This window comes from Panthera onca, chromosome B4 (genome assembly GCF_046562875.1).
Source record: "Panthera onca isolate mPanOnc1 chromosome B4, mPanOnc1 haplotype 2, whole genome shotgun sequence".
In the NCBI taxonomy this organism is placed as follows: Eukaryota; Metazoa; Chordata; class Mammalia; order Carnivora; family Felidae; genus Panthera; species Panthera onca.
Genome location: NC_138345.1, coordinates 101,565,126 through 102,718,558, shown reverse-complemented (window position 1 = coordinate 102,718,558; position 1,153,433 = coordinate 101,565,126). Strand labels below are relative to the sequence as shown.

General features: G+C 36.7%; 3 protein-coding genes, 1 long non-coding RNA gene and 2 pseudogenes across 17 annotated transcripts; 3 read left to right on the top strand and 3 right to left on the bottom strand.

Moving 5' to 3' along the window:
• Nucleotides 1–22,647: 22,647 nt before the first annotated feature.
• Nucleotides 22,648–182,627, top strand: PPP1R12A (protein phosphatase 1 regulatory subunit 12A). Of its 8 annotated transcripts, none has more exons than XM_060656876.3 (26): nucleotides 22,649–23,154; nucleotides 75,666–75,796; nucleotides 100,521–100,639; nucleotides 109,326–109,485; nucleotides 114,015–114,159; nucleotides 120,876–120,950; nucleotides 121,628–121,716; nucleotides 121,870–122,027; nucleotides 127,614–127,735; nucleotides 135,976–136,191; nucleotides 138,149–138,243; nucleotides 139,050–139,151; nucleotides 140,044–140,211; nucleotides 140,606–140,782; nucleotides 147,787–147,877; nucleotides 149,150–149,350; nucleotides 149,582–149,750; nucleotides 152,020–152,141; nucleotides 163,153–163,218; nucleotides 166,889–166,905; nucleotides 167,971–168,106; nucleotides 170,021–170,125; nucleotides 175,700–175,747; nucleotides 178,651–178,701; nucleotides 179,586–179,755; nucleotides 181,224–182,627. In XM_060656876.3, the coding sequence occupies exons 1-25, from the start codon at nucleotides 22,918–22,920 to the stop codon at nucleotides 179,718–179,720; spliced, it is 3,135 nt and encodes a 1,044-aa protein (XP_060512859.1). In that variant the 5' UTR covers nucleotides 22,649–22,917; the 3' UTR covers nucleotides 179,721–179,755; nucleotides 181,224–182,627. The 8 variants fall into 8 exon arrangements, 7 of the variants coding, with proteins under 7 accessions (XP_060512863.1, XP_060512859.1, XP_060512864.1 ...); XM_060656878.3 differs by lacking the exon at nucleotides 179,586–179,755 and adding an exon at nucleotides 177,891–177,921 and having other exon boundaries at nucleotides 22,650–23,154; XM_060656879.3 differs by lacking the exon at nucleotides 181,224–182,627 and adding an exon at nucleotides 177,891–177,921 and having other exon boundaries at nucleotides 22,650–23,154; nucleotides 179,586–179,699.
• Nucleotides 182,628–185,160: 2,533 nt separating this feature from the next.
• Nucleotides 185,161–206,229, top strand: LOC145715622 (uncharacterized). The gene is made up of 2 exons (XR_014137964.1): nucleotides 185,161–185,459; nucleotides 187,771–206,229. It is a non-coding gene; the product is annotated as an uncharacterized LOC145715622 (long non-coding RNA).
• Nucleotides 206,230–245,417: 39,188 nt separating this feature from the next.
• On the top strand, nucleotides 245,418–382,546 carry PAWR (pro-apoptotic WT1 regulator). 3 transcript variants are annotated; one of them, XR_009617123.3, is made up of 8 exons: nucleotides 245,418–246,268; nucleotides 327,751–327,882; nucleotides 341,544–341,578; nucleotides 362,067–362,214; nucleotides 364,735–364,839; nucleotides 366,945–367,027; nucleotides 381,517–381,726; nucleotides 382,361–382,546. XR_009617123.3 is itself a non-coding variant. In XM_060656884.3 (7 exons), exons 1-7 carry the CDS (start codon nucleotides 245,744–245,746, stop codon nucleotides 381,533–381,535), a joined length of 1,047 nt encoding a protein of 348 aa, XP_060512867.1. In that variant the 5' UTR covers nucleotides 245,418–245,743; the 3' UTR covers nucleotides 381,536–381,905. The 3 variants fall into 3 exon arrangements, 2 of the variants coding, with proteins under 2 accessions (XP_060512867.1, XP_060512868.1); XM_060656884.3 differs by lacking the exon at nucleotides 382,361–382,546 and having other exon boundaries at nucleotides 381,517–381,905; XM_060656885.3 differs by lacking the exons at nucleotides 381,517–381,726; nucleotides 382,361–382,546 and having other exon boundaries at nucleotides 366,945–369,533.
• Nucleotides 332,093–333,160, bottom strand: LOC144616844 (large ribosomal subunit protein eL15 pseudogene; annotated as a pseudogene).
• Nucleotides 382,547–446,296: 63,750 nt separating the features above from the next.
• On the bottom strand, nucleotides 446,297–990,808 carry SYT1 (synaptotagmin 1). 5 transcript variants are annotated; one of them, XM_060656887.3, is made up of 12 exons: nucleotides 990,385–990,804; nucleotides 879,723–879,807; nucleotides 867,448–867,568; nucleotides 797,538–797,590; nucleotides 657,095–657,277; nucleotides 605,283–605,467; nucleotides 599,177–599,299; nucleotides 594,766–594,933; nucleotides 591,418–591,585; nucleotides 546,402–546,519; nucleotides 453,762–453,895; nucleotides 446,297–449,371 (listed from the first exon to the last, which is right to left on the bottom strand). In XM_060656887.3, the coding sequence occupies exons 5-12, from the start codon at nucleotides 657,258–657,260 to the stop codon at nucleotides 449,165–449,167; spliced, it is 1,269 nt and encodes a 422-aa protein (XP_060512870.1). In that variant the 5' UTR covers nucleotides 657,261–657,277; nucleotides 797,538–797,590; nucleotides 867,448–867,568; nucleotides 879,723–879,807; nucleotides 990,385–990,804; the 3' UTR covers nucleotides 446,297–449,164. The 5 variants fall into 5 exon arrangements, with proteins under 5 accessions (XP_060512870.1, XP_060512873.1, XP_060512869.1 ...); XM_060656890.3 differs by lacking the exon at nucleotides 879,723–879,807 and having other exon boundaries at nucleotides 599,177–599,290; nucleotides 990,385–990,808; XM_060656886.3 differs by lacking the exon at nucleotides 879,723–879,807.
• Nucleotides 990,809–1,019,453: 28,645 nt separating this feature from the next.
• LOC132695477 (glyceraldehyde-3-phosphate dehydrogenase pseudogene) lies at nucleotides 1,019,454–1,020,447 on the bottom strand (annotated as a pseudogene).
• Nucleotides 1,020,448–1,153,433: the final 132,986 nt, after the last annotated feature.

Sequence of the window (1,153,433 nt, the reverse complement as noted above, 5' to 3'; positions counted from 1 at the left end):
AGGGAGAGGGAGACACAGAATCTGAAGCAGGCTCCAGGCTCTGAGCTGTCAGCCCAAACTCACAAACTGTGAGATCATGACCTGAGCCGAAGTTGGACCCTCAACCGACTGAGCCACCCAGGCGCCCCAAGAAGAAAATCTTGACATTTATAATAACATGGATGGATCCTGAGGGCTTTATGCTAGTGAAATACGTCAGAAAGGAAAAGACAAATACCATATAATTTTGCTTATATGTAGAATCAGAAAAAAAAAAAACAACCCAGCTCACAGATATAGAGAGCAGTTGGTGGTTGCCAGATAGAGGCAAGGGGTTGAGGCTGGGAAATATGCATGAAAGGGATCAAAAGGTACAAATTTCCAGTTATAAAATAAATAAGTTATAGAGTTATAATGTGAAACATGGTGACTTTAGTTAATAGTACCATATTGCATATTTGAATGTTGCTGAGGGTAAATTTTAAAAGTTCTCATCATTAATAAATATATATTTTGTAAGTATATATGGTGATGGATGTTAACTAGACTTATTGTGGTGATGATTTCATAACATACATAAATATCAAATCATTATGTTGTATACTTAAAACTAACATAACGTTATATGTCAATTATACCTCAGTTAAAGTTTTTTAAATAAATAAATAAACATGTGTATGTATTCATGAATGTATTTAAAAGAAAAAAATCTGGAAGATATTCTATGCACCAAAATGTTAGCAGATCTCTGAGTAATGGAATTACAGGTGGCATTATTTTCTTCTTTATATATTTTATTGTTTCCTGATAATTTTGCAATGAGAAAAAATTACTTTTATAATCAGACAACAAAAGCTATTTAAAACATCTCTAATAAGCATTAGGAGGAAGTTTAATCTATGGTCCCTGAGAAATGTTTACAGTGTCCATGTATGAAACACACTTAAAAAGAGTCTATTATATTTGTCACAGCCCGTGTTGGAAACTCCAGGATTACTCAGTTAATCAATCATAAGCATTTGTCAAACACACACAATGTAAGGGACTTGATGCTTCATAGGGTAAGAGAAAAAAGAAATTCAATGTACCTTAAAGGATCTTAGACTAGCTGGAGGATGAAAACATATCTACAGGATCCATTTTTACTAATAACTAGTAAAGATTGTAAAAACTCGCTGACTTATGTTCACAGGCAGAAGAAAATTTATCTCCTAACCACCTATTGAACCTGGTTCATGCTTGTGCTTAAGATGAGGTTGAGGCAGACCTCTATTATTTTTTGTATTATTTTAAATTTCTAATTTCAAAGCCATTAGTGTATTAGGATCTGTTGTACTCTATTGTACCAAAAGCTAAATTTATGAATTTATGAATTTTTTTCCTACAACAATGAAAAAAAACTAACAGTTGGGCTTTATTTAATATCATTAACTTTGTATTATCTGAAATCATCTGAAAATGTGATATTCCTCATACCTAATTTTCTTAATGTCTAGAGCTTACACATTAAGGGTCACACTTTTTAATATTTTACCCAAATATTCACAACTGTGTTCTTGCCTTCTTAAGTCGCTAAATAAAATGTGATACTTTCTCCAGAATTTATTACAATGAATACTCACTATTATATACAAATTTGTCCCAAACTACTGAAAAGTATGACTTTTTGCCCATTGGTTGACTGGGTCTAAGCTGTTGTGGTTTCTCAGGTCTCGTGTCTGCTTTTTGCTGCTATAGTTTTTAAACTATATAGTCTTTTGTTCTTCAGGTGTCACCTATCACTTGCTGCTAAGAATCTGACATTAGCAATGTTCCTCTCCTCCTCTTTCTTCTTTTCTCTCTAATTTACTGCAGGCTAAGAATAAGACCACTCCTCCAAATGAATGGAGAAGGTAGGACCTCTCATATGTAAAGTATACGGGCTCATAGACTTTGAGAAATTTACATTGGCTATTCTGAGGCCTTTCTTGTCTTCCTGATTCTCAATACTGCCATTGATTGCTGAGGTTTTCATAACCTCTAGATTTCTGAGATGTTTTGTATTTCAAAAAAACTTTGATGGGACCTTTTAAATTGACTTTAACCGTTAAATTGATCTTAGAATCTTAGAATTGAAGGCAGACCTCCTTCAGAAAAGAAGGGTAAAAAAGATATATAGAATAAGTATTGAGAAATGATGCAAAAACAAAAAAAAGAGAAAGATACAAAAGGAAAAGAGAGGAAAGTTGGGACAAAAAGAAGGGAAGGAAGACAGAAAGGCAAGGAGAGATGAGGGTATGATAGACAAAAAGAGACAGAAGGACAGGGCACATAGGTGGCTCAATCAGTTAAGCATCCATCAGACTCTTGATTTTGGCTCAGGTCATGATCTCATTGTCCATGAGCTAGAGCCCCATGTTGAGCTCTGCACTGACCGCATGGAGCCTGCTTAGGATTCTCTCTTTCCCTCTCCCTCTCTCTCTCTTCCCCTCCCCCACTTGCTCTCTCTCTGTCTCAAAATAAATAAACATTAAATTAAAAAAAAATAGAAGGAGAGATGAAAAGATTTGGGGGGGGGGGGGGAAGAAATGATGCAGAGAGAGGGACTAGAGGAGGAAAGAAAATTAAAGTAGCAGTGGGAAGAGGAGAAACAGATGTGGAGAGAGACAGAAAGAGAAAAACAGATATAGGAAGAATGAGGTAGAAAAAAAGAGGCATAGAGACAGAGTAATAGAGAGATAAAAAGAGAGAAAAGGAGGGAGGGAGAGATATACCACTGGGACTCACTGGGGGCCATCTTAGAGGCTGGCTCCCCACCACTTAACCAGTTTGATATTAACTGAAGTTCAAATTTAAACTTCTGAAAAACAAATGATAAGAGTGTAAGATGGCTTTTGAGAACTTAACCCTTTTCTTCTGAAGTTTTAAAAAGGAGAGTAACTGAAAGAAGTCAGAGAAAGAGATCATATGATTTCACTCATGTGGAATATGAGAAATTCAATAGATGAACATAGGGGAAGGGAAGGAAAAGTAGGATAAAAACAGAGAGGGAGGCAAACCATAAGAGACTCTTAAATACAGAGAACAAACTGAGGGTTGCTTGAGGGGAGGTGGGTGTGGGGATGGGCAAAATGGGTGATGGACAGTAAGGAGGGCACTTGTTGGGATGAGCCCTGGGTGTCGTATGTAAGAGATGAATCACTGGGTTCCTTCCTGAAGCCAAGTCTACACTGTATATTAACTAATTTGAATTTAAATTTAAAAAAATTAAATTAAATTTTAAAAAATTAAAAGGAGAGCAACTAAACAATATTGAAGATTGTTAGTAATATTTACTATCTTAACAGGAAAATTATCATGGGAATATAAATGTGACTTTATGAACATGGCATAATTTTCTCTGGCTGCAATATTGACAGTTAGAACTTAGGTTCTAAGGTTCTCTCTCTCTCTCTCAATGAGGTATAATTTACCTACAGTAAACTTCACTCATTTTCATGTATAGTTCTATCATTTTTGACAAAGGTACTATTATGTTACGATAACCATAAATCAAAATAGAGAACAGTTCCATCACCTCAAAATATTAGTACTCCTTTTCTATTTTCTTCCTTTTCTTCCCTTACTCAGGCAAGAATTTGTCTCCAGAATTAAGTCAATAATGTACCAGAAATCTTATAATAAAGAAAACTACACTATGTCAGAGTTCATCTCTAGAAATGAGGTATGTAGGGTTGAAGTATGATAGAAGTGATGGAGATAAAGGAAGCCCAAGGGACTGTCACAGTAAGCACACAAGAATGGCTGTAAAAGTACAAGACCAAGACTATAGGGACAGACTTTCAAGCTTTCATTTCATGTCAACTAATCTGATGCCACACCAATATTTCCTGTACCTGAAGAAGCAGAACATTAACAACAGTTTTTATGGATACGTGCAGAAGAATGGACTTACCTACTCAAAGGTTTGTTTTTAACCTGTACTAAAAGAAGAGTGAAAATTAGTTACCTTCCCAGATAGAAATATCTTAGCTGATTGCCTACTTGGGTGTAAATTAATTAAGAATAGAGACATTCTTGTGACAAGCGCTGGGTGATATGGAATTCTTGAATCTCTATATTGTACATCTGAAGCTAATATAACACTGTGTTGACTAACTGGAATTAAAATAAAAACTTAAAAAATAAAAATAAGAGTAAAGACTTTTTTTTCATATTTCAATGCGTTTGTGTCTTGCATATCTATATATATCTGGCTGATATAACTTTTATCCCTCTCAGCATATCTTTCACATCCTTTTTCAATCATAAGTGTGAATGGAGCATATATTCTTCTTTATTCTTGGCTACTCAGATAACTAGGTAATAGGTACTAAAAAGGCATAAAAAGAATGATAGACTTCTATCTATAAAAATAAGATATAAAAAAGATAGAACTCACAAGGATGAATCTGAAATAGGATTAAAGGGAAATAAATTAAGATAATTTGAGAAATAGGGGCACCTGGGTGGCTCAGTTGGTTAAGCGTCTGACTTTGGCTTGGGTCAAGATCTCATGGTTTGCGAGTTCTAGCTCCGCGCTGGGCTCTGTGCTGACAGCTCAGAGCCTGGAGTCTGCTTCAGATTCTGTGTCTCCCTTTCTCTCTGCTCTTCCTCTGCTTGTGCTCTCTCTCTCTCTCTCTCTCTGTCTCAAACATAAACATTAAAATTTTTTTTAAAAAGGTAATTTGAGAAATATCAAAGGAGTTACATTTAATTTACATATAATATGTGAATTGGTGTGTGTGTGTATCAACGATGAGAAGGATTATGAATCAGAGGTAAAGATAGGTACAATAGGTGTAATAATATTGATGATTTAAATAAAATTCATATAGTTTGGGAAAGCTAGAAGTATCTAAAGCCCAACAGATACAAGAAAAAAACACTATTGGTGACTGAAAGGAAAATGGAGGGGTTAAAAAGTGGGGAAAAGTTTAGGATAATGTGGAGAGTATGTGGAAAAATAGAAAGATGATCGAGTTGGAGAAATTGTTCAGACTAAGAAATCCAATGTTTACCATGTAGCTGTCAAGTCAAACACAGCTTACAGAAACTTTACAAATTGCAGTTACTCTCTTGGACTCTCTACATTATCCTGACTTAGCTTCGTTCGCATTCTTAACAAAACAATCAAGCGGGGAAACAATACACCAGTGACCTTACTGTAGTATGGCTCATTTTTCAAGAACCTTTAGTTGTGCCTAGTGATCACTAAACTCTTCTCAAAGCTTCCGCTCATTTTAGGCTTTTTAAAATTGAGGTATAATTGATGTATAACATGATATTAGATTCAGGTGTGCAACATAATAATGATTTCATATTTGTATATACTGTGAAATAATCACATTAAGTCAGGTTGCGGTCTGTCACCCTATAAGGTTACAAATTTTTTTCTTGTGATGAGAACTTCGTAACCAATTTTATTTTATTTTTTAACTTTTGTTTATTTTTGAGAGACAGACCACGAGCGAGGGAGGGCAGAGAGGGAGGGCAGAGAGGGAGCCACAGAATCCGAAGCAGGCTCCAGGCTCTGAGCTGTCAGCACAGAGCCCGAAGCAGGGCTCAAACCCACAAACCATGAGATCATGGCCTGAGCCAAAGTTGGGATGCTTAACTGACTGAGCTACCCAGGTGCCCCGCTTTTAGCCAATTTAAAAAAATTTTTTTAACGTTTATTTATTTTTGAGACAGAGAGAGACAGAGCATGAACGGGGGAGGGTCAGAGAGTGAGGGAGACACAGAATCTGAAACAGGCTCCAGGCTCTGAGCTGTCAGCACAGAGCCCGATGCGGGGCTCGAACTCACGGACCGTGAGATCATGACCTGAGCCGAAGTCTCTTAGCCAATTTTAAATGTGCAATGCATTGCATTCATTTTATGTTTGTCCTTCCTAAAGTTTTACTCAGAAACAATGTATAACTTATTGATGTATAGTTATTTAGGGAAATGTGAAAATACATTTAGTGAACTGATCACCAGGAAAAGCCAATCTATTCAATTAATGCAAGAAAACTTATCTATTTGTTGGCAGTGTGATAAATGAGGATTTTTAGCAAAATTAGACCCTGTTATTCATCATCCTTTCAGAAACTAGCCTACATTCTTTCCGTTTTTGACACCCACATGCAATCAATCATTCAGCTTGATTGATTTCTGGCCCTTCCTCTCCATCTGTACTATCACCGCCCTGCTGAGGCTGTCTCCATCTGTCACTCTGGTACTGTTAGGGTCTTGCCTCCTCTGATCTAACCAGCAGTTTGGGGTGGTAAATGGTGTTGGGGTCAATGTGATGAGTGTCTTCTCCCTCCTTACCCACGTCCCACTGTTGCTCTAGAATTTACAGATTCATTTCTTCACAGCACCCTTTTCTATTCCCCAGAATCTAACTTCTCTTTTTTTCCAGACTGATCTTTCTGACCCAAATATCTGATGATACTACTCCCCTGTTAATAGTTCTTCAATGGCTCCCATCATCTGAAGCAAAAGTAGCAATTGCCAATGCCCTCAGGGGCCATGCAGGTGGCATAAGTGACATTTGAATAAAGTGGATCAGTTGGGTACTATTGCAGAGTGGTGACAGCAGAGTCTGTCAGATTTGGGAAAATGTTACCAGAATTCCCAGTTTTCAGGAGAGGCTAGAAGACCAGATTTACATGTGAAATTTCTCAATTTGTAAATGTAACAACTAGTTCAATACTTTCTAAACATATCATGAGCCAAACAAACCACTTCTTTTTAAATTTTTTTTTTTAAAACGTTTATTTATTTTTGAGACAGAGAGAGACAGAGCACGAATGGGGGAGGGGCAGAGAGAGAGGGAGACACAGAATCGGAAGCAGGCTCCAGGCTCTGAGCCATCAGCCCAGAGCCCGACGCGGGGCTCGAACCCACAGACCGCGAGATCGTGACCTGAGCCGAAGTCGGACGCTTAACCGACTGAGCCACCCAGGCGCCCCCAAACAAACCACTTCTGTAGCCTGTGGATAATCAGTTTGCCAACTCTAATCTGATAGGATAAAATCCAAACTCCTTAGTGTGGCGTAAAGGGCTCTTCATGTTCTATTTCCTGCCTACCTTTCCAACCCTATCTCTTGACCATTCTAGCCAAAAAAGCATGTAGCTTCATTAATTGCAAGTTACCTTCACTTCCAGGAGAAATGCAGTTTTACTTGCCTTTGTGTTTCCTCCTCTCTTCCTCTGATGGAGTGTCTTAATTCATACTGCATCACTCCCAAATGCTTCATCCAATCCCTCTTTGATTAATCATCTTGCTTAAGTATCATCTCCTCCTAGAAGCTATCCTGTCTTTACCCCTCCCCTCCCTGGCCATCTAGGATAGATGTCTTTACAATGGGGTCACAAAGCACTGAGTAAATCCCAGTCATTACTTAAAATAAAGACTCTAAGATAAGAAACAAGCATATGTGGGGAGCTAAGTTCCATTTCATGTTTGTAAGGATTGGATATATTTCATGTCAGTAGGCAAGTGTATCAACAGGTATGGAACTTGGATGCAATATCTGGCCTTGAGGTAGGGATCTGAGAAAAACCTTGCGAAATCCTGTGAAATAGGTGTAAGCAGAGAAAGGACTATGTGAGAGGAGTCTTAAAAGTAATAGTTTGAGGGGCGCCTAGCTGACTCAGTAGTGCATGCAACTTTTGATCTCAGAGTTGTTAAGTTCATGTTTCGCATTGGTGTAGAGATTATTTAACAATAAAAATCTTGAAAAAAAAGAAAAGTAGTAGTTTGAGAATTAGGAGGAAAACCAGAAGCAAGTGATGTCATGGAAGATGAAGGGAAATTTTCAAGGAGGAGGAAACATATTCATCATGGGCAAATACTGCACAATGTCCAGTGGATTTAGCAATAACATCAGTAGACATTTTGATAAGACCAGTTTTTTTTTTAATGTTTATTTATTTTTAAGAGAGAGAGAGAGAGAGAGAGAGAGAGAGAGAGACAGAGTGCTCCCAGGGGAGGGGCAGAGAGAGGAGACACAGAATCTGAAGCAGGCTCCAGGCTCTGAGCTATCAGCACAGAGCCCTATGTGGGGCTTGAACCAATGAAGCATGAGATCACGACCTGAGCCAAAGTCAGAGCCTCAACTGACTGAGCTACCCAAGCACCCCAATAAGACCAGTTTTTAAGGAATGGTGGGTGTGAAGCCAAACTAGAGTGAATTAAGGAATGAATAAAAACAAGGAAGTAGAAACCATGAATAAAGATTATCTGTCAGGATTATTTTTTGTGGATTGAAGAAGAGACACTAAAATTGTATGTGGGGTAAGGAGGAATTTTTTTTGGAAGAGTTATTTATTGGTTATTTTTAGTATTTATCAATAGGGGACTAATTTGCATTTTGAGAAGGATAATTCAATATTATATGAGTTCCTTCATACTGCAAGTTATTTAGCATTTCTGCCACCTCTCTCCTCACTAAATCACAGTAGTGCTCACCAGTTATTTTGATAAACAAAAATATCCCCATCCCCATCCATATTTCCAAATGCCTTTGAGACAATGGTATCGGTCCTATTAGAGAAGCACAGCATGGCCTTCCACCAATAGGTTTTTTTTATTCTCTCAACATTTTATTATGAAAAATTTCAAACAGAAAACCTGAAAGAATAGTTATTATAAACACTTGAATACCCACTAACTAGATTTAGATGTTATTGACATCTTGCCATATTTGCTTTATTGATTTATGTGTATGTGTTTATATTTATTTTTTATTTTGCTGAACCATTTGAAAGGAAACTGTCAACATCATGACACTTTATACATGCATCTCCTTAAGGACTGGTTCTATAATCACAACATTACGACCACATCTTAGAACACAAATAACAAAAAATTCCTTGACATCAATCTAAAACCCAATCTACATTCAAATTTTTTCAATAATCAGTTATAAAAAATTTTTTCCAAACCAGAACCTAATGAAAATTTACATGTTTAATTTGGCTGTTAGGCTTTTCAGTTTCTTTCATTCTAAAATATCCTGTTTTATATTTTTTGCAATATTAATTTTTTTAAGAGATCAGGCCAATTGTCCAGTAGACTATCCTACATTTGAGTTTTTATCATTAAATCCTTATGATATTATCTAATATGTCATTTTAACCCCCTTATTTGTTATAGAATGATATTTGGTCTAAAATACCTAGCTTGACTTATGCTATTCATTTTTGGCAAAAATATACCACAGATAATGCAAGGGAACATAATGTAAGCTCTTCTATTCATGATATTATGTTTGATCATGGAATTGAATTATTGCCCACTATAAGTTGTTGATTGTAGGTAATATATGTTTACATTGTTATAACATTTGCACTATATGGGACTTGGTACATGGCAGGTGCTCATAAATATTTGCTGAATGAACAACTGAATAAATGAATGATATGAACTGAGTTTGAGGGATAGCTAGCAAAATGGAAGGAGTAGGGTTCTGACACACAAATTCTAGAATAAATGGTTACAGATCTAACTGAATAAAGAAATTATTGAGCATTTACTCTTTATTGTTTTAAATCTTATGTTTTATAATGAGCATATAATTTTTTGCTCATTCTTGTTTCTACGCTCATGTTCAGAAACGTGCCCTTATGTCATTTGCTATGAAAAGTGAAGTAATTATGAGATAGTTCCTATGGGGAAATGTTTTCACTTGGTGTAACAAAATATCTTGAATAAAATGTTATTAACAAGTTTGACATTCTATCTGATGATCTTTGTCACTGAATAACAATAATATTGTTATCAGGTAGGGTTCTTTGTTGCCAGCACAGAAATTGACTCTAGCTTTAAGCAAAATTAATTAACTAACTAATTAATTAATTAATTGGAAGGATATGAGAAGTTCCCAAAATTGGAAAAAGAAAAAAAAAAGGCCAAAAAGCCAAGAGTACAGAAAATGAGGTAGGTGATGACAAGAATACTAGTCTCTTTAGGGTTCCAACATCTGGACAAATTAATTTTGTCTGCTAAATGAAAAGGAGAGCTAATCTGATTGGTTTAAGTGGAACTATGTCATTTTTCTGTTTGTTATTTGTTATCTGGCATCTGAACACATTTTATTTTATTTTATTTTATTTTATTATGATTTTTAAGTAATTTCCACACCCAATGTGGGGCTTGAACTCACAACTCTGAGATCAAGAGTCACACACCCTACTGACTGAGCCAGCTAGCTGCTCCTGAACACTTTTTAATTGAGGACAATTCCCATTCTGTGAGTCTTGTTGGGAGAAAAGACCATGCCACCCATTACAGAAGCTACATGATGCTAGACATTCTCTTTTCCGATTCTTCAGCAGTTAAATCTTGGCCACCAGAGCTAGGCTTGACCAATTTGGCATTCAAGCCAAGGGCTTTGAATATGGAGAAAATTTTGTAAAGCTGAAAGAAAAGTTCATGATGTTTCTCAGCAGTGGTGTAGAAGGGTCAGCAAACTTTATCTGTAAAAGACTAGATGGTAAATAGTTTATATATTACATGTACATATAATATCTTTCCCATATTCATCTTCATTTGCTTAAAACTCTCTAAAGATGTAAAAGCCATTCTTAGCTTGCTGGTGAGAAAGCTACAATTATTTATCTGAAGGCTTGATTGGGGCTGGAAGATCTGCTTCCAAGAAGGCTCATTCACTGAGCTGGTGGCCTCAGTTCCTCACCATGTGCGCCTCTTCATAATGTTGCCTAAGTGTCTTCACACATAGCAACTTGAGTCCCACAGGGTGAGTGATTCTGAAGAGTAAGAGAGCAACCAAGACTGAAGGCACAGTGTCTTCTATCACCTAATCTTGGAAGTGACAGATCATCACTTCTACTGTGTTATTGGTCACACAAAACAACACAGGGACAATGTGTAAGCACTACACAGACTGTGAATACATGAGGTGAAGATCATAGGGGGCCCTCTTGGAGACTAGTGACCACAATTACTGTGCTACATATTACTATGTTACAATAATTACTATCTGGTGGTGGTGGCACCAATAATATTATTCTATTAAAGTTTTCACATAGTATGATCTTAAGCTATATTTGTTATTGCCTGCCTTACATTTGTTAGTGTCTGTTATTGCCTGCTTGTTTTGGGGGTTCATTCTCCAGTCTTCCCACTAATTCTGGAACCACTCAACATCCCTTCCATAAATATCTTTTCTCCCTATGGAAGTATGGTGGGCAGAATTCTAAGACGGCACCCAGGATTCTTGTCTCTGGTATACACACCACATGTAATCCATTCATCTTGAATGTCAGGAGACACTGAATATAACAGATTTCACTCTTGTGATTAGGTTTTATTACATTTAAAAAGTGAAGGATGTAAATAATATCCCAAACAGTTGATTTTTAGTTAATCAAAAGCAGATTATCTTGCTGGTGGAAATATAAAATGGTGCAGATGCTATGGAGAACAGTATGATTGTTCCTCAAAAAATTAAAAATAGAATTACCATAAGATCCAGCAATTCCTCTTCCTAATATAAACTTAAAGAATTCAAACAAGGGCATGAAAAGATATTTGTATACTCATGTTTATAGTAGTATTATTCACTGCAGTAAAAAGGTGGAAACATCCCAAATATCCAATGATAGATGAATAAACAAAATGTAATGTATGGATATATACACATACACATACACACAAACACACATAGGAATATTATTCAACCTTAAAAAGGAAAAAAATCAGACACATGTTACAATATGAATAAACCTTCAGGGTATTATGCTAAGCGACATAAGGCAGTCACAAAAGGACAAACTGTATGGTTCCTTTCATATAAGGTACTTAAAGTAGTCAAATTCATAGAGAGATTGAGTATAATGATGGTTTTCAAGGACTGAGGGGTGGAAAGATGGAATTATTCTTTAATGGGTACAGAGTTTCAGTTTTTCAAGATGAAAAAAATTTCTCTGGATGGATGGTTGTGATGGTTGCACAGCAGTGTGAATGTACTTAATGCCACTTTACACTTAAAATAATGAAATCTAGGTTATATATATTTTAACACAATTTAATTTTTTAATTTAAAATTTTTAAATGTAAAAAAAAAACTTTAAGATTATCCTGAGTGAGCTGGAATTAATAAAGCTCTTTATTTTATTTTATTTTATTTTATTTTATTTTATTTTATTTTAATTTTTAGAGGAGCAGGGAGAGGGGCGGAGGAAGAGAGAGAGAGAGAGAGAGAGACTCTTAAGCAGGCTCCACACTCAGCATAAATGGAGCCCGACATGGGGCTCGATCCCATGACCCTGGGATAATGACCTGAGCTGAAATCAAGAGTTGGACGCTCAACCAGCTGAGCCACGCAGACACCCCAATAGGAAAACCTCTTAAAAGAGGGACTGAGACTGTCCTGGAGAGAGATTCGCCTACTGGTCTGACATCATGCTGTGAGCTGCCTATGGAGAAGGCCATATGGCAAGGACCTGAGAGCAGCTTCTAGGAGCTGACAGCCAATCTCTGGCCGATAGCCAGAAAGAAAATGGGTACCTCAGACCTACAACCACAAGGAATTGAATGCTGTCAACAACTAGAGACCTTGGAAGAGGAACCCAAGCCTTAGTGAAGATGCAGCCAGCCACATCTTGATTTCAGCCTTGCAAAACCCTGAGCAGAAGACCCAGCTAAAATGTATCAGACTCCTAAGCAACAGAAATTATGATTTAAAAATCTATGTTGTTTTAAGCCATTAAATTTTTTGTAATGTCATGCATAGCAATAGAAAACTAATGCAAATAGGCAGTGTCAGTCCATTTTTTGTAGTCAGGGATCCTGACTAGTTCATGTATTCACTCTTAGCCAGGGGACCATGATGGATAATTCCAAGACTCTGTGCCATGAAATAAACAATACTCCTTTCCTTCCAAAAAGCTATGCATTACTATTAACAGAAGAAGGAAGGCAGGCCAGACAGGTGAAGCTGAAAAAATAAAAAAGGAGAGATGTTCACCACACACTATATATATTTCATTTAGAATTTTTTAGTGTTAATTTTTAACCACAAGTTTCCACTGTCTTAATAGTGATGTTCCAAGTCTGCATTGATTTGTTACCTTTAAGTTATGATGGTGGAGTAGAAATAGACTTTCTCTGTAAGTTCTAAGGAACTGTGAGGTCATTTAGACTAGTCAGACTACTGGACAGATGTGTAATTGGGGACAACCCAGTAAGACATGCCTAATGCTCAAAGACGCAATCCAAATGGACAAACGAGTAGAGGAAGAAAGTATCAGGACACATAGTTCTCACCATTCCATTATATTCCCTCTACAACTCCAGCTGCCATTCAAACTAGCCTTCCAAATAGAAAGAAAAGGCAGTGGCCATTCCAGTCTAAATATATGAGGGTTTGGGTGGTTTGTCTTTGCACTAATGACTTTTCAGTCTTTTGAGAGTTTTCTCTTAAAATGAGACAGGCCATATTTTAAGACTTAATTAGCCAAAATCTTAATTCTCAGTTCATACCAAGGGTTGATTAAATCTGCTAATAGCAAGAATGAGTCACAGGATAAATGCTTGAGGAGGAGAGAAATGTTTCACAGATAAATTAAGCCTTCTTCACATTTTATGTAGGGCTATCTGAGCTACTCTGAATAATTCTGTGTGATTCTTTTTCAAATCCTTCAATCATCCCTATCGATTTTTTAAAATTTTTTTATGTTTATTGATTTTTGAGAGAGAGATAGAGAAAGAGACAAAGCACAAGCAGAGGAGGGCAGAGAGAGAGGGAGACACAGAATCTGAAGCAGGCTCCAGGCTCTGAGCTGTCACCACAGAGCCCAATGTGGGCTCGACCCCATGAACCGTGAGATCATGACCTGAGCAGAAGTGGGAGGCTTAACCCACTAAGCCACTCAGGCACCCCTCATCCCCATTGTTTTTATGGTAAGTATGTCTCCTTGTTTATATAGAAGGCCTTTTGTGATAAGGTTACACTCTCCTTCTCCAGCCTTGCATGTTATGATTTTCTTTATGTTTTGTGTTCTGATACTATTAACCTGTCCCTCTTTCTGCCTTATGCATATAAAATTCCCAGTCCCTACACCACTCTGCACAGCCCCACCTCCTTCTCACACACACACACATCATGTTTGTGCCTAGCCAATTTCTATCCTTCTTGAGGATGAATTACCTTCTCAAAGATTTCCCTGATAGACCATGGCAATCTGTCCCTCCCCTCAGTCCCCACTAAAGTACACTCCTCTATGCTTCTACAGTATTGCTGCTTTATCTGTATCCCCTCCCTTACCCCATAGAGTAATATATACACACAGTGCTTATAACAGGAATAGGTGCTTAGTAAATTCTGTAAAAGTGTTAGCTTTTATGATCATATTGAAATTACCTGTTTCAATATCAGTTTCCTCCACTAATGTGTAAACTCCTTAACCTAACAGATAATATCTTATTCATTTCCTTTAAATTAGCTCTTAAATTATAGTAAAGGATGAAGGAATGTTCCTTAAAATGTAATATGGTAAGGAACTATTATTTATTGAGCCCTGTGTCAAGCAGGATTTCTTTTTTTAATTTTTAAAGTTTATTTATTTATTTTGAGAGAGAGGGAGAGAGAGAGAATCCCAAGCAGGCTCTGCACTGTCAGCACAGAGCCCAACATGGGGCTCAAACCCATGAACCATGAGATCATCACTCTGAGCCACCCAGACAGGGTTCCCTTGGAACCTGTAAATATGATGGGATATTGCTTCTGTGATTAGGCTTTGTTATATGGTCAGTCGACCTTAAAATAAGATTATCCTGTCTCAGCAATTAAAACGAATTTTTTGTAATGTTTATTTATTTTTGAGAGAGAGAGAGAGAGAGAGAGAGAGAGAGACAGAGCATGAGCAGGGGAGGGGCACAGAGAGAGGGAGATACAGAATCCAAAGCAGGCTCCAGGCTCTGAACTATCAGCAAGAGCCTGACACAAGGCTTGAACCCATGAACCAAAAGATCATGACCTGAGCAGAAGTCAGATGCTTAGCCAACTGAGCCGCCCAGGAGCCCATCATCTCAGCAACTTTTAAAAGCAGGCACCTCTCTCAGGTTGGTGGCAGAAGGGGAAGCCAGAGAGAGAGGAAGCAAAGCACGAGAAGGGGTTGACACACTGTGGCTGACTTTGAAGATGGAGAGGACCATGCCGTCTGCTGCCAGCAAAGAAATGGGACCTTAGTCCTATAACTGCAATTTGTAGGAGCTCACAGGAGCCACCAGATAAGTGCCCAGCTCAGTAGACACCTTTCTTTTGGCCTTGTGATACCCTGAGCATAGAACTCAGCTGAGCCCACCTGGACTTTTGATCTACAGAACTGTGAGATAATAAATGGGTATTGTTATAGGGTGTTACATTTGTCATAATTTCTTATGGCACCAATGGAAAACAAAGTTCATGTGAACTATATGCAGGACTTTTTACACAAGTATCAGGAGTGAATCTCACTTAAAGATTTTTCATCTTTTCTTAGACCTGGGTGGCAGAGTCAGTTGAGCATCTGACTTTGGCTCAAGTCATGATCTCATGGTTCGTGAGTTTGAGCCCCACGTCGGGCTCTGTGCTGACAGCTCAGAGCCTGAAGCCTGCTTTGGATTCTGTCTCCCTGTCTCTCTGCCCCTCCCCTGCTCATGCTCTGTCTCTCAAAAATAAATAAACATTAAAAAAAATTCCTCCTCTTTTCTAATTTTCTATAAAGAAGTTAATTTCAACCTTAACAGCTGGAAACTCTATATTGGTCATTCTTGGTGGTCTTTCCCCTCCACCAGAGTTGTGTGTCAAGTTTGTGAGATGAGACTACACAGGTCATCAGTCCTGTTTGCACACCAGTTAATACTGGAACATCTGTCCTAACCTGCAAGATTATGATCTCTTCAGGTGTCTTCCTGACATTCATGTTCCAGCTTGGGGTAGATTTCCTGTGATACTTCAGGACCTCTCTCTTGAATGGGTTCCTCCCAAGGCCCTATACTTAATTGAGTATTTGAAATTTTATATCTTTTTTCTTTTCTTTTTAAATTTTATTTATTTATTTTGAGAGAGAGAGAAAGGGGGCAGGGGCAGAGAGAGAGAGAGAGAGAGAGAGAGAGAGAGAGAGAATTCCAAGCAGGCTCCACACCATCAGCGCAGAGCCCAATATGGACTTGAACTCATGAACTGTGAGATCATGACCTGAGCTGAATCAAAAGTCAGATCCTTAACCGACTGAGCTACCCAGGTGCCCCTTACAGTTTTTTTCTTAAAAAGGAATAAGCAGAATGCATAAATGTGAAGCACCACAAAACCTGGAAACCCCTACAGCTCAAAACCTTCTGATTAATTAATGTAATCCCTTCTTCCCCACCCCACATTCCCCTGACAGTAACTTCAGACATTGTCTTTTAGTTTCTCCTTCATCTTCATTTTTTTTCTTCACTACACTTAGCAATATGTGAATCTATTTATTCATTTATTTAAAAAACATTTTTTTTCAACTTTTTTTTTTTATTTATTTTTGGGACAGAGAGAGACAGAGCATGAACGGGGGAGGGGCAGAGAGAGAGGGAGACACAGAATCGGAAACAGGCTCCAGGCTCTGAGCCATCAGCCCAGAGCCTGATGCGGGGCTCGAACTCACGGACCGCAAGATCGTGACCTGGCTGAAGTCAGACGCTTACCCGACTGCGCCACCCAGGCGCCCCTCTATTTATTCATTTAAAATGTGTTCATTTTCTGTCCTTGTCCATAGAATGATAAACTTATAGGAGGCAGGCACTTGATTTGTTTTATTTATTCCTGTGTTCCCAGAACTTCAAATAATGATTGACTGATCAACTTCAGGTCTACCAAACTGCTCCATTCTGGCTAAGTCTATTTGGGCTGCTATAACAGTACACCATAAACATAAACTGGTAAGTTTAAAAAACAACAAATATTTGTTTCTCACAGTTCTGGAGGCTGAGAAGTCTTAAGAGTGAGGTACCAGTAGTTTCAGTGTCTGGTGAGAGCTCCCCTCCTGATTCATAGATGGTAATCTTTTCATTGTGCCCTCACATGGTAGAAAGGGACAGGTAGCTCTCTGGGGCCACTTTAATATGGGCACATATGACCTAACCACCTCCTAAAGGCCCTACCTTCTAATACCATCACTTGGGGGTTAGGATTTCAACATATGAATTTTGAGGGGACACAAATATTCAGACAATAGTGCCTGCCAAGTCTGGGGCACAGCTATGTTCGGCTAGTGAGAGTCCCAGGCACAGGTTCCAGCCTCTCAAGTGCAGCATTCAGCCATTCACTCTCAGATCCTGTCACAACTCAGGGACACTTCCAGGGATCAGGTAGTAAATGCCCATTGCTCTAGAGACCCACCGACTTCTTTCTCATCCTTTTAGCCTAGGCACCACTTTTTATTCTCAGTGAGGTCCTTCTTTTCCATGGTAGTACCCAGGGATAGATGGGGATGACCCATCTGCCTGGTTTCCTCTTCTCCACCCCAAATAAAAATAATAATTCATGATACTATGAATTAACATTGTTATCCTCTCTTAGAGGATAAAACTTAGAAAAATGTTTATATTGATCTATGACACCACGTAAATGTAGCTTTAGTAAATTTCATAGCCACCTGGTACACTAATTCCAACCAGATTACTAGCCTCAAACTCTTATTAAATAGTAATTTGGGGGTGGCCGTTTCAAGCTAGGAAGGAAAGTGTTTCGAAAGCAACTTCTGTTTTCTTCCTTGTCACAAACATCCCCTGAGACAAGGAAGCAGAGAGCTTAAGTGAGGGAAGGAAAAGAGGCAAATACAAGAAAAGAAACAAATCTCAATTTTTTTCTTTCTTACATATATTATTCACTTAATCTGAAAACAACCACATGAAGCTGATATATTATTCCCGCCTGCCACAAATGAGCATAGTCATTACCAGTGATGCTGTATCTGTTATCGCTGTGCGTGTTCATTCCCACTAGTATTCCACTCTGCACATTTTTTGCGTTCTGGTCTCTGAAGGAATTTAGAAACTTTCCCTGGGTTTGAATTGAAGGACATTTGCATAGATCCCTCAACTAAATGCTAGTGTTCCAAGGTGGAGCTTGTGCACCTAAACTCTCCTTCCAGATGTTGGAGCATCAGCCTTTAGTTGCTCTTGTAATTTCATTGTTACGGAGGATGACCTTTAGTTGTGCATTTCCTGTCATGTTTTCTCCCGGAGCTCATAGATGCTTTCATATAAATTGGCCTTCCAACAGCCTGTCTTGACACCCTGAGGTGAGTGTGTCACAAAGGCACTTCCTGTAATCCTTACTAAATTAATTATAATTATTATTATACATGGTAATTAAAGTCAGCCAGTGTTCCCCAAAGTGTGAGACATGTAGACTGGTAGTATTTGATGTAATTTAAATGGATGGAAATTAAAATACCAGTGAAGTGCGCAGCAAAGAAGCCATTCTCTTTTCAATATACTTTAATCTTTATGATTATATTAAGTAGAAAAATAACAAGCTGATGCTAATATGTCCAACCCTTGCCAATCTTCCCTTTTTAACAAATTGAGAGGAGGCGGCCTTGGGCTCAGATCTCTGATAGGTAACCTAACTAGAATAACGTGTTGTTTTCATTGCATTTGCTTTTAAGAACTTTTATTTATGTCCATTAGAAATGTTTTCCACTTGCAAAAACGATGTTTCCTTTTAAAATAAATCTATTTTTAAAAATAAATAAATCTATTTAAGTTTTTTTAAAGGTTAAAAGAAGCATTTTAATAGGTGCCCGGATCAGGCAAAAATCATGACAAATTGGGGAATACGAAATTAAGCAATTCATGTGAATGGCCACGTAACGTGACACTGAACATGATACAGGTTGCAAGTCACGTACATTCGAGGCAAGTCACCATCTCCTTAGCACTATTTCTGTACCTTGAATTGTTGCCAGACACTCATCTGATTCCCCACAAACAGGGACAAGAGGAGTTTTATGGGAATATCAGCCACAAGTAACTGTGTAAGTGTTAGGTTCTTGGGATGAAGCCAGATGTGACAGAGCATTTACCCTGAAGAGTTAAAAGCAAGATGACTTTCAGAGCAGTGGAAGGAACCATTGGGTCTGGGGAGTGAGGCTGACTTTGTAACCCAGACTCAAGGGAAGGGGTTAGATGCTATGATCTAGAAATCAGGTTTGGCCTAAAAGTAGAGTCTGAAGCAACTTAGGGTGATTTAGGGTTGGTCCCAGTCAGTAATCCAGGTGGGTCTGAATATCTTATGATGCTGGCAGATTATAAACTTTTCTTCAAGTTCCTAAAAACAACATTTGAAACAAATTATTATACAATGGAAGAGAGGCTAGACCAGGTATAGAGTATAGGAGATAAGACCAAACTGCCTTGTCGACCATTCTATTCTCAACTGTATAAAATTAGAATTTTAGGTTTGAATTACGGATGAGAATTTAAATGTATGACTAAAAGTACTTATCAATATCTTATGTACACTTTGTACCAAAGTACATTTCCAATTGTATAATAAAGGTTAACAGGGAAAAAGATTCACTGAACAGAAAGTTGGTTTATGGAATATTTTAGTATGCTACATAGTATTAGAGATATATACCTTCACTATTACAAAGATTGTAAAGGCTGGCAAAACAGTGAGCTATCAATTAAGCAAAGAAACAACCTACATCCCAAGAGTTCTTAATTATTTTCTTTAATAGTTACAGACTAACTTCCTTTTACATGTAAACGAGCTTTTTACCATCTGGCAATTAACCAATCTTTTACTGAACAAAAGGCTAATTCTGAAATTCGTATTTTTGGCTTGGGTTGATTTTAAAATTTTCCTTTTCTTGTTCTGTGTTCACATATTACAAATAATCAAATATATTTTCAAATTTAGATTCATTCATCAGTAAATAAATAAACAAATCTCCACACCATAGAGGTTGGGACTAAGCTAAGGCCATACAGACACAAGCGTTGGTGCCTATGTTATTACATTCTCTAGTTGCTTTTCTAATAAACTTGACTGTAAGTGTAGTATCATATTATTGCTGGACTCTTTAGGTGATGGTACATCAGAGAGAGCACAGAGAAATATCTAGCTTCATGTGTGTATTTAAAATAAATTAGTGATTTAATTAAAAATTCTTCAAATCAATCAATCTTAAATAAATGGTTAGTAGGGGATATCTGTGGTGTAATTAAGCTTTTAAAAAGATACATATTCTTGGGGGCACCTGGCTGGCTCAGTCAGTAGGACATGTGACTGTTGGTTTGGGGATTGTGAGTTTGAGCCGGGGTTGGGTGTAGAGATTACTTAAAACTAAAATCTTAAAAAAGGTACATATTCTCTTTTGACAGCCACCTGCATGTAATAAGGACCCCAAACATGATTAATGATTTGCTGAGCAAAGAAAACCAGTTAGCAAATTAATATAGTTCAATTTTTATTTTTACATTTCTTCTGCTGCTTAAAGTTTGACGTTAATTCAGCTACTAAAGTATTATGAAGTGATTGCTTTGTGTTGTTTTTTTAAACAAGAAGTTTTGTCTGTTCTGGAATTAGCCATAGGTCTTCAGTATTATTAATTCAATAATAGCATCAAAAAAAAAAAAATCCTCCCTACAAATGCAAAGCAGGTAGCAGTTTAAGAGTACTTCCAATGAGATTAACATGGAGCTTGCTGACTGAAAGCTAAATTCAATGAAATTTGCATACATTAATAGACCAAGTAAGTTTTTGTTGTTTTGTTTTTGACAGGTAGCCTTTGGTAACTGATACTTAGTTATTTATGTTTTATTAATAAACTACTGCCTTATTTTACATTTTTAAGTGCTTGAATCAGAAATAGCATACCTCCCACCAAACTCTTGTCCAAATGAAAACTTGAGATACCAATCTGTATTCCAGGACACTTTTAAGTGCTACCAAATAAGACGATAACATTCTTGGGAAACAGTAAGGATAAGCTGTCAGTTTGTCTAGGTAGACAGGGAAGCTGACAAAGCAATCCTCAGATTCCTTTCTTTTATTATAAGAGCCGTATTCTAGAGTTCTTAAAGTGAATACAAATTTTGTATTTTAGCGCTACAGTTCTTCAGCACCTGAAACCATCATTATTCAAAGATCTGATAATAGCAATGGTGTGTTTTTTGCATGTTACACTCACTTTCTATTTCTACAATATTTTCAGAGGAACTATTTTGCCCTAATTTGAGTTTTTATTACTGTCCTAGTAATTGCAGTTCAGAAAATTCAGTCTTACCGGGCAGGTGGCTTCCTAATTGCATTTTACTCAAGTATTTTATTTCTCAACATGAAAAGCTGCAATGTAGTCTACTAGAGGATAAGAAAAGCTTAATTGCTCACTGCTGTACCCCCAGTATCTAGAAAATGCCTGACCCCAGTACAGGTGCATATTTGCTGAAGGAATCCTAAACCCGCTGCTGAGTAAAATTAATTAGTTCTTTGGGGACTCAGTCTAGATGTTCCTTAAAGTTCCATTCAATGGTAAAGAGTTAAGACTTTTGTTGCTTTGGTTCTAAATGTTCTAAAAATCTTTAATGAATGAAAACAATGGTGTTTAGAAAAATATCAGTTGATGGAGATTGCAAATGGATGGCTTCAAAGACTTTAGCTATTGTTACAAATCGTATGCTCGGTGTCAGACAACGATAAAAGTCCCTTTTTTATGATTATAATGAATTATAAAATCTTTTTTTTTTAATATGTGACCTCAAACAGTGGTTTAAATATGTCCTTATGGTCAATGTATTGCCAGTGCCTAGAACAATGACTGGCTCATAGTAAATATTCAATAAATACCAACTGAATTAATTGCGTAATATTAACATTCCTTTGAACTCTAAAAGCAGCTGGGTCTTTACCCATCCTTAGAAAGCAATGGAGCAGGAACCAGAAATCCCTTAAAAGGTCAGGGCCAGTAACTAGGCTGATCTAAGCTCCCGTTGGTAGTACAAGGGAGGCTTAAAGCACTGAAGGAAGGGTAAGAGAACCCGAAATACGCGTGAGAGAAAAACAAAACAAAACAAAACAACAAAAGAGAAGCATAAGGGGAAAGAAGTTTCACAGTGGAGGTTGGCAGGAAGCCACCGCAATTACCACAGGTCAACCCTTGTTACCCGGCGGTCACCAAGGGCTGAGATCTGGGGTAACTACCACCAAAGCCCTCGGCTACACAGACCCCGCTTTTAAGAGCTTCTTATCAATACTGACATGACAAAGTTCATCCGAGTCCCTCAAAAAGAGAAATTACAAGAGCCTAATTCACGTCCTATCCTCCATTCCATTCAAATAACGCAGCCAATAGGAAAATCCTCCGCCCAGAGCTAACGACTCCGAGGAGCTCAGACAGCCCTGGAGGCAGTTCGGCCGTAAAGACCGACTGTTGGCCTCCGGAACCCAGGAGCCCTCAGCCAGGCGGGACAACCTTCCTTCCCTGTCTCCGCCCTTCCAGGTTGGTCCCAGCCCCCGCCGCCCAGGCGGGCTGGACCACACCCGCTTCCCTCCGGTGGCCTGGCCGCCCCCGCCGCAGTTCGCGCGAGCGCTCTTCCTGGGGCGGGCACAGGCCTAGGGCGCATGCGCGCTGGTCGAAGGGCGCCTCCCTGTCCGGATCTCGCGAAGTTACGTTAGATTGGCCGCCGGTGACGGGTGGCCGGGCTGGGGGCGGGAGGGCTTCTGAGGTAGGAAGGGAGGTCCGCTCGGCCGGGCGCGCCGCCCCAGTGCTCTGTGGGATACTGGAAGTCTCGAGCGTCTCCTCCCGGTTCCCAGCCCTCCTCTGGCCCGCACTCATAGAAACAGTCACACACCCCCTGCCTTCCCTCTCTTCCCTCTCCGCCTCCCCCTTCCCTCCCCCTCGCGATAAGAAGACCCGGCGGCAGGAGAGGGGATGAAGATGGCGGACGCGAAGCAGAAGCGGAACGAGCAGCTGAAGCGCTGGATCGGCTCCGAGACGGACCTCGAGCCTCCCGTGGTGAAGCGCCAGAAGACCAAGGTGAAGTTCGACGATGGCGCCGTCTTCCTGGCTGCTTGCTCCAGCGGCGACACGGACGAGGTCCTCAAGCTGCTGCACCGCGGCGCCGACATCAATTACGCCAATGTGGACGGACTCACTGCCCTGCACCAGGTCTGTGCACCCTGCCGCTGGCTGTCCTGACCCTGCGGGTTCTCGTCGGCCTCCCGCCGGGGCCTTCTCTCGGCTCTCGGCCTCCGGAGGCTGGGGGCGGCGGGAGACTCCCTGCTGCGGGGTGAGGGGGCGGCTTCCCGCGAGGAAGGGAGGGTGGGAGGGATAGAACTAGTGGAGGGAGGGCTTCTGGCGTGAGGCCCCCTTCAGACTAGTTGATGTTGGAGTTGGAAATTGGGTGATTTCCGGGGCAGAGGAAAAAGGGACTGTGGTCGGCTTGGGGCCCCAGGTCTATTTGTGGACGTGTGTCTGCGAGTTGGGGTCGAGACGGGGAGGGGTGTACTGGGCTTGTACCTGGGCCCGATGTCAATGATATACTTGCACGACGGGGGATGCTAAAGAAAACAACCGACGAGGGCATTAGGGACACTTGAGCAGATGGACGTCTTTGGCTTGTAGGTGGGCATTGGATTTGCTGTAGTTTTTAGGGCTTGATTACAAATGATGATGATAATAATAGTAATCAAGAGCCCTAAGCGGAGTGCCTGAGCGGACGATTTCCTGTTTTCTCCTTTATTATTGTTGGTCATTGGGGAGGGGGGAGACGGGGTGTAATTAGCTGATCTGCACCGGGTGAAAGGGAGGGGAGGGAGGTGCGTACGGTAAGGAAGGGTTCAAAAGGGCTTGCCCACTGCCGGACCCGAACGTACTAAAGTGTATTCTCCGAGAAGAGTTTGCCGCAGTGTCAGAGATCCTTGAGCCCCACGTCTTGGGGTGTGCACTGGGGTTTAGAAAGAGAGAAATAAACACGGGGCACTCTTTTCAGAGCCGACTACCAAGCTCTGATTTTCCTTTTGGGGGTGGAAAAATAAAAAGAAAGCTGGTCAGAAACTTTTCTCAAAATGGATGCTTTGTGCATGTTAAAGTTTTATAGTAGTCTGATTGGGATCTCTCAATGTTAGCCAAATAAGGAGAAACTATTGGCAATCCAGAGATAATGTTGCTTTGCCTTTAACAGGCTCAAAAGCAACACAACCACGTAGAGTTCTGCATAAAAAAAACAATTTTTAAGTGATGGTAATAGGTGACAGGACATACACTCTTTCCATTTTCTTACTGGGCAATTGGAATTAACGTAGAAAACGACTTTACAGCAATAACTTCCCCTTACGGTGAAAAGATTTGTAGACTATCTCAAAGTTGCCTTGGTTATGTATGGAAGATCATAGCTGTGTTTTATTTAATACTGTAACAAAAACTTGTTTGGGAGGTTGAAACTTAAGGCTTTGTATTATATGCATATTGCCCCACTGCCTTTTTAAAAGAGGTGTGTGATGGCATTTTTCCTTTTGCTGCTTCCTGTTTGGTGAATGATGACCGTTTTAAGTTTAATTGAATTCTCATATCAAACTTGGCTTATAGCCTTTGTTTACAAAGTTGACTGGATGAATTGAAATGACTGACAAGTTGCAGGACAAATCTGGAATTCAGAGTGTGGAACTCAGTAAAAATATAGTGTGGTCTTGAGTTCTGTGTCATTAGAATCTCTAATGTGTAGCATGGTTTTTATTTGGCTGAGGTTTATTTTAAAGCATAGCAAATTCTAGATTCTAAAAACATGGTGTTGGGAATGAAAGAAACTTTTGCCATTAAAAATGATAAAAATGTGGTTATGTAAGATGAAGAATCTTTAAGTATCTTTCAAGTGTAATTTGCATGTGTTAGTACGGAATTGATTCTGAAAGACATTTATTGTATGCTTGAGGTCAGGGTACAATTGGATAATGGTTTACATCAATATGTTTTATTAAAATTGTCAAATAGAAATTTAAAGTTATTATATTTGTGGAGGAACCCAATTGTATTTGCTTGGAGGAAGAGGAAATTTTCTAATACTTACGTTAATGTAATATTAATATTGGCTTAGGTAGGAAGAGAAAATACCCATCACAGACTTCTTAAGGGTTTTTTTTTTCCCCCTCTCAATTTGGACATGTTGCAAGAATTATCAGACTTATCAATGTTTCCTGATTAACTGAATTCAGTTGTTTGGCAACATGTAGGTGTAGTCTTTATTGGGTATTTTGTTTTAGCTGAGAAGCTTGTTAAGCAGAAATTTCGAAGTTTATGCATAATCATTTGCATAGTATCTTTTTGTAATTTTATCTGCATATTGCTTATGTCAGTGAAGCCAAAGTCTTTAAAATATCAAGCATTAAAATTTTTATCGTGTTTTCTCTACTCTCATTTCTCTTTTATCAACTCTTGTACTTTTTTCCCATTGTGACTGAGAACAAGGAGTTCGCTTTGGGCAAATTCAGAACAACAGTGCAAAGGTGATAAATACAACTTTTTTAAAAAAAAGAATCACAAGAAAATTTTAAGCTTTTAAGAAATACCTTGAATGGTGCTTTTTTTAAATACTTAAATTAAAAAACCTAAAATTGACCCATTGATATAATAGCCCTACAATAGTATTTTTTTTAATTTAACCTCTCAAAAGATGATACAATACCTAAAATGTTTTTGCTAGATTATCTATCGGTTAGTCTTTTGGAATATTTATGTTTTTGGTTTTAGTCAAGTGTCTTAAATTTCACTGTCAGGATAGTTTTAGAAACTTCACAACCCTTAAATATACTTAATCTAATATTTAGCATCTTATATTTAAAAATTTGTTGGTTGAATGTCCTTTCTCATTGAAAGTTACAAAAGATACTGAATTTTCAGTTATTCTTTTTGTACAGAAGTATGTCATCCATATTGGAAAAAAGCAGTGTTTCGTGTCAAATTTCCTGTCTTGGTCTCTGGAATAGCCTTCCTCCCCCTGACTCCCAGAGCTAGAAAACAATACTAAATAGTACTGAAGTTAAAATAAACTTCTGATTTTCTAGAACTGAAGTCTAGAGTAGATTTTTATTTTTATTGGTGGGCATTAATCAGCTCTGATTTTATAGGTACCTAGTACAGTTTTCTACCTGTATATTTCAGTATACATTATAGATTTTAGGAGAGTAAAGAGTTTTCTATAAAATGCCTTATTGCTGAGTCCTACTGATACTTGCATAAAATGCAGGACTGAGATTTCTTCCAACAGTTTTGAGTTTAACCTTTGATTTTTACCTTAAAATTATATCTACTTCCTCTGTGCCAGTAACTTCCAAGTCAGTTTCCAGTTTTCACATTTCTGCAGAGCTCCAGTCCCTCATTTCCATTTTTCTAGTAATGAAGTATTGACTTAAAATGAAATATTACTCAATATATTGTGATTCTCTACTTAAAAATATATATTTAAGTAGTAATGTAGTAAATAGAGTTTCACCCGCTTTGTCATGGGATAGCAACTACTGTATTTGCGTTTACCTTTGTGATTTCTTCAAAGAATTCTTATTCACACATGGATTTTCATAGCTGAAATACAGTTTTATAATCTACTTTTATCACTTAACATTAGTGTGTGTGTGTGTATATATATATATATATATGTATGTATGTATTTTTTTTTTCCATATCTTAAGACATTACCTGTATCCAGGTACCTGTTGTTAGACAGTTTTACATCAATGTCAGGAATTTCTTTGAATTCAGCCTGAAATAAAAGTTAAATCTTTCTTTACCAAGCCTACTCTTCTTATTAATGCCTCTGATTCTTACAGTGATATCATTAATCTCTGGATCAGGCTTAAAATTCACTTATTGTTTACTTATCTCTTTGTCTACATATATCCAATCAGTTCTTTTCCTTGCTACTCTACTCTCATTAACAACCTAGTTCATACCTTTATTTTATCCCTAGAGTATAATAATAGGTTAATTGCTTTATCTGCCTCCCCTGGCTCTCTGGTCCAATCCAGCATATTCATATTCATCAGGATAATTTTTTAACAGTATCATTTTGATTGTGTCATTTCTCTCCTTAAGCTCAAAGTGTTTCATCATTTAGCTTATAATTGATATATCGCCATTGTGTTCTACTTTCTTTTAATGCCTACTTATTTATTTTGGGGGGGGGGGTGGGGAGAGAGAGAGGGAGACACAGAATCCAAAGCAGGCTCCAGGCTCTGAGCTGTCAGTACAGAGCCGGACACGGGGCTTGAACCTATGAACTGTGAGATGATGACTTGAGCTGAAGTCAGACAGACACTTAACCAACTGAGCCACCCAGACGTCCCATTTTTTTTACTCTTTACCTTTTTATTTCCATGCTTATGGAAATACTTTTTCTGCCACTAGAATATCTTCCCTTCCTTCTTTGCCATTCACAATCCTAGTTATTCTCCCGGGTTCAATGGAGTTGCCAGCCAGTAGGGATCTTTCTGTCCTTTGAATTTGTATAATACTATGGCACTCTTTTCTCTGGGGTGCTCATTATTCCTTATATTTTGCCTTTCTGCTGCTATTGAAACGCTTCTTGCTGAATAGTGTTTGTTTTTAAATTTGTCTTTCCTGATAGACTATAAGGCCCCAATTTCCCATAGTTTTGTATTTCCAGAGCCTGGCACATTGTAGGTACTCACTAAAGATTTTTTTCATTTGTATTTTATACAAGATACAAAGCTTGTATTATAAGTAGGAAGTTTTGTACTTATCCGTATATTGTAAGATAAATTTTTAAAACACTTCACATCCGCTACTTACTGTTTTACACACAGTAGAACTTACATGTTTATAAGACAAATGAAAATCTTTGTTGTGGATATTCTGTGCAGATTTTTTTAGTATCTTGAGCTTTAAAGAATTTCTTAATATTAACCTCCTTCGTAATAAAAAATCTTAAATCAGTTTAAATCTTGGTTAAGTGATAGAAAAATATTGAGTTGAGTCATTAATTGATTTGTCACCTTCTTTATAGGAGTCTGAACTAGGTCCTCCAGAAGAATACAAATCGAATTAGATCCATATTCTGGACTATTATAATTTTAAAATGAAGTTCTCCTTTTACTTTTCAAAAGACAGACTTGCAGATAAGTTTAGTATTCAGTCCTTTTGCTCTTAAAATACAAATTTTATCAACTTCTAAGGAAGTCATTTGAAGCTTCTTTGTAAAAATATGTGGTTCCCCTCTTGACAGTAAAAGGAGTACTTTTGTGCAGTCTTTTCTTAAGTGCTCAATCTTCTCAGCCAAGGCATTTTCACTGAATCGTAATCTGAAATGTAACTCTCTTTAAAAGTATTCTAATAGGGCTACTTAAAGTGTTTTCCAACCAAAAGGAAGAGAGATTGGAAGCAGCTGATACTGAGTCTCTTGTTAGAGAATAGTGTAATGGCTATATGTGAGAAATCTGTTTAAAACTGAAGATAGAGTTTATTGTTTGTTTTTTGAGGTAGGGATGTTAAGATCTTAGAAAAATCTATTGAATCACTTATAAATAATATCTATTTTAAGGAATGTGTAGTATAAATTACTCTCTCTACATAATTTTCTTATTAGAAAGACTGTAACACTTTATGCTGATGGCTCTTAAAAGTTTTTATTGAAACCATCCTAAATCCATTAAAAGAAAAAAAAAAAACCCACCTAAATAAACAAAACTTCTAACCCCAAACTGGCCCCTCATTTCCTGCAAATAAATGGACAACCCTAGCCATATATGGAGTGTGCGGGTAGGACACCAGTGCCCACATTGCTACTGTTACAATGTCTTCTCTGCCGTTGCTGCCTTTGTGCTTCCTGGCAACAGTTTTGTGGTCTGACTTTGAAGTGTCATAACCAAGACCCATCTTTCATGTGCTTCAGCTAGTGTGATTGCAAGCTGTGACTGAGCATTTTCTAGTACAGCCAGGTAGAAGCACGAGATGCAATAGAAGAAATTTGTTACCACATTTTACAAATGCTGTTCACATAGTAAAAGTACTTGCACTTAAAATTTTAAGTCTAAGGGCACCCGGCTGGCTCAGTCGGTGGACCATGCAACTCTTGATCTTAGAGTTGTAGGTTCAAGCCCCGTGCTGGGTATAGAGATTATTTAAAAATAAAATCTCTTAAAAAAAAAAAAAAAAAGTCTAGTTAGATGATTTTTTTAGAGATGAGTAGAAAGATGACTTTTTTTTTTTAATGTTTATTCATTTTTGAGAGACCGAGACAGAGCATGAATGGGGGAGGGGCAGAGAGAGAGGGAGACACAGAATCTGAAGCAGGCTGTCGGCTCTGAGCTGTCAGCACAGAGCCTGATGGCGGGGCTGGAACTCATGAACCTCGAGATCATGGCCTGAGCTGAAGTCAGATGCTTAACCTACTGAGCCACCCAGGTGTCCCGAAAGATGACTTTTATGGGAGATAGTGGATATAGAAAAATATGTTACTGCTATAGCATTACTATATTACTTCTTGAGAGTTCCCGAAGTTGGTAGTTTCATTCCTTTCTGCCTGAAAAATACTGTTTTCACCCCTACTTTTCCTTTGAAAGTTTATGGGGTTCCACAATCATTTTGAAAAGATGGAGTATTGGCATTTTGGTAGACCTCTTTGAAAGGTTGAAGACCTCCAACAGTCTTTTGAGTTTATTCTGTGTTGGAATTGGATATATATTAGCCATGGCTTATCACAGTGTTTTATTAAGAAGTAGACATGGCTGGTGAACATTTGGTGAGGACTTGTTATATGTGGAACCCTGTGGTACATGCTTTTACAACCAATATTTTATTTAATTCTCACAGCATCCCTTTTCACTTGCTCAAGATTACCAAGATAATAAACGACAGAGCTGGGGTTCTAACATACAGGTCTATCTGATTCCAAAGCTCAAACTTACCACTATGATAGGTATCTTATTTTTGTGTGTTTTTTAATTTTCTTGATTTTTATTTATTTATTTTGTGAGAGAGAAATTCAGGGAGAGAACATGTGCATGCATCCGTGCACATGAGCAGGGGATGGGCAGAGAGAGCAAGAGCGAAAGAGAATCCCAAGCAGACCCTGCACTATCGACACAGAGCCCAACGTGGGGCTCAGTCTCACCAGCTGTAAGATCATGACCTGAGCTGAAATCCAGAGTCTGACGCTTGACCAACTGAGCCACCCAGGTGCCCCATCTTTTAAATCTGAAGAAGAAAGTATTTTTAAATCTAGTCATTATGTTTGATGATTAGTAGTTACAGCTTTCTTTGTTAATCAGCAGAGAATTAAACACACACACACACACATATATATATATATATATATATATATAATGTGTTTATATAATATAATATATAAAATATATAAACAACACAACACATATATATAATTTTTTCTTCGTGTACGTTTTCTGTAGCTGGGCAACACTTTTATGAGCTTTCTGTGGTAACTGAAATAGTAGTACTATATCTAAATTAATCTCAGGAGCAAGGGTTCCTGAGTGGCACAGTCAGTTAAGCGTTGGACTCTTGATTTCTGCTCAGGTTATGATCTCGAGGTTCATGAAATTGAACCCCATGTGGGGCTCTGTGTTGACAGCACGGAGCCTGCTTGGGATTCTCTCTCTGCCTCTCTCTCTCTCTCTCTCTGTCTCACACACACACACATGTGTGCACGCTCTCTCTCTCTCTCTCTCTCTCTCTCAAAATAAGTATTTTTTAAAAGACCTCAGAATCTGTCCTAAATTTTAGGAACTTCAAAGATTGTTTTTGACTGGCCTTTATGTACAGAATATTTTTTTTAATTAAAAAAATTTTTTTTTAATTTATTTTTGAAAGAGACAGAGAGAGACAGAGACAGAATCTGAAGCAGGCTGTAAGCTCTGAACTGTCAGAACAGAGCCTGATGTGGGGTTCAAACCCACAAGCTGTGAGATCATGAAGTCAGATGCCTAACTGACTGACACACCCAGGTGCCCCATATGTACAGAATATTTGATCAAGTGCTTTGGGAGGTTGCAAAGGAACTTGCAACAAAAACTCCTTTTTTTTTGGACATAGAGTTTAGTCTTTAAACATCTTCATTTTCCTTTATCCTAATAATAATTTATATTAATGTTTTAGGCATTTTTATGTATGCATTTACAGTATACACTTTATATATATACACACATATTTAACTTCTAATGAAAAGAGATAAATTATAGGTAAACTCATATCCATATTAATTTAAAAAAAAAAGAAAGAAAACAACCTTGAGCTTGTCACTACCATTTAATCTGCACTTTACTGCCTGATACATTGATTATTGGTATTCATAATTAGGGCTTGAGATATTACATGAAATGCTAATGAAATTACCTGAATTAACTTACGAATTAGTAAAACAAACTTTTTAATGTTAATCATGTTTGATTTAAAATTTTTTTTTTAACGTTTATTCATTTTTGAGAGACAGAGAGAGAGACACAGCATGAGCCAGGGAGGGGCAGAGAGAGAGGGAGACACAGAATCCAAAGCAGGCTCCAGGCTCTGAGCTGTCAGCACAGAGCCTGATGGAGGGCTCGAACTTACAAACCGTGAGATCATGACCTGAGCCTAAGTCGGGTGCTCAACTGGCTGAGCCACCCAGGCGCCCCCCCCTTTTTTTTTTTATAATTTTTTAAATGTTTATTTATTTTGACAGAGACAGAGCACGAGTGGGGGGAGGGGCAGAGAGAGAGGGAGACCCACAGTTCCAAGCAGGCTCCACGCTGTCAGCACAGAGCCCGACGTGGGGCTCAAACCCGCGGGCTGCAAGATCATGACCTGAGCCAAAGTCGGACACTCAACCGACTGAGCCACCCAGGTACCCCAATCATGTTTGATTTTAATTGGAAGTCTTCTGTTAGTAAGAATATGCAAGTTATAAAAGTACTCAATTTTTAAATTCATTTTGCAAAACTTAGACAAATTATATTTCAGGTCTTAGAAATGGCAATAGAATTTTTTTTCCTTGTTGTTAATAAGTGAGAGCACCATTTGACATGTGATTTACTTGTCCATCCAATCACTGATTCCCAGAATTTTACATTTTATAGACTAATAAAATGTTTTCTTAAATTTTAGTGACTAAAAGAGGATAGCCTGATTTTTTTGTTAGGACGTTAAAAACAACTTGATCACTTATACTATCATCATTTTCATAAAGAAAAAGCATATTTTAACAACAAAAAAGTATATAGTATTCAAATAAAAGACACTGGGGACTCATGTCAGTCCATAAAATTATTGCTGTGCTGACCACAGATGTTCTTGATAGTCTTTCATGCAAGTAGAGAGGGTAATTCAGATTTCATGACTCTATTCCGTATGTCCTCCTTCTGGCAGGATTTGATATGATAGCACGCAGATGATGGCAGGCCACACCATCAGGGTATAAGTGCCTGGCCCCTGATTACCCAATGTGGGACAGAAAAGAATTTACCTAAAGAGATTCAGGAGATCAGTGAAAGTGATCCACCAATTCATATTTTAGGAACCACCAGCTTCATGTTTATATTTCCATAAGCTATTGCACATGTAATCTTCCTCTGGAATATATTTTCCAGTTTTTTTATGTTAAAGCACAGCTCAAAGCACAGTGTGGATTTGCTTGACCACTGGGGTACACAGTGAGTCTCTACTGTTTAAACTCTAAGTTTGGCACCTCTACACTATCATCTTTTAGTATCTCTCTCCAGACAAAATAGGTGGATTCTTTCAAATAGAGACTTTGATTCATTTTTCTTTAAATCCCCTTTGGTATCTGACTTTTCTTTTAGCAGGTGCATAGTGTTTATTGGTTAAAAAAAATGGAACACACTCTAGACCCAATTTTGTGAAGAGTAGAGTTCATAGAAACAGAACGATGATAGTTTGCATGGATAAATACAACAGAGCTAACAAACATTAAAAATGTTGTCGTAAAGGTGCTTATGCCAATAACTTACTTTTATAATGTTTCACATGCAAAGGGAGTCGGTCATTTTTACAGTCAAAATTTAACAGGATCGTAGACTTATTTTTGAAATGGAATATATTCCTGATTACCAACACAAGGAGAATTTTGCTCAGTTTATGCAACATACTTTAAAAATGAATTCCTTCAAACAAGTTGTAGGTTGTTGGTTTAGAAAAGGAATCGCTAGCATACTGGCATTAGAAGCTAATTTATATTTTCAGATGATTTTTAATCGCAGCTTTTGTTTTCTGAATAACACTTTCACTGTGAATCTCCCCGTATGCCAGTATTTTCTGACCTTATTAGTATTTTGGTTGTTTATCTTTTCATTGTTAAGCTAACCATAAAAAGACAAACTTGAGCTCTGTGTTACTGCCCTAAGTGTGCTTGCTCCCAACTCAAATGCTCTTTCATGGGTGGAGACATTCCACATTGTCATGTGTTGTATAGGCATTTCTGAAATGACATTCAGTAGAAACCATGGAAAGAAATGAAGGCATTCCTCAGCTGTCACCTTTTTAGTAATCTGTTTAAATGCCTTATGTGCATTAAGTGTGAGGTATTCTGCAGGGAGAGCTTCACTTAAAAAGCATTACTTTAGCTTATTAAGTCATATTTGAGCTGAAATTACATTTTTTTCTTTAATATGTTCTCTAACAAAAAAACAAGGTTGTAGAAAGTCTGTGCCATTTTCTTGAATATTTGCATAGTGCAAAGGAGAAATTTTGTGAGAATGTGAATTGACACCTTCTTAGAAGTTAACCATGTGGAAAAGTGTATTTTCCTGGATTAACTGTCAAAACACATACATGCACATACACGCATACCAATTACCTTTATGGGAAACATACTAAAGTACGTACATTTCATTCAGTCTTATTTTAGATGGTCATAAATGTATTCAAATATTTATATTTTTGCTTGGAACATTTCTGTAACTCTTCCTCAGCTCCAGAATGTTCTTTTTTTTTTTTTTTTAATGTTTATTTATATTTTTGCGGGGGGGCAGAGAGATGGAGACAGACTCCCAAGCAGACTCCAGGCTCCGAGCTGTGAGCTGTCAGCTCAGAGCCCAAGGTGACCTGAGCTGAAGTTGGACTGAACTGCCCAGGCACCCCGAGAATGTTCTTTTGAATATCTTTAGTATTGAGGATTTTTTTTTCTTTCAGGAGAGTTTTTAAATTTTGAAATTGATAGTCATTTGGAGATCTGTCTGGTGAACATGGGTAATCATAGTTAATAAGTACTGTCAGTGATTAGATGATATGTCCTAAAATGCTTATTTTTAATTGGAATTTATTTTTATTGGATTTTATTTAACTCTTATTATATGGGACTTGGGTATGTTTCAGAGTTTCTTTCTGATTAGCCTAGTGTACTCTTCGTGTTCTAGATTTTGCAAGAAATAAGTGAGTATTTTAGCTTGTGATTTGAACAGTCTTTTTTGTTTGTATTTCCGCAAAAGATTTTGATGCCACTACTGCCAGATTATAACACTGTATTTCATTAAGAGCTATTGTTTTTCTCAAAGGTATGTTAATTTGTACAGCTTTCCTTAAAAGATTAGGACAGATGACATGTTCAGTAATTTCCATATTTTTTCCGAGTACATGGAACAATCCGCATAAAAACTTTGTCTCATATTCAAGTTTTTTTCATTACAAAATGTCTGTTGCTATTTAACTCTTTCAGCCATCATAAAATGCCTCTATGTTTCTGAGCATCTCAGCATTTTTACTTATCCTGTGATATATATGAAAAGCCTTAAGTAATTATTAAGCCCTCAGTGTCTTCTGTCTACTCATGCTTTTAATTTTCCCCATCTCCTTTTTACTTTTGAACACAGCTTACTTTCAAGTGTGTTTACTGTTCTATATGTATTTTATCCCAAATAAACATTTTAGAATAATTATTTAAGTAATTAAAGCATCATGGAAAAACAAATACTGGGGCACCTGGCTGGCTCAGTTGGTAGAGCATGTCACACTTGATCTTATGGTTGTGAGTTCAAGCCCCATGTTGGATGTGGAGCCTATTTTAAGAAAACAAAAAAACACACAAAGAAATACTATCCAGATTTTCAGGCCTGGAGGTAATTCTATTTAAAACTTTAGTAAACTCTCCTTTATCTGTCTATATCCAATATATAATTTTCTTTTCTTTTCTTTTCTTTTCTTTTCTTTTCTTTTCTTTTCTTTTCCTTTCTTTGTTTTTTTTTAAAGAATTTGTTTAATGTTTTATTATTGAGAGACCAAGACAAAGCAGGCTCCAGGCTGTGAGCTGTCAGCACAGAGCCTGATGCGGGGCTTGAACTCACGAACTGTGAGATCCTGAGCTGAGCTGAAGTTGGATGCTCAATGGACGGAGCCACCCAGGCACCCCCCAGTATATAATTTTCTATAAATGGGGTTACATTTAATTTTCTGGTTTACAACTTGCTTTTTAAATTATATGTTTTTAAAATTTTTTCTATGTTAATGAATACTGGTACACATTTTCCTTTTTAATGGCTACATAGTACTCCAGTGTGTGTGTGTGTGTGTGTGTGTGTGTGTGTATGTACACACCTGTGCATGTGTACATCCCCAAATTTATTTTCCCAGTTGTCTAATGATGAATATTTTGTATATTTCCAATTTTTCATGATACGGTGGATATCATACTATGTACATCTTTGCTCAGGACAGTGTATTGTTAGGATTGTTTTTTAGAGATTTCACCTGAAGTTTTATATGTTTTGCTCAAAATAACATACTGTTTAATGCTTCATTGTGCAAAGACATTTTCAGTAAAGTCTCTAGTATATCTAACATAGAAGACTAACCTTGAAAGTGCTCCTGACAGGCGCCTGGGTGGCTCAGTCGGTTAAGCCGCCGACTTTGGCTCAGGTCATGATCTCGCGGTCCGTGAGTTCAAGCCCCGCGTTGGGCTCTGTGCTGACAGCTCAGAGCCTGGAGCCTGTTTCAGATTCTGTGTCTCCCTCTCTCTGACCCTCCCCCGTTCATGCTCTGTCTCCTCTGTCTCAAAAATAAATAAACGTTAAAAAAAAAAAAAAAAAAAAAAAAGAAAGTGCTCCTGACATACATCTGTTAAACATTCATAATGTGATTATGTCATCTTTCTTTTCTAAATCACCCATAGGAAAATCTGTTTTATCTGTGTGTTAATAAAATTTGTGTATATGTTATTTAAAATGTTAAACAGTATTTGTATTTTACAAATACATGATGTTGATACTCATTTAAATTAGTGATTAACTCATTCATACAATAAATATATAAAGCGTTATTGTCCATATGCCTGGCATTGTACAAATCTCTAAAAACAATGTTCCTTGCCTGAATGTAGTGTATAATCTAGTGGGTGGCAGCATGAACAAATGATTACAATTTTAGTAAGTGTTAGAATAGAAATACAGGGTGGGATGAAAATTTTTATTAGGAGAACTTAACCTAGAATATCGGGAAAGACGTCCCTGAGAAAGTTATGTATAGGTTATAGGTAACATGTCTTGAGCCTTTTATGATTCTGCTCCCTTCTTGTCTGTCTTCTGAATATCCCTGTTCAGTGTCCCTTTTTTATCTGTTCCTTTCTTAAAGAAGAATGTTCCAAGGTTCTCATGTTTCTCTCTTTTTTCATTTCCATATCATTCATTCCTATTTCAGTTTTTCTCTTTATATGATCTGTTTTTCCTTTTGAATGTAATCCACATTTTTTGACGATATATCAGTCTTCCATTTACTAAACTGAAATCTGAAGGCCATCTTATCTTTTCTCCTTTACTTCCCACATACAATTAATATCTCCCATTACATGCACACCTGAAAGAAAAATGTTCCCAAATCCATACTAGCTTTTATACATTCACTTAACAGAATCAAAGGCCTGTTCTGTACCATATGCTATTAAATGCTGGGGGGGGGGGGGGGGGGAGAGTTCATTTGTCTTTTTTTTTTTTTTTTTTTTAACATTTATTTATTTTTGAGACAGAGAGAGACAGAGCATGAATGGGGGAGGGTCAGAGAGAGGGAGACACAGAATCTGAAACAGGCTCCAGGCTCTGAGCTGTCAGCACAGAGCCCAACGCGGGGCTCGAACCCACGGACCGTGAGATCATGACCTGAGCCGAAGTCGGCCGCTTAACCGACTGAGCCACCCAGGCGCCCTCATTTGTCTTTTTAATTTTTTTTAATATTTATTCGTTTTTGAGAGAGGAGAGACAGAGCATGAGTGGCGGTGGGGAGCGGGGGGGAGGGCAGAGAGAGAGGGATACACACAATCTGAAGCAGGCTCCAGGCTCTCACCTGTCAGCACAGAGCCTGATGCAGGGCTCAAACCCATGGACTGTGAGATTGTGACTTGAGTGGAAGTCAGACACCTAACTGACTGAGCCACCCAGGTGCCCTGGGGGGATTTCATTTTTAAGCAAAACAGATATCAGCACTACCCTCGTGGAGTTTACAGAAGGAAATTACTTAGCCATCAGGGAAATGCACATCAAAAGGGTATTTCACACCTACTAGAATGGCTAGAATAAAAATACCGGATGATATCAAGTATTGACTAAAGTTTGGAGAAATTAGAACCCTCTATACCTTTGATGGTATATGAAATGGTGCAGCCACTGTCAGAACAGTCTGGCAGTTCCTCAAAAGACTAAAGATAGAGTTAACCATATAACCCAGGAATTATATTCCTAGGTCTATGTCCAAGAGAATTGAAAACAGATGTCCACACAAAAATGTGTATATTAATGCATATAGCAGCATTATTCATAAAAGCCAAAAGTGGGAAAAACACAAATGTCCATCAGTTGAAAGGATAAATAAAATGTCCTATATTATGTTACTGGAATTAGTGGAATATTATGTGGCAATATAAATAGTACTAATACTTGATATAATATAGGTGAATCTCAATGACATTATACTAAGTAAAGGTAGCCAGTCACAAAGGACCACATATTACATGATTCCATTTATATGAAATGTTTAGGCAAATATATACAGACAGAAGATAGATTCATGGTTGCCAAAGGCTAGAGTTGAGGGGAAAAGGGGAGTGACTGCTAAGGTGTATAGCATTTTTTAGGATGATAAAAATGTTCTAAAGTTGATTCTGGTGATGGTTACACAACTCTGAATATCCTAAAATTCTTTTGATTTTACACTTGGTTTCTCTTTTGGACAACTAGGTGAGTGAATGTGCTTTGCACAGTATACATTCATTCAGGAAATAACTGTGTGCTTACTGTATAGGTCAGGTGCAGAGTGTATTTGAATGATACTGGGGAAGACTAGCAATGAATAACAAATCATAATGAAGTGTGAAATGTATGTTTAAAGGATATACTAGATCTTGAGCTAACACAGAGGTGGGGTGGTTTAACTATAAATAATAAATCAGAATCTTGTTGGGAGGTTTTCTTTTTTGTTTGTTTTGGACTTAGCCTTTTTCCTTATATCTCCCTAGTTCTCTGGAAGTGTGAATACCACACAGACAACAATTTATGAGGCTTTAGAAAAACCAGAGGATAAGGATTCATGGTTAGATTTTTAGGGTTTTGGTGAACTATCTAAAAATACATGCAAAATTTCGTGTTTATTTTTCTGTGCCTTTCAAGTTCAGAAGAATTCATTAAGAACTTCTAAGTAAAGCCAAATTTACTTTGATGACATTGTAGGGGAGGGCAGCATATGTGTTTTTAGAGGTCTCAGGGAGGGGTGGAATACAAAACTGTTAGGAATAAACTAGTAGTAGTAACAGTCAAAGTTTTTTATTACCTGAGATAACGCATTGTGAAAATAAGGTCATAGGTTAAAATGAGAGATGAGAGTACTTTTTTTTCAGAGCATATTGGATTTTGCTCAGAGTGGTACAATGAAAGATTCAACAATCTCTAACTTTGCTCAGTTTCTAAATTTACTAAGTGTTTCCAGGGAAAATAAAGATGAAATATGTTATAAAGAAGAAACTTATAACCTGATATATTTATTCTTTTGTTTATTTTTTATTCAAGTATAATTAACATACAGTGCTATATTGGTTTCAGGTGTATAATACAATGATTCAGCAATTCTGTATATCTCTCAGTGCTCATCAAGATTTAATTCCCTTTATCTGTTTCACCCATCTCTCTACCCACCTCCCCTCTGGCAAACACCAATTTATTCTTTGTAAGAGTCTGATTTTTTTCCCCCTTTGTTCATTTGTTTCTTAAATTCCACATGTGAGTGAATTCATGTGGTATTTGTCTATTTCTGATTGACTTATTTCACTTAGCAATATACCCTTTAGGTCCATCTATGTTGTTGCAAATGTCAAGGTGTCATTCTTTTTTATGGCTCAGTGATATCCTTCTGTGTGTGTGTGTGTGTGTGTGTGTGTGTGTGTGTGTGTGTACACACCACATCTTAATCCATTCATCTATCAGTGGGCACTTGGGTTGCTTCCATATCTTGATTACTGCAAATAATGCTGCAGTAGCAATTGCACAAAAAGGTTGTGTGGGTTATTTTGACCTTGAGGAAGCATCTTTAGACTTGTTTCAGCTTACACTAAACAGGAAATGGTTATTATATATTAAACTTTAACATAAAATTAACATGGCATCTTTTTCCCCTTTCAACCCACCCTTGACATTTAAAGCCAATCCGAGATAGGGGGTGGGAGGAGGAGGTACGTGTGTTTGTGTATAAAATGGACTGATGGTAAATAAATTGTTCTCTTTCAAAGAATATTTAAGTATGAAAAAGTTTCCAGACAGTATATATGGTGTGATTCCATTTAGGGGGGAAAGTTTGCATAGAAAAATATCTAAGGTGAGGTGCCTACGTGGCTCAGTCAGTTAAACATCCAAGTCTTGATTTCGGCTCAGGCCATGATCTCATGGTGAGTGGGACTGAGCCCCTCACCAAGCTCTGCACTGACAGTGTGGAGCCTGCTTGGGATTCTCTCTCCCCCTCTCTCTCTCTGCCCCTCCCCAGCGTGTGTGTGTGTGTGTGTGTGTGTGCGCGTGTGCGCGCGCGCGTGTGCGTGCATGTGTGCATGCACGTGCCTTCAAAATAAATAAACTTGAAAAAAAGAAAATCTGGGGAAATTATCCCAACTGTTAACAGTGGTTATCTCTGGGAGGGAAATATAATAGATTTCAAAGTTTGTCATTTTTGAATCTTTTTTTTAATGTTTATTATTTTTTTTTTTTTTTTTTTTTTGAGAGAGAGAGAGAGAGAGAGAGAGAGACAGAGCAGGAGAAGGGCAGAGAGAGAGGGAGACATAGAATCTGAAGCAGGCTCCAGGCTCTGAGCTGTCAGTCAGCACAGAGCCTGATGCAGGTCTCGAACCCATCAACCGCGAGATCATGACCTGAGCCAAAGTCGGACACTCCCCTGACTGAGCCACTCAGGTGCTCCATATTTTTGAGTCTTTTAAAGCAAGCAGAAAAAATGATGGAGATGTATCTGAATTGGAGAAAAATGTTTAAAAAACTACTTCTAGTTATGTATTAAGGATCAAATATAGAGATATTGACATAACTTAAGAATTGTAGTTTGCTAGTCTTTGGCCACTAAGGAAGCTGGTGTGGATGGTTAACTGTTTATTTCTGCATTTATGCCTGCCTTTTCTCTTAACCTTTTTATTTATAAAGGAAAGACTCATTGGCAATGTGATGGACGGACACCTTGGGAGAGTTTTTAAAATAAGTAAGAAAATTAATCAGGGGGTTGGTTAAATGTATTTTGAAGCTTTTGGCAAGTGGACTACAGAAAATTCAGAGAAGAGATAATCATAACTCCCAGAAAGGCAGATAGTTTTTGAGGAATAAAGGGATTTAAAAAAATAAGAATTAGATTTTAGAATTTTAAACAATTCCAGTGAGAGAAATGTAGAGAAAATATCTAGAAAAGCAATCTACACAGTGAACTGTTTTGCCCTGTTTTATATGAATATTAAGAGCATTTAATGGTAAATATGTTTTAAGAATGAATTGAATATTGGCCTCAGATCTCTGAGGATAGAATCAAGAATGTTAAGCCCCAAATTACCTGAGTTTTGTGAAAGTATTTTTGAAGACCGTGAAAAGAGGTCTTTAAAAATTGTTTTGTTATTGAAGTATAGTTGACATACAATGTTATATTAATTTCAGATGCACAACATAGTGATTTGACAGTTGTGTGTATTACACAATGCTCACCACATGAGTGCAGTTACCATCTGTCATCATACATTGTTATAATAATACTATTGACTACATTCCCTGCGCTGTACAAAAAGAGGACCGTTAAGAGTTGTAACCTGGAGCAAGAATAGGAATAACTAACTGATGGCATGACATTTAAGTCGCATGTCCATTTGTTTAGAATGGTCTTCTTATCTGGCAAAATTCTGATATCCATCATTAAACAGATAGTTTTAGAAGAGATTGTGTTGATCCCTAGATGCCAGATTGAGTTTTCTGAAAACTAAGTTATGTTGATTTTTTATCCTTACTTCCTTTTTTGACAAGGTTGGTAAATTTAAATAAGGGAAATGTTGCAAACCACGTATAGCTTGATTTTTTAGTAAACCACTTGGAGAGGCTCTTGTTAAATCTTTGTGGTTAATGTGACAAAAAACTGGCATGAATATTAGGATTAGATGGATTAACCGCTAGATGAACCATATATGCAAGTCAGCCTAGTGATTAATCAGTCACTCAGTGCCAACCCAGCGGGAAGACTAAAGTAGTGAGTGGTGCTTATATTCTTAACTAATCTTGACCCTAGCGTATTCAACATTTTTAGTAGCTAAAACTATAGGAGTTGAGACAGAACTTTCAAAAAAAAAAAACCATAAACAGTTTGTTTTAAACAATAAGATGAGAGGCGCCTGGGTGACTCAGTCACTTGAGCATCCAACTTCGGCTCAGGTCATGATCTCACAGCTCGTGAGTTCGAGCCCTGCATCGGGCTCTGTGCTGACAGCTCGGAGCCTGGAGCCTGCTTTGGCTTCTGTGTCTCCCTCTCTCTCTGCCCCCAATCCACTTGCATCCTGTCTCTGTCTCTCTCAAAAATAAACATTAGGGGCGCCTGGATGGCGCAGTCGGTTAAGCGTCCGACTTCAGCCAGGTCACGATCTCGCAGTCCGTGAGTTCGAGCCCCGCGTCAGGCTCTGGGCTGATGGCTCGGAGCCTGGAGCCTGTTTCCGATTCTGTGTCTCCCTCTCTCTCTGCCCCTCCCCCGTTCATGCTCTGTCTCTCTCTGTCCCAAAAATAAATAAAAAACGTTGAAAAAAAAAATTAAAAAAATTAAAAAAAAATAAATAAACATTAAAAGAAATTTTAAAAAAATAATAAGATGAAAAGATACTGGTTATTGTAAAATATTTGTAATAATATATTGATGAGTATTTGTTGGTAGAGATCATCTTTGACAAACGTGAAAAAGAAGGCTACCAAAGAGTAGCCTAGTGGCTACAGCAACTCTAGTGTCTGACACCAGTGTAATAATTTTAAAACACACTAATTCAGTATGGAGCAAAATTAGTGTTTACCTAGATTTAAAAAAAAAAAAAAAATCTGTTCTCTATGCTTTGGGATCACATCTGTAGAACTGTGTGTAGTTTTGAGATTTGTCTACTGTTTCAGCAGATCTTACCAGTTACAGACTTCTTTTGATTACCCACCAGGAGAAAGCTTTGTGTAGCAAAGTTCTACAGAGAAAAGCAAACCTGTGTTCCAATCCTTTTAATAGAATTGTTAACAAATTTATACATAATTACACATACATACTTGAGGTTCTTCATATGCCATAAGACACTCACCCCCGGAACCATGAGCAACGCTATTTTCTTTCGAGCCCGGTGAAAAAAGGAAGGAGCTAATTTTCAAAGGCATATACCTACTTATGGTATTAGACCAACCACTAGTAGGAAAATGGTAGAAGGACCTCTTGCACATATTAGTTAAGATTCTTTAAGAAAAGCTCATTGGAACTAGTCTGAATGAAGTTTAGTAATTCACTGTGAGATTATGGATACATATCATGGAATCTGGGCTTCTGGAATGAATTACGACGAGCAACTATATGCAACCCAGGAAGTACTCTAAACTTTTCATCATTGTTTCTAACAGACCAGTTTATTCTCTTTTATAGCAAACTAGATTTCTTGTTTTCCTGTTTCAAAAGGCAAAATAACAACACCAATAATTTCAGAGTTTATATTCTGGTTTAGACATCTAGAGAGAGATCTTTATCTAGATCTTGATATTTTGATCTCCTTCTGGGTTCTAGTTCCAGATTCCCAGGAAAGGAACCAATTGATCCACCTTAGGTTATTCATATGTCATCTTAGGTCATCAACAGTGGCTGGTGAGGCTAGGCCCCTCTGAACAAGTATACCTACCTACTCTTTTTTTTTTTTTTTTTTTTTTTTTTTTTTTTTTTTCAATGTTTTTTTTTTTTTTTTTTTATTTATTTTTGGGACAGAGAGAGACAGAGCATGAACGGGGGAGGGGCAGAGAGAGAGGGAGACACAGAATCTGAAACAGGCTCCAGGCTCCGAGCCATCAGCCCAGAGCCCGACGCGGGGCTCGAACTCACAGACCGCGAGATCGTGACCTGGCTGAAGTCGGACGCTTAACCGACTGCGCCACCCAGGCGCCCCTACCTACCTACTCTTAATTGTGATTCTGATTGCAGTGCATTTTGAGGAGATGAAGAAGACATAAAACAAGAATTAATAAGCAATTTCAGAAAGATGCAAATATTTGTATAAATACACAATCTGTAAAAACCAAAAGGATAAAAAAATGTTAAATCTTAAGTCAGCAGTTCTCAAACTTTTTGGTTTCAGGGCCTCCTTTATACTCTTAAAACTTAAAGGCACACTAAACCAGTGATTATAAGTGAAACTGGGGAAATGTGAATAACATAGATCCATTATATCAATGTCAGTATCCTGGTTTATTATGCTGTAGGTTTGCAGAATTTTCCTATTGAGAGAAACTGGGCAAAGGAATATCTCTATTACTTCTTACAGCTGCATGTGAATCTATAATCTACAACTGTCTCAAAAAATTATGTTTTAAGTTTTTGTCTTATTTTAATGTGAAATAATATTGAGGAACCTAAAGAGTGACTAAACTAATGTCTGTGTAGGAGGAGAATTCATTTAATGGTTATGGACAATAGGTTAGGATACAGCAGCTGGGAAACCATTTCAGTTGTTGAGTTCAGAGATGAAAATATTCCTTATGGTCACCCTTTGATTTTATTTGATACTGTTAAGTTTCCTGTTTACTGAAAAAGAATTGTTTGGGGAATCAGCATTTTAAATTTTAATCTTTAGAATTCTGTGTTTAAGTTACAGGGTGATTTGTATTAGAAGTTCTAAGAGTTAGGAATTGATTGGTACTTTTTTTCTGCTTTCCCTTTTCAAGTCAGTAATATCAACTTTCTTAGCCACTAGCTACATTCTCTGTTTTTAATAGAGTTCATATACTTAACATTATATTGACAAATATAATTTCAATAATTTGAACTGTTAGTATTTATCTTTGTACTATGACTATTTTTGATTTGTGTTCTAGTACTGTATTCTAATTTGTTCAGAAGTGAAATTCTTTGTATAATAAAATAGATTGAAAGAATTTAGTTTTTGTGGAGCTCTTAGAAGATCAGAAAAAAAATTTAAGAACAGACTAATTCATGGAGATTATGTTTTGAAATATACTTTTAAGGTCCATTTTAATTAAATTTCATAGTTATTCTATTCCATTCTGTTCCATTTAGGTCTGTCAGACTAACTCACATAAGCCCTTTTCTTACCCAGAAAACTCTTCTTTACTCCTAACCAATTAATACTTGTCAGTTTATAAAATGATTCTTCCTCTTTTTATTGTGAAAACAATATGACATTAAAGAGAGGCTATAGTTAGGGTATGGAACTTTTAATTTATAACAGGTTCTTATAAGAAGTGTGGGAATTAATATCTCTGCATCTCCAGAAGACACTATTTCCTTGGAATACTAAATAAACATATAATAGTGTTTAATTATATAACAGATGTTATCTTAAGCAGCTAATTTTCTTATGACAGCCAGATGAGGTATTTTTATTCTTACTCTTCCATTTATACCAGTGAAGAAAACAAGGTGTAACAGTTTTAACTGCAAAGTCACAACAATGTTTATAAATTTTAGAGCTGGGATTTGAACCTGGACAGTGTGAGTGGACACGTTATGTTATAGTGCTTCTGTACTACTTGAATCCCCGGATTCCATCCATATGATATCCCCAGGAATCCCTAGGACTAAATATAGGACAATAGTCCAGAACAGATCCAGTAGGTCAATTATCTCCTGAAGCTGTATCATGGTGTGTTCCAAGAAACTTTCTAGATACAGCCAGAGAAATCAAGGTTTAGCTTTTTCCAGCTAACATGTTCTGTTGTCCCAGGGCTCACTGTTTATGATGGTACTATTGAACAAGAAATTTAGGATCCCGTTTGGTATGGTTAATTTCTATATTATCAGCCCTTGGGTCTAAATACCTTTACCTGAAAAATATTAACTGAACATATAATGGATAAAGTACAACACAGAACTAGCAGGTCATGGGTCTTATGTTAGTATCTTAGGTTTCCATTAAGTTCTTTAAAATGTCCTTTTGTTGGGAAATACTAGTAAAAGCTTATAAAATGCTTGTTTCGTTTTCAATTTACATATATGGGATCATATACCTGCTTTTCTGCTAGCTTCTGCCCTTGTATTAAGTCATTTTTTCCATTACTAAAAGCTTGTTTGTTTTTATTGGCTAATCTGATTCCAAGTTTAGAACTTCTGCGTTTTACAGGACTGTGGATGATAGATAAAAAACAAAAAGACTACAAGAAAAACACTTCCTAGTTTCAGCAGAAAATTCAAAGACATCTCTTTTTTTGTTTGTTGTTTTTTCTATTAACTGCTCTCTTCTATTTTGGAATAAAAGTAAAACTAGAGCCTGGTTTAGGTATGGTAGTTATCAGTATGCTCTTTGAAGATCTGAAATAATTAAATACAATGCTTTGGATCATCCCGCTATTTGAAATAGAATTGAATTTTCAGCAGAGAGTCTACTCTTTAATTACTCTGTGAGATACTATAAAATGTAACATTGATTAAAGAAAGCTTTATATAGGAGAAATGAATTATGAGTCTGTATCCTAACTAAACCTTTCCAGTCCCAGAGACCCATCTATGTGAAGAACTCTTTCAGAAATTTACTGTGGCAAGCAATCTGATTGCTCCTTAGGCTAATAATGAAGATCACTCCATTTAAAATACTGTGAATCCGTACTGACTTACACACCATAAGTATAGCAGTCGTCACAATTTTTTTAAAAAATAGATGTATTTTTAGGTATTTAAGCCCGCCATTAAATGAAAGTAGACATTAGTAGAATGAACTTTAATCATTAAAAAATAATTTTTTTTAATGTTTATTTATTTTGAGAAAGAGCAGATGGGCAGGGGCAGAAAGAGAGAGAGAGAAACAGAGAATTCAAAGCAGGCTCTGCACTGTCAGTACAGAGCCCACATGGGCTTGAACTCACAAACCATAAAATCATGACCTGAGCCAAAATCAAGAATTAGATGCTTAACTGACTGAGCCATCCAGACATCCCAACTTTCATCTTCTTTTGAAGGTACTTGCTCTGGTTACCAGTTTCTTGTTTTCATCCCCTCCAAAGGAAATTCTCTACACTTTACGTTTTTTATTTTTCTGTAGTTTTTTTTTTTTTTTTTTTAACTTGATGATCTTTTTCTTAATATAAGCCAAATTTTCTTTGGGCACTCATTTTTTTTTTCCCTCAATTTTTTTTTTAATTAAAAAAATTTTTTTTTAACATTTATTATTGAAAGAGAGAGTCAGAGCGTGAGCAGGGGAGGGGCAAAGGGAGAGGGAGACTCAGAATCTGAAGCAGGCTCCAGGCTCTGAGCTGTCAGCACAGAGCCCGACGCGGGGCTCGAACTCACAAACCGTGAGATCATGACCTGAGCCGAAGTCGGAGGCTTAACCAACTGAGCCACCCAGGCGCCCCTTTCCCCTCAATTTTGAAGGTAATTCTAGAGTTGAGTTTTATGTTCTTAGTTGTCTGTGAAAGCCAGAGTATGTTTATTGTAAATTAAAAATAAGGGCAGATGAGTTCTAGTAGAACTAGGGAAAGGATGTGGATTGTCTTAATAATCTAGGGTAATTAGGAAGTTTATCAAAAGACTTTTTTTTTGAGGGAGGGACGGGGGGTGGGGGAGAGAGAGAGAGAGAGAGAGAGAGAGAGAGAGAGAGAATCGCAAGCAGCCTCTCCAGCACAAAGCCTGATGGGGGGCTCAGTCCCACAAACTGCAAGATCACGACCTGAGCTGAAGTAAATGTTGGTGCTTAACTGACCGAGCCACCAAGGGACCTCTATCAAAAGACATTTTAGTTTTCTTTTTGATCTTTTTCACAAGGGCTGTCGTCTAGATGTCATCTACATTCCTCTGACCTACCTCTCTTTCATACTAATACACCTAAGGGACCACTGTGTGAGAGTAATTAGAGAATTATAGTTTATATTTATATAATAATGAAATATATTTTAGAATTTATGCACAGATGAAAAGAAACAGGTAATTTATTAAGTATAATCAGTTTTATATGAAATTAGTGAAAAAGCAAGCTGATTTTTTTTTCTACTGATACTTGCTAAATGTCCAAAGTTTTTAGCTTTTTTTTCCCTTTTAGAACGGTTATATATATGCCTCTTTAAAGAAAACTTCAGGAGGCACCTGGGTAGCTCTGTCGGTTGAGTCTCTGACTCTTGATTTTGGCTCAGGTCATGATCCCAGGGTCATGAGATCGAATGCTGCATCCAGCCCCCTGCTGAACATGGAGTCTGCTTAAGATTCTCCCTCTTTGTCTCTCTGTCTCTGTCTCTCTCCTCCCTCCCTCCCCCTCTCTCTCCTTGTCCTACCCCCCTCCCGCCCCCGCCCTTCTCCCTGTTTGTGTGCTCTCTCTCAAATTAAAAAAAAAGAAAACTTGGAAAATACTAGAGTGAGAGGAGAGAGGAGAAGGAGAAAGAAGAACTCTACCTTACATAGTTGTGTGTCTGTATCCTATGTGTTTTTTCTATACTTGTGATTGTACTATAGATATTTTTTATCCCACTTACCATGTAGTTAAGTTTTCTTTATTTGTATCACTGAATAATATTTATTTGAATGTTTATAATTTTATTAACCATTCTAGTTCTATTTCCAGGTTTTCATTATTCATAACTCACATTCTTTCGTTTATTCATTCAACCACCAAATATTTATTGTGTGCTTATTCTGGCATTCATATTTTGATATGCATTTTATTTTATTTTTTTGATATGCATTTTAATGTATAAGAATTTTTTTCTGTGTAAGTAGGATGGTTTCTTTTGCATAGATTCTTAGAACTGAATCTTTTGGATAAAAATGAAGGAATATTTTAAACCACTTAATATAAACATTTCTAAATTGCTCCCAGAGGGTTGCCCCAACCCTGTTGTCCACTTGAAATGGGAGTCTGTTTTACTGGAGCCTCACTTGACCTGTACATATGTGTGTGTGTGTATATATATATATATATATATATATATATATGTGTGTGTGTGTGTGTGTGTGTGTGTGTGTGTGTGTGTGTGTGTGTGTGTATGTATATGTATATATCATCTGCCCTTTTCAGTTGATTGCAAGTGATACGGATAATTTTTGGCATTTATAGTACAGGTGGAGTATACATTTTTAAAATATGTGTAAATGAAATCTGTTTCATAATTTATTTTGGTGGTTTCCACACGCACAAGAGTTAAGAATGAAGCAAAAACCTACACAAACATACCAGATAACAAATGAGTCAGGTTTAACACTACAAGAAGAGGGATGGTAACTAGAAAATAACACTGGTTCTTTCTTAGGTTTAAATCTTTCCTGGCCATTTATTAGCTTTCTATTCTTATATAACTCCTCTAAGCTTGTTTCCTCTTTTATAAAATGTGAATGATGTAAGCCTGGAAAATGATTGCTGGGAAGGTACAGAAGAAGATTTAGAATACACAGGTACTATATGCTTCTCCTTCCGAGGGAAAAAAAGAAAAAGAAAAATGATTCTAGAATCAAATATTTGAAAAACTTTATATAGCTCTGATTCTGTTATTGTTACCATTGTGTTTTATTAAACTTTAGTGCTAGATACTATCTTTAAATTAGTAGGCTTTTCAATTTTATTTTGTTAGAATGTTTACACAGAATTTTGCATAACAGCCTGTAAAAAAATTGTTTGAAGGTTTTTTTAAGTATACTAACTAAGCAGAAAAATAATAGCCATGGTAAATCATGAATAGAATTAGTAAAGAAAGATTATTTTAGGAACATGGCAGCTGGAAGAAAGATTAGTCAAACCATCTGTGAATTGAATTACAGTACTAAGTGTTAAAGGGGATTTTCAAACATGAATTTTGCTGTTTTAGATTTTGGAAAAATGTTTTCGTGTTTGTATTCGAACTTATGTGTGATCTCGGTATTCACTTCAGGCAGAGTGAAGATGTTTCAGTGTGTCTTGGAATAATTAAATAGTTCTCTCAACCTCGCTTTCTGCTTTACTTCTATACCACATACACTTTTGTTTGGCCCCTCTAAGTATCTGGAGCTGTTGCCTTTTCAAAAAGTTGAATATGGAGCAGGTGAAATCTACAGATGTCTTCAAGTTTATTAAACAGCCAGTTGCTTAATAAAATGTTACACAGTGGTGTAGGTGTTTAAGAGATAGTAAAGTGTAGAGGAAAGAACTTCTGTCACCGGAATGAGCTACTTCATCTGAGTCCTTTCCCCTTCAGAGTCTGTTATGTAAGGGTAATCATACTCTGCAGCGGGGTTCTCACTATGAAGTGCGATGGCATATGTGAAAGTACCTAGCATAGCTTTTCTCACCAAAAGGGAAAGAGAGGTAATTATTTGAGTACTTAGTTTCAGACCTTATCAGGGAACAAATGGGAGGTATCTGCCCTTGAATTTATAATCTGGGGATACAGAATGAATGTATCTGAATGACTTTAGTCACTTAGAACATTTTTTTTCTGTTTAATTACCACACATAAATGGTGTTTTATTCTACTCCAGGAGAATTGAGAAGAAATAGGAAGAGCTTTTACGTTAAATTACTTTCCTGTTTGTAGATGATAAATACAAGCAGATTTTCAGGGGAAAAAAATCTGATGTTGTGCAGGAGAAGCAGAGTTATTGAGCAAGGGGGGCAATGAGTTAGCTAGACAGTAGTAGTTTGTAGTATGGTTTTACATTTACTCTTTTGAAGAGCTGTGAATTTTTGGTATTTACCTTCATTTTCTCAATTGTAATAAGCAAAATAGATAAAAGATCGCAAATATGCATGAAAATTGGACTTAAATTATCAAGATCCAGATTGTGGCATTTAGAATAATACAAAATTTAGGTTCTGTTCGATTGGAGTTTTAGGTAGTATCTGTTTAAAATGACTCATAATTTAAACGGCATGGAAGCAAGACTTTAAAAAAGAGTAAGTTACTTTGAAAATTCTACATCCGTTTTTTTGTGTGTTTGCAAACCATCTTTTATCAGGTAAGTAAATGCTAGCTGAATTGAATTTTATAATAATAATAATACTGTTTTTCAATTTGAGAATCAAAGATTTTAAAAATCTAGTCTTTGCTAAAAAACGAAAAAAAAAAAAAGAATTGGACCAGTTGATAGTGAGGATTAGAGGAAATACTGAAGGTATAAAAATGATGTATGTGGCTCAGTTGGTTAAGGGTCCAACTCTTGATTTCGGCTCAGGTCATGATTGTAGGATTGTGGGATCAAGCCCTGCAGCAGGCTCAATGTGTGGAACCTGCCTGGGATTCTCTCTCCCTCTCTCTCTCTACCCCTTACTTGCATGTACTGTCTGTCTCTCTCAAAATAAATACATTTTTTTAAATGCAATACTAATAAAAAGGCTTAAGAGGAAATGTCAAAAATTCACCTTCAACATTGGTACTGATATTATCAGTAAGTAACATTTGAAGCTCAGAGGAAATGATGTTCCTTGTTAGAGAACACTTAACAGACTTGAAATTGAAATCTGCTTTGAATATCTCTCTTAATTTTCAGGAATTATCAGGTGTAGAAAGTAGTAGATCCAGGTTGAACAAACTTGGTAGGGAATAAGATCTCAAGATCTTTCAGGATCTGCTGACTTTGGTAATCCCTTCTCCTTGTTCATCTGTATTCTAGCTATACTTCCTTCATACCTTAAATAGACGCACTAAGCTCTTTCATGCTTCCAGTCCATTTATGTTTTCCCTTTGCCTGTATGAATCTCTCCACTCCTTGGCTAACTCCTATTCATTAAGGTTTGTGACTTCCTGTTGGAAACCTTCACTGACTTTTGTATTCTCCTCAAGCCTGCCTTTTCCCGTTAGCACCTTATTCTTTCATACTTCTCTTTGGGTATAATTATGAATTTGCCTGCCATTGAAGCCCAAGCATTTATCACATATCAGAGTGCCTTGTTCATAGTGAATTCTCAGTAAATAATTGTTGAATGATTGAATTTAAAAATTGAGTAGCTTCTCTTTAGATCTTAATGTAATTTTTATTTTGCTTACTCTTTTTTTTTTTTTTTTTTTTTTTTTTTTTTTGGCAGATTCAGGTAGTAAATAACTTATTACTGCCTGGTAATAGTTACCTTTAAGGAAGCTGTGCAGTTGTCCTATACGTTTTTTTTACTAATGACTCCTAAGAAGTGAGGAGCAAGTTAAAGCAGGCTTACTTTTTTGCCTCTTCAAGAAAAGTGAAAACATACGGTTACAAAAAACCTGTATGCAGATTTTTATAGTAGCTTTATTTGTAATCACCAAGAACTGAAAACAAATGAAATGCCTTTCAGATGTCATATCAAGAACCCAAATGTCCTTCAACTGTCCTTCAATAACTAATAGGAATCCTCCTGAAGAGGACCACTTGCTCTAGAGAAAACTGGCTCTTGAGCACGATTACTACTGAGTTTTTCTTTCGGGGATGACCCCTCTTTTTCTAGCTCATGTGATTAGGTATCTCAAGTAGTCACTCCTGCCAAGAAGTTTATCCTAACTTTTTCTTGATACAGAGCACTCTTGTGTATTGTCCTTGAACTCTTGCACATTTCTGTTGCAGTTCTGTAGTTGTTTATTTACTTCACTGTCTCTTCCACTAAAATATAAGTCTTTTAATTTTGTCTTTGTAGCCCTACCACTTAGCACAGTACCTGGGATACAGATGGTCAGACATGCAGGAAATGTTTAATGGTCTGAAGAATTATTTGCACAGTGACCCATTTCAAAACTTCATCTTAGGGCTTTGAATAGAAGTGAACATTTGGAAATCTCTCTCCCTAATTTATTTGGTGTATAGATACACAGGTGAATAGTTAAATTAAGAATTTTAATAGAGGCACCTAGGTGGCTTAGTTGGTAAAGTGTCTGACTTTGGCTCAGCTCATGATCTTGCAGTTCATGGGTTCAAGCCCCTCATTGGGCTCAGCGCTGTTAGCATAGAGCCTGCTTCAGATTCTCTGTTTCCCTCTCTCTCTGCCCCTCCACCACTAACGTGCTTTCTCTCTCTCTCTCTGAAAAAATAGAAATAAACATTAAAAAAAATAATTTTAATAGGTGGACAGTTTTTCTATGTACTATGGTACAGGACATCTCATTAATTGCCAACTTGATTTGGTACGTCTCCAGTGACTATTCAGGAGCCTTCTCCTTCCCTTAAAACTCAATGTTTATGCTTTCTGGAGTCATATACTTAAGTTAAAGAAAATAACCATTTCAGATTGTATGAAAACAAACTTTGGAAAATATTCTAAAATCCCAGATAGAAACCTAAATTTATATCTGGAAGGATATGTTCATGGGTATTATGGTTAAAACTGTTAAAGCTGTAGCTGTAAGAAGCTTTGTTCATTATGTAAGTTCACTGCCATTAATTTAAGAGGTACATTTATGGAAACGTGTATGTTGTGCATATTTGACCTAAACATTTTGCTTAAATACTTGTGTTCCTGTTATGTGGTAGGCACTAGGACACATTGGTGAACAAAGCAGACGAAAATCCTTTCACTTGTGGAGTTTACATGAAACTTGCATTCTATTTCTGTATGTTTCTCTATGTATGTGTCTAGATGTGACACTGTTGTAGGATAAACAGCATAATAAATGGTTTTAAGGTTACTTCATAGTTTAGCAGAGGACTAGGATAAAATTGGAGGAGGGTACCAGCCCTTGAATTTCTGTAGTCTCATTTCACAGATCTGCCTTTCAGATTTTTTTTTTCATAGCTTATCCAGAACAAGAAGGACAAACTTTATTAAGCCGTTCAATTAAACTGATATTTAGTGTTACAGCATGTGCAAAGCACTCTGCTTTATTAAATACATTTGTATTGGAAAAAAAGAGGGCTAAACACAATTGTTATCCCCAGGAAGTATGTATTCTAATAGAGGCAAGACGAGTACACCTGAGATGCCAGTTATGTTCAGTAAGGGGGATGTTACACCAGTCAGTGGCTAAATGAATAAAAACTCACATCATCAAATGTTGATGAGGATGTGGAGCAGTTAGAACTCTCATTGGTGGAGATGTACATTGGTACAATTACTTTTGGAAATATGTTTATCAGTTTCTGACAATAGTAAACATACAACTACCCAGATAAAGTCCATTCCTAATATCTACTCAAGAAGAATAAAAACATGTTTTATTATTTTTTTAACATTTATTTATTTTTTGAGAGAGAGTGAGTGTGTGCACATGTGTGCACGCTTGCTTGAGTGGGGGAGGGACAGAGAGAGAGGGAGACAAAGAATCTGAAGCAGGCTCCGGGCTCTGAACTGTCAGCACAGAGCCCGACGTGGGGCTCAGGTTCAACAACTGTGAGATCATGACCTGAGCTGAAGTCAGATACTCAACAAACTAAGCCACCCAGGCACTCTAAAAACATTTTTTTTTAAAAGACTTGTACAGAGACGCCTCGGTGGCTCAATCAGTTCATCGTTCCACTCTTGATTTTGGCTCAGGTCATGATCTCACATTCAGGGGTTTGAGCCCTGCTTCAGGCTCTGTGCTGACAGCGTGGAACCTACTTGGGATTCTCTCTCTGCCCCTCCTGCACATTCTTAGGCGCACTCATGCTCTTTCTCAAATAAATAAACTTTATGTACAAGTCTTTTTCTTTTTTAATGTTCATAGCAGCTTTCTTCTTCTTCTTCTTCTTCTTCTTCTTCTTCTTCTTCTTCTTCTTCTTCTTCTTCTTTTTTGAAAAAGAGAGAGACAGAGAGAGAATATGAGTGGGGAGAGGCAGAGGGAGAGATAGGATTTTAAGCAGGCTTCATGCCCAGTGTGGAGCCCTATATAAGACTCAATCTAACAACAGTGAGATCATGACCTGAGCTGAAATCAAGAGTTGGTCGCTTAATGGACTGAGCCACCCAGGCAACCCAGCAGTTTTATTCTTCCTAATAATTGAAAACTGGAAACAGTTCAGGTAGTCATGAGTAAAGGAATGGGTCAACTATGATATAGCCAAAAAAGGAAATACTTACTTGGCAGTAAAAAGGATGAACTACTAATACCCACAGCTACATGAATGAATCTCATAAACATTTTGTTTAAAAAAGCCTTTCGCAAAATAAGGATCTATCTACTCTAGGACTCCACTTACATGGAATTTTACAATGACCACATCTTATTTATGGTGAGAGGAGAAAAGCCAGAATAAATGATTGCCTCTGAGGGTTCGGAGAGCAATTTAATTAGAAAGGGACATGAAAGGGGTGCCTGGGTGGTTCAGTTGGTTAAGCGTCTGACTTGACTCAGGTTATTATCTCCTGGTTCGTGAGTTTGAGCCCTGCGACAGGCTCTGTGCTGACAGCCTGGAGCCTGCTTCAGATCTTGTGTTTCCATCTCTCTCTGCCCCTCCCCTGCTCTTGCTTTGTCTCTGTCTCTCTCTGTCTCAAAAGTAAATAAACAAGTGAAAAGGGGTAAGAAAAAAAAAAATTGAAATGCACCAAAAAAGACAAACCTGAAAGTCAGTAAGAATTGGTAAATTACTTCCTTAAATAATTTCAGCACGTTATCATTAGTAGGGTAATATTGTTTAGTATGTAAATTTTTCATCAGAAGAGAACTAAACAAATATTAAACTCTACTTAATGATAAACGTGCTGAACTATTTAAGGAAGTAATTTACCAATTATCTATACTGATTTCTACAGGTTTGCTTTTTTGGTGCATTTCAATTTTTTTTTTTTTTTTTAATGTTTATTCATTTTTGAGAGAGAGAGAGAGAGAGAGAGAGAGCGAGCTTGAGTCCGGGAGGAGCAGAGAGAGAGACATAGAATCCAAAGCAGGCTCCAGGCTCCGAGCTGTCAGCACAGAGCCCAACGTGGGGCTCAAACTCACAGACTGAGAGATCATGACCTGAGCCAAAGTCGGATGCTCAACCAACTGAGCTACCCAGACACCCCTTTTGGTACATTTCAAAGTAACTGGACTAATAGGTGGATAAGGGAATTACTAGGTAGATAGTTATGTGCCAAAGCAGGTAGTAGCATGTTAATAGTAGACTTTAGATGGTGAGTACATAGGTATTCAGTGTAATATTCTTTCAACTGCTGTATGTTTGAACATTTTCATAATAAAAATGTGGAGGAAAAGAGGGACAATGTTGTATGTGGAAGATAGTTTCAAGATATATTTATATGTTTTATGTAACTTTTAGGAAACAGAAGAATAGAAAGGATGAGGAGTCGTCTAGGCAGAGGTGTAAGGAAAGCATTCTAGGAGCAAGATGCAACATTAGAAGAAATACCAGGATAAGAATTGGACTAGTAAGTAGTTCACTTTGGCTGAAGTGTAGGATAAAATATTGAAAATACATGAACATAGAAAAGTAAGAAGTCATTAGGAATTTCATTCGGGAATGATAGGACAAACCATTCCTTCCCCTAAACCAAAGGAAAGAAAGAAGAAGGATATGAAGATGTAAGAACTTTTAATGTGAAAAAAGTGCTATCCTTAGAAAATTGCCTTTGACCATTTCAGTTTTCTTGATAGCGTTAAGTGGTGTCGTGGAGCAGTAGGATTTAATATCAGTAGGATTTAATAATAGTGGGATCTTAAGGGGACTGGAGGAGATTTAGAGTGGCAAATACAACATGATGGGAATTCAAGGAAAAGACCAGTGTGTTAGTAGAACATTACAGTGAGGTTAGGGTCAAGTTACAGGGGACCAAACAACATGGTTTCATGTTTTTCTAGCATTGCTCAACAGTATCTGCACAAGAGCACAGAAAGCAAGTGGATGGTATTGTTCAGCCCTGGAGATTGGCAGGAGTTAAAAGGGATTCTGGGCTGGTGAGTGGATAGTTAAAATAGAAAATAGGCAAGTAAAGCCTGTGAACGGTGGACTGGAAATAATTAAAATGGGTCACGAGGCAGGAATTCACATTGAGGACCCCAAAAAAGAGAATCGGTCAAAAGAGGGAGGAAGATGGTGGGTGGGGTACTGTGCTTTTCTCTGGGAATTCCATCGTTCTGAGATCTTAGAGGTGAGTGACATTTGGAAGTGATCGCATCATCCTCCACCTCATCCTGTCAGCCAGAAATTTGAGGCATTCTTAAAACTCTTAATCTCTTTCTCAACAAGAGCATTTTAATTCTTGAGTTTCCATTGTGAAGATAATCTAAAACGTATGAACATGAGTAGCTAGGTAGATGGGTAGACAGACAGATGAATGACTGTTTTTCAACTGAACGCTGCTTCTTAGTTTTAGTTGCGTACACTTGCATTTATGTTGCGTTTGGTGCCAAATGCAACCTTTAACAATCATAGACAAGTGAGGAAAGACCTAGATGGATTTAATGAAAATGTCATGTTTGCAGTGGGGGAGGGTCAGTTCCTAACCAGATAACATCACAGCCCTCTTTATAGACTAAAGAAAAAAACAGTGAGGAAATTTATAAATTTGTTTTGATTTATGTATTTACTACAGCATGTATAAAGGCCTAGGTTTATGTTCACAGTTATTTATAAGTAACATAATAAAAATAATTTCAGTCAATTTTAGGGAAGTCTGTGAGAATTTTTTTTTTTTTCCTTTTAGAGGGATCCCCTTATGTTAATCATTTTTGACAAATACTGTTGTACTTAGTAAATGTAGTCTCCTTAGCCTGGTCTATGGGGCCGGTTACAGGCTTCCCCTCTCATTTCTAGTTAATTCTCCCCAATCACCTACCATCCTTTCTTGTACTGTACGATCCTTAACAAATACCAAGTGCTGCTTCCCTTTTTAGGGAAATTGTTTCAGCTTTCGCCATTTCTTAACCTTAAAGACATAGATTAAGTTTCTCCTAGATGCCAACTCCTCCCTACGCTGTTCTTCTGAGATCCTAGAAACTTCCATCTTAAATAAAGATCATCTTATTTCCTGTTTGGATCCCCAAATAACCATATATTTCATAATCTGTATCCAGTGAGCTTCATGTGCCAAGCATATTGTACCTAATGAATGATAGATATTCAGTAGTTTGGGAAAAGATCTGAGTAGTGTAGCAGTGCTGGTGAGAGGTATGAAAGTCCCCAAACTGGTTTTGGTCTTCTGAAAGATGTTTTCAGGAAAAGGAAGTTTATTATTATGACCAAATAAGAGTTTTTGGGTTTAACTCCATGCCTTATTTATATAATCTGTTCTCTTATTAACATGAAATAGCTGTATCAGAAAATACTTCCATTTGTATCCGACATTAGCATTCTACTGAGTTTTACATATTGCTAGGCTCTATAAAATGAACTACTTTTCCATTCATTTATTATTTATTTATTTATTTATTTAGAGAGAAAGAGCACAAGTGGGGGAGGGACAGAGAGAAAGGGGGAGAGAGAGAATCCCCAAGCAGGCTCCACATTGTCAGCCCAGAGCCCAATTGGGTGGGGCTCGATCTCACAAAACTGAGATCATGACCGGAGCCAAAATCTATAGTCTGAGCCATCCAGGCGCCCCTCTACTTTTCCTTTATGTTGTTGTTGTTGGATTCTTGAAAATTAAATCATAAAGTACATCATCAGTACATTTTATTATTTTAAAGACCATGAATGTCCAAGGTTGTAAATCAAATATAAATAACATAAAAGTGAACTGTTATCTCAGCGTCTTTCTCATTTTCTTAGGGTCACCACTATTTTTTCCAGGGTCTCTGAAAGGATCAACACTAGTTGTGTTACCTGGTTGTTGTTGTTCTTCTTTTTTTTTTAATTTTTTTTTTTAACGTTTATTTATTTTTGAGACAGAGAGAGAGCATGAACGGGGGAGGGTCAGAGAGAGAGGGAGACACAGAATCTGAAACAGGCTCCAGGCCCTGAGCAGTCAGCACAGAGCCCGACGCGGGGCTTGAACTCATGGACCGTGAGATCATGACCTGAGCCGAAGTCGGCCACCTAACTGACTGAGCCACCCAGGCGCCCCTACCTGGTTGTTCTTCTTAATCACATCCATGCAGAGAAAAGATTGCCAGTAACATTTATTAGTTGTTTTTTTTTTTTCAGTAGTTGTCAGTTTTGATGTCATGTGGTTATAGGTCAGCCTTCTACGTTTTATAGGTCATCATTTGTATAATACATTTGTTTTATATTGGAAACTTCATAATGTAAAAAAAAAACCCTGGAAAATAAGCATTACTTCTAGAACTGTAACAGACATTGCAGAATCCACACACTTAAGCCACAGCTATTTTTACTTAGGAGAAGTTCTCACATAGTTTCTATGTGCTCTTATTTTAGGCTTAATTTTTTTTTTAATGTTTGACAAATTAAGAGCTACAAATTAAAATGAAGAAGCTATCAGATAGTTTTAAGAGGCAATAGATCAAAGCAAGATAGAAGGTAGAAAATCTCTTAAAAGGAAACATGATTTCCAAAAAGCATTTTAGGTAGCATTATAGCTGCATTAACTATTGGCTATAAGGACATTGTTGTGTAACATCAGATTTTAATAGTTGGTGTCATAGTAGGTTGATGGAGAAAAATAAAATTATAATTTTTGTGCTTGTTAAAGTGATAAAGGAAAGTGTAACACTTTAGAGAAAGATTTCCATCAAAAGTATTTTTTAAGGAAATTTCAATAATTCATTATATACTCTTTATTATATATTTTCACTTGAATTTGATCATAGTGTTTTGTAGGAACACTTTTAGGATTCTCTGTGAGAATATATTTAAGTGAAATTAGAAAACAAAGCAAAACTCTCTCATGTTAGCTTAGTACCTAAGTTTCATGTATTTTAGGGTTATTAGATTTGACTGTTGCCTAGGCATTTCCATCCATGGGAATCCCAAAGCCTTATATGGTCAAGACTTAGCTTTTAGACTTTCAGTGAAATGCAAGGCACCACTCCAAAAAAAGAAAAAAAAAAAACATAACTAGCTGACTTTCACTTTGTCTTCAGTACTGTCTTCTTGGCTGCTTTTATTACCACAGTAGCTAAATTACTAAGAACCTTATGTGCATTGGGAGTCTGTCTTACTAGTGGAAGGAATTCCTTTTGTGGCAGTAGTTTTATGCTAGAATGCTAATGTTATTTTAACAAAGTATTACATGCTGTTATATAATTTTCTTTTTTTTTTTTTTTTTTTTTTTTTTTTAAGGAAACTTAAAAGCAGTTCTGGTTTATTTTATCTCACTACAGGGGAGAGGAGAAGATGTGCATGTAGTGCAGTTGGAAAGTGTAGGTTTGATTACTGGCAGGTATTAGGGAAGTGAAAGTGAAATTATTTGCTTAGAGACTTTTCTTCCTTGGAACTTCTGATTAGGGGATACAGGTGAAAAAGGTGTGAACCTTCAAGAACAGCAGTGTTGGCGAAAAGGATTATTAAAACAATAACTTATTTCTACACTGGTATGATCTCCTTTAGCTCTGATCCTCATTTTTGCTTTGAAGAATGTGATTTTTCTGAGTGGTCGTATCATGAATATCATTCATACGTTTAACTCCAAGATAGTTTAATAGTTTATAGATATTAAAATTCTTAGTATCAATAGTTACACATTTTTCATGTACGAAAAGGTATTATTCCCCCTAACATTAGAAATTTCAAAATGTTTTGCAACCTCTCCATCTTCCCATAGTAAGTCAGATATGACATGGAAAAATTAATTTCTCCGATACATTCAACTATAGGTAACAAAGCATCAGCAACCTATTTCTGAATCCTACCAGTGAAGCTAAATCCTACTTGTAGGTTCCTCCATTTAACATTTGATTACTGATATATTCTAGACACGGTGTTATGAATACCTAATGGGATCCTTGGCTTTGAGAGCTCATAGTGTAGTGGAGGCAGGAGAGAAAAATGAATGTAAAGATAGTATATATGGGAAGATAATTGTAACACAATGTTTTAACTGTGTTAGGACAGATATGTGTACAGTGTTACAGAAAATGGAAGGAAAGAGTGATTTAACTCTAGTTACATTGAAATAGGCTGGGGAAAGCCTAAAAAATAAAAGCTAAAGATGGTTAAAAGAAGACTGAATTGAGGAGCAATCTGTAGGGTCCAGCAATGCCTCAGCTACTACTCAGGGGTACCCTTTATCTTCCAGAGAAGTTAAACATCCCAAACTACCTTAAGTCTTATGATCAGAAAGAAATGAAATTTCATTCTAGGGTTACTTTTTCTTGGCAACTGGACTCAATCCCCTCCTCCCATCAACCAGCTTTTTTGTGATGAGGCCTGAGAATATGCTTCCATAGAATTTTTAACACTGTGTTTTATCTAAAGACCCTTTATTGTCGTGTTTACCTCAACAAAATCTTGTAGCCTTTGTCTTTCTGGCAAAGTTACCTATGTGTTAAAAAGTCTTTTAGATAACTGGAGAATCATCCCCAAAGATGAAAATCTGATGTGTAATGTATTGAGTCAGCCATGTTAATCGTTGAATGTGTAGTATAGATAAATAATAAAAAGATCTTTCAGAAGTTTCTGGTTCCATGTAGTTATTTGTACATAAAATCTGCATATATAGTTTTCCCATAAAAGTGAAAAATAGTATAAAGTTATGAAATATCAATTCATATTGATTATTTGTATATGAAAGAGACTTGGAAGTTACAGTGCAGTGGTAATGCTTATTTATTACATTACAAAGGGATTGTGTCTGTTTGGGATAGTGGTCCCAGACTGAGTGCCTCAGCTTGGATGTAAAAATAGATTGTGGTGATAAAAATGGAGTTTAGTGGGAAAACGGACTTTCTGACATGTTCTGCAGTAAAGAAATCTGTTTAATCCAGTATTCTCTGAATTTTTAGAAGTTTTTAAGAACAGTTGGTCAGAAACCATTTATTAACTTTTTCAGTTCAGTAGTTTCATGGAAACAGTAAATTTTTGTGATAAGTTGCTTTAAGAAGGGCTCCATAATGACAGTTGTTTCAGGAGGCATATTGAAAATTTAGGTATTCTTATTTCTGCCATATTATTTTCTCTTGACTGATGGAGATCTACATTTAAAGGAATGTAAAAACTTTATTATATGTAAATGTAAAAGTACTAGCATCTTCTAACATTTTGGGGATAAATTATTTAAATAGATTATGCAATAGAAAATCATACATACCCCTTCCCCTCAATGTAAAGGAATGTATAAAAGATTTTTTTCCTTTTGTTCATATGCCCTCCTTCGAAAATAAATATTAAAGGAATAATAGGGTTTTTAAATTTACGATCACTCTGCTTAGTTAGAAGGTTATTCTTTTATACCTTTTTACTCATCAAACATGTACTCACTGGCACATTACCAGGAGATTGTTATTTACTTATTCTAAAGGTGTAATTTCAGATTGTTCTGACATACTCAAGAAATGAAGGGTGGCCCAGTGTGATTAGAGCTTTGAATTTGTGGAAATAGATAGATCTAGATAACTGGATAGGCCTACGTAATTTATAATTCCTAGCTTAAAGGACCAATGATGGCATTTACAAGGAGTTGAAATATATGAGAAAAGACAAATTAGAGATTAAGTAGAGAAGGGAGCATGATGTTTGGATACACACAAACTGAAGTAATGAAAATTGATATAAATGCCTTCTACTTTGATCCAAAATCTAGTAATGCAGCCTCTGTTTATTGCTATATAACAGATTACATCCAAACTTAAAATAATGGCTGTGGCTTATCTAGGTGCCTCAAGATTGCACATGAGATTGCCCTCAGGCAGTTTGGCTGGGACCACAGTCTTATCTGAAGGTTTAACTGAGCTGGGGGGGTGGGTAAGTAGTAGGGATCCATTTCAGAACTTACTCATGTTATTGACCAGCTTTGTTTGTTTGCCACATGGGCTTCTCCGCAGGACTGCCTCTTGACAAGGCATTTGAGTTCTTCCAGGTTGTGAGTGATCCAAGAGAGGGAAAGAGAGTATATATGACATCCCATCACTTCTGCCCTGTTCTGTTTGTTGGAAACAAGTTCAGCCTACACTTGAGGGGAATTTACACAAGGGTGGGACTGCCATGAGGCAGAGATCATTGCCATCTTAGAGGCAACCTAGAACACTAGCAAGCTAAAATAAAATGTTTATGGCATTTTACATCCCTCAATTTATATTAGTAAATACTTAACCATTGCTTCCTATTTACTATGCTTACTACTTTGCTTACTAGTAACTGTTTATTTCTCTTACTGTTGAACAAAGTAATTGAAAATTGATTATATCTTTGCTCATTTGCTTTTGTTTTTCACACTCTGCTCTCCATTTGAATGTTTGGTGCCCCTCTTATTTTGTGACTTGGAAATAGTAACTCCTACTTCCTTAACTCATCCATCAGTGGTCCCAGAAATACAGAGTAGCTTGGTAGTCTAAAATGGAAAATAATAGTTCATTAAAATAACCAACTAGGGAGCCCCTAGGTGGTTCAGTCAGTTAAGCGGCTGACTTCAGCTCAGGTCATGATCTTGCAGTTCATGGGCTCCAGCCCTGCATTGATTGGGCTCTGTGCTGACAGCTCAGAATCTGGAGCCTGCTTTAGATTCTGTGTGTGTGTGTGTGTGTGTGTGTGTGTGTGTGTGTGTGCCCCTCCCCCACTCATTCTGTGTCTCAAAAAATGAATAAACATTAAAAAAAAATTTTTAAATAACCAAATAGGATTTTTTTTTCTTTCCTTGGCCCCAGAATTATATATTCTTAACTTCATCTTTGATACTTTTTGCCAAATCATATCTGAATATAGCAGAACTACTAGGTTCTCAGCCTGTCAGACATGTCTTTGCTTTTTCCTTTTTGAAAAGGATGCAGGGATATGGTTTCAAGCCTTGGTCTATTTCTTCCCTGCAATTTCTCCCCCATCTGTGTGACACAGGGGCATAACCAAAAAAGTAGTCTTACACATATCTTCCCAAATCTTTCCCCCTTTCCTCAATTTGAGTTTATAACTGTCTATCTATCTATCATATCTATCTATCGTTTTTAAAATTTAACATTTTTGAGGTTTCATAAAAGGTATACTGCAGTAATCCAAGTATACTAAAATACAGAGAGGTTATGTTGTTTTGTGATTTTATCTATGTATATGTTTATCTTTTTTTTTTTTTTTAATGTTTATTTTTGAGAGAGAGGGAGCGCGTAAGCCGGGAAGGGGCAGAAGAGAGGGAGACACAGAATCCAAAGCAGACTCCAGACTCTGAGCTGTCAGCACCGAGCCCAGTGCAGGGCTTGAACTCACAAACCATGAGATCATGACCTGAGCCGAAGTCGGATGCTCAACCGACTAAGCCACCCAGGCACCCCTGTATATGTTTACTTCTAATTAGACTGAGTTGCAGGCAGGATTTGGCTCTTTAATTTTGAACGAGGCACTGTGTTATATGCTAATAATAATAAGTGCCCGACGGATGTTGATTATCCGTAACTAACCATCATTTAGGGAACATTATTTTAGGACCTCTCCATGCAGACCATTTGACATACTTTTATTAAAAAGAATACATATTACATATACTGTTTTAATTAAAAAGTGTTAAATTTAGTTTTGCTTTAATTTACCAAAGAAAATGACTGAAGACTGAAGTAATGGTTAAATTTTAGGTTAAATTTTCTTTATCAGCCACGTACTTTGCTTGGATACTCAAATTAAATGTTCCTTTAAGACTAAGAAAATAGTCTATGAATACAGTGACACAGGATTTTTTTTTTTAAAGACCACATCACAATTTTAGAAAGATTGGACTATTCTCTAAGAAAGATTAGGATGTCATTACTAATCCATTTTTGTCTTCTCTCCCCTCATCTTGTTTTGTTAGCTATATTAATACTTCTACTTTGTTGGAATTTATAATATTTAGATTATTTTTTATTGATCCTTTGATCATCTTGTCTTGATTTCTGAATATATTTTGTCTAGTTTCAGTTACCATGGATATCAGAGGTTCTCAATCTAGTCTGTTTTTACAAATTGGATGGGGAATTTCTTTAAAGTGGAAATTCCTGGGCACCACTCTCAGATTCTGATTTCTTCTCTCTTTCTTCCAAATTCAGTTGAAGTACTCAAATTTTATAGCATTTATCATACCCCTTTTTGCTATTTGTTTAGTTACCTGTCTTGCCTGCTGGGCTCTGTCTAAGCTCTGTGGGTACAGAAATCTGGTCTATGTCCTTTACCAGGGCATTTCTAGCATCTAGCATAGTGTCTGGCTGAGGTGGACACTCAATATATTAATACTTTTGAGTTAATGAAGAATCTGCTCTTTATCAGCCACATACTTTGCTTGGATACTCAAGAAATTCGTCAAGAAACAGCTAACAACTGCGTAAAATGTTTTGTTTTGGAAAGCCATACGGATTTTATGTCCTCACTGTAGAGATGTTTTTGGAAAATAACTCAATGACTTTGACTTCTGTTAATTAACATTTTGCCATATATTCTTCCAGACTTTTAATTAGGCATATTAATGGCAAGAATGGTATCCTATTCTACATATTTTTGTAACCTAGTTTTTTTTTTTAATTTAATACAAATAGTAAGTAGATGTTATTTCTTCTCATGAAACTAAATTATTTCCTTGTTAATATATACATTGATTAAACCCCTCTGGATCAGTTGCGCGATCACTTCTGATAAAAGAATGTAACAAGGAAAACAGCAACCTGTGGCTACCTTCTATTTCTAGAGCTCAGACAATAATGAAACCTGGCAAAAGATTTATTTTCTCCAAAAAATTTTCTTCAACTCATCTCTACTCCCATACTGAGTTTTCTTTTTCTTGATTAATGCTATATTTCTTTGAAAATTGCTTATTATTTTTCTGCCTTATCTGCTTATCTTATTTTCCTAATTAGATTATAAGCATCCTGAGAACAGTATAAGATCATTACATTGCTCATTAACAAAAATTTATTGGGTAGCCCTGTTAGGTATTGTGAAGTATATAAGGTATTTTCTATTCTTAAGGGATTGTCATCTAATTCGTAGAAAATACTTGAACACATGAAACAATAAAAACAGCAAGCCTCACACAGTACTTAGTATAGTTTTATGTACACATACACGCCCTACGCCGTAAATGTCTACTTGTTAAGAAGTTAGCATTTTGTTTTGATTCATATTTCCTATATGCCAGGCACTGTGCTTAAAGGAGACAAAGAGAATATACTCTTTAGTGCTGTTCCTTGCATTCACCAGAATAATCAATAAAAATTATTAGTGAGAGAATGATCCTGAAGTTCAATTCTTTTTAGATCCCTAAGGATTCTAAACTTTAGAAGAAATGCTCTTCCCTTCCTGAGTCCCCAAATAAAAATGTGAGCCTCTAAAGATCTAGGTTTCACTTACTACTTTATAGATCTTTATCAGTAAAGGAAATATACAGAGCTGTGTAATAAAGTAGATAAAGGATATATTTCAGTCTTTGAATATTTATATTTCCCAGTTTTTAGTGTTGTCTTTCAAATATGTAGTACTTGTTGAAGTATGAATGTTGAAGCAATACTTAGATTACTTTTCCCCTGAAAACTTTTTTTTTAGTCTCAAAGAAGTTTTTTTCAGATTTTTTGAATAGTCTGTTTGCCATGTCTAATTTATTCAATCCACAAATATATATTGGATCTTCTCTTCATCAGGTATGTGCTTCCTTTATTCTCTCTCGAATACTGTATGTACATAAACCTCAACTTTAATCCAAATGAAGAATTTCCCATGGTCCAGCATTGTGTACAATCTGTGTTTTAAATTTATTATCCCAATCATTTTATCATTTGAGTATATGACTTATTATGACATAGGATAAGTTTTTATTTTTACATCTAGATTTCCTACCTGCTTGTATGATAAGAGTAGAAAGGGCAAAAATATTTGAAACTTAAATGCAGTGCTAAATTTATTTGTTTTCAAAACTAAATACAATTGACCTCCTAGGATTATACATGCTCATTTATTTGCCAGTCATAATGCAAGACCAAGGTATTTATTTTTTTATTATTCAGTAATGGAGTACTGCATAGAGTTCTTCATTGTTTTTTTCTTTTTTTTTTTTTTAATGTTTGTTTATTTTTGAGAGAGAGCTAGTGGAGGAGGGGCAGAGAGAGGGAGGCACAGAATCTGAAGCCGTTTCCAGGCTCTGAGCTGTTAGCACGAGCCCAACGTGGGGCTTGAATTCATGAACCATGAACCGTGAGATCATGACCTGAGCCGAAGTCAGACGCTTAATTGACTGAGCCACTCAGGTGCCCTCATTGTTTTTCTTGCTTAAACCATGTCTGTAATTCATCCTTTGATAGTCCAAATTCAGTTTTCTTTTAAAATAAACAAAAACTTGATTGGATTATCTCCAGTTCAGTTCTTTAAGCATTCTCACCTGACATCTGTGTCACTGAATGCTTAGGGCATGGACTATTTTCTAGTATATCTACAAATTTCTGTTCCCAGCAGTTGTACAGAATCAAGTCTTCCTTAGTAAGAGTCATAAAGAATTGTGTCAAGGAAATGATTTAGAGAACTTCCATATTCAAATTCATTTGTTAACTGTATTACTAATGACTAGGCACAAATTGTAAATGTTTCAACTAATTGACTAATTACATTTTCACTTAAGTTCTCTAATGACATTTATACAACTAAATCTTTTCTCTTTTCTCTGAGTTGTATATACTTTGTATGAATGAGCTTATATAAAACTTTTAGGGGTGCCTGGGTGGCTCAATTGGTTAAGTGGCCGACTTTGGCTCAGGTCATAATCTCATGGTTTGTGAGTTCGAGCCTGCTTCAGATTCTGTGTGTGTCTCATTCTCTCCCCCTCCCCCGCTCATATTCTCTCTCTCTCTCTCTCTCTCTCTCTCTCTCTCTCTCTCTCAAAAATAAACATTAGAAGAAATTAATTAAAAAAAATTTTCACATATGAAAGTTTGAAAGAAGCCTGAAATCCCAAGATATCCTTTGTGTATCTTTTATAATTCAATCGTCATCTTAGAAATAATTGTGGCTGGGACTTTTACCAAACTGGTACTGAAAGGAATATTTGACAAGTCTCCACCATTTAACCTTGTTTTATAATTTACAGAGGGATGAAAAAGTAAATTATAGATAAGAATATTAAAAAAAATTTTAAATGGGTGTGATTTAGCATGTGGATTATGTATCTGCAAACATAAAAGTACTACTCTAAGTGCTTTCTATATTAATTCATATACCTATCATAGTAAACTTTTGAGGTGGGTACTATTACTATCCTCGTTTTCCAGAGTAAACTGTGGCACACAGGACGTTAAGTAATTTACCCAGCAACACCTGGCTAATAAGTGGCAGAACTGGGTTAATCCTGCACAACCTGTCTGTAGAGTACATACTTTAAAGAAAACCACTTTCGTGAAAAGGAATATTATAGTATTAGAATTTGTTTCAAATGCTTCTAATTTCATAATTGTGATTTTACTCAGTTGAATTACATAGTTGCTAAACATATTTTTTATTTCTCTAGGAATGAAATTTAATGATTTTTCAAGCTATACATGCCCCACCCAAAATCTGTCTTTAAGCTATGGATTTTGTCTACCTTCAGCCAACATTGTGTAGTTCCTTTATTCATCTCTTTGTTGTTAGGCTTTTCAACTTTTTTCTTAAAACGTGGGAAACAAAGGTTGTCCTTGAGCTAACTTGCTGAGATAAAACAGATGTTTTATGTACTTGAACTAGTTTGTTGAATTAGTTTACAGCTCAAGTTGGCAAAGCTGCCTGAACCTGGACTAAATGACTAAAGTGTCTTCACACAGCCATTTATTATTGGCAATTACTCTGAATATGTATTCACCAAAAACTTAAGCTATGTTCGATAATATTTTGGAGGTATATTTGAGTCATTCTGTTTCTTTCCATATATATGGCTTATTAATAAACTGACTACATTTTAGTCAGATATTTAAAGTCAGCAAGTCATGTGTCTCTTAATGTGCTACATGTGTTAGCTTTTGATTCTCTTAGCGACAGTATTTTTATGGGTGTACTTCACGGGTTTCTTGTGTATGCTTTATAAATGTTCAGGAGAACACTTTGAACAACTTGTACCACAAACTTGAGATTCATATGTAATGTATATTTTGTGACAGTGTTTTTAGCATTTAATTAATATTAAAACATTTCAAAAACTTAGTAAATTATAAACAAAGGAAAAAGCAGATTTAACATTAACTGCTTTAGTATGTTTATTGGTGTTTCTTACATTATACTGACTTAAGTATTTTAAATCAGAATCAGCAACGTTTCATTTTCAGGAATCACCTATACCCATAGGTTAATTTTTTCAAAGAGCTGGCGGAGGGGGGTTGCCTTCTTAAAATAGAGAAGCTTTAAAAATTAACCATTTGTCTTGAAAATCTTTTCTCTTCAGTATCAAAGGTTTACTCATAAGGTGGAAAATAAACTTTATTCTAGATCCTGCCTACCTTCATCCTCACTATATGTGATTTGGCATCTTCATACACCACTTGTCACTTGTTCATATGTTAAGCTCTGGGATAGAGCCTCCTCCAGGAGATATTCCCAGACTATCACTATTCCTTCTTAGTTCTCCTTTTCTGAGCTCCCATAATAAGTAGTGCACAGCCCTGTAACTATATCACGTTCCTCTTAATATAATCATTTAGTTGTGTATTCATCTTCTGGTACTAGTGGTAATCTTCTTGAGAACTTTCTCTTTAACTTACTGAATAAAATACTTTTGTGTTCCAAGTAAAATATACGGATAATTTAATATTAACATTTCTCTTACTGTTTTCATAATCACTTCTCTGCATCCTCTCCCTGAGTGATTTCAAGCCCCATTGTAATATTATCTTAATGCAGATAATTCCCAAATTGATGATTTCATCTCACATTTTATCTTCAAAGCTCTAGGTCTGCATATCCAGTTGACCACTAGCCACTAGATATGCATGGTTAGATAGGTATACAGACACCTATAAATTCAACATATCCAAAGCTATGAAATCATTTTCTTTCCTCAACCTGCTTCTTGAACCTGTAGTATCTATTTTCGTGAATGGCTTCTCCCTGTCCCTCACCCAAATAAACCTTGCATATTTTCTCTTAAGTTTCTCATAGATCAGTCTGTATAACTGGTAAGACTCAGTTCAGGCCCTTCTTTTTTCATATTGCTTCCAATAATCTTTCTAAAATACTGTTCTGATCATGTCACTCCTCTGCTTAAAAACCCTTAATAACTCTTTTCAAACATTATCTACTTAAAATTATAAAATGTTTTCTCCTGCTTTTCTCTGTACTGCTGAATTGAGCCATTATTACTGATGGGATGTGTTGTACTCTTCCCTTTATGTGTGGGAGTAGAAAGTGGAATGAAAACCATCTCTAGCATCAAATCCTGTCACCTCTGCATTATGTTCAGATCTTTTACCTGGAAAAGACCTTTTAGCACATAGCTTTATCCTGTTTTATAACTTAATACTCTGTGTATACCTCTGGATGATTTACTTAGTTTATTCTACGCATTTTTAAAATCACAGTGCATTTGCACAGGGAAGTTCCTTCTAGTTGAGTTGCTAGTTGAACAACTTATATATAATCTTCAAAACGTTGCCCAAACATATACCTTTTTTTTTTTTTTTTTTAAAGTAAACTGTATCCACAATGTGGGATTCAAATTCTGAGCCTACATCTAGAGGCACATGCTGTACCTACTGAGCCAGCTAGGTGCCCCTCAGACATATACTTCTTTTTTTTTTTTTAATTTTTAATTTTTAATTTTTATGTTTGATAGAGAAAGACAGAGCACAAGTGGGGGAGGGGCAGAGAGAGAAGGAGACACAGAATCTGAAGCAGGCTCCAGGCTCCGAGCCGTCAGCACAGAGCCCAACACGGGGCTCGAACTCACAAACCTCGAGATCAGGACCTGAGCTGAAGTCAGATGCTCAACCCGACTGAGCCACCCAGGTGCCCCAGACATATACTTCTTAATGAGACCTATATGGACCATCTTAGTCCTGAGAAGTTATCTTTATGTCCCAATGATATTGTAGTACTTCTCTATCTACTGCTGTTATGCCCTAATATGATCATTGTTATTTATGGGCAAGCCTGCCATATTGCAGTGTGATCCTTCTGGCTTCCCTATATTTCTAGGGCTTTGGCATATATACTTTTTAGTATACATGATAAGAGTAGCTAAAGGAATTGGGGATATTTAGCCCAAAAGAGAGTATGTGAGAATTCTGGGGTGAGGGTGTTCATCATATTTAAAGGTTATCAGTTAAAAGAGAGATTCCATTTGATTGTGGAGTTTCAGGGACCAGGGGATAGAAATTAAAGGAAGATCTATTTTAGCATGTACAATTTAGAGAAAGATAAGTAAAGTGTCTTACATTGGAGGTAATACATAGAGTAGGCTTTCAAAAAATAGTAGCCTGTTAATTTTTTTTTTTTAACCTGAGATATAATTTGCAGTAAAATTCACGGCTTTTAAGTGTGCAATTCAGTGAATTTTTGCATACGAATATGCCTAAGTAAAAATCAGAAAGATAGGGAACATTTCCAGTCCTCCAGAAAGCACCCCCATGCTCCTCTTATTTCTCCACAAATTTGACCATTTTTCTGAACTTCAACACCAGAGATAGTTTTGCCTAGAAACCTACAGTATGTATCCTTTCTGTCTCCCTTTTTTCACTCATCTATGTCTGTGAAGATCATCTGTGTTGTTGAAGGTAGCAGTGGTTCTTTTAGTTTGATGTTCTTTTCTCATTGATGTATAGGATCCTATGAATAGAATCTCCTCACACACATACACTCCACTCCGTTTATTTATCAATTCTTTTGTATTTTTATACTAGAGTAGATATTGTCAAATGGTTTTTTGAAGTTGTATGAATTTTACACTTTAACCGACGGTTTGGTTGTTTCTCCATATTATAATACAGTAGATTTAGCATTTTTCTTTTAAGAATCAAGTCTTGGGGCACAGGCTGACTGGCTTAGTCAGTGGAGCATGTGACTCCTGATCTCTGGGTCAAGTTGGAGCCCCATGTGGGGTGTAGGGGTTACTTAAAAATAAAATCTTTTTAAATTTTTTTATTTTAGAGAGAGAGAGCATGCACACGAACAGGGGAGAGAGACAGAGGAGGAGAGAAAGAGAGGGAGAATCTTAAGCAGGCTCCATGCTCAGCGTGGAGCCCAGTGCAGGGCTCAATCCCACAACCCTGGGATCATGACCTGAGCTGAAATCAAGAGTTAGATGCTCGACCTACTGAGCCACTCAGGCACCCCAAAAATAAAATCTTAAAAAAAAGAAGTCTTAAATTTTCTTATGTAAATACTGCCTATTCAGTGTAAACATTTTGGAAATAAGGAAAAATTTAAAGAAGAAAATAAAAATTTGTCTTAGTCTCACAGCCAGTGATGACTGTTAACCTTCAGTGTATATTCTAGTCTTTTTTGTACATATTTCTTAGTAAAATTGTAATCATATTAGGTAAACTGTTTTTGTGTCCTGTTTTAAAAATTTAACAGATTGTGGGGTGCCTGGGTGGTTCAGTCAGTTAAGCGTCCCACTCTTGGTTTCGGCTCAGGTCATGATCCTACGGCTTCATGGGTTCAAGCCTCACATTGGCTCTGTGCCAACAGCAAGGAGACTGCTTGGGATTCTCTCTCCCTCTCTCTCTCCCTCTCTCTCTCTCTCTCTCTCTCACTCTCTCTCTCTCTCTCTCCCCCCCTTCCCAACTCACATGCTTTCACGTTCTCTCTCTCTCTTTTAAAATAAATAATCAGATTTGTATTAGATGTATTTATCAAATAAGAGTTTTATATTTTTCAATCGATGATAAAAGAATACTGTTTTGGAGTCTGGAAAAATTAAAGCAGGCAGAATGAAAAGGGTGATAGAATTAAATCAGTATCTTTTCTTGGGGCGCCTAGATGGCTCAGTTGGTTAAACTTCCAACTCTTGATTTTGGCTCAGGTCATGATCTCACTGTTTGTGGGATTAAGACCTGCCTTGGGCTCACACTGATAGTACAAATCCTTCTTGGGATTCTCTCTCTCCTCTGTCTCTGCTCCTCCCTTCCTACCCTTTCTCTCCCTCAAAACAAGTAAACATTAAAAACAAAAAATCAATGTCTTGTCTCAAGGAAATTTAATGATTAAGCATTCAAATAGATCTAATATTAATTCAAGCCACTGTGGGTCATTAGCTATCTCAAATAATGTTTTATAGACTACTTTCTAATATAATAAATAGAATATGGATGTTTCTTGTTTTGTTACTAGATAGCTGTGGTTCTCAAATCTCTCCAACCCTTTCTTTAAACCCCTGCTTCTTGAAAAACAGATTTTCCCCCAAGCAGTATATACTTGAAGTCCATATGAATGTTACTTATGTATATTCATTTAATATCTGCTATGTGTAAGGTACTATTCTGGGCACTATGAAATCTTGCCATCAGAATCCTTTAACTTGTTCCAAGGGGAAGAATCAGATACATATAATCTTGGGCGCCTGGGTGGCTCAGTTGGTTAAGCCTCCAACTCTTGATTTTGGCTCAGGTTATGATCTTCACAGCTCATAGTTCGTGGGATTGAGCCCTGCATTGGGCTTTATGCTTACAGCATTTTGCCTGTTTGGGATTCTCACTCTCCGTCCCTCCCCTGCTTGCACACATTCTCTCTCTCTCAAAATAAGTAAATAAACATTTTTTAAAAAAATAATCTTAAACATGTTAGGGAATTTTAGAGATATATAACCTACCAGCTTCTTCTGTCCACTTGATAAATAACGATACTAGAGCCTGAAAAGAAAGATTAAAATACTTGTCTAACACTATAAAATTTGTGGCATTGCCAAAGTTAGAGCCTAGAACCAAAAGCTATGATTCCCTCAGTGCTTTTCCTACTTTGTACTTTGTCCGTATTGCTTTTCTTGACACCAACTGTCATTTTTTCCCCTAAGAAAGTGCTACTTAGGAGTGTTTTTGGGGGGCACGTGGGTGGCTCAGTCAGTTAAGCATCTGACTTTGGCTCAGGTCACAATCTCATGGTTTGTGAGTTTGAACCCTGCATGGGACTCTGTGCTGTCAGTGCAGAGCCCACTTCATATCCTCTGTCCCCCTCCCTGCTTGTTCTCTCTCTCTCTCTCTCTCTCTCTCTCTCTCTCTCTCTCTCAAAATAAATAAACTTTAAAAATAAATAAAAGTGTTTTCTTTCGCTTCTGTGGTGGGCAAAGAAAAACTGGTTTCATTCATACAGCACGCTGTGTAAGTGCCTAGAACTTATGATATCCTGTTGCTGAGATTACAGATAGGCAAGAAATATGTTGATAAACTATGAATATCTGTGGAAAGCAGTGTTAAGTGTGGAAAAAGATTATATTTTTTAGAATCTAAACAACTGTTAAGAGTGCCAGCTCTGTCATCTCGCACCTGTCTGGCTTATTCAAGCTACTTAATCTCTGAATCTTAGCTTTCTCATCATTCATCTGTTAAGCCCCTACCGCATGCCAAGAACCATATTAAGGTGCTGCAGGTAAAGCAAAATTCTTGTTTCTTATGAGGGTTTTTGTGAGGATAATGTATATACATCAGTAAAATAAAGTACTTGTTGTACTTACTGGCACAAAGTAAACATTGATAAAAGTTCCTTCTTACTTACTGTAAGTTCTCAAACTTTGTCTCAAGACCACTTTATACTCTTAAATTTTTTGGAGGGGTGCCTGGGTGGCTCAGTCGGTTAAGCATCCAACTTCAGCTCAGGTCATGATCTCGCGATGCATGAGTTTGAGCCCCATGTAGGGCTCTGTGCTGACAGCTCAGTGTGTGGAGCCTGCTTCGGATTCTGTGTCTCCCTCTCTCTCTCTGCCCCTCCCCCACTGGTGTCCTGTCTTTCTCTGCCAAAAATAAATAAATGTTTAAAACAATTTTAGTTATTGAAAGATCCCAAAGAACTTTTGTTTCCGTAGTGTGAATATATTACTATTTGGTGATACTAGAGGTTAACACTGAGGATTTTAAGTATTTTATTAATTTGTTTTAAAATAGAATTACTGTACCTGTGTTATATAAATAACATTTTAAAGTTAAAATAACTGGTTTACTTGCTCCTAAAGGGTTCAATTTATCATGGACAACAAATACTGTTGTTTTTCTTGACAGATTTTGTTCATTTTTAAGAAAAAGTATGACACAAATCCAAGTTAGACTAAGTATAGTTTCTCGTTTAAGTAAAAATTGTATTCCATGGAAAAAGTGGCTAGTTCAACTTGCATCTTAGTTGCACAAGTACTTTTCCTCAGGGCAGTCATTATACTTGAAAGAAGTGTTTTTTGCATGCTTCATATTTTGTTCCAAAGAGTACTAAAAAGATGTGTATTCAGGGGTCAAGATTTAATAAGATTTATATTTTATACTACTTTAAGGACATTCATAAGTAAAAAATAGCTTTTTAAAAGTTTATTCATTTTGGGGGTGGGACAGAAAGAGAGAATCCCAAGAATCTGCGAATCTGCTGTCAGCACAGATCTTGATGTGGGGCTTGATCTCACAGACTGTGAGGTCATGACCTGAGCTGAAACCAAGAGTTGGAGACTTAACCACTGAGCTACTCAAGCTCCCCAAAAAATAGCTTAAAAAAAAAAAAACAATGAGTGCATAGTGGCGAATACAGTGGCTTGTTAGTGTAGTTTCTTTGGCCACTGTCTTGATTGTGCTAAAGCACAAGCAAGTTTTGCCACTGTTGCTTTATGCACTCTCAAGTGCACGTGTCAACACAATGAAAAGGTGAAATACCATCTTAGTATTATTTTAAGAGTAGTTTTGGCATTGTCAGTTTCCTGAAAGGATCCCTCCCCCCTCGACAGATTGCATTTTGGGAGCCAGTGCTATAAAGCCAGTGCTTTATTATTGGTACTTATATAATGTTTTGATTGTTATCATTTTAATATGTACTTATTTTTATCGTGAGATTGGCACTGTCTAGTCACATTAGTACCATTGACCTGTTTGATGGCAATACAATCAAAATAGCAGCACACTGACAGAGAATATTTATGTTATAAAAGTTGCAAAGTAGGGATTTTGTTCTATGGATGTATTATTAGGAGCATTGCTTCATATTTTTTCTGATTGTGCTTTCTGTTTTGTTTTTAGGCTTGCATTGATGACAATGTTGATATGGTGAAGTTTCTGGTTGAAAATGGAGCAAATATTAATCAACCTGATAATGAAGGCTGGATACCACTACATGCAGCTGCTTCTTGTGGATATCTTGATATTGCAGAGTAAGCCAGTTCTGTGTTTACTTTTATCCAAATATCCAAACACTATTTTAGAGACCTGAGATTTTATAGAAATTGGTGTTACTGATAAATGAGTGAGCTCTTATATTACCTTAATTCATGAAAACTATTCTTCCCAGGAAGAAGAATAAGCAGTTCTTGGGAATTCATATATTGAGTCTCTCATTGGGAGTTTATCTTCCTGTCTTCCCACCCTCTTTGGCTTTTGGTACTTTGTATTGATATGAGTAATGGTACACTTCTCCATTCCCATCTCCTTTTATTTTGAGTACATGTAGAGCATTGTCAAATGATTCAAAGTTAAATTTAGCAATCTAGCCTATCCCTGTGTAATCTGAGTTGTTAGGAGAAATTAACAATAATTCTCAGTTAAGTTACTTTGGTATAAGGAGAATATGATACAGAGTTCTCCAATTAGTCTAAACATTTATACTTCGTTGCTATTAAGATTGTTTTCTAAAAATACGTGTTTTAGAAAATTCAATGAGAAATGGTCATCATTCTTACCTACCTTTAATGGGCAGGTACTTTCCAAGAAAATCTGATTCTTCAAACAGTTAACAAGGAAGTATAGTTATCCTGACAAAATAATATTTTCACTGAACTATTTCATTTTGTGTTACTGTGTGTCCAATACCATAAACAGGTTTTATTGTCTATCTGCTCACATCAAAACTTATCAACTGATAATATCAAATATGGGAGTTCTATTTTGTGAATCTCTTTTAGTAAGCCTTAAATATTGTTATACCTTTATTTCATTTTTCTCCCCATGTGTATTGGAGATAGGATACATCATTTTAAAGGGGAGGCATTGGTTGGTAAATGAGAAGTACTCTGGCCTAGGAATCAGAAAATCTGAATTACTTGAGTTCTATTACTGCGTATAACACTAATTACACTTTATTTTCATCTTTTCCTTTCTGGGCCTTAATTTCTTTATGTGCAAAATGAGGAAGTCTTTTGTCATTGCAAAAACAGTAATGTTCGTTCATAATTATAATCATGGTTCTCAAGTTCCTTAATTCCTGTCTGTTTTTTTCATGCTCAACAGAGGACTTGGATCTCTTCTTCATAGAAAAAATAGCTAATGTGCATTTATCTTAAGCTGTCTGTAAATATTTGGTACTCAAGTTCTGGAGTCAAATGATGTGAATTTTGAATGTTTCCTTAGCCATTCTCGGGGTGTGACCTTGGGCAAGTTGCTTAACTTTTATATGCTTCTGTTTTTTTCCTCTTTCAAAAAGGAATAATATTGCTTAGGATTGTTGTGAGGGTTAACTGAGTAATCCATCAAACAAAGAATTGGCACATTGGAAATACTCAATGTGTGTTAACTTTTGACCGTTACACTGTCTCTGGGGAAATGAAAACCCAACTTTTTTCTCTTAAGATGTTTAATCTTTGTGTTTCTTTTTTTGTAATTCATGCTTCTGAGTTTGAAAAGACAATAATAATCACCCTGAATAATTTCTTCCACTTGATTGATAAACCATTGTGTTGGTTGGGATGATTTTAGCTGCAATTAAATAGTATCAAATTTAAAATAGACCTAAAGAGTAAGAGTCCTTGGGGCGCCTGGATGGCTCAGGTGGTGAAGCATCCACTTCGGCTCAGGTTGTCATGATCTTGCCGTTTGTGGGTTTGAGCCCTGCGTGGGGTTTTGTGCTGACAGCTCAGAGTCTAGAGCCTGCTTCAGATTCTATGTTTCTCTTTCTCTGCCCCTCCATTCATGCTCTCTTTCTCACTCAAAAATAAACATTTAAAAAAAAAGTAAGCATCCTTGTGCTACAGTATATGATACAGTTTAGAGGAAGAGCATTCAAGTTTATTAAACTGCTTGGTGAAACCTCCAAGGGCGTCTCTCAGGTTTTTTTCTTCTGTCTTCCCCAAACATGAACTTTATTCTTAGCCTTGTCCCCCTCCTGGTGACAGGATGATTGCCACAACTCCTCAGTTTTATTATTACATATGCACATCAGAGGGCAAAATAAAAAGTGGGTAGAGTGTGAAAAGTATCTTCTCCATATTTTGTGTATGTCAAAGAGGGGAACTTATCCAAGAGAGTCCTCCGACTGCATCAGATTTCCGCTTTAGGGATTTGTGTTGGTCTGGTCTTGTCACTTGCCCATGTCTACCCTGGGAAAAGCAAGTACTTGGCATATTCAGTGTTTTGCATGTCAGTAAATAAGTATGAGGGGGAGTAAGCAGTCTGCTGCAGGTGTTAATATTTTCAGTAGAAAAACCACAGCTTTTCATTTTTTAGAAGGTAGGCTATGGAACAAGTGCTTCATAGGACTTAATACAAACAGAAATGACCTGGTTTAGCCAAGATTGAGTAGAGTTGTGGTGATCTACCTTTCTTTAGGCAGTTTGAATTTATGGCTGTGGTATAACTAGAGTATCTGAATGCATACTTTGAACAAAATTAGAAGAATTATGACTTTTTCTTTGTTGCTCTTTCTGCCTTCTTTTATTAAATAATAAGAATGTTTATAAAAGACAATTTAACTCTGATAAATATTGACTGGGTTATTCGTTAAGGTGATAGTCCATAGCCCTTCCAAATACATGATTATTTTTATCAGCATTATCTTTTTTACCAGTTAATCTCACTAATATGAGAAGTTAATGAAAACCTATTTTTCTTTGGTCTAGAAAAAAATAGCATGATGGCTTAAGAGCTAGGGTAAAGATACCCCCAAGTCAGAGTATTTATAGAGTAAAAGAAGGCCCTATTAATAATGATGTAGAGGGGCACCTGGGTGGCTCAGTCGGTTGAGCGTCCAACTTTGGCTCAGGTCATGATCTCGCGGTCTGTGCGTTCGAGCCCCGCATGGGGCTCTGTGCTGGCAGCTCAGAGCCTGGAGCCTGCTTTCGATTCTGTGTCTCCCTCTCTCTCTGCCCCTCCCCTGCTCATGCTCTGTCTCTCTCTCTGTCAAAAATAAATAAACATTAAAAAAAAATTAAAAAAAAAATAATAACAGTTATAAGCCAGGAAAGACCTAGGAAATTTGGGTCACTCTGCCAAATGAAATATTTGAAGTTAAATTTGTTGTAAATCCTGATTTTGTTTTTTGCAAGCTATGTGCCCTTGGCCAAGCTACTTAGCCTCAACGATTAATACTATTTATAAAATAGGATCTGGCTTCTTCCTACCTCTTATTTCTCATAATGCTTTCGATATTTTTCACTCTCTTAATACTGGACTACTTTTAATTTCCCAACATTCACTGCTGGTTCACGTTAATGAGTCTTTGCTTATAGTGGTTCATTTGCTTTATTTCTTTACTTTACCAGCTCCTGCCAAACTCTCAAGATGCAGTTGTATGTCATTTCTTCCAGAAACTTTTCTGATAATTCCTGGCATCTCTACAATGTATCAGATGTTTACATGCTTCTTTAGGAACTGCTTTATGCACAGAATAGTTCTAATTCATCCCTATTGAAATGAGAGATGAAACAAACAATGAAGCACACATAGTTTACTCTGATGCCTTAAGTATGATTTGGATACAGTGAGTTCTAAATTTTTGACCCCTGGGGGCTCCTGGCTGGCTCAGTCGGTGGAGCATGCGACTTGATCTCAGAGTTACGAGTTCAAGCCACATGCTGAGTGTGGAGATTACCTTAAAAATAAAGTGTATAAATAAATAAATAGATAATAAATAAATAATTTCGACCTCTGTTGGAGATAGTACACAAAGAATATGAGATTACAGTTTAGTTTCTAGACATTTAACAATTTAACATCTGGTTTGTAGCCTAGCAGGAGCCAAGTGAATAGATGAATGATAGCTCTTTGTATTCTGGCTCAATTGTCTTTTTTTTTCACCAAAATAATTATTCTCAACCTCTCCCTGCTTTGAATAAGGTAGAATTCTTAGGGAAAACCAAAAATAGAGATTGTCTAATAATGCCCCTTCTCCAGAGTGGATTAGAGGAACAATAAAGGTGGTGAGTTTGGGGACTTTTATGTTAATGCTCAGCATATGTATTGTTTTACTGAATACTGATGAGTCCGTTTTGAAATGTATGCATTAACATCATTCTTTTCCTTTGGTGTGCTGAATTGTATCTGTACCTAATTCAGCTGTTGAAGCCCTACCTAACACCCCCAGAACCTTGGAATGTGACTGTATAGATGCAGCCTTTAAACAGATAATTAAGTTAAATGAGGCACTTGGGGGGAGGGGGGAGGGGGCAATTCATTCTTACTGATTTCCTTAAAAGAAGGGGAAATTTGGATGCAAAAAATAGAGACATCTGGTGCATGCACACAGAAAAGACCACATGAGGACACTGAAATATACTTAATGTGGTTAATGATGTTACCATCCTTATTGATTAGTAAATTATGTATCTTTGGTCATCAAGAATCTCTTCCTCTTGGCTTCTAAGACCTTGGGATATGACCAGAGAAAATGATCTTTCAACCTTTCTTGCTCTCTAGTGTTACAAGGTGCTCCAGACTCATTTTTTTTCCCTCTGCCCTGGGTCTGGAATTGCCATTTCCCCAAAGAGCCCTGTTCTTGTAATGGGTGCTAGAAGTACTCATTGCTACTGAGTTGGTCATTGCTTCAGATTCAGATTTGGTACCAAGGTGTTTTCCTTTAACCTCTTCTGTCTTGTATCAGTATTTCCTTTCTCCCTATACTTCTGTTGCCAGGAACTGTAAGATTAAAATAACACACAATTACTAATTTGCTTCATTATTATATATTACACATACATTAGACTACTTATAACAACAATACCACTAACAACAACAATAGGATTACCAGAAGCAGTTTGAAGTTTTGTGTTTTGTTTGTTTTTTGGCAGAGGTTAGGAGGTCATTTCTTTTTGTACTTAAGGTATCTCGCTTCAAATATACCATCAAATTACTATGTATTGAAGTCACTTGAAATAGTTCTTTTCTTTGTGGTTATGCTACCAACTAGATATGCCTGTTAGGTTGATTGTTTAACTTTATTTATTGTTTGGAGTTTGCTTTTTTAACTTCAGTTTGTTTTATAATTTACATAAAATACCATGTTCTAATGGCAGTTCCTGCTCTACCATCCTATTTCCTTCTACACTATTTTTCAAATTTTATATTTTATCCCAGTTTGTTTTTTAATGTAAGCATCATTTAAAATATTCCCTCTTGTAGCTAAATGATAGAATATCACACACATACTTCTTCACTTGCTTTTTTCACTTAATAGTCTGGTCTGGAGATGGCTATGTAGTGGGGTAGAGAGCTATCTCTCATTGTTCTATTTAGGTGTAGTACTCCATTGTGACATAGTCATAGTAGTTTATTCAGCCTGTCCCTGTGATTAACCAGTGAATGCTGTTTACTTGAATGACTCTAGTTTTAGCCTTGGAATTGCCCTTTTATTTTTGCAAATCATAGGTATTTGTATATTTATGTGAAAAAAATTTTTAATAATAAAACTTTATTTTTTCTATCTATAATTTATTTATTTTTTATAATTTACATCCAAGTTTGTTAGCACATGATGCAACAATGATTTCAGGAGTAGATTCCTTAATGCCTCTTACCCATTTAGCCCATCCCCGCCCCCCCTCCACAACCCCTCCAGCAACCCTCTGTTTAAGAGTCTCTTATGTTTTGTCCCCCTCCCTGTTTTTATATTATTTTTGCTTCCCTTATGTTCATGTTTTGTATCTTAAAGTCCTCATATGAGTGAGGTCATATATTTGTTTTCCTCTAATTTTGCTTAGCATAATACCCTCTAGTTCCATCCATGTAGTTGCGGATGGCAAGATTTCATTCTTTTGGATTGCAGAGTTGTACTCCATAAACAATATGTTTTATTAATATTTGGTTATTGATGTGATTATTTTTCTGATATCTTTTGGTATTTTAGTTTCATTACCACTTTTCCTTTATTAAGCTCCCACCACAGATGTTTAAGAAGCGCTTTTATCTTGGGTGCCTGGGTGGCTCAGTCGGTTAAGCATCTGACTTCGTCTTAGGTCATGATCTCACTGCTTGTGAGTTTGAGCCCCCCCTGCCCGCCGCCAGACACTATGCTGACAGCTCAGACAGACCCTGGAGCCTGCTTCAGATTCTGTTTCTCCCTGTCTCTCTCTTTGCCCCTCTTCCACTCACGCTCTATCTTTTTCTCTCAAAAATAAATAAACGTTAAAATAAGTAAGTAAATAAAATAAAAAGAAGTGCTTTTATCTGGGGGCTCCTGGGTGGCTCAGTCAGTTGGGCGTCAGACTTCGTTTCAGGTCACTATCTCGCAGTTTGTGAGTTCAAGCCCTGCATCAGGCTCTGTGCTGACCGCTCAGAGCCTAGAGCCTGCTTCAGATTCTCCATCTCTCTCTCTCTCTCTCTCTCTCTCTCTCTCTCTCTGTCTCTCTCTGTCCCTCCCTGCTTGTGCGCTTGCTCTCTCTCTGGATTGTTCTCTCTCTCAAAAGTAAATAAACATTAAAAAAAAAAAAAAAAGGAAGTGCTTTTATCTTGAGTAGCTTTGGTGTCTGTCATAAAATTTTTCAGTAGTAGAGAAAAATTATAGTACATAGTGTTACAGTACATACAATGAAATGTTGATTAATTAGTATATTTCACATATTTTTCTTTGTGTTTGGAGTCGTTTCAAAGCCACCACTATAGAAGATTTTATATCATTATAAAATGCAAGTAGGATTACATTCAGTGACATTCTCATGGTCTTATTTGCAGCATGGAAAAAGTTTCATGAAATTTGTCATTTGATCATTAAAGAATCAGCTATTTAAAGATATGCTAACTTTTAAATATTTGTGGTGGCTTATTTATGGTTTGGCTTTTCTTCTTCATTATAACCTTTATTCCATAAACATCCTCAAGATTTCTCTTGGCTTACCCTTCAAAATATATCCAGTATCTTACTATTTTTGTCACCTCTTTAATTTCTTCATAATCTTGCACACTGTCATTTTTCACTGGACTTAGAGTTGCAGTTATTCTAACCATAACCATCCTCTTCCCACCATCTGTTTTCCACACAGCGGCCAGGATGATCCATTTAAAATATTACAAATGGGGCAGGGGGCGCCTGGCTCAGTCAGTGGAGTGTGTGACTTTTGATCCTCAGGGTCATGAGTTCAAGCCCCGTGTTGGGTATAGGGATTAAAAAATTAAAAGTAAATCTTAAAAATAAAATAAGTAAATAATATTTTATAAGTGGGGTAATACCGCATTTTTATTCATATCCATCCAGTGGGTTCATAATACATTCAGAGTTTAAGCCAGAGTTCTGATAGCCTACAAGGCTATAGTTTGACCTCATATTACTCCTCTGATTTTATATTCTTCACTCCTCTCAGGCTGTCTCTTTTAGCCACTCTGATCCCCTTGCTGAGCCTTTCAACAAACTAGACATCTTGGTTCACAGTCTGCACCTGTTGAATCCTACGTCTGGAATTCAGTAATGTTGCTATCTTGGGTAAAAGAATCAAATTCTTAACCAATTTAAGAAATACATAAACTTCACCACCATGCCCGTGAAAAATGTTATTATATTACTGACCTAACGTTTAGGAATCAAAAACTCCATTATAATCTTAACTCTGCCAATTAATTGCTATTAACTTTAGGCAAATTACCAGCTTCTCTGGTACCAGCTTCTCTGAACCTCTGTTTCCATATCTATAAAATGAAAGTATTAATACGTATCCCTACTTTATAAGATTATTGAGAAGATTAAATAGCATATATAAGACAGTTGGCACAATATACAGCATATTTAGTATTCAGTAAATGTTAGCTAAGTTAATTGTTACTATTCATAATGCTGTTTTTTATCATTACTTTTTTTATGTTTATTTATTTTTGAGACAGAACACAAACATGGGAGGGGCATAAAGAGAGGGAGACAAAGAATATGAAGTAGGCTGCAGGCTCTGGGCTGTCAGCGCAGAGTCCGACACGGGGCTCGAACTCATGAACTGTGAGATCATGACCTGAGTGGAATACAGACACTCAACTAACTGAACCAGCCAGGTACCCCAATCATTCCTTTATTTTTTAAAAGACACTTTGAAGTCTTAGGAAATGCATTATGAGTATGCTTTATGCAAGAAAAGTATCATGGACTTAAGTCATTGGAGACATTCTCCAGTATCTTCTATGTTGAAATAAATGTCTTATTTACATTTATTTTCATATATTCATTGTTTTATTTCCAATAAAAAAAATTTTTTTTTAACATTTATCCATGGAGGAGATGGAGAGAGATGGAGGCAAAGCATGAGCAGGAGAGGAGTAGAGAGAGAGGAAGACACAGAATCCGAAGCAGGCTCCAGGCTCTGAGCTGTCAGCACAGAGCCCGACGCTGGACTCAAACCCATGAACATGTTCTGAGCCAAAGCTGGCTGCTTAACCAGCTGAGCCACTCAGGCACCCCTGTTATTCCTTATTTAGAGCTTATGGTTAACCAAGCAAATACTGGTTCTGATTCCATTGGATAAGAGGATTTTGGAGCCATATTTCAGGGAGAAGAGCATTAGGGGTATATGGAAGGTAGCAGATTGGATTGGGAAAATGAACTGAGTCTACAGCATAGAGGAATTAGTGTACGTTGCTAAGTTTGACCTTTAGTGGCGATGCATTTTTAGGGACATGATGATCCTCACTCTGTATTTTAGGAAGACTGTTCTTCACAGATTAGTATTGTTGGACAAGAGAGCTAGGGCAATGGCAATGAAATTGGAAGTGGTGCATATTTGAAAGAAATTTGGAAAATAGAATTGATAAGGCTTGGTGTGATTCACTGGATCTAGGTAGTAAGGTAGGAGGAAGAATCAAGGTGGTGATAAGGCTTGATAATAATAGCTAATGTTCATTGAGTGCTTAACTTGTACTGGTCACTGCTCTAAGTCCTTTAAGTATATGTCATTTCAGTCGTCCTAACAGTCACATGAAAATATTACCACCACCCCACAGGTCTATATGCACAATTTCAAACCCCAAAAACTTGGAAAAATGAGAGACTAATTGTAACTTTAGGTGTAGGCTCATTTGTCAACAAACCATGACCTGAACTGATATGAGGCTATTTATAGTCTGTTTATACAATGTACTGTACATTTCTTTTTTGCAAAAACAGTAATGTGTTTGGTAATATAAAGTGCTGCCTCAGACTCAGTGGGGGTGTTACATAATCTACAACGGTACCTTTTTAAAATATGAAAAATTTTGAAATTTGGGTTTGGGTGAATGATGATGGCCCTGTATTATGATTCTTATTTTATAGATGAGGAAACTTGAGTCAAAAAGTAATCATAGTAAGTAAGTGGCAGAGCTAGGATTTGAACCTAGTCTAACTTTTCAGGTCTGCACTTTAAGCTGTTACACTATTCTACCTCCCTGTCTAACCTTTGTAACTGGGACAATGATGCCTTTAAACTTATTAAGAGATCTAAAGAGCAAGATTGGGGGAAGCAGAGGAGAGACTGTAGAGGAATGTGGTTTTAAATAGGCCCTATTTGAGATGCTAATGGAAATGATGCAGTAGGAAGCCAGGACTATATTGGGAGTGTTTATAATGCATATACTGGATTTCATGAAGTTTAATTAAGATGCCATTGTTGTAACACAGTGTAATTACTTTATATACCAATTTTAAAAGTTTACAAAAGTGAAATTATGATACTTTCTGTGTCTGTGTATGTTTTGTCACCTGGGTTTTTCACACAGTATCGTTTTCTAAATTTAGCATTTTATTGATGCAACGTTTTTAAAGAATGTTCTCTTGGGGCGCCTGGGTGGCTCAGTCAGTTGGGTGTCCGACTTTGGCTCGGATCATGATCTCATGGTTCACGGGTTGACCCCAATGTTGGGCTTTGTGCTGGCAGTTCAGAGCCTGGAGCCTGCTTTGGATTTTGTCTCACTCTCTCTCTGCCCCTCACTGGCTCGCGCTCTGTCTCACTCTATCAAAAATAAATAAATGTTTTAAAAAAAAAAAAAAAAGAATGTTCTCGTATGGGATGCCTGGGTGGCTCAGTCAGTTAAGCGTCCAATTTCGGCTCAGGTCATGATCTTGCGGTTCGTGGGTTTATGCCCCATGTCAGGCTCTGTGCTGGCAGCTCAGAGCCTGGAACCTGCTTCGGATTCTGTGTCTCCCTCTCTATCTCTGCCCCTCCCCCACTCTCGCTCACGTTCTCTCTTACTTTCTCTCTCTCTCTCAAAAATAAATAAACTTTAAAAAAAATTTAAGGAATGTTCTCTTATTGCCTTTGGGATTATATTCTAAATCATTTGTGTGCATTCTGCAAGTTTTGATTTTGATGCTTTCTTGATCTTACCAGAAGATAGATATCAACAAGTTTCAGACAACATCCAGGAAAACATTTTAAGCAATAGTTAAGTTCAATAAATAAGGTAACAAGGATGCACATGAATTGACTGAAGTGAAAAGCATATGAATAACTGTGACTGAAGGCACATGAGGACAGATAATCACAACTATGTTGTGTCTGCCACCTAGCCGATAGCCATTATAAGGCATCATGGATTGTAACATCGATTGTAGAAGATTTCAGTGATATTAAAATGTGAGGGAAATGTGCATGTTAGAATTGCTGCACAATGAGTAGGAATTTTGCCTCTGGGAATGGAAAGTTGCATTAATAAAGTAAGACAGGAGTATATATAATTAATTTAAATAAATATGCCTTTTCAGGACTTAGTGTATTATCAAAGCAGTATAGAGTCATTGGTCTGGGGAGTAATTGAGAGAAATAGGAAATGCTAAAGAGAGAACTTTGAGGACTTCCTGTATTTAAAGGTGGCTTCGCAAAGAGAATAGAGGAATTTAAATACTTTCCCACATTTTGAGGGTTTTTTTTTTTAAAACTAATGACAATCCAGGTTCCTAGACAACTGGAAGATAGACCCCACTGTCACAGATTCATTTTTCTCACAAGTATTAGCCTGGTCTTTGCTATTGGCATAAGTAATTGTATCTATAGCAGAATTATGGAACCATGATGTCAGAAGTTAAGCAAAGTATTTGGCAAGGTATCAGTACTAACCAATTGGACTGATAACATGACTTATATACAAAAATAATACTTTTTGCCTTTAGGGTTTTGATAAATTATAAAAAACTAAGGTTAAAATTGGTAATGTTCTAAGCATCGTAATTCAACAATTAAAAATGAGAGAGAATTTCTGCTTCTGAGAAGATAGACTAGACACAGTTTTCCCTTGTTTTTCCTTCTAAGAACTACTAAAACCTGAATATTATATATAAAACATGAGCTCATGAGAGGTCGAGAGAAGGCAGAATGGCTAGGCATCACAGGACCCAAAGAATGACATAGGAGAGAATTTTCTGGCTTTTCATGTTGCGTCATATATCCCACACTTTGAGCTGGAGAAGCTGATAACCCAGAAGCACCAATGGGCACCCCAAAAAAAGAAGTCCCAACAAAAAGCTTAATTTCTTTAGCCAAATACTAGGAGAGGGGCACACTAGCAAAACAGAAACATCATCATCATCATCATCATCATCATCATCATCATAATAGAGGGGCACATTAGCAAGACAGAAAATTTGTAATAACAACAACAACAACCACTACTCTATTTAATCAAAGTCCAAAGGAAAAAAACTGTTCTCCCACACAATCTCACCAGCAAAGGATAGGTAGGGAGTGTAGACCTCCACCCTTACCAGACTATATTGATGTGCACCAACACCCCTCCTGCAGTAATGTCAGATTAGGCCACATACATAGCCAGCCAAGACTTTAATCCCCGCCAAATGGTTAACTAGCACCGCCCCCCCCCACCCCCGCAACACACACTGTAGTAGATACCAACCAGTTCCATCTTGGAGTGTGTCAGAAGAGACCTAGTGGAGAATGAATACTTTCACCATCACCCACCAGTAAAGATGCCTACCTCCTCCCCTTATATATTGTCACTGGAGGCCACATGGGGAGTAGTAGTGAAGCATTCATACTCTTCTCATCAAGGGAGATGTCAGTGAAGGCTTGATGGTGAACTAGAAGTAAGGCTAGGCTAGAAGCCACCACCTCATCTCTGGTGTCAGTGGAGGCTGAGTGGGGAACCTAGACTTCTGCTCCCACTTCATGGTAATGAGATAGTACCTCCCAGCTTCCTTTGCTACAGCAGAGCCAAACAAAGCCAGCTAACATAGAAGATTTAAGCATGATCTAGAGTGTCTCTCTTAACATAATACCCAAAGTGTCCAGATTTTGATTGAAAATCAGTTGTCATACAAAGGAAATTCTCAAATTGAATGAAAAAAGACAGCCAGTAGAGACCAACATGGAGATGACAAAGCTACTACTCTTAAAATTATCTGACAAAGGGGTGCCTGGGTGGCTCAGTAGGTGAAGTGTCAACTCTTGATCTCAGCTCAGGCCTTGATCTCAGGGTCATGAATTCAAGCCTTGCATTGGGTGTGGAGCCTACTTAAAAAAATAAAAAAAGCTATGTGACAAAGATCGTAGAGCAGCTATCATAAAAATACTTCAACAAGCCAATTATGAGCATGCTTGAAACAAAAAAATTAAGGGTCTCAGCAAAAAGAAAATCTGCAAAAAAAAATAAGAATCCAATGGGAATTTTTGAACTGAAAAATCTAACAACCAAAATAAAAACAGATAAGCTCAAGAGTAGAATGGAGGTGATAGAAGAAAGAATTAGTAAACTGAATAATAGATAAGTGAGGATTACCATATCTAAACAACAGAGAGGAAATGGAGTAAAATAAAATGAATAAAGCCTTCGGGACTTGTGGGGCTATAACAAAGAGCTAACATTTGTGCCATTGGAGTCCCAGAAGAGGAGTAACAAGGCATGACTGGAAAATTATTGCATGAAATGGTAAGTGATAGCTAAAAACTTAAAGTTGGCAAAATATATAAACCTACAGGTTCAAGAAGCCACCAAATTCCAGACAAGATAGGGGTGCCTGGGTGGCTCAGTCGGTTAAGCACCCAGCTCTTGATTTTGGCCCGGGTCATGATCTCACAGTTCATGAGTTCAAGCCCCACATCAGGCTCTGTGCTGGTGATGTGGAGCCTCCTTGGGATTCTCTCTCTTTTTCCCTCTCTGCCCCTCCCCAACTCATGCTGTCTCTGTCTCAAAAATAAAATGCGGTTCCTGTGTGGTGCAGTCGGTGAAGTGTCCAACTTCAGCTCAGGTCATGATCTCATGGCTCGATGGGTTCAAGCCTCACATTGGGCTCTGTGCTGACAGCTCGGAGCCTGGAGCCTGCTTTGGAATCTGTGTCTGTCTCCCTCTTTGCTCCCCCCACCCCCGTGCTCACTGTCTCTCAAAAATAAACTTAAAAAACTTTTTAAAAAGAAAATAAACATTAAAAAAAAATTCCAGGGCTGCCTGGGTGGCTCAGTCAGTTGGGCGTCTGACTTCAGCTCAGGTCGTGATCTTGCAGTTCATGAGTTCGAGCCCCGCATCGGGCTCTGTGCTGACAGCTCAGAGCCTGGAGCCTGCTTTGGAATCTTTGTCTCCCTCTCTCTCTGCCCCTCCCCAACTCATGCTCTGTCTCTCCCTCTCTTTCAAAAATAAATAAACATTAAAAACAAAATTACAGACAGGATAAAACAAAGCACTCCACACAAGGACATCTTCTATACAAACCTCTGAAAACTAAAGAAAAAAGTCTTCATAGCATTGAGAAAGAAACGATACTATAAGGAGGGAAACTTGAATGACAACAGATTTCTCATCAGAAACCATGGATGTGGAATAACATTTGTCAAGTCCCGAATGAAGAGCTGCTGTTTTTAAGAAAACTCTTCATACCCAAATATATAAATCAATTAATCACAAACATACAGAAACTCATTGATAATAATACCATAATAGTAAGGGACTTCAACACCCACTTACCGCAATGGACAGATCATCTAAACAGAAAATCAACAAAGAAACAATGGCTTTGAATGACACACTGGACTGGATGGACTTAACAGATATATTCAGAACATTTCATCCTAAAGCAGAATACACACTCTTCTCAAGTGCACATGGAAATTCCCTGGAATATATCACATACTGGGTCACAAATCAGCCCTCGACAGTTAAAAAAGATCAAGATCATACCATGCATATTTTCAGACCACAATGTTGTGAAACTCGAAGTCAATTACGAGAAAAAATTAGGAAAGACAATGAATACTTGCAGATTTACAGAACATCCTACTGAAAAACGAATGGACTAACAAAGAGGAAATTAAGTACATGGAAGCCAATGAGAATGGTAGCATAACAGCCTAAAAGCTCTGGGATGCAGCAAAGGCAGTCATAAGAGGGAAGTATATAGCAATGTCATGTAGGCCTTCCTTAAGAAGGAAGAAAGGTCTCAGATGCACAACCTAACCTTACACCTTAACGAGCTGGAAAAAGAACAGCAAATAAAACCCCAAACCAGTAGAAGATGGGAAATAATAAAGATTAGAGCAGAAATCAATGCTTGACCACACACACACACACACACACACACACACACACACACACACACACACACACTAGAACAGATCAGTGAAACCCATGGCTGGTTCTTTGAATGAATCAACAAAATTGATAAACCTGTAGCCAGTTTGATCAAAAATAAAAAGGAAAGGACCCAAATAAATAAAGTCAAGAATGAAAGAGGAGAAATCACAACCAACACAGCAGAAATACAAACAATAATGAGATTATTATGAGCAATTATATGCCAGTAAATTGGGCAATCTTGAAGAAATGGAAAAATTCCTAGAAACATATAAACTACCAAAACTGAAACATGAAGAAGTAGAGAATTTTAACAGATCAATAACCAGTAAAGAAATTGAATTAGTAATCAAAAACGTCCCAAAAAACAAGAGTCCAGAGCTGTGTGGCTTTCCAGAGGAATTTTACCAAACCATTTAAAGAAGAGTTAACACCTATTCTTTTGAAGCTTTTCCAAAAAAATAGAAATGGAAGGAAAACTTCCAAACTCATCCTTTGAGGCCTATGACGTGATCCTGTCAATAGACGCAGAGAAAGCATTTGACAAAATGCTTATTTGACAAAATACAGCGTCCTTTCTTGATTAAAAACCCCTCAAGCAAATAGAGATAGAAGGGTCATACCTCAAGATCATAAAAACCATATATGAAAAACTCACCTTTAATATCATCCTCAGTGGGAAAAACTGAGAGCTTTTCCCCCTAAGATCAGGAACACGACGTGGATGTTCACTCTCGCCACTGTTTTTCAACATAGTATTGGAAGTCCTAGCCTCAGAAGTCAGACAACACAGAGGAATAAAAAGGCATCCAAATCAGCAAGGAGGAGGTCACACTTTAACTCTTTGCAGATGACATGATCCTCTGTATGGAAAATCCAAAAGATTACACCAAAAAACTACTAGAACTGATTCATGAATTCAGCAAAGTTGCTGGATATAAAACCAATGCACCAAAATTGGTTTCATTTCTGTACACCAATAATGAAGCAGCAGAAAGGGAAATCAAGGAATCGATCCCATTTACAGTTGCACCAAAAACCGTTAAATACCTAGAAATAAACCTAACCAAAGAGGTGAAAAATCTATTTTGATGGCTTCCTGTCTTGTGTTTAGGTCTTTCATCCATTTTGAGTTTATTTTTGTGTATGGTAAGAAACTGGTCCAGATTCATTCTTCTGCATGTTGCTGTCCAGTTTTCCCAACACCATTTGCTGTCTTTATTGCATTGGATATTCTTTCCTGCTTATGAAAACTGTAGAAAGCTTATGAAAGAAATTGAAGACACAAAAAATGGAAAAATATTCCATGCTCATGGATTGGAAGAACAAACATTGTTAAAATGTTGATACTACCCAAAGCAATCTACATATTCACCGCAATCGCTATCAAAATAACACCAGCATTCTCCACAGAGCTAGAAGAAACAATCCTACAATTTGTATGGAACCACACACACACACACACACACACACACACACACACACAAAAGCCAAAGCAGTTCTGAAAAAAACAAAGCTGGAGGCATCACAGTTCCAGACTTCAAGATGTACTACAAATCTGTAATCATCAAGACAGTATGGGACTAGCACAAAAACAGACATTTAGATCAATGGAACAGAATAGGGAATACAGAAATGGGCCCACAAATGAATGACCAACTAATCTTTGACAAAGCAGGAAAGAATATCCAGTGGAATAAAGGCAGCAAATGGTGTTAGGAAAACTGGACAGCAACATGCAGAAGAATGAATCTGGACCACTTTCGTAAACCATACACAAAAACAAATTCAAAATGGGTGAAAGACCTAAACATAAGACAGGAAACCATCAAAATCCTTGAGGAGAAAGCAGGCAAAAACCTCTTTGACCTTGGCCATAGCAACTTCTTACTCAACATGTCTCCAGAGAGAAGGGAAACAAAAGCAAAAATGAACTATTGGGCCCTCATCAAGATAAAAAGCTTCTGCAGGCAAAGGAAACAACCAGCCAAACTAAAAGGCAACGGACAGAGTGGGAGAAGATATTTGCAAATGACATAACAGATAAAGGGTTAGTATCCAAAATCTATAACTTACCAAACTCAACACCCAAAAACAAATAACCCAGTGAAGAAATGGGCAAAAGACATAAATAGACACTTTTCTAAAGAAGACATCCAGATGGTCAACAGACACATGAGAAAACTCAGTATCACTCATCATCAGAGAAATACAAATCAAAACCACAATGAGACACCACCTCACACCAGTCAGAATGGTTAAAATGAACAACTCAGGCAATGACAGATGCTGGCAAGTATGTGAAGAAAGAGGAACCCTTTTGCATTGCGGATGGTAATGCAAACTGTTGCAGCCACTCTGGAAAACAGTATGGAGGATCCACAAAAAATTAAAAATAGAACTACTCTACGACCCAGCAATTGCACTACTAGGTATTTATCCAAGGGATACAGGGGTGCTGTTTCAAAGGGGCACTTGCACCTCAATGTTTATAGCAGTGCCATCGACAATTACCGAAGTATGGGAAGAGCCCAAATGTCCATCGACAGATGAATGGATAAAGAAGATGTGGTACATATATATAGTGAAGTATTACTCGGCAATCAAAAAGAATGAGATCTTGCCATATGCAACAATGTGGATGGAACTAGGGTATATTATGCTAAGTGAAATTAGAGAAAAGCAAGTATCATATGACTTCACTCATACGTGTAATTTAAGATACAAAACATGACCATAAGGGAAGAAAGCAAAAATAATATAAAATCAGGGAGGGGGACAAAACATAAGAGACTCTTAAATATAGAGAACAAACTGCTGGAGGGGTTGTGGGAGGAGGGATGGGCTAAATGGGCAAGGGGCATTAAGGAGGACACTTGTTGGTATGAGCACTGGGTGTTATATGTAGGGGATGAATCACTGGATTCTACTCCCAAAATCATTATTGCACATCTATGCTAAGTAACTTGGATGTAAATTAAAAAATAAAATAAATGGAAATTGTATTAAATGTGAAATGCTTAGTCTTCCAAGGATTAGTGTAGAGCTATATCTAAACCAAACTCTGTAAATATTATTGACAGTTTAAAATTTAAAATTCTTAATTTTGTAAAATACTTAGTACTTTCAAAGTATATGAATGTGTGATATTTCCATTTTCAGGATGCTGGCAGGAAATTTAATTTTTGAGAAATGATTGTAAAATAAGGAAAAGAAATATTTAGATAAGGGGATCTGCTGAATCATACATATAGAAGAAATATTAAGTCAAAAATGTGAGCTACTGGTTGATGAAGCTTCTCTTTCACATGGAGTCATGCTGGCCAGATTGTACCAAAAAGGCGCACTCCAGCCAAAGTCCAGCTCTGAATTGGCCTATTTCATGTTTGTATTTTAACATTTGTCCTTTATCCCTTAATGTTGGTTTCCACTTGTGCAATATACACTGAGGTCATCTCTTCAACATCCCACCTCCTGACATTGTGCATCAGTATGTAGTTTAAGGAATTAACCTGGGCAACTGAGGCAGGACCTGATAAATCTAACTCAATGAAGAAAATCTGATCCTTCTTGCCTATAATTAGTCTAGGAACCAATGCTTAACTAGTCAGCATATGGCATTCCTTTAGAAATAGGCTGGTTTAGGAATAGGCACATAACTGTGCATCTAGGCCAATGAGACATGCCAATAAGATTCCTTGGAGGCTTCTGGGAAATGTTTTCTCATTCGTAAGTGAGAGTTGTTAGAAAAATAAAAAAGACATTTTTTATTTTTAGACAAAGAAGCACGTAGCTCTAGTTGTTACTATCATCCTATAACCATGAGGAAATCACCTTGGGATAGAACTAATACTATCCTGGGTACTTGATAACATTGTTGAAATGAGTTTCAACCAAACCCGAAGTTCAGTCTACCTCTGAACTTCCAATTGTGTGAACCAATAAAGTTCCTAACTATTTAAGCCAAAAAAGAAGAAAAAAAGAAAAAAAAAAACTTAGAAGTCCCAAGTCAGAACTGTTCTTTGGATTCTTACCACTATTTTCAACTATTTTTCATTGTGGTATAGAACTACAAGAATGAAATAGCAAAGTGCATTCCCACTGAAAACACTTAAGGCTATTTATACTTATTTTAGGATTTTTGTTGCTCAGAGACTTCCAAAAGAAATAGCATTTATTTCTGAAGTTAATAGTGTGATGTTCTACTTACTAATCTTTGAAAAGTTCAGGTAGTTCATAATTTCGATAGCTTGAGTAACTCCTTTTGAAAAGACTTTTCAGGAAACAACTACTCCAGTGATATCCTTCCAACTTTCTGATTTAAAAAAAATTTTTTTATTGTGGTAAAAACACATAATACTAGATTTACCATTTTAACCATTTTGAATGGTTACAGTTCAGTAGTGTCAGATATATTCACATTGTTGTGCAACAGCTCTCTAGAATTTTTTTTATCTTGTAATACTGAAGTTCTGCACACTAAACACTTATTTCCCCTTGCCTTGACTGCCAGCCCTTGTAACCAACTTTCTATTTTGTTTCTGTGATTTTGACACTTTTAAAAGGACACTATTTGTCCTTTTGTGACTATCTTATATTGCTTAGCACAGTGATCTTGTGGTTTATCTGTGTGATAGAATTTCCTTCCTTTTTTTTTTTTTTTTTTTTTAAATTTTTTCCCAACGTTTTTTATTTATTTTTGGGACAGAGAGAGACAGAGCATGAACGGGGGAGGGGCAGAGAGAGAGGGAGACACAGAATCGGAAACAGGCTCCAGGCTCCGAGCCATCAGCCCAGAGCCTGACGCGGGGCTCGAACTCACGGACCGCGAGATCGTGACCTGGCTGAAGTCGGACGCTTAACCGACTGCGCCACCCAGGCGCCCCATTTCCTTCCTTTTTAAGCCTGAACTAACTCTCTCCTTTTTAAAGATTCATGTATTGAATACATGAAAAGTTGATATATAAGTTATAATGACTCTTTCATACTAGTTTTCCTACAGTGAATAAAGTCAATATACATTAAATTTGGACAGTACATATTCAGCTCTTGCTGATAGAGTTACTTCCTCCTTGTCTCTGACCAGTGTGTTCTCATTAGCTTCTAAAATTAAAGGCAATTTTAATTAAAATCTCAAAATTTTCAAATGAACTATTTCCCTTTCTCTCAGTCTCTTCTATGGATGGTTTTTGGCAAAACTCATAAACCAAGATAATTAATAGACACTGTCAACATTTATCTTCCAAATTCAGTTAACATTGAATAATTTTAACCTGAATAGAATCCTGCAAATTTATCTAATGTACCATATTCAAGTTGGAACCAATAACGTGATTAACAACTTTACACCTTTTGTCAGATTTTTAAATTAGGACATGTACGAATAATTTTGTCAAACTCCATTTGGATCATGTCTTGATTTTGAGGTCTATTAATTTATTTGTCCAAGATTATCAATTAACTTGGAGTATCAGTTGTGTGTCCAGCTCCTGATTTAGGCTCAGGTCATGATCCCAGGGTGATGGGATTGAACCCCGAATCAAAGCTCTGTACTAAGTATGGAGCCTGCTTTAGATTCTCTCCCTTCCCCCGCCCCCTCATTTTCTCTCTCATTTTCTCTCTCCCCCCCCTTCCCACCCTCCCTCCCTCGCTCCTCCCACCCCCCTCCATTCCTCCTCACTTCTCCCCCACTTATACTCTCTCAAAAAAAAAAAAAAATTTATTGACTCAGTTGCTAGATTATGAATCTCAATAAACGCAGTTTAACATTTTTCACTTCAACCATTTATAAAGAATTTCATCATTTATAGGCATCTCCTATGTTGCACTCCTTTGTATTGCTTGAGGAAATCATTAAACATTGTTAAGGCAATAAAACCTTGCCCTTTTTAAAAAAAATTTTTTTTTTTCGTTCTAAAGCATTCAAAAAAACTTAGTTGAGAAACAGCCCAGTTTTCTGATTTTCAGTTTGGGACTTCTATGTGAAATCTTTGCTCTTTTTTTAGCAAGACATGTTAAAGTAAATATATATTTTCCTAATTAGCAGTCACATGAACTGCTTATAGTACTCCAGCTTTTTTTTTTTTTTTTTTTTTTTCTCCTGAAGGAAATATAGCCATCTGTTTTCAGTATCTCCAGGGCCCCTCAAATTCAATTTCTGGTATTCCAGATAGCCTGTACTATTTTCACTTGATCTTAAACATTGCTTTCTAAATGTGATGATTTTGCAAGATGGAATAAAAGATAGAGTTTTAATTTTATTTTTAGTAATTCATTTAAACTTCACACAGCCCTGTAGTATGTCTTGTCTTCAAATGTTTTAAGTTAGTGAGTGTCACACTCAGCTGTCAGGAGGCAGAGTTGGGAGCCTATCTGCAAGTCTACAGAACTTAAATATTTATGTTTGTTTGTTTTTTTCCACATAACCAATCTTTGAATGGCTTTTTGAGATTATTCACGGTAGGTAAGAATTAACGCTATGGGATCTGATTTATTTATTTTTTTGTGTATCTTTTTTAAAGTTTATATCTGCAAATGACAGTGCTAGAGTACAGATTTTTGTGAATTGTGTGAGTACATATACATACACCTAATCTTTTGGCTCAGGGATTGCTCCAGGCTCTCAGTTTCCTGCCAGTAGTTATGGAACTTTACTCTTGTTAGTGTCTCTTAACATCCTTCCTGTTTATATAAATTTGGGGTTGTCTGTATTTGGCTTTGACCTGATACTTCCTTGGGACTCTGCTTCCCCTGTAGCTCCCTCTGCTGCAAGCACTGAAGCTACTCTGCGGTGCTCCTTTATTCTCATTCTTTATATCCTGTGAGTGATTTCTCCCTAAGCAAAACAGAGTGGTTTTGTATAAATCTGCCTGATTGTTTGGTTGATATTTTGCCTGGCAGATTAATTACATATTTTCGTGGCGCATATAGCATAGTTTATTACACCACTTATATCTTTTTTTCTCTTTTGCTCCAGATTCATTTACTTATTTGTAGTATATATTATTTAGTTTTTAGTACATTTTTTTAAAACTCTGAAACGTAAAAAGTTGCTTCAATTCAAGTATGACTTTTTTGTAGAAGTCCCATGAAGATCATAAAAATTGAAACATTACCTTGTAGAGGGAGAAATGTTTACAATGTATTATTCAGTGTAAAATCATCAGGCTACAAAATGGTATGGTAGCTACTTTTGTGCTCTGATACACATATACAAAATAAACTTTCTGCAGAAAACTTGGATAACAAAAAATCCTTACCCCCCCCCCCCAAAAAAAACCTGCTAATAAAAATCCCTCCTAATTACCACTTAGAGACAATCATTGTTAATTTTATAGTATATATTCTTTCATTTTTCTCTGTGTGTCTAAAAATTACATCTCTACATAGATCAAAGTAATAAGATGATAAAAGCCCTCTTAAAGCAAAAGTTTGACAGACCTGACTTTACATAACGTTTAAACTTAGTAATATACAAAATACTGTAAGAAAAATTTTCTTAAATGCAGGGACAATATGGAAGAAATATTTGTAACATATCTATTAATCGGATGCAGGAAGTAACTTAGTTTTTTGTATATCATTAATTAGCATCACCATCTATCATATCCTACTAGTCAAGAACTTCAGTTTATCCTAGATACCTTCCTCACACTCCCTTCTCATTTCCAACTGATCTCTCAGTATCTCCTGGGCATCTCTGGAATTTACCCATTTCTTCCATTAAATTCAAGCTTCCAACATAATTCTTTCGTACTAACTGTGGTAGCTCCTTAACTGATCTGCCTACTTTGGTACTAAATTCTAATTCATTTTTCGTATTGCACAAAGTGATCTTTTTGAAACACATTCCTTATCATAGACCATCTTAGAAAAATAGACACTCATTGACTCTGTGTGTGTGTGTGTGTGTGTGTGTGTGTGTGTGTTTAAGAAGTACATAGAGATTGATACATTCTTTCAGAAAAATGAACCAGGCCGTTGTAGACCATATATACTTACTGTCACAGGGTTATTTGGTGCCTTTTATTCTCTCTTAACCTGGAACACACTTTCCTTCCGTACACCTACATATTCTTCAGAGAATCCTTCCCTGATCTCACTGAATCAGATTATCCTATTATTCACTCTTAGACACCACAAAATTCTCTGTTATCAGATTTACCAAAATTTTACAGTAATCTAACTCTTTGAATAATCTCTTTTACTGGACTGTAAGCTCTTTGAAGAAAAGGCCTGTTTTTGCTTACGAATGTATTCTTGGCATGTAATATAGTACCAAGCACCTACTAGACACCTGTCTTAGCTTTGGGTGGGATAACAAAATACCGTAGATTAGGTGGCGTAAACAACAGGCCTTTGTTTCTCATAGTTCTAGAGACTCCGGGGTTCAAGGGTAAGGTGCTGGCCAATTCTGTGTCTGGTGTGAGAGTTTTTTCCCTGCCTTGCACATGGCTGCCATTTTGCTGTGTCCTTTATGGCAGAGAAGCAGTGAGCTGTAGTCCCTTATTCTTCTGTAAGAACTGTAATCCCATCATGGGTGCACCACCCTCATTATTTCATCTAAGCCTAATTATTTACCAAAAGTCCCACCCTGCTAATACCATCACATTGGAGGTGAGGATTTCAACATGAAATTTGGGGGGATACAAACATTCAGTCTATAAAAACACCCCATAAGTATTTGTTGAATTAATGAACACATTAGAAATACAAGCAAAAGATGTAAATAAATTCACAAAAGGAGAGAATACAAGTGCCAGTAAACATATCCGAATATTTTCAACCTCATGTGTGATCAGGAAATAGTTTGGTCCCCGTCATGTTGGGAAAATTTTTAAAGATTGATAGTGTTAAGTGTATATTCAAGAACATGTCCATTAGGAGGACAGTATGAAAGAAAAGTATGATTCAGCCATACTGCGGAATATTTTTCAGCTGTTATAATGCATTGGGTTCCTGTGCATTGAAAGTAATCTCATTAGTTTTTGTCTTACAAAAAGAACCTCAAAAGTGACTCTGTATATATGTTTACATTCACACATATCAACTCATAGTAAACTTACTGGAAAAATATTATAGATAATGTTTATCTCTGGTGAGGGAACATAATAGTAGAAGGAGAAATATAAAGTTATGAGTTCTTTTTTTCCTTTTTTAAAACTGGATTTTTTTTGTTTTACTATTTTTACAATGAGAATATTTTTATAGTCATGAAAATATATATATGAGTAAGAGTTAAGGTGGTTAGGGACATAGAGAAAAAAAGCCCATTCTTCATATATAGAAACGTAAAATCAGGAATGCCAAAGGAGCATAGTTTAGTCTGGCATTATGAGCAGTTCCATATTGTTGGAACTTGGCATGTGGTACAGTATGGAAGAGAAATGAATCTGAAAAAGAAGACAAAACCAGATCATTGAGGGCCATGTATGTTTTCTCTTAGTATGGTACAACTATGCCACAATCTTTTAAGTAGGATATTGACCCCAGTCATTTTAAATAGGTGACTCTGGGTGATGTATAGATGACACAGTGGAAGAGATTCCTAACCTTTTTATATCTGGATCCCTTTTGTCAGATTTGATGACGCCTGTGGTTACTTTTCTCAAGATTGTATTTTGGATGTATAAAGTAAAATACAAAGTACATTGAAAACCAATTATATTGGATTTCATTTATCAAAATATTAGAAAAACACATTTATGGTATAGTTATATATGTGCTTGTTTAGTAACACATTAAACAAAGAGACCGATACTTTAATTTCAAAACTGTGTTGAGCATAAACAATATTTTAAGATGTATGCATCAGTTCAGTGGCCTTCTGATGGTCTGTCAACCCCAGGTTAAGAACTGTGGGATATGGCATGAGACTGGGAAAATGGAGATCAGTTAGGAAAGCAGTCGATATGGAGATCATGAAAAATCTTAGTGGAGGTCATCTGAACTGATCTTACGAAAGACTTTCTAATTATCATTAAATGTTAACATTTTTGTATTAGTAAAGCAATGTGTGTACATTATATAAATATTAGGAAATACAAATTTAAAACAGGAAAACATCTTCTATGGTACTTTTTTAAAACTTAGTATATCTACTATCCTTGGTTCTTATTGTTGCTCTTACATAGGAATTTTCCTCATTGGTTATGCATTTGGTCTTAATGATACCATCATTGCTTAACTGTCTTCTCTTTGATTTTACAGATTTTTGATTGGTCAGGGAGCACATGTAGGAGCTGTCAACAGTGAAGGAGATACACCATTAGATATTGCTGAGGAGGAGGCAATGGAAGAGCTACTTCAAAATGAAGTTAATCGGCAAGGTAATAAATATAAAAGCAACCTAAATGGAAGAAATGTTTAAAACTGTTTTAGGAAGAATATGGTACTTGACTTTTTCAATAAAATAATTTTTGATACTGAAGGAGAAATCATAGTTTTAGTAGTAAAAAAATCACCTTCCATAACAATATATGTAGTATGAGTCTATTTGAAAAAATAAATGATTCTCAACTGTACATCTTTTTAATACTGTTAAAACTGAAAAAATATCATAAGGTGTAGGATCAGACATAAAATTATATGGTAATAAAAACTTGGGAGAGAAAATAAAATAGGCAAAGAGTGTAGGGAAATGCACAGGGTGATGAGATACATTGCAAATTTAAATAGAGCGGTCAAGAAGTCCTCACTGATGAGTGGGTAGTTAGGCTAAGATCTGAATAGGTAAGGGAATGTATCATGTGAGTCTGGGAAAGAACATTCCAGATAGGAAGCAGCAAGTGCAAGGAGGGGAGGGTGTATGGTATATTTAGAGAAACAACAAGTAAGCTAGTATGACTGAAGCAAGCAGCACAAGGAAGAGGCTGGAAGGAGATGATGTCACAGAGGTAACTGTGAACCATATCACATAAAGCTTTGTGGGCCATTGGAAGGACTTTGGCTTTTAGTCTGAGTGAAGTAGGGAGCCTGTGAGGAATTGAGGTAAAGGAGTGACATGATCTGACCTACTTTAGAAAGGATCTCTGTGACTGTTGTGTTGAGAATAGATTATAGGAGAGTAAGGGCAGAAGTAGATGGTTATGATCAGACTTATTTTAGAAAGGATCTCTGTGGCTTTTGTGTTGCGAATAGATTGTAGGAAAGTAAGGGCTGAAGTAGGTGGTAGTGAACAAAGTGAAGAGAAGAGGTTAGATTTTAGATGTATTTTGAAGGTTTGGCTAAGAGGAATATTGAGTGATTAAGGGGTCTGGTATGCAAGAAAGAAGGGGTAAATGAGATATGAATATTGTGGGGGAAGTAGGGTTTGTGGGAAAAGTTTTGGGATTTATTTTCAGATGTGCCAAGTTTGTTTTGCTGATATTTAAGCAGTTGAATATGTGAACAGAGAGAGATAGGCTAAAAATATAAATTTAGTAGGAGACATCAGTTTATAGATGAAGAATGATTGTTTATGGGTAAAGTTTTGTTTAGGAATAATGAGTGTTTTAAACTGATGATGGTAATAGTTTTACAACTCTGCAAATATACTAAAAACCACTGAATGGTGTCCTGTAAATGGTGTATGAATTGTATCTTGAGATATAATATATAATATGTATATTTTATATGTATATATAATATCTTTATATATAATCTAGCAAATCCTTTTTTTTTTTTTTTTTTGAGAGAGAGAGTGAGAGTTAGGGGTGGGGCAGAGAGAGAGGGAGAGAGAATCCTAAGCAGGCTCCACCTCCACAGGGAGCCTGACGTGGGGCTTGATCTCACGACTGTGAGAATCATGACCTGAGCCGAAACCAAGAGTGGGACACTTAAGCAGTTGAGCCACCCAAGTGCCATGTAGCAGTTCTTTTTTTTTTTTTTTTTTTTTTTTGGGGGGGTGGTATATAGTCAGAAAGTTAAAAGGAAGGTTTCAAAAGATACTTATGCACCCATTTTTATAACAGTCTTATTCAAATAACCAAAAGATGGAGGTAAACCAGGTGTCTTTTCGGTGGTAAGTGAATAAACAAAATGTGGTTATGAACATACAGTGGACTATTATTCACTAAAAAGGAAATTCTGATACATACTGTAGTATGGATGCACCTTGAGGACATTATGATAAGCAGAAAAAAGCCAGTCACAAAAAGACAAATACTATGATTTCACTTACGTGAGGTACTTCAAGAGTCAGACTAATAGAAACAGTGAGTGGAATGATGGCTGTCACAAGGTGGGAATGGGGGTGGTTGTTTAATGGGTGTAGCATTTCAGTTTTGCAAGATGAAAAGAGTTCTAGAGATGGGTTGCACAAAAATGTAAATGTACTTAACACTACTGAACTGCATACTTAAAATTGTTTATTAAGATGGTAAATTTTATGTGTATTTTACCACAATTAAAAATTAATATGTATGGGGGGCACCTGGGTGGCTCAGTTGGTTAAGCTTCCACCTCTGGAATTTGGCTCAGGTCATGATCGGTTCATGTGTGGAAGTTTGAAGTGCAGAACCTGTTTGGGATTCCTCCCTCTCCCCCTCTCTCCCTGCCCCTCCTCTGCTTGTACTGCCCCCCCCCCCCAAATAAAATAAATAAATTTTAAAAAATTAATATGTACTGCTAAATAAAATTAGTGTGATTTCCACCAAATTCCATTGTTTAGGCAGTGGTTAAATGAGTATTATCAAAAACTCTTTTATTAAGGTGTTAAAAGTATGGGATATTGGTTTAGAAGGTTGGCTTGTACTGAAGTGTCGTTCATCATGAAATAGAAGCAAAGGAGTAGAAGCTAAATTAGTCTCTGATAAAGAGATTTTTATTCCTTGGGATTAGGAAAATTTGTAACTACTAAATGTTTAAAAAAATCTTAAGACACTGAAGCTGAGAGGATATTTAAGTGCCTAAATATACTTGAGGCATTTTAACAAGCAGTTGAAGATCCCCTGGAGCCCAGGAGAAACAGGGCACACATTAGATAAGTAATTATAAACTGGAACTTGGATAAGAACACAGAAGAGCTTTTAACAGGCATGTTCTATTCTAGGCAGTGTTCTGGAATAATGGGATATTCAGGACTTGAGGAAGTTGGACAAATAGAGACAAGCATCACAACCTATAAAGAAATACTACCTTATCAGCCCACCTGGCTGTGATGAATGCCTAGTTAGATAGCTCACCATTTCCTGTTAAACCGTAGTTAAAATAAATCTTTTTATACTAATATTAGTTAGTAATTATCATGAACTAGGAAAGGCATGGAGATGTACTGAAAACTTCTTGCCTTTGGTTTCCTTATATATGAAGGAAACCGTAGTTAAAATAAATCTTTTTATACTAATATTAGTTAGTAATTGTTATGAACTAGGAAAGGCATGGAGATGTACTGAAAACTTCTTGCCTTTGGTTTCCTTATAGATGAAGGAAGCTGCTTGCAAAGACTGATTTTAATTACAGTGATTTCAGCGTTGATGAATGTGCCAGCAAATGTTCTGAGTGCTAGGTATTGAAAAATAACAGGGGCACCTGGGTGGCTCAATTGGTTAAGCGTCTGACTTCGGCTCAGGTCATGATCTCATGGTTCGTGAGTTTGAGCCCGCTAACAGCTCAGAGCCTGGCGTCTGCTTCAGATTCTGTGTCTCTCTATGAACCTGCCCTGCTCCTGCTCTGTCTCAAAAAAATAATAAATAAATGTTTAAAAAATAATAATTAAAACAAGAAACAGCAACAAATAAAGAAACAAGACAGTCTTTACTCTTAAGAATTTCACAGTATAGCAGAAGTGTCAGATGTATAAACAGCTTCACAATGTAGTGTGCTGTGTGCTAAAATATAGATAGGGACAAAATGTGGGAGAACAGAAAAGTCTATGAGTAACTACTTGCAATAGTAAAGGTTTCAGATTGATGACATTTGAGAATGAGTTTGCTTAGCAGAGAAAGGAGTTGGTGGACAGAAAAGGCATGTCAGGCAGGAGTATCAACATGTGCAAAAGAAAAGGAATTGGAGATATAGCATATGCAGAGAACACATTAGAATTGGAGTGGAGATAGAAAGTCAGAATGGAGTAGATGAGTAGTAGTTGAGACCTGAAAAGATTGGGCTGGAGCCAGATGGCGAAGGACATCCGTTTTATAGGCATTAGATGCATCCAAGATCTCCAAGAAGGAAATGAGCCTGATTAGATTTGGTTGTTAGTAGTACAGCTGATGGCACTTTGGAGGATGATTTAGAATGGGAAGTACATGGTGGCATATCTTCCTTGAAGAAGGCTCTTAAATTGGTTCTGCTGAAAGATGATAAGAACAAAGCAATTACATTTAAGATAGAAAAGAGCAGGGCTGTCTTGATATTAAGGTAAAATTAAAACAGTTTGATGAAGAATTGAATGTGGAGATAAAGGAAGAATTGAGGCCACCTGTTTGCGTCCTGAAGTTTTTAGTTTAAGACTTAATGATAGTTAGGGGCACCTGGGTGGTTCAGTCAGTTAAGCGTTTGACTCTTGCTTTCAGCTCAGGTCATGATCTCTCAGTTCGTGAGTTCAAGCCCCGCATTGGGCTCTATGCTGACAGTGCAGAGCCTGCTTATGATTTTCTCTCCCTCCCCTGTTCACCTGCCTTCTCTTTCTCTCTCTCTCTCTCTCTCTCTCTCTCTCTCTCTCTCTCTCTCAAAATAAACTTTAAAAAGACACCCCCCCCTTAAAAAAAAAAAAGAATTAATGATGGCTAAACTCATATGGGAAAATGTGGGACAAAGCAGGAACAGATTTAGAGAGTATGTGAGTTGGGGGATATATTGAGTTTGCGGCAGCAAAAGGACATCCAGATTACATTGTTTGGTACATTATTGGAACTCAGGAGATACCAGGATGGAAAAATGTAAATCTGGGAGAATAATAGATGAGATGACCCTGGAACTGAACAGTGAAAAGCTAACGCTAATAAGTCTGATTATGTGTGCCAGAAATTGAGCAATGGGCTTGATTTCATTTCATCTGCACAATTCTCAGAGATTACTACTACTCTTACCCCCATTTTACAGATGACAAATTGAGGCTCAGTGATTTGCCAAAGATCATATGGGTGGGAAGTAAGTACTGTAGTTTAGTCCCAAATAGTGTGACAGGTATCTTGAGCCCACACTCTCCATCACTAGCATACTGCATTTTATTAAGAGTGTCTCCTAGAAGATACTTCATGATGTTCATTTTATTCATGTAATGGGAATACATGAATTTCTATAGCATAACTTTATTTCAGAGAAACAAAATGAAGGGATATCTCTGATAGATTTTAATAATTTTAAAAAGAGCCCCTTAAATATATCTCTTGCATTGATAAGATTACTCAAATTGTTTATCCTGATATGTTTTTATTTCATATTTAAAATTTTCTAATTCTTCCAGCTCTAATTCTCATATAATATATTTGATCAGTAACTAGTCATCCTTAAGGAAATTGCCTTTGAAACTAGAAATGATTTGTGGTGCCCCACTGGCACAGTCAGAGCATGCAATTCCTGATCTCGAAGATTGAACAGTAGTTAAAAGTATTTCTGGTTTATATTTTAATGCAATTGTCTGTATTTAGCTTGGGACACAAGTCAGTCTTGTGTCTCTTAGCTGTGACCAAACTCCAGTTTATTCTTATTTTTTCTTACCAAGAGATTTGGCTACGTTTCAGTCTTACATTTACTGGTTTTCAATAGTAGTGACAGATGTTAATCTCATCACTTTATTATATTATATCCAATTTAGTTTTGATACATATTGTTTTCATTGTTCAGAAATCTTGCATTTATAGTAGGTGGGCTAAGGACCAGGTAAATGCATTATAGGATTTTCTTTCTGTTAGACCATAAAGCAAGGAAAGAGAGCAGAATCATAGGCATTTAGAGCTGCTAGTGATAGCTGCTAGCGAAGCACCTGGGTGCTTACTTCTGATTTAAGCATTTCACATATATTAATTAAATCCTCACAACAACCTTATAGGATAGGTGCTTTCATTACCTCTTTTTTTTTTTTTTTTTTTTTTTTTTTACAATTCAACTGAATATTAGCATAGATTTAAGTGTCTTGCCCCAAATAATAGAGCTAGTAAGTCACAGATAAGGGATTGAAACCCAGCAGTCTAGGTTCAATATCCGTGTTCTTAACCCATTCTACTAATATTCAAAGAAGTTATGGCTTTCTCAAGGTCACTAGCTACTTAAAACAATGGAACTGGAAAACAAGTAATATGTACTATAATAAGGGCTTCTTTTTTTCCTTCTTTCTAAATTTTAATGAACTAAAGCAGGGTCTATATCAGTAGTATTTTAAAAAAAATTTTAATATGACAGAAGAGTTTTTCTTTCTAACTAGATTTTCTTAAGCATAAGAAATTTCCCTTCACACATACTTTAATTTTAAACTTGAGTTGTTTTGTTTTTACATAATATTCATATAACAGCATGATTTGGAAGCAGAAAAAAGGTAATTGCTTTGCAAGTAGCTAAGGATAGCATGAAATTAGATAAATTGAGAAAGATATTTTTTAATTTCAAGTTCAGAGGAAATTTAGAATAGTAAAAGATAATATAAATGTTCAAGATGGCAAAGACAAAAATGATAAAGATAATATAAGAGGTTCATGTTTTAAAAGACATAGTGAAAGAATAAAGCATGAGGAAAATCATTTAGTAAAAAGGTTATATTTAGGGGCAGCTGGGTGGCTCAGTTAGTTAAGCAGCTGACTCTTGATTTCAGCTCAGGTCATGATCTCATAGTTCCTGGGTTCAAGCCCCACATCGGGCTCTGCGCTGACAGTGTGGAGCCTGCTTGTGACTCTCTCCCTCTGTCTCTCTCTGTCTCTGTCTCTCTCTCTCTCTCAAAATAAATAAATAAACTTTAAAAAGTTTACATTTAATGTATCATAATTACAACTTTATAATTTCTTTTCTGAATAACAGTAGAAGGCATCTTAAATAAGATGGTTACAGGTCAGTAATAGTAGTAAAGTGTGGGATATAGGACATGAACTAAGATGGTGATGAACTAAGATACCATCAAGAAGACAGTCTGAGATGGCAACTCAAAGTCTGAACTAATTGGTAAAGTGGTAAAGTGCTAGGTAAGTAGTGGTACTTGGTATAGTAAATATAAGACAGGGAGCAAGCAGACTGGCTAGGGAAATTGAGTTAAGATTTTAGCATGAAGTTTCAGATACCTATGGCATATAATTTTATTATAGTATTTGCCCATCTTGGCTCTTTTCTGTTCTCCAAGCACAGATAATCCAACTGACAACTTGATATCTCCAATTAGATGTCTGTTAGGGCATCTTAAACTTCACATTTCTTATATTTAAAATTTAGTTTTTCCAGTTGCTCAGGTGGGAAACCTTTGATTCATACTTGACTTTTCTTTGTTTCCTACATCCACACTAACAACAAATTGTGTTGGTGTACCTTGAAGAATCCAGAATCTAACCCCTTTACTAACCTTCACTGCTACCACCCTGGTTTAAACTCTGTCATCTCTTGACAGAATTATTGCAGTATCCTCCAATTTAATACCTCAGTTTCTTCTCTTAGCTTTTCAGCTTAAGTGATCCTCTAAAATTAAGTCAGATTATATCATTCTGCTCTTTGTTCTCATTACTTTGTAGACATCCTGGCCTTCTAAACAGAAGAATGTTCCAATCGGGCTTCTGTGTCGAGCCTACTAGGACTTCCCTCAGTCTGGAATGTCGCCCAAATTATATAGTGTACCTATCAACTCTATTTTTGGTGTAATGTCACCTTATCAAAGAGACTGTTCTTTACCAAACCTTATAAAATAACAGCTTTTTCTCATGACCCTCTGTCCCTTTACTGTGCTTTATTTTTCTTCACATATGTATATCTCCTTCAGTATAATGAGTTCACTTCTATCCCCAGTGAATCTTATAAAAGCACCTGACATCTAGTAGGCAATCAGTGCATTTTGAATGGGTGGGTGAATGGATAAAGGGGTCAATGAAAGAAAAAAGTCCTGACTAGACAGTTGGATACATGGATATGAATTACAGGAGAGTTCTTAGCTAAGGAGGTGTGTGGGTGTGGGGTGTGTGTGAGATTGTTTTTACTCATTTATTCATTATTTAGTTAGTATACATTTACTGACCCCTTTTAATTTGTGTTAGGTGCCCATCTAGACAGTGAGAATACAAAATTAAAAAAATAGTATTTTTACCTTTAATAAGTTTATAGACTTCTGGAGCAAGACATACTATAAACACATTGTGGTATGTGCTGTTTATTAGCCGGCAGTTGAAGCTATGAGACAACATGAGATAATTTAGGAATTTCAGGATTATCTTTTCTATTTTATTTTTTTGGTCAGGATTTTGAGCTTTTTTAAAGCTAAGAAAGAAGTAGAGTGTCCTATTCCTTTTTGAATTCTTCCCATCTCAACCTAACTTCATGCTTAATAAATGCTTTTGAATGAATGAACATCTATATAACTTAGTAAAATTATAATGCTGATACTAATAGTGAAAATGAACTGTGCTGGAAAAGGAAAGAGTTTTTATAAAGAATCTGTTTCATAGTTTGGTAAATTTTAGGTAAAAACAGGACCACCAAGTTGAAGTGTTCAGTCAACATTTGTACCTAGTAGGGTAGAGTTTAGAGAACTGGTCAAAGCAGATAGATCGGAATTTAAGGCTTAATTATGTATGGGTTTTTTCTTAATTTCTTAAAACTAAAGGATGATATACCTAAGGAAATATTCAATTTTTTTTTTTAAAAAGGATTTGTTGGTAAAAGGAAAGCCAAAATAATATTTGTGGGGCAAAAAGTAAATAATCAGTAGAGAAGGCTAGTAAAATATCTACAGCTTTCCCACATTTCTTTATTTAACTAGCTTGTTAATTAGCAGCCTATTTTTGAAAAAATATACTTTCACTTTTAATTTTTATTTAAAACTTGAAATGTTTCGGGTAATTTTATTTCCCACAAAGGAAGAACATTCTATAAAGAAAAAAATAAAAGCAATTTTTATTTTATCAGGGGTTGATATAGAAGCAGCACGAAAGGAAGAAGAACGGATAATGCTTAGAGATGCAAGACAATGGCTAAATAGTGGTCAAATAAATGATGTCCGGCATGCAAAATCTGGAGGTACGGCACTTCACGTTGCAGCTGCGAAAGGCTATACAGAAGTTTTAAAGTAAGTATTGTTTTTCACAGTCCTATTTCTACTTTATTTTCCTTATTTCATTGTTCCTTTTCTTAAGATACCTGCAGACATTATTTTGAAACAGTTTATAAAAGTTATTTAATGTCTGTTTACAGGAAAAAGAGAAAACTACCTTGAACATTATTGTTTTGTTTCTAAAGCCCTTTCTTTTCTCTTGAATTTTGATTATTCTACTGATTTTTTCTTTGGTTGTAATTTCCCAATAAGTTAAAGCATCAGGCAACCATTATGTGTTAACTTCTGAGCTGATAAATTACTACAGAGTCATTTTGAGGTTCCCAGAGTGGCTAACTCTGGTTACTGAGACTAAGAACAGTGTTATGTTATAAACATATCAAATTCACAAAGTTTGATTCCTGGTGACTATTTACATGTAATTTATCTAAAATACAGTTTTCTTTTTACTGCGTAACACTGGGGCTCAGAGTGCTTTTAGCATAATATTAAATATCAAGACCTAAGCAACTGAGATTTTACAGGGCTATATACTGGTCAGCAAATTTCATTGAAACAAAACTCCTTTATGTCACAATAAATTTTTTTGTTTTCCTTTTTTTACTTCTGCAATGCAAAGGTGTTATCAGCTATATGAAAAAAATAATGCTGTGTGTAACTTTTATTAGATATATGTGAAAGGAAGTAAGACTAGCCCTCGGCAAAATCTTCTACACCCTTTATATTATGTTTGACAAGAGTTTCTAATATCAGTCTATTCTTATTCCCCCTGCTCAGTAAAAACAATGAAGTGTAAGTGGGTCAGCTATTCCCAAGTTCCTCCTTTTTTCAATCCCTACCGACTTCAATAACTGAAGCCTTCTAGAATAGTGAAGTTAACTTTTAGTTACTTTTCTTGTCCCCCTGTGTATTTCTCTCTAATCCAAAACGTAGCAAACTTTCAGACCCCAATAGCAGGTCATGAATGAACCTTAGTGACTTGACAACAGCATTTTTTAAAGGAAAAATTGAAAACATTAAGAATATTACAAATAGTAAAGGTAATACTTTTTAAGTAGTAGATTGCACCGTAAAATAGTTTTCTAGACAGCTCTAAGGGGTCTTTGTAATTAGGTTATCTAGGCTCTTAAAATTCTTTGTGAAGACTCTCAATGTGGATTGGGATATATTTTCAACTCCTCAAATTAGTACATAAGACCATTAGTCATCCTCTTTTAAGCTAAGCTGCTACCATTGCTCCTCAGGCATGCATTATCCAACTATATATATCTAATTGAAGTTCTGTCATGATGTCTTAATGCCTACTTTGTTTCTGTTTAGATACCTTCATTCACCATCTCTTCAACTTGGAGGCAAATTCCATTCGATCCTTTGACTAAGTTCAAGGCTCTTAAGCCTATGAAAAAAAAAACTCAACCTTATTCATAATAGGTGCAGTTGAAGCTACAATGAATTACTACCACTTTTCATATATCATATTGGCAAAGATTAAAATGTTTGGCACACTGTTGGCAAGGTTGGGGAAAAGGCACTCTGACATTACTGGTGAAAGTATGACAGTTGAGCAGATTTTATCAAAGTATCAGTTATTCTTTGGCTTAACAGTTAGCTCTACCTCTAGAATTTTTTTTTTTTACAGATATTCTCACAGGAAATAAGGTATGTGCTAATAGCATTGTTTATTCTAGGAGTAGGAGAATGTTGACTAAATTGTGATACATCCTTTGACTGGAATACTCCTGTACCAATTAAAACACTAATAGGTAGTGTTATTGTTTTAAATTTTAGGGGCAACCGCTGGCTCAGTCAGTGGAGTATGGGAGTATTGGTCTCAGAGTGGAGGGTTTGGGCCCCATGTTGGGTGTAGAGATTACTTAAAGATAAAATCTCTTTTTTTTTTAATGTTTATTTTGAGAGAGAGAGAAAGAGCGCATGTGTGCACGTGTGTGCGCGTGCACACATGAGCAGGGGAAGGGCAGAGAGAGAGAGAGAGAGAGAGAGAGAGAGAGAGAGAGAATCCCAAGCAGATTCCATGCTGTCAGCACAGAGCCTGGTGTGGGGCTCGATCCCATAAACAGTGAGATCATGACCTGAACTGAAATCAAGAGTCAGATGATTAATTGACTGAGCCACACAGGCACCCCTTAAAGATAAAATCTTTAAGAAAAAATATTTTTTTGTTATTTGCTGATATATACATAAAATCTCTCTGTAAGGATCCAATCAAAATTAGTAATATGGTTATCTAAGGGGGGAAAACCTGTTGAACTGTTGGGCTAAAGGTCAGCAGTGGGAGTGACTTCCCTATGTAGCCATTTAGTCTTTTTTATTTTTGAACTTTCTAAATATATTACTTAAAAAAATAAGTAAAAATATGTATATGACATGAGAAATAAATAGAAGATACTGGTTTCAAATGTAACCCTACCCATCACCCCCTCCCGCTCCCCCACAAATACATAACCCCTTGCAAATGATTTTGATACTTTTCAGTTCTGTACTGCCATTACATCTTCATCACAGAACCTGTCTTTGAGGGTTGATTATTGTTTTACTTGACTTTCATCCTCCACTAGAATCTCCTTGAATATAATAAGTACAGTCTTATTTTTTTGAGTTTTATGTGGCCTGGCATATACAGAGAGCCATATGTTTATGGGGAATAAAATGTAACTACCTTTCTGTCTTCCCTTTCCACATAGACTTCCAAATACTTCTAATTTTTATGTTTCTCAGAATATTTAACATTATTATAGTTTCTGTTTTCTAATGGGAGATTATTTTCATTATCTTCCAGTATTCTGTCTCTATTAATAAAGTTTCTAATAATATATATGTTAATGGAGTTTTTTAACTTAAATCTCTAGACTTCTGTCTGTTAGCTTTGTTCTTTAAAAAAAATTTTTTTTAATGTTTATTTATTTTTGGGAGACAGAGAGACAGAATGGAGGAGGGGCAGAGAAAGAGGGAGAAACAGAATCTGAAGCAGGCTCCAGGCTCTGAGCCTGTCAGCACAGAGCCCAGTGCGGGGCTCAAACCCACAAAGCACGGGATCATGACCTGGGCCGAAGTCAGATGCTCAACTGACTGAGCCACCCAGGCGCCCCAGTTAGCTCGTTCTTTAGATTGGTGGCTCTTAAATATTGGTCTGCAGGCAGATGACACAGGACTTACTAAAAATATAGGTTGACAGGACCCATCTCCCAATATGCTGCTTAATTGCATAGGATTGGGTGGAGCTGGGGAATCTTTTTTTAACAAGCTCTTCAGATGGTTTTGTTTTAGAATCAGAATTAGAAACAGCTGCATTAAATATTCTGAGGAAATAGGGTATCAATTCTTGAAATATAAATAAATGAAGGGTTATGTATTAGCTATCACTGCCACCTCTCGTAGGTAAAAAGAAGCCCTTCTCAAGCTCAACTTCTTGGAGAGTAAGTGATTTCATGAGTTATAAAGTATTTACTGTTCTTCTTTGTGCGTGTGAGACTGTGCTGTGTGCAATTTATAGACCCAATTTTTGTTCTCTGAGCTTAATTTCTAGATAAAATAAAGGTCGATGTGAATATACAGCTAGGAGGGCATACTAACAATTTATAAAAGTCTTTGCATTGTATTAAAATGTATTCCTCTTTTCTAGCTTTGTTGACAGAATATCTGCTTTTTACTGCTGCAGAAAAGTAGACTCAATCCCTTGGAATATTTGTTTTGCTTTGTTTTGTTCCTTGTTCTTTTTAATGTGTATTTATTTAGTTTGAGAGAAAGAGAGCACAAGTGGGGAGAGGGGTAGAGAGAGAGAGACAGAGAGAGAGAGAGACAGAGAGAGAAAATCCCAAATAGTCTCCATGCTGTCAGTGCAGAGCCTGACTTGGGGCTGGATCTCCTGAACCATGAGATCATTACCTGAGCCGAAATTGAGAATTGGACCCTTAACTGACTGAGCCGCCCCGCTGCCTCTGCTTTGTGTTGTTCCTAGCAGACTGTCAGTTTCCTATGAAAATTACCCATGGTAGGTAGGTTAAGTTTGTGAAAGCTTTCACAAACTAGTTCCTCAACTGCAAGACCACAGAAAAACTTCAAAAGAAATTTATTTGATCCCAGTATATATTTAGAACACACTTAGCCTGGGGTAATATATTATATGGACACCTGAAGACATTCACTGCAATAAATTAGTTTAATATACAAATTGATCCAGGGGTTTTTGAGTTCACATTGAAAAATTATTGGCTTTCCTGTGAAAATTTCAATTACAATTCATATTAACAAGAATTAATCAGTGTCCCACCAAACCATTACACTTATTAGGAATTAGTTAAAGCTGAATGCATTATTATGGCAGTAATTCAAGATCCTCTTTACCAGTGTTTTCTGAGAATTCTTTTCTTTTCTCCTAGTTAATTCATTGAAGGGAAAGGAGATGGGAACTAGGAAAAGAAATATATCACAGATTTTTGTTAGCTTGCATGGTATAAAGCTGTTGATTATGTTTGCTCACATTTAGATTTTTTTAATGATTATCTAATTCACTATAATTTCTTTAGGCTTCTAATACAGGCAGGCTATGATGTTAATATTAAAGATTATGATGGCTGGACACCTCTTCATGCTGCTGCTCACTGGGGTAAAGAAGAAGCATGTCGAATTTTAGTGGACAATCTGTGTGATATGGAGATGGTCAACAAAGTGGTAGGCCTTTTAAATATATTTTAAATATTTAACTTTTAGAAATAAGTGTTTTAGAAGTCTCAAAAATATTGCAATGTAAATTTTATAATTAAGTTTTATGAACCATACAAAACAACATTTTATCAGCTGTTTATTGGTTTTTATTATTAATTATTTCTCAGCTACCTACAAGGTGGTTTGACCTTGTTCCTCAAAGAAAGAAGTATTACTCTTTGAGTAATCCTATTACCATATGCAATAGAGTAGATTTGGGTACTTCAGAATTCATAAATTAAGAAAATTTTGCTTTTCTCTGTGAATGTTTTCTCCCATCACTATGGGTTAGAACACATACAGAAGTATATTTCTATTTCTTTTTAGCTGGTGGTCTTGACAGCTTGCTTACAGTAGCTTTTTAAATGGCTCGGACAGTGAGGTCTTAAAGCAGGTGAGAATATAGAAAAACCATAAAGTTTTATTCCAGATAAAATTATTGAGATGTAACATGTAGTCTCCTAGTTTTGCAGGTGAGAAAACAGTTTATGAGGTAGAAGATTCACTTAATATCACCCAATTAGGTAGAGGGAAGGAAGGAGTGAATATCACATAAGTGTTTTTTACAAATCATGAACAGATTCAGGTTGTCAGATTCCTTACTAGATTAGGGTTTGGTTTTTTTTCTGTACTCCCTTCCAAGCACTGTCAGTTACCAGTGTCACCAGTATTCCTACTAGTTTTCCTCCTATTCGTATTCATGATTCTTATATACCAACAGTTGCAGAGCTCAAGACATTTCCTCTAGTGAGCTTGATTACCTTTAGCTTCCATAGAATATCCTTTATATATTGCATTTTATGGGATAATGTGGTAGATTACTTAGCAGAGGTTCCTAAAACGATCGCCTCTTTATTCAGATGGTGCCATCTGATTCTATTGTGTCCATTAATATAAGTGCTGGTGCTGATTACATTCTGATAACAGCAGTTTCTACTTGGGAATCTGCAAAGGGAAGAGAGCAAAAATGATAACCATATGCCCAAGATTTCCCCATGGCTAAGTGTTTGGAAGTTGAGGTAGTTAGTGGAAATTCATGTTCTAGTTGCTGACATAAAGTGATAAAGAAGCCCTCTGAACTCCTTTCATATATATGTACTTATATATGTATTTTATATATGTATTTAGATATGTGCTTTCCATATATGTATTTATAAATGTATTTTTCATATATGTACTTATATGTGCTTATAAATGTATTTTCATATATGTACCTGTAAATGTATTTTAAGTAAGAAATGTACAGGCAAGAAAGTCATAGGAAGTGGTGAAAATCTTCAGGGAAGTCAAGAGAAAAAATGTTTGAGAGTTTAAGTATAGGTTTGCTTTTATACATAAGTATAAAAGTCTTCTATCTAAATTTTTAGTCAAAACTTTGATAATTTGCCCTTTTTTATTTATAACAGTTTTCCGTTTTGTTATCAGCATTAGAAGACAAGTAAATGTTGATACTATTTAATTTTAAGTATAAAAGGCCAGCTAATTTTAGTTTGACAATTCATATTTCCTCTCCTTCCATGTAGAAATTCCCCCAGCAGTTGGGATTTTTCTGAAGAAATTAGTAAATATCTCTTATCTTCTAATCTCTTTTCTGCATTCCTGTCTCTCTCCCAAACAGTGTCTCTTAAAGGCCACTTGTCCACTGACATGGGCAGTGCTGATAATTGGTTCATTCATTGATAGTGGCCTCCAGATAAGGACCAGAAGAGAGAAGCTTATTAATGGAAAGGTTTTCTGAGAACATTGTATCATTTTCTAGTTTAAATATGTTATTTTTTGGTAGTGATACATAGAAAATATATATAGTATGTATGAAAAAAGTTATTTTATCTTGCATCTGTTCTATAAGTGTCTAATTCCTGTGCCCTCAGTTTATCATAATTATGCTCTAGGAGAAAGACTGCATATAAATCATTTTGCTTTATCTCTTTTTGTTTCTGTGTTACTATAGTAACAATTTCTTTTTTTTCTTTAAGTTTTTTTTTTTTTTTTAATTTATTTATGAGAGGAAGAAAGAGCACAGGTGGGGGAGGGTCACAGAGGGGGGGTACAGAGGATCGGAAGCAGGCTCCATGCAGGCAGCAGAGAGCCCGACATGGCGCTTAACTCACAAACCATGAGATCCTGACCTGAGCCAAAGGCAGACGCTTAACCAACTGAGCAATCCAGGCGCCCCAGTATGATAGCACTTTCATCCTGGATTTTAATGTATTATCCCCTTATTTCATCTTTTCAGTGTATCTTTATATGATCTTAAAAGAATTAATGCCTCATAATTTCTTAGAGTTTTATAATTTTAAACTTGTTTTCACATATATTATTATCTAATGCTATCCTTTTAAACAACCCTATAAAGTTATCTGAGTTATGCAGATTTGAGAACATGATCAGAGAAGTTGAGTATTTTCCTAAAGCCCTAATAATTAAGTGTAATTAAGAATAATTTACCTGCTGTGTTTCTCTGCAGTTTTTACTTAGTTTTTTTATTTCTCATGCTTTATTTTTCCAGATACTAACTCAAGAGTTGTAAAAACAGGATTTTAAAATTTTTATCAAAATTGGATTTTTCTTTTAAAATATCAAGCTTTTAAAGACTTCTTTTGATAGTGAGGAGCTACCTAATATATACAGCATTTTAAAGACCTGTATGCCATAAGTATACCCAAATGTAAGCTTTTTGTGGGGTGGGAAGGGAGATTATATTCTACAGTAATGGAAGGTATTTTTACAAGACTTAATTTTTTTAATTTTAATTTTATAATTTTGCCTGTGTGAGTTAGGCTCTCTCTGTTATCACTGGCTACATTTTTAAAACTATGTCATATTTCATGTTTAATCAAAATTAGTCTTTATTGTGTAATCCTGCTTAAATGAATTTATCTTGTCATTTGATACCTTTTTCAGTACTTATAGATTGAAGATTTTTAGTAGATTTCTTAAAATGATATCAGAGAAATGTAAATATATTTTTACAACTAAACTTTAGAGTTTAGATGAATTCTTTACTAATAGGAAATAAAATTTTGGTAAATGTGTAATGTAGAAAATGCAACAAATCAAGGCACCTGGGTGGCTCAATTTGGCTCAGGTCATGATCTCGTGGTTTGAGTCCAGCATCGGGCTCTGTGCTGACAGCTCAGAGCTTGGAGCCCACTCCAGATTCTGTGTCTCCCTCTCTTTCTCTGCTCCTCCCCTACTCACACACACTTCTCTCTCTCTCTCTCTTTCTCTTTTTCTCTCTCTCAAAAAAAGAAACATTAAAAAACTTTAAAAAAATGCAACAAACCATATAGAAAATTTGAAAGTCTTTCTACATAAAAGTGGGAGACATGTTCTTAAATAGAGAGTTTGGTCTGGTTTCTTTAACTTATTTGTAAAGACATTTCCTCTCATTTTAACTCATAAATTATGTGACTTTAAATATAAAGATTTTAAATATACAGACTTTAAATATAAAGATTTTTCTTTTGCTTCCTTAAAGTTTTAAAATAATTATTTTACTAGAATGTACCCATTGTCCCTTTTGAAATATTAACTAAGATGTTTTTCTAATTGGAATTTTCTCTTTATGCAATCTTACAATGATTTGTAGACAGTTTTTTTTTTGTTTTGTTTTGATAGCTGTCATTATAAAGATTTAAATGAATAACAAAACTGCTTCTGCTGTTAATGGGCACAAGGATATTTTTCCCCTGAGTTTATCTGAGCTTATTCTTATTTTCTGTAAAGACAATGGAGCAGTAGAGACTGAGATTCTGTTCCCACTTTCCCTTCATTACCTGCGTGAGCTTGAGCACATACCATATACTCACAGTCTAGGTTTCCTCATCTGTACAGTCGGAGCCATAAAGCTCGTCCTGACTACTTCACTGATTGTTGTGAAAATGAAGAGAGATCACACTTGCAGAAGTAATTCAGTTAGAATAAGTGAGGAAAGAATGAAGAGTCCTGAAAATTAGACTTAGACAGTGGCTCTAGTGTGACTCTGGTAATTTACAGATGTATTACAAACTGATTTATTAAGTAGTAGTTTTTTTTTAAGATTGTTTTCTTGATTGAGTCTTACTTTTTCATACGTCATCATTGTGCTGTCTTCAGTTGCTTCTTGGTTACTTTGAGTGATTCTGCTTATGTGTGCTACTGTTAGTTAGCACCCCATTAATGAAGCATAGATCCAGGTCATGTTTATAACTTTACAATTGGATAGCTTCATAACTGTCCTATATATTATTTAATGAGCATGGTTAAGTTGAGGGATGTGCTTTTCTGAAATTAGAAACTTTTCTCTGTTTATAGCCTGCATTTTACTCCAGTTTTTATTCTCTATCAGCTGCTGTTTGCAAAGTAGACTCATTTATCAAGGGAGAAAGTGAAAAGAAAGGTTAGTAAGGTGATCCAATTTCTTATTCTTGTAAAGGAAAATTCCTCAGTTACTAAAATAACCCCATTGCATTTAACTGCTGCTAAAATTTAATTGCAATTCAAAAAAATTTTTAAGGTGCAGTATTTCATTCATGAGAAGGATTGATAAATACTTAAAACAATACTTAAAAAGAAGCCACTGTGTTATTTTCACCCAACATGATCTTGAAAACAATTTGCTTAACAAGCATAGCATGTGTAACATTGTAGAACTATGTAGAACAAAGAAACTGTGATATAGCAAAATGGATTAACGTGTCTGTATTTCATATCTAAAGGGCACCTTCAAAATTTGAGCCACTTTGTTTCAGAGCCACTTATTCTTCAGGACTTTAATTCTTACATTTAATACTCAAGGTTGAAAGTGGGGGAGTGGGGGAAGATTTATTAAAGCTAAATCTGGGGGCGCCTGGGTGGCGCAGTCGGTTAAGCGTCCGACTTCAGCCAGGTCACGATCTCGCGGTCCGTGAGTTTGAGCCCCGCGTCAGGCTCTGGGCTGATGGCTCGGAGCCTGGAGCCTGTTTCCGATTCTGTGTCTCCCTCTCTCTCTGCCCCTCCCCCGTTCATGCTCTGTCTCTCTCTGTCCCAAAAATAAATAAAAAACGTTGAAAAAAAAATTAAAAAAAAAAAGAAAATATTCTTTAAAAAAAAAAAAAAAAAAAAAAAAAAAAAGCTAAATCTGTCTCCTGGACTGAGTGGGGAAAGGCTAGGTTGCCTCTTAAATTCCTGCTGGGAAGACTTTGCAACAAGAAAAGGCAGATATACAAGTGTTTTTGAACCCTGTAAATTTTAAATACATATATTGCTGTATCTTGATAAAGTAGCATTTCATGTACTTTTATGACATACTTCATAGACCGTATTTTTTATTTTATAAACAGATAATGAAAACCAGCTCAGATATTAGGTAGCTTAATACTTCATTTTATAGTGCCAGAAAATGTAATTCCTATCCAAGTAGATGGCAACATCATAATGTTGTTACAGAATTGAAGGTTGTACGTTTGTTTTTTAATGGAAGAGTTTATGTAATCTTAGAACTTATTATCTACCAATCTGGTTTTGTTGTAGCTGTGAGACCCCTGATATGAAAGAAATTTCAGTTGCCTTTCAGAATGATATATTTTCTAGTTGAAAAAAAAAGTTGAATTTTCTTCTGAGAAAGGATCATATATTGGCCAACATATAAAGTAGAATGTATTCTAAATAATGAACTTTTTTTGACATTCTAGAAACTTATCCCATTCAGTTATTATTATAAGGACAAATGTAGTCAACTGGAGAAAACCTTACTATGTTTGGTCAACAGCTCTTTGAAATTTTCTTTTCCACAGTGAATAAAAATAGATTGACATATGTTCATCTGAACTAATTTTGAAACCAAGTCATACCTGTGGTTGGCTGGACTTTAAGCAGTTTAGAAATATATATATATATATTTTGTTACTGTAGCAAGACTTTAATTTTTATGGAGGTATCTAAAAGAAAAAAAGCCTCGAAGGGTTAAATGTGGAATTACCACATGCCCCAGTAATTTCACTTATAGCTCTATCCCCAAGAAAATGAAAACATATGTTCACTCAAAAATTTGTACACATATATTCATAGAAGTATTATTTGCTAAACAGCAGAAAGCAAAAGCAAATGTCTGTCAGCTGATGAATAGATTAGCAAATGTGGTATGCCATGCAATAGAATATTATTCAGCAATAAAAAGGACTGAAGTAGTAAGTACTACACACAGCACATGGATGAAACTTGAAAACATACAATGTGAAAGAAGTCAGTCACAAATGATTTTTTGTGTGAGTCCATTAATATGAAATGTTCGGTACAGGCAAATCTGTAGTAACAGAATTAGTGATTGCCGTGGGCTGGAAGGCTGGGAGGAGGGATGAGAAAAGTAAGGAGGTCATTTCAGGATGATGAAAATATTCTAAAATTGATTATGGTGAAGGTTGTAACATTCTGTGAATGCTAAAAACAGTTGAATTTTACACTTTCAATGACTGTATGGTGAGTCATATCTCAATAAAGCTGTTACCAAAAGTAAGGGGTGGTGTATCAGCTGCTTTTCTCTCACAATGGGTTTCTCATACATCTCTGTTAAGTCGTATGCTGTTGTATTACTACATACGTAACAAACTACATATGTAACAAATGTTTTCTAACTTTTGTGTATAATTATACAGAGTCAACCGGAGGTGTTTTATAGTTTGTTGACTTTTTACCATTACCAATCCTCTTTGTTTCCTACCTAGGGCCAGACAGCATTTGATGTAGCAGATGAAGATATTTTAGGATATTTGGAAGAGTTGCAAAAGAAACAAAATCTGGTATGTTTGATGAAGATCTAAATATTATCTCTATTAGTGAATTCTTCTAATTAGAATTCTTCTAAAGCCTTAACTTTCAGACAGTTAAAGTATTTTTGTGATGTTTTATGCTTTTGGTTTAAGTTAGTCCTGTCAATCAAACTAAATGACAGTGAAAAAGAGTAAAGGAATAGTGGTAGTGTTCAGTCTTTTGTATTGCTTATTCCCATTTCTCTTATCTCCCTTTCACAAAATGAATACTTCTGTAATGTATCTACTCAAGAATAACATGTTTTTGTAATTTCATAACAAAGTTTGCTTAGAAGAAAATCTCAGATTTCTAAAATAGCAGGCCCTAGATATTGAAGAAGTTATGTAAGTAGGAAACATTTTTAAGTAAAATATCATCAGGCATATTAAGTGGCTGATGGAGCCTGACTTTTTCAGTGATCTAACAGTTGGAGAGATCTAGAAAATTCAACTTTGTTCTTCACTTAGCTTTTTAACTATCTAGTCCTTTTTATTCTTTATCCGAGCTGCCTTCCCTCCCCTCCTTTTTTTTCAGTTAAAACTTAAATCTTTTATTTGTTTTGGGTTTGTTTCATGTTTGGAAAACTACTTTATTTTAAATTCTGTATTTTACTCATTAATACTATTTTAATACTATTCTTATTTTCCTTTGCATAACTTTTATAAAGCTCCATAGTGAAAAACGGGAGAAGAAATCTCCATTAATTGAATCAACAGCCAATATGGACAATAATCAGTCACAGAAGACCTTTAAAAAGTAAGTAAAATATTAAAGTCACTTTTGTTAATGTCATGAATGAATTGGCATCATGGCCATGAACGTGATTATCAGACTTTGTGGATCTGAGAAAAATTAACGTATTTGGCCTTTTGTGTTTATACTCATTTGAAAGCTATTTTCTTTGCACAGCAAAGAGACATTGATTATTGAGCCAGAGAAAAATGCATCCCGTATTGAATCTTTGGAACAAGAAAAAGTTGATGATGAAGAAGAAGGAAAGAAAGATGAGTCTAGCTGCTCTAGTGAAGAAGATGAGGAAGACGACTCAGAATCAGAAGCTGAAACAGGTAAAATTTGAAGCATAACTGGATTTTCTATGAATTTTGATGTACTGTAAAGTAAGGTAAGATCAGGCTTTAATTTTGTAGCTTTTCTGATTGACTTGCTACTTGTTCAGATACCTGAGAAGCCAGTAAATTACCTTTCAGGGAGTGTTAAAAACTTGAGTATGGTTGTGAATTTATTGTCTAATGACCTGGAGGCTCTTACTCGCCTCTATGTTTTGTTTTGTTTTGTTTTGGTTTGGTTTTTTTGCTGACCTGTATTTTTAGATTGAAGAAGGTGAAGATTTCCTTAGGATGGTGCAGGTAGGGTGTAAATGGGTTCCCAACAATTAACTAATGCTCCTGATACTTTTCTGAGGCCCAAAAGTCCAGAAAGCTGGTCCTGATATCTTCCCAAATATTCCCTAAACAAGAGTAAAGTTTTAGAAAGTTGAGGCTGAATCAAGGTAGTTTCCTATGGGATGTGGGGAAATTTGCTTTGTTTAGAGAAATTTTAAAGATAAAGGAAAGTATACCTTCATATTCCAACTACCAAGAATGAACAGCTGTTGACTGTTATATTTGCTTCAAATTTTTCTTTTAATAAAATTTAAAAAGTTACAGTTGTCTTTAACCAGGAGCCCTAATCTACTTCCCTTTCCTTTCTTTCCAAAGTCAGTCACTATCTTGAGTATTTTCATTTTATCTTCCAGTCTATTTTACACACTGACACATTCAGAAGTAATTACCAGATGCTTTTACAATAATAAATAACTTACTCTGCATAATAAATAATAACTTACTCTGCATCAGCTAATCACTCAAATCTTCTGAGCACCATGAAATTCCAGTATTGCCGTATTTGAGTTGTATAACCTGCCGTTTTAACCTGTAAATTTATCACACACAAAATATTCCATTTCCATTAAGATGTTTTGATCAAAGAAAAAATTATCAGGCGCCTGGGTGGCTTAGTTGGTTAAGCGTCCAACTTCGGCTCAGGTCATCATCTTGAAGTTGGTGAGTTCGAGCCCCGCGTCAGGCTCTGTGCTTGCAGCTCAGAGCCTGGAACCTGCTTCAGAGTCTGTGTCTCCCCCCTCTCTGCCCCTCCCATGCTCATCCTCTGTCTCTGTCTCTCAATAATAAATAAACGTTTAAAAAAAAAACAAAACAGGAAGAATTATCATTATCAGGACCTAATGGTCATCATCGGTAAATACAAATTAAAGCCCTAAAATTTCTTGGGTTCCCTATATTTCCTCTAGACAAAACAACAGTTTTAGATCATTTTATTTTTACTCACTGAGCAAAATATTTCCTCTGAGAAAATGTGGGAAGCTAAAGTTTACTAAATAAACACATGTCAAAGAAGATACTGATTACCTTTTTCTCATTAAAAGCAAAATGTTGCAGGGCACCTGGGTGGCTCAGTCGGTTAAGCCGCTGACTTTGGCTCAGGTCATGATCTCCCAGTCTGTGGGTTCGAGCCCTGCATCCAGCTCTGTGCTGACAGCTCAAAGCCTGGAGCCTGCTTCAGATTCTGTGCCTCCCTCTCTCTCTGCACCTCCTCTGCTTGTGCTCTGTCTTTCTGTCTCTCCGTCTCTGTCTCTGTCTCTGTCTCTCTCTCTCTCTCTCTGAAAAAAATAAACACTAAAAAAATTAAAAAACAAAAAACCAAAATGTTGCTAAGCAGATAAAGGCCAGCTTTGTCGCCAGGTAGTGTGTTTGTCTTATTTATTTAGTTATTTTTAAAAAAAAAAATTTTTTTTAACGTTTTTATTTGTTTTTGAGACCGAGAGAGACAGAGCATGAGCGGGGGAGGGGCAGAGAGAGAGGGAGACACAGAGTGGGAAGCGGGCTCCAGGCTCTGAGCCATCAGCCCCAGAGCCCGACGCAGGGCTCGAACTCACAGACCGTGAGATTGTGACCTGAGCTGAAGTCGGACGCTTAACCGACTGAGCCACCAAGGAGCCCCTATTTAGTTATTTTTAATGTTTGTTTATTTTTGAGAGAGAGAGAGAGAGAGACACACACACACAAAATGCAATCAGGGGAGGGGCAGAGAGAAAGGGAAATAACAGAATCTGAAGCAGGTTCCAAGTTGTCAGCACAGATCCTGACGTGGGGCTCAAAGTCACAAACCGAGAAATCATGACCTGAGCTGAAGTCAGACACTTAACCAACTGAGCCATACAGGTACTCCATTTGTTTGTTTTAAATTCCTTTTTTTTTTTTTTTTTTTTTTTTGAAACTTACTAATCCTACAGGAAAATTATTTTTTGGTAATACACAAAGAGTTTTTTAGTTATATAAATGGCTAGATTCTATTCCCCAGGTATATAATTTTTAAATTTATTGCTGTCATATTGCTGGTCAGGTGAGTCAGCATATCTTTTGCCTTGGTGACAGTCTGGTTAAAATTGGAAACTAAAGCAACAGGTAATCACTGAGTATTATAATTCATTTTTATAACCTGCTAATTAAAATGTTTGTAATTATAAAAGCAAATTATATGAGAATGGGCATGCACAGTGTTTAAGAACACAGGCTGATTCATGAGTGTAATTGTATTTGTGGTTAACTTATTTGATCTTAGATTTCTCCATAAAAATAGGATAATAATACTTTATATGGATACTCTATAAGAGTGCTCCATAATAAATGCTAGCTTTGCATAATAATTTTATAAAATTCAACTCTACTAGTTTAAATATGATCAATATAAATGCTTAATACCATTTCAGTTAAATTTGTTCTGTTTCCCTTATTTTATGAAAACTAGGAAATGAAATGACATCATTGATATTTAAATTCACTCAGATATTTCACAAGTTTTAAAATTATTTTTATACGGTTAATCTACCCCCTTTGAGATCTGCTTTGGCCCCCAGTGTAGTAAAATTCATCATTACAAAACTAAGTATATGTACATATGCACAAGAAAACTAGAACTAGCACGCAGATCTTTTAAGTAATGTGTGAGGTCTATTACTACTTACATAGTAGAATTCAAGAATCCAAGCATCTCACAGGAATTTCTGCGGTTTTGTTACCTAATACATTCTTAATTGGCCCCTTCTATACAATTTACTGTTCCGTGTTGGACATTGGGGAACTATTTAAAACAAACAAGACTTCAGATTTAGGCCAGTCTTGCCATTAACAAGCAAGTCTGACCTCTTTTGGTTGATATTTTCTTTCTTGTAAAATAAGAATTAGACCAGATGATCCGGATAGTTCTTTAAACTGTACTATTTTGTAACTATAAATAGAACTAATTGCCATCAAATTGCATTGTATTCTACATTTGGAGTTTAAGCATACCAATCACTCTCTGCTCAGTTTCTCACTGAACTAACTTTAAATATCCCTCTGAAGTATTGTACTATCATAATTTTGTTCTTCCTGTTGCTAGTGGTTGGTTGTGCCAGGAAAATTTGACTCTATCTCAAGAATTAATCCTTGTAAATGCTGTATGGTTTGCTCTGTCTCACTCTTTTAACATCAACAAGGTTTTATCATACTTTATTTGGCAAGCTTCAGAAAGCAGTCATTTCCCTGTAGAGCTACAGTTTGATTTGACAATTTCTAAACTATTTCTTTTTCTACTTTTTTGTAAGGTTATTTCCTTGGGAAACTATTTGATGTAAAATAACTATTGTGCTGAATTTTCTTTCATAAATTATTTACTGAGTTTGTTTTTTATGAGTGTTTTTTTCCTCATAAATCAGCTGAAATTAGGAACTCAACCAAAAGTTTAATTTCCTTCCAAATGATTTATAAATTTTAGAGGTAGTTGAGGGAATGAGGAGGGAAGCATATTTTTGCTTTCAGGTTGGTTTGTTTGTTTTCCTCTAGAACTTGACACTTTTAGTCTTCAATGAAATCAAATTATAGAAGGACTTTAACAATATTAATAATGTTAAGTTGGATGGTGGGCACTTGAGGTTTGTTTCATTATTCTTAAACAAAGCCTAAATGTTTACATACATGTATATCCATTTTAACTTTCATGTGTAGATTTAACTAATCAGAAAGCAAATTTTTAAACCAAAAGAAAAAAAGAGAAAAAAATCATTGAATTTTTATCTTGTTTATTATTTATTCTTCCTACTAGACTGTAAGCTCTATGCAGTTAAGATACTTGGTTTTTTCATCAACTGATATATCCCCAGTACGTAGGACAGTAACTTAAGGACCCAGTACCTAGCACTTGAAATATGGAAACATTTAATAAATATTTGTTGAGTTACTCTCCGGTTAGGTGGACTGTTTTCCAGGATGATGGTCTAATAGATTATGCATGATTTGTACTTAACTATGCCGAATAGGCTTGGCTTCTGTTGAATAAAGAGGTATTGTTTAGCATTGAGAATAAAGTTTATGAGACTGAGTTTAGCTCATTCACTTTATTCGAAAAGCTAAGACTTTAGTGATTTTTAAATGTGTCACTTTAGTCTTGTCCTTTGGTATAGTTTGAGATATGATGCTTTTCACCCTATTAACCTCTTGTGGATATTTTCCTAGTCACAAATAGAATTGAATGAATCAGTGCAAATCAGAACTATTTAGTGAAAGTTTATACTTGCCCTAAAGATAAGAATATTTTAATATTGTCTACTTATAAAGTGTAACAGCATAAAATAATGATAAGGTAGAAAATAATTTTGGAAAAGTGACCTAAAGGAGGAAGAGAGGTATAATGAAAATGAGTATCTCTTAGGGTTTTAAAGTATGTACTATACTTCTTCCCAAAAGTGTAGAATACCGCCTGTCCTCCCCCATTTTGAAACTAAAGAAATACTTTAAAACTAGATAAATGATTTTTGACCATTTGAAAAATAAACCTTTCTGCCCCATTTATAAATTACTGTTAATTTATAGATTTAAATTTATAGGTAAATTTTTCAAATACAGTCGGAATTTTTTCTAGCATCAGATTGATTTTCATTAAATTTTCAAAAATCTTTTTCTAAGTAATTCATTGTTAATTAGAAATTGTCTCAGTACATTGTGAAAAGAGATTTAAATCTTAATTCAGCTGATATTCTCATTTAAGTGTAGACTTTTTAGTGGTGAGCAGGCATGCTCCTTATGACACTTACGCATACTATTTGACAGGAAAATAAGCTGATTATTGACAAAAAGCAGTTTTTAAATTTCTTGGAATAAAGAGGAACTATGAGTTTTAAATAAGCAAAGTAAATTGTAGATGTATTAGAAAAATTGCATAGCTCTTGTAATCTTTTTACTTACACTTAATATTTTATGTACTTAATCTTTATACTTACACTGTATTCATGCATTCAACTTAAAATTTTTTTTTGTATTTTTATAGTGTTAAAAGTACAAAAGTCAGATTCCGTTTTTGCTTTTTATTCTTAGAAGCTTTGTTGTTTGTCATCATGTTCTGTTATGTATTTCAGCATACATATTGAAGCATTTCTAGGAACTCCTTGAAAAAATTCACTTGTTAAAAGGGATAAAAATGGTAAAAGACTTGAATTAACAAAACCTTAAGCAAAAATGAATATAAAATACTGTTTATCTAGACATTGAAGTAGTCCATACCAACTCTTGACTCCATGTTTTTTTGTGTTTTTGTGATAGATAAGACAAAACCTATGGCTTCTGTAACTAATGCCAATACATCTAGTACACAAGCAGCTCCTGTAGCTGTTACAACACCTGTGTCATCTGGTCAGGCCACACCTACGTCACCTATTAAAAAGGTAAGCCAAATTTTTGTCTGCTAAAAATACATCTATTCTGTTTAAGTACTAAAGCATTAAGACAATTCTTAAATTTGTATACTTTATTCCAAAAGTAAAGTTTAGAACAAGAATGTATTTTTCCTTTTTAATTTGACTAAGATTTTCTTTGAACCATATTACATTCTTTTTTTTTAATATAATTTTTAAAGTATTAGTTTGCATATAAAAACTAATGGCTTTGTATTTTTTATTTGTACTGAATTTTTGAGAAACATGGGTTTTGTATCCTTTATCCCTGTTGATAAGTAAAGGTACATTTTGTTAATTTCACATGTGTGTGAGTTAAGCACAAAAAGTACTACCACAAGTCAAGGACAGAGCTAGAATCTAGATTTTCCTTTTTGTTTAGTTTTGTTTTTATTTAAATTCAAGTTAGTTAACATTCAGTACAGTATTGGTTTCAGGAATAGAACCCAGTGATTCATCACTTCCGTATAACACCCCGTGTGCATACCAGCAAGTGCCCTCCTTAATGCCCATCATCGATTTAGCCCACCCCCCCCCCCCGCACCTACCTCCCCTCCAACAACCCTCAGTTTGTTCTTTGTAGTTAAGAGTTTCTTATGGTTTGCCTCCCTCTGTTTTTATCTTATTTTTCCTTCCCTTCCCCTTGTTCATCTGTTGTGTTTCTTTATTTTTCTTTTTTTTTTTTTTTTTTATGTTTATTCCTTTTCGAGAGAGCACAGCAGGGGAGGGACAGAGAGAGAGAGAGACATAGAATCTGAAGCAGGCTCCAGACTCTGAGCTATCAGCACAGAGCCCAATGTGGGGCTCAAACTCTCAAACCTCGAGATCATGCCCTGAGCTAAGTCAGATGCTCAACCAACTGAGCCACCCAGGTGCCCCTCATCTGTTGTGTTTCTTACATGGAATCTAGATTTTCTAACTCTACAAAGCACTAGATTTGCAAGTATGGTATGCCATTAAGAGCATGATCTCTGATGTCAGACAAAGCAGAGATCCACACCTGAACCCCTCTCCCCCTTTATTAATTGTAAGGACCTTAAGCAAGTTACTGTCTCCTTATCTGTCAGGAGAAAGAAAGACAAAACAAAAACAAAAGAGTAAGTTAGCATTGTAAGTGTTGGTTGAGAGAGAGCCTGGCTAGTGACAAAGTACTCCCACAATGTTAGTTTCATTTCTTCCTCTTCTCCTTTATTCTGTTCTCCATGTGGGCTCTATCCTTTTGCTTCCTTTTCTCCACCAAACAGTGCTTTCCAACTAGTTTGTTGATATTTTTAAAGATTTTGCTTTTCCTTGCTACTCCAGAACCTGTACTTCATTTGACCCAAATTAAAGATTACAGGTTTTGTTTTATTTTGTGGGGGTTTTTTTTGTTTTTGGTTTTTTTTACCACTGCTCTCTCTTTTTAAAGGCTTCTCCCCACCAACCCTTACTTGTCTTTAATGAGCGTATTCATTTCCCTCTCTGTTTACATACACACGCACACACATATGCACACACGTACACACACTTTTTTGTGGAAACATTTAAGAATTGAGTGCAATCAATATAACAGTTTACCCCTAAATACTTGAATATGTATCTCCTAAATACAAAAGCATTATCCTTCATTCCCATACTAAAATGATCCTATTTAAGATATTTAACTTTGATATAATACTCTGATCTGTGATCGTTATATACAAACCATAGTGAAGATTTTTTCACTTGTCCTCCTACTAATGTTTTTCTGTTTGTTTTTTCTTCAAATCAAGGGTCCACTGAGGGATTGTACATTGTGTTTAACTGTCATGTCTGTGCCTTTGGACTTCTTATTTTGTTGCTTATCTGACATTATTTGGTTTGTGTGGGTTTGATTTTTAAATTCCCATAGTGTTTCTATTATGTTGTCAGTATTGCTAATTTTGGATTTGGCTTCAAGTGATCAAAATGTGAACCCTTTAGAATAGTAAACTAGAGAAAATCCATACCACTAGTAATGATCCTCTTCTAAAACTCTTCCTAAGGAAATTGGTATTGTGGGTTCATAGTAGTAGAAATGCATGGATTTCATTGGTACAGTTTGAATATCAGGAAACTATATGAATGATTTATCTTACCTTCTGTATTCCAGAGCTGAGGGCTTCTTGAAGTTAGGTAGAACTCATGTTCATAAGATCATAATTATATATGCTTAAAAATGAAATTTTTCAGGGGCAATCTCTCTGCAGAATTTTCAACATGATTATCATGGTATAACTGGAGTCAACATAGGCTGCTTTAACTAAACTTTATTTAATTCTAGAGTCCTTCTATACTTATTCAGTGATTACCAAACTTTAGCTTTTTTGATTTATTATCTGTTAAAACTATAGGATTATCAGAAGTTCACAAGAAGCTCCATCCCTCTGAAATATCTGGCCAAGAAAAACTGGCTCTCATTCTTTTGAGTATTTAGCTAAGCAGTCTCTTTCCTGCTATAGTCAAACAATTACAGTGGACTTCTTTCAATCAACTATATTTTTCTCAAGCATAGACCCAAATTTAATAACTTAATTGCTCTTAATATCTGTTAGATTAACCTCTTTGCTATAAAAATCCTTGTTCAGAATTACTTCTGATTCTGTAATTAAATTGATCTAATAACAAGTGTTTTCTATGATTTGCATATTTGGAAACTCCACTTTATTCTCAATTTCAAGCATCATAACTTACTTGGAAGATTATATTGTTTCAGTCTTAAAATCTTAAGGGTTTTGTAGCCAAATTTTATTCAAATCAACAGAGTTGTGGTATATAGAAAATGTGAAGTATTATTTTAATGGATGGAGCAATCTTATTTTGTATGACTTTTTAAAGCCTTTTATTTTGTTCAGTGATACTTTGTAATGTTAATTTAGCATTTTAATGTTTCTAAGTTAGTTTCAGGAATTTTCCTGTAACTTAGAGACCTAACAGATGAATTGCCTTAGATGAATTGTTAATCTGTAAATGCATCTTAAAAGATTTTGCAGTTAAGAATTCTATTTTTAGATTCTCACTCACTACTCTGCTTTCGATATTTGCACAGAGGTATGCTAAGTTTTGTTTTCTCCACCATTGCATAAACTATATATAAATACACACTCATACACTCATGGTAAGGAATAGATCACAAAACAGAAGCTCTAAAGCAGTATTAAATATCACTTACATTTTCTAACAACTCAGGGTGGCAGTTACAGAGAAACATAGATATATTCGCTTTAAATGATTTTCCCTTAAGTTCTTATCTCTTCAGCTAAAATTAAAGAATATTTCTGTAGCAGTAAGATCAGGCTTATGATTTGTGGAGATGTTTTCTATAATACCATCAGTTTGGTTTTATGATTTAAAATTTTAACAGTAGGGGTGCCTGGCTGGCTCAGTTGGGAGAGCATGTGACTCAATCTTGGGTTCATGAATTCAAACCCCACGATAGGTGTAGAGATTATTTTTAAAAATAAGTAATCTTTAAAAAATTGTTTAGTATTTTTATTTTTGAGAGAGAGTGCGAGTGGGGGAGGGATATAGAAGGAAGGGAACAGGATCCAAAGCAGGCTCAGCACTGACAGCAGTGAGCCCAGTGTGGGCCCAAACCTATGAACTGTGAGATCCTGACCTGAGCCAAAGTCAGATGCTCAACCAACTGAGCCACTCAAGCATCTCTAATCTTTAAAATTGTAACAGTAAGTTTATATACCCCTCTTTTGTCAAAATAAATATTTTTGGTTGGGGCTCCTTTGTGTGTCTTGGTCAGTTAAGCATCCAACTGTTAATTTCGGCTCAGGTCGTGATCTCATGGTTCATGAGTTTGAGCCCTGTATCGGGCTCCGTGCTGAGTATGGAGCCTGCTTGAGATTTTCTCTCTCTCTGTCTCTCTCCCCTGCCCTCCTTCTCCCTGCTTGCTCTCTCTCTCAAAATAAATAAAATAAAAAACTTAAAAAAATAAATATTGTTTGGGATCTCGGAAAAAGATTGCCTACTTTGCTGTATGCACATAAATTCTGATAGGGTAAACTGTATTTACTTTACTAGATGGTAAAAATTCAGAATTTTCTTGGAATTAAATGCTTTGGTTAATTGAATCCAATTAAGTATAATAATAATTTAATAAAAAACTACTTTGTAGTGTGGTATATTGCAGTATGCCAGTAGAAGTGTACAAATACAGAATGATGGTTTAAAAATGAAAGAGATCCTATTTGATTTGAGGTAATAAAATTAGAACATTTGAGATCTTGAATGAGTAAAGTAGTATTTCAACTAGCAGGAGAGTTTGTACAGTTTGCTGAAAGGAAAAAAAGAAACAATGTGAACAAAGTAGGGACAATGTAGAATCTTCTGCAGGAAAATAAATTGTTTAGTTTGATATCTAGAGTACATATACAAAGTAAAACAGGAATAGTAAAGCCAAATTGTGGAATGTCTTCATTTCTCTGGTAACATTTTTAGTTTGATGAATAGTAGAGAATCAGAAGATGTTTAAACAAGGCCGTGAAAGAATTATTCTTTATAGAATATAATTTTGGTAGCAATGTACAGGTGTATTTGAAGGTGAGAGACTAATTGAAAGAAGATGTATTAGAAAATCATTGAAGTTGCCCAAGATGATAAAAAAATATAGAGAAGTGGCAGTTCTTAGAAGGAGAAGAGTTTCTCTTCAGGAGAGGAGTTTCAGAGACTTGGCAGCTAATTTATAAATGAAGGACGATGGCAGAGAAGAAGTCTAACATGGCTATGAAGTTTCAAACATAGGGAATTGAAGAAATTTATTGGTGCTACTAACAGAAATAGGGAACTGAGGGAGAGCCAGTTTGGAAATAAAGGTGTTTGATTTTAAGTATGTTGAGTTTCAGGTTCCAGTTGTAGTTCTAGATGGTCCATTCTCCAGGTAATTAGAAATTTAGGACTGGGAATTTAGGAATCAGACTCAACTAGAAATAATAAATTTGAAAATAAGCTGAGCACAGTTCATATTGAGCTTGAGGAAGTAGAAAAGACCCTGTTCCCAGCCCTCAGAAGAAAGTAGAAAGAGAAGATGAGAGATCTGAGAACAGGCTCTTGAAATGCTTGTGTTGCAGGACTGTGCTGACAAAAGCAACAAGGCCAAGAAGGAGGGTAGGCAAAAGAGTAAGAAAGTCAAAACAGTGTCCTGTTACAAAAGCCAAAAGAAGAGTTTCAGGGAATAGGTATAGTTGAATATTTCAGAGATACTCATTTACAGACCAAGTAAAATTGAAAGGTACTTTTAAACACATAAACCAATAAATCCAAATTCACACTAGGCAGAATGGGGGTAGATCAGTCATTACAGTGCAAGAAATGTCCATTTTAAATTGCTAATACTGCTTCATTTTTCTCAACTCTAAAATAGCAGTATTAATAGTATTTCAGTGGGTGGTTGTAAGGATTAAACGAGATAACTCCTGTGAAGCACTTAGTTTAGGGACTGGCGGGAGTAAACATCTGTTAAATGTTAGCTTCTCTTGTAACATTCAGTAAATGTTAAGTTATCTATTTTATCATGGAGGAGTAACTTTGTTTCCAGTTTTGGGGAGGTTCCAAGGCAGGGATTAGCAAACCGTAGTCGAGTGAAACTGGCCTATTACTTGTTTTTGTACAAGTTAGAATGGTTTTAATATTTTTTTAATTTATTTTGAGAGACGGAGTGCAAGCAGGGGAGGGGCAGAGGGGGAGGGAGAGAGAGAATCCCAAGCAGGATCCGCGCTGTCAGTGCAGAGTTCGATGCGGGGCTCAAACTCAGGAACTGTGAGATCTTGCCCTGAGCCAAAATCAAGAGTCAGCTACTTAACTAACTGAGCCACCCAGGCACCCCTGGTTTTAATATATATTTTTAAAATTTTTCCAAATGTTTTTACTTATTTTTTTTTTAATTTTTTTTAACGTTTATTTATTTTTGAGACAGAGAGAGACAGAATATGAATGGAGGGACAGAGAGAGAGGGAGACACAGAATGGGAAGTAGGCTCCAGGCTCTGAGCCATCAGCCCAGAGCCCGACGCGGGGCTCGAACTCACGGACTGCGAGATCGTGACCTGAGCTGAAGTCAGACACTTAACCGACTGAGCCACCCAGGCGCCCCCGTTTTTACTTTTTTTTGAGAGAGAGTGACAGAGACAGACAGAGCAAGTGGGGGAGGGGCAGAGAGAGCGAGGGAGACACAGAATCCGAAGCAGGCTCCAGGCTCTAGGCTCTGAGCTGTCAGCACAGAGCCTAACGCGGGGCTTGAACTCACAAGCTGTGAGATCATGACCTGAGCCAAAGTCGGATGCTTAACCGACTGAGCCACCCAGGCACCCCAAGGTTTTAATATTTTTAAATGGTTGGAGGGGAAAAATCAAAAGAATATTTTGTAACCCAAACTTAAATTTCAGTATATCTAAATAAGTTTTATTAGAAACACAGCCACATTTATTCTCTTATGTATTACCTGTGGTTACTTTTGTACAACACTGTGGATGAATAGTTAACAACAGTGACTCTGTGGTCTGCAAAGCCTAAAATTCACAGTCTGGTCCTTTACAGAAAAGTTGGCCAATCTCTAGTCTTAGATGGTCCCTATGAGTTTAGACGCAGAAATCAAAAACTTGTCATCTCAGTGTCTGTATTGTTGTATAAAATGTTACAGAGGTTCTTGGACTTTCTCAGTCAGTGGAATCCTTAATGTTTTGTTAATTTTTTTCACAGTGCCACTTGGCCAAAAGAAGTATTTGTTTCATTTATTAAATAGCTAAGTGCAAGTAAGTTAACAGTGGCAATTTGTGCCATGTCCAACAGATGTCACTGTGCTTTCTCTCAAAACTTGAAAGTATACCACAGCGCCCTTGTGATTTTATTCTGGCATCCCTGGAATGCCTCAGTGCACTGTATATCATGAGGCTATTTATGACCTTATTGATAGGAATTACTTACTAGAAGTACCAGAGATATCTTACCATCATAATAGTTTTGTCTATGAAGTAGCCCTCTGACATTCTGGGTGCTTAAACAAGCAAGCACTCTGAAATGCTAATTATATCAAACTTTGGCAATAAATATGGAAAAGTGTTTTTTCTTTTTTTTTTTAATTACCCATATCCTATGCTTATAGCAACTAGTTAGTTGCTATATTCACCCATCTGTTCTTAACTGTGGTTAAATATTTAAACAGTGAAGTTCATGAAATGAACTAGTTAAAGACAACAAATGTTTCATTTTTAGGGCCCTTGGAAGCCTTGAAAATGAAATAAATATTTGTACAAAAGAATAGTTTTTAGTTGAAATGTTAAAATTAATATTTGGTGGTAAAATCAAAAAGTAAGTTTAAGGCTATGATACTAAAAATATACTGAATTAAATATTCTAAGTGGAAGATAACATCACTTATTACTTTTTGTTGATTATGCTGGATTAAAAAAAAATTCTTAACCCAAGTATATAAATGAATAAAAATAAAATTCAAATGCAGTAGTCTGTTCATTCAAGTACTATAGTATTTGCTCCATGTGCCTTTAATTGCTTTAGAAATTTCTTTATTAGATTCTTTCAGATTCTTTCTCTTATGCTAAAATTAGATTTGTTCCCAGTTACTTTTAAGATTGGATCATTACCCAGTTATTGGGTTTTGTTACAAAATTCTTTTAAACAGAAAAAAGTATGTTTTGTTTATAACTTCCTTTTTTGTTTTGTGCTTTCAATCTTTATCTCTTTACCTGTCTTATTTTAATTGGCTTTAGTATGATTTCATTGCTCCTATCATGCCTGTGGTGGAATCAGTAGATCCTGCATCATGGAGGCAGGGCTTGCGCAAAACTGGCATTGTTCTTGTGCCCAATAAGGGTGAAAAATCCATGGTGAGGCATTCCTATGTGCAAGGATTTATGAGGTTACAATATAACAAGTTTAATATGAATATTGGTTCCAGAGATGCATGGTTTTAAAGTCCTTATGGTGTGCTCATTTCTGTCCTCTGTATTTGCATTATAATTTTTCTGTGTGCTATAAAGTGTGGAGTGTGTTTTCTTAAATCTAACTTTTGGAAAGGTAGTTCTATTTTTTTTCCAGTTTTAGATCTTTACATTTTTTACTAAGACATTAACCTACTTAGTAAAAGTGTTTCTCCTGAAACTATTAACTATAATTTCAGACATATTATCTATAAATTTGTTATTTCCAGCTTAAGGATTGATCAGTGTTGATAATTACTTTTTCTTTTCCTTAAAAATAAAATAACAGTTTCCAACCTCAGCTACAAAAATTTCTCCCAAAGAAGAAGAGAGAAAAGACGAGTCTCCTGCATCTTGGAGGTTAGGACTTAGAAAGACTGGCAGTTATGGCGCACTTGCAGAAATCACAGCATCTAAAGAGGCTCAGAAAGAAAAAGACACTGCAGGTGTTATACGTTCAGCTTCGAGTCCCAGACTCTCCTCCTCTTTGGATAATAAAGAAAAGGTGACTTATTTCATCATCTGGTTTCTATCAACACTCTAATCATTTGTTTTCCAGGAACATGAAATCTGATAGATTTTCTACTTTGTGTCATTATTAAATTTGTGTATCAACTTAATTCACCTGACTTAATGAATTTTACATGATAATACAAATAGACCTACCTTAAATGTCAATATGGAATTATAGGCATACCTCAGAGATATTGTGGGTTTGGCTCCAGACCACTGCAATAAAGCAAGTCAAATGAATTTTTTGTTTCCCACTGTATATAAGAAATATATTTATATAAGGCACCTGGGTGGCTCAGTCAGTTAAGCATCTACCTCTTGATTTTGGCTTAGGTCATGATCTCATGGTTGTGAGATTGATCCCCACGTCAGACTCTGTGCTGGGTGTGGAGCCTGCTTCAGATTCTCTCTCTTTTTAGGCCCTCCCTCTCTCTCCCGTATGTATATGTGTGTGGATACGCACACACACACACACACACACACACACACACACACACACACACATACATATACACACACACATATATATATATATATATATGTGTGTGTGTGTGTATATATATATATCTCCACACACACATACACTCTAATTTTATATATATTTATGCTGTAGCCTCCTAAGTATACAATAGCATTGTGTCTAAAGAAAATGTACATACCTTAATTTAAAAATATTTATATGCTGACCATAATTTGAGCTTTCAGCAAGTTATAATCACTGTAACAAATATGATAATAATGAAAAGCCTTGAAATATTGTGGGAATCACCAAAATGTGACATAGAGACACAAAGTGAGCAAATGCTGTTGGAAAGTGGCTTGGATAGACTTGCTTGATGCAGGGTTGCAACAAATTGCAAATTGTAAAAACCACAGTATCTGTTAAGTGCAATAAAATGAAGTATGCTTCTGTAAGTACTGGGAAGATCAGATTTGCTCAAAAAATAAATTATGAAACTATACTTAATTAAACAAATGCTTTATTCCACTAGACAGTTTATAATAAAATATATTGGGGGGCATTTATTCTAGAATTTATTCTGTAATGTAATTATACTCGTAAGTTGCATTTATCTAGCATCTGCAGTTTTATATCTGCTACATCAAAAGCAACCTCCTTTTAATCAGTAGTTTTAATAACTGTATTTGAAGGATAGTATTAAATTATATCAAATAGAATGTATGCAGTTTATTCAGATATATTTTATATTGCTGGATTATTTCTTTTCTATATTTTCAGCGCTTGTACTTTTTTTTCATATAGTTTCGTCCCTCTATTTAAAGTGTTTGTTTCTTTGTGTCAGAAATAAGAAATAGAATTTCTCATCAAGTAATTTTAAAGTTTTTTATTTTGTATAAATTGATTGCCTAATTATTTTCCAAGTACTTGATGCCAGTACAGTGGGAATGTACCATACCATTGCTCCTGCACTCTCAACTGGATTTGGATAAATATAACTTAAGTTTTTTTTGTTCGGAATATTTTAACGTTATATCAAAGTAATGAATAACTTACATAGCATAAATAATTAGGACTTACCAGTTAACCATATTTGAGACCTTATTTCTCTGGAAAAAAATAAGAATATTTTATTATATTATACTGCATTACCTTACATAATCTGTTATAGAAATTTAGAAAAAGTCATTAAAATGAGGAATTTTTTTCCTTATATTAAAATATTGTCTAATTCTAGATTAAAGGAGAAAGAAAAGAAAATCGGTTTGAACAGGCTGTCCTCTGGCACTTAGGAAAGTATTTAAATATTAATAGACATTAATTTTAAAGAGTATAGGTAGGAGCTGTGGAAGTACTATAAAGTAAACTGTTATGGTTGTATAATTGTAATTGTATAATTGTACATTGTTGAATACTCTTTCCTTAGTACTTTTAGTGGTTCCTGTAATCACAGATTTATTTTTCACTCATTTTTTTTCCTGTTGTGTAGGAGAAAGATAGTAAAGGAACTAGGCTTGCATATGTTGCACCTACAATACCAAGACGACTAGCCAGTACATCTGACATTGAAGAGAAAGAAAACAGGTGGATTCATTATGATTTGCTTTATGTTTTTACTATGAAATCTTTATTATCTAGCATGACAATGAAAACATGAGCATTGTTGTAACTCTGTGGGATATATGGATTGTGGGAAGAACACCAAATAGAAGGTCCTGAGGAGATGCAGATTTGGATATTGATGAAATGGCAAAATCAAAACAAAACACATTGTGGTTGGGACAGTGGTGCCAGATGAGGTCACAAACTAATCTAGTACAGACTCTCCAAATAGTTGAAACCTACAGAAAAGGAGAAAGAAAGGAGAAAAAGCTCTTAATCACTGTCAACATTTTAGTTTCTTTCTTCCTATTTTCAGCACATGGGGTATGAGAACTTTTAAATATAGTTGTAGTCATGTTATAACATCCAGTTTTGTGTCTTGACTTTTTTGTTTGTTTGTTTTTACCTCACATCTCATACGTAGTCTTATGTGTTCATACATACCTTCAGTAAGCGTTGGTTTTCATCAGTGCATTATGTTCCATAGAGTAGGTCTGTTGAGGTTTAAGTAACTATTTCCCCTCTCCAAATATGGAGATTTAAATTGGTATTTTATGATCATAAGTAAAACTTCTGTAAATATCTTAATTTTCCCCACTGTAGTTAGGAATATACCTTAGGGATAGAATCTTAGAACTGGAATTACTTTCATTTCTTAGTAAATATTCCAAAGCATTTTCTTAAGGGATTTTACTAGTTTCTGCTTCTACTGATGTTTTTTAATAGACAGCTTTCTTAATCCTGTTTTAAAATTATATACCAGAATTTGAAAGATACTCTTTTCACAGAGACTCAAGTTTACGAACGAGTAGCTCCTACACAAGAAGAAAATGGGAAGATGATCTCAAAAAGAATAGCTCAGTTAATGAAGGATCAGCTTACCAGAAAAGGTAATATAATTCTTAAGTAACTTTTATGCATTCTTTTATAAAAATATGAGGCAGTTTGTTTAGAGCCCTCAATTTAGTATCATTAAGAAAATGATATTAACGTGCTTTCATTGTTTAAATAAAACGTCATTTAAAAGTCCAGAATATATATTTAGAGGTAGATGAAAATTTGTTTTTACTTTTATATATATTATGTATAATTAGATTTGATATATTAGGAAGCATCTTTTAGATTGTAGCATATTTAGAAGGAACTCCTTATATAATTGACTAGAGAAGTTGAAATAGATCAGTGTCTTAATTGATCTGGGCATTATTTAGTGACCTGGAAGTTTCCACTTTTCTTAGAACTCAGAGAGATGGTAATTTCTTGAATTGAAATGTTGGTAATGTCATATTGGAGAGGAGGGGGGAAAAAACCATAAATATTTTCTCGGTTAAAAACAACCAAAAAGAAGAGTAAAAGATGAGCAATTATAATATAGGCATGGGTCACTCCTAAGGATGTGACTCATTGCTAAAATACTTTTCTTCAAAAAGGTTGATCTTAACTTTCCCTGAGTAAAACCAGACCTAAGTGTTTTTCTCAGACCCAGCCTGGCATGACCATATGGTCTGTTAATAGTTCCAGAAACGTAAAATATCAGATCAGAACATGTTTGAGTCCTGTCCAGGGAGGTGGGAGGCAGTAAAATGATACACTACCAAATTAGTGAAATCATCTAGACTCTAGCAAGTTGTAGATGCAACTCTTGGTGCTGGGGCCGGTGGTGTATTTAGGAACACAGTTTTTTAGATTTTTCCTAGCCTTGTGTATCTGTGTAATGTATAGACATTAACTGTAGACTGCACATACAGACACATCCTATATAGATATGACTCTTTCCTTCAGTTGCTCCTTTGGTAGAAGACAAGATGATTTGATTAGTTCTAGTGTTCCAAGCACCACATCAACACCAACAGTTACCTCTGCAGCTGGGCTTCAGAAAAGCCTGCTTTCCAGCACAAGCACTACTACAAAGATTACAACGGGTTCTTCCTCAACAGGCACACAAAGCAGGTGAGTCACAGATAACATTTTGTGTTCAGGCCTACTGTGTGCTTATGTATGTGCATGCATTTTTGTTTAGAAGATTGTGGGGCTCTGGATTTTTTCATTTACCTTTTAAAATTATTTACAAGCAAAAATTGGTTCCAAAAAGAGGCAATTATGCATGTCTGGGGAAAAACGAAGTTCTTGAATTATTAACTTTCCTTGAATCAGGCTGCTTAAAATGTAAATTTCTCCCTTTGACAGCTCTGGGTGAGATTTCTGGTTCATAGTTCAAAGATGTCTTGCCTCATGTTTTAAAAAAATCCATCCCTGTAGTCACATGTTTCAGCTGCTAGAAAGTGCTTTCATTGTTTAGCTGTTTTCCTTTTCTCTTTTTGTGTTGCTGCTTATGATGCGATAGTACCTCAAATCGTTTGTGGGCTGAGGATAGTACTGAAAAAGAAAAGGACAGTGTTCCTACGGCAGTGACCATCCCTGTTGCTCCAACTGTTGTAAATGCTGCAGCCTCAACCACAACCCTGACTACAACTACTGCTGGCACTGTCTCCTCCACATCAGAGGTCAGGGAGAGACGCAGGTGTGTAAAGGTCCTAATAGAACTGCTGATGTATCTTGCCCAGTGCTGAAAGTTGTTTGTTTTGCTTTTTAACCTTGTCAAGTTGGTGACCATCTCTTCAGTAGGTTAATAAGTGAAATAACCTGTATCAGCTCAGAACTACATGAACTGATGTAATTGGCAGTTACTAGCATTTAGGCTTGGTGACTCCCTCTGACAGAATAGATGTTTTTGTTTCAAGGAAGTGAGCCAGACACTTGTCTTCTTAGCCATCTTCATTTTTTTAGTGGTTGTTTTCATTCAAGATGGTTTTGTGGTGAAGATCTAAACACACCCAGTCACACTTATGGAAGACTAGATGTAACATGACAGAAACAGATTTTTCATTCTTCTGTTTCCTCCTATTATTAAAAAATTTGATGGATGTTAAACTGTTTTGGTTACTTTCGAGACTTTTCATTTTAAGATTCTCTTGAAGAAAGGCTTATTGGGCATATGTGTAAACCAAATCATTTTTAAGTACTTTGAATATGTTCTCTTAGTTTTAATTCAGTACATAAAAGGGACTCATTAATTAAATATTTTAAAGGATTTATGAATTTATTTTCTGTGCTTAAATGTTAGGAGCGTTGCTCACTTCTTCATGCTGCTGCTAATTTGCTTGGAATTTCAGATGTGGAAAGGAACTTACCTCTTTTGTGATACCCTTGCTTTACATAAGAAACTAAGACCCAGAGATATTAAGTGACTTTTCCACTTTTATTTAATGAGAACTAAGGCGAGGCCCAAGATTACAGGAGAATCAGTCAAGTGTTTTTCCTGCTATAGCATGCATAGTTACTAGCTTTGAATTTTGTTTTTCCTCTTGAGAAAAAAAAAATCTTAAAAAACTAAATGTGACCTTTTTTGTATTTTATTCCTTTGAGATTAAATTAGCTACATAACTGGTGTTTTGGTTTTTATTTTGTTTTGTTTGTTTACTAAAATACCAACCAGATTAACTTTGTCATAGTTCTGGCATGTAGTGTTCATATACAGGCTTTGTCTCTGGTGCTTATCAAAGTACATGGCCTGTAGTAAGTAATTAATATCCTTACAGTAATATTCATGGTGAATATATGAAAAGTAACAAAACATTAAATTTTTTAATGTTAAACATTTTCTTTCCTATCATTGCATCTGTATTTTTTGTCAGCATGATTATGTTTTATTACTATTTCTATGGTAAGATTTAGTGATAGTTCTATAAAACCATTATAAGCAGTTAGCATTTTGTGATTTGAACACCAGTATAGGTCATACCATATTTTAATAATTCTTCATTTTTCTATACATTAATGTTAGTTTTAGGTTTTTGAGGTGTTTTCAAGTCAGACCATATAGCCAACAGAAATTAGAAGATCATAGGCAGCCATCATTATTTTTGAGTGAAAATCAATTTGAGGACTTTGCTTTTATGGAGTAGGGGAAGTTAAGGGGAAAAGGTTAGGAATCCTTGGTTTTTTACTCCTTTAATCCTAAGGTTAGAATGCTCTCCAGGTCAGAATTTCTTCTTCGGTAACATAAGTATTTTATTTATATAATTTTTAACTTCTAGACTTATTGTTGGAGAAAGTTGAGTTTCAGCTTCTTAGAATTAATCCTGGAAGACATTAGATTGAGAATTAAATATTTGGAGATATTAATAGAACAGAACAAATTTTAATAGCATAAGAAACAAAATGTATCTGTTAACACTTTCCCTGGTGTATATTACAGAAATTTTGTTTGTCTTACTCATTTTCAGTGATGTTTGCAATAATAATGTTTGTGTTTTGTTTCACGTCAAGTAATTGTTTGCAGTTTTGAATACATTGTTGACCTCTTCTGTTTGTCTTTCAATTAAATTTTGTTAATGGTTTTGAAATGTGTATAGTTGAATATTTGTCCTCAAAATGTATATATTATGATTTAAGTATATATTGTGGCTAAAAAGATAAGTTAATACATCTATGCTATTTTAGGTATCCTCACATATATACTTTCAGATGTATGCAAAGTTACCAAACTCACTATTAAATTCCACTATTCTATTCTTGAATTTTGTTTTTATTGATCAGGATTGGATGAGGATTTTCTGTTTTTGTTAAGATTTCCAATGGATTAATGGTGGTAGCAGAGTGGGAAGTAGAGAAGAAAAGTTAGTTTTAAATAGCATGATAGCAAATTCTTTCATTTTTTAAGTGTTTCTAATGCTCCAGTCTTTTCAAAATACAAAGCAATATCTTTGAATGAAAACATAAATTCATGTGGAACTGTTGCTTTGTATAAATATTCTCCTCCACCTTTTTCCCTTGGCTCAGCCAGCTTGCATTTGCTCATTTATCTTCCCTCTGCAAGGAAAAAAGCTGAATGAAAAAGAAGGGTTGTTTTCAGTTTTTTAAAGATGTTATTTGTTGATTTCCCAAAATATAAATATTATAAATAAATATATTTCAACCAATAAATCAGTGAAATAATAAATAGAATAATTGGAATTATTAGAAAATCCTTATTTTAAAAATAATAACCTTTCAGTAGCTCAGAAAATTGTAAGCCATCTAAGACTACTAAGGAGTAAAATTATGCACCTTATATAGTTTTAAGAAAGAGATGTAGTATGATATAGTAAGTTAAGGCAGCAGTGGAGTTTGAGGGGCACCTGGGTAGCTCAGTTTGTGGAATCAAGCCCCACATCGGGCTCTGCTGACAATGCAGAGCCTGCTTGGTATTCTCTCCCTTTCTCTCTCCTCCTCCCCCACTCTTGCACTTTCTCTCTCAGAATAAATAAATAAGCTTGCTTGCTTGCTTGCTTGCTTGCTTTCTTTTTTTTTTTTTTAAGGCAACAGTAGAGGAGGGCCTAGATGGCTCAGTCGGTTAAGCGTCCAACTCTTGGTTTTGGTTCAGGTCATGATCTCATAGTTTCATGAGTTCGAGCCCCGCGTCGGGCTACCAGTGCAGAGCCTGCTTGGGATTCTCTCTCCCTCTCCCTCTGCCCCTCCCCTACTCACACTGTCTCTGTTTCCCTCAAAATAAATAAACGGTTGGGGGGGGAGGGGAGGCAGCAGTAGAGTTTGATATATTCTGCTACTTTTTGATCAGCTCTTTTTAATTAAACACAAAATATGTGAATTAACTTTCTTGTCTACATTTAATTCACAGAGGTCTGCTCTATACAAGAACCATGAGAGAGGGGAGAAGGAACTGAATGCCAGATGGGGACTCTTAAAATAATAGGAAACATATTGTACATTACAAATTGATAGGCTAGATTTTTATGCTGATTTGGGGCAAATGTAAGGAAAATTTAAATGAACAGAAACAGATATTATAAGTCTTTTGACTAGTAATTTTTATCCCCTTAACCTACATATGTTAAACCAGATATGATAGGTAGATTTAACTTTTATGGCAACTTGAAACTGTTGAAAAAGTAGTGAGGCTCATTTGAAGAGAGTGTGCTGGTTGATTAGTTCTGTTTGCAGAACATGGGGATTAAAAGAACAAATGGCAATGCAGATTTCCCTGTCGTAAACTATATGTGAAAATTTTGACCATTACATAGAGGAGTCAGATTCAGTAGTCCATGTTCATGCTTACTTTCAGAGCAGCCCTTGAAATACTGAAGTGATACATGCAGCCATCTGAGCTGTTCTAAAGTTTTTCTGTTTAACCAGATTTGCTACCACATTAAGGTTTCATCTTCTTTTATTCTTTTCTTCTCCTCGTCTGAGAGAAGTCCAAAAAGCAATACATTGCATAGGGACAGTGGATGCATAAATAAGTACCAAATGAATTGCTAAAAAAAAAAATGGCCATTGGGCCATATTTTCCAAATTGATGTTTCACAGAGCACTTTTCCACATGTAACAGGTGTACCATAAAAGTATGTTCTAATTAATAATCTTAGGAAATACATAGTTATGGTTAAACAGGTTTCTCCGTGGTTCTTCTCAGAGCCTTTAACATGTTGTGATTTTCCTGGAGATGGTTAGAATGTATAGCATTTTCCAAATATGTATAACCAACTTCCAGAATAAACAAGATCCTCACTCTATTCTGGAATTAATTTTCTTAAAGTAAACCTGTAATAACAAGTTTATTGTTACTCTTTTTCACCTTTAAAATGACTTGTCCCAGAGAAATCACTGGAGTTGTTACAAAAGTAGGGAATAATGGTTGTATCTAAATAAAAAGCTTAAAATTCACAAGAGTTCATATACAGACAGGATGAAAATTAAGAAGTAGTAGGAGAAAGAGAAGTATCAAGCTTAGTGTAGCTTGAGCATTCTGGGCCATCAAGAGGGCAGACATCCTAACCAGTTGTATTCATCTCTCTGGATCTGTGCATTGGTACAGATGAAGCCATATGTTGCAGAATCTCTAAAAGAAAGTCAAACTAAAGAAATGCTGGTAACTAAAATGCTTTATGTACCCGGGGCACCCGGGTGGCTCAGTAAGTTAAACATCTGACTCTCGATTTCTGCTCAGGTCATGATCTCATGGTTCGTGGAATCGAACCCTGCATTGAGCTCGGCACTGATAGCATGGAGCCTACTTGAGATTCTGTTTCCCTTTCTCTCTGCCTCTCCCCTGCTTGCTCTCTGTCTCTCTCTGAAAATAAAAATAAAAAGAAAGAAAGTTGTATATAGTGAATTTTTTTCTTGCCCTACACTTTTAGGAGGACAAATTAAAAGCAACAGACCAAATAATTAGAAATATAATTTTTTAAAACATTAAAATTTTAGGGGCACCTGGCTGGCTCAATGGGTTAAGTGTCTGACTTCGGCTAGGGTCATGATCTCATGGTTTGTGAGTTGAAGCCCTGCATCAGTCTCTGTGCTGATAGTGCAGAGCCTGCTTGGGATTCTGTCCCTCTCTCCTTCTGCCCTTTCCCCACTCATGCTCTCTCTCTCTCTCAAAATAAATAATTAAACTTAAAAAAAAATGAAACTTAAGGTTATAAACTTAAATCTGTACCAGTATTTTCATAGAAACCAAATTTGGTAAAATAGAACTCTTCAATGCTTGAATCGTGAGGTGTGCCCGATTTGTGAGATATATGTAGTGCTAGTATAGTAGCAAAAAGACGATCTTTCAGGATATTCTAATGTTTATTTATTTTTGAGAGGGAGAAGGAACAAACGGGGGAGAAGCAGAGAGAGAGGGAAGCACAGAATCTGAAGCAAACTCTGGGCTCTAAACAGCACAGAGCCCAGCGTGGAGCTCAAACTCATGAACCATGAGATCATGACCTGAGCCTAAGTCAGATGCTTAATCGACTGAGCCATGTAGGCACCCCCAGGATATTCTAGAAACCTAGAGATGAAAACATATGGATGGAGAGAAAAAAAATAAGTTATGTCATTATGAAATAGTGCCCTAGGTTATTCAACCAAATAGAGAAAATAGGTGATATTTTCTCAAACCAGATGAAAAAAACAACTTAAGTCAAAGTAAAGTAGTGAGAGGATTTTCATCTTTCTCTAAGTTTGTTGGATGTCTCAGTCAAGTAAAAATACCCTCCTGAGAAGTTCTTGACTTACCTTGCTTAAAGTTGATCTGTAATTAGAGTAGAAGCAACACAGAGAACCTGTCCTCTAGTACTAACTTTAACCAGTAAGTAAGAGTTAATTGATGGAATTGAGGCAATGAGGATTTTGGTTGACAAGTGACCTTGTCATCTTAGGATTAATTATTCAAGGAGGTGAATCCTAGGAATAATAAATCATGTATTCTAGTTTCAGACAGATTTCTAAAAACTTAAGAGTGTGAAGCAAAAGACAGAGAAATCAAAAGGAATGGGGCTCTCTAAAAGAATTGTGAAGAAACTGAAATGATTCTAAGGAGTTGGAGGTGTGTTGTGTTCTTTGAACCTAGAGCTTTAAAGGACACATAGAAAGAATAAAAGATAAGGCATAAAACCAAGAATAAATTCTAAAGTTTGTTATGGATATATGAATAGTTTCAGGAAGTTTAAAGAACAGAATGAGTTACAAATTGGAAAGCATAGTAAATCTAAAAAAAGAACCCTTTTAAAAAGTTGAGCTTTTTAAAGGGGAGGGGCAGGTGATATAAACTAGATAAATTTAATTAACAGCATAGACAATAGAAATATTCTACTTCTGAGTATTGTATATTGTATGAGAAATGTGAATTAGATGGTAATATAACTAAATAAAGTATTAACAATTGAACTTCCCAAGTAACATTGATCATTGGAGGGAAGTTATTTTCTGTGTCTTGCACGGCTCTGTCTTTTCTTATTCAACCCTTTAATTAGTTATTAATCTCTTGACATGGACATATGCTTTTGAAATTGTGCATATCCTTAGACAGCATGGGGCATAGGCTTAGATCAAATATAGTGAAGTGAAAAAAAAAATATAGTGAAGTGATTGATAAGATTGATAATTGATAAGATCAGATATAGTGAAGATAAAGGTCAAGTTCTTTTTATATTAGAAAATCCGTAACCAAGAGTAGGATGCTGATTTTAAAGCAGTTTATGAATAAAAATACTTGAATTTTTAGATAACTCAAAGTGTGAACAAGAGTATGATGTCTGCCAAAAACATCATTAATAAATGTAGTGACAGGAGTGCAGGGAGTGTTGCTTGCTCACTAGTCCTCCCATATGTTAAATGTTGCCTTCACTCCTAATCATTCTAACCATGAAAAGACATTGACAGTCTAGAGTTTAGCCTTCACGTATCATCTAGCATGGTATTGCAGGGAATCAGCAAAGGGACTAAGAGGACTCATCACATGGCTTTTCAAAAGAAAAAAAAAACTGTGGTTAGGAAGAACTTGAAAAATATAAGTTAATACTGATTATTTTCAATCTAAAACTTTATCAGATTGCATTGTTGAATTTTCGTGATGAATGAAACCATTTTTGGAGACTTTTTCTTAAACTAAAATGCTTACCGTGTATTGATTCATACATTCGTATGTAATTCACAGATACTGTATATCCAACTAACAATTTTTATTTATTACTGTAGATCATACCTCACTCCTGTTAGAGATGAAGAGTCTGAATCCCAAAGAAAAGCGAGATCTAGACAAGCAAGACAGTCTAGAAGATCAACACAGGTATGTTTAATGTGTATAATATATAAAGCTTCAAATTGCCTTTCTCTTTTTCACTTCTCTATGAAAATATTAATGTCATTGGAGTACCTGGCTGGCTCAGTCAGAGGAGCATGTGACTGTTGTTCTTGGAGTTGTGAGTACAAGCCCCATGTTGGGTGTAGAAATTATTTAAAGAAATTTTTTAAAAACTTAAAAAAAAAAAAAAAAAGAAAACACTGATGTTAGTATATAATGTGAGGAAATCTTAGATTGCTTTAGTAATTCTTTCCTAGCCTTTTGTATATTACATTTAATCTAATTAATGCTAGTATTATATTTAATCTAATTGGCATATACCTTTGTATCTCTTTGCATATTTACTTTTTGTTTCTTAGATGGTGTCTGGCACAGAGTACTCAATGTGTGTTAATGAATTAATCAATATGATGTCTAACAATTAATAAAGAATTCTGTAAATATTTGAAGTTGTGGGGAATAGGTCTATTGTATTAGATATTTCAAACAGCTAATGTGCAAGTACCAGGAAAATGTCACTCAGTGTAGTTAGCATCTCCTTAACCTCCTTGCCATTCTAATTATATCTAATATATCATTTTGTGTCTATCTTTTCCCATAGTTGAGGCGCTCCAAAGTCCAGATTCAACTCCTTGATCCTTACTTTTATCAGTATTTCATTTCAAGCTGAACTGTTTGTTAAGATCTTAACATATTCTTCCTGCCTTTGTACCTTTACTTTTTGAAATCTCACCTGTTCTTTAAGGCTTATCCTTTAAAAATTATTTCTTTACTGAAATTTTTTTCAGTAAATACATATTTATGTGTTTATGCATATATATTATACATATATATGCGTATATATGTTTACATGTTATATGTATATATTTATGTTTTTATATATATATATAAAACAGAAGTACATATAAATTCAGTGTATAAACAGCTTTTCCTTCTTTGTACTTCTTAGGAATATATATGTTCATATTCATGTGATAGTACTGTCATCTCCTCCCCTTTTTTAAATTTCTTTAATATAGAGACTATTTCTTACATGTATTTTGTCTTTTCCAGTACCTATTACTGTGCTTGCTCATGATGATTCTTCATAGAATGAATGTGACTTGCCCACTAAAAATTTTGTTCGAATTTGCAAACCAATTCCAAACATGTATTTGACTTCCAATACATTCATATTAAATTTGTCTACTTATAAAATATTTCTTTGAAACAAGCTATACTGCTTCTCATTCTTAAATTTACCTTTTTAATGTACAGGGAGTAACACTGACTGATCTTCAGGAAGCTGAAAAAACAATAGGAAGAAGTCGTTCTACCCGAACCAGAGAACAAGAAAATGAAGAAAAAGAAAAAGAAGAAAAAGAAAAACAGGATAAAGAGAAGCAAGAAGAAAAGAAGGAGTCAGAAACATCTAGAGAAGATGAATATAAACAAAAGTACTCCAGAACATACGATGAGGTAATAGTGTACCACCAACACAGCTAGGTCAAATGGTATGACTAGTTTTGTGACTTCCAATATACAAGAGATTTATATACCGACAAACTATATACGAAATACTCAAAAGGACCAGAAATCTGAATTATTTTGAGATGATTAGAATGTTATTTTTCTTTCAAAATGAACCTGTGTTTAGATGTTTTTAACTGTTAAATATTTTACGTGGGAATTAATTTTAATATTTCACAGACTTACCAGCGTTACAGACCAGTATCCACTTCAAGTTCTACCACCCCATCCTCTTCACTTTCTACCATGAGCAGTTCACTCTATGCTTCAAGTCAACTAAACAGGCCAAATAGTCTTGTAGGTATAACTTCCGCTTACTCCAGAGGATTAACAAAAGAAAATGAAAGAGGTAAGAAGACCTTTGTTTCCTTCAAATAATCCTTTGAATTTTTTTTTTCTAATTTATAGTTCTACAGAAAAGAAACAACTTTTCTAAACTGGGAGTCATTCCATTTTTTCTTTCAAAAAGAAGATGATGGTCAAAAATAAGAAGAAGAGTAAGAAAAATAAGAGTAGAAAATAAAAATAGGAAATTATGTAGTCTGGCATTGTTACATATATCTTTATAATTTAAGACTTCACAAAAAGCATTATGTACACCAACATAGAAAAGTCAGCATAGAAGAACTGGTGGGAGACTATTTCTAGGAGCTGTTTATTAGTGCCTGAAGTTACTTCTTGCCTATTGGATCATATCTTTAAATTTTTTATATGTGAATTGTTTTAAACTTAAATCACTTAAAACACATGTAGTGTCCTTGCTAAAACAAAATGGTTTTTATGCTTATTTCTTGAGAAATGGATTTCTTTTTCAGTGATATGTTGGCATATTGATAATCACTATTAACATTTCTTATTTTTTCATATAAACTTCGTATTTAAATTTTAATAATTCCTACTTTAATTAAGAGATTGGTACTAAATAAAATTATTTCTAATTGTAGGCGTTTTATATTTTAAAAGAAAATCCTACAGTATTAGTCATGATAATATCAGTAATCATGAAGGATAAACTTCAGAAAAATTAAGTTTTCCCCAATTTTCAGCTGACTTTTCTTTTTTTGGTCATTGAGATATTTCAGTTCTTTAAAATACTAAGCGTGAGGCTCACATAATGGTTTGTAAAAACCTTGAGCCAACTTTGAAAATTAGGGATATTTGCATAAAGGTTTAGATTTTCATCTTCTATTGAAAAGTGGGAAGATTTAGCAACACTGTTTCTAATTCTCACATATCAACAATTGGCTAGAGCCAAGGAGTAAGTTACAGCCCCTCACCCCTTGGAATAGTGCCCTCCTGGTCCATTTTATCCATTTATATTATCTGGATGGCCACTATATGCATTGGAGTTTGCGATCTTTGCTCTAAACCAATTCCAAAAACAATTCTAAAAAAACTTGCTGGCACTATAATTTTGAAATTTCTTTTGCTGTGACTCTTTGCTAATGGCACAGGAAGGAGACTTTTAGAAATAATTTCTAACATTACTTTGTTCCGTATAGATGTCTACTTTTTAAAACCTATTTGAAGGCCCCTTTATAGAATATAAGTCTAAAGCTATTTTAACTATACTAAGAAGGAAACAAATTTTGAGACTATATTTAAAAAAAAAATTTTTTTTTTATTTAAAAAAATTTTTTTTTAACGTTTATTTATTTTTGAGACAGAGAGAGACAGAACATGAACGGGGGAGGGTCACAGAGAGAGGGAGACACAGAATCTGAAACAGGATCCAGGCTCTGAACGGTCAGCACAGAGCCCGACACGGGGCTCGAACCCACGGACCGTGAGATCATGACCTGAGCCGAAGTCGGACGCTTAACCGACCGAGCCACCCAGGCGCCCCATAAAAAAAAATTTTTTTTTAATGTTTATTTATTTTTGAGAGAGAGAGAGTGAGACACAGAATCCAAAGCAGGCTTCGGGCTCTCAGCTGTCAGCACAGAGCCTGATGTGGGGCTCAAACCCATGAACCATAAGATTATGACGTAAGCCAAAGTCAGACCCTTAACCGAGTCACCCGGGCACCCCAAGACTATATTTTATGTTGACGTGTTTTAAAAGATAAATATTTTTTCCAGAAAAAAAGAGTTTTTTCTTAGATACTATCTAATAGAAATGAAATGGATACTGTATTTATTCTGCTACCGAATGAGGATTGGGAATAGTAGAAACAGAAACTGAAAAACTCGTTCTATGTCTGCTAGCTGTTCCATCATTAAGAACTGTTTGTTTTCTTTGAAGTGTTAACTTTGGGTATAGTAACCCCCTATCAAACATTAATAACTTGAGCCCTGTTTTCTTCATAGGATTCAATTATTTTCTGTTCAGCAAATATTATTAAATATGTCTTTTGGCAGATGTTTTGTTTCAGGCACTAGGAAAATGGAATAATAAAAATTAGTTCTTGTCTTGATCAAGAACCTGTCTAATGGGAGATACAAATACATGTCTAAACCAAGTGTTTTATAGGAATGCTGAGGGGGCAAAAATAATTCTGACTGGAAAATTTTAGAAGCCTTTATAAAGGAGGTTGATTTTGAAATATTACTACATTTTTATTATAAAGTACTGTCAAAATACGTTGCTACCATGTGGTTCATTATAATCCTTAACAGAGGGAGAAAAGAAAGAAGAGGAAAAAGAAGGAGAAGATAAATCACAACCTAAATCAATCCGAGAACGACGACGACCAAGAGAGAAAAGGAGATCTACGGGAGTTTCATTTTGGACACAAGATGTGAGAACCTATTAAAATATAGCTACTTGATAGTATACTTAATCTTTCTAGAAGTACATACTAACAATTTCTTACATGCCTCAGATTACGTGTGCTTTTAGCTCATCACTGAATTTTGAGTCCGGTTATTAAATCAGAAAAGTTCTTCTTTATTAAGATAGTTAATGAGTACTTAGATTTTTGGTATTACTAAAAAGCAGTTCTGTCCCAATTTTGGAATAAAAATAATAATGGCTGTTATTAAAAGTAATATATATATTAGTGTATAGTGGCTGAAGTGCTGCTTTATCTTGGAGATTTTTGAAAGAATGATGCTTTACATATTTTTATTATTATTATTATATATTACTTTCAAAGTATACAACATAGTGATCCAACAATTATATACAAAATGCCCACTGCAGTAAGTATAGTTACCGTCTCATTATACAAAGTTAGTACAATATTATTGACTATATTCACTCACTATGTGGTACTTTTCATCACCTTGACTTACAACTGGAAGTTTGAACCTCTTAATCCCCTTCACCTATTCCACCTATCTCCCACCCTTATCCCCTTTTGCAACAGTCAGTCTGTTCTCTGTATTTATGAGTCTGTTTCTGGTTTTTTGTTTGTTAATTTTGGGGGCTTTTTGATTCTACATAAAAGTAAAACATGTGGTATTTGTTTTTCTCTGTTTGACTTATTTCTTTTAGCATAATACCCTTTAGGTCTATCCATGTTGTGAATGGAAAGATTTCTTTTTTTCTATTTATGGATGCATAATATTCCATTGTATCTATTTCCGCATCTTTTTTATTTATCTGTAGATGAACACTTAAGTTGCTTCCTTCCCTTGGCTATTGTAAATAATGCTACAATGAACATGGGGATGAATAGTCTTTAAGGATTAGTGATTGGGTTTTCTTCAGGTAAATTACCCAGTAAGGGAATTACTGGGTCACATGGTATTTCTATTTTTAATTTTTTGAGGAAGCTCCATTGTGTTTTCCACAGTGGCTACACCAATCTGCGTTCCCACCAGCAGTGCACAAAGGTTCTCTTTTCTCTATGTCCTTGCTAGCACTTGTTATTTCTTTATGATGCTAATCATTCTGACTGGTGCAAGATGTTATCTCATTGTGGTTTTTATTTGCATTTCCCTGATGATTAGTGATGTTGAACATCTTTTCATGTGTCTTCTGGCTCTTTATGTGTCTTCTTTGAGCTTATTTATTTTGAGAGAGAGAGAGAGAGAGCAGGGTAGGGGCAGAGAGACAGGGAAAGAGAGAATCCCAGGCAGGCTCTGCGCTGTCAGCACAGAGCCTGATGCGGGACTTGCAACTCACAAACCTGAGCCAAAACCAAGAGTCAGACACTTAACTGACTCAGCCACTCAGGTGCCCCTCTATGTGTCTTCTTTAGAAAAATGTTTTTTCAAGTCCTCTGCCCATTTTCTAATTGGGCTTTTTTTTTTTTTTTGGTTGAGTTATACAAGGTTTTTATATTTTTGAATATTAGCCCCTTACCAGATAATATCGTTTGCAGGTATCTGCTTGCATTCAGTAGATTGCCTTTTCATTTTGCTGATGGTTTCCTTCATTGTACAAAAGCTTTTTAATTTGATAAGCCCCAGTTGTTTATTTTTGCTTTTGTTTCCCTTGCCTGAGGGGACAGATCCAAAAAACTATTGCTAAGGCTGATAACCAAGAGTTTACTGCCTATGTTTTCTTTTAGGAGTTTCATGGTTTCTGGTCTTACATTTAGATCTTTAATCCATTTTGAGTTTATTTTTGTGAATGGTATAAGAAAGTGGTCCGGTTTCATTCTTTTGCATGTAGCTGTCCAGTTTTCCAGCACCATTTATTGACGAGACGGTCTTTTCCTTATTATATATTCTTTTGCTTTGTTGAAGATTAATTAACTTACATACACGTGGGTTTATTTCTGGCTTCTCTTTTCTGTTCTGTTGATCTGTATGTCTGTATTTGTGACAGTACCATAATATTTTGGATAGGATGGACATTTTGACAGTATTTTTCTTGTTCATGAGCATGGTATATCTTTTCATCTCTTTGTGTTATCTTTCATCAATATCTTATAGTTTCTTTACTTCTCTTTTGGCTAGTTCATTATTAATGTATAGAAATGCAACATTTTTGCATATTGATTTTGTATCCTGCAATTTACTGAATTCATTTACTCTATTTTTTTGGTGACATCTTCAGAGTTCTCTATATATGGTATGTCATCTGCAAATGGTGATGGTTTTACTTCTTCCTTGATAATTTAGATGTCTTTCATTTCCTTTTCTTGTCTGATTGCTGTGGGTGGGAATTCCAATAGTACTATATTGAATAAAAGTGGTGAGAGTAGATAGACATCCTTGTCCTGTTTCTGATCATAGAAGAAAAGTGTTTAGCTTTTCACTGTCAAGTATGATGTTAACTATGGGTTTTTCATCTATGGCCTTCATTATGTTGAGGTATGTTTCCTGTAAACCCACTGTGTTGAAAATTTTTATCATGAAAGGATGTGGAATTTTGTCAAATACTTTTTCTGTACCAAGACGATCATGATTTTTATCCTTCATTTTGTTAATATGTTGTGTCATATTGACTGATTTTTATATTGCACCTTTGCATCCCTAAGATAAGTGCCATTCAATCATGGTGAATGATCCTTTTGATGTATTTGGTTTGCTAATGTTTTGTTGAGGGATTTTGCATGTATGTTCACCAGTGATATTGTTCTATAATTTTCTTCTTCTGTAGTGTCTTTGTTTGATTTTGGTATCAGGGTAACCCTGGCCTTATAGAATGAATTCTGTAAGGACACATTCTTTCCTCTTCTGTTTTTTAGAATAGTTTGGGAAGGATAGGTATCAGCTCTTTAAATCTTTGGTAGAGTTCACCTATAAAGCCATCTGATCCTGGACTTCACTCTTTACCAGGCATTTTTTGATTACAGATTCAATTTCATTACTAGTAATCAGTCTGTTCAGATTTTCTACTTCTCCCTGATTTAGTCTTAGAAGATAATATGTTTCTAGAAATGTCCATTTCTCCTAGAATGTCTAATTTGTTGACATGTCATTGTTTGTAGTAGTCTCTTATTCTTTGTACTCCTGTAGTGTCCATTGTAACTTCTCTTCCATATTATATTTTATTTCAGTTCTCTTTTTTTGATGAGGCTGGCCGAGTTTTAAAGAACCAGCTCTTAGTTTCATTGCTCTTTTCTGTTGTTTTTTAGTCTGTATTCATTTATTTCTGCTCAGATCTTTATAATTCCCTTTTTTCTAACTTTGGGCTTCATTTGTTCTTTTCTTAATTCCTTTAGGTGTAAAGTTTGATTGAGACTTTTCTTGTTGCTTGAAGTAGGTCTGTATCGCTATAAACTTCCATTTTAGAATTGCTTTTGTATCCCAAAGATTTTGAACCATTATTTCCCTTTTCATTTATCTCTGGGCAATTTTTTATTTCCTCTTGGATTTCTCCATTGACCCCATTGGTTGTTTAGTAGCGTACTGTTTACCATGTGTTTGTGGTCATTGATTTTAGTTTCATACTATTTTGGTCAGAAAAGAGCTTGATAAGATTTCAATCTTAAATTTATTGAGACTTGTTTTGTGGCCTAAAATGATCTGTCCTTGAGAATGTTCCATGTACATTTGAAAATACTTCCATGAATTTTGTTTTTGGATAGAGTGTTCTGTATGTGTCTGTTAAGCCCAGCTTGTCTAATGTGTCATTCAAAACCACTGATTTTTCTTTCTGGATGCTCTGTCCATTGATATAAGTAGGGTACTAAAAGTTCCCTACTATTGTATGATTTTCAGTTATGTCCTTTATGTCTGTTAATACTTGCTTTATGTTTCTGGGTGCTCCTATGTTGGGTTCGTAGATATTTACAATTCTTCTATTCTCCTCTTGAATTGATCTCTATCATTATGTAATGCCCTCTTTGCCTCTTTCTACAGTCTTTGTTTTATTTTTTTTTATGTTTATTTTGTGAGAGCGAGTGCAAGTTGGGGAGGGGCAGCAAGAGAGGGAGAGAGAATACCAAGAATCCCAATCCTCACTGATAGCACGGAGCCCCCAGCAGGGCTTGATCTCATGAACCATGTGATCATGACCTGAGCTAAAATCAGGAGTTGGACATTTAACTGACTGAGCTACCCAAGTGCCCCTACAGTCTTCTTTTTTTTTTTTTAACATTTATTTATTTTTGAGATACCAAGAGAGACAGAGCTTGAGCATGGGAGGGGTGGAGGGAGAGGGAGACACAGAATCTGAGGCAGGCTCCAGGCTCTGAGCTGTCAGCACAGAGCCTGAGGCGGGGCTCAAACTCATGAACTGCGAGATCATGACCTGAGCCAAAGTCGGACACCCAACTGACTGAGCCACCCAGGCACCCCTACCAGTCTTTGTTTTAAAGTCTCTTTTGTCTGGGGTGGCTGGGTGGCTCAGTTGGTTAAGCACCGACTTCAGCTCAGGTCATAGTCTCATGGTTCAAGAGTTCGAACCCTGCATCAGACTGTGCTGACAGCACAGAGCCGCCTGCTTTGGATCCTGTGTCTCCTCTCTCTCTCTCTCTCTCTCTCTCTCTCTGCCCCACCCCTGCTTGCGCTTGCTCTCTCTGTCTCTGTCTGTCTCTCTCTCTCTCTCAAAAATGAAAAAAATAAACACAAAAGAAAAAAATTAAGTCTCGTTTGTCTGATCTTGGTATTGCCATCTTGGCTACCCCCCGCCCCCCCATTTGCATGGAATATTTTTTTTCCATCCCTTCACTTTTAGTCTGTGTGTGCCTTGAGATCTGAAATTAGTCTTTTGTGGGCAGCACGTAGTTGAGTCTTGGTTTTTTAACCATTTAGTCATCCTTTGTCTTTCCATTAGAGCATTTAGTCCATTTATATTTAAAGTAATTATCGATAGGTATGTACTTACTGCAGTTTTGTTCATTGTTTTCTGGTTCTTTTTATAGTTCTCTGTTTCTTCTCTTACTCTCTTCCCTTGGATTTGATGCTTTCTTTCATGGTATGCTTGAATTCTTTTCTTTTCAATTTCTGTGTATCTATTTTAGGTTTATAACATTCTATGTATGTAGCAGTTTATCTTGTTAATGGTCATCGCTTAAGCTCAAACACATTTTTTTAATGTTTATTTATTTTTGAGAGAGAGAGAGAGCACCAGCAGGGGAGGGGCAGAGAGAAGGAAATAGAGGATCCCAAGTGGACTCCACGCTGACAGAAGAGAGCCTGATGTGGGGCTCAAACTCATGATCTGAACTGAAGCCGGATGCTTAACCAAATGAGCCACCCATGCACCCCAAGTTCAAACACATTCTAAAAGTTTTTTTACTCCTTTCTCCATATTTATATATATGACATATTATTTCCTCTCTTTTTCTGTGTGTATCCTTTAACTACTGTGTGTAGATATAATTAATTTTACTACTTTTGTTTTTTTAATCTTCATATATTAGCCAGTGACATTTTTTCCTTTTATAATTTTCTTATTTCTAGTTATGGCTATCTCTTTTCCAGTTATAGAAGTCTCTTTAACATTTCTTATAAGGCTAGTTTAGTGGTGATAAAGTCCTTTAACTTGTTTGTCTGTGAAACTCTTTATCTCTCCTGCAATTATTAATAACCTTTCTAGGTAAAGTAAGCTTTTGGATGTAGGTTTTTTCCTTTCTGTACTTTGAATATATTATGCCACTCCCTTCTGGCCTGTAAAGTGTCTGCTGAAAAATAATCTGATAACATTACAGGGTTTCCCTTGTACAAAACTAGTTGATTTTAAAGATTCTCTTTATTGGGGCCCTTGGGTGGCTCAGTCAGTTAAGCGTCTGACTCTTGATTTCTCATGATTGTGCTTGGGGTTCCACACTGGATGTGGAGCCTGCTTAGGATTCTCTGTCTCCCTCTTCCTCTGCCCCTCCCCACCCCGTCTGTCTCTCAAAAAAAAAAAAAAAAGAAAGAAAAGATTCTCTTTACTGTTAATTTTTGATGTTTTATTTATTATATATCTTGGTGTGGACCTCCTTGAATTCCTCTTGTTTGGGGATCTGTGTGCTTCCTGGACCTGGATGTCTGCTCCTTTTCCCAGGTTAGGGAGGTTTTTAGTTATTATTTCTTTTTTTTTTTTTAATGTTTTTTTAATTTTTTTTAACGTTTATTTATTTTTGAGACAGAGAGAGACAGAGCATGAACAGGGAGGGTCAGAGAGAGAGGGAGACACAGAATCCGAAACAGGCTCCAGGCTCTGAGCTGTCAGCATAGAGCCCGACGCGGGGCTCGAACTCACAGACCGTGAGATCATGACCTGAGCCGAAGTCGGACGCCCAACCGACTGAGCCACCCAGGCGCCCCCAGTTATTATTTCTTAAAATAAGTTTTCTGTCTCTTTCTCTCTCTCTTCTCCTTCTGGGACTCCTATAATGTGAATGTTAGTTCACATAATGCTTGATGTTGTCCCAGAGGTCCCTTTAACCTATCCTCATTTTTTCTTTTTGTTTTTTTAGCTTGGGTGCTTTCTACTACCCTGTCTTCAAGATGGCTGATTAATTATTTTGCATTCTCTAATCTGCTGTTGATGTTAATGTATTTTTCATTTCAGTTACTGTATTCTTCAGCTCTGATTGGTTCTTTTTTATATTTTTCTTTGTTGAAGTTCACACTGAGTTCATCCATTATTCTCAAGCCCAGTGAACACCTTTATGACCATTACTTTGAACTCTGTATCAGGTATATTGTTTATTTCCATTTCATTTAGTTCTTTTTCTGAGGTTTTGTCTTATTCTTTCATTTGAAACATAACTCCTGTTTCCTCATTTTGTCTTACTCTCCGTGTTTGTTTCTCTGTAATTAGGAAGTCAGCCATGCCTTCTGGTCTTGAAAGTAGTGGCCTTGTGTAGAAAGGGTTTTGTGGTGCCCTGTAACATGACCCTTCTGACCACCCGTCAACAGAACCAGACACTCCAGTGTATCCCCTGTGTGACCTGGGTGCACCCTTCTGTTTTAACTAGGCCATGAGTGCTCCAGGGGTGTCGGTGGGTGGGCTGGCCCTCATCCTAGCTGGCTGAAGGTACAGGGCTGGCTCTCCTCCTTTGAACGTGCTCCAGCCACCACCAGGCTGCCTGCTAGGTGTGATGGGCAGTAATTGTTTTCTGGGGACATCAGTCCTGACCACGACTGTCCACTAGGTATTGCAGAGCAGGAGTCACTGTGAAGGGGTACCTGCCAATACGGGTGGAATGAATGGGGACCGTCCACAGGGAAAGCTCAGGTTGGGTGAGCATAAGGTAAGATAGAGGGTGTCAGAACTGGCCCCTTTGGCCAGCTAGGCAGAGGGGGTTGGAAATGGTGCTAGCTAGTACCTTCTTTCCCAGAGAAAGCTCCTATAAATCTCTGCCCCTCAAGCACATGCCCTAAAATTAGTCCATAAATCTTCATAATCTAGGTGCTTTTCAAACTGCTGCTTCTGTGCCGAGTCTCAGACCAAATGACAGAGTACAATGTCCCTTTGCAAGTAAAGCATCAGTTTCCATACAGCCCTCTGGCTCTTCTGCAGTTAAGCCCTGCTGATTTTCAAAGCTAGATGTTATGGAGGCTCATCTACCCTGTGCAGATCCCCAGGGTAAGGAGTGCCTAATGTGAGGCTTGACCCCCTTGTGGGACCTCTGTACCTGTATCATCCCTCTCATTTGTGGGTTGTCCGCCCTACCCTTCTTAATGTGGCTTCTCTATGATTTTAGCTTTGGAAGACCTGTTCTGCTAATTTTCAAGTTGTTTTCAGAGTGAGTTATATGTAGCTGTTGCCTCAGTGTCCATGGAAGGAAGTGAGCTCATGATCCTCCTACTTCACCATCTTCCTAGAACTCCTTAAGATGCTTTACATTTAACCCATTTTCATGAATATGATGGTACAATATATATAACAGATCTCAAGTGATGTTTGATAGAAGTAGTGTTTTGGCTTACAAAATTTTATTTTTTTTCCCTTATCCCTGATTGTATATATGCCTGACGTTGCTATTCATATTATACAGGAGAAAGAACTGTGGGGTAGCACAGTTAATGTGAAATTTATGCTGTTTGAATAGAACATATAACTATAGAAGGGCAAACATAATCTGTTTGAGTTGTTTTGTTTTATTTAGACTCTTGGGGTTTTTTCCATTTTTTCTTTTAATTTTTATTTTGTTTTTTTAAGTAGGCTCCACCCCCAGCGTGGAGCCCAAAACAGGGCTTGAACTCACCACCCTGAGATTAAGACCTGAGCTAAGATCAAGATCCAATGCTTAACCGAATGAGCTACCCAGGCACTTCTCTTTTAATTTTTACTACAGAAAATTCAAACCTACAAAAGTAGCAGAGAAGTATAATTACCCCACCCATTGTTTAAGCTAAATCCCTACCACCTCACCAATTCCCATATTATTGAAGAAAATCTGCAGAAGATTATTTCATCTAAAAAACTTTAGTATGTATTTTTAAGAGGAAGTATTCCTTTTTAAAAATTATTAAAATTGTATTTTTTTAAGTAATAAAAATAATCACAATATATGTTGCCATACAACAAATGATCACAAAACCATGCCCACATTTTTTAAATAAATTAACAATAAGTCCTTAATATTGAATATCCAGTCAGTTTTAATGTCCATTTAACTCGTATACACAATGGTTTGTTGTTGTACTTCTGGTTTGATTGGAATACAATAGGGATTATACATGGTGATTAATTATGTCTTTAAAGCCTCTTTTAATCAGTTTCTCCTTCCCATTTTTTTTCTTAAAATTATTTTTTGTTGTTGTTTATTTATTTATTTTGAGAGAGAGAGAGAGAGCAAGCACAAGTGGGATAGGGACAGAGAGAGAGGGGGGGGGGGAGGGAGAGAGAATTCCAAGCAGACTCCAAGCTGTTAGAGCCCGACGTGGGGCTCAAACCCACAAACCACAAGATCATGACCTGACCCAATATCAAGAGTCGGACACTTAACCAGCTAAGCCACTAAGGCACACCCCTCCTTACAGTTATTTTTGAATGAACTGGGTTGTCATATCCCTAAAATGTAGTTTAACACATTAATGTGGTTTTTTATATTTCCTTTAAATTGATAACTACCATGTTACTGTTTGGCAGCTACCAGGTAGAGAACTGATCTGATTGTTTCAGAATTCTTCTGGCAAGGTATCTTTCTTCATCAGAAAGTATCTCATGTCTGGTTGATTTTAATTGATTGCCCATTAACATTTTAGTAGCAGTAAAATAAAACCTCACAGTCTTAGCACCCTAACATACTAGCTCTTATTACTTAAAATTACCTTCTTAATAAGTCATCTGTATTAGGAGATTCATAGACAAAACTGTGTTTATTATATAGTATTTCTTCTTCCCCAGTTTTATTCAGATCAGTTCTCCCTTCAGAACTTCACTTTCTGGAATCCTACCCTTAACTATCATTGTAAAGATCCTTCCTGGGATTCATATTGGCAATATTCATCTTTTTAACTTAAGCCTACATTGAATTGTATTCTAATCAGCCATCAAGTACAGGTCTTCTTTCTCCTTTGTAGCCACATTTGAACCTATATCAGATCATATACAAAAAGAACAAAGGGCTTTGTCAAAGAAAGGGTGGTGCATAGTTAGGCAGGTTTTTAATCTCTTGTATTATTAGGCTCCCTCCCCCTTTTTTTATTATCACTTTTTTGGACCTCTGAACCTCCCCACTTTGTAAATTTCTAGTTTCTTTTTTTTGCCATGAAACTGCAGTGCTTAAAAATAATCAGTTCATTATGTGGAATTCATATTTTTATATGAATATGTTTATATTAATAAATAATACTAGCAGCAGCACCATTGATTTTACCTGGTCACTTAGTAACTTCACACATTATTTTTGCTAGGTGACAATATGATAGCCTATATACAAAGATTTCCTCTAATCCTTAGAATAATTCCATAAAGTTTTTTTCTTTAATGTATATTTATTTTTGAGAGAAAGAGAGAGCATGAGCACACGTGCAAGCAGGGGAGGGGCAGACAAAGGGAGATGGGATCCAAAGCAGGCTCTGTGCTGACAGCAAAGAGCCCAGTGTTGGGCTTGAACTCATTAACCATGAGATCATAACCTGAGCTGAAGTAAGACTCTTAACCAGCTGAGCCACCTACGTGCTCCATAATTCTGTAAAGTTTTTATCCCCTATGGGTAAGGTAAGTATGGCTCAAAAAATTTTAATAAATTAACCCTCAGTCACACTGAATATAGCTATACCAATATACAACTAGGGTGATCTTGTTTTAAAGCCTGTGGCATTTTTTTTTAAGCCTGTGGCATTTTTATAGTGAGCCTGAGCTAGATATCTGTGAATGGAAATTTCCCTTTCCTTTTTTTTCAGCCCTTTAAGGTTTGTTGAGATGTTCAAGGCCTTTCACTAGAATATTCCCATAGTCTGGGATTCTAGGCTTTTAGCCATCTGAGACCTTGATTTTCTATTTGGTGTGCTGTAAACTTCCAAGAAATTTCCAGATGGATGAACTACCTACACATGATAGGATTTCTGCATAAATCTTGCAAGCTTATAGAATCTAACTCTTCTTACTTAATACAATGGACTTCCTATTTTTGCTGCCTCATTATAATTGAGTGTCTAAATAGTTCATTTAACTATTAAAGCACATGTAGCATCATTACAATATAAAATGGAATACCTTCTTTCTTCTGCTAAGGCTCCAGTTTCTTCATCCCCATTGTGAATGTTTCTTACATTTTGTTTTTAGGTAGATGGTCTTTTTTCACCATGTATGCTAACCTACTTAAATTGTGTTATGCGGACAAAATAGACTTCCTCTAAACAGGGTAGGAAAATTCCCACTTAAAAATCAGTTTTCCTTTTGATCTGTTGCTGGGTAGATTTTTCTCAAGGTCATTTTAAATTAGAAAAGCCCTTAAATATTTAAATATCAACTGTTTGAAATATATTTCTACTTTTCTAAAGTAAATTTACAATCTATTTTAGAGTGATGAAAATGAACAAGAGCAACAATCAGATACAGAAGAAGGATCCAACAAGAAAGAAACTCAGGTAAGAAAGCATTATTTTTTGTGTTTAGAAGCATTCATATTTTTCAAGGATTACTATTTGCTTGTGTTTGTATTTATTCCTGCAAAACTGTTACTGCATACTGTACCTGCATGCTTGGGGATAGTACTCAGCATTTCTCTGGGATCTGGGGTAGACGGACTGGAAAGGACACAAAGAATATTTTAGAGGCAATAGAAATATTCTGGATCCTGATTGTAGTTGTTTTCTGAATATATACAACTGTCAAAACTTATCAAACCATGTACTCTAAGTGGATAGTTTATTGTATGTAAATTAATATTCAAAGTTGAAAACAAAAAGTATCTAAAAGATACCCAGAAGGTGGGTACCTTACCAGACCCAGATTTTACTTTTACTCACCTAAACCAAATGACTGGTACACCATGAGGAAAAGGAAGAATGGAGGTTAACACACTAACAGTATCTTCTACAGTAGACTAGAAAAGTGCTTCCACCACTATGCTACTCTCTTTTTAAAACTTGTAGCATCAGGGTGCCTGGGTGGCTCTGTCAGTTGAGCAACCGACTTTGGCTCAAGTCATGATCTCACGGTTTGTGAGTTCAAGCCCCGCGTCGGGCTCTGTACTGACAACTCGGAGCCTGTAGCCTGCTTCTGCTTTGTGTCTCCCTCTCTCTGCCCCTCCCCCACTCATTCTCTGTCTCTCTCTGTCTCAGAAATAAACATTAAAAAAAAAATTTAAAAAAAAAACCTTGTAGCATCAGCCCTTACTTTTCTGTGTAAAAGTATTAGCAGCAAAATTCTTCTGTACATTTTCTGAAATAAATAGTGTCATCAACACCTCAATAGTGTGTTTGATGACAGAACTTCCATTAGGGTTCTAGAATCCAAGTTAACTACATTACAAAATGGTGTGTGCCCTGTACATTTTTGCTTCAAAGATAAGTAAATTGGATAAGGCCAAAAAGTTCTTAAAAATTCTCAATTGCATATGAAGCTCAAGCTGTCTACCTTCAGTATATAAATTAAAAGAAATTAAGATTAAATTTTATCATAGAAAGCTGCATTACTTTATCATAACATCTGTTACATAGAATTATGTATGATAATTATAACGTTCATTATTTCTAAAAATGGGACTTATGTTGCTTTGGTTATTGTGATTTGCTATCATTAAGTTGTTAGATAATAAAACTTTTACCTTGCAAAGGACATTAGTAATAAATCAAGAATTTTAAGTATAGGAGTGCCTAGGTGGTTCAGTCTGTTAAGCCTTCGACTTTGGCTCAGGTCACGATCTTGCAGTTCACGCGTTCGAGCCCCGTGTTGGGCTCTCTGCTGAAGGCTCAGAGCCTGGAGTCTGTTTCAGATTCCGTGTCTCCCTCCCTCTCTGCTCCTCCCCTGTTCACGCGCACGCGCGCGCTCTTTCTTTCTCTCTCTCTCTCAAATAACCATAAAAAAATTTTTTTTTAATAATAGATAAAAAAGAATTTAAGTATAACACTAAGGCAAGAAAAAGAAAAGATTAACAGATTTGATTATTTAAACATGTAAAATTAGAATATGACAGAAAAGATACCCTTATTAAAGTTGAGGCACATTTACTCTGTTTATAAAGTGAATAATCTTAACCCTCTTTTTAACATTTAAAAGATTAGTATTTGTACTATTAAAAGACTCACTTAAAAGGAGAGACAGGATATATGAAATTAGTAAGTTTTATAAAAGAAGAAATATAAATGGCCAGTAAATTTTAAAATGCATTCAATCTTAACAACCAAAGACGTGACAGTTAAAATAAAAAGTGAAATTAGCAGAAGTTAATAATGCTCAGATTTGGTATGATTACTGTTAAAATAGGCATTTTTATATAAGATTTTGGGACTGTAATAAATTCATTCTTTACTGAGATTAGTTTAACAGTACAAATCAAAAGCTCACTTACATGTGTATCCAAAAAAGGTTAACAGTAGTTATCTAAGAGGGTTGAGGCACAGGGAGTTACAGTGAAACTTTTTTACGCTATGGTACTTTTTTTTTTTTTTTAATTTTTTTTTTTAATGTTTATTTATTTTTGAAGGAGAGAGAGACAGAGTGTGAGTGGGGGAGGGGCAGAGAGAGAGGGAGACACAGAATCCAAAGCAGGCTCCAGGCTCTGAGCTGTCAGCACAGAGCCCGACATGGGCCTCAAACTCACAGACCATGAGATCATGACCTGAGCTGAAGTTGAGCGTTTAACCGACTGAGCCACCCAGGCGCCCCCTACAATTGGTTTTCAATTTCAATAGACTAGTAAGGCATTTTTAGTCCAAGTTAGACTTTAAATAATCCCAAAAGAACTCAATAATTTTACAGTGCATTCAGAGATAAATATAATGGAAAAATACAATTATCTAAATTCTGAAATTTTACAAACCATTCTTTTTTTTCTTTTTTTTAGCAAACCATTTCTTAATAGTTACCTTACAGAAAATTATAGATTCAGCTAGTGCTTCAGTAGAAAGGGAAAAAAGCTAAGGATGACCACCAAAAAAGCTTTGTCCCCTACTAAGACCCTATTAATCATTTCACTATTTAGATAAGAAAAGTTATGAAACATTGACATAGCATACCACTTACTTGAGAAAATTAAATCCTAATTTCCTATCCCCTAATTGCTAAACTTGGAGGAATTTATAGCTAGATTTCTAGAAAGTAAGTTTTAGGGGCGCCTGGGTGGCTCAGTCGGTTAAGCGTCCGACTTTGGCTCAGGTCATGATCTCACAGTCCGTGAGTTCGAGCCCCGCGTCGGGCTCTGTGCTGACAGCTCAGAGCCCGGAACCTGTTTCAGATTCTGTGTCTCCCTCTCTCTCTGCCCCTCCCCCGTTCATGCTCTGTCTCTCTCTGTCTCAAAAATAAATAAACGTTAAAAAAAAAAAATTAAAAAAAAAAAAAAGAAAGTAAATTTTAAACAAAATATGTGTATACTATTATACATAAAATACTTCAAGTATTCATTTGTTTGCTTCTCATGTTATTGCTTCAAAAACAGAAAAATGAGAAAAATAGTTGCTTTGGGATATCATGTAGTTAAACTTTATGTTTCTTAATATAAACATACTACTTTCTCCTGCAGGGTAGGTATAAGTAATAAATATGTGTCTTAGTCTCTCTCTTTTTTTCTTCTAATTAAAAATATTGTATGATGGGGGCGCCTGGGTGGCTCAGTCGGTTGGGCGTCCAGCTTTGGCTCAGGTCACAATCTCGCAGTCCGTGAGTTCGAGCCCCGCGTCGGGCTCTGGACTGATGGCTCAGAGCCTGGAGCCTGCTTCCGATTCTGTGTGTCTCCCTCTCTCTCTGCCTCTCCCCCGTTCATGCTCTGTCTCTCTCTGTCTCAAAAATAAATAAAACGTTAAAAAAAAAAAAATTAAAAAAAAAAATTGTATGATGGTATTTTCAGAAATTCATAAAAGATGACCATAAACTGCCAAGTGTAATTAGTTCCATGGCTATTATGCATGAAAAATACAGTGATTCTGTTCTAGAACTTCTAAGAATAATCACATTACAGTTAAAACATATAGATAGTAAATAGAGAAGTTTAGTAGTGTGACAATAGCATAAATGTTATGTTAAATTTACTTGATCTATCAAGTTGCTTTAATAAAAGTATAGAAATTTAGTATGCCTGTGTTTTTCTCTTTTTTCTAGACGGATTCCATTTCTAGGTATGTTTTATATTTTTACTGACTTTTTTCTTATTTTTATTTTTAGATTTTTATTCCATGTTGCTTTTAGATACTTATGGATTTTGTGAGTTATTAAGATTATCTGAATAATAAAAATCTGTAGATGTTTAGACGACCTAATAACTGTTACCAGCTTTCTTTGTCAAAGCCTTTACTTCTAGTTAAATAGTCCCAGTAACTCACTAAGAAAGAAAATTTTTTCTTAAACCCTTACAACAGTGATAACTTTTTAAGTTTTCCTAATAACAGCAGGGGCTGATGAAACCCACCATAAATTTATTTGATGAGGTATTCTGAATCTTCTCTCCAATCCCTGCTTTAAACAAAAGAAAACCCGTGAAGACACTAAAAACTGTCATCTAGCTCAAAATTATTTACCTTTTAGAGAACCTCCACAGTGTCCTTGAGTCTAACCTCCATTCCATTTCTCTTGCCCATAATTGTTAACCAAAGCCTTGTAAAACCAAGAACAAATTTTTGTATACTACACATTTCCATTGAAATATGGAGGCAATAGCTTTTATCAAGAAAAGGTAACCTGAATTCAGAACGAGATAATAAGAGAATTCTTATGTACAAATGAGATAAGTTCTTTCTGTTTAGGGCAGACCTATTATCTGTTTGGATAGACTAGTTTATCAAATCTAAAATTTTTAGACAACTGTATGCCACTTAAAGGAAAAGTGCTACCAAAAAGTATAATACACCATCAATTATAAGCCATGTTCTATGTTCTGATTTCAGAGATTTTAAAATGTAAAAAAAATGTACAATTTAAAATTGTTGAAATAATTTATCGTGATGTGAAACCAGTTCTGACTTTTGGATATAGATATATTGAATCTCTTCCTCAAATAATGGAAATGAATAATATTATAAATAACTTTCCACTTATAATATGTATCATAAAAGTTGATTGATAATAGATGAGGGAGAATGTTATCTGCTGTTTTGGAATATCAAGTTCAAATGTAGTAGGATGCATGTTAATGTGAGCTGTAAAAGCCTTTAATAAAGATTTTGACTTTAATTCATCTTTTAAAGATATGAAACCAGTTCCACATCAGCTAGTGATCGGTATGATTCCTTATTGGGTCGCTCTGGATCATACAGCTACTTAGAAGAAAGAAAACCTTATAGTAGCAGGCTAGAAAAGGACGACTCAACTGACTTTAAAAAGGTACTTGGGTTATTCAGCTATATTTAATAAAAAAATAATTGTTGGTTGATATATTGATATATTTGATATATTTGTGTTTGGATATTATTCCTGGAACTCATTATGAAATCAATATCTTGAAATAACTTAATTTTCAGTTTGGGGCACTAAATGGTAGATAGCCTATAAATAAATAGCTGTTTTGTTGTTTTTTTAAAGGAAAGAGACTCTATTTCACACTTAAGTGTCTCAGGCTAGTATGGTGATACTGTGATTGAGTTGAAAAGAGGCATGGGTATTGGGGATGTTTGTGTGTGCGTGCGCACACATTTTTCTTTACCTGTTTGTTAATAAGAGGTGGCCAAAAAAAGGGAATAGAGCTTTCCTAGGAGAATAGAGTTTTTCCTAGGTAACTAAAAAACTTGTGGTAGCTTAAGTGCTATTACAGATTAAGGATGGAAGTATTTAGGAAGTAAGTCTTGGAAACTCAACAATCTAGGATTCTATCATAGTTCTTACATTTTTTGAGCTTAGAATAAACCTGATGAAATTTGTTGGGGGATAAAGAAGCCTTGTGATACTTGTATGTGTTCCCCAGCTATTTGGCAGCTATTTGTATCACTTTCTTACAAACTAAGTCAGCAAGAGAAGGAAGGTGGGAGGTCGATTTACATTATGAATAAGATTGTCATTCATTCGATAAAGAATTGAACCCTGAACTGTGCTAAGTGGTGAGTTTCTACTTATCAGCAGTAGATTGAAGATGCTGTCATTACACTTATGGATATCTTCCATGTAGTAGAAGAGAGAGAAGTTATCATACAGTCATACTAGTAAATGTATAATTTGAAAATAGAAACAATTATCCTGAAGTAAAGGATCTGTGTTCTAAAAGTGTATAACAAAGGAAAGTTACAGGGCCTAGAAACAGATGTTCTGAAGAAGTGAAACTTCCGAAGTGAATCCCAGAAGGGTGAAGAGTTAAACTGGCAGAATGGGACAAAAAAGTTTTCTACATGAACTGCAAAGACATTGACCTGATGGTAGAACAGCACAGGATGCATTGAAGTAATTAAATTTTCAGTATGGCTAGTAGAGCAGAAGGGATGGAGGTGTGACATTGCAGTTAGGTGTGCACGTCAGGACCAGACCATACCTGTTTTACAGGGTGTTTTAAGGATATCTTCATACTGAGGACCCTGAGAAGCTATTCAAGGGTTTCTAATGTCTGAGGGTTAATGGAATGGTTGGCATATGAAATTGAGATTGTAATTTGGAAAAGTTAACTCTTGCTGCTAATAGAACAAATTAGAAAGAGGTCAGGAAAACAGTTTTAATATTAAAATAGTCTAATAAGAGATGATTTTAGCCATCTGTAGTGGTAGTAGAGATGAAGGGGAAAGAAGTAGTAGATTCAAGTGTTACGAAAGTATTCAAGAAATATTTCACTTTCCTTTAAATTTCATTAAAGGAAAAATACATTCATTAAATGATAAATACAACTGATGCTCCGTCTCAGTGTCAGGAATTCAAGAGAGATTGGTAGGCAGAGAGGTTTACAGACCCCAAATGAAGATCACTTGGAAGTTGTTCAACCCTTAGCTGTAACTGTGGTTGGTCTGTAGATATGTAGTCCCTCTTTATCATATAACTGAATTTTTTTAAATGGAAATAGAAAAGTTAGATTTTTTAGTGATGTCTTAAATTTGTAACATGATCTAATTTGTTAAAGAGTTTATATGGACAAACACCTGCATAGCATAACCAAAAATTTCTGCCTTGCAACCACAAAGCATTAAAATACTTTTTTAATGTCTCCTTTAATGGCTTCTATCTCTTATTAATCTCTCTGTTTCAGTATTGCAAATAATCAATGTGAAATCTTAAAATATTAGGAGAGCAGAAAAGTAATTTGTTCTACCCTAATTTTTACAGCTTTATGAACAAATTCTAGCTGAAAATGAAAAGCTGAAAGCACAGCTACATGATACGAATATGGAACTGACAGATCTTAAATTACAATTGGAAAAGGCCACCCAGGTTTGTACCTTTTTCTGTTCATTACCCTGAAGGTAATAGTTGTGATTTATTCTGTCTAAAAAACTGGACTGAAATATTCTCAGATGTTTCTTTGAAAGATAAGTTTGGTTACTGATAATAGCTTATCAGTAAGAAGGAATCAAGATCATACAGTTTAATGATGACTTCATTTTACTTCTTTCTAGAACGAATTAACAATACAGAAGTATAGGGGTACCTGGGTGGCTCAGTTGGTTAAACATTTGACACTTAGTCTCTGGTCATGATCTCAGTCATGAGATAGAGCCCCGTGTCAGATGCTGTCAGTGCAGAGCCCACTTGGGATTCTCTCTTTCCCTCTCTTTCTCTGCCCCTACACCATGCGTGCACAGTGTGTGCTCTCTCTTTCTCAAAATAAATAAACTTAAACACACACACACACACACACACACACACACACACACACAGATGTATAGCCTTGTAGTGGAAAGTTGAGGTGTTTTTAAGCCTTTTAATGCTTATGTTGTGATACATACAGGGCTTAAATGCTTATTTCCAGAATACCAAATGTAGCAGGGTTTTAAAAGCATCTGTACAGAATCTTCTTAAGGCCGTAAAATAATTTTGTAATCACTGTTTTTTAGTTTAATGTTTTATTTATTTTTGAAAGAAACAGAGTGAGAGTGGGGGAGGGGCTGAGAGAGAGGGAGACACAGAATATGAAACAGGCTCCAGGCTCTGAGCTGTCCACACAGAGCCCAGGGTGTGGGGCTCGAGCTCACGAACTGTGAGACCACGACCTGAGCCGAAGTCTGGCCCTTAACCAACTGAGCCACCCAGGCACCCCTATAATCACTTTTATTCATTATAAATATTTTCTGTTTGTTCCTTAAAAAGTAATTTGATATAATAATGCTGGGATGAGATAGTTTGTCGTTAACGCTTTTTACCTACCTTCTATGCAGCAGCCTACATGAGACCATTTTAGACAAGAAAATTGGGATAGCTGAACAAAATTCACAGCTGTATATATGATGTAGGATACATTTGATCTAGGAATTGTTTCCTAAGCTTTTTTCATGGAATACTATAATTGTGGGAGATAGTGATAGACACATTCCTTCCTCATTCTCTACCTGTTCTCATTCAAAGAGAAAAGTTTTGTAACCCAAGAATCTTGGGAAATACTATACTACATCTTAGAAGTTTTATAGGATACTATTCATGTGTTAAAAGCCTCTAAGGGGTCCCATAATTTTTAAGAAAACAAACTTGTTTAATTTTAACATGAGACCTTCTAGTATAAACACATTTCTGCAGTACAACTTTTGGAATCCAGTTTGAAGTCACTGATCTAAAAATGGCATCTCCAGTTGTATAAATGAGACTGTATACTTTCATTGGTCATTCTTTTATACTTTTTTGTAATTTTTTAAGTTCTCTATGTGAACTTCTACTTGTTACTAGGTCCCTTCTTGTTGTTAACCACTATTACATTGTGAAGCAATTGGCAATGCACAGTGGAGGCTTTGCTAAAATTCCAGGAGTTAAGATAACCTTATGAGCTTATTCAGCTCTGCAGATTCCATCAGTTGATGAGGGTTTACTATAAGGATATACAGAGAAGTAAGTCAGAACAAGAACACATTTCACAGTGAGGTGTCATAAAAACTTAGAATGTCATACAAGTTACAACTTGCTGGTTTATGCTTAGGCTTTATGGTAAACTGGAAAGTCATCTTTCTTTGGGTTGCATTAGTAGCTTTGTGAGCCTCCTCATATAAAAATATCATAACTAGTTTTCTGAAAATAGCTTTAGCTCTAGAGATTTGATCATAATGTTTTCCAAATAAAAATGTTCACTGCTTTAAAAAGAAAAAAAGCTCACTGCTTTCTACAGCAGTGTCCTGTAACTGGTGAGTCAACTAATCTGTGTTTTTACTGCTTACTACCTTCTCTGTTTTTCTGCTCTCTGCGTTACCCTGTTGTCATTTCATTCTTCCTATATGTCTCTCATTCGAATTCTACAAGAGAGGAGAACTGATAGAATTAGCCAGTTATTATCAGCATGGAGCAGGCCTGTTACAGCTCACGGTCTTGTTAGTGAAAAGTCCAATTTCATAGGACAGTGGACAACCTATAGCAAGTTGCCTTTGGGTCCTGTACCAATTTCTGATCCTGTGGACTGTGGCCAGAAAAGTCACTGGATTAAAAAGTATGACAGCTTCTGCCTTAGCAGACATTCTGAGTACCATGCCCAGTATACTGAATGAATAATGGGAAGGGTAATTCAGAGTTTAAGACATCGGTAAGTATTCAGAGTTACTATCTTAGTTGGAAAACCTATGTAAATGTTATTTGTAAAATTTAAGGATATATGTAAAAGCAGAACTGATAAACATTAAGCTTTTTGTTCAACTCTAGAGTATTTATCCTGAATATTTAAGTCTACTATGAATCATTCCACCTGATTTTTTAATTTTCTTTTTTAAGCGTTACTTCCATAACATAGTGGTGGCAGTTTGATAGTTGCATGGAGTTTTTTCCAAGGGATATCATCCTATTAATCATATGTTTGATAATAGTTGGCCAAGGGACTCTAGAATCTTTAAGTCCCATCTTAGTCCAGCCACCCTCCTCCATGTAGTCTCCAACAGAGGGAAATAGGCTGATTTACCAAAAACTGGTTTGATGAATATTTTGTCAAATGTCATTTCACTAGATTTAGTAATTATGATTTTAACAGCTTATTAACTTTAAGATTTACCAGAAATATTAACTAGTTAATAAAATTGATTTTTAACATAAGAAATTAGCACATAAATCATAAAGTTGCTAAAATGTCCCTATATGAAGAAAACTCCTCAATAAAATGCCAATTTTCCATCTAAACTTTTATTAACTTACATATAATGGCATTGTTTCAGCTATTTCTGATTTCTTTCGGGTGCTTTTGAATGTCATTTTTAAATTTTTCAGTCTTTTTCTTTTTTTTTTTTTTAAGTAATCGCTACGGAACTCAAACCCACGACCCTGACACCAAGAGTCACATGCTCTCCTGAATGAGCCAGCCAGATGCCCCTACATCTTTCAGTCATTTAAACATTTTTAGGATTCATTTGCAGATCTTCAAGGGGCACATTATATTAGCCTTTGTTTTGTATTTCTAGCAATTAAAATATAAATTTAAATTTAAAAACAACAAAAAGAAATCAGAATTAGTTGAAAAGTTTTTATATTTGATACATATATATTTTATATTTGATTTCTAACAATAAGTAATGAAAATGTCGACTTTTCTTTTTCCAGAGAGAGTAAGCACAAAAGCATAAAACCATTTAAAACAACAGAGAGAGGGAAGGATACCCAGCTATGATTAGATCTTTAAATTTTATATACCATAACCACAAAAAAAGAAATTGTGATAAAAGGATCAAAAAGTAACGGTTGCAAGTCTTAATAATACTAAAGCATGAATACTGAAAGGGCTGACAGAACAGAAAATTGTATAAAGAAACATTTAGGGGTGCCTGACTGGCTCAGTTAGTAGAGCTTGCAACTCTTGATTTTGGAGTTGTAAATTCAATCCCTGTGTTGAGTGTAGAGATTACTTAAAAATAAAATCTTTAAAAAGAAAAAAAAAACATTTAATGATGAAATACATTTTTAAGTAAATTTTGTAGTTAATAGTCATAAAAGAGCATTCTTGTTAATAAAGTTGCCAAAAAACAGGGCACCTGGTGGCGCAGTCCATTGAGCATCCGACTTCAGCTCAGGTCATGATCTCTCAGTTTGTGGGTTTGAGCCCCATGTCAGGCTCTGTGCTGACAGCTCAGAGCCTGGAGCCTGATTCAGATTCTGTGTCTCCCTCTCTCTGCCCCTCCCCCACTCTCTCACTCTCAAAAATAAACTTTAAAAAATGTTACTTATCATTCTTCTAAAAAAGGTGTCAAAGGGGCACCTTGGTGGCTCATTTGGTTAGATATCCAACTTCGGCCCAGGTCATAATCTCACTGTGTGTGGGTTTGAGCCCCACATCAGGCTCTCTGCCGTTAGCGAAGAGCCTACTTAGATCCTCTGTCTCACTTTCTCTCAGCCCCTCCCCAACTTGCTCTCTTTCTCTCTCTCAAAAATAAAATAAACATTTAAAAAAAGTTGTCAAAAACTATTTTTGGGGGCACCTGGTTGGTTCAGTCGATTAAGCGGCCGACTTTGGCTCAGGTCATGATCTCATGGTTCATGGGTTTGAACCCAACATCAGGCTCTGCACTGATAGTTCAGAACCTGGAGCCTGCTTCAGATTTTGTGTCTCCCTCTCTCTCTCTCTCCCTCCCCTGCTTGTACACTCTCTTTCTCAAAAATAAATGAATAAACATTAAAAAAAAAAACAAAAAACACTTCTAGTAATTGGTAAGATTGATTATTCAGCAAATTCACTTTTGGGAAGTGAGCCATTTGATGAGTTGTTGGTTTTTTTTTTTTTTTTCCGGCAAAGTGACCAGGAATCCCAAGGGAGATAAATGTACAGAAGTCAGTGTAAGTCAGAAAGAACTAGGATAGGGGCGCCTGGGTGGCGCAGTCGGTTAAGCGTCCGACTTCAGCCAGGTCACGATCTCGCGGTCCGTGAGTTCGAGCCCCGCGTCAGGCTCTGGGCTGATGGCTCGGAGCCTGGAGCCTGTTTCTGATTCTGTGTCTCCCTCTCTCTCTGCCCCTCCCCCGTTCATGCTCTGTCTCTCTCTGTCCCAAAAATAAAATAAAAAAAAAAAAAAAAAAAAATGTTAAAAAAAAAAAAAAAGAAAGAACTAGGATAGAACTTGTTTTTTAACTGGGTCTTTTACTCAGTATTCATATGCAGAGCTTTGTGGTGTTACATGCACCATATGACTTAAAATCCCACAGTTCCTTTCCATCCCCCAAATCTCAGGGGACTTTGTCAACTTTGAGTTGATCACATTGTACAGGAAGCAGGAAAATGAGTCCTAAGTTCACTAGGAGAAGAAAAGCTATATAGCTAGGATTTCTTCTAAGTGACCAGGAGTATGAACCTTACTTACCAATTTTGGAACATGGGTGATTGTTAACAAAAACTCTAGAGAGAGAGAGTGGGCAAGACTAAGCTGGGAGAGAAAACAAAATTTAGGCCAGTTCACTGGTTTGTCTGCATGGATATTTCACTCAATCTAGTCCGAACTACATTTCAGTCAAGGTCTTAGAATTTGACCATTCGGATTAGCCACTCCTCCTGGTGGTGTAGGAAAGGAGAGAGTTTGAGCATTGGAGGAGAAACTGGAGGATGTTTTTGGTGTTGTTCCACAGTTCTCCTCCTTCCTTACCCCGTACTATACTATGTAAAGACCTGAGGAAAGTGGAATGTAGTCCGTGAGAGCTGTGGACACCATTCTGTTTCTAAGCATTCCTTTAACTTTTTATTGTTTCAATACAAAACTGATTTTTATTTATACCTGTGTATTCCTCTACCTGAATAGTGTGACTTATTTGAATACCACTAGAGGAGAGCTACTGTGGTCCTCCTCCACTACCACCCCCCACCTTTACTGTACTTAGATCCCTTTTATATTTCTTACTTTGTTACAGAGGCAAGAAAGGTTTGCTGATCGGTCACTATTGGAAATGGAAAAAAGGGTAAGTGTCCATTTTATTGAGTAAGTAATCTTTTTCCCCTTTTATTGTTTTATATAAGCAATAGTGGAGGATTTTTTTCTTTTAGTTTTGGCTTTATGGTTGATAGTTTTAATTAGTGTAGATTAATGTTAATTTAATTAGGAATGTTTTCTGGTTTAGCTTCTTTATACAGTTCTATGGGATCTCTGTAGGTGTGAAATAACCCTGCCTCTGTAGGTGTTAAGACTTAATTTACCATGTTATTCCTTTAATGGATTAAAAAAAATCTTTGCCTTCATTCTGAAATGTACACATTGTGGTAATGAATCTGATGTTTTTGATATGCCATTTATCTCCTTTGGTTTTCTGTGGTGATATACTTAAAACATTTTGATCATGTATACATTTAGTTTAATTGTTTGCAAAATTTAAAGTTTATAAAGATTCTAAGAACATCAAATTTTAAAATTATTTTTAAATTAATGATGCTTTACTTAATTTTGAATTTAAATATTTAACTTAAATAGGATATTTTAAACAAAAAAATGATTATTAGAAAAGCCTTTTTGCTCTTTTTTGTCTCTCTGTAATTTTTTAGCTGGCTGTGATAATAGTCACGTGTATTTCTTCATTTATTGTTATTGCTCAAGGGTCTTACAGTGGCCATAGGAATAACTCTACAAGTTTAGTTTGAGCAGTTCAGAATGTATAAATGATCAAAAGTTAAAGGAAAATGCCCAAAAAGTGTCTGTTCACGTGAGCTGTGGTTAGAGAAGTTATATCCTGGGTAGCTGTGATCTCTAAGTCAAAGAATAAATAATCAGGAGCAGGGGCGCCTGGGTGGCGCAGTCGGTTAAGCGTCCAACTTCAGCCAGGTCACGATCTCGCGGTCTGTGAGTTCGAGCCCCGCATCAGGCTCTGGGCTGATGGCTCGGAGCCTGGAGCCTGTTTCCGATTCTGTGTCTCCCTCTCTCTCTGCCCCTCCCCCGTTCATGCTCTGTCTCTCTCTGTCCCAAAAATAAATAAAAAAAAAAACGTTGAAAAAGAAATTTTGGGGCGCCTGGGTGGCTCAGTCGGCTAAGCGTCCGACTTCAGCTCAGGTCATGATCTCGCGGTCTGTGAGTTCGAGCCCCGCGTCGGGCTCTGTGCTGACAGCTCAGAGCCTGGAGCCTGTTTCACATTCTGTGTCTCCCTCTCTCTCTGACCCTCCCCGTTCATGCTCTGTCTCTCTCTGTCTCAAAAATAAATAAACGTTAAAAAAAAAAAATTAAAAAAAAAAAAAAATAATCAGGAGCAGTTGATAAAACATTTTCTTCCATTCCATTATAAAAATAGCCAATTTACCTTTTTGACCAAAAACAAAAAAGAGAGAGAGAGAGAAATGATGTCTGTCCTTTTTTATTCTTGGCTTGCACATACATGATACATATATTCATACTCTGACATTCTCATCTGACTCCTTTGCCTGCCTGTCAAATGCAGATAAATTACTGAGTAGCTAATCTGCTTCCATTTTAACAGACATTAGTAATCATAGTATTAATAATAACTGCTAGCATTTATTCAGTGTACCAGGCAGGCACTGGGCTAAGCACTTTACATACATTTTCTCGTAACCATACTTTTTAATGTTAATAAGTTTGCCAAACAGAAGAAATTGCCTGCATCTTTATAATTGCTATTTTGGTGATAAGACAGATATAGACAAGTGTTCTTGTCTTCTTTACCAGAAAATAGTTAAAATCTTGAAGGTACCTAATAAAATTAAGGATGATGGGACAGAAGGAAATAGGCTATTTATGATACTTCACCAAGTTACGAGGATCAAATATGACACTATATATCCTAGTGTTTTGGGAAATGCAGTGGTTTTTATGAATTAGTCATGGCTGTATTACTAACTAGCAGAAAGTCCTATTCATAGGAAATAACATTTTTGTCTATGTAATAGTGTTTAAACAAGTTAAAAATAGAATAACATGGTACTTAAAAGACTATGAGTAGGATCCTATTTTTTTTTTTTTTACATCATATAACCTAAAACATTAACATTTACAGTAAATGTACTGCTTTACTAAATATCAACATTAATTATTAATCTGGGAAAGAATGTCTTGGGAATTCATAGTGATTAAACTAAATTTAAATGGTTTGTATCTGAAAGGTGACCGGCAAGAGTCAGTATCTTCTGGGCGGTATGACCTAACCAAAGTTTTACAGCACATTAATTACTGCTGCTTGCTTTTTGCATAACACCCTAGAATGCTTATTATTTAAGGCAGAATAAAACAGTACACTGCAGTAACGTATTGTATGTTGCCTTTGCCTGTCACTCTTTGAAAGGAGGAACATGAAAATACATGCTGCAGCTGCTGCTTCATTAGAGTCACGGCATCAGTGCTGCACACAGTATCAAGCTCAGTACAAAACTGTAAAGCCAACTGGATAAATAATGGCTAGTAAACCTTGCAGGTGGAGGAGATGAACTTCTCTTAGATCCTTTTGAAAGTTTACACATATTTTAGGCATGTTTGCTTCTTGCGTTTCTGCTTCTGTCACTGTAGAATAATTGCATCTATGTGTGGGTTTTTTTTTCCTCTCTACATAATCCTCAGTCTTGAGTATTGGTTTATTCTATGCCTAAGTTTAAATGAACTGAAAAAACAGTTTGAACATGTTATGTAGCATCTTACCTTAAAGTCAAAGCTTTAAAGAAAGAGCTTATAGAAATTAATAAAAATAATAATCTTCATATTTATTTCTTGAAAGAAATTTGGAAAGCTCTTTGCACATCACTGGCATCACATCTTTTTCCACACTGCTCCTGATTTGATTTTTGACTCTAAAGTGTCACTATTTCACAACTTAGAGAATTAAGAATATAATAATTATGTGATAAATATTGGTACCTTAAATTGATCTAGGAACGAAGAGCTCTAGAAAGAAGAATATCTGAAATGGAAGAAGAGCTCAAAGTAAGTAAACCATGCTACTACTTATGAGAGACCGTGCTGTTTACGAACTTAAATTTTACAGAACTAATAACATACTGTGTTCACATTAATTGTTCTCAACACTGATTGTGTAATTTGTGAATTATCCATATGCCGTGCTTCTCTTTATTCCTAAATCTAGGTTTTAGGTGAGCTAGGAGAACATTTATAATTCAAATCTTTTTGTTAATCAATTTTTATGGCTGTTTTGATAGTCAGGTGTAGAAGAAATTAGACAATAATGACTGTAAGATTTGGGATTTAGTATTTATTCTTCACATTTCACATACTCTGTTTCTTGGAGAGTAAATGGTGGAGTGGGGATCGATACAAGTGTTTTCCTTTGAAAATAAAGGACTTTACGGTAGTGGGCCAGCAGAGCTGTATTTTATGGAACTCTGAATTACCTGTAGAAGTAACAATTTGTTTTGAATGTTGGAAGGAACACTTCTTGCAGAGGGAACAAAAATAGCACAGTTAATTGATTACCTTTTATCATATTGTCTTGCATAAAATATCTTTATCACATTATGAATTAATGAACTGATACTTATGAAAATGTGCCTATAGAATTAGACTGTCAAGATTTAATTATTGTATTGCTGAATTTGGTTCTTTGTTAGAATATTATTACTGAATGACTTTGGAGACAAATTTTTTGGATTTTGTTTGTTTATGTATTTTGTTTGATATGGAATTTTAGGACTACACTATTTACCTTTGTGAATCTCATGGAATATCCTTTTAAGACTCTTAATTTTTTTCCTCTTATATTCATTTATCTGTGATTCTTTGTATTTTTATTGTCCTCTTTTCCATTTTCTTATTTTTTTATTTTCTATTTCTTTATGTTCTAATTCCTGCAGAACCTGCACCAAATAAAGCAAATTCAGACTCTGAGAGAGTTAAATGAACGACTGCTGACTGAGAATAGGGCCTTGACAAGAGTGGTAGCCAAGCGCTCAGGGTTCTGTAGGCAACTGCAGTCTGTGAACCTATAACTTGTAGTTTCACCATTTCTTCTTGGTAGAGCCAGGCAGGTGTTTTTGTATTAGTAAGCGTGTCTTGAGCTCACTTTTACAAATTAATGCCATTGTGTCTGTAGCTTATCATATAACTGTTAATTATGCATGGCTTCTCAGAATGTTAGAAAGTGTCACTAATTGTATATTCTGACTGATAACCTACAGTGAATTTAGAGAACGGTTTAGGGATTTAAAGACTTGTCTGCACTTTTGCAAAAGCTTGTGCACATTTTTGGCTCTACAGATAATTTATGGATTAAAACTATGACCATTTAAAATTCTTGACTAGAAAGAAAAAGGAACGTAAACAGTGTAACATGTATTTTACATACAATTAATATGTTGAAGGTGATGATTAAACATGTTTTATCTGTTTTTCAAAATAATGTCATTTTCACTCAGAACCACTTCAGGTAATATTCACTTAGTCCTTTACAGTGGTATCCTGATACATAAACTTCACATTACTGTATTTTATAACCATATATTCTGAAAACAAGAATTGATTCATTCCACATAAATTTAAACTCTTCATAAAGATTTTGCTTAAGGTAATTTTACCAAGTAGAAGTTTTACTTCTGTCTAATTTTACAATCTAGTACATTTTGAAAGCTGAGGAAAGGTAGTAGAAAACTATTTCCAGTGTCTTGCAAAGTATGTTAGTGTCCAAAGTATAAACTGTTCTACTTCCTAGCAAATCTGGCAGAGCACATGGAATTTAAGTCATTCTTAGTAGAAAATCCAGTTTACTGTAACATTTCCACCCCCTCCTTCAGTTTGTCTATAGAACAGAAAATAGATTTCCTTTGAGGACCTGAACGTGTGTTTTTCTCTTTGTTCCAAATACTGGTTGTTTTTTCAGTGCTTAGATATTTTCATAAATATATTTTGGCTTATAAGTTATTTTATACTATTCCAATAATAGGAATAATTGTTATCGTTTAATGAGCACCTATCTTGGATCAGACACTGTAGTACATGCGTAAGCTTAGTACTACAGTTGAATCCTTTAAGGAATTCTAATAATTTAGAACAAGTCTAACTCCCTCAAAACTTCCCTAAATAGGCTGGTTTTCTTGTGGAATAATATTTAAGGTCTGATGTAAATAAAGTAAAAGGCTTTGGTTTAGGTGCTGATAGAAGTCTTAGAGGAACTCCCTTTGAGAGCCTATCCTAACAAAAACAGGCTTCATTTTCTTGGCTGCTCTAATACAGTGTGCTTGTGAGTCATAATATCAAGTGATTTAGTACATTCCAAATGATAACTTTGGGAAAATAAACTTCTCATTCCATCATTTATTAAACTAATTAGCGTCACAAATCAAGTTTTTTCTTTCTTCTACGTTTTAGCCACTAGAAATTTATATAACTGACAAAGCTTGTTCATGTGTCTTGTGGTGAAAATATAAAAACACTAAGGGTAACATTTTTATCTTCCTATTGAAGTAAAACCTTTTCTTTTATTTTTACCCTCATAGATGTTACCAGACCTAAAAGCAGACAACCAGAGGCTAAAGGATGAAAATGGGGCCTTGATCAGAGTTATAAGCAAACTTTCCAAATAAAAAAAAGGAAAAAAAAAAAAAGCAGCAAGTAATGGAATTGCACATATGAGCAACCCAGTGGACCATAATTGACAGTCACTGGAAGCCTGGGAAGAATCCAGGGAGACTGTCATTTTCGGATATCCTGCCAAATGCCCTCTTATCTAGGAATTTTGTTTTGTTTAATTTTCTGGGTTTTTGTTTTTTTTTTTTTTTTTTTTTTTCTTGTATCAAGACCATTGTTTCATGTTAATGCAGCTGCTGAGAAGATTTTTTTTTTTTAATGACTGAGAAAACTTGTTTACAGCTCCAGCATTTAAGGAAAGTGTTCAAGGCCAGATATGCCTCAGAGATATTTAACCAGTAAGCCTTAGTTGTACATAAATACTTTTGTGTCAACAAAAACTTTCAGCTCTCACAGAAGACAGTTATTCAACATTTTTTGATGTGCCACAGTTTCCAGTTTTTCGATATTTTTTTGCTTTACATCTAAGTTTGGGTTTGTATTTTTTCCTTCTAACTCTTCATGTGGCAGACTCATCTATGTTTTCACAGCTTTCTCATTTACAGAAAAGAACACCTGTTCTCCTGATATCATTGTCATGTATTAGGCTAATGCTCTGTTGTCTTCCGCCTGGAACTGAATTGCTTGGTGGAACATTTGCTTTCACTGTTTGTGCAATATGCATTTATTTCTTATATGAATGCTTTAAAGTCGATTGAGATTAGATTCTTTTAAGTCCTATTTTCTGCCTTTGTTGGTCACTTTTTTGTTTTTGTTTGTTTTTTATTATTGTAGTATATAATCTTCACATTCATTTTAGCAGGTACTGAGTGATGCTGTATATATAAATAAGTGTATTGTTTTGATTTTTAGACCACCACATGGCATGCTTGACTATTTTCTTAATTCAAATGTCTGTTAATGCAAAGTAGGCTACTCCATAATAGTGTTAAAAACAAAATTTGCTAACAATGTGATATAAAGACTTAAAAAGTAACACATTATGTGGGGCCCTATCTTTACAAAAGTTTTCTACTGTAAAGTGCTTTTACTTTTATTTTCAGTTTTCATTTGATAGTATTCAACCACAACTAAAGTTGCATAAGATAATTGCTTCACATTTCACATACCTATATTTATCTGAGTGCTGTCTAAAACTGTTGTGCTAGCCAAAGTAATGCTATGAAATCATTTGCAGACTTAACCGTGAGTTAATGTTAAATGCACTGTTATTGCCATGTGAAGAGGCATTGACTTTGATACCACCATCATGTTCAGACCATTTTATACATTTCAGTGGCCTTTTTAAAAAAAAAAAAAAAAAAAAAGCAAAACCAAGTACATAGTGAAGATGGCTTTTATTTGGACAAATAGCTTTTATATTTTCATCAAACCATGCAAAAAAATACCACATCTTTCTGGCACATAACTGTCTCCTTAACCACTGAACAGTTCAGCCATTTGAATAAATTGTACATTGTAAAGCTTATAGTAGCTAATTGTATTATTGATTGTATTGTATACTATATTAAATGTGAATTTGTACCCCTTCATTTTAAAAGGTCATTGTGTTCTACTGCCTATTTTAGATTACTTTGGGGCTGGGAAAGGGTGTTTTGGTAAGCAGGATTTTAAGTCCTCTCTCTCTTGATTGGTTTTATGAAGATATAAGGTTATGCTCTTACTACCAAGCTCAGGATTCTTGATTTTTAAAGGTACAAGGATAGTTATGGGAATTTTATTTTTGGTTATATTTGAACTGTATGAATGGTGGGTCTGAATATAGAGAATTTCCATGGTCTTATGTGGACATAAAATATACAGATAATTGATCAGTTTGAGTGACTGCAACATGTTCTGGTTGCACAACAGTTAGGCATGCTAAGGATTATATTTGTGAAGTTTGGATGCCTGTGAAGAATGATTAAATACATGTTTCTAATATTTTAGTGTTTTGTATTTAGGTTATTTATTCTTTGTATCTAAAACTGAACAGCTACTGTGCTATATTGATTTTATTGGTAGTATTGAGCAGACCTTGTTTCTGCATGAAACTAGTTGCAAAACCCACTATTTTGGAAATAAAAATGTATTTTGACATATACAAATAAAATGAATAAAACTATTTTAAATGTGTGACCTTTTACTGAAGACACTTAAATTTTGTTCTGAGATATTTAAATTCTGCATGGGTATTTTTTCACTAATTGCTTTACTTGGATTCCAATTTGAATAATTTTCAAAATTGTAATATTGTGATAATTTGCACAACATTGTACATGCACATCTGTAAATGCAATCTTAATTGCCATATTTATGCAATCTGTGTACCAATTTCGACAAATGTTTATATATTTTACATAAAGCTGTCTGTATGCAGAATCTGAGAACTAGTTTTTTTATGATAATAACTGGGTAAAAAATAATAGCGAGTTTCAAGATAGTAGCTTTGTAGCATGAGATTTCATTCACATAGACATTTTGTGGTTTCTAAATTAAACCTGTGCTTTTTCTTAGCTGCAGACATAGGCTTGGGAATACATATAAAGATAATACTCCATTGAAATGTAAAATAACACATCATTCCTCAACCTGGGTTTGTCCCAAGTTCAGCCCCTCATCTACTTGCACATCTATAACTACATAAAAGAGACACTTTTAATTTGGGGAACTTAGGTAAAGGACTTGTGGCAAGCCTTTGTTTACATTAATATAAGAATTGAATTCTATTTTTTCTATTTTCAGTACTTGTTTTCCCTAAGCATGCTCACAGAACTAAGAACATTACTGTTGTTTGTCCTGCATAAAAGAATTTCACGTGCACATACTTCAAAGCCAAATGAAAAGCAGCTATAGAACTGTGTCAGAGAGGTCTCATACAAAAAGTAGGTATTTACCAATCCACTCGACTACTTTACTCTTTTGCTTAGAAGTTTGTTATCACTTAGTCTTTCCTGGCCAATCTGAACAGTCATGACTCTCCATGTCATAAGTTGTCATAAGAAGAAAATCATCCAGAGCCCAGTTCTCTTCAGACCAGGACCATGTGTTTCCCTTAGGACACAATAGTCTTGTAGTTTGCCTTCCACTTCATCATTAGAAGCAGAATACAGCAGACTCCACTAACAACTATGAACTACCCATTGGTGAAAACCTTTGGCCACAAACATGAAGTCTGACTGATGAGCAGTCTTTTCTGTGATGTCCACGTGTTATACTGTATACGTGTAATCTCTGTGCATGAGTGCGTGTACACAAGCTGCTGTCCAAAAAGGATGGAGTATAGACTAAAATTGTTTTTCCTATTGTGTATAGCTCTAGATACCTAAATACATTGCTTGACTCATTTTGGAAAGGTTCTCTGGAGTTAAATGCTTTGGAAATGACAGATTGGTCTTTCTCTGAGGTAAGTGATGGAGAGTGTCTTATTTCTGTTCTTTGCCTACAAAATGACCAGATTACACAGCAATAAATTTAGGGCTCCTGGGTGGCTCAGTTAAGCATCTGACTTCGGCTCAGGTCATGATCTCACAGTTGGTGAGTTCGAGCCCCGCTCATCTCTCTTTTGTTCCTTGTTCGCTTGCACCCTCTCTCTCTCTCTCAAAAAAATAAAAAATGAGGGGCGCCTGGGTGGCGCAGTCGGTTAAGCGTCCGACTTCAGCCAGGTCACGATCTCGCGGTCTGTGAGTTCGAGCCCCGCGTCAGGCTCTGGGCTGATGGCTCGGAGCCTGGAGCCTGTTTCCGATTCTGTGTCTCCCTCTCTCTCTGCCCCTCCCCCGTTCATGCTCTGTCTCTCTCTGTCCCAAAAATAAATAAAAAACGTTGAAAAAAAAAAAAAAATTTAAAAAAAAAAAAATAAATAAATAAATAAAAAATGAAAATAAATAAAAATAGAAACATCGAGGAGTCAGGAGTTTAAGATATTATAATAAGGTAACATAATTTGCTTATTACCATAACTTGAAATTTTATTACAAGATGTTTTTGTTTATTTTTGGTTTTTTTTTTAAGAGACTGAGGAGGAACAGAGAGAGGGAGAGAGAATCCCAAACAGGCTCCGCATTTATCAGCACTGAGCCCAACACAGGACTTGAACTCGTGGACGTTGGGATGACCTAAGCCAAGACCAAGAGTCAGACAGACACTTACCCAACTGAGCCACCCAGGTGCCCTTATTACAAGTTGTTTAAAGTTTATTATAAGTGAGCTTTTCTGAGCAGGTCTGTCACAACTTGCCACTGCTTGAATTCCAATAAATATATAGGTCACAAAAATTAACTATGTTTTCATTTTAAAAGGTAAATGAAAGGGATGCTTGAGTGGCTCAGTCAGTCAAGCATCCAACTCTTGGTTTCGGCTCAGGTCCTGATCTCACAGTTCATGAGTTAGAACTCATTCTAGCCCCAAGTCATGGGGCTCTGTGCTGACAACACAGACCTTGCCTGGGATTCTCTCTGCCCCTCCTCTGCTCGCGTTTCTCTCTCTCTCTCTCTCTCTCTCTCTCTCTCTCTCTCTCTCTCTCTCTTCCTCAATAAGTAAATAAACTTAAAAAAATAATAAAAGGCTAACGAAAAGGAGGGAGTGTTTAAGAAATTATCACTATTAGTAGATTCTGTTTTGGTAGATACAGCTAATAGGGCCTGTCCTTTGTGCTTCTGTTTCTGGGAGACTGAAAGTAGAAAAGAAGAAATTTATCTCCTTTCCCTTTCTCACACAGTATTTCTCACAGGTCTGATTCAATACAAATCTATTTCAATAGGATACCTACAACAGGCTGGGTAAATAAAGTCCATCTCCATCTTCTCAGTGAGAAACCGGAGATAACTGATCTAGCATTCTAAGCTAATACAAAGCAGAGCTCTTACCCAACCTTTGTTGTGGTTGTCCTTGTTCTTCCCAACTCTCAATGCAGGACCTTATCTACTATATCAGTTAGTCGGTTGGACGGTTTATTTGCATGAAATTGCATAAATTACCTGTGGGTCTATTTTATATGTCAAGGCTTAAAATACTTCAGGGGTAGTGTTTCTTGATTTTTTTTTTCACATACTTATTCTAATTCCACATCCTTATCCCGCATTCACTAAATTTCTCCATCTTTCCTTAGAACTTGTTATTACTAAACCATTTTGTCCTATAGTGGAATTTTTTTAGACTTTTAGGCTTTAATTCTCAAGCAGCTGGTTGATTTCCTGACATGGATTCTGTGTCCAATAGACCATCATAGTTTTAAAAATATTTTCACACACCCACATGCAAAAGAACTTCTGCATTCTTAAAAAATAGACATTTTTAGATGCACCTGGCTGGTCTAGTCAGTTAAACGTCTGATTTCAGCTCAGGTCAAGATCTTGCAGTTTGTGGGTTCAAACCCCACGTTGAGCTCTGTGCTGACAGCTCAGAGCCTGGAGCCTGCTTCGGGTTCTGTGACTCCCTGTCTCTGCCTCTCTGCTCATACTCTCTCTGTCAAAAATAAACATTAAAAAAAATTTTTTTAACGTTTATTTTTGACAGAGAGAGCATGAGTGGCGGAGGGGCAGAGAGAGAGGAAGACACAGAATTCGAAACAAGCTCCAGGCTCAGAGCTGTCAGCACAGAGCCCAATGTGGGGCTTGAACTCACAGACCACAAGATCATGACCTGAGCCAAAGTTGGATGCTTAACTGACTGAGCCACCCAGGCGCCCCTCCCCCCCAAAATTTTTTTAATACACATTTTTAACTTATGATTAGAGCTTAATTTCCAAGAACATTTTTATCTCCAAGTAAGATAGGTGATATTGATAGTGCTATGGTTTTAGCAGCAAATTTTTCTCTCCCAATGAAAATGTGGACTGTCGATATATAACAGGTAAAAATTGTGTTTATGTTAACTCAATAGCTATGACCTCACCCCAAAAGAAGTTACTCAAGACTTAATAATAAGCCTAAGACAGTAGCATGACAGCAGCATGATTTTCTCACTTGCTTATTAATTCTATATTTTTAATCATGATGAGGAAAGAGCTTTGGATTCAGTCAGATCTAGATGTAAATCTCAGCTTTATGTGTGCCATTAGTCCAACTACTTAACCATTTGGGCTCAATGTTTTCAGGTAAACGACATATTTGTATAAAATGCCTTGAATACTTAGAGTTCAGTGGATGCTCAAAATTGCAATTACATTATTACTTTGAAGAAGTTACATTAATTTGTGATTTTTTTAAGTACTAATTTACTTAGGAATATAATTTATTTTTGCCAAGATAGTTTCCAAAGAAGCTTGTAGTGTTTATTTAAAAAGTTTGTTTCTTTTTAAAATACATTAAAACAAAATTTTGGAATAATTTACCCAGTTCCCATGAACACCTCATTTTTTACTCTAGGATCAGGAAGGGAGAAAGAGAAATAAGAGGTGGATTTCAGAGGACTTCCCTTCCACCATTGCAAAGAAGGAAAAGGTACACCTGTGTAACCATGCCACATCTGTGCCAACAGATTCCAGGGACACTGACTCTGGCGGTGTGACTAATCCACTTATGGACCCCAGTTGCTGTTACCAGAGGAAAGATGGGGAAAGTGGCAGAGAATTTATATATGTGACCTAGAATTTATTTGCCATACAGAAGAGGCAAGTGGTAAGTATGGGCTAGTGAATGTTTTCACACTTATAGGTGGTAATTATTACTCAGTATTTCTTGTTTTCATTAAAATTTATGCCTGTTGAAATGTCAGGATTATCACTAGCTTTGGATGCTTTTAAAGGTTACATGATGCTTCTCATAAAATATCCTCGGGTCATCTGGGTTATTTACCAGCCTTCAGTTCGGACTAACCTTGTGACTAATGGTTTTCTGCAGAAGAGCTTTATTATCTTCCCTGTTCTTTTGTCTGAAATTTACAGTCCTGCCTCTCACTCTTCCTCCCTGTCTAGACTGCACCTCTTGTGTCAAGTACCTGCTTTACTGCAATCAGCAGTAGAAAAACCAGAGGGAAGGCAGCTAAATTTCACTATTTCCTGTGTACCACATCTTATACATATCTTGGTTTTCTGGTTTAAAAAAAAATTTTGTTAAGCTGTTTGTTTTACTGAGCTCCTTGAACAGGGTCTTTGTCATTTTTGTTCTCAGCACTTAGCACAGTGCCTTGCCCATAGTAGATGTTTGCTGAATATTTTAAAAAGGAAAGAATAAACCCAAATAATTAAATTGTGATATATTCATTTTGTGGGAAGAAGAAATCTCAGCTGGCTTCTAGATTTTTTTAAGTCTGTTAAGCTATTGAACATAAACATTATGATTCCTGCAGACTTGGTCACTCAACAAGTTCCTGTTAACCCTTACAAGCCAGACACTGCCCTGCCTGGTAGGTATACACTGAGAAGCAAAGCAGGCAGCAATAAAACCCCTGTCTTGGGGCGCCTGGGTGGCTCAGTCGGTTAAATACCCAACTTGTCTCAGGTCATGATCTCACGGTTCGTGGGTTCAAGCCTCACATCGGGCTCTGTGCTGACAGCTCAGAGCCTGGAGCCTGCTTCAGATTCTGTGTCTCCCTCTCTCTCTGCTCCTCCCCCACTTGCACTCTGTCTCTCTCAAAAATAAACATGAAAACAGAATTTAAAAATAAAAGCTGTGTATTAAAAAAAAAGCCTGCCTTGTGGAGGTTACATTCAAATAGTGAAAAGATTGAAAGTAGGCAAATACACTATTGTAGAAGATAAAGTTCTCTGGAAAAAAAAGTAGAGTAGGACAAGAGATTTCAGGGATGAGGGCGAGTTAGAGAAGGCCTCACTGAGAAGGTAACATTTGAGGAGTGTCTAGCTGAGTCAGAATGTGTGACTTTTGATCTCTGCATTGTAAAAGTTCGAGCCCCATGTTGGGTGTAGAGACTACTTAAAAAATAAAATCTTTAAAAAATAACATTTGAGCCAAAACTGGAAGGAGAAGGGAAAAATACTGCAGGTATCTGGAGAAGAGCTTTTTCAGAGGGAGCTAGGAAAGCAAAGGACTTGAGATGCAGGTATTCTCGAGTCTCTGACAAACCAGAAGGTTAATGTTACAGCCATGTGAACAAGAAGATTAGGAGAGATCTGAGAAGCAACAGAGAGCTAAATTAGGGACTTCGTTTAGACATGTATTGACCACATACCATGCTTGCTCCTGAGTGATAGACTTGCTTCTTCAACAACCTTACTGTTTTTTTAAGTATGTATGTATGTACGTATGTATTTTGAGAGAGAGAGAGAGAAAGTGCAAGCAGGGAAGGGGCAGAGAGAGGGGGAGAGAGAATCCCAAGCAGGCTGCACACTGTCAGTGAGGAGCCTGATGTGGGGCTCGATCTCACAAATGGTGAGATCATGACCCGAGCCGAAATCAAGTGTCAGATGCTTAACCGACTTAAGCCACCCAGGTGCCCCAGCAACCTTACTATTTTTATCTATGCCCTTTCCCAATAATAACTTGTAGCTCTTTATAATAAAAACTACAAATACTATTTATTTAAAAATAAGAATTAGATTGTAAATTTTTAATTGAGAAGAATAGGAAACAAGTCTCCTCAGGGGAAAATTAATTAAATGCAAAACATTTGCTAAGACTCCTGACAGCCAAGTTAGAAATGGAAAAATGGGTTATTATACACATCAATACTACCTAAAAGAAGCACACTGGTTCTTTGGGCAAAATTGATATTTTAGATCAGTTCTCAAAAGAATTTTCCCATTGGTTTTACAATTGGTCTGTACACCTAATGCATTGCCTTCATTTATGTCTCTTTCTTGTAGCATTTGTTCAGATGGTCATTTTTTATTTCTGCTTTCAAAAGTAAAATCGAGAATGTAAAATGTGCTTCTATCGTTGCTAAGACATAGTTCCAAGAAGGATCAGTTTACTTTAATCCCGCTGACTAGTAGTATCCACCATCTTTCTTGTCCTAGGAATGTCCCAGGAATAGTTAACTTAATCATTCCTCTAAAACAGTGGTTCTCAAATATGAGTCACCTGGAGATCTTGGGCTTCACTCCTATTTCTAATTCAGTATTTAGGGGCTGGAGTGGGACCAGTGAATTTGCATTCCTATCAAGTTAACAGGTGATGCTGATACTGCTCGTTGAGGGATCTATGTATTTTGAGACATACAGCATTATAATATCACTTGTCCATCTCTTGACTGGAAATAGAGAATTTGAAAATGAAATCTCTTCTGAGAACTCCGAATGTGGGTATCCTGTATTAACAGTTAAAAGAGATAGTATAGGGGTGCCTGGGTGGCTCAATCAGTTGGGTGTCTGCTCTTGATTTCAGCTCAGGGGGCTAATTGGGGTCTTTTGTGGTTCCATTAGCCAAAGCAAAATTGAGAAAGAAAAACAAAGCTGGAGGCCTCACACTCTCTGATTTCAAACTATATTACAAAGTTATAGTAATCAAAACAGTATGGTACTGACATAAAACCAGACACATAGATCAATAGAACAGAACAGAAATCCCAGAAATAGGGGCACCTGAGTGGCTCAGTCAGTTAAGTGTTTGACTCTTGGTTTCAGCTCAGGTCATGAGATCTGACCCTGTGTTGGGCTCTATGCTGGCAACACAGAGCCTGCTTGGGATTCTCTCTCTCTCTTTTTATGCCCCTCCCCCATTCACACTGTCTCTGTCTCTCTCAAATAAATAAACTAAAAAAAAAAAAAGAAAAGAAAAAAGAAAAGGAATCTCAGAAATAAGCCCACATACATATGGTCAATCAATTTATGAAAAAAAATTATGAAAAGATTTATGAAAAATACAGAAAGAACAGTTTCTTCAATAAATAATGTGGGAAAACTGAACAGCCACACGCAAAAGAATGAAATTAGAACACTCTATTACACCAACTGCAAATAATAACTCAAAATGTATTAAAGAGTTTTAAAAAAATATGTTAAAGAGTTGAATGCAAGACCTGAAACTGTAAAACTCCCAGAACATAGGCGGGTGCCCGGGTGGCTGAGTAGGTTAGGTGGCAAGTGGCAGCTCCTTGTTTTGGCACAGGTCATGATCTCACAGTTTGTGATTCAAGCCCCTCATCGGGGATTCTCTATGCCCATTCCCCTGCCCCCCCAAAATAAATAAGCCTTTAAAAAATTTTTTTTAAAAGAAGAAAAAAAACGTAGGCAATAAACTCCTTCACACCAGTCTCAGCAATGATTTTTTTTTTGCATCTGACCTCCAAAAGCAAAGGCAACAAAAGCCAAAATAAAATAAGTGGATTATATCAAGCTAAAAAGCTTCTGCACAGCAAAGGAAACCAACAAAGTTAAAAGGCAATGTACTGAATGGGAGAAAATATTTGTAAACCACTTACCCAAAATGTGTAACACTTATATATAACTCAGCACCAAAAAAATCACCAAACTCCAGTTAAAAAATTAGAGAATCTGAATAGACATTTTCTTTCTTTCTTTTCGTTTTTTAAGCAAGCTCTACACCCAATGTGGGGCTTGGACTCACAACCCTGAGACGAAGAGTCTCATGCTCTACTGACTGAGTCAGCCTGGCACTCCAAATAGACATTTTTCTACCGAAAACTTACAGATGGCCATCAGATGCATGAGAAGATGCTCCACATCACTAATCATCAAGGAAATACAAATCAAAATCACAATGAGATACCACCTCACACCTACCTGTAGAATGGCTAGTGTAAAAAAAAGGAAGAAGTATTAGCAAGGATGTGGAGAAAAGGAGGCCTTTGTGCACTGTTGGTGAGAATGGAAAACAGTATGAAGTTTTCTCAAAAACTTAAGTATAACTGCCATATGATCCAGCAATTCCACTACCAGGTATTTATCCAAAGAAAACAAAAACACTAATTCAAAAAAATACATGCAACCCTATGTTTATTTTAGCATGATGACAACCAAGCTATGAAAACAACCTAAGTCTCCACTGATGAATAACTGGCTAAAGAACATGTGGTGTGTGTATATATGTGCACACACATATATGCAATGGAATATACATAAATGTATATACACATGTGGTGTGTGTGTATATATATGCACAATGTATATTCAATGGAATCCTGCTCAGCCATGAAAAAGAGCAAAATCTTGCCATTTGCAACAACACTGATGGACTTTGAGGGAATTTTGCTTGGTGAAATAAGTCAGACAGAAAAATACAAACACCACTTACATGTGGAATCTAAAGAACAAAATAAAACTCAAAGATACTGAGAATAGAACTGTGTTTGCTAGAGGAGAGGTTGGTTTGGAGGTGTGCAAAATGGGTGAAGAGGGTCAAGAGTACAAACTTCCAATTATAAAATAAGTAAGTCAGGAGGGTGTAATGCACAGCATGGTGACTATAGTCAAAAATATCGTAGTGCATACTTGAAAGTTGCCAGGAGAATAAATCCTAAGAGTTCTCATCATATGAAAAAAATTATGACTCTGTATCATGATGAATGGTAAGTAAACTTACTGTGGTGATCATTTCAACAGTATACAAATGTTGAATCATTATGCTGTATGCTTGGAAATATTATAATGTTATATGTCAACTATACTTCAATAAAAAAAATAAATTAAAAATGAACACTGGGGGGCGCCTGGGTGGCTCAGTCGGTTAAGCGGCCGACTTCGGCTCAGGTCATGATCTTGTGGTCCGTGAGTTCGAGCCCTGCGTCGGGCTCTGTGCTGACAGCTCAGAGCCTGGAGCCTGTTTCAGATTCTGTGTCTCCCTCTCTCTGACCCTCCTCTGTTCATGCTCTGTCTCTCCCTGTCTCAAAAATAAATAAAACGTTAAAAAAAAATTTTTTTTAATAAAAAAAAAAAAAATGAACACTGGAAGGGTGCCTGGGTGGCTCAGTTGGTTAAGCATCCAACTACAGCTCAGGTCATGATCTCATGGTTTGTGAGTTTGAGCCCCACGTTGGGCTCTGTGCTGACAGCTCAGAGCCTGGAGCCTGCTTCGGATTCTGTGACTCCCTCTCTCTGCCCCTCCCTCACCTGTGCTCTGTCTCTCTCTATCAAAAATAAATAAACATACAAAAATTTTAAAAAATAAAAAAAAATAAAAATAAAAAAATAAAAAAAAAAAAATGAACACTGGGGCACCTGGCTGGCTCAGTCAGCGGAACACGCAACTCCCAATCTTGGCGTCATGAGTTCAAGCCTCACGTTGGGCATAGAGCTTATTTAAAACACAAATAAATGTAGGGCACCTGGTGGCTCAGCCAGTTAAGCATCCAATGCTTGATTTCAGCTCAGGTCATGATCTCATGGTTTGTGAGTTTGAGCCCTGAATGGGGCTCCAAGCTGACAGTGCAGAGCTTGCTTGGGATTCTCTCTCTCTCCCTCTGCCCCTCCCCTGCTCACTCTCTCTGTCTCTCTCTCAAAATAAAAAAACTTTAAAAAAACAAACAAACTTTAACCTGAAAAAATAAAAGTTTAAATGGAAATAATAATGAACAATTATGGTAATGGATAGGAAGAATGCCTTCTAAAGTCATATCAGTAGATTTGACATGGTCAAAGAAAGAAAGAGTGAATTGAAGACAGGTCAATAGTTACCCACAGTGAAGCTCAAAAAAAAAAAAAAAAAAAAAAAAAAGAAAGAAAAGAAAGAAAAAGAAAACAGCACAACACACAAGAGCTATGGAACAATATCATATAGTCTCCTATCTGTGTAATTTTAATCCCAGGAGGAAAAGAGAGATAAATGGGACAGAAGAGATAATGGTCAAGAATTTTTCAAAATTAATGAACCACATCAAACCACAGTTGCAAAATGGCAAGGTTTTGTTTGTTTGTTTTTGTTTTTGTTTTTTTTAACCTAGATATACAATCTTTCCAAATTTCCAAATTTCAACTCTAGTAGTTTTTGACACAAGAGTCTCTCTGTAAAGAAAACAGATGCTGTATCATTAACACCTGGATTTTTTTTTCTTAACAGGAGGCTGCAGCCAGCTGTTGATAGGGCATCATCAGTTCAGATGCCAACACAAGTTCCTTTAAGGTAGACCTTTTGTTGGGGCGCCTGGGTGGCCCAGTTGAGTGTCGGACTTCGGCTCAGGTCATGATCTCACCATCCATGAGTTCGAGCCCCGCGTCAGGCTCTATGCTGACAGCTCAGAGCCTGGAGACTGCTTCAGATTCTGTATCTCCCTCTCTCTGCCCCTTCCCCCTCATGCTATCTCTCTCTGTCAAAAATAAATAAACATTAAAAAAAATTTTTTTAAAGACAGACCTTTTGTTTCCAGATATGAAGACAAATGTTTAACACATCTTGGCCTTTGCTTGTTTCAGGCAGTTCATCAAACCATGATCTCCAACAAAACTCTGAGCCACATCTTGTAGAAACCTGGGTTCCATGGAGCCCCAGTGAAGAAACTCTACTCTAGGAATTGCAATACGCATCTTTAATTTGTCATAGTCCACTACAAGTTAGTATTATAGCACTTTATGTAAAATGGCAGAAACTTGCAACAGTTTATGTCATTTACCACCCTCTATTCCTTGTGCTATTGCTATCATACATTTTATATCTACTTATTTATAAATACCACAGGACTATGTGATAATAATAATAATCAGTTGTCCTTTAAATAAGGGGAAAGAGTTGATGTGGTCAGTAGAATGATGGTCTCCAAAATATGTCCATGTCCTAATCCCCAGAATTTGTGAATATGTTAGGTTACATGTCAAAGGGGAATTATGGTAGTAGACGGAATTAATGATGCTAATCAATTGACTTTAAGAAAGGGATATTATCTTAGATTACCCAATTAGGCTCAGAGTAATTACAAGGATCCCTAAAATGGGGAAAGAGAGGCAGAAAAAAAAAAAAACAATAGAAATGGCAGCATGAGAAGGACTCAGCTTGACATTGGTGACTTTGAAAATGGTGAAGTGGGTCACAAGCCAAGGAATGCAGGTGGCCTCTAGAAGGTAGAAAATCAAGGAAATGGATTCTACTCTAAAGCCTCCTTAGGAGAACTGTTAACCCCTTAATTTTAGCTCGGTGAAGCCCATTTCATACCTCTGACCTCCCGGTTTAAGACAATCCATTTATCTTATTCAACCCACTTTGTGGTAATTTGTTATAGCAGCAATAGGAAACCAATATAGATAGTATTTTGTATTTACTTTTTCAGGTGCTCTTTATTTCTTCCTGTAGATTGAAATTGTCATATCATGTCATTTACTTTTAAAGAACATCTTTTTGCATTCTTTGCAGTGGAAGCCGGCTAGTGATGAATTCTCTCAATTTTTCTTTTATCTTTATTTCTGTATTTACCTTTAATTTATGGAGATTATTTTCTCTAGATATAGAATTCTTGTTCAACTTATATTTCCTTCTGTTCAGCTCTTTAAAGTTGTCATACAATTGTCTTCTGGTCCTCATTGTTTCTCGTGAGAGAAATATTCGTTTCATTTTCCCCCTACATAATTTTTTCCCTTTGGTTGTTTTAAGATTTTCTCTCTTTTTTTGTTTTTCAGCAGTTTGGTGGTACATAGGTGTGATTTTCTTTGTGATTTTGCTGCAAGGAGTTCACTGAAAGTTTTGGAACTGTAAATTGATGTTTTCACCAAATTTGGGAAATTTTCAGCTATTATTTCTTCTTCCCCATTACATATTTTCCCTCTTTTCCTTTTGGTTTACAATTGCATGCTTGATATTGTCTAATAACTTACTAAGGCTTTGTTTTATTCATCTTTTTTCTCTTTTTCTTCAGATTGGACACTTTTGTTGATCTTTCTTCAAATTCACTGATACTTTTGCCATCTCCAATCTGATGTTAGACCCATCCAAAGAATTCTTCATTTCAAATGTTATACTTTTCAGTGCTAGAATTTCATTTTTTTGGTAGTTTTCATTTTTCTCCTGAAATTCCTCTATCTGCTCACTCACTATGGTTATATTTTCTATAAGTCTTTGAAAATATTTATAACAGTTTTAAAGTCCTTTAAAGTCATATGGATCTTCGCAGGGTCTGTTTCTATTGACAACTTTTTCTCTAATCTTAGTCATGTTTTCCTAAGTCTTTACAGGTCTAACTTAAAAAAAAAATTTTTTTTTTAATGTTTATTTTTGAGACAGAGAGTGTGAGTGGGGAAAGGGAAGAGAAAGAAGGAGACACAGAATCCAAAGCAGGTTCCAGGCTCTGAGCTGTCAGTATAGAGCCCAACACAAGGCTTAAACCCATGGTCTGTGAGATCATGACCTGAGTCAAAGTTGGACATTAACTGGTTAAGCCACCCAGGCACCCCTAATTTTTAAATTTTTTTTAATTTTTAAATTTTTTAGTAAGCTCCACACCCAAAATGGGGCTTGAATTCATGACCCTGAGATCAAGAGTCACATGCTGTACTGACTGAGCCCACCAGGTGCCCCACATGTTTAATTCTTTTTTTTCTCTTAAACATTTAATTTTTAAATTTTTTTTTATTTTTTGAGAGATGGCACATGCACGCACAAGTTGGGAAGGGAAAGAGATAGAATCCCAAGCAGGGCTCAATCTCACGAACCCGTGAGATCATGACCTGAGCCTAAATCAGGAGTCAGACACTTAACCAACTGAGCCACCAGGCACCCCTAATTATTTTTTTAAGATTTTATTTTTAAGTAATCTCTACACCCAACATGGGGCTCGAACTCACAACCCTGAGATCCAGAGTCACATGCTCCACGAACTGAACCAGCCAGGCACTCTACATGTTTAATATTTTTTATCCTAGACATTGTGGATAACACATGAATTTATCTTCCTCTGAAGGGTTCTAATTTCTGTTCTAGCAGGGAGCTAAGTTATTGATGACTTTAGTGGCTTATGACTTTGAACTTGTGTAAGCTTACTCTTTATAGTTTTAGAATGGCTCTATTTCAATTTTACTCTTAGTCTTAGAGCAAATCTTTAGTCCCAGGAAATACTTCAAAAAGGTGTAGCCCCTTCTGAGTTTTGATGAAAAGCTTGAAATGTTTACCAAGCCCCACTGACTTGGTAGGTCTATTGTCTGAATGTCTGTTTCCCCTACATTCACATGTTGTAATCCTAACACCAAATGTAATGGTGTTAGGAGGTGAGGCCTTTCGGAGATGGTGATTAGGTCATGAGGATAGGACACTTATGAATGGATTAGTGCTTTTATAAAAGAGACCCCACAGAGCTCCTTAGCCCTTTCCATCAGATGTGGATACAAGAAGCCTGGAAGAGGGCCCTCACCCACCATGCTGGCCCTTCAATCTTGGGACTTCTAGCTTCAGAACTGTGAGAAATAGGGGCACCTGGGTAGCTCCGTCGGTTAAGCATCTAACTGTTGATTTCGGCTCAGGTCATGATCTCAAGGTTCATGAAATTGAGCCTGGCGTCAGACTCCATACAGACAGCCCGCTTGGGATTCTGTGTCTCCCCCTCTCTCTGCCCCTCCCCCCCAGCCTCAAAATAAATAACTAAACATTAAAAAAAAAGAAAGAAAGAAAAAGAACTGTGAGAACTGTGATATTTTTGTTACAGTAGGCCAAATTGGACTAACACAGTAGGATTCAATATCCAAACTCTGCCTCTTTTGTGTTGACAACAATTGAAATCTCTGCTCCATTTTTTCTAACTGTTCCTTCCTTGGTGTTTTTTTTTTGTTTTGTTTTTTTTAAACCAGGTGTATGCAATTCATACAAATATTTGAAGGAAATTTGTTCATAGATTTTGGGACTCCCATCTCTATGACTCTCATTTCCAGAATTTCCCCCCCTTAATTTCAGATCTTCTGGTAGCCCGAAACTCTGTTCTCTGTTGCCTTAATCCAGTAAGATTAATTCAGTTTAAGTTCTTAATTCAGTTTAAGTTCTAGCTACCCTCTATTGCACTCACTGGGCAATGCCCTCAGAGGGGTGAAACTGTTTAAACATGGCTCTCACCAAGTGTGGTTTCCTTTTTCCAGGGTTGAGTCCTCTGTAGTTTAGGCCTGCTTTTGGTTGCTCTCCAGCTATTTTTTACATTTTGTCCAGAGCCCAGAAATGTTATCTGTGGGAGGCTTAGTCCAACATAAACTACTCTGCCTTTACTGGAAGCAAAACCTCCATATAACTTTTATAATTTAAAAAGTAACTTTTAAAAAGGCTGGAACCAGGGCACCTGGCTGGCTCAGTCAGTAGAGCATTTGACTCTTGATTTTAGGATTGTGAGTCTGAGCCCCATGGTAGGTGTAGAGATTACTAAAAAATAAAGAAATAGACTTTAAAAATACATAAAAATAATAAAATCTTAAGAAAAATAGATTTTGCCTCATTCTCTCTGAACCAAACATGTGCACCCAGTGGCCCCTGGTGGGTGCACACTCTCGTACCATACACACGTGGGAGCACACTCACCAGTAGTCCCACACTGAAGGCAGTGGTGGGGGCAGCAGGTACCTGCTCGGATGCCAGTGCAACCCTCCAACCTTGCAATTCATTTGCCGTCCAACCCCCAAACCTACACCTCCCAGACACCCCCCTCAGAAAACAGTGCCTCCCCCCAAAGCACATCCACAATGTAAAAGTTAATTAATTAATGGGTAGTATGGAAAAAAAATAAAAATTAAGATGACGCTGATATTATTCTAAATAAATAGTACATTAGTTTTAGGCTCAAAGATAATAAGACCTGATCTGGATTACGTAACATTTGTGTTTGCCTTGTCAGTCAGACCTTGTTGATAACTTTGGAACAGTTGTTGGCTCTTCTGTATACCTATTAACTTGGAAATCAAGTCAGACAGTAACATATGGGTAATATCTCTGATATTAAATACAATTTTCCCAATTAGACGTCAGAAATACATGTTACAGTGTCAAGTGTTAGAGTGTCTGTAATATCGCTCTGTATGTAGGAAGTCATAGGAAGAGAATGCAGAAATGTCATCAATCACTATTGAATTTTGCCAATTGACTTGTATTCACAACAGAACCTGTGAAGGTGTGGGACTCAAGACACAAAGATGATCCTGTTGCTAATATGGAAACTGTACAAGGTGAAAATAAGAGTGGACTGTGGAATTTGGTAAATTATTGAAGAACACTTGCATTTGATGTATCAGATAGTAAAAAGCACAGTCAGACTGTGCTTCAAGACGTCCCTAATAGTCTCATTAATAATCTGTGGATTATTCTAATAGATTATTGAGGCAAATAGAGATGGTGGTTAATGTCAGCCTCTGGCTCCTAGGTTTGAATCCTCACTTTGTTATTTCTTGGCTGAGTGAGGTGGGCAATTTACCAAGCTTCTCTGTTTCTTAGTTTCTTCATTTATAAAATGCAACTGATAATAAAATTTACCTAATAGTATTATGAGGATTCAATGAATTAGTACATGTATTCAATTATTAAGTGATCAAAAATATTATATACTACTATTATATACTTGGGTTTAATGAGATAATGTGGACCTAGTTAGAGTCAAGTGCCATTAATGGAGCTAAGCAGGGTCTCAAACCTAACAAATCTTACATTACACTCTACACAGAGGATGTTTATTTTCTACAACATCGTTATGCCATTGCAGGATTATTTGTTGTAATTTGACAACTGTATTCCTCTGTTACTATACTTAAAATGAATATTGATTTTGTAGGACTAATTAATGTGTGCCCTAGTATCTCTTACTGAGAGCCAAAATTAATTTTTGCTACTAAAAAAATTAACTAAAAAATAAAAAGACTAGAACCAGTGGACCAAACTATAGCATTTTGTACTAGAGATTAGTTTTATAGATAATATTTATCTTCTATTTTCTAAATTTTCTGTAATGTGATTTTTTTTTTAATTAAACATTTTTTTTTTAGTGGATACAACTTGCATGGAGAAGGAGAGGTATTCCAAATAGTAGGAAGTACATAGAGTAAAAGGTGTGTTTATGTGAAGAACATGAGTCATCTTTGGGTCAGCTGTTGAGTGGGAGCAGGATGGTTTTGCAAGGGCGGAGAAGTGTAAAGAAACAAAACTCTGCCATATCAAAGGCAATTCTCTCAACTCATTGCCAAAGAGCTTGAGTTGTAAACCTGCTGGATTACCTTATGCAGTAGAAGAATAACTGAATCTGCCACAGAGAGCCTTAAACATTTTATTGAAAATTTCCAGAGGGGCCTGAGTGGCTCAGTTGATTAAGCATCCAACTCTTGATTTCGGCTCAGGCCAGTATCTCATGGTCATGAGATTGAGCCCTGAGATTCTCTCTCTCCTTCTCCCTCTGCCCCTCCCCTGCTCCCACCTGCACCCTCTCTCTCTCTCTCTCTCTCTTTCAAAAATAAAATAAAATCAAAAAATAAAATTTCCAACTTAATATTACATAAAATAATTAACAGACATATACAACTAACTTGTATGCATCTTCATGCAAATCATAAAAGGTTATTGAAAAAGGAAAACAACTAACTTGTAGAGTAATGAAATTTGGGGGTGATTTTTTAATGCAGCAGATCTCAATTTTTTCCCCGCAGGACACACAAAATGGGTGACTTTCACATTCCCATGGAATTCCTAGATAGTGGCCTCTGGCACAAGTAAGAACACACTAGAGATTATGGGAAACTCTTTTTTGGCCTGCAGTAAGACATTCCCCTCCGCCACTTTTCCTCTTCCACTCAGGAATGCACACACATTAGAATTCAAGTAAGTGAGAATGTTATTATCCAGAAAACCTTGATTCTGTTCTAACTTAAATAATTAGAAAATATTCAGTCATTTAACAGGTATTTACTAAACACCTACCATATACAATGTACTGGTTCTATTTCAACTATTAATTACTACAACTTACTGATCACACAGTTCATGACTGGTTTAGGTAAGACAACCATGTAAGGCAACAGAGAGATTTCTTGTTTTAAATCACTTAAATTGTCATAACGTTGTTTGTAAAATAAATTAAGATTTTTTTTAGCTTTTTTTTTTTTTTTTTGAGAGACAGAGAAAGAGCATGAGCAGGGGAGGCGCAGAGTGAGAGAGGGAGTCACAGAATCCGAAGCAGGCTCCGGGCTCTGAGCTGTCAGCACAGAGCCTGACACGGGGCTCAAACTCACAAGCCATGAGATCATGACCTGAGCCAAAGTCAGATGCTTAACAACTGAGCCACCCAGGCACCCCAATAAATTGAGATTTTTTTAATAACCTGAAACCTATCAGGCTCACTCAATGCTCAATTCCTTAAAAGTCGTAACTTCAGACCAACTTCTCAGTACTGAGATAAGCAGATTGGAAGGTAGGAAAATAAATGAAGCAAAAATCCAAAACTCTTGCCTTGTTCACCATATTTAATCACCACTCAAGGTTTTTTTATTTTTTTCTTTACCCACTTTGAAATAGTATTTCATGTGTATCCCTTTCTCTTGGCTCGAAGTACTAACCTTTCTACCCAGTTTATCCTGCATACTTTTATCACCTCATATTTGTTTCCTATAATGTGACCTCCAGTCACATCCCAACCACCTCTCCATGTTCTGCTCAGATGCCTCTGCTCCCTGAAGATGGCAGTTACGTTCAGCCCCCGTTCTGCCCTCATTTCTCTCCTCTTCCATTGGACTGAAGATCCACTTCACTCGGTACTATAACCACTGGCCCTATTCCTATAGGTTCATGAATTCTTTACAACTGTCTCAAATGTCCATTGTCTGTCCATTTGGCACATGAGTACTGGAAAACTGAGAGCTCAAGGCCTCAGGCATCAACTTCTTTGATTTCTTCACACCTCCTTTTGCACATTCTGAGAGAGTCTTCATCCTTTTCCTTTTCCTCAGCTAACTCACCTGTCAGGTCTCATCTTGAACATTCGTTTTATTTTTAATTAATTTTTAATTTTTTTAATGTTTATTTATTTTTGAGAGAGAGAGCGCGGGAGAGCAGGGGAGGGGCAGAGACAGAGGAAGACACAGAATCTGAAACAGGCTCCAGGCTCTGAGCTGTCAGCACAGAGCCTGACGCGCGGCTTGAACTCACAGACTATGAGATAGATAATAAGCTAAGGTGAAGTTGGATGCTTAACCAACTGAGCTACCCAGGCGCCCCTCAACTTGAACATTATTTATAAGTTTTCATCCACTAGACAAGAATACCTATGCTTTTCCCTTTTATAAAACACTCAACACACCTCACTGTATCTCTCCCTACTTGCCTCTAAGATCAATGAGAATGCACCTGCTTATTCATTGCTCTCTTCCCACCACCTAGCCCAGCACCTGGCAATAAAAAGTGTCCAACAAATATTTGTTGACTTAAATATTTGTCCGTTGATTTCTTTCTTTCTCATGCATCATAATATATTAAGTACATTCTCAGTTTTTAAAATATACTCCTATTTAATGAAGAAAAGGACAAGGAGAACGTATTCATCAGAGATAAATAAGTATGGCCTCTGAGAGTGTGCCTGCAGAATAATTAGAAATGCTATTCAAAGCCTTCCACCGATTGGCCCCTTGTTCTCTCCTTTCCTTCCTCAAATAATATTGAGACCTACTATGTAGAGACACTGGAGATATGGTGGTCAACAAAATGAAGTCCCAATCCTCAGTGACTAAGTTTATAACCTAGTAGGGAAGAAAGAATATTAACAAGTAAGCAAAGGAAGCACTCCCAGGCAGTAGTGTGCACCACATGGAGAAACCAAAATAGAGTAAGTAGATAGTAACTGAGCATGGGATGACTATTCCAGGTAAGGTGGCCGAGGAAGGCCTCTCTGAGGAAGGACCTGAGGAAAGTGACCGATGAGCCGTGTGCATATGTGGAAGGAGAGTGGTATTTGCAGAGGGAACTGCAGACGTCAATCCTGAGCCAGAAACAGATCTAGCATGCTTGAGGAAGGGAAAAGAGAGTAGAAGGAGGCAGGGTAGGTAACAAATAGGGTGGGGGGGTTAAGGAGGCGGGAAACGTAGGGCCTCGTGAACCACAGTAAGGTCCCAGGGTTGTATTACAAGTAAGACGGGAAGATTTGGAGCATGAGAGTGGCATAATCCATCTTCGTTCCTCCATCGTTGACTGAGCGCCGGCTGTATGCCACGCACGGTGCCAGGCCCGCTTCTCTGACCGCACGCTGACTTGCCCCTCGCCATGCTCCACCCGCACTAGCATATTTGCACTCTTGGAACAGGCCTCAGACTTTCCATGCCTTCGCCCACGACCTATACTGTTTGCTACGCAGCTGTCAAGACTCAGCTAACACAGCCTCCCTCTGGTGAAGCCCGATTTTCTTGGGCTCCCACGGCGCTACTTTCTGCCTCTGCCACAGTAGTTATAATTGGCTGTGAGTACATCAATTCCTCCCACCAGACCAGAAGTCAGCAGCACATCTTATTTTTGTCTAAGGCCCTGATATGAGTCATTTCTTCCCCTTACACTTGTATAAATTGAATCCATTTTCGAGGCTATTTTAAGCATAAAAGAACAATATGTATGCTATGCTAGGAGATAAAACTAGCTCCGTGACGCGGAAAAAAAAAAAAAAAAAAGATGCTCCTTGAGTCTAATGAAAAAATAGCCCAACAATATGTAAGTTTAATGAAGCATTGTATCATTCATAAAACTGAATACAAAGATTTTGTGAACATCACAGAATGGCAGACTTAGGATTGATCTTGTAGCCTTGCAGTCGGCTTCTGCTTGTCAGGCCAGAGAATCCTCGGGCGAGTGGGCGAGGGCGCCTCAGAGCAGAAGGAAGGACGAGCAAGAGCGGAGGCGTGAGCGAGCTAGGATCACAGGCATAGCGAGGCCTCTCCATCCGCGCCCCACAGGAGCCTCCTTGCGTACGCTCGTGGCCGTACGTGGGGAGCTCACACGTACACGTCCCCTCTACGTGCGCTCCTTCTTTTACGTCTGGATCGCGGGCGTTGGAACGTTTGGAAACTCCTGTCCCCAGTGCCGTACTTCTTCGCCTGAGACAGGAAGAGAGAGAGAAGTACGAGACTACGCTAAAGGCAAGTTCCGGTGACTGCTGACAGTACACTTGAAAAATGCACTTCTGTGGCGCCTGGGTGGCTCAGTCGGTTAAGTGTCCGACTCTTAGTTTGGGCTCAAGTTATGACCTCGCGGTCGGTGAGTTCGAGCCTGTGCTGATGCTGTGGGGCCTGCTTGGGATTCTCTCTCCCCTTTCTCTGCCCCTCCCCCACTTGCACTCTCTCGCGCTCTCTCTCTCAAAATAAATAAACTTAAAAAAGAAAGAAAGGAAAAGGAAAGAACGAAATGCACTTCTAAGTGCTTCTCCTGCTCCCTTGGCTAGAATATATGCATTAGGAGCAGAGGCAAAGCCAGACACACCCGGAATTGAGTGAACGAATGAATGATCAAAGATCTAGGTAGAATAATAGTAGAGGTAACTGAAGAGACAACAGTATAAATTTGAAAAAGCAAAGAAAAATATTGAGGTGCTTTAAGATTTTAAATTATCTAGTTGGAAAAAAATGAGACAAAATACGTTGAGTGGCTAAATAAGGGAAATGTTAAGGAATGTTTCAAATGGCAAACCTCTATACCTAGGTGTACTTAAGGATTATTTCTTACATATAACTAATTGTCAAAGTTTTAAAAGTTTATTTTAAATTTTCATTGTAATTTCACTTCAGATATTGCCAGGTTTTCTTAAAAGGGTTGAATTTGCCCTTTACCAATATGCCAACCTTTGCTTTTGCTAAGTTCATCCGTAAACCTGAGTTAAAAATGTACTTATCTATAAGGACAAGTGATTAATGTGAGAGCGTGTTAATGTTAAACAGTTGTTAAGGGTCCCTGCATCTCAATCGTGACATTTTATCAATTACAGCATGTTTATGTTCTGGGTATTGGATAGTAATAGTATTGGAAGGGGTAGTGAATCTTGAATAACATCCTTAAAATTACAATCTGTTCATTTACACATCTTTGCAAATGTTAATAGAAACAAGAGTATTTTCGCAAACCTTGGTGCAAAAATCTCTTTTGACACCAGCACCATTTCACATTTGGTTGATCCTGATCCTAAATATAGAAGTGCTCTTATTGTAGTCTACATACTTAGTATTCCCTTATTCTTTAAAAAGCTACATGTTGGCTCTAAACTAAGAAATTTGTAGTCTCAAGTTAAAATGGAACAAGTGAGTTTCACTATCTTGTAATTATTAGAAGATTTAAAAATATGTATCCCCAGGCACAGAATCTATTTGTTATAATTGTGTGTATTAATAGATTCTTAGGGTATTAAGAATTTTATGTGAAACCTATTAAAAACAGCTCATGACTTCTTTGCCAGTGCAAGTCTGTGCGGCCAGTGAAACCAAAGACCGTGGGAAAAAACTTTGAATTCTTTGCTGATTGCTTTACTAAATATTGTCTAGTTTATTTAGTCTCAAAGAAAAAAGAAAGTAACATTTCTTGATCACCTGCTGCGTGCCAAGTGTTCATAAGTACCATATGCACAATATATCTATGATTACGGCAGTATGATTCCCAGTTTACAAGAAACCGGCCATGAACTCCGGGCATCAACGATGAAGCCAGGATCTGAACAGTATTCCACTTCATGTACCTTTAAGAAGTCAACATAAAAGGCCCTGGGGGGCACCTGGCTGGCCCAGTCAGAAGAGTGTATGAATCTTGATCTCAGGGTTGTGAGTTTGAGCCCCACATTGGGTGCACAGATTACTTTAAAATCTTTAAAAAAATTAAAAAAAAAACCTTAAAGGCCTCCCGGACTTTTCTTCAAAACCTATTTTGTTCCATCAGTCTGAACTGTTTTAACTGCAAAGATCTGAAGGTATCCCAAAAGTGTTCAGATTTTTGGTTTTTTTAAGGAGGAAATAGCTTCAGGACGCCTGCGTGGCTCAGTTGGTTAAACTTCCGACTTTTGATTTTGGCTCAGGTCACGATCTCATGGTTTGTGGGTTTGAGCTCCGCATCAGGCTCTGCACTTGGCATAGAGCCTGCGTGGGATTCTCTCTCTTCCTTTGTTTCTGCCCCTCTGTCTGCTCTCTCTCTCTCTCTCTCTCTCAAAAATAAATAAATTAATTTAAAAAAAAAGGAAATAGCTTCAATTTGTCAGTGGGTGACTTACATGAAAAACTTAATATTGCCTGACATAACTAATGAGAGCTACCCATAAAGTTCATCTGTGATTCCAGCCCGTGGGAATGGGCTACATTAACACCATGTTTTCTTAATCTTTTTTGTATTGGCATATGAAAATATACCGCTAGTCAGTGGTTAAAAAATATTCAGTTATTAAAATAAATCTGGAGGGGCTCCTGGGTGGCTCAGTCTGTTAAGTGTCTGACTTCAGCTCAGGTTATGATCTCACAGTTCATGGGTTTAAGCGGGTGTCGGGCTCTGTGCTGACAGCCCGGAGCCTGGAACCTGCTTTGGATTCTGTGTTCCCATCTCTCTCTGCCTCTCCCCCACTTGTGCTCTCTCTCTCTCTCTCTCTCTCTCTCAAAAATAAATAAAACATGTTTTTAAAAGTTAAAAAAAATTGGGCTCCTGGGTGGCTCAAGTCAGTTAAGCGTCTGACTTTGGCTCAGGTCATGATCTCACGGTTCATGAGTTCGAGCCCCTCATCGGGCTCTGTGCTGACAGCTCAGAGCCTGGAGCCTGCTTCGGATTCTGTGTCTCCTTCTGTCTCTGTTCCTGCCCTGCTCACACTCTGTCTCTGTCTCTCAAAAAGTGAATAAATGTTAAAAAAATTTTTTTTAAGGTAAAAAAATTAAAATAAATAAAATAAATCTGGAACAATGGAAAGCATAATTTGCGCAGGTTGAAACTTTTAAACTTAAATTTGTTTTTCAAACTTATCCTGTTAGTTAACTTTTCAGTCCCTTCAAGCATTATTGGAGACCTTCTTTGCTTTTGCCATGGTGGAACCTCACCTCTGTTCCTAACACTTTCTTCTCTGTCACTGACCCCATTCCTCCCAATGGCTGCTTTGTGTCCTGCTAGTCTTTATTTATTTAGGTTCCCTCCCTCCAAAGACTTGTTAACAACTTCCCTTATCCTGTCTACCAAATATCTTTCGTGTACTTGAGTTTAGTCATTATTGTCATTGTTCTAAAAACAACTTTGTTAAGTGGACCAACCCAGAAGACCAGCAATTTCTAAAGTTAGTAACACCTTGAGCAAACAAATTATTTTATGATTCATTCCTTTCATGACCCCTTATATATATAAAGGAAGAGAATTGTTTTATGGTGATACTAGAAACAAGTAAGTGTTTTAAACATCCAGTAGTTGTTGATATGGGTTTGGTCTGCTCAAATTATTACTTTGGTGTCAGGACAAGGATTGTATCTAAGTTTTCACTGAAAGAAATGTATGTTCATTAGAAAACTTCAAAGAGTTAAATCCCTTCTAATGTTTAAATTGTGCACTTAATTCTAACTGTAGCCCTTATGATATTAATCTTTAACATGGTCACAGATTTTTATTTTACACGGAGTAATACTTGATTTCATAAAAAGCCTGAATTGTAGATTTTTCAAAAAGAAGATGTTAGTACTTTTTCAGCCCCTACTATAACCTGACTATTGACTTTGCAAGAATACTAAGATATGTGCTAAGAATTCACTGTTCTGATTTGAAAATTAGTTGCAGTTAACAAGTAATGTGGGCTTGAAAATAATTCATCTTGGAGCACCTGGCTGGCTGTGTTGGTGGAGCATCTGACTCTTGATCTCGGGGTCGTGAGTTCAAGCCGCACACTGAGTGTAGAGATTACATAAGAATAAAACCTTTAAAAAAAGAGAGAGAGAGAGAGAAAAGTTCATCTAAGTAATTTTCTCTATGAAGAGGAAAGGTTTTAATTGGTAGAGATAAACTGGATAACTAAACCAAAAATGAGCCTCTTCCTTTGTATTTTGAAAAGCATTTTCACCTAAAACATCAAAGAAATAAAGTGGCTGAGAAAGTTGGCAGTGAGTACCAGTATATTCATTGAAATAGCATTAACAAAACGGGGGCTCTAAAATGTCTTCTCAATTACTACCACAGTATAATATCTATCCCTCAAACCACCAGGTGGCACCAACAAGCTTTTTCCAAATATGTACAGTAATGGATGTGCGCTGAAGATACTTGAATTCCATCCACCCATGAACAATATCTGATACGATCACTACCAACACGTCTACAAACTCAACCCATCTGTTTAAGGAAGACTGTATAAAGTTATAGCTCTAGACGACCTTAAATGTTATTACTTTAGCAAATTACTAGCTGCTTAAGAGACTGCTCTTTTGACAAAAATATGGAGCAATCAATCAAAATACCATGCTTTAGTAACACAATGGTGGACTGAGGGTCAGTAGCCCTGGTTCCTGTCTCATCTCCACCACCAAGTAACTTAACGTCTTCTGTAAGTCACTAAACCTCTCTGGTTACCAGCTTCCAGTTAGTAAAATGAAAGATTAGGACCAGAGAGTTGATATCAAAATGGCTTAAGTAAAAAAATACTTCTGCAGAATCTCTCAGAATTGTTTGGAAACAAATGAAAACAAGGCTGGGGCGGGGGAATGGGTGGAGTGTGAGAAGGAGAAAGATGTTTGGGAAGCACATCCTGCTCTGCTTCTCATCGCTCTGCAGTGTCCAACTCATGGATGCTATGTCCAGAAAAAAATTACTTGGAAACCAATGAAGCAGGAAATTTACTAAGGTCCCCTCTGTTCCAGAAGTCTGATCCAAGTATATAGCTAGGTGCAATTTCTTAAACATTTATTTTTTAATTATATTTGCTCAATTCCAGGATATAGTGGAGATATTATTAATTCCATTTTACAAATGAATAACTGAGACTGAGCAATTAACGTGTTTCCAAAATCACCTGGACAACATAGAGTCAGCATCCAGGACTTCTGTTTTTTGGGGTTTTTTAAAGTGTGTGTGTGTGTGTGTGTGTGTGTGTGTGTGTGTGTGTGTGTGTGTTTTATTTAAGTAATCTCTGTACCCCATGTGGGACTCGAACTCATGACCCTGAGATCAAGAGCCACATGATCCTCTGACTGAACCAGCCAGCGCCCCTGTTTCTTTTTTTTAATTAAACTTTTTTGTTTTGATAAAAGTAAGGATTCACATGCAGTTATAAAAAATACACAGAGAAGTCCCATGTACTGTTTACCCAGTTTTTCCTAATGGTAACATTTTACAAAATTAAAGTACCATATCACAACCAGGATATTGACACTAACACAGTCAAGAAACAGAACAATTACACCACCACAGAAATTCCTGTGCTGTGCGTTTGTAGCTACACACACTTCCCTCTGTAGTCCCCTGGGAACCACTAATTTGTTGTCCCTTTCTTTAATTCTGTCATGTCAAGAATGTTATAGGGGCGCCTGGATGGCTCAGTTGGTTAAGCGTCTGACTCTTGACTTCAGCTCAGGTCATGATCTCACGGTCGTGAGATAGATCCCTGTGTTGGGCTCCACGCTGAACATAGAGCCTGCTTGGGATTCTCTCTCTCCCTCTTCCTCTGCCCCTCCCCCCCACCTCAAAATACATACATAAACATCAAAAAAAGAAGAAGAATGATTTATAAATGAAATCGTACCATATATAATCTTTTAGGATTTAGTTTTTCACTCATACTAATTCTCTGTAGATTTATCCATACTGTTGCATGTATCAAGTGTTCATTCATTTGTATTGCTGAAGAATATTCCATGTTATGGATGTACCACAGATTTTTAACCATTCACTCATTGAAGAATATCTGGGTTGTTTCAGTTTTTGGCTCTTAGGAGGAAAGCTGCTATAAGCATTTGTGTACAGATTTTATATGAACATAAGTTTTTGTTTCTATGGGATAAATGCCCAGGAGTGCAATTGTTGAGTCACTGTGTAGTTGCATGTTTAGTTTTTTTAAGAATCTGCTAAACTGTTTTCTAGAACAAGTATACCATTGTCCATTCCCAACAGCAATGTATGAGGGATCCAGTTTGTCCCCATCCTCACCAGAATTTAGTGTTTTCATTAGTTTTTAAAAAAATTTAGCCATTCTGATAGGTATGTAGTGATATGTCATTGTGGTTTTAATTTGCATTTTCCTAATGGCTAATGTTAAACATCTTCCTATGTGCTTATTTGCCATCTGTATATTCTTTTTGGTGAAATGTCTCTTCATGCCTTTTGTTCATTTTCCAATAGAATTGTTTTTTAAGTGTTGAGTTTTAGGACATCTTTATATATTCCAAAAATTAGTCTTTGTCTTTTCATCCTCTTAACAGAATCATTCACAGAGCAACAGTTTTAATTTTAATGAAATCCAGTTTATCCATTTTTGCTTTTATGGATCATGTCTCTGGTGTAAGGTCTAAGAACTCTTATCTCTAGATTTCAAAGATTTTTCACGTATTTTCTTCTAAAAGTTTTATAATTTTTTATTTTACATATATGTCCATGATCCATTTTGAGTTAACTTTTGGGTAAGGTCTGAGGGTTAGGTCGCTTCAGCACTGTTTTTTTATTTATTTATTTTTTTAAATGTTTATTATTTTTGGGGAACAGAGGAGAGAGTGTGAGCAGGGGAGAGGCAGAGAGAGACGGAGACAGAGGATCTGAAGCGGGCTCTGTGCTGATAGCAGGGAGCCCCATATGGGTCTAGAACGCACAAACCATGAGATCATGACCTGAGCCAAAGTCGGACACTTAACTCATTGAGCTACCCAAGTGCCCCAGCACTGGTTTTTGTTTTTGTTTTTGTTTTTGTTTTTTTTAAAAAAAAAATCTTTCTTCCACTGAATTGCATTGGTAGCTTTGTCAAAAATTAGCTAGGCATATTTATGTGGGTCTATTTCTGGCTCTCTATTCTATTCCATTGATTTGTGTGTCTGTCTCTTCACCCATACCACACTGTCTTGATTAGTAAAGTATACAAAAAAAATATTGAAATGGAAAAGACTGATTCCTCCTACTTCATTCTTTATCAAGAATTTTTTTTAATTATTCTTTTTTTTTTTTTTTTTTTTTTTTTGCCTTTCCATATACAGTTTAGAATGGTCTTGTTTATATCTACAGAAATCTTGCTTGGATTTTGATAGGAATTGCATTAAACTTTCATATAAGATCAGGGGAAATTGCCATCTTTACTATGTTGAGTCTTCTAATCCATGAACACAGTTTGTCTCTCCATTTATTTAGATCTTATATTTCTTTCACCGGTGTTTTGTAGTTTTTAGCATGTAAGTCCTGTACTTGTTTTTGTGATGTTTACACCTAAATATTTCAATTTTTTGAGTGATTATAAATGGTAGCTTTTAAAATTTATTTTGAGAGAGAGAGAGAGAGCATGTGAATGAGCAGAGAGAGAGGGGAGAGAGAATCCCAATCAGGCTTCCCCAACAAGGGGCTCCACCTCATGACTGTGAGATCATGACCTGAGCTGAAGTCAAGAGTAGACACTTAACCCAGGCACCCCAATGGTATTTTATTTTATTTTATTTTACTATTATTATTTTTAAATTTTATTTATTTTTGAGAGAGAGAAGGAACACAAGCAAGGGAAGGGCAGAGAGAGAGGAAGACGGAGGATACAAAGCAGGCTCTGTGCTGACAGCAGACAGACCATTGTGGGGCTTGAACTCAAAAACCTCAAGATCATGACCTGAGCCAAAGTCGGATGCTTAAATGACTGAGCCACCCAGGTGCCCCATGTTGGAATCCACATGTTAATTGATAGTAGATAGAAACAGTTGACTTTAATATGCTGATTTTGTATCCTGTGACCTAAAGGAACCCACTTATTAGTTGTAGGAGGTTTTTTGTACATTCCTTAGGATTTTCTATGTAGACAATTATGTCATCTGCAAATAGGGACAGTTTTATTTATTCATTTTTTTTCTTGATCTGTATGCTTTTTTCTTTTCTTGCTTTATTGCTCTGGCTAGAAACTCTAGCACTGTGTTGCATGAGAATGGTGAGAATGGATGTTCTTACCTTGTTCCTGATCTTAGGTGAAAAGCATTATCATTCACCATTAAGTTTAATTTTATCTAGGGGCAGCTGGGTGGCTCAGTCAGGTAAGCATCTGACTCTTGATTTCGCATCAGGTCATGATCTCACAGTTTGTGAGATCGAGGCCTGCATCAGGCTCTGTACTAATAGAGCTTGGGATTCTCTCTCTCTCTCTGCCAGTCCCTGCTCACAAGCACACATGCATATACTCTCTCTCTGTCTCAGAATAAATAAACATTAAAAAAAAAGTATAATGTTATCTGTAGGTTTTTTGTAGAGGCTCTTGATCAAATGAAGGAAGTTCCATTCTAGTCATGTTTTTCTGAGCATTTTTATCATAAATATGTACTAAATTTTGTCAAATGATTTTTCTGCATCAATTGATTTTATCATGCATTTTTCCTCATTTTTACCCTGTTAATATGGCAAATTACATTGATTTTCAAATATTAAACCAATCATGCATCCTCCCAGGAATAAACCCCACTAGTATGGTCTGTAATTCTCTATGTATATCTATATGTATGTATGCATATATGTGTGCAGATGTATGTTTACATGTGTATATATGTGGATGTCTGAATTTTGTCAATATTTTGTTCAGGATCTTTATATCTGCATTCATGAAGTATATTGTTCTGTAGTTACGTTTTTATGTACTGTCTTTGTCTGGTCTGGTGTCACGGTAATGGCTTCATAAAATGACTTAGAAAGCATTCCTTCTTCTATTTTCTGGAAGAAACAAGAATTTATGTCTAATTGGCATTAGTTCTTCTGGTAGTTGGCACCTGTTTTTTTGTTCAGTTTGAGATCTTCCTGGTTCTTGGTATGTTGACTGAATTTCAGTCGAAAGGGAGACATTTGAAGTATTATGAGACTGTGAGGGGCACCTGGGTGGCTCAGTCGGTTGAGTCTCCAATTCTTGGTTTCAGCCCAGGTCCCGATCTTCTGGTTCGTGAATTTGAGCCCTGTGTCAGGTCCCAAGCTGACAGTGCGGAGCCTGCTTGGGATTCTTTCTCTCACTCTTTCTCTGTCCCTCCCCTGCTCACTTTCTCTGTCTATCTAAATAAGTAAATAAACTTTAAAAAGAAAAAGACTCTGAATCTTATTTAAACCTTCTGAATTAGCTGGCTTCTTCTGATAGCACTCCAGCAAGGAAAAGGTGCAAATGGGAATGCTACCTCATTATTCTCAGGTGGGGGTAGGAGTTCTCTATTTACAGCTCCGTGGTGCTCCTTGTTATTGCTAGGCAGGGGTATGTGTTCTGGCTTCCTGCTAGACCTCCACTGAAATCTCCATGGCTGGGGTAAGGAGGAGTGCCCTGTTACTGCTCTCCATGTGACTTCTGTTGACACCAAGGTGGGGTGGAGAAAGTGACCTTGTAGCCATTGTCCCTGTGCAATGGCGAAGTTCTTGTATTTCCACTAGGTCTCCCATGACACCACCGTAACGGAAATGGGAAAAACATCACATTACTGCAGGATGGAAGTCCAGGCTCCCCACATGATTTATACGGTCATTGTGGAGCACATCATTTCCTAATGTGGGTAAAGTTCCAGCTCCCTCCTTCACTTTCTTTTTTATCACACTGTTGGAGCGGTTGGGGTGTTTTATTTCAGCCTGAAGAGGATGGAAATCTAGACTCCCCATTTTGCTTTTCCTGGTGTAGGTAGGGGTGGAGAGAGATTTTTCTCTGGTGTTTGGCTGGGATAGAGTGGTTTTCTCAAAGTTTTCTTTTTTTAAATATTTTTTTATTTCTTGAGAGGTGGGGTAGGGGCAGGGGAAGACAAAGAGAGAGAGAGAGAGAGAGAGAGAGAGAGAGAGAATCCCAAGCAGGCTCCACCCTCAGCACAGAGCCTGACATGGGGCTTGATCTCACGACCTGACCTAAGCTGAAATCAAGAGTTGAATGCTCAAGTGACTGAGCCACCCAGGCGCCCCCTCAAAGTTTTCTATCTTACTGTGTTCCTATTTTCTTGGTTCTTTGGTTAGAGAGAGCAGGTGTTTTTGTTTTCGGTCTGTGCCTATTGATGTGTCTAGTTTTGTGGGCTTCTCTAGCACCCAGTCCAGGATAAACGAGACAAAAAGGAAACCCAGGGGATTCACCACCATGTCATTCCTTGGGCTCCGGGTTCCTAGCTTGTCTGTCTTCTTCTCTCCACCCTTCAGAGTCATTTATATTTGTGCAGTCATAAGTTGTATTTAATGGCAGAAGTAGGGAAAAGTATATTTAGTCCCTCTCTCCAGCAGTAGAAGTCTTATTTCTAGTCTTTTTATTTCATACGTGGAGGCAATAATCTCTACCTTACTATAGAAAATAATAATAAAGGTATCTCAAAATGTGCAATTAGTGTCAAACACAGAAGAGATTGTTACAGCTTAAGGACACTTTGTGAAGCAAAAACGACTTGAGTTCCCATCCTAATAAGTAAATGCCATCGCTTAAGTCCTGTAATTCTCCAAACATTCTCTAATAAAGAGCTCAAAAATAATTATCATGCCTTTAGCTTTTACCATGCACCAGGCACTATGTTGGTTGTCTTATATGCAATTAATGCTCTCAACAACCAAATGCTGTAAGCATTATTACAGCCATACGTTTTACCATTGAGGAAAAGTGAGGTTTAGAGACTTGAATAAGCCACGTCTTGCATCCGCGCTGAGTCTATCCAAAATCAAATACTGTTATTTAACCGCTCTGCCATACAGAAGACTCATTACTCAGAATCAAAATAAATGCATGCAGAAGGGACCTCTGGACACCATCTGCCTAGTTGAAACCAAAATGAAACTATTGTAGACTACTGAAATATTGAAAAAATAAGGGAGCAAACAATGATTGGGATCAGACACTCCAAAGTGAGGTGTGGAGACACCAAACAAGAAATGAATAAAAATATTTAATCTAAAGGTGAACATTGTATGCCTGACAATTTCACTTGCCTTAGTGATCCTCAGTTTCTCTATGGGAAGATGATGTGGGGAAGGGCACACTGTTCTTTAATTTAATGTGATGTAAGATGTGCCAGCATTATGAATCACAGGAAAAATGAAATATTTTATGTGGCTTTAAAGCTCTTGAGACTCAGGGGGAAATACATTCCTGGTCAATGAAGTTGTGTATCAGTTCTACCTTTTCAAGTTTTATAAAAGTACTTTTCCTTTAACGATTGATGTCATCGTTTTCGTTAATCAATTGCATTGCAATGATAGCATCTTTGAATTCATTTTTTCTCTTTGAACATATGGATCCCTAGGAGTGTCTTTCTAAACAAACGCCTCTTGTAATTTTGTTAGTTGATCTTTTCTTGTTCATATTCTGTCTGCTTATCTCCTAAATTGTCTGAGTCCACTTCAGCAAATGATCTTGGTCTTTCTTCCAGGCCTTTTAAATGGTATCACTTCTAAGAGCATCTGGTTGGAAGAATATCTCCATAGAGTTGAAGTCTATGACAACACCACGATGTCAGAGCTGTATAGGGATTTGATAAAGGAAGATAGAACCTGAGCTATCTCTTAAGATATAGGCGCCCCTCTACTAGTCTGTCAGCACTTTCCTTGCCTTCCATTCATTACAATGATCAATGAAATAGGCCTTTGTTTACCAAAACCCAAACAGCATCTTTCTTTCATTCTATTTCTTTTTTTGTTTTTGTCACATAGAAGTTTACAGCTATGATTTTATGCTACATTGAGTAATATTTTTGATGTTATTATGTGGTACTCATTTTGAAATTACAACATTCTACTCCAAAACCCAGGGAAGGGTTACTACTTTTCTCTCTTACAGGTGAAGAAACTGAGGCGGAAGTATTTAAGTGACTTGACCAAGTTCACACAGTAAGTGGTATAAGCAGGATTCAATGAAAGGAAGTCTGACTTTGAAATGCATATCTTGGGGGTACCTGGGTGGCTGAGTCAGTTGAGCCTCCAATTTTGGCTCAGGTCATGATCTCTCACAGTACGTGAGTTTGAGCCCCACATCCGACTCGCTGCTGTCAGCGCAGAGCCTGCTTTGGATCCTCTGTCTCTCTGTCTCTGTCCCTCCCCCCCCTCATACTCTCTCTCTCAAAAATAAATAAACATAAAAAAAAAGAAATTCATATCTTAACCAATATGCTACACAGCTCCCGGCTGATTCTGATACTGAAAAGCCATCTTCATTTTTGTTGAGTTCTTCAAAACATTAACATGGCATCAACCTATCTTTTACTTTAAAAAAAAAAACAAAAAACTTTCCCTCCATTTTCCCTTCCTTTTTGCTATTAGGTAGAACCATATGATATCGGTGATATTCAACCATTCACAAAAATGGCAATGTCATATGTACATAATATATATTTTTAATATACTTGTCTTTCTCAATATAGCTCTTTTGTTTCATGTTCCTTGACTTCTTAAATATCCATGTACTCCCTCTTAATGTTCAATCCTTTTACAAGTCTGTAGACCATACAACCAGAATGATACTATATAAGAATAAGAAATTTGGGCCGCACCTTCCTTGTAATACAGGCCTATTGCCTTCTGACTTGCTACTTTTGGACATTATTTTGTATATTTACTGTAACGTTTATGTTGAGTAACATAGGACATAGGGATACCGGTCATTATTTTAGTGGTTTACACTAGTGAGTATGTTTTCTCTGTTATTTATCTGGGTTTGAAAAAACAAGAGAAGTCAAAATAAAGTTGCAAAAATTTTCAAAGTCAGTTTCTCTTTTAAACATTTTTCAATCAACATGTATTAAATCCACACAAGGTACTGCCACTCTATATGACATTAAGGTATAGAAAGATATAACATTAAAATATATATATATATATATATATATATATATATATATATCGGTCCCTCAAGAATTTATTTTTTTATTATTTTTTTTTAATGTTTATTTTATTTTTGAGAGAGAGACAGAGACAGAGCATGAGCAGGGGAGGGGTCCACAGATAGGGAGACACAAAATCTGAAGTAAGCTCCAGGCTCTGAGCTGTCAGCACAGAGCCCAACGTGGGGCTCACTCATGAACCGTGAAATCATGATCTGAGCTGAAGTCAGACACTTAACCAGACTGAGCCCCCCAGATGCCCCTGGTCCTGCATGAATTTAAAGGAGAGCCTATATACTTAGACATTAAGGTTTTCTTAGACTTTTCTGGTTTCTGACCATATGCCCTTGAGGGAGAGTTCTAAAGAAAAATCTGCCAGGGGCTATTGCTTTCTCACCTTATTGTTAACTAACTTTGCAAATTACCAATTATGATTTTTTTTGAAATGGTGGTTGATAGTTCTGCAAAATGTTTTTTTGCAAAATAATTTCTGATGATAAGCCATATAGATAAACAGACCATCAATGTAGCTTCCTTTTTCTTAAATATGGAGATGGCTAACAAAAAGACATTCCACGTTCTTTGGTCACCTGGGATGCTAGGCCTCACAAACATGGGTTCAAGGAACACTATAGACACAAAGGGTCCCAAGATCAGGGTTCCATCATGCTCTTGGGACTCCATGCAACACCAGTGGACTTTATATTGGGGGCTGAGGAGGGCAAGAGAGCGAAGCCTTTTCTTTGGTCCCTTTATTCAAAGCTGGAGTGATGGATATTTCATACCTCTGAGATCTCATATTATTTAGTAAGGGTGGTTCTTTTTCAGGTTCACATTTGCTTATTCATTTGGAAAACATTTGCTAAGTGCCTGCTTGTATGCCAGGATTAATGCTAAAGGATATGAAAATGGATAAAATATGGTGGTTGACCTTGAGGGGCTCATAATCCAGAAGTACAAACAATTACAAAATATGATGATAGCTAAAGTAGGGGCCTGTGAGTCATCTACTACAGAGGAATAATCACTTTAGCTTCCTCAAGAATGGACACAGAGGAAATCCAAGGGAGTTTACTGAGGAGGTGACATTTCAGCTGATTCATGAAGAATAAGCAGGTGTTTCAAGGCAGAAAGGGAGCAAAGGAAGCCACTACAGAAGGAGAGAATAAACTTTGTTTATGCTAGTTTGTTTGTATGTACCTGAACTTGAAAAGGAGTCAGAGACAAGATTCCAAAGTATGTTTAGGCTATGCTAAGATTAAACTTTACCTTGAAGCACAGTAGAGACAAACAAAGCATTTTAATCTAACAGTGTAATCATCAGATTTATGTTTTAAAATGTTATTCTGGGGGGCTCCAGGATGACTTAGTCAGTTGGGTGTCTGACTCTTGATTTTTGCTCAGGTCCTGATCCTAGGGTCTTGGGATCAAGCCCTCCACCCCCCTACACTGGGTGTGAGACCTGCTTAAGCTTCTCTCTCTCTCCCTCTGCCCTCCCTCTGGCCTGCCCCCCTCCTGCCTGCACAGGCTCATGCTTGCTCGCTCTCTCTCTCTCTCTCTCAAAAAAAAAAAAAAAAAAAAAGAATAAAATGTCATTCTGCTTTTATTGTGGAGAATGACTTAGTAGTTAAATAAGTCATCCAGTTTAAAACAGGTAAGAGTTTCCAAAATGGGAGCCAGGGTAGGAATTTTAGAGATTTGGGAGGTAGAATCCAGGGAGTGGTTACTGATAGAATGTGGACGTTGAGAGAGGTGAGCACAATTACCTCCAGGTAACTGACTGGATGGATGATGGTAATAACAACATGTATTTCATTAATTGTAAAAAGCACAATTTTTTTTTCACATATAAACATCACTGAAATTCAGACCCATCTTGTATTCGATTATATGTCTACTTAATGTTTTTAGTATTTTTGTTCTTACTCCATGATACAATAAATAATGGTGCATTGGCCACATGATGACATCTTCCGCTTGGTATAATATGGGAAATAAGGTCAGGAATACAGCAGAAAGATCAGATTTGGGCAGGAGGGCTAAGAGGGAAAAGGTCATCACCTATGAGAGATGAGGGAGATGGTACTTTTAACCATTATACATTTACCTCATTATTTACAACAAAAGCCACATTCCGGTTCTGCACCTGGGATGCTTGGTTAGTCTAGGCAGGTGAATTGTTCTGGTAGCTGGACATGGAGGGGTTCAGGTGATGGTGTGCAGGACGGAGCTCACCTGGAAAGCTGGGTTTATGGAAGGATGGAGCAAAAATTGTAATTTTTCACTGACTTATCTTTTGTTGAATTTGGTATCTTGCATTATTAGTTATCACATATCAACCAAAGCTCATAATATAAATGCACATCTCTGTATTTTCAGTTGTGTATCACTTCAGCAAACTGCCTGAATCTGTCTCCTGTTCTAAAAAAATAAATGGGTGGGGCACCTGGGCGGCTCAGTCAGTTAAGCATCCAACTTCAGCTCAGGTCGTGATCTCACGGTTTTAGGTTTGAGTCCCACATCCAGCTCTGCACTGACAGTGTGGAGATGGGGTGTTTAGACAGTGCCTGACCGGGTTGGTGACACTTGACAGAGACATGGGAGAAGGGAGAAAGCTAAGGGGAGATCTAGAGGAGGGACCGCAGGGGCAGAGCAAATGAGGGCACAGATCCTGAGGGGAAAGTCATTGGTAGTATGTCCGGGGTTGGCATGAAGGCAGCGAGGCACACCAGTAAGAAAGGAGAGTCAAAGATCAAGTCAGTTAGGTAGGTGGCACTGTACGGGATGTGGTTGGCTGAGGTAAATTTGGATTTCGTCCTAAGGGTGATGGGATCCATTGGAGAGTTTTGAGCAGAGAAATGACATGAAATTTCAGTGTTAGAGGACCACACCGCTGGATATGTGGTAATCCACTACAGACGACAAGAGTAGGGTATGGAGACTGGCCAGGACATGACAGCCATCGCTTGCTGTTTCCACTGATAGGATTGTGCCCATTTATTGTTTTATTTTATTTTATTTTATTTTATTTTATTTTATTTTATTTTCCATTTGTTTTTTTTTAAGTTTATTTATTTTTGAGAAAGAGAGAAAGCGCGAGTGGGGGAGGGGCAGAGAGAGAGGGAGAGATGCCCCACACGGCCATTATCTTTCCTTCACATGGTTCATTTCCCTTCATGGCACTTACCACAACCTGAAATTAATACATTTACCGCTCACCTAATAAAACGTGAGGTACAAAAAGAAGCACTTTAGCTTGTCTTAGAATTGGTCCTGGCACATAGTAAGTATAAAATAAATAAGTGTTCATTAAACACATGCTATAGACTTTAATATCTGAACTGAATATCGCTGTACTAGATAAGAGTCTATGCTGCTGTACCCACCGTGGCCACAGCTCTCTCTCAACTAAGCAGCCAAAGATCCTTGTTGCATAGTTTCTGTGCTTTAGACTAAGAGCCTAAGACCCTTGCCTTGGCCAATTAAACCAGAGGTGGTGGGTCTGTGTGACCCACAGACCAGCAGCAGCAGCAGCACCTGAAAATTTCTTTAAAATGCAGCTTCTCAGGGGCACCTGGGTGGCTCAGTCGGTTAAGGGGCCGACTTTGGCTCAGGTCATGAACTCGCGGTCCGTGAGTTCGAGCCCCGCGTCGGGCTCTGTGCTGACAGCTCAGAGCCTGGATACTGTTTCAGATTCTGTGTCTCCCTCTCTCTGACCCTCCCCCGTTCATGCTCTGTCTCTGTCTCAAAAATAAATAAACGTTAAAAAAAAACTTTTTTAAATAAAATAAAATACAGCTTCTCAGACCCTATTGAACAGAATCTGCATTTTTTAAAGACTAACAATTTTGTTATGATTTTATTTTTTATTTTTTATGTATTTTAATTTTATTTTTTAAATTTACACCCAAATTAGTTAGCATTTAGTGCAACAATGATTTCAGACATAGATTCCTTAATGCCCCTTACCCATTTAGCCCATCCCCCCTCCCAGAACCCCTCCAGTAACCCTCTGTTTGTTCTCCATATTTAAGTCTCTTATGTTTTGTCCCCCTCCCTGTTTTTATATTATTTTTGCTTCCCTTCCCTTATGTTCATCTGTTCTGTGTCTTAAGGCCCTCATATGAGTGAAGTCCTATGAGAATCTGCATTTTTAACAAGATCCCCATGTGATTTGGATGAGCCTTGCAATTGGAGGAGCCCCGATTTATAGCATTGTTTTTCAAATTGTAGAATTATGAAATCAATTTAGCAAGTCACAGCTAGCAAACTTTTAAATGAACAGAGCAGAATGGCATAGGAGAAACTAGATTAAAAACTGAAAAGATCAGACCATAAAACATGCAGATGGCTTAAGTGGTATCTTAAGAAGCCATAAGCGTATATGCACGTATGCATAGGATCACGATGTAATACATTTATTACAGTGGATCGTGGTCAAAATGCTTGAGAGCTGCTGACCCACAGGATAGCCAGGAACTTGAGGTAAGAATCAACCCATACAGGACAGTGATCCCGTATTGTGACAACTGAACCAATTAGATCTTCCAAAAAAAGCTTAGAGACTTAAAACAAAGGGGTTGTTTTGACAAACCTCTTCCAGACTATGCAAATTTTCCTGGTTTCAGCTTATCCCATGTAGAGTAGTACATACATTATTCAACTCTTAACTCCTACATTGCCACTTAAAAATAATCAATGTCTGAAAGCTCTAAAAAGACAGCATTTGGGGGCTTTAGAAATGTCCTTACCTTAACATGCATGTTGTTAATTAACATCCGATTTACAGAGTTACAATGGCTTTTGGGTGTTTTAAAGAAAAACAAAATAAAATAGCAAAAGATAGGGTAAATTTTATCCATAATGATTGGTAAAGTCTCAGTAAAAATCCAGTTGTTAGCAATCCATAAACATATTTGCATAGCAATATGACATTTTCAAACTATCTACATTCATCATCTTTTAAAAGCTGATGCCGGGGCACCTGGGTGGCTCAGTGGTTGAGCATCTGATTCTTGGTTTTGGCTCAGGTCCTGATCTCACGCTGTGCTGACATTGAGGGGCTTGCTTGGGATTCTCTCTGTCTCTCCCTCTCTCTGCCCTTTCCCCGCTCTCTCTCTCTCAAAATAAATAAATAAACTTAAAAAAAAAACTTTTAAAAAGCTGATGCCTATGTCAGACTAACTAAAGCCTTTCCTTTGCTCAACAGACATTACGTTATATCACTAGTATAAAACCACACAGAGTGCTGATTACCTAACATTCACTCATTCAACACATCTTTTGAAACATCTGTTATATTTAAGGCATTGTGGAGGATAAATGAACGCCTTTGAACAATCTCAAGGCAATTTTTGTAAATGGGAAAATTTGAGTATTGATTAGATAAGCAGAAGCCAAGATTTTTTTTACCTTTGAGGGGAAAAAAAAGAAATAGTCTCTAATTTAAGGCCAAGTTTTGGCTAATTAGAGGCTGATGAGTTAGCATCCTGTTGGGTTATTTGGATCTCATACTCCCTTCCTACTCTTTTTCTTTGGCAATTTTATTCTCCTCCAGTACATCCATTAAAGAATTACCAATTTCAGAGCAAGACACTGAAGCTTGTATCACTCAGGTTTTCTTTTGGGGCATTTTGCCTCTGCACATAGCCTGTGACCCCTGAGGAGGTTACTTTCAAACAACCTCACGTGTTTAAACATGTTAGCATAGTGTTAGGTTAGCAAAAAAAGAGTGAAGCAAAGAGTAATTAGCAATTGTGCTGACATGGTTTTTTATATCCCTTGTTTTCTCAAATATCCTTATGATAAATCCCCATCACTAGAAAGAATGTATACATAAACCTCTTTCTTCCCTTTCCAAAAGTTTGATCTCTGGAAATAAACTTAAAAAGTGTTGGGGGAGGGGGCGGGGACCTGGGTGGCTCAGTAGGTTAAGTGGCTGACTTCAGCTCAGGTCATGATCTCAGTTTGTGAATTCTAGCCCCACATCGGGCTCTGTGCTGACAGCTTGGAGCCTGGAGCCTGTTTCGGATTCTGTCTCTCCCCGCGTCTGTCTCTGCCCCTCCCCCCCTTGTTCTCTCTCTCTCTCTCTCTCTCTCTCTCTCTCTCTGTGTGTGTGTGTGTGTGTGTGTGTCTCTGTGTCTCTCTCAAGATGAATAAATAAACTTAAAAGTTTGATCTCTGGTAAGCACCCCAGAGTTTTATGATTAAAACCTTCTGAATGGAGACTTCTGCTTCTAGCTATGACAAAGAAGCTTATCTTAGACTAGCATTCCCATTAATACCAGGAATAAGTAGAGTCTTCTTTTTCACCACTGTTATTTAGCCAACATAAGCAGATAACAAATAAAAATAAAAATTGGAAAAAGTGAAGTAAAATCATCATTCTTTGCTGATGGTATGATTGCTTACCAGAAAGAGCAAGAGAATCCTATGAAAAACTGTTAGAAACAATAAGAGAGTTCAAAATTCATAAAAGCTTTTATATAGCCAGTTAGAAGGAAAGAAACTGAAAAAAGTTAAAATATACAGAAAGTGTGAACAATTTATATGAAGAAAACTAAAACACTAATGAGGGACACACACAAAAATGTACCAAATGACATGCTATGCTCTTGTTCAGAAAATTTTAGCATGACAAAGATGTCGATTTGCCCTAAATTAATCTGTAAATTCAGTGTAATCCCAATAAAAACACCAAGATAATTTATTTTGGAACTAGACAGACTGATTCTAAAGTTCAAGTGGAAAATAAGCAAATAAAAAGAGCCTGGGAAAGTCTAAAAAGAATAAGAAAAATAAGATAGGTTGTAAAATCTATTTCATAAGCTCTAACATTTAAAAATGTTACTAATGCCTGCATAGAACAGTGCCTGGCATGTAAATAGACCATCGTTGAAAAGATGAACAGTGAAATCAATGGGCTTGTCTGGAAAACGCAAATTGGACCCATATTCTTATTGGAATTTATCACATGCAAAAGTGGGATTCAAAAGTCATGGAGTGGGGCGCCTGGGTGGTTCAGTCATTTGACTCTTGATTTTGGCTCAGGTCATGATCCTAGGGTCATAAGATCAAGCCACACATTGAGCTCTGGGCTGAGACTGGAGCCTCTTTAAGAGCCTTTCTCTCTCTCCCTTTCCCTCTGTGCCTCATCCGCACTCACTCGCACACTTGTGCTCTCTCTCCCTCTCTCTCAAGAAATAAAAAGAAAAGTCATGAAGGGACGCCTGGCTGGCTCAGTCCGTAGAACATGCGACTCCTGATCTCTGGGTTGGAAATTCGAGCCCCATGTTGGGTGTAAAGATTACTTAAAAAAAATTAAAATCTTAAAAAAAAAAAAAAAGTCATGGAGAAAGGAGGAGTGGGATACCTGGGTGTCTCAGTCGGTTAAGTGTCTGACTTCAGCTCAGGTCATGATCTCACGGTTTGCGGGTTCGAGCCCCGCGTCAGCCTCCATGCTGACAGCTCAGAGCCTGGAGCCTGCTTCAGATTCTGCTTCAGATTCTTCAGATTCCCTCTCTCTCTCTGCCCCTCCCTTGCTCATGCTCTGTCTCTCTCTCTGTCTCTCTCTCTCAGAAATAAACATTAAAAAAATTAAAAAAAAGAAAGGAGGAGTTATTCTATAAATGGTTTTAGGACAACTGGGTAACCAGTTGGAAAAAAATTAACTGGAGCTGTGCCTCACACCTTACGTAGTATGAATTCCAAATGAATCAAATATTTAAAAGTTAAAAAACAAACTGTTAAAATACTAGAAGAAAAACAGGGAATTAAAAAAAATAATTTCTGAAGCCATAAAAAGGTAGTTTAATTGGGCTATATAATGGTAAAATTTTCTGCATTATAAAAGCCATTTACTATAAACACAATCAAAGAGAACTGACAAATCGGGTAAAACATTTGCTACCCACATCCCCAAAGGCTGTAAATTCTTTACTAAGAAGAGTTCTACAAATCAGAAATAAGCAAAACAAAGTGACCACTACCCCTACTCCTCACACACATAGTAGAAAATTTGGCAAAGGACATGGATAATTTACAAGAAGTAAAAAAGGCCTTTAGACACAGGGGACATTTTACTTCAATCGTAAAAAAGTAAAATGCAAATTAGGCTTCTAAAAATATTTCATGGCTTTCTCCTCAGATAAGCAAACATCACAGATCTTGACAACACAGGATTGGTGAAGGTGTGGGCCTCCCATTCATTGCTGAAAGAACTGTCAATTGGCACTTTCCAGAAAGTAATCTAGCGATATCTGTTGAAATTATAAAACCGCACAGACACTTAAAATGGCAACTCCACTTCTAGGAATTTAGCTTACAAATATACTTTTAGGGGCGACCGGGTGGCTCAGTCGGTGAAGTATCTGACTCTTGGTATCAGCTCAGGTCATGACCTCATGGCTTCATGGGTTTGAACCCCACATCGGGCTCTGCACTATAGAGCCTGCTTGGGATCCTGTCTCTCCCTCTCTCTGCCCCTCCCCTGCTTGCACTGTCTCTGTCTCTCTCAAAATAAATAAATAAACTTAAAAAAAAACAAACAAATATACTGTTAGATGTGTCCAATGGCCTATGTGTAAGATTTGCAGTAGTGTAACAGCAAAATATTAGAAACAAAGTAAATGTCAGTAGGAGACTGATTAAAGGAACTATGGTGTATTCATCTGACAGAATGCTATTGTACCAACAAAAGAACCAGACCCCAATCTCTCTCTCTCTCTCTCTCTCTCTCCTTTAGATGGCTGCAGCCACTCTCCAACTTCTAGCATGCCAGCACTCTGCATCTATGCATTTATTTTTCTGCACAGCACTCATCACCATCTGGCATATTATACATATTTCATTGCTTGTTTGCCATTTGTCTGTCTTCCCTGTTTCCCTCTACTAGAATGTAAGTTCCATGAAGGTAGAGATTTTGCCCACTGCCAAGTCTTTACCATCTAAGAGTGCCTGGCACAAGGTAGACATTGAATAAATACTTGTCAGGTGAATGAATCAAAGAATGAAAAGATATGGAAAGATCTCTAAAATCCATTTTGTTTTATTTTAGAAAGAGAGCACGCACACACGTGAATGGCAGAGAGAGGCAGAGAGAGAGAGAATCTCAAGCAGGCTCCATGCTCAGCATGGAGCCCCACACAAGGCTCAGTCCCACAACCCTGGAATCATGACCTGAGCCGAAATCAGAAGTTGGACATTCAACCGACTGAGCCACCCAGGCACCCCTAAAATCCATTTTAAAGTGAAGAAAGCAGGGGGCACCTTGAGGCTCAGTTGGTTGAGCGTCTGGCTTCAGCTCAGGTCATGATGTCACGGTTTGTGAGTTCAAGCCCCGCGTCGGGCTCTCTGCTGATGGCCCAGAGCCTGGAGCCTGCTTTGGATTCTGTGTCTCCCTCTTTCTCTGTCCCTCCCCTGCTCATGCTCTCGCTCTCTCTCAAAAATAAATAAACATAAAAAAAATAAAGTGAAGAAAGCAGAATGCAGTAGTATTCTATTCTTGGTGTAAAAAATTATATACTTACACAAATGTATACACACACACACACACAAATGCTTGCCTATCCAGGGACTTTCTGGAAGGATATGTAGGAATCTAGTGCCAGTGGTTGTCCCTGGGAGCAGAGAGCAGAGTTGTGCATATGGTCATTGTAGGTGGGAGAGAAACTAGATTTTTCATACTTTGCCCTTATAGTTCTTGGATATTATTCCACAAACACGTATTACATAATTAAAAAACTCATTTTAAAAAATTACTGGGGTACAGGGGTGCCTGGGTGGCTCAGTTGGTTGGGCGTCTGACTTCAGTTCAGGTCATTATCTCACAGTCTGTGAGTTCGAGCCCCGCGTCAGGCTCTGTGCTGACAGCTCAGAGCCTGGAGCCTGCTTCGGATTCTGTGTCTCCCTCTCTCTCTCTGCCCCTCCCCTGCTCATGCTCTATCTCTCTCAGTCTCAAAAATAAATAAAAACATTTAAAAAATTTTTTAAAAATTACTGGGGTGCATAAGTGGCTCAGTGGGGCACTTGGGTAGCTCAGTCTTAAGCGTCCTACTCTCAGTTTCAGCTCAGGTCATGATCTCAGGGTTCGTGAGTTCGACCCCCATGTAAATATTTACCTGCTAATGTAGACCCTGCTTGGGATCCTCTCTCTCTCCCTCTGTCTCTGCCTCTCCCCTGCTTGCTTGCTCTCTCTTTCAAAATAAATAAACTTAAAAAAATTATTTTGTTTATTTATGTATTTAAAGCAATCTCTACTCCCACCATGGGACTAAAACTCATGACCCTGAGACCCAGAGTCACATGCTCTCCTGACTGAGCCAGCCACGTGCCCCAAGTTTTAAAAATTACTGATTTAAAGAATGAACTGAGAAAACAAAAGCTTCTGAAAGAGACAGACAATTAATAACCAGAGGTGCAAGAGTCAGGGATGAGGGAAGGAGTGTCAGAGAGGGAGGAAATGTCTCCTGCACCTTTGGCCCTGAAGAGCTCAAGCAGCCTCATCCCTACTCCTCTGTCCCCTCGATCTCCACTTGTCTCCAATCCCAACCTTCCATTCCTGGTGGGCACCTGACATGTCTGTGCTCTAGCTTAGGTGGTTCCAGCTGTTGGAATGCACTTTTCTCCCTTGTCTACTTAAAAAACCTATTCATTCTTGGTGAAGCCATCTCTTCCCTGTTTGTGTTTCCACAACAATTGGTTCTTGTTTCTATTTAGAACTAAACACCATTGTTTTGTTTACAAGTTTGTTTGCTTGTTTTTAAGTAGGGTCCATGCCCAACATGGAGCTTCAACTCACAACCCTGAGATCAAGAGTCGCATGCTCTCTGGATTGAGCCAGCCAGGTGCCCTGTTTACAAGTCTTTTTACTCTTTTATGGTATCTGGTTTTGTTTACATGTATGTTTACACGCCTGCATGCTCCTTGAAGGCAAGAGCTGTCATTCATCGTTGTTCTCCATTGTTTACACAGTAACTTGCATGGAACAAGCCTGACACACAGTAGGTACATCCCCAAAATGTTTATGAATGACCACAATCCTTTTCTTCATGTAGCTTGCATATTCACTTTAAAATTAGGAACAATTTCTATTGGAAGATCTAAGGACTCAGACTTTTATTGAGTGGCCTGAGAGAATGTTAGTCATTAGCCCACTCAGGTTATAGTAGAATGCCCACCAATAACATTCCCCGGGGAGAATTAAACTCTTAAAAAGTTCAATAAATGGATTTTGTGGAGATATGCAAATTCACCTGAAAGAGGTCTCACCAATAAAAGGTGACCATAACCGGATTAAACGTTAGTATATACAAAGAAAGAATGTGTCATCACCAGCCAATTTAACAACTTCCTTAACCAAGAAGAGATGGAATGCAAAGGTCCTGGGGAGAGCCATTCTGTTCTCTTCAGTTTGGCAAGACTCTCCTTGTTTGTGGGGATGAGTGCTCTGGCTCTCCTACCAGAGGCCAATAAACGCTGGATTCCTCTAATTAACCTCCATTGTTCCTTTTCCATATTTACCAAGTAAACCTTCAGTTATGCGCTCACTCCCATGTAGGTCGGCCTTCTTGGAGAACACATGCTGTTGGTGATGACTTTAACATTCCTGTTTCTGACCTTCATAGTTTTCATTATAAATCAATGAGTTACTTGGCGCTTAGACATCAGGCTACGTTAGTGTGACTGTGTTGTTGAAAATTAATATGCTCTTTAATTGCTGATAAAAGCGGAGTTTGGAATCTGCAAAGCTGAGGATCAAAGGCTGGTTATGGTACGTACACCAAGGAATACATCGCCAACCAGAACTGTCCCCACCTCCCAAGTAAGCCCTGGGACACAGCTTACTTCCAGGGCAACCTCAGGATAGCCAACCTTCCTGCATGCCTTTGACAAATATTTATACATAGAACCCCTACTGTATGCCAGACACTATGATGCAAAGACAGAGAGGGAAGGGCCTGCGCAGGCATCCCAAGCTCTGTGGTTTCTCTAGTCCAGTTGTTCTGAGCTCTAAGAATCACTGATCGTGAAGTCCTAAAATGTTGATGAAATTGAAACAAATCTTTCATGGAAAAATGCACAGAAACTAGGCTGTTTGCATTTAGTTTACTTTATAGCATTGAAAATGAATTCGTTTGCCATGTAATTAATATAAGATGGGCTCTGGAATCAGACAGATATGTGCTGAAATATTTGGCTTTATCATGTACCAGCTGTGTGACAGTGGACAAATTACTTATTCTCTCTAGGCTTCAGTTTTCTGATCTGTGAAAGGGAATATTAGTGCTCCCCTCATAGGACTGTTTAGAATTGTTAGACATTATATATGAAGTAATAGTACAGTCCCTAATGTGTGGAAACCAATGAATTACTGCTATAAATGTAAGTAAGCAAAATATTGTCTTCATTATTTGAATGCCAATAAAATAAAAGGCAACCTTAACTTTACCCAGTAGTAAACTCCAGTGAAAGGATGCTTTTGATATGAATAAGAAGTTGGGTTATGTTAGAAAAAAATGAGTTGTGTCATACATGTCATCCACTTGATTTCAGTTTCTTTTAATGGCAATAAATACTGAAAACATTTGCTTGTATAGGTCACAGGACATACCCCGAGACTAAGTTGAATTCATGGTTCATCATCACCACTGTAAAACAACGGAACCATCTTTTGTTAGGTATATCACTGAAGCTTTCTGTGGGCAAAAAAGGATGATAAATTCGTGTCTTAATTTTTTTTTAATGTTTGTTCATTTATTTTTGAAAAAGAGAGATCGAGAAAAATTGCACAAGCAGGGGAGGGGCAGACAGAGAGGGACAGAGAGAATCCTAAGCAGGCTCTGTGCCCTCAGCCCTAGAGCCCCACACAGGCTCAAATTCACTAACCATGAGATCGTGACCTGAGCTGAAACCAGGAGTTGGATGCTTAACCGACTGAGCCACCCAGGTATCCCAGTTCATGTTTTAATTTTAAAGTCATCTAAGCAGAAGCAACATTCAAAAGAATTCTCTCGTGTTTTGGGGTCTTGAAAATTCCTGCTTGTAGAGAAATTAATAAGACTTTCTCAATGGGCTTTAGACCACAGAAAGTCCTTATCCTCACTGAAAAGTTTACATCGTTACTTGCATTCTGTCTTCGCTTCATGAAATGGCACAGGGCCTTAAGAGTTGGGGGGTTCCTTTCAGCAGTACCCATAATACCCTATGTAGAACCATAAATTAAAATATTTGTTTTAGGGGCATCTGGGTGGCTCAGTTAGTTAAGTGTCTGACTTTGATACCGGCTCAGGTCATGATCTCAAAGTCATGGGATCAAGCACCAAGTCAGCTCTGTGCTGACCATGGAGCCTGTTTGGGTTCTCTCCCTCTCTCTCTGCCCTTCTGCTGCTCTTTCTCTCTTTCTCCTTCTCTCTCTCTCTCTCTCTCTCTATCTCAAAAATAAATAAATAAACTTAAAAAAATTTTTGCTTCAGTCTTATGGTCAAAAATACCTATGTAACACAACCAAGAATGAACTCTCAATTAAATTGTTCTGAAAAGTCTTGTCTCTGTCTCCTTTTCTGTCTCTCTCTCTCTCTCTCTCTCCCTCTTTTTCTGTCTCTATCTTCTCTCTTTAGAGCACACATAACAACTTAAGCTTGAAGTTCAATCACATACTTTTTTTTTTCATTTTTAAAAAAAAAATTTTTTTTTAACGTTTTATTTATTTTTGAGACAGAGAGAGACAGAGCATGAACGGGGGAGGGGCAGAGAGAGAGGGAGACACAGAATCAGAAGCAGGCTCCAGGCTCTGAGTCATCAGCCCAGAGCCCGACGCGGGGCTCTAACTCACGGACCGCGAGATCGTGACCTGAGCTGAAGTCGGACGCTTAACCGACTGAGCCACCCAGGCGCCCCACAATCACATACTTTTAAGATGAGTTCTTTGGAAAGTTAGTGGACTGGGTATAACAGAGATAGCTTCCTACTCTGATCTCTTTTCTAGTCAAAATTTCTTGAAAAGGCCGAGGTCAAGACCAGGCTCTGATGAAGTCGATGACTCTCACAGCAGTAAACAAGACTCCTTTGAGAATTGCTGGCACATATCAATTCCTGTTGATGCTGAGGGCAATGAGTCATGACGACGCATGGTACACCTTCAGCAGAGCCACCCGGCCAGGTATGTTACTGAGTCCAGAGAACCAAACGCTCTGTCCTTGGAGACAAAGTTTTCTTTGATGAAGACATTTTTTCACCATTTGGAAAATGATGATGGCTTGTCAAGTTGCCAAAAGGGGATCCGAAAAATTGGAATACTTCTTGAGTGGTACCAGTGTGCAAATAAAGAATGACAGAGCTGGTTGAAAGGAGAAGCGTCAGCAGTTTCATCCAGTTGTTTGCCTATTGAAGGAAAGCAGTTGAGGAGCCGGTTTACGGACTTGTTTCCAGATATTAGAAGAAAGATCAGGGGATCCCCTAAAGGGGATCATGCCTTTTGAAATTGGCATGACTTCAGTTTTCGTCCTTTGCCCCAAGCAATAAACCATTTCAAATATTTCCAGGGTACATGGCCTCATTCAGTTTTCTACAATTTTGTGTGTTTTTGCTTGGCATAAAAAACCAGGGATGTTTTAAGGTTGCCCCAAGACATGATGTGCAAGTCCAATTTTGTTAAAGGTTTGGCCCTTTAAAATGAAGCCTTTTCTTATGAAACAATTTATCCAAGTCCAAGAATTTTCCTTTAAAAATTACTTTATTTTTATTTTATTTATTTATTTATTTTTTTTAAGTTTATTTTGAGAGACAGAGATACACAGAGCATGAGCAGGGAAAGGGCGGGGGGGAGGTGGCGGGGGGAGACACAGAATCCAAAGCAGGCTCCAGGCTCTGAGCTGTCAGCACAGAGCCCGATGTGAGGCTCAAACTCACAACCACGAGATCATGACCCGAGCTGAAGTTGGACGCTTAACCAACTGAGCCACCCAGGCACCCCTATTTATTTATTTTTAATGTTTATTTATTTGAGAGAGAGAGAGAGAGAGAGAGAGGGTGCAGGGGAGGAGTAGAGAGAGAGAGAGAGGATCTGAAGCAGACCCTGTACTGACAGCACAGAGCCCAATGTGGGACTTGAACTCAGAAGCCGTCAAATCATGACCTGAGCCAAAGTCAGATGCTTAATCGACTGAGCCTCCCAGGCATCCCCCAAATTACTTTAAATTCTAGCATATTTTAAACATGCAAAAGTACAGAAAATAATAGAACAAAGAGCCTACCACCCCCACTGAGATTTAACAAATGTTAATGATTTGCAAAATTTATCTTAGATTTTATTTTATTTTTAAAGAAATAAAACATAAAGCAAATTACAGTTCGTCTATATTTTCCTCCCACCTGTTGTCAGCAGTAACTAATGAACTGAATTTGGTGTGTTCGTGTTTATATTACAAAATTATAGTAAAACCTTGGATTGTGAGTAACTTGTTCTGCGAGTGTTCTGTAAGATGAGCAAACATTTCTAATAAATTTTAACTTGCTAAATGAGTGATGTCTTGCAATATGAGTAGTATGTGATGGCAAATGTCATGTGATCACAACTGAGCCAATGGTTCTTTTCTCTCTTTCTCTTTCTCTCTCTGTCTCTCCCTGCGGGATTGTGGGGATTGTCTCCCATGCTCGGATGCTCGTTCTCAGGCTGTGGTGTTTGGCAGAAATCAATGATTTTTCAGAACATTGGCAAGTGTCCACAACTGGCACTAGTGTATTTTTTGTTGCTTCAAAGCATGTGTGGACAGTCCTTTGCTTTTCCATACAAGGGGAAGCTTAGGAATGCCTTGCTTCATTCTAGGTCAGGCTGCCTGCAGATATAGACCCTTTCCTCTGATGCCTTATTGCCAGTTACGTTAAATACAGTATAGGACAAGAGTTTATTAATACTGTACTGTAGTCAACATCTGTGCAAGCATATACAATGGCCCCCATGCTGAAAAAGGTTGAAAAGAAAGGTGGTAAGAAGGAGATGATTATGGCGGACATTAAGAAGGAAATCATTGAAAAATACGAATGAGGTGTGCAAGTGGCCAAAATTGCAAGAATTTATAAGAAGTCTACTTCTGCATCTCATCTGCAGAGGAGGGGGAGACGAAAAAGGCAGAGGAATCCGCCAATTCAAATGAGATTAGGGATATGTGTAAATGTGGGAAACACATTTGGAAATTTGGAGAAAAGCACCACCTGAATAAGGCTGTAGCAGTGCGAGTGATGAATCTGTTTAATGACAACGCATTGTCACATTTCTGCAAAATCCTCAAAAGGAAGCAAAAGCGAGTGTCATTGGATAGGTTCCTTGTTAAAGTTGCACGAAAAGAAAAAGATTCCCCTGAGCCAATAGATAGCAGTAATTCTGTCAGTGATAGTGGAAGTTGTCCTACACAATAACCCTCCTCTCTCTTGTCTCCCTCACACCAGCCACAAAGGTTTTCAAAGGTAAGTTCAGGTTAATTCGTTTAGTTTTCTTTATATTTTGTATTTTTTATTATTCTGTATTATAGTACAGTATTGTAATCACTTTTATATGAATATTTTTGGATTGTGGAACGAATCATCTGAGCTTCAATTATTTCTTATGGGAAAATTCACTTTGATATACAAGTGCTTTGGATTACAAGCATGTTTCCGGAATGAATTATGCTCACAAACCAAGGCTTTACTGTATGTATTTGTCAAATATATACATATATTTACTTCTTATACATTTTAGAAATGTATATGACTGGTATACTTCACATATTCATTTGAAACTGTTTTTTATTATTTTTTTTAGCTTTAGAGAGAGAGCAAGCAAGCAGGGGAGAGGGGCAGAGAGAGAGAGAGAGAATCTTAAGTAGGTTCCATGCTCAGCATGGATTCCACCACTGTGATATCATGACCGTCAAGAGTCAGACACTTAACCGACCAAGCCACCCAGGCACCCCTGAAACTGGTTTTAATTTTTTTTAAGTTTATTTATTTTGTTTTTGGGGGGGGGGGCAGAGAGAGTGGGTGAGGGGCAGAGAGAGGGGAGAGAGAGAGAGAATCCCAAGCAGGCTCTGCACTGTCAGCATAGAGCCCAATGTGGGGCTCAAACTCACAAACTGCAAGATCATGACCTGAGCCGAAATCAAGAGTGAGATGCTCAACCAAATGAGCCACCCAGGCACCCCTGAATCTGTTTTTAATGACGTTTCTGAGATGTTATAAATGTTCCATTGCACTAATAAACTGTATATATCCACCATCCTGCTAACTATAGGTACATTTCCACTTTTTCACTATTACAATAAGTGCTGCAGTGAATAAACATTTACGTCCATGTGTCCCTGTGTTCATGTCAAAGTTTCTCTAGGGTAGGTACCTAAGAGTACAATCGCTGGATTATCAGAAAATCACATCTTCAACTTAACTGGATAAAAGGGGAAATAGTGTATTCCTTTACTCTCAACACTTCTGACACCAAATGTGGGGGGGGTGGGGGAGGGGGTTCTGACACTAACCAGTTCTTCCACTCTCTGAATACCAACTGGATGTCCTACAATTCAATTGTAACACTAACTACCTGGAATTAGCACAGACCCCACAGGTTAATGACCCAGGCTCACAAGACTGCAGCAGTGAGTAAAGATGACCCTTTCAAGAATTTTGACTAAACACCAAAAGAGAAATGAGACATTGACCAGATTAGATTCCAGAGTCAAGGGAACTTTTTTTGCTTTAAGAGGGTGTGGTAGTCACAACAATGGTTCCCCTGGGGCACCTGGGTGGCTCAGTGGGTTCAGGTATGACTCTTGATTTCTGCTCGGGTCATGATCTCACAGTTGGTGAAATCGAGCCCCATGGCAGGCTCTTGTGCTGACAGCCGGGAACCTGCTGTCCCGGAACCAGCCGGGAATCTTGCTGTCTCTCTCTGCCCTCTCCCCAAGTCTGCTCGTGCCCTCTCTCTCCTCTCTCTCTCAAAATAAATAAATAAACTTAAAGAAAAAAAAAAGAATGATGGTCCCCAAAGAGTTCGTAGGCCCTAATCCCTGGAACCTGTGAAAATACTAAGTTATAGCAAAGGATAATCAAGGTTGAAGATAGTGTCAAGGTTGCTGATCAGCTGACTTTAAAATAGATTGTCCTAGCATATACAAGTGCTTCCAGTGCAATCATAGGATCCTTAAAAGTGGAAAAGGGAGGCAGAAAAGAGAATCCTAGGGATTTGTGATTATGAAAGGCACAGAGAAATACAACATTGCTTATTTTGAAGATGGGCAAAGAGGACCTGAAGCCAAGGAATGTGGGAGGTTCTAAAGGTTGGAAAGGGAAGGAAATAGATTGTTCCAGAAATCCTCCTGAAAGGAATGTAGCCCTGCCAGTCCCTTCATTTTTGACCAGTGAGACCCAGGTGGGACATCTGGCACGGAACTATATACAATGATAAAGTTGTGTTGTTTAAGATGCAAAGTCTGTGGCAATTTGCTAGGGTGGTAGAAAAGTCATATAGAAGGGATTATTAGAGTTCATTTATATGTAGAAGGGAATAATCTAATACAGAAGGAAAAATTGATTATGCATGAGGGGAGAGTACAATGGTAGGTACAAAGCCCTTGAAAGGGGAAAGACACAAGCGACAGGACTGCTTTTGGAGGGAGTAGAGAACTTCATCTAAAAGAAGGCAGGGGCGCCTGGCCGGTTCAGTCAGTTGAGCATCTGACTCTGGGTCTTGGCTCAGGTCAAGGTCTCATGGTTGTGAGATCGAGCCCCACGTCAGGCTCGGTGCTGAGAGTGGAGCCTGCTTAAGATTCTCTCTCTCTCCCCCCCCCTCTGCCACTCCTCTGCTTCTGTGCTTTCTCTCTTTCTAAAATAAAAAGTAAAGAAAGAGAAATATAAGTAAGAAGGCACAGGGCCAATCCAGATATAGCAAAGTGGGTAGAGCTGTCTTAGGAGGATGAGGGGCTCCACTCTAATCAGTTTTACTTTAGTCAACGAATATGATGGCAAGTTCATCAACTGAGAATAAGTGTGGGATGAAGAAGTATTGGAGGTTTGAGGGACTGACGTGAAGAAGTCATTTTGGAGAACAGAAGAGCACCTTTATTAGGACTGCAGGATTGCCGGATTGCCAGACAGTATGGACTGTCCAGTTGAGACTATAGCCGTGCATGTATGTATGTATGTATGTATTTATTTTACATCCGAGTTAGTTAGCATATAGTGCAATATGATTTCAGGAGTAGAATCCAGTGATTCATCCCCTACATATAACACCCAGTGCTCATCCCAACAAGTGCCCTCCTTAATGTCCCTTGCCCATTTAGCCCATTCCCCCCCCCCCCCCCAAAGCCCCTCCAGCAACCCTCAGTTTCGTTCTCTGTATTAAAGAGTCTCTTATGTTTGGTCCCCCTCCCTGTTTTTATATTATTTTTGCTTCTCTTCCCTTATGTTCATCTGTTTTGTATCTTAAATTCCACGTATGAATGAAGTCCTATGATATTTGTCTGACTACATAGTCATTCCTTTAAAGTAGAGTTAGAAAGCATGCCCTACAATTTTTTTTTTTATTTATTTTTGAGAGAAAGAGCATGAGCAGGGGAGGGCAGAGAGAAATGGGGACAAAGGATCCGAAGCAGTCTCTGTGCTGACAGCAAAGAGCCCGACGTGGGGTTCTAACTCAGGAACCATGAGATCGTGACGTGAACCAAAGTCAGAGGCTCAAGTGACTGAGCCACCTAGGTGCCCCCCTGCTGTTTTTAATTAACCTGATTTAGCTGAGCAGGTGTGGGCACAGAGGAGGCTAATAACAATACATGTTAGAAATGTAAGCTGAGTAAGGAAGTTAGGACATGAAAAAACGTGACAATGAAAAATTGGTAAGGTCGATAGAACAAAAAATGGTTGGAGTGGGGGTACCAGAGTAAGCATGCCGGAGGAGTAGGAGGTAATGGTCAGAAAATGGGATGTTTCAACTGAGACTCTGGAGGTGTACTAGCCGGTGATGACAAAGTCAAGAGACTGACATGGGAGATGTCTGACTAAAGAGGGGTAAAGAGGAAATGATGATTGGAAGTGAAGTCAAGTATCTGAGGTGCCAGGAGACTGGACAGATTATCTTTGCATGTTATCACTAAGAATTGACATAAATAGGAGAAGACAGTCAGCCAGCAGCTAAGATCCTCAGGGAGTCAGAGTGCCTGGGAAGTTGGCCGCTGACCATGACAAGGAAGTTGCTCCTTCTAGGCTCTGGCAAGTCTGGTCAAAACAGAAGCTCTTTCCTATCAGGAGTATAGTCTGTAAGACAAGCCATAAAGATAAAAATTCCTAGTACATTATTTTCCTTTTGATGGGAATAATATGAAATATCAGGGTTCCTGTGTCTGCGGTACACTAATCTATATATTTGTACTGCAAATAGAAGATACATCTGTGTGTGAAGTCACCTATTTTAGGCATCAGTAAATAATAATGAAACCAATTATAAAAATGCAGACAAGGGGCACATGGGTGGTTCAGTTGGCTAAGCATCTGACTCTTGATTTCAGCTCAGGTTCAGGTTCATGATCTCACTGTTCATGAGATCCAGTCCTGCACTGTCACAGCATGGAGCCTGCTTAGGCTTCTCTCTCTCTCTCTCTCTCTCTCTCTCTCTCTCTCTGCCCTTCCCTGGCTCTTCTCTCTCTCAAATAAACATTTTAAAAATGCAGACAAAATAGTATTATAGAAATGTGTCAGAGTAAATTAATGAATAATTTAGGTTGTTTTTCTGGATTTTTGCAATGTTTATGGCATTTTTCAATTTGTTAAAACTTATAATTTTTAAAAATTTCTTGCTTATCCTAAATGTTTTCTCACTCATTCTTTTCTTTTTTTTCTTCAGATGAAACAGCAGTTTCTTTATTGTACACGTTACATTCAGCCACAAATGAAAACAAAATTAGTCCCAAAAGTCACAGGTCCAGGGCAAAGGACCAAAAGGGAAGGTTTTGGTATGAGCAAGGTGGGTCTCTTACGGGTGGTCTTTCAGTCAGATGGTGATGGATGTAGATCCATTCAACCAAGCTCTAGAGAGTAGGCCTGCAGTCCAACAATTGGTACCAGTCTTCCTGAACTCCGGCTTTCCTCATTTCTGCTGCTGTGGCTCCATGGGTACACAAGCTGGGGGTTTACTTGGACCTCTGCCTCAAGTTTCTTCTTTTTCTTAAATGTTATTCTACATTTTTAAAATGTTTATTTATTTTTGAGAGAGAGAGAGCGAGCAGGGGAGGGGCAGAGAGAGAGACACACACAGAATCCGAAGCAGGCTCCAGGCTCTGAGCTGTCAGCACAGAACCTGACGTGGGGCTTGAACCCAACAGCCATGAGATCATGATCTGAGCTGAAGTTGGACACTTAGCCAACTGAGCCACGCAGGTGTCCCTCCTCTTTCTTCTTTTACCCTTAGGCCTGCACATTCGCTTCTTCCTCCACTTGGCTCTCATGGCATGGGGGTTTCCAAGAAGATGGTGCTAAGGCCAAGGACCAGTTCTTTTTCTTAGAGAAGGTTCCCTAATTTATATAAGCTTCAGGTACCACAAAACCTAGATCTTTCCTGGGGAGGCCTACAAGTCTGGCCTAAGATTACCAGCAGTCAATTGAAAAAGGGAAAACTCACTAGCTACATGACACATAGTTTTGCAATGGTTAAAAAAAACCAAACAAACCCACAAAGCCAGTAACAAAAGGAATATGCAACTATTCCTTTTTTTCTTCCACAGAATGGAATTATAATGTGCATTTGGTTATGTAAACCTACTCCATATCCTTATTTATTTATTTTTTGTTTATTTATTTTTTCCTACTCTATGTCTTTACATACCTTTTTATAATGTTGGTTTTCATGCTTATTTGACTCAGCCAACCACACGGAATGAACATCACACCCTGACAGTGCCCTCACGTACACAAACCGAATCCAACAGGTCACCAGACAACATGCACCTTTATAAGGAGGGCTTTTCTCTAATATTTTTCTTTTTCTTTCTTTTTAAAAAATTCTAACAGCCCACTAACTCAATCGTGGCCCACCAAGGGGTCATGACTGCAGTGTGAAAGGCTCTGTCTGATACCATCATTTTATTTTATTTTGTTTTATTTTATTTTATTTTATTTAAAATTTTTATTTATTTATTGAAGTGTAGTTGACACATGATGTTACATTAGTTTCAGGTGTACAATGTAATGATTCAACAACTTTATATTTTATGCTGTGCTCACTACAAGTGTAGCTACTGTCTGTCACTGTACAATGCCATTATAAAACCATAAAACTATTTTCATATTGTCAGACATTTTTCCTAGTTTCTTTTTAAATAATAGGAACACTATGTAATATAATGGGCCACATCTTCATAAACAGTCTACGGAATATACAATACATCTCATAGAGTTCTTTCTAATAGTGTCAGTCAGTAGGGATTTATGATGTAATTCAATAAGGAAATGTAGAGGTCTCTATTTACCTGGCTTCATCACAGATTAGATTTCAAAGTACCTGGAAATCTGCAAAATGGATAGATTAGGCTTCCTGTTAAACATAACAGGCTGAACACATATGTTTACTTCTATTCCCTCAAGTAATTTCACTAAGACAAAAGTAAAGTAATAAATCAGTCACAAGAAAAAGGATGGGAGATGAGAACAAAATGTGGGAAGATGGAATCTGGAAAACAGACATTAGTAGAGCAGAGCAAGGTGACTTTAACCACCCACAAGAGACAAAGCCAACAAGAAGTAATCCTTTTTGTCTGGAAGAAAGCTCAGAAGTTGGAGGCAGATGCGTGTACTTCTGAAAGCAAAAGAAGGTGGTGAAAAGAGAAGAATTAGTTGAAAATCCACATAAGGAACAGTTAGATCCTCAAGTCCCTTCTGTAAGGCCCAGTAGCAAGGAGGCTGTCTGTTTCTGCTGATCCTGGCAGAGGACTGGAAGTTCACGCTTTGCAGTAGTTGAATCACGAAGGTACTGAACTTGAGTCCACCAGGAATACTGAACATAGGTATGGGCCAAAACCTGCATATTGAGTAATGAGACTTCCCAGTCTTCTCTCACTACTTGGCACTGGAAATGGCTGACAACTGGTAACACAGGCGGAAAAGCAGTTTCTCTCAGGGAAACTGATCTGGCAGGAGAAAAGCCCCATAGATGCTGACATGTGATACATGTCTCCACAGAATGCCTGGGTCCAAACATCAGCCTTCTAAATGAGGACCATCAGTCAACAAGCTCTGCCTTGTCACAAAAGAACATCCAGTCAGCTTTTCAGTACTTCTGTCTTCAATATGAATGAACAATGGACAGATGAGGACATCCTCTAACACAAAAGATGAAGACTAAAACAATCAAAAAGAAAAAAAGGAACATCTAGATAAGAGGCCCATTGCAGGACCAGCAGAAGAAAAGTTAAAGAGATTTCCTTAGGGAGAGAAAAGATGGTGAATCTATGACCCAAGAATAGGCTGATATGGAAAAAGAACATTTAGAGAATAAGAAACATATCTTACAAAAAAAAAAAAAAAAAGGTGGCAGAAACAAAATTCGTAGAAAGTTTGACATACAAGGTGGAGGAAATTTTACGGAAAGTAGAATAACATGCCAAAGAGATGGAAACTGGGAGAGAAAAAGATTAAACACTTATTAGAGAATGTTTAGAAGTCCAACATCTATTTAATAGAAGCTCTAGAGAGAACAGAAAACTGAAGAATCACCAAAGGTATAGGACAAAGAAGTTTCCTAACTATAGGGCAGGTGGCAGACTGAAAGGGCCCACTGAGTCCCTTATATAATAATGAAAAAAGACTAAATCAGGGCAAATCTTCAAGATATTCCAGAAGAACTGGGTAAGAAGTTCCAGAAACTTCCAGAGAGAAAATACAAAGGAATCAGAATGCCATTGGTTTTTTTCAACATCAACTCTGGAAACTAGAAGACAATACAGTGATACCTTTGAAATTATGAAGGAAAGTGATCTCTAACCTAGAATTCCATGTCCCACCAAACAATTGAGTGGAAAGATAAATTAAAAATGTTTCCAACACACAAGGCCTCCAAGAATGTGTAATCCTGTCTCCAGAATATATTGAAGATGTACTCTACTAAAATGATGGGAAAAAAAGGAAAGAGGACAATATGGGATTCAGGAAACAAGAGATCTGCATAGGAAATGATCCCCAGGATGTTAGGGAAACATAATCCTAGGATGATCACAGAGCCATGAGTCTTAAAATCAATCCAGACCACAGCAGGGGATGGAGATCTCCAGGAGAGACATCACCAAGAAAAAGAGAAATGGAACTGATAGAGTACCTGATGGGACTATTTGCACCAAGAGGAGGAAAGTTTAGGTTTCAATTTGTGACTGGTATATAGAATATGATGCAATGATTTTTAAAACGCCAAGTTTTAACCGAGAAGGAAAGGGAAACAATTGTGTAACAAGAAAGAAGTTCTAAAAAAATGCATTCTTAGTACACTGCATGCCTCAGTGGTGCATTAACATTTATTTTATTAAATAGACATTTAATGTTTATAACATTAATAAACATTAAATGTTTAATAAAATTATGATATAAATATATCAGGAGTTTAGGAGTAAGAAAAGTGTATGTGTAGTTAGTATAAGAGGGTTAAATTTTCTTTTTCTGTATTAGAAAGTCAACAAAGTATGTCTAAAAATGGAGAAATCAAGAAGTAGAATAACTGATAAGGGCATTAAAATAAATATGAAGGGCACCTGGGTTGAGAGTTTGACTCTTAATTTCAGCTCCAGTAATGATCTCATAGTTTGTGGGATCGAGCCCAGCTTTGGGTTCTGTGCTGATGTTGCTGAGCCTGCTTGGGATTCTCTCTCCCTCTCTCTCGCATCCCCCCCCCCCCCCCCCCATACACACACACACACGCACACACACACACACACACACACACACATACACACACACACTCTCTCTCTCTCAAAATAAATACATTAAAAATAAATATGAAGATTCATATTAGCAGAAAGAGATATAAGAATTCAAAAATTTGGGTAGGATTTTGGGAGTGGGAAGGCTAAGTAGGGGATTGCTGCCTTTTGGCCTTTTGTTATAATTCTTACAGAACTAAAGTATTTACATTTAAAGACTATGTACATGTAATATTTTGATTTTAGAGGATGAATTGCATATGTTCCAGAAATATTTGCTTTGAAGGCATAACGGCTCAATATTCTATTAATTATTTCAACACCATAAAAAGGCTATTTCACACCATAGCTAATCCACTCTCTGAAAAACATTAAGTAAGACTTAACATTTAGAGTAAGTTTCATTCTGACCTATTAATATGAATTTTTTTTATTTGTTAGTATCATCTTATTTCCCTTTATTATTTAAGGGCAAGTGTATCACCAAAATTAGTTATTTTAGAGCCAGCTCAGAAATTCTCAACTGGGGAAGATTTTTCCCTGCAGGGAACATTTGGCAAAGTCACAACTGGGGGTGAGGGCCAACTATTGGTATCTAGTGAATGCAAGCCAAGAATGCTGCTAAACATCCTACAGTGGACAGGACAAACCCTAAAGAATTATCTATTCTTAAATATCAATAGTGCCATGGTTGAGAAACCAAGCTCCGAGTCTTTGAGGATTATTTCATCAGAATGCTAAACATAAAGATTGATGATATGCAAACATTTTGCAATTTAGGACTGACTCAGCTAAATATCTTGATGCAAGGCTGGAAGTAGTCTGGCTGTAAAATACATCTTTGGAAGTGAGAATGGTAAGGTAAAGACAAAAGGTATAATAAATGATAACAATAATAATACACAGTGCTTTGTACCTCGATAATCTCTTTCATCCATGGTTCCTAGGGCACTTTATAGACTAATAATAACTACTCTGGTACTCATATACTACCTTTTATCCAAGGATCTCAGATGCCTTCACAACACTCTCACAATGTAGGAAGTATCATTATCCCCATTTTATATGTAAGTAAACAGAGGCACAAAAGTTAAGCAACTTGCCCAAAGCCACAGGAGTCAGGAGTATCCAATTCCTGACTCAGAGCCTATTAATACTAAGAGAACCAGTCTGAGAGTGCAGTGGTAAGTGTTATTCTAGTTCATTCTGTGTCTCATTTTCAAATGAATATTGTGTATTCAGTACGTAATCTTTCTGCCTGCCTTCTCCCCTCAACGCCACCCCCCCCCCCCACTTTTTAGAGACCAAAGACTGCTTGATATCCATTTACTAATAAAAGGGATTATATTTACTGAATGCCTTCCTTGAACCAAGTACATAGTGTCAAGTCTTATAATAGCTTAAAACTTTATGCTGTTGTTGCTGATTTTGTAGTAAAGAAAGCGGAGTTTCAGAGAATTCAAACACCACATCCAAGCTCTCTCAGCTACTTATGTATTTATGTTCAGGCACACTGTATCCTCTTTCTGCTATATCCAGCAGCCCTTCCAGGTGAAAATCCTTGGTAAGTTACAAAGTATATTAATGTGAATCTGCTTAATGCCCAACTCTCCTTCTACCCCCTTAAAACCCAGAAAACAAAATACTGTAGTGACTCTGTAAGGGAGGGATTTCAGGTGGCAAACCCAGGTTGTTACCAGCTAGGCTCAGCCTTTTAAACCAATTCCCAAGGAAGGCCTTTGATTTTCTAAGGATTTTTTTCCAGAGCCCTCTCACTGTTATGCATGTTTCACCCCAAAAGCCAGACCAAAGACCAGAACTCTGTGACTTTCCCTCTGAGAAATAAATAGCATGTAAATCACTGTCTCCCGATCTTATTTTTGTGGCAGGCACGCACTGATTGCCCACCCACCATGTGCCACCTGGGCAAAACAGGAATACTAAGTAGGAATAAAGATTTATGTTAGGTAAGAGTGTGACTCAGGGCTCGCCTACTTTTTTTTTTTTTTTTTTCTTTTTTTACAAAATGGTGACCTGGCATTTGTAGCCCAGGACAATGATGTGCCCTGCCACCACTTGTATGTAGTGAGGTCTGTCCCTTCAGGTGTGGGACAGTGGCAGTCCACGCAGCCCTGATCCAGAAATGTTAAATGACTTGCATCTGAGGAGAAGATACACTGCCTGGTATGTTAAGAGAACAGAGAAGTAAGAGTCAATCACGGCACCAGCCCACATGAAATCAGCATCAACGCAGCTTTCATAACTGGATAGGGAGCTTTGCTGCTAAATTCACGCTCTGTAAAGAGGTGTAGAGACAGGGCTAAAAGGAGAATTCCAAATAGGAATGGGATGCCAATGCAATACACTGGCAAAATGAGTTTTTAGTTTTCTCCAGCAAGCCTAAGATAATTGATAATTCACTGATAATGTAAGTCCCTCTTTCTTTCAGCTGACCCTTTCACCCAGAGACCACAGACTTTTCTCAGAAGGAAGTGTTTGGGTTTGTTTCTTTTTTTTTTTACTGCTCTTCTGCCTGCCACCCTGGTACATCTGAAAAGCGGGCAGCGACCAGGAAAAGTGACGCGCGACTCTTTTCCCATCCTGGCTAGTCAGGCCTGAATCATCACAAGTTGACTGCATTTTCCCCCTCGGCCAGCAGCCTTCGAGATTTTCCCTCGAAGAATATGTCTTGTACTTAAAAGGAAGAGTGGTGGGAGACGGGGAGGCGGAGAAGAGGACCGGGGTGAAGGGCGTGGAGGGCCGTCCCGCCCGGAGTCGGAGCCGCCGCGGGGCCGCGAGCCCAGGAATGTGCGGTCGGACAGGCGGGCGCGGGGCGGGCTGCAGCGGCGGGCGGGACGAGGCGGCGCGCACCTGAGCGACGGGGGCGGGGCGTCGGCGGGCACGAACCGCCCCCCCCCACCCCGCCCCTCACTGCGCGCCGCGCCCCTCGCGCGCCGTCTCGGCCCTTTCCGCCCGCGCTTCGGCGCCGCTCGGCTCCCCTCCCGCCCCTCGCTCCCTCCCTCTTTCCCTCCCTCCTGGCCGGGGAGAGTCGCGAGCTCCGGCCGCGAGTTTGCCGCAGCTCCTTCCGCGCCGCCGCGTCGGCTCACCTGGGCGCCGACTCCCAGACCCGCGCCTCGTCCCCCCAAACTCCCCCCAGGTAAGGGGCTGCCCGCGCTCGACCCGCGCGCCCGTCCTCCCGAAGCGGCTGGACAACTGGTGTGTGTGCGCGTCCAGCCTCCTCTGCGAGCCGCCCAGGGGCTTCGCGCCTCGCCCAGGCTTGAAGGTGTTGGTGGCGGGGACCTTGGGCCGACGGTGGCCGCAGCGAGGGGCAGGAGAGGCGGCGAGCCGACAGGTGGCGGGGTCTGGCCCCGGTCCCCTTACCGCCGCAGGCGCAGACCCCGGTGGGGATGGGGCGGGCGGGCCGGGGGTGGGGACAGTCCCTTTCTCCTCCCCTCGAGGGGCGGCGATCGCCGGGCCCGCCGTGTAGGTGCGTCGGAGAAACTTTGCAGGGTGGGGACTCTGCAGCCACTTGCCGCCGGGGACTGGTCGCCGCGCTGTGCGGGGGCGGGGGGCTCCGAGACGGGTCGCGGGGGCAGCCCCTCAGGCCAGGCGAGGACCTTAACGCTTCCCTTTCCCGCCCCCTTTTGTGTTTCCCCTCAGACCCGCCGGCCGCTGGGGGAGCCGCGGCCGCCCCCGCGCCCGGGGGTCGTTCCCTCGCATCCTCCGGGCCGCGGGAGGGCAGAGGCAGCGGCGGCCGGAGCCGGGCCGGGCGGCCTGAGGTGAGAGCCCGGCCGGCCCCGCTGGGAATATGGCGACCGGTGGCTACCGGACCGGCGGCAGCGGCGGCAGCACCACCGACTTCCTGGAGGAGTGGAAGGCGAAGCGCGAGAAGATGCGCGCCAAGCAGAACCCCCCGGGCCCGGCCGCCCCGGGCGGGGGCAGCAGTGACGCGAGCGGGAAGCCCCCGGCGGGGGGTTTGGGCACCTCGGCCGCCGCCGCGGCCAACGAGCTCAACAACAACCTCCCGGGCGGCGCGGCCGCACCTGCCGCCCCCGGCTCCGGGGGCGTGAACTGCGCCGTGGGCCCCGCGGCGCTGCCCCGCTCCGCCCCCGGCCCCCGGCGGCCCGAGGACGAGCCGCCTCCCACCGCCGCGGCCGCGATCTCCGCCTCGGGGGCACCGCCGGCCCGGGGCGACGACGAGGAGCGGGACGGCGCCCAGGACAAGGGCAAGAGCTCGGGCCCCAGTGCCAGGAAGGGCAAGGGGCAGATCGAGAAGAGAAAGCTGCGCGAGAAGCGTCGCTCCACCGGCGTGGTCAACATCCCCGCGGCAGAGGTGAGCGGGCGGGGGGCCGCGGAGGGAGCTTCCCGGGGCCCCGGGGGCAGAGGTTCCCCACTCCAGCTCGTACTTTTATCCTTTCGCTGAGTTATGCAGGCCGAGGGTGATGGAGTTTTACTGTGAGCAAATGCTTCCTGGGAAGTTCCCCAAACGCAAAGTAGGACACGTGCTTTTCAGGCTTCCTGGCTGAGGTCTCCGATTCAGGATCCTTCTTTACATTGGTGGAAAGACTACTCGTGGTTCCAGGACTTGCCCGCTTAGGGTTGTTTGTTTCTGATTCATCAGTTAGAAAAATTGATTAATGGTGATGACGACATACGCTGTTTAGTTTCCCACGTGCCCCTCGGAAGTTATCAGATTGTTTATCTCTTTTCTCTTGACAGTGTTTAATACCACCTGTAAAGAAACGTGGCCTTAGCACTGTGCGAGACAGCTTTATCTTTCAGTGTATCCAAGATGAGTGTATCTGAATGAGTGTATGCACTGTTTCATATCTAAGCCAGCTTTTGGGAAGAGCGCTCCCCATCTCACACACACACACACACACACACACACACACACACACGCGCGCGCGCGCGCGCGCGCACAGTTTATTCTGAGTGGTATTTAGGACAATAGGAATGCTGTAACAACCCACAGTTCTTTTTGCTAAGACGATCTTTCCGTGTATTTAAGTATTTGGCTCTGCGTATTCTGGAAAACATTTGTGGTAGGGTTTTTGTTTTTGTTTTGTATTTTTGAGCAGTCTCAACATTCCTGCAGGCAGCAACGTCTTTCTATTAGAGTGAGTGGTGAAACATTTTTACTTAGTGTGTAACCGCACCTATCTCTACCCTCAAAAAATTTTTTTCTAAGCAAATTTTGGTTACTTGAATAGAAGTGCACGAGTTTTGGGAAGTGATTCCACAACCTTGTTTCACCCAAAGAAGTTGTATCATTTTCTCATTGGCTCATTAGGTTTTACTCTTAAAAAAAAATTTTTTTTTTTTTTTTTACTCGTGGCCTTGTAATGTATTCAACTTTGATACCTAGTTAATAATTAATAAGAATATGCTAACTTCAGTTGTGGTTCAAGTAAAAACATTCAGAGTAAGCTAGGGTATATGTCAAACATACCCAGCTTTTTAAGTGTTAATATGATTTCCATACCTGGAAAATCACAGTTTGTCTTTGAAGGGTATATTTTTATATGCATGTTTCAGCGAGATTTTATCAGCCAGCAAAACTGTCCTCTGTGGTTTGCTACTTGCACAAAAGATCTGTTATTCATTAAATTGCTTTAAAAGGAATTCATGAGAGTGGTAATCAAATTTCTAGGGTTTTTTTTTTTTTTTTTTTTTGGTTGTTGTTGTTGTTAAAAATATGAAGATTAAGGGGAAACTAAAGACAGGGCTCTGGAAAAGCTACATTCCTCAACTTTATTTTTAAAAGTAGCTGATGGTCCAAATAAAAGAATTAGTCATTTTCAGTCTTTTCCTCATTGTTCATCTGACAGGGGTCTTATTTTGGGAAATATCTTGGCAGATGTTAAACTTCATTTTTTGTCAGGCTGCTTGCACTAGAATTGTTACTTCTCCAGTACCTTTTTTGTTTTTGTTTTTAACAAGCATTATGTTTACCGGGGGAAATAAGTGTGGTGTATCATGCGAGATCCTAAGAAACATCCATTGTTAATGCTCCTGCTTTGGGTTAGGGAACATAGTGCTGAGAATGTAGATCACTCCCCACTACAATTGAGTCTAATACTCTGGAATGTTTTTCGTTTGGGTGTTGGCAACTCCTAAATTTAATCTTCCTTAAAAACAAACAACCCAGGGTACCATTTTTTTTTGTCTGTGGAATTTGAACCTTTTTTATTGAATAGAGAGTTGAGGACTGCTTTCTTTTTGTGGTAACTATGGCTCTATCTGTTGCTGTAGGACGCAACAAAACATGGTAATGTTTTAACGCAGTACCTAATTAGCAGGCATACTTCTTGAGTGCCTTCTCATATTTTCGTAAAAACAGCTTAAGTCGTTCAGATTATTTTAATAGTGGTAAATATATGACACAAAACTTTAAAGATGGGCCAGCTTTATATTCTTCAGGTTGTATTTTTAGAATTGTGTGCCATTCATTTCTCCTAGTAGTTTCAACATTGAGAATGTCAGTTGGTGTGGAGTTTCTTGTGTAATGTAGCACTATTGGTTTAAGAAGTCATATCATATTTTATAAAGTTTTCAGGTGTGTAAATATCAGAAAAGCAGAAAATTATTAATCTGTCAACATTCAGAAATAGACTTGTATTATATGTGATGTTGAGAAAGACTCTCTTATTTTCAGACAGTATTCTCAACCAAGTTTCTATTAGGAAAGTAGCATATAATTCATATGCAAAAGCCTATTTTTGTGGTTGATAAACATTAAGTTCCATCAGGAAGTATTTATTAAACATCTGTTTGACACATTCACTGTGACTTTCATTAACTTATCTTACTAATTACAGAATATTATAAAATTTGTTGTAAAGGCTACCTGACAACAGCTAAAGATATCACAAACAGCAACAAGATAATATTAGCAAGGATGCAGGTCTCAAACTAGATGTGATGGATGGGGATGGGAAGCTGGGTGGGATAGTACTTGTGATGACTGTAATAAAAAGTGCAAATATACAGATGCTTATTAGTGAGACAAACTTTAGTTGTTCTTGATTACTAAGTTAGAGATTAAAAAAATGTTTTTTTCCCTAAATTTTTACTTTGTCTACTTTTTGGGGGGAATAGCTCAAATTGGATAATTTGGCTGTTCTTGCCAGTAATTTTGGTATACGTTTATTAGATCAGTCAGATCTTTATTACATGTCTGTGTTCAGGCAGTATGGTAAGGGCTGTGGAAAAAAAACAAGAAGAGTAAGGCAGTGTATATTCTCAAGGAGCAGGGCTATAATCCTGGAAGAAGGATAAGGCATAATTATATGAAAAAACTTAAGTACTGAGTTAACAATTGAAAAGCCATCTTAACACAGCAAATTGTTTATTAGAAATATTTTATGTGTAGGGGTGCCTGGCTGGCTTAGTCAGTGGAGCATGTGACTCTTGATCTCAGGGCTGTGAGTTAGAGCCCCACATTGGGGTATGGACATCACTTAAAAATCTGAAAAAAAAAAGTTTTGTGTTTAGGGGGAAGAGGTGATTGGGGCTGAGAGAAGCTACTGGTGATGAGGCTTTTGGGCTGAGACTTACATTTCTGTACCTATATATTTATACACACGTGTATACATACGGTGTTTTAAATCTGAGTGTAGTGGTTCTTAATTGTGGAAGTGCATTAATATCATGTGAGGATCTTAAAAAAATGCTCCTCATGCAGAATACTTGCCCTCTCCCTCCCTGAGCCTCTTTTGATTTAATGGGTCTGGGATGGATCCCAGGCATCAATATTTTGATAAGCTTCTCATGTGATTCTACTGTGAGTCAGGGTTAAGAACTATTGGGCTGCAGTCTGGGGATACGGAAATCAATAGGACACAGGCCTTGCCCACAGGGCCTCTCAAGTAATATAGGGAACTGTGGTAAGTACAGTGTTTAATGCAGGCTGAGCATGGTACCTAACCTAAGGAAGACGGGGATAGTTGAGGAAGGGTTCCTAGGCAGTACCACCCCTGTTTTCAGAGTGCTTGTGAAGTTATTGCCACTGAATAGGTTTGCATGAGTGGGTTAATGGAGGTGGTTAATAAAATATTTCAATAGGTAAGGTCAAATGATACTGAAATTTTGATTTAAATACAAAGTTAACACGTATTGAAACTTACTATTTTCATAGTGGTTGGCTACAGTACTTTGTTGTTTTAATTAATGCTCACAGCAATCCCATGTGGTAGTTACAGTTTCTCTTTATATCCTCATTTCCAGAGGAGAAAATGGAGGCTTGAAGAGCTTAAATGACTCAGGATCACATGGAAAGTGAATGAGTGGTAGAGCAGTATTTTCAGTGTGTGTGTGTTTGTGTGCCTGTGTGTGCGCGCGTGCGCGTGCGTGTGTGCGTGCGTGCGTGTGTGCGCATCTTGGGAGAGCGAGATTTTTAAGAATTAATTTTTAATAAAATATTAAAAGAATTAATTTTTAAGAATTAGCCAATTTTGCAATATGTAGCTTGTTTTCCTATAACTTTTTATTTTTTCTATAATTTTTTATTAGAGGTTATCTTAAATAATTTAAACCTCTGAATGGAGAAAACAGTAAAAGGAACTGATTAGAAATTAAGGTCAAATATGTAGGCTCAGAGATTGCTTCTGACCGTCTATAGTTTACTTGGCAAAATTTTGAACACCAGGCTATCAGCACAATCTATTTTTGGCTAGAAGTCAGAAAATATGAATCTTTGTTTTTACATAAGTGATATGTTGTTTTTCTGTCAAGATGGAGTTAAAACACCTACTCCATAGTTTGAAGGAGCATTTAATATATAGAAAGCATTTTTAAGTGAGCACAATTTTAAGTCATAATTATTCAGCGTATTTGTTGAACATTATATGGGACAAGTTCGACTAAGTAAACCATGTGAATCCAGGTAGATTAAGAAATGCCTTTGGTATGCCCATTATATACCAGACTGTCTACCTTTCTATGTGATGAGTCAGAAGAGGAACTAATAGTGACTCAGGGTTGGAGAAAATTGGGCTTGTGAATAGGGTAGATCTAGCATAAACACCAAGGCTACTTAGTAAGATACTAAGCCCAGTTTTCCTAAATGTGTGAACTCATTGGTAAGATAAATTGAAAATGGAATATTATCAGGATTTATAATGAGTTGTGTAAGCTGAGAGGTCTTTTTCCATAAAAATAATTATGTAACTAAGTAGATGACATTTATGGTGTGCTTACTAAGTGCTAGGCACTGTTCTGAGCACTGTACATGTGTTGGTGCATTTAATTCTCACTACAGCCCTTTGGGAAAATGGGGCAGAGAGAGTAAGTTACTTACTTGCCTGAAGTTACCTACACGGTAAGAAGCAGAGTAGAGATAGTCTGCTTTTAAAGCCTTGTGCTTAATAACTGTTCTATATTTCAGTGTATTATATACTATATACCTAGTTTAAGAAAGACAAAGATTATTTTAGGAGTAAAATGTAAAATTAGTCATTTATATTACTAATAAAATTTGAGAATAGCCCTATAATGAAAGGCAGATAAGGTGGGACTTTATTGGGAAAAATTGGCAACAAATAAACAGGAACAGTGGCATCAGAATTCTTATTTAAAATCGCTATCAAGTTGGTGGCTTTATTTATGTTCTTTATTATTTCTACATTGGTTTTTACCACCTGTGATATAGGCCAGAAAATAATTATGCTATTTAATAGTAATACTAATACATGTCTTAGAAGTTTGAAATGATTGGCAAATATAGGAGTTTGAAATCTTCTGAGTGCTTTTTTTCTTTTTAAAAAGTAAGATAAAATTCATATACCATAGAATTAATCCTTTAAGATATTCAGTTCAGTGGATTTTTGGTATATTCACAAAATTGTGCTCTGAGTGCTTTTATATTTTCATCTTAATTTTTCATTATGTATTTAGAACCCATGGAACCTAAGTTTTATCTTCCCACCGTATAAAATGCAGCAGAGTCAAATAATTCAGTGTCAGCTTTTCCTGCATTTCACAGAGAACATGAAATAATTGTAGCATTTTCTCAGTTTTTTGTTTTTTTGTTGTTGTTAAAAGCCTGGATATTATTTAAATTTATTTTATTAAATTTTTTTATTGTTTATTTATTTATTTTGGGAGAGAGAGCATGAGCAGGGGAGAGGCAGAGAGAGAGCATGAGCAGGGGAGAGGCAGAGAGAGAGGGAGAGAGAGAATCCCAAGCAGACTCAACTTTGTCAGTGCAGAGCTCCACATGGAGTTTGAAGTCACAAACTGTGAGATCATGACCTGATCTGAAACCAGGAGCTAGACACTTAACTGACTGAGCCACCCAGGCACCCCGTATTTTTTTTATTTTTTTATTTTAGAGAGAGAGAGAGTGAGTGGGGGAGAGGGGCAGAGGAAGAGATTGAGAATCTTTTTTTTTTAATTAAAAAAATTTTTTTTAATGTTTATTTTTATTTTTGAGAGAGAGACAGAGTGAGAACCAGGGAGGGGCAGAGAGAGAGAGAGGGAGAGAGAGGGAGAGAGAGACACAGAATCCTAAGTAACAGGCTCCAGGCTCCCAGCTGTCAGCACAGATCCCCATGAGGGGCTCAAACCCATGAACTGTGAGATCATGATGTGAGCTGAAATTGGACCCTTAACCGACTGAGGCACCCAGGTGTCCAGAGAGAGAATCTTAAGCAGGCTCCATGCTTAGCATGGAGCCTGACATGGGGCTCGATCCCACTACCCTGGGATCATGACATGAGCTGAAATTAAGAGTCACATGCTTAACCAATTGAGCCACCCAGGCACCTTGGTTTTATGTTTCTTAAAACTTAGACACCTACTACCACTTGTTTGTGGTATAGGAGTTTAGTATAAGAGGTATTTAACTTAACTGAATGTAAAATTTCTAATTTATTTAAAATTTTACATGTCTTTCATGGAGATCTGCAAAGCTCTACTATCTAAACATTTGGGAACTTTGATTCAAAGTAAAAATGGAGTATTAAACCACCTAAAACCTTAGTCATGTTACTTAAATCAGTGTCTTAAAAGATGTGGCTGGGGGGGCGTTATGGGGATGGGGACAACCTGTACCAGTATCACCTGCATTGTTTATTTAAAATGCAGATTTCTGGGATCCACTTTAGTCTGGGAACAGGGAGGGGTTACCTGAGACTGCAGACTTTTAAAATTTTCTTGAGTCTTGTAATTCTGAAGTTTGAGTGTACTTAATGTCCTGTACTGGTTTACTGATCTGTCAAATGAAATTGATACTGATTATCTAACAGGATTGTTACATGAATCAAAATAGTGTTAAAAATGTTCTTAAAATGATAAATTACAGCTACTGTGTAGGTTATAGTGATAACTAATTGTTGATGTCTAATGGAAATTTCTTATTGGGATGTTGAAAATTCATTTTTTTCCTGTTAATTAAAAACTTCATAGACATTTTAACAGAGACAGCTTGAGCTACTTGGAAATTCAAAGCACCCTAAACATTTAGGTAATATCATATAGTTAGTGCAAAATGTTGTGTTTGCCTTGCTTCTTGTCCTGATTTTGTTAGAAGCCTAGACAACAGGAAAAAAAAAAAAAAAAGAAAAACCTCTAACACTTAATATATAATTTAAACTTCACTTTCATTCATCTTTCTTTCTTTTTTTTTTTTTTTAATGTATATTTGTTAGAGAGAGAGAGAGTGCATGAGCAGAGGAGGGGCAGAGAGAGGGTGACACAGAATCAGAAGCAGGCTCTAGGCTCTGAGCTGTCAGCACAGAGCCCGACATGGGGTTTGAAGCCAGGAACTGTGAGTTCATGACCTTAGCCAAAGTCAGACGCTTAACTGACTGAGCCACCCAGGCACCCCTCATTTTTCATTTTTACATATATTTAAGAGAAAGTGTATAATTATGTTTTTAAATGTATTTAATAATTAGTTAACACTCTTAAAACAGATTTTTTTCTATCTTATCAAAATATTCCCAAGTGTATGACTTTTTCTCTTTTGTTTACTACTCTCACATATTAAATCCATAGGCATTCTTAGCTAGCTAATTGATTCTTAAAGTATTTGGTTATTGCTGAGGGAGCTTTCAGTTTAAATCTCAGGCATTTGTGTTCATAGCCATACACCTACTGGTATAGAGTCAAACCTTAGCCATCTATCATGCTCTCCTTGAGTTACTTAAAAATATACTAGGCACCATGTCTGAATGATATTGTAAGAATATTTAATTTCTTAAAGTAACAAAATTGTATACCTCAAAGGTAGAAACTGCTCCAAGTTCAAAACCTCGCATATGAAAATTGGATAATAAACGTTTATTCTGTGATCATCTTTTTTTAAATAGTTTTTTTTTTAAAGTTTGTTTATCTAATTAGAGAGAGAGCACAGCAGCAGAAGGGCAGAGAGAGAGAGAGAGGTTGAGAGAGAGAATCCCAAGCAAGCTCTGTGCTGTCAGCTCAGAGCCACACACAGGGCTCAATCCCGGGAACCATGAGATCATGACCTGAGCTGAAACCAAGAGTCAGACACGTCACCGACTGAGCCACCCAGGTGCCCCTGTGTTTCACGTTCTTGACAAGACTTCTTGACATCCTATAGTGCAAGCAAGCAAAAGTTGATCCACACCAAACTTATATAATCTTTAATTTTTCCTTCTGTTAAAACTAATGTGTTTTTCCTTGTGGAAATACAAGAAAAGGTAGAGAAACATCACCTGTTATCTTATTCTTATTTCTGATTTTTTTTCTGTATCTACATAAAAATTGGAATCACATCATATAGATTTGTGTATTTAGTATTTAATCATGAGTATTTTTATGGTGTTACTCTTCGAAAATAAGTATGGATTTTTAAATGATTAGTTTCCAGTATATAATATAGGGATTATTATTATTATTTTTTGTATTGTGGTAAAATGATACAAATATAAAATCTTAACCATTTTTAAGTGTACATTCATTGGTATTAAATACATTCATATTATTGTGCAACCATCATCACTATCCATTCCATAACTCTTTCCGTGTTGTAAAACTGAAACTCTATACCTGTTAAACAGTAACTCCCCATTCAACCCTCCCCCATCCCTTGGCAACTACCATTATACTTTCTGTCTTTAGGGATGGATATGTTTGTGTTACTTGATATTAAAATACTTAGGCATCACTTCATTGGTAAAGGACTCTACTACTACTTCTCCCTATTATGTACCTGCTGATTGGCAGATAAGTAAGTTGTCTTAAGATAAACAGCAATATAGTTTTTTCTTTTCATGTATTCTGTTTCCTGAAACATTCTTCAAGACAAGAGTTTGGGTCTTTCAAAGTGTCTCATAGGTACTAGGACCTTCAGATAATTGTGAGGGAAGCCCATTTTTCTTTCTTTTTTTTTTTTTTAATCTTCTCTATAGTCTTTGATTTCATTGGGAAATTGGTGATTAGAGCTGCAGTAATTATAAGTGTAAGTTATAGCTCAACATAAAAGTTCCTAAAACTCATCATATATGCAAAATCACACAAAACTACAGGACATAAAGAAAAATGGAGTGTAGGGGCATAACACTCAAAATGTTTTCAGTCACATGTAAAAAGATACAAACTTAATGAAGACTAACAGCACAATTTTACACATGTTAAATGATTAAGAAATACATAAATGCTACATTGATTATGACACTTGACCTCAAAACAGACCTGAGTTTGCTTATAGAAGTGGGTGTTAAAAGGGTGGCAATTTGTGAAGTGTTGGAGGAAGGGTTATCTGAAATTGGACTGAAACTGTAACACCACATGTGGATGGGTATGGCTTGTAACACAAGGAGTGAACTGGCAGATGTTTGAGATGTGTGCATTCTGTGTGTTTCTGGGACACTGTGTTTGTTGCATTATCTGTGGTTAGTGTTTCTTTCAGTTGGGCATAATGCAAATGCAAAATTAGTATTATGCTCAACTTCCTAATGTATCAGTTGCATTGGAACAAATCCAGTTTTCTTAACAAATATTTTAGTGTATATGTATATACCCACATGGATACATCTATCTGTATGTTTATGTGCACATCCACATTCATCTGTCCAAAATATGTGAAATGGTGGCTTGATAAGATCAAGTAATGAGATGGAAAAGGACTAGGGAGCAGATGTCACTAGAGATGAGAATACTTTCTTAAGAGTGTATTAATACTAAAAAATATACTGATTGCTAGGGCAATGGTAGCAGAAAAGGAAAGGAATAGATGGATTGAGAGGTATTTCACTGATACTAGAAAATTACATAACAATGCTTTGAGCTGGAAAATTTATCCTCAGCCTTCTTCCCTTTAGCTGAGTATAGCACACACCTACCCTCTGTCCTCCAGAGCTAACTGTACCCTGCTTACTGTGTAAATCTTGCCTATTTTTTTTCTTTCTTTCTTAAATACTTGTCCTCTCCCTCTTGGTTCATCTTGCCATGAAGAAATGTTCTCTTAATTCTGGTTTACCTTCCACTTAACTTTTCTTAATTGCTCAATTTAAAGGCCTTGTTTTCATGTGCTCACCCCCATTACCTTGCTCATTTCCTGCTACCTAATTGAAACTGATCTCTTCAAGGTTGCTTGTGACTTCCTAATGGCCAAATGAGATAGCTGCTGCTTTTTTTTTTTTTTTAATTTTTAAAAATGTTTGATTATTTTTTGAGAGAGTGCAAGTCAGGGAGGTGCAGAGAGAAGGGGACAGAGTATCAGATGTGGGCTTTGTGCTGACAGCAACAAGCCCAATGTGGGGTTCAAACTCACCTCAAGATCACGACCTGAGCTGAACTCTTGATGCTCAACTAACTGAGCCACCTACGTGCCCCTGGCTTTTCTACTTTCAACCTGTTTGATTCCTCTGTAATATTTGCCCCTGTCATTCCTCTCCCTTTGATACTACAGCAGTTTTGTTAGATTCTCGTTTACTTGGTTTACTCAGAAACATTTGAGTGCCTGCTTTGTGCCCCAGCTTCAGTACTGGATGATACAAAGATGAATTACATACTCCCCAGTCTTTAATGAACTTTCAGTCTTCTCTCAGAGAAAAAGATAATTTCTTCGCTCAGGCTGCTATAACAGAATACCATAGACTGGGTGGCCTATAAACATCAGAAAGGTATTTTTCACGGTTCTTGAGGTTGAGAAGTCCAGGGCATCAGCAGAATTGATGTCTGGTGAGAGAGCCTGCTTCCTGGTTTACTCTGTCCTCGCATGGTGGAGGGGGTGAGAGAGATATCTGGGATCTCTTTTATCAGGGTACTAATCCCATTTGTGAGGGCCCCATCCTCATGACCTGACTCTACTTTCTAAAGCTGTCACATTGGGGATTAGGATCTCAACATAAGAATTTTGGGGAGACACAAATATTCAGTTCATAACAGATAAATAGAATTTGGTATAATAAGAACTATGATGGATAAAAGAGCAACGTACTGAACTAGCTCATAAAAGGGAGCCATCAATTACATGAGGGAGTCAAGGAAGGCTTTATATAGGATAAAGCAGTATTAAACCCTATGACTAGACTGGTATGAAGGATTTCCCAAGGGGGGAGGGAAAACATGGTAACATTCTAGGTAAAGAGAATGGCATGTGTGAGGGCACAAAGCCAGGAAATAATAGCATTATATTATATATATATATATATACCTCCTGTATGCTTAGCACTGAGTGGGAAGGTTTCCTTGCATTCTTTTTTTTTATACCTATTTTTTATTTTGGGGGGAGCACAGGTGGGGGAGGGGCAGAGAGAGAGGGACAGAGGATCTGAAGCAGGCTCTGACAAGCTGACAGAGGCGAGCCTGATGTGGGGCTCTAACTCATGAACCATGAGATCATGATCTGAGCTGAAGTTGGACGCTTGATCAGCTGAGCCACCCAGGTGCCCCTTCCTTGCATTATTTCTAATCTTCACATTAACTCACAAGGTAGATTTTAAAAATATATTTCTCGGGGCGCCTGGGTGGCTCAGTCGGTTAAGTGTCCTACTTCGGCTCAGGTCATGATCTCACAGTCTGTGGGTTTGAGCCCCGCATCGGGCTCTGTGCTGACAGCTCAGAGCCTGGAGCCTGCTTCCGATTCTGTGTCTCCGTTTCTCTCTGCCCCTCCCCTGCTCATGCTCTGTCTCTCTCTGTCGCAAAAATAAATAAAAACATTAAAAAAATTAAAAAAAAAATATATTTCTCATTTTACAAGATGCCTCAAAGAAGTTGTGACTTGCCCAAAGGCCATACTGACAGAACTTGGATTTGACTCCAGATTTGTTTGGGTGCCAATGCACACACATTGGTTATCATTGTTGGAAAGAGGGAGGGATATGTTCTAACAGAGGAAACTTTGATGTGCAGAGAATTCATGGTGGAGAGAGAATGGAGAACAGCTGAAGAAGAATGATACGGACCAATTGGGATGGATTTAAATGCCATGCCAAGGAATTCAGACTTTATTCTGCTGTTCTCTGTTAGTATTGTTGGCTAGGTATTTCCTTCCTCTGTCCATACATGTATACAATAACTCTGACACCTTCTGGAATGAAAAACTTTTGCCTGTCTAGCTTGAAGTCATTAGGAGGATTTTCTTGTTTGAAGGTAGGGATCCAAGGATAGTAAACAATACAAAGTCCTTTAAAAATTATGTGCATATAATAGAATAAATAAATTCAAGTTTCCATGTGGGTTGAAAAGAGATGAGAGGATAGCCTTTAAACAAAGTTGTACCCAAGTAATATTCTTTATTACGAAAATAATTCTGTACTGTAGATTTGGGAATGACTTTTTTAGAGGAGCAGGATGGAGTGGAGTTGGGGGCTCTGATGATACTAAATGGCCAGATTCTGTACTGTTACCATGGAGAAGTTTATAGTTTAATATTGTCCCTGGGTTTAGACTTTGCCCTGTACTGCAATATAGATGCTTGGAATACAGGTGCTAAAGGGTGAGCAATGCCTTTGAAACTTTTCTCACGTATTATTTGTTCAGCTTCCACAGATTTTCCCCTTCCCCTTTATCCCTTCTCTCTGTTATCTTAGAGGAAACCAAGTGCTTCTCTAAACTATGTTTTAGGAATAGTGTTTCTTTATTTTTGATGATATAAATGTAATGCCCACTTATTTTGTAGAAAATTAAAAATAAAATAGCAAAAACAGGACTGTGCAAAGATTAGCTATAGATTATATCAATTTGACATGGTTTTCCATTTTTGTTTTTAAGCAATAGAATTATATTCTATGTACATTTTTATAAACTTAAATATGACTCTATCATGCATGTTATTTCCTTTTAAACTTTTTGAAAGAGATAAAAAAATTAAACAGCTTTTTGAAAGAGATGTTAATTGCTACATATATTTTATTTCATAAACATAATTCCCACTGTCCAGTGGTAACTGTTACTTTATAGTTTTGGTATGCAATTCTTGAGTATATATTTAGCCATACACACAAAAAAACATGTATCCAGAAATTTAATCATTCTACAAATACTGTTAAACCTTTTTGTTTTCAGTATCTTGTGAACATGTTAGTACGCCAGTAGATATATAGCTGTGTTGTTATTCTTTTTAAAAAAAAGTTTATATTTTTTAGTAATCTCTACACCTAATATGGGAATTGAACTTGTGACCCTGAGACCAGGAGTCACACGTCCTCTGTGAGCCAACCAGGTGCCCTATTGTGTTGTTACTCTTTTTTTTTTTAATTTTTTTTTAATGTTTATTTATTTTTGAGACAGAGAGAGACAGAGCATGAATGGGGGAGGGTCAGAGAGAGAGAGGGAGACACAGAATCTGAAGCAGGCTCCAGGCTCTGAGCTGTCAGCACAGAGCCTGACGTGGGGCTCGAACTCACGGACCGTGAGATCATGACCTGAGCCGAAGTCGGACGCTTAACCGCTTAACCGACTGAGCCACCCAGGCACCCCTGTGTTGTTATTCTTAATGGCAGAAGAATATTTCACAATTTGGTTTTTTATTAAGTTTATTTATTTATTTATTTTCCAGAGAGAGCATGTGAGCGGGGAAGGGGCAGAGAGAGAGAGAGAATACCAGGCTGGCTCTGCACTGTCAGCCTAAAGTCCAATGCAGGGCTTGATCCCATGAATGATGAGATCATGACCTGATCCAAAATCAAGAGTTAGAAGCTCAACCTACTGAACCACCCAGGTGCTTCATGATTTGGGTGTTCTGATACAGCTATAATACATTTACTACAGTCTTAGTACATATTACATGTTAGACACTGAAGTAGGCCTTTGGGGCATTTGAATGGTTACATCTGTTCTGTTTGGAGCACTCTTAGGATTTAGATGAACTCTAGTTCATCGTTTTGTCCTTGAGCAATTTATAATCTGATTTGGAGAAATAAGATTGTGTAAGATAACTTTGAACCATTAAAAAAGAAATGTATAATAAAGTGTTAAATGTTATGCCCCGCTGTTAGTAGAGAGAAGTGATAGATCCCTAGAAGACTGAATGGTCTGGGAAGTTTTGTGAAGGGAGTGTAAGATTTGAGCTGATCTTGAAGGACTGTAAGAAACGGACAGATGAAGAGGAGAGTCATGTTTCAGACTAAGAGAGCAGGATGGGTAGAGGTACAATGGTGAGAGTTAGCAAGCTGATTGGAATAAAGGGTTATATTAGGAAGTAATAATAGAGAAATTAGGAAGCAGAATTTTGAAGGGTCTTAAAAACGGGGCTGAAAATTTTAGGCTTGATATGTTAGCCTATAGGAGAACCACCAGGAGGATGTGTTCATATTTGTGACACCAGGATTTTAACAAGATCAGCTAGCTACTGGGCACTGATGTATAGAATAGGTCACAGGGGAGAACATGGTAAGGGAATGAGTTGGGAGGTTGTCCACCACCAGCTGGGGTGACATTGTATACGAAACCATTAGAACAGTATGGTAGAATATAGTTCATTAATGTGCTATATGTCTTGTTTAATTTACTGTTACTGTCCTCAGTTGGAATGCTTAGGGGAGGTTATTACCAGTTACATGATAATTTCAATGACAATAACTAAACCAGAAATCACTTACGCTGCAAACTGGTTTTTAGAATATCTTACTATTTTGATTGTAGGTAAGGAAAAGAGCATTTGCCTTGCAGGATAAGCAAGCCATGTTAACAAATAGATAACATTTGCATGCTCACTGGACCTGACACTATTCTAAGTCTTTTATGGGTATTAACTTGGTAAATTTTTAGAAAAACTCCAGGGCGGTCAGTGCTATTCCTGTGTTGGATGGGGAAAGTGGAAGTACAGAGATAATAAGCCATACTGAATTTCTCATTTGAAGAATTAGTTGCCAACTTTGCCTCTGGATTTTTTTTTTCCTGGGCTTCCAAGTTTATAGTAGGGTTGGTGTCACTTTTTAGTACTAGCCTGAGTACAGTTGACATCCTTATATTTAACTTAACTTTCAGGTTTTTAATTTAAATATTTTGTTTTAAGAGTTTTTTTTCTCTTTCCCGCTTATTTTGAGATAAAAGGTACATGCAAGAGTCAGAGGCATAGCAAAAGGTTTGGAAATATATGCATGCACTGGTTAACAGTGATTATCTCTGGATGGTAGAATTAAGGAGATTTTGTTGTTGGAATATTCTTTGTGTAGTCTTTCTTGTTGAGATTTTCTCCATGACCTAATGCATAGGAAGTTTCTGTAGATGTCCCAGGAGTATTTGAAAAGATGGTGTATTTTCTGGGTATAGAATTCTAAATTTTCTATTTAGCCGATCTCCCAAATTGTGTTTCAAATCATTTAACCTTACTTATTTCTGGTTTGTTTGATATGTTGTTTTCTTAGAAGATATACTGATGTTTACTGCTGTTGGCTTGTCAATTTCTCCTTGAACTTTGACAGAATTACATCTTAATTAATTATGTTAATTAGAAGGCTCATAATTGAAAGTATATACTAGAAAATCTGAATTTTCAAACACTCTGTAGAGGGATACCACCACAATTGGTGGTTTGGTTTGATATTACTTTCAAAGTTCTACTCTAGATCATCTGAACAACTCACATTAGTTGCTAGTAACATGTTGGACCAGTTTTACGTTTATAGAGAAATTTGAGTGGAAAGTAGAGAATTCCCATTTCTCTCTCAGTCCCCAGTTTCCCTGTTAATATCTTGCATTGGTGTGGTACATTTGTTACAACTGATGAACCAGTGTTAACTAAAATTCATAGTTGACATTAGAGTTCACTCTTTGTACAGTTTTTTTGGGGGGTTTTGTTGAATGCATAATGTCATGTATCTACCATTAGAGTATCATGGGGAATATTTTCACTGTCCTAAAAATCCTCTGTGCTGCACCTGTTCATATTTCCTTCCTTCCCCTGGCAACTACTGATGTTTTTACTGTCTCTGTAGTATTGCCTTTTCCAAAATGTCATATAGTTGGAATGCTACAATATAAAGCCTTTTTACACTAGCTACTTTCATTTAATCAACATGCATTTAGGATTCTAACATTTCATTTTTTGATCACATAATAATTATGTTACTTAACCTAATCATCTGAGTTCCCAGATGACCAGGGGTGATTTTTAAAAAAGTTATCATCTACCGTCAAGTGACAAACATTTGTTACTATTAAGAAGTTATAACACAAATGAGGTGATGAATAAATGTTTATCAAATGAACCGTTTTTCAGAAGTATGTGCCAAAGCTCTAATGGAAATTCCAAAAGAAAAGCACCAAAAAATACTTCGGTTACTGATGGTATTTTTGCAAAATGGGTACAACTTCATAAGGTGTATGTAAAGCTTTGAGAAGATACTGTTGCTTATTTGATGATATCCATTAGAACATGTTTGTGTTAAAATATTAATCATATCACTTTTTTGTCCACGTTTGTGGTTTTTTATGTGGGTTTCCACTATCTGATCAAGTGTTTTCACAAAGAATCAAATCTATCTTTGAGTTTCCAAAGATCCTTAGAAAGGGATGCTCATTTTTTATTGATTCAATGAGATGTCATAGAGTAAACATTAAGTGCTTTCTTTCTGCCTGGCTTCATTGTTTTTAAAATTTTTTTTTAATGTTTTTATTTTTGAAGGAGAGAGAGACAGAGCATGAGCAGGGGAGGAGCAGAGAGAGAGGGAGACATAGAATTTGAAGCAGGCTCCAGGCTCTAAGCTGTCAGCACAGAGCCTGACGTGGGGCTCGAACTCACAAACTGTGAGATCATGACCTGAGCCGAGGTCGACGCTTAACCGACTGAACCACCCAGGCGCCCCGGCTTCATTTCTAGATGGCAATAGATTTGAATTCAGAGAAGCCACTTCCACCTTCTGGACACAGAACCTAGGTCCTATGTTTCTAGCATATTGATTGCAACCTTTTCTCTGTCAATGAAGTCTGTCCACATCATTCTTTCAGAGAAGGGATTCAATTTTGAGATGGGTGAAATATTTTAGATGGTACATTAATTAGAGAAAAGAGACTTCATTTACATTTCTCAGCACTTCATTTTGCTGAATTCAAGTTTAAAAGAGCAAACACAAAACAACTTGAGGCTATAGCTGGTTCTGACATGACTATTTGAATGTAATGTTTTCTTTTTCAACTTAGTTTTCCTTAAGAGTTTACTTATCTTAGTATCATCAACACTTAGCTCATTGCTTGCTGTGTACAATTAAGAATGTTATTAAGAATGTGGTACATGTCTTGATAAGTGATTTCATATATAAACTGCTTTCTCCTAGATTCTACTCTAACATCACAAAATCTTGAGATAGACTTAAAATTTGGAGTTCAATTTATGATAGCCATTTTTTATTGTGAACTGTAGTTTTTAATATTGTTATTCATTCCAAAGAATATTTGAACATAAATGCTAGAAAATAACTGCCAAAAATTTTGTTTAGGTATAAGAGTCAGTCCTAAGTAATTGATGTTATCTTGATGTTTTGTAAATTGCTTCCTTTACAACATTTGCATCTCAGGAAACTCCCATCTTTTAAAATGTAAAATGGAATTTTTCAGAATGAAATTGAATAAGCTATTTTTTAAACAAAACTTAATTTTGTTTGTTTACTTATTTCTTTATTTTAAGTACACTCTACATCCAATGCAGGCCTTGAACTTACGATCCAGAAATCAAGAGTGTATGCTCTATGGACTGAGCCAGCGAGGTGCTCCTGAATAAGCTATTTTTGGTATTTTGAAACCCATTGATTTTTCTATGAAGAATTTTCACTCTTACTAATTGGAATTTTTTTGTTCAAGAAAAAAAATTTGTAACAGTATCACATTAAGATGGACTTTTTTGTTAAAGTTTGTTTATTTATTTTGAGAGAGAGAGAGACAGAGAGACAGAGAACTGGAGAGAGAGAATCCCAAGCAGGCTCCACAATATCAGTGTGGAGCCCGATGTAGGGCTCAAACCCATGAACAATGAAATTATGACCTGAGCCAAAGTCTAGAGTCTGGCAATTAACTGACTGAGCCACCCAGGCACCCCCCATAAGATAGGCATTTTAACTTAAAATTAAATACCCATTTAATTGTATTTTGGTTTTAGTTTTACAGCAAAATTGAATAGAAGATAAAGAGATACCCAGTATATCTACTTTCTCGACACATGCATAGGCTCCCCCATATTCAGCATCCTCTGCCAGATAGGTATATTTGTTACAATTGATGGACCTGCACTGACACATCGATATTACCCCAAGTCTGTATTTTACATTATGGTTCATTCTTGGTGTTGTACTTTCTAAGATTTGGACAAATGTGTAATGATATGTATCCATTGTTATAGTATCATACAGAGTAGTTTTACTGTCTTAAGAGTCATCTGTGCCCCATCTATTCAGACCCTTTCCCCCAACACTTGGCAGTCATTAATCTTTTTACTATCCATAGCTTTATCTTTACCAAAATGTCATATAATAGGAATCATACAGCATATAGTCTTTTCACACTGGCTTCTTTCACTTTTAATATGCATTTAAGCTTCCTCCATATCTTTTCAGAGCTCTTTTTAGTTTTGAATAATACTCCATTGTCTGGATGTAACACACTCTACCCATTCACTTACTAAAGAGTATCGTGGTTGCTTCCAAGTTGTGGCAATTATAAATAAAGCTGCTGTAAATACTCATGTACAGGTTTTTGTGTGGGCATAATTTTTAGTTTCTTTTTTTTAATTAATTTTTAAAATGTTTTTTTATTATTTTTTGAGAGGGAGAGAGGCAGTGTGTGAGCAGGGGAGGGGCAGCACAGAGCCTGACATGGGGCTGGAATTCACGAACCATGAGATCATGACCTGAGCCAAAATCGGACACTTAACCAACTGACCCACTCAGGTGCCCCACTACTCAGTTTCTTTAGGTAAATACCAAGGAGCATGATTGATGGATTGAATGGTAAGAGTATGTTTAGTTTTCTTTCTTTTTTTTAGTTTATTCATTTATTTTGTATTTTATTCTCTATTTAACTCCACCGTATGTCACTGGAATATCTTAGGGAAAGACACAGTTTTCCTGGTATTACTTTATTCCCCCCCCCACCCCCTTTTAAATGAATTTTTTAAAAATTTACATCCAAGTTAGTTAACATATAGCGTAATAATGAATTCAGGAGTAGAATTTAGTGACTCACCACTTACATATAACACCCAACAACTGTCCTCCTTAATGCCCCTACCCATTTAGCCCATCCCCCCCACCCACAACCCCTCCAGCAACTCTCTGTTTGTTCTTTGTATTTAAGAGTCTCTTATGGTTTGTCTCCCTCCCTGTTTTTATATTATTTTTGTTTCCCTTCGCTTATGATCATATGTTTTGCCTGTTAAAGTCCTCATATGAGTGAAGTCATATGATTTTTGTCTTTCTCTGACTAATTTCACTTAGCATAATACCCTCCAGTTCCATCCACGTAGTTGCAAATGGCAAGATTTCATTCTTTTTGATTGCTGAGTAATATACCATTGTATACATATACCACATCTTCTTTATCCATTCATCCATCGATGGACATTTGGGCGCTTTCCATACTTTGACTATTGTTGATAGTGCTGCTATAAACATTGGGGTGCATGTGCCCTTTTGAAATAGCACACCTATATCCTTTGGATAAATAAACTACTAGTGCAATTGCTGGGTCGTAGGGTAGTTCTGTTTTTAATTTTTTTGAGGAACCTCCATACTGTTTTCCAGAGTGGCTGCACCAGTATATGTTTAGTTTTCTAAGAAACTGTTAAACTGTCTTCTATTGTGGCTGTACTGTTTTGTATTTCAACCAGTAATGAATGAGAGTTCCAATTGCTCCATAACCTTAACACTGTTAGGTATTGTCAGTGTTTCTGATTTGGCCATTCTGATAGGTGTGTACTGGTATCTTCTTTTTTTTTTAAATTATTTTGAGAGAGGCAGAGACTGCACAGGTGGGGGCCCAGCAGAGAGAGAGGGAGACAGAGAATCCCAAGCAGGCTTCTCAATGTCAGCAGAGTCTGATGCTTGATGTGGGGCTTGAGCTCATGAAACCGTGAGATCATTACCTGAGCTGATACCAAGAGTTGGACACTTAATGACTGAGCCACCCAAGCGCCCCTCTTTTTTTTTTAATTATGTATTTTTTGTTTTTTAAGTTTATTTATTGCAAGAGAGAGAGCTGGAGAGCATAGGTACAAGTGGGGAAGGGGAAGAGAGAGAGACTGAGAGGGGAAAGAGAATCCCAAGCAGGCTCCACACTGTCAGCTCACAGCCCATGCAGAGCTCAAACCCACAAACTGTGAGATTATGACCTGAGCTGAAAGAGTCAGATGCTTAACTGACTGGGTCACCCAAGCACCCCTATAGTGGTGTCTTGTTTTCATTGGCCTTTTCCTGATGGCATACGATAAGCATCTTTTCATATGCTTATTTGCTGTCTGTATGTCTTTGGTGAAGTGTCTGTTAAGGTCTTGTTTTTTTGGGTTGTTTGTTTTTTTATTGCTGCATTTGGAGAGTTTGTATATTTTAGATAAAACAGTCTTTTATATTTTCTTTTGTAAATGTTTTCTCCCAGTCTAGCTTGTCGTCTTTTGTTTTCTTTCTTTTTTCTTTTTTTTTTTTTTTTTAACATTTATTTATTTGTGAGACAGAGAGAGACAGAGCATGTATGGGGGAGGGGCAGAGAGAGAGGGAGACACAGAATCGGAAGTAGGCTCCAGGCTCTGAGCCATCAGCCCAGAGCCCAACGCGGGGCTCGAACTCACAGACCAGGAGATCGTGACCTGAGCTGAAGTCGGACGCTCAACCAACTGAGCCACCCAGGCGCCCCTCTTTTTTCTTTTTTAATTTTTTTTAAATATTTATTTTTTGAGAGACACAGCATGAGCAGGGGAGGGGCAGAGATAGAGGGAGTCATAGAATCTGAAGCAAGCTCCAGGCTCTGAGCCATCAGCACAGAGCCTGATGTGGGGCTTGAGCCCATGACCTGTGAGATCATCACAGGATGAACTGTGAGGACGTCCTGAGTCTAAGTGGGATGCTTAACACCTAGGCACCCTATCTTTATATTTTCTTGACAGTATCTTTCTCAGAGTAGAAATTTTTATTTTAATCTAATTAAAAAATTTTTAAGTTTATTCAGCGAGGGAGAGCATGCATGAGCATGCGCGTGCGGGCACACACACACACACACACACACACACACACACACATGCATGAACAGGGGATGGACAGAGAGAGAGGGATGGAGAATACTAGGCAGGCTCCATGCTGTCAGTGCAGAGCCCTGTGCAGGGCTCTGTCTCATGAACCCTGAGATATGACCTGAGCAGAAATCAAGAGTCAGATGCTTAACTGACTGAGCCACCCAGGCACCCTGAAATTTTTAATTTTAATGAAGTCTTGCTTGTCACTTATTTCTTTCATGAATTGTGGCTTTGGTGTCATATCTAAAAAGTTATTGCAAAATCCAAGGTCATCTAGGTTTTCTCCGTTATTTTCTAGGAGTTTTACAGTTTTATTTTGGTATTTAAGTCTGTGATTCATTTTGAATTAATTTTTTGTGAAAGTTGTAAGGTCTGTGTCTAGATTCATTTTATGCATATGGATGTCCAGTAGTTCCAGCACCATTTGTTGAAAAGACTGTCTTTGTTCCATTGTATTGCTTTTGCTCCTTTGCGTGACTGTATTTATGTAGATCTATTTCTGGGCTCACTATTTCATTGCTCCTGTCCATCTGTTCTTTCAACAGTAGCATACTGTCTTGATTACTGTAGCTTTATAGTAAGTCTTGAAGTTGGGTAGTGTCAGTCCTCCAACTTTGTTCTTCTCTTTCAGTATTGTGTTGACTATTGTAGGTCTTTTGCGTCTCCGTATAAATTTTATGAAATACTTGCTGGTATTTCATTGAATTTATAGATCATTTGGGAAGAACAGACATCTTGACAGTGATGAGTCTTCCTAACCATGAATGGGGAATATCTCTTCATTATTTAGTTCTTTGACATCTCTCATCAGAGTTTTGTAGTTTTCCTCATATAGATATTATATATATTTTGTTAGATTTGTATTTGGTATCTAGGGTTTTTTTGCTGCTAATGTAAATGTATTGTGTTTTTAATTTCAAATTCCACTTGTTCATTGCTGGCGTATGGGAAATGATGGATTAAAAAATTTTTTTTTAACATTTATTTATTTTTGAGAGATAGAGTGTGAGCGTGGGAGGGGCAGAGAGAGGGAGACAGATTCCAGAGTAGGCTCCAGGCTATGAGCTGTCAACACACAGCCCAACGTGGAGCTTGAACCCACGAACTGTGAGATCATGACCTGAGCCGAAGTTAGAAGCTTAACTGACTGAGCCATCCAGGCACCCCTGGTTTTTTATATTAATCACGTAGTCTGCAACCTTGCTATATTTTCTGCCATTTTTTGTAGTTTTTGGTTCTTTTCAGGTTTCTACATAGATGATCATGTCACCTGTGAACAAAGACAGTTTTTCCAATCTGTTACACATTTTCTTTTCTTATTACTTACCACTTTTTAAGTTTAAATTATGTGATTTCATGGTAATTTTTGATGAGAATACACTCTTAAAAACATACAGAAAAACCCTTTTGTAATTTTCCTTGCATTTTTCTTTTAGACCTTGGTTACATACTATCAGTTCTTTAAAACTTTTTGCTGTTTTTGTGGCACCTGGGTGGCTCAGTCAGTCAGGCCTCTGATTTCGCCTCAGATCACGGTCTCCTGGTTTGTGAGTTTGAGCCCTGCATCAGGCTGTCTGCTGTCAGTACAGAGACTGCTTCACATCCTCTGTACTCATGTCTCTGCCCCTCCCTTGCTCGCTCACTCTCTTTCTCTCAAAAATAAATAAACATTAAAAATAGTAAAAAACAAAAACAAACCTTTGTTGTTTTTGTGTAAACTGCTTACATTACTAAAGTGAGGGAAAAATAATAAAAATTTGCTTTCTTTCTTATTTCGGACAAACACCATTCGTTAACTTTTTAATAAACTACATCCATAGTTTAAAAATAGACTTTTTTATTGAAGAATAATCATTAAAAACAAAGATATATGTATATTTATACCTGTATAGAATAACTTATTTAACAGTTTCAGTTTATTTTTTTCCATTTATTATCTGTTTTTGTTTTTTGTTTTTTTTTTTTAATACTTGAATGACAGTTATTCAACAATCAGGTTAGATTATTAAGGACAGAGTTGCTACTTTCGGAGGTTTGAAAATTAAACATACTTATGATTATTAGATTAGATGGAGAGATGATATTTAAATGTATTTCTTAGTTACTTAAGTAATATGAGTCTGATGACTGTATTTCCCAAACCAATAATTAGAATGTAAGACCTAATGATAAGATAGGATATTTGAAATGTGGATGATGTTAGAAAAGAGGACATGGCTCTACTCTATGGTTTTCCCTTTCCTTCCATGCAGGGAAAGTTCTGAGGCGTTTGTAATTCATAAATTTGTTATACAAATTACTTTTAAAAACTAGTAATATTGTGTAAGAAACTCTCGATTTAAGATAAGTGATCTTCTATCCTTAATCTTTGCATAGTCTCCATTGGATGGGTTATCCTATATATAACTAAAGGCAGTAACTTTTAGGGGTCGCTTTTGAACAACTCTAGGACTGAAGCTTTTCAAATCAGAATGTGAAGACTAATCAGTCTTTAATGTGTCTGAAATAGGAAAAAACAGGAGTGAAATTATTTCAAAATGCACTCATTCCTGCCTTTCCCTTGCTCTGTTTTGAACTTTTCCTTCATTTGTTGGCCGTAATGGACAATAAGTGCCTGTGTAAACATGTTGGTATTTGTTCTATTGGGAAGAGACTATTTTCTTCTAGTGTGAAGTCCTCAACTTGTCCTGATCTCTTTCTTTATAATTGTTCTCTCTCAGTTGTTTTTTTGTTTTGTTTTGTTTTAATATTCTTGGAGGTAAAGTGTTCAGAAGTGAGGTGATGGAATAACGAAAGACAGACTGCTCTGGGCTGCCTTGTGAAGCTGAAACGAAACATTACCAAGTAGCTTAATGAGGGGGAAACACTGGTTATAATACTCTTTGGTTTAAGAATAAATGATTGAACTTGTCTATGGAAATAAATTTTCTCCTAACTTGAAACATTAAAAAACAACAACTTTTATTATAGAAAAATCAAAAGAACAAAGGTAAAAAAAAAATAGTATAATGATCCCAATGGACATCCATAGCTATCCATGTTCAGTGATTTTCATTTCCCCTGGTCCTCAGTATCTTGAGACAGTCCTTGAATTCTATCATTTCATTTGTCAGTAGTATAGGTTTATAAAAGATAAAGACTCTAATGATAGTCACAATATTACTATTACATGTAAATAATAATTCTTTAATATAAAATATCAATTGTTGGCATTTCCATGATTACTTATATATGTTTTTAATATTTTGCCTAAATAAGGTTTATACACTGTAGTTGGTTTCTCTGTCTCTCATGTTTCTTTTAATCTTTATATTCTCTGTCTTTTATTCTTTGGCAGTTTATTCATTGAATAAAGCTGGTTGTTTGTCCTATAGTGTTTATTGCAGTCTGGATCTTGTTGAATGGCCTGACTTGGGGCTTAAACTCATGAACTTAGATCATGACTTGAGCCAAAATCAAGAGTTGGACGCTTAACCCAATGAACCAACCAGGTGCCTCTAGATTTTGATTTAAACTAGAAGCTGATATGGTTCATGTTCAGGTTTATTTTGGGGAGACCAGGGGCAAGAATACTTCATAGGTGGTATTTGGTGCTTAGGTCAGGAGGAATAAATTGTTTGGTCATCTCTCTTTTTATGATGTTAGCAGTTATTATTGAATTGCTTAGATCAGCTCTCCCAAAACTTTTTAGTTCCAGGACCCCTTTATATTCCTAAAAATTATTAAAGACTCTAAAGAGTTTCTGTTGATGTATAAATATCATATCTATTGGTGCTTACTTTATTAGAAATTAAAACTAAATATTTTATTTTTTAAAAAATGTTTATTTTGAGAGAGAGAGCACATGCACATGTGCAGGGGAGGAGCAGAGAGAGGGAGAGAGAACTTTAAGCAGGCTCTGCAGCGTGGAGCCCTACACATGGCTCTGTTTCACAAACTGTGAGATCATGACCCTCTGAGCCGAAGTCAAGAATGGACTCGTTTAACCAACTGAGCCACCCAACTGTCCCAAAACTAAGACATTTTAGAAGTATCGGTTATTTATTTTAAAATAACAATTATCCATGTTTACATGAATAACATTTTTGTGAAAACTGTTTTCCAAAACAAACTTAGAAGAGTGGCATTGTTTTACATTTTTGTAAATCTCTTTATTATCTGGCCTAAAAGAAAACTGCTGGATTCTCGTATCTACTTTATCATTTACTTTTTGTGATATCTTGTATCAGGTAGCCTCTGGAAACTTCATGTACACTAAAGAGTGTATGAGAGGGGGGAAAAAGCAGGTAACATTTTAATATTAAAAAAAATTTAATGTTTATTTATTTTTGAGAGAGAGAGCACAAGTGGGGGAGGGGCAGAGAGAGAGGTATACACAGAATCTGAAGCGGGCTCCAGGCTCCGAGCTGTCAGCACAGAGCCAGACGTGGGGCTTGATTGAACTCACGAACTGTTAGATCATGACCTGAGCCGAAGTTGGATGCTTAACCTACTGAGCCACCCAGGCACCTTGGTAACATTTTAGTATTATTGTAAATAGTTTTGACTTTGCAGATTCTCTGAAAAAGTTTTAGGGACCCACAGAGGTGCCCAGACCATGCTTTGGGGGACTCTTGGTGAGGATCCATTTTATTAGCGGTTGCAGAATGGTGATATTCAATTTTGTCATTTCCTTATAATTTATTAGCTGGAGTATTTTATAAAGAGAACTTTTCTTTGATCAACTATTTAGTTATTCTGAGATGTGGTTTGTACCAATAAGGTAGGTTAAATGATTAATTCTTTCTCTTTGGGGAGATGGAAGCTTTATTGCATTTGTTTTAGCATGTGAGAATGAGAAAGGGGATCACAAAACCCCCTCTGTATTAATTAAAACCACTTTTAGTTAGAGTCCTACAAGGGAAAGGAAGCCCTTTGCTAATACATTTGAGTTGCTTTCTTAAATTATTAAGATGCAGTTTGTATCTTACAGGTTGCTTATTTTAGTAGTATATCAAATAACATCTCTAAGAAACTGAGGAGTTTAAAAAGGATTGGAAGCTTCCAAGTTATCTGATGCTTTTACCTATCTGCTCCCTTATAGAAATGTTGTAAAGATTAACAAGATAATGTCTGTGAATAGTTTAAAGCTCTTGGGTATTGTGAGATATATTGCTGTTAACTCCATAGAAGGAAAAACAGAGGCTCTGTTATGGGATGTTAAGTTTTGCTGTGGTTTGATTTTAGAAAACTGAACTGTGTAATCTACTTCCAGAATTGCTTCCAAAATTTGAGCACTCTTGAAACAAGACTGGGAGTTGTAAACTGTCATAAATGATAAAACCCAGAGACTAAAACTTGGAATGGAATGAAGTCTGGAGAGAGGAGTTGGTGTGTCAGCGCAGTGTGAGCAATAGATTAATTAGGCATAATAAAATTTCAATTCTTGTTCTTAAACACAAATGAAAGAGGGGAGGTCATCTTAATTCCTTACTTGTATATACTTGACGTGAAATATGGAATCAGTTTTCCTGTACTTAACAACTTTTATTTTAATTGACTTTTGGAATTTTTACAATACAATAGAAATATGTTGAGACAAGTTTATTGAGCCAGCTATCTATAGATCTTCAAATATTTGGCAGTTTAAATTGCTATTTAATGTGGGTTAGAAGTGAGAAGGATGTGAGTTGGAGGATGTAAGGAAGCTGAACCACACAGAATAATCTGTCAGCAAAATAAATCTTTTTCAGTTAGACTTATTCTGTTGTTGTTTTTGGACTGATGAAAATTATTTTAGAGATTAGAACTTAATAGCATAGCTGTGATTTAAAGGTATGTATTTTAGTTATGTTTTTGTAGACTATAAGAAGAATTTTCAAAATTAATAATTTTTACATTTATAAAGTTTCTTTGAAAAATACTTTTATTTTGGAGAATCTTAGGAATATCCACCATCTTTCCATGGAGACCTATCTCAGTTTGGAAAATTAAATCTTTTCTTTCATTGCTTTAATCTGTTTTTCATTATTTTTTTAAATGTTTATTTTTGAGAGAGAGAGAGAGAGAGATAGAGCACAAGCAGGGGAGGGATAGAGAGAGACAGAGACACAGAAACTGAAGCAGGCTCCAGCTGTCAGCACAGAGCCTGACATAGGGCTTGAACTCACAAACTGTGAGATCATGACCTGAGCTGAAGTCGGTTGCTTAACTGACCCAGGTGCCCTGTTTTAATCTGTTTTTTTTTTTTTTTTAATTATTTACTGGAGGTATATATCAAAGTTGAACCTTCAAATATCAGTATTGATTTTTGGAAAAGTGTGTGCTGAACTGCCTCTTCTGCCTGGAAATTAAAGAGTTGTTTTCTAGTTGTAAATGATAAATGCGGTGACTGAACGTTCATTACAAAGTTAAAAAATTTTCAATTTACTTAAGTAGTAGATGCATATTGACTATATTTGCACAAATTATTAATATATTTTCTGTTCCCATTCTTTTTTCTAACGTATAAAATTTGGAGCTTTAAGGAACAAATGTTTTTACTCTGACCTTGAAATAATTTGATGTCAAAATAAATAATTTGGTATCACATTTAGGACTTTGTCTTTAGTATTACACTTAAACATTGACTTTATGGAATGCCTGGCTGACTCAGTTGGTGGTGGAGCAGATGACTCTTGAATTTGGGGTTTTGAGTTTGGGCTCTATGTTGAATGTAGAGATTACTTAAAAATAAAATCTTAAAAAAAGATGAAAACATTGACCTTCTAAAAAAAAGCATCATAGGACCCAAAACAGAAACAAAATGAACAAAAATATACTTTCAGGCCATGTTCTGGTAAATACAGATTCAGTGTAAAAACTTGGTAGTTCTTGGTAATTAATAATCTAAAAGCACGACATGATCATATAGTTCCAGAATTTAGACAGAACTCTTAGGACAGAAAGAGACCTCCTTTTTGAGTGTTTAATTTATTGTGTGTGTGTGTGTGTGTGTATTTAAATTAAATTAAATTATTTTTTATTTATTGAGGGCGGGTTTTGCTGAGGTGTAGTAAAGAGGATCATTTTGATCCTTTTTCTATCTCCAAATCATTTTGAGTAATGAAAACTCACTTAAAAAATTGCTAATTGCTATTCAACCCTTGAAGTGGTACCCTCTGGTGACTATTTTAAGGAGATTTGTTTTATACAGCTCTTATGAAAATTATCACTTATGAAAAGTAGGTAAATAGTAAACTTCTCACTAGGTCTGTTTAGTTTCGATGGGCATTTTTTCCAGTTAGAATGTGAAGTGGGCAACTTTATTATAAGCTGCTACAGACTAAATGTTTTCCCCAAATTCATTTGTGATGGTATTTGGAGGTGGTGTCTTTGGGAGGTGATTAGGTCATGAAGGCTCTGCCTTTATAAAAGAGGTTCCAGGGAGCTACCTTACTTCTTCTTCTGAGGAGAGCAGAAGAGACCTGTCTGTGATGCAAGAAGTGGGCTCTCGCCAGACAGCCAATCTGCCAGCACCTCGATCTTGGATTTCCCAGCCAATAGAACTGTGAGAAACAAATTTCTGTTGCTCATAACCCCTTAGTCTATGAGGTTTTGTCATAGCAGCCCAGAGAGACTAAGATGTGAGCTATTACAACAGTTTCATATTTGCCGACACTTAGTACTTTTCCCAGAATGGGTATTTTGTATATGTTTTGCAGTTGGATTTATTTTTGTCAGTGTATCACATTATGAACACATAACTTAATCATATTATTCTTAAGTTAATTGGAATGGTAGTAGACCACTACTTGTAGTAAGTATAACTTACCTCTCTTCTAACTTGCTGTATCAGTTCATTTGAGACTGTTTAAAACAAATGTTACTAAACTTTAGTTGCCATAGAATCACTAAGGGAGATAGTCTAGGATAGGACCTATGAAATCTGTATTTTAAAGATCTTCACCAGATTATTCTGATGAAAGTGGACCATCAGCAATACCTGTGAGAAACATTGCTTTACATAACCTATTAATAGCTTCATGTTAACTAAAACATAATTCAAGTCTGGTTTTTCTTTTTTTTTCATTTAAAATGTTCTACTTTTTCTTAGATTTCTTGTACTTAATAAACTTTTGGTGTTTGAATTATGAAGGTGGAGTAGGGAAGCATTTAGAAAATGATATTTAAAAAATGCTAATCACTGATAAGGAAATAAAAAATGATACTATGTTATCGTTATAAATACAAACAGATACTACTTAACTAGGAGCTGTTACATGGCAGATACTTTGGATAAGCACTCTTTCTTTCTTATTTTCAATTTAAAAAAATTTAAATCCAAGTTAACATATAGTGTAATAATGATTTCAGGAATAGAATTTAGTGATTTCATCACTTATGTATAACACCCAGGGCTCATCCCCCACAAGTATCCTCCTTAATGCCCATCGCTGTTTAGCCCTTCCCTCCACCCAGCACCCCTCCGGCAACCCTCATTTTGTTCTCTGTATTTAAGAGTCTCTTATGGTTTGTTTCCCTCTCTGTTTTTATCTCATTTTTGCTTCCCTTATGTTCATCTGTTTTGTATCATAAATTCTATGTGTGAGTGAAATCATAAGATACTGTCTTTCTCTGACTGACTTACTTTGCTTAGCATAATACATTCTAGTTCCATTCATGTTGTTGCAAATGGCAGGAATTCATTCTTTTTGATCACTGAGTAATATTCCATTGTATGTATGTGTGTGTGCATGTGTGTGTGTGTGTGTGTGTGTGTGTGTGTGTGTGTGTATACACACACACCACATCTTTATCCATTCATCAGTTGATGGACATTTGGGCTCTTTCCGTGTTTTGGCTATTGTTGATAGTGCTGCTATAAATATTGGGGTGCATGTGCCCCTTTGAAACAGCACACCTGTATCCTTTGGATAAATAACCTAGTAGTGCAATTGCTGGGTCATAGGGTAGTTCTATTTTTAATTTTTTGAGGAACCTCCATACTGTTTTCCAGAATGGCTGTACCAGTTTACATTCCCACCAGCAGTGCAAAAGAGACCCTCTTTCTCCACATCCTTGCCAACATGTTGCTGCCTGAGTTGTTAATTTTAGCCATTCTGACAGGTGTGAGGTGGTGTCTCATTGTGGTTTTGATTTGTATTTCCCTGGCGATGAGTGATGTTGAGCATTTTTTCGTGTGTTTGTTAGCCATCTCGATATCTTTGGAAAAGTGTCTTCATGTTTTTGCCCATTTCTTCACTGGATTATTTGTTTTTTGTGTGTGTCTGTGTTGAGTTTGCTAAGTTCTTCATAGATTTTGGATACTAACCCTTTACCTGATAATGTCATTTGCAAATATCTTCTCCCATTCCATTGGTTGCCTTTTAGTTTGCTGAGTTTGCTTCATGGTGCAGAAGCTTTTTACCTTAATGAGGTCCTGATAGTTCATTTTTGCTTTCGTTTCCCTTGCCTCTGGAGACATGTCTGGTAAGACGTTGTTGCCGCTGAGGTCAAAGAGGTTGTTGCCTGTTTTTTCTTCTATGATTTTGATGGCTTTCTGTCTTACATTTAGGTCTTCCATCCATTTTGAGTTTATTTTTGTGTATGGTGTAAGAAAACGGTCCAAGTTCATTCTTCGGCATGTCGCTGTCCAGTTTTCCCAGCACCACTTGCTGAAGAGACAGTCTTTTTTCCATTAGATATTCTTTACTGCTTTGTCAAAGATTAGTTGGCCATATGTTTGTGGGCCCATTTCTGGGTTTTTTGTTGTGTTCCATTGATCTATGTTTCTGTTTTTGTGCCAGTACCATACTGTCTTGATGATTACAGCTTTGTAATACAGCTTGAAGTCTGAAATTGTGATGTCTCCATCTTTGGTTTTCTTTTTCAGGATTGCTTTGGCTATTCAGGGTCGTTTCTGGTTCCATACAGATTCTAGGATTGTTTGTTCTAGCTCTGTGAAAAATGCTGGTGTTATTTTGATAGGGATTGCTGGATAAGTAGTTTAAGTTTATTTAATCCTGACACAAAGATGGGTGAGTGAATCTCCATTTTTCTAAAGGGCCACCTGTGTCCATGCCCAGTTTTACACAGCTAGTAACTGATGGTGTAAGGATTTAAATTCAGGTTTATCTCACTCCCACATCCATCTTTCTTAATAATTAACATTGTTAGTAATTAACAATATACAGTAATTATTAAGAATTAATATGAAGGATAAATACTAAGAATAAATCTTAATAGTTAAATTAATGATGAGCGGGTAAGTGTTTGATAATGTGAGGATCATTGTTGTCACTTACTCTGTATTTCACATGGTATATGGAGATCTGCTGAGATTCTTGTTGGTATCCTACCCATTTTTCCTATCTCTCTTATGGTTTTCAGTGTTGGCTCACATTTGAGAGCTATTTCTCATATTTATTACTATCCTCTGTTCTCTAGGAATAGGCCTGATTGGAATGGAATGCCATTTTATTACCATTTGCAGATGCTTAAAAGGACTTTATGTGATTTGGTTTAAGCCTCTGTTGATTTCTTACTCTTGATTCTTAAGAGCTGGGCTCCTACTCTGGCCTTTATGTGTGAATGATGCTTTTACTTTGTAGAAGCAAGCTGAACTGAATTCTAGTTCAACTTGGTAGTGGAGTCCGTTGGTGAATGGGTCAGAAAGAGGATATGAAGGAAGCAAGAGATCAGTAATCCCAGGCTATCTATATTTCTCCATATGGAGATACAGTAGAAAGTCACAAGGACTAAAATATTTTTCACTTTTCTGTGGCTATATGACTCTGATGTATTTGTTAGAATACATCATAACCTAGTTATTCTAATATCACAGTTTACTTATTAGGGTTTTTGTGAGAGTCAAATGAGAGGTTATCTGTAAAAATTATTTTGTCAAATGTGAAGTATTATTCCTACAAATGATTTTTATCACTGTTTCCTATCCCCAATGCCTGGATCTTATAAGCTCTACTATGCTTACTGACAGACATTTTTCTGTAATTCAGGTAACATTTCCTGCATTCCAAATGGGACTTTTTTGAGAAGATTGTTTGAGAATTCTTTTTCTTTTTCTTTTTCTTTTTCTTTTTCTTTTTCTTTTTCTTTTTCTTTTTCTTTTCTTTCTTTTTTTACAAACACTTGTATACGTAATTAACTTATACAGAGAACTTTTAAAAAATTTAATTATTTTTATAAATTATAGTTGACATACAGTGTTATATTAGTTTCAAGTATACAACTTAGTGATTTCAGTCTGAGACTGTTTCCTAGCATTTTTTTTTTTGAGTGGTGACATTTGTTCAAGGTACTTTTCTTTTTTACTTTTTCTTTTTCATTTTGCTTTTTGAGTGTGATTAGCCAGGCTGTAACCCTCTGATACTATAATTCTCTGAACCCTACGGTCTCTGAGCCCTGCTTACGGTATGACCCTAACTGATTATCTTTTACTGATAACAGATGGGCTTTTCATAGATTCTTACTGACAGTTTTGGGAGAATAAGGGGAAAGGGGTGGGGGAAGGGGGCTTTGGTTTAATGCATATGATGATGCAAAGGCAGAATCAAACTTTGTAGTTAAAAGTTTCTCAGTTTAATATGTCTTTATTTATTGTTTAATTTTAGAGAGAGAGAGTGAGGAAGTAGGGAGAAGGAGGGGATTTTAAGCAGGCTCCATGAGCAGTGCAGAGCCTGACCCAGGGCTCAATCCCACGAATTCTGGGTTCATAACCTGAACTGACTGAACCACTCAGGTGCCCCTAATAGGTCTTTAAATTAAAGTGTTACTAATATGAACTTTTAAAAAATGTTTATTTTTGAGAGAGAGGGAGAGAGTGCCAAGTGGGGGAGGGACAGAGAGAAAGGGGAACAGAGGATTTGAGGCAGGCTCCACTCTGACAGCAGAGAGCCCAGTGTGGGGCTCAAAGTCATGAACCGTGAAATCATGATCTGACTGAAGTCGACACTCAGCCAACTGGGTAACCCAGGCACCCTAATATAAAACTTTTTTTACAAAGAAGAAATGTAAGAAAACTGTCTTAAAACTAAAATTTTATTGTTGATAACTAATTTTTATAAATAAAATTTTATGAATGAATTTTTATTTAATACTTATAAATATTTAATACTTACAATATACAATTTTATATTATAAAATATATACAATTTTTGTATTATAAAAATATATGCAATAAATATAAATATTTGTAATACAAATTTCATATAACATTTATTTAAAAATTTTAATAAAGAAAATAAAACTGTCTTACAACTAAAAATTTATAACTAATTTTTATAAATATTTTTATAAATGCATTTTAATTATAAATAAAATTTTATTAAAAATTTTAATAAAGAAAATATAAGAAAACTATCTTCTTATAACTAAAAGTGAAATATCACTTTTAATATAATGTATTAATTTTTATTTTTTATTTTTTATTTTTTTAAAATTCATGTTTATTTTTGAGAGAGAGAGGGAGGGGGAAGACAGAGAGGGAGACAGTATCTGAAGCAGGCTCCAGGCTCTGAGCTGTCAGCACAGAGTCAGACGTGGGGCTAGAACTCATGAACCATGAGATCATGACCTAACCTGAAGTCAGGTGCTTAACTGACTAAGCCACCCAGACACCCCTATAATGTATTGATTTTTAAAAGTTACATGCCCAGGACAAAATTTTAAATGGTATATATAGATAACCACTGTTGTTTTCTTGTGTGCCTTCTAGAGATATTCTTTTATCAAGAAATATGTATGGCTATCTCCAGAGATTCTTTCTTTCAAGGCTGATAATGAATGCTGTAGTGAATTTGAAATTTTTTGTTAGTAAGTTTTCTAGTTAGAAATATTATGGTTAAGAGTTGAAATAGAAGTTCTTAAGGGCAGGTTTTTTTTCTTAATTGTAGATATATATTTACTATTTATATTAATTCTCTAGTTTATGTGATTCCATCTTTAAAAAAACACAGTAAGATGCTTTTTTGGCTGTCCTATTAGATAGGCTGAGTCTGTATTTCAGGGAAGTGGTCTGGCCTAGAGATAAACAATTTGGAGCTAGTAAGTCTGGATGGCAGTGGTTCTCAAACTTGAGCACACTTCAGCATCTCTTAGAGGGCTTGTTCTAATACACATTGCTGGAGTCCACCCAGTTTCTGATTCAATAGGTCTGGATTGGTGCCCAAGAATTTGCATTTCTGACATGTCCCCATGCTGATTTTACTCTGGGGACCTTTACACCTTGAGAACTAATGATCTGTGTTGTTAAACCATATGAGAGTAGATAGATCATCTAGGGAGGTAGCTTAGATATAAAAGAGCAAAATTCTGAGGGTTGAGCACTGAGCATCTTTAGTTAATGGAGTCAAGGGATGGGGTGAGGTGGGGTGGGATCTTGTCCAGGAGAAGGAGAAAAGTTCTGATATATAAATAAATTTGGAATTTTTTTTGTGTTGCATTGCTCTCTTGGAAGTTTCAGAATACACACAAACATGGTAAAGAATCTAAGAAATTCCTAAGGAAAGAATTATGTGTTTTAGAGAAAAGTTCTGTGTACTTGCCTTGAGGGCAGAAGGAAGGGGCTGCAGTAGAGACTGTTGTACATTCAGGCTGCCCGGAGAAGTGGGTGTGGCATAAAAGTGGGGGATGTATTGGCAGTTACTGAAAGGAAAGTCATTTGGGTTTATGACAAAAAGAACATGGTACCAGCAAATAACCTGGTGGAGTTTCCTAATTCTGAAGTCAGTTTGCCTGTGTTTGAATTGTAGCCATGTTTGAGAATCACCAACTGATACTCATATTTATGGTTTTATATGTTAATTTTAGACACGGTAGGTACTTAGTGAATTTTCACTTTCACCACATGGTCTTTTTTGGTTTCTGGATTGTTGATGTACCAATGAATCTTTTTAATTTGCTAGTGCAGAGGTTTATACTTTTTGTATTTATTTTGTTGAATTATATCTTTTTGCAGTCAATTTCACAGTTTTACTCTGATATACATTAAAAGAGAGAGTCAAAGGTCTTCTCTTTTAATTCCTTTAGCAGATTAGGTAGGCATGAATGTCAGGAATTGTAGCCTTCAGGTCACTGAAACTTTCTGTGTCACCATATAGGGTTTCTCTGTCTAGTGTGATAGCCACTGTCACAGGTGGCTACTGAGCACCTGAAATGTGACTAGTCTGAGTTGAGATGTGCTGGAAGTATAAAATATACACTGTGTTTTGAAGACTGTTTGAAAAACTATTAATATAAAATTATGAAACCTTAACATTAAAATATTAAACATTTTATATGAATTACATATTAAAATTATACTTTTATCTGTTGGATTAAATAAAATATATTATGCAAATTAATTTTACCTGTTTCTTTTGATTTTTTAAAGTGGCTACCAGAATGTTTAAATATTTTTTTTTAATGTTTATTTTTGAGACAGCAAGAGACAGAGCATGAGCAGGGGAGGGGCAGAGAGAGAGAGACAGACAGAGAGACAGAGACAGACAGACACACAGAATCCGAAGCAGACTCCAGGCTCCAAGCTGTCAGCACAGAGCCTGATGAGGGGCTTGAACTTGTCAGTGGCAAGATCATGACCTGAGCCGGAGTCTGATGCTCAACAGACTGAGCCACCCCAGGCGCCCCTATGGCTACTAGAATGTTTAAAATTATATGTGTGACTTATAGTTTATTTCCATTGGACAATATGGATCTGGGGATGGGTAAAATCACAATAGAAACATACAACTTTTAATATTTTTGTATTTGTCCGTGGTTGAAAAAACTTTGTATGGAAGTAAAGACGTGAACCTAGATAATGAATCCTATAATTTTATGAAAAGAACACAGATCTGTTCTCTTTAAATTGCTTGGCAATCACAATTTGCATAGGTATTCTAAAAACATAGTGGTAGAAATCTTTTATAAATGTTAATTATAAAAATGACTTTGGAGAGGAAAACAACTATTTGTTACATGAACCCTTTCCTCAAGGAAGTGAGTCATAGTTTTTTAAAAATGAAGAGGACATTAATACTGATTTATATAGATAAGTCTTGACAGTTTGAAGAAATGCACATGCATTATTAGATTTGATCATATTGACCTTTTTTGGTAATTGTAGAAAAATTGTATTACTGATAGTTTTACTATATAAATCAGTGCTTCTCAAACTGCCACCAAATGAGTCCTGGGCAGGAGAGAGAGGATACAGTCCTGTATGCCTCAGGTGGCCCGAGTTATTATACTGGTATGAGTCGTCCAGTTCTTTGAAGTGTCTTCTCCTCTACGCACCCCCTGCCCCACATCTTTGAATATATTTGGTGCTATAGGAATAGATCATACATGTATTGTTCCTCTGCATGCCAGGGTGTCTTGGTGTATTTCTAGGAAGGGTGTATGTACCCTAAAATGAGAAATACAGCATCTGAGAAAGTAGAAATCAAGTATATCTCAAGAGCCTATTTTATGAGTTCTGGACATAACAAGAGAAGGTGTTGCTGTCTTCTGCCTTCTTTTCTCTTTTTTACTCCCTTTCAGTTCTTACTAAGAGGTTAATTTTGTTACACAGTGTCTTCCCCCCTACCAATCTCATACACAAAATCTTGTCCTATAAATGAGAAGACTCAATTCTCTAAAGTTTATAAACTGTAACTTAAAAAATAATTTAATAGCATTTTGATTATAGATAAAATAACAAAATTTAACAGATACTTAAATTGATACAGTTAATTACAGATTCTAGGCCCTATTCTCTTTTGGCTTCAGTTTTCCCACTTATAAGACTAATTTTCATCTCTGTTGATATGTGAATTAATAGTAATGTAATGATTATAATAATAGATCCTATACACTCTTATTGCTATACACTCTTCTAAGCCCTAGTGGTTGGTGGTATTATTATTATTACCCCCATTTTATAAGTGAAAAAATAGACTTTGTCTGGGATTTAAACCCAGGTAGTATTCAGTTCATTGAGTTTACACCTTGATGCTCCTGACCACCATGTTATTTAGCATGCAGAGTACTCATTAAATGGTAAGTTAAAAATAAAACATCTGTAAAAAAAAAAAAAAACAACTGACTTAATGGAAAGAATAACAGTTAAGCAAGAGGTTAAAAGGCTAAAATATTTGCCCAGGGCCATTCTGGGGATTCAAGTCTAGGTCCATCTGACTCTAAAGGCAAATGATTTCATCACTTACAGCCTAGTTCCTTATCTGTAAAATCTAGAAAACAGCTATCTGGAGTGGTTGATTAAATGTAACTGCTTAATGTAGTGTCTGACTCCTGGGTACTTAATGAATTTTAGCAATGATGATGATTAGGATCACAGATATAGCAGTATGTCCATAACAAATTCTCTTCTCCACTTGAATTTAATTTACCACTTTTTCCATTTTAAAATATCATCTTTTTTTTTTTTTAATGTTTACTTTTGAGAGAGAGAGAGACAGAGCATGGAGTTGGGGCAGAAAGAGGTGGGGGTGGGGGGAAACAGAGGATCTGAAGTGGGCTCTGTGCTGACAACAGAGAGCCCCACGCTGGGTTTGAACTCATGAACCGTGAGATCACGACCTGAGCCAAAGTCGGGTGTTCAACTGACTGAGTCACCAAGGCACCATAAAATATGATCTTTTCAATGGTATCAAATGCTGTTTGTTTTTTCTTCTAACTTTTTTGCTTTTTCTGCCTCATTGTCACATACATTTCTCTGACTTAGGACCTCCCTATGAAATTAGTGTCCAGTTGCCTTGACGCCATTCTCATTAAGACTTGGGCAGTTCTTGTTGTAAATACTTGTAAATTTATATTGTGCTTTTGTTTTTTACATCTTTGTATTTTCATTTCTCTTTTTAGTACCTCTACCTCCCTCCGCCTGCCTCCCACCCCACATTTATTTCTGTTCTATGTGCATTCCAGGTTTTTCACAGTGGTCTTTATTTGCTGAATAATATTTGGAGACAATGATATGTATACCAATTGTGCTGGGTAATAGGTCTACAGAGATGGATTTAACAGTCTCTCCCTTCCCAGATGACAGATACGAAATAAGTGGTCCTGAGTAGGATGAGTGTTATATACAAAGGTAAGTAAAGAGCAGTGCTTCTTAAAGTGTGATTCTGGGTCTGGCAGCCTCATTAGTTAGGTTCTTCTTAGCAATTCAGATTCTTACACTTCACCCTGGACTTAGGTTTTAACAAGCTCCCTGGATAACTAATACTGATGAGTGCTAGAGCCTGAGAACCTTTGGTGTGGGTTATTACGAAAGTATAGGACAGACAGAAGTATTCTTGTGTTGAGAGGCAATGCTAGTGGTGGTTAGAGTGTGTGTGTATGAAGGTTATTCCCAGGAAGTATTTTTTAAGCTTTGCTTTTTTTTCGTTCTCAGTGCCTTCCCTTAGCACTTCTGCTGCTTGTTTCTGTCTCTGTCATCTTGAATTGTCTTGTGATACTTAATAACTGTACTTTCATTCTCTGCCTCTTAACATGTTGAGCTAATCAGGAAAGGACCAGATTCCTGTCAATGGCACTTTGAAGTTTACCTTAGGAGAAAGCATTTATCTGTGCTGTTTCCCTGTTTCCCTCACTTCATTTCCCCTGATATTCCTGACCAGGGTAAATTCATCAGAGACTTTGGGCTGCTCACTGTAGGTGATTGCAGGCTCCAGGTACTTGCATTTATAACTCATATGTCTGTGGTAGTTGCTTTTAATGCCTTTTAAAGGCTAGTTATGTCTCCTGAACTGTTAACATGGGCCTAGCACTAAACGTAATGAGGAATATATTGTTTTCAGCATTTTCTTTTTACTATTATTTCTTGCAGCTTTGTTTAATAAAATAGTTGGTTAATAAGAGCTTTTTCTTTCCATGTCTCACCCCTACCTCTCTCTTTAACCTCTCTCCTTTTAAAGTTTACTCATTTGTGTGTGTGTGTGTGTGTGTGTGTGTGTGTGTGTGTGTGTGAGAGAGAGAGAGAGAGAGAGAGAGAGAGAGAGAGAGAGAGAAAGAGAAAGAAAGAGAGACAGCATGAGTTGGGGGAGGGGCAGAGAGAGAGGGAAAGAAGAGAATCCTAAGCAGGCTCTGTGCTGACAGAGCTTGAACTCCTCAGGGCTTGAACTCAGGAACTGTGAGATCATGACCCCAGCCAAAGTCAGAGTCGGATGCTCAACTGACTGAGCCACCCGGTTTCCCCTAACCTCTCTACTTTTGAACAGTTTGTAACACTGTGTTTGGGGAGTATGTATGTAGTCTTTTAAACCCAAATATTTTCTTGTGTTAAATATCGTGAAAGAAAAAAAAAAAGGAAACAGGATGGGCCACAGACAAACCTTTTTAAATATCACAGTAAAAAAAATTTTAAAAACTTTTGATGTTCTTTATCATTGATAAGTTTTTAAATTAATGTGTAATCTCAAGCTACTATAGCTTATTTTTCTCTTATAGTTACATAGGAATGTGATAAATGTTCTGATTGGCTGCAGCTATAAATGTGCATAGTTGTAAAATGGAATTTACTGTGGAAAAATTTTTTTAACCGTTTAATCTTATTTAGGGATCAGTTGGTCTGGACAATATTTGAACTAGTGGGTCTTCTCCAGTCATGTGTTAACTACTGTACAGATGGAGATGACGCTACTAAAATGAGGTAGAGAGGTGGTGTTTTTAAAGACCAGAGCAAATAACGCCTGTTTGTGAATGCCTATGGTGTATTTGGCCTTGTGTATTGGCTTATTTTATCCAGTATCTAAAATGCTCCTGCTACAAAATCTTACAGATATTAGTAGCTTGAATTTAGATTAAAAAAAGATATTAATTGATATATGCTAAGAATCAAGAAACTAAAAAAATAGAGATTCAAGAGACTGACAACCTTTTTAATAACATTTTCATTTAGTAAGTTGAATCTGTGTAAACATTTAAAAGGAGCAATAAACCGTAACTACTTTCTGGTGTTTACTTTGAAGGATGACTAGTTTGTTCTCTTGGAATTTTAGTGTTATATAACATAGATAAATCTGCATTTGTTTTAAAGATTGTTCACTAACTTTAATTTACTGAATTAAGTTCTTATGTGTACTGATGATGTGCATTTGTATGTAAACATAAATTTTTATTTTAACAGGCAAAAAAATCTTGTTCTGCTTGGCTGGTTGGTTGATAGGAAGAACATAAATAACCCTATTACTCATTAAAAAAGAAAAACTGGAAGAATTTCAAGTATTTAGTTTCCTATTAAATTTAGATGGGAAGATAGACCTCCAAGTTGAATTTTTCCTCACACTTAATGAGAATATGCACTAATAACTCCTAGCTTGATCCTGATTTAATTTCCTTTAAAGACTCAATTAAGGACAATTAATTAGTGTTGTTTATATTGCATATAACATATCAGTTAGGAGGGTGCTAGTGCCAGATGTTACAGTCTCTTGGCATCTAGGGATCATGATTTTTCTTAAGTGTTAAACCTGAAATAAAAATTTCACTATATTTCTTAGTCTTTCTCATTAAAATGATAAATTATTGCATAAAGAATGTGTGTCTTGGTGCTCTTTCTCCTACACCATGTTGCCTACCTCATAATCTTCCTCCCTTTTGCACATTGAACTTTTCTTGGACCTTGTCTTACATTTGACGTTATAGACTGCTCTTTCCTTAAGAGCCTCCCTGAGAGAGAACTCTTTTTCCTTTGCTTCAGTGATGCCATACCCTCCATGTTTCTCCTTTATTCTCCGCACACTCCTCCACAATCTCTTTGCTTTATTACTTCTTTAAATGTTGGTATTCTTAATGGTTCTATCCTAGATCTTCTTCTGAATCTGTATATGATTGCTCAGCAATCTCAGCCACCCCCGTAGGTTCATTTCTGTGTATATGCTGATAATTTTTAAAAATTTTGAGATACAATAAACATACGTAAACCATATAGATTTGAAGTGTACAGTATGGACAAATTTTTACATTTTTTAAAAGATTATTTATGTTTGAGAGAAAGAGAGAGAGTGTGAGCCCAAGAGAAAGAGCAGGGGAGGGGCTGAGGGAGAGAGACAATTCCAAGCAGGCACTGCACTGTGAGTGAGGAACCTGATGTGGGACTTGAACTTACGAACCATGAGATCATGATCTGAGCCAAAGTCGGATGCTTAACTGACTGAGCCACCCAGGCTCCTGACAAATTTTGACATTTGTATACACCCATGAAACCATCACTGTAATTAAGATATTGAACACATCCATCACTCCCAAAAGTTTACCCATTACCCTTTTGTAATTTTTCCCCCCTCCAGGGCAACCACTGATGTGTTTTCTGTCACAATAGATTACTTGGCATTTTCTAGGATTTCATATACATGTAATCATACAGTATGTACTCTTTTTTAAATCTGGATTCCTTCAGCACAGTGGTTTTGCCTATTTCAGCTTTGTTGAGATTTGTTCCCTCTAATCCTCACAGACGGTTCTCTCCCCAGCCTTAGGGTGCTTCCTCAGATGCTTGCAATGATCAGTACTTAGCTTAAATCTAGAGAGGGAACAGATCTCTGAAGATCTCTGTGCCTCTCTCTCCTCTTAAGAGTTCACCTTGATCTTCCAGGACTCCCACATCCATTTCTTCAATTCCAGGAGATTGCTGGGCTCTGCCCCGGTTCTTCCTCATTGTGCTGCAGTCTGGAAACTAAGCAGTGCTCGCCTTGTTTGTTTTCTGTCTCTCAGGGGTCATTATTGTGTGCTTCCTTATGTGCATTGTTTGAAAACCATTATTTCATATGCTTGATCTCTTTTTGTTGTTGTTTTTTCAGACAGAAAGGTAAATCTGGTTTTTGTTACTCCCAACTTGGCCAGAAGTAGATCTCATCGCTGTTAATTTATGACTCTGTATTTCCAGTGTCTGTTTTCCTCTTGAGATTGAGACTTGTGTGCCAGTCTGCCTATTAAATATTTCTGCTTTTTTTCCCTAAAAATTTATGATCTTTTCCTGCTGAACTTTATGTTCTTGTGTTCCCTAACTTGTGAGTAGTATGACCATCTACCTAGTTTTTCCAGGTTATTGATGTGAATGCTCTGAATTAACATGAGTATCTTCCTTATTTTCATGCTCGACCTCCATAACACATCCATTCATTTTACCACGTCGTCAACTTTAGTCCCTGGATATCACTCAGATTCATCTACTTTTTTCCCATCTTCGTTATTACTGCAAGTAGTTCAAGCCACCAGTACCATTGAGCTCGGATCAATGTGGTAGCTTCTAATTAATGTATCTGCCTCCAGTCTGTTCCCCATCTTATAGTCAGAGCTAGATTTCAGAACACAGATTGAACATTCATGATTTTCCTGTTGGAAAAGGAGTTAGGAAAAGTCTAGACTCTTAGTTTGCAAGATACTTCATGTTTTGGCCTTTGCTCACTTTGCCCCTTCAGTCTCATCTCTCAGATTCTCAGTCCTTCACGTTCTGGACTTTAGACATAGTGAATACTGGATGCCTCAAATGTGTGTGCTCTTCCTCACCTTGAGCCCTTCACATGCACTGTCCTGTGACCCTGAAGGAATTCCATCCTAAATGTGCTAATTTCTGTCATATGGTACTTAAATCTTTTTCCATCATCCCAGGACTAGGTTAGGTATCTCCACCAGCACTATTTTTTTTTTTTTTTTTTTTCAACGTTTTTTTATTTATTTTTTTTGGGACAGAGAGAGACAGAGCATGAACGGGGGAGGGGCAGAGAGAGAGGGAGACACAGAATCGGAACAGAATCGGAAACAGGCTCCAGGCTCCGAGCCATCGGCCCAGAGCCCGACGCGGGGCTCGAACTCACGGACCGCGAGATCGTGACCTGGCTGAAGTCGGACGCTTAACCGACTGCGCCACCCAGGCGCCCCCACCAGCACTATTTTAATTGCTTGTCTCTTTCATGTATTAGATGAAATACTCCATGAGGGTAGGAATTTTATGTATTGTGTTAATTTTTATAGTGGTTTTTCTAAAACAGTGTCTGACATAAATGAATATTTTGAGTTGGAGATCATTCGTGTTCACACTTGACCATTGAGAAAGAGGAGAGCAAAATCTCGAAATCTGTTTTTGACAACCTGTTCTTGAGTTGTTACACAAAATGGACAGAGGCTGAGCTCTTCCTTCTCAGAATCTTCTTGGAACTGCAGTGTCTCAGGCCTCAATTTGGATTTACTGAATTAAAATCTGCATTTTTACAGATCCACAAATGATAGGTGCATGAAAGTATGAGAAGCCAGGCTCTGGTTTATTGGTTATCCTTTTTTAGCTGTATGTTAAAGTCACCTAGGGGACTGTTGCTCTGTATTTAATCTTGTAGTGTGGGTCCTGGGCATCAGTATTTTTGTGACACTCCCAAAAGGATCCTAAGGAGAGGCAGGAGTAAGAACTTTCATTGAAGTCCTGTCTCATTTTAGTCTGATACTGGAGAAAGTGTCCATTCGTATTCAGATTTTGAGTTGCTTTCACACTTCCATTCTAAAGCTTAAAAATGTTAGGAGCATGGCGGTATGTAATTAGGCCTGGGCTAACTGGGGATGTCAGGTTGGCAGGTGTGGCCATTTTAGATCAGTACACATCAGAGTTTAATGTGCAGACAGGTTACCTGTGGCTTTTTTGTAAAATGCAGATTTTGTTGAAAGAATCTGGGGTGAGGTCTGAGATCTTCATATTTAGCAAGCTTAAATGCATTGGAAAACTAGTAGAGATGTTAAGTGACTAATAAAAACAAAGGAACTTCCTTCTGCTTCCTTAGTTTTTTTTCCTCAGTACTGTAGTAATACTTCACAAGTTGAAAGGATTCCTTGATTGTTACAGAAAAGAAGAAAGGGCATTTAAGTGCTGGCACTCCCCATTACCCAAGTGATAATTGCCCTTTCCATGGGGTCATACAACAGCATTAAAATTAGGCTTTTTAGCAGTTTTCCATGTTAAGAGGGGAAGCAAACTTTTCCGGAGCCTTCCTTGGTCAGTTGATTTATGGAAAGGAGAAGCACATTGTACAGAGGGATAAGAGGGCTCTCTTTGAGTCATTGTCTTAGAATTGATGCAAAGCTTTGTTTGTTACATGGGAGTGTATTCCCTCTTTTTAATATATCGATCACAGAGACTACCTTGTTATTACTGTTACCATATGTGATCATAGTATAACCAGTGGATTAACTAGTCCATGTCTTTCTGCCCACCCCCCACACTTTGCTGGTGCTTTAGTGAATGTTATTTGTGATTAAAAATAACTTGTAAATGCAGTCATATTTAAGCAAACATTATTTATGGAAATGATGGGTGCTGCCATTATGGGTAGACTTTCATCCATTTTTCTAATCATTGTTGTGCCGGTAGGATAGTATTTCCCTGAGTCATAGGACTGGAATATTCTTCACAAGGAACGTTTGGTTTTTCCCCTTCTGTTCTTTAAACACTGTCAATTCATTTTTGTTGATCTTTTCATCTTGTTCTCTCAGGTTTACAGCAGCTGTTTGAACATGTTGACTACTTACGTTAATCTGAACTGACAGTTTGGCTCTTTTATAGGAAGATTTCGTATCATTCAGATAGCACCTCCAGTAGTATTTGATGTTCTGCAATTTACCACACTACAAATAAGAATGCTTTAGAGCAATTTCAGTTTTTAGGTGTAAACTAAATGTTGCAGAATTAAATGAGTTTCTGTTGTTTACAATTTATTTGTCAAGTGAACATTAAGAAAAACCCCAAGAATTTGAAATAAAAGATAGGGCGGATTTATTTTTAATAAGCACTGATAATCAAATCACATGAAGCCTTTGAGGAGATTGAAATTGCACCACTTAAGAAAATTATTCCTCTTTCTAGTAAAGAACTTTTGTTCAAAAGTAGGTGAGTTAAGAGTTTTTAAATGATGCAATTGAAGTAGGATTTCCTGTAATTGGAATTTTTAATTTATTCCTTTTTTGCTAAAAATAGGAATGTGATTTCAGACATAGAACTATATTTGGACAGATAAAGTATTGTGTAGTATGTACAGTAATGTGTAGAAAACTACCAAAAGATAATTTTAATTGAAATTCTGTGTTATTTTCTTTACTAATGATAGAGAACATAAATATGAAAACTCCTGATAGAACATTTTAAGTTCTTCAGAAAAGAAACTCTTTGTCAAATCCTAAATCCCAATTCTTTGCTTTTAAGCCAGGTTTCAGTCTGTCACAAACTAATTTAAATCCTCCCAGGAATTCACAGTGTCCCTGCCAAAGGTTTTCACATGGTGATTGATGAAAAGATTTGCTGCAGAATATGCATTCTTTGCAAATACATTTCAGGAAAATGTTAATATAGAGTTTGGAAATGAAGTAAGTGCATGATGGTCCATATTTTTATCTTATTTTAATTTTGAACTCGTTCCAAAGAGCTTTTGAAATGACATTCTCCATAGAATCACAAATCTGAAGCTTTTTCCATATGAAAGATTTAAGTGACTTGTATTGAAAGCCTTAATCAGCTCAAAACCTCACATTATTTAGGTTGTAGTCTGTATTACGAGGTATATTTAGCCATTGAAGATTCTTGTGTTACTTAGTTAAGAATTTAAATTCCACTAATGCTTTTGAAAGTCTTTCAGGGTCTTTGTAGTTGTGAGATTAATTGTTTTTATTCTTCCCCCACCCCTTTTTTTTCTTATGGTAAAATATACATAAAATTTACCATTCTGTCTTGAAGTGTACAGTTCATTGGCATTAAATACATTGTTGTGCAGCTACTTTATCATCTTCTGAAACTGAAATTCCGTTGGCCAGTAATTCCCCATTTTCCCTTCCTCCCTGCCCCCCACTCCTAGTAACCATCATTCTAATTATTATCTATGAATTTGACTGCTTTGGGTACCTCATAGAAGTGGAATCATACCGTATTTGCCCTTTTGTTATTACTTATTTCATTTAGCATAATTTCTTCAAAGGCTTATCCATGTTGTACCGTGTGTCAAAATTTCCCTTTTAAGGCTGTGTGTGTGTGGGTGTGTGTACATACATACATATATACACACCACTTTTGTTTGTGTGTGTGTGTGTGTGTGTGTACATACATTTTTTTGTTCACCCATTCATCAGTTCGAATGTGTTAGGTTGCTTTCTCTTTCATAACATGAATTTTAAATACTGATCATATCAGTCCTTTTTGTTGTTCTAGAACTATGAACAGTGGTTCCAAAATCCACTAGAGAGGGACTAAGGGATTTAAGTCTTGGGACTGACTATTTCTTTCCTCCTTGATTTTCTCATTGTTAACTTGTGTCTTTGTTTTCCTAGTCCAGCCTGGAGGTGAGAATAGTCTGATGCTCTGGCCAGATTCAAGCTGAGATACCAGTTGAGACATCTATATTGAGAGATTGAGCAGGATATGGAAGAGGAAGTTGAGGGATTGAGGATTCAGGCTTGTAAGAGAAAGCTTCAAATGCAAATTGTGTGCAACAGTTTCTTTAACCAGTTCTCTCTCTTTTGGTTGTAATTTGCTTTTCTTTGCCATAGTACATGTTTACTTAGTTGGGTGTTGGTATTTTCTAAATTGCTTGTTCATATTTATGGTATATTGCCTATTTAGTCACTTAGAATAAAAATATAAGTCAGAAGAAAGAAAAATACTTTAAGTTTCAGAAGTGTAATATTTTATTTTTAAAATTTGTATTTATTTCATATGATTATACTTAATGCAACTCCTGGGCACCTACTTCTTTCTGTTTAAGATCATTTACTCCAGTATCCAGGTAGATTTACTGATTTATTGGATTTATTACTTTAGAATTGTGTAGAATTATTTCTTCCCATCATCATACTGGCCTTATTAGCTGTGTAATACAATGAATGATTGCTATGACATTAAAGCTCTGTTGTGATGCTATGCTGTGACATCTAAGTTCTTCCCTTAGAGCACTTGAATTGTAGCTTGCAAATTGAATGTTTGTACAACGTAAATGGAAAGCATAGACTATAAAAATTAGCTTTCTGTAGTACCTAAAGTAGAGAACTAACATCTAGGCCTGTTGACTAGTTTAGTTAAATCTTTTTTTAAAATTTTTTAATGTTTATCTATTTTTGAGAGAGAGAGAGAGAGAGAGAGAGAGAGAGAGAGAGAGAGAGAAAGAAAGAGAGAGAGAGAGAAAGAAAGAGAGTGCGAGTGGGGAGGGGCAGGGAGAGAGGGAGACACAGAATCCAAAGCAGGCTCCAGGCTCTGCGCTGTCAGCATAGAACCTGATGTGGGGCTCAAACACATGGACTGTGAGATCATGACCTGAGCTGAAGTTGGTTGTGCAGCTGACTGAGCCACCCAGGTGCCCCTAGTTTAGTTAAATCTTGACTCTGGATATGGACTTACTTGGAAACACAGTAAAAAGGAATGAATGTTTCTAATGTTTAAAGTATTAGTTGAACCCTTGTGTTTTATGTGAAGGGATAATTAAGCTAATATGATCTCTGATTGCTCCATGTAACAAAGATTTTTAAAGTTCAATTGTGATTGGCTTCCAGTTAGGGAAGAATGTTCATCTAGATCCAGTGGTATTTACCAACTGTGCCTGTGAAAACATTCCTTTTTACCCTCAGATGCTCACTCAGCCTTCTGTTTTCCAAGTGACATTATTATAGCCTTTAGTAGTCAGAAAAATTAAAAGCACATTTTTAAAGCATGAATAGCAGAGTCTGCCTTCAATGTCACAAAATTACTACTTTTTATGATAATGCAAATACAGGAGGATTTCTGAAAACTTTGAGAATTTAACTGCTAAACATCCTAAAGACATAGGTCATAGAAATATAAAGCAAATGGCCAAGTTTTGTTGTTATTGTTGTTTTGTCGGACTGCTCAATAACTTCTCACTTGTGTAATTTAAAAGTAGATATATGACAATTTAAGTTTTGGACATTCTTTTTGCTGTGACTCTTAATTGGGTAAACCAGCAATGTAATTAAATCCTCAGCTAGATTAAGATGAACATGATGATCCATTCTATCAAATTGGACATTTTTCTGGGGATAGTATCTCCTAGGAATGTTGAATGCAGCAAATCTAATTTATTGGCCATTTTGTTTGCCTACTAGTTTTTAGTCATTTACTTTATGGATTTTTATAAGGATTTTTTGGATGTTAGGAATGTTACAGGACTATATTGGGAATTTAATTGTGATACTTGGTTATCCAATGATTTTTCCCTTATGTCTCAATTTTTTCCCTTCTCCCCCCCCCCCCCCCCTTTGGACCATGGTGATATTATTTAGTCTCTGAATCTTAGATTTTTAATCTGTAAAAGGGAGTTTTGTAAAGACTGCCTGTTTTTATTGTCTAACTCAATACATAGTAGAATCTCAATAAATGGTAGTTTCTATTAACGTAATTTCTGATTCTCCTCTACCTTTTCTAAGTGATTCCTTATTACTTCATGAAGGTGTTATTCTGTTTTCAAAACTTTATTTAAAAAAAATTTTTTTTTAATGTTTATTTATTTTTGAGACAGAGAGAGAGCATGAACGGGGGAGGGTCAGAGAGAGAGGGAGACACAGAATCTAAAGCAGGCTGCAGGCTCCAGGCTCTGAGCTGTCAGCACAGAGCCCGACGTGGGGCTCGAAACCACGGACCGTGAGATCATGACCTGAGCCAAAGTCGGACGCTTAACCGACTGAGCCACCCAGGCGCCCTTAAAACTTTAAATTACTGCAGCTCAAAGAATAAATTTTGTCTAATGTTATATCCTATTGTGGGAAAATGTCTGCCAAAGCATCCCTTTGTTCAGTATACATTATGTCAGTATAGATCTGGGAAACATTCGCTTCCTAGAATATGTCTATTAAAATTTTTTTAAAAAGGATTTTATTTTTTAAGTAGTCTCTTAAAAGACCCATTGTGGGCTCAAACTTGGAAGAGTCACATGCTTTATGGACTGAGCCAGCCAAGCACCCCTATTAAAAGTGTTTTTAGAATGAGATTTGAAGGAATCCTTGGAGTTTGAAGGTATTTTATCTGGCTTTAACTTTACCACCCAGTTAAGTAATTTTCTCTGCAGTAGTGTTGCCTCAAAGTTTAGATGTTTATATATTGCTGCCATTTCTGCAAAGTTAAATTTAGCCTTGGGTAAGCAATGATATGTGTAAGATTATACAGATTCAGTATGCTAGCAATATTTTTTCTAATGTATGTTAAAATAGCTACATAACCATTTGTGTATTATTTAAAATTGTATTGATTACCTTTTTACTCACTGCCTAAAGCATCCCTGAAAGGATGGTTATTTAACCTGTAAAAAATAATTCCTTTGGTCCTTTTTCTCTCTTTCTATATAAACTTGAACAAAATAAATATTTTGGTGAATAAGAAGCATTATAAATACTGTATTTAGCAAGTTGAATAAGTCTGAAAATATGGGGAATATTTGTTATACTTTTTTCATTTGAATGTTTTGAGATCCATGTGGTGAAAAGGGGACTGAAAGTGACACTATTTTATTTTTAAATGAAACTATAAAGTGATACTTTTATTTTTATGACACTATTTTATACGTATGTATGTTCACTCCTTATATCAGTGTGATGTGATTCATTCCTCACCTGCACCTTTCACTGTTATTGATGTCTCAGTCAGACACCTCTTTGGTTCAGTTTTTGTGGGGAATAAACCTTGTCTGTGGGGAGAAAATAGTTGCTTCGCTGAGGAAGGTAGGGAGTAGGTTGTCCTAACTTCTTCTTACATAGAATTTTTACCATTCCTCCTTTTTTTTTGCCCAACCCTACCCCTTGCCTTTAGGGGACTTCTGATACTTCCAGTTCCTAAACATTTTCTTCACTTCCTTGGTATACTTTTTCCTTTTTTGACTGATATGTAGATTTCAGCTTCATCTGCTCTGCCTAATCAGCAATTGTCCATCTGCTTTCCCTAGTCCAAGATTTAGCTGTCATCTCTCTGTTGCCTCATTTTTTTTTATCATTATGTGCTAATACCTTTTTAACATTTCTTCATTGTCATTTTTAGTGGAAGGAAACAGATTAAATATATTAATTATTTCCCCACCTAGAATCTAAGTTCCATGAGGAGAGGGATTATTTGTTTTATTTCTCAGTCCCCATTTGCTAACACAGTGCCTTGCATATAAATATTTGCAGGAATGATGTATCCATTAGATTGTGTAACAAGTAACATTTTATGAAGTGTATTAATAAACATAATTTCATTTGAAAATCACTTGATGTCGTTATATTAAAATGGTCCTTTTATGGTTGAGACTGGGACTCAAGGAGTTAGAGGGACTAGTTTAAAGTTATGTGGTAGCAGAACCTGACTTCAGCCCTCTTGTTCCTAATTGGACTTGGTACTGTAAGGGGCTGTCTCTTTGAAATGCTATAAAGCACATCTACATTGAGTGGCTCTATGGGCTTTCAAATACAAAGCAACGCTACATTTGGGATAATGAGGACACTGATATTTCAGGATATGGCTCAGAAAGTATTTTGATAGGCTGACTGGGTGGCTCAGTCAGTTAAGTGCTGACTTCAGCTCAGGTCATGATCTCATGGTTTGTGAGTTCAAGCCCTGCTCAGAGCCTGGAGCTTGCTTCAGATTCTGTGTCTCCCTCCCTCTCTGCCTCTCCCTGTCTTGTGCGTGCATGCAGTCTCTCTCCCTCTCTCTCAAAAATAAACATTAAAAAAAGAAAGTATTTTAATAAAGGGAATAGGAAAACAACTAAGGAGAAATGGAATTTTTATTACCTAGTGACCTGTTTAAATCTTTCACATAAGTGATTTGGTCAATAGGAAATGTGTTGTGAACACTGAAAGAAGGTATGTAAATGAAATACTTCATGTTTGTAATTGTTAGGCATATAATTTGATCTGGACTGTGTAATAGGAAAAGCATATTATTATCATTCTTTGAAAGGCTTTGAGAAGTATGCTACACAGAGCATTTTTCAGTAAATGTCAGAATTAAGACAAAGTGAACTTATCATTTTCTGTAGGCATTTTGTTTTCTTCTCATTATAAAAGTCTTGTTCACTTCTGACATGAGATCAAGAACTTTGGATCCTTTTAAAATAAACTAAAACTCAATGATATGGGATTTTGGCAATTTAAACAAATCTTAAATTTCAATTACAAAGACAAGAAACCACATAATAAGCACATTTTTGCTGAAGGAATGTTTTCCTTTCTAAATAACTATTGTGTGTTAATGTTCATTGATTCAAATGTGTCCAATCAAAGTAGTGTTATTACTATTTGCTTTCATATTTAATTGCCTAAATTTATGGAGAAGCATGGACACAAATAGTAAACTAAAAATGGTCCACCATCGTTCGTGTATTTGTTATGGTTAAGACGCTAACCAACCAAACATATAGATACTGTTTTATATTTGGTTTGTACATACATTCTGATACTCCTTGACAGTTGAAAAATAGCAGGTAACCAGCACTGGGTATTATATGTAAGTGATGAATCACTAAATTCTACTCATAAAATAAATGCTACATTATATGTTAACTAACTTGAATTTATATTAAAAAAAAAAAAAAGTATGTCTTTTCCCCTATCTCTAGCCTACTTTGTGCTTCTGCTTTTCCCCTTGCAGATTCCAGCTTATGGGATAAACTCTGAATGAGCCGATGACTTACTTAATTCAGTGGATGGTTTCTGAATATCTAGGGTTTAGAGTAGGCATTATATATAAATGCTATGTTTTATGAATGCTTTTGGGGGGGCAAAGCAAATACAATTTTGTAGAAGTTTCCTGTTAAAACGGCAGAATCAGTAGGCTTCAAAAACCAGTTTTTAAACTAGTAGACTTATTGGCAATTGAGTAGACCCCATAAGCTTTGAAAAGTCTTTTAAACTATTTCTGTTTTCTGCTTTCAGATAACATTTAAAAGCTCATTCAGGGGGAGCTGACGTTTTGTTCATAAGATTTTCTTGCTTTCCACTTTTATGAGTTTTGACATGAAGCTGAGAACCAGCTGAAGTCTATGTTAGACCTTAAATTTGCTGTATGTATTTTTATACCTCCTTTGAGTATTAAGTATTTTCGTTCAAGTAATCTGCGGAGTGCCAAACTAAAAGCTGGCAAGAGTTAAGAGTGCTGTATCCTAAACTGCCAACGTATTTTCTTCCTTCTTCTCTCCCTCCACTATCCCCAACTCTGACATGTATTTATTTATTTATTTACTTATTGAGAGACAGAACAAGCTGGGAAGGGGCAGAGAGAGAGGGAGAGAGAGCTAAGCAGGGTCCTTGCTGTCAGTGCAGAGCCCGATGTGGGGCTTGAACTCACAAACCGTGAGATCATGACCTGAGCCCAAATCAAGAGTCAGATGCTTAACTGACTGAGCCACCCAGATGCCTCTATTTATTTGTTTATGAGAACATGTGCAGCGAGAGGGGCAGAGGGAGAGAGAGGGAGAGAGAGGGAGAGAGAGGGAGAGGGAGAGAGAGGGAGAGGGAGAGGGAGAGAATCTTAAGCAGGCTCTGTGCTCAGCATGGAACCCAACATGGGGGTCGATCCCACGAACCCTGAGATCATGACCTGAGCTGAAACCAAGAGTTGGAAGCTCAGCCAACTCAGCCACCCAGGTGCCTCTGCCCTCTGCCTCTGCCCTTAATACTTATTAAGCAGCTACTATATGCCAGACATTTTGTGAGGTGCTAGTGAATCAAAGGTAAATAGTGATTCTTATTCTTAAGTAATATAGCATATTCCTAAGTACCTGAAAGCAAGATTTGCCTTTGTAATATATGAAATGTGAATTGATTCTAGTATGAGAATATAGTAAGAGCCAGAGATAAGGAAACTTTCTTGAACCTTAAACAATTTTTAAAAATCCCAGAGTAATTTATTTTAGTCTCAGATGAAGAGCTATTCTGATTTTTTTTCTTTTTTCTTTTTTGCTGTTGATCCTAATGTAGAAACGACTTTATACTGAATACTATTACCTCAACAGTAGCTTCCTATAGCAGAAATGATGTTTTGTATTCTAGGAATGGGTTCCACTAAGATCAGCTCTTGTATATTGTTATAGACTGAATTTTATCCTCCCCCCTCTCAAGCCCTAACCCCCAATGTGACTGTATTTGGAGATAAGGCCTTTAAAGAGATAATTAAGGTTAAATGAGATCATAAGAGTGGGACACTAATCCAATATGGTGTCCTTGTAAGAGAGAGAGACACCAGAGAAAAAGGTCTTGTGAAGGTACTGTGAGAAGACAGCTGTCTGCAAGCCAAGGAGAGAGAGGTTGATAGGAGAAACCAAATCTGTTGGCACCTTGGTCTTGGACTTCCAGCCTTAAGAACTGAGTCAATTAAATTTTTCCTCTGTAAGCCACCCAGTATATGGTGTTTTGTTATGGTAGCCCCAGCTAACTAATACATATGCCCTAATCTAAGCATGCGATTGGTAAACCAATTTCTCATGTAGTCTTGAAGTTCTCTACAACCACAATTTAAACCCTAGTCTTAGGCTGTTTTCAAGTCTTTAATTTCTTCTATATATGTAGATTACCAGAATGACAGCAGCTTTCAAGAAAATACTAATTTTCTTTTACATGGTTTCATCTGTTAAGCAACCATATATTGAAGTTTCCTTGATAAATGACTAGTTTACTGACTTAGTTATACCTTTGTTTACTGTTTATTTAAGTTATGTTTTAAAATAACATTGTATTATAGTTTGGCATGTTTTTTTTCTTTTGTCAGTGGCATGTAAAATAATAAGTTTTCAATCAATGGCATCTTAGATTTAATAAAATATATTTTTCCTGTTATACTCCATCCCCCAACTTCATCTAATAGCATCTCAGATAAATATTTGTGATTTTTCAAAATGCTCAGGAAAAGAGTTATGTAGTTTCCCTTGGTAAGTCATTAGACTCTTTTTTTTTTCCTTTTTATTATTTTTTAAATGTGTATTTATTTATTTTGAGAGAGAGAGCGAGTGCGCGCAAGCAGAAGACGGACAGAGAGAGAGTGAGACAGAGAATCCCAAGCAGGCTCTGCCCTGTCAGTGTGGAGCCCAGCATGGGGCTTAAACTCATGAACTGTGAGATCATGACCCGAGTCAAAATTAAGAGTCAGATGCTTAACCGACTGAGCCACCCAGGCATCCCATAGACTTTCTTAATCCTGCTAATAAACACTGTATAAAATATTGCTGTATTTGAGACCTGTTTTGTGTTGTTGTTTTGGTTTTTTTTTTTTTTTTGTAAGAATAGAGAATAAGCTAGTCACCACAGAATAGTAAATATGACTTAATGATTAAGAACATAGGGCTCTGCAGCCAGCCATATTATCTGAATTCAAATCACAATTCCGTCATTTGTTAGCTGTGTGACTTTAGGCAAGTTGCTTAACCGCTTCCAAGTTTGTAAAGTGGGGTTAATAGTACTTATTTTATAGGATTGTAAAGGTTAAAAGAGTTACTCTCTGAAAAGCGCTTAGTACAGTGTCTGGCACATAAGTGCTATATGATTGTTAACTGTTACTGTTGTTACTATATTTGAGTTAGCATGATCCTGTACTATCTAACAAATTTAAAAAATCAGGTTAACTACTTTGTATAATCAACAAAACCTGAGATTTAAGGGAACAAATAGAGTTTAATGTTATCTAATAAAATTTAAAATAAAACATACACACCATTTAATTATGGGTGTTAAATGGTAACTAGATAGAGAATAAATTTTTAGTTCTCCGTTTACTGTCTTTACTGTCTAGCCACTGTGAACACAATTTTTGGTTATTCTTCTTGACCTCAGACTCTGAGATGCGCTGATACATATATACTCATAAACTCTCTTCCAAGATCCCTACCCATCAAAGTATTCTAGGATTGAGTTTCTTTAAGCTGCATCCCTATGCTCCCAAGTAGTCTTTCTCCTAGGTCCTTTCTCTTCTTCATGCCTTAAGTATGTATATCCAAAGTATTAAAGAGCTTGAGAAGGCAGAATCTCTCTTGGCTATTCAGTTTGGATTGCCTTTTTGGGTCACCCTGTGATTGTAGGTCTGCCATAGAAGAATAAGGTACAGCAAGTAAGACTGAGCCCTGGAGTCTTGGGGCTGAGTGATGGGAGAGAAATGTCAGATCTAGGAAAGACCCTTGGTGGGTGGGAACGTGCAAGGCTAAAGTAGATTCATCAGTTTGCTTGTTAAGTTGTTCATTCATCTGCTTAATTTTTAAGTACCTGTAGTGTGCCAGCTTCTGTGCCAAGTGATAGCTTGCATTCAAAATCAGTTTGTTTTATATAGACATATACTTTTTATTTTTTTTGTGGGAGAAACCATTCTTAATGAAAGTATACATTAGTATGAATGATTTATATGTTAAGTTTAAATTATTTTCAGATGAGGCACCTGGGTGGCTCAGTTGGTTGAGCATCTGACTTTGGCTCAGGTCCTGATCTCGGTTGGTGAGTTTGAGCCCTACATCAGGCTCTCCACTGACAGCTCAGAGCCTGGAGCTTGCTTTGGGTTCTTTGTCTTCCTCTCTCTCTGCCCCTCTCCCGCTTGTGCATGCGCTCTCTCTCTCTCTCTCTCTCTCTCTCTCTCTCTTTCTCTCTCTCTCAAAATAAACAAACTTAAAAAGTTAAAAAAAATAATTTTCAGATGGTCTATATTGGGAATGGGAGAGGATGTATATAGGGGACAAGGAAATTTAAACAGAAGTGGAAAGCTTCCTAAGAGGTGTTATATGAATGTTCCTAAGGGAAAAAAGAAGACTAAAGATGCATTTCTCAGAGAATTGAAAAGGTAGGTTCTCTGTAGAACCTCTACAGAGCTTTGTGCTGTGCAAGTGGAAACCATAGCAAAACTATGACTCTCAACTTATTCTTCTCTAGGATCCCTTTTCCTATAACCTTCCCTTATTCAGTAATTTGTTTTTAGTAGTATTGACCAAATGGTAATGTTCTCTATTGAAAATTCTGGCCAAAGGAGAGAGAGAAGCTATTTGGTGGTTTTGTTTCTCTAAGCATAAAAGAGATTCCAGGATAATTGCTCAGTTCCAAAGGATTCAGTGCTATCATTCCTTTTGTTCAAGTATGTATACAAGTTACTCTGTCATTGTGTTTATCCAAATATTTTTAAATTCTCGGAAAAAATACATTGCATTGGGGAAATCTCAACATGTGGTAGATTGACTTCTGTTCTATAGTCTTTTCCTGCTTCCCCAAATCTCAATAGGTAGTTTATAGGAAATTATGAATGATTTTATAAATAAATATTCCCACAAAAACTAGAAAGACATAACCTATTTAAAAAGTTTCAGAGCTTCTGCCTGCAGTCTTTTTATGCTTAATTTTAGATCCTCTGAATTTGTTAATCACTGCTTTTCATTGTTTGGAGGGAGGGGTTTGATGTTGAGAATGACCCATATTAATTGTTTAAGATGTAGGGAAGTTTGGCTTGTTCGGTGCTGAAGAAACAAGGCTTTACTGCATTTGTATAGTGTTTGTTAGAGCATGCTGTGTATGAGAGTTCTTGAAAATCCTGTTTCTCATTAAAATCTGTAATGAAATGGACTGGGATAAAATGGGAAGGGGTTACGAGAAACTATTTCTGTGTGCATAAGGATTTTTCAAATTGTATTTTTAAGCAGAAGGAATGTCCTTGAATGAGTGCATATTTTTGCTATTAAAAGTATTTTAAAATTTTATAGGAAATTCTTAGTAAATATGCATTTGTATTTATTAAGCTCCCATTATGTAGGTATTACTGACAAGAGACTGAAGGATTCAGAAACAATACTGGATGAGGTCCCTTCCTTTGGGAACCATAAAATCTAATTAAGTAGATAACAGGAAAGAAAGGATCAGTGTAGTGGTATGTAATCAATAAATAGTATGAGGTAAAGATTAAGAATTTGAGAATTTATAGTCTGATTTTTACATTTAAAATAACCAAAGTTTCATATATATATATATATATATATATATACACACACACACAGTAAGTGTATACATACATATACATATACATATATATATATACATATTCCTACTGTGTGAAAGAATTGGATATTTGCAGTTGGAAGCATAGAGAAGTGAGGTGGAGAAGGTGATTCCAGCTGAAGCAGCACTGACCAAATAAATCTGTAATAGTACCTACCTGTGAGGATTAACAAATAATCCAAGAAAACTATTAAAAAAATGCCTAGAACATAGTCACTGTCCAGGAAAAGCTATCATTGTTATTAGCATGTTTAAATGTACATCTGAGTGTTTGATGGGGTTATAAAAATAATTTACTAAGTGCTGTGTGTGTTATTGTTCTAAGCTTTTTTGCATACATTACTTTCTTTAATCCGTATAGTTCTATGAGGCATAGCCATTGGTGTTTTTCCCATTCTCTGGATGAAAAAAAATAAGCATAGTGTAGTTGAGTATATTGCCGAAATATCTTGGAAGTTGAGGAATAACTATCATGGTATTACATAACATCATTGGATGTAACTGAAGAAAGCCTGTGAATACTGGATTGTTTAAATCTGATAATAGTTGAAAACTAAATATAGATAATTTGGATTGTTTTCTTTGATTTTTTCATATCATTGCTTCTCTAGGAATATAATCAATAATGTGTGAACTATTGAGCTGAAGAGTATGATGTTTACTTTTCTGACCTCAGTACTATACTTAAGAGTCATCATTGATACATTTAAGATAGAATATATTTTGCATATTTGTGTTTTGATAGTTCTTTCTGAAGATAGTTTCTTCCCTTATATTAGTGCCTAGTTTGTTTTCCTAGAATTGTTTGTGTGACTCATGTTGAGGAATTTTTATGTTATAAATACCCAAGCCTATTACTCCCGACTGTTAAGCATTAGAACAAGTCTAATTAGATTGAGACTTGGGTTGTAGATAATAGAAGAAAGTGTATAATATAAAGCTGTGGAAAGAATTTTCACCTAAAACTAGTACAATCCTGGATTTTTTCTTAGCTAAGTTTAATAACTTAAAAAAATTCTGGAATGGAGTCAGATATTGATGGAAGATGATATTAAACATAGTTACTATATTCATATATAATTGCATAATTAATATGCTGCTGGCTAAGACTTGCTTCTGAATTACCTGTTTCAATATTGAGGGATATGGGAAGACCTCATCCCATATGGGAGACCTCATCCTCCACATTCGTTCCAAAATCTATTTGACAACTTGTTGAAAATATCAATAAATATGTTCATAGTAGAATTGGATTCATAGCACTAAGGAGCTTTAAATTAGTAACACCTGACTGGTACCATTTTGAAGTCTTAGTGTCTTTGTTCTGAGCTGGACCCTCAGCACTTGTCTGAAAATCCTTTACATATTTGTATTTCACTCACTTTTATGTTTCCTAAAATAGCTATTTTAAACTTTTAATCCACTTCACAGCCATTACCTTATTCTAAGCTTCTACCCATGATTGTCAGCAGAATAGCACAGTTAACTTTTCAGAGGAACTAGAGAACCCTCAGTCAGAACTCTCTCAAAAAAAATTTTTTTTTTTTTTGCCTATTTTGTCTAAGTTATCTTTATTTAGATCTATATTGTGAGAGCTGCCTTTGTCATTTTAGAAGAGGTTTAGCCTTTGATCTGCACCTTGGTCTTTCCTTTCCTCTTATATATCCCACAAATATTTCAGATGCTTAACACCAAACCCCTTCATCATTTCCCTTTAAAATTTTCTGTGTACATGAATGACACTGTGAGCTAAACAACTAAGAGTCATCTTGTTAATGCTGCTTGACTGCTTTTGGCTCTCCCAGTCCAGTCAGAGTCTATTGTCATTGTCCATATCTACTTTCATTTCCTTGGTTTTAACTTACTCCTATCCTGTATAGCAACAACCCTATAATATGGGCACTGCTCTTGTCCCCATTTTGTAAGGTCATGGAGCTAATAAATGTTGTCAGTAGTTTTCTGCAAATAATTTATACCTAATTCAAATGTGTTGAAATGATTATTCTAGAATACACTGGCTGCGAATGGCCAAGAGAGTTTTAAAAGTGAATAATAATAAAGAGATCTGCTAGATATTATTAGATGCTATTAACTTATAATGATAAAAGTAATATCATTTGGATATTAACATAGATCAGTGGAACATAATAGAAAGTTAAAAACATACCCATATATAAAAGTTTGAAACAAAGGTAGCTTTTTGAATCCATGGTGAGGAGATGGGTTGTTTAGAGCCTCTGAGTATGAAATTTGGAGGGCATTGCTAAATTCCTCCGGGAGCCATTACTCATACAACCCATTGCCATTGTTACAGTTCTGGATTATTCCATGTGTATGGCTATAACATTTGCTTATTACATAAAAAAAAAAATGTCTCCAGCCTCACTATATGACAAATTAAATGTGAGATGAGTTCAGAAGTTAATACTGAGATTGCAAGAATTAGAAAGTGTATGTGTTTTCAGAATGGGAAAACATTTTCTTAACATAAAAGCACAGGGAGAAAATTTCAAAAGGAAAACTTAAACAGAATTAAAAGGTGAGCTAGAAAAAAACCTGACTATATGATAGACAAAGGTTACCATCTTATTATATGAAGAGTTTTTAGAAATACTAGGGAAATGAATGAACTAATATAAAAATTAGAAGAGGAGGGGTGCCTGGGTGGTTCAGTCAGTTGAGCAGCCCACTTCGGCTCAGGTCATGATGTCATGGTTTGTGAGTTCGAGCCCCATGTTGGGCTCTCTGCTGACAGCTCAGAACCTAGAATCTGCTTTGGATTCTGTGTTTCCCTCTCTCTGCCCCTTCCCCACTCATACTCACTCTCTCTCTCTCTCTCTCAAAAATAAATAAACATTAAAAAAATTTTTTTAATTGAAAGAGGAGATCAGTGAGGAAAATAAAGATACATAAGGAAATATATAAAGTCAATAAAGATAACATGTTCATTCTTCTGACTAGGGTTCAGTCAAACCATTAATTGCCTACTATGCTTGGAAAGAGTTAAAAATATAAGGATAAGACAGCCTTCTTGGCAGAAGATTTGGCAGCGTGTTTAAAAAGCCATGAAAGTTAGAGATGTACACTAGAATTTATATGATGTACACTAGAATTTATTTAGCTTATATGACCCACAATCATATATGCTTAAACAGATCATGCTGTATTCATGTCATATCATAATGTGCAGCTACTAAAATTTTTGTTGCAAATGAAGAGATGGCACAATTAAGTATCAGCACTATGCCTATAATTACCTGGATTTTAAAAAAAAGTTCTAGTAGAAGAATTTGTATCAAAACGGTAACAGTTAAGATTAAGGATGATTTTTTTATGCTTCCTTCTTTTTTCTATTTTAAAAGTGTTTTGGTAATGTATATTAAGTAATTTTGTAATTAGGAAAGATGTAATTTTCTGTTTAAATAAAAGTACTCAACTACAGTTTTAAAATTGTTAATATTAGTTGAGGGGCACCTGGGTGGCTCAGTCAGTTGGGCATCTGACTTCAGCTCAGGTCATGATCTCACAGTCTGTGAGTTTGAACCTGGCGTTGGGCTCCATGCTGACAGCTCGGAGCCTGGAGCCTGCTTCGGATTCTGTGTCTCCCTGTCTCCCTGCCCTTTCCCCACTTGTGCTCTTTCTGTCTCTCAAAAATGAATAAATGTTAAAAAAATTATTGATATTAGTTGAAATGGCTGAAAGTGAGATTGCTGCCTCTCTAATCATGAATATTGCTGTTTAGAGAATTTAACACTGCTTAGCCCTGAGGTCTGATGTGATACCAGCACCAGATAGTGTGGTTGGATCAGACTGGCTGAGCAATATGTGATAGTATTGGTGTAGATTTTAATGGTGGGGAAGGTGCTTTAAAACTGTGTCAGAATGAAAATCCGATTGCATTTCCTGTTTCTGGAGTGTTACATTCTCAGATTCTTTACAAATAAGATTTCTTTTTTGTTTAAAATGCTAACTTTTTTGTAAACTGAGCTCTGAAATCCATGAAGTCAGAACACTTCTATTAGATGTTATCAAGTTGTTAGAAAACATAACTAATTCAGTTATCGAATTATTGTTTAACAATTAGTTTTGGAAATTTCACACATTTTAATTTACTCCATTTATTTCCCATACGTTCTGGCTAGGGCTGTGTGTAGTTGTAGTAGCAGCAGCAGTTTTTAATCATTGGTTATAGATCTGTGTCGCTTTTTCAGTCACCTGATGAGAGGAGAGATCATTTGTTCATTTTGCTCAGTTCTTTTCATGTAGAGATGCTTATTAATTTGATCTCATTTCAGTTTTCTTTTTGTTATGTTGGGAAGTTTCTTTTGTTTGACCATTTCAAAATAAACCTCTTGGCTTAGGAGCAGGGAGTGAAGGTAAGGAGTAGCTAGGCAGATGTTGAGTGATGACAAACTGGTATTGGCTAGGTAAAGGACTAATGGAGGATGAAAAGGGGTTTTACCAGAGAGGGAGGCAGATAAAGCAGCAGCAGTACTGATAGGATTGACATGGTCTTATTGAAGAAAATCTCAACTTTCCTAATGCCTTTCATGGATATAGTAACTTTCATCTTGAAACCTACAGCACTTATCCATATTCATGGTTTATAATTGTGTGATGCTAAGTAGAAACTTTTTTCATTCTCATGGAGTTATATAGCTTTTCTTTCTTTTCCCTAAGAGCTATGCTAGGATTGCCTACCTGATTTTCTTTTATAAGATTTTTTTTTAAGTTTAATTATTTATTTTTGAGAGAGAGAGACAGACAGACAGACAGAGACCATGAGCAGGGGAAGGGCAGAGAGAGAGGGAGACAGAATCCCAAGCAGGTGCTGCACTGTCAGCATAGAGCCTGATGTGGGGCTTGAACCCACGGAACTTGGAGATCATGACCTGAGCCGAAATCAGAAGTCCAGTGCTTAACCTACTGAGCCACCCAGGTGCCCCTTACTTGATTTTCTTTTAAATGCAGAGGACAATTGGAATGCTTTTAGAGCCACATTTGTATGATTTATTGTAATGCATATAGTTAAATTTACTTGGCTGTTTAAAATTTACATTTCATTTTAGTTCTGTTGTATTTTTTTTCTCATTCTAATTCATATGAAGAGAATGTTGCCCTATTCCCTAGTGTTAGAGCTTTATAGAGAAGTATTTATACTTAGCAAAAATTCATTGAAAAACCAGAACACCTAAGGAATTTATGTAGATTCTTCATATTAAGATTAGATGAGCATATGTTATATACACTTCAGCATTTGGATAGAAGAGAATAGTAAAATTTGGGGGGAGGGATTCTGAAAATTAAAGGAACTAGCATTTTTTAATGGATTTTGTGAACTATTCAATGTTATTTGGAAATGAATTGTTTCATTCTTTGTAAGACTCATCGCTTTTGAAAGAGAACAGATGTGAAAAAAAAGAAAGGAATGTGAAGCAGTATGCAGCTGAACTCTTCCAAGAACTAGATAGTATACCACACAATTTATTCTGTCAAAATATCAAAGTCTGAAAATTTGGCTTAAGCATTAACTTTATAAAAAATTAATTTTAACAAATTTTAATATGTTTGAATCAGAAAAAATTTTAATTGTATTTTGCTTTGGTATGCATAGTTCTAGGTAAATAATAGTTGTGAATGATGATTATCTGTTGTGCTTAGGTATACCCTACCGACTGTCCAAGGATTTCTATTAATGTAAGTAAAAAGTTCTTTGGAATATGCTGTTTTCCATATATTGGAAGCATTTAAAAATACATTAATAAAATTTTTATTAATCCATGAAATGGATCCGTTTTAGTTATTTCACTCTATCAACTTACTAAATTTTTATTTTATTAAAAAATTCTTCTAATGTTTACTTTTGAGAGAGACACAGAGGGCAAGTGGGGGAGGGGCAGAGAGAGAGGGAGACACAGAATGTGAAGCAGGCTCCAGGCTCTGAACTGTCAGCACAGAGCCTGATGTAGGGCTCGAACCCATGAACCTCAAGATCAAGACCTGAGCCAAAGTCGGATGCTCAACTGACTAGGCCACCCAGGCGCCCCTTTATAAATTAAAATAAATTTTTTTTTTACTAAATTTTTGATATATTAAAAACTTTTGGCTTGGACTGTATGCTGTCATCATCAGGGTCAGTGCTGTTCTCTGCTCCTGCATGGTAGCAGCAGCTGTAGCTGCCCTTCCCAGCCCTGGAGGCCTCCTGTACCCTGCCCTGGGCCCCTGGGCCCCTGAGCCCCCTGGTCCTCTGGCCTTGCTGCCTTAGCTGCTACTCCCATGGGTCACAGGGGACAGATAAGGAGTGTGATGCTTGCTGGGTGACATACTTCATCAAGCCGGATATTGATGCCTGGGAATTGTGTAAAGGGATGAACATGCTTGTTGGCTGTGATCTGGTTCCAGAACCCAAAGTCATTGATGCTGCTTTGCTGACATGCAGGTGGTTAAATTTTTGCTATTGCAGTTTGCATCCTGCAGATTGTTAAGGACAAAGCAGGACCTCATAAGGAAATCTACCTGTCATCCAGAAACTTAGGCTAACTTTAAGTGAACTGGGAATGTCCACTCCAGAGGAATTAGGCAAAGTGTAAACCTCATGGATGGGCTTCTCAGCAATGCTCACGATGCTACTAGAGTGTAAACAATCACCTGGAGATACTGATGATAAAGTTTTACCTTATTTGAACACGTTTTCCTTTATTGAATACCAAACCATGTAGTGGTAACTTGGACTTTAATAAAAGGGAAGACTTTGAACCGAAGGAAAAAAAAAAAAAAACGAAAACCAAAAAACCTTTGATCTGTGGTAACAAATTTTAGTAGTGGGAAATTACTGCCTTAAGATTCCCAGCTCAGGTTTATTTGCATATATATCACTCTAAGGTTAGTCTTTCAAAACTAGTATGCCTCTCATTTGTTTAAGAAATTAAATGATGATTGGCGGGTCACTTTGTATTTTAGACTTTAAGCCTCAATTTTTTAGTCTCAGTGTCTTTTGTAATTTGGTTCAGTCTAGTCTTGTCTTTCCACTGTGCACCCATTTAGTTCAGCAAACATTGAATACATTCTGTATATGCCATATTTTGTTATAAAAGTGTGATACCTTGTTGTAATGCTGCTATTGTGATAGTGCAGTCTATTGCCTCAAGCAGAGACTTAGAGCTATAAAAACAGTACTGTGGCTTTCAAACTTTCTTTTGGACTGATAAAAGTGTGCTTTATTAATGACTCAAGTAGCATGAATAGTTTTGCTGTTAGTGATATTTTCTGAAATGTCAAGCAATTTTTTCATAAGGTTACTAACAAAATACCATTTACAAGGTATAGTTGTTTTCCTGGAAAAATCTATGTATATTTTAAAACCTGGCATACCCCCCCCCCCCATTGCTTTTTAGAGGTAAAATATGTTTAATCCTAGATCATTATAGATTTTTCACCTTCATGACTGTTCAGTATTACATTCTGCAGTTGAATGGGATGTAGGTCAGTTTTTTCTTGGACTAACTTTTCACATTGCAAGATATTCATTCCATGCTCCTGATCCATAAACCAGTAGCTTCCCTTAGTCATCAATACGACCAAAAATGCCTTCACAAAATTCCAGGCCTTGTAGGGAGTGATATTGACTAAATGAGAATCACTTGGCTAGATAGAGCTTCATGGTCAAAGGAGAGAATTGCTCCAGAATGGTGGTCAGAGAAAGCACTAACCCTACCACCAAGACTGAAGGTATGAGAGAAATTAAAAAACAAATAGCTTTAAGTTGAGACAGCTGTAGGGGGAAGGGCTTTTACTGAGAGCCAGCTAGATTTCATTCTGCAGCTGAGGAGAGCAGTTCATGAATCTACAGGAATTCAGAGGATACAGTGTAATGAATTAGGAAGGAGAGGAGGAATACATGATTGACTTAGATTACGGAATGTACAAATCAAGATGGAAATGAGAGTCTGTACAGTGCTGGATGAGACCTGGGGGAAGCTTGGTCTGTTTCAGTGACTGAGGTAGATGTGGGAATGCGACCTGATAGAATTCCTCCAGAAAGTCCCTTTAAAATTAAAAATTAACACACACACACGCACAAAACTACAGGGTAGATAAATGCTTCTACAGCTGTCATCCAGCTACGGCTATCATCAACTCATAACCGCTCTTTTTTCCCTGCACCTCTAATTCTGTACTATATACTTACACTAAGTGAGCCAGTGTATTCATAGACAGTCTGAAACAAAAGCTTCATTAAAAACGTGTTCTCTGATATTTTCTGTTCTGTTCTTTTTCTTAACGAAAATTCTGGTTGTGAGGTGCTAAGTGAATTTTATGACTGATGAATAGGTTATTCTTGGTCAGAGTTCCAACTGACCCCTCAACAACTTTGTGTTTTTAAGCCTGTTATGTAATTCTGATCCTCACATTCCTCTTCTGTAAAATAGTACACACCTTCCTAAGGTTTTTGTGAGAATTTATGAAATATTACATGTTAGTGCTTAACAGTGCCCTGCACACCTAGAAAATAGTCAATAGTAGAAACTATTACTATTTTAAGTGACAGACCTGGGATTTGAATCTAGGTCTTTATGATTCCAAATTCTGAGTTCCTATCTTGTAATTTTCTTTTAAAAAAAAAAATTTTTTTTTTAACGTTTATTTGTTTTTGAGACAGAGCATGAATGGGGGAGGGTCAGAGAGAGGGAGACACAGAATCCGAAACAGGCTCCAGGCTCTGAGCTGTCAGCACAGAGCCCGACATGGGGCTCGAACTCACGGACTGTGAGATCATGACCTGAGCCGAAGTCGGCCGCTTAACCGACTGAGCCACCCAGGCGCCCTGTAATTTTCTTTTTAAATTTAAGTTTAATTTGTTTATTTTGAGAGAGAGAGAGAGACAGGGAGGGAGGAAGGAGCAGAGAGAGAGAGAATCCCAAGCAGGCTTCATGTTGTCAGTGCAGAGCCTGATGGGGGATGAGGGGCCTTGAACTGTGAGATAGATCAGGACCTGAGCTGAAACCAAGAGTCAGACACTTAACCCACTGAGCCACCCAGGTCCCCTGGAATCTTTTTTTTTTTTTTTTAAACAAAAAATATCACTGCACCTAAAAAGGTTGAAAATAGATCCTTAATCTCATGAAACTCCTGAGACTTACTTTTTACCATATGTGCATTGTTCAAACAGTCTCTTAAATGATAATTTTAAAAAGTTTCCTTTAATAAGGACATAGAGTAGGTCGGTATATTGGTATTAGTTCATATGTCCTTTGAGTTTCAAATTTATTGGTCTCTTCTCCTTTGTTTTCTCTTTTCCCTTCTCCTGGCAGTTTATTAGTTGTAGAGACTGGCTGTTTGGTTTTTATAGCAGAGATCAGTAGAGGCTTGTTTCTGTATGATGGAGAGCTAAGAATGGTTTTGTGTTTTTAAAGGATTGTTAAAAAAAAATAAAAGTAACAGATCTTATGTAGCCCTAGAAGACTAAAATATTGCCTTATTTTTTCACAGTTTTATGACTCCTGCTTAGAGTTTCCTATAGTTTGGATTTCATGATTGCATCTCCATGGTGGTTATCTGATGAGAGTTTATGTCCCCCCTCTATTTTCTGTAATTAGTAGTTGGATCTAGAAGCTTAATCAGATAAAAGGTTCAGTCTTTGTTTTTTAAACTCATTTCATTTGTTCAATATCTTCACTATGTTTTTAATGTTATATTTATTTGTCATTTATATATAATAATATGCTACTGTTTTAAGAATACAATTTGATGAATTTTGACAAATGTACAAATCTGAGTAAAGCATCATGAGAATCATATAGAACATTTCCATCACTCCTTCTGCCCCTTTCTCATCAGCTCCTTCTTCTCACACCCAGCTCCTGGCATCCACTGATCTGTTTTCTGTCATTATGATTTTGCTTTCTCTGGAATTTTATATAGATGGAATCATACAGTATATAGTCTTCATTTTCTGGTATCTTTCACTTAGCATCATGCTTTTGAGATTTCATTCATTTTGTTACTGAGTTAGTTTTCTGCTATGTGGCTATACTACTCTTTATCTGTTTACTAGTTGGTAGACTTTTGAACTATTTGTAATTTTTGGCTATTATGAAAAAGTTGATTTTTTTTTCATACAAGTTTTTGTGCACGTTTTGAGCGAACATGTTTTTATTCCTCTTGGTAAATAACTAGAATTGCTGGGTCATATGGTAAATGTATGTTTAAGTTTATAAGAAATTGTCAAACTGTTTTCTGTGTTTAATTTTTACCAGTGATATAGGAAATATTCCTATTCCTATTCCTAGGATGTTTGAAATCCTCAGTAATGCTTGATATTATCAGTCTTTAATTTTAATCATTCTGATTAAAGTACAGAGTCTGCTTAGGATTCTCTGTCTCCCTCTCTTTCTGCCCCTCACCCATGTGCACACTTGCACGTACTCTCTTTCTTTCTCTCTAAAATATAAACAATAAAAAAAATCCTGATTTCCTTTTTACTTGGTTACTTTTGTCAGATTTGTAGCAATAATCTGAATAATTTTTTAGGACATATATAGAATTTTAAAGTTAGTAATGTGTTGTTAGGAATGAAAATCATATCTTTGTTTTGTTCAGGGGTTTTACTTGCTGAAATATTAGTGCTATAAAATGCAGCTTTTGGAAAAGCAAAGAACTTGGTGACAATCAGTGATGCTTATTATTTGTGTTTCAAACTGTCATTTCATAAAATTTGACTTTTTTGGTTTCAATTTAAAATAATTGTTAACCTAGTTCTAATGCATTTCTCTTCTGTAATCTGTGTAAAAGGAGAGAGTAATGTTTACATGATTACATTCATCTAGAAATGAGAGCTGGGAAGAGAGATAAGGAATTCAGTTCCACAGTATTGGTATAAATATAAAATCAGTGTCTTTTTCTTCTTCTCTTTTTCTCTCAGATAAAAAGCTTATACTTAGTAGAAAGAAACTTTAAAAAATGTTTACGGTTCTTTTTGGTTCTCTTTTGCTAGTACTTATTTAAAAATTACTGTTGGGGGGGAGGGGTGCCTGGGCAGCCTATTTGGTTAAGTGTCTGACTGTTGATTTCGGCTCATGTCCTGATCTCGCAATTTGTGAGCTTGAGCCCTGCATGGGTTCTGCACTGACAGTGCAGAGCCTCTTTGAGATTCTCTTTCTCCCTTTCTCTGTCCCTCCTCTGCTTGTTCTTTCTCTCTTCCCCTCTCTCTCTCTCTCTCTCTCTCTCTCTCAAAAATAAGTAAACTTAAAAAAAATTTTTTATGTAACTGTTGGGCTGTTGTGTTTTCATATTCATTGTCTTCCATGTACATTTTAATTTCCTCCTTAATTTATTGGTTAACCCGTTCTTTTAGGATGTTCTTTAATCTCCAAATATTCATGGTCTTCCTGAATTTTTTCTTGTGGTTAATTTCGAGTTTCATAGTGTTGTGGTCTGAAAATATGCAGGGTATGATCTTGATCTTGTTGAGGTCTGATTTGTGTCGCAGTCTGCGATCTATTCTAGATAATGAATGTTACATGTGTATTCTGCTACATTAGGATGAAATATTCTGAACATACCTATTAAGTTCATCCGGTCCAGTGTGTCATTCAAAGCCATTGTTTCCTTGTTGGTTTTCTGCTTACATGATCTGTCCATTGTTGTAAGTGGGGTGTTGAAGGTCCCCTACTATTATGGTATTATTATCAATGAGTTTCTTTTATGTTTGTGATTAATTGATTTATATATTTGGGTGCTTTCACATTGGGGGCATAAATATTTACAGTTGTTAGATCTTGGTGGATAAACCCCTTAATTATGATGTAATGCCCTTCTTTATCTCTTGTTACAGTCTTTATTTTAAAATTTAGTTTGTCTGATAGGAGTATGGCTACTACAGCTTTCTTTTGGCAACCACTAGCATGGTAGACAGTTCTTCCTCCCCTTACTTTCAATCTGCAGGTGTCTTTAGGTCTAAAATGGGTCTCTAGTAACCAGCATATAGATGGATCCTGTTTTATTATACATTCTGATACCCTATGTCTTTTGATTGGAGCATTTAATCTATTGACATTTAGAGTGAGTACTGAAAGATATAAACTTAGTGGCATTGTGTTGCCTGTAAAATTGGTGTTTCTGGTGATATTCTCTGGTCCTTTCTAGTCTTTGTTTCTTTTGGTCTTTTTTGTTTTGTTTTGTGTTTCCTCCACTCAAAGGGTCCCTCTTAGAACTTCTTGTGGGGCTGGTTTAATGGTCACGAACTCCTTTAGTTTTTGTTTGGGAACCTCTTTCTCCTTCTGTTTTGAATGACAGCCTTGCTGAATGAATAATTCTTGGCTGCATATTTTTCCAGTTCAACACATTGTATATATCCTTCCACTCCTTTCTGGCCTGCCAAGTTTCTGTGGATAGGTCTGCTGCAAACCAGATCTGACTTCCCTTATAGGTTAGGGACTTTTTTTTTCCTTTGCTGCTTTCATAATTCTTTCCTTGTCTGTGTATTTTATGAATTTGATTATGATGTGCTTGGTGATGGTCAGTTTTTGTTGAATCTAATGGTAGTTCTCTGTGCTTCTTGGATTTTGATGTCTGTGTCCTTCCCAAAATTAGGAAAGTTTTCCACTATAATTTGCTCACATAAACCTTCTGCCCTTCTTCTCTCTCTTCATCTTCTGGGACTGCTATGATTTGGATGTTATTCTTTTTTAATAAATCATTGATTTCTCTAAGTCTTGTATTGTGATTTTATTGCCTTTGTTTACCTCTTTTTCTGCTTCATTATTATCCAAAATTTTGTCTTCTATATCGCAGATTCGCTGCTCTGCTTTGTCCATCCTTGTTGTCGTGCATTTGAGATGCAGCAAAGGCAGTCATAAGAGGGAAGAAAATAGCAATCCAGGCCTTCCTAAAGAAGGAAGAAAGGTCTCAAATACACAACCCAGCCTTACACCTAAAAGAGCTGGAAAAAACAGAAAATAAAGTCCAAACCAGCAGAAAAAGGGAAATAATAAAGATTAGAGCAGAAATCAGTGATAGCAAAATCAAAAAACCAGTAGAACAGATCAATGACCAGGAGCTGGTTCTTTGAAAAAAAAACAAAATTGATACACCCCCTAGCGAGACTGATCAAAAAGAAAAAGGAAAAGGGCCCAAATAAATAAAATCATGAATTAAAGAGGAGAGAGCACAACCAAACTGCAGAAATGCTAACAATAATAAGAGAATATTATGAGCAATTATATGCCAGCAAATTGGGCAATCTGAATGAAATGGACAAATTTCTAGAAACATATAAACTACTAAAACTGAAACAGGAAGAAACAGAAGATTTGAACAGATGCATAACCAATAAAGAAATTGAATCAGTAATCAAAAATCTCCCAACAAACAAGAGTCCAGGGCCAGATGGCTTTCCAGGGGAATTCTACCAAACATTTAAAGAAGAGTTAACTCCTGTTCTTTTGAAGCCATTCCAAAAAATAGAAATGGAGAGAAAACTTCCAAACTCATTCTGTGAGGCCAGCATTACTTTGATTCCAAAACCAGACAAAGACCCAACTAAAAAGGAAAACTACACAGCAGTTTCCCTGATGAACATGAATGCAAAATTCTCAACAAGATACTAGCCAACCAGATTCAACAATACATTAAAAGAATTATTCACCATGATCAAGTGGGATTTATTCTTGGGATACAGGGCTTGTTCAGTATCTACAAATCAATCAATGTGATGCATCACATTATAAAAGAAGGATAAGAACCACATGATCCTCTCAATAGATGCTGAAAAAGCGTTTGAAAAAATACAGCATCCTTTCTTGATAAAAACCCTCAAGAAAGTAGATATAGAAACATCATACCTCAAGATCATGAAAGACCTGCCACTAATATCCTCAATGGGGAAAAACTGAGTGCTTTCCCCTAAGGTCAGGAATACAACAAGGATGTTGACTCTCACCACTGTTACCCAACATAGTGTTGGAAGTCCTAGCCTCAGCAATCAGACAACACAAAGAAATAAAAGTCATCCAGATCTGCAAGGAGGAAGTCAAACTTTCACTCTTCACAAATGAAGTGATGCTGTATGTGGAAGATCCAAAAGACTGCTAGAACTGATACATGAATTCAGCAATGTTGCAGGATATAAAATAAATGCACAGAAATTCATTGCATTTCTATACACCAGTTATGAAGCAGCAGAAAGAGAAATCAAGGACTCGATCCCATTTACAATTGCACTCAAAACCATAAAATACCTAGGAATAAACCTAACCAAAGAGGTGAAAAATCTATACACTGAAAACTGTAGATAAAAAACAGATGAACGTAAGGAAGGGAAGCAAAAACAATGTAAAAACAAAGGAGACAAACCATAAGACACTCTTGAATACAAAGAACAAACTGAGGGTTGCTGGAGGGGTGTTGGGTGGGGAAGAGCTAAATGGTTGAGGGGCGTTAAGGAGGACACTTGTTGGGATGAGCACTGGGTGTTATATGTAAGCAGTGAATCACTAAATTCTATTCCTGAAGTCATTATTATACTATATGTTAACTAACTTGGATTTATATTTAAGAAAACAATAAAAAAGAAGAAAAAAAAACATTTCAGATAAAAAAAAATAACTGTCAGGATGCCTGGCTGGCTCAGTTGATGGAGCATGTGAGTCTTGATCTTGGGGTTGTGAGTTTGAGCCCCATGTTGGATGTAGAGAATACTTAAAAAATCTTAAAACATAATTCTGTCTCTCTTAAGGATATCAGTTGGCTGTGCACTTTGAGAAATACTAATGTTTGCAAGAAATAGAAGTAGAAAATGTCTTAACCCACCTTGGTCCATTAACTCAGTTCTTTTTTACTTTTCATTCTTATTTCTCACCATTTCTAGCAAAGTGTTCCTCCAGGTGTATTTATCCCAGTTATGTAAGATAGCTTAAAGAATTTTTAGGATGCTTGTTGCCAAAAGAACTGTATTGGTTGCTAGAAGAACCTTGGAGGGAAGTTGTGATTCATCAAGTAATCACTTTTCTAAAAGCTGCCTAGAATGTAAGATGCATACACTCTCCACAGAGATAGTATGTGTGATGAGTAGGTTCCCGGGTCAGTAGGTGACAGCATTGCCATGAGAAAGAATGTTCAGTTTTAAGTTGGGGTACCATTGCCCATCCCCCTAATTTGTCTCATCTTGTTAACTCATTCATTCATTTAACATTTGCTGAATTTTTTTCTTCTTCTTTTTAATTTGCTAGCAAGGGAGTCCACATTTATTGATGTAGTGGAAGGAGGGAAGGTGGTCAGTATCGAGAGACTGGATCTCAGCAAATGAAAACAAGGAGAAATAAAATATTATCCCTGTGCCCAGGGAGTTCATGGCTACTTGCTTCAACTTTTGCTTTCTATCTATGCTACTCTAGGATATAAGAGTTCTAGCTTTGTGTGACTAACATTCGATCTTATGGTAAGGTATTTTTGCAGTCCAGGTACTGGAGAATGAGTGATGTTTGCTTTCCTAGAGTAGAAGGCTAGAGATAAGACCACTCTTTATTTTTCCCAGATCTTATTCTTTTGCTTGTCAGCCCGCACTCTGCATTAAATGATTGATCTCTTGTCTCAGTATCGAAGAATTCTTTTACTGTATTCTTTTTTCCTAAGGGCCTCGATTGTACAGTTATTATTATGGATTTATACATTTTAATGTTAACAAGTGAATGTTCTGTCATAACTCTTTTCAGAAAAGTAAGTTTTCTGGATGCATTATGTATTTATTTATCCAGATGACCCACTCTACTTTCCAAATAAATTCCCTTAAGATATTGATTGGAACTTTTATTCAACTTACAAATTGATTTACAGATTATTGATATCTTCACAATATTAGGTTTTTCTCCATTTAAGAATAGGTTTTAGTTTATATTTCTCAGCAAAGTTTTATAGTTCTGTTTCATAAAGGTTATTGTTTTTTATACTTATTATTATAAAATTATACAATCTGACTATTGATTTTACTTTGGGAAGCTGTTTTTTCATACTTACATAAAAACCATCGTAACAAGCTCTAATAATTCTAAAATATTTTTATGTTATTATCTCAATGAAATTATATGATCTGAGGTAAAGGGATTTTGCTTTCTTTCTAAAGTTGAAATTGTTTATTACCTAGTTTAATCAGATAGCACTCCCAGAGTGATGTTAACAGCTATCTTGATAGTGGAATGAGTATGAATGTTTTAAGTGTGATTTTTGCTTTTAAATTTTGTGGATATTTTGTCATTAAACATGACACTATCTATTGGTCTGAAAAAGTTTTTTAGAGAGTTCTAAGAGAGATTATTTTTCTAATCAGGACTAATTTCTTCAACCTTGGTACCCTTTACAAGATTTCTTTTGTTGTTTCTGTTGTCCTGCTAGGATACATTATTTTTCATAGGATCAAATTGCCTACATTGTTGTCTACTCCACTTTTGACCCCTGTTAATTTCCACTTTGAACAGCTGTATACAAGTTCTGTTCCCAAAATAAGTTTCTTTTATTTGTTAGAGAATCTTCAAAAAATTTTTTTTGACATTTATTTTAGAGAGAGAGAAAGAGTGTGAGTGGGGAAGGGGCAGAGAGGGAGACACAGAATGTGAAGCAGGCTTCAGACTCTGAGCTGTCAGCACACATCCCGATATGGGGCTCCAACTCATGAACCGCGAGATTATGACCTGAGTGAAGTTGGATACTTAAGCGACTGAGCCACCCAGGCACTTCTAGAGAGAGAGAGATTTTTTTTTTTAAATATAATTTATTGTCAAGTCAGGTACCATACAGTATATACACTGTGCTTGTTCTTGGCTTCAGGAGTAGATTCCCATGAATCATCACTTACATATAGCATCCAGTGCTCATCCCAACAAGTGCCCTCCTCAATGCCCATCACCCATTTTCCTCTTTCCCCGCCCCCCTCCCCCATCAACATTCCTCTCTATCTTTAAGAGTCTCTTATGGGTTTGCCTCCCTCTCTGTTTGAAACTGTTTTCTCCCCCCTTCCCTTCCCCCATGGTCTTCTGTTACATTTCTCAAGTTCAACATATGAGTGAAAACATGATAGGTCTTTCTCTGACTGACTTATTTCACTTAGCATAATACCTCCAGTTCTATCCACATTGTTGCAAATGGCAGGATTTCATTCTTTCTCATTGCCAAATAGTATTCCATTGTATACATAAATCACATCTTTTTTTTTTTAAGTTATTTTTAAGTGTTTCTTTATTTTTGAGAGAGAGGGAGACACAGAATCCGAAGCATGTTCCAGGCTCTGAGCTATCAGCACAGAGCCTGATGCAGGGCTGGAACTCACAGGCTGCGAGTTCATGACCTAAGCCGAAGACAGACACCCAACCGACTGAGCCACCCATGTGCCCCTAAACCACATCTTCTTTATCCATTCATCAGTTGATGGACATTTGGGCTCTTTTCATAATTTGGCTATTGTTGAAAGCACTGCTGTAAACATTGGGGTACATGTGCCCCTATGAATCAGCACTCCTGTATCCTTTGGATAAATTTTTAGTAGTACTATTGTTGGGTCATAGGGTAATTCTATTTTTAATCTTTTGAAGAACCTTCAAACTGTTTTCCAGATTGGGTACACCATTTTGCATTCCCACCAACAGCGCCAGAGGGTTCCCATTTCTCCACATCCTGACCATTTCTGTTGTTTACTGAGTTGTTAATTTTAGCCACTCTGACTGGTGTGAGGTGGTATCTCAGTGTGGTTTTGATTTGTGTTTCCCTGATGATGAATGATGTTGAGCATCTTTTCATATGTCTGTTGGCCATCTGGATGTCTTCTTTGGAAAACTGTCAATTTATGTCTTCTGCCCATTTCTTGACTGGATTATTTGTTTTTTGTGTGTTGAGTTAGGTAAGTTCTTTATAGATTTTGTCTGATATGTCATTTGCAAATATCTTCTCCCGTTCTGTCAGTTGCCTTTTAGTTTTGTTGATTGTTTCCTTTGCAGTGTAGAAGCTTTTTATCTCATGAGTTTCCAATAGTTCTTTTTCGCTTTTATTTCCCTTGCCTTTGGAGATGTGTTGAGTAAGAAGCTGCTGCAGCTGAGGTCAAAGAAATTGTTGCCTGTTTTCTGTAGGGTTTTGATGGTTTCCTGTGTCACATTTAGGTCTTTCATCCATTTTGAGTTTCTTTTTGTGTATGCTGTAAGAAAGTGGTCCAGTTTCATTCTTCTGCATGTTGCTGTGATTCAGTTACTAAACAGACTGTCTTTTTTCCAGTGGATATTCTTTCCTGCTTTGTTAAAGATTAGTTGGCTATGTATTTGTGAGTCCAGTTCTGGGTTCTCTATTCCATTCCATTGGTCTTTGTATCTGTTTTTGTGCCAATACCATATTGCCTTGATGATTATAGCTTTGTAATACAGCTTGAAGTCCGGGATTGTGATGCCTCCAGCTTTGGTTTTCTTTTTCAATATTACTTTGGCTCTTCAGGGTCTTTTGTAGTTCCATACAAATTTTAGGATTGTTTGTTCTAGCTCTGAGAAGAATGCTGGTGCAATTTTGATTGGGATTGCTTTGAATGTGTAGATTGATTTGGGTTGTATTGGCATTTTAACAATATTTGTTCTTCCAATCCATGAGCGTGGAATGTTTTTCCATTTCTTTGTGTCGTCTTCAATTTCTTTCATAATTTTTCTATATTTTTCAGCATACTTATGTTTTACATCTTTGGTTAGGTATATTCCTAGGTATTTTATGGTTCTTGGTGCAGTTGTAAATGGGATTGATTTCTTAATTTCTCTTTCTGTTGCTTCATTATCGGTGTATAGAAATGCAGCTGATTTCTGTATCAATCTGGTTTTGTATCTGTGACTTTGCTGAATTCATGTGTCAGTTCTAGCAGCTTTTTGGTGGCGTCTTTTGGGTTTTCCAAGTAGAGTATCATGTTTTCTGCAAAACGTGAAAGTTTGAGTTCTTCTCTGCCAGTTTGGATGCCTTTATTTCATTCTGTTGTCTGATTGTTGAGGCTAGAACTTCTAACCCTGTGTTAAAGAACAGTGGTGAGAGTGGACATCCCTGTTGTGTTCCTGATCTCGGGGGGATCCTCTCAGTTTTTCCCCATTGAGGATGATACTAGCTGTTGACTTTCTATATATGACCTTTTTGATGTTAAGGTATATTCCTTCTATCCCGACTTTCTTGAGTGTTTTTATTAAGAATGGGTGCTGTATTTTGTCCAATGATTTTTTTTCAGCATCTATTGACAGGATCATATGGTTCTTACCCTTTTTTCTACTAATGTGATGTATGACATTGTTTGATTTGCGAATATTGAACCAGCCCTGCAGTCCATGAATGAATTTCAATTGATCATGGTCAACAATTCTTTTTATGTGCTGTTGAATTTGATTTGTTAATATCTTGTTGAGAATTTTTGCACCCATATTCATCAGAGATATTGGCCTGTAATTCTCCTTTTTAGTGGGTTCTCTGTCTGGTTTGGGAAATCAAGGTAATACTGGCTTCATGGAATGAGTATGGAACCTTTCCTTCTGTTTCTATTTTTGGAATATCTTGAGAAGGATATGTATTAACTCTGTTTTATGTGTCTGGTAGAATTCCCCTGGGAAGCCATGTGGCCCAGGACTTTTATTTGTTGGGAGATTTTTGATAACTCATTCAGTTTATTTGCTGGTTATGGGTCTGGTCAAATTTTCTATTTCTTCCCCTTTGAGTGTTGGTAGTGTGTGGTCGTCTAGGAATTTGTCCATTTCTTCCAGGCTGTACAGTTCTTTGGCATATAATTTTTTATAGTATTCTCTAATAATTGTGTGTATTTCTGTGGTGTTGTTTGAGATCTCCTCTTCCGTGATTTTATCTATTTGGATTCTCTCTCTTTTCTACATTGTGAGAAGTCTGGCTAGGGGTTTATCAATTTTGTTTATTTTTTCAAAAAACCAGCTGTTAGATTCATTGATCTGTTCTCATGTTGTTGTTGTTTTTGATTCTATATTGTTTATTTCTGCTATAATGTTTATTATTTCTCTTCTGCTGGCTTTGGGTTTGTTTGCTGTTTTGCTTCTAGTTACTTTAGGTGTGAGGTTGGGTTTTGTGTTTGGGATTTTTCTTGTTTCTTGAGATAGGCCTGGTTTGCAATGTATTTTCCTCTTATGACTGCCTTTGCTGCATCCCAAAGGGTTTCAACTGTCATGTTTTCACTTTTATTTGTCTTCATGTATTTTTAAATTTCTTCTTTAATTGCCTGGTTGACCCATTCGTTCTTTAGTAGGATGTTTTTTAACCTGCATGCATTTGGAGGCTTTCCAATTTTTTTCTCTTTCCAATTTTTTTCAAGTTCATAGCATTGTGATCTGAAAATACACATGGTATGATCTCATTTGTTTCATATTTATTAAGGGCTGTTTTGTGACCCAGTATGTGATCTATCTTGGAGAATGGTCTAGGTGCACTTGTGAAGAATGTGTATTCTGCTGCTTTTGGATGAAAAGTTGTGAATATATCTGTCAAGTCCTTCTGGTCCAGTGTATCATTTAAGGCCATTGTGTCTTTATTGATTTTCTGTTTAGATGATCTGTCCATTGTTGTAAGTGGAGTACTAAAGTCCCCTGCGATTACTGTATTTTTATCAATAAATAAGATTGCTTATGTTTGTGTTAATTGATTTATATACTTGGGTAGCCCCACGTTGGGAGCATAAACATGGTTAGCTCTTCTTGATGGATAGACCACATAATTATGATACAATGACCTTCTTCATCTCTTGTTACAGCCTTTAGTTTAAAATCTAGTTTGTCTGATATAAGTATGGCTACTCCAGCCTTCTTTGACTTCCAGTAGCATGATAGATGGTTCTCCATCTCCCTACTTTCAATCTGAAGGTGTCCTCAGGTCTAAAATGAGGTTCTTGTAGACAGCATATAGATGAATATTGTTTTTTATCCATTCTGACACCCTTTGTCTTTTGATTGGAAGATGTAGCTCATTTACATTCAGAGTTGTTATTGAAAGATACGGATTTAGTGTCATTGTGTTACCTGTAGGTTTCATGCTTGTGATGTCTCTGGTCCTTTGTAGTCTTTGTAGCATTCCACTCATAGAGTCCCCCTTAGGATCTCTTGCAGGGCTGATTTAGTGGTCATGAACTCCTTCAGCTTTTGTTTGGGAAAGTCTCTTCTCTCTCCTTGTGTTCTGAATGACAGCCTTGCTGGATAAAGGATTTTTGGCTGCACATTTTTCCTCTTCAGCACTATTTCCTGCCACTGTCTTCTGGCCTGCCAATTTTCACTGGACAGGTCTGGAACTACCCTTATGTGTCTACCCTTGTATGTTAAGGCCCATTTGTCCCTAGCTGCTTTTATAATTCTCTTTATCTTTGTATTTTGCCAGTTTCACTGTCATAGCCATGGTGAAGACCTAATCTTGTCGAATCTGAAGGGAGTGTTCTGTGCCTCCTGGATTTGGATGTCTGCTTCCTTCCCCAGATTATGGAAGTTCTGAGCTATAATTTGTTCAAGTAAACCTTCTGCACCTTTCTCTCTCTCCTTTTCTTCTGGAACTCTTATGATACGGATATTATTGTTTCATTGAATCACTTAGCTCTCTAATTCTCCCCGTGGTCTAGTATTTTTTTTTATCTCTCTTTTTCTGGGCTTCATCATTTTCCATAATTTTATCTTCTCTTTCACTTATTCTCCCCTCTGCTTCCTCCATCCTTGCTGTCATTGCATGTGGTTTATTTTGTACCTCATTTACAACATCTCTTAGTTCATTGTGACTATCTCTTAGTTCCTTGATCTCTGCAGCAATAGAGTCTCTACTTTTTAAAGCCTAGCTGTTAATCTTATGACTATTATTCTAAATTATTGATCAGATATATTGTTTATATCTGTTTTGAGCAATTACTTAGCTGTCATTTCTTCCTGGAATTTCTTTTGAGAATTCTGTTTCATCATTTTGGCTAGTTTTCTGTGCCTTATGTGTTTTAATAGCTTATTGTGTGTCCTGCACCTGCAAACACTATTATATTAAAAAAGGGTCATAAACCATCCAGGGCCTGGCCCTTTAGGAGGTGATTTTTGGAGTGTGTTGCATGCTCTTTGTTGTTGTGACTGGTTGCTTTATTTCCCTACTCATGATAGTGGTTTGGACCTGCCACCAGCTGTGATTTGATTTGTTCGTTGAAGTAACAACGAATTTTTTCCTGGAAAAAATTTAAAAAGGGGTGGTGGTGGTGGAAGAAGCCTTATACCATATAAAGAGAGAAATGATAGGGGTGGGGAAAAAGAAAAGAGAGGAAAAAATTGACTAGGCAGGAATTAGAGAAAGTATACAACTTAATCCAGAGAGAGAGGAAAATGAAGAAGAAGGAGATACAGAAGAGGGGTAAAAAGAATAGATTAAAAATGTCCACTTAAACAAACCAACGACCAGAATATTCAGAATAGGGAAGGGGTGAACTAAGAGGAAGAAAGGGAAGGAAAAAAACCTATCTACATATCTAAAATAAGAAAATGCAAAACCGCTGGACTGATATCTGATTGTGCCTTGGAACCAGTGGTTGCGCTGGTCTAGAGGTGGGGCCCTCTGGTTCAGTCAGTGTCAATCTTGCGTCGGTACATATGTAACTATGAGGCATGGGGAGGCGTGGTTTGGTGTAGGCAGTCCTGCCTCCACTGGGGGCTGCAGTCCTGTTCCCTGAAGCCCCACTTTGTTGGTGATGGGGAGAAAAATGGCAACACCCCATTCTTTCTTTCCCTGACCAGGTGTCCCAGACCACACTGTTCAGGCCATTTTCACAGTGTTGTGCACGTGCGAGCAGGCTCTTCTGTCCTGCTCCAGTCTGCTGTGCTTTCCAGGTGCTCAGCTGGGATTCAAACCCCAATGTCTTAAAGGGTCCTGCTCCGCAGGCCCTGGTTATGGGGTAGTGCCACTCCCCCCAGCCAGCCTACAAAGGGCCTCTGACTGGCTGGTGCCTGCAGGGTCTTTTGTCCTTGGAGCTATCTACCTTCTGCCCACAGCACTCAGGGAGAGGATTTTTCTCTCTGACTGTGCCTCTGACTTAGCTACTGAGCCCAGGGCTAGCTCCTGCCCACCCTCCCGTCCCCTGCCAGGTGTATGTACAGGGTGGCCGGCCCCAGTCTGGTAGAAGCCCCACAACCCTGGATCGAGTTATAAATTGATTATTTCTCCATTTTTTCTACTCCCCGGTCCGTGGTTTTTCTCTTGTCCAAATACACTTCCACAGCCTCTCTTTCTCGTCCTTTTGTCTTTCCACAGAAGGGGATCCCTCCCCTCCATGCCTACACTGCCCATTTTATCTCCCAATTTGCAATAACGCACCTATGGTCTGTCACGTTGTCCCTGTGGGCCCCCTGGGGATGTTTCTGTCCTTCTTTCGCCAAGATTCCTAGAATTCCAAGTCTTCTGTCCTCAGTAGTGCTGTGTTTGATGGATGAGGGAACTTTGGATCCCTGTATTTCTCCTCTATTTTGATTCCTCTAGAGAGAGAGAATCTTAAGCAGGCTCCATATTCACCGTAGAGCCTCATGCAGGGCTTAATCCTGTGACCCTGGGATCATGACCTGAGCTGAAATCAAGAGTCGGACACTCAACCGACTTAGCCACCCATGTGCTACCCCCCAAATCAGTTTTGATCATGTTTTACTTATATTCTGGGGAATTGTGGCAGTGTAACTTCTTTCTGTGTTATGTAGTGGAAAGTCTATAATTCTCAAGCTATTTATGTTCCTTGTGATCAGAGCATATGCCTTTTGAATCCTCACCTCTCTCAAGAACTATGAAGGGTCTGAGGTCTCACCCTGCTTGCAAGTTAACATTTAGCTTCCTGTAGTTTCATGGATCATGGCAGAACATACTAGTCTCCTGCGTCACACACATGCACACATGCACACACGCACAGTCTTCCCACTGGTCTAAAAAGTCCATGTCTTGGTTATATCTTTTGTTATTCTCTGAAAAGAGGTAAACATCATTTGTTTACTTGTTGAATGAATGTAAGAAAAGAAGAAATGAATCTTACCTTTAGGCAAACCCTGTAACTGCTATTTGGAGTCTAGAGAAAAGGTGAGTTATCAGGGGTCTGAATGTGGAGGTTGGAATTTTAAGCAGATAATTTAGTTTACAGGAATTAAATGTACATATTGCTGTATGCACAGATACTTCTTTAATGTTGTCAAATGTGTCTTCACATACTGTCACAACATTCTGTTAATATCATATGGAAATAAAATGGAAACTATTCTTTTTTTCAGTGCTTAGATGAATATGAAGACGATGAAGCAGGGCAGAAAGAGCGGAAACGAGAAGATGCAATTACACAACAGAACACGATGCAGAATGAAGCTGCCAGCTTATTAGATCCAGGCAGTTCTTATCTGCTACAAGTGAGTATTTATTTAAATTTAATTTAAAAAAATTATCTTGGGGCACCTGGGTGGCTCAGTTGGTTAAGCATCTGACTTTGGCTCAGGTCATGATCTCATGGCTTGTGGGTTCTAGCCCGTGTTGGGCTCTGTGCTGACAGCATAGAGCCTGGAGCCTGCTTCAGATTCTGTGTGTCTCTGCCCCTTCCCCATTCGTGCTCTGTCTCTCTCTCTTTATAAGATAAGTAAACATTAAAAAAACAATTAAAATTAAACATTATCTTAAAAATTTATTTTTTAAGTAAATTACTTTTTTAATTAATTTGTTTGTTTTTTTAAAGTAAGCTCTATGTGCAACATGAGGCCTGAACTCACAACTCTGAGATCAGGTTAGGTGTTTACTGACTCAGCCAGGTGTCCCTAAAAATTTCTTGTTTAATTTTTTAATTTTACAAATGAATATTTAAAAATACCAGGATGTCAGTTGCTATTTTAACAATAATTTTAAGTAGCTTCTAATAATTTTTTCCTTCTCCTTTTGGTTGCATCAGCTCCATTTAAGTACTTTCAATGGATTTAACCACTGATTTTCCTTGCATCCAAATACTTTTTGACTATGTGGTTCTTTGTTCCCAATCAGTGAATATTTGCTATCTCATTAAGCAGGTTTAAACAGTATCTGTTGTAAAGTAACAGGAAAAATAATTACCTTTTTGCTCTTAATAAAGTTAGAATTAGTAAGTATGAGTGGACACTTCTGCCAGAGGCTGATAATTTCATTAGAATTATGTAGCAAATAAAGAGTTGTATCTAGTTTATACAAAGTCAGATATTTAAACATAGTAACAAAATACCATATGTAGTATTGTGAATTGCCAGAAACATCTATACTTCTATGTGATTATACAAATACATTTAAACTCAGTTTCAAATTAGCTGTTATTTTGGGTTTTTGTGGCAAAGAAAATTGGGAGTTGATGGTGTCAGAATGCCTCAGTATAAAGCAGATGACTCTGTTTAAATTGTAATTTGGGATTGGTCTTGATATAATCTAGTATTACATTGATTTGCTGACATTTTGAGATCCTAGGCCACTGTGTCATCTTTTCAGAGTTTAATTTAGACTTTTTATTAAAAAAAATTTTTTTAAGTTTATTTATTTAAGTAGTCTCTACATCTAACTGTGGGGCTTGAACTTACGACCCTGAGATCAAGAGTTGCATGCTCTTCTGACTGAGCCAGTCAGGCACCTCCAGTTTTGACTTTTTTAAAGTTTTTAATTATGATACCATTTTATTTTACTTATTTATTTTTTAACGTTTATTTATTTTTGAGACAGAGAGAGACAGAGCATGAATAGGGGAGGGTCAGACACAGAATCTGAAACAGGCTCCAGGCTCTGAGCTGTCAGCACAGAGCCTGACGCGGGGCTTGAACTCCCAGACCGTGAGATCATGACCTGAGCCGAAGTCGGCCGCTTAACCGACTGAGCCACCCAGGCGCCCCTATGGTATCATTTTAAAAGGAGTTTCTGAGCAATACAAACATCTCCCCCATTTTACTGATGAACAAAATGAAATATAAACTTCCCTATTAATTGGCAAGGTTATGATAAAAAGCCTTTTTTTTTTTTTTTTTGGCAGAGAGAGGCAAAATATTTTCAAGTAGTTTGGAAACACAGATGCAAAACTGCTCTTTGAGTCAGAGATACTGACAGGAGGGCTGATGAAGTGATGCAGGTTTATCTGCGCCTCCGTATCCAGGTACTAGAAGTACCTACCCTGTTATAACATGGTGTGAGCTGATAAGCAGCACTTCTCTCAGTATCTCTGTAAACAAATTTATCTTTGTATGTATGTCTGTACGTATGTACATATATGTATATGTACATATCCCTATATACATACCACTGTTTTGTTCTTTTCCCTTAATATTGTGGTGAGACTTCCACAGTATTACATAAAGAACTTCCCTATTACTTTTTGCAAATGCAGAATGTTCTATGTTATAGATGTACCATAATTTTTCTAATTTCTATTGATGGCTATTTAGGTTATTTATAATCTTTTACTATTACAACCAGTTTGGTGGTGAAAAACTTAAAATACATATTGCTTTGCATATATGTGTATGTAAATCAGTAGGATAAAATCCTAGCAGTGGAATTTCTGGGTGAAAAGGAGTGTGCATTTGTAATTGTGATGCTATTTCCAAAATGTTCTTTGCAGTATGGCCATTTTTTCATGTTATTCAGAGCTCTTCATATATTATTTTCAGTGGCATACAGCTTTCTTTCTTTCTTTCAGAGAGGGGCGGGGGTGGGGGCACAAGTGAGCCAGGGGCAGGCAGAGAGAGGGAGGGGAGGGAAGGGGGGGAGAGAGAGAGCACACAAGTGAGCGAGGGGCAGAGAGAGAGAGAAAGAAGCAGGGATCACCCAAAGCGGGCTCCAGCTCACCTGATATGGGATTCCAACTCCTCACAAACCGTGAGATCATGACCTGAGCTGAAGTAAGATGCTTAATGACTGAGCCACCCAGGTGTCCCTAAAGTTTTCTATTTTAACGTATATAGTAGTTAACACAAATTTCTTATTAATGGAAATCCTCAGTGGTTATATATATTTTTTTACTGTTGTAAATAATACTGAAGTTTAATCTGTGTAGGTTAAACTTTTGTGTTTTGAATTATTTGTCCAGATTTCCAGAGATAAATTTATTGGGCCAAAAAACAAAGGATTATAAGGACTTAAAAAATTTCTGATACATATTGATTAAATTATTTATGAGAAAAGGTTTGTCAGTTTATATAATCAATGGCATTTTGTGGGAGGGCATTTATGAGTTTTATGTTTCTTCTGTTTTTATTTGATTATTGATTTTCCTTTTAAAACAGTCTCAAGTTTAATGAAAAGTTATAAGGGAGTGGCTGGATGGCTCAGTTGGTTGAGTGTCCAACTCTTGGTTTCAGCTCAGGTCATGATCCCAGGGTCCTGGGATCAAGCCCTGCATTGGGCTCCACGCTGTGTGTGGAGCCTGCTTAAGATTCTCTTTCTCTCCCCCTCCCTCCCTCCCTCCTCCTCCTTCCCTCCCTCCTTTCCTCCCTCTGCCCTTCTCTCCTGCTCAAATGCTCTCTCTCTCTCAAATAAAAAAAAAAAAAAAAAAAAGAAAAAAGAAAAAATGTTATAAGTACTGTACAGAAACTTTTGCCCCTAAATTGTTTGAGAATAAGTTGCTAATCTCATGTCCTATTACCCTCAATTTTCTTCTTTCTTTCTTTCTTTCTTTCTTTCTTTCTTTCTTTCTTTCTGTCTTTCAATGCTGATCAACGCCAACTTTAATTCTTTATCCCCACACTATCTGATAGCCACCAGTTTCCCAATCCTAGCATTGGTTACTAACTTATAAATCTTAAGGTAAATTCTTCTCATTTACCTAATGTTCAGTTTCCATCAGTTTTAATATACCCCAGTATAAATACCATTACTGAGTGCTTTGTATGAAATTCATTGTGGGATGGAACAGGAGCCTTTGCCTTTTATGTGAACTTCAGCAGTACTGTGGAGACCAAGGCAATTTTGCTTGGGTAAAGCAGGATTTATTTTCATTTGTAAGAGAACCCTCTTGCAGCAGTTTTATTCAGTTCTAAAAATGGTAGCATTCTTTTCAACTATTCTTTCAGAAGCAGCCACTAAGTAAATGGAATATCGGATTAACCCTAAAAATGTGGGCCTTGGTTAACTTTGTTATTCTGCATATAATCATGATAAAAAGATTAGGATATTCTTCATATTTCTAAGCAAAATCTAATTTAAAAAAGCTTGTTCTTACCAAACTCCTAAAAACAGCCATTTGAGAGGAAACCACTAGAGCATTATATCACCTCAATGAAGCTGTTGGTATCGTTACATGCATCAACAAATCTACATGGCTAGCTTCTACATTCCACTGTTACAGAACTTATTTTACACCTGTTATACCAAACAGCAGTTAAACACTGACCTATAAACTTCCCAATAAGATAAAGCAAAGACAGAAGCGTTTATCTTATTAGATACAAGATACACCACCACTTATAGTCTTCAAACATTATTGCATTTTAATTTTCATAATTTGACAGTGCATTCATGGAACATTCTGCAGACAATGAATTTTAGCAGACAAATTAAAGGACACTTTTAAGCAGATATGACTGTCCTAAATTGTGTATCAGCTCAGAATTTTACAAACATCACTTATGTTAGCAAGTAATAGTGGAGCTGGAGAGTATTCGTTTTCTCCCTGCTGCATGGCGAGAACCACCAGTAGCATGGTGGACCTTGTTACCCTTTCCAAGGCCACATTCTCATAGCCTGCAGATGTCAGCCCTCACATCTCCCTGTGCTTATAGACTGGTTTGGTGATTCACTGCTTGTCAGGATTTCTTCTGATAGCTTTATGGAATTGATCAATGAGGGTAACTTGACAGAATTTGTATGTGGAATCTTTGCCAACCTAGTAAGAATTCAGGACTCTCAGACCCCCACAGTGGTGTCCAGCTCACTCCTCTGCAAGAGACTGAAGGCTTTGGGAAAGCTTTAGCTGGTTAATGCCATGATGAGCAGGCTTTCTGTAGGCTGCACCCTTAGGCACTTGGTGTTTGTGGCCACCACATTGCACACAAATCCAATATATGATATAACCTTGCTTGGCCTTGTATCCTTGTGTGTGTGCTTTTTTGGGCCAGTTTGGGCAAGGGCCCTGTCGAGTACAGAGAGCTGGTGGTACTACCAGAAGTGTACCCTGAGAAGAGAGCGTGTTACATTGGACTGCTTCTTCCTCCATAGCTCCTGGATGTACCTGTAAACACCCATCTTGGCTTACCTTTGAGCTGATGGTTGCCACCAGACAGAAAGGAAAGAGCCTTTCTCCCCTTTCCTGTGTATTTTTTACAGAGACTCCTACATAACCACAGGACAGCTTTTAAAAACAGGAAATCAGGGACACCTGGGTGGCTCAGTCAGTTGAGTGTCAGACTTCGGCTCAGGTCATTATCTCATAGTTCGTGAATTGAAGCCACACATTGGACTCTGCTGTCAGCACAGAGGCTGCTTTGGATTTTCTGTCCCCTTCTCTCTCTGCCCCTCATTCTCTCTGTCTCTCAAAAAGTAAACATTAAAAAATAAAAATAGAAAATTAAAAATGACACATTCTTGCCATCTGATATTTAGATCTTATTCAATGATGTTCTAAGTATAGCAGAAGGATCTAATTCAGAATCATGTGTTGCATTTAGTTGCTGTTACCTCTTTAGTTTCCTTCACTCTGAAACAGTTCCATAGTGACTCTTTCTTAATCTTAACACTTTAAAAGATTATAGGTCAGTTATTTTATGATATATCCTTCAGTTTGGGTTACCTAATGTTTATGCATAATTAGATTCAAGTTATAGATCTTTGTCAGGAATATCACAGAATTGATGCTATATTCTCATTGTGTATCCTATCAGGTGGCACATAATTGTAATTTGTCCCACTGCTACTGCTGATCATTCTGGTCATGTGATTTTCAGGCTTCACTTTCCCTTCTTAATAAGTATTTTGTGGATACTTTGAACCATATAGATACCTTAATTCTTTAAACTTTCTATCACCTTTCTGTATTTATATCTGTATATCTGTATTGACTCACTATTACTTATTTTATCTGATGGGTTATACCCTGTTACTGTCTGTACTAGTTTTCTAGTGCTGTTGTAACAAATTACTACAAACTTATCTTAAAAATAGTACAAATTTATCATCTTACAGCTTTGTAATTGCAAGCCCTACATGGGTCTCATTGGCCAAAATCAAGGACTAAAATCAACGACTTCAAGGGCTTAAATTACGGCTGCATTTCTCTTTGGAGGCTCTAGGGAATCCACTTTCTTGCCTTTTCCAATGTTCTTCCTTCTTCCATCAAAGCCAACAGCGGTGGGTTGAGTACTTCCTACATTTTGTCATTCTGACCTTTCTTCCTTTTTTAAAAATATAATATAATTCTATTTTTATTTAAAAATGTGAATATATACTATGTATGTGTTTACATATATATTACACATATATGTGTATGTTAAAAAATCTGCAAGGTATTACAGTAGTTTTCTCGGTTGCAAAATTGTAAGTGTAGTTTATTTTATTTTTGCTTATCTTTTTTTTTTTTTTAATTTACATCCAAGTTAGTTAACAAATATTGCAATAATGATTGCAGGAGTAGAATCCAGTGATTCATCCCCTACATATAACACCTAGTGCTAAAGCACCAAGTGCCCTCCTTAATCCCTCTTGCCCATTCAGCTCATCCTCCCACCCACAACCCCTCCAGCAACCCTCAGTTTGTTCTCCGTATTTAAGAGTCTCTTATGGTTTGGCCCCTTCCCTGTTTTTATATTATTTTTGCTTCCCTTCCCTTATGTTCATCTGTTTTATATCTTAAATTCCACATACGAGTGAAGTCATATATTTGTCTTTCTCTGACTGACTTAGTTTTAATTAGCATAATACTCTCTTGTTCTATCCATGTTGTTGCAAATGGCAAGATTTCATTTTGATTGCCGAGCAATGCTCCATTATATATATATACCACATCTTCTTTATCCATTCATCCGTCAATGGACGTTTGGGCTCTTTCCATACTTTGGCTATTGTTGATGGTGCTGCTATAAAATACATTGGGGTGCATGTGCCCCTTTGAAACAGCACACCTGTATCCTTTGGATAAATAACCTAGCAGTGCAATTGTTGGGTCATAGGGTAGTTCTATTTTTAATTCTTTGAGGAACCTCCATACTTTTTTCCAGAGTGGCTGTACCAGTTTGCATTCCCACCAGCAGTGCAAAAGGGTTCCTCTTTCTCCTTATCCTCGCCAACATATGTTGTTGCCTGAGTTGTTAACTTTAGCCATTCTGACAGGTGTTAGGTGGTATCTCATTGTGGTTTTTGATTTGTATTTCCCTCATGATGAGTGATGTTGAGCATTTTTTCATGTGTTAGCCATCTGGATGTCTTCTTTCTGACCATTCTTCTTAGTCGTATCTTCCTCTGACTTTCTTCTGCCTCTGTCTCCCCCTCCCTTTTCTTTTTTTGGGGGGGGGCATAAGTGAGCAAGGGGCAGAGAAAAAGAGAATCCCAGGAGAGACAGAGAGAGAGAAAGGGAGAGAAAAAGAGAGAGAGAAGCACGGCTCACCCGAAGCGGGACTCGTGTTCGTCCAAAGCAGGGCTTGAGCTCACCCGAAGGGGGGCTGTCTTCCACTTTTAATAACCCTTGTGATTACATTGGTCTATCAGATAATCTAGGATAATCTTCCTATTTAGGGTTGTTGATTAGCAACCTTAATTTCCCTTTGCCATATAACCTAATAGGTTTGAAAGTTACAGGGTTTAAGACATAGTTGGGCCTATCAGATAATCTAGGATAATCTTCCTATTTAGGGTTGTTGATTAGCGGCCTTAATTTCCCTTTGCCATATAACCTAATATGTTTGAAGATTACAGGTTTAAGACCTAGACATTTTTGAGGGTCGTTATTCTGCCTGTCACACCATCATCATTTATTTTGATCAAATTATCCCATATTTTGCCACTGGGAGCTCATTTGAACTTTTGTATCCTTTGCCACTTCTCCATTCTTGGAATTGGAATACTTCCTTGGCATAATATGATATTACAGGCTCATCTTTAACTTTCCTACACCAACCTTAGAAGCAGCTATTTCTTTAAGAAGCCAAGGAGCTCTGATTCCTTTTACTGGAAAATATTTTGAAGCCAAGATATGCACTGTAGGTATGTTTATGTTATTGAAGTGTCACCATTCCTGGTCCCTCTCTGAGTATAGACCTACAAAATATGTGTATATCTATATATACATACCTATGTGTACATATCTATTTTGTCTTCTGTCTGCCTACCTACCTACACCTATCTGGGTAGATACTGAAATGAATTTATACTGATAACTTTCAATTCTAATCTCATAGGGTTTTATTCTAGTATTTGTAACTCTCTTTTGTGAGAAACAAACATCGAGAAACTTGCTTCCCACTATCTGTAATGTTTTCTTATTTGTTCAATCCCTTGTATGTAACCTATCTCTCATTGCCACCCTTTGCCTGTATTTATGCCCTCCTCACCACAAGTGGGTTCTGCTGATATCCCATGTTGGCTTTCCTTGTGCATGAACACTCTGCTGACACTCTTTAGGCTTGGGCATCCTGGATGCCCTCTCTACCCTGCTTGAGTTGTGACTCGCTGCCCTAGATCACCCCTCCTCTTCCACTCCCCAGGATTCCTTCCTTACCCTGCTTAGCTTCTGTCATCCTGTGATAGGCTGCCCTTCCTAGGGTCTTTCTTTGTTCATGTTCAGACTCTGAGACCTCATGCTGGGTTGCTTCTCCTTGGAGACTGTTCTTCTTTCATGTAGGGCTCCAGTCTTCTGATTGCCTGGTTTGGGGCACTGTTTTCTCCCTATCTAGCTCTGCCCTATCTGATGGCTTTAGGACTGAATCATTCAGAAAAAGAAGGGGAATGATGAGTTTTTCCTGTTTTAATCTTTGTTAATTTGATAAAGTTCTTGTTTTGTCATTTTTCTTACTGTTTTATCAATTATACATTACAGATACTTTGTTCTGCATTCATCCTCAGCAGTGTATCTTGCTACATTACATATACCAGTATAGCTGCTTTAATTTAGTCCTGAGGGCCAGTTAGCATGTTATGCCATAATTTTATTGAGAGCTATGGCTTTGTCATTAATTAGTTTGTTTGAATAACTTTAGTATTATTTTTGCTATATTTAGTTGGGCTTGTATTTCTCTGATCATATTTCACACATGCTTTTATATTTGTTTATACTTTACAAGTTCTGATCTGCCAGTGCACCTGTAAAGACAATTCGTGGGATTTCTTTAGTGACCATTCTAAGCTTAACTGAAGCAAGAATGTCTTATTTAAACTTACACAAACAGTTGGTGCCTTGCCAACATTTTCTAAGCTCTATATAGGTCTTTCTCCTTCCCTGTAGTAATATAAACCATCCCATCGCAAGGAAGATTATTTCTGACAAAGTATTATTTTAAATCAGTTGTGTAACAGGCTTTGAGGTTACCAGAAGGTCTAATTACATAGTCTTTGAAACTTTTAAGACCAATGTCAGTCTTAGCAGTTGTTTTTTTACAAGTCATTTCAATGATACTGGTATTTCTCCTCCACACCCTTCCCCCCATTTAGACTGGAATTGTCAACTTTAATAGGTATAGTAATTATTGAGTTGTTCTTTGTTGCCACAGAAATATAGAGGCTTCTAGTTAACAAATCTGAGGTGAAGTTTACATTTGCGTAGAGTATTAATGTGTAAAAAACATCAAGCATTTTCCTTCTTAAAAGTATTATAATTTTAAGGGTGCCTGGGTGGCTCAGTGGTTGAGCATCTGACTTTGGTTCAGGTCATGTTCTCATGGTTCATGAGTTCAAGCCCTGCATTGGGCTCTCTGCTGTCAGTGCAGAGCCCGCTTTGGATCCTCTGTCTCCCTCTCCTTCTCTACCTTTCCCTGGCTTGCACTCTCTCTCTCTCTCTGTCTCTCAAAGATAAATAAACATTAAAAAAAGTATTGTAATTTTTAAATTATAAAAGAGGATCCCTGCTCTTGATTTTGTTTTTTTCTAATATTTTCTCTTTTTGGCAAGAGTTTTAGAGATTACTTTAAACGGCATCTGTAATTGTCCATCTTGAATACACACACGAGAAGCAGGCTACCACTCCTCCCAATTTCTTCTTCTATACTAGTTCTCATACAAATATAGTCTATCCATTTTGAGAAACATTCCATTATGAAGGAATGTAATTTGATTACTAGAATTATTGTGAAGTAACATTTAGCTACAAAATGTGTAATCTAATAAAAGACCCTATTTAAATCTACCAATAAAGAATAAGCTTTGAGTGCTTGGGTGGCTCAGTTGGTTGAGCATCTGATTCTTGATTTTGGCTCAGGTCTTGATCCCAGGGTCGTGGGATTGAGCCCTGTGTCGGGCTCTGCACTGAGCATGGAGCCTGCCTAAGATTCTCTCTCTCCCTCTGTGTCTCGCTCTCATTCTGTCTCACTGTAACAACAACATCAACAACAAAAAAGTAATAATGATAAGTTTAAGTGTGTTCTGTCTCAGAATCTAACTATTGAAAAAATAGATATATAGAAATAAGCTTAAATTCTAATTGTTTACAGATCTTGGACATGAACATGGAACAATTTGATCAGGTTCTGATTTTATCAATTGCACCAAACTAGCTGCATAGAAAATACTGTGTGAGGGGCGCCTGCGTGGCTCAGTCAGTTGAGTGTCCGACTTTGGCTCAGGTCATCATCCCACGGTTCGTGGGTTCGAGGCCTGCATTGGGCTCTGTGCTGACAGCTCAGAGCCTGGAGCCTGCTTCAGATTCTGTGTCTCCCTCTCTCTCTGCCCCTCCACCACTCATGCTCTGTCTCTCTCTGCCTCTCAAAAAGAAAATGGTGTGTGAAACTTAATTGAGATATGTTTCAAGTGACTAGTTGTTAAAAAAAATGCTGCAAGAAATCTAGAAAACCGATATTATACAACTTCTGTTAGTATACTTAACTGGAAACTTGTTTGATCCTGACTTTAAGTCATTTATAATTGGGTCAAAATATAAAATTAGTATAATGCCACCAGACTGTTGCTGAAAACAATCTTCATTTCACATTTCTACATTTGTTAAAATTCTACTCTAAATCTGTTTTTAGTCAGAGTTTTACCAAAAGTATTAAGGAAAATGATTATGTTAAACTTCAGAAATATTATTTATTGTAATCTTGTTCCTGTCATTTCAATCAATTTATCAGTAACCCACAAATCAGTAAATCCAGTAAAGGCTATTCTCATTTAGCAATTCTGCTTACTCCATTTCAGTGAAAGGTAGTCTGGATAATCAAGCTGATGTCATCTTTTAAAATATTTCAGTTATAACCAAAATGAGAGAAAGGTGTTGTTTTGGAACCTATGGCATTATTAGCATTTTTTTCCTAATGCATATTTAGACATCATTTAATGTTGTGTGTTAGTTTTAGTTCATGTAGAGTAAGATTAGGGAAATTTATAAATGAAAACCTTTATGAAATGTTAGTTGAGTGAGGTGTCTGAGTGGTATGGTTGGTTAAGCATCTGGCTCTTGATTTTAGCTCAGGTCTCAGTCTTGTGATTCTTGAGTTCGAGCCCTGCATCGGGCTCTGCACTGACAGTGCTGAGCCTGCTTGGGATTCTCTCTCCCTCCCTGTCTGCCCCTCCCCCGCTCATACTTTCTCTCTCCCAAAATAAATAAATAAAGAGAAAGATTAATAAAAAATGTTGAATACTGTTTGTGAAACTTTAGGGGTAAAAGTTTCATATGAAATCATTATCATCTACATTCCATAAAAGGTACTTTAAATGGATACACATAAGCTTAGTATTTCTTTCTACTTTATCTAAATAACCAGTGACTAAACATTTTAACCTAGTTATTTTGGTTTCAAAAATAATGTTAAAACTAGGTTTTATAAAGTATATTCTTTGTTGTTGTTAGAGATATTCTCAGAGAAGATTTGTTTTACATGTTTGACGTATAAGGTACAAATACTCTGCCCTGTCTTTAGGAACTGCCACTTTAATGACAAACAGATAAAAGACTCTTTCGAGAAAGTTTACTTGCTAAGCTTTGTTACAGTCCCTTCTTGTAAAAACATCTGATGCCCAAAGGAGAGTTAAAATATCTTTAAATCAACTGTCAAAGCATGGCTTCTCCAGAGGTAATCCTGGTAAGGGGTCAAACTCATGCATATGGACACTTCTAGTATATGTCTGTCCCCTGGTTATTTTCTGCAGCTGGTATATTCCAAAGAGGTACTTTTCTGTAGTGTTACATTATTAGGGGAGTTATTTCCATACATTGTCCATGCATATTGATTGTATATGATTTGAGCTGGGGTTTTGGAGGAAAAAGACTCAAAGGTGGGAATCCCTGTCTTCCAGAAAATGAGACGTATGCCATACATGAAAAGTTGAGGTAAACATATTCAAATAAGCAGTTTAAGCTTTCCTAATGGGAATATACTGACTTGGAATAATTGAGACAGATTTACTGAAATTCCACATAGAAAAGTTAGTAAAGATTTTTTCATATCCCTGCTTAAAAAAAGTCTTAGTTGTGGAATATAAATTGTAAGCTTATTGTAAAGGAGTTGTGCAAATTTTTGTTCATTCATGTCCTTTAATCCCCAATAATCTAATAAAATACACAATGTTACTCCTATTTTAGAGATGAGAAACTGAGACTGATAGAAGTTTAAAAACTTAGCCATAGGGGTGCCTGGATGGCTCATTCAGTTAAGCCTCTGACTTGAGCTTTGAGCTCCACGTTGGGCTTTGTGCTGACAGCTCAGAGCCTGGAGCCTGCTTCAGATTCTGTGTCTCCCTCTCTCTCTGCCCCTCCCCCGCTCATGCTCTGTCTCTGTCAAAAACGAATAGACATTAAAAAACAACAACAACAACACCACAACTTACCCATAGTTTCATAGCTACTGAAGCCTGTCTGGTTGGAACTTGGATCTAAATCTTACTGTTAACCATATGGTTTGCTGTACTGTATAATGTCCTTTATTGTACCATGCAATCAGTATTTGCTGTTTTAGTCTGGAATCTAGTCATTTTATAAAGGGAGCTTATTCTCTGATTTTAACATCATTTGTTCTTTACTGTAGAGTCTCTCTTGGAGATTTTTAATGATAACTAGAAGAAAAGAATTACCAATTTTTAAAACGACTCATTTCATTTTGACTGGTTTTATTAAAATGAAATTGCAAAAAATATTTGAAGAGCCTGAGTTATTAAAAGATTGAACAGAAAAATGCCTGGTTATTTGCAAGGTAATAATTTCCCCACCTCAATGGTTAATGTTAACTTTCAGCAACCTTTCTTTTAGATAGCTTACCATCAGCTTTTATGCTGATCATACTTTCTTTTTATTTTTAGGTGTCTTTGAAAATAGGCATTCATCATTATATGTATGTGGTGAATTTTTTTTTTTAATTTTTTTTTTTTAACGTTTATTTATTTTTGAGACAGAGAGAGACAGAGCATGAACGGGGGAGGGTCAGAGAGAGGGAGACACAGAATCTGAAACAGGCTCCAGGCTCTGAGCTGTGAGCACAGAGCCCGACGTGGGGCTCGAACTCACGGACCGCGAGATCATGACCTGAGCCGAAGTCGGCCGCTTAACTGACTGAGCCACCCAGGCGCCCCTGTGGTGAATTTTTTTTTAATCGAGGGCAAAAAAAACAGTGGAGGGAGATGTATATGATTCTAATTGTGTTCTTAATGTTTATTGGCTTCCAAAAAAAAAGTTGATTGGTTGATGAATGATGCTTGCTTTTTCCATTTTCTGAGTTTTAAAAATCTTCTAAATTAAAAATACACTTTTAAAAAAGTAATTGGTTTTGTCTGAAAAATCAGATGTAGAGTCTTGTTTAGTCTGACCAGCATTGTGAATTTTTAAAAGTATTGATATTTGTTCCATATTAGTTTCTTTCAAAATTAGACATGATTAACTGATTTATATAATCTGGAATTGTGTTCTTACACACACACCCAAACTGATGTCGTTATTTTTACTTTACAGGAGCCATCTAGAACAGTTTCAGGCAGATATAAAAGGTAAGAATCCTTAAGTTTTGACCTACAACATATAGTTAGACATGACTTAACTAACTAGAACTGTTTCAAACACCTTGTTGAAAAATAAGAAACCTTAATATCATGCTCTTAAGAAATTACATTTGTTGGCGGGAGTATAGTCCTTTCTGTCTGACCATGATTTATTCTGAGATACCCTGCTGTCTTGGAAAACTGTACATACCATGAATTTGTATGGGACTGGTGAAATTAGCAAAATAAAAACTTAGAATCAGTTTCCCTTATATATTTGAACATTGAAAATACTTATACTATCTTTATTAGCTTGGACTGCCATAATAAAACACCAAAGAAAGGATGGCTTAGACAGAAACTACTTTTCTCATAGTTCCGGAGGCTGGAAGTAAGAGATCAGATAGCCAGCAAGGTCAGGTTCTGGTGAAGGCCCTCTTCTGGGTTGCAGACTAACAACTACTTGTCTTGTCCTTAGTGTGGTAGAAGGAGCCCAGGAGCTCTCTCAGGTCTCTTTTATCGGAGAACTAATTCCATCCATGAAGTCTCCACCTTTGTGACCTAAGCACTTGCGAAAGACCCCACTTTCCTAATATTACCATGTAAATGAGGATTTCAACATACGAATTTGGGGGGATCTTAAAACATTCAGACCATACCAAGTCCTCTGCACAGTGAGCATTGCTTTTACCAGAAAATGTGTTTGAGTGTATATGTACCTGTATAGGAAGAAAAGCAGAATTAGATATGAGAAGTTGTTTAATGGAGATTCTTGGGCTATTAGCTTCCTTTTTCCCTGTTGAAGTCGTAAAGATTACAGAAGATGTGGTCATACATGTGCAAACAATCATAGAGTCATGGTAGACCTTATCAAGTGTTTATAATGTCCAAGGTGCTTTACATAGAAATCTCACATTCAATTCTGACAATTATCTTAAAAGATAGGTACAGTAGGTACAGTATTTACATTCGTTTTGTAGATGAGGGAAGTAGGGTTCAAGAGGTAGAATAATTTCACAGGGGTACAAAGCTAGTTAACAGTAGAGTCTAGATTTGAACTCCAACAACCTGACTTCAGAACACACGTGCTTGTACCATCTACTTAAATTCATACATATAAAACCTTTTATTTCCTCTATTTGTATGTTAAAGTTTAAAGTATTTTGTTGAAAGTTTTGGTTATTATATTCCATCTAAAATAAAACATTGATTAAGAGGAACTTTAATTTTAATACATATAAATAAATACACAAATTGAATAAATAAATTTTTTTTTGTTTATTTTGAGAGAGAGAGAGCACGTGAGTGTGATGTGGGGAGTGGGGGGTGGCATAGAGAGAGGGAGAGAGAGAGAATCCCAAGCAGGCTTCCATGTCTGTGCTATCAGCAAGGAGCCTCACACGGGGCTCAAACTTACAAACCGTGAGATCAGGACCGGAGCTGAAATCAAGAGTTCAATGCTCAACTGACTGAGCCATCTAGACACCCCTAAAATTTAATTTTTAAGTTTTACTATGGGCCATAGTGGTAGAAAGGAGTAAGGCCGAGATAATCAGTAATTGAATTAAGTAGGTCGGAAACTGTCTCAGGTGAACTATGTTTGTTACTGCTTCTTTAATTTTCATTTCTGAGTAATTTTGGTTTAGGTATAATGAAACCTGTGATTCCTTTTAGCTTCTGACATTTTAAAAAAAATACTTATTTATTTTTAGAGAGAGAGCACGCACAAGAGCATGAGTAGGATAGGGGCAGAAAGAGAGAGGGAGAGAGAGAAAATCCCAAATAGGCTCTGCACTGCCAGCATAGAGCCTGATGCAGGGCCTGAACTCATGAACTGTGAGATCATGACCTGAGCCGAAATCAAGAGTCAGGCACTTAACCAACTGAGCCACCCAGGTGCCTCTAAGCTTCTAACATTTATACATGGCTTATTAATTTCTACTTAACATGAATAGCTTAAACTGGAAATCTTTTCTTTTGCCAGAAATTATTGCCAAATAGCTCTGATTTGGCGTATTTTCAGGCTACCTCAAACCAAAAAAAAATTTACCATTAGTTTTTGGTTTGGGGAATAAAGATAAACTTCAGTAACTTAACAAATGTATAAGTATTTATTTATTAAATATTAAACATTGAATTAAAATTGATACTTTTCAGATTAGTGTTAAGTAGAATCAACAAGGGAATAATTTTCTTATAAATACTCATCAAAACCTTTATGTATCATTGTGTTAAATCAGGAAGAAAATTGGTTTTCCATCATGTATGTGTTTATTGTAAGCTTTTTAGATCATTTTACTTGGGACCTATTCCTGCATTGGTACTTTTGTTATTTTTGTTACCTAGAGCATGTTTTGTTACTTTTCAGCTTTCAAAGGTTTAGCCCTGTTTAACATTGTTATAAAACATACATTCTTAAAAGCTTCTAGTCATTATTCACTGACTTACAACAACTCGTTGTTTGAATACTGTCTAAAAAGAAAAAAATATTAAAAAAATAAAACTAAACATAAAACTCAAGATCTGTATCTGAAATTATCAATTCCTTATCTAGAGGAATTTGTTAAATTGTGCATCAGTAGTTCGTTACTTTCATTAATTTGTCAGCAAGTTGTAGCAATGACTAGGGAATGGATGTTCCTTGGTGGTTTGTGTCTGCCGACTAATGAGGATTTAAAAAAAAGGAAGAATGGCTAAAGATTAGAAATTTGACCTCATATGTTAGAAAATATTTTCAGTACATCAAATAACTTATCTCCTGTACACAGCTAGACAAACTCTTAAAAAATCATTACAGGGACGCCTGGGTGGCTCGGTTGTTGGTTAAGTATCCATCTCTTGATTTTAGCTCAGGTCATTATCTCATGGGTTTGTGAGTTCGAGCCTCATGTAGGGCTCTGTGATGACAGTGCAGAGCCTGCTTGGGATTCATTCATTCATTCATTCACTCTCTTTTTCTAAATGAATACACTTAAAAAATCATTAGATACAAGAACCCACAAGATTAGTTTGTATGTGTGCTGTTATAAATTATGAATTTAATATGTAATTTTTTCTTACAAATATCAAGAATGTACTTTTTGAGCACTGAGTTTGTTATACACTCAATCTAGTTAGGCTGTATTTTACTGAATCAACTTGTTTATCTAGAGCATCTCTTAAAAACTGATACTAATTTCCTTTTTTTTTTTAAGTGTTTTCCTCACCCCCCCCCCCTTTTTTTTTTTTTTGTTCTTGAAAGAGAGAGAGAGGGAGTGTGACAGAGTACGAGCAGGGGAGGGGCAGAGGGAGAGAGAGAGAGAGAGAAAGAAAGAAAGATACAGAATCTGAAACAGGCTCCAGACTCTAAGCTGTCAGCACAGAGCCTCAGGAACTGTGAGATCATGACCAGGGCCAAAGTCAGCTGCTTAATCGACTGAGCCACCCAGGCGCCCCCTGACTAATTTCCTTTTTGAAACATGTTTAGAAACTATTTGGAGATGGAGATAATGAAATTTCTGAAATTCAAGGTTTAGGAAAGATGGATCAGTGTCAGTGCCATGTATTTGTAGGCTTTTTTTTTTTTCAATGTGTGACTTTGTTAATATGCTTACTTGGTTAAGTTCATAGTGCGTTGGTTAAAACAAGGATTTTTTTTCAAAGGCAAGACAGATTAGTAGATGTGTGCTTATAGATAGTCTGCTCAATATGATATCTAAATAAAACTGTCATACACTTCAAAAAAAAAAAGACAGTTCTAAAATGACTTGCAATGGGTAGGATTAATCAAGGTGTATAATTTACCATTTTTATTTAAGTAATTCAACCATCGAGAATGGTTCTGATTAAAAAACATGGGAAACAAGCTAAGACAAATACTAAGTTTTATTCTCACATAGTAATTAACTGGTTGTTTTGTTTTCACAAATATATTTAATTCAGTATTAATTACTTTATTAAGTAATTGTGCCAAGTCATAAGTGCTTCTAAGTCATCCTCCTTTCTAGTAACCTTAATTTTAGATTTCATTTATGTAGCTTTAAAAAAAATTTTTTTTAATGTTTATTTTTTATTGAGAGACAGAGACAGAGAATGAGAATGGGAGGGGCAGAGAGAGGGGAGACTCAGAATCCAAAGCAGGTTCCAGGCTCTGAGCTGTCAGCACAGAGCCTGATGTGGGGTTCAAACTCACAAGCTGTGAGATCATGACCTGAGCTGAAGTCGGACGCTTAACCGATTGAGCCACCCAGGTGCCCCTTTAGGCTTTTTATTTGTTTAACTGTGAGCATAATAGACATACAGTTTTGTATTCTGGTGTGCTGCTTAGTTAATATTACTTCAGCTTTTATGTTTTAAAGAGAATGGCTAGTATCAATAGCGTTCTCTGCTTTTCTCCCTTTCAGTGATGTACAGAACTGCTCATTGTAACTGCTTTGGTGACCCATAATTTCTTTATTTTTTATTTTTATTTATTTAAGCAATCTCTACATCCAACATGGGGCTCAAACTCATAACCCCGGGATCAAGAGTTGCATGTTCCTCTGAGACTACCAGCTGCCCTTATTCTTTATTTGGATTAAATGTGACTATGATTCTTTTCCTTAAGAGCCAACATTCTCTAACAGTCAGTTCTGCTATAATACTTGTTTTTGAAAACTAAAATTTGTCCCAGTTGATATAGTAGGGAATAATTTGACCATAACACAAATTTTATGTTTGCTTATGCACAATTTTGTTCATCAGAAACACTAGGCAAACATAGAAAACTATCCAGCTCAACTGAACCACGGAGGAATACACAAAATATACACATCACACATCTACCAACTTACCTCCGTATGAGCCACAGCCATTCGTGTGTGGTGTTACAACTTCCCATCTGATTTCAGATAACTCTCCTTTTTACACTTCACTTACTGTGAAAAAGAGAGGCCTCACTTTTAAAAGATACTATATCTCAAATTCTTATTATCTCACATCTGTTGTTTTTGAGCTAATATACAGAGAAGTTCAAACCTTTATTTGTCACTTGATTCTTAAACTCTTTCATTGGAAATTGAATAGAACCTATGTAAGTTTAGAAAGTGAATAATTTATTCAGAAACCATTTTCATGCAAGATTTTCGATGTCGCAACTTTTTTCTAAATAGAACTTTATAACCATTGTTTTAAAACCAGTAGTTCTTGTTTGATTGCACTTATGTTTTGAGAACCACTGAGTCACCAGAAATTTCTTCGGTTTGTTGGTCAGGGATCAAACCAAAACAATCAGCGAAATTCTTTGTAGGTGAGAATTACAGACTAAAGACGAAAGGTATCTTTTGGTAGTTGAAGAGAAACAAGTCGTCTTGGGACTTGTTTCTAAAGAAATCTATTCTTTCTCAAGATGTCGTATTTTTGTATTAGTATATTCTGTATTTTACCAAATGGTGTAAGGCATACAGTATTCTAACTGTGGTTCTTCTGGTTAATGGATCTTGCAAATGACATGAATGTCAAAAAATGATCATTTAAAAGTAATTGAGACACTGGTACATTTTGTGGACTGAATTGTTTCCTTGTGGATATGTGAACTTTTATCTATGTTGTAAATATTATTAGCTAAAATTTACATAATATTTATTATGTACCATACACTCTTAACAGTACTTTCCTTATATGTTAATTCAGTTAATTTTCCCAACACCCTTATGAGGGAAATGTTTCTTTATACTCATTTTACAAATGAGCAAACTGAGGTACAGTGAAGTTTAGTGACTTGTGTGAGATAAGACAGATATTAATTGGTTGATTTTATCAACATATGTTGATTTACCTTATGTTAATGTTAATTTGCCTAGTATGGGTAGAATGTAAGATGTTTGATTCAGAGTTTGATTTAGCCTATTTTGACTCCCAAGTAACTGGACAGTACCAGTAACTGGATTTTTTTGTTTGTTTGTTTAACATAGTTTTTTTTGCAAAGTAACTTCCACTTCAGTGGCTTTAGATTTCACAGAATCTCCTCAGCTGTCTTTACTTTGGCTGCAGTATGGGAAAATAACTTCTGTTCTTACAATCTTCAGTTCCAACAAAATCTAAAGTTATCTTTATATTCATGAAAGAGAAATTATGTAACAATATTTTGTGCAGTATCATTTTTAAGTGCATTTTATGTATTATATTTCCTTGGATATTGATCACTAATCTGAACTTGCTATTCCATATTTAATCTCTTTTTTAGAGAGTTTTGAGGTATAGTTCAAATGGTTCATGATGTTTAAAAGTGTACAATTCAGTGGTTGATAGTACTTACTTACACAGTGTTGTATAGCCATGACCGCTATCTAGTTCCAGAACTACTCTCCACAAAAAAAAAAAAAAAGGGAAACCCCATACCCAGGAAACGGCCAGTCCCTATTTTCGCCTTCCCCTTAGCTTTAGCAACCAGTACTCTGCTATGTGTTTTTATAGATTTGCCTATGTTGGGTAATGCATATAAATGAAGTCATACTATATGTGGCCTTTTGGTCTGGCTTCTTTCGTTTAGCATTATGTCTGCAAGATTTATCTGTGTTGTAGCCTGCGTGGATAATATCACAGGATGGACATTTGGGGTGTTTCTACTTTTTGGCCTATGTGAACATATTAGGAACATTCATGTGTAAATTTTTTGTGGTTCCTGTTTACTCTTAATAAATACATAGACATTTTTCATATTGCTTAGTTGAAGACTTTTCTGAAAAAAATAAAATGGATGTTTTATCAAATATGTTTTGAATAGTTGTGAGATGCAAGGTAGTATGCTTGGCTGTTTGGGTGATACATTTTTTTCTTTTTTTTTTTTTGAGAGAGAGGGCACAAGTGAACGAGGGGCAGAGAGAGAATCTAGGAGGAGCAGATGGAGAGAGAGTAGAGAGAGAGAGAAAGAGAAAGAGAAAGAGAAAAGTGGGGTTCACCCGAAGCGGGGCTCGATCTCACAAATGGTGATATCGAGCCAATATCACAAATGATGACCTGAGCCAAAGTCAGATGCTTAATAACTGAGCCATCCAGGCGCCCACACACATTAAGATAAAAATGAAGTGCATATAATTTTAGCTGTTTTTACCAAGTACAGTGACTTACATCTGGAAGAATGTTTTCTGGATTTGTTTTGTCTATCCCTCAGGTAGTAAAATTTGAGCAACTGGGTATATATGGTGAGATAGTTGTCATATTTTATCTCTTTAGGTTAATTCACTCTATTTAATATGCCAAAAATTAATATAGTATAGTTATAATGCAGACATTAAACTGATGATGTAGAAAACTATTAATTATATAGGATAATAATTACCTATTTATGTTAAATGGGAGAGGGTGAACATATTACAAAGTATGATATAAAACAAAGTCTCATAACATAGATCAGGTGTTTATAACTTGAAATCTATTGATGAACTAATATGTAAAATAATTTATTGTTTATCTGGGACAGATCTTTTCAATAGATTTTCAAAGGAAGCTGAGTATAAGAGGTTAAGAACTACTATGTTGTAAAATGTATTGGCAATTATCTCTGGGTTGGTGGGATTACTGGAGATAATTGATTTATATTTTTCATATCCTACAATTAATATATATCATAGTTTGAATAGAGTCTGAGAGTTTTTGATTTTGACATTGAGTTGTGTGTGTGTGTGTGTGTGTGTGTGTGTGTGTGTGTGTGTGTATATGCACGTGCACTCGTGTGTAAAGGAAGAGGAAAGAGAAAGCCTACACACAGAGTAAGGGGCTGTTATGAGGAGTGGGACTAATGATGGGGGAGAATAAGATAGCGAAACATGGTAAAAATATGGAGGCCAATCATGTACTTGTTGGTTATTTAAGGGTTTCATGGTTTATCCAATACTGCTAAATTCTTGATACCCATTCTAAAAGTGGGATTTTACTCATAAGTCTTGTATTTCTTATAATTACTAAGCCTTAAAATACCTACTTTAGTGGAAAATTCCTCTAGCTCTAATCTTATAATACTGTGCCAATCTTGTTCTCATGATAGTTTTAGAAAAACAGTGTTTTATTCCCCAATATAACACCTCCCTAGACTTACCACAAAAGATGTGAAAACTCCCAGTGGGGAAAAACTTTCTGAAAATGGAAGTATTTATCTTTGATGATACTTTATTCTTTTCCCTTTTCTGAACATTATAGTTAGTATTTTTTTATAGCTAAGGGCAAAGGAGATTCTTTTTGGAATTATATTAGTTAGAGATTTGTGTTAACATTCCTGAGTAGAGTATTACAGACTTTTTGGAGTTAATGAAACGGTCTTTTATTCTGTGTATTCTGCATTGTACATATATGTCCCTCAAAATAGGTTGAAAGCATTTGTTTTTAAAGTACACAGATCTAAATTTGGCAATAAGATCAAGTAACAATATTCACAGTTTTGACAGTATTTCTTACAGATCTAGTACATAATGGGGATACAGCACTGATTTTGTTTTCTAATAATTATTCCTTGTTTTGAATTCGTATAATACTATCATTTATGTATTGGCAAGCCTAATATGAAGAATCTTAGAAATTGTTAATTGTTTAAATTTTCTAAAAAATACTGTTTTAAGCTTGTACCTCAGGCAGATACAGAGTTATTAAGGGATATCCATATTTCTAGGATTTGATGTTTGTGGTTGTCAGGATTGTAATTTCTACACAAATAATGTTGTTGGTTTAGGTAACTGAATATTTTAAGGGGAAAGTTTTTTAAAAATGATTCTAATGCTCTTCTGTAATATGATATGACTTCAGAGATACCTTACTCTCTTGATTTTCTTTCTACCACTTTGCTGCTATTTCCTAGTTTTGTTTGTAGTTCTTCCTTTCCTGTACTTGTTCTTTATGTGGTGGTGTTACTCAGCTCTCTGTAATCAACTTTATTCTCTTTTTGTTCTGTGTATTTGTGCCAGAAATTTCCTTTACTTCAATGACTTCCATTACTACCTGTGCATATACTGATGACTCCCAAGCATTGGCTCTATTACCTGTATAACCAACAACTTTGAATATCTCAGAAGTTTCTCAAACTCAGCATGTTCAAAAGTAAACTTGTGAAACCTGGTCAATTTCAGTAGTTGGCGTCAGAATCCACTTTCGCTGAAACCAGAAATCTGAGTGTTGCTTATGACCCTTCTTTGTTTTTTTTTCCCCCCACTACATCAACTACATCCAGTCATTTATCAAGACTTATTGAGTTTGTATCACTTATATATCTTCAGTGCCAACACACCAATCTAAGATATCAGCATCTCTTAAATAGTTTATTTTGATGGCCTCCAAACTGACCTCCCTACCTCCAGTTTTTTCTTCAGTGCATTTTATTAAAATGCTTCTTTCATTTTACCTGCTTTAATGACTTCCTATGATCTTTAAGTGAAGTCTAAATTAGACTCCAAGGTGGAGTGATACACAAGATAATGTTGATATGTAGGAAGAAAATATTATAACTTTTATATTTACTTTTTAATCTAAAGAACACTATGACATTTCTTCTTCAGAGCTATTACTGTGTACTGTTTATTATGCCCTTGCTTTATATGTCAGATGGTCATTTGTTACTGGAGATATCCTGAGGGAAGCATGTTTCATTCACTTTCTGAATGCTGCACAATACTGTAATTTGTACGTTAAATGGATACATGAATTATTATCCAGTTTAATGTTTACAAAATAAATCTGGGGGGTAGAATTTAAAAAAAATATCAAACCAAGTATATAAATGCAAAGATGATCACATGATTGTCCAGCTGGCAAAATCTACAAAATCAGATCTTTTCTTGCCTGCTTATTTTGGGTTTTAAGTGAAAGGTTTTAAAATTTTTAATTCTTATTTTAAGTTATCTCTTTCTGTTATGACAGCCATTAAAGATCAAATATGCAAACTGATCTTAGAGCTAGTGCTTTGAATCTCTGTATCACAAAATGTTAAAATAGGATCCTAAGAAATAATGAAGCATATTCGCCTGTACTTTCAGTAAAAATATTATAGTCAGTTTTGGGAAAACAAAAAATTTTGTATCATAAATAATTAAAAGTTATGATACAATACAGAGTATATTCACTGCTCTGAAAGTATTTTCACTGCTCTGAAAGTCCTCTGTACTCCACCTGTTTATCCTTCCCCCTTTTAAATCTCCCCCTAGCCCCTATAAACTACTGATCTTACTCCACAGTTTTACCTTTTCCACAGTGTCATATAATTAAGATCGTACATTATATAGCCTTCTCATATTGGCTTCTTTCACTTCTAATATGCACTTAAGGTTCTTTTTAGCACTGAGTAATATTCCAGATCTACCACAGTTTATCTGTCCATTCACCTATGAAAGGATATTGTGTTTGCTTCTAAATTTTGGGAATTATGAATAAAGCTGCTATAAACATCCCTGTGCAGATATTTGTGCAGACCTAAGCTTCCAGTTTCTTCAGGTAAATGCCAAGGAGCATGATTGATGGATCATATGGTTAAGAGTAGATTTAGTTTTATAAGAAGCTGCCAAGCAGCCTCCCAAAGTGGCTGTACAATTTTATATTTCTACCAGCAGTGAATGAGAGTTCCTGTTGCTCTAATCTTCAGTAGTGTTTGGGGTTTTCATTGTTTCTGATTTTAGCCATTCTAATGGGTGTGCATTGTTGTTTTAATTTGGATTTCCCTGATGACATAATATGGAACATCTTTTCATACACTTATTTACCATCTGCATATCTTTGATAAAGTGTCAATTAAGGTCTTTGACTTATTTTTTAATAGCGTTGTTTATTGTTGAGTTTTAAGAGTTCTTTGTAAATTTTGGATAATAGTTCTTTATCAGGTGTGTTTTGTTGTAAGTATTTTCTCTCAGTGTGGCTTGTCTTCCCATTCTCTTAACATTTTCTTTTACAGAGTAGAAAGTTTTAATTTTAATGAAGTCAGGCTGTCAACTATTTCTTTAATGGATTATGCCTTTGGTGTTGAATATTAAAAGTCTTTTCCATAACTAAGGTTTTCTAGGTTTTCTCCTATGTTAGCTATCTTCTAGAAGGTTTATATAAGTTTTGCATTTTACATTTATGTCCATTATCCATTTTGAGTTGATTTTTATAAAAGGCATAAGGTCTTTGTCTTAATTTTTCATTTTATGCATGTGGATGTTTAGTTGTTCCAGCAGCATTTGTTGAAAAGACTGTTTTATCTTTGTTCCATCTTTTGTCAAAGATCAGTCATGGGTTATTTCTATGAGTTTATTTCTAGGCTTTCTATCTGTTCCATTGCTCTATTTATTCTTTCAATAGTACCACACTGCGTTGGTTACTCTGGCTTAATAGTTAAGTATTGAAGTTGGGTATAACCAGTCGTCCAGTTTTGTTTTCCGGTATTGTGTTAGCTTTTCTGGATTTTTTGCCTCCCTGTGTAAAATTTAGAATTAGTTTGTCTCTACAAAATAACTTGCTGGGGTTTTGTTTGAGCTTGCATTGACTATAGATCAAGTTGGGAAGAATTGACACTTCGCCAATATTGAATTTTCCTGTTCATTAGCTAAGAATATTTCTCCATTTATTTAGTTTTTCTTTGATCTCTTTCATCAGAGTTTTGTAGTTTCCCTCTTATAGATATAGTACTTTCTTATTAGATTTATGCCTAAGTATTTCATTTTGAGGGGAGCTAATGTAAATATATTGTGTTTTTAATTTCAAATTCCATGTGTTTATTGCTTGTATATAGGAAAGTGATTGATTGATTTTTGTGTATTAAACTTGTATCTTGCAACCCTTCTATAATTGTTTGTTAGGTCCAGGAATTTTTTTGTTGATTCTTTTGGGTTTTATATATAAACAGTGATGTCATGTCATCTGTGAACAAATACAGTTTTATTTTTGTGTTCCCAATCTGTATACCTTTTATTTCCTTTTCTTGTTTTGTTGCATTAGCTAAGACTTCCTCCAAGATGTTGAAAAGGAGTGGTGAAGGGCTCCCAGGTGGCTCAGTCAGTTAAGTGTCCGACTTTGGCCCCACATCTGACTCTTTGCTATCAGCACAGAACCTGCTTTGGATCCTCTGTCCTCCCCTGCCCTACCCCTCTGCTGCTTGTGTTCTCTACCTCTCTCTCAAAAAATAAATAAACAAACTTAAAAAAAAAAAGGGGTGGTGAAAGATAGTCTGGCCTTGTTCCTGGTCTTAGCAGGGTAGCTTCAAATGTCTCACCACTTAGTATGATGTAGGTTTTTGTAGGTATCCTTTATCAAGATGAGGAAATTCTCTTCTGTGCTTTATTTGTCTAGAATTTTTTTCATGAATAGATACTGGGTTTTGTCATATACTTTTTCTATATCTATTGGTATGATCATTTGATTTTTCTTTGTCAGCCTTGATGTGATGGGTTACATTTATTGGTTTTTGTTTTTTGTTTTATTTTATCATTTTATTTATTTTTCATCATAAGTGTACTCTTTAATTCCCACTCCCTATTTCTTAAAACACATTTTTAAAAATATTTATTTTTGAAAGAGAGAGAGAGAGAGAGTGCAAGCAGGGGAGAGGCAGAGAGAGTGGGAAACACAGAATCTGAAGCAGGCATGTTAGCACAGAGCCTGACACAGGGTTCAAACACACGAACAGCAAGATCATGACCTAAGCCGAAGTCAGACACTTAACTGACTGAGCCACCCAGGCGCGTCCCTCCCCCACAACCCAGTCTCCTATTTCACCCATCTCCCTACCCACCTCCTTTCTGGTAACCATCAGTTCTCTATATTTAAGAGTCTGTTTCTTGGTTTCTCTCCCCCCCCCCTCTTTTTCCCTTTGCTTATTTGTTTTGTTTCTTAAATTCCACATGTGAGTGAGATCATAATGGTATTTGTCTTTCTCTGACTGACTTACTTTGCCTAACATTGTACCCTCCAGCTCTATCCATGTTGTTGCAACTGGCAAGATTTCATTCTTGTTTTGTGGTTGAATAATATTCTATTGTATGTGTCCTCTTTATCCATTCATCTATTGATAGACACCTGATAGGCTTCCATATCTTGGCTTTTGTAAATAATGCTGCAATAAAAATAGAGGTGCACATATCCCTTTGAATTAGCGTTTTCATATTTTTTGGGTAAATACCCAGTAGTGCGACTCCTGGGTCATAGGGTAGTTCTAGTTTTAATTCTTTGAGGAACCTCCATTCCATTTTCTACAGTGGCTGCACGAGTTTGCATTCCCACCAATCGTGCAAGAAGGTTCCTGTTTATCCACATCCTTGTCAACACTTGTAGTTTCTTGTGTTGTTGATTTTAGTCATTCTGACAGGTTTGAGGTGATATTTCATTGTAGTTTTCATTTGCATTTCCCTGATGATGAGTGATATTGAGTATTTTTTATGTGTCTATTGGCCATCTCTATGTCTTCTTTGGAGAAATGTCTGTTCATGTCTTCTGCCCATTTTTAATTGGATTGTTTTTGGGGTATTGAGTTGTATCACATCTTTATATAGTTATACAAATATTTTATGTATTTTGGATACTAGCCATTTATCTGATATGCCATTTGCAGATAACTCCTCCCATTCAGTAGACTGTATTTTACTTTTGTTATTTCCTTCACTGTACAGAGGCCTTTCATTTTGATGTAGTCCCAATAGTTTATTTTTGCTTTTATTTCCTTTGCCTTAGGAGACATATCTAGAAAACTATTGCTATGGCTGATGTCTGAGAGACTACTGCCTGTGCTCTCTTCAGGGGTTTTTATGGTTTCAGGTTTCACATTTAGGTGTTTAATCCATTTTGAGTTTATTTTTTGTGTATGGTGAAAGAAAGTGGTCTAGTTTCATTCTTTTGCATGTGGCTGTCCAATTTCACAACACCATTTGTTGAAGAGATTGTCTTTTTCCCATTGTATGTTCTTTCCTCCTTTGTCAAAGATTAATTGACCACATAATTGTGGGTTTACTTCTGGGTTTTCTATTCTATTCCAATGATCTATGCTTTTTTTTTGTTTTTTTGTTTTTTTTTTTAATGCTAGTACCATACAGTCTTAATTACCACCGCTTTGTAATATAACTCGAGATCTGGAATTGTGATACCTTCAGTTTAGTTTTTCTTTTTCAAGATTTCTTGGGCTATTTGAGGTCTTTTGTGGTTCCACAAATTTTAGGATTGTTTGTTCTGGTTCTGTGAAAAATGCTGTTGGTATTTTGATAAGGATTGTATTAAGTTTGTAAATTGCTTTGAGTAGTATAGATATTTTAACAATATTTGTTTTTCCAATTCATGAGCATGGAATGTCTTTCTTTGTGTCACCTTGACTTTCTGTAGTTTTTAGAGTACACATCTTTCACCTCTTTGGTTAAGTTCATTCCTAGGTGTTTTATTGTTTTTGATGTAGTTGTAAATGGAATTGTCTTAATTTCACTTTCTACTACTTCATTACTAGTGTATAGGAATGCAACAGATTTCTGTCCATTTATTTTTGTATCCTGTGACTTTACTCAATTCATTTATCCGTTTGAGCATTTTTTTTTTTGTGGATTCTTAAGGGTTTTCTCTATATAGTATTGTATCATCTGCAAATAAGGAGACTTTTACTTCTTATCAATTTGGATGACTTTTATTTATGTTCTCTGATTGCTGTGGCTAAGACCACCAGTACTATGTTGAATAAAAGTGGTTAGAGTAGATATCCTGTTTTGTTCCTGACCTTAGGGGAAAGCTGTCAGTTCTTTAATTGATTTTTGAAATGTTGAACCAGCCTTGAATAGCTGGGATAAATTCCACTTAATACAATTTTTTGAGTGTTAAATTTTATTTATAAATATTTTGTTGAGGGTTTTTGCATCTGTATGTTCATAAGAGATATTAATATTAGTCTATAGTTATCTTGTGATATTTTCATCTGGTTTTGGCATTAGGGTAATGCTGGCCTTACAGAATGAGTTAGGAAGTATTCCTTCTGCGTCTGTCTTCTGGAAGAGATTTGAGAGAATTGGTATAATTCTTCCTTAAATGTTTGGTGTAGGATTCACCAGTGAACCTGCCTGGGCCTGGTGCTTTCTGTTTTGGAAAGTTACTAATTATTGATCCAATTTCGTTAAGAGATATAGGCCTATTCACATTGTTTCTTTTTGTGTGAGTTTTAGCAGACTATATCTTTCAAGGAATTGGCTCATTTCACCTAGGTCATCAAATTTGTGGGTAGAGATGTTCACAGTATTTCTTTATTATCCTTTTAATGTCCATGGGCTCTAAAGTGATGTCCCCTTTTTCATTTCTGATATTAATAACCTGTGTCCTCTCTCCTAGCTAGAGGCCTATTGAATTTATTGCTCTTTTCAAAGAAATCGTTTTTGGTTTCATTGATTTTCTGTATTGGTTTCCTGTTTTCAATTTCACTGATTCCTGCCTTCATTCTTACTTCATTTCTTCTACCTATTTGGGACTTAATTTGCTCTCCCTTTTCTAGTTATGTAAGGTAGAAACTTAAAGTATTGATTTTAGGTTTTCTTTTCTTTTCTAATATATGCATTCAGTGCTACAAATTTCTGTGTAAGCACTGCTTTCATTGTATCTCACAAATTTTAAGCTGTGGGTTCATTTTTGTTTAGTTCAAAACATTTAAAAATTTCTCTTAAGATTTCTTCTTTGACTCATGTGTTATTTAAAAGTCTGTTAATCAATCTCTACACATTTTACAGTTTTCCAGTGATCTCTCTGCTATTAATTTCATGTTTAATTCTGTTGTGTTCTGAGAGCAGGCATTATATGATTTCTATTCTTTTATTTTTAAAAAAAATTTTTTTAACGTTTATTTTTGAGACAGAGAGAGAGCATGAACGGGGGGAGGGTCAGAGAGAGGGAGACACAGAATCCGAAACAGGCTCCAGGCTGTGAGCTGTCAGCACAGAGCCCAACGCGGGGCTCCAACTCATGGACTGCGAGATCATGACCTGAGCCGAAGTCGGTCGCTCAACCGACTGAGCCACCCAGGCGCCCCTGATTTCTATTCTTTTAAATTTGTAAAGGTGGGCTTTATAGTCGAGAATATGGTTAGTCTGGGTGAATGTACCATGTGAACTTGAGAAGAATGTATATTTTGCTCCATGTGTGTTATTTTTATGTTAGTCATTTGTAACCCAAAATGTGTAAGAGCTGAAAAAAACAACAAGGATTTATTCACTTTAAAAATCTTTAATTAAAAAAAAAAACTTTAATTAAATTTAATCAGACTTCTTTCATAAATGAGATAATTAAAAAGTAAATGTATAATAAAACTAAGTTTAAAAATCTTTTTCATTCTTTTCAATTTCTTCTTTTATTTGTATTATCTAAATCTAGGTACTAGACTTTTATAATAAGAAAACATACACCTTTTCTGAATGTGGCACTAGTAGTAAACCAAATGATGATAATTTTAGAGAGTTACAGACCAAAAGAGTTTGTGCTAGTTTTGTTGGGAAGCATTAGTTCTCTACACAGGCAAACCTTGTTTTTTATTGCACTTTGCTTATTGTACTTTGTAGTTACTGTGTTGTTTTTTGTTTTTGTTTTTGTTTTTTACAATTTGAAGGTTCAAGACCAGTGGAGGAAGGAAGTAACTGCAGATGTGGTAGAAATAACAAGAGAACTAGAATTAGAAATGAAGCCTGAAGATGTGACTGAGTTGTTGAAATCTCATGATAGAACTTTACTGGAGAGGAGTTGCTTCTTATGGATGAGCAGAGAAAAATGGTTTCTTGAGATGGGCTTTTACGTCTTCACTCCTGGTGAAGATGCTGTGAGGATTGTTGAAAGGACAACAAAGGATTTAGATAATACATAAACTTAGTTGCTAAAGTGTTGGCCGGGTTTGAGAGCTTAGACTCCCAATTTTGAAAGAAATTCTACTGTGGGTAAAATGCTATTAAACGGCATTTCATGCTACTGAGAAATTGTTCATGAAGGGAAGAGTCCTATCAATGCAGCCAACTTCACTGTTGCCTTATTTTGCTAAATTGCTGCAGCCACCCCAGCCTTTAGCAGCCACCACCCTGATCAGTCAGCAGCCATGACACTGAGGTAGGACCCCCCCACTAGCAAAAAGATTATGACTCCATTAAAAGTTCAGATGATGGTTAGCATTTTAAAAATATTTCTAAGTTTAAGTGTGAACATTTTTTTTAAACAATGTTATTGTACATTTAATAGGCTACATTATGGTGTAAATACAACTTTATATACACTAGGAAACCAAAAGTTTCATTTGACTCTCTTTATTGTGATACTTGCTTCATTACTGTGGTCTGGAACCAAACCCAAAGTGTCTTTGAGGAATGTCTGTATTGAGTTCAATTTTAGCCATAATTGGTGGGGAAGTGCTAAAACCACAGTGGCCTATTTGTAGCGGTGTGCTGGCTTCACAGCCTTAATACCATCAAAACTTAAGTGGCGTTTATGTGCATTACATAAATACATTCACAACCACAAATGCATTATTTGAAAGAAATATTACAGTTAAGAAACTGACACAAGCAGATCTTCGGGTTTTCGTATGGAATCATTGGGCTTTGTTACTTTCTTTTAAAGTCTCATTTCATGTTACTAACATTAAAAAAAAAACTACAGACAAATGACAAGACAAAGGTGTTGGCTTGGAGATGTTGGATAAATCTGTAGCAAGGAAGGTAGTTTATGTAATACTTTCTGACAACACCATAGCTTGATATATTTAGGAACAGTTTAGTGATACAGAAGACCAACTCTTGGACAAATAAGGATAGCAAAGTAATTTTTGTTACAATTGGATGACCCATTGATTTTAATATGACAGTGATATGAAGGCAGAATTTATTTTTCAACTTCCTTGCTGACAAACACAACTTACTCTAAATCATGTAAAACTTGGAAGAGTTAACAAATCAACAAATGTGGCTTGGAGTTTTGCTTTGCTTTTGTGGGGAGGGGTATGTTCTGATTAAAGAGAGACAATGACAAAAAATGTTGGAACTTGTGCCATAATGTACATCATTCCAATTTTAGTATATGTGCTGCCGAAGTGAGCACATACCATAATGTAAATCAATGTCCTGCTTCCCTTCATTGAGAAAGCCATGCTATATCAGCTAAATTAACAGTAGTTCACTTAAAGTATGAATTGTAGGGGCGCCTGGGTGGCGCAGTCGGTTAAGCGTCCGACTTCAGCCAGGTCACGATCTCGCGGTCCGTGAGTTCGAGCCCCGCGTCAGGCTCTGGGCTGATGGCTCGGAGCCTGGAGCCTGTTTCCGATTCTGTGTCTCCCTCTCTCTCTGCCCCTCCCCCGTTCATGCTCTGTCTCTCTCTGTCCCAAAAATAAATAAAAAACGTTGGGAAAAAATTTAAAAAAAAAAAAAAAAGTATGAATTGTAATTTTTGATATTTAAAAAAACTGATAGTTTGGAAGCTGAACTAGTCAACTGTTACTGTGTGCTAAGGTATATAATAATTTTCAAAGGGAAATTTTCAGATAAAAGTACTTGAACTTTGGGAAGAAAGCTTCATGTTTTTGCAAGATAAGCAACCATTTTGGTCCCCAGCTTTGTAAATATGTGAATTAGACTTATTTGCCTGATAGCTTTATTCTTTTTTAAAAATGATCTTAGCCTTCCATGCAAGGAAACTGTGTCAGATGTTTTTAATGTTATATAATATCATAGGACGAAAATGAAAGTTAGAAATTTTGGGAGAAAGTTTCCACAAATTGTTATGGGTCTTACAGTATAGTAACAATTATCAGTAAAGTAGTGATGAGTTTTGTAGTGCACATTTTATAAAATGTTAAAATCAAATACCTTACAAATTTGGTAAGACGCACTTAAAATTTTTTTATTAAAAGAAAACCCACGCATAGGAAATTAATAGATCAGGAATCCATTTTTTTCATCAAAAGCTATTTCAGATTTAACTATAATTTTGATGGATAAATTACTGGTGTGGCACAGAGTTTAAAAAGCATAATTTTCTGGATTTGGGGTGAAAGTTAAAAATGAGTATCTTGAGCTGAAATCTCTTTAAAGTATCTTCTGTTCCTGTCAACATACATCTATGAAACCAGGTTTCCTGTTATGAGTGCTATTGAAACAAAACACAGAAGTAGTTTAGATATATCTTGTCCCTTGTGGGTAGCATTGTCATCAATTTAACCTAGAACAGGTCAGTTAGCTTCGTGGTAACCAGCTTCTGAGAGAGCTCCCAGGATGCCCTACCTCCTGGTATTTACATCTTTGTAATCCCCTTCCTGCAGTAGAGGGGTGATGTGATAGTATGTCACTCCTAAGATTAGGTCATAGCAGATACTGCAGTGTCTGTCTTGGTTGCCATGTTCCTTTCTCTCTGGAAGCCAGCTGCCATGTTGTAAACAGCCCAGTGGAGAGGCCTACCTGCTGAGGAACTGAGGCTTTTGGTCAACAGCCAATAGGAAACTGAGGCCTTTTGCCATCAGCCATGTGAGTGAGCATAAAGGCAAATTCTCTAGCCCAGTCAGGCCTTCAGATGACTGTAGCCCTGACAGAAACCTCACAAAGACCTCGAAACATAACCACCCAGCTAAACTGCTTCCAGATTCCTGACCAACAGAAATTAATTGTGAGATTGTTAGTGTGTGTTGTTTTAAGCCATTAGGTTTTGGTGTAATTTTTAATGCAGTAATAGATAACTAATACAAAAAACAAGCAACCTCATATTGCATTAAAAACTTTAAATATTAGCATATATGCTATTAGTTCAGAGACTGTGAATTGGTATTTAATATGAAGAGTTGCTATTTAACGCATCACTTTGGGTTAAATTAGAGTTATGAAATGATGAAAGTTATTAGTGTGATAACTTTTCTATGATTGCCTATATGCATACTTCAATGAAAATACATGATTTTTTGTGATTCTTTTTTCTGTTCATTCTAAATATATTATTGAAATATAATTTAATGGGTGTGGCTAATAAAACATTGGACTTGTATTTTATATGGCCTTTTTTTTACTTTTATTTTTCCACTAGTTCATTTTTATTTGATCTTATGAAAGTATTGGTCCATGATGGTTTGGAATTTAGAAAAAAGAAAAAAAAGGAAAAACAAAGTGGGGTTTTTTGTTTGTTTGTTTGTTTGTTTGTTTGTTTTTACCACAGGTAGTCTTCATTAAGTCTCCTGTCATCGTTCTCCTAGTACCAGACACTTACTGTGTTGGTCATCTTGCTTTATTATAATTGGTTATATTCCCTGCTAAACTGAAAGCTCCCTGAAATTTTGGCAGAGGCCATGTCTTTGTTTGCTGTTACATCTTTAGTACCCAGAACAGTGTCTGGTACTTAGCAGCTACTCAGTAGATAGTGGTCAAAAGAATTAACCTTTTTTTTTTTTCCCAATGTGTTGGAATAATGATTAACTTCTTTAGTTATATACGAGTTAGCTACTATGACCACGTATTCTTGGGGAGTGGTAATTATTTATGGTGAATAGAAAATATTCTTGGCATTTTTCTTGCTGAGTGTTAGATTCTTTATAAAATACAGCTTTTTATTTCCACAGCACAACTACTGCCTCTGAAGAAGATGTCTCAAGTAGATATCCCCGAACAGATAGAAGTGGGTTCAGCAGATATAATAGGGATGCAAATGCTTCAGGTAATTTGGTCTCAAGTAGCATGTTGGAAAAGAAAATTGAAGATCTTGAAAAGGTATGAATTACAAATTATTTAAGGTTGGTAAAATTAATATGCTATTGAGATTCCTTTTTTTTTTAACTTTCATAGCATTTGAAAATAATCTGAAATTTGTGTGAGACAGAGTGCCAACAAAGTGAAAAGAATGAGAGGCACTAGTGGAAGATATCATTAGTGTTAATTGGTATTTCCATATATAGTCAAGTAGCAGCATTGAACTACTGTCTTAAATATATATTTTCCAGATGCATTAGTGGTTAGGCATTTTCTGATTCCCTTATACTTTCCTATTCAATGCTGTTGATGTTAAAACTTTTAGAAATGGAGCCAATTCTTGTATTCCTTAATATTTAATTGACACTCCCATTCTGCCAAGGGTTACCTCTAATACATTAAAGACAGTCTTTGTCTTTGTCTTCACAATGTCATGTCTATGCTGGCAATATATACTACTGTGTGTATTATATTATCTGTACAGTTTATCATATGTAGACTTTCTTCTGGGTTCTGGTTAAAGCCTAGAACCATCTTTGGTGTTTGAAACAATTGTCAGAATAAACCTGTTCAGGAGTATCTTTGAAAACAAGTCAGATGCACATTGGTATAAATTTATTAACCATATGATCTCAGGTTTTTTCCTGTAGACATTTAGCCCATAAAATTGATAATGGTCCTGAATTCCTTTCTGATTGTTGAAAATATGTTTTTTGCTGAGTTGAAATTATTCCCTGTGATATAAAGATTATTTTAAGCAGAAATTTAATGAAAAAAATTTTATAGCATTATGATCGTTTATAGTTCACATCTCAACTTTGATACCAGTTTCTGTGGGTTTAAGTAAAAAACTTTTAAGGAGTGCCTAGGTGGCTCAGTCAGTTAAACGTCCCACTTCGGCTTGGGTCATGATCTCACGGTTCGTGAGTTTGAGCCCTGCATCAGGTTCTGTGCTGACAGCTCAGAGGCTGGAGCCTGCTTCCGATTCTTTGTCTCCTTCACTCTCTTCCCCTCCCCCACTAACACTCTGTCTCTCTCTGTCTCAAAAATAAATAAATAAACATTAAATAACAAATGAAAATTTCAAGGAACACATCTAGTCTCATAGGTTTCAAGGGTTTCTTTAAAAGGTTTTTAAAGTTCCACAGGAGTTTGGATACAGTTGCTAGTAATTTGGCAGCCTCTGATTAATGAGGCCGGCTGACTGCTTTTTCTAAGGGTTAGTAGGAAAGAAGTTAAATTCTCAGACGTTTTTCAGTTCTGCTTTCCTTTTGCCCCCAAAGTAGTCAACCCAGCCCAAGGACCTGGATTCTAAATTTTTTTTTTAATGTTTATTTATTTTTGAGACAGAGAGAGACAGAGCATGAATGGGGGAGGGTCAGAGAGAGAGGGAGACCCAGAATCGGAAGCAGGCTCCAGGCTCTGAGCTGTCAGCACAGAGCTCGACGCGGGGCTCGAACCCACAGACCGCGAGATCATGACCTGAGCCGAAGTCGGACGCTTAACCGACTGAGCCACCCAGGCGCCCCCAAGGACCTGGATTCTAAATAGTATTTCTTTGAAAAAGGTGTTACATTTTTTAAAAAAGAAAAGTTTAAAAACAAGTCATCTGTTTCAGGTCTTTTATTTTACCCATTAACTGGCAGAGCCACAAGTAAAATTGAAGACGATTATTTTTCTGTTTAGAACTTTCCATGAAACCATCTCCTTTTCTTTTCTTTTTTTTTTTTTTTTAACGTTTATTTTTGAGACAGAGAGAGACAGAGCATGAACGGGGGAGGTTCAGAGAGAGAGGGAGACACAGATTCTGAAACAGGCTCCAGGCTCTGAGCTGTCAGCACAGAGCCCGACGCAGGGCTCGAACTCACAGACCGTGAGATCATGACCTGAGCTGAAGTCGGACGCTTAACCGACTGAGCCACCCAGGCGCCCCCATCTCCTTTTCTTAAACTTTGTATTTTGGGGGCTCCTGGGTAGCTCATTTGGTTAAGCCTCTGACTTCAGTTCAGGTCATGATCTCATGGTTCATGAGTTCGAGCCCCACATCTGGCTCTGCACTGACACCTCGGAGCCTGGAGCCTGCTTTGGAGTCTGTCTCCCTGTCTTTCTGCCCCTCCCCAGCTCACACTCTGTCTGTCTCTCTCTTAAAAATAAAATAAACAATAAAAAAAATTTTGAAATCCCTGTATTTCAAATAAAAAGCTTGAATTTCCTCAAACAGGATGTTATCCATTAAAAAAAATAAGGTATTTCATTACTAAGGGTGGTGATAAACTAAAGAGGGTAAGTCATTGGGTTATTAGTATGTGTTAAAGAATTGTGTAAATATAGATTTAATCAGAAATATACAACTCCTGTATTCCTCTCATTCTTTGGGTCTTTCCTGGATGGGTTATTCCCTCCCTTAGCAAGTGACTTAAGAAATGCGTTGGAAATCTTCATATATCTAAGGTACTTCATCAGATGTGGCAGATAGATGTCATTTAAGGTTAAAAGCAACCAGTTACTTCCCAATTAATGCTTTGTAATTGTATCTACCAGGAAGTAGTAAGAGAAAGACAAGAAAACTTAAGACTTGTGAGACTAATGCAAGATAAAGAGGAAATGATTGGAAAACTCAAGGAAGAAATTGATTTGTTAAATAGAGTGAGTATTCACACGTTTCACTTGTATGGTTTCTTTTTTATTTTTCCCGGCAATTGGGTGAAAATACATATATATGAAAAGATTACTTAAATTCATTATTTTAATAATGAAATGGTAATTTGTGGTAATAAGAACCATCATTTCATTCTATAAGTGGATTTCCTCTGGCCAGTTATCAGTTGTATTCAGTTAATGCTATTCTTTGGGTGATGGACTGATGAACAGATTTGTTCAGTGTTTTGTTAGTCTGGAGGTGAGAGGCTTGGTCACCACCACACATCAAAAAGGGTGTTGGCACATAGTTGCCTCAGTGAAGAATTAAACTTGCTACTTTCTTGACATAGAAACTCCAGATGTCTTTGTGTATATTTTCACCACCTTTTCCCTCCAGTTATATAGAGGTATCTCTTACTTTAGGTTTAGGGTTACCTCAAGGTCTCGATTAGTGCTGTTTGTTGCTTTTTCTTGTTTTCAGCCCTAGAATTTACTTTTTGCTTAAGAATCAGGTATTACTGCTAGGCCATACTTAGGTAATGGTGATGAGAAGAGATACCAATGTTTTGCATTTTGGAAAGCTTTAGGTAAGATGGAGGAAAGAAATAGGTTTGCTTCAGGGAAAAAAGGAATAGATTCCTAATCAGTCTGAACTCTAACAATGAAAGAAGAGAAACTAAAGACGCTTCATTATGTGCAGACCCATTCTAATAAAGCTCTGAGGCATTAACTACAGGTGGTAGATGAGGACACTGAGAAACTTGAGTTTAACTTGCTCAAGGTCATATGTGGTGATCACATAGTAATCAGCTAAGACAGTATTTGACAGCAGGTATCCCATATTCCTAATTCTAAGTAAGCTCTTCCATTCTTGTAGATAGCCTTTCATCTTGGCTTAGAACACAGGCGGTCCTCTGTTGGTTTTGGAATATGACTTAATAAAATGTGAAAATATTTTTGATGTCTGTGTGTATTAGCATTTTCTTAGGCACTATGTACATTAGAATAATTAAAACACCTGCTCTTCAGAGTTTATAATCTAGTAATACAGAAATGTATTTTATTATTTAATTCTAAATTTTAAGCAGGTCTCAGTTGTAGTGATTTTGTGAATCCTGTATATTTATTGTTGTTTTCAACAGTTAAGGTTCCCAATATCATTCATTTAGTTTGTGAGTAAATACAGATTCTGTTTTTGCTCATTTTAAAATCATTTACCTAATTGTCCAAAGGCAGTATACTGGATATCAGAGTGCTGCTATTCAGTAGCACATTTATAGTTTAAATTGATGGCTCCAAGTTTTAGATTTTTGAATTAGAAGGATAAATCTAAAAATATGTGCCTTTATGACCATCAGTAAACATTCTGCCTTGAAAAAGTTTCTTCTCATTAAAACTTGGAATTATCTTTATATTTACCAAATTTGTTGTATACCTGGGTACTAGGATTAATATAGGGAACATAGACCTGGAATCATATAACTTTAAAACTTGAGAGTGATTAGTTTACTGGCTTTCATTTTTTTTTAAGCTCTAAAACCTTTCCTCAAACAAAATATAGAGAAGCCTAAGCTGAATTGAATCAGATCAACTGTATATGCTCCAGAGCTCCTTTTCTGTATGCCTTCCTTCTGTCGCTTCCCCAGATTCCCACCCCACAAGAGACATCCTTGTTAAAGATTGTACAAGATGATAGGAGTACATTCAGAACTTGTACCTCAATCATCTTCTACTTCATTTGACACAGGCTGCAGTTTGAAGCCCTGAACCTCATATTGCCCACACATGTATTGTGTTCAGCCCTCAATTTGGGGGAAGGGGAGATAGGTTAAGATTCACAGCTAAAGAATCCTGATTTTTGGCTTCTCTTGAAAAACTGAAAAATCTGGCAAGAGATGATGCATGTTATCATGATAATAATGAGGAATTGAGTAGTGGGTGCTGCCGTCAGGTGGGGCATATTCCATCTAAAGTGGTTTTCAGAACTTACCCTTCTTTCCAAATTAAATGCTTGTGTGAATTTTCTTTGTATTTTTAAGTGTTTTTATCACTTTAGAATATTTTTAAGTATTTAAAAACTCATATTTTATTTTTTTTCTTGTTTCCTTAAGGACCTAGATGACATAGAAGATGAAAATGAACAACTAAAGCAAGAAAATAAAACTCTTTTGAAAGTTGTTGGTCAGCTAACAAGGTAGAAGATTCAAGTCCCAGTGTGGAAAAAATATTTTAGAACTACTGATTGAATGTTATGGTTAATGCTAGGATAATATTCCTATGCTGCAATACATTAAGTATGTATATTTATTTCTAGAAAACAGTGGATGTTTATTTTCAAGATACTTCTTTTTCATTATTTCATAAGAGTATCAACCTTCAATTTCACAATTCAGTAACATCTTTCAGTTATTAAAATGGCAGGTTATGCCTCTTTTGGTTTTGTGTGGTATTCAAATAATATATGGTATAAAGTCACAACCATTTGAAAAATTTTATCTATGGTAGTGTATTTTCTCCCTGAAGGAATATACATGGTCTTTGTTTACATGAATTCACATACTTTTGGGGAGTTACCTGCAAATGCCTTATTACTGATGTGTGCAAACTTTTATGTGTTGTTGATTCACTCAGAAACTCATTTCTACTGTCATTTGTTCTTTCAACTTATTTTCAGCAATTTAGAGAGTGTCACACCGTTTTGTGTAACGGTCATCTTTAAAAAGGAAAGCTGTTAGGAAAAGTCACTTAATACCATGACTAGTTGGCTAAAGAAAAATATTAGAGAATACTTGAATTGTGCTGCAGTACATTAAAATATACAGTTTTGTATCTGAATGTTGAAAACAAATTTAAATCACTTCTGAAAAACATACAATTTTATAATTTCATTATAAAATTTCTTGGGTAGGTCCTACCTTTTTTATTATTTCAAGGTTTATAAGTGAACATGGGATATTAAAAAGTTGTTTATTCATCAGTCCTGGAGAGTGTGTACAATTTCAATGTATAAAAAATAATCCATATTTTTAATTATCATTTGCATTAAATAAAAACCAAAATATTTATCCACAAAAACATTTATACTTATATTTACAAAACAGTACATAAACAAAAATAGTACCAAAATACTTTCCTTATTTCTAACTTGGAGAATAATAACACTGTGATACAGTGGTCTCATGTGAAAGAATTATTCCCCTACCTCAAATTTAAGGGATTTTCTTTCCAACATTGGATTTTTAAAAACAATTTTTAAAAATTTTGAAGAATTACACAAATTTTCTATTAAATATTATTAATGTTTAGAGTTGTTTTATATTATATTTTCATGCTGAGTAAGGAAACCCCCTCTTTTACAATATGTTAACATTAAGAAATGTCTGTCTGATAGTTGAATTGTAAACCGTATACAGATAATCCTTTTGTCCAGTTAAACATAGTAAAACCCATTTTGGGTACCCTGCTGACTCTTTTTCTTCACTTGCCAATTTCCTTCATTATTGACTATTAGAAAAATAGGGAAGTGAAACAGTTGGACCAAATGTAGAGTAAATTTTGAATTTTAAAACTCCTTGTGGTTAGTTAGATTGGCTTCTCACTTGAGAAGTTTCAACCTTGGCTAATCATCAGGATCACTTGGGTTGCTTACAAAGAATTCCCTGGCTGTAATTTCTAGCTAGATTTAGGTTGAGAGCCTGGACAGAATTTTTAAAGCTTACCATCTGATGATTCTGATCATAACCTAGGTTTGGAAATAGCTGCTGTCTATATCCTCCTATATCTTCCATTGATACCCTAGAATTAATGTATGTTAGCTACTAGCATTTTGTTTCCTTTTAGTTTATTTAATAATTTATCTGGCCCCTGGGGAAGTTTTCATATGTCTATATATATTTACCAAAAAGGTCAATGTTAGATTACCAAACTTGATATAGTTGCAGAATTACTACGTAAGGACATCATTTTGGAGAACATTACCCAGCCTGGGAACAGCCACCTGCAGCCCACGTGTCACAGTGGTACGCCAGGCTCAGTCACTGCCTTGGCTGTGAGGCACGCTCCTCTCCCTTCAGTTACCCTTCGGTATGTGGCAGAAATACTGGTATTACCTAGTTTTGCATCGAAGTTTTGGGTGTTGTGAAAATGCTGTCAGTATCACCGTAAAATATATTAGTGTGCTGGTTTTTCAGTAAATTATTTTAAATTTCTATTTAGTCCATATGTAAGTAAAGGAATATTTCATTTTCCTTTTTAAACTTATACCAGTTATTGATGTTTTTAAAGAGTGAGGTATTTTAAAAATTTTCCTTCAGTTTATTAGGAAAAATTCCAACAATGATATTTTACATAATGGTACCTAGTACAGGAGCCTAACAGCTTAGGCAAAGCAATTCACATGCAGTCCTTCCCCCTGTTCTTAAAATGTTTATTTATATCACACATAGATTTTTACACTGAATAGTGAAAAATTAAGTAGGATCTGCTATAATTTCCTTTTAAAATTTATAAAAAGCATTGAGATTAAAAAAAAAGCATTGAGATTTTAAAAAGGTTAACTTTAAATACATGTGCACTACTTTAGAAAACTTGGCTGTTGACAATAAAGTGCTAGTATGTGAAATTATTAGTTCCATTCAGAAATTATATTTCTTCTATTTCCTGGGAATTTATGGCATAATAAAGCATATTCAAAGTTTTAATGTGTTTATGATCTTATTTTCAAAACAGTAAGTTTATTAACTAAAATAAACATGACTTATCTCCCTGATTTCTGACATGTATTAAGGCTTACAAAGTAATCTCCATTTCATTCTTCTAGAATTGTCATTAATTTTATTGCACTACAGTTGCCTTTAGAGGGGAAAAGGGTGGCATTTTGTGTATTTCTAAGGGAATTTACTAAATCTAGAGATTAGCACTGTTACACCGGCTCAAACAGTTTAAAACATAGAAAATTAGGTATTGGGGCAGATACATGAATCAATGTATTCTTTTTATTTTAAAGTAACTTTTTAATTGTGGTTATTAAAGCAATGTATTCTTAAGGTGAAAAACCTACCTCATTTATAAGTCGCTTATAGTTTCACAGTTAATCTGGATTTTTATAATTAGAAATTAAAATGTAACATTTGAGTCCATTAATACTTTGTTGAAAACAATGCAAGTCAGTATAATAGACATGCCCATATGTTCAACATTGTAATACGAAACAGGAAAGACTTTGGGTTTGATCATTGATCTGGTGTTCTAGACAATAGTCATATGTACAGTGATAGTCCTCTTTTATCTTTTTTATAGTTTTATAATATTGAGTCAGTGCTTAATAAGTTCCATGCAGTATTGGCCCTTAATAACTGTTCATGGTTTTGTTAATAGCCTGTTACAAGATTCAGGCATATATTTTCGCTTTGTAGTAAAAGAAACCAACACACCAGCTTTTCATTGGGAGCAGTAGTAAGTGAGAAAGAACTAGCATTCAGGAATCAGAACTTTAAAATAACATGTCAAAGTCAGCACTAAACATTCTTCTATTGTATCTAAACCATTCCTAATATGTAACAGTAAGCTTGACTTCCTTTGCTTTGGAACTGTGCTCACTCTCTTAAGGAAAGGGCATCCCATCAACCAGCATTGTAATTTGTGTTACTTGTCTGAGAACTAGTGCCACTTTTGTTGTTCTGTTAAACTGAAAGCATAATACCAATAGACAACAAACGTCTTGCTCATCAGGTGCCTTCCCGCCTTTTGTTAAATTTCTCATTGATGTATAGAAGTTAGTTGTTTCTTTCTCAGTATTAAGACTTGAAAAACTACCCAAGAAAACCTGAGCCCATATTGTTTTTGTTTTTGTTTTTGTTTTTGTTTTATTTTACTTAGCTGGATTGTTACAGCATGTTAAAATCATATCCCCATTCTAAAAATAATTACGTGTGAGTATGCGAGAGGACTATGGATGAGGAGTATAAATACATTAAATTTTCATATCTGTTCTTCTGGCAAGTATTTAGTAGTCCACTAGGTATATCATTATAGTTATTATAGAGGTTTTTTAAAAAGGGACATGGACCAGCCTTTCCATTTAGCAGTGTACAATCTATGTAGTATGTGTCAATAGCACAAAATACAATCTTAATTAGCATTAGTTGGTCTAATCTAAATAGTTAATTCAAAAGTGTATTTTTGGTATTAATTATCTAGCCATTGTCTTTTAGGTCTAGTAATAGGTACCATTTAATTTGCTGCAGCATTTACTGAATGGTGGATTGGAAGACCTGATGTATATTGGGAAGTATCTTACCATATTTCATTTAGGTAATTGTGCTTTATGAAAAGAACATTGTTAAGGAATTTATAGCAGTAATAAAGTAGAAACAGTTCAGTGCATTTCAGATACACCAACCTGTTAATGGTATGCTCTCTATACATTATTGATTACTGGTTGTTTTAAGACATTTACATCTAACAGTTCACATACAGGCACATACTATTTTGGTAATAATAGAATGTTAGTGATGATCACTCGATGGACACCGATTATGTGCCTGTTTTGTCTTGAATCTCTCTCTAGATGCCTAATAGATGTATATTACCTTTTTTGGTGAATTTTTTTTTTTTTTTTTTTTTTTTTCCCAACGTTTTTTTATTTTTATTTTTGGGACAGAGAGAGACAGAGCATGAACGGGGGAGGGGCAGAGGGAGAGGGAGACACAGAATCGGAAACAGGCTCCAGGCTCCGAGCCATCAGCCCAGAGCCTGACGCGGGGCTCGAACTCACGGACCGCGAGATCGTGACCTGGCTGAAGTCGGACGCTTAACCGACTGCGCCACCCAGGCGCCCCGGTGAATTTTTTTTTGACAGATCTGCCTATTTTATTCAGGGTTTTTATTATGTTTTTCTTCTAAGTTTAAGTATCAGATGGCTGTTATTATCAGCAAAAACCATAAGAAAACTAAAATTTATTGTTTCGTTGAAAAATCAGTTAATTCAGGTAATTAAACATTTGAGGAAAACACCTGGATAATTTATTGACCGCATTAATACTGTGTAGGGAGCTTTCATAATTCCCATTGCATAGGTTTTGTTATGGAGTAGTCAACGATATAGATTCATTCTTAAATACTCAATGAAAAAATAAATTTTCATTTATTTTTCAACACTAATTATGTTTTTATTCCTGAACTATCAGTAAAACTCTGACCATCAGTTTTATTTTTGAAGTTAAGGGATAATGCAAATATTCTAATTAACTTGTGTACCTCTTACCGAAAGAGTATGCAGTACTTTTAAATCTTTAGTATATATTATTATAGAAAGAATAATGTTTTAAAAAACAAAAATGCAGTGTTGATAAGATCTGTATACATTAATGGTTGGACTTCTTGAATAAGTGAGGAAGTGTACAAATGTTCAATCTGATTGAAAATTTTTAGTTGTGTTTTAAAACTACACGAATAATTCCTTAATTCAAAATTGGAGCTGTTCCCAACTAAATCTGATGGTGTTCAAAGAATTTCAGGCCCTTCATAGTTTGAAAAAGATAAGTAGGGGTCTGGGAATGTAAAAATCTGGTCTTTGTTTTTTGAGTAAATGGTTTACATAACCTTTTGCTAATGTGTCATTCTTCATACACCTGCACAAGCTAATCAGTCTTCTTTACTTCTAGAACTCTAAATTAATCTTGTCAGTAATGTCATACATGCCTAACAAGTGAACAAGCATCCTTCAGTCAGACTGTTTAGATAATGTCTCAAGTCCTTATATAAGAACCTACTCCATTAGCAAGCCTATTGAAAAAATTTGCAAGACCTTTTAGTCTTAATTGTATCTGAAAGCCTTATCTTAGACTTCATCAAATTCCTATTTTTTTTCTTCTGGATTCACTCTGTGCATACACACAATTCTGTCAGTAGCTGTATACTACCAATATACTAATCTCATGTGTCTGGTTTTTCTTTTCACCTCTACAAGAGGTTAGTTACCTTTTCTTCCTGGCCAACTTCTTGGAAAGAATTTATATGATGTTGGACCTTCATGTTAAAGAGATAGGACTGGTTATAATATCCTTTATAATCCATTTTATTTTGATATCTAACCAGATAACGTTGAAAAGGAAGCTAGAAGGCAAAACTTCCCTTTTAATACTGGACAAAATGCAAAATGCACAGTTTTATTCTTCACTTTCAAAAAACTTGTGTGGCTGAATAAAGATGCATTTAATAAAGGAAGAAACTACCTACTTGATATCATAGATGAGAGATATGAAAAAATTAATATGAACCAGTTAGTAAAAGTAGATTGGACTTTGACTTTACACATGTGAAAGAAAAGCAAAATAAGAATTTTGTGTTATTCACATTAAAATGTGCAGAATTATTCAGTATAAGTTATAGTCTTAACACATATATAAGCAGTTGCTTTTCTGTTTAGACATATCATGGGACATGAAATCCACAGCCTTTATGTTACAGGTTTATATCTAGAGAAATATTTGCATTCCTTTAAAATGTGAACTATTTACTGTGGTTAAACAAAGGTACATGATGTCATCTGTGGACATCTTGGCCTTATGGAAACAAATTATTAAGAAAAATTAATAGGCATCTGATTTATCATTCTTGTAGTACAGGAGTGTAACCAAAGCTATCAGAGCCATAGGAAATTCCATTTTCTTTTAAGAACCTGAAAATCACTTTTGGTAAAAATGCATTTGTTTGATATGTAGTGTTAAAGATAGTCGGAAAATTACTAGTTTTCCATAGAAAATTGAAAGACTCATGTGTGGATGATTTGGTTAACTGAATGAGCCACCCAGGTGCCCCATGTGTGGATGATTTGGAACAATGAACAACATCAATAATTTAAAGTAAAATTATGCCAGTAACTGTCACATTAACCGCACTCTTTAAAGTGAATCAGTGAAAATTGTAATGGGATGAGTGAATGGACATTTTGGAAATGCTAAATGATTGTCATAGGGGGCCTAAAAGTGCCTTTTGTTTCTTGCAGCTCCTGTAAGATCAGTGTATGGCTTAAGGCTTAAGAGGTTCTGCTAAGCATAGTGACTCACTTAGTTAACAATTTGAGCACAACTGTAACCCTAATGTAGTATAGCACAAGAACATTAAATAATTAGTAATTCAGTAGCTGTGTTTGCCAGGCATTGTGTTAAGTGCTGTGATGCTTTTTTATTCACTTCTTTAAAACTTGTGCAAGCTACAGATTGGGAAGAGTAATTTGCTCAAAGCCACAAAGCAGTGCTTTGTGCTTATGCTGTGATATATTCACTTTTAAGATGTAATCATTGTCCTATTAAATACTAATAATTCTCAAAGTGTGGTCCCCATACTAGTAGTATTGGCTTCACTTAGAAACCTATTAGAAAGAGAAACTCCCGACACCTGAATGAGGTGAGGCTCGGCAATCTATGTTTTAACAGGCCCTTCAGGTAATTCTGATGCAGGTCAAAGCTTGTAGATTTGCATTGCACATTTCTATTTTTAAATAAAGATCTGGGGGTTTCTTTTTGGACAGTGTATAAATAATATAACATGAACTTGTAAAAAAAAAAAAAAAAAAAAAAGGAATCTTTTCATTGTTGCTTATATTGCAAAAGACTGTATCAGGAAAAGCCCCAGCATGGATACTGGCAGCTTGACATCACTACATTAGTTTAGTGTTATCTCTGGAACTCAAATGGATTCTTAAGTCCAAGAGACTGTGGAATGAAATCTTTGTTTTACTGTGTTAAGCTCGATCTCTGTTATTGTCTAAAGGTTTTTGGTAACAATAATGCATTTTTTTTCAAATTTTAAAACTTTATTGGAATAAATAAATGTATGTTTCATCACTTACAGTTTTGCTTTTGTTGGTTTTGTCTTTTTTTTTTTTCTCCATGTGTGGACCCTATCGAGTGGCGTATGGGGAGGTTGAATCTTCAGAGTTTACTCTCTGTGACCTCAGAAAATCAGTAGCATTTCTAGCTAATTGATCAGTGAGGAGAAATCAAGTGTTGCATCCCAACGAGTAAAGAAAAAATTTAAAGTCTATTATGTATTAATTTCGAATCATTTTTTTCTTACATGATGAGATAGTTTATTATTTTTTAATTATTTTCTTCTGCTTTTTAAATACTTTAGAGCAATTTTAGGTTACAGAATTACTATGAAGGTAGTATGGAGAGTACTCAAATATCCCACAGCCAATTTCCCTGGTTACTAATGTTTTACATTAGTATAGTGCATTTGTCACAGTTAATGAACCAATATTGATACGTTATTATTAAAATCCATACCTGATTCAGATTTCCTTAGTTTTTCTCTCATATCTTTTCTTTGTTCCAGGATCCAATCTATGATACCCCACTACATTTAGGAGTTATGTCTCTTTATACTCCTCTTAGTTGTGACACTTTCTTAGACTTTTTGTATTTTTGATGACCTTGATAGTTTTGAGGATCACTAGTCAGGTATTTTTCATTTCTTACTATGGACATTTTCAGATATACAAAAAAGTTGAGAAAATAGTTATCCATATCTTACGAATCTTATTTTATCCCCCATTTTTTTCTTTTTTTGCTGGGGTATTTTAAAGTTAAATTTCAGGGGCGCCTGGGTGGCTCAATCGGTTGAGTGTCTTACTTTTGATTTTGGCTCAGGTCATGATCTCAGGGTCTTGGGATCAAGCCCCGTGTTGGGCTCTGCACTTAGCATGGTGCCTGCTTGGGATTCTCTCTCTCCCTTTGCTGCTCTTCCCCTCTGCTTCAACAATAAGTAAAATGAAAAAAAAAATTAAATTTCAATCATCCTATCATTTCACCTATAAATATTTGAGTATCTCTATTAGATAAGGACTTAAAAAACAACCACAGTGTTATCCCACCTAACAATTTCAATGCTATTTGAAAACACTCGTAAGTAAGCAGGAGCTAGGGGAGGTTGGGAAGACATTGGTACAGGTTTGACTACTATGAAGGAAAACAGGAAGGATGGCTGAGCAGGAAGTCTTAATCCACAGTGCAGTTCAAAAAGAGTTTTAGCAAGGTGTAAAAGTCCTCAAATCAAAGGTGCCTGTTGGTGTTCATAAAAGTAGACCCACATCTTACAGGAGTGGGCTTGACTATATATTCCTGCTCTGCTCCTTTTTTGGTGAGGAGCAGCTGTAGGAAACAGGCCTCTGTTAAACACCATGGTGGATTCAGACCTTAGCAGCTGGGACAGTCAATTACCCACCCCATATTAAGTGACTAGCAAGGCCCCTTTGCCTGGCTGCCACCATGGGTAGTACTTTGTGTTCACATTTCCCTAGATAGCTCAGAAATGCCTTTTTACTGTTAGTTCATTCAGATAAAGATTCAGTTGAGAGTCATCCACTGTATTTGATTAGTATGTCTCTTAAGTCTTTTTTAGTCTACAAATTAGACACACCTCCAATTTTTATGCCGTTTTTCAAATTGAAGAAATTAGATTATTTGCTCTATAGAATTTCCCACATTCTAGATTTGACTAATTGCATCTTTATGATGCTGTTTAACTTGCCCTGTATCCTCTCTTTTTCCTGTAAATTGTTAATTAGATGCAGAGGCTTTATTAGATTCAATTTATGTTCTTTTGGACAATAATTCATAGGTGGTGTGTACTTTCTATTGAATCACATGAGATACAATGTGTCTTTTCTCACTTTTAGTGATGTTAAGATTAACATTCAGATACTATTATTATGTAAAAAAAGTTTTTTTAATGTTTATTTTTGAGAGACAGAGACCGAGTATGAGGTGGGGAGGGCAGAGAGAGAGGGAGACACAGAATCTGAAGCAGGCTCCAGGCTCTGAGCTGTCAGCACAGAGCCTGACACATAGCTCAAACTCACGCACTGCAAGATTATGAGCTGAGCCGAAGTCAGATGCTGAACCAACTGAGCCACCCAAGTGCCCCTATCATATAGTTTTCTAATTCTATCATTCTATTTACATTAGTAGGAATTCTTAAAAGAGAAACTTTTCATTTATCAATTACTTGATTGCCCTAAAAGATGGGTAAGATCACATTGATTTTTCCCTTCATTTATTTTAATAATGAGCCACAGCTCAAACAATCTCCAAAGGTAAGTCATATGTTTGTTTATATATTTAATGTGTTTTAGTCCACTGCAGTCATTATTTTTATATCCAGATTATATCATGTGTAGCTGGTAGGAGTTTTCCAGGTTGGCTCTTGTGTCCTTTTGGTCCTTCCTTGTTTTCCAGCATAAAGTGTTCAGTCTCATCTTGTACATTCCCTTTCAGGACCCAGAATCAAGAGCTACGTTTCTTTGTAGAAAACTAAAGCTTTGATAGTCATTGAAATCATCAGATGAGGTTGTGCCTGGGTGGCTCAGTCTGTTGGGCATCTGCCTTCAGTTCAGGTCATAATCTGACGGTTCTTGAATTCGACCCCTATGTCAGGCTTTGTGCTGACAGCCCAGAGCCTGGAGCCTGCTTCAGATTCTGTGTTTCTCTCCCCCCTCCTCTGCTCATGCTCTCTGTTTCTCTCTCAAAATAAATAAACATTAAAAAGTTATCAAGTGATACAAAAACCAGAAGGCATTTATAGAGCTCTTCTTAACTGTAAAAGCTATATATGGACATTGAGACATATTCCAACTTCTACTTTTACTGGAAAATTTGAAGGAGGTGACAGAACTATACTTGTTCCTTTGCCATTTTCATTTATTTTTCTCATTTTCTATTCAAATAGGTCTTAAATGTATCTTGATATTTTTTTTTAATTTGGAAATTTAAATCTATTCATGCTTGTTGAAAATTTCAGGAGATTGATTATAGAAGTCAAGATTTTCTTTTGAGTAAAGTGTTCATATTAGAATTCAGCCACCAACTGTGTAGAAATGTATAGGTATTCATTAAGTTGGGCTTGAAAAGAGAGCTGATATAATAAGCTAAAATTCATAATAAAAAAAGGTGCGCAAATTGTGGTTTCTGCACCCCACAACATTAAAATTTGACTCAAGCTCATAGTATGGATTTTAGTAGAGACTATACATTTCCATTTCTAGTCATTCTGCATGAGGATCTATGCAGAGGTACTGGCCATTGTCAAGTCTTCACAGCAGGTTGTGAGGCAGTCCTGAGAGGAGGAGTAAGAATGTTGGATGATGGAATGCAAACTGGTACAGCCACTGGAAAATAGTATGGATGTTCTCAAAAAATTAAACATAGCACTACCCTGCAATCCAGTAATTCCACTTGTGAGTATTTACCCAAAGAACACGAAAACAATAATTTGAAAAGATCTATGCACCCCTATGTTTATTGCAGCATTATTTACAATAGCCAAAATATGGAAGCAGCCCAAGTGTCCACTGATGGATGAATGAATGAAAAAGGTGTGTGTGTGTGTGTGTGTGTGTGTGTGTGTGTGTATGGAAAACACAAGGGAATATTACTCAGCCATAAAAAACTATGAAATCTTGCCATTTTCAGTGACATGGATGGAGATAGGATAATTGAAATAAGAGAAAGACATGCCATATGATTTCAGTCATGGGATTTAAGAAACAAAATGAATGAAGGGGAAAAAAGACAAACCAAGAAACAGACTCTTTTAACTATAGAGAACAAACTGATGGTTACCAGAGGGGGGATGGGTGATATATGTGAAGGGGATTAAGAGTACATTTAATGTTGTTGGGCATTGAGTAACATATAGAATTGTTGAATCACTATCTTATACACTTGAAACTAATATAACACTGTATGTTAACTATATTAGATTTTTTAAAAGGCATCAGGTTGAGTGTTAAGTTACATGTTGCTTAATATAAGCTCCTTTACTTTTTTAAATGAAAAAAAAAGTGTTGGGTGATGGCTAGAAGCAGTTGTGAAGTTGCCCCATGACTGACTGAGCCACCAGGAGTCCTTACTATTGCTTAGAATAAAGCCCAGCTGCTGTCAGCCATCACCTGGGGGACCATGTAATAATACTGGCAAATGATTTTCTCCATTCCTGCCCATGCCTTCATCCGGAAAGAAGGATCCATTCCTTTATTCCAGATTATGGAAACCAACTATAACCTAAATTCTTGTATTTTGTATCTTGCATTGGTTCACAAATACTTAATGCATACTATTTTGTGTTAGTCTTTGTACTAAGTACAAAGGACATTGCAGTGAAAAAAATTGTAGCCTACACCATTCTATTCTTTATTGCCCAATAAAAAAGTTGACACAGGGTTGAAGAGTGCTGCTTTTAGAATGTCCTTTGGACTTTTACAAAAGATGAGAATTGAAATTCACTTATCTTTTGAGCCTCAATACATGTCATGGGGCTATCTAGTTTATGTTATCAAAATCATGCTTATAAATCTAATGTTTGGGAAAGATTTATTCCCTTAATCTTGAAAAAATTGAGAGTGTGGATATTGAGCATAAATTCATATTTTCATTAATTTGTTAGATGAATTTTAGTTTTGCCCCTAAATCATGTCTTCAGTGGCCGATGATAGTAAGTCTTCGGTGGGAGTCAGGGCCCCACGTTTTCTAGTATCTTCTGGCCATCTGAACCATTTGTAATTTGGAAATTACATATTCATAGTTTATATGTTAAATCTTATATTGAATTTCAAATATCTGTGTTTTTATAGCTCATAAAATTCCCAAAGTCACCCATGGTTAGATAAAACTTTCTTCCTGGGTTTTACTTTTTTTCTGAGCTTTGTGATTGAGTAAGTACGGTGTACTTTATAGGCTGTTGTTGTCTAGTTACTTGAGAAACACTCCCCCTGTGGTGAAATCATCCATTCACCACCTCCCCCCCCCCCTTTTTTTTAATTGGTCAGGACACTTTTATCCATTTCCTGTTATTCGTGCCTAAAGATTTATTTCATTTGGAAAGGATATATGTGGGGGGATTAGATCCAATTTTGAGGATTTACCCCTGGTTGACTTACAGAGTAGCATTAGTCTTTTATAACTGAGATTAAAAAAAAAAAAACTCTTAAAAATAACATATTGGTAAGAGCTGTTTCTCTTTCCCAGGCTACTTGAGGAGGTTCTCTTACTTGGTCTCAAGTGGGTTTATAACATCTTCCTCACTAACTTTTTGTTTTTTAAAGATTTTAAGTAATCTGTATATCCAACGTGGGGCTCAAATTTACAACCCCAAGATCAAGAGTCACATGTTCCACCAACCGAGCCAGCCAGGTGCCCCCTTGCCGAACTTTTAAAAAACTGATTGTCTCTGTGCAGATGAGGAAGTAAGACTAAGAGGAGCATGTTATTTACCCTGATGTCGTGTCACGTGGCAGTAGAAGTGGAATCATACTTTGCTGGTACCTGAAAACAGGTGCCTGACTACTGCTAAGATTAGTCTGTGACACAGGTCTGTTTCGGGGGAAGGTTAGAGATTACAAAATACTAATTTCTAAATTAGAAAGTTATAAAACTTATTTTTTGATAGCAGAAATTAACTTTTTCATTTTATCCTTGCCTCTTTAGAACATGATTTCAAGTCAGTGTTACATTGTTCAGTGAAGCATTGTTTCTTTAAGTGTGATAGTTCCTCTACTCCTACATCAGAGTCACCTGGAGTCTACAGGAATACTCAGATGAATCAGATGTCTCTGTCCTCAAAAAGCTTACATATGGTTAAAGAATAGAATCTATACAAGCAAAAGAGGAGTGAGAGATTAAATTCTTCAAGGACTAGGATAAACTTCTTTAGGACCTAGCATTTGAAGCAAACTTTGAAGGAGCTGAGGGAGGGTTAGTATTTGTCATAGGAATATTTAGCAATAGTTATTCATCATCTGCTGAGTCATGGTACTACAGCCGAGGGCTGCATCTAATGTTCTTTGTATACACACTAATTTGGAAGTCACAGCTTCCAAATTAGACCCACCTGACCACTAGTTTTCAAGTTCAGACCTACTTGAATTCAGATCCTGGTTGTACCACTATTAGCTGTGTGACCTTGAACGAGTTCCTTTATAATTTCACCATCTGCAACAAGGACAAAATAGTGCCTAACTTAGTTGGGTCATTGTGAAGAATAAATGAGATGATGCATGTAAAATGTGTGATACAACACCTGTTCATAGCTATGATGGGAAAAGAATTAAAATGAAGGTAACTCTTACAGTGTGATTTATACCAGTGAAGAAACATTGTAACAGTTAATCTTTCCTGAAATTGGGGGGAAAAAAGGCTATCAGGAAGTTCTGGATAAGCAATAAAACTACCATCTGGTTTTAGATTTCTGCTTTTCTAGGGTGGCTGTCCTTAGAAGTCCAAATGAGGCAAGTCAGAATTCTGTCCTAAACTAGAATGCAGGATGTGCTGATTCAAATGTAATGTAATCTATATCCCCTGCTAAATGTAACTGTTGAAGGAATATTGAACAGTCTTGGATAAAGAAAAATATCTTTTAGAAATAAAGAGCTTCTTGAGTTAGTTTATTTGAGAGGCTCTAAGTATTTCTCAGGTCTCTCTTCTCTCTAAATCCCCAGCCTCAGCTTGGGCCTGTTTTCCTACTAAGAATTGTCTCTGCATGGACTCCTGAACAAACATATTCCAGGGCAGTGTCATTAACCAAGCTGATATGGGAACTAAACAAACAGGGTGAATCAGCTTGAATTCATGAAGGTTGGCAACAAGTCAATTTCTTTCTCTACCTCTCCACTTGTTTTTTCAGTGTACCTGATTACCAGTGACCGGTGTGTCCTGATAAGAGAACAGGAAGCATATCAAAGCAAGAGGTTGTTTATCTACTGACCCTCCTGGAGAACAAGAAGCATTTTTTCTTGATTTGGATATGTGTACTATAAGACAGCAAAACAGAGGATGGCAGTTCTAGGTGTTAGCACTAGGGATGATTTTTTAATCACGGCAGAATGCCACAGAGGTATTTAAAACATTTTTCCTTTTGAATTGCACAAGTTGGAAAGTAATGTTTGTCCTCTGGCCTAAAAAAAGAGTCTTAACTGGAATGTGGATATTTTATTGTCCAATTATACGTATATTAACTTGAAATTGTACACAGTCTAATTCCTTTCGTGTTTTTTAGATATTGGATTTTATACTTGTGTGTTCTTAGATCTTACATATCTGATTAATATCTCTCTAGTAAGACAATACCTTGCTCAGCTTAATCATAGGTAATTTACTTGTCATGTGACATTTGTAGAGTATAAGAAAGTTTAATCTATTTTAATAAAGTTCAGAAGTAGGAACTTTTCTCTCCCATGAGTGAGATTAATGAGAAACATTAAGGCAAGCAATTATGCTTTTTTCAACTAAAAATATTTGGGACTTCAGTTTAAATTGGTGGGGGTTACCAAAGGTAATATGGTTTTAAGGAGGTAGTTGGATTTTCTTAACATCTTAAAAGTGGCCAACTAAGCCACCACACAGAGAAAGATTGAAAGGAATTTCAAAAATATATATTCCCCATTGAAAAAAAGTAAAAAGCCATCCCTAAAATAGTGAAGTGCTGCTATATCTAGAAATAAAACTAGGACGTCCCTTTTCTCTTCTAGATTTGCACCCTTTCCGAGGGCTACTCTGGACTCCATTGGTAGGGGAAGCTTTTCCAGGACTGTCCTCTAACGGTACAGAAATAATTGGCATTTGCTGTCTGTGTGCATTTTCCTTTTGAAAAAGCCCATAGGAGGTTTTCAAATACTTGTTTGAATAAGTAAATAAAAGAAACAACGAAGGAGTGAATGAGAGACCTTGGTTGCTACTTTAGCCTAACCCTGAGTCTTACTTATTACACGTTTTGTGACTGTTAGGAAGTACTTTACCCATGGCTTTGTTTCCTTGTCTACAAAGTGGAGTTAATAACACCTACCACATAAAGTACTTAATAAATGTTTGAGTATCTGAATTAATCACTGGGTCCAGTTCAGATACACTGACTGAGTCCCGTTTTCTGGGGTCTGGCGATTTGCCCTTTTAACAAAATCTGTTGGTGATTCTTATGCATCCAAAGTTTGAAAAACACTCATTTAAACTGTACTATTTATTGGGTAGGGTACTATGATAGATGTCCAAGGCAGTATAAAAACGAATCAAATGGTCTCTGTCTTCGATAAATTTACATACGGTTAAAGGATAGACATAATGTAAATAAAGCACAGAGGAAGGAGAGATTAATCCTCTTAAGGGATTGGTAAAACTTCTTAAGGATCTAGCATTTGTAAGGATTAAGTAAGAATTTTAAAAAATGCCTGGATCAATGTATGTCGCGTGGTAAATGCGTAACTTGGTATTATTATTTCCACATATGCTTTGTCTATATAGTCCATTCCTTTCTTCCTAGTCTATAAGGACTGTGTCTATATTTTCGATAGATCTCCCCCATTCAATTTATAAATTATTTTGGATGACTATACTGCCTTTTCTGAATGATTTTCATGATTTTTTACTGTTTTTTGGCAGGTGTTTTTCTTTCTCTTACTAAAACCACCTTGTGTACTTTCTCATTTCCATTTTATGACCCTATGAAAAAATTTTCACGAAAATGAAATTTAATTGCACTCACATTGTACCTTGCTGTATATCCTGAGACGACTCATATGCTTTAAGAAAATTCGCGTCCTAAACTGTAGAAAAGAAATCCATTTAGTTAATTTCATTTAGTCAGGTTTTTCTGGCTTGTGGATTATTCACATTCTTTACCTCTGCACTTACAGGTTTCCTTTTATCTGTTTCTTTGCTTGTTAGGCATGAATAGAGAAAGAGAAAGAAGCAGATCTGGTAAAAAGATTTCGTATGTGAACTGAAAGGAACCAATGGCCAAAATAAGGCTCAGCTTAGAGAATTCTGTTGATATTAGACAGGGTGTCACAGTCTTCCTGTTAGCAGAGGTGTAGCCTAATGGTCCTGGCGTGCTTAGGATATTGATCAGAGATTCTGACCTTTGCTCCTGCTACGAACTTACTGTGTAACTTATGCAAACCAATCAGTCTTTTCATGTAATAGGGAAAATGCCTGCATAATTTTGGATTCACGGTCCAAATGGATGTCAGGAAAAGGAATTTAAAGAATTCACTGAATGTGAACACAGTATTCTAGATATTAAACAAGAAACCTCAAAAAATGTACCTTGTCTTTTAAGACATTACAAGAAATGAAACTGGAAATGGACTTTTTTTTTCCCTGTACCTTTTCAGAATTCATCTACCAGTAGCACCAGCTACCATGTAAATATTTTTGAATGATTTTGTACTGCTTATAAAACTTAAAGGACAATTTTTATACCCATTTAATAGTGTGCAAAATTGTGGCATATAACTTGAGGGACCTGCCCAAAGTTAATTAGCTAAATAATGCTGAAATGAGAACTAAACTAGTTTTTCTGATTTCCTGTTTGCCAAAATATTATGCTTCAACCAAGAAGTGAACATTTTTGTTCTATTTATGGAAGTCTAATCTGTCTATAGCCTGCGTTATCACCTATTTAATTTTTGTTTTTAAGCCAAATGGGGCAGATGCTATGTTGTTAAAGCAAAACAAAGATTTAAAACTAAGAAGGAATCTTCTAAATCATAAAGAGGAATTCTCTGGGGCGCCTGGGTGGCTCAGTCGGTTAAGCGCCTAACTTCAGCTCAGGTCATGATCTCACAGTCTGTGAGTTCAAGCCCTGCATTGGGCTCTGTGCTGACAGCTCAGAGCCTGGAGCCTACTTCGGACATGTGTCTCCCTGTCTCTCTGCCTCTCCCCTGCTCATGCTCTGTCTCTCTTTCACGCTCTCAAAAATAAATAAACATTAAAAAAATTAAAAGAAAAAAAGGAATTCTCAGTTAAAAATATAGAAGTTTGTAACATGAGCTATAACAGTATTAGTGATTTATCACTAGTATAAAACCACCTAAAGTTACTATGTTATTAGCTCTTATATTGTTATCAAATGAAATTGGCTTTATCCTTTAGAGGTCAATCTTGACTTCAAAAGGTTTAAAAAAAAAAGTCTAAAATCCTTTGGATTAAAAGAATCCAAAAGCTATTGGCTGCCATAATCAAAAGGGAGGTTTTTAATTCAGCTTCTAAATTATCAAAAGATAAAAGATTAAAAGTAAAGCTTATGGGGTGCCTGGGTGTCTCCATCAGTTAAGCATCTGACTCTTGAGGTCGGTTCAGGTCATGATGTCACAGTTCATGAGATTGAGCCCCATGCTCGGCTCTGTGCTGATAGCGCCACGCCTGCTTGGGATTCTCTCTCCCTCTCTCTCTGTCCCTTGCCTGCTTTCATGCGCTCTTTTTCTGTCTCTCAAGATAAATAAACTATAAAAATTTTTTCTAAAAAAAAAAAAGGTAAAGCTTATGTCCACAGATTTCACACATACAGTTCAGGGCAGAAATTGTCACCAAGGGCACCTGGGTGGCTCAGTTAGTTAAGCATCTGACTTTGGCTCAGGTCATGATCTCATGGTCCATGAGTTCAAGCCCCGTGATGGGCTCTGTGTGTACAGCTCAAAGCCTGGAGCCTGCTTACGATTCTGTGTCTCCCTTTCTCTCTGCCCCTCCCTGACTCGCACTCTGTCTTTCTGTCTCTCAAAAATAAACGGAAAGAAAGAAAGAAAGAAAGAAAGAAAGAAAGAAAGAAAGAAAAAACTGGACACCAGAAAAAGCAGATGTTTTCTTGAAGTCTTCTCTACTATTGTAAGGTCCATGAGTATGTGTGGGCTGATTGTATAATAGGTACTCAATAAATATTTGCTGAATGAATGAATGATGTATAAATGCAAATGCATCTATGTTAGCTGCTTCTCCTGTTGGAAGACTTGATCTTTTATCATTTGAATTCCACAAAAAAACATCTTAACCAAGTCATGTCTTTGGGCCAATCTGTTTCCAGGCATGTTTGTGTTTTTCACATTCTTTTTTTGGCCTGCAATAATATTCTGTGACCTCTTTCATGAATTCCAGTAGGTCATTCAGTTGGGACCCAAGGAAGTCAGTAAATTAAACTTGATTTGGAATGGAATACATAGGGTGTGTGGCTTGGATTGGAATCAAATTAGTTCTGGCTAATCTTATTTTGGTTTAATCTATGTGGGAAAGAATAGAAATAGAGGAAAAACAAATAAACAAAAAATAGGGGAAGTTATTCTTGTATCATGGTAAGCAGTTTCTGTAAGAAATAGTTCCAAGGGCAAAAGTCTAAATTATTTTTATTAGAAGTATGGGTATAAGAGTGAGCAAAGGAAAGATTAACTTCTCCAGTCATCATAGTTGGTGTTTACTTTTTTAGCTTTCCCAAACCAGAATCTCTAGGCTTTTAAAATGTGGATACTCCATAGACAAGCTTGTTACTTAATACAGTTCTCTTGCTTTTTAATCTTCGCCAGGGCTCTGGAAATGGATAACCCCAATCGTTGGGAAACCTAACCAATCAGGGAGACAGAAAAAGTTTCTGACACTGAGGTTATATTCAGATCATCTAGACTCTTGCGTCCCTTATAGAGGCCTAACGAGAAGAAATGTTGAGAAAGTGCAGTAAGTTCCTGCACTAATAATTAATTTCTTTAAGCTGACATTTTCCCCTTTCAACTGTTTCCAACTTGCAATTTATTGGATCCTGAAGACTTAACCTTGGTGCTCAGAGGTAAAGAAAACCCTTCTGTGAATGGACTGAGAGTCTTTGAATAAAATGAGAAACTTCTTCAAAGCTACTTGGGAAAGGAGGAGGCTGGGAAGGAGCAAGTGAAGTCATCGAGTGAGAACTTTAGTTTGGAGTTCTGACTGGCGCTGGACGAGTCATGAATGGGATTGATCTTTTCAGAGAATTGCATGTGATTTTCTCGTAAGTTCTTACAAATTAGAAAACCAGGACTCATCGTTCAGGAGTTTCTTGAATGTAATAACATTTGTTCCTGACAATTGAATTTTCCCTCCCTTGGAAGGCAGCAATTTGCTCATTTACAGAGCAAATTATGTTTTCATTTAAAAAGAGGAAAGAGTCGGGGCTCCTGGGTGGCTCAGTCAGTTAAGTGTCCCAACTCTTGGTTTCGGCTCAGGTCATAATCTCACGGTTTGTGAGATTGAGGCCTGCATCAGATTCTGTGCTGACAGTGCAGAGCCTGCTTGGGATTCTCTGTCTCCCTCTTTCTCTGCCCCTCCCCTGCTTGCTCTCTATCTCTCTCTCTCAAAATAAATAACAAATAAACTTAAAAAAAATTTGTTTTAAGTGGGGGGGAGGGGGGGAGTCACCACATTATTTCTAATTTCTCAGTTTGACCTGTGTATTAAAGGCATGAATTAAGGTACTGAAACATAAGGAATTTTCCCAGTTGCTACAGAGTTCTAAGTACCTCACCTCCTACTTAGTTGTCTGATGTTGGTGAAGGCTTCACTTGACTGAATAGGGGGGAGTAATAGTGGGTGACTAGACCAAAGGATTATGTATAGTTATTTTCAGAATTCAGATGGATGATTCTAAAGCAGCAATCAATTTTGGCTTTGGTTAATTTTCCAGGAGCAAATCTAATTAGTGTCAATCTTCTAAAAGTATAAATAACTTGGGGCGCCTGGGTGGCTCAGTCAGTTGGATGTCCAACTTTGGCTCAGGTCATGATCTCAGGGCTTCATGGGTTTGATCCCTGCATCGAGCTCTGTGCTGACAGCTCAGAGCCTGGAGCCTGCTTTGGATTCTGTGTCTCCCTCTCTCTCTGCCCCTCCCCTGCTCATGCTGTCTCTCTCTCTCTCAAAAATGAAAAACATTAAAAACATAAATGAGTTTTGGCTGCTTCAGCAATAACTTAAGTACTTAAGAAAACACTTTGTTACACAATATTTTATAAATATAAAATACATAAATATACAGTTATACACACACGCATATAATACATGTTATATACTATAGATACAGGTTTGAAAAATAAGAAAAGATCCAGTTACATACAGGCCAGTTCAGGAGATAATACATTCTGTGCTTGCTTACTGGAGTTACAAAGGTCTTCAAATAAATGCTGTTTGGACAGAGAGGATACCATCATTTCATTTTCTGTTTTAGAAAAAAAGAAATGGTTACCATTATATTTGTTCAGTTCTGATTCTCTCAGATAACTGGCTTTGTTTTTGGAAATAGCATCTTAAAAATGTAAATTTACTGGCTGAGACATTATTGATAATATTTCACTTAAAGTATTGTTGCTAATAGGAAAATGGCTAGATTAGACAAGCCACCATCTAATAAATTATCTTTTTTTATTTTTTTATTTTTAATTTATTTTTGAGAGAGAGAACATATGAGTGGGAGAGGGGCAGAGAGAGAGGGAGACACAGGATCCAAAGTGGGTTCTGCACTGACAGCAGAGAGCCTGATGTGGGGCTCAAACTCATGAACATGAGATCATGATCTGAGCCGAAGTTGGACACTTAACCAACTGAACCACTCAGGTGCCCCTCTAATAAGTTATCTTTTTAAAGGGTTTATAAAAATATGGACACATGAAGATGCCTTAACTCTTTTTTTGAAACAGGGAGATATATGAATAAATAAGGTTTGAAAGTGCTTACCTTGGTAAAGTTTTAAAAGGAAGACATAAAACTGCATATCTAGTATAATCACAACTATGGAGACGATAGGAAGAAGAATTAAACATCTGTGCGTACCTCTGGGGGATAGAATTCCCTTTCTTCTTTTTACAGTCATATTTCCCAAACTTTATTGAGCATATTTGTTCTTATAATGGAAATCTCTCTTTTATTTTCCTAAAAAATACCTTGATGGTTGCTGCAGTTTCCATGACACCCACACTTATTCCAGTTGCATTTCTAATGTGTTTCTGCCACCTTGTGCTTTCTGAAACCCATTACAGTGGTCAACGGAGAAATAGACATAGTTTGGGAGATTGTTGTTTCTTTGGAGATAAATTTTCATAGTACAGGAAGAGGATGAGAGAGAAACATTTCAAATATATGGAAGATTGTGTGTGTGTGTGTGTGTGTGTGAGAGAGAGAGAGAGAGAGAGAGAGAGAGAGAGAGAGAGAGAGAGAGAAACTTTCCAAAAGTTAAGGGGATTGTTTACTAGTTTACATCAGTATTAAAATTACATTTTATCCCTCGAGCCTGCACCCTGGTAAAGGAGGAGAGTAAAGACCTTGGTTTTAGTGCTGATAACAATAAGCTCCTTAAGTAGGGTTTTAAGACATTTTGTGATACTTTCTACTCTTGCCTGTTCTTTAAATGTGTTCCTTTCTGCATAAAAACCTAACCAGACACTTGTGCCTAGAAAGCTCTAGGTGGCTTGTTAAGTGTGTTTCTTTAAATTAAATCGCCTGCTGTGTTTACATGAACTGTTTTTCTCTTTCCACATTATCATTCCAGACAGCATTCCATTTGTCCAGTGCCTCAAATTATTTATATGGTCTGCTGCCCTGGAGTTATGTTGAGCGCCAGAAAGGAGAGCCTTTACCTGGAACTTCGGCCTTTCTGTTTGAGCGTAAACAAGCCCTTATTTGATGACTTGTCTGAGGAGCCCTCAGATCTTTCTTTTTAGGAATTAATTTAAATATATTTGATTTTGAAGTGGTATTTAAGGAGCCATGGATGCAAATGACTTATGTTTGTCATCTTGGCAAACACCTGCTTCTAAGCCGATAGTGGAACCGTCTTTCCTAGCCTGCTAAAATATTCACAGCACCAGGCCCAAGGCATACTTTTTAGCCTTCAGTGTCATGATTGCATCAAAGTAGGACTGTGACTTCAACTACAGAGTTACCATCTGAGAGGGCTTGAATGGTACCGAACCGCATTCATTGAGCATCCGCTACAGGACAGGCCTGCTCCAAGACTTTTTTTCTACATATGTAGTCACAAGTAGCCCTCAGTAAAAACCGTGAGATATATATGATCTTATTTCACATTTGAAGAAAATTGAGATCAGAAATTAAATGGCTTACCAAAAGTCACATAGCTTGAAAATGGCAGAGCGGGCATTTGAACCCAAGTGTTTCTGACTCATTTTTATAGTCTATGAGCAGACCAGCTTTCCATTGCAAATGGCAAGGATCTTTATGGTCATGGTACTCTGAAAAGGGAAACCAAGTCTAAAGGGGGTTGCATATAAAGTTTGGAGCAAAAGCAGGTATAGGGCCTGCTCAGTCTCAGCACTACCTCCTTACAAAACCATCTTCTTGCTTTCTGATGGTGGGAAGGGTTGGCAGGGCATTACAGCGAGCTTGGAAAAAACTTCCCCAGTACCTTTCCAGTTTTCCCTGTCCGGTCAGTTCTGATTTGTATTAGTGCAGTAACCTCCCAACTAACTAATCTCCCAGCCACTAGCCTTGCTTCCCCTGCAGTCTGTACTTTACACTGCACTTGGAACCACCTTTCTGAAGAGCAGACCAGATCTCACTGCTCCTGAGCTTTAACTCTTCCAAGGTTTTCTCTTATAATTAGGATAAAGTCCAAATTCTCTAGCAGGGCTTCTTAGCCCCTATATCCCTGGCCTCTCCCCTCCCCACTGCCAGCCCTCCTTCAGCCCAGCAGAACCGCATGCCCAGCCCTGGGCATGTTCCACTGTTTGGTATTGATCATTCCTGCTCCTTTGTCCCTCTTACTCCTATTTGTCTTTTTTGGTCTCTGCTTGAGAGCCACTTCTCTCAGAAAGCCTTTCCCAACTCCTTCTCCAGCTCTACTCCAAATATGTCAAACAGCACTCTGTTCTAATGAGGCACTCGTCACATGACATTATAATTAACCTCATTTTTTTGAGGTATAATTCACATGCCATAAAATTCACCCTTTTATTTTTTTATTTTAAAGTTTATTTAATTTTTTTGAGAGAGCACACAAGCGGGGGAAGAACAGAGAGACCGGGAGACAGAGAATCCCAAGCAGGCTCCACTCTGTCAGCGCAGAGCCGGATGTGGGGCTCAGACTCACACACCGTTTGATCATGACCCGAGCCAAAATCAAGAGTCAGAAGCTTAACCAACTGAGCCACCGAGACACCCCACAATTCACCTTTTTAGAGTATACAATTCAGTGGTTTTTATATTCACAAGGTCATGCAGCCATCCCCACTGTATAAATTCAGAACGTTTTCATCAGCCACAAAAGAAACCACATACCCACTGATAGCCACTCCCCAATCTTCCCTTTCCCCACCCACTGACAACTACTAATTTCTATCCCTATGTATTTGCCTGTTCTAGGCATATCATATAATTGGAATCATACAGTATTTGTCTTTTTGTGTCTGGTTTCTTTCACTTAGCATAAGGTAAGCTATAACACATGTTACAGCATGTGTCAGTACTCCATTCCTTTTTATGGCTGAATAATATTCCATTGTATGCATATACCACCTTTTGTTTATCCTTTTATCAGTTTATGGACATTTGGGTTGTTTCCCCTTTTGGGCTATTGAATAATGCTGCTGTGAACATTTTTGTACAAGTTTTTGTGTGATCATATGTTTTTAATTGTCTTGGATATACCTAGGAATGGAGGGTCATGTGGTAACTCTTTTCCACAGCAGGTATACCATTTTATATTCCCATACTCTAGACTCTACTGTGAAAGCAAAGACTGCTAGATCTTGTTCATTAATGTACTCCAGTATGAACACATTGTGTAGGTGCTCAATTAGTATCTTCAAAATGGGTACGAAGGCCTAAATCTTTCCTATTTGATTTGATTCTATAAATCCAGGAAATACAGAGTCTGGGATGGGAAAAGATATTCTGGCTGCCAATTCACACACTATTTAGTGTGTGCCACTAATAGAGTGCCATAGGATTTTAATAACCACACTAAGTGGATGGTTCCATGGCTTTAATAGTCTTACCTGAGAAGTTCCCTGCATGGAGAATGACATGAGTTCTCATTTAACCAGCTCAGAGTAGAGAAGAACATACTCAACTCTGCTGGCATTTTAATCTGTGATTCCAGGGAGTCTCTCTTCCAAACACATTTTCTGAGGGCATGTGAACACTGCCTAATGAGGAAGCTATTCATTCTGGGTGAAAGTGTAGAAGAAAAAAAAGCAAAACAAAGTTCCTTTCCTGGAAAAAGAGGGGCCACATTGATTATACATTCAGAATAATACAGACTAAAGCCAAGTTGTTGTGCTTTAAAGCAATTCTATTTAGGCGGTTACAGCTGGGATCTCATCCACTGTTTATCCTTTCCTACCTATCTGTTTTTATTTGTCCCAGCATGCCAAAATCTTGGATTTGTAAAGGGAAGCTGGAAGCAAAGAGGCGCTTGTTCCCTGATTTCCTGGGGCACAGTCCTGTAAAGAAGGTGACTGTAAAAGAAAAGGCTGTGTGATGCCTTCTTGGTAATGTTCTTGGGGTTGTGAGTAGGTGAAGGCCACGGGTGCCATCTTCGAGACTCTTGAGTCCACCCCCGCCCTCTGTCAACATTCCACCTGCTCAGGTTTTACTTAGGAGTTGTCTTTCATAGCATTTTCTTCTATCTTTGTTTGTTTTTCTGTACTTTTTTCTCTCCTCACCTGCTGTGAAACACGATGTTGGCCCAAATCTGGAAGCCTCTGTTGAAACATAATCTTTAAACCTTGAAACTAATTTTCAGCTCCGTCTTCTCCTCAGTAAATGTGGATTTGCTGAGTTACAGTCCCCACCTGACTAATTTCTATATGCTTTTCCTCTATTTTATTTTTCCCCTCAAAAATACAGCATGTACTCAGTCTCCTTTTGAGAAGAGAGGATAGGAAAGAAAAGAAACCTTTGGGAAAGTCTTAGGTAAATAGTACTGACCTTGTGTAAAGAGTGTTAATGTTATTATATAGCAGGGAAAATACAAAAGATAGAAAAAATAACATAGCAATCTTTGTCCAAATGTGGCCCACTTGAACTCTGGATGGTATTTCAGCACTGTAGGAAAATTCCAGAAATCGCTCTGGCTGTAAATGTTTCCCTCACCTTATCTGCCTCTGCTGATAAACTGAGGACGAGCTTGATGTCAGCAGATATCAGTTGTTTGGAAAAGTATAGCACCAGTGTTGGGGCAGCAATGTCAATGCCCATGTTCTATCCTTTACCTGATGATTTATAATCACACCCAGGTCTTCAGTCAGTAGGTTTGCTTATATGGGTTCTTAAAATACTAGTTTCAGAAAAGTCAGATACTAGGTTGTCCTCATGCAAAGGATGCAAGGTCTATACCTAGGAGCACTAATTGAACTCACAGGAAGGGAATAATGCCAAAAAAAAAAAGGGCCCCAAACTTCTGGCAACTTTGCTTTCTTTGGCATACCTAACTAGGACTGAATTTAGTGGGCCCAGTTTACGCTCTCGGTGCCTCTAGTAGAGAGAAACATGTGGCTCTTGGTCCCTGTGTTTGCACACATGACTAATCTCCTAATAGCTTTGGACCAGTTGGGCAACCCTGCTTTTGAGCTAGCCAGACACTTGCAACTGGAATATGGAAACAAAACAGAATCTTGTATAAACAAGTTGTGCCGGATTATTTAACTCTTCATTTCCTTGAAAAGAAATTTCCTTTTGCTCTTGAGAATAGCATACGAGAGAAATTCCAAAATTCAGGAAGAGATTTAGAAGGACAAAAAGCAAGGTTAAGCTCTGGATTTGAAGTGTGCCACAAAATTCAGCAAGACTGTTACAGATATACCAGAAACTTTGGCCTGGGCAATTCATGCTGTGCTGTGATGTGCATCTGGATGTGTCCACCCCGGGGTTGTTTATTTACAGTGGGAACTGAAGGAAAAGTTCCGAAACATCCTGTCACAGGATGTGCAGATGGGCCTGCCTGAAATACTGAAGCCGGAGGAAGCCAGGAGAGTTTTCATGATTAATGATGACACTGCCCTCTAGTGGCCTGTCTGAGGTTTAAATGAATACATTGCAGATGTAGCAACCCAGTTCTCCAAAAAATTTACCCAAGTAAACTCCCAGACTGTGTGTGGGAAAGAGAAAAGGAGGAGGAGGAGGACGACGAGGAGGAGGGGGGGGGGAGGAGGAGGAGGAGAGGGAGGGCAAGAGGAAGAGAAAGGAAAGGGAGAGGGTTCTTGCCATTGCAGCACGTCTCAGTTGTCAATGACTGGGCTTTTCTGAACAGGGCTTCTGAGATCCACTTAGGGCCTCAGTGAGAACATTTTTTCCCAGGGTTCCTGCAAGGGATACTAGCTAAAACTCTTTATTAAGGATTTGTACTACAGCCCTGGGTCGCTTTCCAGGTTCCAAAGCGTAGTGCCAGCTTCCCCTGGCCCACATTCCATTTCAAGGTAGGTCACTAGCCATGCTTGAGTGATGCAACCATCCGCTGCAGCTGCTCACGTAGACCAAGCTCCTTATCTTGCACCCTCCACTCTTTTCTGTGTTTCCTTTAGGCCTTGCTGTCATTCTCCCAAATACTCTTGCTGCGCTATGCTCTTAACTTCCTGCTGGCTTCCCACGCAAGAACTCGGGGGCCCATTCCTCAGGTGCTTGTGGGCAAGAATGTTTAGAGAGCTGCCTGAGCCTTTAGGGAATGACAGGAATGCTGAGAATTTCAGGCACTACTTTGCAGACCCACAGGAAAGAAAGTTTGGGCCCAGAGGGATGGGAAAGGGCCTTCAAAAACACCTCACATCACAGTTACCTCTGGCTATGGAAATGGCTCCTCTTGGAGTCCCTCCTTGTCTGCTGACCTGGGAACAGAGGCCTCTGGAATAGGTGGTTGTGGCGTAGCAAACTACAAATGTGCAAAATTAATTTGGTTCTAGTCTTGAGATAGGAATTATTGGTTGTAATATTTTAGTTGTATTCAACACAATTGGTAAGCGAAATGAGGCAACTTTGTAGTTCTCGGTCTGGAGTTAACAATCTGTAGTTATCAGGGTGGCACTGTAAGGCACTGACCCTGGGTTTGCTACATCCTGGAACTTCCCCTGGAGTCTTATTTCATTACAGGAAAGGTGGGGAAAATGGCAAGAATTTGACTCAGAACTATCATCAGAGTCTCTCTGACTGTCTATCCACGTTAATTTTTTATTTAGCTATTTTTTAAATGTTTTTCACTCCACTCACATCATTATGAGGATGACCATCAAACTCACACACACAGCCAACAACCTTTGTGACAGAAGAATTTCACGTGGGGAGCACCATCTGGTTGGTTGGGTACTAGGAGGCTCCTCTTTTGAACTATTTATTTACCTATTATCTTGAGGCATGTCTGGCTCTTGATGAAGAGTTAATGTCACCCTCAAACACTGCATCCACCTCATTCCACCACCCTTCTCTCCACCGTTGTCTCCATAAGAACCTCTTGGAAACATAAGTGTGTTACTTAAGATAGGCCACACTTCAACTCATATTTAAGGACTATAAACATTAACACATGTCACCAGTTTGTGAGGAGAGCCTTTCCTTGCGTTAGGGTTCTTCTCCCATAATTGCTACTAACTCTTCGGTCAAAACCCTTTGCCTGTTGGATAGTGAGCTCCCTTAATGGTGTCTCAGCCCAATTCCATAACTTGTGTCACTTCCAGTTTATAAAACCAGTGTCCTTGAAATCTCAAGATCCAGGAGTGTTCATTTTAGTTTCAAAGTGAGTTTTTGGGCACCTGGGTGGCTCAGTCAGTTGAGTATCCAACTCTTGGTTTCAGCTCAGGTCAAGATCTCACGGTCACAAGATAGAGTACCCACATGGGGCTCTACGCTAACAGCGTGGAACCTACTCGGGATTCTCTCCCTCTCTCTCTGCCCCTTCCCTGCTCTCTTGCTCTTGCTCTCTCTCTCTCAAAAATAAATAAATAAAACTTTAAGCGAAACTGATTTTCTATTCAAAGGACTTCTCTTTCTTTTGCCCACCTCCAGAAAGACCAATAATCTTAAGTGCTGGAGGGTGGCATGGGGGTCTTGGTCTGTTCTTTCCCATCCCAGCCCCCTTTCCTGTGCTTGCCCTCTGATGTAGGAACTGCAGTCGACCCTGAGTCCTCTTACCTGCCTACTTCTAGTGAGGGTATCTTGTACTCACCTCTTCTCTCTGGAGGCTGTGGCTGCTTCTCTGGCCAACGCTAACTGTCCTTGCTTGACTCTGTGTGGAAGAAGTTTGAATGCCGTTCCTTTTGTGGGCACATGTGCTGGTTCTTCGTTGGGCTCTACGGGCTACCCCTGGACAAGCTCCAGGTGGAGATCTCTGTCAGGTGCAATATTCTCCTTTACACCATGGGGCCTATAGCTTTGTGCAAAAGCATAATGGCTTAAACCCAGCTCCCTTCCTTAGAGTCTTTCAGAGCCGTGTGAAAGCCTTGTATTCTCGCTACTCCAAAAAGTAGCAGGTAGCCTGCCTTCCAGCACTTCCTGTCAGCTTCAGCGTCTCTCTCCTGCTCTTCTTTCCAGTCTCCCGGGGATCAAATGCTATACCTGACCAGTGATTTGCCAGCTCTTAGACCAGAGCCAACCTCCAATCCTCAACTTAGCCATAGGGGTGGGAAGCAACATTTCTATCTCAGTCTTGTTGCATGGAGGAGGTTGATTTCTTTCTTTCTTTCTTCCTTCCTTTGTTTCTTTCTTTTTTTAGAAATTTCTGTGTTTTTTTTAAGTGTTTATTTATTTTTCAGAGAGAGAGACAGACAGATAGAGTGCGGGTGGGGGAGGACCAGAGAGACAGGGAGACAAAGAATCTGAAGCAGGCTCCAGGCTCTGAGCTGTCAGCACAGAGCCCGATGCGGGGCTCAAACTCATGACCTGTGAGATCATTACCTGAGCTGAAGCTGGACACCAAAGGGACTGAGCCACCCAGGCCAGCCCAGGTTGATTTCAAACCTGAGTACAAAAGGGCGATGGGAGGGATAGTTGCCACCCTGCAAGATGCATTCTGCCCCCCTGAGGTAACCCCTGTCTTTCTTCCATTCTTTCTCTTTCATCAAAGAAGTGGGTCTGTTGAAATATTGACTGTCTCCAATTCCTGAGTGAGTCTGACCCCTACATCTGACCCCAGACATGGAATGTGAGATAGAATTTTGTTCTTAGCTCTGAGCCTTCCTCAATAATTCTTTATATTTAGCACCTGACAACAGTTTATTTACAATGGTATTGTGGCTCTCAGCCCTGGCTTCATATTAGATTCAATCAGTCTGGAAGTGGAACCTGGGTATTGGTAGTTTTTAAAAAATTCTCCTTGTTATTTTGGTATACAGTGAGGGTAAGAACTTTACATGACCAGTGAAATGAAGAATGACAGGATTCTGAAGTGACAGGATTTGGAATTCTTTTTTTTTTCTTCTTTTCTTAAAATGTTTATTTATTTTGAGAGAGAGAGAAAGAGTGAGTGGGAGACAGGGGAAGAGAGAGAGGGAGAGAGAATCTTAAGCAGGCTCCATGCTTAGCACGGAGCCCAATGAGGGGCTTGATCCCACGACTGTGAGGTCATGACCTGAGCTAAAATCCAGAATCTGATGCTTAACTGACTGAGCCACTCAGGTGCCCCAGGATTTAGAATTAATTCTGAAATGAGAAATAGGTTCTTTTAATTTGTTTTTTTAAGCTTATTTATTTTGGGCGAGAGAGAGAGAGAGAGATGGAGAGAGAGAGAGAGAGAGAGAGAGAGAACGAGTGGGGGAGGAGCAGAGAGAGAGGGGGACAGAGGATTTGAAGCAAGTGGTCTTCATGCCAACAGAAGTGAGCCTGGTGAGGGGCTTGAAGTCATGAACCACGAGATCATGACCTGAGCTGAAGTCAGATGCCCAACTGACTGAGCCACCCAGGTGCCCCAAGAAATAGGTTCTTGAGATACAACTGAAGAAAGCAGGCTTCTGTGAATGGCTTAAGGGAGGAAGAATTTGAGGAGGGGATCCTGGAATCGTTTTATTTCCTCCAAAATTCTTTCTGGTGATTTTGTTTTTCTCCCCATCAAGTACCCAATCTACCTCCTTGAAAAAGATTTGTTGGAGTTTTTGCTCTTGAACTTTTTCTTACAGCAGCTGATTGGGCAGCACAAGTCACTGTGGCTGAGGCCTTGTTTCTGACAAGGTCCTTGCCCTATAGGGGGGTAGACAGTAGGGATAAGATGAGACTTCTATAAATCATTATCATACAGAGCAGCTGGTTTCTTAAAAGGCTTACCTCCTGGCTATGAGAAGAGTAGCTGTTACTTCTTCCTATGGTACTTGAATCTCTCTACTCAGATACCTTGCTTTTTTGTCTTTCTAAGCCTTTTTTTTTCACCTGCTGAAATAGTGCCTAGTGCCTTACAGTAAACCCACAGGTGGTTGGCCCCTAAATCCAGAGGAAGGGAGGGAGCATCTCTTTTTTGTGTCTCTTTTTTTAGGAGTGAGAAAAATTTCCACTTATTTCCATGTCTTGGTGACCAAGATTGGATCCTATGTCTATTTTTAAACCAATGACCAGTAAAGGGAGGGTTCTCATGGGTGGATTAGACTAATCACATGGAATAGAGTTGATATTGGAGGGTCAACCAGCAAGAGCACTCTGCTTATCTCTCTCACAGCACTTTCACACCATCCTATAGTATTGTCTTTGCTTGTCTGTTTTCTGTAATAGGTCAAGGATCTTGTCTCATTTATCTTTTACTCTCCATGTCCTTCCGGAATTTATAATGTAGTTAGAGATATGGTATCACCCACAAATGAAACATACACATACACATTTTAAGTAGATGCATATCACACTTAGTGGTGCAGTTGTGGTCTTGAATTTTGGCACTCTGACTGAATCAGCATTATAAAAGACCCTTATAGCAAAGTCCACTGGAAATGTTCCTCTGAGTAGATATGTCTCAATTATATCTTTCTCTAGCTACTTACTTATGTGATTGTTGCTCAATCTACCCTGGATACAGTAACATTTATGAGGCTTTTCATAAAGTTAAAGCACGTCTATGAATCTCTTATTGCCTAAGGAACTTCACTTTCTGTTTCCTTGCAGGTGCCTAGAGCTACAATAAAACAGGCATTCATAGTTTCCTGTGATGCTCTTTCTCATTTCTTTTGGCAGGTATAGCATTATCTTTTGAACAGTTTTTGTCAGGCATTATTGATCAGAACTGGTTGACAGAGCATAAAACAAATGGAGAGAGACCGCATTGGAATAAATAAGACACTTAACTCAGGGTAGTACCGTAGAGCTCTTGGGCTGACGGAGTGTTGTATAGTCTACTGCACTGGGGGCATAGGGGAAAATATATCACTTATAGGGAGAATGCATATAAATAATGGCTCTAAAATATTTTTAGAAAATAATTGAGACAAATAGACTTAAGTTTTTTAAATTTATTTTTGAGAGAGAGAGAGAGAGAGAGAGAGAGAGAGAGTCCCAAGCCAGCTCTGCACCATCAGGGTGGAGTCTAACGCGGGGCTCGAACCCATGAACCATAAGATCATGACCTGAACCGAAATCAAGAATTAGACACTTAACTGACTAAGCCACCCAGGTGCCCCCAGACAACTAGGCTTAAAGGAAATAGACACTAAATGATGTTAAATAACAGATCTATCTGTGTACTAATATATTAAATGGAAGTATAGTCAACTATACTATATTATGTATAATATGTATAATATTACTATACTATATATACACTATAGTCAACTATAGTACAGTTTAGGATGACTGCTCCACTCAAATCCTTTTTTTTTTTTCAAATGTAAACCCACAGCCCCTCCTAAAAGGATGGGTTTAGTTATAGTAGCCAGGGTTTTACCATGGAACCCACACCCTCTTCCCCTTTGTGCCAAGGACCCATAAACTATGATCAGGTTATGTTGTTAGGCCCAATGCCTCTAATGGATCTTAGTTAGGATTAAATTTGGCTTTGAGGGGTAGAAAGCAAAAGTTATGATACCTAAACAAGATAGAAACCCATTTTGTTTCTCTCACATAAACATAGGCAGTCCAGGGCTTATATGGCAAGCTATTTCATTGCTATCAAGGGCTCAGGCTTCTGTCTTATTGCTTTGTCATCTTCAGTGTGTACCTCTATCCAGTGCTATGCTGGTAAATTGACTCTGGCTTGATTTGTAGCATTGCCTGATTTCTATGGTGGAGATATTCTCACCATGGCCAGTTTCGAGCTATCAATATTTTAATAATCAGTTTTCAAAATTCCACAAAGTTTAGCAATCTGCTGTCCTGAACCTGTATGAACCAGGCCTAGCATAGCACTGCTTCTCCCTCATGGTCCAAAATAGCTGCTCCAGTTCCAGACATTAGAACTGTGTTTCAACTAGCAGGAAGGAAGAAATCGGAAGGGAAGAGCAGTGAGGATACCTCCTCTTTTAAGATATCCTCCAGAAATTGTGCACAGCTCTTTCACTTAAATCCCATTGGACAGAACTTAATCATATGACTCTATCTACTTGCAAAATGTGTTCTTTATTCTTAGCTTCCATGTGCCCAGCTAAAATGTGGTTATTCTGTTACTAAACAAGAAGAGGGAAATACATTTGGGGGGAAATTAGCAGTCTTTACCACTAATAGTAACACTCAGTTCCACATAAATGCCCAAGTTAATGAAGAGCCAGATACCCAAGTTAGAAAGAAGTTTATTTTCGGAATAAGAGGAATTGGAATGGGTTTAGAGCAGGGTGATAAATAGGCAGCTCCAGAGAAGAAAGAAAGAAAGAAAGAAAACTGCCTATTATTTAAATTTTAGGATGACCAATAGTAATACCCCTTTCTTTTTCTGTTGAGTTAAAACCAATTAAGGGACAAATAAATCAGGCAGATAGAGATAAAAGTGTCACTTTTATTACTGATTAAACTGTTTGGAGAACAACTTTTACCCTGCAGTAACAAGTAACTCACTATCTTCACCTCTAAAATAAACTTACCCACCTAGTCAAAGGCAGAGTTAAAAAACTGCAGTGCTGCCCAGCGCCTTGACTCCATTTTTCCCTCCATGAGCTCCTGTCTTGGAATGGTCCCTGTAGAAGTTCCCCAAAAAGAAAAGAGGAAGGAACTACACTCAGCACGTGTTGTTTCTTCTCTCAAATTCACCAATCAGATAATTAATCAGAATTGATTGAGGTAGGGAGAGAGGCCACACGTATTGAAACTTGAGGAATAAATGTTCTTGTCTAATATTTGTGACCTTTCAAAACTGTTGAAGTTTAGCTTATTACCCTGTAATTGGGCTACATGAAACCCCTCTGAAAACTTACAACTATCTCCATTTATTTAAATGAGCATGAATGGTTTCTTTACAACAAAAATGGTCCCTGCCTTAAGAAACGTAGTTAAGGGCTGTATGGTATGTGTCAGACATTGAAAGTTGTAGGAATTCACAAAAAAGTTTATAAAACAGGGTTGGAGCAGTCAAAGGATTTTTCAGGGAAGTGGTAAAGCTTGAACTTGCTCTTAAAGCTGGGGCAGGATTTTTGATAGGCTGAAGGCGTGGAAGTGTTTCAGTCCAGGGGAGCTTCGTGGAGGAAATGAGAATGGGGGAATGGGTAAGCTATGGTCAAGGTAGAGGGTTTTGGCCCAGGTGCCTGTTGGAGAGCAGTGGGAAATCAAGCTTGACGGGAAGCTTGGCACTATGGTATGGGCAGCCCTAACTGGGGAATATGTAGTTGATGGAGAAGGACATATGCAGCCACTGAAGAAAAGCAAAATGTGGTGTTTTTCATAGATTATTCTGAACTTTTTAGTTGCATGGATGAACAGATTCCACTTTTTTGTTTAATCCAGTTAAAATAAATAGACCTGACTAATGCATTCCACTTATAGAGTGTAGGAAGCGATTCTCAGACTTCTGTGTGCACCAGGATAACTTGGTAGACTTGTTAAGATACACTGATTGCTGGGCTATATCCACCATTTCTGATGCAGTAGATCTTTGATGGGTCTCAACAATTTTCATTGTTAAAACGTCCCAGGTGATGATGCTCTTGAGATCCCCTTGGAGGATCAGTGGGGTGAATGCTAGCCTGGGATGAATCTTGTCCAGTTTAAATGAATGGGTGAATGAATAATAAAATGAATGAGAATGAATGCCCCGAATCATAAAATGAGAGATTAGAGTAGATGGTCTTTGAAGTCTTTTTGAATCTATGCTTCTGTGATTTGAAACTATAGGCTACTCCATTCATATTTTTTTTCTTGTAATAGAAATCTCAGTGTTTACTGAGGTTGCTTTTATCCCGTTTGTGCATTCATTTTACATGAGAGTTCATGTCATTACATCGGTGGGAATCTGAAGGCATGTAATTGGACTTGAGATGCTTTCCCAAGACAGAAGCCCATCTTAACATGGGTCTTCCACACTTCTACACTCAAGAAAGCAAACAAGAAAAAAAAAAGCAGTTGCTCTTCAGTATTGCCCAAAATGCTTTAAAAGGAAAAAAGAGAAAGGGTAAGTAAGCCTGTTTTCTTTAAAGGAAAATTGCATTTGACCCAACGTCTCAGGCTTTGAAGAGCATTCAGTCAGACTGTTAAAAATGTTCAGCCTTAAGAAAATATTTACCTAATTCACATCATCCAAAACAATCAGCTGGACGTCTGGCCAAAGAGATTGGAGGCTTCCTAGTGAGCCCAAACTCAACACAGAGGACCATGATCTCACCACAGGTGGATGGCTATTTGTGGCAGCAACATCTCCCTGCTCTAATTGGCCTACATGCTATTGGCTGAGTGAAGGCTGGCCTCAGCAGGGACAGTTGTGGGCAGCTATATGGACACAACTCTCCCCAGACTGTGAGATTGCCTGAATTTCATTTTGAGTGATCGTTATATGTAGCCCCGCATCGAGGTCAGGCTCAGAGGTGATGTGTCCAAGGCAACCAGATAACAGAGATATGCAGCCCTCAGACACAGAGGCAAGATTTGAGGGATCAGAGAGACATTGAGATTTCATCTTTTTTTCAAGGAAGGTTGGTTTTGTAGTCAGAGCAAACAAGGAAGTGGTCACCCTTTTCTCTGAGAACACTCATGATTTAAGCTATGGTTGAATTCTCCTGTGATTAGGAATTCTGTGATAAGTTAGTGAATGTGGAAAATGTAAATCCCTTGAGCATCTGTCGTAGGCTGGGATAACCTGATCTTTGTGAGTTGGGTTTATTCAACAAATTGGAAACATTAGGGCGGGACAGAAGGCAGCCACTTCTACCTACACCAGTCTCCTCTACCTCAGGCAGGACTTCGTAACATTGACCTTACTACTCGGTAGGATTTTAAAATAACCTATGCACTATTACTTCCAATTTGGAAGCTAGTGGCCGACTAACTTTATGGCGAGCTGGCTTTTTATCCATTTCATGCTACATTCTCTCTCCCTCCTAGTCAGTCTTCACTCTCTTATGTGATATGTGTACATTTCTATCTAAACCTGTTATATTGTGAATTGCTTTGTGCTTGAGCTTTGTCTGTCTCATTATTATATCCCACACAGTGAATAGCCATCAATAATATTCTCAGTACATATCTATGTTCTAAAACTGAACACTGATAGTTATAAGCAGAGTTTGTAATCCTGATGGTCAGGATCTTCTGGAGGGGAGAGACAGGTAAATTAGAAACCATGTTACTAATACGATGCTTTCACTCTACCTTACCTTGTTCATTTTGATCCCATTGCTTAAAAATGTCTTTTAACCTTGACTGCTGAACCGATTCTTTTTCATCCTTGAGAACAAAATTCAGTCACTGGCTCCTGTATGAAACTTTTCCTTTTTGTTCTAATCTATCCTTTATGCTTGTTCTCTTACTCTTGAAAACATAGTGTAATTCAAAGCTTTAATTCCTATTTGTTCCCTTAGCTCCTTGAGAAAAGTCATCCTTGAAGCTTCTAGCAGAGAGTTATTTTAGTGCTAAGGAATTCGGAGCTCTTCATTAGAGGCTGTTTTGATAAGGAAAGAACTTGAGAGGTAAAGAGGGGCAGGAACATGGGGAGGGTAGAGATGAAGGGTTATCTTGGGTCACCAAAGATAAATGTTGTCTAGTTTCTAATTTCACTAAGAGTTGAAGCTTTCTAATGAGTTAGTTCAGTGCAAAGCCCAGTATGAAGGGGAGCTCAAATTCAACTCAATGCAGATGGAGAAGGGAAGATGAATACTGTGTCCATCAATCAGATGTTGAAACTGGGTCCAAGTGGTTTTAAATTCTTAGATGGTAAGGTGGTGGAGAGGGTGTAACTCTTGTGTCGAGTGTTGCTGTGTTACTAGAAACCAGGCTGTGCCTTGATATCTTGGAGACCCCAAACTGCCATGTATTAAATGCAAAGAAATGTTAAAATATTTCTGGGCTTTTCTGGGAGAGATCATTAACTCCTGTCTGCACCGGATCTCTTAGAAGCTGAACCAGTTGGACATTGATTAGGTCTTGATTCACTGTTAGTCGTAACTATTGGCAGCTTCAAGAAGGGTCTTATATTCTGAAGCAAAGTGAAAAATATTCTCTTCCTTTTAAGAAAAGGCAGTGCTGCCTCTGCTAGTCTCCAGGGATGCACCCCTCTGAAGCGAGACCTAAGAGATCATTTGCTTTTAATTGTCTCATCTCTGGGTCTGACTGAAATGAACTTTGTGTTTGTGATTTTTATCCATGTCGCTGTGTCTACTGTCAGAGATGTGCTACTAAAAAGAGAAAGTTGCTGAATAGTTTCAAGCCTGCTATGGAAATAAAGAGAGATAGGAAAGTGGGAATATGGGAAAGAGAGCAAGTAAATCATCAACATTTATAGGCCTGGGATTCATATTCAATTTTTAGAGATTACCATATCCAGTACAAATAAGAATAAAAGACTCGTCATCATTTTGATAGTTTGTGCATCTTCTTGCAGACTGTAATCTCTGTACAGCTTCCCAAGTTTTCTTAGTGGTCACATAGGTAACATTACCTGTGTTACATTGCCTGTTTTCCCTGTTTTTCCACAGAGTGGAGCTGTGACTGCACTAAGATGAGGCAAACACTTCCAAAAATCAAAGATTGAGTAAATGATAGCAAGAATTGACCAGAGGTTTCTGTTTATCAGTTGACAGGAAAGGGGAAATAACTCATCAGTTTTAGTTTGAAGATCTCGGGATGTTGAAATCAGACTTTTAGATCTTAATCCAAGGAGCATGAAAAATGAACGACTTCTTGTGTCTGCTTATGGCGAGCCATTTCATTTCTTTGGGACACAAATTTTATTCACAGGGGTCTGAAATATTCCTTTCAAAAAGATAAGTTGTAGAATGCTAGCATCTGGTATGTGGGGAAGTAGATCCTTTTGTGTGTGTGTGTGTGTGTGTGTGTGTGTGTGGTACTTAGTTAATTGGCAAATATTTATTATTCATTTGTAGTTTGTGCCAAGAGCTCTTACAATCCATGAGGATAGAGCAGAGAACAAACCAGACAAGTTCCTGCCCTCAAGGAGCTCCCACTTTAGTGAGAGGAAGCAGATAATAAAAGTCGAGCCATGAAAGAAAGAAAATAGGGTAAAGTGCTAGAGATTGACCTATACTGGTCAGGAAAGATTTATCTGAGGAATGACATCCAAATGGAGGTCTGAATGTTGGGAAGAAAGCAACCATTTGACCATTTTGAGGGTGTAGGGGCTCAGCTCAGAATTTTTGATAGAAACAAGGCCAGGGGATTGGATTGTGGTGGACAGGAGGCAGGGAGGATGAGATGGAAGAGGAAGGCAGAGGCTAGGCTACTGAAGTGTGTTACAGGCCACAGTGAGGAGTTTGGAGTTGATTCATGTTGAAATGAGGAGTCATTGAGTGTTTTATGTAGAAAATGGATGCAGGCTGATATAATTAGAAAGGTTAGGGGTGACTGTCAGTTAAGCATCTGACTCGATTTTGGCTCAGGTCATGATCTCACGGTTCATGAGATTATCCCCACATCAGGCTCTGTGCTGACAACACGACAGCTTATTGGTTGCAGAGGCTTTTGGACTATTAAGTGAGTGATAGAAATTAACCTTGAGAGTAAGAAAGCAAACACAAGTAAATCCCTCAGTTTCTTCAGTTCAACAACCCCTATTGAAGAGAGCAAACATACCTAAAATGCCTGATTTTGTTGGGCTATCAGATAGAGATGATAGATAGATAGATAGATAGATAGATAGATAGATAGATAGTTATGTCTTCTTTTCCCCTTGTGAATATGTATTCCCATGGAGGTTCCAGATTAGAATTTTGTGCCAGATCCTGAAAGGGGATAGACATCATATTAAAGAGGTTAACTTGAGGGCAGTGGGGAGCCATTGGCGAGTTTCACATATGGGAGTGATTTGTTCTAGCTTTCCATAATAGAAAAACCACTACAGCAATAGTATGGAGCTAAAAAGTAAATGAAGAGGAGTACCTCTCACCTGTGCCCAGACCTGTGACCTCCCTCCCAGGTCCTTCCATACACATAGGCTTTGCATAGCCATTGATGTATTCAGTACCTTTTAGGAAAGACAGATTCATAATATGTGCCTTCTTGAATTCCATAAGCAAATGCTTCCAAATATGAGTAAGAAAATTGCGAAACCAGGTACCAGTTAATACCCGTGGCTTTTAAATCTCATTGTAATGTAATTGCTTCATTATATGCTATCACCTGAGTCATTTTCCAATTCAAAAACATTCAAAGGTGAGATTTCCTCTGATGGTTTAAAGAATCCTTTCCAGTTAACTATAAGTGTACTTTGGTAATGCTTTTTTTGGGGGGGGGGATTATTTTGTCTCCTTTCCTTTTACTGGTTCTGAAGGTTTGTTTTCTGAAATTGTCTTAGAAGCAGCCTATTGAATTTTCTCTCTGGTGGGTAGTATCTTTTTATTTGTAGGATATATAGATACTATTATGACTCAGGTAGCAGAGCAGTAAATCCGGGCAGAGAAATTAAAGGTAAGTAAAAAAAGAGAACAGACATAAGTTCCAATTTCGGATCCATGGCACTTGTATAATGTCATCAGGAAAAATAATGAGAATAACTTGCTGTGGTGATTTGGCTTGTCATTCCTCAGCAAATACTTATTGAATGCCTCAATATGCCAGGCAATACCAGATGCTCCTATCCTCATGGTTATTTTGACACAAACTTGGGAAAGGTTTGGTATACTCATTAGGAAAAAGAATTAATTCCGTAGAACTTTAAAGTCATTAGTCATTACTAACACATTCATTTATTAATTCAGTCAGCAAATGTATCTATTTTGATTAATTATTACAGAAAAGACTGTGCTAGGTTTTGAGATTCGTGAAAGAAAGTCAAATAAAGATGCGGCTTTCAAAGAACTATGGAGACCACTGCATTTCAGTGTTTCCTGTGGTTTCAATAAATGCATCAGGCAAGTTAAATCCAATATAATAACTAGCAGTGGTTTGAAACACTCATTTGAAATGTCCTGGGGCTGGAATAAATAATGAATCAGTATTATAACGTGCTAGGTCCCTGGGGAATATGATCTTTGCACCAGCCAGAGAGAGGATGAAAGGCATTTCTGGTCACTGAAGCTGTGTGAGAATATAGCATCAGTAATAAATCCAGTCATGTCTCAGGGTACACGATAGACGACCAAGCTACTGCCTCTCCAGTGTCTGTTGTATTTTCCCATTCTTATTTACTATGCTTTGCATTGTCTAAATCCTACTGAGTTTTCCTCTTTGGCTGTAATGAACATTTCCCTCTCAAAATTGTTGACCATTATCCCTCCCACAGAGTTACTAACAAATATTACAAATTCAGGGCTAAGAATGACAAACTACATGTGAGAAAAGCTAAAAAGGTGTTAATCAAATGACCATGAGTCCATACTATTTTTGTTTTTGTTAACATACAAAACAACAATGTGCCTTCAGGCTATTGGGATGTATGAGTAGGTGTCTAGCTTTTCGGAGCTGTGAAGTAATCAACATTGAAGGTATCTCTTCAGATTTCACGTCTGGAGAAATCTAGAGAATTTGGAGAGACTCTACTGGGAGAGTTTTTGAAAAATTGGTTAAAGGTAGCAGATAAGGCTGGGAGAGTATGGCCTGGGATACCAGAGGACATGGTGGTTTGTGAATGACAGTTTTCTTTAGGAGACTAACGTAATGAGTAGAAGGGGAGGGAACTGTTGAGATAGATTTCCTTTAGCTCTTTTCTAACAATTCTGTGCGCTAAATTTTTGGACTCCCGTAGCATATGCTATTTCCATTTATAAGAGTAATTAAATTTTTAGTAAAGCAAGTGATTTAACTTAGAGGCTTGTGTTTAACAGACAGGGTGCAGTCTTATGAAGAACGCAAGCTTTCCAGTTAGATCTGCTTTGGGATCCTGACTAGGCTGCTTGTTGGATTTATGTGATCTTGTTTAAATCATTTCATCTCATCTGTAGAACGGACTTAATAAACCCTGTGCTGTTACTGAAAGATTAAGCTAAGTAACTGTATGAGTAACTGTATAAGTAACATGTACCATTTCAGGTACATGTTAGCCTTTCAATAAATGGAAACTATTATTATGAAAAGTTACAAAAGAAGGTTGCAAAATATTTTCTGAGGATTTTGAAAAATTGGAAAGATTTTCATTAAATTGTGATATTAGGTATGGTCCTCAGAAAGATTTGATAACCTTTTCCACACTTCCAACAAATTTTGTTTTGTATTGCATAGTCAATATAACAATGCAAAATATTCGCTAGTGTATAAAGTAAAACTCTACTCCCTTCTAATTCTATGACCCCAGGTGATCACCATGAGCAGTTTTATGTATACGTTTTCGTATCTTTTTCCAGTTACATGAAAACACAAACACACACACACACGCACACACACATGCACACACACACACTTACTTTGTAAAAATGGAATTATATTGTGCACATCTTTCTGCAACTTGCTTTTTTCATCTAACAGTGTATCATGGACATTTTTTTCTATGAAAATTCATGAAGTTCTGTTTAGTTTTTATCTTATTTTTGTTTAAAAGTATATAATACTATGCAGTGTGGATATGTCATTATTTATTCAATCTCCTGCTGTTTGACTCTTAGCAGGTTTTTTTATCTTATTTTATTTTTCTGTAACAAATAATGCTGCAATGTACAACCTTGTAGGCTTTATTTCTGTAGCACATATTCCTAGAAATGCGCATGTCTAGGTCAGTGCATATTTGATGTTTGTAATAGGTTAGTTTTTAGAAACCTTTGCTAGATTCTAAGTTAGGATTTATTTTAGCTGAACTTAAACCTATGTGTATGGCTCGTATTACTAAAAAACAGCTTAAAAGAAATGGCCTATTGACCATGAGTTCAATGGAACATGAAATGAATAGGTTGGAAAACAATGTGTACTTCTCTTGGACTCTGGAAGTTAGAGGATTGTCGCCGTCCTAGAACTTGTTTCAGTAACTCTGATCCCCTGGGAACAAAATTGCAGCTTGGGAAGTTTGGGATTTGTTGGAGAGGAAAGTCCTTAGCTGATATAAAACGATGCTGGTGGCTCAAGTTAGGTCATTAGTACCTTTTAGTCAGCTGTGTCAAAGAGGTGTGGGAGATGCAGTTTGAAATGTGATCTTTGTTCACGTCCCTGAGGAGACTGTCAAGATAACCAAGGCAATTTTCTCCTGAAATCAGCCTGGAGACAATTGGTGCCTTACTTCAGGGGGAGAAATCCAGCATGCTTAGCTGTCCGACTTATATTACCTGCTATCTATTTCAACACAATGCAATCTAAGAGTCTGTGTCATTTGCATCATTTGGAGGGAGAGGAAAACTGGTTGCACTGTAGCTGGGGGAGTTTTCTCTCTCTTTGCCCTCCAAGCTCCCTTATCTCCTCCTATTTCAAACACTTGCACTGCCTAAAGCCTAATCCACATCTGCACAAAGGGCACACTCCCACCCTGATCGCAGAAGCAAAGCGCTGGGGCCCCTGGACATCTTCCTGGTGCTCCTGTAAACTTGCTGATTTGTCTCCGAGAAAGAATCTTATTTTCTCTCTAGTGGCTCCAGAGGATGAAATTAATTTCTAGTCTTGAATTCATTTTCTTCTGTATATAAATTTTAAAGCTTTTATCAAAAATAACACATGTACGTGGTTTCAAAATAAAATAGTCCAAAAGGACTTATAATGAAAAGGAACATTTACTTGGCCCTCCCCTCCTCAGCTCCAGTCCCGTTTTTAACTTGTGTCTTCTGATGACTACCTCCATCTCTCTAAATAGGATATCCTGCTACTTTTCTTTTTAAAATATTATATATATAATAAATATATATACACACACACATATATATATATATGCATACATATATATGTATATATATATATAAAATACGTATATATATATATATATATATATGTAATACAATCATATATAAAATATATTGACCTTCTGCTTTTATACATGGGAACTTACTTCACTTACATTCCCTTCTTTCTTCTTTCCTTCTACCCAGTACGGTTAAATCGTCATGTTAAATTCCTCAATGGATTATTGTATGTTAGGTTGCTTTCACTTCTGGTAAGAAAAAAAAAATCAATTCCAAATATGTGAGTAGTAAGGAAAATGTATTTTCTCACAATAAGAAGTTCCAAGACAGGTAGGCTATAGGGTTAATCAGTTCAGATAATGTCACAAAGAATATGAGAGGCTATTTCCTCCTTTATATCTCTCCCAGAAGACCAGTGTAGATTTCTCCTCAGGTCTCTGGCTTGAGCCAGCCACATTCCCACTCCTAAGGACTGATAAGGAGTGTGAGTTACCATGATTTAGATGAATCACGATTTACCCCAGTGGTTCCTCAGCACATGATTCCAAAGATAATGTGGACAAATGAATACAATCCAGCTCTGCAAACAAGCAAAAGGCAGAAGGAAGCAGGAGATAGGAGGGGAGGTGACAATCAGGCTGGCATCAGTTATGTCTACTACAGTTACCCCAGTAGCTTTCATGTGCTTATACCTTTATTTATTCTTCCACAGTCTCTAGAAAGTATCTCTTGATTCCTCAACACTTCCCCTCAGCACTATTCCTTTCCTTCCACTCCCCAGCATTGTCATCTATGTTGTTACATTGTCACTTTGGCCACCATTTACGTTCTGCTCTGTACCTTGAGTAATTCCAAATTTTACGCATAGATCCACTCTCAGTGTTGGAAATCAACATTTGAGGTTTGTATCATTGTGATGTATAATTCTCTCTCAAAATCAAAATGCTGTCTTCCTCCAGTGATTTCGATGCCTACCACTATGCCTGGTGCATAACATGCACTTGTGTTTGTTGAACGAGGTATTTATAAGTGGATTCTGCACATAAAGCCAAATCCACTGGGGTGGAAGAAGGATAAGGAAATGGAAGCAGAAACACGCCTAAATTTAGGAACCTAACCTTCTCATGCTGGGTTCTGATATTTAGGTTGTTGAAGCTACTACAGGAGCAAAGCATTCAGCATGGTGGAAATCTTAGATGGCATATGTAAATTGCAATACTGTATGATTATTCTCCAAGAATTGGAAGAGTCTTTCTCCAAAGACAGTGTTAGGGTATGTAGTGTTGCTGGCTGGTGGGACTTAATCCAGTCCTGTACTGGTGTACCTGTATGCAGGGTGCAGAATAACTCCCTTTGCTCAGTGCTGGCATCCAGGTTGAACATACAGGCTTTCAGTTAGGACTTACCTCAACAGGTCACCTCCCTGTGATAAATGACCCATGGGGAAAGACAAATGAAGCCTGGCACTGGGCAAGCTGTTATCTGAGAATAACTCTGCTCTCCGGGTATTGTCATTGAGAATTCCTGGTGAGGCGAAATGGATTTTGTCCCAGGAAGGAAAAAAAAACCCACACAGGAGTGAATATTGTTGGGAGGACTATGGGTAAGGCGACTCCAAGAAGTCCATAACAGATGGATACAGAGTTAGAAATGTGAAATTTTATATAGGAAATCTTTGTGGCTCTAATTAGAAATAGAGTACTAATTCAGCTCAGAAGGCAGATCTGAAAGACTTGCCACTCTTATTTCACTATTCATGCAATTCACATGATTTAGCATATCAGTGGGCAGAAACCCTGGTTACAATGTCGCTAATTAGAGTATCTGTACTCACACCTAGTGGACCATTTCCGTGGCTTTGCATCTCAAGTAGTGAATGGAAGAGGGAATTTTAATGATGCCCTATTAAAGCAACTGAACAGTGCAACAAATAGTTCTCTATTCCTCAGCTGGCATTGTGAAGAAAATGATTTGTTCTGGTGGAATCCTAGTTCCTAAACAATTGAAGGTTATTGTCCTCTCAAAGGGCTGCTGATTCAGATACCTTTTTGGATGGATGTAGGGGAAAAAGGTGGGTGATATTTCTTTGGTTTGCATGGAGGAGAGGAATTATTCGTCTCATTGAAATAATTTTTTTTTTCTTATGACAATTATTTTGGAATGATTTTCTCCCACCATGGGCCAATTTAAGGAAATTGAGTTACAGAGGAATGGTGAGCCGAAATTCTTGCATCATTAAATTTGATATCGGATAATTACGTGGGTTCTGTGAGTGAGTAGCCTTTTAAGCAGCCTGTTGCCATTTTGAACCAAGAATGTTGCCCCAGGTTTGGAGTGACCCTTGAGATTCAGGGCCTGTTGAATCTGGGTCTTGGAACTTCTGGGAAATGGTCACAGCTCCCTTCTACACCCTTACCTTTACCTCAGGCTCAGGCCCATAATAACCCTTAGATTGCCAACTTCCACCGGGGCCAGACCTCCTGTCTTTCCTGAATTGGAGACCTGAGACTTGGATAGGCTGTTTACTGGAATCTAATGGGATTTACTGGTGGAGCAGCAGGGCTGTGGGTGAATAATATGATTGACCCTGATGTCGAATTTTTTTCAGTATCAGATTTTTCACTCTGAATAGCTGTCTCCCTGTAATTTGTACGTTTCTTCACTCATGTTTTCCTCCTTTCTGTTGGTAGCCTATGCCCTTCAGTGTCAGGAATTGTGTCAGAAAGCTCCATGCCAGCATTAGTGGTGATGGCTGCCATCTTTCTGAAATGAGTGGGGCAGGGCATGGGCTGGCAGGAGAGGTATAGATTTTGCCCCATCTGACATGAGTTTGAAAGCAGTTTCTTTTGCTTTCTTATTGATGGCTGATTCATCTCTCCTCTTAGGACTCATCCCTGCTATCTGGGATTTTGTTTTTTATTTTTATTTTATTTTATTTTGTTTTGTTTTGTTTTATTTTATTTATTTATTTTTGAGAAAAAGAGAGAGCATGTGTGCACATACGAGCAGGGGAGGGGCAGAGAGAAAGGAGAGAGAGAATCCCAAGCAGGGTCCATGCTGTTAGTGCAAAGCCCAACACAGGGCTCCAGCTCATGAGCCAGGAGATCACTACCTGAGCTGAAATCAAGAGTCAGATGCTTAATCCACTGAGCCACCCAGGTGCCCCAAGGATTTTAATCTACTACCTCTTCTCTTTTACTTTTCAATCTTTCTCCTTCCACTGGCTTCTTCCTTTAGACCTACAAATGTATTTAGATTTCCCTTATAGCCAAACCATGTTTATTTCTGTGTATATCTATGTATCTATCATTTTAATTAATTAATTAATTAATTAATTAACTTATTTTGAGAAAGAGAGAGAGCATGAATGGGGGAGGGGCAGAGAGAGAGGGAGAGAAAGAATCCTAAACAGGCTCCACGCTGACAGAGCAGAGCCTGACACAGGGCTTGATCTCAGGAGCTGAGAGATCATGACCTGAGCTGAAATCAAGAATCGGACACTTAACAGACTGAACCACACAGGCGCCCTGTATTTATCTCTTTCTTGTCTTCATTTTCTCAACTTGAACCTCTACTGAGCTTTGGCCAAAATTCTTGAGTCAAGCTATACTCATTGCCTTCATGTCTCATCAGCCATCTACTCTTTGACCCTTTGCCATCTGTCTTCTCCCTACATTTATCTGAAACAGATTCCTTCAAGGTCACTGGTGACTTTTTTTAATTAGAAATTTTTATTATGGGAAATTCCAAATATATATATAAAAGAAATAAGATTATTCTCATTGAATTCCTGGTAATTTCTTTCTTATGATACTTTCTTTTATAATCATCACCCCCATTCCCATTCCATTTCCCTTGTAGGCCAATCGTGCAAGTTAAGGTAATTTTGCAAATTGAATTTTGCATTTCTAACAGAAAGGCATTAAAAAAATATAACCACCATATCACCTGCAACAAAATGAACAATGCATTGGTATTAAGTGATTCCTGGTATATACTCAAGTTTTTCTGAAACTAGTTCTAATTGCCAAAACCAGTGAACTTTTGCCTTTATCCCTTTGATTTAACAGTCACTGTAGACCATTTTAACATGCAATATTAATCTCTGGGATAGTAACATCCTTACCTCAACTCCAGTATTATCATTTTTCCTTTCTCAGGTGAGGGTTGAGGGCATAGCATGGACACAGACTCCAATTCAACTGTATGTCTCAGAGTATGTGGCATTTCCCCAGGGAAACTTTCTGCCATTGCTTCACTTGGCTAGGCCCAATCCACGTGTCTCTTCTCCATTCCCATAGCATCATATGTATACATAGCCCTCCATCATTTCTATAGGTTCTTGAATTTGTTTAATTGTCTCTTCCTATTGGACAGTGAGCTCATATTCATTCTTATATGTCTAACACCTAGTTAAGTAGTATCAAACTCAACTATCTAATTAATCCTCAATATTAACATTACTATTACTGATGTGTAATAGTTATTGAGTACTTACAACATGCTAGGTTGTATGTAAGTGCTGTATGTACTTTGTTTAATCCTGACAACTCTTGGAATAAAACCCCATCATCATCATTATTACTTTAAAGATGAAAATGCTGAGGCTTTGTGAGGTTGTTACCAGACCAAGGTGAGAGAAATGAGTGGCACAGAGAGGATGTATGGTAATGGAGGGTTGAGTCCCAGGTCCAGCATTCCTTGACTGTGAGAAACGGGCAAGTTTGTTAGACTGTGTGAGTCTCTGCTTCTCCATTTGTAATGTGAGGATTGTGAAAATCTTTGTCTCACAGAATGGTGAGGACTAAATGAGATAATGCACTTGAAGTCACTTGGGAAGTATTGGGTTTTTGAGAAAATCACGTGTAATCTTTCAACCATAATTCACCACTCTCATTTGGGTATAACGACCTTCCATTCTTTCCCCCCAGTCATGTAATGCACATAGTTGTAATCACAGCATGCATTCAATTTTATGGCCTACTTTTCCACTTATGAACACTATTATATCACTACATGTTTTCTTTTTATTATGAAGTGCATCACACACATAAAAGTGTATAAAATGCTTATGTGTATTTCAAAGAATAATTATAAAATGGAAAGTTGTAAACATACTAACTAGATCAAAACATTGCCAACACTTTAGAAAGAGCTCTCGGTCCCTCCTTTTTACCCTTCTACAGGACCTGTTACGCTAGTTTTATATTCATTATGGTGTTTCTCTTTATAGCATTATCACCTATACATGTATCCTTCAATAATACATGGCTTAATTTTGAAAAACTGAGTAGCAAGCACAAACCTCACTGTGAAAGGAAAAGGCAATATGGCCACTGCTAGATGAAACAGAAAACATAACTTGCAGAGTCACTGGATCATAGCCTGTCCTCAACTTTCCTGAAAGTTTTTAGAAACCCCTTTTGGGGAAGTCAGGAGGCACAGTTAGAAGGTGAATCTTGGCAAGCAAGACTTACCACAGTTGGGGTGTCTGGTGAGAGTATAGATGGACCAGGTAATGGAGGTCCAGTAGGAATAGGATGAAAGGAAGAGACTTCATTGTATTTTCTGTTTTAAGTTTACCATGGCCTACCTCAAATTTTCAGGAGTACATCATGCCAAAACATTTCTCTGGAAAGAAATGAGTATTCTCAACTGATTCAAGTCAAGGTGTGGAGTGGAGAAAAAAAGCATCAGCACATGTTTCATATAAGCCAAGTGCATATGAGAAACTGGGCCAGCCTTTATTTGGGCATTCAGTCCTCAGATTATAAGGTTGGCAAAAAGGCAAGAGGATCTTGCTAATTACAGTCCTCAGTGTGTCAGTCTTTTGAGTAACACTGTTCTGATCGCTCTGAATACTGGTGATATAACTACCATCTTGGGATCTTCCTTCACTTTTCTCCTAAAGATTCCATTTGATTCCCTTTTGTGTTGTATGTCCAGTTTCCCTAAATCCCATGTTTTTCTCTTTCTTGGTTTACTTCCTCATTTTGGTGGAACACATTAATCAGTTTCACTTACTAATGGGTTAGTGGGAGATTGATTTTTTATTTCTTTGAGATCGTGAATGTCTGAAAATGCCCATATTCCACTTTCACACTTGTTTGATAGCTTGGTTGAGTATTGAACTCTAGGTTGGATATCATTTGAAGCCCTTTCTCCATTGTCTTCTAGCTTTTAGTGTAGCTCCTGAGATGTCCAGAGTTACATGGACTTCTTCCCCTTCCCTTCTCCCCCTCCTCCTTCTCCCCTTGCCTTCCCTCTCAAAACTGACAGAATCATTTCTTTACTACAGTGTTTTAAAATTTTACAACAACGATTCTAGGCTTATCTTCATCCCCTGTACCAAGGGAGCACTCAGTGGCCCCTTTCAATCCAACGTCTCAGTTTGGGGGAATGTCCCTCAATTATTTTGCCGATAATTTCCTCCTCTTTGTTTCTCTGTTTCTGGAACTTGTACTACTCTGGCACTGGGTTTCCTAGATTGGCTCTTGTATTTTTTATAAATTTTCTCTTATTTCCCAGATCTTTGTCTATATATATGTGTGTGTGTGTGTGTGTGTGTGTGTGTGTGTGTATGCTGTTAATGGGAAATTTCCTCAACCCTTCTATTTTTTTTTTAATTTTGTGATCACATTTTTAACTTATGAGAGCATTTTTTTTTGTTCTCTGAAAATCTATTTTATTTTATTTTAAGATTTTATTTTAAGTAGTCTCTACGCCCAGCGTGGGGCTTGAACTTACAACCCCAAGATCAAGAGCACATGCTCTGCTGACTGAGCCAGCCAGGCGCCCCGAAAAATCTCTTTTAAAAATCAGCATCCTGTTTTTGTTATATGAATGCAATATCTTCTCTGATTAATAACACATTGTTTGATGTTTTCTGTTTTTGCATGGTCTCTACTTCTACTAAATTGTTTTTTTTTTCCCAGATTTGTGCTTTGGGTTTCTATATTTTATCCAGGATTAAACATATTTTCATATGTTTAAAGGCATCTGTGTTTCCTATTTTGATTACTGTCTATCCATATCCAATGTTTTAAGATTGGCAATCATTAGTATTGGTATGAATGCAGGAGAATAGGTATTCTCCCAAACTCTTGGTGGGATATAAATTTTTAACACCTTTTTTGAGAGAGCAAGTAGTATCTCTCATAATTTTGAAATATACATGCTCCTTGATCAAGCACCTAGCATCAGAGAAATGCAAATTAAAGTTACATCAGGAGCTTTCTGTACCAGAAGGAATGAAGGGACAAGATTTACCTTCTCGCTCTAAGTAAAAATCTGGACAAGATATAAAAACAGCAGTTTTCAGACACTGGATAATAAGCAGCAAGAGATACATTGCTAGAGAAGGAAAACAAACAAGATGGGCTCTCTGACTATACCAGCTCACTGCCGAGAGCCAATTTCCAGGCTGCGGCACAAGGAGGGGGAACCCAAACAGAACCCGGCAGTCTCAGTTAATTGTAGAGATTGAGTTTGAGGAGGCCAAGGTGTCAACAGTTTGTAGGTCAGAGAATACACCTGGGGGAGAAGGGCAAGGGAGAGATTTAGGCAGGAGGGCGGGAGAGCAAGCAAGCGAGCTCAGAGCTGTCTTCCTGAGGTTGTGGCTGAGTACTGATCTGTGTGAGAGGAAAAGTCTCTGAGACCAGAAGAGCAACCATCAGAAAGAAGAAGGTGGAACAATTATTGGAACTCAGGTAAGTCTGGGAATAGTTCATGTTTTCATCAGCCATTGTGGAAAGACTTCATTACATACAACACATTGTGTAGACACCTCCAAAGAGGATTGTCTTAGTACTGGAACTAAATTAGCCCTTGACCAATGGCTGCTCTGGACCTACCCTAACAAGGCTTAAAAGTAAGCTTGAAAACATTTATCTGACACCAAATAACTTATCTGTATGCCAGAAAAAAATATCCAACCTTATTCAAAGGAATATAACAAATTTGAGAGGATGGAACTAGCAGAAAGTAACACTGAATCAACTATTATAAATATATTCTATATGTCCAATAAGGTGGAAGAAAATATGAGCATGTGGGAAAGAGAAGTGGAATATATGTATCCAAAAGGAAGTTTTAAAGATGAAAAAATACCGTGTCTGAAATGAAAAATAGACCAGGTGGGATTAACAGCAGATTAAACACCAGAGAAGATCAGTCAGTGTACTTCACGACAATAACAGAAACTATCCAAAAGAAAGCATAGACAGCAAGAAGCCTTAAAAAAATAATAAAAGCCTCACATTCTGTTGGACAATATCAAGCAATCTAAACCATATGTAATTGGGCTCCCAGAGAAAGAGGGGAAAAGGAGAGAAAAATATTCAGGTAGCCCCTGCCATTCTCCCATCAATGCGGGGAGCTTGGAAAAGGGAATTTTGGTGACCGTGACCCCAACTGGAGCAGGTCCAGACTTGAAGCACGTCTTATGGATGACACAGCTGTCTGCAGGCAGTTCCAGGCACCAGACTTAGAAATTTTCAAGGAAGATGCTCCAAAGCACAGGGACCGTATGCATGACGCCGGACGGGCACCCCACTTGCCTCCAGTCCAAGGGTGTGGCTGCATCCACCTTCCTTCTTATCCCAGGGAAATACCAAAGCTGTAGTTTGAAGATGGTAGAGCTTCCATCAGTCCAAATGATAGAATGCAGCAACTTCCTTCCCAGCAACTCCCACGCCCATCCCGGCTGCCCGTGGCATGTGATGTGAGCAAAAGACATCAACTTCTTTTGTGTCAAACCGGTGAGGTTTCAGGGGGTGTCTGTTACAGCAGCTACCCAATAATCCCCCTATTAGTCATCCCATGAACATTCCTTCATGTTTTAATTACCTGTGAACTTGGATAAACTCCAGAATGGCTAGCATCACTGCAGTGATTTTTTTTTTTTTTTCACACTCTTTTGGGTTTCCTCCATCAATCCTGCGCACTGTGATTTTTATAGTTCAAGAATTTCACAACATTTTTAGTCTGCTGATGGCATTTTGTTCTATTTTCTTTGTATCATTCCTGTCATTTTGGGGATTTGGGGTTAAGAGTAATTAGATCTGTGTGCTTAATCCACCATCTTGTGTCAATTTCCCTTTCATTGTGTTTTAGTTTGCATTTTTTGATTCCTAGTAAGACTGAATATGTTCCTATGTGTTTGTTTACTATTTGCTAACTTTGAACTTCTGCTCATGTCTTTGGCTTTTTTGTTAATTTTTAAAAGTGAAGAACCATTGCTCAGCTGCATTCAAATTTATCAAGTTCAAAGCATGTCCTATGCATGCTTGTTTCCCTGTATTTACTCATGTTGGTCCCTGCTTTCATAACATTTTGGACAGACTTCCAGCTCAGCTACAGACTTAGTTTTCAGTTATCATTCTTTCATTAATTAATTATGATGGGTAATATTTATTGGGCACTTACTCTTGCCTGACTATACCAAGGATTTTACATACATATTTAATTCTTAAAACAACTTTGTGCAGTAGTTACAATTATTAACCCTACTTTACAGATGAGGAGACTGAAGCATAGATGGGTTATTTAACATGCCTAGAGTCCCATCGGTGGAGGGTGATGGAAAGGGATGCAAGCCCATTCTGCCTGTTTACAAAGCCCTTACCCATGGCGCTCTGTTTATTTCCCTGCATTTCCGTAGTCCATTTGGCTGTGTCACTTGAATGTAGCATATTTAGTCTATGTATCATTATTTATTTTGCTTTAATAAATGTCCTATATTTACTATTCAATTGTAAACTTTTAAAGGTTACATGGTTTTGCCATGTAAATGCTTTTTGTTTTCTCAGTGTGAATCTCAGTGCTAACAACGTTAGTCCCTCACTGAAGTTTGTAAGTGTAACAGTTGTTCAGGATCTCTTTTGGTTTCGTTAATTCCTTACCTAATGGAGAGTCTTTTTGCATGCAAAACTGAGAAGCATCTTCTTTGTAGTTTCTCTCTCTTTTTTTTAAATGTTCATTTACTTATTTTGAAAGAGATCTCAAGCAGGGGAGGGACGGAGAGAGAGAGGGAGAGGGAGAATCCCAAGCAAACTCCACACTTCCAGCACAGAGTCTGACTCAGGGCTTGATCTCACAAACCATGAGATCATGACCTGAGCCAAAACCCAGTCAGACACTTAACTGACTGAGCCTCCCAGGCACCCCTCTGTACTTTCTCTCAAGTAACTCTTACCACATATTAAATATCATTCCTTTTTGGCATCTTTATTTTTATGGCATGTAATTTAGAAGGTCCTTAAGTGACAGCTTCAGCACTCAATAGAATTCCATTTGTAGTTATGAAGAACTAATATGCATGGAAATTTCCAGAACAGAACTTGATTTCCTTGACTCTTTTTCCATCAGGTGAAACTTCCTGAATGAGCCTGGCTTCTGTGTCATCAGTTTCCCACAGATAAAAATTTCAAATCTTTATAGTTGCCTTTAAAAATTGCAGGGCAATTTGCAATAACGGCCAAGCAGTCCATCTTCAATAGAACCTTAAGAGTGGTTTGGGTTATTACCCTTCCATTCTTGCCTAGACTTACAGAGTTCAATTGTATCTTTCTTCTCAGTCACTAAATCTGTGTCTAAAGAAGAGAAAAAGGCACTGCCATCAAGATGATGATAATACTCAGCAATTTATATCCCCTTCATTTTCTCACATATTTTAGTGCTGCCCATTTCCCAGCATTCCCAGGACCAGCTGTGATGGGGGAACTGGGGGGAGTCAGATTTTCTTCATGTGAAGAGAGCAAAGTAGATGTTAAAGATATGTATCTGGATCCTGGCACCCCAACCCAAGACAATAATATGTAAGGGCATGTATAGTTTTACAGAGGCTGAAATAAAATTCTCACCACAGAATTTATTTTCTTTTACTTAAATTATTAATACAACTATACTGACAAACAGAATTGATAGGAGGCGATTGCTACAAAATTAAGCCAACTAACGGTTTTAGATTCCTTGGTCAATATTCAGGTTTTGGAAAATCTTAACAAAGCACTTGTATATATTTTTTCTTTTTTTCAAGTAGGCTCTATGTCCAAGGTGGGGCTTGAACTCAGGACCTTGAGATCAAGAGGTATGTGCTCCACCAACTGAGCCAGACTGGCACCCCAGAAACAACTTGTATTTGTATGTCTCAGTGCTGACCTACAGAGCATTGTAGAGCTTGCAGTAGTTATAAATACGTACATTTTTATTGGTTTATATATACTATACCTCCTACCAAGAAGGGTTTGAAGTGAATTACAATGAAAGTCCAAGAATTCTAAGTCTGAAACACAATCAACTCATTGCAAGATAAAAATTATGCAAAATGTGATCATAATTGTGATTCTCAGTGAGGAATGTTAAAAGAAAGGAAATTAATAGAAAACAGACAGACAATGGCTTAAACAAAGAAAGAAGTTAATTTTTCTGAAACAAGCATAGTTCAGGAGCCCATGGCAACCAAATAATGCCATCGGTGACCCAGGCCTCTTCATCTCTCTGTTAGAGCAGAGCTTTAGGTTCCTGGTTACTGTACTGGCTGCACCTCTGGTGTCTGGGCTGTGTTCCAGCTGGGATAAAGGGACAGAGGCAGAAGGCTTCATGGGAACACCAGCAGTATCCCTCTTTAACGGCTTTCCTAGAAACCAAACCTAGATCTCATTTGTTATAACTTTGTCACAAGGCCACAAAGGGATGCAGATTAGGTGAGTATTTTTTAGTTGAGTACATTGCCACATTTAACAAAAATTTGTTCTGTTTTTTAAAGGCAGAGGGGAAAAGGGATATGAGAAATACAACTTGCAATGTTTGCTGCAGTAACTGATTTAAAAATAAGTATGTTTTTCTAACATATGTCCAAGTGCTTTTATTTATTTATTTTTAATTTTTTAAAATATTTTATTTTTAAATAATCTCTACACCCAATGTGGGGCTTGAACTCACAACCCCGAGATCAAGAGTCTCATGCTCTATGGACTGAGCCAGTCACGTGCCCCTGTTCATGTGTTTTTAGAAAAAAAAAAATCATTATTTTTTTAAAGTTTATTTATTTATTTATTTCGAGAGAGAGAGAGAGAGAGAGCGAGAGAGAGAGAGAGGAGAGTGCAAGTGGGGGAAGGGCAAGAGAGAGAATCACAAACAGGCTCTGCACTACCAGCACAGAGGCCGATGAGGGGCTCAAACCCATGAAGTCGTGAGGTCACAACTTGAGCTGAAATCAAAGGTTGGATGCCTAACCAACTGAGCCTCCCAGGTGCTCCAAAGAAGATTTTAAATTACACAAGAATGTCATGTGTTACTTTAAAAGAGGCTTTTCTTGTTATTTGTCAATGATATCTCAATTAAAAAAAAAAAAAGATTTTCCAATGTGCATTCTAAGAGATATTAATAGGCATTTTTTTTTTTAAAGACTTGAGTCAACTTAGTTCGGGAATTCATAGTTAAGCACAACAGCTGATAATATGATAGAAATATGCTTTGTAAATCTCCAAGGGGAGGATAGGTTGAAACAACTTCTAAACTTTCTGGCTGCAGAATTCTTTTGATGGTTTATTTTTAAGACTATTATAAAAGGGATCCCAATTTGAGAAATGTTGAGTAGAATTTTATCTTGTGATTGACCAAAGGAAATTCTTCCTATCTCAGCTGTATCCAAAAGCTTTAGTTAAACCTCTCCCTAGGATATTTTTATGAATACTATTACCAAAAGGAATTCCAAAAATGTTTTGGGCAATAGCAAAATCAGTGGAGATTTCCCCACCTACACACACACACACACACACACATTTGTTTGTTTTTTAAAGAACCAGCATTTCTATCTTCTTGTTCTATATTGTTTTTTAATAGCACATACTCTTCATTAACTCTTTCATTAAAGATCTCCATGTATTAAGCTCCTACAGGGGTCATAAACAGAGCAGTAACAGCTCTTACTGAAGAGAAGGCAGTGACTTACAGACACATCTAGGATCCCTCCACTCTGCCCCCTCCCACCAACCACCTTCCTATTTTGCAGAGTTGTTAGTGTGGTTTTCATTGTCCTGTCTTACAGAACAGAGTATCTGCAAATGTATAGGTGATATTAAACCATTGAATGGAAGAAGGATGATTGAATAAATAATGCCTTGGGATTTGGGGAGGCTGAAATAAAGGTCCTGGGACCCAAGGCAGTTAGCAATTAACTAAATCAACATTTATCCAGTGTGCCCTTTATTCCTGGCATTTGTGAGACCCCTGGATATAAAGGAAAAATGCAGAATCTCTTCACCTAAAATTCTTTTTGGAGCAAATTATATTTGCCTAGGTTATAAACTCAGTGTGAAACCTAGTGCCTGGCACTTTGAAGCACTTAATAATTGCTTTTGTTGAATAAAAAAAAATGGATAAAAGGAAAAAGTCCCTGCTCTGGAGAAGTTCAGTTTAGAGAATGTGTTCTTTTTTCTGGGCTTGTATTTAGAATGTAGTCCAGTGGACATAAGTATTATGTCAAGAATAACTTTAATACAAGATAGAAATATAAAAAGAGCATTTAAGTAGTAGTGGAAAGATTGCATCTGAGTGATTTTCACTTTTTCTTCCTAATGGATAGGTTCTTTTTTTACTTTTAAATTTCAAAATGTAGTAATATAAAAAACTAAGAAAAATAATATACCCATTATCCCCATCTCTAAAAACTAAGAGTAGATTTTTTTTTTTTTTTTAGTATAGTCAGTAAAAACAATGGAATGTCCTACAGAGGACATTATACAAAAAAATATGGAAAAGGAATTTAGAAACCAAAAGAGAATTGAAACTTTCTAGCAGTTCTGGACTGAACACCGGAAGTATGTTTTTTTGTTTTGTTTTGTTTTTTGTTTTTTTATGGGACTAGGCTCAATAGAGGTTATAATAGAGAAGGTAGGTTTTGTTCCTACATCTCACTTCTTGGCGAATGTGAACTACAAAACTCAAATCCCTTGGGTCTTGCTTCCATCTGCTCTTGCCTCCTTGAACCCCTTGCTAAATGGTTGTCCCACATGAATATTTCTGGGCGGATTCACAAGTGTATTTCATGTGACACAAATCGATCTAGGAGCCCAGCTACTGACTTCAGCTGCTCCAAAGCAGGCCTTTCTATCCAGCATTGTTCTTCATGGTCCTGCACAGAGCTGACAGGCTCTTTAATGGCTCCCTTCTCGCAGTGTTATGCTCAGTTAAGGCCCAAGGAGCCCTTAACTGTGACAGGGTTTAGTGGGATGGGTCACTTCGTTTTCACATACAGACGTTTTGTCTGGTTAGCTTGTATACGCACTGCCAGGGTGGCGGGGTCAGCGAGTGCTCAAATGTCTGCTGCCATTTTGTACTTAGAATCAACTGCTTGCTGTAAATTTCCTGGGCTCTTAAAATGTTATTTTCTTGGACTATAATCCTAGAAGTAGAATTGCAGGGTTGGACGTTATAAACAGTTTTTAGCTGTTACCAAACTCCAAATTACCCTTCAGAATGGATCAATACCTCTCTCCTCATTTGTGGTATTTAAAAGTTTCCCTTTACTCTTAACAGCACATTATACTTTTTGTATTATGTGAAATAAGTTTTTGGTATTTATGTGCATTTATCTTATTATTAATGAAGCTGAACACTTATGTTTATTGACCACCAATATTTTATTGTAGTTTATTTTATTTTACATTATTTTTAATTTTTTCATCATGATAAGTGTACTCTTTAATCTCCAACCAACAGTATTTTTTTTTTAGTGTTTATTTAACTTTGAGACAGAGAGAGACAGAATGCCAGCAGCAGAGGGGCAGAGAGAGAGAGGGAGACAAAGAATCTGAAACAGGATCTAGGCTCTGAGCCGGCAGCACAGAGCCCGATGGCAGGCTTCAACTCACGAACCGTGAGAACCCCCATGAACCGCCACAAACCCCCAATCATCAGTATTTTTTATAGGCATTGCATTTTTAAACTTTGCATCACTTTTTCTTATAAATCTCAGAAAGGATTTATATATTAGTAACTTTAGCCATTTTCACAGAAACTAAATTCCCTCCAGTTTGCTGATTTTTTTCTTGACTCATTTCACAAAATGTTCTGTTGTCATTGATTCACAGTTGTTTTAAATTTGTAGGAAGTCAGGGGTGCCTGGGTGGCTCAGTTGGTTAAACGTCTGACTTCAGCCCAGGTCATGACCTTGCAGTCCATGAATTTGAGCCCCATGTTGGACTCTGTGCTGATAGCTCAGAGCCTGGAGCCTGCTTTGGATTCTGTGCCTCCCTCTCTCTCTGCCCTTCCCCTGATCACACACACTCTCTCTCTCGCTTTCAAAAATTAATTTAATTTAATTAAAAAAAATTAAATTTGTAGGAAGTCAAATTTAGCATTTTATGGGTACTTTTTAACTTTCAGTGTAAAGCTTAAAATTTTCCACCTGTATTTTCTTCTAGCACATTTATATTTTCCATTTTGCCTTCAAATATTTTAATTAGATAGATTTGTTTTTGTTTTTACTGCCTGATTTTCTCTTGGTTATGGGTCATGTTTTTTCTTCATATATGGTTTTTTTTTTTTTTCTTTAAAAATTTTTTTTTTTTAATTTTATTTTTATTTTTTAATATATGAAATTTACTGTCAAATTGGTTTCCATACAACACCCAGTGCTCATCCCAAAAGGTGCCCTCCTCAATACCCATCACCCACCCTGCCCTCCCTCCCACCCCCCATCAACCCTCAGTTTGTTCTCAGTTTTTAACAGTCTCTTATGCTTTGGCTCTCTCCCACTCTAACCTCTTTTTTTTTTTTTTTTTTCCTTCCCCTCCCCCATGGGTTTCTGTTATGTTTCTCAGGATCCACATAAGAGTGAAACCATATGGTATCTGTCTTTCTCTGTATGGCTTATTTCACTTAGCATCACACTCTCCAGTTCCATCCATGTTGCTACAAAAGGCCATATTTCATTTTTTCTCATTGCCACGTAGTATTCCATTGTGTATATAAACCACAATTTCTTTATCCATTCATCAGTTGATGGACATTTAGGCTCTTTCCATAATTTGGCTATTGTTGAGAGTGCTGCTATAAACATTGGGGTACAAGTGCCCCTATGCATCAGTACTCCTGTATCCCTTGGATAAATTCCTAGCAGTGCTATTGCTGGGTCATAGGGTAGGTCTATTTTTAATTTTCTGAGGAACCTCCACACTGCTTTCCAGAGAGGCTGCACCAATTTGCATTCCCACCAACAGTGCAAGAGGGTTCCTGTTTCTCCACATCCTCTCCAGCATCTATAGTCTCCTGATTTCTTCATTTTGGCCACTCTGACTGGCATGAGGTGGTATCTGAGTGTGGTTTTGATTTGTATTTCCCTGATAAGGAGCGACGTTGAACATCTTTTCATGTGCCTGTTGGCCATCCAGATGTCTTCTTTAGAGAAGTGTCTATTCATGTTTTCTGCCCATTTCTTCACTGGGTTATTTGTTTTTCGGGTGTGGAGTTTGATGAGCTCTTTATAGATTTTGGATACTAGCCCTTTGTCCGATGTGTCATTTGCAAATATCTTTTCCCATTCCGTTGGTTGCCTTTTAGTTTTGTTGGTTGTTTCCTTTGCTGTGCAGAAGCTTTTTATCTTCATAAGGTCCCAGTAATTCACTTTTGCTTTTAATTCCCTTGCCTTTGGGGATGTGCCGAGTAAGAGATTGCTACGGCTGAGGTCAGAGAGGTCTTTTCCTGCTTTCTCCTCTAAGGTTTTGGTGGTTTCCTGTCTCACATTCAGGTCCTTTATCCATTTTGAGTTTATTTTTGTGAATGGTGTGAGAAAGTGGTCTAGTTTCAACCTTCTGCATGTTGCTGTCCAGTTCTCCCAGCACCATTTGTTAAAGAGACTGTCTTTTTTCCACTGGATGTTCTTTCCTGCTTTGTCAAAGATGAGTTGGCCATATGTTTGTGGGTCTAGTTCTGGGGTTTCTATTCTATTCCATTGGTCTATGTGTCTGTTTTTATGCCAATACCATGCTGTCTTGATGATGACAGCTTTGTAGTAGAGGCTAAAGTCTGGGATTGTGATGCCTCCTGCTTTGGTCTTCTTCTTCAAAATTACTTTGGCTATTCGGGGCCTTTTGTGGTTCCATATGAATTTTAGGATTGCTTGTTCTAGTTTCGAGAAGAATGCTGGTGCAATTTTGATTGGGATTGCATTGAATGTGTAGATAGCTTTGGGTAGTATTGACATTTTGACAATATTTATTCTTCCAATCCATGAGCAGGGAATGTCTTTCCATTTCTTTATATCTTCTTCAATTACCTGCATAAGCTTTCTATAGTTTTCAGCATACAGATCTTTTACATCTTTGGTTAGATTTATTCCTAGGTATTTTATGCTTCTTGGTGCAATTGTGAATGGGATCAGTTTCTTCATTTGTCTTTCTGTTGCTTCATTGTTAGTGTATAAGAATGCAACTGATTTCTGCACATTGATTTTGTATCCTGCAACTTTGCTGAATTCATGTATCAGTTCTAGCAGACTTTTGGTGGAGTCTATCGGATTTTCCATGTATAATATCATGTCATCTGCAAAAAGCGAAAGCTTGACTTCATCTTTGCCAATTTTGATGCCTTTGATTTCCTTTTGTTGTCTGATTGCTGATGCTAGAACTTCCAGCACTATATTAAACAACAGCGGTGAGAGTGGGCATCCTTGTCGTGTTCCTGATCTCAGGGAAAAAGCTCTCAGTTTTTCCCCGTTGAGGATGATGTTAGCTGTGGGCTTTTCATAAATGGCCTTTATGATCTTTAAGTATGTTCCTTCTATCCCGACTTTCTCAAGGGTTTTTATTAAGAAAGGGTGGTGGATTTTGTCAAAGGCCTTTTCTGCATCGATTGACAGGATCATATGGTTCTTCTCTTTTTTTTTGTTAATGTGATGTATCACGTTGATCGATTTGCGAATGTTGAACCAGCCCTGCATCCCAGGAATGAATCCCACTTGATCATGGTGAATAATTCTTTTTATATGCTGTTGAATTCGATTTGCTAGTATCTTATTGAGAATTTTTGCATCCATATTCATCAGGGATATTGGCCTGTAGTTCTCTTTTTTTACTGGGTCTCTGTCTGGTTTAGGAATCAAAGTAATACTGGCTTCATAGAATGAGTCTGGAAGTTTTCCTTCCCTTTCTATTTCTTGGAATAGCTTGAGAAGGATAGGTATTATCTCTGCTTTAAACGTCTGGTAGAACTCCCCTGGGAAGCCATCTGGTCCTGGACTCTTATTTGTTGGGAGATTTTTGATAACCGATTCAATTTCTTCGCTGGTTATGGGTCTGTTCAAGCTTTCTATTTCCTCCTGATTGAGTTTTGGAAGAGTGTGGGTGTTTAGGAACTTGTCCATTTCTTCCAGGTTGTCCAATTTGTTGGCATATAATTTTTCATAGTATTCCCTGATAATTGTTTGTATCTCTGAGGGATTGGTTGTAATAATTCCATTTTCATTCATGATTTTATCTATTTGGGTCATCTCCCTTTTCTTTTTTTTTTTTTTTTTTTTTTTTTTTTTTATTTATTTTTGGGACAGAGAGAGACAGAGCATGAACGGGGGAGGGGCAGAGAGAGAGGGAGACACAGAATCGGAAACAGGCTCCAGGCTCCGAGCCATCAGCCCAGAGCCTGACGCGGGGCTCGAACTCACGGACCGCGAGATCGTGACCTGGCTGAAGTCGGACGCTTAACCGACTGCGCCACCCAGGCGCCCCATCTCCCTTTTCTTTTTGAGAAGCCTGGCTAGAGGTTTGTCAATTTTGTTTATTTTTTCAAAAAACCAACTCTTGGTTTCGTTGATCTGCTCTACAGTTTTTTTAGATTCTATATTGTTTATTTCTGCTCTGATCTTTATTATTTCTCTTCTTCTGCTGGGTTTAGGCTGCCTTTGCTGTTCTGCTTCTATTTCCTTTAGGTGTGCTGTTAGATTTTGTATTTGGGATTTTTCTTGTTTCTTGAGATAGGCCTGGATTGCAATGTATTTTCCTCTCAGGACTGCCTTCGCTGCGTCCCAAAGCGTTTGGATTGTTGTATTTTCATTTTCGTTTGTTTCCATATATTTTTTAATTTCTTCTCTAATTGCCTGGTTGACCCACTCATTCATTAGTAGGGTGTTCTTTAACCTCCATGCTTTTGGAGGTTTTCCAGACTTTTTCCTGTGGTTGATTTCAAGCTTCATAGCATTGTGGTCTGAAAGTATGCATGGTATAATTTCAATTCTTGTAAACTTATGAAGGGCTGTTTTGTGACCCAGTATATGATCTATCTTGGAGAATGTTCCATGTGCACTCGAGAAGAAAGTATATTCTGTTGCTTTGGGATGCAGAGTTCTAAATATATCTGTCAAGTCCATCTGATCCAATGTATCATTCAGGGCCCTTGTTTCTTTATTGACTGTGTGTCTAGATGATCTATCCATTTCTGTAAGTGGGGTGTTAAAGTCCCCTGCAATGACCACATTCTTATCCATAAGATTGCTTATGTTTATGAGTAATTGTTTTATATATCTGGGGGCTCCGGTATTTGGCGCATAGACATTTATAATAGTTAGCTCTTCCTGATGGATAGACCCTGTGATTATTATATAATGCCCTTCTTCATCTCTTGTTACAGCCTTTAATTTAAAGTCTAGTTTGTCTGATATAAGTATGGCTACTCCAGCTTTCTTTTGGCTTCCAGGAGCATGATAAATAGTTCTCCATCCCCTCACTCTCAATCTAAAGGTGTCCTCAGATCTCAAATGAGTCTCTTGTAGACAGCAAATAGATGGGTCTTGTTTTTTTATCCATTCTGATACCCTATGTCTTTTAGTTGGTGCATTTAGTCCATTTACATTCAGTGTTATTATAGAAAGATACGGGTTTAGAGTCATTGTGATGTCTGTATGTTTTATGCTTGTAGTGATGTCTCTGGTACTTTGTCTCACAGGATCCCCCTTAGGATCTCTTGTAGGGCTGGTTTCGTGGTGACAAATTCCTTCAGTTTTTGTTTGTTTGGGAAGACCTTTATCTCTCCTTCTATTCTAAATGACAGACTGCTGGATAAAGGATTCTCGGCTGCATATTTTTTCTGTTTAGCACACTGTAGATATCGTGCCAAGCCTTTCTGGCCTGCCAAGTTTCAAAGGAGAGATCAGTCACGAGTCTTATAGGTCTCCCTTTATATGTGAGGGCACGTTTATCCCTTGCTGCTTTCAGAATTTTCTCTTTATCCTTGTATTTTGCCAGTTTCACTATGATATGTCGTGCAGAAGATCGATTCAAGTTACGTCTGAAGGGAGTTCTCTGTGCCTCTTGGATTTCAATGCCTTTTTCCTTCCCCAGTTCAGGGAAGTTCTCAGCTATAATTTCTTCAAGTACCCCTTCAGCACCTTTCCCTCTCTCTTCCTCCTCTGGGATACCAATTATGCATATATTATTTCTTTTTAGTGTATCACTTAGTTCTCTAATTTTCCCCTCATACTCCTGGATTTTTTTATCTCTCTTTCTTTCAGCTTCCTCTTTCTCCATAACTTTATCTTCTAGTTCACCTATTCTCTCCTCTGCCTCTTCAAGCCGAGCCGTCGTGGTTTCCATTTTGTTTTGCATTTCGTTTAAAGCGTTTTTCAGCTTCTCGTGACTGTTCCTTAGTCCCTTGATCTCTGTGGCAAGAGATTCTCTGCTGTCCTGTATACTGTTTTCAAGCCCAGCGATTAATTTTATGACTATTATTCTAAATTCACTTTCTGTTATATTATTTAAATCCTTTTTGATCAGTTCATTAGCTGTTGTTATTTCCTGGAGATTCTTCTGAGGGGAATTCTTCCGTTTGGTCATTTTGGAGAGTCCCTGGAGTGGTGAGGACCTGCAGGGCACTTCCCCTGTGCTGTGGTGTATAACTGGAGTTAGTGGGCGGGGCCGCAGTCCGACCTGATGTCTGCCCCCAGCCCACTGCTGGGGCCACAGTCAGACTGGTGTGTGCCTTCTCTTCCCCTCTCCTAGGGGCGGGATTCACTGTGGGGTGGCGTGGCCCGTCTGGGCTACTTGCACACTGCCAGGCTTGTGGTGCTGGGGATCTGGCGTATTAGCTGGGGTGGGTAGGCAAGGTGCACGGGGGCTGGAGGGGCAGGCTTAGCTCGCTTCTCCTTAGGTGATCCACTTCAGGAGGGGCCCTGTGGCAGCGGGAGGGAGTCAGATCCGCTGCCGGAGGTTTGGCTCCGCAGAAGCACAGAGTTGGGTGTTTGCGCGGAGCGAGCAAGTTCCCTGGCAGGAACTGGTTCCCTTTGGGATTTTGGCTGGGGGATGGGCGGGGGAAATGGTGCTGGCGCCTTTGTTCCCCGCCAAGCTGAGCTCTGCCGTCCGGGGGCTCAGCAGCTCTCCCTCCCTTTGTCCTCCAGCCTTCCCGCTTTCCGAGCAGAGCTGTTAACTTATGACCTCCCAGACGCTAAGTCGCGCTTGCTGTCGGAACACAGTCCGTCCGGCCCCTCCGCTTTTGCCAGCCAGACTCGGGGGCTCTGCTTGGCCGGCGAGCCGCCCCTCGGCCCCGGCTCCCTCCCGCCAGTCCGTGGAGCGCGCACCGCCTCGCCGCCCTTCCTACCCTCTTCCGTGGGCCTCTCGTCTGCGCTTGGCTCTGGAGACTCCGTTCTGCTAATCCTCTGGCGGTTTTCTGGGTTCTTTAGGCAGGTGTAGGTGGAATCTAAGTGATCAGCAGGACGCACGGTGAGCCCAGCGTCCTCCTATGCCGCCATCTTCCGGAACCTCCTCTTCATATATGTTTTAATGATATTTACTTGTATATGAATGTGATGGGTGCTACACAATTGAACATCTGGATTTTTTTATCCCTTACTTGTGAGTTTTGTTCAGCAGGCAGTTAATGTGCTTGTGAATCTTTTCATGATTCTTTTCAGGTTTGTATTTCAGCTTTGTTGGAGCAGGTCTAGAGTAACATTTACCCTAGGGCTACATTAGCCACACCTTGAGCATAGCCTTTCTGGGAGTCTCCACCCAATTCCCAGGGTGTTGAACAGATCTTTTTACTCTGACAGGCTTTGGTTGTTGTTTGGCTCACAGCATCCTGGTGGTTGTTCTTTCCCTGAGGGTCTTTTTGGCCCAGACTCATGGAGTCTTCATTTTGCACACACACACTTTACTATGTGGCCAAAGATTTTAGAAGACTCCTAGGCAGAGTTTTGGAGTTCCTTGTCTGCACATCTCCCTTTTTTTGGCACCCTATCCCACAGATTCCAGCCATGTTAATAGCTGTGAGCTTCAATCTCTATTTCCTCAATTCAGTAAGACCACCAGACTTTGTGTGGACTTCCCATCCTTCTGCTATGGTCTGAAAGTTTCTCCCGGAAGAAAGCTAGGATGGTCATATGGTCCACCTTATTTGTTTCTCTTTCTCAGTGAGCTCAGTCCTGTTTATTCCGTTATCCAACATCTGAAAACAGTACGAAATTTCACATATTTTTTCTTGTTTTATGGTTGTTTATCTAGGGAGGGCTAGCCCAGTGGCATTTACTCTCATAATTGCCAGAAGCATGTATTTGATATGCATTATTAAGAGTCTGATTGGCTACCCAATATCCATTTCCAACCCCCACTTCCCTTGCCCACTTCCCAAATGCAGACTAAAAGTCAGATACTGGCTTAACCTGCATCCCCTGCAACAAGGAATGATTCTGGGCATAGCCTTGCCATGAGACAGAGGAGAAAATCTGGGAGGCTTCTAGAAAGACAATTTAACTCCCTGATAAAAGGAGAGAGACACTAAGGGAGGGCCTGGGCTACTTTTACTTTGGTATATGAGTCCTTGATGTCTTGAGTTATGACAGCTATCTTGGATAGTGAGGCAACAAGCCCGAGGACAAAAAGCCAACCCACTAAGGATGGTGAAGAGGAAAGATAAAGCGAGTTCAAGTACTTAAAAACATCCTTAAGTACTGAACCAATCCTGAGACTACCTCCTTTTAGACTTCATGCTCTATGAAACTCAACATCCTTTTATTTTAAGTCTTGTTAGTTTTTGTTATTTTGTTATTTGCAGCTAGAGCTTTCCTACCTGATGTAGGATTGAAATAGTGTGTTTTCCACCAAAGAAGACATACAGATGACCAACAGATATATGAAAAGATGCTCAGTATCACTTATCATCAGAGAAGTGCAAATCAAAACCACTATGCAAGACAAAACCTCACACCTGTCAGAATGGCCAAAATCAAAAACACAAGAAACAACAAGTATTAGTGAGGCTATAGAGAAAAAGGAACCTTCTTGCAGTGTTGGTGGGAATATGAATTAGTACAGCTACTGTGACAATGGTGTGGAGGTTCCTCAAAAAATTAAAAATAGAACTACCCTACCATCCAGGAATCTCATTACTGGGTATTTACCCAAAGAATACAAAAACACTAACTTAAAGGGACACATGCACCTGTATGTTTATAGCAGCATTATTTACAAAAGCCAAGATATTGGAAGCAGCACAAGTGTCCATGGATAGATAAATGGATACAGAAGAGGTGGTATATATATACAATGGTGTGTTACTCAGACGTAAAAAGGAATGAAATCTGGGGCACCTGGGTGGCTCAGTCAGTTGAGCATCTGACTTCGGCTCAGGTCATGATCTCACAGCTCCTGGATTCAAGTCCCACATTGGACTCCGTGCTGACAGCTCAGAGCCTGGAGCCTGCTTTGGATTCTGTGTCTCCCTCGATCTCTGCCCCTCCCCCACTCGTACTGTATCCCTCCCTTAAAAATAAATAAAACATTAAAAAAAATTAAAAAAGAATGAAATCTTACCATTTGAAACAACGTGGTTAGATCTAGAGAGTATAATGCTAAATGAAATAAGTCAATCAAAGAAAGACAAATACCATATGATTTCACCCATATGTGAAATTTAAGAAATCAATCAAACAAGCAAACAAAGAAAAAAAGAGACAAACAAACTTATAGAGAACAAACTGATGGTTACCAGAGAAGAGGTAGGTGCGGGAATGAGTGAAATAGATACAGAGGATTAAGAGTATACTTACTATGGAGAACACTGAGTGGTGTATAGAATTGTTGAATCACTATATTGTATACTTGAAACTAATATAACATTGTATGTTAAATATACTGGAATTAAATTAAAAATTAAAAAAATATTTAATGATAAATATATACATCTAATGATAAATATAAAAATATAAAAAATGATAAATATAAATATAAAAAATATTTTGTCCATGATTGGACAATCATGAAACATTCTATTAAAAGTATCTACCAAAGTGGTTTTTCGTATACTAAATTCTTATATATATTTTGGTCTCTACATGGACTTTTCTACTCTCTTCCATTGGTTTATCTGTATACTATGGTGACTAAGTATTTAATATGGGGTAGGGTAAAAGTTACCACTACCCTTAACTTATGAATTATGACATTTCTTTTCAACTTTGTGATGCTCTCAGGTCCAATTTTTTGGAAATTTTCAAACAATTTAGCAGAACAACTTGTACTTTTTATGTCTTTATGGGTCATTAGACTGGTAAAGACTTGACAAAGTATGTAGACATTACCTCAAGGTTTTCTGGAAAGAAGACAAAGACTGTTGGTGGTTTGGAAGTTTCCTTGAAACATAACAGTGTTGCATATAGATAATAACATCAAGGGCAATGTGACGTTAAGAAAAATAAAGCAAAGGAAACATTTACTTCAAACCACTGCTTTCTGTATGGGGTTGAGGGAAAAAAATGCAGCTTGAAAGTTGAGATCAACAGCTTCAAAAATATTAGCCAATAGGGAAATAGAGTTATATAGTAATGAAAAATAATGCTCCTGTTCCCATTCTGCATGAGTGGTAAGCAATTCGTTTGCTTTCTGAGACTGATGATGTGATAGGATCCTGAGAGAAGCTGGCCCCTTGGTTTGCTAACTGAAACTGTCAGTCAGGAAGGATGTTTTGTTTGACACTTGATTAGGGGCTAAATGAACTGAAAATATTGGCAGTTTTTGCTGCTTTTCCATTTATTGTAACATCAATTATCTGTATTTTTTCTTCTGCCAGTTCTAAAGGCTAGATTTAAATAATTATCCGTGTAAGAAAAAACGATTTTGAATGGCAAAAGGGCAACTAGGGTTTGAAACCACTAGCTCTTTGAAGGGTAAGATTCTCATCTGAAAATTGGCTAGCATGGTTCAGAAGTCTTGAAAGATGCCTTTAAAAATCTGCTAGAACTGAATAATGCAGTTTTGAAAAAATAATATTGAATACATGCTTATCTAGCTTATTCTTAATTATTCCGCCTACCATTACTAATTCTTTTAGGGTCAATTAGTTTTATATTTACCGACCAGTATTTATTGAGTAAATACTGTGTGCCAGGCACTGTTTTAGATGCTGGGGATACAGGAATGAACGAAGCAGATGACAGGCTTAGTCCTTATGGATACATTTCTTTGAAGAGAAGCACCCAGTATATTTCGTATGCCAGATGGTGTATTTTTATGGAGAAAAATAAAGCAGGGAAGGGGAATAGAGGATGATGGCATGGAGATGCTAAAAGTTGATATTTCAGTAAGGACCTAAAGAAAATGAAGGAATAAGATATAGGCTCCCTGGGGAACAACTGTTGAAGTAGAGGGAAGGGACAGCAGGTGCAGCAGGTGCAAAGGCCCTGAGGTGGGAGCATCTTTGGCATGTCTGAGGAATAGCAAGGAGGAAGGTATGAATGAATGGCGTAAGTCAAGGAGAGAGTGGTGGATGATGAGGTCAAAGTGATGGCTGGAGGCCAGACCATGGAAGACCTCGTAGAACATGGTAAGGATTCAACTCTTCTTTGAGTGAGATGGAGAACCATTGGAGAATTTTAAGGTGAGGAATGACATGAGCTGCATGTATTAATAGGATCACTTTGGTTTCTCTATTAAAAATAAAGCCAAAGGGAGAAGGATCAAAGCATAAAGACCAGATATGAGGTTGCTATATTAACCATGGTGAAAGATAATGGTGGTTTGGACCAGGTTGGGGAGCTGTTGCGAATAATTAGATACTGGATGTATTTCAAAGGTAGAGCAGGGGAGCCTGGGTTGGCTCAGTTGGTTAAGCATCTGACTTTTGATTTTGGCTCAGGTCAAGATCTCATGGTTGGTGAGTTCGAGGCCCACATTGGGGCGTGCTGACAGTGTGGAGTCTGCTTGGGATTCTCTCTCTCCCTCTCTCTCTACCCCACCCCTCTAAATAAATAAATAAATACATAAATAAATAAATAAAATGTAAGTAAGTAAACTTAAAAAAAAAAGGTAGAGGTGACTGATAAATTGGACTGACATATGTGTATGTATGTAATAGAACTTGCTGATATATTGGATGTGGGCCAGGAAGCAAAAAGAGTAACCAAGACTTTGAGGTCTTGGGTCTTACTGAGATGGGGGAAAACTGTATGGGCAGCAGGTAGTGATGAAGAATGGGATTGGTAAGAGCAAGGGCTCAGTTGGAGACCTATTCCATTAGACCTACTCCATTAGGCTGGAGATAAAAATTTTGGAGTCATCAGCACATAAATAACGTTAAAATCATTAGACAGTATGAGATCACCCAAGATGAGTGTGGAAAGGGAGGAGGTCTGAAGACTGAGGCACTTCAAAATTCTTAGCATCATTATTGACTTGATTAATACCTTCTGATAAGTCTCTTGATCTTTGTATTTCTCAATTTCCAATAAAAATGTAATGTGAGCCATCAAGGAGAGCTACATATATGTAATTAAAAGTACTTTAGTAGCCACCTTAAGAAAAGTTTTAAAAAATGAAATTAATAATTTTAATATTTATATGGCACAATGGGAAAGGCAGAATAATGGCCCAAAAGATGTTTGAGGTCCCTCAAATGTGAATGTTCCATACATAGCAAAAGGGGTTTGCAGAGACGATTAAGGTTCGGGGCCCTGATATGAGAAGAGTATTCTGAATTATCCAGGAAGTGCCCAAGTTAATCGTGAGTCCTTGAACATGGAGTTTTCCTGGCTGTGGTCAGAAAGATGGCTCAGAAGGATGAAGGGCAAGAGAGGAGATACTCCTGACACTGAGGATGGAGCAAGGGGGCCACCAGCCAGGGAATGTGGGCAACCCCCATCAGCTAGAAGAGGCAAGGATGGGGACTCGCACCTGGAATCTCCACAAGAAACACAGCTCTGCCGAAATGTCATTTTAGTTTAAAGAGACCTGTGTGAGACTTGGAACTATAGAAAAGTAAGATAATAAATTTGTGTTGTTTTCAGCCAATAAGTTTAATTTGTATGGCAGCCGTAGGAAATGAATGTACTCAATATACTCCCTAAATGATCATCTCTTTATATGAAATCAATATAAAAAACTATCGAGACATTCATGTTCATTTTTTATACCTTGTCTTTGAAACCTGATGTGTATTTTACATGTACAGCACATCTCAACTTGGGCTAGACCCATTTCAAATGCTCAGTAGCCCCATGTGACTAGTAACTATTATTTTGGACATTGCCCTTCTTTTTTTTTTTTTTTTTTTTTTTTTAAATTTTTTTTTTCAACGTTTTTTATTTATTTTTGGGACAGAGAGAGACAGAGCATGAATGGGGGAGGGGCAGAGAGAGAGGGAGACACAGAATCGGAAACAGGCTCCAGGCTCCGAGCCATCAGCCCAGAGCCTGACGCGGGGCTCGAACTCACGGACCGTGAGATCGTGACCTGGCTGAAGTCGGACGCTTAACCGACTGCGCCACCCAGGCGCCCCTGGACATTGCCCTTCTAACCAGTATGGTGAGGACAGGGCAAAGCAGCCTAGTACAAGCAAGACATGTGCTTAATTGTATGTGTCAAGTTTCTGGGTCACAGAGCTCAGATATTTGGTCAACCATTACTCTGGATATTTCTTTGAAGGTGTTTTTTGGATGAAATTAACAATTAAATCCATGGATTTTGAGTAAAGCAGATGAGCCATAATGTAGATGGACCTTATCCAATCAGTTGTTAATAAAACAAGGACCGACCTCTACTGAGCAAGAAAGAATTCTGCCAGCAGATTGCCTTTGGACTTGAACTGCAACTCTCTCCTGAGTCTCCACCATCATGTGAGCCATTTCCCTAAAATAAATCTCTCTCTCCCTGTACATACACGTGCACACACACACACACACACATCCTATTTGTTCTGTTTCTCTGGAGAGCCCTAATATAGCATGCATCGGAGACAAAGGAAAGACACACACCTTGTCTAAACCTCCTACCCTCCCTGTGTCCAGAATCCAGAGTTTTATAGAATAGCCATCAATCCAGGATTGGGCAAATGGGGCACTATACTGCCCCAACTGGCAAGAGGAGAGGAATAGGAAGTGTCTGTGTTGGGATAGAGCTTGGAAAGAGAGAGCATATTCTGTTTCAAGTAAGAGAGAGGGCCAGAGACGTTTGATCTATAGCCCTGGGAGGGCTGGTTTCGCTTGAGTTGAAGCATTTTGAATTCTGTCAAGGGCCAAAGGGATGGGCAGCCAGGGCTTCTGTAACACAATGCCACTGATCCGGTGGCTTAAAGAGCACACATTTATTTTCTCACAGTTCTGGGAACTAGTCCAAGATCAAGGTGCCAGCAGAGCTCATCTCCTCTGAGGGCTCTCTCCTTGGCTTGCAGATGGCCGTCCCCTTGCTGTCTCTGCACATTGCCTTCCCTCTGTGTGCACACACCCCTGGTGTGCCCTCATGTATCCTAATCTCCTTTTTAAAATAAGGACACCAGTCAGATTGGATTATGGCCCATCCTAAGGGACTCATTTTAACTTAACCACCACTTTCAAAGCCCTATCTCCAAAAATAGTTACATTCTGAAGTGCTGGACATTATCACTTTAACATATGACTTTTGGGGAAACAAATTTCAGTTCATAATGTGATCCCAGTTCAGTCTCCCTCACAGAGTCCCGATTAATTAGCACTTCCTTCACAGTAAGGATGGAATAAATATGTCGACAGGATATACCTCTTCCTAAGGAACTCTCGGTGAAGTAGGAGGATGTTTTCAGGATAAAAATGCAGGTCTAGGTGAGGCTGAGGTTATGGTGGGTTTTGGGGGTGCCTATGGCTTGATCCTGGCCATGGCATGCATGTGAGCATCTTGGCTGGAGGCAGTGCAAAGTTAATGAGTCACTCGGCCCATAAATTCCTGTCCTAGGTCTGCCTAATTTGAGTCACCGGGGCTGAGTCCTGGCTGTGAAAAGCCCAGCAGCACATATTTTGGGAAAATGTGAGAAAGTGAGGTAACTGTGACACCGACAGGAAATTAGGCACCTATCTTCCAACTCCTTATAATTTATAAATCATCTTAGTATCTCACATTTGCTGGAGGAAGCATTGCTTTAATATTTTGAAATATGTTCATTTTCTCCTGAATTAAAAAAAAATTCTACCAGATGTTCAAGGAAAGTGGGGAATCTTTCAGGCATTGTTACTTTAAAGAGCACCATCGTCTGCCTAAGTGTCAGAAGCCTTTGGGGAAAGGAGGAACCATGTGTGGGCTAGAAGGACATAGCAATAATGAACTCAGCCTGACGCCTTAAGTTGTGCTTCACAGAGAGAGCAACGGTGCAGTGCATTTGGAAATAAGTGGCATATCTCTCCTTCCCCAAATTACCTGAGTCTCTTCACACCCTTCCTTCCCACCTTGCTCACCAACCTGTAGGATTTTGTCAGGAAATTTCAGGTGGAGGGGACAGCCTATGTGAAGGCATGCATGTATGGAACCCGTGGACTGGTTCAGAGAATTGTGTAGCCAGAATCTGGGCCAGGGCTTGAAGGAGAGGGAGGGAGGTGGTTCGTGTCTGGGGGCAGCGTTGATACGACACTGAAGATTTTAAACATTGATCTGTAAAGAAGAGAAAACATGAGAGGTTTTGAAGAACAGTGACATAACTTGAATCCAGTCAGTAGATTACAGCTGTTTATATTTGCATAGCCTGTGAGCTACAAATGGCTTTTACATCTTTAAAGGGTTGGAAAGAAAGGAAGGAAGCATGGACAAAAAAGATGCAGCAGAGAACACATTACCCACAAAATCCCAAATAATTGCAATCTGTCTCTTTACAGGTAAAGTTTGCCAAATCCAGGCCAGACTAAAAAAATAATGACTACCATTTATTAAGTGCTCATTTAATGCCAGATTTTAATATCCATTATTTTTAATTTGCAAAATTAAAGGACTTGTCCAGGGTTATGCAGCTAGGGAACGAACCAGGACTGGAGCCCAGGCTGCCTGCTGTCAAGCTGGTGCTCTCAACAGTGAGGGCTCTCCCTCGGTACACCTAGGGAGAGTCGTTGTGGGGGCTCCTTGACCCTGAAGGGGAGATACGATGCAAGTCTGAATGAGACACGTGATGGTGAGAGTAGAGAGCAGGGAGGGAGCTAAGAAATTCCACAGTGCTGACTACTGGATGCAACGTGAAGCTGAGGGAGAGGAAGGAGTCACATCTGAACCCTCCTTTTCCTGAGCCATTCTCTTCCTTAATGTTCTCTCCTGCCACCCTCTCTCCTCAGACTCTCCACCAATGGTTTTCTCATGCCATTGGTTTTTTAACGAAGCTGCTTGGAGTAGTGAAGAGGACAGTGGTCCCCGAATGGAGAGATTCATATTCCAGCTCTGGACCTGTCCTGACCGAGGCGCATGACCCTCCACAGCTGTCAGACATTAAAAGCACAAGGTCCACAGCTGGGGGCACTGTGGGAAAACTGGAACACCTAACACCAATGATAGTACATTTTGGTGGAATCTTCCAAGAAACCAAATTGGAAAATTCTGGAAACTTATCCTAAGAAAATAAATAGATAATAAGATCTATTCAATAATAGATATTGATAGAGTAATAGAAAAATGAGTAAAATCCCATGAAAGTATCCATTGCAATGTTATTTAGGTAAGAAATAAATTAGTAACAACTTACATATCTGAAATTAGGAACTGGTTGAGTTGGTTTTAGTTTATCTACTTGGAAAAAAGTCAAATGGCTATTAAAAATAAAAGTCGTGAAGGGGCACCTGAGTGGCTTAGTTGGTCAAACTTCCAACTTCGGCTCAGGTCATGATCTCTCAGTTCGTGAGTTCGAGCTCTGCATCTGGCTCTGGGCTGTCAGTCCAGAGCCTGGAGCCTGCTTCAGATTCTGTGTCTCCTCCTCTCTCTGCCCCTCCCCTATTTGTGTTCTTTCTCTCTCTCTCTCAAAAATAAATAAACATTAAAAATTTTTTAAAAAAAGTTGTAAAGACTATGTGGCAACAAGAGACAAGGCTTGTTTTTCACATTTAAGTGAAAGAAATTGATACCAAATTGTACGCTAATGAGTAAAACTATTTAAAAGGTGAATGGATATGGACCAATATGTAAAAACAACAGGGTGTGTAGAGTTATTTTTTCCTATTTCCCTTCATTCCTGCCAAGTTTCTGTAAGATTTTATGAATTCAAGAATTTAAAATCATGTTAATGTCTCAATGTCTTCAAAAAAAGGCTACCTAATTCATAGCAGCTGATTATTTTCTTGACAATAAATTGGAAGGTGAATAGATGTTTTCAGGTGATTGAAAAGTTTGCATACTTTTAAAGTTCTATCCAATAGTATTTTTGGTCAAAGGGAAGAATGACCAGGCTGTTGCTGTGGCCTGAGTTTGTGCCTTCAGTGTCCCTCCTCTTCGGGTGGAGGTATACCAGATGCCAAAGAGTAGACACCTGTTGGTTTTGTCTGCCTAGTATCCACTTTTCTTTCTTGGTAATAGCATTTTGGTTTGCCTTTGAGGAACTGTCCTTATGCCATCTCTGTGGCTGTAGGGTTGCAGACATAACCTAGGTTTGGCCAAAGCGAACATGGCGTCATCTGGACCCAATGATCATTTTAAGGAGGGCATGTGGTCCATGTATGTCAGGTCTGAGAATTTTGATGATATGACTGTGAAAGTAGCACTCTCTGTGAGCATGCTAAGCTGGAAGAATATAAGCTTGGAGCTGCTAGGGGCCATATGTGCTGCCACATGGTGACCCTGGAGCTTGATAATGAAGTCAGTACTGAGGACAGTAGAGTTGGGGTAGGGAGGAGACAGAGAGGGACAGGGACAAGGACAGGGAGAATGAATGGGAATGATAACATTGTGTGCGGCCCTTCATCTAGCTGTTCCCTCATGTAATCATACTTTCCTGGTTAGGTGATCCAATAGTTCCTCTCCCTGCCTCTGTCTCTTTCTCTCTTCCTCTCCCCATTTCTTCTTTCCCTTTCTTCTTTAATCCAATTTAAATTGGGTTCCTTCCACAGACAACTCAAACAATCCTGCCTATATAGGATGTCAATGCTTTGCTGCCTTCCCAGTCCAGAGGCTGTAAGAAAGTGACAGAGGTAAAGTGGGCAGCCAAGAGGGAAGTGGCTCGTTTGGAACAAAATTCTTTTCAACCTGTGTGCACCCAGGCAGCAGCAAGTACATTTTGCACAGAGCAAAAGACTTTGCTGGAAGGATGGTTATTACTGTCAAAGGAAAGGGATGAGTGTGGGATCTTTAGGAATGTATATTGGTGGGGGAGGGTAAAATAATCAATGTGTCTGAAATGCGGATTTAAAAAATGCAAGTAACTTACAGCCAACCTCGGAACTTAGATCACACAAATCATCAGAAGGTTTGCATGGTGTTTTTATTACTGCTCCCTCTTGATGGTTCCTCCTACATAATTATTACTCTGTATGCTTTGGAAAATCTCTTTGTACATTTAGAATCAGGCTATATCTCATTTTTATTCTCCTGCTCTTTTACCTTCTTATTCCAAAGTCACTGACTGTTTTACAGTAAAAATTTGTGTGCAGCTTAAATCACTTGCTAAACATCAAAGAGTCTTGTGCATTTGTAATAAAGATGTTTTGCAGGGTGGGGATAATGGCAATCATGATTGGAATTTTCAAATCTGTAATAATAAACTCTCTGCATAAATAGAATAAGAATGTGAGTCCTATACTTCTGTTTCATCAAGGGTGGGATGGGTTGTGCGGTTCAGATAGGAACACCTGAATTCTCCAGGGAAGAAACAAGAGTATTTATAAAGTCTATGCAGCTGCTAAAAGGTTTCCTAATGTTATGGACTGAATGTGTGTGTTCCCCTACCCCAAATTCTTATGTGGAAATCGTAACCACCATTGAGATTGTATTAGGTCATGAGGGTGGAGGCCTCATGAATGGGATTAGTGCCCTGATCAAAGAGACCCCAGAGAGCAACCCCATGGTGAGACACAGCAAGAAGATGGCCTCCCAACAGATGCTGAGTCTGCTGGTGCTTTGGTCTTGGACTTCCCATCCTTCAGAACTGTGAGAGATAAATATGTGTTGCTTAAACCACCATCTATGGTACTGTTGTTACAGCAGCATGAAGGGATGAAGACTTTTAACGTATTGGTCATTCGCCTCCTTGTTTTCCATCCTCATTTCCACCTCTCTGTGCTCTGCTATGTACTTGGTGAGGGAGAGGGGGTGCTCTAAGACCCAGCAGACTATTCCCTAAACCTTCTTTAGGTTTTCCCAGTGAGAAGCACTGGTTGAACTAAAAGGTAGGAGGAAAAGAGAAAAGATCCTGTTTCTGTTTCTAGCTTCTGTTGGCTTTCCACTAACCACAGTAGGCTGCTACTGGATCAGTTCCAGAACCTCCAGCATGGAGCGTCTTTGTTGGTCCCAGCACCAGCACCTGATACTCTTTGGTGGTCCAGGAAAAAAGGGGCCCCATGGTACCTTCCCTGCATTCTAGCCCCGCCTTTAGAGTTCTGGTTCTAGGTAGCACTATCTTCTCCATTTTGTTTCCCCTGCCTTTGGTGGTATTTATGGGCTGAATTGTGCCCCACCCTCTGAATTCGTATGTTCAAGTCCTAACCCCCAATACCTCAGAATCTGATTTTTTGGAGATAGGGTTCTGAAAGAGGTCATTAAGTTAAAATGAGGTGATGAGGGTGGACCCTAATTCAGTATGATTCACGTTCTCATAGAGAGGGGTGGTTGGATTGCAGACACACGTAGAGGGAAGACCACATGAACACAATGGGACCAGATGGCCATCAACAAGCCAAAGAGAGAGGCGTCAGAAGAAATCAACTCTGCCAACACCTTGATCGAGGACTTCTGACTTCCAGAACTGTAAGAGAATAAATTTTTGTTGCTTTGGCCACCAGGTCTGTGGTATTCGTTAGGGCAGTCCTAGCATACAAATCACACATGGCATCTATTAACCTCTGGGTTAACCCACTGACTGTACTTTGCCTTCTCAGCCCTTTTTATGTGGCCATTTTCTTAAATTCCCTCTTTAAAATACCTGGAATAGTTTAGTTGTCCTGACTAAAACACCTAATAAATATCCTAAGTGTATGTGTCTTTTTAAAAACAATTTTTTTAATGTTCATTTATTTTTGAGAGAGAGAGAAAGAGAGAGAGACAGAGTGTGTGGGGGGGAGGGGCAGAGAGAGAGAGGGAGACACACAGAATCCGAAGCAGGCTCCAGGCTCTGAGCTGTCAGCATGAGCCCAACACAGGGCTCCAACTCATGAACCACAAGACCATGACCTGAGACGAAGTCAGACGCTCAACCGAGTCACCCAGTCACCCCCTAAGTGTATGTGTCTTAAACCTAAAAATCTTTTGGGAAAACAAACATTGACAAAAGGATGAGGTGATAGTTTTGTTTTTGTAGTTCATTTAAGAAATATTCTTTACAGGTGCTCCCTGAGTGACTCAGTTGGTTGAACATCTGGCTTTGGCTCAGGTTATGATCTCACGGTTCATGGATTTGAGCCCCACATTGGGCTCTGTGCTGACAGTCCAGAGCCTGGAGCCTGCTTCAGATTCTATGTCTCCGTCTCTCTCTCTGCCTCTCCCCCGCGTACGCCCTCTCTCTCTCTCTCTCTCTCTCAAAAATGAATAAACATTAAAAGATTTAAAAAAGAAATATTCTTTAAATGGTTTTGTACCTGATTTTGAGGGCTATGTAAGAAGAAGCAAAATGCTCACTCTTGACAACCAAATAATTATATTTATAACGCTGATTTCTTTTTATGTTTTGCTTTGTTTTTGCACCTAATTCTAAGCAGGCGTTAAATTTCCTTTTCTCAACTTACATTTAGAACTCTGTCAACTTCTTCCTTGGAGTGTATATAATGAAATGGTCTTTCCCCTGACTGTCTGGCTGTTTTGCCTCAGTCCCTATCCCTGTTTGCCAGTGGCTAACACAAGCTGGCTGAAGGGAGTATGGTGTAGCCAGCTTTGATAATGAGATAAATTTTGCCACAGTCTTGCCTACTCTCTGACTTGGATAACTCCTACCAGTTCCCTTAGGACGTACCTCTCAAACTTTTCTTGATCTCTCCTCCCCTGAACAATGTGTCCTAGGCTGGGATTCTCAGTGTACAGATTCTGTGCCGAAGGGGTTTTATGGTGGAGTGCTCTTGGGAATAACATCTGTAAAGGAGGGAGGAGGGTGGCGTGAGGTGAGGGAGAAAGTGAAGCGCACAGCAGTTGCAATAGCCCTTCTCAACAAACCCTCGGGGCTGGAAACTGAGATATCGCTTCCAAGAGAGCCTGCATGGGCCCACGGAATGTGGCCAGGGAGGACGCGTGACCTTAGTTAGGCAGCTTCCTCAGTAGAGGGCAGAGGGAATCTCCGTGAGCTGCCATCAGGCAAGCTTCCAGCAGTTTCGGGCTGAGTGCCTCAGTGCTGAAGGGGGATCAGGGTGGCACCCCGTGGTGTCTACTATGGTCTAGAGAAGGTTCTCAGAGACTCAGACATCATTGTGTACTGTGACAGTGTGTTCACAGGTCTCTGAGACTGTGGAGCAGCTCCCTGGGGCCAGGGGTACCTTATTACATTATTTGTTGCATCTCCGTCATCCAGTAAAAACATGGTATATGGTAGGCACTAATAAATGTTCAATGTAGTGGAGGAAGGATGTTTACTTGTTTTATCTAGTAATTGCAGTAGGCGGGGTATTTCATGTGTCATGCCGTCCTCTGAAAATGGAATTTAAAAAGTCTTATTTTCAGTCCCATTTTGGAGAGGCTGTGTGACTTAAGCTGTAGAATGAAAACCCTAGAGGACACATTTTAAGCAAAGCAGAAAGCCTGAAAATGTGCCAGATGAATCGATCATAAACAGGAAGAGAGAAACACGTGTTGAGAATGAGGAACGCTGGGACGTGACGGCCATGCCATCTGGGCATTGTTGTCCCTTCACCCATTCTATACTTGCAGGCATGACTCCGAGACAGGCATTCACTGTAGGCTTTTCTCAGCTGCCTCTGCTTCCAGCAGCCCCCAAAGTCCACAGGCCAGAGTCAAGTAAGGAGAAGAGTTGAAAGGCGGCAACATCAACAGGAAATAAAACATTTTTATTGAGTATCCATGTAATATGTTAAGTCATTTTTAACAACAATCAGAAAACTACTGTGGGGTCACTACACAAAGTGAAACAAAATTTAAACCACCTCATCAAAAATGAAGGTAAATACAGCTAAAGTAGTTGGCTCGCGGGCCACGAGCCATATGGCAGAAGAAAACACCCCAACATTTCTACAAGATACAGAGAAAACCCACACATAGAAACACTCAAGCAGGCAGTAAATATACACAAAGGCAACTAGGATCTTTCTAGAGCATCAGCTTCTAATACTTTACACAGCTTTGTCAGAAAGGTACATGTGGCATATCTGAGGATGAATCTTGGTCTCAAAGCAGGTTCGGTCACTGACTTGTGAAAGATGGCATAGTACCAACTAATTCTATGGTGACAGTCCCATGTCTGGCAGTGTTGCAAGAGAATGCATTAGTAGTACTTTAACGCAAGAAATAATGTATATCCGGCAGCTGAACCTGCTTGCTTTAAAGTGTTGTTTCAGTGTGAACAACTTAAAGCTGAATAGAGTGAAATTAAATGTCAGTTTCTGGTATGGAAGGGATTTTTTAAAGCCCATCAACTCCCTCTCTTTGGTGGGGTTTGGTCTTTTAAACTGGACAGATTCCCATTTGACTCTTCCGTTCAAACTGATATTTAATCTCACATCATGACATGTGCATCTTCTATTACCTACGTTTGAAAAAAAGTATGGCCCATCCACAGAAGAGGGAGATGCTATTCTCCTTTGTCCTTTGTGTCTGTCCCAGTTCTAACGAGTTTGCTGTGACTGGGCAGAACGGCCAAGGGCTTGCCTCTTCTTTGATGGGAAAAGAAGAATGACGGGAATTCTACTTTTATCAGGAAACAACCAGCCCCACGTGTGAAGCCTCCCATGAGCCCTTTTTGAATTCTCTGTAGGTTTTAAAAAACGTGGCATGGTATCCTAACGTCTGAACATGAGGCCCACGCTTGGTTTTCCTCCATCTTGTTTTGGTATTTGCGAAGACAAGCTTCCACTTCCAGGCACCACTGCTGTCGTGGCCTGGGAGTTACAGTGGGTCACAGGAGCGAGCGGCTGCAGCGTGAGCTAACGGGCTGCCTCTCCACGAACTGGTTGTCCACCATAGTGGGGGAAAGTATGGAATATTGCACAGTGCTTGACAAAATGCTGTGTGTTCCACCCCATTCTGTGTGTCTCTCTTGTCCTATGCATAGCTTTTCAGTTCTGAATTGGTCCTTTGTAATGAGAACTGTTTGTGCTACACACACCTTGGGCAGTGCAGTAGGAGGGAATGGCAGTATTGTTACAACATCACTACGGAATAAACTGAGTGCTGTCCACTGAGGAAACTACGTGTCTAAGCACACACGGCAGTCACAGTGCTACACAGAGCAGTCCTTGAAGACTCTTATGGAATGACTAGTAGCTTCGTAATAGTGCCATTTACTACATGACATTGGAAACAGTTAAAAACTCCTCCTAAGTCAAGCGTCTAGTATACATAAGAGGTTGCTTCAGTTTGCTGGAACTTGTTCTTGGTATTGTTTCACCTTTTTTGTTTTTAAAGGACAAATTAAAACTTATTTAAGTAAAAAGAGCATATAAAAAGATCACTAGCTGTCTGTTTTGGCTTAATTGAAGTGCATTCAGAACTATGGCTAATTGTTTTTTTTTTTTTTTTCATCTTTTGACGGGATCACAATACTGTCTGTTTACCACAAAGTAATTTTGTGTAATAAGCACAGATTGCTGTGTTAAAAATATTCTGCATTCCTTCTAATATGGTTTTGTGTAATAAAATATTTTGTTACAAAGTCTAATGTGCAAACCTTTTGGAATTATTATAGGTATGAAATCTGGAACAGAATTCACCACAGGATGCACATTTTGTATAAAGGTGATAACGGAGAGCTACTTTTTTTTCTTTTTAAATCGTCAGGCAATAATTCAGAAATGCTGACTTCTCCCCTCAGCTTCTTCCCACCCACCCCATCCCCAGACAAATGCACACGCACACACGCATGCACACGCACACACACACACACTCACGGAATGCCGTCATATTGTTACTCTGTATGCAGTAATATGAAGTCATTGGCTCCTGTTCAGTTGCTTCCTCGAATGTGAGAGTGAAGCCCTTGTTTCGGCTTTGTAGCTATGTACAGACAGATGCTATTCTGGTTTGTGGCTATGCTTCCTGGAGGTCAGTCTGGACGCTGCTCAGATCATACTAATTTGCCTGTGAAGAAATTCTACAAAATTGGATTCACCCAGCAAATATGTGGTGTAAGTGTATCTTGGTACTCAAATGATTCAATAGAAAGCTCAGGTTTAAGTTGTCCTTTAAGATGTCAGTTTCACTGTACGAGTGCCTTACAAGTTGATATTTTTGCTGGAATGCAGACAATACTATATTTACCATATAATATATTATCAGCTCTCCTATATCTCAGTCGATTTACATAATTTAAAATAGAACATCTTATTAAAAACATCTAGATATACACAGATTAGGAAACGCTTACAACATACAAATACACAAACTAGAAATAAATCTTTAGCATACTGGTATATACAACGGTGTGATACAATAAATAATTTCAGTCATGCTCTATCTACACATCATATTGCTTAAAAGAAGAGTGGATCTGGAGGGCAGTGGCATGACGAAGGGCTTAGGGGCTCTCTACGTTTAAATTTGTGCAAATTAAAACAGGATTTGAAGTACCACTGAATTGTCAGGAATGCATGGCTGGAAAAATGAAAGGACCCATATTACTGAGGTATTTACAGATACTGGCTAAAGAGCACTATGTGGGCAGATGCAGAAAGGCTTCTTTCCTTTACTTCTTGACCGCCAGCATGGCGTCAACCTCCTCCTCGACCTGCAGGGTGTGCCACTGGGCGATGGGGCGCCTGGGGTTGGCCAGCATGTCTGACCAGTGTCGCAGCTCCGCCCCGGTGCTATTGTAGCCCACAAAGACTTTGCCGATGGCATCGTTCTTGCCAATCTTGTCATAGTCCAAAACAGTTACCACCACTTGCACTTTCTGAAAGAGGATGCAGAATAAACATGAATCATCCAGCCCTGTAGATAAAGCCCTATTGCAAAGCTTCCTTCAGATCTCAGCAATTGGAGGTAAGAACTGATCTCAAAACACCAAACAAGACTGAAAATTACTTGAATACGAAAACCTGCGTCTGATCCGTATCTCGCCATCACTATATCATCATCATCACCTTCTTCAGTGTCTTCAAAATACTGAAATGAATGCTAATTTTTGTTAGGTATTTGGCACAATTCTGAGTCTTTTACATGAACTACTCACTTACTTCTCACAACAGATCCGATTGATACTGCCATTATTTAGGTAAGGTGATGTCATGCTCCCTGCCTGGGGTCATATAAGGAATGGGTGGTTTGTTCTCCACAGTCTGTGCTGTGCCCTTGGTGCCGTTGTTGTCTTTGTAAACTGTGTCCACCTCTGGGTTCATTCGTTTCAATCACCTCATCAGCAAGAGTTCTGGCGTTGGTATTCGGTACAATAGTCACATGATTATTGCGAGCATTAAATGTGATAATAGAGTGAAAGGCTTTAAAAAGTCACAACTAAAAATAAGTTTCCCATTGAAGCTTTTTATCAATGAACATTTACGGAGTGACTGTTGTGTATCCAGCACTGATCTCAAATGGAAATAACCTTTCAGGCCACACAAGATTTACTTCAGTGATTCCATTACATCGTGAGAGTTTATTTAATAACTTACGCTTTTGAACTGCCTGAATTGACGAAAGCAAACCCATGCCATTATGATATGAAAGACACACTTTTTCAAAGCACATTTTAGTTCTGCTTCCCAAGTAATGGATTTGCTTAGTCAAAATATGTGATGGCTCGACTCTAGAAACTGAGTGTAGAGATAAAGGGCTTAGAATAAAGTAGAATGCATAGCATTTGATGGCCAGAGTTAAAAGGAACAGAAAATGTAATGATGGAAGCCAGGGCAGGATGGGGCTCCTGCTGAGTTATGGCCCTTTAGCGGACTTTGTGGTCTGAGCACCGCATTATTGTACCTATGTGCTAAGAGGCGGCACCCATGTACAGCTTCACATCAGAGACAACGGCCGCTTTTGAAAATGGAATTTAGAATGTAAAATGCAACACACTGGCAATAAAGGAAACAAACTCCATCTTCCCTTGTGTGGCCTTGGACTGATTACCTTATCAAGGGAATCATCTATCCATTGGATGGTGTTGGGAACAGAATCAGTTTGGTTCTCAGAAAAGTTCTCAGAACTTTGCCCAAGCAAATTCGTCAGGATGAAATCATACTGCAGGGAATGGGGGTGGGGTAGGAGCATTAGGGATGTCAGGCACCAAGGCAACGGGGTTTGTGGAGGTTGGAGTGAATGGCTGGAGTGGGCTTTGACGATTTCACCTAGGAATGTACTGAGTAATAGCACTCAAGACAAAACATCCTTATGAAGGCCTTGGATTAATTTGTCCAGCTGCATAGATAGTTTATTTATACATTTTTAGGGGAGGGACTATAACATTTACATGTGCTTTTGAAAATCAGCATATTTTGCTCACAATATATTTCATAGGGATAGAGACAAATAGAAAGCAGATAATCTTGTAACCTGGGAAGAAAGGAAACCTAGACCCCTATTTTGGTATGGAAAATGCTCAATTGTTTCTCTAGGAAAATGTGAAGACTAGAGCAAACTGCCAAGAAGCGGAGGAGGAGGGATGCAGTCAAAGATGTGCTCATTATTTCCATGCCTAATGTTGTCAGTGATGGGCTCAGGTTCTCTCTGTCCTGACAGAATGTTATCTCCTCTAAAATGCTGCCCCAGAAACCCAGCATATGTCTTGTTCGTAATGTGCTTCATTTTTAATATATTTGCATCTGCTGCAATTTATAGTTGAAGAAAAAACCCATTTATTTTTGTTAAAGGTGTAGAATTGTAGCTCCAAGAAAGTTTACAATAGGATTTTTCATCTCAATACCCTGCTTTATATTGTTTTGTAGAATAAAAAACCCAAAACTCCGTGAGGTGTTAGCTTCCATAGGAATGAGTTCTTAGAACTCAAAAAAGGGTTCACTGAACAAATATTGCAAAATAAATTGGAGAAAATTGGATATTTTAGGGATTTGCCAGTGGGCCCAAAGCAGTAGCTTCACTGGTTCAGGCTGGTAAACAAGTGACTGGGGCCAGGGAATCAGTGTCCTCTGGAATGTCATTTACTTATGTAACAACTGTTACAACTGTTGTTATGTAACTGTTTCAACAACTGTTGAAAGTAATTAATTTAAGTATGTGCAATTTGCATATGAGAACAGTTAGAGAAAGACCATGACCTGATGTGAGGATGGTGGGATTCCTGGTGATTTTTAAATAACTGCCCTATACAATACAGTAGTGACTGGCCACATATGGCTATTTAAATTATGAATAAGGTTCCTTTATCACACTGGTGGCTGAGGTGCTCATCACCCACTTGAGGCTGGTGACTACTGTATTGGACCCCACCAGTGATAAAACATGTCTGTCCTCACAGATACTTCTAGTAGAAGGCACTGATTTATATATTGTTTTAATCTTATTGTTAGATCCATTTTCTTTTTTTTTTTTTTATTTTTTTTAACGTTTATTCATTTTTGAGAGACAGACAGAGTGCGAGTGGGGGAGAGGCAAAGAGAGACAGGGAGACACAGAATCTGAAGCAGGCTCCAGGCTCCGAGCTGTCAGCACAGAGCCTGATGCGGGGCTCGAACTCACAAATTGTGAGATCATGACCTGAGCCGAAGTCTGTTGCCCAACCACTGAGCCACCCAGGTGCCCCTGTTAGATCTATTTTGTAATAAAATGTTAATATGAAAAAAAAGACAAAATTAACATTGTGAATAATAATGATGATGGCAACCATTTTGAATGTTCCTATGTGCTTGGTGCCCTTCCAAGTGCTTTTATATGCATAAGCTCACTTGGATGTGGACTCTATTATTCCTGTTTTACACATGAGGAAATTCTAAGCCTCGGTTTCCTCATATATAAAATTGGGGTAATAACCTCTCTCATAAGGTTATTATAAAGATGCAATAAGGTTATGCATAAAGTGCTTAAATTAGGCACTACAATACATGTAGCTATGATATTAGTTTTCTTCATGGAATAAAGGTGTGATTTATTACATATATATATGTATATATATATATTCTAAATTATATTTTAGATTAAAAGTAAAAATATGCAGGGCACCTGGGTGGCTCAGTCAGTTAAGCCTCCAACTCTTGGTTTCAGCTTAGGTCATGATCTCACAGTTTGTGAGTTCAAACCCCGCACAGGGCTCTGCAGTGATGGGGCACAACTTGCTTGGGATTCTCTCTCTCTCCCTCTCTCTCTTCCCCTCCCGTGCTCGCAGTCTGTCTGTCTCTCTCTCTCAAAATAAATAAATAAACTTAAAAAAGGAAAAATATGCAACTAAAGAATATTTGCTGATTTTTTACATTCTGGACCTTTAGACATTTCCATGTTGTAGTTTTGATGCCTACTCGTTACAAGTTTCTATATGACTGACAAGATAGGCCCACATCAATTATTCAATAAAATGTAAAAATAGTGTTGCTTTAAGACACTTGACTCTCTGATATCCATTAAAGATTCCCAAGAAATAGCTGATATTTATTGGATGTGAACTTTGAATTTCAATAGTCTCACTATGGATATGAGGTAAGAAAACCTAAATATACTTAAAAATTGCTAAGTAATGAGATCATATACTATTGTGGCTACTTGTAGCATCCTGTTTTGAACATGTTATCCACAGGTTCCTTTAATAGAATACTCCTTATCATAACAATTATTATCTGGCAAGTGAAGGTTTTATCTTCACAAAAATGTCCATCCATTCCAACTCACAAATAGGAAGCTGAATTTAAACAAAATATGACTTAGTTATTTTTTCTATTGTAAATCACTCTTTAAAAATGAAAGATTAAAGATGCTGCATATTTAGCATCAACCAAAATATTTCTTTTATCTCTATTTTTTTTTTTTTTTTGCTATAAAGCTGTGATAAGGACAATTACATATTATGGCTTGGCAATAAATAGTGAAAGCTCATTTTTCTCTTGGCCTTTTAACCTTTATGGATGCACTTTTTGAATTAGCAGAGTCATTCTGTTGATTTTTTTTTCCTATTTTATTTCTGCCAAACAGAATGCCAGCTGTTTTTAGCTGATGAATCAGCACATCCTGTGCTGTATATTTTATCATTTCCTTCTGGATGTAGCTTGATTATCAAATGTGTATGGGGATAAGAATGGCAATTCTAATGAAGGCATGAGCACTGATAATTCACAAGGTCTGTGTCTTTATGTGATCTGAAGAAATAAAATTGAATGGGAAGACAAAATTATGTTTGACATTACCTGGATTTGTTCAAAGGGTACCTCAAAGCTGAATGACTCATTGTAGTAGGGGTTAAGTGTGTTCTTTTTAATTGTTGTCTTTTTCTTCTTCAGCCTTTTGCCATTCTGCATCAGGTGAATCTTCACATAAGGATCTGAAAAACATAAACAAAAACTTCAGGAGATCAGAGACACGTTTTTAGATTATAGTTTAGCTTATTAAAAATCTCAAGTATTCCCAACAAGAAAATCATTGTATAGTAAATATTTGATATTAAAAAAAAATAAACATTCTCTATTGAAATATTTTAAGTAACCTATTCTCCAGGTTTATTTCCGTGATATCTCAATATTTATAGGTGGATTTAGGGGACAAGAGCTGTAGTATGCCAATAAAGCATCTTTGGGAAAAAAAGAAAGTCTTAACATGTAACATTCGCCAACGTCCATGGTAGAAATACTCTCAGCATGGCTAATTGCAAGCTACTAAGTAGTTTAACAACTAGCTTACTAAATCCCTGAAATATTAACAATTGGCTCTTTGAGCTGGCAAAGTACTGGTTGCAGCATACTACTGCTTGGGAATAGAATTCTTGACAGAGAAAGGACAAAGGAGCCATTTCATTCATTCATTTATTCATTTACTCAATATTAGTTACGCCCTATGGAGATGGGAGTGAACAAAACAGATCATTGCTGTTTTCATGATGGAACTTCAAACTTGTGGGGGAAACAGGAGGCTTGTAAAGAAGTGAAATACATATGAAAGAGTTAACAAGAGTGCTCTGGAAATAAAGAGCAGAATAGAGATATGATTGAGAATACCAGGGATAGTATGGTGAGTCTAAGGTAGCAACAGAATTCTTATATTTTGATTGCTCAGGTAAGGCCTCTCTGTAGAGGTAACATTTAATTTTTTTTAACGTTTATTTATTTTTGAGAGTGGGAGAGCAAGCTGTCAGCACAGAGCCCGACGCGGGGCTCGGACCCATGAACCGGGAGGGAGATCATGACCTGAGCCGAAGTTGGACACTCAACTGACTGAGCCACCCAGGTGCCCCCAAATCTCAGTTTAAATGTTAGGGGCGCTCAGAGCCTGGAGCCTGCTTGGGATTCTGTGTCTCCCTCTCTCTGGCCCTCCCCCGCTTGCGCTCTGTTTCTCTCTCTCTCAAAAATAAACATTAAAAAATGTTTTAAAAAATAAGCTGAGATTTGAAGGTAAAAGGGAGAGAAGAGGCCACCTCTGTGTGTGTGTGTGTGTGTGTGTGTGTGTGTATGTGTGTGTGTGTGTATGATGCCTAAGTGTAGTGATGGGTAGGGTGTGGGTGGAGAGGGAGGGAGAGAAAGAGAGAGAGCGATCTATTGATTCAGGACTTGTGCCCAATCATCCCCAGGTAGAGAATAAGCCAGTACACACAGAAGTAATGAGAAGAGGAGCAGAATTCCCTTATCATTTTCCCCAAAGTCTCATTAGGTAAAGGTAAAGTAATAAGCAAATCACTGGAGGGATAAGACGATTCCCATTTACAGTTCTCATTACTAATGGATGAAGGACATACATTCAGGTTACTAAGAACCAACATCCAAGTTTGATAGTAAAATCTCTCTACTGTTTTCTTAAATATTTTTCCAGTTCATATGTAATGCATATTCATTATAGAACAAAATTCAGAACCTAATGATAAACAAAAAGAAGAAAAAAATTAAAATCATCCACATTTTTACTGCCCTAAAACAATCAGTGCTAAGCCTTATAAAATATCTCCCCCCCCACCCCCTTTGCCCCCGCCTTTCAGTATCTGTGGAGATTTGAGTGAAACTTTACAGATTATCTAGTTTAATGCCCACATATTTTTAGATAACAACCTTTTCTGGTCTGCAGTTTTTTCAGCACAATAAAATTATGGTTTATTATTGGACAACAGTGTTTACACATACATCAAACAGGCCCAAACCACAGAAACTTCAGACAAAAAAAAAAAAAAAAAAAAAGACACCTTTTATCTTTGACCTCTTTAACCGTCTCATACAAACAGCTGTTTAAAGTACAGCTAAGTACATACACAAAAAAATGTTACTGGAGTAAGATTGTGTGTGTGTGTGTGTGTGCGCGCGCGCGCGCGCGCGTGTGTTTTACAAGTTTTTTTTTTACTCTCCTTTGAGATGTAATGAACATGGTCACACCACAAGTAGGACAGAGACTGCTCCCAAGACTAGCTTGTTCATCCAAGATTAAAAACGACTGACCCCAACAATATGAGCAAAAATATAAAATGTAAATAAAGATTATAAACACATTTTCCTTTCTAAAGTATGTTTAAGAAAAAGCAGCGCCTGGGAAATTCTGGCCATCCTTTCCTGCTGCAGATTCAGGTTGTGGTTTGGATTGTGTGGGGGGAGCACGTGTCACTGTGGGGGCGCTGCCAGTGGGTGGGAAGGACTTTCGTTTTGAAGGTGACCACGTTTAGATTCTGAGACTGGGCGTGGAGGATGAATGGTCATGGCGGCCTTTTTGTTTGTTTTAAAGTTCAGCTTTTCCTGTTATGGTGTCTGGTCATCCTCGTCAGCTTTCTGCTTCTTGGTGTCAACATCATCTCTCTCCCCATCTTCAGGTTTTTTTTTTTTTTTTTTTTTTTAATGTTTAAGAGACAGAGCATGAACGGGGGAGGGTCAGAGAGAGAGGGAGACACAGAATCCGAAGCAGGCTCCAGGCTCTGAGCTGTCAGCACAGAGCCCGACGCGGGGCTTGAACTCACGGACCGTGAGATCGACCTGAGCCAAAGTCAGTCGCTCAACCGACTGAGCCACCCAGGCGCCCCATCTCTTCTCATCTTCAGTTGCCTGTTTGCCTGGAGCCGCCTCAGCCTCCTCATCTTCGTCTCTATCCTCTTCCTTACCATCGTCTTCCTCTTCCTCCTCCTCTTCTTGTCTTCTGCCTTTTCTCCATCTACCTTATTGAAGGCCTCCGGCTCCCCATTTTCTTCATTCTCAGCCTTCCCAGCAGCAGGCGCATCTCTTCCATCCTCCGCCTTCACCTCGAGGCGGTGATCTGACCGCAGGTGATCTTGCGCAGCAGGTCCGTGCGGCAGCGCCCCTGGTCCCACGCAGCGGGTCCCAAACAACGCGAGAGTTGGAGACGCTGGCACTAGTGCGGCCGCAGGCTGTGGCTGCGGTGGCCGCGTGAGCCGGCCAGACCCGTGGGCCGTGTGAAGACGACTTTTCTAGCGGGGCCAGTGGGGCCAGAACAAGTTGCTTTCATCTTCCTCCTCCTGTCCCCCAGTAGAACGGAACTCCCGAAGGACAGAACTTTGCGGTATTCTCTCAGTATTTACTAAACGGTGCCTGGCGCTATTCGATTTTTGCTGAATGAATAAGTGGGATTTACGTAGGCCTTGTGATCTGGATCTTCGTACTCTTAGTGTGGTCACCTCCCATTGTCCTAAATGCCTACGTTACTTGGATATGTGTGGCTTGGGGTGTTTGGTTTTGGTTTGAGTGCTACATCCACTCAAGCGGTTTGTAATGAAGATTTTTCATCATAATGAAGAATATATATACATATATATCTATATATATATCATATATATGTAAATTTTTATTAAAAAATTTTTTTAATGTTTAGTTTTGAGACACAGACAGAGAGTGGGGGAGGGGCAGAGAGAGGGAGACACAGAATCCCAAGCAGGCTCCAGGCTCTGAGCTGTCAGCACAGAGCCGGATGTGGGGCTCAAACCCACGAGCTGTGAGATCATGACCTGAGCTGAAGTCGGCTGCTTAACAAACTGAGCCACCCAGGCACCCCTATTTCATTTTAAGTAGGTTTCATGCAGAGCCCAATGCAGGGCTTGAATTCAGATCAAGAGTTGGGTGCTTAACAGACTGAGCTCTCCAGGTGCTCCATAATGAAGAATCTCATTAAAAAACACACCTAGAGATGAGGACCCAACTCCCTCAACTAAATAGCTGGTTAATTAAACGGTCTAGTGCAAATACTTGTAAATGAAGGAGGAGGCTTTTTTTTTTCACTGATAATCCATCTTGCTGTTCACAGCCAATATGGATTTTTGGTTTAGACACCTTGTGTGGTTTTGAAGTTCCCTGGTTCCTCCACCCAAAGCCCCTTTACATTTACAGAGATGGTCAAGTCTCCAGTTGCTTTTTGGCACTGACTAAATACCCAAACGCTAAATACCCATAAATCAGTGTTTATGCCTCTTAATGTTCGTGTGTTGAAACTCTATCAACCCAACCAAGGTATAGCTTTTCTCAGGAGATGCTCAATGACTATGTATTTATTCATTTAGCACAGTACATGACAAGAAAATTCCTCTGCATCTGCCGTTTGAGTAAGCAAATTAAAAACGCAACAAGATAATTTCAGATTCAGAGACAAGTTCTCGTGTGATGTGATTAGTGCCTTAGGGAGAACAAGGTAATTTGGAAAGGGTGCTCAGCAGAGTCCTCATTGTGGAGGGCAGGTTTGAGCTGAGAATCAAATGACAGGAAGGAACAAGTCACTTGACGGAGTGTGGTGGAAGCTTGCATCAGCCAGCAGGAACAGAAACACAAAGGCTCCGAGGTGCACATCCTTCTGCATGTTTGTGGAACAAGAAGAAAGCAAGGGGGAGAGAGGTAGCTGGGAGGTCAGAGAGGTCACTGCTGACCTGTCACTTTCCTAAGCAGAAGCTGCCAATTCTGACAGTGATTCAGAGATATTCCATAATGTCATGATACTTACAAGGAAGGGCAGAGGGCTAGAAGTGGAACAGGTTTGGGGCCACCATCAATGGGTGGAGTTAGCCTTTGCCTGTGCAGATCAATCCTGATACAGGTACCAAAGCAACTTACTTTGCGGATAGAATTTCCATCTTAATCAAAATCAAGGCTGGCGGTAACTCAGAGGTCTTATCTCCATCCCCGCACCATCCCGTCCAGCTTTATTGAGATGTAATTGACACATGACACCGTGTAAGTTTAAGATGTGCAATGTGACGATTTCATATACTTACGTGTTGTGAAGTGATCACCACAATAAGGTTAGTTAACGCATCTGTCACCTCACATAATTACGATATCTTTATTTTTGTAGTGAGAACATTTAAATTCTACTCTCTTTAGAATTTTTCAGCTATACAATACAGCATTGCCAGCTGTAGTTACCATGCTGTATACTAGATCTCCAGAACTTACTCATCTTATAAATTTGTAGCCTTTGACCAACATGTCCTCATTTCCCTCACCCCGTAGCTTGGCAACCACCATTCCACTCTCTGTGTCCTATAGGTTTTGATTAAAAAAAAAAAAATAGGTTCCATATATAAGTGAGGTAATGCAGGATTTGTCTTGCTGTCTGACTTTTTTCAGTTAGCATAATGCCCTCAAGGTCCATCAGTGTGGTTGCAAATGGCAGGATTTCCTTCTTTTTTTATGGCTAAATAATTTTATATATTTATATTTATAATATTTTTATTTTAGGATATTATTTAGAATAATGTTAATAATACTTAGAATTAATGGGGTGCCTGGGTGGCTCAGTCGGTTGAGCATCCAACTCTTGGTTTCAGCTCAAGTCATGATCCCAGGGTTGTGGGCCCCGCATTGGGCTCTGTGCTGAGCATGGAGCCTGCTTAAGATTCTGTCTCCCCACGTGCCTTCTCTGCATGTGGGTTCTCTCTCTCTCTCAATCTCTCTCTCTCTCTCTCTCTCTCTCTCAAAAAAAGAAAAAAATAATTAGAATTGGTAATATTTAAAACATTTTCTTTATATAAATGTATATATTGTATATATTCATGCTATATCTTCTTTATCTATTCATCCATCAGTGGACACTTAGGTTGTTTCCACATCTTGGCTATTGTGAACAATGTTGCGGTGAATGTGGGTATGTAGGTTTTTCTTTGAGACAGTGATATCATTTTCCTCAAGTGTATGTCCAGAAATGGGATTGCTGGATCTTATGGTAGTTCAATTTTTAATTTTTTAAGGAATCTCCATGCTATTTCCATCGTGGCTGTACCAGTTTCCATTCCCACCAACAGGGCACAAAGGTTCCCTTTTCTCCACATCCTAGCGAGCACTTATTATCTTTTATCTTTTTGGTAATAGCGTTTCTAAGAGGTTTGAGGTGATCTCTCAGTATGGCTTTCATTTGCATCTCCCTGATGATTAATAAAGTTGAGCATCTTTTCACGTACCTGTTGGCCATTTGCATGTCTTCTCTTGAAAAACGTTCATTTATGTTCTGTGTCCATTTCTAATCAGATAATTATTATTTTGCTATTAAGATGTATGAGTTCCTTAAATATTTTGGATATTAGCCCTTATCTAATATATAGTTTGCAAATATTTTCTCACGTTCCATAGGTTGTTAGAGATCTTCTTTATCACCTTTTGTGCCTGGATAAATCTTGACTAAGTCTGATGCCTTATGTATTCAAGGTGGACACGTTTGATGATCTTCTTGGTTCAGCCATGTGAAGTCTTCGATTGCAGCTCCATTTTCTCCAGTCTTCTCCATTGCCATTCACTCCTTGATTGGCTTGATTTCTTAAGTGTCCTCTGATTCTTTCCTCGCACGAAAATCCTGTCCTGAATTCTGGTCCCTTTGGAGATGGCCCTAATCTCTTGATTAGCTCATTAGTCACTTCTGGGATCTAGACCTTGCTCCTGTCTCCCTAACTATGAATGAGTCTTCTAAAGGGAAGGCCATGAGTCACCTAACTATGAGTCACACCCATACTTTAAGGATGCACATATTTTTTTGCAGTAAGGATCACCTGTCCTGCAGAGTAGGACTGTTTATAATTAAATTTGTTCTGTTTTAGGGGCTGTTCCACAAAGCAAATCCTTGTGATTCGGAGTTTCTTGGTGGCTTAGAAGTTCTGGTCATTACACAACAGGACATGGTTTTATGGAAATGATAAAATAGGCTGCAAGGAGATTCACTGCTGTTGCTATTGCTTTTTTTGAGTACAACTGCTGGACACCATGTGTGACATCCAAATGTCCATTAGGTTTTTGTAAACATGGAAATGGCATGGAAAAATATGCAAGCTACAAAACTGGGCTACTGTCCTCAGGGACTTCATATCTCTGTGGCTGCACCGCTTTATTTTGTCCCCCAAAACAAGCACTCATGGAACTCATGACCATCTTTCACCAATAATGCAAACCTTCCTTCGACACCGTTTAGATAATCCCTGTTACCACTGAAACACATGCAGGACTTGGGACACTTCACTTGTTTAATTTATCTGTGAAAAACTGGTAGGGCCTCTTTACTTTTCTAACTTTGGTAGAAAGGAAAGTCTCTTATGTCGATTTAGTCTCTAATAATATGTGACTGTCAGCTTGCAGTTCTGGAAAATGATAGACTGGGATCAGAAAGAAGGTTTTTCATTCGTAATAATAAACTGCAGGTACAATGAGTGCAGATTCATCACCTCGTTTTGGATAATTTGGAGGTCTGTCATTTGATTTTGTTATCAGTGTGGCATTGCTACCCTTCACTCGCCACTTGTCAGGCTTTCTTTTCATCAGAAGTCAGCCTAACTGAACTCTATCTCTTTTCTGTCATAATAGCTGTTACAACTTAGAGGTTTTTCAGGACACTGTAATGAAATCACTTTCAAACTTTTACATGTTGACAAGTTTTTTTAATATACGAAACTGGGGTTTTACTTTGTTAAAATTCACCCATTATGATAGGCAGGCCATCCTGCAAAAGATGGCCACATCCTGATCCTCAGAGCCTGGGAACATTTACCTCAGATGGCAAAAGGGACTTGGCAAATGTGGTTAATGCTAAGGATCTTGAGATGAGAAGATTATCCTAGATTATCTAGGAGGGCCCAATCTAATCACACGAGTCCTTAAAAGCAGAGAACCTTTCCTGGTTGTGGTCAGAAAGAGATTCAAGGGTCAGAGGTGTGTGACATAGCTCGCTTTGCAGATGGAGGAGGGGTCATAAGCTATGGAATGCAGGTGGCCTCTAGAAGCTGGAAAAGGCCAGGAAATGGGTTCTTGCCTGGAACCTCCAGAAAGGAATGCAACCCTACTGACATTTTGGGTTTATCCCAGTGAGGTCTGTGTCAGGCCTGTAACTTATAGAATTATAAGATAATAACCATATGTCACTTTTTAAATGAAGTTTGTTGTGGTTTATCATGGCAGCGGTAAAAGACTAACACAACAACCAAAGTTGTAGAGAGGATTCTATTGTTTATCTAGGAAGGTTTGAGGATGAGACTCAAATTTAAATAGGTCTAAGAAGTGATCTCTTGGGGGAAAATTCATATTTTTTCCAAGCACCTAAAAAGGATTACTCTGTTGTTCAAAGCAAAAGCCTTCAAAAAGTTTGTCTTTTTCATTAAAAAAAAAAAAAAAAAAAAAAAGGTTAACCTAGAGCATATAATCAGAAGATTGCTTATTTAGGTACGACTGTTTTAGAATCCATGGTAAATTTGGTTGAAAATGGATGAAATACTAGCTGAGAATGATTTTTAAAGTAAGATACATCACAAAGTTTAATATGATAATTTTCATTTATGTTTGTAAAGCACTTTAAGATTATGCATATATATTTAAAAATTATATCATCTCCTTTAAGCCTTACAACAATCCCAGTAAAGAGACTGGGGCTCCTGAAGGCTGATTTTTTTGCCCCCTGAGAACTCAAACCAGGGTCTTCCAACTTAGAATGTGCTGCTTTGTGATGTGTTGGAGAGACAATTCAGTGTCATGTTTACAGGTACAAACGCTGGAGCCAGACTGACTTGAATCTTGGCCTTGCTACTGGCTGTATGGTCTTGGACAAGTTATTTAGCCTCTTGGTGTCATATTTTGTTCAATGTGAAGTGGTGGGAATGATGGTACCTGGTTCATAGAGTTGTGAACATTAAATTGAGTCTCTGTGTGGAAAGTGCTTCAACTATGTGCCCAACGCCTCTTAATTCTTATTATAGTTTTGTGGAAGGGCTGACATCTACGTCCGTATTTAGGTGTCAGACTCTTCGCCAGCCTTGCTAACTTGGTGTCGACCATCACCCTACTTGCTGCAGAAGTAAGCCAGAATCTGGCCCCACGTGCCAGATTTATTTCTCGAAGGAAGCATACCCACTCTGAGCAACTGGTCTATTAGAATTTAATCACATGTGTGGTGAAAGCACAAGGAGAGTTTCTTTCACGACCACCTCATCTTGAGGTGTGAGATGGGGGAACTAATACAACATCCCATGCAGTTTCCTCCTATTCCTGAAGTCAATAGATCAAATTACACAGAGCAGAAAAGTTAAACTTGAGAGTTGTCAGTGGAAACTATTTATGGAGGCTCTAGGAGGCTCTAGGATAGTGTGAGTCAAAACTGTGATTTATGGAGCTTTCTTTCCAGGTAGTGAGGTCAGCTAATGTCGATACACTTGGGCGTATGAAGTATCTTAACTTTCCTTATGCTGCTGAAAATGAGGAAATAGGGAAAAGAAAGCCCACAGCTTTGAGATTCGTTGCTCTTGTTGGGGACAGAGTAATACTTACAGGTATTACCTGGGGGGGGGGGGGCGAATCTACACCTCCTCCGGTAGTTTTTCTGTTAACTCCTTTCTACCATGGGAGAATTTTATAGTCCTATTTCTTCTTTCTGATTTCCACCGAGACTTAGAACTCCTTCTTTCCTTTTTTCGATCTGTCCTATCCAGAGTGAGGGATAGGAAATCCTTGTGTTAAACCTACAATGATACAGTCTGCTAAGTTGTTTATTGAACCTCACCACCAAGACAGTGGAGACTTGGAAGCACTGACTCCGCTGTATGAAAGGTGGGCAGAGCATCCCAGGATGGTCTCAGTAGCCATTTTCAGGGTATGGATCTTCTTTGATTGGTTTTGTGATCATTTTGTCCTTTCCAGCTCATGAACAACTCTGAATTTGCAGCTCTGCCAGTGGGGCAGCCACTTCTGAATAATTCATTGGGTCAACAGCCTATGGCCTGGTGCCAATCTTTTTCTTCTTTTTGTCCCTATTTGGGCATTAATTTTGAGTGCAAGACTATTTACATTAATTGGTAGGAGTCCTTTAGGCGTTGCATCCCACCCTACTCACCTCCGTCTGCTACACCCTGGATATACTGAATCTCCCATCCTTTTCTGGTCAAGGAGTTAAGAAAGATGATGATGACGACACATAAATGCCCCTGTTTTACTGCTGTTCCAACTACTGTCCTTCTCTACCATCCACCATACTGTACCAGGGCTTGGTTGCTTTGATGAATTTGTCTATTGAGGGGGTAGAAATGGGCAGGTTGGGTATGGCAATCAAAAGGAAACCCCAGAGGCACCTGGGTGGCTCAGTCGGTTAAGTGTCCAACTTCAGCTCAGGTCATGATCTCACAGTCTGTGAGTTCCAGCCCCATGTCGGGCTCTGTGCTGACAGATCAGAGATTCTGTGTCTCCTCTCTCTCTCTCTCTCTGCCCCTCCCCTGCTCATGCTCTGTCTCTCAAAAATTAATAAATGTTAAAAAATTTTTTTACAAAGGAAACCCTAGAAGTTCTTTCTCTTGCAGATAATTCTCAATACCAACTTAGTTGACATTGTTAAGGCACTTTTTATGGACTAAGTGCCATATGAGGATACAATGAGAAGAGAGTTGTAAACTAGGAAATGAGCCCCCACCAAGAACTTGGCCATGCTTGACCCTATTCTCAGACTTCCAGCCTCCAAAACTGTGAGAAATAAATGTTTGTTGTTTCAGCGACCCAACCTATGGTATTCTGACTTGGTGCCCTTTCTGTTTCAGCAGTTTGAGCAGACTAAGACAGCATACTTCCCATTAAACTTTCCCCTGTTCCCGCTGTTTTTCCTCTCTGAGCATGAGCTGATCCTTCTTTTTTTCCCTCTTTTCTTTCCATTTACCCCCAAGACTTTTGAGAACATATTTTATGAGTTTAATCACATTTGATATTATTGTAACACACATTAAATAGGATTTTTCTCTAGACGGCTCATCTCAGACATCCTACAGTGCAATCTTATGCTTCCAGTATTTTTGCTACCTCTTTTTAAGCGAGGTTTCTGGCCACAGATTCTGGCACTGGAATGCAATGTCTTCACCAACACTGGTGTCACTGGCATAGTTTTAGCATGTAGAGGTATGTTCCCCCAAAAGGATATAGAGTAGTCTTGGAGGAAGACTTTGGAAACAAGTATAAAATTCCACAAGTGGCTTTCTTTCAATTATGAGGACACGGTGGACAAGCTTTGCAGAAATGTTAATTGCAGCCTATATGCTGTACTATACGGCCATAACCACCTCAGCTCTTCTCTTATCCTTCAGACAGACACCTGCTGGGCTCATTACCTTCCCTCTAAGCCTGTTCTTGTACTGTGATTCCAGACTCGTGGACCAAAAAGTTAGAGAATTTGTGGCTGTCTCTGATTCCTTTTTCTCTACTCCGTATGAACAGTTAGTTACCATATCCTGCCAATTTACCTCACATTGTCTCTCTGTTTGGTTCCCTTTTTCCAATTTGTTGTCACATCTCAAGATCAGAAATCCAATGTCTCTTGTAATCTTGCCCTGATTTTCACACTATTCATATAATTGTTAAAAGTATATTTGATCACACCATTCCCCTGTTAAAAATCTTTCATGGCTTGGCAACTAAAAAAATCCAAACTCTGTCATGACCTTCACAGCCCCATCCTAACTTATTATTTCCAAAAACTCTATGCTGTACTCATGGTCAATACTCACTATTCCTCACAGAGAATTTAAAATGCCATGTCTTTGAACTGGCTGTCCTTTAGCCTGAAATGCCCTTTCTTTCTCTTCCCATCTTAAGTTTGGTTTAAAAATCACCTCTTCCCTGAAGATTTTACTGATGATTTTCTCGGTCAGAACCTTCAGACAAACCTTTCTCTGCCCTGCGGCATTTTCTTTGGTAGTTTTGCAAAATACTAATTTCTTTCTTTTCCAGTATCGGAGAACTTCTGTGGTAAGTGAATAACACGAAAACAATATTCTTGTGGGAAAATGTGTTTTGAATTCAGAACTGTTGGCTTCAAGACGCACATTGGGGAGACGTGTAACACAGGAGCTCCTTCCATTACTATTCTGTACCCCACTTCAACACCCTGGCGCATCGTCACCCCCTTCTTCCCTTAGGCAGTCCTAATGTCAAGTTATGCCAACTTCATGGAAATATAATTGCAAAACAGCTGTCTGTAAGCAATGATCCTTTTGTGTGAGATATCAAAGAGCCACTGAAGGCTTTTTGTATTTACAATGAGAACTAGAGAGCAGCAGTTCAAAGCCAGATAATGCAAGATGCCTGCAGTTTTCATTTGGAAAATTTTGTGTAATTATACTCTCTTCTTTCCTAACTACCACAGTGACCATGGGCCCTTGTGACTATGGCCTTTCCACTTTAGCCAAAGACTTCTCTTAATAAGAAGTAGTCTCATTTCAGCTGTTTTGTTCAATCCCTCCGAACCAGTACCTGGCTTCTGAGTAACTTGGAGCATTATTCCTTTTATCCTTTTTTTCTCTGGATAATCACCAAATTTCAACTTAGATATTGGATGAGGAAAGTAATGCTTGTATCACTTAGGGTTCTGAATTTAAAGTGACTTAAAACCCATTTCAAACTGGTGTAAATTGTAAAGGTAACTTATTGACTTATGTGATGGAAAAGTCCAGAAGTAGGGCTGGGTGGCAAAGATTGTTAATTGTCCCCTAAAATCCATTTCCCCTTACTTGTTAGCAATAGAATTCCTGAAGTTTTACCTGGGCACCAGCTCATCCAGTTGGAAATATTTCTCCCAAACTCTCTTGCAACTCAGTATGACCAAATACCTGACTTCTGGCTATTGGAAGTAAATAGATGTGGTGAGTGTAAACTCCACAGCGTATCCTTAAGATGGTGGTTCTCAATGGGGGGCTGTTTTATCCCTCAGATATTTGGAAATGTCTGGAGACATTTTTGATGGCCATAATTTGGAGGTGAGGTGATACGGGCATTGAGTGGGTAGAGGCCGGGGATTTTATTACACATCCTATAACGTATAGGACAGCCCTCAACAGTAAAGAATTATCAGTTCCCAGATGTCAGTAGAGCTAAAGTTGATAAGCTGTGCCTTAATATAAGCTTCACATCCTCCATTCTTCCATTCTTTTTCTTGCAATTGAAACACGGATGTGATGGGAGGGCAGTGAAGCAGCTTTTACCTTGCAACGTGAAAACAATACTCTAGGGGGACAGAACGGCAAGTGAGGAAGATCCTGCATTCCTAAAAGAGCCACAGCCCCGGAACTGCCTACCAGTGTTGGCCATTCACCCACATATGCACATGTGGAAGGTGAAGAATTTCAAACAAAAATTCTATGTTTTTGAGCCACTGTATTGTGGAGTGTTTTTGTTACAGCCTGTTCCCTCAGATTCAATAATATCAGCAAGATCCTGGGTTGCCTATATCACTATCCTGTTTTTGGTGAAGTTATCCTCAGATTCCACATGGTGGCCTCCCCAAGACATCCTGGGCTCTTCTCGTAAGGATGTGAATGACTTTACTAGCTATTAAGTCTCACATCATCGCACTATACCATCCGAGGGAAAAGAGAGTCTACATCAGAATTCCCAGGAAGAGTCCAACCTCACTCATCTAACAAAGATGAAATGTCTACTCTGTTAATCCCCGTGGCAAAGAGAATGTGATGGGCTATGTTGGCTTAGTCCTGTGTCACGTATCCATCCCCAAACCAATCAGGAGGGCCAGAAGTCCTTTCCTTGAGTTGGGGGTAGGCTCAACTCTATTCTAAGCACAATGCTAAAAATGGAAGAATATGGTGGTTCCTCAGACAGGAATTAGAAGGCTCTTACCAAAAGAGTGGGAAGTAGAAGTTGGGAGGCGACCAACCAATGATTGTTCAACCTAGGATCTCTAGGATCCCATCTCTGTCTAAATTTGGAAGTGTGCCTATGCTTCTTTGTAGAGAGACATTTCCTTCCCACTTGAGGTCAAATTCCTAGGAATGAGCCATGGAGCACTTGTGCAAGTGGTCCAGCTATAACAGAGACAGCAGAGTTAAACCGTGCAGAATTAGGAGAGTTTCTTTGCCAACTGCAGCTTTTCCTTGTACGCTTATTGAGTAAGCCTATTTTATCGGTAAGCCAATCATTTAATAGTATACGAATAATTAAATAGTAATAGGGTTCACAGAGCAATTTCCGTCAGTGGCAGTTACTTGAGGGGGTTTTTATAAGTAATTTGCAAGTACTTAGAGAAGACTACGCTGAGGAGCTTATGTGCCTTCTAGTTTAAAATGCTCCCTGTAATGTTATGTAAGGATGTAGAATTAAAAATAAATTCTGGGAAAATTTTCTATGTGCGCACACAATTTAAAAATGAATTTACATTAGTTAAGTGCAGTGTTTGCTAGACGAAAACAACATTAGATAAGTGACTGCCACAGAGGAAATCAGCTTCATTTTCATGAGACAGACCATAAAATAGCATAGGCTGATTAGTTCATTAATGGTGGCAAAGTGCTTTGAGGAGACAAAAACATAAATGCAAAACTCTATTATATTGTGAATTAAATGGAAAAAATTTTTGGTCATGATGGAGGAAGCCACTGAATCCCAGCCAGCATTTCTAACATTGCCAAATGGATGTACACGACTGCCAGCCTCTTGATTAAAAATATAGGTGTGTGTGCACCAAAAGTGGGGAATGAGGGTACAATGAAGATAGATTTCACCGATGTGGCATGTATATGGACATGTAAAAGAACAGAGTGAGGGTTTGAGCTCTGCATTTAGTAGAGGAAGGAGTATATTGTATTTGCAAAATCTGAGTCTTTTCTCTTTGGTTTTTGAGGTGAAGTTCTTCATCTGTAATTCACCCTTCTTTTCCCTGTACTTTCTGGGAAGGGTAAACACATGAGAGCAGGAGCAGTAGTAATTATGTTTGATTCTTTCTGGATGACTACAAAGAGTTTAGTGGAATGACCAAGTATAAACTGTTTGTATGAACTGATGAACAAAAACAGTCAAAGGATTCAGTAAAGCAAACAAAATTGCAAACGGCAAATTCGACTTGACTTTTTTTCTTTTCTGGAGATTTGGACTTTGTCTCTTATTTATGCCAGATGAAAGGTCACACATGACATCTATCGTCCTTCCTTCCTCCCTCCCTCCCTCCCTCCCTCCCTCCCTCCCTTCCTTCCTTCCTTCCTTCCTTCCTTCCTTCCTTCCTTCCCTCTCCTTCCCTCCCTCCTTCATTCCTTCTTACAGTATTAGACATTTGTACTTGACAAGGCAGCATCGGTGACATTGTTATTTGGCAACATTGCTAGGACTTTTAAGCACACATAATATGACAAGTGGATGTTACTCCTTCTCCACATAGAGGTAGTTTCCCAGCACTTCAGCATGAGTAGAAAGTGAAAACAATGTGAAAATATCTTATATATAATATGACTAAATAGAGTTAGCTCAATGCAGTGGGGTTACCTCAGGCTCACTTAGTTCTCAGGTTAGTTTAGCCAGAATCAGTTTTACTCTCATTAACTCCCTATCTCTTGCACATATATGCTTTAAAATGTCTATGTGTCTTATGGGGCGCCTGGGCGGCTTAGTCGGTTAAACATCTGACATCAGCTCAGGTCATGATCTCACGGCTTGTGAGTTCGAGCCCCGCGTCGGGCTCTGTGCTGCTGACAGCTCAGAGCCTGGAACCTGCTTCTGATTCTGTGTCTGCCTCTCTCTGTGTCCCTCCCCTGCTCGTGCTCTGTCTCTCTCTCTCAAAAATAAACATAAAAAAATAAAAGATAATGTCTATGTGTCTTCTAGACATTTTGCCATCTGAGCATTAGAAAGTTTATGGACTGAGGCGTCTAGGTGACTCAGTCGGTTAAATGTCTAATTTCAGCTCAGGTCATGTTTTCATGGTTCATGGGTTCGAGCCCTGAGTTGGGCTCTGTGCTGACAGCTCAGAGCCTGGAGCTTGCTTTGGATTCTGTGTCTCCTTCTGTCTTTGACCCTCCCCCTGATCACACTCTGTCTCTGTCTCTGTCTCTCTCTCTCTCTCTCTCTCTCTCAAAAATAAATAAACATTAAAAAAAAGAAAGAAAGTTTATGGATCAAGACTGCTTTACAATAATTGAAGGAGAGATTTGGAAATGTTTCCAGATGGAGTAGAGGAATCTCTCTCCATGTCTTCATTTTGAACTGTTTCTAGAACTTGCCAAATGTCTGGGTATATTTCCCAGCGAGTGATGGAACGGCCCTTCTGTGCCTTAGCTGGAAATGTCTCAATGCTTCTTTCTCTGCTTGAAAAAGAAAATACATTAATGTTTTCAGGAGGGTTTCTTTCCTCTTGATGTCCTCATTCCTGCCTTTCAGTGACATTGATGAGCTTGTGGTCCTAGAGGAGGGTGAATGATGCTGCTTTCATTCTCCCTTTAGACAAAGAGATGATAATTTTAAGACTCGTAATATTATTGATAACTCATACATCCCACCTTTGGTTTGAGATTTTATGGTATGAATAATGCATGTCCTTTCAAAGAAAACCTTTGAACACCCTGGTTGTCTTGTTATTAAATTTCTCTCTTTGAATGTTGGTTTCCCTTTTCCTTCATGAAAGGATTTCATTTTGGTTTATTGATGGCCAAATATGGGTCTCTTTCATAAAGTAGTGAAGCTACTTGAAATCAGCTGGTGCTCTGCACATTAAGAAGATAGGGAGCTTTACAGGAGAGATCAACTTCTACCTTGGTAATGTGGTTTTCATACATTATTGTAAAAAGAAAAGAAAAATAAGCTATGACTTCAATAGTGTATCACGTATAGGAAAATGTCATGAGGTAATATAATTCTGTGGTGCTTTTACTGCTTTTTATGAAGCAAATTTGTGATTAAAGTCAGTCACCACATGTCAGTATTTCAAATCTCAGTAAAAACTCACACTGACATCACCTAAGATACTTCCTCCCTAAATCTGGGAAAAGTGAGAGTTGGGGTATTAGAGTTGGTTAAATTCTTTATATAGAAGATTTGGTTGCAATGAAAGGCTTTAAGTCTCTGCAGGATTTCAGAGGCATATACTACATGGCCACAGAGATGGCCCAGAGGGACAAAGAATAGGACTCATCTTGGTTTTCCCAGTTTTCCATTTCCTTGAACCACAGATATTCCATAGACTGACATCTTTCACCTTGATGACTTTTGGCCTAAGATAAATGGTTATTCCATTTTTCTTGGTATTATTCCTTAGCTCTGGGGTACAGAATGCATTCATTCATTCATTCATTCGTTCATTCATTCATTCACTCACTCACGTACTGAGTGCCTATAATGTGCCAGGTATTTTTCTTTCAGCCAACATCCTGTTCTATCCTGTATCCCATGCAGACACAGAGCCCAACACACAGTAGGAATCCAGTAAATATTTGCTAAATGACCAAATGAATCAGGAAAGTATAAATATCTATTGAACAGTCCTTAGGGAAGAGAGTGAGGGGATACAGAAAACTATAGAAGCCAGTTTGTTCTTCAGAGAGCTTACAGTTGGGTTGGGAAGAAAAGACATACATTTCTGAGTTAAGTTTAAATAACCCATGTATTTTTGTAGTAGGAAAGATAACATAAAACAGTGTCTGTTTTCTTGCTAAATGATTGGCAGAGCAGTGACAGTAAGAGGACTTCAGAGCAGACAAACACCCTTCACTCGGTTGGAAATGCTTAATTCCTAATTCAAGACTCTACCTTTGAGGAGCCCAAATAAATGTCACACAGAGAGAACTGACCTTTTGTTAATAATAAAAATCATCAGCTCCCATGCCTTCTTCTCCTTCACCTCCACGTATAGATGTACCATTTCATAAAACATAAATCCAATATTTGCATAGCATTAATGCTTACATAGAGAGGGAAAGAGGTCACTAGATGGACTTTCTTTGAACTTGTTTTTCCCTTGGGCCTTTTCCAGTCTTCCTGCAGATAATGGAATTTCATGGTTAACCTAATGTGATTTTCATAAATAGGCAATCCATACATTTTAAGATGGTTTAAATGAAATGGAATTCTGTATGATATTATACAGAATTATATAACTTGTAGGATTAGACCTGCCTGTAACATTTGTAGAGCCCAGGTTCAGACTACAAATGCAAGTCTAAATACTCTATGCCCAAATTGTTAAGAGTTATAATGAAAATACAAACTTAAAAATATGTATTTTCTATTCTGATATTTTAACAAATAGACATTCATAAATGACCAAGAAACCCAGATTTAAATTGAGAATTCTCAGACTCTTGGGGTTCTGCAACAGAAGCTGGCAGGGTGGGAGAGTACGCTCCCGGGCCTGCCCTGTGCCCCTCTTCTGCAGCAACAATGTGCACCGTACGATTCACACCCACACATGAGGATGCCCAGCCTGCATGTCCAGGCTTTATTCACCAGTCCCCCAAACCTGCTCCTTAGCCACTCTTTGGCTATGGGGTATGTACCAGCCTTTAGGTGGTCAGACTTGGGGAAAACAATCTTCAGACATGAATCAACTTGGGGTCATTTTGACAGGGAACCCTGGGTCTCAGGTGCCCAGGGCCTGGTCTAGAATGCACAGTTAGGTGCAGCCTCCAGATGAATATGTCCTCTTGCTCTTGTGGACTCTTCATCCCTTGGAAGTGTAGCTACGGGAGGACCAACCTGGGGCTCTCTACACTCTGGGTTCTAGAAGGGTCTAGAAGAAGGGTCCCTTCTTGCCCACATCAAACGGCTGTGTTGCACATTCTTTTTTTTTTTTTTTTTTAATTGAAGTGTAGTTGGTACACAATGTTATGTTAGTTTCAGGTGTACAGTATACTGATTTGACAATTCTATATATTTGCTAATGTTCACCACAGTAAGTGTAGTTACCATTTGTTAGCATACAATGTTATTGCAATATTATTGACTATATTCCCTGTGCTATACGTTTCATCCCCATGACTTACTTATTTCATAACTGGAAGTTTGTACCTCTTTTTGTTTAAGTGATCCCTGCACCCATTGTGGCACTTGAACTCCTGATCCTGAGATCAAGAGTCACACGGTCTACTAACTCAGCCGGCCAAGTGCCCCAAGGCTTATACCTCTTAATCCCCTTCACCTTTTTCACCCTTCCCCCCGGCCCCCTCGCCCCTGGCAACCATCAGTCTGTTCTTTGTATTTATGATTTTGTTTCTGTTTTTTGTTCTTTGTTTGCTTTTTTCTGTACTGCGTATTCTTTCCAATTTTTAAATAGCTCTCAGCAGGCACTGTACCATTTACTGTCTTCAGTTTATTCTTCATGACCACCCTGAGAGGCAAGTCTCTTTTACAGCTGAGGAACCTGAGAGTGATTGACTCATGATCACATAATATTAGGTATCCTAGAAATCCTATGACTTCAAACATTCATCTTAATCCAACATTCACAAACGTTACCAATGTTAGACTATGTACAAGACTATATACGGTGTTAGACTATATTCACTGTACAAGGAGGGCTGATTATATTGTTTTCAGTCCAGGAATTATATAAAATTTAAACGTTCCTGTTTCTTAACTAGACTATTAGACCCCGAATGATGTCTCATACCTACCTCTGCAGTTTCATCTCTCAGGATACTCCCCCATGCTGCCTCTGCTCCAGCCACCCTGCCCTTTCGGCACATTGAACATGCTGTGTGCCCTCCTCCCCTTCGGGCTTCATGCCTAGGAAGCCTCCTCTGCATGCCCCTGCTCCACACCTCTTTTGTTTTTATTTTATTAAAAAATCTTTAATGTTTAATTATGTTGAGAGAGAAAGGGGGTGCAGAGAGAGAGGGGGAAGAGAGAATCCCAAGCATGCTCCTCGCTGTCCATGCAGACCCCAAAGCAGGGCTCATACCCACAGACCGTGGGATCATGACCTGAGCTGTAACCAAGAGTCAGGTGCTTAACCAACCGAGCCACCCAGGTGCCCCTACTCCACACCTCCTTCATGAAGCTCAGCTCTAACAGCACCTCCTCATGGAAACACTTTGACTCTCCATTTTAAAGCAGCTTCACCTTTTATAATTTTCATAAAGGATGACTATAGCCCACAAAAAAAAAGGTAAACAGGACTCAGTGAGAACAGCTCACTTACCTCAAACCCTTTCCCCGAGTTTCTCGTCAGAAACACTCTAAGAGGCACTGCTCTAGACTGAATAGACATTTATAAAAATTACCAGCTGTTAGAATTGTAGTCCGTTAATAAAATGGTTTGCATTGGATTGCCAGCAGTTAAGGACATGGGTTTTCTTAGAGCAGAGGGAGTAAAGCCATGGAAACTTTTTGGAGAAAAGCTAGCCCACATCATTCTTCAGAAGATTGTGCCCTATTTGTAAAGCGAGTTTATCTAGGAAAAGGCTATGAAATATGTTTTTTTCCCTTGAATAACCGCCTGTGGTATGGATGAGGTTAGAACATTCTGTTCTCATTCTTCCCAGTTCAGCTTCAGAGTGAGAAGGGTTGCTAGTACTAAATTCTAAGTACTGTCATCTCTAGGAGTGAAGATTAGACACAGAGGAATATTCTAAAGCAAGCTCATGATTTGCCTTGAAAAATCCATCCAAGAGAATTCAGAGTGAATTAGTTTAGTGGAATTGTTGTACAGAGCCAGAGGTCTGATTTTGAATCTTGTTGGAAATATCCTGGATAATTAAGATTTCAAGTCTAGTTTCAGAAGGGTTAATTCCAAACAGTGTTGGACGTGAATATACTTCAAACAACTCACAACTTATTACTTCATCTGAAGGCTGTTTTAAAAGGACAGTTAAACATCTTATTGACTAAATGAGTAAGAGGGCAGACATTAAGTTCTAAGAAAAACTACCATTTATGGGCTCTGAATTAAATGGGGGGAAAAAAGCTCTCTGTATTTTCAGTGTCTCTTTCAGGAAACTGTATACGTGAGTTAAAGGCCATATGCCAGTAAGCAACATTAATGCCTTTTAGGTAGATCCTTTTTTGTACACCTCTCTTAGATGGAGAAAAGTCAACATTTGGAAGATCAATTTGGATATATTGTACTAGACTCTTTGGAGTTAAGAGATTGAGCTAGAAATTAATTAAAATATCAGTGCATTTCCCTCCCAAAAATGTTGAAATATAAATATGTATCATCCAGCATAAATATAAATATAACATATCATTCAGCATAAATACAAATATAACAGATCATCCAGCATAAATATAACATATTTAGTCAAATGACAGAACATTTTCTTACAGTGGCTTTTCAGTGTGGCAGTCAGACCAGTGTAAAGAGTTTAGTGAGGTAACTCATATGAATTTGATATTTGCCCTTAGTTTAAAACAATGTGATTTCAGGCATAAGGTTGGGTCTGTGACACTGAAATTGAAAATAGAGCCCAAATGAGTTAACTGATCTTGACTCAAGATGCTCTGTGGACAGCATAGTCACTATATATGGTTTTAAAGAAGGAGATTCCTACATAATTTTTCTGGAAGGCCATTGTGAACATGAACAGATGAACACTGAGTTGGAAAGCATGGCTCAAGAGGTTTTGAAAGTTCTTGGAGGATAAATTATATGACGCGTAAGGTTTGTTAAACTATTATTATATGTCCAGCATTTTGCTGGATAATATGAGAACATGGTGGAAGATATGGACAATTTCTGTTACCTTGGAGGAAGTTACAATGAGCGAGCAATGAAAGTAGAAAAGGGAGTTCACTTGAAAACCTAACAACAATTGTGAAAATGACATAAAACGTAATTCTGTTGGGTTAGAAGGAGGAAATCAGGTCTGATTGTCCTATTTTGGGTAATGCTTGGCTTTTATTGTTTTGCTGATTCTTTGATCATAATAAGGGTTTAGTATTTATCATTGGAATTTTTACAGGTACATATTAAAGTAGTACCAAAAATTTCTCCACAAAGCCAAGCCAAAACAAAGCAAAACAAAAGACAACCGCTGAAACAGCAACGGACAGCATAATAATTAATGAAAAACACTGAAACTTAAAAACTTAAAAATCCATATTTGCATACAGTCACCAACACAAGTTTCACAGAAAAATGGGAGACCAAATAGAGGTCAGAGTGTAGACTTTGTGGCATAATTCTGAGGAAGTCAAAATAACTATCAAATAGTCACAGTATATTTAGGAACTATTAATGGCCAATCAGTTGTTTTGTAAAAATCAATCTGCACAAGCACCTGTCAACTAAACTCCAGCACCCCTAGAAAATCCTCAAAAAGAAGAGGCTGAGCAAGAAAAAGAAACTGTGCAGATGGAAGCTATGTTATCACTGCCGAGAAGTCAACATAACCTTGGCCTTGCACTTGCAATTGTTGGAAGAGGAAAGCTGTCTATATGCTTAAACCTGCTGTTGTCTGTATAACATTTTTACCCTTGGAGTGCTCAAAGACAACTGCTGGTTTACAAAATCCTTTGCAAATGCTAATTATGAGCAAATCTATACCATACACACACACACACACACACACACACACACACACACACTCTACATCTATGGCATTTGTTTGTAAAGGTACTTTCAGGAAAGAGCATCATTTGTTTGTAAGGCATTCTCAATGGTTATTTGTTTTCTGGCACTGCAGAAATTCCTCTAAATAGGTCATAATAATACTGATAATCATCTCCACGGTAACCAGCTTTCAAGGCATGAAAGATTACAATTCTGGTTGGGGGAAATCACATTAAAGGCATGGTAGTAACACAAGAAGATGCAATCTAGTGCCATTAAAATTCCCTTATAAGTACAGTATTTATCAAATATCCTTGTCATAATCTAAATTAAGTGTGGTTTGTTTGGGAGACTTTTGTAGGTAATACGTAGTCTTTTACTGTACGTAATAAAAGACCCAAGTTTTTGCTTATTTCTTTTACTCCTTAGGTTAGGCAAAAGATCTAGGGGTTGGCATTTCTAATGCTAACCTGGAAGCCCATAACTTGGTAGAAATCTGGGGATAGGCATTGATTCTCACATTTGTCTCTACCTGCCACTATCTGAATAGGTGTTTGATGTATTCAAGAGAGAGCAAATTCTTATGGGACTGTGCAAAAGCAATTGTGAGTATAAAGTATCATGAAATTGAAGAACTCTTCTGAAAAATTTCTTTCTTTAGATATGAGGGAGTCCACTTTTCAGTGTCCAGGGATAAGACTAAATGACTTCTTAGAAGTAGTCCTTGGAATGTTTTTCAGTGAAGAGAACCCAGCACACAAGCCAACAAAACCACTTCAGCTTTCTGCTTTCTTATGTGTGTGTTAAAGTACTTGATTAATTTTCAAAGTCCCTATTTGCAGACCATAGGTAGGATGTTTAGTTAGAGTTAAAAGGACTAATTAAGGCCTTTAGCTAAAGGTGATGGAGTGAAAGCAGATTCATAGGATCTTCTCTGTCTTACAACTAAAAAAGTGAATGCCAACAAGAAACACTGGCTTCCTCCCCCCAACCAAATAAGGCAAGGAGTGCAACTTAATATTGTGGACACCCAAACAAAACGTGAGCATGTACATACACATACAAAATGTTGGCCAAGGAAAGAAAAGAGTCTGGAGTGACAGAATACAGCTTCTGACCCTGACTTCCCTCCTTGCCCCTCTGAAGCTTTACTGCTGAATTGATGAATCTTAAGACTTCATTATTGCCCTCAAATCTAGACTGAATTAAACTGAATGATTACCCTTATTCGCCCCCTCCCCTGTCTTTTGACTGAGGAGAAGTTGGAATGGCTATTAGGCAGAAATAGGTGCTTCTTTTGAATGCTACATTGTACCAGTAAAGATACCACAATGAATACAAACTCATGAGAAATGGCATCTATTAGGCAGAAATAGCATCTATTAGGCAGAAATAGGTGCTTCTTTTGAATGGTACATTGTACCAGTAAAGATACCACAATGAATACAAACTCATGAGAAATGGTATATATATAATTTGTTCACACAGCTATATTTCCAGTGTCTTGATTAGAATAGTACCTACTAAAGAATCAGTACTCAGTAAAAATTGGTTGAATGATTGGAACCCCCCTACCCCCCCAAAAAAAACCTTTTGGACTAGATATGAGTCCTGATTAAAGGGAGGGGTTAAAACATAGTTCAAAACACCTATCAAATCCCAGAGGAGAGAGCAGTACCCAGGAGTTCTATGTCAGACACATGTCATATAGATTCCATAGAGCTTTCCCCTTTCCTTTTCTACCCCCTCCATCAATCTACAGTAAAGTAGATTGTACTCTGTACCGTGTTCTCAAACCATAGCTCAGGAGGAAAACAAGTTAGAGTCAATGAAAATGGAGTCAAGTAGAATTCATCAACACTAGATCAGAACAAAGAGAAGGTTTGGGTAGAGCTGTTCAGGTATGAACAAGATGGGGTGGGGTGGGGGGCAGTGGCAAATATCCAGATACGCTAAGGCAACGCTCCCTAAAAAAACAAACAAAACCAGTCAACCCTTAAAAGAAAGGAACATAGCATGCAAAAGAATGATAAAACCCCCACTCTTAAAGAAAACATAACCCAAAGAACAAAACAAAATTCCTCAGAAGTGCTTTGTGCTATGAATCAAGTTAATGAGAACATGAACTCAGAAAAATGTGAGCTCAAAGATGAGATGATAGAACAACAAGAAGGTTCCAGAATTAAGGAAGTTGAAGACAAACAGTATTATAGGACAAATAAGTAAGGTGACATAGCAAGGAACAAAATAAACATGGCTGCAAATAAAATTACTGAGCTAGAAGAAAGGCTTGTAAACAGAAGGGCAGCAGAGGAATTAGAAAATAATAGATTTGAGTTCCAAAGCACATGACATCAATAAAATTGGTGTCCCTGAAGAAGAGAATCCAATACATGAAACAGGAAAAGTATTCACAAATGTCATATGAGGAAATTTCACTAAAGACAAAGAATAACCACATTTATAGATTGAAAGAGTATACCATGTTCTAGGAGATACTAATAACAGAGTGCTCAACACTACACACATATTCCTGATGGAATAATTGAAATTCAAGAATACAGACATTCTTCAGGCATTGAAGCAGGAGAAAAAGTCACAGACAAGGGAATAAAAATTAGCTTGGCCTCAAATATGTCCACAATAATAGCACAAGAGCAATGTGTATACCAACCAGCATGTCACGACAGACATTCTGTCATCAAAGAACTACAGTCAAGGATGCCATATAAATGGGTCTTGTGAATTTCTGGGCTCAATGATCAGGGTGTAGCCAACCTTATAATACCCATCTTAGCACTTTCAGAGTGTGTCTTTTTAACTCCTATCCTGTCAAGGTGTTCCACAAAAAGGAGAAGTATGGTCAATTCAGTTAGAAACACAGAATCACTAAAAGTCTCGCCTTATACATTTATAATACACGTCAACATATAAATGACTCTAAGACATTTTGTATTAGACAAACCTGATTTTCTTTTAAAAACATGCTTTAACCCAGCATTTCCACTGAAATGTATTTTGCTCCCCAGAACATCTATTAAAGTCTTGCTGATGGGGTGCCTGGCTGGCTCAGTCAGTAGAGCATGAGACTTTTGATCTTGGGGTCATGAGTTCAAGCCCCACATTGGGTGTAGAACTTACTTAACAAATAAATAAAAATAAATAAAAGTTAAAAAGTCTTGCTGAAAGAGTATTCAACAGATTCTATTTGGAGAAAATTTGATCTATGATATTGGAAAGGGAAAAGATTTAATAACTCAACAAAGTAATCAAAAGCAAATTATATTTGTCTACTTTCTGTCTCAAGGGCAGCAGTAAAATTTTACTGTTAATTAATTAATTCATTCATTTAAAAGTATTGAAATCTTAAAACCTTGTTTTGAGAAGGAAAAAGTACTTCTAGCAGAGTGGTGCTTATAGGGCCACTTTGAAAATACTAACAATAAATTTCCTCCTAAAGCAGCCATTTTAAATCCTTAAGCACAACTCAATTTCACATCTGCTTTGTTGAAAGGAATTCATCTTTGAAGGCTGCCTTCCCACCATGGAACTCTGGATGGGGCAGGACTTCAACTCAGTGCAAAAAAAGAGAAATTTGAGGAGGTGTTGAGAAACTGAACACTGTTTTTCTTCCTTCGGGAGCCAGGAACAATGTAACTAAGAAGGCAAAGGAGTAAATATCTTCTATTCTAGAAGAAAAACAAAGCCTCCACTGCTTTGCAATACCTTTCCCTACTTCTCAGTATCTCTCCAATTTACATAAGCACTTTCTGACAGTGTGCAGTGCCTCCCAATTAGGTTACATACCACGGCTTCAGGATGGTGGAAGACTTTGCTGTCTACTCACATCCTCTCTTATGCTACTTTGAACTGGAAAAAGTATTTTAATTCAAGACTGACTGGCTTGTCTTTCTTTCCCTCCCATCCTGTCAGAGGACAGAAATGTGCCAGCAATGTGGAATCAAAAGCGGGAGGGAGCTTTCAACTTTCAAATAGTGTTATATTTGTCTGTCCTTGTAAAATACTGCCAGGGAGTTGACTGAAGTAAGAGTGGGTTGAGGAGTAGGTCAAGGGATTTCAAGGAGTCAAGAAAGAAGGGACCCATAAACTGGAATGCATCCTAAGAAGTAATACCGGGATATGCTGCCCTCTGCAGGAATTTTAGGGGAAAACGCCCCAATTAAAATGGGCTAAACATATAAAAGTTCACATCAATGTTGATAACAATGTCAGCAGTAGGAACGCTCATCTTCTTCCGGGGCATTTATTAGGGAATGTCCAGAAAAGCTGAAGATGTGCGTTCCCTACATCCCAGCAACCCCACACCCGTGTAAATATCCTGGGGATACTCTTCCACATTTGCATAAGGAGATATGTATAGGAATGCTAATTGTTGCATTGTTTATGACAGCAGGAAATTGGAAACCACCTAAATATCAACAAAAAGCTGTTAACATCAGTTGGGGTATATTCCTACCATGGAATGCCATAGAGCAATTAAAAAGTAACAAGTTTACATTAATCAGCATGGATACATCTCAAGAATGTAATATGGAGAGACAAGTTGCATAAGGATACACAATATTTACATAAAGTTTGTAAACACATAAAATACATAGAGTGTAATACTATTCACATAACTTAAAACGAAACCAAAACTGTGTATGTACTGAAAACAAACATAGGAATGATGAACATAAAACATGAAAATAGGCTTGGGACTCACATGACATGATAGGGAAGGGCACACAAGGTATTATGATTATATGTTACACTTGAATTCTTGTGTGTATTCTGTATATTATACTTAGTATTCTTTACGAATATTCATTATATTACACTTATAAGGCCTGAAATATTTCATTAAAAAAACTTGAGAGGCGCTGATTCAAATTCAACTAAAATTTATAAAGTTCCTGCCATGTATCTAGTGCCATGCCCTTCCCATCTGGCAGTATGAAAACTAGTACTGGAAGAGTCTGTGCTCCTAAATACAAGTGAATCCCATTATCCTGAAACTTCTGCCTTGTACCTTCAGATCCAGCCAGTGTAACCCTACCTGACCTCCCACCTGATGCTGTGAGCTCAGCAGTCTGACTGATGTACTTGTGGGAGAGGGTATAGGAAGGAGAAGAAGGAAGGCAAGGTACATTATTAAGATTTATTATGAAGAAAAGGTATCAAGTTGATTTGGAATGTTCTTTTCCAAATGAATTCAGCTTCTTTCTATAGGTCACATTCTCTCTGAACATGCCAATTTATTTTCCTTTTTTTAAAAAAATGTTTATTTTTGAGAGAGAGAAAGTGTGAGCAGGGGAGGGGCAGAGAGAGGGGAACAGAGGATCTGAAGTGGGCTCTGTGCTGACAGCAAAGAGCCCGACGCGGGGTTCGAACTCACAAACTGCGAGATCCTGACTTGAGCTGATGTTGGACGCTTAACTGACTGAGCCACCCAAGTGCCCATCAGTGTACCAATTTATTGATAGAAACTGTGTGATGAGAGATATGGGTGCACATAAAGAAATTCTGTTATAGAATCATTAATGCATGCTGCATGCGGAAAAAGGCAAAATGCCCTGGGCTAGTTTTATGTGACCTAGCATGGATATAAGACTTGGAGGCCACTTGTTGGGTACTTAAGCTGAGGCTAGACATTTACTTTTGAGGCACACAGAGAGGACTTCAAGCATCCAATGAGGTGATACCCCTATCAGTAGTTGTCAATTCTGGCTTCACATTACAATCACTGGAGAGTTTAAAAAAAACTACTGTCTTGCCCCCAGAGATTCTGAATTAGTTGATGTGGGATGGGGCCGTCCCAGGTGTTCATGTTTTATAAATATCACTTCCCAGGTGACTCTAATGTACATGCAGCTCGGAGAACCACTGTGCTGCAATTGTTATCTTTGTCCCCCTGATATACCTTCGACCAGGGCCATTGGTTTACTATGGCTGGGATGGTTACTGCTGGCCCATCCTGTCCTGTTTGTGACACGATGGAAGAAACCTTGGGCAGTTGTTGTTTGTTTCTACCAATTCTCTCTACTCAGACCTGCAGATGTCTCTGATGGCCACTTCTTGCCCAGATGCTCTGGAGACTGTTCATCATGCCTTTGCTTTCCTTCATTCTTCTGTGCAAGGCCAAGTGTTTGGAAACAGGTAGAGCTGTGCTATGCAGCAGGAGTAGGGGAGTGGGAGAGTGGTGATGGGGGTGGAGATCTCACCCACAAGGCCAAAAGGATCATCAATTTCTTGTACCGTCCAACAGGTCTGGGCTCTTTAAAGTCTCAGTCAGCCTCTAGACTCACATGCTGGTTAAAAGAATGGAAATCAAGTAGTCCTATGCCTCCCCTTCTCCATCTCACTGGAGACAATAGTAGTAACATAAAAAAAGTGCATGAATTTGAGACCTAAGTAGTTAACCTTCCAATCCAGCAAAGACATCTTTAACAATACCTTGTTGTATGGCCAATCGGGTGCTGCTTGTAAAATCTTTGTTAATTCCTATTCGAAAATACTTTTACAAAATGCCAAAACATTTGGTTCCAATGTTAACGTTGGGAATACAAGGAAGTGAGAGTCACCATTCCAGCCTTTAGATGATCCACAGGAGGTTAGAAGGGCAGACATGTGACTAAAACATTATAGTAGAATGTGAGACAAAAGACAATGTGGAGGGTGGCTCGGTCAGTTAAGTGGCTGACTCTTGATTTCAGCTCAGGTAATGGTCTCGCTATTCATGGGATTGAGCCCTGCGTTGTACTCTGTGCTGACAGCTCAGAGCCTGCCTGGAATTCTCTCTCTCCCTCCCTCTCTGCCCCACCCCAGCTTGTGCGTGCTCTCTTGCTCACTCAAAATAAATAAATAAACTTTAAAAAAAAGAAGACAATCTTCTTTAAAAAAAGAAGACAAGTTATAAAATTAGGAAAGAGTGGGGTGCCTGGATGGTTCAGTTGGTTGAGTTTCCGACGTTGGCTCAGATCATGGTCTCATGGTTTGTGGGTTTGAGCCCTGCGTCAGGCTCTCTGCTGTCAGCACGGAGCTTGCTTCAGATCCTCTGTTTCCCTCTCTCTCTGCCCCTTCCCTACTTTTGCTCTCTCTCTCAAAAACAAATAAACATTTAAAAAAAATTTGGAAAGAGGAAGTTTTGTACACATCAGCTTTGTAGGGAAGGGCTTTTTCACAGAGGGAGGGCTGACAGAGTAACGTTTTTGAGGCTAGTCAATGTGCATTTAGAACAGCCTCAGCATTACCTGGGAACTTGGTAGAAGTATGGAACCTCAGGCCCCATCCTAGACCTGTGGAGACAGAATCTCCGCTTTAACAAGACCCTCAGGAGAGTCATGTGGACATGAAGCCTTGAGAAGCATCATTTTAGTGGAAGAATTAGAAGTTCTCCAGGTCGGATGCTGAGGGATGACGGTCACAAAAGCGCTCATGTGTGGTGCATAGGGTAAATGAGGAATGGGTAAGTGATGGCATTTGGAGAGGCAGGCCTGGACCTTGTCGTGAAGGGGCTTGTAGAACATCCTAAGGAATTTGGATTTCATCATGAAGTCAGTGAGAAGCTAATTAAAGCCAATTAAAGGTTTACACAGGAGATTTTTGCTTTAGGTGGATGCCATCAGCAGTAGTGTGTAGAATGGAAGGAAGAAGGTCAAGGCAGGAGCCTAGGGGACCCAGTTTCAGGAGGCTGTTGCCATCACTGGAGAAGGTGGAAGGACATAAACCCGGTCTGGCCGCGGAAAAGGAGGCAGAGGTGGAGAAAGGGGACTATTCAGGAGATCTGAGCAACAGGACTTACTATGACATGACAATTCTCATTTCCTTGAAAATCCTTTTAGAAACACTTTGTAGGTCGTTGGAAGAAAACAGCAACAACACATACACAAACAAAAAACCCAAATGCTCAAATACTTAATCCTAGATAAAAGTAAAATTTAAGAAAACATGATTAGGGGGAAAACACAGGTAGCCATGACAAACTGTAGAAGAAGGAAAGACTAAATGGAAATGTTTGTTGTTCTATTGTTCTGGTGCTGTCTCAAATTATACTAAACAGAGACTTTTGATGATCTATGCTTTGCAGTTTAGGTTAAGTTAAAACATATTACTGTTGTATAATAGCATAGGAAACTTGAAGAACAAAGAATACACACACACATATATGTATGTACATTTTAGGATTTTTGTTGTATTTTTGTTATTCATGACTATAGGGGGTCTGTTACTGATAAGCAGAAGAACTATTCTTTTTGTATCTCACTGAAGGTATAACTCATTCTCTTAGCAAAAAAAAATCGTTTTCAGTCTTTTTCATTTCACTTTTAGATTTTAATCAATAACAAATTATGTCTGAGAAGGCTTAGTATATTAACTGTATTTTAAAAAGATATTTGACAAAAGCTGAAATTGAATTACTAATGCTGTCATTTTTTTAGGTCTTATTTTTTATATTCTTGAAAATATAATGATCATCTGTTATTTTACCACAGATGAATATTAGCGTGAATATTAACCCAAACTCTATTTAGAAGATGATATACACACGCACACATCAAAATGGTAATGAAGGGGCACTCAGGTCATAATCTCATGGTTCATGGGTTCGAGTCCTGCGTTGAGCTCTGTGCTGACAGCTCGGAGCCTCAAGCCTGCTTCGGATTCTGTGTCTCCCTCTCTCTCTGCCCCTCCCCCACTCATGCTGTCTCTCTCTATCTCAAAAATAAACATTAAAAAATTTTTTTTTGAAAAGGTAATGACAATGAAGTTACATGTTTCTGTGAAGCATTTGAACCTGAAGTGAAAACAGCACAGGAGCTGAACTTTCTGTTACAGCCATTCAGCCTTGCTGCCATTGCCTCACTTGGGGAGCAGGGCAGGTTTCAGGCAAATATCTATCTTTATCTTCTCTTTTGTGAGACCAAAATGGTCACGTGACTGTCACACTGTTCCTTATTCAGTTTCCTGAACTTGTCTCTGCCTTGTTTCTTTCTGTCTGCGATCCTGACAGCAGTGGCTCACATTTGGCCTTCATGGCTCCCTCTTTCTTGTTAGTTTGCATTGCTTATAGAATTTTCCCTAGTTCTGCCATGGAAACCCTCTAATCGCTATTTACACTCCAGAAAGCTGAAACAAAAATGCGACTTCATGTGGATGGGCCATGCCACTCCCCAGCTTAGCTGCACTACTAATGCAAACTGTCTGGGGACATCAAAAGCTCAGAGAGCACTGAACTTGCACGCATGGCTGGAATCCTAGTTACAAATAGGTAATTTGATCTGGAGTCTTAAACTTGCAGAACTAGTTCTGTGGCAGCATAGCTCCACAGTTTCTGCAAGGAAATCCTAGATTATACAAGTTGTCTCTCCCATTGACTGTAAATTGGAACAGCTTCTTGGGAGAAAAATTTGGCAGCATTTTATCACTCCCTTCCACTCAGGAATTCTACTTGGAGGCATTTTTGTTATAGGTTCCCTTGCCTAAGTATTCAGAGAGGTTCAAAATAGTGTTGTTTATGAAGGCAAAAACCCTATACAGGATCTATATGCTGCTACTGGGGAATGATTAAAAAATTATGATCCAGTCTCACAATGGAATGGTAGGCAACTATTTGTGCGCTCTTATGCAAAGATTCCTAAAGCCAAGGGATTGTTTGGTGGGGCTTTAGTGTTCCCTGCTTTCCAGCACTCTCCTTTCTTTAATATAGACAATTCATATTCTAATATTAAGTGTATTACAGTAGAGCTTCAAGAAACTTTTTCGAACAGATTGCCTCTGTCAAGTGCCTCCTATATCAACATTATAGAGCTATCATTATGGTATAGTTACAGAAGAAAGTAAAATAGTATGGTATTTATACATAGTATAGAATCTATGCATATATATGCATGAAATATTTCTGGAAGGGTGTACTTGAAACAGTGGTTATCTCTGGATGGAAGGGTAGGGCACGGGGGTGGAGAAAGAGACTGTATGTATACTTCTGGTCTTTGTTGTGAACAAATATTGCTTTTATAGCTTCAAAAATGAATTTTAAACTATTCTACATAAATATGTAAATGAAATGGAGATTAAAGGCCATTGACTTTTTGGGTGCAGGGACCCTAACAAGGCCTGAAAAAAACAGAGGCCCTTGTGTTTTCTATGGTGGACCATGAGATTAGAGACTTGTCTATTTTGCCTCATTTCTCCCCACGGAAGAAATGGTTCTCTGGAGTCCTACTGCTACTCGATCCTGTGGGTTATGGCTCAAGTCTGGCTGGTGTAGCAAACATCACCTCCTCAGAGAAGCTTTCCATGATTCTTGTGGACTTCCCAGGCCTCTGCCTTCTTTCCACTCCTCTTACAAAAAATTCTTTGCTTTAGAGTTGGTGCCTATCTGCCCTTTATTCATACGAATTATATGCCTTTTATGTCCAGGCCATGGATGGCAGGAAGAGGTCTTCTGTTCAATTACAGTTGCTCCCATCATAATGTTCCCTTTGTTATCATAATGGGGTATGTAACATCATAATGTTCCCTTTGTTACCCTGCAGTTCTGCTGATAAGGAATCAGGTTGTACATCTTTACCAAGATTGCAAGTATAGGGCTTCTTTGTATAGTAAAGGGGAGAGGATCACACAGAGTGTGCCAAATTGCATTTAATGGGACCTTCCTGGAGAGTAGCTGCAATTCTTCCGGGAGATTCCCACTTGAGGACAAAGTTCCAACTTCTTAGCATGAAGTGTGAGGTTTTACATGCGACCTCACCCTGCAAACACACACACACACACACACACACACACACACACACACACACACACTCAGAATCCTCATCCATGTCTACTTCCTGGTATACCACCGTCCTCTAGCCTCACCAAGTTACTTGTCCTCCTGGAATGCACAATGCAATCTTATACCGCAATAATACTTTATACCAACTGTGGCGCGGTGGCATGCAAAATGCAATTAACCCACATTCATTTCTCCCCCCTTTGCATTTTGATTTAATGATGCTTGACTCTAAATAGCTTCTGCCATAGAGGAGAAAAAGAGACTAGCAAGACAGTGGAGTCTTAGCAAACCCCAATGGAGTCTTAAAGTCCTCTGGGTTTGTAGTGTTCCATATTATTGCCCACTGAATTTTCACTGGGGTGTGCTCCATGTGTACAAGGCCAGCCTAAATTGTAAACGAAAATGTGTATTTGCCTTCCTTACATATATGGAAAAGAATTGTTAGGCTTGTAGAGAAAAATGTATAATTGTGGTGCAATGTTTAATTTTTGATTTTGCTGGTAGAAGATGAAGTTTGTTTTTATTCCTTCTATTTTGAGTTATACCTTAGTATTTAAGCATGAATTTATCTGAAGTTTTGTTCTTACAGGCTCATTGGGGTTTATCCTACAGTGTTCAAACTTCTCTTACATTAACTCTTAATTTATGAATTGGCTTTTGGTACAAGGAAAGGATTAAAAAGCTGCAGAGGTAAGCTATTCCAGAGTAATGTATACAATACACAAGCAAGAAAAGGTATTAATCCCTTTCACAGATAGCATGTGCCTAAGGTATTTGAAGTTCTCTACTCAGCAAACATCAGGAAATGATACAAGCAACTGTTTGACTGGCATGTTGTGATCCGGTACTTTTTGTACATCACCCTGACTTCACATACACTAAAATGTGACACATCATCAGATATTTAAAGGCACAAAGTTGTTTTCCACTCACTTACAAATTTAGACTGGAGATTCCTGTTTGAGATGAAAGTGGTTGAGCAGACAGAGCTTGTGGTTCACTGACTACCTGAATTAAAATTGAGCCCCTCTGAATATCTTTACTTGCCACTCTGCTGTGACAAGAGCTTGACAGTCACCTCAAAGGAACAACTGGGATAGGGCAAAACTGATAAATTACACATGAAGCATTGTCCTTCAGACTCAACACAACTCAAACCAAGAGCATGGTGGCTTCTTTCTTAAGCAATGGAGGAACAAATTGGGGCACCCTACTTGAAGTGGTCAGGTGGCATCTTCATTGAGTGCCACATGGAATGGAAGGATAACCTGTTCTTTTATGTTGCTATTCATGAGTTAGCATACATGACTTCTCTAACAACCGGGGACTTGTTCCATCAAGTCTGAAGTTAGTATTTACAAATTTGAGTCCATCGAACCTTTTTCTCTCTTGCCTTATATTTTCACAATAATAAAGAAGGCTAAATCTAAGGCAGAGGTAAATATTCAACTTCAATAGTAATCAAAGAAATACAAATAAAAATAGGACTCCATGTTTTGGTCTATCAAATTGGGCAAAGACTTAAAATTATATAATGTTCATTATCGGTCAAAGGATTTTCATGTACTTAGATGAGAGAGTAACAAGGTAAAATGTTAACAGCTTTTCTGGAGGGGAATTTGGCATACCAAAGCTTTAAGACTTGTATATTCCTTGATCAGAAAATCTACCTTCTGTGGAGGTAATTGAGGATAAGCGTGAAGATTTGGCAACAGAGATGTTAATTGTGGTGTGTTTCATAGTACAGTAAAACTTGAAATGACCAAAATGCTCATCAGTTGGACATTAGTTTAATCAATTATGGTACCATCATATAATGCAGTCATCTATAGCCTTTTAAAACAACATTGAGGGGCACCTAGGTGGCTCAGTCAGTTGAGTGTCCGACTTCAACTCAGGTCACGATCTTGCATTCACGAGTTTGAGCCCTGTGTCAGGCTCTGTGCTGACAGCTCAGAGCCTGGAGCCTGCTTTGGATTCTGTGTCTCCCTCTCTCTCTGCCCCTCCCCTGCTTGTGCTCTCTCTCTCTCTCTCAAAAATAAGTTAAAAAAACCATTTAAAACAACATTGAGAATTTATTGATGCAGGAAGATGTTCACAATATTACAAAAGCAGATTAAAAATTAGTATTCTCTGTGTATGCCAACATTATTATGGAAAGTATATAGGTACACATATGTACATAATGATAGGCATTATGATTTAATGGAACTATGTACCAAAAAACTAACCCAAGTTATTTCTGGGTGGTGAATTTTAAGGTTGTTTAAATTTATTTTTCTACTTGCAGTTTCACATTTTATATAAATTATAGATAATTACATCAGTGAAACAAAAACACTTCTTCTAATTTAAATAAATAAATATGAATATGCACGGGGAAGCTAAGTCCTTTTATGACCCTGGCAATGACAGAGAGTCAAGGAACCTGTGAACCTGACTAAGATGGAGATAGTGTATTGCCTAATCCAAACTTCTTTGGTTTTGGCACCGTGATTTGTTTTTTAATGTTTATTTATTTTGAGAGGGAGAGAGAGCATGTGCCCGAGCGGGAGAAGGGCAGAGAGAGATGGGAAGAGAGAATCCTAAGCAGACTCCATGCTGTCAGCACAGAGCCCTACTTGGGGCTTGATACCACAAACTGTAAGATTATGACCAGAGCCCAAATCAAGAGTTGGACGCTTAACCAACTGAGCCACCTCCCTAGGTGCTCCATCATCACAATTTTTAAGTGGGCACATTGTCACCCAGAATAAAAGACTACGTTTCCCAGCAAGTTATTTAGTAAGTAAGGCAGTCAAGACTAGATTCTGGCTATTGAGATCTAAGTGGAAATTCTGTGTAGGACTTAAAGAACTTTTACTAAAGGGCATAGGTTTGCCCTTATTTTCCCTTTTTTCCTTCTCCCTAAACACATTGTGTTTGTGGTTATTGATAACTCATCAGAACCTTTGTTTACAGAAGGGCTTCTTAGAATTAGTTGTCCAGAAAAAGAAAATGTTCAAACATTATAAAAAACATATTTTCAAAGTATCTACACTGGCATGTTAAATTTCTTGGATTTCAAGATGAGTCTCTCTTTAGGGCTTTAAAAAATTTTTTTATTAAAAAAATTTTTTTTAACATTTATTTATTACTGAGAAACAGAGAAACACACAGAGTGAGCAGGGAAGGGGCAGAGAGAGGGGGAGACACAGAATCGGAAGCAGGCTCCAGGCTCTGAGCTGTCAGCACCGAGCCCGACACGGGGCTTGAACTCATGAACTGCAAGATCATGACCTGAGCTGAAGTCTGATGCCTAACCCACGGAAGCACCCAGGTGCCCCAGGGTTTGTTTGTTTGTTTGTTTGTTTTTTAATAGGTAGCAGATAAGCCTATATAGACACAACGTCAAATGTTGATATAGCCAATTTAGAGGCAATAGCTTCCAAATGTAATTCTTAATTATATAAAAGTTAAACATTAAATGGATGTTAATGATGATGGAAATAATGGCATTTTAACACCAGTGCAAATGTGGCTTATTAAAGTACAGAGCCTTTAATAAATAAATACATTTAGGGAAAATGAGCCCATTATTAAAGGAGAATTCATCATCTGGGGTGTGTTGTTTAAAGAATTTTTACCAAACGAATATTTCTGTGAATTATGACTTTTAGAGAAAAAACTGTATTAAATTCTGAGACCAATACACGGATTCTTTAGCATGAGTTCATATTGCTACAGAAATTAAGAGGAATGGTATAATTTGTACCCTGAATAGACAACTTTAGCTATTACCCTCTGGTGGGGATGTGATACTTTCTCAGATTTCATCATTATGTGGCTAATTTACAGAGTAGTGTAATTGGGTGCTTCAAGGATTTAAACTTTGTTGATGATGGAAAGTTTATTTTAGCGTTGCTTTTGTAAAACCACTCAGACATTTCAAAATGGCTTTTGAAATGGTCATGAAAATATAAGCAATTAAAGAGCACAACATCAATTCCTCCAATCTCCCAACCGTAAGACATTATTAGACATGAAAGTGGGCAGAGTAAAAAAAAAAAAGGGAATTTTTTTTTTAGAGAAACATCCCCTTTTTTCTTTATTTTAGTTTTCTCTTTATCAATGCAAATGTTCATGTTTTCATCTCTGTAGGATTCTTTCCTCACTGCATTCCACAAGCCCAGAGAAACTCGCTGGAACTCATACAAAACCCTCTCCTGCTACCATATTAGGAATCAAAATGTGTAGCAGAACCCACTGCCAAGTAGAGATAATCAACAGGGAATGTCTGTGCCTTCAAGCCAAATGAGTGCAGAAAAATGATCAAGGCAGCAAAATAAATAATAAAACTGAGGACTGGCTTTAGAGTATGGTCTTGTTATATCCCACTTGCTAGTAAAGCGGTGCTGGAAATTTCTATACCTCTTGGCCATTCGGGTACCAGGGCCCAGTTAGGTCTAATTTTACTGTGGCTATAATTCACTCTGGGGCACAAGTGAAGTAAAATGAAGTAATATATCTTTGTCTTATTAGCTACATGAAAAATTTCATGTGGTTGCATGCTTCATAAATCTACCATAATACTTAACTAATTCTGTAATACTTTAAGTTTTAGGCTTTTTTTTTTTTTTTTTTTTTTTTTTAACTTTTGCAAAGTCTGTAAGTGTATGGAAGTTATCAGAAAACTTTCTGGTTATATTGTTTTCACTCTGAGTAAAACTGCTTAAGATTAGTTATGTTTTTCTTATTTATATACAGCACTTAATCCATCACATATTTGACTAGAAATAAAATTTTAATTAATACATGTGCCAAATTAATAGATGTTTCAAACCACAACACAGTGGTTCTGAAATCCTAGCGAGGGACAGGATGGGGATTATATAGTGAAGGCTGAGCAATTATCTAGTGGATTAAACAGACTATTGTGGAACTAACTGCCTGCTTTATTAAGACAGTAATGATGATACCTGAGGATGTAATACTGTCATGATGAGAAATTTGACCTTGCAGCCACATTTTATAAGTTTTAAAGGAGGCAGAGGTAAGAAATGAGGAGATCAGAGAACAGAAGCTTTCATAAATCAAGATAACAGATGACAGGAGCCTGGGTGAGAGCATAACTGTAGACTTAGGATGAAGCAAAGCATGTAGAGCTATTACAAAGTAATTTGTGTGCCATAACTCTCTGGGAAATTATAAATATCAGCTAAATAGTAGAACTCAGGGTCAAATTGCTTCTGGACATATTTCCTGGACCAAAAACAAACAAACAAACAAACAAACAACCCCCAACCCCCCCCCCCCCCCCCCACACACACACACAAACAGGAACAAACCAACAAAAATGCCTCCCTTGCATGTCATAATTTACAAGGTTTTCCTGGCTATTATCTTATTTGACCCTTAGTAAAATTTATGAGGAAGACTTCTTTACCCTTTCAATCCACATATGGGCGTGAGCTGAGTCACTTCTGTTAAATAACTTGCTCAAAATCTGAGTAGGAATGTACACTAGATCTCAGATCCTTGCTTCCTTTACAAGTATCTCACTAATGCCAATCTAAGTAGGAGTGTCTGTGCTTTCTGGAGGGCTCCTCCTTTCCTTTGAAGTGAGACTTAATAACAGCTTGTTTGGTTGTTTAGTCTTCAATTTGAGCAATATTTAGTTCTTCGATGGTTGTGGGACTCCACAAGGTCTGGGACTTCAGACACATTATTTAGCCACCCTGGCTTTGATGAGACAAAACTATGTCCAGAAGTGACAGTTAACAAACAGACAGGAAGTGCCCTTTCTTAGAAGGACTGGGAAAAGGGTGCCCAAATACCTTGGCCGCTACTGCCATCTCCTGTTCAGAGCAGCTTCCCCACAACTGCCCTGACGTACATTTGCTTAAAATTCAAGTATAATAAATACCCAGGCCAAACTGATTCCAGATGAGTTGGAATATTCCCTAAGCATGTGAGGTTCTCCATTCAACCTGTTCTGGAAGCAACATCTTTTAGTAGTGGCCAGTGTTAGAAGGTGGTATGAACAGGGTTAAAGGAGTGAAGATTATTGTTTGTAGGAGGAGGTATCTGGGAAGAAGAGGTCTCTATGAGGTGGCAGTGTGGCCAGAGATGGAGGAAAAGAAGCAGCAATGGACACTTTCCCTGAGTATACTGGCTGAAAGACAAACACCTCTACTCTGAAACTAAAATCTCTGATGGGCCACGTACAAGAGAAGTGAAGGAAACATAGGAAATCTGATCCTCTTCTGATTTCAGGAAGGGGCATCAAAGGAGTTTTGATGTACCTCAGAGGCACAGCCTGTGCTATAGATAAACCCTGTCCACATGCGAGGCCAAGAACTGAGATGGCAGTGGTACCTAAGAGAACCCCGGACCTTCTCAGAACTTAGTATTGGCATTTCTGCAGTGTGAGAATTAGAGCCATCCCAATGGAGCAGCAAAGGGGCATGACCATTGCAAGATTCAATCTTTTCTTTCTCTCATGGCTTCTCAGCTACTGGGAGGCAGCCAGGTGACTGTGCTGTGGGAGGGAAAGTAGGGCAGAGGTGGTTATACCACCACCTGGTGCTCAAAAGTCATGAGTGGTGATGGTATACTACCCCTCACATCGTCAGGGCCCTTACCATTCTGGGATGGCCTCTGTTCTTCTCAAAACCATAAGAGCCTACTCTTATGAACCTGTTTTCCTTTCAAGATAGTTCCTGATGCTAAGTTTAGGTTAATTTCACTTCTTATTACCATTAATAAGAGGCCCACACAGTGTGATTAGTCACAGGTAACAAATCACTCCAGGGAAAGTTCTAGTGGTAAACCCAGAGAAGAGTGAGTCTCAGAGGAATAAAAAAAGAATACAGATTATAGTACCTGACGATTTGTCTAGAACACTAGCTTCCAGCCATAAGACTGCCCTTTTTCTTGTGGTACCAGATGAACATCAACTTCTCAATGACCTGCTGATGTAATTGCTCAGTGTGAAAATGCTCTCTATTCTTTCTGGACACAGTTAAATACTGCAACTTGCAAGTGGTCCTTAAGCTTACTCATATAGGTCCTGCCCAAATATATTAAGTTCATAGTTGTCATTCTGGGATAGAATGTCATAAAGAGGGTACATGTAGATCTAAGTCCAATCAAAAGGTCTACTTGACAATCTTTTCCTTGAGAGCCAGTATAAAAATTTAGGCTCCACAAATTATATATTTTTTTCTGAAGACCTGGAAAATTCTTGCCACATAAATTACATAAAGAATTATGAGTATTGCAGGGAGCCTGGCTGGTTCAGTCAGTAGAGCATGTGGCTCTTAATCTTGGGGTCATGAATTCAAGCCCCATGTTGGCATGGAGAACACTTAAAATGAAAAAAAAAAGAATTATGATTGTTGGATCTAGTTGTATTGTGCGATGTGATTTAGCACCTTATATTCTGAGCACTGTGCTAGGCAGTGAGGAAAGCTTACTGGACATAAGCTCTACCTCTAGTGGCATGTACCTGACCACCATGCAGCAGATATATCTCAGATGAAGCTGACTTCTCCAGATAAACTGGCATGTGTATCCTTGCCTATAGATCTGACCACCACCAAGGCTTGAAAATACCTCACAGGTGAATTCAGTCTTTTTATTCCTAATGCTGTAGTGTAGATTCTCAAAGGGCATGGTGACAATATGGCCAAAAGTTTACCGGCCAGCATATTGGCAAAGGCTAATGGTGTGAGGGTCTAGGATGTGTTTTGGGGATAGGTGTAGCATAGTATAAATTTGACAATTGCTAAAATATGACCACTTAACAATTCTATTTCTAGTTTGTTTTTTTTTTTAAAGAGAGTAGAATGAATTTTATTAAGTCAAATCATTGTAATTTAGTCTGCCATTCATGGGAATTGCATAAAATAATTGAGGCATCCAGGCAGACAGACAGCAATTAGACTGGTCTGTATTTGATAAATAAGCTTTATTGGTTATTCATAGGTTTGCTTTTACCCTGTGAAATCTGTACCCAGAGGCCAAGTTCCTTTGCGGTGTTGTTATCATGCTTATCCTTGGAACTCTGGCTTCACTTCAAATTTATAACAGTAAAATGGATTCCAAGGCCCATTTATAAAATATGACTCAGCCTAATATTTTTAAAGAAACCACACAGATCAAACAATATATAATCCCACGTTTGTTGGAAAGTTTCTTAGGTGACATTATTCTTGTAGTAAAGCAACTTCTAAGATCTCAACTTTAGACTTCTTTGGAATTGCTGAAGGACTTGTTAAAAACAAATTGCTGGGCAAAAGCTTTTTATTTTGGTGTAGTCCCAATAGTTTATTTTTGCTTTTGTTTCCCTTGCCTCAGGAGACATATTGGGACTACATCAAAATAAATAGCTTTTGCACGGAAAAGGAAACTAACAAAATGGAAAGGCAACCAGTGAACAGGAGAAGATATTTGCAAATGATATATCCACTAAGGGGTTAATATCCAAAATATATAAAGAACTTATAAAACTTAAAAGTCAAAAAACAAATAATCTGATTTAAAATGAACAGAGGGACGCCTGGGTAGCTCAGTCAGTTGAACACCTGACTCAATTTAGGCTCAGGTCATGATCCCAAGATTGTGGGATAGAGCGCTGCACTTAGTGTGGAGCCTGCTTAAGATTATCTTAAGAGAGGGGCGCCTGGGTGGCTCAGTCGGTTAAGTGGCCGACTTCGGCTCAGGTCATGATCTCGCGGTCCGTGGGTTCGAGCCCCGCGTCGGGCTCTGTGCTGACAGCACAGAGCCTGGAGCCTGTTTCAGATTCTGTGTCTCCCTCTCTCTGACCCTCCCCTGTTCATGCTCTGTCTCTCCCTGTCTCAAAAATAAATAAAACGTTAAAAAAAAAAAATTAAAAGATTATCTTAAGAGAATCTGCTTAAAATTCCTTCTTCCTCTCTCTGCCCCTCTACCCCACTTGTGTGTGCGCTCTCTCTCTAAAATGAAATTAAAAATATATGAGCAGAAAACCTGAGTTGACATTTTCCTAAAGAAGATGTACAAATGGCCAACAGATACATGAAAAGATGCTCAACATCACTAATCATCAGGGAAACGCAAATCAAAACCACAATGAGATACTCTGAATAGCTAGTATCAAAAAGACAAGAAATAAGTGTTAGTGAGGATGTGGAGAAAAGGGAACCCTTACACACTGTTGGTAGGAATGCAAATTGGTGCAACTACTGTGGAAGACAGTATGGAGGTTTCTCAAAAAACTACAACTAGAAATACCATATGATCCAGGAATTCCACTACTGAGTATTTACACAAAGAAAACAAAACACTAATTTGAAAAGATATATGTACTACTATGTTTATTATGGCATTATGTACCATAGCCCAGATATGGAAGAAACCCAAGTGTCCATGGACAGATAAATAAAGATGTATGTATATACACAATGGAATACTCAGCTATAAAAAGGAATGAGATCTTGCCATTTGTGACAACATGGATGGACCATTAGATATTATTATGCTAAGGATATTATGCTAAGTGACAGAGAAAAAAAAGTACCGTATGATTTCACTTGTATGTGGAATCTAGAAAGCAAACAAACAGGACAGAAACAGACCTATCAATACAGAGAAAAAACTGGTGCTTTCTGGGGGAGTGGGGGTGGTGGGAAGATAGGTGAAACAGGTGAAGGGATTAATAGGTACAAAGTTCCAGTAAATAGATCACGGAGATGAAAAGTAAAGCTTAGGGAATATAAATAATATTGTAATCACATTTTATGGTGACAGGTGGTAACTACACTGTCATGGTGAGCATTGAGTAATGTATAGAACTATCAAACCACTATATTGTAGAGCAAAACTAATATAACACTATTAACTATTCTTCAATAATAAAAATTTAAAAAGAAATTGCTGCGCCCTGCTCACAGGTGTAGCAGATCTTGGGTGGGGCCTGGGAATTTGGCATTTCTTACAATTACCCAGGTGTTGTTGATGTTGCTGGGCCAGGAACCACACACTGAGAATCACTGCTCCAAGAAACACAGGTTTTTACCAACCCCTGCCCATGTCTCTTGCTCTTTTTAAGTCTCTAGATCATTAGAGTACCCATTCACGTCTGTAGGGGGCTGAACTGTTGTCTCCCCAGTTCATATGTTGAAATCCTAAGGCCCAGTACCCCAGAATGTGACTGTATTTGGAGGCGGGGTCTTTAAGTAGTTAATTAAGTTAAAATGAGGTGGGGTGAATCCAATTGAAGGCCTTATTAGGAAAAGACTGACCACCACCGAGGAAGAGAAAATGCTGCCAGCAGATTGCCTCTGGATGGTAGTGGCAACGTCAGTGCCTCCTGGGCCTCCAGCCTCTCCACTTACCCTGCCAACCTCTACAATTTCGTGAGTCAATTGTTGAAAATTCTTCTTCTTTTTTTTTTTTTTTTTTTATACACATACACATCCTGTTGGTTCTGTTTTTCTGGAGGACCCTAATACTGGGTCTGATTCCATTCAGTTTCTGGTTGAAGCCTGAGGATAAACCTTTTCTTATGAATAGTTTCCAATGAGTGAAAGTACTGGGAAAAAGAACCTTACTGGATTTTCTTATATGTGTCTATCAATTTAATGTCTTTTATTATTATTTATTCTGATGTCTTGGATATTCGTGGTGTATGGCAACTGCTTTTTGCTCATGAAGAAGGACCTAGCTGGCTTTCTGTCCTGGGGACTCTCATGCTTTGAGTTGCTTTTTAACTAGTTTTGTTTGTGGTGAGTGTTATAACCAAGGTACCTGCCTCCCAAGTATGTAACTGTTCATCTGGACTTCGGTTTAACTAGAGGAGCTAATTCGGGCCTTTCGTATGCTGGGAAGTCACGTGAAATTTCTTTGGTGTATTCTGAATGCTTCACAAATATGTCAGTATGGGTGGATATGGTGTCTTATTATCTTCATTTTGACTTTTCCCTAAGTCCTGCCTCACATACTGAGGACTTAATGAGCTTTCACAGAGATTTCCACATCAAAACAGCTCTTGGGGAGCCATAAGCTTTACTGAGCTTGCTCTCTTTTCATCTTTTGTTGCAGTTTTTTTCTGCCTCTGGCATTGATGTGATTGAACTTAGGGGGCTATTTAGGTTTGCAGCGCAAACACCTGTGAAAACCTGCATCTCAGGCTGCCCATCTAAGAGGGGTATTTTTCAGACTGCCCTGTTTTAAGTTAGCTTGAAGAACAGAAATTAGAGCCTTCAGAATTGATCAATCCTAGATAACCAGTGTAGAAAAGACTTTATCAAACTTGAAACCCAGCTTTTTTATCTCCCAGAGCTTGAAACCTTGAACCTGTGTTCAGACTGCAAAATCACACGTGTTTAGATGGCAGCACCTACTGGCCAAGCGCGGTACTGCAGCGCTAGAAAGGCGCCTACATTTCAGGCAAGAGAGGAGCTAGTCCCACAGGGTTTGTATGTAGCATTATGGTAACTTTTCTCGGGAGAAATTCTTATCTGAGCTTTCGAGAGATGGAGTGTAGATCGACTCAAGCTGGAGGGTCAACTCCAGCGTCAGAAGGTTCTGTGAAGGGCTCTACAGTTCTGAAAGTACTAAGGCACTTACTTGGCAAACAGTGTTGTGGCTATATACCAGTGCTATGAGTAAACCCCAGGGACCCTCTAACTTCTTAATATTTTTTCTTGAAAGGTTTGAGATTTGTTACTGTTTTTTCCAAGTGGTTATCTCCTATTGATGAGTGAAACAAATCAAAAAATAAATTTCTTATCATAGAAATCTGCAAGACAACAAAAGCACTCAAAGACATTTATTCCAAAGTGGGAAGCCTGGATTTTTGTGAAAGGCTGTATCATGAGGGGCGTTTATATTACTAGCTTCATGAATGCTAAGTGAAAGCATTATGGGAATATTCTGGCACATTCTTGATAATATGGTGTGTGTATATAAGAGCTGATAATTGACTTGATTCTACTTAATACAGTTATTTCAACTTAACCACCAGTATTACATTTGCCCTGTTTGACATTTTCACTCTTTGAAGCATTTTGATAAATTGTGCATCATAATGAGAAGTGGATTACCCAGCTGGAGTAATGTCTTACAGATGAGATAATAGACACAAGAAACTGAAGGTTTCTTATTCAAGGTCACATTGCTTATTAAAACTGGCACCCAGGTGACATGTCCCTAACTGCCACTATAGTGCTTTTCTAACTTGCTGGGCTGATTACTTGAATCCATACGTTATTAGATTGTCTAAAAGGGTGAATGAAAATATAAGACAGGTATTTGTTCCACTTTTGGATTACAGGCTTGGTTCTGTTAGGTTCATGCATGGACTTCATGGAAACCGAAGGCACTGGTTTGTCCTATGGATTTGGTAATAACACAGAAACAACCATGAGTTGAAAAAGGTGAACAAAGCCAACGCCTACATCTCAGCAATGTGCCATTGGTCTGAAGCTTATGCTTAAGCATTGTATGGTTGCATCTGTTGAATTCTGTCAGATGGCCTGGTCACCTGTACCTAAGTCTGTTTAGCCAAAGGTAATCTAAACTGGCCAGAAAATTTTATAGCTCTGATTGCTGGTCCTTGACTTTACTGCAAGTAGCCATCTCTCTGTGTCTCTTGTTTTTCTCTGCCTTCCGAAAAACTGGCGACTCTGCCTGGCTTCTTCTTTCTCTTACCTTCTTCTTGGTACACTCCAGAATATTCAGGAGAGGGCAGAGTGTCACAAAGTACAGTGGCAGGGAGATTAATAAAATAACCTGTAGAGGCAGGAAGTTCTAGGAGGATGGAAAGGAAATTGGTTCTGTAGGCAGGATAGCAGGCTTCCCATGTGCTGGGCATTATACTCGATTCTGTATACCTGTCCTCTCATTTATTCATCAACGATAGCTGGGAGAAGTAGATATTATTATCTTTGTTTTGATGGAGAAATTGTGGCTCGGCTCTGTAATCTGCCTCCCCTCCCTGTGCCCCTTCTTTCTATGTAGTCACACTATGTAAACCTACAGGGTAAGTTAGACATAGAGGTGTGAGTGGGGAGCTTGGACTCCATGTGGAGGGTACCAATAAGGTATTTGGAGGAAAAGCAGAGATCCAAGAATAGGAGAAAGGGTGGGATTGGGTATGTCCTAGTCATCTTGGCTTTAGAGCAAAAGATGCTCAGATAGTCTTTGTTTTTATTTAAGTCCATTTGGTCTGTCCAGCAGAGCTGCAAATGAAAGGCCTATAAACCTTTGTGGTTAAAGATCTATGGAAGCGGTGCTTAAAAGATGTTATTCTTGTGGATAAATGGATTTATGTTAAGTTCTATTCCTCAGGAAAAGTAGGAGATAGAAATGCATCCTTAATTCCAATACCAATGGTATTCCAATTCCAATTCCAATGGTTCTCAATACCATCCACACCAGCAGCCCCCCGCCCTGCACCCTGCCGCGGGGACTTGGGAGAAATGCAAATTCTTGAGCACCACCCCAGACCTCTGTGAGTGGGATCAGCAATCTCCATTTTCCCAGACCTTCAGATGATTCTGAAGCATGCCCAAGTCTGCGAGCTGCTTCTTTACTCTGTAATAGCTACTATGTGAGGATTTTAGTCTCTTTCCTCATTTATCCATGAAAAAAATGCCTTAAAACCCATCAGCAATCATCATGATAAGACTTAATTTGCCTTCTCCCCTGATATGTTCTGGCAGATGAGATAAATGTAATAATGTCAACTTGTCAACTGTTTCTAGTATAAATAAAGCCAAAGAAGTTTTTGTCCTTCTTGGAAATGTATTGAATAGTTTAATTGACTTCTAGAGGAAATTATATTTAACTTCTAAATACTAGGAACATCACATCTGATTTTTGACCTCATTTTTTGTCACAATATTATTTTCTTTGACATTATCTGCTGAAAACAGTGGTTGAAGTTTAAAGAGGGAAACATTATTCAAGTCACCACTGATGGCTTGTTAGGTCTTTCAACCATCTGCACTTAAATAACAATATCAATAATCCTTTTAAGACTTGGAAAGACCAAAGAAAAGAGTAGTATTCCTTCTCATTCTTTGTCAATCCTGATCCCTTAAGAAAAAAAAAATATCTTGGAAATAATAGGATTCTAAGATTGAAGAATCTCCTAGGAGACCAGGCACAATACTGGACTATGTATTAATGTTGCTGACATGTACTAAGTATGCAGAAATTGAAATACTATGATTGATTTTCATGATACTGGTTATTTGTACCATTTTGAGCTGGACAGTGATGTTGAATAGAAGTTTGGGGAGGGAACAGCTAGAAAAGCTGTGACAAAAATATTGTTAATCACTGTTGAACAGAAAAAAATTGTTTCTTGCTCCCACTACCAAGTTTTCCTTCTCATAAAACTCTTCCATTTCTAAAACATGATGACATTCCATACACCACATCTTTTCTTTTTTTTAAATAGTAATGAGTTCTCCCAGAAAACTCGCCTCAAGTCCTGTCTGCAAATGTTTGATATGTATCTATTGTTGACAACATTTTATATATGTTGATTTATATTAGTTAAGATTAATCATGTCTTAAAATCTATTGTATTTTTTGCTTCAGTACAGGGACCATATTCTATAAATGTTTATTTGATCAGCAGACATTTACTGATTTCCTATTACATGTTTTCTACCAAAATGGGCACTGGGACACATGCCAAAAGTAAACAAAGGAAAATAAAGTTAGCTGAATGTACAAAGCCAGGATAAGAGAAGAATTCAACATAATAATTCATAAGATTGTTTTTAAGGGGTGCCTGGGTGGCTCAGTCGTTTAAGTGTCCAACTTCTGCTCAGGTCGTGATCTTACAGTTCGGTTTGTGAGCTCGAGCCACACATCAGACTGTCTGCTGTCAGCACGGAGTTTGCTTCAGATCCTCTGTCCCCCTCTGTTTCTGCCCCTCCCCACCTCGTGCGTGTGTGCTCTTTGTCCCTCTCATAAATAAAAGGATTCTACAAAAAATCTTAAAACACAATACTTGCTTAAAGGCCAAATAAATTATTAAATAAAAGCTAGCAATTGATAGGAATTTAGCATAGTCCTTGGTATTCTATTGACCTAAAGAGTGAAGTTCCCTCAATAGTGTTGGCACAGGTTTCCCTGTAGTTGAGAGGAGCTCAGGCTGTGTGGTAGCAAGGGCCCTCCTACCCCGGTGTTCCCTTGTTCTGTGGGCCAGACTGACCTTGCACACTAATCGTTCTGTTTGAAGTGTTATAAAGGACAAATGGAATATAACTGATAGTAACAAGAAAGATACTTTGTCTTTAGAAATTCACTCAATTAGAAGGTCAACTTTTAGCTTTAAACAGCAATTCAGAATCTAATGTTGGTAACATGAACACAATATAACCTCATTCAGTTACAGGACTGAATTCAAAATGTTCTGAAAAACACAAAACCTCACCAATTTCAATTCTACATAGTAATACAGAATTTAAAGTTGATTGTAGAAAGCATTACGTAAACTTTTTCCTAGGTTGGAAGTTGTTGGGATTAGAACATCACATATACTTAGAAAAAAATCTATCAGGATTGTTCCTTTTATGAATCCCATACCCCATGCCCCCTTCTTTAAGGCTTGATGAAGAGAACCCATTATTTGTGACATTTAGAGGAGCAGTTGGAATCTTCCCTGTATCAAGCCACCGTCTTCTTCTCGCTGAGGTGAGGATCCTGCCTCCATTTTGATTCCCTGCCCCTGGCCATCTTCTACACAACAACCAGAGTAACAACGTTCCAAAGCGCTGGCAGATCTCCTCGTTGTCCTCTTATTTAAAAACCTTTTATAGCTCACTTCCCAGTGCAACTGGAATACAAAGTCCTCTATATGCCTTGAAGCCCCTACAAGAGCTGACTTCTGCCTGCCTCTCAGACCTAACTCCCTTCCCTTGCCTACTAGTGCTCCAAGATCTGGCCAGGCCAGCCTGCTAGGCATTCCTCAAAGTACAAGGTTTTGTCTCATTGCAGGCCCTGGCACTCACTTTTCTTGTTTTTGAAACCGTTTCTCCCAAGTTTTCAAATGTCTTTGTTCTCCAGAGCTAAGTCTACCCTCACATCCACCCTCAAGGTGATTGTGTGTGTGTCTTCTTCAGAGCCTTTTTCTCCATTTAGCCTGTGATTGGGCCCCTTAGCCTGATTATCTAATGAAACTTCTATTGTTTGAGCTCAATTTCTTTCTTTCCTTTTTTTTTAAATGTTTCTTTATTTTTAAGAGCTGGAGAGACTGTGAGTGGGGAAGAAGCAGAGGGAGAGAGGGAGATACAGAATCTGAAGCAGGCCCCAGGCTCTGAGCTGTTAGCACAGAGCCCAATTTGGGACTCAAACCCACAAACCATGAGATCATGACCTGAGTCGAAGTCAGACGTTTAACCGACTGAGCCACCCAGGTGCCCCTCTATTTCTTTACTCTTAATCAGAAAAAGAACGACTTAATTTAACCCGGTTTTGTACTAGATTAGTGCCACTTGGGAAACGTTAAAAAATAATTGTTTCCTGTGCCTCGAGATTGAGCCTGAGCATCTGTATTTTAAACATTTCCTGGGGCACCTGGGTGGTGAAGTCAGTTGAGCATCCATCCCACTTCAGCTTAAGTCATGATCTTCTTTATGGTTTGTGAGTTTGAGCCCTGCATTGGGTTCATGCTGTCAGCAGAGCCTGCTTCAGATCCTGTCCCCAACCCCCCCACCCCCCCCACCCCCCACCCCGTCTGCCATTCTCTCTCTCTCTCTCTGCCCCTCACCCACTTGTGCTCTCTCATGGGCCCCCCTCTCTCTCTCACGCCCTCAAAAATAGAAAAAAAATCTAAGGTGACTCTGATGTACTAACAGAGTTGAGAAAGACTGGACTAGGATTTACTATTTCAATATTTTAATATTTAAATATGCTACAAAATTATCAAGTATATTCTCCTAACTTTGTATTTCACTTGAATACATGCATCAATTTAGGGCAGGAACCATACCAGCCAGTCATCCTGTGTGGATGATCTCTAATGATAACTAGCCCTCCTAAGGATCACTTACTGTTGCCTGGAAATCTGTTCACATACTCTTTGAAACCTATAAAATGGTCAACATAAGAAACACCTCAGTTTCTAAAGTATTAAAACATTTGGTTTAGACATGGTTATAATTTCATATCTGAGGATGAACCAAAAAATTAATGCCTAGGTATAGTAACTAATTTAGTGTGCTAACTATTACTGAGTATTTGGCAGCCATAATATAATAAAAATAGTCATGACTTTCTCGTGGATTATAAGAATAAGTATCCCTAACTATATTATAAGGATTAATGTAGGAAAATCTGGATATATATTTTTTTTCTGTACTGAGTGTGGTATGAAGACATTGTTTACTAGAAATTACTTTTATGTTTATTTTTGAGAGAGAGCGAGGCAGAGCATGAGGGGAGAGAGAGAGAGAGAGAGAGAGAGAGAAAGGAACACAAAATCTGAAGCAGGCTCTAGGCTCCGAGCTGTCAGCAAAGAGCCAGATGCAGGGCTCAAACCCACAAACTGGAGATCATGACCTGAGCCGAAGTCGGACACTTAATTGAGCCACCCAGGTGCCCCTAGAAATTACTTTTGATATGATATGCATCCACTTGTTTTTCTTCCCCTTGATAGTCCTGTACATTTTGTCCTTTCATTATACTCTTTGTATGGAATAAAGTATATACCATGCATAAACTGGAAGAAATATCTTCATTAATCAAAGATTACTAGTAAGGTCTATAAATGTTGAGCTATTTTGCTAATCTACAACTAAATCATTCAAAAGAATTTTTGTAGTGTGGACATGATTGAATGATGTTTTTTCTATAAGCTTCTATAAGTTTCTTCTTCCTCTACCTGTTTCTTTCCTTTCATTTGACAAATATGCTTAATGCCTATTATGTATAAGGTCCTTTAAAAATCACTTGTCATTAAAAAATGATATAAAATTGTGTGGTGTATAAAATTTTTTCAGACATGAAATTTCAGATGATTCATTTATTTGATAATTTTGATAGTTGTAGAAGTAATTTTATGTAGATGGGCTAACCCATTTAATGAGTAAATACTAACGACAAGCAAAACAACTGTAGTGTAGATATGCCATTGGTAAGATTAAATTTATGGTCTAGATATTTTAGCATTTGAATGGCAAGAGGGAAAACCTATCATCTGTTTTTTGAAATGATGCCATGGAACTCTTCTTTGATGATTTTAGCTAGGTACTTCCAGTTAGTGATGTGGGCTGAAACAAGTTTTCCTTGTTTCATAAAATAAGCCAAATAGATCAGTTCCTATCTCCATAGTCAGGCATCCTTAAATGCATGAATTTTGAAATGCGTCAACCTCTAAGATGAGACGTGAGAATAAAGGGTAGGTTATGTGTCATAAACTTCTGATTGGTATTAATCTTTAGGAGTTTAAGTGGGTTCATATTTGGATACTGAATCATCCTGTGGACTGTTTTATATACTGCTATAGCAATCTATCTTTATCAGTGTTTATCAATTGCCTGCACAGGTTAAACCAGACACACTGTTTGAGCTTCTTCCTGTAATTTTTTTCTAGCTGCATTTTCACTGTTTTCAATTTTTCCTTTCCAGTAAAAGCAATATTATTTCCATTTTGACAACTGCTTCAGTGAGATCCTAAATTATATTCCTATCTACCGGTCTACTGCAATTCAAGTTAATACCTAGCTATATACCTCTAGCATTTACCAGGTACTTATCACCCAGCTCTCTGGGCTACGTGAACAGTTTATATATTTGTCTGATTTTAAATAATACATGTGACCAGATGCTAAAGCATTAGAGCAGATTGCAGCCAAATAATGTATTATCTCTTCCATGCGTCTGTGCTGTGTCTTTCAAGTTAGCCAGAGACCAGGTATACGTTGAAATGGCAGTCATTTCTTGTTCTCACTTTCCCAGAATGGAACAGCATAGAGATGTTAGGGCTTGGCAGAGGGGTGAATATTGGTGGAGTTGCTCAGTCTTTGTTCTTTTTCAAAGGGCAGGGGAAATCCGAGCGGATGAGGTGGGGAAGATGGAGGGAGGCTGACAGAAGTCTAAAGAAATACTTTCAGGATTGTCTATCCAGACATGGTTGGATGAGATCTCAGATCTCTGTAACTGGACTAGATGAATCTGGATTAAACTGAATCACCTGTGTACATATTATATGTATGCATTTGTCTTTTTAAACTTGGCATTGACTTAATAATTCTGTACTCTTTCTTTGTCCCTTCTACACCAAGTAAATTATATATTACAAGTGGGGAGTAAAGAAGTAACCTTCATTTTCCTGTTATCATTTGCTGTAAGCCAGTGTATAGTCTCACTTACATGTCAATAATCTGTATTTGCTATGTTCTTCATAATCTTTGTACAGCTGATATTATAATTTATAGTAAGTGTCTACAACATTACTTGTTTTTCCTATTACATGCAGGTTTTCACAATGGCAAAACAAATGATGTGGTTTTTGTAGGTACACTAGAAAATGAAAACATTTCTTAGAAAATCGTTGGTAATTATGTTTTAAAAATTGTCCAAAGTATATTCCCATGGAAGCTTGCCTATTTAGGGTATTTCAAACCTATATCTTAAAGATTGAAAACATGGTAGCTACAGACACACTCTCTCAAGACAGTATGTAAACTATTCCTCATTTGCAGAAACAAATGATTAATAGGGTGTCATATCTCCTATATCTACTAGTACCCACTCATTCTTCAAAAAACATTGTTTTTGTGGTGATACATGTTCATGTGGTGTGGATATAGCCTATTAGGAATACGAATTTAAAATGTATACAAATTGGAGAGTTCTCAGTAATTGATATTTTCCATGTAGCTTACAAAATTGCTGTATTGATGGCCTCATTGTCAGTCGTGACCCCTGGCATTCTGCCCATTGTCTCTCAAACCTCATATGCAGGTTTGCACTCCTTGCTGTTTTAAAATTCCTTGGTTTCTGATCATGACAAATCAGACATCATGAATAAAAGTCACATTTTTCTTTTGATTTCCTAAGGGGTATAATCACATGTAATTTTGTTTACCATATCTGTTGGGGGATCAACTGAAGATTCTATTACAATGGTTACAAAGGATAGTGTCGTCCAGTCTTTGCTCTTGGCCACCTCTTTGCCACATTCAGAAAACAATGAAAACAGGCCACTTTAGCTCTTGGCCATTTTTAATACATGTTTTGGAGTTAATGAGCTATGAACTGTGTCATTCTTTAGTTATGTTTTTTTCATTCCTGGGGGTTTGTTTCAAAAATCTTAAGCAATAACATTCCAGCATCCCCAGATGTGTGCATTTCAGAACTGGGAAGCAATTTTTGAAAGCTGCTTGAACTGTTGGTTTCAAAAACTCCTGTTGCCTTTTGGTTTTTGTTAAGCTAGTGCTAGTGCTTGCTTTTTATTTTTTATTTTTTTAAGTTTATTTATTTTGAGAGAGAACCAGTAGAGGCAGTGTGGAGAGAGAGAGGGGGACGGAGGATCCCAACGCAGGCTCTGTGCTGACAGCAGTGAGCCTGACGGGGGGCTCAAACCCACGAACCGAACCGTGAGATCATGACCTGAGCTGAAGTTGGACACTTAACCTACTGAGCCATCCAGGTGCCCCTAAGCTAATGTTTCAGAAAGGGTGATTCTTCAGAACTTTGCATCAGAATAACAGGGAGTTATCAATATGCAGATACTTGAGTCCCTGTCCAAGAAATACTAAGTCAGAATCACTGGGGTGAGTCTGGGTACCTGCGTTTTAACCAAGTAATCCAGGAGATTTTAATGCACTCTGCTGATTGAAAACCACTGTTGAACCACTGGGCCCAGTGACTGTGACTGATCTTGAAAGTAACAACTATTGCTGTGCTGCTAATGACATAATTTGCACAGGGTGGCAAGAGTGAAGCACGTTGAAGAGTTTGAATTCAACTTCAAGAACTTGGACGTGGAGCTAAGTATTTTAGTAACTTAGTAACTGCCAGCATTACTAAGATGGAGTGGCAGTATTCTATGGTGTGATAGCACAGGAAACCCGAGTGTAAGTAGGGCTGCTAGGGCGCAGTGTAGCTCAGTGATTCAGGAACCAGACAGACCTGAGTCCCAACTCCACCTCTGAATCGTGGACAGTTACCTAAGCCCTTAAAGTTTCAGTTTCCTCCTCTGCAAGATGGTAACAGTACCTATCTCCAGGGTTACTGTGAGGATTAGATGGGCTACCGTGCCTGATTCATATCAAGGACTTAGCAAATGCAGGATCTTAAATTACTCTAGTTAACTAAACATGTTCTTAGCTTTCATTGGCTGTCTTATAATTGAGGGCTTATGAGGCCTATCAAAGGACACGATAGTGGGAAAAGTATAGACTCCTCATACTGGAGTTTCTACAACGTGATCTAGATTCACTGTCCTTCTGTAAAATCTGTGGTTGACATTTGTGTTACTAAAAGATTTGATTAGTACGATCGTCCATCATCTATTAAGAGTGCCTTGAGTCTGAGAACTGCCATTTCCCAGTTTTATTTCTTTTCAGGGCTTGCTAATGTGAAAGAGAATAACATGATTACATACAATTCTGTTGCAAGTAGATGGGGTACTGGAGAATAATGGCAAGTAGGATAAATCTCCTTATGAAGCATGTTTCTCTAAACATTATGGGATGGCCATTGGCATTGTGGATACACATCCTTAATGGTATTCAAAGATGAGTTCCATTGGGGTTTGGTAAATGGCAGGATTGAAGTGTATCACAGCTTAGCAAAAGAGGGCTGAAATCATGTATGTGTATATCATGTCCTTAAATAATTTTCATAGCACATCTAGTCCTGGAAATTGGGATTTAACATACTCGTTTCTTCCATAAAATTTCCTGTGAATAGAACATGGAAATGCTTCTTAGAAATTTCCACCACTGTAAAATTTATACTGTTTCAAGCCTATACTTCCTTCCCTAGAGCCAGTAGTGTTTTGTATTTTGCCTTTTGTATTTCTTTTGTTTTTGAAAGAAGACAAAGTGTATGTATATATATTGAAGAGAAAAAGGATACAGTAAAGGCTCTAGTATTAAAAGATGGTACTGAGGAAATGGAAAATTATTACAAGAGCACTGCAGATGTTTTCTGACCCAGTTCTGTCTCTAGTCTCCTAGACTACATGTATACATGCTTAAATATTTGTATAATATATAAAAGAAAATGCACAGGGTGTAGAGGCTCTTTTATTTTAATGTAATAACATGGCTTTGTTTATGAGAACTTAATGATCTTTGTGAGATGTCAAAGATTTTGGATTGACTATATCACCTAATTGATTGATAACATGGTTATATGATATTATCATAAAAACAACTTTTTAAGGAAAGAGTTAATATATATCCACTTAATATCATGTATCAAACCATTCTAATTCCCAACAGTTATTTATTTGTGAAGCATAAATAATCTGGATCTATACATAATTAGATATTATAAAAATTTCCAAGACAGGGACCTGTTGGGATGAGCACTAGGTGTTGCATGGAAACCAATTTGATAATAAATTTCATATTAAAAAATAATAAAAATAAATAATAATAAATGTATTGACATTATAAATAACTTTTAAGATAAACTAAATCTTAATTGGCATCCCCAATAGAATGTATATAAAAAGAGAATTTTGCTCATCATCCTTAACCAAATGCACATAAAAAGAATAGAAATAAGAAAGTTGTGATTATAACTGGCTAGAAATATGTCAAAAATGTCTGCACAGCTGACCTTTAAATAGCTTCATATATGAGCTTATATATGTGAAGCTATTTCACTGCAATTTTTATTCTTTACAGTCATTTCATAGGCCAACTTTCTAAACCTTATTTAATAACAAAGTAATAGAATCATTGATTGAAAGATAGAAGAGTCCTCAGATGTCAAATAGTTTAATTTTTTCATTTGAGAGATTGCTGTCTGGACAAGCTATGTGACTTGCCCATGGTTATGGTTCTAGTTATGGTGCAATAGTGGCTGTCTCTTCAAGCCAATATGTACGATTATGTCAAAGATATTTCTCTTATGGAGGCTACCAGTTACCTAAAATATTAAAAGATTATACGGTGGGTAAGAGGGTGGAGGTCACCGAAGTGCTGAAGATGAAGATAAATTGATAGGATAAAGACTGTTTAAGATATTATCTGTGATGGTGATTTGCAGTCACATGTATGTCTCTGATCTCAAGCTTATTTCCTTTATCCCCTACAGGCAGGTGACTGGGTGGCCTTCTTGGTGTCAAATGTGTTCAGAATGACTTTGTGAAATGCTGCAATAGTTATTCTTCCCGTAGAATGTCTTTGACACGTGTTAAGTTGAAGTCGTGAGAGCAAGCAGGAAGGGTGAAAAGTGTGCAGAACTGTAGAAACACAGGGTGTGTACCAGACAGCAGGAGAAGGAAGGTAGAAGTGTAGGGAAAGCTGGAGAGTCAGGGATGGGGGTGGGGGAGGGAGGCTGCAGAGGCACCTGCAGACCCAGGGAGGCAGGGAGACCCCAGGCAGGGATGCCCAGTAATGATTAACTTCTGGAAAGGGCACTGAGAGTTTTTGTAAATCATTATGAGGTTAGAGATGATGGTTGTAGAAGATGTTTAAAGACCTAAATATCTTTATTTAGCCTGGAGAATCCTAGGCATGTAGGGTAGTTATCAATATTTTAAATAAAACGACAGTGGTCATGGAAGATAGTCTATGCAATAGAAAACAAATAAATACAATGGGAAGAAAAAAGTTCCAAAGACTTGTTTGGGGGAAAGTGTGGCTATTGCCAGAGGAATCTTCTGTTTGTGAACTTCTTTGGTTGGAAATTTAACATTTCTAAATAGCTACTCTCTATAAAATAATAGTTCATATGTTAAGAATCACTCTCTTTTCTGGAGAGGGATGTAGTATCTTTCTTTGGGAATGGCTTAAAGCAATTTCATCTGATAGGGTGATGGACTGGACAACTCTCACAGGTTAATTCAAGGCCCAGAGATGCCAGTGCTGATTTAAAGTAGCTGTGACAGCACAAGAACAAGATCAAAGACCATGGCAGTGACCTTCGCCTGCACCATCTTTTATCTTGAGCTAGCCTGAGTTTCCATAACAAAGTTTGTTTTCCTTTTGACCGAAGAAGTTTTCCAGCTTGTTCATTTAATGATAGACCACTTTATCCAGCTAAGTGACAAAAAGTGGAAAAGAAGCAATCTTGGGAGAGTTATGAATTACCATGTATTTTCTCACCTAAGCCACTAAAGGCACATTCTATTCATGCCTTTATTTCCTTTAGTCACTATATACAACATATTTATGTATTTTGTATGTAACCTAGTTTCCTGAATTAAGAAAAATAGGTAATCAAATGCATACCTACAGTTGATTGCCCCTCTCAAATTGATAACTTTGGCCTAATATACCATTTTATTCTAAAACCCATAATAGCCTGCATATATAGTCTAGCTTTTAATTTTGCTCAGATGCCTTTTTGAATTGTAAATCCTGGCACTCTGACATCTGTAATTTAAGTATCATGACTTTAATTGTGTGGGTGACGTTTCTGGGGGAATGAGCATAAAGATTCAAGTTATGTTTTTTTAAAGTTAATCAGACTTGAAAAAATCAATGAATATACATAAACCTTGATTGAACAGGCACAAATAGATAGAAAACATAAAAAACACGAACAATCCTGAGAATTCCTTTCTAATAACTGATTGTATAGTCCTCATCTCTGTAGAGTTTGGGGGAAAAGATTCTTGATACCGGCTTATTCCACGCTGAAATCCTAGACGTCCCCCCCCCCCCCCCATCAGCTGTTTCTTATAAATTGGTTGGTGGGAATAACCATTACCAGGAAAGAGCAAACAATCAAACAATAACTCAAAGATCTAGGTATTAAACAGCTATGTATAAACAGATTGGGAATGTAAGGTCTATGTAATTCAGGAGAAGGCCAATTAAACATATCATATAATATGTGATGTTTTCTCACATCTGCCAACAATACTGCATCAACTTTCATTCTTGTTTGCTGATATGTTTCTATTCAAAACTTGAAATGTTGGAACTATTAAATCATCATCCTGGCTCTGAGTATACAGTGCTCCAGATCTCCCAGGAGAGCGTGTCAAAAACGTTTGTTAAAATAGTCCTTCATCTCCATGCCATAGCATTTTTGTCTGTAACCCATGTGGTCCGGCAATGCAAGGCCACTTAGAAAACTGTTCAATTAGTCTTTGCTACCGATGAGTTAAAGAACTGGATATGGAAGAGGCTGTCAGAGAGTTTTGTCAACAAATCTAATCATATAAATGTTGGTTTATACTTTATGAAATACATGCTATAAAGACTTTTACACAAACTTGTATATTAGCAATTGCAATGAGCCTATGTTTAAGAGGTGATTAGGGTAAATAATACTTTAAATCGGCTGGGTATTTTCAAAGCTAGGAACTTTTCTTCTGTTGCTGTGTTGATTTGTACACTTCAGCATTCAATGAAATACAAAAACATGCATATGGAGAATTTGCTTCTAAAACTCAATTTTCCCAAGTTATGAAAAATCTTCTAGACTAAGATGATCACCTCTCAGCCTACCCTTAATATTAAGAACCTTCAGAGGAGAGTAAATACTCTAGTTGAATGACTAGGACACAAATAAGTTCTACATGATTCTAGTTTCCCCAGAGAATTTCCAAATCACAGGTATCATCCAGAAGAGGTTATATTCCTGGGGCCATTTATCACAATTTCATTTTTAGAGTGCTCTAGAGGTGAATTCATCTCGTGAACTCATCAAAATAATAAAGATAAAGAGGGATTTGTGCCTTTTTAGAAGGGCACAGGTGCTTTACATGATTAAGAAATGAGAAGTACAGTGTAAAAATTCTTCTTTGTGGTTAAGTTTTATTTTCATGTGTCTGTAATCTAGGGATTCACTCCTTCATAAGAGGAAAGAATTTGAAAGCTGTTGCAATACCAAGTAAACGTAATTAAATTCTGATCATTCCACTGTGTGTTTTGTCTAAATCTTGTCAATTCTGTGAGGAACAACAGCAAAATTTTCATAAAGCATAGTTAGAAAAGCAGAAGGATTTTCTTGTTTTGCTTTTTTAAGAAGCACATTAAAAAAATAAAGGTATCTTGAATAGCCATCTGTCCCATATGAATTTATTTTGCTATTGTACTTAAGTGAACAGGATAAAAGCATGGTTAGAAAGTGGGAATATGTATATCTGTACTACAAAGCACATTAAGGCCTCTACAAGGCTAGGAATAAGTGCTCCAACAGATGTATTAAGTATACGTAGATTTCCCTTAGAGGATTCATAGAAAATCCTCTATGTGTATAGTACCTATACTGTGTATAATACCAAATACCACAGACTACTTGAGAGAAAATCTTAGTTTTTTCTTTTTTCTTTTTATAATGTTTGTTTTTTGAGAGAGAGAGAGGGAGACAGAATTTCAAGCAGGTTCTGCACTGTCAAGGAAAAGCCTGATGCGGGGCCTGAACTCACAAACCATGAGATCATGACCTGAGCCGAAATCAAGAGCTGGTGCTTAACCGATTTGAGCCACCCAGGCACCTTGAGAAAATCTTAGGTTTTATAAACAGTCTAGAAATGCTTGCATTTCTGCGATATCTGAATTTAAGTAATTCAAAAAGGGGACTGCACTGAGACATTCATACTTGATCAAAACCCAGGAATTTCTATTTGGTGTTGGGAGTACAGGTCATTGCCATAGTCTCAAACCTACTTTTCCCCTCTGAATCCCTATTCTCACAATAGGGCTAAGAGGAAAAGTGTTGAAACCATATCATTTTATTAAGCTGGATCATTTCTGGAAGAGTAGCACATGTGTACATCCTCAATTTGGGGAGGGTTTATTTAGGAGCCTTCTACTTCTCTGATTTCTCTAATCTTCTGGGTGCTTCTATAGATTCTTAACTGTCTGAATAAATAATAAGGGGAGAGAATCACCACTGGCAAAGTCCATTAGGGTGTCAGAAAAGGACGAATTTCTCCAGAGAATGTAAGAGGGAGTAAAGCACATGTTTGTGTATTTCTGAAAATTCCTTGAGGTTAGAGTACTTTCTGAACATTATCTACAATTGTAAAGAAACTTGAGCCTGAATGAGCGGGTGGAGGAGAATGTAAGTATGATAAAGAATTTAGCTTGCTCTTTGTACTGGGAGTAACTTTTGGAGCACTCTGGGTAAAGGCATCTTATTTTCAAGAAATGCCTTCCACTTCAATCTGCGAACCGACCATCTATTACCACTCAGTCACTTCCCTGAAGTAACAAATTCCCATGACTGAGAGCCACTGGTTCATTTCCCTACAAAACATTTTTCACCAGGGGTGGGTACCTAGACACCTCAACACATCGACTATAATGGTCTTATAAACCTGCCTCATGACCTTTCTCCCCTGTGGTCTCATCAGCAGGCGATAAAATAGGTTCTTACAGGAGAACTGAGGATAAGGAGCCTATCTGTCAGAGGTAATTACCTAGTCAGATATATGCACCCCTGAGATGAAGCCAGAAATCCTTATACTAATCTGTAATTAGTGTTTATTATTTGATCTGTTCATGTCAGAAGTACAAAAAAAGGCTCCCCTCAGCCGGACAATCCTAGCCTAACAAGATATGGGAAATATTAATGTAAAAGCTTTTCATTGTCTGCGTTTTCTTTGCCATGGCAACTTAAAATCAGCTTGCTTCCAAGTAATTTGTAGCTCAGCCACACTGCCTAACCTGCACACAGCCAACCTGGCATTCCATCCAGAAGCATCTAAAGCTTTAGCCTGACAACAGGTGTAGGCATTATCTTGACAAAGACCTGCATGATAAGCTCCTCATTTTTCTCTACGGGGACAAGTAGTACATTCAGGACTTGTTCTTGGCAGATGTTATTCTAACAGAAATTCAGAATTCAAATCCTTCAAACCCCCTGTCATGCTGTGTGCTAAGATGAGAAATAAGTTTGTAGATATGCTCCCGAATTTCAATGAAGCTCTGTTACCTGGACCTTGGCTTTTGTTGTTCTGCACTTTGTAGCCATGGTGGTCCATTTATGTTCTTCAAGGAGATCTCATTGGAATTATCTGATTTGATGGGAACTTGAGACAGTCTCAACTACAGGGTTTTACAAAGTTGAGGTATACAGTTTTACCTTTGAACAAAGAGATAGGTTCCTTTGGGGAGAGCGAAAGAAATGCATCTCGAATGCTATATAAAAAAATCGACTGTGTTTTAAAGTAGAAATCAGAGAATTCAGAATAACAGTATTGTAACCTAATACGGGCCATTGATCTTCAATTTTTCAAGAACTAAAAAGTATGGTGCAATAGCTAAGGGCATGGACTTTAGATTCCTTAGGTCTTTAAGCCATAGTTATCTTAGCTGTGAAATGTTGATAATGATAGTGTAAATTTCCTAGACTTGTCCTAGGAATAAAACGAGGCAAAGATTGTCCAATGTTGAGAACAGTGCTAGTTCATAGCAAGCTCTGGATAAGGTAGCTGTTTTTTCTGTTCTGCCAGACCACAGGGCATAACTACACATTGGTGCAAATATTTTGTGGGTTTGGCACTCTGGGACACGTGGTACACTTCTCTAACTTTGGGATTCTACATAGGGGATTGCTCAAGCAGGACCAGGATATCTGGGGTTTCAAGAAGGAAGAAGGCACAAGTAGGTGTTTCTAGGAGATAGTGGGTTTGAGGGGAGAACCTCTTTTTTGCAAAGTTGCATTTGGGGAATTGCAAGGAAAACTTCTTCCAGTTCTGTAAAACAAGCTGCCTTCACTTTTAGGAGAGCATTTGCTTGGCCCCTGGCACAGACAAAGGAGTGATAGACATTTGCTGGTTGGTGGACTGAATAAGGAATAAATGTGGATAGATAAGCTCTAGGAACACATTTCAAACTTTATCTTTGCCAAAGAGTCTTTCTGAACTCCTAGCTCTGTCTTTCAGGGTATGCTAATTAGTTCCTGCTGTTAATATTTTCTCCAAAGATCTAAATGACAGGTGCTGTTATATCTTCCTTTTTTAAGGGGAGTTGAAGGAATGTTGAGAGACAGGCCAAGATTAGAGTTAAATTTTTAATCTTCCTAGCAAATGGAATTTTTTAGGTAAAATGGGTCAATTCTGAAAGTTTTCCAAAGAAGTCAAATTGTTTCTGGAAAGGCGGTTTAGACTCACACATCAGAAAACGTGATCCAAGGCCACCTGGGTGGCTCAGTAGGTTAGGCGTCTGACTTTGGCTCAGGTCATGATCTTGTGGTTTGTGAGTTTGAGCCCCACATTGGTCTACCTGCTGTCAGTGCAGAGCCTGCTTTGGGTCCTCTGTCTCCCTCTCTCTCTGCCCCTCCCCTACTTGTGCTTTCTCTCCCCAAAATAAAATAAACATAGCCCACAAAAAAAACCATGATCCAAGTGGAGGTAGAAGGCATGGTTTAGATTACTGGTTCACTCATTTATTCGCTGGTGTGAACTTGACAAGATATTTAGCTTCCTCAGTCTTATTTTCCTAGCTTTTCAACGGGGTAAATAATACCTATCTCAGCTTTGTTGTGACTATAAGATGCTATACTTCATATAAAATGTTAAGCACAGAGAATGGAAGATAGTAAACCCTCAATAGCTACTGTTATGTTTGTTTTTTTTTTTTTAATTTTTTTTAACATTTTATTTATTTTTGAGACAGAGAGAGACAGAGCATGAACGGGGGAGGGGCAGAGAGAGAGGGAGACACAGAATCGGAAGCAGGCTCCAGGCTCTGAGCCATCAGCCCAGAGGCCGACTCGGGGCTCGAACTCACGGACCGCGAGATCGTGACCTGAGCCGAAGTCGGACGCTTAACCGACTGAGCTACCCAGGTGCCCCCTGTTATGTTTTTTATTGTTTTAGGTAATCTTAGTATTAGTAAACCTGTTTGTCAGGGTTCGAGTTCTATTAGATGATTATTCAGTACACCAACATCTGTGATTACTATATTTAGAGGCAAAAGACACAGTAGCAGAGAGGTTTGTTTGAACCCCTGGGTTTCCAGGGGATTGCTACCGAGCTTGGAAATATTTCAACCAATCCAAACACTGGGGCTAACTAAGACTTTCTACAAAACACCAGGAAGCTTTATGTGGATTTAGTGTATTATTGTGTAGTTTAGACTGCTTTTTGAGATTTTAAGATGATTAACAAAACCCTTAAGTATTTCAGGGTCCTTAGAGGACTCCTTGGAAATGGTACCATAGTTGGCACCCTTGAGTAGCCTTCAAAAGGCCAGTTTTCCTTATTCCTTGAAAATGTACATGTCATTACCCAGAAATATTTTCAACAGGTTTTACAAAACAACACAGGTTCCTTTCCTGGTGGCTGTGCTAACCAAATTAAATAAGCGGTTTGTTACTTCAAGCATATCCCATTCTCTTGCCTGAATTTTGATTTACTTGCTAGAAAATTCTCCACTGATATATTTATTGGGTCTGAGGTCCATTTACTAAACCATAGTCTCAGAACTGAAAATGAGGATGTAAGTTGTCAGAGACATAGGGCCATTAGAAGTAAATGCATTTCTTTTCTCTGGAGGAAATTCCCATGGAGGGAGTTAGAAGGTAGCAGATCCCTGATCTCCCATTTTGAAAAGAAACACTTTGACACAGGCCCTGTCTTCAAACATACTCCTGTTCCCCCTTAACCTTATGCCTTAATAAATCTTCACTAGTTTTGGGATTGGAGTTTGAAGAAGTTACATGTAAAAGTTGGGTAGAAAACAGTATTTTGTGTCCAACAATGCAAATTCAGAAATGGAAAGGCAATTCATTTTTATAATATCTTATATAGACATTGTGGTTTTTATGCTTCTTGACAGAGTCATAAAATGGTGCACTCTTGAGTTTCTAAGTTACTATTTTTTAATCCCCAGTCTACTTTTTAAAAGATTTTATTTTATTTTTTTTTTATCATGAAAAGTGTACTCCTTAATACTCATCCCTTATTTTCTCCATCTCCCCACTCACCTCTCCTCTGGTAACCATCAGTTTTTTCTCTAAATTAAGAGTCTGTTTCTCTCTTTTCCCTTTGATTGCTTGTTTTGTTTCTTAATTACACATGAGTGACATTATATGGTATTTATCTTTTGGTGACTAACTTATATCACTTAGCATTATATTGTTTAGCTGTATCCATGTTTTTTGCAAATAGCAACATTTCATTCTTTATGGCTGAATAATATTCCCTTGTGTGTGTATGTGTGTACATACATACATACATACATACACACCACTTCTTTATCCATTCATCTATCAATGGACATTGGGGCTGTTTCCATAGTTTGGCTATTGTAAATAATGCTGCAGTAAACATAGTGCATTTATCCCTTTGAATTAGTGTTTGCATACTTTTTGGGTAAATACCCAGTAGTGTGATTTTTGAGTCATAGGATATTTCTATTTTTAATTTTTTGAGGAAAGTCCATTCTGTTTTCCATAGTGGCTGCACCAGTTTGCATTCCCACCAAACTGGGATTCCTTTTTCTCCACGTCTTCGCCAACATCTCTTGTTTCTTATGTTGATGTTAGCCGTTCTTCCAGATGTGAGCTGGTTTTGATTTGCATTGTTCTGATGAGTGAGATTGAACATCTTTTCATGTGTCTGTTGGCCATCTGTATGTCTTCTTTGGAGAAATGTCTGTTCATGTCCTCTGCCCATTTTTAATTGGATTATCTGTTTGGGGGTATTGAGTTGTATCAGTTCTTTATATATATATATTGGATACTAACCCTTTATTGGATAGGTCATTTGCAAATATCTTCTCCCATTCTGTAGGTTGTCATTTAGCTGATTGTTTCCTTCACTGTGTAGAGGCTTTTTATTTTTATGTGGTCCCTATAGTTTATTTGTGCTTTTATTTCGCTTGCCTCAGGAGACCTATTTAGAAAAATGTTGTTAAGGCTGATGTCTGAGAGATTACTGCCTGTGCTGTGTTCAAGGATCTTTATGGTTTCAGGTATCACTTTTAGTGTTTAATCCATTTTGAGTTTATTTTGGTGTATGGTGTAAGAAAGTGGTCCAGTTTCATTCTTTTGCATTTTGCTGTCCAGTTTTCCCAGCACCATTTCTTGAAGAGATTGTCTTTTTCCCATTGTATACTCTTTCCTCCTTTGTTAAAGATTAATTGACCATATAATTGTGAGTTTATTTCCAGGTTTTCTGTTCTATTCCATGGATCTATGTATCCATTTGTAGGCCAGTACCATACTGTCTTAATTACTACTGCTTTGTACTGTAGCTTAATCTAGAATTGTGATACCTCCAGTTTAGTTTTTCAAGATTGCTTTGGCTATTTGAAGTCTTTTGTGGTTCCACACAAATTTTAGGATTGTTTGTTCTAGTTCTGTCAAAAATTCTGTAGGTTGGGGCACTTGGGTGGCTCAGTCAGTTAAGCGTCTGACTTTGGCTCAGGTCACGATCTCACAGTTCGTGGGTTCAAGCCCCATGTTGGGCTCTATGCTGACAGCTCAGAGCTTGGAACCTGCTTTGGATTCTGCGTGTCTCTCCCTCTCTGCCCTTCCCCCACTTGTACACTGTCTCTCTGTCTCTCCCTTTCCCTCTCTCTCTCTCTCTCTCTAATAAACATTAAAAAATGCTATAGGTGTTTTGTTAGGGATTGCATTAAATCTGTAGGTTGCTTTGCATACTATAGACATTCTAACAATATTTGTTCTTCCAATCCGTGAGCATGGAATGTCTTTTCCTTTCTTTGTGTCATCTTGAGTTTCTTTCATCAACTCATCAACTTGAGTTTTATAGTTTTCGGAGTAGAGGCCTTTTACCTCCTTGGTTAGGTTTATTCCCTGATATTTTATTGTTTTTGGTGCAGTTATAAGTGGGAATGTTTTCTTAATTTAACTTTCTGCTACTTCATTATTAGTGTATAGGAATGCAACAGATTTACATTGATCTTTGAATCCTGTGACTACTGAATTCACCTACTAGTTCTAGTAATTTTTTGGTGGGTTCTTTAGGATTTTCTATATATAATATCATGTCATCTGCATATAGTCAGAGTTTTACTTCTTTCTTACCATTTTGGGGGCCTTTTATTTCTTTGTTGTCTTACTGTTGTGGCTAGGACTTCCAGTACTATGTTGACTAAAAGTGGTGAGCATGGACATCCTTGTCTTGTTCTTGACCTTACAGGAAGTTCTCACTTTTTCACCATTGAGTATGACAAACATATCCATTTTTGTATTAAGTTAGGAAGTCACTCTCATGACTTCCACAAATCTCTTAGGGTCTGTATGCAAGTAATTGATGATGTAAGAGCTTTCCCAATTTGGGCAGTACATTCATCTAATAACCATTTTTAGTTACGATATTTAATAATTCCCCAAGTGAGGCATTTAGTTTGGATCAGCCTGTGGGCAATCCAGCATGTTTCTTGGGTTAGTCACTGTTGATCTGGATTCCAATATTTATGCTTTTGTTCTTGGCATGAGTTCATAATTTAATGCTAGCATCTCATTAAAGGCATTTGCCCAACTCTAAGTCATGTTTTGTTTTTTATACCCACTGGGGTTAGTAAATTGTGCTTTTGACCTTCAAAAGTGGTTCTTTAGAATGGCATGAAAATAACTGGCTAATCAGAACTGAGACTTGCCTTTTTTCCCCTCCAGTTTTCTTGAAAAGTAAATGACATAACACTATATAAGTTTAAGGTATGCAGCAGGATGGTTTGATTTACATAAATTGTGAAATGATTACTATAATAGATTCAGCTCACATTTATCTTTTCCTATAGATACAAAGGAAAGAAGAAAAGAAAGTATTCTTGTTGTGAGAGGATTTACTCTCAACTTTCCTACATATCATGTACCAGTATTAGCTACAGTCATCATATTGTATATAATACCACTAGTACTCACCTATTTTATAACTGGAAGTCTGTACCGTTTAACAACACTCCTCCAATTCCCCAGCCCCTATAACAAGTCTGATCTCTTTTTCTAGGAGTTTTGCTGGTGGTGGTGGTGGTGTTTTTGCTGTTGTTATTAAGATTTCATGTATAAGTGAGATAATATCTTTCTCTTACTTCACTTAGCATAATGCTTTCAAGCCCCATCTATGTTGTTGCACATGGTGAGATTTCCTCATTTTTATGGCTGTATAATATTCCATATGTGTGTGTGTGTATTCATGCATGTGCACGTATGTGTCTAACAACTTTATCCATTCATCCATACATGGACATTTAGGTTGTTTTGATGTCTTGGTTATTGTAAATAATGCTGCTGTAAGCATGCAGGTGCAAATATCTTTTTGAGTTAATGTTTTCATTTCCTTTGGATGTATTTCCAGAAGTGGAATTCCTAGATCATATGGTAGTTCTATTTTTAAGTTTTTGAGGGTCCTCCATACTGTACTCCATAGGGGCTGTGATAGTTTACAATTCCACCAATAGCATACAAAGATTCCCTTTTTACCATGTGTACACCAACATGTTATCTCTTTTTTATGATGGCTTTTCTAAAAGGCATGAGGTGATACCTCATTGTGGTTTTAATTTGAATTTCCCTAATGACTAGTGATGTTGAGCATCTTTTCATGTACATTTTGGCTTTGTGTATATCGTTGGAGAAATGTCTATTCAGATCCTTTGCCCACTTCTTAAAATTTTGGGTTATGGTTTCTTGATAGTTGTATGAGTTCTTCTTGTGTTTTGGATATTAACACCTTATCAGATATACTGTTTGCAAAAAGGTTTTTTTTTTTTATTCTGTAGATTGTCTTTTTACTTCATTGATGGTTTCTTTCACTGTACAGAAGCTTTTTAGTTTGATGTAGATCACTTATTTTTTATTTATTTTGTTGGTGGTGCTTTAGGTGTCCTATCTAAAAAACTGTTACCAAGACTCAAGTCAAGGAGCTTTATCCCTATGTTTTGTTCTAGGAGTTTCATGGTTTCAGGTTTATGCTTAAGTCTTTAATCTATTTTGAGTTAATTTTTGCAAATGGTGTAAGACCTCAGTCCAGTTTCATTCTTTACATGCGAATATCCAATTATCCCAGCACCATTTATTGGAAACTGTCTTTTCTTCATAGAATATTTTTGGCTCCCTTGTCAAATATTAGTTGACCATATATATTTGGGTTTATTTGGGTTAGTCTATTTGTCTGTTTTTAATGCCAGTACCATATTGTTTTGATGATTATAGATTTATAGTGTAGCTTGAAATCAGGTAGAGTGATGCCTCCTCCTTTGTTCTTTCTCTGAATTTCCTTAGCTATTTGGGGTCTTTTGTGGTTCCATATAAATGTTGAGTGTTTTTTTTCTATTTCTATTTAAAAAATGCCATTGGAATTTTGATACCTATTTCATCAAATCTATGGACAGTTCTTGGTGGTATTGAAATTTTAACAATATTCTTCCAATCCGTGAACATGGGATGGCTTTTCATTTATTTGTCCTCTTTGATTTCTTTCATCAGTGTCTTGTAGTTTTCTGAGTAGAGCTCTTTTACTTCCTTAGTTAGGTTTATTCTTAAGTACTTTGTTTTTGATGGTATTATAAGTGGAATTGATTTCTTTTTCAGAAAACTTAGGGTTAGCATATAGAAATGCTACTGATTCTTGTATGTTAATTTTGTATTCTTCAACTTTAATTTATTAATTAGATCTAACAGTTTCTTGGTTGTCCTTAGGATTTTCTATATATGAAATCATGTCCTCTGCAAATAGAATTTTACTTCCTTTCCAATTCTCATACTTTTTATTTCTTGCTTGATTATGCTAGCTAGGACTTCCAATACTAGTTTGAATAGGAATGGTAAGAGTGGGCACTCTTATTTCTGATCTTAGAGGAAAAGCTTTTATCCTTTTACTATTGAATATGATGTTACCTTTTGGGCTTGAATTTATTATGTTGAGATATGTTCCTTCTGTGCCTAATTTGTGGAGTTTTTACCATGAACAGATGTTGAATTTTGTTAAAAGCTTTTTCTGTGTCTATTGAAATGGTCATATGATTTTCTTTCATTCTATTAATGTGATGTATCATACTGATTTTGTGTATGTTGAACTACCCTTGCATTCCAGGGATAAATCCCACTTGATCATGGTCAATAATCCTTTTAATGTGCTGCTGAATTTGGTTTGCTAGTATTTTATTGAGAACTTTTACATTATATTCATCAGGGCTAATGGCCTGTGGTTTTCTTTTCTACCAGTGTCATTTTCCGGGATGATGCTTGTAAAATGAGTCTGGGAGTTTTCTCTCCTCTTGGTTTGTTTTGTTTTGTTTGGTTTGGTTTTTTGGGGAGGATAAGATTTGAGAAGGATTGCTGTTATTCAGACTTGCTTTTAATGTAGAAGTCTATGAGGCCACTAAACTAATAATCATCAATTGATTAAAAATTTTTTTCTTTACAAATTCATTTCTCTATATTCTGCAAATAGGATATGAAATCCAGCTTGAGTAGGAAGAACCAAAAGAATGATTTTCAATAGACTATTTTTCTTTTGGAGTGTTGAGAGTTTGTAATTTATGTGTCAAATTCTAGAGCAGTAGAAGATTTTATAAACTATGTCATACGTGGGATATTTCTAGACCTGTCCTGGAGAAAGACAGATATCAGTAAATTGGGGTTGGATTAGAAGGATTCTGTAAAGGTATTAAGCCTTGAGTATCTTCTGGTTAGTTGAAGGAAAGGTTTGTAAGAGAGGAAATAGGAGTGTGATAATCTGAGGAGACAAGTATTTTTTGTATGATGTATAGCATAAAGAAGGAATACAAATCTAAGGTGAGGATTAAAAGTGAGGATGAGAGTAAATTGCATGGTTTATGTCCTGTGCTTTACATAGTTAAGGATTAAATAACATGAAGACTAAATGAGAGAAGGAAAGAAAAAAAGTGAGAAAGGTACCTTAGTCAACAGCTTTCAAATGTACTCGGTATGATGAACACATATACCTCATCATGGCTTAGATGAAGAAAAAAAGGCAATTTTCCATGTTAGGTAAAAAGTTGAATAAAATAAAGTTTTAAGCTTAGTTAACTATGAACTGGGTATTTCCATTTGCTTTCCTAATTGGTATCATAAATTAAGGATGTTCCAAAGGTAGCCCATACTATCCATTCTCCCCAAACCTGGCATATTGCAGATTTCCCCACCCAGTGTTGAGCGACTGTGTTCTTGCTATTGCTCATGCCAAAACTGACGTGCCCATCTTTGGCTCCCTGATCTCTTTCATTGTCAGAGGCAAATCCTGTTGGTTCTCCAAAATATATCCAGAATCTGACCACTCTTCATAAATGTCCTGCTTCATTTTTGTCCTAGACACTTACTATGTAACACACTTTATATTTTACTCACCTTGTTGAGTGTCTTTATGCCCCTCCAGAATATCAGTCCATGTTGGAGGACTGCCTATTTTATTCACTGCTGTATCTTTAGCCTCCAGAACAGCCTAGTACATAGTAGGTGTGCTCTACCTCTTAAATTGATGAACACATAAACATATCAAGGAAAAAAGGGGAAGGGGTAACAAACACTAGATTAGAATTGTTCCTAATGGATTCAACAGCTATCTTTATGTACTATGTGCTTGCTTGAATGTTATGTCTCTAAATCTTGTATGTACTGTGTGGATTTCACTAAAATGCAAAGCCATCCTCAGGATTTTGGATAAAATCCAGAATACATATCAGAGAATACATATATCATAAATATATTTGAATACTTGTACAATATACATTTATTCATATACTATATATTTGTGGTCCTAAATAAATATATCCCCTCTTCTTTGAACAAATTAGTAATTGCAAATTAAAATTTAAAAAATCCCAGGGGATCTCCTCACCTTTGCATAGAGCTTTCCTGGAAAGAACTTTTTCAGAAATATAATTAAACTGTTTTCTCATGTACACTATCTCCTGTTTAATTTTGAGACTGGAGTGGTGACAAAATATGTGTTGGAACGTAATTATAAGCACTCCTTAGAAAATGACAGGGCTTTTCTAAATAACATATTTGGTGTGTTGAGTAAATTGTATATCATTTTAGCATCCTGGATATTCTCAATTTATAATCAGTCTTAAAAGATTGTAAAACCCAAAGGGAGAACAGGAACTAAGTTGTTTATACAACAATGGTAATGTGGCTAACATCTGAACTCTCAAAAGCAATTCTGTCATAAGTAAATGAGGTTAGATTTCAGGAGGCAGATAGGATTTCTTGGAAACTAGAAGGATGACGAAAACTGAAGTTACTATTTAAAATTCATGATTTAAATATAGTCTTACGAATTGCTCTATTTTTATTCTATCCTTGGCATTGATAGGCTTTCTCCATGGAGGCCATCGTTACCCATACACATCATAAGAAAAATGGGTAAGACTTAAGCTATTTAGACTTAAGTGTGAGGCGAACATGATAATCACTACACTACGGAAACGAGGCAGGCTAGACTTAAGTGTGTAAAAAACATGCTACATGAATCTCTCCAAAAGGAAAGATTTAAGAATGCATCACATAGGTGTTCACTAGACATGTATTAAAATGAATGAATGAAATTGAACAATAAGGAGCAATTTGAGCTAAAAATCAACATGGATTTTGTTGCTTTCTGGTTTGCCCTGGAACAAGAGTCCTAGAAATCTTGTGATGAGATAATTCATATTTGCACAATTTATAATGTGATGTGATATTAGATAGTAAAATATGAAGGTCTTTTGGCAATTTACACAGAAAAGAACACAGTCATTTGTGGGCCATTCATGAAATGGCCCATGAAATCCTAGGTCTCAATTTAAGTTATAAAGTTAGCCTGATGAATTTTTCATTGGGAAGATTTTGCTTCACTTTAAGTTTAGTGCAATATAAACCAGAAATTGCCTATTTTGAGAAAATTTCTCTTTAAAAAGTGTTTTATTTATTTTTGGGAGAGAGAGAGAGACAGAGTATGAGCAGGGGAGGGGCAGAGAGCGAGGGAGACATAGAATCCGAAGCAGGCTACAGATTCTGAGCTGTCAGCACAGAGCCTGATGTGGGGCTTGAACTTGTGAACTGCTAGATCATGACCTGAGCTGAAGTGGAATGCTTAATCGACTGAACCACCCAGGCGCCCTAAGAAAAATTTCTTGAGGGAAATACATCACTGGAAGAAGGGGGGAAAAAGCCATGTACCAAAATATAAAGTAATTGTAACGCTTTCAGGAAAATAAAGTTATTATAGATAGTTTCATAGAGATCATTTTTTCTCTCCATGCTTTTGATCCTCGTTTGAAATAATGATGCAGTGTATTTATCTTAGCAAAATAAGCAAGTATGGACACTGATAGAATGATAAAGTGGGAGAATGTTGGCTTTATTTTTTTCATTTCTTCCTTAACTACTTTGGAGTGCCTGCTCCATCAGACTCCATGCTAGGCGCTTGATGTACATAGGTGAGGCTAGGTTCCTGCAAGCTAGAAGGGGCATCAAACGACAAGTCAGTGATGAAACTCATTACTGGTGTGACACTGTGTGCAATAAGGGAAGCAAACAGTGCAATAATGAAGAAAAACAAATGCTCAGTAAGGGACTGTCTTTGGTTTTCAGATGAGGGGGACTGAACTCTAGATAGGACAAGACATTGGTTGGAGGTCATATGCTTGATGTGTGGCAGAACTGGGATCCTAACACACGTCAGACTGACTCCACAGCCGGGACTAGAATTGCCATTCTGGAGACCTGTACCCCTGGACCATTCCAATGAGAACTCCCTGCTTAAACCTCTTAATGGCTACTTCCCGCATCCAGAGCATAAAGTTCAGTTTCCTTGATCTGGCCCCACCTGTCTCTGTGACATCCTTGCTCACCCTTTATCACTGTAACTATGTTGCTTGTGGGCCATCTGTACTCCCCAGTCTGCTTCAAAAAGCTGTGCCTTTGTTTATATTGTTCTTCGGCCTGCCCTCTTGAGCTGTATACTCCTTTACTGGGTTATTTCTCCAGCAAGCCTCCGTGATCCTTCCCCCAACCCCCCTCCCCGCCCCCCAGCTGGGGTTACCTACCCTGCCTCTGAGTTCCAGCAAATTGCTATCAGTCTTTATCAGACCTCAGCGGATTACTGACTGCAGACAAAACCTGGCTGCTTCATGTTTATGTGGGCATGGGACAAGGTTTTTAGATTTTTAAAGGTTGAGGGGGGAATCAAAAGAATAATCTATGAGATGTGAAACTATATGAAATTCAAATGTCAGTGTCCACAAATAAAGTTTTATCAGAACAGCCACATTTATTCTTTTTGTAGTGTCCATGGCTGTTTGCATGTTACAAGGACAGGATTTAATAGTTGTAAGAGACCTTGAGGCCTGCAAAGCCTAAAATATTTACTCTCTGATCCTCTACAGAAAAAAAAACTTGTGAACTCTCAATCTAAATCACATACGGTATTTCTAAGTGGCTCTCCCTGACCTGGCTCTGAGCTTCCTTGAAGGCAGGCATCACATGTTATTCATCTTTCTATCTCCAGCTCCTAGCTGACTAGGATACTTAGCAGGTAGGTGTTTGATACATACTTGGTGAGCACATGACTTCATACTTCTGTCCCTAGGACAGTTCTTGAAATACTTGTAACAGCTCTTTTGCCACCCACAGTCTTCTCTTTTACAGGCTAAACATCCAGCCATTCTTATTCTTTGTGTGACACTGTGAGACCTGGCCAACCTGGCTTTACACTCTCTTTACATGTATGATTTTAAATTATGGTGTTATTTCTGGAATTTATGAACAGTTGTAGCATTTATTGGAACATACCATTTTTACATAAAGATCACACACCACCTTGGTAAACTACAATGTGCCATGTTTTTCTGGGTTAATGAAGAATTGACTTTTTTAAAGGAAGGAAAATAGAAAATTATATCACATTGTTTCAATCTGAGGTAAGACCAAGGAAAATACAGGCTGCCTGGCAGATTTTGATTTACAAACTAGAAAACTTTAGTTCTTTGTGGTCTCCAGTATGGAGTTAGATGCTCCCCATGGAGAAGAAAATATTAGAACTTCTATTTACTTTTAGAAGAACAAAAATAACTAGAGATTTACTAAGATTTGAGGTACAGCGCCAAAGTGCTGTCCTCGTTTGGGCATGATTCATACACTTGGGTTCCAGAGGGAGACATGGGAGCAGCACAGTGGAGGCTGGTGTAGCTGAGGGGCTCTCTCTGCTTTATTTGCTCTGTGTTTTGCTATATATTGCAGTTTATGTGACACAAATTATACGGATGTATGGATTATATTATTTAATTGTAACCAAACTAATTCCTCATGAAATGAGCATGTTGCTTACTTAGAGTGATTCCTGGAAAACAACAACTGTGGCTTGAAAACTTGATAATGCACATTTATTTCACACAAGTGAAAAATAAGACCATGGCAGAGCTGGCATCTCTCGGACTTCTAGAGTGAGCTCTGGGTCAGTCATGATTTAAGGTAAAATTGATGATCTATTTTAGGCTTCATTTTATTTTATTTTATTTTATTTTTTATTTATTTTTACGATGTTTTTATTTTTGAGAGAGCGAGTGAGCACACCTGAGCAAGTAAGGGAGGGGCAGAGAGAGAGGGGGACAGAGGATCCAAAGTGGGCTCTGTGCTGACAGTACAGAGCCCAATGAAGGGCTCAAGCTCACAAACAATGAGATCGTGACCTAAGCTGAAGCTGGATGCTTAACTGACTAAGCCACCCAGGTGCCCCCTTTATTTTTTATTTTTTATTTTTTAAAGATTTTATTTTTAAGTAATCTCTACATACAACATGGGGCTTGAATTTACAACCCCAAGATCAAGAGTCACATGCTCCACTGACTGAGCCAGCCAGGTGTCCATAGGCTTCATTTTAAAGATTACTGCCCTTTCTGTGGTAACATAATAGGTAATGCTAGGAGGTATCGATCATTAGACTCACACAACGTCATAGCCAGAGTGTGTTAATCAATTTGTCTATAAATATAATCTGGATAACTTTATTGTAACATACTAATGCCTTAATATATTCAGTTCACTTTGTTTTAATTCAATTCAATTTAGTTCAGTTCATATGATAAGCTCAACATGGGGGATAAATGAAAAGTGTGTTTACATTTAATTTCAACCCCTATGGGGGCCTACTGTGTGTTAGGCAATGCTAGGTGATGGCCCTACAAAAATGATCTCTGATATCAGATCTCTGGCAAAAGGAATTCACAGAGAAATGAGCCACAGGTACCTACAGTGTGTGATAAATGATGGCAAGGGATAACTTCAGTGTGCCACGGGAACACAGAAAAAGGAGTGCCTGGCAACCCTGATGATTAAAGAACCCAGTCTTATGAGAAAAGGCATTTATAGGACACAATCAAAGGAAGACAAGTTGGTGAACAAGTGAAATATGTGGACAGTGTAAAGAAACACAGAGTAATGAGGATGGGGCTAGGATATCTGGGGAAGATTCCTAGACAAGCAAATACTTAAATTGCTTCCACATAGGTGTTTGTTTGCTTGCTACTTTCTGCCAAACAGAAAAAGGAAGGGCAAGGAAAAAATGAAAGGCAAGATGCTGTGAAGCTTTTCAGCTCATACCTCTGAGGCACAACTTCTGAAATGATTAAAAGTAAATTAAAACTGCCCAGGAACTCACTGGCTGCATAGGATTGTCTTCCCACTGGGAAGCCACAGCTCACTGTTGCCTGGCCAGTCTTTTTTGTATTATGTAAACGTGTAAACACTAACCATTTTTTTTTTAACTTGTTGAAAAGAACACTGATTCCTTCTGGGCATTATTTTTCAGCAGAAATAAGAAACACTAACGAAAATGAATAAAGAGCAGTTTTTTTTTTCTTTTTTTGCTCATTAGGGCATTTGCTGTTTATCTGCGAAGTCACAGGGATTTCATGTGTTGGCATTTGCATGCACAGTTGGATATTGTTACTTTGTCAAAATAATCTATAGAGGGTATTAATTGTGAGTCAACGGACGATCATTCTGCAGCTTAAAAGCATTTATTATCTTCTAGGGTTGAGGTTTCTATGGTTTGGGGATTATGGCCAATTGAAATTACAGTGTGCACAGTCTAGACAGTGGAATGTAGTGGATAAGCAGATAAGCTTAGGTAACAGACACAGCTGGAGTGAGCAGCGGAGACCTGCCATTTATCCACTCTGTGACCTTGATCAAGTCCCTTAACTTTTCCAAGGCTTTGTTTTCTCATTTGCATTTGGGGATAATATTGGCCTCATGGGATTATGATTAGGATTAAATAAAAACTAAAGCATTGACTAGATGAGAGCTATTTATCATCGTGAGTAGTCTTTCACCCTTATTTTTTTTTAAAGGAATAAGAATAAAATAATGGCTCATAGGGGGATGACTGTGGCTTTGTGCTCTCCCCTGTACTCATATTAGCTTCAAGCTGGGCGTGATCTTTTAGTGTTTCAGTTCTCACCTAGAATGAGACAGTCTTGGGAGATTCCAGGTATTTATCAAGTTGATCGTATAACCTATGGGCTCAGTAGGGCACCATCCCAACCTAGTACATCTGCTAAGCCCGCTGCTAGCCTCTGCTTAGGCACTGAAATTGAAAGAACCCATTATGGATCTCCATTGCTTATTCCCAATAATCGCAGTTCAGATCTCTGCAGTTAACAAGAGTGAGTTCACTTCTTCCTCCACAAGTTGGCAGTCAGCTATTGTGTCCTCTAAATCTTCTCTTTTGTAGCCTTACCAGCTCCAATTCTTTGAACAGTCCCTCAAGTGACACTGTATCTGCCATCTGCATGACCCCGATTTCTCTCAGGATTTGCTTCAGAAAGTCAATGTCTGTCCTCTTAAGTGTGTTTCCAGAAACGAGTTCGATATTCCAGGCTTCTCAGGGTCGGGTATAGAAGCTCTGTTGCCAGAGTGTCATCTTTGAAATGAATAATCTCAGTTGGTAATAAGATTTCACTGCTGTTTCACATTTCTGATGAAATCATTTTGAAATTTAAATGGGAAGTTGGGCAATGACAAGAACCACCCACACCATAGTAGTGGAACAGAAATACAAAGAAATGTCTTTTTGCTCATTGACCCACTCAAGATATATCTATATCTATATCTATATCTATATCTATATCTATATCTATATATCTCTCTCTCTCTCTCTATATATATATATCCTATTCCTGTAGTTTGCTTACAAGTAAATAGTACGTTCTAGTAATTTGAATTATTAGTTACTCTTACAACATGAAAGATGGCTGAACTAATTTAGATTTTTAAAAAATTCAAGTGGCAGTTATAAGAATCAAAGTCTATGTTATAATTGTGTGTGGGCAAATTGATTTTAAATATACATAGATTGATAGAATTTGGTTTGAGGATAGTATTTTCTTTAGTTTTGAGCTAAACTTCCAAAATACTTTAATTTTGTTTTGTTGGATTTTATTGCAGGATAACTGAAGATCCCTTTTATTTAAAAAAAAATAGAAGTAGCCCTGGTTGCAATATGTTTATGGAGAGTTTTTTCAACTTGAGAGTCAGGCTGGAATATATGTCCTAGTTTCATACTCATATCTGTCTTAGCATCCTGTAAAGCTCTGACATTTTGATCCCTGGAGTCTGGAACGTAGATAGTCTTCAGGTTCGTAGCTTCACAGAAAATGTTACCTAAGCAATTGGTTTAAGTAACCTTGGGTCAGGGTGGCTGGTTTGAGAGAGGCCCAGTTCAACACTACCAGTGTGGACATAGTTAGCACTTACTTAACTAGCAAGCCAGAGTAGCATAGAGGGATCCTCCATGTGTAGGACAATACACAATACACAACAGTTTGTTGTTGTTGTTGTTTGTTCATTGTTTTTGTTTTTTTTTGTGTGTGTGTGGTTTTTTTTTTTGTTTTTTTTGCATTTCTCACCTAGTTCTTTGAGAGGATTTTAAATGAGCTGCTTTTCATATTGGGTATTGGAGCAACTCACTTGATTTAAGGTGAAGACTGAAGAGTAGATGGATAATCCAACCAGTTTTCCATTTTTTAACATGCCAGGCTGGGCATAGTCTGGGGATGTGTTTGAAACAGAAAGGGAAATTTCAGCTGGAGGAAAACAAGCTGAAGAGAGAGTCCAAGGACTGCAAGGGTTTGGGAGTGCACATGGTTACTTCTCTTGTTTCTGGTGTTGGTATTATTTGTGGAGATTTGAGAATTTATAGAGCAAGAGAAAGTTGGAATCCTCATCATTGAATTAAGCAGCAACAGTGGATGATGAATGCAGACTCCTATTGTATTCAAGTAGGGTATTCATTAGCCAGGTCGCCATTATTTGGAAAGACCAGCGGGTCTGGGGGTGGGGGTTGCTTTGGGGCCAGGCCCTGCCAGTTGCAGTCAAATCAGCATAGCAACAGCGGTTTGCATCTTCTGATGTTTCATTTTAGAAAGAAGGAGAGCTTGTCTAGCAACCAAGCATTAACTTGATAATTAGGATGTCTGAGGCCTTGTTCTTCCTCTTTATTCCTATTTGTTGGCCCAATTAGCTGTGTTTGTCTTGGGCTGGTTATGAAGAACCACTTGGAAGACAATTCTGGTATCTTAGAATATTCCAATAAATGACTTAAGGAATTGAAGGTGGTAGCAATATACTACCTGAGAAATATACTGTTGGTTTTATTTCTTATAAAATAAGCTGGGTCTTGTGGCCAAATAACAGAAAGGAGAAGCAGAGTTTTCTGGTTAGCCTTAGGATGTTCTCCTAGGTTAAGTTAGCCTAAGCAGATGACTGCCATCCAAATAATGGGGATGCATTCTTTAAACACATGGAACATTTAGCCATGTAGAAACATATTTTCTAGGAACCAGGATATGGTGAGGAAAATAGTTAACCCAGAACTGTCTTTTGGCTTAGAAATAATCATTGGTACAGTGCTGTCAACTTAGTTTCCATCTGATATTACTTCATTTGCTTAGGCAACAGCGTTGCTGTCCTTGATACCCCAATTGTGTAGATGAACAGACAAAGATCAGAAAGGTTAGGTTTTCCGACTCTAGTTGCTGTTCCCTGGCTGCTGCATCCTGCTGTTCTCACAGGAGAGGGTCTGTTTATGGCCGAGTTGCAACTCTACTGGAGGCCAAGCAGCCAAGGACAAATACTGGCATTTTCAGATAGGTATTTATTATTAGGCTTTGCCCTGTAATAACGGTTAAATCATGCCTTAGGCATGCCTTTTGGCAAGGTCAGGGCATGTATAAAGCATTTCTGTAAAGTTAAATTCCTGTTGGGAGGCTTTTAAGGTTTTTATATTTTAATGAAGTTATTAAAATGAAAGTTCAGACTTGCATAATTCATAAGCATTCGCTGCCTCTTTTAAAATCTCTGCCACTAGACTATTTTTTAAAAATTTTAGTGAAATTCTCCTATAAAACATGAACACATCTTTCAGTTAAGATTAAAATAGATTTCTAATTATAGTAAACTACTGCTTCATTGTAATATAATAAACTCTTTAGGCTAGTTTCATTTATCATGTTTTCACTGCATGCAAAGAAGGTACTACAAAATTCAGGAGTATTTTTAAAGATTATTTTCTAAATATACACTTGGAATTGCAACTTTTATATACAGCTCTCAAATTTTAAGTAGTTTTATAAAGTCGAGAAATTCTCTTAAATGTTGGCTTTGACTTTTGTAAAGGTATACATTTTTATTTTGACTTTAGTGACTCTAATACTTTCAACTTAGTATCAAAATAATGCCACTGGATTGAGTATTTTAATGGATTCAAACTCCTGCAAATATAGCTGATGAAAATCTGAAAATCTACAAGCTAATGACCTGATTTACTTTTTGTGCTCTTTGCAATCAATCGAGGTTGTCTTTTTAAGCAACGCATTTTTAGGTTTTGAACTGAGGGTAATTGCATCTTACTTTAAAATCCTTTCTTATTTGGAGGCATGATGAGACTGTATAAATGTAATATTTTATCTTGTGGCAACAGGAGCCAGTAATAGAAGCAGCAACACGAAAATTTCAGGAACATTAAAAAAATGGGAAATTTCCCCCGATTTCCCCCCTCTTTTTGAAGCTCTAGGACTTCTTTGTATTACAGGGATATTAATGCCTTATCTGCTTTCTTCCAAAAAGAAAGCAGGTAGTTGTCTTACTTCCATTTATGGCATTTAATAATAACTTGGGAGGAACTGACATCATTATCATATTATATTCCTATCCAGGAATACATCATTCTTCTATTTAGTTTAAGTCCTTTGAAATTAAGTAGCTTTCCTCTTAGAATTGTGTTTATAAGGGGATTATTAAATATATAATAATACATCCAAACCAAGGGGTGCTAAGCACCTAGTAGAAGTAATGGCACATCTCTACGTAGTGCAGTCTCTACGTAGTGTAGTCGTCTGGAAGGATCTGTGTTGTATGTTGTTGGGTGAAAAAATAGTACAGAATATGTTTGATATTATTCCATTTTTTTCAAAATGCACATATTTATGTGAGTATGATTTATATAAAGCAGAAAAGAAAAATCTATAGATGAAATTTCAAACTGTTTCCTTGAGGCAGTTAACTCTTTGTGAATGGGAAGGGATTAGAAGGACTAGTTGGGGGACTGAATTTTACCTCACATATTAAAGGAAGTGGTAGGACTATAGGTTATTTTAACTACTAACACTTTTCTATAATTTTAAAATGAAAAATATAGGGAAATATTGTAAGAGTACTATTTGTGAAACCATTTGTTTCCTTAATTAGGATATGAAAGGTGTAATATTATGAACAGATGGTAGTTGTAGTATTGAAAGCTATGAAATCTCACAGTTCCCTGTGTTTAAGTACTCCGCAACTGTACAGTCACTAAATCTGCATTCAGATCTTTTTGGTTCATGGGGGACACTTAATTACACTATCAGATTGTTGGCTGAGGTTAGTTTGAAATCTGTGTGTTTAAGTCCATCAATTGTGTTGCTTTGGTTTTGGGTAAAAGTGGTTACTAAGGATATAAAATAATATTTCATTCATATTTTAAGTTAAAAAGTTAATTTCCTAAGTAAACTCTTAAAATCATTTATTTGTAGAAGAAAAAATTCAAAGCCTCCTAGTTTTCCAGGGATCACTAAGAACGATATATACCAAAAGTAAGGTCATTAGCAATTCAAAAAGGCAACCAGCTACTATGGTCTTTGATTTCTTTCATAAAAAGTTAGTCTATAAAGCAGTGAACAAGTAAGATGATGAATCATTGCCTTATCTGTTCATGCTGGGCAAAAGATGTGACTAGTGGACCATTTTTGTCTTCACTGCAAAATGTCTTTATGACTGTCATTGAGAAATAACTGTAACGTGTACATTTCTGGCATTTCTGGTTCTCCTTTCCTTTCCTTTATCCCCTGGAGATAGTCTGTTTCATTGTGAGTCCCCCCCCCCCCCATATTTTTTTTTTTTTTACTACTGAAGGGGGTGAGGGAAGGAAGGAATAAAAATGTGAAAATGACAGTTAAGATAAATTCAATAATTATATTTTATTATTTCTGATTTTGTTTCTTAGTTTGCATACTAGAAATAGCTATGTGATGCCAAGAGGATTTCATTAGTGAAAAAAAAATAAGTCAGATCAGTTAGAAGATGAAGACATAATAACCAGTTAGACTGGCAGAATTGACAGGTTCATAACGGGTTGTTCAGACAGGGGACAGTGAGGTCTGTTCCCCTAACATAATGTAGGTGGAAACCATCTCTGCTCTCCAAGTAGCTCATGATACAGCAGGTGGAAGGACTGAAGAGGGAGAAAGCAGAGTGATAGGTTTATAGTGGAGATCAGGAATATGAGATTATGGGATGACGTACATATGATATATTATAGTCACCTCTACTTCCAAAAAAATCAAGTATAATTTTTTTAATGATGTTTTCAATGTTAATTTCTCTGAGCATTGTTGCCCCTGTTTAAGACTCAATAGTATTTTCCATTTTTGTCACCTGTTGTAGCCTAAAGGGAATCTTGTAGCCTCATAAAAGAGAAATATGGCAGATGTTTGCTACATGTTTTTAATACCCTTATTAGAAAAACTCTACCAGGTATGGATAATAAAATCTCTTGAAGCTTAGCAAATGTAGTTTTAAAAACCAGAAATATTATGGGACTCTAGTCTTGTCAACACAATTACCTATTAGAAAATCTAACCTTCCCTATTTGTTCCTTGCATAGTGAATGGAGAGCAGAAGATAGAATGGTCAATTCAAGGACGTGAATATAGTCATTCTGGGTTGGATTATGGGGATATGCAGCTGCGAGACCTGTTTCTGACGGTTACCCATGGAAAGGTATGGGGGTCCTATAACACAACACAAAATAAAGGTTTAGAGATGTCCCCTTTTTAAGCCTATAACTCAAAACAGGTTTACACGTTTATCTCAACCTATTCCATCTTCTAGAGTAGCAAGTTTTTACTATCCAACTACAAAGAAAATTTGACAAAGCATTTTTAGTTGAAAGATGAGATCATTCTGAATGGCCTTCCTTTTATGTATTCTCTTTGAAACATCAAGATCCCTTCCTAATTCTAGCATTGTGGGATGGGATAAAAGGTAGGTATTACCCTAGCTCTGTCAGGATATTCAGACTTTAGTCATATGTCTGCTCAGCTTTCCTTTCCTAGACTACAAAGTCCCAATATTCTAAGCCTGTCCTCACAGCCCCTTCATCCCTCTGTTTTAGCCACTTCTTCTGGCAGTTGGTCATCTAACACTACCCATCTTTCTTGAGGTGGGCGGCTATAACTATATGTACTCCACACATGTGTGAGCTTTAGTCTGTGACAAAGGGCATTTCCCCCCTCTTGTATTTATAATAATTCCACGACAGCACCAAGCCTGGTTGGTTTTAGCTGTGTGTTTGGTGAATGTCTTCAGTGGATGGTTCTATGTGACCTTTTTCTTGGTTTATAATTGATCTTATTTTATACTAATTTGATTTTTTTTTTCCTTTCCTTTCACTGCATTATTTCTAAGCTTGCCCACACTGAAGCTCATCTATCCTATTTTGGCTTACTCAGCCTAGCAAGATCTTTTCATTTATCCTCTGAGCTTGGATTTCAGTGACTGGAAACATTTCTGTTACTTTCGAAACGGAGAGTTTCAAGGTGATACGTAAAAATGTCTTAGTACAAACCTCTTTGGAACTTACTATTTCCACTTCTCCATCTGTGGATTTCTATTGTTAACATTTTTAAGCCAAGCTCTATTTTCCTGGTAAGTTGTCAGGTGCAGTTCTAATTTCTTCAGTGTTATTTAAATGTGATTTTTGACTCACAGAGCTCCAATGCATTTGACAAAGGGTAATAAGCTTTTGTGTTATAAAATCCTGTTGCCCCCTTTTCCCAGTAATAGTACACACTGTCTTCCAGAATCAACCCTTGATAAAATTGAGTAGTAGATAACATTTTTTAGTCTTTCTCTACCACCCGATAGCCATACAAATCCTTAGATTTGGACTTTCTTCCACGATGTTTTAGCAACATCCCTCCACTTCTGCCAGTTATACAGTTGAAACTACAGTTTGGCATGTCATCCTCTTTAGTGAGCAAAGACTCCATCACTAAAGTAACATACCAAAGAAATGGAGACTGTCCTTCAGCATGGAAATCTATTAATATTTGTTGTCTGATCATAGGGAGTCATTGATCTTGTCTTTGCTGTCTAACCAAAAACTAAACAGTCAACACACTAATTTATATTAGTGGCTTCCATGATGGAATTTTAGTTTGGGTTTAAAGGAATTATGGAATCAGGTAGAATTTTTGGCCATCTCTGGAACTGTAACGTGTACTTAGCCATCTGTTCTCCAGGTTAAGCCTAGTGAGAAAGGATAAGGACTTAGAAGTCCTGTTTTATTCATGGAGTCTGAAGACTGCTTGGGTTGCCATTGTAACTCTGCCAAAAACGAATTCTGTGACCTTGGGAAAGTTATTTACCTCTCCAGTTCCATCTAAAAAAAATAGCGATAAAAATAGTGTCTACCTCCTAGGGTTGTAATGGGATTAAATCAGTTAACATATATAAAGTGTGGAGACCCGTGTCTGGCTCACATTGTGCTATGCAAGTGTCTGCTGTTATTTTTACTTATGTATCCAAGGACTGGCGTGCTGCCTGGCGCACAGTGGGTATGCAAATGCTATTTGTTGAATGATTGGATATGTACCTGCTGGCTAAAGGACTTCTTTAGGCGTTTTTGTGCTAAATGTTCTGAACTAATACACTTGCTTCCTGATTTCAAATCTAGCCCACACCCCACGTCTGCTCTTATTTCATTGAAGCCACTATTATTCCTTCAGGCATAGCATCTCTGTCCATCCTGTGGTTACTGTGCTTGGGTCTTAACTTGCATTAAACTTTAACATAGCCCCTTTTAATAACTCAGTTTCTAATATCGAGCTTAAAGATTTGTCATTGTCTTTTTTTTTTCAGATCAACTTGTTCACATATTAGAGATTTAGATTGTTTTATCAACATTATAACTGAGTGTTTTGAAGTGTCATGGAAATTTATATCACAACATCCAAGCCTAAAATTATGATGAAGACTTCTGACATCGCAGCCAGTTTATGCATATTCCTGTCCCGTTAGCTCAAAATGCCTATTTATTTGCGTATTGTTTCTTGACCCTGATATCATGGCCAATTAATTTGTATATCCTCATCTAATTGGCTAAAATAAGTTTTTGCCACTTTATTTGTTGGCTTAGCTCCCAGCCTAGTGACTTTTAGCTCAAATAACTTGAAGTTGGAGTGGTTTTCTCTGTCATGCTTTTAGTACGCATGGAAGGACAGATAAGGGTGGTGTCATAAATGTATACAGGAACAATCTACTGCTTTTGTCTTTCAGTAGGAGAGACTGAAAAAGACAATTTAAGCATGTGGACAAGGTATTTCTCAAGAAAGAGGATACTAGGCTGATGAAATAAATAGATCTCATTTAAGGAAATTCCATTCTCTGAGGCAAAGGATAGATTCTACATCACTGACAAGAAAAAAATTCCAACTTGGAATTCGGGTGACCTGGACCTCAGCTAAAATTATGATGTAGCATTTAAGCTCCTAAAGTAAAGTTTTCTTTAAAAAAATTTTTATTGTGATACAATTGACATACAACATTTTATAAGTTTAAGTATACAACATGTTGATTTAATACATTTTTATACCGCAATATGTTTTCCTCCCTGGCTTCAACTAACACTCTCTTTATACTTTGTATAAAGTATTGTTTTCAAATTTAAGAGGCATAAGAATAACATGGGGGGGGGGGGGACTTGAATACAGCTTCCAGTTTCCCACCCCCTTGATGTTCAGTTATAGTTTGGTCTGAGGTAGTCCCTGAAATCTTAAATTTTAACATGAACAATGGGGTGATTCTCATATAGGTAGAATATGATGTCTTTATGTGATGTGATACTCTATCTACCTACCTGCCTGTGCCTGAAAGAATGATCTGCCTCTGCTCATGTGTGGTTTCTATGTGGAATCTAGTGGTTCCCAAGGTTGGGTGAGTTGCTTTTTCCTAGGTGACTTCAAATACTTAGATTGGCTCTATTTTCCAAATTATATTTTTAGAACAGTATCTGTAAGAAGACAAATATATGAACAATTTCAAAATTGTATCTTGAAGAACAGTGTTTATATAGGTATGAAGGGCTGGGTGGGGCTGGCAGAGTAAATCTTATGGCCTAGGTCTCAGTGGCTCAACCACACACTGGCAGCCTCCCACAAATGGGCAGTGACTCCTCTGCCACCGAGTTCCCTTTCTTCCTCCTCTCCCGTAAGTAGTTGCTGCAATTTGTGAATTTCCTTGCCCTTTCTCTTGGGGACTTAGATGCTTTGGGGGATCTCTCCTATAGCGCTACCCTTTGCTTTTCACAGTATGAATTCCATAGTAATAGGACAGGACTGAGGATGACCAGGAAGAAGACTGGGGGGTGGGGTCTGGGTGGAAAGTGAAAGGGAGAAAGATGACCAGGGAGAACACTTTCAACTACATTTCCTCCAGCTATCTGTCAGGATGTCCCTGACTTGATCCCATCTCAGGGCCACCTCTCAATTCCTGGACGTTTAGGAGACTGCTGGAATAGGCGCTTATGACTCTGGTCCTTCATCTCTATTTTCCCAGCACCTTCTTGTTGCCATGCTTTATGTGCTTTTGTTGTTCCCCTCACAATTGAGGTGAATACGACCCAATCAAGGAGACAGGAGAGACAAACTTCTGACTTTTAGCTATTTTCCGTGGTTCTCAGCAGTACAAACCATTTAGAAAAATTTCAAAAGGGACTATGTGCTAGCTGCAGGGAAAGAGGGAAATGGAATGGTCTTTGAGACATTTTTGTATTGAGAATCAGAATCTGGGCTTCAGTCCCAGCTATGCCGTCTACAAGTCAGGTGACTTTGAATGTCAGTAACAACAAAAGCAGTTGCCAGTATTGAACACCTCCTATGTGTCAGACGTGGAGCGAGATGATTTATGGACATTATCTAATGTCTGTAAGCCTCAATTTTCTGAGAATACTACCTTCAGAAACTACCTCACAGGTCCATCTTGAAAACCACATGAGAAAACCAAGTTAGAAAAGGATTTCTAAACTAGACAGTGTTCTGTAACTATGTTATAATGACTTAAGAGTTAAAAAAAAATTATCAGATTTAAGATGAAAAATTTCGACCTAATGGAAATTTAAAAGCCATCTTGCTGATTCACAAGTTTGGTGTTTTCTTCAAATAGCTATATCCTTAGGTTAGAAAAACTTCAAAATTCTAACTGGTGCTATAAAGTCCAAATGAACTTAGTCTTGAAATTACTCATTAAAGCTGTACTTAGAAGTCTTAAATTTCTGGTTTGAGAGCTCCCCCCCACAACACTCACTCACTCACTCACACACACACACACACACACACACACACACATATGCGTGCACTTACATGGATACACACAAACAAAAAACAAGTGAGAAAAGCAGTTGTTGTAATATAAACAGGGACAAGAGATTGTGGTAGGAGAAAGTATTTACTCCTTGAGAGTCTGCACAGGTAAAAATACACAGCTCAGAAATATAAGACATACAACCCTATGCCTTTGAGAATCTTCAACATTTCTAATGCTTTCAATTTCTTTGACCTCTTTGCAGACTGAATGTTAGTGTCCACCCTAAAATTCCTATGTTGAAACCGAATCCCTGATGTGATGGTATTTGGAGGTAGGACCTTTGGGAAGTGATTGGGTTGTGAGAGTGGGGCCTTCATGAATGGGATTATTGCCCTATAAAAGAGATCCCAGAAAGCTCCCTTGCTCCTTCTGTCATGTGAAGACCCAAAACTAAGACAGCCACCTATGAACCAGGAAGTAGATTGTCACCACACACTGAATCAGCTGGTGCCTTGATCTTGAACTATGAGAAACAAATTTCCATTGAAGATACCCAGGTTATTATAGCAGCCTAACCTATACCCAGTATTATTATAGCAGCCTAACCGGACTAAGCAACCTAACCAGACTGTTGAAATTCTTCCTCAGTTTTCACAAAGAGATAACATTTATTTGAAGAGAAATTTACTCCAAGCACACAGATGTATAAAAGGCTGTGAAGATATTGAGAAGCAGTTACTAGGCAGAAGGCTAGATTTTTTTTTCTTTTTTTCCCCCCTACAAGTACAGGGCAAAAAGCCCAATTCATTTTTTACTTTACCAACTTAATCCTGAAGGATAGTCTTGCAGCCTACAAGATTCAAGATTTCAGTACAAATAGCTAGATTCAGAAACTCTAGGTGTTGCTCACAAATACTTCAGAATTGGAATATTAAATATGCAAGTGTAAAGATCTGCTGTAGACATGTGAATGGTCCAGTCAAGTTTGTCACTGTAAGAAGGGTTGGGATTTGCATGAATTGCTATGTGGGTATGTGACAGAGGCAAAATCTTTATGCAGTGCATTTTGAATTTCTACAGTAAGAAAGAAACCATGTAGTAGAATAGGAAGAAAACTTGTTTAAAGTTTTTTTCCTTTTTTTCCCTAATATTTCTTATTTAATTCAATACCTTGTCTTAATTCACTGCTCTGTGCAAAACATGGGTCTACTATCATTTTGCCTTAAATGACCAGCCAATCCTATTAAACAAAGAAACCTTTCTTTTTCCCCATTCTATCAAATAATTGGTTAAACTATTAAATGGTTGCTTTCACATTTTGCATCTTTAGCCCAGGATTTCATAAAGTTACTAATAGAAATAATTAGAATATTTCGTGAGCACTTGTGTGTGCCAGATACTACGCTTTATTTCTCACAGCACCTTTATAAGAAAGATCTTATTACTCCCACTTTATAGATAATGCAACTGAGGCTCAGAAAGCTAAAGAACTTACCCAGTGTCAAAGTGCCAGTGGTGGTAGAATGGGATTCAAACCCTGGTAAAACAACTCACTTTGGTTCCAATTAACAAGCCATTTCCAGCAAATGTAGTTAAACATTTGAGTTACCTGGAATGATCTCATTATATAATTTTGGTCTCCTCGGACATAGGTCAAATTACTTTGAGACAGACCATCCAAGTGCTTACAGTTATTTTAGTGGTAAGTAGGTTAAACAAATTTGAAATGCAAGACTTGTTTTTTCAGGCCATAGCTCCTTGGTAAATAATTCATGATTCATTCAGCAGCTATGCTCAGTGCTACCAGTCAGTGAGGGCATTGTGGGAGATATAAATACAGAGCACAGTCTAGTGAGAGAGAAGCGTGATGTTTGAAGGGTGTAAACAAACTGCTGTTGGCATTTAAAAAAGGGAAAGATGTGTTCTATTGGAATGGATCAGAAAAGGCATCATGAAGTCCCTGCACCCAAAATGTTCTCTCTCCCAGACACCCCACGGCTCACCTCCTCACCTCTTCCAGGTTGTTGCTGAAATGTTACCTGCTTATCAGGCTTTCTCTGAGCACCCCATTTACAACCACTCCTCATTATTTATTTCCCTGCTTTGCTTTTTCCATAGCACTTAGCACCTATTGGCATACTACATGCTTATTTATTGGTTTCCTGTCTCCCGAAATTAAAATGTAAGCTGTACCAGGGCAGGGTCCTTTGGCTGTTTTGTCCACTGATACAAATCTAGTCTAAAAACAATGCCTAACACAAAAGTTAGGGAAACACCATATATTTGTTCAACCGATGAGAACATAAGACTTAAGGTTGGCCTGAGGAATGGATAGCATTTAGGTAGGCATTATTGGGGGGAAGAATTACAGGTGAAGGAAATGACTTATAAGCAAATAGTGGAAGCAGCAAATTACATGGTCTATTTGAAGAACTGTGTGCTGGTCAATTTGGTTAAATTATAGAAATACGGTGAGACGTAGTCTGGAAGGACCTATGTTATGTAGATCTGAGTGATTGACTTAATTTCACAGGCAGATGGAGCCCTTGAGATTCAGAGTTTTGAAATATCCTTATTTAATATTTAATAATTAGACAAAACAGTTCCAGGTAATGCAAATGTAGGGGTAGACCCAGGGTGTGTGGGTCCTGAAGCTACTATAATTTTAGACCCTGGCAAAACAGCCTACTTGGATTCAAGTAATTGGCCATTTCTAACAAATGTAGTTTGGCATTCGAAAAATAAAAAGAACATAAAGAAGTACAGAGAAAATGATGAATGCTAAATTAGATATGAACTCTGGCCTTGCCCCTTTCATGTCACAGTGCTGAGTTGGTGCAGTGGTTAGGAGTCCTCCCAGCAGCCCTTTCTTTCCTCAGCAGCCACCAATAACCCAATTACACATGGAAATGATTACAAGCTACATAAATATATTCTGCCAGACCCAACTTCTGTTCTTCACTAACTCTCAGAAATGCTTGTAGCCACTCAGATGATGCTAAACAAAAAGAGATGGATGGTGGCAGAGAAGTCGGAGACCCAGACTGTGACAAATTGTGAGTGAAATATCCGGGATCATGGGAACTCCTTTTTAGGATCTTGGAAGGAGACAGAACAAATGAGGGACACTAAAGTTTTATTGGTTTCATGGTTAAGTCGCTTCTGGAACTCTGTGAAAGGGAATGTGATGGATTGGGAGATTGGAGGAGTGCAGGATACAGGTGATGAGGAGATGGTCGGCATGGGAGTTGGAAAAGGAGCATGTGAGGGAGGATACAAGGAAGCCACCTAGCATGGGATTCGGCCATTGACCCAAAGGAAAGAAAGGTCAAAGGTGTTGGAAGTTCTACCTCAGGATACTAAGTAGTTACCTGGGAGTGAACTGTTCTTAAAGCTAAACATTTCTCTGTACATTAAATGCTCTTTTGGTTTAGGTTTGAATACCCTACACTTATTAGGTTACTGGTGCCCAAATGACTACATCTTTGGCCAGTGGAAGTGTCTTAGGGGTGGCTTCCAAGTCTTTTGACATGACCCCTGTATTCTCTCAGACCTTCCTTGCTTTCTGGTGAGATGAGATATTCTAGGCTTGTATATTTCCTGCACCATACCTGGAACTACCATTTCCTTAATAAATACCAGGTTCTTTTAATTAGAAACCGTATTTTCATATTTTCAAGCCGTATCTGGTGTGAAGGGTGCTCATTACCAGTGGGTCAGTCTTTGTTTCTGGGCCATATCAAAGGACAGAGCCAAAAAAGGTATGCGTGTATAGACATATGCATATATATACATGCATATATTTTTCCATCTTAGGCACATGAGATTTTTTAAACATTTTTAGAGGAAACTGCTTTAAATTTGCTCTATTATTCTTTAAGCAATGAGAGCAGTAGGTTTTTTTTTTTTTAATGTTTATTTATTTTTGAGATAGAGACAGAGCATGAATGGGAGAGGGTCAGAGAGAGAAGGAGACACAGAATCTGAAGCAGGCTCCAGGTTCTGAGCTGTCAGCACAGAGCCTGATGCGGGGCTCAAACTCAGGGACCGTGAGATCATGACCTGAGCTGAAGTCAGATGCTTAACCGACTGAGCCACACAGGAGCCCCTGAAAGTAGTAGGTTTTGCAGTGGAGCCTTTGTGGTATGAATTAGTGCAGCTTTCTCAGGCAACTTACTTATAAAGAGAAATAAACTTAAATACCAGGAGAATTTGGTTGACAAATTAGTAGTTCAGTAAGTGGAAACTCAGTGTTAGCATTTTTGAGCTGTTATGCTTTAGAATATAAAATGACCATGCTGCATTGGGACGACCTTTTGAAGTTTGCAATATTTTCATTAGAGATAACACTGAATAACCAGTAATGTTGGTTCTAACCCCACAGTCACAAACAATGACAGCCATAGTCCATTTATGATGACCTTATGGCATATAAAGAAAACTTCTCCTACTTTAATAATTTACTATAAAGTTAAAAATACAGTTACACAGAACAGAAAATTAAAAAAAAAATCCTGTTGTGTAAATCCGTCAGTTGGCTTTGCTTTTGAGGAAGAGTATACTTAGTTGTTTTTTTTTGTTTTTTTTGTTTTTTTTTAAGAAAAAATAAGTTTGGGTTATATAGAACTTCAAATCCAAAGGTCTCTTCCATCCCCAACATAAACTGTAGAAATAAATGTGTTACCATGGGGATTCACCCTCAAATAGGTTTTATTGCTTATTTATATTTGAAACAATGCATCTTTAATAAAACAGTATCACTAAAAACTATGTTAGGCTATCAAATACCTCATAAATAAGGCTTTAAAATTTTTTTTGGTTATTTTTGAGAGAGAGAGAGCATGTGAGAGAGAGAGAGCATGTGAGCAGGCAGAGAGAAGGGAGACAGAATTGGAAGCAGACTCCAGGCTCTGAGCTGTCAGCACAGAGCTCGATGCAGGGCTGGAACTGTCAAACCATGAGATCATGACCTGAGCTGAAGCTGGCTGCTTAACCGACTGAGCCACCCAGGTGCCCCTCTCATAAATAAGTCTTGGTGAAGACATTATTTTTATGTTACAGGTAAATTTTGGTCAAAAAAAAAAAAAACAACTACCACAAAAAATGGTCATAGGCATTGCCTTTTAAGAGAAGCAAAAAAAAAAAAAAAAAAAAAAAGGAGGGAAGGGGGAGGCATTCAGTGCTGTAGAACTGATGACTGATACTCTGACCATGAAACTGGAAAATAGACTTCATCTTTTATGCCAATTGCAATAAAGTGAGAGTGGCTTCTGGAGCACTGTCTTGGGATAAATTCTGAGACCACTTCCAGCCTCCATGGGAAGGAAATGGTAATCAGTAAGGACAGAGGATCCACAGTATGTATGCCATGCATCTGGTACCCATGATGAAACAGCATTAAAAACAAGCAAATCAGTAAACATCACAGCCTTACCAGATAAGCCACCCACATCCATCTTCTTCAGGTTCTTTGCCTCCAGAATGACCACAGTCAGCTTGCCAGCAGTAGGTACATAGCGAAGGGAGAAGCAGATATCACCCAGTTTCTCTTGCTGTGAAAACCAATAAGAGAATATGTGACTCTGTGAATGAAGGTGAATATAGTTTGTACACATACATTGCAAATTCCTCAGGAGGAAGATTAGGACAATTAGAATTTGAAAGTGCTCGGGTTCATTGGCATGTACCCAGTGGTCTTTCATTCACTAAGATCTGAAGAGTGATTGTAACCCATTTCAGTTTTAAATAGCTCATCTATACTTTATCATTCATCAAAATATATCCATAATTCAACAGTTCAGGAAATGAGACCGAGATGACATTTTTAGAAATTCCACTCTGAATAGCACCACAATGCTTTTGGCACAATTTCATAACTTTATTAAATGGCTTTGAAAAGAGCCTAGCACTCCTTTAGCAGAATAAATCTGCCTAAATTTTTGTCTTTTTACCTTTCAAATAGGATTATGTCTACTACTTTATATTTAGATTTTTGGGAAGAGGACTTGTATTACTGTTAGACTGACTTTTTTAAAGAATTTTTTTAATTTGGAATTTTTATTTACAAGTAAGCTCTACACCCAATCTTGAGAGCAAGAGTCAACATGATTTACCAAGTGAGCCAGCCAGGAGCCCTTGGACTGAATCGTTAATGAGAAATTCAGAATTCCTAGGAGCGGAAGGGCAACAAGTAGAAGTTTTTGCCTATTCAGTTTTACTCATTTCAAGTGAGATCTGACTATTCCCTTATTCTCCCCTTACTTGTACAAATCTAAGCAGTAGGTTGGAAATTTGAAATGTACAGTCATACAAAGCACCTCCTAGCCCCTCAGGTTATTTCATTGCTTTCCTACTTTAGGCCTAAGGAACAGTCACCAGTCCTGTACTCTGACATTTCTGAACATTTGATTCAGTTTAAAATGATGATATTTAGAAGTTTTACTTTTTCTCAGAAAGAACTCCTATGGGTTCGCAGCCCTTAGTACCTTCTTAGGATAACTAATTCAGAGCCATGATATTGTTCAGCATGAGTAGAATTCTTGCATTCACATGTGTAAGTATGAGAATGGGCGGGAGACTGAAGGATCTAAACTATATTTTTAAGTTTATTTTGAGAGCAATAAAGTGAGCAGGGAAGGGGCGGGGAGAGAGAGAATCCCAAGCAGGCTCAGCACTATCAGTGCAGAGCCCCATGTGGGGCTTGATCCCGCAAACTGTGAGATCATCACCTGAACCAAAATCAAGAGTCAGACAACTAACTGAGCCACCCAGGTGCCCTAAACTACTGACACAGGAAATTAGGTATTATGGCAAATTAAGGTTTATTTCTTAGAATACCTTCCTGCCCCCCCCCCCCCAAAAAAAGTGAATTCTGATTCCACAGATGATGGTTGTATCCGACATCTGCAGTTGGACTCAATGTAAGAATAAGGTACAGAAGGCCTTCTCATGTTATGTTCTTATTATGACTGTATTTGGCCTTATTGATAACTTTATGTGCTAAATCAGCCCAAGTCTCCAGTGTAGAAATAACTGCCTAGATGTAATTTAACAACCTCAGGAAATGTAATTCCTTTTACTGGCCATATAGCCATATTTTAAAAAGGAAAGGGAATCTACCTGTTCTGATTTATCTATAGGTGAAAAATAATGTTATGTGTATGAGAGAGAGAGAGAGAGAGAGAGAGAGAGAGAGAGAGAGAGAGAGGAGTTTGTGCTTAAGTAATGCTTTATTGGAAACATAATATGAGTTTATAATCCCAATTGATTCCTTGAGTCCTCATAGCATCTTATCCATTTCTTATGTCACTAAGGACTCTTTGTTTATTATGCACATGTCTTAATTTTCCCATATGACTGCAAACTCCTTGAAGACTGGTCCTTGTCTGAAATATCACTTTCCTTGCATTCTCAAAAAAGTAAATAAATGGAAATTTTAGATAATATCGCTGTTTTGAATTACCTAGGTCATATCTCCCTTCCACTAATGTAGATAATAGTAACTTGTAATGTGCTAAATTCACCCGAGGTGCCTACTTATTCTCTAGGAATTAATTTACACATGAAGAGAATCTGGTAGAATAAATTCCATTTCATAGTCTGAAAATACAGAATGGGAATCAATACCCTAGAAATTAATACAGGGTGTGGACAGATTCATCTGAACCTTAGAAGAGAAATATAAATGAACAAAATTGCTGTTCAAAAATACTCATTAGGAGGATTCATTTTGCAGGATTCTATCTTTTTGCCACAGTACCCTCCCTGGGGCACTCACTGTCTTGCAGAACCAGGTGACTCTAACCATTCTAGTTAGGCGCTTTAGATATGACTGTTCTCTCTTAAACAGCACCTCTTTTATAGTCCAGTCTAAAGATACAATTTATGGCATCTCAGTTGTTTCAAGAAACATCACAACTTATCTTTGTTCTAATACTTCTTTATTATTCAATCTTGTGAAACATAGGGAATTTTTAAGATTTTGCATAATGTCTAGTTTGAAAGGGAGTGGTTACAGAGTTTGAACCTCCCATGCCTCAGGTAGGAGAAGTATGTAGTTACCTGTAATTGTAAAGTTATGGAGTGGAAGAAGAATGAATGTTTGGGGGGGGGGGTGGTGAATAAAGATGGATGTTTTGGGAGAAAGGAAATATGGAAAAATGCTTATTTAGCACCACTTAAGGATTTACATTTAATCCTTAATTTAGGAACTTGAACGTATGAGATTTCACATGCTATAAAATTATAACTGGTATGACAAATTAGTAATTTAAAAATACATGTTTAATCAATTGAAGTTACTTTTTAGTGTATGAAAATCTTCTTCCTTCTGGATCTGTAGGCCACTTGAAGGCTAGTCATTATTTGGGAATTTGTATTCCTTATGGCATCATTTTCTTGAAAAAGGTGAAGAAGGCATCCAATTCATATGAACCTTTATCTTATTAGTTACATTTTTTGAGTTGTAACTATTTGAGTATAAGTATATGCTTTTTCTAATTCCTTAAAAAGCAACTTTAGAGGCACCTGGGTGACTTAGTCGATTGAGCATCCAACTCTTGGTTTCAGCTCAGGTCATGATCTTGAGGTTCATGGGTTTGAGCCCTGCATCAGGCTCTGCACTGATAGGGTAGAGCCTGCCTGGGATTGTCTCTCTTCTTCTCTTTTTGCCCCTCCCCTGCTCTCTATCCCTCTCCCTCTCTCTAAGTAAATAAATAAACATTTAAGTAGCTTTAATAATTCTCTAAAACGAAATTTGAGAATTGGGGTAACTTCTGTTACATGCTGGTTTGACCTTTGGTTTAAGGCATTTCTAAATAGGATCGCAATGTGTTTTTCATATGTTGTGGATGAGGTGGGAACCCTAAGTTCATGTGAAGCAAGAAGAGCCAGGATATGCACCCTAGAGATGCTCTGATGCCACCCCGCTAAGGACATAGCTGTCAGAGCTCTGCATGGAGCTGACCTCTTCCGAAGGTGTGTTCTATTTGGCCATGGCTGAAACAGGCTTATGTCTGAGGCTTACGTTGTAAGCATGTGCTGTTACTTTAGAATCTTAGGTTGATGGTCTAGTACCAGTATGACTTGTAGGAAAACAAGTATTTTCTTCTCCTCCATAAAACCTTTCCCTGAACTTCTGTGATTAGATGGAGATGCACTTCTGTTCCTAGATTCTTGTTCTAGCCTATGAAGGCTTTATCTCTGGTCACTTACACAGAAGAACTGGAATGATCTGATAGTTGTATGTGGACAGTTTTATGTCAACCTCCCTTACTTAATAGTTTTCACATGTCAGTTTGCAAGAAAGATGGTTGGGTAGCAATATGCTCCTTTAAAAATTTTTTTATAAGTTTTATTTATTTATTTTGAGAAGAGAGAGAGAACAAGCAGGGGAAGAGCAGAGAGAGAGGGAGAGAGAGAATCCCAAGCAAGCTCTGTACTGTCAGTACAGAGACTGATGTGGGTCTTGAAGGCATGAACCATGAGACCATGATCTGAGCTGAAACCAAAAGTTTCAACTGACTGAGTCTCCCAGGTGCCCCAGCAATAGCCTCCTTTGATGGTAAGCCTCATTATGTATCACTTTAAAGTTTGAGAAACCAAGACTTTCTACACTTAAAAAAAAAAAAGTTTTCTTTATTGGGGTTCTGGTGATGAGAAACAAAAGTGGTTCTTGGAAAACTTCCAGAGAAAGATGATCCCCAAACCTACATCTCAGATGCTTATTTGTCCTTGACATTTCTGTGTCTTTTCTCAACAACAGTAGGTACTGTTATGCCTCTTTTATTCATGAAGAGTTTGAGACCCAGAGGTTACATATGGTTACATGGGCATCTCAGTGCAGAACTGAACCAAGGTCCTTTGACTCAAAATAATGAGTTTTCTTTATTGTCAGACTGGCATCTGGAATGACAAACTAATGCTCCGACCGACCACCCACTTAGATACTCCACTCTCACTTTAAATTCATTCTAACTAAATGTGTTCATTACCAAATCCTCCCCTTGACTATTATTTCCAATACCCCTTTCTGTTAGGGTCTCTAAGTAATTGGTTTCCAGTGACCAATGTTCCTTCTGTTTTCCTTTAGTCTTTCAGCCCATAAGTCTTGAAATTTCTGTCTTTGTCAATGTCTCTCAAATTGGATTAAAAAATGTTTATTTTGAGAGAAAGAGAGAGAGAGGGAGAGAGAGAGAGAGAGAGAGAGAGAGCACACGCGCGAGCACACGTGAGTGCAAGGGAGGGGCAGAGAGAGGGAGAGAGAATCCCAAGCAGGCTCTGCTCTGTCAGCACAGAGCCTGGCATGGGGCTCGAACCCACGAACTGTGAGATCATGACCTGAGCTGGAACCAAGAGTTGGATGTTTAACTGATTGATCCACCCAGGTGCTCCTCAAATTGGATTTTTAAATTTTACTTAATTTTTCCCCATCATGATCAACACGACCTCTACCCTCATCACCTCTACCTCCAATATGACCCTCCATCTCTGATATTTGTCATTGTCACCATCACTATCACCACCTCCATTACTTCTAACTCTACTGTTTGAGATCAAGTTCTGAACACTTCAGTCATGTTTTTTCTGCAACAGTCTGATGAAAGATCTCATTAGTCATAGTTTCTCCAAAAACTATTTACCAATGTCATTTTCCTGACTTTCAAGAAACTCTGTACTTTGTCTCTGCACTAACTATCCAAACCTTCTCCTTCTACTTCACTATTTGCTCAACCTTCAGAATCTATTTTGAATCTGACCTCTTCTCCCTACTTAAAGGCCTTCACTCTAGTACAGGTAGGGAGACCAAAAGCATTGATTTGCAAAAGACTCTTGGTTTTAGCCTTAAAATTCCTGTATACCCTGAAAAACCTCAGTCCCAGGCAAACTGTTACGATTTATAACCTTAGGTCCAAGTTCTCATTCCTGGCCTACACCTCTCTGATAGCCTCCTAATAGCCTTTCTGCTTCCACTCTTGCTCCTTCCTAGAGTCTTTCTCACCTATGAGGCAAAGGGATCCTTTTAAAATGGAAATCTAATCATGAGACTGTCCCTATTTAGAGCCCTTTCATGTCTTCTCATTTCACCTAGAATCCTCCATATTCCTCAGACAAGAAGGCCCATGTGGTCTGACCCTCTGCTTCCTACAGTGCTCCTGATCTTTCTCTTCTCAACATATGCCAGGCACACTTCTACCTCAGGGCCTTTGGCCTTACTGTTCTTTCTATCTGCTATATTCTTCCCCCAGATGCTATCATGGGTTGTTCTATTAGTTTATTCAGCTTTCTGATCCTGTGTCACTTCTTTAGAATTTTTATATGGCCATCCTATATAAGGTCCTATCTGGTCCTAAATATACACACTACTTGTCCTCTTGCCCTGCTTCTTTTTCATCCTACCATATATCCCTTAAAGTTCCTTTATGTTTGTTTAGGTTTTCCCCACTAGAATAGGTTTACAAGAGAATTGTTCTTCTCATGGCTATGTTCTAAGCCCTAGAATAGTGGCTGGCACAGAGTCAAGGTCCATATATGCCTCTTGTATGAATAAACTTAGAGTCCCTTCCATCAAATACAGTCAGATTGCTCCCCACATTATCCTTTATTGCTACAGGTCAAGTTCTCCAGGGAAACAGACTCAGAGATTTGAAGGCAGGAGATTTATTGAGGTGTGTCCTTTGGGTCAACACGTGTGTGCAAGTGCAGGAAGCAGAGCTGCACAGGTGGAAATGTTGGGCTATGATGCAGTCCTATCAAAGGCCTCAGCCAATCCTATGGGGAGCTCTGGATCTGGGATAGCACTTCAGATACATTATGAATTCTTAAAAGGGGTGAAATTTTTATGATCCTGAATCCACCAGTCATTCATTGTGGACAGTCCCCACATCTTGGACCAGGGGGTCTTTTCTGCTGAGGGCGATGCTGAGAAGGAGGGACCCAGTTATGAGCCATCAGCCATCAACGCTCTGGGCAGCCAGTGGAGTAAATAACTTGTCCATAAAGATGGTACAAGATTGCGGTGTGTGTGTGGGGGGGTGGGTGGAGGGGCAGTACACCAAAACAATGACTACATTTCTTCTATTACTTTTTACCACCAAGTTTTTTGCAGTCAGGAAATCCATCTGCAGCATCTTTAGGGCTGTTTGCCTAATGAAATTACCCCTGACCTTCAGGCCTTAGTCCAAGTCTGCATCTTTTTAACAAAGTACGTTTTTACTATTCTAGCCTGTATACATTTCTGCTAGTGATCACTTTAAGGCCAGCAGCATAGTGCCTAGAGATGATTTTCCTCCCCATTTCATATGTCAGTTTCCCTCATCTTAAACCCCAGAAGGACAGGGATTGTACTTGATAAGCCCTCACGATCTACCTTATTAGGTAGTATAAATAACTGTTGATAGTTTTGAAATGAGAGCCTCACCAAACTTTTTGCTGCATAAACAGCACAGACACTAGTGCTTTATCAACAGTATATCCAGTTTAATCAAAGAGTCAACTAATGACTATATTTGGAGCTCCTTCTTTGTGCCTGCTGCCATAGACATTGCCATGTTAGGCCTTTCATAAAACTAGAAATGAAAACATTTCTGGAAATGTAGTTTTTATAAGATAATTTTGAAATCCTATAGAGTTGCAGCCGACAGATGAGTGCTTTTGCTGGTGTGATTATCTCACGAAGGGGCCTTATTACTATTAGGAATTTCAGCTTTATGTATAATTTATTTTAGTCAATTGCCTTGATCACTAGGTGGAAACTGCCAGTTAGTGTGAGAAAGTTCCAACTGTGAGATTCAGAGAAATTAACCTGCTCTTTTAGAATACGGAGCTGACAATCAGAAAGAACCTTTGTTCTGAGAAGCTTGACAATTCCATTTTTTTTTTTAAAGCAGCCACTGAATAGAGTAGACACAAATTAATGATTTAATAGACAACTACAGCAATGCCTTTACTTTTTGAAAAGCATTACATATAGATATTAGAACAGAGGTCATCTACAATGGATAAATAAAAAGCTTGATTTAAAATGAATATTTATTTGATGGCTTCTGTAGCACCATCCATCATTGTATGTATAAAAAGAAGGGTTCACTTTAGTGACCTTTGCAAGTGGAGCTAAGTTCATGAGCTTGTTGGAAATGCTGTACTTTAGAATGAGTTTTAAAAAGGTACCTGAATTGACTTAATGCTGTGACATTTTACAAGGACATATTCTATTTATGTTAATCTTAAGATTTTTCTGTGTGTCAAGTTGGTGATAGCTTCTCTGAGTTGAGGGTTTTTCTCTGAGGTTGGGAGTCTGTTTAAAGGTGACAAATAAAAAATGGCAGCCTAAAATTTTTGAAATGAAAATTCAGATTATTTTCATATTCTTCATTTATGAAAATACTAGGACATTCTCCAGTTAAAAAAGGATAATGTCAAGTTTTTCATCTTAATAAGAGTTGCTTTAAATATATCCTTTGGGTGGTGGTAGCTTTCAAATTCATTTTATTCCCACAACTATACTCATATCACTGAAGTATCTGCCAAATCAGTATTTACATCTAATGGTCCAGATGGTCACAGTATGAAATGTTGCTATGGATGTATCCAGGCTGAAAAGACTAAATCTGGCCTAGTGTACAAATACACAGTAAATTGCTCAGGTGAATGAGACTGTATGTTGTGTCTTTGAATACTTATTTTATGAAGATACTATATATAACCTATTAATTCTGTATTCATTCAATTACTCCTTCGTTCCTTATTTAAAAAAAAAATAGGTTGCACTATAGACTCTTCTAGTCTAGTCTCCATGGATACTTAGATGAGTAGGAGGACTTTATGAACTTGCAAATGTAGTGACCTTCTGTCACTGGAGTGACAGATGTAGATGGAGAATAATAATACAGTTCAACTGCACCAATGCCATGGGAGCAAAGAGGAGAAGGTTGAAACCCTCTAGGGTCTAGTAACAGAACTAAGGAGGGGAGGACTTTAATTGGAGATCTTTATCCCTAATAATCACAGTTTCTTGGGCCATGCCAAGTGCATATTCTTTGTAAAACTAATGTGCTTCCCTTGCAAATATAGCTTTAAAACAAATCTCCTAGCTCTCCCCTTTCAATCAGAGCTAGTACATAATGCAGGGCGGGGGGGGGGGGGGCGGGCGGGACTGATAAGTAAATGTCCTACTGAGTGCCTGAGCTGAGATAGAAAGGTCAACAGGAAGATTTGGTGTGAACCATGTGAAGAAGAGGGCAAAAATGTTCTAGACACAAGGATGCACCTACAAAGTCCTGTAACTGCTTAAACCAAATTACTCTTCTCTAAGTTTAAAATTCATGTAATCAAAGACGGATGTCAGCTTTATGATTTAGATCTTCAAAATTTCCTTTTAATTTATTGCGACTAAGAAACACATGTGTAGTCTTATTAAAAATAATGGAAACATAGATATTCTGATGTCAAAACAAGAATGATTAAAGTAGAAAATCAAAATGCCTATTAAAAATAAGTAACAGCACAGTACACTGCAGGGCAGTGAACTGAGGTGGGCATTTACTAGTTGCTCATGCAACGGATATTTATTGGACATCTCCTAGATGTCAGGCACTGTTCCAGACACTGGGACACAATACAGCATGAAAAAATCCAATGGGCAAAATAAACATCGTAAAATATAAGGCAAAGTAGTTACAAGAGTGCCTGACACATACAATAGCAAACACTCATATACTACATTTTAACAAAAATCCTATTTTAACTGCCCTCTTTTCTAGGTAGTACCACATCCCTCTGCTCCTTTTCAGAGCCAAACTTCTTGAATGAATTGGTGATAATCACTGTCCCTATTTATTCATGTTCCACTGATTTTACTCTCCATTTTATTGAGATGGCTTCTGCTAAGGTTTCAAATGATCTTCATTGTAGCCATAAATATTTTTGTAACCTGAGGTCTAGGCAGATTTGTTGACATCCCTCTCTTCCTTGGGTTCTGTAATACAGTGCCTTATTGATTGGTTTATCTGCCCTCTGGCAACTCATATTTGGTCTTGGTCTTTCTCAAGCTTTGGTCTTAGCCCATTTCTTTTCTTCATAAACTAATAGAGGCATACCCTGGAGATCTTGCAAGTTCAGTTCCAGACTGCCACAATAAAGCAGATAGCACAAATAAAGTGAATCAAATGAATTTTTTGGTTTCCCAGTGCATCTAAAAGTATATACTATACTGTAGTCGATTCAGTGTGCAGCAACATGCCTAAAAATGTATGTACCTTAATTAAATTCTTTTTTATACCTTAATTAAATTCTTTACTACTAAAAATGCTGACCATCACCTGAGTTCTCTGCAAACTGTAATCACTGACCACAGGGTCACCATAACAAATACAATGAAAAAGTTCAAAATATTACAAGAATTACCAAAATGTGACAGAGATACGAAGTGAGCAAATGCTGTTGGAAAAATGGCATTGATAGACTTGCTTCACAAACCTTCAATTTGTAGGAATCTCGATAAAGTGAAGTGCAGTGAAACGAAATATGCATGTATTACCACAGTCTATGGCTTTAGTAACAATGTAGAAGTGATTGTCAAGTGCCAAGTTTGTATCTTGACTTGAGATATTTTGTCTGAGCTCCAGACTCCTATATCCAGCTGCCTACTTGTCATTTCCACATGAGAACATTTCACACACATCTTTGACTCAAGTGCCAAAAATGGAATTCATGATCTTCCTCACAAATCTTTCTCACTCTATTTCAGTAATTGGTACCTGCATCCAGCTAGTTGCTCAGTCCAGAAAAATGGGCATTACCATGGATTTCCTTAGAGTTCAGATTTTTATCTGTTAGAAATCTCTCAGGTGGGTTCACTTGTTTTCATTCCTACCCAATAAATCTCATATTCCAATATGAGAATATTCATCACTCTAATCCAATAATTGGTCATCTAGATTTTTCCAGTAGTCTTAGTTGGTTTCCTTAAGTTTATTCCTGAAGTAGAGTGAGCAGAATCACCTTATAAATAACGGATCTCAAAACCCTCAGGTAGGTATCATGTCTCTCCCGAGATAAAGACCCACATCTTTGCCATCAGTTAGAATATTCTCAAAACCATCACATAAACTGTTCCTTTTTCTTGACACACTCTGTCCTCTTGTTAGTTTCCCTTTTGCTTAGTTAACTTTTATTCATCTTTCAGACCTCATTTCAAAATTCATTTAGAGAAACCTTGATTCACCAGACTAAATAAGGCTCTTCTTATATATTCTTTAGTAGCCCCCCCAATGTTTCCTTTGAAGTACTGACTATAATAATCACATATTATAATCATGTACAATAGTTATAATCACATTTTTTGCATTGTATCCCAGTCCCATGAATTTGATCATCTTTGCATAGTGTCCTTTCATCCATATGCATACTTCTTGGCACATAGAAGATGGTTAGTACATATTTATTGAGCCCAAGAATGAATACATGTTTACTGAAGGTCCCACTCTGTCACAGACTACTCACTGCTTGTCAGAATCTATTTAGAAGTAGGATTAGTAATCTATTCTACTTTCTGTGGTTTGTAGAAAATGAGCAACACTTAGTCTTAATCTTAATTCAGTTTACCAAGCCCTTATTTTATATTTTCAGTATGTCAGTCATGGTGCAAGGTGCTGGGGAAAAAAGCGCTGATTAAAACTTGTCCTTGCCCTTAAACTTACTCTGTGCTAGGGAGAATAGGCATAAAATAAAAGTTCAACATAAAATGGTAAATGCCATTATAGAAACATGTTTTAGGAAGAACCACTATGGAGAAGGTAGAGGAACTTGTTGTGGTTAATTTTATATGTGAATTTTGTGTGTAGGGTAAGGGAGTGTGAACAGAACGGAGAATGGAAAGGGAGTATCAGAAATGTCCTTGTCAAAAGATCCTTCATGCTGTCATACGCTGTGGTGCCTGAAATATCATCATTCGTTCCCTTTTGCTCAAGCTTCAGATCTCTAGAAGCCCTTTAAAGTGATATGAAATGCCGTTTTGCCCCCTAGTGGATGATATAACAATCCATTATGGTATTAAATTTGGTAGTTTTTTTGGTTATGGAAGATTTATCTAAGTGAGTGGAGATGGGCACAAGATATTTTGTCTGAGCTCCAGACTCCTATATCCAGCTGCCTACTTGTCATTTCCACATGAGAATATTTCACACACATCTTTGACTCAAGTGCCAAAAATGGAATTCATGATCTTCCTCACAATTGTGGTTGTCTATAAGAGACGATTGTGGTTGTCTATAAGTTGAGATGCTGCTTTAGTTAGAGGAGGGCATAATGAGAATCCAGGTAAATGACCAATTGTAGGAGGACACGTGAAGAAGGGAAATAATGGAAAATAGTTGGGAAGGTATCCAAAGACAGACCTTTACCAAGTTGCCTTGTTTCTTTAATGTTCTCCCTATGTTAACTACATGTCCTTGATTTTTTTTTTCTTTTTTTTTAGGGAGGGCGGGGGCCAGGCCCAATTTTAAATATTCCATTCTTGTCTTAAAGGGACTTTGAGGCTCTTGGGTAAAGTGGACTGTTAACACTAGTTCTGATAATTCAAATAACTATTTTAATCTTCTATAGTAAAATGTAGACACCAAGTAATTTTGAAATATGGGCAACATATTTCTAAATAAAAATGCAAATTTGATCTGTGCACTTAATTATTTACAGTGTTTCCTTTTATCTAGAAGGTGGGTCATTGATCTTGGAACATTCATAAAAAACAAAACAAAAAAATGCCAGGTAATCCGTGGGAGGCATTGTTTGGCACTTTTGACCCTGAGAAGTGTTACCTCCAGGGGCAGAGATACACATTTGAATGATTTCTACGTAGGCTTATGTTAATATTGCAGCATTAGATTTTTACTAGTATACTAAGCAAAACTGCAAAGACTTGGTATCCTGACCTTCTGTCACTTGTAGTTACGTTTACTTGTGTATCCTAACTAACTTGAGAGGATACTATGGGGGAATAGGATCTTGACAGACAAAGCTCAGTAGCCAGGGTGTTGTTTTATCCAAAGAATACTTTCCCCTTTTTAGTTACAGGATGTTGGTGACTAAGAAGAAATCTGGAAGAAAGGGCGGTGCCTCACCAATTCACATCATTGGTGCAGGAAGGTTTTACTTCTCTTCCTCATAAAGGGGTAAAAGAGGAGAAGGTGAATGCTGAACAGACCCAAGCTGTGCCACTAACCAGCTCAAGGGGGTGCTCTAAGCAAATTCTTCCCTTACTGTTGAATTAGAAAAGTAACACTTGCCGTATCTTTCTGTGAGGATTACATAAGACCTACATGTGAGAGGGGGGCGAACATGAAATCTGGGAGAGAACCAAAGGAAGGTGATAAAAAGAGCGTGGTATAGACAGGTGAGTCAGAGAAACTGGTGAGGGGAGAAAAGCTACTTAAAAGCAAGGTTAGGGAGGTCAGAGGGGGCCAACCCAGCTTCTCCACTCTGGCTTCAGCTGGTTGAGGGTCTGTCCATAGCAAATGGAAGCCTTGGAAAAAAGAGAAGACCGCGAAGAAAAGCTGATGAATTGGGCAGGGGAAAAAACCAGAGAAAGGAATAGAATAGAGAGAAAAAAATCCAAGGAAGAGGGTAAAGAAGAAAATGTTCATCTATTTCATTTTCCATTATAAAGAGGGCAGAAGGAAGAGAGAAGATAAGGAAAATAAAACAACTTGGGAACGGTGAGGAAAAGCAGTGGGAGGATTTTGAAAGGTTTTTGTGTGGATTCACTTCATAAGGGATGAGACCTGCCTGGTGAGACGCCATGAGGGTGGGACCTTAATTACTAGTTCAACGGGGAAGAACCCAGGAGACATATTTGCAGTCATTCAAGTTCACAGAAATAAAGAATTGATGTGAACCTCAGATGGCAGAGAAGATGGATATATCTTGTAGACTGTGTCAGAGGGGAAAGCACAAGGCACTGTGGTGATTTCCCTGAGCAAGCTAAAACGCTCTTGGTTCTCTTCAGGATTGAAACGGGAGATACAGGTTATGACAGCCTGATTAGGGGAAAAAAAAATACTGTGATCTATTGAAGCTTCACTAATGGCAGCTGGGAGATTTGACATTAGGATAGGGAAATAGAAAAGTGTAAAGTAGGAAGCCCATTGAGAGGAACGTGGGCACTCTATCTTCCAGTTACTTGTTATCCAGGGCAGAGATGCATTCTGGTGGTGGTGGGAACAGCTAGAGATGTCCTTTACATGTGTGTCAGAAAATCATATGAGAGAAAAATGCCTGAAGATAAAAAGTCTTAGATAAGAACAAGGTAGCACGAGGAGGTTAGCAAGAAGGGAAGGTACGTGTTTTGGGGTAGGTTGCCCCTGAAAGTTGCTTTTGGGTACTTTTGGGGGAGATGTGGGAAACTATTATTGACTGAAAGGGGGAAAATTTATTCTCAATGTCTACAATAAGGCAAGAGGGAAGTTAACGCTCAGAAGGGATTGGTTGTGTGTGTGTGTGTGGGGGGGGTATTGATACTCATCTATAGGGGGAAGGGTACCACCTAGAGTGGGGGAATGGGTTCTTGGAAAGGGAAAACATGGGTTAGAGGTGGGTGTGAATGTGTAGTGAAAAGGAGAAAATTTAGAAAAGACCAGCTTTGTGAATGCACCTGGCTCTCGTAATCTTGATGAGCAAAGAGAATTGAGATGGCAGAAATGCAAGAATCCAGGTTAAACACAACCACCCTTTAGATAGACTCTTGGAAATGGTGGTCTCATTTGAAAAGATGTTTGAAAATACAAAGGGCATCCATGAAAATGACGCCAGAATACAAGATAAAGGCCATAGACCTAAAAAGGAAAATTAAAAAAGTACTGTACAAAGTAGTATCAAAGTAGATGTATACAGCAGAGATGTTGCTACATGAAAACAATTTCATTTGGGGTTGCAAGAAATAGAGAAGAACTATACTTGCATGTTCTTGACTGCCCTGTTACTGTGCCTTCAGTCTTTGAACATATTGGTTCCTTTGCCCAGTATAACCTTCCTCCCTTTGTTTTTCTACTGCATTCCTACTTACTTCTCAACTGTTATCTCTTTAGGAGTCTTTCCCTGACTACACTCAGAGTTTGGCCCTTCTTCCCTCTTTGTGTTTCCACGATCAACCTTTGCAAACTCAGTATAGACTTGTAATATTATACTCTAGATGTCTGCTGCTTCTGTCTGCCTCTTTCATTAAGTAAGGTCTGGATTTTAATCTGTTTTGACTGACACTGCGTTTGCCATATGGCTAAAGGTCAGTATAAAGTTACAGGTCGAGAAAGATGGTGTCTTACTGTAGAAGGGCACAGGAAAGAGAAAAATGGCAATTCTTAATTTTTGTGCTAGAGTAGAAAAAGTTTGGAATTAGTTGGTCAAGACTGAGGGGGAGTGGAAGTGAAAGGCTATGTTGTATGCACTAGTGATAGAGAAAAAAACCCTATGTCTAGCACATAGCTGATAAACTTTCTTTAGAGTTAAGGTATCATTTGGATTTCTGATTAAAAGCAAAAAGTGGAAGTAGGATTTTGGGGATCAAACTTCCTGGGAGAGTAGGCATACCGAAGACAATGGATGAAGATCATTGGGAAAATAACTTGGCAGGGTAAAAATGTAAAAGAGCCAAAGAGAAAACAATTACAAGTTGGGAAGATTGAGTAGGCTTTAAAAATGATACATGAGTAACACTGGAAATTTCTTTAGTTTGATGGTTGGAGAGAAATTGTAACTTGTTTTATATATAATAACTCAGCTACCTTTTATGACATATGGTAAGAATAAAATGAGATCAAGGGTATAAAAGATTTAACTGAAAGGTATTAATATTTTTCTTGCTAGCTTAGTATCATTAGAATAATCATTTTTAAAAAGTTTCCCCTACTTCTTTGCTTCATTATTATCTTTTTTAGACATCAAATAGCTGGATCTTGTAGAGATGCAAAAGAATCCTCATTACTTGATGACCTAATAGCTGAGGTGGAATATTTGAATTTCTGAATAGGTATAAAAGTCAGTTATGACTCTGGCCATTTTAGTCCTTTTTAGGGGAATAATGACCCTCTGTAGATGGAATGTCATGGGAGTTGTAAGAATTCTGTACTTGGTGGGGCGCCTGGGTGGCGCAGTCGGTTAAGCGTCCGACTTCAGCCAGGTCACGATCTCACGGTCTGTGAGTTCGAGCCCCGCGTCAGGCTCTGGGCTGACGGCTCGGAGCCTGGAGCCTGTTTCCGATTCTGTGTCTCCCTCTCTCTCTGCCCCTCTCCCGTTCATGCTCTGTCTCTCTCTGTCCCAAAAATAAATAAAAAACGTTGAAAAAAAAATTTAAGAATTCTGTACTTGGGATGAAGTTTTTTTTTTTCTTTCTTTCTTTTTTTTTTTTTTTTTTTTTTTTGTGCTACAAGCATGTTGCACCTGCTTGGTAGTTTCACTGTGAAATCAGATTATGGGTAATAGAAACAATCCTTCTCATGCACAGTCCCTATAGATTTTGGGTATAGATGAGATCTGTGGAACAGCATATATCTATCGGCATAGTCTAGGAATTTGAAATTTTTCATCTTGAATATATATGACTGACTTGAAGCAATGTGAAGTTCACTTAACCTTGGTTACCTCCTTCAGAAAACAGGTCAAAGTGATGAATGCAAAGGTGGTAAGTGAACACCTGACAACGTCCACATTAATCTCCTAGTTTCTTAGTGAAGCTGTCTCACCTGCAGATTACTTGTTTTCAGAGTTTTTGACTTCTATCTCTTCGTTGGTGATATTCTGTTCTCATTCATTTCTGCTTAAAGGTTATGCAGCTAATTAGTGTATTTCTCATGTAGGCCTTAAACACGTTGCATGTTGTGGCAGAGTTACAGAGGAAGTCAAGATCATCTCTAAGCATATTTGGAATTCAATTTGCCAAGGTTTCACAAATTGTTCATTTTACAGAAACAATTTAGTTTCCATCTGGTTTGCCTAGGGGAAAGTTCAGTGGTGTTCATTGTTAAGAAAATCAGAACATCATTAGAGAATTCAGTCGTCCCTTGGATGGAAATGTGGATGTCACTAAATCACACAGTGCAAAAATAGTTTATCGGCAAGTGAGCTATGATATAGATTTGAATGGAAGCCACTCTCTGAGACAAAGAAAACACATAGGTACATCTTAGTTGCTGTATTTTGCATGTATTCAGACCAAAAATTGGAGTGACCCTGCTGAGATTTCAGAAATTTTTTAGTTACGTAAAATACATCAGATTTTTATAAGCGATGATTACTAAATGAATGTTTTAAAGCGTGTTATGCAATTGTTAAGTCATTTTAAACTATGATAATTTCCCCCTTTATTTGTATTGGCATTCTGGCTTTCACCTTTTGAGCATCATATTTTTATGAAAGACATTTACTATGTTTCTAGGAAATAGAAATGAGAAAACTGACCATACATTTCTGGTCCATTTCACCAGAGGACTTTAACATTTTATCAGGATTTTTTATCGGTGGTTTTTATCTATTATTATAGTATATCCTGTTAATGGAAATAAGTACTAATTTTTTAAAGGACTTTTTCAAATGTGAAGTCACGTAAAAGCATGTTTACCAACACTGTACCTTAAAAGAGTCTGTAGATTTCCATGAAATCTACGTCAGTAAAGTAGTAACCATTGTTCTTCAATAAATTGTACAAAGGGACAAATTAAGAGCCTGAGGTAATCCTTACTTCCATTGCTTTGAAATGAAAATGGATCCTTGGCAAATAAATGAAGAAAAATTTTTAAATCACACAAATTTCAGCTGACTTCCCCAAATCATCCAATTAGGAAAAAGAATATGTGAAATCTAACAGATAGCATTTTGAATTTGAGACTGAAAAGAATTGTATGAAATTGTGTTGTCTGAAATAAAAAGTGTTGGTGAAGATGTGGAGAAAAAGAAACCCTTGTACACTGTTCCTGGGAATGCAAATTGATGCAGCCACTGTGGAAACCAATAAACAACAACACCACCAAAAATAGAATTACTGTGTGATCTAGTAATTCCACTATTAGGTATTTACCCAAAGAAAGTGAAACCACTAATTTCAAAAGATAAATGTACTCCTATGTGTATTGTAGCATTATCTTCAATAGCCACGACACAGAAGCAATCCAAGTGTCCATCCATAGATAAATGGGTAAGGCTGTGGGCTAGATGTGTGTATGTGTATGATGGAGTAATACTCAGTTATGAACAAGAATGACATCTTGGTATTTGCGGTGTGGATGGACCTAGAGGGTATAATGCTAAGTGAAATCATATGATTTCATTCATATGTGGAATTAACGAAACAAAACAAATGAACAAAGAAAAAGACAAAAATACTCAAATACAGAGAGCAAACTGGAAGTTGCCAGAGGGTGGGTAGGGGTATGGGTGAAATAAAGGGGATTAAGAGTACACTTCCCGTGAGGAGCACTGAGAAATGGATAGAATTGTTTAATCATGTACACCTGAAATTAATATAACATGGTATGTTAATTATACTTAAAGCCTTTTTTTCAGATAACAGAATTTTTTATTTAGGTAGACTTAGTCCTTGAATATTTGAGAACATTTGGCTGGAGAGGGTGAATCCTACATACATATGATTATTTCTGTGAGAAGTTACAATAGAGGAATTGTGTTGGGAAAATCACAGGGAAAAAGCAGAGACTGTATATAATATTGTAAAACCATTACTTCAAAATTTATCCAGAATGAATTAAAGGTAGAGAAATGAACTAACAATGTTGCTTATAGGGGAGGATGGTACAGAGTTAGGTAGGAGAATTTTGTGAAGGAAGGTATTTCCATTATAGATTAAGAATACTCTTCCAAGTGTTTATTGATTGAATGGATAAAAAGAGGTGGTACACACACACACACACACACACACACACACACACACACGTGTATACACACACACACACACACACACAATAGAATACTACTGAGCCATAAAAAAGAATGAAACTTGCCATTTTCAAATATATGGATGGAGCTAGAGAGTATAATGCTAAGCAAAATAAGTCAGAGAAAGACAAACACCATATGATTTCACTTGTATGTGGACTTTAAGAAACAAAATAAACAAGTGAAGGGAATAAACAGGGAGAGACAAACCAAGAAACAGACTCTTAGCTATAGAGAACAAGCTGATGGTTACCAGAGGGGAGGTGAGTGAAGGGATGGATAAAATAGGTGATGGGGATTAAAGAGAGAATTTGTCGTGATCAGCACAGGGTGATATGTAAAGTGTTGAATCATTATATTGTACACCTGAGACCAATACAAGACTGTACGTTAACCAGCTGAAATTAAAATAAAAATAACAAGAAGCAAAAAAAAAAAATACTCCTCAATTGTGTGTGAGGGTAAACTTGAACAGCTACAGAAATAAGTTGGGGCAGTTTTTCCTGGGGTGATTGGGAAAATTTCCTATTCTTACAAGTAAGGTATGTCAAGAAAGGAAAATGGACTGCAGTCTAAGTGTGTATTCCTAAAAGATGTTAAGTTCTTAAACTATTATGGAGACAGTTGCTGCTGAGTTCAAATCTTGGCTTATCATTTTCCAGCTGTATGATCTGGGAATGTTCTTTTGTGGGATTTTTGTATCCTCATCAGGAAAGTGAGAATGATAATAAATAGTACCCCCTAAATCAAACGACTGTTGTGAGGATTAAAGGCTTGGTATGTGTGCAGTATATGCAACAGAACCTGACACTTAGTACTCAATAAATGTTGTTAATTACAAGCCCTCATTTATGGATTTCAGATCTTCACCTGCCATGAAATACAGGTTATCATTCTCTCTGGCAAATGAACAAGTTGAGGCTCAGCCCTGTGGAGTCACTTCTTTAAGGTAACATGGTTTTTAGAACCCAGAATGCAGGTCTCTGAAGCACAAAAGTCCATGTTTGTTCTTCCATGTGGCAAAACTTCTGAAATGTTAATTTTCCTTTTATATTGGATCATTATTCAAAAGTGTTTAACTGTATGCCAGTAAGATAATGCTAGCATAAGGTGCTGAACTGGAAAAAAAAAAAAAAAAAACACATGGCAGGATTTCCCTGGTGTGAGTGTTCACAGCCAGATTCTTCATCTCTAATATTATGCATCGTCTGTTAAGCAATTTGCAATTGCTTTCCTGTCTTCCTGAATGTGCAGGAATCGGCAGACTACAATTCCTGAATGACGGTCTCAAGGTCTCGCACAGGTATCTGCAGACTGTTGAGATGAAAGTGTTTCTCAGAGGAGCAGAAGCATGTCCAAACACAAGCTCCCCAATTTCCCTTTACATTTCCGAGGTTGCCTGAACTAAATACGCTGGACTAAAAGGAGATGTATTACATTGCCTTGATTCAGAAAGGATAATAAAATTTATTCCTCTCTCCTCATAGGAATTTAGGGAGGTCAAATGAGGAAAAAAAAGTGAAAGGATAGGCTCTCCGCAAAAGAGGGGACAAATGCAAGAAAGGGATTATTTTAGGCAGTGAATTAGCAAAATAAAAAAAGCAATCCACCTTCTCTAAACAAGGGATAAATGCTATCTTCTCGGTTCTCATGTGGCCAAAGGTCAGTGGATACAGTGATGGAGGCACCTTCTGGGCTGCATGTAGGTAGTAGAGGTTAGAGCTGAAGTCTTTAGTCAGACCTAGATTTGAGCCCCTGGTTTGCCACTGACTAGCTGGGTGACCTCAGGCAAACTGTTCCGTGTCCCCGAGTTTCTGCTTCCAACTCTATAAAGCGGGGAAAATGATAGTGCTGATCTCAACTAGTTGTGAGAATTCAGTGAGGTGAGCAGTGCCTAGAACATGGTAAATGCATAATGCCTGCTGGTTTAGTATTCTTCTTAGTAATATTTTTATCCATAAGCGATTAAGAATGATTTTTTAAAATTGATACTTTATCCATCTTTGTGTGCTCACTGCTTTGCTAGTGCCAGGTGTAGTGCCTAGCACATAATTAATACGACAAAAAATAGGAGTATCTGTTAATGGAAGGATAATGTCATGTGAATGTTCATATAGTCAGCGCTCTCACTCAATTGTTCTTGGATACATTGAAGAGCACACAGACAGCCAGGAATGGGGCCTGGGAAGATGTCTGTGTGAAGATGTGTATCTCACCAGACTTGGACCCTTCCCTAGGTTCACCTTCTCCAGGGGGGCACAGGATCTTCTCACAGGGTGGGTCTAACAAAGTTGAAGTCCACTGAATCCCACCATTGGGTAAAACATAGTTTGGATTTTGCTTCCCCCTTGACTCTTCAGTGGTCCTGAGCTTGGATCAGCACAGTAAAGAGGGAGTGGTTGCAGTGGTTTATTACACCTGGCTGCTTAACTGGGAAGAGTGAAATGGAAATTGGGAAGTTCCTGAGGATGCCTGAAACTGTACCAGCCTAAACTGTAAGAGTGAAGTTCATTTCCTGTTCTTCAGGACATTTTTTCCTTTGGACATTTTTTTTTTTTTTTTGGATGGGGAAGAAAGTATATAGCTTTTGACTTTATGAGCAGTAGACTGCTTAATTTCTTATTCCATGGCCTCTTTACCAATGTTAGTTGATTATGGGGTCTCGTACTATTTTGGAGACATTAAATACCATATATAAAGAACTAAGTTATTGGTGGGGGGAAGGAGTAAATATCTTAAGTTGAAATGTACTCTTTTAATCAACATGTCCAAAATAGAACATACTGTTTTTCCTTAAAATTAGTGCATCTCTTCCTGTAATTTCATTTATTATCCTGTTTGTTCATTTCTCAGTCAGCCAAGTTAGCATTGGGACCATTTTCAATGGTTCTCTGCCCCTTGCCTAATTCAAAACAAAGTTCTGTAAATCTGTTTTTTAAAAACTCTTTGGAGTTTTCTTCACTGCTGTATAGTTTTATACACTTTAGAACAACATCCTGAATGGAGGCCAGGACTCCAATTTATCTTTGCACTGCCAAAGAATTAGCTTTCTAAACCACACAACTGATCCATCCAGTGGCAGCTTTAATATCCTTCTGGTTCCCAACTGTGAGAATAAAATGTTAACTCCCACATTCAAGGCTCTAAAATACTATTATCCTTATTTATTTTTCTGTCTCATTCCCCTTCTCCCCCAACTCCCAATATCTTCCTCTCACATGTACTAGATCCTAGCTGGATCTAGGCATCTTGTTCTTGAAATGTTCCAAATGATCACCCAGCTTCCTCTCTTTGGAAGTTCTTATTCACAACTTATTGAATTCCTAGTCATCCTTTATAGCCCACTTTTAATTCACTTACATATCATCCCATGTGAACTCCTCACTGCCAGACAGCAACATCCCTTCCTTGTCACCTATGAACTCCTTGAGGGGAGAAACATGGCTAAATTTCTCTTGATAACACTGGAGTTCAGCATAGAATGATAGGTGTACATTTGCTGAATTGCATCAGAGTAATGAAAAAAATCTTCCACAAAGGAGCCATTTCCGTTGCTGATATAATTTCATTTATAGTTAAATGTGAAAGGTACAGAACATGTAGTTACGTATTTAGGCAATTGGTAGATATAATGGATTGATGGCTGGGAAGGAACAAGGTAAGGGTCTTTGGGGTTATGTGTCACCTAGAGCATAGGCTTTGGAGTCAGATTGACCTGAGTTAAAATAGAGACTCTGTAGCTTAACAGTCATGATTTGGGGGGAGTCCCTTCACTTTTCCTTTGTATAAAATGATGGGTCACAGTGCTTCCATATCGTATGAGATGGCTGCAGATATCGAACAATAGGTACAGCCAGGAATGCAGTGCTCTTAACTTTAATAAAATAGAGGAACTTGTACATACAAATTTAAAAATTGGATGGCATAGCAATAGTACTGCTGAACAGACAGAAAACAAAGTGCTAACAGATACATGAAAGAAATGTAGAGGCTTATTACTACAGGATATAGCCTAAATTGTCCACCTTAGGGTCTGAGCAGGTACGCAGTCTCAAACTATTACATAGTTCTGTCCATATGACATTCTATGTAACACATAATAGTTCTGTGTAATGTACAAATGGTTATATAGCTCCTACCTATAAGAACCATCTTGATAGGGAAATCTTCATTTCCCTCATGATTTGATTTCTGGTTGCACTAGCTGAAATATTACAGCTGAAACAGAAAAAAGACAAGCTATTATACCAGCCACTTTGGTCATCTGATCACTGAATCATCTTAAGATATTTTCTTTCTAGTTTCAGCATGTGTCTCTTAACCGTGTACAGATAACATTTATCGGTGCCATTGGCAGGGTCTGTGTGGGGGAATCTGAAGAAGTCTCTGAAATAAACACAACCATTAGGACTTTAAAAAGCCACTTGACGGTCATCCATTTAAAAGCTATTACCAATCAGCTGCCTCTTGCGGGCAGAGAAAAAAAAAATCTGTGGGTTGAAGACACTTGAAATCAGAGATTAGCAAAGAGATGCTCTTTCATTTCCAAATAAGAGAGCCAGGATGTCAAACATCTCTAGTTTCTCTAAAGACAAATTCTCTCTTCAGGACTTTTTTTAAAGGGACAAAATGAAATAAAGCAACCCCCACCCCTACATGTGCTGTAAGGATATCCTGCGCTTCTCTTCCTGTGTCCCCAAATGCATGCAGCTGGCTGCTGGGCTCTTGTGAGCGTGTCTCATTCTGCCTTGCCACTTGGCTCTTCCTCGGCTCCTGCCTGATCATATTCCAAAATGTCATTCATGTTTATGCAGGCTAGTGCACAAAACAAAATTAATTTAACTCACAATGGCGTGTTAATATTATTACTTTTGACACCATGGAAAACTTATTAACTATAGCTTGTCACAGGCCTCTCAGACTCAATAGCCCAACCTACACCATGAAGAGGAAACATAATGTGATCGAAAGGGGTCTGGACTGCCAGGCATTGTGAAAAGCCCAAGTAGTTGAGTTTATCAATAATGATGCTAAAATTGATTGTCTATGAATGGCAAGAAAAGCTTTCTCCTGTTTTGTTGGACTACACTATCAGGAAATGTCTTATGGCACATGATTTTTAAGCTTTGTTTGTTTTTCCTTTATCAATAAATATCCTCTTTTTTTTTCTTTAATTTTAGAGAAAGAGAGAATACTAGTGGGGGAGTGGGGTAGAAGGAGAGAGAATCTCAAGCAGGCTGTATGCTCAGTGTAGGGCTCGATCCCATGACTGTGGGATCATGGTCTGAGAAAAAATCAAGAGTCGGACACTCAACTAACTGGGCCACCCAGGTGCCCCTATCATCTTTGTATTTTAAAGTGGTAGTAGGAAATTTAACACACAGTTATTGTGTAAAATATAATTGCCCAAGAGTATAAATGAAGGAAAAGGAGAAAAGGACGCTGGTATTCATTGCACGGTTACTAGTTCTGGCTGTTCTCACGTTACTGCATCTTATTACAATAGCCTGTGATGAGTTTCTTTTTTTAATTGAGGTGCAGTTGACATTGCGGTGAGGTTTTGTATTCTCTATCTGATGCATAAGGAAATTTAAGCAGGAGAGCCTAGATGATTTCTGTTGGCACAGTTCATGAGTGGCAGAGGCACTTTGAACCCAGGTCTACCCAAGTACAAAGACCCTTCTCTGAGTCTTCAGCAGCCACACTAAATCTGAAGGAAATGAGGAAACCGTAAGCTTTACACACAATGGACAATACTTTCTCTGCTTTTCATAAGCTGTAGGTTTCATGGAAATGATTTTATATAGGCTTTTTAATTACTCAAAGCTGGCATTTACAAATAGACCTGAACTTGAGAGATGATAGCAAGCTCAAAAATAAGTTCTGTGTTTTCTGTTTTTGGTATGAAATTAAGTGCATAACAGTGTTTTTTTCTGTTCAGTATCTGATGATCTGTTTTACTGCATCTATCAAGAACACAGCTTTTTCCCACCAAGAGAGTATTCTGTGTCACACCCTGAAGCTGTGATTTAGAAAGTGACATAGTAAGTCCTGGGAAGTCTCACCCCCCGAGCTTCTGGTAGGACAGCAGGAAGTCAAGTCTCCTTAGCTGTCAGAAATAGGCTATAAGTCTTCTGGAAATGAGTGAATAGTTTGGCTTCCCCCAGGTCCCATGCTCCCCTGATATTTAAGCAGGATTCAGATGTTATGGCAGAATATCCAAAGGTTACTGGATTTTATTGCAGTGGAGCAAACCTGCCAACCACCAGAGCAAACCTGCCAACCACCAGAGTTTCCTGTGGTGGCCAGGAGAAGGGAACTTGATGGTGACTTATATTAGTACTTAGCTGGCATTTAAAATGTGTATTCTGGGACGCCTGGGTGGCACAGGTGGTCGAGCATCCGACTTTGGCTCAGGTCATGATCTCACGGTTTGTGAGTTTGAGCCCCACATACGGCTCTGTGCTGTCACGACAGAGCCCATTTCAGATCCTTTGCCCCACCCCCCACTCTGCCCCTCTCCTGCTTGCGTGCGTCTCTCTCTCTCTCTTTCTGAAAAAAAATGTGTTTTAACATGCTTCAAAGAAGTATTTTAGTCAATATGATTGTGTGATGGTACCTCAAAGGTGTTGAAAGCCTTTTAACAATATATTTGCTGCTGGTTTAATTCAAGATACAAGCCCCATTTTCTTTTTACTTTGCCCCATTCCTTTGTGTGAGGCATTGCAAGATTCACCACAGAAACTTCTCCTTGCCAGTCAAGATTTTATTTCAGCCACACAGCTTTTCTTAGCCTTGCCATATTTCTTCCCTTGTGTGATACAGGACCTATGCAATGCTGCAATGGGGTCTGAGCTGTATGGTACTGTAGGGGTACTCCAGGTCTCATTTTTAAATGTTGATCTACTTGAGAGGCGCCTGGGTGGCTCAGTTGGTTAAGCATTCGACTCTTGGTTTCAGTTCAGGTAGTGATCTCACAGTTCGTGAGTTCAAACCATACCATACCATTGGATTCTGCACTGACAGCACAGAACCTGCTTAGAATTCTTCTTTGAGAATTCACTGTCTTTGTCTCTCTCAAAATAAATAAACTTAAAAAAAATGTTGATCGATTTTGACCTTCCTATTTCCTAATTTCATAAGGGCAAATACTAAATGTTTTTCTGGAATAATTTCTGGGGAAATTTCTGGGGCACACTAACTTGGGGGGGGAAGAAAATCTCATCAGCTGAACAGAAGTTAAAATGGAAACCCATTCACTGTACATGTATTACAGCTGGTGTCGGAGTATTAGGAGCAGAGAAGGGAATATAGGAAGCCTTATGTGAGTTTATCCCCATTTTCTTACAACTCACGGTAGAGCACTTAAAAACCTGTTTTGAAATCAGAACATACTAGATTGAATTTTGAAAGAATGGTCATTTGTTATGTCAAATGTGTTGCATGGGTGCATTTATGATATGTATGTTAAAAATGGGAACAAAAATTTCCTTAGCATCCTGATACAAAATTCTCAAATTCTCTCTATCCATATGCAAATATTTTTAAAAATCACAACAAAGGCATATGTGTATATGTAAAATGTTAGATTTTGCATTTTTTCCATATAATTATGGCTAATGACCATCTAATATCCTACTAAGTGGTAGGTATAAATAACCATTTTCTTACTGTTGAACGCTGGGCACATTTTGCTGTGTTGAAATAAGTTAGAGTAGGGTGGCATCAATGAATATGAATATCTATGTAGTTTGGATATGATGGCCGGAGTCTCAGCTTGTTAATGCTTCTGTTTGCAAGAACTCTTTACAGTGTGAAACCTCCCATCTCAGGACAGAATTCTTTTCAATGCAAGTAACCCTCATTAAGTATAAAAAAGAAAAACATTTTCTTTACCTGGTGGCTTTCTTTACAAGGTACCTGGTAGGAAAGTCACTGTGACATGACTCTTGTTTTTACTGTATTGGTCTGATTTTCCACTGGGGCAGTGCTGCTTATGGGCACTTGCCCAAGAAAGTTAGCCAGGGGCTGATGTATGGAAACCCACTTTGCTAAATCAACTCCCCAAATCTATCACTGCCGTCCAGAGCTTTGGGGATCAGTTTTGGCTATTTTTTATTGTCAAAAATTGATTTACTTTGAAAGAGACTAAAAACCTGAGTACCAATACTGTTGTTTGTCAAAGTAATTGTAGAGGGTATGTCCTACTGTGATAGGTCTTATGAAAATGCAGTGAGAGATTAGAAGTTTGAAAAAAAGAGAAAGTCCATGTAAGCCTTGATTTAGATTGATGCTATAGCTGTTTCTTTTATGGCTTTGCTTTTCAAACACCTTCTTTGATGAATCACCGGGCTGCTAGATCCCATGAGAGATCACCTTGTCTATTCCCTTACCTTGAAGCTGGATTACAAACCCATGTCCCAATTCTTATTTTTCAAAACCCTCCAGAGAGGTAGGCTCTTGTAGATACGTGTTTCAACATTCAGCACTGTCAGGAGGGTCTTTTTTCATTTCCATGCCATGTTTCAGCATCTTTCTTTTTATTTGGATTTCAGCTGCTTCAGAAGGTCATTCTAAGCTGCCTCAGATGGATATTTTTAAATGGACGTGAATTACTCAGTTGTCTCATTCTGAAAGAGATTCTAGTTCTTTTATGAGCGCCCAAATCAGATTGGTGACTACTGCAGGTGCCACAGCCTGAGACTTGAGGGAGTGGGGAATTGGCTTCAGAGGCACAGGGCTTGAGTCCCAGTGGCCTCTAGCACATGCGAAAGGGTCATGCAAATGTGAGGCAATAGTAATAATATTCACTGTGACACTCATAAGAACAGAGATCATGTAAATCTTAAACTTATCACTTGTTTAATGATCTACATTTTGGGGGGTGAATGTGAACTAATACAAGTTGAAGTAAATGCGACATGAAAGATAATCCAAACAGACGCAGGCTTTTAAGTAAGACACTAATCTCAGAGTTTTTTAATCGGAAGGGTGAGGCATAGATGATGCCAGTAGCAGTTTCTGTTTGGGGATAGATTAGTCTTTAACTGTCACAGTCTCAGAATGGGTTTGAATAACTTAGGTCTTAAACTCTTTGAGAGACTTCAGCTTAACATTTACAGCAGTTTGGTTTAGGTTTGCCAGAGCTTGCATTTAGGATATGGACCATTTCCGTTCTTAGTTCTGAAGTCAAGTGCATACAATTTTCTCCAGAAAGGAGGCAGCCTGAAGCCTTGGAGAATGTTGGCGGGGCTGAGGGTGGAGTGGTGGTGCAAGATGGCGGGTCAGCATGTGGGCTGGAGACAGACAACGGACTGTATTCTTCCGGTTCTGCTCCCAGCCTCTGCTTCCCGCTTTGGGTCCTGGCACTCTAACTAATAGCTGGGCAAGTGGCTCTCTGCTCCACTCAGAGGAGATCACTCTGTGTCTCAAGCATTGTCTTCCTGTAGAAATCATTCATGATGAGCTGCTTTTTGCTTCCAGTTACTTAAATTCTAGCCCAAGGCACTGTATTCATTATGTGTAGAACAGGAAGGTCTGAAAGGAAGTTTGATCCTTGAGATTGTGTACGGGGTTCTGCCATGGAATCTTCCCCTGGTGACTTGTACAACACATCCTGGTAAATACTTCTCTCAGACTCAAACCAAATGCTCCAGACAGCAGTTGTGGCCTAAATCAGCCATGTTAAAATTTTAGCTGTGTCTCAGCTCTTGTCTGTTTTCAGGTTTAGCCCTGTTGTATTTGGAGTAACAGTCACTGAGAGAAACAATTTCCTTTTGTTTACCACAGCAGGAGAGGAAGAACCAGAACTCAAACTTGCATATATGTTACTTAAATTTTTTTCAGTTTATTTTTTGAGAGAGGGAGAGAGCCAGGGGAGGGACAGAGAGAGAGGGAGAGAGAGAATCTCAAGCAGGTTCTGGACTGTCAACGCAGAGCCCAATGTGGGGCTAAAACTCCAGAAACATGAGCTTGTGACCTGAGTTGAAACCAAGGGTTAGAAGCTTAACCGACTGAGCCACCCAGGAGCCCCTGCATGTTTGTTACGCCCCTGCATGTCCCTCTTGAGGTACCTTTCTGATCCTGATTGCTGCTTCAGGAAAAATTTCAATCCATTTTTTAAAACAGAAAAGGCCAGCAGAGTCACATTCTGCATGTCTTAGGAGTTCATTACCAGGGGTCTTGTACTTTCCTCTAACTGTTCCTGACTCTCAATGCTAGGAATTTGATGTGGAGTCCTTGCTCTAAGAGAATTTAAAAATAGAATAAACAGTAATTAATGTGGACTTAGGAACAAGTCAAACCACTGATTTAAATGGTCACTATTTTGTTGTTAGGTGGTTTTGGACAATTGTCTTTGCCTCTGTGAGCCTCAGTGTCTTCATCTGCATACCTAGTTAAATATCTATACCATAGTTTGTGAGATTTCACTGAGCTAATGTACTTAATTATTTCACATTTAAGTTGAATTTGTAAGCGATTTTTCCTCCCACAGAAATTGATTAACAATTAGAATCTCCAAATGAGATTTCTAAAGAGGGAACACAGGTGGAAAAGGTTGGGTTTAGGGGTGTGGTGGCAAGAATCCACCATTGGCAGCACCTGATACAGGGCTTTGAAAGTCATGGCTGAGAAGGGCACTACAGCTGCTCCTTAAATTCAGACCTGACATAAAAAGTACTTACAAATTTGGCTAAGTTGTACATGAGGCTGGTCAAAGGAATTCCTATAAAGATGACATAACAATCCCTAGGTGAGAATGCTACAATGATTTTTTTGAAATAGTCAACATTTGGATTTTAAGAAAGAATGAATCGGGTCCTAGATGCCATACGTTTAGTCATGATCTGGTTTTGTGAGAGGTAGCTCAGGCTTTTTCTGTCCTCCTCTCTCTTTTTCTTACAAGACTTGGATTTTGAAAAGGAAATCCAGGAGGATAGTCAGGGCCACATTTCAAATTGCAGTACTTTATAGGGGAATGGTCCATTTTTGGCCAACTGCTCTTTAGAAATGATTTTAGTAATGACAAAAGAATTGCATAATTCTGCAGAGCTCTGTATCTGCTCTTCCCCATAGGGTATTAATAAGGAGCCTCTCCTACTGCTTTATGAAGCACAGGGCCTTAGAGAACTCTAAGCATACAAAGATATCCTGTTTTGAAAAAAAAATCTCCTATCCAAGTACATCGAATTAAACATTGTTTGGAGAACATTAAAATGTTTCCTTAACCTTTGGTGTTTTAGACATGATGGCAAGGTAGGAAGTCCTGCTCCAAGTTCATCATCATACCCACTATAATGAAAGGCAGTGAAAGACTGGGAAGCAGTGATTTCCTATTTCCAGGAACTTGTAGTATAATGGAATGGAACAAATCGGAGGATGGAGGTAGAGAGACTCGGGAACAGAAACATGTGAATCTCCTGTGGGCTCTTTCACAGATCTATGCCACAGAAAAGACTGACCCAGAAAGCTTGGGAGCAGCTCAGAGACTTGGGAATAAGGAGGGTGTCGAATTGAGGCAGGCCATGGTGACCCTCCCTTTGCACAACATGGGAGTGGCCTGGGAGCTGGGAGAAGAGAGACTGGGAAACAAAGTCTAGGGCATGTGCAGTGTGTCTGTGTGTTGGCGGATTAAAATATCCCTAGCACAGGCCCTAGAACCTCTTTCTCCGAGACCTTCTAGCATGATGGAGGAGTTTTTGGAGTGTCTGACTCCAAAAGTCTGAGTTTCAGCCATCCATTAGTTACCATACTTAGCACAGTGCCTGGCTCGTAATCTCAATAGATTTGAATTTCAACACCGTTAAAGAGAAGTTTTACTCTATCTGATTTTTCCAGGTAACAGAGCTTTGACAATATAGTCTACCAAATAGAAACGTGAATAACTTATTCCCCCTAAAATCAGGCAAACCTACGGTGACACTCAGGTTTCACAGCCTTGATGTCATTTTCAAACATGGCCTCACTATAAACAAAATATCAATATGAGAGTACTTGGAAAGTTAATGACCTCAAACAGAAGCATCTATCTCTCCTCGGAATCTAAGTTAAACACTGCTGTTGGTTTTATATTAGGCAAGTATTTCAAAGGCTGTCTGGATTTCCTATTGATGACTGAGGCTGTTCAAAAATGTGTTCTAAAATCAAAACAGAAAACTCCAGACTGTTGACCTATTTTGAATTCTAATCTCTATTTTTGCCTTTTGACACTGGAATACAATTAAGAACAGACTATTCCTGACATGCTGGTTCCAGAAAGACATTTTTTTCCCTCTGTCTTTAAGACACGAGCAGAAAACAAAACTTCAGGGGAGTACCGTGTCAGAATATTGATGTGCTTCTGTAAAAATAACATCTTAAACCAAAGAGCAGTTGGTTAACTTTTGGTAAACACAACCTCTAGCCACATTCCAGAGTGTCTGAAGCATAGAGAAGGAGAAGCCTTTGCGAGAAGTATTTTCATAACACATTTCTTCCCTTCTAGCAGCATTGTCTGCAGGGCCTGGTGCTTCACTCCCAGATGCTCATCCCTACCCTCTCGTGCTACCTGAAGTCCGGAAAATTATTCTTGAATATAAACGACGCTCCACATGAAAAGAAATACTGATTTAGAAGTTACTTTTGGAAGGGATGTTGAAAGCAAGGCTCATTCTAGGATGAAAGGCATCACTGCTAAGAACACTGCCCTCGAAGCGTTTCAAAGGTATATGGAGGTGGTTTGCCCACAGCTGGATTTGACAGGCCCTAATGCTCCAGGCTTGCCTGTGTTTTCCAAGCTAGAAGTTTGCCAGCTCCTGGAACCCAGGAGAGAGACTCTGACATGCATCCCTGGCCATGTCAGAGAGAAAATAATTTCACCTTATTAGCGACTCGAAGGACATTAAAAGTGGGATAAAAAAGTAAGCTAAATTATTTATTTGTTCCCTGAGTTCTTCTTGTGAAGAGAGAAAGAACAGAGAAGAGAGGAGATAAAGCTGGCAGGAGACAGCAAGTGACAGGAGTTGTTTGGTTTGAAGTAGACCAACAAACAATTCTTCCATCAGCTTTTCCAAAAGCTTAGGGTGCCATTCCACTTGCCCTCAGGCACTTGAAATCTGGAAAGGGTGGACAGGAGCATCTCTGAGATACTGTGACTGTCACTGGCCCTGCAGTGACAGGAAAAATACTCCTGAAACTGCTACATGGTATTGCAAACAATGGACTTACCCCCAACAAAACAAAGTGATTCATTACTCAGTGTCTATTTATTTTAGGAATTTATTTGGTATTAGACTTTTTAAGGCCACATATTATAGGATTAACACTGATATGCTATGTTTAGAATGGGAAAATCCATAAAGACGGAACAGGTTAACAGTGGTCTCAGGATGAGAGGTGAGAATGGGAGTGACTGCAAATGGACGTGAAGTTTCTTTTTGGGGAAATACTCTAAAGTTAGGTTGTTTTAATGGTTGCACGACTATACAGTTATTAAAATCATTGGGAAAAAATTTCAAACATAAAAGTAAATAATTTCTTTTACACTTTTCAACAACATTCACATACAAAGAAATGAGGCTCAGAGTTTATGGGATTTGGAATCTGAGTTATGTCCTTATTTGCTCCATGACAAACTTTCTCCGGAGGGCTAACTCCTGCGATCTGCAAAAGTATGAACTACTTTCCTTACTTCCAAGGAGCTCATACTCAACCTATGTGGTCAACAAAATGGGTAAACAAGGCATCTTTTCACGTAATAGCATTGTGTGGCCAAGCAGGGACACTTGGAGAATAGGGATGTGTGTGATGAGGGTGCCAACTGCGTGGTTCAGCATAGATAATACAATGCTGAGGTCAATGATCAAAGTGAGCTAAGCATCATCAAGGAGGCTCGTGAGGATGAGAAGAAAATATTACTGAATCTCAGATGGGAAATACTGTAATGCTTTCCTGTATAGATGATTTAATGTGGCATCCTGGCCACTTTAGTTTAAAAAAGCATGATACATACACTCACATATGAGCAGTGCTTGGGTGAAATGAAAACAGGTGTCCATAGTAAGTTGTACAAGTACCTTTATGACAGCTCTGTTCATAGTAATTCAAAATTGGAAACAACCCCAAGTAAATAACTGGGGACATCTGAGAAGCTATGATATGAAGACAGACTCAAAAAGAATTAGCCTTCATATTGCAGACAGTGTTTTTATGTCAGGAGAATTAAGCCTAATACTTACTACCCTGAGGGGCATAGACCAGTAGAAAACGGCTTTGGAATCAGTGAAACTGGTGTTTTGAAGCCTGAGTTCTCTGGCTAGCCACATGGCCTAGGTGTAGGCCTGGGTTCTTCACTATCCAAAGGGGTCTTAATATTGACCTTCTTTCAAGAGGCATGTGGTGACAAGCACGATCTGGAAGACAAATGCTGTGGTTTAAAGAGAAACTAGAATATTTTGAGAAAACCTCTGTAAACTTCTCCAACGGTATCAGGAAAGAACTCCCAGCATACCTGAGTGCTGTTTCAAATGAGGCCCTGATCAGCATTAAACATCATGCTTCCATATTGAGGGTTTCAGTACTTAACTCTTTCTAAAGAACCACTTTCCTGAGATACAATTCACATAACATAAAATTCACCCTCTTTTTTTTTAAATGTTTATTTTTGAGAGAGAGCAAGAGAAAGAGACAGCACAAGCAGGGGAAAGGCAGAGAGAGAGGGAACACAGAATCTGAAGCAGGCTCCAGGCTCTGAGCTGTCAGTACAGAGCCCGACATGGGGCTTAAGATCATGACCTGAGCCAGAATTGGTTAACCAACAGAGCCACCCAGATGCCCCTAAAATTCACCCTCTTAAAGTGCATGATTCAGTGGACTTTAATGTATGCAGAATTGTGTGACCATCACCACTACCTAATTTTAGAATATTTTCATCACCCCACAAAGGAACTCCTAACCATTAGCTGTCATTCTTCCGCCCCCTCACCTCCCCCCGCCTCCAGCCTTACACAACTGTTAATCTGCTTTCTGTCTGTGGATTTGCCTATTCTGGTTCATCCATGCTATAGCAAGTATCAGTACTGTATCCCTTTTTTTATGTGACTGAATAATACTCTGTTATGTGGATATAGCATGTTTTATTTATGAGCTGATGGAATTTTGAGTTCTTCCTACTTTTTGGAAATTTAGAAAAATACTGCTATGGACATTCTCATACAGTTTGTGTGTATATTTACACACGTGTGTATCTGTGTGTGTGTTTGTGTGTGTACATGTGTCTCTATTTTTCTTGAGTATATACCCAGGAGTTGAATTATTAGGTCATATGATAACTATCCATTTAACATTTTTGGAAACCGTTGAACTGTTTTCCAAAGTAGCAACCCCATTTCACTTTGTCACTCGAAATGTTGGAGGGTTTCAATTCTCTACATCCATGCAAGCACTAATTATTGTCAGATTTTTTGGCTTGTAGGATCGCCTGAACTTTGAATTCTTTTTTGTGGTGTCAGAGCATAGAGAAGTACATAGTCACTGGGGCCACATCGTGTTAGTATCACCTTCCCCTCTTTCATGGTGAGCCTCACCCTGCGTTGTCATTTGTGACTTCTTTTCATGCCCCACAGTCTCTCATACATGTGGTTTAAGCTCAGTCCTCCTCCCTTTTATCAAAACCATGCATGACAATGCCTTCTCAACCTGTGGTCTGTCCATGTCTCTTTACAGAATGAAGGATCTAGGTCTACTGGTCAGAGTGATGCTTTTTCTGCTGGTGAGGAGATAAGGGTACCGATCCATGTTCCCAATAATAAGAATAACATTTACTGAGAGTTTATTAGGTGCCAAGAATTGTTCTATTTCATGTGAAGTATCTCCTTTAGAATGTATCATAACTCATGCAGGTGGGTAATATCCCATTTTACAGAAGGGTTAAGCAATAAGCCCAAGGACATACCAGTCGTAAGTAGAGTCATGGTTGGGTCCACATAGGTTGAGTCCAGAACCAGAGCTTTAATCTCCCCTAATGGGGCTGTTTCACCACTAAATTATAACTGACTAAGCTGAATGGGCCTGTCTTCTTCACCATTGTATTCGTAAAAACTAGAACAGTCCCTGCTCATAAAAGGGACTTAATAAATACATGCTGAATAAATAAAAGAATAAATGAATGAAATTAACTTAGAATAATTTAAAGACTCTTACTCATAAAATTCATAAAAATCTCTAGGAACAAGTGTGTGTGTACGTGCATGCTCCTTCTCTTTCATCTCTTAATTATTTAAGCTCTTGTTTTTCAGCAAGTTCTCATTCTTCTCCTTTATTCCGTAGTACACATAGTACTCAATTGCTGACATTTCATCTAATTGCAGAGTAACAGATTGTAATGGATTAGAGCTTTCACAATAAAAACACTTGGCCTGCTCAAAGTGAGGTAGGAGTAAGACAGAAGGTAAAAACATTGAAGAATTCACAAACAAGATAATAAAAAAAAAAAGTGTTCCGAAACATATGATGAACTCCCCAGAAAGGATTACATTGTAAGAGATCCAAATGTGTGGAAGACAGAGGACGCAACAGAACAAGACCTTCCCCTGCATTGATCACATGGCTTCCCACTCAAAACTCTCTTCACTATTTGAATAATAAACTTGATGTAGGCAAGACTGCTCTTATCTATGTCATTTTTCTCATCTTTTTGTGTTCTGTTTATTCCTATTTCAACCCCCACTCCTCATTTGCTGCTCTACCAATCTATATTCAAAAACCTGTGCTTCCAACCCACTTTGCTCTGTTTTATTCAAAATTCAGCTGAAAACTTATATTCTTTGAGTTAAGAGAAAAACTACCCCCTACATCATTTTCTATTAAAACAGTTAGATTCCTTAGTATTAGATGTGTTAGAACTTTATCCCCCAATATTTTTTTCCCACAGTGATCCATTTGAGAGACCATACAATGAGGCTAACGCTGATAACATTTTGTTCAGAGTCAGAATATAAATCTTACAAGAACAGGGGTGCCTGGATGGACTTCAGCTCAGGTCATGATCTCATGGTTGTGGGTTCAAGTCCACATTGGGCTCTCTGCTGTTAGCACAGAGCCTGTTTCAGATCTTTTGCCCCACCCACCTCTCTGTCCCACCCGACTTGCTCTCTGTCTCAAAATAAACATTAAAAAAATAAGTCTTGCAAGAACATAGACCCTATTATATTAATTAGCACAGTAAGTAAAAGTATTTTACTCCATTTGATCATCAACTCCTGCTTGACTCTAAATAGATTATGGCAATTTCAATAAAATTGAACTTGTGAAGACAAGAAGCCACTGTTGAGGAGGAAAGAATGCATTGTACACTGAAACTTATGGAGAGAGGAAATAGAATTCAAAATATTTTGGGTGTACCATATAAGCAGTACACAGGGATAATGGAGTACCTTCAAAGATGACTTCCTTGAAGGTGGTAAAACTCATAATGTATGTTTGATACAGAAAATTCTCATTTCATTCTAATTTGTTCAATTCACTTGAAAATATTTAATAGTCACTCAAGCACTTTGGAGATTCTAGGCAAAGTGGAAGGCCCTGTAGATGAGAAGGTAAAGGAGATATAGTATCCCTGTGCTCGTGGAGCTTTAGTTAGCTGAGTGGCAATATGGCAGAGTAGACAGAAAATGGGTTTGTGATTCAGGCAGACCTGGGTCTAAATCTTGGCTTTTTTGCTTATTTTCTGGGTGAAACTGGGCCAATCATATTTTATAACATGTGAAATAGGGATATGAAGAGTTATCCCATAGGACTGCCCCAAGAATTACATGAGCTCATGTGAGAAAAGCAGTTAGTAGAGTATTTGGCACAGATGTGGATTTGGCTTTCATATTCCAACTCTTGTCCTAGGGAAGAACAATTTCTAACAAGCTTCACTTAGTGTCCTGGGTCTCAATTCATCAGTCTGATATTTAAGAGACAAACTGTCACTAAAATACTTCATTCAGTCTTATTTATTCAATGTCAGGGTATGTGTTTAAGCCCTCCCTCCACTCTTAGCTAAGCTTGTTATTGACAGTCTCAGCTCTGCAAACTTGCTCTTGCTGATTTCTTTCACAATTATTTAAAATTTACAGTTTATTTATTTTGAGAGAGTGTGGGTGTGCATATGCATGCATGTGCATGAGAGAGAGAGGGAGAGAGAGGATCCGCAGCAAGCTCTGTGCTGTCAGCCCAGAGTCCAACATGGGGATCAGTCCCACCAACCATGAACTCATGACCTGAACCGAAATCAAGAGTTGGATGCTTAACTGACTGAGCCATTCAGGTGCCCCTTGCTGATCTTTTAATTTCTTGAAGGCCTTCTGTTTCTGTCTGTCTATTCAAATTCTCTTGAAAGACGGTTCACTTTTTTCAAGCCTTCAGTGGAGCCTCCCTCTCTATGCCTTTTCTTCTTGCTTTAATAAAACATTTGGTACATTTGAAATTTCTACTTCTTACTTGGTTCTTCCTGAAGCTTTTGTTATTTTGCACTGTAAATTTCTGTTGCTATTATTGCCACTTTCCATGTGTGAGTCTTAATTTTCTGTTTTATATACTTTATGATATACTTTTATATACTAATTTCACAATTATTCAGTATATTTTAAATGAATGGATGGGAATTTATATTCTGTTTAATGAAGAAGTTTTTTTTAATGGAAAGCAAAATCCCTCTGCCTTCATTAAATTCATCAGTACTCATGAGTGAATAACAACCTGTTTGTGTTAATGAGTACCTTGGCATTTTAGGGCTTTCTATCTTGGGTAGGAATTCATGCTGACTATTTATTAAATATTAAGAAGAAACAAAATGCCATAGTTGTTTTTTTGGTATGTTACATATATTTGTAATGTATTATGATATTTGAGAGGGAAAATATATATGCAGACTTTAACCAGTTGCAAGTTGTCAAAGCAAACTGATCAAATGTTAAGATTTTGAAAAAAATAAGCTAAAGTTGAGAAAAACTAGTTTGCATCAATTGGGTTTTTTTTTTGTTTGTGTGTTTTTTGATTTTGCATTTAAATTGTTTTAATCTCCATTTTGAGGCTGAAAAGACTGGGAAAGATTGTTTAACGAAGGTGGCATGGTTAAATAGAGTGTGGGTTTCAGACCTGTGTTTGAATTTTAGCTCTGGCCTTCGTTGTATGAACTTTGACAAATTAGACTTTCCTGGCCTTCAGGTTTCTCACTCCTAATAATGCCAATGCTGAGGAGTGTTGTGAAAATTATTTTTGTTGGCACTCAGCAGACACTCAGTAAAAGAAAGCTTTTATTATTTGTGTTTATCGCTTCAGAAGAGAAGTTAAAGTACGTGTTAATGAAGGTGAATTTTGGTTGGGAACACAGGCCTCTGGGTGGTTAGAGCTGTGAAGGAGAGGGGTAACTCAGTAGGTTAAAGTATGTGACAATGGAAGGTCATGAAAGGGTATTGTGAAAATAACCAGAGTCTCTCTCCCCTAATTTAATTCTTTAGGCTCTAAATTTAGTTTTCTAGAGAATTTACAATGAAAGTAAAATGATATTAAATTTTCATTTAGGAACTCAGTGAAGTGAGAATTTGGTTTCATCCATTTGCGCATGAAAAGTCTTTTTAACTAGAAAGGCAGCCAAATTATACCCTACACACTAGAGGGATATTTCAAGTTATTTGTTTGCTTTTTTCCTATGATGTTCTTAGAAACCACATCATGAAACAGGCAATACTTACACTGCATAACAATACAGTTATAATTGGTGATGGGAATTTTGACCAAAGATTCAAAATCAAGTAAACCATAGCTACACCCAAAAACATACCAAAAATCAAAGGCAACTCTATTTCTGTACTAGTTTAAATGGAATTATTATGTTCCAAGTCCCATAAAATGAACATATAAATACTAACTGCACTAAATTGTATCATGGTCTTAATGTATTATAAGACAACTAAGTACCACTCTATCATATCTATTACTTATAAACCTGACTAGCAATAAATACTCTATGATAAACATAGGTATTTGTTCATATTCTTGGAATTCTCCTTGAAGCTGATTCTTTTCCATCTCCTTCTGGGTAAATTTCCATGGTGCAAACAGAGACTTACCTTATAGCTTGAACTAAATCCTAACTTTATCAAAAGTTAGACTAAGCTAAACTGCAAGCTCTCTGTGTGTCATGGAAACCAGGTGAGAAGGTTACAGAGAAAAACACATGAAAAGATGCTAACATTACTCATCAGGAAAAAAGAAATCAAAACTGTGATATCATCTTACACCTGTCAGAATAGCTAAAATTAACAGCACAAGAAACAACAGGTGTTGGTGAAGATGTGGAGAAAGGGGAACCCACTTGCACTGTTGGTGGGAATGCAAACTGGTGCAGCTGTTCTGGAGAACAGTAAGGAGGTTTCTCAAAAAACTAAAAATGGAACTACCCTATGATCCAGCAATTGTGCTGCTAGGTATTTACCCAAAGGATACAAAAATACAGATTCAAAGGGGGTACATGCGCCCCCATGTTTATAGCAGCATTATCAACAATAGCCAAACTATGGAAAGAGCCCAAATGACTACTGACTGATGAACGGCTAAAGAAGATGTAGTGTATGTACATACATATAATTATATGTATGTACATACATATAATAGAATATTATTCAGCCACCAACAAGAACAAAATCTTGTCATTTGCAACAGTGCGGATAGAGCCAGAAAGTATTATGCTAAGGGAAATGTTAATCAGAGAAAGACCAATTCTATTCCTGAAGACAATATTACACTGTATGTTAACTAAGAATTTAAATAAAAAATTGAAAAGCAGAAGTTACAGAGAAGAATGAGATACTGAATAAGCTTTAACAACAACAAAAACAACTATCACCACTTTCATGTCCATTAACAAACAGTAATAACAGTGATTTTGATAAGCATCTATACTTCCTTTTTTTAAAAGCAACAGACCAAAATGCCCCAAAAGATATTAAACGATTTTCATCATTTAATACGAGGATGTTTTGTTGATAGACTTTGAGAATACCTAAGACCTCATTTATAAAATAAGAACACAATTACAATTATTAACATAGACTTTAAAGGGGGAATTTTGAAACCCCCCACAGTTTAATACACACCTTGCCCCATTTCTTCAATCAAAAATATTTTTAAAAAATATTTTTGCACACCTACTGTGTGCTTGCCTCCTGTGATTAAACTTGGTTTCATGGCGGGGAACAATAAATATGGCTGCTGCTGCACTTGAAGCTTACAGTCTAGCCGGGGAAGACAGACAATGAACAAGTAAACAAATAGAAATAAGTGGAAATTCCTGGAATGTTGTGGATCGATATAAGTGTCTTTGTTGGATTTCTCTAATGTGAGAGATTGTGAACGACAGGAAGGGTTCTTATTGGCATCTGTGTTTAAAATACCACCAGTTAACCTTTTGTGAGGGTTTCCATTTGGGGCATTGATTTGTTGCGCAGAGATTCTCGGAGGGCATGAGTTACCATCTGACTGCTAAGTATACTTAGAAAAAGCATCAGTTCTTTTATGATCTTTGGACATCAAAGATGTCCTAAGGAGTAAAGACTTTAACCCATTCCAAAGACGTAGCAAGTAATTGACCAGTGGAGGCTGAAAAACTTTTGCCATTTGAATGAATATGTATTCTCCAAATGCTTTTCTGTGAAGTAAATGTTTTCCTAATTAGGCTTAAAAATGTGAAATTTTGTTGCAAAATTGATTTTCTATTAAGGCACTAAAGTAGTTTCTCTTCCTTTCTGCTTGGGTACTAATTAAATTATGTCCCGACTTGCTTTAATTCAGCAATCAATTTTTTTTCCATTTGCACTGGATTACAGAATCTCATTTAAAAATCACTCGTTAACAAATTCTACACAAAGCAGAAATGATAGACTTATTCTCTAATGGAGACAAAAACAGTACTGGTAAAGTCATAAGACAGACTTACTCAAAAGTCAAAAAAAAGATTTAGTTGTTTTCTGGTAGTATATATTTCTTATATAGTATATGCTGTCTTTAGAGATAAAAAGTAGTGGAAGCCATGGGGGTTAAAATACATTAAAAATTAGAACAAAATGCTAAAATAAAAAAGGTCTAAGTGATTTAAAGATGTACCTGGTGCTAGGGTGCAGAACTGAGCCAATTTATAAAATCATAAAATTAAAAAAAATGGAATTCTAGCCATTGATTTTAACATTTGAAGTAATTAAGCAGATGTATAAAATTAATGGACTATTCTAAAAGTATGAAGGTTAGTTTCAGGTTTGACTTGTGGCTGGCATAAATATTTTATTGAATAATTAAAAATAAGACAATCTCAGGGCACCTGGGTGGCTCAGTCAGTTAAGTGTCCAACTCTTGATTTTGGTTCAGGTCACGATCTCATGGCTGGTGAAATGGAGCCTTGAGTTGGGCTCTGCACTGACAGCACGAACCCTGCCTGGGACTCTCTCTCTCCTTTTCTCTCTCTGCCCCTCTCCCTCTTGTGCGCTGTCTCTCCCTCTCTCCCCCTCTCTCTCCCCCTCTCTCCCCTCCTCTCTCCCCCCCCTCCCCCCTCTCTCCCCCCCTCTCCCCCCCTCCCCCCCCTCTCTCCCCCCTCTCTCCCCCCTCTCCCCCCTCCCCCCCTCTCTCCCCCCCCCTCTCTCCCCCCTCAAAATAAGTAAGTTAAAAGAAAAGACTATCTTGAAAACATAGCCTGGGGTTATACATATTAGAAACATTTTGCAAATGGGTAATTGAAAACCTTTTGCCAAAAGCTGATTTTTGAGGCCCTATATCAAAAAGGGAAAATAAGGAAAAGTTTTATATGTTACCATCTCTCAACTCAGAGGATATACATTTCTGATTTAAAGAAACAAACGGAACACAAAAGTCTAGTAGCCTGTAAAGTCAAATTCCATCTTCCTCTGTTAGGAGGTGGCTATGATTGTGTTAGAGAAAGTTAACAAGTTGGAATGGAAAGTCATCCAGGGATGTTTCCTCAGGGGCTAGAATCTAACAGTGGGAGCTCTGCACTTGTTAGGGCTCTTCCTGCCATAGCTTATCTCTTTCACACACCTTACGTTTTCAACATGCGCTTAGTAACTTTCAGATAAGGCTTCTTCCCTTTCTTCCTTCTAAACTGCTTGCACATTTAGTTGATCACTAAAATAACATAATTTTTAACTTACATAATTGCTTAATCATCTTATGACTTTTATATTGTTCAACTTTTGGGTGACAACGCCCTACCCCATTCGATCAAAATCACAATGTTGGATCTCAGTGGGTGGGATTTAACCTATTTAAATCCAAGTGTCAACCAAGTGAACAGACACCATGATTTCAGTTTCTAGATTCCAAAGCTATGTCTTGAATTCCTTTTTTCCACTTTCCTTTATGTCTTTCATTCCTTATGACATTAAATATTACACTGTTAGATGAAAAGGAAATAAAAATCATGAACGGAATTGTTCATGTAAAATGGAAAAACAATATCTTTAAAATTGTGAGAAGCAAAGTCAATCTGAGACTTCAATTTATTTACACAACTATAATTTCCTGCAGTTAATGGACAGTAGCATGAAAAACTAGAGCCTATATCAGTGAGAATAAGTAATTCTTCAGATGAAAAATGTAATTGGATCTTACTTCATTTATTATGAGACAGTTTATACCTGGTTCTAGTCATCCAGAGATAGGATGTAAACTAGACACCTGTTTTATGAGGCTGTTTATATCATGATAAAAGGAAAGAGCCACTCAACTGAAAACTGAAAATTACTATTCCCAAGTAGGTATCCAAGAGGAATGGCTCTAGAGTTTAAGAAGGTAGTTATAGAGTTACTTCCCATTAAAAACTCCAGGGACATTCAGTAAATAGAATGGTGGTGAGGAAAAGAAGAGAGAAGTAGATTTGGATATAGGGAAAAGGCTAGAACAAAGAGGGAGGTAAAAGCATGAAGTGAAAGAGAACCCAAACAAGATTGGCCAAGAAGAGAGAATGGGAGATCTCTTGCTTATTGAACATTTATCACATACCAGGCTCTGTATTAGGTATTTTACACTCTATCCTAGTCAGTCTGTAAGACAAAGGGTAGATAATGTTAAACCACTTTCTAAAGAAGAAAAAAACCTGAATTTTAGAGAGCTTAAGTGATGTGACCAAGTTCTCTGAGCTAGTGAATGGACTTGTCGGAAATGAAACCCAAGAGTGTTTGATCTTAAAGACGGGACTTTTTCCAGAAACCAGTCTCAGTGACAGTAAGCCAGGCAAAGATTGGTGTGAAGAAGGAGAATTAGACTGCACTGTATGCAATGAAAGCAGAAGCAGTGTCTACCCTTTTTACTTTCTTGAGTACCTACACAGTCCCAGAAATGTAGCAATTTACGGTAAATACTCAAATAGTATTTTTTTTTAAACGTTTATTTTTGAGACAGAGAGAGAGACAGAGGATGAACGGGGGAGGGGCAGAGAGAGGGGGAGACACAGAATTGGAAGCAGGCTCCAGGCTCCGAGCCATCAGCCCAGAGCCCGACGCGGGGCTCGAACTCACAGACCGCGAGATCGTGACCTGAGTGAAGTCGGACGCTTAACCGACTGAGCCACCCAGGCGCCCCTCAAATAGTATTTTTGAATGAGTTGGGCTACAAAGGTTTGAGATAGGGAGAGAAGACCTGGAAGAAGAGGAAAGAAATAGAAGACAGAGATAGGAGAGGGCAAGTAAGGGGGTGAGAAGAAAAAAAAAAATGTGATTCTTCTTGGACAGTCTATCTACTCTTAGATTCCAGAGTCAAACCTATCAGCTTACTGTTGACATTCAAACTCTGCCCACATTCAAAGAATTTTTGAGAAAGGAAAAAGTGCTTGATGGCTTACATTTTCTTAACTCAGGCACAAATACTTGCAGACTTTTCAGAAACCCAGTGAGGTATGAATCCCATACCACTTTATAGTTACCAGATGAAGGTGAGAAGTATGAACCATGCACTCTGGGCAGGTAGCCATTGTGAAGCATGAGTGGGTCATATTTTGATACTCAACTAACAAGCTAACGATTAACCAGTCAACTAATAAAACCTTTCAGTTAATAAATGTTTGTCATGGTCCCACTTTGCACCCCAGTTGCAAGGAATTTACAAAGGAAAACATTTTAATAAAACATAAAAATTCAATGAAACAGCTCATTACTTTGTTAAAAAATTAGAAACATGATCATATTATTTTCAGACAGATGTTGGATTTAACATTGATATTCACTCATAAAGAAGAACTACTTACAAAAATAACAAAATGTAAAAACTCAATATTATCCTCGGATGGGTTTTGAGTGTCCACGGTGGGGCTAAATCTGTTTCAGTATCCAAGAGTCTAAGTTTGACTAACGCATTTGGTTATGTATATTCTTTCCAAAAGGAAAGGAGAGCTTAACTCGGATAATTTTTATTCCTTTTTTACAGACAAATTTAGAGCACTAGTAAGATTCAATTTCAAAACAACAATCAACAAATCTGTTCTAAAACCTCACTAAGTTTCACTGGTCAGAGAAAACCATCGGCTGTGAGGATTCCAAGGTGATAGGCTTGATTGAATGTGTTGAAGACTTGGGCCACTCTTTTTGATCTCCTGGGTGGCCCCAAAGTGATCACGCCTTACAGAAGCCTAGGGATCCTGAATGATGGAGGCTGTTGGCAATCCCATGAGTGATTATAAACCCAAGGGATTGTCAGGATCCAAAAAATAGCTAGAAATTGACCTGCCTTAGGAATTCAGAGAAGCTAGAGTTGTTTGCCTTTGTGATATTGGCCTGTTGAGACATTTGCACAGAAAAACGCCAGTGCCAGGCAGGCATAGCATAATCAAATAGAATTGATTATTATGTAGTTTAAATGCACTAAAGATATTGAACTTCCTTTTAAATCACAGAAAAGTCCTGTGCTGTACTATTAAAACCGGGGAAAAAACAATGTGAAGAGTACTATAATAATGTGACTTATTTAAAAAATGGATTTAATATCAGCCTTTGTGAATTATATTTGATGTTCCACCCATCATGCTCTGATATCTGTAGAAGAAACAATGAACGGTCTGTGATATGCAGAAATAATCAAGGGAAAAGTGCTATTTTATTTCTGTTCAATAGCTACATAACCTATGTAGAAAATGCAAAATTATTGCAGAAAAATACAAAGAATGAGATGATTTTTCACTGTCCTTTTAAAAAAGTAGATGTGTACGTGTCTGGCATTTTGGGAGCTTTTCAGAAACAGATAGTGAGTATGTGTGTCTGTCCAGGGAATTATCTATAGACATGGTGCACGAATCTTTCTCTTTTCTTTCAAATGAGACCCAGAAGACCAATATACTTTGTAATGAGGTTATGCAATCCCTTAACCCTATTTTACCAGCTGTCAGCAGCTGGAGGCCCACGTTATCCTTTGTAGAGAGCATCTCTCAATAGGTTATTATGTCAACAGCAACTGGCGAGCACAACTTGTCTGATTAGAAATGCTAATGTTTTCCTTACCTCTTCCTTCTCCGCACTTTGCAGGTCACGCCACTCCTCAGTTATGTGACCGAAATCCACTGTGTTCATGGGGACTTTAAATTCCCCAATGATGTCATGCTTGGAGAAACGATCGAAATCATATACAGCCATCACCAAGGTTTTGCCACCCAGTTCTGAGTATGGCACCTTAATAAAAAGAGATGAGGATAAAAATCTGGTCACAAATTTAAAATGTTACTTTTTATAGTGTTTAATTGTAATATATATGTTGGATAAGCAAAACAGGGAGGTAATGGTGCCTTTTAAAAATGAATTCATTTGAATCACTGCTTGAGGCTTAAACTGGGAGAAATGAGGGACTTACCATAGTCAGTTATTGCTTTATCCTAAAGTTCTAAAAGCTATTAGTATTATTGATTGACTAATAATTAGTATTATTGATATTGATTGGTGACTATTAGTCATGCTATAAACACTTCAAGATTTCGCAGTGTTGGCACACAGTAGGCACTTAAATATGTATCGTTTGAATGATTAGTACCTCCTTCCGGTGGGAATTTGTTTAATACAAGAATAAACTAAGATGTATTGCACTTGACCATGTAGGTTTTACTTGTAGGATATTGTGTTATTGTTATGATCATTTATATTGTAAGAGTATAACTTAGGGTGGAAAACTTGCTTCCGAAGTCCCACTAAGTCTTTCAAGCCATTTGGATGCTCCAATTTAATGGAGCAGTGATTTATGAAAAAGATATGCTAGGAGTCAGAAAGGATTTAAATGAAATTCACAAGTTGCCTTGCTCCCTAAAACAATTTACAGATAGATAAGAACTGACTAGAAAATTGATGTTCTGAATATCAGAGATGCATTATAAAGATCTTGAGGTTCATTCTTAGGTATGACACTTGTTAGGATGAATGGTGGCAAAAGGCCAAGAGCTGATGGGTTCTCCAGCTGTTCAGATATATCTGGGACAGATGCTGTGGGCTGGGATTTTTACTGGTGACATTTTTAATATTCAGGGGAAGTAGTGCATTCTAAGGAAGCTACACTTCAGTAACTGGGTAGAAATGCCTAATTAAGAAATTGTTTGGACTTGTATTGAAGGTTTGATCAATTTTTGTCAGTACAAATGGTTGTCTGAGCTCCATCAAACATTTCTCAATGAGCTTTGCATATTAAGGGAAGGAGAAGGAAGCGTATTTGACCATATACGTAAAGGAAATTTTAGTTTATCAAAAGTTTGGTTTTTTTCTCACTTATTAGTCATCTATTTAGCATCTGATTAAAATACTTTGACTAAAATGGAGGAACCATGCTTTTTCCATTTTAGAAGAAAACAAAAAACCCTGCAAAACAGCTGAATTTCAAAGGAAGAAATGAATTTTAGAGTAGGGGTAAATATTTCGTCTTATTTCTGAAATCACTCTGGATTTTTTTGTGATTCTACTGAAATAACAAAAAAAAAAACAAAACACCTAGGCTTGGGGTCAGACAGACCCAGGCCTGGGTTTTCCCACTTTCCGGCTGAAGGGCCTGGAGCAAGCAAATACACCTCACACATTTCGCCTATCAAATAGTGTTAATACTAAGACCTACTTCACAGAGCAGTGAAGGCTGAATGAATACATGTTAGGTACAGTCGGCACTTAACGTACTTATTATTTGAATGATTAGTAACTCCTTCAGGTGGGAGTTTGGAGGAAAAGAAGCATTTAGGTCAGGGCATGTCACGTTCATGTGAAGTGGATTTGAACTCAGTTTTAAAGCCTATTCTCTTTAAACTATTATGCTTCGGTTCTTCCATCATCTTGCCTGTTGGCATTCAAGATGCATAATCTACAATGTCTCCCGGAGAAATTAACCAGTTCTCTGGAAACAACAGCATAGTTCTAAGTGTATCAAAATATATTACACTTTGACTTTGTCAGCATTCTTGAAATAAAATAGAACCTGATGAAATTTTATAGGCAGTTAAAAATTTCAGTAATTAAACCTTTTGAAGCCACGGAAATTACTAATAAAATTTTAGAAATACATTTTTTTGAAATAATACACAGATAACTCAGACACCATAGTATTTCAAATAATTTAAGAAATCTTAAATTGTGGTCAGTAACTCCTGACCTAAATGAAAATTAATACATAGCCAAACAGAATGATTGTCATTACCACTTGCAATATTTTATTAGTTTTATCTTCATTCTATGCTTTGTGGTATATTGACCATAGTGATGAGCTACTCATAGGCTGAGTAGTTCCAGAATCTTTTTATTACTACTCTACATGAACTATCTGGGTATGAAAAAGTGTAGGTTTTAGATAAGATTACTGACAATACTTTGGAGATTTTTGTCACAAAATCTGAAATTTCAGAGTGAATACAAAGACATTGCTCTCTTACAAAACTGGAAACAAGGCTCGAGAAAATGACTCCTGCCCTTAGTTGCATCCATTTTATTTCGCACCATAGTATTTGCTTGCATGAGGCACATGCTATCGCTAAGGCTGGCTGATAGATGAGTGATGTTGAATCTACCTGCTGGCAAACTCACAGACCTTTCATTTTTCAGAAATGTATTATTTTAAGTAATGATTTTACAATTTTTTCACATATTAAAGATAGTTACCAAAGAAGTGCTTTTATGCGTGACTTTAAGACATGAGCTACAGAGCTGTATATGTAGAGATGCCTGAGGCCTGCAGGGTACGTTTTCCTGTCAGTTATTTTATGGCCAGAATCTCTCTTTATTATTGTCAACTGAGGTGTCTCAGTAAGATTCAGAGCACTAGGGAAGAGCCTAGAGTTAAAGGCAAATGCTAGAAATGCAGAAAAACAATAGGTTTGTATTCTTGTTAGTGATAGGTTCAGAATGGTCTTTAAGTGCTTAGATTGCCCCTGTACACACAGAATTCTGCAATGAGGGTAAAACCTATTTGTATCATTTAAACAGTGGAACACAGCTTACTTTATTCTGTGATTGTAACTTAATTTTGGGAACTTAGAGACTTAGGAAAATAACAATTTCATTGTTCTTTTGTCTTTATTCAAGAGAGGGGGAAATGTTCAAGTCTATTGGCTCACTTGATGTTGATTTTCCTTTTTTTGGTTGTGATTGACATCCCCATTATACTCCAGTCTGTATTCTGTTCTGAGATGGCCACGCTGAATCCTACTTTAACCAAATCTAAACACAGTGCAGAATCCTCACTGGAATGAAGATAAGAATTTTAAATATTCTGAATAGACTCATCCTTGAACCTCTGAATAAGTGGTCATGTGCATTTCTATGTATGTGTCAGGATGAGATGGTTCTTAAAACCACAGAGGAAAAGTTATTAGTAAGTACAAAAAAAAGTACCTTGAAAGTAAATTGCTCGTTGAAGACAGGATTAAGGGTCTTTCGGTGGACTTTTGTCTCAAATTTCTTCTTTTTATCGGGCAGCAGAAACACTTTAACATAGGGGTCAGACGTGCCTCCCATGTCTAAGGCAGGCAGCTCAGCAGCCTGGATAATCCCTACCAGCAGCTGGAAAGAGAGACAGAATAAAGCAAACACAAACATTGGTGGACATTTTAGAAAAGATTGTTCACGATATTGCATATTGTGATCTCTCTCCCTCTTCCTCTTTGCTTTTAATAAACTTTTATTTATTTCTCTTATGAATCTAAACCCAGAAGGCAAGTGAAGCAAGCCATATAGACTTCAGAAGCCCAATTATGACAGATGCAGGCTCTGGGAAGCCTGGTTTCAAACACAAAAGAGGCTTTTAAAAGGTTGCTGATTACAGTTAAATATGGAATTCATATTTGCAAAAGGGTTGCAATCAAATAACTTTCCAGTTGCTAAAAGCCCTTGTGCATTATTATTTTTTTTCCAGGGCATGATTTGTAAATGGAAATAAATTGTTAAACAATAACAAGTCTGTAATTATGAAGTAGGAAATTTTTATACTGAACTCAAAGCTTCAGACCAGCGCAGTAGAAATTTCTTAGAAATTGGGTAGCATTTTGGGGCGCCTGGGTGGCGCAGTCGGTTAAGCGTCTGACTTCAGCCAGGTCACAATCTCGCGGTCTGTGAGTTCGAGCCCCGCGTCGGGCTCTGGGCTGATGGCTCTGGGCTGATGGCTCGGAGCCTGGAGCCTGTTTCCGATTCTGTGTCTCCCTCTCTCTCTGCCCCTCCCCCGTTCATGCTCTGTCTCTCTCTGTCCCAAAAATAAATTAAAAACGTTGAAAAAAAATTAAAAAAAAAAAAAAAAAGAAATTGGGTAGCATTTTGAGATAAAAATAAGACGTGCAACTTTCTATCATATTTGACCTTTATTTGTATGCTGCCTACTTTTTATTTTAATTTACAGTAAAATGATCATTTATTCTGTTTAAATATAGGACATGGAGTCAAAGAATATAATCTCAGCTTCACATAAATGAAAGCAAGATTACAGATATGATTTTTAATGTTTTAAGTGACCAAGTTTCTGATTTTTTTTTCAAATGCAGAGATTTCTCCATGTCTTTTTTTCAGTGATAAATTCTTGTATTACTATGAATGGGAGTGTAGCTGGCATTGTTCATGTTTTTGCAAAGAGAATAAAAGGTGTGAGCGGATGATTCTAGAGGTGTTGTCATCAGACATTTTGTATCAACAGACTGGTTTAGACCCACATGGAAAACAAAAATAGACCCTTGTCCATAAATGCAATTACATTATGGCTTTATACATCAGGCCTGAAAATTTGAGTCTGACTTTTTAGCCAATTCACTTCCTTTAAAAAAAAAAAGTCACATTCATTTTCCGTAAAATTGACCCACTGTGTTGGTAAGGACACTTTGGCTAGTTGGCTCAGTTTTTAACTGGGACCCATACTCTGGATGATTGTTGTTTCCATTTTAGTGCTCAATATATTTGTGACAGCATCATACAACAGTAGCAATAAGAGTGCTGGATTGTACATATGCAAAACATAAACAGATGGTCAAAGAACAGCTAAAATAGACATCAGGTTATAAAGACATGATGAGTAAAGCAAATGGTTTGTCTCTTGGTTTGCCAAGTTGGTATTTGGAATTTGCCTTTAGATAGCAATGTGAATAAGCAAGATTCTGTTTTCTCCTCACTTTGTAAAAAAATTTTGATGTTTATTTATTTAGAGAGCGAGTGAGCCAGGGAGGGACAGAGAAAGAGGGAAATGAAATCTCAAGCAGGCTCTGCACTGGCAGCACAGAGCCCGATGCCGGGCTCGATCCTACGAACCGTGAGATCATGACTTGAGCCAAAATCAGGAGTCAGATGCTTAACTGACTGAGCCACTCAGGTACCCCTTCTCCTCACTTTTTGAAAGGAATTTTCTTTTGGGAAGGAATGCAGTTGTCCTATAACCTAAACTCTTTAAACCTAGGTGACTTACATTCTAAAGAGTTTTGGAAATTTTGTTGACAAGGGGTGGAGTTACTTCTTCCAACCCCCCCCTCTTCTGCTTGGAAGATAAATATCACATTTCTCTCTGCCATGAAAGCCTCTCATTTAGAGTACTTTACAGTTGTGCTTTAGTTTTTGTAAGCAAACATGTATATTTGATTATAGCTTAATATATAAAATTCCTCACACTATATTTCATGACTCATAGGATTCATTTTATAAATTAGATTAGCTGAGAACATTTGGAAAAAAAAATCAACGTATACTAATTAAAAAATATTTCATCAGGTAGACTCTCCTAGACCTCAGAATGAAATACCTTTTTAACAATTTGATGTTTGCTAGAAAGGGAACAATAAAAGCACTCATTATATATAAGTAAGAAAAATGCTATTTTCTTAAAAATACTTTATAAAATGATACTTAAAGAATTTAAGCTGACTTAGAAGTTTCAAAATTATGACTAACCAGGATGAGATACCACTAGATTTCTACTGGGTAATATGAAAGTAGAATAAAGTATTAAAACATACTGGATACACATATAAAGGAAGGTTAAATTTCTGGAAAAAATGTTACATGTTAAGATAACATGTATTGACCTTCATCTTTGCCAGAATATGTAAATAATAGGAAGTTTTACTCTCAACCAACTCCTGATGATCAAATTTTGGTAGCTGGGATAAACATGACCACAAATTCCCTATTTTAATTAACTATAATTAACTATAAATTCCCTATTTTAATTAACTATTAACTATAGTATGCCTATAGATGTGTATAAATCCATACCTATAAACTTGTATCTGTAACCAAAATGCAGCTTTCTAGAATGTATTATGAAATGACTAGCCATGGCTGTAATGAAGCTGATCAAATAAACGTTTTTAGTATGATAGAGCATATCAATACATTCTTCATGAAGAACTCTCTAGAAATTTGGAAAGTGAAGACATTATTTAAATTGTCGATTTCTATAAATAAATAAATAAATAAATAAATAAATAAATATTCCTAGAATTCTTGCAACTGTGTAGAGCTCTCATAGTGTTACTGACTTTGGACTTCGGTGCTCAAAATTGAGCATTGGTATTTGTTCTATTTATTCATTCCTCATGAAACTGGAAATAACACAAGCTGTGTTAGTAGTAAATGTATTTATATTATCACTTTTTTTTCCTCTAAAAAGATGAGAGAAGCAAAACAACAGAGACAGTTAAAATTCTGCTTGTCAGATGTGGACACTGTCCTGAAGATTCTTAACAGCCTGATCTCTAATTCCGCTGACTCCACTAATTCTTATCTAGCTTTTGAATTTAACAATTCAGAAGATAAAGAGACATGGTCAATTTCATGTGTCCTAGAAGGTTTTGTTTTGTTTTTTTTTTTTTTTTAAATGTAGGGATTTTTAACCTTTATCTTTGAGCTACCTCTGTAACACGGTTACTAAAAGGTACCTAATACTATCATTTATCTAGGTGGCACTTCATGGCTTTTTGAGAAATTGAAGCAGGCATGATTGTTATATTACTGTCTTCAGTTCCTTGTCAATTTTTGGGCAGAAGTCACAGGCACTAGAAATGAAGTTGCTGGTCTTTCTACTTTTCGAGAACGGTTAGCTTATGCATGCTAGGAATTTTACCTGGTATCATATTATATAAGGCATTTGTGCCTTTGAAATTCATGGAAGGCAATTAGTTTTTCATCTTGGATTCCTTATCACACAGTTACATTTTGTTTTATTGTTATTTTTTGAGAGAGGAGGGGGTGGGGTAGAGGGAGAGAGAGAATTGTAAGCAGATTCTACGCCCAGCATGGAGCCCAATGTGGGGCTTGATCTCCCAACTGTGAGTGAGATCATGACCTGAGCTGGAATCGAGAGCTGGATGCTTAACTGACTGAGCCACCCAGGTACCCCTACATTTTGTTTGAAAGCTTTGGTTGAATGGTGGTTTATTTCAATAGTTTCTCACCCTGTTTGGATCTAAATTCCATACATTCTAGGAGAGATTGTTCAAGCTCAGGCTGAGGGGCCAGTGGAGGTGACACTGTGGCTGGGAGCTGTCAGAATCAGACTGACTACTCCCAAGTTCATTTGTATTCTGCTTGCCTGCTGTAAGTGCCATAAGCAGATGTAATCGGTTGAATACTGTGAATTCTAATTACCAGAAGTTAAATTAGCAAGTAGGGGACTGCCTGTACTTCGATTTCATCCATAGCTTTGATAATTGCATTTTCCCCTCGCAGCAAACGAAATGTTTTAGGAAGTATCTTGCTTCAATTTCTACTTGGTAATTTCAGAAAATGTAATGGAATTAGAAGTCATTTCCTCCCCCCGCCCCCCACCCCATACCTGGTTATTCTGGAAATCGTAATCCAGTGAATATTGAAGTTTCCCCAATTTCTCCTCTTCTTTGGGTTCTTCTTTTTCTTCCCCATCAGTCAGTCCGGTTTCAGCATCATCATCCTTCAGAGCCTATGAGTAGGGAATGGATTATATGTGAGCTCAAGTGAATTCATGGAAACCCATATTCACCTGGGCCTGCGGTTATACTTCCAAGCTGTTAGAAGCAAAAGCACAAAGATGCTGGAAATCCGTTTGTCTGACACACATTCACATTTGCTGCTTAGATAACTTTTAAAATTCCACTTGTGCACGGAATTTTTTTTCCCCAACCAGCAAGCAACATGGAAGCAATGGAAGAAGCCCCTCAGTATATTGCAAGCAAAAAATGTAAAGTCGTTGCAAAGAAAATGTCAACTTGGTATCATGTTTGGCTCTGATAAAACTGCTTCTTTCAGAGGTATGATAAACATGCTATTAACCAGGCCAGGTTTCACATTCATGTAGTTTAAAGAGATCGAAGCATCATGTAAAACATCATCGTTACATGCAGTGGAGTACTTGTATGAAATGCGTGGCCTTTTCTTGCCTTTTTTCCTATGAGAAAGGTAGCCGAGTAAGTGATTCTCCAAGACTTTTAATTTCCTATGTTTCACATGTACGTTTCTAATGCTTATGGAAAAAGTGGAGATAACATGCCACCAGCAAATGCATGTTTAGAGAAAAATCTATGCCATGTCTGGTTTCAGTTTACCATTTCATTTTTATAACAGCTCCACAGAAAGCTAGGCTGAATTAAATTGATTTATGGGTCTGTTTTATATTAAAAAAAATGAAAGCAGTTATGTTTGCCATTTTGTCAAACTGAAATCAGTATAATCATTTATTTTGCATTAGTGAACAAAAATCATGGTACTGAACTCTCAAAACCCAGTTTGGACCAACTGAATATTCTTGATAACCTAAAACTGAAGTGTAATGTAAATTGAAATACTAGAAAGCTCATTATTTGATAAAATACATTCAGATGCTCCTCTCTTTTGAAAATGTATATTTTCCCATTAAGCACAATAGTTGTGCTGAAAAAAAAGAAGTTATAGAGGTAAATATTAGGACTTTTTTTTTTTTTTTTTTAGGGATATGGATTCTTCTTGCCTTACAGAATTAGAAAAAAATAATTTAAAAAACTTCACATAGTTATTCAGAATTGAAAAGTGATAAAATTACATTTCCTTGACTACTAGTGAGGTTGAAAATTTTTAAAATCTTTAACCGTTTGTATTTTTTCTTCTGGGGACTACTTGTATATATCCTTCGCTAAATTTGCTAGCATTTTGTTCTGCTCTTACTAATTTCTAGAAACTCTGTATTGTACTGGTTTCAACTTTTCTGTGGGTGGGTATATATATACACATATATGTATATATATATATATATATACGTATATATATATACATATATATATATATATACACATATATGTGTATATATATACATACACACCCACCCACACACACACATATATTTACTATATATATAGTAAATATTCTTCCCTAGTGTTTGGTTATGGCATTTTCGTTGCTGTGTGTGTGTGATAGATTGCTTTATATCTATGACAAGGTAAAGGAATCTTAACTCTTGTTATCGATTTAGATCGGAGGATCCTCGTAGAACTCAAATTCCAGAAGCATACCCAGATTTCAGAAAGGCATGAGTCGTCAAACTACAGCTCCATTACCCAACCTCTCCCCACCTTCCAGATTGTATGATCTTTCTTCTCTGCTAAGAGAAAGCTTTACTATTAACTCATCCACTTATACAGAGGCTCTCTGCTTCAAAAAGGCACTGAATTGACAAGATTGTCCATTTTGGCTCTTTTCACTAACTCCAATTCGATCCTAAAAAAAAAAAAAAAAAAAAAAAAAAAAAGTGGAGATGTGGTGGCATCATATCAGTAGAACTCATTTGGGTGGGAGGATCATATAGAGTTGAGCTGTAGTTAGAGGTGCCTCCCCTACTCTGTGCTTCTGGAAAATTTTCAGGAGCCTACAATGAGTTGAGAAAATTGAATATTACTGTTATTATGTCTGGGTAGAAACTTTCACAAATCTGGTTAGCCATACATCATTTCATTTGGAAAGTTCATACTTAGATGTTTTCCTGACTGGTAAAATGTTGATGTACTTACTGATAGTCAAAGGCAGGAAACAATTAATGTAATTACTTAAAAACTTAATCTTTCAACTTGGGTGGGGGAAAAGTCATTAAAGGGAACATAGTAGCAAAGTGACCAGAAAAGACTACTGAGTTTAATTAGAGGAACTGAGGCCCTTTCAAAACCTTGGCTGCATGTTAAGTCTTTAACACTCTAATCAATGTGCCTAGAAAATGACAGCTTAGGTAAATTGCCTCCCTGTAAGATTTTTAGTTTTTAAAAAGAATAGCAAACTATTTAATGCATATTTCTGTCTGAAAAATCTACACGTTACTCTATGATTATCAAAAAACTCATGGATTAAAATACTTTCTCAAAAGTCTCTTTCAGAACTGACAATTTACATATCATGTTTCAGCCGAGTGCAATTTGAGATAGCGGAGATATTAAATCTCCTTCTTCCTAAGTGGTTTTTGCCCTAATAAAAGGTGCAGGACCATCTCTGCGATTATTCTGCATGAAATAGGGCTAAATTTTTGATAATTTCTCCGTGTCACTGTTCATCACCGAAATGATTAAGTCTATTCTTGTCCTGAGGGCTGAGCTCAAGCAGGACATCTTCTGTACCATCACATTAAACTCAGATTTATTAAATCAGTAGCTATTATAATATCTCAAGAGCAATACCCCTCCACTCCCTACCCCCAACAAAATGCAGAGGAAAAAGCTTGTAAACCCAGCAGTTTTGATGGTTTGCTAAATTGCAGTAGTGAAAGGTATCTTAGGAATATCAGATCTTATTTAAAATTTCAAAGATTTGGTGTACATGCTTCTGGCTTGCTTCGACATTCAAAAAGTGCTTAATTTACAAATCATTAGAAAGAGAAGTTATTCTAAGTTAAATTGTTCAGATTTGGATTTGATAAGGCACACTTAAAAGGTAGCACAAGGGACTGGATTTTCTTTCCATGCCCATCAGTTAAAAACTTGAGCTTTCTAATACTGTTGTATTTAATCAGTTAGGAATGGTTGAAATGAGAACCCTTTATCTTAAGAAAAAGAAATCAATTTAGTTCAGCCTCTTGATGTGTGTCAGAATGGTACACCCTGAGCCGTGGAGCCCCAGCGGCCAGGCCACTAAATGTATCCGAGCGTTGACTAGGGGTTTCTAAAGAGCAGAGGAAACCTACCGCAAGGGACAGTCCAGAACAGTCATGAGACATAACACAGATAAGGAGGACATAGAAGGAAGAAATAAAAATTAAAATATCCACACACATTAGTGAAAACCATGGAGAAATGACCATTCCAGACCTATGACTTTGCAAGTTGGTATTGCCTCTCTGCATTTTCAGTGTTGTCAAGCTTTAAGGAATTAAAAAAAAAAAAAAAAAAAAAAAGTCTCACTCTGTATAAACACATTATTACCAGTTAGTTTGTTGTCATTGCGGGATTTAAAGATTCGTAGTTGGTTGTGAAATTTTAACATGGAGACGGATAGCCATGAGCATGGAAATTTGAATTTCTGTTCATTCCTACACAGATTGAAATGGTAAAAAACTTACTGGTGGCCCTGGAGCCCATGTATCTTAAAAAATCCTATATAAAATGCTTCTTGCATCTGTTCTGTTTGTAAATGAGAGTCATAGACTGTACTTGTTTTTCCCATTTTCACATAAATATTACGTTTAAAATATTCTGAAAATGTAATTATTTAAGAATAATTTTCTTAAGTTTTTTTTTTTGTTAAATTTTTCTTTAAGTTTCCTGTTTATACTATTTTGAATTTGGATGACTGACATTTGACATACATCCTAAAACTGTACATTCTATTTTGCTTCATCATCCTTCCTCCTAAAAAATAGAACGCATTATTAACTACTGTTGCCTGTCTTAAAAAGAACCTTAAGCTACTGTTACACAACTGGGTCTCTTTTTATCTGTCCAAATTGTATTTCATTCTGTACACTTAGTTATTCATAAAATAAGAGCTCCAAAAACCTGTGTGGACAAAGTAATCCCTTGAAAGGATGAGATCTTTTTGAGTGGTTGAAATCTTGACTACTTTGTTGTAATAGTAGATTATTATAAACTATCACTGACTTCCTACTAGTATTCCTTTTTTACTTTTTTCTCTTCCCCTCCCATCCAAAGGAATGGGTGACCCATGAAAAATGAACCACTATCAATTTTCTGTATTTAGCATTTTGAGATCTTGGTCATTTATCCAGGTCATAACAGGGGTAATAAACACCACTACTATACTATAAATTACAATCTTACATCATACATAACAAATTCCACAAAGAAAAATACAAATTTCTTACGTGATAAAAAAATGCTACAGTTACAATTTAACATTATTTGGTGCTTTTGTTAATTCTAGGATTTGGGAAAATGACATTTGACTTGTAGTTGTGAAAATGATAGGGCTGTATTTTCGTGTTGTTTCATAGACACAGCTGAAATTCACCTACACATTATTCAGTCCATGTCTGTATAGCACACTGTTTCTATGCTAATCTCACAATACATTGTTTAAAGAAATCTCTATCAAGTTCTGCTTGTTATAGAAAATGTTGAAATAAAGCAAGACATGTTTTCAAATTTCAGTTTCTATGTAGCAAATGAACTACAGAGAAAAATCTTTATTAGACCTCTGTGGTTGAATGTGGGTGCATGGACTTCTGTGGCTGTGATTAGAAACATTCAGAAAAATGTAAATCTTGTTGTTTTGTGCTCAGGACAAAGCTCTCTGAGCAGGAGTACAGGCGCTCCATCGATTCTATAGCTCTGAAACCAAACACAAGTTCAGTGAGTGCAAAAGAGCCTTTGCGAAATTGTCAATAGACATTACAGTCTTTGAAAAAAAGTGTTTAAAACTCAAGGTGGGGAGTGGGGTTGATGCCCTGAGTGTATGTTTAAGTAGGAAACCCAAATGTACTAGAAATGCCCTCCTTGACTAAATTGTTCTTAATGAGATTCACCTATATGAGTTCAATTAATAGTAATTAATACTATGTAAAGAATTTTAAAAACTGTCAATATCTGTTGCTATTTGGGAATAAATAGAACTTTTCAATTATTTGAAGGAAAACAAAGGTAATTGAGAATGTTATTTCTATGAAAAAGCTCTACATTTACATTTTTAATATGAATTAAGTGTTTGTTTTAGAGATAAACACTATGAATATGATTCCAAAAAATAATGAAGAGGCCTTTAATTTTAATTATTAATAGTAAACTTTATTCTGAACCAAATCATCCAGTTAATTTAGTAAATGTAGACAACACTGTAAAGAACATCCAAAGGCTTGGGAAGATAACCCAGCTGGATGGATTTTATAATCTGTGTTATGGTTTAATTGTCCCTAACTTAATGAAACAAGAATTTTGCCTTAAAATTATACCTTGTTCTTTAGGACTAGCTAATAGTTCTCTCCCTTTACCTGGTTAATTCACTATTCCTGAGCATTAATTATTGAGATATATGGATATGTAGAAATGGTAATTTTCATCAAGTATGATCAGTAGCCATAAGTCTCAGTTACTTAACAGAGATTATGAACAGTGATGTTAGAAGGGCGCCTTGCCCAAGAGGGGGAACATTCAGATACCCTTTATTCTGTTTCTCCAACTCTAAATGCAATTAAGACTGGCTGAACAGATGTAGTCAAAATATTCAGGCATCATTCCAGTATGCTGGACCTGTCAAGATAGCCCTGATGGTCATGGATGCCCTTTTCTGGTTCATATGCTTAAGAGACTGGAAAACCCTACCAAATGTTTTCATTGCACTTTGGGATGTTCAGTGGTGACTGAAAGGATTGCAAAGCATTTCTACAGCAGTGACATCTGTCCAGAATTTGTTGATATCTATGCTTATCTGGCATAAAACAATAAACCATTTATTAACTGTCAATGCAGTCATCTAAGAAGTAATGTGGAAGAATACATTACCTGATCTTTCATGGTCTTCCCTAAGTCTTTCACATCTTTCATGTTAATGGCATTCTTGCCTCCCTTTTCTTTTCCCTTCTTCTTGTTTTTCTTTTTGAACAAACATTTCTTACAGATACAAAAGCAGCAGGTCAGGACTAAAAGGACGGCGACTATGGCTATGGCAATTAAGGCCCACGGTGGCACTGAAAGAGGAAAATAGGCAGAGAGCATTAGTAATAAACATTACATATGCAAAGTCTTTTAACTCATGGGCTACAAAGATATCACTGATTAATTTGCATCTATTGAGTGCTCCAGGCACACTGTTCTGTGCTATGTTACCCGTGTTTCCTCTGGCAGGATGATGGTTTCTATTGTTTCCAATTCACCCTTCCCCACAGGTTCAATATTCTTTCCTCCAAGTTAGAGTTCCATGAATCCATTCCTTCCTTCATTCAGAGCACAGCTCTGGAGTTTGGCCTTTGAGTTTAAATACTGGTTCCACCATTTATTAGCTGTGTGACCTTGAGCAAGTTACCTAACTTCCCTTTGCCCTCCGTCTTCTCACCTCTAAAGCAGAGGTAAATTGGTAGGTATCATAGACTTTTTGAAGATTAAAATAAGATGTATTTCATGGCACATGGTAAATTCTTAATACATATTAGCTGCTGTTACTCATCTATTACATACTAGAGGTTCTATGAATATGTTTTGGGCATAATGGGAGGGACAGACGTCAATCAAATAACCAGAGAAAATAAATAACATAATGATAATAAAGGTTAGGAAGAAGTACTTGGTGCTCTGCAAGTTACCTACTCTAAAAGTAGGACATTGGCCTGTTCAAGGTCTCCAGAGGCAGGGCAGAGTGTATGTGTTCAACAGCTCTAAAACCAGGCACTGATTCGGGCTTGGCCACTTTCAGGCTGTGTGACTCTGGCTAGATGGTGTAACTGTTCTAAGTTAGTTTCCTTCACGATAAAGTGAAGATAGCAGTGGTACCCATTTCATCTCCTTTGAAAATTAAGGGAGTTAATATACTAAAAAACTTAGAGTGGCATCCAGCATATAGCAGGAACTCATTGGCTATTTTTAAGGCATGGGGCTAAATATTATGGGTAACACAGAACACTCAGAGTATATGTGGGACATAAAATACGCACACTAATAAATACACATTGAAAAACGTAGAGTTCAGTGGCTATACCGGGGAGAATCGAGAGGAAGAAGAGGTGATTTTTAGGTAAGAAGAGAGGCTTCAGGTTTAAAGGCTTTTTTTAAAATAATAAAGCATATATAAATAAGTATACTCAAACACATAAACATTTTTCTATTACAATTGTCCATCTACTAAAAGTCAATCCATTTTCTTATTTGGCATATCGTATACTGTGTGCATATATTAAAAAAAACAAACTCTTGTGGAAATGTTTAAGATTTCATTTTGCCTGGAAAGGAATTATTCAATTATTGAGATTGATCAGAAGAAATAATTAGATTTGCCTGTTGTAATTAAGAAAAGACACTGGACATTGAAATGGTAAGAAGAAGTACTATTTTCTTCCACCTACATAAACATCATTAGTATCAGTGATTGCTGAATACAAGTCAGGAATGCTTTGATAAAGTAAAAGCACTTAAAAATTAACCTCTTCAAAAAACTGAGAAAACCCACTCTTAGCTGTCCTCCTGTGTTTAGCTTTATAATGTAGAATACTTACCATGCATATTATTATTCTAGCTTACGATTGGCTGATAAATGTTAGCCTATATAAAAGCACAACTTCTGAAATTGTGTTTTTAGCCAAAGAAATATTTGAAAGTTATGTATAAGCCAACACCAAATGACATGTTTTATGTTCTGTAATCTCATTAAACAATCATATTTTTAAAAATGTAAATGAAACTTATGTAACCAATGATATCATTCATAACACCTCATTTAAAACCTTCTGCCTCTTTTGATCTAGTTAAAACCCTGCCATGCATGAACGAAAGAGTCTACATATTCATTGCAGGCAAGACAGTATTAATAATGACCCTTCATTTTGAGCCTCGTAAATTATTCTTCTAGTCGGACTTGTATGATAGTCTCTCAGAGAGCTACATAAAAGTCTCTTAAATTACAGAGATCACTTGACAGCTTCACAAAAAGAAAATAGACAGTGAAAGCATGGGGGCATTATTTAATCAAAAGGAATTAAAGAAATAGGAACATAGGATTATAGGAGGAAATCTTACATACTGCAACCTGAAGGTAAATTATAACCACTGAGAAAATCTTATTTTGTGATTTTTATTTCTTAAAGTCCATACTCTAGGTTGGATCTTCTGAGTAGCTTAATTTTAACTTGGAATATTCTATATTGAATATATGAAATCAACAGGATTTGTCTCACAAGTTACCAGCACCTTGAGATAGAATTTAAAAACCTGAAGGGTATCATTTTGTGTACCCATATGAAAACCTGACTGAATAGATACTTGGAATATAAACCACCATTTATAATTAAATTCAGTTATTTGAATTGAACTACCACCTTAAATGCTCCTGTGGAGAACAGCCAAATATTTGGAATTTGGGAAGTTTAGTAAGAAACACCATCTATAGGATTATTCATTAGTAGTATTTATAGAAATGTTTGAATATTAGTGAAAAAATCTCATGAAATGTATTTTATATTAGGCTAAAAATTGAAAACTAAATATGGGCTAGCAACTGCTACAACTTTATATGTTATCTCAATATTCGTAGCAGGTTTATTCATTATCCCTTTAATTGTATACAGGAAAAACTGTATAAAGAGGAAAAAATATAGATCTAATAGTTTGAGAAATTCAAAATATCTTTACATTAGTAGGTCCAATAGTTTGAAAAGTTCAAAATATCTTTAGTAGGTAAAAAAAATGTACATATCTTAAATGTATACAAAGGAAAAATCTTTAGCTTTGAAACCTTTTTAATAAAACATTTTATATTAAAAAAGTGAAAATAAATGATAGCATAAGATGCTGCCAAGTGTGATTTCCATAATAAAGTATAGCTTCAACAAAAAATGGGCTCAGAAAAATACTGCTATTGGCAGAAAGCTATTAGCTTATTATTATTGCTACCCAACTATCATTAAATGGAATTTCATAACAAGAATTTTAACATTTAACTTAAAGACCTTTCAGCAGAAAATAATAGACTAGTGTAGAAGTTTTCCATTAGAAATGTGATTTTCATTTTCCAGTTAATGAATTAATCGCACATTATTTAACCCGAAGGTAAACTGATGCATAAGAATTAAGTCAAAGTCAATTTTAAACTGCTTCTGGTGTTTTAACTTAGACTTTGTGATAGGAAGAATTATGGTTCTTCTGAAATGTCCACATGATATTCTCTGGGACCTGTGAATATGTTACCTTACAATGGCAAAATGACTTCACATAGATGATTTAGGATCTTGAGATGGGGAGATTACTCTGGGTTACATCCAGATAGAACTGATGTCATTACTAGAGTCCTTATAAGTCAAAGAGGCAGATAGGAATTTCAGAATCAGAAAGTGGAAGATTCTGTGCTTTTGACGATGGAGAAAGGGACCATGAACCAAGGAGTGTCCTCTAGAAGCTGGAAAAGACAAGGAAATGCATTCTCCCATACAGTTTTAAGAAGGAATCTATTCATACAACCATTATGGAAAAGAGTATGGAGATTCCTAAAAAAATAAAAAAAAATACAACTACCATATGATCTAGCAATCCCATTCTAGGTATATATCTCAAGGAAATAAAAAATTACTATTTTGAAGTGGTATATGCACCTTTATGTTCACTGTAGTATTATTGTTCATAATAGCCAAGATGAAGAAACTGATCCTGGGTGGCTCAGTCGGTTAAGAGACCAACTCTTGATGTTGGCTCAGGTCATGTTCTCACTGTTTGTGGGATGGAGCCCCACATTGGGCTCTGTGCTGACATCACGGAGCCCTCTTGGGATTCTCTCTCTTCCTTGTTCTCTGCCCCTCCCCCACTTGTGCTTGCGCTCTCTCTCACTCTCTCAAAATAAATATATCTAAAAAAAACAACAACAACCTAAGGGTCCATTAATGGATGAAGGGATAAAGAAAATGTAATATATATGTATGTTACACACACACACACACACACACACACACATACACATGTACATATACATACACACATACACAATTGGAGTATTCTTTGGCCATAAAAAGAAAGAAATCCTGCAATTTGTGGCAACATGGATGGCTCCTCAGGGCATTATGCTGAGTGAGATAAGTCAGTGATAGAAGTTGTACAGACAAGCCCTGTATGATCATGATTAAATGCAAAACATAAAAGTGGAGAACTCCAGGAAAGATAGTAGAATGGTGGTTATCAGGGACTGGGGGTTGGGATAAATGGGAAGATGTAAGTCAAAGGGTACAAACTTTTAATCAGAAGATGAATAAGTTTTGGGGATGTCATGTATAGCACAGTGACTACAGTTAACAATAATGTATTGTGTAGTTGAAATTTGCTGAAAGAGTAAATCTTGTGTTCTTACCACACATGCTTAATCATGTGAGGTAATAGCTATATTGATGAGCCCTATTGTAATTATTTCAAAATATGTTTATCAAGTCATTCCAATGTACATTTTAAATTTAGACAATGTTATTTGTTAATTCTATCTCAAAGTTGGGGATTAGAAAAGGAATCAGCACTTCTGACAGTTTGATTTTAGCTTGGTGAAACCTATTTTGGACTTCTGACCTCCAGAACTAGAAAATAAGAAATGTGTGTAGTTTTACATCTGTGGAATTCATCATAGCAGGGATAGAAAACTCGAGATACAAAGCAGACCTCAAGAGATCGGTGGTATGCGGCACACAGATGATCATACAATTGGAATATTACTGTGGACTATTGCTATATTTTCTGTGATCTTCTGATTTACCCCCTTTGTCTCTTCTGCAACCATTCTCATGACACTAACATTGTACCCAAGATAAGCAATGGCTTTCTTGTGGCCAAACGCAAGCAACATTGTCTGTGGTATGAGATCTTGATCATAAATTCCTTTTTGAAATGTCCTTCTGCTTTTGTTTCTATTGCCCTTACCTTCTTGCATGGGTCTGACATTTTCCCCCTTTCCTTTCCCATTCCCATGTCTTTAAATGGAGTTGTTATCCAAAGTTCTTAGCCCCTTGATCACCTTCACATGGACTCACTGTTGAGCCCATTCTTTCCCATGTCTTAAACTTTTACATCAGTTATTCCATTCTGTCCCCTCTTGTATATGCTGGGACTGTGTTTCCCACTGCCTCTAGACTGTTTCCTCTAGATGAATCTGTCGTCTTCTCAAACCAGTTCCCCAAGCTAGCTCTATGGGTCCTCTGAGTGCTTCAATTATTGCCGACCTCTTGACATGGGAACCATGTGGAAAATTTTATCCCAAGTCTGATTGCGTGGAAAGTGGTGCCATTTCTTCAGTATGCTTTATGCTTCTTTTACATCTATTTCTACTTGTAAAGTAGCGGCCTGATGTTACCCCCATGTGACTGAGTCACCCATTGTTCTTTGTTCAGTTCTACCCCTGTATCTTTCTCAAGTATATTCCTCCTTTCTTGAAATGTTATTCTTCTTCTTCAGTCATTTAAGTGATTTCTGTATCTCAAGGTTCAGCAAAAGTGCCAGTGTTGACAGATTTTTAAATAAAGATACTAAGTATATTTTCTAAAATTTCCCCTCCAACCCAATAAGAAATACTATATGGTGGAATACATTGGGTGGTTTGTATTAGGCTAGTAAAAAAAAGGCACATTATTTAAAAATAAAAAAGAATCCAAATCTATACAAAGATATCAAAGGTATTTTAATATGCCCCCTTTCTACACCTGAAATTCACTTCTTAGTAACTCAAAACTCAGCTCTTTGTGGATTATTTATGAACTGAAGTCCTGGTATTTAATGAAAACACAATAAAAATAATTTAGAACCACTTAGAAGTAAATTTGCATTAGCAGGTCTTCTTTTGGGGGAGACAAAAACCCAAGCAACCATTTCCCCTTATCAAGAGAGGTCATTCTTTCATAAGAAGTTGGCATAAGTTAAGCAGTCTAAAAAAGTAAGTATTAAAAAAAAGTTTGTTTTAATGTTTATTAATTTTTTGAGAGACAGAGCATGAGTGGGGGAGGGGCAGAGAGAGAGGGAGACACAGAATCCGAAGTAGGCTCCAGGCTCTCAACTGACAGACAGTACAGAGCCTGACGCGGGGCTCAAACTCACAAACCACGAGATCATGACCTGAGCCTAGGTCGGACACTTAACTGACTGAGCCACCCAGGCACCCCTAAAACAGTTTTGAATCAAACACATATTTATTGAACATCTACTTGCCTGGCATTTTTTACAGGGCTATAATACAGTCCCAAGTATGAAGCTTTCTATTTATTTCCTATGTGATAAAAACTAGGTCTTATTTACTTTTTTAAAAGAAGTAAAATTCTTATATTTGCCAAACTTGGTACTTAGAGCATAATATGGTGTTTTCAGATAGAAGCTACGTGGCTTGATGTGCTGTTGTGTACAAATTTAGCGCTCTAGGGGGACATTTATTGATGAAAGCAACTAGGTAAAGAGTCTTTCTACAATAAAAATGTTATTCTCAGATTGAAAAACATCATTTTCCCCGCTAGGGGGTTTTGGCACTAAACAAATTTGTAAAAATTATTTACTTAAGGGGCTCTCAACTTTTTTTTTTTAAGGTAGACACTCCAGACTTCCTGATCTTTCATAGAACATTGTGAAATAAAAGATGACACTGTCACAGAGAACAAGGGTATTGCAGAGGGTACTTTTATGAGAGGAAAAATCTTACTGTTACTGAATAGTAGCCTTGGCTATCTAGTTTATGCCTCCAAATCCAAAGTCTGCTCATCAGACTCATGTTGTACCTCAGTCCTAAGAATGAACAGTTAAGGAGAGAAGCTTTGTAAAATTAACACAAAATGCTCTATGACCAAGAGAAGTCCTACTCTAGATTTCCTGATTCTGAGCTCTCACTTCTAAATAGATGGTTGTTTTGTTTTGTTTTGCATTCTCTACAATGCCAAACTCAGTCCTATCAGCTTAGTGCTCTGTAAATGTTAGGTGGCTTGAAAGAAACCCACGAAGCCATGCTCTTGAGCTCAAGTACAAGTAGAGTGGATGGTCAGTGAGGTACAGCACTCTCTTATATGTGTTTTCCTTAGGTCGGCTCCTCAGTCTTGTGTCCTTAGATCTGATTCTCTCCTCCCACAGTCCCAGTTAGTCAGCTACTGCCGTCTTGTAGGTTGGCAACCTTCTGGTGGATTTACTCACTGGGTTTTTTGATAACATCTAGGGCAAACCTCACTGGTTTTTGTTTTTGTTTTTGTTTGTTTTTTGTATTTCTGCCTTGATTTCACTTTCAATGGCAGCTCTGCATGATCTATTCATTCCATTCCCATTCATCATATTAAGAAACCATCTAAAATCCGTATCTCTTTCACAAGATGAGCTGCATTTTCTCCTTGAGAAATGTAAGCTTGTACGTTTACCACAGTGCTAGTTATTTCAGCTGAGAGCTTCAAGATGATACAGGTAATACCGTTGCCATGGCCACTACAAAAATTCAGCAAGAACTTCAGACATGTTCTACCTTTGACGTATCTGTTTTGTCATGAGGGCCTCATCACTGCACTAATGCCTGTGTAATTCATCTTATGAATAACTTACATATTTCTTCGTTCTTACATTCACTGAAGCTTTTTGCCAACTTCCAGGTTTACTCCAAACAATCCATCTTTCTAGAGTATCAGACATTGATGCAAGATGCAGGATTGAATATTAAGATAATTTACTGTTGAACAGTAAGAAAAATAATCTGTTTCAAAGCTTTGCTTTTAGACTGTTTATGAACAATTTTATTTCTGAGAGAGAGAGAGAGAGCGAGAGAGCAGGAGAGAGAGAGAGGGTGAGAGGAAGACGCAGAATCCAAAGCAGGCTCCAGGCTCTGAGCTGTCAGCACAGAGCCCGATGTGGGGCTCGAACCCGCAGACTGTGAGATCATGACCTGGGCCCAATTTAGACACTTAACCGACTGACCCACCCAGGTGCCCCTGTTTGTGAATAATTTTAAACGTAAAAGGATAACTTTTCAAAAATCGGCAAAAAGCCGAAATAAGCCTCGGATTTTAAAGCTTTTTCTAAATTACAGAATGCAAATAGAACTTAAAAAAGAAAAAGCACTGGAACTATGTGGATTAATACATTCATTAACCATCTCTAGAGACACCACATTAAACGTAAGATTTGAAACCCTGTACGAAGTTGTCCAGAATATGGCTTAACTGACCATTCAAAGGTCTGAATGAAGAATTCCTCATTATACAGTGAGACAGCCTCAAAGATGATGTATTCTTCGCGGCCGGGTATTAAGCAAACCTACTTTTTCCTCAGTCTTGAGGATAGAGTTCGAAGTCTCCATTGAATTATATGCCTCTTTTAAATTTAATCGAATCTATATAGTCTCGATGGGAAAACATATACGTGTGCGTGATGTGTGTTTATATTTGCACACAGCTGGGAGTGTGTGGTACCTTTGTGGAGATTATAGTTCCCAGTCTAAATGACCTTTGGATTCCAAATTAAAAACTCCTTTTTCAGATCATCAGGGTCAAATGCAAAGATTAAGGAATTAAAAAAACTTATCCCTCCATTTGGTCATTTAACCTTTTTTTTTTTTCTTTTCTTTTTCTTTTTTGTCTTGGCAGTCCACTGTGTGCATAGACTGTGCTAGGGATGGTGGTAGAACAGAGAACACAGAGAAGGTAGGTCTCTTTCTTTAGGAGCTGGAGAAGACTAACTCCTAGGAAAAAAAACTAGAAAGAGACATTCCAGGCTTAAATACAGAATTCAGCAGAGTAGGTGGGCTCTGTAGGTGGCAGGTTAGGTAAAGATAAGGTAAAGGGTCCTAGAGTTCAGTGAAAGCTCAAGCATCACTGAGCTTGGAGCTAAGCTCCCAAACCTTGCTGGCTACACAGTGGACATAGCATTTTGGGGACTTCGGTTCTTTTCCTCCCTTCTTTGCTTCCTGACTCCCTCCCATCTTGTCTGTCCATCTGTCTGTCCCCCTCCTTCCTTTTCTTCCTTAATCTTTCCTTCTCCTCTTTCCTTTGGTTTGTTTATTTATTTATTTATTTATTTATTTATTTATTTATATATATGATTTATTGTCAAGTTAGCTAACATACAGTATATACAGTGTGCTCTTGGTTTCGGGAGTAGATTCCCATGATTCATCACTTACATACAACACCCAGTGCTCATCCCAACAAGTGCCCTCCTCAATGCCCATCACCAGTTTTCCCTGTTGCCCCCCCCCAACCCCATTCCCTTCCACCCTCAGTTCGTTCTCTGTATTAAGAGTCTATCTTGTGGTTTGCCTCCCTCCCTCTCTGTAATTATTTTTTTTCTTTCCCTTCCCCGTTGGTCTTCAGTTAAGTTTCTCAACGTCCACATATGAGTGAAAACATATGGTGTCGGTCTTTCTCTGACTGACTTATTTCACTTAGCATAATACCCCCCAGTTCCACCCACGTTGTTGCAAATGGCAGGATTTCATCCTTTGGTTTTTAAGATTCCTTTTACTCTAACTTCTTACCCAGTGACTTCCTTGTTAAACAAAGCTCTCAATAAGAGAGCTCAGGAAAGAGTCTACATGAGATTTTTTTCTATCATAGTAAATAAAAATACAATTCCTTGTAGTAAACACATGTAGCCTCCCCTAAATAGCCTTCTTAACACATTGCCCTTTCTCCTCTTACACGGTTCTGTTTAGCTTTTCAATATGTGCCCCTGACAAAAAGCAAACTGGAAGATAGGTCTGTGTAAATAGGTTGCAAAAATGATCCAAGCCATCGAATTGAGTTAGCTACCTGTGGCTTTTTAAGGCAGATGGATTATTTACATGGTAATGTAAGAGAGAAGCTTGCTCATTCATTCATTCATTCATTCATTGAGTGTCTATTTAACATATTCATGCTCAGGACATTGAAGAGATAATGAACAAGTTTGAAGTAATTTGCTTAAACAGTTTACAGTCCAGCTGGGCAGGTTTGATTAATATACATGAAGCAACTCGTGAACAACACTGGACAGCATGTTAAATGCCAAATTAAATGGGGTCTTTTGCTTGACTCTGATTCCGTTACGTAGTCACAGCAATCTTACTCTACTTGTCGAATGAACACTTGTTTAGAATTATTTTTAAAAACATTAGAACTTAGTAAAATGGGAAATGTGCCTCTTTTTGCCTGCAAACTTTTAAAAACTGTTAATACATTAAAAAAACAAACAAACAACACCTTCAGTAAAAGATACTGCGTTGGAAAGCACAAAATCACAACCTATACATTGATAAATGTTTACCAGAGCCTCTTTTTATCTGATTTCAGTATGTACTGTGCTACGGAACAGATTCACAGCCCCTGCTGAATAACTCAGTAAGGTTATTGATGTTTCTTGTTGAATGCAATGATTAGTCTTGATAACAAAAGTTAGTTGACTGAAGGCCCTTTTATCTGCACAGGTATTAATCAAATAATTAATTTTAGAAAATGTCTACAATAATAGTCTGCTTTCAACGATAACGCAAAGTCATCCATATTGTCACAATATTGGAATGTCTGAAATTTGACATGGAAAATGATGTGGAGTCTTCAGGCAGAGATAAGCCCCAGCATGACTTCCAGAGGATTTAGATAAGGCTCCACAGAGAGCCCAGGAGCTTGCTGTCTGCAGGCTCCAGGGAGAAGTGCATTGGTAAACAGGAAGGGGTGCCAGGTAAGTTGGCAGAGGCGTGGGCGATTCATGGGCTAATCAGTTCGGAAGCCTTTGGAAGTTTGTAACAGTTTTCAATCATGCTGTGGACAACACAATTTCGTGCTTAAAGGGAAATCCATTTATCCTATCAAATTTGTAGCATGTCTTTCTTGAGTTCTGATTTCCAAGTTCAAAACTAAAAAAGATGTCTCAGGTTTTTCTTCACGTAGTGGAAGCTTTCTTCTTTTGTATTAAAAGGCTCTAAAGTAAAAATCTTTTGGATTCTGATTCAATTAGTATTTGGTTTTATTTTGAGGCTTTGAATTAACACTGTCCTCCCTTTGTTAACATTGTTAACATTGTCTTTAAACAGTTTTTTTCTTTGACAAAGATGCCCAAGAAAAAAAAAAATTTTATTCCAAGAATTGAATATGGTACCTGTCAGTAACTTTTGGATAATTCAATATTTGAGTCTCTACTTGTTTCTTTTCCAAGCAATCTCATATTATCATTAAATCCAATTATGATAAAAGAATATCAGTGAAACCGGCAGATCTATTCCCTGCTTCCTTATGTTATTGTACAACTTCAGGCCAGCACTAAAAGAAACAAAGAAAAATACCACTTAGCCTTATTACCTCCTGTTTTGGAAAGATTTTTCTCCCCTGGACTTTGTTTATTATTCTAGGGGCAAGTGACAGGTTTTTAGAATTCCCTGTAACTTGGTGCAATTTGATTATACTGACAGGAGAACTGTGTGGTTGCTGTGCATGAACGAGGAAGAGCAGGATGTTTGAGTCTTTCCAGTCATAAAAGGGAAGAGTCAGACTCATTAATTTCATTACTATACAGAGTGACAGGTAGACAACAGAGCAAACAAAGCCCCTTGCTTGTCTAGCTAGCCACAGGACATTTTGCCTTGATTATCCAATGGATTCCTGCTGCTACAGACCAAACTTATTAATTTTCCTCTCCGATGGTTGTTTTTGTCTGTTTCTCTCAGTGTATTTGCCTCTATGGCAATTTGTAGCATCATTTCTTCCTTTTTTATTTCCTGGTTCTTGGATGTGAATTTTTATCTTTATTTTTCTACAATTCCTATGATTGTTGATTTATTTTCTGTTCTTGCTTTTGAAGGGACTTCCCTATGCCTGTCAATCTCCTATATAGTGACTTTTTTCCCCCCTTTTAAATTGTATCTCTCTTCTGTTTAGAGTTGGTGCTTCAAGCACTGCACTGGGAACATATGACCTCAAGGCCATGTGTGAATCTTGCTTGTTTTTGTAAATTCTCCCAGATCTCCACTAAGAATGTATAATTTTCCTTATTCTCTTTTCCCTGTCAAACTTAGTCATTTTTTTCCCTTAAAAGATTCCTTAATAGACTTCCTCCAAATGTCTACATGAGTAATACCATACACGGGCCCTTAACATTATCTCTCATCCACATTGATTTATAACTTATGACTTGTATTTTATACGTTGATCCTTGTTTTCTATAGCTTTGTAATTTGCCTCTTCACGATGGAGGAACTACCTGAAGAGGAATACTGTTGTCTTCCTTTCCTTGACCTTCCATGGAGTATCGGTTGGGTTTGGTACATGGGAGGTCATAAACAAGTGCTTCTTGAATAAGTGAAAGAAATAGAGGGAGAGAAAGTCCTCTTCAAATATTACACATAGTGAGGATATGGCTCTATTGGATTCCTTGTTCAAACTAAAGGGTATACTTTTTTTTAAATACCATATCACAGATCAAATCCTGAGAAAACTGTAGAGATAAATCATTTTTTTCCAGATCATTTAGAAAATTTGTGCAGGTATTCCTTATTTTTTCTTCTAGAACATTACGGAAAAAGCAATAAAGTTCATTTTTTTTTCTGTCAGTTCTTTTTCCTAATTTTTATGTTGTATATCTCCTAGAAAGAGTCTTTTAAAAATTATGTTAGTAATGCTATATTGCTTTTCTTTTTTCTATCTAGCATCTGAAGTATTCACTAATACAATTTCTCATTTATTTAGTTCTTTCACTTTATGAGTCCCTTTCACATTTCCTCAGCCCATTTGACCCTAAAAACCACATTGCGGAGGAGCTAAGGTGGTAGGTGCCAGTATCTACATTTTATAAATTAGAACACTGAGGATCTGAGATGTGCTCCCATAATGTGATTCTCATTAGAGTTGGGATCAGACTTAGGTCTTCAATTTTCATGCTATTTCCATACATCCTGGCATTCTTTTGTATCCACACTGAAAATTGAGCAAATATTCACGAATTACATTATTGCTAAGAAGAGTTTAGTTTGGTGAACATATTTGTATAGGACTATCATGTTTCTTTTAACTGAAATAATTGTTTTAAGCTTATTTATTTTGAGAGAGAGAGAGACAGAGAGAGAGAGAGAGGCAGAGAGAGAAGGAGAGAAACAATCCCAAGCAGGCTCCACACTGGCAGTGCAGAGCTGGATGCGGGGCTCAATCTCACAGACTGTTAGATCATGACCCGAGCCAAAATCATGAGTTGTACACTTAAATGGCCGAGCCACCCAGGTGCCCCTAACTGAAATAATTTTGGATTGTTAACACCAAATCAGTGAAAATCATTTGTCAAACATGATTGATAATAATCATGTCATCAACGGGCAATATTGGGCAATGTCATCAACAGGCAATAAGAAGGATCACGGATTTGACTCCAAGTTCTGCCCCTCAAATTGCTGAATAAATCTGATCCAAGTTATTTAAATTTTCTGAACCTCAGTTTAAATATCTATGATATGAGAGGTGAGTGGAGAGATGAGACAACGATATAAACTCTGTAGTGATTTGTGACATGTAAATTTGTAACATGCAAAGTACTTAGTATGGTGGGTAACCTGAAGGAGGGTTTTTAACTGTCAGTTATTCCATAGAGGACAAATTGAGGGTTGTTGGAGGGGAGGTGGACAGGGGATTGGCTAAATGGATGGTGGGCATTAAGGAGGGCACTTGTTATGATGAGCACTGGGTGTTATATGTAAGTGATGAATCACGGAATTCTCCTGAAATCAATATTCCACTGAATGTCAACTAACCAGAATTGAAATAAAAATTTGAAAAAATAAATAAAAGGTAAAAAATAAAAAAATGCCAGGGCATCTGGGTGGCTTCGTCGGTTAGGCATTGAACTCTTGATTTCAGTTCAGATCATGATCTCAAGGTTCGTGAGTTTGGGCCCTGCATCAGGCTCCATGCTGACAGCATGAAGCCTACTTGGGATTCTCTTTGTCTCTGTTTCTGTGCCTCATCCTTTCTAAAAAACAAACTTAAAAAATAATAAATGCCAGTTATTATTTGCCAGCAAGTCCTATTAAATTTCATAATTTGAAAATGCTTAAAACTTGACTGAAAAAACAAACTCTAAAAGTTATGTAGATGAAAGATGAAATACAAGCAATTTTATATGTATAATATAACTCCCAACATAACATGCTTTGCCCTAACGATATAGCAGAATGTCAGGGTAACAGTTTCAAATAAAGATTGCTGTCAAAAACCTGAAAGGCAAAGTATTTTGGTAGTGTTCAAGCTATTCATGGATAAATAAAAGAAACTTTTGGGGAGAATAAATAATAGTTCTTTAAAATACAGTGGCCAAATAATTGTTTTTTATTCAAAAAAATGTAAGCAGCATTAGAATATTAAATTGGTCCAAATGGAGATAAACATAACATGCACTGCTTTGTATTTTCAATAATTAGTCAGCCCAGCCTACACTGCTTGAGGTAAATGTTTTAACACAGCAGTAAAGGTATTAGTGGCAACAATTTTACTTTCCACTGGCAAAATGGTAGGTCTTACTTGATTGCAGTCAATTCTGTGGGGCTTACACATTAACAAGAATATGCTGGGGGCGCCTGGGTGGCTCAGTTGGTTAAGTGGCCGACTTCGGCTCAGGTCATGATTTCCCGGTCCCTGAGTTTGAGCCCCATGTCGGGCTCTGTGCTGATAGCTCGGAGACTGGAGCCTGCTTCTTTTTCTGTGTGTGTGTGTCTCTCTCTCTGCCCCTCCCCCATTCGCGCGCGCGCTTTCTCTGCCTTTCAGAAGTGAATAAATGTTAAAAAAAAAAAAAAAAAAGTAAAAAATAAAAGAACATGCTCTTGGATGCTGCTTTTTTCTTCAAAATTGGCCAAATATTTTAAGCGGCTGGAAAAACTAACTTGAATTCAGTATTTTTTGTTCAATAATTATTTACATTTTAAAGTTAGAATCATTTTTTTTTTATTAGGAACCAATTTTGATTTTATGTAATATGTTTCCACTGAATAATTTACAAAAGAATTTGAGATTATTTCATTTAAGTAATATTATCTTTATTCATAAATGGCAATTTAAGGTACCAGAAATAATATGACTGTCCAAAGATTCTAGGAAAAAAATCATGGCGCAATCTCAAACTCAGTTCTTTCAACCATCAATTCTTTCTATTTATCCAAGCTCTGATTATTGCTGTTTCAAATCCATCAATGAAAAAATTTAAATTTACCTAGGATCACAATTTTCGTCCTTTACTCTTTAAATCCTTCCAATGCCATATTCATTTGATACATTGATTAATTTTCTGCTGTTTCTGCCCATAATTTTCAAGAAAACAGGGTAGGAGCCTATAGGTCTCTTGTGGTAGTTTTGACTAGAATTGTAACATTGGCTGACATTTACATTTTAATATGATTTAATAAAAAGTAAGATAATTTTCTTTAAAGATTAAAACTATGAAACTTACAAGAAGCAATAGCTGTGGGGTTTTTTTTGTTTGTTTTGTTTTTCTTAAGTACTTTACTTTCATGTAATCATCAAAGTCAAGAACCAGGTTACTGTACAAATATTATGTTTATATCCTTAGAGAATCACTAGATCCAGATACTGCCTGTAAGAAATGTAATTATCTTGCTATACCAGTGGCCTCTTAAGATTCCTTGAAAAATGATAGTGGATTCATTACTTAACATATTCAGGCAAATGCCTTTCAAGCAATGTAAAATTTTCTGTTTGAAGATCATCTTACTGCTTTTAAGTGAAAGGGTAAAAAAAGGAGAATTTACTAGGCTGATGAGAGTAATCTTTGTGACTGAGGGTCGCACTATTCTCTCTGAAAAAAAATGTTTACTTTATTGATGGACAGAAAGGGAAAAAAAATAGAAGCACTTAACATAAAATAGATCAGAAGAAGGGTCTTGAGAAAAAAACAACCAAGAAATGGAGAATATTATCTACTTTTGAAAAGCTTACAGCAGACCTCAGAAGGACAGCACATTGACATATAAGTGGCAATTGATTGCTCTAAATCATTTCTTTAGTCAGTGTTCTTTGAAGTCCTACCATACATTTGAGACAAATGGCATGAACCTTCAGAAAGCATTCTTTGGGCATTGCAAAAGAGGCAGTAAGTAACCCTGTGTTTAAGTTAACCTAGCTCAGCTCCCTCCTTCAATACTGTGTTTCAAGCTTCACTTCAGTCCTTGAAGCACAAGGTGCTGGCTCATGCCTTGGTTTTCTTTTTTCCGCTTACTCCACCTCCTCCGTGCCCTGCTTTATGCCTACTTGGTATGTGGGGGAGTAAAGAGAGGAAGAACAGAGAATGGAGTCTGGGGAAGCTGTTTGGAGCTATTTTGTTCTTTGGCATTTTTTCTGATTCTCTCTGAGCAGCCATCTAAATAGTGAAATGGGGAGGAGAGGTGGCAAACAGTATGAGGGGTGCAGCACGTTTGCAGAAGAGCTGAAGCACGCTAGGTGCAGCCGTTCTCAAAGGTGGCAGAGAAAACAGTTGACGTCTTCATGTTCCTACATTATGAGAAGGGTGTCAATTGCTCTATTTAAGGGTTATATGAGTGACAATTTCAGGTACAATGTCAACTATGAAGGTGAAAATTATTAAGATGAATAATTAAGACAAACATTCTTCCATAAAGTACCAGTGATCTGTGGAGTTGGACATGTGGTAGGATGATAGAATAGTTAAGGTAAAAAACAGTCTTGGTTCTAATCCTAATCCCAGCCCCTACCAATCAAAATCAAAGATTCTACAACAGCAGATGCTAACACCTACGGCTGGAAAAACACCAGAGTCATGAGGTTGGAGTTAGATAGGAGAAGCTTCTTTTTCTTCAGAAAGATGGAATAAATAGTTTATTTTGAGTGCTTTTGTAATTTTCTAGGCAAAAGTCCAAATATGCTATAAAACAGACTCCTTGGGGGGGAAGCAAAGTATAAAGAGAAGTCTTTTTAATACAACTGATCAGAATCATAATCAATATATAGTAATGGAAAATAAGTTTCTCAAATGGCTGAAACATGATTATTTTGTCATTGTTATAAACCAACACATGAAGGATTAGCCTTTCAAGATCACAGTTGATTTGGATTCATTGACCTCATAGAGCCTTTAAATTAAGTGCTTATGTGTGAACTTTAATAAATGTGAAATTAAATACTGAAAACAGTAAAATCCTAGCGAATCAATTATAATGTGATGTATTAGTTTAATTTATCCTGGTGTACTACAAGGTATGAGAGGTTTGGGATCAACCCAGAGTTTAAAATTCAGTGGGTCTTTGCTTTCTTTGAGCCTTGATGTCTCTACATGAAAAGTGGGAATAACACCAGAATAATAACTGTGAGAATTACATGAGATGATACATCTGAATACCTGGCACATACATGGGGTTAAAAAAGGCCAATTCTTTTCCCATTTTAGATAATAAGAAATAGATATCAAATTCTTTTCTAAAATTTAATATTTTTTTGTTCTAAAAGTATTATTGAAATACAATTGACATACAATATCCCATTCATTCCAGGTGTACAGCGGAGAGATTCAATATTTTTATATATTACAAAATGATCCCCATGATAAGTCTAGTCACCATCTGTTATCATAGAAAGATGTTACAATATTATCGATAATATTCCGTATGCTTACGTTACATCTGCATGACTTATTACCTGGAAGTTTGTATCTCTTAATCCTCTTCCCCATCCAACCTATCTGTCTTCTGGTAACCAACAATTGGTTTCCTGTATCTGTGAGTCCATTCGTTTGTCCATTTGTTTTTTTAGATTCCACATATAAATGAAATCATATGCTATTTGTCTCTCTGTCCCACTTAGTTTGCTCGGCCTCATTACTGTAAGACCATCCATGTTGTCCCAAATGGCAAGATAAAAGTATTTCTTGGTAACGTATTTTAAATGATTAGACCCAAAGAATAAAAGTGTGTGAAACCTTCTGAGTTTCCTCTAAAGATTGTGTTCTATTTGCCTCTCTAAAATTTAAAGTAAAAGAAAATTGACCCAATGTAACCTCTACGAGTTGGAAAGAATGTAGACAATCTGAAGTTAATCTGGCATAAAATAAAGAAGATACTTAAGTCTTAGACTTAGATGACATTTAAGAACATGTTCTCTATTTTCTGAGAAGGAAGAGTGAAAGGAAATAAACAGAGTGTAGCAAAAGAGATTGAAAATAGTGGAGGCAGAGAGGTAGGTAGAAATCTCTTGAGAACTTAATGCATATTGAAACAGTTTTAAAAAGAGCAGATGTGGCATAAATGGTTAAGTCTTATAGGCAATGAAGATTAGCAGGCAGTTTTGTTTTTCATGCCTGGCCATCACTTACGGTGTCTTTACTGGGTTTTAAGTCTTTGGCTTTAAAGTATACTCATGCTGTTTGAGGAACCTGCATGGTAGTATGAGAATGTGGAGCACTCTGGCCTTTGTAACCCCCCAAAACAATGTCAGGTCTGGTTGGGGTTAGACTGGAGGAATGCCAGAGGTGGCTCAGGTCCCGGAAGTGAGGTGACCCATGAGCCATGCTTAGCAGTTTTCAATGAGTTCCAGATAAGTCTCCATCCTTTAGTCTCATAATATGGCCAGATATTTTAATAGAATTATCCTTCTCTAACAGAATGGCTTGAGACATAGGTCTGTGGAAAAACAGACTTTTCTATACGAACAGAATATTAAAATTTTCCTTACGACAGTATTCTAACACTCATAGAGAAATGGAAGTGTTCTGAATTTCAGCTGTTGAATAGATTCGATTACTGAGTGAGGAGTGCAGGTGCAGAAGAACAAAATGAGATTGAGCGCCGCAAGACCTCAGCCACGAAAGTTCAGAGCTGGGAAAGGTAAGATCCTCACTGCTGGGCATTATCCTAGGCACAAGGCAGAATTTTAGTTGAGAAAGATGGGATTACCAGAAAAGAATGTTATTTTACAGTTCATTTTAACTGGCCCAGAGTTCATGAAGCATAAGAAGTTGATGTCACTTTGTGGGTATTAGGACAGATTTGAAAATACTGGTTATTATAATAACTTTGATTCCATAGATCTGAATTTCTTATTAGAATGGCACTATATCAAAATGGAACTTGTATTTATGGTTCTCTGAGGAAGCATCTTGTTTTTTGGGGTGCATGAATGTGAAGTATGCCACCGATAAAAGTGTCTTTTCAGACAGAATATTTCTATTATTTTATGACTGCCTGCATTATCATCAAGGGCCAAAGAACAACAGCAACGTCTTTAAAGTCTTCTTTGAAGTTCAATGAAATAGCCTTTTTCTCTAACTGCTTATTTACTTTAACCAATCATGACAAGATATTCAGTACTTTTCAATTTCAAAGCAACCAAGAGAGCTTGACTGAAATTGATCAAAATAAATTCAACAGAACAACAGTAGATAAATTAGAGGTTCTTCTGAGTTTTATCAAAACAGTGCTGTATTTGAAATTTTCCAAGGCCATGGGGAATAAGGAACAGTGAAATTAAGACAAAGGAAAATCTTGCAAATTAGGTTCAGCAAGTTTGGTTCTTTCTGGCTTCAAATACTGGTAGGAAAAATAGGTATTTCTAAATTCTTCTGAGGTGTCTTTGCCCATTGTCTTGTGGTGTCTCCACATAATCAAGTCGCTTTAGAAAAAGCTGAGCTTTTTAATGGCATAGCTATGACAGAGGTGAGAAATTTCTTTCATCATTGTCTTATTTTACATGCCTAATTTAAGCTCTAAGCCTATAGATGTTAGGCTGTACCAAATTCAGAATATGCAATAAACAGGAAATTCAGTATGATGTCAGTTATTGTTTGTAATGTCTAAAACTGTGAATGTGTTTTCACCTTATTTTAAATTTAGAGTTCGGAATTATATTTTCTTATATCACTATCAATATAAAGTCTAGATGTGCATACCAAAGGAGTATTTTTCTTTAATTGGAAAATGTAAAATGATTTGGCAAGTACAGAGAAGAGGAAGAGAAAGCCCAGGTTCAAACTAGTTATAAAGTTGAGCCATGAACAATACCAGTTTGAACTGTGTGGGTTCACTTATATATGGATTTTTTTTATGGTACTGTAAATGTGTTTTCTCTTCCTGATGATTTTCTTAGCATTTTTTCTACTTACTTGATTGTAAGAATATAGTATATTATGCATGTACACAGTATGTTAATTGGCTGTTTATGTTATCAGTATGGCTTCCAGCCAACAGAAAGCCATTAGTGATTATGTTTCTGGTAAGTCAAAAGCTATGGTAGGTTTTCAACTGTGTAGGAGTTGGGGCGGGGTGTTGGTGCCCCTAACTCCCATGTTGTTTAAGGGTAAACTGCATACTGGATATTTAAATTGATTTCTATGGAAATTTCCTTAGTTTCATGTGAAAGAAGCTTCAATTTTCCCCAGGTTATATTTTCCCTTTCTTGATCACAAAACCTTCAAATCACCTCTCACTAATTTCTGCACAAATGTCTCATAATTTTACCACTTTAACAAGTCACTTCATGTTTTTCCCTCTTGTCCCCATCTGTGTACACATGTTTGGAGTTGGCTTCACAACTCATACAATTTTGTACTCAGTTTTTTTGTTATTAATTTTCACATTTCACCACATGGACTTGATTAATTCTTTTGAAGATTATTGTTAAAACTTAAGTCAAGCAAAAGGAATAAAGTGTGATGTCCATTTACCACCCACTAAACTGAAGAGCTCAAAGATTATAAGTAACTGCCAAGGCCACCTCTGGCCATCTCTGGCCACCTCTGATTGCATTGTGTTCTCTCTTCCCAAGAGGTAACCTCTACATGAAACCAGCTGTTTTTTATTCCTGTTCATTTCTTTATGCTTTTTACATAAGCGTCTTCTTGTGAAGTTTTTAGATTTAACTTTTTATTGATAAGAGAATTACAGTACACATCATAGCAAAATCCTACCAGTTCTTTGAATTTCATTGGTTAGAGTCAAAATGACTTGGTGTCAAAATCACAGCAGAGTAGTAAGTGTACCATATGTGATTTGTCTTCCAAATTACCCGGAGACATCCCACATGCCCTGAAATCCATGCTATATGTATTCTATGAAGTATAGCAGTCATACCCTGTATCCTTGGAAGGACCATCACAGTTTACAAAAGTGACACTTTGGGGGTGCCTGGGTAGCTCAGTCCCTTAAGCATCTGACTTAGGCTCAGGTCATGATCTCATAGTCCATGAGTTTGAGCCCCACATTGGGCTCTGTGCTGACAGCTCAGAGCCTGGAGCCTTCTAGAGATTCTGTGTCCCTCTCTTCCTCTGCCCTTCCCCCACTGGCACTCTGTCTCGGTCTATAGAATAAACAAACATTAAAAAAATTAGTGACACTTTGAGGCAGCCTCCCCCCACTCCATGTCTTGTCGTTGGCATTCTTATTTCATTTGGACTGTTTGAAATTAAAGATGTTAAATCAGAGAAAACAAACATGAAACTCTGCCTTCTAACACCGTCACAATCATTTTGAAACCAAATAAATCAGAATCATTATTCTTTAGTGTTCTTAAATGTGCAATCTGTAGGGATATGTAAAAAAAAAAACAAAAAACTGTGTACTTTAAGTTGCTTGTCTGCTGAGAATGAGATATCTTGTTCATTTTTATAGCAAAACAAAATAATCTCTTTTTACATTAACTGCTTAATTGGCTTCATCAAAGAAGTTGGTCTTTTTTCTCCTTTTAGGAGTTTTGCCCTTAGGGAATTAAAATGGTAAGCATCAGAAGAAAAAATGCAAATATCACTGAGATGCATCTTAAATCATTTGAGTCAGTTTGCTTCCTACCTTTTTGACCCACTATGTACAGCAAGGGATTTTCACTTCCAAGGCCATAACCCAGTGTATGAGAAGGGATATGGCTACAAATATCTATTTCTAAAAGTATTTGAGGTTAAAGCTGAGATGCTTTCCTTTCTTTTTTGGTTCACTTTAATGGTATTGTTCTAGTGGGGTGACAATGATAGATTCCTAGGTTTTGTTTGTTTTGCACCAGAAATGTGACCTCATTGCAGTAACCACTGGCAAGATGGTAAATATATTTAGTTAGTATTAGCCACGAGACAAGCATGTCAGTTAACCTCAATACATGACTGTGAATCATCAAAACCAAGCTTCCAGCTATCAAACATGCTAATCTACAGTTTTAGAAGGATAAGGATTGGCTATTTTTCTGCATCCCACTTAATATACCTTTGTCTACAATGTTGAAAGAGTTATTGTCATCTTTGATACATTTTCTTTAGTTTAAGGTAAAATTCAATGTTGATATATGTGGCTAAATATATGTTGATATAAAATTTTACAAAATTATCTTCATTGCTCTAAATCTTCAAGGTCATTTATCTTGGCCATGGCCACACAGAAATTCTCCTAGCAAATTACTGGAAGCTATTTTTGTTAGTAAAATGGTCTCCACTGAAGAGAGTACTAGTTTATGGTAACAAGCTTTGAGACTTCTTAAGTTAATTTAAAGGTGATTCATGGATATATACAGGGAAAAATACAATATCCTCATATTGTGTACAAAGTGTTCCAAATATTGCTACTCAGAATACAATTCAAGTGTAGGATAAATGAGAAATAAGGATTGATAAGTTTGAGTTGGCAGCGTTTTGCTTTGGCATCAGGCAGAGTAATTAATTAGCATTAACTTTTTGGAAGGATTCTTACTGTTAATAAACTTTTGAAAAACCACATACTCTTAATACTAGTGTTGCTCTGTCAGTAAAAAAAAAAAAAAAAAAAAAAAAGAAAGAAAAAGAAAAAAGTTTTGGATTTATTGACTCAACCTGTTTTTTTAAAGATCCTGGAAGCATAGCATGAGAAAAACACATTTCTATCACTATATTTGATCAAAATATTCAGTAGAATTCTTGTAATTTTAGCACAAACAACTTAGAAGTCATCGCGTTTGAGAAGGTGATGGTTTGATAACTTAAATGCCATTCTAAAAGCAAGCAAGCACAATAACAAAGAATTTTTATTTTTTAAAGATCCTGGATATATTCAAATGAGTTTTTGGGATTCTGCAGACCAACAAAGTCTGAGATTCCTTTTTGGGCTCCTATTTTCAATACTGAATGGGTTTGTTTTCTAATATTCAGAGACAATTAGATACACCTGTGCTAATAAAAATTGGAATGCAAATAGTACTAAGGGAAATGTGTGCCAGAAGGTGGTATTTGTTTTGCTGTTTCTCTTGTCTTCTGCATGTTATGGAAAGACATGGTGGTCATTTGCTTTTAGCTTTTAATTGGAAGCCATGCTTTCAAACCACAAATTGTGTCATTTTTCAAAGCCACAAGGGGGTTGCAGAGTAGATCATCCTCAGTCCCTGGTAAACTCTTCTTTTGCTACATCTTTCACTTCAGAACAAAGTAAGCCACTATTCATTTTTTATTCTAGGCATAGGTTTTAATTCAAGAACTGCTTAAAGGTGGGATAATCATAATCTAGCTAATTAATTCATGTAACACATTCTCTCTATTAACATATTTAAGTGTACACTAAATTATTAGGTGTCTAATAACATGGCTGAGCAAATCTATGTAGAAATCCACATTATCCACTGTAATGCGCAAGCAGAGTGATTTAGCAGTATACTCCAGGGTCTTCTCAGGAGACTGAAAATCCTCTCCTGGAACAGTTGCACATACAGGGAGAATCTCACTTTAAAGAAGAAAAGAAGTCTTGTAGAAGGCCATTACTCTTGTGAAAGATACTCTTGGTTGCTTAGACAAACAGCCATTCTTTTTCACTTTTCACTAAGAAAACACTGCTTCTGTTCAGATACCACACAGCCATTAGTACACTCAAGAATAGTAGGCCCTTTTTCCAGATCTATGGGATGAATGATGATTGGATTAAGTCAGTTTTATAATTTCTTTTCTCATTGTCACTGATTTGTCTGATGTTGGGCATAAAAGGCAGGACTTCTGATACTGTACAAGGGGAATCCATAGGAGATTATTGGGAATTTTTTTTCCTCCCAGATATAGAGATAGTACTGAAAGGAGAAGACTCCTTTTGCCTTTTCTCTCCACCATCCCACTACTTTATTGGATTGTTATGTATGTGATGTTTGGAGCTGTCATAAATATCTTTCAGTTATGCAGTGAAGGACAAGGGAAGCTCAGCTTCTTGCTTCAGAGTTATTTAAAGTTACTGGCTTAAACTGCAAACTAGTTCTGGAATTGCCTATGCCAAGATTTAATTTTATCTGAGACCCTTAAATGCTTCATTGTGTAAGTTGCCTATATCAGTCAGGATAAGTTAGATTATGCAGCAGTAACAAACAATCCAAAGTCTCAAGAATTAAAAACAAAGGCTTATTTCTCATTCATGCTGGAGGTCTTTGTGAGTCAACAGGGCTTCTGTTGTTGTAGTTACTCAAAGATCTGGATTGATGGAGCAGACACAGCTCCAAAAGGGCTGGATTCAGTTCCAGAAGGAAGAGTGAGTTCTGGATGGTCTCTTATCAGCTATTAAATACTCTAGCCCAGAAGTGATGCATACCATTTCTAGTCACAACTAACCTCCCAGAACTGGTCACACAGTAGCACCCACAAGAGGGTAAGGAGGTACAGTTATGACTTATGCACCTAAAGAAGAATGATCAAAAATGCTTGGTGAACAGTACTAATGATAATTGGATCAGCTTCAGTTGAGAATCCTATTAAGGATGCAGCAGAAGGCATCCTTAGTATGAGGATGATGATTAAAATTATTGAATATTACCTACCTATCAGCCATTGTTCTAAGTCTTGACATATATTAATGTATTTAATATGCACAAAAATCTTATGTGAGTATTCTCATTTTCTGATGAAAAATTGTCTCAGACGTTTCTTGCTCAAAATCTTTTAGTAGGTTAATGTCCGAGTCATGATGTTACCTTAAGCAATTTAGTTACAGAATCTACAGTCTTAACTTCCATGTCCAAGGTCTCTAATAATTTTGCTTCTTAAATATTTATACATACACACCCATATCTATCATCTATCATTTGGCTTTCTACCACATTAAGAAAAAATAAACATCCAAGTACCATAACACTGTTGGAAAAAACAAAGGTAAAACTTCATTAGAAAATACACCTCAGTTACTACCTTCTGAGCTGGCATTGTCATTAGACCAACAAATTTTGAATCAATTTTCCCAAAGCAGAGGGGGCGGTTTTTCTTCCATGACAAAAAGGAGCAAAGTAAATTTTATAAATTGTCAAGCCTGAGGCCTCAGTCACTAATAACATGAGCTCTACTCACCTGGGGTAAAACAAGATTGAACATACCTTTCATCATCCATGGAATGAAAATACGCATAGCCCAGAGCTATTGACTTGGTGGATGTTCAGATTCTGTGCATAAATGAACCTTATATTCAGACAAGGACTGCAGATAGTTATTATTCATAGAAGTGCAACTACATCCAATGTAGTCTTTATTGGAAGACCATTTTCCTACCAGTGCTCATTGACCAAATGAGGGTGTATCTAGATCTGGTGATTCTTGAAGTTTCTTTGACTATGATTTTAATTTACTCCTGTCTGAGCAAATTCTGTTTGTTTACAGGGGATATTTCCTGAATTTGGATTTTGGAGTTTTAATTTAAAAATTCTTCCCCCAGGTTCACATTTGTTGTTGGGTAAAAGCACCTAATTCCTTTTTACAAAACAACTGCTTCCTCATTCTTTCTTTTCTTTACTTTTTTTTTTCTAATTTTTTTTTAACATTTATTTATTTTTGAGAGAAAGAGAGTGTGAGCAGGAGAGGGACACAGAGAGAGACACAGAATCTGAAGCAGGCTCCAGGCTCTGAGCTGTCAGCACAGAGCCTGACGCGGGGCTCAAACTCATGAGCAGTGAGACCCTGACCTGAGCTGAAGTCGGATGTCCAACCGACTGAGCCATGTCCAACCGACAGCCACCTGGTTCCTCATTCTTAAGGTGATTTGAGCATTACTGATCTTATCTTCCCTTCTTTAAGCATGAATATGAGTCTCAGTCTGGTGAATGAGAGCATTCCATTCCCCCAGGACATAATGATTGATGCATAGATGGCCATATTATTTAAGCCCCTGTAATAGTACTCAGACTTGTGACTGTTGTAACAAATTCTAGATCTAGAAAAGGCAATATAAGGGCAGAAATTTTCCCATCTTCATGATCTCTCTGCATTTAGAGCAGTGCTGGTACACAATAGGCACTCAACATACATATGTTGAATGAATGCAAAAGTCTGGTACACAGTAGATACATGTAGTCACATGTATTGAGTGAATGAAGGAGTCAACTTATGCTGATTTTGCTACACTGGTTGAGTGTTAGATTTGAGCTGCCATGAAGCTACCTTATGAAGAATGCCTGCCTAAGAGGAAAGTGAAAATTAAAAAAAATTGAAGCTAAAGGTTGAAAAGAGAGAGAAATGGAATACTGATGATAAAACTTGAGCTTTAGGACACAGATATGTGGAAGCCAGGGTGTAGGTGGGTATTTGTTAGTTCTGAGAACCCAGAGGTTCACTTATCACTTGAATAAGGGGAGAGTTAGATTACACCCAAAGAATATTGATGAATATATCATCATTTTATTGTGTGAAGACTCTTCTAGCTCTGGGCTATTATAATAGAATGACCAGAATTGTATTACCCTAAGTCACTGACTTGAACATTTCACTCCTATTTTATTAGGACTGCCTATATTGCAGCAATAAAAACATCTGCAGAGATACACCACAGTTGTGCATGAGAATTACTCTCAAATTTAATATATTTTAAATGACTCAAGGGAATTGGTATATCTGAGAATGCTTCGACTGAAGTGTATATTCCAGAGAAACCCTTGATGGGAGTAGATGTGGGGATATATTTATATACTGGGGTTTTATTTATTACAAGAAGGTTTTATTTTTCACAAAAAAGGTTTGTGAGAACAGGAGCTAAAAACTCTATTATACTGGGAGTAACTTATCCTGGAAGCCAGACCTACTCAGTAGTGGCCTTTTCTGTCCTGGAAGAATTTGGAGAAGGAGTGTTGTTACAACAAGCTCAGCTCTTGGCCTGAATCATCCTTTGGCCCTTAAGCGTGTGAAAAAAGATACCATTTTAAGAACTGTTTTTTTTCTGGCTACATACTAGCTGTGTAAATTTGAGTGAGTTAGCCTTTCTTATGGAAATAAAGATAATGCCTATCATATAGGTTTATTTGAGGATTAAATAAGATTCAGGTAAAGTACTTAATAATTACTGGTATTACTAACTAATGATAATTATTATTACTGTCAGAAGGTTCAGAGTGTAATCTGTTTCTTATCTGGTGGCTTGAAGTTGTAGCTTTCTGTCAGCCTTATTGTGATGTAGAGATCTACCTCCAGTGTATGGGCTTCAAAATCTTAATTTTTAACATTCTAGTTCAATTTCTACAATGGGATTTTATTCTTCTAAACTGCTGCTGAGATGAAAAGTCTTTTCCAGGACTGAAGATTTCGTCTTTTTGTTGTTGTTGTTGATTTATCCAAAATGGTGAGATTATCCCTGTGGTTGAACTTCTGCTATTAACTACCACATTACCTGCCTAGATATCTTCAAATTATCAGATGCTAGTTTCTACCTCCTTCCTGGAGGTAATCACCACTTATCGGTGCTCAATGTTGTGCTGGTCATTTGCCTAAAAAAACTACCTCTGGTCTCTCTCCATCTATCTGATTAAGCAACAACTCCCTCATTATATTGTGTATGTCCCCAGGGATCTGTTTCCTTTCGATGGCTTTGTCTTCTCACCATTTACTTGGGACTCTTTGGATGGAAGACTTTGAGGAACATGTGAGGAAAAGCAGGAATAAGTCACATAGTGGTTGCTCTTCAACAGCTAAGCCTAGAAAAGTCATATAGCTCCAGGTCACATGCTTGGGAGGTGGAAAATAACTAAAATAAACACAGAAACATAAAATAAGTTTAGTCTGTCAAGAATCTCATATATCCATAAACAGAAAATGAATTGATTTCATGAATTCTTGCTGAGTTCTTAGATTTTTTTAATATAATCATTTGCATGTTAGAATTGATCCTATCAACAACCTCCTTTGCAGGGCTCACTTTCATTTCCTATCTGTCATAAGTCTCCAGTTGACTTCAACTTTTGACTAAGTGATGTTTGTCTCAGCATCATCTGAGCCTGCATTAACCCTGGGGTTTAATAATTACTGGTATTACTTCTTCCTTTTACAAACTCAGTGCTTGTCCATGCTTTGCATATTTGCATACCTAAACAAAGAGGCAGGAGAGGTCTTTGGCTTTCATACTATTATTCAAATAATTTTTCTTAGTGCTTTCTTTCCCTCTTTTAAGAATGTCAGGTGCAATGAAGGTTCTCCATCAACTGCCCAATCCAACTTTCCCCTCGATTGGGCCCTTGTTTCTTTCTCTTTTTTTTAATGTTTATTTATTTTTGAGGAAGAGAAAGACAGAGACCGAGTGCAAGCGGGGAAGGGACAGAGAGAGAGGGAGACACAGAATCTGAAGCAGGCTCCAGGCTCTAGGCTGTCAGCACAGAGCCCAACGTGGGCCTCGAACCCATGAACTGTGAGATCATGACCTGAGCTGAAGTCAGGCACTTAACTGACTGAGCCACCCAAGCGCCCCGGGTCCTTGTTTCTTTATAACACACTTCTCTTTTAAGTGATCTACTCTTTTTTTTTTTTTTTTTTTTTTTTTTTTAATTCTTTTTTCAATGTTTTTTATTTATTTTTGGGACAGAGAGAGACAGAGCATGAACGGGGGAGGGGCAGAGAGAGAGGGAGACACAGAATCGGAAACAGGCTCCAGGCTCCGAGCCATCAGCCCAGAGCCCGACGCGGGGCTCGAACTCACGGACCGCGAGATCGTGACCCGGCTGAAGTCGGACGCTTAACCGACTGCGCCACCCAGGCGCCCCTTAAGTGATCTACTCTTGTGTACTCTCTGTCTCCTCCCAGTTAGAGATAATCCTACTTTTTTGATATAAAAAAATGTTAACTCTCCCATCCAGTGGAGGATTGAACTTTGAGTATTTTCTCAGAAATGTTATTAGTCTTGGAACAATCTTTATGTGACTAGTGCACTTGCTACAATGTGGGGCCTCCTGGGTGGGATTAAAATGACCTGTGAAACTAACTGGGTCAAATGAGGTTAGTTCTACCACAGTGAACTTTAAAAAGTTGACTTAACCAGTTGGACTAACTTTTGCTAGTTTTTTGAACCAGTAAGAGCTTCACTGACCTTCATTTTCTGAAAGCCTAATTCCAAATGTATTTCTTCATGAGGAATGTTTTCATCCTCCCAGATGGCCCTTACCATTTTTCTGCTGTGTGCTCCTTCAGTGCAAATTCATAGTTTTTACTATAGTTTCCTGTCCTTTTTGTGATTTCCTGCTCTGGAAAATGTTCTCCAACTCTTTGAATTTTTTTTTTCTTGTATAACTGTGAGGCTTTTGAGTATCTATGTCTATGTGCTACAAGAATCTATTGTATTATAACTACCTCCACCCCAACTGTCACTGCTGTGTATTCTAGAAGGTCGTTTAGCACACAACAGGCACTCATTAAATATTGACTGATCAAATGCCAATGTGTAGGTGGTAGCAAAACAATTTACCATGTGTGAAGGGAGTATATGTTTTCATTTTTTTCCAATTGCTAGTGAGATATTAATAACCTTACTGTCTTTAATAGTGCCTCATAAATTGTTTCCCTCACAGCAAAGTGCTGTGAATCACTGATTTTGTTTGTGCTACTTTGCATTATACCCGATATACCCCAGCAGTATTATGTTAGTTCAATGCAAAAATGTTTAAAAACGATATTGTAAAGTCTATGTGAAAATCATTCCTACCTCATAAATTGTACCTCGTAAGTTGCTGGTGTGCAACTTCAGATATCTTTTCAGTAGCAGTGAACCAAATATGCTGGTAAATGGAAGAAATGAGAATGCGTTTGGTATGTAGCTACACAAACATACCTGATAGCCCTTGACACTGGAGCACCCTCTCTGATGTCATAATGTCTTCTCTATAAAACTGTCCATTAGAAGGTCACATGTGATAAAATAATCACTAAATTCAATTATTTTCACTTTCCCTTACCTCTTAGAGACGTGGAATCAGATTTCAGATTTTATGTTAAAAAAATATCCCTCCACCTTTGAAACTCTTGCTTTTTATTCTTTGACTACCCACCAAGTATACACTGCGAGTTCTATCACTTTATACATGAGCAAACACTCTGTCACCTTTATACTGAAATCTTGTTCTAGCCAGGAGGCTGTTTGAAGGTGATCTCAGTCTCCTAGGAACTAATAGTAGCCGAAATAAGAGGTGAACAAAGATAATTATGATACAAGATAGAATTAATGATAATTGGCTCTGAGGCAAAGGTAGAAAAAAATGTAGAAACTCAGAGAAAGAATAGAAGAATTGGAATGGCCTCATGAAGGACGTACAGAATCCACACATGTAGAGCTGATGGGGGAACGACAGACAATGTGAACAAAAGAATGGAGGCAAAAATAAGTACCAGGTTGGAAAAGGGAATGATGTCTTGTACTTAGGTTTCCATCTTTGAATACCTATTTCCCCTACTCAAGTTAGGCTCTTAATACCTCTTGCCTAGATTATTTGGATCACTTCCTAAGTGATTCCCTTCTTCTAGCCTGTCTCTTTCCCAATGCATTCTGAAGTACATGCCCAGAGGAATTGTCTTAAGTTTTGCTCAGGTTATTTCCCTGCTCAAAATACTTCAGAGGTCCCCTGTGAGGCCTGGTGTGCAAGGCCATTGATAATTGGTTTCTACTCACTGGTACAGTTTATCTCCATTTCTCTCTATGAAATACATACTCTGAACTTACTAGTTATCATTGCTTCCCCATTCTCTCAGCTTTCCCTAGATTTAGAGTGTTAATCATTTTTTCACATTCATTTCACCACTCATTTTCATGCTCAAAACAATTACCATGTCCTAAAATATCTACTGTACCCAGTACCCTCAAAAGGACCTTCATCTTTTGGAAATTGACCTCTAATATGTCCCCCCAATCTCTAGAATCTATTCTCTATGAAGTCTTCTACATAATTTATATAAAACGTCATTTTTGGTGCAGTTGGATACTAGTTTGAGGTTTTCTGCTGAGTTGTTCCTCACAAAAGCTTGTCCTAATAATGGTAAGAATTAACAATGATTTCAAAAGATTATTTTCCATTTTTTCCCTTCTTTTTACCACAATTCTTTGCAGTTATATTTTTCTTCCCATAAACGTCACCTCTCGTGAAATTCTGCACAAAAATGTTCTGCTTAAAAAGTCAAAGCAAGGTTAAAAGTTTTTTATTTATATTTGAGTTTTCAAGCAAAGAGCAAGGTAATATTTTTTAAGCATGGCCTCTATACAAAGACATAGCAACTTGAGAGTCCTTGGTGAAAAAACTCATTGCTCATACTGCATTTTGCAGCCATAATAGCTGCCACTCCACGGAGACAATTTCCAGGAGTTGCATTTACTTGCTAAGACTGGTGCCTACTTCATCAGATTAGGTTTGGGAGCAACTTTTAAAATGCTCTTGCCATTTTTACCACATAAGAAACTAAAGAGGGAGATCAAGGTTCAGAAAAAACGCTGTTCAAAAGTAGAATTAGGTGCCCAGTTTTACTAGCTCAACAAGTACTAAACTGAAATGTGTTAAAACTTGGTGGGGGGGAGGTCAATGATAGGTTAATATAGTAGAGATCTCTTTAGTTTTATGACAAAATATTGATGTTTCCTGCAGAAGTGCGTAGAAAAAGAAAGTCTCTATGAAGAGAGAAAAAAAAAAGTATCTGCAAAAGCCCTGAAGGAAATGATGTGGAAGGCTCTGGAGGAGCAACAGAAAAAACCACTTTAGTAAACTGAAGATTATGAGGGTGCAGCCTGGGCAGAGCCAGTGGTAGTGATGAAAGTATTCACAAAGACACGTTAATTTTAGGCCTGGAAAGCAGAGCAGAGATCATAGATAGTGATTGGTAGGAAATCCTTCACTACAGTACTTGAAAGTGCCCCGACAGTAATTTAAATGAAGTGATCAATTGTTCCAACACATTTCAAAATGTAGCATGAGTCTGTTTTGAAACCGGGTTAAATGGATGACTAATTATTTTACTTTATGTTAGAGTATATAGCATTATGCTTTTATGTAATAAAACATATTAGGTTTTTAAGCTTTATTTAGTGTAATTTTACTGCTCCCCTGCCCCCATTTTTTTTCACCTCCCCTTTCTTCTTCCTTTTCTGTGCTAACTCAATTTGTAATGTTGGCATTCCTCTATCCTCTTGATGGCTCTGTTGACTTTGCTTTCCATTTCTGAGATAAGAATACTTAACACAGAGAGTAAACTTTTGAGAATTAACATTTCATTTAAAGTCACTCATTAAAAGCAGGGGCACCTGGGTGGCTCAGCCAGTTAAGCCTCTGACTTGACTTTGGCTCAGGTCATGATCTCAAGGTTGTGAGATTTGATCCCCTCAGCCAGTGCTTGGGATTCTCTCTCTCCCTCTCTGCCTACTCCTCCCCCACTCACTTGACTATGTGCTCTCTCTCTCTCTTTCTCTCTCTCTCTCTCAAAAATAATAATAATAAGGTCAATCATGTTGCTTTGAAGCAACAACTTATGCTACTCTGGTACCATTAGCTTGAGACCTCCTGCTTGCCAGTATTAAGGCTTTATGATCCTTGAGTTTGGAAACTGGGAAAAGAGATGAAATTTTCTGCAGTGCATCTCCCAACCTTAGCATCCTTGGTCCTCAGTAAGGTTCTCAAATTTATTCTTGCTGCGCTGATTTTGTTTTGAAATATTTTTAGTAAAGACACCAGAAGCATCTAACAAGTATTCTCTTCTATAAGGACACTATCTCATTCATGAGGGCTCTACCCTCATGACCTAATCACCTCCCAAAGGTCCCACCTCCAAATCCCATCCCATTGGGATTAGGTTTTAGCATATGACTTGTGAGGGAACACTAACATTCAGTCTATAGCACCCTCATATACAAGTTAAAAATTAAATACAACACCCAGTCTTACTATGGATGTTTTGGGAGGAGAAAGCATCTTGCGGGAATTTAGAGTCTGGATGGATTTGTGACGTTCAGGCTTCCATCTGAATCCTCTGCTGCTACTTAATAGTTGATTGGCCTTGGTAACTAAATCTCCCTAACTGTCAATTCCTCATCTGTAAACTGGGAGTAGTATTAGCATCTACTTCATAGAGTTGTTGGAAGGAATAAGTCAGGTCATGCACCGTGCCTGTAGATTCCTGGGAATGTATTCAGCAAGTGGTATCTGTTAAGACAATTAAACTACAGTGCATAAAGTGCTTCCAATAAGCTCAGCGCATGGGGGAGTCCCTCTGGGCAAAAGTGCATCTGGCCAACACCTTACTTCCTCACATGATTGAAAGTACACTTAAATAGCCTGAGGGAGGATGAAGTAGATGAAGTCTCTGGCTTCCTTAACCCCTTAGCACCTTTCTTCTTGTCAAGTGACACTCTCTCCTGGAAGAGAGGTGATTGGGAATGAACTTGGACAGAGATGGGAAGTGGTCTATCATTCATTCACAAAAACCCAGATGATTCTCATACAACTTGGCCACTGTATTAACTTCCTAGGGCTGCTGAAACAAATTACCATAGACTGGTTGGCTTAAAACAACATTTAGTCTTTTCTCCCTAGAAGTCCCAAAATCAAGGTGTAGGCAGGGCCATGTTCTCCCTAAAGGCTATGGGAAAGAATCTGTTCTATGTCTGTCTTTTAGCTTCTAGTGTTCAGGGTCGTCTTTGTTGTTTCTTGCCTTGTAGATACATCATTCCAATCTCTGCTTTCTTTGCCATGTGGCTTTCTCCCTATGTGTCTGTCTCAGTGTCTCTTAAGGCCATAAGTCATATATGGTTGAGAGCTACCCTACTCCTTTAAATCATCTTAACTTAATTAGATCTGTAAAGATCTTATTTCCAAATAAAGTCACATTCCTGGGTACCTGGAATTAGGATTTTGAACATATCTTTTTCAGTAGTTCAACCCATAACACCTACTATGTACTTCTACATCTTAAAATATATTTCTAATTTCTTAATGTGAATACGTTATTTTTTCTTTCTACCAACACCACTTATTTTCTATGTAGTTATTTTTCCCTGGTTTTTAAAAACACAATTCTTGTTTTGAAAAACATACTCAAAAGTTGCCAGTGTGAAAAATTCCTCATTCAACAAATAATTTTTTTCTATAGTCTTTCCTCGTAGGATTTTCTTAGCATTCTTTCACAATCAGTGCTAGGAAGAAACCAAACTCCTTGTAGAAATGTGATGCATGTAATAGAGATGGCTGTGTAAACCTTCATTATTTGGCTGACATGGTTTAGGATTAAACTGGTTTCAAAACCAGTAAACAATGAGTTTCCACTCTTAGCAGTTCATGGCTAAAATAAAATTTTCATTACTAGGATTTTAAAAATAATTTCTATTTTTATAATAAGATTCTGAATATTTTTGAAAACTCCTTTTTCCCCAGAAAGATGTCCCTTTCAGAAAGGCTAAGAGGCTCCCCTCCTGTGTGTTTGAAACAGTTTTTGGAATGTAAGGTATGTTAAGAATCTAAACCTTAAGTCTTTTGGAAGGCTTTACTGATACAGGACAATTCCCACCCACCCCCTGTTCCCCACCTTTTTTTAAAGAATAAAGTAATCTCCTTCACATTTTTGTTCATATGCATATTTCTTATAAAGGAGAGTGTTAAATATGTAACACATAATTATTTTAAAACAAGAATATGTCAAACTTAGAATTTCTAATAATCATATCGAGTATAGCTCATAGTAGCTCACAGTAGCTCATAGACTTCTAACTCCTACATGTGGGCTCATACTAAAAACAGAAACTCTACCTCTTAGTCAATTTCTTAAAGCAGAAGTTTAGAATTGGAACAGCATCTCCAACTCAGGATCCAATGGTGTTTTTATAGATACTCTGAAACCTGTTGAAATGAACTAATTGCCATTACCAAAACAGAACCTTTGAAGGATTTGCTAGACTGAGAGGTATGAATAGCAAACTGCTTTAGCTTTCACACTCTTTCACATTGCTCAGATCCCAAAGAATCTGCGCTGTAGTATCTCACCACTATAACTGGCTGCTGTGAATGCTGCAAAAATATACTATATTAGTGGTTATAATGAAATACCACCAAAATGAAGAACAAAATGACAGTAAGAGTGATGGTTTCCAGGTCAAATCCACTTAGTTTTATTAAAAAAATAAATGTACATAGTCCAGATTGACATTAGGGAAAAGAAAATCTCTATTGCTTCTCATTAAGTAAAAATTCTTGTGCTCTTTGCCTTTCCAAATCTGTGGTAAGTAGAACACTAAGATGGTTCCCAAGATTTCTCCCTCCCTTCCCCTCACCACTGCTGGTATACACTCCCCTTTATAATCTTCTTTCCTTGAGTGTGGGTAGGTTACTTTATATTGCAAGAGTGTAGGGATATATTTAAGGTTCCAAATCAGTTAATTTTGAATCAAAAGGGAGATAATTCTGGGTGGGTCTGACTTGATCAGGTGAAAGCCCTTCAGAAGGGACATGAGTCCTTCCTTAGTTGGGAGAGAGATGTTCTTTGATGAAACAAACAGCCGTGTTGTAAATTGCCTTTGAAAAGGTCACCTCCAGGAAGTGAAAGTCTCAATCCTACAACAAGAAACTGACTTTCTCCCCCAAATCTGAAGGAGTTTGGAAGACGGTTCTGAGTCCTCCTTCTACATTCCAATTGACATGTTGACTACAGTCTTACGAGACCCCGAGCCAGCTAAACTATGCCAGATTCCTGATCCGTGTAAATTGTGAGATTATTGTGTATTGGTCGACATTATTATGTTGTACTGTGTTGTTGTAACCTTTTATGCAGCACTAGAAAACTAACATATCTCTCCACAAGCCATTTTTGTATGTATTTATAATAGTAAAACATTGTCTCAAATTAATTCAATAAGTAATTATTTACTCTCTACTTTCTAGGAACTATATATATGACAATGTCCATCTCTGCCCCTGAAGAATTTAGACTAATCTGGAAGAATAAGGCAAATTGCTCGAACAAAATAATAAAACTGGCAAGTGCCGTAGGCATGAGACCTGTAGAAAGTCCAAGGGAGACTCTGATCAAGGAAGCAGGAAAAAATCATCCAAATATATTGGCGTATGGCCTCAGCAGTACTTTACAGTCAAAGCGCATTAGTCATTTGAGTGGATTATAGTTTCTAACATTCTAGCTGTTAGTAGACTATCACCAACTCCAGGCTCCCAAGTAACTTCTGTTGCAAAACACGTGAGGGACTAGTGAGTGATAGGCCTAGTGGTGTAGACATGTGGCGGTGTTAAGAAGCAGCCAGGAAAGAGTTAGCTCTGCCTATGATAACGACAGACAGTCTGTTTCCTTCTCTCTCATTCTATTCGCTGCCTCAACACTTATCCAATTTCTCATCATCCTGATAAGTGCATGGGCTAGAATTCTGTTTGTTCTCTCGGGAGTGAACCGATCACATGTACTGCTTTCACTTTCTCACTTTGCTTTCTCACTTCCTAGCTTGTCACCTCACACCCAGCAAGCTGATTTTGGATTCTAGCTCTCTAATGAAATGAGATTTTCCAAGGTCAACAAAGAGATCTAAATGTGCTGGCCTTTTCTCAGGCATAATCTTCTGTGATCTATCTATAGCATTTGCCATACCTGGATGCTTATATCTCTAATTACTCTTTCTCATGGTCAAAAAAGGAAAAAAAGTCAGATCATACCCTATTCCTTAAATTTCATAAAGCCTTAGGTTTTATAGAGTAAGTAAGGTAGGACCAGTTTAGCAAAGCATGAGGTGTCCTCAAAAATGAGGTCACGTGCTTTTTCTTCCAATCATATCATTCAATGTATCTAAGAATCCAATTATACCAACCAAACTGTCAACCATAAAACTCTGTGATGATACTCACAACTCATATTGAACAACTCCTCTCATTCATTATGGATTGGCCTTCTGTCACTTTCTTGGTTATGAAAATCCTCGTCTGGTTCAAGGCCTAGTGGAAGGGCCACCTCTTTCTTTTAACTCCTTCTCTGTTATTCCCATACCATTTCTCCCTCCTTCGTGCCTGGCTTACATGTACATGCTTCACTATGCCCTAGTAAAGGATTCTTTACACTCTCATAAAAAAACAACAGGGTTGTTATGAGTAATAATTGGTCAAACCATTATATATTGATGAGGGCCTGTTCTCATTACTCAAATTATTGGCAGTGATGGTGATGATGAGATCTGCTCCTTGTCCTCCACTGGACTGAAAATATCATCAGGGCAGATTAAATGCCTGAGGCATTTTTCTCCCAGACTTCACAGGAGTATGTTTAATAAGTTTCTTTCGGATCAGATTGGCTACCGTTTCTCAGAAATTCTTCTTACTTCCCTTATATGACACTCTGCACTTCCGTTTGACCCACTACTCTATGGGCTCATCTGTTTGTTCGTCAGTGTCTTCATTCATCCATGAGTTTTATATGTTAAGAATTTGTCATTCACTTTCTCTTTTTCCTCCTATTATACCTTCTTAATAATTACAGTTACCCACTTTCACAACCTAAATTTACATGTGCTCAACTCGCAGACCTCAATTTCCAATGCTGATCCCGCTTTGGCATTTTTATTCCCTACAGGGCACGACCCTGCCACAGTACCCAGCTTTGCTAGAATTAGTCCTTATTTTCTTTTGCCTTGACACCCTCACATCCGCTTGCAGTGCCTGGCAACTGCATGTTCGCAGAGTCTGTCACATCCGTGCCTTTCCTTCCACAGCAGATGAGGCTTTCATTAACTGCAGTGCTCCTTCAATTACCTCTTTTCTGCCTGTGCCTCTTTCCAGGCCCTCCCCTTGCAATCTGTCCTACCCACACACTGCCGCCAGATTGATGTTTCTGAAACAAAACTGTAATTGTGTTACTTCCGTGTTTAAATATCTTGAATGGTTCCTGGCTCCTCTTTAACTATTAAATAAAGTCTAAGCTCCTTAATTTGATATTGATGGCCCTCTCCAAATGAATTCCTAATTACTTTTGCAGTCTTTTTGATGACTCCCCTACACATCTCTGAGGTTTCAGCATGCTTACATCTTTTATTGTTACTGTTTCTATGCACATCTTATCTCTCCTCTTAGATTATGAAAATGAAAACTTACTCTACTTGGTACTCCTCTACCAGCCGTTCATCCATGCTGTACACATTTATTGACGCCTACTCTCTGTAGGGCATGTAGTGTGTGGTCTAGAGAAGGAAAGAAATGAGGCTATCTTTTAAGAACTTAAAGTCCAGCAAGGAAGAAAAGATATGAACATAATACTACTACATGGTGGAAGATAAGCATATTAAAGGAATAATATGGGTATTTAGTAAGAGCATTATAGAAAAGCTAACATGTTAATTGAGCCTTAATCCTATAGGATACGGAGGCTTGGATATGCAGAGATGGGAGTAGTGGTATTTCAAATGTAGGAATGCCATAGACTAAGGTATAAAGGCAGGAAATGTAGGCATTTATCCGTTGAACAGTGAATAGTTCAGTTGAGAGAAGTCGAAATAAGTTTGGAAAGGTAGTTGGGGCTATTCTACAGAGGGTCTTGGATAACAAATGAGGGAATTCAAAAGTTGGCTAAGGGAGAATTACTAAAGGTATCTGAGCAAGAGACTTGTGTGTTCAGAGTAGGGCTTCAGGAAGAATCATCTGGAAAATGTATGTACAGTGGTTTGGCTAACAGTGGAAAATTGTTGTGGGAAGACCTCTTAGGAGGCTCTAATGACTGTAATATGGATGAGGACCCAAATACAGCAGTAGCAGTGGGAATGTAAAGGAGAGAGGAGACTGAGAATGAGGTAGTAGGACTTGTTAACAAGTTGGACAATGGGGGGAAAAGTGGCAAGGGTTAAAGGTGATGCTAGGGGTTTAAGTTTCAGATTAGAGGAATATATATGTGTATGTAAATGTTTTGCTGAGGGAAAAGATGAGTTTAGTTTTGGATATACTTAACTTCAATTGCAAATGCCGTATATAGATGTATGGTTTTTAAAGAGCCTTCAAAAATGGAATTCATTGTTGCTTTAATTAGCATTTCCCTAATGTCTAAAAATGTTGAACATCTTTATATGAATTTATCGGTCAGGTGTATCTTCTTACATTGCGTGTTAAGAGTTTTTGCTCATTTTTGTATTGGTTTGTAAGAGTTTTTTTTTTCCAAATATATTTTGGAAGCACCTTATTCATTAAATATATTTTATTTAATATTGTATTATTACTGTATTGTGGATATTCTCTCCCAGTTTGTGACTTGCCTTTTTACTAATGGTGACTTTCAAAAAGCAGAAGTCTTTATTCTTGAAGAAATTGGGTTTATCAACTTTTTCTTTTATAGTTAATGCTTGTGGTGTCCTTTTAAGAAAACTTTGCCCAGGTAGTGCAAGTGGGGCAATAATTGGCCAAACAGTACAAACTTCCAGGATGTGGAACAATTGGAACTCTCATACATCACTGGTGAGATGTAAATAATACAACCACTTTAGAAAAAGTTTGACAATTTTTAGAATCTAATGTAAATACTATACTACTCAGTAATTCCACACTTAGGTACTCCCCAAGAGAAAAGGAAACATAAACACATATCCCTGCTTATAGGACTTGCATGAGAGTATTCATAGCAGATTTATTCTTAAGAGCCCCACACTGGAAATGGCCTAAATGTCCATTAGCATGTAAATAAATTGTGGGTATCCTTACAATGGAATCCTACTGGAACAATGGAAAAGAATGGCTGATATATACAAGAATGTTGATGAATCTCAAAAATATTATGCTCAGTGAAAGAAACCAGAACCAGACACAAAGGACTATGCAGTATATGGTTCTGTTTTTAGGAAATGCTAGAACGGTCAAAACTAATTTATAGTGGTAGGAGATCAGTCACTATTTAGAACCAGGGCAGAAATTGCTGGAAAGGGAGTAGAGAAATTTTTTTGAGTGAGGATTACATTGCATATATTGTCAAAGTGTGCAGAACCGTACATCTACGATGGGTTCATCTTATTGTGTGTAAACCATTCCTTAATAAAATTAATTAAATTCCTTAAAGTTATTAGAGGGGGAGATTAGTAGAAGCATCAAAGGTAGAGGTTGAGTTCTGAGTATGAGTTACATAAAGACAGGATTGGAAGTTCTGAAATTATGAAGAAATCATAGTGGTAGAAGAATGCCAGAGGCAGATCCTTGGGAAGTACATACTTGTAAGTGCTTGGAGGAGGCAAAGAGAAAGAGAACACTCAGAAAGAAAGGCAGATAATTAGAATGTGAAGTATCAGAAACGAAGGGAGAAGAGAGTATCAGTAAGGGTATTGGGTGCCTTTTATGTATAGGTCCAACTGTCTCTTGCTGGGTGAAAGGCCAAACCATGTAATCCAGCTAGGAGCAAAAGCTGCATCAAACCTCAGTGGAAGATAAAAGCAGAAGAACTGACTTTGGAGAATGGTCTACATGTTTTCTTGCAATGGAAGCACTGGGAAAAATCATGTTCAACTTTTAGAAACATTATTAAGCTTAAACTCTATGGAAGTGCCTGGGTTTTCACATCAGTGGCATTGGTGTTAGAGCTGAAGACTAGTTAGTGCAAAATAGCAAAAACAGATCTCTGCTGGAAGGCAGCCGGGTAAACTGCATTAGAGCCATAGTAGCAAATATGGAGAAGAAAGGTAGGTGTTTGCCAGCAGCTGTAAAAAGGTGAGGTGACATGGAACAGTGCCAGTTGGTGTGGACAGAAAATGGCTGGGAGGCCTTTGTAAAGCACCACTTCAAATGATATCTACAGTTGTGGCATTAATGGTACCAAGAGTAGCTGAAAAACTAAACTGCAATGTTTTGTGTCGCTGATCGGGTGAAACAGAGAAACTCACCCAAAAAAGCCTTACAGAAGTAACCATTACTGGGAATGCTGCGGTTAACACAACACGCTCAGTTGTCTTTGAACTCTCAATGAAAGCACAAGAAACTGGGCTGTGTTGTATAACAATGGTCAGAAGAAATGAGTTCATCTTGTTTCTTAGGCATTCCAATACAGCATATTACTTTTTAAAACTAAACGATGAAAGTAAGTCCCAGATCTCCACTGGAATGAAAATGCCTATGGGGAGAACCATTTACCCTGTGGACCGGTTTGGTGGCTGCTTCTATCTTAGTGGTGAATGAGCCTGGGCTGCCACCAGGCCAAAGAATAAAACAGGGAATGGTTTTACTCAGCACAGGCCAAAGGGATAGAAAACAGAACAGGAAATGACAAAGTTACAGAAAGTTTCAGGAAAGAGAAAAATAAGGAGACGATGAAAGAGAAAAGATGGTTGTATGATGCTGTGTGGTTGAAGGCAAAGCAAAATAGCTCTGTAGGTAAGCCCGTCTTTAGTCCTGGGTAATGTTAAATTTCACCTCTGAGTATTACTATTACTCCTTTCCAGTAGGACACCTTCCTCCCTCCCTCCCTCCCTCCCTCCCTCCCTCCCTTCCTTCCTTCCTTCCTTCCTTCCTTCCTTCTCCTCTTCCTTTCTCTGTTTCTCTCCCTCCCTCCCTCCCTCCCTCTGTTCCTCCCTCCCTCCCTCTGTTCCTCCCTCCCTCCGTTCCTCCCTCCCTCCCTCCCATCGTTCCTCCCTCCCTTCATGGAGGTATAATTGACATATAACATTAGTTGCAGGTGTACAAAATAATGACTTGGTATTTGTATTGCAAAATGATGACTACAGTGAAATCTGGTTAACATCCATCCCCACACATGTTACACATTTTTTCCTTGTGATGAAAACTTTTAAGATCTACTTTCTTAGCAACTTTCAAATATACAACACGGTATTGACTGGAGTCACTGTGCTGAATGTCACATCCCTGAGACTGACTTATCCTGTAACTGCAAGTTGGTACTTTTTGGCCCGCTTCCTCCAATTTACCCATCCCCACCAACTCCTTGCCACTGGTAGCCACCAATCTGCTTTCTGGATCTATGAGTGGAAGCCTGTTTCTTGATGGTATGATTATCTAGGATCTTTTGAGCTAGAGGAGAATAATCCTACCTACTGTGAACCAAGTTTCGTGCTGAGGTTGGAGACAGAAAGATGAAAGGACAGTGTTCTGGTCTCAGGTAGACTGGTTGGTGTTAAGAGAGAAAACACAGATAAGTAAAATACAAAGTGAGAATTCTAAACGCGTATAAAATGAAGACTTATTACAAAAGGCGAATTGCTCACTCATAGATTAGGAAGCGACAGGAAGACCTTTAAAATGGAGTGGAGTTCTGAAGGATAACTGGAAGCAGTCCAGCCAGATAAGCAAGACATTTTAGGAGAGAATTTGTACCAAGACCTGGAAGCTTGGAACACTCTGGATAATAAATTCAGTAACTCTAAGGATTTCTGTGCAGCTGAAGGAAAATGTGTGTGGGTGAAGGGTGGGCCGTGAACTGGGAATGTGTGTACAAGCCATATCAGATCGTCTCATAAAAAGTCATGGATGTCTTGCTAAAGTATTTTAATTTAGAGGTCCTCTGGCAGAATTAGGAATCCATAATGCTACCAAGGCCTAGAAACAAGGCCTTGAAATTATGTGCTTTGATTGAGATCCTTAGCCAGTCATATACAGCCTCATACATAGTAGGTGCTATATAAATATATATTGGAAGTTTGAATTTTGAATATTATTTATATATGTAATACTTTATATATTAATGCCACTATGCTCGTACCTTCCCAGAGGTTATTATTATTATTATTTTACAGAGAGATTAAATGATGTGCCCAAGGTCAGACACTAGTAATGACAGGACTATGATTTCCTACCCAGAGAGACCAACTCTAGAACTCACACCTTGGCCTTTAGTCATAGCAAACAATGCTGTCCCTACTCGGGTTAGTAACTAATACTGGGCCAGAATCTGAGTGATTTATATAGCATTCTGGACAAAGTGTTAACATTCAGGGCTGCTAAAGTGTACTGAAGAATTTAGGGAGTAATATTTACATGATTATAACAATAATGTTTCTAATTCACTGTAATGGTTTCCTGATTTTTATAGAACTCGATCTTATCCTTATGAAAAGGAAATTATTACCATAAAATTTACTTTCAGGGCATTGAGCAATACAAGTCAGTCAGTTGAGGTTCACTACACTGAGATCCTGGATCTTTTCTAAGTTTCCATGGACAGGCACACACTACTTTGGGTAAACGGCATATTTACCAAGGCAAATATGTTTCTGTTATTTGTAGTTTACCATTGCCCCCCTTCTTTTGTTTTTAACTCATATGTGTGCAAACAGCTAGAAAGAGAAAAGAAAAAGGGAGAGAGTTTAAATGGATTGAAATTCTACCAGGACAGCAGTTTCATTCAAAGTGTTTGGTGAGGAAACCTGTAAATGGGCCACTGTCTTTTAAATTGTTTATACTTCTCTAAGTTCACCTAAAAGGCAGACTGGGGATGCATGTGAGATCAGAAGATACCACATTTAAATCGTTCAGTATAGTATTTTCATAAATGAGAATCAGAACAAAAAAATAAAGTCAAGTGCTAAAGATCTATACGTAATAGTACATCATAGTTCTCCCCTCTGGTTTCTGCTTTTAAATTCTTTGTCCGATTGAATAGAAACTGGCACAAATCTGTCAGCCCCACAACAAAAGATCTACATCATCGTTAAGAGTGAGGAGAAAGCCAGGGTCTCTCAGATTCTCTCTTTCTGTTGCTTTCTTTATACATTTCCATTTGGATTCAGGCTTCCTCTTGTGAAAATGTTCCTCTGTTTTGACATGCACCTGGTATAAGTTGAGGAGTGGACGTTTAAAGCTATTTAAAAATATATTTGTATATTTGTAAAGTATTTCAGCAAGGCAGTTTCTGAGTTACTTTTGTTGTATGTCCAAAATATCCACTCCCCTTGTCCTCAGGTGTATGTACTTAATGTCTTTGAAATGCTAATAGAATATAGCTAAATAAGGTTTAGAAACTTAGCTGAGATCTTAATACGCCTGGTGGCTTTATGTGTTCACTGTCGCTTTGTATTACCTATGCTTTGGAAGTTTGTAAAATCCCTCAACACTAGTTCATTTGAAAGGCATGAATTTCTTGGGGGAATTTTCTGCATAATCGGCACCCGAGAGGGAAACGAAATTCAAGGACACATTTAAACAACTTTCCTGAAATATCAGTAGCATATGCTTTGTTATGTTTCCACATTGAACACAGGCTGTTGAAGGAATCCTACTGCAGACTTTAAAATCAGTATTATACACAGTGTCCCAGTTTATAACAAATATTTTCTAATGTTCCTTTACTCACCAAGAATAAATAATAATACAAATTGTTTACATATATAATTTTTACAAATCAAGAAAATAAGGAAAGTAAAAACGAAAAATGAAAGTTTACAATGGAATTTATTTCACTATGAAGATCTTCAGGTATAACTATACTGGAAGATGCAATGAAATAATCACATGCTTGCAGCTGCTAAAAGGGATTTTGGATTTAGAGGTAAGAGAGGAGATTTTGAAAAATCGGGAGAAAATAAAAGATCAGAAGCTGGGTGAATGTTACACTAAAAGCTAGAATATTCTGTTTATATTAAAATCTTGCAAAACCACATTGTGCTATGTTTATATGTCAAGTTGTTCTCGGCTTAGATAATTATAAACAGGGTTTCCTTCTGTACGTGTGTCCTATGGAGATTTTGAAAATTGTGCAGAATGTGGGAATAGTTTTCATTGTGTGAAACTGTCTCACCTTGCAAGATTTGTACGCTCGTAGGCCCATGGCCTTTAAATGCCAGTTGCTTTCCTGTATGCCCATTTTTTAGCACTCTAAATGTGGCCCGATGAATATTCAGAATATTCTGCAGGAGGCCATGCCAACTCTACTGAGAACCAAACTGACTCAGTGCTATAGGATTAAGTTTTTAGCAATGGGAGCTTTTAAATATTTTTCTCTCTCTGTATTCACACACACAGATAGTTCCTACATTTTGAACCAGAATTAAACTTAAAAAGATGATGAAATAAACTAAAATTTAATGAAAAACCTTTGAATATAAGCACAGATTACTACATCGTGCTGTGATGAATTGTAACCCTTATACCTCAGTGTTCTTGCCCCAATTGATTCCTTCAGCCATTGCATTGTTGAAGCCCCTCAGTATTAACGAAGGACTTGCTTTGCCCTGAAAATAACACTCATCGTTATTGTAAGGTTTTTTACTTAGAGATATTTCAGTTTACTAGAAGTTAACAATGAATAATAACATTTAACCTTTTAGCTAGTGCTTTTCTGAAGTGTGAGGAAGAATTGAGTCAACAGATGAGAACTGAAGCTGAGTCATCTACAGAGTTCATCGGTACAACGAAACAAAATCTAATGATTAGTACTTGGGTAGTCATGAGTTATCAACATGACAGTCTGAGTAAGTGGGGCCAGTAAAAGAATTGCAGAAGCATAAGGTGAATGAGTACCTGCTTCAAATCCAGATAATGTAATGAGAAACTCTTAATTAGTATTAAATTTGTGTTCCAAGTATTCAGTCTTTTGAAACCTAGCAAAACATTAAAACCTATCAAAAGACAAATATCAAGCAATATATCTGCACAGACACAAAAGACCCTAATAGTTTCACGTCTTAGTTGTGATGAGGAATGATGGGGATGGTTTGCAGTCGGTGATGTTCTGTTAGGGCATAGTCATAAATTGCAAGATTTTTCCTGACATAGTTCTGTACCGACCATCTGTACCATGTGTAACTTCCTTAGACAAACCACTTACCTTACTAAGCCTGAGCTTTCTCATGTGTAAAATGAGGATAGTTTTTCTCACCTAGTAGAGTTTTCACAAGGCAGAATGCAAGTTGATTTTACAGAATGCACAGCACATATTTCCACATTAAGTCCTCACTAAAGACTGACAATCATTACAGTAATTGTGTTATTCACATGCCATGGATTCCTGTATGTTCCTAAGGGTTTTCTCTTCATTTAGTCTTGAAATTCTTCTTGCATCAGCATTACGTTCACGACATTAACATAAAGCAGTTACGTGATCTACGACAATGATATTATGTTCATCCTGCAGTCGCTTGAGGGAAAACAAAGTTACTGGACTACGTTTTTCATCACTGATTTGTTTGTGCCATACTTAACCACCTACATCACTACTGGTTGTCGGGTGTCATTGGCTGTTGCTATGAGGGATAACATTGCTTTACCTGCTCCTTTTCCAGGCCACTGCTTTCAAAGGTGTTTCATACATCTAGGTGTCTTTGTTGCTGCCGATGTGAGGGTGAGCGAGGAAGACACTTTTAACTCACCACAGCAGCTTGATTTGCTTAATTCATGTTATAAATATAGGCTTTTATAATATTTCATTTAAGATGGTTCAAAAACTATTATTTCCTAGATCAGCCTCTCCAAGCATGACACAAAGACCATTGGGCATAATGTTTGATATAGTAAGATTTGTAATATGATAATGCCTATACAGTTTTTGGCATGGTGTCAGATATTTTCAAGGTATCGGGAATACAAACCTGTGTGAGAAATGGTTCCTATCTCTGAGCAATTTACATTTCAGTGAGAAGGACAGGCCCCAAACAAAACCAAATAACCAAGATAAAGATTTTCATGAAGTGCTTTGGAAGGTTGGAGGAAGATTCACATAATTCTGCCTTAGGAAATGAGGAAATTTCTCATCCAAGTGATAACATCTGAACTGGTTCTTGGATGATAAAAGAATGTGTCAGTGTTAATGGGGAAAGGGAGTCCAGGAAGAGAGAAAAACATGAGAGAAGACACTGGACCATGAGAGTGCTGGCAGGTTTTGAGAGGTTTTTCATGAACAGATTTAACAGGACTTAAATGAATTGCAGGTATAGGATTGGAGCTGAAATAGATTAAGGGAGACAAGAGTAATAGTGAGATCTCTTATTTGAAAGACTAGGTGAGTGAGATCACCCAGGGAGAGCATGTTGAAAAAACAAAATAAACAAACAAAAAAACCCCAGAACTGGGTTAACATTGTAATCCTCAATCCTGTACCACTTTAGGGAAGGGAAGACCATGAAAAAGGAGGACCAGTCAATGAAAGAATGGAAAGGGTGTGTGGAGAAGGAAGATGTGAAAATGAGGGTAGGGTCCTGGAAATCAAGAATTACAGATGATGATGGCTGATAGTGCTAGTGATACAAAAATATCTGACTGAACGAAGGTTGATCATAACCTTCATAATCGTGCATCAAGATGTACCTGGTGACTCAAGTGAAAACAATTTTAACGTCACTTGCAGGATGGAAATCAGCATGGAAGGAGGTGAGTCATTGATGGGATGTGAAGAAATAGATGTCGGGATCAAGGTTAGGCTTTTCAATAAATTTTGGTGTAGATACGAAAGAAGAAGACAGCATGGTAACTTGACAGAGAGGTAAGGTAAGGAGAAGAAAATTTTAGTGCATGAAAGAAGAAAAATGAACATTCCTTGAGCACTTACTGTGTGCCAAATTTTGCTAGGCTCTTTCAGATATGTGAACCTCGAGCATATGTATAGGCTAAAAGGAATGAAAGAGTGAGTGAAATTACAGGAGTTAAAAAAGAAAAAGGGAAAGTTGGGAGGTGATAATGGGCAGAGGAAACACCATGAGAGAATTCATCTTCCTAGGTCAGGCATCGCTGGAGTGGGTTTAGAGAATGCAAGGTGCACATATTTGGCTGCAAAGTTTTTGGAATTTTCATAATTTGGGTTTCTACCTGACATGAACTGTGGGCTTTTCTACCATGGAAATAGATTTGTTAAAATGACAGCTTGGGTTTAATATTAGCTAACATTTACAGAATGTTTACGCCGTGCCACACACTCTGCTAAGTGCTCTGTATGCATTGCTCCCTTTACCCAACAAACCTGTGGTGGAGATAGTGTTTTCATCCCCATTTTACACAGGAAGAAACTGATTCCCAGAAAGATGAACATTCCAGGTCACAGCACGCGTATGTGGTAGAGCTTAGATTTGAACCCATGCAGTCTGAGTCCAGAGCTTGTGTTTTCCATCCCTCCATTCAACGTTTTATCCAGTAGTGTTTCTGCATAAATTACACAATTACCCTTCGTCCACTCTTACTCTGCACTAAGGGACAGGTTGTGGATATTTGGTTTTCTGCTGTGCTCAAGGAAGGGTGCACTCTACTTCAAGAAGCTCATGAATATCAAAACCTTAATCACAGCTATTTGGATGACACAGAGTTCATGCTTTACAAACCAACCATGACCCCAGTCATATTACAATCAAAGTTGCAAAATAAAGAAACATTCTGAAAAACCTTGTCTGCTTCATTTAGATAACAGTGTGCAGAATGAATTGAAAGATAAAAATGCTCAGCATGTACCATTTCCTTTTCCTTTTTTTTTTTTAAAATTTTAAGCCCCATGGTGTTATGGATGATATCATCAGGCAATTTGGTTTGAATATGTTCCATGCTGGACTGTGCAGATTACCCAACTAATGACATGCAAACTCCTTGCCATTGTGACACCTCTCTTCTCACAAGTGGGAATTTCAAGTGACAGACTAAAGCTGTTTGCTATCAATTTTGCAAAAAACACATCTGCCAGATAGCCAAGATTTAGTTCAGAGACTGAAATCAATTAATATTCTAATTTGTTACCTGTCATTAGTGTCACACTAGATTATGCCAAGTCAAAAGTGATAACCTTTACATAACATATGCTCCTAAAGGAATTTGATTTTCAGGATATGTTTTATTTTTGCTTAGTGTTGCTCCCTGTGTATACATCCCATTAGAAATTTTTTACACAGGCAGTAAAAACTGTGGTAGATTAAAATAAAGGTATAAAATATGCAGTTATGAATTTTTGATAAAACTACATGGCTGTACTTATATAAGTTTTTCTAACTCTAATTTACCGTAATATTTTAAGATTTAGGTAGTTGACTTGTTCCTTTCTATTAAATCAAGTATAGATCTAGCAGCATGATATTTTCATAGGAGTTACCAAGATCCTTTGAAGTTCTATTAGATTGCTGATCAAAAGTAAACCTCCATTGGAGGAACAATGGATCATCTGGGTCTCCTGCCCAGTGTCTAAGAAAGGGACATGGGAGTGGGTCAATAGCTCGGGAAGAAATGAGGTTAGTCAAGGGAAAGAAAGGAAAGAAGGGAGCATTTCATAACTTTTTTCCAGCTGCCTGTTTTCTTATTGCTAAATGGGAGGGAAATACAAAGTACAGAATGGTTGGCTCTAAGTAGGAAAGGCTAAAAGATGGAAGTGTCGCTATAAAGATGAAAACAACTTGCTTTTTTCAGTGTGAATGACACAGTCAAGCACTGGAATAATTCCTAGCATTAAAAATTAAAAATATTTAAGATGATTTGATTTTTCAGCATCTTAAGACCTCAAAGTCTACTAGGGTGGTTCAGGACATAAGTTAAACTGACATTCATTCATTTATTCATTCAACAAGTAGATACGGAGTGCCTCCTGTGTATCAGGCACCACCTGTGCTCGAACCCCACAAAGAACAGACGCAATTCCTTGCTGTCATGGAGCTTATGCTATTTTGGAGGGAGCCAGAGCAATTTAAAAACAAATAATAAATAGCACCATCTGCAAAGCTGTGCTATGATGAGAAAGCAAGGGTGAGGACAGGAATTGCTGGCAAAGATGAGGTGGGATGAATGGGTTATCATTTTAAGTAGAATGTTTGAGAAAGTCCTTCACTAAGAGGATGACATTTAGGCAAAGCCTAAAGGAGAGGAGAGAATGAGTTTTTTGGCTACATGGGGAATATTCAATCCTATAGTTGATAACATTGCCATACCACTCATATTGTTTACTCTTCTGAAGAAGGAGATGGTGGTGTTCAAGACCGGGCAGAGTATGCATTTTATTTGATGTTATTCATTTCTTTCTCTGCTAACTCATCTCTCTTAAAGCAATCATTTTGGTAAAATATTCAAGTGAGAGTTTGCCCCCATGATACATGCATTTTGGTTTGTGTCTTGTAGTTACGACCTTGAAGTTGTATCAGGATCAGCCATCAGCTTTGTAGCAGAGCAGGAAAGAGAACTTGTGGTTCTCATCCTAGGGCTTCATCTATTGGGCCATCTCCACCTCCACTAGGTTATGGATCTTCCTGTTGAGAATGGTAATTACTGGCAACTATGCCGAGAGCGTCTCTCGGATGAACTTGAATTTGTTAACAGTAGACAGATCAATAAATTGTTAGTCACTGATGGATAAGAAGTTGATTCCTTGTAGTTTTTTTTTTCACTTGGTTTCTCATTGTCCTTATAGAATAATTTTCTTAGGGATTGATAAATCTCTCACCTGAATTATTGCAACATCCTGTTTATCTTCTGTCCTTGTCTTTCTAGAGCCCATTTCCAACACAGTAGCTAGAATGATCTTTAAAAAACTTGAGTCAGATCCTGGGACACTTCTACTCAAAACCCTCCAGAGGCATTTTGTTTCACTCATAGGAGATCTAAGTTACATAGAATAATCGACAAGGCTCACATGATACGGCCTGTGCTACAATCTGAATTCCCCTTCTGCCCACCTCCACCTTATTCACTCTACGTAAGGCTCACTGGGCTCCTTGCTGTTTCAGGCAGATTTTTGCCTAAGGGCCTTTGTCCAGAATTCCTACATTTTATAACTCCCCCCCCCCCTCCACTTCTTCCAGGGTTCCTTGCAAAAGAAACCAGCCCTGCTCATCCTAAAAAATAATGTTTTACCGTCTATGCCCTTCCATATCCCACCTACTCTTCTTTAGTTTCTCTTATTTATGACCACATGACTTTCTATATATATTTGCATCTAGATGGATTTATTCTTTTCCTCACTAGAATAAGCTTTGTGGGAAAATCTGTTTTCCCAGCATCTGAAAAAAATGTCTAGTTCATGATAAATGTTCACATCTGAAGGAAAAAAAAAACCTGTTTCAGATTTAAACACCACTGGTTTTGAACTTAGTGCTGCACTCATACAAATAAGCTTAACTACAGGTTATTGTTTTTTGTTTAGGTTTTCCTGATGAGAACAAAGAAAAATTTAAAAACCATGCAGAAGATTTTGATATATTAGTAAATTAAAGGAAATCAAGCTTGCAATGTTGGAAAGTCCATTTTAGCCATTGTTTGGGAATAATCTTTATAATGGAATAATTTCATAGATACAAGTTAAAAATATATACAGTAAACTCATAAACGTTAGTATTCTAGAGAAAAATAGACATTTAAAAAAGACCCCACCTGCATGAAACACAAGGTAGAAATGTTTTATAAACTGGGCTTTCATGTATAAAGTATATTTAAAGACTTAAGAATATTCCATTTCTAATACTCCATTTTATTATTGGAATGCTACCATGCCAACAATTAACAAAAATCAAATGTAAGTTAAGAGGAGTTCTGTCCCCCGGCACCCCCCCCCCCCCATACCCTGTGCATAAGATCATTTTTTAAGCATTTATTTTTACTCTACCAACCATATATAGTACTTACGTGGAATTTTATGCAACTCATTCATAAACTTCTCCTTCAGCTTCGAAAAGGCATCTTCCTTTCCTTCCCCAGGACTGGCTGGCTCTGTGGCATTATGTGGTAGGACAGTCGCAACAGTGGTGACTGGCGGGGCTGCCAGGGCCTCATGGTGACTCTCGCTCACCATTTTAGGTTCAGGTGAATCTAAGAGGGGAGGGAAGCAAAATAAATAAATAAATAAAACAAAGAACAATTCAAAATGGCTTAACTGATCCCACATCAAAAGGTGTACCAGAGATGAAACACATTAGAGAGTGCACCTGCTCCCTGGGTAAATAGTCTATCATTAGCATATTACTTCATGTTGGTTCATAAAGTATTTATGGAACCACGGTGGAGAGTCTTTCCTAGAAGGTAAGACCAGACATACTTACTGAAAACACTGTCCCAACAATAACTATGTGAGCTGTCAAATCTACTAGTTGTTTATACTGCCAGTTATTTATTGTGCAGATTTAATTTCTAACCTGTACATTACAGAACTGTGTATGAAACAGTTGCTGACAACATACATGCTCTATACTCTGAACATTTTGTATTTTCTAAAAGGAAAGAAAGATTAAATATTTATATTCAAAATGTTGATAAATGATAGCATGCATTCAAAATATTAGTTACTTTTAAAATGGTTATAGAGAATACTAGTATAACATGGACACTGTAAGATATCAGGAGCGTCCTAGAGAAGTTTTTGAATTTCATTTATTGATGGTACATTTTCCTCCCAGTCATTTATTTTTGACATTTACTGTAGACAATACTATGATCAATAATTCAGTTGTCTTGCTGGGTAAATGTTTGAAGCCACTGTAAATGTGGCATGATTGACTGTATGTATCAAGGAAATGATGATGAAACATGTCTTGTCTGTCAAACCATTTCTGTTGATTCATCTTGATTAGATTATTGAGTTATTCTATTAAGTTAATGTATTCAATTACTTTAAATGTTTATCTCCAAAATATTAAAAAAAAAAAACAAACAATTAGTCCCTAAGGTAGCCAGTGAAAAGCTCTTAGCCTTGAATACAGAAGACCTCAGTTCTGGTTCTGTTTCTTGGCTGAATGCATTCTGATAGGACATTTGACCTCTTAATTTATCTGCCTTCTGAAATGTAAAGAAACTGAAACCTGTCTTACCTGGATTTTTTTTAGTACATGTGCAGTGCAGAAGGCGTTCTAAAGAGGCAGGATTGAAGCCCTATTCTCCAACCTAAACATATTCTGGGCTTTAATAATGAATTTTACTGTATGACTTAAGATTTCAGGCAGTGCTGGTAAGAAAGGGAACAGGATTTGGGGCAGAAATAGATAAATACAAACATGTCTGGGCAAAGTAACTTCATAGTCTCAGCAGGAAAGTTGATGGACCTATAAGTCCCTTTTGCAAAGAAATGGAAATAACCAGAAAAGAGATAAAGGATTTTTATAGATTTAGAATCTTTTGTGAATTAATTATGCATACTTAGGTATTTAGTGGAAATAAACAGTAAGTAGAATAATCTCTGATGTATGGATGTATTATTATAATCTTAAAATCCAGAGATTTTTGGATTTCATGGAAGGAGGGGATGGCTGAGGCTAATAAATACACATGGGTAATCAGTTTTCATTTACAATGTTATTTTTTTTTTAAGCTTTTAATTTTCCACTAGTAGCTACTAATATAACGTGAAAGGGTAGAGTTAGACAGATAGGGGCTTAGATCTTCTCCGTTCTTTAGTTTCTTCATTTGTAAAGTGAGAATAATCCTACCAAAGACAGAAGGTTTTTGAGTATGCAGTGAGGTAATCTATTCAATGAGTTTAGGACTGTATCAATAGATCAGTCAATCGGTCCTTCTGTCCCCCCCTCTTACCCTCCCTAGTAATACTTGGCAATCCAGAATTTTCCAGATGGTGGAAAACTGTAGTTTTTTCTCCAACTCAAAGTCACTTTCTAGAAGGTTTTCTTGATTTTCTGATTGTGTTTAGCTTAGGATGTGTCTCCCTGCTAAAATTCGGAGTCTGGTTTGCATAACTTAGGTGAAACTACTGATATTGATAATAAAGCTTTTATATTTCATGTGAGTCAGCTAAGACTAGAATTATATACACAAACACATACATATGTATGAAATATTAGTATGTATGTATTCAAAAACTAAATTTGGTCCTCTGCTGTGAGAATTACCAGATATGATATGCATTATTTCTTATCTCTGTAGGATAGTTGAGGATATTTGAAGAATCATGGTTTACTGTAGAATTTAAAAGAAATTATTGCAGTAAATGCAAATGCCTACATACAACAGTGCCATCATTAAGGCATATTGTCTAATTAGGTTTCAGTTCAATTTTTGCATCTTCTGTGAGGTATTGTTGCTGGTCATCTAGATTGGTCAGCTGCCACCCCAAACTCCTTTCTAGCCTTTGTGTGCACAGATGGTTGGGTCCTTTGCCACTCAGGTTGTTGAATATTTTCATGTTGCTCCAGTTTATAATGGAATATAAAACATCTCTACATATGAGTTGAATGATCTAAAAGACTATTTAAAAAATACTTGTTTGATAGAAGTTGGATTTGAAGTATATTCAGTATATTTTTTTAATGAAGCAATGAATATTTCCAATCCTCTTCAGATATGAGGTATGCTTTAGAAGTGTTTTTATCAAAAAGGGTAAAAGCTATAAACTTGCCACTGTTATTTGTCAATGATATTATCTGTATTATTTCTAATTATTTTAAATCAAGAAAAGATTATAGACAATGCTCCTTTTACTTAACTGTGAAATGAAAGTCTTTCATAAAATACAAAAATATAATGGGCAATTAAGGATCTAATATACTGACAAAGAGACTGATTGTTAATATTCTTAGTCCTTCATATTTTGAGAGATAATGCTGTTTGTAAATAGAAAAACTTAGAGCATTTACATGACTCTTCAATTCATATTTATGGGAATAAAAAGCTTATACTTTACCACTATAACAAAGGACATCTGAAGATACAATAAAACTAATGGGGCTATTGAAAACTAAAGATGCCACTTACTGACCTACTGGGTGCCAAAATACTGTCATTCGTATAATATTCTCAATTCTCATTACACCCTGAAGAGCAACTTGGTCTTATTTTACATAAACAGTTGGGATGTGGAGAGGTTAAGTGATTTGTCCTACAAAGATTTAGCCTGATTCAAGGTTCCTTCCACTAGACTACTCTAATAGTAACACTTACATAGTACTAAACAATTAAATTGGTACTGGAAAGATATTTATGATTTTCTTTTGAACTAGTTTACCAGTAAATGGAAAACACAAGTCCTTTTTTTGCCAATGGGAAACGGGTTACTTAATTTTAGAGTGTAGTCATTTAGTTGGTTAAAGTGGAATTTGGCATCTTGAAATACGCCAAGAGAAATAATATTGGATAGAAAAATAAATTCCCCTCTAGGAGAAAGTTCAGTACGAATGACACGAGGAAGCAGTTCTCAAAGAAAGGAATACAAATCCTGATAAGCGTTTAATTTCACAAATAGTCAAAAACCTAAGACTTAAAATAACAATAAGCTAATATATATTCATTTCTAAATGTGGGTATATGTAGATATGAAGGTGAGGGTTCAGAAAAGTGAGTAATTAGGAAAGCCCATAGAATAGAAAAATACTTTATGGAGGCCAAACTAACAGCATAGAAAAAGCTATAAAAGTGTTAAGCGCCTGGGTGGCTCAGTTGGTTAAGGATTAGACTTTGGCTCAGGTCATGACTTCACTGATTGTGATTTCGAGCTTAGTGTTGTGCTCTGTGCTGACAGCTTGGAGCCTGCTTTGGGTTCTGTCTCTCTCTCTCTTTCTCTCTCTCTCTCTCTTTCTCTCTCTCTCTGCCCTTCTCCCACTTGTGTTCTGTCTCAAAAATAAACATTTAGAAAAATACATTTAGAGCTGTAGAAGTACACATTCTTTTTCTAGGATTTCACAGTAAAGAATTAATCTGGGGTGTACAAACAATTTAAAGATGTTTATTGTAACTTATTTGTCATATTACAGAGCAGAAACTATGTAAAGAGAGACTTAAAATTATGGTAATCCGTTAAATAAAGTTGTTAAAATTATCTTCACGGTAAATATTTACAAACCTGGAAATACATTGTAAGTGTTAGATGAAAAAAAGCAAATTATGAAACATTATATGAAATATGTCCAATTTTTCAAAATAAAAAACTCAGTATCAAAGAGGTTGGAAAGATAAATTTAAAATGTTAAATTTGTGGTAGAATCATTTTTTCTCCTGTATGTTTACATTGTCAATATATTAGAAATCTGAATTATTTTAAAATACACAGAGGAAAAAAACCTTTAACACTATTTTGCTCTTAAGAAAAACTGGTTCTTGCAGGAAGAGTTTAACTGCCTAGTGCCAGATTAAAAAAAAAAAAACTATTTTAAAATGTAATGTAAAAAGCTAAATTGTAGGAAGTGATGATTTAGCTATGTATATAGCAAATACAATATTCAAAGTGGCCAGTGGTTAAAATACAATGTAGAAAAAATATTAAGGTATCATAGAGGTTAATACTTTTATGGTACAAAATGAGGAAAATCAGGATTTTTGGTTCCCATGACAACTTCCCTTTGTCCCTTATATTCTTCTTAGTAGGACTTTAATTATGCCTATCTCTAGGTCTATAAATTGATACAGGTTTATCAGATTATATAGTGAGATTGTCTACCATACTGCATAAACATAACGATTTTTGGAGAAAGCACTATTTCCATTTAAGTATTGTATTTTATAATAATCGCATGCAAAATTAAAAAGCAAATAGGAGAAAAAGGTAAAAGAGGGGCGTCTGGGTGGCTCAGTTGCTTAAGCTTCCTACTTCAGCTCAGGTGATGATCTCACAGTCCGTGAGTTCAAGCCCCGTGTCCGGCCCTGTGCTAACAGCTCAGAGCCTGGAGCCTGCTTCGGATTCTGTGTCTCCCTCTCTCTCTGACCCTCCCCTGCTCACGCTCTGTCTCTCTCACTCTCAAAAATGGATAAATGTTAAAAAAAATTTAAAAAGGTAAAAGAGATGCTGAAAATATTACTTAAAAAAAAAAAAAAAGCATTCAAAGGCAGAAAGGCCCCAAAGAGAAAGTAACTATTGAAGTAATTATCATAGAGAATCCAGCAGATACCATGGAATATGTTAGAGTGCATTTTTGAGATGGAGGGCAGAATGTAGTGATTTTATTCCATCAGAATTTTCCTTGACCTTCTGTAGGTGTAGGTGGGAACCATAAGAGGATGCCATGTGAATCTCTCCCTTCCTTTCAGAAATGAGGCCCTTAGTTTCAGAGAGTGCTGCCTAAAGACAGCTCAGAGCTGAGTGATCTCTCTTAAATGATTTCCCTTGACTGGAGGGAGCTGCCACGCCCAAGGTTAAACCCACTTCCCCAGGGACAGCCCACATCCAATTGATGAGTGGATGCTGGTATAGAGGCCTGGCCCCTGCCTCAATTTTATCTCTGAAGGGCCCTATAGGATCAGCTAAAGCCTGTGGTGACTGCACCTCAGTTTTTCAGAAACTCGCTTTGCCCAAACCTGCGTTCCCAGTTTCTCTACCCAGGAAGCATTCCCCAGCAAGCTACATGAGACCCAGAACAGCTCCCTAGGAATCTGACCTATGGACCTATGGCACCCACTCTGGAAGATTTTTTTGGGGGGTGGGAGAACTAATGTCGAGGTTTCATTTAAATTCTTTCCACACCCAAGGATTTTTAGGCAGTAAGTGAAGTCTAGCAGCATTATACAAATCTTCCACAAGTTTGCAGATGTTTGAATGTCAGACTTAAGGTATATCTTCTCTCTAGTTTAAATAGATACTTTCTCTTGAAGGAAGGAAGAGGGAAACTGGAAGTTATATAGTCCCTCTCATGGCGATGACAGCTGACTTCTGGCGATAGTCCCAGTAAAAGGCGAGAGATGAAAGGTTGTTTTCAGACCTTGGAGCAAATGGAAGCACAGCAGGCCACCTACCTTCATAAATCATAAAAAAGTACAGTCTCCTGGGTCTTTTTCTTCTTTTCTTTCCAAAGTAGATCTAGTTGCCTCCAGATTTTACCTATTTAGCCACAAAAGCCTCCTAAGAGGTACAGGGAGGACTTTGCTTTAGAGTGTGGTTCTCAGGCAGTATTTCTTATAAATAGTTTTGCACATTGAATATAAGTGGCTCTGCCTACCTTTGAGTATAGAATCAGCATCTCTCCCCGACCCTAAAAATACCACACTACGAACACTGAAAAGGTATGTAGATTTTTTATAATGAAAGTGTCTTTGGAAGAGCGCAAGCAGGAAGGAAATACTGAACGCTCACCAGCCGCGTTTCCTAGGAATCTACTTATTTATTGACTTACTGGTTTATTGAGATTGAAGCATGGCTGACCTGCAAAGGGCTGTACATATTTAATGTATGAAACTTAATGGACTTGGTAATAAATGTGCACCCAAGGAACCATCACCACAGTCTCTAGTTCCTGGCTCTGTACAAAGTGCTATATGCCTTCTGTCTCCCTTCTTGTAAACCTGTTTCTCTGCAGCCACTGAGTGCCCTATTGGTTTTCCTTCTTTCTCTATTTCTCTTTCTCTCTCCTCTCTGATCAAAACTCTCCTATTCTCCTTATCTTTTCTTCTTAGTTTCTTCCCTTCAAAGGGGAGAACAAAAACTTATTGTTAGGTCTCATTTACTATGTACCAGGCACTTGATGTATGTCAGGAGTATCTACTGAACCTTATGCTTTATGTGAAGGCAGAGAAAAGGAGAATAAGACCCCGATTCTCAACCTCAAGGCAGCCCTTGAGTTTCTCCTAGCTGTCTTTTCCTACCATTATGGAAACCCAATATGCCCCACTATGGTATCTCTTGATACCAATAGTGGCAAATTGCAAATCACAGTCATCTTCTTGACATAGCGACACAACTAGAAACATGATCCTGATGGCCAAGCAGCAGATAGAAAAGCATGAATAAGAAGTAACAAGTAGGATCAGGAATTAGGAAATTTGGATCCAAAGGAAATAAGCAGAGAAAGGTACAGATGTGAGGCGCTGAAAACCGTAGAATAGCAAACATTTGTATTAAAAACTAGAGATCAAACTAGAGATCAAACTTTTTCAATGGCCAGCTACTCTTAGTAGAGGTTGGAAAACTTTGATTTATCAAGTTTATTTTTTCATATTTTTAATGTAAATTATTGCTTTTAAAGTATAATTTGGTTTTCTGGATTTTTTTTGTGTTCATCTTCTTCCATTCTTGTTGCCCCAGGACAGGCAAAAGCCATTCCTCAAGGTCCATCTTCCTTAAAGGTGGAAGGATACTGGTTGTAATAAGAATTTGATTATTCTCCCATCTCACTCTAGTTTTGATTGTGTGAAAAATAATGTTCTATGTCAAAAAAAGTCACTACTACTCAGGTATATTTCCAAGTTAGCCCAACTTGTTCAAAATCATTCTTTTCTTTTTTCAACTTTGTTTTCTCTGAGGAGAGACAGATCTAACCCTGGATCCCGCAGAAGTGGGAGGTGGGTAGGAGATGTACTCAAGATATGAACCCCAGTCCTTACCCATTCATAGCTCCTTTTCCGTGAAACTGTCCTGCTCACAGACTCTAATGATGGGCAAGAGTCTAGGTAGAATTCATGGCCACCCCTTCTGCCATAGTCACAGTGGATTTATGGAGGGATGAGCACTTGACTCAAGGGCAGCTCACTTAGGTGCTGGCCTAAGGCCAATGACACTATTTGGCATGAAAAAGTGAGTGAGGCACATAAGATTGTCTCCTTTAGGAATTGAAGCTATGAAGTACCTGGAAAAAACTGAGGCATAGAGAAGAAACATGCTTATTGTCACAGAGGTAATAAGTGGTGAAGCGAGGCTTCCAAACACCATGACCGCTGTTCAGTGCCATTTGTGCAGTTACCCTGCTTCCTTTGGCCTGGTTTCCAGGTCTGAGTTTATCATATAGTATACTATAAAAACTAATATAATAATCAGAGTAGCTTCACCTTGTGATCAGGAAGGCATCATCAGAAGTAAAACCTACTGTGTAGTTCACTAGGCTTGGTAGTTTGGGGAATATTTAAATTTATAGCCAGAGTCGGTAAGTTCTGTTTCTAAGTCTGCCCTGCAGTCATAATTAAATGTATGTCGGAGAGTGATAGAACCGATCATACAGAGTGATCTAAAGCCTAGAAAAATGCCGTGGAGGCCAACTGACAGATGAGTATTTAAAACATTCAATTAAATGTATTTTTTCACATTTTTGCATCTCAGAAATGGGAATTTGCTTTATAATCTATGGCATCTTAATGTCACTATTGGCCAGGCTTGTGCACTCCCAATCTGCTTGTTATCCCCACTGATGTTCCAGTCAACAAATCATTTAAAGGACATTTGAGGAAGGAATCTGAATCCTGGTTGTGGTCTTAAAGCTTTCTACTGTAACCTTACACAATTAAAACTAGCAGAATGAGAGTCAAGTGTCTTGGAAGATTCTGGAAGCATTAATGGAACAGCATTTAAAGAAATGCTTTATCCAACATTACTGGTAGCACAAAGGTAAATGGTGCACAAAAAGAGATGGGCATCATTAACTCTAACTTGAGAACAGGTTTAGAAATTTAGGAACATATTAAGCAATCTATTGTGCTTTTAATTTCCTCATTTGTATGCACAAAAGTGACACAAAATAAAACCTAAGTCTGAATGATTTTTCGATAAGTACAAAATAAAAATTCAAGGGATATGAAACTATTTTCGGCATACTTTACTTTGTAGCATTTTTTCTTGGTAGTATATAAAATAACGACACATCTTGTAATTAATGGTTTCTTAGAATACATAAAATATACATTTCCTACAGAACAAAGAGAAAGCATTAGCATTATTTACAAATAATGTATTATAAAGCAATAAACTTGATAAAATTTTTAACAAACTGAGTTTCTCATTCCCGGAAGATCAATCAACACAATTATATTTAGCAATTGAAGGCAATACGAATTTCAGAAGAACTAACTAAAATAAAAATAAATCCATGAGCCAAATGGAAATTAAATTTATTGCTGCGATATTTTCCCCTTCAGACCTATAATACAGACAAGAAAAGAATGGAAACAACTAAATTATTTCCAATTCAAAGTCCAAGTACTGAATTACTGTAAAATGATACAGAAAATCAAGGGGTCTTAAACAAAATTGAAAATTTCCCGCCTACAGTAGGGAAATAAATTTTGAAAATTGGGATAGGACAGAATTGTCTCAAAGCATTTAATGAATTCACAAATTTAATAGTGTTTTTCTAATCTATTTACTGTGTACCCATTTCTCTATTAATAAAATATTGTTGTAGTTTTAAAAGCAGCCATCTATTTAAAAAGCACCACTCAGTTGAGAACTTGGATGACTGGAAGGGGCCTCCTAAGATTTTGTTAAGCATGTCAGAATCATAATGAAGAAAAGCTATCAAAATTGCCTTTAAAATGCATTATAAATATGTCAAATGTATTTTGCAATGTTTTAGAAGTTGTACAGTAAGGGTCAAAATCTCTTAAGTTTTTTTTGCTACAATGGTAGATGGGAAAACCTACAGAGGAAATTGATCTTTCATGGCTCAATTTAAGATAGTTTTCAGCAACAATGTTCATTGTATACAATATTAATTGAAGTTATCTCTCTTTAACTTTTGTATAGTAAGATGCTAGATGCTTTTGGCAGTGAATGAAGAGATACAGCTTAGCTGGATCAAGCCAATTGGCTCCCAAAATGTTTTCTATAGAAGCTACAGATAGATAATTTGGAATTCCCATCTTTCATTGCTTTGCTGAAACTCAGCTCTGAACACTTGCTGTTTCTGAGCTGCAGGCGCTTGAGAGAAAATCTAAGCTTGCAACTCAAAGCCCTCTTTTATCAAACTGTGCTCAAACTGTCATTGTTTTGTCACACAGTGAAGCAAAGCTTTAAAATCGATCCATACCACAGTTCAGATTGTGGTAAATATGATGAAAAATTCTGCAGTCTACAGTTAGAAATAGTGTATTAATAAATAAAAAAAAAGAATAACCCTTTATAAGCCCATAGTATTAGCCAGACATTTTTATACGAGCTTTAAACATAGAAGCTCATTTAATGCTCACAAAATAAACCCCGTGAGTCAGGCAATATTATTATCTATTATAGATGAGAAAACATGCCAAAGGTTCCACAGCTAGTAAGCGCTGGAGCAAGGATTTAGAGTGAAACAGGCTAGCTCCAGGGTCTATGGAATTCTGCCTCACTAATAAATGAATAGATAGATGTTGAATGAATGAATATATTGGATGACTGCAATGTGTCTGACATGATGATGCTAGGTGCTTTGGATAAATTTCAAGTAGTTCATTCACCATCTGTATGCTTGGGGATGCATACAGATGGTTAGAATCCAATGTGTTACATGCTGTAGTAGAAATAATTCTAGGAGGCTACAGAGAGAAGATACCGCCAGATAGAAGATGATTGAGATTTAACTTATCTGATTATAGTGGGGCCCAAAGACTAAGTTTATATGCTAGATATATGTATGTATGTGTATGTGTATATATCAGATATGAAGTATACATATCTTCATATGATGATTTGGCTTATTCTTCTTCTTAAATTCTGTCTTCTGTTGTGTGCCAACAAATTAACTTGGGCACGTGAAACCTGAATGAACAATACACACATTTCACGAAATAATAAAATCATGTGTCAATTGCTCACCTAATCAGTCTTTCTGATTTAAGACAAGCCCTATTTTTTTCAGCTCCTTATCTCTACTCATGGGTGAACTTTATTAGTCCCCCCCTACTCTCTCTCTCTATATATACATACATATATAATCATGGTAATCTCATTGTTTTTGCCTGTGGTTGGCTAGTCAAGGAAGGGCATGTGATCCAGTTCAGGCTATTGTGATAGGAGAGGAAGTCTGTTGGGTGATTTCTGAGGAAATTTTTCTAACTCTTATATATACACAGAAAGCAATCTCTTTTCTGCTGGTGGTGGTTGTGTTTGTGTGTGGTATTTGGAAGTGCTTGCAGTCATATGATCATGGGAGAATCCAGCGCAGAAGGCTGGTGCTTTACAGATGATGATACTAAAAGTTGACAGCAGTCAAGACCCTCATGATGCTGTGGGGCTGCTATACTAGCTAAAGCTACCACCACCATGCCTTGGAACTTCTTGCAATGGGAGATAATACCTTTTCCTTATGGTTTAATCCATTTTGTGTTGTGCTTGTTGTTGCTTGCAGCCAAAAGCTACGATATACAAATACTTTATAATCTGATTTCCACAATAACAAAAATAGAATTTACTTTTTCTGTTGGCTAGCGTTTTTACTATGCTGTGCAAGCTTGACCCCTTAAAACCCTTTACCTGTGTGTACCTTTGACCCCCTAGTTTATGGTTATCAATAAGTTTAAGAGACACTCATTATATTTTCTCCTATTTAGAATAGGGCTGTATCTTCCCCACATTGTATGAATTGAAATGAAGATGATTGCCCTACATCCTATGGTGCTAGGTACATACAAACAAATGGATTTAAAATAGGAGAAAATTGGTTTTGGTGATTGGTTTGATCTAATTTAGAAGATTTGAAAGGTTAAGGTAGGGTTCTAATTTTGTATATGGTATTCAAATTAAACATTCTATTTTCTCATGTGCCCATGATTAATCAAAGTTTGCATGAGGGGACAGTGACCAACTACACCTTGATCTGCTTGGGAGCACCTAGTAAGTAAATCCAGGGAGTCAAATGTTTGGAAAGGATATTTGAGAGGCAGATAGCCTATTATGTTCATTAAGTAGCATAGTCTCCAAGTGGTTCTTGGTGGGTTCCTTTTCTTTCACTGCTGCTTTCCTCCTTTGCTTTGGTCTCTTCATAAGCAATGGATTGTTTTGGTTTCTCCATCAAGTCAAGGTGTGATAGAGTTAGAGATACGTTGATGAACTTTTTTCATGTCTTCTTTCATCTTGACAAACCCAGATCATACTGCTTTAAGAAAGTGAACTTATGAACAGGTTTCCTATAAAATACCATCAAGTCACCATCCCACATGTAAGTGAACATCATTGTGAAAAATAGGACTTTGATAAAATTCATTACCTGTGGATACTTGTAAACTTTCATTTTGGCCAAGAGTTGGCTTTAATGACATTTCCATCTGAGTGGCTGGCTCAGTAATAAGACTGCTGAATATAGCACAGTGTGCATGTCAGATCTTCAGAGAAGGAGTTCAAGGAGTTCAGTGTGTTAGTTTGCATTGAGAAGTGCGATCTGTAAATACTTGCTTATTTGCATCATGAGCCAGCATGCTGGCTTACTGACAGCAGTATATGGAGCTAAATTGCCTTTTTATTTCATATTCAGAATTTCATCAAAATAAAGTCATTCTATAGGCAATTCAAAGATCTTCAGGCCTTTTTTCCCAAACTTATTGATCAAAATTTAATATTTATGACATACTAAAAGAAAACTGAAAAGTGATCTAAACTACTTGGGCTGAATGTACCCAACTTCTTTGAAAGTGTTAAATGACTTCCAATCTCAAGATACCATATTACCATGACTTTTAAATGTTAAGCAGAAATCATCTCAACCTCACTGTAAAACAACAGATACAGGAAGATTTGCAGTGTTCCCTGTAGTACAGGTCAAGATCATTGATGACTACAATGTCAAGTTTTTTTCATCAGTCTGGTTATAAACTATGATGAATTAGGCGAAAATTTGTATTTAGCCAAATGTTTTTCTCTTCCACGCTGTTAATATACAATTGCTTTTCCATAAGATGGTTAATATCAATATCTAGAATCTCAATTAATACCAACTGGCTAAGGAGACATTTCAGAGTGAGGGCACACTGTTACAAATTCATAACTAGATATTATGTTACAGATGAACTAACACTTTTCCTAAGATAAAAGTGTACTGATAACATGAATAAAATATGAGTGTTGATTTCAATCATCTAAAAGTCACCCTGTATTACAGAAGGTGAAATATAGAATAAAAATAGGAGTTAGGACTTAATAAAATTCCGCTTGTTTACTGGATATTTTTTCATAGAAATCACTCAGGGGCTTTTGTGATCAAGGACAAAAATCACTGGGAAAAACTATCCCTGAAAAGAAAACAATGTGTGCAAGCTTTATGTTTAAAAAAAAAAAAAAGGCAGGAATGCTAGCAAAGCATTCTTAAATGGAGTAAAATTAAAAGCCAAACTGAAATATGAGAGAGACTTTTAGAATGCCAGCTTAAAATCAGAATTTTCCAGGCTAGAAGTAGACAGAAGAGGGAAAATGTAGCTTTACTAGAAAGTTTACAGCTGCAAAGATGAAAATAATAACAGCATACCTAAAGGAATGCATTTCCAAGTTTTCCATGTTAGAATAGATTAAGTTCAATTTTGGAGAGAATCGGTAATTGGAGGGTTGATTGAGCATTTCGGTGGTGAAATATGGAGGCCTGCTTCAAATCCAAAGTGAATATAAAACCTACACAATATTGGGCACACATTGTTACTGAATCTCTTCTTTCACAAAATGCTGACAAGGGAAGAGCGAGAAGGCAGCTGGTAGAGACAAGACAGATATAGAGCATTCAGTGTTGAAAAAGGGCAGCATGCAAAATCATGCTGTTATTCATGATAACAAGTAAAGAAGCAAGCCAGCGTTTTGCAGAGCGTGTTGGAGAAAAGAAAAGTCTCTGTAGAAATCAGCCGATGGAGATGGCACTTTATAGAAGTCCATCATCAAAGCCTGAATACAGTTCTGAGTGAGAACACAGCATTCTAGATGAGGTAAGAACGGCGTGGCTTTGAAGAGGGTAAAAGAATGGAGGCAATAAACAACCGTGGGGATCTATCCTGTCCTTGAGACTTCTGTCTTGGCCATGCTGGTTAAAGACTATAATAAACATTCAATGCAGGATGCTTGGGACTTGATGTCAGAATGGCAGCTGATAACAGAATGTCAGTGTACAAGGCTTGTAGTTTCAAAATTTCATGCAGACTTCCCCTTTCTTACAGTGGCCGGTCTCCATGATATCTGTGCATTTACTGTCGTGCATATATAATTTAGACCCAAGTGTTCTGCTCTTAACACGCAGATTGAAAGAAAATGACTTCAGTCTTTAAGTATTGTCTTTATGAATAGGCCTAAAACAGAGAAAAGCCTTAACAATTTCTCTGCACGTGACCATTCTGTCATCTCACATTTACGTCTTCTTTCTCAAAGCTTTTGACTACATCTCTACTCCCTTGACACTTCTCACCATAGACATTTATGCTATTGCAGAAGACAAAAAACTCCTATAAAACTAATGTTCAACTTGATTTAGGCATGAAATTCTAATACTGTCCAGAAAGGAATCATGCTGTTTCAAAATAATTTTTAGTGTAATTCTACAAATAAAGAAACCATTTATATCAATAAAATACTTGTTTTCTGTGTATGGCATAAAATCAATTTATATTCAGATATTTGGCTAATGCCAGATCAATGTCTTTTAGAGAGCTTAGAAACAAAAGTACCGTAGAGATTAACTGTGAAACATTTTTCTCTATGAAGAACAATAAAACAAAATAAAATATTAACAGGATCGCAAAGCAATGCTGACAAGAACGCTTTGGGAGCTGTGGGTCACTTCTGAATTAACAATTTTCTACCTCTGTTCTTGAAATTGATGCTTCCCCCCACTGCCCCCGGTCTTATTCATTAACTAAAGGATTAGTAAAATTAATTAGAGCGCAAAAGTTGATATAAGTACTAAACACCACAGACAAGGAGCTGAGAGTATTAATTTGGTTTCCTCATGGTTAAGTCCTAGAATTAAATTAGAAAATGGAATTTTATCACAAATTTCTACAAGATTTTTACTTAAAGGCTAGGAAAACTTGTGTGAGATACGATGAATTTTTTCTTGTTTTGGTTTAGAAGTTTAATACTTAAACTTTCTGTTGGTATTGTGTTTTTTTTGGGGGGTGATAGTGATGTTTGTTTGCCTTCGTTATTTCTTAGCAGTCTTATTTGTATCAGAGTTTTTAGCAAGAAATTATTTATTCATCAAAGTAACAGTTCTACTTTTTTTTTTTTTTTTGATGTTTGTTTATTTGAAGAGAGCACGAGCAAGCAGGGAAGGGGCAGAGAGAGAGGAAGAGAGAGAGTCCCAAGCAGGCCCCATGCTGTCAGCACAGAGGCCAACGTGGGGCTCAAACCCACGAACCATGGGATCGTGACCTGAGCCGAACCAAGAGTCGGACACTTAACTGACTGAGCCACCCAGGCGCCCCAACAGTGCTACCTTTTAAAAAATAGAAATTTTCTCTGAGGAATTAAACTTGAGTAATTCTAGGTCATTACTCTCAAAATGTGTTTGGGTCTTAAATATTATGCATACACACTGTTAAATAACATCAGTATTTTATTTGTTCCTTTGCTGAAGTCTGGGCAAACTAGCAGATGTGTGAAACTGATCAGGGATTTATATTCTGGGTTGAGGTAGCTTTGATCATTATTAAGTCAGGATAGGGTAATCTCTGATCTTAACACTTGGTAAAGTTATGGCTTTAAATTTCTTCTTATCACTTGCTTTAAAAGAAATTGAATTCATTATTAATGTTCTTGACCGTTTTCCTTACTTTCTTTCTGCTTTGTTATTCCCTGGACCAGAGAACCCTTAGTCTCTTACTAGGTTTAAACTTGCAGATTTGTCTGCATGAGGTAGGACTTTGAGTTCACTTAAAGCCAGGCTATTACCCTTGCTCCACTGTGATTTCTAGCCCTCCCCTGAATTTTACATTATGATATTGCAACAAAAACTAACTCCCATCAAGTTCTCTCTCTTCAAGTTGACTCGGTTGTAGGTTCATCAGTCTCCTAAATCTTAGAATATTCCTACATATTACATCCTTCTACATATAAATTATCAAGTAAACACAGACCCCAAAGAAGACACCAGGTTGCAAGTGAATGTTTGCTTCCAAAAATTTCCAACCTAAGACCCATGGAAGGGGAGTTACAGAATTGCATCCTCTAATTAACAATTTTGAGCTTTTCAGGAACACTTCAGCCACATCATGTCAAAGCTAAAATCAGCAGCCTTCCAAAACCATGAACACAATTTGACTGGTTTTGACAGTCTATTTATTAATTGCTGCCAAACTATAATTATTACTGCATTAACGTCACCTGTCTGCAGAAGAGCAGTGTCAACTAAGCATCTGCCTCTAGAACTGGAATATAAATTGCTTTCTTTAGGTTTTATCACTGATCTTTAATGTTCTTAATATTTTCAGGCAATTTCATCTACAAACTCAAATGAATTATAGAAACTGGAACTAATTGTTCCCCTAATTGACTGACTGTCTTAGCTCCTGTTGTGTGTACAATGCGTGTTATCCCGGCCGTATGGAGCTACGGGAGGGAAAATAGTAATCACAGAGCAATTAGTTCTGATCTAAATCTCCACCCCCGCCCCCCACCTCTGGAAGGGAAAATAGCCTTCCCAGAGGTTAAAGGGACACATTTCTTTGTAGTTGCTGCTAAAGGAAAATAAATATGGGTTAAACTGGTCCCCCCCCCCCAATCCCACCCCACCCCCCGCATAGAATTTAAATTCTAAATTAGGGTTCAGTTTGGCAGGAGCACGCAGACATTACAATTAGGACTAGTACCCCTTGATCCATTCACAGTTCCACGTACCTCTGTGTCTAAGGTCCGCTCATGTTAGCACAATGAGTTCTATATTGGTGTGGTCTAACCACCAGGTTGAGCAAAGCATATGTGTTCACAACTGTATTTCCTTTACCCAATACTCGGCACATAGAAGCTGTTTAATAAATATTTGTCAAATGAATGAATGAATAGGATTTACAACCTCCCGATATAAACAATGCCAGCAGTTCTAAATTATTCATGCCACCGGAGGCACTTCTCTGTAAGAAATCCATAGATAAAGCAGTTAAACTGAGATACATAGTTTTAGCCTTGCCTTCTATAGCCTTCCATAATCAAATAAAAGGAAAAAGTAGGAAATTTGATTTTTGTATTTGTATATTTTCTACCCTAGCTCCTCCCAAGTTGAACTGCACAAGAAGGTTGATCATGTGATGGAATTGTAAATTTGGTCCATTTTGAACTGTCACATCAAAATCTTGCCTATCAGTCTTTCCGTACCCTCCTTTGGGCATCCCTTTTCCTCCCCATAATCAGTTCCAAAGCCTGATGACTATGTGGTCATCTTCTTGGGTGTCAAATAGTTTCTGTGTTTCTCTGAATGTCTGTATTCTCACACTGCTCAACCCCAGCTTATCTGTATTGCATTCTCTTTTCCAGGGTTATCTCTTTTTATTTGAGTTATATGATATACAAGGGATAACACTGAATTAAACGTTTGAGAGTCCTCAGTACTTAACACAAGACAATACAGCATTTCTTTTTAAATAAATATTTAAATAAATACACCTGTAATTTTCATTTTGGTGGAGTGAAAAATCAAGTGAAAAACCTTGAAAGCAGATTATAGACAAGAGTAGGAAACGATTAGAAAGTTAAGGAAAGGAGGCAGCAAACACTTTTTCAAACATTTTCATATTTTCTACAAATGTAGATAAGGTGCTCCGGAAGGTTATATCAGGCGTCTACATCTTAACTCTCTTCCTTTTGGAAAAGGCAAAATCAAAGACCCAACAAGTAGAGGACAGATTTCATTGCACAATCTGACATGCCCTTACAAATTAAAAGGGATAGCAATAAATATGCAAAATGGGCTTAGTTAACAATGGGGATTTCCTCACTTATTTGTATTTTAATCAGGGCTCCGAGGTTAACAGAAGTGGTGTTATTAAAGTTTAGCAAAGTAGCTTATTGAAATGCCAGTTTTATATCTATCTTCCTGGCATTAAATCCAAGTAGGCAGGGTTCTGTAGGCAAATTTGACCTCAGCATTAACGCATTCCCAGCAGCTGGGGACTGGTTTTGCCAGCTTTACACATCAAAACAGAAGTTTTGCATGAAAATGATTACATGTATCACCAAATACATAAATACTGATAGATTAAGGAATGTGGTTTGGTTGAATGATGTGCACACGCAGAGTTATCTTTTTTTTTTAATAAAGTCTTCATAAATAAGACTTTTTTTTTAAATTTTTTTTAACGTTTATTTATTTTTGGGACAGAGAGAGACAGAGCATGAACGTGGGAGGGGCAGAGAGAGAGGGAGACACAGAATCGGAAGCAGGCTCCAGGCTCTGAGCCATCAGCCCAGAGCCCGACACGGGGCTCGAACTCACGGACCGCGAGATCGTGACCTGAGCTGAAGTCAGACACTCAACCGACTGAGCCACCCAGGCGCCCCTTCATAAATAAGACTTTAAAGTATGGTTGTGTGTGTGTGTGTGTGTGTGTGTGTGTGTGTGTGTCTGTACACACAGAGTCATTTTCAAAACGAGGTCCTTGGAACAGTAGCAGCGGCAGCATTACGGGTAACTTGAAAATGAAACTTCTCAGGCCCGTTCCAGATCTACCGAGGGTAGAATTCTGCAGTCTAGTTTAACAAGCCCTCCAGGTAATTGGGATGCGTGTTTATCTTTGAGAACTGCTAGATTAGTTTATAATTAAACAGAAGCAACATCAACCATCCCCACTCAGGAGAAAAAAAAACACAAAAAACAACTCAATTTTTTAATACTACATGGCTTCTAACTCAGTGATTATTGCATCTAGATCTCACACTAAGAATAGTGATCTCTTTGAATGTTGTGCTGGATTTACTGAGATGGGAAAAATTAGCCTACTGAATTTTATGGTCGGCTTATTTTCAAGGGTTAGACTATAGATACTTTAGGCTTCAGCTTCTCACCCCGCATAAAACACTGCTATTCCAAATGAATTTAAACACGTTTCAATGCTTAGCAGGGACTTGAAATTCAGGGCTCAACAGAAGTTAGATTTTACCATAGTAAGAGTCTGTGAATTTTGTAGCCAATTATACTTTTACTTGAATTCCAGTTTTCAAACTAATCTGAGGCTCTGTAGTTCTAATATGCTCTATGGCAATTATTTATCAGAGCATACCAGGATTTAAAAATACTTAAGAAGCAGGGACAAAGAAAACAAAAGCAAAATATATACGAAAAGCAAAAATGTTCTGAGATTTGAAGCAATGAATAAGAAAGATATTTAAAGTTAGCTTCATCCATTTTTAATGTATTTATACAAAATAAGATATATTTTGGTCATGTTGTTTTGATGGATCTTAATAGTAAATGAAAACATGGAAATAAGTAACTTAAATTCTTTAAGGTAAAATATTTTAAAGTGAATTTGAAATAAATTCTTGGTATGAAACACCCCTAAATTTCTACTCTATTAAGTAATTCGCCATATTGATAGAAGCCCGAATTCCCCCAGTTCTGGCAAACTGTCATCTGCAAACTCTGCCTCTACGTAATTCTAGACTTGTCTTTTTAATGTTTCAAGTTCTAAGTCAACCCTTTCCTTCTCCTCTGAGCTAGCCCAGTCAGAATTAGTTAATTTATTTTCCTAGTATTGTGTACCCCTAGTGACTACTGCCTCATATGGTATTTATTGTTTACACCTGCTTTTCTCAGATTGTGTATTTCCTGAGAGTCTGGTAGTGGCATTGTTGTAGCCTCTGAGGTATGGAACAATCCTTGATATAACAAGGATGTTTAAAAAATCATTTCTTGGACTTACTTTGTTATGCTCTGTGTTTTTCCTGAAGCTCGTTTGAAAGTTACAGGGATTCTGTCAGGCTATTAAGAAGTCATTCGGAATCTCCCGTGTTATGTGGAGCCAGATGTAGGGTCACTTGAGAAGAGCTGACCTTAGTTTAGGTATCATTTGCCAGTTTGAACATCCACAGTTTTGAAAGGAATCACCTGATTCTAGAGAAGCATTTATGAACAGCGTAGACAGTGGTATCAAATTATAAGAAAGGAAGGAAGGAGAGAAAAACGCCACTAACTCTGTATCAGAGATCAATGAGTCTTAATATTTGAATAGATGGTAAATGCACTCAACATTAATCAGTTCTTAGACCCTGGGGTGATGTTTGGGGCAGTCCCTATGTCCTTCCAGGAGTGGTGGACACACAGTCAACAGGCAGGTCCCCTGAGCAAGCCAGAATGATTTCACGAAATATTTGACCTTCAAGTAAGATCACTCAGCTTGGACTATGGGGAAAAGGTCATATTTGTCACCATCAATACAGGTGTTTTTTCTTCGTTTGCATCCTCTTCTTTACATGCTAGGCCTTCACATTGTAAACTTCTGGACCATTGACGGGTGAAGCACTGATTTCACCCTCCTATGCATTTCTTGAATGAGCACCTGAGCCTTGAATGTTTTATACATGTGATCTGTGGTCAGATTCTCTTCTGACACTAGTGAGATCTGCTCCGGCACCCAATGAACTAGGTGGCCTTGATGGCGGTAGGTGGTGGGTGTATTGAGGAAGCGGCAAAGCAGTGACTTTCCTGTTTCCCCACTCTTTTATTTTAATTCATTGGGATTAAAGATCTTGGTTCTTTTTGTCTTTCATAGTCTCTTTTTCATGAACACACACACTCTTCTTCCTTCTTCTGCATAGTCCTTGCTAGGTACTTCATATATTTTCAGGCTTTCTATTCCTTCCTTTCTTTCTTGCATGCCCACCTTCATTTCTTATTTTGCCAGAGTTACACCTTTCTCTTGCTCATTTAACATCAGAATAATGCTAGTGATACACATCTAAAAAGAACAAGTGATAGGATTTGGAGTGAAAATACCTTTTCACCCTCAGATCTGACTCTATTGTTGCCTTTTAAGGAATTTGTTTTTTAACTTCTTCAGGTAGAATGAAACTTTTCCTTCTGTATAGTTATTATTATATATATACAGCTGTTGTTACATATGTGTGTGTGGTGTGTGTGTGTGTGTATATATATATATATATATATATATATATATATACACACACACATATATATTACTTTGTACTTAGGGTATTACATCATTTTGCTTATGGAAGTCATCATTTTATCCCTTAACTTGTGGTCATTCAAGTATATGTCCCATCTTCCATACTAAATCACCAAGTACCTCACAGTTTGCTGTGAGGATTAATTGGGGAGATCTTATGTATGTGTGAAGTCCCTGGGTCATCGTAATGCCCAGTACAAATTTGTTGACAGCAAAAAAAGAAATCACTTATCACTCATTTTTTGGAGTCTGGAAAATGTTCTAAACGTCTTAAAATCTCAACCGATATCTCTGCCTTACCATCGTGGTATAATGAAACCTACACATCCTCATGTATATGTGTATCGGGAGGTAGAAGAGAAGAAGAAAATGTTAATTGCATAGCAACTAAAATGTCAGATGTCACATTGTAATTGCAAATATTCTATTAGTAGGAATCATCACTGCTAGGAATTGTCTCTTCTTTATTCCACAGGCTCCTCATGTACTAGAATCTACCACTCAGAACACTATTTCACGTGTGAGCCTATGAACAGAAAAATAGATATTTATACATATATGCTTGATGAGTAAAGTTTAACAAGGGAAAAATCTCTTTAGTATGTGTGCCTAGAGATCAGAAGTAGCTTTATCAGATCCATCATCAGGTCATTCCCTATTTTTATCATTGGCTTTTGGTAAGATAGTAGTGACTTATGTGGAGATACCCTGTGATTAATTTGAATTTAGCAATAATAACAGCTGCAAGTGTAAACAATAATAGGATACCTGAGAAACAAAGCAAAGAGTTTGCATATATTCAGTGTAAATTAGGTGCCAATAATATATGTGTTAAATAAGCAACTAAGCTCCTGATCTTCTCTGCTCTGAGACTCAGTCTGTTTCTCATTGGTAAGTGAAAGGTAGAACCTTCTGTGCATAATTAGCACCAGGAACATGAACGTGTTTGCTCTGGTAAGTACCTGCTGTCATTATTAGGGGCAGAGACACATCTCTGTGGATAGAAACATGTAATGGACCACTGCATCAAAAGAATCTTTGTGGGACACGAAGTCCTGGAAAGAAGGAGCAACTGGGAGTAAATGATCAATGGCTGTGAAAATTAGCCTTGCAAACAGAACTAATGAAAAGCTAGGCTTTTGGAATCTATCAATCCATGATGTTCCTGAATGATGGCTGGGAGTGAATGAATATAAATCGCTTTCCAAATGAAGGGCATATTGTCTAAAATAGCTGAAAGTCATTTCTCGGAAAGAAGAGAATTAATCTGGAGAAGGAAACAGAGACTTTTCCCAGTGTGCTGGTATTGCACCCCGAGAGGCTGAGAGCTGAAATGTATCAATTTCACATGTTATGACTTGCACCATCTGTGGGAAACAGTGGGGTGCTAACTCTGGCTTCTCCCATTTGAAATGAAGAGGTGTGTGCGTTTTGATGTAGTTTCTTCTACTGGGGTCTCATGGGCCTTACAACATTAATTTTATCTGGTTTTAGGTGAATTTAAACAAGTCTGAGCTTCCTGAGAAACTTGATCCTTCGTATGTGATGTTCAGAGGAAAGGTGGGTGGGTAACACCTTGTGGTTTGAAAACACTCTGACTTTCTGGGTGTGCATGCTGAAAAAATATATACTTAATGTCTCGAAGTTCACTGGCAGGTTTGGTAAAGAATATAAAGCACATACGGATCATAAAAATGATTCAGGAGATGGAAAGGTGGATCTTTATTAGGATCCAGTGCAACATTTATTTGGGTATTAATCATCTAGACCGAGGGCAGAAAACTCTAGAATGGAAAGCAGTATGGTACAGTGGCCTCTTTGGAAAACCCCTCCTAGTACTTTTTTACTTGTGTCTGTGTGCTTAGCGAAGCTTTAGCTTTCTCATCGGTAATCCAGGGATAAGTATACCTTCTACATTATGTTATTGAGGGACTTAAATGAGATTTGCAAATGAAGGACTTAATGTTTGGCCCATAATCACTTGATAAACATCAGCTATTCTACAAATACTTAAAATTATGTTGTTCACATTTTTCAAGTATGCCGTTTAATATATCTGTAATAAAACATAGCCCTTAGAATTAAACAATAGCTAAAAACCACTAGAAGCTAACTAAGCATTTATTTGCTATAACTTCTTCCAAAGTAGGTACTGCAATGATCTTATAGATGAACAAAGTAAAGTATGATAAATAGCTTGGGTAGGATCACACAGTTAGCAGATGGGTACAGTTCAAATTTAAATGAAGACTGTTGCAGAATCATTTCAGTAATGTCTACATCCAACATGGGGCTCACATTTACAACCTGAGACCAAGAGTTGCACCTTCTACTGACTGAGCCAGCCAGGTGCTCCTGTTACAGAACCATTTAAAAAATATGCTTGAGCTTTCTAATTTTAGAGGTGGAAAATAACATTCAAAAAGGACCAATTGCTCCCCAAAGTTAGAAAGCTAGCCATGGCAAATCAGACTAAACTTTGGGTTGAGTTTCAACCTACTTATCTTTTTTATTCAATTAGGTGTTTATTTTTTTCTCCATTAGCTGTACTCAGTGGAAGTTGATGCAACCACCACAGAAGAGAGAAAGCTGGGTGAAGAAAAATATTCAGAGTTTGAGGATCAAGATTTTAAAAATAGGGTCAGTGACTTCTGGTTTTTCAGGAGACAAAACAGAATTCTCCCTACTCCTCTATGCATTTTCATAAACTTGGAAAATTTCCAGTTTTCTTTCCTGGACATCTATCTCATACTTACCTGATTTTTACTGGAAGGTCTACCATTACTGATTAATTCATTTGGGTTTATTATTTCCTTCCTTTATTTTTTGTGGTGGGAAAAAAAAGGAAATTCTTTGAGTGGCGTTATAAGATAATAAGACCTTTCAAGATAGAAAAAAAAAAAATGTTCGCTAGAAAGCCACATGGAGTCTATAATAGGAAATGTGGAATGAAAAAGGTGAAACAGGACAAAGAAAAGTGAAGCTTTATTTATAGCTTTGCCTAAGGTCAACTCTTGTAAAAGAGTTGTTTTAACACATACTTGCCTCCTCCATAAGGATGCAGTAGGGATGAAGGAAGTCAGCATAAGTGAAAACAATATGAATCCTTAGAAAAGGGTTCAAAATCCAAATTATACCCTTTCTTTCTCCTTAAAAATCAATTCGGTGTGGCCACTTTCAGAGAAGAAGAAATTGCTTTTGAATCTTAGATCTGAATTCTAAAATCCAATCAAAAACCTTGCACTCAGATGTTCCAGATACATTTTTTATAAGTTTCAAATCCATTTTTCATAAGGCCTAAAATGGAAAAAAATCTGTCATTTGTAGAATGTCTCTATTCTAAAAATATTTTCTGGTACTTTGGGCTTTTCACTATATTGCATGCTATACATTCTTATAAATCTCTGGATGAGTAAGGGAAATGGAATAGAAAATTGTTTTAAAGAACAGCCCAGTAAATATAAAAGTTACAAGACATCAATATGCCATGAATAAATTATTTGCAATTCAGAAGGAGTAAACTGTGTTGTATGTGTGGGACATTTAAAAAAAAAGATGATTTCTTTCCCATTGGGGTCCTATATCTCACCGAAAGAAATGTGGAACTAATGAAACATGACATTCTTTAAATAATATAAATGAGAAGAATTAGGGAAAAGAATTAGGGGGAAGGGACAAAACGTGAAGATTAGCCGGTGCTTTCCAGTAGCTGAACAGAGGCACAGGGGCAGGCTGTCTTGGGGGTAATCATAATTACATATTCTCACGTATCAAGGAGATTCTTCGTGGACTGGGGAAGTTTCTTTTTTGTTCACTACCAAATATGTCTTCGTTGAAAAGAATTCTGGTCCGCCCTCTTAGGAAAAGAAAAAAAAAAAACCAATCTACTAGAACAGTGAGAAAGCTATTTGTAGGGCTCTTACTAATCTTTCATGAAGCCCCGGCTGCTGTCTCCATTAGACACCAAAAATAACATGAGGCAATACATGAATATGCAATGAAATATTAAAGCTGCTCGCCAAACTGGGTGGGGGTGGGGGGTGTCTCACTACTACAATAGGGAAATTACCAAAATTAATGTGACTTTCTAAAATCCAGCAGGAATTGAATCCCAGGTGCTTGTCAGCTAGTGAGATGCGAGTGATAGACAGGCATAAAAACTAAAGGAGAAGGAGGAGGTGCTGTGAGTATTGCTTTCTTAACCATGCCTATGGCACCATGACGAGAAAGGGAGCTGTTCCAGAGCAGCTGCTGCTATGACCTCCCTATGATTCCCTCTGTTATGCTCAATGACTTTTAACAAGTTATTTTGGGCGCAGTTCCTGGGCTCCATCCACTATATATAATATATACATATATATAAATATATATTTTATTCTTTGCTGGTATAGTGCCACTTGAATGGGCTTAGAGAGTTATGTAAAAGAAACCAGATGGCAGCTGCTTGGGGTTTGAGGCACCTTGTGCTGTAAGGGGGTGTAGAGAAAAAAAGAAACAACAAAAAAGCAAAAACCAAATGCAAACACAATGTTTAGAAGAGATGACTGTATTTTTTTTGAATCTATTAGCAAAACACTCCTAAAGCTATAAATAGAGTAGACAAATGTTCAGTAAACTTTTAAGTGAGACCCAGTTTCGATGATCTTTTAAGGAGGAAAACAATAATAATATTTATACTCATCTCTAAGAACTGATGTGTCATCACAGCTAAAGGGCCTGTTAAGTGTTTTAACATGACTATTTTTTTGTCTTCTGCATGGACTCAGAAAACATGAAATTGACATTCACTAATTATTCATTTGCAGTGAAAATGAATCTCAGGCCTTAATTGTCTACTATTTAGAAGATGACAAATTACATTTTCAGGAGGAATCTGGCAGGAGGAAATGTATCCCACAGCTAGTACGTGGTGTGGGAAGTGAGGAGCTGAGGGTCCAATTCCGACTTTACCACTGAATGGACATTTCATTTAATCTTTGGGGGAGTCAGCCTCTCAGAGACATTTTTACTAACTAAAATGGACATCACGAATACAATTATTTCCTTTCTCTCAAAAAATTCTAAAAGTTTCATTTCTTTTCTAGATCTGAAGAGAGTAAGAAATTAAAGGTCACATGAATAAAAACCCTGTCACAGTAGATAAGTTATGGGAAAAGGAACACAATTCCAATGTTCTTGTTCTACATTTGAGGGAAGAAAGTGCCAAACTGTGTAGAACTCAGAACCAAAGTCTCCTACACTCTCTCCACCATTCTGCAGGATGGTTTTTTTTTCTTTAACAAAGTAATGGCTTATGTGCAACAGATAAAAATAAAATGCAAACTAACCGTGGGTATCATGTATGTAATGAGGAAGTTTGTGCGCAACTGATAAAGTGAGCGTGACTGAATTTTATGCTATGTCAGTTACAAGTATTTTATACTTGTGTAAAATCCAAGGGATTCTAGAAAATTACAGGCAAAGAAAGAGTAAAGTTCTGGGAAATGTGAATATGAGGGGATCCCTGAGCCTCAAAAAAGCCCTGTAGTTTCAGGGAAAAGGATACAGAGGAGTTTGTTGAACAAATAAAGATGATATGTAAAAAACTATAAAATAAAATGAACCCTTTTGAGCACTAAAAATGTCAAAAGATTAAACACTTCAACTCCTCACATGCTGAAGGGTTGCACCTAAATTTCTGTTGACCGAAACTTTTGAAGATTTTAAAAAATACCTGTCATGTTATCTAGTGGAAATTAATGGAAATATAGGATATACCTCAAAAAAAAGCATGGATAGTTAACTTGCTGTGCAATATCTAATCATTAAATGATAACTTACTTGGTTAGGTAAAACATTGATATTTTCTAACCAGTTTTTTATTATATACTATTGTTAGACATCTTTTGTCTAGTGGTATATAGCTGCTTGTAGTATTTACTTTTTGGATACGTGATTCTTTCTTTCTTTCTTTCTTTCTTTCTTTCTTTCTTTCTTTCTTTCTTTTCTTTTTTCTTTTCTCTCTCTCTCTCTCTCTCTCTCTCTCTCTTTTACATGCATTTGTCATTTATCTCCAATAAAGATGTAAGCTTCTTGAAGAATGAGATCATTCCTTCTGCAGTGCAAACTTGCTTAAGAAGATGTTGTGTGGCCATTTATTATCTGGGTCCTCTAAAGAAATCTAGCAGAGAAGGGACATTGGGAAAGTGGGATGTTGTTTTGTAAACTATCACACTAGAATCATACCAACATGCACCTACCCTCAAACATGCCCGATTGACTTTACCATATTAAACATGATTGCCTGGAAAAATAGTCTGGTTAGATAAAAATGCAAGTGGATAGGTAAAGAGTAAATAAAGTGGCATTTGATTTTTATTATGATAGTCCCTCAGTATCTAGTTGTCATTCAAATATATGACTCTTCATAAGCAATGGTGATTGACTTACTGGGAACACGGTTAATTAGTCATTCACAAATAATAGGAAATGATGTCTGAGGTCCACTCTTGAGTGTTACTAGTGCTCTTGACGATCAGTAGTTACTGACCAAAATGGCAGTTCACAGTAGAGGGGACCTGGCTCTCAATATATTTTGATGCTTGGTGACATTTCTGTTTGCTAGTGAAGATGTTCTTTCTCTGTAAGGACAGAGCCCATGTAGTTTTATGTCAGGAAGGAACAGAAATTCTGAGATAGAATCTTCAGAAAAAATGTTCAACCTTTACTAGTCTAAAGAGAAATAATTCAGTTTCTAAATTATTAATCTTTTCTAGTGAATCTAAAACAGAGTGTGCATGTTAGAAAAGATAATGTCTGGGGCCAGTGGGGTGCAAAATAAATTTCCATTCCTATGCTTCTATGCCTGGGTAGAGAGTAAAGTTATTTTATTAGGGAAAAAAAGTTGAAACATAGAGTTTAAAAACCTATTTAATTTTGGTCAACTGAGACATCCTGAATACTGGATATCCTTTCTCCAATTCAGTTTAGGGTGATACTGAGTTGTATCTGCAGAGCTAGAAGACACAATGAAGACAACAATTTGGTGGTGACAGTAGCAATGGAAAAAATCTTTAAGACTCAAATTAATTTCTAAATGGTGGGCGAGGGAAGGCTTGCCGATGGTCACATGGCCAGAAACTGGCAATACTTACTTAAGACTCATCATTTTCATGTCAGATACTAGCTCAGACTATTTACTCAATACATTACTAAATCCTACCCTTGAAAAGTTAAGTGAGTTGTCTAATGTTACACAGTGGTAAAGGTATAAATTCCATCTGGAGCTCAAATGTTGTTAAGTGATGGTTCATAGCCTGTCGTATAGTTATAGAAATAGACTTATAATCAGAAAAGTTTACACAGCATTTAAATGAAAGGGAAAAATACAAGTGAATTTTGGACTACCAACCAAGGCCCCTGTGAGCTTCCTACCGTATGAAGTATTGATAATGAGTAACAGTCTGACTAACTTCCTCCTTGTACTCATGATTTAAATAAAAAATAATTATTGGCTATTTCATAGCAACATAATCACTGTGTGGGAAAAATACTGATCCATGCAGGCAAAACCGCAGAATGTTGCCTCACCCTGGGAGGTTTGTTGCTTCTGATATTTTAGGAAAGGTGGCTAAAAAATGGTGGCTGGCAGAGGCTGAGATTTTGTCCTGCTGTGAGCTGCTGAGGGCACAAACACACTGGAAAGGAGTTGTAATTTGTGGATTGTGCTGAGCTTCGTGTTATGAGATTAAAAAAAATGAAGTTGTTTCCTATAATTATGCCCAGCAGGCATAGAACTTACTACCTTAGTGCTTGCTCAAAAACTTTAGTAAGCATTGATTGACCCTTGAGAACAGCCCAGAAAACAAATAGAAGGTACGGATGGATCTCAACTGAACATTGTGTGTTTACCCATGGAACAAAGAAGATTAGAGGAATGAGCTTGAAGGGAGATCTCTGTGGTCAGAGGTAGGAGAGACTGTGGGAGCATGTGGTTCATGTTCCTCTTCTAAGAGAAAACCCAAGCCACATGGGCTCTTTAGTCTACAGCAGGGTTTCTCTGCCTTGGCACTGTCCAGCGTGGACTGGAGAACTCTTTGTTTGGGAGGCTGTTCCGTGCATTGTAGGATGTTTCACAGAATTTTAGATGTGAGTAATGGACCAGTTGTGGCAACCAAAAATGCCACATATTGCCCCAAATTCCTTAAGGCAAGATCACCCTTAGTTTTGAACCACCACTGACTAAGATGAACAGTTTCTCCTTATAGAAGACAAATATCGTAGCTGTCCATCTTAGTGTGTTCACTAAACACTGGCACAACCCGTCCAGCACCACTCAGTGCAGGAAGAGACAGGTATGGGCTACATATACCATAACATCTAAGCCAGTCTAATTCAAATGTATATGCTACAGGGGCTGAGACTTTGTCTGGCTTGAATCCCTAACACCCAGATTAGTGGCTTGCATATAATTATCACACAGGAAATACGTGCTATAGCTCAGGCAGTGGATGTGTGATAAATATTGCCTAAATTCTTGACTAAAGGACCATAATATGTTTGGTTTTTATTCCGAATGATTACTATGAAGACCAGGTTTTAGTTTGAATGATTACTATAAAGAGCAGGTTTTATTCTGAATGATTACTATAAAAAACATGTTACAAAAGCAGGTTACAAATTGACCTATGTTAATAGAAGCCTGAACATTATTATTTTTGTAGAAAATACTTAAATATTCACAATTGTTAGGCCTTTAAAAAAGAGAAACAAGGCTGATTTCTAATGTATGTAATAGACGATTATTAATGCCATCACCAAGGGCAGTAATATGGTGCAGTTCCCTTTGATATTAGATTTAAAAAATCTTTTAGCAGAAATGCTAAGAGTTAAAATACGTATGTTTTTAATTGTAGTTCAGATCTTTGCTTTCAGTCAGTTAAAAACTGTTGCTTTGATATGTATTGGCTGAAGACATACTGACCCATAAATATTCTGATGTGTAATACCCACGAAATAAAGTCCTAGAACTACATGGCATATAATCTGAACCTATCTATATCTGTCATCTAGCTATTATTTGTTAACAAATAACCTGAACCTATCTATATACCTGTTTGTTCTCAGGCTTTATGCAATGAGCTTTCCAACGTGTATTATGCCATTTTCATAATCCAAGAGACACATTCTAATTTAAGGTCCTCTAACTTCTTCATCGGGTGAACTTCTCAACTAGGGTTTATGAAAGAACTTTTAGGGAATACCTAGTTTTAGCAGTTGGGACATACTACAGGTCAAGAGAGAGAAGGAATGTTTGGGAGGAAAACTGATAGCAAAATTTCCTGAAAATCACAGAAAGGGTCACAATAAATAGTGGCAATCCTCACAGTGAGCTTAAGGAGGATGGAGACCAGTAAGAGACTACTGGAATTTGGTTTAGAGGTCATTAGAAACTTTTAAGAGAACAACTTTTATGAAATGGAAGCCAGATTATGAGGGCTTGACAGGAGAGTAAACAGAGGCTTTGATTTTAATACAGTCACTATCAGAATTTTATAGTTGAAAGGATAAGACAAAGTAATAATCCAATTCAAGGTAATAGGGTAAAGGAAGCTGTCTTTGTATTTATTTATTTTTTTATTAAAAATATTTTCTTTAATGTTTGTTTAGTTTTGAGAGAGACAGAGTGTGAGTGAGGGAGGGGCAGAGAGAGAGGGAGACACAGAATCTGAAGCAGCCCGAGGTTCTGAGCTGTCGGCACAAAGCCCTACATGGGGCTTGAACTCATGAACTGTGAGATCATGACCGGAGTCAAAGTCAGACATTTAACCAACTGAGTCACCCAGGTGCCCCAGAAGTGGTTTTTAGAATGTGAGAGATCTAAGCATGTGTGTAAACAAAGAGAAGTTACTAGAAAAAAAAATTCAAACATTTGTAAGCTAAAAAAGAGATGATTTATGGGGCACAACTGCAGAGGAAGAGTGTGTGTGTGTGTGTGTGTGGGGGGGGTGATTTGGAGTAACGGGAAGGGGGGGTAGCCAGCTTGGAGGAAGAGAAACAAAAAGTGGAAGTAAAGATGTAGGAAAAGGAAGATAGGATTGGCTGGAACTCTAAGTGAAATATTTTTGGTGTTCACATAACGTAAAAATCAAGATCGTCAGCTGGGAGAGAAGGTATTGAAGGGGATTTTCAGACACTGGATCTTGGGGAAGGAGGTATGCTGGACGGTGGTAAAAGCCCATTGGTGTTGCATGAGGGGTATCTTAAGTGGCTCCAGTCCCATGAGTTAGTCTTCCATACTCAGTGGCTTAAGAATGGGAACTGAGAAATAAGACTATGGGATCGTAGGACCTGTTTGAATGGAAATAGTAGAAACTTAGAAAGATTTAGGGTTGATATAGAGACTGTTGAGAACCCTAGGGAAATAAATGGAGAGGAAATTGTATTTTGAGGAGAGAGCAGCATATTCTAAGAAATCGCATCATATTCTAAGAAATAAAATGATAAACATTCAGTTTTCTTTATGTTGTCAGTACTTCACTGGTAAATCTCTGAGATTTCTTCCTACTCTAAATTTCCAATGTATGAATTTGTTTTATTTTGTATTTTTAATTAGTCCAGGAGAAAAACAATCATAAACCACTATAGCTTCAAAATACCACTTAAGCAGGTTTGTTTAATATTATAGTCTGGCTTTGTTTCTGCAGTGGCATCTACCATCTCTATAATTTAAATTCTATTTATTGATTAATTGACTAATTGGAGAGAGCATGAGTAGGGGAGAGGGGCAGAGGGAGAGAGAGAGAGAGAGCAAAAATCCCAAGAAGTTTCACGCTCAGTGCAGAGTCCAATGTGGGAGCTGGATCCCATGACCCCAGGATCATGATCTGAGCTGACCTCAAGAGCTGGATGCTCAACTGACTGAGCCATCCAGGAGGGCCATACCACCTATATAATTTGAATTTGAGTTTGGAATCAGGAAGTGGGTATACAAGAAATTCTTACCTTTACATTTGTTCCAAACAACTCTTACTATTTAAAACCGTTAATATTGTTAATATTTTCAGAGAGAAATAATCATTTGGTTATTGTAAGAAGTACAATGGTGGAAGACCAAGATGGCATAATATCTGTGGAGGGGGATTTGGCAATATTTGATAAAAGTATACATTTTTTGGTAATCTCTGCCACTGCAATGCCACTTCTAGAAATTTTCCCTCAAGAAACACCTTTAAAAATACAAAATGATATATATACAGACTTAATCATTGTGGTATAATATTGAAAAAAAACCCTAAATGCCAAATTATAGAAGATTAGCTGGACAAATTCTGATATATCCATAAAATGGGGTACTGTAAACCTATAAAAATGAATAAAGCATATATCTCTAAACTGATATGGAGTGAGTTTTCAGGATATATTGTTAAGTGAAACCCCACAGTGGTACATAATCTAAGGACATAAAAGAATATTTAAAAATATTGAACTTGACATAGTAGGTTTGTTGTTAGTACTGTTCTTGGTGCAGAAATCCTAAAACTTTGTTTTGTGTATTGTGTGATAGAGCAAATGGTAAATATATTGATGGTAGGTAGCAGTGTTTTCAAAGTGGAAGATGTGAAGTATGCGTATGGAATGGAGAAAGGTGAGGCAGAAACCTTTGGTGTTGCGTCTGACTTAGAGGCAAAGTTTGAATTCATTATTTTTAAAAAAAAATCTAGCCCTGTTCACTGAAGAGCCTAGAAGAATGATATCCCAGTAAAAATAAATATATTTTGGTTTCTAAGTACCATTACCCACAGGAACAGCAACAACAACAACAAAACAGGACTTCTTGTTTCTAAGTCTGGGATGGGGAAGGCACAAGGCAGACCTACTTTATTACGTAAGAAAGTAAAGACATGCTCCAAATCTGTTGGGACATGTCAAAAAGACACAGGAGTTGGGCTTTCAGGGGCTCCCACTGGCGAAATTTAGGACAATGGGAGCATGAAAAAGAAAAATGATGGCAATGGGTTATAAAATGTTAAATAAAAAAAGAATCCATGAACCCAGGGTGATATTTTTAAATAAAAGGAGTAAAATCTTCACAGCAGAAGGCTGTCTCAAAACGTAATAATAAAAGTCGAAAAATCACCTTTTTGCAATAGCTAATATAATATGTGAGTCAGGCAAGAACCCATAGATGCAAAAACCATTGTATGAAAGGGAACAGGATATTAGTTGTAAAGGTAGAATTGTACCTTTACAATGGAGCTATCCAGGGTGTTTTTGGACAACAGGTGACATTTACACGTAGACATTATATTTGATAATATTACTACACCATGTTCAATTTTGGGGTGCCTGAAAATGATGTTGTGTTTATGTAGAAGAGTAGTCTTATTTTTATTCCTAAGATACATACTGTACTTAGGGCTGAAGTGCCTATATTATTTCCATATGGTTCAGCCAAAAAAAAATAAAAATAAATAAAAATAAAAATAAAAATAAAAATAAAAAGCTTATCGTTACACAGACAAAGCAAATATAAAAAAAAAGTTACCATTTGGTAGAAGCAAAGGGTATGTGCATGGTCATCACACTATTCTTTAAACTTGTTTTTGTAAGTTTAACATTTTCCCTATGTAAAGTTTGAAAACTATAAACTCAACAGCAAGAGCAAAAGAAGCCAAAATGTATTGTCTTGGTTGCAGATTGTAGACTGGTAGAGGTTAGGTAAAAATTTTTAGGGAGTATTCATTTAACGCTGATAAATTGTGTGAGGTATTTAACTGCACAAGAGCAAATGTAGTAACTCATGACCAGGAAGGCATTTCCATTTGGATCATCAACACCTGTTTCGCCACACCCTCCAAGTAGCCTTAGATCTCCTGTTCCCACACCCTTGAAAATCTGCAGACAGTGCCATCATTTACATCAATACCATCTTCTCCAAATCAGTTCTGTGTTTTCTGAACCAAATGGAAGAAGTCTGAAGACAAATAGTGTGAAAAGAATCAAATGATAAGTGGCTCCAATCATTTTCAAATTGAAGTGATTTGAAATACTGTATCAGTTTGACATAGTCCACTGTAGTGAGGCTATCCCTTTAGATGTTTAGAAACAATATTAGATGTTAACGTCCATTTTTCTAGGGTGGTTTGGATGTGTTTATGCCTGTTGATAAAGAGGTAAACCCAAAGGCCTTTACAGGTTTCTCCATGGGCAAAATGTTTAGTACTTCCCCATATAAACAGTGATAAAGATGATGAAGTTGTCTCTACTCTTGCCTTTGATTCATAGGAAAATAATTAAAGTAGCCACCTCATAAAGCTAATTTACCATGGAGATTTAAATAATGAATTTTGGTGGCAAGGCAGAATTTCATTGCCAAAGGTTCAAATGTCCCAATGTGATGTTACTAAAATTTACTGTAAAGTATATTTTTTAAAGATGTGTGCAATAAATCTAAAAGCTGTGCTTTCATAAAAAATTTGAGAAGGGTTCCTTCTAATGGCATCTTGATTTATCCTACTTTGTCAACAGCCAAATTAAAAGTCTTCCAGCTACATTTACCCATGTGACCTTACAAAAACTGAGACTATGTACAAGTCAAGTCAAAGTATGTATTACATTATTACTATACTGATGAGCATATGATGAAGGATAAAACCCAGAGCACCAATAAAATCACAGCAGAAAATATCCATTACTTTCCTACGAGCAACCAGGCCTATGTCGCAGATGTTGTTTTCCATTGTGTTTCCATTAGGACTAAAATTGAATACAGTGTAAGGCCCATTATTTCATGGTTCCTTATTGCATTAATTTCGATAGAAGACAGGCTAAATCATGTTTTCCAGAGCATAACACATATAGAAAACAAGCTGGCTATAACTCCATTAGTTTAGAAGTGGATAGCAAATCAAATCCCTCCTATGTGATTTTTGAAAAGACAGTAAAATGCTTTTCATAGAACCTTGATGAAACTTAGATGACACTAAGTTTCTATTACTCTCTATTCACTAGAGAGTAAAATACATTCTTAAAGAGTGATGGGAAGTACCTGTAAAAGTAATCAAACTAACCACTGGATGGCACCGTGACTACATTAGATTGTGTTGGCAAGACCATGTATCTGTCTCTAAAAACTCTCACATCTTTAGCAGCAAGCTCCAATCGGACGACACCAATTCCTGTTCCTAATTATAAAGATGTTGAAGAAATAGAATTTTTGAACATCCAGAGTGACTTGGCAATACCATTCCAAAGGGCTGAAAATGATTAAATGGTGCCAACCTCCTGCCCTGTCCACGGGTCTCTGGAGCTGCTTTCTCAAACCATTGTTTTCTTAATCTCTGCTATTGATGCTTTGCAAATCCCTTTTCTTATTCAGACTGCCCTTCTTTCCCAGGTCACTTATACTGGTCCACTCCCTTATTAGTGTATCATGCATAGCATGTTACCGACTACCTGTATTTTATCGCACCTTGTATCAAATCCTCAAATCTTTCTTCTAAACTCTACCTTTTATTCATTGAAGCCTGATTTCCCCCCCATGTCTCCTAACCTCTTCTTTTAAGGCCAGGAGAGTAGCTGGGCATATAACTGGTTCCTCAGTACTACTTCCAGATGACTAACCATGAGCACTTGACCACTTGCCTTTTCTGTACTTCTGTTATTTAATTCTTCATTAGCGTCACAAACGATTTCTAGGATGGGTGTCCATCTTCCTCCACCAGCTTATACTGAATTCTGCTAGCATCCTGGAGTGATTTCAGTCTATTGATGAGCCTTCGTGAAAGTCCTTTTTTTTGGTTAAATTTTAATTTCTAATTATAGTTTGGGTTTCATCTCTGGGCATTGCTCCATTTTCCATATTACACGTTCCAAAATTCTTTCTTTCACTGTGGCCTTCTGTTTTCTTATTTTCCGTATACATTTATTCATTTTCTCATTCTCTACCCCTCTACTCTGTGTCACAGGTACTGAGGTTTTTGTTTTTGTTTTTGTTTTTGTTTTGTCCAGCAGCTAAGCCTGAACCACACCACACCTATTTTAATAATATACTATTTCTGTAGAATGTCACATCCACTGAAACATACACCACATGTGCTTGCTAATCTTAAACACCTCATGATGACTGGCTATTCCTTGCCTTCTAAATATTAATAAAGAGAGTCTTCAATCATTCTAAGTTCATTAGAAATTCACTTCAGTGTCACCTGGGGTCCTCTTTAATGCTTGGGAATTCTAGCTCTTTCTTCTGGACTTTCTACCAGACTCTCCATGGGAGACTTGTTCTTTCATCTAGCCTAATTTATATTCCTCTTTTAGCCTATCTCAGCCACCAACTCCTTTCTGAATTATTTCCCCATCATCCAGCCATCTGGACTCTTCATCCTTTGAACTCCATGCATGTTGTCTCCATTAGAACAAGATCACTTACTTTCACTTTGCATATTCCCGATTTGTGAAGGGGGAATTTCCACTGCACTTCTTACAGGAAAAAATAAGGGAGAGAGACTTCCATCTTGTTGGCTCCCTCCCTCCATCCTCCCCTGGGGAGGAATGCCTGCCTTGATTGATGAATTTGGGAGAAGAAATTGAGCAGGCTTGGCCTAGGGCATCTGAGGTTCTTACTATGCATGGGCTTGCCCACAGAGAGATTGCACGCTGTTTGATATGCAGTGAATTCACAGAGGGCTATACTCTGCACTTGTAGGGAGCATTGCAGATTTGAATTGTAAGCTCAACTCAAAGAGCTACATTGAGGTTACACATTTAAGCCTCACAATGCAATTAATATGCTTTCCAAAGCTGTTTTGATCTGTAGTAGCTTAATTCCTCAGTTTACCTCTCATAGGGTCCTGGACATTAGAGGAAAAAGATAGAGATGCAATTAATCAGTCCCCTTAAATCCCAAGCATTTGTATGCCTTTTAGTATACCTCATTGTATTTGTTAAGCATTTCTCTTATTAAATGCAAAACTCTTTTTCTGAGGGCAAAAACTCTTAGTAATCTGCATTACATGTACTAGAATCTTGACACCTATTCATTGACCTATGATGCCAATGTGAAAAAGGCATCTAGAATCTGAGACTGTATTGCTGACAAATGATCACACTATTTTCAAGGGAAGGTATTTCTGCCTTAGGCTTAAAAGAAAATGTCTTACTCTGTACAAATAATAACGGAAAGAAGTGAAGAATACATAATGGAAGTTCTAGAATCAAGACTGATTGAGAATGAAGAACTATAATTAACTAGAAAATTGGTAAATCCTAAATGGTATGAATGATATTTTTAGATCAAATTTAATTCATAGCATTATCAATTTTTCATAGTAGATTGTCCATGTATAACTAATCCTAGTCTCTAGAAAAAAGTCTAAGAAGAAAGCAAAAAACAAAACAAAACCAAAACAACAATAATAGCAAAAAAGCCCCCCCAAAGATCTAACTTTTCCAATTACCAAGGCCTGCTTTTAAATAAACATCAAAGTTCACCTCATCACAGATATTGTCTTCATAATTTTTCACCATGATTTCATTCTTTTGTTCTCAACAAACGTTTTATCACTTTAAAAGCATTTAAAAATGAAGTCCTAATATACCATAAGGTAGATTACTCAATGTATATACTTTATGTTTGAAAATAATTGAGAATATGTGAAATTTGGACATTTAGTCCAAAGCATTTAGAACCATTGTATAAGCAATTGTAAAACTCCAGTGAATGAAAATGTTGCAAAATTTAAAATGTCTACATCTGTATTTAGAAATTACTGAGGCATGTTTTCAAATTCATTTTGAATTTTTCAGTGTCGAAAGCTTTTTCTCTCTATTGTAGAAGTGAAGAAAAATGGTATAGGTTTGCATGATGATTCAGTAAAAATGCCTCAGAAATAACAGATTTCTTTAAATTCAGAAATATTAATTATCACTTACTGAGTCTTTATACTACTTAATACTATTTAAGTACTTTTTCAACACTCTTATCACTTAATCTTCTCATTAAAACAAGGAGGGAGACATTATATTATCCCAGATGAGGAGACTGAAGTTGGGAGAGACAAAGCAGTTTAAGTCACACAGGTGGCAGAGAATATGGCCAAGATTTAAACCCAGATGGTGTAGGTCCAAAGCCTGTGTGTCTAATCACTCTGCTAACTTACTCCTCTTCTGGAAAATCATGCAATAGTTTTGTCAGATTAACCCTCAACTGAATGAATAACTGAATTCTGGAGGAAATATATGAAAATAGTGGGAATTCACTTGAAAAACCTAATTTATATTTGGCAACATGACTAATGTGGAGGTCAAATGATGCTTCCTCTTCTATGGTAATTTAGTAACAGCAAGAATCTTCTTCCTTAAACATCAGTCTCCTCATGCCACACTCCTTCTCAGAAGCATATATGGCGAATCCCAAAGGTGGCTGCTTTATTTAGAGATACAGAGACAGAGCGTGAGTGGGGTAGGGCCACAGAGAGAGGGAGACACAGAATCCGAAGCAGGCTCCAGGTTCTGAGCTGTCAGCACAGAGCCCAGGGCTCAAACTCGTGGACCCTAAGATCATGACCGGAGCCGAAGTTGGATGCTTAACTGAGCCACTCAAGCACCCTTAAGATATTTTTTCCATACCATTTATACTTTAGACCTTCCAGAAGTCAGGGATGTAAATATTTTGTATGAGTCCTCAAGTGACTGGTTGCATACTTACTGTTCTTTATACAATTTGATAAGTACTGTTGGATACTGAACTTTTCGCGTGTGAAGTTTTAGAGCCATTAAGAAAAGAATAGGAATTATCTAAGAGGCAGATGGACAGACTGGCACTAATGGGTTAATGGCTGTAGAGTTCTAAGGATGGCATTTTTTAGAAAGATATTTACGAATGCAGAAAAATCACCGACTTCCTGCTGTCCCTTGATTCATCCATAATTTCATTGGGACTCTCATTTAAAAGTATCGACATTGTTGAAAATCCATTTAATTTGCCATTCACAAAAGCATTCAACTGGTGATTGCTGCAAACAGGGAAAATTGCTGCTCAAGTATTCAAGATGCCTTGAAAAGAATATTGAAAACTTTAAAGATGAAGAGACTAATGACCCAACAGCATGTGAAAAAGCTGTGTAGAAATGTGATTGTTTATTACTGTTGAGGCCTAGCAATATTAGAAACCAGATGTGCTAATTTAGGTAAACCTGCAAATAATCAGCTTCTCATCTTATATACACTCACAAACAATAGTTATGACTTCAAAATCACATCCTTGTTAACCTCAAATAACATACCCAAACTCATATATTTCTGAGAATAAAGCTCTAGTCTGAAACATTGCTTTCATTTAAAGACAGTTTAGAAAATCATGCGTTTTTTTAACTGTAACAAATACCGTCCCTTGTCTTCCTAGTGACTGTGTTGAAAACATTTAAAAGTAAAATTGAAATGTGAAAAAGATGTCTTTATTCCATAAATATTAACGATTCACCAATAAGAACTAGCAGTCTTCTGTGGGAAAGAGAAAGTAATGAAATTTAGTGCAGGATGTCCCATCTTTGCTAAAACAAAATATCACTTGGTGAGTTTATTAAAAAGGAAGATTCTTGACTTAATACTATTGCTTACATTTTGAGTTCCAAACGTTTTCCTAACACAGTTTTGTTACATTTATTCATTAAAACAACCTAATGAGTTATAGATGAAAAAACTGAGGCTCGGTGAGGTAATTTGACACCTGTCACTCAAATAAGGCTTTATCCTAGATCTCCTTGCTTCTCCTAAGCTCTCTGCCTCTTCACATGTCTAAATGAATCACTAGAACACTAAGGAGTTCTGTGTGTGTGTGTGTGTGTGTGTGTGTGTGTGTGTGTTTTAGACCTTAGCATAATGTCTTCTTAATTCCTTGTTTTAATTCTCATTTATTGGACTTTAGGGAAGTATGGCTAAATATATATGGTCCCTGACATTTTAGTCCTCTAATATTTATTTTTTTGTAAAAATAAAGACCAGTTTCTAGGTATTAGGCTCAGTAAGTTTCAATAACACATCCTTGAAAAAGTCATTTGATATTCGTTTTATGCTTCTTTATATTACAAAATTTTATAAGTTTCACATTGAGGGTGGAGAAGGGATCATACATATATATATACATTTTTATAGTATACATTTCAACTCTGTTCCTCCCTCTGAAACACACACACTCTCTCACTCATAAGTCAGGACATAATACAGTGTTTTGTATACAATATTATGCATACAATTTGTGTAGAATGTACACAATACTTTAGTATTATGAATGCTAGATGACAGATTTAACGAAAGTGGCACATACCATGAATAAATTTTTGGTTTTTGTTGATTTCTTTTATATCTTTAAGAGACTCAAAGTATGCCTTACTTATACTTGAAATGATAAGGTGTTCAAGGCCAGGAAATTGCTCACCATTTCTCTGCCCTCTCCACAGAGACACTGAGATGATTATTTGATAAGAACTCAATGAAGAACTAACTTCAATTGCCTAACCTTTCTAAAGAGATGTTTTAATCAAACAGTTGTATTTATTTTGTTAAAAATGCTATTCCTTCAAGTCCATTATATTTACTAAACACTCTAATAGCAATATATTAATGTTGCACTGCATTGTTCACAAAGCACTTTCATTAGAGAGCTCATTGTGTTTGAGGTGGTTTACAAAACAGTAGTAGAAATTATACTTGTTTTACATATAAAAAAGTGAAACTCAGAGGAATTAAATTTGTTTTTTTTAATATATGAAATTTATTGTCAAATTGGTTTCCATACAACACCCAGTGCTCATCCCAAAAGATGCCCTCAGAGGAATTAAATTTGAATGATTTTCTCAAGAGAACCCAGCTAGTAAATCTAAGATTTTCTGCACTGAATCCAGGTGCCTTTCTGCTGTGCCACTGTGGTCTTTGAAAAGCCTTCCCCTAGAATCCAGCTAACTTTTGTACAGTATCTGTAGTGCCTTCATGTACATTATCTCATTTGATCCTCACAAGGCCCAGGAAGAGATGTATTTTTATACCTATTTTGATGTCCATTGTGTTTCTAAAACTGGAACAAGAACATGTTATGAGCCAGGATTTAGGGCTCCTTGTAATGCTACTGAAGCATTACTAGAGCATCACAGAAAATAAAATGAAATTCTGGTCTAAAGAGATGACCTAGATGGCTATTCAATACTGTATGTTTTTCTCTCCAAAATATTCTTCTTTAGAATATCATCTTTGTCTTCTATGAGTCTTTGTAGTGACTATATCAATATAGAGCTGGTTCTTCCTTGCATAGAATATGATAGAACTTTCTCCCTAAGGTCAGGAACATGACAGGGATGTCCCCTCTCACCACTGATGTTCAACAGAGTACTGGGAGTCCTAGCCTCAGGAATCAGACAGCACAAAGAAATAAAAGGCATCCAAATCAGCAAGGAAGAAGTCAAACTTTCACTCTTTGCAGATGACATGATACTCCATGTGGAAAACCCAAAAGACTCCACCAAAAAACTCTAGAACTGATCCATGAATTCAGCAAACTCACGGATTATAAAATCAACTTACAGAAATCAGTTGCATTTCTATACAGCAGTAATGAAGCAGCAGAAAGAGAAAGCAAGGAATCAATATCATTCACAATTGCACCAAAAGATTTAAAATAATCTAGGAGTAAACCTAACCTAGGAGGTAAAAGATGTGTATGCCGAAAACTATATAGAAAGCTCAGAAAGAAATTGAAGAAGACACAAAGAAATGCAAAAACACTCCATGTTCATGGATTGGAAAAACAAATATTGTGAAAATGTTGATATTACCCAAAGCAATCTACACATTCAATGCAATCCCTATCCAAATAACACTAGCATTCTTCACAGAGCTGGAACAAACAATTCTAAAATTTGTATGGAACCAGAAAAGACCCCAAATAGCCAAAGAAATCCTGAAAAAGAAAACCATAACTGTAGGCAGCACAATTCCAAACTTCAAGCTGTATTACAAAGCTGTAACCGTTAAGACAGTATGGTGCTGGCACAAAAAAAGACGCATAGAGCAATGGAACAGAATGGAGAACCCAGAAATGGACCCACAAACGTTATGGCCAACTAACCTTTGAAAAAGAAGGAAAGAATATCCAATGGAAAAAAGACAGTCTTTTCAGCAAATGGTGTTGGGAAAACCGGACAGCGACATGCAGAAGAATGAACCTGAACCACTTTCTTACACCATACACAAAAATAAACTCAAAATGGATGAAAGGCCTAGACATAAGACTGGAAGCCATGAAAATTCTAGGGGAGAAAATAGGCAACAACCTCTTTGACCTTGGCCTCAGCAACTTGTTACTAGAATGTCTTTGGAGGCAAGGGAAACAAAAGCAAAAATGGACTTTTGGGATCTCATCAAGATGAAAAGCTTCTGCATGGTGAAGGAAACAATCAGCAAAACTAAAAGGCAACCGACAGAGTGGGAGAAGATATTTGCAAATGACATATCAGATAAAGGGCTAGTATCTAAAACCTATAAAGAACTTATCAAACTCAACACCCAAAAAACAAATAATCCACTGAACAAAAGGGTAGAAGGCATGAATAGACACTTTTCCAAAGAAGACATTCAGATGGCAGTAATGCTCAACATTACTTACTCTCAGGGAAATACAAATCAAAACCACAATGAGATAACACCTCACACCTATCAGAATGGCTAAAATTAACAACTCAGGAAACAACAGATGTTGGTGAAAATGTGGAGAAAGCGGAACACTTTTGCACTGTTGGTGGGAATGCAAACTGGTGCAGCCACTCTGGAAAAGAGTATGGAGGTTCTTCAAAAAATTAAAAATAGAGCTACCCTACAATCCAGTAATTGTACTACTAGGTATTTATTAGAAGGATACACAAATGCTGATTCAAAGGGGCACATGCACCCCAATGTTTATGGCAGTACTATCAACAATAGCCAACTTATGGAAAGAGCCCAAATATCCATCAACTGATGAATGGATAAAGATGATGTGGTATATATATACAGTGGAATACTATGTGGTGATCAAAAAGAATGAAATCTTGCCATTTGCAACCATGTGGATGGAACTAGAATGTTAAGCAAAATAAGTCAGTCAGGGAAAGACAAGTACCATATGATTTTACTCATATGTGGAATTTAAGAAACAACAGGCAAACGTATGGGAAGGGAAGGAAGATAAGATAAAAACAGAGGGAGGCAAACCATAAGAGACTCTCAAATACAGAGAACAAACTGAGGGTTGCTGGAGGGGAGGTGAGTAGGGGGATGGGCTAAATGGGTGATGGGTACTAAGGAGGGCACTTTTGGGGATCAGCACTGGGTGTTTTATGTAAGTGATGAATTACTAAGTTCTACCCCTAAAACTGTTATTACACTATATGTTAACTAACCTGGATTTAAGTAAAAAAAAAAAAAAGCATAAGTAGAGAATTATATATTCAACATTTTTAGGTAATGAGATAATTATAAAATTAAATCCTTCACTTTACCATTGAAAGATCTTTTTATTATATATTATTTTTCATAGTTCACTGTTAAATTATTTGGGCATTTAAAGAAAAAAATCAGTTACCGAATTCTATTCTATGCATTGTATTACATGTTCATGTTTATTATGGATGTATTCTATTACAATCATTATGGTAGAATTGAATTTTTTAAAAGCTGCCAGTAGAATTTTTTATAGACTCTGACCACTGGTATATATTTAAAAATTCTAAGTTGCTTTCTGAAAAGTTGTATCAAAATGGTATTTTGCGGGGCACCTGCGTGGCTCAGTCTGTTGAATGTCCTACCCTTGGTTTTGACTCAAGTCATGATCTCATGGTTCATGGATTCGAGCCCCACATTGGACTCTGAGCTGACAGTGCAGACCCTACTTGGGATTCTCTCTCTCTCCTTCTCTCTGACCCTCTCCCAGTCTGTCTGTCTGGTCTCTCTCTCTCTCCCCCCCCCCCCCTTCTCTCCCTGTCTCTCAAAATAAATAAATAAATAAATAGATAGTTAGATAAATTTTTTTAAAAGTGGTGTTTTGCAAAGGCAGCTCTTAGGGCCCTTAAGTTCCTGATGACATAAAAGTAAATTTTTCTATAGGTCCTGGTCCATGTTTTGTATAATCAATCTTGAAACCTCCAAGTTGATGAATCTAGCATAATATCCAATTTTTAGTTTTGTCTTTCTTTGAATTTCCATTTGAAAAGAAAGAATAATGATTTCTTGTAAACAGTGATACGTTTTTATTTAAGAAGTCAGTCAGAATGAGAAAAGGTAAGGGAGACTTGATTCATTCAGTGGGTGAACTTTTCTTAAGTAATTAGACTTTAGCCTGAAGTACATAAAGAAAGGTTCCTATTAATTGTTTAAAAGTAAATGTGTTTTAGTTCTCCTCCCATTGTATATGTTCAATATATATCTTTATAAACAGTTGAGAAGGTTGATAATTCAGTTTCCATTTAATATGTACTCATTAGCCATAGAATAGGCTAGCAAAGATTGTTGTGTTAAAAGGATCAAAAACAAGCTGATTAATATTCACTTATTTAGGAATGGGAGTCAGGTCTTCAAATAGCAAGTGCTTGATGATAAAAGCTCTTGAGTTATTATAAGGATAAATAATTGTCCTAAATTGCCATCTTCCACTGTAATCAAGATAAATTTCTTAGCTGTCTGCTCAAAGGATAAATTCTCACTGAAATATATTTTAATAGAAGAATCTTCACAGCACAACTATCCTATTAAATCAATCACATTTTCCTTAAAGAATATCGAACATTAGAAATTTTAGAGTAAGTTTAGTGAACAAAACCTTTCCAACACTGTTATAAATCTGAGTTGGGATGACGCCCAGCCCACCAAGATAAACAAGTTTTTATTTGGGAAGAATCCTCTCAAGCTACAAATATGTAATAAATGTGCTATTTAAATACCATATAAGCTATATAATTAACAGTTTTTTCTAAGTGTTCAATTATCATTTTCAACCATAAATGACATAAAAAAAAGTTAAACATTGTTTCCAAAGATAAATACAGAAAATGTATCACCCAGAAAAAAATTCCTTTAAATTAGCTTAGATGATATTCATCTAAGGAAAAGTATTTTTAAACACAAAGGGATGTCCTTAAGCCAAATTTTGAGGATGATGAAGAAAAATCCCCACTATTACTGTTTTTCTTGTACTTCCACAAAGATCCAGATACAGGATATCTCCTCACCCCCTACCTCTTATCAAAATGTGTGCCCAACTCTGGTACAAAAAACAAATGATGGCCAAAAGCTTACTTCTGTAGATATTTATTGTTAACTTTATAAAATTGTCAGTGAGTAAAAGGGTATATTTCCATCAACATAAATTTAGGTATCTACCAGTGTTCCATCTATATTGCCATTTTCTTTTGTGCACTTGCCATTTTTCATTTATTAAATGCAAAACTGAGTATTTCTTGATTCATTTAAAATCAAAATTTAAATCTAATCCATGTACTTTTCAAAGCAAATAGTGCCTGTTACCTCATGCCCCATCTCATGAGAAACTAATATTTGGAATTGTTAAAAATGGCTAAACATTGAATTCCCAAAGACAAAAGAAGGGGCTCAACAGAGATTAAAGCCAATGAGAAATGTAATTACTAAGATTTCTCTTTACACTGTGTTTTACTGGGTGTGCTCCAAAGCAGGTTAACAAACATGGTTCCTTTGTGATTCTCATCTAGTCTATGACTGCTAACCCTGATGTAAGTGACCAATTTGTGAATATTCATACATGTACTTTAATGTTGTAAAGCATTTTATACACAAGTTCTTGTGATGTTTTTGCAAACAAATGGAAAAATGAAGACTAAAAGGACAGTTTAATTTAGATGAATTCATAGTTGGTGGAACAATAGAAGGACAAAACATAACAAAACAAAAGCAAAAAAAAAAAAAAAAAGAAAAAGAAAAGAGAAAAGGACACCCTAACTTCTTCCTGAATGCTCCCAAACTAAGAGTTACTTCACAGCGCTCCCTTGTTATGCCAGTAATTCATCACTAATGGTAAAGTACCAACATTTCTTATTTATTTATGTTAAAAATTATTATCTGATTTGATGTCCCTGTGATAACATCAGGTTTATTTCCATCTCTCTCTCTCTCTCTCTCTCTCTCTCTCTCTCTCTCTCTCTCTCTCTGTGTGTGTGTGTGTGTGTATCTATGTATCTATCTCTAGCTATATATGGAAAAGAAGTTCCAGAATTGACTGCCGTGGGGATTTGGAATGTAGTAATGGTGGATATACCATCATAATCTGTGTAATGGTGGAAAAAAGGTAGAAAGTCACACCCCAGTGGTATAGCCCAGCTTTCTCCCTCCTTCAATATTTTACCAGCAACCTGGTTGAAGAAATGAAGGTGAAGAAAGAAATCACAAAACTAATGTATTGTTAAGGACTTAAAAAAATGTTTGAAAAAGTTCTCCCTTTGACTTAAAACAGTTAATAAGTAGAGACCTAATAGTAGACTACTAGGGCATTCCTACTTTAAGGTTTGATACACACCTGCCAAATAAGCCTTGGTCTTTCACAGAATTTGGGCTTGTTAGTGATTGTGGGTGTCACCATCCAATTGGTAATTTATTTGACTAAAAGGAAAGTCCAGATGACTGCCAAGGAATGAGAACAATGGCTAAGAGCAAGGTTTTTGGTACAGACTGAATTAGCTGGCAAATAGACGCAGACAATTACTGACTGTGTAAGTCTACTCAATTGTTTATGTCTTAGTACTTGGCTGTTAAGTATGTACAATAAGTCCTTCTTTAAGCATTGGTGCTCAGGAATGTGGGGGATGACTTACCTAAAATGCATGGCCCAGTGCTTTTGTATACAGCAAAACCTTAGGAAGCACGAGCTGTCATTGATATTATAGCCTGCAGAGTTTACTGAAAGAAAACCACGTGGCATACAAGGCTCTAATCAGAGAAATTGCTACTCCTGGATTAGTCATCTTTCAGGCAGAGAAATAAGAAGAACATGTTACTTAATTTATGATCAAGTGTATATTTGCAGTTACCAGCAAGGAATTTTTTTAATCAACACAAATATAGGAGATAATTTACAAGCTAGAATTCTGGATAATGGCAAAAGAAGCCAATTAGCTGGGGTCACTGAAATCTTACCCTATGTGTAAGCAGGTGTGCCAATGCGTGTGGTATTTCTCAGTGTATAGGGGTAATTCAGGCAAATGTAAATAAAGTTGTGGTGATTTGTAGGAAATTGTGTGTGGGGGGTACTTAAGGAATAATGTAATATTCTAATTAGGGACTAATTCTGCTTTGGATCTTTTGAAATGGCGAACGTCTTGGTGGACAAGATTTTCTCATGAATATTCACTGTGTCTGAGAATAGCCCTTGGCGTGAATTGCAGGTTTTTATACTTGGAACAGTGGAGAGAGGTAGATGATTGGAAACTCCACCCAAATTTTAGAATAATGGTCCCAAATAAATAAAGTTTAATAAGGAGAATATAAAGTCTTTCATTTAGTTTTAAAACCAAATGGTTGCAACTCCACAAGTATTAGATGTGTAAAGTTTGTCTTAGAAGTTCATATGATATGAAAAAACCCACGGTTTTTATTGACTAAAACTCCTTTAGGCAACAATGAAATGATGTAAATATCCCTCAAAAGCTCATGTAACACTAGATTGCATGAGTCTACACTGTTCAGTACGAAGCCAGTAACAGTCCCAGACAGAAGATGCAAGTTGGTTTAGCTCTACTTGGCATATTTTAAAGGGAACACTGACAGGATGGATTCTCTCCAAAGGAAAGTAAAGTTTTGTAACTCCAGCCACACGAACACTGGAAGGAACTGGGAATATTAAACGTGGAGATTGTAAGGCAGGGTGAGGTCTTCAGTACTAACGGTTGCCTTGTGGAAACATGGTATAGTAGTAAATTGGTACCATTTTGTATTCATTTTACTTACAGGCAGTTTTCCTTTATGCTGCATAATTTAAAATAAGGAATTCTATTAAAATACTAGATGAAAGCTTCTCCTTTTAAGTTTCTACCTTCCCTTACAAAATCTGAAGATTTGGCAATGCAAGACTTTGAGGGGTGGTCGCCTTTTGGGATGGGACTTCACATTTTCCCTATTATCCTCAGCACTGAATTCAAGCTTCTTTCACTCTTACCATTACAATTATTGCTGTTTTCTTATGGTAGAAAAACATTTCTTTGTTTCCATGTTTCAGTCACAGTGGGAAAAATGAAAATAGAGGATCCCATATTTTAAGAAAACCTTTATTTTGTAGGAGTCAAGAAAGCATCTTCATAGTCAAAAGAAGGGTGTCAGTGTCGAAAGCATACAATTCCAGATACTACTAGGGACAGATCCAGCTCAGATCTCCTAAACACATGACTTGGGTGTGTCCTCTGTAAGCACTTGGATTTGTTTCATGGGCTCTATAAAGAAGAGGAGCAATGTATGAAATTATGGGATGGTGGCCTTGTGTAGGCCGGGAGTATGTTATAAAGCACAGGGCTTTCAAGCAAGAGCCTTGCTTTCGAAGACTTTAAATCCCCGCTCAGCCACTTACTAGTTGTGTGATGCTGGGAAAGTTACCAAACCTCAGATTTTCCTCATTTGTAAAATGAATATTTGATTATGTCTCATGCAGTTATTTAAAAGTATTACAAATTTCAGATGTAAAATGTCTCACACATTTAAGATTCAATGAATCAGTTGTTTAATCTCCTATTAAGTAATATTATTTAAGTATAAGACAGAACTACTTTTTCCACCTAAATATAACTTAGTTTAAGGGACTGTGGTTGAATTATTTCTTCTCTCCTTTTATATTTTTCTCTTGGCACTCTTTATACCACAGCAGCATCTTTTACTATGAATAGATGACTCTCGAATTTTTATCTCTAGATCTGAGCCATCTCCAGAAATACAGACTAATGAATTTAAACCACTCTTGGGTCATTTTTACTTGCATATCCTGGAAGCACTTTCAACACAGCACATCGAGAATTGAAATTTTTACTCCTCCCCAACAAAACTGCTGTACTTCATAGCTTCCCATGTCACTTAATGGAACCAATTTTGTCCCAACCCTTAAGGATCCTCAATATCAAAACTGAGAAATTTTATCTTCAGAGTATGTCTTGAAAGCATCTCCTTTTATTTGTTCCTAATTCTTTCTCCTGTTCAAGCTCACATTACCTCTTGGCCAGGCTTGTTTTTGGAGGTGGCTCCGTCTGCTTCCATGGTTTCATTGACCACGTCACCTGGATGCTTCCCCAATCCATATTTCTAGCTCTTTCCTCTTCCCTGAGCAGGGGCTGGGCACTTATTCCAACCACCTTTTGGATATCCTTACTTGTTAGTCCTACTTTATTTCAACCTCAGCATGTGCCAAGTCAAACTCATGATGTCATTACCCAACACAATCTTCTTTTTTGTGCTTCTGTGTTACCTTGTCTGCCATCTTAGATATTTAATGGTTATGCTTAAAGCCCTCTCCCTTACCTTCTGCATTTAGTAACATGACAAAGCTAAACAATTCTATGATCTAAATATCTTACATCCATTATCATTTCTTTTCCTCAGTCATTACTGCCATTTAGTCTCAACATCATTATATTTCTATATACCAATGTTCAATAAGTATTTGATCAATTAATTTGTGTTCTAATTTACTCAGTTATTGGGACCAGTAATGAAATCTACTTTTGCTTGAGGAGTTATACCATAATTTCAAAACTGAAGTAAAACTGACATATATTATTTTCATGTGTATAACATAATGATTTGACGATTCTATACATTACGAAATGCACACCATGATAAATGGCTACCGTCTGTTACTGTACAAAGTTACTACAATATTATTCACTGTATTTCCTGTGCTATACTTTTCATCCCTGGGACTTATTTATTTTATAATTGGAAGTTGTACCCCTCAATCCTTTTCACCTACTTTGCCTGTCCTACCATCCTCCTCCCTTCTGGCAACCACCAGTTTGTTTTCTGCATTGGAGTCTGTCTCTGTTTTATTGTCTAAGTTCCACATGTAAGTGAAATCATTTGTCTTTCTCTGTTTGACTTATTACACTTAGCATGATGTTATTGTGGACATCTTTGTTATTGCAAATGACAAGATTTTATTTTTAGAGCTGAGTAACACTCCAGTGTGTATATAAACCACATCTCCTTTATCTCTTTATCTATTGACAGACATTTCAGTTGCTTCCATATCATAGCTACCATAAATAGTGCAACAATAAACAAAGGGGTGACTGAGACCAGTAATTAAATCTACTGTTGCTTGAGTTATTATACCATATTTCATAGATTCTAGGATGCACTGTGAAACATCTGTGAAATTGGAATGCATCTTATGATAGATGGTGTTTAATTGGAAGCATTTTTGTTTCTTAAATTCTTGTACTTTAAAATGAATGGCATCTAGGATTTGATGAAACATGCTAGTGATTTTCTGAATACTCTCCCAGCCTCTATGACTTCTCTGTTTTCTCTGTCTCATCCATCCCCAGTGACTTTTTTGTTAGCAGACAGAACAAGTCTTAGGAAACAAAATACTGAACATGATATGTTTACATAATCCCTAAACCTATCTAATTTTCACATTTTCTTTTTCCAGTGTTTGGTCAGAATCCACCAGCCCGGATGTACCTCAACTTAATGTTCACCTCTCCTTACCTGTTTTGGAAATCACTAATGTCTGTTGTTCATGGGATAAAAATCTAAACTTCCTCAGCATTAACATAAAAGGCCCTTCCCCATCTGATCCTAATGTAATTTCTCTGCCTTTCTTCATTTGTCTCACACATGTTAAGTGCCATCTTCATAGCCTTTATCGATGTTTCTTGAACAAACTGTCATGCCTCAGGACATGCTATATGTTTTGACTTGAAAGACTTTTCTATGACTAAATTCAACCTATCTTTTAGAGTTTAGTTTTAACATGGTCTCTCAGAAGTCTTTCCTGGATCCCCTCAGTCATCTCTGTTTTTTGTGTTTTATAGCAAAGTGGCTTTAAGTGTGGAATCTGGAGCCAGACTGCCAGACTGAGTTTCTGTCCATCTACAATAGTCACTTCTTTGTACCTCATTTTCTCCTTCAGTAAAATGGGGATAAAAATAGCAACTACCTAAAAGGTTTTTGAAAGAATTAGGTGAGTTAATATATTCAAATCATTTAGGGGAGTTCTAGGTGCAAAATAAAGGTACAGTTTTTAGTATAATGCCCTATGATTATTTGCCTCCGCAATTAAAGAGCAAATCTTTCCCTGACGGGGACAATATCCTGCTTTTCTTTGCGTCTTCAACTGTCAGTCTATCTCCTGACACGTGTTCACATTCCGCAAGCACTTAATGAATAATGTCATCAGCAAAACATTGAATACAAGTACAAATATATTTGGTCAAATGGATAAGTTATTTTTGTTGGATTCTGTGTACAGAGAGAGTTAAAAATGTTTAGGGTTTTGTTGAAAGTGGGGGATTTCTTGCCATCTACTACTTCAAACGGGCAGTATTAAAATAGTGGCGGGATCGAGCTGGTGTCTGAGGTCGCTATTTCAATTTTCTCACCTCATGTCAGTTTGTCTTTTGCAGTTTTTAATTGCCCAAGGAGCGTGACCTGGGTCATAACTCCAACCAGCTGCATCGATGCAAAGGGTGAATGATAGTTATGCCTATAGAATATTGTGCTTTTAAAGGTCACAGCTAAAATGTCCCCTTGCAATAAACTGGAAGCAGTTCACTTTATCTTGTAGAACAAGCTTGCCTGACAGTAGAAAGGACAGCGTCCTCAGTGCAGTGGGGACAAAGATGACAGAGACGGAATGATGACTGAGCCTCACAATTGGGCCAGTGATCCCATATGAACTCTTCATCTTCCTCTTCTCTCCACCTTTCTCCAAGAGTACTCCCTTTTCTTCCTCTCCATCCATCTGTCTCTCTTTCCTGCCTGAGCCAGTCCTGGAGGTCTGGACCCTTGGTGCCTGTCTCGGTGAGGGGAAAGGTGACCTGGAAGTGTTTGCTTGTGACAAATGGCACTAATGCTTGCCAAGGAGGACCCTTTTCTGAATGAATCCACTGACTACATCTAACCAGGACTTTAAGTTGTATTAAGTTTTTACTATTTTTGTATTAAATAAATGAATAAATGAATTAAATAATCCAAACAGCCTATATTTTTCATGCAGCTAGGGGTAAACATAGCCTCTGAAGGCTGTCTACCTCAAAGCATTAAACATACACAGTATTTACCTCGTCAGAGCAAATGGTGTATCAAGTGAGTTTTCAGTGATCTTCCCTGGTGAAAATGAGGCCAAATGGCCTCGTGCATTGATTATGGGCTTTATAGTCAGATAGACCTATCTGAATTAGCCTCAAATTCTGCTATATCATTTTGTAAGACCCTATTGAGTCTCTACTTTGTCATTTGTAAAAGGAGCAATGATAGTACCCATCATGTCCAAGGTTGTTCTTAGTATGAGGTCATGTATGTAATATATGTGGCATGTAATACTTGATGTAGGTGTATAATGACCAACTGTTAGATTCAAATGAATTTTAATAGGTGGTCCATCTAAAATATTGGTTAGAGACTGAGAATATGATTTAGTAATCTCCATACATATAACAATGGATAATAAGGCAAACAAATCATATACCTAAGTTATGTAACTGTTATCAAATTCCCATAGAATGGAAGTTAAAAATACTAGTTCTACCCCATATGGGGGGGTACTCAAAAGGGTTTTTATTTCTTCCGAAATGGAGTCACCGATAAAACTTTGCCAGAGAAAAGTTTATTCCATTTTAATGCCCATTTTTTAAAAGCTAAACTAGATGTTTCTAATTTTTCAAAAGAGTGTATTAATGGAATCATAACTCTGATAGGCTCTTTCCAAATATAAAGTGCATTTAAAACACAATTTGTATTATTTAGAGACATCGCCCTGTGAATCTAGGACACTACTAAACTATTCATAGATTTTAAACAAAAATATGTATAGTTGATTTGCTGCTGGATGAGAAGAAAAGAATTTTAAGAGAGTATAACATCAACAAAGAAATCTGACCATATTTGGTTTGTTAATGCCTCAGAGACAATAGTTATAGCTGAATATGGATTTTTATATTAAATAGTGAATTCCTACATTTAGACCTCTGAATTTTTAATTAATAAAGAATGGCATCACTTCTGATATGCAGAAACAGAGGCAATATGATCCCTCTTGGCAGCCCATTCTACTATTTTCTTTTTGATAAACTAATACTTTGTATGAAAATGAGCAATCTGGCTTTATTCCCATCTCTCTTACATTTGTTTGGTTCTCCATGGCGATGGATATAGTGCTTTAGTATGTCCTTTAACAAGGTGTCACATATTTCAAGTAGAGGAATCTAATTTTTTCATTAACCTGATAGGAATTTACTTTCAGTTTTTAATCTGAATTTAGTCAAATATTTATCTTTTTCTTGCCTCAGAGGAGTGGAATGGTGGTGCCACGGCCATATGCTGTTTTACATGGGAGCAGAGGAAATTTCCTGGCTCTTTTGGAAGTTTCTTGGTAGATGCATTCAGTAATGGGTACCTCTTACTGTACAATGTAACTTCAGTAGCACAGAAGTTAACCTTAGCCTGGGTTGTCCTGTTGATTCTAAGGGCTTAGATCCATAGGCTTTTCCTTTTGAACTTGTCTTCACAAATTCCCAGGTGAAGCTATGAAGGCATTTGCCTTAGTGTCCCTTCTTTAAGGCATTTGAAATTCCCTCCCCATTGTCACTACATGGTCACTATTTTGGCATCACATGCTCCAACAGCGATATTTTCTCAATGCTTCACTCTACAGAATTTTTCCTGGTTTCTACCAAAGCGTACTATATAGGTACTCATTAGATAAAATGTTATGATCTTTTCTCCTCTCGTACATACCTAGAGTGGTGTAGAGCAAGGACTCTGGAGTCTGGCTTAGCTTGCCTAGCTCCAAAACGCACTAGCTATGTGATCTGATATTTCACTTCTCCATCTCTCAGATTTCTCATTTATTAAAAGAAGGAGAAATCATTTTGAGGATTAAGTAAAATTTCTCTTGTAAAGTTCTTAGAACAATATAGCATGCATTCAGGAAGTGTTAACTATTATTTCAAGGTAACATTGAAATAATCCAGAATAAATGATTTTTTTTTTCTTTTTTGGCAATTTCTCAAACCTTCGTTCCTCTGTGGCTTAGTTAGATCCCTTGGAATATTTTAACCCTGACCTAAGGCCATAGACATTTAACCAGGAATCAGGTTAGACCTAACACAATCTTCTAAATCTTGGTCAAGCTTCATACTAATAATTAGTAGAAGGTCATTAGAGACCATATAATAATACAGTGAGGACCTCACTGGGCTTGTGATGTATAAAGTCAAGGGCTCAATTCTCAGATTTGCCAATTAAAATCTGCTTGGCTTTATAACTTCTGTAATCCTTTTGAACATCATTTTCTCATGCTGTAAAAGAGAGACAATATTATTGACATGGTAATTTATAGGCGGTGCATCATTTATGTTCAATTGGTAAACATTCAACTGGACCTCATTGCTGAACCTCAGCTGTCTAACTGGGTATATGGGTAGACCACAGAGAGAGAAATAACACCACTGTAATGACTCATTTTAAGTAAAGATCTCTCAACTTTCAAATTCCCTAGGAAACTGATGACAACTGAATGATTTTTCGTGTCAGAGAGCTTATCTATGAAGTCCACCCAGTGAGGTAAAAGCATTTGAAAATACCATTACAGTAAAAGAGGGATTACCAATATTATACAGTTTGAATCAACCTTCTCTATGGCAGGATAATTTGTATATAAAACATATAATCTCTTCTTTGCTTATGTTTATCCTTCTAGTCATAATTAATGTGCCCCTATTGTTCATAAATTGCGCTTTTAATCATAGCCATTCTAGAACATACATGCATTAGGGTAGCCTATAACCCATTAAAAGTTGTAGCTGCAGTTTTCTTACAATTAAACAGAACAGAATTTTCCTGCTTGTTCACTGGATGTTTCCCCTACCCATAATTTCGGATGGAAACAAGCCAGAGACAAAGGCTTATTGTTAAGTCTGAATCCAGGAGAATTGACATTCTATTAATTGTTGGGTTCATAAGGACTATCTAGTTTATAATTTCCATTTTCCAGATGAGAAGAACTGAGAAACCTGGGAAGTTAAGTAATTTGGCTAATCCTCAGGCTCTGGGCTAGAATCTAGCTCCACCTCCCCCACACTCTTCTGACCCACCCCAGTCAGAGTTCCTTGTGAGTTTGCTGCCCTGTAATTCATGCTTTGTGTTGAGCCCTTGATCCAGACTTGGGAAACAGGTGTTGGTGGTACATTGTCCAAAAATAGTTTGCCTTTCAAGTCTTAAACTTTATATAAATGAAGAGAGTTATGAGGCTGGGTGAAGTTATAAGTAAGTGCTACTTCAATCATGAAGAAAAAAAACAAACTAGATTTTTCTTTTATAATTAACAATCCCATGATATTGAACCACCAAAATTCTTGTCTCTCCCTTATGTGAAAATTTTTTGTAGGCTCCTCTCTTTTGATCTATTGGAGCTTCCTTACTATTTCTAAAATCCTGAGTTTTTCTTTTGGATTTAAGGGAAGTGCAAACTGGAACTTCCTATTTATAAAATGTGGTATTTTACTCACCTAAAATCAGGAACATTCTTTTTTTGTTTCTCCCTTTAAAACGTTTAGTAAATAGGGTGCACTAAGTACTTACAGGAAGGGTAGGGGTGGGGAAAGGCATTTTATAATCACGGGGAAAAACGAAAAACAAAAACACACAACCTGTAACTCAATTTGGGACATCCATTTCATGCCAGAAATTAAATGAATTAAATGAAGTTGTTCAACAGACAATTTCAGGCTAAATAGTTCCTGAGAAAATATGGCCTAAGATCTTGTATTCAAAAAGGCAGGTGATGTCCTATCATCCAGAAGCTTAAATAAACTGTTCACGAAATTATTCCTATATTTGTTAAACACAAAACAATTATTGGAGTAAAATAGTCCCATCAAGCGTGTATTGAGGTATGTCTTCTTTTAAGAACTAAGTCATGAGAGTTCACCAGTGAAATTAAGTATCTAAATACTTAATAACTAGGGTGCTTGAAGCCACAAACATGTCCAGTTCTGGAGAACTAAATAGACAATAGAGATTCAGAGAAAATGATCAATTTAGAAGCCTGTGCACATGGCTGCCAGGCTCTGTGTGCTCTGCCAATCTTGCAAAATAGGTGTCCTCTGGTAGATTTTTCTAAGGTGTAGATGAAGGCCTTTGGCTAGAGGCAGCCGCAGAGGTGACACTCCTGGTGTGACAGGGAGGGGCTGGAATGTGGTGCCACCAGTGAGCTCTGGGTAACTGCCCTGACCTGTAGGGTCTCCTGTTATCTTGTGTATAAATGAGGAGAGTAGAATGGCTGGATGAAATCTAAGTTTTCTCCTAGGTCTAAATGTGTCTTTCTTCATTTTACATATTTTTCCTGCTTTTCATAAACCACCATCAGTAAATTAACTTCCACAGTTTAGCTCCAAAAGGAAAGCTTTTTGCTCTTGGCAAAAATTACTATGTAGTCAGTCCACTTATCCCCCATCAGCTCCCCCTCCCACCCTGTTCTTCAAATGTTTATTATGCTCACTTCTAAAATGTCTTCCAAATCGTGTCCTCACCCTCTGCAGATAATTCCTCTCTCATAGAATAGAGATTCCTCTTTATCATTCCTCACAAAATGGATATAATAGATAGATCCTTAGACAATATGAGATTATGTGAAAATAGATCATGCCTCACATAATATTATTCACATAATGGACAAGTACTCTCATCTGTTTTCTCTCAGAAAAATAGAGGCAAGTAGGCAGTAATTTCCTTGACATTTTGTATTTTTCAGCCACTTCTTCCTGCTCTACAAAGATAGGAAATTATTCTGATTTCATAAAAATTCTAACTTCTTTCCCATCCATGTCTGTCTGCATTTTGCCCCTTTCTGCCTTTTCACTGCTGCAGGACACTATTCCTTTCTCTTCTCCTTATTTTCTCTTCAAACTCTTTTCCTTCACTTTTCCTCCCTGCCCTCTGCTCTATAAACTGTCCAAACCGCCCCATGAAGCAGAATCAAGACCAAGATCACTCAGCTTCCTTGATCTTAAAACCCATGTAGAGTCCTCGGTGCAGCTCTCTCCTCCTGGTCAGATTTCCTAATGTATCTATTTCATCACCTAGGTTTCTCGTCTTGACTCATTGAAGTCTGGATCCATGCCCTTTTCCTAGACCATAACATCTTTTCTCATACATCATCTAAGATGTCATACTCGGTATTTTCAAAAATCTATTTTCTTTGCTAAGTATTTTCTTTTTTTTCTGGTGCAAATTTTCTAAAGTTTATTTTACTTAGTTTTTCATAGCGTCTGACACAGTGGACATTTTTCTCCTTCCAGGATTTTTTTCCCTCTCATTTCCTCTGTGGTATCATGCTCTGCTGTTCTTCTAGCTTTCTGCTCACTCTTCCTCAGTCACTTCTCTTCCTGAGCACACAGAGTTCCATTCTCAGCCCTTCTACACATTTCCTGGGATATGTCTCCTACATACGCCTCAATCTTCAACTCCACTCATGAGCCCCAAATTCCTCTGTCCTGAGCTCCAGATCATTTTCTTCCTTCTCTTAGCTACTTACCTTCCATATTCTTTTTGTACAAATGATAACATTATGCCTCTCCCTGTGTTCCTGCTCTCTTTCCCCCACTTCTGCTCCCAGGCCAACCAGAAACCCCAGACACATCAGCGATTCCTTTTTCTTTCAGGATGATTCTTTATCCTAAATACCTCTCAAATTATCAGTTCCTTTCTATTCTTATACTCTTAGGCTCAGCTCATCATCTCTTGACTGCATTATTGCCCGTACCTGGTCGATTTCCCATTAGTCTTGTCGCTATCCAGACCAAACTTCTATTGCCATTAGGGTGATATTTATAAAATTTCTAACCAAACCTCTAATACTGCTGATTGAAAACCATAAGTGGCTGACTGTCTTCAGAATCAAGTTCAGACTTATTAGCTTGGTATACGATGCCCTTCAACAAAGTGGCTCCAACCCAACTATCTTCTTTGGGTAGCACATATGAATCTAACATTACACATGTGTCAGAAATGGCACTAGGCACTAAAGATACTGTGGTGAACAAAAGAGAAGATATGGGTCTTTATATAGTTATTGGTCTAACAGGAAGACAGATCTGAAAGGTCATTGCCATACAGGATATAAGGTATTTTAACAAGGGCAGTTCAGTGTGCTTATAGCAGTATATTATAAGGAAATATAACCTAGTTTAGTGGTCCCTGAGGCAATGATGTGTAAGTACCTCCCTTATAGCACTCACTATACTATTTTTTATTTGCCACTTGTCTGTCTTTTCCATTAGATTACAGGTTTTTCAAGGGCCAAGGCAAGGATTTTCATCTCTTTCAGATTTAAAAACAACATGCATATTGCAGTGATTTGAGAGTCTATTTAGAAAATTATTTTATGCTACTTCAGAGATAATTTAGAAAAAAATTATCATGAAAGCCTTAGGAGCCATAAAAATGGGTTATTTTGCTTATGTAAATTATATATGACTAACAGGTCTTAGTAAGAAACTGTTTCACCCATAGCTGAATTAAAAAAACTTTGACAGAAAAAGAAAACACATTTTAGTCATTTTATTTAAAATTTCTCACCACTATCTTACAAGCAATAATTTTAAAATAGCAATAAAACCAATACTCACTTTCAAAGACATAAAAAAATAGATACATTCTTCTTTCATAATAATTTTTTTTTGTTTTTTTGGGTTACAATGGGTCTATAAGTCTAAAGGTCAAATAGAAAATGTTAATGAAAACAGAATGTAGTCAAGTCACATAAAATAAGAAAATAAACCAAGATTTTGCTTCAGGCATTACAAATCTGATTTAAACAGCCTTTTCAGAAGATTAAAGCTGCTATTTACTGAAATGTAAAGTAATGTTCTTATACTTATTTACAAATAATTCTCCTTTTTAACATCAGGATGTAACATTCTCCCTAAGATAATAACCTAAAATGTTTTTATATGTAAGAACTAATTTAAATGATTATTGGGAAGCTAATTTAAAAACGTGGACTTAACAAAATAGGGCAAAAAACCCTTATGAAATTACTAATTACCAGTACTTAATAAAGAAAGCCAATGGGTAATTTCAGTACTGGTGTCTAGGAATCAAATTATAGACATTTTAGTAGCGATTGAACAAGTCTATGATCATTATTGTTTCAAAGCTGTAGGAACTAATTTAAGTTTTTGCAAATAAGGCTCTAGCACTGCATGTCTTTGGAAACTATAATGCATCATTTGTAATAGCCAAAGATCTATTTTCAAAGAATGAGGCCCACTTATGCTCTAAGGTGTGCATTTTTATTCAGATACTGATTCTTAGACCCATGAATATAATACCAGGATCATTAAAATACTTTTTATTTATGTGAAATTGTGTTATCTCTTTATTAATTACCATGAAACATGCGCTTATTAACTGATCTTCTGGTTGGACAGGTCAAGGATGATTCAGGAAGGACTTTCTCCTTAAATTAAAAGTGTCTATTGCAAAATCAGATAGCAATTTAACAGTAAAATTAATTTTTCACAGTTTTATGGAAAAAAGATTATCATTGAAATATATTTCCATTGTCTGTCCTGAATTGATTATTTCTCTCAGGGTCTCCAGCCTTTCATGAAGGTTTTAACAAGAGATTAGAAAGAGTTTGCTGCCCACTCATGATGATGCTTCAAAAAAAAAGTTCTTCAGAATGGATCAAAGGCTGTAATTTCCATGCCATTTCTGCCCAATTTTCTTTTCTCCTAATGTTTTCATTTTTTTGAAATGGCTATGATTGCAATCCAATTTTGCCCACACAGCACTGCATGCCTAAATGAACCATTTATCACAAACTTTTTGTCTTTTTGATGCTTGAGATTTTATTTGCTTAGAAATCTTTTTTTTCCCATTAATGTTTACCACTCGAGCTGCATTACAATTACCTTCAGTAATTACTACCTGTAGTGGCTTATATTATTCTCCTCTCCAGATGTGGCATCAAAAGTTCCTATTTCAAACCAATTATATGTTAGTATTGGAATTCATTGCTACTTTGCCAAACAAAGATTCCCTTATGTATCCTTGAAATATTTTAAGTTTGACTCTCATCCTCACTTAAAAGTACTAAAACTTTAATTTGAAATATTAATCCTGGGAGTTTTAATCTCATAGATTTTCATGACTCATGGGGTGTAACTGTTTCTTTACATCAGTTGACATTAATCATTGTGATGAGACTGTTGAGTTAAATATTACAGCTGTTTGTGACATTGAACCACATATTTTAATAAACAAAGCTATCAGTTGACAAACTTGAATTTAAGGTATTTTAACATGGTTTAACTTTACAAAGCCTACTTAAAATTGTCCAAATTTGTATTATAGTCCTTGCAATGAGCATTACGATAAACAGCATTCACAAAAATATAAGAAAAATTCGTTTAAATTTAGGATAAAACAGGTGTAGACGTTAAAGAATACACACTTCAGCTCCTTTCTTTGTCTTTAATTTTCATGAAATTTGCAATCTGGTAATCCACAAATAGGGGAATACTCAAAGTATATTTGACAAATGCCTGTGTGTTTTCAGGTACTTGGGGAATAAAGAGGGTAATTTTTGAGAATAAATATGACACTAGCTACGAGATGAAGGAGGGGAACAAGTAATAGGCAGCTTAAATAGTTATTTTTGGTAATGATTATAGAGATTCATTTTATTAATGATATTTACATTCTTGAGATGTATGTATTTTTAAGCAGATATATGCTATGTAGCTTTTCTACCACCTTTACCTTATAGACATTTATCACAATGTCTTCAAAACCCCAGGTCAGTCGAAAACCTTCCAGAAAATAATTCTGTGATGAGTTTCAACAGGCTCTGATTATTCCTCTACCACATCACTCCACAAGGCCAGACCTTAAAGTTTATCATTTCCCAAAACTTCTAAGGTGAAGACAGTTTGTTTGTTTGTTCGTTTGTTTATTGGTGTCTGCTACTGGGTTCTGTCACAACCCAGTGACACACCCAGTTCTGAGTGTGCAAATGTGTGGCCTGTTTGTGGGAATATGTTTGGGACTAGGAGGGTGATGAATGTACTAGGCTGTAAATTCTTTCATTATTAAAAGCTCTTCGAGGTCTGAAGTAGTTTTTGTCATTGTGATTATTTCCTTTTTGTTTTTTTTTCTGCATTTTCCTTTTCCCTCTCTTCCATTGGACCTGAACTACTATATGTAAAAAGAGAGGCATTGTAGATAGCATAATTATTTAAAGCTTGGGCTCTGGAATTCAACTGTTTGCTTCATTGGCTATGTGATGGCAGGGAAGTTACTTAAACCTTTGTGCCTCTCTACACTGATCTGCAAAATAGATATGTTAGTAATGATGCCAATCTCACTGTGTTTTTGCTATGAGGAGTAAATTTAATACACAAAAACCATTAGGAAGGGTGATGGCATCTTTCACATTGTGAACACATGTACCTGGTAGCCATTATTAATTCTTAAATAACTTAGGTTCAATATGGCTAAATGGTTCTTGTTATGAACACAATTATTTTGTTTAAAAACACTGAATGAATAAAATAAAAATAAACATGTATTTTTGATGAGTTATGTGACATTATGATCTTTAAAATGTATGTATAACAAAGTAAAATATACTAAATCATGTTTTTAAAAAATTTAACATTCTAAATAAAGTTAGAAAAACAGATTTTTAATGAAAATAAGTCAGAGCTACATAGATTTAGAAAATTGGGTAACATATTAGGCATGTAGTGCATATTATATAATACTATGTGAATTTGTTATCATCTAAAGCATTTGAGGTAAGAATAGAAATGAGCAGATAAGGTCTTCATATTTTTCAGATCTGTAGAGTATGGGATCAATAATTACTAAATTGATGAAATAATTATTGGGAAAAGAACAGAGTTTATTAAATACAGTGTAGACATTATCATTAAAAACAAATTAAGACATGAACCAAATTACATAGTAAATACTATACATGTTTACTAGATAGTGACTTTGACTGGAATTTTCCTATTTAATACAGAACTCTCCTAAGAAACTTAAAATGTAAGGAATTATATCAGTGTTTCATTCTCTGGACATCACCAGCTATAATGATGTTCAACCCAAATGCCTGATCCTTGAGTTAATTGATCTGTTGTTTAATTATGATTATGGAAAAAAAAAAACTATTATTTTCTCAATGCCAAGCCACTTTCTCTTTTTGAGGTACAATTTAACTCACTTCAGCTTCTATTTCCCTGCCCTGTGCACTTCTCCATTAAGAGAATGAAGTTCCAGTGGTGGGAAATGAGTCAGCAAGAAATTCAATAGCTTCTCTCTAACCAATTTCCTTGTTAAGGGCAATATTAGTGGGAAATAGCACTAGCTATCCTTTATACATAGACAAACCAAAGGCAGCTTAGTATTTACACTCCTGGGTAATTCATAACCATACAAGGAGTACTACAAAATAAACATGTACATAAATAAGTTCATCATTTGCTTAAGGGAGTTGAAATTTATCAAAATAAAATTGTATCCATCCCTTCGTTCATTTCTTCACTTGTTCAATAAGTATTTGCTATGTAACTATTAAATGTAAGGCACTGTGCTAGACATATGGTAGTGAGTTAAGATAAAATACAGTAGTGAACAAAACAAAACAAAAGAGTACACCTTCATGGAGTCTACTATTTATAAAGCTGAAGACTCAGACATTAAACAAACAAATAATTGCATAATTACCTTTGTAATGGACTATGTGAAGAAAAAGTATAAGGTCTTTTCAGAGCATTAAAAAGGATGAAATCCATGCAATGTAATTTATAGGGGGAATCTGTAACTAGGCATAGTTAAAAGTCTAAAATACTCATCTGGAAGTTGGCATGGGAGGTTTGCTAAAGAAAAATGAACTTGACATTGAAGTACATTAATTATGACAAATGATTACAAGAAGGTAGGAAACAGAGTAATAAAAAGAAAGGGTAATTGAAATGGAGAAATAAACACCAATGAAAGGATAACCTCTGTGGCATGGCTTGTAGAAATCCTTTTTTTTCAGAAGTGATTAAAATAACTTCTGGGGATTCAAAGGGAACACTGGTGATTTTATTGCTTATAATTTTGTGACTTGCTTTTATACAGCAGCCTATAAGTTGAGTTTAATTGAATCTCATTTAATTGTCTGATGATTGTTGAATTAAGTTTTTCTAAAACAGTCTATATTTTCTTTCTAAATACGTAAAATTTACTATTCTGCTTTCAAGTACCAGGAAAGTTACTGCTTTTAGTTCAGCTTGCTATGTGAGAAGAGAATTCAACATAACATTTATGAAGCAACTACTATGCACACAATTCTCAGCTATGTGATTTTAGTCACCAAATAGACTTACATCTCATGGTTTCTACTCCAAAGGAGCTTTGACACAGCGTGAGGTGTATGTGTACATTTGTGTTCGGAGTCCTTCTTTTGTATGCATCTGTGATGGTCTAAAATGATATAAGATTGAGCTATAAAAAGTAGGTAAAATAAGGAGGTGCCAACACAATGAAAAGGACAAGATGAAGTGAAATTGTCTTTTGAGGCAATCTAATGAAAAGTAGGAATTAGAAAGCCATACACTGATAAATAGTAGGGGTTGCAAAAATCATGTTACAAAAGATGTAAATTAGCATTGGTTCTTTGCTCAGGAAAGTAAGAGAAAATCTTTAGGAAATTATGGGGAAAAAAAGGTAGGTTTGCCATCCAGAATATGGGAGTCTGAAGGCAGACTTGCGAAGCTTGGGACTACTATGGGACATAACTAAAAATCACAGAACAGAATGGGTAAGATTATAAAATTTGGTCTGTCCAGAGAGGTCTTTGACAGTAGTATTTATTGGTGATTGGAGACTTCTTCAAGGGGAATCAATAGAAGCAGTTTCATCGTTTGGGGCATAAGAAACAAAGACTGCATGACACCCTGAAGGGCACAGTGTGGACAAACAGAATTGATAACTTGTTAAGCTTTGACAGTTTTAGATTTCTATGACTTGATGATTCTTCCACATTGCACTTCTTGAATTACTATGAACAAATGTTCTCATTGCCTCTTATAGCAGTCATGTTTTTAACCAATATATTTGGTATCCTATGAGCGTTTCCTATGAGCATTTCCCATGGGCAAGTTTGAAAAACACCAATGTGGCATTTGAATTAATTTTATATTTCAAAGTAAAAGACGCATGAGTGAGAGTCACGAAGAGAAATGAATTGCAAAATAAACCCAAATAAAACTGCTTACAATTAGGGATATTAGGCCCATTTTCTTCTCAACAGTTCTGCAGATAATGTAATGGTAGAGTCTATCATCTATTCAAGAGTATATTCCAGAAACTATGCTATGTACCTTAATATGCATTATTTAGTTTAACCCTCATTAATACTCCAATGCTATAGAGTAAGGTTATGCTCTTTATTTTCTATATATGGAGACTGAGGCCTAGAGAGTTGCTAATAACAACATTGTTGCTTTTTCCATGATGGCTGTAAGAGCAAATTGTCCACGGTTAGGTCAAACTCTGATACTCTGGATTGCTAAGAGTACCAAGTGCTGAATATAATGGAGAACAGTGGCATGATAAAAAATACAGAAAGTGTCTTCCAGCTACAACTAAATGGGATGGAAAGTTTTTTATTTGAGGGGTACAGGTAGATACAGGCCATTTCCATCTTGGAAAGGTAAGGCAGAATCATTGCTAGTTTACAGTGAAAGCTTATTGGAAGCTTACCCCACAGCTAATTCCTTGGGAGGCAATATTCTCAAAGCAAAATGAGCCAGGGTGTGAAGAGGTATTCTGGTGTTCTCAGTTCTGGGTCAGCCGTTGTCATGACTGACCCAGGTACAAGAGTCTGGTTGAAAGGGTCAGTTCCTGGTGCTGTCTGGCTTAGTCATTTGTTAGTGGGAATTGTGCCATCTGGGCCATGGATGTCTAGGATCTGGGTGCTGTTGGAGAGTATCCTTCCAGAGAAAGTCAGAAGCCCTCTTCCCTCATCCCAAGTGGGCTGAGGAGATCGTTAAGCCATGCCCTCTGGCCAATGGGAAAAAGAAGTGTCTCACTAAGGAATGTCAGAATGAGGTCTGTGTCCTCAGGAGGCCTGTGTCTCTAATCTCTAAATCGTAAAGACAATATGTTATGTAGGTTGTTGGTTACATAATCCTTATTAACTTGTGTTATTGACACTGCTTTCGGCTTTTGGAATTCAGGGGTTATAACTTTGGCGTTCTGACAGTATATTGCATAGCACAGCAATAGCATACTTTATTGATAAAAATTGAAAAGTAATTTGATCTATGGTAAATGAGCTAATTTGGGAGGAAATGTGGGTCAAAGAGGTGATGATGGATGCCACATTAGCAGAAGCCTATTGTGGTCAAGGGCTTCTAACACCTGTCTAAAACTTTATCTTCGCTAACACCTGTCTAAAACTCCCTACTCACAGTATTTCAGGAAATAGACTAACATTGCACAAATTCACAACCACAATGTGAGAATGCTTCTCCCAGTTTGTTTTCTGGCAATACATTAATATTTTAAGTCCTGAATTCAGACTTCAGGCTTTTGGTTTTAGAGAGAGCTATAACCTGAGCTAGCATATTCTTTAAACAATAAACCATGGGCCTGAACTGAGTACCCGTGTAAATGTAGTCTTACTAAATATTATTTCAAAGGGGGAAGTAAAGGAGTATTTCCTAAAGTAGCTTGGGCTGAGCTCTCTTCCATTTGAACAGAGTTTGTGATTTTTAATGAAATGGCAGGAAAAAAAAAGCATGTCTTAAGGAATTTGAGGGTAGCTACTTGTTCTGATTTTGTGTTTTCAAAATAATACTGAAGATAACATGACTGGGTTACGGGTGAAACATGACCTAAATCTGCACCAGTGCCAATATTTTTTCATTGGATGATGGCAGTCCATCAGGGCTGAACGTTCACCACTGCTGCAACTCAGTGTCCCCAATGAAAAAGACAGTTGAGCTCAGCATAATTAAGCTTTTTTTTTTTTTAATCGTATGCTGAAGAAAGACAAAACTTCGATGTAACAAAGTGAGGATTTAAATCTGTCAGTGGACAAATTTACACATGCTTGCCTAAAAGAAGGCTTAAGTTATACTGTTCACACACAAATACTGCAAAAGACAATATAAAATTTTGAAGATGTTTTAATTAAAGTACTTTTTAGGTAACGTGTTGTATGGTAAGTGATGCTTACTAGTACCATTGTTCCTATGGTAACAATTCCCCTAGCAACATGAAAAGATCTTGACAGGATCTGCTCTTGAGAATCCATTTTTGGAGTATCATCAGAGAAAACAACCCATATATTACTCTCTACACTAATCATCCATCTTTTTTTTATGTAAGATTTTCTCAAAGTCACGAACCCACGGGGTTACATGAAAACAATCTGGGGTTTGAAGTTCTGTTATTTCAGTTTCTTAATTGCCCAAGGACAACCTGAGTTTGACCTCCTGTCTTAAAATGCACTTGAGGCCTAGCAATGTAACCTACAGGCCTTTTGTTTTTTGTAAGCAAAAGTGATATTCCTCAGGCATCTTGTGGCTAATGCAAATCAAAGTATTCTGTTTCAGGACCCTGAATCTTGGACTCATATACAGGTCTCTCCCACAATAAGTGATGGAACTCTGAAAAGAATTGGTTCTCAAGTGATTAAAAGCAGTGACAGTCATTTTATCCTGCTGCTCAAAAGACAAATGAAAGTTCCTATGAAATTGTGATATGCTTATAGTGTCTTATTTTTCCTCATTTTACTAATGTTCACATTTGATTGATTAAAATTTTCTTCACCTCCAAGCATTTTGCCAAATGGAAACACTCTATTCTATCTATCTTAGTAAGTGACTGTTTCCTGGCATGTGAGATTAATAAAATGTCTTATTGCTAAGTCTCTCATGGTTAGTCTATATGAAGGTTGATTTGTTTTCCTTTTTTCTGGCCACAGCTTTAGTTTCCTTATCCCAGCCAGCCATGTATTTATTTCCATCTTTCGTACCTTCCAGGAAGTGCACATTTTTAAGCCCTCTCATAAAAAGATAAATTATGTAAATATCAAGTAGCAGAGAAGGGCCTTAACTTCTCAATTATTTTTCAGTAGGAACTTCTGACTATTAGAAGTGAGCGCAAGATGCTTACCTGGCACCACAGGAGCCGCTCTGGAATTGTGCACAGGTGTGCTGCAGCACGAGCGAGCTGCGGGGTCTCCAGGTGCAGCACTGACCTGCACTGTCTCGGTGTCAGTCAGTGGTGATCCTGACATTTCCCGAGGACCTTTTCCCGAAATACCAAACTAGAGCCACACAGGATTACTGCATGGCGCCCGGGCTCTGTCTTCTCTCTGGCTCTCAGCAATTCTGCTCAGGCCTCACACAAGACAGCTGCTCAGGCACGTTCAAGGGCATTCTTGGAGAAACGATATGCTAATTCTGTATCTCCAACTGCTGCTAGCCAAGCTGGATCCTGATGTACTTCAGGGAGCACCCTGACGAAGGAAACCCAAGTCAATGACATATGCTGTTTAACCTAATGAATTATGCATTCAAATGCGATGTGTTCTTACGTCCCTGTGATACTCTTCAGAAGATACGGGATCAGTAAACTACTAAAAGTCATGAAAGCAGTAGAGGCAATGAATATCACATCCCAGACCCAACTTAATTATGTCAAGTAAAATATTTCTGCAATGTATATATTTAAATATGTATTTACATACATAAGACCGTTATTTTTGAGCAGTTTTAGGTTCACATGTGTTGTTTTTAAATAATACCTGGCCCTCCGTATCCAAATAATTATGACTAATCTAAATATTTGCAGACTTTATCCCAAGTACTCAATGATCTTTTTTTCACTGACAATACTAGAACATAGGTTTTGGTTGTTTTGTGCCATGAAATGCAAAATAATTAAACTAGCATATGTTCCTCATCTTTTTCAAGTGTGTAAACCTATATAACCACAATAGCATTAATGGAAGCAAACAAAATAGCTTATTTTAGTTAAATTATCCATTCTAGCTTATCTAATATCATATGTAATATCTTGTGTTTAAGTAAGAAATAAACAGTGAAGATACAAATATATGTTATGTGTACATTTTCAAAGGAGTGCATTTTGGAAGAAATAAGGACTCCATAGTGTCACAAAATATTAGAAGACAAAATTCCTTGGGCCTAAATTAGGGAAAAAATAAGCATAAAAATAGATTCATGTCATCAGTATATAGATTGAATCTGATCAGATAAAGCAGGTATAGAAAGTGTGATAAGGAGGGGTGAAATATTTGTTACCCAATGAAAAACATAGAACTTTGATATCTGAAAGGAAACAGATGGCATACATGCTCGTTTCCACAGATATATAAATAGTCTGTGTTTTAACAAGACTCAGGATAGAAGGCAAGGGGAACAGGATGGCCTACTTTCTTTTAAGATGAATCCTTAGGAAGTTTCCTCCCTTGACTGTGTGGCCTTGACAGCCAGTTCATCCTGATGTAGGCAGGCTGAGTTCAGGTTGGCATTGTGACTACAGCGTTCTGATGCCAAGTGGCCAGGCAGTTTTGTTTTGTTTTGTTTTGTTTTGTTTTGTTTTGTTTTGTTTTGTTTTGTTTTTGAGGGAGACAAAGAGAAGTTGTGACTGTGGTGCTGGCAGCATGTTTACTTATGGGCTTCTCCCTCCAAGACAGCACAGAATTTTAAATCCTGAGGGGGCAAATGCAACCAGGATGTAAATTGGTGATGGCCAAACTTTAGCATGCATAAGTCAACTGGGAGTTGGTAAAAATAACAATTCAGGGCCCCTATCCTCAAAGATGACGACTTAGCAATAAAGCTGGGGAGACATCCAGAAATTCTGCATTTGATAAGCATTCCAGGTGACTCTGATGCTTGGTAATGAAGCGCACGGTCTTTTATAGGTCAGGGAGTCCTGAGTTCAAACTCATAAATGGCTCTAAGAATTCAATAGGATTCAATAGCAACTTAACTTTGCATGTAACTTCTTTGCAAAGAACTAAGTATCTTTCAGAAAAGTTAAATTGCTGTTATCTTCAGACCACCTGGATATTGAAACCAGCTAGTAAAAGTATGCTAAATCTAAAAGGGTGTTCTGTTAGAAAATGGTTTTTGGAGATACCAGAATTCTAGAGGACGCTATGTTATAAAGGGAAACGTAACTCTGCTTTCTATACGAGAAGATGTAGGCTTCCTGGGGACTTACAGAAGAACCTGTAGAGTCTACAGTTTGTAGGCTTTCCCTTAATGGAAGCACATAGGTTGTTAGCCCAAGTTCCCCTGGACTGTGCCGTATGCCCCATGTTCTGAAAGACTGTAGCATAGCAAGACCTTGGCTGTTTTTCTAATGCTAGCAGGGCCTTCCCCAGATGAAGTGAGTCTCTGGCAGCTCTGTGCCCCTCAGGGAAGCCAGGGGCAAGAGGAAAGCCATATGCTGCCTCTCTGTTCCTGCTGTGGGGAGCCACTCGTTGTATTTCTATTAATTTCGGCACACCTGTTAAATAAATTCAGGACTTTGTGTAGGTTCAGATGGTCTTTTCTTGCCAACCCATGGTCCACCTGAAATGCTGCATACATAGCAACACAAACTGCAGATAGGTTTTGTGCATAATTTAGTAAATGAGGGATAGAACCCACAGTCACCCACTCATTCTGCACAACCGTCTTGTTGCTCTACTGACTGGGTTGCCTACTGGTAATACAATTCTTTCTCCTGCGGCAAACCAAAGAGAGATGTCTTGTGAGAGAGTCAGTCAAAAGAAAGCAACATCAAACACTGTAACCTGGTCTATAATTTGGTTTTGGGAGAGGTCTATCTAAATACTGGGAACAAGTGCAACATGAAATATTAGGAAAACACTATAGAAATAGAATGTAACACTATAATTTCCCAAAAGCACTATTAAAATAAACTCTATAACCTGTATATGCTGAGTACTTAAAGGATTCTTAATCATCAAGTCTTTTTGTTTGTTTGTTTGTTTGTTTTTAAAGTCCAATAGAAAGAAAATTAACTATGGAGTACCCTGTTACAGGCCTAAAAGGAACCAGAAATTTATCTGATGCCTCCTCAAAACATTGTGGGAACATGGATATGTATTTATTGTCATGGTCAGAAATCATTCATTCTTGGGTGAGGAAATTGAAGCAGAATGGCCATTGAGACTATCGTTTGTAGCCTTTTTAGCCTGGCAAGTTCTAGATCTGAAACTCTCTCCTGTCACCAGATCTCTGTGACTCCAAACATTTCCGTTCTTGCTTTCTCAACTGCTCAGCTCTTAAGCCTTTATTCCAATCTCCAAGTTCAAGCCTTAAACATTTCAGCCTCAAAATGGGTTTTGAGACTGAGAATGAGGCTGTCAGCTACCTCCTGGAATAAGGCCCAGGACTAAGGACACAGGGGTGGAGTATTGTTTCTGTGGAGAGGCTGTGAGCTATGAAACAGGTTTAGGTGATTCTGGTGAAAGCAATGTGTGGCCAAGCCATATCAGAGCCTGTGGTGAAGGAAAAACCAGTAATACTGATCCTGCCTTCATTCATTCATAGTTTTAAACAAAATGTTTGTTTATTATTTTGAGAGAGAGAGCATGAGCAGAAGAGGGGTAGAGAGAGAGGGAGAGAGAGAACCCCAATCAGGCTCTGTGCTGTCAGTCCAGAGCCTGATGCAGGGCTCCATCTCACAAACTGTGAGATGATGACCTGAGCCGAAACCAAGAGTTGGATGCTTAAGCAAATGAGCCACCCAGGTGCCCCAATCCTGTCTTTATTTAATATTTTGGTATTTTTCTCATCATGGAATTTTGGATGAATTCTGATTTTAAAAACATTGCATTAGGAGTGCCCGGGTGGCTCAGTCAATTCAGTATCCGACTGTTGGTTTCGGCTCAGGTCATGATCTCATGGTTTGTGAATTTGAGCCCTGCATGGGGCTCAGTATTGCTGGTATAGAGCCTGCTTGGGATTTCTCTCTCTCTCTCTCTCTCTCTCTCTCTCTCTCAAAATAAACTTGAAACATTAAAAAAAATAAAAACATTGTATTAAAATATTATGTACTTGATTACAGATTTTTTTCACCATCTTAAATTTTGTGCATGAGACATGTGCCTTACTTGCCTTATCCTGGCCCTACCCTGAGTAGAAGTCTTGCAGAATACAATGTATTTAACAGATAAGTACATAGTATGTGATATTGAGGTAAACATATGAAAATGAAAGGGAAGAAATTCACATTTATGAGAATATACTATATATATGCCAGATACTATATTTATATATATCTCTGAATATAACATATCACATAATATATATTTGCTGATATAGATCATATAATATGTATGTATTGATGCATATATTAACAAATATGCTTTATAACACACACATATTCTCATTTAATCTATGGATTTTATATGTTAAAGGTGAGAATAGAATAGTTTGGAAAGGTTAAATAATTGGCCCAAAGTTGCAGGGCTGGGGTCAAAGGAGAAGGTGAATGGAAGTCAGAGTAATGTGTTTATAAATTGAGAGTAAGTCATAAACACTAATGGATTAATAATTGTTGGTGTTATTGCATTTGGGAAACGCAGCAAAATATCATTCAAGGTGTTATTAAAGAGCAATGTTTATACCTCGTTCCCTGAAATTAAAAATAGAAATTTGATGCTGAGAATATACGTTTCTAGTGTTATCTTTTCAAAATTTTACAGGAAATTTTTTTGGTTATGCATCATTTCTCAAGCTTTTAGTTTGAATTACTGCTATTTTAGCAGTTCTTTTTGTGTATCCCAGTAATATTTAGTGAGCTATGAGATGGAGGGAAAATATTTAAATGTCAGAGGGCTTCAGAGGTAAAGTATTTCTCTATCAATCAGTACTGGTGAAAGCTATATGTGTTAGAGTCAAGATCAGGGAAATCAATATTAATTATTTATGTTGCTCTTCTTGTCGTGGTGAAATAAATATCTATGAATGACGTGATGGTTAAATCAGTATGTGTTGGGGCTTGAGAAAGGACATGAATATCTATGATCATATTTTTATGCATTACTGCCTGCAGAGTGGAATAAATATCTGCTAACAACATGACAGCAAAGAGATTTGTGCAGGGGATAAAGGAAGAAATATCCATAGTCAATACAAAAGCAGGATCGTATACATAAATACAATGTGCTGGGAAAGGTCAGCAGCGCTCACAAAAGGTTAATACGATATTGAATGTTTAAAGAAGTAAATTATAGAATTTCAGCTAAATGTGACTTTTATTCAAGATAAAAGAATATGCATTAAAATGTTTATGAAGTACAAATTAAAAAATAGACTTAAGATTTTATTTTTACACTGAGGGTGTAATTTGCAATATTTTCAGAAGTACCTTAGTGACAGGACAGAGATAGAGTAAACTTTTAGTGTTAGGAGTCAAACAGGCTTGGTTTTGGGAACAGCTTTTGTCACTTATAAATATGACTTAGGAGAAGTGTTTTAACACATTGTTCTTGTATAATTGTCGGTAATGATAGCTACTTTGCGGGTTGATCATGAATATTAATGCTATAAATTGCCAAACACACAAAAAAAACTTCCATGTACAATACCTGAAACGTATCAGTTATTCAATAAACGGTACACCTAACTGTTGTTGCCTTTGGATACAAAGGACACTACTTGAGAACAAGTGTTTGACATGACCTACAGAAATGACCTTGCGTACATGGAATAATGAAAATAATTGATGTTTTTCTTGTTTTCCAGATAAGCAATACCTGCAGAATTAAAAATGGAGAGGAAAATCAATTTTAATATGCAGAGAGAGCCCATATTTAAAATTGATCAGTTGCCTTATAATTAATGAAAAACATGATTTTCCCCCCTTAATACAAGGGATTTACCTTTTACATGATGTAACTTCATTTAATAGATTTTTCTTTTGGTTTAACAAAAGTAATAAGTTACTGACCAAGAAGAAATATTTGAGCAAAACCTGCATTGGTTAATGTTAAAAAATGAAAATCACAGAGATATACTTGCTGCCTTCACTAATTAAAATGTCATCATTAGGGTATTATATGTTATTAGAAGCTATGGAAAATAGTGTAATAGTAATGTGTAAATACAAAACACACACACACACACAGAACTTGGGAGAATAGAGGTTCGTTTGCAATCAGGAAATGACTCACCCAAGTGCACTAATGTGTAATGCCCAAAGTTTATTGCCGGTCAAGACTGGCAAATAGGGTGGTGGTTGACAAAATGACTTTAGGATCTTCATGTTTGGATTCTAATCTCAGCCCTCACCTCTTGTGAGTTGATGGATCTCCGTGTCTTTTGTGTGTGCATGTGTGTGTGCGTGTGTGTGTGTGTGTAAAAGTGAGATAAAATATCAACCTCATAATATTGTGTGAAGTTCAACCAAGATAATGCAGTTAGCAGGTCTGGCTGTTAATAAGAGCTTGATAGCAGCTGAATGAATGTCTACTCTACTAACTGGAATGGCATATTTATTTTTATAATAATGGAAAATTAAGTGATTTTCTGTCTAAATGTTAAATTTAAAAATAAAAAAAAATAATTATTCTAAACATAGAACTATTTTCCAGGCTTTGAACTCAACCCAACTCCTTTCAGGCATTTGGGAAATTTCCAGGCCGTGTTGTCTCAGGCTACTGTTCTGGGCTTTGGAGCAATTGACATGGCTTAGAGTGAAAGCTTGCCACTTTGATTTGCTTCCTCCAGTTCAGATAGCAAAAGCTTTTAATTAATAGCTTATTTTAATTACTGTTGCCAGAATCTTATTTTCTCACAAATTCAACCATTCCAAAAAACCTGAATCCCTCAACCTTTCTACTTCTGCAGGAGAATAAGCATCCATTCGCCACCACCAGCTCCTGTCTCTTGAAGCCCCGAAGGTAAAGGCAGGGTGTAGATCAAGCTGATGTCCTTGAAAAAGTACCTTTTTCAATCAAAAGCCAGATGCTCACAAAAGCAAGATGCTCGTGTCAACCAAAGGGCTATTTTTACCACCCAACTTTCTTATTCTTCCTTATCACAGAATGAAATGTCGAATAATTACTTTATGAATGTCCAGTCTTACCTCCCTGGAAGATTGTCATTTCTTTAACTTCCCTAATGCCCAATCTTGGGGTAGGCACATGGTAGTACTCAGTGAAACCTTGTTACTTATTTATTAGTATCTGAGAAAAGCTTAGACCAATTTTATACTTAGAAAGAAACAGAAGAACTCTCTGTAGATTGAAGGGATGAAATATGATGAGTGAGACATACACAGTACCCAAATGACCTACAACTTAAAAATGTATATATTTTGAAAAAACTCGAATGCGAAATAAGGGAACATTCTACCATTCTAGTGCAGCTGATGTCTTTGAAGCTTCGATTGCCTACTTTCGTGAAGCCACAATCAAATCTTGCTAGGTACCAATCATCAGAGTGTGCTAAAGTGCAAAATCTTCATCGTTACCCTGACATTTCATTTAGCTTCTGCTGAATACTCAGTCAATTCTTCCAAACTCAGAAAAATGTTCCTCAGCATTTATCTTGTCATTTTGATGATGCTATACATCCCACAATCAAAGAGAAATTGTCAGGTCTCCTTTTCTTTTATAGTAATTCAAATATGCCTTTGTAAACCTGAATTACTTGCATTGATTGGTGAAAATGATTTATTTTTCACACTTCCATATTGCTCAGGAAGAGGAAGATGTAATTGTTCAGTTTACATATATACAACTTTTTTTTAACTTTTAAAGTGGAGGTAGATTTGTTGGTCTTCCATGTGTTCACATTGGCTTATAATACATTTGAGAGTGTTGTTTTGTTATGGTGGGAAAACTAGTTAAAATATATATGAAAATTAAATTAATCAAGCATTTTGGAGTCCCCAAATCTTTTTTGAAGAATCCTGCCACAAGAAAAGTGTGGTATATGAGATTTGGGGCCAATTTACTGAGTCCCAGTGAAATCAGAATGGGCTTTTTATTGGAATGAGTGGCAGAAAATTGCCAGCATGATCGGCACTTCCAGATTCAAGAATAACAGATAATTTCTGGTATCTGAAGCCTGTAATCTACAGACACAGATGACTACCAAATCCCCAATTCGAGCGAGGCCTCTTTCCTGAATTCTGGTCTGTTCATTGAGCTTTATACCAAATGAGCTGCTGTCTCTTCAACCTCCAACTCTCTCAATTGTGCTTCTAATCTTTCCTTTCAAAACTGGCTACCCTGTTCACCTTTCCTGTTTCTACCAAAGTTGCTATTAGTTCCCGAGGCACTGAGATGCAGGAATGACATTTAAATTTTCCTGTACATGAAGTAGCCATTGAATTCTGTGCTTCTTCTTTGGTACTGCCTTTCATCCCTAACTCTTTTCCATTTTGGCTGGTTCCACCCACGTTCAGGTCTGTCATCCCATCCTCATGGGGAGCGATGCCAAGCAGAAACAATGACCAAAAGAAAAATCCTTTTGTGCAAGGAAACCTTTAATTGTCTAGTAGGAACAAAAACCACTGTAGTAAACCCACACTCCAAATTACTGCAAGATTCAACTACGTGACTTCTAAGGAAACAAAATAGGGTCCTCAACTCAGAAGGAAAAGCAAAAAACTCAACTAAAGTACAGTAGCTCCATATGTATACAGTTAGCTTGCTGCCTCTACTTTCTTCTCTTCTTTACCCCAATTCATGAGATTCTCTTTCATTAGACTAATATTCCTGCAACACATCAGTGTTACTTGTCTCTGATGAAATCAGCCTAGAGTCCCCAAGTCTTTCTTGAAGAATGCTGGGATTTATCAGAGCGTAGTTACAGCATTACCTAGAGTAGATCATCTCTAAGGAGCTTCTGCACTCCAGTATTCTGTGATTTGTAAGCTCCCATGTGCAACCATACGTAAATAAGTCATGTGATAGGAATGAAGGACAGAGTTGTCGGACATACTGAAAGAATCATGAATCCGAAGTGTTTGGACTCAGAAGGACCTTCAAAGGCTACCTTCTACCCTGACCACTTCCTAGATGGGTATATTACTGAATTCATTACTAAAACCACAAGGTTGACAAACCCAGAATTCATGTAATTGATGGGCCCTCCCCTAACGATAGTCTTGGTCACAAAGTCCCTATTCCTGTATTTTCCACTCCACTTCCCTTTTACCAGCTTATTCAATAATTGAGGACATCTGGGACCCTATCTTATTGTGGGTCTAAAAATACTTTCCAACAACACCATTTTGAGGTGTCCAGATAGACACTCTAAATGAGATCATTTGACACTGCATATGTAAATCCTCCAAAATGGCTATTGCGCTAGAGTTTCTTAAGTGACAATTCCAGCATATTATAAGACATTTTAAATAATGCCTTTCTCCTTCTCTGTCTCTCTCTCTCTCTCTCTCTCTCTCTGTCACACAGACACACACACACATTCACACATAATAAACATAAAAGCTATATTTTAAAGGTACTGATGATAATATAGTTTTTGCCACTCTCTGAAACCTAATAAGGGCTTTGCTTTTCTAAAAGATAATCGTTTTTTGTTTGTTTTTACTAACTCTTTTAATAAGTAATCACTAAACTCCTCTATGCCATAGAATAGTGAAGCAAAAGAAGTCTCTGGTCTGAGGGGAGGTTACATTCCAATGGTGTGAGAAGGACCCTAAACAGACAGATGCCACATGGTGAAAACAAAGGTAGGGTGCACAGGATGGGGAGCAATGAGATGGGGACTCACTGCCTGCTGGGAAATTAGGAAAGGTGTCTTTGGTGAGGTGGATTTTGAATAGGGACTGCCTTTTCCATAAAGAGTGCATGTTCCTGTTTCAGGAACATCACAAACCTATTGGCAAAGTGATATTGATAGTAGAGCAGTTGAGAGACTGATAGGTTGTCCATATTTTAAATTTTGTATAGATAAGCCAAGAACTAATAAACATTGTTATTGCCTTAAAATATCTGTCAAGGAAGAATGGAGTCCTGAATTAGGAAGAGGAAAAAAATAACTGGTATGTTATTTTCCACTTACATAGTTTTTAATACTTCCCATTCATTTTTCTTGAAGGTTTTATGATTTAATTTTCTGAGGTAAAGTGATCTGCTAAACCCTAAGACACACACCAAAGATGGAATGGATTAGTATTCATCAGAAATAATGAGAATCAGGGTTGTATATGTTTATGCTATATATTCCTTGTTAAAAATAAAAGTCACACATGGATAGAGTTGGAGAAAAGATACCTAATGTATTTTCCCTCTCTTTCAATTATCTTTACATTTTATATATATATATATATATATATATATATATATATATATATATATATATATACTTGTATATTCATTCATATATATTGAATGTACACAACTCCTACATGGAACAGTCTCATTTTCTATTCATTCCCTACTCACTTTCTCCCCAAAGAATCAGAGAATATACCGTGTGATAAAGATGATGGTGGTGGTGATGAAAACACTCTTATTGGGCTCTCTCATTTCTAGGATCTATAGTTTGTCTAAGTTTTTCCTCAAATCTTTGGGTTTGGTATCATAATCTTCTTTTTGGGTGAGGGAATAAAAGTTCTGAGAGGTTTGGTATTGGGTCCAAGATGATACAACGAAAATGTTGCAGAGAGTATATTATGACACCGGGTATCTAGACTATTGCCATTACATCCGGCTGGTGCTAGAGAATTTTTCCCTAAAGTAGACTACATAATTTTGAAATGCAGTATATACTTCTGGCTATGTTTCAGGTAGAGTCAAAATGTGAGTTTTAGAGAGTGAATCCTGGTTTCCTGTCTGTAAGAGTTTCATTTGACACCTTGACCATGGCTTAGTCCATGAAATCCTCATGGAGTGGTTGCAAGCATTTAGTACGTAAATGCAGGTTTTTGTCGTGTGCCTGGAACATTGTGTGTGTGACAAATGTTAGCTGAAAATATGAGAAGAGCAACAACAAAATAGAAACCGGGTGGAGAAAGAGATTTCTCCCAGCAGTGTTTAAAGGAGTCCTTAATTAGTCTCCTCTTCACTTAAGGGAAGAGTAAAGCTATTCAGTGTTTTTGTTGTTGTTAATTTTCTGATTATGGAAATTGGTACTTTTATTTAGTAACTTTTATAAAGTGTTCTGTATGTCTGTTTCAGGTTTATAAGGAATCACGAGTTTGAGCTCTTTGAGTTCTAACACCAAAAATGGGAAATGAAACCTTTAGACATCTGCTGTCAGTTGTAAAATGCTTCAATTTTATTTTAGGCAGAGGAAAAAATATATAGTAAGATTACATGCACACAGGAACTGGATTTATGCAGTAAATATGTCTCTAAAGTATAAGAGAACAAAATGTTCACTTGGTATGCTGTGGTTAGGAGTGTAGGCATGAACAAATCAATCCATCCCTACAAGGCTTAGTTCCCTTATCTGTAGAAGGGGGATGATGTTAGCATCTAGAAGATCAAATGAAATAAGCATTAGGTGTTATTTTTTTAATGTTTATTTATTTTTGAGAGAGAGAGGCAGAGTGCAAGTGGGGGGAAGGACAGAAAGTGAGGGAGACACAGAATCCAAAGCAGGCTCCAGGCTCTGAGCTGTCAGCACAGAGCCTGACATGGGGCTTGAACTCATGAACCATGAGATAATGACCTGAGCCAAAGTCAGATGCCCAACTGGCTGAGCCACCCAGGAGTCCCTAGGTGTTATTATTTTTTAACATCATTGCCTATTTTGTTTCTTCTTTGATCCTCTTATGTTCTGATTTCTGAAGTGACAGCCAAGGAGTCTGATAATCAGTTCTACAAATTTACTAATGGGACATTTATCGTTTGCTATTTGCTTTCAGCAGTTACTTCCTACACACACACACACACACACACACACACACACACACCGGGGCTTTGAGATGGGTAACTCTGGAAACAATGGAGTGGCTCAGAGAATAGGGCTCAGTGATGGGCCCTCAGTACGGAGGCAGGCGACACAAGACCTATTTTTAGATAGATGGGAATGTCAGGCAGGTTTTCCCTAGGAATCCACAAGTTTCTGTCTTGCTTAGTGTTAGAACCTGTTAGAAACGTGGAATAGATGGCAAATGAATTTGAATCTTTTGAAAGATAGTTCGTTCTTTTCATCATAACTGAATTAAACATACCCATTTCTGTGGGCGGCTATAGAACTTGTCTCCAAAAGGAAGGGAAAAATACTCCCTCGTAAAACCAGGTTCACCTCTCATAATTCGTCATTTTCCATCAAACTACTTTTAAAAATGATGGATGTTAATGATCACCTTAAGAGGTGTCATCATTTACTTAAAAAAATTGAGCAATTTGGATTAATAGAGTTATATCTCGGAGGCTTAGGCAATATGAGGAAGATCAGAATCTTCTTTCTGAAAACAATGAAGGATTTATTATTTACTAAGGACTTGATAGAAACAGAGCATCACCTTAAATACCGTCATGCTTCCAATATTTTATTTCCATATCTCTCACGCAAACTTACCAGACTGAATTTGCTGGCAATAAAACAAATGGAACTTATATGTGACCAGAAAAATTGGCTTTATATATCACATTTGGAATCTGAATCAGATATGTTCAAGTTCAATAACAGCTTAATTGATATGAAACTTTTAATAACCAGCTAAAATTCACACACACTTATTTGGAGTGTAAATCTGTTGACCTTTTGTTGTAGGAATTTCATATCATTTCTACAGTCTTTTACATCTGATTATATGAGTGATGATAAGTTTGAAGAAAGAGGGTATGCTTAGGACATGTGCTGTTGTGTAATTTGAAGGATCTTAGAAATCTTGCCAGGAAACATGATACAAAGAAGATACCTACTTCAAAAAGTGCTGAAAGGCAACAAGAGGGGAACGGTTTCATTAAAATGTGTGGTTAAATGCAACTTTTCTCAGTTCCCCTTTATCAGGGGGACAGGACTTTTCAATTTTGGAGAAATCTGGCTGTCACGTATTAGGAATAAATGGTAGTTGACTTGAAAGGCATCTACTGATCTATGTTGTTTATTATCCAGTACCTTGACAGATTATTGATCATTAAGGAAATATAAGGTTTGACTTCTCCTCTATACAAAGTCTGTCCGTGGGGCATTCAAGACCCGACAGGGCTCTAGATATTTATTTTTTGAAAACAGCTGGTAGGAAAGTTCCCTTCCAGTAGCATCTCAGGTGGCTCAATACACAAGTCTAGCAGACTTATGACCTGACCTTATGCCTTCCCCAAAGCATACGTAGCTAGGGACAGGCACTGGGATAGCTTGTGGGTGATGGTGGAGGTGGAGGATGACTGTCTGTGGTCCTGAGTGGGAAGAAGGCAGAAGGATAAAACTGAATACGCCATTAGAGAGGCCCTGCTGCTGAAATCAGCAAGAAGCTAGCCATGTCGAATAGCTGTCAAACTTTCTTTCTGGATTTATTTGATATTACTTAAAAGTGCAGTCTCCATTTCATTCTAGGACATTAGAGAAACCCAACAAAGAGAAAATGCTTTCACCTTCAATTAGCTTATGAAGTTGCCCACTTCTACGGACCAATAGCATTCACACACCAACTCCAGGAATGCCTGGAAAAGAGGGGGTTTGAAGCATGTCTCTTGGCAGCTAAACCCCGCCCCCTCACGCTGGGAGTCAGGTAGAGCAATGAGCAGTGTGGGTGTGAACAGTGGGGTCCTCAGGATTGGGAAATGTGTTTGCCAGAGGAAAAGGAAGGGAAAGACACACTAGGGGTAATTTCAGGGAAGAGGAACAGACCCCAGCCCTGGACCATGCACGAAGGACAGTGTGACATTATGGACTAAGGCCCCACTATTCTATGAAAGGTATTTTAAGACTACATGTAGATGATATCTGCAGAATTGAAACAGTATACCTCACTACTCTGAACACTGGCTCACATTCATAGGTAGTTGCTTTTTGAAAAAAGGACAAGTTTACAAGGTCCAGTGGAACTTCCTCCCAGGTCAGGGGACTTGGGAGGCAAGGCTCACATCCCTGGCATAATCATCAGTGAGTCACTGAACTGCTACATGCATTCGATTCTCAGCTGCAAAGTAAGAAATCTGGATCAGATGATGCCTATACCACCTCCGAGCTGTAAAAATAAAACATTCTAGGAAGTTCTCTTAAACCTTAATCACATATTTAACCACATGAAGCATCATATAATGTTTTGATAAACATTCATTTTTCATATGGAGTCCTTTTTTTCAGTGCTTTTCTTTCACTTGGCTAAGGTGTGCGGGGAACGAAAGTGTCTTCGAAGACACTGCATAAGCACATGTCATGCGAGTCCAGCTTTACTGATGACATGTTATTTTGGACAAGTTATACATTGTGACTGTAAAACTCTACTAAGTCGAAATTCACGAAACATGGGCACCACGAAGCTGTACTAAGCAGCTCTCCCTCTCAGAGTTTGCAATTTGTATTTAAAAAATTATATATACAAATTAATTGCTCTGTTTGCCTGAATTGACTGGATTCACATCCCCACATAAGACATCAGAACATTGTGATTTGGGTAAATGTTTTTTGTCCCCTAAACACAGGCCCAACCATTTCTTTGTGTGGTAATATTTCCCAGAAGCAGCAGAATGGGTAGGGATTTGGGAGCTGAATTCATTTGCTTCAGGGGAGGCCTTTGGATGCAAATGTTAAGCTTGGTTGGCTGGCCCAGTCTCTTGGATTCTATTGTTCCACAGCAGGCTTTAGGAGTCAGCTGGGATCTTCACTACATCTGGTTATACTGGGGATTAAGAGAAGAGGAAGGGAGATGATACTTTTCCCATCTGTGCATTGGAGGACGCCTGATTAGTTTCTGCCCTTACTCAAGGGGAGACTAAAGCTACTTAAGTAATTTAGCTTAGGAAAAAAAAAAAAAACAATAAACTTACAAGTTAATTCAGGAAATAAGGGAATTTTCCGGAATGATTTTAAGTGTTCCTCTCCATTTGTTTCAGCAAGTCTTAGGCTTTTTAGGTTCATTTGCAAGTATACATTTCTGCCCACTAAGCTGAAACACCAATGATGTCAACTCAACTCTCTAGACACTTAGTAAGTTCCAAATATAAACTCACCATTCTAATTTTTGTAAGACTGTGTCAGAGAGGGATTTCTGGTGATAGTGACATTTCCTGAATCTTAAACGGTGAGGAGGAATCAGAAAAAGTGAAGGTGTAGATAAGAAGAAGCTTCGAGGCTTACGGGGTATTGGGACCAAAGAAAAATCACTTGAGAAAACATATAAGGAGTTGGTGTTTCTGGAGAACAAAGGGAGGGACAAGGATGAAAAAAGATGAAGCTTCATGGAAGAAAGCATGAACCAGGTCATAGAGAGCCTTGTTAGGGAGTTCAGCCTGTTTTCTGCTGGAGATGGAGACACCTTAAGGTTTTTGAAAAGGGGAATGGCATATTTGCAATATCTATCTACATATAGATAGATATATGTGTATATATCTATATATCTATATGTAGATAGATATGTATATATAGATATAGATAGATGTGTATATATAGATAGATGTATATATATCTCCCCAGCAGTGTTGTGGAAGACAGAGTTGATGGAGTTAAAACTGAAGGCAAGAGAAACTTAGGAGTTGAGACAAGACATGATGATAGACACAGTAAGGAGAGGGTAGTGAAGATGGAGAGGACAGGCACAGATTCCTTAGTTGCACTTGGATGGCACTAAGGGGGTGAAATTTATAGAAGGATATTAGGGGTAATTGAGAAAAGTAAATGACCAGTCCTCTCCTACCCTGGCTGGATGGTGGTACCCGCAACCACTGGGGAATCTAGGGCACAGAGTAGAGAGAACAGGGAAATCAGTAGTGGATATTTGGACTAGAAAGTGTCTAGGGACAAGGAAGGGGAGCTATCTAGTAGGCAGCTGGGTATATGGATCTGAGGTTTAGAAGAAAGGTTATAGCGGGAAATAATGGATCTGGGGGTAATCAGAGTCTATAATAGCATTTGAAATTATGTAAAGAGACCAGAGCACCCAGGGAAATTATGTACCATCGAAAAGCAGAGTGCTCAGGACAGAAGCCTGTGGAGCTACAGCATCTAAAGAGCCAGCAGGACACATTTGGTAAATTACTTAACACCCCAGAAACTCGGGTAATAACTACTTTGTTTTTGTGTTGTGGAACCAAAGGAGATAACACACGGACAGTGTTTGACTCAACTCTGATGTTTACCAAATGTTCCTTTTTCTTTCTTCTTCATTTCTGTACCAGTGCTGTTGCTTTATTACATAGTAGAGATGGTAAATTTGATTACTGCTTTAAACAAGAGTAGAAAGTGTGCCTTTTGTTTTTGTGCCAGTTCTAGCCTGTGAAAATTGTATGTAGAATTGAATGAACTGGCCTGTCTATTCAAATTGCATTAAATGAAAAAATTGCTTAATATTACACTTGGAAAATGCTTAACCCTATGATCATATAGAACCCAAATTTGTAAGTGGATTGCTATACATACATTTCTAGAAATGTCTACTTCTATATTAAAAGGCATAGTTTTAGCAGGAGTGTGGCAGTGCATAACCAGTAATTCACGAGTACACATATTCAATAGTGACCTGGCTCATTCTATTGTACTATTTAAGTGCAAGGTAATGGGGTAAGTGATAATATTGTTCAAGAATAAAGAATCTTGTCAAATAACAATCCAGGTCATTTCTGTAAAGGTCGCCTTATTGATGGAATCAGCATATAGATAAAATAAGAGACAAGAGCAGGGATGTCCTATGGACAAAGGGGAACATTTTTCTGCTCTGTGCTACAGATTTTTTTTTAATCCCATGTGTCTAGCTCAGTACCAATTTATTTAGTAAATGAAATTATTTTAAGTTGATGATAGACATTTGTGGAAAATTTCTGAACACTTTGGCTGTAAACCCCTAACCATGATAATTATAAGTTTCAAGCTGTTAAAACCAAGCTGTTAAGCCTTAAGAGTTCTTATTTTCCAAAAGTAAACATACGCATTTATGGTATCTGGTCACCACCAACTATGTTGTAAATCTGACCTAGCTGTTAACGTGCGGTAACAACTGGTTTGAAAATCTCTGTGCACACAATTTCCTTTTCCCTTACATTTTCTATGGCTTTTCTTTCTTTTTTAAAAAAATTTTTAAATGTTTATTTATATTAGAGAGAGAGAGAGACAGACAGACAGACAGTGCGAGTTGGGGAGGTATATAGAGAGAGGGAGACACAGAATCTGAAGCAGGCACCAGGCTCAGAGCTGTCAGCACAAAGCCCAACGTGAGGCTTGAACCCACCTACCGCGAGATCATGACCGGGCTGAAGTCTGACACTTAATAGACTGAGCCCCCCAGGTGCCCCTATAGCTTTTTCATGGGCTGTGCTGGAGGCAGATGAGCCACCTCATGTGCAGAAATGGGTCTGTCAAGCCCAGAGCTGCTGCTCCTGCCAGGGGACAGAGCACGTTCGTGCTCACATTTGGAAGCTGTTTGCTTGATACGCCTTTACTCCCGAGGAGTGATGGTGTGGAACTGCAGTCAGGAGTCATCCACTGTGGAGTTGGTTGCTCCTTCTGAAATTGAAATAAATTGGCTGAGGGAATGTGCAGAACAGCAGTTGGTGAATTTAACACAGAGCACTGTGGGCCCACACGGATAATGACTGTATTATATTAAAGCAGAGAAAAGCGAAAGGGAAAACCTACTTAAGAACATTGTATTTCTCAATGCATATCAAGGCATCAAAAACGTAAACAGAGCTTTTATTATTTCAATCGTAGCAAAACGGAGTGAAGAGGGAATTCAATTAGCTAGTGAATGATTTCACTAGAACTTCCATCTCTTGCTAATCTGTCTTGTGTGTTGCTGATAGATTAATCTCTCTCCAGTAACAGGACTCTCAAGAAACAACTCCTAAACTCAAGAACTTGTTCTTCGTCCAGATCTGAAAGGCTTTACAGTTTGTACCCCAGCTTCCTCATTAATCTCTATTATCGACCAGTCTCTACATAGATGCTTCTCTGTTGGTAGAGGTGCTTGTGGGTTTCAAGGGAGGACAGTAAAAACCGTGGCTACGCTCCTCTCTGAAGTGGAAGAGAAAAGACTTGCGCATGCAGTCTTTTAGAGGTGGAAATCAGATTCAGGTGTAGGCCTTGAATAAGAGATTCTATTTGACCTCTTGTAGCTCACATTTAATAGAGATAAAATACAGCAAATAATTATGCTGTAATTGTCAATGACTAAGAGGTTGATTGGTCGAAGAAGAATATAGAAAGGGCTGATGTCCTAAAAGAGGGGAAAGACTCTGGTACAAGTGGATAAAACACTGACTTTGGACTCAGAAATCCTGGGTTTGAAGTCTACTTTGATCATGTTGGACATGCTATATTAATACTGTGTTTCTCATCTATAAGGTGACATATAAATAAGATGTTTTGCTTTACCAGAGATTTTGTATGCATTGTGAAATACCTCATCACCCTGTAAAAGAAATGCCCTGTCTTCTTACTAGTCAACTTTTACTCCACATTGTACACATTCTTGCCAGCGTAAAATCCCAACCACCTATCCCAGTGAACACGAATACCAATCCTAAACTTCTCTGCTGGGCCTTTTGGGTCTCTGTGCTCCAGCATTCCCAGTAGACATGGTAATACTAGCAATAAGAACATCAATAATAATGAAACAAGGACTACAAACACGGACTGAGGGTCAATTTGTTTAACAATCTATTATTTGCTTCCCATAAATTATCTTAACCCTTATTCTATCCCGTGAGGTAGGCATTATTATTTCCATTTAAATGGCAAGGACCCTGAACCCAGACAAGATAAACGACATTTCCAAGGTCAACTAGCAACTTAGTGAGAGAGCTAGCTATCAAACAGATCTTTTTAACTTCAAAGGTCTCAGGCTACCCTGTTCGGGCCACTGGAGTCTACCGTTCTGCCCTTTGAAATTTTCAGAATGTGGGGAAGAGAGAAATTTTGTAGGAACTTAATACATGTTTGGTTGGCAGACTAATGTATGGTATCAGAACGGGTCTAGAAATGCTCAAAGCAGCCCTAAATTGTGGAAGGGGCAGGCTCTCGAAGGGAACCTAGAGAACGTGCTGGGTAATAAAAGGAACACAGTAGACGGTGACAAAACTTCACAGAGGATCTCTGGCATCTCCCACGTTCCCAGCAAAAATTCATAATTATAAACTTTTGAAAATTAACTGATATTCTATAATGTGAGGAGAGGCTGCTGTGCTCACTTGATGGTTTCTGTGGGAATAACAAAATATTTCTGTGCAGAGACTACATTACTGCTCTTAAGACACTTCCTTGATATTTCATCTAGAGGTTAAAAATTTGTGTAGGCAGTCCTGTCTTTTAGATGAAAACAGAAATATCAAGGCAGAAAAATGAAAGGGGTTTTCAGGAGTTCACGAGGCAAAGTCATCGATAGATTTACGTTATTATTGCTGTTGCTCATTCCCTTGTGTTGAGGTGATAGAATGTAACTTTTTGAGAATTTAGCTGAATATGAACATGAGGAAACATTTGGAAATATGCCCATATGGGAGAAAAAAATATTGGTCTCTATGTAAGTGCAATTGAACCCTGTAGCCAACAAGAACAATTGTTAGGTCTTCTTTTTAGATAGCTCTTTGTCTGGAATTATTTGCAACCCAGTCCTGCCCAGAGGCAAGGAAAATGAGCTAGACATGCTTCTGAAACTCTTTTCAGAGTTATAATTTTATGATATTGTAATAAATTCCAAGATGACCATGGGGAGTGTGTTGTTCTACACAAGCATTTTGCTGCTACTGTGCATTTGCAGTAATTGGAGATAATTTACTATTTTATGAAGCATAACAAAATAATTGCCCTATTTTCAACTTTAAAGAGTCAAGACTAGGAGAGGTCTGGTCAGGATGATAAGTGATTCACATCTTCCTGTGAATGTTTCCTTTCAAAAATGTAAAATCATCACACAAAATCGTATTCCAGTTTTTCATTTTTAAAACATTTTAACCTTCATTTTATTAGAATGCCAATTTAGTGTTATTGAGGTTGTATAAATGGTGCTAATGTTTCCAATTTTAGTAACTCTTTACTTTTGCCCATGCGTGACATACACGTTGATTTCACAATCCAGTGGACCTCCTCCTTAAAGATAAATCAGTATTTTGTCAAGAAATAATCTGATCCATACAGGCCTGGCCAGCATTATCCAAACATATCTCAAGTTTGTGAACATACTTCAAATAGCTATATTCTGCCTGAGTTAAGAAATGTTTCTGGCCTTGTTTTAAATATCGCAATCATGACCTAGAGTTGAAGGCTGCGTGAGGGAATTTTTCCAGGGTTGGCTAAAGCCCCAGAAGAAGAGCACTGTAGGCAGAGTTGTTGGTTAGCTGTGTTGCCCCTCTGTAGATCTGGGCTTAAAACACCGAGGACGAGGGAGATTCTAGCATCTACCCCTTACCTCCAAATAACAGCTACCACCTAATCAGGGAGCAGAGGGTCGAGCTTCTTAAAGGAACAATGCTATCTCCCCTCACCTTTGGATTGTCCTACAGGTACCAGAGTTTGGAAAGTATTTCTGAACTTTCCTGAGGAGGGAATCTAACAATAAGGAAAAGATTTTCCTTTGGGCTCTATACTGTATAGACTGGATGAATTACCGTATTTACATTTTTCTTACAAGTAATGCTTTTCCACATCAAGGCTTTGACTAAAACTCTTTCTTTTCTCTGGCCTACTCATTCTTCAGATTTCATCTTATTCACATGACTACCTTAATCCACCAAGGCAGTATGAATGCTGGTAACCTGTGTTCCCACAGTGTGAAGTATCTCCCTTAGCAAAAACCCGTCAGGCTCTTTCCTTGTCTCTTTCTTCAGTTACACTGCTTGTTTAGTGACGGTGAGACCATGGGGGCTTGCTCACCCTTTTATCTTCAAAACATATTATGTTCTCTGTTACACAGTCAGAACACAGAAAGCATTGAACAGAGGCCGCAGAGATGGAGAGACAAAATAATCAGAGATAATTTGCCATTTTGAGGCAGCACTAAATAGAACTATGGGAATCCCTATGTTAAATTTGAAGCACCCCTTCAGATCAGAACTCTAGTAGCAATTTTTTTTTTTTTTTTTTTTTTTTTGCGGGGGGAGGGAAGTGGGGTTAGTGGTGAATAGATCTTTTATTAAAACTTCCCATTTCCCTGGTGGGTAATGCTGTCTTCCTCGTTCTCTGGCAATATTTCCTAAAGGTAGTATGGAATATGAATAGATGTTAAAGGAAAATAGATTTTATGGTCATCTGAGTTTGGAAAGCACTGGGTTGATAAAGTTAAATAAGTTTCATTTTTTGCATATGAAAGTCTGATCTATGCTGCCTAATGTGCAGTATGTGTGTCCAAAGGAAAGAGACGTGCAGATTTCCAAAATTTAATTGACAATAAAATTTTTTTCCTTACTAGAACATCTAATAGACCTTATAACCCAGAGAGTTGTTTGGTCACCTAATACCATACTTTGAAGCCATATCTCTTTAGCATAAAATATCTATCATTGAAGAACTGTTGAGTCAATGCCCAGAAGTGCCATTCAATGGTTACAGAACTTAAACAAGTATCCTTTTCTATTTTATTTTATAAAAACATCAAGTTAATTCATTGAAGTTGATCCCCTAACGCATGCAGGGATGTAAATTGTTAAAACTATATTTAGCAGTATATGCTTAGTATCGACACGATTAAATTTGACACCTAATACATAAAATATTTCAGTTAACTTATGTGAAATGCAAATACACTAAAAATAACTACTTTTGAAAACAGCAGTCAAAATTGACTTGACATTTTGGCATTGAAAAATATTTGGGCTTACTCATTCAGCAGCAGCTACCCTTAGATGAGTTCATTATCTCTTTATATACTTCTGTTGGCGTTTGTAGATGAATCTAAAGCAACCCCTTTATTTATCTAATTTATATGCCTTTCCTTTGTCTGCACTCTGCCAGTTTAGATGTCACCTGTAATAACTATGAAAAATTGCTGTGTGCTTCGTGTTCTTCTTCTTCCTTTTTAATCTGCACTAGAAGTTCTCCACAACTACCAAAGGGAGCTTAGTTTCAAAAAGTATCAAATCTAATTTAACTGTACTGAGTTGCAATCTCTCCTTCTAATAGGCATTTTGCTTAGTATGAAAACTCATCAGTAGGGATTCTTTTAAAATTGTTTCATCTATTTTAGGAAGATAAACTAAAAGAATGTGTTTATTTTAGATAAACTAAATATTTTCTGTAATACAATGGTGTAATTAAATGATGATACTTTCTCATCCTTTGCTTTGAGAAATTGAGTTTCTTACTGCATTCTCCATTCACCTGGTAGATAAATCTTTACCAATATAAGCTCCAAAATGTCATTCCATCTGCTGCTCAAAATTCAATAAATAGCTCCCCATTGCTTATCAACTCATGAATTCCTTAGGCTGGCATTTAAGGTCCTAACATTACATTCTTACTCATTTTTTCCCCCTCCTCACTCCAGTTGGTCTGGTTCTTTCCAAAACATGCTCCCATGTTTCTTGCACATTTTGTTTAATGTCTCAGTGTCTTCCAGAATGATGACCCTTTTCCTTGTCCTTTGAAACCAACTCTTTAAGCTTCCTCTCAGATTGTCCCGCTTCATGAGCCTGTTTTTAATCCAGCCCCATGGATAACATCTCTTGCCTTCGTAAACTTGCAACTCCCTGTTTTAAAATCCTCATATATCAAAGTGTTTGGGTGGTTCAGTTACTTGGGCAACCGACTCTTGATTTCACCTCAAGTCATAATCTCATGGTAGTGGGATCAAGCCCTGCATGGGGCTCTGTGCTGGGTGTAGAGTTGCTTAAGAGTCTTTCTCTCCCTCTCCCTCTGCTCCACTCTTGCTCATGCGTACGCGCTCTCTCTCTCTCTCTCTCAAAGACAATAAAAAAATAAAATCCACATGTATCTAGCACATTGCACCACATTTGACACATGGAATTAATCATTTAAAAAAGATTTGTCCCGTGAACTACGGACTCTCGTAGCATATTTTTCTTGTCCTGAGTTAAAGTTATTTGTGTGTTTCTCTGATTCTTTCTACTAAACTTTAAGTTCTCTTAAGGGCAAAGATTGTGTTTATTATTTACTATATACATATACAATATGCTCTTCATTAAGTAGTTACTGAATTAAAGAACATTCATTCTATTTAACTTGAAAAGTTGAAAAATTTCTGTGGATGCTACCATTTCAATGTAGTAGAAGTTTTGAGTGTGAAATTTGGTATACCAGATGTACTACTTGCATTTTCCTAGGAGACCACTTTCTCATCTGAGTGGTAAAAGAAACAACACTGGACATAGAATCCAAAGATAGGTGTTTGGGTCTCACTTTTGTTATTGCAGCATTTGTGACCTTGGCCAAGTTTCCTAACTTTTCGGTGTCTTGGTTTCTCATTATTTGAAAATAAGAACATTACACCCACCATAGAGGCTTACTTGAAAAATTAACTGATGTAACACATGAAAAAATATATTGCAAACCATGAGGTACTTTGAAAAATATGTGTTCATTCAACAAATACTTTTTGAGTGTTGAGTCTGTGGTAGGCATTATGGTAGTTATTGGAGATAAAAATAAGTCTTTCATTTTTGCAATTTGTTACTAAATTAAGATAAATGAAAAACTCATTGTCTCTGCTTAGAAGGATCTAATAGTCTAGAAGAGAGCAACATATAAATAAAGAATTAGAATACTGTGTGTGGGGAGTGCCTGGGTGTCTCAGTCAGTTGAGGTCTGACTCTTGATTTCGGCTCAGGTCACGATCCTAGGGTCAGTCGTGGGATCTAGTCCCAAGTCCGGCTCTGCGCTGAGAATGGAGACTGCTTACGATTCTCTCCCCCCGCCTCTCCTTCTCTCCCCCTTTCCCTCTCTCCCCTGCTCACATGTGCTCTCTCTCTCTCAAAAAAAAAAAAGTGTGTGTGTGTGTGTGAGAGAGAGAGAGAGGTTGGTGGGGGGAGGGAGTGAAAGAGGGAGGGAGGGAGTGAAAGAAGGAGAGAGGGAGGGAGGATGACTTAGGATGTGAAAGGAAGGATGGGACACCAGTGCCATTAGCAAGAAGAGAAAAGAAAGGCACCTAACAAAGAGTGGGGACAAGAAGGCTTCCTGGGGAAGGTAACATGTGAGTAGAGACCTGTAGGATAAACTTAGCCCTGAAGTGGGGGTAGAGGCAGAAAGAATGTTCCAGGAAAAGAAAGAGTACTTGAAATGATACATAAAGCATGAGAAAGAAAGGAGAAATCCTGGATTTCGGAGGTGGGTGAGTGTAGTATAAGAATACCTTTCTTTGATATATTCCTCTGATGTATTTCCCTTTTTTGCTCCACAGCGTTCTGTCTGAAACTTTGTTAGGAATACTATTCTAGATCATGGAGACACATAAGGATTTTCTTTGCAGTGAGATGAGAATTTTTACTTTCTAAATCAACATGATTTGGATTTAGAACATTCTTCATATTTCACTGTTATACTATGTATAGTGAATATTTTGAAAAAGTAAATAAAATTAAAGTTACCCACAGTGTGGATGAGAGGCGAGGAGCACTGTGTAGGGTTAGAGCCATGGGTACATAGTCCAACTTCATTACTTTATTGTTACATGTCCTTAGGCAAATCACTTACTCATTGATTATAAAGTAACAACAGTACTTGATTATAAAATTATTGTGAACAGTAAAGGAAGTAATATAGGTAGTGAGTAGGTACATGATCTGATACTTGGTAAGAGTTCAACAACCATTAGCCTTTGTTACTTAGTAACCAGTAATAAGCAATTTGTTCTATGCACCTCCATTTATGCTTTATTTACAAGCTTATACATGATTAAAAAATTCTTTTGTTTTATTTTTTAATTTTATTTTTTTTAAAGTGTATTTATGTATGTATGTATTTAGAGACAGAGAGAATACAAGCAGGGGAGGTGCAGAGAGAGGGACGGACAGAATCCCAAGCAGGGCCCACTGTCAGTGCAGATGCAGAGCCTGACATGGGGCTTGAACTCACAAACTGTAAGATCATGACCTGAGCCGAGATTGTCAAATGTTTAACCACTGAGCTACCCAGGTGCCCCATAAGCCTATATTTGTTTAATTAAAGCTACACCTAGAAAACTTGATAATTTTGTTTTTAAAGCAGTGGTTAAATCAGACTGCTAAATGAAGTATTAAAGCTTATAAAATTAAAAATCTATTTTATCAGTGATATAGCTAAGATGCAAACTTCTGATATCAATAATTAGGTTTAGGATGAAAGGGCACATGTACTATATATGAATTCACAATAAAATCTTTTCTAGATTTACATGGATTTCCCACTGTTTAAAGAGATCAGATTCTCCAACATTAACAGGACAATATGATCAAATACTCATAAAATTTTTATTTTAGAAAAAAATGGATTTTTGAAGTTTTTATTCTTAGGTTGCTATGGGACTGGAGAAAGCTGTCTTCTTTTCTCAAATTAGTTATTATTCCTTATTGTACCTTATCACAGAGAAACAGAGGAAATATTAGAGGTCAACCCACTTTTTCCCCCCGTTGGAAAAAACTGACCTAACATCTCTACTATTTCTTGTATTAGGATTCTGTTCATTTTGATCTGTTATAGCTTTCTAGATGTTTCATTGGCATCTGCAAGTTTATTAACATATACTTCGTCTTAAAATTTCAATATTTTATATGAATTATGCTGTTTTTAATCTCATTCATAATTTTACCTATATAAGTAAGTCTGCTTGTTGGAAAAAAAAACTTTTCTTTTTTCCTATTAACTGGAATTCTAGTCTGTACAATACAAAGTGAGATATGGGAGTGAATAGCTAGGAAAATAAAACAATATATATCATTTTTATCCATACTACCTGATTTTGTTTCTACTTTGATTCTATTATGATTAAAGGTAGAGAGGAAAGTGTAGCAGTTAAAAGACAACATTTTGTGATAATGCCTCTTTTAATATATACTCCTAAATGCTACCATAGGACTTCAGTCATTTAAAGAGTAAGTAATTTTACTGCCTTTAGCTACTATGTCAGAGGAAAAGGTTTTTTATGCTGTTAACAGGACCTATTTTGTAGGAAGCTATTCGTGGTCTGGATATTTCACAACTTTCACAGGGAGTTTTTCTATACTTTATAAATAGAACACTTAAATACCTCCTTACAAAGACTTGTAAACAAATTGGATATATACAAGAGAAAAGACACAGATCCAAGAATTTTTACATCCTTTTCATTATGAGTGAAAAGCACGATCAATAATTTTTTAGTTGTTTGGCATCCACCAAATGAAAGTGTTTAAATTCATTATTTAGGTAGCATTTCCATACTGTGATGGACATATGTTGTCTGTTCATCGTGTTCTTCTGGCTGCACTGGAAGCATATGGACCACTCCCTATCCTGCTATTCCCACTCTCATTCTTCTAGTCCTGTCAGTCAGATCTATTCAGATGTTGGGACCACACCCTTTTCTCCTATCTTCCTTCTTTTATCTTCATTTTCTCTTGGCAACAATGTACCACCACCAGTCAGGGCTTTAACTGTCATCTGAGTGTTGATGATACTCCAACCTTCACTTCCAACCAGAACTTTTCCCCTTATTTTAGTTTACTGCACTTCCACTGCTGGCTGGATATCTGCTGGAATCTCAAACCAGCATGTCTGCAGGTGAGTCATTTTCTTCTGACTCGAACTGGATTCTTCGATCACCATCTCTATTTCAGTTACTCTCTCAGGCCCCGGGCTTTGATGCCTGCTCTCATTTACTTAGTCACAAAGTCCTGTCTATCTGACCTCCGTCATGTTGGCAATCCATTCCCTCCCTTTGGTCCCTACTGTAGAAAAATTAAATTGCTTGTTAACTGATTTTTCTACTTCTGTATCTCCAGTATCCAAAATATTCTGCAAACAACTGCTGTATCAATCTTTAGTCTAGAGTCTAGCACTGATACATCACTTCCTTGCTAAAATTTTTTTTTAGTGATTCTCTCCTGCTTATGAAATGGTCTGGTGTTCTATGTTCCATTTATTCCGGTTCCAGTTATATTTGTAGACTTATCTTTCATTACTCTTTCCCATATAAAACAGTCAAACTGGATTAAATTGCATTCTCTCAAAAGCCCTAAAATAGTCACTTTTGTTAGTGCCAGACACTTGGCTAACCCCATGCATTATATGAATGAGTACTCAAAAACTGCAAGGTAGGCTTTTGCATAAAGATGTGGAAACTGAGGCCTGATAGCATAGATAACTTAGCAAATGCTAAACAATTAGGAAGCAGAAGAGCTAGAATGTGAAACCAAGCCCTTTGTTTCCAAACTCAGAGTGTGTTCAACCATTATACCACTGCATTCTGGATTCTTGCTGGGCTAGGCCTCCTTGTTGATCCTCCATGATCTCGCTGCTGCTTGGCTCTCTGATTTGACTTCATGTTGAACCACGCCTGTTTACTCTGTTGCAGCCCCACTGGACTTTTTGTTTCTTAAACTCACGATGATGAACGTTGTTCTAACATGAACACATTGAAACATATTTCCTCTTTCTGGAATGCTCTATTCCTTGGATACGTATTTGAAAGACTGGCTTTTAATTTTATTTTTAACTTATTTATGTTTATTATATTTTATGTATTTTATATTTAATGTATATTCACATTTAAATATTTATTCAATATCCATTAAATTTATTTTAATTTTATTCAGATTTATTATTTAGCATTTATTCAAATACAGTATTTCCAGTAAGTCCTACCTTACAAAAGGCCCTTTTCTCACCTCTTTTAGCCAACTCACTCACTGGGATATCCGATTATATTGCTATATATCCTTTCTTTTCTTCTCCTCTTCTAACTTCTACAAAAAAGCAATTTGTTGGGAGCATTTTTCCCCTTTTTTTATGACCTTTGAAGCAGTTCAGTTTTCAGTGACAGACATTTAAGACAATCCGGTAGTTGAGAGGAAGCTTTGGAAGCCACATTGCATGAGGCCAAAGTTAGCTCTACAACTTGCTGGCTGTGTGACCTTGGGCAAATCATTCAACCTCTTTGTGCCTCTTTTCCTCATTCTAGAATGGCAACAAACATAATAATTGATACTCAGTACTCATACTGGGAGTACTCAGTAAATTAATGAATTACTACTTAAAACAGCACTTAACACTAAATATACACTTCAAGTATTGGTTATTAATTAACATGAAATCTCTATCACATATAGATAATATATTGTTATCTCAAAGTTGGAGAACCAGGAAAAGTATTTAACACTTTGACAAAACTTGGGAAATTTCTGTGGCACAGTAGGAATTATTGTGGTTCTAACATTTCAGCAGGCATAAGAATCACTGAGATGTTAAATGGAAATGAACCCCCTGAGATTCTGACTTGGAGGATACAGAGTAAGACCACAGAGGCTTAGTGGTACCTCAAATAAGCCAAACTAAATACACCTCCAACTGAATCCAGTCAGGAAGGCATTGTCTTAATCAAAGACCAGTGTCTACGGCATTTGCATCTAAACACACGGGGCAAAACTGATACATTAAGTGTATGAAGGTTTTTTGTTGACGTTGACACATTTATAAAAAACAATTCTCAGTTTTTAAGAGATATGTATCAAAGATATTGATCAATACTTTGCATTATTAGAAATGACAATCTACATAAATTTTGAAATCCCTCCTTTGTGTTTACAGAGGACTATATTAACTATCCAAGAAGTTGTGATTTCCATATTTCTGATGTTTGAGTAATTTTTCACTCCTGTATCTCAAGAGTACATTTGTATCAAACCAGATGCATAATAATTATACGGCCTTAAATTAGTAATTTTTATTCCTCTCTAAAGGATAACATTACCCAAGCATATGTTTCTTCCAAATTGCTTTGTTTTAAAACAACCAATTGCAGTGAGTAAATAATATTTGGAAAAAAAAACCCTCATTATTGTGCTAGAGCTTCTCTTTTGTGGCAAAAATCAGATGGTTTGAATTAATGTGTTTCTTTATTGGAAAGAGGGATTAAGTGCCATCACAGAGAAATTATTATTATTTTTTTCAGGATTAGTAACAGAATGGACTGTGAGACAAAAAGAAATCCACCTTCTGGTGGCATTGCCTTTATTTGGTAAAGTCTGTGGAGTTTTGTCATTGCCAAGATTGGATAAAGCTACTATGGATAACATTTAGGTAGAACATTCATCTTTTATTTCCCTCTTTCCTGTGCTCACACGTAGAAAATTACTGTTGAGTACATTTTTTTGAAATCATTTCCTTATTGGTCCTTGAGTGGCTACAGTAAAGCTCTGAAGGACAAAAAAAATCAATAGTCATACATCGAACCAGTTGAAGTTGCTTTTTAACCAATTTATTTAGTGTGCTGTTCGCGTGTTCTGAAACAACACGTGGAAAGGCAACGATGTGGGGAGCGTGTTCCGCTTAAATCAGATCAGTCTTGGGAGCTTCCCTGTTAGTTCACAGGGAGATCGAGCCCCTCAACAGGTCCTGACAGGTGCCTCCGCTGGCATGTGATTCTCTCTTCCTGTGCCATGGCAGAATACCACATGGCTGGGATGGCAGTGGGCCAAGAGTGCAAAGATAGGAACATTATTCTGAGTCCCTGCTAGCCAGAACCTCGAAAGTTTTTCACTTGCGATAAATTAGACTCTCCGTAAAATAATTTCTTGCTGAATATATTTTAAAAATATTTAATTGAAACCACGTCTTCACAACCTGAAGTTCTAGCATACCCTTTGAGATCAGATAACATCAATAATAATGTTTGACCTAGACAAGTTCAGATCCAGTGGACATAAATTGAGTCCCTATTGCTGGGTATTTCATTTTTATTGTGCTCTTCTGGCCAATACTTTGAATTTTTCTGTTCCTTTTTTTTATTACTGGAATACAAAAAGGTTGCTATTAAATGCTGAATTATGAAATTAACAGACTTAAGGTAACTTAGAATTAGTAAGGACCGCCATCTACCCAGTTCATTTGGAGATGACAATGTTTGGAAGAAGTGAGGTCAGAAAGACAGTTTCAGACACTGGCTGTGCATCTTTGTAGATGTACGACCTAGAACAAGTATTTTAGCCTCTCATAAGTTCAGATTTATGTATTAAACTTGATTTTAACATTTCATTCATTGGAAGAAGAAATGAAATATAAAGCACAAAGCTCCTATGGTGTGACCCAGCATAGAAACTCATTAAATGGTAACTACGAGGAAATATCAGCCCAGAGGAGTTCGGTAAAAACATAACTGAAGAAGCTTTTTGGTGAAACCAAATAAATTTTAAAAGATCATGGGATGTCTATTGGAATTCAGGTAAACGTGTGCATGTGCACACAAGGACACACACACACACATTCACACACACTAAAGTGACTATGCTTCTGGTCTCACTCTAAAGGAGGTGAGGAAAGACAGGGTTTTGTCTAGGAAATAACTAGCAATGTAACTTTGTAAGTCCTGCTTTACTCTAAGCAGGATTGTTAAAAGTTAAAAATTTTTATCATTATTAAATATACACCGATAGTTGTGGTAGTTTTGCTACTATTCCTTAGAGGAGAAGGCAAATAGGTCATTTTTCAGAGGTCAGAAGGACTGCTTTCTTTCTTGATTAGTGCTGGATAAAGCTTTGACAAGATCTTAGCTTTATTTTATAAGTGTTTTGATTTTCTGAAGGGACTTTCAAAGACTGCATAGTATATTCTAGTGATACCAGCTCCTATGGGTTTTCATAAGAAAGGGGAGCGATGTGTTTCTATGGCCTCTCTGAAAACAGCTTTCTAAGATCTCTGAGGTTTAAACCTTATGGATAGAGGATGTCAATGGCTAATGGATGATTCTGGTAGTGTCATGTGTCATTAGAGGATGAAAATATTTTAATTTTGCAAACCAGAGAACATATAATTGAGATTTCCCAGAAGTATGGTTGATATCTCTTATATTACTTTAGGGGGAACAGGCTTATTAGGAGCTCTTGGATTTTGACTATAGCAGTAACGAACCTGTGTTCTTGGGATAGCCTCAGATGTGATTTTTGCTTCACCCCATGTCCCTTCTCACTCTACATGTTCTACCTTGAGTAATTGCATCCACACCTATGATTTCAATTTTTCTGCCTACATTAAAAACTCCCACGTGTCTAACTCAACTCATATTCCAGGATCCTTCAACACTTCCAAAATCAGGTAGGTCATCCTCTCCACGCCAATTCAAACCCAGTCAGTAACTCTTTCATTCTCTATTTTGGTGAGTGACATCTGGATATTATCCTTAACCTCTTCCCCCTCCTCCTCCCTCATCATGCCCTCTTGTGGTTTGTCATGAACTGATGGGGATTTTCATTCTTAAGAGTCTTTCAATTGTGTGTCAGCCTCTTAATCCCCTTGACTCCACCCCACATCATTGCAAATATGACTTTTTACTTGAATTTGGTATCCAAATTATTTTATCTTCTACACTGCTTCCCGTGTGATGATGGCAGATCTCTGATCAAAATCCTTTAATATATAGCCGCTTACCTTCCAGTACCCTTCTTTCCAGTCACTTCTAACTTCTTTTCTCCAAATGGGTCATATCATTGAATTCCTCTGCTCCCTTAACATGATGCTTTTTTTCACCTACAATGCCTTCCTTCATTGGCAAATTTCTACTCATCCTGTAGGATTCAGCTAAACATCACATTTTTAGTGAAATGTTTAGTGAAATGTTTCTTGATCACCTCAGAAAGAGTTAATGCCTTCTCTGGGCAACATCCATTGAAGCATGAATCATACTTAGCTAAGTTTGTTTATGTGTCTTGTCTCTCCAGACATTGGTAGATCCTTGTGAGGAGGTGTACTGTTCCATCTGGCCAACATCTTGTCACCTGGCAAATATGAATTTCATAAGCCCCAATACTGCTGAGGGGTCTCTGGTGGCCTCAAATATCCAATTAAGAAGGAACATTGAGTTGATGGATAAGCCAGGAAAGTGGAGGAACCATTATGGGAGACAAAATAATAGGGAGGAGAGAAGGAGTGAGAAACAAAACGGTGGTTGAGATTCTGGAAGGATGTGTCCTTGGCTGTAAGTGGGGCCAGCAGAAAACAAAGAGGTGCCTTCTACACCTCTAGTCTGATTCATTGTTATCAGATTTTGAACAGTTTGTACCAACTTTAAATATCTATTCTCATATCTTGAAAACTTTTTTAATGGGATACTTTGACCACAATAAAAAGAAATTGTTTTCAAATGGAAAAGACAGAATTTGTTCTAGCTTCAAGAAATACATCACTCACTAACAGCAAGCAGGAGGTATAGTAAATAAACACTTATTGAAAAGACATGTCTCAGAGAGACAGAGAGATGCATCTTAGGTTTTTTGTCCATCTCACTAGGGTGTTAGCCCACGCAAGACAAGCTACAGAGATTATTTTCACCTTAATGTTGTTGTGCAGTTGTTGTTGGGATAATCCCATGGGGAGCAATCAATGCCATACAAATGTTTCAATACAGATGCATTTTTCTCTGAGTTTTGAGTGAATTAGAGTACAGATAAGTGAATATGTACAGGGAAGGAAAAATTACATCTCTGTATTTTCTTCAAGTAGAACAGGGTTCATTTTGACTTGGAAGAAAAAGAAACACTGAAATGTTGCTCTTGACTCTGGTAGGAAGCAACATGAGGTAGTAACTGGATACTAAGAGTTGTTGCCAGACTGTGGGAAGTGAGTGTTACCATTCCTTGTGGTGCTAAGACAGATACCTGGAGCTTTCTCAGTAACCACGAATGCTCTGCAAGCCCGAGTGGTTTGAATTTGGAGTAGACCCAGGGAACCTGTAATTTTAATTAGAGTTCCTATTTAGGCATAAGCCATTTCTTTTCAATTTACTTCTACATACAGAGCATGTCTAGGCATTGTGTTAGGCCACGGTGGAATGATGGCGAATAAAATACAGGGTGGGCTTACAGGTGAGAGGGAGAGCAAAGCAGAGACACAGTTAACTCAATATAATGTGATAAATGCGAACATCCTGAGTTCAAATCAACCTGTTTGGAAAATCTTAACTATTGCACATCAGCTAGTAAATGTAGCTCAGACGTGCATCTCAGCATTTCAAGCCTTGGTTATTTATTTCCAGTTTTAATTCTCATTATTATTGCATGTGCTCCTTCCCATTCAGATCCCATTATGAGCCTTATTGTATTCCACTTTTCACTTTGGATCTTTAAACCATAATAATATTTTTCTTCCTTTCATTTCTATCCATTCTGTCCTAACCCAAGCCAATTCCTTAATTTTTTTGTAATACCATATCATATTCATTCACTTATGTAGTATTAACATGTCTATAGTGGAAATTTTTATTTCTACCACCAATTTTCTTCCTTATTAATCTTCTCCTACTTGAAATTCTGAAAGCTCTCTTTCTAGAATAACACCTAACCAATCCATCAGAGAATTCTGCCTGGTAAATTTTCAAAATATATCCAAACTTTGACCATTTCTCCCTGTATCCACCAACCCTTGCCCCTGACACACACACATTCTGGCCGAAAGCAACTATTCTATCTGAACAATCTTCTAACTGGTCCATTTTCTCCATTCTTGCCCTACTTCAGTCTATTCAGTGTGTAAGTAAATCTTTTAAAGCATAAGTTAGATCATGTTCCCTTTTTTGCTTAAAATTCTAAATTCTTACCATGGCTTATGAATTACTATGTAATCTGTGCCTTTCTCTCTGCCAGCAATTTTTTCAACTTTTTTCCTTTTACTCTCCCCCCTTTATCATTCCACTTCAGTTACACTATAAATGTTGTGAAAGCTAGCTTTCATTTTGCTCAAAATCTGTGCTAAAACAGTACCTGTTATTGCTAGTAGCAGTAGTAACTGGTTTATCTAACACTGACTTTGAGCCTAACACTATTATCTCATTTTTTCTTCATAGTAATCTTAAGAAAGAGGTATGGTTATTTTGCTAATTTTATAGATAAAAAATGGAGGCCCATGTGAGTAATGTGCACTCAATAAACATTGAGTTTTTTCATTCAAATAACAAGTCACTGAGCATGAACTCTGACTTGAAAGATTCGAGAGGTACTGGTTTGTATATATCAAGGGGCTTTTTTAAAGGGAGGAAGGAATGAGGGGCACCTGGGTGGGTCATTCGGTTGAGCACCCAACTCTTGACTTTGGCTCAGGTCATGATCTCACAGCTTGTGGGTTTGAGCCCTGTATCAGACTTTGCACTGACAGCACTGAGCCTGCTTGGAATTGTCTCTCTCGCTCCCTCTCTGCCCCTCTCTTGCTCATGCTCCCTGTAAAATAAATAAACATTTAAGAAAAAAGGAGGAAGGAATGAGTAAGTGAATACAGTATATGAAAGTGCCATTTAAATACAGAGTTTCATATGAATTGTTCAATTGCCCTATTTCAGCTATGTGTTTCTTGGATCCTTTTGGTTAACAAGTGATCCCACTCTGACTTCCTATCAGTGATTGTCATTGTTTTACCCCTTTTATCCAGCTCAGACCTCATCTTCTTCAGGAAGTCTTCCTTGAACTCCTATTCTCTTCTCTTGCCTCTATGCCCACTACCTGTTACTGCCACTGAGATACACACACCTTACACATCCTTTGTTTTCTTATCCTCCTCTTCCACCAGACTAGGAATCCTTTGAGGACAGGAACTTTGTCCCATTTGCCTGAGTTCCAAAAGCCAGGCACATAGGAAGTTCCACATACATGCTTAGGAAATGGATGGGTCACCAACAACACACAATGTGACTAACGATCTAAAGAAAATATTTGAACCTAATTGGGCATTGAACTGTATGCGCAGGAAGAAAAAGCATCCTTTGATTTGCTTAGATGGATTAAAAATAAACGTACTATTCAGATTAAATGGGATAATTCTCCTTCTGCTGTTTTAGTAGTAGCTTTGCCGTAAACCAGACCCCGAACTTGCATTTGTGTTGAGAGAGAATGACCAGGAATGTTACAAGTGTTGGAGATAGATTACAACTTAATTAAAAACAAAGACATATTTTAGAGGCAAAAAAAAAAAAAAAAAAAAAAAAAAAAAAAAAGAAAGAAAAGAAAAGGCCTGAATTGCTTACTAACACAGCTGTGACGATGACTCTACAGACCTGGTTGTCGGTTTTTTTCATTTATTTCTGACCACTGTAACTTGGGATTTTTTATACCTCACTTCAGTCCCATCAGGCTGTTTCAAGCCTGTCAGAACAGAAAGTCAAAAGAGTATTACGATGGTGATGGGAGAGAATATAAGATTAATTTGAAGTAGAAAGAAAGCATTTTATAAATGAACGTGGAGTACCTGGAGGCCACAGAGAAAACCCGGCCGTGCGCTAGTGTTTCAGCTTGGATTCCGCTGCACATCGCGTGCCATGGCCTTGGGAGAAAACCCCACGTCAGATGTCATTGGAAGCTGCTCAGCGAGGCACACAGAAAGGCACGTTGCCCCGATGATATTTGACAACTCTGGCAGTGATTTTTCTGCTTCAGTGGCCAACTTGTCCAAAGTCAGGGCAGGCCTCCTCGCAAATAGTTCATAAAGAACTAAGCTGTCAGAATCATCTTTATAAGGCAGTGATGAGCACACTTCTTTTAATGAACAATTCACATTTCTTTGTGGCCAGGAATGTTTTCACCACTAAAATATCCGGAAGAACAGATACTAAACTATGGAGGATCAAGGAAAGATTCTAACAAAAATACCATCGGCTCAATATTTATTCTAACCTGCTGAAAATAATCATTTCTCAGCACTGTGTTTTGAGAGGGGTACTTCATTCCTCATTACCTTTAATCTAACCAAATAGCGTTTTATATTTCTATTGCTTGATATAGAGAAGATGTCTTGGCATAAAAGTCGGAAAACGTTGGGAGGTTTGATGCACACACTCAGGCACAGATCTTGTGACAGGAACTGCTAGGTTTATTCCCACATGTGATGAATTTCATAATAACAATAATGATGAGGGTGGTGGTGGTAAGGTGATTGTAGATTACTTTATTGATCTCTTTTTTTTTTTATGTTCCAGGCACTTTGCTAAGTACTTAACACGCATTATTTTATTTAATATTCATAGTAACACTATAAGGTAGTTTATAGGGGACTAGTTTTACATCAGTTAAGTAATTTATCAATGTCAGATAACTAATAAGTGAGGACCTGGGATTCAAATCCAGGTGGTCTTATTTGGGGGCTCACAACTTTCTCCTTAATTAATTTACTCTTAGAGTTTATCTCATTTGCTAATTTTTTTCTAAGTAATCTCCTGGGTTGTCCCAGAGCGTTCCTTGAAACCTTACCAAGGATTTGGATAGAGTGCTTAAAGTCCCCTTTCTAGGCTCAAATGTACACATTTGACTTTTACTTAAAATCATAAGTGAACAAAGTAGTCATTTGAGAGCCAGTTTCCAGTGCGGATGAAAACAGTAACATCTGGTCAACTTACGTACCTATACCAAATTACCTATACAATACACATTGTAAAACAAACCAACAAAACATCATATGTTTAAGGCTAAGCAATTTTGTTCTTCTTACATGTTACTTGCATTATATTTTATAGTATAACTGAAGTATTATACTGTTATCAAGGTACATAGCGGCTTTCCTTTGAACCTTAGAAAACATCTAGTATTCAGAAAGGCACAAGGGTGTAGAATAGTTCTCAAACAGTTTAAAGCTGCCATAGCCCTGGGAGCCCAGTCTGAATATCAATGTAAATTAAAAAAACTCAGGAGTCAGATAGGATATTTATTCTGGACCCCACAACTCTAACATGCTTAGAGATTTAGACCAAACACTGAACCTCTTAGGGCCTGGGTGTCCTTACAGAGGATGGTAAGAGTTGCCATTGCATGGTTATTTGGAGGATTATAGGTAAATGATGTGAAATGCTGGAGCCCAGTTGATGTTTAATGCATGCTTGGTAATAAATTACCCTATCCTTCCATTTGCCCTCATAATGTCTTTGTGACATTATGTTTTTAGCCTGGAAATTTTAATAATATCTTGATGAATGAATGGACTGTGTGTCCAACATTAATGGAACGTTTACTCTGGGCACAGTGCCAATTGTTTTATGTATGCTATCTTAGTACATTTTGCTTCACCATAATACTGTGAAGCGGATGCCATTATTATCTCCACTTTATAGAGGAAAAACCTGAAGAAGTTAAAGAACTCTCTCAAAGCTGCAGGTCTGCTAAGTGGTAGCATCTAGATCTTTCCACACCTGATCCCAAAGCACACCAGGAAGCCACTTGACTCTTCTGCACCTCTACAATGTGCAACCTTTCAGTTCTACCTCACTCCTCTTTGTTCTTGGTATGACGTACGTCAGTTTGTGAAGTCTCCCACTCTAATTGTGATTTCATTAATATAAAAATATTACAAAGAGCGTCCAATTCCACCAATAAAAAACAGGTTGACATGTTAACATGTCTGCATCAAGGAGCTCTCTGTCTCTCAAAATCAAACGGTACATGTGCAGCCAAAGCCTTTCATGTCCCTTTCCCCTCTCCTCAGCTGTAATCACTTTCATGAAGTTGGTATACATCTGTACACATAATTTTATATTTTTAAAAATACAGATATCTATATAAACAATGTATATAATTTTTAATGCTTATTTCTGAGATAGATGTGGGGGGGGGAAGGGGCAGAGAGAGAGGGAGACACAGAATCTGAAGCATACTCCAGGTTCTGAGTTATCAGCACAGAGTCCGATGTGGGGCTCGAACGCATGAATCGCAAGATCATGATCTGAGCTGATCAGACGCTTAACCAACTGAGCTACCCAGGTGCCACAAAACAATGTATATAATGTTATTTTTTAGGTTTAAAGTTTTTATAAAACTTTTTAAAAAAATGCATTTTATACACTTAATGCATTTATACAGCTTTAAATCATTTAATACTTTTTTTTTTCAACTTGCTTTTGAAAAATCACCATGGATATTGTAATTTATTCAGGTCGATATATGTAAATATAGTTTATTTTAATTTTGGCTCATTATCCTACTGTGTGAACAGAGTTTATCCATTTCCCTGCTGAAGAATAATTAGGTTGTTGCGGTGTTTCACTCTTAATGAGGGAGCAGACCTGAGCGTCCTTGTATGTATTCCTTACAGAAGTGGGCCAGTGTCACGAGGGAATTCATCTAGCAGTAAAACTTCGGAGTCCCAGCTCATGAGCATATTCAGATTTACCAGGTGTTCAAAGGTCTTCTCCTTTGCGGTGGTACTAATTTATCCTTCAGCCACTAAAGTATGTGAGTCTTACCTTTCCACATCTTCATTAACTCCTTGGTATTGTAAAATTAATTTTGGTTAATCTCTCAATATTTCAGAAGTTTTTAGTGAGCTCTAACCTGTATGGATATATTATTGCACTCTAACTTTCTTTTCCTCAAAGAAATGCCTACCTTTCTGCCCATTTTGCTTCTAGGCTGTTTGATTTTTTTTTTTTAAGTTTATTTATTTATTTTGAGAGAGAGAGTGTGAGCGAACAGGGGAAGGGCAGAGAGAGAAGAAGGCAGGGAGAGAATCCCAAGCAGGCTCCACACTGTCAGTGCAGAGCCTGATGTGTGTCTCGAACCCACACACCATGAGATCATGACCTGAGCCAAAGTCAAGTGCCAGACACCTAACTGACTGAGCGGCCCAGGCTCCCTGATTTTTTTGTTCAAATATATATTTTTAATCTTGGTTTGCCCTTTCACTTTTTAAAAAAATTATCTTCATTCAAGTTTTTAATTTACTAGAATCATTTTTAACAATGTTTTCTTTTATGGTTTTCGCTTTTTTTTGTTTCTTGAAGAAAAAATCCTTCCTTCCCCTGGAAGTTGCTCAAGGACTGGGGAGACCGGTGGACCCAACAAGGACCACTCTCGTGGGCAGGCTTTGCCCATCCACCCCACAAGCCAGACTTTCGCCAGAATCTGCTACATTCAGTGGAGACTCCTTTTGGGTCTCTCTCCTATTGGAATATGCTTCTTCCTTGATTCATGGAGCACAAGTTCTTGAATGTGCTTTCTTTCTCTTTTCTTTCTTTCTTTCTTTCTTTCTTTCTTTCTTTCTTTCTTTCTTCCTTCCTTCCTTCCTTCCTTCCTTCCTTCCATGCATGTTTATTTTTGAGAGAGAGAGTGAGTGTGAGGGGGCAGAGAGAGGGAGACACAGAATCCGAAGCAGGCTCCAGGCTCTGAGCTGTCAGTACAGAGCCCGACGCGGGGCTCGAACTCACAGACTGCGAGATCATGACCTGAGCCTAAGTTGGACGCTCAACCGACTGAGCCACCCAGGCATCCCTTGAATGTGCTCTTCTTGCCAAGACTCCAGCAGCACATGAAGGGTAGGCAGTGCTTGAGTTAGAGATAGTGGCAGCAAGAGTAGCAGAGATATATTCAAGCCAAAGTCATCTCATAATTCCCTACTAGTTATTCCTTACCATTGCTCCATTTGCTTCTTTCAGAGCACTTATTATAAGGTGTGTGTTGATATGTGGATTATTTTTTCCTTGCCTTCCTAGAATTCCCTAGTAGTGATTCTCTGTTACTACAGAAATGGTTTTCTTGTGAGGTGTGTATTTATGTGTTATGGTTTTGGTCATTTATGGTCTGACTTCTCTGTTCTGCCAGTCCCTTGATATAGGGACCATGTCTGTTAGTAGTTATATTCCTGTGCTTAAGGTACTGCCTGGGATATAGTAGGTGGACAAAAATGTATATCAAATGAATGATTACATTTTCTTGCAATGCCTGGAGGGCTGCTATCCTGTGATGCTGATTGAGGCTGTTTCTTGCAGACTGCTGAGCTGGAGTTGGGTTTTTAAGAATTGTTGAAAACTGATAAACCAGATATGTGGGTAGCACACATGTGTGGATAAAAGGCCACATGACTTCCTCTCTTAGGTAGGATCTACAGAGGAGTCAACATCTCCTCCCAGGATCTATGTTGAATCTGTACCAACAATCCAATATATGAGCATTTGAGGTCCAACTCTACACTGTTAATCTTGGCCACAAGTTTTGGTAGGAAGGTTTTTAATGTCAATATATATACTGCTCTTTTGTAGAAAAAAAAATTGAGATACAGAGAAATTAAGGTTTTAAAGTCACATAATTAGTCAGCTATCATGTAAGAAAAAAAGTTGCTTATAATGACAAACACTCCTTTCAAAGGTAAAGCAGTCATTCGTGGTCTTAGAGTCCCCAAGGAAAGCTGGCAGAAGTACTTGAATTGATGAAGAATATGCTGTATCAGAGAAATAAATTCTAGAAGGCAGCTGATAATTTGATAAGGAGAGGAAACTATGGAATAAAGAGGTAAATCAGGATCAACGACCAGATACACATGAGTATGTCTCATGTGTAACTTTCACAAAAAGTGAATGTGTAAGACATAACAATGTCCATATTGTATTATATAGGTCAAATGAAGTAATAAACTTTTGCTTTTTTTATAGATTAAAATTTTTTTAACTCTTATTATTGAGAGAGAGAGACACAGAGTGTGAGCAGGGGAGGGGTAGAGAGAAGGGGAGACATAGAAACTGAAGTAGGCTCCAGGCTCTGAGCTGTCAGCACAGAGCCCGACGCAGGGCTCACAAACTGCGAGATCATGACCTGAGCTGAAGTCGGTCGCTTAACCAACTGAGCCACCCAGGCGTCCCGTTTTTTTGTAGATTTTATACACAAGCTCTAAAATATTTGTAAGTATATGGATGTCCCTGGAAAGGGAGAAGAAATGGGGGAGTTGAGGAGAATGTGATTGGTTATGTGTACAGGTTTGCACACACACACATAAATGCACAGACACATGATCATATACGATTGTTTTTGGCATAATATCTAATTCTTCCAACCTCTCTCTATTTTTTAAGTCTTTTCAGTCCCAAATTTTGTCAGTTTCATTATAATCCATTCCCACCACACCCAGCTGCCTCACTGCCTGTGTATAAAGCTCTTTACCATCGGAGCCGCAACACCATTCTGCGCCTCTGTCTCCATCTAGAACGCCCCCTTCAATCCGTTCTTACTAGTAAGCTACATCTTGGCCACTGGCACTTTATAGTTTTGTGTCTGTTGTCAAGACTCTTAAATTGCCTGACCTATCTGTCATCTTAAGCTATTTTGACAAGGTATTGACGATGGAAGTGACCAACTCAATTAGTCAAACAGCATCTTTGTGGATGCTAGCTTGCCTCTCTGGAGTTGTGGCAACCAAGCAGAAGGCTTGAGTGGCCTTGGTAAGACTCTAGTGCCTTCAAGATAATAGGGCTTAAATATTGGCATTTTAGAGCTTACATATTGCCTGGTATTGTCACTGCTCATTTATATGAGAATCTTTCTCATCTAATTTTCACTTGTGATACTGTGATGTTATCACTTGTGATATTGATATTCAGTTGTGATTTAAAACCTAAATATTAAACCCATCATCTTTTTGTGATTCATTTTGTCTTAGAGATAGAAGAAAATGTATTTTTATGTATATCCACAAGCATTAATTGTGATTGCTTTTAGATTAAGATTTAGGCAACACAGTTTTAGTGTAGTGAATAGCTTCTCTGTATGTTTTACAATACAAAATTTTCAAACTCTCCTTGGACCAGAAGGTTAATTAATAATCATTAAATCTGCTTCTCCTTGGTGCCAAATCATTTAGATAAAAAATGAGATGCTCAGTTAATCATATTGAGGTTGGTGGTTGTCAAACACACAGATGTCCCAAGATATCCAGATGTTTGATACAATGTAAAAAGATAGAAGTAATTTGCATAATTTTCCTTTTTTTTTTGCTCTATTGAATATAATTATGTTATATAAATGGATAAATGCCTATGTACTAAATCCTCAGGCCATTACCTATAAGACCCAATAATATAACATTAAATTTAAAATGAGTATCATTGAAATTCTTCACTTCTTTGAAAGAGCAGATTTATTTTTGAAGAAGTGAAGGTTTTACTTTTGTAACAATGACTCAAAATATGAAGGATACAAAATACCGTACTGTGAATTTAAGGTTCTCTTCATCCATTACAATCAGTAGCCATCTGAAAGTATTGATCTTGTTTTTAAGACACTCTCACTGAGTCAGCAAAAAAGACAGATGGCCCATTTTTCATGTCTATGGATCTGTTCAATGATAATAGCACCCAGTACAACCTTCAGACCCAAGTCTTTTTTATTACTTTAGTATATTTCATTGTTGTGTATATCAACTGCAAATAGTTCTTTGAAATTATTGTGACTTTCCAAGTAATATTATTTAGTTGTATGTTTATAATATAACATACGTATTCCACAATTCTTGCGACTGATAGAGAACATTTCTGTAATTAAGAAAGAAAACAGAGAAATTCAAATATCTGAAAATGTCATTTCTACTGTCATACTCTGTTATATTCATTTCATTTGATACGTGTATATATAAAAACATCTAAGTAGCTAATTCAAATAGCAACATACAGATCATAATTTAAATGAGATGGTAATGTGTATTAATGGGAATTTCAGTTAAGCTAGGTTAAACTTCCTATTCTACTTCCTCCCAAAATAATGCCCCAAATTCATACCAATTGTCTTATAAAATTCTAAGATTTTTATAGCCTGGGCTTTGATATATCTAATGTTCCATACATCACAGGAGCCATTTAAGTCACTCTGTGTCTTTAATAGGGATTATACATCAAAGTAAAAATTACTACTCTATTAATCCCTACTATAGGGAGAGAGTGAAATCAGTTGTAATATCCTTTTCATGTTCTTTACAGCTTATGGCAATGTTTCTATATTAGTCTTATTTTATTTTACTGTCATTGCATGTTGAATGTTTTTTTATTCTTTATTTTTAAACTTTTGGAGGGTATTCTTAACATCAGAAGGGCTAAATGTACTGGAGAACCTGGGTTGTGGTCTAAATTCGTCTAAATTCCTGTCAGACAGGAATTTATTAGGTGTATCTTGTGCTTTCTTCTTACCTGAATTGACGTGACTTTTTAATTCTACCCCCCAATATAGCTGGGTTTATTCATCAGTTGCCATTGAGTATAATTGACTCTTCATAAAGTCAGACCATGTGGTTTAAGTATTCCTGAGCATTCAGGGTCAGGCCAATGTATTCAAGTCTTTTTTGAAAATCTAAAGCAGGATGGATATGGAGTAATACATATATTCTGAATAGATATGTTTCTGGGAAAGAAATGATCCTGTCATAAAACAGAATCTTACAGAATATTTTCTCACTTCAAAAAGTAGCCAAGAGTTCTGGCTTTAAATTTTTTTCTTAATGTTTTTTAATTTATTTTTGAGAGAGAGAGAGAGAGACCAAGACCAAGCGAGTGGGGGAGGAGCAAAGAGACAGAGGGAGACACAGAATCTGAAGCAGGCTCCAGGCTCTGAGCTGTCAGCACAGAGCCCAACACTGAGCTTGAACTCACGAGCTGTGAGATCATGACCTGAGCCGAAGTCAGATTTTTAACTGACTGAGCCACCCAGGTGCCCCAAGAGTTCTAGCTTTAAAAGGCAAATTATCAGTATTAGAAAAAAAATAGTGGAAAATATAAAAGGCTTTTAATGAAAGCATGGGTAGAATTAGAAGAGATTTAAGCATTGTATTATCAATGTCTGCCTCAATTGCTTCAGAGACACATAATTTATGTATTATTTTAAATAATTTTATTATGATCCTACTATAAGTCAGGCACTGAGCTAAGTAATCTACATAGATTGTCTACTTTAGTCCTCACATTGACCCTTGAATAAAGAAGACACAAGTGTTCTTACTATTTAGGTGTGAGAGAATTAGATGTGAGAGATCAGAGAACAGAGAGGAGGTAGGTGAAGAAACAGAAGTAGCGCCCTGCTCTGCTGACTCTGAGGTCGATATGACGGCCAGGATGTTAAGTTTGAAGCGGACAGTGGCCAGGAGGTACCAGAAAGCGGACTGCCTTAATTTGATGGCTCTGCTGATCTTAGAAGAAAATCTTTCATGGGAAACAACAGTTCTCAAAGCCAAGAATACATGCTCAGATTTAGTTCTTAAAAATGTTCCTCTGTTTCTACCAACACATAAACTGGTTCAAAAATATTTCAGAAAATGACCCAGAGAAACACGTGGATAGTACTTTTTAATGTTTTGAAATTTAGATGCAAAAATTACTAACCCAGGGGAAAAAAGCATACAATTTTTAAAACGAGCTCATTATTTCTTAAAGGGCCAGAAAGATTAATGTGATAATATTGAATGTCCCAATGCTTATTTTTATGTTACATTATTTTCAATTTTCATTCAGCTTTTTATAGTCCCCTTCACCTAACAATGTAGGAAAAACAAAAACAGGAAAACAAAGTACATGCTGCTCTTGCCAAAGTTTATGCCTTTATTTAAATAATTCATATTTGTCTTTGCAAAGACTGCATGATCAACCACCTCAGTACTTCACTAATATCATTTAATTTTAAAAGAGGGATATTCATAAATAATCACAAATATTTTCACATTGAATGCCCAAGTCAATGATGAATGACCCAAACAACTACGTAATTTCCCTTCCTCTATGGAAATGTTGGAATGGGTCAGAGTGCCATTTCATCAATAAGAGGCAGTGGAGAGAGAGATATAGAAAAAACCTGGAAATTGGAAAGCAGACCCAGCTAACCATGGGGTTGTCCAATGTAAAATGGCAAATTTCTGTGTGGTTACTGTGGGTGTTGAACCCAGTGGTATGAGTTGGCCATACTTGTGGAAGGACAAGGAGAAGTTCAAGGTCAAAATTAGTTGCATGGCAGTGCTATGTGTCTGGGCAGAGGAGCTCATTTCTGGAGGGAACATGGCCATATTGTGGGAATAAATAGCTTTACTGTTCTCTAGAATTGGGGCTGATAATAACCAAGTGGGGCCAATGCTTTATCCAAGGAAGTTCAGGTCCAGCAGGAGTTTGAAGCAAAAGCTCCATGGTAGGTCAATAAAGTGGCTGAAATTGAGGAATGAAGGCAGGGCTAAAACTTGCTGGGCATATAATAGAAAAGACATTCCAAACCCAGTGCACTGCTGGGCTGAGGCTTGCCTAAAGCATCTACACTTTTTCAGGAATGACTCAAGAATTAACAGCGTGGATCTAGCAATAAGGGTATAAAGACAAACTTACTGGTGAAGTATGTACATTTATATAGAAAATTAAGACATCATCCCCATTCATTTTACAAACCAGTAATTTTAATTATTTAGGATCTCCCTCATAATGTAACAGGTTGAAACTTCATTTTCTTTTCTCTTTAAGTTTATTTATTTATTTTGAGTGGGAGAGCAAGCGGGGGAGGGCAGAGAGAGAGGGAGAGACAGAATCCCAAGCAGGCTCCACCCTGTCAGCACAGAGCCTGATGCAGGGCTCGAACTCACAAACTGTGAGATCATGACCTGAGCCCAAGATCAAGAGTAGGACGCTCAACCGATTGAGCCACCCAGGTGCCCCAAATCTTCATTTTTAAATTAGTTCTTTAAGCATTGTTAAATTATAGCCAATCCTGGAGTGTGAGTTTTATGATGCAAATATTCCTAAAACTTAACATTTCTTACGAACAGATTCACACTGAGTGACTGACACGTGCAATCTCCTTTATGAAAAACAAAAACAGATGAGCAGGAATCACAATTCTGTTTCATTTGATACACTTAAATTTTGAAAAATTTGAAACTATGTATGTACTCTCTTCCAAATAGAGTAGTAAAGAATTAACAGACACCTAAAGATAATAATATATAAAAGTCACTGTATTTCTTTTTAGAACCTTTTAGTAATATTCTCTCTATTCTTAAAGCTGATAAAATTTATAATTTACAAGTATTTAATATATATTTATATTTAATTTGCATAGTTTCCTCCTCTTCAGGTTTTTTAGAAAATGAGTATATGACTATGATGATAGATATCTGGACAGAGCAAAATCACGCCTGCCATCATTTTCATGCTCTTTGTCTGATTCCATAGACTTGAGTTTTATAAAGAGGAGAGGAATTGCCAGACGTGATGAATAGTCGCATCATAGACTGCAGAGGTATAGGTGACCTTGGAGATCAAATAGCCAAGATCCTCCTTTTGCAAATGAGAGCACTGAGACTTGGAGTTAGGTTCACATAACTAATAGTAGAATTTTTTTTTTATCTAGAATGTAAATATGACAGCATCAGAAGCACTTCCCCAACAGCAAAAAGAACAATTAGTCAAAAATGGCTGTTTATTTACTTAAAAGGGTCCTTTGGTTAAACTGCATCAGGCTTCCGAGATAGACACCTGCTGGGAAGAAAGACCTAAGTGTCTGCCAGAGCCAGACAGAAAAGCCTGCTTGGATCGGAACAAAAAGCAGGAGACGTTCTAAAGAGTATAAGGGGAAAAGCTCAAAAGAGGTATAACAAAGGTGGAGAGTGGGTCCACAGACTAAAAAGAGGAATTTGCTCTCAAATCAGAAGCCTTGATGATTTTGCCTAGGAAGCCAGGGGTTGAGTGAATTGAGAGGGAGGAACTCATGTTATCTCTTCTGCAAGAGTACCTGAAAATAAAGAGTTTAGAAATGTTTTAGTTAAGTTGCTGCAAATAGAGGGCTTTTCTAATGGCTGGTTTTGGAAGTATGCAACAATAGGTGCATGGTGCCTCTAATTAAAACTCTTTGAGATGTAGGATGCTTTTATGATATTTTTGACTTGAGAATACAGAGTGAAGTATGTGGTAATTTTGGTTTTATTCTCACTCTTTCAAAAAAAAGAAGTAAGAGGAAATACCAGCCAGTCCCATTACGGGGAGAAAGGGTGGAGCTTAGCTAATGCCCAAGTGTCCTGGCCCTGCGAAATCCAATGAGGGCAGATGGGATGACAGGATCTGGGATCACATTCACGGTTGACTGTTGTGCACACTAAGAGCTGATCCATATGCCCATGCTCAGAGAAAGTTCGTCTGTCAGGCAAACCATGACTTCTATCAGGAAGCATGACAATAGCAGGACACAAATCTACATGAAATCTCATCAATAGGAGTCTGAGAAGTTGATCTTGGGATGCCCCAGCTCATGAGTGAGCAAAACACGGAGATGAAGAATGATTACTAATACATGAACATTTTATTCAGAAATTTTTATCAGCCAATAAAATGATCTCTGGTCTGTGACCAGGCCAGAGACCAGAGAATAAATGGGTTTTAAAAAGAGTCAATTACAAGAGAGGGGTAGGGATCCAGGTTTCTAGGGGCTGTGGTTGTGGGAAGATATCGAACTGGAGATTTAGTCACAAGGACGGAGACAGAACCTGAGCACAGGTGCTGTGCAAGCGTCCCCTGGATCTAGAGCTATTTAAATTCCTCATTTTTAAAACTGGGAGCAGGACTGCATCCACATGCTGGGGCCACATCGAGCCCCGCTGCGTGGAGAGAAGGACTGCAGGGGCAAAAGCTGGGGAGTAGACCGTGTGACAGAATGTCAAATGGAAGCTGATGGTGAAAAAAAAGAATGAGATCAACAAATTTAGGCATTAGAGTCCTGATATGTGGGGTTATTTTGAAGGTTAACCAATTGGTAGTGAATCCACAGGGTTTGATTAGAGGTTTCATTAAATAAAAATACTCCCTGTGTCTGGTCTGTGCTGCAAAAGGCAAAATGTGCGGAACTCAAACATACTTATGGAATGTGAACACATTATAATTTATAGATGGAAGGTAATGACTGTAATGAAAACAGAACATTTTAGTTAAATAAGAAAATGATCAAAATTGACAATGTAGTGTAAATAAGGCCCAGATTAATTAAGTTGCTAATTATTTTTTCTTGCAGCAGAGAATGCTTTGTGTTTAGTCTCTAAGATACATACACACACACGTGCATTTGTAGGGCAGCAGAGATAAAGACAGAAACAGAAAGACGAGAAGGTGCAGAGAGAGATGGACAGGCATACAGATAAAGGTTATATTTTGAGGAATGTCAAAGAATTAATGCTGGCTCATGACAAATTCTGGAAGGGCAATACAATTTTGCCTTTCCTCTGCTCCCTCTATTTCAGCACGCTGGACTCTCTTGGTTCCCTGGGAACCGTGCAATATTCCTGCTTTAGGAATTCTTACTAGCTGTTTCCTTAGCCAGGAAAGCCCTTCCCCCCAGTAGGTGGCACGGATCACACCTTCATTTCCTTCAGGTCTCCGCTCAGATGCCTCCTGCCTGGAGACGTCTTCCCTGGCATGTCTCTTGGTGACCCGCTACTCTTGTAGTGCCCCCACTTCTGCCAGCCGGATTTCATTTTCCTGCAGAGCACGTAACACCAATGGCATACTCCTTCAGTGTGTGTTTGTCTTCTGCCCCCCGCCTCCATCCTTATCACATTACATTTAGGAAATAAAAATACAAGACACCCAGTGAAGTTTGAATTTTGGATGAACAACAACAGAAAACTTTGTAGTATAAGTGTGTCCTAAATATTGCATCAGACATATGCAAACTAAAATCTTACTACTTGTCATTACTTATACTGAAAGCTTATTCACAGTATAAATATCCCAAGTATTCTATTGCACCAATTCATACTAAAAATATTTACCTGGAATGCACATTTTACAGGGCATCGTGTATTTTATCTTGTGGCCCCTCTCCCACCCCACCCCCAAATTTGAGCTCCTTGAGGGCAGGAATTTGGAACTATTCACTGCTGTGTTCCCAGTGCCTTGGCCAGGGCTTGGCCTAACAGCAGGCTTTCCATATATATTGGTTGAATGAATGCATTAATCACTCCATTTTCTTGAAATATCTACCCTGTCTCACAATTCTGGTCTTGGTAAAATCACTTAAGGTCCATATTTATATAGATATAGCACTTACGGTAATAATATGCTTCTTGATGTCATGAAGATGTCTCTGTACTGTGTAGTTTAGAATTTGCTGAATACAATAAGTTTATAACATTCAACTAAAGCAAAAAGTTGAAAATATTTTTAGGTACCATGTATGCATTCTTAGAAGCTATAGGAAACTCAACTATTCTAAAACAGTATGTTTTCAGGAGGTACATGCATTTTAAAATTTTCTTAAATAAAAAAAATTAATATTTATTTATTTTTGAGAGAGACAGAGTGTGAGCAGAGGAGAGAGGAAGACAGAATCCGAAGCAGGCTCCAAGCTCTGGGCTCTCAGCAATGAACCCCATGCAGGGCTTGAACTCACGAGCCACGAGATCATGACCTGAGCCGAAGTCAGATCCTTAACAGACTGAGCTGCCCAGGCGCCCCTGTACATTCATTTTATTATTTATTTTATTTATTAAAATTTGTTTAATGTTTATTTATTTTGGAAAGAGAGAGTGAGACAGAGAGTGAGTGGGGGAGGGTCAGAGAGAGGGAGACACAGAATCAGAAGCAGGCTCTGGGCTCTGAGCTGTCAGCTCAGAGCCCAACGCAGGGCTTGGGCCACGAACCGTGAGAACATGACCTGAGCCAAAGTCAGATGCCCAACCTACTGAGCCACCCAGGCGCCCCATGCATTTTAAACATAATACATTATACATGTATTACAGATAAAATTTGTCAATCTTAAGTAAACATTCTTGCTTATGTGTCCTATTATTTTTTAAAAATTTCAAATTTTATTACATTTAAATTATTGCCATTTAAATTATTCCAGATCATTTAATATCCTTCTTCAGCTGTGGGCAAGGTTTCATCATCCCATTTCATTAGTTTACCTATTTAAATAAATTACCAGAAAAGTGATTTCACAATATCCATGATTAGTGTGTTTTATAGGGCCATTGCTCTTTTTTATTCCCATCTTTAATTGCTGATTAAATCTATCATTTTCTTTGTTCAGAGAAGATAATCCTTTTCATGTTTAAAGACAGAATAATAAATGCTACAGATAATGATGAAATTCAGAGAACTTATTTATAAAAGCCCATATAGAGAACCGTGAACTGCAAAAAAAATCATGAATTATTTTATTGTCTGATTTTTATCTTTATTATTTTTATTAAATTTTTTTTACTGTTTATTTTTGAGAGAGAGAGTGCGAGTGAGGGAGGGGCGAAGAGAGAGGGAGACACAGAATCTGAAGCAGGCTCCAGGCTCTGAGCTGTCGGCACTCAGACCAACGCGGGGCTCAAACCCAGGAACTGCGAGATCATGACCTGAGCCAAAGTCGTTTGCTTAACTGACTTAGCCACCCAGGTGCCCCTTATTGTCTGATTAAAAAAAAATTAATATTTTTATTTATTTTTGAGACAGAGTGAGAGTGGGGGAGGGGCAGAGAGAGAGGGAGACACAGAATCTGAAGCAGGCTCCAGTCTCTGAGCTGTCAGCACAGAGCCCAACGCTGTGCTCGAACTCACAGACTGTGAGATCATGACCTGAGCTAAAGTCAGACGCTTAACGGACTGAGCCACCCAGGCGCCCGGCCTATTGTCTGATTTTTAAATTAAACCATTATTATTTTTTAAATGAAGGAGGGCAGGAATCTGGTGTTTTAGTGAGCACCTAGCTGATAGTGTTGTGTGTCGAACTGTCTCCTGGTAAAAGATATGTTGTGGTCATAACCCTTGATTCCTGTGAATGTAACCTTATTTGGGAATAGGGTCTTCACAGATGTAATTAAATCAAAGGGAGACTACTTTGGAGTAGAGTGGACTGTAATCCCAATAGGACTGGTATCCTTAATAGAAGAGGAAAGGAGACATAGAGGGAAAGAAGCCAAGTGCAGGCAGAGACCAAGATTGAAGTTACGTGGCCACAAAGCAAGGAATGCCTGGGGCTTGGAGAAGCTGAAGAGGCAAGGTAGGGTCCTTTCCTCAGAGGATTCACAGGGAGGATGACTCAACAGGTCGATTTTGAATTTCTAGCCTCCAGATCTGTGAGAGAACAGAGTTGTTTGAAGCCATTCTAGTTTGTGATAATTTGTCATGGCACCCCAGGAAAGAAATATAGTAGGTATTTAACAGACATTCATTCTTCAGGGTCTAGTTTTCCAATCTAAAATGTGTAGTGTCTATAAAAGTCTTTACTTCTTTCTCTGTACTCTCACAGCACAAATTTATTAGCTTTCCCCCCTTTTTTCCTTTCTCCTCTTCATCTCTCTTAGACTGAACTTCTTAAGGGCAAGGTCCATATCATTTATTATTGTAGCTTCATTGCTCATAATGGTGTCTGGCCTAGAGGATAGTAAATAAAATGTGAATTCATCAATAAATTATTGTTAGAATAAACTGGTATTGATTCACAAAGGTTTCTCATGCTTTAGCAGTGATGCACTAAAGAACAGTCTATTGTTTCAGAACACCAACGTGAAGTCGAATATAGACTGAATTCCCTGTATTTTGATGTTGTTTTTCTAGTTAGAGTTCAGAAGTAGTTTCTTCAAAAAGGGAGGGTCAGGATTTCAAGCTACTTTGTTCTCTTTTATCTACGCGTCCTCACTTATGAAAGTCAAAGCTTTCTTCTCACTTTCAGACTGTGCTTTGGAGGAAACCTTTTTCTCAGTTAGCTATTCTTATATACATAGAGCTTGAAAAATTTTCTACCACTTGGAATTGTTATTTATGTCAAGTTTTGCCTTATTTAAATATGACCAAGCAGTTTTTAATACAACTTTCTAGTTTAACTTTTTGGAATAAAAATCACGCTTGGGGGGAAAAAAGGGAGAAAAACGTTCAAAAAGCTGTTAGTGACGGAAATAGGAATTTTAAAATAGAAGTGTAATCTCAAGTACAAGTATAGCACGAGTAGAGATTTGCAGAAACAAATGATGGCACCTTCCTAAAAGAGAAAGTGCAATGCCAATAATCAATTTCACTGAAAACTTGAGCAGAAAACCGTCATCTGACTTTCTTTAGCCTTGGGCACATTAGTTAGCCATCCATTTCTTTCCCATAAATTGTCAATAGCTGCCAATTATCTCTCAGGGGTGTCTTTAGAACTTCTTGGGGCCCATAAAGCATCCTGAAGGCAAAAAATCCTAGAGCTAGATGAATTGCTCTTCTTGCCTATGGATGTCCACTTGAGGTCCCTAAGTCTGTCTTGGTCAGTTTGTATGTCACTCATTCTGTGTGTTGGTAGGTCCATTATATAAAATGGCAGGAATTGGTAACAAACAGTTTTGAAAAGAGAGCCAATCCTTATAATGGAAGCATTGTTATTTATCTCTGACATCTTAAGTAGCTTTTGAAAAATTTAAGAGGATGAAAATGGAAGGCATTTGGAAAATTCTTACAACCTTGCAAAGCATTATGTTCAAGGTTATATATTTCAGCATCTCTTTGGATTTATCTTATTATTTATTGAAGCTGTTGGACAATGAGATCTTAAGTTAATTCTATTCAATGTTTTTCCATTTTGCATCTCAAAATAGGAGCATATATATTTTTGGAAAGAGATGGAAGCAAAAATTTCCTTTACCCAAGCACTTTTACCCAACTAAAACATGAAGAGTTATGCAATGCTTAAGTTTGCCAGGAGATTGGAGGTCCAGAAAAGTATTTGGACATCTTACTTGATCTGGAGTTTGTACTTATCAGGTATTCATTTCCAGACATACTCGTACATTTTTCTGCCAGTCAAATTACATACAAGTAGTATTTAGTGGCTATCATTCTTTATGACAGGAATTTTTAAATTTTTTTATACTTTGATGTTAGTTTTCAATTACTACTAAAATTAATGTTATAGTTCCATAAATAAAATATTAAAAAGGAAAAAAAATCAGTCTCAACACTCAAACACAATCATGGAAAAATAGGAAGGTGTATAAATATATAAAAAGAATATGTGGAAAAATGAGAAGTTTCTTAATTTTTTAAGAATACATTTTAAATAAGTATAAGTCTGGGGCGCCTGGGTGGCTCAGTCAGTTAAGCGTCCGACTTCGGCCCAGGTCATGATCTCACGGTTCGTGGGTTCGAGCCCCGCATTGGGCTCTGTGCTGACAGCACAGGGCCTGGAGCCTGTTTCAGATTCTGTGTCTCCCTCTCTCTCTGCCCCTCCCCCACTCGCGCTCTGTCTCCCTCTGTCTCAAAAATAAACATTTAAAATAAATAAATAAATAAGTATAAGTCAGCATTATGGCTTTAGTTATGTATATAATATAATTTGTGAAGCCTAATAAAATAAAAGAAACAGTGCTTGAAAGATGCTTTTGATTATTTTGCCTACTTATGGACCTAAGATTATTTTTTAGATGTTGTGCTTTAAACTGCTGTGAAGTCCTTAGCTGGTATATTACCTGTGATCTTGGTTTCCTGTTACTCATTGCCTTTTATAGGTGAGCCCCAACCACCCCTGTTCTCTTTCTTCTGAGAAACACATTAATCAACTATAACAATTTACCCATGAAACTATAGTATCAGCTGTCTTTGATTTATTGGACTCTATGCCTTTGGCTTTACAATCCTCTTTGGTGTAAATGGACAGAAAGGTATAGAAAAAACTCATATTACCTTATTTCTGGCATGGATAGGTACAGGTAAGCTATACTGATCTCAGGTGTTATTACTATTTTTGATAAGCTGAAGTTTTTTTTTTTTAATTTGCTATTCCTAGAAGAAACATTAAAAATAAATGATTAGGAACTTAAAACCATAGTAACATTCCCCCCACCCCCACCCCCGCCCCGCCCCGACCCTGGCGTTTTCCTTCATAGCTCATGAAAAAGATGACTGGAAGAAATTAGTCCTTCATGTAACTTAAGAGCCTTTACGTTAAAAATAGTAAAACTTAGGAACACAATACACACCAAAAGCTGTCACTACCAATGAGAAATTTTAGGAAAATTTGCATAGAGGATTTCTATTGTTGAATCTTAATAAAGTTGAGAATTAGTCTCTAAAGGATGACGTATGTTGTCTTCAAGGAAGATTTTTTTCTATTTGCAATCAGTAATAAGTTATATTATCTTGTGTAAATATTAGGATGTGAGATAATTACCTATATTCTCCCATCTTTTGTATATTATCTCTTTCATATAGCTTTTCTAATGGAAATCTCTTTAGAACCCTACCTCACTGACAAAACAAATAGTATTTAGCATTTCTGCTTGATTTCTTGTGAATGTGGCATTAAAATGTCAGTTGAAAAAAGCTATTTGTCAAACAAAAGCATACTGTACTAGCATATTAAAGAGACAAAGATATTATCACAGCAGGCTTCATGGAACTCATTAAAATGTATGTAAACCAGGAGCAAATAATATATAAAAGAGAACTTAGCAATCAGGTTAAAATTAAGTAATAATAATATTAAATCCATAAAACAGCAATAATTACTTCCCTAAGAATCATTTAACTTAATAACTGCTCTTGTTTTAGATGCTTATGTTGGCTTCTAATGGTTGGTTGGTCATATAACATTTCCCATAACGTACATTGATACAAACCAAACTTGAGTTCATGACTAGATGTTTCTGTACATCTGTTGATGTTGTAACATATAGGTCATAAACATCATTAATGCTATTGAAATAAACAAATACAACCTGGAATTTGAAGAATTAATGAAAAATACTCAAGAATCCACAAGGAATAGTCTGTGGCCATGCAGAACACAGTTTCATAAGCATGAGGCCTATGAGGTGTCTTTCAAAAAAAAAAAAAAAGAAAAATCTTTGATGATTTCTCCAGTAGAGTTGGGGGCAGTGGCAGTTTGAGAAATCATGACCTAACAACTAAAGTTGTATTCTCTTAAAATGTCTTCCATTAAAAAAAAATTAATGTTTATTTTTGAGAGAGAGAGACAGAGACAGAGAGACAGAGCTTGAGCAGGGGAGGGGCAGAGAGAGAGGGAGACACAGAACGTGAAGCAGGCTCTAGTTTCAAATGGTGTTTCAAGTGGTGGGGCTGGAACCACAAGCCGTGAGATCATGACCTGAGCTGAAGTTGGACACTTAAGCAACTGAGCCACCCAGGCGCCCCAAAATATCTTCCATTTTAAGATAATCACTTCCAAGTAGCTGTTTTGTATTCATAAATGGTAAGATACATACATTTTCACACTATTACTGAAATGAAATAAGAACATTTTTTAAAATGGTGTCTTGGTACTCATGAACCCTCAGAAACACATGCTACCAGGGACGAACACTGAAATAGTAGAAATTGGGTGAAGTTTAGAATGAAATAGGCCTGAATTCAATTCCTAGATCCTGCCCTTACTAACTCTGCAAAAATCATTCAGTCTCCCTGAACCTCTGCTCCTCAATCTGTAGAAATGATACATTCTTCACATAATTATTATTAGACTAAATAAGATAAAGTGGGAAAACTCCTTAGTATAGTGGCGGACAGCATATGCATTTTCTTCATCTTTTATGGTATCAATGTACTGATTACTGAAAATGTTTGGGATACAGTAGGAGGAAAATCAGTTGTCCAAACATGATAAACACATTTAGACTGAGGGCCCTTTTTTCCTATGAGGCATTTATTTGTTGAGTAATGTCTACAAGGTTTTAAAAAAGGAATAATATCATAAGCAGCAAATAATTCCAGAGCACAACTAGCTCTCGAGCTCTGGAAGAATTTATCTACTTCACATATGTGAACAGTTTATCCCTAGAGTATTTTTTTTTTCAACCTCTATCACCGAAGGATTAGGCCCAATTATAATTAATTCTTTAATAATGAAATTGATACCCTTTTCAAGCATTTAGACCAGATACTAGATTAGAGTACACTATAAAATATGCTTCTGAGTAATTATGACCTAATTAATTATTTTAGACAGCTTTTGAAAGTTTGATTTACTAATTGGACTCTCCGAAATTGAAAGCAGGAAATAGAGCTGTCCAGCCCACCAGAGGCTTCATTCCATTTGGCACGAAACCAGAGTGAAAGTTGACTTAATTTGTGCTGTTTTGCATGGTTGGGTTTGACAAGTGTGTTTGGGTTTCATAAAATAATCAAAGGTCATTTCTGGCCTGGCTTTTTACGACTACAACTCACATGAATAAGAGTGAAGTCCAAAGCATGGCGGGAGTTCTACGCATGATCTGTACTTCCTGCCTTCCGCTTTTAGGTTTGCTGCATGGGGGTGTGCTTGTGTAAATAAAAGTATTGAGTGGATACTGCCAAATGATTACACTCAACCCTGAAATATGGAGGTACATAACATAGTCTACAGCAGTTCCTGCTTGGCGGGTGTAGTCTTGAACAAATATGTTCTCTGAGTCTCCTTTTGAGGCCAAGGTCAGTTTGATCCTAGGGTGGGTGCACACTAAGATAAAAAATTGGGGAAGCTTAAGTGAATGTTTCAAGTCTGGGACCCGATGCCCACATCCTGATATCCTGCCTTTTTCCACCACTGAACATGAAGTAAAGTTGGTACAGATTTTTTTTTAACCTGGAACCCCCCACAAATCTATGAGATCTCTTTCCAAACTAACTGCTAGAGAGAATCATCTGTGGCCTTGCTTGTGTTCATATATTGTTATGTATTTGCTTCAAAGTTCATATAAAACTGTTTGGAAAGCTATGGTTTTTATATGATCTTAGCTTTATAAGAAATTGTTCTCTTCAGTACTCCAGGCAAACCAGCTTAAAGCTTAATTGACCCTGGAAAAAAACCACCTAGAACCTACTGTTAAAAATAGCTTTATATCAATATAATTTCCTAGTATTTTTAATATCTAGATGGCAATGAAGTACATATCTCTGAATTCCAATCCCAGAGTTCTAGGACTCTATTTTTCTGCTTAATATAGGAAGCAGCATTTAAAGTCAACTTTAAGAATTCAATACATGCAAGGACAGTATATTTGTAGAGGGGACCTCTGAACAAAAAGGATAGGCATGAGCTATAGGATTTTAAATAACATAAAACTACTGTTTTAAAAAAGTTTTATTTATTTTTGAAAGAGAGAGACAGAACATGAGCAGGGGAAGGACAGAGAGAGAGGGAGACACAGAATCCCAAGCAGGCTCCAGGTTCCAAGCTGTCAGCACAGAGCCCGACGCGGGGCTCGAACTCACAGACTGCAAGATCATGACCTGAGCCAAAGTCAGACGCTCAACCGACCGAGCCACCCAGGCACCCCTAACATAAAACTACTTTTAACCAACATCTGTAATATATAACATTATGCTCTTAACATCTCAAATATTTTAAAATCTGTTCTTTAATGAAATGTTTATTTTTATAAACTGGGGTGAATCTTAACAACCAAAGTGGGTTTTCATGGCAGAAAGTTTTCTCTTGCGTATGGATATATGATCAAAAAGCATATGCTATTGACTACATCAAGGAAATATATAAATGAACTTAGGCAATGTGTACTTCTGATCTATGTTTGAAAGTTTTAAGGTTTTATTCAGATTTCAAAGACCTATTAATGTGGACTCAGTAGCCCTTTTTAATGTGAGAACACTAGAAGATAACCAAATTGGAAAATGCAATTTGCTTATTTAGAGTCTAAGCCAGTGGATTTGTCAGGTAAACCAACCAAACCAAGATGAGCTGGAAATCATCAGTTGTAACAAAGAGGTAACAATATGCCTCACTCTTCTCCATTACTATTTTTGAGTGTCTTTTACATCCCAGATGTGGTTTTATTGGCTAAGAGTTATTATTTCCATTGTATGAAGTCAGTATTCAACTAAGTAGAACCCACAACATTTAATGCAAAGAAATGCAGGATTGCTCTTGGCTCCTGGGCACTGACTGTGCTCTCTCTAGATGATGACATGGCCTAGATATCACTGAGTTTGGTTTGAGAACCAAAAGATGCGACACTTACTGTTAAGCCGAAGCACGTAGATTATAAATTCAAGATTTTCTGGAATGATTCTGTACACTGGTATATAAAAATGCAGTGCTGCAAAAAGAGATGAGCTTTACAAGTCTCACTGCATGTCATTAGAGGAGGCAGTTATGAGCCTCCTCTGGGGTGCTGGGAGCAAGGGAAGCTATCACGAGATATACTACTATCCTTTGGGGATACCATGCTTCTCATAAAATGCTGTGTGCCTAACTAATTAAATGGGAGCATAACTTTGCTATATCCGTGTGTGTTTGTGAGCATATGTACAAGCGCTTTTGTGTGAAGGGTGTGTGTGTGGTAGAGTCTGCACATGTGCGCATCTTTGTGCGTGCATGATGTGGTCCGTTTGTTGTGTGTGGATCATACGTGCAGGCACGTGGTTGTGTATGTGTGTGGTCTGCTCCTTCCAGTCCATAATGTAATTCATTTTTGGGAAATATCTCCTTTTCTATCTCATGAATAATTACTTTGTTCTTTTATAATTTCTTCAACCCTTTATCTAGAGCGCTAACTTTCCCTCTTCCCTTTTTCCATCTTTTTCAATTTTCTGCTCATTAGCAATTAAACCATAAGGTACTGAAAGGAAGGAAAATTCAAACCAATTCACAGAGCATCTTCTATGTGTGTAAATACACAGACTAAAATGTTCCATTGTCGTTGCATGAGTGACTGTCCTGTAGACTTTAACAGATAGCGGGGCATGTGTCAGATCTGATTCAGATACTGGGGAAGGATTTTAACGAATTTTAAGGTGTTATAATAAATATTCAAAAATCATTCTTGATTCTTTTTCTCAAGATTTATTTTTCTGTTTATCTTCTTGCCTTTAGTTACTGCTAATTATTGTTACTGGGATATGTGTTTAAGTAGCAGCAAGATAGGAAGAAAGGTAAAATATCAGCCTTATTTAATACATTATCTGCCCACAATTATGGCAATTGGCATCAAGTTTCTGTCATTAAGCAGAGCAAAAATCCTCCTCTGATCACACTCTACCCCTGAATTTCTAATTAGAATGTTTGAAAAGCAGTAGAATGGAAGCATGTAACCCCTCAAAGTTCTAGAAGCAATAGAAAAATCAGGGGTTTTCTTAGGATTGATGAGGGAAGGGCTGGGGGATAAAAAGGAAGAAACTACAACTTCAGAGTACATTAGCAGGGGAATGGATAGTAAGTGGTATTTACATGGGGAATCATTAGTTCGTATTAGGGGCACTGATGTAAATTAGCATTATCAGTCTCACAGAGACCAAAAAGAAAACACACACACACACACACACACACACACACACACACACACACACACACACACGGTAGGTTTTGCATATTTAGAAGTATTTCAATGCAGTAATTTGCAGATTGGGAGATAAATTCTCTTGCCTTCTGACTTCTTTGTTCCATTATAAAGACATATTAAAAAGTCTGTTTCTAAAATTTGTTAGCTAAGGAGTGAACAAAGATCCTGTCTTTTCATGTATGAAAATGGAAATCTTTTGGTAATAAGAAAAATAAGCTTCCAAATTAGTGGAGAAAAAACTATCTAAGATTTAACTTCTAGTCTTATATAAAACTCATTCCCCTCATTTCCACTGTGAGTTCTGAAACACTCTGAAATATTTATTTTTTCAAATAGATTTCCTCACTGAAAGAAAAGTTTATATGAAATACTATGTGAGAGAGTAAATCATTACATTTTTTCCTTCTATCTTTGGCCTGCTTTCCTTCTTCCCTTTCTTCCTGTCCTAAGTCTTTCATTTCTCTCCCCCCTACCTTCTTCATTCCTTTCTTCTTTGCTTCAAACATTCTTTGAGTCTAGCCCTCAGTACTGGCATAGGGTCTGGTACTGTTGAATGACTGACTAGAATCATGTACTGTGTGCTAAGCATTGTGCTCAAAGTGCTGTATTGCTTTCTGGGATGGTGGGATCGAGGAGAGGACTAGGCTCCCATAAGGATGGCTGATTTTGCTCATAACTAGCAGATCAGATGGATGCTGCACTAGAGCCACGTCCTAGATGCTCTGGGAATATAAAAAGACAGGGAGAAACTAACTCAGCTTAGGAAGACGTAAGGTCAGAAAAACTAGGGCCAAACTCTTGAGCTAAACTTATGGTGTTTGAAAGAACATTGTACTTTCTGGAATGGTGAGTAGGGCGGTTTTGTGTTTCCATGGGGCTGGAGGGTAGTATACGTGTTGCTTAATCTGTTTTCGGTTTTCCTCTGTTTAATCTTCCAACCTTTTTGTTTGTTGTTCCCATTGTCCAGTTGTTATTTCCCATCCCACATTCCTTCAGAGACTCTGATGTCATTGGGTTTTGGAACTACTACATATTAGACAGAAATATACTGACTGCCCATTTTCATGTTACCTACTTTTTGTGTAATACTGTAAGATATTCTCTCTGTGTCTCTTTGTACTTGCCTCTCCCCCTCCATGTTTATTCAGGTATATTGAATTACTAGGGTGCTCTGGTTTATATGGAGATATGGAAACAGACTGTACAGACTTTCTTTAAGGACAAAGTCACCACGAGATGGCATCCTAACAGACAGCAGGAAATAGCTATGTATATATTTCCTACTCAGTTTTCTGGGGCATAGAAGTTTGGTTTCAAAAACATTACTATGTCTTCTTCTTCAGGCAAGTATTGCCTGGGTAAGCATAATCTCAAAAATTCTTCAAGGGCATCAACAGGCAAGTTCTCTAGCCACCTTAATAAAGGGAACTGTTTTACACACAAAAAATCCATAATCCATTTCTGAATCTAGAGCCTATAAATGGTCTCCCAAGAAGTAAGATGAATTGCAAAGTATCCATACCACTTTTGTGAGGTTGAAGCGGTGCCATATATAAAACTGCTATACAAACTGTGAAGTGCTCTGCAAACCCAAACAATAATGCTCTCATTTTAGATAACCAGAAGTCAAGCATGATCAGAAAGATGGAATTATTATTGTCTTGGGCATGTGACCTAATCTCTCAGAGTCTTAGTTTCTGCATCTGTAAAATGAAGTAATGACATGTACCTTGTAGAGTTGGCAGAATTATAGGTGACATGTAAAACTTGCACAGAGCTTGAGGAAGGTAGGCATTTAATACACTATAGTTATTTTATTATTATAACGTTACTATTTCTAACCATTTGCAATTTTAGGAAAGTCAAAACAGATCTTTTATTTTTTAATATTTATACATTTTTATCTTTTAGAGAGAGAGAGCACCAGTGGGGAGAGGGGGAGAGGGAGAGATCCCAAGTAGTCTCCATGCTCAGCATGGAGCCCCACATGGCACTCAATTCCAACAATCCTGAGATTGTGACCGGAGCCAAAATCAAGAGTTGGATGCTCAACTGACTGAGCCACCCAAGTGCCCCAAACGGTATCTTTTAAAATTTATAATAAAACAAGTACTTTGAATTCAAGCTATTTTGGATTCCAGGTGTGCAAAAAAATAAGAAAACACCTGTGATTTTATATTTGAAGTTTCAGTGAGTATGGAGGATTTATAAGAATGAAGTTTAAGCCTTTCAAGAATAAGAGGTGCACTGGAATGTCTGGGAAAATGAAACAAAGAGGAGAAGAAAAAAGAGTAACAGAGAAAACACAGCTCTTTTATGGCAGCAGCCTGGACAAGTGGGTGATTTTTAGAATGATAATAAACACTCACCACCCCACGCTCAGGGCTGCTCCGACTTCATGCACAGTGGGGAACCTTCTTTGTCCTTCAGTATCAAATTGTACATGCAAGTTATTTGTAACAGAACATTGAAAAGTCAATGAAGGCAAACCTGGTAGGCAGCTACTGTCAGAAAACATCTGAATCAATAGGACACTATCAGAATAGTCTTTCCCAAGCAAAACACAAAACTGTATTAACCAAAAGCATGACAGCACTGTGAAATTTCCTCACTACAGTAATTTGAAGCAACATAGACCTGGGAAGCAGGTTTTAGTGCCTCACCCAACAGGTCAGAAAATAACAACAAAATGTTATAGATCGTACTCTTGAGGATCACCTAAGAGATGTGATGGTTCTGGATAAGAGGCAAGGTCGTACACTTACTTCTTTACTCGTTTCTATAATGCCAAAAAAAAAAAACTAACAGAGGCTAAGAAAAGGATTATTTTTCTTAAACTTACCTTTTTTTATTGCTACTATTATTCTATTACCAAGGCTTCTACAGAATGAGCGATTAAACAGCAAAAAACAGCAAGAAAACCATTAAAACAATGATTTTCCGTGGGCTACAGATAAACTTCAAGCCCTTTACTTTGACCTTCATGATCTCATTACAGCCTCCTCCCTTACATTACCATATACCATGTGCTTAACTAATTCCTTAACAACGAAAGCAGAAAACCAGCATGGAAGTAAGTCATATAAGGTCCGTATGGAATCCACTTTCCTTTTTAAGTTATTCAGGCAGTGTCTTAACACTTAACACTTAACAGCCATGTCTACCTGCTGGCTTCCAAGTATTTCTTATCTTCATACTATTGTATTTAATTTAGAATGTCCATCCATTCTACTGTAATGTAAATTACTTTGTCGTGGAGACAGTGTTTTGCCCTACATATAGCTCCATGCATGGTATACAGGGGGTAGTGTGAGGTGTCAGAGAGCAAGAGTCCTGCTCCAAGAAGTTCTGATCTCAAAATCCAACTCTGATACTTATTAACTGGGAAAGTCATTTAATCTTTCTGATCCTCAGATTCCTTATCTGTAGGATGGTGATAAAGCTTTTCTGAGAGAAGACAGACACGGATAAATACATGTGTATTGTGTGTATCTCACATGCAGTAAATGCTAGCTTTAGAATTATTAGTAAGCATCTAAGGAATGCTTATTGAAAATATGAAAGAGCTCGGGGCGCCTGGGTGGCTTGGTCGGTGAAGCGTCCGACTTCGGCTCAGGTCATGATCTCACGGGCCGTGAGTTCTAGCCCCGCGTTGGGCTCTGTGCTGACAGCTCAGAGCCTGGAGCCTGTTTCAGATTCTGTGTCTCCCTCTCTCTCTGCTCCTCCCCTGTTCATGCCCTGTCTCTGTCTCAAAAATAAACGTTAAAAAATTAAAAAAGAAAATATGAAAGAGCTTACTGATTTATCCAGTAAGTGTTGGGCCATAATATTTCATAAGGCAGATGAGAAGTTAAATGGTAGTATTACAAAAGTCGAAGGTTATAAATTTGCATTTGTGTTTTGAATCAATAACCCCCTCCCTATTATTCATTTATTTTTAGAGAAAAGTCAATATAAAGATACCCCTAGCTTTATAAATCTTCTAAGAACTGTTGGTGTATAAAAACATCAGATAATCCAATGAAGACAGGCTAATTCTAGTCTGAGCAGTTAAAACGTGGCATATTTATGACTCAGACACCCTAAATTACCTTAAACTCATTTGTGTCTTTTGCTGATTGCCTATACTGAGCTAGTTTTCTGTGATTAATTTTAGAGTCTATGATATAAAAAAAGAGATGTCCTAGAAGCCACAAACATTACATTCCTGTATTTTGCATCTTTAGTTAGGGAATTCACATAAAAAAATTCCACTTAAGACAACTATATCATACAATAAATTATAGGTAAATGGATAAACAGAATGCAGTATATACCACAAAGGAATTATTGAGCCTTAAAAAGATGGCAATTCCGACAGATGCTACCACATGGGGAAACCTTACAGACATTATGCTGAGTGAAATAAGTCAGACCCAGAAGGATAAATACTCCATGACCCCACTTATATGAGGTATCTAGAACAGTCAAATGCATAGAGACAGAAAGTAAGATAGTGGTGGTTTCCAGGGGCTGTGGAGAGAGGGAATGGGGGGTTATTATTTAATGGGTATGGAATTTCAGTTTGGAAATATGTAGAAGTTCTGGGGGTGGATGTTGGTAATGATTGTACAACAGTGTGAATGTACTTAATGCCACTGAACTGTACACTTATAAATGGTTAAAACAATAAATTCTATGTGTATTTTCTCACAAAAAGTGAAAATAAATAATATATTTGTATAAGGCTAAAGATACAGCCCTTGAAAATAAAAGCTTATTGTAATGGAGTTTTTCAGGATGTAGATAAATCTAGCTTTAAGTGAGGAAAAGTAAGAGAAAAGAGAACTTTCGATAAAGCCAGCTCTATGATAGATCTGGGTCAAGAAGGTCATCACTTTGGTTCAACTAGCATTGAGCACCTACTCTGTGCCAGGGTCTGGGATAAAGAGATTTGCCTACCATACTGCGGGAGTTCTCCTTCTCATGCAAAGAGAAACTCTTGAAACATCATTCTGGTATAAGTCTAAGAAATTTGTGTGTCTAAGAGTAGAGGTTTCAGCCTTGTGTAGACCTGAGTCTGCATCAGGCTCAAAAATTATAAGCTGTGTGACGTTAAGGAAGTCAGTTTGCCTCTCAGAATCTCTGCAATTTATGAACTATGAATATAAACTTCTCAGAGAAATTACATAAAAAGCACTCGGAGAAAGTAAGTGTTCAGGCAATAGTGGCCACTGCTGTGTGGTAATCTTAGGACAGAGATAGGGGCTGGTTGGGGCTACCTAACCAGCTGTCTGGGAAAATAAGGTGCAAATAGGCTGGCCTGGCCTCACCATGCCATCTCCGTAACTGTTGATGCCAGCCCAGAAAGAGGACAGCATTTGTCTGATCAACACTAGTGGGGGGATCATTGAAACCATATATTTTCCACCATAATTATAATAGAAATTGACTGTTAAACATTGTGGATGATTTCCTTGATCTGAGCTGTCCAATAGGACGAATGGAATAGATGGTTGTAATGGATTGAATGCTTGCATCCCCTCCCCCGCCCCACCCAACTCACACACTGAAATCCTAACACCCTCGTGATGGTATGAGGAGGTGGAGGGTCTCTGGGAGGTGATTAGGTCATGAGAGTGGAGCCCTCATGGGTGGAATTAGTGCCCTTATGAAAGGGACCCCGAGAGATATCTCGCCTTCTTTCCACCACGTGAGGATATGAGGTGAAGTCTGCAACATGGAAGAGGGCTTCTACCAGCACACAACCACAATGATACCCCGATCTCAGACTTCCAGCCTCCAGAGCTGTGAGAAGTCAATTTCTGTTGTTTATAAGCCACCCAGCCTACGATATAGTTCATTACAGCAACCAGAGCTGACTACTGGTACAAACAAAGGAATTTCCTTCATGTGGAAGAGATACTTAAATATTTACTACATGAATTGATGCTTTTATATTTGGGGTATTTAAAACAAATTTTAAAAATTACAAGGTAGGTGAATGATACTTAATTGTGTACATTACATAACGTGAGAAATAGAGCACAGATAATTTCTAGCTTACTATACTTCATTGAGGGAGCTTTAATCACAAACCGCAAAAACCCCCTGGGAGAATTTGAAGGTATTAAAATAAAGGAATTCTGGACTCCTGTGTAGAGGCCTGGAAGGAAACATAACACCTCAAGAGCAGCGCAGGGGTGCTGCATCCGGAGCCTGCGGTGTCTGTCCCCAACTCTCTCCATCCATATGATTTAAATTCGCTTCAGGATCTCACACTGCCTAAGATCCTTTGTCACTTGTTTGTTTGGTTTCACAATTGTGTGGGTAGGGTGTGGAGGGAGCAGGGAGAATGCACGGCTGGTGTAAATACTTTGATTCCCTTCCTTTCTTCTGAGAGGTTTCCTCATACCAGTCACACTGACACATTTTGATCAAGAGAAAAGTGGGGCCGGGACGTTGGAAACCAACGCCACTTTAAAGAAAAGGCAGCTAGAGAATATCCTATCAGGAGCAGACGCACATCAGGTAACAAGCCAAGGTGAGAAAGAGAGAAGTCAGTGTGGAAAGCCAGTTTTAACTCATTGTCCACATTTTGGGCGGGATCAATTGAGTATCAGCAAAAATGGAGAAACATGGTGCCCCTGTCTTCCTCACACTCGTCTAGTTCCCATCCCCAAGCCTGCAAATACTGTGGTTCAATGTAGACTGCGGATTTTCATGGGTTTGTGCAACCACTTTAGGTAAATATCCATCTCATGAAATGGAAAGGAAAACAGCTTAAAATGCATTTTGTTACGTAACTCTTTGGTAGGTTGGGGACCACCTGTTTTCTCCATTATTTCCACTGACTCAGTGACAAACTTTGCTCTACCTTTGTAACCCATATTGATAACTGTCCAAATCTTAGCCTCATTGAGAATAATGGATACATTAATAATTACACAATGAGGCAAACTCATTTTTTTCTGGAATTATGTTGAGGCCTAATTCAGATAAATGAAAAGGCGTGTACTCTATAATACAACATTATTATTAGTATTACCACATAGATAAATGCTCCAAGACATAAATCGAGGGCATGAAGAAAATCTCCTTTAAAAATAGAAAAAAATATTTTAAAGTCCAAAAGAGTAGGAAAAGCCAAGGCTAAATCTTTCACACTTCAAACATTACATTCCTAATTAAAAAGAAATAACTTCCCAGGAGATGTTATGGCATATTGTGTGTATGCTAGATGCAAACATAAAATGGATAAGCAGAAAACTCTGACCAACTTGCAAAACTGCTGCTAAGAATTATTTCTTGCAAGACACTTCAGACTACTGAAAATCCAGATATTATCACATTGGGGGTCATGCGTGTTGAGCATTTGCTTAGAGACATTATTTCCTCACGAAACATTTCATGCCAATTCATTAACATAGACTTTGCCAGGATTCTTTTGGAAGTGGAAGATAAAAACAATAGCAGGGTTAAGCAATTATATTAACCATAATAACATGAGATAAATTGCTCAGATATACAATGGAACATATGCTGAACCAGATTTTTTGTATTTTGGGAAAGAAAATTGCTCTTTATGTAAGGATTACATTTAAAAAAAATTTTTTTAACGTTTATTTATTTTTGAGACAGAGAGAGAGAGAGCATGAACGGGGGAGGGTCAGAGAGAGAGGGAGACACAGAATCTGAAACAGGCTCCAGGCTCTGAGCTATTAGCACAGAGCCCGACGCGGGGCTCGAACCCACGAACTGTGAGATTGTGACCTGAGCTGAAGTCGGACGCTTAGCCGACTGAGCCATCCAGGCGCCCCAGGATTACATTTTAAAGAGGAGAAAAATGAGAAGATATTTACCGCTAATCGCATTTTGCTGATATAGAAATGATGATTACTAAGATTGGGATATACTTATCTTTAGAGGCAGAACAAGATTCGACATTAAGAGGGAGTGGTATTAGTACTGGTGCTCAGTGTCAGTATTATAAAGAGATTTTTATGGCATTTGCAAAAGAATGACTCAAACAACAAAGCCAAGTACAATGGTACATGTAAAATTAACAGAAAATAATTGATGTACAAAACTGAAGAGAAAATTCATAAACAATTCTTTATCATAGGGAAACCAGCGGAATGTGAAATTGTGTTTTCTGAGATTTTCTTGGTAAAAAAATTTTGTGATTTTGATTTCCAATATCACACGCATGTTTTTATGTAATTTTTTGGAAGGAGGGTGTATCATTTTGCCATGCAATGGCATAAAACTATCCTTAACTTTAAAATGGTTTATGTAATAACATATGTTGGATGTATTTTATTTTTGGAAGCCTGTTCAGCCTACAGTTTGGTGAGGTTTATTTTCTGTGGAGAAAATAACCCCATTTGGTACTCCAAAGGAAGTAATTTCATGGTAGGGTAGAAAGCCTTTTTTGGTAACGTTCACCTCATAATGTGTACCGATTCAGCTTTCCTTATAATAGGGCCATGAAGACTGTCGAAATGTTTCAAGTCTTTTGACCTCCCTGAAGGGGAGTCATGCTCTTGACCTTGTGTGGTTTCAGTATCTGCTTTACAGAGTAAGAGGTCTTCAAGGAGAGGGCTCATGATGGACCCCTCCTAGAGCATGTCCACATCCTACTGCATTAAAACCAAATTTTATCCTGTATTCAAACCATCCTCCACATCTCTTCTTTCTTCCTTCACATTTTCTTTATTCTTTGCAGACTTGTATATTTTTAAAAATTTTATTTTTTTTAGGTTTATTTATTTTGAGGGAGACAGAGACAGCACAAGTCAGGGAGGGGTAGAGAGAGAGAGAGGAAGAGAGAGAATCCCAAGCAGGCTCCCCACTGACAGCAGATGCGGGGCTCAAAATCACAAAACCACCAGATTGTGACCTGAGTCAAAACCAAGAGCTGGACGCTTAACCGACTGAGCCACCCAGGGGGCCCCTATTTTTTTTTTTTTTTTTATAATTTTAAGAGAGTGTCTCTTTAATATTGCAAAATAGATATCTTTAATAGCAAACATAACAACAAATTACTATTTGTTTATATTATTGTACTAACTTCTGTAATAAACACATAAGATGTATGGAATTCTCAAACCTACAAAATATAATTCATTATCTTCATTTTTATAGATGAGGACATTGAGGAAGAAGTTAAATTGTCTTCTTGAGGTCATATAGCCAGTATGTGGCAGAAAGAGAACTTGAACATAGCTCTTTCATCCACTGCCAAGATTCTTAATTACAAAAATAAATAATGCAGTCTAAAATAATGACCTGGTGCAGACAAATAAGTGAATAAATCAGAATGTTAGAACAGATCAAAATTAGCATAAATTATTTAAATAGCTGAATCATTCATTTTAACCTTTTATTAACTTAAGGCTTTACATATTGTTGATTTTAAAGCATTTCTACTGTATCTTTCATAAGTTATATTTCAGAGTCATGAAAGATGACGCAGTTTTCAGGAGAAAATAAAGGCAAATATCAATGCGAATATCCAAATTAAAGATTGTTTCTAGAATTACTGGACAGACTCTATCAGTAATTATAACAGCTAGCTTTATATAGTGCCCACTGTCAACAAAATACTGTTATATAACCAAAGTCACTGCATATCTTTAACTCAATTAACTATCTCAGTCATTGAAGGAATTAAAACATCTAGAGGTCTAGCTACTAAATAGCCCTATGTCCCAAAGCTAATAAGTAGTGAAGCTGGAATTCAAATACAGAGGGTGAGTTCTCATTCTTTAGTATCCTAGGATATAACTAAGTCATTAAATATGTTTTAGCTTTTTATCATGGGTAATAATGACTGCAGGAAACCTATCTTACCCAATGTCCCAGAGAGAGTGAAAAACTGTCAATCATTTATTAAATAAAAACATACTGATTCTAATTATGGTTAGTCAGATGAATATCTTAAAAAGATAGTCTATTACTGTAAGTCAAAGTACTATTATTCTCTCCATGTAGTGAACGTTGCAGTATTTGTAATTATACTAAATGTAAGCTACTTGATGACAGAGGCTATGCTTTGTTTACTCCTATAACACCAACACTCGGGAAAATGTATGCAGTAGGTACTCAATGGCAACTATTAAATAAAGAAGAAAGAAGAAAGAAGGGAATGAATTTCCAAAGTAGTACCAAAGATTTTAAAGGAGATAGGTCCAGATAATGTAGTAAGCATAAGATATCTAGGAAGCACAAATTGGGAACATCTATTTTGTGGGAATACTCTACAAACAAAATCAACATAGTTCTGTGCCTGTAGGTGACCTTTTATACTTATGGCTATTATCCATTTCAACTTTACTTCTACTCTTCCTATCTAAAGATAGTTGTCTTTAATAATTAAATTCTCCTACCATGGTTTAATTTTGGCATCTGAAGAATCAATGCACATGATTCAATTTAATGTTTATTGATAAGTGATAAGGAAAAGTGATACCATCGGTGCACCCAGTATTTTACGCAGACCAATGACATTTGAAAAAGATCTATTCTCTGCTTCCATCTCTTCTCACTGTGCCATCATTCATATAGGAAAATGCAATATGCTTTGCCGTCACTTCACTTTGTGATGTGTTTAGGGAAAGGGGGAGTTAGACAGACCTGAGTTCAAATGCTAACTCTGCTGCTTACTAACTAGACTGACATTATAAAGCCTTCATTTTTCATTTTCGTGAATCTACAAAACTGTGATAACATAGGAAGTGTTCTTTTGATAACTAAGTAAAATGTCATCATCATCTGATTAGATTATAAATTCAAGGAAAAGGGAAATTTTTTCTGGAGGACCATTATTGTCTAGGGCAGACAGTAATCAACGACTTAGGTTTCATCATCAACACACCGTTTGTAAAATGATATATTGGACTCCCAAAGCAGTAAAGGAAAACTTCATACAAAAGGAAGTCTTTTTATAGTAATCTAAGGTTTTCCATAATAACATAACTAAAATTTATAATTAAACATCACTATACTCATATATCTAATGTGATCTCAGGGAATCTAGGGAAGTAGATTGGGCAATTTTCCCCCCATTATTTAGATAGGATAACAACGAATCACTGAGGTAATTGCTTAACTATTGCTGATGATAGATTGTATGTGTGTATTATTGTTATATATTATTATCATCTGGTAGTTTTTTTGTTTTTGTTTTTGTTTTTTAGCTGAGCGATCTCCCTCTGTGCTCCAGTACTCCTTACTAAGAGACAGGGAGATGGGTGAAGCCAAGACTCAAACTCAGACTCTAATTCTGTGTATAATTCTCTCTTCTATTAACATTCTAACGAGCTTATCAAAATACAGTTTTAGTCAGACAGAGACAATATAGAATTTGATTAGCATTTTGGTTGAAAAAAATTAAGTTTTGAGAACAGGTTTCTTGAGCCAATCTAAGACCCTCAGTTTTTATACAAGTACTTTCAGCTAATTTGTCAGGAAAAAAAAAATGGTGGTTAATTAAGCCAGAATTTTTCTTGATTCTGTCACTAGATATGAGAGCTTAGATAAATGAATTGACTTCTCTGGCCCTTTATAAACGAGGATAGCAGAGAAGGTAATGCCTGTAAAATGAATATACTGGACTAGAGAGAAATTTCTCTTAACTCCGTGCTGTTACATGCAAACACATACACACACATAGCCCAATACTCTTTGATTATAAGGACTTGTTATTTCAAATAGAGAATGGTTTGACTAATTGAAAGTTGTAGGGGCATTTGCAAATAATATTTATTTACTAGTGAATCACGAAACACTTTTCTAGTTAAAATCTATTTTCTCTTAAGACTTGTCTTCTGAAAACCTCTTGTTCTATTTGGTGTACCAGCAAAGAGAGATTGTTAATAATAATCATGCTTTGAGTGAGAACATCAACTCCCAGTAGTATTTAAAGAGGTTTAGTAGATCTATGATAATGTGAATAGTTTCCAAGAAGAATGCCTGAGCATCTGAGTGCTTTTTTTAAATGTATCCTCTTTGTTGTTGTTGTTGTTGTTATTATTATTATTATTATTATCATCATCATCATCATCACTATCCAGTATATTCTGTCTGCAGAGAACCAACCCTTAGAGTTTTTGAAAGTACCACCGAACATTTGTTCAGTAATAGTGAAAAGTTATTATTTTAAGATACAATTTCCAAAGGTCCTTTTCTTATTTTTCTTATCTTTAAGCATATTTTTTCTGTGAAATATAAGTGTAATGTGCTCTAAAGATCTTTAGTAATATTCTAATCAATTACCAAATTGTTCTTAAGCAATGAGCTTTGAGGCAAAACTATAGGTTTGTAAGGCTTTCCTATGCTAATTTATAAGGCTTGATTTAAATACAAATTGTAAAAACTCATTTATTATTCACGGACTTGCAACACAGACACATATTCTATAGATTAAAGACAAGAAAAATACTGCATTATCCAATGTCTTCACTTTCTATCATGCTTTATTTTATGTACTGACATCCCTAATTCATGAACTCTTTGGAAAAAGACCTATATTAAGACACCTCTAGTGTTTTGACAATATTGTTTTAATTCAGAGTATTTCTCTTCAAAAATATTTGTAAAATCATTAAGGCATAAACTCTATTTTTAAATTTGGGCTTGAGTTAGTAATTTTTCCTTACAGTGTTTTAGGAGTCATTTAGTATGTAGTTGTTAAATAAAAGACCATAAAAGCTAAAAGGAAAACTCCCACAAAGCACAAACACACCAAGAAATTGCATGTTTTCTTTCTCAGAAACATGCATATCATTTTCTCTAGGATTGCCCCAAATGAGCAGAAGACCTAAATACTTACATCAATTCTTTCCAAAGGATGCCATACTAAATCCGATTTTAATATAGTTATGAAAAGTACAATCCAAACGAAACAACTTCTATAAGTAACACCTGAATAATAGACCCAATCACTTAAAGATAGGTCAAAAAAATAGCCGTTGATGGCTCTTGACAGTGAAATTATAAGATGACCAAGAAATTGTGAGGGGTATAAATATTAACTGCTTCTTGTATAAAGAATATAAAACTAATATGTATGATTCTGTCATTTAAAAATTCAACCTAGAAGTGAGTTTGCAAACTCATTTGAAAACAACCATGGCATTAAAAGGGAGATAACATGGTTCACCAATGTGGACTTTGCTTTTCCATCTTTATTATTTTTGATATTCACATATTTAAAATTTGTAATTGCTTGCATCTAGGAAATCGTTAAAATGTTACAAATTCTACCATAAAGAATGGTATAAAAATTTAATTTTGCTCCACAAAAAGCATACTTAGGAACATATTTAGGAAAACAATTATTACTCTCAGTTAATAGCTGTATAAGGAAATGTAAGTCATAGTTAAGTTGTGAGAATATTAGAAATGTACTAATGAGAAGCCTTTAGATTTAAAGCCTACGGATGGTTGCCCTTTTTTTATTTTTTGATAATTCTAATTTAAAGACAACAAAACAAACATCTTGATTCTTCTTAAAATTTTGTTCAAAATGAATATATTTTTCTAGCACATACAGAGAATGTGAGGCACGATGCTTAAATTTTACTTAATTTTTTTCTTCTTTAGAATTAAAATGATACAGTGCTAGTCAAAAGACAGGATGGAATCAACATAAACACGTTCTGCCATATAGATGTATCATAAGGATTACCTTGGCCTCTTATTTAAGAGGATTATAGGATAACTGATTTTCAGCTTCCTCCAGTAAATTGGGATTGAGTTTTAGAAGGTTCCTTCTAAAACTCGCTTGCTATATTAATCTCTTATCTTACCAAATAGAAAGGCGAATATTTCTATAAAAGAAATTTGTAGAATTTTATAGAGGCTCTAGTCATGTTATGATATCATGAAAGCACTTACTGTTCTGCGAGGAATTCTGGGGTATTTTCTTCTTTCTTTCAGATTCTTTTTTTCTATAAAGGAAAACAACATGCCCACTGGTTAGCTGACTGCATAGTTCAGAATCATTTCAGATTGTCATTAATGTGACTGATTAATTTTATTATGTAATATTTCTACTAAAAAATCTTGAGAGATATATATCCAAATACAATATAACATCACGTATATGTACATTTAGTATATAGATTAGAAGACAGAGATTGTTAGGGATTTTAAAGTTGGTTTGAAGAACTAGAGATCAAGATTCTATTAGTAATTGATACACTGATTTTTGTGATGATGCTTCTTGCAGTATAGCTTTTCTACTTTGAAAATGAAACAATACTCATCTAGGTAGACATTGTTAGAGAATATTACATTATTTATTTAGAATCATACAGTTATTAGTCAATTAAATACATGGTGCTATATTTAGTATTGACATCATAGTTGACTCTTAAACAGTGTGGGGGTTAGGGGCACTGACGCTCCTTGTAATCAAAAACCCTTAGGTCACTTTTGACTCTCCCCAAATTTGACTACTAACAGCCTCCTGTTGTCCAGAACCCTTCCTGATAACATAAAGCCAGTTAATGTATATTTTGTTTATTATGTTTTTTTGTTATATAATAAAGTAAGCTAGAGAAAAGAAAATGTTAAGGAAATCATAAAGAGGAAAAAATACATCACAGATTTGAGTGGACCCATGCAGTTCAAACCGTGTTGTTCAAAAAGATTTGACAAAAATGTATATATATCCCCCAACAGGGGTAAAGAGAAAAATAATCTCACATGGCTGTGTTAAAAAAAAAAAAAAAAAAAAAAAAAAAAAAAAAAAAAAAAAAAAGTACAACTTCTAGTTTAGAGAGTAAGAAAATGAAATCCTTCCCAAGAGTCAATATCAGGAATTGCTTTAATGTAATAAAGATGTCAAGAATTTCTGATTTGATTTGACGTTAGCAACTCACAAATGAAAGATTTCACAGTGCTAGAGACAAGTACCTTTTTATAGAAGTTCTGATCAGTTTTAGTCTTCAAAAATTTAAGTAGAATGAAAACCAAGAAAGAATGAAATATTTAAAAATAGGTTCATAATAGGCATGTTACTCTGTTTTTATAAGATCTTACAGAGTCTGTTTTGAACAGAACTGCAGAAATGTAATAATGCCAGCAGCTCTGGCAATTGGCTCATATAGGTACTCAGCATAAAAGATCTGAAGTGACAGCTGTATTTCCAAAGCTGCATTTACTGCATCTGTTCAATGGTTAAGCCTCCAAGGTCTGTTTTCATTTTATTCCTGCTTGAAATGCAACTGTTTTCTAGTAAGAGCCATTAGAAAGAGCATTGTAAAAATGTGCTTAGATTTGCCTGGCTGACTCTTAAAATACGACTTTGAGCCGCAATCAATTTTAGATAAGATTTCTACGTATAGTTTCGGTTACTGACACTTTTCTTATTAAAGCAAAAACTACAACCAAACTCTGTGGGTGTACATATTAAGGCACCAGAGTAACACAGACCTCTTTACAAGAAATACAGGTGGCAGCGGGGGGCTGTGGGGGTGGGTGGCCCTGCTGGAGTCAATGAAGGCTTTCTACTAAAAATCTAAGAGAATATTTGACATTATATTTATTACACATTGAGACTTACCCAGGGGCCGGCTTCCCAAAGGGATGCAGTTAAAGGATTAAACAGTTTTTGTGACTTACGAGCCATCTGCAGGGATTTGATTTCATTTTGGTTTTACATGCAGATCTATCACAAGGATGAATGGGCAAGCCTTTTCTACTGTAGGGGACAAACAACTATTTTACTTTTAATCTATGCAGTGAATATGGATGTGCACAGTATTTTTCTCGTAGCTAATTTCTCTTGCGTGTATAAACATCTTTCTTTATTTTAGAGGAAAAATGTGAAAATAGCACAGGATGATTTTGCACTTTCTGCCAACTGTCTGGCTTTTCAGTAATGTCATTGGTATCAGTAGGTCTGACTCAGAAAGCCTCCTGGTATTGAGACTTGGTACTTTTATGTGTTTATATGATACTTAAAAAAATGTGAATCTTTTTAGGGAGATTTACCTATTTTTCACAAAACAGTATGAGGATTCACAGTCAATAGATCTGATGACTCTTTCATGATTTTTAATCCAGTTTTAGAAGCAGACCTGACATGGAGAGAAAAGAAATTATCTGAAATTTAGGGATTACTTTTGCTTGATAATAGCTAGAAATTAAACTGCTGAACCTTGCAGCGCTAACCATGATTCTATTTATAGAATTAAGCAAAACACTCTATGCTTTAGGCATGAATATTACAAATCCTTGACTTGTTGTTTTGTGGAAGGAGGGAACTATTTGTATTCATTTTAATGCTGAATATTTAAAAATACATAGCTGAATTTTTTTTAAAGAAGGACTCAGTTTCAAGAATGACAAATGACTAACGTTAGTATCCAAACTTTGTTTAAAATATCTCAAATATTTCATTTTGATGAAAATATTGATTTTAATGGAGCTTTTAATATGTTTAATGGAAACATATCACTGAAATAAATATTTATTTAGGGTTGGATTTAAAGTGAGCACTAAAGGGGTGCCTGGGTGGCTCAGTCTGACTTCCGCTCAGGTCATGATCTCACTGTTCGTGGGTTTGAGTCCCTCCTCGGGCTTTATGCTGACAGATCAGAGCCCAGAGCCTGCTTCAAATTCTGTGTCTCCCTCTCTCTTTGCCCCACCCCTGCTCGCGTTCTATCTGTCTCAAAAATAAATAAACATTAAATTTTTTTTAAAGTGTACATCATGAATCTTTGCAACATGGTCATTTGTAAACATCCCCTTCACCCCAGGTAGACTGAGATGGCATCAAAATCTCTATTCCCTGTTTTAAATCTCAAAACTACAAATTATAGATAAACTCAGAGTTCTTTTCCTTGGACTCCTTCCTATTGAAATGCCAAAACTTGTGGTTAGAACACAGTTACAAAGTTGATGTATCATTTCCTAAACACAGATATCACTAATCCTAAGGGATTTTGTTACACATCTTTTGGCTTAAACTCTTATTCTTGGGACAGCAGTCACCAAACAGAGATTACTTTAAAAAGAAACACTATCCAGGTCATTAGTGATTGAGTGTAAAATTTTAAACACAAAAATAAAGCATTGCATGACACATAGATGTATCACATAATTTTGGGTTAGATCCTGGACCTATATAGGACAAAAACAATTAGCTATTAAGAACATTACTGTGACACTAGATGAAATTTGAATATGTACTATGAATTAGACACTGTTCTTACATCATTGGTATATTGCCTGTGTTTGATAACTGTTCTGTGTAAGAAAATGTTCTCTTCAGAATTATACTGAAATATACACTAAAACACTTGGAATAAGACATATCATGTCTTCAACTTATTCTGAATGGTTAGGAAAAAGATATGGATGGTGTATATAAACACACAAATACAATACAATATAATATATAATATCATATATATATATATATATATATATATATATATATATATACACACACACACACACACACACACACACACACACAGAGAGAGAGAGAGAGAGAGAGAATGATACAGAACAAAATTAAACAATTGGTTAATCTAGGTAAAAGTCATATGGGAACTTAAACTATCCTTGCAACTTTTTATGAGAGTTTTTATGAAAGAACAAAATAATCATTACCAAAAAAAAGAGATTATAAAACTATTAAAAAAAATAAAAATAAAGTGCCGTTTTTTCAGTACCCTTACAAAATATTTCACTGAACTGTGGCTATGTTATTTTGTCCATTAAGCACAAGATTGTTTCATTCTGTATATAACAATAAAAGAAAAGGACATTTATCTGGAAAATGGAGAGTATTAGGCAATAAAAGAAAAGTAATCCATCAATAAACAAAAAAATTGTTTTCTTTAAATAAATGCGGCCACTATCAGTACCTATGGTGCTGCTGGAATAGTGGGAAGGCAGTAACACAGAATATGGATTTTTCTTGAAAGGAAAGGGAGAATGAAATATTTTGCTTCGTATTGAGGACAAAGGAATGTGTCTATTTTTCCTTTTTTTGTGTCTAACCATTGACAGCCATTTAGGAGGCTTAATTTAGAAACCTGTCCTCATTATGATAGAAGCAAATGTTTACCAACAAAGATTGGAAAAGGGATAAAGGCTCTACACATTTTTCTGTTGTGACACTTTATTAGACAAGTCAGAACCCACTAAAGCACTTGCTGGCAGTCAGTTACAATCATGACATACTGGGTTCAGCCATGTTTAACATTTCCATTATATTCAAAATAATTATTTTAGAATGGGGGGCTGATAATGAAGCAGAATGGCACTAAGTCAGGAGAGCCAGTTTGTATCTTGAAAAGGAGGATGGGAATTAATTAAATGAGAAGCTTGGGGAAGTTAATTGGGAACGAGTGAAGATAAGGACACTATCAAAGCATGAAGAAATAAAACTATTACAATAAAAGATCGAGCAGAAAGTCAGAGCACACCTAAGGGAGGTGAAACCTGCAGAATTACGAGTATACAGGAGCAGAATTATGCTTGTGGGTGCCCCTATTGGCTTCCAATCCCTACAGTAGTGCCTGCCACATGAATAAATGTTTGCCGAATGGATAATTGTATATTGACAAAAGTAAAATTTAGTGTCACATAATCCAAGTCTTCTTCTGTATCTAATGTGTGACCTTAGACAACTCACTTAATCTAATTTTATCAGCTGTGAAATGAGACTGTGGAAAAAGGTGATTCACCAAGGTGCCTTCCAGATCTAAATATTTCTGGATGTGGTTCTGTTTATCAAAATGGGCAACTGTGAACATTTTCGTAGAAGAGACTAGCCTTATATGAGTTTTAAATGAAGAGAAATGGGGAAAAATAGAAAAGATGAATCAAAGAGCAATGCATTGGCTCAACTAATGGAAAATAAATCCCATTGAAAGAGATGTTAATAAGAGAGAATTCAGAAAGTGATTTATGGTTTTGATGTAAGAAGTGACATTTATGTGTACTATTGATACAGGCATGCAGATGTAGAGATCTTTATCTGTTCTTTTTATTATTACCAGAGTGACTATACACACCCCTGCTTGCACCTTTAGAGTCCTCAAATAAACAGAAATGGAGAACATTCAGAAGAAGCTATAAATGGTGGAGTTTATATAAATGTTCTCTTACTACAGGTCATGGAATTGGGACTGCCCATTTTAGACAAAGGAAAGCTGAAGTAACTCTTAGGATCTATATGTAATTCCATGAACAGCTATTTAATACAAGACCCAAAAGGCACAATTGCTTATACCTCCATGAAGCCTTTGGTAATTAACACTGGCTTCCTCATGTGTTTTCTTTTCTGTAAGCTTGTTGAGCATTTACATTCTAGAAGACATACGTTAGCTTTTACTTATATGTGATCTCATTATTTTCCCCGGTTTCATCTATGCTGATTTTGAATTGATGCCGCATACTTTGCTTTTGTGTTTCCCTGGAATACAGTGGCCCTTAAGATGAGTTAGATGCTCAATAAACATTTGCCAGTGGATGGAGATGGGCACAATACACTTTGAAGTTAAAAAAGGAACTGGGATGCTGATTGGTGGCTGCCAAAAATGACTTCTTGGCCATCAAGCATGGTTGGTGGTCTTGGACTTCTGTGAGTCTCCTACCTTCCTTTCTTCTCATCAGCCTATTCCTCTAGGCATTTTCCGTAAGAGGATCTAAAGACCTATCATGGAGATAAAAGGCATACTATTCTTTAAAAAGAAGGGTCTAGTCAAATAGCCTTAATGGGATGGGAAACTATGACCTGAAATAAGCTTGGCATTTGAGTCTGATCCACAGCAGAGGGGAGCAGGGGCCACTTTCTGAGCTTTGTCAGACCAGAGCAGAATATTTCTTACAATCTATACTGAAATCAAGACCACTGATTGTATACTGCTACGAAAAAGCTGGGGTGTCAGTGATGGCAGAAGTAGTGTCTCTGTGGGAAGGATGGGGTAGAAAAGAGGAGGAAGGCCCAAGAGAGAATATAAGAGAACTAACTATTTTTAATGTTTATTTGTTGTTGAGAGAGAGACAGAGAGTGCAAGTGGGGGAGGGGCAGAGAGAGAGAGGGAGACACCGTGTCTGAAATAGGCTGGAGGCTCTGAGCTGTCAGCACAAAGCCCGACAGAGGGCTCAAACTCTGGAACGATGAGACCATGACCTAGGCCAAAGTCAGAGGCTTAACAGACTGAGCCACGCAGGTGCCCCAGAACTAGATTATTTTCAGAGATTTCTGTACAAATTCTAATACTGCAACAATTGGAGACTGGATACTTAGATTAAAAGCTACGTTTTTGCTGGTTTCACAAAAAGCAGAAGTCAACTATCTTTACAAAACACTCCAAGGTAGCTATAAAAACTTCACATTTGCTCATGAAATGGAGGGTGTTGGTAAAGTGACAGGAAATGAAAATAAATTGACTCACCTTACCCAGTTTTTGAGGTTGGGTGGGGAGAGTGTAGTAGCAATTCTATATACACATTTAAGGTTGAAGGAGAACATTTGATTTATTTAAGCCTTGGCTTGCTGCAAATTCAAACCCAGCAAAGATGTTGGGATATGACATGAAATTATTACAGTTCTATGCTAATTGTTTCAACTTTAGTGCTGTACTGTGTTCTGGGCTTAGTTCAGCACCATGGGACAGGACCAAGCTGGAAGTCCAGGGCCAGCCATGAAAAACCACAGCTAAGAAGGGGTCTCTGGTCTCCTCTCTTTACCTAATATCCACGTGGGGAACAAGCATAGAGATAAAAAAGGAAACAAGCAATTTCTTAGGTTAAACTTGTTCTCAAGACATCATCTTTATCTCTGTCTTTCGAGCTGGTAAATATAAAGTGTACAAATAGAAACAACAGTATACACCGGTTCATAAATATCCTGGTCCTTGACATTCACAGAAAAACTGCCCTCTTCAGAGATTCACTGTAGGAGGCTACATGCCTATTTCTGGAGAAGCAGTGTGATTTAAAATAAATAAACAAACAAACAAACGCTGTTTAGTAAGCTGCATTTAGCAGATTGTATACTTTATTACTTTCAGATTTCTAAGGATGTGGTGAAGTAGTTGTTAAAACTATTTACATATGAAAGAACTTGGTTCACAACTTTTTTGCAGTTAGTAAGTGGTGGACCCAAAGTCTAACTAGATTCAGCCTTGTTTGTACCTGAATCCTGTTTTTTTCCTAGCAACAAAGCCCCTGTAGTGTTAGAATGGACTTTGAGAACATAGAAAATCTATTTTCCAGCTATTTCTTTACTACTTATTAGATGTATAGTCTCTGAAGCAATTCAAATAAATGATCTTAATTGCTTCATCTGTAAAATGGGATAACACCATACTTACCCCAAGGAAAAGATTAGATTAGCCAATTTATTGAGGTATATTCTGTTTCTAAAAGTAATTGAATATACCTAGTCTCAGAGAAATAAGAAGCCTTAAAAATAGAAGCTTTTTCAAAAAATTTTCCACATGTAACCTTTTTAAAATTACTACTTCTAGAACTTTTACCTGAATATCCTAATTCCTACATTAAACAAAAGATTCTCAAATCAACATAATAATTTCATCTACATATGAAGATTTACTATCGTAAGATTACCTTCAGGATATGTTTATAAGAAGCATAAAACCTTTGTCTTACAATTTTTAATTCTAAACATCTGCATAATTGACCTAAAATTACATTAGGCAGGAAATAAAACTGTGTGGCCATGGAAGTCTAGAGATATGTCTTTTCTTAATTAGAGCCTACAAAACTTGAATGTTCAAGTTAAGAGCAAAATACCAGGGAGACGGCTAAAAGATGTGTTGTGCTGATTTGAAATCCCAAAGTCAATGATAGCTCAAACAGCTAAACTCTCAACTCATTAAATGAACAACCCCCGAATTCCAAAAACTCTAGAAGTTAAAAAATAATGGCAACAATAAACTTTGAATAAAACATTTTAAGTTAGTTCTTAGATGTGAAGGAGCTGTAAATGGTAAGAAGTTCAAAGAATGGAATGGCATTTCTATTCTGAAAGAGAATATATGAAGTGATAGTCCAGAACAATAGACTCTAGATTCCATTAGATTCTAGATTAAAAACAAATTGATAACTAGAAAAGACCAAAGGGGGTGGATATAAAAAAGATCCTTGCCATAAGTAAGAACCAACCACTTAACCCTGATAAAATTATCGTTTCTTAAGATGACCATGATACAATCTTCTAAAATCCTAAATTAGTGATTTATTCAGAGAATTCAAAAGATGATTTAAGAAAACATGTATTTGAGAAAAAAAAGAATAGCCATCAAATTATAGGAGGAATGTGTAGTTAAATCATACTAAAGTTTTCATTAGAGAAAACAACTAGCATTAGATATTTGGGTGACAGTTCAATAAAATTTTATTTAAAAAAAACTGATACTGTTTTACCTGGGTTTGAAAAAGACTCTCATGTCATCCATGAAATGATAATAATGGATAGGATAACAGCCGAAAAAGTGAGGCAAAAACATGGGTGAGTTGTTTTCTCAGCTTCTACTCTTTGATCCTTCACTTGTCTAACATGAATAGCAACTAATTTTCACTGTCAAAAAGAATATGATCAAGATTAATTTCTTAGAAGTAATTCCTTAGAATAGGCAAATTTCTTTGGAGGACTCCAGGCAGGGATTGTAACGGTCAGTTTTGGGCTCCCTGACAGGAAACTTAATTGAAAAGCCCCACCTTCAATTTGAAACTAAAATTCATTTGGAATTACGTACAGCAGCAAGTGAACTTTTACTGTGTTCCTCAGTGCTATCGTTGTGTTTCTGCCGTAGAGTCCCCTAGCATTGTAATCACCTCTTTAGTTATAGTTTAAAGAAGTGTCATTTTTGAAAAGAAACTGATTTTATTATAATCACTTTCATATCCTTGATACAGAGAGAATCAGAAAATAATCATGTCATAATTCACTTTAACAGACTTTAATGTAGTCTACGTAGTGCCATCTACCACATGTGGATTTCTCATTTTGCTAATAATCCTGACATGAACTAAAATATCAATATAATGAAATCATTTGAATGCTAATTATATTGAGAATGGTAAATTTGGTTGTCAGAGGTTGGTGGGAAGCAGACCTTTTTCTAGTTGACTACAAATCACAGTCTTATTGTCAATACCCTGGAGGCAGCCCCAAGTGAAGCCACGGTTTCATCTCTACAATCCAGCAAATCTCAACAATTGCTGTTGAGTTTCTATAGTACTGTTTTAGGAGGCGTGTGGGATAAAAAGAAGTAGAAGAAGGGTCCCTGTCTGTCAAACCCCAGTTCATAACTCTACCTCAGCACTGTACATGGATTTAAAGTCTGTTTTGTTGTTGTTAACTCCACGTCACTGGAAGCTTTCCAACCTTCAGTTCATAGTACTTAGTACATCTCCTGGCATATATGGGGTTCGAAGCAAATGTTTGTTGAACTGAACTCTTGAAGAACCCAAGTCAGTCTCCTTTGTCTACACAGCATTCTTTCACTAAAAATCCTCTTTGCCAATTTGGTGGTACAGTTGAATCGTGGAGGTGCACTTACTTGGCGGCCACACTTAATGCCAGGTATGCTTTTTGGTTTTTCTGTGTACTTGATTTTGGCAGGGTCTGGCTATTATATAAGGCACAAACATTTTAAATAATCTCCTATGACATCTTTTATTCAGATCTATTTTCATAAAGGCTTACATGAAGCTTACATAATTAGATTCGTGATCCTCATGGAAAGGAAAAGAGGTACAGAAGACATTCTGCCATGTATGGGCAAACATTCTAGACATTTCCCATGTCAGAAATGTCTGACTACATAATATTATATCTTATTCTATACCACCACTGTTTCTCTCTCCCAGGTAGATAATTGCTACCCCTCAAACCTAAGCCTCTTTCCCATTAGGCACCCATTTACTTTTCTTATAGGTTCTATGAAAAAAAAAGGCAGAGTTAATTGTGTGATGTGTTTAGTATGGAAGTTACATGATAGGTTACTAATAAGGACTGTCACCTTAACAGGAAGTTAAAACCCATTTGACTGGGTGAATTGGGGATATTCAAACCCAAAATTAAAAATTCTCCTGAATTTTCTTAATTTTCTTATGTTAAACTTGTTCTCAAGACATCTTTATCTCTGTATTTCTAGCTGGTAAATATAGAGTGTACAAATATATACAACAGTACACATTGGTTCATAGATATCCTGGACCTTGACATTCACATGAAAACTGCCCTCAGAGTTTGTTTCTATGTCATGGTCTTCATGTTCCTTTATTAAAAAGAAGCAAATGCCATGAAAATAAGTTAACATGGAAGACCCAATCAATGCATCAGGCATAATCTAAAATCTCAAATTTTACCTGATTTAAAATTGATCAATAGTATTTGCAAGAGGTACATAATAACATTTACATACCATTTTAACTAAGGAAATTGTTCTTATAGACTTGTTAAAATACACTTTAATATGGGAAGAATGAAACAATTGTGTCATTAATAGTTAATTTCATCACAAATGATACTATTTGATGATTATTTGAATCTCAATTTTATTGAGGAAGCTGGTTTTGGTGGATTTTAGGTAAATCTTAAATTTTAGGTGTTTATTCTGTACCTAACTATGCATGTTTTATTCTTTCTGGTGGGTGCGTTTATGGGTACATAAATATACATACAGAATATGTATACATACACACCCATAAATATACACACAGAATATATACATGTACATGCACACACCATGTAGACTTTCAGAATGAATATATACATATATATATATGTATATATTCCATATATTTGATTGATGGATGGATGGGTAGATAAATAGAATAAAGAAAGAGAAATGAAGGGAGGGAGGGAAGAAGAAAGGGAGGGAAGAAGAGAGGAAGAAAGAGACGGAGAAAGAAAGAGAGAGAGAGAGAGAAAGGAAGAGAGAGCGAGAGAAAGAGAAAGAAAGAAAGAAAGAAAGAAAGTCAGTCAGTTGTGGAGGTAAGTGTGCATTGGAGGTAATAATTGAGGCAACACCACTGGAGACAACATGCACCAGAGGAAAATTCAACCTGCCTCGTCTAAATCTAGTCATTATTTAAATAAAGTGTAGGTACTTCTAAGACAATATAGAGTTGATAGTATCACATTACTTCACGTAATTTAAACATAAAGCTGTTTAAACAACTAAATTCTTGTTTCTTTTATTTGTGAAAGCCTCACCAAAGCAATTGATGCCGTTCCTTCATAATATATAATCAATCTATTTTCCTGGTGGAATACTTTGAGAAAAGTACTTGCCAAACTCTGTTCCACACACAAAAATGAGAAACTGCAAGGGATTTCTGTTCTCAGTAATTTTTAGTCCAGAAGATATGGTGGAGAAGGGATAGTTGAATCCACTCGTAACTCTTGAATGAGAAAAGTTGATGAGTTCTCTATGTATACAAACTAAAACCCAGTGCAATAGCCAAAGCCCTAATAGCGTGTGGTATTTGTAGGATGACCATTCTTTGCCTGAGTTTTGATATAAAGAAGTATCTCAGTTGGAGGTACCAGTCACGGAGGAACAAATTTGTGCAAGGGAAAAAAGCACTGGGCATGTTTGGATTCTTGACACTAAGTTAGTATGACAGGAGAATAAGGTTAAGTATGGAAGGAGAGAGAAATGAGGCTGGGAAAGTAGACTGGGACATACTGTAGATAACCTGAGGATGAGATTACGAAGGCGACAAGGAGCAAATGCAGGTTTCTGAAGAGATCAATTGATTTTCTGAGATGATCGATATATCAAAGGAATTTGGTAGTATTCTTTTAAGTCATATTTTATTTAAATTTGTGCGATAAACTTTTTAAATTAAAATAGTACACAATATTGTATGGCAAATTTTAAAGGGTGTGTTAAGAAGTATATGAAGTATAACATTTTTGTTTCTTTCATGAAAGTGTTAACAGTGAATTGCACTGTTAAGAAAGAAAGACACTGAAGAGAAAGACGTTGTCTGATTTAAAGTCGCAGAATTTCCTGTAGTTTATTCTACATGGCATTGATAATCTGCACCCAAGAGAGAAAAAGAAAATGAAGAAGAGACAGTGAAGCAAGTCAGATATATAAACTAAACACCATGGCACGTAAATGTATTGGAATTGATACTGTGCTGTGGTTAGAAAATATTGTAACATTCAGTTAAGGTAACAGTTCTATATACATGGTTGTGTAAAAAGAAGAACATTATCTTGGTAACGTAGTTGGCTATAAAATTATCTTTACTTGCAAAATGTTACCATACAATGTTTTAAAGGAACATTTATTACTGCTATAATCAATTAACTTGCAATTACCATGTAACCTCCTATGTTCACACTTAACACATCTATATAAATAAAACTTCATTTGAGGATCGTTAGCTAGAGAATAACATTACATGCATGGAAAATAATTTAATTTCCCTAATTTCACAAGTGATGCTAAATTAATCACCAAGTCAGAAATCACAAATGTTTCTGAATCTGGATGGTTGGAAGAGGGAGGAGTGTATGTTTGGTTTCATATTCTATTGTATTTATCTTTTCTGGTATTTAGTTTTGAGAAGTGTTCAAAAGTGTATTTACTCCTGCCCTACAACTTTCCAGAACCAATGTTAGTCACTTAACTTTTTTTTCTTTACTGGTTTGTACAATGTAGTGCAATAGTACAGTATATAGATTAAAAAACAATTTGCACTGTTGATGCTGATGTACGGAGTAATTTTCTCAGGCTCTTTCAGTGCAATCTGCAAATGCATTAACAAAGGCTGGAAAACAAAAACAATCTACACTACCCATAACACACATGGGTGAAATATTGAAAAGTTTGAAAGCGTAATTGATACCTGCATTAGTGGAAATTACCTAGGAATGAGAAAGTACTCCTACTACCATGCAGAACTTGAAAAGCCAAGTATCCCTTGTACAACTTCCTGAATAAGAGAGTAATGACCCAACCACTGAATAGAGGAAGAAGAAATATTTGTGACTATTGTTAACTTAAAAGACTTTGCAATAACGCTTTTAGAAAATCTATAACTGCTATTATTCCCTGCTGAATGGAAGGAACCCCTACATATATTTTCCGTTTCTCATTCCATTTCATCTACCCTGTTGCTCTTGACAGAAGGTCAGTGTTAGAATGTAGTTTTTACATGAGGAAAAGCATAAAATCTTCATCCAATTACATAATTATCATGCTGATATACTTCATTGTTTTGCAATACCATGTTCAAAAAAACCGGCAAATTTTAGACCAAAAATAAGGCTGTATAATTAGCCATTTATCATTCATACCTAAATGGTGAACAGTGTGTTATACGTCTTTTTAGGGGAGCAGGGAGGTCACTGATACAAACTCAACTTTTTTTTTTTGTTTTTGATCTAACAAAGATATATTGAATGGGTACCGTGTGACAGATGTAGTGCTAACATGCTGTGGACACAGGATCACAGGCTACACATGGGGTTTACTCCCATAATGCTTATAGTCTCTGCAGTGAACATGTATGCTCTAATTTTCTTTATGGGGGAAAAAAATGCTGAATAGCATTTTAGCTCTATCCAGGGTCATCTATCTTCATGTTTTTGGATTTGGAACCTCTAAAGCATTAAGCTGGCCAGGAACATGCATTATATTACCACGTTTACACTTAAAATTTCAGAAGAAGAATATGAGAAGATAATGTTTAAAAGTATGTTTTTCTCAGGGCGCCTGGGTGGCTCAGTGGGTTAAGCATCCGACTTTGGCTCAGATCATGATTTCATGGTTTGTGGGTTCAAGCCCTGTGTCTGGCTCTGTGCTGACAGCACAGAGCCTGGAACTTGCTTGGGGTTTTGTGTCTCCCTCTCCTTCTGCCCCTTCCCTGCTCACAGTATGTCCCTCTCTCTCAAAAAATAAATAAATATTAAATTTTTTTAAAAAACAGTATGTTTTTCTATTGGAGTAAAGAAACATCTGATAAGTTCTGACAAGGCTAGCAGAAGACAGCTCTACAGAAAGGAAATTTTAAATGGCTTGTCAACAAACAGTGCACGATTTTTCTGACGTTTTCTAACACGTGTTTTTATGGAGATACCTTTGAAATGATAAAAGTGACCATGTATTTCTACAATATTACTTGAATAAGTAAACAGTTATCTCATCTTAGAGATTTGGTGATATTCAATATAGCTCTTTTGCTCCTTTATCCTAATGAAATCTTTTATCAATTCATACTATGCCTACACTAAGAAATGGGCAAGCTCAAATGCTCAGGAATGTATTAGGAGATATATCTACCCATAGGCAGGCAAATAACCATTAACACTTGGCCAGTGGTTGATGCAAATTCATGGTTAAACTGGTTTCTATTTATTTAAAGCAAATTCAAAATAATTAGTGTGATGGTAAACCTTTAACTGTTGCAATAGAAGTTATCTTAATAAAGCTTATTAATGTTTTTAAATAACTCATTTCTATCATTCCAAGTTAAAATTATCTATAGCATATTGTGTTTACTACTTCTGACAAAAAAAGAATCCATTCTTTCAGAAATTTTGGGTGTGATGTTATTTAATCATAAATTGGCTTCAAATGTGTGTGGTTTTTACCTAAATCTCTTGGTTTTCAACTTTCCTTCTACATTCATTCAACAGGGGTTTGATACACACACACACACACACACACACTTTTTTTTATTCTTTGAGAACCTGTGATATGATAGGCACTGTTCAGAGAGGTGAATATAGCACACAATTTCCTTATTCTCATGTAATCAATGAGAAAGTGATTCAGTATAACTCCAGGTTGTAACAGTGGCTATAAGGAAAAATATAGACAGGTAAGTCTTGAAAGAATTAGGCAAGAAGCAGACAGAAGATGCTATTTTAGGTAGAATGGTCAAGAAAGTCAGCTCTGAAAGGAGATTTGAGCAGAGACCAGAGTAAAGTGAGAAAATCAGCTGTGTAAGGATGCAGGTAAGGACTTCAGAGAACAATGGCCTGAAGCAGGGAAAGATTGTTTATGTTTAGGGTAGAGCAGAGTAGCAAAGACATAAGTTTCTTTAATACAGCAAAGCATCTTCCAAATATTAAGGTTAGATTGCTGTGTGAATAATTTCAAGGTGTATGTTAAAATCTATTAAAAGAATACATCAATATCTAATGCTGTGTGGATTTTCAAAGAGTTTTAAATACAGTCTAATAGCTAAAAACAAACAGGCAAATCAAGTTATTCCAAGTGTGTTATATAATATGTCTTTTTTTTTCTTATCAGGTTAAAACATGGGTGAGAATGGGCAATTTTGTCTGGTGATCAATAGACAAATGCATTACACATCCACAAAATGCAATTACTTCTTTGAGTCTTCACTTCCTCATTTCTATAATCAGTACACTAATTCCCTTGATCAGGAAAAGATAATAACTCTGTGTACTTAGAATATGTTTACACAACAGATAGACTACGTATTCTCAATGGGTTAATAACTTCCTTCTTTCTTAAAACAGAAGCATAAATTGCTTACAGTTAATCTGTTAGAAAAGGAAATGATTCTAAACACTTTATAAGTAGTATTTTCTTGGGGCACCTGGGTGGCTCAGTCGGTTAGGCATCCAACTTTCAGCTCAGGTCATGATCTCATGGTTTGTGGGTTCACACCTGCATCAGGCTCTGTGCTGACAGCTCAGAGCCTGGAACCCGCTTTGGATTCGGTCTCTCTCTCTCTCTCTTTCTCTCTCTCTCTCTCAAAAATGAGTAAACATTAAAAAATTAAAAAAATATTTTCTCAAAAATCATAAGAAACTAAAATAAACGATGAATAAAGTGAACAAATCAAGCTTTAATATATAATTCTTTAATATTATGCCAAATGCATTTATATTTCAAGGCTTCTTTATTTATTAAAGTTTTATTTGAGAGAGAGAGAAAGAGAGAGAGATTGATTGAGCAGGGGAGGGGTAGAGACAGTGGGAAAGAGAGAATCCCAAGCAGGCTCCGTGCTCAGCACAGAGCCTGGTGTGGAGCTCAGTCTCACAACTGTGAGATCATAACCTGAGCCAAAATCAAGGAGGATGCTTTACCGACTTTTACCCAGGTGCCCCTCAAGGGGCTTTTTAAATATTTCAGATATTTTATATCTACACTGAGAAGGAGGACTCATTTTGAAGCAGCCGCACCCTCGTATATAGACATAAGCGACTTCTCTTTAGCAAAATCAAAATAAGATTTCCAACAGTGTATGTGTGCATTAACATGACCAACCTTCTCAAAAAGTCACTTATACGGGTAGTATATAGTATTAAAAAAAAACCAAACACCTCTAGGTTCAGTTTTTTTAAATCACTTTTTACCACTTCAAAGCTATCATGCAGACGTGCATATGCATACGCTGCAGACTAAAACACAGAACATATGCATTTAGTACATATATGCGCACAAACACATGAACTTATCCATGTTATAAGTGTGTTTTGTATATGTGCATGTGTGTATATATATATTTATGACTGAGAAATAAAATTACATTTTTATTCTATAATGTAAAATTATAGCCAGAAGTCTGCCACAAAGTGTACCTCTCTGATTCCTCTCTCTAGATTTGTGAACCAAATGACATTCCAAAAGCAAGCTATTAAACTTAGTTTGTAATGATTTTTAAAATGGCTATTAGAAACTCTAAGTTTCAGTAGAATTTCAACTTCATTTCCAGGCTTCCTAGTGCTTCTATAACATTTAACAAGCAAATATCATTATATTTTGGCTTTGAGTTTACGAGTTTTTAAAGTCAACTCAGAGAAAATGGAATCATGATGATTAGACTCATGATTCTCATTGAAGTAAAAGTAATGATGTCTCAGATCACTTTTTTTTTTTTTTTGGCCTCCAAAGGAAAATTATCCTGAATTGAGATCTGAGTGTTTAATACATGTATCATGTCAAAATACTTCCAGACAAATCAGTACCGTCTAAATGGTAAAACCACGCATAGAAACTTGGATAGAAAAATCAACACTCATACTTGGTGTTCACAAAAATTAGTGTATACACATGTGTGCTTTAGCTTTTGAATATGAGTTCTATATGGCTAAGGAAACAGTTTATAAGTGCATTAGAAATAAGTTTATTCTGCCTTGCAACTGACTGTAAAGAGGTCACAATAAATGCAGGATTAAGTATCTATTATCTTGGAGCTATTACTAAGGAAAATATGTAGCTAACAAGCAGGACTTCAAGAAGACAATACATCATTACAAAGGAACAAAGCTGGACTAAATTCGGTTAGCTTCATTCTCTGATCCAAATCCTTCCTTAATCACTACAGCATAAAAACTATAGCATGCGACAGAACAACACATCACTGTAACATCTCTTTGCAGAGATGATTGTCAAGATCAACAAGAACAACAGAATGTACCCCAGAAAAAAACTTGCAGGAAAGCAGGGATCTTTCCTGTTTTAGTCAAATATTGTTTTCTTAGCACCTAGAAAGTATGGTGCATTACATTTCTCAATAAATATTTGTTGAATGAATACATGAATGAATAAATAACTAAAGGAATGAATATTGAAGACAACGCTGAGGAATTTATTCCTTGTGCAGACTTTACGATGTAGACATGTAGCTAACATTAATTATTAGTGGCGCCTGGGTGGCTCAGTTGGTTAAGTGTCCGACTCTTGGTTTTGGCTCAGGTCATGATCTCATGGTTCATGAGTTAGACCCTGCATTGGGCTCTGTGCTGACAGCGTGGAGCCTGCTTGGGATTTTCTCTCTTCCTCTCACTCTTCCCCTTCCCTGTGCATCCTCTCTCTCTCTCTCTCTCTCTCTCTCTCTCTCTCTCTCTCTCTCTGAACAAACAAACTTTAAAAATATATGATCATTAAATGAATAAATGCCTCCAGAGCTCTAGAATGGTAGAGACAGTACAGGTTACATTAACAAACCGTCAAGCAAAATTCTGGTTTTGTATGATAATACAACACCTAATCTTGGCTACTGAGTATGAATTGTCTCTCCTTGCTGAAAGGAATACCCCTCTTTCTGCAGTGGATTCTGACATCAGACAGAAGGATGGGGGAGCCTGGGGCAAGTGCTCTCCCATCCATCCTTGATTTTGCCTTGCTATTTACTAGTCAGTTACCTCTTTGAAGCCCCTTACCCAGAAAATGAGCCTTTGAATTGTTCTTCGGTGAGTAAGTCCTTTCTGTTCCCATCCCCAACTTCCTAGTGTCCTTGCTAATCACTCAAGACTGGGTTGGAGACTTATGAATTTTCATGCGTTTGTCCTTCATCTTTCCTGTCTCAATCTCTGGGAAATCATCAGTCCTTACCCTATGTGCGGTCAGGATGCCCTCCCAGGTAATCTTCTTGGGGGAATTTGAAACAACTGTAGCTATAGATTAGGTAATACTCTAGCATCAATAAGAAATTTCCTGATAACTAATACTGTTGTCGTATAAGATCATATAAGAAAATATATCTATTCTTAGGAAATACACACTGAAATATTTAGGAGTAAAGAGGCCTGATGTCTCCAACCTATAGGCAAATGGTTAAAAAACAAAAAACAAAAATACCTCGGGCACCTGGGTGGCTAAGTTTGTTAAGCATCTGACTCTTGGTTTTGGTTCAGGTCATGATCTTACCATTCATGAGCTGGAGCCTCTGACAGCGCAGAGCCTGCTTGGGATTCGCTCTCTCCTTCTCTCTGCCCCTCCCCTGCTCGTGCTCTCTCTCTCAAAGTAAATAAACTTTAAAACAACAACAACAACAACAACAAAATAAACCCAAACCTCTGTGTATGCATGAGCATGGAGAGAGACTGATAGGAACAGAGAAAGAGAAAGGGAATAATAAATCAAATGGCACAACTTAATATAAACTATTGCAGAATTGGGGCACCTGGGTAGCTCAGTTGGTTAAGCATCTGACCTTGGCTCAGGTCATGATCTTGCAGTCTGTGAGTTCGAGCTCCACATCAGGCTCTGTGCTGACAGCTCAGAGCCTGGAGCCTGCTTTGGATTCTGTCTTCCTCTCTCTCTGCCCCTCCCCCATTCATACTTGCTTGCTAGCTCTCTCTCAAAAATAAACAAACATTAAAAGTAAATTAAATTAAACTGTTGCAGAATTTTGGCAGAGCATATGGAAGTTTTTCACACTATTGTTACTTTTCTGTAGGAATGAAATAATATAAGTGATAATTAATTGTTATGAATTATAAAATATACAGTCATAAAAATTTTTAGAAGTTACTAACAACAACTACTGAAAGCTGCTGCATTAATATCTGGTCCCAGAGGACGTGCTCACCATACTTGGTCCTGTCAACTTCTGTTAGTCCAGACTGCTTTCATGAAGTCTCCTTTTCAAGCTCCTCCATTTGAGGGCTGAGCCCTTCACAATATCCTGCTTTTTGGCTTTTCCTGCTATAGGTCAGGCATCAGCTGTGGGGCCCCAGAAGCTCCATATGTCACAGATGTGGATCTCCAGATGGCCTCCCTAAGGTGCCATTCTCTGGTTTTCGTGTGAGAGGGAAGCTTTCTTTATCTCTCCCCTATAAAGACTCCAAGCATACTGAGAAGTATGTTCAGGGGCATCTTGGTGGACCAGTCCATTGAGCATCCAGCTCTTGATTTCTGCTCAGGTCATGATCTCATGGTTCATGGATTGAGCCCCACATTGGGCTCTGTGCTACAGTGCAGAGCCTGCTTGGGATTCTCTCCCTCCCTCTCTTTCCACCCCTCCCCAGCTCGTGCACTCTCTCTCTCTCTCTCTCTCTCTCCCTCTCAATAAATAAATAAATAAATAAATAAATAAATAAATAAATAAATATTTTAAGTATGTTTAAAGAAATTCTTCTGTTTCCAAGAACCTTGCTTCTCTTTTACCCTTTTACATCATCCAGGTAGGAGAGAGGTTGTCAAACCAACTTTAAAAACTGCCTTTAAAAGTTCTATGTAGATTGCAGTCTCTCACTCTGGAATGTACAGGTTCTATCACCTATCATTTCCTTCTTGGCTTTTGAGACCTTTGCTGAACCTAAGTCAAAAATTAGATTTAATTTCCTGGTTATAGTGATAATTCATCACTCATGACCTCCAAGAAAAGAACTAATTATGGACTTCTTTCTAGGATAAGTCAAAATTAAAACGACATGGCAGCAAGGTTTATCTAAAAGTCATTTCTAGTACTAAGATTGATGCCCACATAGATTTTCTATCTTTAGAAAGATAGGTCCTGGGCTGTTTTGCTGTATATTGTAGCTTCCAACTCTACTCTGTGAAGAAGCTTCATCTGGCATAGTGGTTCTCAAATGTTTTGGTGTTACACCTCCTTTACACTCTTAAAAATTATTGAGGATTCCAACTTGTTCCTATGTTAAGTTCCACTACAGATACATCACCTATTAGAAACTGAAAATAATAAATGTGGAATATTATTAATTGACTAAAACAACAGCAATGAACAATAAATCTATAACATGTTATTAAAAAAAACCCTATATTCCAAAACAAAATAGTAAGAAGAGGGTCACTGTTTTACACATTTGTATATCTTTTTAAATATCTAATTAATACAAGATGGCTGGACTCTCATGTCTGCATCTTTAGTCAATTTGTTGTGTTATATCCTGTAACCTGTGGAAAATTCCCTTGTGAAACTGTCAGATGATGAGATTTAATTAAGAAGTTACTAGGAAACTAGTTTTGATCTCACAGACCTCTTGAAATGGTCATTGGGCCTGCAAGGTCCTCAGACCACACTTTGAGAACAAGTAATTTACAAAATCAAGCATTTGTTTAGGACTGACAATCCTGAGTTTGAATCCCAGTTTGCTTCCAGATGGTTTTAAGGCCTCCGTTGAATTGAACCCTGTAAGAGACTCAAGAAATCAAGATAATGCTACTTTACTGAGAACTAAATGAAATAACATGTAAAGTTCCTCTCAATAGTTTAGCACAAATCACTCATATTTGGTAAAAGTAAGTTTCCTCTTTTCTTCCTTCCGCAAATCTATTGGCTCTCATGATTATACTGTTAATGTTAATTGGTTTTTGAACTTGGTAAGATTGTGTCCCTTGTTTTCCATGTCCTCAGTGGGGGAGAATAAACAAAACAAAGAACAAAACAGAAATAAGAATAGCTACCTTACAGGACTGCAACAGTGACAAAGGAAAATGAGCTGAAGATGTTTTGAAAAAGTAAAAGGGACATTGAAATATAAGAAATGCACTTATTTTGGCAGCAGAATAAAAATGTGAAATGAATAACTGTGCTACTTAGACAAAATTCAGCTCTTTGAAACATAGAATAAAAACATGAGTTATGTTAAATTATTTCCTTAAGAATCCTAGGTTTGAGCACTATACAATATGTTCTCGGTCCCTGATTCTTGTTGTCAAGTTACACGGCACACCGAAAGGTTAAATGCTTTCCAGGGGTCAGGTGATGGCCTGCTGTGCTTCCATCACTAGCTGACTTTCTGATTTGGAGAAAATCCACCTCTTGGAACAGCAGTTTTCGTCTTTAAAATGATTTTTTGGAAGGCTAGGTACTCGTTCTTTCAGTTCCCAAATCTCTAAAATAATCCTCGGAATTTTTACAGAAGGGAAGTGTTTGCCATATGTTAGGCTCGTCTCATCACTACATACATATACACAGTTTTCATTGAGGGCCACTGCATGGAGGACAAGTGAGAGGTTATCTGGATAGTGACCGTTCTCCATTTAAGGGAAAATCAGCCAGTTATTTAGAGAAGCTCGCCGTAAGAAGAAAAAGTTCCTATTTTACACCTCATCATAGAATCTCCACTCTGGAGCTGCATTTTTGTTTCTCAGTAGCCCAAGACCAATTTTATAACTCAGTTGTCTCCCAGCTAAATGTGCAGCCTGCTGCAGAGATGGGTTTTGAAGCTTAACCAGAGAAAACGGTCTATCTAAAGAGTGCCTGCATACATTTGCAGGGATGTTTTTCGAGTTGAAAGAAGCTTTGCTTCATTTTGTTTTCTTTTTGAGGTAAGCTTACAAAAACTATTAACAAAAAGAGATATATCAAGATTAGACCATAGAGAAATTGAGCCAGAATAGAAAAGCTGTGGTCTACATGTGCAATTATATTAAATGTCCAGCATGCACCGATGTTGACTAAGTCTGAGATGATGTCAGAATTTCTAATCTCATTAAAATATTATTGAAAAGCTGCACCAATTCTTCATGAAGCTATTTAGAGTTGTCATCACAGTACGTTTTTACTTTCACCACCCATTAAGTAGCCTTGCTCAGCACTGGCCTAAGAATTAAACACCACAAGTTTCTTCAAAGGATTCATATAACGGTGCCCGGGTGGCTCAGTCAGTTAAACATCTGACTCTTGATTTTGGCTCAGGTCATGATCTCAAGGTCTGTGAAATTGAACTTCTGCATCAGGGTCTGTTCTGAGTGTGGAGCCTGCCTAGGATTCTCTCCCTCTCCCTCTCCCTCTCCCTCTCCCTCTCCCTCTCCCTCTCCCTCTCTCTGTCTCTCTCTCTCTGTCTCTCTCCATCTCTGCCCCTCACACACACACACTGTCTTTCAAAATAAATAAATAAACTTAAAAAAAAACACAAAGTATTCATGTAGCAAACAATATTTAAACATTAGAATGATGCATTTTCTTCGAAGTGTTTCCTTTTCAAAGCACAGAAAACCCAGATCCATTGCTATGGCAAGATCAGCAATATAAATTCATGGTTTTGTCCATCTATTTTTCTACAGGAGTGACAGAGTTAGGAAAGGAATGCCTAGCGCACACGCTGTAATGTGGAGAAAAAAGAAATCACGCTTCTCTACGTTCCAGCATACTGAATTGTTTTCCTTTATTTATATTCACTTCCTGCTAAGACTTTGTGTTCTGAAAACAGAAAAAGGGAGGTTGACTTCCTATTAACAGTGCACGATATTTTCTTCTCTTTCAAGAGAGGAGGCAAATGAGCACTTTTATTATCCTGACAGGGAAATGTCCTGAGTGTCCTGTTAATTGAAATGGACAACTTCTAGGCTGAAAGATCTGTCAGGTGGTCTCTTCGCAGCAACATAATGCTAACCACAGGCTCAGATGAAATGAGTCACATTCACAACATGCTGCTGGTTAAATTGATTTAGGGAGATAGAAATTACACTTTGGGAAATAAACGGATGATCACAGAAACATACATTAAAAAACTGCTAATTCATACTGATGAAAAACATCCTTGGTGTTTTACTTCATTTGCATACAAGGTCACAAATGCTGTTAATACCAAGGTCAGGGGGAAAAAAGATAGTGGGCCTTCCAAATAATTTATTTTAGATTTGAAGTGTCAGATCCTGTATCAACTTGGAATGTAGTATTCATTCTCTTGCCATATAAATTGACACTGCTTTTGCTTCTCAGAATGAGGTTTTGCATCAACTCTCTGGGTGAGTAGCCTATGGTGCAGTATATTACCCAAAAGCAATTTGTAGCGATGTTGAAAGAAAAATAAATGTATCTTTGCATCACAGGAAACCCCTACTTCTTGAATGGGTTATGAAAATGAAAGCATTTTAATACATATAACAATTGGTTAGTGTTTTGTTTGATTTCACTTGCAAATTTTGCTTCTGGTTTCTCTAGCCAACAATTTTCTCTTTCTCTGGCATGACGGATTTTAATAGGAAAAATTGCTGTAGGTTCTTTCCTCACTTCTAGAAAACAAAAATTAAAAACAAAACAAAATCCCAAATGGCATTTTGCCTAACAAAGTTAAAAGCAGCGAACAGAGTACCAACAGGACAGATGAATCATTGATAAAAAGCTCTCATGATGGCTACTGTTGACCATTACATCTATACAGGTGCAAATTGTGTGTTAGGTAGACACCTGAATTATGTTTGCATATAGCATAATTATGATATTAATCATCACTGTATACATTGATTTATGTAACATATCCTCTGTGACTTTTGCAGTATAAATCTGGGATTGCTGATGGTAATTCAAACTGGTTATCTTTTGGCCAACTCAATTGGGACTCAAATTTCTGCAATAGTATTCAATAATCACCCTCAAATTAAATTATTTTACGAAGGATATTAACAGAATTCACATTAATGAAATATTATGCCTGTATATTTATGAACCATGAGATCATGCTGTGCTGCCTTTATTTTGACTGCATTTCTCTCCCCATTCAACAGTTAAACCGTAGGCAGCAATCTGTATCTCCAGATACAGTTTGATAAAGGACAGGGGCTCAAAAACTACTTGCTGAATGAATAAAGAAGTGAACAAGATACAAAGGAATATAAATTTGGGGTATGGCAACTCAATTTAACTGATACATATCCTCATTTCAATAAAAATTTGCAAATAGTAACCATTTACAAAGTGCTTATTATATGCTGAGAGGGACATAAAGCACCTTACCTTTGTGGTTTCATTTCATCTCCAAAACAATTCTATGAGGAGGTACTCTCCCATCTTAAGGATAATAAAACTGAGCCTCAGAGAGTGGAAGGGATTCTCACAAGGTCATAATCCTACTAATTCGTGGAACTGGGATTAACATGCATCGTTTCTAAATTATTCTTAAGAAATGTTTTAACTATTAAAGAAGTCAGGCTTGTGTCTTGCTTATTGAAGCTAAATAATGAAAGCTATAAGGAGCATCTTCTTCCAGGAAAGTTCTAGACTCCCCGACCTTCAAATGGCAGGTGTTTTTCTCTAGGTCTTCATACGATTTACATCGGCTCTATCCAACCAAATGACACCCGTTTCCAGCACTTTTTTCCTCTGCAGCACTTGGCTTTCACTCAAAATCTGTAACACTTGAAATAAAGGATTTAATGGCTATAAAAACTTTGAAAACCGTATCTTTTGTCTAAAACCAAGAGGTCCTCCTACTAATAGAATAAACCTGGTCTTCTCCTCCTCCATTATCCATAGCCATCCATGCTACATTACCCTTCTAATAAGCACTAGCAATTTTCTTTCAAATAGATTCCTTTTTAACCATCCCCACTGACCTCTTCCCCTTCTTCCTGGACCATCGCCATGGCTTCCTATAGACTCCCTGCCACGAGTTGCCAATTTCAAATGTGTCTCCTTCTATCCATTTATTACCATGTTGACAGAGTTATTTTATCAAAGTATAGTCTAGTCATGTCAATTTTCTGGTTAAAAATTTTCAACAGCTGCTTCCTGAAATTCCTTAGCAGAGTGTGTAGGGTCTTTATCAACCTAATCTCTCTTTACATTTTTGACCTCTTCTTCTGACATTGGCTATAAACTGAATGTGTTCTGACCATGTTGAAGTCTCCTACTCACAGTGTCATGCTCTTTTATATTTCCCAATGTTGTGTCACACCTCCCCATCTATCAGTTCTGTGGTTAATACACACACACACACACACACACACACACACACACACACACACACACACTTTGCAAAACAATTAAACCATTATCTTTCCAGTGAGACTTTTACTAGTTTTTCAAACTACCCTATTGGATATTTGCTGGTTTATTTACATGCCTCAGAGACTACTCCATTGTGATTATTTGCTTACATGCCTGATTATTTTATTAGATTGTGAGATCTTTGAGGATAGAGCTATGCTTAGTTATTTCTGTATTCTTAACATGTAGCATAGTGCCTGGCACAAAACAAGTGACTAATACAAAGAAGCGTGAAATGTGCATACTATTATTTCTAATATTCTTTTCTCCTGATCTGAAATCGTACTTTCCTTAAATGTGAATATCTGCATTTGATAAAATAGAGTAGTTCCCAGGTTTCAGTTAGCTGTCCTGAGGTTGTCTTCTTTAACATCACTTTTGGAGGTCTTGTGAAATATTACAGAATCATCCTCTTCCCCTATTCCCATCAGGGATTTTAAACAAGTCAACAAATCCTCACAGCAGGTATCTTCAAAAGTGGGTTATGGAAGTAAGAGAATTAACAGGAACACAATAAGCTCTTTGTCCATATCTGGGAGTAGATAATTGGGGAGATCAGTTTTTTGTCTCTTCAAATGTCCAAAGTGATTTTAGCTAGTGGGTGGTAAAATTTGGATCTATGGTGGCTTCTATCCAACATACTGCCCTCCTTTTAATAAAAGTTAATAATTCTATCAAATTATGACTAATCGGGAGTTATTAAGTTGTTACCAAGTGAATACACCAAATGCAGATACTTAAATCCTAAACATATAGAGGAACTTAACATAATCACTGCCTCCTCCATGACATCATTAAAATCAACTTTTACTCAGTTTACAAATCCATTTCAAATTAAGTTGTAGAAAGCACTGCTCCCCACTTAGTGATCATAGATTTTGTAATTGAGTTTTTCCCCTTTAAAATTATAAATATACCATGGGATAATATTTCTGACACCAGTGCACTTAGCAAATAATTTAATTGTTCTCAGTTCTGAAAAACTGACCTCTATGTAGTTTAAGTTGCTCTCCTTTGCCAAGTTATAAATAAAAAATGCAACAATGGTTTGCAGTTGAAATATAATTACAACCAATATGACAGCAATAGAACTGAGGACAGCTGTTTAAATAGGAACAATTTGACTCCAACGGAAAACATAATGCTTATGGAAACACTCGAGGCAGCTTTAATTCTAGAAACAACAAGTATGAGATTAGAGCATTGAAGAGCCATGAGCCCATTCTTTTAAGCTTTTATCTGGACAAAATGTATCAGAAAATTCATTATAATGCCCTACCTCACAGAGATGTCATAGTGAAAGGATATAAAATTTTTGATCTAATTAGAGGAAAACAACTTCTGTCTTTAACTTTGTGGGGTTTTTGTTTTCATTACACACTCTGTTTAGAATGGTAACACACAAATAACAAATCTCAGCTATATTAGTTGAATGTGCTTTGGTGAAAGAAGAGGTATCATCTGACCCAATTAATCTTGATTTGGGATAGCTGCTTGATAAATGATTTCCTGGGAAGGGAGGCATCATGGCTCACTGCACTTTGTTTTCATCTTAGATCTGGTGTGAACTCACTATGTGACCTTGGCAAAGTCATTTAACTTCTCCTTACCTCTTTTCATTTGTAAAGTATAGCTAATCCTGGCCAGCCTCACTTTGGCAGAAATAAACACTAATATTATATATTCAGTAAGTATGAACATGATATTAACTATGTAGTTTGAATTTATTTAAATAGATGCTATGGTATTTATTTTGGTCCATTAGATATAGGTCTGCTGGCTGTATGAAACTAGAATGATATTAATATAATCTATATTGCCTAAGTCTCTGTAATACACACAGTTTTATAATTTTGACTATTTGGTTATTGATATAAAGAATAAACATGGTGGATAAGAATATAACTATATCACTGATCTAAGCCTCTGAACAAACTGCCTTCATATAGAACTGAGTATTTCTGAAAACTACGTACTTTGAATTTATTTAAATAGATTTATTTTGGTCCATTAGATACAGGTCTGCTGACTGTATAAAACTAGAATAATATAATCTATGTTGCCTAAGTCTCTGTAATACATACAGTTTTATCATTTTAATTTAAATATTCTGAATCATTAGCAAGGTAGTAAGTGATAGAGGTAGAAACAATATTAATCAGATAGAGAAACTCCCAAAGAGACAATATGTGTTGTGAGTTGATGTACATAGTTAAATGAAAAAGAGGAAAAGCAAATAAAATGTTGGTTACTTATTCAAAATGAAGGGACAATATTATAAACATTTAAAATGGAGTTGGCTCTATGAAGAATAAGCTTAGAGTACAGCTTTATGTTTAATTTTTTTTAGCTTAAATTTCATATGAAGATTTTGGAAAAAGTTTTCGGAGAGAAGAAGTATTTACACCAGATATAGGCATGATATAGAATGGTTAAAGGGAAGAAGAACTCTAAACACTATTCTAAATGGTATCAAGTATTTGAAAAGAATTATAATCACATTTGAATGTAGATTTTAGGTTAGACTTAAGAAAAAATGTATTTATTATGAGAGTTGTTTTTGATGAAACTATTTGAATTGCTTTTTTCCCTAGAAATTGTCAAAAATATACTAGATTTATTTTTAAACAAAATTGATATGATAAAATCTTATTTTTTAATTATTTTTTAAAAAAATAATGTTTATTTCTTCTAGAGAGAGACAGAACATGAGCAGGGGAAGGGAAGAAAGAGGGAGACACAGAACCTGAAGCAGGCTCTCTGCTTCAGCACAGAGCTGTCAGCGCAGAGCTCGATGCAGGGCTTGAACTCACGAACCGTGAGATCATGAGCTGAGCCAAAGTTGGACGCTTAACCAACTGAGCTACCCAGGTGCCCCAAATCTTATTATTACATAAAGAGAAAAAGATACAGGCTACTTAGCCTCCTATAGGCTACTTAGCCCTTACTACCTAGAAGGAAGTGCTTTTTCACATACTAAATCAAGAATTAATCTGAAGTTTTGGTTTGTTTTCTAGAAGTGGGTTTGATTGGATGCCTTATTCAGGCCCCTTGGGAATGAACTAGATGTTATATGGGAAACACAGAAGGAATATAATGGAATGTGTCTAAATTGATTGCAGATAAGCAGGCGAGATGACTTAATGAGAGAGAGCTATCACGTTTACAAACCGGTGGTACAGCAGCATTCAGTGGCAAAAAAAAAGTTGGCTAAAACCAAAAGTGCATATTGTGGTATAGCTCACAAACAGTGAATTCATCTCGGCATTCCTGTTGCTTATTACTGGGTCCAGCACATGCCAAATATGAAATATATGGTGGCCCAGTATAGTGAACTGAAATCACAAATCTGACTGTCTTAGAATATTGTAAACTCTTCATTTACTTCTTCAACAAATATTTATTAAACACCTACTATGTGTAGTCCATATGGTGAATAAAAAGATAAACACCCAGTTTCTACTATCAGTCTAGTTATGGAGACATTAAGCAAATAACCTCATGAAAGAGTATGTAATAACACTTTGGGAAACACTCCATGAGATAGAAATAGTGTTAAAAATAAGCAGATATAAAATAAAGAAAATAAATAATGAATAAAAATAATGTTAAACAAAAACTAAGCTTGACTGTCTTCTCTAAGTAAGTGACTCCTGAGCTGACAAGTGAAGGACGAGTATTGAGTTGGGCTGACATGAAAGTAAGCAGACGTGGCTATCTCCAGGTAGAGGAGACTGTGGGAAGAAAGGGCCCTATTACATGGAGGTGTGTGGCATATTTAATAAAGCAAAGAAAGATGAGATACGCAGTTGAAGGAGGGTTGGCACACATCCTATAGAGCATGGCGAGCCTCATTTAAAAAATGACTTCATCATAGAGATGAGAAACCACAGGAGGAAAATCACATTCTGGCTGCAGGGCAAGGATAGTCTGGGAAGAGGTATGGGAAGCAGCTACAAAGTACGCTGTGCTTTTCTCAGAAGGATTGAATGTGTGTCTATAGAAAGCTGTCAGGAGTTAGTATAATTTTTTTTTCTCAGCTCTTTTTGAAAGCAAGAGCTATACAATGGTGACGACCCCATAGATCTCAGAAGTGTTACAAAAACGAATAAGAGAATTGGGAAAGCCCAATTGCCTGCCTTACATATTGACAATTCTGCATACACTTGTATTTTTATTAAAAAAGAGATGTGGCTTGCCATTTGTATATCAAGTATTAAGTGGTCAGTTAGGCTTGAGTGGGAGATGGCTTGAAGTAGATACGGCCAGAAAGTAAGACACCATCCAGTAGATTAGATCCAAACTTCTAAAACTTAAATTGGTATCTAGTCTATAGTCATTTTGCTAACATAAGCTGTTGTAAAACTTTAGAGCTGTTTGTCCATGTGTAGTCTGCCTACTCTTGAACCAGAATCAACTGGACTGATTTTTAAAAATGAAGAGTCTGGGCCTCTTAGCTCTTGACCCTCCAGGCTCTTAGGTACATGGAGGATTTTCAGGAAAACCTGTGTTTCAGTCTTAGGCAATGAGTCCCAAGCATTATTATACAAGTACTGGAAAGTTTATAAAATGGAAATTCCCAGGATCCATACCCAGAAATTTTAATTCAAGAGATTTGGGGTGACTAGGCATAGATTTTTGTTGTTGTTTAAATGAAGCTTAGGTGAACTTTAAGTGCAAAGTTAAGAGCCATTGGTCTAAAAGTTTTTCTTAGTTTATTCGAACTGTTTCTAGTAAGATCTCTCAGAAATCATATATACTGCTGTATGATAAGTTCTTCAAGGTCAGGGGTACTGTCCTTCTCAACTTTCTCTCCTCAGCATTAGGATAGGGTTAAATCTTACCATTCTTTGAATCCCAGATAAAATGTCATTGCCTCTTGACTAAATGGAATGCTTCTCTGCAGATTCAATACCTCTGTGTAATTTCCCAAATCACTCATCACACTTCTTTATAATAAAACAGATTATTTTTCTTCTGTAAACTCTGGGAAACTGTCTATTTTGTGCTCAGTAGAATTGGTAATGTCTCGTGGAGTACCTGGCACTTAAGAGGCACTTAATAAATACTTACTGAATGAAAAAATATGCAGGAAATATTAAATGTTTTGATTACTTGAAGACTGTGATCTCTTTTAACCTCTAGTGAAAAGATATTATTTCATTTAAGGTTTATATTAGACCCTAAAGTAACTTTTTAGGCTACTACTAAGAAATAGCCCCATCAAATTCTGGTAGAACTTCTCAACAGTGATTGGCATAATGGCCCAAATCTGGCCACCTCTCACTATATTTGCAGCCATAATCCTTGTCCAAATGCCTTCATCTTTCCCTTAAAGGAAAGTTGAATAGGCTTGAAAAATGAACACATCCTCATAGGAGCAAGATGGCTCAGGAATTAGATGGGTATTCAATAAAAAGTAGATTTAGAAGATCTAACTTTAGAAGAAAATGGTCTTCAGAGACTGAAATAAATAATTAAAATATAGATAAAAAGATAAAGTGGTTAGAATGGGATCCTGGCGGGGCAGGGGGAGTATCCACAAGATTAATATAAAAGCCGGCAGCAGAACAGGACTCTATTAGCCTAAAGTATAGGAATACAGAAAGTATAGGTAAGACTAGAAAAGTCAGGATCTGGGTGTCTTGGAGGCATTATAAGAGACACTGAAGTTGGTAAGAATCCAGATTGAATAAAGACTATAGTTCAGTGGGCTTTGATAAGTGGGGGGTTCAAATATGGTTTCAAATCAAGAGGAACAGAAAAAAGTATGAGCTTGATGAGAGAAAGCATTGGGAAAAGTTATTATGGACCACTTGGTCCCTGTTAAGAACACATGATGAGACACGATTTTGGGAGGAGAACTTGTTCAGAATGAAATGGAGGAGTCTGTGGAAGGGCAGCCACAGTGAAGACAGGACGTGATATGGATACACGTGAGATACTCCTCACCTTTTATTTTCTGAGAGAAGCAAGAGACATCTAGTCTAATCTTGAACTTAGACTGAAAAGAAAAAAAAAACATTCAATTTGTTTCTGTCCAATTTTCATCTTGTCACGGTCTCTTTTCAATTCTAATTCTATTGATTTTTCCAACCTCTTTTTCTATTGTACTAGAAAAATATTGAAAGAACAGGATAAAAAAACGTTAACCTACGGTAATAGGAATGCTGTAGTATTCATCTAGCAATAAAAAGAAACCCGTAACACCTCTGGTACCAGACCTTAAAGTCCACGGAGCTCACAGTATTCCATTCAGTGACACTGGAAAGCAAGTTAAGAAAACATGAATATTATCAGAGCTTAGTATTGTGAATCCAAGAGAGCATAATTGTGACAATGAGGGAAGTGTCATGAAATATATAGAGAATGCCTTTTCTGAGCTGAGGCTTAAGTAGCTATGGAGTAAGGCACCAAATCTGGTTTAGGAAGAAAATATGAAAATGAAAGAAAGGTAGAAAAAGGAGTTAATGAAATAGAATTGATATGGATAGAAAAACAAAGAAGAGATACAGGTTAAAGCACACAGAATTTCAGGGCCCTTGGGTGGCTCAGTCCATTAAGTGTCCGACTTAATTTCAGGTCAAGATTTCATGATTCACAAGTTCAAGCCCTGCATCGGACTCTGTGCTAACAGCTCAGAATCTGGAGCCTGCTTCAGGTTCTGTGTCTCCCTCTCTCTCTGCCCCTCCTTTGCTTGCTCTCTCTCAAAAATAATCATTAAAAAAAATAAACATTAAAAAAAGTATGTGGAATTTCAAAATTTCAGAACATATATTTATAGTTCACAAATTATAAAATAACCAAAATAACAACTGGATTCACTTTTCCTAAATTTATTTATTTATTTATTTATTTATTTATCTATCTATCTATTTATTTATTTATTTAATTTTTGAGAGAGAGAGAGATTGAGAATGAATGAATGAATGAGTGAATGAATCCCAAGAATGCTCCACATTGCGAGCACAGAGTCCGATGTGGGGCTCAAACTCAAGAAATGTGAGGTCATGACCTGAGCTGGAATCAAGAGTCAGATGTTTAACTGACTGAGGCACCCAGGCTCCCCCCTCTCTTATGTCAGTAAGCAGTGTACCATACAGTTAAGAGTTTGAGTTCTACGTTTGTATTTATTTTAGTTTTGATTGACAGCAGGTGATCTTAGACACAGCCATTAATCTTTCTAAGTCTCAGTCTTTATCAGTAAAACAGGGATAATTATGCTACTTACTTCATAACATATGTACATTCAATAAGTGAAATAAAACACGTAAGTGTTTGTTATGATGCCAGGAAACAAGTAAGAACGTAAAGCATGAATTTCGTATTAATAGCTATGATTTGCTTTGTTGCCTTTGCTAGTGCTCATCAATAATGAAATGTGCAGACGTATTCTGGGTGTCAGGAGAAAACTGAAAGTAGGGTTGCCTCCTGTTTTCGACAATCCAGAGAGTGACTGGCCTTGCATAAGTAATTGGAAGCCCGAAACAAACAGAAGAAAATCAGAGGGATCTTTACCTAAATGGTAAAGATAAAGCCACTAGCGTTTAAAATATTGATACAGGAATACATGATACACAAATGTTGAATAGAGTTTTGTTTTCTCATGGAAAGTCCTAAAAATCCATAAAGCCTTTAAAATACCATCTTATATTTCACAACAGCTACCACAGAAATTGTTACAAGCAACAAAAAGAGGTATCGTCTTGAAAGTTAAACATTTAATGAAAGTGAACAACTCAGATTTAAAATTTGATGCAAGGCTTCTAAATGGAGTAATAATGTTCTCGGAGCACCTGGGTGGTTCAGTCAGTTAAGCGTCTGACTCCTGATTTCAGCTCAGGTCATGATCTCCTGGTTTGTGAGTTCGAGCCCCAAGTCAAGCTCCACGCTGGGAATGCAGACCCTGCTTGGGATTCCCTCTCTCTCTCTCTCTCTCTCTCTCTCTCTGCTGTTCCCCACCCTCCTAAAATAAGTAAAGAAAAATAATTTAAATGGAGTAATAATGTTCAAAGTAACCTTGGAAGCATGAATATGGGGAGAGCAAAGCTAAAAGTTATTACAAATTTTACAATGTTTTTCCTATTTAAGAGGATTGTTCTTGAATGCTTTCTTGTTCAAGTAGCAGAGAAATTAATGGAGTTTTTATTAAACCCTTTTGGGATAGACACAATGGGCACAGAAGACGTTAGGGCACTTGTCCATGAGGGCATTTGTTAGGGAAGAAAATGAACGAGAAACAGAGTGAATAGTAGAGGATGACACAGGAATCGTTTGGAGTACCTAATGCATCCATCCAACCTAGTTCTGAGCCCGGGATCCTGGGAATCATCTGTGACTTTTTTCCTTCCCTTAATGTCTATATTATGAAAACTTACCTGTCACACCTCCACAAAATGGTCCAGATTCGACCACCTCTTACCATTCCCATTGCCACTATCATTGTCCGAAACACCTTCATCTTTTCCTTCGATAACATGCTTTACTATCTTTACTCTTTTCTACCTACGTTCAGTATTCTACCCATAGTCTGCATTTTCTTGTCAAATATAAATTTGGTCAGATTGTCTCTCTGCTTAAAACATTTCAGTGATTCCCCATCATGGTTGGAATTAAATTTAACCACTTCTCATGGTTTCTAGGATCACACATGTTTTGCCCCTATTATTTTGCAGTCTCCTTCTCTGTGCACTAAACTCCTCATACTGTCTGCTAGAACAAATCAAGGTCAGTTCTATCTCAGCACCCTTGCATAGCCTGAGCCATCTGCTTGGAACCCTCTCTCTCCAGTTATTTCAGGATGGTTGTTACTCTTTAAGTCTCAACTCAGAGACTTCCTCTGACCATCCTATATAAACAGCCCTTCTATTCTCAACTCACTACTCATTATTCCTCATATATCTTTGTGGGTTTTTTTTTCCCTCACTACAGTAATAACTCTTTACATATGTGTGGGTTTATTTATTTTTTGGAACTATAAATTCTCTGCTTATAGTTTGTTTGTTTGTTTGTTTATTTATTGTACTGTGTAAATTCCCTGAAGGCAGGGATCCTGGTTGACAAATTTATTGCAGTATCCCCAAGTACCTGCTAAAACCAGTGCCTGATGTCTAGTAAGCATTTGTTAGTTGAATCCTGAATGAATGAAGGTGGTCACTACTTAGACCTGTCATCCAGATATAGTCCCTATCTCTGAAGCCATCTACTCCCAGAATTATTTTCTGTCTTTGTTGAGCTTTTGCATGGAAAATCTTTCATTACTTTTCTAACAAGAACGGAACCCTTAAATCTTCTAATCACCTTCTGCTCCTCAAGCCTTTTTGTGACACCTCCTAGGAGAAGAAAGTTGACATACAATAACAAAAAGAAGCATAAATATTATCTAGTTTCTTCCCTCTATTATCAACTTAAACTTGCACTACCTTCTGAGTTCAGATTATCTGTTAACTTAAGAGAAAGATAACTCTAGATGTTGGGACAGAGTTTCTTATGACTTCAAATTCTTTCAGTACTGTCACAGCTAAAAGGTGGTTAGTGGCTCTGGGGACTGATCCATGCCATTAATTTCCTGTTAGGGTTAATAAAGCTGTGTGTGTTTTTTTTTTAAGATTTATTTATTTATTTATGTATTTATTTATTTATTTATGAGAGAGAGAGAGAGCAAGAGAGAGAGAACACACGTGAGCATGCAGGTGGGGGAAGGTCAGAGAGAGATAGGGAATGAATCCCAAGCACCCACCGTGCAGAGTCCGATGTGGGGCTCAAACTCACGGACAAGGAGATCATGACCTGAATTGAAGTCGAAAGCTTAACTGACTGAGGAATCCATGTGCCCCAATAAAGATGGTTTAAAAAAAAATACAACAATCGCATAAAACATGCCCCCCAATAGTTCCATGTGTCAAATGACTAACTTACACATAAACTTATAAAGCACATCTTAATTTTAATTTCATAACTACCTGAGTAAATTGTGAGCTGTAGAAATCCAGAGGACAGGGAGGTCATCATGGCCTGAAGTAATTAAAGAAGCATTTGGAGGAGGAGGGACTTGAGATGGGCCTTGAATTACTGTTGGATTTAAATAGCGGCTATACTTAGTCACATAATTTCCCCTCACCTAATTTTGAGGGGAAATTTGCATCTCCTCTCTGCCCAGTTTCTCCTGGCTGGCTGCCACGACTGTCAACAGCAGCAGCCCTTTTGCTGAAAAATGGCCAACAAGGTAACTGTGAATAATTTCAGACTGAACACATTTGAAACTCCACAAACTGAAATGTTAATGGGAAGGAGCACCTTAAGAGTATACTGTATGGATGCAAATCTTTTTGGTTTTTTGAATTTCTCCCAGAGGCTTTAAAAATGTAAAAAGCAACAAAATAGCAGGAGCTGCATAGTAACTGAAGTCAATAAGTACTGCAAAATATCTTAAGCATTTGAAACTAAACTGTGATTCAGAGGCATTAATCACGATGGTAACGTGTTTTGCCATATGCTTTCACGTGGCTCATCATGGAGAAAATGGGAACTTTGTTGAAGGATCCTCCTCTTATCCTGCACTAGGATCAAACTTAGGAAGTAAATCTCTTAAGCTTTCTGAGAATATCTCTTTGTGAATATCCGATGATCCTACGAAGCACATTTTAGAGAAATAACAAAACAAAGGAAAAAATGCAACTAAGACAGGTTGGGCAGATGTCATTTCAGGGACTCTCAGAAGATGGCACTAAATATTCATCCCTGCTGACTGCCAAAAGACCAGAAAAGCCAAACATCCTAGCCTGCAATGTCATCATTCTTAGTAACATGACTAGTTTTCCAAAAAGAGCATCTGTTGCCTGGAGCTCATTCATGGTCATTGCCACTTCTGCCTTTCCTGTTTGCCTCATAATACACTCCAATTACAATTTATTATGGAAATCACTCCGTGCATAATAGCCACCCTTTGGCCTTGGCAACTTTGGCCAGCTGTTGGCAAATTACTGCACTGGCCAGACCTAACCAAGTATTCTCTTGATGATACAGAACCTAATACTTTAACTCTCATGCCTTATATAAGTGATCTTCATACATGGTCACAAGTAGACCTGCCTGAGATAGAAAATCTGAAAGTAATAGATGCCATCACTTCTTCTCCAAGCTGACATGGAAATCAGTGTTTCCAGACAATTTCAAAATTCTGGTTTTCCCTAGAAGAGGACCTTGAGTAAAAAACCCTTCTGGTTTTTTATTTGTTTGGTTTCAGTTTTTTTGTTTTGTTTTCACTCAGTCACATCTTTTTGTTAGAAACTAAGATGTATCTTTTGTCATCCCCAAAGGCATACGCCATCACCCATCAAAGCAAACCAATTAGAGAGAAGAAAAAGTAGGCAAACTGAACACCCTCCAAATGGCAGTACTCCTGTAGGTACCATGAGTGCTAAGGTATTTCCATGGTGATAAGGACAATTTTAGGATGTGAGAATGGATTGAGAGCCTCATGAAGTATACACTGTTAGTGAGACTAGTTCTCAATTTGGGATTTTTTAAAAAAAACTTTCTTTCTTTCTTTCTTTCTTTCTTTCTTTCTTTCTTTCTTTCTTCCTTCCTTCCTTCCTTCCTTCCTTCCTTCCTTCCTTCCTTCCTTCCTTCCTTCCTTTCGGAGGCGGGGCAGAGAGAGGGAGAATCCTAAGGAGGCTCTGCACTGACCTTGCAGATGTGGGATCTGAGCCCTTTAACCCACGAACCGTGAGATCATGACCACAGCTGAAACCAAGAGTCGGACACTTAACTGAGTCATCCAGGCACCCCCTCAATTTGGAATATTTTTTTAAACTAAGTAAAAACATTTGGAACTCTTGAAGATTTTAATCCTCTTTCAGCATAGTAATTATAAACTGCATGGTCAGTGCTTATTTAACTATGCATCTTTTTAGTCCATTACTTCTCTGTCAGTGTAGGGCACATGTCTATTTGCTCTTAAGGATCTTATATGCTATCTGGTATATATTAATGATGCTAGTATAGGAACAAAATAATCATCATTTCTGAAGTGCTTCCCATGTGTCAAATACCCTGTACTTTACATATATTATTGGATTCAATATGTATTGTACAACAGCCCAATGAGAGAGACACTATTATGAGCCTTATTTTTTCTATAAAGAAACTGCAGATCATTGGGTTGAAATGATTTGTCTTACATCCAGGGCTAGTAAAAGGGAAACTAAGATGGTAATCTCAGTTTGTGTGATTTTACAGTCGATGTTTTTTATTTCTTTGGGGTATTTTTTCATATTAATAAATACTTGTTTAATTAATATCACAATCTGAATATTGTCATATTAAAAGATTATTAAATGGGTTCAGATATACTGTGAGTTGACTCATGCTCCCTTCCTAAAGTCTACAGTTGGCTTCTAACACCTGATGTTGGCTGTGACCTTTGACACGGGGTGTTCTGCTAACCTCATCTTGTATTATGAGAGTGAACAAAATTAGCATAGTTATATAGGAGGCTTATTATCTGGAGGATGCAGAGAGCTACTCACTGCAAGGATACCAGACTCTTTGTGAGATGCCGCCTCTCAGGGTTTTCAAGTTATGTTCCAGGGCACCTTTCTTTTCATGGAAGTATTATACATGCAGAGTTAAGCTTCATGTTTTTGTGTAAGTTCTCCTTTGAAAGTCTGACATTATATGAGCATGTTACCTGCCAAACCAGTGTCGTTGTTGAGGGGAAAGAGTTCTAGAGTCTATCACTTTATACCTGTGTGGCTTAGAGTAAGTTACTCAATGCTTTTCTGCTCAATTGTTTTAATCTAAATATGGAAATAATGTTTTCCTCATAATGTTGTAAAATTAAATAAGACAAGGTACTTAAAGGAGATGGGGACATATTAGATACTCAAAAAATTCCCATGTCTCTATCTAGATTATGTTCATTTTCACCCTGTAGGTATTAACAATTGCTACTATACTATTGAAAAACCCCAAACCAAGAGCAACATAACTTTCTAAATCTTTAGCCCCATATCAACAAAACAAAACAGCTTAAACATAAGATATAACTGGAAGTTTTCTGAAATACAATTGGTTATGCTAACCAATGAAAACAATCCTACAATAAAATGACAAAATTTGTATAGAGCTCAATATTTTCCAATAATGTTCTAAGTGCTTTCTATCCAAATCATGGAATTGATTAAACACAAAGGAAAAGTCAGTAAGAATTAACTGAGTTAATTACATGCTATAATTTTTTAAGACAAATTACAGTTGTCACCACATTTATAATCTAATTTATTTTCAATAAAGCTTACTTTTAAATGTTCAAATATATTACTTTAAGAAATTTAGATAACTAGTAACTTTCGCCATTAACAACTGTAAATCAAACAAAAATTCAGTGGATGTAAGTATGTTTTCTTCATTATCATTTGGCATATGTATAAAATACATGTGATTGCCCTTTCTTGATTAGAATATTAGGTAAAAAAAAAAAAAGAGATAAATGAAAGGATAGAAAATTGAATTCTTGGTGGCATCATTACCCTAAAGATGAAGGTTAATTCTTTTATTATGGTTTCTGTTCATGGCAGTTTTTACACACAGTTGATGCTTTTAAGATGCTGGCAATTGTTAATTTAAAATTGGAACAAAAGAAAGTAATTCTTTTAGAGGGAGTGATGATTCACATCCTGCAGATAAAAAAAAAATACCTCTACTCTGACTTCCTAATCTGACTTCAAAGCCTACATTCTTCTTTATAGAAGAGTTTCTATAGCATTACAAAAAATGAAAAGGGATTGCCCAACACACTTAAAAATGGAGAAGTTAAGCTACATCACCAAAACTTAAAATATGAGTAGGTCATAGAAATTATGAAAACTAATGTTTCTCCACAGGGGAAAATGAAATACACATACATATTTTTAAAATAAATTGACCTGTAGAACGATCACTATCATTTAGGAGTTTGGGAAGTAATTACATAACATAATGTAAATTAAAATAGAACTTTCTTGTAATCAGAAACAAGGATGCAACAACCCCTCAATGACACATATTAGATCTATTTTACCAGCATGTTTTATACTTCCCTGAATCTCTCAAAATCTTTCAAATTTTGCAATGATGTCTTGAGCATGACTTTTATTATTTACATGAAGTTAGAAAAATCTTATAACCTGCAACTTTGCCATCTTGGGTTTTAAATAACATAGCCATTGTAGTATTTTTAACACTGCTTGGGACTGGTGGCATTTGGCAAGGTCACATGAAGGCCGGAACCCAGGTGCATTAGAAGAGTGAAAATTTAAAAGTCATCGATTGGAATTGTTCTTTCAGGGTCAGTTCTGGACCAGTAATTATTAAGGAACTAGATCTCAGGAGACGTCATGTGATAGAAACACTAAAATGTCAGGACACCAGTCATGGAGTCAAAGGCACTAGAATTTTTAAGGGAAAAATTGCCATGGAATGGAGTGTTTGGCTTGAATTTCCTGGCCAAATTCCAGGCTGAGAGATTGTAGTCTGCTTTTCTTAAATCCCCCCTGCGGTTTCTTTTGGAGGCTGTCCTCTCATTCAGTTCCTTTCTTAAATGATTTTGCAGTATTGTGTTCAGATAAACAACCGCTGGGTTCCACTTCAGTGGTGGGTAAAGTGATTTCTGTGCTCTGTCTATAGTTTTTAAGACACTCCTCGGGAGGTAAAAGGTGCAGCAGAAATTTAATATCCTGATACTCATTTTAAAAGAAAGTTACATACTGATCTTCATATTACTGATATATATATTTCTAAAGCCCCATACTTTAGGTTTCATGAAATCATTTTCCAAACAAAGAAAGAGTTCAATCATTTTGGGGTGGCTATTTTTTTTTCTCATTTTGCCTCACTTTACCCTTCTTGCCTACTTTAACAACAATAGAAGGATCCCCAAAGAGTGACTCAATGAATTTGAGATTTAAAGAATAGACAGTCATTAAGCAAATGTAATGTGTTTAGTCATGCTAAACTAAATTCACAGTTTGAATAGACATGGAATATAAATGAAATGTGCTCAGGGCAGGAGTTCAGGACATCTCACTTGCTACCTGGATACCAAACCTGAGCTTCAAAAGCCAAATACCATTCATTTGAAAAAAGAAATACAAAACTCTGAAATGGTGTGACAACATCATCCTAAGCAAGATTTCCCTCATAATAAAAAACACGATAATGATAGTAAAAGCCAAAGGAGGAATGTTTCATCTTGCAGTCACAAATAGCATTGCTATTCCTCCTGCCAGAGAAGTTTTAGTTAAAAGCACATAAGTAGTTCAGAAAGGAAAACGGTAAAAATGAGCAGTAAGCACATGCCATGGTGACTTTTTCTGACAGGGAGGGGGGTACACCACACTGAGGCGCTTCATCCTCCCGGAAGTGTACTTTATCCGTGCCATTCTGCCATTCTTCTTAATCAGCAAAAGATTATAAGGAGAAACAAAAGGTATATTTCTGTCCATTAAAAAAACTCTGCAAGGGACACCTGTGTAACTTAGTTGGTTAAGTGTCCAACTTTGGCTCAGGTCATGATCTCAGGGTTCCTGAGTTCCAGCCCCTCATAGGTCTCTCTGCTATCAGTGGGGAGCCTGCTTGGGATCCTCTGTCCCCCTCTCTATCTGCCCCTCCCACGCGTGCTTGTGCGCGCTCTCTCTCTCTCCCTCTCTCTCTCCCTCTCTCCCTCCCTCTCTCTCATAAATAAACGTTAAAAATTTAAAAAAAATGCAAACACATCTATGCACTGTACAAGTTTTTCCTTAAATACTTTAGTTATTTTACCATGAAGATGACTGGAGATCACTCTTAAAATAAGATTATAAAACTTGAAATTAACCTAAGCAAAATCTCTCAGTTAATCCAACTCCTAAAATCAATCTGTGTACTCTGTTAACATTTTATTTCATTTTAATACTTTATTTTTTTAACGTTTATTCATTTTGAGAGACAGAGAGGGAGTGGGAGTGGGAAAGAGGCAGAGAGAGAGGGAGACACAGAATCTGAAACAAGATCCAGGCTCTTACGACGTGGGGCTTGAACCCACAAACCATGAGATCATGACCCGAGCCGAACAGGAGGTTTGACTGAGCCACCCAGGTGCCCCTCTGTTCATCTTTTAAGTCTGAAGTGCCAAAAACAAAAACAAAAACAAAAGTTGATTTGGATGAAGAAAGTTGAAGTGAAGGTGAAAGTCCATCACGTGAGTGTTCGTGAAAAGCAGATGATCACTTGGCACCTTTCAGTAAGAGTATTTTAAAATCTGAATCACTTTGTCAAAAATATTATCATCTGCAAAACAGACTTAACAATGTGCTGCTCTCTTGGGCATCACTGGCACTAAGAATAGACCATAAATTGGTACTATGGAGTGCCTCTCAGTTCCAGCTTTTCTAAAAGCACTTCACAAGGCAATTAGTCAGATAATGGTGCTGTGCTCACTCCTTGCAGCCTCTCTATAGTCACTAATAGCACAGACTCTTTCCAACCAAGCGAATGCCTCATAGGGGAAGCAGACTAACATTTTGACTCTTCTCCATCCTAGTCACATTCCCTCTTGAAGTAACGTATTTTTCTGTCTTCTTATTTATAAAATGGCTTAGAGTTAAAATTTGCACTTAAAACATCCCAGTCATTTATTTTGATGTAATTAATCAGGATCTGCAGTAGATGTCTTCTAAATCATGAGTGAATGATGAATTTCCAGAATGTTCTACTGTCACCCTACCAATGGCTTTATTAGTGAGGATTTTTTTTTTGCTGAAATGAATGTTAGAATGTGTAAAGGATCACTAAAATGTCACCATTTTAGTCTATTATATAACATGTGAAATAGAAGAACTGAGTATCATACTGACAGCTTTTAGCTATTACAAAGGTTAAATGGGAAGTGTTTATCCTAGAGCCTCTTAAACTTGCTCTGATTTTTCACCAGGACAGTACATGAATTAAGGTGTAGACGATGGTGGTACTTTGCCTATAGAAAAAGGATCCCATGAGTAACTACATCAGAGGTCTGACTTTTTGGAATTCTTTGAAAGATACTGTTCAGTTAACTTATTTGAAATAATTTCTGTTGACAATTTAAGGTGATTTTCTACTTATTGACTATTTTCAAGTAAAGATATATTTGGGAATTTAAACTAGCATTTCTTGGAACGTATATGGGCCTTTGACCAACTGACATTGATATAAAGGGTAAATCACTTAGGCCAACAACAATATTGGTTTCATGAAAAGATGATGATAAAATATTTTAAAAATAAAATGCTGATTAGACTCTTTTGACCCCAGAAGAGTTTTGTAACTAAGGAATTATTAGGCAATTCAGCTTTAGCCTTGATAGCTTCAAATGTATGGACAAAGTATGCTTTTCCTTTAAGGAAGGAGAGTTTTATATACTCAAAATGAAGAAGTGGTTAAGGCAGTTCAAAAAAGTGATTTTTTAAAATATCATTTATGTTCAAAAGCAAGAGAGAGATTTTGTTTCCATGGAGTAAGTTCACAATTTTTAATCTCCCCACTGCTTACCTGAAAAAGAAAAAATAGCACTCAACTTTCCACTTTGCTTGCATCTGAATCCCAGTTTAGTAATGGTGAATTAGTTTTGAATTGCTTTTGAAATATACCCTGCCCTATATTTTAGCATACCCCAATCCAATTTAATATAATCTGATCTAATATCAGTAATGCTTGTATTTATTTTACATTCCAGTCATCATTTTGTATGCTTCTACTAACCTCAAGGACAACTTTTAAAATAGATCAGCATTTCTCAGTATGAAATACCCAGTTGTATAATCAAAACCCCGGCACCTGTGTAGTGTAAGTGCTTATTTAAAATGTGTGGTGATTAGAACCTTTTCTCTCAAATCACATCTTGTTGAAGTTAATGAATCCTTTGTAGGAATGTTAACCAGATTCTACATTTCTCTGATGATCCCATCCCCCCTTCTCACTAACATATTGAAAACATTAACTACTGACAGTGAACGATTGCTGAAAAATCTCCAATATAGTGGACAAAGTGTTGCACTGGACCCTGCACAACATACACCTTTCATCTCTGTAATGCACAATTTCAAAGTTTCAGTATTGGATTTTCTTAAATCCAGTTGTTGTCAAACACATGTGTCCAACAAACACTAATTTGGTCTAAACTATTTTTGCCAGGCTGGAGTGATGAGAAGAAGAATGGCAATACATAAAAGAGCTATACTTGTCACTGGAACGGTTGTCACCAATGGGGTATACCATGGTCATTCTGCTTTTGATCATCCCCATTAATCTCCCATTTTTAGCCAAAACCCCAAAACATGTCAAAGATCTAGACTCTTTAAAAATAATTCCTAGAGGGGCTCCTGGGTGGCTCAGTTGGTTAAGTGCCCACTCTAGATTGAGGCTCAGGTCATGATCTCATGGTTTGTGGGATCAAACCCCGTGTCAGGCTCTGTGCTGACAGCGCAGAGGCTGCTTGGAATTCTCTCTCTCTCCCTCTCTGTCTCCCCTCCCCTGCTCATACTAACTCTGTCTTTCAAAATAAATAAATAAACTTAAAAAAATAATTCCCAGGAAGTGAAGCTATACATACACAAAAGACTCTGCCTTTAGCAATCACACCATTGTGTTGCCTCCAAATTACTTGCTGCCCTTCTAGGGAGGTGTTACAAATGAAGGTTCCAAAACACAGGCAATCACAGCCAAGAGCATGCTAATGCTTTTGAATCATGCTGATGTTGGAAGAAAAACAGCAGGTATGAATTTCCAAAAATACTTGGTGGCTCAGACCTTCCTCTTTGAATATTTTATAGCTTATGTATTGATTAGTTGATAGAATGGAGAACAATAATACCCCATGTTCTGCCGTGTAGTCACCGAGTATTGCCAGCTGTGGAACTTCAATGTTAATAGCCAAAAATAGGACCTTTTTAAAAACCCCCTCTCTTCACTCTATCCATCCCTTGATAAGTAATGAGTGTAACAGAGTAAAAATTTCTAGCAATGCTAAAATTCAAGGTATGTACAAAATTTGATTGGATTTTGCATATACCTCTGCATGACAAGTTGCTATACTTCATGTTTCTGAGCAGGCAATGTGGCAGGCAATGTGCTAAATGCTTTCTGTCCAAGAGCTGATTTATATTTATGTAACATGAGAAAATTCATGTTATTGCTACAGTTTTGCAGAGAAGGACATGGAGTTCAGAGAGATTAAACAAATCAGCATAGATCACAAAGCAAGAAAATGGCAGTGAGAGCCATGAGATCATGACCTGAGCCAAAACCAAGAGTTGGATGCTTAACCCACTGACCACCCAGGTGCCCCTCAACATTTTTGATCAAGGCTTTGATATAAGTCCATTTGTAAGTTGTTTTAAATTTAAATCAACTAGATCCTTTCTTACTAAATGTAGACTGAAGGTTTTGAGCTCTTGTAAAGTCACTTTGGGCAGTAGGGGTACTGGGAATTGGACAGAGGTGTGACAGTAAGGGCCAGCCTCAATTGTCTAAAACTGCCCCTTGAGGCACTTGCTCCCCCTAACTTTCTATTAGGTTACTGAATGAGGAAATACATGTTTTGAACACAGTGTTCTCTGGAAGACTCTCTTCACTATGTGTTTCTTCTTCCTCATTCTCTCTTCTGTCCTCACTGTCTTTCTCTTTTTCTTTGTTCCCACCCATCCACTCACCCCAATTCCACTCTCTTCTCCATCTCTCTTTCCAAAACAGGGAAAGAGAAAGAGGGAGAAAAAAGTGGAAAGAGACAGTAGGGTTCAAGTCAGCCTCTGTGAAAGAAGAGGTTTATCTCAGTGCCCCACTCCTCTGTTGGTCTCTCAGACACTCAAGAGAAAAGGAACAGATGTCCGTTCTCAATATTGTTCATGGTCCGGTTTTTGTTTTTGTTTTTTTCAAGGCTACCACCTTCTCTCAGTGTTCAATTACATAATATTTAGCAGTCAAGACTATGAGGTAATTTAGGCAAAATAGAAAGGCTTGAGACTTTGAGAATAACATAATACATAAATGTTCCTGTATTTTGATTATCTCTCCTTTTTATTTTCAGGCTCTCTGAAAACAGTCATAACAGAATCCTATTGAGTTATCTGTCTGGATGTTTCTGGTTGAGAACTTCCCACACCGTCCGTAGGAATGACTCCCAAGGGCCATGTTTTTGTTCCACGAACAGCTTTCCTTGCTGTGGTAATTAATATGGGAATGGCCCTTCACCTCAAGTAGGAAAATCAAATTACTTTCCTGCCAATTTGGAATTTGTATTGAGATATATAAGGAATTAAGCTCTTGGGCCTGTAGGAGACTTCTAGAAGCCTGTAGAGCATATTCCTGCTACAGAAATCTTTGCAGTTGCATTGTGTCCTACTCTCTTTGGGGTGTGAACGTTTAATGCTTCCTTGGATTGTGTGTATACCCCAGTGTCTTTCTGATAAAATCACTGAGATTTATGCAAGCTCAAATGGTTTATAGGACTTGCCGTTTGTACTTAATACTGTGACCAGGCCTATATCTATTTTGTGAGTAATCCAATCCTTGTTTCTCTCAGTTTCTTTTAAGCATTGTTATTCCAAGGCCACTTGTATGAGTTTATCTTTGTTTTTTATGTTTCTGATTTAGTTGACTCCTTTTCTGTATTTTGCCTCACTGGACATGGGTGGATGGAGTAAAGCAGGTAGATGGGATTGTTGCATATGATGTAGGACTCTATAGAATCCTCAGATCATACTGTGCTTTGGGGTCATTTTTACATATGCTGTTTGATGTAGTATTTAGAAACGTATCTCTTGACCAGATAACCGTGCCTTTGCAGTCTTTATGAATTTTCAGGACCTTTAAGAACACCCTTTACTAATAGCATCAAAAGTAACCATCAAGGGAAGTTTAAACTCTTCCCCACAGCATTAGCAAAGTTCAATAAAACCCCAGACTTTCAGAAACCTAGCAGAGTTCCCATTTCATGTTCAATTCGTCTTAAATTGGTATCGATATAGTATATCTTGTAGACAAAGAGAAAAATTATCTCTGAGAGATTCTCTTATAAAATCTGGGAGCCAACCCTTGCCTGACGCAAAAATTAGTGTTAGTAACATTTTCCTAATCCAGAATCATAATTGCAGAAATGATCAAGGGGTTTTCTTGAGAGCAGCTGGGCTTTGATATGGAACAGAAATGTTATATTCATTAAAAATTACTATGAATGCTTATTTTTATAGTTTAATTAATTCACTGAAGCACTAAAACATAAAAGTTACAGCAAAATCTGGCAAAGATCTTTCAGTTCTATTAAAATGATATGAATGTGGAAAGAAAGAGGTAAAATTATGTAGACCTTCCCGTAACAATAGTGGATGGGGACAGACCTGGATTATTATGAAAGTGACATATGGGCAATAGTAAATTCCATTTAGAAACTTCAGACAATTTTTTGACCTTAAAAGTGTATAATGTTACACAGTAAATCTCTCTTTCAGAAGGAAAAGATGTCATTGTCAGTGTAAATTAAAACTGAATCAAAATAACAAAACAGTTCATTCAAACAGCAATTAATGTAGGGATTAGTTACATGTTTGGAGCTATTTCCTACTCTCTTTTTTCTCTTCTGGTGAGCCTCAGCAGCCACTGGAGGAATTGTGCACAGAGGCAAAGGAGATCGGGTAAAATCCTCCATTATTCTTTCCCAGCCTAGTCTACTTTGGAGAACCAAAAGATGTAGATATTTAATAGATATTTAATAGAAATTAATCTCTGTTACTCAGTCTTACAATGCTTCATTCTAATACTGATTACACTGATGTTCTAAGGTATGCTGGCAAAATGCTGCTGTAATACAATTTCTTTGCCTCCAGAAACGAAAGCTCTTGAGATTGCTCTGGCTTACATAGCTGCTCCAGGTGATTACATCTTTACACAGATGTTAATTACTCTCGGGAGAAAGCTGCCCAAATCGTCATGTGAGTAGAATAATCTTGCAGTGGATACCAAAGAGTGACTTGAGTGCTATTATGAGTATTGTTTCTCACCTTTCTTGAGATCTAAACTCCACTTTGATGAATTTGATGGCAAAATCTTTATAAACAGTAGCCAGCTCATCACCAAAATGCGTTACTAAAAGTGGATACAGACCTTAGCTTTTTCACCTATTCCAGAATTTGGGCCAAGCTTCAATGAGACCAAAGACACAGCTATGCCTGGGAATTCTTTTTACAGCTTCAGTCAGTGGTTCTCAGACTTCACTGTGCATTAGACTTCCTCTGGGAGATTTAAAAAATATTGATGCCCTCCTCGCCTCAGTTTGGACCAATTTAATTAGAATCTCAGGGGCAGAACCTGGGGGTCAGTATTTTTTAAACCCCACAGGTGATTCCAGTGTGCAGCCAAGGGTTGAGAATCCCTGGCTTAGCTGTGCTGCCTGATGAACTCAGTCTACCATCTGGGGTTCCTCGGTGTAGCAGTCACAGAGGGGATGGCCAATCCGAAGACAAGATGAGGGTTCTCCGTAGAACAAAAAAGCCCTACAGCATTGTATATTGATGGGTGGAAGTGACAGTTTCAAAAATGGTAACACAGAACAAAGGATTCCCTCCACTCAAAACCAAACACACAAAAGGATGCAACTTTGAAAGTAAATGTGGAAGACTAGAAATAACGACAGATAGAACATTCAATGAATATCTTAGAAAGGGGCAAACTACACAGCCATCCACTCATTAGTCTCTCCTCAAAAAACAAAGGAACAATAGCATGTGAACAACTGTAATATTTTATTGATCATAGCTGGTGCAATTAAACATTAAACACTTGCTTTGGTGCTTTGTTAATGCTTCAGGACAGAAGGAGACTTCTTTAGGTGGTTGGATTCTTAGAAAAGATCATTAATAGTAAAGATTGGGGAACAATACCTGCGAAAGACTACATTACACTGGCAGGTAGATCGTAGAGTAAATCTACTCAGGAGGAAATAAATATAGGGGCAATATAGGAAGCCATTTGATGACAGTAATACTAAACTGAGGCAATATTTAAGAAAATCCACACATTTTGATGGATTATCAAGTTTTGTGTCACTTTATGGGTGAAAAAAACCCACTTAACTTCCTTTGTTTTGCCACCAGCCTACTATCAGAAAAACATACTATATGATTCTTAAGAGTCTGTTGGCTTTATCTTTTGTCTTTGCCACATGCCTGGTGCTCTGAATATAGTAGGAATTTAGGAAAATCTTTGCTAAATACAAGAATAAAGAAAAGCATCAGACTATCTAACCTGGCAGAACTCAGAAAGTCTGGATATTTAAAAAGAATTGTATATTTAAAAGGACACAGGATATTGTCTTCTCCAAAAGCAGTATCAGATTGAAAAAAAAGAAGTACCAGATTGAGCTATTTGAAATTGCCATTTTTACAGGTCAAAATGAGTCAAATAGCAATTTTATATGGTTCAACAAATGTGCTTTTTTCTTGTGTTTCTTTTTTAAAGAATTAGTTTATCATCATAAATGAGCACAGTCCATTTAGTTTGAAAGTTTTTCTTTCCAGAAGCTCAATGTTATGGGTGTGCAACTGCTTCTAGAAAAACAAAAATGGGGTCCCAGTGGAATAGCTGAATTTCTGACTGGGCACTCACATCAGCAAGCAATATGCAAATTAGCATTACAGGGCCTAATGTCAAAGGCTTAAAATATTCAAGGATGGCAGACTGGATGCATCAACCCGATTTCACCAAGAATGTGGAAAATGATTACTCTGAAGGGAAAATACCAAACCCACAGAAAATAAAAACACAAGCATTTGAATATTACTGTGCTTCCTTGCAAGATATACTCTGCCCAAGTGATTATGCAGCTCAGTCAATATTTGAGCACAGCTGCTTGTTCTGATAAGGAATATATTTTTTCCTATGATTATGTGTCCTTTCACAGATTGGGGTCTAGGATAATTTAGGTCCGACAGTTTCATATGCTGTTATGGGAAATAGAGAAATCTAAGGCAGGCTCTAAGTCATTAGATATATAGCTATTGAAATGGATGAGTTGGGGTTGATGCATGAGGATTTTATTAGCATAGAGTAGCCATCTTGTTGCTCACCAAAAAAAATGTCAAAGAACAAAGATCACAGTATATAGAGGAAACAGATAATTTTCTCTGCAGTAATATTAGCATGGTGAATTTTGAGGAAAGGCACCTAAAAACAGTTCCTGAATTAAATAAGGATGCACTAATCTATTTGCTTTCTTCCCCAAGTGTCCAACTAGATAGATGAACATAGTGAGTTGCTATATATCCCTTGCACATAGACATCTACAGCTCAGCTACTTTACTTAATGCAATGACAAGACTCCCTAGGAGACTCAAGGCAGTCACAGACATTGGAGATATCACTGCACTGCTTCTTTCCAGTATTCCTGAATAGCTGGTCTATGCTCTGTATTTTGAATAAGTTTTTAGGTTTTCCTTTTGCATTGTAACGGATGGCCCAGTTCCTTCACCAGTAAGAAACAGATTTATACCACCACTCACTGCAGATATATAAGTAAAATGTTTCTTAAAGCAGTATTAACTTTCACTGATTTGATGTAACGTATTTTCTATTTATATTCCATTTAAAGCACTGGGTTTGTAACCAGGACCCATGATTCCAGGACCCATGAATATGTCACCACCTATTGTTTAACAAGCATTATTTTAAATAATGGTTTCAGCTCAGGTCATGATCTCATGGTTCATAAGATTGAGCCCTGCATTGGGCTCTCTGCTGACGGCGAGAAGCCTGCTTAGGATTCTCCCTCTCCCTTTCTCTCTCTGCCCACCTCCCTGCCACCACTCATGCTCTCTCTCAAAATAAATAAATAAAATTTAAAAAATAAATTATTGCATATAAAAGACAGTATGATGGAGAGATCAGTCACCTTGCCTAACCACACACAGTTAGGTGGTAGAGTTAAGATTCAAGTCCATGCAGGGGTGCCTGAGAGGCTCAGTCGCTTGGGCATCCGACTTTGGCTCAGGTCATGATCTTACGGTTCATGAGTTTCAGCCCGCATCAGGCTCTGTGCTGACAGCTCAGAGCCTGGAGCCCGCTTCAGATTCTGTGTCTCCCTCTATCTGCCCCTCCGCTGCTTGCACTCTGTCTCTCACATTGTCTCAAAAATAAATAAACATTAAAAAAATTTAAAAAAAAAGATTCAAGTCCATGTATAACCACCTCTAAAACCCTTAAATATTCCAACCCTTCACAATGATTTCCATGTGACAGGTGCTGTTTGTGGCTCTTCGGGCATAGGTAAAGAAAGAGCTACCCCTTTCTTTCTTCTATAAATTAATCTTCCTCCCAGGATGATACTGAGTTGAGAAAAGGAAATAGTATGAGCAGGACAGTGACCTTGGTGAGAAGCCTGGCTCTCAACTTGCCCATGGCCCGCAGTCTACATGCGAGGCCCCAAAATAAATGTTTCAAGAAATAATGGCTCTTCATGTAATAACCCTCACTACAAAAAAATCAGCTTTTTTTTCTCAAAGAGTAATCCACACACAACCACATCAACTTGGCACAAACATATTTACCCATTAAACAATTCAGCATGATTTTATAAAATCTATAAATAAATTCAGTGCTTACATGGGATTGTTAATTTTATAAACAGCCCCCAAAATGATGAGATCAAGAAAACTTGTTAACCTAGGAAAGAGTTCACAGAAAAGGCAAAACCGAATGTCTGAGTTTTTCTAATAACATTTGGGAATCAAAATTATTTCTCTAGAATTTTCTTGCATGAAAATGTCTGATATATGATTTTAGATAAAGGATGAAAAATCTTACTTAAAATGATTCCAAAGGATTTATTCCTCTCTTATTTTAATTATAAATCTAAGTTTATTTTCATCTTTGAAATCCAAAGGAAACAGAATTAATTAGCTAGGAATCCACAATTTTTAAATGTCTACATTAATTGTAATGCTTTTGGCATTGGCTATAGGCCAAAGAGACATGATATTCTACTACAAATTTTCTTTTTTTAAGTGTTTATTTATGCATTTTTAGAGAGAGAGCACACATGCAGGTGAGGGGTAGAGAGAGAGGGAGAGAGAGAACCTAAGCAGGCTCTGTGCTGTCAGCACAGATTCCGATGTGGGGCTTGAACTCATGAACCACAAGATCGTGACCTGAGCCAAAGTCAAGAGTCAAATGCTTAACTGACTGTGCCGCCCAGGCACCCCTTTAATACAAACTTTCTAAGAAAAAAGAACACATATTGTTAATATAGAGTATAAAGGATTTGAGTTAGATATAAGGAAGTTTCTATAAGATGTTGTGAGATTCGTCTTTTAGAAAGCCTTTACAAATTACAAGTCTGCCCAGAGTCAGGCAAGGATTATGTAACTTCCTAGGACACCTTTCAAAATTATATTTTCCCTCAAATTATTTAATTTTGGTAATTATTTGAGATCTACTCAAATGGACCAAATACAGTTAAAATTAAAACAGAGCAAAAAGTAAAATCTCTCCTAATTCTCACATATCTACTCATAGATTATTGAGTAAAAATAAAAGCATCATTATTCTGAAGTAAAAAAAGAAGATAGTATGAGAGATCACGTTCATGAAATTAAGATACCTTGAAAGTAAAGAAAGGATTTACATAAGACCATTTTAGCTTGTTTTGTTTCAGTAATTTTTTTCCTTCAAAGGAATTACTTGTCAGAGAAGTGCTATCCCTTGCCACTAGTGTCTGTCTTTGACAGCAGTGAGACTGTGTTGCAGCATATACACCATATTCTCCCAACGTGGACACAGAAGTCGGAGGCATGCTTGAATAACTAGTACATCTGGCTGTTACTTTGTATTTCCCCCCTTTATTACATTTTCAGAACCAAAAGTAGATAAGCTCTTACATCAGCCACTGTTATCAATATCAAGGAGACACCCACCAAAGATATGTGAACAAAATGAAATGTGACATGTCAATAGGAGACAGACTGTTGTAGGAAAGGACCAGATAATTAAATTTAAGAAGGAACCTGAATTTCGGACTTCTCACAATACAGTGTGATATGGAAGACCCAGATAAGAGTTTGTACTTAAAAACACATGTGGGTATCAACTAATAATGTTTTTTTTTTTTTTATAATAGAACAAACAGAACAAATGGAAGGACAGTATCAACTAGAGAGTCGTGATTTAAATGCCAACGGGTTAGTTGGATTCGTTTTTAAAATCAGAAAAAAACTGCGATAATAGGAACATTGTGGCAAATATATTTTATCACATTGCCTATTATCTCTGTGTCAGAGATTATGACCATTTGAGGACAAAGGCCTCCATCTTTGATTTGTTCCTGCCATAGTGCTTGGCATACGGGAGGGTCTCAGTAAACGAATGAACAGATAATACCTATTAACCCTCCTCAGAGGCAGCAGGTGAATGCCAAAATTCATAGGCCACAACACATTCACATACATAAGCTCATGTTCAAATAGTATCCAGTGACCCCTCTACCGAATGTGCACAAACCCGAAAACTGATTTTCTGGAATTCAGCTTATTCTCCTATGAATTTCCCAAACTTTCCTTCTAATAGTTCTGATTGTCCCATTTCTGATACTTCAATAGGTCTGTCTATTCCCCATTTTTGGATGATTTAATCCTCCTCCCTCCCCCCCCCCTTTTTTTCCCCTTATTTCATTAACTTTCCAGCACAGTCCTTGCATCAAATATGTTTACATCTGAACTCTTCTTCCTCAGAGATCTTTCTTTCTCTGGGTCTCATTTATCCTAGACACGTCCTGTTCCTCTGTTTATTGTACTTAACACACTGTATGCAGTCTCCAGCTAGGCTGTGAAACACTCAAACACATTGATCACATTTTATTCATGAAAAATTCTAATGTCTAATTTAGCTCCTGTCACTTAGCAAATGCATTTCAAATAACTTCATCCAGTGCCTTCCCCAGCTGGGTCACTCGATAGGTCAAATGATGGTTGTGAGCTTTTAAAAAAGAGTATTGGAGTTAGTAAACAAGAAAACTGTGTCTTGTAGACAGGCAAACTAAGGAGCCAGTAGACGTAATCCTTGTGATATTATCTAATTTTCCTGTCCATGTTCCAATTTATAACATTTAGAACCCATAAGCCCAGAAATATATGTACATTTTTCACAAGAAAGTTTTTATTTCTATCTTGGCTGATAGGCAAATGATTAATTTTAACATTGTAAAAACATAGGACAAATTGCAGGCCATTGTTCGCATTCCATTTTTAAATTAAGAGACAGAGGAAAGCCTAGGTTAATAGCCTACAAGTATAAAAATGTATGTGCACATGAAATCATTATACTCATATGAAGGAGTTTCATAATTAACTTGCTTGTATTTAGTGCCCATCCTTAGACCAATTACCACTGCCAGGAAGACATAGTCATGTACATTAACTCATTCTATATTTTGAAGTCAAAAATGTGAATCAAAAAGAAAAAAAATTTCCTGCATGAACAGTGAGGGCAAAAGCTGTGAGGTATTTCAAAGATGAGAAAATCATGGTTAATGAAGATAAAATGGCTATTAGGCAGATCTGCTGAATTTAAGTCTGCAATAAATATACCTAAGATCATAATACCTAGACCTTTTCCCCCCACTATAAAAACTGGAAGTAACTGGGAATCATGCTGTGAGTGTGTGTATGTCTGTGTGTATGTGTGTTATTCTCATCTATGATAAGAAATAATCCTCATAACTGCCAGCTTAAGTTCTTGGTTTTGATTTTCCTTCACTTTTAAAAGCAATTAATTGGTAGGTGATACTCTAGGTGAATGTATGATTTTGTTGTATTACAGAGAGAAGGTAAAGATACTTTGAACAGTGGATATATTTTTTGGTGTCACCATCCTGTCCTGATTTTGAGTACCATCTACAAGCCAGTGCCTCGTGCAGCAGACATGGATGATTAGCTTCCCAATACAGTCTAGCTTTGTCATTAATGTTGGAACCTCAGCCAGAGGAAATGACTCATACTTGTCCTATCAAGTTTCCTTTTGCAAGGAATGGTTTAGGGATGGGCATTTGATATTGCTCTGGACAGGAGGACATTGAGGGAAGTCTGTTGGTAATTTTCTAGGAAAGATTTGCTCTCCAATTACAAGAGAGCTATGTTTTTCAAAAAGTCCTTTTCCACCACACTTCTTCTTTCAGCTACTGTGCTCTCTGTGTTGCTGTGTGGGGACATGATACTTGGATCGCTGCACCAGAACTGCCAACCTGGGGCATATGCTAAGAGACTCTCATAGAGGCTGACCCAGGTGTTTTAGCAATTATCTGCAGAATCAACCCTGGTACTCTCTAAAGCTAGAATTAATAAGTTGACATAAGGTGACATAATAAATGCCACTCATAGTTAAGCAACTTTTAGTAAGTTGGTTTTAATTTGCGATTGAGTTTACTTAATACAAATCTCATCTTGGTGTCTTCGTCCCAGCCTTTTCCTCTGGGAAAGGCTTTTCCCCAGCCTTTTCCCCTTTGCCCCTGCCTCCTGTATCTCACTGCCTATTTGACGTCTCTTGGAAGTCCCATTCGAATGTCAAAACTTCTGTGTAAAGAATAAGATGTGTTTTCTCCTCCCTTACCTGTTCCTGTTTGAGTCTTTCCCCTCACAATAAATGGCTTCACCAAGTTGTTCAAAGAAAAATGTAGGCTAATTCTTGATTTATTTTTTTCTCTCTTGTTCCCCATAACTAATCCATCAACAGCTTCAACTTACAAACTAGGTCTCAAATCTTTTTACTTCTCACCATTATCCTCCCACAAGCCTAATTAAAGCTACTAACCTCTGGTAGTTTGTTTGCCTGGAATACTGCAGTAACTTCCTGCTGCTCTTTGCCTGTACTCTTGGCACCTAAATAGACCTTCTGCACTGAAACTAAGATGAACTACTTACTTATTGATTGATTTTTGAAAGAGAGAGCATGAGTGAGCGAGGGGCAGAGAGAGAGGTGGAGAGAGTGCGGGTTCCAAGTGGAGCTTCAACTTCATCTGAAGTGGGGCTCAAGCTTACCACAATGCAGAGACTGAACTCCTGAGCCATGAGATTATGACCTGAGCTGAAGTCAGATGCTTAACTGATTGAGCCACCCAGGAGCCCCTAGAATGACCTATTTATTTATTTATTTATTTATTTATTTATTTATTTATTGAACTTTTAAAAAGTTTTTTTATGTTTATTTATTTTTGTGAGGGAGAGAGCACGTTGAGTGGGGAGGGGCAGGGAGAGAGGGAGACACAGAATCTGAAGCAGGCTCCAGTCTCCAATCTGTCAGCCCAGACCCCGATGGGGGTTCGAATTCATGAACCATGAGATCATGACCTGAGCTTAAGTAGGACGCTCAACTGACTGAGCCACCCAGGTGCCCCTAGAAAGGGCTTTTTTAAATTGTCATTTTATGGCATTCTCCTGTTGAAGACCCTCTAGAGGCTTCCCATCAGCTAAGGTAGAAGATCCAAGTTCCTTACCACTTCCCACAAGGCCCTGCATGATTTGGTGACCACCCAGATCCTCACCTTCATCTCTAAGCACATCCCTTCTCTCATCCTTCACTAGTTACTGTGTCGTGTCTATCCAGCTTCTCTTTTGCAGGAGACAACGTCAAGATTCCTTCCTTCACATCCGTTAGGAATTTACATGAAGTCACCTTCTCAAAGAGGTTCTGAACAACCTGTGTAAATACCACCCTCCTATACATGTTAAATTCTCATCTCCTCTGTGCATATCATTAACATGTTTCACATTTAACATGTATATCTTTACTGTATACAAGTCTACATTTTACATGTAGATCTTGTTTATTTTCTGTGTCCCCAAAAGAATGTACGTTCTATGAAGGCAGTAATTGGGCCTATTTTGCTCCCTGCTATATTTCCCAATCCCAAGTATACTGCTTGATACATTGAAAAGTATTTGTGGGATGACTGAATTAATAAGTGACTGAATGAGGATGGTAACAAGTTTGATCTCATGGCCATGTCAAATAGTGCTCTGAACAGTTAATGTTGGTTGAATAAATGAACAGTTTCTAATAGGAGGCAGAACATCCCTCCAAGCTCCATTACTGTTTTCATCTGGCAGGATCGTTTACAGGCTGGCTCTTGTTGAGGATTTTTGCATCTCTGCCAAAGCTTTCTTGTGTGTGTCTAGTTTTGTTATTTGAATACTGGTGGTCTCATAGAATGAGGAAGTATTCCCTCTACTTCTATCTTCTAGAAGAAATTGTAGAAGATTGGTACAATTTCTTCCTCAAGTATCTGGCAAAGTTCATTAGTGAACCCATCTGGGCCTGGTATAGGCTGGCTTCTTAGGGTCCATTTTATACATCCCTATGGAAACTGAATATCAACTAGGTATGCAGAGTACTAAAGGCTCCAGTAAATTTTATAGCCCAATAAAAAGAGGCAGCAGGGGCAGGTTTTATATACCCTTAGGGTTCTAGTAGGGACCTTATACACCTGTCTGGAATAAGTATCTAACTAAACGATATAACAAGGAACAAAACAATGAGCCCATACTCAAGGATCCAGGCTGAAACTGTTTCCTGTGTTTTTGTTTTTAATATCTGGAAAGAGTTTAATACTTTCTTTACCCAACATATGACCTCATGGGCCCATCAGCCTCAGAACCCTTCTCCTATATGACATATATGTTTTTTTGTCTAGGGAAAAAACAGGACTATTTAGAATAAAAATATACTTGAGGTCAGAAACTCATTGAAAGAAAACAGCTCAGAAAGGCTGCCTCCACATGTGCACTGATGATAATTAACACAATGCCTTCCCAGTGTTTGTTGAGAAATGCTTCCTTGAGCATAACTGGCTCTAAAAAATAGTTCCAGAATATTTTCAACAGTGGAAGCATTTCTAAAATCTAAGATGACTGCAGTGAAGGAAAACACTCATTTGGATATAAATTCCAATACATGAGCTTTTTTAAGACAGCAGTTTTGTTATTTCATGGTCATGCTTCATAAAACTTCAGTGTTTCTCTATTCTGCATTGTGGCTACTTTCTAATAAGAAATACCAGCCCTATTAAGGCAATTTTCCACCTATATTCAGAGATTGACAATATGGATGGCGTTCTGGGAAAAAAGAAGGATGTGTATTTAATCCTTCATGTGTATATGGAAAGCCACTCACCACAGTCCAGGATCTTATTAGACAAAGACAAACAGAAAATCAAACAAAATTTATAAACTAAATTTCAGCATCCGTATCAAATAAATGTATAATTAATTTCTACAAGGTAACAAATGTGGTTTTAGGACATGAATGGAAAAGCTTAATGTAGAAGAGTTATTTTTCCCCTGTTAGGAGAAATGTGAATTTCATTATATATAAACAAGAAGTTTCACCAAAGGATACAAAAATACAGATTTGGAGAGGCACATGCACCCGGATGTTTACAGCAGCATTATCAATAATAGCCAAACTATGGAGGGAGCCCAAATGTTCATTAACTGATGAATGGATAAAGACGATATGGTGTGTGTTTGTGTGTGTGTGTGTGTGTGTCTGTGTGTGTGTGTGTATAAATATATATTACCCAGCCATCAAAAAGAATGAAACCTTGCCATTTGCAACCATGTGGATGGAGCTGGAGTGTGTGGTGCTAAGTGAAATAAGTCAGAGAAAGACAAATACCGTATGATTTCACTCATGTGGAATTTAAGAAACAAAACAGATGAACATATGCTGGGGGCAGGGAAGTGGGAAGGGAAACAAACTAAAGAGAGTCTTAGAAAACAAACTGAGGATTGATGGAGGGAAGTGGGTAGGGGATGGGATAGATGGGTGAGGGGTACTGAGGAGAGCACTTGTGATGAGCACTGGGTGCTGTATGTAAGTGATGAATCACTGAATTCTACTCCTGAAACCAATATTGCACTGTGTGTTAACTTACTAGAATTTAAATAAAAATTAAGAAAAACTTTCAGTATAAGAAACCCAATAACTTTTACTCTACCTTATAGATACATAATAAATATATTTAACATTTACTTTCTACATAATAAATAAAAGGAAAGGGAATTTTCAGTCACTACAGTGTTTTAGCTAAAACTCTGCAAACAGTTTTTTATGTTTCATTAAAAAAAGAAGAAAAACTATCAACTAAAAAAAAATTGGGAGGGGAGCACAATAGATTTCCCTAAACTCCCAAGTGTTCTAATGTATCAAAGATGTATAAAGTAAATGGTATATTGGAGATATACAAAAGGAAACTGGAGCAAATATTTGATAGCAATATAAATTCATCTTTATGATGAACACAAAGATTATTTTTTATAAGGTCAGGTACATGCACATAAATCATCTTCCCTACTCCCCAGAGACATTTCTTTCAGTAGTAAAACACAACCTGTTAGATATTTGTATGAATGCTTTTATCTGTATAGAAGAAACAGGTGGGAAAACACTGCGACTTCTGTCCATACCATAATGGAAGCAGAGAGAACCAGAAAAGTATTGGACACTGGGCTACATGAAAATCAGGCAAAATTGCATATAATTTTTCAAACTGTATAGAAATTTCCCTCCTTTTTGTTTTCTTTTAATTTCTCTTACTCTCCAAAGTGCTTTTGTAAAGAAAAACACAAGGACGTTGGGAAAGAAAACTAGATTAGTGTAAAATTTCCTGACTACATACAATTGTTTTTGGATGAATACTTTTTGAAATGCTTTCCTTTGTTGATTTTGATAGAATCTGTAAGGAGAAATTCGGCATCCAAATAAACTTGAAGTGTGCTGACCGTAAATCAGTTTAAAAAAGTATTCAAGCAACCAAATTATAAAACTAACCTATAAAACCAAGTATCCTTACATTTATACTCAAAAGTTAAATAGCAGTAGATTAAAAATCTCCAATATATTTAGAATTAAAAGTTCTAAAGCAATATAAAGAATACATTATCAAGTCCTCTACCTAGAATGTGCCTATTAATATGAAGGAGATGTGAGGAATGTGAACAGATCACTCCATCCCTGGATGAGTGCTTTCTTGGATACCAAGATAGAGTCATCATTTCTCCTTCTATGTAACATCAAAACAACTAGTAAACCAGAAGGATTAATCTAGTCAGTCTCTATACTCAGCCACCACTTTGACAGGGAGCCATTTGGGGAAGATATTATTTTCCTAAATAATTTTTTTCATGTTTTCCATTGCCCATTTGGAGCATAATAACAAAATCATAAAATAACTTATCACTGCAAAAAGTGTCATGTTGTGCCCATATTTCAGAAAACCTTCAGATTTATTACAATAAGCTTTCCAAGTGCAGCTTCAATATTTATCTGTAAATATGTGAGAGTTAGGGAAATACTAAAAAATGTGTCTTTCCAATGTCGGCCAGAATTGTATTAAAAGTTTCATAAAAGATAAATGTCTGTCTTTTTAAAAAAATTCAAGAGCAGATTTTAACATTCTCTTCCACAGAACATTACATCATCTCATCCACTACTCTTTTCTGTAATTTAAACATGTTTCTCTCCTTTTGAACCTCAGTGTACAATGTTTCTTGGAATGGCATATATTTACTTTAAATTCTTAATCGATGCTTTTATTTCTTATTTTAACATCTTGAAATTTGTTTATTCTTTATTTACAAGGTTATTTCACAAACTTTAAATGACTAATTTTGTTGCTCCTTCTATATTTTTACTTTTGATATTCTTCTTCAATTATGGACTTAAATTTGAACTCAGGTCTCCAATACAGTGATCATGCCCAGGATTATTCTTGTTATGTTTCCACTTGGATATCTTAGAATAATGCTCTTTTTTAACAGCATTTCATTATTGCCTACCAATAAGGTATTGTGAACTTAAAACTTCATCTAATTTTCTACATATTTGATAAAGAATTTTAATTCACTATTATACAGTGTCTTTCTTTCATGAATATGTTTAGTGTTTTTTTCTACTAACTTCATTCCTTTATTGTTTCCTAATTTATGCTCATCTTAATATTAGCTTCAAGAATTAAGTAGAACAGAAATAATATAATAGTCATATATCACTGTCTTGCTCGGAAGCTCTGAATTTTTTTTTTTTTTTTTAATTTTTTTTTTCAACGTTTATTTATTTTTGGGACAGAGAGAGACAGAGCATGAACGGGGGAGGGACAGAGAGAGAGGGAGACACATAATCGGAAACAGGCTCCAGGCTCTGAGCCATCAGCCCAGAGCCTGACGCGGGGCTCGAACTCACGGACCGTGAGATCGTGACCTGGCTGAAGTCGGACGCTTAACCGACTGCGCCACCCAGGCGCCCCCGGAAGCTCTGAATTTTTAATTATCTTGACACATCTGTCCAGGACATAAGAAAACATCACAGGTATATAAAGGACTACAATTGATTTGTAAATTTCTATCTAATTTAAGAGGTAGAAAAATTATTTATGCACATTTGTCTTGATAGTTGCTCTTTTTCTAGGAGCTCGTAAGTTTTTGTGCTGGGTAAAGGCACAGTCTTGCTAAACTACTTACTATTCCATGTTCTTCTGTCTTCTTCATGGAATCACTTGTTTCAATATGGAGATGTTGTAAATGATCATAAGTAGTTTGGTAAGAACTTACTTCAATTATCCCAACAATCTTTTCTACTACTTCTATCTCAGGTTTCCTGTATTTATTAAGTGTGCTGGGCACAGAGATGGCATAAAGTCTAGCCACTAATTTATAAAATTTTCACATTATTCTGGAATATTTGAACAAATTTGGCATTTACATATGTATATATCTAAATGGCTGTGCATTTAAAAAAATGTTTATTTACTTTGAGAGTGTGAGTGGGGGAGGGGCAGAGAGTGAGGGAAAGAGAGAATCCCAAGCAGTCTCCTTGCTGTCAGCACAGAGCCCGATGCGCGTCTCGATCTCATGAACCGTGAGATTATGACAAGAGTCGAGTCCCAACCGACTGAGCCACCCAGGTGCCCCTGGATGTATATTTTGGAATGTACCAGGCTGCATCTAATGACAGTTCAAGAACTAGAAGGATAAACCTAGGAGAACATACAGATTTCACATGTGAAGTTGGTGTTAAGAGAAATGGCAATGCTGTTGCTCACAAAACAAAAAAGGGTAAATGATCAGGACGGTGCCCAGTTTCTACATTTCAGGCCATTTAACTCGCTGTCAAAAGGGCACCTCTCTGGTGCCATTAAATTTTCAAGCCTTTGATATATAAGGATATGCTAGCAATGAATTTGGTCTTTAACAATATTCCATTGATGATGTCTTCTGGTTTAGTGACTTCTAGAATAAACGAGTTTTCATAGCTAAAACATGTACAGCCAGGGTTTCACCAAAATGCAGGGAATATGTACTTTGTTACTCAAAATATTTTATGAGTGCTGACCTTAAGCCATTTCCTGGGAATGCATTTATTTTACTCTTGAAATAATAGTTTATGTAAGTATGGAATTTGAGTTTGCTAGTTATTTTCCTTCAACACTTGAAATTATTTTTTCATTGTTTTTGATTTTCGTTGCTTTTTTATATGCTGTCTGTTCTTATTGATTTTTAAGGTTTTGCATTATTTTTGGTATTCTGTAGCTTTGTTACAATATCTGTGTATGAATTTATCTGGTTTGTGGCTGGGGACGATTCTTCATACGGTATTCATATCTTTCCTCAAATACAGAAAATTCTCGGCTATTATCTTACAGTTAACCATCTATAATTCCTAGTAGAACAGTGGTGTACTTCTTCATTTTATTCCTTCATGTCTCTTAACCTTTCCATACCTTAACACTCTGTGCTCATTCATGAAAATTTCTTCACATATAATTTATAGCCATTAATATTCTCTAAGGCCATTTCTCTTTTCTTCCTAAAAGTTTTTGTTAAGTTTTTAAATTTGAAAGCTATATTTTTCTTTTTTAGTTCTTTTTCAAATTTGCTAATTTATTTTTATAAAGTCCTCCTGTTGGTTTCTATTTCTTCCTTTTTTTCTTCACAATCATTTTCCAAAATTTTAGGATTCTAGCTTGTGGTGCCTGCTTATTCTTTGTTAGGTTAAACAGTTCTCATGGGGGGGGGGGGCTTATCATTATTTGTTTAATTGTAAATCATTTTCAGAGTTTTTTTTAAATTTGTTTTTAATGTCTGTTTATTTTTGAGAGAGAAAGAGGGAGACACAGAGTGTGAAAGGGGGAGGGGCATAGAGAGAGGGAGACACAGAATCCAAAGCAGACTCCAGGCTCTGAGCTGTCAGCACAGAGCTGGATGCGGGGCTCAAACTCATGAACTGTGAGACCGAGACCTGAGCCAAAGTTGACTGCTTAATTGACTGAGCCACCCAGGTGCCCTAGGGTTTTTTTTTTTGTTTTTGTTTTTTTTAAATTAAGGGCTATGTTAATATGTTAATTAATTATATGTTAATGTAATATAATATGTAAATATTAATATGTTAATATTAATGTTAATTTTTAACATATCTGGCTCAGATATGTTTCTATACAAAATTGTTGGTTTCCATTAGTTTATGTACAATTTTGAGGGACTCCTGCACTGTGAATAATATAAATTTAAATCCCATACTGGTATATGCCACAGCCGGGTGTTTTGATTTGTCACAGTTGAGCTACTTCCCCCCCCCCCCCCCCCCCCCCCCCCCCCCCCGTCATCTAGATTCCTAGGCAGACAAACTCTACTCACTTCCCTGGATCAGTGGGTGCAGTTTTCTTGCTGCTTCATCAAAGAGTAGGACACTCTTCTTGCGTCTTGAATGTATGTGAGATTTTCAGTTCCAGATCTTTAATCAATCATTAGAGTCTTGATAAGGCACCCACCTCTCCCTGTTCAGTCATGACATCGGCTCTTAGTATTTCTGCTTTGTATTCTGCTTTTGAGTTTCCCTTTTTTGACTCTTGAGGATTTTTAAATTTTTATTTGTGCTGATCTATATGTTTAGAAATATTTACAATAAGTTATGTATATATGAATAGGAGTGGTGAGTGTTTCATCTCAGTTCACCAGAATTGTTGATACAAATTGTGATCAGTGATTAATCTAGATGCATGTAGTAAAATTAGACAATGCTTCAGGTAGTTATGTGTGAATTTTACAGTGTTGGGAAATGGACAGCTTTCCAGAGTTCATTACTATAGCATCTGAAATAATTTTCTAGCCCTCAACATATCCCTGTGTTGTTTCACATTCTTACTGGGTTTTTGAAAATATTCTTCCATCTATTTTACACATTTCTTACTTTGGTTCTGTTTCTCTATAGGATTATATCAAGTTCTGTCCCATGTTCATGTGAACTAGATAGTATTCTTCTGGGTATATGTTCAAAATATGCTTAGCTGCACATAAGTGGTTAAATGTAGGGCAAAATGATTCTTTAAATGCCTAACAATTGGGAAAAATATATTCAAATAAAAATGAATCAACACTAAATAAAGCAATGAATGCCACAAAAATTTTACTTTTATTAAATTACAATACAAAGTATTTAACTTCTCCATGAAATATTTTATTAGGTAGAAATAAGTATCAGCATAAGCAAATGTAAAAATAATTTGTATTATTAAAGTGGCTCTCTATGTTGTTTTTAAATGTTACTTATTTTTTTAATGTTAATTTTTTTTTGAGAGACAGGGTGTGTGTACAAATGGAGGAGGGACAGAGAGAAAATCCCAAGCAGGCTCCACACTGTCAGTGCAGAGCCCGACATGGGGATTGATCCCATGGATCACAGATCATAACCTGATCAGAAATCAAGAGTCAGGCACTGAACCAACTGTGCCACCCAGGTGCCCCAATGTTATTAGTTTATTTTTAAGTGATAATTAATTTAAGGGAAATTATTAACTAATATCCAATTTCTAAAATGTTTTCAGGATATTGGTTTAATTTCTTATATTAAAAATATATACATTCTTAAAGTTACCATGTATTTTCTTATCTATTTTCTGCTTTAGATCCAGTATCTTTGATTAAATCATTTTCTTTTCTATTACCACAGTGAATTCTCTGGAGTCTATTGTTGTTTTTATATGCATATAATCCTTATTGAATTCAAAAGTGGCTAGTCTAACTTAATCCATACCAAAGTCACTTTGCCAGGAAGAACAATGGAGCAAAAAGATTTATTCTGATGTGTCCCAGAATAGGACACTCAGTCACTAGAAAATATAATTAAGAAAAATCTCAGAATCAGAAAAGATGTTTTTTTGTGAATTTGAGTTGTAGGGTATTTGATTCCATAGGGGCCACACTGTAGCCATCCTGTCACTATTTGGGCCCAGCTATCTGGATTAGATTTCTCAGGCAATACAGCTTGATCTAATATGTAAATTTAGGCATTCCCTTGTCCTTTCCATTTAAGGAAATGTAAAGCCTTAAAAGAGTTAAAATAAATGGATCAGATTTTTTTTTTTTTTTTTAGTGCACAGTTGAAAACAGTAAGAATCAGTAAGATTAAAATAAAGAGTAGGATCATTGGAAAAAAACTTGGAGGAAAAAATGTACAGAAAAATATTATTTGAGTTACAGGATAACCAATATTTTAGTGGGTCTGAATATTTGTGTATTTATTCTTTGATAAGGGTCTGCCTCTTCACTAATGTGGAATCACCATGAGAACAGAAACCTGGACCTAGGGCTTAGAAAAGTGATTGGCATAAGAAATGCTTAAAAAAAATCAATCACTGTTGGATAAATAAGTGGATGAACTCAGGCTCTATGGTAGACAAGGTTTTTTGGGCCAAGGGAGAGTAGAAGACAAAGACATATTAATTGAAAAGTGTAGAGACCATCAAACAAGTTTATATATGAAGATAATAGATTATGTTATAGCACTGGTCAAGCAGTTTTGAAGTATCACTTCAAGAGGGAAAGGGGGAGAAAAGCACTTGGGAAATACACACAGGGTTGGGTAGTGATATCATTGGCATCTTATTCAGCTCAGGTTTTCATAACAGTTTTTGAAAGATGTAAAATAGAGCTTGAGATAACTCAACACAGGCATAGGCAGTCCTAAGACTGGCCTTTGAATGTTGTCAATGCTCCCTCTTATCCTTTGTTCTTGTTTCTTGAGAATGGAATGGAAAGGGGAGGCTACTTTACATTTAAAAACCCCTTTAATAAACGTTCTTCAACAGAAAAGAAACTATTTCCTTGCCCTGCCTCCCCCAGTGGAATATTCAGAGTGAAGAGAGATTTGAGGAACCTACATGATGAATTCTCTTATGCTTCAATGTAAATAGTAATAATAGTAGAGATTCTGGAAACTTTTCTTTTAGACAGTTTCTGAAAATTTGAATGGATGAAGAATTATAGGCCTTTTTTCCAGGATGGCTTTCTAATTTTTTCTTCTTATACTGCAAATTAGCCTAGTAGTGAGGTTTAGATCAAATAATTTTGAAATTATTATTTTTTCTTTAAATGGAGAATTTTAGCCGTGAGAAAATATTCTGCTTTCCACCTCCAACAGTTGTTCTTTTGGTTAAATGGAAGTAAAGGGGATTCTACATTGGGGGCCGCTGAGATGTCCTTGACATACAAAGAATACAGACAAATACACCCTCATTTGGGCCTTCTTCCCTGGATTATTCATACTCCTGGTCCTCCATCCCCAGGTACAGTAGCTGCCTATTCTCTCAAACCATTCAAATTTAGTGAATAAAAAAATAAAGACAAATAGTAAAATATAAAGTACTAAAATTCAACTAGAACAAAATATTCTTTATAGTCTAATATCTAGGCTAAATGTAGCTAATACACAGTGAGCATACAATAAATATTTGGTGAATTAAAGAAATAAATGCAGTACAACAATAAATTGAGTCCACTTGGTGCTGAACTTTTTGAAAGACACAGAGGGTAGAGCTCCTTAGAAAGCGGAGTTCAGTAAAGCCTTGAGTAGTAGATTAATTCAGAGGAAAAGCCATTGGTAGAAGGCTGTGAGCGTCACCAGTTCTCTCTTCCCACGATTTCTTCCAGCCCTCTGAATTGAGGATTCATGCTTTGTCTTTGCTTAAACACTGCCTCTGTTCATCTGTTTTCTAAATGAATGTATATGTCTGTATTCATTTAAAATAATTGAATACACCTGTTCCCCTGAGTTACAAACATAACCATGAATGACTATCCTTTCTATTCAATAGCTGCTTAGGGACCCATACTTGAGACCATTTTGCCTCTCATGCTCTAGCTCTACCCAGCATTTCTTCCCTCCATCACCTTTTTCCCTGTTTCAGGAGAATGAGGCTCATGTCGTCACCATTTTTTCTGTGTTTTAGAAAAAACCCTACCTTCTCTTTCAACAGTCAAATCTGCTTTCCTTTGGAGCTGTTACTCAAAGTAAACAAGATTTTCAAAACTATGTTATTGAATTGGTTTAATGTTTTGGAATCATAGCGTATTGTTTTGTTTCCTACTATTTTTCACTTCAAAGCTCTATTTTTACAAATCATGATTTGACTATAATTTTGTGGTGTTCAAAAAAATATTAAATCTGAACATCTAACAACATTATTGCATTGTTTTTGTGTGAAAATGCTGTTAGAGTCCCAAATATTTAACTCACAAATTAAGGTTTTGAAACACAATCTTATTGATGTTAGTGTCTGCTTAAGTTGTAAATGTGATCTTTAAAACTACCTGAAAACCAGGGTGCTAGGTGGCTCAGTGGGTTAAGCATCCAACTCTTGACTTCAGCTCAGGTCATGATCTCATGGTTGGTGGGTTTGAGCCCTGCATTGGGCTCTGCATTGGGCTTGGCACGGATAGTGTGGCACCTGCTTGGGATTCTCTCCCAGCTCTCTCTCAAAATAAATAAATAAATAAACTTAAAATCTAGCTGAAAACCAAGAATTATTTTATTTATAAAAGGATTCTTATGAATTTGGGAAACAAATTATCCAATCATTTTGGACACATTTGTAAACTAAGTATACCTGAAAGATTTTGAGAGAACTAAAAGCTCACCTAATGTTTATGACTTTTTTTTTCTTTTAGACCCTTGTCTCAGTGGAATCTATGGTGTAGGAACAAAGAATTAATTTCATTGCTCAAACACTCTCTGTCCTTCTCCTACTGGTTCTACTGTTGCTTTCTGCTCTCATCCAATGGCAGACGTAACCATAAGCTGTCTCTTTTCATGGCTCAGAAGACAATTCTTTGTCCTCAACTCCCACTTAAGCGTATAAAATTGGCAAACAAGGTGTGCTTTGTTTCCACTAAAAAAAAAAAAAAGTATGAGAAAATTCTCTTACTAAAATGAGACATCATAGAAATGTTCACTTATGAATAAATGGGAACCCTCAACCCAAAAGGTTTAGCTTATTTGCATGAATAAATTGTATTTTCAAACTTCAACACCCATAGGAGTTGGCTCAATGGAAACCATAACAAAAGTACATGTTGGAATTCTTAACAAAGTGGTGCTTATTAAACATATCCAATGGTGAAAGAATAACTTGCTACTCAGAAAGCTTTGTGAGACTGAAGATTCAAATGAGAAAATGATTGTACAAATTATGAATTTAATACTTTTTACTATTATATACTTATTAGCAACTTTGGAAAGCTTTTAAATTAATAGACATTCATATCCTTGACATCCCTAACACTGATTTTTAAATTTCAATATATTTAATATACATATGAAAGAGGAAACAAACAGTCTAAAATTCCTTGTACAGTCTCAGTAAATATAAATATATAGGAAACAATTTCAGTGTTTTATTTTTGATATCAATTCTATTTTTGACATCAATTTTATAATGGTTTCCTTTTAGCTGTTTCCTTGCTTTCAAATTGTAGAGTAGAGGTTCTTAAACTTTGGAGTTGATTGGAATCATCTGATATATATATTTAAAATGCTGGTTCTAGAGCCTGCTCCCAAAGATTTTTATTTAAGTCTTCCATGGAACCCAGAAATAAATGTTTCTGTAGGTTGGCTTCAGGTTATATTTTGAGATGTTTCTCAAACTAATTGTTCATAGAAGGCATTAAGGAAAATAAAACAACTGTTTTATGAACTGTATGGTAAGAATCATGCTACCAGAAAATCAGCAAATGTCCTTCCTTATAAAGTTATTGAAATAACCATTTTGTGTTCGCACTGTGACAATTATTTCCCAGGAAACTGAAGTACTTGTGATTTTGGATATATACCTTTTCAGAGCCACTTTAAGAGTCCATGTAAAGAAATATGAGAATTAGAAGAAAAGTATGTTTGAACAATAACAGCTGTAATCCTACCCTGAAGTTTCATACTGTATGAGAGACAGGACAAACTTTTAGTATTGACTCAGTTCATTCTGAAAAGGTGAAGGTCTTATGATTTATTTAATAAGTCCATGAGTTTATAAGAGGTGGTTTGCTCCTATGTAATTTTAGTATTGGTGACCTATTGTAACCAACTTCCTGCGGAAAAATGAGTACAGAGGCAATATCTTGAGTGAAATAAAGTCCTGAAGACGCAGTCTCCTACTCTGACATCCATTCTCTTGTATTTGATGATAATAATAGGAAAGACAATTCTTGAGGAATCCAGAACTTCAGTAACACGGGCCTCCAAACAATGACTAGTGAGATAATTTAATCACTCCAATTTACTTCACAGATTTGTGTTTATGCCTAGTGACAGTGTGTTAGAAATGACTTAGACCAAAGAAGCAATGTGATTGGTTAATGAAGAGTCTAAGAATGATAATTGAATTTGATGGAATTCATTAGTTAAGACATTCAAGCATGTATTTTACATCCCCGATTATGTACTCTAACATATGTAATAGTCACAATGTGATACATGTACTTCGTTGTTGAACTAGGCACATATGAAAGAGGAAGACATAATATGGCGCAAAGAAATGTCAGCCTGACACAAATCTTGCCTCCACTCTCATCCCCTTCCCCAATACTCTTGCTGAAATATCATCTGTACAGCAAGGCACAAAAGCACAGAGGCAGATGCCACGGCATATTCTTTCAGAATGCAAGGCTGCTCAAGATCATCTACAGATAATGAACCATGACAACTGCAGATTGGATGAGGTACAAAATGAAAGGGAGAGAAAGCACACATGTTATATAAGGGGCCAGTGCCCCCTCAAGTAAACTAGCACTTGAAGGGCATGAGTACTAGTAATAATTCCCACAGATGTGAAAAACACTAATATTTCCTTTAATATCCCGGGACACTTTTTAAGGGAAAAACCCCTCAATCCCCTACACAAATGTGTTTTCCCCCCTCAACTGTCACGAGATATGCACAGGGATAGAGGGATACATCAACAAAACCTATCAAAGTTTCTGTTTTTTCCATATACCTTAATCAGGCAGTTGTAACACAATGCCGAGGAGTGAAGCAAGAGGTAAGTGGACAGCCTTCCAATCTCAATCCCGGCGTTTGTCACTCCAGCTCTTGCTGGGTCTCGTTTTTCTGTTTTCCTTTGAGAGAGAAAATAATAGAAATAATCCATGAAAATGCTGGCCTGCAACTCTGCACTTGCCTTTACTCCTGCTTGGGACGTAGACTTGTGCTTATGTAGCTCATTCATTATTCACGCTCTGCTCTGGCTTCCTCAGTTCCTGCTTGTGCTAGGTGCTCCAGGCTAAGAACCAATAAGTATGAATCATGCTGACATAAAGAAAAATCTAGAAGAATAAATGTTTCAAGAAAGCAAGGTTTTTTGTTTTTTTTGTTTTTTTTTTTTTTGCATTTCTTCTGACACATTCTCTTCAGTGGCATTGGTCTATTGAGGAGAAATAGCTTGGGCTGCCACTGAGGAGCCCAGTGGAATTACCAACCGCAGGGAATTATCTCTAAGCAATTCACACTTTGTTTTGCTAACAAGACGCCTTGTTAGGATACTGGAGTGCTATCCTTCTCTGGCAATGTTCCCCCACCTTTCAGAATTATTGAAAAGCTAACTGAATCTATTTTGATTTGTGAATCTCTTTGTAAGCACCAGCAGCTGCAGCAGTGCTAATAAAAAGGGAAAGCATTGCTATTTACCTAGGAAGGACACTGAAATACTGCACATACAAAAGCAACCGGGATGTGGCAGAGCTCTATGCGATATTTTAATAGTTCCCTTCCTTCCTTGCTTTGTTCTTTCCTCCCTCCCTTTCAACCCTCTTTCCCTCCATTCTTTTCTTCCTTTTCCTGTTCTCTTTCATACACTTCTAATGCATTTGTCTATTCTTTGACATAGAGCAACCTATTATATTTCAGGTCATTAAATAATGACTTTAGAATATGAGATCTCAAAATACTTAGCGAAGGAGCATAATCCTTTCACATCCATAGAGACACAAGTAGGGAGACTTTGTTATCAGCTGGATCTTCTGGTACCAATTAAGAAGGGAGCCTTTGCAGATTCCAGTGGCTGTGATAACCAGTCAGACCATTCTGCTCCCTTTACAGTTTGGGTTTTAATTCTCCAGAGGAAGCTAACATGGCAACACCCTGTTATTTGAGGATTCAAGTTTTCCTACTACAAGAGAAATGAATACACAATCCCCTGCAGCTTTCATTATATTCTGAATAGAATTTTATAGTTCCTCAGCAGTTATTAAGGAGTCCTATTTGCCAACTAATGGACCTGAATGGTTCTGGCATAAATCCACGCAAGAAAATCTTCTGAAGGTTTATTGGGCTTGGGAAAACCTTTAGTCCTTGGTTTGAAGGAATAGATGCTGCATCAGAGAGCATTATTTCCTGAGTGGCTTCTGAGCTCCATTTTGCCTGGCCAGGATAGACAACAGAGTGTGTATTCCAGCTCAGGAGGTTTCCAATATAAGTACTTATTTATTATCTGTGATTTACTTAATGAATATTAATTGAGCATTTAATACGAACCTTATTTTTTGGTCAGGTCTTAGGATAAAAAAAAAGATAGTTTCTTGCCTTTGAAAGAGTGAGACAAATTCGGAAATAAAACAATTTATCATTATCTAAATTGATAAGAGCCACAATGGAGATTTAGAATATGCTAGGTGCTAAAGAAGGATTCTTTCCTTTCTCAAGGAGAATTCTAATTTTTCATGTAGGAAATATTCCTAACACTGTGTGTTTATGCTAATATGTGTGTGTGCCCTTTAGAGTGCTAGGCATGAGGTGATCAGTCAAGTCCTGGAATTGTTTAATGATTTACACAACTGTGGCTTTTCATAACTGGATCTTTTTTCAACACTGATTCCAAGAAAAAAAAAATTGCCCACTAGAAAGCATTGAAAACCTTTCTCCCATAGCTACAGATCCCAGAAAGTATCTGATTCCTTAGAGAACATGGCCACCAGAGTCATTTGCTACATGTTGGAGAGCACACATGAGTTAGCAATATACACCCACTCTGGAAGCCAAATAGCAAAGATTAAAAACCATCTGTCATTGAGACTCTGAGCCTGCAAGCAAGCAAGCAAGCAGTAGACTTCCAGCAGAGTCTGGGGCCAGAACAGTGTGTGACACAGATTTAAAAACACAAGATTTGACCAGAACCATTTTTTCAGTCACAGGGTTTCAAAGGTATTACCAACCCTCACCAGAACCCACTCTGCCACGTGTTGTAAACCAGAGCTATTTCTTACGGCAATTCATTCTTCCTCTCACACTTTTCTAAGTGCTCATTTTGTGGCAAGCAGGGTGCAAAGACACCAAAAGTAAGTTGGCAAAGGAGAGAAGCAGCTGTGCCTAGGGCCCCCCCCTCACCCCGTGGAGCCCATAGGCTAATCAAGGAGACAGATGATAAATACACAAGGTGCATATGTCATTGCATAATTGGAATTGTAGTAAGTTCCTAAAAGGACAGGTAAAGTTGCTAGGGAAGTGACAGCCAGGAGTCTCATCCGGAATTGGCTTCCATGCAGAAATCACATTTAAGGATTAGCTGGATTTGGAGGTAGAATGGGGTAAAGGGGTAGACTCAAGGTGGAACAATATATGTGTTAAGTCCTGAGGCAGAAAGGAACTTCTCATGTTTGAGAACAGAAAGAGGTCAATGTGGTTGTAATAGAGTGGGCATAGAGAAGCATGGAGGGTGTTAAAGCTGGAGGCAGGTATGGGAACCATGAGAAGCCACTGAAAGATCTAATCCTTTTAGTTCCTGTTCAATAATAGAATGGGGTAGATGGGGATATTTATCATGATTTAAAACAATCTACCTAGCCTCAGAAGTAAAATTTATCATTTTGACTTAGGAATTACTTTTCTGGCTCACTGATGTTAAGTAGGGTGATTTGTTTTCTTTTAAATAATCCTGTATTTTCCTTCCTAGTACTTATTACTATACATATATGCTTGCTTGTTTCCTTCTCTTGCCACCACACCTCGTCAAAAATCGCGGAGAGCTACAGCTTTATTTATTTTTTCACTTTGGTTCACTGATAAGTATCTAAGGCCTGGAACATCATCTGGTATAGAATGTGTAGATGAATGGATAATTCTGAACATTGCCTCCCAGATGCTGGCAATCAGCAATCATTTAGTTACTTTCACGTGAGGTCACTTCGTATGGTAACACCATGTGCTCTTGGTCATCTGTCGTTAAAAACAGTCTTTAGAGTTGTTGTAACTTATGGGAAAAGTCTAAATAAAACCCATTTGGGTAAAGCAAATGTATGAAAAATTAGACTATAGTTTGGTCATTATAGACTAAGATCCAATCATTTTTCAGCAAACTCTCTATTTTCATAGAACTATAGATTCTTTGGTTATTATCGGTTTAGAGATGGATACAGACTCTCTTACACTCTGTATTTGGCAGAGGAACTTAGTGCACTATACCATAAACCAAATATATGTACTTTAAATTTTGTAATATAAAGAGATTTTATATATACATATATATATATATACACATATATATATATATGTATGTATATATATATATATAAATGTTTATTTTTGAGAGAGAGAGACAGGGAGCATGTGAAGGGGAGGGGCAGAGAGACAGAATCCCAAGGAGGTCTGTGCTGTCAGTGCAGAGTCCAACATGGGGCTTGAACTCACGAGCCGTGATATCATGACCTGAGTTGAAATCAAGAGTTGGACGCTCAACCGACTGAGACACCTAGATGCCCCAAAGATTATATTCTTATGGCACAGGTATAAATTAATAAAAGTTTGTAGACAGGCAAGTTATGAATTTTAATGGACTGTTTCTGCAGAGTGAGAGGTTTCTTAATGTAGCAATTATTTTCTTCTATTCAACATATATACTATAAATTTTACTGGGTTAGATATAAATTGCCTTAATATACCAAACATCTTAAATAATCTAGAGGAACATGCTTAAGATACGGTTGTCTAAGAAAACCTGCCAAAGTTATTTGCTTATGATGCCTTTAATTTTGACTTAGGTATTTTCATTTTTTTTTGTAGTATAATTTTTGAAAGGCTAATTTGAGTCTTGCCTTAATATGGAATATTAACTTTATAATAGTAAATGTAGGTTCAAAGGTTCAGTAAACCTTTGTGAAGAAAATATAAAAGATTTGTTTATGATGCATTACCTTGGGTTTTTGACCTTACGTATACGCAAATCACAGACAATATACCAGGAAGTTACCCAAAACCTAAAAATTTAAAAGATAATGACATTCAAATATCCCTTGTGCCAAGACGCCCGAGAGAATATTTGCTAGAAGAATCCTGTCTGCAGTGGACAAAGGCAAAAAGTAGGGGATGAAGTATCACAGATAGGCTTTTACTTGGCACCGTTCAAGTGAAAACAATTTTTTCCCCAGTGAAAACAATAATTTAGGTGAAAATGTTTGCAAATTGTGTTTGAAATATAGAATTCAAGCATACTTTAGGGATTATGTGGTTCTTGGTTTCATTACCTATTGGTGGAGACTACAGGCCCAAGAAGTCTGCAAACTCCCTAAAATACTAGGTAAAACTATATTTATGTACTTGTTCATTTATGCCAGATTCTCACAAGAAGTCAGTAATTCTCCCCCTAAAAATATTCGGCACTGGAAATTCACTTGTCCAGGCAAGCTTATTAGTAGCATAGCGGAAGCTGCCACTCATGTCTTGATTCTCAATCCAAGGAGGGAAAAGTGCCTTTTTCATCATAGACTTCATACTTCCTTGTTATAACACATGATCCAAGTCAAGCCAACATGGCACTTGACTTTTCTCTAGGAATATAGAGTTAAAACAGCTTACAAGACTTAAACAAGTATTTGCTCTATTGTTAGAATTTGTTTGTTTGCTTTTTGGTAAAAATGGCAGGGAGAAGTCCTTGTACCATATTCGTCAATCCGAGATGAAAGCCACAAAAATTTTTATGTAATTTTTTTCTTTTGAATCAATCAGAAAAAGTGAGTTTCAACCCCTGGCTGTCTTGTTCGATTTAATCCGCAAAACAATGCCCTCTACTTTCATCTTTTTTTTTTTTTTTTTTTCTTGAAGTCTCAACATAGAATACACTATGAATTTTAACAACCTGTTTTTGTTCAACTGATTGCCTTCAGTTTCTCTATGCGACAAATGAAGACATATTTGCAAAAATATATATTTATATATATTCAAGTTTTATTTTAAATTATTCAAGAGGTTTGGACTGCTTTATAAGATAAATTTAGTTACGAAAGGAATCTAAAGATCTGCTAAAACTAGCCAACATGCATATGATCCACTGACAATTGTTAGTGGTATATTAATTTCCAGATACCTAATAAGAGCAAAAATAGTAACAGTTGACCACTGTGGCCATATAGGTGAACTCTGCTCTGAAGTGAAGGTAAAAGTTGGGAGAATAGGTTTAGGAAAAAGCACACGGCCTGGAAGGTATATGTTAAAAATGCATTATTAAATACAAATATAGGTGTGTGTGACAGAGAGGGAGAGAGGTACATATACGTATAAGGCTGTATGTGTATACACAAAATGCATTTTAGGAGATTAAAGCCAAAGTAATTAATTCTACAGCATTTAGTCACACTCTCAATTTAGCAGTAATTCTTGGATTGAATAAACAGAGAGATTAAAAATGTACTCTGCACAGCAATCACTTGCTCCAGTTCCAGCAGACTCTCTGATATGTATGAGTGGAGCGGGGAAAGAGAACAAACCAGAATTTGTATGCAAGGTTGGAAATCTAGAGATACAAAATGTAGAACCAGAAGAACACTGACATATTCTTAAGTTTTCTTTAGTTGCTTGTTTCAAAAGGTACTCTTTTAACAAATTTTTCGATAAGGCATAATCATTAACATTTATGCTGTTTAATAAATTTAAACTTTTAAATAGTTTGAAATAACATTTGCATTGTTATAAATAACTATTACTATTTTACTATGAATTCAGTTCAAGAAAAAATAAATGGAATCTTTTTTTTAAATTTTTTTTAATGTTTAGAAAGACAGAGACAGAATGGGAGTGGGTTAGGGGCAGAGAGAGAAGGAGACAGAATCCGAAGGAGGCTCCAGGCTCTGAGCTGTCAGCACAGAGCCCGACACGGGGCTTGAACTCAAGAGCTGTGAGATCATGACCTGAGCCGAAGTCGGACGCTCAGTCGGAACTGACTGAGCCATTCAGGCACCCCCTTTCTTGTTCTTTAAAAAAAATTTTTTTGAATGGAATCTTGTATAAAATTTTTTGAGTAATATTTACCGTAAAGGAGTGAATTGATCTTTCAAAGACTTATTTTTGGTTGTCATCAGGTCTGTCTTCAGACAGCTTGAATTCACATCCAAGCTCTAATACTTCCTAGCCATATTTCTCAATTTCCTCATCTAAAAAAAAAAAAAAAAAAAAAAGGATGTAGGGACACATGGGTGGCTTCCTCCGTTGAGCATCAACTCTTGATTTCAGCTCAGGTTATGATTCACTGTTAGCCTTGAATTGAGTTGGAGGCCCATGTGGGGCTCAGTGCTGACAGCACAGAGCCTGATTGGGATTCTCTGTCTCCCTCCCTCTCTAACCCTCCCTTGCTCACACTCTATTATCTTTTTCTCTCTCAAAATAAATAAATAAACATTTAAAACATTTTAAAAAGGATATAATAATTCTCCAATATTATTGCTGAGAGGATTGGATAAATAATTCAGTTAACATATTAGCACATACTAAGTCCTATTGGGTTAGCTATTGTTAGTGTTACTATCATTATTGATAAAATAATAATAATAATTGTCATTATTTTGGGAGAGAGAGACAGAGACAGAGAATCTAAAACAGGCTCCACTCTGTCAGTACAGAGTCTGATATAGTACAGAGCTCAAACTCCTGAACCTCGAGATCATGACCTGAGCTGAAACCAAGAGTTGGATGCTTAACCAAATGAGCCACCAAATGAGCCAGGTGCCCCTAAAATTATTCTTTTGAATATGAAGTTAACACAAATTCAGATTTGAAAACACAACACCCTACAGGTTCCCATTCTTAAATGCTGAAATATAATTACGGTATATTGAAGTGTACCTCATTGTACTAATTTTTATTTCATATTTTTTATGTACCTGCCATATATTCTTATGTTGCATCTAAGTCTCCTGAGGACAAAAATATCATTAACTTTTCCCTATCTCTTCTGTCTCTCCTGTTTTTTTTTTTTTTTAAGATTTTATTTATTTGAGCGAGGGAGGGGCAGGGGAGGGGCAGATAGAAGGAGAAAGAGAGAGAGAATCCCAATCCACACTGCCAGTACAGAGCCTGACATGGGGCTCAAACCCACGAACTGTGAGATCATGAGCTGAAATCCAGAGTCATCCAAGCACCTCTCTTTTTTCTTTTATAGCAAGACATATTTATTGAGCACCTAGCTTGTGGCAGGCACTTTTGTAGGTCTGAAGTGGAAAGGGCAAGCAAGACAGATAAAACCTCTGCCTTCATGTTGCTTAAGTTCTTGTAAAATTCAATTAAAACTCTGTTGCTCTTTGCTAAATTCAGTATCGATGCCAATGTTAGGAGCACCAAATACAAAAGTAAAGACATAATATTTTAGAAAATGTATTTCAATGCAAGTGATTGCAAAAGATGTAAAGCAACAAAATCATGAACAATTAACTACAGTAATGAAGGTGGGTATACGGTTGGTAGAATGGCTATATATTATCTTCTGGTAAATTTTAGCTTTTTTTCATGTAAGTAAGCACTAAATAAATTAGATTAGAAAATTTTATAGTGGAGCCACAATAAAAGTTTTTTTAAATTTATGGAAAGGGCTGTATATTTTGATGAAAAAAGATCTTAACGATAAATTAAATTTTAAGAATTTTTAAAGTGCATTCTATAGTATAATAGTTTATTCTGAACAAAATAATTAGCACATCCTCCATTTTTATGTCCTATTATCAGTGTCAGAAGGATCCATATATGAGAAAACCCAGACACAGCAAGTATAATGCAATAGAATAAGGAAGTCTCTATTGAAATAGGTTGTTCATGCAATAACCACAAACCTTGATTCTAAACTTCGTAAATTGCCTATTTTTAAATGATCTATCTTCTATTTATTCTTTGTAAAAAGATTTTTTAAAAGCTCAATTAATGACTGAACCATTTGTTCATAATACAGATGAAATTTTAGAAAGACTAACACTAAAGAGCTACTTTACTTTCATGATTTTTAAAATATATACATATAAATCAGTGAAATAGGTTTATTATGAAACATCTTAGAACTTTAGGAAATACAATGTAAGAAGATGTGAATAATTACCTAAACTTACTATAGTAGAACATATCTATTTCAGTCTAAAGCTTTGTAATCAATACAGTGTCATGTACAAAGAGATAATATCTCTTGGCTGAGAATCTTGGATAATTAAGTTTATCTAGTGATGTCTTTGATCTTCAAGCCTCAGGTTTCTAACATGTGGTTGAAGGCTAGTGGATTGTTTATGAAGTCCTCACTATCCTACAAGGAAGATAACACTATTGTTCCCATTTTACAGATGAGAAAACTCAGAAATAGAATGATTATATAACTTGATCAAAGTCATACTAGTGAGAGGTGGAGTTGAGATTTAAAATCCATCTATCAGGCTTTTAGGCTAATGCTCAATGATATGACACTGTGCTATATTTCTCAATGTATGGCCAAAAGATAGGAGTACCTACCTAAATTGGCTCATTTTTTATGATACAGCTGAAATAGTACAGGATGGGCATAGTATGTGGGTGATTTATTTTAATTTAGGCAGAGTTTTATACTTTATTTTCCAACACAATATGCCCCAAACTAAAACCAGCTCCCTCAGTCTTGTTTCCTCCATTTCTCATTTGGTCACGTGTTCATTCATTTATTCACTTAGGTAGAATTTGTTGACATACAATGGGTTAAACACAAATACCCTTCCCTCTTTCTGTAACCAGCCACAAGTCTATCAACTCTTTCTTCTTCATGTTTCTAGTAGCAACTTGCCTTTTTCTCTCCCTTTTGACCATTAATAGATTGAAGCCAACTCAGGTCTTTATCACTGGATTACACCACCACCTCTGGAATAATCTGCTACCTACAATCTATTCCTACACAGCAATACCAGATTAATTTTCCCAAATACTTGAATATACAACAACCATTATCAGCAGAGAAGGTACCAGTTTAAAACGCAAAAGACGTGGAGTCGAGGGAAACTTGGAAGTTTTCTCCCTGAAGACAATCTTGATCCCCTGCCCACACATTCTTCATAAGGTATCCAGTGAAAATGCAAAGCTAAAAATGCAAAACTGATGAATTATGTTACTTCCCCATTCAAAAGCTTCAAGGCTCACTTTTTCTCTGAGGCTCTGTCTTAGTTCCTTATGCTTAAAAGACTATCTCTTGGACCCTGCCAACTTCTCCAACCTCGTTTCCCCATGCTTCCCCTCAGTTGTTATGTCCTGGTCAAATTGAACTTCTAGAACAAGTCAACCTGTTTCCTTTAATTTTCATGGGACAGCTTCCTTTTCCAATTCTTTACTATGGTCTCGCTGGACTTCCTGGCCTTATCTACCATTCTGTCGTCCTCGGTCTTCTCTAGACACATGGGCCATTTTCTAAATCTTTCCCTGGATATTTGCATGGCTTATTCCCTCAGTTTAGTCTAAGAGCCCCAAATAGACTACTCTTCTGTGGACCTTGAGTTAAAAATCCTACTCTTTATCTATTTTCTACCAGTTTACAAACCAGTTTAATGTTCTTAATACTACACCAAAATTTTAATTCCACCTTAACTATCCTTTTAATCATATGCTCAGCTTTCTCCTCTCCACTGTAATGCTTTAATAGTAAACTTTTCTGCATTTACTTCCATACAGCTTTTAAATCTTTAGCAATCTGGCTTCCCCATTCATTCTACTAGTCATGAACCTCATGACTGTCAAATCCAACACCAGTTCTCCATTTTCGACTTCTCCACATCATTGAGATTGGTGAGGACCATTTTCAGGATATTAAAGCTTTGATTCTGAATTAGTGCACACACTGTGTGTGTGTGTGTGTGTGTGTGTGTAGTTCAGTGTTTTATTTACGTCTGTTTCTGCTTACTCTTCCTTTAGCATATCCATGTTTAATTCAAAGGTTTTCTCTTCAGCTCTCCAGTGCTTCTATATTCTAGCACATACTCCAGTATTTTCAAATATGGCTGCTTTGCAGACTATCCCTAGCATTAAATATTTAGCGTTGGCTTCTTTACTATACCCTAGACCCAAATTTCCTCCTGATGGCTATCTACTTATAAATGTTCTCCTGGCATTATGAAACCCCCTAGCTGTAAGTGAAATGTTGAGTACTTCCCCACAGCTTTTCTTATTTTGTGTTCCCTAACCCAGTATTTGATAAGAAAATTTAAATTTATATTTGACTCCACCTAATTTCTACTCCTACATCTGATTAAGTGTCACATGTTATGAATTGTTCCCCTGAAACGTCCCTGGTATTCTTTCCCTTCTATTCTATCAGCCCACTAGCTAATACAGGCCCTTATCATGTTATTGCTTATATGTGCTTTAGCTTCATAACTGATGTCTTCCCTTTAATATCCTGCCACTTCAGTACAAGCTCCACATCTCTCTGCCCTCTAGCCTTGCTCTCGCTACACTTATCAGAGCACTTTGTACTGCTATTAAAAGACTTTATTTTTCCAAATACTGCAGTTGATTGCATTCACGTCTGTTTTTGCCATCAGATTATTAATTCCTCAAGGGCAGAAGTGGTATCTTAGCCCCTTTTATATCCTCCATAGTGTCACCTTGCCCACAGTATGCACTTAATAAATGTTTGTTATATTGAGATAAGATATGTGAGAAAAAACAATTCAGTGAATATGTCATCACTATGCAAGGCTTGCTGAAATGCTATTCTCTACTGGGACATAAGAAAATAACACCATATCATTGTTCCTAATAGTCTATGCTCAATATTGGCTAATATTTTATTTATTATCTTTGGTATTTAAGTTTTAGAATAATTGTTCAGTAGCATACTGGAAGAATTAGAGAGAGTAGAAGCATATATTGACTTAGTATTCATGAAATACAAAAATCTATGATTGTTTCACTTAAATTTATCTCAATACCTCTGTATAAGACAATGCTTTTAAGAACATTAACCTTCTTGAGTTTTTTATTTGTGTCAAAAGAAAACAGAAGGAATTGTCCTTTTCCAGTATCATATCCAAAAGCTATAAAAAGGAATTAATTCATATGCTTGAATTGTGATCATACCTCTGGTTTCTAGCTAAGGCTCTATAGATAGGTAGGTTCTCTGCCTATAAACGTTGACTTACCTTGTCAATGTTTTTATTCTGACTTATCTGAAACAAGTAATATGATGGACGGATTTGCCATATATGTTGTAAAAGCTAAAAATGTGTTGTAAAAGCAAACTATTCTCTATAGATTTCTCAGAAAATAAATCAGCAAGATGATGTAATATAAAGACTGTGGATCCTTAGAATTAGACAGACTTAGAGTTGAATTGTGACTTTAACATGTACTAGCTCAGAAGTCTTGAGAAAAAATTTAAACTCTTGAGTTTTCTCATTTTTAAAATAGTGATAATGGCACCAGTCTTAGAGTTATAGGAATAGAATAGATAAATATGCCAAATAATTAAGATATATAAATGTTTAGTGCTCAGCACATGCTGGTTCCTTTTCAGTATCTTGTCTTTCAACAGAACAGGAAACAGACAAAGTAAAAAAATATGACCTCTGAATTAATAAAGCGTTCATTATATTCATTTTTTCCAAGAATATTTTTGATGGTCTACTAGATTCCAGGCAACATGGTGTCTTAAACAATAGAGTATAATGTGGTTAAGACCTAGAGCTGACACTAGAGCCCTTACTATATGTGATCACTGGTTAGTGGCTGATCCCATTTCCCACCTGTGATAATTATTTTAGATGTTAAGTAGCATTAGTACTAGATACAGATTTGAGGGGGAAATGTACTCGATTTCAACTTAAGTAGCCTCTATTTGAAATACCAGCAGGTTAGCCAAGCACAAATATCTAGTAGGAGGCAGGAATAGAGGATTATAGACTATATGCTCTAGGAAAGTAGTGGTCATGTCCGGTTTGCTCACTATTATATTCCCCTGTGCTCAGAGTACTGATCAATCAGTAATAAGAACAATGACCGCAAAAGTAACACAACACTTACCATGTGCCAGAATCTGTTCCAAGGATTTTACATATGTAGTTCATTTAGCCCATATAATCATACTATGGAGTAGGTGCCATCTTTTCTGACAAGAAAATGAGGCACAAACATATTACATAACTACTTCAAGGTAGTTGAAGTACACAACCAATAAATAAAGCTGACATTTGCACCCAAGCATTTTGACTACAAAGCCCATGCTCTCAACTATTCTCCCTAATCTGCAAAACTAAAGAACAAAGAACAGATTGGGGAGGTAAGGGTAGAGATTTGAGATTGTTCATATATAAGTGAAAACAACAGAATCAGAGGGGATAGCGGAAATCTCCGAAGGATCTATAAAGAGAAAGAAGAGAAAATGGCTGAGTATCCTTAAGGAACACTAACGTTTAATCAAAGGAAGATGACTGTGTTGGAGGACAAAGGAGGAGAAACTTCTGGAAGTAGAGTGTGTGTCAATAAGTTAGAGATTCAAAGTATATCTCTTGGAGAGTTATTTCCGAGGCAGAATGAGAGAGGACACCGAATGGGGAATGGAAGAGAATGTACTGGTATATCATGACACAGAGAACAGGCAGAGCAATACTTTTCTGTGTGTGCTGCTAATTGTTACTCAGAGGACATTAGTAGTGTGGGACATGTAGCATATAGATCAACTAGCATTTTCAGGAACTAAAATAAGACATCTCTTACAGACTTAAAAAAATCCCAGTGTTTAATTCCTAGTTTCTAAGAAGTAAGTCAGACAATATGCTTTTTTCAAGATGGTGGGTAGCTAAAATATAGAAGGAGGTAAAAGTGAATAGTAAATTCTTGAAGGATTTGAAATTACGAACAATATTTTAAAGTTTAGATACAAGATTAGGAAAAATTTGTCATTTCCCTTTTAGAATAAAAGGGTCTCATTTCCCTTTTAGAATAATTTATAATTTATAATAGTTTTAGAATAATTGTTCAGTAGCAGGTGAAAGAATTCCCCTCCATAGAATATCAGAATTTATGGGCATTACTAGTAATTAATAATAAAATCTCGTCGTTATGTCAGAAGTGTATAGAATTCTAAATTCTTCATGTTCATTTGGTAACAACGACCCTGTTACATATAAAGTCCAGTGGCTACATCTTTCTTTCTTCCACCTTAAGAACAGAAGAAAACTCATCAGCTTTGGGGCCCAAAAGTTTTTTTTCCAAAGGAATTCTTTTTTTTTCTCACAGCTCCTCATTGTAAGCAACTTAAGCTGTTGTGAGAGGGGACTCAGGCAATTGCAGAAGATTAATATTGTAAAGCATACATATAGGTATGACCATAGTTTCACAACATCATCTTCATAGCACAGTACAGCATGCTTACTGTTGTGAACATTCATACAGATTTGATAAGTGCACGCAGTTCATTTTTGGATAGCTAAGTTTTGAACCTTATCTCAAAATCTCCCAGAAATTTTAGAGAGGATATATGAACTTCCTATCCTTTTATTGTAAATTAACTCTAAACCTGAAAAAGAACATAGTAGCAGACAAAGGACCTGTTTTTCCTCTCTATTAACCTGGTAAGAATTTTTAAAAATTCATATACATGAATTTGAATTAAAAAGAAATTGAGTTTGTACTTTATTTTAATGCATAACTAATTCATATAGAGAGGAAACTAATGAAAACAGTTCAAATTATCCTTTAGCACAGAGCTTCTGAGAAAATATACATTTAATTAATGATTCAATTTTTTCATTCATACTACATATATTTATGGGCACTTACTATACGTTGGGATCTAAATTATAATTAAAAATTAGTTAGGCAAGGTTTGGAAGGGAAAGTCTTCCAGGGTGATGGTTCAGCATGTGCAAAGGTCCTGAAGTGACTGCGCTTATAACCAAGGTAGTTGAACCACAGAGAGCAAAGGGAGAGAGGGGAGCCATAAAGTTGGAAAGGTAATGAGAATACGTATGCCATAGAAATGATTTTAGACTTTTTTCTTGTACTTTATAAAATGATCAAAAAACTTTGGGGGAGGTAGTAACTTGATCAGAGCTTAATTTTCAAAACACTGCTATGGCATGGTGAATAGATTTCAGAAAAAAAAAAAAAAACAAATAGAGAAGTTATACATTGCTTACTTCCAAATGAACCATATCCACTGTTCTTATAATAAGCTAATTATTATTTAAAAAATTTTTAAGGACAGCTTGCCTTTAGAATATCCTATATAGATTAGGACTGAGAATATACATAGGCCAGCTTCTCCCCTTCCCTCCCCCCCCCACCCCCCGCTCCCCGCCACTCACATATATCCATTCATTACATTTTTCTAATCTCTTTGCAAAGCTGACGTATTAGCTTGATGTAGTAGTTAGGTCTTAAACTTTGAGCTAGTTTTCTAGTAGTGACGCTCAATTTTTATCAATCATTTATAGGCTACACAGGATAGGCTTGCATGGAGGAAAGTAAACGTAATTCACCTCTGGGGTGATTATGATACTAATTCTAATACCAAAAAAGAATGCTCTTGAGTCATTACTGTGTGCCAAGCAGTGTTCTCAACACTTTACCTTGTATTGTTATTTAATCTTTGTAAAAATTCTCTAATTCCTATGTATGCATGATCTAGTATATAACTAACCTCCTTGAGACTGCCTAAATTATGTGACTCAAATTTTTGCATAGACAATCCATATCAGCACAGTCCAAAAGTATGAAGTAAGCAAAACCAAATTAATAAATCTCAAAATTCCCTCCCGCAAAGGGAGAGAAATCCTATAAAACGACAAAAAAACCACAATCTGATACTTTGATCTCAATAAACTTTTTAAAAATGTCAATAATTTCCTCTAACAAAACTATAGGAATGTAACAATATTACGTTTCGTCTCTGGTTCTGAGGAATATAAGAGTCAAAAGGTTTTACTATGAAGTTACTCAAGTATAGCATCAGGGACTTGGTTGAGGGGATGTGATAATTTACTAAATATGGCATGCCAAGCAGAAAAGATGCATTCATTGCCTCACTATTATTCTCGTTCAATTATAGAACTTACATCTTCTGGAAAAATGACTGTTTTATCTGGTGCTAGGTGTCCTTCTGCCAAAATAGTTTTCAAGTTACCATTAGTGATACATTAAGAAGTGCTCATTAAAGTAATGCAGCCTTCGCCTACCTTCTCATTTTTCTTACATGACATACTGCCTGTGATCCAGAGAGCAGACTACTTTGGGACACATGGTTGTAAAATTAACATCTCCACTTAGGAAAACAAAGGGGATACAATCAACATCTGTAAAGACACAAAGGCAGTCGACTGGGTCAACATGAACTTGATCGCAGCAATCTTGAATCACTAGAATTTAAGGGACTGACAATTGTTTAGAGCTTGAAATAGCAACCTTGAGACAACAGCAAATACTGAAATTCCACACAATGGGCATTTCGAGTATAGAAACGCAGAACTCCAGAGAGGTAGAATGAAAACAGAAGAATCTTGGAAGAGAACTTTAGATAATTAGTAGATGACAAATTTATATGGGGCTACAAAAATTAGAATTCCATTGGTTTGTACCGCTATCTGCCTCCACTACCTGTTCCTTAGCCAGTATGTGGACACAGACACAGACCACTGGGCTAACAGAAATTTTTGCAAATCGAGTATAAACTAATATATTTAGTTCTACAGGGAAAGACATAGCAGGTTATTCTTTAAAAATTTTATCTAGCCTACTTTTCCTCATTTGAAATTCTTCAGAAGTGTGCCTCATTCCACATCTCACCGAAACCATCCCTAACCTTACTGATCTAAGTGAGAGTCACTTCTGTATACTTCAGAGCATCCCATGACCCTCTCCTAATGTGATACTCATGCCACTGTTCCGCCCTGGCATCTTTACTTGCTGGTCTTTTCCAGTAGAGTGCGATGTCCCAGAGGCAGGGAGCATGTTAATACATCTGTTCGTTACACCTAGCTCACCAAATGGTTTCATTAACTGTTAAATGATCTCACTTCTTTTTTAAGATAAAGAACTAGGTGACAAAAAAATGATTCAGAAAGGTGTTTTTATTCTCCAAACTATTAAACATATTTATCCATTAAGGGAACAAGCATTAGCTTTGCAGATCACTGTAGTGCCAGATCGTTGTATATATGTGATTTATAGCAGAAGATATTTTTTAAATTCCCTAAAATTTATGCCAGTACTTAAAGTACTTATTAAGAGGAAATCTGGAAAGGCTAAAGGTTAGAAATAAATCTAAAAGATTGGATTAGAACAAGGTTAAAACCCAAAATAGTTAAGATTTCTTTTGCCGCCTTCTTTTATTTTCTTTTCTGACCAGCAAAACTCCCAACACAGCATACAAGCAGTTAAGGTGCCATTTTTTTTATGTTCCTTTACTAACGTTTTGACTATTAGACTATAAAATAAACATAAGACTTTATGGTTTCTATGGCTTCCTATGGTTTCTCGAAATCACCAGTAGTGTTTGTTTTTTGAGTCTTGTAGCTCACACTTTTTAGAACTACATTCCTCAGAAACAGAACCACTTCATGTGGCTCCCTGATCATGATAGAACATTCAAATGCACTTACATTTCCAAAGGACATGGAAGCATTTTCAACTGCTACCTCACCTCTCCACCGAGTCCCTCCCAAGCTTAATGCGGTTGCAACACAGCCATCAATTAGTCTGAAACAGGGTAGAACCCAGTGGCATTCTGTGAGGGGCACATGCCTTCTAAGGAAGCCCTGACACATGGGGCACCTGGGTGGCCCGTCGGTTAAATGTCCAACTCTTGATTTTGACTCAGGTCATGATCTCACGGTTCGTGAGTTTGAGCCCCTGCTTGGGATTCTCTCTCCCTCTCTCTCTGCCCCTCCCCTGCTTGCTCTCAAATTAAAAAAATAAAAAAATAAGGCCTTGACATCTGTTGTTCTGTAATAAGAATAGAGCCTGTATGTTTGATTACTTCTTTTTAGGAGCCTCTTGTAACAACTATCCACAGAATTATTGCATCTCTTAACCTCTCTCATTTGTGTTCATGTAAAATAATCTCTTTAGTGGAGTATAGCCTCATTTACATTTTAGGGTAGCAGCATCAATTCATAAGCGGCATGTTTGTAATAACAGATGGGTGCAGAAGGATTAAGGGACATTTGAGACACAACAAAATCGGTATTTTTATGTAAGGAAGCTTTTTAATTATAGTCAGTCTTTTTTCAATTTTTTTAACGTTTATTCATTTTTGAGAGACAGAGCATGAGAGGGAGAGGGAGACACAGAATCTGAAGCAGGCTCCCAGCCTTCAGCACAGAGCCCAACGCGGGGCTTGTACTCACAAACCGCAAGATCCAGACCTGAGCCAAAGTTGGACACTCAACCGAGTGAGCCACCCAGGCGCCCCAAATTATAGTTACTCTTAAGTAAGATTACTATTTCAATAACTCTAAACATTTAAAAATATTTATTTGCAGTTACATATAATTGTACTATAAATACATTTATAATATATATGTTTAATAAGAAAATCTTTCTTCTGGCTGATTCAATACTTCTAGAACATTCCCTAAAAATTCCAAAAAAATGGAGCTTCTATTAGATAACACACACAGCTTTCTATCAGCTTGTAAAAAAAATAAATTAACTGAATAATTTGCTGAAAAAAAAACCTGAGAGAATAAAGTTTAAAATTAGCATATTATAAGGATAAATATTTAAATATAAAATAATTTCACATATATTATGTACAGTGGACCCTTTGGTCCTAAAAATATTTTCCTCAATTGATAATAAATGGATCTTGAATGTTTTCACACTTGCACAAATGACAGAAAATGAGATTATAGCATAGTGTTCTTTCTTTTGTTTAAATGATAGCTGCGAGTAATAAGACTCAATCACTAGAAACAATAATTCATGCTATCCTGAATGATCTTTGCTGTGTGCCTGAACTTGCCCGGTAGGGACTAGGTAAGAATTGTACCATGAGAATATAGAAACAGAACAAATGTCAAGGAAATGACTGACAAACTTCTGTTGTGTTTAGATTGTGAAATAAATTAAAGAAGAATTTGAAGTACCTATTGATTCCTTGGTTTCCAAGTGACAGCTCTTGTGTGCAGTGATTTTGTTGTGGTTTGGAGTTACCTGGGCCTCAGAAGCATAATCCATTTATTGAAGGGTACTTGGAGAAGGGAGATAAACCTTTATCTCTAACTGTAACTTTCTTCCCAAGGAAAGATGAAAGGTACACTCAAAAGTGGCTTTTCTTTTCCTTGGAAATTACAATTTGAACAGAATTCGAAGAGGCTGTGATCTCAAATGAAGCTATGTAAGGATTTAGGGGATAAGAGAGGAAATTGAGGGAAAAGAAATGTCGAAGTTGTTTCTTATGATGTTTGAAAATTATCTGAATGCTAGAATATAAATAAAACACAGGTTGAATAAATTAAAGTATTATATGATTTTGTAACTAAATACGGTATAATGTTACTGCTTTTTTCATATTTTGCAGGATCTCTGTATTTATATATTTGGGGAATATTTTTTAAAATAACATAAGACAAAGATCTTTGTTTTGTTTTGTTTTTAGCATACATACAATCTTGCAAATTCATCTGAGTTAAAGAAAACGTGCAGTACATTCGAGTCAGTTCAGTGTATTTTGACTCCCAAGAAAAGCAAAGAACATAGGCTTTTTATTTAGAAAGATGAGGATCCAATTCTGGCTCTACCCACTTACTGGCTGTGTGACTTAATCATTACATAGTAACAAAATACAATAATAAAATCAACCTCACAACGTTTATATTAACCTCAAAGCTTGAAATATAGTAAGTGCTTCAGCAAGTAGTAGTATAAGAAAGTAGGAAATTTTTCATTTAAATAGAAAAGAAAACCCCACAAATACCTGTTATTCTTCCCCATAATCAAGGTTTACTGTCATATTCTCCATTAAGTTGACAAGTGATAGGTAAACTATGCAGAATGTTTGTCCATTGGTTTCCCTCAATCACTGGACACCTGGTAGGACTGACCATATCTAACCTTTGGCAGTAAATCTTTCAGTGACATTATGTCCCTGGTCCTCTGATACAATGACCTGAGGGTAGAGTTCATGGCCACTCTGTTGGACATTTTCATTGAAAATCACTGATCTGGGATTCCTACTTGATTTTTCTCTTTTTAGTCAGGAAAGGCTCTGGGGTCCAGATGGGTTTTCATGAGTTTTTAAAAACCAGTTAAGCAAGTGTTCCAAATAAAGGAGGCCTGTTAACACATTTAAGCAGAAAACCAGCAAAAATGCTGAGAATAGAAGCAGTCCCACAGATAAGAGAAGGAACACAATTATGAAGCGTAAGAATTGATACGCAGAATGAATTCCAAAATAATTTCATAATTCCAGGATTCTTATATCTGAATACCACCAAGTCATCAGCAGAAGATTTTTGCTTATCAGTGAAATATAGTAGTATTTCAATAGAAAATTATCTTATACAGAGCCTGCTACAAAAGGTGAGGGGTTTTTCACCACTTGTTCTACTTATACGTTTGGTTTTCTATTTTAATTATTAATGAAGTAGTAGGTCAGCAGTGTTTTAGTAAGGCAAAGCCCTGATCAGTGATACTGAAATCGTATTTAACATGTGTCAGCCCATGTGGATAATGCATGCAGCTCTATAACAGCTGCCAGTTTCCATAGATCATACGTCCAGGTGATGACTGTCCTCTCGGACCATGTCACTCTTCAACCTCATCTCAACTCCTGGGTTTCCCACAACTGTACCTTCACTGCAAGAGCCTTAATATCAATTTTATTAGTCCTTAAAATTAATCACCATAAAACAGAAATAAAATGGAATGACACATTTCATTCAATACCATTCAACCACCACTTGACAGGAGCCAGGCACTGTGCTTGTTATGTGGGTGCAGCTCTGCAGAGAGATGAGCTGCTGGGCTACATACAGTAGGCAGATGACACTCAGCAGAGCAAAGGCGGAGTTTGATTAAGGAAACATAATTGATTACAAAGTACAAAACAGACTTACTATTAGCACTAGTGCAATGGCTTCTAATCTTGTTTATCTAGCTTATTTAACCGTTATTAGTATTTAGCAAAAAAAAAATATTCAAGAAATTGATTAGCTTTTGACTCTCATGGCCTTTATGATCCTGAACAACAAAATCTTTGAAGGTATCTGTCATTAAAAAAGAGAACCAAAAAAGCCTCCGACTTTCTTAGTAAACTGTGATGCTGAGATAATGTTCTACCTCCATCTTATAGAATCATTATTTTCTCCATGAAAATCTAAAGGGAACCCATCATAATAGGAAATTTGATTAACATGATAATCTGTATATTCTCAGAGTACCATAATTATTCTTTACTAATTAATCTACTGACTCTACAAGGTCACGTCTCAATAAACATCATAATCTTACAACAAACTGCTCTTAACGTATAGAATCTATGGGCAAATGTCATCACCAGTCATTCATTTTAATAATAAACTTTACTTTTGATGAGTATTTTAAATTGAAAATGATTGCCACCATTGTGTCAGATATTTGAGATATGTCCTTTAAAAACATCCAAGTCTCCTGGAGTTTCCCTTCTAGCAAAGGGAGGGAGAGGGAAAGTAGCTCAGTTAATCCTCAAGGCAATTTGATGAGGTAGATTCTATTCTTATCCCAGTTTTACAGATAAGAAAATGGAGGCTCAGAGAGGTTAGATTAATTGCCCATCATAGAAATTACAAGTAGAGGAGCCAGGATTCAAACTCGGTCAGTGTGCCTCCAGTCTCTTTGACTGTATACTTTATATTAATACAGGATGTTGAACTGTTCCAAATATTTCTCAGAATGTTATTTCACTTGTGTGGAAATTTTTATTAAATACATACTACTAGCCACTTCATCAATGTTGGTACTCCATTGTTACTAAGGTACTCCCTCCCAAATATACTCTGTGTTTTCATTCAGAAAAATAAGACCTAAATTGAACATAGAGCAAAGCAACTTCATTTGGTCATAATTGTTCCTAGTATAGACGTTTCTATGTTTACCCACATGTCCTGGCCTCTTATACTACCCCATTCTACATTTACCCCACATATCAGCCAAAAGAAAATATTAATCTGAAACTATGAATTAGACCTTAAAATTTCAAAATACACAAAAAATGCAATTGATAACCATAGAGCAAAGAGACACTATATTTGAGTGTTTCTCTCATACGTACACATGCACTCCCTATCTATCTACTTACATATTATATGTGTGTGTGTGTGTGTGTGTGTGTGTAGATGTAATACACATGTGTGTATATGTAATACCTTGGCAGAAAATAGAATTCATAGTCCCCTAAAACTGTTAGGTAAAGGACAAGAAAGATTGTATTCTTCCTGGTCATTATAAAGGTGCAATTCAGTGACACTAAGGCTACCATGATACCAACTAAAGTTCTTCATGACAAATAAGCATGTAATGCTCCTTAAGGTCCAACCATTATGATCCCACTCAAAATACTGACAAACCCCGAATGGTGTGTTTGAAAATTAACCAAGTAACATTTTTTCTTGTCTTCTGGATTTTGATCCTACTGATGAGCTAAACACCATCTCCGTATAACATACTGTATAGCATCTGGGCGAGACTAAATGGGACTTGTAAATTGTTAGACCCTTGAATAATTATATTTTCCCCTTTAAGGTATTTCAAAGTATCTCAGAAACTCTGTTTAAATGTCACTTTAAATTGAAACAGCATTTGATGATATCAAAAAATACTGCTTTTATAGGAGAAAGGATGAAAAAACTAGAAATGGAAAATTATAAAATTGAAAAGAAAATCTCAAAGGCATATGAACTCAGCACATGCCTACACACAGTTTTCCCATATTCAAGGCTCAGATAAAGATTTTAATTAGCTCCCTTGAAAACTGTTGTTAACACTAAAATAAAAATTCCATCATCACTGCCTTTTCACATAGTACTCAGGATACCATGCCCCAAAATAGAATTTAAATTCCTGATTAACACTGCAAAAAAAGAGTACAGAAGTACAATGCAGGCAGTGCTGCATTAGTTTAAGCACATGTTCGTAAATAGGCTTTTAACATTTAGCATTCATTTTTATACCCACATAGATGAGTTACATCTTTCTTTTGTCCTTTACATGCTAATATTTAACAAAATCCTACATGAAACCTATCTGCTACTCATAGCAACAAACATGCCATTATTTTAAAATGTTCTAGTTTAATTATCATGTGTATAGCAAACCGATGAAACTGAATTGGGTTCAATATTAAGAAGATATTTACATATATTTTCTCTATATGTATTTATCTCTATGGATATGTCTATATATCTTTCCAGGTATGTTCCTGCCATAATGAAAGGTATACAGGGCACCTAGAAGAGCATTTTTAATGCTCTCATTAATGCTGTCATTCATTATCTTTTAATTGCTTTGATAATTTAATTATGGCTTCAAATGTAAAATTTGTTAGTAAGTGAAAAACTTATCAAATGAATGCTCATTTAAGTTGGAGTACACAAATAATGGAAGATAATGTTTGATCGAATTCTGAAACTGTAATTTGCTACAGCCTATTTTCATGGTCAAGGTGACTTCTGGATATACTGAGTGAATCCTTACACAGAACTGAACCAAAGAGAAAACAACATGTGTCAACCCTGTGGGTGGAGGTGACATGCAATTTAAAATGTCTAATTACACGTTTCACCTTAGCTAAACATCCTGAAAGATGGCATGATCTAATTGCAGATTAATGCATTTATTTCTCTAAGGCTACAAATGAAGTAGCTAGAGAAAACATTTCTCTGATTCTGTACGCAGTCCAAGAATTCTATTAAATGTCTTTGTCATGTAAATCTGAATAATTGTCCTGCAGATCACAGACCCTAAAATGTAACTAAAATATTAGTGGACTTTACAACATCACCAAGGATTGTTTTTGAATTTGAATAGCTTTGATAATCAGCCCGGGCTAGGAGCCCAAAGCAAAGTAGGCTAGACCTAATGAAAAATCTGATACCCTGTCTTCTGTCCCTCCTGTATGTCTCTACTTCCTACTCTCCCTCTCCATACCCTAACTTCTTTTCTTCTTGATGTTTTCAATGAAAACTTTCTTTTTTTTTTTTTTTTTTTTAATTTTTTTTTCAACGTTTTTTATTTATTTTTGGGACAGAGAGAGACAGAGCATGAACGGGGGAGGGGCAGAGAGAGAGGAAGACACAGAATCGGAAACAGGCTCCAGGCTCCGAGCCATCAGCCCAGAGCCTGACGCGGGGCTCGAACTCACGGACCGCGAGATCGTGACCTGGCTGAAGTCGGACACTTAACCGACTGCGCCACCCAGGAGCCCCTTCAATGAAAACTTTCAAAAACCTTTTCACTCTGGCAAAACATATTTGGGTTTTCTTAACTTCATACTGTGGTATGAATTTTCAAATTTCATTGAAATTTGTGTTTGCTGGATGCCTAAATTCTTTCAGGCATTGGTTCTGGTGGATTATGCAGTTTGTATGATCTCTCAACACAACACCTCAACTCTCTTTAAACAGGGCAAGACTTTAGAATTCGATCATGATGATATTGTGTACGTACTGGTTCAGTCCATCCATAAATGCTCCGAGTATTTATTAATGTGCCATATTCTGTGCTGGAAATGAAAAGACAAACGAATGCCATCTAAGTACCTCTAGAGTCAAAACAAATAAATCTACTGGGTGTAATAACAGCACATGAGCAATCTGTGCTTTGAGAAGATGTTCATTCTGAGGTTGCTCTATAGAATCAATGTTTCCCCAAAATTCCTATTTTGAATTCTTAGCCATTAATGTGATAGTAGGATGTAAAGCCTTTGAATAGGTAAGTAGGTCATGGGGGTGGATCCTTCATGAAAAGAGACCCCAGAGAGCACTCTGGCCCTTTCCCCCACGTAGGACACAGCAAGAAGGCTGTCCATCCAGTAATTCGTTGTAGTAGCCCAATGGACTAAGACGGAGGTAGAATCTGAGGCTGATTTTATATCTACCTATATCTGTCTATATAAAATACATACGTATCTTTTTCAGCTCTTCTCTATAGTGTTCAACCCCATTTTCATAATTGACTTTTTTCTTTTTAACTTTACTCAGCCTCCCAATGATACAGCCCCATAACCTATCTTTTAGAACCATTCATTCCTGTGATTCCTGACATGACATGTCTTTATTGTGCCCCTTCACTGTAGTTAAAGGCTGAGGGTACAGGGGGTGAGGACAAGACTGTTCTTTCAGGGATCTTATAGGGGGAATTAAATTAATTAACAATTTAATTGCAGTTAGTGCTAAGCATGTCAAGTAAAAAATTCTGTCCTCATGGTTTTGTCATTTAAGATTAACCTTTCCTTTCCTTTCATTCTAATTTCCTTTGTTTTTGTTATATTATGAAAAAAAAATAGCTCAGGATCTATAATGTGATGTAACAAATCTATGTAGTCTCTGCTTAGGGAATACCACAAACGTTGGTCTTTTCTCATGGAGAAGGGTTGTGTCACCCTGAGCAATCTCGTACAGCAATGGCCATGATGGGAGACCAGAATCTACACAGTGTTCCTTAAGCCATTGTTTGAATTTTGCCTTCTTAAAAAAAAAAGGACCCAAGGAAATGTAGAATGATTTTATGGGGCCAACACTTGACAAAACTGTAGTCTAGAAATATTTCAGAGTTACCAATAAATTAATAGTGACAACAGTGCTTTTCAGTATAACTACTATACAGTATTCATCTGAACAAAGTATGAGTCATGGCATCCTGACAGTCCATGCCGAATTTGAAACAAATTGGAGCTATAATTTATAGTACAATAGAACCCAAGACAGAGGCACATGTAGTCCAGGCTCTTTAAATATTCTATAAATAATAGCTCAGAGAGGCACAATTGACAATGAGCAGAGGCTGGATGATGAATCATCAAGTAGTTTAAGTAAAACCCTGCCTGATTAAATGCTTTGTTTTTAAACCACCTGCATCAGTGTCTGCTGTAGCAGGACAGATCAAATTGTTCTCGGGTTTTTTCCCCCCAAAAAGCAGACAGGCTTACAAATGATAAGTTTTATTATATTATGAAACTGATGCCAAATTAAAGTGCTGAGCATTGTGTAATTCCAATTATCTACATTTTGGCCCAGGATTTACTGCCAAGCAATGTTAAAGACACGGCTAATGTAAATGATCAAGCTGCTCATGGCTTTGGGTTGTAGGTTCGTAATTTCATTTTGGTCTTCGTGGCCTGGAGAGTTTATTTTTCCATCCTTCACTTCAGGAGTCTTTTTTGTTTATCCCACCAACCAGTTACCAGATGCTCTATCAACTAAGCTAATTAGTGGAGTCTCCTTTGAAAGCCGGTGCTTGCTGAGTGTGGTCATGAGAACAGGCACCAGTGCACAGGCTAGAGACGTTCTGAGTGACACAGAAACTCCAGCAAGTGTTCTTGTAGCCAAATCACTAGGAGCTGGTATTGCCTAGACAAGGGCAAAACGTCCACTTGTGTGAACAAAAAATCTGGCCATTTATCTGGCTTTAACATGATGCTGAAGAGCAGGTTGACTAACTTGTTCACTGTGCTAACATAAGACTAAAGAGAGCCTTATTTTAATGTTGGCCAGAAATTTTATTTGTTCATATAGTATAAACTGACATCACATGGTAAATGATACAGCTTAAGCTAGGAATCCACCCCTCCCCCTGCGGCCTTGGAGAATCCTAATTACTTTATAATTTATATATTATTAAATCTCGCATTATTGTCCTGAAAACTTCAATGTGTTGTGTATTAGGGCCCAGAATTATCACTGGGCTTTCATTTTACCTTATATTTGTATCAATGCCTTTCTTACATAATTCTATAACATTGGCAGCTCTTTTTATTTCTAATTTATTTTTGTATCGCTAGACTTCAGTAAAAATCCAGTAAATAATAATTGTTTAAGAAGTTCTTGATTAACAAGCAAATGAATGAAGCTCCTCGTTCTTCAATAGAATGAAAGATAGATAATGAACGGATGAGAACTTCTATCCAAAAGAAAAAAATCTTTGTTTTGTAAAAAGTTGAAAGAAAAAGGAGGAAGGTTATACTGCCCTAGGGCAAAGAGTTAATCCATATACTGAGAGTCTAGACTTAAATATTATTCTGAAGGGATACATTGCATATTTACATAAAGGATGCCCTCATTTCCCATTCAAACTAACCATCTCCAAAATAAGATAAAAATGTATCGGAGGTAGAACTTTATCTTTTGATGTCCATAGATGATATTGCTTTAGAGTTGAAACATTTTTAATGTAGAAACTCCTCCTTCATCATGAAACTATTTGTAAGTTGGTACTTTGGTGATAGTGTGATGGATACTCCATTTTGGTTTGAGAAGCCAGCTTTCCCATTATGGATGTTATGAGAAAAACAGAATGGCACACTTTTTGTTCAGTAATTCCTTAAAAATAAAATCAGGGGTGGTTGTTAAGGAAAATAATTTAAGAGTCAAGTCATTTGGCTAAAAAGACATGATTAAATAATGTAGGCACTTGAAGTAACTCTTTCAGTTTATAGGCATGGCAGGAACAAGAACTATTTCAAACCTAACTGGTTTTGAATATTAACTTTGTCATTTACCAGGTATGTGTCTTTCAATAAACCTTTTATACTCTCTGAAGCATATTGCCATGTCCTGTAAAATGATGCTCATGACTTGGACATCCAAGGGTTGTCGTGATTACATGAACTACGATGTGAAAAAGTGCCTGGCACCTTGTATAAAGTCCATTGAACCTAGTCCCTACTGATCACTGGGGCTTAGTAGAAACTGTGTCAAAATGTTAATTTCACTAGTGATATGTGTATTGCATTATTGCTTATATCATCATCATAAGAATATACTTAGAAAGGAATTGCTTTAATGAGTTATGGTACATCCATTTAATGAAATAAAGTAGGTTCATGTGTATTAAGACATATTACACACGTGTGTGGGTATGTGTGTATAAATTAAAAAATCTGAAAGGATTCACACCAAATTGACAACTACTTTTAGGGGGTATAATTCTAAGGAAGCTTTACTCGTTTTGGTTTTGAAAGTATTTTTAAGAATTACGATTTAACTGAAAAATGCTAAAACATTTGTAACTTTTGAAAAAAAAATCGTATTCTGCTGCTCTGTACAAACGTTGCTTATGATATTCATTTACATCTACTCTGTTCCTATTAAATTAGAGGGAAATTCACCTCCCAAAGGTTTTCATAGTTCAGATAGTTCAATGTAATTTACGATGACCTTTGTTCCAATTCTGCTTTCTGGCTAATGAGAGGGAACCACACTACTGCTCTTTCTAGCTCCTCTGTTTTTTTCCTATGCTTCTTTTTCAATGTGAGCCATGTGCCAAAAAGAGATTTCGAAGTGTGTTGTATTTTCTCACTCAGAAATGAATTTTTCTACTTGGCTCCTTTTAGGGAAACTTATTTCTGCTATTTTCCATCTTCAATATGTTCTCGGAAACACCTGCCATTGTCAGTCAATCTATAGAATACAGACACTTACAAGTGAATTATAAATGAAATGGTATTGTGACTAAAGTCTCTCAAACCGGGTATCGTTTAAGGTTTTTAAAACTAAAACAAACAAACAAAAAACTATACTATTTTGTAACAATTCATGCCTTCTAAACTCACTTGGAACTATCTTGAAACCAGTGGACACATTTTACTCATTATCATAGCTCTGTAGATATTGGCTATTTTATGAAAATAAACATTTCACATTTATTATTAATGTAAATATCCTGACTATCCATAACATAGAGTTTTCAATATTTCTGCAAGTATTCTGTAGCAATTCCTTATTTCCAAAGTAAAATGATTAAGACATTCTAATTTTTGTAGATCTCTGGTTCCAAAAACGACTGTTTTCTGTATTCACTTGTAGTATGTCTTTCCTATTACTGTAAGTCCTTGATTTGGAGAAAGAAACAGGCGGCTCTACTTAAGAACCTGGAATTTTACAATGGATGTGCTATAATGTAAGGGACTCTGCTTTTTACTACAGGAAAAGGGATTTTAACATAAGCTATGTAAGGAATTTACATTTAAGAAACTAGAACTGGAGATATCATGCATTTAATATCAGTGAATGCTATGGAAGCCTCTCTCTGTGGACACTAGCAAGTATTTATCTCTATTTTGACAGAGTGAGCATGAAGGAAATGGATACTACTTAAAATGCTAAAATGTTCAGTCTAATTTAAGATGCTCATATATCTGTGATAAGATGAAAGGAAAATGAATTCTTGACCAGATTGGAATCTTGAGGAAACTGTCAGTCAAATACCACTTGCCGCGCCTTGGGTTGATTAAATTCATATAATCCTATATACACATGAATATAATGCATGCAAATTTTACCCCATGAAGCCTAAATTAGTAAACAGAATAAATATGGCTTCATTTTATAGAATTGCACAGAAGAAACATGAAATGACCAGCAATTGGTATATATTAAATCTGTAGAATGTATATCATTAATGACAGTATATTTTCATTAAAATACGGGTTATGAACTATGCTAAATACTGCGAACATCATTAATTTTCTGTCACAGTATATTATAAAAAATTAAAAGGCAGTAATTAACCTGACATAAGTGTTTCTTACAAGCCAGCTGTTAATTTCTAGATGAAATAATACATTTTCTAAATTATATTTTGATTAGGAGTAAAGATAGCAATATGACTAAATAAGAAAATTAAATATGTCATTAATTGTACAAAATGTTATTCCGTGACTAATTCCCTCATTTTGAGAGCCTTTAATATAATGAGTTAAAGTAATAGTGACTTAAAAAAAATCATCTGAGAAATAGTGGTGTCTTTCCTCCTAATTAAATGGTTAAAATAATCTACAGGGCGCTTCATGTATTATATGTCATTCTCTTGGACTACTGTTAATTATTTTTTATATACGGTATTTCTATGCTCCCTTAAAAGCTATGAAAAAAAATGAACTTGGCAATTTATAGCTCGCATTTCAAAAACACTACTTGACTACTTTTGTCAGGCACTGTTTCATTTCATTGAATGTGACAACCTGTATGAAGAGTCCATGACTCTAACTAGTGTTGTTTGGCTTGTCTCACAGAAGAGTCCCAACTCACCAGGCACTGGGTTTCCAATTCCTGGTCATGATGTATAATTTGCCCTAAATATGCATGATGTTTCTTGCAAGAAAAGGGCTTACCAATACCCTCCTCTTTCCTCTCTATCTTTGCACATTGCCAAGTTGTGCCCGAAAGAAAGACTACAGAATTGGGCAGCACACAAGGATGTCATCACCTAAAGCATTTTCTTGGGGGTTAACTCCTAAATCCATAACATCCCCACTACTTGTCAGGGGAAAATAGAAAGAAGCAAGCTGGGCGGGGGGAGGGAGTAGATGCAAATCTTTTAGGAATAGTTTTAAAAAATGAAACAAAACAACAACAGCAACTACCAGAAAACGTGGTACTCTATCAAGAAACCATTGGTAGTTAATGTCATGAAACATTTTGGAAAACAAAACTTGTAAAGCTATTTTTGAGAAGAGTTATAATTATTATATCCTTTATACTAAGAGGCAGACTCATAACAATAGTCAATACTAATTCTGTGCTGCATTTGATCAAAACCAGTGCTTTTGTTTGGTCACTTTGAAGCTCAGATATTTTAGCCAAAAATGTATTTCTCACTAGCCTTCCAATTTGATGAGTTAATATATAACCAAACAAGCACTAATACGCATTCAGTGTAAGATGTTATGAGCACTATAAAGTTACTGAGTGAAGTGGTTTTAAGAGTAGCTCTGGTGGCAGAGCCTGGGCAGCTCAGTTAATTAAGCATCTGACTTTTGATTTTTGCCCAGGTCATGATTTCACGATTCATGGATTTGAGCCCCACGTCAGGCTCTGAGCTGCCAATCCCTGTTTGGGATTCTCAATATTCCTCTCTCAAAATAAATAAATAAGCTTAAAAAAAGAAGAGTAGCTCTGGTTTTATAAATACAAGCTTTTATCCATTAAGTGTTACTAGAAGGTAACTTCCTTGGGGGCACAAACTTTGCTCTTCTTGTGTTCTGCTCTATGTCCAGTTAAGAGATGGCTAGCCTATACCAGATGCCTCCCAAATTCTTACGAAATGGATCAGTTCCCTTCTTGTAAGAGAGATGATCTTTTGGGAAAAATTTTTCAGGTTTTATTCAGATTTTAAGTACTTTTAAAAGAACATTTTACTGAAATAAAGACAAAAGGGCTCTATGTTAAGATGCCTCATACATGAAGTGTTCTCGTATAGGAAGTCTGCTGTAACATTAAGAAAGGTTGAGTCTTTCTTTCAACAATATTAAGCACAGTGGTGACATTAGAGAGGAAACCACATATTTTTAACTGTACCTTTTTTTATTCCTTCCTACGGCTTTTCTCCTAAAAGGATAAGAAACGTTAGAAAAGTAATACAGCCAAGAAGGGCTGCCTTCAGTTTTAGGTAGGACATGGGAAGGATAATGGCTCTGGGGGAGTGGGCAGGAGACTGAATGAGGGCGGACTTAGCACAATTATCTATCCTTTACTCTCTTGATACAAAACAGAAGTGGTTTCTCATTAATATCGTTAGAATTGTGTCTGTGACTAATACAGTCAAAACCCACATTATTAGTGTTGCACAACACTAATATAACCAAATTAACACCAAAGACTGATGATTCCATGAGTGCTTCATAAAAGCACTGCTGATCTCATTTCCTGAACAGAGAACAGAGGTCTGACTTGGTAACATTTTCCCAAGAACATCATTGAATGACCAGAAATTGTGCGATCTTACAGAGAATATATATATATATATATATATATATATATATACACACACACACACACACACACACAAATATACATGAGATATGTATGCATATACACATATGAATGATATATGCATATTTTATAAGATAGTCCTTTCTTTATTCTCAAATAAATCCAACAGCTCAATTGCTGTATTATTTCTAAATTCCTTTCTGGTCCATACATATCGGTGGCTACTCATTTCTTTAAATTGCTTTACTAAAAAGTTGTCAAAAAATGAGAACTAATGTAGTGGTCATATGACTTAAATTGTCATTTTTCATGCATGTGTTTCCAACTTTTGTATATAAAAACAGAAAGTGCTCTTAAATTTTTCCTTTTTAATTTTTTTAATGTTCTTTTTCAAGAGAAAGAGAGAGAGACAGAGCATGAGCTGGGGAGGGGAGACTCAGAATCCAAAGTAGGCTACAGGCTCTGAGCTGTCAGCACAGGGGCCAACCCAGGGCTCGGACTCACAAACTGTGAGATCATGACCTGAGCTGAAGTCAGATGCTCAACCAACAGAGCCACCCAGGTGCCCCTGCTCTGAAAATTTTATTTTGAACTTGAATATAAAGTTTTGAATGCTGAATCATGTTTCAAATCTAAAGGAATAAAACACTTTTGCATATTGATATTAATCATCACAAAGTATTATGGAGGATTACACTGTCCACGTGTATGTATTTATTAAACTAAAATTTTAGCCAAAGAAGCACAAGTTTTCCAAAATTACGTTTAAAGGAATAATCAAATACAGAGATAAACAAGGTAAGCTAATTTTAAGTAAGGTGCAGTTCTGTTTTAAACTTACTAATTTTATTTCTTTTCTGTTAATCACAAATTAACCTCATTTCACTCACATTTTGTTCACAGTAATCTTTTATTTATTGCAGTAAAGAAAATAACCTATCTTTTGAACAATTCTTTAAAGGGGTTTAGATCAGCTGAAATTTGTTTTTATACTTGCATTCTAAAGTCAAGTCTCCTAACAAATATTAGATGGCACACAAATCAAATTAAAGTCCTGAGGCTGAGCTAGTAGCTTATTTTCATTTTTTAAATCAAAACTGCTGTTTGTGGGTAACTATTTTGTTAAAAATATTTCTATCTTGTGCTTACTCTTTATCTGTAGGGCAAAGGCAAATGAAATTAATCTCTGTAATAGCTAACAAAATCATCCCTGTACTACGCCTAGAAGGTGGGGGTGAGGGGAAGGATGGCATTTGTTGTGATACTGTTATTTAAATATTGTAAAAAGAAAAAGTGTCCTCTGGGCATAGGATATATTTGGGCTACCATGAAAATTAAGCATCTGTTGGCATATATCCCTTTTCCAAGATTATTAAAATTCTGAAGTCTTTGTATAAAAACAATCTAATTTTTTCAATGTTGTTTAGCAATGCATATAAATCCAAAAGGACATGAGCTTCTGGAAGATGTATGTTGCCATGTTTATAAGATATTATCTTTTGAAAAAATCTGTTATGCAAAATTTACAATTATAGGCAACCTATACATGAAGAAGGAGTTATAGCTTAGGATTTATTAGGAGGTTCAAACAAAATAAACCATGTGATGGGCCTTTGTCAATGGTGAACAACAAAGTCAATTTTACACAGTTTTATTAGAGAACTATCCGGGAAAGCATAAGAACCATAACAATGAGGTATAATTGAGAGGTTTTGCAAAGTCTCTTCCTAAAAACTGGTGTCATGGTAGCATTGTACAGCATGTCACTAAAACCTAAAAGTCTTTTTCCAAACCTGGCATGCCATGCATTTATACTAGTTTTAATAGTTGACTGAGAACTATATCCTGAAGTGGATTATTAACCCCTTAACAATTATTGTACTCTGTAAAAAATAATTTAGGAAATACCACCTTCTTATTCAATGAATATCTATTAATTATCAACTATTTCCAAGCTACTACACATAGAATGATATAGAGAAACACACACACACACAGAGAAAACCCTGGTCAATTTTTCTGAATTCATAGAATACATGCAAAATTTACAACACTGTTTTCACTGACATCCTTGTATTACATATTATAAAACCATATGGAGGAATGAAGTGATGTCAGAAAGAGCTAATTAGAGGCAGACACTGAAGCCTATTTTACCAAACACAGTAAGCTGGTTCTACCTTTTAACTAGTTAAATAGTCTTAGATAAATACATAGTTAACCACAAAATGAAGAAATAAATGCTTTCAAATAGTGAGGCACAATTCTGTAGAACTTCTGAGATGGATATAGCCACTTTCCTATAGCAAAGACATAGAAAACCTGGTAATTTGGATGCTAAAGTTTTTTTTTTTTTTTTTTTTAATATGGTAGGATGGAGAGAGGCCATGAGAATATCTTGGAGTTTAGAAAGTTAGGCACACTTGGAGAACTGTTGGACTAATTATAATCTTGTACAAGTAAAAACATGTGTAGAGACGAAGACCAAGGGCCAAATCTGATGGTCTTTAAGTAGCAGAATAAGACAACCGAACAGGTGGCAATGGAAACGGGTAACTGCGTGGATTCATGTGTTTGGGCGAATGTTGAATTGGTAGTTACAGGGTTGAAGGACATGGAGCTTAATAGAGTCTAACAAGGACTCAAATGAAAATTATTTTCTTTGGGCCTAAGCTTTGAAGATGTGTGTCGATGGAGTGTTAGTTGAGGTGTTAGAATAAAGGGATGAGGCCTCAATTAAGTCACTGAGGTCGTACAAAAGGGTGGTTGGATTTGTGGCCAAAGAAAGGTAGTGAGCTGGATTCCAGCATCCTCAGTGTAGAGGAAGGGTTTTGAATGAGAGCATAGTGGTGATCATCCCACTTGCAGTCCTCCCCTCCCCCAACTCCAGGTGTAAGGGAATGAACAGCTTCCACCTGGGTTGCCTCTGTTTCTTCCTGAGTGAAGTAACTGTGCGTTTATTATCTCAAGGGGAAAAAAAGGGAACATTCTGTAAAGAAATGTAGGACATAGGTAATAAAATAAAGAGATTGTGAAGGCAGTTAGTTGCAGACATAACAATCAATGGAAAATATTTAATAAAAATCTTGAATTTTGATCAGTAGTCAAAGATGGCAGGATTAAAGGAGATATTATGGGTCTAAATAGGATGCAGGTTCATATATGGCCCAAGTTCAATATTAATTAAAAATTCTCCATTTTTTTTCAGAACATGTAGTTAAGATATTAAGTTTCCCTAAAACTATCCGGTGTCTTGGACTAACCCACTAATCGAACTTGACACGTTACTTTAGGGATTTTGAATTCTAGTGATTTACAAATAACTTGAAGAACCATTGCCCTTTTCTTTCAGAGAAAGTGTACCTAAAAAATAAAACTAAATTCCAAAAGACTATCCAAAATCTTTTGTTGTACTCTAACTTTGTCACATTAAATTTTACTTGAAGAGAGTGGAACATTAATGGAACTTGGAAATATTTGTTTTACCTTGATCTTATGATATCTTGCCTCCATAAGATAGGATCCTTAAGAATGGCATAAAGAGAAACACAACATTGGAATAGAGGATTGAAATCAGCCAAGAAACTCAACACTTTTCATGAAGATTGACCTCATCTGCCCTGAGGACAGACCCTAAGGAGAGCTGGCTTCACCCAGATTTCAAAAAAATATTATGAACCAGCATTTGCTGGGGAAGAGATCATTGTGATTGGCTCTGGGAACTAGAGGACTTATGATTAAGGTGGAGAGATGGCAAATGCTACTTTATGTGGTTATCTATATTTATGTTTTATATCTATATCTTAAATCCTTATTAAAGAGCCACGAATAAAATAACAAATGGTAGAGATTAGTAAGGTTGCTTGGAGGAATGTGCACTTAATCTGTACTTTTAAGATATCACATAAGGGACATTGAAAATGGCAAAACCATTTAGCAGATGGGACATAGTCAGAAATCCTAAAATCTCTGTCATTGTCATTATAAAAAAGAGGTATCATTTTGGCCATCACAACCTTCCATGGCTAATTTAGGGACCACAGAAGACTGTGGTATGATACTGACATCACACTTACAAAAACAATCTTTTGCTACTTAGCCATATTTGCATCGTTGTTAGTGCAGAAAGTGACTCGAGGATTCCCATTTCTCTCATACAATCTGAATGCCTATGTGGAAGTTAGTTTAGAGGACAGCTAGTTTCTCCTAGAGGCAAGGGACTGGATTAAGTATCTGGAGATCCTTCTAGCTGTGTAATTATTTTGTATCGATTTTAATTATCCACAAAGCATGGAACTGCTGAGAGCTCTGACTCCAAAGCCATGACCTAAATGTTCCCGGGTCCTACCCTTTCCCCTGTTAATTCAGTTCCCCTGTCTTTATGGGAAAATTAATGCTACAGATAAAGCTTAGGTAGCATTCATCTTTTAATAATGAAAATAAAGAACTTAAATCTAAGCAGTAAGATTTAAGTTCATAAGCTTACTTTGCACGTTCAAAATGTGACTTTGACCCCAAGTGTCTAGAAAAACAAGACTATGAAAGCCACATTCTCTTGACTATCTCATAGTCCACATTTACATTTATATGAAATACCCTTTGAAGTGCTTTATTTTACGTTAAACTATTCAACAGGTCATTTTATGAACCAGATTTTAAAATACCGATTAAAAGTTTTAATCTGTGGCGGGAAATTCAGCAGTGCCATAGATTTAAGGTCTTTCCAGATTCACAAAGTGCCCTATATGTCACCTGGCAACTGCACGAGGGATGCCGTCCTGAAGCAGCAGATCGTTACACACAAAACCCTCTTATTCTAAAAATCCGTAGAGGAACAAAGAAGAGGAGTAGCAGAGTACTTTTCATTTTTAGTGATTCTTAAGCGAGGTAGCTCTTATTTCTGGCAATCTCTAATCTGCTAATTGGTTTTGGCTTCATTAGGGTCTACAAAAGCGACCGATGCATAAGCCACACAAAGACGGCAGCTGTTCTCAGGATGCTACTGCAGACAGTTACACTTCCTGGACAGCTTAGATTTATGCCTCTGGTCAAATCTGTCAACTTCTAAAACAAATTAAAAAGGAATTTGGAAATGAGTAAATCATGAATGAGGAGCCACAGGACTTTATAATATTTACCTTATTAATGAATTATTCTTTTCTATAATCAGGGAGGCTTGGGCCTGGCATGCTTATGTGTGTGCAAGTCCGTGTGCACATTTGAGTCCCCCCCGCCCCTGCCTTTTTGCACCTGTGCAAATAGCTGGAGGATCATTATCTTGGGTGATATGTCCACAGAAGTCAAAGGATAAAATAGGTACTATAATAACGATGAAACACTCCAGAAGTAAATCTGGCAAACTGATGCTAATTCATACTTTATGGTGAGGTTTTCTTATCAGTTGGGCCACATTTCTCAATTTCTATTCCACTACTAGCTTTATCCTATTAAACCCAGAGGAAAGGTTGCATCTTCAGACATGGCTTACTGAGTACTGACATGATTAGGACTTACTCCGTGATAGCTGTGGGAAGTTATATATTCTTTCAGTGTCCTATTTTCCTAGCAAAGATCAGTGTCAAAAGAAAAAGAAACGGAAAAGATTGGAAAGGAAGAGAGATGAGAAAGACCCTAAGAATTCAGCTCTACAGGGATGGCAGAAGGAAACAAGGAAGAAAAAGGAAAGCAAGAATAAGATGAGGTTTAGCTTCTGCTACAATTCTTTAAAATATAATTCAAAGACTCACAGTTCTAAATTTTTACTTCTACTGTTAACTGCCTCATACGGTCAGCATCACATTTAACAGCATAAAAATTATGATCTCAGGAGTATCAGTCACACTTAACTCTTCCCCAAGTAACTGGAAAACCATACCTAATTATCTTAAACAGCATTAAAAAAAAAAAAAACAAAACAATATTGGAGCATTCTAGCTTTCAGAGAATTAAGAATGAGCTAGGTAGCTTTTCTTATCAACATTTTTATGAACTATTTTTTTCCAAACACTGTTTCAGCTTTCGAGCCTTATAAAATCTTCCAAACTAAGGCATTTTGTTTAAAAGATTCTGAAGGAATAAGAAAATTTATAATTATTGCTGTCTTCTTAACAAGATAGCATATAAATGCTCTTTAGTTCCAGTTTTAAAATAAGCTGCTGGTGGTATAGGAATATGGCTATTCTCTTTAAATAACTGTTCAGCATGGCTTAACCTTAATTTGTTTTTCTTGTATTATAACCATATCTCTTTTCCTATGCATCATGATGGTTATGTTGAAATACTGAAAATTGTGAAAGCACTAAAAAATACTACTAATTATATTTTTAGAATAATTCTTTTCTGGGAAATTCTAATAATTTAAGATATGATTTTTAGTTTGTTACTAATATAAAATCTAATTTCTTCTCAAATTATAACATTTAAAGGTTACAAAGGCAGCCTCTAAAGAAATAAAAAGTGGGTAATAGAGAGTAAAGTACCAAAAGCATCATCACTATTTTTTCCTCCCCTTTTCCATATCCAAAAAAGTCACACCCAGAGGTCTGTAGTCAAAGAACTTTAGAAAGGAAGTCCAAATTGTAACAGAATTACAACATGATATATTGATGCAGATGCCCTCCTTAAGCTTAACTAGACAGTCTTCTTCCTAACTTTAGGCTTTTGAGGTCTCTTTTAGAGCATTTTGGGAAACTTGTAATTGTAAAATCATTCTCTACTCCTTTGAGATGTAAATCTTTTTTAAAGCTTCTTACCAGTTCTACAACCCACAATTTTCTTCCTCAAAAACCTGGAAGCCATCCCTTTGAAATGTACTCATCAAGGAAGATAATGCCCCTATCTTTGGATGCATTGCTCCAAGCTGTAAAACTATTTTTACATTGTCTTGAGAAAGTTTCATTTTCCCATAGGTAAAGCCAATTAGCAAACACGACCCTCCACCTAATCACTTAAAATTCTCTTGCCCTTTGTTTCAGTGGAATAGAGCTCAGATTGAGTTCTGGCCTCTCCTATTATAATAGCCTTGAATCAAGGCTTCCTTACTTGTTTATGCAAAGTTGCAGCACTGGGTTACATTCAGAGAAAATTATTGTTCACGTATACTAATAAATAAAGAATTTAAATTTTTTATTATTTAGTGAACATCGAAGTTTGGCTTCTTTATAGGGAAAAATTGTCAGTAAATATATTTCCAAATGCTACCCGTAAATACTCTATTTAAAAATTTTTTGAACATTTATTCATTTTTGAGAGTGAGAGAGATGGAGTATGAGTGGGGAATGGGCAGAGAGAGTGGGAGACACAGAATCAGAATCAGGCTCCAGGCTCTGAGCTGTCAGTACAGAGCCACGGACCGTGAGATCATGACCTGAGTTGAAGTCGGATGCTTAACCGACTAAGCCAACCAGGCAACCCTAAATACTCTATTTAAAGAGAGAGAAAGAAAAAAAAAAAACAGGCTTTTCTGCAAAGCCAATTCATAAGAATTATACTGAAAGCTGTTTTAAATATGTAACATACATGTTATAATTTAAGACACCTTAAAAAGGCAAGGTCTAATTTTCCAATCCTATAATAATGAGCATACAAGTCATCATTTGAACTTGACTCCTTAGGGTTTAAGTTCAAAATCATAGTGTTCAGGTAACTAGCAAACTTAAAGAAGTATGAACAGGATGTTCTCTAAGTAAATATTTCCGAATAGAACATGTTCTATTCATCAGCTCACCTTTCTACATTGAAATTTTCCTTTCAAACTATACATGTTTTGAAGACAAAGCTTAAATTTTCTTTACCACTAACTTTACGACTCTACTACTAATTTTGCCATTCTAAAAGAAGTGACTTAAAAAGAAGTGACTTAAATGCAGTGGAATTCAATAATTGATTTTTCTTACAACTTTTTCCTATCTTATATTCAAAGCCTTGCTTAGTTACTATTTATGTCAAAGATAATCTGAGTCTTTATACGTTGAATATTTTTTGAGGCTACCAAAATACAGGTTTTTAGATGCCATGATCAGTATAGACCTTACTCCATATAGATAACTAGCAAGCTGACTACAGTATGTCCTTTCAAATGACCTTACAGCAAATTTCTTATGTATGCTCTTAGCTCTAACAATTTGTTATACTAGGAAGGATTGCCTCTTTTGTCTTAACTTACACAGATTTCTCTTAACTGGTATCTAAAAAGCTCTTAACGGCAAATGACTAATTGAAACCAATACATAAAAGTATGTTAATACTAGGAATAACATCATGGGAGATTTCTTCCTCCCAACCATTTTAATGCTCAACATAAGTAAAGAGCAATTAATCTCAAATTATTATTTGCCACCCTGAACCCACACTTCAACTTCCATTCTTGTGTCATTTGCCTCCTCTTATGAATGGGTCCTACTTCTGTTCCTTTATATAATATTTAGCCTCCCTTCCCGTGAGTGATGTTATTTTTACTAACGTAATAAAGTTGAAGTTGCACAGAACTTGAGCCATAACTATGTTGTAGCTGCCAACTGCCTAATGGCAGGAGCTTAAAAATTTATTAATTGAATAAATGAGTCATAAATCAGTTGAGACCCAAATTTTGCCTCTCAGAATCTTTTCAGCAGAGAATCTGCCTCAGACTTTAGACTGACCTTCTTGGGAGATGCAACCTGTGCCACTAGGGATAAGCTGTCCTTGATGTCATCACTAGAAGCCTAATTGCTCACCATGTTGTCCCTCTGTTCAAAGACAGAATGCAAATTATGTAGGCTTAGAATGTACTATTCTTAGAACCTAATTTTAACTTTTATTAAGCTCCTATCCATCTTTCACTGGAAATGGACACAACCAAATCTAAACTTATGAGGCAAGACATGATTTCTATGGAGTACTAGCTACAGTATGATGCTTTGTCCTTTCAAACTTTAGTTAACAACATGTAATATTTTCATATGATTTGTACTAATCCATCCATTCAAGATACTGTTTACCTTCAGGGAATCTGAGGGTCATGCACCTGCTCCCTGTGCTTCGAGTCTCTAGAGAGAGGGTTGTGTGCTATCTTTATCAGAAAGAGTGTTGGGTTCTTTCTGTAGTTAATTTCAGTATATGTTTCCAAAGAAAAGCTCATATTTATTTTTATCTATATATTTAGATCTTAAGATTGTTCACTTCAACATTTAGTTTGATAGCACATGGGCAATTAATCTGTTTGACTGGTTGACAGGCCTTCTCAATTCTAGATGTGAGATATAACTAATGGTTTTAATATCTCAGTTCATGCTTCTTTAGATGACTCTTAGGTCTTTCACCATTGGAATGGATTGGCACTGACTCTGGGTCAGGAAGGCAAATTAGCAACACCACCAAAAAAGAAACATATTAATGTTGCTTTTACTCACCCTAGAGGATTGTGGTGAGGATCAAACAAAGTGTTTTATATATTGTAAATTTTAATATGTCTTTACTGAGTAAAGAGATTTGAACAAACGTTCTTTCATTAGGGAGACCATGACCAATAAGATATATAAACTGCATTTCTTAAATATAGATTATCCTCAAATTCTTCTAATGAATTTCCCATTTCTAAAAAGAACTAAATACATATACCAGGCATTTTTTTAAATATCTAAATCTGGTGGGATTCCATGTCATTTTTCTTCTTTCTCTTAAAAAGGTAAAATGATATACTATAAAAATTTACCCTGTAGATTTCTTGCTAAGATGTGTATAGAAGCTTATGATAAATATTCAGAAAGCATTAAACTATTCCTAAAATGGATAATCTCCAAGGGGTTCCAACATACAAAGTTGAGGATATTTGACTATTCCCACTTCTCTACTCTTTCAAATGGGATGGATTTAAGAGGCTGTATTAGAAAACATACTAATACTCTATCCCATGGTCTGAACTTGACAAGTAATTTAAGTTAGAAAGAAATGGTACATCAAGAAGCAAGATATTTAAATGCAATATTTTTGTATTGTTAAATTGAAGGACTCAGAAGCCTCAAGGATGGTGTTCTTGGGCTACTTTTGATAATACTTGACAAAATATGTACTGTAGCCTTTTTTCTTCAAGTTAGTGTATCTTAGCAGACCTATACCTCAGCCAACAACAACAATTTTTTTTTTAAACAGGTAGGCTCATAGAAGTTGGTACATTGGCAGGGTCAAGATTGCTCTAATATTAGTTACACAGACTCATCTAAACGTATGCATCCCAACACAGAGAGTATACAAGATGGTGTAAGAGAGATGAGTATATTAGCTATGACCTAGATATTTCTTCCAGAGGCATACCTTAGAGGCTTTCCTTAACAATAAACAAGTTCCGAGGATACTAAGAATGATGTTTAATAACCTATAAAACTTTAAAGTGTGTGTGTGTGTGGGGGGGGGGGGGAGTTTACATAAGTCTTTGAGATTTTGTGTTTCAGAAGGCTGTAACAATTTATTAGCCTATAACTGAAGTGATGAAATAAATACTTGTTTTAATATAAGAACCAGTTTAGCTGAATTCAATGAACTGTCTCTTACCCAAGTGAAATAAAATGTTTGTACACTTTCATATAATTTTTTTTATTTGTGTTTGTAAGAATTGATAGTAGTTAGCTCTAGAAGACTTCTCATATGTTCCCTAAAAGATAGCTGCAAAGAAAGTTATAGGGATCATTAAATAAATGATGGCTATAAAATTGAACAAAATGAGATTTCTATGATGTTTTTGTGATGTTACTATTCATACAAATTTTTAAAATTTCACATGGCAAACTTAACTTGAAGTGGATTTTGCTTTTTAAATAAAATGAAAAGCAAAATATTTTAAACTGACAGTTTAACTATGAATCTCCTTACCACAGGGATCCCTTTGTAATCAGTATTTTTTGCAAGACTGGATAATTTTGGAGGCACAAATACTTTGTAGGTGATTTCAGACAAACAATTGACAATGAACCCTATGAGATAAGTAAAAAAGAATCCTAATCCATACAAGGAAACTGAGGTACAGAAAGCATAAAGGCAGCAAGCACACATTCTCACAGTTGCCACGATCATGCTAGTGTACAAGTTACACTTACTTTCTCATTAGGGAAGCCATTATGGTACTAAATTTAAAAATAAATAAATATAAGATAAAATGAAACCAAAACCTAAATTTGGATCTTCGTATTTTGAGGACTCATAGGTTTAGAGGAAACAAATTTAGCCTCACGATTTCATAGAGAAGAGTAGATTTCATAAACTGAGCTACCACTAAGGTTAGGAAGGAAACAAACCTTGCAGTGAGGGAAAGTGGCTGCCCAAACACACGGAAAGTCTCACCCAGGTACATACTCAGACGTGATAGTGTCTGTGAGAGTCTTCTCCAAGTGGTTCTTGTACTAAGACAGGAGAGGTGGGTACAGAAAATAGACTCTGTTTCTACCAACACTGCTTCTCCTCCTGACTGCTTGGTTCTTTAAGTCATTTGATTAGGAAAATCTTCTGCATGATAGCCACACTTTGCCCCCAAAGGACCTCTCTTTCCCACAGAAGCGGCATCAAATAAATTGGCCCATCTCTATTTACAAAAAGTAGTTGCCAGCAAGAGGGACAGAATAAATGCAGCTGGTAGGAAAGCTACCTACAGAAAGTCTATTAAAATTCTCTTGTTCAAATAACTCCTAAGAGAAAAATACATACATCTACATCATCCCCACATACCCATTTCTCAGTAATCAATCTTAATTCTAAAGATGTGTGTGGAATGAGATTCACAGTGCCAAGGGCAGAAGCAAGCTCTCTGCATACTTAATTTCTTGACCACTTAGTGAGCACCTGTTCAGTCTCAAGAATTACAACACATTATTTTTACTCCAGACAACATCATGAGATAGTTATTATTTTTACTTTCTCAAAGAAAACAAGTAATATACACAAGATTACATAGCTATGAAAGTGGTAGAAATGGGATATGAGCTTCAATCTGTCTCACTCTAAAACCTATGCCCTGGCTTCATCTGTTGCTAATTTTACCTTCAGTCTTTGAAGAGACAAAGTGTTTTCAATAAATCAAATTTTAGTGATATCATTCAATTATGTTTAAGCTTTGACCACTGTCAAACCTCTAGCTACATAAAACTAGCCGTACTTTATCAGACAAAATAGACTTTAAAATAAAGACCGTAGCAAGAGTCAAAGGGGCATTACCTAATAAGGGGAATGACCCAACATGAGGATATCTGTGTAAATATTATAAATATTTAAAATTATAAATATGTAAAAATTTGGGTATCTATATACACCCAAAGGAGTACCTACATAGTTAAATAAAACAATTATTAACAGACATAAGGGAGAAATTAACAGTAATGCAATAATAGTAGGGGATTTTAACACTGCACTTACTTCAATGGTTAGGTCATCCAGATAAAAAATATCAAAAAAGAAACAGTGGCTTTGAACAACACATTAGAGCAGATGGATCTAACAGATATATAGAGAACATTACATTCAGAAACAGATAACACATTATTTTCAAGTGTATATGGAACATTCTTCAGGATAGATCAGTGTTAGGCCACAAAACAAGTCTCAATAAATTTAAGATTAAAATCCTATCAAGCATCCTTTCTAACAACAATAGTATGAAACTAAAGATCAGTTACAAGAAAAAAATCTGAAAACAACACAAATATGTGGAGGCTAAAAACCTACTGCTACACAATGAATGAGTCAACTGAGAAATCAAAGAGGAAATTTAAAAATACATGGAAACAAGTCCAAAATCTTTGGGATGCAGCAAAAATTGTTGTGAGAGGGAAGTTTATAGCACTACAGGCCTGCCTCAAGAAACAAACAAAAGAATCTCAACCTGACCTTACATCTGAAAGAACTAGAAAAATAAAACAAAACCTACAGTTAATATAAGGAAGGAAATAATAGAAACTAAAAAAAAAAAAAAAAAAAAAAAAAAAAAAAAAAAAAAAATTAAGGAAACCAGGACCTGGTTTTTTGAAAAGACAAAGAAAATTGATAAACCTTTAGTGAGACTGCCAAGAAAAAGGAGAGAACACTCAAATAAAATCAGAAACCCATGAAGAGAAATAATAACTGACACTACAGACTTAGAAGGGATTGTAAGATTATTATGAAGAATTATATGCTAACAAATTGTACAACCTAGAAGAAATGAATAAATTTGTAAAAACATATAACCTTCCAAAACCAAATCAGGAAAAAACAGAAAATTTGAACAGATGAATTGCCAGTAATGAAATTGAATCAGTAACCAAGGAACTCCCAACAAACAACAGATCATGACAGATGGCTTCACAGGTGAATTCTAGCAAAGAAGAGTTAGGGATGCCTGGATGGCTCAGTCTGGTAGGCATCCTACTCTTCATTTTGGTTCAGGTCATGATCTTATGGTTTGTGAGATGAGATTGGGCCCTGCATCAGGCTCTATGCTGACAGCATGGAGGCTGTTGGGGATTCTCTCTCTCCCTCTCTCTGCCCCTCCACCCTCAAAATAAATAAATAAACATTTTAAAAAAATAAAGAAGAGTTAATACCTTTTTTTCCCAAATAATCACAAAAAGTATAAAAGGAGAACTTCCAATATTCTATTAGGCCAGCATTACCCTAATACCAAAACCATATAAAGACACTACAAAGAAAACAAAAAGACAAGGATTGTACAAAACTGCATGGAAACATCTCTTATGAACATAGATACAAAAATCCACAACAGAATATTTGCAAATCAAATCCAAGAATACATTAAAAGAATAATTCACTATGATCAAGGAGGATTTACTTCAGAGGTATGAGAGTAGTTCAATAATTGCACATCAATCAATGTGATACATCACATTAACAAGGGAATGGATAAAAACAATATAATCTCATAGATGCAGAAAAGGCATCTGACAAAATACAACATTCATTCATGATAAAAGCTCTCAACAAAGTAGGGTTAGAGGGAACATTCCTCAACATAATAAAGGACATATATGAAAAACTCACAGCTAACATCATACTCAGCAGTGAAAAACTGAGAGCTTTTCGTCTAAAATCAGGAATAAGCTAAGGATGTCCACTGTCACCAATTTTATTCAACGTAGTATTAAAGTCCCACCCATAACAGTCAGACAAGAAAAAAAAACCACAACCAAATTAGCAAGAAGGAAGTAAACCTTTTACTGTTCACAGATGCCATGATACTATATATAGAAAATTCTAAAGACTCCACCAAAAAAATACTAGAACTGATAAATGAATTCAGTAATGTTGCAGGATACAAAATTCATATATAGAAATCTGTTGCATTTTTATACACTAATAATGAAGTAGCAGAAAGAGAAATAAAACAATTCCATTTGTAATTGTGTGTACACGCGTGTGCACACACACACACACACACACACACACACACACAAACTAGGAATAAACACAACCAAAGAGGTGAAAGGCATATATTCTGAAAACTATAAAACATTGATGAAAAATTAAAGATGATACAAGCAAATGGAAAGATATTCCATGCTTGTAGATTGGAAGAATTAACATCATTAAAATGTCTCATGTTACCCAAAGTAATCTACAGATTCAATGCAATCTCTACCAAAATACCAGCAACATTTTCAGAGAACTAGAACAAATAATCCTAAAATCTGTATGAAACCACAAAAGACCTAAAAGACAAAGCAATGTTGAGAAAGAAGAACAAAGATGGAGGTATCACAATCTCAGATTTCAACATATACTACAAAGCTATAGTAATAAAAACACTATGGTCCTGGAGCAAAAATAAACACACAGATCAATAGAACAGAAGAGAAAGCCCAGAAATAAACCCAAGCTTATATGGTCAATTAATTTATGATAAAGTAGGCAAGAGTATACAATGGGAAAAAGACAAATTTTAATTAAAAAACTTCTGGAAAAACTGGATGGCTACATGCAAAGAACAAAACTAGACCACTTTCTTATACCATAAATGAAAATAAACTCAAAATGGATTAAGACATGAAAGCATCAAACTAGAAAAAAAAATAGGCAGTAATTTCTTTGACATTGGCCTTAGCAACATTTGTCTACATATGTCTCCTCAGACATGGTAAATAAAAGCAAAAATAAAAAGTTCTGCACAGTGAAGGAAGCCATCAGCAAAATGAAAAGGCAACCTACTGAATGGGAGAGTTTATTTGCAAGTGATATATCCAATAAGGGGCTATTATCTGAAATATATAAGGAACTTATAAAACTCGACTCAAAAAACCAAAGAATCTGATTAAAATGGGCAGAACAGACATTTTTCCAAAGAAGACATACTCATGGCCAACAGACCATGAAAAGATGCTCATCACTAATGTCAAGAAGATGCAAATTCAAACTCCAACATGACCCTACACCTTTCAGAATGGCTAGAATCAAAAAAACAAGAAATAACAAGGGTTGGTGAGGATGTACAGGGGAAAAAAAAACACCCTTGGACACTATTGGTAGGAATATAAATTGATACAACCACTGTAGGAAACAGTATGGAGGTTCCTGAAAAAACTAAAAATAGAAATAACATACAATCAGTAATTCCACTATTGGGTATTTACCCAAAGAAAACAAACCCACTAAAGAAAAAAATATCTATGCACCAGTATATTTGTTGCGTCATTACTTACAAGAGCCAAAATATGGAAGCAACCCAAGTGTCCATGGATAAATAAATGGATAAAGACATGGTATATATACATAAAATGGAGTATTACTCGGCCATAAAGCATGAGATCTTGCCATTCGCAATCACATGAATGTACTGAGTGCATTATACTAAATGAAATAAGTCAGAGAAATACAAATATTGTATGATTTTATGTATATGTGGAATCTAAGAAAGAAAACATATGAAGAAACAAAAAAGAAACCTCTTAATTACAGAGAACAAAGGGGATTAAAAGTACACTTATCTTGGTGAGCACTGAGTAATATACAGAATAGTTGAGTCAGTATGTTATACACCTGAAACTACTATAACATTGTTAATTCCAATAAAAAAGTGTACATATATAAATACCAAATGTATCTTGCTATTTGCAGCTTGTAAAGCATTTATTCATACATTGCAACAGTTTAGCTTGGTAATTTTGTTATCGAACATAAATTTACAGACAAGAATACTGAGGCTCAGAAGAAATACATGACATATATAAAGTCAGGTGGCCACACAGTCCCATGTTTTGACTATTAATTCTATGGTTTTATTCCATTACTTTATATTTCTATAAAATTTATCTTTTGACAAATTATCTTTCTTAATCAGATAAGTGATAACTGCTAATTGTTAGTAATTCCAACACTACAGAATTATTAAAGAAGAAAGTAAATTACTGAATAAAAATTCTACCTTCCCCCAAATAATTGCTATTAGTAACTTTTTGTGTATTCAGTTTTCCCTTATTATTACTTTAGATATGGAACAAAATATATGTAATTTTGTGCAATGCTATATTTTTGTTTTGTTTTGTTTTTAGTTAACAGCCTTAAGTTCCACCTTAAAACTACCCTGTGATGAGCAGATACTTACTTGAATTATATTTAGAATAGAACTGGATTAGAGACAGGTTGGGATATGGTACCAAATGGTCACTCTCTCATTGGCCCCCTTTGTGGGCATAGAAGGTAGTGTCACATTCAAGCTACAATGTTCAGATCATGGAACGATCAACTAGAACTATTATGGTAAAATAACACCAGATTTTTTGACAGAATCCAACTGATAACATTTGGTTTGATTATATTTCCTGAAATACAGGACATAATATCAACTTTCAGCTCTAAGGGTTTCTAATATCTTTAAGTCTTGGTTTTATATTGAGTTCCTCATTATTGCTAGTAGTATCTGACCTTTATTTAGCTTTATCAACATTCTTATACAGGATTTTTATTTTTGAGGGAGAGAAAGGGAACGTGGAAGGAGCAGAGAGAGAGAGAGAGAGAGAGAATCCCAAGCAGGCTCTGCACCGTCAGCACAGAGCTGACGTGGAGCTCGAACTCACAAATTGTGAGATCATGACCTGAGCTGAAGTTGGAGGCTTAACTGACTGAGCCACGCAGGCGCCCCTCTTCTTATACAGGAAATTTTAGATTAAAACTATTCACCATATTTCCAGATAATCACAAGAAAAATTAGAAGCCTTTATATTCTTTGTTCTCAAAATGGACACATATGCTAGATTAAGATAATCCTTGTTAGATAACCCAAATAAGAATAGATTCAGAATGTATGAGAATTACTATGTATTGTAGAATCATCAATGACAACATGACCTGACATAGGACACTCTCAGATTTCCTGAGATACCCTGGTTGTTGTAACAGTTCTATCTCCCAAATTCTGATTTTTTTATGTTTCTTGTTTTTTGCTTTTTAAAAAAAAAATGAAGTCACAACCTTTCCAAGGTCATCATGTTTCTTTGACCTTTATTTTTTTAAGCTGCATTGAGTAGTGGATTACTATTTAATTGATCCAAGGGCAAATAAGCGTGGAAATAAATATAAAAACATCTATATTTTTCAATGGTACCACCTTTTAGAAATGATTAAATGCAGCTGTAATGAATTATGCCCAAAGATAAACCATCATATGATATAGCCTATGTAATTTATTCCTAGCTGAGCATGAGCCAAATATTTATAATTTAAAATGAAGTGTCAAATGACTCTTACAGTAGTTACTAATGAGATCAGCAGAGAGAAAATGTCCAAAACTCTTTTATTGCTGTTTATAAATTTGCTCTTTCGAAGCTATACGTTAGCCCATCTTATAATAGCAGATTTAAAAAAAAAGTGTCAATTAGTATTATTTACTTCAAGCGCACACTTTTAAGTCTCACTACGGAAAAGTGGAGAGAAATACTGAAAAATAAGGTATCAAGGAATTCTATATATTTTTAATAGAAGCATACAAATGGCCATTGGGAGAAATCAATAAAAATGCAGACAGAAGCATCCTGTTAAAGGGGTATGCGATGTTACAGATGCTTGGCTGGAGGCTATGGGTGCTTTTTTCCTAATGATAATTACAAAATCAGGTGAGAGAAAAGCAAGGGTTTGTAGCAATAGGGGCCTGAGAGTTTCCCGATATCTATTGGAAATCTTATTGCAATGAAAGTGGAAAAGCTAATAAATGTTTTTCTTTGCCATGCTAACAATTTCATTTGTAGAAGGAAAAGAAAGTTATTAGGATAACTTCTCTTCAATACTTAATTCAGACCAAGAAGGAAGAGATAAACATTAGCTGGTTAGAAACCTTCTCTAGATATTTGGAAAGGGTTTTCAAAAGAACTAAGAAAATTTAGGCATGATCCCATGGTCATACTTGAAGAATGGGACATATCCCAATAGACGAGAGATTAAAAAAATTTAAAAATTATGATCTGCACTAGTCTTAAACTAAAATTTACAACTAAATTTCTTAGAACATTGAACCCAATTTCTCATGGAAACAACCTTACATAAAAATTGGGTTTCCAAAAGCATCTCGATGAAATCCTTGGGTGCAGTAGGCAGCTGGACCCCAAAGACATCCTGGTGATAATAGTTGGAAGTTCCTCTCTAGCAGCAAGGACAGAGGCGGACATAAAAGGATGCAAGAGCGGTTGGAAAAGAAAGAAATCTTCAGGAGGGGTGTTGGTGCTGGGCCTTGGAAACCGCAGCCATGGCATGGAGAAGACTTGGGTCCTGAAGGGCCGGTGTTTGTACCTCATTTGGAAGATAAGACCTGCAATATGGAAACTGGGTATGCAAACAGGACACAACTGTGTATTGCTTTAAAAAATTCCTAGTGAAACTGGAGACATGTTGGAAAGTGCTTATTCATATATCTGTGCTACAGGAGAGTATGTTAAATTTTCCCTTCAAATTGAGATATGACATTTACCAAAAATGTATTAGAACTAACATTTTTGGTGCATGCAACTTGTAATTTAATTTAACAACCCTAAGTTCCCACTGCTATTAAGATATGGACAAGAAAATATGTTTTTGTACACTATCAAGAATATAGAAAGTATGTTTGAAAATAACCATCTTAGGGAGACTGTCATGTTGCTGATGCCTACATGGTTATTACATTTTTGGTCTTGATCTAGCATCTCTATTTACTTCCCATAAATGTTTAAGATTCAGAGTTATTTTTGTCATTTGTGAATTCCCTATAAATAAGTTTCCTTGTTTCTTCCATTGCTTAGTTATAAAGTCACAGTAAAATTAACTTTGTTTTAAAATTTTTTATGAAATTTAACTTTTATGTGATCATAAAAAGAAATATATATATTGCTCCCAATGGAAGAAATACCTCAAATTTGATCCAGAATTGTTATTGCAAATGTTTTACCCATGAGAAAAAATCTGTTCTGCATAATATTTATCAAATATTATTAGCAAAGTATACATAACAGCATGACTATTTTAAAATATGCACAGAATTCATGAGGAAAATGCAGCAATGTTAGATGCTTCCAGAAACAAAGCTTTTTCTTAAAAGAAATGCATTAAAGTGATTCTAATGACGTAATGCTTCTTCCTCCCATTCTTATGTAGAGCATGACCTCATCTAGGAACCTTATCACTCATAATTAGTTAAGCATGTAATCCGCTCATTTCTTCAGATATGCCTCAGGACTCTTTGTTTCACTCTAACAATTATAACCTTCATACAGCATTACAGCTAGTTTCTTCACATTTAAGGCACCACTGAAATGAGGTCTGACTCTGCAATGTTTTGTACATTACTCCTACAATAACATTAGGCTTATCCCATATGCAATAACCTTGTTCTACTTTTTAAGCAATAAAAACAGGCCAGTATTTCTTAATTAGGAAACTAAAGTTTCCGAATAGTCTTTTGTGATCAATTGTGACAAGGGTACAAATAACTTATTACTAATAAGGTTTCAAATACCCAAGAGTCAGAAGCATTTTATTCACATATTTGCATTCCAATTTGGTTTCATACATGAGAGGAAATGGTATGAAGCATTAATATAGGTAAATCACTATTATTAAATGAGTAACTAGATCAGACTTTGGGAGACCTAAAAGTAGTATGCAAAGTCTAAACATTTATAATCTTATTTACTCCTCTGAACAGTTCTATGCAGAAAGGGTGGAAGGAGTAACACTTCTGAGTCAAATGTCTGGTACGGTTTTGACTTTGGGAAATTTGTCATGTTTCATTTACTTAAAACAAACAAAAAAAATAGACAAGACTGGGGATTAAAGAAAAGCAAATGTAGAAATTTTTAAAAAAAAACAAAAAGAAATACATTTTCAATGAATAATAGCCACACTGGGTGTGGGGGCAGATGGGACATTTCAAGTAACTTTTATACTATGTGGACTATCCTCAGTCTGAAGACACAAAGAATTCTAAACAGATACTGAACTCGACGTAGTAGGCATCTTTCCTCAGATCCATAGGTTAATAATTTTGAAACTATTTTCTTTGTATTCTAGGCATGAACAAAGAAATATGTTGTGGATAATAGGAGCTAGGTTTTACACTATCAGAGAAGAGCGTTACAAACACGGGAAAGGGGGAAGAGAGCATCAACTCCATGGTATTGGTTGGAATTGGAGATATTGGTTTGAACTTATGGCTTTAAGATACAGAAATATATAGAAACATAATTACAATATATAAAATATACGGAGATATGGGTATATGCACCGCATACACATTATGAGGGTATGTGTATTTCCTAGTTCTATCTGCTTAGAAGGCCTAAACACAATGACAGCCAGTAGCAACAAGAAGCATACCTGGACCCAAGATCCTGATTTCAAAATACATTCCTTTCAAAAAGAAATCTAAAGGAACAAAAAGAAATCTAGGCACTTTGAGGAAATTCCTGATTCCAGGGCTAGTCAGGGAAAGTAAAAAATGAGTCTGAAACTCCTCTTGTGCCAGAAATTAAGAATGTACTCAAATAACCATGGAGTCATTTCAGAAAGATAGAGGGGCCAGCTTGCAAGGCTCTCTCTGTTTAAATCTGGACAATTTGAGCATCAAAATAAATAAAGGATTATAAGCTTAACTAGCAAATATCTTTCTAGTAGACAGTATCTTAACAAAGTGACAAAGTTAACATCACCCTAATGGGACAAATGGACATCATGTACCTCTTGATATCATGCACCACAAAGGACACATCATCACTCTGTTGTTACTACCATCACTTTTGTTGTTCCTGCACTTTCCTAATGAAAGTGCACAAGGTAAATCTAATCATAAGGAAACATTGAACAAACATAAATTGAGAGGAAGCCTGCAAACTGGCCGATGTCATTTAAAAATGTGTATGTCATGAAATGCAAATCAAGACTAAAGAACTGTTTCAGAATAAAGGAGACTAAAGAGACATGAAAATTAAATGCAAAACATAAAATGGTATTTGCTTGGATATAAAAACATTATTGGGACAAGTGCTGAAATCTGAATAAGGTCTGTAGATGAGATAATGGTATTATGACTAGTAAATGTTAATTTTCTGATTTATGGAAGATAATATCTTTATTTTTAGGAAATATACACTTACGTATTTTGTAAAGGAAGGGGGAATCATGCCTGCAGTGTAGTCTTAAATGGATCAGGGAAATAATCATACACATAAACACATATAAACACACACACACATGCAAACACACACACAGACACACACACACACAAACAGGAAATTAACCTTTGGAGGTTACAAGTGAAGTGTATACAGAAATCATTTGTACTGTTCTAAATTCTTAGGCACTTTGTTCTATAGGGAGAGTGTCACACATAAGTGCTGTTTTCATATATGCCAAAGAAGAAAAAAACATGAGAAGGAATGATCTAAGACCTAAAACTGCATTGTTCAATAAGTTCTCACTATGTGACTGCTAGCCACATGTAGCTATTTTATTTAAACTCAGATTGCTAACATTAAAAATCTGGTTCTTCAATCACACGAGCACTTATCAAGCACTCAAAGTGAAATGTGCCTACTGGCACTATATTGGACAGTACAGATAGAGAACGAGTCCTTTATCTCATAAAGGTCTATTGGACTGTGATGGTCTAGACTCTAGACTATTATGATATTTAAAAGGATGCTTCTTATATCCATCCACAATTACATGCAGGGAGAAGAGGAGATTCCCACATTCCATTTTACCTGGGGACAGTATGCTGTGCTGGTTATGGCTATTTAAAATTCTGGAGACTGTCTGCACCCTGCCTGTCTGGGATCAAGTCCAGGCTCCACAACTTACTAGCTGTGAATCCTTGGCAAATGACTTTACAATTTTTTTTTTTAGATTTCCTCATCTAGAAAATAGAGATAGTAATAGCACCTACCTAATAGAGTTGTGTGAAGATTAAAAGAGTTCAGTGAAGAACAGAAAATAACACTCCTCTATAACTCAAAGGAAATGTTTTAAGACATATTGGGGGCAGAGTTAATGATTTCTTCTGTATAAAATAAAATTAGCATCTTACTTATTTAGAAAGATAATCAAGCACGAGAGATATGGTTGAACTTAATGACTTTTAAGGTCTCTCTCAATACAGAGACTGATTCCATGATATTAAGACCATTGTCATTCTGACTTAGAGCTTCAAAGTGATTATTTATCATTTTTAAAGGCTGTTCACATCTATCTCTCAGTATGGTCCAAGAAAATTATTTTTTTCAATTTCACAAATAAATATGCTTACATTCCAAAATGTGAATTACTTGCCCAAAGCTAAGGAATCCGCAAGTGGTAAAGCCTTGGGCTGAAGACAGGTCTTGCAATTCCAGGTCCTTTACGCTGTATCATCCCATTAGTTATGCATGAACTGTAAATTTGGATAATGTATGGACATGCTGGTGGATCCTGGAACAATGGTGCTGAATACGGAGAACGGTCTCATACGGAGAACGGTGTTCAGTATGAGGGACAGGCTGAGTTCAAGATCTTGAAACTGATCACAGAAGTTCATACATAGTGCCGAGAATCTTATTTGATTTGGAATTGCATAGAGGAAAAAAAAAGTCAAGTAAACCTGTACCTGGGTTTGTGTAAATATTTAGGTGTGGGGCGCCTGGGTGGCTCAGTTGGCTAGGCGTCTGATTCTTGATTTCAGCTCAGGTCAATATCTTACAGTTCGTGAGGTCAAGCTCCGCAGTGGGCTCTCTGTTGTCAGCGTAGAGCCTGCTTTAGATCCTCTTTCCCCCTTTTTCTCTGCCCCACCCCCGCACTTGTTCTCACTCTCTTAAAAATAAACAAACATTAATTAAAAAAAAGAGAAATACTTAGGTGTAACTTTTCGATCAAGATAAGATATACTGAAATTTCTATAGTGGTGTTAAAGGATATTTTGATTTGAAAACATTATCTATTATTTTCTCTTAGACCGAAATAGCTGTTTCATTCAGTACAAAGACATGTAAAAAAACCCAAAAAGGTTTCCTTTGCTTATTTACAAAATTCATGCATTATTTATTAAATTTTATACCTCATTCTCACCATCTTTTATCTTTCTTGACCTGTGTCTCTGCAACATCTTGTTATTCAAGACATACAGTACAAATACCAAATAAAATTTGTAAATGACACTGTTAATAATTTCAGTGGTTCCATGTAAACAAATAGGCTATTAAAATATTTCCATTTTATGGATGAGACAACTGAAGCCACAGATAACCTGTTACAAAGTTAGGGATAGGTAATTTGAAAACAGGTATGTTTGACCAGATTTTCTACTTTTTAACTATCCCCTATGCTGACTTCTATTCATTACAGAATATTAGGAAAATATATTAGTGTTATAAAGGATAAAATTATAATCACACTGTATAATAACTCTATTGGATATTTTGGTTTATTTCCTTTTAATCTTACTTATTTGGTGGTCATCATGGACTTACATATTATGGAAGTTATATTACTAAATAAAATGAATGTCTTAACCTCCCAAAATGGATGAATCACAGGGGAAAAAATAAAACAAACTTGTATTATGTATTCATGGTGCAGGAATTGAAAGTATACAATCTTAAGTCAGACAGAAAATGACAAATGCCATATGATTTCACTTAAATGTGGACTCTAAAAAACAAAACAAAAAATCAACGCGCACACAAAAGTATAAACGGACCCATAAAAACAGAGAATAAGCTGATGGTTGCCAGAGGGATGAGGGTGGGGGAATGGACAAAAGGGCATGAAGGGAAGTAGGAGCTACAGGCTTCCAGTAATAGAACAAATAAGTCATGGGGATGAAAGTTACACCATAGGGAATATAGTCGATGGAATTCTAATAGCATTGTATGGTGACAGCCAATAGCTACACTTATGAGCACAGCATAACATATAGAGTTGTTGAGTCACTTGTGCACCTGAAACTAATGTAACATTGTGTGTTAACTATACTTCAATAAAATATATATACAGATATATAGAGAGAGACTCTAGGATCAGATTGCTCAAGATTGGATCTTAATACTTTATAAACTGCATGACATCGAACAAATTAGCTAATCTAAGTTTCAATATTTGAGTCACTAAAGCTTCATTATTAGTATCATCATCATCATATACAAACTTTAATGAGACAATACAGGTAAAACAAAGTTCAGGGAAAACAGGGAGGGAAAGGAAAGGAATTAATTTCCACTGAACAGATCACAGAAGGATTTGAAAAGCCAATTGAGACTTAATTTATATACATAATAATAACAACTAGCAAAAGGCTATTTCCCCTCTCCCTCAATTAAAAATGTTATTCTCAGTATGGTTGTTTACAATAGCCACAAGCCAATAAGATATGAAAGTAACCAAAGTATCCATTGATGGATGAATGGATAAGAAAATGTAGCATATGTATACAATGGAATATTACTCAGCCATAAAAAAAAAATGAGGTCTTGCCATTTGCAACAGCATGAATGGAGCCAGAGGGTATAATGCCAAGTAAAATAAGTCAGAATGAGAAAATAAATCATCATATGATTTCATTAACATGTGGAATTTAAGAAATAAAACAAAAGGGGTACCTGGGTGGTTCAGTCTGTTAAGAGTCTGACTCTTGATGTCAGCTCATGTCATGATCTCATGGTTTGTAAGATCAAGCCCTGTATCAGGCTCTGCACTGAAAGTGTGGAGCCTGCTTGGGATTCTCTCTCTTCCTCTCTCTCTGCCCCTCCCCCACTCACATTTTATCTCTCAAAATAAATAAACATTTTAAAATAAAGAAAAGAAATAAAACAAATGAACAACACACACACACACACACACACACACACACACACACACACAAACACACACGAGACAAAAAACAGACTCTTGAATACAGAAAACAAACTCATGGTTGCCAGACAGGAGGTCCATGGAAGATGGCTGAAAAAGATAAAAAGGGATTAAGAGTACACTTATCTTGATAAGCATTGAGTAATGTACAGAATTGTTGAATCATTATACTGTATACTTGAAACTCATAGAACACTGTAAGTTAATTATATTTCAATTTAAAAAATATTCTCAATGTGGTTATGGGAGGTTTTTAGGTGAACTGAACACTCAATTGCTTCTTGAATTTGCATTGGAGTAATCTCAGTGTTTTAAAGCCATCCAATATCTCTTAGCATACATTTCTCTATGACACAGTCATGAAGTTATCTATGATATGTACCCTGTCTTTTCATTTCCATTTGTTGAATGTCATCTTTTAGCTCATAAAGCTACTCAGTGCCAGGTACTGCTTCTATAACTTTCTCTGCGACCTTGTTGAAACATCTTATACAAGTATAGAGATACTATGCTCTCACTAGTAAGAAGTTGTCACTACATTACTAGCCTAAACGTGGATTTCCATGACTGTAATGTAGCTTACATTTTCAAGTCTATTAATTAAAAAAAAGGCAGACTCCTACATACCATTCAAAAATAAAAATATTTATATATTTTTTAATTTGAATTTTGTCAGTTTACTAATTCATTTTCCCTTAGTAGTAAATAAAAGAAACCTAAATGTCATAGCTCTCTTGAGCAGTAACCATCCAGATGATACTCTACAATATATTGATACTAATATCTGGTGTCCAAAGTTGGCAGTGTATGCATAAATCAGTTTATGTATTGGTCTTCAGGAGAATGCATTTCTATTATAACTGAAACACATAAATACAAAATACACATTATTGAAATGTTCCAGAGTCATAAGAATTGTGGCAAACACAATTAGAATTTCTCATACAGTTAAAAATCTATTTTAAAGATCTTATTTAAGGATTTGAAGAATCTCTGGAGAAGTATTAACATAATATTTCACTATCCTATTACAAATTTTGATGTATAAAACATTTGTCATTACTTAGCCTTCAATACTCTTTCTGTGAATGGAGCTAATAAAAATTTCAAAATAGAAGATATGTCTCCACCTGAAGCCAAAAGCAGCAGAGAATAGTCAATGCAGGGCCCTGGAAACTTGGGCATAGATATATGCTTTGTGTTATGGGCCAATAATATACAACATCCCACCTTGGACTTTTGTATCTTAAAGTGGGGTAAAGATGTAAGGGGACTTAACGATTATTCCAGGGAGGGGAGAAGTGTCAAGTGACTGTACATTGGCAAAGGTACCGGTGAAAGAGTTCTAAGCAGACTAGTCCCTTATTTTGCCTGATTCAGCTCTGTATTTGGGTCTCCTGGCTTCCCTTGGTAACCTGCCTCCCTTAGTAACCTGCCTCCATTGGCATCTTTCCCAATTTTACTTTACACCTGTCATAATCATTTAACTTTTTGATGATATACTTTTATTATAAAGGCTGTAACTTTATTCCTATGTTAACATAACATATATAAACACAAATACAGAAATTAAAGTAGTATGTGACCAGTAACTCCACCATCAAGCAATAAATCCTTTAAAATTATGGTTGATAATCTTTTATTTTTCCTTCTGTCTCTGCATCTCAGTCTCGATTATTATCTCTCTTTCCAAATACATCATTTATGTATTTAAGCAGTAAGATGCCACTAATCCTACTACTCTGAAATTTTTGTTTTAGTATCATCAGTATTTTATGGAAATATTGAAGATTTTTCTTTAGTATTCACCATAGATGGATGCATAACATTTCCTTTTATGGAGGTATTATTTATTTATATTGTAATTGTTGGACACTTTTTTTTCTCCCAATTATAAATAATTCTATGAAGACTATCTTTGGTATAAATTTGGGCCTAGCTGCTCTGTCTCTCTATTGCTTTGTTTGTGTCTAGTTGGTACTCTGATAAATAATACTAAGTGAAGAACGCATCTGCAACGAGGATCATTTGCACTGTTCAGGAGAGCACAGTCAGTCTAGCCAATACAGCCTTTTCTCTACTTACCAAGAGTCATATCTCCCTAGCTTGAAAAAGGACCAACATGTAAGCAGTTCCCGTGTCCTCAGGGCAGCCCTTTCATCTGAGTGTGTAGCTCTCAATTCTCTCAATCAGTCAACCCTGCCCTGCTATAGCTTTCCAGAAAAGCAAATTACACATGCATGCTGCATGGCCTGATGCTGGCATTTGTACGGGTAGGATGAGGACATGTCAGGCAACCTGCCTGACATGGAAACTAGCAAGACATTGACTTTTCTCGCATCAATGCTTTCCTGGTCCTCTTCCCTTGATGAATTAAGCCCACTCAGAGCATGTATGATGCAGTCTTATTTAGGAAAAAAAAAATCTACGTTACTATTACCTGAACATTTGAGCTAAATTGTTTTATATAGGATTTGATATGAGTACTTAAAACCTTAATGAAAGACTAAAAGTCTCTTGTGAATGTATGGTTTTAAAACTTTCTAAAAAGTTTGTTCAGTATAATATATGAGTTTTTAAGATCTAACTAAATATTATTGTTCTTATTCTATCCAACAACTAATACTCAAGTTTTATCTCATGCCCAAAATTCTATTTGACTTTAAATTGAATATGAGACAACATTATGAAACTATCTTAAAAGCCAGTCTGATCAGGTGAGTATGCTCATGCATGGGTGGGTGGTGAGGGCTATTAATGGAAATGTATTCTCAAAAACAAGGTTAGTGTGGGTCCTACTTTATTTTGTTATGTTCAGAGTAATGCCAGTGTCCTACACTCAATTCTAGGTACATACACCAATTGGGACACATTTGAAGACAAGATGGTAAAGAAACCAAAGACATGAGTCATGAAAAACTGCCTAGAGCAATCATGTAAGAGTATGAATATAACCATCCTCAAATACTTGCAAGGCTGTTGTGTGGAATAAGATTTGTTCTGCATAGCCACAGGGATTGAGCTATAGGTGGAGATATTAAAAAAATTTCAGCTCAATATAGGAAAGATCTTTCTAATAAAGCACAGGGTCAGTTGTAACTGCTGTGAGAATTTATACTGAGCCTGAACAGAAAAGTATTCAAGTGCCTATTTCTTGAAAAGAAATGAGCTAGCAAAAACAGCACTAAACACTATGCTTTCATAAATATTAAACCCAGAGACTTGGACAGATAATAAAGTTCTAGATGGAATTAAAAACGGGTCTTCATGGTTCCAGTGGTTACAACAAAACAAGGTGCCACTAATAAATAAAAAATACTTTGCTCATTTTCTATATATATCAGTAGAGAAGGAAAACTGTAATTCAAGAGAACAGATCAACAAATAAGCAATACTAAATATCTTTAGTATTGAATAAACAAAAAGGGAAATAAATGGATTTAGCTAGATTGAATTTTGGAATTAAAAGGAGAAATGTCAGGGTGCCTGGGTGGCTCAGTCAGTTAAGCATCTGACTTTGGATCAGGTCACGATCTCACAGTTTGTGGGTTCAAGTCCTGTGTCAGACTCTGTGCTGACAGCTCAGTCTCTGGAGCCTGCTTCAGATTCTGTGTCTCCCTGTCTCTCTGCCCCTCCCCAGCTTGTACTCTGTCTCTCTCGGTCTCTCAATAATAAATAAATGTTAAAAAAAAATTAAAAGGAGAAATGTCATCAAGTGAATGTTAGTTTCGATAAACAATATGGGTATTCCTTACTAAAAATGTTTTAATGACCTTGCGTCCAATAACCTTTATTATCATTTACTTCCCATAACAATGTTCGTTTTGCCAGAATTCTGATTTAACAGAATACAATACATTTTGGCTAGGTAATATATTCAGACATTTCAATGAAATTAAATAAAAGAAAATCCTGCTTGACAGATGGGTCCCATACATAATTTCAAAACTTGCTGGCTCAGCTGGAAAGCTGATATACTTTACATATACAAAATCAACAACTAAAACCTGAATCTTGCATTAGGGTTTTTTTTCTTTTAGTTTTTCCTAATTATTTTTAGCATAGTCTAGCATTTAATTAAAGTAAGACTGTATTTCATTTAGACCTAGAAACATCTGATTAAAATCTAGAATAAAATATCCCTATAAACATACCATAATTAAATATCAATATGATAAATATACATTTAAACATAAATCTGTTTCTATTCTTATGCATTTGAGAATCTTAATAAAAAGAGACAATTGAGGATGCAAATTAGGTAACAAAGCCTGGAAAACTGTTGGAAATATAATACATTTTCTTAATCAGCTGATACTTTTCTTTCTAAAAATGCATATGATAGCAAGTAATTTTAAAAATTCAATGTAATTATAAAAAGATTTAAAATCTTTAAATAACTTCAGAATTATAGTCAGCATAAATAGAAGGAAGAAACACTTTTGAAATATATTTTGACAAAATTTGTTGTGATGTCAAGAGAAAAAATGGTAGAAATAGACATTAAGTGCACTTGTAAATATAGTAATAAAACAAGAAGAAAACGTTTTGCAAGTGCATTTTGCAAAACACAAATAGTAGAAAATCATCATTTTGAATGTTGGCAATTAATAGCAGTAAAGTAACTGCTATGTCATTCCTATGTTTCTTTCTTTTTTGCTCTCATTATCTTATCCTAATTCCATTCCCTAACAACAAGGCCAGAAACTTTATCATTGCAAGCTGTGGTTCCTAAACTTGCCTGTTTATCCAAGTCACTAGACAGGTTTCCAGTATTGTTTCTGTAGCACTACCTAAGACTCATTGAATCAAAGTCTCATGAGGGACCTGGAAATTTTCTGTTTAAAAAATATATCCAGTAAGGCGTTAATATCCAAAATATATAAAGACCTCATCTAGAGCTGCAGAAAAAAAAAATCTGATTAAAAAATGGGCAGAAAAACGGAAAAGACATATTCCTAAAGAAGACATACAAACAGCAAACAGGTACATAAAAAGATGCTCAATATCACTAATCATCAGGGAAATGCAAATCAAAACCACAATGAGGTGTCACCTCAAACCTGTTAGAATGGCTATCACCAAAAAGATAACAAATGACAAATGTTGACAAAGACGTGGAGAAAAGGGAAGCTTTGTTCACTGTTGGTGGGAATGTAAATCAGTCCAGCCACTATGGAGCACAGTATGGAGGTTCCTCAAAAAATTAAACGTAGAGGGGTGCCTGGGTGGCTCAGTCAGTTAAGCATCTGACTTCAGCTCAGATCATGATCTCACAGTCCATGAGTTCGAGCCCTGCATCAGGCTCTGTGCTGACAGCTCAGAGCCTGGAGTCTGCTTTGGATTCTGTGTCTCCCTCTCTCTGCCCCTCCCCTGCTCATGGTCTGTCTCTCTCTGTCTCAAAAATAAAAAGTAAAAATAAAAAAAATTAAAAGTAGAAATGTCACATGATTGAGCAACTCTACTTCTGGGTATACTTCCAAAGGAAAAGAAAATAATTATCTCTAAGAGATATCTGCGCTCAAACATTAATTGCAGTGTCATTTACAATAGCCAAGACATGAAAACAACCTAAGGGGTCCATTGATGGATGAACTGATAAAGGAAAAATGTATATAATGGAAAATTATTCATCCAAAAAAAAAAAGAATCTTGACATTTTTGACAAGATGGATGGACTTTGAGGGTTTTATGCTAAGTAAAATAAGTCAGAGAGAGAAAGACAAATACTGTACGACCTCACTTATATATAGAATCTAAAAAACCCAAATTCATGGGTACAGAGACCAGATTGGTGGGTGCCAGCGATGGGGGGTGGGGAGGATTGGTTAAAAGTGGTTAAAAGGTTCAGGCTTCTAGTTATAAGTTCTAAGAATGCAATGCACTTCACAACGACTATAGTTAACAAATGCTGTACTATGTATTTGAAACTTGCTAAGAGGGTAGATTTTAAACGTTCTCATCACAAAAAAAAATGTGACTATGTGAGGTGATGGATATAAACTAAATTTATTATGGTAATCATTTCATAATAGATACATATCACAATGTTGTATACCTTAAACTAATGCAATGTTATATGTCAATTACATCTCAGTAAAATGGGGAAAACAATCTTTGCAGATGCTTCTGTGGCAGGGGGTCAGTGCTTGTGAACTACCGATCTATTATTAAAATATTTCCCTAATTGCATTTGTACTTGCAGAATCATCCCCTATCTCTAATCCATCTGGGTCAAGCCACTACTGCATCTTCCTAAAGTCTCTAATACCATCTTCCTATTCTAAAACTTTCAGTAACTCATAATGATCTCCAGTCCATCTTTTTTTAAGAAGATGACCAGTCATCTTTCAAGGTATAGATCAAAAGGCACCTTCTCCAAGATGCCTACTTTTTTTTACCTATGATAAAAGTCACCACTTCCTATTTAGAACCCCCATAACATTCTGTAATATCCATGTGGTGGTTATAACTTTGAGTTTTGCATTGTAAATATCTGTCCACCTTTGTTTTTTGCATTATATTGCATGTAACTGAGGGGTAGGGACAATGGATTATCAAGCTGTATACTGCATACATATTTCACAAAATAGATAATGATTTGTGTTAATTAATGCATGAAAAAAGAAAACAAAACAGCATTCTTGACTCAGTTAAATTCAGAGGTTTTGTGAGAAAAATAAGAAATGTTTCTAACACAGCATTTGAGCTGTATGTGTCGTTAAGCAGACATCAGAAGGTGTAGGGACCCATAAACTGACGTGCAGCAGCCTCAGAACTGTAATTCATATGCCTAGTTAAACTTATGCAAATGAGGCAGTACAGTGGAAATATATATATATATATATACATATATATATATATATATATATATATATATATATATATATATAAAACATGTACATCAATAAAGGAAAACAAATTACTCTATAATTTGTTGCTGAAAATAGGCCTAACTCATTAAACTGCTGGGTGGCTAAATCATATAAAAACTGGTGTAGAAGGGCAGAAGCTATTAACAGAATATATTCCAGAAACAAAACCAGGAAATAAAAATTTCTTTTCACTGTAGTTCTGGTCCCCAGTTACGCATCTTACTCTTCAATATTAGCACAAACTCCCTCTTCCTACCACCCACAGATAGAGTCTCCAGGGTATCATTACTACAGTCTCCATTTCTCCAGGGTCAGAGCCCCACAATCATTTCCCAAAACCCTTTTGAGAGCTTACTTACATATATTTCCTTGGAATTTTGCTAAGGGATGCATTTTAATAGGGATCAAAAGAATAAGTGAAGATTAATGCCACCTTTCTAGTTTGAAAAAGTCACATATGTTATCTTACTTAAGAGTCAGAACAATCTGTGTGGCAAAAATTATGATCCGTACTTCGCAAATAAAAAAAAAAAAAACACTAAAACTAAATAAGACTAACTGATTTTCCCAAGGTATATCCAAATTCAGTTCCCTTTTCAACATACATAATTTTCTTAAAGATATTCAAGTTTTTAGGAGACTCCTAGATACATAATCGAGATTTCAGATAGAAACATATCACTGCGTCTTTTCAATCTCCTCAAGTATGTGAACAGTGATGCCTACGGCTCATTTGTTCATTATCTAGATCACTGGTTAATAATTAGACTCCAATTACTGTGAGTTTAATCATTATCTGTATACACCATTGAGCCAAGTAAATCATATATTTTACTAAATCAAGAAAATATTGCAAAATATTTGATTATTGATCAAGCAAAGCAAAATAACAAACACAAAAAAACAAAAAAAAAATAATAATAAGCCTAGCAACTCGCATATTGGGAAAATCTACTTAAAGACTTGTTTAGGGAAAGGAATGAAAGAATTCTGCATTTTATAAAAATCATAACTGCCATCATCTGAGAAAATTTGTCACATAAACAACCTGGAAAATGAGAACAAAATGTGTAAATTTCTAAGCATGTATGCATTTTACATCATTAGAAGATCTAGGGGAAAATATGTGAAGTTCCTTAAATATCAGTAGGCTCAGTCAGTTAAGCATCTGGCTCTTGATTTTGGCTCAGGTCATGATCCCATGGTTCATGGGTTCAAGCCCCATGTCCGGCTCTGTGCTGACAGCACAGGGCCTGCTTGGGAGTCTCTCCCTCTCTCTTTGCCCTTTCCCTGTTCATGCTCTCTCAAAATAAACACATAAATATTAAAATATGTGTATACTGTAGAAATATGAGACTGAAGCGCTGCCACTTATATATATTGTAGTAAATAAAGCAAACATAAGTTTTCCTTTTTTTAAATGTTTTTTTAATGTTTACTTATTTTTGAGAGAGAGTGTGAGCAGAGGAGGGGCAGAGAGAGAGGGAGACAAAGAATCTGAAGCAGGCTCCAGGCTCTGAGCTGTCAGCACAGAGCCCATCACAGGGCTCAATCTCAAGAACCATGAGATCATGACCTGAGCCAAAATCAGGATTTGAACACTTAACCGACTGATCCACCCAGGCACCCCAAAGGAGACATATGTTTAATTTTTTTAATGCTTATTTATTATTGAGACAGAGAGAGACAGAGCATGAGTGGGGGAAGGTAGAGAGAAGGGGAGACACAGAATCCAAAGCAGGCTCCAGGCTCTGAGCTGTCAGCACAGAGCCCGACGCGGGGCTGGAACTCATAAATGGTGAGATCATGACCTGAGCTGAAGTTGGATGTCTAACCAACTGAGCCACCCAGGCACCCCAACATATGTTTAAAGGATAAATAAAATTTAGAATTTGGTTCCTTAAAAAATAAACCTTCTGTAGAAGAACTTTATATGAGAAATCAAGAATACTGGGTACATTTTCTTAAGACAAAGTTAATGCCATCTAAGAGCAGACTCACAATACGTACTAGAAATTAATACAATTAATGTGATTTTACCTACAATTAAAAGTAAAATTTAACTTCCCAGTCTGATGTAAGTACATATAACTCAATAAATTTTATCATATTTTCTATTAATTGACTTTCTCACTTTTCTTTCTCAATCTAGAGGATATGATAGAAAATGCTGGTTACTGAGTGGGCCTTCCCAGGGAGCATTTCAGGAAATGTTTAGATCGCTGTACAGTAGCTCTAAGTGGGTTTATATTTTCTTCTGCACACTTGCACGTCCTACCAACACATGATGGCTAAGAAGCCAAAAATTGCATTTTAATCTATTAAACATATCTCCCTTTTAAAGTATCTTGCATGTAGTGATGCCTGGGTGGCAGTTGGTTAAGTGACTGACTCTTGGTTTCGGCTCAGGTCATGATCTCCTGAGCCCCAAGTCAGGCTTAGTGCTGACAGTACTGAGCCTGCTTGGGATTCTCTCTCTCATTCTCTCTTTCTCTCTCTCTCTCTTCCCTCCCCCCTTTCTCAAAATAAATGAATATATTTAAAAAAAAAAGTATCTTGTATGTGAAGCTCCTCTTGACTCCAAACTGACTGCCTTTCCCTTTGACATGTTCCCAATAATTACCAAGTCTTGAGAATACTTCCATTACATAATGCCTCTTGTTTCTATTTACTCTCCAAAATTGTTATCTAGAGTATTGCAATAACCACCATCTCTTTAGTTTTAGACCTGTGCAGAGTTTCTAGGATAATCTCTGTTGAATTAGTTGTTAAGTTTATTTATTTTGAGAGCGAGAGAGACAGACAGACAACACTAGCAGGGAAGCGGTAGGGAGAGAGGAAAAGAGAGAGAATCTCAAGCAGGTTCTGCGCTGTCAGTGCAGAGCCCAAGGTGGAGCAAAATCCTATGAACCTTGGGATCATGACCTGTGCCAAAATCAGGAGTCAGATGTTTAACCAACTGAGCCACCCAGGTGCTCCCAAATTTGTTTTCTTAATAGCTCTCTATTCATCTCTGCATCTCCATCTTGCTTTCGAAGTCATCTATCACACTAATTCTCTGAATCCCATTCTCTTCCTTCTTATATTTGTTTATTCTGACATCGCCTTTCTTTTGCAATCTCAGCATATTTATACTTATCTCCATTTACCTTTCCTACTTATAAGCTAATACCTTATATAGTATAATCATGAGGTATCTATTTCCTTATTTTATTTTTTGGTGCAAAAAGGTAACTTTAGTAAAGCATGGTGATAGGACCCATGGGCAGGAAGAGCTGCCTGAGTATTTATTTCTTAAAGGGAAGAAGAAGAAGGAGAAGGAGAAGGAGAAGGAGAAGGAGAAGGAGAAGAAGGGGGGGGGGAGGAGGAGGAGGAGGAAATGGAGTAAAGTAATAATAAGTAAAGTAAAATAAAAAATAAAGTAATAATCCATTTTCACTTTCTGAGAAATCACAGTTGACTCATACCTAATATGTCAACCTGATATTACCTTTGTTACGTACCCTAAGTCTAAATTGTATCTCTTGAATGCTACAAAGGAAACTTAAAGATATATCACAGAAACTCACCCAGGAAGTCATGGAAATAGGAATTCAGACACAGATATTATCAATTGTGTTACTTTGAGCCTTAATAAAGAATACTTTATTAATCTATTAATATAATTATGCAGTATAGGAAGCACATATTCATCATGTTTTGAAATTTAATAAAGTGGCTAGTCTCAATTGGGAAGCACCCTAGGACTCTGTTGTAGCTCATTTAGAGTAAAGAGAGAGCAAGAAGTAAGGCAATGGCAAAAGAGTTTCCAAGGTATTAAGTCACCTCACTTCCACTGGGTGTCACCAACGTCATAATCACAAAGTCTTAGTAAGGCTAGCGTTGTCTATACTTCTCTCCATTTTGACTTTCACTCAACTCCTCACCCGTCATTCTGGCTTCTAATCTCATGAGTCATTGAAACAACTCTTGCTGAGAGAGTCCCAGTGATTTCCATGTTACTGAATCTCACAAACATTTTTCAGATTTTTGATATCATAATCACTTTTGATACAAATGATGTCATCCCACCCTTTCAAAATACATTTTTCCCTGGTGTTCTGTCACACATTTGTCATATTTCACTCCTTCTGGGTCAGTTCTTTCTTTGTTGCCTGCAGGCTCCTCCTTATTTACAAAGATATTAAGTGGTGGAGTACCTCAAAGTTTAGATTTAGGATTTCTCTCCTTTTATTCTATACTTCTTCCACATCCACAGCTTCAATTACTACCTAAACACAAATGATTTCTTCTGACCTCTAAGTCAATACATTCTATTTCCTATAAGACATCTCTCATAGGACTTATTTCCAAACACACATTCATGTCCAAAATCCAATTCATGATCTTCCCACACACTGAGTTTTCTATCTTGATAAATAACACCCACATCCATCTAGCTGTACAAGTCAGAAAATTCATCTTGATGACAAATTAATCTATCCGTCTCCACCTTAGAGCCCCTTTAGTTCACTCACAACACTGAAACTTGGGTGATCATTTAAAAATGAAAATCTGATCACTTCCCTACCTTGTTCAACTCTTTTCAGTGGTCTCCCATCCCTCTTAGACAAATCTTGACATGACCTAAAACCCTATGTAATCTGATTATATCTACTTTCTTAATGTTTTTCCCTTTAGCAGACTTTTCTTCATTCCTTGTACTTTAGCATAGTGGCCTTCTCTCTCCCTTGTCTGTTTTCTCTCTCAAAATTTTCTTTGATTTTCTCCGCCATACTTATCAACTAGTTAATTTCTAGTTTGTCCTTTAGATAGAAGCTCAAATTTTCCTTATTCAAGTGTAGCTTACCCAATAAGGTGAAATTTCTTTATTATGAGCTCTCAGAATATTGTATATCTTATTTTTTGTAGTATTTTTCACAGTTGTAACTGTATATTTTTACAAGTATCTAATTACTCTTGTTTCCTTTGCTAGACTGTTATTTTCAAGAAGGCAAAGGCTGTATTAGTTTTTGCTCCTCTTTGTATCCAAAATGCCCAGCACATAGTAGGAAATCAATAATCACTAATTAAGTGAATGCATAAATTAATGTTGTAGTCTGAACTGGATAGGAGTTTACTCCAGAGGTTTAAGCTGGGTTGATTAATGAATAAGAAGGGCAGAAAAAAATCCCTAAGAAGTTTTACCATTTGACATCTGTAGCTGAAGAAAGTTTATTTAGGCTTAATATAAGACTTTAGATTTAAATGATTGAGAATTGGGATCCTGAATATGTGGTAAAGAAACTAGCAAGTACTAGGAAGGAAGGTAAAGGTTTAGGCTTAATCCTTTATTTGGTTATTCATTTACTTAAAAAAGTGATTAAATGTCTACTATGCATTGGAAGCTATGCTAAGCATTATGGCTACAAAGGTAAGAAGCTTGCCATTAGGAAGCTTTCAATGTAGTAGTTAAATGGCTCTGAGGCCTACCCAGTGGTAAAGAGCTTTTAATCTATTTCTAGGTCTGAACTGCAATGATTCTGGGAGGCACATGGCAAAACAAAAAATGGTAATAGTGAAGGCTCATAATGCCTAGATGAATATGAGAACAGAAGAGGAAGGGGAGGCTCAACCAGACAACATTGGAGATGATCCTAGAGCATCAGTAATACTTAACAGTGTTATAAATGGCTACTGTTTGAAGAGAGAACACATTTATTAAACATTAAAATAACCTGTTTTATGTGGTATTCAACACTTTGAAGACTAAACTAGAATGATGCCCTATCAGATTGCAGAAGAATCAAAAGTATAATGGATTGTATTGCCAGTATGGTGCTGACAGTATTACATAAAACAAATAGATGAGGGCATCTGGGTGGCTCATTCAGTTAAGTGTTTGACTCTTGGTTTCAGCTCAGGTCATGATCTCATGGTTTGTAGGTTCGAACCCTGCATCAGGCTCTGTGCTAAGTGGGGAGCCTGCTTGGGATTCTCTCTTGCCCTCTCTCTCTGCCCATCTCCTGGTCACTTTCTCTTCTCTTTCTCAAAAATAAATTAATAAACTTAAAAATTTTTAAAAAAGAAAACAGATGTTATATTGATTTATAGTCGTGTATTTTTTTCCGCATGGAAGACAATGAAGAACAAACCTATATCTCTACTGGCTTAAATTACAAAAACCAAACAAACAATAACAACAACAACAACAAGGTTTAACTATAAGAAAAATATGGGAGCAAATAAATGTTATTTTTGTAACAATTCTCTGGGAATACAAAGATGAAGTATATACGTCCTTGGAATTTTTTTTTACTTATGTGTGAAGCCTAAGCTTGTATTCATGATTTTTGTTGGAATCTACATGTAGATTTGTTGGAAACATGTAGAAAGCAATTATGTGTCCTGAAAAAACTTAAGGCAAGATCAGAAAGAAATCCATCTTTTCCACTTGAAAAATAAGCAGACAAATTTATGAAGCAAAACAATTTAGATTGCTTGTGATAAGAAATGGCACACTCTAATCCCAGAAAGTCACTTAACCAAACACACATTTATATAAAATAAGCACTCACTTTGGGAATATTTTACATGGGTTAATAAAAATGTGAATGGGAGCATGGGATTTATGTGGGGGTTTAAAAAAAAAGGGAGAAATATAATGTATTTATTGAGTGCTATACCCATAAAGTAAACATTTTGGATAATCATTCCATATCATTAGGGAGGAGGAGCAGGGAGTGTGCCATAAAATTCAGCTCCCAAGTCCTCTTTGCCTTGCAGAGATTATGAATCTTTTGGTTGATCAAAATGTCCTTCGGGGTGCACACCTGGGTGGCTCAGTGGTTGAGCCTCTGACTCTTGATTTCGGCTCAGGTCATGAACTTACAATCATGAGATGTAGCCCCATGTCAGGCTCTGTGCTCAACATAGATCCTGCTTAAGGTTCGTTCGTTCTCTCTCTCTCTCTCTCTCTCTCTCTCTCAAATAAATAAATAAATAAATAAATAAATAAATAAATAAATAAATAAATAAAAATTGGGGCACCTGGGTATCTCAGGTCTGTTAGGAATCTGACTTCAGCTCAGGTCATCTCACAGTTGGTGAATTTGAGCCCCACATTGAGCTCTCTGCTGTCAGCACAGAACTGACTTGAGATCCTCTGTCCCTGACTCCCTCCTCTCTGCCCTTCCCGCATTCATGCTCTTCCTCCAAAATAAACATTAAAAAATAACATAATAAAATAAAACAGCAAAATAAAATCATTAGAAATGTCCTTCATTATACATTAACGAATCATGTTCTGATATTTAGATCAGTTCTTTGAGAAAATGTATAATATAAAACAGTGTCACAGAACCTGATCAATCCTAAGTAATATAATAAAATTGATTTCCTGGAATGCCAGGTAGGAGATTCAACATGGACACCTAGAGATTCTTCCAAGGGCCAAAAACAAAAACAAAAATCCAAGGGCTCTGCCCTCAACCTATCCATGAGTTTTTCTTTACCCATTTTCTCAAAAATGCTTATTTACAGAAAGAAGGAGTGTTATAACACAGGGTAAACTAGAAACAATATCAAAGAACTAGTAGAACATGAAATGACTATTTTAGTGATTAAGGAAGAAAATGATGACTTTAAATTCTGATCAGTAGAGCAGAATGATTGACACAGATTCTGATCTAACAATTAACTGCTGCTCTCTGAATTTCAGTTTTATATTGTTGAGATATGTAATGATCAAAACTGGAAAAGACTGTGGCCTAAGCTTCTGGTATCTCTGAAGGAGCACCAATTACCTTTAAGATAATGTTACATTTAGAAATAGTGTAACTAGTACACAAAACCCTCATCAATCTTTAGATTCTGTAAGTATAAAGCCAGTATTTTAACTAAAATAATGCAATAATAAAGATCCCCCGAGTCTGGAAACTATAAACTCTGTATTAATTGGTGAGTAAATAGAATTTTTACAGAATTTGGAGATTGTGGATATGAGGAAACTGAGGCTAAGGAAGGTGAAGTGATTTGCCTCAGGCTGCCAGGTAGTGAAAGTTAGCTGATAAGTCCAGAGATTCTGACAGGTTCTTTTCCTTGAGTCTCTTTAAAACTCTGGCTTTCTATTATTTGCCAGGGGCACAATGACTTCCTATGTATATCATATATATATATGAGAGAGTGATTTATACAAAAGTATGTGTGTCTATGGGTAAACAAGGAGATAAGAAAAAACAAAAAAATAAGACTGTGGTATAGTCTGAATATCTCTATTTCTAATAAAACCAATTATTTTCACCTTTTGGGCATAAAACGAAATTTGCATGATTTTCTATGCAGCAACATGACTGCTGGATGAGCAATTCCAAATATTGCAGACTCTAGGGAAATGGCTGGAGAAAAGTCTTTCTCCCTTCTATATCTGAGAGGTAATTAAAATTACTTGTTCCCTTCAAAATATAAGGCAGAGAATTGGACCAATGTTCTCTATAAGCAGCCATCTTGATCATTTTGCTTCTGTTAAATCCCAAGAACGTGTGGTTTTGATGGTGTTTTTCTGGTTGTAAAGCATAAGCAAACCCACATTTTTATTTCATTTGACAAAATAAAAAGTGGCTTCGTGACAGTAATAACTGGGAGGCAGAACAGAGGGTTTGACCTAACTGCATAGGGCATTTTTTTATTTTGGCTACAGACAGCTTGTCTGTTGAGACTTCCATCAGTACCTAAAAGGAGAATTTAGCAGTTAATGCTCTAATAAGTATGCAACTTCTGGAAAGGACAAACACTTTGAGGAAATAAATCTCTAAGCATCATCACTTAAAGTTGATTATTTTGCTTGGGGGAGTTCGATCTCTTAGTCCTCCATTAGGGAAGTGTGTGTGTGTGTGTGTGTGTGTGTGTGTGTGTGTGTGTGTAATATATATATGTGTATGTATGTATATTTCTGTATATATGTTATGTATATATGTATGTGTATCTATGTATGTTGTGTATATGTATGTGTAATATGTATATATTTGTACCGAATTCTCTTTTAACTCATTTTCACAAAAGTTTAATTTGTCCATATTGTATGCAATCATGATGATATCATCAAGTGACAAAATGAATCTCTTTCATGGAGTGGTGGTTTCTGTACACATATTTTTCCAGAAATAAATGATGACTTTCGGGGCACTTGGGTGGCTCAGTTGGTTAAGCATCTGACTCTTGGTTTTGGCTAAACTCATGACCTTGCAGTTTGTGAATTTGAGCCCCACATCAGGCTCCTTGCTCTCAGGGAATCTGCTGGGAATTCTCTTTGTCTCCCTCTCTCTCTGCCCCTCCCCTGCTTGTGCCCTCCCTCTCTCACAATAAATAAACTTTAATTTAAAAAAATGAAGACTGTGAACTCAGTGGTCTGCTCTGCCACTTGCTTACTCCACAAACTTGGACACCTTTATATTTCCTTACCTTAAAGTGAGAATCATGATATTGGAATATTTTAGTGATTTTCTGAAGTAATGTACGTGAAATATTCTCCTCAGAACTCGAACAAGAGAACGTCCTCAATAAATGTTAAATTCCCCTTCCAACAACAATTTAACTTAAGTGTATGCTTGGATGAATCAAAACATGAAAATGTGATCTTTAAATAATTTATATCAAAGAGTTATACCAGTAGGTATTATTAAGGTACCAGAATTTAAGCTTTTCGTATACAGTTGTGAAGTATTAATCATCTTTGTATTCACAATAGCAGAATGCCTGGCATAATAGGCACTAAAATTGATATTTTGAGACGAAATAAAATGACAGAATGATCAATACGACCTACAGGTACTACATGCTCAGGCAGAGAAAAGATGAAGCCCCAGACCCTGTTTTGTCTCCTCAGTTCTGATGGCAGTTTGATCACGACTGCATCCAGACAGGCAGACGTCTCGGTTCTAATTCCACTTCCAAGTCACTTTTCTAATCACCTGAGTCAGTCAACTGCTAATCACATGAGCAGGGGTCCAGGGACCACCCACACTCTTAAAGCAGCAGGGGGGCCTTTTTCCATTTTTCTTTCTCCGCAGCACTTGTGTCACGTGACATGCTCAATACTTTACCTTTTGGTGTATCTGTCTGCCTCCCCCCAATGAGGGCAGCCATTTCTGTTCTGTTGACTGCTGTCTCTTCAGCGCTCAGGTTCTGGCACTGGGCAAGGACTCCTAACTATTTGTGGAATGTTTCAAAGTACTTCTACTTATCCTCAGGAAGTGCAGTTTTACATTCCAACGTCTTCCTAGTCTTTTGGTTATGTGCATAAATGCCTAGAATAAAATTAGTCATCAGCAGGTATTAGGAATAATATTTTACTGTAATTTTCTAGGTTTTTAAAGATTTTTCGTACTATTATTGAAAACAATTGAATCTTCCCCTTCTTTTACTGAAAGAAACATCTTTGGGGATGTAAGGAACAGCATAGGGAATGGTATTTTTATACCACTGTATGGCGAAAGACGGCAGCTACATTTCTGAACTCCGCGTAATGTATAAAGTTGTTGAATCACTATGTGGTACACCTGAAACTCATGTAACTTTGTGCATTTAATTATACTTCAAGGAAAAAAGGAAAAAAAAGAAACATCTATAATTGTACTTTCTAAATACACAAATTTATTTAATTCGTATCTTTATTCACTGGCACTATTTTTAGCATACTCTCCAGTACTGCATAGTATGCTAAAAATAGTGCTTGGATTTCTTTGGATTCCTTGAAATACATGACAAGGAGGAGTACTCCTAAATTACAAATATTTTTATCTTACCTCGGGGAAGGGAAAACTCATCACTGTTTATGAAATATGAGAAACCGCTCTGGAACAAAAAAACCTTCCCTGATGCTCTAGCACATGATTAGAATTATTTTCTCTTCGTGTTAGAGATTTCAGGTTTTACATTATTTACAACATTTTTAAAAGGACTGTAACGTGCTGTCATTTTTAAATTGTTTAAATAGGCCAAGTAATCGACCTTTCCTTTTCCAAGATCATTTCTCTTAAAAAGAAGAGTATTCCTCACTTCGTACCTGTTAGAAGGGTTATTATCAAGAAGAGAAGAAAATCAAACGTTGGCAAAAATGTGGAGAAAAGGGAACACTTGTGCACTGTTGGGAAATGTCAATTGGTGCAGCCACTATGGAAAACAGCATGGACTTTCCTCAAAAAATTTAAAAATAGAGGTACCTTATGATCTGGCAATTCTACTTCTGGGTATTTAACCAAAGAAAGTGAAAATACTAACTCAAGATGATATATGCACCCCTATCTTCATTGCAGCATTATTCACAGTAGTCAAGATATAAAAGCAACCTAAGTGTCCATCATGCAGGAATGAATTTAAAAATGTAGCATATATGCATTGGGATATTATTCATCCATAAAAAGGAATGAAAGTTTTTGCCATTTGCAGCCACATGGATGGACCTTGAGGGCGTTGTGCTAAGGGATATAAAGGAAACAGAGAAAGACAAATACCATACCATCTCACTTATATGTGGCATCTTAAATAAAAACAAGAAAAGAGGGGAGCCTGCGTGGCTCAGTCAGTTCAGCATCTGACTCTTGATTTAGGCTCAGGTCATGCTCTCAGGGTTTGTGAGATCAAGCCTTTCCTCAGGCTCTATGCTGATAGTGCCAAACCTGCTTGGGATTCTCTCTCTCCCCTTCTCTGTGCCCCTTCCCTGCTCACCCACACTGTCTCTCAAAATAAATAAGCATGTTTAAAAGAAGAAAGGAAAGACGCTTATCAAGAGAAGAAAGTGATGGTTGCCAGAGGCAGTGGAGAGTGGGTGAAATACACCAAGAGGGTTAAATGGTATAAACTTTCAATTATAAATAAATAAGTCATAGGATGTAATGCATAGCATGGTGACTATAGCTCTTAATATTGTGTTGCATATTTGAAATTTGCTAAAAGGTCTTAAAAGTCCTCATCACATGAAAAACAAGTTTTTTTTTAACTATGTGTGGTGATGAATGTTAACTAGATTTATGGCCATTCTGCAATCTGCACAAATAACGAATCGTTATATTATACATCTGAAATTAATGTTATATGTCAAATATATCTCAAATAGATAGTATTCCTATGTTTAGGTATTTATATTTTACTAAGCTGAAATTAAAATAACTAAGAACAAGCAAAGCAAACTCTAATGTATTATAGATGATATATAATAAAAGGATAGAGGTATAAATATGAATGGTTTACCCTTTCCCAAATTGTTTGGAAATTTTAATGCACAAATCATTCTAAAAAGAGGTTTCAATAATTGGTAACAACACCATTTACAGTTTGTTTAGAAAATATAAGTAAAGGGTTTGAGGCATTTTATGCTCAAGTTTATCATATGAAGCCTAGGAAATTTTATCATAAATTTTCAAACATTTCAAACATTTCTATTTAACAAATCAACTTAAAGCTCTATAAAAATAACCTGAGAGCTTTAAACTTCTATGAATGTACTTACCAAATAAAACTTGGGTTCAAAAATATTTAGTGCCAAGCATATTAAGACTTATGCTTGGAAAGGACAACTGCAAACTTATTTACACTGTTTTTTAAATTTTTTAATGTTTTATTTTTGAGAGAGAGCACATGCTTGAGTGTGTGCTTGTGCATGAGTGGGGGTGGGGCAGAGAGAGAGGGAGACACAGAATCTGAAACAGGCTCCAGGCTCCCAGCTGTCAGCACAGAGCCCAACACTGGGCTTGAAACCACGAACTGAGAGATCATGACCTAAGTCAAAGTCAGATGCTTAACCGACTGAGCCACCCAGGCGCCCCAGACAAATTTTTCTTCTTATGTTTTATCTTTTTTATTCTTTACTTTTCAAGATTTTACTGTAGCAATTGTGCTTCTGCTGTTATTGGACAGGGTCTAAGTTGTGCCAAGAGATTGGACAAAAGCTACTCAGTAGCCATGAAATAAACATCTTGTCTGTTTCACAGGACTTGTACCCAAAACATTTGCCTTCCCATCAAAAAAAAAAAAAAAAATGTTTACAACAAAGCAATATAAAAATATCCAGGTTCCCTCACATTAAAAAAAAATGGAGATAGTAAATGTTGCTAAAACAATTCTTTGGATTAGATATAATGTTTGTGAACCAGCAATACTTATTAAAGTTGGCACTCAACAAGCCATAGCTATAGGCTCTTAAGTGGAAGGTGGTTGATCTGTCCTACTGCCTAGAATGGAAGCCCCCTGAGGCCTCTGAGTCCATTTATTCCCTACTGTGTCTTCAGAAAGTAGTTTCATTGCTAAACTCATTATGGGTTTTGACTGAGTCCAGGAAGAAATTAAATAAAAGAAAAAAATATTTTGACTTGCATTTGTTTTAAAGAAAATATACAATGAAAGTGATAGGAGAGGGTTCAAGTAGAAAAAAGTACAGGAAAAAAAACTTCTGGAAAATATTATGCAGTGGCTTACTTTTGATGTATTCATCCCAAATTCTATATTTGGCAATATATTAAGTAGAAGAGCATCATAATCATCTAACACAGAAAATAGATATGGATAAGGATATCCTTACTTTTCTCTAATAGACCATTTTATTTATTTTTTAACTTATTCAAATATTTATCAAGTTTACTGACCTATAACACATAATACTATATTATTTAAGGTGCAAAACATAATGATTTATATATACATGGCAAAATGATTACAATAATATGTTTTGTTAGCATCCATCATCTTGCATAGTTACAAATTGTTTTTCTTGTGACAAAAAACCTTAAAAATCGACTCTCTCTTAGCAACTTTCAAATGTGGAATACAGTACTATGAACTCCAGTCACTATATCGCAATTCCTAGAGGAAAACACAGAGAGTAAGCTCCTTGACACTGGTCCTAGCAATGATTTTTCATATTTGAAACCAAAAGCAAAGGCAATAAAAACAAAAACAGACAGACGTAGTGTAGCTACATCAAACAACAAAGCTTCTGCACAGCAAAGGAAACTATCAACAAAATGAACAGGCAACCTACAGAATGGGAGAAAATATTTGCTAATCACATATCTGATTAGGGATTAGCAGCCAAAATATATTTAAAAAACACACAACTCAATAGCAAGAAAATAATAATTCAAAAAATGCGCAAACTGACATTTTCCCAAAGACCTATTTCACCAATAGGTCTGTGAAAAGATGTGCAACATTACTAATCCTCAGGGAAATACAAATCAAAATCACAAAGAAATATCATCTCATACCTGTTAAAACAGCAGTCATCAAAAAGACCAGCAATAACAAGTGTTGTTGGGGATATGGAAAAAGAAACCCATGTACACTGTTGGTGAGAGTGTGAATTGGTTTAACCACTATGGAAAGCAATATGGAAGTTCTTCAAAAAATTAAAAATAGACTACCATATGATCCAGAAACCCCACTTCTAGGTATTTACCCAAAAGAAATTAAAACATTAACTTGAAAACATATCTTCACCCTCATGTTTATCGCAGCATTATTTACTATAGCCAAGACATGGAAAAACCTTAGTTGAACAGATAAAGAAAATGTGGTATATATACATATATATGTGTGTATGTATGATTTCACTCATAAAAAGAATGAAATCTTGCCATCTACAACATGTATGGAATCTGAGGGTATTATGTTAAGTGAAGTCAGACAAAGAAAGGCAAACAGTATGACCTTGCCTATGTCCGGAATCCAAAACAAAAACCAAAAAACAAAAAAGAAACAACTTGAACTCTTATAAACATAACAGATTGGTGGTTGCCACAGGTGGGGTGGAAAAGGAGGAATTGGGTATAGGTCAAAAGGTACAAACTTCCAGGTAGAAGATAAAAAACCTACGGGGATGTAATATACAACATGATACCTATAGTTTATTTGCCCATTTTAAATACAAAACTGTGGAATCCAAAGCACACTTTTCACCTTTTTGTCTCTTAGCACAGTCTCATAACTTATGCATTTAACTTATGTAATATAGAATTTCATTTACTATCTTGATTTGTGCCAATAGATATTCTTTCAGCCACCTCTCAATATTGGATATGGAAGTAAATGATGTCTCTATCCACTTTCATGGGCTTAATCATTTTCTAAATATTCATTATATATCTTTTCAGCCTTTATGTCTCCAGGATGGATCCCTCATTGTTGAAGCTTCCCAACTGATAATATTTTTTTTTTAATTTTTTTTTCAACGTTTTTTTTAATTTATTTTTGGGACAGAGAGAGACAGAGCATGAACGGGGGAGGGGCAGAGAGAGAGGGAGACACAGAATCGGAAACAGGCTCCAGGCTCCGAGCCATCAGCCCAGAGCCTGACGCGGGGCTCGAACTCACGGACTGCAAGATCGTGACCTGGCTGAAGTCGGACGATTAACTGCGCCACCCAGGCGCCCCCCAACTGATAATATTTTATACCAGTCACCATTTTATCTAAACTCTCAGCATTGGAGAAATCAGCTTTCTAAAAAAAAGAAAAGAAAAAAAGAAAAGAAAGGAAAAAAGGAAGAAGAAAACTGAACTATTTTTTAGAAGTTAACTTAGTAACACAGCTATCTCTCTGTGAGCACAATCATTTCACGTAGGGACCCCACTATAAATAATTTTCCATCTAGAAAATTTCCCCTTCCTAATCCTATTATCATTTTAAGCCTTTTCTTCTATAGTGAAGCATCTACTCCAACATGATGACAACTCAGATTTTGCTTTTTGAAGTAAGCAACTTTTGTGTGAAACCGTATTGTAGGTTTTATAAAGCTAACAGGCATGTTAACTTTATAGTTCATTCAGGCCCTGCCAGATAAGAATGCTACTTGTGGAAGTAAGCATACATAAATAAAAACTACATACAAGATATATCCTTTAAAATCTAAAAAGGCATATTTTTAAGCAAATATAATAGATCTTGAATTTTCTTTCTTTTTTAATATTTTTTTTTTTTATTTGAGAGAGAGAGAGAGAGAGCACATGAAAGTCGGGGGAGCAGTAGAAAGAGAGGAGGACACAGGATCCAAAATGAGCTCTGTGCGGACAGCAGAGAGCCAATGTGGAGTTTGAACTCAAGAACCGTAAGATCATGACCTGAGCCGAAATTGGATGCTTAACCTTAGACTGAGCCACCCAGGCATCCCTTGACTTTTCTTTATTAATAAAAATTAATCACAGATAGAATTTACTTTCATGATAATTAGAACTTCAAGTAAGTAAGCTTTCAAAGAACTTGATGCTCTGTTGAACAAGCCTGTTCTCAGAGGCCATATGAATGGTAACAGAGTTTATACGCTTCTATGAAAAAGTTGCCTGTGTATTTACTTCATATTAAGAAACTGTCAAAGTATCCGGCACTCTTATTTTTACCAGCTAAATTTAGCTTTTTTTTTTTTTTTTGTCTGAAGTAGGAGACCTTGAACGATGATTCTATCTCCCTAAGAGAAGCTGAACGACTATTTGGGGTACCTAAAGAATAACAGTTTTCGAAAAAACGGCTGTACATGTTTTACATGCACTAAGGCTTAAAGCTGTCATGGAATTTATAAGACATAAAGACATTTAATGCCTACCTAATAGGTCCAATGTCACACTGAATCTAAACCACTGTGAGTGATATAAAATTTCTTTGAAAACCCTCATTTTATTATGTTACCTTTAAGAATTAAACGTAGTTTTAATTATTTTAGTATTCTTATAGTTAACAGTGTTTATGTAGTCTGCTTTTACATTGAAAATAGAGAGCTACTGCTTTCTCTATTACAGTTCTTGAAGTGCAGTATTCACTTTTCAGGGAAATAATACAATTGCCATTCTTTTTCTATGATTTCTGACCTTATTTTGCTATATTACTTACTGTATTACATTATGCAATATGCCATTAGGTACAAAGCATTTTTAGAACGGAAAAATAGCGATCCATTGATTCTCTCATTTAATAATGTAAACAAAATCTGAATAATCTGTAATCTCTTGATATACTCTATTTTTGCAAGATTTCATTAGTATTTAAGGGGCTTCACAGAAAGATGAAAAGTGACTTATTCTTTCAAGTCAAAAAATGTAAATGATTTTCAAATGTTATTAACAAATTATAAAAAATTAGCCAATTTGGGGAAATAAAGTATTTTTCTTTAGATTAACATAAATTGATCTAATTGTAACATATGAACATATGAGCAATTTTGAAAACTGCTTCAACTGTACTTAACCTTTGCATGCTTTATTTGCCTAATGTAAATTAACACACACACCTGTCTTTTAAGTGTTCTGAGCAATAATGAGTTTAGAGCAACACCTGGAACACCTGGCTCATACAAAGTGCTCAGTGATCAATAATACATACTAATATCATTATCTTTATTATTTTAAGTGAAAACAAATTTTAAAAATAAATACAGTCTCATTTAAACAAGAACCCTCTTTTTCTTCTGTTAACATCCCTGGTAATTTGTGGAATTCTGTATGCTTTTAATATGAAGAATTAAAATTGAGGATTTTTATTTGCTTATCATAGTATTGCACACATCTACTACCTTCTTTTTGTCACAATTTTTGAGAATAATTAACGAAATGGAGCATGCCAACATTTAGATCCACTGATTTTCTTTACCATAGACCCAATATATTAATTTGCTCAGAATAGGTGTGCATTATTTATGTATGAACAATTAAATTTTTATATTTTTTATGGGGTAATGGTGGCCATCTACAACACAATCTCAACTTTGCATTAGCTTCCTAATGGATGAATCACATATGCTAACATACAATTATTTTAAGGTCCCAGTCACAAGATGATAACAACTGAATTGAATTTTTACTTTATAGGCCAACTCCTCTATGAAAAGATTAATTAAAGTTTAATACACACCAGTATTTGCATTTTGCTTTTCAAATTGTAACACTTAATTAAAAAAAAGAGATTGATAAATTTGATTTTTAACTAAATTTTAATTGAGATTGTGAAACTTTTATGCATAACTATTCAAATTATTATTTTTTACTTATTATTTAGCTCCACTGATCAGACAGATCACGTTCATATATCAGGTGATATATAGGCATATCTCAGAGATACTGTGGGTTTGATTCTGCAGGAAAGCAAATATTACAATGAATCAAATATAGTTTCTGATTATTGAGTGCATATAAAAGTTATGTTTATACTACAATGTAGTCTATTAAACATGAAATAGCATTGCATCTAAAAAACAATGTATATACCATAATTGAAAAAATGCTTCATTGCTATAAACTGCTAACGATCATCTGAGCTTTCAGCAAATCATAGTCTTTTTTTGCTGGTGAAGCATCTTGCCTTGATGTTGATGGCCGCTGTATGATCAGCGTAGCGGTTGCTGAAGGTTGGAATGACTGTGGCAACTTCTTAAAATAAGACAGCAGTGAAGTTTGCCACATCAGGTGACTCTTCATGAATTATTTTTGTGTATCAAGCCATGTTGTTTGATAGCATTTTACTCACAGTAGAAAAACAAAGTCAATTGAAATTGAAAGTCAACTTAAAAATTAAAGTCAATTTTCTCAAACCACACTGTTGCTTTATCAACTTAGTTTATGTAATATTCTAAATCCTTTGTTGTCATTTCAATGGTCTTCATGGCATCTTCACCAAGAGTAAATTCGGTCTCAAGAAACCACTTTTTTTGTTCATCCATAAGAAGCAACTCCTCATCTTTTAAAGTTTTATCATGAGATTGCAGCAATTTAGTCCCATCTTCAGGCTCTACTTCTGGTTCTTTGCTATTTCCACCACATGTGCAGTTATTTCCTCCATTGAAGGCTTGAACCTCTCCCAAGTTATCCATGACATTGGTGGTAACCAACTTATTCCAAATTCCTATTAATGGTGATACTTTGACCTCTCCTCATGAATCATAAATGTTCTTAACGGTATTTAGAATGGTGAATCCTTTTCAGGAGGTTTTCAATTTACCTTGCCCAGATTCATCAGAGGAATCACTCTCGATGACAGCTTCTTCTCTGAGCATTATGTCTCAACAGCGGGCTTCAAATATTCAGTAAATGTTGTAAACAGATGTGCTGTCATCCAGGCTGTGTTGTTCCATTTACAGAACATAGGCAGAGTAGAATTAGCATAATTTTTAAGGGCGCTAGGGTTTTTGGAATGGTACAAGAGTACTGACTTCCACTTAAAGTCACCAGCTGCATTAACCCCTAACATGAGAGTCAGCCTGTCCTTTGAAGCCAGTGGCTTCTCCTCTCTGGCTGTTAAAGTCCTAGATAGCATCTTCTTCCAATATAGGGCTGTTTTATCTACATTGAAAACCTGTTGTTTAGTGTAGCCACCTTCATTATCTTAGTGACATCTTCTGTATAACTTGCTGCATCTTCTACATCAGCATTTGCTGCTTCCCCTTGCTCTTTTATGTTCCAGAGATGGCTTCTTTAAACCTTATGAACCAAGCTCTGCTAGCTTCAAACTTTCCATCTGCAGCTTCCTCACCTCTCTCAGCAATCACAGAACTGAAGAAGAGTTAGGACCTTGCTTTGGATTAGGCTTTGGCCTAAGGAAATGTAGAAATGTTGATCTTCTATCCAGAACATTCTAATTTTCTCCATATCCACAATAAAACTATTTGTTTTGTTGTTGTTGTTTTTTACTTTCTTATGTGTTCAATGGAATAGCACTTTTAATTTCCTTTAAGACCTGTTCCTTTGTGTTCACAACATGGCTAACTCTTTGGAGCAAGAGGCCCAGGTTTCCCATGATCTTGGCTTTCAACTTGCTTCCTCACTAAGCTCCATCATTTCTAACTTTCGATTTGAAGTAAGAGACTTGCAACTCTTCCTTTCACTTGAAACACCTAGAGGCCTTTGTAGCATTATTAATTGGCTAAATTTAAACATTGCTGTGTCTCAGCTAATATGGAGGAAAATGAGAGAAAGAGATGGGGAGAACAGCTGGTTGGTGGAGCAGTCAGAACACACACAACGTTTATCAAGAAGATGTGCCATCTTACATGTGTGCCGTCTGTGAGGCCCCAAAATAATTATGGTAGTAACATCAAAGGTCATTGATCACAGATTGCCGTAACAAATATAATAATGAAAATATTGCAAAAATTACCAGAATGTGACACAAAGACACAAAGTGAACACATACTGTGGGAAAAATGGCACTGATAGACCTGCTTATCACAGGGTTGCCACAAACCTTCAATTTGTAAAAACAAAACAAAACAAAAAAACAAAACACAGTATGTGTGAAGCACAATAAAGTGAAGTACAGTAAAATAAGTATACTTATGACACATTTGGTGATTCTTTACCTAGAAAAAGAAAATGAGGGGAGTATCATTATTGCCTCCTAGCTTAAAGGATGCAAAGATTTTTTTAAAAAAATATGCTGAGATTATAAAAATCTTGTCATATTTATATATACATTTATGTATTACTATTTATGTTAAATATTTTTCAGTTAAATTATAACATGTGAAGCGCTATCTGCCATTCAAGATTATGAGAATTTTTAATATATATGTATATATAAACTGATACCTATAACTTAAGAATATCCTAAATATCACTTTCACTCAGCAATTTTTCAAATTGTTATATTTATGTAGCACTTTAACCAATAAACAAAAAGATTTAACTAATGCAAAAACAGACACCTATTATTTTCTATACATAATTTATTGCAAAATAATTAAATTTTTGATTCTTTTCCCTACTTTTTTGATATAAAATGCAAAAGATGTATCCAAATTTACTTTGAAAGACTGACTTGAGATTCAGCAATTTTATCACTTACTTTCAGCTTTGAACTACCATACTACTTTAATACTGAATGCCATTTTCAATTCTCTGAGTTGAGAATTGATTCTGTACAATTCTGGCCAAATCCAGTTGCTTGAATATTTTATCCCCAATTCAGCTCCTAGTATTTATGTTTCTAGGGTTTAGATAGTAAAATCTGAGTTTCAAAGTGTCTGTTTTATGATACAATCCCACAAATTACCCTTAAAAACCTGAATACACCAAATATTGTATACTGGGTACATCAGCACTTACTTGAGACTTCAAATTATTGATAATTTCTTAAGATAAGACATGCTCTTTTGGTGCAGGCTACAAATTCCATGACCATCAGAAGATAAAATATGATTCCCCTGAAGGGGAAAATATATAATTACGCAAAACATGTAATACAATTCACGCAAAACAAATAGTTACCAGTGAAATATTCAACTATTACCTTATGTATTGTTACCAGCGAAATATTCAACTATTACCTTACGTATCATTTTAGGATTAATGTGCCTACATAGATGGAAAATATATTTAAATTTCTTATGTATCTTTACTTGATAAATAGTTAGTGATGTTTATTTTGTTTTTAACCAGCTCTTGCTCTTCAACTTTCTAGAAAAATGGATTATTTCTGAGGGAAAAGTCAATAATGTCAATATTTGTTAATAATTTTTCTAAATTTCAGTGACTGGTATTACAAATGATAAAGTATTGCTTTTACTGTTCAGTAATTTTAGTTAGTCTGTTAGTTTATATTACCTGTGCCATTTCGCTTCATAGTTTATACATCAATAACACTTCAGGAAGTGGATGTATATAAAGTGTTGCAAACTATTGGCCTGATATAGTGGCTTCAGAGAGATTCCTAAATTACCCTTTATGTTTTCACTACTGTTGCATGTTGATCTTGCGTTCACTTGGGTCCTGGAAAATATATGTTCTTACACAGATTTTTCTTTTCCAACAATCAATGGGCATAGTTACACACGTAATGTTAAGATTAAATATCATTATATGATCAGAGTTAATAAGGATTGATTAAAGCACACAGCTAGACTAATTTTTAGGATGTAGAGGTAAAGAAGCAGCACCCACATTTCTTTCATTAAGAATATTCTCCATTTTAAAATTCAGTTCCAAGCATGTATGATGGAATGTAATCACACGAGTATTGTGAAGGCAACATTCAACAACAACCGATTGGTGGTTGTGAAGGAGAATTTGTTTGGCCTGATGATCACCATTTTGTCAACAACTACACAAATATTTGGACATGTTTTCCTAACAGCAAATTATCTCTTCTAATTACCCTCCAATTTACACTTGTGTTACTTTTAACAGCTAGACTGTCCTTTCTCACAAATAATAATCGCCTCACCACTACACTAAAAATAAAAAGTGGGCAAAAGCTTAGTTCCATTAATGCTGAGACATAAATGTTAATTACAGAGGATATTGAAATATAAAAGAACTCCCTTTGCTGTCTCCAATCCCTTTTGAACTTCTCAGGGGTTTAAATATAGTGTTTCCTTGGCAGATATTCATGTCTGGAAAATAAAAGGAAAAGACTAGGCCAAAATAATATCTCAAAAACTTGGTAACTAACTTTAATTTTCATCAGTTGAGTAAGAAGTCTATCTGTTTTTAGGAAAAATTATTTGAAGAGATCCAAATCAATTCAAAGTTCCTGGTATTGGAAGATACAAAATTTTATCACCATGAAAAGTGTTGATAGTTAAATAATTGAATTGGAAAACATTGTTCATGACCATTCTTTCTAGTTAGAAGCAAAGGATTAGTATCAAGTCAGACAGATAGACATACATACACCTTTAAAAATAGTGTGTAAAGTTCTTATATAGGAAGGATATAGTTAAATAAATGCATTGGAGATGTGGACAAACTGGGCGGCTACAGTATAAAAGAATGAAACTGGACCACTTTCTTACAATGTACATAAAAATACACTTAAAATGGATTAAAGACCTAAGAAATCTGAAACCATATATTCCTAGAAGAGAACATAGTTAGTGATTTCTCTGAAATTGGCCAGAGCAACATCTTTCTAGATATGTCTCCCAATTGAAGGGAAACAAGCAAAAATAAACTATTGGGACTACATTAAAAAAAACAACAAAAAAAAAAAACAAAAAAAACAAACTTCAGCACAATGAAGGAAACCATCAACAAAACAGAAAGGCAACCTACTAAGTGGAGAAAATATTTCTAAATGATATACCCATTTATAAGGGGTTAACATCCAAATACATGAATAATTTACACAACTCATCACCAAAAAAAAAAAAAAAAGACCAACAAATTATCCAATTAAAAATGGGCAGAGGAACTGAATAGACATTTGTCAAAAAAGACGTACAGATAGCCAACAGTCACATGAAGAGACATTCAACATCACAAAATATCAGGGATATGCAAATCAAAATCACAATGAAATATCATCTTACACCTGTCAGAATGGCTAAAATTAAAAAGACAAGAAACAACAAGTGTTAGGATATGGAAGAAAAGGAACCAGCATACACTGTCGTTGGGAATGTAGATTGGTATAGTTGATGTAGAAAATGGTATGGAGGTTCCTCAAAAAATTAAAAATAGAAATACTATATGATTCAATAATTCTACTTCTGACTATTTACCTAAAAAAATACAAAAGCACTGATTTTAGCAAAGATAAAAGCACTGATTTTAGCAAAGATATATTCACCCCTATGTTTATTGCAGCATTGTTTATAATACCCAAGATGCGAAAACAACTTAACCATCCATCTGTCCATCAACAGACAAATGCATAAAGAAGATATGATATGTGTGTGATGCTATATATATGTGTGTGTGTGTATACATATATGTATATATGTATAATTGTATATACAATTATATGTATATATGTATAATTGTATATACAATGTATATGTATATATGTATAATTGTATATACAATGTATATGTATACGATTGTATAATTGTATATACAATGTATATATGTATAATTGTATATACAATTATAAATGTTTATATGTATACATATATGTATATATGTATACACGTATACATATATATGTATATATACATGTATATATGTGTGTGTGTGTGTGTGTGTGTGTATATATATATATATATATATATATATATATATATAGTATCACTCAGCCATAAAAAGGGATGAGATCATGCCCTTTGTGAACATGGATGGACCTAGAAGGTATTATGCTAAGTGAAATAAATCAGACTGAGAAAGACAAATACCATAGGATTTCAGTCATATGTGCAATCTAAAAAAATCAACCAACCAACCAGAATCAGAACTACAGAGAACAGACAGATGGTTACCAAAAGGGAGTGGAACAGGAGGATGGGCAAACATGGGTGAAGAGGAACAGGAGATACAAGCTTCCAGATACAAGCTACCTTATTCCAGGTATGGAATAAATAAATCATGGGAATAAAAGGCACAGCATAGTAAGTCAGTAAATAAACACATAAACGAATAAGTAAATTGCATGTCTAATTAAGTGATTTTACTATAAAAGAACTTAAAAATGTAATCTGTGCAAATGGATGAGAAAGAAAATAGGTCAAGTGATTTTAACTGCCTTCCCATGTTCTGATAAACCACATTAAAAATTATGTGTGTTTTGACAGTGTTGAGTATTTACATTAAGAATCATGAATGTATCTCAACTCTGCCCATGGCTTTCAAGGTCTCACAAGGTGTTACTTATTATTGCTAACCTCCTCTCCCATCCTTTCCCTAGTTCCACATTCTCCAAACATGCCTTCTTTCCATCCCTTACACACCACACTCAAGCCTCTCCCCTGGACATTAGCTCTTTCTTCTGCCTAGAGCGTCTGACACAGATCTCCCAATGGCTGGCATCTTGTCATTTTGGTCCCAGGTCAAATGAAAGTTTCTTGACTATTCAACCAAAATTGGCCGTATCTCTCTACAGTCATTCTGTAGCCCTTGTTATTTTCTTCTCACACTCAAATCCACTTGATTTCACCATGTTTACTTATGTACTTATTAATGTCTGCCGTCTCTTCTTGAATGTAAATTCCACGAGAGTAGTATGTTGTCTAGCTGGCTCACCAATCTAGCCCTAGTTACAGAAGTGGCCAAAGTGAGATTTGTTGACTAAAGGAAGAGTAAATAAACATATTTTCAGTATCTTTTCCCCATCAGAACATTTCTTTTGCCAGAAAACTATGGAAATATAGCTATCCTTATCCATTGCTTCTCAATCATAACCAGCGGATCTATTAGCAACTTCCAAAGACCATTTATTCAACTTGTTTTGTCACATTTGTGTTTGGTCTTACTGAACTACAATTACAATTAATAAGATAATGATATTTTTAATTTAGATAGGAGTCTATTCACATGATTTTCTTAATTTGTGTTTCTAAAGGTAACATTGATAAAAAATAAAAACTAAGAGCTAAATTCAATTATACAAAATTAATGACTTCCTTCAAAAGGTCTTTATATTGGGAAAATATTCCGTTTTACCTATAAAGTAATCTAGATATAAAATTATTTTGGGAGTTTCATTAAAAAGCATTGATAAAATATAAAGCATATTGAACTAAGAATATTAGAGAAATATTTTTCACACAGTGTTTTAAGAGCCAGGTTCAAAAAAATCCAATTATATTAAGTCTGCAGATTAAACAGAGGACAGAACATTTTTAAGAGCTACATTAAGTTTCAAAGAGAAAAATGTTGGATAGGAAGGAAGCAAAAATGAAAAAAACTTTTTTATAGGAAAAATATTATTTCATAAGTATATTTTTAAAACTTTTAAATGGTATAGGTAGTACACAACTTTACCCACACTTATAGACACACATCTTTTACCATGTAATACATTAATATGTTTAATATATAAAATACATTTTTAAATCTGAAGAAAAATTGTATCTGTAGACTACCACCTAGATTATGAAATAAAAACACATTTTCCAGGGTTTATAGCTTTTCATCATTAGATTAGATTGTCATAATTATTCATCCAGTTGTTTTTTGTATTGCGCTTTTAACTTGTGCTGGACAGTGCTGTAGCTCTAAGAATATACTGGAAGACAAGGCAAAGTCCTACACTAGAGATAATCATGAGAGAACCATCAATAACCTCAAATATTAATTGTGAAATGCCAAATTGTAATCTCAAATTTTATTTGAAAATGGTGATATTTAGTGAGCAACATTTTCTAGTGTTAATGTGGTATAAGTAATAGTATCACAGATTCCGTCAACTCAAAGCCATCAATAATGAAGTAAATGCAGTCTTATGCTAAGTACCGGGCATGGAGTAGGCACTCACAAAATATGTACTGAAGAGATGAGTAAAAGAAGGAATGAATGGAACAATTCCCCATCAATGGTCACATCATTTTGTATCATTACAGGGTCTGCAATTAACTGCTGGAAAACATGCTCTTTTATACATGTCCAGTTTTAGCTGCTAATTTACTGGTATCCATTTTGAAACGATGTATGTAAAGAAAAGGCGTTTTTTAGTGTTAAACACATAACTTCAGTGCGTGTGAAATTGCTGTTAAAGGTTTTCTTCCCCATTGTAAATTGTGCTTGAATTGGCCTGCAGAATCAAAAATATCTGTCCTCCTGTTCTCCAAAACCCAGAGTGCAGTAGAAAGCCAGCTGGCAGGGCCCGCTGGCAGTCTGCCATTCTCATCTGTGGTTGCAATGCAGTCCTGGGGGAAAAAACAATCATGAATTCTGTTTAACTAGGGCCATAGAATGGCATTTGTTTCTTGATGGACTGTGGGTCTATTACCAAGACAAACTAGATGAAAGCCATTCAGATCCTACTTTGCTGTGACTATGGGAAGATCAGAGGCCTGAGGAAGTTAAGAGAATAGAGATTATGCTGTTTGTTATTCTTTGACACAATGAGAAAATAACCAAACTCGAAGTAAACATTCCTATGCCAACTGGTTGTGTGGACTGATGCTCCCCCCCCTTAGGTCGACTGAACTGCCTCGGTAAGGTATACGGACAACCTATATCTGAGCAAATAACAAGGAAAACAATAACAATAATGATAATTAACATGTATTGTTACCTCTTTCCAGGCATTGTTCCAAGAACATTGGCATTTATTAAGACTTCAATCCTCCAAACAAGTTTATGAGGTAGTACTATTCTTATTCCAATTTTATGGGTAAGAAATATGAGACAACAAAGTTAAGTAATTTGCTCAAGTTTGTAGAGTTATCGAGTACAGTGTTAGCTTAAGAATCTTATTGCAGACAACGCGTTTTTAACCATACAAGCAGAACAAAAGATATGATCTATGTTGCTCTACACCAGAATCGCTAATATTCAAGCACTTGTCAATGCTTTAAGAAATTTTTGGTTAGTAAGGTTAGGAGTTTGGGTTAATAGGATAGTTCAGTCTGAGGTATTTCACCCCTTAGGAAGCTGAAGAAAAGGAAGGCTGTCTATGCACAAGGTCTTAATTGGCCTTTATATTTAGTTCATTTCCTAACTTGGGAATTTTAGCGCAGAGTGTTGTGTGGACTATCTCCACAAAATAAAAACCAGTGAGAACACCAGACACCAGCATTGCATTCCCTGATCAACACAATATTCCAAAACTATTGGGAAGGGATACCTCCCCTCTACCCAAATTTTAATTTACAGTACACACTTAGTAATAGGTTAGTTACGATCTTTGTGAGAAGATACATGTAAAGCCCTAGCAAAGAGTCTCCCTGTAGCACTTAATAAATTATACAGATCCTTATTCATTGTATGGAGCAAATCAGTTGATGGGATCTAATGTGAACCAGTGTCAAAGCATCATCAGTCCGCTCCTTTTAAAGCATCAGGACAACCTGATGCATTTGCCTCTACACAGCAGTCTTGGACTGTCATTTTTCAAGCTCACAGAGTTTTATGCAATGATGAAGATCCACCTCCAAGGTTTGGACAGCATCCCAAACCTGGTCTGGTAAAAACAACAACAACAACAACAACAACAACAACAACAACACTTTAACTCCTGGTCACCAAACATTTAATCCTACCCAGAGCGCTCTAAGGAGAGTTTATTAAGGAATATTTCTATATTGATATCATTGAGATAGTGAGTGAGATCATTGAGATCATGAGTGAGAAAGGAAAATAGCTTTTCCCTTAAGCTCAGAAATCATTAATAACATCCTGATGTTTAGCATTTGATAAAATAAGTTAGACTTAATATTTTTTCAAATGATATTTCAAAGAAAGTACAAAAGCTACTCTACGGCACATTATAGTTTAATCAAATGTGTTACATATTTAAATGCATGATCTGCTACTTTTGTAGTCGGCATGTTAAAAAATAAGTTTAAAATAAAGTTTTAAGCATGATGTCTTTCACTACTGACAGTCACAAATCTACTTGGATATTGCATATAGGTCAAAAGCACTTAGACACATTACTGTGAGGCTATGAGATTTAAGAAAGGTAAATTTTCTAATTATAGGTTTCCATTAATTGAAACTCATCTCACTTTTTGGTAGAAAAATTTTTAACATTGAAATTAAAAATTTCCATTATCTGTTGTAAAGTACATAAAAGTACTCCTTTCTTTTTTTTATTTATCAAGGAGAAATGAAGCTAATTCAAAGATACCTTCTTTTGGGGCATCTGGGTGACTCAGTCATTTAGGCATCCAACTCTTGATTTTGGCTCAGGTCATGATCTCACGTTTCGTGAGTTCGAGCCCTGCATCAGACTCTGTGCTGACAGTGCAGAGCCCGCCTGCGATTCTTGCTCTCCCTCTCTCTCTGCCCCCCGCACCTCCACACCCCCTGCCCCCGCACCTCCACACCCCCCACTCACTCTCTCTTAAAATGAATAAACTTACAAAAAAGATATCTTCTTTTCTCATGTTAAGTATTTTAATACTTTATACTGTTTTAAACAAAACCAATTAAGTGATTCGGTATCTACATTATAAGCAATTATTAGAAATATCACTGCATCCTAAATACTGCAAAGCCTCCATTTACATGAGGAGATATAATTTGGGGATATTTCTGCCTTGGGGAGGGTTGTTGGTATTCATTTTAAATTAAGCTCACCTTGTGTATGATTCAGAATATGTTCTTTTCTATATTCAGAACAAGTTTCAAATAAAATTTTCGGGGGTCTCAGATAAATTTCTTTTTTCCAAGAGATTTATATTCATTTCATTCACTACATTTTCTTGTTTGCTCAACAGAAAAGGATAGCTAAAATTTTCTCCTTCATAATTTACCCTAAGGCATTTTCCTAGTTAATTCTTTTCACATATTTTCCTATCTCTTTTCAAGTACATTTACCAACGTTTTTTTCCTGTAATTCTTGTAAAGACACTACCCATTCACTTTTTCGCACAACTGAAGAAATAGCCAGTTCTTTATTCAAATAGAGCAAGCGGCAATTTTAGTAGAAAAGAATAAATGAAGCTGTAACTTTATACTGAATGTTTAAGAAACGGAGGGCATTAAAGAGCTTTTGTGATATAAAGAGTTGGATCTCAAGACACAAACTCATTTGCATCATCACGGACTATATGCTAGAAACTGATCGCGCTGCTTTATGTACGTACAATCTACCTTTAAAGCTGGTATAATCATTCTGGATGAAGTTACTGCCCATTGCACAGCACCTGCATGGCTGAACTTGCCTCCTGTCCTTAGGTTTCCTTTGTCCATTTTGTTTCTCCTACACCATTGACTGCTTTTTTTGGTAAGATCCTCAGTATAGTGGGAGGCCTGATTTCTCTAGGTTGGGATCCCGACTGGTTAAAAAAAACTCTAAACTACAATTTAGTCCATAAATTCAATATAGAATAAACTTAAAGCATTTGACACGGTTACTGTTACTCTTGCATTTTTTATGGTCCTAGGGCGTCTAGAATCAGTTTGTGTTACTAAAACACTGTGCACATATTGCAATCATTCACTATTGTGCCTTATGGCTTCAGATATATGGTCCCAGTAAAATATGCTGGATCTAACAAAGAGCATGTTTTTTATAGAATAACTTCAGCAACAATTGTTTTTATAGAATAACTTTAAAAATATTCTTAAAATGTCAATCACAGAGAAATGAAAATGTTTCTTCAATAAAACGTTTTATTTTTCAAATGACAATGCCATAGTTCAAGCCACCAAATGTGTCTTTAGAGTTTGTTTAGTATGTGGAAAACACGCAAATGCTGAATCTTTAGTAATTGCTAAAATAAATATTGTTTTACATTAAGCATTTAACAGAATATTGTACCAAAGAATTTTTGATTGCCTTATTTACTATGTGATTACTTAAGCCTATAATCCTAAATATCCTAAATTAGCTTTATGAGACTAACACTTTGTTTCTTCTCATTTTGTATTTCAAATTGATTTTATGTCTAGAAATAATCAATTCTCTTATGAAAAATTTATTTCAGTGTATATTTATTTGTTTTCAAGGTATTTTACAGGATCCCATAGAAACCTAAAAGGAGAGTATGAGTTAACATTATGACGTCAGCAGTCATAATGATAAGAACTAATTAATAAGTTTTTACTATTATCCAAGCTTTGCAATAAGCACTTGCTATGTATCATCTCATTTACTCCTGATCACAAGTCTATGAAGGAAAACTATTATTCTGATCCTCACTTGATGGTCATGAAGTGAATAAGAGAGTAAGTGACTTGCCGGGTCACACAACCATGAATTCATGAGGCTTGGGAGTGAGTCTTTGTAAATCTAACTGATGGTTTGGAGCCAGGTGTTCTAGATAATGATAGTGACAAAACATAAAAAATACCATATGCCATTGATTAAGACTGAGTCAGATTAACACTAAAAACAGATACGATCAAAGTGCTATTAACAAATCAGAACACTTGCACAGAAGAAGTATTTGTAAGAGAAAAGAAAGATCAGGACGAAGGGAAAGCATATAGGAGTGGTTCCAGAGGCTGAGTTTCCTGACACATGTAGAATTTCCTGACATGTGGAGTTTCCTGTCACATGATGAGGGACCATCACAAGAAAAGGCAGTGACAGCAATATGACCGCAAAATTAGGTGGAAAGAACACAGTCGTCCCACTAATTACGGTTAAAATATCTTATTTTTGCAAACTTTACCAAAAATCGTATCCACTGCTAACCTGCCTATTCCCCCGTGACCTGGGAAGGGTCTACATGCATGAGGAACCCTGAAAATTGAGGTCTCAAGGAGAAAGAAGACACTTGACTAGGTTTTTTATATTATTGGTTATGCCAGGAACATAGGTCTAAACACTATGCGCTGAACTCATTTCTAATGTATTAACTTAATGTACCACGGTTTTTGTTTGTTTGTTTATTTCGGTTGTCTATATAACATGACATAAATCCAGGCTATAACCTACCTTTAGACTTGGGTTTTAGTTTCATGTAAGAGAAGTTTGTTTTTAGTAACATGTTATCCCCTACTGGCCTCATTTTAGCAGAAATCATAGTATATTAAATTTTATTCAGATAGGAAGCTTAATATATTTGACTCAGCTTTTCTATAAAATCCCCTTCCAGCCTGTATTTCATGAGTGTCTAAGTTTCAGGCTTTTTGTTTTTTGCATATTCAGTTAATGTTGGTACTTAAACTTTCCTCCACTTTAACACAGATGGAAAGAAACATATATACCTAAATAAGCTGGCTTTGGAATCTTGCAAATCTTGCACACTAAAAAAAGTTTAATCGATAAATACGTACATTATTATATTCAGAAATGATATTGCTGGTCTAGACGCTCAATAATTTTACTGTCAGTGTTTACATATTCTCATAAATCAGCCAATGGAAAGACGCCCCCCCCAAAATTAAGGCAAAAATTATTATTAGATTTGAAAAGGCAAGCTGTCATTTACTATTAATTACTCTTCCTTTTGATATTGCAATTGCCTAATAATCTGGAATTGTTTTTACTTGTACGCTCATGCTAAGGACATTCATATTGGTTACAATAATGGCAGTCATCCATTTGTCTGCACGATCCTAGTAGATCTTAGTTAACACTGGCTGGCAAATAACAGATCAATGTAGTTGGGCAATTTAGTTTCTAGTGAACACAAATCATAATGAGAATATAATAATACTTACACATGCTAGTTTTTAATTTTAGAATTTAACTTATGTTTGTCTTTTTAATTTCTCTGTCAAAGGGACTCTTTTCGAATTAGAATTCCTATTTAGAGTGTGCCTGGGTGGCTCAGTTGGTTAAGCATCCCACTTTAGCTCATGTCATGATCTCATGGTTCCTGAGTTCAAGCTTCATATCCGGGTCTGTGCTGACTGCGCAGAACCTGCTTGGGATTCTCTTTCTCCCTCTCTCTCTGCCCCTCCCCTAATCACTCATTCTTTCTCTCAAAATAAATAAATAAACTTATAAAATAATCTCATTATAGAATTCATATTTAGTTGTCTCAAAAGGACTGCAGAATTCTGAAAAATAACTTTTCCCCCTAATGTAATTAAAATATGTGTGCAGGGAGGTTGGAACAGAGGATGTAGACCAGTTATTTGGGATTCAATGCTGATGATTTTTTTGTATTGCTAAACTACTTTCTCTATTTTTATATTGAAGCACAGTTGAAAATTTTTGCTTTGTTTTTTGGTTTTTTTTTTACACTTTTAAATAGCAGTTATTGATCCCTGGTTGCATGTAATTAAGCCAATTTCTGAGGACTTTTATGTGCAGAACTCAAAATATATTATAATTTGAGAAATGATAAAATTATTATTTGCTAAAATTAATGATAGGCATTAGGTAGGTTGTTTTCATGTTAAAAACAGAAAAAGAGTTTTCCATTTTAGCATGTAAGAAGTTAAGGAATCCATCTGTTTTTCTTCAAACCATGGAAAGTACTATTCCATTTAAACTATGTAGCATAGTTCAAGGCTCAGTGAGGATTCACCAGCCCTAGAGCTCAGGGAGATGATGGAAGGTGTGGTAGGAAACCAGACAGACCTCGACTGTTGATTCATAAGCACAAAGACAAAAATAACATTACGTCAAGATGGACAGAATGGAAAATTGCTAATATACAATTATGATAGAGCTATTGACTTATTCAGTTTTCCTAGACTTATTATCTCTTGAATATTTGTCAGATATGAGAGAATTTATTTGAATAATTCTCAGCACTTAAGTTTAACAGTGCTGACTTTGTGGATCTAAGAAGATATGCATGAGATGAGACACATCTCATTGTGAGCTTTGTTTATTTTGGTACCTGCTATTTAGCTTTCAAAGACCAGAAAGACTGCTTAACAGATATCACTAAAGCAGTGACTGATTTATGACCTCCTCCTGAGAACAGTTCAAATTGCGAAAGATTTCTAGGGACATTTCTGACCAAGCTTCCTTTCATCCTACATGGTCTGAGTACCTTTTAGTTTTACACCTTAAAAAGGTGCTATTAATTTATTCTTCCACATATAAATAAATATCACCTGTCACTTGATGGTGGATACTTGAAAATTCAGTAATGTCTAGGATTTCTGCCATCTATCTTGATAAATTTGTTTCAGATATATTTCCCTTTGATCCATGGGTATTAGAAACTAGGCAGTCTTTAACTTTCTTTTATAAAATACAATCTTAGAAGGCAGCTATGATAACATGGAAAGCTGGGTATGGAGACAGAGTTGAGTTTTATGCCCAGCCCAGCCATTTACTAGTTTCCTATTCTTGACCAAGTCTGTTTCCTTATCTGCAAAATAAAGATAATAATATAGAATAGTATTGTTATGATTAATAAATGAGAAAAAGCATGTGCAAATGCTTTGTACACTGTAAGTTGCAATGTATATTAGTATTGATTATGTGTCATCTGCCTCCTAAAATCTTACCAGTGTTTTAGCCAAAAACTACCTATCACGAGCCCATTTTGTGCTTAATGATCTGATGGATAAAAACAAACCAAAGGAAACAAAAACAACAAGGAGAGACGTGATCCTGCCAAGAAGGAGATAACGGTTCAGACAGAAGAAAAGTAACTTAAGTATTCATGAAAAGTCAATAGGATTAACTCTTAAATAAATCCATAACAAAAAGACAGAGTGTAAAATAGGGTACTACCTACATTTCCAAACACCATAAGTATTCATGTTAGGAACATGGTTACTTCTGCATAGTTATCATTTAGAAACACTCTAGCTGAGGTTTTTCAACTAAACCTTGAAGGTAGAGCAATAGTTAAATCAATGGAAAGAAGGGTTGGACTCGGGATAGGAGATCAGAGGTAATAGAAATGCAAGTAGAGTGAGGGGTGTAGATAAACAATATGCTCTATGGAAGAGATATCCGGGAAGAAGGGGTCAATTTTAGAAAGAGTGAATTGGAGAATGAGAGATTGATTGCAACTGACAAACTGTAAAGCATTGAAGAAAAGATGCAAGATGATGTGAGAAGGCACAAGAGAGGTGTCAACAGTCCAGTTTAAGTCATATTAATTTTGAGGGCCGCCTGGGTGGCTCAGTCGGTTAAGTGTCTGACTTCGGCTCAGGTCATGATCTTGCTGTTTGTGGGTTCGAGCCCCACTTTGGGCTCTGTGCTCACAGCTCAGAGCCTGGAGCCTGGTTGGGATTCTGTGTCTCCCTCTCTCTCTGCCCCTCCGCTGCTCATGACCTCTCTCTCTCACTCTCTTTCTCAAAAATAAACATTAAAAATTTTTAAATATTAATTTTGAGATACTACTGTGATTTTCAAGTGAAGATACCTACGCTTTTTTTTTTTTAATGTTTGTTTATTTTTGAGACAGCACTAGCAGTGGAGGGGCGGGGGGGGGTGGAGAGGATCTGAAGCAGGCTCTGTGCTGACAGCACTGAGCCTGTTGTGGGGCTCGAACTCATGAACCTGTGAGATTGATGAGGGAGCATTAAGGCAGGCTGAGGGCAAAGTACAAGTTGCTAGGAGGGATATGTGTGATATTCTTCAGGCACTCCCAGCTGCCCAAGAACAAAGGAAAGAAAACAAATGGTTAACTGATAGTGATCACAGTCATACAAGAATTGGGTCTCCATCAGTTTACAAATATTTTAGTGAATTACAAGAAAAGGACAATCTTATGAATAGCCTAATCTCCAGTATCCTGTAGACTCCAGCACCTCTCTAAATCCATGACATTTGAACATTTTCTCCCTTCCAACTATATAAAATACAAGCCCAGAAACAAAGTGCATTGGATATATTTAAGGAAAGTAAAATATAAACAGTCTAGGTCAGTGTAAGCTATTATAATATGCTGTTAAAGAACTGTACTTAGTGCCACAGCACATTTCTTAATGATGTATTATGCTGACTGTCATTAAGAATTATTTTACAAAACAATTTTTCAAGATTATTTACGGGTTTGAGAACCTAAATGTTTTTAAATCTAAGGAAGATTAGCTAAAAGATAATCTGCCATGTATCTTTTTACTATTTAGCATTTTATATCATGGGAATTATTAAGATCTCATGTACTCAATAACTTTTTCTTATAATCCAGTATTATTCAAGACCTAGCCTCTTTATTATCTTCCCAAACACTCTAATCAATACTAATCCCAAGGCCTTGCTCATACTCTTTTCGTCACAGGATGGAAATCCCATGAAACTTTAACAAGTAACTTATTTCTAGGCCAGATAAAGTTCTTCCCTCCAATTTATCACTAAGTGATTTTTCTGTTCGTAAATATTATATACTATACCATTCACCCCTATTTTGATACTTCCATTTACTATGTCAATTTCACTTCTATTGCAAACTCCTCAACCAGAAAAATGTTTTATCCATTTTTGCCTCTCTAGAGTAAATCTTAAATCTCTTTAGAGTCTTCACCCTTTGACAATCCGATAGAAACTGTGAGTTCATTCCCCTAGGAAATTGCATATGCAAACATGCACACCACATTTTGCATACAATTCTGAATATTTTGAAACTCTTGAGGCAACATGGATGCCAGGATAAGGTATCCGGAATTAGTGTTGAACAAACATCCCTGGATAAAGTAAGAATATGTGCTTGTCAATGGATTAACTATAGGTATTCAAATCATTTTTGATCGGTTTAAGTAAATTAACTGGACCAGGAACCCTGGGAGAACTGGGGCAGAAAATTGGTAGTAGTCTAAAGAGGGGAACTACTAGAGGATTTAGAAGAAATGAAAAGCTTTGGCCTTAGGTATTAACCTAGCTATAGCTGCCTTTTTCTAGTAAACATTTGTTACCAAGTACACATTTCTTATAGAGAAGCAGGTAGAAAATCTGTGTATATAGGAAGCCTTGGAATAAGATGCCTTTAAGAACCCTGTGCTCTAAAGCAAAAATAGAAGTGACAGTGAGCAGGAGGAAGGAGGATATGCTAGGATGCAAATCACACCCTTGGTTTCCTGATGAAGCATGACTCAGAAGCTACCAAAGATATTAACCAATCACCAGGCGGAGGTATGTGGAACCATGTGGAGTTCAGAAGGTAGTTGGTAGAAGTGATCTCTGAAGCATTTCAGAAAGTGAACAACTCCAAGAAGATTAGGAAGAATAATAATAGACATTGTAGATAAAATGATCATTTATTGAGCATTTGTCTGTGTCAAGCATCATACTAATCACTTTGCATGCATTATTTCTCAGTAGGTTGAATATATTTTATTATGGCAGCAGCTTGAATATATTTCATTAAAGCTTACAAATGAAAATGGGTCTATCCATCTAACTAGGGCATTGTACACAATGATAATAAGAAAGTGGAAGTAAAATGGGAAATGAGTTGAAACACGAGCAATTTGCTTATGCGTACATTACACAGTTGTGTAGTCCTCTACATACAAGGGCAATACAAATCTTCCCAAATCACACACACACACAAAAGTTTATTTTTTTACGTGATTAAAAAACTACTTTTATGTCTAAAAAGCATAAAAAATACAATTTTGCTTTTTATTCCTGCTACTACTGTTAGTAATTAACATCTCGCTTTTCTCATATCATAAATTTGACTGAAACTAATAATAGTTTTGAAGTACAAAACTTGAGCAATCCTCTTTAGAGATAAAATTTTGTTAGTTTTAAATATTTCCCTCTAGGAACGGTAAAGTTGTTTTCAGTAAGCCAAAAATATCACATTTGAGAAACATAATCCGTGTTGTCAAACAAGCAATAATATCCCATTTCTCCTAATAAAAGGTTATGTATTACCATCTTAGAAGAATACACATACCTCATTCAATCAGTAAGTATTTATTCAGTATCAGCTATGTATAAGATATTGTTTGGGATACAGAGACAATGTAGACATTCTCCCTATTCTCCAGGAGCTCATGTTATAATAGAAAAAGTAAATAACGTATACTATATTCTAAGGTAGAAAGTTTAAATATCCTAGGAGGTTATTTTCTCAATTTTACCAACTGGAATTCTATCTTCCTGACTTGTGAGGCTCCCAGTTCTCATGACTGAATAGACTTAAGAGGCCATGAAACCTTAGTAAACGCCTTAACTTAACTAAAGTAACTTGTATTTATTTATCCTTTTTTATTTTTAACTTTACCAATAGATAATAGACTGTCTTATACTTTCAGTGAAAGCATTTTTGGATCTTTCTTCACTCTAACTATCTTATATGCTCCTTGAAAAAACAAAGCCTTTAGAAAAAAAAAATCTGGAAAATGTGGCTGAATGCTCATCTCATAGTAAACAATGAGAAAATATTTGCCATGTACCTAAAGCACCAGGAGTACATACTGACTGAAATATAGTTCATCACAGTTATAAGGATTATAAATACCTTTTAATTGTTAATTTGTTGATATATATTTAACTATAAGCAACATTTAGGTGATGGTTACTTTTAGAGAATAACATCAAATGTCTGACAATTTTCAAAATCAGTCTTCAGCACAGCGGGTATCATTTAAATGTTGACATTGATATATTCTTGTGTAAAATGAAATTAAATGTAAAATATTGAAAAGCAAAAGCATTTTGTCTAAAAACAATTTTCTTGAATATCAATGCCAATCCAGGTATTTTACGGAGGATGGCTTTTAGAACCAATTGCACTCACTTTATATTCATGAACCCTTAATGTTTCTCTTCCTCTGACTTTGAAAGTGCATTAGTAAGTCTTTCAAGCATAGGGAAAAAAATTTTCTCTGCCACTTTCCCAGATGCTTTAACGATAACCCAACTTGTATCTACTTGCCCCAAGACAATGAATTAGATGGCAAGGTGGCTGGGAAATGCATGTATAAAATGCTAAAAAAGAATAAAATAAAATCAGTGTTATGATAGGCTCTGACTCACATGGTGGAAGTTGAACCCATTTTTAAATAAACATTCTATAGTAACATATTTCCGAACTTTCTCTTGGTCTTTTAATGTATTTAAAGGCCACAAAATCTAGGAAAACACACAGAGAGAAGATATAGGGCAATTTTGCCTCAACTATAATAGCCTACAAAAGAGCAAATTTCCTCTGTGCCCTTGCCCTACTCAATCAATCTAGCAAAAACATTTTATTCAAAATGACTCTTAAAAAAATCTCAGTAGGAACATGTTACCCTTCTGTTCAAAACATTTCAATGATTTTGTAATGGGGAAACACACACAAACACACAGAGCTGGGACACTGAGGCTTTTCTTTTCAGCAAGCAACTTTCTTCGTGCTTGCATGGGCTCCGCGGGCTAGGATCCCAAAAGGCTGAGCCCCGAGTGCAGAAGGGGGTTGCCTTTTGTACAATTTTTGCTTCTTTGTCTCTCATACATGGTAACATATGGTCTGAATGGGTGACTCGCACACATGGCCACGTTGCCTTCCAGTCTTGGGTTTTTCACGACATTCCTTGGGGAAGGAGCTCTACCACAGTTTCCCATCTCATTCAGAGTAGAAGCCAAGTCAACCCAGTACCCCACGCCATCTGCCCCCATGCTACCTCAACTGAAACTTGGGGTACTTTCTTCACTACTTTACCTAAAGCACAATGGCCTCTGTTGTCAAGTCACCACGCATGGTCCCACATCTTACCAAAGCTCAGTTTCTCACGTCAGATCTATGTGCTCAAATGTGACCTTCAGCTACTACCCTATTCTGATAAATGCATTGGCGATAGAAACTCTCAACAAAATAGGTTTAGAGAGAACGTACTTCAACATAGTAAAGTCCATATATGAAAAACCCATAGCTAATGTCATACTCAATGAAAAACTGAGAGCTTTTCCTCTAAGACCAAGAACAAGGGTAAGAATGTCCATTCTCACCCCTTTTATTCAACCTAGTACTGGAAGTCCTAGCCACAGTAATCAGATAAGAAATAAAAGGCATCCAAATTGGTAAGAAAGAAGTAAAACTTTCACTATTTGCAGATGACATAATACTATATATAAAGACCCTAAAGACTCCACCAAAAACTACTAAAATTGATAAATGAATTCAGTAAAATTCCAGGATGCAAAATTAATAAACAGAAATGTGTTGCATTTCTATACACTAATAATGAAGTAGCAGAAAGAGATTATGAAAACATTCCAATTTACAATTATACCCCCCAAAATAAAATAGGAATAAACTTAACCAAGGAGGTGAAAGACTTGTACTCTGAAAACTATGAAACATTGATGATGAAAGAAATTGGAGATGACACCAACAAATGGAAAGATATTTCATGCTCATGGATTCAAAGAATGAATACTGTTAAAATGTCCATACTAACAAAAGTAATCCATAGATTTAATGAAATCCCTATCAAAATACCAGAACTAGAAGAAATAATATTAAACTTTGTATGGAACCACAGAAGAACCCCAATTAGCTAAAGCAATTTGAGAAAGAACAAAGCTGGAGGTATCAGAATCCCAGATTTCAAGACATACTACAAAGCTGTAATAATCAAAACCATGTGATGATAGTGGCAACAAAACAGAGACGTAGATGAATGGAACTGAATAGAGACCTCACAAATAAACCCACACTTAGATGGTAAATCTATGACATAGGCAGCAAGAACATACAGTGAGGGATAAAAGTCTCTTCAACAAATGGTGTTAGACAAATTGGATAGCTACGAGCAAAAGAATAAAACTGGAGCACTTTCTTATACAATATACAAAAATAAACTTGAAATGGATTAAAGACTTAAATGTGAGATATGAAACCATAATACTCCTAGATTAAAACAGAGGCAGTAATCTCTAACATCAGCTGTAGAAGCATTTTTCTAGATACATCGCCTCAGGTAAGGGAAAAAAAAAAGCAAAACTAGTGGGACTACACCAAATTAAAAAGCCTTTGCAAAGTGAAGGAAACTGTCAACAAAATGACAAAGCAACCTATTCAATGAGAGAAGATATTTGCAAATGATATATCCAATAAGGGTTGATATCTAAAATTTATAAAAATTTATACAACTCAACACCAACAAAACAAAACCAAACACAAATAATCTGATTAAAAATGGACAGAGGGCCTGAATAGACATTTTTCCAGAAAGGATATACAAATGGCCAACAGACACATGAAAAGATGTTCAGCATCACTCATCATCAGGGAAATGCAAATCAAAACCACAATAAGATATCATCTTACACCTGTCAGAATGATTAAATTCAAAATAGACAAGAAATAAGAAGTATTGGCAAGGATGTGGAGAAAAAGGAACCCCTGTGCACTGTTGGTGGGAATGCAAATTGGGGTAGTCATGGTGGGAAACAGTATGGAATTTCCTCAAAATATTCAAGATAGAATATTTTGAATATTTTGAATATTTTGAATACCCAGGATCCATCAATTGCTGAATGGAGAATGAAGATGTGGCATATATATATACAATGGGGTATCAGTCATAAAAAAGGAGGATGGGCAACATGGATGCATCTAATACTAAGGGTATAATGCTAAGTAAAATAGGTCAGAGAATATCCTATGATTTCACTCATATGTGAAATTTAACAAACAAAACAAGTGAACAAACCACACACACACACACACACACAAAGACAGAGACAAATGACTCTTAAATACGGAGAAAAACTGGTGGTTGCTAGAGGGATGTGGGTGGGGGGAAAGGGTGAAATAAAGGGGATTAACAGCATGCTTATCATGATGAGCACTGAGAAATGTATAGGCTTGTGGAATCTTACTGTACATCTGAAACTAATAGAACATTGTATATTAATTATAATTCAATTTTTAAAAAGCTAATTGCATTGTCCAATGTCTTCATACACAATGAATCATTAAAAAGACCTATTCTGAAATAATCGTATGCCTCTACGGTTAAAACAGCTTTAACGCATAACAAAAGAATTGTAATTGAAATAAATTTCAACTTTAAATTGCAAAAAAAAAAAAAAAAAGATGCTTAAAAGGTAGTTTCAGCACAAAAAGAAATAATAAAATGCATTCCACCTTCTTCCTAGAAACCTGGCACTCTCTACTTTCTTTCCTTGTTATTTTTTGTTGTTGTTTGTTTTGTTTTGTTTTTGGTTGTTGTTGTTTGTTTTTACTTCTTTGACAGCACTTACCAAAATAAAACATACTACACCCAGAATCATTTCCTTCCTTCCTGCTTCTTCCTCCTTCCCTCCCTCTCCCCTTTTTTCTTTCATTTTTTTCCACTTCTTATCTGTCCCCCCAAAAGGTAAGCTCTTTGTGGGCTACAGGTTGTTGACACTGAGTACTTTTAAGCTAATGCTCAGTGACCTAGATCCTATCAACAATAAAGGCAAACCTTCCTCACTGAATCCCAGCTGTAACACTTACCAGAGGAGCGGCTGGAAGCAAACAGCATCATTTCTGTGACCTTTCATTTTCTCATTTCCAAAATGAGCATAATAGTACAAACCTCACAAATGGTTTGAAGTACGATTAAATGAGTAATGCACAAAAATTCTTAGAAAGGCACACGACATGTAATTAAAGCTCTCTACATGCAAACTATTATTATTAAAGTTAATGAACTTTCTAAGGACTCCTAAAAACTTCCTATTTCTTGAAACAACTTCCATATTCTTTGTTTTTGTTTTAAAATATTTGTCGCATAGCTAAAATGTGCAAGATAATTCTTAAAATATTTTACATTTTGAGATACTTTAAAATCCTTAAGGTTAGCCTACTGCAACCCCCAACCAAATATATATTAGATGTGATTATAAAATTTTTATTTGTAATAGTGTCTGAACATATAAAGTGACTCAAACATTAAAACCACATAGATTATGATCTATAACAACATTATTGATAAAAATATTAATTTTAAACAAGACATTCCAATATCTGTTACCCAAGAATACTTTGTAACATGATAAAAGAGGAACTTTAATGTTTATTTATTTTTGAGACAGGGAAAGACAGAGCATGAACGGGAAATGGTCAGAGAGAGGGAGACACAGAATCTGAAGCAGGCTCTGGGTTCCGGGCTGTCAGCAGAGCCCGATGCAGGGCTTGAACTCACGGACTGTGAGATCATGACCTGAGCCGAGGTCAGAAGCTCAACCAACTAAGCCGCCCAGGCGCCCCAATAAAAGAGGAACTTTAAAAAAAATCCTTAAATATGGGACACCTGGATGGCTCAGTCAGTTAAGCTTCTGACTAATGATTTCAGCACAGGTCAGGGTCTTGTGGTTTGTGGGACCAAACCCTGCATCAGGCCCTGCACTAACAGGGCCTGTCTGCCCCTCCCCTGTGCCTGCACTCTCTCTTTCAAAATAAACATTTTTTTTAATCCTTAAACATAATCAAACCTATAAAATCATTTAATATCTTACGTGTATTGACACAATCATCACAAATTATGCCAAAAATAGTTAAAAATATAAAACTGAATTGGCTTAAAGTAACTTGGATCACTTGAATTTAACATTTTTTTTTTCATTTTTTTTTAACGCTTATTTTATTTTTTGAGAGAGACAGAGACAGAGAGAGACAGAGAGCGAGCAGGGAAAGGGCAGAGAGAGGCAGACACAGAATCAGAAGTAGGTTCCAGGCTCTGAGCAGTCAGCACAGAGCCCGATGCAGGGCTTGAACTCAGCAAACCGTGAGATCATGACCTGAGCCGAAGTTGGACACTTAACCGACTGAGCTACCCAGGTGCCCCATATTTAACATATTTTATAGAATTATTTCATGTTATATTAACCAAAATGACTTATATAACTTTCTAATATAAAAAATATACATTACATGGGGCACCTGGGTGGCTCAGTCAGTTAAGCAACTGACTTTGGCTCAGGTCATGACCTCCCCAGTCTTGAGTTCGAGCCCCGCCTCAGGCTATGTGCTGACAGCACTGAGCCTGAAGCCTATTCAGATTCTGTGTCTCTCTTTCTCTCTGACCCTTCCCGCTCGTGCTGTCTCTGTCTCTGTCTCTCTCTCTCTCTCTCTCTCTCGCTCAAAAATAAACATTAAAAAAATTAAAAATGTATGTACATTACAAAATGATACTTTGTGTAGAATACCCAACGTAGAATCATCTAATAATTTAAAATGTGTAGTACATTATATTTAATAGAATGATTTTAAATGTAATGTATGTTTGCATATGCACATATTTCTGTTAGTAGATACAAGAGACTTTTTACCGTGATTACATCTGGAAAGTAACAAGGAATCTGAAAGATTATTTTTTCAATTTATACATTTTGTGATTATTTGAATATTTTAAGTATTTTATAGAATACTTCTTCACTTAAAAGCTAAAATATTTCCTTAAAAGCACTGTTCTTTACTGGCAACAAACTAAACTTAAAACGTTTCCAAAGTAGAGAATTAAACATATTTAGAAAATCTATACAGAATGAGTGTCTTTGTTTTTTAGTAATAGAGCTCTTCGTGCTTTGAATGTAATACAGACGTAGGATTTAATTGAGGAAAAGGTTAAAAACAGTACTAAGAAAAGATGAAGAGGAGGGTAAAGGGATTAGGTAAAGCAAAAGAATGATTATGTATTTTAAAATGGTTCACATTGACCCCCAAAATCTAAAATAGTGGTCCCTCTAAAGTAGAATTGAAATATATTCTTCATTATGTTTACACTCTTAATTATCATAAAGTAAAACACTTAAAACACATTCATTTTGAACTTAATAGTGAGCTCTCTGGCCAATTTATTTGGGGAAGTAAAGACTAATAAAAGCAAAGAAGTCATATTTTGCCTGGACTAAAAATGAAAGTCAACTATAATTCCAGCTCATGTAGATTCCTATCACCAAGATCAGACACTAAGCTACTATATTAGTTTGAAGAAAACTAGGAATGAGAGAGAAATAAATGAAAACAAAATCAACAAGGATAATTTAACCAGTAACATTCATCAAAGATTTTTAAGTGCTTACTTAGTAAGTGCTAAGCACTGCTAGGTAGGTCAACAATGAGGATATAACAGGAAACAACATAAAAATGGGTCCTGCAGTCAGAGAGCACTCAAGTTCAACCTGAGTTTTTGCACTGTGATGATAAACATTAATTCTTCACTGTTATAATATTATAATGCATTGTTTGAAGAAAAGTACAGAAATGAAAACGTATCTCAGATTTTTTTTAAAGAGTAATCATGAATCAAAGAATTTTAAAGATCATATCAGCCTGTATTTGTTACAGTCTCACTATTTTATATTTAGGAAGATTTATTTTTCACTGCATTTTTTGTCAGATATTTTCTGGAGATGTGTTTTCACACCCAGAGGATGTTAGATCACAGAGTGTCCCCATTAAAAAGAAAAGAAACAAATGAGAAAAAAAATCTGTGATGCCATGATTTTAAGAAAACACATTACAAAAATAATTGGAAAAAAAATCCTAAGGTTAAAATTTCAGTGATGTGTATTTAAAGCACTTCTTTACAACCCACTCAAGATTTCTTTTACTTAGTCTCATGGGTATCCTCACCTGTAACATATTAATTTATAAATACATTTCCTCTTTAAAAGCGGTTAAGTATTTAACATATTCAAACTTAAACTCTAGAGTTTCCTAAAATGTAAAAAAAAAAACAAATTTTTTTTTCAGTTATTGTTCAAATCCCTCTCTATCACAGTTTGACAGTTCTGTAGTTAATTTTTAAAAGTGAGACATCCAAACTCTTGTAATATGTAAAAACTAAACATTTGTTCTCAGACATAATAAACATTTATTTCTAAACAACCAGCCATATTATATTTCTGATTTTACAATGTTATTGTCTGCCCATAGCAGATACATCCCACAGTACTTGAAGCAGGGGGAGCGGCATGTGCTAAGGTCCTGAGGCAGGAAGAGACTGGAATACTAAAAATTTGAAAGAAGGACAATGTGCCCAGAGCATGAAGATGAGAGGAGTAATATGAGAAATTAGGTTGGTGAATAGTAGAGTCCAGATAATACATGGACTTGAAAGTCAAGAACAGTAGGATTAAGAAGACCAGGTTGATTTGACTATGCTGTGGCAATAGAGCTAGAGATTAAAGATATTTGTGAGCCAAAAATGATTAAGACTTCATTTATTTTGGATTTGGGGGTAAGGATGAGAGACCTATGACAATAAGTTTCCAAATAACACAACTCGTTAGATGGTGGAATCATTCATTAGGATCAAAGACATTGGAGAAGGACTAGATTTATTAGTAAAAAGATTGAGTTCAGGTTTGGATGTGGTAACTTGGAGGGCTCTTTAAGAGATCCAAACATCTGTTAAAATAGCAGTTGTTCTCATGTCAGGACTCCTATAAAACACACATGATTTAGCTTACCCTCCAAATTTGCCAGGAGTGCTGGCAGTTTTCTTTTTTTTTTAAGATTTTAAGTAATCTCTACACCCAACATGGGGCTCGAACTCAAAACCACAAAACTAAGAGTCACATGCTCTACCAACTGAGCCAGCCAGGTTTCAGAGATACCATCTAGTAAAATCCCCACATCATGAAGTTAATGGCAGATTGAGGGTTTTCACACTGTTTTTTAAATTTGAACATATAACTCTAAAATATGTTAATAATGAAAGGTATCAGAGAGATCATCTAATAAAATCACAACATCACTAACTTAGTGACAGACTGAGGGGGTTTATAGTATTTGCTTGTTTTTAAATTTGAACACAAAATTCTAAATACCCTATGCGCAGTATTTATTGTGTGTTGGTTCCATAGGCTAGTTCTCTGCTCACTACTTTGAAAGGAAGAGAAACAATTTCTAACCACTGTGTATCTGTGTGTCTCTATGAGAAAATTTATCCATACCAAAAAGGAGTACAACACACTGACCCAGTTTCAGCAAAAAGAAAGAGTAATAGTTTTTAACTGATAGCTATTATAACCAGTAGCTATTAACTGAATTTCTCAGAACGTAGCAGACTAACATGGATCTGCTCGAGTGAGAATGACCAATAACAATATTAGTGCCAGATTCGTTGTGGGCTTAAGAAAGGTTACTACAGTGCACTCTGGAAAACAGTGTAGGTATTTACCCAAAGAATACAAAAATACTAGTTTTCAGGGATACTTGCACTCTCATGTTTATGTGTATGTATACATATATATTTCATATATATATATATGTAATTCCATTATATATATGTAATTCCATTATATACATATATAAAATTCCATAGGAATATTACTCGGCCATAAAAAAGAGTGAAATCTTGCCATTTGCAACAACGTGAATGGAGCTAGAAGGTATTATGCTAAGGGAAGTCAGTCAGACAAATACCGTATGATTTCACTCATATGTGGAATTTAACCACCAAAACCATCATGGGGGGGGGGGGGGGAGAGAGGAAAACCAGAAACAGACTATAAAGAACAAACTGATGGTTACCAGAGTGGAGTTGGATGGGGGCAACGTATGAAGCAGGTGGTGGGGATTGAGGAGTGCATTTGCCATGAAGAGAACCAGGTGTTGTATAGAATTGTTGAATCACTACATTGTACACCTGAAACTAATATGACACTAATGTTAGCTAACTGGAATTTAAGTAAAAACCAAAAAATAAATTAATTAAAAAAATAACCCAGTGCAAATTTACACAAAATTACCCCTATGTGAGTATAGCAAGAACACTATAATTCTGGTAGGGGAATTCTATTAAATTTCACACATTTACAGAATGATGATCCCTTATATTCAATATAAGCCACTGCAAATTTCTGAGTATCAATTGTACTTACATACACTTAATGGGATCTTAAATGTACTATAATTCTTTGAAAAGTGGTAATACTTCTAAAGAAGTATTTTTAAAACTACAGATTGTTACCTATTAGTAGGTTGTTAAATTAACTTACTTGGCCATGACCAGTAGTGTTATTTAATGAATTAGGAAAAAAGAGAACTGAAAAGTGTTATTTAATGAATTAGGAAAAAAGAGAACTGAAAAGGAAGTATTAGAACAAAACACCATAAAAATATTTTATTGAACTTCTGTTTGAGTTTTTTTATTGAACTTGTGTATTGAGTTTGGCTGTCATTTGAAAACATGAGAAAATATAGATTTAGTGGATTCATTCACTCACACACAATTCTCTAGAACACTCCTTTTCTATTGTCTCTCAAGCATTAGCAAGTCAGAGATGATAAAAAAAAATACCACTGCAAAATCCTGAAACACTTGCAGTTAGTGGGGCAATCAGCAATATTTGTAAAATCCAAATATATGCAAGTATACCTGTATATATGTACTAAAACAGAAGATATTTAGGATACTAAACAGCCTCGTTTCTACAGATAAGGAAAACAGAGCCTATCGTTTATTGACCAGAATAGTTTATTATAACACCCTTGCTGTATTCACACATAGGTGGGTTTGTGCCATTTCAGCAAAGAAAATTCCATTTTCAAAATATACTATTATCAGAGTATAATGTCCAGAGGAATCTTAAGGGAAAATAGAAGGCCATTTGAGATTGACGCGTTAATTATTACTTCATTACCACTGCAGCATATTGAGTAGTAATCTCACAGAAGTTAATATGCCTCTGTAAGCACCCAGTTTACTATCACAAAATGACCTAGGTAGACTTGGGTTATTGAGTTCTTGAAACCAGGATATGAAACTAGATAAAGGAGAAATAATTTCCGGTTAATGCTCTGAGACTTGTGTTGTCTAAATGACAATCGACACAAACTGATTTGTTTCATTATGTTTCCAGTGTTTATTTACTTTTGTTTCAAAAATCTAAATTAGAGTTTTGGAGGATATAATCGAATATATACTCAAAAGGAAATTACATTGAAAAAATCATTACTGTGATAAAAAGCCAAGGTGTTCACTCAAATTCAGAGAAATAATAAAATTAGGGGGTAGGCCACATGTGCGATTCCCTTAGAAAGGAGGGCAAAACGAGAAAGGTTATTAAGATTCGACAAAAGATATATAGAAAGTGTCTAAGGAATACATGCCACAAAAGAAAAGGAATTACACTTCTAAAGATGAAAATGGAGAATGAAAATACACACCTGCAAGACACCTAAGAACGCATTTTGAAAGTCAGGGTGGAAAGAGCATGTATTCCATGATACCATAACCATAAAACAATATAAGCATATGAACACAGACTGAAAATGTATTACCCAGATAGGACACTTCATGTATGTTTAAACTATGTTGAGGTTATTGTGATCATATCACATTGTTTTGAAATTTTTCCTTAATAGTATTTAAAGATTGTTTTAATTAGAATATGAAAGCAGGGTTCAACTCATGAAACCAGTACCTTTACACTTCAGCTGCATTTGCCTTCAGTTTCTTCCAGGAGCAGAAACTTATTCCCTCCGTGGAGGGAAGCTGTGATGCTCTTCCTCTAACTTTTACATAGCTGGCTCCCTCTCCTTTTATGCCTCGACTTAAATATTTTTTTTTTTTTGTTTCACCAGAGTCCCAGTGTTGCTTTGTTTCATTTACTTGCCTGTTTTATTATTTAACAGCATTTCTCACTTTTTGAAACTATCTTAGTTGTGTTTTGCTGTTGCTGTTGCTTTTCATCGTCTGTATCCTTCCCTAGAATGCAAACTGCCTTAAACGCAGGGAACTTGTCTGCTGTGATTGCTTCTGCATTCCCAGCATCTAAAACAGTGCTTGGCTTATAATAGCAACGTGTTGGTACTTACTGAAGAAATACATTATTCCTAAAAAATTCCTGTTCATTTTGGGCTACAGCAGGGAGGAAAACATATCGTATTTTTGTTCATTCTGTTGCATCTGTAGCAATATATAGGGAGTTGGGGTAACAGGGTGGTTGTAAATTTGAAATAATCACCCCCCCCCCCCCCCCCCCCCGCTGCACACACAAAACAACAATTTGAAGTATTGACCTATGCACAACTGGCCCTGCACATACCTTCGGGCAGCTGCTTTCAGCTCTACTGAATTTAGAGTCTAAGAATCCTCAACTTCTAGAAGTACCTGACTACTGTATTAAAAAAGAGGAAGTAAGGACCCAAATAGAATTAAATGAAACTCAACTCAGCCCTTAACCTCTGATATTCAGCATTTCCACCCTGAAAAAGTCATACCTGTTGTCAAATTACTGAATGTTTCCATAACGGTAAATGGCCATTGCTTTAAGCCTCTCAGTGTCATTCCTCTCCACATCCTCAATTACAATGGATCTTTCCCTAGAATTCCCTGGATCTTCCCCTGACCCACCAACTAGTGCCTGGAACAGCAGGGGTCCTCCAAGAGCCTGCACCAGCATTAAGGCCAGGTGGCATCTTTTCTGAGGTCAGGGCCTGGACCTTGGGAACTGGATGTTGGCTGCTTTTGCCTGCCCTAAATCTAGTCATTTTCCTTCTTGTAACAGCAAAACTCTCTTTCTATTTAGTTAAGTAATGCTGTGCCCAACTTTTAAATCCAGGGATGACACAATGCTCAGCCTAGATAAATAACATATTTCATGGGTTCAGGGCAAGTGACCCAAGTTGTTCCATTCATGCTTATCCTGAAATTTTTTGGCAAAAAAAAGATGTTCTCTTTACATGGAGATTTCTTAAATGACCCTATAGTCATTGGGTATATTCCTACCACTGTAAACTAAGAGCCTGACTCTAAATAAAGCAATGGAATAGGAGAGCAGGACTAAGATGGAAGGCTGGGAGAGAGTAAGGGATAACAGATCTGGTCCTAATCATATGGTTTGATTTTCCGTCTCCAGCTATGACCAAATCCAGAATATCCTGAACGTGATGATGTATGGTAATGAGAACTTTAAAATCCCTTTTCTTTCCTAAACCATTTTGAGTTAGGTGGAATTTTTCTAAATAAAAGAGTCCCTGAATCATAAAAATGGGTGGCCAGGGTGGTCAGGTCTGCCATCCACTGAGTATGAGACAATTTGCAAACATTATTACAGTTCCTTTCCTGGTGAAATGAAACCTCTATCAGTGAAATAATCTCATTGAAGCTCACCATGACAGAGTAGGTATTTGTACTCAGGTCTATAAGACTTCGATGTTTCATACTTTTATCACATCACCGTGGTGGTCATATTGGCTCAAACTATGAAGTGGACAAAGTTTGCCTATGATTCGTCGATCTCTTTGAGACACCCCTACTTCCTGGTCACCATTTGTTCACCTTCTTCCACTGAGGATCGCAATGATTATATGATTGCTTATGGTTGAGTACAGGTTCCATGAATAGACTGCTTGGGTTTGAATCCATATCCTACTATGTAACAGTTATATGACCCTAACAAGTTACGTTTCCCCCAATTTTCTCATTTAAAATTTATACATTAGTATCAACCTCTTAAGATTGTTGGCAACGTTAAATGGAATGAAGCATGGAAAGTACACAGAAAAGTGCCTGACACGTAGTAAAAACATAAGAATATGATTACCCTGCATTTGTCCAAAACTCCCCATAAATACCTCTCCTATGCTCTAATTTGCATTGTTTCTCTAGGTCTTTCCCAATTAAAACTTCTTTCTTTGTATCAGATCCACTAGACAGTCATTTAAGTTAGCCCACATTGCAATGTGTATTAATCACGTCCAAATGTATTTATTTCTTCATACCAAGAATTGCTATTTGACAGACTTCACACTAGGACTGAGTAATAATTGGGCCTTGCATAAGTCCCCTGCTTAGCTCTCTCCATCTTGGAATAGAAAAGAATCTACAGATTCAACGACTTCCATCAATATTATGCTCAGGAAGCAGTCACAGGTTGTGTGGGTGAGTGAGAATGAGGGAAGTAATGAGAGAGGAGTAAGGAGAACTCCTAGGCTAAAGCTACAACGCTCATTATCTCAGTCACATCTCTGTGCCCCTCCAGGAGGTGGCTTCGGACTACATAGTTTACAAATAAGGAAACAAGTGAAATGACATCTCCTATCGCAGTGATATAGCAATGACTAAGGGCCAACCGAGCCTAGTGACTCAGGCTTAGTGACTTCTCTTACATTTTAGAAAACAGTCCCTTGAATCATTTTCAATTACAAATACAACTTATTTCAGAGTTTTAGTCACACAGCTAATGACTGCATATTACACTTTCCCTACCTTTTCAATATGAAAAGAGTATATCCAAATTTAGTGATGTTAGATTTGTGTTTTTAATTTTGATAAGGAATGACAAACTACTTCTTATATGTTGAGAGAATTTTAAAACGTACTTTTTTTTTTCTTTATTAAATGCTGAGGCAGCAAGATTCGGTAGGAGAGAGTTATAAAGGCTTCCCGGGTGTGTAATTGCAAGCAGGTAACTTAACTTCTGAGTCTGCTTTATTGCATCTGTAAAATGGAGAATCTCTCCATCATCAAAACCAAATAAGGCAATGTAATTTTTTAAGAATTCAGGGCTACATCCCTGTCATAAAAACATTTATTAATTGTTATCATTAGAAGAACAAAATAGGAAAAAGAAAAAGAAAAAAGAAAAAAAAATGCCTAAGAGGATATGCCATTTGTTTGGACTTTCAAACACTATTGTTCTATCTTTTTGTAATCAAATTTTTTCTAGAAATTACCAATAGGCTAGACTTCACATGTAAGGTCTTAAAAACAAACACACAAATCATGGCATATTTCATAAACAAATGAAGAGTCTGCTCCCTTATTTATCTATACAGCTGTTTTGTAAAGCTAACTTAAAATGTATATAAATTAAGAATTAAATTTCCTGCTTGTTGACACAAAAGGAAGTCCAGGTGGTAGAGATTATCATGCACTTTAGAGAACAAAGCTCCCACTTAGTGATTTTATAGGAAGATAATTCATTAAGATAGAAAAAAGCAAAGGAAGAATAAGGAGAGGGTAGGAAGGTGAGAGGTGGCAAAGGAAGAAAACCAAGGTAAGGCAAGGGAGTTACTATATTACTCTTAGCTGGACAGCAGAGCAAATCTCTTCTACTCTGGCAGTGAGTGGTAATATGCTTCAATGCATACAGGTCTAAAGGTCCAGAAGTCAAGAGATATAAAACTGTCGCTATGTGTTCAATATATAAACCATGAAACAGATTCTCAAAGCCATAACAGAACTGGTCTACTGTACTTTTTCCTGAAGGAGTCGGCTCTTCGCTATCATCAATATTCATTTGTGGTGTCAGAAAGTATCTATGATTCCTGATTAAAAAAAAAAAAAAAGGAAACATGCATATAGGGTACTTTTTGTCTTCTTGTGTTGTTTTCACAATTTAAAAGCAGAGCAGTTTGGGTCAATTTATGAGTATGTTGGCTTTCTGTTGAAATGTCACTTTCTTGAATTATTAGATATATCTCAAGGTGATTGCTTGGCTTTTTAAATTTAATAAAAATACTAAAAATAGATACATGTACTATCAAGTTGTTACCTACCCTTGCAGCATGAGAATTTCTGTAGCCAGATAAATAAAAGTATTTTTAGGCATATAGTGGTCTGATTTACATATATTCAAGTATGAAATATATATAAATTTTCGTGTGTGTGTTCTTGGATTTTGGACATTGGTTAAAATAGGATGGTGATGTTATTCTATTTATAGAAGAGATTCTGGTGCTCTAGAAATATGCTCTAATACCCAATGGTTCACTTTATTCAGTCCTCAAATCTGATGAAAATGCTGGGGATTAGGCAGAAAGCCAGCCTTGTAAACCAGGGTCTGGCAGACAGTCCAAGTCAGAAAGAGATTCAATGCTTTGCTACCTTGTCTTTATCCTGAGAAATTGTGTCAACTGTTCTTAATAACCCTGCTACCTAAACCCTGATTGGGAGAGAACCTAAATTAGGCCTTGGTAACCTGTGTTATATCACTTCTCCTTGTTTCAAAGGCCATTAAGTTGTTTGTCTAAGAAAATTTTTTTGATGATTTTTGTCCTCAAAATTACACAGTGTCCCTGTTTTACAGGTGGTGCACAAGGTTCTACCCACTGTTTATATCGCTAGAATACTGGGGTGCAGTACATCACGAGGAAAAAAAAATACACTCAATTGGCTTTCTCCTTCTGAAGGAGAGAGCACGAGCACACAGTTAGAAATTGACATTTTTGGGAGTCTAGTCTGTTGCCGTGATGCTATACTGTTGTTCATATTTACAGTACCTCTCACATAAAATTAGGTCAGAAAACAGATTATTAATAATCTGTCTTAAAAGCAACACTTTGTGGTGTTTCACAGTAATATCCAAAGAGTCCATAGAAAAGCAAACCAGTTCTCAATTTTCAGTGACAATAAAGGTGAGTTATGTAAAATTTTAAGGGTTCCATAACAAGACACAGGTGTATTTTGGAAGTACCCAAGCCGACCCAAGGATCTGAAATTCTTTTTACCAATTATTTCAGCTTTATCCACGGGTATTAATAAGTACAAAAAGTTACATTGATTCACTCAATGTCTAACAATCTCATCATCTGTGAGTAATCAGAACAAATTCCATGAAATAAAGCCTTTAAAAAAAAAACAATTATCATAAAAACATGGACCAACATCACATTTTAAAAGTGTTAGTGCTAACTTTGGTATGGCTGTGTATGTTTCGTCTGAGTATTCCATGTGTTTTTGCCTTCAGGTTGATGAAAATATGCCCACAAATCTCTAAGTAGCAATTAGTAAATCCAATTACCTGCTTCCCAGCAAGAGTGAGGTCTGGGCAGCAAGGCTGGCCCAGAGAGGAAATGGACCTCAGTAAAAACAAGAGGCTGCCCTCTGGAGGCCACACCCAGGGAATTCTCATCAGAGGTGTGGGTTGGGCTTGTCTAACTCCTAATGTGAAAAGATGCTTGTAGTCAGAGGGGATGTGAGAGGAGGACAAGAGATAGTGTGTCTTATTTAAGCAATTGTAGCATAAGAATGTTCTACATTTAAATAACTCTGTGATTCTATTTGTGTTTAAGTGCCTATGTGCATGTTATCCTTAACTAGTTGAATTGTTTATGAAAAAAAAGACAACATTTACTAATTGAAGAAAAAAACACACAACTCCTTTTACTCAGGATATCCTTTGGCAAAACATCATAATTATATGAACTCTATGCTGTTTAGGATGAGAAGCAAAGCTGCATTTCACAATAGGTGCACGGGGATGAGATAAGACCCACATTTTAGTACCAACCCTGGATTTGATTAATTGGATATTTCAACCAAAAATAAATTCCTGACTGAGGCACTTGGCTAAATGTCTTACGCACAGTATTTGGGGATGTTCCGGCAGAGTTCTTGTCTGGTATGTGTGATCAAATGTCGTCTTACAGGCTGTTAGGAAAAGAGTTTTACCAGATTCTTATACTAGCTGAAAAGGGCCATTCTTTGCATGGAAATTTTCTAGCTCCCATTTTGTACAAACAGCTAAGAAATAAAAGGCATTTGTTATCTTCATCTGCCTTACAATGTTTCAGAGCTCCTCTTTAACAAAATTATTCCCTATGTGTATAATTAGTATGCTCAACATACTACATGTGCGACCAGTATAGGAATGACCAGTATTTTTTTCTTTCTATTTCCACAATAGCAATAACCAAAAAAAGATGAACTCTAACCTCCCCTCGTTTATATTACTGGTAAATTATGGGAACCAGCATGCCACATAGCCTTCTAAGCACTGAGCATTGTAGAGACAAAACAAACACAGAGAGAACAAAAACTAGTTCCACACAATTAAAATTTACAATAAAACCAAATATAAAAATTATAGAAATTAGAGAAATAATTTTTAATCTGCTTCTCATTTTTCAAAGATGTGGCAGAAAATTCATCTCTAATACTATCATAAATGTGCTACTTTTTTCTAAATTGGGCTTTAATTTGTTTTAGAACTTTCTTAAATATTGCTTTTAAATTAAGGAACATATTTTAAAGGCAGGCTTCTTTGCAACAGGACCTCTACATTTATATTTAAAACTGTACAAAGAGCATCTCCAGTGCTTACTCTTGACAACATAGATTTCTCATTGTACACTTTAAAATAATAGGTTTTTTTAAATAAAACAGTTAAAGGCTCACGTTTTATTCATAGGTGCAAGAAAGGACAGCATACTTTCTTACTTGCAATAGATAGCGTTAACATATTTGCAGTATAATTTAAAATAAGTTTATTTTCCTATTACTAACCCATGTGAGTAGAGAGACGTCCATATGCCCTGCTAGCATAATTTATCTTACAGTCAATATAAAAGCAGCTCTTCAAGAACTCTTAAAGTGACAAGGAAGTTAAAGGAAACATGCTGTTTTCTTCTCATTAGAGAAAATAAATGCCTGCTCTAAAAAAAAAATGGCCACACTTAATGGAGATGTTTAAATCAAGTTCAAAAATATTATGAAAAAATATTGATCATTCCTTGAGTGATTGTTAAAGACACCAAACCACTCCCCCTTACCTGAAAAAAGCAATAACCATGTCATACAGTTATGTAAAAGATTCAGAACAAGTTTAGCTTTATGCAAATGTTGAAAAAAACCACCTGATACAAGCCTTAGAAAAACAGAAAGTTTATCCCTACATTATATGAAAATATGATTTTGGTTTGTCACCTGTATATAGAAGTGCATCTTCCTGTACTGATTTTTTTTTTTAATCCATGACTCATATGAACAATAACTTCTTCCCAAAGCCATAGAAAAGCTGTCTAAAGGGAAAGATCTAGACCCCCATTAATTTTGCCTCTGGGTATAATAGGCTTTCAACCAAAGAACCATTAAAAGCATCCCCAAGTCACTGTTATTTTTCTTTGAAGGGTCCTTTTTACAGTAGTCCCTAGCTTCAGCAGATTAGTTGATACTGTCCATTAATCTCTAATCCTTTTAGAAAAAGTTACATAATTTAAAAAGTATACACATGTGTGTGTTACATCTGTGTGTATACACATACACACACACACACATCCCTAAATGCTAATTACTTATGAATTTAGACTGCCATATACTTTGTTCCAGTTTAAATAGCTTTAGCCAATTTCAATGGAAAACAAATTCAGCTAAAAAGCATCTCTGATCCACTAAACTTTTGATACGGATGTATTTGTGACAAGCAAATCATTGAAAAAATTTAAAAATCCACAAGTACAGCAGACATTTAATTTTAGAAAGCATTATTGTTTAGCAAAACACTTGCAGGACCCATACCTACATTATGTTATGGCAGAAAGTCAAACTTTGGTCTTGGCTTTTTGTAATATCAGACTAAATTTACTCCATTATGTAATGAAAATGTTTTATTTCTGCTTTCCCTCCCCTAAATCATCTAATCACTACCATTAGAAAAAGGAATGTTATGTTCCAATTTGGCATTAATGATATCTCTTCCCGGCTGTTGCACAAACTGGAAATCATAAGAGCTATAAGTATTTCAGGCTCATAAAATTGTCCGTCTTGAGTCAAATTCTTTAGATTAGATGGTTCTAAAAACCTGTTTGGGGAATTTCTTTAAATTGATTTAATAAACTAGCCTCAGAAGATATGAATTGGTATCATGTCCATGATGTTGTTAGGTTAATGGGAAGTTCAAATTAACTTTCAGATATCTAACACATTCTGCATTTTATTTATTAAACTTCCATTTCATCTTGCAACTATCATTTAAAACAAGCTACTATATTCTAGTTTTATTTTCAGTTAGCATCAAGCCTAATCTGAAAATCTTATCATGTAAATACCATGTTATCCATTTTCATATTTCTTCATTAGAGCTATCTGATAATTTAACCAAATAGAATAATATTCTCCATTATGAAATGAAGCATAAAAGTACTCTGCAACTACTGAGATTGAATGGTATTTTATGGAATTAGTATTTTAGGATTCCTGTGTATAGTAGCAGTCTTCATTTCTGATAAAAATACCTTAAAATCTAATTGCCATGTTTGCTCTAAAACATGATGAGGATTTACTAAGATATTCTTTTTAAAGGAGGAAATGTGAAGATTATATGAAATTGTCACATTAGAACATTTTGTGGGAATACTTTCCTAAAATGTATCATTTAAAGTCTCCTCTCAATCCACTCACTATATATTGGAATTAGTTCTGACTTCTAGAATATAAAGGCTTAATTTTTCAGAAGTATGTGAAAAACTACTCATATGCATCTCTCCTACAGGTAATTGCTATAATTAACATTTGTAAAGATACACGAAAATAAATTTCACAAATCAAGCACAAACTTTTACCTTCCCTAAGACAGTGGAGAAATAAACAAAATCTTAATTTGCTTGCACGGGCAGTAATTGGGCTTCTGTTTTGTACATCTTTTGATGTATAAACTTGTTAATTCAGTTGTACACATATAAGGCAATTAAGCTACTGTCCTTTTGTCCTTGTACCTAAAAGGTGGCACCTCTAAAATCAGTTAGCTTTCAACAGAGATACTACATTAAAAAAACAACAACAACAACAACAAGGCATTTAAATGCCGAAAGCTCTAGACAGAAGATCTTGTTTTTGTGACTCTAGCTAATTCTACTTAGATAGGAAAGATAAGTGCCTCAAATGGAAAATGGTTTAGAAAATATACATTACATTGATAGTAAATGAAACCAGCTCCTTTCTAAGTCAGTGTATAAACTTATACACTAAAGATATGTGGTTTAAAAAAAATACTTTCTGGGGTCCAGAAATTAGTGTGGAAGACCAGACAGAGTTAGAAAGAAGATTGCCTTTTTTTACCCCAAGTGTGCAAATAGAACAAAACATGAGAGTTGGCATTTCCCCTGATAAATCAAAGGAAGGGAGTCATCTGGACACTAACATCTGCTGGCTTCTCTGCGTTCATGCAGGACCCACTTGGAATGCTTTCCCCATTACATTCAGCTAGGCACTTCTCTCTACCTCCTCCCATCTGACAATAATCACTTAGCTGTCTCTGATGAATAAAAGGAAAGGAAAGCTTATATCATTGATGAGGGAATTAGAAATTGCTGAAGCTGCTGTCAAGGCTCTGTCCAACAAGTACCTTTTACTTGACCTATTGTGCAGGCAGCAGGGAACAGAGTTGTTTTGCTGTCCTTCTCTTTCTCATAATAGGACATGACAACAAAAATAATTTTCCCCTTAAGGTTTTTAAAATTCCAGCCTATCTTCCTACCATTACTTTCTAAACTTTGTTCCAGTACGAGAGGATTCTTGGCCAGCTGAGCACCCGTGTGCCTTCCAAATGGGGTACTGAAATTGCATGAACACCAGCCATGTTTACATTCACTAAATATTCTCATTAAAAAAAAATAAGGCAAGGCATGAGTACGATATCTAGGCAATCAAATGCACAGCATAGTGAATGGTAGAATGAACTGGCAATTCATACACAAAATTAGCTTTAACACCAACCTGAAATGGTTGATTTCACCAAAGGGTTAATATTTAATAAAGTGAAAACTAACATGTACACAAAACTAACTAGAAGATTAGCTTTCTCAAAAGAGAAATCCAAACCTCCTGATAACACTGGTGTTACTTACAAATGTCTTGAAACTTTACTTCTTTTTTGCCCCCCCCCCAACATAAAGGCCATACCAGAGAACCTCAGAAAGGTAAGACTCTGTTTAAAAAAAAATTTTGTTTCTTCATATGAGAAACCCCTCAAGGTTCAGATATTACTGCTGATGGGCAATACGAAATAGCCCCACAGGACGGATGGGAACAGGAAAAGTCAGATGGTTAGCACTTGGTTAGCACATGGTTAAAAGCAACAGCAATTAAGCAGTTGAAAGTGGGTTAAAGCAGTGGTTTATTTTTGTTTCATTTGAAGGAATCAAATAAGAGACACAGCCTCTTGTAAAGAGGAGATCAAGTCAAACTTGAAGCTTCCCTTCTCTGACAACCCGGGCTGGATAGCTTGTCTCCTCCCTTTATTCAGTTTAATTGCTTTCTGTACTCTAATTTTTGCAGAGATTGTATTCTATCTTGTTTTCCTCCCCCCCCACCCCCCCCCCTCCCAGGGCAAAAGAAATCTTTCTCCTTTCTTCAACCCCCTCTTTCTTCTGAGAAAGGACAATAGTTTCCAGGAAGAGAAAGAAACCCTGTGCGTTCTTAGGATGGGAGGAGGTTGAAGATGAGAGAGAGAGAGAGAGAGAGAGAGAGAGAGAGGGGTTGAGCAAGGGGCGGGGGAGGTGAGAGATGGAGATTGGGGGTGGGGGACGGAGAAGAAAGAATGAGAAGGAAAGAGGCAGCAAGAAGATGGGGGATGCCCAACATCAACTCCAGGCTCTGAATCACGGGCGCTGGGCAAAGTGCTTTTCCAGGAGATGTACATGTGGCTCATTATATTTCTCACAATAGGCCACCCGGGGCTCCCTCCCCAGGTCGCAGCCTCCCACGACCAAAACCCAAGTGTACCGAGAGCAAAATCTTGCGGGCGAATTCAAGCCAACGGGCACCTCCGAGGTGGCCACGCTTCCAGTCTCACTGTCTTACCTGGAGGGAGGACCAGAAGGTGGTGCCGGTCTCCGTCCCCACCGCTCTCCCCGCGTGGACCTGTGCAAGACACACGCGTCCTCTCGCTGCCTCTGCTCTTGGAGGGGCAGCCTGCAACACAAAAGGGGTGTGTGGGTGTGGGTGTGTGGGAGGTTTTTCAGGGCCACCAGCTGGTCCCAGCTGGCCACCCCACCCTACACACACCCCTTCGGGGCGCTGAGCCCCACTCTCAGTGGAGCACCACCCTGGGGGCTCGCCCCGGGTGCAGCCTCAAGTTGCCGCCGCTAAGTGCTGGGCTGCCGCCGCCGCAGGAAGAGGAGGTAGAAAGACACGGAGGGCAGTACTTGGTCTAGAGCATCCCCACACTGCAGCTTCTCCAGGAATCCCTCCAGTGAGGAGGCGGCCGCCCATCACCTCCCAGCCCCGACCGCCTGATTGGTTCCACCTCGGTACGCTGCTGCAAGGAGCCAATCCGGGCCCACTAATAATAGGTGGATCCGCTCAGCCAACATTGCCCATCCCAGTTCTGTTAGTGTCTCTCCATCCCCACAGCGGACAGGGACCAGGAGAGGGAGGTTCGGGAGCGCTGGGGGAGGGGGTGAACTAAGAGAGGGATAGATACCAAGGAGATGCAATCAAGGGCACCCGATAAGCCCCTTGGGGAGGCGCAGGGATGCCCTGCAACCTGTTCAGCCAGCCCTATGCACAAGAGAAGGAGATGGCATAATACAAAGCTTTTTCCCTTTCTTTCTTTTTTTTAACTTTCAATCAAAACCTGCCCTGATACTGAGCATGCCCAGATTGCAACAGCACGCTAGGAGTTCCGAAGCGTGTGGGTTCGCAGACTGTGTTTTTTTTTTTTTTCTTTTGTTTTTTGTTTTTTTGTTTTTTAAGGTGGGAGCGGGGAAGGAGAGGCAGAAGTTTGTCTTTGGCCATTTGACCCAGCAGAGTTGTGAAAGCAGAGCAGGGCGGGGATAGGAAAGGATCTGCACGAGTGTCCTCAAACTGAGCCACAGGGAGGCGGTCCTCTGGGCTCTCGGAGGCTAATGAGAGTATCCTGCGGGGGTTTTCTGGGGTGGAAGTGGTGGGTAGAATGACCCGAGTCTTGCTAGATGCCTGGAGACTTTTCCTGAAGGGTGCGGCGCCCCGCGCTGCTGGGGAAGCTCCTTCCCATAGGTGGGGCCGGGAGCGCGACTCCACCCGGCAGCTGCCAGGCAGTGGAGAGCGCACCGGGAGTTTCCACTGCAGCCACCTCGAAGTTTGTAGACTGGGCTCAAGTGCGACCCCGCTGCGGATGCAGTTTCTGTCCGTCCCCTCCCCCATCTCTCGCTCCACCCTTCGCCAGCCCTGTGACGACGAAGGCACCGGTTCCCTCCCTCCTTCCTCTTGTTCCCCCAAACGGTTCTGCTCGGAAGTAAGAAGCTTTTCCCTTGTGAGAGCAGTGCTGACCTGATTGTCTCTAAGCTCTAAGGCAATTTATAGCTTGGTAATACCGAGAGATACCGAACGGGGGACGTTCCGCCGGTGGGGGAAGGGACAAGGGAGGGGGAGCTAGGTGAGGGGCGGAGCGGACCCTAGCTTCAGGTAGGAGCCAGTCCATTCTCTGCTCTACAGGTGAAAGGCTTGCAAAATGCAAAGAAGTGTTTCCCTTTCTCACTCACTGACCTTGCTTTATGGCCTTTGAACCTCTGATTCGTTTTGTTTAGAAATCCTAACAGTTTGTGTAAACTTGATCAATAGCTACAAATGAGAACTCTCCTAACTAGGTATTTGGCTGACGAGATTATCATGGCATCTCAGGTAAGGAAATAAAGAGCTATCTGAATTCCCCAAACCCATCCACTTTGAACTGGAGTTTCATTAACATGGGTTTGCAAAGGTAACTGTAGCAAGAATTCAATTAACAGTAACACATTTCTTGAGGTTTTAATTAAATCTCTGCTATTTATGTGATGTTTAAGATTAAGATCCTTATTCTAAGTGTAGGGGAAGAGAAGACAACCCTCTTACGATTGCTTTTAATGACAGATACTTGTGTATTTGGCAAAGGTGCAACATTATGGAAATATTTGTCTTCCATTTTGCTAAACTATGTCTCAAGTCATATTTTAGAATAGTTTCATAGTTGGAGGATATATGTTAATTTAAAATCAATTTTAAGAGTTTGATGAAAGTGAAAATGGAGAGAAGAGGGGAGGAGGAGAAAGAAAAAAAAATCAATTATCTCTTTAATATTGTTTCCCAATGAATGTCTTTGTATGAGAGGATCCTAATATCCAAAGAAAACTTTATTCTAAAAATACTCCCAGCACAATTTCTAGACCTCAATTATTTAAAACTATATGATTTTAATAGCTGCATGGAGAAACAAGTAAACTAATGTGAGAAGAAATTAGTAAATAGACTATGAGTCCAGATTAGATATTCCTGTTCCAGGCTTTGGCCCTATCAACATTTTAGCCAATTTCTCATCCTGTCTTCTTCTTTACCTCACGTGCTACCCAACAAACTTTCTCTCTCAGTGGTAAATGGCGTTAGATGTTTGTAACCCAAGTTCCTTGAAGGGGACTGTTGGCTAACAAGAAATGGGTTTTACTCATATTTCAAATTTACAATTAATAGCATTTCTATTTGTGAATATAAAGAAGATTCTATTTACATACTGTATGTAAGTAAATCTAGTTTTTGCAAGACTAAGATTTGTATTCTGTCTCCGTATGTTCTCCTAAAAGTCTGGGAATAGGCTGGAGACCTCCACCAGGTGCTACTGGGTTTACCTATCAGTGGATATCACCTCTTTACCCTTTATAGCAAACCTACCTCCATTAAAAGTAAGATCAGGTCATTTGTCTTTCTTCTCTCTTTATTTCATTTCTCAGGTACTTTTTAATCTAGAGTATCTACGCTACTGAAATTTAATTTATCCCCTCTGTGTATAGTATTTTTTTTATGTTTTTATTTATTTTTGAGACAGAGCATGAGCAGGGGAGGCGCAGAGAGAGAGGGAGACACAGAATGTAAAGCTCAGGCTTTAGGCTCTGAGCTGTCAGCACAGAGCCTGACACAGGGCTCGAACTCACAGACTGCAAGATCATGACCTGAGCTGAACTCGGACCCTTAAGCCACTAAGCCACCCAGGTGCCCCGCCTCTATGTATGGTATTAAAAAATAATCGCTATTCTCAGAAGTGTTTCAATCCATTTTGCTTAATGTTTTGCTTCTCCATTCTTTGTTTTAAAAAAATACATTGCTCATTTTTTCCCTCACATTTTTTGTTCTGATTAAGATCTCATTGTCATCATTTTCTTTATCCTTTTTCAATGGATTCATTTATTTACTACTTTAATGTTCCCTTTGCCATCTATTTGAGGCTACTGGATCAGAATAGAAACTAAATTGGATCAGGGCACTGAGGAGAAAAGTGTGTCTTATGGCAAGAGTGGGAATTAGAGACTTTAGAAACTAGAAATTCATTAAGTGGAAACCTAGCCAAGGCTTTCTGTAGACCACAGAAATGATACATAAGAGAGGTACCAAGAAAATTCTCCAGGTTGGTGGAAAGGCTTACGTATACTAGTTGGTCCGTGGTACTACTGGTTCCATCAAATGTTCACATATCATCAAACATTATACCTTTAATAACCACATTAGTGATCTGGTACAATCTATTCAGAAGTATCATTTTGATTGTGAGAAAATGGAAAAATAAATTTCTAAATTTTGCCTATTGTTTTACAGATTTCTATCTAATTTTTTTATTATGTTATACCTATACATTTTCTGCCATTGCCTTTCAAGATACAGATCTTTTGTTTTCCCTTCTTCCTAAAATAGAGAATTGATTAAATATGTTTTCTGGGGCAAGAATTTGGATGGAGTTCCAGCTTTACCACTAATTGTATGATCTTGAAAATGTACAAAACCCCTCCCAGCCTCCCTTTTCTCATCTATAATTGATACAGAACGATAGAACATATATCCTTAAGTTTTTTGTGGGAATAAATTAAAGTGCACATAAAATGCTAGTTCCAAGCACATATCAAGGACTTAATGATATTAGCCATTATTATTGTCATTATTATCACTGCTGCTACTGTTCCTTTTTTTTTTTTAGATTACTAATTTCTAGATTGGATTTCCTCCCATCATACAGTTCATTTAAGCCAATAGTGAGGAGTACACTCTTCATCTGTGAACAATTAAGTTAGAGGAAAATTAATCCATGTTATAAGAACCTGTTTATAGTCTAACATATGCCAGATAATTATTGATGTTTTATGTACAATCTTTTAGGAAGTGAATAATTTTTAGAGAATGTGTACCTAAGTACTGTTTTTTCATTAAAAATTAATTTATCTTACTTTTTAAAATTAAGAAGAATTAATTCTAGTGCTAAAAAACTCGTTGTGTTATTGTTTTCTAGCAACCAAGTGAAGCCATCCACTTCTTTTTATTTTTTAATATTTATTTTGGGGAGACAGAGAGAGACCATGCAAGCAGGGGAGGGGCAGAGAGAGAGAGAGAGAGAGAGAGAGAGAGAGAGAGAGAAAGAGAGAGAGAGAAAGAGAGAAAGAGAGAGAGAGAGAGAGAGAGAGAAAAACAGGATCTGAAGCAGGCTTTGTGCTGTCAATACAGAGCCAGATGCGGGTCTCAAACCCTCGAACAGTGAGATCATGACCTGAGCCAAAGTTGGACACTTAACCGACTGAGCCACCCTGGCTCCCCCATACGCTTGTTTTAGTGGCACTTAAAGATCGAGAGGCTCTCCATCCTGGTTTCCCTTCCGCTCCTTTTTCTCAGGATTATTTGGCCTGGCAGCACTGCTAATAGTTTGATAGCCGACTGGTAAGGAAAACACCTCAGGGCTCTCTGTACCCGAATTAGATAAAGAGAAATTAGCCACATGCATTTTTAAACTGGACACCCGCAATGTTACATAAAGAGGATCTACAATCGAGCAAGGGAAAATGATGAATACAGATGGGAACCAAGTCTCTGGGGCAGAGAGTAAGAGCCCCATAATTGAACTATAATACTTCACAATTTCCAAAGAAAAGAAAATAAAGAGCTAGCAGTATTCAATGTGGCTTTACAAAAGCCTTTTCTTAAAGTTATGGCGAAGAAAATATTGGAAATGAAAAGGAAGACAGTGACTCAAAAAGTAATATACTGTGTCAGGCTATTGAGGTTAGCAAGGAAAATATTATTTACGTGAATCTATCTCAAGGGCAAAATAAAAGCAGTTTGAGCTGATGTTAGCTAAAGGTCTTAGAAAGAAAACAAATGATATATTTTTCAAATAGTCTATTATATAAGGAATATAGTGTGGTGAAAACAAGTTGCTAAAAGAGCAACATTAATTTTTTTATTAATTCCCTTTGAAATCAGAGGGAGGATTTCTATTTAACTGAACATATAGCAAATCATAGCTCAACTGGTTCACTCAACTTACGTGGAAAAAAGTTTGTCCAAAGAGATTAAATCACCTACCCACAACTATAGAGATAGTTATTTGTGATCGGATTCGTATAGAGAAATAAGAAAGAAAAAGTCTCTTGCCATTTGTACCATTACTCTAGCATAAAATGTTTAACAAGGGAATAAGCAAGAACACTGATATCTCAACAAATTTAACCCTGCTTAAACAATTCCTTAGACCTTAATTTCATATCAAGAATACCATTAAGAGATATCTTTACTTATAAGCAATCAATGAAAAGTTTGTTTGCAATGCAGTTGTTTAGAATTCAGTATATATCTGTAGATATATAGATATCTGTATCTATAGAGATATAGATATCTAGATATATCTATATATCTATAGATATCTATATATCTATAGAGATATAGATATAGATAAAATATATATTTTAAATGTAAACACTGTCCAAATATTCCTCTGGGGAATTCACAAGATTCTATATAATCTATTTTATGCTCAAGGTTTAGTAAGAATCATGCCATATTAAGTGTTCCTCATCACCACTTTTAATACTGTTTCTAAAGGAAATCAGCCCAATCTCAGAATATTAGAAAGATACTTTCAAAATCAGCCTATTTTATAATGCCAATACTTTTATGTTTCTGTAGTATTTTTACCCATATCATCTTACCTAATCTCATAGCCCTCAGAGATCATTCCATTGTTTCCTCTTAACAGACAACAAAATTGAGGGCCAGATTGTTAAAAGGCCTGCTAACCATTACAGGGCAATTAAGGGTAATAGAGAGTGTAACCTGTTTTTGTAGTTGCTGTGTCTATTTCTTCACCTGTTCTCCCTCTGAATTGTCTGCGTTGGTAATGTCAGAGCATGCACTGATGTCAGGCAAATCTAGAATGGATTATACCCTAGAACTAGGTTCAGGGTATGCCAGTAAGAATGAACTGAATTTGGAGCAACCAGGCAAAGGTAACCATTTTAATTCAATGATCAGAAAAGTTTTTTTCCATGAGATGAAAGACCTATGGTGGAGTAGATTGGAATAAGAATTTGACATCTGTGGTATTGAGGAGATGGAGAGCAGATTCTGTGCGTGTCTAACAGATCAGAGGACTTTGGAATTGATTTGGAAGTCAATGAGAAATTCAGAAACCAGGTACCAATACGCCAGTAAATAATGGTAATTCAAGCAAGCTTCAATTGACCTACAGTTTGGGAAATTAACTTTCTGTGCTGCCTTCTCCTAAGGCTATATTAGTTATTTGTTTGTAAGAGAGTGTAGTAAAAACTCAAGTATATACAAGTGACATTTCCATGATTTGATTTCTTAAATGATGTGTCTACAAGATGTAACATTCTTAGGCCTTTTATCAAAATAAGGCTGAACATTTTGACAGGTCTAATATAAACATTCATGCTGAAGGAATTAAAAACGTCATACCATCTATTCAATGATTATTGCTTATAATTGTTTTATTCTTTTCAAAATGTCTTGATTTTCCTGCTTAAGTATGGGTTTCTCAACAATTCATGTGTTTATACCTTCAGTTAAACTGATGAGTTTTCAAAACATTGGAAAAATGAGCTGGATTTTTTGCTCAATCTCAATTAAAATAGATGTATTTAATCTCAAACTTAACATGCAAAATTTTGTTTTTTGTATTGTACTTTAAAGTTTTGTAGAATTGTATCTGTTTGCAACCCACATAGTGAATAGTGCTAAAATAAAAAAAAATGACAAATCAATCCATATTGTTAATATCCCCAGAAGCTGACATTTAATTTTTAAATATGTTTATAGTTTAATTATACTGTTTTTTCCTTAAATAATTACCTAAAACAAATATTTCCTTACATACTACCTCAAGCCTCAATTTTGAGATTTTCCAGGGAACCCATCATAATGTACAAATTTATTTCATATCCTTTCACTAAAAGTATCTTTCTTCTGAATGCCTTACAATATTTTGTTGTTGTTTGTTTGCTCTTTGCAACGTTGTTAGAGGTTTAAGTTGTTTATCCTTTATAATTACAAGCTTAAGGTTTAACAGGGATTTAACCATTGAAGCTTATGGAATGTTGTTTCCTGTTTACTTATTTCTGTAGGTTCAGTACCAATGGTCTGGTTATGGGTCTATGAGTGTTATGGGGGGCAAAAACTAGACATGCAAGGACAAACTAAAAACAAGATATTTCTGTTATGCATCTGTCAGATTTTGTCTGATACCATATCTGAGCATATGAATCTTCAGTGAATAATACAGCTTTATGTCTGTCTTTCCTATGTCACACAATACCTCTGGACCAACTCTATTTTGGTATCATACATGCAAGTTTCGGGAAAACAGAGTTTGCACCTTGACACAGTGACACAGGACTGTGTCCAAGTTATATATAAAATACAGAAATTAATGTCATTATTTGCAATTTGTATGTTTCTATATGCCAACAGTCTTAGAATAAAAACTATTATCTAGTTTTCTAGATAAATGGTCAATATAAAAAATTTCTACATAAGAAACAATTAATTCAAAAAACACAATTAGGGGCACCTGGGTGCAGTTGGTTAAAGCATCCGACTCTTGATATTGGCTCAGGTAATGACCTCATGATTTGGGGATCAAACCCTACATTGGGCTCTGAGTTGGCCTTGAGGACCCTGCTCAGGATTCTCTCTCTCCCTCTCTCTCTGTTGTCCCCTACTTGTTCTCACTCTCAAAATAAATAAACATTTAAAAATTTTTTAAAAAATAATTAGAAATTGTATTTAATATGATATCATTTATGATATCATCCAGGGATATTAAACACCTAAAAATAAATCTGATAAAATATGTGTATAATCTCTACATTGATTCTATATTGCTAAGAAAAATTTAATGAAATCTAAATAAATGGAAAAAAGTGTACCATACTCTTGTATTGGAGGAGTAAATATTAAGATTTCGATTTGTCCCATATTGATTTATAGATCCAATTCAATACTAATTCTAATGTAAATTGGCAAGCTAATTAAAAATTTATATGCAACTCTAGTTTCTGTGAAATTCTGCAAGTTCAACAGAGTTGGAAGGCTTATACTACTCAGTATGAAACTTATAAAGCTTCATATTTATAATATTCATAATGTCATTTTTAGTACATTTTTTTAGTTAGAATAGTCTAACAGAACTGAAAGTAGAGTCCAGAAACACTCATATGTATATAGAGAGAATCACCTAATTTGTAACAAAGACACATCATTAATTCAGGGAGGGAAGGATTTATTTTCAACAAATGATGTGAAATCAATTAGATACTTATCTAATTGGATAACTGGAAATAGATGATAGACCTAAATGTGAAAGGAAAAACAGCAAAACTTCTGGAGCGAAGCATAGGAGAATATCTTCATCACCTTGAGGTAGGCAAAAAATTCTCAAATGGAGTATAGAAAATGCTAATCAGTAATGGGAAGACTGACAAAGTGGACTTCATTAAATTAAGAACTTCTGATCATCAAAAAACATTATTAAAAGAGGGAAAAGTCAGATCACAAATTAAGAGAAGTCATTTATAATTCATACATCTGTCAAAGGACTTAAATACAGAACAATAAAGAGTTTCTAGCTTCTTAGAACAAACTAATAACTGTTAAAGGAAAATACTGACAAATTAAAATTCATCAATATTAAAAATCCCTTTCAAGGAAACAATACATTTAATAGACAAGCCACATACTACGAAAACATATTCACAAATATATATCTGATTTGTGTCTAGTATATATTAACAATTCCTACAAATGAACAATAAAAAGACAGCTAACAATTTGAAAATGGGGACAGAGTTCAACAGATACTTCACATAAGAAAAATGGCTATTAAGTACATGAAAAAGTACTCAAATCATTAGTGATAAGAAAATTGCAAATTAAAACCACATGAAATACCCTTATGAAACCTCCTACCAAAGAAAAGTGCAAGAGCCGATTACTGGTTAATTACACCAAACTTTTCAGAAGAATTAACTCAACTCTTTCTTTACCTCTTTCAAAAGTTAGAAGAATATACTTTCTTCATATATTCTATGAGGCTAGTCTCATAAAAAGCCAAAGACATCACAAGAAAACTACCAACCAGTATCTTTTTTGAGCAAAAATTCAATAATCCTGGAAAATATACTAGCAAACAATCTGGTAGCCTACTTAAAAGGATCGTACACTATGACCAAGTGGGATTCATTCCAGAAATGCAAGAGTAGTTGAACATACAAAAATTAATATAACATACGCCATTAATTTAAAAAAAGGCAAAAACAGCAAAAACAAAAACAAAAAAAAAAACAATGATCATTTCAATTGACACAGAAAAACCACTTCACAAAATCCAACACCATTTCATGATACTAACATTCAACAAATTAGGAATTAAAGGGAATTTGCTCAACAAGATAAAGTTTATTTATAAATAACTCACATCTAACATAATTATCGAAGGTGAAATACTGAAATTTTTTCCTTACAATCAGGAAAAAGGCAAGTATTCCACTTTTGCACTTCTATTCAACATTATTAGAATTTATAGCCTAATCATTTAGGCAAGAAAAATAAATAAAAGGCATCTAAATTAGAAGAAGTAAAACTACCTTTATTTTCAGATGACAGTATCTTATATACGTAAAATCTTAAAGAACCCATAATGCAACTATTAGAGGAATAAACAAATTGGAGAAAAGTTTCAGGATAAAACATCAATGCACAAATACTATTTGGATTTCTATACATTATTGATAAGTAATCCAAAAAAGAAGATTTAGAAAACAATTCCATTTATAATAGCATCAAAAATAATAAAATACTTAGGATTAAGTTTAACAAAGAAAGTATAAAACTTGTACACCAAAACCCACAAAATATTGATGAAAGAAATTTTAAAAGACTTAAATAAATGGAAAGACATGTCATGTGCAGGGACTGGAAGGCTTAATTTTGTTAAAATGGAAGTACTCCCCCAAAACAATCTTACAGAGTTAATGAAATCTCTAGCAAAGTCCAATGACCGTTTCGCAGAAATGAAAATCTGATCCTAAAATTAATATGGGATTTCAAGATCCTCTGAATGGCCCAAACAATATTGAAAAAGGAAAACAAAACTGGAGGACTCACATTTCTGGCTTACAAAACTAACACAAAGCTACAGTAATCAAAATAGTGTGGCACTAGCAGAAGGGTGAGCAAAAAACCAATGAAATAGACTTGAGGGTACAGAAATAAATCAAGCATCTATGACCAATTGATGTTTTTCTTCAAATTTTTATTTAAATTCTAGGTAATAACATGCAGTGCAGTATTTTTTTCAGGAGTAGAATTTAGTGATTCATCACTTACATATAACACCCAGTGCTCAACATGACAAGAGCCCTCCTTAATCCCCATCACCCATTTAGCCCATCTCTCACCCACTTCCCTCCATCATGCGTCAGTTTGTTCTCTATTGTAAAGAGTTTCTTATGGTTTGTTTACCTCTCTTTTTCCTCCTTCCCATATGTTCATCTGTTCTGTTTCCTAATTTCCACATATGAGTGAAATCATATCATGATAGTCTTTCTCTGACTTATTTTGCTTAGCATAATACACTCTAGCTCCATCCACATCACAGCAAATATGTAGCCAATTGATTTTTGACAAGAGTGCCAGGACCATTTACTGGAGCAAAGAACAGTGTTTTCAATAAATGGTATTGAGACAATTGCATAGCAGTGTAAAAAAGGATAGATTTTTACCCTTGCCTCACACTGTATTTAAAAATTAACTCAAAATGGATCAAAGGTCTAAAGTTAAGAGCTAAAAATATTATAATAAAACAGGTAAACCATGACCTTGGATTTGACAATGATTTCATAGATACGACCCAAAGAGTATGAGCAACGGAAGATAATAGACAAATGAAACTTTATCAGAATTAAGGCTTTTGTGCAAAGGACACTATCAAGAGAGCTAAAGACCACCCACAAATTTGTAGCAAGTATTTGCATATTACATCTGATTAGGGTACTTAGTATTCAAAATATATAAACATTTCCAACTCACCAACAAAAAGACAAACAACCCTGTTGAAATACAGGCAAGAGAATTCAATGAACATTTTTCCAAAGAAGTTATAAAACTTGCCAAAAACACTTGAAAAGTGCTCAATATCGTTAGTCATTTGGGAAATTAAAATACAAACCACAATGACATACCACTTCACACCCACTAGGATGGCTAGAATTAAAACACGGAAAATAAGTGTTGGTAAGGATATAGAGAAATGTTAACCTTCACACACTGCTGGTGGGAATGTCAAATGGTGCAGCTGCTATGGAAAACAGTTTGGCAGTTTCTCAATAAATAAAATAGAGTTATCATTGATGCAGCAATTCACCTTCTAGGTACACACTCAGAATAGTTGAACACAGATATTCAAACAAAAAAAACTGTACACATTCATGGCACTATTCCCAATAGCCAAAGTGTGGATACAACCCAAGTATCTATCAACTGATACGTGCATCCACAAATAGGTCATACAAACAATGGAACACTGTTATCCATAACAAGTACTAAAGTACTGACACATGCATGCTACAGCATGGATAAACCTTGAAAACATTACGCTAAGTGAAACAAGACAGACACAAAGGCCATGTGTTATATGATTCCATTTATATGAAATAAGCAGAATAGTTAAACCCATAGAGACACAAAGCACATTAGTTGTTACCAGGGGCTGAGGAGACAGATGAACAGAGAGTTACTGCTTAAAGGTATAGGGTTTCTTTTTTGGTATGATGAAATTATTCTGAAACTAGAGTGTGGAGACAATTGAACGGTATAGTGAAGGCACTAAATGGCACTGAATTGTACACTTGAAAATGGTTAAGATGGTGAATTTTATGTTATATATTATATATATTTTACCACAATAAAAAAAATCAAGAAGAAATAAAAGATGATCCCATGTGCCCAGAAGAAGCGAGTGGGACAAGAGAACGACATTACATATTTTAAGTGTTAAGAATATCACTTTTGATGGCCCTGTGTACTATGGTTAAGAGAGATCAAGGGAATAGTTCTTAGACCCTTGGAATATGTATTTTAATTGGATGTTGATCAGATGATGAAGTTTTTCTTTAAGGGAGCCGCATGCAGTTTTACATCTATGTAAGAAATATACTGAAATATTTGTATACTGAATCTAATTACTCTGATGCCCTAGTTAAATCTGACTCATTTTCAGGACATCATAGTACAAATGACCCTACCTGATGAAAGAGGGGTGTATTCCCTCAGTCTCCACAATATTAGACAAATTAAGTCTCAGGAAGAACAAGTTCTTCTGTTTCAACATTATAACCCTGTTCCTTTACCCTCCTCTTATAATCACTTAATCACCCTGAGTACCTTAAACTTTCTATGTGCTTTCAAAATTGCAGCATCCATCACATGTGCAAGCTCTGACTACAGCTAACTCTAATATCCAAGTCAGAATTTAGAGCATTCGCTTCTGGGCGATTTAAAAGTTATTTTGGGGGTGCCTGGGTGGCTCAGTCAGTTAAGCATCTGCCTCTTGATCTCAGCTCAGGTCTTGATCTCTGGGTCATGAGTTCAAGCCCCGTACTGGGCTCTGCACTGGGTGTGAAGCCTACTTAAAATACAATCAAAGTGATTTTTAACTTAAACAATTGCAAATCCTTTGGCTTTACAAGTTTCAGCCTTACAGGATTGTAGAGATGGGGTATTTTGCATTTATTGAGATTCAGGAGAAGATGGAGCCACCAACACACATATGCCAATTTCCCCTTTCATTTTTAATGCATGCCAACAGTGCACTTTTCTATAGTTTTTCAAAATGCCTATTAATGCTTGTACTGAAGAGATTTCATTGCTCTCAGACATAGAACACTGCAGGAGTTCACTTCTTTTGTTTTCATTCCAATGGATTGGGGGAAGTTTTCTGATTAAAAATAATTATGAAAGCATTTTCTACTGTAAGATCTTGCATGCTCTTTAAAGAGTCCTTTTTGGTACATCAGAAAACCTCTTGTTAAAAGCATTAATAAGGGGCGCCTGCGTGGCTTAGTCAGTTAATCATCGACTCTTGATTTTGGCTCAGGTCATGATCTCATAGTTTCATGGGTTTAAGCCCCAGGTCGGGCTCTGTGCTGGCAGTGTGGAGGCTGTTTGGGATTCTCCCTCTCTCTCTGCAACCCGCCCCCCCATGCTTCCCCAGTCTCCTAAAAATAAATAAACTTAAAAAAATTGATAAGACTTTATTTCATTTCTTCACTGAACATTTCACATAAATCCCTTTCCTTCGTGTTTCAGGGTTTACGTGATATAAATACAGAGAACAAACTGGTGATTTGCAAGAGGGTAAGGGCATGGAGAGATGGGCAAAATAGGTGTAGTGGAATAAGAGTCACAAACTTTGATTATAAAGCAAATACATCACAGGGATGAAAAATACAGCATAGAGGATATAATCAATAATGTTGTAATAACATTGTATGGTGACAGATGGTAACTATTCTTATTGTGGTGCACTCTGTGTCACGTGCAGAACTGTCCAATCACTGTGTTGTACACTGGAAACTAATAACATTGGCAACTACACTCCAATAATAATTTTTAAACATTTCTATATTTCCAAAAGTTCTTTCAAATGAATAATTTTTGGCCTCCCATTTAGTGCAAAGCATTCTAAGAAAACAATTTGGCAAATGTCTGAGGATGAATGTATGAGGACTTTCATTATGTTCTTTTTAATAGTGAATCATTGAAAATGCTATGAAAATCTATCAAAAGAGAATTTGGCTAAGTGGTCTCTGGTATAGCTACTCACTTGATTATTTAGGAAGAGCATAAGTAAGATTTTAACATTTTATGTTATGTATTGTAAAATACTATATACTCGTTGCTTTAGAGTAGCTAGACCAGGGGGGTAGCACTTTTACATCCCAATATAAAGATGGAGTTCCATAGAGTTATGCAATCTGTCCGGTGTTGCACAAGTGGCAGTCTTAGATCAGAAAAGCAGCTAATCTGACTCTAGAAACTACTCTTTTGATCACTATGCTACTGATGTCTCTCTACATTTATTGACATGGCATATGTTCTTATTATTTAAATATAGCAATTATTCAGAATACAAACTGGGAAATGAAAAATATAGCTGTATCTTAATATATTTCCAGTCATTATATCTGACAAGGATTTATAGCAATCCCCATTATACTTTCCATCCATTTTTCTAATTTTCTATAGTATTTTTATTCAATTAGAAAATACAAGATTCATGCATAATGAATATTCTTTTTATTAAGTAAACGCTAGGCCCCAGGTGGAGCTTGAACTCACAACCCTGAGATCAAGAGTTGCATGCTCTACTGATGAGCTAGCCAGGCACCCCAGGAGATTCTTAATACGTTAGTGTTACATGATTCCTTAATACATGACAGTTTGAGGGAAAATAAAGAAAAATGCATATACCTATATAAACATATTGAATGGTTATCAACTAAAATATTAGCAGTGCTTATATTTAAATGATAGATTACAGGAAAAATTTTCCTAAATTCCTTTTTGTCTTTATATGTAAGGTCTATCTTTTCTTAGTCACAATATGTCACACAGCAATAAAAGTGTAATAAAAGTTTAAAATAAAAAAAATGTGGTACAATTTGCTTTGCTTGCATTGAATACTCAGTGTTTATAGGCAGTGATGGCAGAATGGAAACATAACTGAGCCTTCCTATCCCTACAGCAATGTAAACTATTTAAGTAGTACACAGATAATTTAAGGATGATACAGTCAATGTTCCCAGAGTAAGCAATTTTCATTCCATTACCACAGCTGCATAAAGGACAACTCTCAACCACCTGCAGAAATTTCTTTCAAATATGTCCTAGGAGAATTTCAGCTTGCAGCTTAGTAGCCTTCTCTTAAGACACAAACCAGGTTCAGTTACTGAGGTTCTCCTGCTTTCACTAAGTCAAGGAGTCTAGATGTGTGTTTTCACAGAGCAAAGAGAAACAGCCACCTACTGAACATAAAAATCTTAAGAATTCATATTCCAGACAATCATATTGTGCATAAATGTATCAAATTAACCTACTGTATACCTTGAATTTGCACAGTGTTATATGTCCCATATACTTTAATAGAGAGAAATGTATATTATTAAAAAAAAAGAATTCATATTCCAGAGAAAATATGGTTTTATACTTAGGTTAAGTTAAACTCAAGATTTGCCTTTGCCAGTGATCTCAACAGAAGACCCTTTGACATAAAGTGTATAAATGCAATAGATGGTCTATTACTGTTTCAATTCCAAATCAAATATCATCTCTTCTGTTTGTATTTTATTGGGAAAGATCACAGAATTGGAGGACCACAATAACATGAAATGGAAACCTTAGATTAGCTAATTGAATATTAAAAAAAATCTTGTTATATTTTCCCTACTCCACGTTCACTTTGTCACTGCTAACAGTAGAGATATCTATTAGTAATACATTTTGAGTTATTACTCTGAGGACCAGAATCAATGACTGAGGACTGTTACTACAGAAAGTCAAAAATGTCATTGAGAGTGATTCTGATTTCACAATATTCTTGATCATCATTTAATGTTTATTAAAAGATCCATTAAAAGTCCATCATGCTAATTTAACTAGGAAAATCTAATAGATTGCCAGTGGATAGCTTCCACTAAATTAATGTAGGGGAATTATAACCAAAGCCTTGTCATTAAGAAATAAATAAAAACTGTAATGGTGTATTAATTACTAGCAGAAATCAATTATACCATTAATGAGTGAAATTAAATCTTTAAGACAAAATTTAGTAAAACTTCTCATTTTTAAAAATAACTCACTGATATTTTGGTTTCAGTATTAATGTGTCTCACTCATTGTAATTGAGAGTTGTGTACACCCATTTGGAGTGCCATGGGGCTAAACCATTCCTGTGTTCCTGCCTTCTAGGATTGCTCACAGATAGCACATTTCCTTATCTCTCTTGGGTGGCAGGCTCTCTTGTTAGGGTGACTGACCCAGTGAAAAGCTGCCTAGTTGGTAAATAAGTCTATTTCTGTGGATCCAGTAAGCAAAGCAATTTTTATTCTTCCATTATGTCCTTCTTCATAACCTTTATCAACAGTAAAGGACATATGTTGATTCTCCATCTGCTGGCCTTTTATCTTGCCTCTCATTTTGTACAGGATCCAAGCAACAAACAAGGACACTCTTTATTTGACTTCCTCAAGGATCCTAGCCTAGAGGAATTTGTGCACTAGGTGTATCGAGTTGGCCATTTTATCTGTGTCTTTCCTATGGAGAATCTTCCATATTTAGGAAAAAGGTACTTAGTAAACAAGAAGCTCATTTTTAAAATGAATGTATGATTCAATAAATCAATAGCACAAAAGTCTCAAAAGTATGTTACTTTCTGTCCTTAATTTATAAGCATTAAGTGCCTGGTATTTTGCAAAATGCTGGCACAAAACAAGTGAGACTCATGTCAGTTGGGTGGCAGAATAGGAAGCCCTGGACTTTTCTTTCTCCAATGGACACGTTGATTCAACAGCAATACACAAATCAACTATGGTGTGAAATACAGAAATTAGTTGAGATGAGAGGCTCTTACAGCCTGGTCAAGTATGAAGCCAGCCACAAAACAGATAGGAAAATTGGATGCATCCTCTTGCCTTAATCCCCATCCCTAACACATTGCCATATAATTAGGAGGAATCCTCCAGATCCCAGTTTATCCCTGAAGAGAGAATTAGACCGCACAGACAACATTCCAACTTTTTGGAGGGCTGCCCAAGATATGGCTTCTATCTTACGTGTCTCAGAGTGTTGACAAAATCAACAACTGCTAGAACCCTGGAACTATAGAGAACAAAGACAGTAATTTGACCTGAACACATCCACCCACCACAGATCCTTCTCAAGCTCAACACAAAACAAGCGCGTGGGGGAAACCAACCAACCAACCCACCGAGCAACTCCCAGCTTCTTTCTGGGGAGGATAAGGTTTGAACTATACATCCAAAGTTACAACTTTTTTTGGGTGCCATCTAAGGAATTAGTTTTAATTACCTGTCTTGAAGCACTGACAGGACCTGGCATACACTAGACCCTTATGGATACAGAGGACAAAGGTGGTGATTTGAACTAGTGTGTGAGCGCTCACCACAGCTCCTTCTGGCTCAGCACTGAATAAGGAGGTGGAAGCCAAAGCAAAAATAGAAATAAAACTAACCCCTAGTTTTTCCCTGGGGAGGGAAAACGTTGGATCACAAATTCAACATTCCAACTTTTCTGAGTGCTACCTAGGGATTAACTTTTGTCTTGCCTGGATCACAGCACTAATGGGACACAGCATATGTTAGACCTCTGGGGTCATCAGAGAACAAGTCAACCAATTAAACTAGCTTATCGGCATTTACTACAGCTCTTCTTCCAGCTCAACGTGGAACAATCAGGTAAAAATAACAACAACCAACCAAACAAACAAACCAGCTCCCAGCTTTTCTTTGGGTAGGGATAGAATTGGACTGCATGTCAAAAGTTTCAAGTTTCAACATTTCCAGAAGTTGCCCAAGGGATTGACTTCTCTGTTACATAAATCAGAAAATTGATAGAACATGGACTTTTCTAGATTTCAGCACATTATTTGAACTATGACACAAATACTCACCCCATCCCTGCCCCTCTCCTCCCCCCCATAAACACTAGTACAACACAGAATGAGCAGGTTAAAGACTCCAGCTCCCAGCTTTTCCCTGGGGAAAGAAAGGGTTGGAGAGTACATGTGATGTGCTGATTTCTCCAGTTACTACCCCAGGGATTTGTTTGTTTCTTCTAAGGGCTAAGAACAAAAATGGTGGTTTGGACAAACACAAATACTTGAGAGGCCTACAGAAGCTTTGGCTGGCTTGATTGATAAACATCATCTCTTGTATGAGGCCACTCTGTAAAGACTGAGAGAGGTAGCACTTCTGCCTAATATACAGACAATAACACAAAGAGTCAAGAAAAAAAAATATATAGAAACATGATCCAAAAAAAAGGCACAAGATAAAACTCCAGAAAATATCCTTAATGAAATGGAGATATATCAATTACCTGAAAGAAGATTAAAATTAACCATTATCAAAATGCTCATGAGGCTCAATATGCTACAAATAATGCATGAAAGAATTTCAACAAAGAGAAAAATGTTTCAAAAGAACTAAGTATTAATTTTTGAGTTAAAAAATATATGTGAATTGAAAAACTTAATAGAAGAATTCAATGTCAGACAAGACTGAGCAGAAGAAAGAATTAGCAAATTTAAAGATATTTGACACTATTCAGAAGAGCAAAAAAGAAAAAAAAATGAGGAAATTTCAAGCATTTATGGGATGTCAATAAGAAGACTAACATACGTCCTATGTGAGTCACAGAAGAAGAGTGACAACCAAAAGCTTATTCCAAGAAATAATGACCGAAAACTTTCCAAATGTGGAAAAGAAAATGGACAACTAGATCCAGGAAACCCAAAGGATCTCAGATAAGTTGAATCCAGAGAAATCTATATGGAGACAAATTATAATCAACTTGTCAAAAGTCAAAAACAATGAGAGAATTTGAAAGCAACAAGGAAACAAGACTTGTTATGAATATGGACTCCCTGTAAGATTGCACACAGATTTTAAAATAGAAACGTTTTGGGCCTGAACGGAGTGGGATGATTTATTCAAAGCATTAAAGGGAAAAAAAGATGCCAACCAAAAATACTATGCAGGCAAATTGGTCCATTAAAAATGAAGGAGAGATAAAGACTTCATCAGATAAACAAAAGCTGAGGGAGTTAGTGTCTACTTGATCTGTCTTACAAGAGTTGCTATAAAGAGTTCTTCAAGTTGAAATAAACAAAAAAGCTAAATAGTAACATGATAACTAACTATAAAACTCATACTATATTACTATAACAGAAGTAGGTAAATCACTTAATTCTAGTATAAAATTAGTAAAATTCTACTATAAAATCACTTAATTCTAGTATCATTAAAATAATGATATCTAAAAAATGTTAGTGGATACAAACTAAAAACATATAAACTGCAACATCAATAACAAAGCATATGTGGGGAGAAGTAAAGGTGTAGGATTTTTCTATGAGATTTCAATTGTTCTCAGCTTACGCTAGACTGTTAAATGTTATGTGAGTTCCATGGGTACCACAAAATATCTATAGAAGTTACGCAAGAGAAAAAGAGAAAAGAAACAAAGCATATCAATACAGAAACAAATAAAAAAGAATGAAACACAAAGGAAGACAGCAAGAGAGGAATAGAATGACAAATGAACTACAGGACAAATAGAACAACTAACAAAACTGTGATTTTAAATCAATTTGTTTTCTATCAATAATTACTCTGAATGTACGTGGATTAAACTGTCCAATCACAGGACACAGAGTGGCTGAATGGATTACAACATGCAACCATGTGCCGGCTACAAGAGTCTCACTTTAGGTGTATGGACACACATAAGCTGAAAATGAAAGGGTGGAAAACAACTTTTTATGAATATAAAAGGAAGCAGAGTTAGCTAGCTACATTTATATCACATACAATAGACTTTCAGTAAAAAAGTGTCTTAAGAGGGGTGCCTGGATGGCTCAGTCGGTTCAGCATTTGACTTTGGCTCGGGTCACGATCTCATGGATTGTGGGTTCGAGCCCCACGTTGGGCTCTGTGCTGACAGCTCAGAGCCTGGAGCCTGCTTTGGATTCTGTGTCCCCTCTCTCTCTGCCCCTCCCTGACTTGCGCTCCGTTTCTCTGTCTTCAAAATAAATAAACGTTAAAAAAACTTTAATTGTCATAAGAGACAAAGAAGTATATTAAATAATGTTAAGAGTCAATTCAACAGGAAGATATAACAATTATACATATGTATGCACCCACTATCAGAACATCTAAATATATAAAGAAACATATAGACTTGAAAACATATTGACTGAATCGAAGGGAGAAATAGACAGCAATAGAGTAATAGTAGGAGAAATCAATTCCACAGTTTCAGTAATGGATCAAAGAACCAGATAAAACATCAATAAAGAAACTGCATATTTGAACACTGTGGACCAAATGGCTTCACAGACATACAGAACAAACAGCAGAAAAATAATCTCAAGCACACATGGAATATTCTCCAGGGTAGACTGCATGTCTACCAAAAAACAAGTCTTATCAATTTTTTAAAAAAATTGAAATCATACCAGGTACCTTTTCCAAACACAATGGAATGAAACCAGAAATCAAAAGCAGAAGGAAAAATGGAAAATTCAAAAATGTGAATATAAAACATTTTGAACCAGTGGATCAAAGGAAAAAAATCATAAATAAATTAGAAAATATCTCGAGAAAACAGAAATTAAAACCTAGCATGCCAAAACTTATGGGACACAGCAAAAGTGGTACTAAAAGGAAAGTTTAGTGATAAACATTAAGAAGGAAAAAATGAAACAATAACAAAGATCTTCAATAAACAATCTAAATTTACACCTTAGGGAATTAGGAAAAAAAAGACCCAACTAAGGCCAAAATTAGCAGAAGGAAGGAATTAATAAAGATTAGAGTAAAAATAAACAAAAGAGAGAATAGAAACAAAGTAGAAAAAAATCAATAGAAGAGTTGATTTTTTGAAAAGATAAAATTGACAAACCTTAGATTACCTAAGGAAAAAAGAGGACTCAAAATAAAAACTATAAATGAGAGAGGAGACATTACAACTGATGTCATAGAAATAAAAAGGATAAGAGACTACTATAAATAATTACACAACAGCAAACTGGATACATCGGAAGAAATGGATAAATACCTAGAAAAATACAACTTACCAAGACTTAATCATGTAGAAATAGAAGCAGATCTATAAACAGTAAAGAGATTGAATCAGTTATCAGAAATTTCCTAACAAGAAAAGCCCAGGATCAGATGAATTCCATTTAAAGAAGAATTAATGCTAATCTTTCTCAAATGCTTCCAAAAAATTGAAGAGGGGTGAACGCTTCCAAACTCTTACTATGAGGCCAGCATTATCTTGATATCAAAGCCAGATAAAGACACTGCAAGAAATGGAAGCTATAAGCCAATATCTCTGATAAATATAGAGGCAAAAAATCTTCAATAAAATTGCAGCAAACCCACCTCAACAGCACATTAAAAGTTTCGTACACCATGCCCAGGTGGGATTTATCCCTGGGATACAAGAATAGTTCAACATATAAATATCAATTTTAATGGCAGAATCAATGTCATATGATATTTTCCATAGATGGAATTATAAAATGAATTATAAAATTCAACACTCTCTCACCATGAACACTCTTGACAGACTGGGAACAGAAGGAAATTACATTGATATAATAAAGCCCAGATATGAAAAGGCAACAGTCAATAGCATACTCAATGGTGAAAAAGTTAATTTTTTTCACTCTAAGACAAGGGTGGCCACTCTAGCTACTTCTATTCAACATAGTACCAGAAGTTCTATCCAGAACAGTTAGGTAAAAGGAGGAAATAAGAGGTATCCAAATCAGAAAGAACTAAGTAAAATTGCACCGGTTTGCAAATGACATAATCTTGTACATAGAAAAACCTAAGCGCTTTCCAAAACAAACAAACAAAACCGGTTACAACTAATAAATACATTCAGTAGAACTGCAGCATACAAAATCTGCATACAAAAATAAGTGGGGTTTCCACGGTAGTTATTCCACTAACAACAATTTAAGCAAGAAATGAGAAAAACAGTATCATTTACAATAGCATCAGAAATTTTAAAAATACTTAGACTAAGGAGGTGAAAGACTTGTACACTGAAAACTGCAAAACACTGATGAAAGAAATTAAAGAAAATATAAGCAAAAAGAAAGACATGTTCATGGATTGGAAGACTTATTTCTATTAAAATGTCCATACTAATCAAAGTGATCTACAGATTCAATGCAATAACTATAAAAACCCCAATGAGATTTTTTTTACAGAAATAGAAAAGGCAATTCTTTTTTTAAAATATGAAATCTATTGTCAAATTGGTTTGCATACAACACTCAGTGTTCATCCCAACAATGCTCATCCCAGCACTCACTGCTCATCCCTCCTCAATGCCCATTTCCCACTTTCCCCTCCCTCCCACCCCCCATCAACCCTCAGTTTATTGTCAGTTTTTAAGAGTCTCTTATGGTTTTCCTCTTTCCCTCTCTGTAATTTTTTGTTTGTTTTTCCCCTTCCCCTCCCCCAGGGTCTTGTATTAAGTTTGTCAGGACCCACATAAAAGTGAAAACATATGGTAGCTGTCTTTCTCTGTAGGACTTATTTCACCCAGCATAACACTCTTCAGTTCCATCCACATTGCTACAAAAGGCCATGTTTCATTCTTTCTCATTGGCAAGTAGTATTCCATTGTGTATGTAAACCACAACTTCTTTATCCATTCATCAGTTGATGGACATTTAGGCTCTTTCCATAATTTGACTATTGTTGAAAGTGCTGCTATAAACATTGGGGTACAAGTGCCCCTATGCATCAGCACTCCTGTATCCCCTGTAAATTGCTAGCAGTACTATTCCTGGGTCATAGGATAGAACTATTTTTAACTTTTGAGGAACCTCCACACTGTTTCCAGAGTGGCTGCACCAGTTTGCATTCCCACCGACAGTGCAAGAAAGTTCCCGTTTCTCCACATCCTCTCCAGCATCTATAGTCTCCTGATTTATTCATTCTAGCCACTCTGACTGGCATGAGGTGATATCTCAGTATGGTTTTGATTTGTATTTCCCTGATGAGGAGCAACGTTGAGCATCTTTTTGTGTGCCTGTTGGCCATCTGCATTTCTTCTTTAGAGAAGTGTCTATTCATATTTTCTGCCCATTTCTTCACTGGATAATTTGTTTTTCAGGTGTGGAGTTTGGTGAGTTCTTTATAGATTTTGGATACTAGCCCTTTGTCCAACATGTCATTTGCAAATATCTTTTTCCATTCCGTCGGTTGCCTTTTAGTTTTGTTGATTGTTTCCTTTGCAGTGCAGAAGCTTTTTATCCTGATGAGGTCCCAATAGTTCATTTTTGCAATTATTACATTCTTAGATTCATGTGAAACCACAAAGGAATCCAAGGGTCCAAAACAAATTTGAGAAAAAAGAACGAAGGTGAAGGTATCTCACTTCTGATTTTAAATTATATTACAGAGCTACAGTAGTCAAACACTATGGCACTGATGGAAGAACAGATATATAGATCCATGGAACAAAATAGAGATCATAGAAATAAAAGCACACATATACGGTTAACTGATCTTCAAACAAGAGTGACAAAAATACAAAATGAAGAAAAGATTGTCTCTTTAATAAATGGTGTTGGGAAAACTGGACAGCCACATGCACAAGAATAAAATTGGACCCATGTCATATACCACATACAAAAATCAATCAAAATTAATTAAAGACTTAAATGTAAGACCTGAAACTGTAGAACTCTTAGAAGAAATCATAGGAAAAAATTATAATGATCTTGGCAATAATTTTTTGATATGACACCAAAAGTATAAACAACAAATACAAAAATAAATAAGTGAGGCTAAACCAAACTAGAAGCCTTCTGCAAAGCAGAAAATAATCAACTAAATGAAAAGGCAATCTATGCAATGGGACAAATATTTGCAAATCAGGTATCTAGTAAGGGATTAATTTATAAAATATATAATGAATTCCTACAAATCAAGTGAAACACCCTCCTCCCATAATCCACTTATGTAAAAAGACTAAGGACTTGACTAGACATTTCTCCAAAGATATACAAACAACCAACTTATATATGAAAAGATGTTCAACATCGCTATCCGCGAACTGCAAATCAAAACCACAATGAAGTCTTACCTCACACCCGTTAGGATGCCTATTATCAGAGAGAGAGAGAGAGAGAGAGAGAGAGAGAGAGAGAGAGAGACCAAAAAGTATTGGTGAGGATGTGAAGAAATTGGAGTCCTTCTATACTGTTGTTGAGAATTCAAAATGGTACAGCTTCTATGGAAAACAGTATGAAAATTCCTAAAATAATTAAAAATGGAACCACCATATGATCCACCAATCCCACTTCTGAGTATTTAACTAAAATAATTGAAATCAAGATCTTAAAGATATATTAGTTAGTACTCTCAAGTTCACTGCAGCACTATTTATAGTAGTCAACATGTGGAAACAACCTAAATGTCCTTCAACAGATAAATGGATAAAGATAATGTGATATATACATTTAATGAATTATCATCCAACCTTAAAAAGAAAGAAATCCCGAAATATACAACAACATGGATGAATGTTGAGGACATTAGGCTAAGTGAAATAAGCCAGTCACAAAAAAGACAAACACTATATGATTCCACTCATATCAGATATCTCAAATAGTCAAACTCATAGAAGCAGAGACAAGAATGGTTGCTAGTGGCTGAGGGGTGGAATAATTGGGGGAGGGGTGGTTTGCTAATCAAGGGGTATACAGTTCTTTATTTAAGACGTATAAATTCAAAAAATATTAAGTCCTAGAGAACTGCTAAACAACATTTTGCTTATAGTTAATTGAACAGTTTTGTACACGTAAACATCTATTAAGAGGGAAGATCTCTTATTCGTTTTCTTACCACAATCAGAAAAAGAGTCAATCCTTGTGCTTAAAAGATGTCAGTTGTGGAAGATTAAATTATGTGATTTGTAAGTAGGCATTCCATTCTCCCTAAAAATATAGAGCTAGGTAACAAGTTTTGTGGCATTAGGGAGTTTTCACAAACATAGATGTCAGTGGGAAGCACTGTGGTTACAGTTGGGCTGATTCCTCTTTAACAGTCTGTCTCTCCCATTCTCTCTTACTGTTTGTTTTTCTTCAAAACTCCTTTTACTTTACTGACTCCAGACATTCTTCTCCCATTACTCCTTTCTTTAATATGCTTTAGTTCTAAGAAGTTGATATCTTCAAGTTTTCCTACGTATTCCATGACTTCCTTCCCTGACAACTGTCCCACAGCTGCAAGACTAACTCATCTCAATTTAATTATTACTCCCTCATGAAAGATGATTAAAGCAATATACCAGGGGTGGATCCTTGACCCAACTGTATTGAATGATTTTTCTTTGATAATTTGAGAGTCAAAATTCAGAAATCTAAGCAGTCTCTGATGTGGACTATACTAAATAGAAAGAAAAGAAAAGAAAAGAAAAGAAAAGAAAAGAAAAGAAAAGAAAAGAAGAAAAAAAGAAAGAAAGAAAGAAAGAAAAAAAACTAGCAATGAAAGAAAGACATTAGAAAACCCAGACTTCTAACCAGAAGCCAGTCTGCAAAAAAGGGAAGAATGGAGGAAAAAGTGACAAGTGGAAGAAAAAGAATCCTGGACACTACCAGCTGCCAGATTTGACCAGCACACCTTGGGGCTGCGGATGGCAGATTAATCCAGACTCCTCAGTCAGAAAGGAGAGGGTGAGGAGGCCAAGCACTCTGGTGGCGATGGCCCTGAAGAGAGCTGTTCTCCAGTTTTTATTGAGAATTTTACCAGCACCTTTCAAGGAGTGCAGGGGAAAGGAATGTGTAGTTTCAAAAGCAGGAACAAAGCATACTCAGATTATCAGGGGAACAGTACAATCAGGTTAGTGACGTGCAGGCATACATTACAGGGGTAGTGTATACGTCATAGGAAGGGGGTTGTTTTACTACTTTAAATCGTTTACAGAGTGGAAAACATGTTGATCCACAGGCAAGGACAGACTGTATTGAGCCTTGACATTGCATAGGAGACCTGGTGTTCCTGGTCTGCTTTGGGGCTTCTCAACCAGCCATTTCCCAGGCTGCAAACATTCCTCGTTTAAAGCTTGGCAAGCCAGGCTCTGTGAGCTTCCACAGTCAGCTTTCTCATTCCTGGAGTAGTCCTTGGAAAGACCTGGTTGAACTTTTAGGTCTTATGTTCTCTAAGATACTTATGTATCCTTGAGATATTTTCTTCTTAAGTGCAACACGTTTGTAGTGTGATTGTGTCATTTTCAGTCAAAAGAATCCAGACTTTGGGTCTTCTGCCTCTTCCCTAGATCTTCTTTTACTTTCCCCTCTCTGCCCTCTCTGACATCATTTTTTAAAAATGATTTGAGGTCTGACATAATCCTCTCTACTGACATTTATCTTCTCTTCCTCTCCCTCTTGCCTCTTAATTTCTATCCACGATTGAGGTCTCTCTTTCTACTTCTCTCTCTGCCTTCTCCTGTCGTAGTACTTCTGACCCTTAGCTGCCCGATGTTAACATAATTCTCCTCTATAGTTTCTGGGTCCATTCTCATTTCATGGTTTCTCTTTCTTAATCACTTTTTCCTCTTCTTGAATCTAATTTGAGGCTTAGACATGAACGTAAGTCTTCGTTTAGGTTCTTTTAAGCTCTGTAACGTCCCATCTATGTATCTACAGTGTTATATTACAAAAAGAAACTAAAGGAAAAATGCAATTGCTAAATATAGAAGCATACTACAAAAGGATACATAAATAGTGTATAATTTTTTCTCAAGACAACTTTACCAAAATCCATTTCATTTTTTATTTCAGTCAAAGAAAATTAAACAATTCTTGAATGCTCTGAGGTCAATGTGTCATGTCTTTACTATAGCATACAGACCAAAATGATCAGTTTGCACTATGTGAGAATCTGATCAGTAAGGTTTAATCTTGTCCTCAATTAAAAACACCATTACCTAATTGTCATTCGGTGTTCCCCTCTCAGAAGCTGAAAATATGCATATGAGAGAAATTTCCATGAAGGTAATGTTTATAGTCATTTCTGGGTTAAAGAACAAGATTTATTCACTTTACGGGAATGTATTTCCTGACATTTGTCCTATTGCATTATGATCAAAGGGCTGTAGTGCTGAATGTGGGAACTTCTCTAGGAAGGCTGACTGTAAGTGATTATGTAAACTTCTAAGCAAAGGCAATTTCCAATGCACCCTGACGGTCAGAAATCCTTTGCAGGTTACATATTGCTGAATATAACAGGTTTCTATGTACTGGGATTCCACAGGAAATTTTGGGTTGTTTTGTAAGTATAAAGATAATAGGTATGTTGTTGCCAATAACTTGAATCCAAAGAGATGAACCTGTTCAGATCATATTCGTGGATATTGTTCACATTTTATTTTAGAAACAGATGAGAATTTTGCTGGCAAATAGGAAACCAAAGTCATTTTTCAGATCTATGACCTCTAACCTATGAGATAAGGAAATTGGCCTGAGTACTCATGGAACTCTGTGAGCTTTATTTTCAACCTCTCATATGTCAACCAGTGAGTTGAGTGTGTTTCTATTACTATCATTAACAAAGTAGAATATTATTGATTTTTTTATGCTAAATTCTGCTAGGGAGTAACTTTTGGATAGGACAAGAAATTACGTAGATTTCTTGCATTTATTGATTTGCATCCACATATAAAAATACAAACATTCAAAAATATTTGTAATAAGTTTTATGCACTAAAAATTTTATGACTTAATTATTTTATTCAGGTGTTTATTCAAATATCTTTTCCTCAGAGAGGCTTTCCAAATTCAGCTTTCCTAAAAGAGAGCCTACCCATTACTATTTATACCCATATCTTACCTTACTGTTGGTTATAGCACATGCCATTCTTTTATACACATACAGAGGTTATCTGTGTAGTTGTCCTTCCTCAGCTAGAACATTAGCTCTACAAAGATAGGGCTTTTGCCTCCTTTTGTTCTCTACTGTCTTGTTGAGCCAGGAAAGATTCTAACTTGGTGAATGAATGAATCATAGCATTCACTATCATGATTAAAAAAAAAGAAGAAAGAAAGAAAGAAAAAGAGATAAAAGGAAATTAAATGATTCACAATGGCAAGACTGTTGATTAACTTAGTATAAATTCTTAACTTATATCGTTAACACCTAGTATATTTTTATAACAAAACATTTTTGTTGTGAAGAGATTTTTTGTAACATTGTGTAAATAAAGAAAGTCCTAGAATTGTGTATGTAACATAATTACAGTGTAAATAGGTATAACCTATTTACAGGAGGAACTGAGAAAAAAAGTTCCAAAATATTTATAGTATGTGTGCTTAGATGCAGACATCATGGGTTTTATTTTTAAATATTTTGCAATTATTATTTAGAGACTATGGTAAGAAGAAATGAGGCAAAAAGGAAGAAAAGGAGAAAAATATAGTAGTGATTGAGATTTGAGTATTAGAGATAAATAAGCTATCATGATAAGGTACTATAAGTATGAAGACTTTAACAACAAAGAGTAGTACACGATGTTTTTGGAGTACTCACTAACTGTAAGTATTGTTTGAAGTTTGTTTTTGGTACAGTATACTTTACTGATGGTACATGACACAGTAGGGTTCCCCAAGTCCCTCCCTTCTTTAGGGGATCTGGGATGGAAACTGTGTAGAGGTCATGAGATTCCCAGTATGTTAGGGGATGAGTTGGGGTAAAGATTCCCCAGCAGCTGAGAATCTTTCTCTTCCTTTCTCTTACTGGGACTGGTGGTCCAGGGGGCTATTACTCCTTAGAGGCTACATGGACCATAATGTCCACCACTTGGTTGCTATAGCCAAATTCACTGTCATACCAGGAAATGAGCTTGACAAAGAGGTCACTGAGAGCTAGGCTAGCCCCAGTGTCGAAGGTAGAAGAATGAGTGTCACTGTTAAAGTTATAGGAGACAAACTGATTCTCCATGTAGCCCAGGATGCCCTTGAGGGGGCCTCTGATGCCTGCTTCACCACCTTCTACATGTCATCATATTTGGCAGCTTTCTCCAGGATGCATGTCAGGTCTACAACTGATACACTGGGGTTGGGGGCTTGGAAGGTCATGACAATGAGCTTCCCATTCAACTCAGGAATGACCTTGCCTACAGCCTTGGCAGTGCAAGTAGAATCAGGGATTATGTTCTGAGCAGCACCTTTGCCATCATGCCACAGCTTTCCAGAGGGGCTGTCCAGTTTTCTGGGTGGGAGGAATGGTCTGGACTGTAGTCATGTATCCCTCCACAATGCCAAATGTGTCACTGATGACCTTAATCAGAGGGGCCAAGCAGTTGTGGTACAAGAGGCATTGTCAACAATCTTGAGGTAGTGGCCATACTTCTCATGATTCACTCCCATCACAAATATGGCACCAGCAGAAGGGGCAGAGATGATGACTCTCTTGGCCCCACCCTTCAAGTGAGACCCAGCCTTTTCCATGTGGTGAAGACTCCAGTGGACTCCACAACATACTGAACACCAGCATCATGCCATTTGATGTTGGTGGGATCACCCTCCTCCAAGACGGAGATGGGTTTTCCATTGATGACAAATTTCCCATTCTCAGCCTTGATTGTGCTGTTCAATTTGTTGTGGGTGGCATCATATTGGAACATGTTGATCATGTAGTTGAGGTCAAGGAAGACGTCACTGATGGTGACAATATCCATTTTGCCAGAGTGAAAAGCAGCCCTGGTGACCAGGTGCCCGATACAGCTGAATCTATTTACTCTGACCTTCATCATCATGTCTTGGGGACATGGCTGGCACTGTACCAGAAGATGCAACTGTCTGTCAAACAGGGAGGAGCAGAGATCCTGAAGTTCTTTACATAAATAAAATTGTTCTGTTCTCATAATTACTAAATGAGGTCAGTGTTATAGTTGTTATTATCATCATTGTTATTCCCACTGTAGATGCCCAGAGAGATCATACTACTCCCCAAAGTTGTCCAAATAAGAAGTGGTGATTTGAATGTGATTCAGGGTCTGTAGTCTTAACCTCTGATTAAGAATAAGAATGGTAGTAATTGCTTCTGAAATAAGAAGAAAATATTTCATTCGTGAATTTATATCTTATTTACCTTCAAAAAAACAAATCCATGTAAAATGTTTTGTTTACTATTTAAAAGGACTCATTTGGGTTTAGTCAAACATATAAAACAATCTTGAATACTTGGATATGAATGAGAAAATCTCTGCTAGAATGTAGAATGTTATAGGGCACATATTGTGGTATAATTATAGTGTTTTAGTGACATGACAGGCTACTCCGGACAGCAAGTGGCCTTAATAACTCAGCATTCTGTATATACACAGCCTCAGTTGTTGTTTTTTTTTTAATACATAATGTTATTAGGGCTTTGTGTCTAGATGCCATTTTGAAGTAGTCTGAAAAATTCTCTTTTCTATATTAGACTCTGTAATGTTCTCCCTTTTCCTAAGATTCAACAGAACACGTATAACTCTACCATTATGCGGTAGAAAGAACATGAGTTTTGAAATTAAACTGGTTTGAGTTTGAATCTCAAATGAACACTTCACTCTATGATAGCATTCATGAGGCAGGCACAATAGCTAGTATATGACTTAGAATGACAGTTCAGGTGAGAAGTTTTCATATTTCTGTAATGCTCAGAGCATATGCCATTTCAGTTCCATAGAACTAAAGAACCCATTTGTCATTTTCAAAATTAATAATCCTGGGTATTTATTATTTATTAATTATAACAAATGGATTAATTATAAAACTATAAAAGTGACTGAAGTCCCAGCTGACAGTTGAAAATGCCTTTACAAAACATATACCTGATTCTGTTTTCAGTAAAAAAAGCTCAGGAAATTTAATTTAGGATGCCAGGTGGCACAATAGGTTATACATTAACTTGTCCCCTCTGATAAATTAAATTTGAATTTGGCTCTGGTCACAAATGAAATGAGTCATTTGGTACATGCCACTAAGGATACTCACAAAGCCAAAATGACATTTCATTGAAAAATCACCTGTTAAGAAAAATGTCTGCAGTCTCTGGGGAAATTTTCAAGAAAAATAAACAAGTGTATAAGGCAAAAAGAAAGGGTTCTAAGGGGCTACTGTAAATTATAGGCTTGCTGAAAATCTGGAGGAAGGAAAGTGCTATAATACCTACAAGTTTTTATTCAGCCACAAATCGAAATTTTAGCCTGTATTTCCTCTTTTCCCCAGTTTCGGGATTCTAGGAGATTATTCGCTTATTTTCCAAAGAAAATTGGCTTTTTTCCTTGTCACAGTTTTAGCCAAATGTCAGTTTGTATCAAATTATCATGGATTACTGAGCTCACTGCAAGGAACCATCTAATTGTGATTCTAAACCATATGTTTAGCTCTTCCTGTTCCTTTCAGGTAAATAAATAATATAATTATAAGGACTATTCTTCCCTCATTTAAAGGACTAAGAAAACGTATAAGTGACAGACTTCAGAGATAACATTAATTTGACACTAATGTTTATTCTTTTCATTGTGACATTCTTGTCCATGCAATAATCACCTAGTAAGTATTTAGACAGATGCTGAGATTAATAACAGTAAAAGTCCCAGCACAAACATAAAACCCAGTTTTTTCACATTCACTGTTGGAGAAAATATAGTACACAAATACTAAATTCATCTTAGATCCTATGTTAGGTGTTTTGTACTGGATTCTAAACGGACACTGTCAATTCATTCCTTTGGGGTCTCCAGACTTGACGGGACTCTGCTCTCTGAGTCAGGCCATGCCCACCTATATTCCAAGAGTATGATCTAGACCATACTGTTTCATGACTACTTCCAGTCCCCTTTCTAATAGCTGATACTTTCAAGTTCTTAGTGGTCCTGGGTAGCCAAGCTGCCAGACCCGTTCGTGCCTGGGAAACCAAGGTCATCTCTAGCCTGCAGTTTTATCTCAGCAGGCAAATTCCAGAACACTCTGCTCAATCACTAGAAAAAGCTTATGATAAAAATTTATACCATGACTAGGCAATGTTAATGACAAAAATTTATTCACTACATCCCTGGTTTTTATCCCCAACAGCACTTGCTAGGCAAAGGTCCTTGCTTAGCAATCTTATTAGACCTTAAACAAATGGACAAAGCTCATTTTAAGTAGATTAAGACAATAGGGTCATGCGGCAAGATGTACCAAAAAAAAAAAAAAAAAATAGCCATAGGATTTGCATATGTTAATTCATTACTCCATTCTCCCTAAGTGCAAGCATTCTTCCTAAGTGAAAATGTAGTTTTATGAAACAAATGCATTGACCTCTGGCAAACCTTACTTAGGAACAATGACCTTAACTTTATTAATATTCTCTATTCACATAGAAAGGAGAAGTCATTGCAACTGGAATAATTGTATTAAAAAAACAATAGCAAATCGAAATAAACATACACACATAGCTATATCCAACTCTTTTATAAAAAAGGGAAAAAAGAGAGCTTCTGTCTTTTATCTGGCCTAAATGAAAATTGTGTTCTTTGTACTCTATTTGTCTTAACGTCTTAGGAACCCTAAAAACTAAAAATTATTGTTTGTTTTGTGTGGTAACGTTAGACCTACATTCTCTAGGAAGAGCTCAATAGATACAAATAATAAAAAACTTTCTCTGTAGTTTTCAAGCATAATGGCTGAAATTGTTACTTAGCTTTGATTATTTTCAGATTTTTAAAATCTGACTTAAGGAGTCTGGAAATTATGGAAACAATGAAAGACAAAAGTTGGCAACATGTATTTTCTAACTTCTAGGAGACAGGTATTGAATGTGAGCCAGTAAATAAACATTTTCTTAGGCATCTGCGTGATGACATATTTCTACCTTAGACATTCTGGAGATAAACACCACTTTTCAATGATAGGTATAAAAACTTTCAATTTACTGTCTAAATATTTTCTCAGCTACCAAATTGAAAAGCAATTGGCAGCTTTATTAAATGTTAAATCCAGTCTTAGTTTTTCAGACCTTCTTTTGTTACCTTTAAAATAGAGTTCCAAATGTTTAACCAGAAGTTTTGAAAACACTTTAAAATCAATAGTGAATAGGGAAAGAACTCTGTGGGATTTTCAGAATATATTCCCTTAGTCATACCACTAGAGAAACATTTCTAAGGATTGGAAAGAGTATACTGTGTCTGATCTGGGATTTATTTGAAGTTAACATTACAATGAGAACAGAGTATTACTATTTTGTATTTTTCTAATATTTAAAATTCTCTGAGACTTATGACTCAATTTTTTAGAAACTTTGAGATATTCTATCAACATTTTTAATCAATTTGTTGTAATATATTTTTAATGATCTATCTATCTATCTAATCTATCTAGTATTCCTCTGCTTAAATTCCTTCAGTAAATGCCTGTTGCTTTTAAGATTAAAACAACAACAACAACATCATACAAACAAACACACATACATTTCTTTCAGGGTTCTTGCTTATAAGCACCAAAACAACTCTGGCTATTTTAAGAGAGAAAAGTTAAACTTGTTGGAGGGCCTACACTAATAATGGGTAGCTAATGGAGAATCCTGGAAGACATATGGGAACAAAGCAAATCTAAAAATACAAGTCAGAAAGAACAAAAATTATCCTTTATAAAGGACAGTCTATAGAGGCAGCATAGCCTTTCAGTTAAGAGTATAGACTCTGAAGCTAGCTTAACTGAGCCTGAATTCTGGGTCTGCTGCTTCCTACTGTGTGAGCTTGTTTAAGTGGGTCAGTTTTCTCTGTAAATGGGAATAAACCATACCTATACCTCATAGGGGTTGGTACTAGGTTAGGGAAAGCTATGATCCCGTAATAACTCCTCCAAATCTCACTAACTTAAAAACAAAGAATTCATTTTATGCTCATGGAACATGTTTATTATGGGTTGGCTAGGTTATAGCTCCATGTTTTTGTCATCCTGACTTCTATATCCAGACTGAGGGAGGTGATAATCTCTGGAATATTGTAAATGGTCATTAAAAGAAGGCTGGAGGGTATGATATTGGCAACTAGTGGGTAAGGCCTGAAAGTGATACATATCATTTCTACTTACAACTCACTAGCCAAAACTGGTTACTTGGTTACCAAGAGACGTCAGGAAGTACAATCTTACTGAGCCCAGAATATTCAACAAAGAGCACCAATGATTACTAAAGTTCCTAAATGAGTTAATATTTATAAAACACTGAGAGGTGGACTTGGCCCATAATTAGACCTATATGTGTGTGCTTACTAAATAAAAAAAAATAGGATATTCCTATGTATGGGCATAGTCAGAGCTAACTTTAACAAATACCAACCATCTTATTATCTTTATAGCATTCATTGCAGATATGACAGTGAAGGCTGAACTTAGGTACCTTCATGTACCTTTCCTTCTGCTAGGTGTCATTTCTCTGTTTCCATAATGAGAAGTGGAACAAATATATGTTGTTTCCTCTTTTACCAGTGGAAGGAGGGTTCAGTGCTGATGGTAGCTTAACCTAAAATTGCAAGCACATCCAATTCCCTCCAGAAATGCAAATAATCCAAAATCTCATCAGTTACTGCAGACAGCTCCAAGAGTCTAGGTATCTAAGTCCAAGACTTCTAGGTGACACCTTTTATTTCCTTAAGTCTATTACTATCCTATCTCAATAAAAATGATCTACAAACACTAGTGGAAGAAAGGGATAAAAGGGAACATGCAAGCACAGACAATACCCTCTCTTTTTTGTAGGCACAGCCATCTTCTTTCTTGGGGCCATGGTTGATATTTATGGCTTTTTAACCCCATTACCAATTCATTATTACTTGTGCCTTTAGCCAGAACCTGGCCTATGTTTGTTTTGTTTCAACTTGTAAGGATGATGCAGAATGTTTTTGTGAGATCTGAGCCTCACAGTGATCCTATTTGTAATGGATTACAATAGTCTTCCATTGCTTAGTATCACTGAACAGGTGACATTAGGGGAGCCTCTTGTTCCACTCATGATTCAATTCACTCAATATACAATTGTTTAATAACTGATATATTTTATGCACTGTTCTACACAGTGCGATACTTTAGAGATACAAATCTCTCTGTCCCTAAGTCACTTACATTCAAGAATGAAGTGATGTATAATAAACACTAAATATTAATAAGTAAATTTTATATAATGTTAAAGTGTAATAAGTATGAAAGAGGATATATAGAGAAGCATATAGAGCCTGAAATTCCTGTAGTGGGGGAATTGTAACCCAGTTTTCCTTAAAGCAAATCCATTGCCCATGGCAACTCTGTAACCTTCAGTTTCAGACAGCTCACCAAGTGACATGCAGAACCTCAAGTGCCCAAATAGCAGTATCAGCTTTTAATTGGTAGAGATAATGTTTCAGTTACATAAAACAAACAAACAAACGGATCATTTACCTTCCTAGGGGCAGACACCATTGGCAAACTCCATGACTGGAGGCCTAACAAATGAGTTCTGGCTATGAGAGAAAGACAACATGCGTATAGACCATTTAACACATCCTGTAGGCTTAAGATAGAATCCCAACCTAAAAAAGATTTGAATCCCTATGGTGGAGAATTTTTTTTAACATAAATTTCATCATTGTATAATACCAGCTGCTTTGTGATGATTAGTTAACTGATAAGGTCCATGAATCACAATTTTGAATTTCATTTTCCATAACACAGTTTCCTTAAAGCAATGGTATCCTCATACCAGAAGAGTGAATAAGGCTTGTCACAAGTCTGTGAATATTTGTGCTGGTATAAGATGATGAGCAGAGAAAACACATCTAGATCTAGAATATATGTGTATTCCATGTGCCGTTATAAAAGGTGTACAATGCCATAGGCTTCATTTCAGGTATCTAATTGGCTGCACCCTTTGTAGTATGTTACTGAGTTGAAGGTGGTGGTCTTACTGGAAAATTGGGTTCTTGTGTGTGGTATAGCAGTATCAGCAATGACTTAATCAAAGACTGATTTTTGAGCTGATGAATATTGTTCCTTGCTATCAAATAACCACTTTGTTAGTGACCCATTGGACAAACTGTCAAGAGGCTAGAATAAAACTGAATGCTATGGTAACTTTAAGATTCTCTTCAGTGGAGTGGGGATTTAGTAAGCATTCCCAGAGAACAAAAATATGTCTGCACACTAAAGTCACTCTAAAAGGTCCAGGAACATCCCTCATCCTCCAGCCTCTCTTTAAAATATTCTAATCTTGTTTTAATTTCCTGAGGAAACTCGCACTGTCCAATTGATCTTTCTGTCATGATGTAAATATTTTGTATAATTGTTGTCTACTATGGAAGCCTCTAGGCACATGTAACTATGAGCACTCAAAGTACAACTTGTGTGACTAAAAAGCTAAATTTTTAAAATTTAAGTTAAGCTCTATTAGCCACATGTAGCTAGTGGCTCCTGCATTGGGCAGGACAGCAGCCAAACCTCCCCACATACCTTGTTTATATTTTTGCCTCAAGTTTTATATTTATTATAACAAGTTTTATTTATTTTTATTTTTTTAATGTTTATTTATTTTTGACAGAGAGAGAGAGACAGAGCGTGAGCAGGGGAGGGGCAGAGAGAGGGGGAGACACAGAATCAGAAGCAGGCTCCAGGCTCTGAGCGGTCAGCCAGAGCCCGACGTGGGGCTCGAACTCACAAACCTTGAGATCATGACCTGAGCTGGTTGGACTCTCAACTGACTGAGCCACCCAGGCGCCCCCATTATAACAAGTTTTAACTAGAAAAATTTTCCACCTTACTGAGCTTCAAGTCTCCCCTGTTCTATTGCAGGCATATTGCTAGTAAGCGGAGAAGTCATTTGTCCACGTTATGTCAGTTACAAAATGATGAAGGCGGGATTTGAACCCAAGCAGTCTTTCTTCTAGAGACTCTGTTCTTCACTTAGTGCTAGCCTGCCTCTAGCCTCCCCAGGTGATTCAATCAGAAAGTTGAGAATCATACTGATCATTCTCTGTCCCTCATATCTCACATCCATGGGGTTATGGATTTCTTTGAATTAACTCCAAAGTTCTCCCAAATCTATTGTTCACACTTCATTCCCTTTGCTTCCACTATGTCAATCCTCATAATTTCTCTTCTGGACTTGAAGGTAGATATTTCTTCATTTGTGTATTAATATCACCTGTTGTTGTGCCTGGTACATAGGTGGAATGGATGGATACATGTCTCCAAATGTTTTCTGCACTAACTTTTTTTTTAAAAAAATGTTCATTTATTTTGAAGAGAGAGGGAGAGGGCACGTGTGCGTGCAAGTGGGGGAGAGGCTGAGAGAGAGGAAGAGAGAATCCCAAGCAGGCTCTGCTCTGTCAGCACAGAGCCTAACGTGGGGCTCGATCCCACAAACAATGAGATCATGACCTGAGCTGAAACCAAGAGTTGGACGCTTAGCTGACTGAGCCACCCAGGTGGCTCCTGTGTTTTGCATGTGATCTAACTGCCATTTTGCTCCATCTCCCGTTCACACTCAAGTTGCCACCAGAGTTATTTCCTGTAACAAAAAATCTGATTCTGTAGCATATCGTACTAGTCCTTCATACACTTTACCTCTCTAGAGTCATTCTCTACTAATCTTTTCTCTATTCATCCCACCTCCCACCACTTTCTCAATTGTTCCCTAGAAGCCTAATACAAAGTCATTCTATTATTAGAGCTTTGCTGTTTGTGTTTTTTTTTTTTTTTTTTAAATCTGGAATATCCTTGACTACTCTTACTTGAGTTTATAAGACTCCACATTTAATCCTAAGACTGGTGACCATTTATAGAAGATCTACTATGCATCAGATCCTTGGCCTATATTTTAAATCCTTGCAACAACTCTTGGCAGTAGGTATAATTCCTTGATACTATGAGGAAATTGAGGCTCAGAAAGTTAATGTCATGTATCCAAGTTTATAGCGAGCTGTGAGATTTGAATCTCTAGTTCAAATATAGCCTCTTCTCTGTACCATGTATATTTTATACAACTATCCTCCTTGGAATTTTTTCTTCTGTGTCCAAGGTTTTTTAAATTAAAACATATGCTTGCTTGTATTAAGTGGCCCTTCCAGTTTATAACACTGTGTTTCTCTTATTATAATTGTTACATTGTATTCAAATTATGTTTCTGACCTAGAGACTACCATATTAATCTTTGTGTGTGTGGCACATAGTAAAAACTCAATATTTTCAGACTGAATAAATGAATGAATAGAATTCACAATACCTATCTTCCAAGTAAGTCTCTATTTTAGATCTGTAATATTTTTCCTAGAAATTCTACACCTTTATGGATACTGAAAAGCAGAGGAAAAGGGTTTAATCTTCCATTACCTCACTTCTTTAAACCCTTTACATGAAACTAATCTTTTTATTTTAGTTTTCTAATGTTTTGCTTTATTATAATTGATGAATGCCAAGTTATTTACTCCTTTTACTCAATCTAATACTATAATGTGGGATTTATCGTTGGAGATTATACATTGCACAAGAGCAGGTATGATTCTTTTTTTTTTCTTTACCACACTTAGAGTGTGGAGGTATGATTCTTTATCTCACTAGTATGTACTCAGAACTAGAGCTGTGCTTTGCTCACAGAAAATGTTTGATAAATAGTCGGTGAAGATGGCCCCATAAAAAGCCCTAAATAACCAAAGCAGTGTTCAAAAAGTATAACAAAGCTGGAGGCATCATATTACAGAGCTCCAGTAATCAAAACAGTATGCTATTGGCATAAAATTAGACACACAAATGGAAGAAAATAAGGAGCCCATAAATAATCCCATGCATATACAGTCAATTAATCCATGAGAAAAAAAGCTAAGAATATACAAGTGGGGTGGCATAACCTAAAAAACTTCTGCACAGCAAAGAAGACATCACCAAAATAAAAATGCAACCTACCAAAGGGGTGAAAATATTTGCATACCACGTATCTGATAAGAGGTTAATATCCAAAAATTATAAGGAACTCATGCAAGTCAATAGCCAACAAACAAACAAAAAAAAAACATCAAACAATACAATTAAGAAATGAGAAGATCTGGCACAAAAACAGACATTCAGATCAATGGAACAAAATAGAGAACGAAGAAATGGACCCACAAACGTATGGCCAACTAATCTTTGACAAAGCAGGAAAGAATATCCAATGGAATAGACAGTCTCTTCAGCAAGTGGTGCTGGGAAAACTGGACAGCGACACGCAGAAGAATGAACCTGGACCACTTTCTTACTTACAACATACACAAAAATGAACTCAAAATGGATGAAAGACTTAAACATAAGACAGGAAGCCATCAAAATCCTCAAGGAGAAAGCAGGCAAAAACCTCTTTGACCTTGGCAGCAGCAACTTCTTACTCGACATATCCCCAGAGGCAAGGGAAACAAAAACAAAAATGAACTATTGAGACCTCATCAAAATAAAAAGCTTCTGCACAGTGAAGGAAACAATCAGCAAAACTAAAAAGCAACTGACAGAATGGGAGAAGATATTTGCAAATGACACACCAGATAAAGGGTTAGTATCCAAAATCTATAAAGAACGTATCAAACTCAACACCCCCAAGAAAATAATCCAGTGAAGAAATGGACAAAAGACATGAAGAGACACTACTCCAAAGAAGACATCCAGATGGCCAACTGACACATGAAAAAATGCTCCACATCACTCATCATCAAGGATTACAAATCAAAACCACAATGAGATACCACCTCACACCTGTCAGAATGGCTAACTTTAACAACTCAGGCAACAACAGATGTTGGCGAGGATGCAGAGAAAGGGATCTCTTTTGTACTGCTGGTGGGAATGCAAGCTGGTGCAGCCACTCTGGAAAACAGTATTGAGGTCCCTCAAAAAATTAAAAATAGAACTACCCTACGACCCAGCAATTGCACTACTAGGTATTTATGCAAGGGATACAGGTATGCTGTTTTGAAGGGGCACATGCACCCCCATGTTTATAGCAATACTATCAACAACAGCCAAAGTATGGAAAGAGCCCAAATGTCCATCAATGGATGAATGGATAAAGAGGATGTGGTATATACACACACACACACACACACACACACACACACACACACAATGGAGTATTACTCAGAAATCAAAAAGATTGAAATCTTGCCATTTGCAACTACGTGGATGGAACTAGAGGATATTATGCTAAGTGAAATTAGTCAGAGAAAGACAAATATTATATGACTTCACTCATATGAGGACTTTAAGACACAGAACAGATGAACATAAGGGAAGGGAAATAAAAATAATATAAAAACAGGGAGGGGGGCAAAACATAAGAGACTCTTAAATATGGAGAACGAACAGAGGGTTACTGGAGGGGTTGTGGAAGGAGGGATGGGCTAAATGGGTAAGAGGCATTAAAGATTCTACTCCTGAAATCATTGTTGCACTATATGCTAACTACCTTGGATATAAAGTTTTAAAAAGTACAATAAATACTTAAAAAATAAAAAATGAAAAGATCTAGAGAGACATTTTTCCAAAAATGACATACAGATAGCCAAAGGTACATGAAACAGTGCTCAGTATCAGTAATCATTAGGGAAATGCAAATTATAACCACATGAGATATCACTTCACGCATGTTAGAATGACTTGTCAAAATAACAAGAAATAACAAGTAACAGTGAGGATGTACACTTTTGGTAGGAGTTTAAAATGGTTCAGCCACTATGGAAAACAATATGGAGGTTCCTCAGAAAATTTAAAAAAGAATTATCCTATGATTCAACAGTTCCACTTCTGGGTATTTATCCAAATAAAACAAAAGCACTACCAAAAGAAAATATCTGTACCCCTGTTCACTGCAACATTATTTACAATAGCCAAAACAAAGTAACAACCTAAGTGTCCATGAATGAATGGATAAAGAAAATGTGAGAGGCGCGCGCGCACACACACACACACACACACACACACACACACACACAATGGATGTTATTCAGCCATGGAAAGGAATGAAATCTTACCATCTGTGACAACATGGGTGGAACTTGAGGGCTTTATGCTAACTGAAATAACTCAGAAAGACAAAAAGACAAATACCATATTATGATTTATGTGGATTACAGAAAACAAACACACACAAAATATCTGAGTTTATGAACACAGAGAATAGACTGGTAGTTGCCAGAGGTGGGGGTCATGGGGAGTTGGGAAGAATGGGTAAAGGGGATCAAAAACTACAAACCTCCAGTTATAAAATAAGTCATGAGGATATAATATATAGCATGGCGACTATAGTTCATAATCCCGTTGTGTAATTGAAAGTCACTGAGAGATCTTAAAAGCTTTCATCACAAGAAAAAAATCTGTAACCATGTATAGTGGTGGATGTGAACTTGATTAATCGTGGTGGTCATTTCATATATACAACCATCCAGTATACATGAAACTAGTATGTTATATGCCAATTATATCTTTAAAAAAGAAAACTATAAGAAAATATATATAATCAAAAATATTTGTTGAAGAAATGGACAAATGCAAGGATTATACAAATGTGGAGGGAATTTGCCTTACATTTACCTGAAAGCAAGTAAAATGTCCTCTCCCATAAGCACTGGAGAAAGGGAAACTCTCCTCTAAGTTGGTAGGGGAATGGATGACAGTTATATTCAAGAATACGAAAGGACTTGGGGCACCTGGGTGGCTCAGTCGGTTGGGCATCCAACTTCGGCTCAGGTCATGGTCTCATGGTTCGTGGGTTCGAGCCGCATCAGACTCTGTGCTGACAGCTCAGAGCCTGGAGCCTGCTTCAGATTCTGTGTCTCCCTCTCTCTCTGCCCCTCCCCTACTCGAACTCTGTCTCTCTTACTCCCTCTCTCAAAAAAATGAACATTAAAAAAAAGTATGAAAGGACCAAATGTGTCTATCCTATAGCCTTTGAAGCTGCCAGCTTCACTATCTAAATCCTCTCTACATTTACATATTACATTTCTTCTCTAGTTCTTTCCCCTAGGAAATTCTTCCATAAATATAAATTCTTGTAAGTAATAGGTTATTGAAAATGCAGTCTTTTTCACATGAACTACATTGTGTCTATACACTTACCACTCCCAGTTGTGAAATTACACTTTTTAGATTTTTGCTAGAGTTCATTTAGTTATCAGACCAATATAAATTTTGTTTACAACATGCTCCGAAAAAAAGAGAGCACTGTGTTTACGGGAGCTACAGGAGTTCTACAGGAGCCATTTTCCTTATGTATATTCTGTTTGTACATTCTTTTTATTAACCATGGAGATAGTTTATAAGGGATATTTTTGACACAAATTTAGGCTGTCAGAGTTAAATTTCATTTTAATTTATTTTATCCATTTAGTCATGCATTCATTTAGCATATGTTTATTCAGTACTCACAATGTGCCAGAAATGATGGTGTCAGCACACAATGGTAAAAAAAAAATATATATATATATATGTAATTTTTGAAAAACTGTGATTAAAATCAATTGGTATATAATTACTCACTGACTTTTACTTTAATTCTTATAAAAAGAATAGCTTAACTCTGATATGTAATAAAAATCAGCCATATGAACCTTAATATTCATATCAGAAATTATTTTTCACCTTTTTTCAATTTGCTGGAACTTTGTACATTTAAGTCTCACTCAACTGCTCTGAAACTGTCAAAAGTATAATTATAGTATTTTAGAACTGTAGCTAATCTTAGAGATAATCCAGTCACAAAGCTCAAAGTGGAATTTCACAAAATGATTTGCCTATTTACTCAGTTAAAGGTAGAGATAGCATAGCGCCCAGGTATAATCATTCTTCATTCATCTTCTTGTTATGACACCATTGTATGTATATTTTCCATCCCTGGAACTTAGCTTTTCCACTTTTCATCATTCAGGTGTTAAAATACAGCATCAAATTAATTTCTTATAGAAATCTATTTGCTTTTCTTCATGGGCACACAAATTGGCTACACGCACCGCCCCGCCACCCCCGCCCCGACCCCCTGCCCAGCCTTGCAGTTAGTTGTGAACATACCGTGGAGATGGAGCCAATGGGATAAAGTTTAAGGGCTATGTGCCTTATCTGGGACAAGGCTTTAAAAACGTGTGGGCCAACTCCCCACACTGTTTCCCCCTCCAATACCTGGATACAAATAATAACGAGAATCCACATTACAGTAAGACCATAGATGAATGAATCCATGGTCCCCTAATTACTGCTTAACAGAAAAACTCTCTGAAGGTCAGGACTCACCCCTTGAACTGGTAAGTGAACAAAAATTAAACTTCTCTTGAGCTTTAGTCCCTAAGGTTTTGTATATAGGGTTGTATCTACAGCGTTGCATTACAGCTCATTTGGGATTCTTATTGGCTTCTTAGAATAGCAATATTTAAGCACACAAAGTGATTATTTCCAAGGGAAATTCATGCTGGTGCTTTTTGCACGGAGAGGCTATAGAATAGAGGAAACTTATTTTCATATAAAAAGGAGGATAGAAGTATAATCTTAAGTAGGGAGACATGGGGATAGTTCTATTTAGATATATCTATTATTTAATGATTAAATGATAACTAGGAAGTTTTAAAGCCATATTTACATATAAGTGCCAGTGCAGGTCTATAAAACTTTTTTTAATTTGACTCTTGCAAACTCTTATGAAACTGTCGAAGGTGGCCAATACACGAATGGTTAAATTACATTTCTCAAAAATATAAGGGATGCAATCAGATTATGTTTCTGTTATCCCATGAACTGAAAAAGCAAATCGGCTAATACTGATATTCTCCAATGGTTTTTCTTCATAAATAGTTTATCTTTCTTCATAAACCTTTCTTCTCTATATGCCACATTTTTCTGCAGTGGTAAAGAGGAGTACTTATATCAGCAATCGTTAAAAAAATATTTCCTACTATTATAATGAACAGTTAAGGTGCAAAAATATTTATGTACTTTGCATATGCAATATATTATAAAATAGCATATACAATACATTGTGTGTATATATGTATATGCATATATATGTGTGTGAATATATAGGTATATGTATGTGTATATATATATATATATATATATATATATATATATATACATATATATATATATATGCATGCTACAGCGCACTTTCCCAGGCAGAAATATTTTACAGTACTTATTTGTAATCACATACAAACAGGCATCCTGTTTGTCCTATTTCAAAAATTTAATGAAACGGTTAAAAGTTAATATGGTTATTAATCTTGATACTCCTTTAAAATATATTCTCTTGAAATTTGGAAAGTTTAAAAATAGAAAACTCAAACGTAATATCTTAACACACATAACGTATCTAAAAAGTAATGCAGTTGAGCCTTGAACAGCACAGGTTTGAACTACCTGGGTCACTTACAGGTATTTTTAAAAAATAAATACAGTATAGGGTCACTTTGGTGGCTCAGTCGGTCAAGGGTCTGACTCTGGCTCAGGTCATGATCTCACGGTTTGTGGGGTCAAGCCCCACGTTGGGCTCTGTGCTGACAGCTCAGAGCCCGGAGCCTGCTTTGGATTCTGTGCCTCCCTCTCTCTCTGTCCGTCCCCTGCTCGTGTTCTTTCTCTCTCTCAAAAATAAACATTTAAAAGATTAAAAAAAATAAATACAGCATAGTACTGTAAATATATTTTCTCTTATTATTTTCTTCACATTTTTCTCTAGCTTTATAAGAATTCAGTATTAATACATATAATGTACAAAATATGTGTTCACTGACTTTATGTTATCAGTAAGGCTTCTGGTTAACAGGAGACTCTTAGTAGTCAAGTTTGGGAGGATTCAAAAGTTACACCTGGATTTTCAATTGTTCAAGGGGTTCATGCCTCGAGCCTCAACATTGTTCCAGAATCAATTTATTAGGTTATTTGTATTTGAGTTTGTAAAGAAAAGCATCAAGGTTTTCCAAAACAGTGTTTTTCTCCATTATACTTCAGATGCACAGAATTAGATGAAAAATAACCTCTGGTTCATTGAACATACTCATCATTGTCAGTACTTAGCACACTTTTGTTTGGTCATTAATTTTAACAAATTTAATAATACAATAAGCCCCAGTAAACTCACCACTGAAAACCTAATTGATCTTGCCAAGTTTGCCTATGCTTTTGTTATTAGCTGTTGTAATGTCCTCCTCATTACATTTGTTTTTATACATAGTATGATTTAAATTTCTCTTTTGTTATCTTTTGTTTCATTTCTTTCAGGTGTATTTTATAGCAATTAAAAAATTTAGACGTTGAGCACACTCATTTCTTTGGTGCTTCCTACCTTCCCGATATAAATATTTAAGCTATAAGATTTCTGCAAAGCAGCAGTTTTGCTGAATTCTATAGGTTTTTATAAGTACTATTTTTACAGTCATTTGTTTCTAGTATTATAATCAGCTTGAGATACACTTTACATAGAATAAAATTTATCAACTTTAAGTGAATTGCATGGTAAGTCTTGAGACAAATGTATGTCCTCAAATAACTGCTATCACAATCAAGATATAGAATATTTCCATCACCCCAAGTTACCTCATGCTCTTGTACAGTAAATCCCCTCCACATATCCATCCCAAACCCTAACAATTGTTATTAAATTTGTCTTTTATGAAATTTTATACAGTTGAAGTTATATATGATTTTTTGTTTGTTTCAGGCTTCTTTTACTTAGTATATGCTGTTAACATTCATCCTTATTGTTGTGAATAGTCAGTTCGCTTCTTTTATATAGATTTGCCACAATGTGTTTATCCATTCACCAGTTGATGGACATTTGGGTTATTTTAGTTTGTGGACATTATGAACAAATCTTTACCAACACTCACAAGTCTTTGAGGGGACATCAATTTTCATTTCTCTTGGTTATGTAGCTAGGAGTAGGATTGCTGGATCATCTGGTAAGGGTGTGTTTACCTTTACATGAAACTGCCAAGGTATGTTCTAATGTGGAATTTATACCGGCAATATGTGAGATTTCCAGTTGTTTTACATTTGCAGAGACACCTGATATTGCCTGCTTCTTCCATGTAAGCTATTCTAGCTATTCTAGTGAGATACCACAGTGGTATCTCATAGTTTATTTTGCATTTCTCAAATGATTAATGGTACTAAACATGTTTTTAAGTGCTCATTAGGCATTCCTCTATCTTGGTTTATCTCTTTGTATTTAAATTAACTAAATTAAAAAAAATTTTAATTTCACTTCCCTAGTCGTACTGGCCACATTTCAAATGTTTAACAACTATATGTGAAAATGAAAGCTATAAACTAGGAGAAAATATTTGAAAACGTGTATGATAACATTTTTTTTAATAATAGACTTTCTAAAAAACTCATAACTCAATAATAAGAGAACTAACCTAGTTTCAACAATAGGAAAGCTTTTGAACGGACATTTCTCAAAACAAGTTTGATTTATACCAATTTCTTTCAGAAGTGACTTTTTTTGGTCTGGAAACACAGTTTTTTTCCTAATAATTTTACTTTGATATACTTTGGCCTTGACACCACCTGGTTAATTTTTCTAGGTACAAAGAGGGATTGTTTTAGTGGAGAGATCAAGTCTACTTTTATTTCAGAAAAATTAAAATATTTAGTTCTATCATTGTTTTGTTTTTAGGTCTTTCAATTCTAATTGTATGTATGTTGGATCTCCTATGCCTGTGTTCTCTATCTTTTTAAAAATATTTTATTTCTTTTAGAATTTATTTCTGTTTCCTTTTTGACTTTACATTCTCTATATCTATCACCGTACTTTCAGTCATATTTGCCTTGCTTAGGCACTTTTTATCTTAACATTTGAGTTGACTTGCTGTTTTTCTTTAATTAATTTAATGAATAGTGTTCCACTTCTATTTTCAGTTTTTGAATGTCCAGTTCATTGTGGTGAACCTTATCTGCAATGATTATTCAATTAGGTTTAATTTATATTGATGTTATGTACCAGTTGTCCTCTGCTTCAAGGTTTGGAGTATTTCTTCAGCCAAAAGATTCTGATTTTTACTTTATCTTTTTTTTCTCACACTAATTTTTTGTGAACGATGGCTTCCTTTCGCTGTTGTTGATAAGCCCTTTAATATTTTTCTGGACCAGTAATAACAGATTATTTTGTGGATGAGGCATAAATGAGTTTGGGTGATTTCATCTATTAGTTCAAGATTACCTTCAGAGTAAAGGACAGTTCATTTAATAAATGGTGTGCTGTGAGAGGTTGATTTTTTATTTTGTATTACCCAGTGAGCTCATTTGCCCTTAATGTATCAGCTATTTGTCAGACAAAGTAGAAAGGCCATGACAGCTCGAAAAAGCTGAAGGAATAAAGAGCAAATGAGTTCTAGGATCAATATCTGGAGTCCAGGAAACCAGGGTCAATTCACTCTTGACTACCTAGAGTCACAAAAAGCTTTAGTTTTATCCTCTCCCCATAAAACATTAGAAGATGACCCTCTTTAGATTTTAATTAATCAGTCCAGTCAAATTAGAAAAGGAGGGGTAGGGAAGCATTGCTTAAATTCATTATTTTTATCTGTTTTAATCAAATTCTTAAATACATAGGACTTCCAACTGTACTCGTAGCAAATCTCAGACCAGTGTCAGCAGGCACTATTGCCCCAGGACAGAGACAGGGAGAAACAAGAACATGTTCTTTTACTACTTGATCTTTCTGCAGCATTGCCATGACCAAAGCCCCAAGTTTTATTTCTGGTCCTTCCTCCCCACCCATCCTGGACACAAGCAACCACTAGTTCAAAACAGAAACCTAGAAGCTTTGTGTGTTTTTCTTCATCCATGGGTGTGTTCATTTTATCACCTCACAGTGGAGGGGATCAAAGTGTAGGTCCTAAAATGGCGCTTTACAAAGTATAGACATCAAGTTTCTGTAACATTTATGAAAGACTTGTGCAACTGCCATAATTCTGAAATTTTTGTTAACCTTTATTATTTATTAAGATTTTAATAAAAGAAATTCATGATAGAGGTTATCCTTGTAAATTCTGGAATTTTTATCCTTTAGATAATGTTAGATTAAAAAGATATTTATTTTGCCAAAATATTTGCTTTAGTCGGTAACCTTGGCAAGTAAGTTTTAAATGGATTTTACTTCAAAAGAGAAAATTATGCACTGAATTTTTAGACATACAATTAGAGGTTAAAAAAATACTTTCTGGAGACTTGGAAGTTAATAAAGTTTGTTTTACTAAAGCACTAAATGATGTGCAGAGCAACTATGATTACTCTTTATATAAAATTTTGTGTAATGAGAGATTTTAAATTTGGATTAAAATTTCAAATAAGAATATATCAAGCATAAAAATATATAACCAAACAGTTACTAAATCTCAGATTTGTTTATAGTTTTTTAAGATAAAGTTAGAGTTTTGTCATCCTTGGTCTGTTTCTGATGCTATTGAAAGGACCCCAATTTTTGTTTTGAGAATCAAATACTTAGAGATGTAAATTTAATAAAGGATGGCACTAATTTAATATATATGCATATATGTCATTGTCCTCATATCCAGACATGTTGAATGAGAAAGTACTATTAGAATGGTAAATTGGGAGACAGCAATCTGGCAGTGAGCCATACAATGGACTAGAAAATTTACCTAATTATTCAGAATCTTTATGTACAAAACAGAGATAAAACCATCTCTAAACATCCTGGGTAGAATCCTTGTATGGAAGATTTCATTTTAAAAATAATAATCTCTGAGAAAGTTATCCCAGGTCAGTTTAAGAGAACTGTTCTAGGAGTAAAACAGGATCGGTTGAGACTTTTCAATAAAGTTAAGACTTTTTTTTTAAATACCTTCTCTTCTGAAATAGAGAACCTGGGTAAGTTAAAAGACTGGATCAAGTATAGAGCTTTTATAGACCAAAGTGCAATGTCGGCTACCTTGCAGAGAGCCATACATCTCTATTTAATAATCCATCCTCTAATGAAAGGCCTTGGGATTCCAGATAAATTTAAATAAATCAACCTTGATTTTTCAGACAGAATTAGAGAACCTCTGATTTATGGGCCAAACTTGTACCTGTAATAGTGTAATGACAAAGTAGAAGACCATCTTAGATAAATGTCAGCTAAGATTACAGCTAAAGCTCATGCTCAATTGGGTCTGGTCGGTGGGATATGCTCTTTGTAGCTTTGTTTTATCAATGTATCAAGCAGTACTTATATTTTACAGAAACTTTCAACATTTATTACTTTCAGAAAGGAAAGAATATATAAAAATTGAAAAAGTTCTGCACACTGATTTAAAGCTCATACTAAAGTTTAAAAGGTAACATGAAAATATAATTGTATATTGTGCTCTATCAACTCTGTTAAAAAAAAAGAAAAAGTTTGGTGTTTTTTGTTTTGTTTTGTTTTTTTTTGGTGTAAAGCTGGAGACCAGTAACTCTTCCACGAACAAAATTTTATTAATGTTATCTTCATATTGAAATGCTCTGAAGTTGTCAGACTGGATTTCTTTTTACTTTAGTTTTTCCTGCTTAATATATGTAATCTTAAATTGGAGACAATTAGAAGAAGATGGAGTAATTAATTTTCCTTAACTTGTAATAGTAAACAAGTATCATAGCTATACTTTTCCATTCCTGGTAGAGTAATGAAAGGTACATGATTGTCTCTGGGAAGATCAGATAGGATATGAATGAAGCAAGGGCAATGGCTTTTAAAAAGTTTACATTAAATTCTGTTAGTTGAAAAAAATATTCAAAATATATTTTAAAACATGATCTAACACATATTAATTGTAAAAATAACATATTCAGTATAGAAAATTTGGGGAAAACTATAAAGAAGAAAGCAATATTATCTCTAATCTCACTTTCTAGCTCTCAAGCCTCAGCATATAGAATACGATTTTGGTGTATTAATCTTCAGTATTTCCATATGTATGTATTCCTATATAAAATGGGAATTCTATTTATGATTTGATAAATTTTAAATCATGCTTTGGTCCTTGTAGTTTGTTTTAAAAATATTTCCTATGTTACTATTCTTTCAAAGAACCTTAATATTTACATAATACTTTACATTTGTACCATTATTTATATAACTGTTTGTTATAATAAACATTATTCTTCTGTACTAGCTAAAATATAATATAGTGGCTAAATGGGAATACCAGTTGAGGGAGATAGGGTTTTTGCTGGAGAGTCAGATATCTGAAGTTACAGAAGAGAATAAATAAAGAAGAAAAATGATATGAAAAAACTGTAAATCAATAAAGATTACAAAGAAATAAAACTTAAAGTCCCAAATTAAAGAAATTAATGTACCCGTATTGCATTATTTTACTTAATTGGGTAAAGTTGATATTTTGTATTTTTTGTTATGAACTGAATAACTTACTAAATTTAAGCTATATATACACAGCTACATTTCAATTTATTTGTGTATTTTAATAAATGATAAATCCTCTATATGGTTATGCATTTTGTACTGCACTCCAGATGTGATACACACATTAACATTACTTCCACATTATATGATCTGATTAGACATGAACAGAAAAATAATCACTATGTTCTTTTTCATTTTGTAGCTCTAAGAGGGGTAAAAATTTTAGGAAAAAATTTTAATAAATCCTTTTAATAAATAAGGGGACAGAAACAATAATTGATCATGCAAGTTCACTCATCAAATTGATTTGTAATACTGTTGTATGTGATAAAAAAGAAATTAATCTGGTATTGACTGAGATGAGGAGAGTAGAAAATTTGTTCTTGAGTTTTAATGGAAAGGCCATTGGATGTTGGTTTTTATTTTTTAGCTTTTTGGGGGGCTGTCATGCATTGGACCTCAAAAAGTGAACTATTAGTTATAAAATTTTAAAGGCTTTATATAAATACAGGAGATAAAGGAAATCAATGCATAACTGCCATTAACCAGTGACACAATTTTTCCTTTAGCATTCTTACCAAAATTATTTTATCTTGTATTCTTTATGGTAGCTGGTTATATGCATCTACTTTGATTGTTATTTAAAGTAAGGATGAGTTTAAGAGGTGATTAGTAAATTTAAACATGTAGCTTAGAAAGATAAATAAACCTACTTATATCAATGAATAGATCATCCAAACAGAGTATTAATAAGAAAACATTGGCTTTAAATCACACAGTACACCAGGTGGATTTAACAGATTCTGTATATAGAACATTCCATCCAAAAGTAAAAGAATATACCTTCTTTTCAAATGCACATGGAACACTCTCCAGGATAGATCACAGGTTAAGCCACAATAAAGTCTTAATAAATTTAAGATTGAAATTATGGGGAGCATCTTGCTCACCACAATGGTATATAAGAAGAAAACTAGAAAAGTCTCAAATACGTGGAAATCAACCACATGGGTTCCTGAACGTCATTGGGTAAATGAAGAAATAAAACAAAACAACAAAATACTTTGAGACAAATGAAAATACAAATTCAACATACCAAAATTTATGAGATACAGCAAAAACAGTTCTAAGAGGGAAATTCATAGTGATAAATGCCTATCTCAAGAAACAAAAAGAATGTCAACAATATACATTTAAACTTCAAAGAACTAAAACAAGTCAAACTCAAAGTTAGGAGAAGGAAATAAATAACAAAGATCAAAGTAGAAATGAATGAAATAGAGACTAAACAAACAAAGAAAGAAAACCCCAAGATCGGTGAAACTAAGAACTGGTTCTTTGAAATGATAAAGTTGACAAACCTTCATCTAGGTTCAAAAAAGAGAGAGAGAGAGCGAGGGAGCACCCAAAGAGAAAAAATCAGATGAAAGAGGAAATGGTACCCCAAATACAAGGGATTATGGGACTAGTATAAACAAATACGTGCCACAAATTGAACAATCTAGAAGAAATAGGTAAATTCCTAGAAACATGTAACCCACCAAGACTGAATCATTAAGAAATGCAAAATATGAACAGGTAAATTACTAGTAAGGAGATTGGATCAGTAATCAAATACTTTCCAATAAACAAAGGTCCAGGAGCAGACAACTTCACTGGTGAATTCTATTAAACATTCCAAGAATTAATACCAATCCTTCTCAAACCTTTCAAAAAAAAAAATAAAGGGAATGCTTGCAAACTAACTTTAGGAGGCCAGTATACCCTAATCCTAAAACCAGATGAGGACACCACAAGAGAAAAAGAAAACCAAACCAAAACAAAAACAATCACAGGTCAGTATCCCTGGTGAACACAGATACAAAAATTCTCCACAAAACATCAGCAATCTAAATTCAACAATACATTACAAAGGCCATTCACCATGACCAAGCAGATTTATGTCAAAGATGCAAGGATGATTCAACATCTTCAAATCAAATTTAACAATACATTAAAAAGTTCATACACCACAATCAAGCAGATTTATGCCAGGGATGTAAGGATGATTCAACATCCTCAAATCAATCATGTGTGATTGTGATACATAACATTAACAATGTGATGTTAATATGTTAATAATATGTTAATATGTTAATAATAATGTGATGTTAATATCACATTAATAATGTAATGTGATACATAACATTAACAAAATGAAACACAAAAATCATATGATCATCTCAGTAGATGCAGAAAAAGCATTTGATGAAATTCTGTATGTATTTATGGTAAAAACTCAGCAAAGTGGATAGAGAAGGAATAAACCTCAACATTACAAAGGTCATATATGACACAATCCTACAACTAACATCACATTCAATGGTGAAAAGCTAAAATCTTTCCTCTGAGAAACATAACAAAAATTCCAACTTCTGTGATTTTTATTAAACAAAGTATTCTAAGTCTTAGCCACAACGATTAGGCAAGAAAAAGAATTAAAACACAATAAAAGACATAGACACTGGAAAGGAAAAAGACTGTTACTATTTTCAGATAGTATGATTTGATATATAGAGAACACTAAAGACTTCACTTAAACTGTTATAACTAATCTACAAATTCAGGAAAGTTTCAGGACACAAAATCAATATACAAAAATTTGTTATTTTCCTATACATTTATTTCTTTAATGTTTATTTTGAGAGAGAGAAAGAGAGAGCAAGCGAGCAAGCACGAGTGGGAGAGGAGCAGAGAGGGAGAGAATATTTTTAATTTTTTTAACAATTATTCATTTTTGAGAGAGAGAAAGAGAGGAAGAGAGGGAGAGAGAGAGCAAGAGCGAGCTTGAGTGAGGGAGGGGCAGAGAGAGAAGGAGAGACAGAATCCGAAACTGGTTCCAAGCTCTGAGCTGTCAGCACAGAGCCTGACACGGGGCTCAAACTCACAAACCACAAGATCATGACCTGAGCCAAAGTCAGAAACTTAATCCCCTGAGCCACCCACGTGCCCCAAAAGAGAATCTTAAGCAGGCTCCACATGGAGCCTGATGCTGGTCTCGATCTCAACAATCGTGGGATCATGACATGAGCCAAAATCAAGAGTCGGATGCTCAACTGACTGAGCCACCCAGGCGCCCTCTATACATTTCTAATAATGAACTGCCCAAAAAATTAAGAACCCAATCTCATTTATAATTTCAATTTAAAAATTAGGAATAAATTTAAATAAAGAGGTGAAAGACATGTACACTGAAAACTATAAAATTTAGATGAAAGAAATTGAAGATGACGCAAATAAAAAGATACGTGGTCACCAACTGAAAGAATTAATGCTGTTAAAATGTCCATACTACCCAAAGCAATCTGCAGATTCAATGCAATCCTTATGAAAATTCCAATGGCATTTTTCACAGAAATATTTTTTAAAAACCACTCTATCTCTTAAAAATAATAAAGCAGGAAACTTCAAGTTCCCTAATCTTAAACTGTATTACAAATCTAAAGTAATCAAACAGTATGGCAGAAGCATAAAAACAGACACATAGATCAAAGAAACACAATAGAGAATTCAGAAATAAATCTACACATATGTGGGCAACTAATTTTTTTAGAAAAAAAGCCAAAAGCATATAATGGGGAAGAATAGTATCTTCAATAAATGGTACTTGGAAAACTTGACAGCCACATGCAAAAGAATGAAACTGGACCACTATCTCACACCATACACAAAACTTAACTCAAAATTGATTAAAGACCTAAATGGAAGACCTGAAGCCAGAAAACTCCTAGGAGAAAACATAGATGGTAAACTTCTTGACATTGGTCTTGGTGATCATTGTTTGAATCTGGCACCAAAAGCAACAGAAACAAAAGCAAAAAGAAACAAGAAACTATATAAAATTGAAAACCTTCTGCCCACAAAAGAAACCATCAACAAAATGAAAAAAAACATAATACTGAATGGGAGAAAATATTTGATATGGGGTTAGTATTCAAAATTTATAAAGAACTCATACAATACAATAGCAAAACAAACAAACAAACAATTGCATTAATGGGCATAAGTTCTGAATAGACATTTACCCAAAGAAGACATACAAATGGGCAAGAGGTACATGAAAAGATGCTCAACATCACTAATCATCAGGGAAATGCAAATCAAACCACAAGGTAAAACCTCAAACCTGTTAGAAAGGCTATTATTAAATAGACAAGTTACAAAACTATCCAGTGAGGATGTAGGAGCCCTTGTACACTGTTGATGGGAATATAAATTGGTGCAGTCACTATGGAAAACAGTAGTGAGGTACTTAAAAAATATGTAAAACTGTCATTGATCTAGCAGTTCCCGGTCTGAGTATTTATTCAAAGAAAAATGAAAACACTAACTAGAAAAGATATATTCATCCTTATATCCAGTGTAGCATTCTTCGTAACAGCTAAGATACAGAAACAACTTAAGTATCCATTAGTGGATGAATGGATAAAGATGATGTCATATGTATAGTGTATGTATATACATACACACATATATACATATAGTGTATGTATATACATACATTCATATATATATATATATATATATATATATATATATATAGTGGTGGTATGTGTATTATGTATGTATACATATAATGCAATGGAATATTATGCAGCCTTTTAAAATTTTATTTAATTTTTATTTTTTTAAGGTTTCTTTTTTTTTTTTTTTAATTTAAATCCAAGTTAACGTATAATGTAGTATTGGTTTCAGGGGTAGAATTTAGTGATTCATCAGTTACATATAACACCCAGTGCTCATCCCAACAAGTGCCCTCCTTAATGCCCATTACCCATTTTCCCCTTTCCCCTGCCTGCCCTGCGCCCCCCCATCAACCCTCAGTTTGTTCTTTGTGTATTTAAGAGTCTTTTATGGTTTGCCTCCATCTTTATGTCTTATTTTCCTTCCTTTTCCCTCTGTTCATCTGTTTTGTTTCTTAAATTCCGCTTATCAGTGAAATCATGTATTTGGCTTTCTTTCACTGATTTTGCTTAGCATAATACACTCTAGTTCTGTTCACAATGCAAATGGAAAGACTTCATTCTTTTTGATTGCCGAGTTGGAACATTATTAAGCCTTAAAAAAGAATGAAATCTTGCTATTTGCAACATGGATGGACCTTGAGGACATTATGCTCAGTGAAGTAAGTCAGAGAAAGATATATACCATATGATCTCACTTACATGTGGATCAAAACAAAACAAAAGCTTATGGATACAGAGAGCAGACTGGTGGTTGCCAGAGGCTCAAAGAGTGGGGAGCAAAATGGATGAAAGGGGTCAAAGGTTAAAAATGAATTATAAAAAATAAGTACAGCATGGTGACTATAGTTAATAACACTGTATTTTATATTTGAAAGTTGCTCAGAGAGTAGTTCTTAGAAGTCCTCATCACAAGAAAATTCTAACTATGTATGGTAACAGATATTAACTGGACTTGCAGTGATCATTTTGCAACATATACAAATATTAAATCACTATGGTGTACACCTGAAACATGTTTTCATGTCAGTTAATCTCAATTGTTTTAAAAAAAAGGAGAGAAACCATGTGGTTTTACAAACAGTACTCACCTACTGAGTGTCTAAGACCTTGCTAGGCATAATGAGGGAATTCAGGGAATACTTCTAATTTCTTTTTAAAATTACCATATAAACTTATCAGTTTACAAACTGACCCAATTACAAACAAAAACAAAAACAAACAAAAAACAAGGCTGAGAGGAGTTGAATATTTGTCCCAAATGAAAGAGCTGGGATGTGAAGTTCAGAGTATGAATCATGATCTGAATTCAACTCTAAGACTTTCATTATTGACTTCACTGTTTAAGGCCTCTTGAATCATAGTTGAAAAATAGCAACTATGAATGTGTGAGAGAGTACAGGCTCAGAATGGGAAATTTTAAGCATGATGAACTATTTTTTTTTATCATATTCTTCTTTCCAGCGGAGGAAAAGTATTTCCAGTTACTTATCACTGAAAATGAGATCCAGCTTGTTCAAATACATTTTTTAAGGAACTTATTTACCATGATAATAATATATACTCTGTAAGTTCAGCCCTTTTATCTTTGATGAGAAGCCTCTAGAAGTCCAGAATCAAATCTATACAGGAGTCTCTTCATACATAAATGCATTTTATCCTCATAGCTTCCCTAAATATATTCATTTGGAGCAATGAAGAGTGGCGATGGGTTGAATACAATCCTTCTCACGTATTAAACAGGTAGATGTTTTAAAATTCCTATCACAGCGAATGTGCACATATGTGGGTGTGGAACTAAATTATTCTTCATGCACAGTTGGCTAGGCAAAGCACAAATATCCATGGATAACTTGGATACACGATGCATGAATAATCTATGGATAACCTAGATGTGCAAAACTTAAGCCACGGATCTTAGCAGCAGCAGCAGCATGTTCAACCAGTGAAACTAATCAGTATCCGCTATAACCTTCTGGGCCAATTAAAATAGATTATTTTGAGCAGTTTATAAAGGGTCTTTTTGGATCCTTATAATAACGTCTTCTCATGTGACAAAATAAAAGTAGTGTAATGTAGAGCCGGGGTGAGGGGTGGGGGCGGGGAGGGGAAGTAATGTTTTACACTTAGTCATATGTTGAGTAAAGAAATGTTTTCACGCCTGTAGTTTATTTGTTGCAGGCCATTTGGAGTGTAGGTTAACTGAAAACTCATTTTATGCAGTCAGTTTGAAAGCACAGTTAATAATTTATATTTGAAAACATTCATCATATATGAGAAACAAATTAGCCCAAGAGCTCCCCAACCCGCACTTCATCTGTTCAGTGAAGAGCCTGTTGGCATCAGTTCCTGTGGATGGTTTGCAGAAGACCATCCTCTTAAATCCCTAGCAATCACTGGATATCCTCCAGAATCAGTCTTAATTTAAGCTTGAAGGAGAATTAAAGCAGAGGTTCCCTGAAGCTCCAAAGCTCCAAAGCTCTGAGCTATTTAATCACTACTTTGGCTCTGCCCAGAGCAATCAGCCCATCAGAGCAGTGACTCATTCCTGGGTGAGCTGAGTCTGGTGTGGACCTGGGTGGGATGAGAGCTTAATTATATAGGCTTTTCCACAGCAGGAACAACCGGTATATTTAGATCTTCTGTACTGCCTGAGATCATATTTGATCTACTGACCTGAAGATGAAAACTTTCAATATGAATTGCTGAATTATGTAATGCCTAACCTCTCCTTTTCACTCCATCTCTTTACATTCTTTATTGGTGGAGGATAAGACCTCATCTTAAATACCTCGGGCATGTTTATTCCATTGAAATGGGATGGTTTTTCTTTTTGGCGCTGTTTTCCTTACATCTGACATTACCTTAGTTTCTTTTTGAATGTGAACTGGTTAAACCTCCTGATTTTAGGTCAATACCTGTGTTGATACTGGAGGTCAGCTAGTTCAAGTCGTGTATTTGTCAGGTAAATATATTCCTTCAATGTTTAATAATACTGGTACCTGGCCACCCTGAAAATTTTGGCACAGGTTATTAAGAGGCATATGTTAATTTTGCAACATAGTACACTGATATTCTGCACAACAGTCACCATCAATCTGATGTTATCTACTGAGATTGCAATTTGATCCATTGTAATTTGAACTTTATTTTTGATTTATAATAAAAGCAGCATCTCATATAGACCAGGTTCTGTCCTAAACAACTTATTCGTATCATTTAAATCCCCACTAAAAGTTCTATGAGATAAATTGCCATCTCTTTTCAATAAATCTGAAAGACAAGACTTTGACTTCATAATTTGTCTAGGCCTAGAAAGTGATAGACCATATAATGAAAACCAGGTCAGCCAGCATTCAAAGTCCAAAGATCTTAATCCATAGTATATACTACACACACACACACACACACACACACACACACACACACACAATCTTACTAAAAGTGGTGAAAGTATTTAGGTAGTCTTTGAAATAGTTGACTTCTCTGAAAATGGAAATGTATTTTCTATGAATCTGAGACAATCCATCCAGAGTTTAACACTAACTATAATCCTTTATATGAAGAATCAGATCTTCAATGGAGTTAACTTTTGTCAGAATTTATGATAATCTGACAGTGTCCACTACAGCTAAAGTGATAATGTATACCAAAGAACTTTATTCTGTATTTGTAAAATTCTTTGTCAAAGGTGAAGCTACAATTTTATAACAAATATGATACTGGGATCCATTATTTCACACATTGTCAAATAGAAATCCCAGTGAATATTTTATTCATGAGATTTCTCAATACAAATTTTTAGGATATTAAGCAGTCTAAGTATTTTCAGAAGTAGATGCATGCAGAAACAGTAACAGGAATATAATTTTAGATTTAGGCTATTTTCACATTAGCTCTGTAGCACAGACTTTAGAGCATGCTTTAAATGTAGTACTTGTAAAAACACGTATCAAAAATGAAATAAGGTGGTGTCTACACCCACACTTGAATGGAGAATTCCCACAAGCATTCTGAAATGTCCACATAGTTGGACATTTTCTCCCATGCATAATTATTTTTTAATTCCATCAACTTTACACTCTGATTGTCTTTTCTGTAACAAAGGGTCCTAGAAGAATTAGGTGTGTGTGCAACTTGACATCTTTTCTACGTTTATATTTACCTGTCCTCTTTTCTGTATATCTATTGCACCTCTTTAAAAAAAATTTTTTTTAATATTTTTCAGAGAGAGAGAGGGGGACAGAGCGTGAGTGGGGGAGGGGGAGAGAGAGAGGGAGACACAGAATCCAAGGCAGGCTCCAGGCTCTCAGCTGTCAGCACAGAGCCCGTCATGTTGCGGGGCTGGAACCGACCAACGGGGAGATCATGACCTGAGCTGCAGTCAGCTGCTTAACCGACCGAGCCACCCAGGTGCCCTATTGTCTCTCTTTTTGTATGTAAGTGTTCACATACACTAAAGAAAAGTGGGCACGTGAAATCCCTGGTGCTTCTGATCCCTGGTACAGGCCGTGGGTGCAGACTTGGCCCAATTTCCACCTTGATGACTGTCTTCAGGACCCAAAAGAACTGGAGCTTTTAAAGCTTTCGCATTGTCTCATCTTACTTTGTGTACATACTCCACCAAAATAGTGTCTGATAAAAGGTTATCCCATGAAGTAGCTGGATTCAGAAATTAACACTGCTGGACACATTCCTGTCTGGGAGGACTCTCAGGCCTTGATACAGCAATAACCAGTCTGACTGCCTTTAAGAAACACTAACCGCAGATTTTCCACCCAACCTGAAGCAGTCTATCTTGGGAATTGTGTGTTTACAGCTAATTGCATGCAGCCAGGTACAAGCCGGGTGGTTGGGCTGAATTCACATGATCAGCCAAAGGGGAGTTAAACATTTGTGTTGTTGAAGAAAAGGTCGTGCTGATATGTTGATGTAACAAACTTTTCAATATTTATCCAAAAAATATGTTTGTGTAATTGGACTATTCATTTCAGCCCAGTCATGTGACTTCCTGTATCCTTCACCCCTTTGGAAACAGAGAGAAAAACTGAAAGCCTAACGCTTAGTTATCATACTCTATTATTTCATTTTAATTATGTAACAATTTAATTATGGCTCGTGTTAGCAGTAGGATTCTTAAAAACGGCTACTTTTAGAAAGTAGATTATGATTTTCCCCTAAGCCATTTGCTTATTCCTGTCGTCACTCCTCTATTATTCTAACACTTGAGGTTCTGATAAAAGATGTATTTTTAAGTGTTCTTGTCCTTGGAAAAATATCAGTAGGCTCCCAGTGAATCTCTTAAAGCAGTGAAACTGCATTCATATTTTGCATTAAAATGACAGATGAAAGGAGACAGACACCGATGCGGTCTAGGAGCAAGGCAGCCAGGTGCTTAGTAAGGATTATGTTTGCTAATTTAAAAAGGAGGAGGGGAAAAAAAGGGGGCTTTGCACATCATCGGTCTAAAAACAGGAACAGAAGCACTGTTGAATTCAAGCTGTGTCATTTATTCCATCACAGCCGTGCGTGAGCCACCTTCCCTCCTCCTCTACTTTATTCTTCCATTTCCTCAGTTTCCGCCCACATGGATTGTTGCTACCACCTAGTCTCCTCCAAGGGAGGTAGGAGGGTGGACTGGCAGCTTCAGCTCCCCGGACAGCTGGTGCAGCTACAGTTCTAGAAATCAGCTCACCGAGAGTGCTAGATATCGTGCAAGCGCGCACATTACACACTGTGCTGACATACTTGCAGTTCCATATTTTAAGTTCTGTGATTACAAATGTTTCACGGGCTAGTAAGATCACCCACAGGAAAACGTTGGTAGGAACTACATTTCAGAATGGTTTTTAAATGCTTTTTTTTTTTCCTTTCTAAAAATTAGGTCAGGATTGAGAGACTGTTCACTTGTAATAGGATAATGGTAGAGAGCTGTTTACTTCTAAGACTTGTGGATCAAGGTTTTAAGGACAGCAATTAAAAATGTATCCGTGGCAGAGTAAGGATGCACACTGATAGTACAAAGGATGTGCCTGTATTTTCTTTTCCTACACTTCTGATGTGGACGAGGCTCCCTGCGCCATCCTTTCCAAGGGCCTTTGAAAGGCATTCTTCCAGGTGCAAAGTGCCTTCCGCCAGCCTAAAAGGTGTGATAGGAAAATAACAAGGACGATTGCTAACAAACACCAGAATGAGTTCTGACCTTCTAAGAAATCGCCCTGGGAGACTGTACATTAATTATAGGGATGCTACCACAGCTTGAAACACTTTTGGAACTCCTCACCTGAAATTGTTCAGAGAGCCTGTTTTACAAACCAGCCAAGAAAATGAGTTTCATTACCTGGTAGTCACACGTTGTCTATTCTCACTGCCACGAGCCCACTCAAGAGGAGTTTAAAAACTGAGATGTTTCACAACCAGTTTGAATTTGGATTGGTTACCATTGGTCACCAGTGGAACTTACGGTTTCTGATTTTTTAAAAAATAGAATCTCTCAATTCAAGTATTCATAAACTGCTTATTGAATTTCAACAAGCAGTTCATGAATTGTTCAGCATCTAGCAAGACTGATTTGATAATATCTAGACCATTTCCATAGAAATAGGCTTATTAGTATTACTAAGTTTCACAATTTTCATATGGCAAGTCAAAAGAAAATAGTATTTTAAGAAGTCGTGAAGAAGTTCATGAGTTTTCAGAAGTTCTAGAAAATGAGACTCACCCTGGGGTGAAAACTGACACAGTGAACTACGGGGTGCCTGGGTGGCTCAGTCGGTTAAGCTGCTGACTTTGGCTCAGGTCATGATCTCGCGGTCTGTGAGTTTGAGCCCCACGTCAGGCTCTGTGCTGACAGCTCAGAGCCTGGAGCCTGTTTTGGATTCTGTGTCTCCCTCTCTCTGACCCTTCCCTGTTCATGCTCTGTCTCTCCCTGTCTCAAAAATAAATAAAAAACGTTAAAAAAGTTTTTTTTATAAAAAAAAGAAAACTGACACCGTGAACTATATACACTTCAAAAGGATGGAATGCAAAAACCTGAAAAGACCATCATTAAAAATAAAAATAATGGCTTTGTGGATTTGACTATAAAAACCAGTAGAGGAAAATAATTTTTTTTCAGTTTTGTAACTCAATTATAGCAGCTATAAATAAAGTCCTTATTTGGACTTGGGTTGTTTAAAAACAATCCAAACACTATTTCGCTATTTGTATGGTTTCTTTTATTTTTTCCAAAATTTTATATATGCTTCTTTTTTTTAAAGTTTGTTTGTTTGTTTGTTTATTTATTTATTGAGAGAGAGAGAGAGAGAGAGAGAGGAAGGGAGGGAGGGAAAGAAATAATCCCAAGTAAACTCTGAACTGTCAGCATGGAGCTGGATGCAGGGCTTGAACCCACAAACCCATGAGATCGTGACCTGAGCCGAAACCAAGAGTCAAACACTTAAGTGAATGAGCCACCCAGGTGCCCCAAATTTATATATGCTTCCTAAAAAGCTTATGATTATTATATTATGATTATTATATATATTTATACTTATATATAATTATATAATGATATTATTACATATATAAGTATTATTTATATATGCTTCTTAAAAATTATGATTATTAAGTAACGATTAAAGGCAACTAAACACAAAATTTTTAAAGCCAGGTTCACTGAAGTACCAATGAATGTAAAATTGCTCATAAAATTAGTAAATTACTCTAAATAATACTCTAAAACACTGTCACTATTATCAAACAGATATCGTTCTAATTAAGCAAAAAAAAAAAAATTAACAAAAATTTTAAAAGCATTTATAGTAGGTCATGAATGCGTTATATTCCAAACATTTATATACTAAAGTTGCAAAATTGAACTCACAGTATAGCCCCGGTATGGAGGGGGAAATTATTTGCTTGATCTGTATTTGATCTGAGTTGTATTTGATCTGTATTTGATCTCCTGAGCACCTACTTGATATTTCCTAGGGAGTTACCAGGCAGGAGTGTATGTGTGGTGGAGGGGATATCTAGCCAAATACATAAAATCGTTCAAACTTTCAACATGATTTAAGCAATTTCACCCAATCATGATTAATTTCTGCAAAAAATAAGGAAATTTATATTTCTTTGTATTTTACCTTTCTCCTCAGTAACCACCTTCGTCTAGTGGGGAAAGGCATGGCCAAACCCAATTTTAACTGATACAGAGACCATATGCAAAAACCTACCTAAAACTCAAGGGCTTTCCCACCACGCCCCCTACTGCCCGACTGGAGTATGACATGCTATGATTGTTTTCATTCTCCCCTTGTTTTTGTTCACCTGGTGATGGTTTCTGTTAGTAAAGGTATAATAGAAGTACTTGCTTCGCACTGGGATTTGACACCTTGTAGTAGAAAAAAATGAGACCTCAGTTACTCTTTCTATAATTATTCCAAATATTTCAACAGTCTAATCTTGCATTTATCACCCTTTCATTATCTCACGTTCAACTCTCTTTAGGATATTGCTGCTCAAAACGTGGAACATAAGCAGCAGCATCTGCATCACTTGGAAGTTTGTTAGAAACAAAGAATCCCAGACACATTTTAGACCTCTGGAATAAAAGCTTGAATTTTAACAATATGACCAAGTGAATCTTATGCACCTTAATGTTTACAATATACTACACAAGAAGACAGAAAAATCTAGATATGAATTTTGGTTCTCCCTTTATGACATTGGCCAACTACAGATTGGCCTATTCCCTATGCAAAAAATTGGAGTAACAATAGGTTTCTATGTTTTTAGGCATACATTTTGGCACTTAACAACGTTTCTTCCACTCCTTTCCCTAGTAACCAAAGTAGTCCTCCATGTCCTATTGGGGATCCACCTAATGTCCTATTGTGGACATAATCTATGTGACAAAACTATCTGTGCTTATAAAACTATCAGTACTTACAAAACTATCTTATAAGATTTCGATGGAGATTAAATGCCATAATTAAAGTGAAAATGTTCAGCAGTTTTTCTGGAAATAGTAAGAATTCAGTGTTTCCCTAATGAAAAAGAATTTGCTCTAAAACAGTTAAGGCAAATGAATGCTATATTATGTTGTCTGTCTAAAACAAATAGAATCTGGTTCTAAGATCTAACTCATTGATCAGAGTTTGATGAGATTCTCAAAGTCACATTTATTTTCTAGAAGGCAGGGATAGCAGTTAGTCTTCGGCATATTTTGGCTGCAAAGACCTTCAGGACTCAAGTATTTGATTTCTTATTAATCCGGACACACTGGCTTTCATTCTCCTTTCTTTCCCTCTTCCAATTATTTTCATTCTCATTCATTAATTGAATCTCTTACCCCTTCAAAGTTTCTGGTTTCAATTAGATAAAAACAAACTCAAGAAATTAACTCATGAGTAAATAAATTCCTGGCACTAAATAATCTTCTCATAAATAATCATATTTGAAAAGAAAATATTTCTTAATCCAAATGAAGTTTTATTTTAATTGTTGTGATATACACACATAAGGTACATTCTTTTGTTTAAAAAAATTTTTGAGAGCCTACTATGCACTAAGAACTTTTCTAGGCAATGGGGATTTATCAGCTTAAAAACAGACAAAAAGCCCTGCAGGAATATCTGGACATCTATATTCAAAAAATACAAATGTAAATATAGACCTTAAATACTTCACAAAAATTAACTCAAAATAGATCACAGACATAGATGTAAAATACAAAACTATAAAATCCGTAGAAAATAACACCTAAAAAGTCCAGATGCCCTCTGGTTTGGCAATGACTTTTTAAACACAACACCAGAAAGTATGATCCATGAAAAAAAAAAAAAAAAAACAACTGATGAATAAAATGGACTTCATTTAAATTTTAACATTCTACTTTTTGAAAGATACTATCAAGATAATGAAAAGACAAGCCACAAACTAGAAGAAACTATTTGTAGAAGAAACAACTGATGAAGGACTGTTATCCTAAATATATAAAGAACACTTACAACTCAGTACACAACCAGTTAAATAATGGGGCCAAAGATCTTAACAAATACCTCACCGAAAAAGATACAGCAACATCACCAACAAGCATATGCTCCACATCATATATCAAAGTAAAATGATGAGATACCACTAGAAACTTATTAGAATGGCCAAAATTCATAACACAGACAATACCAAATACTGGCGAGGATACAGAGCAACAGGAACTCTCACTCATTGCTGGTAAGAATGTAAAATCGTACAGCCACTTTGGAAGGAATTTTGGTAGTTCTTTAAAAACTGACCATATTATTACCATATGATTTAGCAATCACACTTCTTAATATTTACCCAAAGGAGTTTAATATTTATATTCACACAAAAACCTGCACTAAAATGTTTATGGCAGATTTATCATTGCCAAAACTTGGAAACAATGAAGATATCCTTTAGCAGGTGGATGGCTAAATAAACCATGGTACATCTAGACAATGGAATATTGTTCAGTGCTAAGAAAAACAAAAAACTATCAAGCCATGAAAAAACACACAGGAAATTTAAGTACATATAACTAAGTCAAAGAAACCAATCTGAAAGACTCCAAAGTGTCTAATTCCAAATATATGACATTCTGACAAATGTAAAACTATGGACATAATAAAAAGAACAGGGCTTCCAGAGGTTGGGGTTGGGAGAGATCTATAGGCAGAACACAGAAGACTTTTAGGACAGTTAAAATACTCTATATGATACCATAATGGATACATGTTATTACACCTTTGTTGAAATCCACAGAATGTACACCCCAAGAGTGAACTGTAATGTAAACTATGGACTTGGGTGATTTTGATGTGTGAAATGTAATATAAATTAAGGACTTTAGCGATTTTGATGTGTCAATGTAGTTTCATCAATTTTAACAAATGTGCCATTCTTGTGAGGGATGTGGATAATGAAAAAGTCTGGGCATGTGTGGGGATGGAATGTATTTGGGAAATCTCTTACACTTCTACTAATTTTATTGTGAACCTAAAACTACTCTCTAAAAAAAACAAAAAAACAAAAAAACAAAAACTAAAGAAAAAGGCTTGCTCTCATGTTCTAGTGAAACAAAATTTTAAAAAAATGAGCAAATATATATTAGATGGTGGTAAATTATATGTAACTAACTAAGCCAGGTAGAAGGAGACGGGTTATGTAGAAGTTGAAGTGTTAAATGGGTCAGTCAGTAAGAAGAGGTCTTATTAAGGAGACCGCTTTTGACATAGATGTGGAAGATGTGAGGGATTGATCCACACAGATGTCAGATGGGAGTGAATTTCAACTTTGATATTTCCAATTTAAAGGTCTGAAGTTGGAAATGGACCTGGCTTGTTTCAGAACATCAAGAAGGCTAGCATGTCTGAAGCAGTATACAGGGTGGAGAGTAGAAATATGGTTAGGTCACTTTGGGAAATATAACAGATAAGGTCAGGTCTCATGTCAGTAACTCACAGGAACATGACTCAGAGACATAAGACAACAAAGGTTTATTTTTCACTCCTGCTGCATTCACATTTCAGGTCAACTGAGAGCTCCATTTTACCTTCAAAGATACATATGTACATAACTACCATAATTTTCAGCTTATATGAGCATAGCTATTTTGTGCATTTAGTGCACAAAACAACAGAAAGAAAGAAACTGTTAAAAGAACAAACGATAGTAAAATGCAGGAGTTGGGGATACTAAAAATGTAGAGTTTTAGAATACCTTCAAACTTGTTATTGTCAACTTAAAATAGACTGCTACAAATATATGTTGTTATACATAGCCTCATGGCAACCACAAATCAAAAACCTACAGTAGGTACACAAAAGATGAAGAGAAAGGAATCTAAGCATACAACTAAAGAAAATCATCAAACCACTAAAGAAAGCAAGAGAAGGAACAAGGAGGAAGTATAAAAGTCAGAAAACGATTTTTAAAATGGCAATAAGTGCATACCTATCAATAATTACTTTAAATGTAAATAGACTAAGTTTTCAATCAAAAGATATAGAGTGGGCAACACTCGCACAACAAGTTACTCACAATCCAATGGTTTACTGTATATACAAAATATTCCATCTGAAAGCAATAGAATACACATTATTCTCAAGTGTGCATGGAATATTCTCCAGGTAGATCATGTATTAGGCCATGGATTGAGTATTAATACATTTAAAATTGAACTCATATCAAGATTCTTTTCTGATCACCATGGTATGAAACTAGAAATCCATTACAAGAAGAAAACTGGAAAATTATTATACATGTGGAAATTAAACAACGTGCTACTGAGCAACAATGGGTCAAAGGATAAATCAAAAGAGAAAAAATACCTTGAAACAATGAAAATGGAAATATAACATGTTAAAAACTCCTTGGAGACAACAAAAGCAGTTCTAAGAGAGAAGTTCATTGTGTAAATGCTAACCTTGAGAAAGGACAATAATCTTGCAAACAAAAACAAAAACACCTGTAGGGACTAGGAAAAAAGAAGTACAAGCAAAGCCCAAAAGATAGCACAATAAAGAAAATAACAAGACCACGGCAGAAATAAATGAAATAGAGACTTAAAAGACAATATAATATATACATCCAAGAACTGGTTTTTGAAAGATAAAAACAATTAACAAACCTTTAGACTCACCAAGAAAAAAAAAAGCAAGATACCTCAAATAAATAAAATTATAAAATAAAGAGGAAATGTTACAATTGATACTACAGAAAAACAAAGAATCATAAGAGACTGTTAAGAAAATTATATGCCAACAAATTGGACAACCAAGAAAAAAAATGGATAAGTTCCTAAAAACATACAACCTACCAAGATTGAATCAAGACAAAATAGAAAATACAAATAGATGGATTACTAGTAAGGAGATTCAATCAGAAATCAAAACCCTTTCAACAAACAAAAGCCTAAGACTAGATGGGTTCGCTGGTGATTTCTACTCAACATTCAAAGAAGAATTAGTACCAGTCCTTTGCAAACTTCCAAACTGAGAGCAAATCATTCCAAACTTCTATTATGAGGCCAATATCACCCTGATAACAAAACAAGGCAAGGAATCCACAAGAAAATTACAGGTGAATATTCCTGATGAACATAGATGCAAAAACTGTCAAAAATATTAGCAAAGTGAATTCAATATTACATCAATAATATCATACACCATGCTCAAGTGGAGTTTATTCCAAAGATCTAAGTGTGGTTCTACATTGGCAAATCAGTCATCATGAGATACCACATTAACTAAACGAAGGATAAAAAATCATATGATCTTCTCAATAGATGCAGACAAAGAATTTGACAAAATTCATCATGATTTATGATTTAAAAACTCTCAACAAAGTGAGTATAGAGGAAACATACCCCAAAATAATAAGATGAGTGTAGAGGGAACATACCTCAACATAACAAAGGCTATATATGGTAAGCCCACAGCCAACATCATCTTCAAAGTTCAAAACCTGAAAGCTTTTCCTCTAAAATTAAGAAGACGACAAGGCCTACTCTTGCCACTTTTATTCAACCAACTATTCGAAGTCTTAGCTACAGCAGTTGAAAGAAAGACAAAGAGGAGAAGAAATGGTATCCAAATTGGAAAGAAAACTGTCATTATCTTCAGATGACATAAAAAGAAAACCCTAAACACTCCTTCAAAACACTGTTATAACTAATCAACAAATTCAATAAAGTTGCAAGGTACAAAATCAATATACAAAAACCTGTTACATTTCTATATGCTAGTAATGAAGTGTCAGAAAGAAATGAAGAAAACAATCTCATGTACAATTCCATCAAAAAATAAAATACCTAGAAATAAATTTAACTAAGTCAAAGATCTGTGCACTGAAAACAGCCATTAATGAAAGAAATTGAAAACACAAGTGGGATGATATTTCATGTTTATGAATTACAAGAATTAATATTGTTAAAATGTCCCTACTACCCATAGCAGTCTATTGATTCAATGCAATTTCTAACAAAATTCCAATGGCATTGAGTTCCCATTAAAGACGATGGTGCAGGAATACACTGAACTCATCCACCCCACAGAACACAGCAAATTACACCTATTAACAGAACAAATACTCTTGAAGAAGAACCGAGGGCTAAATTAACAGCTAAATGACTAACAGAAGATAGAATGGCAAGAGAATAGCAAGAAAGAGAGGGACACAGTAAAAAAAGGGAATTCTCATCCCCAATATGCAAACAGCAGTGGGGAGGAATAGCACTAAGTGACCAGGACAGATCCCTCTCTGTCTTGGGCAAGGAAAACAAGCCATGGTTTAAAGAGATATAAGTGTAAAAAAGAGACAGCACTACAAGTCTGCCAAGTGGCAGGGGAACTGCAGGAAAGCTCTCCTGGAGAGACTAGAGAACAACATGGTTCATGTTTCCACCTTACCTTAAAAGCCTAGAATGAACAGGGTCTGGACACCAAAACTAGTGAGTCCAGTTGCCTCTGAACTTTCAACATTAGTGATCCCAGTGTCCACCTGCCTACACCAGAGCTACTCATGCTAAGGTTAAAAAAAAAAAAAAAAAGCCACAGTTTAAGAGGGCTGAGAACTCTCTTCCTTTCCACCTTAAAAGCCCAAACTGGAACAGGGTCTGGATGCCATAAGGGATGGGTTTAGATGCCATAACAGGAGGATCCTTACAGTGTAACTGGTGAATCCAGATATAAATGGTGAGTCATCACAGGAAACATGCAACCTCAGAAAACCCATGGTCCTCAAGCACACATCAGCCCTGGTAATAGTATATGAAACACCCAAAAGTAACATCATCCTCAATAGTGAAAACTGAAGGCTTTCTCTCAAAGGTCAGGAACAAGGTCCAATCTTGCCATTTTTTATTAAACCTCGTACTAGAAGTCCTAGCAATAGTGATCAGACAAGAAAATAAATAAGAGGCATCCATATAGGTAAAAAATAATTTAAATTGTTACTATTTGCAGACAACATGATACCATACATAGAAATCTTAAAGACTCTACCAAAAAAGCTACTAGAAGTAAAAAATGAATTCAGAAAGTAGTATAATACCAAACAAATACCCAGAAATTGGCAGTGTTTCTACATATTAACCACGAAGGTGTAAAAAGAGAAATTAAAAAGAAAAACCCACCATTTAGAACTGCACCAAAAACAATAGAGTCCCCAGGAATAAACTTAACCAAAAAGGCGATAGACTGGTACTCTGAGAACTATAAAACATTAATAAAAGAAATTGAAGATGACACAAATGGAAAGATATGCTATGCTCATGGCTTAGAAGAGTTAATATTGTCAAAATGTCCCGATTACCCAAAGCAATCTACAGATTCAGTGCAATCCCTATCAAAACGCCAACAGCATTTTTCACAGAACTAGAACAAATAATACTAACATTTGTATGGAAACATAGAAAATCTTGAATAGCCAAATTAATCCTGAGAATGAAGATCAAAGTTGGAAGTACCACAATTCCAGATTTCAAGGTATACTACAAAGCTGTAGTAATTAAAATAGTATGGTACTGGCACAAAAATAGACACAAAGATCAATGGAACAGAATAGAGAACCCAGAGATAAACCCACATGTGTATGATCAATTAATCTATGGCAAAGGAGGCAAGCATATATAATAGGGGGCGGGGCGCCTGTGTGGCTCAGTTGGTTAAGTGGCCGACTTCAGCTCACGTAATCATCTCATGGTTTGTGAGTTAGAGCCCCACGTCAGGCTCTGTGCTGACAGCTTGGAGGCTGGAATCTACTTCAGATTCTGTGTCTCCCTCTCTCTCTGCCCCTTCCCATCTTGCACTCTGTGTCTGTCTCTCAAAATAAAATAAATAAATGTTAAAAAATTTTTTAAAAAGACTATGTAATGGGGAAAAGACAGTGTTTTCAACAAATGATGCTGGGAAAACTGGATAGCTACAAGCAAAAGAATGAGACTGGACTACCATAACCCTATACAAAAATAAACTCAAAATGGATTAAAGATGTAAATGTGAGAACTGAAACCATAAAAATCATAGAAGAGAACATAAACAGTAATTTATTTTATGACATCAGCCATAGCAACATTTTCTAGGTAGGTCTCCTAAGGCAAGGAAAATAAAAGTAAAAATAAACTATTATCTCAAAATAAAAAGCTTTTTGCACAGTGAAGGAAATCATCAAGAAAATAAAAGACAAGCTACTGAATGGGAGAAGATATTGACAAATGACATTTCCTATAAAGGGTTAGTATCCAAACTGTTTAAAGAACTTATACAACTCAACACCAAGAAACCAAGCAATCCTATCAAAAAATGGGCAGCAGGGCTCCCGGGTGGCTCAGTTGGTTAAGCGTCCAACTTTGGCTCGGGTCATGATTTCATCGTTCCCAAGTTTAAGACCTGCATCGGGCTCTGGGCTGACAGCTTGGAGCTCAGAGCCTGGAGCCTGCTTCAGATTCTGTGTCTCCCTCTTTCTCTCTGCCCCTTCCTTGCTCATGCTCTGTCTCTCTCAAAAATAAACATTAAAAAATTTTTGTTTTAAATGGATAGAGGACCTGAGTAGACAATTTTCCAAAGAAGACCAAGAGAGATGGCCAAGAGACCATGAAAAGATGATCAACAGAACTCATCATGAGGGAAATTCAGAACAAAACCACAAGAAATATCAACTCATATCTATTAGAATGGCTAAAATCTAAGAAAACAAGAAACAACAAGTGCTGGTGAGGATGTAGTGAAAAGGAACCCCTGTGCACTGCTGGTGGAAACATAAACTGGTATAGCCACTGTGGAAAACAGTATGGAGTTTCCTCAAAAAATTAAAAAAAGAAATACTATATGATCCACTAATTCCACTTTTGAGTATTTACCCAGGGAAACCACAAATACTAATTTGAAAATATATATGTCCCCCTATGTTTATTACAGTATTATTTACTATAGCCAAGAAATGGAAGCAAGCAACCTAAGTGTCCATCAGTAGATGAATGGATAAGGAAACTGGGGTACATATACACAATGGAATATTACATAGCCATATAAAAGGATGAGACTGTGCCTTTGAGGGAATTGAAGGTACCATGCTAAGGGAAATAAGTCAGACTGAGAAGGACAATTACGACATTATTCCACTCATAAATGGAATATAAAAAGAATGAACAAAAAAGCAGAATCAGAACTGTAAATACAGAGAACAAACTGATGGTTGCCAGAAGGGAGGTTGGGCAAAATGTGTAAAGACAGAGGGAGATACAGGCCTCCACTTATGAAGTAAGTCATAGGAATAAAAATCAGACCATAAGAAATGTAGTCAGTGATATTTTAATAGTGATATAATGGGACAGGTGGTAGCTCTATTTGTGGTGGACATAGCATAATATATAAAGTGGTCAAATCACTAAGTTGTATATGTGAAACTAATACAACATTGTGTATCAACTATACTCAAAAAATATGCAATGGAATTTTTCAAAGACAATCAAAATTTGTATAGAACCTGAAAAGACTTCAACTAACCAAGTCAATCTTAAGAAGAAGAAGAAGAAGAAGAAGAAGAACAAGAAGAAGAAGGAGAAGAAGAAGAAGGCTGGAGGAGAAGAAGAAGAAGAAAGATGGAGGAGGAGGAGGAAGAGGAGGAGGACGACGACGACGGAAAGAAAGAAAAAGAAAGGAGAACAAAGAGCAACAGCAACAACAAAGCTGGATATCTCATGGTCCTGGATTTCAAACTCTATTACAAAGCTATCATAATCAAAACAGGATGGTACTGGCATAAAAACAGAGACAAAGATCAGTGGAATTGAAAGAATCCAGAAATAAACCTATGCCTATATGGTCAATTAATTTACAATAAAGAAGCCAAGAATGTACAATAGGGAAATTACAGGGTATTCTATAAATGGTGCTAAGAAAAATGGACAGCCATATGCAACAGAATGAAACTTGAACATACACAAAAGTTAACTCAAAATAGATTAATGACTGAATGTAAGACCTGAAACCATAAATCTACTAAAAGAAAACATATAGGTGGTAAGCTCCTTGACATGTGGCCCTCCAAATACACGTGGTGTGTTTACTGGTGAGTTCTAAACCCTAATCCTGGTATTTTTTACATGTTCAGACTACTCAAAATTTTTCTTTGTGCAGAGTTTTTCTTTGCTTTCTTAATCTTTTGCCTTATGTAGCTTTAAAATTTGTCAAATATCTTCAATGAAAACTGACATAGTATTGATATTAGTTCTCTGCATAATCCATCTTATTGAAATCATGGTCTGTTGTTGTTGTTGTTATTATTATTATTATTATTATTATTATTATTTTCTTCTATCCTCCTATAGCTTCCAAAAGCTATGGTCCTTCTCTAAGTATTAGTAGAGGCCTTTTCCCTGGATCCATTCTGTGATCACGAGTCTCCTGTCCTTTGTGTAGAATCTGATGGAAATAAGTAACTATAAAATATTGGTTTGCTTAATCTAACAACACTGTTTCTCAGAGATTGTGTCCTCTAACTACTCAGTAGTGCTCTAAAGCTTATAATACTTTAAACTTTTTTTTTTAAATCAGGCCTCTCTTTTGGTTCTGATGGATATTCATCTGTTATAAGCTACCGTATCTTAGCAAAATTATTAGTTCATTTACATGGCACATTTTCTAGTTTATAAATTTACATTTTGTCTTCTCTTTCTAGATTGTAAACCTCATGGAAGCAAAGAGCTTATCTGTGTTATCACTGTATCCCAAATGTCTATAATCAGTAATTGTCACCTATTAGGAACTCAGTAAATTTGTATTGAACAAATGAATATACAGTGACCACATAAAATACCATGTCACAGATAAACACCATCTCCTTCTTTCTTTCCTTCTATTGTCACAGTAGATAAGGCTCAGAGAATAAAGCTCTTTTATGTGGGAATGAGCAAAACAATGTTGAATTTACTTCCTCTATCAGATTTTATTTCATTTACCAATTTTTTACTTTCTTGTTTCAAAAATGGAATGGCACACTCTTTGTGAAAGAGCTTTTAAGCCTCACAGTAGAGTCAACCATCAGTTGTTCTTCTCCGTATCATTGAATAACAAACACACTATACATTCATTGAAAAGTCCAAGTTAATCAAGAAAATAAAAATCAAAGCTAATGAGTTAAATATCTCTTTCTGGTTTCTACCAGTGATATCCATTTTTTTCCATCTAATATTTCAACTCACTTTTGCTTAGGCCCTAGAAATAGAGGAAGAACTGTTTTGTAATGACTGAATCAGACCAGTGGTCCCCTCGTAGGGGAGAAAAATTGGTTCAGCCATTCTGAGTGGTCCATTGGATTTTATAAAACAAAAGCCCTATTTAGTGGCACTTGAAAGATTTCTGATTTTGATTATGATGGGCAATCACAGTAGACAGTATTTAGAAATTCAAAACATAATTCTTGATTTATGTGTTTTCGGCTTAGGTCATTGACAATCAGTGAAGAAGGAATAGTTGTCCATCACAGACATAGACTTGAGTAATCTGTATTATACAGGATCAGTGTAAGAATTTATAATCATTTTATGTTTCTACTGATAAAGACAGCCCTTGAAGCAAAATTGATGTATCTAGACAACTATCGAGAAAAAGCCATTTTTATTTCCATTGGTTTAAATTGAAAATTAGTCAGACTATATGACCTAGGCATTCATAATTTCTAGCTTTTTTACAAATTAATTTTGAAATAAAAAAATTAATATGAAACTAGGACTTTCATTGACACTTTCAGAATTTTCTCTCATTAAAAATATACTAAGCTGAGGAGTGCCTGGGTGGTTAAGTCGGTTGAGCATGCACTTCAGCTGGGGTCATGATCTCATGGTTTGTGAGTTAGAGCCCCACATCGGGCTTTGCTTCAGATTCTGTCTCCCTATCTCTCTGCCCCTCTCCTACTCATGCGGTCTCTCTCAAATAAATAAACATGAAAAAATATATACTTTAATTAAAAAAAACAAAATTACTTTTCTGTATCAAGTCTTGAGTACTGTTTCTGAAAAACAATGTTCCAAGTATGTGTACAGGTAATATCATTGTAGTCCTCATTTTTAATATCTTTTGGGCTACCCATCTTCGTCTAGAAAAAATTTTTTAAATAAAAATATCATTTCCTCTTATCTAAAGTAAAAATGTCAAGCCATGTAAGTTTTGGATGTAAATTGAAAAATATTTCACATATTTAGTATTTTTATTGCCTTACTACATATTTAACTACTGATATGCATTTAACAAAGTCCATTGTATTTCATATTTTACAGTATTCATATTTACCTTTGACTAATCATCTGTCATTAGTTATCTAAACTCATTTAAATATGCAGAGCTGGAAAATAAAACCTCCCCGTGCAGAATGCTTTAAAAAAATAATTTTAATGTGGCTAAAGTAGTTTTCTAAGTATATTTGTTTTTCATCAGAAATCTCATTTCCCAAGAATTTTCTTTCACCTAATGATTACTTAAAGTAAAATTAGAGTAATCTTTTTTGGTTAGCATTTTTAATATGATAAAGGTAAAAATTATTACTAAATATTTTAAAGCCTCAGGCCAAAAGACACTGGAAACCTTAGCAGGCATGATATGTGTGGTTTTATAAGGGGATGGGAAGTAATAACAATAATTGAAATTTAGTCCATGATGTATTTATAAAGATGAGTGTAATTTATTGAATAGTTTTGAAGCATATGAGAATGACTTAAAAAGGAGGAATAATGTTCACATGAAGAAAAATGAACACAGAGATATAGCAAAATGTTGATGACGAACTATTTCAATTCACTAGAGACAGTATAGTGCAAGTTGTTGCTTTGAATTGAAACACTAGAAACTTAAGCGAGGTAAAAGACATTTCCTAATAATGAGAGTTATTTATTACTGGAATGTGTTACTAAGAGATCTGTTGCAACTTCTACTTTCTCATGTGGGAACTAAAAATAGGATATCATAGAAAATCCCTGGCAGTAAAGGATATGTTTTCTCTTACTACGAAGAATAATCAGCCTATCAGCATATTTAAATGCAACTCTGAAAGAATTCTCACTAAAGTATGATTTTTAAATTTGATTTAATGTTTTATTAAGTCAATAAGCCACAAATCAGATATGTTGGCTATAACGTTTGGAAACCTGACATCATAGTTATAAATAATTACAGCAAACATGTTTTTTCTATCTGTGAGAACTTATGAGTAAGCAAAGTGCTTAGGTACAAAATAATTGTACCAAAATAAATAGCTGTCCTATACTACAACTATACAGCCAGTTTGTACAAAATGGTGCAGAAAACATTAAATATTCAGAAAAGTTTTAACAAGAGATATATGAAACTATATTGTAAAAATGATGAAAAATATAAACATGATAAGAGAAATCCAAAATGAATAGGCCTGTCATGAGCCTCTATAGGAATAAACAAATAATATAAATCTCCAAAATCTTTTCCAATGATTAGGGGCTTAAGGAATTTGAAGCAAAATCTCAAATGAGGAAATTTTATTTTTGCATGTATGACCTGGAATATTAACTAAATTAGATAAATAAGATTAGCTAAGCCATTTTAAAAAGGCACTGAGAGTATCATGTCAGATATTAAAATGTACCATAAAATAAAATAATTAGAATTTCATTTGTGTGTAGTATAATGCAAACTTTCCATTTTTTAAAGATGCCTATGAAAAGATTAAAAAAAATACTATGTGGAAAAAATAGGACTAATAGTTAATTCACTGTTAGATCCTGTTAAAAGTTTCCAATAATCACAAAGCCAACGAAATTTCAATTAAAAACAAACTGGCAGGGGTGCCCAGTGGCTTAGTTGGTTAAGCGTCTGACTTTTGGTCTGGACTCAAGTCAAATTCCTGAGTTTGAGTCTTTGCATCCGGCTCTGCATTGACGGTAAGAGCCTGCTTGCAATTCTCTCTCTCCTCCACTCTCTCTGTCCCTTCCCAGTTCCTGTGCTCTCTCTCTCTCTCAAAATAAACAAACTTAAAAAGAATGCCACTATGACTTAGAAAGGATGCCAAAATTTCACCTAAATGAAAGAGACATGCCTTTTATTTTATCCAGTCATCTCATGCTTAGTTCAGAAGTGGAAGATTGTAACAAAAACAGTATCATAACATAATGTAACAAAAATAACATAGCAACTATATTGTGTGATTTTTTTTTCCACCAAAGAGTTTATTCAATCTCCTCAGTTCTTCTACAGGTATCTATTTTTATTATGTCTTTAGTTTACTAATCTAGTAATTGTTTTCTTGGTAAATATAAGAAAATATGCACACATACATTTATATATTTCTTACACAAAAGAGAGTCTACTATATTGTTTGACATTTTGCTTTTTTCATTTCACATTTTATTTTGGAGATTGTTACATTTCAATTTATAGAAATATTCCTCATTCCATTTTGTAGCTGCATTATATTGATTGTGTAGACAAACCATAATTTATCCAATCAATACCAGACTGATAGACATTTGAGTCATTTCCAATAATTTGCCACTACAAATAATACCACAAAGAATAACTTTGTGCATAAATGATTTCATGATTTTGCTGATCTATATTAGGAATCGACTCCTAGAAGGGGGCTATTGAGTGAATTGGTAAATGCCTACAATTTTTCTAGAACTTGACACATTCTTCACTAGAAATGTTGTCATTTTGCATTCTCTTTGACAAATGTGTAAGTATTATTGTTTTCATATAAGTTTATTGTCAAATTTATGGATTTTTGCCAAAGAGCTAAGAAATATAATTTTAATATTTATTTTTATTATTATATATAAACTTGACCATCTATTCACATGTTTAGGACCATTTTTATTTCTTCCTTTCTGAACAGTTTGTTCATAAATTAGAAAAATTAGCTTTTTGGGGCGCCTGGGTGGCTCAGTCGGTTGAGCGTCCGACTTCGGCTCAGGTCACGATCTCACGGTTTGTGGGTTCAGTCCCCGCGTCGGGCTCTGGGCTGATGGCTCAGAGCCTGGAGCCTGCTTCCGATTCTGTGTCCCCCTCTCTCTCTGCCCCTCCCTCATTCATGCTCTCTCTCTGTCTCAAAAATAAACATAAAAAAAATTAAAAAAAAAAAGAAAAATTAGCTTTTTGTGTATAGGTCTCAAGTATTTCCCAGTATGTAATTGTAATTTGTATATTTTTAGTATTTCCTAGAATGAAAGTTTTAATGTACTCAAATCTAGTAATGTTTTGAATCATAATCAAAATTTTTCCTTTTCTCTGGTTATAAAACAACTTACCAAACTTCTTTGAGCACATGGAAGTTTAAGTTTCCACATTTTTATCTCTGCAACTTGTTTTGTGGTATGGTGTGAGATATAGACCTCCTTTTATCTCTTATTAAATGACTGTTCACAACAATACTTAGTAAAAAGTCCCTATTTCCACACGTATTCGGAAATGTTTTAATTTCTGATAGGGCTATATACCCTAATATTCCTCTTTTTTTGTGGGGTTTCCTTGTAATCCTTGTGTACTTTATATATGGATTTTACAACATAAAAATATGCCTATAGATATTTTTATACAAGTCATGCAAATTTATAACTTGGGAAGAAATGGCATTTTTATGACGATGAGTTTTCATATCCAAGAACAATAAAAATAGGTTTTTTTTGTTCTTGTTTTAATCTATTCCGTCTTTTTGGAGTTTAAAATTTTTCTTCATACAATGTTTGCACAATATTAAAAAGTTTGTACCCAGGTATTTTCTTGCTTTTTGTTGTTCTTATTGTTACAATGGAAAATAGGATTTTCTCTGTCACATATTTTAATTGGTTATTTATTAATTCATTTCTGTATATTCATCTTTTCATTTTATTATATTCTCTTACTATTTGTGGTTTGCCACTAACCCTCTTTAGTTTTCTGGGAATATATTCACATTATCCATAAGATTCTTAAATTTTTATTCCTATTCCTCTAAATGCATTCTTTTTTCTAAAGTCATTGGCTAACAGCTTAGTAGTACCCCATTAAATGATAATAGTGGCATACTTGTTTCAGACTTTGAAGAAATGCCTTTAACATGTGATCAATATATTAGTCAACATTTTGAAAAAAGAACCTAAAATTAAATGATCTTCCTGGTAAGCACTAATTTCTCCTTCTCGGATTGATGGGCTGACTATGGCTTTGACTGCCTCCTCTGATCACAGGTTGGCTTAGCTCCAGGCTGTAGGTTCAAGTTTACTTTACGTGTTTTCTCATACTAAGAACCATGTGAAAGAAATGGGAATTAAGGAAATGAATGTGCACTACTTTGAAACATACTGTTTTTGTAAGAAGCTCAGGAGTTCAAGAAATGAGTATAAACATGTCTTTTTTTCAAGTATCTGCTGATAATGGAAAACCAGAACTTTTACCTTGTTTTATTGGTCAAAGCCAGCTGTATAGTCAAGTCTAAAATCAGCAGAACAGAGAAGCATACTCAACCCACAGGCAAATCTTGCTCAGGTAATAAAATGATTATTTCAAACAAAAACCAAAAGACAAAAGTGTATGCTATGCTAAAAATATATCCATCATTTCCTATTTTATTGAACTAAAAGTTTAATCAAGAATGGAGGTTGAATTTTGTCCAGTTACTTTTTGGGACATATACACAGAAAAAACCAAACACATGCAATTTTGTTACAACTAATAACACAATATACTAATATAATTAATTATATTAATGGGTCCCTACCAAGGAACAAATTGTGCCTCCTTTATATGAACCACATTTTATTATTTTATTAATGTGCTATTTCTTAGCACTATAAGATTTTTTTCCCATGAGTATTCATAAACAAGATTTTTTAATTTGTGCAGTCAATATCAGGTCAATTTTTCCTGTGACAGTGTGGTGCTTCAATTTGTTGCTCTCTACTGGTGTCATTTTGATAATTATGGTTTTTAAGAAAGTTATGTTTCATCTCTATGCTTTCAGAATTACTTATTAATAGTTACCTGCTATGAGTATCTCTAAATTTCATGTTGCAGTATTTTTTTTCTTTCTCTCTTTTTTTTTTTTTTTTAATAAACCCCACCATGCAGAAGGAGTCAAGTCAATGTGTCTATCTCTGCACTAGGTCAAGGGGAGAATTCTCCCTTCAGAATTTGTAAACCACAAGTTGGTTCTTGTCAGGATTGTGGTCTGAAGTCACACTAACTCTTCCATCTTTTTTTTTTTTTTTAAATACTGTTAGATGTGTTTTTTTGCCCATTGAAAAATACATATTTGTTTCAATATTCCACCACTTTTTGTTTCTGTTTTTATTCTTTTATGCTCTTACCTGTATTAATTCCTTTATTTTACTTTTTTCATTTATCGTATTAGTCTACCTTCTGACTTTTTTTTAAAGTTTATTTCGAGAAAAAGAGAGAGAGAGAAAGCAGGGGAGGGGCAGAGAGAGAGAGAGGGAAAGAGAGAGAATCCCAAGCAGGATCCACACGGTCAGTACAGAGCCCGGCATAGGGCTCGAACTCACAAACCTATGAAATCAAGAGTTGGTTGGATGCTTAACCAACTGAGCCACCCAAGCACTCCTATTTTCTTATTTTTTGAATAAAATTTTAATTCATTTTTTTATCTTTATTGATATAGGCATTCAATGCTATGAATTTTATTCTCAGTACTACTTTAGGAGCATCGCATAGACGCTGGTAAATAATTGTTATTGAGAAGTTTTGCAATTTAATTTTTATTTCTCCTTGGCATAAGAAGTGATTTTTTAAAGACTTTTTATTTTCCAGTGGCAAAGACTTAGTGCTGCTCCTCCTACATTTTCTTTCCTTTTATAATCATAATTATTAATTTAAAATCTAAGAAATGGAAATGATAGAGACAGAAGTAATGAATATGAAAGTGGAAAGTAAATGAAAAAGAAGTAATGAAAGTGGAAAGTAAACTAAAAATTCTAAACTTGAGTGAGGAATAAATAAGAACAGAAACAATATTAAAAATAGAAATAAGAAAATTTGTTTTAATTAAAATAGGAACTAGGTCTATGGATAAAAGCGAACCACTATGCTCCCCCCAGAATGAGTCAAATAAGATCCACATCAGACAGGTCTTTGTAAAAGTTTTGGATTTCAAAAATAGAGGAAGATCAAAGCCTATAAACTTTGGTCAAACGGATAATAGCTTTCAATTTATACTGTATATAAAAATTGCAAAAAGGCAGTGGAATAACAGGTAAAAGTTTTGAACAAACTAGTTCACAACTCAAGAATTTTATAGCAAATCATCCGGGTGCCACTGTCTCGACCCCTTCGGCTGCCGACTGCCACTCCGAGAGGCTGAGGCCGACACTGAAGGAGAAACCGGCCCATTCCCCGCCACCGAAAGGCATCCGGGGTGAGCAGGTCTGAGACCCTGAGGCCTCTGGCCCAAGGGAGGGACTGGGGAGCCCCACAGCCCCTCCCCACCTGCCCATCTTCACCCACCCTCACAGATAGAAAGGGAGCCAACCCCCCAGGCTCTTAGGACCTCAGCTCAAGGTCAAAACTCTGCCCCAGTTTGCCCCTGCTGGACTATCTGCCTTGGGCAGGGTGTGTGGATCTGGGCAGAGCTCAGGGACTGGGGGCACCTGAGGTTCTCACCTTCCCTTAGCCTCAGTTCAAGCAAGGACATTACCTTCGAGGAACATTGTGAGGATATGGAATGACAATGAGCTGGGAATTTGGAGTGATTGCAGTCCACTCTTGTTTTCATATAGACCGAAAAAAATATTTTAAGAACATTTAACATCTAGTGTACTTTAAAAACAATTATTAGATTAAATCGAAGATGGCAGCATAGGAGGACGCTGGGCTCACCTCATCCTGCTGATTGCTTAGATTCCACCCACATCTGCCTAAATAACCCAGAAAACTTCCAGGAGACCAGCAGAACAGACTCTCTGGAGCCAGGCATAGACAAGAGGCTCACAGAAAATGGTAGAAAGGGCAGAGAGGCAGTGCGTGCTACACGGACTGGTGGGAGGGAGCTGGGATGGTGGAGGGGCAGCCCCCAGGCAAGACAGAGCCCCCAAAGTCTGGCTTGCAAAAGTGGAGGGGCTGGACCCCATGAGTTCTGACAGCCAGCAGGACTTAACATCCAGAATGTTAGAAGTCAACAGCTCTGCTCTTGGAGAGTGGGGAGGGCAACAGGACACCGCGAGGGAGAGTTATTGAGCCCTGGAAGGACAGAGCTCAGCTCAGCAGTGGAACAAAGGCGCTGGCAAGTGCCATTTCCCTCTCCCGACCCCTAGCCAAAATTCCAAAGTGAACCAGTTGCCGTCAGTGGACTTGCTTGCACTGCACAAATGCCCAGCGCTGTGCTACTGTGGATCCATCCCTCCGACGAGCCTGTCTCCCTCCAGGTGCTGCAGGGCCCCTCCCGCAGGGCACCACCAACTGCAAAGCTAGCTAAGTCTGCCCCTCCCATCCCTGTGCACCTTGCGGATCCACCCCATCTAATACGCCCTTGGCCAGATCCCATCAAAGCAGCACCACAAGCCTGGCAGTGTGCAAGCAGCCCGGACAGGGGCCACACCACTCCACAGTGAGTCCTGCCCCTGGGAGAGGGAAGATAAGGTACACACCAGTCTGACTGTGGCCCCAGTGGTGGGCTGGGGCAGACATTGGGTCTGACTGCAGTCCTGCCCACCAACACACGTTACTCCAGACAGCACAGGGGAAGTGCCCTGCAGTTTGGAGCTACTGCAGGGAATACCCAAAATGACAAAATGGAAGAATTATCCTCGAAAGAAACTCCAGGAAGTAGCGACAGCTAACGAATTGATCAAAACCGATTTAAGCAATATAATGGAACAAGAATTTAGAATAATAGTCATAAAATTAATCGCTGGGCTTGAAAAAAGCATAGAAGACAGCAGAGAATCTATTGCTACAGAAATCAAGGGACTAAGAAATAGTCACAAGGAACTAAAAAATGCTATAAATGAGGTGCAAAATAAAATGGAGGCGGCCATAGCATGGATTGAAGAGGCAGAGGAGAGAATAGGTGAATTAGAAGGTAAAATTATGGAAAAAGAGGAAGCTGAGAAAAAGAGAGAAAAAAAATCCAGGAGTATGAGGGGAATATTAGAGAACTAAGTGATGCAATCAAACGAAAAAATATCTGAATCATAGGAATTCCAGATGAAGAAGAGAGAGAAAGGTGCTGAAGGTGTATTTGAACAAATCATAGCTGAGAACTTCCCTGATCTGGGGAAGGAAAAAGGCATAGAAATCCAAGATTCACAGAGAACAAGATTCAGATGTAACTTGAATCAATCTTCTGCACGACATATCTTAGTGAAACTGCCAAAATACAAGGATAAAGATGCAATTCTGAAAGCAGCTAGGGATAAACAGGCTCTTACAAAGATAGACACATAAGAGTAGTGACAGACCCATCTACTGAAACTTGGCAGGCCAGAAAGGAATGGCAGAAAATCTTCAATGTGATGAACAGAAAAAATATGCAGTCAAGAATCCTTTATCCAGCAAATCTATAATTCAGAATAGAAGGAGAGATAAAGGTTTCCCCAAACAAATACTGAAGGAATTCATCACCACTAAACCAGCCCTACCAGAGATCTGAAAGAGGATTCTGTGAGTGAAATGATGCAAGGACCACAAAGTGCCAGAGACATCACTACAAGCATGAAACCTACAGACATCACAATGACTCTAAACCCATATCTTTCCATAATAATACTGAATGTAAATGGACTAAATGCTCCAAACAAAAGACATAGGGTATCAGAATGGATAAAAAAACAAGACCCATCTATTTGCTGTCTACAAGAGACTCATTTTAGACCTGAGGACACCTTCAGATTGAAAGTGAGGGGATGGAGAACTATCTATCATGCTACTGGAAGTCAAAAGAAAGCTGGAGTAGCCATACTTATATCAGACAAATTAGACTTTAAATTAAAGGTGGTAACAAGAGATGAAGAAGGGCATTATATAATAATTACAGGGCCTATCCATCAGGAAGAGCTAACAATTATAAATGTCTGTGCACTGAATACAGAAGCCCCCAAATATATAAAACAATTAATCACAAACAAAAGCAACATTATTAATAAGTATGTGGTAATTGCAGGGAACTTTAATACTCCACTTACAACAATGGATAGATCATCCAGACAAAGGATCAATAAAGAAACAAGGGCCCTGAATGATACATTGGATCAGATGGACTTGACAGATATATTTAGAACTCTGTATGCCAAAGCAATAGAATATACTTTCTTCTTGAGTGCACATGGAACATTCTCCAAGAGAGATCACATACTGGGTCACAAAAGAGCACTTCGTAAGTATAAAATAATTGAGATCATACCATGCACACTTTCAGACCACAATGCTATGAAGCATGAAATCAACCACAGGAAAAAGTCTAGAAAACCTCCAAAAGCATGGAGGTTAAAGAACATCCTACTAAAGAATGAATGGGTCAACCAGGCAATTAGAGAAGATATTTAAAAATATATGGAAACAAATGAAAATGAAAATACAACAATCCAAATGCTTTGGGATGCAGTGAAGGCATCCTGAGAGGAAAACACATTGCAATCCAGGTCTATCTCAAGAAACAAGAAAAATCCCAAATACAAAATCTAATAACACACCTAAAGGAAATAGAAGCAGAACAGCAAAAAAACCCAAACCCAGAAGAAGAAGAGAAATAATAAAGAGCAGAAATAAACAATATAGAATCTCAAAAAAACTGTAGAGCAGATCAACGAAACCAAGAGTTATTTTTTTTTTTTTGAAAAAATAAACAAAATTGATAAACCTCTAGCCAGGCTTCTCAAAAAAAAAAAAAAAAAAAAAAAAAAAAAGGGAGATGACCCAAATAGATAAAATCATTAATGAAAATGGAATTATTACAACCAATCCCTCAGAGATACAAGCAATTATCAGGGAATACTATAAAAAATTATATGCCAACAAACTGGACAATCTAGAAGAAATGGACAAATTCCTAAGTACCCACACACTTCCAAACTCAAACTGGAAGAAATAGAAAACTTGAACAGACCTATAACCAGCAAAGAAATTGAATCAGTTATCAAAAATCTCCCAACAAATAAGAGTCCAGGACCAGATGGCTTCCCTGGGAATATTCTACCAGACATTTAAAGCAGAGATAATACCTATCCTTCTCAAGCTGTTCCAAAAAATAGAAAGGGAAGAAAAACTTCCAGACTCATTCTATGAAGCCAGTATTACTTTGATTCCCAAACCAGAGACCCAGCAAAAAAAAAAAAAAAAAAAAAAAAAAAAAAAAAAAAAAAAAAGAACTACAGGCCAATATCCCTGATGAATATGGATGCAAAATTCTAAACAAGATACTAGCAAATCGAATTCAACAGCATATAAAAAGAATCATTCACCATGATCAAGTGGGATTCATTCCTGGGCCACAGGGCTGGTTCAACATTCGCAAATCAATCAACGTGATACATCACATTAATAAAAGAAAAGATTAGAAGTATATGAAACTGTCAATCGATGCAGAAAAAGCATTTGACAAAATTCAGCATTCTTTCTTCATAAAAACCCTTGAGAAAGTCGGGATAGAAGAAACATACTTAAACATCATAAAAGCCATTTATGAAAAGCCCACAGCTAATCTCATCCTCAATGGGGAAAAACTGAGAGCTTTTCCCCCAAGATCAGGAACACAACAGGGATGTTCACTCTCACTGCTGTTGTTTTAACATAGTGTTGGAAGTTCTAGCATCAGCAATCAGACAACAAAAGGAAATCAAAGGCATCCAAATTGGCAAAGATCAAGTCAAGCTTTCACCTTTTGCAGATGACATGATATTATACATGGAAAACCTGATAGACTGCACCTATCTAGAACTAGAACTAATACATATATTCAGCAAAGTCACAGGATACATAATTAACGTACAGAAATCAGTTGCATTCTTATCCACTAATAATGAAGCAACAGAAAGACAAATAAAGAAACTGATCCCATTCACAACTGCACCAAGAATCATTAAATACCTAGGAATAAACCTAACCAACGATGTAAAAAGATCTGTATGCTGAAAACTTAGAAAGCTTATGAAGGAAATTGAAGAAGATATAAAGAAATGGAAAAACATTCCATGTTCATGGATTAAAAGAATAAATATTGTTAAAAAATCTCAGTATTACCCAAAGCAATCTACACATTCAATGCAATCCCAATCAAAATTGCACCAGAATTCTTCTTGAAGCTAGAACAAGCAATCCAAAATTTTTATGGAACCACAAAAGACCCCGAATAGCCAAAGTAATATTGAAGAAGACCAAAGCAGGAGGCATCACAATCCCAGACTTTAGCCTCTACTACAAAGCTGTAATCATCAAGACAGCATGGTATTGGCACAAAAACAGAAACATAGACCAATGGAATAGAGACTCCAGAATTAGACCCACAAAACTATGGCCAACTAATCTTTGGCAAAGCAGGAAAGAATATCCAATGGAAAAATGATAGTCTCTTTAACAAATGGTGCTGGGAGAACTGGACAGCAACATGCAGAAGAATGAAACTAGATGTCTTTCTTACACCATTCACAAAAAATAAACTCAAAACAGATAAAGGACCTGAATGTGAGACAGGAAACCATCAAAACCCTAGAGGAGAAAGCAGGAAAAATCCTCTCTGACCTCAGTCGCAGCAATTTCTTACCTTACACATCTCCAAAGGCAAGGGAATTAAAAGAAAAAATGAACTATTGGGACCTCATCAAGATAAAAAGCTTCTGCACTGCAAAGGAAACAATCAACGAAACTAAAAGGCAACCAATGGAATGGGAAAAGATATTTGCAAATGACATATCAGGCAAAGAGCTAGTATCCAAAATCTATAAAGAACTCACCAAACTCCACACCCAAAAAACAATTAATCCAGTGAAGAAACGGGCAGAAGACATGAATAGACACTTCTCCAAAGAAGACATCCGGATGGCCAACAGGCACATGAAAAGATGCTCAACGTCTCTCCTCATCAGAGAAATACAAATCAAAACCACACTCAGATACCACCTCACGCCAGTCAGAGTGGCTAAAATGAACAAATCAGGAGACTATAGATGCTGGAGAGGATGTGGAGAAATGGGATGGGAGGGAGGGGAAAGTGGATGATGGGCATTGGGAGGGCACCTGTTGGGATGAGCACTGGGTGTTGTATGGAAACCGATTTGACAATAAATTTCCTATTAAAAAACAATTATTATGCTAAATAAATAAGGAAAAAGTTAAAAAAAAAAAGAATTTCATAGAAAATCAAGTTTTTTTCCATGTTAATACAATTCTCAGGGAACATGTCACCTATGCACTTTTTGAATGCATTATTAATGCATGCATACATGCGCACACCACACAGATACAACTTTAAGATTTCTTGTTACATTTAACAAATATTTTATTATTTTTTAATGTTTATTTTATTTTTGAGAGAGAGAAAGAAAACATGGAGAGGGAAACAGAATCCGAAGCTGGCTCCAGGCTCTGAGCTGTCAGCACAAAGCCCAAATTGGTGCTCAAATTCACAAACCATGAGATCATGACTTGAGCCAAAGCTGGACGCTTAACTGACTGAGTCACCCAGGCGTCCCAACAAATACTTTAACATGGCAGATACTATGCCAAGATTTAGGATAATTTGGTGATAAAACAGAAGTGGACCCTGTTTTCATGGAGATTTACAGAGAAAAAGATCAACTTAAAATAAATAATGTAGTATAATGTAGTATAAAAGAACTTTTTAAGTTTTATTTGAGTTTGGTTCTTGATTTTGGAAATTCATTTTATTTGTTCAGTTTTTCTTATATGGATCGGGTAAATTTTGGTTCTGAATTTTAGTCTAATGGAAAATGTGATTTTTTTTTTAGCACATCCTTAATCCTACAATTCACATGAAATTTCTTTTTTTTTAAATGACTTAAAATTCTTTGGTTCAAAGAAAAACTGAACAAAATATTTGCCCTCTCCAAAAAGGGAATTCTTGACAAAGATGGAACATTTAAAGATTTTTATGTGTTGACCACTGTTAAAATCATATGTAGAATAATTGCAACTATGTAAAGTAAAATTTGCATATCAATAAATGATATTATTTTAAGGGTCTATTTGCTGTAGTGGTGAACCTACTGTAAATAATATAATGTTACATTAGTATACTTAATATACAAAGAACTGATTGCACTTTATAAGTGACTTATTGAAACCTTCTTTAAAAAAGATCAAAGACCTGAAGGAACAAAATTTGAATTGGCTGGACTATTGAGATACAATTTTTAGACTATCAAAACAAACACACAAAAACATACTATCTACTAATAGAGGACTTTTAATTTGACATTACATTTCTGAAATATATTTTGATAATATGCATCAAAATATTTCAATGTTAAGGGCACGGGGGGGGGGGAGGGAGGAGGGCAGGGAGATGGGCGAAGGAGATTAGGAGCACATTTATCAAGATGAGCACTCAGTATAGAATTGTTCATCATTATTGTACACCTGGAACTAATATAACACCTTATGTTAACTAACACTGGAATTAGAAAAAACAAAAGATTTCAATGTTAATAAGTTTGAGCCAATAATTTTACTTACATAAATTTATCTTAGGCATTACATTCCATAAGATGGATAGAGACATTTCTCTAAGAGTAACATATAACATTGTTTCAAATAAGTGCTTTAGGGTTTTCTGTTGTTTTGTTTGTTTGTTTTTGTTTCAAATAAGTGCTTTTCGAGGTCTGGATAAGCTTGTTGCTTGTTATTAGAATACGATAGATACAACTCTCCCAGATTTTCACCGAAACAGCCAAAACGAAGAAACAAAAGAAGAAAATCTGTATCAATGATGGAGTCAGTCTTTAGAAGCTTCAGTGATTTTATGTTTGTATGCACACAGAATGAGCTTCTTCTATGAGGATCTAAATGCTGGAGGAACAAGGTGGAAAGATACTCATGGCATCCTTTCCACTGCACATTCGAAGCAGGGGATGTGTGTTCTTGAGACCAGCTCATTCAAGACATACTTTAAACTTATATAGAATACACCACTCAGAATGATAAACAGGGTAGATGGATTTGAAGTAGAGATCAAATAAATTCAAGAAGAAAATATTTTTGACCCAACTGAAGTATTTAAACTTCTTTCCATAGCAATTTTAACTAAGAAAACGAGACCTAATTTTAGACAAAGTCTGCTAATAACAAGGATGAGGGAAAAACAAAACTCTACAAATACCCTTAGAACCCAATCAGATTTTCAGCAGACATCTGTGCAATAATGAACAGGGAAAGAAAAAAAAAAAAAGATTTAAAGTAAAAAAAAAAAAAAAAAAAAAAAAAAGATTGCACATTTGGAAAATACTTATCCAACCAAATTGTCAATTCTCTACAGGGGAAATACGAAGTCATTCTCAGACATTAAGAGGCTAATCTACTTAAAAAAAATTTTAAAGAGGTATTTCAATCAACTGAGAGATAAATGACATTAAGAATGGAAGAACAAAGATATTATGATTTTAAAAGGATTTATGTTGAGACACAGAAGGATTTAGTCTAAAAATTCCTATGGTCAAAAATAATGTAAAGATTAAACATTATTCTTAATAGGAAGATAAATAATTTAAAATATTAATATATTTCTTAGATAATGTCAACAAGAGACTAAATATATGCAACAAATAAGACTAAACTTGTCACTTATGAAAGTAAATGGATCTAGATTTTAAAATACTTGTATGAATATTGAAGTGCTCGCAATTTACTGAACAAAGTAAACTTGTAGGAATATAATTATTAAAATACATTTTTTTCATACTCCCGGCTCCTGAATACCATCTAGATTTTGTACAGTCACTCAGATGCCAACTAAAAGCTTCATTTTTCTAATCCATAAATTCCCCTTTGATCTGTTGATTTATTTTGTCCTTTCAAAGATTCTTTTCTTCTTCCCTCACTGATGCCTGACACAAACTACCAAATAGAAAGGGGCTAAGTTGCAAGTGTTCTCTTTCCCCCACTCCCCTTTCTCTCAGGCCTCAACAAGAGTAAGAAATTACAGGAACGCACAACCTCATGTGGCAGATACTATTGTAGTCCAGCAACCTGGAACCATATTTGTATCAGGTATGGAAATATCATTTCCTTTGTTCTTTCTGCTTGTGCAGCACTTGTGTGGGCTTTTTGGACTCCCTGTCATGGAATCTCACATCCTGACGTGAGAAGTGCTTCCTCTGGTGACCAGTTTTGGCCTTCTCTCTGTTGTGCTTTCAGTAAGAAAGCACACACCAATGCAGTTAACTGAGGTTGTCAGTTCCCGTCAGGCTGACTGACCCAGCTATCTTCCTCAGAAATGCTCCACGGGAAGACCCATAGCATCCTTTCTTGCTCAACTCTGAACCTCAGTCTGTCTCCAGCATATCTCCCTCATCTCTGTCAGGCCAGATCTCCCCAGCCAAACTCTGGCCATCAGGTATTTTTCAGGTATGTTATGGGCACCAGTGGCAGTGCCTTTCCAATCCCAGGACTCTTGTCAGGCAGTCTTTCTGAATTTGCTCTTGTAAACTTTCTTTCTTAGCCGGGAGGAAACGGAAACGTCTTTGCCTTTGGGGAGGGAGGAGGAAACCAGAGCTCTTTTCACAGAATTCCTTACTCTCTTCACAGCAATTGCTTTCTCTAAAGAATTCTTAGCTTTTTCTTATATAATATTGTGGTGGTAGATGGATTAACATGAACAGAACCAATTTGGGATGCTTCTTTTGCATGTTCTGCATACAAGTTCTGTACCTAGAATGACAGGTTACTTTCTGCTAATTCTCAATTTTGAGGCCAGGCTTCATGGCGGAACAGTCTTATTTCAATATTCTGTGACATACTTAACTCTCTGCACAACTCCAAAGGCTTTAGTTATTTAGCTTCTACACACCCTCTAACCTCGCTCTTACCTGCTCCATGAAATTCAGCTACAACGGCTTTCTTTAAATTCCTACATCTTTTGCACCTGCTCTTCCCTTTTTCTAGAACACTATTTTCTTAAATCTTTGCTTAACTGGATCTTCATTCAGATAGTAGCAAATGCCACCTCCTGACAGAGACCTCCACTGATCCCATTTCATTCAACTGTTTTATTATCTTTATAGCACTTACTAATTTCTAAAATATGATCTGTCTCTCCCTACATGAAGGTAAATTCCAGAGAAATGGGAAACTTGAATATAATTCACATTGCCTTATCCCCAGAGATCAGAAAGCTGCCTGCTCCAGGCTGTATACCAATAAATTGCGCACAGAACTAAACAGAAAGCAAAACCCAGAACAGAAAATAGTATCTAAGTTATAAAAGAATGGTAAATTCTTTACATAACAGATAATCGACAAAGAAATGGGAGAAATAAGTAAAAAAAAATGTTTGAAGTATAGGTAAGATTTTACCAGGCAAGTACAAATTTAAGGAAGCAACAGGGCAAATATTAAAAGTTAACATCTTACACTGAATAGGTATATTACTAATACATACATTTCAATATATTTTAGTTGGAAATATTAGAGCATCAAAGATAGGATCATGAGCTCAGTAAGAGCTGGGACTTCTGGATTTTTTTTTTTTTTATCAATTAATGTATCCATAGTACCCAGAAAAATGTCTGGAATATATGCTGAATGCCTAAGTGACTCACTCAATCTAAATAAAAAACTCATAAATTCAACAAAAATTAGAGAGAATTTGACTAGTTGAATTGGTCAAAATAAAATTCAAAATTTAGGCAGACCCATTGGGCAAAATAGATAAATCCATCAGGTGGAAGTTTAATGTGATTTTTATTAATGATAATATTTCTTTCCAATTACTTTTAATTCTTTTATGCCTTTTTTTTAGTGTTTTTACCTGGAACAGCCACAAAATTGGCATTTTCATGTGCTTTTGTGAATGAATGCTGCATCAATACTATTTAATGAATACATTATTAATATAATAAACTGATTCATATTAAGTATTCTAATTTACAAAAAAAGACTATATATTTTTTGCAAACATTTACAAACTTTATTATATACCAGGCTAAACAGAATACTCCAATAAGTATCTGTAAGTCAGATTTATGGTTCTAGTTCAAGACGGCAATGTAGGAAGAATCTGAATTCACCTCCTCCATGAACACACCAAATTACACCTATCTATAGAACAATCCCTCCTGAGGAATGGAGGGCTGGCTACTTAACAGCCCAAGATAGAGACAATGTCAAGAGAAGAGCAAGAGAGACACATGCCATGGTTTAGAAGAGTAACTAGCATACATAGCCACAGCTCCAGCCACCCAGGAAAAGTCACCAACTACACACAGTCTGCATAGGAAACACCATACCCAATCACTCCTTCAACTTTAGGGCAAGTGGCCATTTCAATTAATCCACAGAAACAAACACTGGAAGTCAAGCAAAAATGGGGAGACAGAGGAATACTTCCAAAAGAGAGAACAAGAAAAAAACCTGGAAAAAGAGCTAAATGAAACAGAGATAAGCAATATGTCTCATAAAGAATTTCAAGTAATGATTGTAAAGATAGTCACCAGGCTGGAGAAAAATAGTAGAAAAAGTCAGTGGGACTTTCAATAAAGAGGAAATATTAAAAAAAAAAAAGAGTTGAAGAACACAATAATTAAAATAGAAAAAAATACATACTAGAGGGAATCAACAGATTAGAGGATGCAAAGAACTATCACTGATCTGGAAGGCAGGGTAGTGGAAAGCACACAAGCTGAACAACAAAAAGAGAAAATAATTTTTAAAAATTAAGATAGATTAAGAGATCTCTTGGACTATATCAAGTGAATATTCCCAGTGTAGGAGAAGAAGAAGGAGGAGAAGAAGGAGAAGAATAAGAAGAGAGACAAAGGTGTAGATAACTTATTAGAAAAAATAGTAACTGAAAACTTCTTTGACCTAGGGGAAAAAATAGATATCCAAGTCCAAAAGCACAGAGAGTTACAAAGAAGATGAACCCAAAGAGGCCCACATCATGGCACATAATAATCAAAATTTCAAAGTTTAAAGATAAAAAGAGAATCCTAAATGGAACAAGAGAAATAAAAAGTTACCTACAATGGAAAAACTTTAAGGATATCAGCTGGTTTTTCATCAGAAACTTTGCAAGCTAGAAGGACGTGGCATGCTGTATTCAAAGTGCCGCAAGGAAAAAACCTGCAATTCAGAGTACTGCATCAGGCACCACTATCCTTCAGCATTGAAAGAGAGATAAGTTTCCCAGACAAACAAAAGATAAAGGAGTTCATCACAATTAAATCAGTCTTATAAGGAATGTTAAAGGGACTCCTTTAAGTGGAAAGTAATGGAATAATTAGACATAAGAAAAATATGAATAAAAAGATGTAAAGTATGAGAACATATATATAAAATGTGAAGAAGGGTAAAAAGGGAAGAGAAGGGGGAAACGAAAAAGACCGTATTTTCTTTTCTTTTTTAAGAATGTATTTCAGCTTAAAAGACCATCATATTAATATAGATTGCTATTTACTTAAAATGTGATATATGAATCTCCTGGTTATCACAAACCCAAAACCTATGACTGATATGTAAGAAATAAGGAGAAAAGGCAAATAAAAGTAACACACCACAATAATCAATCACAAAGAGAGCAACAGAAGAAGAAAGGAAGAAGACTACAAAAACAACTGCAAAAAAAATTTTTAAATGGCAACAAGTACATATCTATTGATAATTACTTTCAAGGTAGATGACTGAAATGCTCCAAAAGGCACAGAGTGGCTGACTGGATTACAAAAACAAGAACCATCTATATGCTGCCTACAAGATATGCACCTCAGACTTAAAGACACATACAGACTGAAATTAAAGGGTTGGAAAAACACTCACCATGCAAAGGGAAGGGCAAAAACGCCAGGATAACAACAGTTATATCAAACAAAATAGACTAAAACAAAGACCATAGCAAGAGGCAAAGAAGGGGATTACATAACGCTAAAAGGATCAGTCCAACACAAAGATATAACAATGACAAATATCTACATACCTAACACTGAAAAACCTAAATACATAAAGCAAATAGTAACTGACATAGTGATAAACTGATGGTAATACAATAATAGTAGGAGATGTTAACACTCCACTTACATTGCTGGATAGATTATCCAGACAAAAATTAATAAGGAAACAATGTCTTTGAATGACACATTGGGCCAGATGGACAAAACAGATATATACAAAACCTTCCATCCCCAAACAGAATACACATTCTTTTCAAGTGCATATGGAACAGTCTCTAGAATAATCACATATTAGGCCATAAAACAAGCCTCAGTAAATTTAAGGAGATTGAAAACATACCATGCATCATTTCTGACCACAATGGTATGAACCTAGAAATAAAGCACAAGAAAAAAACTGAAAGAAATATAAACACACGAACACTAAAAAATATGATACTAAACAACAAATGGGCCATGAAACAATCAAAGAAGAAACAAATTAATGAAGACATATGAAAATGAAAACACAACATCCAAAAATCTCTGGGATACCATGAAAACAGTTCTAAGAGGAAAGTATATAGCAACACAGGCCTACATCAAGAAAGAGGAAAATAAAAAAAACAACGCAAACAATCTAACCTTATACCTAAAGAAACTAGAAAAAGAACAAAGCCCAAGACAAGAAGAAAGGATATAATAAAGATCAGAACAAAAATAAATGATTTAGACTAAAAAAAAATGAAACCAAGAGCTGATTCTTTGAAAAGATACACAAAATTAAAAAACCTTGGATTCATCAAGAAGAAAAGAGAAATGACACAATAAAATCACAAATGAGAGAAGAGAAATAACAATTGACATCATACAAATACAAAGTATTATATGAGAACACTAAAAAATTATATGTAACCAAATTGGATAACCTGGAAGAAATGGATAATTTCCTAAAAATACATAATTTTCCAAAACTGAGCCAGGAAAAACAGAAAATCTGAACAGACAGACTACAAGTTATAAAATTCAATTGGCAATCCAAAAACACCAAATAATAAAAGTCAAGGACCAGATGGATCCACAAGTCAATTCTACCATACATTTAAAGAAGAATTTATACCTATTCTCCTCAAACTATTCCAAAAAACAGAAGATGAAGGAAAGCTTCTAAATACATTCCTCAAGTCCAGCATTACCCTGATACCACAATCAGACCAAAAAAGAAAACTATAGGCCAATATCCCCAATAAAAATAGATGCAAAAATCATAAACAAAATAGTATCAAATTGCATACAAGAATACATTTAAAAGGTCATTCACCATGATTAGGTGTGATTTCTTCCTGGAATGCAAAGAGAGTTCAATATTTGCAAATCAATCAATGACTACATCAACAAAAAGATAAAAATCATATGATCATCTCAATAGATGTACGAAAAGCATCTGAGTAGATTCAGCATCCATTCATGGTGAAAAATCTCAACAAAATAGGGCTAGAGAGAACATACCCCAACATAATAAAGGCCATATATAAAACATCTGCAGATGACATCCTCCTCAATGGTGAAAAACTGACAGCATTCCCTGTAAGGTCAGGAACAAGATCCATTCTAGCCACTTCTATTAAGCTAGTACTAGAAGTCCTAGCAACTTCAAGAAAAGAAGTAAGAGACATTCATATGGGTTAAAAAAAAAAGTTAAATTGTCACTAACAGACAACACAACATACTATACATAGAAATCCTAAAGACACTACCAAAACTACTAGCAGTAAAAAAATGAATTTATAAAATGGTATGATACCAAATTAATATCCCAAAATTGGTAGTTTTCCATAACTAACCACAAAGTCATAGAAAGAAAAAAAAAAAAAAAACACCATTTATAAGTGTACTGAAAAGAATATCTTAGGAATAAACTTAATCAAAGAGGTGGAAGACTGGTCTTCTGAAAACTATAAAACACTAATAAAAGAGACTCAAGATAAAACAAATGGAAAGATCTTCCATGCTCATGGCTGGGAAGAATTAATATTGTCAACATGTCCTTACTACCCAAAGCAGTCTACAGATTCAATGCAATCCCTACCAAAATACCAATAACATTTTTCACAGAACTAGAACAAACAATACTAACATTTATAAGGAAACACAGAAGATTCTGAATAGCCAAAGTAAAAGCTGGAGGTACCATAATTCCAGATTTCAAGGTTTACTACAAGCTGTAGTAATTAAAACAGCATGGTACTGGCATAAAGAGAGACATAGATCAGCAGAACAGAATAGAAAGCCCAGAAATAAACTCCCATTTGTATCATCAATTAATCTATAGCAAAGAAGGCAAGAATATGTAACGGGGGAAAAGACAGTCTTTTCAACAAATGTTGCTGACAAAACTGGACAGCTAAATACAAAAGAATGGGACTCAACTACTTTCTAACGCCATACACAAAAATAAATGTGAAATGGATTCAAGACCTAAATCTGAGACCTGAAACCATAAAAATCCCAGAAGAAAACACAGGCAGTAATTTATCTTATGACATCAGCCATACAAACTTTTTTTTAGATATGTCTTTTAAAGCAAGGGAAGTAAAAGCAAAAATAAACTATTGGGAACACATCAAAATAAAAAGCTTTACACAGCAAAGGAAATCATGAAGAAAACAAGGCAACCTACTGAATGGAAGAAAATATTGGCAAATGGCATATCCTATAAAGAGACAGTACCCAAAAGAGATAAAGAACTTCTGTAACTCAACATCAAAAACCAAACAGTCCTATTAAAAAAATGGGTAGAGGACTTGAGTAGACATTTTTCCAAAGAAGACCAAGAAAGATGGCCAAGAGACCAAGAAAAGATGTTCAGCATCCACTCATCATCAGGGAAATACAAACAAAAACCACAATGAGATATCACTTCGCACCCATTAGAACAGCTAAAATCCAAGAAGGCAAGAAACAAGTGCTGGTAAGGATGTGGAGAAAAAGGAAGTTTGCGAACTGTTGATGGAAACATAAACTGGCATAGCCACTGTGGAAAATAGTATGGAGTTTCCTCAAAAAGTTAAAAGTAGAAATACCATATGATTTGCTAATTCCACTTTTGGGTATTTACCCAGGGAAGCCAAAAACGCTAACTTGAAAATATATATGTGTCTCTATGTATGTTCCAGTATACTTACTATAGCCAAGACATGGAATCAACATAAGATGTCCATCAGTACATGGATGGGTAAGGAAACTAAAGTATACACAGTGGAATATTACACTGCCATTAAAAAGAATGAGATCATGCTCTGAGGGAATTGAAGGTATTATGCTAAGTGAAATAAGTCAGTCTGAGAAGACAAATAGTATGAGATTCTACTTACAAATGGAATCTTAAAAAGTGAATAATAAAAAAAGAAGAATCAGTACTATAAATACAGAGATTTAATGATTGCCAGAGGGGAGAAGGGTGGGAGGTTGATTAAAAGAGGTGAAGGGGAGAGGGAGATATAGGCCTCCAGTTATGGCACAAGTCACAGGAATAAAAATAGAACATAAGGAATACAGTCAATGATACTGTAATAGTGATGTAATGGGACACATGGCAGCTATACTTTTGGTGAACATAGCACAATGTAAACTTGTCAAATCACTAAGCTGTACACCTGAAACAAATGTAGCTTTGTGTGTTACTGTACTCAGTTTTTTAAAGTCACATGTATACAGGTGTAATCTCTAATTATAGTGTAACAAATTGGATATTAATTTTAAAAAGTTTATGTAAGACATATTCATGCACCGCTAAGAAGAGAAACCGTCTCAATTATGATTTCAAATCAGGAACTACAACAAAGAATTTGGAAAAACTGTAAATAAGACAATGTAAATTATATATTAAAATCCACAGCTAGGAATTTATATGTTTAATATATTACTATTTAAGAAAAAAAAGCAAATAATCATTTATTTAGAATTCTGTAAAAACGAAGCATAAATGGAGGGTGAGAAATCAAGATTTTCACTAAATTTATGCACATTTATGTTTGTATATAGTTTGAAATATTTAATGTCTTACAATTATAAAAGCAATGCATAAGAGATAACTATGGGAGATAACTTTTCATATCTGTATGCTAGTGTTTCTAAGCCACTGTGCCACAAAGCTTTGCTTTGTAGTATAAGAATGCTTTTGTATGGTGGAAGAAGTGTCAATGTTCAAGAATGTTTGGGAAATACAAGATTAAACAAAAGTAAGGAGACACTCTGACTATGGGATTTTTCAGAATAAAATATAGGTTAAGACATATTGCTGATTTCTAATTAGCCTAATATGCAAATTTATTAAAAATATCTATTTCTTGGTACATCCGGGTTTTTAAAATTTTTTTAATGTTTATTTATTTTTTAGAGAGAGAGATAGAGACAGCACAAGCGAGGAAGGGCAGAGAGAGAGAGAGGGAGACAGAAAATCTGAAGCAGGCTCCAGGCTCTGTGCTGTCAGCCCAGAGCCTGATGTGGGACTTGAACTCACAAGTCGTGAGATCATGACCTGAGCCTAAGTCGGATGCTCAACCAACTGAGCCACCCAGGTGCCCTTCCTGGTACATCTGTTAACAATTCCTGAACCCAGTATCTTTGATTTTTTTCTTTTCTTTCTTTTTCTTTTTTCTTTCTTTTTTTTTTTTCTTTCTTTTTTTCTTTTCTTTTCTTTTTTTTTTTTAGAAATACTATTCTAGGGGCACCTGCATGGCTCAGTTGCTTAAGTATCTGACTCTTGGTTTTGGCTCAGGTCATACTCTCACAGGTCTGTGAGTTTGAGCCCTCTGTCAGGGTCTGTGCAGACAGTGCAGAGCCTGCTTAGGATTCTCTCTCTTCCTCTCTCTCTGCCTCCCTATCTCAAAAATAAATAAACATGGGGCGCCTGGGTGGCGCAGTCGGTTAAGCGTCCGACTTCAGCCAGGTCACGATCTCGCGGTCCGTGAGTTCGAGCCCCGCGTCAGGCTCTGGGCTGATGGCTCGGAGCCTGGAGCCTGTTTCCGATTCTGTGTCTCCCTCTCTCTCTGACCCTCCCCCGTTCATGCTCTGTCTCTCTCTGTCCCAAAAATAAATTAAAAAAAAAAACGTTGAAAAAAAAAATAAATAAACATAAAAAAATACTATTCTATGCCGATACACATTTTAAAGGTTTATTAAATTGGTAATTTTCTAGGAAAACATAAATGACCAAAACTGAATATAAAACCAAACTTATGAATTAACGTCCCCCCCCCCAAGTTTATGTCTAAACAAAGAATTTACTAAAGAATTATAATCAGGCAAGCAATGTCCATAGATCATTTAACAAATAAATTTTTCAATTATTTTAAATGAAAAGTCCATATAATATTCCAGAAAATGGAAAATATGAGTTGTTTCATAATTTTATCAATCTTGCTTACAACCTAGTTAATCAAGGGACCAAAATATACTTATCACTCTAGAGATATCCAAGTCAAATAAAATATCCACCAATAGAGTTAAAAAAATCCTCAACAGAGTATTTGCCATACATTCAATTATTGCTTATGTTGTATGAAACGTATTCATAGAATCATTCTATCAGAGTTTGAGAAAAAAATAGTTCAAAAATCACATTTATTTTGTCTAACCAGGAACAGTGTCCACTGCAGTCTTACATCATAACTCCTGTGTCTCTCCCATGTGTCTTGTCTAGTCAGTTTTTCATGACATAAACTGCTTTATAGTTTGCTTTTACAATTAGTTTCTACAATTATGAGAATGAGGTCATTTGAAGCCCATTTTTAAAATAGAAACTTGCACATAAAAAGGTTGTTGAAAACTTGTCTGCGATTAATAATATCTGCCATTTCCTTTTTTACTTAATCTCTTTATGGTGTTTTAAACTTCAGCTGTCATTTAATTTTCTCCATAAACTGAACTAACTCATCTTCACGTGTGATGGGTAATAAAAGACATATGTGAACAAAATAATTAAAATCAATGTTCATCACTACTTCCCAGTGTAAGATCACTCATTTAGAGATCGTGAGCAAGAAATGTGGAAGCTGGAAGTTTTAAAACTTTTTTTTAGTTCTACTAAGATGGTGTCTTTTAAGGTTAGAATTAACAAAAATCAAAATTTGTCTTTAATTTTCCATCTCAGTTTCGTGTGAGATGGATTTTATTCATTTTTAAATATATCAAAGACATTTATTGAGGAATCATAAGAGTCAATATAAAGTTCATGCTATGCAAATATGTTCTTATATTGGGAAGGCAAAGCTATAAAGTTCCTGTTGAGATTAGCATAGTCCCAACGTTTCAGAGTTTAAAGAAAGCTAGGAAGCAGAAAGACTGAACTATAATAAATATCAAAAAGGTCAATTATAAGCTTTCGTCCAGTATCTTCATGGAAGATTACTGTTCCTAAATCTCCCATTTGGTCAAATGGCATACTGGTAAATGACATTTGTCATTGCAAGAAATACATTTTTTGTTTCGAACACAGAAGTCATTATTTAGGATTTGAATGCTTTTCATCCTCTTAATCTATGCATCCATCCATCCCTTCATTGACATGACATACAGATTTACAAATAGAAGAGAATGAATACAGCTGAATATGAAAAAAAAAAGCTGAAGTATATTTACAAGAAATATTAAGGACCATTATTACAGATCAAGATCAAGGACACCATACTACCCAATATTTTTATAATAAATCATATATTTACCAATGTATTTTTGATGCAATAGATGAACAATGTAAAGGAAAGAACAGTATCCCTGAGTGTCAGAAGATGTACTTATGTTATTTGAACAAATTGTACCCTTCTCTTTAATATCAATGCTTAAAGGTGGTACCTCTGTAAGAGCCCATTATAAAACTTGCCTTTTGCTTTAGAACCAAACTAGCAGTGTCCTCCTGAACATGTACATTTTCTTTCAGCATTATGGATATTGTGTTCCCTTTTTGTTTCTTTTTTTAATTTTTTTAGAGTTTATTTATTTTTGAGAGAGAAAGAGACGGACAGTGAGTGGGGAAAGGTCGGAGAGGGGGAGACACAGGATCTGAAACAGGCTCCAGGCCCTGAGCTGTCAGCACAGAGCCCGATGCGGGGCTCAAACTCAGAACAGCAAGATCATGACCTAGGCTGAAGTTGGATGCTTAATCAACTGAGCCACCCAGATGCCCCTCACTTTTCTTCTTTCCTTTGCTTGCTAGGAATCTCATAGCCAAATTTATGAATTTTAATGTTTTGACCTAAATTCTTCCTTACTCTTGATTTAGTAATCTGTTTTTATTCCATGATATTGTCTGCATCTCTATAACCTTTAGGTAAAACAAGTTTTCAAAATGAAGTGTGGTAAATAAATTCACACATTATACGTGTGCGCGTGCACACACGCACACACCCACACACACAGACACACACACACACTGAGCCACTAGGGCCTTCAAATTTTCTATTACCTTCAAATTTTCTCAATTCCCACACCATTATGTTACTTAGAGCTTGCAGTAAACTTCCTCACTGTAAGGTCTCCTTCAATATATTTTTTTATATTGTCTTCTATAACACTACTTCCCCTGTTACCATCCTAATCATTTTAACATACCACTCCAATATTTAATAACTTTTTTTACCATTTTACTGCTGCAGAATATAATTACTGCCCTTCAAGGAGGTTCTAATTACTTTCCTAAATTTATGCTTAACCAACAATATCTTTCATAGAAATATTATGAAAAAATATACAAAACTTTAAAAATACCTATCACCCTGGAACAAAAATATTGTAAGGGTAGGGAAAATGTTTTTATAAATATCTATATTATCATTTTATAATACAGTGTGGTTGTTAAATAATAAAAGGTCCTTAAGTCAAGACTTCTCTTACCCATTATGTAGTAATGAGCACTAGACTTACTTTTTCTCTGGCAAAAACTACAAAACCGGACAGAATTTTAAGACAACTGCTTACACACATCAGACACAGGCTATATGTAAGTCTGACTGTCCAGAGAAAGGAGACATACCAGGTCTCCTTGCTATCTGCCTGTGGTACCTTTCTCAACTATGCCACAAGGAGAGGGAGACAAAACATAGTACAGAAGCCTGGCTAAGCTGAGGGGCAGATATCTGAGAAGCTGCTGATGTCACTGGAATTGTCTCGGCAAGGCACAAAAGAGAAAAAAAACTGCACAAAGAAGGGGGCAAAGAACTCTGCTTAGTGGTTGTCCATGTGTCCTTGGCTGTGAGCTGTAGAACTTACAAATGAGAAAAAATAAAACAAAACACTCACACAACATTCTGACAAGTTAAAATGAATTATTTGGTAGTTATTGATCTGCCTGACTAAACTAAATCTGATACTGTTTAAGGAAGACAGCATTCAGATTTTCTATAACGTCAACCACAATGTTCAGAACATCATTTAAAAATATTTTTAGGGGGCACCTGCGTGGCTAAGTCGGTTAAGTGTCCGACTTCGTCTCATGTCCTGATCTCCAGGTTCTTGAGTTCAAACCCCGCATCGGGCTCTGTGCTAACAGCTGAGCCTGGAGCCTGCTTCAGATTCTGTGTCTCCCTCTCTCTGACCCTCCCCCGTTCATGCTCTGTCTCTCTCTGTCTCAAAAATAAATAAACGTTAAAAATAAATAAATAAATAAATAAATAAATAAATAAATAATGGATATCATGAGTAAATAAACATCTCAGCAGAGGAATGAGAAATATAAATAAGAATCAAATAAAAATCCTAGCACTGAATATTATATCTGAAAAATTTAAGTAGTGGACTTAGCAGAATGGAGGCCAAATAATCAAGGGTCTTAAAGACAAATTAATTAAAAAAAATTCCATCAGAATACCTCCCTGCAAAAAAAGATTAAAAAACAGGAATACAGCCTCAGTAGCTTATCAGGAACTATCAGGAGTCTATCTTTACATACGTGGAGTTCAGGAAAGAGAATGGAGGGAGATTGGGACAGAAATTATAAAAGGTTTGGGGGGTAGACAAAGATTGGAAGTAACTGCTTAATGGGACTGGGATTTCAAGTGGTGAAAACATTCTGGAAATAGAGTGGTGGTGGTTGCACAACACTGTGAATGTACTCAAGGTCACTTATGGTAAATTTTATGTTATATGTACTTTACCACAGTTGAAATAAAGACTGCCAATATCATCACTTTGGAAAATGCTTGGCAGCAATTTTTGCTAATACTTATAATAGCCAAAACTTGGAAACAACTCATATATCCGTTATTAGAATGATGGATAAAAATTATTTTATATTCATGAAGTAGAATGCTTCTCAACAGTAAGAAAATCTGAGCTACTGATACACACAACAGACATGCATTTCAAAAACATTATTTGAGAGAAAGAAAATGTGCATATTGTTTGCTATCATTTATATGAATTCAAGAATAGGCAATCTTTTGTATATTAGTAAAAATCAGAATATGGGGACAAAAATTTACTTGGATACTGGTATGATGGAAATATTCTATATATTCTATTTATTGTATGGTTCTATGTACATTAATCAAATAGGATTATGTTTTTAAGACTCCTATTTTGCACATATACAAATTTTCCTACAATGAAGTAAGTATGTAGAGGGTTTTTTTGGATTGTAAAGGTGGGGTCTTTATAAATATTTCTATGTGCATTAAAACACATAGATTGTACACCAATGAGTTAACATTAGTTTTCTCCAGCAGAAGATCTATGTGGGACTTCCATTTTCTATGTTCCAAATTTTGTGATACTTCTATTTTAAAGAATACTGTTTTAAGCAGAAAATAAATCACCAGTTAAAACAAAGCAACATTAAATCTAGCTGTATCAACCAGTGCTAAGTTGTCATAACAGAGGATAAATCATAAAAAATTTAGGACAAAATAGGTACAAGAATACATTTGAAATATGAAAGATTAGTTATTTTAGATATTCATTTTCAGCCTATCAGACTGTACCTTGATTGTATCAACTTGATGCAATCAGAAACATCAATTAAATAACAACTTTGTCCAACAGTCACACAGTTGAGAGACTAATTCACTTCCAATTTAAAAAATTAGTATGCATCATACATTAGTATTTCTTTAGGAGAAGGAAACACATAGATGATACCAGAATTCGAAATTCCCAAGGAGTCTTCCTTGGTCCTTGAATTTTTCTTCCATTACCTCTCTTTCTCTTGTACTTGTGTACAGTGTCATCACTTCTAAGGGCTAAGCCCTGTTCTTGTTTGCTTTCCTAGTGCTCATCTGACTTGAAAAGTATGGACGGAGACTAACATAGACACCTGTGCTGAGAGGCCCCAGAAACACAACTAAAATCAGACATGACTAGTAAGTCCATTAGCCAGTATTTTTATTTCACAGAAAGAACTCATGCTAATGTTTCCAACTTTGAGATGTGAGTCATTGTGGAGAGTTTTTAAATGTTTCTACAATTTCTTTGATAATCTTCCACTAACAGATGGAGTTTAGTCCCTTTTTCCTTGGCTATTGACTAACTTTAGTGACTTGCTTATAATAAAGAGAAGGCATGACATTACATGCCCTCTAAGGGTAGGCCATTCAAGTTGAGATAGCCTCCATCCTGCTCTCCTTAGCAATCAGCTACTGAGATGTGAGGAAGCCCAGGCCACTTGGAGAGGTTACACGTATGTGTTCCTGTGACAACCCCTGGCTGAGATCCCAATCCACAAGTATCAACCAGTAGACAATGAAAACAAAACAAAACAAAACGACTTTGACAAGCTATGAATTGAACTTTATATTCCTCACATAAATAATTGATATAAAAACCCTACAACTAACATCATGATTATTTTTAAGAAACTCAACATTTTTTCCTTAAGATCAGAAAGATGTCCTCTCCCACCCCTGAATTACTAGAATTACTGGGTAATATAGATTGTTAAAACTTCACTTATTCACAACTTGGTACGTAGATTCAACGTAATCTCCATTAAGTTCCCAGAAAGTTATTTCTTAGAAGCAAAATTCTTCTAAAGTTTATACAGAAAGGAAAAGGACATAGAATACCTGAAATAATACTGATGATGGATAAAGCTGGAGGACTCATACTACTTGATTTCAAGAACTATTATTATAAGGTTAGCATAATCAATATGGTTTGATAATTGAATAAAAAGACATATACATCAATGGAACAGATAGAGAACCTAAAAATAGATACAGATATAGTGAACTGATCTTTGACAACAGGTATTAGTGTCATTCAAAGGACTAATAATGGTCTTTTACACAAATGGTGCTGAAGCAATTGGAAGTCCATATGCAAAAAACGTTACCTTAAAAAAAATTTTTTTTTAACATTTATTCATTTTTTGAGAGACAGAGAGCACAGACAGGGGAGGGACAGAGAGAGGGGGAGACACAGAATCCGAAGCAGGCTCCAGGCTCTGAGCTGTCAGCATAGCCCGACATGGGGCTCGAACTCACAGAGTGCGAGATCATGACCTGAGCTGAAGTTGGATGTTTAACTGACTGAGCCACCCAGGCGCCCCAGACGTTACCTTATACCTCATACAAATTTAACTCAAAGTGGATCATAGACCTAGATGTGAAATTGAAAACAATGACATTTCTGATGGAAACCTAGAACAAATCTACATGGCCTTGGGTTGGCAAGGAGTTTTAAAGTATAATACCAATAGCATAATTCATGGGACAAAAATTGCAAAGTAGTACTTCATTAAAATAAAAATAAATTTATTCTCTGCATATGAACACTATTAAGAGAATGAAAAGACAAGCCAAAGACTGGGAGAAAATATTTGCAGAACATATGTCTGAAAAAAAAAAAAAACTCACAAAAAACAAAATGAAACAACTCATTTCCAAAATAACAATTATTAATACTCAGCAATAAGAAAACAGATGACTCAATAAAAAATGAGCAAGAGGTCTGAAAAGACACCTCATCAAAGAAGATATAAAAATCTCAATGTAAGCATGTAAAGAAAGTCTCAACATCATTTGCCATTAAGGAACTACAAATTAAAACAACCGTGAAAGAATACTACATATCTAATAGACTGGCCCAGATCTAAAAACATTGACAATACTTATATTTGTAAAGACACAGAACAGTAGGAACTTTCAAAATGGTATCATGAATTTAGAAGATAGTTTGAGAGTTTCTTACAAAGGTGAACATAGCCTTACCATACAATGCTGCAGTTGTGTTCCTATCTATTTACCCAATTGATATGAAAACCTATGCCTACACAAAACCTGCAGATGAATCTTTATAGTAAATTTATTCATAATCACCAAAACTGGAAGCAGCCAAAATGTCCTACAATAGGTGAATGGATAAATTGTGGTATCTCCATATGATGAAATAACACTTAGCAAGAAAAGAAATGAGCTATTGAGCCACTCAGTAATATAAATCTTCAATTCATGTTGCTAGTAATATAAACCAGTCTTAGAAAGTTACATACTATATATTACCAATTAGATAACATTCTGGGAAGGAAAAACCAGAAAGGGTAGACATATCATTTGTTGTGAGGAGTTCAAGGGTTAAGAGTTGAGTGAAAAACAGGTCCATTTTTAGGGTGGTCAAATTGATGTGATTGATATTCTAATGGTAAATACAGGACACTGAGCATCTGCTGAAACTCACAGAACTTTATAGCACAAACAGTGAACCTCAACGTAGGCAAATGTTTGTAATTCCAGGGTTTAGGTGAATCGCAGGATGAAATGTTTAATGTGACAAAAAAATCTACCTGTATTACAAATATGACACAACCTCACTGAATGGGGTGAGAGAACAAGTTGATAACTTAAGTAACTTTGGAAATTAGTGGAGTATATTAGACTAGAGGCAAAAGGAGCGGTGCTTTAAGAAATGTACTCTAGTTGTTCAAGTTTATTCCCATGGGCTGACAATTCCAACTGTACTTTATATGTATGATGAAATCGAACAATTAAGGAAATAAAAGGGGGTGGTGGAGTAAAGCTTTTCAATATTGAAGTGGGAAGCTACAGATAAGCAAAGGGAGGATGTTAGAAGATCCACGTAACTAGACTTGAAGATGTCAGTATCAACTCATAGCTTAATATACATACAGGTAATTATAAAAATACTCATAAATATCTTCATATGTATAGGCTAGTGCACACGTATTGCTCTTCATGCACCATGCTCCAGCTCAGAGGTCCTAGAAGCAATGGCACCCTAATAGCAACAAACACTCCCAGCACCCAGAGTCTGGGCTTCAATAAGAGGAGCGGGAGCTCCTTAGAAAAATGACTAATTCTTGGAATGGAGCAGGAAGTATACAAAACAAACCTAGAGCAACTTGTAAGTAAGAATGTGCTCAAAACAGGCAATAACAAAACAAAACCCAACAAATAAAAAACAACAAAAACCCCTCCATAATTATGAGGCTATGCCAAGGGGAAGCAAGTGTCACCCTTAAAGAGCTTCCAAAACCCTAGCTGGAAAAACTTGAGAAACAAAGCAAACTAAATGGAATTAGATTATAATCCAAAGTATAAAATAAATATCCATGATGTCATAATGAGGAATAATGTTTAACACTTTAAAGGGAGAAAATAGATAAAAGTTTCCAAATATTTTATGTAGATTCTCTGCCCTTGTGGAGGTATAGAATCATTTCCCCACTCCTTATACCGAGTGGATTGTGCCCTGTGACTTTCTTTCAGAGAGTAGATTATGGAAAAGGAGAAAAAAAAATACCACCTCATTAATCAAGATTAATATGCTAGACAGAATGACCTCAAAAATGTCTGTTCTATACCCCAGAACATGTGAATATGTTATAGTTTATAACAAGGGGACAAATTAAGGTTTGCAGATGAAATTAGAGTTGCTAATCAGTTGACATTAAGATAGGAAGACTATCCTTTATCATTCAGATGAGCCTAATGTAATCACAAGGGTACTTAAATATGAAAGAAGGAGAAGAGGAATGTCTGAGGGACATGTGAGTATGAAACTAAGGTATGGAGAGATACAGTATGCTGCCTGTCGGGTGGATGGAGGGAGCCCAGAGACCAGGAATACTGGTAGCCTGTAGAACCTTTCCAGAACTTGGAAAGGCAAGACAAGCTGCACTATGCTAGGGACTCTGGAAAAGAATGCAGCTCCTCTAATATTTTGATTTTAGCTTAGTGAGACCCAGGTTGGATTTGTAACTTATAGAAATGTAAAAATAACTTTTGGTTGCTTAAGCTTCTAAGTTTGTGGTAATTTATTGTGGCAGTAATAGAAATGAATACAGGTAACATCAAGAGTAAGAAAGACCTTGGATAAACCCCAACTAAGGACCATTATAAAAAATACCTGATCAACAATCCTCAAAACTGACACAGTCATCAAAAGCAAAGAATGTCTGAGAAACTTTTGCAGCCAAGAAGAGTTTAAGGGGATGTAACCATTATGCCTAATTTACGTAATGTGGCATCTGGGATGAGATCCTGGAACAAAAGGACCTTAGAGAAAAACTGAGAATATTTAAATTAATTATGCACTTTAGTTAATAATAATGTACAATTATCAATTCATTACTTTTGAGAAATGTACCATACTAATGTAAGAGGTTAACAGTAGTGGAAATTGGGTGTGGGGTATATGGGAACTTTCTAAGATCTTTGTGATAATTTTGTATATATAAAATTTAGGAAACAAAAAATGAATTTTATAGTCACTACCTGACTTTAGTTACATGAGGGAGCCTAAGAGAGAGAAGCCTCCCTGAGGTCAATAAACCTTAGAACTAGGAGAGAAAAAATTTTTTTTTATTGTTTTTATTAATGTCACTAAATTCAGGGTGGTTTGTTTGTAGCTATAAAGGCAGCAGTCTTGGAAAATAATCTCCTTTGTACCCTTTCCCTCTCTATCACTACCTTGCTTTCCTTTGCAAAGGTGGCCAGTCTACACCATCACATTCTTTTACAGACAAAAATAGAGCCATACACATTTAGTTTATTTTGTGCTATGTCTAAATCGCAATACTTTACACATTGTGTCATTCAATCCTACAGCTTTAGGATGGACCTGTGGCATTGATCGCCTTACAGATTATTAAACCAAGACCTAAGAAGATCAAGTAACTTTAATGAAGTTGCATGGCTAGTAGGCACTGGGAGATCTAATATAATACACTGTCTGCAAATAAGCAAGCCACCGGAACCACCCGGACTTCAGAAACTGAAAAAACCAGTATTCTTTTGGGATCCTAGAAATTAAGTCATTCTTCTACATACCACATCCTGAGATACCATCTCAAATGCCTCCTTTCCTGATGCCTATATTCTCTTGTAACCTTTTCCTGTATATTCTATAGATCTTCTTTTTGAATCCATTTAAAAAAAATTGTTCCTTTCCCTTCTAACTCTTCTCTCTGGCCTATGAAATGGCCCTTTCATGGTAAACAAACTTTCCTACATGCTCAACTATTTCACCATTTGCTTATTCCAGTAGTTTTCCTTGGCTGTTAATTTTCTCCTGTATTATTGGGTCCATTCAGCTCAGTTCGTCCCATCACTGATCAACATGGTGTTGATGGTCATGTTGACAGTGGTGGTGTCAGCATTCACTTAGCTTCTGTTCCTCATTATCAAGTTATACCTTTTCTTTTGAGATTTGCGATACTCATTAGAATATATATAATCTTGCTGTCGCTCCTCAATACTCTTATTTACCAACCTGGTAAAATCTATAGCCATTGAAGGATGCAGTGGACTGACTCAGAGTGTCTATACATCTCTAACCTCAAACTTAAGTGACTTTGACATCTATGTGAATAAACATCTAGTCTTCTTGATTTCCCTTAAAATGTCTTGATCTCCTTAACTCAAGAACCAGCAACTCTTGTTTACTCAAATCATCCATACCCATAGTCAAATACTAGAAACTGCTCATTTTTCTCAACTGTTCTAATTCAACATTTTAAACTCTAATATTCCACTTTCAATATTTCTTTTGTGTGACTTGAATTGCTTTCTTTTTTTTTTTTTAAACGTTTATTTATTTTTGAGACAGAGAGAGACAGAGCATGAACGGGGGAGGGTCAGAGAGAGAGGGAGACACAGAATCCGAAACAGGCTCCAGGCTCTGAGCTGTCAGCACAGAGCCCGACGCGGGGCTCGAACTCACCGACCGCGAGATCATGACCTGAGCCGAAGCCGGACGCCCAACCGACCGAGCCACCCAGGCGCCCCGACTTGAATTGCTTTCTTACAACACCATCAACGGCCTCACTTCTTTTTGGATCTTATAACTGCCTGGAAAAGCAAAACAAGAAACAGTACTCTAATTCTGAAAAATTCTAACATTCCCTCTTCTCTACTTTTTTTTCTGTGGGTTTCAGTATAGTTGAAAAGGTGACCTACTTGTGTCATCTTTTGCTCCTATAAATTTATTGTCTCTCATAACTTCCTGGAAATCTTTGCATGTGACACAGTTTGACTCCTTTTCCCTTCCCCATTCTTTAAATATTAGTTGTACTTAAATATAAACTATATGATCCTCAGGGCCTTGTAAAGGGATCCTCAAAATTTCACAGGTGCTCAGAAGCAACTCTGATAAGACCTGCCATCCCTAATATACCAATGAGGTAATTAGTAAATATATCTGGAATAAATGATTCTGGCTACAGATTTTTTACTCACAGGTATTAAATGAATTATAACACTTAATCATCACAAAAATTCATCAAGATACATAAATCAACATTTTTGGATGAGGAAAAAGGCTTAGACACCATAGCTAAGGTTACATGGAGAATGCATATTAGGGTCAGAATTTGAACCCAGTTCTAACATTAAACTGATGCTTTGATCCACTCTGCTTTTTACCTTAGCAGTAATAAATATAGTGTCCAGTGTATCTTCCTACTGGTTACTCTACTAGAAACACAGGGCTGGCTGCATTTCACTTCAACACAAAATGATCGACTTTGCTGGCCTGGTGAGGGAAATCATTCTGACAGTCCACGATTTTAGCAAAGTTTTGAACTCTGTATTTTGTTTCTGTGCACTCAAAAAGTTATCCACTGTATTTGTTTGAGAGATGAGCCACTGAATCAGAAGAGCAGAGGCAAGAAGTTTGCAATAGCCCCGGGGAAGCATATATCTAAAAAAATCTGTCAGGACACTGACTTTTTGAGCTGAGCGGGAGTTAACTGTGAAAATCTGTGCCTTCTAGTCCCCCTGGTCCCTTTTGCAATGCCCTGATAGCTCATGTAGGGTTATGTAAACCTCATCAGTTTAAGGTGATAGGCTCATGGCATTTATGGGGTCATTAAACAAACCAGATGTCACAGGTTAATGCATACTTTCCTTAAGTTCTCTGAGTTATTTAATGTTATGGACTATTTCTGAGGAGACAGGTGGAAATTTCACAGTGTTACTTAGAAAAGTTTAAATACTGGAAAAGAATGGTTTCCAAAAACACTGAATGACATATATAATCAATGTTAAATGTCTGTACTGCACATAGTCAGCTTTCTTTGAGCCAACAACTAAAACCTTGAACCATGTTTTTGTTTAGAGTACAGCTTTTTAAATTTTTTCCTTATTATGTAGGTTTAAAGAAAAACAAACACAAAAAGACTACCAATGGTTGCACATTATCAAAATCTGGTTTTAGAGGCAATTACTCTTCTGAATTTTTACCCAATGAACATAAATTTTTGCACCTTTTGAGAACACCTGGGTGGTTCAGTTGGTTAAGCATCCGACTTCAGCACAGGTCATGATCTTGTGGTTCCTAAGTTTGAGCTCCGCATCAGACTCTGTGCTGACAGCTCAGAGCCTGGAGCCTGCTTCATATTTTATATATCCCTCTCTCTGTACTCCTCTCCTGTTCACACTCTGTCTCTCAAAAGTAAATAAACGTTAAAAAAATAAAAAATAACTTTTTGTACATTTTCTTTCTACATACTTGGAAAACAGATTACTTCAATATATAAGTACTTCATTTTTTTTTTCCATTTAACTTACTATTTTCAACGTATTTGCAAAGCCACATCTCATTTCTGTCCCAAAAAGCCTGCCTGATTTGCGTTTGGCATTCTCAGAGGAGACTACAATAATTTTCACTTTTTATTAGCTTCTTTTTGTATTGAGTGTTTAAACACATTAGTTACTCTCTGTTCATCTTTGTAAATTCTAGGTGAAACACATACTGTAAAGAGAATTTAGCATGCTAGAAATGTATATGTTCAACCATGCAGCAAAGAAACATTCTTGTTCACACTCTAAAATTTTAAAATCAGTTTTCCCAATTGATACAGGTAATTTTTTCATTCTGACTCTCAAACTTTTGGGTGCACCAGAAATGTCTGTTGAGGCCATTAAAAATGTAGATGGTACTTTCCCTCTTGAGACTGACCAAGATGGAGACTGGAGCTTTTGTTAAATCATCTTCATAGTTTATTCTGTGGCACATGAAATCTGAGATCCAGTGAATGGTCAGATTTTTCCAAATTATCTTCTCTATCTTCTCAACAGCTTCCAGTTTATTATGTGTCACTTTCATTATACTTTTTGACAAATGAGTGGGAATGTTAAATTCAATGATAGCTCTCAGTAAACTTTTGCCTAAGAACAAAACTTTTAATGTGAGCCCATCTAGACCATTGGGATGGTTAGTCATCCAGCACAGAAGGAAAGTGACTGACAAAATAGGGAACGTTTTTATTAAAATTATTACTCTATTGCCTCGATGGATGACAACATGTAATTTTCTTCTTTGTAGCCCTCACTGTAATTTGCTTCATTTAGTTCACTGCAAGGAGAGTTGTATTTTTCTGTGATCACTGTAGCAACATCAAAAGAAGGTGCTTTCATGTGTTAAACATTTTATAATGCCAACCAAAAGGCACATCCTTAAGAAGAAACCAAAAGGTTAATTTCAATTATGATCATCCTTTGCTTGTGACCACTTGAGTGACCCTGCTCAGATTGTTCAGAGTATACAAAATATACTCCTCCTACACATGCCAACCTGTTATGGAGATGTCCTGCTCTTTAAATGTTTCAGTCCTTAAAATAGATATTTCTAAAGATCAGCCTCAGAACTCAAGAATTCTCAGTCCCAAGTTTCCTGTTTAAGAGACGGCAAAAGAGCGAAAGAGAGAAAGAAAGAGAAAGAGAGAAAGATAGAGAGAAAGAATACTAAGATAATTCTCATGGAATTTTTCTTCCTTGAGACTGTGGTATCTCCTTAGCATTGGTATGATGTCAAGCATTTGTTTCTTTATCCCTATGCCCTGGATTTCTTCAAGGACCGAGGGCAATCCTTTAAAGAGAAATTTGATTTCTGAGGCCATAAGATTTTCAAGGAGAGGAATACATAATTTACTTCTACATCTGACCAAATCATTTCAGTTTAAAACCCATGTACTATCCCCATAGCATAAAATTAAAGTATCTACAATGTGACTTAAGCATCTCTATGATCTTGCTTCTTCTTTCTCCAGCCTCATCACCAACCATTCCTGCCCTGTCCCTGAAGTAAGGGCCACACTAAAGTGCTTATAGCTCCCTGCATATTCTATTTTGTTTCTTTTCCCCTTGTTCGTACTCTCTCTGCAGTATATTCTTATATTCTTACTGTCTGCTTCTGGAGCCTAACTACCTTCTCAAACTTTTAGTTTTGCAGCTCAGAAAAGGCATGTAACAAGAATCCTCCTTGGCCTTCAGGCTAAGTTAAGTGATACGCCCTATAGCTCCATAATGCTTTGTGCACATTCTGCCACAGCGTATTTAAATTGTTTTTTAATTGTACTTCTTTCCCATTATACTCACCTATTTAAAGACAGGAAATAGGTGTAATTCATCTTGGAAATTTCTAAAGATAGTTGTGTAGTTGCCCCTCAATAAATGTTGAATAAGGGAATGAATGGATATTTCTAATCCTTGACAGGCTATATATATTTATTGCATATTAGGTGGCAAAAAGTATTTGTTGAATTGAGTATATAATTGGATTAATGAATCACTGCAGTGATCAGACTAGATGTTCCCTACTATAGACAGTTGTCAAACACCAGGTCAGAACTGCTTTTTTTTTGTTCTGCAATTCTGTTGCACGGTAATATAATAATAACAATAATAATAATAATAATAATAATAATAATAATTCTACTTATTTTAGATGCATATATCATACTGAAGACAAAGCTGTATAGTAAACATATTTATTGAATTTTTCCCTCATTAGTCTATGACATCAATGACATTATTTTATGTCAAGAATATTCTTGGCTCATTGGATAGGTAGTAAAAACTTGCTGGATGAGTAAATGAACAAATGAATGAATAGACTCCACTGTAAGATTTTTCATTGAGTGTGGATATCAGAAAATAATCAGGTACAGATCAAGATGGCAAACAAAGAGGTCTTGAATTTTGAAAGCAAGTTTAGAAATCTTAACAATTTCTACTATTCGTAGAAAGGCTCTTTTAGCTGAAAGAGCAAGAAAATATGTGTGTATACTCATCTGTGTATTATCACCTATCTATAAGTATCTCTACATGCAAATATCTGTATTGACATTAAGCATGATATGAGTTGGTACTGATGTCTCTGCTCAAATCCATAACCACATGAGTCATTCTACCTTTTCTCCTTGTTTCCAAGTAACCTCCACTGCAACAATGAGAAAACAGACTCCCACCATCTCCTTCCATTTACTTAATTGTTCAATTATAATATATTGTGGGTTCACAACTGTTAACCCATAAGCCTGTGGGAGCCAACTTTATCACCCAGAGTAGAATGTTTAGGCAAAAAGCTGTTTGCTGTTACACAAGCCATACCTTATTTCCCTGCTCCAATCAGTGAAGCTGTTTCACATCTTAAAAAAAAAAAATAATAATAATATTTATTTATTTTTGGGACACAGAGAGACCGAGTGCAAGCAGGAGAGGGGCAGAGAGACAGACAGAGACAGAGACAGAATCTGAAGCAGGCTCCAAGCTGTCAGCACAGAGCCCGACACAGGGCTCAAACCCACAAAGCGCGAGATCATGACCTGGGCTGTCAGACGCTTAACCTACTGAGACACACAGGGTAAAACTCCAAACTGCCAAACTCTCTTTCAAAGTGGGTGTGCCATTTTGGCCCCCCCTCCCCGGTAATGACTGAGAATTGTTGCTCTAGATCCTTACCAGCAATTAGAATTTTTTTTTAAAAAGAATTTTAGCCATTCTAATAGATATATAATGTTTTATTATTTTAATTTGCATTTCACCAAAATTGTATAACACTGAACATCTTTTCATCTGCTATTTGCCACATTTATGTTGTCTTTGGTAAGGTATCTGGTTCAAATCTTTTGCTTATTTTTAAAGTGGGCAGTCTGTTTTCCTACTGTTGAGTTCCCTAAGTTTCAGAGAGTTTTTTTGTTGTTTTTTTTTGTTTGTTTTTGCAAATGATATATCTAATAAAGGGTTAGTACCCAAAAATATATAAAGAACTTATAAAACTCAATGACCAAAGAGCAAATAATCCAGTTTAAAAAAATGGGCAGAAGATGTGAATAGACCTTTTTCCAAAGAAGACAAACATCATAGCCATCATGGAAATGCAAATCAAAACCACAATGAGATATCACCTCACACCAGTTAGAATGGCTAAATATTTTTCATATATATTCTGGAGATATACTTTACAAATCCTTGCATTCTCTTAATAGCGTTCATTAGTTTACTGTGGCTGCTATAACAAATTACCACATTCCTCTAGAATGTGTATAGTTTGGCATTTTAGAGCCTAAGAATAATTTTGGGCTATATTTGTAAAAGATGTGAGGTTTTTGTCTAGGTTCACCTTACTTATTGCATATGGATACCCAATTGTTCTAACATCATTAGTTACAAATATTCACCTTTTGCTATTATACATACAGATCCTGTATTTTTGTTGATACGGCAAATTATATATACATAGGTACTCCCATTATCATACTTAGCAATTTAGACATGATTTCCTTTAGCTCTTTGAACATATTTAAAATAGCTGAATTCAAGTCTTTGGCAATTTCACCGTCTGGGCTTCCTCAGGAGCATCCTGTTGATTTTTTTTATTTTTAGTATTTAATGAGCCATACTTTCCTGCTGCTATGCATTATCTCATCGTTTCATATTGAAATCCTGACATCCAAAAATCATATGGCAAGTCTGGAAATCATTTTCTCTCCTTTCTCCAGGGTTTGCTGTTGTTGCTTCTTAATGTATTTGTTTTGTGATATTTCTAAACTAATTCTATAATGTCTGTATTCTTTATGGTCTGTGGCCACTCTGTCTCTATCTCACTAGTCCTTGGTCAGTTAATATTAAACAGACTTTCTTAAATGTCTAAAACCAGTAAACCTTCCAGCCTTTGCCAAGGTTCTTGGTGCATATTGAGGCATGCCTTCCATACTCAGTAAAGCAGTAGACATCTCTTTCTTGGCCTTCTCTTTATGCTTTCCCAGAGATTTAACGTCACCTGGAGTGGAGAGTTTACCACGTACACAGGTCTTTCCTGAGCATGTCCACAGCAAGCATGTGACTTTCTAGATTCCTAGGACTATGCTGGAGCTTTTAAAGGCACTTATGTGTATATCATTTTTCCCCACAATTTCCTTTTTCACATTGCAGTTATTCTATTGTTTGCTCTCACTGTTATCTACCCCCCTCAGACAGCTAGGAAGTTATAATAGTTGATGTAATTATTTTCAACACACTGCTCTGGGGGAAGAAGTTTCTGGTTCTGGGTATGTATCTTGTCAGTCAAATATAAATAGCCTTGCAAATGGGGTCTTCCCAGGAAACACCAGAGAGGTTAAATAATGACAACTCTTTTGAAATAAGACTTTCAAAGAACTCTAGCTACATTCTTTTTTTTAAATGTTTTTTTTTTTTTTATTTGAGAGAGAGAGAGAGAGGGAGAGGGAGAGGGAGAGGGAGAGAGAGAGAATGAATGAATGAATGAATTTGAAATGGGCTCCAGGCTCTGAGCTGTCAGCACAGAGTTCGACGCAGGGCTCAGACTCATGAATGATAGGATCATGACCTGAGCCAAAATCAGATGTTTAACCAAAGGAGCAACCCAGATGTCCTGAGCTCTAGCTACATCCTGTTCCCACAGGTGGCTTCCAGACTGTACTGGGAATTTAGGTTGTTATGTTTTAAAGACTTCTGTCTAGTTGGAGAGAAAGATGGGATTGGGGCAAGTTAAAGTGACACAAAGCTCAGTTTTTACAAGACTTAACTATTTTTCCAGAATAAATGCTTCCTGGGTTTCGTCAGGCTTTTAGTTAGTTTCCAAAGTCCTGGAAAAGTTGGTACTGACAAACTTTACAATTTTTAGGAGGTGGTTGTACTTTTATTAAGGTGAGATTTTTCAGAGGTCCCTACTTCACTATTTCCACTGATCTCAAGTTCAATCAGTTTTTGTCTAACAAATTTTGATGCTCTGTTAAGTGAATATACATTTAAGAATTACTATGCCTTCTTGGACAACTGACCTCTTTATCATTATGTAATGCCAATCTTTATCCCTCATAATTTTCTTTGATTTGAAGTCTTCTTAGTGAAATTGTTATATAGCTACTTCAGCTTTCTTTTGCTTAGTGTTGATATGGCATATCTTTCTTCTTTACTTTTAACCTGGGTCTCTATATTTAAAGGTTTCCGATAGACAACATATAATTAGGTCACGCATTTTTATCCATTTGGAAATTCCCTGTCTTTTCATTAGTACATTTACATCTTTCATAATTTAAGTGATTATTGCTTTAGTTGGATTAATATCTATTATGTTTGTAACAGCTTTCTTTTGCTCCCTCTTTTTTCTGCCTCCTGATTTTAATTTAGCACTTTTTTTTAATCCATTTCATTTTTTAACATATTATACTTAAAAAATTTTTTAGTAGCTGCCCTAGAAAAATATACTTTTTTAGCTAAACTCTTTTCAAAAAACTCTATACTCTTCACATATAGTACAGGCAACTTAGAATAACATATTCCTAATACTTCTTTCCCATCTCTTGGAGTACTGCTACTTACCCATATGTTAAAATCACCCAAAACATTGTCACTCTTGTTAATTTAATTCACCTGTTTTATTTTAGATAAGAAAAAGAAATATTTTTAAACATTTATTCTTTTTGTGTTATTTTTTACATATGCATCCAATATCCTGACCTATATCATTTTCCTTTTGCCTGAACAACAGTTTTCAACACTTCTTGCAGGGAAATTTCTGTTAGTGCTGATTTCCCTGTTTTAGTTTGCAGGAGAAAGTCTATTTCTCTTTCACCTTTGAAGGATAATTTTGCTGTGTATAAGATTCTAGGTTGGTGGGTTATTTTTTTTTTCATCGTTTACATATTTCACTCTATTCTTTTCTTGCTTGACAAGAAGTCCACTGTGATTCTCATTTTTATCTATAGGTAAAGTATTTTTTTTCTTCTGTGGCTTTACTGAAGACTTTTTCTTTGGGTTCCTGCAATTTCAAAATTACATGCATTGATGGGTTTTTATTTGTGCTTTTATTTTTGTCCTGCTTGTTTTTCTTTGAGCTTCCTAGATCTGTGGCTTGGAATTGCTCATTAATTTTGAAAATTTCTTGGCAATATTGAGTCAATTATTTCTTGTAACCCTTCTCTTTCTTCTCCTTATAGTCCAATAATATGTATGTTAGATTTTTTGAAATTGTTCCATAGTCTTTGAATGTTCTTGTATTTTTGTTGTCTTTATAGATCAGTTTAAGTTTCTACTTCTTTTTCAAGATCACTGAGTGTTTTCCTTGGCCATTTTTTTTTGTTTATTTTTGAGAGACAGAGAGAGAGAGGGAGGGAGGGGCAGAGAGAGCGGGAGACAGAATATGAAGCAGACCCAGGTTCTTAGCTGTTAGCACAGAGCCCAATATGGGGCTGGAACTAACAAATTGTGAGATCATGATCTGAGCCAAAGTCAGATGTTTAACCAACTGAGTTACCCAGGTGCCCCTCGTTGGCCATTCTAACATACCCATATGTTTATCAAGGGTATCCTGCATTTTAGTTTCTGTAGTGTTGAAGGTAGCATTTCCTTTTTATTGTTTTTTAGAAGTTTTCATCTCTGTTTACATTACCTATCTGTTCTTGCATGTGGAGTACTCTTTCCATTTGCCCTTCTTCCAGAGGAGATAAGGCTTACAAATTATTGTTTCCTGGAGAGCAGACCTTTGCTATGGAGTAGACATTAAGTATATTTCATCATGATGACTCTTCCCCTCCCCCACCAGATCCAGGAAGAGATCTCAGATTTTCAATATGCCAAACTTACTGGAATTCTTGGTGGTAAATCCCACAAGAGAGTGAAAATCCCCCTAAGGATTGCAGCTCTATGAGTTTCTCATTCTTATGCTAGTCCACACTCAGCCTCTAGCAATTTGCCAAAATTACACTTTAAGTGTTCTACCAGTTAGTTTAGGGTTCCTTTCTTCTGCTACAAATAAGTATAGAAGAGGACCCTCAATATGCAGATGTCTTCCCAGATTTGAGAGTGTTAGCTTGATCTACAACCTATGTCTCTAATGAATTCAAGGAAAGTCCCTGATTTTCTGTGTGTCAACATTTTTTTGTTGTATGGACAAGAGTGAGAACTTCCAAGCTCTTTACATGTTGGAACTGAAACAATCCCCTCCAGACTATGATATTCTGTTTTTTTTTTTTCTTTGTATGATTTCCATTCTGGTACAGCAGAAGCTGATAGCATCTCTTATTAGTTCCTTATTTCAGATTTCCTGGATTTCTGAATAAGGACTCAATTCTCAGGATTGTTTTGATTGAATAATTCTATGTCCTCAATGGTCTATGTGTCATCAGATTGTTCCCCAGTACTTAAAAAAAACAACAAATAAGCAAAAACACCATTATTTGGGGTTGTTTACTGTGTCTTATTGTAGTATCTTTAAATCTGGGAGGGGGGATTTAAAAGTTGTGTCTGGATATGTAAAGACAAAGATTTATGCCTGTTATAGGTGAATTACAGATGCATACCCCTTTCTTGAATTGATCCATAAGAAGGCTGTGTTCTACTCCAGTGTTTCACAAAATGTGGTCTTGAGACCACAACCTGGGGGTTTATTCAGAATGCAGATTCCTAAACCCAAATCTTGCCTATTAAAACCAACATCATGGTGTGGACCCTAGGAGCATAAATTTTCTAAGACCCCAGTTGATTTATATACACACTAAACCTTGAGAACTATTTTTAACATTCATTAACTTCTGCTCTTAACTATGGTAAGTTAAGAAATATCTAAGCCTTCCTTTCTCTAAGAAAGTGTTCACTCAAGTATCATTCTGTGTAACCAAAGGACAAATGTAACCCGAATTATTATGGGCTGTATGATTCATCAACACAACACTTATTTTTTAAATCATCTAATGTTTTAAAGACTCATCCCATGGAGCTGTTTATTTCTTCAATCAGGGCAGAGGTGTGAAAGCTTTCTTCACAGTTCTTCTAATTATACAATCACAGCATCAACCATGTAGAATGAATCAATACTGCAATGTTGTTTTAGTGCATCATTTTTGGAAGAAATGCACTATGAAGCTAGGCCATATTGTCATTCTTAAAACAAAACTCAATCTAGAGTGAAATAAAACAGAGCATCTCAAAATTGAAAATGAGAGATATTGTTTTTTTTTCCTCCTGTCATCCTCAGAAAGGAGCTTATAAGGGACTATCCAGAGTCACTTTTAACATTCAGCTTTACTTTCTTTACATCTTAATGCGAAGTTACCATACAATTCCTCTTATCCCATTAAAATCTACTTTAAAAATGAATCTTTGGTACTTTAAATTTTTCATTCCATTTTTGGCACATGAGTATAAGTAAAAATTGGGCCGAAATGTTCTCTTTGTCCTACCTCATCTTTCATTTTTCCATCCCAACCTACTTTTCCCTGTGATCAATCAAGGACTGTGTGGGAATAACGCTAGAGTCAGTGAAGGTCAAAATGGAAATTCTTCAAAAGGATTCAGTATAGATAGAAACTTGCTGAGAAACAACACATATGAATTAATATAATCATTTCACAGAAGGTTGGAGGAGGTAGGTTACATGGAAAAAACTTCCTCTGAATTAGCTGAAAATTCTATCAAACAAAATACGATCTTATTTGTAATTTATTTACAACTCGTCTTTAAAGAGCAAGAAAGATTCCCACTTCATTGCCTACAATTTCAAGAAAGCAACTTTCATCCAGAAGAGATTCTAGGGAACTGAAATGCCTACTATGTCAGCAAATACAGTTAATATGTTAGCAAAATCTGTTTTCAGTGTGCTATTAGTAAAATTTGGGGAACATGTGAAAAAAACTGTTCTGGTGCAGTTATGCAAAAATGCCATCTCTATATGAGGTAAATCATTTTACACACACACACAAAAAGGGTAGGGAGATACTAAGCAGGGAAAGAGTATCGGTGTTGGAATTTTCATTTATTAAATACTAACTATGGATCAGACTCAATGCTGGTGCTTTATGTTAATATTTTAAGAGCTATACCATTTTAGTGAAGTATCATCATGAAAATTTATACATAGTGAATCTAAAGGTCATAAAGTCAGTACTTGGCACAGAAAGGACTGGAATTCAGACCAGTCTAACTCTAAAGCACATCCTTTTCCCTTATACTATGGTTTCAGGATCATGGATTTGCATTCACTTTAATCTTCATGGTTTCTAGACCATTTTGTCTACCTGGATTGCCAACCCTCTCAAGTGACTTATGTATTTTGACTTCCATTCTTTTCCCCAATTCATTATTTAGTAACTTTGTTGAATATAAAACTCTGTAAATTCTATCAACAATATTTAATATCTTTGCCTTTGATTTGTAAATGAATTGGCTAGAATAACGTAAAATTGCATTCATAGCAATAGAAAGTCTTTTTTTAAAGTTTATATATTTATTTTGAGAGAGAGAGAGAGAGAGAATGAATGAATGAATGAATGAACGAACGAATCCCAAGCAGGCTCTGCACTGTCAGCACAGAGCCTGCTGTGGGGCTGGATCCTATGACCCTGGGATCATGACCTGAGCTGAAATCAAGAGCCAAACGCTTAACCAACTGAGACACTCAAGTGTCCCAGCCATAGGAAATCTTGAACTATATTTGCCTTTATAAAAATGTTAAAAGATTCTTCAACATCTCCAGCGCATCTTATCAAATGTTTGGAGCAATCTTGTGTGAACCTGTTAGAGTCTTATACATAGCTCAGAGGTAAGGAAATCCCCTTTTATCTGTTCTTACATTATTTATCTTATTAATGAAATCACATAATTTACTATCAATGCCATAATCTAACATTGTAAGATTTGATAGAAAAAGTATATACTTGTCCTTCCTCTCTGTCCTTTTTTTTCCTTATCTCTTTCTCTCAAAGATTTAATTCCCATAGTCCATTCTAAGCAAGGATATACAGTCGTGAACAAAAGAAAGTCCCAGACTTCGAGGAGCTTTCACACTGGTGGAATTATATTTATACAAAAGTAGAAGTGCATTTCTATTACATTTTTCCTTAAATTCTGCATAGTTTTTTCAGAATGTCAACATGGCAAAATGAGATCTGTGAGTATTCTTAATGATAATATTGCTTACATTAAGTAAATTGAATGTTAAGGTCATGATGGAAAGACTGAGGTCTATTCAACTACTCTTCTATCGTTTGAGCATAGTTCAGGGTACTTAGTTGGCACTCCATAAATACATTTCTGGTTTAAGTGGTTTGTGTCTGGGATTGCACTTTTAAATATAGTAGCCAGTAGCTACATGTGGTTTTTAAATTTATATTTAAATTGGTTAAAATTAAATAAAATTAAAAATTCAACTCTGTAATATTAGTCATATTTCAATTTGTCAATAGCCACATTTGACTAGTGCCTACAATATTGGACAGTACAGAGGACATTGCTACCATTGCTCTAAGTTGTACTGGACAGCACTTCTATAGAATTCCATGGTCAAAACTGATGCCTATTGTTGGCCCAAATGTATAATTTTCACTCATGTTCTGAGAAGTATGTTTTAGGAAACACTGGCTTCTAAGTGCTTTTGAGAATAGGAAATAGATGTTAAATTTCATCAAATGAAGTAAGATAATTATAGTTTTTACTTTTTTAAAGTGTCTTAAACTGCTTCGTATGATGGATTTAACAAAGATATTTTTTAAAGCCTTGTCATCCTTGCTTTCCTGGACAAATACAACTTGTTTGTGGCAGTTCTGCTGTTTTGAAATTCTCTAAGACTTTTTAAAAGGAATTTTTCTTTTATTCATTATATCAAAATATAGTTTCTCCTTTGTATAACATTTTAAGTATATATATATATATATATATATATATATATATATATATATATATATAAAAACAGTTGTAGCTTTCAAAAATAATCCTGGGAGGAGTTAATCTTTGTCAATTCTCTGGAACATATCCAGTAACTACCTATTTAATAAATGTGGTCTGGTACACATTTTAGGTATTTGTTTTAATGGTTAAATGATGTAAACACATTTTCAAATCAATTTTTGTACTTTGAGACAATTGCTACATTTGTTGAGATTTTCCCAGTATGTTAGAAGAGATTCTCCTTTGTTTCCTTTTAAAAGATTTTTTTTTTCATTTTGGTTACAATGTGTTTTACATTCCTGATGTGTGACACTAGTGGCTTCTCTTGTTTTAAATATGGCACCTGAGGGGCACCTGGGTGGCCCAGTCGGTTAAGCATCTGACTTCAGTTCAGGTCATGATCTCACACTCCCTGAGTTTGAGCCCCGTGTCGGGCTCTGTGCTGACAGCTCAGAGCCTGGAGTCAGCTCCGGATTCTACACACCCCCGTGCCCCTCTCCCACTCATATGGTCTCTCTCTCTCAAAAAAAAAAAACATTAAAAAATATATAAATACCCCACCTGAGTTTGGATTTGCTTATAAATTCCAATGCACATCTAATTCAAGTAATCAATTTTAAATTTAATTTTCTTAAAAAACTTTTGGAGTTCAGTCTTAGCTTGTTTCTATTCATGTTTAATTTCCATAGGCATTTTTTACTGTGAATTTTCCTCATAAAATTCAATTCTTTAGATACATCAGTCATATTTCAAGCGATAAATGGTGACATCTGGTTAGTGGCCACCATACAGAACAGTGAAGAAAACATTTCCATGACTGCATAAAATTCAATTGAACAGCATTTTTAACAAATTTCACTATTAACTTGACATTCACTATTGTCCAAATTTTCACACACAATGTTTTAAAACTAAACTATGAATAATGTGTTGGTGTAATTTGAATTTCTTTTTCTGCTACTGAGAATTAAGACTATTTGTAAGTTTTTGTAATTATTTGCCAGCAAAATTTAGAAATTGTACCGTAGTGTTATGTGACTATGGTCAGAGAATGCAGCTAGTCAAATTTCTACCTTGGGAAATTTTCTTAATGGTTTTCTCTACCTTAGTATAAGCTCTTATTTTTTAACTGTTGGGTTAATATTTTTAAAATGCTCTATGAACACTTGAAAAGATTATATAAAGTCTCCATAAGTACAATGTTAAATATTTGCAGATATATTTTCAAAATTATAAATCGAAGTCCTGCTTATCTCATTTAAAGGCTCTATTATTCTTTCAGATTTTTTCCTAAGGTATCTACAATCATCTGCTGCTATATGTAAGCAAACACACTTTCTCTTTAAGAATGGATTGTTGTTAGTTGTGTGACGTATCTTACAAGGATGGTGGGGCAGGCTATGTATTCTGATCTCCAGCACACTAAATCAGATGTGGCTGAGAATAAGGGCATTTGGAGAACTCATTTAACACAAATATTTTTATTCTCCCGTGCAATCCACAATTTGAGAAGGGTTCCTCAATCTTCTACATTTTTCTTTTAAACTGAAAGCTCTCTTCAAATTTCTAGGCCAATTTTAAGTCTTAGTCTAGGGAAGCTGTTTGATTTGAAAAGGAGTAACTTCCTAAAAGCCACTTTATATTTTCTGCTTAAAAATACAACCTATCTTCTTGGGCCAAAGCTGTTTAACCATCTCTCTATGATGAGATAGATAGTTCAGCATTAGGGGAAGGAAGGGACTCTAAAATCCACTCTATTAGTTACTCTGTTGGTAAATATGAGATAGCCAGTTCATAGAGCAGCATAGAAATGGTCTAGGAGTAGGAGGGAATTCTTCATGTGCAATTTGGCACGTAGTAGCTACTTATTCCTTTTTGTTAAGTGGATAGATGAATAACATCAAGAAACTGACCAACAAAAGATACACAGATGAATAGATAATGGGCATGGAAAGTTGAGGAAAAGGAAACAGTAGTAGAAAGATGAATGTCTGAAAAGAATTTTTGGGAAGGAGAGAAGCATATTTTCCATATCCAGTCAGATGCATATGGTAGTAGCTAATAACCTTACTTTTAGTAATACTTAAACAATTCAAACTATATGAAAAGTCAACTTTCTTCAGTTTAGCCAAAATGCTCATCTGTTGTATTTCCACCAATTCCTATAATGTAAGAAAATACTATACATATGTTTCTAAGTCTAGGGTAGCCTTTATCTTCTTCTCCCTCTCTCCCTATGGGACACAGAAAGGGGAAAGAAAAGACAGGAGGTAAATGGGGGAATGCCTATGAATAAGTTTATTATCAGTATAGATCATTAATATGTGACGCTAATAAAACTGATGGCCCACATGGTCCACAGTGTAGGCAAAATTACATTAAAATTAGTAACACCATTCTATCAGAAAAAAATTAAATCTTGGCTCAGGCTTTAAATATACTCAATGAATTGTGAAGGCAATTCTTAACATCTTATCACTAGATATTCCCTATCTCTCACCTATGCCACAGAGTAACTCCTAGAAAATGTTTTTCTCTTCCCTCTCCTTTCGGTTCCCTCTTGGCTATCCTTTTCACACTCCCCATTACCCACAGTGTGATGTGTCTCTCTTTCCCCAGCTGTTCTCTTATACCCATGATGCCTCCACATCTCTCCCTTCCACACACTTTCTTGCAAAACGCTCTTGATCCCTTAATCTAAAATTTCCTGACTTTTCTTTTCCTGGAAAATTTTAGAAACTATCTATACATCTGCAGACTATGTGGCTCCAAGTAGTAGGGAAAGCTTCAGTTATATGCACATTCCAGGTTCTGGATCCTCCATTTGCTTATAATTGGCTGTGTGTTATATTTTCCCCTCTTTGTGCCTTAGTTTCCTTATTGGTAAAATGAAGAAAACACATGCATGTCTTAGAGCTGTGGGAAAAAAATGAGATAACTTATGTGAAAATACCTAGCACCTAGTTCAACAGTTATTTTTTCTCTTTTACCACATCCTTTCTATGGTTCTAACAGAGTTTCAAGGTCTGTAGAGAATATTATGGTGGAAAAATCAAGAAACATCAAGGGTTTTTAATTTGGTTCATTCAAAATGTTTTCTTCTATACATACCTGCAACAATAAAAATGATGTCTAAACCAAAGTCTTTAAAAGAAAAAGTGAAGTAGAATGCAAATCAAATAAGTACATTATGATAAGCTTGTAAGCCTTTTGGGATTTTCTTTTCTACTTTACCACTTTCCGACTATAAAAAAGAAGGAAACTAACCAGACTGGAACCTTTGATGAATTAAATCCTTCTACTTTAAAGGCTATTAGGAAGTTTGATGCTGACTTTACACTTGGCTCAATAGTCATAGTAGTAAGAATTCCTTTAAAGAATATCAAAAATGTTAATTTATGAAGAGGTAAGTATGTTAAGTTTAGGAGATTATTGGCTGAGGTTTTGTGGGAGTTTCTGATGTTTTAATAACGAAAAATATCCTCGAACATGTTTTAATTATTCACATTAATGGAATTGAGTACTCATATTTTCACATTTTATATAAAATAAATTATTAGAAAAGAGGCAGCATTTTCAGGTTTAGTTTTTTCAGGAGCATCTCTAAAAAGGCAGGTGAGTATATTGGTCAACTGTGCTGATGCACATGTCAGACCTCCTAGGTTGGAATATAGTTTATTGGGGTAAAGTATTAATCTCTTTATGACTTAGCCCCATCCTTTATAAAAGTCGGATGATTAGAGGAGATTGAACATTGGGGATTCTGTCAAGGAATTTATGTAGCATCTAGTGAGTGTTAAATAAAATGGCTTCAGGAGCCAATGTTAGTGGAGAAGCAGTGCATAGTACATAGAACAATCAGTGACCTGATCGGGTCAGGAACTTCCTATGTGGCTGTACAAGGCTTGCTTCATTTCTCTGAGCCTTGATGATCTCATCTGAAATTAGCTCTCATTGTTAAAACACCATGAACCATTGAGTTTTTAACACTGTAGGAAATAAAGTGATTCAATCAGAATCTGACGTGTATTCAGAATCTGTTCTTAGAACCCACACTTATAGACCTAAAATAAATTTGCAAAGTCATGGTGCTATAATAGCTGGAATTATATTCACAACATGTTAACAAATACATTGTCTTTTGATAGAAGCTGAATTCTATTGAATATTAAACAGAAATAAATAATTCTCATGTTTATATGCCATTAAACATCAAAAAAGTGAGACTTGTGTAAAAATGTAGTTTTGCAATATGGAAGGATATTTTTCTTCTCGTGGCTCTCTTTACAAATAAACAACTTTGTAGCCAAGTATGAAAAATAACTAGATTTTGGTTTTTTTGTTAAGTGGAAATGTCTTACTCTATTTAAATTATGTTGGGAAAGGAGATCAATAAACTGATTACAGTAAACTGACTACATCTTCCAGGAAGGCTACCTAGGAATAATGTAAAGAAAAACACATTTAGCATAGATTTTTAAAAGGCCAACTTTGTTCTTGCATATATGTTTCCATATTCTGTTTCCATTCTGCTACCAAATTAACAATTATATGAGCCAGAAGAAACCATCCAATTAAAGAACAGAATGTAATCTGTGCTGTTACACTTCCCTTGGTCCTGTTATAGAATTATCTGTGAAGATGATGAAATACACCTTACTACTAAGTGATTTATGCCTATATGGTCATTTATCATTAGAGGTAACTGCGGCTTAGTGTAGAGCCTTGAGTCCTAGAGTAATGTTGTATTAGCAGATCTTTGGCCTAGTCCAGAGTAATCCCCTAAAATAATCTTTCCTTATCTCCACCATCCTTTCACCCTACCTCTCTGGTGTGTTTCCATCTTAGTAAGTGAAACATCTAGCCAGAAGCGTGAACTGAAAATCTGAAAGTCATTTCTGACACTGCTCTTCTTTTCAACACCTCTGTCGCCTCCAATTTACCCATAATTTTTAAAATATTTCATCTTTTAAATATTTCTTGAATGTTTCCATTTCTCTCAATCTCCAACATTACCACCTAACCCAAGCTGCCGCCCTTTCTCTTCTGTCCTACCTCACTTACCTTACCACCTGCAGCTACTTTTTCTTTATTTTTTTATTTTTGAGACAGAGAGAGACAGAGCATGAACGGGGGAGGGTCAGAGAGAGAGGGAGACACAGAATCTGAAACAGTCTCCAGGCTTGAGCTGTCAGCACAGAGCCTGACGCGGGGCTCGAACTCACGGACCGTGAGATCATGACCTGAGCTGAAGTCGGCCGCTTAACCGACTGAGCCACCCAGGCGCCCTGCAGCTACTTTTTCTTCATCACATCTACTTTTTTTTTCCTTTTCAATCCATTCTTCACCTTTAAATTACTTTGTTATTAGGCTAAGGCACAATGACCTTAAAGTGATTGGCTCACTCTACTAGAATATTCTCTCTCCATCATTTGCTTTAGATAGACACACCTTACTCGTTCAGTTACTTTCCCTTAGAACATTGATCTCACAATGCAGTCATACATTCATTTCATTTATGTCACTATTTAACGTCTATTACTATGTAAATTCCTTGAGGGCAAAAACTGTGCCTGGTTTTGCTATCCATTGTTTGTGTAGCGCAAGTGGTATTGAATGTTTTTTGAATGAATGAGTGAATAAATGAGGGAAAAATTGCCAATATTACAAACAGCTTTCTGGTTAATGGCTCAGCCTTCAATTAAGATATCCTGTATCAGCCAATTTAGGGTATTAAAAAAATGGAAAAAGTTGAACACATACTTAACTGATCTAGATAAAAGATTTCATGTCATCAGATTTTCTTTGTCGTGGTGGTGCTCTGTGGCCATATAATTACTTGATTAGCGGACCCTTCATTATTTAAATCTATTTCTTACTATCTTAATGTAAAGGTCCCTCAAAAGTTCTGAGCTTTAACTTAAAACTCCAATTAGGCTATGATGATCTTATTCTATAACATATTACAAAATTTTGAATAACCTTATGTGATTTTTACTTAGACCTGGAACAACTACTCTTTTCATTTCATCTCTCTTGTATTCAAGTTTATTTTATATATATTTTTAACTGTGAAATAACATTGAGAGCCAAATATTAAATTTTCACTAGATGCTTCACATATGTTCCTCACACAATATTACTCAAAAACAAACTTGCAAGTAGGCGTCTATTCTTTGGAGGCAGAACCCTAGCAGATTGTTCAGTCAAACCAAAAGCTTTATTTTCTCTCTTTTTCCTTTCATCCTCATCTTGCTCTTATTCCCTCTCTTTGCCTCCCTTTCCTGGCTTTGCTTTGCACCTCCACCTCCTCCCAAAGTGTCCTCATAGCACCTCCTCGCTCAGTCTGCCAACTTCTGCGGGTCTCTGCTCCCTCTATCCACCTGCTCAGGACGCAAAGACATGATTCTCTGGCCTTGAATTCATATAATTGAATTATTTGTTCTTTTCTTTTTTTCCCCCGTTATTGGACATTGGATCTGTGTTCCCTGGGTTCCGTATTCCCAGTTGTTATTCTTATATCTCTCATCACATTTATCCCTTCATAGCAGTAATCCTGCCTTGTCACTTGCTAACCATGTGACTCTTGGCTCTGTGCTTCAGTTTCCTCTTCTGTAAATCAGCTGTAAAAACAGCATTCAGCAGAGAGGCCCAGGACTAAGACAATTTATTTATTTATTTTTAAGGTTTGTTTATTTTTGAGAGCGAGAGAGAGAGAGACAGAGTGCAAGTGGGGGGAGGGGCAGAGAGAGAGGGAGACACAGAATCTGAAGCAGGCTCCAGGCTCCAAGCTGTCAGCACAGAGCCCGACACAGGGCTTGAACTCACAAGCTGTGAGATTATGACCTGAGCCGAAGTCGGTCGCTCAACCGATTGAGCCACCCAGGTGCCCCGGACTAAGACAATTTGAGGGCTCTTTTATATTTAAAAAATAATACAAAATTGTGAGTAAAAATTGGCACAACACGGTTACTTATTGAGAGAGAGAAAAGGAATTGAAATAAAGTACAACTTGTTAAAAGCTGATTAGGACTGCAAATATCCCCAAAATGAGGACATAAAGCAGTGTTTACATTCATTAAATAACACTACCTTTATAATACTGATTCTCTACAAATTTTGGCTGCAAGCTTCTTGATTGCATCTTCTTATGAAAACAATTCTGTAAATCATTTTCTATAGAGAGATTAAAAGAAAACTAAAAAAACTATCAGAGTAGATTGAATTTTTTTATTGATAGTTTAGAAATGTTTTAGATTTGCAACCCATTGTTGTCAATATTACATAGATTGTTAGAATCTTCATCTAACTTGGAAAAGCATTTGTCAGGTTTCTCTCACGTATGAGCTCTAAGTTTGGAAGGGCTTTTCACAGACTAGCTTCTGGCCCAGTACTTTTTTTTTTTTTTTTTTAAAGTAACCTCTATGCCCAATGTGGGGCTGGAACTCATGACCTCGGCCAAGATCAAGAGCCAAATGCTCTACCAATCGACACAGCCAGGTGACCCTAGCTTAATACCTTTCAAACCATTTTTTTTCTTCTCACTCTACATACTAGGGCTCACTCTACATACTTCTAGGGCTAGAAGTCATAGGAGCGACTTATTTCCTGATGTCATCTTAGCCCCTTCATTCAGGATGTTATAAGTTGGATACAAACCATCTCAGACCACCTTAACTTAACCTTTAAGTAATGTGTTGCAAAAAATCATTTTATCATATATCCTATAGTGAACTACTATTACTTCTATACTAAGATAACAAGAAATATAATAGAATTAACAGAACACAAAAAATACTGTCAGTCTCTTTTGTCTCCTTTAAAGAGTCATTCCAAAATATGTGTGAGCATTCCAAATACTGGAACCATGAGGAGGATGTTAATGATAACAAATGATTTTAACTAGAGTTTACTGTGTGGCAGGCACTCTCTTAAGCCCTTTGCTTTGGTAATAATCCTTTCCATAACCTTATGCTATATATGGCTTTGCATTCCTATTTTACAAATGAGGAAATGGAGGCACAGTTGATTTCTATCATATTTAATCCCTTCAGTGCGTGTATTTTTCTCCTTTAAATTATAAATTGTGAGAATTTTACATACTGTTTTATGGAGAAGTAAAATGGCATACACCTATTAGAGAAAATACTTTTCACTATATGTCAAGTTATTTACTAATTAAGGCCAAGGGACAGGCTAATCTCTAGTTGGCAGCAGCTTTGCAATCAAATTGTCTTAATGAATTTCCCTGTAAGATTTGGGCCAAAATTTTCTTTTTTACAACCTTTCTCTCCAGTCACTAGAAGCGGGTTGATTATCCAAAGGGGGTTGACTCCTTTAAACCATACCTGTGTCTTGTATAAACAAAACTCTCTATAGTGATTTTCACTTAGCCACAGAATTATTTGTTGATATGTTTTTCCCCCTCTAAAAGAATATAAACTGCTGTAGATCGTGCATCTTTCTATTTGTCTTTCTTTAAAAAAATTAACATTTATTCATTTTTTGATAGAGACAGAGCATGAGTGGGGGTGGGGAGCAGAGACAGAGGGAGACACAGAATCCAAAGCAGGCTCCAGGCTCTGAGCCGTCAGCACAGAGCCCGACGCGGGGCTCAAACTCACAACCGTGATATCATGACCTGAGCTGAAGTTGGACGCTTAACCAACTGAGCCACCAGGCACCCCTCTATTTGTTTTTCTATCAACAACAACAGAGCTTGGTACAGAATACAAAAATCAGAAATTGGATGTTAAAAGAGATGGGTGAACATTGAAGGACAGCTTTGGAAATTGACCTTTGTAACATACATAACATTCCAGATATTAGAAAATTATCTGGTAAAAGAGAATTAATAATTTCACAAGATAATTTTTCTACATTTTCACGATTGATTTATGAATTCTTAGATGACAAATGAATCCAAGCTGACAAATGAATTCAACCTAACTCCTAACTTTCGCTACAATGAGCATGTGAATTTGCACATTTGGAAGATAGACTTTCATTTTTTTTCTGCTACCTTTTAAAATCCTGCGCCTTTTGAGCCCTTTTATAAATGAGTGATAATTCTCTTCATGAACACTGATATAAGACACCTATTTGAAAATCACTGTAATATACTTCACATAATTTTAAATCTAATATGTTATTTTAGTAGCATCTTTGAAGATTTCTTTGAAGGTCTTTTTACATATCACAGACTAACAATAATTTGTCTCCTTTAAAATGATCATTCTGCAGGTTTTCACATCATTTATAACTTTTGTATTTTAATTTATAGTTTTAGTTATCATGTATATTTATATGCAGATGTTATTTACTTTAGAAGTTTAGAAATAGACATTTGTATTGCCCATTTCAGTTCAACAAAGCCACAGTATTTAGTCAGCTAATGAAAGACTTTAAATAGTACCTAAAATGATCAGGTTTATGTTTGCAAAGGTCATTCTGACAATAATACGAGGATGAAACCGAAGTGGAGAAACCAGTTCTGAGCGTATTTTAAAAGCTGAGGCTAAAGGTGTTAAGTCTTAAATAACAGCACTTGTGACCAGGGTAAAAACTAAAGGGGGCGTCCTAGAAATGTTAAAAAGAGAGACGGGGGAGAGAGAGGGAGAGATTGAGATCTGAGAGCCGATTAAGGAAAAAGATGATGGTGAGATGTAGTAACACGCAACAAGACATGTGGGCGGAGTCACATGAGAGGGGAAATTCTTCCCAGCACAAGACCACCCAGAAGCTCGTCAGACTCAGATGAGATGAGATGAGACTCAGAGCAAGCAACCTCTCAAGATGGAAATCTGAGAGGGGTCTTATGTGTGGGTGAGGTCTCTCACCAACTCAGTCGCAGAGTCTGATTTAGAGAATTCTGAAGGACTTTAGCAGCTTGGGATCTTTGAACTACATCAGTGGCCAGCCGATGCAGGGTGAGGTCTGTGGGGTATGTAGAGCACTAGGCTCTAAATGACTAAAAACTGCTTGGTCGGGCTATTTTAAAAATAATCAGATGTGTGAAAATTTGAGTTTGGTGCTAGCAGGCTTTTGAACTAACAGGTCTCAGCCTGCAGTGAAGAAATAAAGAATCTAGGGGCCAGTGTACAGACAGCATCTTTGGTTCATTTGTTTAACCCTTAGGGAGCAGTTAGGTGTACAAGGTGAGAGTGAAAAAGGCTGCCAGGTTTCCAGTGTGGATTTCTGTTGGATTATGACACAACATGGTGTGTTCACTAGCAAAATTAAGGACTCTAGTGAGTGCTCAAAAATAATTTTGAGAGTGTATCTGTGAAATAGTTACAGGGTTCAGGGACAGCATTGATAGTAGTCCCCAAGAATTATATCATTTGTCTAAAATATTGCAAAATGAGAATTTTAATTTCATATTTTTTCTTCTTGGATTTGCACACTATGTCCTATTCTCCAGGGTTTCATTTGAACCTGATATTGCTAAGGTTATGTTTTATCCTTTCACCACACTTTGATAAATGAGTTTTTATCCATAAAAACTGATTATCAATCTTATTAAGATCAAAAGAATGCTCTCAACAACTATTTTTCTAGAGTATACTTAACTCAGTAATTGGCTTGTTTATAATCTATACTTTACCTATTACAAGTGTCAGACTTTAGCAGCTCTGAATTAGCTCTAGAACAATAGCTGGTATTGTTTAGTGATTACTAAATATTAGGCAATGCTCTAAAAGCTTTTGATGTAGTAATTTATTTAATCGTCAAAACAACTCTATGAGATTGGAAGTTGTAATAGTACCTTTCACATATGAGAAAGCTGTGGAACTGAGCGGTTAACAGCTAGTAATTTGTGGAAATTGGTTTTGAACACAGGCAGCAAATCTCTTACATACAAGTTTGCCATGTCATACAGGGAGCAGCTAGAGTAATAAAAAAAGAAAGGAGATGATTGCAACCAGGATGAAGATGTGGCACTTACTGTGGTTGAGCTTTATTAGCAACAGTCTTCATTCAACTATTCGTAAACACTGATGCGCCCAGGGGCGATGATATGCATGAAAAACACAGTACTGGGGAAAATATGGTCCTTGCCCACATACCTTTTATTCTTTGGGAAATACCTACTCTTAAAAAAATATTAAGACGGTATAGACAAAACTTTTAAAGTACCTACCCTATTCTGGCTAATTGTAACTTTTTTTTTAATTACATGCAAATTTCACCCTTTCATTCAGCACAAATTTATCGAATATCAACCATGAGACAGATGACCTGTTGGATGTTGGGGATACTAAGGTTTGCAAGAAAAACCCAATCCTTTAGGTCAGTTTTTGAAGTAATCAGGAATTACTAACACAATTTGTATTTTTCTGTTCTTTAGATTATGTAATTGAGGGTCAAAAATGTTAGGAAATTTTCCCAGGATGACAGAACTTTTAAGTGGTAAGGCTAGGGTTTGAATCAAGGTCACCTGTCTTTACAAGTCTATCTTTACTCCAAATGTATTGAGAGCTTACTATGTTTCAGACCATGAATGCAGTACTAAATGAGATAAAGATAGACATATCTCCTGTCCTCTTGATACCTATGGCTCTATCCATTGTACCATGCTCTAAGTACCAGTCTAGCTCCAGACAGAACATCAGAAAGTACAATGAGGGATTCAATACAGGGAAAATATACGGCTAAACATAGAGGGCTGAAAAAGAAGGAGTTTTTTTTTTTTAATTTTTTTTAACGTTTATTTATTTTTGAGACAGAGAGAGACAGAGCATGAACAGGGGAGGGTCAGAGAGAGGGAGACACAGAATCTGAAACAGGCTCCAGGCTCTGAGCTGTCAGCACAGAGCCCGACACGGGGCTTGAACTCACGGACCGTGAGATCATGACCTGAGCCGAGGTCGGCCACTTAACCGACTGAGCCACCCAGGCACCCCAAAAAAGAAGGAGTTTTAAAAGAGGTTGGAAATTGGAATCAATGCTAAGGCAAAGTAGGATCACCAGACCTTGCTCATGAACAAAAAACAAACAGAAAAAGCAAGTCCCATATCCTTCCTTCAGCCTCACAGTCTTCCTCCAGTTCCTTCTCTTGAGACAATCCATCAGGAAACGAGATGGGAAAAGAAAAAATGGGTCTTGCAGAGCCCTAGCCCTGAGCATCAGAGAGCAAGAGTTTTGAGTGGTGGGGTTGGAGCCAAGAAACAATAGGTAGATGACAGACAAATGCTATCCCCCTATATCAGAGATAATATGAATAAAAAATTATGAAGATTTAAAACTAGGAAAAGTAGTAGAAGCTACCTGGTTTGACCTGCTTCTGTTTCAACTGAGAAAACAGAGGCCAAAAGGGATGAAGTGCCTTGTAAAAAGGGTTATAGCGCTTTTGAGTATCAGAGCCAGAACAGGTATCTAGACTTCTCATTCTGCATTTCACTGAAATTTCTGCTATTCAGTGTTGTCTCTAAGTACCATTAAAAAAATTTATAGACCATGTTCTAGAAAGAGAGAAAAGGTGATCTGCAAATGATGTAAGAGATGGAAAATTTTTATGATAGGTAATTATTATATTCTCCCTGGAACAAAATAAATTACTACTTGATGACTTTATTTAATAAGAGGTTAAATTTTTTGAGAATTCAGGGAATAGATGATAGCATGTCTTTAGTCCATTTCCCTCAAATCCCATTCTTTGGTTCTGAAATTCAGTGCAAGGTTAAGGCTCGTGTCAAGACTGATTAATGGTTCCAGGATAATTGTACATTTTTTGAGGTGATCCATCTGCTAATTTAGTTCTACTCATTGATTCTCAGATAGGAGATGAAAGAGGGAGGGAGGGAGGGAGGGAGGGAGAGAGAGAGAGAGAAAGAGATACTGCATAGGGCAAAAACATTGAAGCTACATAGCCTACTTCTTCATTCCTTTATCTCAAAGGATGCTGTGCTAATTGCATTGCCATGGACACCTGGTTGTGAGTCAGGGCAAAGAGGACTGTTTGATCACCAGCTAGGCTATGGCAGCATCTCCTTCGTTCTGCAGAGTCAAGTCAAATCAAGGGTTTCTTTGAACTACAGTCTCCTTGAGTAGTAGCCTGGATCTGTACAATCACGAAGGTTTGTGGAAAGGTAAGTTTTACAAAGATGTGTAAGTCTTCTATTGGTTGCTTTTGTAGATAAGCTATTGCATAAAAACTCCTACACTTCCAACCCTTTTTAATCCAGTTTATGTAAATTGAAAAAATCCCACAGTATATTAAAATACTACAACATGTTTTTGTCTTTGGTCGGGGCTTTTCACGGATTTACTGAGTTGCATTGAACATGCTTTTGTTTGGGCATTTTCCTCAGTGATCCTCTGATGTCAAAGTCTTTTGTTTAATTTACTCAGTAAGAGCTGGCTTTTCTTCTCAATTGTTTAAAATGAGAATGGCATTTAATTTAGTACTTTACTGTCTTGGCATAAAGCTGAACTTTGGCAGCTGAGAGAATGTTTTACCTTCAAAAAGCAAAACTCTCCAGAAATTTAAGTGGCTACCACCAGTTAATTTTGTTGGGAAAATTACAGTTACAGATCAGTCAACTTTTTTTTTTTTGAGATCAGTTGGTCTGAAGCAACCATTAATAGTACCACTTTGGAAGCTGCTCAGTTTCACCAAGTAGACTTTTTCCATGAGTAATGATCACTCGTAAACTATATACTAAATATTCACATTAAGCTAGAGAAGAAATCATCTAATTTTATATCCACAGTAAAGATATATAATGATGATCATTGTAGGGAATATAGAGCATTAGTGGATCAGCTTAAACTTTGCATTCTGGTTTAATTATTTGATTTAATGTTTGAAAGTAAAATAAAAATCAAACTAAACAATGGAGTCATTTATATAACAAACAGGATCTCTTCTTGCATTATCTCCAGATTTCTTTTTCAACCAAACAAACTAAGAGAGCCTGAGAATCAGAAAAAGAAAAAAATCATTTTGACCATGACATTCAAATCTTTTCGCTTTGGACTTATTCTCTTGCTTCTCATTAAATTACATATTTATCACAGAGAGATGAATTATTTTCAACATCAACAGAAATCCCCGGGTTGTCAAGATTAGTCCAGAGATGGAATAGAGCATCAAATAGAATAGGGCACTATTAGGTGCTCAGAAATATGGAAGTAAAGGAGAATTATGGAATTAAGACAAGAAAGAGTATGGGAAGTAAAGTATATGAATAACTATAGATTTAGAGACCTTAACATGCCAGGTAAGAATCAGGTGTATCATTCCATTGTATATATACACTATATATTTTTTATCCATTTATCTACCAATGAACAATGGGATTCGTTCCATATCTTTACTATTTTAAGTAATGCTGCAGTAAACATAGGGATGTGTACATCTTCTTGAATTAGTGTTTCCCCCCTCCCCCCTTTTGGGTAAATACACCGTAGTGGAATTACTGAATCGTATGGTATTTCTAATTTCAATTTTTTGAGGAACCTCAATACTGCTTTCCCAGTGGCTGTACCAATTTCCAATCCCACCAATGTGCAGAGGGGGGTCCCTTTTTCCTACATCCTTACCAACACTTTTTCATTGAGTTTAGTCATTCTGACAGATATAATCTGATATCTCATTGTGGTTTTGTTATTACTCATCCATAAAAAAGAATGAGATCATGCCATCTGCAACAACATGGATGGATCTAGAGAATACAATGTTAAGTGAAGTCAGACAGAGAAGGAAAAATATTGTATGTTTTCAGTCATATGTGAAATCTAAAAAATAAAACAAATGAACAAAGAGACAAAAACCAGACCCTTGAATACAGAACACAAACTGGTGGTTGCCAGAGAAGAGGTGGGTGGGAGAAGAGGTGAAATAGGTAAACGGAATCAAGAGGTACAGACTTCTAGTTATAAAATAAATGAGTCAGAGAGATGAAAAGTACAGCATAGCAAATATAGTCAATAAGTTTGTAATACCATTGGTGACAGATGAGGACTACACTTACCGTGGTGAATACTGTATAGAATTGTTGAATCATTGTGTTGTATACCTGAGACTAATATAATGTATGGTTAAGTATATTCCAATAAAAAATGACATGTAAAAAAAGAATCAGGCGAATAAACACAACTTTAAAAACAGAATCGTTCAATATCAAATATGAAACCTTTACATGATATTAATCTAAGGTAGTTTTGGCAATTTGTGGGTATTTCTTCTCCTACTTTATACCTATCAAAACGGACATGTTAATCTACATTACATGCAGTTTTTTCACTTGCATGCAAAGGTTTTCTTAAATTTTTCTGTATACTTTCTAATTAAAAATTTCTAAAAAAAATCAATGTGTAATGTATATTTAACTTCCTATCAAAATACCTTGATATTTGAAATATTTAAAAAGGACTGTGATACCTATCAACAGAAGCACATGAAGAATCCAGAAGGTCTATACTGCTCAAATGTTACTTCATCAGATGGACAGAATGCTGGAGCAGGAGCTAATGGCTGTGGTTCTTTTTCTTCTAGTTCAAAAATTGTCATAAATTCTAATATTTGGAACATCTGGCATGATTTAAAACTGTGCATATGGGCTACATAGCAGTCTTGCTTTGAACATCTATCATTTAGTCATAAAATGAGAATAAAAAGCTTATTGTCTATAAACATTACATAATGAAGAATAACCATGACACTTTTTTTGTGAACTCAGGTGTTGCTACCTTTGAAAGATTGGGGGAAGAAAAGGAAACTCTAATCAAAAAAGAATTGCATAGTAAGACTGCCATAAAGAAAATCTATTTTTTAAAGGCTCCTTGGAGATTACAAAACTGCAATATCTTATGAGACACACACGGCATAGGAAATTTTTTTTTTTACTATAGTACCTACTTTACAACGCTTCCCTGGACCCATAGGAACCATAAGTAGGCTTGTGTAGAATCAACTCCTTGTTTATGACCATATGCAATCTAAATAAAGGAAATTATTGCTGTAGAATACTTGTTATTACTATGATAAACTTCAGTTTCCACTATAGAATATCATTTTTTTTTTCTTTTTAAGTAACAGTCTTCCTGGTGAGAAGTTTAAAATTAGAGTTTCAACTGGGACATCAAGAGGCAGAATATAATAAAGTAACACGATTTTGTCTCCTGATTTAAAAGATTGATAGATGGTGCAAAGGCTATAGGGAGAGCAAAGATAGTCACTGCATCAATTTAAAGGTAGTTAATATTGTTAAGAAATTCAACATTTTCAAAGCCAAAGAGTTACAGGAAAACAAAGCCAGCATTTCCTCTTAGCTTAAATATCACTTTAATAGTAAAGTATGACATACTATTATACATTAATGTCATATTATAAAACTATATACTGTACAGAATTACATATGGTTACAGTAACTGCCCCCCAGCTGCCCTATTTCCCAGAGAAAATGACTTTTCATTTGCTATGTCTTTTATCCAGATGTTTTATTTGTGTGTGTGTGAATGCTTACATGTGCATGTGCATGCACGCGTGCGCACACGCACACACACACACGCCGAGATTCAACGGAAAAGAAAGGAAACTTAAACCATGGATAATGTTAATATGACAGAAAAAAAAGCCTGGGTGAAATAATGATATATCCCTTTATATTAAAGATAACTTGGATTCTTAAGGGACTGATTACCAAATGTCAAAAGAAAGAATATGCAATATGCAAGAGAATGGGAAAAATCCATTTTCATATCAAATTTCGTTTCTTAAGTATTTACTGAGAGCAAAGAATGTACTTTGTATTGTTTCCCATAATGACATAAATCTCAAAATCTATCCAAACTAGGTATTATTGTCCTAATTTACAGATATTGAAACTGAGGCTTGGAAGACATGACAATTTTCCCAAGTTTGCACACATAATGATGTGAGAATCAAGCTTTGAGTTCGATTTGTCTAATTCCTGAGCCTATGTTTCCATTAAGATATATTACTCCCTTTTTAATTTTAACAGATGATTAGACAAAAATATTAAAAATTACCAAATTAGGTCAAAGGTAAAAACATGTAAGGAATTTGCATTAGCTGATCTTAGGTTGAGTACATATCAAGTGCATAGAGTGCTAATGTTAAAATTACACCTTCAATTTCATCTTAAATAACCAAGTAATTTTTATCATTGGTAGATTTGTTATTTTCCCTACTTTCCTTGACATCTACAAAAAAGTTGTACAGCAAAATGTTACTTTAATGTACTAACCTAAAAAAATTAGGACCTAAGTACCAAAGATCCTCAAATAATTAAATAAAAACAGTGCTATGAGGGTGAGGAGATAGTGCTAAAACCAGAAGAAATGTAAAATGGAGTGATTCACAGGAAATCACACTTTTGTGCACATAGTAAGAATTTAAGTTGGACCTCCATGAGATAATCCCTCCTTAAAAATGTTCAGAGAAGAGATTAAAAAAACAAAAACAAAAAAACCTAACCTCCACCCTACCTCTGCCCCTGTGGATTGCAGCTGCATAAATAGGTTACAGATTTAGAGAAAAGGAGGTCTCCTGCAGTGATTTTTTTTAAAAATAGGGAAAGTATTCCAATAGGAAAAAAAAAAAAAGTTATAGTGTTGTATGGAATGTCCAACAAAACTTTTTATGTGGTGGATGGGGGAAGGGAGATTGGAGCGGACATTTTGAAAATTATATTGAAAAGGGAAAACTAGTTACTTTGGGGGCAATTAAACACACAATTGAAAATAGTTACCCAGAGTTATATGAATTCAGTCTCCAAGGCTTCCCTACTTAAAATAAGATTTTGAATAATTTCAGATCTAGAGACAGAATCCTCTCCAACTAACATTAGGTGTGTTTCTGGAGAAAAGATATTGATGTAGAAGAGCCCTTGAATGCTAGAAGTTTGACATGGACATAATTTACTTCAGCCACAAGTAACATTTCCAATAATTCCTACAAAGGAGGTTTTGGAAATTACAACAGATATTATGTTATATAGCATATGCAATATTGCATGTACTTATCATTAAATTAACCATAAAGTAAACTATATACCTAAGTCATAATAATCCTATGCTTGTGTATCAGGGAAACTCTTTTTCCTTGAGGAGATGATCTACACTGAGTATGTTAGGTAATTAGGGTGTATTCTATTAGGATAGGGAGAAGTGAGCATGTGTGGGAAGCCATCTCAGCAGTGGTCACTGGAGCCTATTCATAGTTTCCATGACTTCAATGTGCATTAGCCTCAAGGAAAATAGAAATAAAAAGTCACAATTTGATTCAGGTTAAGAAATAACTCAAATGACCGTATCATGTTCATTACCCTCAGAATCAATCATCTCTTAAGAACAAATCTACAAGCGTCACAATCCCAGATTTCACGATATACTCTATAAAACTGTAGTAATCAAAACAGTATGGCACTGGCAGAAAAAACAGACATGTAGATGATTAGAACAGAGGCATGGAAGTAAATCTGCACTTCTATTTTTAATCTATGACAAGGGAGGCAAGAATATACACTGGGGAAAAGAATCAAGAGTTTTCTATTTAAATCTTTGTGCATAAGTCATTGAACATTACAAGAGAGTATCCAACTGAGTTAAGTCCATTAGAAAAAGACTGCAGTTATTGGGCATGGCTTTGACCAAGCATCCCATGGTGAGTTGTTCTCCTTGATATCCAGCACATTCAGCAGTGTGCTTGGCTTGAACACAACTCCCTAAAGTTGGCTTTCTATCTCAGTGCTGATATTCCTGATGGTTCCTACTGGTGGGTCCCCTATTTTACACACAAGAATAAAGTAGGAGAATACTGAATGTTACGGCAAAAACTTAGGACAACCACCATGTCTTTAGTTTAGAAAGAGAAGATTCTGGACTGTCTAAAAGAGCTAACTGTCCCATCCATAGCACAATATTAAATCATACTCAAGGAGTGTCCCCAAAATACCAAATATTGGTCATTTTCAGGCTCTGATTTTCATTCCATTGTCTACCTGAGGTTTTTTTCACATTTTATATTAACATATGCTTGGTTTTAGTATAATTCCTTTGCAGCTACATTTTTCTTAGTGCATAGTTGCTGCTCAGAATTATTTTGAAGTTAATAAAATGTTCCTCCGAAGATTCGCATTTAAGATACTTTAATCAGCTTAAAGGTTTTTAGCAGACCCTTTAAGAAGAGTTGTTCATTAACAGAGAGACAGATGGTTGTGGATGTTTCAGTTGTGTTTTATCCATTGTTTTAAATATAGCTAACCACTTTCAACCCTCAAGTTTCAGTATTAACACAAAAATTTGTGTTAATAACAACTTCAATAAGAAAAATTAACTGGCTTAAAAATATTTTTAATGTTTATTTTTGAAACAGAGAGAGACAGAGTACAAGCAGGGAGGGGTAGAGAAAGAGGGAGACACAAAATCTGAAGCTGGCTCCAAGCTCTGAGCTGTGAGCACAGAGCCCAATGTGGGGCTTGAACCCACTAACCCTGAGAACATGATCTGAGCTGAAGTCAGATTTTTAACTGACTGAGCCATCCAGGCTCCCCAACAAGGAAATCTGTGACAGAAACCAGAATTATTAAATTAAGGAACAACTACTAGTCTATGTACTGTTCAGAACAATAAACTTTCCCTTGATATAGAAATATGATGATTTTTACATATAATGCCTAAATTATATTAAGTGAATTGATGAATTAGTTTAATCCCCGAGGTTTCAATATACTAAGCCTAATTTTTTTTTTCTTTTTGCATCAGTCACATGACGAATATCCATTAGAGAAGTTTACTACTTAAAGATACAAACACAAGAGAATACCATTGGGAGATAATTCTTCACAGGTTTTTGATGTTTTTGCATGTCTTTTTTTTTTTTAATTTTTTTTAACATTTATTTATTTTTGAGACAGAGAGAGACAGAGCATGAATGGGGGAGGGTCAGAGAGAGAGGGAGACACAGAATCTGAAACAGGCTCCAGGCTCTGAGCTGTCAGCACAGAGCCCGACGCGGGGCTCGAACTCACGGACCGCGAGATCATGACCTGAGCCGAAGTCGGACGCTTAACCGACCGAGCCACCCAGGCGCCCCGATGTTTTTGCATGTCTTGAGATCAGAGGCACTGTCTTTTTTTCCTGAATATATTTTCCATAGCAGCAAAGAATATTAAAAGATACTATCTCTTTCCAGTACAAAGGTCAGTACATCTACTGCCCATTATACAGTATTTGGGTTCCCCAAGCTTAGGGTTCTTATCCTATAATGCAACCTACTGTGTATTCAAGTGTCAACTGGCCCCCTTTATATTTCCCTGTGAGAATTGAGGCTCAGAAAACCAAAGCAAACTGATACTCTGTCTACTGCTATTGAGAAATAAACTGTTATTAGTCATTGGTCCAGAAGTCTTAGGTCTTATAGTAGCACGTTTAAAACTGTGGCAGGCTAACTTGTTACCTTAATGGAGGGTAAAAACCTAAGATCGTTCACAATTCTTGATAAATTCACCATTTTTATTCAAAATTTCCTAGTAAATATTTTCTCTACACACACAATGGTCCCTGAGATTTATTAACATAGGTTGGTTGATACATATTATCCTAAGTGGTGTAACAGCAGGACAACAATTTTACTACTGCTGATAACTAATGTGTTAACATATCTAGTAGAGATATTAAAGTTTATATAATGTTAACTAATCATTAATCCATTTAGAAATGTGACTTTTAAAGATTAATTTGAATAATCAATAGACATTATAACATTTGTTTTAATGCACTTTTCCAGGGGAAATAAATATCTCTATTAAATTCATCTTTCAAAGTAGACTTTTTGTTTTGTGGAAGATTTTCAAAACAATTTCTCAGTATAATGTACATAGATGACTTGGAAAGACAGACAGAATAACTCATCTAATAAATTCAACTTAACTACTGAAACTTGCCACAGAAACTTCTAAGAACTGATAAGTACTTCAAATACATTATGATAGTAACATTTCTCAAACTACAGAGTATCACAAATGATTGATAATTCACACATTTACTGTAGCCTGCTGCTTGAAAAAAAAAATGAAGTTACTTTCAGACTCTTGATAATTAGCTCTTGTTGTCAAAGCTTCAGTTACAATTTGATAAAAAAAAATCTAAATGTCAAGAACCATGCGGTCTGATAAATATGGATGACATTTAAAAAGCAAAGTAGGTAGTACCTACAGAAGAAGAAGGTGTCTTGTGCTCCATTTATTAATAACATACATATACCTCATTCACATAATTTGTTCTTCTATATGAATACCTTCTGTTTATAAAGAGTGGTTATTCCATTTCTAGGTAGGTGGGTGACTTAAATAATAAGAAGTATACAAGTAATATGTTAGAACTATAAAAAGACCATTCAAAGGGAAAATTAGAGTATGTATAAGAAATCATGTTTATTGTTTGAAGTCGGATGCAGATGGCTCCCCAAACCATGAATTTTTTTCCTAAATTAATTTTATTTACTAATTGAATTCTTCAGACTACATCAAGGCATATTCATTAGTTATTAAACTATACAATTCAGACCTGCCATTTGGGTAAGTAATTACTTCATACCAATTAAAGACTAACAGTTTGGTGGTGTATTGCTATATTAAGTGATAAACAGCAGGTGAAACTCCTATGTAAAACAACTTGGGAGAAACAACCAGTTGTGAGTTTTTAAAATATCAAAATTTAACAACTTAATTCTCAAAGATGTTCACCAAGTCTACCTTGCATTCGTGTTGATCTGTGGTGCTGGATGTTAGATTCTCTATCAATCTTGCTACCTTTTGTTAAAAAATTATCATGGAAAACTACCAGTTGTGCAAACTGAATAGAAATAGTTCAGTTAGCCACAGACCTAAAACACAATTTTTCAAAGCTTTAGGTTAACATAGTACAGGAACACACACATTTAATTAAAATAGATCCATAGCGATGAGCCAGTAATATTTTACCTTTTCTTATTTCATTGAATTTTGGATGTTTATTTTAATAAGATCTATCATTTGATAAAAAGTAAATACAAAGTTAGAGGCAAACTTACTAACTTTTCTTGTAGAGGTTTTTATTAAATACTTGTTTCTAATTAACTTTGCTTGCCAACAAGTTGCTTTATTGATTCCTTCTTTAAAAAAATCACCTAATAGGTCTTGATCAATAAACTATGATTTCATATATGCATGTATAATAGTCTTATCATTTGTTTCTAATATTTTAATAGCTTGATTGAAGTATATTTGACATATAAAAACTACAAATATTTCAAGTATACAGTTCGCTAAGTGATAACATTCATATGCACCCTTAAAACTACCACCACAATCAAGAAAATGAACATAATATAACCTTGAGATGGTAATTTTGCACATCAACTTGGAGGGTAGTGTTTTTGAATGAAATTAGCATTTAAATTGGTGAATTTCAGGTAAAGCAGATTTATCTCTATAATGTGGATGGGACTCATCCAATCAGGTGAAGGACCTAATAGAACAAATAAATCAGCCTCCCAAGCAAGAAGAAATTTAATGGACTGCCTTCAGTCTCCATCTGTACCATCGTCCCTTCTGGGTCTTGAGTCTTAGGGCCTAAAATACACATTTTGTACTTTCCAGACTCTAGAATCCCAAGCAACCATTTTTTTAAAAAAATAATAAATCTGTTTGTATATATACATATCCTATTGGTCCTCTCTGGAGAAACCCTAACATAGATTTTGGTAACAAGAAGTGGGGTACTGCTGTAACAAGACCTAAAAATGTCAAAGTGATTTTGGAGGTGGGTAATGGGTAGAAGTTGAAGAATTTTTTTAAGTATAATTTATTGTCAAATTGGTTTCCATACAACACCCAGTGCTCATTCCAACAGGTGCTCTTCAATGCCCATCACCCACTTTTCCCTCTCTACCATCCCCCATCAACCCTCAGTTTGTTCTCAGTATTTAAGAGTCTCTTATGGTTTGCCTCCCTCCAACTCTTTTTCTCCCCTTCCCCTCCCCCATGTCCTCTGTTAAGTTTCTCAGGATTTTGAGGCTTATGTTGAAAAAAGCCAAGATTGACTTGAAGATATTTTTGATAGGAATATGGATATTAAGGGTGATGCTGGTGAGGTCTCGGATGGAAATGAGGAACAAGTTATTAGCAACTGGAGGAAAGCCAATCCTGTTATAAAGTGGCAAATTACTTGGCTGGATTGTGCTCTAGTGTTCTGTGGAAAGTAGAAGTTAGAAGTGATATACCTTATATACTTTTAATTTCTTGGATATTTATTTGAGGATATTTCTTTTTTTTTAAGTTTATTTTGAGAGAGAGAGAGAGAGAGAGAGAGAGAGAGAGAGAGAGAATATGAATGAGTAGGGGTGAGTGGAGAGAGAGGGAGAAAGAGAATCCCAAGCAGGCTCTGTGCTATCAGCATGGAGCCTGATGTGGGGCTTGATCCCATGAACCTAACCATGAAATCGTGACCTGAAGCCGAAATCAAGTCTGAGGCTTAACTGACCGAGCCACCAGGTGCCCCAAGTTAAGGATATTTCCAAGCAAAGTGTTGCAGGTGTTGTCTGGTTTCTCCTTAACACATATGGTAAAATGTGAAACCGAAATTTAAGGAACCCTTAAGCAAAAATAAACCAGAACTTGAAGACTGGAAAAATTCCCAGGTCAAAGTAGGTTCTGGAGAGAAAGGCAAGGATACAATGGAAAATCATTTGATGAAGAGATCATGGGTATGGCTTATGGACCATCTCAGCAGAAACCAGGTATAGAGATGTCACTATACCAGTGGAAACACTGACAACGGGACTAAAGTGAACAAAGATGAGCAAAATGGAAAGCTATTGGACATTTTGGATTCTACAGGGTGCGACAGTAAATATTTGGCTGTGAAAGTGCATTCTTCTTCAAGAAAAGGGAAGAATGACCTGAAAGGGGACTCAGAAATCAGCAGGTCTGCCACTCCTACCTGAGATCTAGAATGCACAGGTCTGGGGTGGGAGAGGGACAAGGCTGTTTCCTGCTCTAAGGCTGAAGCTGTCTCCCACTTGCTTTCAGCAGGCCAGGCTGGCACCTCCCAGTGCCCCAGAGATAAAGCTGCTGCCCAGAATTGTGGGGGTGGAACTTCAGCCTAGGACCATGTGGTTGATGCAGCCTCCCCACTGGGCCCAGAAACTTTTCAGTTTCTCTCTTTTGGAATGGAAGGCCTATTCCATCCCAGTCCCACCATTGTATTTTGGAAGCACATACACAGAGAGAAATTTTGCCTCAGTATCAAACAGTCTCACTCATACCTGATTTAGATATATAGGCTTTAGACTTACAGTTGATGCTGGAATGGAATGGGTTAGTAATTTGGTGACTGCTGGGAGGGGGTGAATATATTTTGCACAAGAGAGGGAAATAAGTTGGGGGATGCAGAGGGTGGAATATTATGGACTGAATCGTGTCCCCCCAAAATTCATATGTTGACGACCTAACACCCAAGGTGACTGTTTGGAGTTAGAGCCTTTAAGGAGGGAGTTAAAGTTAGATTAGGTCATAAAGTGAGGCTCTAATTCAAAATGACTGAGATCCCTGGAATGTTTGTAGGCACAGAGTAAAGGGCTTACAAGTACAATAAGAAGGCAGCCATCTGAAAGTCACTGATTTGTTCCATTTCACTACAGGTTAGTTAGTATTTTACACCATCTTATATAAATGGAATAACATAGACTTCATTTTTGAGTTCTTCCATTTAACTCTAGATTCATTCATGTTCTAGTTATGCCTCAATAGTTCATTCCTTTTAGTTGTTAAGTACTATTTTATTGTACATATGTACCACAGCTTGTTTATTCATTAACCTTATGATGATTATTTGAGGTGTTTCTAGCTTTTGACTCTTACATATAAAGCTGCTGTGAATATTTGTGTCTCATCATTTTAGGATATAGGCTTTCATTTCTCTTGAGTAAACACCTAGAAAGGAAAGAGCTAAAAAGATCCTATGTCAGAAGTATGTTTAATTTTTTAAGAAACTATATACAACCAGTTTCCAAAATGGTTGAAATTTAAAGATCAATACTGTTTACAATAGCATCAGAACATGAATGCCTAAGAATAAACCTGATAAAAACTGTGAGAGATCTGAAAACTTTAAAGGACTGCTGAGAGAAATTAAAGATCTAGATAGGTAGATAGGCCTTCTAAGCGGGTTAGAAGATGCAGAATTTTTAAGATGCCAGGTCTCCCCTGACTGACCTATAAATTTACCTCAATTCTAATAAAAATGGAATAGATGGATTTTGTAGAGATTGGCAAATTAGTTCTAAAGATTATACAGAAATGCAAAGAATCTAGGATAGCTTGAAAGTAAGTTTGAAAGAATTCAAAGACTCACATTCCCTAAATTCTTTATGAAGCTACAATAAACAGAACAGTGCAACACTGGTATAAAGATAAGCAGAGATCAATGGAACAAAATGGAAAGTCAAATAGTCCCACACATATATGAACTACTAGTTGTCAACAAAGGTGCAAAAGCAATTCAGTGGAGAGAAGATAGTTGTTTCAACTCTCTGAATATCCATACGTAAGAAAATGAACTTCAACAGGCACCTTGCATCACATAAAAGGCTAACTCAAAATGGAACATAAACTACCATGTAAAACCCACAACTGTAAAATTTCTAGAAACCCACTGGAACAAAACTTTGTGATAATAGGTTATTCAAACTTTTTTTTTCCTGAAAATTTAAAACATAATGAGGTCTATTGTATTTCCTCTCAATGTGGAGTAAATTTAGTGAAATTGAATTCTTATTGTCCTAAATATCTTTAAAACTAATTGTTGTAAAATTCAGATGTTTCATTTCTGTTTATCAAGTTATTTTGCTTACATATCCTGTTACCTTATAATGAATTATAAAAAAAAATAGAACATATTTGCTTTATGGTTTACAACTATTATCTACTTACAACTATTACTATCATCTATTTACAACTTTTATATTATGGGCCTCATAGTAATTTTCTATAGAAAGCGCTATTATTTTCAACACATGAAGATATTGATGGACAGTTATAGAGTGATTTGCCCAAGATCACTTAGCTAACACAACAGAAGCTGTGATTCAAACCAAATTTCATTAACTCCATGGACTCCAGGGATTATTCTCCATCACTATACCACATGTATATTTTTATTTTAACCTACAATTCTTTCTAAGCAAGAGTCTAATAAAATGCTATCGTTACCTGTAATTTTTATTTAAAAGTTTACTTGGGAAAAAAAAAAGAATAGGTAGGCAACTTAAATGCTTGGTATGAATTCATTTTTGCCTACCCAAAAGAAAATGAAGTATATGTATGTTTCCTTTCCATACAAGCTCCAATGCTGAATTGATTTGGCTATGGATTCTTCGTTATCCTGCTTAATATTGAGACGTAACAAATTTAACGGCAAGTTCACAAGAATAATTCCCTACTAATATAACTGTGTATATGTTCCCTTTAAAGTTTATATTTAAAAGCCAAAAACTTACCATCCCATGAGAAAGTACCCTATTCCATCCCATTTCTCTCCAATGTACACAGATCATTAAAATTCACAGTTTCTGGGGCACCTGTGCGGCTCAGCCGGTTAAGTATCTGACTTCGGCTCAGGACATGATCTCATGGTTTGTGGGTTCGAGCCCCTGCTGGGCTCCGTGCTGACACCTCTGAGCTTGGAGCCTGCTTCAGATTCTGTGTCCCCCTTTCTTTCTGCCCTTCCCCTCTCAAGCTCTCTCTCAAAAATAACCATTTAAAACTAAAAAAAAAAAAAAAAAATATTCACAGCTTATTTATCAAACAGAAAATTAAGGAAAGTAGAATATTTAAATATAATCAATTATTGCTTATCTTGTAACCAATGAAGTAATAGGTCCATAGATGGTGCTGTGAGGAGGGCTACCAATTATCTAAGGAATGATTTCTTCCTTGGAATATAATTGCAATATGTAGGAAGAATATATAAAAGAAAAAATAGCAAGGCAGAATATATTACAATAATATAGCAAATAAATGCCAAGGTAATTCAGAGATGAGAGAGTTAATATAGGAGGGCAAGGTCTAGGATTTCTTTGTGAAGAAGTGGGGTTTCTCCCAGGTTATAAAACATTAATTTTTAGGGGTGGCATATGGAGGCTGAGCCTACCAACAATGATTTTTAATATTAGGGAGTCTGATGGTGCACCTGGGTGGCTCAGTTGGTTAAGCGTCCAACATTGGCTCAGGTCACAATCTCAGATCTCAGGGTTCCCGAGTTCGAGCCCCATGCTGGGCTCTGTGCTAACCACTCAGAGCCTGGATCCTGCTTTGGGTTCTGTGTCCCTCTGTCTCTGCTCCTCCCCCGCTCACACTCTTGCCTCTCTCTCTCTCAAAAATTAGTAAACATTAAAAATAAGAATAAAAAAAAAGTTAGGGTGCCTGAGTGGCTCAGTCAGTTAAGGGCCTGACTCTTGATCTTCGCACAGGTCACGACCTCACAGTTCATGAGTTCGAGCCCTGCATCGGGCTCTGTGCTGACAGTGTAGAGCCTGCATGGGATTCCCTCTCTCTCTCTGCCTCTCCCTCAGCATATTCTGTCTCTCTGTCAAAAATAAATAAGCATTAAAAAAATTATTATATCCTGGGCACCTGGGTGACTCAGTAGTTAAATGTCTGGCTCTTGATTTCTGCTCAGGTCATGATCTCATGGTTAGTGAGACCAAATCCTGTGTTGGCTTTTGCACTGATAAGATGGAGCCTGCTTGGGATTCTCTCTCTCCCCCTCTCTCTCTGCCTCTCCCCAACTCCCACCCATATGTGTGTGCATGCTCTCCCTCTCTATATAAACTTTTTTTTTAAAAGCTTAAAAAATTATTATATCCAGAGGCGCCTGGGTTACTCAGTTAAGCGTCCAACTTCCACTCAGGTCATAGTCTCACAGTTTGTGGGTTCAAGCCCCACTTCGGGCTCTGCACTGACAATGTAGAGCCTGCTTAGGATTCTCTCTCTCTCTCCCTCTCACTCCCTGCCCCTCCCCCATTAGTGCTTTCTCTCTCTTTCAAGAATAAAGTTAAAGAAATTATTATATCCATTTTAACTAGCCAATCTGTTGGTAACAAGCTGCATGTCAATTCAAATAAAGAAGGTGAAAATATTGCAGAAATAAGGGAAAAACAGTGATTATAATTTGTGAAATAGTCAATACTATCACCCTCTCTTCCTTGTTATAGTTAAAAACAGTTCTTAAGATCTATGTTGGAAAAGGAGAGAACAGGGCATTTGAGGCAAAGGGAAGTAGGCAAGACATTTTATCAATTCTTTCTTTATCACTCTCTAGGCTCTCATCTCTTCCTGCCTGGCTTATTGCAATGGCCATCTCAATGGCCTTCTTGTCGTAAACTCTCCTGGCTTCCAATCCATTCTGTTCACAGCCACTGTGTTAATCTCCCCTAAACACTCATTTGTTAATGCCAATTTTTTGATCAAATGACCTAACGCAGCCATTTTAGGGAATGTTACTATAGTTTGGACAATATTAAAAGTTGTTCCTCAAAAAGTTTTTGTAGTCAAATATATTTAGAAAATGCAGTTTTAAAAATTTCTCCATGTTTGTGTGGAACTTAAGATCTTAATGTGCTAATGTATGAGATGAATCTTCAAAGTGGGAGTGAGAGAGAATGTAGTATGCTTAATTCTAGAACATCCAGCTAGGGATAGTTGACATAAAATAGAGTGTGGTGACTCTTTCACATGTATCCATATATCAAATCCTCAGGTTGTACACCTTAAATATATACAACCTTCAATTGTCAACTATAATTAAGCAGAAGAAAAAATGCATAAGGAATCCACAAAGAAAGCAAAGTTGGAGGGTATAAGGTCAATCTAAAAAAATCTATTCCTGTATACTATTAACAACTGATGATTAAAATTTCAAAATGAATGGAATTGAAATATAACTGATATTTTATCAAAATTCCTATTTTAAAGCCATTTCCAATTCTTTCACAGGGAAAACACAAAGCATTGCCAAGAGAAATTTAAAAGGATATACATATTACAAAAAGGAGATATGCCATGATCATAGATGCAAAGACTGATTGGTGTTAAGAGGTTGATTTTCCACAATTTGATACATAATTCAACACAATCACAATCAATATCCCAGAAGCCTTCTTTTTTGGGTAGAACTTGCCCAGATGATTCTAAAATTTATGTGAAAATGTTCATGTCCTATAGCATACAAACTATTTGGAAAAGAAGAAAGTTGGGGGAATTACAGTACTAGATTTCAGGACTTATTATTAAACCACAATAACCTGAACAGTGTAATATGGTTGAAAAACAGATGTATAGAATAACTAAATGAGAATGGAGAGTCTAGACAAAGATCCATGTATATATTGCCAAATTGATTTTTGATGAAGGTGCAAAAGCTATTTTCAGTCAGGAAGAATAATCTTTTCAAAAAATTGTGCTGGACCAATTAGGTATCCATATACAGTATAATAAATCTGGGCCTTTACTTTAAGACATATACAATAATGGGGGTGGCTGGGTGGCTCAGTCGGTTAAGCGTCCGACTTCCGCTCAGGTCATGATCTCATGGTCTGTGAGTTCGAGCCCTGCGTCGGGCTCTGTGCTGACAGCTCAGAGCCTGGAGCCTGTTTCAGATTCTGTGTCTCCTTAAGCGTCTGACTTCCGCTCAGGTCATGATCTCATGGTCTGTGAGTTCGAGCCCTGCGTCGGGCTCTGTGCTGACAGCTCAGAGCCTGGAGCCTGTTTCAGATTCTGTGTCTCCCTCTCTCTCTGACCCTCCCCCATTCATGCTCTGGCTCTGTCTCAAAATAAATAAACGTTAAAAAAAAAAGACATATACAATAATGTACTTGACAAAGACCATCGATCTAAATATAAGGTCTAAAACTAATACTACAAACATTCTATTAGAAAACAGTGGCAAGAAATTTTGTGATAATGGTAGGAAAGTTTCCTTAGGAGAAAAAAAAAAACTAAAATATGAGCTACAAAAAAACTGATAACTTTAATTAAAATTACACACTTCTACTCTCCAATACCCAGTTAAGGCAGTGAGAAGTCAAGCCCCGAAGGAGGAGACAACAGTGGCAAATATATAACTGATGAAGAACTTAAGTCCAGAATATATAATTTCTACAACTCAATAATAAAAACTCACATCCTGTTGTAAACGAAAGAGTCAGACAAAAGATTTTGACAAACATTCCACCAAAAAAGATTTACTAATGGAAACTAAAAAGAAAAGATTTTCAAGATCATTAGTCATCAGTGAAGTACAAATTGAAACCACAATGTGATATCATAAAACACCCACTTGTATTGCTAAAATTAAAAAGACTGTCCATAACAAGTGTTTGCAAGTATCAAGAGCAACTCGAACTCTCTTAGGCTGCTGGTGGGAACAGATTCTCACAACACTCAACAGACAACTACCTTACGTTAAAGCATTCCCACTCTAAAGAAATTGAAGCCTATTTTCACACAGACTTGTACACCAATGTTCACAGGAGATTTGCTGGGAATTCTTTATGAAAATTTAGAAGCTTTTAACTAAAAGCTAGAAACAATCCAAGCGACAACCAATAGGTGAATCAAACTGTGGTATAATCACACAATGGAATACTTTTCAGTAATTAAAAAGAACTGAGACTTCTAATAACATGAGTTTCTCCAAACTAATCTGCCAAGTGAAAGAAGCCACATTCCCTTCTCTCAGATGAACATAGGTTATACACTCATGCACAGGATGGTATAATGTATGGTTCCGTTTATGTAAGATCCTAGAAAATGCAAAATAACATAATGACAGAAGGCAGATCAGTGGTTATTTGGAGATGGGGGTAGTGGAAAATCTGGACTACAGAAGAGCACAGGGAAACTTTAGGAGTTTGTGGAATGGTTATTTTAACTGTGGTAATGGTTTCATAGGTGTACACGTATGTTAAAATTTATCACATTTTAGTGTGTACAGTTTATTAAAAATCATTTATACTTCAACAAAGCTATAAAAAAAAAACTACATATGGGAAAAAAATGATAGTATTTCTTAGCTTGGAATTTGTTGCCCTCTGCAATCTGACCAGTCTCTGAAAATACTTGAGTGACATTGAATCATACTTGCTGATATCTGACATCTAAAGGTGGCCTGGCTAAGTATTTCTCCCACTTTGAAACTTTAGTATGCTTTTCCCCCCTGGAACTTGTGGGATTTTCTTTTCTTGTCCTCAACACTTAGTTATTTTTATCAAGATAAACTGTGGTGTTAAATTTCCCTAGAACATGAACCACATATAGTGGTTCACATGTTCTTCGATTTCAAGAATTATTCTTTTACTAGACTTTGAAAGTATTTTCTGTACTTTTTTATGGATTCAATCTTCTTTGGCCTTCCACATCAACTATTTTCTCATCTATATTGACCAAGACAACCTTCATGTTTCCCTCACCTTGACTCATCTTCAGACCGGCTTCTTCCTGTCTCTGATCTTGCATCTGCCTTACAGAATCTAAATGGCCTAACCACAAAGGTTTCTCCCCTCTCTTCTTAGAGCATTAATATTAGAAATCTTTTCATTATAATTTTTCCTCATTTTCTTTCAGATTTGCCTCTTTTTAGAAGCGTCTTGCTGGTTTTATAACCTCCTACTGTTTTTCTTAAAGACCTGGGAGTCATCCCTAATTGTCAGGGGAGAGAAGACCCCCATGTCTCCCAGCTTCTGTGAAAGGGTAGGAGCCTACCTTGACTTGCTCTAAGTTGTAAAACCATCTCTTGTCATAAAGATACAAAAAGATGGCTATGATCCCCATGCTCTGCACTTAAAAATTCTCCTGCCTCTTATCAGCAGAGTTGAGTTCAGACTACATTCTGATCTTTCTCCCCTATTGCAATGACTTTGAGTAAAACCCTCCTTACCTATTTTGTCTAGTACAATTTTTCCACTGATCGTATTTTCAATTTCTTTTCCCTGGCTTGCAGTATCTACCTATACTCAAGTCTGTCAGGCATGCTATAGAATGAACACTAATAATACAGTTTTGTTTTTCCATTTTTTTTTTTTTGATTATCTAATTCATTACTTCTGGTAGCTTCTTTTCCAATTGATAAAAAAATATTTTAAGTAAATTCTACCCCCAATGTGGGGCTCAGACTCATGACCCTAAGATCAAGAGTCACATGCTCTCCCAACTGGGCCGGCCAGGAGCCCTGTCCAATTGATAATTTGAGATTTTATAGCTTACCATTGAACTCTCTAATTTACCTAAAAGGACAAAGCAATTCTTTCCTAAAATTCCAAAATCTGAGTTTACCTATGCTTTGTACTTGTTTTTTTTTTTCATTTGGTTGTGAGAACTTTTGAGTTGATTTAATGCTTCTTTATTTTTGTTTTTAATATAAATAATCTGACTGAGGCCAATATTCGCCCCTACATAGTGTGCAGAGATTTTCTTTGACTTTGTAACCACTAATCATGGCATCACTTCGGTATCTTAAATGGGAGGGCTTGACGTTATTTTTTTTCTTCGTCCAATAGTTAAGCTTATTCAGCTATTGGGAGAAACGGGTACTGAGGGGAAAAGACATTAGGCAGCCAACTTCTTGTCAACTTTTCCTGCAAATTTATTGAATTCCATCTCCTATTTCCATATATAGTCAAATGAAATGTGAGGTCAGAATGAGATCTCCATGTCTGGGCTTTCAGGAGTGAATACCACCTTGGAAAAAGTTTCTTCTAATGTGAATCTCAATGTCTCAGAGGGTTTTGCTATTGAATCTATTCACAGAATATCTTTGTAGACCCCAAATGTCCCCACACTACTGTTTCCTAGTTTTTCCTTTGACCCATTAATAGCTGCAATCTCTTCCCTTTCTTTTTAAATAAGTTACCAAGATTATTTTTGTGTGATCAGTAGATCTCTTTCTCAGCCTTATGGCCCTCCCCATTCTACAGAATAAGAATGAATACACAACTATTAACCCCCAAACTAGAGAATTTAGTATGACTCTACACCTTCTAAATTCTTCGTCATATTCAAGAGTATGGGTACTCTTTGTTGAATTGTTAAGGACTTGATCTATAGATTGTGTATCAGCTAGCAGAGCCTTTAGAATTTTAAGCATGGCTTTGTTGCCACTGTTTTAGTATCTATATAGTTTACATCCAGCTTAAGCTTGTTTTTCTTCTTTGAAAGAGATCAATGCTTTGCACACTTTGCCAGCTTTCTTGGAAGTCTTCCCAAATTAACATTAAAATAACATTCAAATTTTCTCTGTGCCACAACAAAACATTTGCTCAATTCAGATGAGACGTGATTAGCACCCATTTGCCTGATCTCTTTTAATAATTTGACAGGTAATAAGCTTCTAACTGGTCTCACTGCCTCAGCTCTGGTTCCCCTCTCCAGTTTATTTTCAGCAGTGCAGCCAGGATGATCGTGTTAAGATGGAAGTCAGATCATGTCCCTCTTCCACTCAAATTCCTACAACACTTTCCATCTCATTCAGAATAAAATCTGAAGTTTTTGCTATGAATTACAAGGACCTAAATGGTCAGGGCCCCTTTCCATCTCTAACCTAATCTCTTACACTTTCTCCCTGAATCATACCAATCCCAATCGCTGCTTTATCATTTTTTTTTTTTTTTTTTTTTATAACCCAGCTCTGCTTTCCCTCATTGCAAGTTTTTGCATTGGCTCTTCCCCCAGCGTGGCTCATTCAGATTGAGTCACCTTCTCAGAAGACTTTAACCACCGGATCCAAAACTGCAACACCCTTGACATCTTAGCCTTCCTGCCTGCCTTTTATCTCACTTAGCACTTTTGTTAATCTTTTCATTTAAAAAAATATTTTTAATGTTTATTTTTGACAGAGACTGAGCATGAGCAGGGGAGGGGCATAGAGAGAGGAGACACAGAATCTGAAGCAGGCTTTAGGCTCTGCGCTGTCAGCACAGGACCCGGCATAGGGCTGCAACTCAAAAACTGCAGGATCATGACCTAAGGCCGAAGTTGGACGCTTAACTAATTGAGCCAACGAGGCGCCCCTTTTTATCTTGATTATTATCCAGCTTCCCCATGGGACTTTAAGTTTCATGTGGACTTTTTTTTAATGTTTATTTATTTTTGAGACAGAGAGAGACAGAGCACGAACCGGGAGGGACAGAGAGAGAGGGAGACACAGAATCTGAAGCAGGCTCCGGGCTCTGAGCTGTCAGCACAGAGCCTGATGTGGGGCTCGAACTCAGGGACCGTGAGATCATGACCTGAGCCGAAGTCAGATGCTTAACCGACTGAGTCAACCAGGTGCCCCAATGTGGCCAAGGCTTTTTGTCTGCTTTGTTTACTTCTGTATCCTCAGTGCCTAGTGCAAGGTTTACTTGTAATGGACAGAATGTGTGTCCCCACAGATTCACAGGTGGAAGCCCACCCCTCCCCCCCAAATGATTTATTAGAGGGGAGAATCTTTGGGAAGTAATTAGGTTTAGATGAGGTCATAAGGGTGAAACCAACTGATGGTATTAATACCCTTTTCAGAAAGGAAGGTATAACCAGAGCTTCCTCCGTCTGCCACATGAGGATACACTGAGAAGGCATCTGTCCCCAGGTCAGAAAGAGGGCTCTTACCAGACACAAGCATGCAGGTATCCTGATCTCAGACTTCTAGCCTCTGGAACGGTGAGAAAATGTAGTTTAAGCCACCCCTGTGGCATTTTGTGTTAGTAGCGCAAGCCAACTACATCACTGGTCAATAGTTGAACAAGTACATAAATAAATCAAGGCCTGGAAAGGAAAGACCCTGATAGCTTTAGCGTGGGGATCTTCCCTCTAAGCAGGAAAACTCAGCTGCCACAGACCGCTAACATGATCCATGTTATCCAATTTTGTGATAAAAAAAACAAAACCAAAGACCTGGGACTATTGTTGACAGTGTTCAATTTTTTTTTTTTTTTTCCCATACATAGACTAGAGCGTATTGATTTCAAGTGCAGCCTGCAGAGCCAGAACGCCTGGGTTGAATCCTCGACTTGATATACCTTGTGCAAATTACTTAATCTCTGTGAATCATTTGTCAAACAAACATAATACAATAGTGATCTCAAAAAATTGTTGTTGGGATTACGGAAGTTCATATGTTAGAGCATTTATTGCCACGTATTTAATGTTCTATAAATATTAGATACTGTTAATCAACTACTGTGAAATTGCTTAGCTTTATTTTAGGATTCACAAATAAGTAAAAATGTGCCTCTAAACCAAATAGCTACCATTTTCAAACCACACCAGTTTGTTTTTTTTTTTTTTTTACTTTTCTGCATAATTTTTTTAATTTTAATTTTTTTATTTAATTTTTTTAAATTTACATCCAAATTAGTTAGCATATAGTGCAACAATGATTTCAGGAGATTCCTTAGGGCCCCTTACCCATTTAGCCCATCCCCCCTCTCACATCCCCTCCAGTAACCCTTAGTTCTCCATATTTATGCGTCTCTTCTGTTTTTCCCCCTCCCTGTTTTTATTTTTGTTTCCCTTGCCTTATGTTCATCTGTTTTGTCTCTTAAAGTTCTCATATGAGTGAAGTCATATGATTTTTGTCTTTCTCTAATTTCACTTAGCATAATACCCTCCAGTTCCATCCACATATTTGCAAATGAACCACCCCAGTTTTATATCCCCTTTTCAAATAAACAAAGCTGTACAGAATGTCAAAATCCATTCTTTACAGGGAATGAGCATGCATTTTAACCTTAAAAAATAAAAGATCAATTGTTCCTGATGATTCTAAATCTCTCAAAGGTCATGACTGCCTAGTGACAAAACCAGTAATCTGAGAACTTTTGGATAGCACTTCCCTGGGTAAAGAAAGCATGCCTACTTCTAGCCTTTATAATGAATAATGTCTACAGTCACACATTCATAGAATATTAAAACTATTAGAGGTATAAAAGTTCGTATAGGTCACACTCATTTTTGTGATAAGCAAACTGAAGTCCTAATTGAGTGTTTTCATAATTGGTATCTGATATGTAATACAACTCTTAGGGTTTGATCTATATCCTATTATATTAAGGAGAAATAACTTGTAGTGGTGGGTACACTTTCTATTTGCTTAGACCAAAACTCCAATTGTTTCATCATAAGACTGTCAAAAATTCGAGATACAAACAATACTCCAATGGCAGAGAATACTCAAACATCTGTGAGGATGGCAAGCAAGTATAAGTTGAATACATATGTTTTATATAAAACCGCACATGCCTATGCATGAACAGGATTACATGTAACCTATCCTAAGCACAGGCATCACTTTTACAAGTCAACCTTTAGATGCAGATCATCATCCCAATTAAAACTAAAGGCAGATACTGTGTTTGAAATGATATAAACAGTAGCATACGATTTTTATATTAAGAGCATTTGGAAATCAAAAATTTTCAACTGCTATGTCCTCATGCAATTGCAGGCAATTTAACATGATTTCTTGTGTTTTTCCCTTACCAAAATGAACCATTAAAGAAATAGTAATTGAGTGGAGAGAAGGTATTTCATAAAGGGCCTTTTTTTTCTTTCTTTCTTTTTTTTTTTTTTTTTTTTTTTTTGCACTCATCACACATACTCACCCTAGGGGCATACTATTCCCAACCAGTAACAGTTGCTCTTCAACAACTTTAATTGTCTCCAAATTTTATGCTGCTTGTTTCTTCCACTTGCTTTCTTTCCTTTCTATGATTTTCTCTTTGTTTGTAGGACTTGATATGTATAGCATGGCAGTGCTGTTAGCCAATACACTACTCAGGGGAAATTTCACTTACTCTTGAGGATGTTTCACAAAAATACTTTACATGGGAAAGCTTATCAGTATGTCTGAATACTATACAGTAAACAGCAGTCATTGAGTTGTTTTTCACTGGCATTACTTAAACATTTCTAATCCTTTAAAGGACCTTGGGAAAACAAGGCTGATTTCCAGGCCAGAGATTTACTTATTTATTTTCTAATTAGTAGATATCATACCTTGCTATAATACCTAAGTTGATATTCAGTGGTACCTCATCCGAAAACTATAACACTTGAAATGTCTATTAAATATTGATGAGGCTAAAGCCAATTGGTTAGATTTTTAAAAATTTAGTCCTATTTGATATCAAGTAGATATTAGTGTATTTTTATTTGCAGTAATAGCACTTATGCATGATCCTTGATTGAATCCCAGTTCCCAAGCATCAACTTCTACTGAGATTAGCTGAGTGCATTGGGCCTATTGAGCCATTAGCTTTTATTGAAGGATAGATGAATATCAGCCCCTACAGAATAGTGAATTAGTTCTTGCCTTGTAGCAAAGCTTTTTCCTGGTTTCTCTCCATAATGGGACTCCTTTAACCATGTCTTTTTCTAATGCAGCCAGAGAGTCAAGTAGCAGTCAGAAAAAGAAAATGAGATCTATTGAAATAAAATCATCAAGTGGGCATGGCTTTAGCTTCTCACAGTAGGGTGATCTGACACGATTAATCTCTAATAATAAAAGGTGGCCCTTTGGGGGTCCATGGCAATTTGATATTGAAGTATACATGTTCTAGAATTGAAGTAATAGCGGTCATTCATGAAAAGATTTTTAAAAATTACCTAAAAGGATGTACTCTCTGATAAATGAATCTTATGATGGAATAAAATGTTCCCTCATTCTCCAGCCTTCTTCTTTTAAGGTATTTTACACTTATACTTTAACACAATCATTGTCTAGCACATTTTATTATTATTTCAGACAAATTTTTTAAAGCTCAAATAAAAAGATGTCAAAGAAATACCCTGTATCACCATACCTTGGAATTTAACACATTAGCAACTTTTATAGATAAAATAATTAAAATGGTTAGCTCTTTTTTTTTTTCTTTTCTGGAAGAGCTAAATCTCTTGTATTTACCACTTTTAAGGTAATTTTTTCTGAGATCTTTCAGGATTAGTTTAGCAACATTTTACAAAGGGGTAATTTAGGGAAATGGGGAATGATACTAAGAATATGAATATTTTTAAACTGGATATCAGCAGAACCTCAGTCTATTCTGAGCATCTACTCTGAAACAAAAACAAAAATGACAGTAAACAGACTTCTACCAGGTATGATGTACAGGGTTTGACAGACCTTTTTTCCCCATGGTAAAAATGACAATAATAAAGACAAAATGTAAATCATATTTCTCTGTGGGATTAGAAACAGCAGCATTTGCAAAGAAACCTTGATACACCGAATTCAAGGCAGAAATCAGCTTTCATAGTTGAACAGAGCCTAGTGCAGCTTCTATATGGTTCTTAGAGAAAATGTACAGACTTACAAGTTCTAAAATCTTTGATCCAAGTTTCCACCTTGACAATCTTTAGAAAATAATGAAATTAAGCCCAAAGTAAGAAAGAAAGTAAGATTAACAATAGAAAATTATGAAATAGAAAGTAGAGAAAACAATCCATGAAACCAAAACCCAGTGTTTGGAAAAGAGAAACAAAATTGATGACATTGCAACCACAATGAACAAAAAATAAATTATCAATTGTCAATCTTAGGAATAGAGAGGAATAATTACTATAAATTCTACAAGCATTCAAAGAATAAAGGAATATTACGAACGATTATATGCCAATCAATGTGACTACTCTGATGGAATGGAGAAGTTCCTTTAAAGACACACGTTACCAAAATGAAGCAAATAGCCAAGATCTTGAACAGTACTACTCTTAATAACTTGAATTCCAAATGTAAAACTTTCCCACAAATAAAACATTAGGCGCAAATGACTTCAATGGTAAATTCTAGGAAACATTAAAAAAACTATATTGTCACTTCAATAGGTCCAAAAACAGTATTTGATCAAATTCCATGCCCACTCGTGGTAAAAATTCTCAGCAAAATAGGAACAAAAGGGAAATTCTTCAGTCTGATAAAGATTACTTATGAGAGAAGACTACAGTAAGCATCCTATTAATTAAATACTTTACTTTCTAAAGGAACCAACAAGCTGGTCTCTCCCTCGCCACTTTTAACAATATTACAATGGAATTTCCATCCAGTGTAGTAAGATGGGTAAAAGAAAAATAAGATTGAAAGGAAAAATGTGTTTTTTCATAGACAACATAATTTTGTTCGTTATAAATTCACACAAATCTACCAAAAGAGAAATGCTACATCAAGCAAATTATCCAGGTTGTATTTCACAAGGACAACGTATAAATTTCAATTGTAGTTTTATAAATGAGGAACAGTGGGATTATCGAATTTAGAAACCAAAACCATTCATAATATCATCCAAAAAGGGAATATATTTAGTGAAAAATACTTAAGACCTCTACAAGAGTTAGAAATGTCCATCAATAGGTCAATTATAAGTAAATTTTGGTCT

Coding starts and splice junctions, on each gene's coding strand:
- PPP1R12A (XM_060656876.3), top strand. CDS start 22,918: ATGAAGATGGCGGACGCGAAGCAGAAGCGGAACGAGCAGCTGAAGCGC. Junction 122,028..127,613: donor AGAATCAGAAGCTGAAACAG/GTAAAATTTGAA, acceptor TTTTTGTGATAG/ATAAGACAAAACCTATGGCT. Junction 149,751..152,019: donor AACAAAAGAAAATGAAAGAG/GTAAGAAGACCT, acceptor AATCCTTAACAG/AGGGAGAAAAGAAAGAAGAG.
- PAWR (XM_060656884.3), top strand. CDS start 245,744: ATGGCGACCGGTGGCTACCGGACCGGCGGCAGCGGCGGCAGCACCACC. Junction 246,269..327,750: donor TCAACATCCCCGCGGCAGAG/GTGAGCGGGCGG, acceptor TCTTTTTTTCAG/TGCTTAGATGAATATGAAGA. Junction 364,840..366,944: donor AAATTGATTTGTTAAATAGA/GTGAGTATTCAC, acceptor TGTTTCCTTAAG/GACCTAGATGACATAGAAGA.
- SYT1 (XM_060656888.3), bottom strand. CDS start 657,260: ATGGTGAGCGAGAGTCACCATGAGGCCCTGGCAGCCCCGCCAGTCACC. Junction 605,468..657,094: donor TGAGTTGCATAAAATTCCAC/GTAAGTACTATA, acceptor TTCCTCTTTCAG/TGCCACCGTGGGCCTTAATT. Junction 599,300..605,282: donor GGAAGACCATGAAAGATCAG/GTAATGTATTCT, acceptor CCCTACTCATAG/GCTCTGAAGGATGATGATGC.